Raw genomic sequence first — 915,020 nt, forward strand, 5'->3', positions numbered from 1 at the left:
ATCCTGTTTCAAAACTTTCGGTACGGCCAGTAGTCTTGATGTAGTGAATTATTTTAAAACTAATAGTGTCCATTAAGTTCCACAGCTAGTGAAAGAAAGTAAATGTACTATTACCATGTACATTGTGTGTGTGTGTGTGTGTATCTCCATAATGAGGTAAAAACCTCCTTTTTTGACAATGTGACGACCACATTTTTACCATTTCGGTACCCCTCAATATCATGAAAATTTGTGAACACGATCAGTCAACCAAAAAGGTCAAAAGTCTCATATTTTGTTTGGTTACTTATAGTTAAGGTCAGGGCTGGGTGGGGATTAGCGTTTTCGCCATAGAAATGAATGGAGAGTCCTCGTCAAAATATGAATACAAATGTGTGTGTGTGTGTGTGTCTGTGGTACCACTGACACAAATGAACTCTAGAAATTACTATGTGATTTGCATTGGTAGCTAACAATGGATCGGTTGTCAGATCTGTGTGTGGAGTTTGCATGCGTGTGACACACTGAATTCCACACACAGCTGTTCGATAAGCAGGTGCGTAAAATACCCTTGGTGTCTGATCATGTGAATGTAAGTGTCTTCGTTGAAGTGTGATCATGTCAGCACACAGTGTGTGTCTTTGTGTGTGTGTTGTCCTCTTGAGTGTGTACCTTGACTTGCATCCTAATGAATAAGTGCAGTAGGGTTTCCATGACCACCTGTGAAATTATTCAGCACATTGCGTTTTACGGCTGTGGGATTCGTCCACAGAATCGTGAATCATATTCACAATGTGGGTCTGAGACGTTTCTCCCAGTCAGTCATTATAAATAACACATCTCTCATGTTGATGCCACACACTATCTTTCCCTCTCTGTACCAACTCCTCCATTCGCTCCTCAACATCCCAGTAAAGGAATTGCTGTCACGCTGATGCCGACTGGGAGTACTTCCAGGGATATGACGCCAAATGAAAGTACCCATATAAGCACCCATTCACTTTTAAAGCTTAAAAGCTTTTTAAAAATCCAGCCATTGTACTGTCATGGTGATGAATGATGAAAAGCCCAGTCATTGAACAGCAGAGGGAGGTGCAAGTCAGTCTGTATAATGTGCTGAGCTTAAAAACACAGCAATGGCTCAACAGTGTGTGCAAACGCCTCACATAAAAGGTAAATGAATGAATGCTCTGGAGATGCCAAAATGACAGATTCATCCATCCTGCCTTTTAGCCATAGATGGGCACCCTGCATCCTGTACGGTGTGTCAGTCCATCAGAAGACACACACACACACAACAACAGCAATATAGAGGTGTCAGTCTGTCTCTCTGCATGCTGGAGAAAACATGGACTCCATGCATGTAGATGAGAGTCTGAAGCCCCAACACTGGAGATGTGAAGTATGAGCAGCACAAACGAGGCGTTTGTGATCCCAGAGCACTGCAGTGTAAAGGATCTGATGCATTCATGCCTCTCTCTCCCAAGAAGACCATGGCTTATCCACAGGCAAAATCCATGTTCTCGTTCTCATCAGTTGGTTGACCTCTATCCTTTCCACACGTCACCACATCCTTCTCTGACCCAAATATATAAACCTACTGATAATTTTCATTGATATTCACGTGCTTTAAAATTCCCCTCAGTAGATATTCATCCATGCATTCGTCTTCCATCACCACTTCTCCAGTAGAGAAGCACCTTGAGCCCACAGCCTATCACAGGAAGGGAACGTACTGGATAGCAGGGCGGAGCCACAGGGGCAGTGGCCCCAGCAGAAAGCTGATTGGCCCCCCAGAATGCCCCCTCCCCTGTCACTCACCAATTCAAAACACATCATTGGCTAATAAATTATAGCCCCTCATGTGCCTACAATCTTAAAAACATGCTAAAATCACCCCTGAACGAAAGGCCAGCATAAGGTTGACCTGACTGTGTGATTCACCCCTTCAGGGTACGCTCCCAGCTTTGTCCCCTAGACTACCTAGGGTAGGCTCCCCCCCCCCCCCCCCCCGACTCTGATCAGGGTAACCGGATGGATGTATGAATGTTGGAACAGGAAACACCCAGAGTAAATCTGCACAGAATTCGAGCAAACAGGCAGGACTGCAATCCCCTGTTGGGGACACACCACCCTTCAAGTAAATATCATAACATCATACATCTCATGATCACTATATCAGTGGCAATTCAAACTAAATATTTTATTTCAGATGAAAATATGAAACAATATAAACATCTGCTTCAGTACAAAAGGTACAACGCTGCTGAATTTATCATCATGCTTTGATGTAACACACACACATTTTCCATGTTTACGATGAGCCGGGTATTTTCCAACATTCCCTAATAAACCAAAAACAGAAAATGTCAACAGATTCCTTCCCCCCCCCCCAAACACCTTGATGAAACGATCAACACATGCTTGATGAGGTCACTTCCTTCCATTCTGAAAGTGACAAAACGCTCTGCTGGGCAGGATGGACAAGAGATATGCGGTTAGCCTAGTATTGCATGTGCCTCTTACCAAGTTGTTACATTTTAACTTCAAAATCTGTAATATTTCCTCGAAGGAGATTTTCTTATGACCACAGAAAGCTGCACACTGACATTCATTTGTCAGAATGTAACTTTTTCCATACATAATATATAAAAGAGCATTTAATTTCAAAAACATCATTTTAAATCTTCTGTTGCTGTTGGAACAGAAGTAAGATTTCCCAAATATGCCAAGCACTACTCTTAGAGCAAGACACAAAACTCAGCTTTGAAGCATAAAATCGAACATAAGAAATGATACAGTGCTTCATAAAAAATAAAATTTACATTTATAGGTCCTTTGATAGTTTTCCTTTCCGTAACATTTAAAGTGAGGAATTGAGAAGCTTTCAAAATATTTAGTATTTGCTTCTCTAAATTCCTGCTTGTTGGCTACAACAGCCTAAACACACACGCACGCACGCACGCTTGCACACACACACACACACACACACACACACACACACACACAGCCTACGGCACATCCTCTGCTTGCTGAGCTGGGTTGGATTTGGTCTCGGCTCCGTCAGACTGCGCCCCAGGAGCAGAATTGTTCATACTGCTCTGCAGAAACTTCCGGAAATCCTTCAGGGCCGGCCGGAACATCTGGATGAGTGCAATGAGGGCGGCCTGCGTCCCCTCCAGGGCCTGCGCCTGTCTCTCCTGCGCGCAGGCCTGCGCTTCCTGTGAGCGCCGGATCATCTGCAGCAGGTCGTTCTGGCTCTCCAGGTGCTGGGCGATCTCGCGCACGTGCAAGTTGGTCACCTTCTGCTCCTGCAGCAGCTTGGCCGAGTTCAGGGCTATGCGGCTCTTCAGCTCCTGGGGCTTGATGGAGCACTCGGCCTGGGCGGACAGCATCTCCACCGGCGCCTCCGTGGTCACCGTGACGGGAGTCTCTGTCGTGCAGTATTCCACCACGCCTTCTTCCAGCGTGTGGAACGTCGTCTCTGCTGTTCAAAAGAGCCACAGGATAAGCCGCTCAGGAGCTGCCGACTTGACCATTCTCTGCGATGTTTTACTACTTAATTAATTCCCTACATGGCATCTTTTAAAAATCAGAACCATATAGTTCACATCACTAATACATCTAATAAGCCTGAAATCCTGTAACTGTGAAATAAGATATTTATATGAATATGTTCCACTGTAACGAACCACTTCATAAACGTCTCACAATTCTGAATGCTAGAATTCTCTGCTCTTATATGTTAGATTATTTTTTAACATAAAAAAATGTTAAAAATCCAAAAGACATTTTTTACCTTCTAGAGTTTTTTGAACTTCGCATGCCGCAGCAGATGCCGTGGGAATATCTATGATTGAAGAGAAGAGTCGGCACAAACTTTAACTGCTTGCCCGCAGGTCTTATAAACAGCGTAATTTGACTTTTTATATAGCGCCTTGTAAGCAGTCACCCCAAAGCACTTGAAAACGCAAACCATTACTTCATCGTTTATACAAAACAATGCATGGAAAGGGGAAAATGGGAAGAGAGAAATATAGCAAGTCAGAAGGCAACAGAGGAGAGGAACCAAAAACTCCCGACTAAGGAGAATAAAAACCTCTGGGGGGTCAACTGGCTGCCCAACTCCCCTGAGCAAGTTAACATAATAAAACAGAGCCTGCTTAAATAAATGGGTGCAAACTGTGGTCAGAGACCATTAGTGAGCCAGTTCTCCATGCAGATTTTTTGCAAGCCGACAAGATATGTTGCAAAAAATATATAAAAAGTGGAGAGTCCCAAAGTGATATCTAACTCCAACCGGCACGTGCAGAGCCCCCTTAATCTGGTGGAAAAGAGGCGTGTCGTCTTGCATTAAATTTGGATTACGCGCGACAAGGGGACCGGCGTCACTGACCCGGGAGGGGGCGGGCTGCGCGCACACGCCGCCGCCCAGAGCCTGCCCGCCCCGGCGTACGGAAACTTACTCTGCGTTAACGTTACTGTCGTAGCCGAGCTCATGGGCACAGGCACGGCGATCTCCGTGCCGCCGTCTCCCGCAGGCAGGCTGATGATGGTCGCCTCCCCAAGCAGGTTGCAGATCCTCTGCTGCATGGAAGTGAGGATGACGGGGACCGAGGTGCAGTCGCCCGTCCCCTCCATCGCCGCCCGCGCCTGGGCCACTTTGCGGCGGACCTCGGTCTTCAAGTCGGACCACTTTTTCTTCACCTCGGCCAGCTCCCGCTGACAAGTTGTCACGGCGTTGACCCGCTTTAGGATCTCTACCCACGCGTTGTTTTTCGTTATATGTGTGACTCCAGCATTGAAGTGGTTAACCAGTATGTGCTTTTGTTTCTCCATTTCCTCCACTATAATTTCCACTTCCCTCTCTGAGAAATTCATTTTTCTCTTCTTCGCCTGCGATGCCATTTTATTAGAAATCGCCCGTTTTAAAAAAACCCAAAATGTGCGTAGTATACGTAAAAATAGTAGGTTTTTCTTAATAGGACTGCGCAACGGAATGGCTTCCAGAATCGACTTCTTCCTCCTCCGAACAACGCTTACGTCCGTAATGGCCGAAGAACCGCCTTTTTAGTAAATCTGTGCTCCCATTGGTCGGTTTTCGCCCAGCTGCTCAAAATGCCGTCGCTGCCATTCGCTGAAGTTAACATCACTCAAGCACAACGTAGGCATCGTAGTGGCAGATGTACTCTGGGACGAATAGCCGGTGGGATTTAGCGCTAATGGTTTCGTGCCGTGTTTGCTTATATTCAGTAAATTTACATGTGTGTTTAACATGCAAAATGCATCGATGAATGACATGAGACACATAATGAGAAATCGTGGTATTCACTTAACGTGGTTATCGCTTTATGGGGGCGATGCTTTGTGTTGCTGTGCATGGGTCCATAACAATACTGACGCCAATCGCAAATATGTACATTTGTTTTTGAGTGGCCAGTTTTTTTTTGAGAATTGTATAGTTTCTTATTCTTTGTCAGCATAAGAAAACGACTGTCGCTTGGCACTTTCGGGACCAATTCTCTGTTCAGTGAACAATGCCGTATCGGTATGTGTAAAATACATTTTTAGGTAATCTTTATTTGAATGATGCAAGTTTACTTGCTTTATTCGTCTTTTGTTCCTGTCTTGTTTGCTGGAATTTTTCAAAATGCCGTATATGTGTTGCATGCTTGTAATGTAAAAATCATTTCACAACGCGCTGTGGTCAAGCCCTCAGACGTTATTTGCTGCTTTGTGCTGGTGTGGTATATTTAGGAGTAAATATGTTTATTTATTATGAACTTTCAGTGCATCAACAAAGATAAAAGAAAAAGTTTGTAAAAATCAACCATTTTGTGTTTTTCTTCCAGCGGAACTTTTATACATCTGTGCTACTTTAATGTTTCGCGTGTATAAGCGTGTTACGCAGCAGCACATGAGTCACGCTAGGGGGAGCTAGAGCACACTAAATGTGATGGTATTCAGTGACTTCGAGGAAAAAGGATAGTTCAAAATATATGCTGAAACGCACTATTTATTACTTATTTTCTGTTTATGTTCACTGTATTGTTTGTTTTCAGACTTTCATACTTGTCTGCCCTTTTCCACCCAGTCTTTTACTGCTCAAACTATTTAATTTTTTGTAAAATGCTTTATAGACTCACCATTGCCTATAGGAGCAGTTTTCCTGCTGGCTGTTTGAGAAACGTGGACATTTGAGACCTCAGTACTATTGAAAATCTCTGACCATAAATGTCTAAACTAAACTCATCGGCGTGTCCCCTGAAAGTGAAGTCACTTTCGCTGGGCTGGAAAGAATAGAAGTGTTGGCGAAATGGTGTGTGGCTCTGTGTTACGATTCTGTGTTTGAGAGTGGAATGTCTAGCCAGGGTAGCAGAGACAGGAGTGGTTGTGTTACTGGCAAAAGCATTTCTGTTTAGAGCTGGTTGCTTAGTAAAGACATTAGTCATAGAGGTTATCAGACAACTTTTAAACTCTTCACCATAATTGCTTGGAACATTGGCGTCTGTTTGAAGGGGAGTTTTTGGGCTGACAGACATTTCAATGTTATTTGCCATTTGTACAAGTACGTTGAATGCTTCTTCTGACATATTTCACCCAGCTCTCCTTTCGCGACACATACACAAATTTGAATAGGTGTGTGTGAAGCTTGGGGCTCAGGGCACAGGGTCAGGAAATATCCAGCGCCACAGTGGGGGCGGGGCAGTGAAGGGCCAATCAGAGCCCTAACCAGGTGACCCACACACCATTACCTGACTCTGGACTTGGACACTCTTAGCTGGGTGTCTGTACAGTGGTTATGTTTCTGGGCACAAGGTGCCTTGGAGGGGGAGCATTCTGGTGGTGAATCCACAAGTGTAATGATTGGCTGCTGTTTCTGTGGTATCTACCCTAATCTTACCACGTTATGCCATGAGCCTCTTTGGGTGGCTGTTGGGGACCTTTCCTGAATGTCATGGTGACCCTGTGCCACAGGTAGCACAGAATCCGCAATGACATCACAGGGGTGGGGTTTGCGGCGTCATGCTGTCTCTGTATGTTCCGAAGGTCACCAGGCAGCAGACGTCCCGTTCTCCTCTGGAACTCCTCGCGGTGCCGAGTGTCTTGTCAGCCACACGCTTCTGCCAGGGAGTCATTGAATCTGACAGCGTTGTGTAGAGCCACATCCAACATTACAATGTCTTTGTTGAGGGGATCGACGAGAAAGATGGGGTTGTGCTCGGAGTCCGTTCCGTCCTACGCGAATGTCATGTTCTTCAGGAAGGTCTCACAGTCCCACGTGGAGGGTTCTGCAGTCCACTCTGCTGTCAAAGTTTGATTCATATCTCTGTGTGTTTGTCTTCTCAGAGAGGAATCTGGGACATTCAGGACTAATTAAGAGAAGATGTGCACCTACAAATCACAGTATTATCTTTTAGTGTCCATATCAAGAAGATTTTTAATAAATGTGCATCAAAATCAAAAGCAAGTAAAAATAAAATTCAGAAACTTGCTAATGTTGTAAATTACATACAATGAATGATGATTGTATGTTTGCTTATAAGCATCATTAGTGAGGTGGTAAAATAAGCTGCCCGAGTAAATAATGTGCAATAACAGTCTGTTGTTATAATTTTCTGGTGGTTTTATTAAGGGTAATTCAGCAGGATCCTTCCTTGGACTTTAGCCAACAAGCATTGGGTTTGGAGTCCACATCAACAGGCACCATACTGCAGTAGAGAAACTGCCACCTCCTTCTGGGAAATATGTATCCCTGAGTCACACGATTCTCCTCAATGTCCTGACAATGGATGGAATTGATCTGGCTAAGCAAGTAACACAAAAAGCTGCATGTTTCAGTGTCTCTCTTGTGTACATTGATTCAGTATTAACCTTTTGATGCATATTAGTAACTAGTGGTACACTTCACTGGAAGGTCATGTTTTATTATTGCCAAATATGACAATTTGCAAAGAGCAAGTTGTGAAAGTGATTAACTCTAACCCTGTTGGGCCCTTGAGCAATGCCCTCACACACACCCCCCCCCCCCCCCCCCCAGTGGGTCCATCAGGGGTCAAATTCTATTACGTTAGTGACACTTACATGAATACAGGTATAGAGATCATTTAAATTCATAAAGTTGCTCTTACTTTTAAACCTACTGTTTGTTACATAAGCATATATATCCATATCTGTAAGTTAATCTGATTTTTAATATGCAGAGTTATCGGGTAATGCTTTAGCAGGTGGTGTACAAGGTACATAATTCAGCAGTTCTGACCGAGTGAAGGATACATCCCCGTCCAACGAGATGTGTTTATATTCTGAATTATGTTCTGCTTACATGCTGCACTGCAGGAAATGAGGAAAGCAAATATTAGGGTGAAACCCCATTCTGGTCAGACTGGCAGCTACCATGATGGCTTTGGTTGCCTGATCAGAGGAGAGCAGCCATGCTGGGTGGCAGGTGCTTTGCAAACCCTAAATCCAACACAAACCCTTCCACACCAGTCAGTCCTGCCATTTTTGGATTATCATGACTGCATGTATTGTTTGAGTACATAAATACAAAATAATATAAAGGTTTGAAGGATTCTGCCGTTGTTTTCTTATACGAATTCACAAAAATTGTCATGCAGTAATTTATAACTCATTTAAAGTAATTTAAAACATGCATTGCTGATAGAAGCATTGAATAAGCAAGAAGAAAACTGGTATATTATGTATGGGGCCTTTCATGCCTAGAAGTTTCAGCGGTGATGCAGGAAGACGGTAATGAATCAGAATGGTTCCATAAATGAAAAAAGCAAGCAGAAGAGTCACATGTCCAGTTCAAAATATAAACTCATGCGTAAAAGGGCGACAGCTGAAGTAACAGGATAATACAAGTAGCAGATAGAAGGTGCCTCTTAAAATCTCCCTGCTCTGGTCTTAACTTAGTTCTTGGCAGCAGAAGCAGTCTGGGATCCCGTGGTGAAAGAGGATATCGAATGTGCTGTACTTTGCTGCAGGTGGTACAGCGCAACTGTAAAGCGGTGTAGGATTGTTGTATGGATGTGCAATTTGACTCAGTTATGATGTCATGCATTCATCCATCTCTTTTGCAGTGCGGGTTCCTGGTGCATTATGACATCATGCCATGAAATGATATTACATGCTCAGTTATCCTGTTCAGACGTCTTAACAATGAACTGTCTGAAAACTACCCATGTTTTGTTTTCATATCATATAAAGTTTTTAAGTATTGTGAGGGTGGCAGGGGGATTTATGATGCTTATTGTACCATTACTGTTTCATGTAGTATTGCAGAAATTAAATAGAACTATATATATTTTTTCTGGCCAGTTGCTGATGAAAGTCCATCTAGACTTTGAGTTCTGGCTTGTCAGAGCCAGACAGGTCTGTCGAGCCTGGAAGTCAACAAGCATGAAAAAAATTAGGGGAAAGGCTAAGAAAGTTAAGGAGTGTAGTGCTGTTTATCTGCATCACCTGTTACTTATTATATTTCAAGGTTTTTACTTTGTCTGTATCTGGACTGGGATCAAAACAAGCCCTGGGGGGTCCGGAGAGTGCACTTTGGCGTGGTGATGTACCCTGGGACCAGGGTGCTGTTGTGTATATAACCCGCATGTCCTGTGTAGCATGTACTCATGTTGTTGTGGATGTTTAGATATGCGCTGACGCAGACAGAACTAATTGGTTAATGATAAATTTCCATGACTGAAATAGGTGACATCTGAAGGGGGGAGAAAACAGCAAATTCTTCAGGTTAAGGTCCATTATGTGTTGCTGGTTATGTGACTTACGTGAGTCATGATTTGTTTGCATTTCTCAACCCAGTCCTCAGGGTCCTCAGACCCCCCCACTCCCAGGACACTTGAACCGAACAATCAAATGACCAAGGACACCGAGTACCTGGTACAGGTGTGCTCAGTGATGGGAGGGGCTCTCCGTGGGTCAAAGAATACAGCTTTAAATCATTCGGAACAATTTGCTTTGTTTAAACCCCAAAAGTACCTTGTTAATATAGTTTAGTGTGACCGACTGCCTTGTACTGAATAAGTGGTTGGAAGATGGATGTTTGGACAGATAGTATGATTCCTGCAGTTGTGAAGGGTTTAGGGAGAAATCTGGAGAGCAGTAACAGGTAAATGAAACAGCCGTTCCCTTCCATTTCTCCATGGCCGATTACCTAGTATTTAGTTATCCTGCAGCTTCCCAGGAACACAGGATTCCAGTTCATCACGGAGCACGCAGTCACAAACTGTAGTGAATTTAGAGACGCCAGTTCACGTAATCGCATCTTCGCGGACTGCAGGAGAAAAGGTGGACAAAGCTGGGGACGAAAGGCAGATGCACAGAATGGAAGCCGTCACCTTGGAGATTACAGCTACGGCGCAAAGCCACAGTGCCAAATTCGCATGACCTGTACGAAAACCAAACGGGAAAACGTGTGGATGTTTAGGTTTCTATTCGTAGAGAAACAGTTCCAGTCCAATAGAAATACCACATCAAGACACAAGACCAGCTTTTTCCCCCCAAATGGTCGCACCACTAAATATCTGATCCACAATCTACCTTTGTACTATTGCACCTTATTTATTATATAATTCATATATACTGTATTTATTTACAATACATAATTATCATGCTTGTCTTTGTAACTGATCAATTTCCTTAGATTTGTTTTAGCTTAGTTTAGCTTTAGTTTTTTTTATTATATCTGTGTTTACATGGAGCAAATATATCGTGTCAAATGGTATGTCGGCATATTTTGCTAATAAAACTGATCCTGATTATAGAATTTAAAGAAGCTTGTAAGAAAAACTTGTGAGAAAAGAAGTTCTAGATGCTGGACCTTTTAATTTATTTTTTTCTCCTCCTTGTCCTGTCCGGCAGCTTTAGCAGAATCATGGTCAGAATGCACTGCTGTGCCAAACATGTTTGCTTTACCATGAGGGCTCTATAAACTCTGTATGGGCCCCTCATGTTGATCGATTTCTTTTTATTTTATTTATTTATTTCATTTTTAGCACATGTAAAATATTGCAGTGGGTGAGCTGGCCGAAGAGGACGGACAGATCAGGAGGGGGAAAAAAGAAGGAAAAAGAAAAAAGGAGTAAGTGAGAAACTTGTCCAGTGGATGAATTCAGAAAGGAACAAGCAAAATGAAAGAGTGAGGAAAGTAACACAACTATACAAGCATATAAAATCTTAGTGTGTGCTTGGATGGGTGCGTGCAAGTATATGTACATGTGTGCTCAATTGTGTAGGCGAGATGCAGGTTAGTGTGTGTGTGTGTTTTCAACATGGAATGTACTAAATAGCAAGGATTGGAGGCCGCAACCACACCCCACAAGAGCCAGAGATTGGCGGAGACAGGCCCGGGAGGACCAGGACGTCCGCAGCCCCCAAAGAGCATGGAAGAGCCGGGACCCCATGTCCCAATGATAGCTGCACCCCCGGTCCAGCTGGGGGAGGAGGGAGGTCCCAGACACAGCCCCCGCAGCCAAAAGGGCATGAGCCCCAGAGAACCAGAGGCAACAGGTAGCTGACCCCGCGAGGGTGCGGCTGCTCCCGTACGAGCCAAGGCCAGGGCCCCTAGGGCCCCAGGCGGCTGGGTGCAACCAGCCCCCGGTAGAGAGCCCCACCCACACCGGAGAGGCCCGGAACCCCCCCAGACCCTAGACCTTTTAATAACTGTCACATGATTGTGGTGCATACATAGGGTATCCCAGACTTAATGTTCCTTTAAAGGTCAATCCAAGACCAGCAGACCTGCTGGATGCACCCGCCCAAGTGCTGTGACACGGGCAGCAACAGGGGAAGGGGCCCCCCGCCATACCGCCGGGGTCTCTCACATCACACTTAACGACACTGCTATATTTATCTGCCAGAGTGAAAGGGGACCTCAGAACATACATGCCCCCCCCCCCCCCCCCACCGCACCCGGAACACGCTTAGGTGTACTGCCAAGTCGACCGTGCGGACACGTCTCACCATCCATCCCCGCATTGTCCTGTATGTCAGCCAAAAATAGAAACAGAAGGACAGGCCTACCCTGTGTTGGGGGGGGGGTCATTTCTAGAGCACGTGTCATGGTGCAGCACTATTGCTCAGTCACCTGGCACCCGGATCCAAGCTGGCAGCAGGAGCTGAGAGACCTGTGGCTTCAGAAGGACTCCTAACTCATCCTGTGATTGTGTCACTGCTGCCACATGTTGCACCGCGGTCCTGGGGGAGTGCTGCTCCCTACCACTGTATACCAGTATATAGGTGGAATGACGATAAAACCCACTTAATTTGACTAATGATCCAGTTTGCAGATCAGGGCCAAACCTGGGGGGGGGGTGGCTGACAAAGCACACTCGCCCCACCCACCATAGCTTTCATAACCTTATTTCTCTCAACACTAGAATGAACTAGACTAAAAAAAATGAGAAAATAAAGAAAAAATGCATTCCTAGCACAGGGTTGGTGTTTGTGGAGTTTGCATCTCCTCCCAGCATCCTCTCCTCCCGAAGTTCAAAGATATGCTGGTAGACTATTTGGCATCTGTAAACTGCAGGTGTTTTACTTGTATAACTGGTAAAGTTATGGAGGCTATAATCAAAGAGAAAATGGTAGATTACCTGGACTCCAATAACATTTTGCGGGATAGCCAGCATGGATTTAGGAGAGGTAGATCCTGTTTAACAAATCTGTTGGAGTTTTTTTGAGGAAGCTACTCAGGAAGTTGATGATAAGAAGGCCTATGATGTCATCTACTTAGATTTCCAAAAGGCTTTTGATGTTGTCCCCCACAAGAGGCTCCTACTTGAACTCAAAGCGACAGGTATTTTAGGTACTGTAGCGACCTGGATTGATAACTGGTTAACAGATAGGAAACAGCGAGTAGTTATAAGAGGCACAATGTCACAGTGGGCCTGCGTTCATAGTGGGGTACCACAGGGTTCGATTTTAGGATCACTATTGTTCCTAATTTACATAAATAATATGGATACCAATATATACAGTAAACTGGTGAAATTTGCAGATGACACCAAGGTGGGTGGTGTAGCAGATACTGAATTAGCGGCTCAGCAGCTACAGCGGGATCTTGATTTAATTAGTGACTGGGCCGATACCTGGCAGATGAAATTTAACGTCGATAAATGTAAGGTACTCCATCTAGGGAGCAGAAATATAAAGTACAGGTATTTCATGGGTGTCACTGAAATAAAGGTAGCTGATCATGAGAAAGACCTTGGTGTGTATGTTGATGCTTCCATGTCCCATTCTCGCCAGTGTGGGGAAGCAATAAAAAAGGCCAATAGGATGTTGGGGTATATCTCCAGGTGTGTGGAGTTTAAGTCAAGGGAGGTAATGCTAAGATTATACAATTCCTTGGTGAGACCTCACCTAGAATATTGTGTGCAGGTTTGGTCACCATATCTTAAAAAGGACATTGTGGCCTTAGAAAAGGTGCAGCGTAGGGCCACAAAAATGATTCCTGGTCTTAGAGGAATGTCATATGAGGAACGGTTACTTGAGCTAAATCTGTTCAGTCCCAAGCAAAGGAGACTGAGGGGGGACATGATCCAGGTATATAAGATTCTAACAGGTTTGGATGCTGTTCAACCAAATAGTTACTTCAGCATTAGTTTAAATACACAAACTCGTGGCCATAGGTGGAAATTAGCGGGAGAACATTTCAAGCTGGATTTAAGGATGCACTCCTTTACACAGCGCGTAGTCAGAGTATGGAATAGTCTTCCTGATAATGTAGTGCAAGCTGAATCCTTGGGTTCCTTTAAATCAGAGCTAGATAAGATTTTAACGACTCTGAGCTATTAGTTTAGTTCTCCCCAAGCGAGCTTGATGGGCCGAATGGCCTCCTCTCGTTTGTATAGTTCTTATGTTCTTAGCACAAAGTCCCCTACTGGCCCTGAGATGTACTGCAAGCAACCCAGCCCTGCAGTAAAGGCACGGTAAAAATGGCTTGATTGGGACAATATCCACGCTGTCAGAATGCCAGTCTGTGTCCCGTCATGCTGGAAAAAGGCGTAACGTTAAAGATAATGTGGACTGGCTTAGCAGATGGCAATGTGACTTCTAACCAACCCGAGTCTGGTTACTTCCCAGGCTTTGTTTGTGTTTGTGTCAATCTGTGTTTATATTCATGTGATTCCCCTCCCATACGCAGAAGACATTGTGTTTAGGTTAGATCAGTGTCTTCAAATTCTCCCGACAGGGTGGGTGCATGTGTACACAGATACATCCGGAGTGTGCATGGGATAGCCTCCAGGTTCACCATGACCCCGTTATTGGATAAGTGGTCGTAAAGCACGAATGTTATTAATACACCTAGGAGCTTGACAGCAATTTAGGAAAGTTTTTTTACGTTACAAAAACAAATTTCATCCCAGTCCAAAATGTAACTGGTAAAAAATAAAATGCAAAATATATATATTTTGTATTGTCCTATGAGAAATAGTTGTATTTATTGGATAATTCAAAATTATGCATTTCTAGTCTGAAAATTATGAAAAATAAAAAATTGTCTTCAGGGTAAAAGAATCAGTCTTTTGCAAGAGAGGTCAACTTTAAGTGCATCGAGAAGGTTATTTGTCTATTTATAATTTATTGCAGTCTTTTTATTCCTATATTTTAGTTTATTTTTCCCCCCATACACCCTCACAGCTGTAGTTTCCCAAAACATGCAACAATAAAACTTAAAAAGGGTATTGAATTATTTCAGATTTTGTGCAATAGGATACATACATCGAGCTTTGCGTGTAAGTGCGTTTTGTCTTTTTTAGAATAATGTAGTTGTGTATTTTCCATATTTACAGTCTTAATGTCTCTTTTACTTAATACTTTCACTTTTAGTCTATGAAGTCATTCTACTAAAAGATAGAACAAGATCAACTTGATCCTTTACATCCATTTTATATGCACAGAGGGAAAAAGATTTTTTTTAAGGTATTGAGACAAACAATGATACACTTAATGTTAATTATACATATAGGAATGGTACACAGAAAAAATATTTTCCAGGAATCTCAAATTAGGGAAGTGCCCGATTGAGGCAGATTGTCCCGTGGAATTCCAGTGTTTTTACGCAAAAACGAAGGATCGCACACAAACCCCAACCATGATTAGCCGGAGTATTTACGTCACTGTTGACGCAGGGAGAGAGAGTCCATTGTACTTCCTGAATAGCCAATGAAGTGACGCTGTGCGCCGAAGGCCTTCGACAGTGGGCGGAGCCAGACGACTATTCATTAGACCGCGCTTCTGACTTGCCGGTATTTTAAATACGCCTTCGGAGTGCGTGGGTCAGGATTTTGAGGACTATTTATTGATTAATTTATTTATTATTTGATATTCGCTGCTTACATTATGCTGTGCCTGTGCCTTTATGTGCCCGTTTCCGACTCGGATCAGATTGAATTTGAATACTTCGAGTCGAACGGATTACCTTCGGAGCTGAAATCTCTCTTCAAATTAAGCCTGTTTCTGCCCTCTCAGGACTTTTCTACCTATCAAAAGTGGCGGAAGGTAAGCATGCCAGTTTGTTGTATGTTTATTCCGGCATGTAAAGTCGTGAAGTTCGTTTCGGTACAGTCGGCATTTTAGCGTTTTGAAAATGAATAGAGCGAAGCCGGTAAGTCACGAGACCCGCCTGAGTTTCGCGCTTCCTGTGAATCACCTCGAAACTTCCCGGAAAGCGGCACATGTGGCCATATTTAGACAAACCGGAATTTCGAGTATGCATTCAGTTTGAATGGCTATTGTAAAAATAAGTCATAGGTACGCGCATTCTTTAGCCTTAATATGCATGAAAATTCTATTGATGGCTAATTTCACTGGACAAGTGACTATCGATGTTACCAATCTTTCATTTTTTCAACATTTTTCTCAGTTGCTGTTTTTGTCTGACTGAACGAATGATCTGCGAACACTGAATATATTAATAGCGCGGTTAAATGTATAATCGGATATAAATATAAGGAAATGCCGCAAGCTTTTTTAATTAAGGCGATTAGGACAAACAACCTGACTCTCTTGGATGCCCGCCTGACCTCCTTGTCCCAAAACATAGCTGTCTTGGCATGGTACAGTGTCAGACTGAAATTTTACTTGTAGGTGCCTGAAATAAGACTATCCGAACCTGTGCATTGAAAGAATCTGGGTACCTGGCTGATACTGAAGTCTGCAGTTGCTGTCCTCATCCCCCTTAAACAACCATGTACAAGTTGTTACTTCATTTCCTCCTTCCTAGAAAACCGAGAAAGCTGGTGATATTGATGTACAGCTGGACTTTGAAGAACTTGTTCAGTACCTTAGAGACCATGAGAAGGAGCTCAAGCTCGTCTTGAAGAGTCTGGACAAGAAAAGCCATGGTAGGAACATTGGCCTCCTCTTGTTTGTAATTCGACCCATCAAGCTCGTTTGGGGAGACTCCCTGTCCTGAACCTAATGATCCTCACTGACCCTGTTGCGTGGTGAGCTGTGTATTGTCCACCTTAGTGAAGTACTTTTTTCTTTTGAAGGTCGCATTGGCTCCCAGGAGGTCATGCAGTCTCTCCAGGACCTCGGAGTGCGTGTTTCCCAGCAGCAGGCCGAAAAGATACTGAAGAGGTGAGCCTGTAGAAAGATCTAGAGCTACTCTATATACCACTTGCTGCTTTGGTGCAGTATATGTTTCATAAGACTTAAATTCGGGGAGAGGGGTTTAAATGCTATCCTAAACCTTGACATGCCCCTTACCCGAATGCTTTGTCGATGCTCTCTGTGCTAACATCTTCTCACCTCTTTTTGCATAGCATGGACAAGAACGGCACGATGACGATCGACTGGAATGAATGGAGGAGCTCCTCCGTGCAGGCTGTGGACAACGTGCCTGAGATCATCCTCTACTGGAAACACTCCACGGTAAGAGCCCCCGCATTCGGAAAAAGGGGTGTGGGCTGCAGTGCTTCCTGGCCAGTGCAGCACCATAGTACTGTTAGCTGTTAGTGCCATTAGAGTCATTACTGCTGAGCCAGGGAATTAAGTCTGCTCTGTATTTGTTAATCTAATAATTTTCTTCATGTGAGACTTGATACTGTATTAAGAGTATTTGGGTCAAATACTGTGTCTCTTGCATGCTTAAAGGAAAGTTAAAAATAACTCTCCTGAGATGGGCTGATGTGGCATGACAATCTGGGATTAGAATGCAACTTGAATTGTGCGTTCTGCCCAGTTATGCATCTATGGGAAGAAAAAGCATAGGGGCTGTAGTGATAACTGTTAGTTCCCTGGCCAAAAGGAGGGTCTGGCTACAGCGAGGGAACATTTTACTCTTAAATCATGAGGCCCCCGCTCGTATCTGCCTCTGACAGCTTGCCACTGTCACATGAGTAGGCCGGGTGAATTTCAGAAGGCCCCTCCCCCTTATCAAAGGAAGGTCACAGGGTCGTGTCGCTGCCCGACCCCGTTTAGTGTTGTATAATTTGCACGGTGACTAATGAGGCCGTGGCCTTAGACGGCAGGGCCGGCCGTCTGCTTAGATTTCGCAAGCTCTGCATTCGGGGCCCCTGTGGTTTTGGAGCAATGTAAGTGGCAGGAAAATGTATCCAGACGTCTGCAGCCCGCACAGGTTAGATCTGGTCGGATGTAACTTCGTATTCTAGCCTTATGCTTGCTGCAATTCTGTTAGAAAGACATACTGCTTTTGGGGCTTTTTATTTTGTTTCAGGGATTTTGCTCACTTCACTCCTCTACTTCCTCCTAGATATTCGACATTGGCGAGAACCTGATGGTGCCAGATGAGTTCACAGTAGAGGAAAGGATGATGGGGGTGTGGTGGCGCCATCTGGTGGCTGGGGGCGGAGCTGGTGCGGTCTCTCGAACCTGCACCGCCCCCCTCGACCGTCTCAAAGTCCTCATGCAGGTGAGGTTCCACTCTCTGTACCAATAACCACCTGCCCTCCACATCATCCTCTCTCCTCACGCCTTTACAAAGTCAGCGTGTTGCGGTTTCCCTGTTGCAATAGCAATTGCCCAAGAGCCATAAATGTTAATGAATAATTTTTTTGGGTTAAAAGTCACAAGTAGACTAACCAATGGGAGAACTGGAGGTCCAGCACACCTTCCCAGATATCTGATTAGACCTCGGATCGAGGCCAATCTGACGTCAGTCTCCGCTGGCCGTAGCCGGTCAGCACCTGCTCTGGCTCACATGTGTGGACTCTGGCCAAAGCTGTGTCCATTTTATGTTCTCCTGCAGTTCCTTTCTCTGACCTTTACCTTTGTGCCTCAATTTTGAAAGATGAGCTGCCATGCCTGCTGACCTTTGTCTAGCTGCGAGAACCTGGTCCTGGCACCGTTTAGATCAGAGTCCCGTTCCTGGTCAGACTGCCTGTGTGTGGAACCTCTGCAGGAGCTGATGGTTGTTTTAACTGTTCTTGCTTCTCTGGATTTCAGGTCCATGGATGCCGGAGCAACAACCTGTGCATCGTAGGGGGGCTGACTCAGATGGTCCGAGAAGGGGGGATGCGGTCTCTGTGGCGTGGCAATGGCGTCAATGTCCTCAAGATCGCGCCCGAGTCGGCCATCAAGTTCATGGCTTATGAGCAGGTGTGGTGTGGGAGGGGGGGTCGTACTGATCTCTCAGCACATGGTCCAGCTGTGATTTTGTTCCTGGGTTCTTTTCTCTAAATTCTCTTTCCTTCCTACAGATCAAACGCTTGATAGGGAGCAACCAGGAGTCGATAGGGATCTCAGAGCGGTTTGTCGCTGGTTCTCTGGCTGGTGTCATTGCCCAGAGCAGCATCTACCCCATGGAGGTCCTGAAGACCCGGCTAGCCCTCAGAAAGACCGGCCAGTACTCGGGCATCAGCGACTGCGCCAAGCACATCTTCCGGAAGGAGGGTGTGGCCGCGTTTTACAAGGGCTACGTCCCTAACATGCTGGGCATCATTCCCTACGCTGGCATCGACCTGGCCGTGTACGAGGTGAGCGGATTGGCTCTTGGCCCCATGCCCCCACCACACCACACCCCACCCCACCCCCCTGAGCCATTTGTTGTGCTGACCATGCCTCCTTCCTCCCTCCCCTGAAGACCCTAAAGAACTCCTGGCTACAGCAGTATGCCAAAGACAGCTCAGACCCCGGCGTCGTCGTCCTGCTCGCTTGCGGAACCATCTCGAGCACATGTGGCCAACTGGCCAGCTACCCCTTGGCGCTGGTCCGGACGCGCATGCAGGCACAAGGTGAGCCTGGGGATCCCTCTTGCGGTGCTCCCTCTCTCTGGGCTTTGCAGTGTTTGTGGTGGGACGTGCTACTGTCCCTCACTGACTTATTTCTAATTTCCTCTCCTATCTTTCCATTTCAGCCACGTCGGACAGCAGCCCCCGCATGACCATGACCGGCCTCTTCAGGCACATCCTCAGCACTGAGGGCCCCACTGGCCTCTACAGAGGCCTGACCCCCAACTTCATGAAGGTCATTCCCGCCGTCAGCATCAGCTACGTGGTCTATGAGCACCTGAAGGCGACCCTCGGCGTACAGTCGCGGTGAGGAGGCTGGCGCCACCTGCTGGACACTGGCGGTGAAGGCTGCTGGAAGGACTGAGGAATCCTGGGAGGGCCTGGGGTTTGTGTAGACACTTCATTCTATGAATGCCTGAAAGAGAAGGGAGATGCAGCTCAACGCTAAAAAGACTGAAAGTTGCCGATGATGTGACCTCAGGGGCTGTGAGCAGAGGGACAAGGCTTCCGGTCTGTCTGCCGGTGTTCTTGTGGTAGTTTAACTGCTCACTGGTTTGGGGTGGTGCCTCATTTTAAGAGCTGCAGCTGTCATCATTTTTGACAGGATAATTAATAAGCTTCTAACAGGCAGTTATTGAGACATTTCTGCCTTTTTCATAAAAGTGAGCAAATGCTGACTTAAACTGGGACCACATTAGTATCTGTTAGCTTCTGCGCAGGGCTCGGCTTCTGTGGCTAAAACTGACGTACAAAGCTCTGTTTAGTTTTCCCGTGTGTGTGTGTGTGTGTGTGTGTGTTCTATGATTGTCTTTCTCCTTTTTGTTTTAATCTTTCATCGCTTAAGATTTATTTATTGTTTCCCTCTAAGGGAGAATAAGTTAATTCAGTCGTTGTAGAATTAAACCAGTCTCTCAATCGTTTACAAGGGTGTTTATCGTGAGTGCTTCTGGCTTTAATAACTCTGAGTAGTCAGTGACTGAATGTACAACCAAGTCTGAGAAGGTGTGTTTTGTTTTAGTTTTCCCTCTATCAGACACATCTTCCAGGACAGTGACAAAATCAAACATTAGTGCTGTTATTTTGCTGGTGGAGTTTTTTTCTAATTGGCTATTTATGGGGTAATTTTTCAGTTTTTCACTGGTAAAATGGAATGCTATGTTTTTGGTTTTAATTTTAAAGGTTATGTATAATTAACATCTTATTTGGTAGTTTCACTGATGCTTCCATTGTATTGCAAGTTAAGCTTTTTATAATTTTACATGGTTTCTGGGTCAAGTCATGCAATGGATGTGGGGGCTTTGTACAGTATTTAATTTAAATACCACCGTATCCAGACAGGGCATGTGGGTTCCTGATGTCATTCACCCAGCTGTGAAACTGCCTTTGGACCACTAAATGTCACCCTGTCGTAAGCAAGTGTTCTCTGCAGATTTCCACATAGCCACGATAAGAGGCTTCTGATTGTATGACGCGTATGATTATGGTTCTGAAGCACTTCGTTTTGCACTTTAATCTCAAACAAAAATAAGGCAGCTTTAGGAACTTGGGAATATACCTGTAACCTCCCTCTGAAATGAAACCTGCCTTATTCTTGTTTGTCCTACGCTGTGTGGAGAGCAATGTGGACAGAACATGGGAATTCCACTATGATGTCAGATGTCAAACTGGGAATGTGTTTAGCTACTTTGTGAATCGGTTCTCTGAATGTCTCCCCCAGAAACGCCAATTACTTCTCTACCTCTTCCCTTCACCCTGAATTTCTACTTAGGCCACCATGCAAACTTCATAATTAAGTACCCCATCTAAACTTGCGTGAAATACCTGTTTAGAAGTTGGTCTGTCATATGCATTAAATCCAGTTGTATGAAAGCTGTTGTACTTTTAATGATTATGTATGAAGACTAAGATGATGCTGCTTTTCTGAATGTAAGTAAAGGAATGAATGGCATGCAAATGAATATTTATGGTTCTTAAATAAAACTGAATTTGCACAACTATCCAAGTTCGATTTGTCACGTATGTTGCGGGGAACATGGTGACATACTTTGGAACTCTAGAATAAAAATTAAGCCATCGGGGGATTGAACAACGGAAGTACAAGACCGTCTAGGACAAACGTACGTCGGTCTCCTAGGTACTCTGGTTTTCTCATACAGTCCAAGGTCACACCGTTACCACAGGGGGAGTAAGTGTAGCTCGGTCGTGTACTCTGTTCTGCCTGGATAAGCGACTAGAAGGATGGAAATCTTACCATTGACATGTGTGGAATTACAGTACGTGAGCGAGTATCGTCTGCAAGCTGTGAAACGGTTTTACATTACAATTACTGGAGTAAATCAGAAAGACAGGAGTGCGGACCAAAGAGAATATAAAAGATTTTAACAAAACTTTGCTGAAATCAGTTACTTCAATTTCCTATTTGTGGTCATTGAAGCAGAGACGTACATTTTCATTCGAGTGAATTAGGGGTTTATTCGTGAAACTGCGCGTTGGGGATTCCCACGGCCGGATCTGGGGAAACTGAGATGAAGCGCTTCACTTTAGCTGATGACATAAAATACAAACATCCAACGTAAAACCCAGCAAAACCACAACCAAGTCAAAGCGGAAATTGGATAATTCACATAATCCATGTCGTAAGGTTTTGGTTCCTAAAAGAAATGCGTACAAAACCCGTGTCGTATCACCTCTACACAGCTATATATACAAATGTAGTTGACAGTTTCACCAAAGTTATAAATCCCTATTTATGCCTACAACCACATTTATTTACATATGGTAAGGAGGGAATGAAGCCACAATCCGTCAGATCTCGTGATCCAGCCCCAAAGCCGGATCTGCGGCGCTTTCACAATTCGGTCTTCTGGCGCAAATGCTTTCGCGTAATGGCGGAACAGGGAAGTGCATTTAAAGAAACCCGGTGTCCCATCGCAAAAAAGACTAGCTTATATGCGCACGGAAAGGCTACGGGCACCTTACTTCACTGCCCGTTTAATCTCGTGACGGGGGACGGCGGAAGGCTGCATACTTTCAGTTTGCACGAGTGAACCGGTTAGACTGGTTATGTAGTAACTGTTTACTGGACATGGTGTTTTGCTTCGCCGAGGTGAGATTCTTGCTCATGAACGCCGCGGTGGGTAAAAATGCGCTCAGCCCCGGCGTCCTGGTCCGGGCAGCGCACGTTATACTGACGTGGCTCATAACGCTGCTCCTCTTCGTCCAGGACACCGGTGAGTGAAACTGCTGCTTTTCCCGAGGGAGTTAGGGATGCATGGTTTGGCTGGATTTCTTTTAGCGTACTGTAAAAATGACTTTCTCGGTTTCTGTTATATTAGGTACATTCCTGCAATACAAGTCACACTTGCGATGTTGGGTGTAGATCTCATAAGTTGTAGGGTTAGATTCCAAGGGAAATTGGTTTCAAGTTTGGACGGGATTTAGTTTAGTACCACTAGTTTTCATCGTGTTTAGATTAGGCAGTGGTAGCACTCGCGAGTAAGTAAATTAGTCCCTGTCTTTTAACAATGGCTGTTGTCTGCCACAGCCACGCCTCTACTAAATCTAATGGTTAGAGAGATAATGATCTAATGAGAGTCTAATCAAACCAAGTGTGTGCGCATATATATAATATATATATATATATATATATATATAAAATCTCCTGAGTGTTTAGTAGGGGGTTATGTGGAGGGGTTTATGGTTAGGGTCAGGGTATCAGATAAGTTATAAACCCCTCCCACATTGCGCCTCCTACTGGAAATTCAACTCCTGGTTGCAGCGCCATGCGTCTCGATCAAGCAGCCTACCCGGAGCGGGGGTGATGACGTATTTCCGGAAAAATCTCAGCCAGTTTAATCACTTCCGCTATCCATATAGTTCATAGATAGATAGATAGATAGAGTCTTTATTGCCATTTGCAGAGGTGCGAAGTGCAAGTACCTTGGAATTCTTGTGTGTAGCTCACGGTTAGCTTTCAAGATAGAAAGAGAAAGTAAGAAGTGAAAAATGATACAAATAAAAAATACACTAGAAAAAGAAAGGACTCTAGATTATTTATCTAGAGGATTGGGGGGGGGGTTGGTAGTGTGTGTAGTGATTCACTGGCCTGTAAAATCTCAAATAGTGACCAGGGGATGAGCATGCGGGCATGCAGGGATAACAATCGACACGACTACGTATTTTTACAATCCGGAGGATGCAGAAACCATGCCATGTGGAAATGCAGTGTGCAAGAGGCAGTGCTTTTCAATGAGTGTCATTAATTAAGAGAACGTAACACAATGAAAACCAAAACCATCATTTGATTGATTTGCATGTTGCACAAGTAACTTTCAGAAAAGCTATTAGAAGGGATTACATTACACACAATTTAACAATGAAATTGTGCCACATCACACCGAAATGCAATGGCCATCTTTCCTCTGCTGTTTTTGAAAAGCACGTGCTGAGATCTTGCCACCTTGAAATGTAATCACTGTCCAATCACAGCTCTATTCCCATTCCTGAGACTGGTATGCTACAAAATCTAGTAGACATATACACTACATTAATATTTGCTTCTCTGACACACCACATAAAATTTACTGTGATTCTTTTTCCGTCCTGGCAGATTTGCGGAGGCAGGAGCAGAGCGGTCACTTGCTGCAGCCTGGCCTCTTCCTCCTACTGGTGCTGCTGTCAGTGCTGCTATACCTAAGGGTGTCCCTCATGGACCCGGGCTTCGTACGCTCCGACGCCGGGCCGGAGGTCAGTGGCTGCCGGCGCTGTGTCCGCATTTCGCCATCTCCTGAAGATGGCGCTGATCTGCCTTTGGGTGGTGTTTCAGCTCTCCGCCGGATTGTCTGTGGAGCTACACCAGATGCTTCCGCAGCCCTACAGGCGGCGCTGTGGTCGCTGTCTGCTGCAGGTACGTGTGCGGCTGGGGTGGGGAGGCACCTAGCAGGTTCCTTTAGGCAGGTTTCTGAGTGCTGGGTGTAAGTGACGGAACCTCCCGCTTTAATAACACCTTTCACGTTTCTAGTCATCCGAAAATAAAACACCAAACATAACAAACCCTGAAGTATCTTAGCAACAGTGATTTCATGTTTTCTGTATTTCTTTAACATTTTTATGGCTATCGTTAGGCATTTTTAAATCAAAATACAATCTTTACGTAATATATTTCTAAGGGTTTAAATATAGTGTGTTTTTCTATTTCTTTTTTTTTTTAAAAAAAAAAAAAAAAACAGACTGTTCCTTTGAGTCGTGTATCCTGCAGTGACCCAGCCCAGCGTGTTCCCATGCAGGTCGCTAACGTGCGTGTGCTGCTGTCCCTGTTCACACCCTCCGATCTGAGCAGCAGCCAATGAGGTCCCGGCACTGCCAGACATGCCGGTACTGCGTGCGGCGCTATGACCACCACTGTCCTTGGATCGAAAACTGCGTTGGCGAGAGGAACCACCGTTGGTTTGTCCTCTACCTGGCGGTGCAGCTGCTGGTGCTGCTCTGGGGCCTCCGAGTAGCCTGGTGAGTGGGGGTCTCTCTGCTGAAATCATTCTGTGAGTGGGGGTCTCTCTGCTGAAATCATTTTGTGAGTGGGGGTCTCTCTGCTGAAATCATTTTGTGAGTGGGGGTCTCTGCTGAAATCATTCTGTGAGTGGGGGTCTCTCTGCTGAAATCATTCTGTGAGTGGGGGTCTCTGCTGAAATAATTCTGTAAGTGGGGGTCTCTGCTGAAATCATTCTGTGAGTGGGGGTCTCTACTGAAATTGTTCTGTTAGTGAGGGGGTACAGTTACTTATGCTTATGTCTGTCTTTCACATATGGTGATACGATGGTTGGTTTTCTGTTTTTCTTGGGGAGGAGAGAGTTTTTTGCTGAAAAATTGCTTAACTCCCACTACCCCTGTGTGCCCCCCCCCCATGTGTTTTAATTGTAAATACACTGGGATAGTACCTGTCAGTTTGATTGTCAGCTGGTTTCTGTGACTAAACCTATTTTTGGTGGATCAGCTCGGGGTTTCTTCAAGCCCCCGCCTGGGGACAGTGGCTGGAGCAGAACGGCTTCCTGCTGCTGGCATCCTCCGCGACGGGCATCTTCTCCGTGGTGGTGGTTTTGCTACTGGGCTCGCACCTCTACCTGATCTCCCACAACACCACCACCTGGGAATTCATGTCGAGCCACCGCATCTCCTACCTCAAGCACCGCGTTGACGAGAACCCCTTCGACCGCGGAATCCTCCGGAACCTGTGGGGGTTCTTCTGTGCACGCCGTGAGATTGCGTGGGAGGGGGTTTATGCCAAAGTCAGTGCCAGCCTTGCCTAGCCTTCAGATAGACCCCCCCCCCACTTGTCTGCTTTGGAATCCTGTTCCAAAATGGATCACCATGCCTTACTGCCTCTATCGAGGCTAGACTCTGGCACACTGTGATTGGATGACGGGAAGCACTGCTGGTCTGTCTCTCACCGTCATCTTACTTTTGAGGACAGTAACTTTACCATGTTACCATAGTAAGGCCTGCTGTACTGACAGGGATTAGCTTTGCTATGGTGTTTGGTGGTTATCCAAAAGCAAGTAAAAAAAAAAAACTCTGTTAACGCTCTGTTATGTGGAAAGGCCACTTTAAGGAGAGCCTAACTAGCTTAGTACTTCTGGCCGTCTACAGTTTGAATCCTAGCATCATGAGTTGTTTTAACGACAAGGAAGCCTGATCCCAGCAAATGCCGATTAACTATCCATGTAGTGAACAATTTTTCTGCAATTATAACATAAATAGGCATAAGGGACCAGAGTTGTCTATAAATGTCAGATATCTTAAGTACTTCATTCTGTGCCTTGTAGCCTGAATGGCATTTGAAACCTTTAAAGGGATTTTAAAGAAATTTTCACCCCTCAGTAACTCTGACGACATCGACGAAGATTCATTCCAAGAGTCTGAACATTTCTACTGTTTTTTAGGTTCACACTTGTGCCCTAATTGTTATCTCTGTCTTAAATACTCAATTGTCTGAGTTTTTGTTTTTAAAATGACTTTTTTTACTAGCAAAATAAATAGTAAGTCTTCCCCTTGTGTTTACCAGCATTTTTAATCTGAGCAGATTTGCCACTCCCACAGTGAGAAGCTTTATCAATGGACACAGGATGCAGGCCTGAGCTGTGGATCATTCATCATCGTGATCAGCTTTCGAAAGTCTCTGTCCTTCCCTAACCCTATAAATCGTTATAGTGGGTAACCAGGTACATTCATTACACAGTCAGCGGCCGTTAGCGTGATGTCCAAGGTGTGCAAAAGTGAATCATCCGGACCAGCTGTGCTTCCGTACGGCGGTTTGGGTTTTCCAGCGTGATGAGGGTGACGGCCGTCATGGCGGGACGCTCGGGAGAACAGGCAGCGCTTCATCCATCCTCCCCTTCATGGGTTGGCGGCGCCGTTGTGCGAGAGCCGCTGGAAGGCGAGGCTCATGGCCGTCTCCGTCGTCCCATAGGATCCCACATCTGCATGCTGTCCCGTCCATGGGTACGACTTAGCAGTGTGATAGAGGCACTTCTGAATTCAATCGGACACCCACCCTTAACTAACGTTTGACTGAAATATAATATAGACTTCTTATATATATAATATATACACACAGATACAGTACATACATATCAAGGTATAAACTGAGGCTAATTAGTATTCTGCAGTGGCCAGTCCCCTCTGTAGGTCTTACGGTCTGTCAGATCTGATTCCTTTGTTGGCTACGAAGCTGTCAGGATAAAAGCTACAGTAGGAGGAAGACCAATACAACATGAAAATAATTAACAAAACTGCAGGGAGCATCTTTGGGGGAGAATACAGGGGTGAGGCCTGTTTGTGTCGGCTTTCTGTGTGAAGGCGAGTGACTCCGCTCTGCTCTCTGACTCCCATGCGGTGATGGGACTTCATTCGGGGTCATGAAGGGAACCAACCCAGGTAAAGCCATACAGGGTGAACAAGCAAACCTATGGTTACGTGAACAGAAAGTGTATTCCATAGAGCGATCTTAAAATGATCCGGGAGATTCATGGGAGAATGAAATATACAATATTAAAAATAAAGTGTAGAAAAACATTTTGTTCTTGGCACAAATGTTCAAACACATCCCACCATGCCCAGGGCAAGAAGGTGAAGAAACTCACAGCGATGCCCAAGGTTCTAGTGACAGGACAGAGACCAAAGCCTCCATTTCTGCGGATACCTCATCTTCTCCTGCCCATGCTGACAGCACAGGAGGTATGGAAGAACTTAACTCGGCGTGTTGAGGGATTCCTGTAGGTATGCGTACACACACGGGACGGGTCAGCTCTTAGCAGCTGGGGGGTGCGGCCGGGTCAGGCCCGGAGTCTGCGCTCAGTTCAGCGCTGAGAAGTCAAAGTCGGTGAAGACCCCCTGCTGCTCGGCCGTGAGGGTGCAGGGGGTCCGCGGGGGCGTCAGCACGGGCTGGAGGCTGGTGAACTCCTCGTCGAAGTTGCTCACGTCCGTGGCCCCCTTGATGGACGGCAAGAACGGTGGCTTCACCTTCTTGGCCAGGAGGGCTGCCCAGTTAATGGTCTGGAGAAGCAAAGGTGAGTGGAATGAGATTAAGGAGGAAGGAGGAGCCAACGTCTCATCAAGCAGCACAAGTGACATCAACAAGAATGGAGCAAAGCTTGGTTTTACCAACCACCACATTAGCATTAGAACTGCCGTTTCCCAGGCCAATGAACGTCAAACTCCTTTAACCACCAAGCAAGACGTACTTCGACGTATGCAGCCCTTTGCACTAATGTGCCGTTGGTGGTAATAGAAGCAAATCTAACACCCTAAACCAAAAAGCCATAATGTTCCTAAGAGAGTGGCTGCTCTGTCCTGAAATCGTAAAGCGGAAAAGGTTTCAAACACGTCGGGCATTTTATATAACGCTGAATAAATAGTTTATTGGTGATTTCATGTTCGTCGAAGTTTCCTCTTAAAGGCATAAAGTAACATTATTTTATACAAATCAACCCAGGTGAAACTAAAATATACGTTTTATTTTAAATGAATTGCAAAATGCGCCGTTTTCAGCTGAAGTGGCTTTCCCATAGCCAATTATAAGACAGATTAAAAGTAATACATTTTTGGTATTTATGTTACAGTGAGGCTTTTATTTCATTACCAATGTGGAATTATGATTCATTTCACAAGAGTAATCCATTGAAACCAATACTTATATCAATGAACACAAAATTATGGGTTTTACGGCATTTTTAGGGTGACAGTAGCGGCTGATGTGAGGATTACTGACTGTCTCATTGTTTCCTGATAGGAGAGCAGCATGCTAACATTCGGTGCGATTCACCGAAGTACGTCGCTGCCGGTGTTAAAGGAGGTTGAATGTAACGGTGGGTAGTCCGGGTCCAGAAAGTAAAAACCAATCAGCTTAGTACCTGCGACTGTGACTCTTTATACTCAACTGGTTGGCTGAAATAAAATCTTGGTCTGGGTTTTTGCTTTCTGGACCAGAACTTTCCGACTCTGAAGAGAAGTACAGTCCAGGGCGGTGAGGAGAGCTGGAGGTAGAGGTACCTGGAAGAAGGGCTGCCTCTTCACCTCCGCCGCATCCTGCTCCCCAGCCCCCAGCCTCTTCTCTGCGTTCTTCTCCAGCAACTGCAGGAAGTCAGGAGCGGGATTACATGTGTGATAAGGATCTGGCCTGTTCACCACAAGGTCTTCCATCACCTGTTTGGCTCTCTCGGGCCTTCAACCGTCTTTTGGAAAACCAACTGCTAAATTACTGTCATGCACATTCAGTAACGCGTTACCAAAACGACACTCGACGCAAGAAAGGGATCGTTTCACTGGAGATTCACAACTAGTGGTAACTGAAAACAATACTAAGAAAAGCAGGTAGCTGGTGACCAAGGACAGCAGCCAGAAGAGGATCTGCTGTTGGTATTTCACTCCAGTACTTTCCAACTGCCTAACAGTTACGGAAGATAAAAGGAAACATTAAGAAGAAGTCTGCCAATGGCACGGGGCACATCAGAGACCTTCCTGCTGAGGACCACTGGAGGCACTATGTTACCTTCTGCATGATGGAGACAGACTCCGGGGAGAGGAACCTGGGATATCGCACTTTCTCATTCACGATACTGTCAAACACCTCCTCCTCATCCTCACCAGGAAACGGGGACTGGTGATGACACACAGAGCGAGATACGGGTTAGTGTATGCTTCAAATGTAATAATAATAAGTGCCCCTGGATGAACTGTATCTGAGCCTGGACTGACCTCGCCCACCAGCATCTCGAAGAGGAGGACCCCCATGCCCCACCAGTCCACGGCACGGGTGTAGTTGTCCTCCGTCAGGACCTCTGGGGCCAGGAACTCTGGGGTGCCGCAGAAGGTGGAAGTGCGGTCTCCATGGTCCATCCCTGAAGGGACACATGGTTTTGGGGTCAAGAACGTGGATCCCACTCACAGAAGATCGATAGACGGCAAACCCATTACCTTCCTTGCAGAGCCCAAAGTCAGCGATTCTCACAAAGCCATCTGCGTCCATCAGCAAGTTGTCCAACTTCAGGTCCCTGATTAGAGCAGATCGGGGGGGGGATGGGATTAGTGTCACACAAGCAGTCTGAAAATCAGCAATCAGACCTGCTCTGATGTAACAACCTTGTCCTGCTCAAACCATCCACTCACCGATAAACTATTTTGTTTTGGTGCAGGAACTCGAGCCCCAGTAACACACAAGCTGTATAAAACCTGTAAAGAAAACACAGGACACATCTCTTTAAAAACTGTACCAAATGTATCAGAATAATGTATGAGAAGACAGCAGAGGCATGATTCATCGCGAAAGATTAGCAGCCAAATGGCCCAGTTTTATGTGGATTGTGACACAGACTGCTATAGGAAAACACAATGGATTTCCGTATGCTAACTGCTGCTAAGCTTCAGTTGGCTCTGTTACGTAGCAGTGACTCAACTACAAGTAACATCAACAGGACAAAAACAGGAACCGGAGCGGGGTAAAGGAATGATGGCGAGGGCGGACCGGGCCGGGTAGAGCTCACCGGGCCTGCGGCTCCGTGAAGATGTTGTTGTGGATGTGGATCATGAGGTCTCCGCCGGGGGAGTATTCCATTACGAAGCACACATGCTCTGTCGTCTGGAAGCAGCCGTACAGGTTCACCAGGAAGGGGTGTCGCGAGGCGTTGATGGTCTCGAAGATCCGCTTCTCGCACATCAGACTGAAGATGCAGTGGGGTGGGGGGTGGGGGTGGGGGGGGTAGACAAATAGAGCCTCAGGCCGGTAGGAAATCCCAGATATTACACAAACATCACCTCCCCAAACATTGGCCTACTCCAGTCTCAAAAATCCCCATAAGTTACATGCATTAAATTACTTGGCATATGAATCAACTGATTTAAACAAGTAACTTTAAACTAATCCTGTGCTCAGTTTAGTTAGGATAAGTTCCATCCATTCATCTTCCAATATGCCCACAAGGGGGCAGCACAGGGCACAAGGCAGGGTTACAGCCTGGACAGGATGCCAGTTCGTCACTGTGCACACACACTCACACAATCGTACACTGCGGACAATTTTAAGATGCCTTTGAGCCTAACTGCTTGACTTTGGACTACAATAGAACACCTGCATGACACGGGTGCCAACCGGTGTGAGGTAGCAGTTCAACCTCTATAAGAAAGAAGCTGAGATATGTGAATCATTCCAATCTTTCACACAGGCTCCTCTATGCTGCCCCTTGTGGCAGAATCCCAGCACGATGCCGTCACCTGTCCACCTCGTCACGGGTCACAATATCGCCTTTCTTCAGTGCTTTAATGGCATACAGCTTTCTGTTCTCCTTATACTCTGCCAGCAGGACCTGCAGAGAGAGAGAAAGGAGTTTCTTGTAAATTGCACTAACATCTTTACTAGGATCTCACTTGGGAGGTATTTGTGTGTTGCACTGCACGTTGCGACTGTATTTGCCCACTTAATTACGAGTTTCTAGCATTCCTAATTACAAAAGTGACCCTTTTAAAGCAGCGTTTGTATACCTATATTCCCTATGACCATCTTGCCCTGGTTCCTATGACTCACTGGAAGCTCATTCTAGCAGCTCTTGTACCGAAACTGGCTGTTTCGCTTCACTTGAATGTCACTTTGGACACCACATAAACAAACGTGTTAAAGGGAGTGAGGAACGGCAGAGTGGCCGACACACGGCGGTAGGCGCGGGGTAACGGCACCTTTCCGAAGTGTCCCCTTCCCAGGACAGAGATACACCTGAAATCCTCCATTTGCAAGCCCTCCCTCTTTCTGATGGAGATAAAAAGAGGAAAGAGGCACATTAACACGCCCTCAGTGGGGAAGCAGCAGTGTGACGGTGTGGCAGCCAGGACAGCCCCCCTGCGGCAACGCCAGCCCCCGGTACCTGGCCGTGCGTGGTGTGGGTCCATCTCCCTCCTCTCGCTCCTCCGTGTGGTTTGGCCCTGAAGCCTGAAATGCGCAGGCAGCAGGGAGATGGCGGTGAGGCAGAGATGCGGCAGAACAGACGGCATCCAGAGTGATGTAAACAGAAAGCTGAGCCCGGTTGTGTATTTCAGGAGCGTAATTACAGGCTATACATGTATCCAGGGACTGGATCGTCTGTGAGATTTATTAAAAGGGGAGCTACGCCTTTATTAGGGGCATCTTATTTTAATGAAAAATAATCAGAAAACACTCATTTAAATATCTTAATCTACATTTTTTGGAGGGGGGGGTGGTATAGCGACACCCCCTGGGTCTGTGTCGTAAAAGGCAGAGAGACTGGGACGGATTTACATGAAGAGGCTGGGTCAGTGTAGCAGAACATCTGTGATGGTAATGATGTCATCACCTTGGATTTTGTAGGTGTCGTTGCTGAAGGTGACAAAGGGGTACTCCCCATGTGGAGGCGCGGGGGCTTGGGTGGTCGGTCCTCGTTGAAGTTCAGTTTCCTCACCGGAAGTTCCCTGTGGGTGGGGTGGGGTGGGGTGGGGTGGGGGGGCCCACAGGGACAGCACAGACGCTAAACACAGAGAATGATAACAGCTTAGATAAGAAACAAGTCAGACTGCGTGGCTGTGAATCGCGCCCCTGTGAGCTTTTGGCTTGCTGACACTGGTCTACTTTCAGTAGATCTCAGTAGCTCTAGATTTAAACTATGCTGAGGTCTGGACAGTCCTACCCCGGAGATGGGGGGCTCGACAGAGCAGGCTTCTCCACTGGGGGGGGCGGCGTGACCTCGGGGTCAGAGGAGCCCGACAGCGGGGGGCTCAGCGTTGCCATGGAACTGCAAGGTGGCAGCATACTCATCATCAGACGCCCCCATGTGGCGAAGTTGATGTTCATCTGTGCAGCACGCAAGAAGTCCTTCCCTGAGTGGAAAAATTGGACAAAAATATATTATGTTTTTAAAAGATCGCATGTGATGCTTCTGGGTACTCGGATTCTCTCCAGCAGTCTAAAAACACACACTGATGTGAATTGGTGTCTCCAAATAGTGTATGATTATGCAAGTAGTGTGAGTGTAGCCCTGTGAAGGACTGTCATCCCATCCGGGGTGACCTGTGCCTTGTGCGCAGTGCATCATGGGTAGGCTCCAGCACAGCGGTTAAGTGGCTATGAAAGATGGCTGGATGCTGTATAATACGGAGACAGGGTGTTCCTGTGAGTGCTTGTTATGCATCTCCAAGAACATCACTCTGAGCCTCGCAGGCCAGATCAGCGGGATGCAATGCCTTCCAGGAAAATGTCAGGTTTTATAGCTTTAGGTCAGGGTCCAGACCCAATATGTACAACTATGAAACACATATTTCAAACTGTTGTTTGAACTGAACATTTTTGTAAGAGGTCACTGTGTTTTATCACACATCTGGAACACAGTATTCCCCCGGAACTGTGACAGCCGTAGATTTATTTTTCATAATTAAAACATAGGACTGCAATAGGGGTCAGCACGCCTACCTTTCTCCTTGGGAAAGATGCGTTTCTGCCTCTGCAGCTTCGACTGCCTCTCGATCACGGGGTTCACAAAGGTCACCTACACAGACCACACAGGTGTGACGAGTCCTTCTCTCCCCCCCCCCAGGACGAGCACGTGGTCCGACCCACTCACCTCCGTGAAGAGGACGCCCTGGGGCTCCATGCTTACGCACATCCCATGCCGCTGATTGTCCAGGAAGTCCTCCAGACGCAGGAACTTGACGGCACACAGCTCCCTCCAGTCCTTCCAGTACACGCTGATCTCCAGCTCCCGGGACTGGGAGAAGGTGGGGGTCAGAGGTCATTCAGGGCATACATGGGTCACCTTGCAAAACTCAGAGCGATTGAGGTTTATTTTCCTACGTAACAGGGGTTGCTGTGAAAGACTATAACCTGTCGTAGGAAGCAGGGTTTTAGGTTAGGAGGATTATTCTCAAAATCAGAGATTACCCAGCATGCATTGAGACACTTAGAGGGTAATCATTGGTAAATTGTTAATTACCCCAATGGGCTCTAACAGGATGGCACACAGCCACATAGTAAGCTCACAAGTTTGAGCACTCCCCGAAATGTGTTCGCTCCCGGCATGGCACGTAGCCAGGAAGTAAAATAACGAGTTTGAACCCCCCCCTCAAAATGTGCCCCCCCTCCCCTCTCTGAAGTAAATTTCTGGCTATGGGCCTGGTCTCCACGCTTGGGAGCTAATCGGCACTTTGATGTAAAAGCTGAATCCTGAGAGTCCAAAGGTCTTCCAGAGTCAGAGGATTTGTTTTTCTTATCTTGGGATTCATCATATGCTGTGTAAACGACTTAGCTCTCCCAGAATGCACTGCAGCATGCAAGCTTAGTCTGGGTGGAGATTCAAGTCTAGCTCAGCTGGCTAACATCAATACTGCAAATGCATCCCGTCACACAATAGGCATACAGTGTTTCTCTAACTGGAAGCTAAACCAAATGCTTACAGAAATGAAGTGTAATTGATCCGTTTTAAGAAGAGCCACTTTCCCCCTTTAACAGTGTAATAAAAGATGGCACCTGTACTTCCTGGGCCAGGGTCAGGTTCCCATAGACACTCACCCGGTCCAGTTCGATGCTGAAGCTCTGGTTCCAGGACAGGTTGCTCAGGGGTCTCCAGCTGGTGCGGCCCACCATCTTGTTGTCCAGTTTGAGCACGGCGCTGATCTCCGCTGGTCAGGGTGGATGCAAGAGTCAGCTTGTTCCTCTGGGCTGCCCTGCTCCCAGCCCAGCCCTGCTCCCAGCCCCGCCCTCCCAGCCCTGCTCCCAGCCCCGCCCTCCCAGCCCTGCTCCCAGCCCCGACCTGCTCCCAGCCCCGCCCAGCCCTGCTCCCAGCCCAGCCCCGCCCAGCCCTGCTCCCAGCCCAGCCCCGCCCAGCTCCCAGCCCCGCCCAACCCTGCTCCCAGCCCCGCCCAACCCTGCTCCCAGCCCCACCCTCCCAGCCCAGCCCCACCCAGCCCTGCTCCCAGCCCCGCCCAGCCCTGCTCCCAGCCCCGCCCAACCCTGCTCCCAGCCCCGCCCAGCCCTGCTCCCAGCCCCGCCCAGCCCTGCTCCCAGCCCCGCCCAACCCTGCTCCCAGCCCCGTCCCTCCACCCAGTGCAGGTACTCACTGGAGAGCTCGTCCATCTTGCTGACCTTGCTGTTGATGCTGCGGCCCGACAGGCCCGTTAGCACCTTCAGGGACTTGCTGTCGGAGGGGCTTCCCGGCGCCGTGGACACACTGCTCACTCGGTTACGGCCCGGCACGTTCTCCAGCAGGTCCTGACACCCCAGGAGGCGCACTTCAAGCCTGCCTGTAGAGGAACATCCCAAGAGATAATGCTGAGGAACCGAGGTACCATCTCGCTGAACAGATCACGCCTCTTTCACACACAAGGATCCCTACAAAACCCCAGCAGAACTGGGACAGGAGAGCCGCTCTCACCAGTGAGGGAGGCGGGCTTGAGGAAGGAGGAAGAGGAGGAGGAAACGCGGCCCCGCTGAAATGCCACAGACGGAGAGGGGCCCATGGAGAGCTCCTCCTTGATAGCGGAGCGCTGGGGGTGCTCCGGGGGAAGCTCGCTCAAGCGCTGCTCCAGGGAGGTGCGCAGCAGGTCTAGCTTCTGGGAGGACTCGTGCAGCCGGGCCTGGGCCTAGGGAGTTGAGAGGAAAACGCATAAGTGCCTACTCACCACCAGCCAATGAGACGCGCCTGTGTATGCATACTGTCAGCCAATCAGACATGCCAGTGCATGCCCACTGCCAGCCAATGATCCATAAGGTGGGTTAGACACTTGGAGGGGGGAGTTTAGACTGGCCACCTGTCTAGCACCATGAGGGAGATAACGCAGCCATGACAGGTACTCACTCCCTCTCTTCCTCTCCCTCAAACACACACAAGGATATACTGCTCTTGCCGATGAACGTTCCGATGCCCCCTCCCCATGCCTCACCTCCGCCAGCACCCTGCGGTCCTGCAGGCGACGCCCCCCCAGCTGCTTCACCACATTCTTGGCGCCCTCGGCCACAGCAGCCTCGATGCGGAGGTGGTGCCTCAACTCGGCGATCCGCAACTCCGGGGGACTGCCTGGGTGCAGGGGGCCTCCTGCCAGGACACGGGATACAGATACAGCAGCGGCGATGGGGGGGGGAGACTGGCAGCAGCCTAAACATAAATACCCAAGCTAACAATTATATCAGTATATTACTGAATGCATAAAGACCCCCACGATGCTGTCAGCTGAGATCTGCCTTATAGGACGGGGGGTGGGGGGGTTCCCGTGCTCTCACCTCCTGGGTCGCTGGCCTTCAGCCCCTGCTCCCCTGCCTGCGTCACCTTCAGGATCTGCATGCGGATCAGTTCAATCTTCGTTCGGCTGTCCTGCAGCATCTGCTGGGCCGTCGACAGCATCTTCCGGTCCTGGAGTGGTGGGCCGTGGGTAGGGGGACCGTCAGCATTAGCGTGGGTACGAGGGAGCCCCCCCTGCCCCATCGCCAAATCGAGGCTCTCTGGATCGCTCTTATCAACTCAGCCCCGTCCCGAGTTTTCTCTCCCAGATGCTCCCGGCAACATCAGACCCCGTCAGGCAAACAAACAGCGCAGTGATAAATACCTGAGGCGTGCGATCAGGCCAGCAGGGGGGGCCGCATGTCAGACTGAAAGGCGTCGGCCGGTCCCGTCTACGCGCCGCAGGACTGACGCCTCATCGCCCCAAGTCGAGGGCAGTACCGCTGCTTGCTCTGATCGTCACCTTCGCTACCCTTGAAGCGTGCCGAATCTGTGGCCAGCAGCTGCTGCTCCACGTCCCCAGCCCGCCCCCCCCGGAGCGAACGATCATTCTATACACCCGACAAACGAATACCGCTTATCGAACCTGATGTCTTCTCTTTTTTTTTTTTTTTTACCTCTGTCCCTCCTAAATTTCCACGATGGTGCTTTGGGCACAATACTGCTGCGTTCCTGTATCCTGCCCTCATCCTCTCTTTTTTCTCTCTGCTGGATCCCCCCGCCTGACCCCCCCCCCCCGCCTTTTCAATCTTCCTGCTAGAGCAGCAGAGTCGCCGGGTGCCAGTGCTCCCGCCGTGGGTCTGCACACCGCTGCCTGATCCGCACCCACACATTGGCCGCCGCTGGGACACATGTTCCCATCCTGTCACCAACCAGATGCGGATGCCGCTGCACTGCCGGCTGGGTGGGGGGGGGTAGCACTGTGCGAGGAGTGGGGGGGACATTAATCACACAGCCGCAGCTTTCAGTTAAGGATGCTGCACTCTCTCTCTCTTTCTCTCTCTCTCTATCTATCTATCGCCCCCCCCCCTCTGAGGTCATACTGCCACCCAAACTGCACAATTTATTTAAAAACAAAGTAATCCAAGACAGCGACAGATAAAGCTTCGGAGTAAAAGCAGATGATTCGAGTCGTCGCTGACTCCGGCGTCCAACGACCTTCAGGCGAGGCCGACACTAACGTCAGCAGCTATCAGAACGTAATCCCCATCGCTGGTACCAGCCCCGTCACGCTGGGCTGTTTAAGCGCGGCACCATGTCTGCCCCGAGCTTCTGAGCGCTTAATCGAGCTTAACTTGACTTTATGCGAGACGGATGTCCTGGCCCTCAGCTGGACGGGTTTGGTACTGCGAGGGTTGAGCAGGTACAGAGTGCGCACCTTGACGGAGCGGCTGGTGTACGTCTGGATGATATTCTCGGCCCCCTGCCTGACTTTGAGCTCGACGGCCAGCTGCTTCTTCAGGGCGTGGACTCGGCTGGCGAGCGGGGAGGAGCTCCCCTCCCACAGGCAGGAATTTGGGGACATCGGCCTGTCTGATGAAGGACAACTCAGTATTACGAATGGGGAAGGAGGAGGATGAGCTGCTGTTTGCCTGGGGGGGGGGGGGTAACTCAGTCATTTGAAAATGATCAAAATGGATCTACTTCTGTAAATAAGGATTTCTGGGACTGCTTGAAGATTGCTTAATTATACAAAGAAACATTATACCTAAACCAATTAAGGTGCCACTTTACAATGAGGCTACCCATATAAAGAGTTTATGAATGTTTATAATCTGGTTATTAATTAGGTTGTAACACTTTGTAAATCATTAATAGACAATTTTAAACAAGTTACAAGTTTTCTTTTTATTAATGAGTTACTACCTTATTGTAAAGTGGTACCCAAATTAATGTATTACATAAATTAATTATGTGATGTACATTAACACAAGCAGAAGTCTGTAAAATCAAAATGAACCAGGTTGAAAAGCTCCTATTGGGCTTCTGCTGCCTACCTGCCCCAGCGTCGGGCTGGGAGACCACAGCCCGGGCATCCAGCTCCTGCAGCTGCTGGTGGAGGTACTCCAGCTTGCGGCCAGAAGCCCTGAGCTGGCCCTCCACGTCCGCGGCGTTCTTCCTGCCCGTCACAGCCCGCCGCAGTCGCTCCGCCGCCTCCTTTATCTTCAGCTCCCGCTGGATCTCCTGGCGGAGCTGCGTGCGGGCATCCTCCAGGAGCCGCTGGAAGGTAGGGTCCAGGATGTCGCCTTCCGCTAAGCCCTGCAGGGCGGCGCTCTGGCACGGGAAGGGGGTTAGTGAGAGCAGACAGGGTTCCTTCATGTTGCGTTCAGGAAGCGTCGTGTGATCTCTGGTCACTCAATAGAGAAGTACCAGGTAAAATTACTCACTATTGCTGAAAGGTTAAGCAGTTTGGAATTCAGCTAAACGAAATATAGCAAACAAATTGCATCTGCCAACCCAGTGATTTGCTTACGGACACAGCAACAATTTCCTTCCACTAATATCACTGAAATGGGAGGTTTAATGTCACTTGGATTTACAAGCTTCATCTCCTTCCTAGCTTTTCTCCTTTGTACACTACCCTGTTCCTCTTCTGTGTATAATTTCAGAAACTTGATCTAAAACTGCGCTCTGTGACAATGGCTGAATAATTAGCCCTTCAAAATGCCAGCAGCTAAACATGTGAAGACATTTAACATAACCGCAGGATGACACTTCCATACCCAACAGCACGATGGAGCCTTCGTCTGCATTTCGTTCTTTTTATCGTTCTCGTATTTATCATAATCATAAGTATTTATAGACAGCTTTTACTACGTTACACAACAAAAAGATCTGATTCACTTCCTCTCTCCCCCCCCCTTTGGTTGGCTTTTGTTACTTCAACACAAACAAACCGGATTGTCTAACAGGTGTGTCTAAGGTACGCAATTTCCCAAAGATATTAGGGATTCTGTCATCACAAACTAATATAGCAATATTTTCACAAAGATTTCAAAAAGATATTAAATCAATATTAAACTTAGGAGGCTAGCAAATTGAAGGTGCTTCTTGGAGAGAACAAAAACCTAAGTGCCACTACTATTTAAAGCCTAGTTTAAAGCCATATCTTTCTGTAGGGCCGAGCAATATTTCCCTATAACAAACGAGTGTAACTGGAAAATTCAGCCCACATACCAGGCCACGCGAACTACGGCATAACCACAGTTGACACCCTTGAGAAAGTTGAGTTTCTGGTCATTTATTCTCACTGGTGCCAATGAATACAATCACCAGTTTCCCCAATTAAAATACCAAAATGTACAAACCCATTTATTTCCTATAAGCTTTTAAAGACTATGGAGTATTTAGTATACTAACAATACACAACGTAGGGAGATAATAGGATAGCGATAGAATATCTTACTCCGTAACTGAGATTCCTCCAAATACCAACACGTGATTTTTTTTTTCTACATTTTAAAATGAAAAACAGAAACAATAATAAATCAACAACTACCCACGGTCTCCCGTAAAGGTGGCAGTCAATTCCACCAAAACAGACAACCGCTCTCACTTATTATGTTTACAAGCCCAAGTTTAACTGTCACTTTGTAGGTACAAACCACATCCGTACACCTTTTAAGTCTATTTAAGATACGCGCCGTGATGGTCAATGAATAATCTACCCCAAATTACAGATAAATAGATGGATGTATTTATGTACAGACGGAGAAACCTGCCGGTTGATGGATTACCATCAGACAAAGGACAGGACTGTGTCTATCGATCCCCACTAAGGTAAACTGCGGCTTGGGATGCACTCATGACAATCACAAGTTTAAGCAATATTTTCTACATACATAAAGTTGATCCGAAAATGACAGCTGGTTGGTTAATATATAACATTAACTGATCCCCCCGGGACATTAAAACAGGCCGGCTGCTAACCAACGGGCATGAATTCCAGATCCACACCTTGCATGTTTCAGTCAGTAGACAACCGCTGTCAGAACTTCAAATAAAAATGATCACGGTTATTTGCCGTGCTTACAAACTACCAACTCACCTGTAGCGTTACCCCCGCCATCAAGAAATACCGAAAAAAAACTGGAGTTGCGGTACTCAGCGATGTTACAGGTGAAAGAACTTAAGTTTAAAAGATTTACAGACTATTAAGGATGAATCCGCAAAATGTAGACTGCTGACATAACGAGCGGCCCCGGTGGGGGGTGAAAGACTCTCTAGACGAGGCGCTCGGGGCTCGGCGAGCGGCCCCAGACACGAAGCTCCCGGGTGCGAAACTCCTGCCTTCGGCTCTTTCCCCCTTTTCCTGCGGTTTGAATCGGCTCCGACGGCTTCGATTCCAAGCTTCCCATTGGCTGAGTCGCCTGTCAATCACCGGGCGCTGGCGCGGCATTATCCAGCAAAAGGCGTCGGTATCATCCAGCGTATCAAAAGCAAACAATTTAACCATATAAAATACAAGTTTAACTTCACGATGTTGTTTCCACCATGTGAATTGTGTCGCCTCGCTGGTAATGGTAATATGGATTGGAAAATATGAATATAAGAAACTGACAACAGTCTACAATGTGTAATTAAAGAAAAAAATCATTGGTAAGCATAGGCACCAATTATGAACAATGTTTATTATATAAATTGTAATAAATAATGTCATCATCTGAAAATGTGACAGTATATTTACTCTTCACATTGGGCATTAAATCCTAATAACTCGTTGTGTAATATACCCGGAAATGCACCTGCCGTCACGAAGAAAACTCTTCTTCAGTCATGGAGCACTTCCCACGGGAATCGATACTTGTTTCATATTTTCCCATTTTATTCAAGTATATATACATTTTATTAGATAATTCATGCTATTCAAACAAATAAAAAGGTTCCACCAGTTACTTCTCAATCTGTTATCAAAAACCCATTATAGCCATTCTAGGTGATCTTACAATTACGGCCTTCATTTTAACTTGTGGGCACACATTTCAATGGTTATCTTACCCAAAGCCTTATTTTAAAGTAATCGGATCATAATCAACCAAAATGCCTGCATAAACTAAACCTCTTCTTTGTAGATATTGTGACGTTTTCAAGCGTGTTAACAAATTCTACGTTAAAAAAATACTTATTGTTTTTAATTCGTTTGTCAGAGACCTTTAAGTAATTCAAGGATGAAAGCAGTTAAGAAAATAAGGCAGTTCATATTTAACCAAAACTAACAGGCTGCCCAAATCATCATTATCAGAAAATCCATCCATCCATTTTCCAAACCGAAGCAATGGGCACGAGGCAGGGAACAACCCAGGATGGGGGGACAGCCCATTGCAGGGCACACTCACACACCATTCACTCACACATGCACTCCTATGGGCAATTAAGCAAGTCCAATTAGCCTCAGCATGTCTTTGGACTTTGGAGGGAAACCAGAGTATCCGGAGGATATGGGGAGAACATGCAAACTCCGCATACATGTGACCCAGGCGGAGACCCGGGTCCCAGAGGTGGGAGGCAACAGTGCTAACCACTGCACCACCATGCCGCAGATATCATTAACGTACTAGACCAAGTCATCAGATTTTTTCCTACTCACTGAACCCAGGTGCACTATTTCCCCAGAATGTTCTGACGTCTGTCTGGATTTCCAGGCTTCTTGACAACATAATAATTGTTGTAATGATGAGTCCATCCACCTTGTTGCTAGTCTTTTGTAAGAATGCTCCTCCCCTAAACTCTTATTGATGAATCATGACTTCTATCTTAAATTAGCTCAGCTAACTGAGAAGTCCTGCTTCGTGGAACACCCCACAGGATTTCTTCATTAGCAAGATAACTTAAACCCAATGCAAGAATTGTCCAATAGAAATGCCACTTTCCTATCTTCCTGTTGGACTGGAATGAGGCAACAGTGCTAACCACTGCACCACCATGCCACCCCATCAGAAAAACAAACTTGCAGAATGAGAAAGACGTCAGCCACCGCTTCTTATTTATATATATTAAATATGCTACCAGATAATCAATCATATTTCTATAAACGGGGAGTACTGTAATACACAACATCCCCTTTTGTATATCCACAATAATGTGCATAAAACCTGACAAAGACAGCAAACCCGAAAACAACCTTTTATTTGACACGTCTTGTTATGACATCCCGACCTTCGCAGGGGCGAGCACGCGCCAAGTAGTTGAATCGGGGTCTCTCCCCTCACAGGGGGAAACCCTGTAGCAAGCGGGGCGCATGCGCAGGACTAGGAAAGGCGCGTGAGGGAGCGAGCTCATGCCTCCGGTAGTGGCGCTGGTGTGCGGATAGAGCGAGCGAGAGAGAGAGAGAGAGAGAGCGCGCGCGCGAGAGTGCGTGCGGAGCATCTGGGTATTTTTTAAATACCGTGTGGAGGAGCGCGACGCACGTTTTGTTCGCAGTTACCCGGCCGCGGTAGATGTAAGTTCCCCCGTCCTGTGGGAGAAGCGGTAACTAAGAGGAGTACGTTCTCTGGCAGCAGGTATTCAGTGTCTGCGAGGGAGGGAAAAAACATGTCTGCCTCAGCGGCAAAAGTGAGTAAAAAGGAGCTGAACTCAAACCATGACGGAGCGGACGAGAGCTCTGGTAAGGAATGGCGGCCTCCAGCGCGCCGCCATCTTCGCCTTTTCTTTCTCTTTCCGAGTTTCGTGTGAATGTTTTCGTGTGTGCGTAGCGGCGAGCTTCTTAGGGATTGCTTGGGGATGTTAAAGCGGTTTGTTTGGGTAGGCGGGCGACATGAGACGCATCCCGGGCTGCGCGAGCATGCCGCGGTGGAGCGGGGAAGCGCGCACCGGCGGCAGAGGCCATGTTTCCTCGCGGCCGCTTCATTGTGTCCCGCCGCGGGTTTTGCACAAGCGGCGCCGCGTCCTCCGACGCGCGGTGGGTGGGCGCCGTGGTATAGGGGCCCCTTTCCTTGTCACCGGAGGTTGTTTATACATGGCGGACGGCGGTCTTTGACCGGGATGTGTCGCTGTTGAATGGAGTGGCGCGGCCTACTGCCGTTCATTGTTGTTGTGCAGCTCCGCCATGATGCTTGCCTTTCCGACTGAAAGGAGGCGGCGCTCCGCGCGTTTACCCCGGCCGCCGTTGCGTGTGCTGGCGCCGTCGGGACAGGTCACCCCGGACGAACAAAAATACTACTCTGGTGGACGGTGCCGGGTGTTAATAGTGCCGCTGGCCAAGGGGCGGGATCCGGCGCGCGGCCGCGTCCAAACCACGAGGCCCTCGGTGGCAGAGGTTACCGCGATCGTGCCCACAAACTGGGTCGGTACGCAGGGGTCGAGTTTGCCGTGACTTGAGGCGGTTATAGACTTGCACGCCTGTATGTTTTTGTTCGTAACTGCTTTTGTCTAACCTCGCTTCACCTGTTCAGTCTATAAATTATATTTTACCCGAGCTTGGATGGCCGCTCACTGGTTAATGTTGGGTTTGCACGTTTCCTACACCTTTATCTTATACTAATTGTTTAGTCTAGTAACATGCAAATTATTGATTGCCTGCGTCTTACAATGCATATTGGATGTATAGATTATTTAGATCGTTTTATGAACTTTAATATCCAATGCTATTTGCAATTGTAGAAAAGGAGCAGCAGGAAGCAATTGAACACATCGATGAAGTACAGAATGAGATTGACAGGTAAGCGCGTTTTCAGTGCGTCAAGAGTCATCTTTCACGTATGAGCGAAAGACGCTTTAATATTTTGTATCACTAACCGTTTTGTGATCCCTCGTGTTTGCAGATTGAATGAACAGGCCAGCGAGGAAATATTAAAAGTAGAACAGAAGTACAATAAACTACGCCAGCCGTTCTTCCAAAAGAGGTCAGAACTGATCGCCAAAATCCCAAACTTCTGGGTCACGACGTTCGTCAACCATCCACAAGGTGAGATGCTTGTTCTGAGCCCCCTCCCCAGGATGGGACAGGATGTGTAAGGACCCTCCCCTGGAACTTTACGTTTTGTTGGGCTTGCGTGCTGATATACCCTGTTTTTAGTTTCTGCTCTCCTTGGAGAAGAGGATGAAGAAGCACTCCATTACCTAACCAGGGTAGAAGTGACAGAGTTTGAAGACATAAAGTCAGGTTACAGAATAGATTTTGTAAGTATGTTTACTTATCTTTTGGTTCTGGTTGATTGCCACATCTGAAAGGGGTGTTTTTTTTGTTTAAATGAAAAGCACTTTGAATGAAACCCAAACACTGCAGATGGCACTCAGAGCTTTAGTGTGACAGTGGTTGTGCTTGAGGATGATTGGCTGTGTTTGCAAATTACTGTGATTTTACTTTTGTGGCACTACTGTACATCATGGCTTCACTCTGAGGGATGGACAGGACTCCTGTGGACTATGCATGTGTGCAGTCTGGTTCTGTAGACTTGTGCAGGCTGCTTGCTCAGTGGGGGGGCTGCTATATTCTGACATGAATGTGGCTTTTTCTGTGTTTCTAGTACTTTGATGAAAATCCTTACTTTGAAAACAAAGTCCTTTCCAAAGAGTTCCACCTGAATGAGAGTGGAGACCCGTCCTCAAAGTCCACAGAAATCAAATGGAAAACAGGGAAGGTTTGTACACATCCTTGCATTGTGACATCACCCTGCTGAGAGGGGCACCTTGCACAACGCAGGGTGTTTATGGGAAGGTATTCAGCAGGTGGTTCAACCCTTTTAAGGGTTGATGGAAATTTTTAAAACTTGTGGTGAACAAACCTCATCAGTGTATATTGCATTAAAATACTTGTACTTACTGAAAACTAAATGGTGATTGTCTGCCTCAGGACCTCACGAAGCGTTCCAGTCAAACGCAGAACAAAGCTGGCAGGAAGAGGCAACACGAAGACCCAGAGAGTTTCTTTACCTGGTTCACGGATCACTCCGATGCGGGGGCTGATGAGCTGGGGGAGGTCATCAAGGACGACATCTGGCCAAACCCTCTGCAGTACTACCTGGTTAGCATCAGTCACTAGTGGCAGGTTCACAGATAATCTTTGCTCCATGTTGACAGTTGCAGGATGTCGACTTCCCTATAAGCCTTTTCTCAAGTATTTTCTTGTTTTCGGCAGGTTCCCGACATGGATGACGAAGAAGGAGAGGGGGAGGACGATGACGACGAAGAGGAAGGCTTGGAAGACATAGACGAGGAAGGAGATGAAGATGAAGGAGAGGAAGATGAAGAGGAGGATGACGGTGAGGAAGGAGAGGTATGTGGCAGTTTAGTATCCTCTTTAAACTTTTGGAATCGGGCGTAGTTTAATTCTGATGTGACCCCCTGAACTCTCATGGCCTTTCATCTCTTTCAGGAGGATGATGGGGAAGATGACTGAAAAAAATTCTGCCCATATTTTTTCCCTACCGATTATTCACCGATTCTTGGGAGCAAGATGCTTTTCCCCCCCCTTCCGTCCCTCACCTCCCCTTCTCTTTTGCGGTCAGTCTCATTGCTCAGAAGCGTCTGTCCGTGCCATGTCTGATTCAGCTTTATTCCAAGACTGAACTGCATCAGAAAAATAGTAATGAGTTTTTTTTACCATGGCACGCTTTTCCTTGTGTACCGTCTTCAACTCCCAGATGCATCTGGGGAAAAGTAAATATGAATAGAAATACCACACCATCTGAGCTACACTAAAATTTCATATATAAACGTTTTGTTTAGGGTTGTGAGAACTGAACAAAGTCCAGGATGCAATGATGACCTGCTAGCTGTAGTTACTGCCCCTTTTATTTTGTTCAATGTGATATTTGCCCCCAAAGCTGATTTATTTTCTCTTCTTTCCCTTGTGGCTAAATGGACACAGTTCCAGCTTGTTCCCATCTCCTCTTGTAACAAAGTTTTTGGGGGGGGGGGGGGGGTGGCTTCGGGCAGTGGGGAGGGCTGGTTGAAGGCATTTGGGGTGGTTTTGGGTGGTGGGGGGGTGGTTTGACATCAACAGTGGGGGTGGGTTGTGTTCAGTTTTCATTGTATTGTTTTACAGACACCCATTAAGTTTGAAATGCATTTTTAATAAAAAAAAAAAAGAAACTTGTAATTTTGATCCCCATCGCTTCATGGAGTACTTTAAAATGAAAATAACCTGTAGAACCTCTCGTGGAATCTACATCTAATTTTTCTTCCTTTTTCCACTGGAAAGAAAATTTTAAACGTAAAGTGTACAAGTTGCTTTGTTACAATAAAACTGAATGTGTACACGACGGTTTTCTGTTTTTAACTCGTGAGCCGAAACGCGCCCGGCTGTCACGTGACTCGCCAGTAAGCGCCGGTGGTCCGGAGACGCAGTTTCATACACATTCCAGTTGTACATGATTCTCAAATTGTCGTCAGCGTTGTACACGTTTAAGAAACTGGGATACGGGAGGAAGGTCAGTTTAAATATTTATGCATCAAAACTGTCCAAGTGTGTTTAACGAAGTTACACAATTTGCGTTGAGGACCATATAAAGCCGACGGTTCCGTAAGTTGAGGTGGTCAGAGGCGAGAGCGTCTAACTCCGGAATGACTTGGGTGTCACCAGAAGCGTCGCCGCGAAGTTCTCCTGCAACAGCCTGTCGATCACCAGCGCCACGAAAGTCTGTTCGGAGTCGTCAAACTGCTGCTCCGTCACCGTCTCCGGCCAGTCACTGGGCTGAAAAGCCCAACCTGCCACGTGATCCGGCCGTGCGGTAAGACTGACACTGTGCAAGCACACGTGCAAAGTGCCTAAACCAACAGCTGGAACTTTTAACAGGCTAATTCAGTATAGTAACTTTTAATCTATTTGCATGTTGGCCCAAATACAAAATTCTTTTGTATTCTGATGCTTTCAAATGTCAGAGCGGGATCAATATCTACAAAAATAAATCGAGTGATAAAACTGGAAATAAAATTGTTAGGAGTTATGCTGACTTACCAAGATGTGCGCTGCACTGCGGACACGTGGCCACAGTCCACGAGTATCCGGGGGTACCAGGTGAAGCGCCCGTCCGCCGGCCAGTGCTTGTGTACGTCGGCCTTTTTGAAAGTCACCACCTCAAACTGAAAGCCCTGCGGGTTTTCAAACAACTGTACCGGCACCCTCCTGTCTCCGATCATGGTAATATTTCGGTGTGACAGCGCTAGCCGACTGGCCACGAAGCTGGCGTCCGAATCAAGCGCCACCTCATGCCCACAGGAGCGGCAGAGCAACAGGTCGTCCCTGCCGGGACCGTCACAGGCTCGGTCGGATGGGAAGAGGCACAGCAGCCAAAGCAGAATACACACCGCGTACATGTTTTATTTGGCGGCAGCTGGGAGGATCCTGTGATCTTGTTTCACTTCTATAAATACCAGTGTGAGTGATCTGAAAATTGTACATTCATTTCCAGTCAGCTAGATGCCCAAAAGTAGGATTATCATCCGACGTCCGAGGAGATAACTTGGAATTATTACAAATATTTGCTCTCCAAAGACAACGATGTAGCCCTTGAATATAATGCTAAGGGACTGATCGACATATGCAAACTGCCTCCCTAGTCAGCAGGCAGCCTCGATATATCCTGATACCTTGTTGCGATGCAGCTGTAGTTGCGAATTGCATCGGCTGCGCCTTAACTTCACGGCCGAGGGACAGCTGGCACTCCTCACGGACACGTGAGCGCCGGCGCCGGAAAAACAGCGACTGCGCGTCCGTCCTCTCAGCCCGTGAAGCTCGAAGTACTGCCCCCTAGCGACAGGAGGGGGCGAAGGCGCATGTGTGGTGAGCACTTAAGGGAATTTTGCTCGATGGCATCGCATTAAGATATCCCTCCAACTTCCAATCTCGTATGCAGCACTGGGAGCCTGGAGGCTATGGCAGGCAGTACAGGGCAAAAGGCAAGGGACACTTGCCAAACCACACGATCACCTGTCACTCCACCCACCTCACACATAAACTGTTCTGGCTGCAGCACCCATGCCCTCAGGATCACCTGTCACTCCACCCACGCCGCACATGAACTGCTGAGGTCAGGAAAACGTCTCTGCCACCTCAAAACCTAGACTGAATGCTTTGGAAGGAACTTTTATCCACAAGCGATAAGACTTCTTAACAACAGCATATAATGGACAATCTACCACTGTATTCATTCACACTAATCTCTCTCCTTGTGTGTCTCCCCCTCCACCTCTCATGCATTTCTGCACACTAGCTTTGCACATCTTCATTACTGACTGCATGTCTGTCTTATTCTTCTTTGGTATTTTATATTTAGTAAATTTTTATTACATTCTGTACACTTTACAAATGCCTAGTATAATATATATGTTGTATTTATACAGTGCAGTCTGTGAATCTGCCACAACAAGCACTTCACTGTATGTTGTATGAGTATTACTGCATGTGATGAATGAAACTCTAAACTGGACCTTGAGCTTAAGCCTAACATGAAAACTGTGCGGCAGGAAGATAGGAAAGTGGCATTCCTATTGGACGATCCTTGCATTGGGTTTAAGTTATCTTGCTGATGAAGAAATCCTGGGGGATTTCTCAGTTAGCTGGGCTTACTTAAGCTAGAAGTTGTGATTCATCAATAAGAGTTTAGGGGAGGAGCATTCTTACAAAAGACTAGCAACAAGGTGGATGGACTCATCATTACAACAATTATTATGTTGTCAAGAAGCCTGGAACTCCAGACAGACGTCAGAACTAGTACGTTAATGATATTTGAGTTTGATTTAACAGCATTTTGTAATTGGGAATATAAATGCCTTCTGATGGTATGTGTATTTACTATTAACTATTATTAAAATCTATATTGCTATCGGATGTGCCACTAGCCTGGGGTATTTGGGGGCATTTCTCAGACTCAGTTTGAGAACCCTCAGACAGATTAGGTCTTTGTTAGGTTCCTAGCAATGCCCCTGCTTGACATATTCTTTAGACTCGAGTACAGTTTGTCAGAGGTGAGACCACCAAGCATTTTATATTTAGCGGCCACAAGTACCAAAGGTGCAAGAAGGTGTCTATTGTATTTGTTAGAATTTTTCACAGTTATTACAATTTCTACCGTGGGAGTCTATAGCAGCCCATAGAACCCCGTAGTGGATTCTGAGGAAATTTGGCACATTGATAGAGGACAGTCCAAGATATCCAGGCATCTTTTAAGCGCCACCAGATTCAATGAACATTTTGCTTAGAACTTTTGAACTGTTTGATCGAATGTACACATTGTCATTGAAGTTCACCATTTTCAATTTTTCAAAAAAGCCACCTTTTGCAGACTAGTTCTAGTTCATTGATCCTTTCACCTCCAAATTTTGTGTGTATCACCTACTGAATGTTCTCATCCAAAGTTATTCAATTCAGTTTGCTACAATATGGGCAAACAATATGGCTGCTGTTATCCAATGAAACCTGATGGCAAAGCCACCAAGCAAGAAGTGAAATCACATCTCAGCAATGCTTTGATGCATCAAAACTAAACTTGTTATACGAACTCTGGACCCTATTTTGAGGAAACACAAAATTGTGTGCCATTTAACTACTAGGAGATGCTGCAGTAAGCAAAATGTTTTATCTGATATCTGTTGATTAGTTAGTCTCAGTTGAAAAATGCTGCCTTATCCAAAGAGAGTCCTGGCAGGACAATGGTTGTGAAACGCTTCTTTAGAACAATGACCCTAATGTCTGGTAATACTGCCAGAGGTCCCACTTGACTGACACATGGCGGTTTATCATGTCAACCCTACCGATGTGGCCACAATATTGGATTTAAATTAAATGATTAAACATTTTTCACAGGCTGCAATTTTTGTCCAATCTTCACCAAATTTAGTACAGATGATCTTCAGACCAAGCCTTACAAAAATTACCAGATGGATTTTTGATTTCCAAAACTGTTTACCAATCACTGCCAGATAAAATCAGCAGCGAAGGTGCCAAACAGGAAATGAGAGCATATCTCAGCAATGCTTGTGAAAAAAAGTTTTGTGTCATTTTACTACTGAGTGGTGATGCAATAAGGAAAAACAAAACTGCCTTTTTCCTAATCTCTTTTAATGTGCTGGCCTTATGAAAGTGATGGTCATGTTTATGTGACCTCCATTTTCTAATGAATGAAAAATCTTTAAAAGTTTTCAGTATACACAAACCTTGTCCAATCTTTGCCAAATTTTCATAATTTTGTTTTTTCAAAACCATTTGTCTGTTACAGCCTTTCAAATTCCTAATTCATATTTCGGCCAATCTTTGGTCAATTGATATGGAATTTGCCGTGAGTGCATACAGGCATACCCTTAACAAAATGATATGATGTTTCTATGGCAACTATGCCCTGATAGTCTGCTTGGCTCAATCATGGAATCTGTGAGTGACGCTAAACATGCAGAATGCTGGATAATGAAAGACATATTTTCAATCCTAAATAATGATCGCTACATTTCAAGGAAAGATAATAGAACTAAAATTTATTATTAAACATTTATCATTAAAAGGATATGTTGACAGTATTTCCGATACAGTAAAATCCAGTTATAACGGACTTCAAGGGAGCTGGCAAAACAGTCCGTTATATCGCAAGTCCGTTATATCAAGAGTAGCTGTATGCCCAGAACACCACTACAGGACACCATTTACTCACGCCACACCCCAGCAGACACACTTGTGGTATAGATTATTATATTGTACATGTAGTAATCCAACTTTGCCTGACCAGATGCGTGACTATTAATAATCCTGACTAGGTATCTGCTCTGGATGTCAGGGGCATGCCACGCGCCTTGTAGTCGGAGCTGCATGTCCGTTATAGCGAACAAAACTACAGCTGAAAGCGTTTGTCCGTTATAAGCGAAATTCCGTTATATGCGAGTCCCCTATATCCGATGCTTTTCCTGCATGTCCTTAAAAGCGCACGGCCGGGACCAGCGGACCTCGTCCGTTATAGACGATGTAACGTTATAAGCGAGTCCGCTATAACGGGATTTTCCTGTAGAAGTTCACTGTGTAACATCACTTAAGTGCAGGGTTGCGAAAATTAGTACACCCTTGAAAAATTCTGCAACTATATAATATTCTATGACGTATGATGTACTTTGTTCACCATTACTTCTTAATACTACAGTGATCCTCCTTGGCCTTCACTGTACCAGGTAGCAACATGCCGTTACACCTTCCGCAGCTTTGTCTTGATGCCTGAAGTCGCTGTGAAATTTATTTTTATTTTCAACATTTTCCACAGGTGCCCTGGGGTCAGGTGACATAGGATAATGTTTGTGGTCATTATCACGTTGTAAATGTTTCCAGCGACCCAGGGCTTAGAGAGAAGATAGCCTCTTATCTTTCTGCTTCTTGCAGTACGTCTGTGAGGCTATCAGAGAAGATCAGATCTCCGACACCATCACCACTCACATGTGCACATATATGAACTCTGTCACTGACGTGATGTAACTAACAACCATGTACTCCTCCCCTTTTTGATGCCATTACACAGAAGAAGATTGATATTTGGTTTCATCTGACCAGGGGAACGATATCAAAAGTCTTCACTGTCGCTGTTGTTCTTGGTCAAGGCTAGTGGAGTTGTCTTATACCTTGGCTTTAGCCGTGGTTCTCCTGCATGGTCGATAACCATGGAATCCCCTTCTGTGCAGGATTAACCTTCCTGTATGAGATGCGACGATCACTCCAGTTTGCCCTTCCACACATTTTGCCAGTGCCTCAGCACTTGCTTTTCGATCTTCTTCTGTTTTCTCTGGAGAAGAAAACTCAGCTTACGATGTTGGCCTGAATGTTTCTGCCCGTTTGTCACACATCCACACGTTTTGAATTTTTTTTAATCGCTTTCGCTACTGCGTTTTGGATTACTGCCAACAACATGCTAATCTTCTTGTATAATCATTTTTTTCTATCCTTTATCTCTCCAGGCAATTCTCTCCCGTGTGGTACCATTGTCAAAACTAAGCCTGGAATTGAGTAAATAGGTTAAGTACTCTTAATGGAGGGTGACCTGATTATACCTGTTCAGGTTTCATCAGACACGTCGACTGACCAATTACCCTCAAATAGCCACAGATGACACATTTAAAAATGTGTGTTTTTGTTTTGCTGGGTGTGTCCATTTTAGCAACATGGTTTTTATCATTTTTCAGTAATATTTTTCAGTTTGGTTTTGATGTATTGATGAAATAATATGAATATTAAATATATTTGAACGCTAACATTTCTAATATGTAAAAAGAGATTGATTTTGTAACTTTCATAATGGGTAGCTCATACGTATGCTGTATACTGTGTGTGTGTGTATATACACACACACACACACACTTGCCAGAATTTTCCATTTTCCGTTTACACCTTTTTTACACTGTACTGACAATTTCTGTTTGTTGATACGTATCGCTGTTTCGCCCCTCGTGATGTTGTGCCTTGTTGACATTATTGCGCTGATATTGTTTTGTATTATAATACATTCATTATTGTCATTTGAGTGTTACCATGCTTTAACATTCCTCAGACGTTCAGCAGTCGAGAGCTGAATATGAGGGCACAGGTACGTGTCACCAAACTAACTTTCAAATCAGCTCTCTGTGTGGAGGGGGGGCTCACGGTGAATCACAGCGAGGTCACGATCTTCGTGTTTGCGCTGTATAGAATGATGATGTATACTTTCCAGCCTGGCCTGTCTCTGCATAATACATATGATGCAAGATGTTAAATATAGCCTGGCGTATGTGTGTATGCCTCCCTGTGGGGCTTTGTGTACAGGAACATGTAACATTCCTTCTGAGGACAGGCAGAAAATCAGCTGCTGTTCACTATGGATCTCTGTGGGAAACAGTTTGGTACTAGTTTATACTCTTAGATTTACAGCAGAGAGATGCAAACAATATTTTAAAAAGCCAATGTTGCTTTTAAACAGCAGTTTAATCCTTGTATTTTATTTAATCACCTGAGAAGGTAGAGCATAATATTTTAAAAGATGTATTTTTTTTTTTTTTTACATTATCTGTCTCTTTAAAAATGTTCCGACGAGGAAAGGGAGGAGCAGCCTTTGTTTCATTGTGAGAGATTTGGTAGAATGCAGGTCTGCAGGAAGGCGGAGCATTGGAGAGACACGTGGGTGGGGCCTCTTCCACAGTCTGGAGCTGAGAGCCCAGGAGGCATCTAATCAGCTCCTGGCACCGTGGCAAATGCCGGGGAGATGAGGGATGTGCATTGAAGCCTGAACAAAAGCAGCTTTAGGGAATAAAGCCTGGCATTGGGTCTTCAGGCGAAGGGACTGGACGCGAGCTTGGCGAGAAGTGCTCTCGGTAAAAATAATAAAATTCAATAAACCACACAAAGAGCTTTTCTCAGCTAGAACCAGTAGCGTTTTATTAAGCAGACTGCAGTCACAATGTTGTTGCTTTGCCTTGTTTCTAAGCGCCTAAAATCAAGCAAAAGCACATTTAAAACCACTAACACGCCACGATAAAATGCGGACCGATTCACAACGGCGTTGTAGAGCAGCACGAAGACTGCGGGTCAACCTACTGAACCCGGAGACTGTAAATAGAGGTGTCCTGTACTTGTGTAGTCTTGATCATGCAGTTTGGCTGTGGGGGGGGGGGGGCAAAACGCATTCCGATTTGTCACTGACAGGCGGGGGGGGCAGGGACTAATTGACGAAGAGCGAGCGGGTGAACTCCACGAAATCGAAGGCCGAGGGCAGCTCGCGGCCCTTGCTGTCCATGTACGGCTTCATGTGCGAGATGCAGTAGTCTGCCTGCTCCTTGGTCAGGTTCTGTGGGGACACGGGGACCAAAGGCAAGACGTGTCAATGACTAACCCCCCCAGTGGCAAAGACCAGTGAGATGAGGGGCCACGATTTCACTTTTAGGCAGGTCCAACAAATTCATGTTGATTGTACTCCATTAAAACACACCTCACAAATAACAGCTAGCTAATTTCGCAGATGTAAAGCGATCAATGAAGAATATGCGGAAGCCAGCTGGCATGCGAGAGTCAGCGAGGGGGGGGTGTGGTCTGGGATGCGGCGTACCTGGTACAGTTCCTCCTTGGTCACGTAGGGCTTGTTCTCGGCACTGAGGGCACGGAAGGCACTCTCGATCTCCTCGCTGGACTTGACGTTCTCTGTCTCCCGGCTGATCATGAAGGCCATGTACTCTTGCAGGGACACGTGACCATCCCTGGGGGAAGCAGAGAAAGGATAGAGCAAAGGAAGGAAAAAAAGAGGGGAGAAGATGTGAGGAGGTGTATAACAGGAGAGTTTGAGCTTTCTATAGTGAAAAAGATGCCAATATTACATATGTATATATGTATTAGCTTATGTTTTATTACAGTAAACTATGTGTTATATAAAGTCATTATTATTAGGATAACAGGAAAATCACCTGCTTTAAGTGGATTGTAAAGGTCAGCAAGTTAAAAGACATTAAATGTTGGACACATGGGGGCTTCATACCTGTTGGGGTCGACCGTATCCAGGATGGCCTCGAACTCCGGGTCGGGTTCCCCCTCCTCCACCATGGGCAGGTCGTAGCCCAGGGAGCGCAGGCAGGACTTGAACTCCTGGTGGTTGAGACGACCCGACTTGTCCTTGTCGAAATGCCTGCGGATAGGAAAACGCAGAAGGAGTGGGAGGGGCTTGGTTATCCAGCCATCAGGGAGTGAGGCGGAGTGAGGCGGAGTGCGGCGGAGTGACCGAGCATGCTGATCACCAGGGTGTGCCACTCACTTGAACATCATGCTGAATTCCTTCAGGGCCTCCTCTGTCACACCAGTGGTGTTCCTGCAGGACAAAGGTGTGTGTTAAAGGGGCATGATCCCGGCATCCTCAACATCACAAACGTAACGCTTTTCTGGTAACACTTTACTGGACGGGGCACAAATACTTGGCAATAACTCATGAACAACTCATGAAAAAATATATAGTTGCTACTTGAGATAAAAGATGTGTCATGATTCATTGATGATGAATTAACATGACAAAAGTGTGTAATTCATTACTTCTTCCTTCAGTAATTCACAAAGATTTACAGAATTAACAGATATAGTAAAAGTAACTGCTTGAGAGTGATAAACAAACAAGAGAACAGAATATAACTAATGTTTAATTTGTGGTTAATTAATACATAAGTAATAGCATAATACTACATAATTTGTGCCCTATCATGTAGTGTTACCATTTTTCAGAATGATCTGCATCTAAAAACTTGCGAGGCTGCACCATTTGCATGCATAAACACGCATGTGCACATTTATTGCATGGTCCCGGCCACCACACCTGGCCTGGATCTGCTGCTCCAGGTTGTGCTGCATCCTCATGCCCAGCTGGTCCAGCTGGTCCCACTGCTGCGCCAGCCCCACCGTGCTGTGCTCTGTGTACTTGTTGTCCAGGATCAGGGCCTCCTCCATGGCCGCCCCCAGGTCTTCGATCTTCTTCAGCTGGCTGCGCATGGCCCGGATCTCCTGGTGCTTGCGCTGTGGGCAGAGAGGTTATTGACCCTGTCGATCCCAATGGGCGTTGATGTTTAGCAGTGCTAGCCTGAACACATTTTTAGCATCTTTGCTAAAACTAACAGCAGAAACCTTGAGAGGAGTATTCTTAGGGTCATGTGGCGCCTGTGTCTCAGTATGTCTCACCTTTGTTGCTTCCAGCTGGGATTCCAGGGTCCCCGATTCCTCCACCATGCAGGACCTGAACACAACAGCAGCAGTGAGATGCTGTGATGGGCGGGGCTCACAACCGCCAGCCCTCTGACATCAGTGACCACACCCACTCCAAAGCAAGGCCATAGCGATGCTGCCCCACGACTAGCCGAGTAACAGTTTAGTATCCAAGATGCGGTTAAAGTGGAGAGGTTGTGGTAGCGATGTACACCCAGGTGGCCAGTGTGATTCAAAAAGCACTCAAGTCCCACAAAAATCAAAAAAGAGCTCTGGATTTTTGGAAGCCAAGTGCAGATTAGTCAAACCGACACTGAACTAAGTTTCTACATTACCAGTATATCCATATTAGTAGGCTAATTCTGAAGGGAGATTGTGTTTCATTTTTTACATACATGTAGGGGAGCAAAAGAACCCAAGATGCTTAATTAACTGATTTCTAATTTGATTTTCCTTCACTTTTTAAAAAAAATGATCAACCAGTTTGCCACAAAAATGCTTGAGACTTACCTGTATCATGGAGGTGTAATTATGTAATTAAGAAAATAATGAAGTATGCCCAGATTGCATTTGGCCTCCATTGACTCTGTGTTGCTCATCGCATGCTAAAGAAGCCAACTCATACCATGGTACATGAAGACCAAGCAAGGTTAGGGCCTCTGCAGCCAGGGGTAGAAACTGTACAGTGGAGCGTTAAAACCCTATCAGGCAGTGTTTGTCCGGTTTCATGCATTTAGGCCCAGTCACAGGCTTGTTATCCTTGCAATTTGCTAACTTTTGGGTTTTGAGATTTTTATTATTTTTTTTGCATCTGATGCAGTTTCAACCCCTGATTTTGTGCATCGTAATTTAATTTTAAAATTCCCACACATCATAAACCCTTCCGAGTATGGATGTACACAGGCAGCTTTAGAAATAATATGCAGGTAAGTCCTGGTTTTAAGCTGCAGTGCAGAGACTGTTAGTAGAGGGGGACTCTGCACGCACGCACACGCACACACACACACACACACACACACACACACACACACACAGCCGAACCAAGGGCATGTGAGAAACCCAAAATGCAGATGGGAGAAGGTGGGCAAGGCATGGCAGGGAAGTGGGAGAAGGTGGTTAGAAGGCAAACGGAACCGGAAAAAGGAGGAAAAAAACCTTCCAGAAAGATCATCATCGACTTCGTACTGATAGACATGGATAACCCGCCGATAGGCTATGCTATTTAGAGGAAGGGAAGGGTTGGAATGCATGAGTACCAATGGGAAAAGAGAAAACACAAAAAAAAACAATCTGAAGAGACACACAGGAAGCAAAACTGTTAAACCCATCAAGGTAAGTGATATGAAGACAGGGACGAAATGGCTCCCTCTGCTGGATGGAGGGGGGATTGGTCTAGCCAAATTAGCTACTTAGGCAAAAATTGGGTCAGTTAAAATCTCCACAGGTACCCAACTGTACTGACAATGACTGTCGTAATAATAATGATGACTCATTAGATTTCCAAGGAACTTACATCTCGCTCAGGCAATAGATACAATTAATGGCGATGAATAATAATGGCATTTCCTCAACCCCGGCGGGACAAAAACTGTTTACAAATCATGGTACATGTCCCCCCCCTTCAGCTTTAAAACAACGTCACCACTCATGCACATGACACAGAAACAGCAAAAAAAAAAGAGAAAAGATATTAACCCATCCAGAAGGTACGTCCTGTTTAGAAAAGCGATCCAAGACGCAGGCGGCAGGCAAAGAGGCGGTGCAGGACGGGGGGGGGAGAGAAGAGAAATAACAGTTAAATCAGGTCCAGGTCAGAACTGCCAACGACACACCCCCCCCCACCCCCGTCTCCTCACAGCAAAACACACTTTCAAACACTGGATTTCTCCATCTCCATCTCCGCTGTCATGACCTCCACAGCGCCCCCTTACCTGGTCTCCTGCAGCCACTGGTGGAAGGCGTTGGCGTGCTGCGCAAACTCCTGCCGCAGTTTGTCATTCTCCTCCTGGCGCCGCTGCTCCTTCTGCAGCTCCAGCTCTCGCTCCTGAAGAGGGCGACAGAGTCGGTACATGAGGACAAACCGAAACGGGCTTTAGAAGAAGCCGACCAACAACGGTACCATGTACCTTAGGGCCTGATGACTCACCTTGATGATCTTCTGCAGGTTCCTCCAGGTTTCTTCGAGAGCCTCCATGGTGAACCAGGTGTAGGGGTTGGACATCACCTGGTAGCTCTTGATCTGCTTGTCCAGCTCAGCCAGCTGGTTGAAGTCGGCCTCGGCGGAGCTGAGCGAGGAGCGGAAGGCCTCGTGGGCGTCACGGAGAGCCCGGATCTCCTCCAAAGAGTTACAGCGAACCGGGTCAGTCAGGTCCTCCTCTGCATTTTCGAACCAGCTGTTGAAGGCTGAGGCTTTCTTAGCAAAGGTCAGGAAAAGGTCCTCAACCTAGAAAGGGGATTGGAATGGAAATAAGATCTACAAGGGTTCTCAAGTGGCCCAGGTTTCTGCATGGCTCACCCCGTGTGACATGGGAACCCACCTTCCTGAAGTGCTTCTGGGCCTCCAACAGCTTCTTCTTGCGGTCGGCCGAGTTGGCGAGCAGCTGGTTCCAGCGCTTCATGAGTGCGGCGTGACGGGCCTCGATGGCACGCGACTGCACATGCTTGGCCGCCAACAGCTGGTCCTTGAGCGCTGTGATGTTGGTGATGCCCTCCTGCTGGAAGGCCTGCAGCCCGGCGTCGAACGTTTCCTGTGTGGCGGGGGCCAGACCGCATTTACGTCACGGCTACTCGATCGAAGTCATTCAGTAAGAATACAGACACCCCACGGTCCCCAGTACCTGCTTAGTTAGCAGCGTCTGGACGGAAGAGAGGTCTCTGCCGTAATCGTCGGTCTTCAGGCTGTTCTCTTTCTCGCCTGGGGAGATACAGAGCGTCAGTGTTTCATTTTCTTCTCTGCGCTTGCTGATGTTTCACCTGTCACGGCCTGTCTGCCTGTCGCCACGCACCGATCCAGGACTCCACCACGTCGGCCTTCCAGTTGAACTGCAGGAAGGCAGAGTTCTCATCCAGCTTGGCTTTCCTCTGGGCGGCCGCCCTTTCCAGCTCGGACACTTTGCCACGCAGGGCCTTCATCTTGGCACTGATGTTGTCCACATGATGGTTATTCTATCAGGGAATGGGGGGGGACGGCATGTCACGTAACGTGTAAAGTATGCTTTTCATCCTCAGAGTGACACTGCACCCCGGACAGGGCACCCACCTTGCTGATGAGCTCGTCTCCGTTGGAGCACACGTCGCTCACCCTGTCCCTGTGCACGGTGAAGTCCGTTTCAAATGCCTCATGTTTCTTCAGCAAGCCCTGTGAAAGCCGGTGGTATAGATGGGCTGTCAGTTCAGAAACCAGGAATCCTACCAAGAAGCCGAGGCCCAGGGAAAGCCGACACCGCCCACCTGCACAGCGGCCAAAGTGTCTCCATAATCTTCACTCCCCACCAGGTTCAGCTTCTCATTGATCCAGGCCTCTTCCTCCTCCACGTTGGCCACAAACTGCTGATACTCCAGCGACTCCTCTAACCTCTGTCCTCTGGTGCATGGAGGTGGACATGGACGAGGTTAGGTCATATGAGAGGGGTCATCCTTGAGCCTGAGGTTCCTCTGATCGATCGGGCGGCGTCTGGTTGACTCACCGAGCAGCTGCCAGGTCCTTCAGCTCCTTCCAGTGTTCCACAAACTGAGCCAGCCTCTGCTGGATCTCCTCCTGGCCGATGGTGTTGTCGTCCGAAAGCTTCTTACCAGTGTCAAGCACAGACTGGAGCAGAGGGAAAAGGCAGAAGATGCATGTTGCCATGGAATCCGCTGTGTAGAACTTGGAAGTATTACCCAAAATGCCCTGCACTCCTAGCTCGTACCTGTATGGCTGGCTCATGGGCACCCAGCTCTGCCTCAAGCCTCTTGTGTTTCTTCCTCAGGTTCTGCACACCTGTCAGATCACGGCCATAGTCTTCAGAGCTTACCAGTAGCTTCTTCTCCCTGGGAGGCCAAGTAGGGATGGGAAGTATTAGTCTCATGCGCTTCTTTGGTCTTTAAGATATGCGGCCCTTGCCCTCATAAGCCCCATTCTCTACAAATCCGGTCCTCAACCTACTTGATCCAGGATTCCTCATCGTCCAGGTCCCTGAAGAACTGGTGCAGCCGGTGCGACTCATTCAGCTTGGCACGGCGGCCAGCGGCCATGCTCTTGATCTTGCCGAAGCGTCCGTTGACCGCGTCACGCTTGTCCTTCACCTGGGAGGTGTCGAACGCGTTGCTGGCCATCAGACTGTCAGCCTGACCATTCAGGTCCTTCAGGCGGTCCTGTGGAGGTGCGGGAGGTTAGGGGGGAGGGTCATATAGCATGTGATTAAAATTTGGGTGACTGTGTGGGCCATAGAGATCAGAATGAGTCACAAGAATCGCAAACCTCGTGGGCAGAGATGTCAGCCTCCAGAAGCTGGTGTTTCTTCAGCAGGTTGTTGACAGAGGCCAAGTCCTTCCCATAATCCTCAGAGGCAAGCAGAGCCTCCACCTGGAATGGATAGCGGGGTCAGAGTGCCACTTCGTTAAACCCTCTATGACTGAGGGCGCCTCAAGGGGACAATGGGTGACAAAGGGTCCTTCTCATGGTTACCTCAGAGAGCCAGAAGTCAAAGTCCTTGATGCCTGTGTTGAAGTTCTGCTGCTTGTTGGCCTCCTTCAGCTTCTGGCTCTTCTCCGCAGACTTATTCACCAGGAACTGCCACTGGTCATCCAGGGCACTGAGCCTCACCTGACGGGACATGGGGGACAAGATGTCAACTTATTCCACTGAAGGATCTATTCTACTCTACTTTGCCGTGATTCTGTAGACAGCACCTGATGCAGGATTGCGAAGTTCTTTACCATTACGCCTCACACGTTATCCTTTGCAGCCGTGCTCCCCAATCTGCTCCTTAGGGACCCCCAGGTTTTTGCACCCTCCCAGAGAGTCTACATTTTTGCTCCCTCCTAGCTCTCTGGGAGGGAGCAAAAACATGGACTATCTCTGGGTCCCTGAGGACCGGACTGGGAAACACTGCTTTACAGCATCATCATCATCATCATCATCATCATCACATCCACACTACGCCATCTGCCATTACCTTGACGGCGTCCTCGCTCCCTGCACAGGCCCCCCTCTGGATGAGTGAGTTGCCCATGTCAATCACCCCACGGATGCGGTCGGCGTTGGCGTGCAGCTCCGCCTCGAAGGCCTGGTGCTTCTGGTGTTTGCTCTGCACGAGAGAAACTGTTCAGAACATTGTCTAGGAGACTGGATAACCAGCATCAGGGTGTCGAGGATCACAGGTGCCTGTGTTTTGAGCTTGTGGGTCTGCGTGCGAGTGTGTAGTGTGTAGGGTCAACTCCAATCGTCTTGCTGAATTTGTTAATGTACTGACCACAGGTCAGTGTGAGTATGACTGGAAAGTCAGCTGGACAGCAAGACGGACTGGGGACTTGTGCAGGGATATATGCAGGACAGAATCAGGATGATCACAACGTTCACTAATGGAGGCAATAAAAAAAAAAAAAAAAAACACATCACCAAGATGCAGAGATCGGGGGAAAAAAATCACCGCATGAAAAAGACGTGACAAAATCCCACCAATCTAGCCCTAACCCCACCGAGGGAACTGACAAGAGAGGAGCTTAGGCTCTGTGGTGGAGTGGATGTGGCCTTAATCACACCCGAGCAACCGAAGCAGATTTGTTGGAGAGCTGAGTGCAGAAATGACCAAGAAGGGAGAGGACAACACCGATAAACCAATAAACAAACAGCCATTTTAACAGACTGCTCCTGGATAATATTAGTAAACCAACATGAAAAAGCACCAGAGAAAATGAACCACAGGTCTGCAATGTGAACGAAAGTCTCAAATAAAAGCATCGAGATGTTTCAACGAAACAAACACAAAGCTACTCCCAGCTACGTAAACAAAACTTGCTACTGAACACGGAAAAATAACGCAACTGAGTCTGGGTGACTTTGCAAAGTAAAAGTAATCCGCCGATGAAGGACAAGACAGACGCCACCACTTGTGTAAGTACCAGTGAACAGAGGAGACACACACAGGGGTAAATCTGTCTTTCTACAGGCAGGGCGGCGACACAGAGGCAGCATGGAGCCCTACACATGTTAGTCAGTGTTGAAATTCTACACTTACCAGCAGTTTGGACAGCTAGAGAGAGACAGTGGAAATAAAACCAGATTTAGTCTGAATTCCATAAAAACAGGCCCTGGAAAGTGTCATAATGCACTGATTAATTATAGAAAAATTGTTAAAGGAAAAAGGCTACATTGACTTTCAAAAGTTAGTGGAACGAAATATTAAAATTCAGTACATTTTTTTGTAGTCCTTGACGGATCAGTTTATGGTTGAATAAAAGTGAAGGGGGGCTGGAATCTCTGCGAATGGAGTGTGGGGTAATTCGTACCTGGATGTTGGTGGGATCTTTGTAGGACTCGTCGGTGGCGGTCTGCAGCTTCTCGCTGATCCAGGCCTCGATCTCATCCACGTCGCGGCTGAACTGCTGCAGGGTCTGCGACTCGCCCAGCTTGGAGCGCTTTTCAATCATCTTGGCCTTCAGCCGGCGCCACCTACAGGACGGAAGACCCAGTGCGGTTAGTATGATGCAACGGTTTGGACTAACGTCTAAACGCTTGTAGGTCCTACAGCCATGGATGGTCCCTACTGTTGTACCAGGAAAATATCCTTTAAAGCTTAAACTGAAATCAGAAAACGGTTACAGCTGAAGTTAAGTAGTCAGTAGGCATCTCCCACTACTTCAACATCCTTCAGGTCAAATCATCTGCTGCATTAGATGCAAACATCTGATATAAACTTAGCTGATGTGCAAACAGCAGGTTTCGGTCACCCACCTGTCCAGGACCTCATTCCGCCGAGCCGATATCTCTGGCTTGGAGTAGTGGTCGGCCCCAATGAGCTGGTCAGCGAACGACTGCAAGGCTGCGATCTTCTCCTCCTGCACGTTGATGGCCTTGTCGAAGTCCTCGTGCTTCTTGATGAGCGCCTCCACGCTGTCCAGGGAGTCGCCTTTGTCGTCGCCGGCCAGGAAGGCCTCGCGGGCCGCCATCCAGTTCTCAGCCTGCTCGCAGTCGCGGTTGAACAACTGCGGGGTACGTAACATGCTTAGAGAGACCTCCGTCTGTGCAGGCAAACGCCGAAACACTGTGATCCATCAGCCTTGGAGCATACAGCTGCTGGCATTGACTGGACTGGCAGGAACGTAAATGGCAGGATTTGACATGAGCTTCTGAAGACCAGAAGGCCCAGCCGGCCTCACCTGCAGCTCCAGGCACTGGTCCAGCATCATGCGCCTCTGCACCCAGGCCTTCTCCAGGTCGGCCCGCTCGCGGTCCAGCGCCTCCAGTTTCTCCTGGATCTCAGGGCTGGCATAGTGGCCGCGAGCCAGCAGCTGCTGGCCGAACTGTTCAAAGGCTTGGAAGGTTCCGGCGCGGGCGTCAATCTCTGTGCGGTGCTCCTGGGGTTCAACCAAACATACATCACCCAAACTGGTCAGAGGTGACTTTCAGTCCATTTATCATCACTGCTGCTATTTTTGATCCTTTAAGCCAAGACTTATTTTCGATTCACGTAATAAACATCTGACTAGACTAGTACAGTTAAGGTCATAGAAGCACAACAGAAGAGCCGCTCGTCAGATTTGAGCCTATAAGCATTCTGGACAGAAAGGCACATTCTAATTTTCTATGGCATTAATAAGCAAGAAGAATATATCCTGTGAACTGGAGAAACGTCTGTGGAAGCAAAGTTCCTGGTGATTCCTTCATGGGAGCGTGGTGGTGGTCGTGTGGGGGGGGAGGGGGGGGGTTATTAAGGCTTCCGCACCTGGTGCCTCTCCAGCAGAGCCTCTGCTCCTGTCACGTCCTTGGCTAGCTCATCCGACGACACCAGCCCCCGAATCCCATTGATCCAGGACATCAGGTCCCTACGGTGGTGGGCCAGTTGGGGGGAGGTTATTACAGAACGCCACTGCCATGCAGATCAGAGCCCCCCCCCCTCCCCAGCTCCGCTAACCCCCACAACCTGAAATCGCTGAGGAAGCGCTGCAGGTCGTGGGAGCTGCCCAGTTTGGCCTTGCGCTGGTCGGCTCGGCCCACCAGGCTGCTCCAGGCCGCGTTCAGCTCTGTGCACTTCTCCTGGATGTCATCCACCGCCTCCGGGTGTGACTGGATCAGCCGCTCCGCCATCTCGCCCAGGGAGTTCACCTGTACGCCAGGGCACACGGTCAGGCCTCACCGGTCACTCCGATCCGCGGCGGCTGAAGCACACGTTTTCACGCTGACGTTCTTGTACACGGTGTGCGGTGGGAACTCCAGCTTGGGTAGGGGCTCCGAGTTGCGTCTGGGGAAGGTCGGCACGCTCACCTTGTCTCCCAGAGCGGCCAGGTCTCTCTCAAAGCCCTCATGTTTGCGCTGCAGCGCCTGCACGCTGGCCAGATCGTGGCCATAATTGTCAGTGTTCAGGGCCTGGTTCTTCTCCTCGATCCACTCCTTGGTCTCGTCGGCATCCCTGCAGGTACACAGGGAGGCAGAAGGTGTGGCCTTGCCTGCTAACAGGCCTGCCGGCTGTGGTCCTGTGAACGGCCCTCCTCACGTCCAAGAGGAGCGCGTGTACATGCGCACGTTTGCTTTCTGATGAACGGGGAAGGACGGATGGATGGATGGATGGGGGCCTACCTGTGGAACCTCTGCACCTCGTGAGCGCTGCCTAGAACGTTGCTCCTCTCCTCAGCCAACTTCTGCAACGACCTCCAGCGCTCGTTCAGTTCCTGCGGCGCATAAACAGAGGCATTACTGAGGCAGCCTCTCCCTGCCTGTGATCACGAGTGGGAGTTTGGCGACTCGGCACTACAGTCTAGGAAAATAAATAAGGTCACACCACAAGCAGATACATGGTCCATAGCCAAATGTCACATGACATAAAACAGAAGGCGACACTGTGGAATGCCATGGTCTGGGTAGGGGGGGCAAGGGAGGCGGGGGGGGGGATTGGAACATGGGGACTCCGTGGAATGCCATGGCAATGATGGGATGATGGAACGAACCCAGGACGACAGTGAGAGGAAGATGGGCAGGGGATCGGTTAGGGATGGCCTACTGTCCATTATGGGATTGATGAAGCAGGTGGAAGGAGCACACACAGAAAGGCTGGGGGGGGGGGGGCACTCTTACCTTGATGGTGTTAAAACTAGCCACCGTTTGTACAGTCAAACGCATAGACTGGATCAAAATAAGATGAGAGCAGAAAGAAGGGGAAAAAAAACAAAATCACACCAGTCATAAGGTGTCGCCGCGTTAGTCAGGAACTCAGTGAAAGTCTTAAAAATACCCCAGTGAAGATAGAGAATGAGCAAGACCACCGATCAATCAGAGCCCCCCACCGACCAATCAGAACCCCCAAGTTCTATTAACTATGCAGTGATGCTTAACAAAAACCAAACAAAACGTTCTGGCAAATTCTCCTCTGGAATATTATTTAAAAAATTAAGGAAGGACTTAGAGACAAACAGAGGGACTTGCGAATTGATGGTCTGTACCAATGGTCATAGATTTGATTTATTTTTTATTTTTTTTGATACAATCTAAAGGACAGGATTTTTGCTTCTTTGCCCGATCTTTGTGACAGTATCCCGGCCAGCCCTAGCCTGTGTCACATACAGGAGCACCGAGCCGCATACAGACTGACTGACTCTTTGCTTTTACATCATAGAACAACATAGAACAAGCGCAGGACCTAAAGCACATGATTACGAGAGCATTTCTTGCTTAACCTTCATGTTAGTGTTGCTTCATGTGTTTAAAAGAGCCACTTCACTGAGCTGATCAGAACTTTGCCTCTCAGGAAGATAATTTCTAGGTAATAGATTTGCCCTACCTTCCATGGGGAGACATTTTTGGAATCAGGGTGATCCTGCAAAAAAGGGAGGATTATCACTGAGAGCCTGTACCATGAGTTGGAGTAACTTAAGCCACTGTCACAATGCTGTAAACACCAGATAAGCATGATATATAACAAAGCTCACCTTTCCAGGAGCTGCACCTAACATCTCCTGTTGCTGTGTGAGAGAGAAAGATCAGGACACATGTTAAAACAAGATATCTTCTGGCCCCATTTAATAAGGAACCCCCCCCCTTATTTTGGCAGTTGGACTGCTCCAGGCTCCTCCCCTTCCACCCTCACCTGCGCCTGCAGGACGGGCGCCTCCTCGGCCATCAGCCCCTCGGCCTCCAGCTCCGACGCCACGTTGTTGATGTCGCGGAGGCGTGACTCATTGGCCTTCAGGTCCTACCAGGAAAAAGTCATGGAGTGCAGGAGGTCAGAGATGCGGCTCGGGGGTTTATCGCGCCTTGAGGACACTGCGCATCTTCGGCATCCAACCACGTGTGGGTTGGAAGAGAAATCAGCAGCACGTCACCCAGTGCAATGCCGTGGAAGACCTATACATTTCGATTTTTTAATCTAATTTTAGTACTCCCTTCAGACCAATGCAACCAGAACAGTGGGATCTGCATTCACATGTATTACAGTTCCTGTAACATCCAACATCATCGTACTACTTACTGTGCCATCTAGAAAAGGAATTAGCGTTTGCCTGTATCGTAAGCCCACAGTTAAGCTCTATACGCCATGGAACCAGACTAACTTTTTTTAACCCAGCCATCAGTAATGTTGCTGGTCAGCTGGGTTTGCTAATAGTAACGTTAGACATCAGTACGAGCATCTTTTCAACGTAACACCACCTACCTTCTGGAAGTCATCAAACTTCTTCTGCAGCACCTCCACCTGCTCCAGGTCGGAGGCCACCTCCTCGCTGGTGAGAGCGCTCTCCTTCTCGCTGATCCACTGCTGCAGCTCGCTGGCCTCACGGAACACCATGAACTTCTTGCAGCTCTTCTCCAGCATGTTCTTGCGCTTCTCGCCCAGCTCCAGCAGGTCGCCATACCTGTTGGGAGTGGAAGGGATCAAGTTAGTCTCCAGTGCCTCTGACTGCGCCTACTGAAACAGACCAGCAGGGGGCGACCTTAGTTTCATGGCTTTCAGCTACATTATGGATGGGATGGCCGGAGATGAAATCAAGCCAACACAAATGAGCCAGACAGGGGGCCCCCAACGCAGACCTTCCCACAGTCCACAATGAGCACATTCACAGCACATCTACACGACAGAATGGCAGAAATCCCACTGGACTCCGAGCTTCTAGATCTTGGGCAAAACTGCCAAACTCACAATCCGCGGGACAGGAGCAACCCAAACACAGACAGTCACGCTTCTGCCGCACGTTTAACACTCTCACACACATGCACACCCTGGATGATGACACCAATGACAGATGGAAAGTGTCTTATTAGGGAGGGTTTTTGCAAGTACTGACAACAACGTCAGCCATTCATTATCGCGGCAATTCTCCTTGCCTCCCCCCTTCCTAAACAAATCATTGTCGTCATGAATTGCTAAAGGGCTGATGCAAAACAAAATTCAGGGTGGGGGGTTGGGACACAGAGAGACACCACAGTAGGTATAAGAGAAGACAAAATGACTTCAGAGGAACTTGAAACAAAAAACAAACGGCTAGGGTGCGGGTGGCATTGATGGTGACGTGGTTCGGTGGCCTGGGTCGCGCTACTCACAATTCCTCCACGTGCTTCATGCGCACAGAGACGCTGTAGGCCTCCTTGGTGACCAAGGACCTGCGCAGACAACGCAGGCGCATGCAGACATTAGAGGTTAAGGAGAGGGCGAGTGAGAGAAAGGGGGGGGCGGGGGGGGGGGGGGGGGGGCGGGGGTTCGACTGGGTGAGCAAGAGGCACAGAATTAGCCGAAAAAGGGAAAGATGGCAACATCCACAGGTCGGTGGGACCAGGTGAAGCGGAGAGACGCAGACTTCCCAGTATGCATCACTGGGAAGACTGGGCCAGATCCTGAGGGGAATGTGAACCCAGAAACCCGGGGGGAGTGGGGGGTGGGGGGGAGAGATCCGCCAAAGAACCAAGAGTCCCGGGACAGAGTAAACAATGGCTCTGGATTTCAAAAGCCATTTAATGGCGCCCTGAGAATAAAGGTATTAATCAGTGAAACTAGGTATCGTACCGTTCGCTATGTGGGGCTGATTTTATTCAAATCAATGTACGGCTAAGCAATTCTGTGTGAATATAATCTGTGTCAACCTACGAGAAAAGCTTCAGGACTTAAATATATACACACACACAGACAAATTCGTATTCATATCTTTGTGGGGACCGTTCATTCATTTCTACGGGAAAAACCCTAATCCCAACAATGACAACCTTAACCCCTACCCAGCCCTAACATTAACCATAATTAATCAAACACAATATAAGACTTCTGGCTATTTCAGTTTTTTGAATGCAATCACAGAATTAAATTTCCCCTTATGGGGACAGAAAAAATGGTCCTAACAATGTCGAAATAACACAGGTGACCCTCCTGCTCCTTACTGGTTCTCGATCTGCTCCTGCCGCGCTGCGATGCTGCTCTGCTCGTCCAGGAGATTTTCGCGGGACGAGGACTGCGTGGGGTCCAGCTTCTTCACGTAGGCGGCCGGCACGAAGCCCTGCCGGTCGTTCACTTCCACCTTCCACCAGTCCTGCAGCGAGAGGCGTGAGCAGACGTCAGGCTGGGGTGTGCCATTTAACGATTCGTTTGTGAACAATGAGAATACCTCCACGACCTGCCTTTACAGCGAGACCGTTGCAGCTGCAGTTCCATGGCTCACACATCTCATTTCGTCAGCCGAATCCGTTTTGACCGATAAACCAGTAATAGCCGACAGTCAATAGTGTCTTGGATTTCTTGCTCTCTCTCTCCATTTCGCTCCCTCGTCCAAACATGCAACACATTCCCCGATTTGCAACGTAGCGGCTTGGACGGCACAGAGGAGTTTGACGTCGGTAACGTGGAACTTGCTTGAATTTTCCAAGACCAACACAGATAAGGTTTGCATGCTGGACAGCAACATAACAAACCTCATTAACAGCTGTAAGGGTATGCAGACAGTCAGCTAGTATAACCTATGTGACTCAGCTGCTACAACCATGCAGTAACTTGCAAAAATAGCAAAATGAAAAAGAATCGCGATCCTGCCGGGGAAAAAAAATCATGATATATTTTTGCCATATCACCCACCCCTGCATCAGGCCACAGCTGAGGATTGTGGGAATCTACCCCCGCACACCCTACACCACGAGACACTTTTTAACAAACTTCACTGACACGTCCCTTTAAGATTATTCACCGAGCTGCAAGGATTCATGAAACCAACTCAATCGCGTCTGTCTGGTGTGACGCCTCACTCCCGCCAACATGCTTTGTTCCACATTTAGCACTTTATGAAGCATTCTGGGTTACCGAAGATGAACCAGCCATTTTGGCTCCGTCCCGTGACAAACCGGCACGAACGCCAGTCTGGCTTGGGGCCCTGTTTCCATAACCTAACCCACTGGCAGGTGGTGTGCAGCTCTGAGGGATAGAGCTCTGTGCCTGTGATCAGAAGGTTGCTGGTTCAAATCCAGTCCACGGAACAATGAATAGGCTAATGATTGTTGGGCCCTTGAGAAAGCCCTTAACGCCCCCCCCCAAATGCTCCATGGGTGCTGGATTCAGTTTTTCGTACTGACGCCCCACCGTATAAACTCCCCACCCCTTTAAGAGAAGGTGACGGTGCCGGTGCTGATGGTAAGGTATACCTTGTTGGTGCTGTTGAGCAGAGTGAGGACGTCGCCCTTCTTCATGGTGACCTCGCGGGGGCTCTTCTCCTGGTAGTCGTAGAGGGCCAGCACCAGCTCCTTGCCTGTCTCATCATCTGTGGGGGCCACTTGTTGCTGGAAAGGAGCATGTAGGTGGCGCCCTCAGAACCAGTACAAGGGGTCCATTCTGTCTCCCGGGCCTGGACCTTTAAACAGCAACCCCTCCTGCCCCGTTCCCCCCCCAGGACCCACCCTGCAAGCCTGGGCCTGCTCCTTCAGGGACTCAATGCTGCTGCCGTAGGCACTCAGGTCAGACATCAGGGCCTCGTGTTTTTTCAACAGCGCCTGCAGGGGGCGAGAGAGAGAGCGTCAATTAAAAAACGACAATAAATAGCAGAACCCGTTGGTCTTCCCCGGTCAGGAGGAAGGCCTGTAAGAGGCGACAGTAACTTCATGGTGCCCACCTCGGCAGAGTCCTCGTCCTTGCCGTAGTCAGTGCTCCCCACGATGGGCTCCTTCTCCCGCATCCATGACTCAGCTTCGTTGGCGTCGGCAAAGTACTGCTGGGCCTGCAGCGAGTCCTCCAGGTCCTGACGTCGCTGGGACGCCTTCCCCTTCAGCACCTCCCACTTCCCGCTCAACTCCGCCAGCTTGGCCTTCACCTCGTCCCCGGCAAAGTGACCTGGAGCCGAGAGCCGGCCGGGGTACGCGTCAATCCTGTAGGACTATTGGGCTACCCAGCCTGGGATTCTATCTCCATAACCGCAATACAGCCCCCTACAGCTGGGTAATCAGCCTACAGAATGGGACTCCTGTAGCATCATACATGTAGTGACAAGGAAAGCTCTAATCGGAATGGAAAGGAGTTTAATCTGGACGGGCGGGTTACAGGAACATACCCTCTTCCACCATGGCCTGGCCCTTCTGAGAGACGGCCTTGATCCGAGGCTCGTGGCCTGCGATCTCAGCCTGTAGTGCCTGGTGCTTCTTCAGAAGGTTCTGCACACCAATCAAGTCCTTCCCTAGAAGTACAGAGGAAAAAAGAATCAATTAATATTAGCCGAAATGAGAAGATCACGGTTTGGAAGCCACAGTCGACCGGGTTATCATTTCAACCCTGGCTGATCTGCTGGTTTCCAAAGGCAGATATCGACAGTGTGGAATGATCCCATGGCAAATCCAATGACACTCGGCAAGAAACACTGACCCCTGTTGGTGGAGGCGGCAATGGGCTCCTTCTCACGGATCCAGGTCTCCTCATCCTCCACGTCGCGAAAGAGCTGCTGCAGGCGTAGGGAGTCGGCCAGCTTCTGCTTGCGTGCGGCCATGGGCTCCTTCAGCGCCTCGTATCGGACCACCAGCGCCTCCTGCTTCCGCTTGATGGTGTCGGCGTCGAAGTGGCCCGCCTCCTGGAACTGCCGGGCCTGGATGGTGATGCCGTCTATGCGGTCCTGACCCAGAAGAGAGGCAGCGTTTAAAGAACGGCACCGCACAGAGAATGGTGTGCCTGCTCGCACATCTTCACGGTGTCATTTGGACCACAAACACCCAGAACCCTCCCGTCCGGCCCGCCGGGATGCGGAGCACCTGGTGGGCGGCCACGTCGGCTTCCAGCAGGGCGTGCTTCTTCTGCAGGTTCTGCACGCCCGTCAGGTCCTTGCCGTAGTCGTCGGAGGCCAGGTGGCCCTCCACCTCGTATAGCCACAGCTCGATGTCCTCCACGTTGCGGTTGAACTGCTGCTGCTGGTTGGCCTCACGCAGCTTGATGCCTGAGTGGGTCGGGGGCAGGGAAATGGGCACTTGTACCACATGGGCTCCTTGCCAGGTAGAACTTGCAAGGCTGTAGCTTATCCTACTCATACTGCACCAAAGAGGTTCAGGTAACCTTGAATGAAGGTCCAACAGCAATCCCCCCCCCCCGTGATATTCGGCTCCCAGTCACGACTGCAAAGGCCCGTCTGAAGAGAAGCCCACCTTTCAGCTCGGTAGCTTCCAGCAGCCGCTTCCACATGGCGCTGACCTCGCCCATGCGGGCCGACACCTCGTCCAAGGCGTAGTGCCGGGCGTCCAGCAACTCCTGGCCGGACTTGTGCAGGGCGTCCACGCGGCTCTGATTGGCCGAGAGCTCCGCCTCGAAGGCCTGGTGCTTCTGCACTTTGCCCTGCAGGTTTGAGGGGTCCTGGGGTGTGCATGGGACACAAAGCACCCGAATTACATTAATTATGTACACACATATTTATTCATTCAGTAAGAGAATTTATGCAAGTCTGTGTCCTGAAGGATGGCAGCACCAAGACCTTCCCAAGTGCATCAGTATTTATGTAATATATCAGGACGCTATCAGCCTGTTTGCCACTGTGACCCATTTCTTCTCTTCTTTCTTTGTCCACATCATGTGCATCTACTCGCCGCTCCACACAGAACCAGCCTCACTCATCCCTTTAAATGTCCTGTCAGCTGTCACAGCACCCTGACGGAAGGCCTGCTCCCATCAGCCTCCAGGAGGACGGCCTGCTTCGCCAGGCAGCACTTGCCTTGTAGGCCTCGTCCGTGGCGGTCTTCATCTTCTCATTGATCCAGCTCTTCAGCTCGTCTGAATCGCGGAAGAACTGCTGCAGGTGGAATGAGTCCTCCAGGGCGGCCCGGCGGGACTGAGCGCGCTCGTGCAGGGCGTTACGTCGGCTCAGCAGCTGCGGGGAGGGGGGGCACACGGGCCGCGTCAGACAGCACACTTCCCCTTTACATCAGCTTGGCCATTAGTCTCGACTAGGGTTTCCCAACCCAGTGCACAGGGACCCACTGACAGTCCACGTTTTCGCTCCCTCCCAGCTCCGAGCAATGAAGTGGACTGTCTGCGGGTCGCCAAGGGCCAGATTGGAGACCACTAGTCTAGAACATTCTGCCTGATGACCCCCAGCACTCACCGCATCCCTGCGGGTGGCCACGTCCTCCTTGGCGTAGTGGTTGTTCTGGATCAGCTTGGTAGCAAACTCATCCAAGGCCTGAACATTTCACAGACAAAAAAACACAAGTGGACGACGTGACCAAATTGCTCCAATATTAAGCTACAAAACGACCTGGCAGCTGAGTCTCTCTTACAGTTATTTTCTCCTCCTGCGCACTAAGCGACTTCTCGAAGTCCTCGTGCTTCTTCAGCAGGGCCTCCACACTGTCCAGTGAGTCACCCAGGTCCTCGTTCAGGAGGAAGGCCTGTAAGAGGCGACAGGATGTCAGGAGTTACAAAGAGGCCGATTTACATGGAGAACCAGAAGAACCAGCACTGGCTACCATGTGACCACAGCATTAACTGCCTGATTAAAACATTAAGCAAACATGCAAAAAAATGGAACCAACAAACATCCTTTTGAAAAGATAGATTAATAGGCTTTTTATTAAAAACTTAAAACTGATATGGCAAGTAATTATCCTGAAAATTAATGCGATAAGATTGGCATATTATTTTGCATATTTATGATGCATGGATCCCATTGGTTCTTGCGTGTCAAAGGAGGAGCCTCACCTCCTGCTTGCTCATCCAGTTGTCCACCTGCTCGGTGTCCCTGTAGAAGAGCTGCAGGTCCATGCACTGCTCGTACTGCTGCCTGCGCAGCTCCCACAGCTCCAGCAGGGATTCCTTCTCCTCAGCCAGGACTCCCAGCTGCGAGGACAGGGAGACGCCACAGTCACGCACAAGAGGCGGGGCCTTGCTGAAATGGGCGGGGCATCGGAGAAAGGGGCGGGGGCTACCTTCTCTTTCACTTCCTCGGAGGCGTAGTGCCCGGTGTTGAGGAGGGCCTGGCCAGCCTCGTCCGTCCCCTTGAAGCTGTCCTCATGGGCATCGATTTCTCCCTGGAGATGAAGTCAGCAGGAATCAAAACATGCCTGCGTCACCTCCGTAATCTTCAGGAGGACAGGATTCAGAATTTGCTGCCAAGCAAGATCAGCCTCCATCGTATTTATTTATTTATTTATTTCGGTTGGGGGGGGGGGGGGTGTTGAATAATCAGGAATAGTGTTCGGAGTCACCTTATGTTCCTGGTGCCGGTCCAGAAGGGCTTCAGCACCAGCGACGTCATTGGCCAGCTCATCGGCATTAATCAGGGCTTTCATCTCCGTCACCCAGCTGGTCAGGTCGCGAAAATCCGCCGTGAAGCGCTGAAGCCTGCAGGGGGCGACATCGAGCACTGCAATCAAAACTGCCAACCGCCCCTATTGCAGGACTGTGAGCTGCCAGCTCCCTATACCGCCATCAATTCAGTTCATCAAATCAGTTCATCAACTGCAAATTGGATGTTTTTTATAGAAAAAATTTTAATTCCATATGTGGATCAACTGTAAGCTATTTCCAGGAATCCCAGTAGTCCCCTTAGGCAAGCCGTAAGGGGGGAGGGGGGGGGAGAGTTGGGGTCCTCACTCACCTGTAGGAGTCGTTGAGGTGGGCATGACGCTCTGCTGCCAGGGTGCGGATCTGCTCCCAGTTGGCGATGAGCTCGTCCCTCTTCAGGTGGATCTGTGTGGCGTTCTGAGGGTGGCTCTGCTGGAGTCGCTCCGCCTCTGCACCCAGGGTGTTCACCTGAACGGAGAGGTGTGTGTCATCGCCATGGCGACCGCCTCCAGCCACCCGGAGGGCCGTGTCCCGGTGCCAGCTCTCAGCTCTCGCCCGCTCACCTTGTCCTCCAGGGCGGCCAGGTCCCTCTCCAGGCCCTCGTGTTTCCGCAGCAGGGCCTGCACGCTCGCCAGGTCGCGCCCAAAGTCGTCCGACGCCATCAGCTGCTCCTTCTCCCTGATCCAGCTGATGGTCTCGTCCACGTCCCTGCCGGCCCAGACTCAGGTCAGCATGCAGGTCCCAGGTCAATGGCCTCTCCCCCCCACCAGTGTCACTCAGCAGGGGTCTCACTGCGGCCCCAACCCAAGTCACTCCAGAGCCGCCCTCAGATGTTTCAACCTTGATAAGTAGCCAGCTAGTAGCATCAGAAGATCGCAGCCAGTTCATCGGTTAGCAGAACATGCTGCTACAGTGTCTGAATAAGAAATGTGCTTATTTAATAAGGGGGCCCCTGGGGGCCTCATGTCACCCAGCATTACATATAACCTACCAAGATTAAGATTCACGCTATAATTGGGGTGTGCATGAGTGAGTGAGTGAGTGGGTAATACCTGTTGAACCGCTGCACCTCAGACGACCCAAACAGCTTGGTCTGCCGCTGCTGGGCCAGGTCTTTGAGGCGTTTCCATGCGGCGTTGACCTCCTCCTTCTTCCGCGTGATCAGCGCTGCCTCGGGGTGCGACTCCTGCACCAGCTTCTCCGCCAGCTGGTTCACATCGTTCACCCGCTCCTCGTGGGCCGCCAGGTCCGTCTGGAAGCCCTCAAACTTCTTCTGCAGCACCTCCACATGCTCCAGGTCTTGACCCAGCTCCTCAGAGGTGGCGATGGGCTCCTGAGAAAGGAAACAGGTTCGCATAAGTACACGCCATAAGTATGTAAAAGTGGAAGCCGACGCAGTGGGGTCAAGGGCACAGACCAATAACCAGAAGGTTGCTGGTTCATATCCCAGAACTGAGCGTTTTACATTTGACTTATTTTATCCAAAGCGACGTACACTTTTGAGAACACGGGGTCTGCCAGTCCCTGGAACATTCTGAGGGAGTTTTACCAGCCTGACTTGTCATGACTATGTCACAGCTGAATTAACACCTATAAACGTGAGAGGGAGGGCTCCTGTGCACGCGCAACACACTCGCCTTGTCGGTGATCCAGTCCAGTGCATCCTCGCACTCCCGCAGGTACAGCACCAGCTTCTGGGCCTGGAGAAGCCGCTCGCCCTTCTCCCGGGTCCTCAGAAGGAGCAGCTCCCACAGCCGGTGCAGCTCATCCAGGCGAGTCTGCAGAAGCCAGAGAGCCGCCGGCGGGTCAGTACCAGGGACGGGCAGGGAGAGAGAGAGAGCGAGAGAAAGGAAGACCACCGACCACGGACGTTCCGAGCTGGGAGGGAACAAAAACAGGGTCCAGACTGCGGTTCCCTGAGGGCCGGGATGGGAAACACTGCTCTAATGCATAATAAACACCAGTTTATCATGACTTCCTTTTCCAGTAAGAACACGTGACCATGAGGCTGGTGTGGCCCCCAGAGAGGGGCACACAGTAAATACGACGCCTTTCATACCAAACATTAAAACCTCAGAACGAAGTCTGAGCAAAGAGTTAGAAATCCATCGTTCAAACCATTTGAGGAGCAGCTTTAATCTTCACTGACAGGCCATGTCGTGGCCGGTATAGTGACGTGTGAAACGCCAGGGGCCACACGTTCTTATAAAGGAGTGTAAGTGATCTGTTAACGAGGAAAAACAGCCCAATGTGTGATGAGACCCAACCGGCTTGGGGGGGGGGGGGGCCTTACCCGGATGATTCCGAAAGCAAAGTGGCCCTCGGTGATCATCAAGTTGCCCGTGTCGTCCAGCTTGACGATGGCCCCAGAGTTGGCCTGCACCTCCGCCTCGAAGGCCTGGTGCTTCTGGAGTTTTCCCTGGGGGAGGAAGTGGTGTCAGAACCCGGTACCTAAACACGGCTCCAACCCAAACGGGCAGATTTAACACTTTCAATGCACCAGATTAGACAGGTTTAGATGGGGATTAGCGGTTAGCTTCCTGGACGGTACCCTGGTTTGGAGTAATAAGGACCCCCGGCCGTCTGCTAAGTGAGGCTACCCCAGGTTGTCCATGCGGTCTGACCTCCCCAGGCCTCGGCCCCCCACCTGCAGGTTGGTGGGGTCTTTGTAACTCTCATCGGAGGCGATCTGCAGCTTCTCCTGGATCCACTTCTCCAGCTCGTCGGCGTCGCGCCGGAAGAACTGGAAACGGTAGGAATCCTCCAGCTTCTGGCGCCGCTGGGCCGATAGCTCCTTGAAGCGCCGGTACCGGTCCAGGACCTGCTGCCGGCGATCCTGGATGTCATCGGCCGTCTCCAGCACCTTGATCCCACTAGTGTCCATCATCTGGTCTGGATGGAATGGAAAAAAATGTAAGAGAGAAAAAAAATGTACATTTATACCAACCGCATTCACGTCCACCTTAAGTCAGACGTAACTTTGCACATTATAATGTAAATAATAACAGTTAGTGAACTTATAAAAGGTGTATAATTGATCAGAATAGAAGGAAGTTTCTTTATTGTCACTGTATTGGTGCATACAGTTTTTTTGGCTGCATTACCAGAGCAGAGCACTTATAAATAACGAAGCACACAGTAAAAACCAAATCCAGTCCAAACAGAGTATTAGGCTGAGGAGATAGACCCCAGTGTACCACCAGTACCACCAGTACGTCGGATCACGAAACAGAACAGAGGGGTGACCAGAAACACAGAGCCCACAAACGGCCCGGCAAAAAAAAACAAAAAAAAAAAAAACAGCCCTTTATGTACCTCAGTGTCAAAAGTTGGGATTGGAGCCAGACCTGATGCATCAGTCTGCAGAGGCAGAACACCGGAGCAGGGCACCATCTCCACGGCACAGATCCAGTGTCGGCCCGCCCACATTGGAGCTCACCCAGCAGTGCATAACCGCGGGAATCGACGACCTTTGTGTTGCCATGAGAACACCCAGTGCCGGCCACCCTGCCAGCGAGCTGGTGAGTCTGCTCCCCTGCGCCATGAAGCATGGGGTTTGGTCACCACAGTACCATCAATAGCGTCAGGCTGCTTGGCCGCATTTAAAATGCAGGAAAAACAGCAGCGGCGGCTTCGGCGGGTGGCTCATCCGTCAGCTTTGCGCAGCGGGAGAAGCTCCGCTAACGAGGCTGCGGTAAACGCGTTTAAGGTGTCACTTTCGCTGATATACCAGCAGAGAGAGGAAATAAAACCTAAAGTGTATCGCTGTGTGTGTCTGGGGGGGTGGGGGGGGTTAGGCAGGATGAAGGCCGTCTTTGTCCTGGCCCAGGAGACAGCATGGGAGGTTGACACCCCCACCCCGCATCATTCACAGATGGCTGATCTACTAAACCCAGGACCAGCTGAGATCAGCAACATTACCCCCCCCCCCCCCCAACCCTGACCCTGAGCCCAGACCAAAGAGCAACATTTCTAATCGTGTAATAATAAAGTTTATTATTTTAAACATTTTATATAAAAAAATACAAATAAAAACTAATGTACAAGCCTGCCAGAGGAACCGTATTTTACTCATTTAAAAGATTCAACAAACAACGAAAGACGTTTCTGGACGCAATGTGAGGCTCCGCCTTGCCCGTATTCTGAAGGTTGTCGGTTTGAGGCTGGCTTTGCTAGATCAGTCACATGTCCATGTGCCCCCCCAGCGCCAACGGTGTTATTGCAGGGGGGGCTTCCCTTCACTGCCACAGCTCGCTCTCACCTACACGTATCTCATGGAGAGCAAGACGAGGCAGGTGAAAGGAGAATTTACCTAGGTGTGATTTAGTATAAATATCCCATAAATTCATTCATCGAAATAGTATCACCACTGTTGTTTCCGAACCGAACACCGGTCGCCTTCCCGCAGGCCGTAAGCACAAGACCGACGGCTTTTAAACGCAGAAGAAGCCTGTAAAGAGAATCGCTAAATACAAACCGAACAAGCATGTTTTTCATTTAACCTTTAACAGAAATAACAAAACGAGCTCATCTTACATGCGGGTGGACTTTACATTCGCAGCCGACGTAATTAAATACTGAAGCGGCACAATCAATGAGCTTAAATCTGATTCGTCAGATTCAATAGGGTCACTGGCCACAGAGCCAGGGAGCAGAAGTGCGAAGATCATAATAATAAAAATAATTAATTCTTATTATTATTACTATTCTGTCACTGCTCTAGTTTGTATGTCCTTGTCCCCCAGAGGGCATCATGTGACCCAGCCTGCTGACAGAGGCTTCCAGAGATTCGGCCCGATTCCTGCTTAAAGGAGGGTAACAGCATCGCAGGAGCCCAGAGGAGACCCCCCCCCACACACACAGACACCCCCCAAAAACCACAGAGCTATGCTGGCTGTCATGTTCGTTTTCACCGTGACAGCATGACACGACAGCCCCCGCTAAAATCCTGCCGGCTTGTCTCCGCCCCCCAGAACCACGTCCGCATTACAGCCAGCGTGCGGGTAAACGGTGAGGTTCTCGCCTCCGTTCGACTGTGCACCCCCCCCCCCCCCACGGACTCTAGAACATTCCTCACATTCCCCGCACACGCCCAGAGGTACTGCACGCATTCCAGAGCTGTGACGCACCCACACCTGCAGCTCCTTTTACGTGCAGTAGGCCATGAGAACACACACACACACACACACACACACACACCTGCATATCCGTGTCCCGACCTTCCTGAAAGGCAAACTCTGCTGTCCAGGTTAGGAATGAGGATGCCGGCTGCCGGAGCAGTAGAGGAGATAAGCGGACGTCTCTGTTAGTGATAGCATCATAAACTCCATAACATGGCCTAAGTTTAAACCTCTCTCCACTTACATAAATCTTAGGTGACCCGTCAGTAACGTCCGAAGGTCTAAAACGACACGGCAATCGGCGGATCATAAACACTCCGCGTGCGGTTCCGTGTTTCCGGGTGTGGCTGTAAACCTACACGAGCAGTTTTAATAATCGAAGAACTTAATAAGCTGACCGGATATGTTGAGCTTTTCAGCTTCTGCTTTGCTGCTCAGGATAAGAATGAATAAAGAAAAACTTTTAAACAAAATAAGTTCCGATCAGGACTGAGTTATTAACAGCTCAGTCAGAACTGACGTCTGGAGGACTGTTCGCGGCCACTGGTGTCACTAAGGTGGCCATATTAGGATGAGATCACCGAATGACATCCCGTCTAGGGTGGATAGATCACAGTTACTCCTCTTTTCTGATGTCAGCAACATTTGGTGGGGGAGGGTTATGGGATCAGACCACACCTGATGGCAGGAGGCGTCACTGCCAGTAGGATACGATGTGACTAAGGCAAGCAGCCCCTCGCAGTCGGGGCTGATGTGCTGATTCTAAAGGGATAACATGCAAGTGCTAACAGGACAAGCGTAACCCAGCGAGAGAGGGGATCATACATCACACCTCCCCGCGAGATGCCTGGCCAGAGACAGCTTTCAGATGCCTCACTACCGCTTGTCGTTCCAGCGCCCCCCCCCCCCCACCCCCACTGTGATTTGCTTTTCTGTGCCGCATACCACAGATTCCCGGAGAGCAGCCGGGATATTTATAAGCAGTGTCTCTGCGGTGCCCCGTGATTAGATTTGCGGTGTAAGTGTGGCACGGGGGCGGACCTCGAACCGCACAGGGCAGCTGGGGGGGGGGGGGGGGGGGGGGGGGTACGGGAAGGCACCTGGATAACGCAGGAGAACAAAAAACAATCCACAAACAACTCCCAAGCGGCCACTTCAGTCCATTTTCCATCTGGCAAGAGGTAGCAGAGAGGCTGGTTAAATAAACACTCCTTAGCAAGACCCTGGATCCTGAAGGGGGGGGCAGAGTAAAGGAAGATCACCAAGAAGCCTGCAGAGTCACCCTGACCGCATCAGACAACCACTCAGAAGAACATGCACACCCACGACGTACATGAGGGTCAGACAATCCCCGGGGCGCTAAGGCCTCGCAACGGTGACATCATTCTGCCAGCACTGGGATTCGAAACCTTCCGATCACAAGTGCAGAGTCCCACCCCCTGCTGCAGCCTTAGGCGTCCCAGACACCCTCAGCCAGCTGTGCAGGGGGGCGATGACCGAATCAGCTGCCGGCAGGGGGGGAGAGACAGGGGTCAACCGAGTCTGAAACAGAAGCACATCTGGCGCCTGCGACACATTGCAGCTGAAATGCCTGGAGTTCGCTGGCAGCCGTGTCGCATCAGGAAGAGCAACGCAGGCAGGGACACGCACACACCTCGGATCAGCCACTCAAAAGCAAGCCAGCAGACTGCACACAGCACACGACGAGAGGGGAATCACAGGCCGGGCCGTAAATCGGGGTGGTTCGGGGCCATGCGCATGTTCACTGGCCAGTCGCAGCTGCAACCACAGCCGCAACCACAGCCGCAGCACCCCTGCAGCGACACAGGGGAGGGAGCCAGAGCAGAGCCCAGCCCATGCGGCGTTGCTGAGGGCAGGTCTGGGTCTGCTCACAGCGCTCCTGCAGTCTGTCAGCATTCCAGGACCTGACCTGCACCCCCCCCCACACACACACACACACATACAAACGCAACACACTGTACCTTGAGCGGAGGGTCACAACATGTCGGCATGGCGACAGGTGCAGGCCACAAAATAAACAAGATCATAAGACAAAATCCTAAAACGTACAGAGCAGATAAAGCCTGCAAATAAAAACACACTTACGAGGGTCTTACTGTAACCTCCAAAAGACATTGTAATACACATCCCAAAAGGGACAAGGGATAGAACAGTATAAAGATCTGACGTGTGTGCATTGACCAGCTTATACAAACTACGAATTACGCCCAAAGCGTAACCGCTTAGCTCGCAGAAGAGCGGCGCGCTGCGTAAACAGCGTAGGACGGGAGACGGGATCGCGCAGGAGAGCCGGGCGCAAACCGGGCGCGCAGCACAACCCCCACGGCCAGCAGACACTCAGTGGCACTGTTTCAATTAATCTATTTAAACGCGGTCTTTGGTCGACATTAAGTCTCAGTCAAGCGCCGGATAATGCATTTCAGTCTCATTATCTTATTTTGCAGAATAAAAAAGTGAACATTTTTCCCCCAGAGTGTCAAGTTCACGGAAATTCACACACGTTACAATGATCAATACCTGCTGATGTTGTCCCTAAGGTCTCAAATTGTATTCTTTTTATCTGTAATTTATATACAAATCTTTATTTTTTTTATGAACATCATATTTGTCATGATATATCGTACTAGGTTCTTCATTTCATTAATGAGGGCAGTTGCCAGTTAGGGTCCCCCAGCTAACCTTCGGTAAACCAGACGAACAGGTTCCGCGGGCTGAAATGCTACATTAATATATAACGCTATTCTGACACATTGAAGGGCAAATGTCACTCGGCCATATTCCCGTGCAATCTAGAAATTTCCATGACGGAACCAACAACTATAGGAATACGTTACAATAATCGTCAATAACACAAGCGTACCATTGACACATAAGGATATAGCCTCCTAATAAAATATCATGTAGGGACAAAACCTAATAAAGCAAACATCCTTTATGCAGGTAGTACAGATATATAGCGGAGTTGGTGGGCCCATCAAAAAACGGGGTCAATGCCGGAAGACAGTAATGACAGAAGCCTCGTTATTCAATCTCGCCATTAAAAGAAAACATTCACTGGGGAATTTCGTGGCAGAGTTTTACCGAACAACGCAATGCAATCAATGGGAACACATTAAATGTTAGGCATATGCAGTTACAGAGAAATGGGTTTATATAAGAATCCCTGTATCGTTCGCAGTTTGTACAGATATTGTGCTGGAAATGCTATCCCAGATTCGTTTGGGGTTATCCCAAATCGGGCCACATCTAGTGAACCAAAGCTTAAATCTGGTATCAGGATCATTAAATAATAACGACGAGAGACTATAAGTTGAATTCTGTAATCAGTGAGCGGGGCATTGTGCTTAAATGACATTAAAGGTGTGAAACCGTGCAAACATCTGCATTCATCCTGAGGCTGACATCTGCGGTGTACATCGCGGTATTACTGTTATCAGAGCAAACACAAGGGGAGGTTATGGGGATGAAGAATCTGGTTATCATCCAGTTCGGTTATCGCACGGATTTCCCACATTAAGTACAAAAGCCCTGGGAAGCCATTTCCGACGGCCAGCCACCATCTACAGCATACCGTATGCAGGAACGCCAGGGGCACCGATATCCAAAGGGACGGGGTTTAAAAATCACTGCAATTACAGAATTTTTCAGTCGTCTCAAATGGAACGATCTGACGGATCACAGACGACCCGTGGGTTAGTCACTGTTAACGAGGCATCTGGCTTGTTGCGCCGCTGTCGCTCGCCACCGTGTCGCGATCCATTTTGTTCAATGAAATTCCTAGTGGGCGCTGGGCGGGTCCTTGTCGGTGACAGGGAAAAGAAAAAAAAAAGATTTGCTCCAAAATAAATAAATAAAAACGTAACCCGGCTAGTAAATAGGTTACCTGCCTAACAGGAGAACTACCTACCACGTAAAACCATCCAAACAAAGCCATACCTTTCCCACGCATACGCAATGGGATTGTTGGGAATGCTATGCCATAAAGCTAAACCAAGCTTTCTTTTTTTAAAGTCTTATTCTTCGAAACATAAGTTCAATCACATAACAGGTCTACCGCCTACAACCTCCTATCCAGGTATAACCAGCAAATATTATATAGCTTGCATTCGCTCCTTACCTGCTTTACAGAGTCCTCTTACGATGCAAAGCACGAATCGCTTCCCGTCTTGGGTGAATGCAGCAGACTGCCGACACGAGCGCATATAGGTTCGGGGAAACGCTGACGTCACTCACCGCAGCGCCCAGCCGAAGCGCAGGCGGACGGTGACGGAAAGAGTCGAAACCAGCAGCCGTTCGGGCCGCGTTACCGAAGAGTCGGCGGATGACGACGGAAAGAGCCGAATCATGCCCCCGTGCGAACCGCCTCTCACCAACCCTCTAGTTGTCTAGTAATTTATCACACAGCGGACTGTTTCAACCTCCACAAACAAGGCAGTGATTAAACCGGACCGCGACATCTCGGCTTCCACAGCCAGTTGGTTTTAAAGCACACAGCTACGGTAATGCAATGTTCCGAACGCGCAATGAAATGTAAGACTATGACTGCGCGAAGGTCATTAATCGGGTATGAACACAGCGACTCAAACATCTAGAATAGGCTTTCGTTTTAAAAATGAACGCTTTGAATATGCATGATTAGAATGTGTGGTACATTTTAATTTCAGCGTTTTATTTTCTGATGACAGACGAATACCCCATATTCCCTCTCCAGGTTCCATGCCAAGAACACAAACGCGGATCATTCGAGATATCTGACCAACGCAAAGGGGTTTGCAAAGAAACCGGATACAAATCAGTGGAAAAACCCCAGTTTGCTGTAGTATGTACATTTAATCATAATACATTGTAAAAAGAAATACGCTTTTATATAGGCTACACGGTAGCCTGTAAAATATCAAACAAAAAACTGCATTGCATAATACTAAACATAAGACGAGTGTATGTCTATCATTTTACAAAATGATGCTGTAAACAATAGCGGCATTCATCTTAAGACATCTGACATTATAATTCCACAGTAGTTTGAAGCATACTTCACGTTGAAATAAAATACAATAATGACGCCAGTGTGAGAAATGCAGAAGTCATTCAAGCTACTCGGTGATCTGCTGACCGTATCTGAATAAAACCAGTGTCATCTTTGGTCATATGCACTAGCACAGGTTACACAAACACACACAAACGTGTTTTCACATCCTCAAATAACAATTCTGCATAAATAATAATACAAAAACATTAAAACCTTGAGGGGAATATGAGGACACACAAACCCTCATCATATTCGCTAAACATAATGAGAGGCTTGCTTAAAAACTATCATGTCATGCATATGTCATGTGACACAGGCTTAAAACAGATCCGTTATAAAGAGTCATGAAGAGAGTCCATTTATATACACATACCCCAATATCCCACCAGCTTATAGTGCATTTTTAATTACACAAAGTAGAAGGAGACTCAAAGCCGGAGCGTGAAGCCGTGAGGTCGGAAGAGATGACAGCATCCTTCTTAAGATTTGTTTCCTTGTTTAAGACCTCCAGAAGTAGGGGCTGAGCTGACCTTTGGCTGGAGGAATCTCCCGGCGTCTCAAAGCATTCTACAAATACAGGGAGATAATGTTGATTCAGAAATATGGCAGCACAGACGTGAGTCTCTTCAGTGACCCACTGCCTGGGTTAACTGGGTCTCAAAAGAGCACCAGTGCAACGGGACTCTGCCCTCACCTCGAGGAACTGCTTGAGCCTCATCACAGACCCCATCTGGCCAGAGCTGGTCACTGCCTCGATTCTATGGGGGGGGGGGGGGGGGGGGCAGGGGGTGCCACAAGGCAAAATGTCAAGAAACAATGAGGCAGCAAAGACAGAGCATGCAGGACATTCAGTGTGAGGGCATCAGCGTTGGCGTTCAGGTACCAGTAAAGCAAACCTGGGCAAGCGAGGAGCCCACATTGCTTATGGAGGAGCACTTAACATATTACATTTTATTTATTTAGCAGACACTTATCCGAAAAGCATCAGACACTCCCTGGAGCTTTTTAGATTAAAGGCCTTACTTAAGGGCCCAACTGCTCAGTTTGGGGTTTGAACCAGCAACCTTCCGACCACGAGCACAGCACCTTAACCCCCTGAGCCACAACCCAATGTATTCATTTCACAAAGCATCTGAAACCGACATCCGGAAATGAAATTCCAGCACGGAAAAGGCTGGAAAATTTCTGTCCAGCTAACTAACGCACCTCACGAAACTTGGTTTATGTCCATTTGAGCACTTAAGGTTGCTGTCACTTTGGAAGAACATATTGTTTCGCTTGAATCTTTGCACATAATAGCTACCCAGCGTCACATTGCACTGAGTAAGGCATTTCCACATTGAATGTGAAAACCCAGCCAGCAGCATAACCTCTGGGGTCTTGACCGAACCCCTGAACAGCAACTGCTCCAGAGATGACCCTGACAAAAACTGCCAGATATATGCAAATCATGGGAGGAAAGGGTCTGACTAAATGTAGGAGGACACATAGCAAAAACCAGCACAGACGATTTCATACATTTGGGTAAGCATACGGCTATGTTAGGAGCCAGTGAGGTACCTGGGGAAGTAGTCATCCTTGATGAGGAAGATGAGTTTCCAGAACTGGCCTTGGTACTGCTTCATCAGGGCATGACCACACACCTGATTGGTGGGAGCAGGGAAACAGGACATCAGGGCTGTCACTCGATGCCCGTACCTGGCTACACTTGTGTTCTCGTGTGCCTGTTTCTCCTCATCATGGCCAAAGACCAGTTTCAATATTCAAGAACAGAAGAACGGTGGACAGTAAAAATCCACAGACGTCATTTTAGCCCCGTCCCAACTATCAAGGACACATCTACGACATCCTGACTAAATGAGACCAAATCGCACAATTCATTGCGCCACAAGTTCATTCCGATCTTGCCAAGACCACAATCCTTCCGTTCTGGGGATTCAGAAAGAGCTCAGGAGTGGGACACTGGGCCCGACAGCAAGGCCTCACCTCAAGGAAGTCGAATAGCAGGGTGGCGGTGACATCCGCCAGCGGCTCCATGTTCAGCATCTGTGCCAGCCAGCGCCAACCATGGTTCAGACCATGAGGACTTTCCTACAGGAGCACAACAGTAAGAACCCCTTCCCCCAAAACCCCCCCAAAATGCAAAACGTTATCCATCCTTTTCAGCTTACCCCCTGCTTGTTCCCATGGGGCCACCTCAGCTGTATAACCGCCGCATACAGGCGGATCATTCCGGACATTCTCTTCAGGAAACTGTCCTGGACCTCCACTCCAGAGTCCTCCACACGGTATCCCAGGATCCTGAGCGATAAAGGCCCACCATGAAGGAAAATGAGACTTTCTGAAGCCAGACTCTTCTAGAACAGGAAGCAATAATATAAAATGCAGGAGCATACCCTATCCTCTGCACTAAAACAGCTTAAACTTCAATACCGGTATTGGCATCGTTTATCTTTTAGCGCAGTGTTTCTCAATCTGGTACTCGGGGACCCACAGACAGTTCATGTTTTTGCTCCCTCTCAGTTCCTGGTAGCAGAAATATGGACTATCTGGCAGGGAGCTTGAAGGGAGCAAAAACATGGATTGACTTTGTGACCCCGAGGACCGGATTGGGAAACACTGATTTAGAGGAAATTCTGGCGACCTGTGCTGACCTCTGGTACTCCTCTACTGAAGTGCCGTCCTTCATTGGGGGGTAGTGGGGCACGGAGTATGGGCACTTCCTATGCAAGTGGGCCAAGATGAGGTCCCCCACCTTGGGGTGCAGCTCCCACAGCCCGATTGCTACGACGGCGATGGGGAAAGCAGCTTCATGGTGTGATGCGACCTCCTCTTCGCCTTGTTTCTGAGGAACAGCAAGTGGGAAGTGACCCCATTTTAACATTGGCTGGCTTTTAGAGTCTGAAATGTGCTGTACTGAGCACGAGTGCTTTATCAATACCTTCTGTGCAGTGACTGGTGTGTACAGTTCAGCAAACTGCTCACTACAAAGTCTGTGGATTATTATGAGTAACCAGGTCATGATTTCTAGTAAGAGATATTGCTGCTGAATTTTTCCAAATGCATTTGTTTGGTCCTTTATACACCACAGAGAGAATGCCATTCACTCCCATTATATTCAAGAGAAGCCTGTCATTTCTATGGCCAATCTCTCAAATTGGAAAAGTCCTGGCAGAACAACCTAGATGGATAGACAGCACCGAAACTCCTCTAAAACACAACTTTCAGTGTCGGGGTGAACTGCCCCTTTAAGGACCAACTAGGGAAATTCGACACAGACACAAAGTCAAAATCAAGCCCCCTCGATGACTGCAAATTTCACTCACTACAAACTTCTCTGCCAGTTTATAGCTGACAAAATCGAGGCCACTGGGATGGTGGGAGGCCGACACGGACTTGCCCCCCGACTGAACAGGCCGACCAGACAGCAGCTTGTCTATCTTATCGAAGATCTCCTTTAGCTTGGAACCTGCAGGACAAATACAGAAGATCCTCAATGAAGACAGTATGCGGGACCTGTGCACAGCCAAAGACCCAACAGCCTACTCAACTAATACACGTACAGCTTATGTGAATATACTTAGACCAGCGTTTCCCAACCCGGTTCTCAGACCCACAGATTTTTTTGCTCCCTCACAGACAATCTACATTTTTGCTACCAAAAGCTGAGAAGGAACAAAATCATGGACTGGCTGCAGGTTCCCGGGGAGCAGATTTGGAAACACTGCCTTAAAGTCTTTGTGCTACCTATCACTTCACTGGCAATTGCACATTATGCTTATCTATGATGGTTTAATATCTAATATGTCGTCTCTTAGACTTATGTCCCCTTTTTACTAGAGATGCACCGATCGACTGGCTATGGACTGGAATCAGCCGAGTTTCAACATGCTAGGCTTGGACCGGAGACAGGCCGATGAATCTCATGTATTTCCGATAAGGTAAGTTCTACACAGAGTAAAAATGTTTTACCACAACTTTAACCCCCTGCACTATATGGTCCGTACCGTACGAAGGCAAGAAAAAGCCTGATTTTATTCATGGTGACTGGTGATGTAAGAATTGTATGGGCTTAACATGTGATATTGGCATTAATATTATTACCCTGCACCTATTATTATTTAGAAGAGTATAGTACACTTCAGTCTTATTTGGTGGTGTGTAACGTAAGGACTTGTATATTTTAAGACTAATAAAGTTGTGTTATATGGCGAATTTAAACGTACTGGAAAATGACATAAGTAACTAACATTTGTTTTGCCATCTTAATCTGTTGCACCTGCTGTTTGATAAAGTAAAACATGTCAGATAAAGTTGGGAGGACATCGACTGTTATTTGTACCTCTTTCCAGTCACAGAGCACTTAAGTGAGATAAGATGCCGTCGTGTAGTTTGGAGGAAAGAAATTGTTACATTTAAATTTATGAAAATAAAATTTTGCATTGAAGAAAAGCCGATTTTCGTCAAAAATCAAAATTGGGCAAAAAAAAAAAATTGTAATCAGTGCATCTCTATTTTTACCTGTGACTTATGTCCCCAAAGGAGAACAGTAGGCTGATCTCACATTTCAGTCTGGTAAATCCCATGCCGGAGGAAAGGCACCCACCTGAGATGCTGGAGATCTGGCTGACTGGGATGGTGGCAGCTTTCTGAAGCTCCATCTTCAGTTTTTTAGTCTGCAGGAACCCAGACCAGGACAGAACACCTCAGAGGTGCCCTCACTGCACCATCATACAAATGGCAGACACAGCTGAAAAGCCACACCCCCTGCCCTCCACCGTGGGACAGGCGTACAGCACCGAGCCTCGTGGCAAACCTGAAGGTCCTTTGTGTTGTTCAGCTCGTCAAATGACAGTGCACACTTGTCAGCGAAGTCCTGTAGCTGCTGGTGCCATTTGAGGGTGCTGTCCTCAGCCTTGGTCTGCAGCCCTGTCAGAGTGAGCGCCAGGCACGGGTTAGAACCGGACCGGCCGCCTCCGGCGGGCTCTCAGCCCTGATCAACATTCACCCCTTTGTTCCACTTCAGTCTTTTCTCCACATTCTCGATTTAACAGACAACCAGTACTGGCTCTGCACCAGGAGTGGGGAACCTGATCCACGGGGGGCCAGTGTGGGTGCATTTTGGCAAGACCTCTTTATTACACAAAAATAAAGAAAACTGTGATTCTCAACTCCAGTTCTGGGGACCCACTGTTATTGGCTGACCCAATACCATTAAAAAAAGCAAACACCACAATGTCCCCTCCCACTCTCTCCTGCTCACCAAAACCACCAGTCTCTCCTGCTCCTCCTCCTCCTCACTAAAACCACCAGTCTCTCCTCCTCCCCAAAACCACCAGTCTCTCCTGCTCCTCCTCCTCCTCACTTAAACCACTACGTCCCCTACTTCTCCTTATCAAATCCACCCCATCATCCCCTCTTACTCCAGCTCATCCTCACCTTGCTTCCTGATCTTCTCCTTGGCAGACCGTTCCGCGCTCTTCTTCTGCTCCTCCTGCTTTGCCTGCAGCTCTGCCTGCTTCCTGCGGGCCTCCTCCTCTTCCTCCTGCCGCCTCCTCTCCCGTGCCTGGGCGGCCTCCTCCTGCATGGCCCGGATCAGCAGCCTCATGTCCTGGAGAGCCCGCTCAGCCACGATCATGTCCTCCACGCTGGGGAAGTTGCCCTGATGGGGAATGCAGGTATTACAGGCACTGATCAGGGGCGGGTTTCCCGAAGAATCAGACTCAGCTTTATTGACCAAGTGTGCTGGGGCACACAAGCAATTTGCTTCCGGCTGCTTGAGACTCCCTAGTACACAGACAATAAATGACACTATATAAACAATAAGTTACATTATACAAGAAATATAATTTGAAATGCACACACATGGGTAAACCGACTGTACAAAGCATAAGGTGTGAGGCTGAGTGCGGAGTTTAAGGGGGGAAAATTGACAGAAGGCAGGTGACACAGCTTAGCTATTATGAGGGTGATGGCCTGAGGGCAGAAGCTGCTCCTATGTCTGGTGGTTTTTGCGAACAGAGTTCTGTAGCGGCTGCCAAAGGGGGAGGAGCTGGAAAAGATTGTGTCCAGGGTGTGACGGATCTAGAATGATTTTATCTGCCCGTTTCCAAGTCCTGGATGGAGGGCAGAGGGGCACCGACGATTTTTTCCCGCTGCCCTCACTGTTCGCTGCAGTCTCCTATGATCCTGTTGAGTGGTTGCTCCAAACCACACTGCGACTGATGAGCAAAGGACAGACTCAATGTCTGCGGTGCAGAACTGGCTCAGCAGCTCCCATGGCAGACCGTACTTCCTTAGCTGGGCCTTTTTGAGGACAGAGTTGACGCTGGGCTCCCACTTCAAGTCTTGAGAGATGGTTGCTCCCAGAAATTTGAAGGTCTCCACTGTGGCCACAGGGCTTGGGAAGCCTTCTTAAAACTACGTTGTTCGTAACGTTTGCATACATGGGGACCAGGGTGCAGGAATTAAATTTAGCTTGTCAGTTTATTCTCTTCTATCAAGAAAGTAAGGCAAATTACCATCATCAATGTCTGGCAGATGTGCAAGGATACCGAATGGTTCCACGTTCTTGGCAAGGTATTATACCGTAACCAAGGACACAGTACTTTAATATTATAAGTATATACATAGGACTTGCAGCTATTAAGGTTAAGAAATATGAAACATAACCTGAAACGTATGCATGGCTCAACAGTTTAGGACGCTGTTGCGCGTGATTAGAAAGTTGCCAGTTCAAATCCTGTGGACGACTGATTTCACCAGCGGGCCCTTGAGTAAGACCCATAACCTTTGGCTGACCCTGCATTCTCCAAGAAATGTATGGCGCTTTGGACAAAAGCACCTGCTAGATGACATTCATTCATTTTCTCATCTTTAGTACATTATGTGAAGGCAGACCTACCTCCGCTGTGGTGCGCACCACCTCTGACACCTGTGAGCAGAGTTGATTGGCGCGGGTGCTGTAGGACGTCATGTCTAGAACATGGTTGGCCTGGTCGGGCGTGGAGGTCTCCAGCAGCTGGTTGAGCTGCAGCACCTCCTCCTGGACGGCATTGAGAGCGCGCAACCTCTCTCGGCCCTCGGCCAGCCGCTGGCGCTCGAGCTCCGCCTCCCGCAGGCGCTGCTGCTCCACCTCGCGCAGGCGGAGGTTAAGGATCTGGTGGGTGGCAGTGAAGGAGAGCACGGCCTTCATCAGGAAGCAATTCTAGTCTTTCAGATACTGAAACCTAGAGCGGCACCGATCCAGACCTATTTAACGAATCGGGCATCGACCATAAGTGACAGATCCATGTCCAATACTTATTTAGTTTGGGAGTCTGTAAAAAAAAATAATAAAATAGCTCCTCTTTCTTATCAAAACAATGTTTGTGGCAATGAGATTTTCTCCCTGTCAGTGGCTGAATCCTGCTCTGATGTCATGCACATACCCTTTGCAGTAGGAGGAGTGTAAAAATATCAGATAAGAAGGTGATGCTCTGGAAGTATTTTACACTTTTAACAACTAGCAGCACAGCGATATGCAAACTTTGTAAAAACAAAGTTTTGAGAGGTAGGAGTTATGTTTAGTGGAAAATCCCTGCAATTGTGTGAGACAACAGGAGTGTTATGAAAAAAGCAGTGGATGATTTGGGAGCCGCTGGCTTGGGCTGATCTGCGCACTCGCTGCAGCTTGTGATACAGGAAGTGTTGCCAGTGGGAGAGAAACTACGGGGCACTTTGAGCATTCGCCACTTGCGTATCCTCTCTAGGAAAACACTCAAACTTAACTCCAAATGCCTCAAAAACCCTTAAAACAAGGTGTACAAATGAGGTGGAACAGTATGTTATGTATGGTTCCAGTATCCCAATCAAAGAGATCGGCATGCACTTTTTCATTTGTATTTACTAGTTTCAAAATATTAATAAGATTATATATTTATTATTATATAATTTACATTTTATATAAGTATATACAGTACTGTGCAAAAGTCTTAGGCAGTCCAAAGAAATGTTTAAAGCTGTTTATCTGGGTAGCAAGTGTACTTTGGCTTAGAACAAAAACACAATTTAACATTAGAACATGTGCAAATTAAGAGTAACACAATAAAAAATAGTAATAATTTCTTCTGTTTTCTAAAAAATTATTGATATCTAGTTGGATGGCTAGATGAACACCGCTTCAGTTCCCAAAGTTCTCCTCAGGGGCACCTCAGCCGTTCCACGATTTTGTTAAATTTCACCAACAGCTCAATTAAATAATTAAATATATTGGTTTAAAAATTCAGTGACAGACTGAATAGCTGTATGAGGTGTGCTAGTGGCCAAGTCAAACAATACATGGCTGCACTGGACGGTCGCTGCAAATACTAGGATGATTTTAGCAGAGGTTCTGAAATGGCTAAGCTGACACACATTGACAGGGATAATATAATTATACTGATGATAAAACATTTTCTTTGCCTGCCTAAGACGTTTGCACAGTACTGTATATGTACATGCATCTTAAAATATTAAAGTAAAAAGAGGTCACACGTCAGAAACTGTATCAGCAGTTGTATATCGGAATTGGATGGAACTCAAAAAATGTGGATCAGCTCATCCCTACAAGAAAATCCTGCTGGGATGTATTGTAATGTTTATTTGAAGATAACCGTTTTTTTGAGTTACTCAAATGACCTTTTGCTTGGTTCAGTTCTCTCCAAAGGAAAAGATTATTCTACAAGGTTAATTTTGTTAAGTGTCAAAGAACAAAAACACAAAACAAGGCAGAGCGGACAAATTAAGTGGAAACAGCGAGTCTTTCATTTGAGGATGATTAAGCCCACGCACACGGCAAACTCCCCAGGCACCCAGAATGGTACCTTCGTTCGGTGTCTCTGCTCCTCCTTCAGCTTCTCCTGGCGCCCAATACTTTCCTGGGCCCTGGAAAGAGACGGGAGGATGCCCATGAGAGGTGGCCCAGCAGGGCGGCTGGTCACGTGACCGACGGTGGCACGCACTCCTTTTCCATCATGTCCCGCATGCTCTGGTACTCCTGTCTCTGTTTCAGCTCCATTAACTCCTCATATCGCTTAAGCTGCTCCAGCTCACGACTGGCCACCGCTGCCACCAGCTTCTCCTGGAGCTCTTGCCTCTGCCTCAGCTCGGCCTGTAGGGGGCGAGATAGGATGCCAAAAACCGGCCACATAATGCCTCTACTGGTGCTTTTCCACGGCCACCAAGAACCGAGTCATATTTGACCCATACCGACACGGTACCACTTATGAGTAGAGCTGAAAGCATGACTAAGCTGAGCTGGTTGCATCACCACCATCAGATTGGTCGAAATGCACAGATATACGAGTGCTCCGCGCATAGAATATCAGAAGAAAAAAAAATGTATATTTTATACATTTTTCATTATTAGCTGTATCGCACTGCATGATGCATCCCCAAAAACTCGGAACCTGAAAACTTCCAAAGACTTATTAAAAGTAATATAGAACATCTGAACGGAATATAAGTGAACATAAAGCAAAAGTTATGCCAGCGAATGCTAAATCTGCTAGCATTTGATACTCGCTAGCATATAACATGCGATACTCATGCGTGCTAGGAGGAATTAGCACACAGTAAAAAAAAACAAATAATAATTGCACGTAGTATATAATGATGTACACTGCGTGAAGAGTAAATAAGCGGCTCTACGGTTTCCATTCACTGTCATAAATGCACAGAAACACGGGCGTCTGGATATCAGAGGAGATCTTTTCACTTGGGTAGCATCCTTATAGATGCAGGAACCTAGGGGCTTAATCATTTGAGGAGTGTGGCTGGCCTGACCTTGGCTTTGGCGCGGTGCTGCTCCTCGCAGATGCGGATGCCTCCTGCCATGTGAGTCAGCTGAGGAGACAGCAGGGAGATGGCTGGGGGAGGAGTCGGACTCGCAACAGGGCTGACCTCAGGTTCGCCATCGCTTGCCTCCTGCAGGGAGTCCGGAGGAGGAGTGAGTTGATGCTCGAGAGCACACTGCCCTCCCGCCCACCCTCGAAACGCAGAAAATTCAAGCACCAATTGCCCAGTCAGCTAAAAAAGAGCAACAACAGACAGAAGCTGACACTTTACCATTTAAAGCAGACTTAATGCACTAGATTGCAGCCACAAAAGTGCTGAAAGAGCACCTGTCCAGATTCATTACCCTGAACACAAATAGAACAGCACTGATATAAACACAAAGCTAACATGAACAATAGTTTATTTCAAATCACCCGCTCTTCTTCCTCCTCTGCGTTGGAGGGAGGTCGCAGTAAGCGGGCGAGGGGGGAGAGAGGGCTTGCGGCCGACAGCCTGGGGCTGGTGGGGGAGGAGACAGAGGTGGGAGCACCGGCAGAAATGCCTGGGCTGCGGACATGCTGAGGGGATCCCAGGGAGCAGGGTTTCTGCAGGGACTGGGGGCTGAGTCTGGTCAAAATGAGGCCGGAGATGGCAGGGAGGCTGGGGGGCATGCTGCACCCCGACAGAATGTCCTGTGAAGGAGAGTGATGCAGAACACGATGAAACGCAAAACTGAGCACTACAGTCGCTCCTCTTTACCCACTGCATCGAAAGGTATAAATGCACTTCTATTGAAAATGGACACTTAACATCAATATTCCATTTGCACAACTGCATAACAAATGGTTTCCTTTAATATCACTATTTAATTATGGATGTAGTTCAAATTATCACAAAAGAAAAAGATTCTAGATCGCCTGAATAGGCAAAACCACTGTGTTGCTTATTCATGTTTATTAAATTACCATTAGTGCAGTGAGCTTTTTCATATATCTTGTCTTTGTAGCTGATAAATACACTCGTTACCAAAGTCAAATTTGTATGTCTGCTACATCACAATCTCCATTGCATAAGTGTTTATGAAAATATTTATGCTAAAATCTGGGTTTATGCTGCGTTTATTGACGGCGCCGTGCGTGCGCTCGTGCACGTTGGAACCAGTGTCGTCACTGCAAACTAACACAAACGAAACCGGAGACTAAATAAGAGACAATAATTCGTGAACAGAAATAAAAATGATAACTTTAATCTGCGAAATGTACCGCCACAGCAAAATCTTAATTACAGTATCTCCTCCTTCAAAAGATGTTGTGGCTGCTATATAATCTGTCCCTTCTTTCATCGCGACTTCAGTGCTTATCGCTTGTGTCCAAAGTGGCGAATCCCGCTAACTTAATTTAACAGCAAACAGATCAGTAACCTAGTTATGCAGCACATGACAGGACACTGTTAGGGACATCAACATGTCCTTGGCAGGACGCACACGCTAAATCCAACGCTGCTAATTCTGACATTTGCCTGATATTAGTATATTTTAAAAAGAATTATAGTAATTTAAGATGATGGACATACTTCTCAAGTAACGTATTCGGGAACGACACTGACTAGTAAAAAACTGATATATTCGGCTTGTTCGTGATGGCTATCATGTGTTTTCATATTTTCGAACTAAGTTATTACAAACCACGTTTCAAAAACGAACATACGATCTCTACATTTGACATCACAAGACAGTTTAGGCAGCAATGGAAAAAAATCTGCCAGATTTCGTTCTAAATAACTTAAAGTGAAACACCATTGTCAGGTAACATATCGAGGGAAAAAACTAGAGATGAAGCAAGTTGAAACCTCAGGAGAATAACTATTGCAGTACTACACCAACCCGCTTCCGTAAGAGCTCAGAAGTAGGTTATTTGAATAACCTCTTTTAAAAAACCCAAACATAACTGATGGTATGGCTAAGTAGCAAACAGCAACCATGCTAATAGTTACCTCGCCCTTATCAAGCCAGTCAGGACTGTACTTGAGTCTCCCTTTGGGGGAGTTCTTCAAGGCTTCCAGGGTGCTCCAGCGCAGACTTTCAGCAGGCATCTTTAGCGATGAAAGCCCTCAGTTTCATACACTTCTGTAGAAAATGAAAACGCCGCATACAGCCTGCACTCAACCGGAACCAGAATTACCATGAACTTCCGCTTCCGGTAAAGGACGGAAACCGATTTCAAATCACTTTCCACATGGTTCTCTGCAGTTTTAGTGTCCGGATTTTACCCTTTTCTAATTTCCGCATTAAGCTTTATAATTAACGTAATTTAGTGTCATTTACGCCCGGAGTGTACAGTCTAATTTGCACTGTATATGTTAATCGGGACTGGATAAGTGGAAGGTGCAACACCACGTTTAGTCAGATTTATGGGTTTAACCTTCTTTTCTCACAATCTTTATCTCCATTGCCTCTTACCGGAGCATGTTTGATAGTTTTACAGCCTTACCGTTGCTTACCACAGGGGACAAAAACGAGTTTGCATCATTTGGAAAAAGCCAGGCAAATTTAAACAGAAGTGGTGTAATCAATTTAATTTTCCTGTGAGGGACAATCATACAGTTTTGATTGTGACAAAAGGGAGAACTTCTAGAACCTAAATAATTGAAACATCAAACCCGGGAGGTTTTTACATCTGACTTCACTGTAGTGTAACCAAACTCTATAAAATATACATACGTTTCAATAATACTTTAACAGTGCCAGTTTAAAAGAGGGTAGAGACTTTATACCACATAGATAGATAGATAGAACTTTATTAATCCCTCGGGAAGGTTCCAATGGGAAATTCTAGTAACATATTTAGAGGGGTGGTGGGGTGGGTTACATTATACACGAGAGGTCTTCAGTAATTAAATGTAGCTCTGGAGGCTGCGGTTGCTGCTGATCCAAGTGGTCCGGCAGGCCCTATACCTAGTTCTGGAGCCAGCGTTCAGCCTGGTGAGGGGTTGTGGAATAATAACCCACAGAGAAAGAGACACACGATCACTGAAGGACAGACAGGGATGCAATCTCAACCTGACAGCTTCAGGTATTGTTTGGATCACGCCTAACCCCAGGGGTCACACCAAACACTGAGCAAAAAGTCTCAAATTTTAAGCTTATCCAACCATACTTGTTGAGGTATTTGGCATAGTTTGGGCTAGTGGTTTAATATACTAAACATTTGATTGATGGTAGCCAACATGTATGTACTGTTAGTTTGCTGTCTTGTATGGAGTTGCCAGCCACCCACAAAGGGCCTTTTGGACAATAGCATAAGTGTCAGATGGCCTACAGAATACTGTAATGGTGCATATTATGTGAAGACACATTCATAGATTTATTGCTTTATTCTAATATGTACAACGGATTAGCAGTCCATCGCCTTAACCACTCGGCCATCTCGTCACATGTAGTGCACCAGAGCACGCTTTACTTATCAGACAGTAGTGTTAGACTAAAAGTACAGCAGAAGTAGCGAGCCAAAATGGCCAGAAGTGATGGGTCGGTAATTCATACACAGATGAAGCTGTCTGTCCTAGGCATGTCGTGGATGACCACACGATAAGGAAGACAATCGATTATTGCCAACCTCATCCTCCCAAAATCAGAAATGGCAAATTGTCATCCAGAATCAAACTACCTAACTGTATATGAAAAGCATTCACTAATAGTACTTTACTAATAGCAGAGGCAACACTATGAAATCATGGACACTGCAGACGAAGGTGTTGAAATGATGCTGGTTAGTACCCATCAAACAGTTATCAGCTTTAGAAATTTGACCATTGAACCCTCGAGTAAGGATTGTTGACCTTAATTGAGTTCTTCATCTTCCTTGACTTCTTACTCTAATTCGCAGTTGCAGTGAGCCAGGATTGAATTCCAGGAAGCACCTTACAAGACGAAGTATGCTCTCTGCCGATTGACACTGAAGTACTCCCAGGGTGCAGTCAGCACTTGAAGTAGACAGATACTGCCAAGAGCACTCGTGACATTGGAGAAACACCAAGCAAACAAGCTAAAGGTATGAAGCTCGACGAGAATGGGATTCGAACCCACGCGTGCAGAGCACAATGGATTAGCAGTCCAGCGCCTTAACCACTCGGCCATCTCGTCACATGTAGTGCACCAGAGCACGCTTTACTTATCAGACAGTAGTGTTAGACTAAAAGTACAGCAGAAGTAGCGAGCCAAAATGGCCAGAAGTGATGGGTCGGTAATTCATACACAGATGAAGCTGTCTGTCCTAGGCATGTCGTGGATGACCACACGATAAGGAAGACAATCGATTATTGCCAACCTCATCCTCCCAAAATCAGAAATGGCAAATTGTCATCCAGAATCAAACTACCTAACTGTATATGAAAAGCATTCACTAATAGTACTTTACTAATAGCAGAGGCAACACTATGAAATCATGGACACTGCAGACGAAGGTGTTGAAATGATGCTGGTTAGTACCCATCAAACAGTTATCAGCTTTAGAAATTTGACCATTGAACCCTCGAGTAAGGATTGTTGACCTTAATTGAGTTCTTCATCTTCCTTGACTTCTTACTCTAATTCGCAGTTGCAGTGAGCCAGGATTGAATTCCAGGAAGCACCTTACAAGACGAAGTATGCTCTCTGCCGATTGACACTGAAGTACTCCCAGGGTGCAGTCAGCACTTGAAGTAGACAGATACTGCCAAGAGCACTCGTGACATTGGAGAAACACCAAGCAAACAAGCTAAAGGTATGAAGCTCGACGAGAATGGGATTCGAACCCACGCGTGCAGAGCACAATGGATTAGCAGTCCATCGCCTTAACCACTCGGCCATCTCGTCACATGTAGTGCACCAGAGCACGCTTTACTTATCAGACAGTAGTGTTAGACTAAAAGTACAGCAGAAGTAGCGAGCCAAAATGGCCAGAAGTGATGGGTCGGTAATTCATACACAGATGAAGCTGTCTGTCCTAGGCATGTCGTGGATGACCACACGATAAGGAAGACAATCGATTATTGCCAACCTCATCCTCCCAAAATCAGAAATGGCAAATTGTCATCCAGAATCAAACTACCTAACTGTATATGAAAAGCATTCACTAATAGTACTTTACTAATAGCAGAGGCAACACTATGAAATCATGGACACTGCAGACGAAGGTGTTGAAATGATGCTGGTTAGTACCCATCAAACAGTTATCAGCTTTAGAAATTTGACCATTGAACCCTCGAGTAAGGATTGTTGACCTTAATTGAGTTCTTCATCTTCCTTGACTTCTTACTCTAATTCACAGTTGCAGTGAGCCAGGATTGAATTCCAGGAAGCACCTTACAAGACGAAGTATGCTCTCTGCCGATTGACACTGAAGTACTCCCAGGGTGCAGTCAGCACTTGAAGTAGACAGATACTGCCAAGAGCACTCGTGACATTGGAGAAACACCAAGCAAACAAGCTAAAGGTATGAAGCTCGATGAGAATGGGATTCGAACCCACGCGTGCAGAGCACAATGGATTAGCAGTCCATCGCCTTAACCACTCGGCCATCTCGTCACATGTTGTGCACCAGAGCACGCTTTACTTATCAGACAGTAGTGTTAGACTAAAAGTACAGCAGAAGTAGCGAGCCAAAATGGCCAGAAGTGATGGGTCGGTAATTCATACACAGATGAAGCTGTCTGTCCTAGGCGTGTCGTGGATGACCACACGATAAGGAAGACAATCGATTATTGCCAACCTCATCCTCCCAAAATCAGAAATGGCAAATTGTCATCCAGAATCAAACTACCTAACTGTATATGAAAAGCATTCACTAATAGTACTTTACTAATAGCAGAGGCAACACTATGAAATCATGGACACTGCAGACGAAGGTGTTGAAATGATGCTGGTTAGTACCCATCAAACAGTTATCAGCTTTAGAAATTTGACCATTGAACCCTCGAGTAAGGATTGTTGACCTTAATTGAGTTCTTCATCTTCCTTGACTTCTTACTCTAATTCGCAGTTGCAGTGAGCCAGGATTGAATTCCAGGAAGCACCTTACAAGACGAAGTATGCTCTCTGCCGATTGACACTGAAGTACTCCCAGGATGCAAATCAGCACTTGAAGTAGACAGATACTGCCAAGAGCACTCGTGACATTGGAGAAACACCAAGCAAACAAGCTAAAGGTATGAAGCTCGACGAGAATGGGATTCGAACCCACGCGTGCAGAGCACAATGGATTAGCAGTCCATCGCCTTAACCACTCGGCCATCTCGTCACATGTAGTGCACCAGAGCACGCTTTACTTATCAGACAGTAGTGTTAGACTAAAAGTACAGCAGAAGTAGCGAGCCAAAATGGCCAGAAGTGATGGGTCGGTAATTCATACACAGATGAAGCTGTCTGTCCTAGGCATGTCGTGGATGACCACACGATAAGGAAGACAATCGATTATTGCCAACCTCATCCTCCCAAAATCAGAAATGGCAAATTGTCATCCAGAATCAAACTACCTAACTGTATATGAAAAGCATTCACTAATAGTACTTTACTAATAGCAGAGGCAACACTATGAAATCATGGACACTGCAGACGAAGGTGTTGAAATGATGCTGGTTAGTACCCATCAAACAGTTATCAGCTTTAGAAATTTGACCATTGAACCCTCGAGTAAGGATTGTTGACCTTAATTGAGTTCTTCATCTTCCTTGACTTCTTACTCTAATTCACAGTTGCAGTGAGCCAGGATTGAGTTCCAGGAAGCACCTTACAAGACGAAGTATGCTCTCTGCCGATTGACACTGAAGTACTCCCAGGGTGCAAGTCAGCACTTGAAGTAGACAGATACTGCCAAGAGCACTCGTGACATTGGAGAAACACCAAGCAAACAAGCTAAAGGTATGAAGCTCGATGAGAATGGGATTCGAACCCACGCGTGCAGAGCACAATGGATTAGCAGTCCATCGCCTTAACCACTCAGCCATCTCGTCACATGTAGTGCACCAGAGCACGCTTTACTTATCAGACAGTAGTGTTAGACTAAAAGTACAGCAGAAGTAGCGAGCCAAAATGGCCAGAAGTGATGGGTCGGTAATTCATACACAGATGAAGCTGTCTGTCCTAGGCATGTCGTGGATGACCACACGATAAGGAAGACAATCGATTATTGCCAACCTCATCCTCCCAAAATCAGAAATGGCAAATTGTCATCCAGAATCAAACTACCTAACTGTATATGAAAAGCATTCACTAATAGTACTTTACTAATAGCAGAGGCAACACTATGAAATCATGGACACTGCAGACGAAGGTGTTGAAATGATGCTGGTTAGTACCCATCAAACAGTTATCAGCTTTAGAAATTTGACCATTGAACCCTCGAGTAAGGATTGTTGACCTTAATTGAGTTCTTCATCTTCCTTGACTTCTTACTCTAATTCGCAGTTGCAGTGAGCCAGGATTGAATTCCAGGAAGCACCTTACAAGACGAAGTATGCTCTCTGCCGATTGACACTGAAGTACTCCCAGGATGCAAATCAGCACTTGAAGTAGACAGATACTGCCAAGAGCACTCGTGACATTGGAGAAACACCAAGCAAACAAGCTAAAGGTATGAAGCTCGACGAGAGTGGGATTCGAACCCACGCGTGCAGAGCACAATGGATTAGCAGTCCATCGCCTTAACCACTCGGCCATCTCGTCACATGTAGTGCACCAGAGCACGCTTTACTTATCAGACAGTAGTGTTAGACTAAAAGTACAGCAGAAGTAGCGAGCCAAAATGGCCAGAAGTGATGGGTCGGTAATTCATACACAGATGAAGCTGTCTGTCCTAGGCATGTCGTGGATGACCACACGATAAGGAAGACAATCGATTATTGCCAACCTCATCCTCCCAAAATCAGAAATGGCAAATTGTCATCCAGAATCAAACTACCTAACTGTATATGAAAAGCATTCACTAATAGTACTTTACTAATAGCAGAGGCAACACTATGAAATCATGGACACTGCAGACGAAGGTGTTGAAATGATGCTGGTTAGTACCCATCAAACAGTTATCAGCTTTAGAAATTTGACCATTGAACCCTCGAGTAAGGATTGTTGACCTTAATTGAGTTCTTCATCTTCCTTGACTTCTTACTCTAATTCACAGTTGCAGTGAGCCAGGATTGAGTTCCAGGAAGCACCTTACAAGACGAAGTATGCTCTCTGCCGATTGACACTGAAGTACTCCCAGGGTGCAAGTCAGCACTTGAAGTAGACAGATACTGCCAAGAGCACTCGTGACATTGGAGAAACACCAAGCAAACAAGCTAAAGGTATGAAGCTCGACGAGAATGGGATTCGAACCCACGCGTGCAGAGCACAATGGATTAGCAGTCCATCGCCTTAACCACTCGGCCATCTCGTCACATGTAGTGCACCAGAGCACGCTTTACTTATCAGACAGTAGTGTTAGACTAAAAGTACAGCAGAAGTAGCGAGCCAAAATGGCCAGAAGTGATGGGTCGGTAATTCATACACAGATGAAGCTGTCTGTCCTAGGCATGTCGTGGATGACCACACGATAAGGAAGACAATCGATTATTGCCAACCTCATCCTCCCAAAATCAGAAATGGCAAATTGTCATCCAGAATCAAACTACCTAACTGTATATGAAAAGCATTCACTAATAGTACTTTACTAATAGCAGAGGCAACACTATGAAATCATGGACACTGCAGACGAAGGTGTTGAAATGATGCTGGTTAGTACCCATCAAACAGTTATCAGCTTTAGAAATTTGACCATTGAACCCTCGAGTAAGGATTGTTGACCTTAATTGAGTTCTTCATCTTCCTTGACTTCTTACTCTAATTCACAGTTGCAGTGAGCCAGGATTGAGTTCCAGGAAGCACCTTATAAGACGAAGTATGCTCTCTGCCGATTGACACTGAAGTACTCCCAGGGTGCAAGTCAGCACTTGAAGTAGACAGATACTGCCAAGAGCACTCGTGACATTGGAGAAACACCAAGCAAACAAGCTAAAGGTATGAAGCTCGACGAGAATGGGATTCGAACCCACGCGTGCAGAGCACAATGGATTAGCAGTCCATCGCCTTAACCACTCGGCCATCTCGTCACATGTAGTGCACCAGAGCACGCTTTACTTATCAGACAGTAGTGTTAGACTAAAAGTACAGCAGAAGTAGCGAGCCAAAATGGCCAGAAGTGATGGGTCGGTAATTCATACACAGATGAAGCTGTCTGTCCTAGGCATGTCGTGGATGACCACACGATAAGGAAGACAATCGATTATTGCCAACCTCATCCTCCCAAAATCAGAAATGGCAAATTGTCATCCAGAATCAAACTACCTAACTGTATATGAAAAGCATTCACTAATAGTACTTTACTAATAGCAGAGGCAACACTATGAAATCATGGACACTGCAGACGAAGGTGTTGAAATGATGCTGGTTAGTACCCATCAAACAGTTATCAGCTTTAGAAATTTGACCATTGAACCCTCGAGTAAGGATTGTTGACCTTAATTGAGTTCTTCATCTTCCTTGACTTCTTACTCTAATTCGCAGTTGCAGTGAGCCAGGATTGAATTCCAGGAAGCACCTTACAAGACGAAGTATGCTCTCTGCCGATTGACACTGAAGTACTCCCAGGGTGCAGTCAGCACTTGAAGTAGACAGATACTGCCAAGAGCACTCGTGACATTGGAGAAACACCAAGCAAACAAGCTAAAGGTATGAAGCTCGACGAGAATGGGATTCGAACCCACGCGTGCAGAGCACAATGGATTAGCAGTCCAGCGCCTTAACCACTCGGCCATCTCGTCACATGTAGTGCACCAGAGCACGCTTTACTTATCAGACAGTAGTGTTAGACTAAAAGTACAGCAGAAGTAGCGAGCCAAAATGGCCAGAAGTGATGGGTCGGTAATTCATACACAGATGAAGCTGTCTGTCCTAGGCATGTCGTGGATGACCACACGATAAGGAAGACAATCGATTATTGCCAACCTCATCCTCCCAAAATCAGAAATGGCAAATTGTCATCCAGAATCAAACTACCTAACTGTATATGAAAAGCATTCACTAATAGTACTTTACTAATAGCAGAGGCAACACTATGAAATCATGGACACTGCAGACGAAGGTGTTGAAATGATGCTGGTTAGTACCCATCAAACAGTTATCAGCTTTAGAAATTTGACCATTGAACCCTCGAGTAAGGATTGTTGACCTTAATTGAGTTCTTCATCTTCCTTGACTTCTTACTCTAATTCGCAGTTGCAGTGAGCCAGGATTGAATTCCAGGAAGCACCTTACAAGACGAAGTATGCTCTCTGCCGATTGACACTGAAGTACTCCCAGGGTGCAGTCAGCACTTGAAGTAGACAGATACTGCCAAGAGCACTCGTGACATTGGAGAAACACCAAGCAAACAAGCTAAAGGTATGAAGCTCGACGAGAATGGGATTCGAACCCACGCGTGCAGAGCACAATGGATTAGCAGTCCATCGCCTTAACCACTCGGCCATCTCGTCACATGTAGTGCACCAGAGCACGCTTTACTTATCAGACAGTAGTGTTAGACTAAAAGTACAGCAGAAGTAGCGAGCCAAAATGGCCAGAAGTGATGGGTCGGTAATTCATACACAGATGAAGCTGTCTGTCCTAGGCATGTCGTGGATGACCACACGATAAGGAAGACAATCGATTATTGCCAACCTCATCCTCCCAAAATCAGAAATGGCAAATTGTCATCCAGAATCAAACTACCTAACTGTATATGAAAAGCATTCACTAATAGTACTTTACTAATAGCAGAGGCAACACTATGAAATCATGGACACTGCAGACGAAGGTGTTGAAATGATGCTGGTTAGTACCCATCAAACAGTTATCAGCTTTAGAAATTTGACCATTGAACCCTCGAGTAAGGATTGTTGACCTTAATTGAGTTCTTCATCTTCCTTGACTTCTTACTCTAATTCACAGTTGCAGTGAGCCAGGATTGAATTCCAGGAAGCACCTTACAAGACGAAGTATGCTCTCTGCCGATTGACACTGAAGTACTCCCAGGGTGCAGTCAGCACTTGAAGTAGACAGATACTGCCAAGAGCACTCGTGACATTGGAGAAACACCAAGCAAACAAGCTAAAGGTATGAAGCTCGATGAGAATGGGATTCGAACCCACGCGTGCAGAGCACAATGGATTAGCAGTCCATCGCCTTAACCACTCGGCCATCTCGTCACATGTAGTGCACCAGAGCACGCTTTACTTATCAGACAGTAGTGTTAGACTAAAAGTACAGCAGAAGTAGCGAGCCAAAATGGCCAGAAGTGATGGGTCGGTAATTCATACACAGATGAAGCTGTCTGTCCTAGGCATGTCGTGGATGACCACACGATAAGGAAGACAATCGATTATTGCCAACCTCATCCTCCCAAAATCAGAAATGGCAAATTGTCATCCAGAATCAAACTACCTAACTGTATATGAAAAGCATTCACTAATAGTACTTTACTAATAGCAGAGGCAACACTATGAAATCATGGACACTGCAGACGAAGGTGTTGAAATGATGCTGGTTAGTACCCATCAAACAGTTATCAGCTTTAGAAATTTGACCATTGAACCCTCGAGTAAGGATTGTTGACCTTAATTGAGTTCTTCATCTTCCTTGACTTCTTACTCTAATTCGCAGTTGCAGTGAGCCAGGATTGAATTCCAGGAAGCACCTTACAAGACGAAGTATGCTCTCTGCCGATTGACACTGAAGTACTCCCAGGATGCAAATCAGCACTTGAAGTAGACAGATACTGCCAAGAGCACTCGTGACATTGGAGAAACACCAAGCAAACAAGCTAAAGGTATGAAGCTCGACGAGAATGGGATTCGAACCCACGCGTGCAGAGCACAATGGATTAGCAGTCCATCGCCTTAACCACTCGGCCATCTCGTCACATGTAGTGCACCAGAGCACGCTTTACTTATCAGACAGTAGTGTTAGACTAAAAGTACAGCAGAAGTAGCGAGCCAAAATGGCCAGAAGTGATGGGTCGGTAATTCATACACAGATGAAGCTGTCTGTCCTAGGCATGTCGTGGATGACCACACGATAAGGAAGACAATCGATTATTGCCAACCTCATCCTCCCAAAATCAGAAATGGCAAATTGTCATCCAGAATCAAACTACCTAACTGTATATGAAAAGCATTCACTAATAGTACTTTACTAATAGCAGAGGCAACACTATGAAATCATGGACACTGCAGACGAAGGTGTTGAAATGATGCTGGTTAGTACCCATCAAACAGTTATCAGCTTTAGAAATTTGACCATTGAACCCTCGAGTAAGGATTGTTGACCTTAATTGAGTTCTTCATCTTCCTTGACTTCTTACTCTAATTCACAGTTGCAGTGAGCCAGGATTGAGTTCCAGGAAGCACCTTACAAGACGAAGTATGCTCTCTGCCGATTGACACTGAAGTACTCCCAGGGTGCAAGTCAGCACTTGAAGTAGACAGATACTGCCAAGAGCACTCGTGACATTGGAGAAACACCAAGCAAACAAGCTAAAGGTATGAAGCTCGACGAGAATGGGATTCGAACCCACGCGTGCAGAGCACAATGGATTAGCAGTCCATCGCCTTAACCACTCGGCCATCTCGTCACATGTAGTGCACCAGAGCACGCTTTACTTATCAGACAGTAGTGTTAGACTAAAAGTACAGCAGAAGTAGCGAGCCAAAATGGCCAGAAGTGATGGGTCGGTAATTCATACACAGATGAAGCTGTCTGTCCTAGGCATGTCGTGGATGACCACACGATAAGGAAGACAATCGATTATTGCCAACCTCATCCTCCCAAAATCAGAAATGGCAAATTGTCATCCAGAATCAAACTACCTAACTGTATATGAAAAGCATTCACTAATAGTACTTTACTAATAGCAGAGGCAACACTATGAAATCATGGACACTGCAGACGAAGGTGTTGAAATGATGCTGGTTAGTACCCATCAAACAGTTATCAGCTTTAGAAATTTGACCATTGAACCCTCGAGTAAGGATTGTTGACCTTAATTGAGTTCTTCATCTTCCTTGACTTCTTACTCTAATTCACAGTTGCAGTGAGCCAGGATTGAGTTCCAGGAAGCACCTTATAAGACGAAGTATGCTCTCTGCCGATTGACACTGAAGTACTCCCAGGGTGCAAGTCAGCACTTGAAGTAGACAGATACTGCCAAGAGCACTCGTGACATTGGAGAAACACCAAGCAAACAAGCTAAAGGTATGAAGCTCGACGAGAATGGGATTCGAACCCACGCGTGCAGAGCACAATGGATTAGCAGTCCATCGCCTTAACCACTCGGCCATCTCGTCACATGTAGTGCACCAGAGCACGCTTTACTTATCAGACAGTAGTGTTAGACTAAAAGTACAGCAGAAGTAGCGAGCCAAAATGGCCAGAAGTGATGGGTCGGTAATTCATACACAGATGAAGCTGTCTGTCCTAGGCATGTCGTGGATGACCACACGATAAGGAAGACAATCGATTATTGCCAACCTCATCCTCCCAAAATCAGAAATGGCAAATTGTCATCCAGAATCAAACTACCTAACTGTATATGAAAAGCATTCACTAATAGTACTTTACTAATAGCAGAGGCAACACTATGAAATCATGGACACTGCAGACGAAGGTGTTGAAATGATGCTGGTTAGTACCCATCAAACAGTTATCAGCTTTAGAAATTTGACCATTGAACCCTCGAGTAAGGATTGTTGACCTTAATTGAGTTCTTCATCTTCCTTGACTTCTTACTCTAATTCGCAGTTGCAGTGAGCCAGGATTGAATTCCAGGAAGCACCTTACAAGACGAAGTATGCTCTCTGCCGATTGACACTGAAGTACTCCCAGGGTGCAGTCAGCACTTGAAGTAGACAGATACTGCCAAGAGCACTCGTGACATTGGAGAAACACCAAGCAAACAAGCTAAAGGTATGAAGCTCGACGAGAATGGGATTCGAACCCACGCGTGCAGAGCACAATGGATTAGCAGTCCATCGCCTTAACCACTCGGCCATCTCGTCACATGTAGTGCACCAGAGCACGCTTTACTTATCAGACAGTAGTGTTAGACTAAAAGTACAGCAGAAGTAGCGAGCCAAAATGGCCAGAAGTGATGGGTCGGTAATTCATACACAGATGAAGCTGTCTGTCCTAGGCATGTCGTGGATGACCACACGATAAGGAAGACAATCGATTATTGCCAACCTCATCCTCCCAAAATCAGAAATGGCAAATTGTCATCCAGAATCAAACTACCTAACTGTATATGAAAAGCATTCACTAATAGTACTTTACTAATAGCAGAGGCAACACTATGAAATCATGGACACTGCAGACGAAGGTGTTGAAATGATGCTGGTTAGTACCCATCAAACAGTTATCAGCTTTAGAAATTTGACCATTGAACCCTCGAGTAAGGATTGTTGACCTTAATTGAGTTCTTCATCTTCCTTGACTTCTTACTCTAATTCGCAGTTGCAGTGAGCCAGGATTGAATTCCAGGAAGCACCTTACAAGACGAAGTATGCTCTCTGCCGATTGACACTGAAGTACTCCCAGGGTGCAGTCAGCACTTGAAGTAGACAGATACTGCCAAGAGCACTCGTGACATTGGAGAAACACCAAGCAAACAAGCTAAAGGTATGAAGCTCGACGAGAATGGGATTCGAACCCACGCGTGCAGAGCACAATGGATTAGCAGTCCATCGCCTTAACCACTCGGCCATCTCGTCACATGTAATGCACCAGAGCACGCTTTACTTATCAGACAGTAGTGTTAGACTAAAAGTACAGCAGAAGTAGCGAGCCAAAATGGCCAGAAGTGATGGGTCGGTAATTCATACACAGATGAAGCTGTCTGTCCTAGGCATGTCGTGGATGACCACACGATAAGGAAGACAATCGATTATTGCCAACCTCATCCTCCCAAAATCAGAAATGGCAAATTGTCATCCAGAATCAAACTACCTAACTGTATATGAAAAGCATTCACTAATAGTACTTTACTAATAGCAGAGGCAACACTATGAAATCATGGACACTGCAGACGAAGGTGTTGAAATGATGCTGGTTAGTACCCATCAAACAGTTATCAGCTTTAGAAATTTGACCATTGAACCCTCGAGTAAGGATTGTTGACCTTAATTGAGTTCTTCATCTTCCTTGACTTCTTACTCTAATTCGCAGTTGCAGTGAGCCAGGATTGAATTCCAGGAAGCACCTTACAAGACGAAGTATGCTCTCTGCCGATTGACACTGAAGTACTCCCAGGATGCAAATCAGCACTTGAAGTAGACAGATACTGCCAAGAGCACTCGTGACATTGGAGAAACACCAAGCAAACAAGCTAAAGGTATGAAGCTCGACGAGAATGGGATTCGAACCCACGCGTGCAGCGCACAATGGATTAGCAGTCCATCGCCTTAACCACTCGGCCATCTCGTCACATGTAGTGCACCCGAGCACGCTTTACTTATCAGACAGTAGTGTTAGACTAAAAGTACAGCAGAAGTAGCGAGCCAAAATGGCCAGAAGTGATGGGTCGGTAATTCATACACAGATGAAGCTGTCTGTCCTAGGCATGTCGTGGATGACCACACGATAAGGAAGACAATCGATTATTGCCAACCTCATCCTCCCAAAATCAGAAATGGCAAATTGTCATCCAGAATCAAACTACCTAACTGTATATGAAAAGCATTCACTAATAGTACTTTACTAATAGCAGAGGCAACACTATGAAATCATGGACACTGCAGACGAAGGTGTTGAAATGATGCTGGTTAGTACCCATCAAACAGTTATCAGCTTTAGAAATTTGACCATTGAACCCTCGAGTAAGGATTGTTGACCTTAATTGAGTTCTTCATCTTCCTTGACTTCTTACTCTAATTCACAGTTGCAGTGAGCCAGGATTGAGTTCCAGGAAGCACCTTACAAGACGAAGTATGCTCTCTGCCGATTGACACTGAAGTACTCCCAGGGTGCAAGTCAGCACTTGAAGTAGACAGATACTGCCAAGAGCACTCGTGACATTGGAGAAACACCAAGCAAACAAGCTAAAGGTATGAAGCTCGACGAGAATGGGATTCGAACCCACGCGTGCAGAGCACAATGGATTAGCAGTCCATCGCCTTAACCACTCGGCCATCTCGTCACATGTAGTGCACCAGAGCACGCTTTACTTATCAGACAGTAGTGTTAGACTAAAAGTACAGCAGAAGTAGCGAGCCAAAATGGCCAGAAGTGATGGGTCGGTAATTCATACACAGATGAAGCTGTCTGTCCTAGGCATGTCGTGGATGACCACACGATAAGGAAGACAATCGATTATTGCCAACCTCATCCTCCCAAAATCAGAAATGGCAAATTGTCATCCAGAATCAAACTACCTAACTGTATATGAAAAGCATTCACTAATAGTACTTTACTAATAGCAGAGGCAACACTATGAAATCATGGACACTGCAGACGAAGGTGTTGAAATGATGCTGGTTAGTACCCATCAAACAGTTATCAGCTTTAGAAATTTGACCATTGAACCCTCGAGTAAGGATTGTTGACCTTAATTGAGTTCTTCATCTTCCTTGACTTCTTACTCTAATTCGCAGTTGCAGTGAGCCAGGATTGAATTCCAGGAAGCACCTTACAAGACGAAGTATGCTCTCTGCCGATTGACACTGAAGTACTCCCAGGGTGCAGTCAGCACTTGAAGTAGACAGATACTGCCAAGAGCACTCGTGACATTGGAGAAACACCAAGCAAACAAGCTAAAGGTATGAAGCTCGACGAGAATGGGATTCGAACCCACGCGTGCAGAGCACAATGGATTAGCAGTCCATCGCCTTAACCACTCGGCCATCTCGTCACATGTAGTGCACCAGAGCACGCTTTACTTATCAGACAGTAGTGTTAGACTAAAAGTACAGCAGAAGTAGCGAGCCAAAATGGCCAGAAGTGATGGGTCGGTAATTCATACACAGATGAAGCTGTCTGTCCTAGGCATGTCGTGGATGACCACACGATAAGGAAGACAATCGATTATTGCCAACCTCATCCTCCCAAAATCAGAAATGGCAAATTGTCATCCAGAATCAAACTACCTAACTGTATATGAAAAGCATTCACTAATAGTACTTTACTAATAGCAGAGGCAACACTATGAAATCATGGACACTGCAGACGAAGGTGTTGAAATGATGCTGGTTAGTACCCATCAAACAGTTATCAGCTTTAGAAATTTGACCATTGAACCCTCGAGTAAGGATTGTTGACCTTAATTGAGTTCTTCATCTTCCTTGACTTCTTACTCTAATTCGCAGTTGCAGTGAGCCAGGATTGAATTCCAGGAAGCACCTTACAAGACGAAGTATGCTCTCTGCCGATTGACACTGAAGTACTCCCAGGGTGCAGTCAGCACTTGAAGTAGACAGATACTGCCAAGAGCACTCGTGACATTGGAGAAACACCAAGCAAACAAGCTAAAGGTATGAAGCTCGACGAGAATGGGATTCGAACCCACGCGTGCAGAGCACAATGGATTAGCAGTCCATCGCCTTAACCACTCGGCCATCTCGTCACATGTAGTGCACCAGAGCACGCTTTACTTATCAGACAGTAGTGTTAGACTAAAAGTACAGCAGAAGTAGCGAGCCAAAATGGCCAGAAGTGATGGGTCGGTAATTCATACACAGATGAAGCTGTCTGTCCTAGGCATGTCGTGGATGACCACACGATAAGGAAGACAATCGATTATTGCCAACCTCATCCTCCCAAAATCAGAAATGGCAAATTGTCATCCAGAATCAAACTACCTAACTGTATATGAAAAGCATTCACTAATAGTACTTTACTAATAGCAGAGGCAACACTATGAAATCATGGACACTGCAGACGAAGGTGTTGAAATGATGCTGGTTAGTACCCATCAAACAGTTATCAGCTTTAGAAATTTGACCATTGAACCCTCGAGTAAGGATTGTTGACCTTAATTGAGTTCTTCATCTTCCTTGACTTCTTACTCTAATTCGCAGTTGCAGTGAGCCAGGATTGAATTCCAGGAAGCACCTTACAAGACGAAGTATGCTCTCTGCCGATTGACACTGAAGTACTCCCAGGGTGCAGTCAGCACTTGAAGTAGACAGATACTGCCAAGAGCACTCGTGACATTGGAGAAACACCAAGCAAACAAGCTAAAGGTATGAAGCTCGACGAGAATGGGATTCGAACCCACGCGTGCAGAGCACAATGGATTAGCAGTCCATCGCCTTAACCACTCGGCCATCTCGTCACATGTAGTGCACCAGAGCACGCTTTACTTATCAGACAGTAGTGTTAGACTAAAAGTACAGCAGAAGTAGCGAGCCAAAATGGCCAGAAGTGATGGGTCGGTAATTCATACACAGATGAAGCTGTCTGTCCTAGGCATGTCGTGGATGACCACACGATAAGGAAGACAATCGATTATTGCCAACCTCATCCTCCCAAAATCAGAAATGGCAAATTGTCATCCAGAATCAAACTACCTAACTGTATATGAAAAGCATTCACTAATAGTACTTTACTAATAGCAGAGGCAACACTATGAAATCATGGACACTGCAGACGAAGCTGTTGAAATGATGCTTGTTAGTACCCATCAAACAGTTATCAGCTTTAGAAATTTGACCATTGAACCCTCGAGTAAGGATTGTTGACCTTAATTGAGTTCTTCATCTTCCTTGACTTCTTACTCTAATTCACAGTTGCAGTGAGCCAGGATTGAATTCCAGGAAGCACCTTACAAGACGAAGTATGCTCTCTGCCGATTGACACTGAAGTACTCCCAGGGTGCAGTCAGCACTTGAAGTAGACAGATACTGCCAAGAGCACTCGTGACATTGGAGAAACACCAAGCAAACAAGCTAAAGGTATGAAGCTCGACGAGAATGGGATTCGAACCCACGCGTGCAGAGCACAATGGATTAGCAGTCCATCGCCTTAACCACTCGGCCATCTCGTCACATGTAGTGCACCAGAGCACGCTTTACTTATCAGACAGTAGTGTTAGACTAAAAGTACAGCAGAAGTAGCGAGCCAAAATGGCCAGAAGTGATGGGTCGGTAATTCATACACAGATGAAGCTGTCTGTCCTAGGCATGTCGTGGATGACCACACGATAAGGAAGACAATCGATTATTGCCAACCTCATCCTCCCAAAATCAGAAATGGCAAATTGTCATCCAGAATCAAACTACTTAACTGTATATGAAAAGCATTCACTAATAGTACTTTACTAATAGCAGAGGCAACACTATGAAATCATGGACACTGCAGACGAAGGTGTTGAAATGATGCTGGTTAGTACCCATCAAACAGTTATCAGCTTTAGAAATTTGACCATTGAACCCTCGAGTAAGGATTGTTGACCTTAATTGAGTTCTTCATCTTCCTTGACTTCTTACTCTAATTCGCAGTTGCAGTGAGCCAGGATTGAATTCCAGGAAGCACCTTACAAGACGAAGTATGCTCTCTGCCGATTGACACTGAAGTACTCCCAGGGTGCAGTCAGCACTTGAAGTAGACAGATACTGCCAAGAGCACTCGTGACATTGGAGAAACACCAAGCAAACAAGCTAAAGGTATGAAGCTCGACGAGAATGGGATTCGAACCCACGCGTGCAGAGCACAATGGATTAGCAGTCCATCGCCTTAACCACTCGGCCATCTCGTCACATGTAGTGCACCAGAGCACGCTTTACTTATCAGACAGTAGTGTTAGACTAAAAGTACAGCAGAAGTAGCGAGCCAAAATGGCCAGAAGTGATGGGTCGGTAATTCATACACAGATGAAGCTGTCTGTCCTAGGCATGTCGTGGATGACCACACGATAAGGAAGACAATCGATTATTGCCAACCTCATCCTCCCAAAATCAGAAATGGCAAATTGTCATCCAGAATCAAACTACCTAACTGTATATGAAAAGCATTCACTAATAGTACTTTACTAATAGCAGAGGCAACACTATGAAATCATGGACACTGCAGACGAAGGTGTTGAAATGATGCTGGTTAGTACCCATCAAACAGTTATCAGCTTTAGAAATTTGACCATTGAACCCTCGAGTAAGGATTGTTGACCTTAATTGAGTTCTTCATCTTCCTTGACTTCTTACTCTAATTCGCAGTTGCAGTGAGCCAGGATTGAATTCCAGGAAGCACCTTACAAGACGAAGTATGCTCTCTGCCGATTGACACTGAAGTACTCCCAGGGTGCAGTCAGCACTTGAAGTAGACAGATACTGCCAAGAGCACTCGTGACATTGGAGAAACACCAAGCAAACAAGCTAAAGGTATGAAGCTCGACGAGAATGGGATTCGAACCCACGCGTGCAGAGCACAATGGATTAGCAGTCCATCGCCTTAACCACTCGGCCATCTCGTCACATGTAGTGCACCAGAGCACGCTTTACTTATCAGACAGTAGTGTTAGACTAAAAGTACAGCAGAAGTAGCGAGCCAAAATGGCCAGAAGTGATGGGTCGGTAATTCATACACAGATGAAGCTGTCTGTCCTAGGCATGTCGTGGATGACCACACGATAAGGAAGACAATCGATTATTGCCAACCTCATCCTCCCAAAATCAGAAATGGCAAATTGTCATCCAGAATCAAACTACCTAACTGTATATGAAAAGCATTCACTAATAGTACTTTACTAATAGCAGAGGCAACACTATGAAATCATGGACACTGCAGACGAAGCTGTTGAAATGATGCTGGTTAGTACCCATCAAACAGTTATCAGCTTTAGAAATTTGACCATTGAACCCTCGAGTAAGGATTGTTGACCTTAATTGAGTTCTTCATCTTCCTTGACTTCTTACTCTAATTCGCAGTTGCAGTGAGCCAGGATTGAATTCCAGGAAGCACCTTACAAGACGAAGTATGCTCTCTGCCGATTGACACTGAAGTACTCCCAGGGTGCAGTCAGCACTTGAAGTAGACAGATACTGCCAAGAGCACTCGTGACATTGGAGAAACACCAAGCAAACAAGCTAAAGGTATGAAGCTCGACGAGAATGGGATTCGAACCCACGCGTGCAGAGCACAATGGATTAGCAGTCCATCGCCTTAACCACTCGGCCATCTCGTCACATGTAGTGCACCAGAGCACGCTTTACTTATCAGACAGTAGTGTTAGACTAAAAGTACAGCAGAAGTAGCGAGCCAAAATGGCCAGAAGTGATGGGTCGGTAATTCATACACAGATGAAGCTGTCTGTCCTAGGCATGTCGTGGATGACCACACGATAAGGAAGACAATCGATTATTGCCAACCTCATCCTCCCAAAATCAGAAATGGCAAATTGTCATCCAGAATCAAACTACCTACCTGTATATGAAAAGCATTCACTAATAGTACTTTACTAATAGCAGAGGCAACACTATGAAATCATGGACACTGCAGACGAAGGTGTTGAAATGATGCTGGTTAGTACCCATCAAACAGTTATCAGCTTTAGAAATTTGACCATTGAACCCTCGAGTAAGATTTGTTGACCTTAATTGAGTTCTTCATCGACTTCTTACTCTAATTCACAGTTGCAGTGAGCCAGGATTGAATTCCAGGAAGCACCTTACAAGACGAAGTATGCTCTCTGCCGATTGACACTGAAGTACTCCCAGGGTGCAGTCAGCACTTGAAGTAGACAGATACTGCCAAGAGCACTCGTGACATTGGAGAAACACCAAGCAAACAAGCTAAAGGTATGAAGCTCGACGAGAATGGGATTCGAACCCACGCGTGCAGAGCACAATGGATTAGCAGTCCATCGCCTTAACCACTCGGCCATCTCGTCACATGTAGTGCACCAGAGCACGCTTTACTTATCAGACAGTAGTGTTAGACTAAAAGTACAGCAGAAGTAGCGAGCCAAAATGGCCAGAAGTGATGGGTCGGTAATTCATACACAGATGAAGCTGTCTGTCCTAGGCATGTCGTGGATGACCACACGATAAGGAAGACAATCGATTATTGCCAACCTCATCCTCCCAAAATCAGAAATGGCAAATTGTCATCCAGAATCAAACTACCTAACTGTATATGAAAAGCATTCACTAATAGTACTTTACTAATAGCAGAGGCAACACTATGAAATCATGGACACTGCAGACGAAGGTGTTGAAATGATGCTGGTTAGTACCCATCAAACAGTTATCAGCTTTAGAAATTTGACCATTGAACCCTCGAGTAAGGATTGTTGACCTTAATTGAGTTCTTCATCTTCCTTGACTTCTTACTCTAATTCGCAGTTGCAGTGAGCCAGGATTGAATTCCAGGAAGCACCTTACAAGACGAAGTATGCTCTCTGCCGATTGACACTGAAGTACTCCCAGGGTGCAGTCAGCACTTGAAGTAGACAGATACTGCCAAGAGCACTCGTGACATTGGAGAAACACCAAGCAAACAAGCTAAAGGTATGAAGCTCGACGAGAATGGGATTCGAACCCACGCGTGCAGAGCACAATGGATTAGCAGTCCATCGCCTTAACCACTCGGCCATCTCGTCACATGTAGTGCACCAGAGCACGCTTTACTTATCAGACAGTAGTGTTAGACTAAAAGTACAGCAGAAGTAGCGAGCCAAAATGGCCAGAAGTGATGGGTCGGTAATTCATACACAGATGAAGCTGTCTGTCCTAGGCATGTCGTGGATGACCACACGATAAGGAAGACAATCGATTATTGCCAACCTCATCCTCCCAAAATCAGAAATGGCAAATTGTCATCCAGAATCAAACTACCTAACTGTATATGAAAAGCATTCACTAATAGTACTTTACTAATAGCAGAGGCAACACTATAAAATCATGGACACTGCAGACGAAGGTGTTGAAATGATGCTGGTTAGTACCCATCAAACAGTTATCAGCTTTAGAAATTTGACCATTGAACCCTCGAGTAAGGATTGTTGACCTTAATTGAGTTCTTCATCTTCCTTGACTTCTTACTCTAATTCGCAGTTGCAGTGAGCCAGGATTGAATTCCAGGAAGCACCTTACAAGACGAAGTATGCTCTCTGCCGATTGACACTGAAGTACTCCCAGGGTGCAGTCAGCACTTGAAGTAGACAGATACTGCCAAGAGCACTCGTGACATTGGAGAAACACCAAGCAAACAAGCTAAAGGTATGAAGCTCGACGAGAATGGGATTCGAACCCACGCGTGCAGAGCACAATGGATTAGCAGTCCATCGCCTTAACCACTCGGCCATCTCGTCACATGTAGTGCACCAGAGCACGCTTTACTTATCAGACAGTAGTGTTAGACTAAAAGTACAGCAGAAGTAGCGAGCCAAAATGGCCAGAAGTGATGGGTCGGTAATTCATACACAGATGAAGCTGTCTGTCCTAGGCATGTCGTGGATGACCACACGATAAGGAAGACAATCGATTATTGCCAACCTCATCCTCCCAAAATCAGAAATGGCAAATTGTCATCCAGAATCAAACTACCTAACTGTACATGAAAAGCATTCACTAATAGTACTTTACTAATAGCAGAGGCAACACTATGAAATCATGGACACTGCAGACGAAGGTGTTGAAATGATGCTGGTTAGTACCCATCAAACAGTTATCAGCTTTAGAAATTTGACCATTGAACCCTCGAGTAAGGATTGTTGACCTTAATTGAGTTCTTCATCTTCCTTGACTTCTTACTCTAATTCGCAGTTGCAGTGAGCCAGGATTGAATTCCAGGAAGCACCTTACAAGACGAAGTATGCTCTCTGCCGATTGACACTGAAGTACTCCCAGGGTGCAGTCAGCACTTGAAGTAGACAGATACTGCCAAGAGCACTCGTGACATTGGAGAAACACCAAGCAAACAAGCTAAAGGTATGAAGCTCGACGAGAATGGGATTCGAACCCACGCGTGCAGAGCACAATGGATTAGCAGTCCATCGCCTTAACCACTCGGCCATCTCGTCACATGTAGTGCACCAGAGCACGCTTTACTTATCACACAGTAGTGTTAGACTAAAAGTACAGCAGAAGTAGCGAGCCAAAATGGCCAGAAGTGATGGGTCGGTAATTCATACACAGATGAAGCTGTCTGTCCTAGGCATGTCGTGGATGACCACACGATAAGGAAGACAATCGATTATTGCCAACCTCATCCTCCCAAAATCAGAAATGGCAAATTGTCATCCAGAATCAAACTACCTAACTGTATATGAAAAGCATTCACTAATAGTACTTTACTAATAGCAGAGGCAACACTATGAAATCATGGACACTGCAGACGAAGGTGTTGAAATGATGCTGGTTAGTACCCATCAAACAGTTATCAGCTTTAGAAATTTGACCATTGAACCCTCGAGTAAGGATTGTTGACCTTAATTGAGTTCTTCATCTTCCTTGACTTCTTACTCTAATTCGCAGTTGCAGTGAGCCAGGATTGAATTCCAGGAAGCACCTTACAAGACGAAGTATGCTCTCTGCCGATTGACACTGAAGTACTCCCAGGGTGCAGTCAGCACTTGAAGTAGACAGATACTGCCAAGAGCACTCGTGACATTGGAGAAACACCAAGCAAACAAGCTAAAGGTATGAAGCTCGACGAGAATGGGATTCGAACCCACGCGTGCAGAGCACAATGGATTAGCAGTCCATCGCCTTAACCACTCGGCCATCTCGTCACATGTAGTGCACCAGAGCACGCTTTACTTATCACACAGTAGTGTTAGACTAAAAGTACAGCAGAAGTAGCGAGCCAAAATGGCCAGAAGTGATGGGTCGGTAATTCATACACAGATGAAGCTGTCTGTCCTAGGCATGTCGTGGATGACCACACGATAAGGAAGACAATCGATTATTGCCAACCTCATCCTCCCAAAATCAGAAATGGCAAATTGTCATCCAGAATCAAACTACTTAACTGTATATGAAAAGCATTCACTAATAGTACTTTACTAATAGCAGAGGCAACACTATGAAATCATGGACACTGCAGACGAAGCTGTTGAAATGATGCTGGTTAGTACCCATCAAACAGTTATCAGCTTTAGAAATTTGACCATTGAACCCTCGAGTAAGGATTGTTGACCTTAATTGAGTTCTTCATCTTCCTTGACTTCTTACTCTAATTCGCAGTTGCAGTGAGCCAGGATTGAATTCCAGGAAGCACCTTACAAGACGAAGTATGCTCTCTGCCGATTGACACTGAAGTACTCCCAGGGTGCAGTCAGCACTTGAAGTAGACAGATACTGCCAAGAGCACTCGTGACATTGGAGAAACACCAAGCAAACAAGCTAAAGGTATGAAGCTCGACGAGAATGGGATTCGAACCCACGCGTGCAGAGCACAATGGATTAGCAGTCCATCGCCTTAACCACTCGGCCATCTCGTCACATGTAGTGCACCAGAGCACGCTTTACTTATCAGACAGTAGTGTTAGACTAAAAGTACAGCAGAAGTAGCGAGCCAAAATGGCCAGAAGTGATGGGTCGGTAATTCATACACAGATGAAGCTGTCTGTCCTAGGCATGTCGTGGATGACCACACGATAAGGAAGACAATCGATTATTGCCAACCTCATCCTCCCAAAATCAGAAATGGCAAATTGTCATCCAGAATCAAACTACCTAACTGTATATGAAAAGCATTCACTAATAGTACTTTACTAATAGCAGAGGCAACACTATGAAATCATGGACACTGCAGACGAAGGTGTTGAAATGATGCTGGTTAGTACCCATCAAACAGTTATCAGCTTTAGAAATTTGACCATTGAACCCTCGAGTAAGGATTGTTGACCTTAATTGAGTTCTTCATCTTCCTTGACTTCTTACTCTAATTCGCAGTTGCAGTGAGCCAGGATTGAATTCCAGGAAGCACCTTACAAGACGAAGTATGCTCTCTGCCGATTGACACTGAAGTACTCCCAGGGTGCAGTCAGCACTTGAAGTAGACAGATACTGCCAAGAGCACTCGTGACATTGGAGAAACACCAAGCAAACAAGCTAAAGGTATGAAGCTCGACGAGAATGGGATTCGAACCCACGCGTGCAGAGCACAATGGATTAGCAGTCCATCGCCTTAACCACTCGGCCATCTCGTCACATGTAGTGCACCAGAGCACGCTTTACTTATCAGACAGTAGTGTTAGACTAAAAGTACAGCAGAAGTAGCGAGCCAAAATGGCCAGAAGTGATGGGTCGGTAATTCATACACAGATGAAGCTGTCTGTCCTAGGCATGTCGTGGATGACCACACGATAAGGAAGACAATCGATTATTGCCAACCTCATCCTCCCAAAATCAGAAATGGCAAATTGTCATCCAGAATCAAACTACCTAACTGTACATGAAAAGCATTCACTAATAGTACTTTACTAATAGCAGAGGCAACACTATGAAATCATGGACACTGCAGACGAAGGTGTTGAAATGATGCTGGTTAGTACCCATCAAACAGTTATCAGCTTTAGAAATTTGACCATTGAACCCTCGAGTAAGGATTGTTGACCTTAATTGAGTTCCTCATCTTCCTTGACTTCTTACTCTAATTCACAGTTGCAGTGAGCCAGGATTGAATTCCAGGAAGCACCTTACAAGACGAAGTATGCTCTCTGCCGATTGACACTGAAGTACTCCCAGGGTGCAGTCAGCACTTGAAGTAGACAGATACTGCCAAGAGCACTCGTGACATTGGAGAAACACCAAGCAAACAAGCTAAAGGTATGAAGCTCGACGAGAATGGGATTCGAACCCACGCGTGCAGAGCACAATGGATTAGCAGTCCATCGCCTTAACCACTCGGCCATCTCGTCACATGTAGTGCACCAGAGCACGCTTTACTTATCACACAGTAGTGTTAGACTAAAAGTACAGCAGAAGTAGCGAGCCAAAATGGCCAGAAGTGATGGGTCGGTAATTCATACACAGATGAAGCTGTCTGTCCTAGGCATGTCGTGGATGACCACACGATAAGGAAGACAATCGATTATTGCCAACCTCATCCTCCCAAAATCAGAAATGGCAAATTGTCATCCAGAATCAAACTACCTAACTGTACATGAAAAGCATTCACTAATAGTACTTTACTAATAGCAGAGGCAACACTATGAAATCATGGACACTGCAGACGAAGGTGTTGAAATGATGCTGGTTAGTACCCATCAAACAGTTATCAGCTTTAGAAATTTGACCATTGAACCCTCGAGTAAGGATTGTTGACCTTAATTGAGTTCTTCATCTTCCTTGACTTCTTACTCTAATTCGCAGTTGCAGTCAGCCAGGATTGAATTCCAGGAAGCACCTTACAAGACGAAGTATGCTCTCTGCCGATTGACACTGAAGTACTCCCAGGGTGCAGTCAGCACTTGAAGTAGACAGATACTGCCAAGAGCACTCGTGACATTGGAGAAACACCAAGCAAACAAGCTAAAGGTATGAAGCTCGACGAGAATGGGATTCGAACCCACGCGTGCAGAGCACAATGGATTAGCAGTCCATCGCCTTAACCACTCGGCCATCTCGTCACATGTAGTGCACCAGAGCACGCTTTACTTATCAGACAGTAGTGTTAGACTAAAAGTACAGCAGAAGTAGCGAGCCAAAATGGCCAGAAGTGATGGGTCGGTAATTCATACACAGATGAAGCTGTCTGTCCTAGGCATGTCGTGGATGACCACACGATAAGGAAGACAATCGATTATTGCCAACCTCATCCTCCCAAAATCAGAAATGGCAAATTGTCATCCAGAATCAAACTACCTAACTGTATATGAAAAGCATTCACTAATAGTACTTTACTAATAGCAGAGGCAACACTATGAAATCATGGACACTGCAGACGAAGGTGTTGAAATGATGCTGGTTAGTACCCATCAAACAGTTATCAGCTTTAGAAATTTGACCATTGAACCCTCGAGTAAGGATTGTTGACCTTAATTGAGTTCTTCATCTTCCTTGACTTCTTACTCTAATTCGCAGTTGCAGTGAGCCAGGATTGAATTCCAGGAAGCACCTTACAAGACGAAGTATGCTCTCTGCCGATTGACACTGAAGTACTCCCAGGGTGCAGTCAGCACTTGAAGTAGACAGATACTGCCAAGAGCACTCGTGACATTGGAGAAACACCAAGCAAACAAGCTAAAGGTATGAAGCTCGACGAGAATGGGATTCGAACCCACGCGTGCAGAGCACAATGGATTAGCAGTCCATCGCCTTAACCACTCGGCCATCTCGTCACATGTAGTGCACCAGAGCACGCTTTACTTATCAGACAGTAGTGTTAGACTAAAAGTACAGCAGAAGTAGCGAGCCAAAATGGCCAGAAGTGATGGGTCGGTAATTCATACACAGATGAAGCTGTCTGTCCTAGGCATGTCGTGGATGACCACACGATAAGGAAGACAATCGATTATTGCCAACCTCATCCTCCCAAAATCAGAAATGGCAAATTGTCATCCAGAATCAAACTACCTAACTGTACATGAAAAGCATTCACTAATAGTACTTTACTAATAGCAGAGGCAACACTATGAAATCATGGACACTGCAGACGAAGGTGTTGAAATGATGCTGGTTAGTACCCATCAAACAGTTATCAGCTTTAGAAATTTGACCATTGAACCCTCGAGTAAGGATTGTTGACCTTAATTGAGTTCCTCATCTTCCTTGACTTCTTACTCTAATTCACAGTTGCAGTGAGCCAGGATTGAATTCCAGGAAGCACCTTACAAGACGAAGTATGCTCTCTGCCGATTGACACTGAAGTACTCCCAGGGTGCAGTCAGCACTTGAAGTAGACAGATACTGCCAAGAGCACTCGTGACATTGGAGAAACACCAAGCAAACAAGCTAAAGGTATGAAGCTCGACGAGAATGGGATTCGAACCCACGCGTGCAGAGCACAATGGATTAGCAGTCCATCGCCTTAACCACTCGGCCATCTCGTCACATGTAGTGCACCAGAGCACGCTTTACTTATCAGACAGTAGTGTTAGACTAAAAGTACAGCAGAAGTAGCGAGCCAAAATGGCCAGAAGTGATGGGTCGGTAATTCATACACAGATGAAGCTGTCTGTCCTAGGCATGTCGTGGATGACCACACGATAAGGAAGACAATCGATTATTGCCAACCTCATCCTCCCAAAATCAGAAATGGCAAATTGTCATCCAGAATCAAACTACCTAACTGTACATGAAAAGCATTCACTAATAGTACTTTACTAATAGCAGAGGCAACACTATGAAATCATGGACACTGCAGACGAAGGTGTTGAAATGATGCTGGTTAGTACCCATCAAACAGTTATCAGCTTTAGAAATTTGACCATTGAACCCTCGAGTAAGGATTGTTGACCTTAATTGAGTTCTTCATCTTCCTTGACTTCTTACTCTAATTCGCAGTTGCAGTCAGCCAGGATTGAATTCCAGGAAGCACCTTACAAGACGAAGTATGCTCTCTGCCGATTGACACTGAAGTACTCCCAGGGTGCAGTCAGCACTTGAAGTAGACAGATACTGCCAAGAGCACTCGTGACATTGGAGAAACACCAAGCAAACAAGCTAAAGGTATGAAGCTCGACGAGAATGGGATTCGAACCCACGCGTGCAGAGCACAATGGATTAGCAGTCCATCGCCTTAACCACTCGGCCATCTCGTCACATGTAGTGCACCAGAGCACGCTTTACTTATCAGACAGTAGTGTTAGACTAAAAGTACAGCAGAAGTAGCGAGCCAAAATGGCCAGAAGTGATGGGTCGGTAATTCATACACAGATGAAGCTGTCTGTCCTAGGCATGTCGTGGATGACCACACGATAAGGAAGACAATCGATTATTGCCAACCTCATCCTCCCAAAATCAGAAATGGCAAATTGTCATCCAGAATCAAACTACCTAACTGTACATGAAAAGCATTCACTAATAGTACTTTACTAATAGCAGAGGCAACACTATGAAATCATGGACACTGCAGACGAAGGTGTTGAAATGATGCTGGTTAGTACCCATCAAACAGTTATCAGCTTTAGAAATTTGACCATTGAACCCTCGAGTAAGGATTGTTGACCTTAATTGAGTTCTTCATCTTCCTTGACTTCTTACTCTAATTCGCAGTTGCAGTGAGCCAGGATTGAATTCCAGGAAGCACCTTACAAGACGAAGTATGCTCTCTGCCGATTGACACTGAAGTACTCCCAGGGTGCAGTCAGCACTTGAAGTAGACAGATACTGCCAAGAGCACTCGTGACATTGGAGAAACACCAAGCAAACAAGCTAAAGGTATGAAGCTCGACGAGAATGGGATTCGAACCCACGCGTGCAGAGCACAATGGATTAGCAGTCCATCGCCTTAACCACTCGGCCATCTCGTCACATGTAGTGCACCAGAGCACGCTTTACTTATCAGACAGTAGTGTTAGACTAAAAGTACAGCAGAAGTAGCGAGCCAAAATGGCCAGAAGTGATGGGTCGGTAATTCATACACAGATGAAGCTGTCTGTCCTAGGCATGTCGTGGATGACCACACGATAAGGAAGACAATCGATTATTGCCAACCTCATCCTCCCAAAATCAGAAATGGCAAATTGTCATCCAGAATCAAACTACCTAACTGTACATGAAAAGCATTCACTAATAGTACTTTACTAATAGCAGAGGCAACACTATGAAATCATGGACACTGCAGACGAAGGTGTTGAAATGATGCTGGTTAGTACCCATCAAACAGTTATCAGCTTTAGAAATTTGACCATTGAACCCTCGAGTAAGGATTGTTGACCTTAATTGAGTTCCTCATCTTCCTTGACTTCTTACTCTAATTCGCAGTTGCAGTGAGCCAGGATTGAATTCCAGGAAGCACCTTACAAGACGAAGTATGCTCTCTGCCGATTGACACTGAAGTACTCCCAGGGTGCAGTCAGCACTTGAAGTAGACAGATACTGCCAAGAGCACTCGTGACATTGGAGAAACACCAAGCAAACAAGCTAAAGGTATGAAGCTCGACGAGAATGGGATTCGAACCCACGCGTGCAGAGCACAATGGATTAGCAGTCCATCGCCTTAACCACTCGGCCATCTCGTCACATGTAGTGCACCAGAGCACGCTTTACTTATCAGACAGTAGTGTTAGACTAAAAGTACAGCAGAAGTAGCGAGCCAAAATGGCCAGAAGTGATGGGTCGGTAATTCATACACAGATGAAGCTGTCTGTCCTAGGCATGTCGTGGATGACCACACGATAAGGAAGACAATCGATTATTGCCAACCTCATCCTCCCAAAATCAGAAATGGCAAATTGTCATCCAGAATCAAACTACCTAACTGTACATGAAAAGCATTCACTAATAGTACTTTACTAATAGCAGAGGCAACACTATGAAATCATGGACACTGCAGACGAAGGTGTTGAAATGATGCTGGTTAGTACCCATCAAACAGTTATCAGCTTTAGAAATTTGACCATTGAACCCTCGAGTAAGGATTGTTGACCTTAATTGAGTTCCTCATCTTCCTTGACTTCTTACTCTAATTCGCAGTTGCAGTGAGCCAGGATTGAATTCCAGGAAGCACCTTACAAGACGAAGTATGCTCTCTGCCGATTGACACTGAAGTACTCCCAGGGTGCAGTCAGCACTTGAAGTAGACAGATACTGCCAAGAGCACTCGTGACATTGGAGAAACACCAAGCAAACAAGCTAAAGGTATGAAGCTCGACGAGAATGGGATTCGAACCCACGCGTGCAGAGCACAATGGATTAGCAGTCCATCGCCTTAACCACTCGGCCATCTCGTCACATGTAGTGCACCAGAGCACGCTTTACTTATCAGACAGTAGTGTTAGACTAAAAGTACAGCAGAAGTAGCGAGCCAAAATGGCCAGAAGTGATGGGTCGGTAATTCATACACAGATGAAGCTGTCTGTCCTAGGCATGTCGTGGATGACCACACGATAAGGAAGACAATCGATTATTGCCAACCTCATCCTCCCAAAATCAGAAATGGCAAATTGTCATCCAGAATCAAACTACCTAACTGTACATGAAAAGCATTCACTAATAGTACTTTACTAATAGCAGAGGCAACACTATGAAATCATGGACACTGCAGACGAAGGTGTTGAAATGATGCTGGTTAGTACCCATCAAACAGTTATCAGCTTTAGAAATTTGACCATTGAACCCTCGAGTAAGGATTGTTGACCTTAATTGAGTTCTTCATCTTCCTTGACTTCTTACTCTAATTCGCAGTTGCAGTCAGCCAGGATTGAATTCCAGGAAGCACCTTACAAGACGAAGTATGCTCTCTGCCGATTGACACTGAAGTACTCCCAGGGTGCAGTCAGCACTTGAAGTAGACAGATACTGCCAAGAGCACTCGTGACATTGGAGAAACACCAAGCAAACAAGCTAAAGGTATGAAGCTCGACGAGAATGGGATTCGAACCCACGCGTGCAGAGCACAATGGATTAGCAGTCCATCGCCTTAACCACTCGGCCATCTCGTCACATGTAGTGCACCAGAGCACGCTTTACTTATCAGACAGTAGTGTTAGACTAAAAGTACAGCAGAAGTAGCGAGCCAAAATGGCCAGAAGTGATGGGTCGGTAATTCATACACAGATGAAGCTGTCTGTCCTAGGCATGTCGTGGATGACCACACGATAAGGAAGACAATCGATTATTGCCAACCTCATCCTCCCAAAATCAGAAATGGCAAATTGTCATCCAGAATCAAACTACCTAACTGTACATGAAAAGCATTCACTAATAGTACTTTACTAATAGCAGAGGCAACACTATGAAATCATGGACACTGCAGACGAAGGTGTTGAAATGATGCTGGTTAGTACCCATCAAACAGTTATCAGCTTTAGAAATTTGACCATTGAACCCTCGAGTAAGGATTGTTGACCTTAATTGAGTTCTTCATCTTCCTTGACTTCTTACTCTAATTCGCAGTTGCAGTGAGCCAGGATTGAATTCCAGGAAGCACCTTACAAGACGAAGTATGCTCTCTGCCGATTGACACTGAAGTACTCCCAGGGTGCAGTCAGCACTTGAAGTAGACAGATACTGCCAAGAGCACTCGTGACATTGGAGAAACACCAAGCAAACAAGCTAAAGGTATGAAGCTCGACGAGAATGGGATTCGAACCCACGCGTGCAGAGCACAATGGATTAGCAGTCCATCGCCTTAACCACTCGGCCATCTCGTCACATGTAGTGCACCAGAGCACGCTTTACTTATCAGACAGTAGTGTTAGACTAAAAGTACAGCAGAAGTAGCGAGCCAAAATGGCCAGAAGTGATGGGTCGGTAATTCATACACAGATGAAGCTGTCTGTCCTAGGCATGTCGTGGATGACCACACGATAAGGAAGACAATCGATTATTGCCAACCTCATCCTCCCAAAATCAGAAATGGCAAATTGTCATCCAGAATCAAACTACCTAACTGTACATGAAAAGCATTCACTAATAGTACTTTACTAATAGCAGAGGCAACACTATGAAATCATGGACACTGCAGACGAAGGTGTTGAAATGATGCTGGTTAGTACCCATCAAACAGTTATCAGCTTTAGAAATTTGACCATTGAACCCTCGAGTAAGGATTGTTGACCTTAATTGAGTTCCTCATCTTCCTTGACTTCTTACTCTAATTCGCAGTTGCAGTGAGCCAGGATTGAATTCCAGGAAGCACCTTACAAGACGAAGTATGCTCTCTGCCGATTGACACTGAAGTACTCCCAGGGTGCAGTCAGCACTTGAAGTAGACAGATACTGCCAAGAGCACTCGTGACATTGGAGAAACACCAAGCAAACAAGCTAAAGGTATGAAGCTCGACGAGAATGGGATTCGAACCCACGCGTGCAGAGCACAATGGATTAGCAGTCCATCGCCTTAACCACTCGGCCATCTCGTCACATGTAGTGCACCAGAGCACGCTTTACTTATCAGACAGTAGTGTTAGACTAAAAGTACAGCAGAAGTAGCGAGCCAAAATGGCCAGAAGTGATGGGTCGGTAATTCATACACAGATGAAGCTGTCTGTCCTAGGCATGTCGTGGATGACCACACGATAAGGAAGACAATCGATTATTGCCAACCTCATCCTCCCAAAATCAGAAATGGTAAATTGTCATCCAGAATCAAACTACCTAACTGTACATGAAAAGCATTCACTAATAGTACTTTACTAATAGCAGAGGCAACACTATGAAATCATGGACACTGCAGACGAAGGTGTTGAAATGATGCTGGTTAGTACCCATCAAACAGTTATCAGCTTTAGAAATTTGACCATTGAACCCTCGAGTAAGGATTGTTGACCTTAATTGAGTTCCTCATCTTCCTTGACTTCTTACTCTAATTCGCAGTTGCAGTGAGCCAGGATTGAATTCCAGGAAGCACCTTACAAGACGAAGTATGCTCTCTGCCGATTGACACTGAAGTACTCCCAGGGTGCAGTCAGCACTTGAAGTAGACAGATACTGCCAAGAGCACTCGTGACATTGGAGAAACACCAAGCAAACAAGCTAAAGGTATGAAGCTCGACGAGAATGGGATTCGAACCCACGCGTGCAGAGCACAATGGATTAGCAGTCCATCGCCTTAACCACTCGGCCATCTCGTCACATGTAGTGCACCAGAGCACGCTTTACTTATCAGACAGTAGTGTTAGACTAAAAGTACAGCAGAAGTAGCGAGCCAAAATGGCCAGAAGTGATGGGTCGGTAATTCATACACAGATGAAGCTGTCTGTCCTAGGCATGTCGTGGATGACCACACGATAAGGAAGACAATCGATTATTGCCAACCTCATCCTCCCAAAATCAGAAATGGCAAATTGTCATCCAGAATCAAACTACCTAACTGTACATGAAAAGCATTCACTAATAGTACTTTACTAATAGCAGAGGCAACACTATGAAATCATGGACACTGCAGACGAAGGTGTTGAAATGATGCTGGTTAGTACCCATCAAACAGTTATCAGCTTTAGAAATTTGACCATTGAACCCTCGAGTAAGGATTGTTGACCTTAATTGAGTTCTTCATCTTCCTTGACTTCTTACTCTAATTCGCAGTTGCAGTGAGCCAGGATTGAATTCCAGGAAGCACCTTACAAGACGAAGTATGCTCTCTGCCGATTGACACTGAAGTACTCCCAGGGTGCAGTCAGCACTTGAAGTAGACAGATACTGCCAAGAGCACTCGTGACATTGGAGAAACACCAAGCAAACAAGCTAAAGGTATGAAGCTCGACGAGAATGGGATTCGAACCCACGCGTGCAGAGCACAATGGATTAGCAGTCCATCGCCTTAACCACTCGGCCATCTCGTCACATGTAGTGCACCAGAGCACGCTTTACTTATCAGACAGTAGTGTTAGACTAAAAGTACAGCAGAAGTAGCGAGCCAAAATGGCCAGAAGTGATGGGTCGGTAATTCATACACAGATGAAGCTGTCTGTCCTAGGCATGTCGTGGATGACCACACGATAAGGAAGACAATCGATTATTGCCAACCTCATCCTCCCAAAATCAGAAATGGCAAATTGTCATCCAGAATCAAACTACCTAACTGTACATGAAAAGCATTCACTAATAGTACTTTACTAATAGCAGAGGCAACACTATGAAATCATGGACACTGCAGACGAAGGTGTTGAAATGATGCTGGTTAGTACCCATCAAACAGTTATCAGCTTTAGAAATTTGACCATTGAACCCTCGAGTAAGGATTGTTGACCTTAATTGAGTTCTTCATCTTCCTTGACTTCTTACTCTAATTCGCAGTTGCAGTGAGCCAGGATTGAATTCCAGGAAGCACCTTACAAGACGAAGTATGCTCTCTGCCGATTGACACTGAAGTACTCCCAGGGTGCAGTCAGCACTTGAAGTAGACAGATACTGCCAAGAGCACTCGTGACATTGGAGAAACACCAAGCAAACAAGCTAAAGGTATGAAGCTCGACGAGAATGGGATTCGAACCCACGCGTGCAGAGCACAATGGATTAGCAGTCCATCGCCTTAACCACTCGGCCATCTCGTCACATGTAGTGCACCAGAGCACGCTTTACTTATCAGACAGTAGTGTTAGACTAAAAGTACAGCAGAAGTAGCGAGCCAAAATGGCCAGAAGTGATGGGTCGGTAATTCATACACAGATGAAGCTGTCTGTCCTAGGCATGTCGTGGATGACCACACGATAAGGAAGACAATCGATTATTGCCAACCTCATCCTCCCAAAATCAGAAATGGCAAATTGTCATCCAGAATCAAACTACCTAACTGTACATGAAAAGCATTCACTAATAGTACTTTACTAATAGCAGAGGCAACACTATGAAATCATGGACACTGCAGACGAAGGTGTTGAAATGATGCTGGTTAGTACCCATCAAACAGTTATCAGCTTTAGAAATTTGACCATTGAACCCTCGAGTAAGGATTGTTGACCTTAATTGAGTTCCTCATCTTCCTTGACTTCTTACTCTAATTCGCAGTTGCAGTGAGCCAGGATTGAATTCCAGGAAGCACCTTACAAGACGAAGTATGCTCTCTGCCGATTGACACTGAAGTACTCCCAGGGTGCAGTCAGCACTTGAAGTAGACAGATACTGCCAAGAGCACTCGTGACATTGGAGAAACACCAAGCAAACAAGCTAAAGGTATGAAGCTCGACGAGAATGGGATTCGAACCCACGCGTGCAGAGCACAATGGATTAGCAGTCCATCGCCTTAACCACTCGGCCATCTCGTCACATGTAGTGCACCAGAGCACGCTTTACTTATCAGACAGTAGTGTTAGACTAAAAGTACAGCAGAAGTAGCGAGCCAAAATGGCCAGAAGTGATGGGTCGGTAATTCATACACAGATGAAGCTGTCTGTCCTAGGCATGTCGTGGATGACCACACGATAAGGAAGACAATCGATTATTGCCAACCTCATCCTCCCAAAATCAGAAATGGCAAATTGTCATCCAGAATCAAACTACCTAACTGTACATGAAAAGCATTCACTAATAGTACTTTACTAATAGCAGAGGCAACACTATGAAATCATGGACACTGCAGACGAAGGTGTTGAAATGATGCTGGTTAGTACCCATCAAACAGTTATCAGCTTTAGAAATTTGACCATTGAACCCTCGAGTAAGGATTGTTGACCTTAATTGAGTTCTTCATCTTCCTTGACTTCTTACTCTAATTCGCAGTTGCAGTGAGCCAGGATTGAATTCCAGGAAGCACCTTACAAGACGAAGTATGCTCTCTGCCGATTGACACTGAAGTACTCCCAGGGTGCAGTCAGCACTTGAAGTAGACAGATACTGCCAAGAGCACTCGTGACATTGGAGAAACACCAAGCAAACAAGCTAAAGGTATGAAGCTCGACGAGAATGGGATTCGAACCCACGCGTGCAGAGCACAATGGATTAGCAGTCCATCGCCTTAACCACTCGGCCATCTCGTCACATGTAGTGCACCAGAGCACGCTTTACTTATCAGACAGTAGTGTTAGACTAAAAGTACAGCAGAAGTAGCGAGCCAAAATGGCCAGAAGTGATGGGTCGGTAATTCATACACAGATGAAGCTGTCTGTCCTAGGCATGTCGTGGATGACCACACGATAAGGAAGACAATCGATTATTGCCAACCTCATCCTCCCAAAATCAGAAATGGCAAATTGTCATCCAGAATCAAACTACCTAACTGTACATGAAAAGCATTCACTAATAGTACTTTACTAATAGCAGAGGCAACACTATGAAATCATGGACACTGCAGACGAAGGTGTTGAAATGATGCTGGTTAGTACCCATCAAACAGTTATCAGCTTTAGAAATTTGACCATTGAACCCTCGAGTAAGGATTGTTGACCTTAATTGAGTTCTTCATCTTCCTTGACTTCTTACTCTAATTCGCAGTTGCAGTGAGCCAGGATTGAATTCCAGGAAGCACCTTACAAGACGAAGTATGCTCTCTGCCGATTGACACTGAAGTACTCCCAGGGTGCAGTCAGCACTTGAAGTAGACAGATACTGCCAAGAGCACTCGTGACATTGGAGAAACACCAAGCAAACAAGCTAAAGGTATGAAGCTCGACGAGAATGGGATTCGAACCCACGCGTGCAGAGCACAATGGATTAGCAGTCCATCGCCTTAACCACTCGGCCATCTCGTCACATGTAGTGCACCAGAGCACGCTTTACTTATCAGACAGTAGTGTTAGACTAAAAGTACAGCAGAAGTAGCGAGCCAAAATGGCCAGAAGTGATGGGTCGGTAATTCATACACAGATGAAGCTGTCTGTCCTAGGCATGTCGTGGATGACCACACGATAAGGAAGACAATCGATTATTGCCAACCTCATCCTCCCAAAATCAGAAATGGCAAATTGTCATCCAGAATCAAACTACCTAACTGTACATGAAAAGCATTCACTAATAGTACTTTACTAATAGCAGAGGCAACACTATGAAATCATGGACACTGCAGACGAAGGTGTTGAAATGATGCTGGTTAGTACCCATCAAACAGTTATCAGCTTTAGAAATTTGACCATTGAACCCTCGAGTAAGGATTGTTGACCTTAATTGAGTTCTTCATCTTCCTTGACTTCTTACTCTAATTCGCAGTTGCAGTGAGCCAGGATTGAATTCCAGGAAGCACCTTACAAGACGAAGTATGCTCTCTGCCGATTGACACTGAAGTACTCCCAGGGTGCAGTCAGCACTTGAAGTAGACAGATACTGCCAAGAGCACTCGTGACATTGGAGAAACACCAAGCAAACAAGCTAAAGGTATGAAGCTCGACGAGAATGGGATTCGAACCCACGCGTGCAGAGCACAATGGATTAGCAGTCCATCGCCTTAACCACTCGGCCATCTCGTCACATGTAGTGCACCAGAGCACGCTTTACTTATCAGACAGTAGTGTTAGACTAAAAGTACAGCAGAAGTAGCGAGCCAAAATGGCCAGAAGTGATGGGTCGGTAATTCATACACAGATGAAGCTGTCTGTCCTAGGCATGTCGTGGATGACCACACGATAAGGAAGACAATCGATTATTGCCAACCTCATCCTCCCAAAATCAGAAATGGGAAATTGTCATCCAGAATCAAACTACCTAACTGTACATGAACAGCATTCACTAATAGTACTTTACTAATAGCAGAGGCAACACTATGAAATCATGGACACTGCAGACGAAGGTGTTGAAATGATGCTGGTTAGTACCCATCAAACAGTTATCAGCTTTAGAAATTTGACCATTGAACCCTCGAGTAAGGATTGTTGACCTTAATTGAGTTCTTCATCTTCCTTGACTTCTTACTCTAATTCGCAGTTGCAGTGAGCCAGGATTGAATTCCAGGAAGCACCTTACAAGACGAAGTATGCTCTCTGCCGATTGACACTGAAGTACTCCCAGGGTGCAGTCAGCACTTGAAGTAGACAGATACTGCCAAGAGCACTCGTGACATTGGAGAAACACCAAGCAAACAAGCTAAAGGTATGAAGCTCGACGAGAATGGGATTCGAACCCACGCGTGCAGAGCACAATGGATTAGCAGTCCATCGCCTTAACCACTCGGCCATCTCGTCACATGTAGTGCACCAGAGCACGCTTTACTTATCAGACAGTAGTGTTAGACTAAAAGTACAGCAGAAGTAGCGAGCCAAAATGGCCAGAAGTGATGGGTCGGTAATTCATACACAGATGAAGCTGTCTGTCCTAGGCATGTCGTGGATGACCACACGATAAGGAAGACAATCGATTATTGCCAACCTCATCCTCCCAAAATCAGAAATGGCAAATTGTCATCCAGAATCAAACTACCTAACTGTACATGAAAAGCATTCACTAATAGTACTTTACTAATAGCAGAGGCAACACTATGAAATCATGGACACTGCAGACGAAGGTGTTGAAATGATGCTGGTTAGTACCCATCAAACAGTTATCAGCTTTAGAAATTTGACCATTGAACCCTCGAGTAAGGATTGTTGACCTTAATTGAGTTCTTCATCTTCCTTGACTTCTTACTCTAATTCGCAGTTGCAGTGAGCCAGGATTGAATTCCAGGAAGCACCTTACAAGACGAAGTATGCTCTCTGCCGATTGACACTGAAGTACTCCCAGGGTGCAGTCAGCACTTGAAGTAGACAGATACTGCCAAGAGCACTCGTGACATTGGAGAAACACCAAGCAAACAAGCTAAAGGTATGAAGCTCGACGAGAATGGGATTCGAACCCACGCGTGCAGAGCACAATGGATTAGCAGTCCATCGCCTTAACCACTCGGCCATCTCGTCACATGTAGTGCACCAGAGCACGCTTTACTTATCAGACAGTAGTGTTAGACTAAAAGTACAGCAGAAGTAGCGAGCCAAAATGGCCAGAAGTGATGGGTCGGTAATTCATACACAGATGAAGCTGTCTGTCCTAGGCATGTCGTGGATGACCACACGATAAGGAAGACAATCGATTATTGCCAACCTCATCCTCCCAAAATCAGAAATGGCAAATTGTCATCCAGAATCAAACTACCTAACTGTACATGAAAAGCATTCACTAATAGTACTTTACTAATAGCAGAGGCAACACTATGAAATCATGGACACTGCAGACGAAGGTGTTGAAATGATGCTGGTTAGTACCCATCAAACAGTTATCAGCTTTAGAAATTTGACCATTGAACCCTCGAGTAAGGATTGTTGACCTTAATTGAGTTCTTCATCTTCCTTGACTTCTTACTCTAATTCGCAGTTGCAGTGAGCCAGGATTGAATTCCAGGAAGCACCTTACAAGACGAAGTATGCTCTCTGCCGATTGACACTGAAGTACTCCCAGGGTGCAGTCAGCACTTGAAGTAGACAGATACTGCCAAGAGCACTCGTGACATTGGAGAAACACCAAGCAAACAAGCTAAAGGTATGAAGCTCGACGAGAATGGGATTCGAACCCACGCGTGCAGAGCACAATGGATTAGCAGTCCATCGCCTTAACCACTCGGCCATCTCGTCACATGTAGTGCACCAGAGCACGCTTTACTTATCAGACAGTAGTGTTAGACTAAAAGTACAGCAGAAGTAGCGAGCCAAAATGGCCAGAAGTGATGGGTCGGTAATTCATACACAGATGAAGCTGTCTGTCCTAGGCATGTCGTGGATGACCACACGATAAGGAAGACAATCGATTATTGCCAACCTCATCCTCCCAAAATCAGAAATGGCAAATTGTCATCCAGAATCAAACTACCTAACTGTACATGAACAGCATTCACTAATAGTACTTTACTAATAGCAGAGGCAACACTATGAAATCATGGACACTGCAGACGAAGGTGTTGAAATGATGCTGGTTAGTACCCATCAAACAGTTATCAGCTTTAGAAATTTGACCATTGAACCCTCGAGTAAGGATTGTTGACCTTAATTGAGTTCTTCATCTTCCTTGACTTCTTACTCTAATTCGCAGTTGCAGTGAGCCAGGATTGAATTCCAGGAAGCACCTTACAAGACGAAGTATGCTCTCTGCCGATTGACACTGAAGTACTCCCAGGGTGCAGTCAGCACTTGAAGTAGACAGATACTGCCAAGAGCACTCGTGACATTGGAGAAACACCAAGCAAACAAGCTAAAGGTATGAAGCTCGACGAGAATGGGATTCGAACCCACGCGTGCAGAGCACAATGGATTAGCAGTCCATCGCCTTAACCACTCGGCCATCTCGTCACATGTAGTGCACCAGAGCACGCTTTACTTATCAGACAGTAGTGTTAGACTAAAAGTACAGCAGAAGTAGCGAGCCAAAATGGCCAGAAGTGATGGGTCGGTAATTCATACACAGATGAAGCTGTCTGTCCTAGGCATGTCGTGGATGACCACACGATAAGGAAGACAATCGATTATTGCCAACCTCATCCTCCCAAAATCAGAAATGGCAAATTGTCATCCAGAATCAAACTACCTAACTGTACATGAACAGCATTCACTAATAGTACTTTACTAATAGCAGAGGCAACACTATGAAATCATGGACACTGCAGACGAAGGTGTTGAAATGATGCTGGTTAGTACCCATCAAACAGTTATCAGCTTTAGAAATTTGACCATTGAACCCTCGAGTAAGGATTGTTGACCTTAATTGAGTTCTTCATCTTCCTTGACTTCTTACTCTAATTCGCAGTTGCAGTGAGCCAGGATTGAATTCCAGGAAGCACCTTACAAGACGAAGTATGCTCTCTGCCGATTGACACTGAAGTACTCCCAGGGTGCAGTCAGCACTTGAAGTAGACAGATACTGCCAAGAGCACTCGTGACATTGGAGAAACACCAAGCAAACAAGCTAAAGGTATGAAGCTCGACGAGAATGGGATTCGAACCCACGCGTGCAGAGCACAATGGATTAGCAGTCCATCGCCTTAACCACTCGGCCATCTCGTCACATGTAGTGCACCAGAGCACGCTTTACTTATCAGACAGTAGTGTTAGACTAAAAGTACAGCAGAAGTAGCGAGCCAAAATGGCCAGAAGTGATGGGTCGGTAATTCATACACAGATGAAGCTGTCTGTCCTAGGCATGTCGTGGATGACCACACGATAAGGAAGACAATCGATTATTGCCAACCTCATCCTCCCAAAATCAGAAATGGCAAATTGTCATCCAGAATCAAACTACCTAACTGTACATGAAAAGCATTCACTAATAGTACTTTACTAATAGCAGAGGCAACACTATGAAATCATGGACACTGCAGACGAAGGTGTTGAAATGATGCTGGTTAGTACCCATCAAACAGTTATCAGCTTTAGAAATTTGACCATTGAACCCTCGAGTAAGGATTGTTGACCTTAATTGAGTTCTTCATCTTCCTTGACTTCTTACTCTAATTCGCAGTTGCAGTGAGCCAGGATTGAATTCCAGGAAGCACCTTACAAGACGAAGTATGCTCTCTGCCGATTGACACTGAAGTACTCCCAGGGTGCAGTCAGCACTTGAAGTAGACAGATACTGCCAAGAGCACTCGTGACATTGGAGAAACACCAAGCAAACAAGCTAAAGGTATGAAGCTCGACGAGAATGGGATTCGAACCCACGCGTGCAGAGCACAATGGATTAGCAGTCCATCGCCTTAACCACTCGGCCATCTCGTCACATGTAGTGCACCAGAGCACGCTTTACTTATCAGACAGTAGTGTTAGACTAAAAGTACAGCAGAAGTAGCGAGCCAAAATGGCCAGAAGTGATGGGTCGGTAATTCATACACAGATGAAGCTGTCTGTCCTAGGCATGTCGTGGATGACCACACGATAAGGAAGACAATCGATTATTGCCAACCTCATCCTCCCAAAATCAGAAATGGCAAATTGTCATCCAGAATCAAACTACCTAACTGTACATGAAAAGCATTCACTAATAGTACTTTACTAATAGCAGAGGCAACACTATGAAATCATGGACACTGCAGACGAAGGTGTTGAAATGATGCTGGTTAGTACCCATCAAACAGTTATCAGCTTTAGAAATTTGACCATTGAACCCTCGAGTAAGGATTGTTGACCTTAATTGAGTTCTTCATCTTCCTTGACTTCTTACTCTAATTCGCAGTTGCAGTGAGCCAGGATTGAATTCCAGGAAGCACCTTACAAGACGAAGTATGCTCTCTGCCGATTGACACTGAAGTACTCCCAGGGTGCAGTCAGCACTTGAAGTAGACAGATACTGCCAAGAGCACTCGTGACATTGGAGAAACACCAAGCAAACAAGCTAAAGGTATGAAGCTCGACGAGAATGGGATTCGAACCCACGCGTGCAGAGCACAATGGATTAGCAGTCCATCGCCTTAACCACTCGGCCATCTCGTCACATGTAGTGCACCAGAGCACGCTTTACTTATCAGACAGTAGTGTTAGACTAAAAGTACAGCAGAAGTAGCGAGCCAAAATGGCCAGAAGTGATGGGTATGTAATTCATACACAGATGAAGCTGTCTGTCCTAGGCATGTCGTGGATGACCACACGATAAGGAAGACAATCGATTATTGCCAACCTCATCCTCCCAAAATCAGAAATGGCAAATTGTCATCCAGAATCAAACTACCTAACTGTACATGAAAAGCATTCACTAATAGTACTTTACTAATAGCAGAGGCAACACTATGAAATCATGGACACTGCAGACGAAGGTGTTGAAATGATGCTGGTTAGTACCCATCAAACAGTTATCAGCTTTAGAAATTTGACCATTGAACCCTCGAGTAAGGATTGTTGACCTTAATTGAGTTCTTCATCTTCCTTGACTTCTTACTCTAATTCGCAGTTGCAGTGAGCCAGGATTGAATTCCAGGAAGCACCTTACAAGACGAAGTATGCTCTCTGCCGATTGACACTGAAGTACTCCCAGGGTGCAGTCAGCACTTGAAGTAGACAGATACTGCCAAGAGCACTCGTGACATTGGAGAAACACCAAGCAAACAAGCTAAAGGTATGAAGCTCGACGAGAATGGGATTCGAACCCACGCGTGCAGAGCACAATGGATTAGCAGTCCATCGCCTTAACCACTCGGCCATCTCGTCACATGTAGTGCACCAGAGCACGCTTTACTTATCAGACAGTAGTGTTAGACTAAAAGTACAGCAGAAGTAGCGAGCCAAAATGGCCAGAAGTGATGGGTCGGTAATTCATACACAGATGAAGCTGTCTGTCCTAGGCATGTCGTGGATGACCACACGATAAGGAAGACAATCGATTATTGCCAACCTCATCCTCCCAAAATCAGAAATGGCAAATTGTCATCCAGAATCAAACTACCTAACTGTATATGAAAAGCATTCACTAATAGTACTTTACTAATAGCAGAGGCAACACTATGAAATCATGGACACTGCAGACGAAGGTGTTGAAATGATGCTGGTTAGTACCCATCAAACAGTTATCAGCTTTAGAAATTTGACCATTGAACCCTCGAGTAAGGATTGTTGACCTTAATTGAGTTCTTCATCTTCCTTGACTTCTTACTCTAATTCGCAGTTGCAGTGAGCCAGGATTGAATTCCAGGAAGCACCTTACAAGACGAAGTATGCTCTCTGCCGATTGACACTGAAGTACTCCCAGGGTGCAGTCAGCACTTGAAGTAGACAGATACTGCCAAGAGCACTCGTGACATTGGAGAAACACCAAGCAAACAAGCTAAAGGTATGAAGCTCGACGAGAATGGGATTCGAACCCACGCGTGCAGAGCACAATGGATTAGCAGTCCATCGCCTTAACCACTCGGCCATCTCGTCACATGTAGTGCACCAGAGCACGCTTTACTTATCAGACAGTAGTGTTAGACTAAAAGTACAGCAGAAGTAGCGAGCCAAAATGGCCAGAAGTGATGGGTCGGTAATTCATACACAGATGAAGCTGTCTGTCCTAGGCATGTCGTGGATGACCACACGATAAGGAAGACAATCGATTATTGCCAACCTCATCCTCCCAAAATCAGAAATGGCAAATTGTCATCCAGAATCAAACTACCTAACTGTACATGAAAAGCATTCACTAATAGTACTTTACTAATAGCAGAGGCAACACTATGAAATCATGGACACTGCAGACGAAGGTGTTGAAATGATGCTGGTTAGTACCCATCAAACAGTTATCAGCTTTAGAAATTTGACCATTGAACCCTCGAGTAAGGATTGTTGACCTTAATTGAGTTCTTCATCTTCCTTGACTTCTTACTCTAATTCGCAGTTGCAGTGAGCCAGGATTGAATTCCAGGAAGCACCTTACAAGACGAAGTATGCTCTCTGCCGATTGACACTGAAGTACTCCCAGGGTGCAGTCAGCACTTGAAGTAGACAGATACTGCCAAGAGCACTCGTGACATTGGAGAAACACCAAGCAAACAAGCTAAAGGTATGAAGCTCGACGAGAATGGGATTCGAACCCACGCGTGCAGAGCACAATGGATTAGCAGTCCATCGCCTTAACCACTCGGCCATCTCGTCACATGTAGTGCACCAGAGCACGCTTTACTTATCAGACAGTAGTGTTAGACTAAAAGTACAGCAGAAGTAGCGAGCCAAAATGGCCAGAAGTGATGGGTCGGTAATTCATACACAGATGAAGCTGTCTGTCCTAGGCATGTCGTGGATGACCACACGATAAGGAAGACAATCGATTATTGCCAACCTCATCCTCCCAAAATCAGAAATGGCAAATTGTCATCCAGAATCAAACTACCTAACTGTACATGAAAAGCATTCACTAATAGTACTTTACTAATAGCAGAGGCAACACTATGAAATCATGGACACTGCAGACGAAGGTGTTGAAATGATGCTGGTTAGTACCCATCAAACAGTTATCAGCTTTAGAAATTTGACCATTGAACCCTCGAGTAAGGATTGTTGACCTTAATTGAGTTCTTCATCTTCCTTGACTTCTTACTCTAATTCGCAGTTGCAGTGAGCCAGGATTGAATTCCAGGAAGCACCTTACAAGACGAAGTATGCTCTCTGCCGATTGACACTGAAGTACTCCCAGGGTGCAGTCAGCACTTGAAGTAGACAGATACTGCCAAGAGCACTCGTGACATTGGAGAAACACCAAGCAAACAAGCTAAAGGTATGAAGCTCGACGAGAATGGGATTCGAACCCACGCGTGCAGAGCACAATGGATTAGCAGTTCATCGCCTTAACCACTCGGCCATCTCGTCACATGTAGTGCACCAGAGCACGCTTTACTTATCAGACAGTAGTGTTAGACTAAAAGTACAGCAGAAGTAGCGAGCCAAAATGGCCAGAAGTGATGGGTCGGTAATTCATACACAGATGAAGCTGTCTGTCCTAGGCATGTCGTGGATGACCACACGATAAGGAAGACAATCGATTATTGCCAACCTCATCCTCCCAAAATCATAAATGGCAAATTGTCATCCAGAATCAAACTACCTAACTGTATATGAAAAGCATTCACTAATAGTACTTTACTAATAGCAGAGGCAACACTATGAAATCATGGACACTGCAGACGAAGGTGTTGAAATGATGCTGGTTAGTACCCATCAAACAGTTATCAGCTTTAGAAATTTGACCATTGAACCCTCGAGTAAGGATTGTTGACCTTAATTGAGTTCTTCATCTTCCTTGACTTCTTACTCTAATTCGCAGTTGCAGTGAGCCAGGATTGAATTCCAGGAAGCACCTTACAAGACGAAGTATGCTCTCTGCCGATTGACACTGAAGTACTCCCAGGGTGCAGTCAGCACTTGAAGTAGACAGATACTGCCAAGAGCACTCGTGACATTGGAGAAACACCAAGCAAACAAGCTAAAGGTATGAAGCTCGACGAGAATGGGATTCGAACCCACGCGTGCAGAGCACAATGGATTAGCAGTCCATCGCCTTAACCACTCGGCCATCTCGTCACATGTAGTGCACCAGAGCACGCTTTACTTATCAGACAGTAGTGTTAGACTAAAAGTACAGCAGAAGTAGCGAGCCAAAATGGCCAGAAGTGATGGGTCGGTAATTCATACACAGATGAAGCTGTCTGTCCTAGGCATGTCGTGGATGACCACACGATAAGGAAGACAATCGATTATTGCCAACCTCATCCTCCCAAAATCAGAAATGGCAAATTGTCATCCAGAATCAAACTACCTAACTGTACATGAAAAGCATTCACTAATAGTACTTTACTAATAGCAGAGGCAACACTATGAAATCATGGACACTGCAGACGAAGGTGTTGAAATGATGCTGGTTAGTACCCATCAAACAGTTATCAGCTTTAGAAATTTGACCATTGAACCCTCGAGTAAGGATTGTTGACCTTAATTGAGTTCTTCATCTTCCTTGACTTCTTACTCTAATTCGCAGTTGCAGTGAGCCAGGATTGAATTCCAGGAAGCACCTTACAAGACGAAGTATGCTCTCTGCCGATTGACACTGAAGTACTCCCAGGGTGCAGTCAGCACTTGAAGTAGACAGATACTGCCAAGAGCACTCGTGACATTGGAGAAACACCAAGCAAACAAGCTAAAGGTATGAAGCTCGACGAGAATGGGATTCGAACCCACGCGTGCAGAGCACAATGGATTAGCAGTCCATCGCCTTAACCACTCGGCCATCTCGTCACATGTAGTGCACCAGAGCACGCTTTACTTATCAGACAGTAGTGTTAGACTAAAAGTACAGCAGAAGTAGCGAGCCAAAATGGCCAGAAGTGATGGGTCGGTAATTCATACACAGATGAAGCTGTCTGTCCTAGGCATGTCGTGGATGACCACACGATAAGGAAGACAATCGATTATTGCCAACCTCATCCTCCCAAAATCAGAAATGGCAAATTGTCATCCAGAATCAAACTACCTAACTGTACATGAAAAGCATTCACTAATAGTACTTTACTAATAGCAGAGGCAACACTATGAAATCATGGACACTGCAGACGAAGGTGTTGAAATGATGCTGGTTAGTACCCATCAAACAGTTATCAGCTTTAGAAATTTGACCATTGAACCCTCGAGTAAGGATTGTTGACCTTAATTGAGTTCTTCATCTTCCTTGACTTCTTACTCTAATTCGCAGTTGCAGTGAGCCAGGATTGAATTCCAGGAAGCACCTTACAAGACGAAGTATGCTCTCTGCCGATTGACACTGAAGTACTCCCAGGGTGCAGTCAGCACTTGAAGTAGACAGATACTGCCAAGAGCACTCGTGACATTGGAGAAACACCAAGCAAACAAGCTAAAGGTACGAAGCTCGACGAGAATGGGATTCGAACCCACGCGTGCAGAGCACAATGGATTAGCAGTCCATCGCCTTAACCACTCGGCCATCTCGTCACATGTAGTGCACCAGAGCACGCTTTACTTATCAGACAGTAGTGTTAGACTAAAAGTACAGCAGAAGTAGCGAGCCAAAATGGCCAGAAGTGATGGGTCGGTAATTCATACACAGATGAAGCTGTCTGTCCTAGGCATGTCGTGGATGACCACACGATAAGGAAGACAATCGATTATTGCCAACCTCATCCTCCCAAAATCAGAAATGGCAAATTGTCATCCAGAATCAAACTACCTAACTGTATATGAAAAGCATTCACTAATAGTACTTTACTAATAGCAGAGGTAACACTATGAAATCATGGACACTGCAGACGAAGGTGTTGAAATGATGCTGGATAGTACCCATCAAACAGTTATCAGCTTTAGAAATTTGACCATTGAACCCTCGAGTAAGGATTGTTGACCTTAATTGAGTTCTTCATCTTCCTTGACTTCTTACTCTAATTCGCAGTTGCAGTGAGCCAGGATTGAATTCCAGGAAGCACCTTACAAGACGAAGTATGCTCTCTGCCGATTGACACTGAAGTACTCCCAGGGTGCAGTCAGCACTTGAAGTAGACAGATACTGCCAAGAGCACTCGTGACATTGGAGAAACACCAAGCAAACAAGCTAAAGGTATGAAGCTCGACGAGAATGGGATTCGAACCCACGCGTGCAGAGCACAATGGATTAGCAGTCCATCGCCTTAACCACTCGGCCATCTCGTCACATGTAGTGCACCAGAGCACGCTTTACTTATCAGACAGTAGTGTTAGACTAAAAGTACAGCAGAAGTAGCGAGCCAAAATGGCCAGAAGTGATGGGTCGGTAATTCATACACAGATGAAGCTGTCTGTCCTAGGCATGTCGTGGATGACCACACGATAAGGAAGACAATCGATTATTGCCAACCTCATCCTCCCAAAATCAGAAATGGCAAATTGTCATCCAGAATCAAACTACCTAACTGTACATGAAAAGCATTCACTAATAGTACTTTACTAATAGCAGAGGCAACACTATGAATTCATGGACACTGCAGACGAAGGTGTTGAAATGATGCTGGTTAGTACCCATCAAACAGTTATCAGCTTTAGAAATTTGACCATTGAACCCTCAAGTAAGGATTGTTGACCTTAATTGAGTTCTTCATCTTCCTTGACTTCTTACTCTAATTCGCAGTTGCAGTGAGCCAGGATTGAATTCCAGGAAGCACCTTACAAGACGAAGTATGCTCTCTGCCGATTGACACTGAAGTACTCCCAGGGTGCAGTCAGCACTTGAAGTAGACAGATACTGCCAAGAGCACTCGTGACATTGGAGAAACACCAAGCAAACAAGCTAAAGGTATGAAGCTCGACGAGAATGGGATTCGAACCCATGCGTGCAAAGCACAATGGATTAGCAGTCCATCGCCTTAACCACTCGGCCATCTCGTCACATGTAGTGCACCAGAGCACGCTTTACTTATCAGACAGTAGTGTTAGACTAAAAGTACAGCAGAAGTAGCGAGCCAAAATGGCCAGAAGTGATGGGTCGGTAATTCATACACAGATGAAGCTGTCTGTCCTAGGCATGTCGTGGATGACCACACGATAAGGAAGACAATCGATTATTGCCAACCTCATCCTCCCAAAATCAGAAATGGCAAATTGTCATCCAGAATCAAACTACCTAACTGTACATGAAAAGCATTCACTAATAGTACTTTACTAATAGCAGAGGCAACACTATGAAATCATGGACACTGCAGACGAAGGTGTTGAAATGATGCTGGTTAGTACCCATCAAACAGTTATCAGCTTTAGAAATTTGACCATTGAACCCTCGAGTAAGGATTGTTGACCTTAATTGAGTTCTTCATCTTCCTTGACTTCTTACTCTAATTCGCAGTTGCAGTGAGCCAGGATTGAATTCCAGGAAGCACCTTACAAGACGAAGTATGCTCTCTGCCGATTGACACTGAAGTACTCCCAGGGTGCAGTCAGCACTTGAAGTAGACAGATACTGCCAAGAGCACTCGTGACATTGGAGAAACACCAAGCAAACAAGCTAAAGGTATGAAGCTCGACGAGAATGGGATTCGAACCCACGCGTGCAGAGCACAATGGATTAGCAGTCCATCGCCTTAACCACTCGGCCATCTCGTCACATGTAGTGCACCAGAGCACGCTTTACTTATCACACAGTAGTGTTAGACTAAAAGTACAGCAGAAGTAGCGAGCCAAAATGGCCAGAAGTGATGGGTCGGTAATTCATACACAGATGAAGCTGTCTGTCCTAGGCATGTCGTGGATGACCACACGATAAGGAAGACAATCGATTATTGCCAACCTCATCCTCCCAAAATCAGAAATGGCAAATTGTCATCCAGAATCAAACTACCTAACTGTATATGAAAAGCATTCACTAATAGTACTTTACTAATAGCAGAGGCAACACTATGAAATCATGGACACTGCAGACGAAGGTGTTGAAATGATGCTGGTTAGTACCCATCAAACAGTTATCAGCTTTAGAAATTTGACCATTGAACCCTCGAGTAAGGATTGTTGACCTTAATTGAGTTCTTCATCTTCCTTGACTTCTTACTCTAATTCGCAGTTGCAGTGAGCCAGGATTGAATTCCAGGAAGCACCTTACAAGACGAAGTATGCTCTCTGCCGATTGACACTGAAGTACTCCCAGGGTGCAGTCAGCACTTGAAGTAGACAGATACTGCCAAGAGCACTCGTGACATTGGAGAAACACCAAGCAAACAAGCTAAAGGTATGAAGCTCGACGAGAATGGGATTCGAACCCACGCGTGCAGAGCACAATGGATTAGCAAACCATCGCCTTAACCACTCGGCCATCTCGTCACATGTAGTGCACCAGAGCACGCTTTACTTATCAGACAGTAGTGTTAGACTAAAAGTACAGCAGAAGTAGCGAGCCAAAATGGCCAGAAGTGATGGGTCGGTAATTCATACACAGATGAAGCTGTCTGTCCTAGGCATGTCGTGGATGACCACACGATAAGGAAGACAATCGATTATTGCCAACCTCATCCTCCCAAAATCAGAAATGGCAAATTGTCATCCAGAATCAAACTACCTAACTGTACATGAAAAGCATTCACTAATAGTACTTTACTAATAGCAGAGGCAACACTATGAAATCATGGACACTGCAGACGAAGGTGTTGAAATGATGCTGGTTAGTACCCATCAAACAGTTATCAGCTTTAGAAATTTGACCATTGAACCCTCGAGTAAGGATTGTTGACCTTAATTAAGTTCTTCATCTTCCTTGACTTCTTACTCTAATTCGCAGTTGCAGTGAGCCAGGATTGAATTCCAGGAAGCACCTTACAAGACGAAGTATGCTCTCTGCCGATTGACACTGAAGTACTCCCAGGGTGCAGTCAGCACTTGAAGTAGACAGATACTGCCAAGAGCACTCGTGACATTGGAGAAACACCAAGCAAACAAGCTAAAGGTATGAAGCTCGACGAGAATGGGATTCGAACCCACGCGTGCAGAGCACAATGGATTAGCAGTCCATCGCCTTAACCACTCGGCCATCTCGTCACATGTAGTGCACCAGAGCACGCTTTACTTATCAGACAGTAGTGTTAGACTAAAAGTACAGCAGAAGTAGCGAGCCAAAATGGCCAGAAGTGATGGGTCGGTAATTCATACACAGATGAAGCTGTCTGTCCTAGGCATGTCGTGGATGACCACACGATAAGGAAGACAATCGATTATTGCCAACCTCATCCTCCCAAAATCAGAAATGGCAAATTGTCATCCAGAATCAAACTACCTAACTGTACATGAAAAGCATTCACTAATAGTACTTTACTAATAGCAGAGGCAACACTATGAAATCATGGACACTGCAGACGAAGGTGTTGAAATGATGCTGGATAGTACCCATCAAACAGTTATCAGCTTTAGAAATTTGACCATTGAACCCTCGAGTAAGGATTGTTGACCTTAATTGAGTTCTTCATCTTCCTTGACTTCTTACTCTAATTCGCAGTTGCAGTGAGCCAGGATTGAATTCCAGGAAGCACCTTACAAGACGAAGTATGCTCTCTGCCGATTGACACTGAAGTACTCCCAGGGTGCAGTCAGCACTTGAAGTAGACAGATACTGCCAAGAGCACTCGTGACATTGGAGAAACACCAAGCAAACAAGCTAAAGGTATGAAGCTCGACGAGAATGGGATTCGAACCCACGCGTGCAGAGCACAATGGATTAGCAGTCCATCGCCTTAACCACTCGGCCATCTCGTCACATGTAGTGCACCAGAGCACGCTTTACTTATCACACAGTAGTGTTAGACTAAAAGTACAGCAGAAGTAGCGAGCCAAAATGGCCAGAAGTGATGGGTCGGTAATTCATACACAGATGAAGCTGTCTGTCCTAGGCATGTCGTGGATGACCACACGATAAGGAAGACAATCGATTATTGCCAACCTCATCCTCCCAAAATCAGAAATGGCAAATTGTCATCCAGAATCAAACTACCTAACTGTACATGAAAAGCATTCACTAATAGTACTTTACTAATAGCAGAGGCAACACTATGAAATCATGGACACTGCAGACGAAGGTGTTGAAATGATGCTGGATAGTACCCATCAAACAGTTATCAGCTTTAGAAATTTGACCATTGAACCCTCGAGTAAGGATTGTTGACCTTAATTGAGTTCTTCATCTTCCTTGACTTCTTACTCTAATTCGCAGTTGCAGTGAGCCAGGATTGAATTCCAGGAAGCACCTTACAAGACGAAGTATGCTCTCTGCCGATTGACACTGAAGTACTCCCAGGGTGCAGTCAGCACTTGAAGTAGACAGATACTGCCAAGAGCACTCGTGACATTGGAGAAACACCAAGCAAACAAGCTAAAGGTATGAAGCTCGACGAGATTGGGATTTGAACCCACGCGTGCAGAGCACAATGGATTAGCAGTCCATCGCCTTAACCACTCGGCCATCTCGTCACATGTAGTGCACCAGAGCACGCTTTACTTATCAGACAGTAGTGTTAGACTAAAAGTACAGCAGAAGTAGCGAGCCAAAATGGCCAGAAGTGATGGGTCGGTAATTCATACACAGATGAAGCTGTCTGTCCTAGGCATGTCGTGGATGACCACACGATAAGGAAGACAATCGATTATTGCCAACCTCATCCTCCCAAAATCAGAAATGGCAAATTGTCATCCAGAATCAAACTACCTAACTGTATATGAAAAGCATTCACTAATAGTACTTTACTAATAGCAGAGGCAACACTATGAAATCATGGACACTGCAGACGAAGGTGTTGAAATGATGCTGGTTAGTACCCATCAAACAGTTATCAGCTTTAGAAATTTGACCATTGAACCCTCGAGTAAGGATTGTTGACCTTAATTGAGTTCTTCATCTTCCTTGACTTCTTACTCTAATTCGCAGTTGCAGTGAGCCAGGATTGAATTCCAGGAAGCACCTTACAAGACGAAGTATGCTCTCTGCCGATTGACACTGAAGTACTCCCAGGGTGCAGTCAGCACTTGAAGTAGACAGATACTGCCAAGAGCACTCGTGACATTGGAGAAACACCAAGCAAACAAGCTAAAGGTATGAAGCTCGACGAGAATGGGATTCGAACCCACGCGTGCAGAGCACAATGGATTAGCAGTCCATCGCCTTAACCACTCGGCCATCTCGTCACATGTAGTGCACCAGAGCACGCTTTACTTATCAGACAGTAGTGTTAGACTAAAAGTACAGCAGAAGTAGCGAGCCAAAATGGCCAGAAGTGATGGGTCGGTAATTCATACACAGATGAAGCTGTCTGTCCTAGGCATGTCGTGGATGACCACACGATAAGGAAGACAATCGATTATTGCCAACCTCATCCTCCCAAAATCAGAAATGGCAAATTGTCATCCAGAATCAAACTACCTAACTGTATATGAAAAGCATTCACTAATAGTACTTTACTAATAGCAGAGGCAACACTATGAAATCATGGACACTGCAGACGAAGGTGTTGAAATGATGCTGGTTAGTACCCATCAAACAGTTATCAGCTTTAGAAATTTGACCATTGAACCCTCGAGTAAGGATTGTTGACCTTAATTGAGTTCTTCATCTTCCTTGACTTCTTACTCTAATTCGCAGTTGCAGTGAGCCAGGATTGAATTCCAGGAAGCACCTTACAAGACGAAGTATGCTCTCTGCCGATTGACACTGAAGTACTCCCAGGGTGCAGTCAGCACTTGAAGTAGACAGATACTGCCAAGAGCACTCGTGACATTGGAGAAACACCAAGCAAACAAGCTAAAGGTATGAAGCTCGACGAGAATGGGATTCGAACCCACGCGTGCAGAGCACAATGGATTAGCAGTCCATCGCCTTAACCACTCGGCCATCTCGTCACATGTAGTGCACCAGAGCACGCTTTACTTATCAGACAGTAGTGTTAGACTAAAAGTACAGCAGAAGTAGCGAGCCAAAATGGCCAGAAGTGATGGGTCGGTAATTCATACACAGATGAAGCTGTCTGTCCTAGGCATGTCGTGGATGACCACACGATAAGGAAGACAATCGATTATTGCCAACCTCATCCTCCCAAAATCAGAAATGGCAAATTGTCATCCAGAATCAAACTACCTAACTGTACATGAAAAGCATTCACTAATAGTACTTTACTAATAGCAGAGGCAACACTATGAAATCATGGACACTGCAGACGAAGGTGTTGAAATGATGCTGGTTAGTACCCATCAAACAGTTATCAGCTTTAGAAATTTGACCATTGAACCCTCAAGTAAGGATTGTTGACCTTAATTGAGTTCTTCATCTTCCTTGACTTCTTACTCTAATTCGCAGTTGCAGTGAGCCAGGATTGAATTCCAGGAAGCACCTTACAAGACGAAGTATGCTCTCTGCCGATTGACACTGAAGTACTCCCAGGGTGCAGTCAGCACTTGAAGTAGACAGATACTGCCAAGAGCACTCGTGACATTGGAGAAACACCAAGCAAACAAGCTAAAGGTATGAAGCTCGACGAGAATGGGATTCGAACCCACGCGTGCAGAGCACAATGGATTAGCAGTCCATCGCCTTAACCACTCGGCCATCTCGTCACATGTAGTGCACCAGAGCACGCTTTACTTATCAGACAGTAGTGTTAGACTAAAAGTACAGCAGAAGTAGCGAGCCAAAATGGCCAGAAGTGATGGGTCGGTAATTCATACACAGATGAAGCTGTCTGTCCTAGGCATGTCGTGGATGACCACACGATAAGGAAGACAATCGATTATTGCCAACCTCATCCTCCCAAAATCAGAAATGGCAAATTGTCATCCAGAATCAAACTACCTAACTGTATATGAAAAGCATTCACTAATAGTACTTTACTAATAGCAGAGGCAACACTATGAAATCATGGACACTGCAGACGAAGGTGTTGAAATGATGCTGGTTAGTACCCATCAAACAGTTATCAGCTTTAGAAATTTGACCATTGAACCCTCGAGTAAGGATTGTTGACCTTAATTGAGTTCTTCATCTTCCTTGACTTCTTACTCTAATTCGCAGTTGCAGTGAGCCAGGATTGAATTCCAGGAAGCACCTTACAAGACGAAGTATGCTCTCTGCCGATTGACACTGAAGTACTCCCAGGGTGCAGTCAGCACTTGAAGTAGACAGATACTGCCAAGAGCACTCGTGACATTGGAGAAACACCAAGCAAACAAGCTAAAGGTATGAAGCTCGACGAGAATGGGATTCGAACCCACGCGTGCAGAGCACAATGGATTAGCAGTCCATCGCCTTAACCACTCGGCCATCTCGTCACATGTAGTGCACCAGAGCACGCTTTACTTATCAGACAGTAGTGTTAGACTAAAAGTACAGCAGAAGTAGCGAGCCAAAATGGCCAGAAGTGATGGGTCGGTAATTCATACACAGATGAAGCTGTCTGTCCTAGGCATGTCGTGGATGACCACACGATAAGGAAGACAATCGATTATTGCCAACCTCATCCTCCCAAAATCAGAAATGGCAAATTGTCATCCAGAATCAAACTACCTAACTGTATATGAAAAGCATTCACTAATAGTACTTTACTAATAGCAGAGGCAACACTATGAAATCATGGACACTGCAGACGAAGGTGTTGAAATGATGCTGGTTAGTACCCATCAAACAGTTATCAGCTTTAGAAATTTGACCATTGAACCCTCGAGTAAGGATTGTTGACCTTAATTGAGTTCTTCATCTTCCTTGACTTCTTACTCTAATTCGCAGTTGCAGTGAGCCAGGATTGAATTCCAGTAAGCACCTTACAAGACGAAGTATGCTCTCTGCCGATTGACACTGAAGTACTCCCAGGGTGCAAGTCAGCACTTGAAGTAGACAGATACTGCCAAGAGCACTCGTGACATTGGAGAAACACCAAGCAAACAAGCTAAAGGTATGAAGCTCGACGAGAATGGGATTCGAACCCACGCGTGCAGAGCGCAATGGATTAGCAGTCCATCGCCTTAACCACTCGGCCATCTCGTCACTTGTAGTGCACCAGAGCACGCTTTACTTATCACACAGTAGTGTTAGACTAAAAGTACAGCAGAAGTAGCGAGCCAAAATGGCCAGAAGTGATGGGTCGGTAATTCATACACAGATGAAGCTGTCTGTCCTAGGCATGTCGTGGAAGACCACACGATAAGGAAGACAATCGATTATTGCCAACCTCATCCTCCCAAAATCAGAAATGGTAAATTGTCATCCAGAATCAAACTACCTAACTGTATATGAAAAGCATTCACTAATAGTACTTTACTAATAGCAGAGGCAACACTATGAAATCATGGACACTGCAGACGAAGGTGTTGAAATGATGCTGGTTAGTACCCATCAAACAGTTATCAGCTTTAGAAATTTGACCATTGAACCCTCGAGTAAGGATTGTTGACCTTAATTGAGTTCTTCATCTTCCTTGACTTCTTACTCTAATTCACAGTTGCAGTGAGCCAGGATTGAATTCCAGGAAGCACCTTACAAGACGAAGTATGCTCTCTGCCGATTGACACTGAAGTACTCCCAGGGTGCAGTCAGCACTTGAAGTAGACAGATACTGCCAAGAGCACTCGTGACATTGGAGAAACACCAAGCAAACAAGCTAAAGGTATGAAGCTGGACGAGAATGGGATTCGAACCCACGCGTGCAGAGCACAATGGATTAGCAGTCCATCGCCTTAACCACTCGGCCATCTCGTCACTTGTAGTGCACCAGAGCACGCTTTACTTATCACACAGTAGTGTTAGACTAAAAGTACAGCAGAAGTAGCGAGCCAAAATGGCCAGAAGTGATGGGTCGGTAATTCATACACAGATGAAGCTGTCTGTCCTAGGCATGTCGTGGATGACCACACGATAAGGAAGACAATCGATTATTGCCAACCTCATCCTCCCAAAATCAGAAATGGTAAATTGTCATCCAGAATCAAACTACCTAACTGTATATGAAAAGCATTCACTAATAGTACTTTACTAATAGCAGAGGCAACACTATGAAATCATGGACACTGCAGACGAAGGTGTTGAAATGATGCTGGTTAGTACCCATCAAACAGTTATCAGCTTTAGAAATTTGACCATTGAACCCTCGAGTAAGGATTGTTGACCTTAATTGAGTTCTTCATCTTCCTTGACTTCTTACTCTAATTCACAGTTGCAGTGAGCCAGGATTGAATTCCAGGAAGCACCTTACAAGACGAAGTATGCTCTCTGCCGATTGACACTGAAGTACTCCCAGGGTGCAAGTCAGCACTTGAAGTAGACAGATACTGCCAAGAGCACTCGTGACATTGGAGAAACACCAAGCAAACAAGCTAAAGGTATGAAGCTCGACGAGAATGGGATTCGAACCCACGCGTGCAGAGCACAATGGATTAGCAGTCCATCGCCTTAACCACTCGGCCATCTCGTCACATGTAGTGCACCAGAGCACGCTTTACTTATCACACAGTAGTGTTAGACTAAAAGTACAGCAGAAGTAGCGAGCCAAAATGGCCAGAAGTGATGGGTCGGTAATTCATACACAGATGAAGCTGTCTGTCCTAGGCATGTCGTGGATGACCACACGATAAGGAAGACAATCGATTATTGCCAACCTCATCCTCCCAAAATCAGAAATGGCAAATTGTTATCCAGAATCAAACTACCTAACTGTATATGAAAAGCATTCACTAATAGTACTTTACTAATAGCAGAGGCAACACTATGAAATCATGGACACTGCAGACGAAGGTGTTGAAATGATGCTGGTTAGTACCCATCAAACAGTTATCAGCTTTAGAAATTTGACCATTGAACCCTCGAGTAAGGATTGTTGACCTTAATTGAGTTCTTCATCTTCCTTGACTTCTTACTCTAATTCGCAGTTGCAGTGAGCCAGGATTGAATTCCAGGAAGCACCTTACAAGACGAAGTATGCTCTCTGCCGATTGACACTGAAGTACTCCCAGGGTGCAGTCAGCACTTGAAGTAGACAGATACTGCCAAGAGCACTCGTGACATTGGAGAAACACCAAGCAAACAAGCTAAAGGTATGAAGCTCGACGAGAATGGGATTCGAACCCACGCGTGCAGAGCACAATGGATTAGCAGTCCATCGCCTTAACCACTCGGCCATCTCGTCACATGTAGTGCACCAGAGCACGCTTTACTTATCAGACAGTAGTGTTAGACTAAAAGTACAGCAGAAGTAGCGAGCCAAAATGGCCAGAAGTGATGGGTCGGTAATTCATACACAGATGAAGCTGTCTGTCCTAGGCATGTCGTGGATGACCACACGATAAGGAAGACAATCGATTATTGCCAACCTCATCCTCCCAAAATCAGAAATGGCAAATTGTCATCCAGAATCAAACTACCTAACTGTATATGAAAAGCATTCACTAATAGTACTTTACTAATAGCAGAGGCAACACTATGAAATCATGGACACTGCAGACGAAGGTGTTGAAATGATGCTGGTTAGTACCCATCAAACAGTTATCAGCTTTAGAAATTTGACCATTGAACCCTCGAGTAAGGATTGTTGACCTTAATTGAGTTCTTCATCTTCCTTGACTTCTTACTCTAATTCGCAGTTGCAGTGAGCCAGGATTGAATTCCAGGAAGCACCTTACAAGACGAAGTATGCTCTCTGCCGATTGACACTGAAGTACTCCCAGGGTGCAGTCAGCACTTGAAGTAGACAGATACTGCCAAGAGCACTCGTGACATTGGAGAAACACCAAGCAAACAAGCTAAAGGTATGAAGCTCGACGAGAATGGGATTCGAACCCACGCGTGCAGAGCACAATGGATTAGCAGTCCATCGCCTTAACCACTCGGCCATCTCGTCACTTGTAGTGCACCAGAGCACGCTTTACTTATCACACAGTAGTGTTAGACTAAAAGTACAGCAGAAGTAGCGAGCCAAAATGGCCAGAAGTGATGGGTCGGTAATTCATACACAGATGAAGCTGTCTGTCCTAGGCATGTCGTGGATGACCACACGATAAGGAAGACAATCGATTATTGCCAACCTCATCCTCCCAAAATCAGAAATGGTAAATTGTCATCCAGAATCAAACTACCTAACTGTATATGAAAAGCATTCACTAATAGTACTTTACTAATAGCAGAGGCAACACTATGAAATCATGGACACTGCAGACGAAGGTGTTGAAATGATGCTGGTTAGTACCCATCAAACAGTTATCAGCTTTAGAAATTTGACCATTGAACCCTCGAGTAAGGATTGTTGACCTTAATTGAGTTCTTCATCTTCCTTGACTTCTTACTCTAATTCACAGTTGCAGTGAGCCAGGATTGAATTCCAGGAAGCACCTTACAAGACGAAGTATGCTCTCTGCCGATTGACACTGAAGTACTCCCAGGGTGCAAGTCAGCACTTGAAGTAGACAGATACTGCCAAGAGCACTCGTGACATTGGAGAAACACCAAGCAAACAAGCTAAAGGTATGAAGCTCGACGAGAATGGGATTTGAACCCACGCGTGCAGAGCACAATGGATTAGCAGTCCATCGCCTTAACCACTCGGCCATCTCGTCACATGTAGTGCACCAGAGCACGCTTTACTTATCAGACAGTAGTGTTAGACTAAAAGTACAGCAGAAGTAGCGAGCCAAAATGGCCAGAAGTGATGGGTCGGTAATTCATACACAGATGAAGCTGTCTGTCCTAGGCATGTCGTGGATGACCACACGATAAGGAAGACAATCGATTATTGCCAACCTCATCCTCCCAAAATCAGAAATGGCAAATTGTCATCCAGAATCAAACTACCTAACTGTATATGAAAAGCATTCACTAATAGTACTTTACTAATAGCAGAGGCAACACTATGAAATCATGGACACTGCAGACGAATGTGTTGAAATGATGCTGGTTAGTACCCATCAAACAGTTATCAGCTTTAGAAATTTGACCATTGAACCCTCGAGTAAGGATTGTTGACCTTAATTGAGTTCTTCATCTTCCTTGACTTCTTACTCTAATTCGCAGTTGCAGTGAGCCAGGATTGAATTCCAGGAAGCACCTTACAAGACGAAGTATGCTCTCTGCCGATTGACACTGAAGTACTCCCAGGGTGCAGTCAGCACTTGAAGTAGACAGATACTGCCAAGAGCACTCGTGACATTGGAGAAACACCAAGCAAACAAGCTAAAGGTATGAAGCTCGACGAGAATGGGATTCGAACCCACGCGTGCAGAGCACAATGGATTAGCAGTCCATCGCCTTAACCACTCGGCCATCTCGTCACATGTAGTGCACCAGAGCACGCTTTACTTATCAGACAGTAGTGTTAGACTAAAAGTACAGCAGAAGTAGCGAGCCAAAATGGCCAGAAGTGATGGGTCGGTAATTCATACACAGATGAAGCTGTCTGTCCTAGGCATGTCGTGGATGACCACACGATAAGGAAGACAATCGATTATTGCCAACCTCATCCTCCCAAAATCAGAAATGGCAAATTGTCATCCAGAATCAAACTACCTAACTGTATATGAAAAGCATTCACTAATAGTACTTTACTAATAGCAGAGGCAACACTATGAAATCATGGACACTGCAGACGAATGTGTTGAAATGATGCTGGTTAGTACCCATCAAACAGTTATCAGCTTTAGAAATTTGACCATTGAACCCTCGAGTAAGGATTGTTGACCTTAATTGAGTTCTTCATCTTCCTTGACTTCTTACTCTAATTCGCAGTTGCAGTGAGCCAGGATTGAATTCCAGGAAGCACCTTACAAGACGAAGTATGCTCTCTGCCGATTGACACTGAAGTACTCCCAGGGTGCAGTCAGCACTTGAAGTAGACAGATACTGCCAAGAGCACTCGTGACATTGGAGAAACACCAAGCAAACAAGCTAAAGGTATGAAGCTCGACGAGAATGGGATTCGAACCCACGCGTGCAGAGCACAATGGATTAGCAGTCCATCGCCTTAACCACTCGGCCATCTCGTCACATGTAGTGCACCAGAGCACGCTTTACTTATCAGACAGTAGTGTTAGACTAAAAGTACAGCAGAAGTAGCGAGCCAAAATGGCCAGAAGTGATGGGTCGGTAATTCATACACAGATGAAGCTGTCTGTCCTAGGCATGTCGTGGATGACCACACGATAAGGAAGACAATCGATTATTGCCAACCTCATCCTCCCAAAATCAGAAATGGCAAATTGTCATCCAGAATCAAACTACCTAACTGTATATGAAAAGCATTCACTAATAGTACTTTACTAATAGCAGAGGCAACACTATGAAATCATGGACACTGCAGACGAAGGTGTTGAAATGATGCTGGTTAGTACCCATCAAACAGTTATCAGCTTTAGAAATTTGACCATTGAACCCTCGAGTAAGGATTGTTGACCTTAATTGAGTTCTTCATCTTCCTTGACTTCTTACTCTAATTCGCAGTTGCAGTGAGCCAGGATTGAATTCCAGGAAGCACCTTACAAGACGAAGTATGCTCTCTGCCGATTGACACTGAAGTACTCCCAGGGTGCAGTCAGCACTTGAAGTAGACAGATACTGCCAAGAGCACTCGTGACATTGGAGAAACACCAAGCAAACAAGCTAAAGGTATGAAGCTCGACGAGAATGGGATTCGAACCCACGCGTGCAGAGCACAATGGATTAGCAGTCCATCGCCTTAACCACTCGGCCATCTCGTCACTTGTAGTGCACCAGAGCACGCTTTACTTATCACACAGTAGTGTTAGACTAAAAGTACAGCAGAAGTAGCGAGCCAAAATGGCCAGAAGTGATGGGTCGGTAATTCATACACAGATGAAGCTGTCTGTCCTAGGCATGTCGTGGATGACCACACGATAAGGAAGACAATCGATTATTGCCAACCTCATCCTCCCAAAATCAGAAATGGTAAATTGTCATCCAGAATCAAACTACCTAACTGTATATGAAAAGCATTCACTAATAGTACTTTACTAATAGCAGAGGCAACACTATGAAATCATGGACACTGCAGACGAAGGTGTTGAAATGATGCTGGTTAGTACCCATCAAACAGTTATCAGCTTTAGAAATTTGACCATTGAACCCTCGAGTAAGGATTGTTGACCTTAATTGAGTTCTTCATCTTCCTTGACTTCTTACTCTAATTCACAGTTGCAGTGAGCCAGGATTGAATTCCAGGAAGCACCTTACAAGACGAAGTATGCTCTCTGCCGATTGACACTGAAGTACTCCCAGGGTGCAAGTCAGCACTTGAAGTAGACAGATACTGCCAAGAGCACTCGTGACATTGGAGAAACACCAAGCAAACAAGCTAAAGGTATGAAGCTCGACGAGAATGGGATTTGAACCCACGCGTGCAGAGCACAATGGATTAGCAGTCCATCGCCTTAACCACTCGGCCATCTCGTCACATGTAGTGCACCAGAGCACGCTTTACTTATCAGACAGTAGTGTTAGACTAAAAGTACAGCAGAAGTAGCGAGCCAAAATGGCCAGAAGTGATGGGTCGGTAATTCATACACAGATGAAGCTGTCTGTCCTAGGCATGTCGTGGATGACCACACGATAAGGAAGACAATCGATTATTGCCAACCTCATCCTCCCAAAATCAGAAATGGCAAATTGTCATCCAGAATCAAACTACCTAACTGTATATGAAAAGCATTCACTAATAGTACTTTACTAATAGCAGAGGCAACACTATGAAATCATGGACACTGCAGACGAATGTGTTGAAATGATGCTGGTTAGTACCCATCAAACAGTTATCAGCTTTAGAAATTTGACCATTGAACCCTCGAGTAAGGATTGTTGACCTTAATTGAGTTCTTCATCTTCCTTGACTTCTTACTCTAATTCGCAGTTGCAGTGAGCCAGGATTGAATTCCAGGAAGCACCTTACAAGACGAAGTATGCTCTCTGCCGATTGACACTGAAGTACTCCCAGGGTGCAGTCAGCACTTGAAGTAGACAGATACTGCCAAGAGCACTCGTGACATTGGAGAAACACCAAGCAAACAAGCTAAAGGTATGAAGCTCGACGAGAATGGGATTCGAACCCACGCGTGCAGAGCACAATGGATTAGCAGTCCATCGCCTTAACCACTCGGCCATCTCGTCACATGTAGTGCACCAGAGCACGCTTTACTTATCAGACAGTAGTGTTAGACTAAAAGTACAGCAGAAGTAGCGAGCCAAAATGGCCAGAAGTGATGGGTCGGTAATTCATACACAGATGAAGCTGTCTGTCCTAGGCATGTCGTGGATGACCACACGATAAGGAAGACAATCGATTATTGCCAACCTCATCCTCCCAAAATCAGAAATGGCAAATTGTCATCCAGAATCAAACTACCTAACTGTATATGAAAAGCATTCACTAATAGTACTTTACTAATAGCAGAGGCAACACTATGAAATCATGGACACTGCAGACGAATGTGTTGAAATGATGCTGGTTAGTACCCATCAAACAGTTATCAGCTTTAGAAATTTGACCATTGAACCCTCGAGTAAGGATTGTTGACCTTAATTGAGTTCTTCATCTTCCTTGACTTCTTACTCTAATTCGCAGTTGCAGTGAGCCAGGATTGAATTCCAGGAAGCACCTTACAAGACGAAGTATGCTCTCTGCCGATTGACACTGAAGTACTCCCAGGGTGCAGTCAGCACTTGAAGTAGACAGATACTGCCAAGAGCACTCGTGACATTGGAGAAACACCAAGCAAACAAGCTAAAGGTATGAAGCTCGACGAGAATGGGATTCGAACCCACGCGTGCAGAGCACAATGGATTAGCAGTCCATCGCCTTAACCACTCGGCCATCTCGTCACATGTAGTGCACCAGAGCACGCTTTACTTATCAGACAGTAGTGTTAGACTAAAAGTACAGCAGAAGTAGCGAGCCAAAATGGCCAGAAGTGATGGGTCGGTAATTAATACACAGATGAAGCTGTCTGTCCTAGGCATGTCGTGGATGACCACACGATAAGGAAGACAATCGATTATTGCCAACCTCATCCTCCCAAAATCAGAAATGGCAAATTGTCATCCAGAATCAAACTACCTAACTGTATATGAAAAGCATTCACTAATAGTACTTTACTAATAGCAGAGGCAACACTATGAAATCATGGACACTGCAGACGAAGGTGTTGAAATGATGCTGGTTAGTACCCATCAAACAGTTATCAGCTTTAGAAATTTGACCATTGAACCCTCGAGTAAGGATTGTTGACCTTAATTGAGTTCTTCATCTTCCTTGACTACTTACTCTAATTCACAGTTGCAGTGAGCCAGGATTGAATTCCAGTAAGCACCTTACAAGACGAAGTATGCTCTCTGCCGATTGACACTGAAGTACTCCCAGGGTGCAAGTCAGCACTTGAAGTAGACAGATACTGCCAAGAGCACTCGTGACATTGGAGAAACACCAAGCAAACAAGCTAAAGGTATGAAGCTCGACGAGAATGGGATTCGAACCCACGCGTGCAGAGCACAATGGATTAGCAGTCCATCGCCTTAACCACTCGGCCATCTCGTCACTTGTAGTGCACCAGAGCACGCTTTACTTATCACACAGTAGTGTTAGACTAAAAGTACAGCAGAAGTAGCGAGCCAAAATGGCCAGAAGTGATGGGTCGGTAATTCATACACAGATGAAGCTGTCTGTCCTAGGCATGTCGTGGATGACCACACAATAAGGAAGACAATCGATTATTGCCAACCTCATCCTCCCAAAATCAGAAATGGTAAATTGTCATCCAGAATCAATCTACCTAACTGTATATGAAAAGCATTCACTAATAGTACTTTACTAATAGCAGAGGCAACACTATGAAATCATGGACACTGCAGACGAAGGTGTTGAAATGATGCTGGTTAGTACCCATCAAACAGTTATCAGCTTTAGAAATTTGACCATTGAACCCTCGAGTAAGGATTGTTGACCTTAATTGAGTTCTTCATCTTCCTTGACTTCTTACTCTAATTCACAGTTGCAGTGAGCCAGGATTGAATTCCAGGAAGCACCTTACAAGACGAAGTATGCTCTCTGCCGATTGACACTGAAGTACTCCCAGGGTGCAAGTCAGCACTTGAAGTAGACAGATACTGCCAAGAGCACTCGTGACATTGGAGAAACACCAAGCAAACAAGCTAAAGGTATGAAGCTGGACGAGAATGGGATTCGAACCCACGCGTGCAGAGCACAATGGATTAGCAGTCCATCGCCTTAACCACTTGGCCATCTCGTCACTTGTAGTGCACCAGAGCACGCTTTACTTATCACACAGTAGTGTTAGACTAAAAGTACAGCAGAAGTAGCGAGCCAAAATGGCCAGAAGTGATGGGTCGGTAATTCATACACAGATGAAGCTGTCTGTCCTAGGCATGTCGTGGATGACCACACGATAAGGAAGACAATCGATTATTGCCAACCTCATCCTCCCAAAATCAGAAATGGTAAATTGTCATCCAGAATCAAACTACCTAACTGTATATGAAAAGCATTCACTAATAGTACTTTACTAATAGCAGAGGCAACACTATGAAATCATGGACACTGCAGACGAAGGTGTTGAAATGATGCTGGTTAGTACCCATCAAACAGTTATCAGCTTTAGAAATTTGACCATTGAACCCTCGAGTAAGGATTGTTGACCTTAATTGAGTTCTTCATCTTCCTTGACTTCTTACTCTAATTCACAGTTGCAGTGAGCCAGGATTGAATTCCAGGAAGCACCTTACAAGACGAAGTATGCTCTCTGCCGATTGACACTGAAGTACTCCCAGGGTGCAAGTCAGCACTTGAAGTAGACAGATACTGCCAAGAGCACTCGTGACATTGGAGAAACACCAAGCAAACAAGCTAAAAGTATGAAGCTCGACGAGAATGGGATTCGAACCCACGTGTGCAGAGCACAATGGATTAGCAGTCCATCGCCTTAACCACTCGGCCATCTCGTCACATGTAGTGCACCAGAGCACGCTTTACTTATCAGACAGTAGTGTTTGACTAAAAGTACAGCAGAAGTAGCGAGCCAAAATGGCCAGAAGTGATGGGTCGGTAATTCATACACAGATGAAGCTGTCTGTCCTAGGCATGTCGTGGATGACCACACGATAAGGAAGACAATCGATTATTGCCAACCTCATCCTCCCAAAATCAGAAATGGCAAATTGTCATCCAGAATCAAACTACCTAACTGTATATGAAAAGCATTCACTAATAGTACTTTACTAATAGCAGAGGCAACACTATGAAATCATGGACACTGCAGACGAATGTGTTGAAATGATGCTGGTTAGTACCCATCAAACAGTTATCAGCTTTAGAAATTTGACCATTGAACCCTCGAGTAAGGATTGTTGACCTTAATTGAGTTCTTCATCTTCCTTGACTTCTTACTCTAATTCGCAGTTGCAGTGAGCCAGGATTGAATTCCAGGAAGCACCTTACAAGACGAAGTATGCTCTCTGCCGATTGACACTGAAGTACTCCCAGGGTGCAGTCAGCACTTGAAGTAGACAGATACTGCCAAGAGCACTCGTGACATTGGAGAAACACCAAGCAAACAAGCTAAAGGTATGAAGCTCGACGAGAATGGGATTCGAACCCACGCGTGCAGAGCACAATGGATTAGCAGTCCATCGCCTTAACCACTCGGCCATCTCGTCACATGTAGTGCACCAGAGCACGCTTTACTTATCAGACAGTAGTGTTAGACTAAAAGTACAGCAGAAGTAGCGAGCCAAAATGGCCAGAAGTGATGGGTCGGTAATTCATACACAGATGAAGCTGTCTGTCCTAGGCATGTCGTGGATGACCACACGATAAGGAAGACAATCGATTATTGCCAACCTCATCCTCCCAAAATCAGAAATGGCAAATTGTCATCCAGAATCAAACTACCTAACTGTATATGAAAAGCATTCACTAATAGTACTTTACTAATAGCAGAGGCAACACTATGAAATCATGGACACTGCAGACGAAGGTGTTGAAATGATGCTGGTTAGTACCCATCAAACAGTTATCAGCTTTAGAAATTTGACCATTGAACCCTCGAGTAAGGATTGTTGACCTTAATTGAGTTCTTCATCTTCCTTGACTTCTTACTCTAATTCACAGTTGCAGTGAGCCAGGATTGAATTCCAGTAAGCACCTTACAAGACGAAGTATGCTCTCTGCCGATTGACACTGAAGTACTCCCAGGGTGCAAGTCAGCACTTGAAGTAGACAGATACTGCCAAGAGCACTCGTGACATTGGAGAAACACCAAGCAAACAAGCTAAAGGTATGAAGCTCGACGAGAATGGGATTCGAACCCACGCGTGCAGAGCACAATGGATTAGCAGTCCATCGCCTTAACCACTCGGCCATCTCGTCACTTGTAGTGCACCAGAGCACGCTTTACTTATCAGACAGTAGTGTTAGACTAAAAGTACAGCAGAAGTAGCGAGCCAAAATGGCCAGAAGTGATGGGTCGGTAATTCATACACAGATGAAGCTGTCTGTCCTAGGCATGTCGTGGATGACCACACGATAAGGAAGACAATCGATTATTGCCAACCTCATCCTCCCAAAATCAGAAATGGTAAATTGTCATCCAGAATCAAACTACCTAACTGTATATGAAAAGCATTCACTAATAGTACTTTACTAATAGCAGAGGCAACACTATGAAATCATGGACACTGCAGACGAAGGTGTTGAAATGATGCTGGTTAGTACCCATCAAACAGTTATCAGCTTTAGAAATTTGACCATTGAACCCTCGAGTAAGGATTGTTGACCTTAATTGAGTTCTTCATCTTCCTTGACTTCTTACTCTAATTCACAGTTGCAGTGAGCCAGGATTGAATTCCAGGAAGCACCTTACAAGACGAAGTATGCTCTCTGCCGATTGACACTGAAGTACTCCCAGGGTGCAAGTCAGCACTTGAAGTAGACAGATACTGCCAAGAGCACTCGTGACATTGGAGAAACACCAAGCAAACAAGCTAAAAGTATGAAGCTTGACGAGAATGGGATTCGAACCCACGCGTGCAGAGCACAATGGATTAGCAGTCCATCGCCTTAACCACTCGGCCATCTCGTCACTTGTAGTGCACCAGAGCACGCTTTACTTATCACACAGTAGTGTTAGACTAAAAGTACAGCAGAAGTAGCGAGCCAAAATGGCCAGAAGTGATGGGTCGGTAATTCATACACAGATGAAGCTGTCTGTCCTAGGCATGTCGTGGATGACCACACGATAAGGAAGACAATCGATTATTGCCAACCTCATCCTCCCAAAATCAGAAATGGTAAATTGTCATCCAGAATCAAACTACCTAACTGTATATGAAAAGCATTCACTAATAGTACTTTACTAATAGCAGAGGCAACACTATGAAATCATGGAAACTGCAGACGAAGGTGTTGAAATGATGCTGGTTAGTACCCATCAAACAGTTATCAGCTTTAGAAATTTGACCATTGAACCCTCGAGTAAGGATTGTTGACCTTAATTGAGTTCTTCATCTTCCTTGACTTCTTACTCTAATTCACAGTTGCAGTGAGCCAGGATTGAATTCCAGGAAGCACCTTACAAGACGAAGTATGCTCTCTGCCGATTGACACTGAAGTACTCCCAGGGTGGAAGTCAGCACTTGAAGTAGACAGATACTGCCAAGAGCACTCGTGACATTGGAGAAACACCAAGCAAACAAGCTAAAGGTATGAAGCTCGACGAGAATGGGATTCGAACCCACGCGTGCAGAGCACAATGGATTAGCAGTCCATCGCCTTAACCACTCGGCCATCTCGTCACTTGTAGTGCACCAGAGCACGCTTTACTTATCACACAGTAGTGTTAGACTAAAAGTACAGCAGAAGTAGCGAGCCAAAATGGCCAGAAGTGATGGGTCGGTAATTCATACACAGATGAAGCTGTCTGTCCTAGGCATGTCGTGGATGACCACACGATAAGGAAGACAATCGATTATTGCCAACCTCATCCTCCCAAAATCAGAAATGGTAAATTGTCATCCAGAATTAAACTACCTAACTGTATATGAAAAGCATTCACTAATAGTACTTTACTAATAGCAGAGGCAACACTATGAAATCATGGACACTGCAGACGAAGGTGTTGAAATGATGCTGGTTAGTACCCATCAAACAGTTATCAGCTTTAGAAATTTGACCATTGAACCCTCGAGTAAGGATTGTTGACCTTAATTGAGTTCTTCATCTTCCTTGACTTCTTACTCTAATTCACAGTTGCAGTGAGCCAGGATTGAATTCCAGGAAGCACCTTACAAGACGAAGTATGCTCTCTGCCGATTGACACTGAAGTACTCCCAGGGTGCAAGTCAGCACTTGAAGTAGACAGATGCTGCCAAGAGCACTCGTGACATTGGAGAAACACCAAGCAAACAAGCTAAAGGTATGAAGCTCGACGAGAATGGGATTCGAACCCACGCGTGCAGAGCACAATGGATTAGCAGTCCATCGCCTTAACCACTCGGCCATCTCGTCACATGTAGTGCACCAGAGCACGCTTTACTTATCACACAGTAGTGTTAGACTAAAAGTACAGCAGAAGTAGCGAGCCAAAATGGCCAGAAGTGATGGGTCGGTAATTCATACACAGATGAAGCTGTCTGTCCTAGGCATGTCGTGGATGACCACACGATAAGGAAGACAATCGATTATTGCCAACCTCATCCTCCCAAAATCAGAAATGGCAAATTGTTATCCAGAATCAAACTACCTAACTGTATATGAAAAGCATTCACTAATAGTACTTTACTAATAGCAGAGGCAACACTATGAAATCATGGACACTGCAGACGAAGGTGTTGAAATGATGCTGGTTAGTACCCATCAAACAGTTATCAGCTTTAGAAATTTGACCATTGAACCCTCGAGTAAGGATTGTTGACCTTAATTGAGTTCTTCATCTTCCTTGACTTCTTACTCTAATTCGCAGTTGCAGTGAGCCAGGATTGAATTCCAGGAAGCACCTTACAAGACGAAGTATGCTCTCTGCCGATTGACACTGAAGTACTCCCAGGGTGCAGTCAGCACTTGAAGTAGACAGATACTGCCAAGAGCACTCGTGACATTGGAGAAACACCAAGCAAACAAGCTAAAGGTATGAAGCTCGACGAGAATGGGATTCGAACCCACGCGTGCGGAGCACAATGGATTAGCAGTCCATCGCCTTAACCACTCGGCCATCTCGTCACATGTAGTGCACCAGAGCACGCTTTACTTATCAGACAGTAGTGTTAGACTAAAAGTACAGCAGAAGTAGCGAGCCAAAATGGCCAGAAGTGATGGGTCGGTAATTCATACACAGATGAAGCTGTCTGTCCTAGGCATGTCGTGGATGACCACACGATAAGGAAGACAATCGATTATTGCCAACCTCATCCTCCCAAAATCAGAAATGGCAAATTGTCATCCAGAATCAAACTACCTAACTGTATATGAAAAGCATTCACTAATAGTACTTTACTAATAGCAGAGGCAACACTATGAAATCATGGACACTGCAGACGAAGGTGTTGAAATGATGCTGGTTAGTACCCATCAAACAGTTATCAGCTTTAGAAATTTGACCATTGAACCCTCGAATAAGGATTGTTGACCTTAATTGAGTTCTTCATCTTCCTTGACTTCTTACTCTAATTCGCAGTTGCAGTGAGCCAGGATTGAATTCCAGGAAGCACCTTACAAGACGAAGTATGCTCTCTGCCGATTGACACTGAAGTACTCCCAGGGTGCAAATCAGCACTTGAAGTAGACAGATACTGCCAAGAGCACTCGTGACATTGGAGAAACACCAAGCAAACAAGCTAAAGGTATGAAGCTCGACGAGAACGGGATTCGAACCCACGCGTGCAGAGCACAATGGATTAGCAGTCCATCGCCTTAACCACTCGGCCATCTCGTCACATGTAGTGCACCAGAGCACGCTTTACTTATCACACAGTAGTGTTAGACTAAAAGTACAGCAGAAGTAGCGAGCCAAAATGGCCAGAAGTGATGGGTCGGTAATTCATACACAGATGAAGCTGTCTGTCCTAGGCATGTCGTGGATGACCACACGATAAGGAAGACAATCGATTATTGCCAACCTCATCCTCCCAAAATCAGAAATGGCAAATTGTCATCCAGAATCAAACTACCTAACTGTATATGAAAAGCATTCACTAATAGTACTTTACTAATAGCAGAGGCAACACTATGAAATCATGGACACTGCAGACGAAGGTGTTGAAATGATGCTGGTTAGTACCCATCAAACAGTTATCAGCTTTAGAAATTTGACCATTGAACCCTCGAGTAAGGATTGTTGACCTTAATTGAGTTCTTCATCTTCCTTGACTTCTTACTCTAATTCACAGTTGCAGTGAGCCAGGATTGAATTCCAGGAAGCACCTTACAAGATGAAGTATGCTCTCTGCCGATTGACACTGAAGTACTCCCAGGGTGCAAGTCAGCACTTGAAGTAGACAGATACTGCCAAGAGCACTCGTGACATTGGAGAAACACCAAGCAAACAAGCTAAAGGTATGAAGCTCGACGAGAATGGGATTCGAACCCACGCGTGCAGAGCACAATGGATTAGCAGTCCATCGCCTTAACCACTCGGCCATCTCGTCACTTGTAGTGCACCAGAGCACGCTTTACTTATCACACAGTAGTGTTAGACTAAAAGTACAGCAGAAGTAGCGAGCCAAAATGGCCAGAAGTGATGGGTCGGTAATTCATACACAGATGAAGCTGTCTGTCCTAGGCATGTCGTGGATGACCACACGATAAGGAAGACAATCGATTATTGCCAACCTCATCCTCCCAAAATCAGAAATGGCAAATTGTCATCCAGAATCAAACTACCTAACTGTATATGAAAAGCATTCACTAATAGTACTTTACTAATAGCAGAGGCAACACTATGAAATCATGGACACTGCAGACGAAGGTGTTGAAATGATGCTGGTTAGTACCCATCAAACAGTTATCAGCTTTAGAAATTTGACCATTGAACCCTCGAGTAAGGATCGTTGACCTTAATTGAGTTCTTCATCTTCCTTGACTTCTTACTCTAATTCACAGTTGCAGTGAGCCAGGATTGAATTCCAGGAAGCACCTTACAAGACGAAGTATGCTCTCTGCCGATTGACAGTGAAGTACTCCCAGGGTGCAGTCAGCACTTGAAGTAGACAGATACTGCCAAGAGCACTCGTGACATTGGAGAAACACCAAGCAAACAAGCTAAAGGTATGAAGCTCGACGAGAACGGGATTCGAACCCACGCGTGCAGAGCACAATGGATTAGCAGTCCATCGCCTTAACCACTCGGCCATCTCGTCACATGTAGTGCACCAGAGCACGCTTTACTTATCACACAGTAGTGTTAGACTAAAAGTACAGCAGAAGTAGCGAGCCAAAATGGCCAGAAGTGATGGGTCGGTAATTCATACACAGATGAAGCTGTCTGTCCTAGGCATGTCGTGGATGACCACACGATAAGGAAGACAATCGATTATTGCCAACCTCATCCTCCCAAAATCAGAAATGGCAAATTGTCATCCAGAATCAAACTACCTAACTGTATATGAAAAGCATTCACTAATAGTACTTTACTAATAGCAGAGGCAACACTATGAAATCATGGACACTGCAGACGAAGGTGTTGAAATGATGCTGGTTAGTACCCATCAAACAGTTATCAGCTTTAGAAATTTGACCATTGAACCCTCGAGTAAGGATTGTTGACCTTAATTGAGTTCTTCATCTTCCTTGACTTCTTACTCTAATTCACAGTTGCAGTGAGCCAGGATTGAATTCCAGGAAGCACCTTACAAGATGAAGTATGCTCTCTGCCGATTGACACTGAAGTACTCCCAGGGTGCAAGTCAGCACTTGAAGTAGACAGATACTGCCAAGAGCACTCGTGACATTGGAGAAACACCAAGCAAACAAGCTAAAGGTATGAAGCTCGACGAGAATGGGATTCGAACCCACGCGTGCAGAGCACAATGGATTAGCAGTCCATCGCCTTAACCACTCGGCCATCTCGTCACTTGTAGTGCACCAGAGCACGCTTTACTTATCACACAGTAGTGTTAGACTAAAAGTACAGCAGAAGTAGCGAGCCAAAATGGCCAGAAGTGATGGGTCGGTAATTCATACACAGATGAAGCTGTCTGTCCTAGGCATGTCGTGGATGACCACACGATAAGGAAGACAATCGATTATTGCCAACCTCATCCTCCCAAAATCAGAAATGGCAAATTGTCATCCAGAATCAAACTACCTAACTGTATATGAAAAGCATTCACTAATAGTACTTTACTAATAGCAGAGGCAACACTATGAAATCATGGACACTGCAGACGAAGGTGTTGAAATGATGCTGGTTAGTACCCATCAAACAGTTATCAGCTTTAGAAATTTGACCATTGAACCCTCGAGTAAGGATCGTTGACCTTAATTGAGTTCTTCATCTTCCTTGACTTCTTACTCTAATTCACAGTTGCAGTGAGCCAGGATTGAATTCCAGGAAGCACCTTACAAGACGAAGTATGCTCTCTGCCGATTGACAGTGAAGTACTCCCAGGGTGCAGTCAGCACTTGAAGTAGACAGATACTGCCAAGAGCACTCGTGACATTGGAGAAACACCAAGCAAACAAGCTAAAGGTATGAAGCTCGACGAGAATGGGATTCGAACCCACGCGTGCAGAGCACAATGGATTAGCAGTCCATCGCCTTAACCACTCGGCCATCTCGTCACATGTAGTGTACCAGAGCACGCTTTACTTATCAGACAGTAGTGTTAGACTAAAAGTACAGCAGAAGTAGCGAGCCAAAATGGCCAGAAGTGATGGGTCGGTAATTCATACACAGATGAAGCTGTCTGTCCTAGGCATGTCGTGGATGACCACACGATAAGGAAGACAATCGATTATTGCCAACCTCATCCTCCCAAAATCAGAAATGGCAAATTGTCATCCAGAATCAAACTACCTAACTGTATATGAAAAGCATTCACTAATAGTACTTTACTAATAGCAGAGGCAACACTATGAAATCATGGACACTGCAGACGAAGGTGTTGAAATGATGCTGGTTAGTACCCATCAAACAGTTATCAGCTTTAGAAATTTGACCATTGAACCCTCGAGTAAGGATTGTTGACCTTAATTGAGTTCTTCATCTTCCTTGACTTCTTACTCTAATTCACAGTTGCAGTGAGCCAGGATTGAATTCCAGGAAGCACCTTACAAGACGAAGTATGCTCTCTGCCGATTGACACTGAAGTACTCCCAGGGTGCAAATCAGCACTTGAAGTAGACAGATACTGCCAAGAGCACTCGTGACATTGGAGAAACACCAAGCAAACAAGCTAAAGGTATGAAGCTCGACGAGAATGGGATTCGAACCCACGCGTGCAGAGCACAATGGATTAGCAGTCCATCGCCTTAACCACTCGGCCATCTCGTCACATGTAGTGCACCAGAGCACGCTTTACTTATCACACAGTAGTGTTAGACTAAAAGTACAGCAGAAGTAGCGAGCCAAAATGGCCAGAAGTGATGGGTCGGTAATTCATACACAGATGAAGCTGTCTGTCCTAGGCATGTCGTGGATGACCACACGATAAGGAAGACAATCGATTATTGCCAACCTCATCCTCCCAAAATCAGAAATGGCAAATTGTCATCCAGAATCAAACTACCTAACTGTATATGAAAAGCATTCACTAATAGTACTTTACTAATAGCAGAGGCAACACTATGAAATCATGGATACTGCAGACGAAGGTGTTGAAATGATGCTGGTTAGTACCCATCAAACAGTTATCAGCTTTAGAAATTTGACCATTGAACCCTCGAGTAAGGATTGTTGACCTTAATTGAGTTCTTCATCTTCCTTGACTTCTTACTCTAATTCGCAGTTGCAGTGAGCCAGGATTGAATTCCAGGAAGCACCTTACAAGACGAAGTATGCTCTCTGCCGATTGACACTGAAGTACTCCCAGGGTGCAGTCAGCACTTGAAGTAGACAGATACTGCCAAGAGCACTCGTGACATTGGAGAAACACCAAGCAAACAAGCTAAAGGTATGAAGCTCGACGAGAATGGGATTCGAACCCACGCGTGCAGAGCACAATGGATTAGCAGTCCATCGCCTTAACCACTCGGCCATCTCGTCACATGTAGTGTACCAGAGCACGCTTTACTTATCAGACAGTAGTGTTAGACTAAAAGTACAGCAGAAGTAGCGAGCCAAAATGGCCAAAAGTGATGGGTCGGTAATTCATACACAGATGAAGCTGTCTGTCCTAGGCATGTCGTGGATGACCACACGATAAGGAAGACAATCGATTATTGCCAACCTCATCCTCCCAAAATCAGAAATGGCAAATTGTCATCCAGAATCAAACTACCTAACTGTATATGAAAAGCATTCACTAATAGTACTTTACTAATAGCAGAGGCAACACTATGAAATCATGGACACTGCAGACGAAGGTGTTGAAATGATGCTGGTTAGTACCCATCAAACAGTTATCAGCTTTAGAAATTTGACCATTGAACCCTCGAGTAAGGATCGTTGACCTTAATTGAGTTCTTCATCTTCCTTGACTTCTTACTCTAATTCACAGTTGCAGTGAGCCAGGATTGAATTCCAGGAAGCACCTTACAAGACGAAGTATGCTCTCTGCCGATTAACACTGAAGTACTCCCTGGGTGCAGTCAGCACTTGAAGTAGACAGATACTGCCAAGAGCACTCGTGACATTGGAGAAACACCAAGCAAACAAGCTAAAGGTATGAAGCTCGACGAGAATGGGATTCGAACCCACGCGTGCAGAGCACAATGGATTAGCAGTCCATCGCCTTAACCACTCGGCCATCTCGTCACATGTAGTGCACCAGAGCACGCTTTACTCATCACACAGTAGTGTTAGACTAAAAGTACAGCAGAAGTAGCGAGCCAAAATGGCCAGAAGTGATGGGTCGGTAATTCATACACAGATGAAGCTGTCTGTCCTAGGCATGTCGTGGATGACCACACGATAAGGAAGACAATCGATTATTGCCAACCTCATCCTCCCAAAATCAGAAATGGCAAATTGTCATCCAGAATCAAACTACCTAACTGTATATGAAAAGCATTCACTAATAGTACTTTACTAATAGCAGAGGCAACACTATGAAATCATGGACACTGCAGACGAAGGTGTTGAAATGATGCTGGTTAGTACCCATCAAACAGTTATCAGCTTTAGAAATTTGACCATTGAACCCTCGAGTAAGGATCGTTGACCTTAATTGAGTTCTTCATCTTCCTTGACTTCTTACTCTAATTCACAGTTGCAGTGAGCCAGGATTGAATTCCAGGAAGCACCTTACAAGACGAAGTATGCTCTCTGCCGATTGACACTGAAGTACTCCCAGGGTGCAGTCAGCACTTGAAGTAGACAGATACTGCCAAGAGCACTCGTGACATTGGAGAAACACCAAGCAAACAAGCTAAAGGTATGAAGCTCGACGAGAATGGGATTCGAACCCACGCGTGCAGAGCACAATGGATTAGCAGTCCATCGCCTTAACCACTCGGCCATCTCGTCACTTGTAGTGCACCAGAGCACGCTTTACTTATCACACAGTAGTGTTAGACTAAAAGTACAGCAGAAGTAGCGAGCCAAAATGGCCAGAAGTGATGGGTCGGTAATTCATACACAGATGAAGCTGTCTGTCCTAGGCATGTCGTGGATGACCACACGATAAGGAAGACAATCGATTATTGCCAACCTCATCCTCCCAAAATCAGAAATGGCAAATTGTCATCCAGAATCAAACTACCTAACTGTATATGAAAAGCATTCACTAATAGTACTTTACTAATAGCAGAGGCAACACTATGAAATCATGGACACTGCAGACGAAGGTGTTGAAATGATGCTGGTTAGTACCCATCAAACAGTTATCAGCTTTAGAAATTTGACCATTGAACCCTCGAGTAAGGATCGTTGACCTTAATTGAGTTCTTCATCTTCCTTGACTTCTTACTCTAATTCACAGTTGCAGTGAGCCAGGATTGAATTCCAGGAAGCACCTTACAAGACGAAGTATGCTCTCTGCCGATTAACACTGAAGTACTCCCTGGGTGCAGTCAGCACTTGAAGTAGACAGATACTGCCAAGAGCACTCGTGACATTGGAGAAACACCAAGCAAACAAGCTAAAGGTATGAAGCTCGACGAGAATGGGATTCGAACCCACGCGTGCAGAGCACAATGGATTAGCAGTCCATCGCCTTAACCACTCGGCCATCTCGTCACATGTAGTGCACCAGAGCACGCTTTACTTATCACACAGTAGTGTTAGACTAAAAGTACAGCAGAAGTAGCGAGCCAAAATGGCCAGAAGTGATGGGTCGGTAATTCATACACAGATGAAGCTGTCTGTCCTAGGCATGTCGTGGATGACCACACGATAAGGAAGACAATCGATTATTGCCAACCTCATCCTCCCAAAATCAGAAATGGCAAATTGTCATCCAGAATCAAACTACCTAACTGTATATGAAAAGCATTCACTAATAGTACTTTACTAATAGCAGAGGCAACACTATGAAATCATGGACACTGCAGACGAAGGTGTTGAAATGATGCTGGTTAGTACCCATCAAACAGTTATCAGCTTTAGAAATTTGACCATTGAACCCTCGAGTAAGGATCGTTGACCTTAATTGAGTTCTTCATCTTCCTTGACTTCTTACTCTAATTCACAGTTGCAGTGAGCCAGGATTGAATTCCAGGAAGCACCTTACAAGACGAAGTATGCTCTCTGCCGATTAACACTGAAGTACTCCCAGGGTGCAGTCAGCACTTGAAGTAGACAGATACTGCCAAGAGCACTCGTGACATTGGAGAAACACCAAGCAAACAAGCTAAAGGTATGAAGCTCGACGAGAATGGGATTCGAACCCACGCGTGCAGAGCACAATGGATTAGCAGTCCATCGCCTTAACCACTCGGCCATCTCGTCACATGTAGTGCACCAGAGCACGCTTTACTTATCACACAGTAGTGTTAGACTAAAAGTACAGCAGAAGTAGCGAGCCAAAATGGCCAGAAGTGATGGGTCGGTAATTCATACACAGATGAAGCTGTCTGTCCTAGGCATGTCGTGGATGACCACACGATAAGGAAGACAATCGATTATTGCCAACCTCATCCTCCCAAAATCAGAAATGGCAAATTGTCATCCAGAATCAAACTACCTAACTGTATATGAAAAGCATTCACTAATAGTACTTTACTAATAGCAGAGGCAACACTATGAAATCATGGACACTGCAGACGAAGGTGTTGAAATGATGCTGGTTAGTACCCATCAAACAGTTATCAGCTTTAGAAATTTGACCATTGAACCCTCGAGTAAGGATCGTTGACCTTAATTGAGTTCTTCATCTTCCTTGACTTCTTACTCTAATTCACAGTTGCAGTGAGCCAGGATTGAATTCCAGGAAGCACCTTACAAGACGAAGTATGCTCTCTGCCGATTGACACTGAAGTACTCCCAGGGTGCAGTCAGCACTTGAAGTAGACAGATACTGCCAAGAGCACTCGTGACATTGGAGAAACACCAAGCAAACAAGCTAAAGGTATGAAGCTCGACGAGAATGGGATTCGAACCCACGCGTGCAGAGCACAATGGATTAGCAGTCCATCGCCTTAACCACTCGGCCATCTCGTCACTTGTAGTGCACCAGAGCACGCTTTACTTATCACACAGTAGTGTTAGACTAAAAGTACAGCAGAAGTAGCGAGCCAAAATGGCCAGAAGTGATGGGTCGGTAATTCATACACAGATGAAGCTGTCTGTCCTAGGCATGTCGTGGATGACCACACGATAAGGAAGACAATCGATTATTGCCAACCTCATCCTCCCAAAATCAGAAATGGCAAATTGTCATCCAGAATCAAACTACCTAACTGTATATGAAAAGCATTCACTAATAGTACTTTACTAATAGCAGAGGCAACACTATGAAATCATGGACACTGCAGACGAAGGTGTTGAAATGATGCTGGTTAGTACCCATCAAACAGTTATCAGCTTTAGAAATTTGACCATTGAACCCTCGAGTAAGGATCGTTGACCTTAATTGAGTTCTTCATCTTCCTTGACTTCTTACTCTAATTCACAGTTGCAGTGAGCCAGGATTGAATTCCAGGAAGCACCTTACAAGACGAAGTATGCTCTCTGCCGATTAACACTGAAGTACTCCCTGGGTGCAGTCAGCACTTGAAGTAGACAGATACTGCCAAGAGCACTCGTGACATTGGAGAAACACCAAGCAAACAAGCTAAAGGTATGAAGCTCGACGAGAATGGGATTCGAACCCACGCGTGCAGAGCACAATGGATTAGCAGTCCATCGCCTTAACCACTCGGCCATCTCGTCACATGTAGTGCACCAGAGCACGCTTTACTTATCACACAGTAGTGTTAGACTAAAAGTACAGCAGAAGTAGCGAGCCAAAATGGCCAGAAGTGATGGGTCGGTAATTCATACACAGATGAAGCTGTCTGTCCTAGGCATGTCGTGGATGACCACACGATAAGGAAGACAATCGATTATTGCCAACCTCATCCTCCCAAAATCAGAAATGGCAAATTGTCATCCAGAATCAAACTACCTAACTGTATATGAAAAGCATTCACTAATAGTACTTTACTAATAGCAGAGGCAACACTATGAAATCATGGACACTGCAGACGAAGGTGTTGAAATGATGCTGGTTAGTACCCATCAAACAGTTATCAGCTTTAGAAATTTGACCATTGAACCCTCGAGTAAGGATTGTTGACCTTAATTGAGTTCTTCATCTTCCTTGACTTCTTACTCTAATTCACAGTTGCAGTGAGCCAGGATTGAATTCCAGGAAGCACCTTACAAGACGAAGTATGCTCTCTGCCAATTGACACTGAAGTACTCCCAGGGTGCAAGTCAGCACTTGAAGTAGACAGATACTGCCAAGAGCACTCGTGACATTGGAGAAACACCAAGCAAACAAGCTAAAGGTATGAAGCTCGACGAGAATGGGATTCGAACCCACGCGTGCAGAGCACAATGGATTAGCAGTCCATCGCCTTAACCACTCGGCCATCTCGTCACATGTAGTGCACCAGAGCACGCTTTACTTATCACACAGTAGTGTTAGACTAAAAGTACAGCAGAAGTAGCGAGCCAAAATGGCCAGAAGTGATGGGTCGGTAATTCATACACAGATGAAGCTGTCTGTCCTAGGCATGTCGTGGATGACCACACGATAAGGAAGACAATCGATTATTGCCAACCTCATCCTCCCAAAATCAGAAATGGCAAATTGTCATCCAGAATCAAACTACCTAACTGTATATGAAAAGCATTCACTAATAGTACTTTACTAATAGCAGAGGCAACACTATGAAATCATGGACACTGCAGACGAAGGTGTTGAAATGATGCTGGTTAGTACCCATCAAACAGTTATCAGCTTTAGAAATTTGACCATTGAACCCTCGAGTAAGGATCGTTGACCTTAATTGAGTTCTTCATCTTCCTTGACTTCTTACTCTAATTCACAGTTGCAGTGAGCCAGGATTGAATTCCAGGAAGCACCTTACAAGACGAAGTATGCTCTCTGCCGATTAACACTGAAGTACTCCCTGGGTGCAGTCAGCACTTGAAGTAGACAGATACTGCCAAGAGCACTCGTGACATTGGAGAAACACCAAGCAAACAAGCTAAAGGTATGAAGCTCGACGAGAATGGGATTCGAACCCACGCGTGCAGAGCACAATGGATTAGCAGTCCATCGCCTTAACCACTCGGCCATCTCGTCACATGTAGTGCACCAGAGCACGCTTTACTTATCACACAGTAGTGTTAGACTAAAAGTACAGCAGAAGTAGCGAGCCAAAATGGCCAGAAGTGATGGGTCGGTAATTCATACACAGATGAAGCTGTCTGTCCTAGGCATGTCGTGGATGACCACACGATAAGGAAGACAATCGATTATTGCCAACCTCATCCTCCCAAAATCAGAAATGGCAAATTGTCATCCAGAATCAAACTACCTAACTGTATATGAAAAGCATTCACTAATAGTACTTTACTAATAGCAGAGGCAACACTATGAAATCATGGACACTGCAGAAGAAGGTGTTGAAATGATGCTGGTTAGTACCCATCAAACAGTTATCAGCTTTAGAAATTTGACCATTGAACCCTCGAGTAAGGATTGTTGACCTTAATTGAGTTCTTCATCTTCCTTGACTTCTTACTCTAATTCACAGTTGCAGTGAGCCAGGATTGAATTCCAGGAAGCACCTTACAAGACGAAGTATGCTCTCTGCCAATTGACACTGAAGTACTCCCAGGGTGCAAGTCAGCACTTGAAGTAGACAGATACTGCCAAGAGCACTCGTGACATTGGAGAAACACCAAGCAAACAAGCTAAAGGTATGAAGCTCGACGAGAATGGGATTCGAACCCACACGTGCAGAGCACAATGGATTAGCAGTCCATCGCCTTAACCACTCAGCCATCTCGTCACATGTAGTGCACCAGAGCACGCTTTACTTATCACACAGTAGTGTTAGACTAAAAGTACAGCAGAAGTAGCGAGCCAAAATGGCCAGAAGTGATGGGTCGGTAATTCATACACAGATGAAGCTGTCTGTCCTAGGCATGTCGTGGATGACCACACGATAAGGAAGACAATCGATTATTGCCAACCTCATCCTCCCAAAATCAGAAATGGCAAATTGTCATCCAGAATCAAACTACCTAACTGTATATGAAAAGCATTCACTAATAGTACTTTACTAATAGCAGAGGCAACACTATGAAATCATGGACACTGCAGACGAAGGTGTTGAAATGATGCTGGTTAGTACCCATCAAACAGTTATCAGCTTTAGAAATTTGACCATTGAACCCTCGAGTAAGGACCGTTGACCTTAATTGAGTTCTTCATCTTCCTTGACTTCTTACTCTAATTCACAGTTGCAGTGAGCCAGGATTAAATTCCAGGAAGCACCTTACAAGACGAAGTATGCTCTCTGCCGATTAACACTGAAGTACTCCCTGGGTGCAGTCAGCACTTGAAGTAGACAGATACTGCCAAGAGCACTCGTGACATTGGAGAAACACCAAGCAAACAAGCTAAAGGTATGAAGCTCGACGAGAATGGGATTCGAACCCACGCGTGCAGAGCACAATGGATTAGCAGTCCATCGCCTTAACCACTCGGCCATCTCGTCACATGTAGTGCACCAGAGCACGCTTTACTTATCACACAGTAGTGTTAGACTAAAAGTACAGCAGAAGTAGCGAGCCAAAATGGCCAGAAGTGATGGGTCGGTAATTCATACACAGATGAAGCTGTCTGTCCTAGGCATGTCGTGGATGACCACACGATAAGGAAGACAATCGATTATTGCCAACCTCATCCTCCCAAAATCAGAAATGGCAAATTGTCATCCAGAATCAAACTACCTAACTGTATATGAAAAGCATTCACTAATAGTACTTTACTAATAGCAGAGGCAACACTATGAAATCATGGACACTGCAGACGAAGGTGTTGAAATGATGCTGGTTAGTACCCATCAAACAGTTATCAGCTTTAGAAATTTGACCATTGAACCCTCGAGTAAGGATCGTTGACCTTAATTGAGTTCTTCATCTTCCTTGACTTCTTACTCTAATTCACAGTTGCAGTGAGCCAGGATTGAATTCCAGGAAGCACCTTACAAGACGAAGTATGCTCTCTGCCGATTAACACTGAAGTACTCCCTGGGTGCAGTCAGCACTTGAAGTAGACAGATACTGCCAAGAGCACTCGTGACATTGGAGAAACACCAAGCAAACAAGCTAAAGGTATGAAGCTCGACGAGAATGGGATTCGAACCCACGCGTGCAGAGCACAATGGATTAGCAGTCCATCGCCTTAACCACTCGGCCATCTCGTCACATGTAGTGCACCAGAGCACGCTTTACTTATCACACAGTAGTGTTAGACTAAAAGTACAGCAGAAGTAGCGAGCCAAAATGGCCAGAAGTGATGGGTCGGTAATTCATACACAGATGAAGCTGTCTGTCCTAGGCATGTCGTGGATGACCACACGATAAGGAAGACAATCGATTATTGCCAACCTCATCCTCCCAAAATCAGAAATGGCAAATTGTCATCCAGAATCAAACTACCTAACTGTATATGAAAAGCATTCACTAATAGTACTTTACTAATAGCAGAGGCAACACTATGAAATCATGGACACTGCAGACGAAGGTGTTGAAATGATGCTGGTTAGTACCCATCAAACAGTTATCAGCTTTAGAAATTTGACCATTGAACCCTCGAGTAAGGATTGTTGACCTTAATTGAGTTCTTCATCTTCCTTGACTTCTTACTCTAATTCACAGTTGCAGTGAGCCAGGATTGAATTCCAGGAAGCACCTTACAAGACGAAGTATGCTCTCTGCCGATTGACACTGAAGTACTCCCAGGGTGCAAGTCAGCACTTGAAGTAGACAGATACTGCCAAGAGCACTCGTGACATTGGAGAAACACCAAGCAAACAAGCTAAAGGTATGAAGCTCGACGAGAATGGGATTCGAACCCACACGTGCAGAGCACAATGGATTAGCAGTCCATCGCCTTAACCACTCAGCCATCTCGTCACATGTAGTGCACCAGAGCACGCTTTACTTATCACACAGTAGTGTTAGACTAAAAGTACAGCAGAAGTAGCGAGCCAAAATGGCCAGAAGTGATGGGTCGGTAATTCATACACAGATGAAGCTGTCTGTCCTAGGCATGTCGTGGATGACCACACGATAAGGAAGACAATCGATTATTGCCAACCTCATCCTCCCAAAATCAGAAATGGCAAATTGTCATCCAGAATCAAACTACCTAACTGTATATGAAAAGCATTCACTAATAGTACTTTACTAATAGCAGAGGCAACACTATGAAATCATGGACACTGCAGACGAAGGTGTTGAAATGATGCTGGTTAGTACCCATCAAACAGTTATCAGCTTTAGAAATTTGACCATTGAACCCTCGAGTAAGGACCGTTGACCTTAATTGAGTTCTTCATCTTCCTTGACTTCTTACTCTAATTCACAGTTGCAGTGAGCCAGGATTAAATTCCAGGAAGCACCTTACAAGACGAAGTATGCTCTCTGCCGATTAACACTGAAGTACTCCCTGGGTGCAGTCAGCACTTGAAGTAGACAGATACTGCCAAGAGCACTCGTGACATTGGAGAAACACCAAGCAAACAAGCTAAAGGTATGAAGCTCGACGAGAATGGGATTCGAACCCACGCGTGCAGAGCACAATGGATTAGCAGTCCATCGCCTTAACCACTCGGCCATCTCGTCACATGTAGTGCACCAGAGCACGCTTTACTTATCACACAGTAGTGTTAGACTAAAAGTACAGCAGAAGTAGCGAGCCAAAATGGCCAGAAGTGATGGGTCGGTAATTCATACACAGATGAAGCTGTCTGTCCTAGGCATGTCGTGGATGACCACACGATAAGGAAGACAATCGATTATTGCCAACCTCATCCTCCCAAAATCAGAAATGGCAAATTGTCATCCAGAATCAAACTACCTAACTGTATATGAAAAGCATTCACTAATAGTACTTTACTAATAGCAGAGGCAACACTATGAAATCATGGACACTGCAGACGAAGGTGTTGAAATGATGCTGGTTAGTACCCATCAAACAGTTATCAGCTTTAGAAATTTGACCATTGAACCCTCGAGTAAGGATCGTTGACCTTAATTGAGTTCTTCATCTTCCTTGACTTCTTACTCTAATTCACAGTTGCAGTGAGCCAGGATTGAATTCCAGGAAGCACCTTACAAGACGAAGTATGCTCTCTGCCGATTAACACTGAAGTACTCCCTGGGTGCAGTCAGCACTTGAAGTAGACAGATACTGCCAAGAGCACTCGTGACATTGGAGAAACACCAAGCAAACAAGCTAAAGGTATGAAGCTCGACGAGAATGGGATTCGAACCCACGCGTGCAGAGCACAATGGATTAGCAGTCCATCGCCTTAACCACTCGGCCATCTCGTCACATGTAGTGCACCAGAGCACGCTTTACTTATCAGACAGTAGTGTTAGACTAAAAGTACAGCAGAAGTAGCGAGCCAAAATGGCCAGAAGTGATGGGTCGGTAATTCATACACAGATGAAGCTGTCTGTCCTAGGCATGTCGTGGATGACCACACGATAAGGAAGACAATCGATTATTGCCAACCTCATCCTCCCAAAATCAGAAATGGCAAATTGTCATCCAGAATCAAACTACCTAACTGTATATGAAAAGCATTCACTAATAGTACTTTACTAATAGCAGAGGCAACACTATGAAATCATGGACACTGCAGACGAAGGTGTTGAAATGATGCTGGTTAGTACCCATCAAACAGTTATCAGCTTTAGAAATTTGACCATTGAACCCTCGAGTAAGGATTGTTGACCTTAATTGAGTTCTTCATCTTCCTTGACTTCTTACTCTAATTCACAGTTGCAGTGAGCCAGGATTGAATTCCAGGAAGCACCTTACAAGACGAAGTATGCTCTCTGCCGATTGACACTGAAGTACTCCCAGGGTGCAAGTCAGCACTTGAAGTAGACAGATACTGCCAAGAGCACTCATGACATTGGAGAAACACCAAGCAAACAAGCTAAAGGTATGAAGCTCGACGAGAATGGGATTCGAACCCACGCGTGCAGAGCACAATGGATTAGCAGTCCATCGCCTTAACCACTCGGCCATCTCGTCACTTGTAGTGCACCAGAGCACGCTTTACTTATCACACAGTAGTGTTAGACTAAAAGTACAGCAGAAGTAGCGAGCCAAAATGGCCAGAAGTGATGGGTCGGTAATTCATACACAGATGAAGCTGTCTGTCCTAGGCATGTCGTGGATGACCACACGATAAGGAAGACAATCGATTATTGCCAACCTCATCCTCCCAAAATCAGAAATGGCAAATTGTCATCCAGAATCAAACTACCTAACTGTATATGAAAAGCATTCACTAATAGTACTTTACTAATAGCAGAGGCAACACTATGAAATCATGGACACTGCAGACGAAGGTGTTGAAATGATGCTGGTTAGTACCCATCAAACAGTTATCAGCTTTAGAAATTTGACCATTGAACCCTCGAGTAAGGATTGTTGACCTTAATTGAGTTCTTCATCTTCCTTGACTTCTTACTCTAATTCACAGTTGCAGTGAGCCAGGATTGAATTCCAGGAAGCACCTTACAAGACGAAGTATGCTCTCTGCCGATTGACACTGAAGTACTCCCAGGGTGCAAGTCAGTACTTGAAGTAGACAGATACTGCCAAGAGCACTCGTGACATTGGAGAAACACCAAGCAAACAAGCTAAAGGTATGAAGCTCGACGAGAATGGGATTCGAACCCACGCGTGCAGAGCACAATGGATTAGCAGTCCATCGCCTTAACCACTCGGCCATCTCGTCACTTGTAGTGCACCAGAGCACGCTTTACTTATCACACAGTAGTGTTAGACTAAAAGTACAGCAGAAGTAGCGAGCCAAAATGGCCAGAAGTGATGGGTCGGTAATTCAGACACAGATGAAGCTGTCTGTCCTAGGCATGTCGTGGATGACCACACGATAAGGAAGACAATCGATTATTGCCAACCTCATCCTCCCAAAATCAGAAATGGCAAATTGTCATCCAGAATCAAACTACCTAACTGTATATGAAAAGCATTCACTAATAGTACTTTACTAATAGCAGAGGCAACACTATGAAATCATGGACACTGCAGACGAAGGTGTTGAAATGATGCTGGTTAGTACCCATCAAACAGTTATCAGCTTTAGAAATTCGACCATTGAACCCTCGAGTAAGGATTGTTGACCTTAATTGAGTTCTTCATCTTCCTTGACTTCTTACTCTAATTCACAGTTGCAGTGAGCCAGGATTGAATTCCAGGAAGCACCTTACAAGACGAAGTATGCTCTCTGCCGATTGACACTGAAGTACTCCCAGGGTGCAAGTCAGCACTTGAAGTAGACAGATACTGCCAAGAGCACTCGTGACATTGGAGAAACACCAAGCAAACAAGCTAAAGGTATGAAGCTCGACGAGAATGGGATTCGAACCCACGCGTGCAGAGCACAATGGATTAGCAGTCCATCGCCTTAACCACTCGGCCATCTCGTCACATGTAGTGCACCAGAGCACGCTTTACTTATCACACAGTAGTGTTAGACTAAAAGTACAGCAGAAGTAGCAAGCCAAAATGGCCAGAAGTGATGGGTCGGTAATTCATACACAGATGAAGCTGTCTGTCCTAGGCATGTCGTGGATGACCACACGATAAGGAAGACAATCGATTATTGCCAACTTCATCCTCCCAAAATCAGAAATGGCAAATTGTCATCCAGAATCAAACTACCTAACTGTATATGAAAAGCATTCACTAATAGTACTTTACTAATAGCAGAGGCAACACTATGAAATCATGGACACTGCAGAAGGTGTTGAAATGATGATAAGTGCACAGGAAGCATCTTGCACAACGAAGGATACTCTCTTGCCATTCTTTCTGAAGTTCTCCCCGATTCCAGTCAGCAGTTCAGCTAGACACACGCTTGTGGATTGGATGGACACTTAAATGTATTCATGGGAATGCCGAGTCTCATCAAAGAAAGAAGGCAAAGCCATAAGGACAGAGGAGAATGGGATTTGAACCCACCCGTGTAGAATATAACGGAGCCATCACCAAAAAATCCTGTTGATTTTTAATATAACATGAAATGGCATGTAAATGCCATACAGTAAACGTAGCGAATGAAACTAGTCTGAAGTTTTGCACAAGTAAAGATGTCCACTATAGGTTAGTCGCGGAGAAGCTCGTGCCCGGGAATAATGCCGGATAGAAACGTTTCTCTCTTAGTCGAAAATAGGCAATAGCCTTAAATGAAATAAGCTAATTTAATCTGAAAATAATTGATAAATGTTTATGTAAAAACTACATAGCTAGCGCTTGCCGTTTCTCTTTCGTGTTCCTTCGCAATGTACCAGGTTAATTCATTCGGGAGTGATTCAGGTCTTAGCCATTACAATGACAAGAACAGAAGACGGATTACTCATCGCCTTACCATATTAAAAGTCTACCACAGAAATTAGATTCTGTAATGGTTGATCTATTTTGCTGCAATTTGGTCAAGCTTTTTTCCCATTATTTCTCAAAAACTCCCATCTTATGGAAGCTGTCTGCTTAACTGTAATTGGCTCGTTCAGTGTTTTTAGCGCCCTTTGATCTGATTGGTGGACTCCTGTGACACGCACACAACAGCGACTACGGAGTTGAAGGCGTGGTTTGTTGTCATGGAGACGATATTAAACATTAAAGGTTTCAATCCGACATTTTAGCGGAGACCTGCTACAAAACCAAGACGTGTGTGCACGCCTCAAGTCAACATTGTTTTCTTTTGTCGCGAAACTCCAGAAGAATTCCAGTAATGGTGCATAGTGACCAAGAAACAGTAATGGGGCAGGATTATTACGGCCACCCACATAGAGATGTGCAGTGTTGTCCTCAGCATTCCAGCTGTAGAAAAGTGAGCTTATTTAAATCCATTCCCACTATGCTAGCCTTATATTGGCCTGGATTTCGGCCCATTACAATATATTAAGCATAAAGTGATCCACTGATGAAACACTCTGATAAGATGCACAGTTTAATTTTTTAAACATTTACACAGTATCACACACATCCTGAAATACTTGTCTGAATTATCTCATTATATTCATAAGTAAAAACTGTTCAGACAGGCTTTAAGTGCGATTCGACCAACAGAAACCGTTTGCAATCTTAAAAGTTTAAACTAATTTCAGCAGCCACTTCAGTAAAAAAAAAAAAAAAAATCCGCTCACAGCCATTTTCGTTTAAGACACATCCAGCATAAATTTCTAACAAGATATTATTCTTGTCCTAAAACAGGTATTATTCTTGAAGTCCAATCTTCTGCTAAGGAATTATACAGCTCCAATAACCAGAAGGAGGCCGTTTAATCCAGAATGGCATATTCAGGTAGGGATCCCAGTTCCCTACAAGCTGCTGTTTTGCCTTATTTCAGACTGGAAAAGCAGAAACTTGTTTCCCTTTTATCCTGCTCCACTGAACAAAGACGATCCTACGCGCATCATTCCTGCCAGACCCCGTTCACGTTACAGTTCAGGTCATTCACACTCCTGACCATCATCAGCGATTTCAGCACAGAGTCCCACCCAAACATAAACATACATATATATAAAAATAACTGAATAAGTCTGTGCAAAAATCTGCTCGCATAAAGCCAACCAGGGGCCTGGCATGTCTAGTGCACGTAAACATTTAGCATATTTTCATTCATTACACTGAGAAAGGACCTCTTTGAAAATGCAAGCAGCAAACAAGTAACTGCATAGTGAAAATTAAAAAAAAAGAGAGACTTGTCAGTTGTTTGTGCACAGCTGGGAATCCAAGCCGATTAAACTGAGGGCTCAGATATTATTCATTTGCCAATACTGAGCACTAAAAACAAATGAACATCGCCTGTAACCAAATTAAATAAGTGATGGGTTGAGTGCCAGGACTGCTAGAATGTTCCGGGAAAGGCGACAACACTGTTGCAGGTCCTGTTTCCTGCCTTGGCAAAACAGCAGCGTGGCTGCTTATACTATATATATTCTTCGCGCTGAAGCCATCTACTGTTAGGGCTTTACTAACAGACGGTAGCTAGCAGCCATGACCTGGACTGCCTGACTGTTTTGGTGCATTTTTTTTGAGCGAAATTATATAAATGTCCTGCGGATTGGCTCCTGCCACCTGCACGTGGGAGGATCACTTCCGCCTGCTGTGCCGCTGGGCGGCTTCCTCCACTCGTCCATACCAATGCTTCACCTTGGTGTTTTCCATCATGTCGTCGAAGGCCTGAAGACCCTCCATTACTCGGAGGACACCGTACACGGCCTGTAGAAGGCAGAGAAGACACACGACGTGTAAGGGGAGGGGATACATGGCCGGTTTGCCAGTTACTGGTGTTTAAATCAAAGATTTAAAGGTTAGGTCACGTTGGGGGGGTACAGTGCACCAACCACACAACGAAACACATGGGGATCCCGATTGGCGACCCCCCCAGGCCAACACGCAATCCAGACCCACCCTGCGGAAATGGCTGTCTACCTGCGGCAACAAGGTGTTTCATGTGCGTCCCCCTGGGATCCTACAAGCCGGATCACCCACGAGGAAACGCGGCACTACAGCCAGGGGGCGCTGTAACTGACGCTTCCTGCAGGTAACTCCCCGAGCAACCGCTTGTCAAACCAGTGGTACCCAGGGACTCCGAAGTGACTCAGTACCAAATGAGTCCAGTTTTTGTCTCAGCTCACTGGATAGTGTCCATGTCTCACAGCCATACAGCAAAACGGGGTCCATTACAACTCTAAAGACTTGGACATTCGTCCTCTTACAAAAAAAGAAAAAATAAGGGGAAAAAAACAATATGGTCAGATCAGAGGCAAAGATTCCATACCAGGTCTGCAAGGTTGGGCTTCTCCCCGCCCATGAAAGGCCTCTTCTTGCCAATGGCCGACATCCAGTCGTCCACAGCAGTGTACAGGTCCTGTCGCACGTCATCCTGCAGATTGTGCCTGAGGACAGAACGAAGGCAGCATCTCGGGAGTGAGTGACACACGGACAGGAAGATGCCAGGGACAAGGAGACATTTCAGGGCTCATACTGGCACTGAAAACATCCCTAAGGAAGTAAATCAACACAAGCATTATCAAAGTGCATCACAATAATGGTTGAAAAATAATTGAGAATCGTTTTTAGTGTTTTGGTCTTTGAGGTCAATACAAAAAAAAATCCATCTCAGATGTTTTTAATTTTTTTTAAGAACTAGACCTTTTAAATAACCATATTTTATACCATTTTAAAATATATTAATCCATATCAACCTGAATGAAGTTTTCTTTGAATGAAAACGTGTGTGAAACATGTTTGCAGTTCACGTAATACACATATATTCAAATAAAAATAACCTCAGTTGAATTATACTTAAAGACATTGTAGGGTTATCATTTGATCACCATGGCGACCCTTGTTTCTCTCAACTGAAGTGTTTGCTTTCAGCTAAGACCCGCTGAAAGCCGCCAAGACCCGCCAAAAGCCGCTAAGACCCGCCGAAAGCCGCTAAGACCCGCCGAAAGCCACTAAGACCCGCTTTTGTGCATAGCACCCACCGTCTCTTCAGCCTCTTTGAAATGAGAAACATGGCTGCCGCTCCCAAGTACTTGGCAAAAAAACCTTCAAAGGAGCCGAATTTGCCTTCATGCACTATGTAGTCGAAGGAGGCCAGGGCCTCATGAGGAGTACGGTAAACATTGGGGGAAATCAGGTGCACAAGCCAGTCATCTGCCCACTGACGCCACTTCATCTCTTCCCTAGAGAGGAGGAAACGTGGGAGAAACAACAAGAATAAAGAATAACAAAATCAGCGAAACAGCATCGGCTGCACAAGCGATTACAGCTTTAGAAATTAAATGAATGCCGACGTCTTACTTTCTGGAGTCCTTCTCCAAGTACAGCTTTTCTGACTCTGCTTCAGTCAGCATCAGCCAGTACTTGTTACAGTACTCAGTCACTTCCTTTCCCTTCTCATTCTTGGACTTCAGCTCTGGGTAATAGGTGATGATTTCAGGGATTGTTTTCTCCCTGAGTGAAGACCGGCGACAAAGGTTTCAACAGACAGAGCAAAATGAAAATCGGGAAGAACTCGCTGAAGATTTTAAAAGCTAAGACACAAATTTTACTAGAACAACATAGGAAAAAAATACCTGAGTATAAACTAGAAGAGATTAGATAGAGATAGATTAAATAGAGATAGATACATAGATCAATCAATGCCTGGAGAGAAATTAAAGTTGTCATAGCTGCCAGGTACATTTAAATTGCCCAATAACATACAATACAACACAATATGATGACTGAATACAATAAAGTGAAATAAAATGAAATTAATAAAATACTGAACAGTATATTGCAATACACAAGGTGTAAAGATGCAATTAGGATGTGCAACTAATCTGAGCGACAAGTTTGATATGACAAGTTTACTCACGTGCTGACCAAGTAAGTCTTCAAGGCACTGATTATTACAGAAGAGTCATTCAGCTGCAGGTGAATGGAGAGAAGGGCAGATTATAAACTTCGACAACATTGCATTTCTATACAGATTCAGCGGTATTACCATGAAGGTAAATAAGGTCTCTGTGTAGAATTGAGCTCACCTGTGTCCCATCCACCATAAGAATGGGGACCTTTCTGTATTGCGACCATTTAATCTCTTGCCGCATGACAGGATTGACTTCCACGGTTTCATATGGAAGTCCGTAGTAGTCAAGGAAGGCTCGAACTTTACTGCAGAATGGACAGGTCTTGTACTGGTACAAAGTTAACTTAGGTTCCCTACGAGGAGCCTGAAATGAAGGAAAGATGCGTGGTTGCGTATCATATAGACGCACAATAATGCATCGCTAAAGGAATATCGAGAACTCAAAACAAACGAGAAATTGTTTATTAGTTCTACTGAATTTAAATTTAAAGAAAACTGCCAAGTCATAACTTCATAATCAAGTGACGAACGAATGGGATGATTTCACTGGTCGCTTACATTCGTGTCCTGCGCTGCCAGATGCCGCTGAAATGATAGTTTGACAGTCTGGTACAATCCGATTCCAGAACCTAAGAGAAAAGCGCACGACAGGATCCTGCTGCCGCCCCGCAAAGGAGCAGCGGAGAAGATGCGGGACCGGAACCCCGCGTCGCCTGTCCCGTACGATCTGCTCGGTCCTAGGAACTGCCGAACGTGGACTGAAAGATTCCCGGTCTTGCGCGTCTGGATCGGAACTGCACACCGGCTAATGCGACCCAGCGTTCGCACGCAGGCGGCTGCCATTGTCCCGCCTCTCGCTATGTCCTTGGAAACGTACGAAGACGAAAGCAGCGACCCTCCGACGAATCATTCGTGGTTGGATTTAAGGCCACTAAGCAGTGAGTGCTGCCCCCTACTGCACTGGGGTGTAAAAGAGCGCTGCTCGAGTGAGCGCAGATATTTCCAAGCTACGATCGTAGTAAAAGGTTACAGTCATACTTCTCCTCCGATCTTAGACAGTGCCAGGGACATCTGAGGTTGATTTCTTAAAAATATCTCTGGATAAATGCGTCTGCTCAGTAAATGGAAATGTAAAAGTAGAAGTCTTACCATAACTGAGAATGAATTCTCTCCCATTTTGGTTTCAAATAGAGAGCCCGGGAGTTCAGCGTTGATGATTTTTATTGAAGTGAGTGTTGCTCATTAAAAGAACGCGGCCGAAAGTACATGTGGTAGTATACCACGGATAAGGTGCAATGGTTTTATATACAGGAGGCTGTGCTGTGTTTTAATACTGTTATTTCTGCTGCTATTAGGCGTCTGAAGATTTCCACTTTTGTATATATACATTTTCACAAATACATATTTACATAGTTTTTATATATTGCATAGTTTTTTAATTGTTATGTTGTATAGTCTTTATTGCTAAAGGTTACAGGTTATACTGCATTTGCTCCTCCTGTATTGTCCCTGTTGCTGCTGTAACAATACAAATTTCCCAACTGTAGGATTAATAAAGATAATTTTATCTTAACACGACAATGTGTTTCCTGCGCATTGTTAGTTACGCCTTATAATGCACAAAGTGGCGAATCGCTTTCCAGACAATGACCTGTGTCTCTAAAGATCCTGCTGGCCGCCTTCTTCAGTTGGCTGGGAGGTCAGCTCAGACGATTCGCTCGGCAGGCTTCACCACACGCTGCAGGTCCTTACACTGTGCGACTGGCACCCCACACAGGAAAGCAGCGGGAGAGGATTCTATCAATGGTGCTGCGGTACAAGTTGATCAGGAGCCGCTGAGGTGTACGGGCTTCTCTCTGTTTCCTGAGGAAGTACAGCCCTTGTTGGGCCTTTCCCACTGAGTGGATGGTGTTAGAAAACTGGATTTAAAAAGAATTACTTTGAATTCACTGATAATGATGTTTTGTGGGTTTGTTAGCACACAATAACCCAGATTCTCCTGCGCACATTTTTATTCATTCACCATATGACCTCATGTTTATGCTCCAGCTGGTTGACATTTGTCATAAAAATATACTATCCCGGATCTGGGTTAGGGCACCCTGCTAATGACTGGAAGGTTGCCAGTTCCAATCATAGGGTCTATAGAGTGATTTCACTGTTAGGTCCCTGAGCAAAGCGCCTAACCACCAATTGCTGAAGTCTCACTGTCTGACCTGCTTTCTCAATTACACGTCACCTTGCATAAAAGTATCTGCTAAAGAAATGTAACCATTTTTTTTGTCAAGGTCGTTTAGAACGTGCAGGATGACAAACTGATAGCGGAACAATTTTGCTGAACACACTTTGCTGGATAAACATGAATGTTCTTTTGACAATTCCTTCTATTGGGACAGCAAACACACAGGAACAGGCCGGGAAACGTCGGGTTGTTGGTATATGGGGCAGGGCAGCTTGGACACTGCACAAAAAACACATGTGAAAACAGAGGAGCATTGAAGGAAGATGAGAAAAACAAACAAAGCGAGTAAACGTGTGGGGGATTCGGCGATCGGAATGCAGGTGTTGGAAGCCAAAACAAAGCACAGCACCAAGTATATTAATTACAGTTTTTGGAATGAAGAAATAGCGGCACTATTGACTCCAAACTCCAAAGACCTCCCACTGTCTCTGGGAGCAGCCGCCCGCGAAAGTCTACGGCAGCCCAAAGAAATGTTTTAAGCTATTTATCTGGGTAGTCAGTGCACTTTTGCTCAGAACAAAAAACACAATTTAACATTAGAATGTATGGAAATTAAGAGTGACACAATAAAAACAAGTAAGATTTTCTTATGTTCTTAACAAAATTACGGATTTGTAGTTGAATGGCAAGATGAACACCGTTTTAGCTCCCGAACTTCTCCTCAGGGGGACCCCAGCCATTCCATGGATTTATTCAATTTCACCAACAGCTCACTTAATTAGTTAAAAAAAAGACAATGAGATATTGATTAGCTATACGAGTGCTAGTTACCTATGTGACTATGTAACATAGCACAACGTCCAACTTTACTTGACAGTTGGAGTGGAAACACAATGAAAGGTAAATTAAGTAGCTAGCAAATGTTAACTATCTGTCTCTGTATCAGAAAAATCTTAGAAACCCCTTATTTAAAGAGTAGTATTCTATGTTTCAGGACCGTAGTTAGGTTGCTTGCAAGCGAACCTTAACATTTGCCATCTAAGGCTAACATTAGCTACAGACACTGCTAAAGCAGCCAATGTTAACTAGCGCTATCTACTTAATTTAGTGAATTAAGGCAATATGGAGGAATGTAATGTAACATTATATTGAGGGAATAGCACATGGTGACATTGTTTTTCCTATGTTAAAATTAGGGTTTTGCTTGTGATGTACAATGACAAGGAGGTCATATAACTACAACTTATGTTAGCTAATTTCATAGTGGGTAGTGTTATGTAGACTGAAACATCAGTATGATTCTGATTTTGACTTAATCTCACCCTGCCTTGGTCTTGGTCTTGTTTGGGTCTTACCCTGCCTTGGTCTTGATCTTGTCTGGGTCTGCATGCATCTCTGATCTTGGAAATGACTTGGTCTTGGTTTAGATGGTCTTGACTATATCACTAGCACCTAATGAAGTGGCCACTGAGTGTAAAATGGATTTACGAGAAGTACATTGCTTCTACATCCTGTTGGCTTCTCAAAAGTCTTCACGTATTCAGAGTGCTTGTTGTCTTTTCTTCAGGCCAGTTGTTTCTCTCATTTTATTTCACAACTTTTCATTTCATTACCAAAACCAATATGGAACTAGACTTATAACCTATAAAAAGTGCTCAACAGGCTGCTCTCTTTAATACTTTCTTCATCTTTTGTTTATCTGGATCCTTATCTAGCACAATGTGCTGAGTTTTTTCCTTTGCTGTGGAGAACAGGTCAAAGATTTGCTAATGGCGCCAATTATTTTATTTTTGTTCGTTTTCTATTTTGCTCAGATGAAAACTCATAATACCAGAATAGTTAACTAAACGTCTGGAAAATTGGCAAAAAATGTAGATACTACAATAGTTACATATTTGTTGATATTTGTTGACAAAATGGGTTATACACTATATATTTCATTTGTATGTGAATTATTTAATATATTGAATATTTAATAAATTGTAATGATATCCTATGGTTTTGTTTTGTAACATAAATGTGTATAGGAAGGAATGCGCGGCCTCTTATCAGACTCGGCTGTTTCACCGTCGGACTGTTTTTACTGCGACACAGTTTCTGCTCACCGACGAGGAAGTCAACATGTCGAGTTCATACAAAAGCAGGTGAGCTAGTGATTTTAAACCGAGCTCCGGGTCGTGTTTTCTACATGACAGTGTTCCGATAAATGCCGTTTTAGAGGCGTTTGCGGACAGGAGCGACGAGGTCGTTTGCGCGGCTTTTGGCCCCAGTTGTTTGGCGCTGCCGTGCGGCTTAACGTGGTTCCCCGTAGGACGGTGCCGCTCGCCGCAGTTCGCGACGCTTCGGGACTTTCACTCTGCAGCCTCTGCGTGCAGTTTAGCATAAAGAGTAAGAGATCGGAACGAGCTGTGCACTTCTAAAGGTAAAATAAAAATCTTTTATCCAAGTCGACTCAGACACCAGGGTGATTTATTGATCTGTACAAGTTCGGTTCCGTTTATCAAACATATTGTACACGAACAGCCCCTGGGCTTCAGTGCTAGCTCCGACTTAAGAGGACTGTCCGGTCATTTTATATCACATTCTAACCAGTATAAAGATCTCACCAGCTTCGCCTTTTAATGTTTATTTTAAACAGGAAAATTGCTGTTTTTTTTATTCCATACTTAATTCACGAAAAATCATTCTCCCACATATGTGTTGTTTTTTTTATATAAGAATGATCGACAGTTTATACTGCAATATAATTTCTTTTGTGGACGTAGACCTTTTCAAAATGTTGTCAATATTCTCACATTGACAATGAAGAATGAATGTCCCTTTATAGGTCACATTTATAGGTGAATATTACAAACGATTACAAAAATTACTTTGAGGTACTTCTGTTTTCTTTTTCCACCAACTTGGTTGCGTGGCAGTAAGTTTCTTTCTATACCTCTTTTTATAAAGAATAAAAGGACCCGAAAATCTTAGCTGCATTAAAATACAAGTATATGACGCCAGCTTTAACCAGCCCAGGAAAATTAAGCGTCGCACGAGACCTGTTTTCTTAAATCAGCTGTTAAAAAAATACAAGTGTACAGTGCACCTTTTCAAGAAAATGTATGATATTAAAGTGTTTGTGTTGAATGAAGTGCAGGGCATGGTTGTGTTCCAGATTAATTGACCTGCTTGCTTCTCAGTAGCGTGATAGTGCGGTCGGCCCACTGAGCCACAGGCCAGTCGCGTTTCCCTTGAATAATGAATGTCTTTGTCCCCCACTTGACGTCTTTATCCAGTTGTATAGAGTGCTGACTGGCGTTCGGGGAATCCGATGCACTGCCGTCAACAATTAATCAGAAACAGCAAAAGCCTGTTTTGTTCTTAAGTTTTAGTCCGTCCTGCACTTCTGCTGGTATGCAGTGTGTGGCTCCGGCGTTAACCGTGGTGTTGGCATACACTAATCACTTCAGCCAGTACCTATGCGTTGAAAGGACACCCATAAATCATTTATGAACCCAAGGATTAGCATGGGAGGGTGCAGCATTTTGGAGATGTTAACAGCGTTTTTACTCTAAATATGAATGAATGAGTAAAACTTCTCATAAGTTCATATCCTTTATCCGTGACACTTTGGAGAAATGTCACCCATTTGTACTTTATTCTGTGCTGTAACAAAAATTTTAAAAGTTTCTCTCTTTTATTTTGGAAGGATTCAGGAATTTAACACAGCCCTAAGCGAGGAGAAGATTAACTTGGAGGCGTTGCGTGAGCGGTGCTTTAGCGGTAAGTGAGGCCGAAGCTGGACCGCTGGCCTGAGCCTTGCTGTCTTATTAAAGGCTTTCGCTGGCTGACATCTCTGCCTCCGCTTTCCAGGAATACCCTTCGAGGGTGGCATCCGCGCCTTGTGCTGGAAGGTGAGCCCCTCTCAGGAGCGTGACCCGCTCGTGCTTTAGGCTTTAGACAAGGCCGTATTTGAATATGACAGCGATGGCGGCGATTAGGTCCTAAACCGAAGGACGGGCTTCTCACAAAAGTCCCACAGAAGTTTTGCATACATAGCAGATGTTTTTGCCTGCAGCAACCTTCAAGTGAGCTGAACAGCACGTTACATGCGTACAGCTGTCATGGAGGTAGCTAAGCATAAGTGCAGCTTCCAGGGAATGCCCAGGTACCATGGAGCAGATGGGTGTTGAGCTGCTTCTTGAAGGTGGAGAAGGAATCTAACTATCAGACATAGATGTAGAGGTTGCAAAACTGCTCTCAACGTGAAAGTCACTGGGTAACAGGGGTTAGCGATTACAAACTTGTCCCATGAACCTAATGCAGCTGGTTTTTGCCCTTTCTTGAAACATACAATCATGGAGATGCGTACTGGGCCACTGTCTGCTGTTTTTTATGTGGGTGACAACTGTAGTTCATACCTCACTTGAAAACTGTACTGTCATGCTTCTAAATATAGTTCTGATTGATTGTTTGTATGGATAAATCCTGCTAGCAGTTAAGTGCTTCAGTATTCAGTTACTATTTGAGACAAAACTGAAATGACTTCCATCTCTAAAATTATGAAATGAGATCAAACTGAAGTCAGAATTTACATTTAGTTTATTTAAGAGAGACTTTAATCCACAGTGACACACTTTTCTGCGTAGACCGATCAGTCAAACAATTAATTTTGGCCTTGAAATGAAACCTAAGGATGTCTGTGGACAGGTGGAAACAGGCTTTACCCATAAGCACAGACATCCATCTCATTTTAACGGCTTTATGTCATCGCTTTCAGATTCTGCTGAACTACCTTCCCCTGGAGAGGGCATTATGGGATTCCTTTCTGAAGAAGCAGAGGTGAGCCGCGTCTCCTTGCCATGTGTCCTCCTTATCTGAGTCGCTCCACTGGGATCCTGAAATAAACCAGTTATCCCTGCCAGGGTCCCCAGTCCCCGGGAGGAAGTCGAAGATTTCCCTGGCTGGTCTGAAAGGAGCTGGTGGTGCAGAGTGCTGGTGTTAACAGCTAGCAGTGTAGTATGTTAGCATTAGCAGCCGGGGGTACCGGTCTGTCGGCGTTAGCCACTGGGGTTGCTGAGTGTTAGCGTGAGCAGCTCTTGGCACAGCGTGTTAGCATTAGCAGCTCCGGGTACAGCGTGTTAGCATTAGCAGCTCGGGGTACAGCGTGTTAGCATTAGCAGCTCGGGGTACAGCGTGTTAGAATTAGCAGCTCGGGGTACAGTGTGTTAGCATTAACAGCTAGGGAGTCATTGGACCAGACATCTCTGTGGTTCTCAGGTCTTTGTAGTGGTATGAAACCTGTAAGCATTTACTTCAGCATTGCACTATGTGTGCCTCTGCGTGACGGTGTTTTGAAGAACCTTTCTGAAATCAAACACTCCAAAATGAAAACAAAAACAGGCACTCCCTGCCAATAACGCTCGGACTGAGAGCCTAAAGCCGGTGAAAATATCAACCACATGGTGTGTCTCTACACCACCCCCCCACCCTCCGTGGTGCTGCTCTGCTGAGTGTTACAGCCATGTCTTTGGCCCTCAGGGAGGTTTACGCCCAGTTCCTGAAGGAAATGATTATTCAGCCTGGCATCGCCAAGGCCAACCTGGGGCTCTCCAGAGAGGATGTCACCCTGGAGGACCACGTGAGTCACTCTGCTCTTCCTCTTTCTCCTGTAGGAAGACATAAGACTGTTAAAACTCATGGTGGGTGGGATTATCGTGTTGTCAGTCATCTGTTGGTTACTTCGTTGGACTAGGTGGGGATTCACAGTGCACTGTACTCCCTAACATGGTCTGGAAGTGAAATATTTTTAATCAAATGTTTTTCTTCTTTTGACCCTTTGCTTTTCGTCTTGCCCCCTCTTTCTCTCCTCACTCTCTTCCCTCTATCTTTCTACCTCCTCACCTGAAGCCTCTCAATCCAAACCCAGAAAGCAGGTGGAACAACTACTTCAAAGACAATGAGGTGTTGCTGCAGATTGACAAAGACGTCAGGTAGGGAGGCCGTCTGCGCTGTGCCTGGAACTGGGTGAGCTTTGGTAGCGATCTTGACTGCTTGACGGTCAGTTTAAAGCCACAGGCATTCGCTTTCAACAAAAAGGAATTGCGATGACAGTAGAGCTAATTAATGCCGGTACCCAGCAGACTATGTAAAATTTTTGTTATAGGTAAGTGTGTGGCTCAGTGGGTCAGGCTGTTGTGAATGTGTTCAGAAGGTTGTTGGGTCATATCCCGTGCTTGGCAAAGTGATGTCACCATTAAGCCCTTAACCCTCAATTGCTGACATTGCTCAGAAATATGTCACTTTGGATAATTACGTATGCAAAATTGTGAAATCTCAGTGGCAGTGAGGGAAGTGAGGGGTTTGGATTATCCTGATCTGTCAGGCAGTGTCTGCTTTAATCCTACTGCACAGTTCTCATTGTGTTAAATCGGGCTGTGATCCCACAGCCACGCTGAGCACTGAAGCCTCAGCTATTGCACCATGAAGTGTCTGAAGCTTTCATGTCGGCTGCCTGACTGCAGATTGTCTTCGCTGCTCTAGTTTCTTCTCTCTGTCAGATCTATTTTTTTATTTATGTTTATTTATTTATTATTCTCCTTTGGTGATATTCTGTTTCTGTACTCAGTGCAAACAAACCAAATGGTACAATGTTTACTTGTCTGCACTATGTGTTCTGTCTTTGCCCTCGGTCTGTATTGCATTATTTGTATGTTTGTTTTTGCTCTACGTACCTTGCTGTTCCATACACAAGAATTTCCCCCTGGCATCGTTAAAGTTCAATTCAATTCAATTCAATTTTATTTATATAGTTTTAACAACAGTCATTGTCATAAAGCACTTTACATTTTAACCAGCCAGAACCCCACCAAGCAAGCCAGAGGCGACAGTGGCAAGGAAAAAGTCCCTCTAGCAGGAAGAAACCTTGAAAGGAACCTAGACTCGGAAGGGGACCCCATCCTCCTCTGGGCGACCAGGGAGCATGAAACTGCATTTATATTGACATTCATTAGAGTTTATATAGTTATAAAGTCCCAGTTGGCTTCATGTTGTTATCTCCAGGAGTCCAGGTGCGGGTTCACACGGTGTAGTCGGCTCGGTATGGCTTATCTCATCATGGGGGTTGTGTGTGGCTCAGTGGATTGGCATATTCGACTCGTGATCAGAAGGTTGCCGGTTCAAATCTCTGGGTCAGTAGAGTAATTTCACTGTCTGGCTTTTGAGCACGGCCCTTAACCCCAGGGACTGTCTGACCCTACTACAAAAATAAAAATTTTTTACATTTTGGATGAAATAGTTTTTAAAAGGCAAATCATATTTATTTTCTTTGAGTAATCCCACGCTTGGGATTTGAACAAAGCTGAGTAAAAATGTGACTGTCTCAGCTCATTATAAGAGAGTAAGCGCAGGCCCTTCTGACTGCCCCCGTGTCCAGGCGCCTGTACCCCGACATGGCCTTCTTCCAGAGGGCCACTGAATACCCCTGCCTGCTCATCCTGGACCCGCAGAATGAGTATGAGACTCTGAGGAGGCGTGTGGAGCAGACGACCCTCAAGGCACAGACGGTGGACCGCAACCGCAGTGGGGTTACCAACGTGAGCGTGTGGCCTGGGCGGGGCCTGGGTGTGGGCTGGGCTGGGCTTGGATGTGGGCTGGGTGGGGATGGGCGGGACCTGGGTGTGGGCGGGGCAGGGGTAGGGCTTGGGTGTGAGCTTGGCGGGGATGGGTGTTGGCTGGGTGGGGATGGGTGTTGGTTGGGGGGGCTGGGCGGGGCCTGGGGGTGTACGTTCACATGGCAGTGCCTCTGTGTTCTGACTCCTATTTAGAACCTCAAGAATCAACAGATATACATCTCTAGAATTAAACTGAGATCTACTGATGGGAGTAGATCTTCCTGTGAGGATCGTCAGGATGATGCATTCTGGTGGGAGCTACTACCAGGCCCACTAGCCGTAATCCATGAGGACGTGTTTTTCAACCCAGTCCTTGGGGATCCCCCAGACAGTGCACATTTTTGCTCCCTTCCAGATCCCAGCGCACCAAACAATGAAGACACCGAGTGCCTGGTATGGGTGTTTTGCGAGCTGGGAGGGAGCAAAAATGTGACTGCTGACGACTGGGTTAGGAACACGAGCTTAGGAGAACCTCTCATGGCCATATCACTGCGGAGAGTTCTTCTGAGTTCCTGCTTTAGCAGTGCGCCGATTCGCACTGAACATCTCCTGTACGTGTTTCTAGGTGAGCTCTCCTGGCAAAGCCCAGAATCTGTACCCGTCCAGCGAGTATGAGGTCCTGCCCAATGGCTGCGAGGCCCACTGGGAGGTGGTAGAGCGCATCCTCTTCGTCTATGCCAAGCTGAACCCGGGCATCGCCTACGTGCAGGGCATGAACGAGATCGTGGGGCCCATCTACTACACCTTTGCCACGGACCCCAACAGCCAGTGGAAAGGTACATGAAGGCATGGTGTGATACATGAAGTAGCATGATGTGCTGTAATATATGTGCATTCCTCTGTAAACACTGACAGGGGGTGTGATTACGATGATCAAGGCCTCAGGCTCGGTAGCATCCCGTGTATTGATGACCGTGTTTGTGTGAGAGGCTCAGCTAGGATATCATGAGCTGTCTGTTATTGGGGTTGGCGGTGGGAGGCGGGGGTCTTCAGGCGCAGTCACATTTTCCCTCTCTTTCCCTCCTTTTGTCCCTCTGTCTCTCTCCCTCTCTCTCTGTCCCTGTTTCTCTCCTTCTCTCCCTCCCTGTCTCTCTCCCTGTCTCTCTCCCTGTCTCTCTCCCTGTCTCTCTCCTTCTCTCCCTCCCTCTCTGCCTCTGTCTCTGTCCCTGTCTCTCTCCTTCTCTCTCTCCCTCCCTGTCTCTCTCTCTCCCTGTCTCTCTCCCTGTCTCTCTCCCTGTCTCTCTCCCTGTCTCTCTCCCTGTCTCTCTCCTTCTCTCCCTCCCTCTCTGCCTCTGTCTCTGTCCCCGTCTCTCTCCTTCTCCCTCTCTCTCCCTGTCTCTCTCCCTCCCTCTCTCTCCCTGTCTCTCTCCCTCCCTCTCTCTCCCGTCTCTCTCCTTCTCTCTCTCCCTCCCTCTCTCTCCTTCTCTTCCTCTCTCTCTGTCCCTGTCTCTCTCCTTCTCTCCCTCCCTCCCTCCTCCTCCCTCTTTCTTGGTCCTTGTCTCCCTCTCTCTCACCCCCCCCCCCAGAGCATGCCGAATCAGACACCTTCTTCTGCTTCACAAACCTCATGTCAGAGAACAGGGACAATTTCATAAAGAGCCTGGACGACTCGCAGTGCGGCATCACCTACAAGATGGAGAGTGTCTACTCCACCCTCAAGGAGAAGGACGTGGAGCTCTACCTCAAACTGGTGAGCAGAACAGGACCCCCCCGGTCACTCGGGGCAGTTCCACAGTGAAACAAAGATAAATTGGCCTTTTAAATGCAATTCAAACAGAGTTCGGTGTTATCTGACTTGCCCACTAATAAACTAAGTTTAATTAATATGATTGTAATAGTTACAGGTTCACAGTCGTGAAAATACACCTCCATTATTAATTAATCCTCAATATCCATGGGCTTGAACATTAATAGTGTAAATGGTTTCTCATCTGGGTAAGAAGCTAAATTTTTTTTGTGGTAAGCCTCTGTTGTTTTTTCCCCACAGCACACATACTTTATTAAATTTGAGAGATTAAAAACAGGCTGTTTTTTTCTTTATAACAAATGTGTATTTGAGCAACTGAGAGCTCAGCTAGACGTGACGTAAATCCGTTTCCCATGCGGTCTGCTCTCTTGTGCGGAGTTGATTGACCATCATCGCCCCCTGCTGAGCTTTCATGTGTATTTCTACAGGTGTATATTGCAGATGTGCAAAATATTCCTCCCTGAGTTGGTCAGTTGGTTCTGGTGTGTCTCGGGTCCCACACATATGAGCTATAAGTGACCCCCCCTTCCTGCAGCAGGAGCAGAACATTAAGCCCCAGTACTTCACCTTCCGCTGGCTCACGCTGCTGCTGTCCCAGGAGTTCCTGCTACCCGACGTGATCCGCATCTGGGACTCGCTCTTCTCTGACAAAGACCGCTTCAGCTTCCTCATTCTGGTCTGCTGTGCCATGCTCATGTGAGTGCCCCCCGCCCCCCAGCCATATGCCATTCCTCCCCCACCTTTACCCAGCCGACTCTCTGTTTAATCTGTGCCACCTGCCGCACTTCAAATCACTTGACCTCTGTTTGTGTTGTGACTGTATTGTGCTGCAGGGGGCGCTAGAGTGCCTCTTCGATATTAGCAAGGCTGGTTACATGGGTTCCGATTTTCTTTCGTTTCAGTCTGATCCGGGACCAGCTTCTGGTGGGCGACTTCACAGCCAACATGAGGCTGCTGCAGGTAATGTGTTGTCTTTTAAAAACAAAGCACGCCTTAATTCTCTCTTAAGCATTTTTGAAATGTCAAAAAATTATTCAATTATAAGTATTTTTTAGCAACCGCTGTGAGGATCCTCAGTCCTCACCTCCCTTTCATGTGCAGTAGTTCCCTCGTATCCGTGGGCGATGCGTTCCGAGAGGGTAATAGCAAAGGCAATAGCGAACCATCCGCGGGCCTCTTATGCAGCCCCTGTACTTGCGTATGCCGATAAATTACGCACAGAACGACATTACTGAAATATAGTAATAAGAAAAACTAAAATGAACTGCAGATTGCAGACTGAAATTGTGGATACAGAGGAAGTACTGTACGGGGAAAGGTTATCACTGATTGGTTTAAATGAAATTTAACTCCGATTTGATTTTTTTCCAATTTGTGTTTGTTGCTCATGGTTACATAATGAGAATAATTGTTTGCTCACCTATTCCTCTTGGAGTAGCCGAGGTCAGTGGGTTGCGTCTCGGGTTCGAATGCCAGCTCCACTGGCCATGTGTGCTGTTTGCTTGTCTTCCTCGTGCTCCAGATTCTTCTTGTGGCCCAAAGACTTGCAGTTACATCAGCTTGCATTTCTAAATAGTACAGGCTGCACCCTTTCCTGATAATACAGGGCAAAGATCCAACCTCGTCACAGAACCGTACTGGATATGCAGTTGGAGGCAGCTGGATGGAAACATGCCTACTAGCCTTTCCTTAAGTACAGTTAATTAAAATGACGAGGCTTTTTTGTTATTGGCTTTACTGCTCATTTTCCCCATTTCGTTAAGAGGATCTGCTGATTTGGGGGTCGTCTGGAATAAAAACCATTAAAGGCAGCTGTTAGGTACAGGGACGATGGTCTTATTACAATTCATTTTGTGGTGTTTGAGATCTCTCAGCACGTCAGTCTGATATTACAGTATTTTTATAGCGTTATAAATTAAGCTGAGAATTTAGGTATACTCTCCTGTGGGGGGGGTGGGGGGGGGCTATTCTCAATTTCACTTTCCTGACTTATTGAAAATGTGCTTTTTTAAGCAAAACTTTAATGGAAACACTGCTAATCACTATCATTTGGCTCTTATTGCACAAATGCACCCTGCAGGGTGTGCATTCCTGCATTCCTAGACAATACTCCTGAACCCCTAAGTGATTACTCAGTGGGGCCTTGGGACCCGCCCCCCAGGAAGTCACGGCCCCCCAGGAAGTCACAGCCCCCTTGGCTTTACCAGAGACCCTCTGCCATTTTGGTAATACGCAAGCAGGGGTCCTTGGGTACTTTACGTATTTCCTGTTTAGCTGTAATATTAACTGTGGCGACCATGTGATTTACCCATAATGCTCGCTGGCAGGTAATCTGTGAACAGGGTCGTGTTGAGCGTCGGTGGATGAATCCCGCGCCCCAACCCCGCGGTTTAATCCGGCGCTTTCCGACTCTCCCGTTCTGTCAGGACTACCCCATCTCTGACGTCCACACCATCCTGAAGAAGGCCAAGCAGCTGCAGGACGAGGCGTAGCCCCCTCTGCCCTCACGCACACACATACGCACACACACCCCCCGCCATGGATTGGAACAGCACGGCACTCTGGACAACCACGAGCCTGAACTGTGGCGGGCAGCGGTGGCAGGCGCCTCGGCGAATGCCGAGGACCGGCAGGTTGCCCCGCCTGTGTTGCGCCGCAGTGCATCGTGGGAAAAGACCAGTGGATGTCCTTCCCGCCCGCAGAGTCGTCGTCCTGCAGCCCCAGACGGTATTCTGTTTTAAAGCTATTTATTTTTTCACTGATGACTTGAAAACCAAAAAAAAACTAAACTCTGTATAATTAGAAATTATTACAATATCATCTCATTATATAGTATACATTACACAGAATCAAACAGAGCTATAAGACTGTTATTTTATAGTATGATCCTGGACTTCCCCCAACATTAACTTTATTTTTTATTTTTTTCTCTTATATTTTATTTGTGTATCATGTACAAAACTTACTTTTTCAGCTGTCAGGGAGAGGGAGAGAGTAAACAGAGCGTGCATCCCGTGATAGTGTGTTAGCCCTTGATGATGATGCGTGTTTGCAGCCTGAACACTCCCTTCTGCACCTGCGACCTTCACAGATCCGCCCCCGTCTTTGGTTTCCGTTTGAGTGGCTGCCATGGCTTTGTAGTCGCATCCATATTCACTGGGAACCCGAATCGCTCAAGTGGCAAAATTCTGTGGTTTGGATGGATAAAATTGTATGTCGCTAAATAACACATAAAAGGTATGTGTGTGTGTGCACCAATCAGGGTCCCCCCTAGCGTGTGTGTGTGTGTGTGTTCGCGCACCAATCAGGGTCTCCCAATGTGTGTGTGCGCACATGTGGGTGAATCCATGTGCTGCCAACCGCCAAGCTGTGGAAACCCGGCGCCCCCCAGTGGTGACTCTGTTCTGAACTCTCTGGAGGTCTGACTTCCCCCTCAGATCTACAGGGATAATCTGATGTGTTTTTTTAAACTAATGGCCTGAACCCGAGACACAGGGTGGGGTGTGCAGACTCCCATATGGGGCTTTAAACCAAGGAACAGTCGCTAATAACTATCGGGCTACTTTGCAGCTCCCCCTGTCGCCAGTCTGTCATGTTTTACATGCAAGTTATTGCTGCATTTGTGCTGTTAGCTTGTCCTGGGGTGCGGGCTTGTCTCGGGGGGGGCAGGCATGCCCTTCTGGCCACAATTCCCACATTCGGGTTTATTGACATAATCAGGAGGGTCCCTCCCTTCGCTTGCTGCTGTCAAACTATGATACTAATCTACAAAGAATCACCTTCTGTGATGTACACTACGCCTGCGGTCTTAGAGAGGCTTGTGTAGACAAACAAGAAAGTTTGATCCTCCGTCCTACACTTGGCTGTCAAACACCCATCCCCCTATTAACACCCATTGGCCAACACCCATCCCCCTATTAACACCCATTGGCCAACACCCATCCCCCTATTAACACCCATTGGCCAACAATCCAGAGTTGAAGAGCAGTGTGCCTTTCACTGTAAGACACCAGCAACTGCAATGTGCCTGAGGTACCTCCAGGGGGCACTAGCAGGCCGCTTTTGTCTTGGCCACCATGCCACCCCCTACCCCTTGCTGGAGCTGTCTGCCCATGTGGATGTTCTGCTGTGCCTGGGTGCTGCAGTTTCTCTCGGTTTTCCTTCCATGGTCCTAAGCTTTGACTCCACTCCTTGTGTGCTGGTCTTCACTTTCTGTAAGCTCTTATAATGCCCCCCCCCGCCTTTTTTACTTCCTTACAGAGAAAACACCCCCCTCTGTCCAAACTGAGGGGTGCAGTTTGTTGTGATATCACTTGCACGCCTTGAGACATACAGGCAACGATTGTCTTTGTTGATAAGCAGGCTGGTTCGATCCTTCCGTTTTTATATTTTAATGCACTGTCCTGGCATTGGAGGAATTTTAAAACACTGACAAACCCCAGCGTTATTCTCCATTGATGTTTTAGTTTTATTGTCGGTCATTGCATTACCGTGTAGTTTTAAAGTTTATAAATGCTCAGCCTTTCTGTTTTTTTGTGATAGATGGTGGCCTTGTGCAAACAGGAAGCTTCATGTTTAAATATGTCGATTCTTGGATTAAATATGTTGAGCTAAATCTCCTGCATGTGGCCAGACATACACACTCCCTACAGCCCATACTGACTACAGAAATGTTTGTGTTCGAATGTATGTTGTTATGCTTTTCTTTGTTACAGTTACTTATTTAGTTTGCTATTTTGAAAGACCCGTTTCCGAGTGAATAAGATCAGTTAATGACGTGCCTTTTTTATTTTAATATCCTATTTTAAAAATATATTAACATGTGAGTAACCTGGTAAAAATGGTAGATAAAGAATTGCTCCAGATGAGTTAAGCTCACTCACTTCTTGGGGCTGAAGAGATGGAGGTCGGCCTGACCGTGTCAGATCATACAGACAGAGTTTCAGTGCCGCCGGCAGTATAAAAGCGAAGTAATTGTGAGGCAGAGAAAGACAGAAGGAAATGGCCTTTCGTTAAATGTCCAGAAAGGAGGTCAATGAATTAAATAGGAAAAATCTGGGATTTTACCGTCAAGGTTTTGGGTCCCTACTGTCTTTCCTCTGCTGGGTTTCATTCCCACTTTAATTGAATTAAATTGTCCAATTAGAATGCCGATCGATACCATTCGCCTTTTCCAAAAAAAATGACAGTATTTCCTGAATACGCCAGGAAGTAACTGCGATATTCTAAGAAAGGGAGTAATTTCGGTTCCAAATCTGCAAAGCCTGCTCAAAATGCTGATACTCCAGTGTGAAGAGCCATCCAGTAATTATGTTATGGCTTCATTATCGGTACCATTTATGTTATTTTGTTCTCCAGGTTAATTAATGAAGGATGGTGTAATGTAATAGTGTAACCTTTTTCAAATTTGGGGTTTACATTGTTATTTTTAATGCTAATATAGCTGTTTTTTAAGTATGTGTGCTGCTTTGTAACAAGAATTTGTGGCTGGATTACAGTTATGAAAGCTTGATTGAACACATTTGAGGGTGATACATGGTGCGTATTGCAATCACTATTGATGTGCAGTGGTTTCTAAAAGTGTCGTAGAAATCATGGCCCGGTGGTCGGATTTACCGAGGTTCAGCTTAGCATTTTGCAGGAAACCGCTCTCTGAATCGCACTTTTAATTCTTATTGCTTGCTTGTTTAATTCTGAACAAGAATGACTTCTTGTATGTTCTTGTAAGCCTCATAAAACATAGTTTAGCTGAGAAATAAATAATTGTGATGTATGCCATGTATCGCCAAAAAACATACATATAGCAATGTTACTTTTATTTTTCAGATATAAAATGCAGTCTAAATTGTAATTCTCAGTTGCATTAAACACTCACATGTGTTGAAACCACGAATATTATTTTCAGAATGACCGTTTGCGAAAGACAACCAGAAAATCTATAGCGACCATTCCTGATCAGCTGTGAACAGTATGTAAGATGCAAAGCTGTAAGGAATTATTGTCCCCATAAGAAAAATGAATGTTCCTTTAACTTGTTTTTTTTCTTATGTTTTTTACTTGCTGGAAAAGTACCACTATGTGTGTGACCTGCAGACTGGGTGCCGTAACCTGCCGTACTCTTATGTGGTGTATATCTGTAACGTCTCACTTCCGTAGTTGGATTGTATGTAAATGTATGTCTAACGGATGTGTGTGTATGTTCGAGTGTTTTGGGGTTTTTCTGCATGCATAAAGTTTTTTATGGATAATTGTAGCAATGAGTAACACAGCAACATTAATCTTTTTACAGTGTTGGAAAAATTAAATAAATGTAAAGTATTCAAAAGTTTGCTCTCCTCATTCATTTCCCGTGTCTTCTGAATTTATTTCCTGGTTTATTTTCTGCAAAGATGAAGGGGTTCCCTCAGCCGCTGTCCACGGAACTTTGGCATACTGACTGCCCGTTCCTGGGAACGCGCAGGGGTTCCCTCAGCCGCTGTCCGCGGTACTTTGGCATACGGACTGACCGTTCCTGGGAACGCGCAGGGGTTCTCTCAGCCGCTGTCCGCGGTACTTTGGCATACGGACTGACCGTTCCTGGGAACGCGCAGGGGTTCCCTCAGCCGCTGTCCGCGGTACTTTGGCATACTGACTGACCGTTTTAACTCATCACAAAATTGTGCACTCTCATCTAACCCATTCTTAAATTTCAACAGTGAAAGATGAATATATATTTAGTGTTTCTAATACACACATACATATTGCAGATCCTTTTTTTATTTAGTCGTAAATTTTGATTAAGGAAACTTGCGAAACTTTTAACTTTTGTCAGTTAAAAAGGACTAAGCAATCCTCCAATGAATTACCTCACCCCCCATATGAAGCGAATAATGTTGACTCTATTGTAAAAGTGGTGTGAGTCCAGGTCTGGTCATATATTATGTGCTCAGTCAACATTTGGTATCAAAGTCCATGTGTTGAATGCAGAGGAAAAGGGCCGGAGGTGAAGGCCTGAGTTATGGCTGGACCTGCGGTTGGCACTCATGCAGACAGGGTCATGACCTCTGCCCCTCCTGCATCACCCTCTGCCTTCTTACTCTCAGTTAGAGTTACTCATGCTAACTCGCTCCACCATCAAAAGCACCTACAATGGGTACTAAACTATCTCGGGGCTGGAACTTGTGCAATCTGTAAACAACGCCTGGTCCGAGAAATCCCATTGTCTGTTGTATCCTGCAGATGACCAAGCAGGTGTCAGACATCTGTGGGACATGTCAAACCAGCAAGCCCAATCTGTGGCTACGCCCTAGAATCCGTTACTTGCTCTAGTCAATAAAATCGAAAGAGTGAAATGCTGCAGACAAGGTTATGTTCTTGGTCAATGAGCTCCATGTATTTTTGAGTGCCTTTTGGGGATGTGGTACAATTTTGTTTTGCGAGAGCTAGTTTCATTTATGTAATACTTTTTGGGGATTTACGAGTGTCATGTGGTCTGTGAAAGGGGAATCGGTTCGCAGGAAGGGAAACACTGATTTTACGTAAGCCTATCCCATGGCAGGGTAAATGCCTCGCTGGTCCGGGAGTAGGAGCAGGAGCTGACCTTGTCTCTCAATCTTGATTAGTTTTAATTTGCTGTTGGTGGCAGGTGTTGCTGGTTTGTATTTCAATGGCAAATCTAATTTTCTGAAAGGTCTGCTGGTTAAGACCTTGTTTGTCAATATTCTTTTCTATTGACATATTGACATTCAAACTATGCTTAATCTGCTTGATATGATGCTGCAAGATAGACAGAGCTAAACAGAATAGAATCACTGAGGGAAGGGAGAGACCTGCAGCTATCACATGATGAGGGTGAAGAGGGAGAGACCTGGAGCTGTCACATGATGAGGGTGAAGAGGGAGAGACCTGCAGCTATCACATGATGAGGGTGAAGAGGGAGAGACCTGGAGCTGTCACATGATGAGGGTGAAGAGGGAGAGACCTGGAGCTGTCACATGATGAGGGTGAAGAGGGAGAGACCTGGAGGTGTCACATGATGAGGGTGAAGAGGGAGAGACCTGGAGCTGTCACATGATGAGGGTAAAGAGGGAGAGACCTGGAGCTGTCACATGATGAGGCTGAAGAGGGAGAGACCTGGAGCTGTCACATGATGAGGGTAAAGAGGGAGAGACCTGGAGCTGTCACATGATGAGGCTGAAGAGGGAGAGACCTGGAGCTGTCACATGATGAGGGTGAAGAGGGAGAGACCTGGAGCTGTCACATGATGAGGGTGAAGAGGGAGAGACCTGGAGCTGTCACATGATGAGGCTGAAGAGGGAGAGACCTGGAGCTGTCACATGATGAGGGTAAAGAGGGAGAGACCTGGAGCTGTCACATGATGAGGGTGAAGAGGGAGAGACCTGCAGCTATCACATGATGAGGGTGAAGAGGGAGAGACCTGGAGCTATCACATGATGAGGGTGAAGAGGGAGAGACCTGGAGCTGTCACATGATGAGGGTGAAGAGGGAGAGACCTGCAGCTGTCACATGATGAGGGTGAAGAGGGAGAGACCTGGAGCTATCACATGATGAGGGTGAAGAGGGAGAGACCTGGAGCTGTCACATGATGAGGCTGAAGAGGGAGAGACCTGGAGCTGTCACATGATGAGGCTGAAGAGGGAGAGACCTGGAGCTGTCACATGATGAGGGTAAAGAGGGAGAGACCTGGAGGTGTCACATGATGAGGCTGAAGAGGGAGAGACCTGGAGCTGTCACATGATGAGGGTGAAGAGGGAGAGACCTGGAGCTGTCACATGATGAGGGTGAAGAGGGAGAGACCTGGAGGTGTCACATGATGAGGGTGAAGAGGGAGAGACCTGGAGCTGTCACATGATGAGGGTAAAGAGGGAGAGACCTGGAGCTGTCACATGATGAGGGTGAAGAGGGAGAGACCTGGAGCTGTCACATGATGAGGGTGAAGAGGGAGAGACCTGGAGGTGTCACATGATGAGGCTGAAGAGGGAGAGACCTGGAGCTGTCACATGATGAGGGTGAAGAGGGAGAGACCTGGAGCTGTCACATGATGAGGGTGAAGAGGGAGAGACCTGGAGGTGTCACATGATGAGGGTGAAGAGGGAGAGACCTGGAGCTGTCACATGATGAGGGTAAAGAGGGAGAGACCTGGAGCTGTCACATGATGAGGGTGAAGAGGGAGAGACCTGGAGCTGTCACATGATGAGGGTGAAGAGGGAGAGACCTGGAGCTGTCACATGATGAGGCTGAAGAGGGAGAGACCTGGAGCTGTCACATGATGAGGGTGAAGAGGGAGAGACCTGTAGCTGTCACATGATGAGGGTGTAGAGGAAGAGACCTGGAGCTGTCACATGATGAGGCTGAAGAGGGAGAGACCTGGAGCTGTCACATGATGAGGGTGTAGAGGAAGAGACCTGGAGCTGTCACATGATGAGGCTGAAGAGGGAGACACCTGGAGCTGTCACATGATGAGGGTGTAGAGGAAGAGACCTGGAGCTGTCACATGATGAGGCTGAAGAGGGAGAGACCTGGAGCTGTCACATGATGAGGGTAAAGAGGGAGAGGGTGATACAGGAGAGGCAGAGAGGTCAGATGAAGAGACGACAACTAATGATGAGCACGAAGCAAATGTATTTCAGGCAAAAATATGTGGACTTCAATAGTAGAATTTTGATCAAATGTTATTTTCATCGTCTCAGGGTTCATGGTTACAGAAAATGACCAGCAAGATATTATGGTGCAAGGATACAGCTTCGCATCAACCCAGAGTCTTTGGAGTGTCTATGTACATGGTGGGTAACACAGAGGGGTAGTGGGGTGGCACAGTGGTTAGACTCTGGGACCCCCGTTTAAGTCTGCACCCTGACTCCATGTGTGTGGGATTTCCAGGTTCTCCCTGTGATGTCCTGGGGTCCCCCCATAGTCCAAGTACATGCTGAGGTGAACTGGAGTGGCCCAGTTATTTATGTTTATGAACCCCGTGATGGGTTGCTGCCCATTCCTGCATTATTCCTTGCCTTGTACCTGTACAGGATGGGCTCTCGACCACCTGAACAAGCAGATATGGAAAATGGATGGGTAACAAAGCTAAGGGTACCTGTTACTGCTGACTTTATAAACAGCTGACTTTTTTGGGGGGGCACTGTGTTTTGGAGGCTGAGTGGGCTAAGCCTCCATGTCTGTGATCAGAAGGTCACTAGTTCAAGCCTCAGAATAGTCAGATATCTGCTGGTTGACCCTTAAGTGTAACCCCAAGCTTGATCTCATCCGTATATGTGTGTGTGCCTCTTGGAGAGCAAGACGGTGTAGATTAAGAAGCATTCCATTGTACCTGTACTCACAAACAGCAAAAAAAAATATCGATATCCAGAATTTTTTTTTTCTCAATTTCGAAGTTACCCTTGATAAAAAGACAGAAAGAATATACCAGTGTGAAGATTCAGACGTTCCCGGTAAGCCTGCCTGCAGACCATGAGCTGAAAGAAAGAAGGAGAGACACTTCTCAAAATTTCATGAAAAAGTTTGCTGGATAACAAACCTGTTCTCCAGAGTTTGTATTGTGTTAAACTGTATCACAACGTAGACATTTTTGGAAATGCATTTCCACAAAATCACAGGGTAAGGTGTCAAAACATAATACTGTTTAAGATGGGATGGCTGTATCTCTGAAAGTCTGGAAAGTTTCATACATTTTGTACTTGATAAGTAGTTGAAATATGGAAAGATGGGTGGATTTTGCACTGTTCAACTGTCGGTCCCCTCTGCTGTGTTATACCTGTATCTCTCCAGCAGGTGGCGCTTTTATTTCTGTAATCCTGTAATACCACCTGTTATTTGGTGGTACTCTAGGTGTTTTCCCTTTCGTTTTTCGGTAGTTTTCAGTGCCCTAACATTCCAGTGAAGGACTAAGGATTTATAATCCAGTAAAATACCAGTGTTTTCGGGGGAGAGCTTAATTTTACATTTGCTACTAATGCGATTTCAGTACGCGCAAAGTGATTTTCTGTCCTCCAGACCTTTTCCTGTAGCCTATAAAATCTTCTTAAGAAGAAATGGATATATTTATGCATTTCTGTTCCAGTGTTGTTCATGGTTTGTACTAAGCGAATCAAAATGACTTCGGCATTACTATAAATTGTGGAAACATTTCCAGATTGCAGATCTTTATTCCATTTATTAATTTAATCATCCATTGTATGATATTTGCAACATTCTTTGTTTATAAACATAAAAATCAATATTCGTGTAGTAATTTTAGACCGTGATGCCAAAAATGCCGTGACACGCAGCTGGTAGGAGCTGTAGGTCAGGTTCAGCCTATTTAATGCTATGCTCATATTTGCATTTGTGCAAAAAGGACATAGATTTATTCAGCACGTACTTAAAAAGAGAAGACTGTCTGACCCTGCAACGGTTATATATACGCAAACGCCTGCACTCTCCGCAGTGATGATTAGACTGCGGTTAATTTAACCGGGATTTCTTATATATTAAAGAGCGTGAGTCCTGCTGGCCTCCTTCTCTTTAAATAGGGCTTTTTGATATAAAGAATAGCAAATCTGGCACATATTACTGTTTCCAGACAGGCGTGACCTGATTACACTGCATCCCTGAATCCCGCAGAATTCAGCAGGCTGCCAGCAAACGGACCCAGTGTCCTGTGAGCGACACAGAGACCCATTGAATGGGTTCGCTATGAGTTTGTGCGTGTGCGTGCGTGCACGCGCGCTCGCGTCAGTCAGTCCGATTGGACACCCAGCTAATTTGGAAGCGCCCAAATAATGTGAACGTGAGATATCAAGTGTTTAAACATGGTGGTTTACAACACAAGGAGGCGCATATGCACAGAAGTCCGCGATACTATCTGCGTAGGGCCGCATGGTGTCCTGAGGGTTAGACGGCGATTTCTTTTTCCACTGAACATCGGCCATCTTTCCTTGAAAAAAAAATCAGAAACATGACTGGGCTGAGCCGCGCTGGAGCCGGTGGCCAAGTCAGCATCTCAGGAGGGAGTCAGGGGCGTGGTGCGCTACCACAAACAAACAAACAAACAAACAAACCGGCATACGAGCGCATTTTCGGTGCAGCGCGTGTCTCTAGGGCACCCCGTCGCCATGGCAACCTGCGGGCGAATTTGTTGACCCACATCGGTGGACGGATGTCTGCGCTTGCAGCACTCCGGTAGCAGAAGAGGTCTCAGGTCCTCTCGATGTTACTTTTTACCCTTTCCTATTTCCTTTTCAGTGTTTTTTATCTGTTCCAACACCCCGTGTATAATCTGCTGGTCTCTGAAAACAACTCAGAGGTGGAAATATAACAGACCCCCTATTCCCACATTCTCTCATAACCCTAATAAGATACGGTGGTCCCCCCTCAACTTGGCAATAGTCAGATTTGACCACGACAACCAAAAAACATGCCTGGCAGAGTCAATAGAGTCAGTAAAAGTCTTTCACTGCTTCAAGATTTTCTTCTCTGTGGATTCAGTCCATATTCTCCAGGTGGTCCAGACACGACAGTGGAACAACAGGAGATTTCCATGAGTGGACAGGGGTTGTGCCCTTCAGCTGGACGGTTGATTTGTAATGCCTTATTGCATCTGTTGATTGGTAATGCCTGACCTGTCTGTTGTACTTTGAATATTTGATCAATGCCACATGTCATTCTGTGAGCACTTTAGTTGGACTGTAAAAGATACAATCCCTGTCTTCTTAAATTAACCCCACACATACCTGAAGACTGGAAAATGACCAAAGTTTGATGTGAGCTCAGTAAATTTAAGTGAATTTTCTGTTGAATACTGACATTTTATCTATATTGCTCAGAAACTGTTGCTATGATGTTTGTACATTATTTCACTGTAATAGCTGATACTCTCTATATCAGCTTGTTTTCTGGGGACTGCCTGACTGGGTCTTCACTCCAGAACAGGGCTGGGTTCTGATGAATATTGTAACGGATTCTTCTTTGGAGCTGGTGGGGGGAACGGCGGTTACCCCGGCAACTGGAAGCGGCCGTGCTCTTTGGATGCAGCTCTGAAAGGTTTGCAGCAGCATTTTTTGCCCACTGGACCTCGACACTGTCTCATCAACAGAGGCACTGTTCTCTGACCCGGTGCAGTGCACACATAGAGACTCGGGGGTGGGGGGTGGGGGGGGATCTTTAAGACCATCTTCAAAAGCCTCCCTTGTACACTTTATAATCCATTTATACAGTTGGATAATTAACCACAGTTCATTAGAATAAGGACATTTGTCATGGGTCCTGCTGCAGGAGGGCTGTGGCGTTTTGGGCTGTGCTTAATCATTATCCAAATCACTCTGCTATATGCTGTACGCTATATTCATCCATCAATCCATCTGTTTTCCTTACCCATTTATCCAGGGCGGGTTGACGTCGTCCCTGAAGTACACTGACGGGATGCCAATCTGTTTCAGGCCACAAACATACATTGTCTCGGATATACAAGACACAAAACCACCCAAAACCACAGACGTCGTCAGGTCTGATCAGCTACAGCCCCGAGTGTTACTGCCTGGGTGACAGAAGTCAGGCCCCAGGTAAGCTTAGCCTCTGCTCTGCACAAGGGGACTCAAGGCAAACATCACACTGCAGAGCCTCAAGCGGGACTTCAGCCTCCGACCCTGCAGGAGGGTTAGTGACACAGCTTCTCATTGAGTTACCAAGACCTCCTGCTTAATATGATATGGTGACATTATATTTTATAATGTTTTTCTTTTCCACGAACATGTTCACATTCTCCAGTCGGGCAGCACAGTGACACTTGAGTTTTACTTGTTTGTGATTTCCTCTTTGTGCATTATCCTATTTCTCTGAACTCCAGTGACAATAGTGTTGTTTTTTACATTGTCGGGGGTACGCTTTCCAGAAAAGCTCTGCCGGACCCCAGAGTCAGCAAAAGTGACCTTCCTGTTGTTAAAACCAATCCTGGTCCTGCTCAACATTTAAAGGATGAGGAACTGAGAAAGTAGAAGCCTTTGCATGGAGGGTTTTCAACATCCTCCATGTGACAGGTCACTTCCTGTTTACATCCAGTGTTTCCCCCTCTCCCTTTCCACCTCCTTTGGTCAGTGAAGTTGTCATGGAAATGTGAACGTGGTCAATCGTGTTGCGGGAGTCGGCTGCTTGACCTGCCCAGCGAAGGTTGTTATTGTGTCAAGACCCCTGACAGCAGAGGCTGTGCGTCAAAGTTCTTCCCCTTCCTCACGTCCTGTATGCTTCCATCATCCCGGCTTCTACTTCCTTCCTGTCTGTTTTCGGGGTGAAGAGGGAAAGAGATTCGCTGACAAAATATGACATTTCCTGTGTGTGAGTTTCATTCTGTTTTTTGCATATGATTCTTATATAATGTTTCCTGTTTTGAACCTGCTGACATAGGCTGCGTTTTCTTCAGTGGCCTGTGATCTCCAAGTTCAGAGTAGGTGTCAGAGCTGCACTTTACATTGTCACATGCAGTTTTGCTTGCAGATTGGTTAAAAAATGCTTAAAGTTTAACAATTCGATAATAAAGAAAGGCTATTGTAACATCTTGCTGTGTGTTTAATCACTGCATATTGGAAAAGTATCCATCCACCACAACTGCTGGTCCAGTTGGTTGCTGTGGTGACACTGGAGCTTATCCCAGAGGCACCTGGCTCAAGGCGGCGATCCCTGAATGGGATGCTAGTCGTATGCTCACACACTGAGGGGAATTTATGTGCCAGTTCACCTCACTGCATGATTGTGGATAGTGGGAAGAATCCAGAGCAGCCGGAGGAAGAAATGAACACGAGGGGAACGTGAAAAGCACACACACACACACACATACATACATACACACACATACACACACACACATGCACACACACATACACATACATACACACACATACATACACACACACACACATACACACACACACATACATACACACATACATACACACACAGACCCACATACACATACATACATACACATACATACACACACAGACCCACACACATACATACACACACACGCACATACACACATACATACACACAGACACACATACACACACATAAACACACACATACAGTGCTTGTGGCAGCTTCCAGTGAATGATTGGGTACCAGTGTAAGCTGTGTTACAACAGGAGCAACAAAGGTATCTGTGTGTGTGTGTGTGTGTGTGAGAGAGAGAGAGAGAGAGAGAGAGAGGACAATTCTCTGTATATATGAATGATGACATCGCTGACCACTGCATCCTGGCCTTGCCATGCAAATAACCCCCCCCTCCCGTTACGCGACTACCTGGAAGTAGCAGCCCCCCCCCCCCCATCCTCTACCCCCTCTGCATCCTGTCATATTTCATCCCAGATCACCAGGCTACACGCGCAGGGAAGAAAAGCCCAGCATCACCAGCCATGGGATATCTGGCAGGCTCCCATTGTAGACGAGTCCTTCTGGAAACTAAACTCCGCTCAGCCTCAGTCCCCCCCACTGTGCCTGTTACGTATGGAGGAGGTGTACACTTTCCAAGGAGGGAGTAGAATGAGTCATTAATGAATTTTTAGATGAATGGCTCGGTGTGTAAGAGAGCCTCCCCTCTCTGTCTGAGATAACAGCGTCTCCCTCCCTCCCCAAGAAGGCTGCTCTCTCATCCCCCCCCCAAATCTGTTTCCTGGTTCCCCCTAGTACTAAACGTGAGGCATTTTGGGAAAGAGGACAGGAGCAGCACAACTAGAAGGTAATTAAACTGTTGTCCCAGCTTGTATGAACAGTCCCTTTCACTGCAAGTATCGGGAGCGAGAGACGTGGTCCGGGGAAGATGTAAGATGCTCTTATCTTGTTTAATGTTATGCAAGAAGCTGAATGGAATATGTAACCTGAATCTTTGTAGCCACAGGTGAAATGTAACACTGTGCTTACGGACTAATGCCTTATTGTTAATATAAGGATTTTTTTATCTTTCTTACAATGTCACGCGCAGGCAAACACCCTCTGTGTGTAATCACACGTGGGCTGTGTTTGCCTAGCACCATTTTATTTAAGCAAATCTAACACCATGCCCTCCCCCGAGCTGATTATCAAGAGCTTAAGATAGCCCTTGCAAACACAGGGCATATCAGCGATAACTTCTCTCAGTAAACAAAGAGTGTGCATTAATGCTGCAGGAAAATCTCCGTGCTTGGGACTGAGAACAGCAAAGGGCTTTGGCTTGAGAGTCAGAGAGGATTATGGCGGGGGGGGGGGGGGGGGGGGGTGTCCCTTCTCGCAAGGTGCGACTTGGAGCGGAGACGTGGGAGTCGGCAGCGTGCAAAACAAGTGCGGGCTTCGGAAACCGTCACGGGGGTTACGGCAGCAGAAGGAAACGCTGCATAGTAATTTATGCGTCTTGCGGGAACAGGGGACAGGTGGAATTAATCAGAAGAAAACCCAGGTCAGTGGTGAGAGCCCCGGCCCTTCTAACATACCGTCACTGATCCGTGATGGAAATAGTGAAATTAATGAATTCCCCTTGGGGAGGAAATGTGAAACCGCATCTTATCTGGCCGGTGTTTTTTTTTTTTTTTCAAAAAAAAATTAAAGTGGGTTAAAGAACTGACAGTAACATTTTGCTTTTGCTTACGTTTGTAAATGGGTCGTTATAGCCACTCGTCGATGGATTGGCCTTTACGTGTTTAGGTCAATGCAGGCCGCAGCACTGGTCACCCCTTCGGGTCCTCACCCACGTCATCGCCCACATCTGAGGGCAGCCATGCCCCAAGCTTGACAAGACCGGCATGGCCCCTGGTCCTGATCTCCAGCCCCGACAATCCACTGCTATGACCGGCCATCCTGCAGCTTAGCATCGAGCGTGGTCTATCGGGCCTGGCCCTGACTGCTCACTCTAATCTGTAGTGTCTCGCTTTTATGCTAATTTTTAGCTTCTCTTTAAAGGGTCGGTGTCCCTTTTCTGTTCGTTTCGTTTAATAAGTGTCCTCATTCTCAGTTTAACGCAGGTCACGCGCCTCCATTTCTCCTCTGCGGTGGATGTGGTCAAATTAGCATGAAGTTAAGTTACCTGTCAAACCTGCTATCAACGGAGTGTGAGAAAAATTCTGAGCCTAAGACTAAAGTCTTAGTTACATACTGATTTCATGTTAATTCATCATTAATGAATCGTGACGCATGTTTTATCCCAAGAAGTTATTATATTTGTTACTATATCTGTTACTTCTGTAATCCTTTGTTTGTTCTTGATTTCTTCATTATTTATTCATCATTATTACTTTAGTACTTCTGCCCCCTCAAATGTCACCAATTCACGAAATGAAATTTTATCCCAAGTTTGGATACTGCTACACGGGAATGATCTTTGTCATGTGTGCCATCCTGCTCTCCTTAGAGACATACTCATACAGAGATGTGAGAGCGTGGAGGAGCGTGAAGGAGCGTGATTGGCAGCAGGATATGACCCCACACTGCCAGGGGAAACTGTGATTAGCGGGGTCTGCATTAGATAAGATAAGATACATCTAGCAGGGCTTTATTGTTATACCGTCACGTGCCACAGAATAGTGTTTCCCCAGGGCTGCATGCCGAGTTCCATTTACCGTGGAGGTGGGAAGCCGGAAGCCGGAGCTGGGAATGATGTCACATCCAGGCTAAACATGTTACAGTACAAGTCGGAAAGACATTTAGCAATACTATGGACCTGCTTCAAAAAGCATGATTTCTTGCGTAACCTGATAACTTGTTGGATTTAAGTTTAAATGGACTTTATCTTCACTCCCCTACATGTAGTCCAGACTCCCTTAAATCTGACAAGTTATCCTTCTCAGTAAGAAATACTTTCTCTCTTTCTTCTTTCAGGCCCTAGTTGTAGTTTGGCTTGTTGTTAGCCATCATTAGCAATTTCAGTTAATAATTCATTAGGTATTATTTTGCATATACAAACAAATGTAACATGTCCATAGATAGTGGTTGGACAGTATTGTGTGCATGACCTACTTAATGAAATAAAATAAGACGTAAGTCTTAATAAATACTACTATTTTCACTTCTGTTGATAAACGGTGTAGCTGTGTTGACTTCTGAGGTCGGGGCTGGAGAAGTTCCTCCGTTTTCTGAATTTTGACTTCAGGGGGGCATTTCAGTTGAAAATTCAGATGAGGAACTCAGAATTTCCGACTTCCCAGTTCAAATTGAACGCAGCAACAGTGCAGCATGCAGTAGTACAGCATGCAACAGCAATCCGGGGAGGTTTAACGATAGAGCAGGATAATGCGAAAGTCATGGTGCAATTTGCCATGAAGACAAACAATCAACTGACTGAAAAGTAGTGAGTTGATGACTTTGAGAGGGTTAGGGTTAGGGTTAGGGTTAGCATACAGGGCTGTGTGGCACAGCGGCTTTCTGGGGGCTGGAGCTGTCTGTTGGGTAACATTAAGATGTGTTCATATGAAAGGGACTTTGAGCAGAACCTTCCGGTCACATGGCTGCCATGAGTTAGGGTGCTGGGTCTGTGATTGCAAGGCTGCTGGTTCAAACGTCAGGGTTGGCAGGGTAATTTCACCCTTGGACCCCTGAGTAAGATCCTTGACCCCCTATTTTCTCCAGGGCCAGTCTGACCCTATGTCCTTAAAAATGTTTGTAGTTTGGATAAAAGCATTTTTAATTCTCTTATTCCATTAAATCAAAAGTTCATACAAAGCCTCGGATTTTTGAAGGGTTAAGAATTCAGCAGGTCAAGAAGATACCCAAGAAGATAACCTGCAGCAATTCAGCAGGAAAAGAAGATACCCAAGGAGATAACCTGCAGCAATTCAGCAGGAAAAGAAGATACCCAAGAAGATAACCTGCAGCAATTCAGCAGGACAAGAAGATACCCAAGAAGATAACCTGCAGCAATTCAGCAGGAAAAGAAGATACCCAAGAAGATAACCTACAGCAATTCAGCAGGTCAAGAAGATACCCAAGAAGATAACCTGCAGCTATTCAGCAGGACAAGAAGATACCCAAGAAGATAACCTGCAGCTATTCAGCAGGACAAGAAGATACCCAAGAAGATAACCTGCAGCAATTCAGCAGGTCAAGAAGATACCCAAGAAGATAACCTGCAGCTATTCAGCAGGACAAGAAGATACCCAAGAAGATAACCTGCAGCAATTCAGCAGGACAAGAAGATACCCAAGAAGATAACCTGCAGCAATTCAGCAGGACAAGAAGATACCCTAGAAGATAACCTGCAGCTATTCAGCAGGACAAGAAGATACCCAAGAAGATAACCTGCAGCTATTCAGCAGGACAAGAAGATACCCAAGAAGATAACCTGCAGCAATTCAGCAGGACAAAAAGATACCCAAGAAGATAACCTGCAGCAATTCAGCAGGTCAAGAAGATACCCAAGAAGATAACCTGCAGCAATTCAGCAGGTCAAGAAGATACCCAAGAAGATGACCTGCAGCAATTCAGCAGGTTAAGAAGATACCCAAGAAGATGACCTGCAGCAATTCAGCAGGTTAAGAAGATACCCAAGAAGATGACCTGCAGCAATTCAGCAGGTCAAAAAGATGCCCAAGAAGATAACCTGCAGCAATTCAGCAGGTTAAGAAGATACCCAAGAAGATAACCTGCAGCAATTCAGCAGGTCAAGAAGATAAGCTCGGCCATATACTTCTTCGTTTTATTAGGAAAGTTTTTTTTTTTTTTAGAGAATTGTGAATTTGATTGGCTTCACTGCACATTATCTTTTAGTTAATCGGTGATGGCTGAGAGATTCTGAAAGGTAATCACACAAATTTATGCTTCCCACTGCTTGTTTTGGTGTGATCTGTAAACTTGCGATTGGAGCCGCTTTTCTTGTTCGTAAAGATCCAGAACACAAAGCTCTCTCAGTACATGGATCTGGAACTTCCTGTCAGACCGATGCCAGGTGGTCAGACTGGGCCGCACCAGTTCACCCTCCCTGACCCTGAACACAGGTCCTCTCCTCCACTCCTGGGTGCTTCACATGTTTCTTCAGTACTTAAACCCTTCATCTATCAGGCTGTGGGAATGTAGAAAATTGACCAAATTGCTATTTGGCTACATTATGGTTACTCTCCTGCTGAACTCAGGTACTTTAGCCTGGGATGAGTTTCGTCTGGTGGGGAGGGGCTGATCAAAGAATCCAGTTTCCCTCCTGGGCTGAGGAGTGTGGAGTGAAGGGTGTGGGATTTGCAGGGGCATGGTTTCCGTGGCGACCGGAGGAGCGCCACTGGAGGCAGTGTGATATGAACACTGCATCCTAATGTTGGATTCTCTGGATGCCCCCCGCTGGGCCGAGTGAGTCGAACACTGCATTTTATCACAACGTCAGTTTCGCTGATTACACTCCCTTCCAGGCATGGAAATCATCACGGCATCTCGTCGAACGAACGGTTTGGGGTGGGGGGGGTGGTCTCACCCAGCTAATTTGTTTCAGTTTATCTTTTGGTAGTCTGTGTGTCTGTGTGTACATGAAGGGAGGCTGTTTAGCAAACGATTATAAGAGGAAACTTGCTCCCAATACGGTTAGCAGAGGCATCCAAATATATGCCAAGGTGAGCAGTCAGGAATAAACACAGTGAGCCATGTTCTGAAATCTGGTGTAGCTGGGAATCCAGTGATGGTGAAGGAGAATGCCACGCACTGTCACCTCTAAAAACCTCGTCAGACGGTAGTCCCCATCCTCTAGAAAAAGTTCTTGTCTTGTTGGACAAGAACCAGTCCCTCCAGATTTTTAACGGGAATGATTGGCTGAACCTGCCATGGCCATGCCAAGATGTCCCACCTGACTCATCCTCGGCGCTTACTCTGTTTCTGATATGGTCGCCTACATCTGATGCTTGTAAACCATTTGTAGGGTACTGACAATCAGCCCTAACTCTCAAACCTGACAGCGGGGGAAAGGGCAAACTAATGGAGATCCCAGATGTTGTGGGTGAGTTGGTGGGGAGGTGATTTCAATTTGCTGCCTCTTGATGATCATGCATCACTTGAGCTGAATGCTCAAGGCATCTGTGAATGCTCAAGGCATCTGTGAATACTCAAAGCATCTGTGAATGTTCAGGGCATCTGTGAATGCTCAGGGCATCTGTGAATGCTCAAAGCATCTGTGAATGTTCAGGGTATCTGTGAATGCTCAGGGCATCTGTCAATGCTTGAGATATCGCTTCCAGCCACTGTGGGGGAATTGACTATTTTGTTTGGGTTTGTTCTCTTCATTTTTGATTTGGTTTCATTTGCCATTATTTGTTGGCCCGATATGCGCCTGCCATGTCGTAACATTGACCTACATCTCATGCCCTATTGAGTTCAGTCATTGACTGTGACCTATAACATTGATAATGCCCCTCCTTCTCTAATCCCCATTGCCCCTGTTTTGCCACAGAGCCCCTGTGGTAGCCTATACAGCTTTTCTGGGGGGGGGGGGGGTTCGGTCATCTTAAATGTACCGGATGGGGGGGGGGATAGGGTGGTCCAACTTCCCTGTTCCATTGGAAACTGTTTTTGGTGGACACAAAAGGGAGACTGTCTGGGGTGGGGGACCAAATGCATTGTTTGTTCCAGTATTATGAAAGCAATGCTGGGGAATAGGGCGGTGTCCCCAAGGGGGGGCGGGATATGTAGCTAGGAGATGAGAGCCCGGCAACTCCCCCCTTGGGCTCCTCTGCACACACAGCCCTGGGACCGCCATGACCTTTGCCGGTGGCGGCATCCAGGAGAATGAGGTTGCAAAGCGAGGGGTGGGTGTGAGTGATTGTGTGAGTGTGTGCTGTGTGGATGTGTGTGCTGTGTGCATGCATGTGTTTATGCATGCGTGTGTGTGAATGTGTGTGTGTGTGTGTGCATATGCAAGCGTGCATGTGTGTATGCATGTGTGTATGTGTGTGTGAGTGCGCATGTGAGTGAATGCGTGAGTGTGTGCATGTATGTGTGTATGCGAGCGTGCGTGTGCATGCATGTGTGCATAAGTGCATGAGTGTGCTGTGAATATGTGCATGTGTGTGTATGCGTGCATGTGTGCATGTGTGTGCGTGTGAGTGAGTGTGTGTGCGTGTGTGTGAGTGTGTGTGCGTGTGTGTGCGTGTGAGTGAGTGTGTGTGCGTGTGTGTGTGTGTGTGTGCGTGTGTGTGAGCCAGCCTCCAGTGCACACGCCAGGGTGCCGAGGAAGCAGACGAATTATGAAAGCACAGACGCTGTCTCTCTGCTGCAGAAAGGGAGCGAGAGAGAGAGGAAGAGAGAGAGAGAGAGAGAGAGACAGAGAGATACAGAGAGAGACAGAGAGAGAGTCGCTGGAAGGAGCAGAGGAAGGAGGCTGGGGTTGCGACGCCACATGCAGCCGCCACATATGCTGCCACCGCAACTTTTATTCATCTGCTGTTGTTTTCCCCCTCCTGCCCGCCAGAGTCGCCTGATGGTCGCTCGCTAGGGACAGCACAGCCGGACGCTCCCCCCTCGGTGCCCCGCTCCACTCCCTCGCTCGCTCGCTTGCTGGGGAGGCATGGAGACCAAGGCAGCGTTCAGCCTGCAGAAAGCTCTGGCGCAGCCGGTGAAGATGTGCATGTTCGACTTCCCTGTGTCCATCCTGGACGACCTGGTGAGGGAGCCCCTGTGGCTCGCATTTGATTTTCTCTTTCTTGCAGCTGGGAGGTGGGCTGGTCTCTAAGGGTATTTCAGACATTGATTTTTGGGGGAGGGGGCGTGGTAGCAGGGGGATGCACCCAGGGGGGCTGAAACTTGTGGATGTCAGGTGTGTTTGTGTGCATGTGCGTGTGTGAATCAGCTAGCTGGGGAGGCTAGCATGCCCTCGCTGTCTGTCCAGCGTGCTGAGAAGCAACAGTTCCTCTATTTTGATATCTTGGTGGCGGTCCCTCCCCCCCCCCGGCTCCCCCAGCCACTGCCAAGGCACTCAAACTGGACACACCTCCTTCTGTGCCGCTGTTTTTAAACTGGTTGTGATCCCACAAGACGATGTTAGCCCCCCCCCCCCCGTTATGGCCACATATGGCGATGAGATGCTCTGGGGTTCTGGTCAGTCACAGATCCTTAGCATGGCCAGTGTGTACCCTGATACTCATGTGACCTGCTGAAACAGTGCAGTCGACGGGCTGGGCTGCTTCAAGTCCAGCAATTCGCTTAAAAAAAATCCAGCTGTTGAATAAGTCAGCAGCTCTGCATGTTGGTTAAAATAGATTTCAATGTGAAATAATGAGTTTGTGTCCTGGCTGATACTCTGCTCTGTCCATGAAGTAACTACAGCCTCTCGGTACCGTATTTAAAGTCCCGGATCCTGGATCCTGGACCTGCATGGGCCGTTCAGCCCGGACTCCAGCTGCTGTTCACTCTCATCTTTGAGCTGTAAGCATAGCTTTCATTGTAGGGCCTGGGAATTGGCAGGAGTCGGGGGTCGAGGGCAGGGGGGGGTGGTGCGGGGGGTTATCTGTGGCATCTCAATGCCTGACGGCAAGCCGTCGGCCTCTACCAGCCTTCCCTGCGTTTTGCTCCATGCCGGGATGCTGACGTGCAGGCAAAGAGCAGATTCAAAACATAAACCAATCCTGAGTCATAACTTTTGTAAATGACGTCGTAATTCCCAGACTACCTCCTTTGCTATTACGTCATACCATAAAATCATAAAGCCCACCTGCCTGTAATCCAGGAGACCAATATTCAGATTTTAAGAAAAGCAATAAGAAGAAAGAAGATGATGGAGCTTCTCTGCAGCTGAAGTCTTTGCCAGTCCCAGCTTCCTGAAAGTACCTTAGATCCCCTGTTTTTTTGCCAGGTTAGTTGTCTTGGAAATTTCCCAGAATTCCCCCCACCGCTTTCTGTCTGTTTGCTTTCAATTTCCGGCTCACAGAAATGGAGCCTGGGCTCTGGCTATGAGTCTGACAGCAAGGAATCTTCCGACATGTCGAACGCAGGCACTCCTACAGTGGCGCCGCCAAGGGGACGGGTCGACCACTTATGGAGTCGCCCCACGCCCCGTCCTGAAAGACAGTGCTGTGCTGTTGTCTCTTGTCGGTGGGGCGTATGACCCAATAGGGCGAGGCTATGGGCGGTTTCGCTCTGTTAGACCCCAGTCAGGTTACAGGCATGAACAAAGCTGTGGTGTGAAAGCAGCCTGGCAGGTAGGAGCTAGATTGGCGGAAACGTTCATCCCTGCCACCTAGCTCTGCATTTGGAGGGGGGGGTCCACGGTTGGGCTGGCCATCAGGTGCACTGGGCATTTGTGGGGTCTGCGCATTGCTGGCTGTGTGTGTCTGTGTTGACATCAATGGCTATGGATTAAAATCTAGTTTGGCTGTGATGTGCCCACATGAGCCTGTACATCAGTGTCTGCGAGTGTTTGTAAGCCCTAGTAATTCTGTTTATGAGGGTTTTCCAGTGTTTTCCCCGACTGCTGTGCCTGCAGTGAAGGTGTGACTTCTACTCCAGCAGGGAGTGGGGGGGGGGGGGGCTCTCAGTTTACTGTAAACAATCTGATTTTACACATAAAATGCATCGTCTCCATGAGTGGGATCAGGGGGGGAGAGGGGAATTCCTCATCCCTCATGCTGATTGGCCCCCCAGATACACACACACACACACACACACACACACAGCCAGGTTTAGCATAATGACTGCCCATTGCATTCATCTGAGGCTTCAATCTAAAAGCCCTGTGTGAGTTTCAAGAGCAGCCAGGATCCCCCCCCCCCCCCCCCCCCCCCACCAGGACAAGGCTGCACCGCGGGCACAGCGACCAATGACATTAATTAGAGAGGGGCCTCATTTCGTCCCCCCCCTCAGCTTCCCGGTCCCTGTTGGTAGCTGTGTTATGTATTACCAGCATTCTCCTTCATGCCAGAAGCACTTCTATCTAATCGCTTATGTGATTCTGAGGTCCTCTGTTGGTTTGTGTCTGGGCTTTGCGTGTGCTTCACGTGTGCTTCGCGTGTGCTTCACGTGTGCTTCGCGTGTGCTTCACGTGTGCTTCGTTGAGCGTTACTTGGCAAGAGAGACGAAGAGGAGTAGTCATCGTCAGGGCCCTTCCCTCTGTAAGACAGAGGGACGAAAAACAGTAAGTAAAGGGGAAAAAATGAGCAGCAACAAAAGGGAACGATGGAGGCGGAAGAAGGGCGCGCACACATGTCCGGGGCCCCAGTTTGGGGGGGCGAAGTCTAACCCCCTGGAACTCCATGGTCAGCATCCAGGAGGCCATGCAGGTCAAAGTCTCACCCCGGGCCAAGAGCTCATTACCCCTCCACTCAACCAGAAAAGCACTCAGTGTCCCTGACGATTAATGACATCCCAGAAAGAAATATGGTCAAAAAAGCAGTCAAACGCAGTGTTACTGGCTGAGAGAGGCTGCGCTAACGGTGACTATGACTTCCAGACTGTGATGTCAGGCCCGAGTTACAGCCTGGTTTTCCTGTCCCGGAGCCCAGCCGCGTCCTTCCCCTCATTGGTAGAAGCAGCGCTGCGATTGGCCTGATGTCTTAGCCACGGTGGTGATGGGTTTTATCAGTCTGCCCCATGGCTCTGCTGCACAGCAGGGGTTCCGGAATGTTCTTGGGGTCCTCCCCCAGTGCTGTGAGAGGTAAATTACTGTTACTGTCAGGGTGGTCATTGACGCAGCCCTGCTCTCTCACCCCTCCTCCCGCACCCCCCCCCCCCCACCCCCCCAAGCTGTAAGACACACAAACATACACGCCAGCACACTCCACAGGCTGATAACAAGCGAAACGTTTGGAACTTGGCTTTTGTTTGAGATGGAATGAAGTCGGCTGAGAAAATGTTTTTATTTTGTGGGGAGTTTTTCATTAGTCCTTTTGTGGGGAGCCCCAGAGTCCCAGAAAAACCAGTGGAGCAGACAGTGATTCTGTGGGGCCAACTCCACTGCCACTGCGTTCTGAACAGCACTTGGACTGTGGCTTTTGGTGGGGAGGGGGGGGCATCTGGCCTGTCCTGTAGAGAGCCCACCCAGTCTGACCATCATGAAGTCAAATGTTTATTTTCTTTTCTTCAATTACAAACTATCAGCTCCTTAAAAACCTGGTTCTTATTAACTTAGGGGCTTATTAAACTAATCAGATTATCACCTCACAAGTCCTTTATAAAATATCCATAAAATACTTTATTAATTACTTCTTTTTTTTACTAGCTTATATTTTTATAACTTTATCCTTTGCATTCCTTTATTTTTTATTGTATTTTGTTTATTCGTTTAGCCTTTAATCCTCATTTATTTCTCTCCATCGGCGTCAGTCGCTTCCCTGCCTTTGTTTTAATCTCATATGCGAAACACTTTGAGCTGCATTTCATGTATGAAAAGTGCTGTATAAATAACGATTGTCGTTATTATTATTATAAATATTATAAATAATGCCCACAGAATCAGCAAGCTTAAAGGTGCAGTCACTGCATTCCCCAGTATCAGTGCTGCTGCCGTAAAAGGTCAGTCACTGTCGATTTTTAGGCGGCTGCGTGGGACAGACGGTAAATTTAGATCAGTACAGAGAGGTTTCAGCTCTGTGACGGTGGATACAGACAACGCAGAGTAACGAGGGTGTTGGAGACAGCAGAGAGGGTGCACAACAGGGAAGGGGGTGTCCCCGCGGGTGGCTACGCGCACAGCACGGGGACACACGCAGATCGGGCGAAACTCTCCGGCTTTCGGGCGACGGCCGTGGGCGTCTTCGCTCGTACCGCCGTGCTTTCAGCACCGGGTTGGGAGGGAGATATAAGACAGAGGAGAAAAGGGACAGTGAATCAAAACGATGAAAATCTCACTGTGCCATATTCTGCTATTTTTGAGAAGCACCCGGTGGCTAAAAGGACCCCGACTGCTGCAGACGGACCCTCGTGGCGAATCCCGGATGGCAGGCGCCTCCCACGCACAATCCTGCGGGTGCAGATGGGCAGGCAAACCAGCTCAATATTTTCCCTCTTTAGAGGATTTCACATCGATTCATATTGATTTATTTATACTGCCACTGGATGACGGTTCAGCATTGGCAAAGAGGAATTTGTGTAGGTGTTTCACAGCTGATAATAAGGGTCTAGGATTATGAATTGTCAGCATATTCCTGCCAGCTCTCACAGCTAATTAGAAGCTTGAAATATTCCCTGATGGCCAAGAGATGCACTCACCCCTGTCCGACTTAGGTGGCGTAGAGCTTAAGGAACTCAACTCAAAACAAAGACCCAGGTTAAAATACTGTGGATGATTAATGCGTCCGTGTGCTTTGTTGGGATAACTGCTGCTCTTCATCTCTTTTACTGAGCGAATCCTGCTGTGTCTCCCTGACTCCTGATTCTCCGGTTCATCATCTCAGAACCACATTTAGTTACATGTTGTTTCTGCTTGTACAGATCCTGCTTCATTCTGCGAGAGCGAGACCTTGTTTTGGTTAGATTGCTGTTTACACCGTGTGCTGTGTCACTCAGATAGCGAGGAATGAGGTGACAAGCCAGGCCTTCCCTCGGACAAACGGCTGTTTGAAAAGCCCTGAAGGAAATCAGTTAAGACGTCGGGCTCCGGAGTGCCCTCAGCCAGTCAGGTGCCACTCATTACCGGCCTGAAGTCCTCTGATTGTCCCCTGTGTTCCATGCTTATCCTCCCATGGTGTCATACAGCAGTCTTAATAGCAGAGGTGGAAAGATTTTGATTCAACCAACCAGTTGAAACGTCACTGCGCCATACTCTGGGACATCTGCTCTTAATGTATTAGTGGGTCCAGGTTACTGTCACCTTCCTGCGATCATCTTCACCAGTTTATGAAACCCGCCTATTAAACGTTTCCTCTGTGAGGTTCATGCCGTTTGTAAGGTATTGGAAGTTTGCAGTATTATTTCTCTCTGTTGATCTGATTATTAGTTGTAATTACAATTTATTTAGCAGACTTTTGTCCAAAGTGATGTACAATCGAAAACATGGTCAGCAATTGGGGGTTAAGGGCCCATCGATGAGATCACACTGCCCACTCTGGGATTTGAACCAGTGACCTAGTTGCCATTTGTGCTCTGACCATCTGCCTGTATTTTGATTTAACAGTTTGGGTTCCGATTTTGCCTCGGCTTTCTGACTGATTGCCTGTTGACGGATTCAGTTTTGGCTCTGGTGAATAATCCACCATGGAGCTCTCTGTGCATGGGCCTCCATCGGATTTATCACAACAGTGAGCTAAACAGACCATCAACACGTTACCCAAAGTAATCCATTAAAGACAGAGATGGAAAATCCAGGTCCAGAAAGCACAAATCCAGACCAAGGCTTTGTTTCAACCAACCAGTTGAGTATAAAGATTCATAGCCACAGAGAACTCAACTGGTTGGCTGTTGGATTACTTTTGTGAGTAACTTCCTCGTCACTGTAACACAGCTGTCCCAGATTGGCCTGTTTATCCTTAAGAAAGTGACTGCGGCCAACTGGACTAATTTCATCACTTCAGCTGGCTGTGATCTTCAGGCAAGATCAACAGAATTGAAATTGATTTAGTAATACAACCCCTTATGAGCACTGGTCATATGGTCGGTTCACAGTCTATGTAGAGTCCCTGAGGCAGACGTTTTCATTTGTTCTGATCCCACCCACTGTCCACGATTGGCTGACATAAATGTGATGCCGTGGGGTTGGTCAACAAGACTAATTATGCTGTTACCAGCATGCTTTGCACCTCATTTGTGTAAATAGTATAAATTAATATATGTATTTATGTTAATGGTAAATGTCATAACCGGGTAATGTTTGCCATGGAATATGTGTTTAAATTGAGTGTTGAGTGTTGTTTAAATTGTTAGCTTCCCTTTCTGTGCCGCTGCTGGTATTAGACCAAGAGTGGCTGTTAATATGGAGCAGCTTCCATTTTAAGAGCTGACATCTCTATTAAAATGACTCACACTCATCACAATGCATTCATTTGCTCTCTCTGTGTGGGTCGGCTGTATCAGACACATTCTGTGGCCTCTAGGGTTGTGGTGTGACGGAAGGAACAAGATGCCGTTGGATTTAAGTATCTGACAGGTTGCTCTTGCTGACCTGGCCGGTTTCGTTTTTTCCAGACCGTCTGAAGTTTACGGCCAACATTAGGCATTTCTTGGCACAGAAAGGCTTTGTGACAGTAATAACAGAGATGACCAAAAACAAGCCCCTCTGCCCGTACTTCCCAAATGGCAGGGTGCAGGGGGGGGACCTTACTGGATGGGACAGTGGGAACTCCCTAAATTACTTGGCTGGGGAGGGCAGGTGAGTGAGTGGGGTTGTTCCACAGCCAAACATAAATTCTGTGGAATTCTCGCAGGCTCTATAACAAGCAGACAGGAAATGGTGCTGATTAAATGAACTGGGGAGTAGAGGATGATGAGAATTTAAGGGGACCGTTTTGCAGTTTGGTTAGAAGATGCTTGGGGTGCTCGTCCATGCTGGTGACGTCACTGCCGCTCTCTGATGAGTTGTTATGTTGCTATGGTTAGTTTCCAATTACCTGCCATGACAACGATCAAACGCTGAGGCCGCCGGCTTCTCAGAATGCAAATGAGGCTACAGTAGTAGGCAGGTATTTTCCCCATAACTCTCTCACTGGTGTGCAGCTGTGCGATTGCTTTTCCTGTCAGTTCCAAATTGTTTTCTCTCCTCACTGGTGTGCATCTATGCGATTGCTTTTCCTGTCAGTTCCACATTATTTTCTCTTTTCACTGGTGTGCATCTATGCGATTGCTTTTCCTGTCAGCTTCACAGAGTGTTCATTCCTCGCTGGTGTGCATCTGTGCGATTGCTTTTCCTGTCAGCTTCACAGAGTGTTCATTCCTCACTGGTGTGCATCTGTGCGATTGCTTTTCTCATTGGGAGTTTTCACTAAACCCTTCCACAACCATAGAGCTACTATATCAGACTGCACCTGCTCTAGACAGAACAAGATCAGCCCATGAGAAAGGGGAAGTCAGAGAGTGGCGTACAATCATCCTGCATATAAACTGCACAGATGGAAACAGCCACTCTTTCTTATTTACTTATTTGTAGACACGGACACATGTGTTTGCAAGTCACAGACCCATGTGTGTCTGTGATCTATCAGGTGTGGAAATCCATCACCTTCTTCTGTATAAAAGGATCTATCAGGCAAATAAATCAAAGGCCAGAACCCTCAGCTGAACCTTTGCTGGTATCCAAACAAGAATGAAAATCAGAGACACTCCCACTGACACACCCACTAAAGCCTATTGGGCAAGGGTCACAAATGCACAGCTGTCATTGGACCTTCTCCATCAGAGACTCACGCCTGATGCTCCGCCCATTGACACATTCCCAAGGTGTGATCAGTTAGGGTTAGGGACCTGTGTTTTTGTGGATGGGTGTTTTCGGTGAGAAGACGGCCTCCCCTAAGGGCGCCTCCCACACGCCTCCTCGTCCCGCGGCCGTAGGCGACTCCCTAAATGTGCCGCGCTCCTCCACATTAATCCAGCGTAGGGCACAATGGCTGCTCTCTCTGCCCAGCTTCACACTGCTGTGATCTCCTCCCATGCCACGTGTCTCCGGGTGGGAGGAGACACGGGTGTGTCTACTTCTCATCGTGACACCAGCGCCCTAAACGGGAGCACGGGGCGGACAGTGGTTGTCCTCTTTCATTTTTCTTTAACTGGAAATCAGGAGTGCCTCACACCTCCAGGGCTGTGCGCCTGATTCCCGCCCCTGACAGCATAAGCAGCTTGCATTTCTTCCCCCTGTGTTCATGAAAGTTTCCTCTCACTGTATAAGAACATGATGTCAGGTGCACTACTGACTCTAAACTGCCCCAGTGTCCCCTGTTGGGTGACATATGCTTCCTGAAGCCCAGGATGACCAGCAACCTGTCCTAGATAAGTGTTTGGAAGATGACTGAACTACTGAGACAGTAATTTATTTACTATCAGATATTTAGTTACTACTAAGACAGTAATAAAGGATATTGTTGATATATTATGGGAAGTAGCCTTCATTGTGATGATTATTAAGAGAAGGGTAACTGCTGAAGGGTGTCGAAGTCAGGCACACTGAAGTGTAACGCACTTTAAGGACCTGTTTGTTCCTGACACAGCAGGGACACGCTGACAGGTAGATGGCAAATCACACGCCTGTGCATGTTGTGACACGCCAGCAGCCAGACGCGTGTGTTCCTGTCTGAGCCCAGCCCCCCCCCCCCCCCACTCCCCCATTGGGAATTAAATGTGCATCCTTTACCTTGGAAGGTGTTGTGTAAGCTTGGGGGGCGGGAAAGGGTGAGGGTGTGCGTCGGTCTCAGCCAGAAATACGTAACACACTGCTGTAGAGCTACTCGAGTTCAGGGAAAGCGGGGGGGGGGGGGGGGGGGGGGGGGCAATAATTCCCACAGAAGTGATGTGACAAATTATGAAATTATATTTATTTGCCATTTGCGCAACCACATCGGAATGCTTCCAGTGTCCCATCCATCTCGCCTCCAAACACACATGCAGAGCTCACAAAATGTCTTGGGACACTCACAAGCAGTGTTTAACATATCCGCACATATCCTCCGCAGAGACATTTTCCTTCCCCTATTTATTAAACGTCATCATTTTTTTTCTAGCTAAACTCGTTCAGTTCCGTTCTGGCCATTTTGCTGATAATTGCAATCGTGGTCATTGACTCCCAAAAGGATACTAAACACAAACGTTTGGTGTTTTATGTCATTGCAAAGGTGTCGCTAAATAAAAAGCACCCAGTGATGCTTGGCAATGAACTTATTAACTCAGAATAGCTCTTTTAAGAACTATAATTTGAGTTTAAATTTATTACTGGTTGACATTAATGTTTTACTTAAAACTTGTTTCTGATGTGACTTTTTATAAAAACAAACGAATAAAGTAATGATTTTTGTTACAAAACCAATAAATTTGGCATGTTTCTACTGAATTAAGCAAGTGACCTTCTGTGAGTGCTGTATATACAGTTCAGAGTAGAGTACAGGGTCCTGACATTGGTCTGGTACCTCTGCAGCACTTTTCAGGGAGGGGGGGGCCCTTGCTTAGGGCCCAGCAGAAATGTAACTATCCTACCATGAGATTCAAACCCATGACCTTCACAAGCACAGAGGGCTTAACCAACTGAACTACACACAGATTGCAAGCATACGTGCTCTACATGTCACACGCTCTCGCAACTCCCCCCACCCCCACCCCCACCCCCGTCAGGAAGGGCTGTTTTGTCCAGAACATATAGTTCTGGTTGCTGTGTCTGTCTGCAGCAAAACAGGCAGCATCTGCTGATGGGCCCCCTAGTCGGGCCCGTCTGTCACCCCGGCATCCCGCCACAGGAAAGGCACAGCCTGACGTGTCACTGTCCCATGCCGACAGACGCCCAGGTGTCCCACAGCCATCCGCGGTCCGTCACAGCTGCCATCTGGACTGGGGCCTTGATCTGAGAGAGTTAGGAAGCCTGGGGAGGGTGACGACACAATACAGACACAAATCTGAGGGCCGAGGGCATGTGTTTACAGACACGTGAAGGACATACATACACACGTGCCAAGGTAGGTTCCCGGCAGAACAGGAGCACCTGATTCTGACTCACACGACAAACCTTACTTTTTTTTTTGAGCTATAAAAATTTGCTGCTGAGGATTGTTGAGGTCTCCACCCCAGGCCTGACTCTTAGGTGGGGAAACATGAAGACGTGATGGGGATGTATGTCAGGCGTCACTCAGCAAACAGTGCAATAAGGCAGAAATAAAATTCAGCTGGTGTTTCTCCTTCATCTTCAGTTTAGGTATACATGTTGACCAATAGAGGGCGGTATTTAGACAGTTTTACTATAAACGATAAAGTACTTTACAATCTTTTGCATTTTCGTTTATGTTTGCTTGACTAATCTTGGACATTTCAGATGATTTTTTCCCTTTTAGATTGTTAATGTGGGCATCAGGGCAGACTTATGGTCGCGTGATTCAGCCTGCAGGAAAACCCAGTGCGTTCAGCTACATGCCAACACGTAAAAAAAATCAGTTGACATACGCACACACATTTTCCCCACTATTCATCAGAAGCAGTAAATCGGTAATCACTTGGAGTTTAGAATATTGTTCAAGTAAAGAAAAAAAAACTAATTTGGGGAGGCAGGTAGCCCAGCGATCTAAGTCTGTGATCAGAAGGTTGCTGGTTCAAGTCGCAGCCTGTCTTTGGGCCCCTGAGCAAGGCCCTTAACCCCCAGCACCACGGGCGTCATTATTATTACGGCTGTGACATGCCAATAAAACGTCTGCATTTATTGGGTAAGGGTCACCCACCCATGCACCTTCCGGCCAGGCATTCTGGTCTGGGTTGGGGGGCTGGAGCCTATCCCAGATGACACAGGGTACAGGAGGGATGGGGGAAGGGAGGTTGTAACCCCCACCCCCCAATAATCAAAACCGGCCATACAACCCCCCCAATAATTCTGTCTCCCCCTAAATGGGTGGATACCTCTGTGAGTTCTCCTATTGTGAGTCACTAATACATTCCTCACAGTTATGCAACGAGGGTGCTCTCTGAGGAAGGGGCTTCGCTCTCCATCCCCTTAATAGGGCTTCCCAGAACCCACTAGCCCCAGACACACTGCAGTGCAAACCATTCACACAGCTGTTACCCTCCCTCTGGAAGCACTCGGGTTGAGCTCGCCTGTTAATGAAAGGTCTGTTTTTTATTTTGTCCACTCTGTTGTACCCTCCCCCACCCCCTAGGGTCACAAAGGTATGTTTTCTTCTTATTTTTTAGGTAGATTTAGAAGATTGGCAGGATTATCCCTGTCATATCATCGATAAATGATGGATGATTGAATGTAGGCAGCTATGGAGTTACGAGGGATTTTTGGTTTTTTGAAAGTGAAATATTGTTACAGTAATTCCCTTAAGCTGAAAGATATTTGAGATTTATTCTTCAGTCTATTCCTTTATTCAAGATGGATTACATAGTTACACAAAGGACTTTTTACAAACCTGAATTAATAATGTTCACTCTGACCAAGATAAGAAGTTGGATGGATGGATGGATGGATGGATGGATGGATGGATGGATGGGTTTATGGATGAATAAAACTGTGTAAGTTCAGGGTCTTCCATAAATAAAGTCTTGGTCTTCCAGTCAGACAAGTCGCACATCCATTATCCAAATGAGGACTTGCACTTGACACCGCGGCTGTGGGAAGCACACTTGTTAAGGCTTTGATAGGCAGCTGACGGCAGATTACCCAGACTGTTTCACATGGATAAGGAGTGCAGATAGTCAGACCTCTGATGTTTGTTTTTGGGTCACTCGCAGTCCAACCTGCAGCAGTTTAATCTGCCCTTGTCAGATGTGGATATTTAACCACGAGAAAAACTCAACACAAGCGACAATCCGCACTGCCCGGTGTTATGTTCAGACACTAACTAGGACGTTAGGGCAACGGTGACACATGCTTTTGCCTATAACATATTTTGCATCATCAAAGTCCGCAATGCGTAAAACTGGAAACAAAGTAAAAGCGATCAAGATGTGTCAGCAATGTGGAGTAAAAATCATAGAGATTAGCAAGGGCGGTGGATCATTAGTCGCGCTTTGTAAATAGCGACCGTATCGCAGCGATATCATCTGTGCGGTAGATTTATTCGTGACTGTATCCGCCGTAAAAGCCGAGAGTCTCCACGACCCCCCGCACGCAGCCCTCCCCCGCCTTATTGGGAGCCTCCGGGCTGCATTCCTCTGCCTTCCCGGCAGCGAGCGGAGGCGTCCCACCCCCCTTAACGCAAACCATGTGTGCAAAGCGGAGCAGAAAAACACCGCGGATCGCATCCCGGGGGGGCTGGCGGCGCCTGCTGCCCCGTTAGTGGGGAGCCAGTGGGAAAAACACAGCATTTAGGTGCATTTTAAACGAAAATGTCATAACTATTAAACCTAAAAAATAAGTAAATGATTTGCTCATTCATCGTGTTGCTTCGGTAAGTTTTTAAAAGGGTACCATTTAGATCAATGCAATATCACACGTGCTATGGATATCAATATTGTACTTTTATTATTATTATTACTATCATTATTATTATTATTATGTGTTTGCTTTTTATTTGTATAATATGTAGCATTGGTGGAGAAGCACACAGTCACGTTGTACATGCACAGATTCTACCATCAGTAACACAATGTTTGCACAATGTTTAATACGCTTCGGCTGTTCTACATATAAAGGCACATGTGTGACACATGCATATGTGTTCTGGTCCCTTCGATAAAGTGCTGGTCCGGTGCCGTTTGGTCGTTTCCAAACGGCACAGTCAGCAGCGTTATTAGCGCGTCCGGGACCGAAAGTGACATAATGGTTGCAGCAGCGGGGCGGGGTTTAAGCGGCTGGGCGGCCGGAGGGAGGGGAGGGATAGAGCTGGGGGTTTTCCGTGGCAGAGCCTATTCGCAGCGAGCGGGTTCACTACACCGCTGCGTACTGGAGAAGCGGCGTTGATTAGTGTTAGTTGGAAGAATGTCGCCGTGGATTTCTTCTATAATGCGGCTGTAAGACGGACGCCCCCCCCCCGCACCCATGGTTTACCGGCCCGGCATGCAGTCCGATCCGCAAAGCGCCCGCACTGGCTGCCTGGATGTGATGTTCGATGCGAGCGTGTGGAGGATCCGCAGTATCTGGGACGCAGTGAGGCTGGAGCTGGCCGGAGATGCCGGGCCGGTGGTGCTGCACAGCTTCACGCAGTTGGACCCCGACCTGCCGCTGCTGGAGGTGAGCGCGGCGGCCGCCGGGAGCCGGCTGTCTTTAGCTTGATGGTTTATAGCCTTACTCATTTATAGGCGATTTATTCTGCCGTGTAATTATTTCGCCCGCTGAAATTAACCAGCTAAAACGCATATCCTTCTTTAAATAGTAATTACACACTATGGAACCTCCCTTCACGGCAGGTTAGTTTTATACTATATACTTGTAATACACTGTAATTGCGCTGTCTGAGAGTGGTGTACCGGTGATTATCGATACAGTACCTTGTTTTGGAAATCTGACTGTCTTCCATGTGTTTATTGCGTTAATTACAGCTGTTTTAGTCATTTGTTTCTCATCATCACTTGGTTCATGCAAAGATGCTCGCTGGTCCACTGGACACATGCAAACAGCCCGCTTCACGACGGGGATTGTTTCTCTCATCTCTTCTGCATTTTCCCCTCGCCGATCCAGTCGCCTTCAGTCCCGCTTGGTTTTTTTTATCCTCTCTGAGTCCGCATCTGCCCAGTTCTTATTCATTCCCGTTTATATCATTTCTCGAAGAGAATCTGTACGATACCCTCAAGTAACAACCGTGTGACTGAAAGACATGTTAACCGAAAGAGATTTACATATATATATATATGTTGCTTTTGCTGAAGGTCATTATGTCCCATCATATAGCTGATTGTTTTTCTAGAGAAATTCAAGGCTTCCACAGTCATACGCCTCCTGGGAGCCGCGCAACAAACATATATAGATCCTTAATCACTGGGCTGCCGGTTTCGGCCGAAACGTCCTGGCTGGTTTTCAGCTTTGTGCATTTAAACGGACGGCTGCGTCGCTGAAGGTTTCCCAACCCAGCTGAGGGTTAACTGCATACAGCCATAACTGTTTTTTTGTGTTAGTGTGTGTTTAGTGTATTTTCATGCTTTAAGTCACGAGTTAAGTCTTTTGAACTTCGGCCTTGTATGGTGTCTGCATGTGCGTCTGAGGACCGGCTTATCAAGGCTGGGGTCATAATAGGCGACTTCACTACAAGATATAGCTGCTAATTGTATTTCACCCTTTGAGCTGCTGATTTCTGCTCACTGGAGTTTCCGGTACATCATACCAACATGCCTGTTTAGAAAGCTGCCGCCGATGTTTGGACCGTGGAATATGACCCACGTATGATCTCGGGACAAGAACTTGCGTTGTTGTGTTTGGAGCGCACTCCAAACCATATGCTGACAAGTTTGTTCTTTGGGCGGCTTTTCCTTCTAGAAAGAAACTTCTACAGACAAGAATTTTGGCCAGTCTGACATACAGAACACCCACAAGTGTTTATATTAAAAAGACAAAAACTCCATAGCTTCACATCTTCTCTGGGAGTTGTAACCCAAAACAAGAAAGTGAATAAGTGGCTAACTGCCAACTGATTATTAGACTGACTTTTCTGCCCTACCTGTCACACTCACGGGTGATCTACAGATCAAGCTAACCCTTCTTTTGGGAATTGAGAGACTTTTCAAGAACAGATGCATATGATGTAATAAAATCTGTGTTTTTGCTATAATATCCTTAGGGTGGTATTAATATGCAGCTGTTTCGCATCTTTTTTTTTTTGCAATATCCCATAATGCTTAGCTAAAGGTTTATTTTGTCAGCTTATCTAATGAGGGTCCATGCTCATTTTCATTCGTCCACTTTATCGGAGGTGATTGTGTAATAGTCTCCCTTGTGCCACAAATGCATAATGGGTGTCAGCTTTGGAAAAGCACCGGCATTGAATTGGCCCTCTGGGGTTATACCACCTACTACAAAAGATACTATATTTAGCCTTGGAAAGACAAGTTGGCATTTGTGGGCTGTTTCTAGTGTTGATGATGATGAGCGATGAGACTCATTAAAGATAGAGAACGCCTTTGGTCAGTGTGTCTCAAGCCGGAATCTGATTATTCCCTCCAGAACCCAATTAGCTAATTGAGGCTGATCTGCATTCTCTCTTTGAGCCTCCAGGCTTGCGCTCCAGATCGCAGCTTATTATTCCCAGTGTATTTGAGTATATGTTTGTAGGGTTGGGGAATCCCAGATTCGGACCGTGGGTTTTCTGTGGAACTGATTGTGGTAAGCAGGTAGACCAACTGCTGACCATGTCCTGTTGCTTGCCGGAGAGGTATTAAGTTCCAAACAGAAGTGATGCTGCACAAACAATGGTGTGACGCTATTTGTTTTTGTATGCGTTCCCCAGGACTTACAGACGCAGCAGAATATAGATGCCTGTTTGGCAAGAGGAAGTTAAGGGGAGCACATCCATATCTGGATTGCATGTTGTGCTGTTTTCGTTCTGCTTTCCTGGATAAACCACCCGTGGTCGCCCAGGTTGAAGGGCTTGGACTTTAATCGACTAGACGTGGAGCATGTGATAGTGCTTCAGTTCTCATTGGGGGGTCAATCCAGCAGCTCAGTCCGGTGATCCATCCCTGGGGGAGGCTAAACCAGGGACTCCATCTTGAGTAGTAATGGTTCTGGCGTGGTGCTGACCAGGCGTCGTGGATCTCTGTCCTCTCTCTGGGATAGATATTTCTGTCTTGTTGATGATGTCGTAACGTGAAGAGAACCTCTTGAATCCGCTGGATGTATTATCTATGGATGGTCGTGTATCGGGCTGCAATGTCGATGATACGAGGTTGTCACGGTGATCTAGGGGGCCATTCGGGATGCCAACACGGGCGCCTTTAAATCCCAGTGGGGGCAGTGTGGGATATTATAGCACCGCCCTGCTGGTGGCACTGCATAGCCCACGACCGTAAAAAGCTGAAGGCAGCCCACAAGTCAAAGGCAGGCCAGCAGCTTCTCAATGGGTGCTTTGTTTGCTTGTCCTGTGAAAGCCTATTCGGGTCAGAGTGCTTGGTCATTAAAACCCCAGCCAATTGAAAGCTCTTCCATGTGTGTTTTTATGCAGGAAGGTCCAGCACCGGCCAGCTTGTTTTCTCCTTAAATTGGCTGTTCAGGGAATTCCAAGCCCCCCTTGAACTTTATTGTTTTGTCCTCCCCCCATTGAACTAAGGATCTGATCTGCAGGAGGTCTGATATGGGTTAAGGGCCATCACTTTTGGGGGGGGGGTGTCGTCATGGTGTTTCCAGTGCAGGTACAGAGTGTTCTTTTATTTATAGAAGCATTAGGGTTAATGGCTCTGACTGGTTTGGTCGTGATGTGTGATTTTTATCTCCTGGAAAACCTGCTTATATCATTTTGGATGATTAGGAATGGATGAAGGCAGAAAGAGAGATACGTTGGGAGCCCTCCTGTAGTCTCTCTCACGGCTACAGTGTGGGGGGATGGACGAGGGGGCCAAAATGAGAGAAACAGATTAGTTTGGCGGGGGAGGGGCCCTAGGGGGGTGAGGAAAGTGCGTGTCTGTTTTTTTTCCCCGATTTTGTTCCAAATCCACTTCAGCTTTTCACAAACTCTCCATTTGAGCTGTAATCTGCCCTCCGAGCAAAACAACCACATCTCTGGAAAAAATACGATATGACAACTGCACCACTTCCCCAGAAAATGAGCTGCTGCGTAAGGGCAGAAAAGCCAGATCCCCCCACCCCCGCAGGGCCATTTGTCATATTTTGCCACAGGAGTATCTGTTTGAGTTACATACACACACAGATCTGTTTCTGGTGGGTGAGTCCGGCCGTGTTTTGTAGGAACGTCTGGAAAGGCCACGCTGGTACAAACCGGGCTCTGAGGATGAGGGGCCATCGGCACCACCTAGCTTCCCATTAAGCAGCTGCCCAATGACACCAGCTGACTCAGCTTTGCAGCTGATTTAAGTGCCTCTCTGTGGTTGGAGGTTGTTTCGCTGCCCGTGAAACAAATACCAGGGCATTCGCAACAGGAGTGGCTCCTCGGTTTGATGCCATGCAGAGTCGGAGGCTGGGGTGACTCTTAGCAGAGACGCGACACTGCAAATCCCATTTTTGGTGATGCCTGACTGGAAGGGGCAGTGCTTTCAGACCCCCAGGAAGTGCGTTGGGGTCATCCGAGGAGATGAAGGCTCTGAACTGGTCTGGGGAATGTGCGGGTTAGGGTGGAGGCGGGGTTACGACTACGGTTAGGGTGGGGTTACAGTTAGGGCGGGCTTATGGTTAAGGGCATATCCTGAGTGCCAGCATTTTTGCTTGTAAGAGCCTTTGAGATCACTGGGTTGCCACCCATCCCCTGAGCCCCTGGGGGGGGGCAGATAGCAGCGTACGGCTGGGCGAGGCTCCTCATCCACTCAAGGAATCGACATGCAACACCCAGACCTGCCAGTGACCGACAGTGAGATTAAAACACATGTTCACTGGAGTCCAGAGTGGTGCTGTTGAACTGAGCTGTGAGGGCATGACAACAGTATTAGTATTTATATTTGAATTAGTATTAGTACTCACACAGGGAATGATTTTCATTGTATAGTATAACTATTTACTGTGCATATGACTCTTAAATATTGAATGTGTTACCCGCATGGAGCCCCCCTCAGCCCAGAGAGGTACACTGCAAGAAGCTAGTGCCTCGGGTGTTTTTCACTTCATGAAGTCCTACCTTGAAAGGCAGAGGTGTTTCGGGCTGTCCTGTGGCTTCTGTACATCAAAGAGGAATGCGTGGGTACGAGAGAGAGGAGGCCCATAAACACCCCCCACCCACTCCCGAACCTGTAACTTCCTCTAAGCAGCTGATGAGGAACTGAGTCGGATGAGGAGGGGAAACCTCATGTTACCACGTGCAGCCATGCTGGAGCCCCTCCCTCTCAGATTTCAGGGGTCACGTTACTCCCAGCTTTGCGGAAATGTCTTATTTATAGGGGTTAATTTTTCTGTCAGTCAAGCTACTGGCAGCTGTGCTGTGCTGAGTCTGTTGTCTCGTGACTGAACGTGGTCACTGTCGTTGCTAGGGAACGCCTCGAGAAGTTTGTTAGTTTTTCGTTCAGATGTTTTCTGTCCTGAAATAAGAGCCACTCACTCCGCTTACAAACAAGCGAGTGAGAAAGTATGAAACTTTTGTTTGAAAATGACAAGAAGACATTCATATGGAATCCAGTGCCATATTTTATTTTGTTTACAGTAAGTAAACGGTTCCAGATGTTAGGTTTGTTGTGAGGGATAAATGAATCCCCTGAGTGTTGCGTTTATAATGTCAGTGTATTGTATTGTACTGTAGAGGGATTGTTCCTTTGATTCATTTGTTTATGCAAAAAATACTTATGTTGTGAAGACTATTTGATTAAAGGGAAACTAGCAGATTTCACAGTGCAGTCAGAGCCGCTGCTGGAATTCCATTCATGAGAAGAGGATCGCTGTGGAAACAAGGAAAATGAAAGGTGTGTGTGTTTGGGGGGGTGGTGTCAATTACTGCCATGGATCAGAATCCTGAGTGATGAGTATCAGCCCAGCCCTGTGAAGAACACAATGTCCTGGAAACGTTCGGGAGGTCCACTTGCACCTGACCTCTCTGACGGCAGACAACACGAGCATGAATGGGCAGGATGGAGGCAGGATGGAGGCGGAATGGGGGCAGGATGGAGGCAGGATGGAGCGCTAAGTTGGCAGCTGAAAATGGCTCATTGGCGCCTCTCTGCAAACCTCTTCCCTTGACAGCCATTGAGGGCGGGGTGGGTCGGGGGGGGGGGGGGACTATAACGCAATAAAGCGTCAGTGATTGGCACAACTCTGGGTATGTCTGCTGGGGGTGCACCCTTAGCGTCAGTGGGATCGCCGTCCCTGTTCCGATGATCACAGCAGGCTCGGCCGCTTTCGGCTCCCATTTCTGCTGGCGGATTTCCGACGGCCGCCGCTTCCCGGCCGCCTCTGTCACTCGCTTCCCCTTTTGCTCACGCGGCTCACTTTCCATTTTACGTGGGTTTTTTTTTTTTTGCACAGTGTGCTGTTCTGCTTTCACTCTCCCCTCCATCCCTGCTCACCTCTCTTCTTGTATTTCCCGGGTGCAAAATTCCTGTCATAAATGCACGCTAATTTACAAACGAAGGATATCCAGAAATTTGAGATTGGTCGGGTCCCATTTTCACGTTTTCCTTCACTGAAGAAAGAAATTTGCACAAATGGCACATAACTACAGATTGCCTCACTTAATCCAAGGGGATTGGATGCAAGAACAGCATAAACACACACACACACACACACACACACCGGGTTCAGACCAGAGAGCTGCTCTTGGCCTCCCAGCTGCGGATCTTGCTGTTGTAACTCTCTGGAAAGTTCCCAGACCGAATTGTTTGGGCTGCCGGCCTCCCGGTCTGCAGGGAATGTGTGGTGGGAAACACTCTGGGGTCACTTCAGCCTAGAGCTCCTCCTCAGAAACTTAATTAATTAAGCTGCAGCGACACACAGTGGGGTCTGCAGAAGCGCGCCAGCTCCCTCTGTGCGGATGCCGCTCACGACCGGCACCCCCTCCCCCCCCCAGTCCCACGCCGCGGACCCCATTCTGTGTCGGCTGTTGTTCACAGACTGCAGTGCGGTGAACGGCATGACGTCTTTGTTTAAGGACCCCCCCCCCCCCTTAAATCCACACTCGGCCATGATCTCCCACCCCCATGTCTCCTGATCCGCATCACGCCTGCGGGAATCCGGCAGGGACTCCCACCAGTGATCCATTGTCTCAGCAAAGAAAAACAAAAGCAGATGAAGTGTACAATCAGACCCCCCCCCCATGTGCTGGCATGATAAAGGGGAACAGACGCCCCCCCCCCTTGCCTCCTGGGACCGGACAGGTCTGCTGATGCCTGACAGCGGCATTGAAGCATGAGCTAAGCCTCTCTGGGGTCTTGTTCCCCCCGCTGGACTCCGATCTTTTCCGCAGCAGATGTCCTGAGGCGGCGGGGGGGGGGGGCAGCAGAGGGCTGGTAGGCTGCTGAACTTCATGGCTTCAGATACACTTGCATGGCCATTTAGGGGATTTTGAGATGAGTTCCTTTAAGCCTTTCGTAGGAGCTGTTTGTAGGTTTTAATTAGAGCAGCGAGAATCCAGGCCCCATGTCATGCTACAAGCCTGGAGGAGCGTCTGTGTGAGTGTGAGATACTTCCTATCTTGCTTCTCCAGCTTCCCATTACAGTGCCGCATTCCGGGCACTGCACCCACAGCTACATCCCTGCGCACGCCCTCGACTCCCGGGTACAGCCTCATAAACATCACTCGTTACGGCTCAGTGATGATGATGATGATGATGATGATGAGAATCCTTTATTGCTGTTGCAATACACCATGTCACTAGTCACAAGTACCAGCGAAAAAACTGGCCATCAACCCGACCACACATATACACAAACATCACAGTATAAGGGGTAGACAGGTCGGGAGACAGGGGCAAACGGAGAGAAGGAAAGAAACAGAATAACATGAGGAGAGAGGAGGAGAATAAAAAAACAGCCCCCAGACTGTACTCCAGTGGGGAGGACATTGTAGGAACCGAAAAAACACCTCAGCAACATAAGCATATGGTCACTACACCTTACAACATAAAATGACACAACTAGCAACAGGTGAGGGAAATGGGGAGGTGGAGGTAGTCCAGCATAGACAGACAGCCATCCGGTCCTGCAGCCATGTGGGGGCGCTGGTCAACAGATCAGCCTGTCCACGCTGGGGGAATGAAGCGGCGAAGGCGTGGGATGGGGGGAGGGTGCGGTAGTCTTTGGGATTGGGGGAGAGGAATGCAAGAGAGTCTCACTGCCTTGTTCTTCTGGGGGAGTTGTTAGTTCAGCAGCGGCCTTGGCCGAGGCCAGTGCTGATTAGGGGGGAGCCAAAACCTGATAGGATGGGGTTGTTTGGGTTTCCGGGAGAGAAGCTATAATCTCCAACTCCCCTAATGTCCACGCTGGTCTCCGCCATCCAATAATTTTTCCAAAGCCATGAGCTTCTCCGTGATGTTATCCAGTTTGCGATCAATTGTCACAGTCTGAGTGCTAACAGCTCTGCCCACTCCATCAATCATTCCAGCCAGCCTAGTGGGGCTTTGAGCGGCTGTCACCGTCTTCTTCAATCTTCAATAAACCAGGGCAATGCCTAATCCAATCAGCATAATACCTGTAATCATGGTTCCGAATAGGTAGATGTCTTCAATGTCCTCCACGGAAAGAGCTGCCAGGCACACGACCCTCCACTTCCCCCATCCGTCCATCGTGTAGCCAGCTGCGTACGTTCCTGCAGGACAGTCAGGTTCCCCCGAACCTAGGCTTCTCGTCGAGAAGATGGTGTCAATTGCGTTGAGAGACCAGTTGATCAAATCAATGATTTTACTTAGTTTGGAGAGCAGGGCTGAGAGTCTCTCTCAAAGTATGTTATGCTCCTTGTACAGAGCTGCCCTCAGAAAGATGGGGTTTTCACCTCCAATTCCAGGCCTTGGTTTCTGTGCCACTTAAATAGAAAGTGAGTAATTCTTTCCTGCCATCTGTATTTGAAGGTGTGTATAGTGGGCAGTTTACACCCTGAGATGGTTACTGCATTCTGACTCAGCAAATTGCAGGGGAAACCCAGCCAGCTAATGGAAGTAAAGCAAACGGATCCTGTCTTCCCGAACGGGTTATGCCAGTCTCAGTCCACTGGGCGGTTGAAATAGACGTTTGGCTGGAAGTTTATCAGACTCCAGGGTCCTGAGGGCCATTCCTGCTGCTCTCCTGGGGCTCACACAACTTCATATTCCACAGTCTTCGCCTGACATGGACCCGGGAGCACCGATGGGGCAGACATTATCTGTTAGCCGTGTTTTCTGATTCACTTCAAATCTTGCGTCAACGTGGTTGCCGTTACACCCATACGACATGCAGTTAGGGATCAGTCGTGTTTGCTGTTGGTCCTTGCTGCGGTGTGTTTGTGGTATTTCCCCTGTCTCTATGGAAACCCAGGGTAAGCCGACTCTGGGTCCGGCGGCTGGTTTACTCGGGTTCCTTTTTGCTATGGGCCTTGTTGCCATGGTGACGCCTCAGCCTGTCCCAGTTCGGGCTGCTGGGGGTGAGAATGTATCTTGAGAAGCCGAATTTTGCAGTTTTATGCTCATCTGTTTCCTTTTCTTAGCTACACATGTGTTCCTACCATGATATTACCATTAATGAAAAACTAAGATTATAACAAAAGATTTTTGTAAACAAATAAAATTAAGAACTACAACTACAATAAACGAAATAAAAATGATAGAAATCGCTTTCGAAATTACATGAAACTACACCGTTTTTTTAAATAGTTAATGAAACTACATGCAAAACAAGCGTCAAACTTTCTGTTGCCATTTCTGTTACTTGTCTTTAAAGCCCATTAATAATCTGCACCGTTTATTCATGCAGGATTCTCTAAAGACCAGACGCAGAAAATGGCTCTACAACTTTCACTCTGTCGCTAGAAATAAAATGACTAAAACTGAAACTAAAACAAAAAAAAACAATGGAAATGTATCTTCAAAATATGAGCTAATAAATGCACAGTGAAAACAAGCTAAAATTAAATTGAATTTCAGATGAAAGCCGAACATAATACAAAAAATAAATACTCATCTGCAATAACACTAGTTGCAACACAAATATGTGTGTGTGTGTCTGTGCTCCTCTTATTTCAACAAGCAAGCTAAAAGCCACAGAGTCTATTCTAAAACACCTCAGACGACATTTTTTTTAAGTGACCATGCTGCAGGCAAATTGGGCGTCTGCCTGTCACCACCCAAACATAACCCCTCCCGAAACGAAGAGCTCCCCTTGTCGCCATAGCAATGATTAACATGAGTAGGTGCCGCGTCATAAGAGATCGCATCGTATTTCACCACGGCGAGTCCAACGTGGCGTAACTCGGCAGCCGCTGAAATGCTGTTATTTTGAGCTGAAATGGAAAAGTCTCTCTTCCTTCCTGCTTGTGGTTTTACTCAAAGTATCGATACATTTTTCCTGTCAGCACTGCGTTCAGTGTGAAATGGGTACAACACAGAGAGGTCAGTTCTCCTTGATTTGGTTTATTGCTACAGAGAGTAACCGATAGTCACCGTGGAGATAAACATTTCATCCATTGGTGCAGCTAGATGTCTATCAATTCAGTATGGACTCTGATTGGTCTGTCACGTGGATGCCCAGACTGCTTTCTGTGTCCCCTATAAGGGACTTGTGTCTCCCTAGGGACCAGTCGGATTCTTTCTAGAGGCTGCACTTAATTTTAAGTAAATCTTTTGTCTAGCACTTGATCCGGCCTTGGGAAATGGTGGGGGACTGCAAAGTGCAGGAAATCCGTCCTTGCTGGAAAACCTCGGCTGATACCCCTACAGTTTCTGCAGCACACGCACTGCCAGGGTCAATGTGACACTGCGGCAGTCCATCGCACAACAAGGACCGCCCCCCTCTATTTGAGGGTGACCAATCATAGTGCATACAGGGCAGGAAGCATATCCTGATTGGCTGACAGCCGGGGGCCGAGTCACGCAAGGCTTGGGTGTGAGTGCCTCCAGACAAGGCCGACGAGGTGGGGGTGGCACTGGGGGGGGGGAACAATGCAGCATGTGTCTTTTTTTCACTGCCCCCCAGTCGATGTCTGGGCTTCTTGGTCGGTCAGAACCCTCCACTTTGCCACTGAATCTTCTTTTTACCACAACAGAGCACATTATTCCAAACAAAGGAAGAGACACCCCTCTCATTTTAGATCCACCACTTGAAGGGCATCAGGGACGGGGGGGGGGGGTGATCTGCAGAGGTGGCAATTTCAAGTCCAGAAAGTAATAATCCAGACCATGATTTACTTTCAACCAACCAGTTGAGTCCTCTGTGACTGTGACTCTTTATGCTCAACTGGTTGGTTGAAAGTAAAACATGGTCTGGATTTGTACTTTCTGGACCTGAAATTGCCACCTCTGGTGATCTGTCTTTTTGCTGTGACCCCCTTGGTTCCAGCTGCCCGTTTATCTGGCTTTGGAACTGAGGCCAAAACAGACGTGAGACGGATTCCGCCTGCACAGAGCCCTGCTTTGTGCTGCAGTGGCCTTGTGTGTTTTTTTCCCTTTTTTATTTCACTCCCCAGGCTTTTTTTGGGTTTGTTCCGGACAACAAAATCAGGAGGGTGTCCGTGATTTGTGGGGGGGGGGGGCAGAGGGGACGGTATTTTGAACGAATTCTCAGCATTCTCCTGCTGCCTAATTCTAATATTCCACTTCCTAGCGTTGATCCAAAACAGCTTGTGGTATTACCCATGATGGATAATGTGCCGCACTCAATGGTCCAACAGCAGGCCCAGTCACGCACACGAACCGTCTTTAAGGTCCCAAGTCCACATCACTCACCGCCCATCTCTCTGTGGCAGAACTCCACCCAGGAGATCGGGGAGGAGGCAGAGGTTGGGGCCATCTACACCATCACCCTGCGGAAGGTGCAACTGCACCAGACAGCCAGCAAGGGGCAAGCGTTGGCTGGGCGTGGAGACGGACGCAGCGCTCAGCCTGTACGAGACGTGCAAGGTGCGCACCATCAAGGCGGGCACGCTGGACAAGCTGGTGGAGTACATGGTGTCCGCCTTCCGGGGGAACGACTCCACCTACGTCACCATCTTCCTCTGCACCTATCGCTCCTTCGCTTCCACCAAGCAGGTGCTGGACCTGCTGCTGGACAGGTACGGAGAGGCCGTGGATCCGTGGTCTCCTTAGAGGGCCCCCATCTGTCTCCTTTAAAGCCAAAACTTGATTTTCTTGTGGGCTTCCCTTTAAAAACATTTGCCTCTAGTCTGAAAGGCTGTTGCCAAAGCATTCTGGGATAGGGCTGCTCATTAAAATACTGTCCTCTTGACCGGCCTGCTTTTCTGTCTTGCAGACACGCCAAGCTACAGCAGACCGGGGCAGAAGGGCCACGGATGGCACAGGACGACCGAACTGAGAGGAAAAAGTGAGTTTTTTGGGAGGAAAAATAGGGCACTGGGCTGTGGGCGTCCTCTGTCAGCACAGGGTCTCCACCTGTCCTCCACGCTTAGTATTGTTTCGTGTCCCCCCCAACCCCACCCCACCCCTTGCAGTGCCATCTCGTCCATCCTTGGTGCCTGGCTGGATCAGTATTCTGAAGACTTCTGGAATCCTCCGGAGCACGGCTGCCTGCAGCGCCTGGTCCCCTTCGTGAAGCTGCACTTTCCTGGCTCGGACCTGGAGCGCAGAGCATGTGGCCTGCTGGCCCCAGTACCGCCGGAGCCAGCACCTGGAGCCCCCGCCCGGAGGGTAAGCGAAGACCAGCATGGGGCCATCCGGGGAGAGGAGCAGATGGGAGAGCAGGTATCCCATAATACACCCTGCTAATGCCGTATCCATCCCCCTCAGGGCTCGAGCATGTCAGCTGCCCCTTCGCCATGCTGGAGGAGAGCGGCTTCGAGGACGAGAGGCCCGACTTCCTGACCTTTGACCCTGTGCTGGTGGCGGAGCAGTTTACGCTCATGGACGCGGTGAGGGATGCAGGCGTCAACGAAATGGTGCCCCCCTACTGTTCGCCTAGGCACCTAGCCCATTGTCCAACCTGGGTGATGATAGGACCTTCCTAGCATAAGAGAATATTAATTATTAATTAATAATTAACAGAATTAACACAACCCTACACCATCACATAGTGCTTCATCTTCTACAGCAGTGTTTCCCAACCTGTTCCTCGGGGACCCACAGAAGGTCCACGTTTTTGCTCCCGGGAGCTGAGAAGGAGCAAAAACATGGACTATCTGTGGGTCCACAAGGACCAGATTGAGAAACACTGTTCTAGAAGAATCCAAGCGCTTCCCTCTTTATGTTCTCCGTGAATGACCATGGCCCCTACACCCCCATCCCTTTCATCGAGCTCCATCACCTCATGTCTAAACTCCACTAACTCTGAATTCCTTCCTTTCTGCCCCTCCTACCCCTTCCTGACCCCCCCCAGGAGCTCTTTAAGAAGGTGGTCCCCTACCACTGCCTGGGGAGCATCTGGTCCCAGCGGGACAAGAAGGGCAAGGAGCATGTGGCCCCCAGTGTCCGCGCCACCGTGTCACAGTTCAACTGTGTCACCAACTGTGTCATCGCCTCGTGCCTGGGGTGTCGCTCGCTGAAGCCTGCACAGCGCGCCAGGCTGGTGGAGCGCTGGATCGAGGTGGCCAGGGTAGGGTGCCATTTTGGGGTGCGTGTGGGGGGGGGGGGGTTTCAGGTGTACCTGGATTATTGATCCCCCCCCTTGGTGTTCGTAGGAGTGTCGCATCCTGAAGAATTTCTCCTCTCTGCGAGCCATCCTCTCCGCCCTACAGTGCAACTCCATCCACCGGCTGAAACGTACCTGGGACGAGGTGTCCAGGTGAGGGGGGAGGGGGGGGTGACATGTGACTGTACATGTCTCCATGTGCGATAGAAGGCGCCGTTTTCCTTGCTAACTTGCTCTCCCTCGTTGATTTCCCCCCATACAGGGAGAGCATTCGCATCTTCAGTGAGCTCTCAGAGATTTTCTCGGATGAGAACAACCACTCGCTCAGCCGGGAGCTGCTGATCAAGGTGAGTGTGACCCCCCCCCCCCCCATATTCTGCACCCTAACCCGCCCCACCCTCTGTACCTTATCCCACACTGACTCACACACCTTCCCCAGCGATAATCTGAGTGCCATAGGGGATTCCCCAACTGCCATACGAACTTTTGCAAACCACTTCTACTTTCCTAAAACGACCTTTGCGAATTAGTCTGTTTTTCTGCTGAATCATCCGTGAGGGACCTGAATACGAAGGAGACCAACGCAGCATTACGTTATTCTGAACACACATGGCTTAAAACCATGTCTTTAACACATAATGCATTCTTATCTTAGTGTTAGATTGTAAGGTTATTTTGAATAGTGCAGCCTGATTTGCCTAGATACGTTATTTCTTGGTGAGGCTCTGTTGTTTAATCCATTTGTGTATATCGACTTGTACGTGAACCATCTGCTGGATAAATATATGCAAACATATTTTCCATCTCTACATAATCATCGCTTTCATGCCCCATAACGCTGACTCACCCACTTACCCTATTATGCAAACTGCTTAGTCATAAAGGCCAGGAGTGATTTCCCGTTAATGGCCCACATGCTCACCCTCACCTTCATTAACCCAGAGGCCATCCCAGTTCTCCCAGTAAACAAGAACAAACAGAAAATGCTTCCACATTCTCCTAGTAGTGCAGGCAGGATCTGGTTATATACCAGAAATCACTCTGTAAAAGAGTTCAGCCTCTTCGATCCTTAATGAATCCTTACATGGGTGATGATGTCACGCTGCTTGTGGTGGGATTGTGGGTACAGCGATGATTCCGGGTTGAGCTGCTGGTCCATTGGCTTGTGGTGACGCAGCGCCCTACGTGCCCAGACGGGGGGCCCAGCTCTGCATTCTCTGGCTTCCTTCCAGTGCTCAGGGCGTGTCTCCATGCTGAGTGCTTCTAGAATGTGTGTGAGGGGGAGGGAGGGGTGGGGGGAATTCCCTGATGACACGCAAGAACGTGCCCGTGAGGGATACCCCGGGGCAACACCCCCCACCCGCAGGGCATTATCTCCCCAGGACATGGCCGACATCTCCCTGCACCACATGCTCAGCTATATTACATCATCCGAGTTCCTGACCCGCATGTTTCAGCTTAATTGGGCTTGACCGTGTACAGGCTGAGTTTGAAACGGAAGGCTTCCCCGTACTGGCAGGAAGAATATTCTCTGCTCTCCTTTGTCTGTGGCGTTCATGACCTACTGGGAAGGGAACTGCATTTATCTCTGGCTGAGATCCTCGCAGGGACGTCGCTGCCTTGCTTTGCCCTCAGGCGGTTCTGCTCCGCTTAAAAAGCCCAGCTGAGCTATAGAAGGGTTTTAGGCCAAAGTGCCAGCCAAGTGTCTGAAGCACGATGCGGACATGACCTCATGACCCCCGGGTGTCTTTGGCCCCTGCAGGAGGGAACCTCGAAGTTTGCCACCCTGGAGGTGAACCCCAAGCGAGCGCAGAAGAGGCATCAGCAGCAGAGGGAGCTGGTGAGACACTGGGAGCACTGGGGGGGAGGATAACAGCTGTGGGGAACTCGGTCTTCACCCCCCAGATTATCGCACTAGGTCTGAGTAGTTTGCAGCCTCTGTATGTGGCTGCACTTCCATCGTCTGGGTAAATTCTCATATTCCCACTAGGCCCCTTCACTCCTGGTCACATAACCTTCCTGATAGCCCACAGACCAGAGATTCAGTAACAGCAGTGAAGTGTCCCATTAAATTTGCACAGGCCTGTGACTTCACAGGAATCACTTTCTGAAGCGTAATCTTACTGATTCTGAATAGTAGCTTTATTTCCGGTTATTTTTTCCCATAATCCTTCCCGTAATGAAGGGCTTTAGGAAAGAAGGATTTGGATTAACAATCTGGAGTAAGAGTTTGCTTAAACAGTTGGCCCCTAGCACCCACTAGTGGTTGCAATATAGAAATTAAAATTGGTTTTCGCTGCAACTCCTTAATCACATTCCCAATGAGAGGACTGATGGGTTTGAACAGCTGACAGGAAGGTTACCCTAAAAACCCGCATACATGCGCTACGCTCGGCCACACCTGGTTTAAATCAAGTTCTCTGCTACTGTCATTTCAGAAAATGGGCTGATTATGTAAAACGACAGTCTTCCCTTGTAGTATAAGACTTAACTGACGTTATTTCTGGTGAACCGTGTCTGTGCTCATCTCCTATCTTTGTGTCGGCAATTCCTGTTCATCTTACTCATTGTTTTGTCGTTTCCTTGACGACGTAGTTCAGTTCAATGGCAGAGTTTGGCCTTCATAAAACCGCCTGTTAGTTAGCCTTGAGGTTGGCTGGGTCGCCAGTGAGGGGGATGTGAGTTTATGCGCGGTTTTTAGGCTGGAGCCCCAGCGAGCTGGACCCAGCATGTGAAGAATATTCAGATCACTGGCTTCAGCGTGCGAGACAACATTTTCGTTTACAATTCCAGGGTGTGATGCAGGGCACCATCCCCTACCTGGGCACCTTCCTCACCGACCTGGTCATGATGGACACGGCCATGAAAGATTACGTGGAGGTACGTCCGGCCTCCCTCAGTCTCTGCAGTGACTTCCACCCTCGGCGATCTCTGAGCTGATGATCCTACCGATTCTTCTCCTGTATAAATGTATAATTGTCACAATAATCATACACAGTAATTATACATAATAATTATGTATTTATAATTGTAGCAGTAATTATACAGGATAATTATACACAATAATTGTTAATTTATAATTGACTCATACCCTCTCACAAGTAGCTGAATAATATGGGCAAATTTACTTTCTTGTCTCGTTTAGACTGATTAATTTTACATCACTGCAGTGTGACAGGGACCCTTTATGGACTCTCTCTCACTCTCTCTCTCTTTCTCTCTCCATCTCTCTCTCTTTCTCTCTTTGTAGGGTGGGCTGATCAACTTCGACAAGAGAAGAAAGGTGAGTCTTCCTTTCGATTTCAGTCCTGAAATGCTGGGAACTAGATCACTGGAGAACAGTCTGCCCTCTGACCCCCGACCTCTGACCCCTGACCTCTGACTCTTGTGTGTGTAGGAGTTTGAGGTGATTGCACAGATCAAGCTGCTTCAACTGGCCTGTAATAACTACAGCTTCACGCGGGACGGGCGCTTCAGGGAGTGGTTCTTCAGCTTGGGGAAACTCACTGAGGCAGAAAGGTAAGCTGGACTCAAGATGTCTGCTAAACACTCAATGTATCTGACTTCCCACCTTTCTGAGAGCTTGTTTGCAAAGCAATGACATTCTGACCACTCGTAATAAAAGAAGTCTCGTGGGAAGCAGACCAAGAGAATCCCTTCGTAAACAAAGCTGAATTTAACATTGGTTGCTATGACATCAAGGCAAGCAAAAAGGTACCGCATGAATGAACCTAACCCCTGACCTTTGACCCTTGACCTCTCTCCAGCTACAGCCAATCATGTGAAATTGAGCCGCTGTCAGAGTCAGCCAGCAACACGCTGAAAGCCAAGAAGAACATCAGCATCATGAAGCGCTGGAGCGAGTGAGTCCCGCGACCCTGCGTGCGTCATTCGCTCAGGCCCTGGGCGTCCCTCCGCTAAACGCCCCCAGGCCATCCTTAGGGGTGTTGCCCTGAGACAGTAGTTAAGCTTTTACATAAACAGTATTCCGTTGATCTGGCAGAGGCTTTTTCCAAAAAGTTCTGTGGCTTAAAGCTAAGAAATCTGAGCTGGACATAGTCACATGGCAATACAGGGTAAGTCAGGTCATTGACACAGAAAACTGCAGTGACTGGTAGCTTTAGCCACTGCATCACCTACTGGCCATGGTAGCAAAATTGCGTAAAAACGTTAATACCTTGATAAGTCTTCAAAGTGCTTGATCTGCGTGTCATGTTTTGCTGTGGATGTTTAGGGTGCAGATATACTGTCTGGACAAAAGTATTGGGACAGCAGCCTGTCCAACATCTCACTCAAATCAAAGGGTATTAATATGAAGCTGGCTAACCCTTAGTTGCTATAGCAGCCTGTCCTCCTCTGTAAAGGCTTCCCATTAGATGCTGGAACATTGCTGGCGGGCTTTGTTACTGTTCAGGTTGGGTATGGATGTTGGGTGATCTGGTCCCTGTCTGTGAGCTTGTGTGGCCCCCACATCGCAGCTGGACCTGCTCACAGATGTTTCCACTTCATAATCACTTCACTTGTGGTTAATCAGGGCAGCTCTAGTAGGACGGATATGAGGAGAACCTACTTGTTGGAAAGGTGTCCAGTGGTGTCCAGTGACCTCTAATTAGTACAGGTGTCCATGTAGTACATGTTGTAACGTGCTCCTCCATTCTGTCTGGCAGTCGTCAGTCAGTCTTCGGAGATACCAGCTGCGGAAGTCCCCACTCCAAGTCGTTTGAACAGCTGCGTTACTCGCCTTACGTGAGTGGGCCGGGGAGCGGTCCGGGGGATGGGGCCGACTCCCTCAGCGTCACCTCGGGCGGCTCCAGCAGCTCCGACACGGAGGACGTCAGCGTCAGCTTCATCTCCGACTCCCCCGATGGCCACGAGAAGAAGGTACCGGCGGCCATGCTATTCACCGCCCATCAAATCGCAATATGGTGCAGTTTCTCTGAATTGCTGAAACACTAAACTCCATTCTTGGGACAAAACTGTCAATTTCCAAAATTGATTTATGGAATCGATCACTCATTCAGCGAAATTTTAAACAGTGTTCAGTTGGTTAGACATGATTTGCAGATCTGAGTCACACATTCTCATTCATTAAGACACATTTTGCACCCCGGTGAATTTCAGTGCCACACTGTTTAACTTCAGCAGGCCGCAGAAGTTAAGCACAGCCAGCACACAGTAGTCAGCATTTAGACACGACGAACTGTTTACATATTTAAAAATGAGTAGGAGCCAAAGGGTGACTAGAACATAGAATATGTGCTGGATGAGAGTGCAAGTTCTGCTATAGGTGAATCGAATTTCGATGTCAAGGTCTGGATGGGACACAATCAAGGATTCTTCCCCCATTGTCTAGAAAGGGAGAGCATTTCCTGTGATACCGACAAAATTCCCTGTCCTGAGACATAACAATGGCAGAATGAATATTCTTGCTTGACTTTGGCTTGGCAGCTGTACAACATTTTATTGTAGTGTTCCTTTCATTTGGATTACTTTGTCCTTTACATTAAATATTGCTTTACTTGTAATTGTATACAAACATTTTTACTAAACAATTTTTTTCTGTTTTTTACTTTACAGTTTTGTAACAACATACAAAATACCATTTCCGTGATAAGCATGTTTCTCTACATGCCAGCGACAGTTTTGCCTGGCAGTATTTTTAGTTTTCACTGTAGTGTTTATGTGTTCACTGGCTTGATACGTGATCTGTGTGCAGTGTTTGATTGTCAGCAAAGATCAAAGATAGAAGATAGATTTAAGTAAATTGATTTTGCAAGAGGGGTAAAAAAGATTTTGTGAAAGTGGTTTGAAAACTGGGTTTTGTGTTTAGTGTTTTTCAGAAAAGGATGGAAGTTGTCAAGGAATGTGCTTTAGCAATTCATAAAAACTGCAAATAAACCCGTTCCTTATATACGAGATGCTGAAGCAGCATGTTGTGCTAATGAGCTAGCTAGCTACGATAGTCTTACGCTAATTGCTAGCTTTTCGTTTAGTTTTTGAAACATCTCGGTGAGAGAAGTTTCCGTGCAGAGAGTCAGATGTTGAGCCACACTGTTGACGCCTGGGCTTCTCTCTCTCTCTCCTTGCTCGGTGGTGTCACCTGCTGGCCAGTTGTGGGAGTGCACCTCACTGTCCTCATTGGACACGTCAGGCATGGGCTCCAGCTCAGCCTCCAGCAGCACGTCCTCGTCCTCGGTGTCATCCACGCCCGTGGCTGCCTCCCGCTCCCACAAGCGCTCCGTGTCGGGCGTGTCCAGCTACTCTTCGCTCTCGCTGCCACTTTACAACCAGCAGACGGACGACTGCTGCATCGTGCGCATCAGTCTGGACCTGGACAACGGCAACATGTACAAGAGCATCCTGGTAAGTGCTGACCTCTGACCTCCACGTTATCATTTTAACAACTTCCTGTGAGAAGATCTGGGCGGTTAAATTCAAGTCAGGTCAATCTGGTGTGTAGAACCATGTGACTTGGGGAATCTGGCATGGGCTGGGCCCTTATTAAGGAATTCTGTTATTTTTAGAGAACCATGCGCTGCTGATTTAAAAACATCGCACAAGTGTTTGGCTCTGATATGTAGCAATTCCTGTCATTGATGCCAAGATAAAAAAAATACAAAAAACAATTAGACGCTAACATAAAGAAGCACACCATGACAACCTGGCCTCCTGAGGTGTTTCTGAATGTTTCCGGCTGTGTCTTAGGTGACCAGCCAGGACAAGACCCCGGCGGTGATCCGGAAGGCCATGGTCAAGCACAACCTGGATCGCGAGGCGCCAGAGGACTATGAGCTGCTGCAGAAGATCTCAGATGAAAAAGGTGGGCGTCACACTGTCTTAAAACCGGCCTTTTTCATCCTTAATTTAGCTTTTTGTTCTGCTTATTCTGCTTATTCGCAGCATTTAACTGTGCTGTTCTCTCTCTCTCTCTCTTTCTCTCTCTCTCTTGCAGAGCTGAAGATCCCGGACAACGCCAACGTCTTCTATGCCATGAACTCCTCCGCCAACTATGATTTTGTCCTGAGGAAACGTGGTCCCCCCAAGCCAGCGAGGCCCAAGACCGTGTCCAGCTCCACATTACCGCGCATGAAGCACCGGGGTCTCAAAATTGCCAAGGGTCTATTCTAAGTCTCCCACTGCCCCCAGACCCACCTCCTACATCCCGCCGCTAACGACTCCACCCCGGTATGAAACCGGCCAGCTGCCGAGAGACGGACTCATGTCTCACTTTGACAGGCAGAGGAGCGGGCCAATTGGGTAGCTCCGTTTCTGGTTCTGTGTCCGCCGTGGGATCCAAGGTAAAAGGAGTGGTGGAATTCGAGGTGCCCCAACACTGCACCCGACTGAGAAACTGATACTTTCCACATGAAAAGAAGCAGTGATGAGGTCTAACACTAAACTTCTGAGTCAAATGGTGGATCTGGCCTCTGTCAAGGGCTTGGCTGTTGCTCAGTCCAATGACGGAGAAAGCGTGTGACCTGCTGGGCATGGCTCCCCCTGGTGGCGCTTTTAAATGAATTTACAAACCTGAACGGTTTCAACTGAGTGTTCTCAAATACTGTGGAAGGATGTCACTTCCTGCAGCCTTTGTGGAGCACAGGAACTGAACATGTTGGAAACATGAAAAGGGGCATGGAAACGCCAAACCAAGAGCAAACCGATCAGCTGTGTTTGAACTGAGCCCCTGTGATGTCTAATTGCTGACACGTTGTTATGGTAACAGTGTTATTTTGTGATGTTTCTGCTCACGCTGCTCACCTGCGAACAAACCGCACGTCCAGCTTCTGGGTGCATGGCTTTAAACGGGGGGGGGGGGGGGATTCCAAAAACAAAGACGTTCCCCATCTCCCACATGGCCATGAAAAGCGCATAAAACATCTTTAATTTGGCAGTGCAGTTTGCATTGGCTGCAGCCTGGGGAAAAAAGGCTGAAATCAAACCAAATCCCATGTTTTATCCACATTTACAGTCACAAGTGCTGAGCGAGTAAGTCAAGTAACAGTATTTGGTCCACATTTGGAAATGAAGTAAGGAGGTTTTGGTGGACGCTGGCCTCAGGTTTGTCACAGCCCTGGAGAGCTGGGGAGGGGTGTAGAAATTGACTTCTTTTTGCCCTCTAATTTTACCACCTGGTTTACAAATACTTCAGCCAAACACCACGCAGCAGAGCCAGATTTTGTGGATCTGCTGAATATTTTTTGCATATTGAGTGTGGAAGAACCCAGTGCCATGTTTCTGTCACTAAGAATTAGGAGCTAAAATTTCCAATTTTTTCGGTACAGAATCACAGGGAGCCTGGAGCCAAAGCTCAGGGTACAATGCAGGGGAACGAACTTCCAAATACCATTAGAGTGTAAGTGTGCAGGGGACAGGCGTCCCGTCCAGGGTGGCCCCTGCTTTGTCCTCTGTGGGATGGACAGGCGTCCCGTCCAGGGTGGCCCCTGCTTTGTCCTCTGTGGGATGGACAGGCGTCCCGTCCAGGGTGGCCCCTGCTTTGTCCTCCGTGGGATGGACAGGCGTCCCGTCCAGGGTGGCCCCTGCTTTGTCCTCCGTGGTATAGGCTTCAGTCTCCCCCATGAACCTGAATTGGGTAAGGGGATAGAATTAAGGATGAATTTTCTATTTTTTGTATTTTTATAAAGAAAAATTTCACAGAATGTCTTCCCCTTTATTTTCATGCGCAGGCTTGTATTTATTGACTGTATATAGCATTGTTGTGTAGTGTTGTATGTTTCATTTCCATTGTAATTGTACATAAATGTATATACATGTACATACATATTTAGATTATATATATAAATATATAAATATATATATATACAAACACTAAGTTTCTAACATTGTGGGTTCACCCATCTCCTAATTGCTCTTGCCTTTGGAAATACTCATGGCCAGACTTTTTTTAATACAGGAGTGATTGCTAATCATTTCCCGCTAAGTGCAATTTGTAATGTTGAAGATAAACCTGTGTAATAAATACCAGTCATATTATTAAGAAGTGCGAACGGTTGTCTTGATTTATGGCACCTATGAGTCACCCCCCCCCTCATCCCCACAGACTCGGAAAGGGAGAGATTACATTTTTTTATGATTAGACAGACCATCCAGTGCACGTCGTTACCTACTTACGACTGAAAGCCTCCTGCTAGTCTTATGCCTACCAATAATGAGACCTTTGAATCTTTAATTCCAATAAAACACTCAGAACATTTGAGCTTAATTTTCTCCTGTAAATCCTCTACTAGCCTCGTACAAAATTCTTCAAGGAAATTGCACCACAGATTAGCACTATTGTGTTAAATGTGTTAAACTCTTCTCTTAAGCTTGGATATGTTCCAAAACCTTCTAAAATGGCTGTTATTAGACTGGTCCTAAAGAAACCAAATCTTGAACCTAGTGTTTTAGGAAAGTATAGACCTATCTCAAATCTTCCTTTTATTTCAAAGATCATGGAAAAGGTTGTAGTTCGTCAGTTATCCTCTTTCCTACAAAAAAATAATACTAATGAATTGTATCAGTGTGCCTTGTGATGGGCTGGCCCCCCATCCTGGGTTGTTCCCTGCCTCGTGCTCATTGCTTCCGGGATAGGCTCCGGATCCCCGCGACCCAGTAGGATAAGCGGTTTGGAAAATGCATGGAATTATATCAGTCTGGTTTTAGACCAAACCATAGCACAGAAACTGCTCTAGTCAAAGTAATGAATGATTTACTTGTGGCTTCTGACCGTGGCTGTGTATCTCTGTTGGTATTGCTAGATTTAACTGCAGTGTTCGATACTGTGGACCATAATATCCTCTTGGACCAGTTAGAAGGTGTAGTTGGCATTACGGGGACAGCACTTTCTTGGTTCCGCTCATATTTAACTGATCGCTATCAGTATGCCCATGTGAACAATGAATCATCCAAGGCCACCAAAGTTGAATATGGTGTCCCACAGGGACCAGTCCTGGGCCCGCTACTGTTTATCTTATACATGCTACCTCTTGGTAACATTATTAGAAATCGTGGTGTTGGGTTTCATTGTTATCCAGATGATACACAGTTGTACATATCTGTTAACCCTGATGATGCATCACTACTATCTCGGTTAGAAGACTGTCTATTAGATATCCGGTGCTGGATGGCAAAAAATGTCCTTATGTTAAACACAGAACAAACAGAAGTTTTGGCAATTAGTCCCAAGGCTGCAAGAAATAAGTTTCACCACCTCAACATTGGTGGTCTTCCTACACAACCTAACATGGTAGTTAGAAATCTTGGCGTTCTTGTCGATTCAGATCTATGCTTTGATGCTCACATTAGAAGTATTACTAGAACTGCGTTTTATCATCTACGGAACATAGCCAAGCTTCGTAAGATGCTCTCACTTCATGATGCAGAAAAATTAATACATGCCTTTGTAAGTTCCAGACTGGATTACTGTAATGCCCTCCTATCGGGTTGCCCATCAGGATCCTTACATAAACTTCAGTTGATACTGAATGCTGCAGCCAGAGTTCTAACAAACACTAAAAAATGTGATCGTATTACCGGTCTTATCCTCCCTTCATTGGCTGCCAGTTAAGTCTCGCGAATTGACTATAAAATACTGCTATTAACCTGTAAAGCACTGAATGGCCTTGCACCAGAATACCTTAGTGATCTGCTGACCACATACAACCCTCCACGCTTGCTTCGCTCTCAAGCCATGGGATATCTGTTAGTGCCTAGGGTAGAAAGAGCTACGGCAGGCTGCAGAGCTTTCTCCTACAGAGCTCCTCAGCTGTGGAATGGTCTTCCACCAGATGTGCGGGTTTCAGGCTCACTCTCAATATTCAAGTCTAGACTAAAAACACACCTGTTTAGTTTAGCTTATAGGGACACTAGTTCTAGCTCTAGCTAACTCCTCACTCCCAGTCAGCCCTATAGTGTGAGGTGTAGAGCTGGGTGGGGATCGGTGCCATTGGCTTTGGATAAACTGGACTGTCAGTGCTGTCACTCTGGCTTCACAATCCCTTGTGGAACTGGAGTGCTGACATTTCAGGGACTCCCCATGCCTGCATTCCCACTTGCCTCTCCCTCCTACTGATGCTGCCATAGCCATATCTGCCGGAGCTTGTACATTGGACTTCATATTGCACTCACCTAACTGTTAGCACTGCCTATAGTCTCCCTACTTTGACTAATTGTACATTTTATTTCCCCTACTCCTCCTGGGGTCTGCTGCCTGGAGACCTCAATTGATCAAGATGTCCAGCACACCCTACTACATGTGACGTCGCCACTACCAGTGACGTCCCTGCATCCAGCTCGTCGTTCTGCCAGTGTCATCTTCCATGTCTGACCCGCTGCCTTACCTCTAGTTGCCTGGCGATTGGAAGAAGACTCGGCACTGGCTTGTCATCACCTCCCTCCTCTCCAGTTATTTCTCAAATCTCATGACTTGGACAGTGTGACTTGGCACTTAACCATCTCTCCTATTTGACTCTCCCTGCCGGCCCCTGGAGGATGGGCTCCCCCTTTGAGTCTGGTCCCTCCCAAGGTTTCTTCCTTCTTGGGAGTTTTTCCTTGCCACTGTCGCCTTTGGCTTACTGAGTGGGGGCTTTGGGTGCAGATGCTGTAAAGCGCTTTGAGACGATGTAATGTTGTGACACTGCGCTATACAAAAATAAATTTGTTGTTGTTGTTGTTGTGTGCTGGGGGAATCCTCCCTGAGACTTTATTGGTATAATCCTTCTGTCAGGGTCCAGGGGGATCACCACCACCCATATTTTTGTCTGCCATTTGATGTATCAAGTTCTCACCTAATAAAATTACACCTGTTCAACTTCTTGTTCAAGCAAATATCTAATCAGCCAATCATATGTCAGCAGTACAGTATATAAGATCATGCAGATACAGGTCAGGAGCTTCAGTTAATGTTCACGTCAAACACCAGGATGGGAGAGAAAGGTGATTTAAGTGACTTTGAATGTGGGATGGTTATTAGTGCCAGATGGGCTGGTTTGAGTATTTCAGAAACTGCTGATCTACTGGGATTTTCCTGTACAACCATCACTAAGGTTTACAGAGAATGGGCTGAAAAAGAATAAATCATCCAGTGAGCAGCGGGTCTCTAGGTGAAAATGCCTTCGTCATAGCAGAGGTCAGAAATGAATGGCCAGACTGGTTCAATCTAGTAAAAATGAAACAATAACTCAAATAATGACTCGGCAAAAACCAAGGTACACAAAAGAGAATCTCTGAATGCACAACACGTCAAACCGTGAAGCCGATGAGCTACAGCAAGAGAAGACCACTTGCCACTCCTGCCAGCTAAGGACAGGAAACTGAGGCTACAGTGAGCACGGGCTCACCAACATGGACAAAGGAAGACTGGAAACATGTCAGATAAGACTCAATTTCTAAGGCAACAGTCAGATGATAAGGTCAGTATTCGGCATAAACAAGAAGAAACCATGGATCCATCCATCCATAATTCAGGCTGCTGGTGCTGTAATTGTGTGGAGGATATTTTCTTGGCTCACGTTGGGCCCTTTAGTACCAATTGAGCATCGTTTAAATGCCACAGCGTACCTGAGTATTGCTGCTGACCATGTCCATCCCTTCATGACCACAGTGCACCCAGCTACTAAAGGCTACTTCCAGCAGGATAAGACACCATGTCACACAGCTCATACCACCTCGGACTGGTTTCTTGAACACGACCATGAGATCACTGCACTCAGATGGCCTCCACAGTCACCAGATCCAGTCCCTCAGTCCAATAGAGCACCTGTGGGATGTGGTGGAACGGGAGAGTCGCATCATGAAGGTGCAGCTGACAGATCTGCAGCAGCTCTGTGATGCCATCATGTCAACATGGACCAAAGTCTCTGAGGAATGTTTCGAGCACCTTGTTGAATCTATGCCATGAAGAATTAAGGCAGTTCTGAAGGGGGTCAAACCCGGTACTAGTAAGGTGTACCTAATAAAGTGGTCAGTGAGTGTATATGCATTTTTCTCAGTGACCTTCTACAAAGGGACATCCAAACAAATTGATTTCTCAGAAGATGGCAGCTCTGGGACCCATGCCTAATGGGATTTGACATGAACCATCAAGCACTGCCTGGGTTGACCCCAGCGAAGCCATCACAGAATAATCAGAGCACTAAACCCATCTGGTGTCATGTGACTTAGAGACATTCAGGCCTTTCTGGAGGTTTAGTAAATTTATATTTTTATTTATTTACCAGACACTTTCATCCAAAGGAATGTACATTTTGATGATATGATGATGATGTCATTCCGTCGTATAGCTGCAAGAATGTTGAGTGAAATAATGATAGTTTGCTATATATTCAAGGATCATAAATCACTAGCCGAACATGAATCTGCTACAGCATTGACGTCCCACAGATGTCCCACCACTCCCAGAAGTTCCAGGAGTCTCCTGCAAATTTCTGGCGGCTTCCTGATACCCGCAAATGATGCTCAGTGTCCCGGAAATCTGTCGTTCTGCTATTCAGTGGTGATAAAATTAGCTGGAAAGAAATTTTACTGCCGCAACCACACCCCAAATTTTATAACTCTTTGGTCGCAGTGAGCAAATTTTACTCTCCTATTATCCTGCCCCAGCCCAGGTGGCACCCCACCTTCCCAAATGCCCCTCATCTGCCTCCATGAAATCAATATCTGAGATGGGATGTCTGTTGACGTCACCTACAGAATTGAGGTACGTCATGAGTTATTGAGGTCTTGGATTAACTCTCTTCTCTGGTAAACCCATCTATCACAATTACATCATATTGGCCTGAGTGTGAAAGAGTCAGAGTGAGAATCAGTAGCATGACAGTTTGCAACCCTGTGTTAGGTCCAATTACTCGCGGCTATAACCCCAAGTATTTTAGCCCTATACCTATTAGCCCTATCTTCCTTCAAAAAAAAAAAGTCAAGTCCCACGCAAATTTGACTTAGCCCCTGATCTTTTCAATAGCTAGAAACCCCCCTAGTCACAAAGAATAAAGCATTATGGCATATAAATACTCGTAAGGATTAGAAAGAAACGGATGTTTAAATTTGTTTCCTATTCAACTATAACCAAACAGTACGGAAAATTTGATACCGATAATTTCCAATTCCCAAACAGTCCCCAAAGCAACAAACCCAAACTCAGCGCAGCGCGTTCCCACAGCATGCGCTGCTTGACGCCCTTTAACGCCACCGCAATTACACTTCCGGCTTTATGTTTGCGCATGCGCGCCGCCCCGCTTTGTGTTTCCAGCCAAAATGGCGTTAAGTAAAACATTTGGACAAAAACCGGTGAAATTTCAGCTAGAAGATGATGGGGATTTTTATATGATTGGCTCGGAGGTCTGTATGTTGGAATGAAAATATTATTGCCCGAACACCGTTTGTGGTTATATATATATATTTTTACGGTTTGTGAAATATTTCTGCTTATAACTCCCGCTAGCCATTCAGCTTAATTGATTCATTGTTTCATGTTCATGTTGAGTGAATGGATGCTCTCATCATCTCGCCGTACGTGTTCGCCAGCCGCTGGAACCCATCACATGCTGTTATATTTTGTAAATCATATGCTTTGTCGACGCCCCACATTTAACTCTTACTTGTTTTGGGTTTCAAATTTAACAATAAAATCCAGTCCACGCAAATGCATTTTAAAGATCGCCGTTTTCTCATCCCCGCAAACGAGCCCGAAATGTTGAATCCTCAACAAATGATATTCGTTATGAGAGCTTATTAAAGGCGATAGTAAAATGGGGTTATTCCTAAGAAGCGACGTTGTATCCGGAATCGCCGATCTTAAATCAAAAATATAAAGCTGCTGCGCTGTGATTTTCTTACTTATCACGTCGGTCACCTCATACATTTTGCTGTTTATCATGTACGTCCACGCAGCTGTATGAATAGGTGACTGAAGTGATCCAGGCTATCTGCTTTTTTGTGAGAAACAAGCCCCCTACAACATCTTCGTTATCTTGGATGTGGGTTCAACATTGCCCCTTAACCGCTTACCTGTTAAACACATTAGCATCGCTCGTTGATTATAAACATTTTAACCTGTTATAAAACCAACAGGTTAGCGTAATTTTCATTTACATTTGTTTCAACCCCCAACTGCCAAAACATTTATAAGAAAGGTATGCTATTGCCATTGTAACCTGTATCACACTATTAACACTACAGTATGCAGTGCATTATATTGTGAAATGTATTTGCCACATTAAATTTCAGTTCTAGTCACAGACTTTTGCTTTCAGGTAGGAAATTATTTGCGCATGTTCAGGGGCTCTCTGTATAAGAGGTATCCATCGCTCTGGAGAAGATTAGCGTCGGTGGAAGAGCGGAAGAAGATAGTAGCTTCGTCTCACGGTGAGTGTTCAGGCTTCGTCAGGGTCGTGTGATTTCTGCTGGCCCTCCTATTCTCCTCTGTACATACCTTTACTGATGGAAAAAAGGTGCCTCATAATCCATTTGCTGTATTTTTTTTTTACCCCACTAGATGGTGGTCTTAATCTGCTTTGAGGCACACTGTGTCCTTTTTTGAACAGAGAGCACCATCTAGTGGGGTAAAAAATATAGCAAATGGTTCACGGAGTGCCGTTTTTTCCATCACTACCAAATAGGGTACGCAGCAGAAAGCTGCTGCCCTGCTTCCTTCAGAGGGCCATTTAAAGGTTGGACTTTTATTTTGGAAGCAGTGTCTTCAGTGTTCTCTTTGTGTTAGATCATGGTTACACAACTTTAGCCACCAGTGTGACTCTGCTGAAGGCATCTGAAGTTGAGGAAATCTTGGAAGGGAACGATGAGAAGTACAAAGCCGTTTCCATCAGCACGGAGCCCCCTGCGTACCTCAGGTGATGACAAGTGATAAGATTCTGCAAAGGGATTGTAGATTGTTCTCCAGGTGCCCATGAGCCCTTAAAATAAAATTTCACATTTTCCCACACTCCGTAAACCATGGTTTTGTTATGTTTTGCACTCGTGTTAAACTGTCATAAAATTCGGTCCATTCCCAATTCATCTGAAAGCCATGCTTGAAACCCTGCTGTGGTCTCAGGGAGCAGAAGGCGAAGCGGAACAGCCAGTGGGTCCCCACCCTGCCAAACAGCTCTCACCACCTTGATGCCGTGCCCTGTTCCACCACCATCAACCGTAACCGCATGGGCCGCGACAAGAAGAGGACCTTCCCACTCTGGTTAGTTCTGTGGCCTGATCCCCCTCAGGCTCTTCCTGCACTGCTAAAATGGAAGTCTTACTGTTAAGATCATAGGTTCCTGGAAGCGTGTCAGTATTGTATTCCCAAATAAGTCTCACGATAAGTTTTTTTTTCCAGCTGTGTACACAGTCAAATGCAGCTAGTAACTCTGCAGAGGCATTAATAGCTGTTGGACCCGTGCGTCCGTTAGCATTGGGTAAATGATGCTGCAGTTTAGCAGGAGCCTGCTATTTTGTGGTGAGAAGGTACGCTGGATTGAGGAGGCACGTCAGGGTAAAATTTAGTACTACAGTCTATTCTAAAAACAACTCCAGTATTATTCAACCATTGTGCGTGTTTGTCACTGCAGTTATGTCGATGGTCTTCATAGAATTGTTTTGGGAGCTTATGTGGCAAGTGATTCTTAGGGAGGAAGTGACATCATCCCTCATTTACTGTTCGCAGCTTTGATGACCATGACCCAGCCGTGATTCATGAGAATGCCATGCAGCCCGAGGTTCTAGTCCCGATCCGGCTTGACATGGAGATCGATGGACAGAAACTTAGGGACGCGTTTACCTGGAACATGAATGGTATGACTCTAGCCTACTTTGCCCGTGGGATAATTGGATTCCTTGTCTGGGAGGAGTGGGAGTAGTGCCACCCCCTCCCTTCACAGTCTCCTATCCCTAGTCATTGCATAAAAGGTTGTTTTGCTCTCTACCATCACCCCCCCCCAGAGAAGCTCATAACTCCCGAGATGTTTGCTGAGATTCTCTGCGACGACCTAGACCTGAATCCCCTGACTTTCGTGCCCGCTATCGCCTCGGCCATCCGGCAGCAGATAGAGTCTTACCCCACGGACAGCATCCTGGACGAACAGACGGACCAGCGGGTTATCATCAAGGTGGGCGTGCGGAGAGGGAGGGGAACGTTTCCGGAAGCTTCTCTGAGCATCTTCGGAACTGCGTCCCTGCTTGACACCCACCAGAATTCAGTCCTTCTGCTGAGAGTGTAGAAGAGTCCTCACTTCTAGCTTACCTTTGAACTCTACGCTTTCTTGATAATGCTGTGCTGATGTGATTAGTTGCCTTATTAGTATTCGGTGTTCCTGATTGGCTGGGAGCTGGGAGGGAGCAAAACAGTGGACAGGGTTGGGAAACACTCCACTAGAATATCAGCCTAATTACATTTATTCCCAGCCAGCTCTTTGACAGCCTTATGGTTCTGCTTTTTGCCTCATTTGCACATTCCTATGGACAGAGGCCTCTGCTAAACGAAATAAATGTAATTGATTATTTTTCTAGGTATAAGAGGCTTCCAACTCCTTCAGATCTGCGGCGTTTACTTTCCTGCTTTTCCTTAAGTACCCTCAGCCCTTATCGGCCTACTTATCGCCTAGCAGACCTGCCTTCCCAGACGGTGCTCATGTTCAGTTCTGACTGCTCTCTGTGCCTCCCGCTCCCAGCTGAACATCCATGTGGGGAACATCTCCCTGGTGGACCAGTTCGAATGGGACATGTCGGAGAAGGAGAACTCGCCGGAGACGTTCGCCCTGAAGCTGTGCTCGGAGCTGGGCTTGGGGGGCGAATTTGTCACCACCATTGCCTACAGCATCCGCGGCCAGCTCAGCTGGCACCAGAGGACGTACGCCTTCAGGTATGCTGCTAGCGCGGGGCTAGCGGGCCTTAGAAGGGGGCGCAGACACACGCATACGCACTGGCAACAGCCACAAACCAAACCTACCTATGTCCGATGCAGCAGAAGTCTCAGTGGAAAGAAACATGCACCGATACACAGTGCCAGATAGGGGACAATCTGTAGCTGTAATGCACACAGAACCAGAGATGTAGTCAACACAGACAGCTGAGTTGGGAACAATCTATAAGGGGTTTTGGGTGTCTTAAGTGATACCTCATGCAGCACTTCCTTGACGCAGTGTCGTTACATCAGTCATCATATTTAACATTCTGTCCTCTGGCAGCTGTGTTTAAGGGCGATTCACTTACCTCTGCAGTTTACTGCCTTAACTACCCAGTTATCTCCTTACAGAGTCACTGAAGAGTCCCAGTGTTTTAATCTATCCCGCAGCTCCATTTCTGTTAAATAGGGTGTGTGTCTTATGCTGCTTCAGCTTGATTGTCACCCGTGTGACGTACAATGGTCTTTTATTCCAGTGTGCGCTTGTGTGTTTTTAAGCCATGTGTTCCACACAAAGGCAGATGTTATTGATGGAGTTTGTTCTGTAAGTGCTGTCCGTGCCATTTTTTTTTGACCCTAACTGTGCTTCTCCCTGTTCCAATAGGTCTGATTTCAGGTCAATACACTTGTGCATTTCTTGATCCTCTCCCCCAGCTTAACCCCCGTTTCGAGTTCTCTCTCATCTTCAGACCTTGGGAAGCTGAGTACCTCACACTTTTCCGTTTGTCTGTTTATTTTTCTTGTGTTTTTTGGAAACGCCGTAGGGCCGATCCCGGTCTAAACGACAGGCGTCTGTGTAAAACGTTGAATTTGGCCAAGCTCAGGTCACGCCTGGTTGAGAAACCAGGCAGAGTGGCATACCGCAGACGGGCTGCCCCCACAGTGTCAATGAACTCTGCCCAAGTTGGACAGCTGTGATGGCTCTCTCACAAAAGGCTTCCTCTTGTGTTCTCCCTTTAATTTAATTTAATTTAAAGCCTTTAATTTAAGCCTGCTTGTCAGTGGCCTCTCTGCATTGCACTACACAGGATAATTCCTGCTTACGGAAGGCCTGTAAAGACTGAATTCTCTACACAGGCACTTAAACGTAAACCTGGGCATGCTTTTGTCTTTTGAGCTGTTATGAGAAGATAATCTAATAAACAAAATAAAACATGCATAGGAGTACCTAATTTAGTTCCTATTTAGCAGAAATACTAAAGATGATTTCCTGTTTGCAGAATTTTTTTTCCCTCCGTACTCCTGCTTCAATGATTGGCTGATGTTGTCATATGACAATTTGGTCTCTGCCTGACTGTCCTGACCATGTTGGTGGCTATTTTCTTTTCCTTTTTTTAGTGAGAATCCCCTGCCTACTGTGGAGATTGCCATCCGGAACACGGGTGATGCTGATCAGTGGTGCCCCCTGCTGGAGACCCTGACTGATGCGGAAATGGAGAAGAAGATAAGGGACCAGGACAGGAACACCAGGTTTGCACGGCTTTTGGGGCACAGAAAGTAAAAATGGGAGGGGGGGGGCGGCTATACATCTGCGTGCATCGCAGGGTGGATTTTATAGTTTAGTTATGGATCCTAACTGGTGTCGGATCATTTATCTGCACGCTTCCATCTCAGACGCATGCGACGACTCGCCAACACTGCTCCGGCTTGGTGAGTCAGCAGCCACCGGGTCTCCTGTCACTCGGACCCCTCACCAAGACATCGGAGTGAGAGAGAGACTGTCGGGAATCAGCGCCTCGGTGGGTGACATTCCTCCAGGCGGTCAAGGGGACCCCTTCCCCCCACTCCAGCCTACACAGCATTACCCCGCACAGGCCTGCCGTCTTCCTAAACGCCCTCTCCTTTTGGACACTCGCCCTCCAGCCATGCTGGGGTCCAGACTCATACCCAGTCCACTCTGATCCTCATCCCAGAATGGCGTTCCGCTCAGCCGCAGAACCTGCCATTTCCGATGTAGAGCCAGAAACCTCACGTGGAAATTATAACGTCGATAGCGTTTCTCTTTTTAATGGTGTTTGTTATAGGTGCTATGATTACTTTTTTTTTTTTGTAAAGAACAAAATAAAGTCCTACATCAATTTAATGCGTTTAGATTTTAATGTTACCATCGTTTTGATGTGGTGATCAGTGGGCAAAGTTGGCCTACGATTGGAAGGTTGCTGGTTCAAATCCCAAGGTCGGCAGAGTGATTCCACCGTCGGGCCGTTGAGCAAGGGTTTCAACCCCAGTTGCTCCATGGACTGTCTAACCCTGCTTTCTCAATGTATGTCGTGTTGGTCAAAAGCATTTGCTGAATGGAAAAAATTCTGAATTTGGTGGAGTATGAACAGATTAGTGTTCAGAGCAGGTGTTCCCTTAAGCTAGATTTCATGTGGTCCAGCTCAAAAACCTGACATGCTTGTTGTTAAACTTACTTTATTTACAGCGTATGTACATGGCTGCATACCCAGTTTATGTTTATATGAGGAACTGCCTCAGTTTGCTGCTCAGTGCAGTCATTCTGTCTCGTTCTTAAGCGTTTGGCCTCGCTCCCCATTTTGTATTCAGCTGCTGTTAGATAATGGCGCTGTAGACCGTTGTTTCAGCTTGCCGACCCAGAGCTGGCACGTCTGTACGTCAGCCTCACTCGGCTTCTGCAGAAGCGGTACCCTGTCAGTGAGCCAGGGACGGTAGGGGTCTGTTACTACCTTTTTGGCTTATATCAGCAGCATGGCTAGAAATGATACCGGTTTCACGTTAAGTACATCAGATTCGGGGGTTAATTCACTGAGGGACAGCTGGGTCCATATTGCTCAGGAGCACACAAGCTAAAAGGAGCTTTTTGATTTCCCTCACCTTGCAAAGAGATGGGAGGTACTAGTCGGGTCTCTTACGCTCCTCCCTTACTCTTGCTTTGGCAGTGACCTAGTGTAAACTAGACCTAACAAAAGCCAGACAAGTAACCTAGACCTGACCAACCACAACCCCAAGTGTTAGCGGGGGATTCCACGAGCCCCATGTAGAGAGCCCTTGGTTGGAAGCCACACTGTGATGTGAAGGACCTGATTCCCAGCTGCTCCCTTGGCCCCCAAACTGGGTGCCTTTAAGTCCAAAGTCCCCTTCACATAAACAGAACCTTTCACAGTTCCTATGCCCCACCCGCCCACCCCCATTCTCCATCTTATTTCTACTGCTGTGGGGGGGCTGGATCCTGGGGGTCCTGAGGGAGTTCTTCTGGTCCAGGACCCCTTTCTGTCTCCTCTGGGAGAGGGAGATAATCAGGGTCCCCCTCAGGAGCATCAAAAATGATCTTTCTGTAAAGAAGAAACACATGATGTTACGTCTGACCTTGCACATGCCGCATAAAAGACCATGATTATCACAAATCAGTGCAGACAAATGTGATTACTAACTTATGGGCTCTTATTAATGATTTCAGGCGTAGTACTAATCTGCTTATCAAACTGAGTAAGTAAATACCCATATAGTACAGAATAGCTGGACTCCCAGCTCATTTTTACAGCCATTATCTAAAGCCCTGGTGATTATTGCACATGCACACTTATCGCTACGTGATATCATGCAGCACTGGTCTTCATTTTGCGTTATATTTATTTGAATGCTTTTATTCTAAGCTGCTTAATACTTTCCATCCTATATGTATCAAAGGTCAGCATGTACTGGATAACCTGTTATGGAAGACAAATGGATTTACTAATGGTTAGCTAGTTAACTATAGTTAACTGTTCAGACAGAATTAAATCAACTCTCAATACGGATGTCGCTGTTTGACTGGTAACTTTAAAATGTAATCAGACTCTTCAATGGAGATTTTGGGTGGGAAGGTGGCAGATTGCCAGTTACTCACAGGAGACCAGGAGTGACGAGAAGCTTTCTGCCACCAGGCTGGTTTGGGAATACATCTTCTAAGAAGTAGTACACATGCCCCACACAGATGCCTGTTGGTATGAGAAACGCACCATTAAAGATTATGCATTAGGCTTACATAACGAGGCAAGGATCTCAGCTTGAGCAACTGACAAATTTCAACAAATAAAATTTAATCTCAAGTACGTTGGTCATATGTGTTCGGCACAGCATACCCTCATAACTGGTCAGGAAAGATTTCAGTTGCAGCTGACTATGTTCAGTAGAGATGATGGGAAACACCCTCAACACCACAACAAGGACTAACAGGTGTGTGCAAGCAGAATGAGAGCTGGAGATAACATCTGAGGCTTAAGATGCAGTACTGTCTATGCACGAGGTCTCAAACTGCCAGCCTGCGACATCTTTACATTCATTATTAAATCCACAAAGAATAAAAAAAAATATGTTAAAGCATATCACCACTGACTAGGCTGCCCATTCAACCAAAAGTGCCACATTTGGACTACATCTACTCCATCTGACAGAGGTCATGCTATGCAAGACGTGACCTCCTGCCTCAGTCGTTTTCTGCCGTTCCTTATCAGATAAGGAAACCACCCCACTGTTCTCCTAACGACTAAAGTCATTTTTCCCACTAAAGCTAAAACGTACCAAGGAGGTCAATGACAATCGAGTTGCCAAGCAACAAGGAAAATCCCATGAGCACCCAGGGCAGGTAGGGAGCCTGGAAGTTGAGGAGGCCGAAGAAGTTCATGCGGACGTAGGGGTTGCGCCGGCTCCAGATGTACACCAACATGATGGTGAAGGCTTGGCCTAGGAAGAACAGGTTGGAGAACAGGCCAAAGATCTGCAAAGAAGCCGTCAAAGGAAGCAACACATATTAAATGCCCAGAGTTGGTGAAGGGGGCCTTAGGGCCCAGGTCAAAATGTGATCTAGGCCCTTGTGAGTGGAGCCTGGCAGTGGGGGAGAAGGGGCAGTGTCTCACCAAGGGTTTCGTTCTGGGTTTCCTCTGAACATGGTGGCAGTCACACTTATGGCACGAGCCACTGTAAATTATGACAGCTGTATCCATGGACATGTGACTAAACTGAGCTGTTTGCATCACTACCATCTGATTGGTCGAAACGCATGGAGATACCGATGATACACAATATGCATGGATTATCTGAAGGTATATTCTATCTGCATGGCATATTCTATATCCATCCATCCATCCATTTTCTGTAACCGCTTGTCCTGTTCAGGGACACCATTCATTCACACAGGCACACCTATGGCCGTGACGTCACTGTTGCTCTCCAAACTGAGCAACGCCTTTACTGAGCCGACCTTTCTGCAGTGGAAAACTGAAGCATGCGGGAACCGCACTGTAACTAGTGTCTCTTTGCGGTGACGGTCGGCTCACTGTAACTAGCGTCTCTTTGCGGTGACGGTCGGCTCACTGTAACTAGTGTCTCTTTGCGGTGACGGTCGGCTCACTGTAACTAGTGTCTCTTTGCGGTGACGGTCGGCTCACTGTAACTAGTGTCTCTTTGCGGTGACGGTCGGCTCACTGTAACTAGTGTCTCTTTGCGGTGACGGTCGGCTCACTGTAACTAGTGTCTCTTTGCGGTGACGGTCGGCTAAGTTCTTGTATGTAAGCAACATTAGCTTAGCAAACATACAGGGTCAGCAACTGATGCTAACTGGCTCCTGACCGCTATGCAAGATTTATGGAGAGCCAAGCTCACTATGGGAGAGAGAACCTATGTTTTATATATTGAAAAAATGTGTGTGTGTTTGTGGGGGCGTGGGGGGTGGGGTCATTAACTCTAAGTCTGAAATGTTTTCTTGCGTCATCTTCCAGGAGAGCCTGCGGTTGGACGTAGCATCGGTGCCAGATATGAATGAGAAGGATACTGTCATTAGGAACCCCCCAAACAGGAACATGAAGACAAAGTCTGCCGTCCGGCCCCGGAAGGAGCCCTCCTCCAGCATGCGGCAGTATCGAAATCTCGCTAGCTAAGGAAGCGAAACAGCACTGGCAAACAGCTGTGGAGATGAGGGCACAAACAGTTATGCAAATTGGCTCTAATGAATCTGTTAAAAAAAGAAAACGAGATTTTATTCGGTGTCTGTATGCCAAACAAAAACACCAAGAAAGAAAATCAGTCAGCAAAAAATAAATTCAGAAAGGTAGGGGACATCTCCATACAGGCTCAAAACGGACAAAAGGATACAGAAAGACCATGTTGAACAAAAAACTGAATCCAAGGGGTCCAAAGAAGAGGAAGCTGGTTATCAGGCGCCACATCTTTGGGAAGAAATACACACGCATATTTGCAAGTTAATATATGCACCGCATTTAGTGTTAATTTATAGACGGTTCCATTTTGTATTCACTCATAGAACGGATTGAAACGAATGGAAATTCTTACCTGATATTTTCTAAAAATTAAGTCCGGATTGAAATACAGCTGAAACGGGGTGATGAATTCCAGCTGCTGTAAAGGGATTAGTACCACGCATCATAAATTTAGCCGTTTTAAATAAAAATTCTAAAAACCATGCTTAAATAATTGCGGTTATTAGAGAATTTCTGTACAGATGGAATAATGGAAAAACCCACATAATGTTTAAAACTACGTTTATTAGATTGGTAAAATTATACATGTTTGAGGTATGCAATATAGTTTCGTGCAAGGGCACAGGACTGATTTCAACACCAGTAAGGTCCAAATGGGTCCCGAACCACCAGCCTCCCTAACCACACACAGCACTCCCACAATACTGCTAGTGACATGTACCCACCGTCCAAACACAGATCTGCTCCCTTGGCTATGTGGCAAGAATTAAGTGTAAATCGATCACTTGTCACGCTGTCATGCCGTTTGATGTTATGAAAAATAATAAGCGTTTTATTAACAAAAAAAAAGAAAAGAATACCTTTATTCTCATCAGTACAGTGTGCGATTAAATAAATAGTTATGCACAGCTGATGACTTGTGCAAGTGGATAGTTATAGAACAAAGTTATTTTACGGAATAGTTCTACTCCCTTCCAAGTACTTACCACGGCTGCAGTGGTTAAGACGCAGGCTGTCGTATACGCTCTGGTGACGGCTGGAATTAGTAGATACTCCTGCGTAAAGCTTTGTGCCATAGTAGTCCTTTCTTTCCGAATGGGGTTTTAAAAATCACTAAAGCACCTCTAGTAGGTTGTATTTGCCAATATCCCCTTTAAATTCAAGATGAGCGTTACCCTGACTTTCCAGCAGCAGCAACGCCCACGTCTAATTCAGCGAGTAAGAAGCCGTTCAGTAAGTGCAAACCCGGGAGAAAACGATGAATGACACATGTAAAAACCAATGGCATGGCATATTTCTGTATTACAGCCAATCAGCTGTTACTGATATAACATCTAGCGATCGCATTCAAAATAGATGTTCGTTTTAAAACTTTAAGCCAGTCAACGACTAACGTACCTGATTGACATAGAATCTGACCAATCAGATGGTAAAACGAGATACTGGAGATTATGAAGTTTGCGTTTGTCAGTCCGGAGGCTCCACGTGGATGGAAAGGTAAACCAAACAAACTGCATAGTCCGGCCAACCCACCCCGCTGCTATTCTGAGATCGAGCGGAGGCTGGGCTAGTTACTGCTACACGTATCGTTTTTTGATTGGTCTGTCGGCACCGGGGAAATAATTAAACTGGGTATGTTTCTTAAAATGACCGTGTAACTGTAATCACATTAAACGGCAAGTAACTATCCGCATAAAATGAGGCTTCTGTAGCGCAAACGGTATGAAGTAATTTTGCACATGGTGCATGAGAAATTAGGTATGTTTGTGAGAGGCAAGGTGCTAAGGAAAATCGATCCTGAGCTTAAAGTTTTGTGGAAAGTAAAGAATAAGTCTCCAAGTATATTGTTCCCGTATGCGTATCCCAGCCACTAAGGGCATCTTAATCTGTTGTCTACTGTGTGTTTGCGTACATGCTTCTGTTCTGCAGCTTGTATTTCCGTGTGACTGATCGCCAACAAGCGCTTTCAGCAGATAAAGTAGGACAACACAGGTAGAGGATCAAAGCCTGAGCGAGCGTTACCTTTATTTATGTCGAAATATTAAACATATTTTATACATGATACTTACATATGATATTTTGAAAAATAAAAGATCGGTTGTGTTAAGACAACATAAATACCCTTAAAAAAATTCGTCGGTCCGTCTTCTAACCGCGTTTACTGGTCAGTGTCACAGGAGAGCCTGGTGCGGTCCCCAGACAGTGAAGCATGAGGCTGTGGCGCACCCTGGACGGGATGCCAGTCCATGACAGGGCACATACACATACAGTGAAAACATACATGAGCTGAGCAGTGCTAATGCAGACACTGCAGCCAGGAGAGCTTCAAGAAGCCTCTTCACATCCCTTCCATGAAATCGCAGGTCCATCAACTCACCACAAAACGAATGTGAAAACAGCAGCTCCATCGGTGCCCAGCACTGACACACGGCACTATTTGTCACATTCTCTCTGGTTTTTCCGAAGGTATCAGTAATATTGCATAAGGCAGAGTTCAGTAGTTCAGCTGCAATTTACATCAAAACTGGGGCTTATTTTCGTGCAGAGCCAGTCCTTAGGATTAAATTAGGTTTTTGGTACAACTTGAAATTGATTTTATCATATAGTTTGTAAAATTAGGACTTGCCATTTTTTTCAGAACAAAAAAATATGTGTCATCAAGATGTATATTAGGTGAACAGAAATTTAAATATGTTACTATGTTTTCTATCCATCTTCCAACCACTTACTGTGGTCATGGTCACAGACAAAATACAATCAATGACTTAGCAAAGCCCTGATCATTGTTATTGATATATAAGAGAAGTGTCAAATCTGTACCAAGATGTGTCTGTGTGCCCTGCTACAGGCTGGCATCCCACGCAGGGTGTTCCCCAGCCCTGTGCTTTCTGGGTTAGCAGGATAAGAGGTTGGAAGATGGATGAATGTTATTGTGAATTTCTGTGTGGGGCTACAGTATAAGTCTAGGGCTGGTTATATGTTTGTTTAAAGTTCATTACAACACTGTAAATACCCCTGCAGTTGAAAAAAAATGTTGGAAAAGCAGTCGGGTTTTAAAACGAGTAGTTTTCCTGCTGGATATACGCAAACCTGAGAGAATGAGTGACCTACAGATATAATATAGATCAGCAGTCAGTTTGATGGTTGTTATCCTCCTCGAATTTTTATGCAAACACTCCTGCTTATAACACAAGTTAGACAGGTATTAAGGTGTGGATGATTCACACACCGCTGTTGTCTAAGCAGTTTAGTACCTGATGTGTTCCAAACAGAAAATGTTATACTGCTACAAAACTGAACTATGAAATCATGTCCTTCTTGTAAAAGGTAGATATGCTGTTTGTTTCTTCAACAAATAAGATTTCAGCTGCTATATGAAGTGTCTAAACATTAGTTCAGACATACATATTCAAATGTTCATTTTTTTTTCCTGAGAGTCAGTGACTTTCAAGTTCACTTATTCACATATAACTTATTTTGCTGCCTACTGAGTAAAAAAATACTATTGGCTAACTACATCTATTGTTGATATTAAATACTAATTGATACTGATATTAAGGCCTTCCACCAATACTGAAAGGATGTAAATGTGAACATTGTACCATCGTGGAAGATCTAAAGATGATTCACAGTGTTCTTTCTGGAAACAACGGTGGCACTTGGAAATGCTGTCTCCTGTTCGCTGAGGCTGGTATAACATATGAACACCAGAGGGCGACAGACATTAATGAGGACGTTCCAACACACGCCAGTCCAGTGTGGAAATGCTGCTCTTCCACAGGCTTGTTTAAGACCTTCAGCAACCAAAAAAGTCAACTCCAATATAGCGGGGATAGCCTTCCAGTACCTTCTTTTTCACTGGGTCAAACTTCCAGTACTGCCTTCCACTAAGAACGTTGGCGTAGCCTGTCAATAACAAGGTGTGAAGAAGAGGGGATCAAACAGGTAGCATTTGTTATTAATAGTTAAGAATCATAATTAACTTATAACAGAGGCTTAGATTAGAACCTTCTGGCCTTTGGAAAGTCTCTGCTGAACCTGTTCTCTCCTTAACTGGATTTGGTCTCATGGATTTAAGTTCCAGATTCTGATTTGTTGAAGTTTCCCTTCCAATATATATATATCTTCCATCCATCCATCCATTTTCCAAACCGCTACAGCAGCAAAGTCATCATTACGAGGATTGCTAATTGGTAATGTTCACTTCAAATGTCTCTGTTACCTTGCTGGTCCTGGAAGGCTGCATCGATGTTCCTGGGGAATCCTCTCCAGTTCTGCGTGCTGTATGGGTGTGGACTTTCCACCATCTTGTTGGAGGTATCGAAGATCCAGTATTTATCGTCCTTGAAGAAGTAGGTCCTCTGGTCTTGGCTTTTACTCCATGAGAAGGTGGCCTGGATATCGGAGACAGGAACTCCCAGGCTCTTCATTGATTCCGGGCCCCTGACCCGATTCTCAGCATCGTAAACCCAGAAATTGTAGCCTGAAAGGACACAGGTAGAGAATCAGAAGGTCGCTGGTTCAAACCCAGCCTCAGCACGTCTGCGGGTCCTTGAGCGAGGCCCTTAACCCCCAGCTCCCTGGGCGCCGTTACAGGTAGCTGCCCTTTGTGGACAGCTTACTCTACAAAGAGCAAGTTGACGGAGCCGTAAAGACAATTTCCCCACGGGGATCAATAAAGTATCTATTATTATTATTATAATACGATGTTTGTATGTGATCATGAGACCCGAATCTTCCTGTTAGCTTTTCAGTCTGTCTGAGACTGTATGAAATGCTTTTATTTTATATGATTTGATCCTGTTGCTATTAAGATGGTACCGTTGTCAGCACATGTTATGGTTGCAAATCTAAGAATTAATGCCAGTTCCTTCAGTGATATCCTCAGCTATAACTGGCAGAGAAAGTATCCAGTTATTATGTTAGGTCTACAGTATATGCTCTGTAGGTCATTGCATATGCTGACGTCGCTCCACTTCTTGCTTTAACGTAAACGAATGGATATTGAACTGCAAACCTTCGACAGTGTGTTTCTAAAATGTGATTCAGGCAGCCAGACGAATAAGAAGATGGCTTGAACAACATGGCCCAACCTGGTAGGGAGGCCCATGCTGAGATTCAATATGAAGAGTAGGAGGAGAAAAAAATCTGAATTACAGATTTTTAGAAAGCAAATCAAGCTGTAGGGTGAAAGATCGACCAGATGGGTTTTTAATGATCGACAGGCCATGTCTGTGTTTTGATTTTGGAAAATCTGCCTCTTCCTGGATGAGGCCCAGGAACTTCAACATCACCCACCTTGGAAGAACCATATCATTCCAAATATGTCCTCAAAGGCGGCATCGATTCTCTTGGGGAAGCCAGGCCAATGGTAGGCTGCCAGCGCGGGGTAGCCGGTCTGGAGGTGCCCATCTCGGAGACGCCACACGTAAGCAGACTTGAAGAAGAAGAGGTCCCCTCGGATGACGGACACTGCGTCAAAATCTGTGTGGCAGGCATCAGGCTGCAAGACAGGGCACAACAGTCATAATGCTCTTCAAGAAATGGAAGATGTACGCCAGTGCTGTGTACAAGAGATCTGCTGAATGATCCAGGTATTTAGGAAATTGTACAATATTTGTAGAATATAATGCTACATTGCTAATTGCTGGGACAGACTCTGGGCTCATTGTAACCTTATCCCGGAGAAGCAGTAATGAAAGATGGATGGATGGATGGATGGATGGATGGATGGACGAATACACAGGGTACTTGGAACTTGGAAATGAGTTCACAACTACTACTGTACGGGGATGTGTTGTATGTTTGCATGCAAAATCTCTGTTAGCCCATCCATCCATTTTCCAAACCGCTTATCCTACTGGGTAGCGGGGGGTCCGGAGCCTATCCCGGAAGCAATGGGCACGAGGCAGGGAACAACCCAGGATGGGGGGCCAGCCCGTCGCAGGGCACACTCACACACCATTCACTCACACATACACACCTACGGGCAATTTAGCAACTCCAATTAGCCTCAGCATGTTTTTGGACTGTGGGGGGAAACCGGAGTACCCGGAGGAAACCCCATGACGACATGAGGAGAACATGCAAACTCCACACACATGTGACCCAGGCGGAGACTCAAACCCAGGTCCCAGAGGTGTGAGGCAACAGTGCTAACCACTGCACCACCATGCCACCTCTCTGTTAGCCCATATGAAAGAAAAATATTTAAACATTTATTTGACATATATGTCTACAGTATATTTCACATTAATCAAATATTAAAATTTGGCCACTTTACATATATTTATATATATTATGTATCTTCCGTATGGGTTGACATCACATATATTTGCATATATGGCGAATTTATTGCACGTATTTGGACATTTGTGCCATGTATGTAAATATATGTGTTGTTTTCCCATATGGAAGACAAATACACATACAACAAGTATATATACCAACACAGTAGACATGTATGTCAGATATATGTTTAAATATATATATTTTTCCATATGGGAAGGACTGTACATCTAAGCACATTTGTGTTACTGGCCACATAAGGGGCAGGGTTTGTTACCTTAGCTGGAGTGATTTCATTGGTCTCCGTCATATATGGTCTGACGATGGCGGGGGGCCGTTTGCCATATAAGGCCTGGATGCCCTGCTCGTCATCCTCAGTCAGAGCGACTGGGTCAGTGAAGGTGTAGAACGGTGACATGACGGCGTCGGGGACCATGGAGTGGTGCAGGCCCAGCGCATGGCCAAACTCATGGGTGGCTGTGTTGAGCAGGTCCATGCCTTTGGGATGGGAGACACAGTGACCTCCTGCTCCTTCCATTCATTGGCAATGCATCGCTTCTTCTCAGAGGAGAATTCAGGTTCAGAAAGTACAAATCCAGACCAAGATTTTGTCTCAACCGGCCAGTTCAGTATAAAGAGTCAGTCACAAAGTACTCAACTGGTTGGTTGAAACAAAATCTTGGTCTGGATTTGTACTTTCTTGAACCTGAACTTTGCACTTCTGCTTCTTGTACAACATGCTTGTACAACATTATATACATATGAACATTCTATATATAGAACACTGCTCCCAAAAATGGCTGTACAGCAGTGTTTCTCAATCCGCTCCTCAGGGTCCCATAGTTGGGCCATTTTTTTGCTCTCTCTGAGCTCCCTGTCCACATTTTTGGCTCCCTCTGAGCTCCCTGTCCACATTTTTGCTCCCTCTGAGCTCCCTGTCCACATTTTTTGCTCCCTCTGAGCTCCCTACAGGGAATTGGGAGAGAGAAAAAACACGGACTATCCGTAGGTCCACAAGGACTGGACTGGGAAACATTGCTTTATTTTATCCAAAATCCAGAGAACCTGGGTGTATTGCCATCATTAACAAGGGATCTAGAATGGATCCATTTCACCCCCTAAAGCTGCTTGTGTTCTTGTTCTTCAGCCTTGATGTTAGTGTTGCACCTCCAGCACTAAATTCACTTTCTAACCGTGAATAAACGCCGGCTTTGCCTGCTCACCCTCACGATTCCCCACAGTCCAGTTCTCATCGGCATCAAAGTGGATGTCCCCTTGCCTTGGTGTGCCGGGGAAGAAAGCGTGAGCTAGCACACCTCCAGGACCATCAAAGGGAAATTCATCTTCATGCCTCAGCCTGCAGTCAAATGAAGGACGTCAGTGACATGCTCTTCGTCAACATTAAGACAAAAACTCAGATTAAATTCTATGCAGCCTTCTTCAAATACTTGCAGCCATTTTTGGCCTTGTATACAGCTGTGGAAAAATTAAGAGATCACTCTATATTTTTAAACAAATCTGCATTTTTGTAATTTTGCTTCTGCTGGCAGAAGGCTATGCTGAGCAGCAGGTTGCTTCCAGGTTCAAAATTTGTAAGATAGCAGGACACAAGAATAAGATGAAGCAGGAGACACTGGGAACGACCAGAAACCAGCCAGGTGGAGGGTGGAAGTGACTTTCTAATGCCGGAGATGACCGTTAACTTATGACAGTGTCTCATGAATCGGAGGACAACATTAAGTGATCAGGACTCGTCACAAGACAGCCTTGTGTAGAAAGCAGCTGGCAAAACACAGATCTGGACTGATTCCTTTCTGCTTCTGGCCTGAGGGAATGAAGCCTGAAAATATATAGCATCTCACTGAGGTTCCCACCGGCAGCAGCAAGGTGAGAGCGATGAGTGGCAGAACTTAAAGCTTGTATACAAACAAATTGGACAGCCCTGGGGGTATTCCACAAAGCAGGATTTCCCAGTTAGCTGGATAGCTTAAGCCTAACGTTGAAACTGGTCAATAGGAAGACAGGTAAGTGACATTCCTATTGGACAATCTTAACATTTGGTGTACATTATCTGGCTTATGAAGAAATCCTGCTTTGTGAAATACCCACTGATCATGCAGATTTGCAATCCAACAATAAAAGGTGCAGGTCTTTTTAGAAACACTGGATGGAAAACCTGCAAACAATTGCATTGATATATTGTGAACCTGACGTTGGTCTCGGGCAGTTTGTGTCCTCATGTTCTGCTCAGGACAATGCAGATGGAACCCTACTGGGGCAGGACAAGCTCAACAGCCACACATCATCATCAGGCCATCATCGGGCGTGGCCTCAGGGAGGGAGAGGGCACACGATAAGCGTGCAGCATCAGAGCCTGAAGGGTAGCTGGTAAAGCTGGTAAAAGACTTGTTTTTGTTGAGGTTTGGGACAGAAAAGAAAACATTGTTGCCACTCTAATTGCTGCTGTTGTTTGGGTGGATTCATGGGAACCAGACCACAGCCTTTGGGGAAAGGAAGACTTCGTTCTGAGAAGCAAAAGTGGAGCTAAGTGGCAGAAGGACATCAGATATTTTTCTGCATGTTTTCATTAGACTCAGAAAACATAGATCCTGGGGAAACACAGCAGAGACCTGAGTGACAGCCTGTTAACTGACACATCCACAGATCTGATTTTGTCCATTATTCCAGGCTTCATCAGAAAAGTCTCTTGTAGGAGCAGGAGTTGTGGTGAAGGGGGCGGCAATGAAAACTCACCTTAGCTACAGCACATGTTCCATATGTTTTGCATTTTTGCTTTTGTCCTTGTGTCCTGCCCCACCCAAGCATTCAGTGGTGTGCACTGGAACTGAGCCACCGGTGTGTGAGAACATTTACAAAGGCTGCCTTAACAGGCATGAAAACATCCTCACAGCTGCTTCTGTTAAACTCTCAGTTCTGTGGTCACTCAGCTCCCCCTGCCACAGGGGTAGAGGGGACCGGCCCTACACTTTTCCAGTTTTGGGTTAACAAAATCTGTGTGGATGTTTTATTGCAGTTCAGGTGTTGATTTAATTATGTTTGGTAAACGTCCACATTCATCATACAACAGACAATTTGACTATTGAAGCAGAATGCTTGGAGGTATTTTTGTTGTATTATGTCATGCTGTAGGCTGTGGCTTGTTGCAACGTGCCCCTGGCGATAAGTAAACTAGCAGCCCCCCAAGATGATAACACTTCTGCAGAAATTGTGGAAAAAACGAGTTGCGGTTTTGCTAAGGGCATGATAGTTGAGGCCCGCATGCGGGTAATGACAGGTGACACAATGTGTGACGGTACAATGTACGTGTTGAACACATCGTGCAGTGATTTTCAACACCCTCCGAGTCCCTATTGACTTGGTAGTACCCCAAACAATTCACTGGGGATGTACCGGATGAGTCCCTATTGACTTGGGAGTGCCTCGGATGAGCCATAGTTTGCTTCCAGGACTGGGAAAAATAAGTACCAGTTAAGCATGAAATAAACCGGAAAGCACATTAACATATTTTGAATCCCATGGTGGTTAGCTTATGAGGGTTGTGGCCTCGCACCTCCTGGGTTGTTTGTATTATTCCTACACTAGGCTCTCTATATGGAGTTTGCAGGTTCTATCTGTATTCCTTTGGGTCCTCCCTGACAACCTAAAACCCTTCAGTTTAGGGCATTGTGTGATTGCTCTGTGTCTGCCTTATGATGGGTTCCCACCTGTCACTATTTGGGACAAAAATAAGTTAACATTTCACAGGTTTATTGTGCGGTGTTTCTGCAAGGGGTCTGCCACAATCATGAAAAGCAGTGTTTCACAATCAGGTCCTCGTGGACCTGCTGACAGTCCATGTTTTGCTCCTTCTCAGCCCCCAGCAGGGAGTTGGAAGAGGGCAAAAAGGCGGACTGTGTACCCCCCAAGGACTGCACTGTGAAACACAGATGAATAGAACAGCGTGGTGCTGAAAGATGCTGGGTTTGAAAGCCGTTACCTTCAGAGCGCGGGCAGAGGCTTAGTCTATTGAGCCACACACTGCTCCGAAGGCTTACACTAGAAGGAAGACCCCACTCCTCCAAGCTCTGATTTATCAGCACAAGTCTCTATCAGTTGACCTAAAGGAGTTTCAGATTGCATTTTCAACAGAGTTGCACTCTACTTGATTGTTCACCCCTGGGTCTAAGCAGAAACCCCCGTCACCTGAGGAAGTCAATGGTGATGTCAGAATGGTCCATCGTTGACCTCGGTTAGGGTGAGCTGGCTGACTTTGCTCCACATCTGCTGCGCCTCCTTCATGACCCAACGCACTTTCTCGTGCTTAAATGGTACGGGAAATTCACGATTCTGAGGAAGAGATGCAAGTTATGTTTCATTTTCTGATGGTGCATACAAGTACCCATGATGCTTTGCTACAGCTACGCTTCTTCGTCTTTAAGCTGTCACCTTCTCTACTATCTGAGCTCAGCTTTATTTGATTTGACTCGTCAATTAAAGTGGAAGTGTGGCGTTTATGTGGACAGCTCACAGAAGGTAGGTGCTGTAATCTCTGAGCTAATGCTTGACAGCAAAGACATCCCAGTCATAGAATATTCCTAAGCATGCCGGACTAAAAAGATTCAGACACCTTTCTGAGAATTTGAGAAAGAGCTGTGGCATGAGGTGGGAGGGGGCAAAGAAAGTCATTGATTTGCTTTTTTCATGCAAGCAGACTTGATGTTTAGCTGGGGGCTGGAATGTGACAAGTGTGCCTCCCCCCCACCAGCGCAAGCTGTGAACCCGCACTGGAATCATTTTAGTGAAAAGGAGCAGGTGGTGAAAAACAAACAGGAAGGATTTGGAAACCATGGACGTGATCACAGGAAGAATTCTGTAATGGGGTGTTTTTGCTGACTATTCTGTTTAAATTTAAACACACTAAGATCAAATGAGCAGAACTGAGGAAGCCCTACATTCTACCTTCTGCAGATCATTCTGAGAGGTTATTTGGACGTTCTTACTTGTAGGTGAGGTCATTGTTCAGCCATTTCTTCCCAGTGAGCACAAACCGCCTTTGTCGCCGTTGCCCTCGGTGCACTGGGGAGTCTGGGACACCACAGCGGGGTCTCTGCCTGGGCACGGAGCCACTTCTCCAGGGTAGCCCTCCGTGCAGGTGTCCCCTGACCCGGGACTCCTTCAGAGTGTCCTGTATGTGAGGTAGCCCCCTATTTTTTTTCAGGTAGTTGTCATGTGATTTCTCCAGCCATTCCTGGAAAATCCGGGAAGGAGCGTTAGGGATAAGAGGTGCAGCAGGAAGGTCAGTGAAGCTCAAAGATTCATCAGATCACAGAGGCAATAACTTCCCTGGAAAACAAATAAACGTCACAGCTTGTAATTAGCTCCTCTCCTCGTGCCATGAATTTCTCTACATTCCACATCTCTCTGAGGTACCCAGGTCTCATGGGATCATCAGCACTTAGGGGAAAAAGAGAATTCTAGTGAAATGATAAACTGGGCAGATGCTACTCTTGGATTCCTGCTCGACGTTATCCTTGCTTGACTTCTTGTTTTGTCTCCAGAGCCTCTCTTGTTGCTATCAGGAAGCATGTGGAGATCAAAATAGAAAAATATGATGGGGAGGATGATGAAGATGATACTGATGCATATTTTTGTCTCCCTGTACTAAAGGCACAGTTCCACCAGGTTAATGTTCCTAGACATAAAGATGAAAACTTGGTAAAGAGTGGACCCTGAATCCATGTCTCGCCTGAGTCACTTGTCTTTCCTTTGCAGTCCTGGTTAGTTGAGGATAGAGAAAGCACTGATCAGCTGAGTCTGGTTTCCTGAGACTTTATCTGCCACTGTGGGTGACCATATTCAGAGGAACTGACATAAAAGATTATGCTCCTACTCATGTGCATCCCTTTCTGCATCCTGTCCCATTCTCTGCACCTCTGATTTCAAAGATGTTTGCAAAGCCAATAATAGAGGATAGCTGCAAAAATGACAATTGTCTCATAACTGTTGCATAGCTGTCACATGGTCCAAACAATCTCTCCTTTACTATTTGAACTCATCATCAACGTCTAGGAAATATACATTTTCCAAATTACATAAGTTTGTGGGTGGTAGAAATGACCGACTCGCACAGAACAGAGAACTGGTTCTGTAGATTTATATGGGTACAGAACAGGTCGACTCTCTGATTGGCTGTTATTCTTTTTAACCGTCCTGCACTGGAATCTATACCAACTTCAGAAAGCAAATCTGTGACCTGGGGTGAAATATACAACAGAATGGTTAGTGTAAGTAAAGGAACAGAAAGTTCAAATAGAAAATATTTTGCCTGGCACCCCATCCGACATGTACCCCCTGTGCTGCTTGGGATCACTCAGGCCCCCCCCATGACATGTTTGCTGCAGATATGTCTGTTGGTATTTGGATGAGATTAGTTAATGCTACAGCTGCTGGTCAAATAGACCATTTATTTCTCACCCTACGTTCACTTTCTTGTCATTCAGCATGTTACGATGACAAAGGCAATAGTGCGCAGCCAGTATACCTCACCGAATATGACTCAACGACTAAATGAGTGGACAGGTGGTCACATCAATCCTGTATGGCACTGCAGTTTGTCCACAATGGCACTGCTGATTCTCCTGTATGGCACTGCAGTTTGTCCACAATGGCACTGCTGATTCTCCTGTATGGCACTACAGTTTGTCCACTATGGCACTGCTGATTCTCCTGTATGGCACTGCAGTTTGTCCACAATGGCACTGCTGATTCTCCTGTATGGCACTGCAGTTTGTCCACTATGGCACTGCTGATTCTCCTGTATGGCACTGCAGTTTGTCCACAATGGCACTGCTGATTCTCCTGTATGGCACTGCAGTTTGTCCACAATAGCACTGCTGATTCTCCTGTATGGCACTGCAGTTTGTCCACTATGGCACTGCTGATTCTCCTGTATGGCACTGCAGTTTGTCCACTATGGCACTGATGTTTGTCCTGTATCGCACTGCAGTTTTTCCTACTGTCCCCACATGCACCTTTAGCATAAGAATTTCACCGCATTCCTCGGAACACTTGAGCAACAAACCTTGAAACTTGATGTTTTTTGTTAGACTGGGGTGCACTGCCTTCATTTGGGGAGGTCGAATAGCCCATGTCAGACCACCTATGGAAAAAGCTCTCTTTTGACAGGCAGATTCCCTGTGCCCCTGTTCGGCCAGAGTCACCACTGGTCCTGATGCCAGACATTAATATCCTGGATATGGCAGGCTTGCGTGTTTGCCGATGATTTGGCACATACACAGGAAGTAATGATAAGAAGCTAATGGGGGGGGGGGGGGGGGGGCTCACGGGATCCCTTGTATCTATTTGCCTCATAATTTGCTTTACTGCTCCACAGCACAGACACTAGGCAAAGCATCAGCTGGCAGCAAAACTCAGCACCAGCAGGTAAACCCTCACATTTCACAGTCTTTCTTTTTTCCTGATACTCCTTATAAATTACTTTTTGCAGCCTCCTCTGTTTATTTTTGTTGAATCTCATACAAAGTTAGAAAACAATATATATATATATATATACACACAAGCTGGCATTATATGAAAACATTGTGCAATTTCATAAATTCTCTGCAGTTTGCTAAGCATAGCCCTTCCACCCTTGGAAGAAAAAGGAAATGTCACATAAGATAAAGAACGTCCAGGAGGCAGGAAATCCATTTTGAATAAATATTTACCCATGATAAATCCAGAGAAGATATGCCTAATTCCATCAGAGTGCACAAAACCTGATTACAGGGAGTTCAGAAATTGTTTCACTAGGACAGGAAGAGACTCAGTAGATGAAAAGATTGGTTCAGAGCTGCTGCACGTCCCTCCTTTTTATGTCCAGATTTTATTATTTTCATTTTTTTTTTGAGCGGAAGTCACCCACTAGCCGCAAAGCTAAGCGGTCACAGGATGCTATTTGATTGCTTCTGTAACCTACCAATAATGTCACCTGCCGTTTCCCGCACTGAGCATGTGGTCATGGAAATGGTCGGCCACAGCTTCCGAAATGTAAGTAGCAAACAGCCTCTTGCTATCGTCATGCATAACATTCCAGGATTGCGATCGGATGATTTCCCATAGCCCTCAGGGACAACCCACATGTTGAATTTAAGTTTATTGTTCGCACTGCATGCAGAAAACTCAAAGCAAACATTACAGCACAAGACAGCTGCCAATAACAGCCTCTGATGTATGCTGCATAACGTGCGTATTTAAAGTAAAATCTGCAACCATTTTCATTCTTCGCACCCTTACGCTACAATCTTTGCAAAACATTTTCACACTGAGACCATTAATTAACTGGTATTGTCACCAGAAGGTCAATCTAAATGGATTTTTTTCTCTGAACAAGCCCAAGCTGGGAGTTACACACGTTTTCCAGCCGTCACATGTCAAGCTACAGAGAAATACTAATCTGCCTTATAACACAGAGTGGTTAAAGGTAAAGAGATGCATGGAGTCAGATTCACATGTGTTTTTGCATCCCTTGACCTTGAGGATAACGGCAAGGTCAAGAAAAGACCAACGTCGTGATTTTCCTCTGTATGTGTGTCTGCATGCATGCATATGCCCTGTAGTGGACAAGCACCCAGTCCAAGATGTTGCCTGTCCTGTGCTATAGGGCAGTGTTCCCCACCCTAGTCCTCGGGGAACCCCCCAGACACTCCACGTTTTTGCTCCCTCCCAGCTCCCAGCCAATCAGGAACACCGAATACCTGGTGCAGGCCCACTGGGAGCTGAGAGGAAGCAAAAACATGGACTGTCCGGGGTTCCCCGAGGACTGGGTTGGGAAACACTGCTTTAGGGGATCAGGGGTGCAGCTAGAAATTCTGATGGACACCTTCAGTTTAAACAATATAGGTCCAGTGGTAGAGAGAAGTTCCCAGTAGTGTTCCCCAGTTAGTGGACTTTCCCGAGCAGGGCGGAGGTCCCCCAGCAGTAGATTTGGGGGCTCCTGAATCTACCAGGGTATCCATGCCCCCGCTCCCCCCCATGTCTCTGAATGGGATTCAGTAATGACTTTCCACAATCCCATCAGGACATGCAGTTATGGAAGATGGGTGATGCACAAGTCCCACTAGGAAAATGTTAGTTTTCCTTTCCACAAACCCCTTTTCAAACAATCGACTTTGTGTGACCATTACTCACTGAGTATGAATGCTCTGGTGATTCCGTTAACAACGGGGAACACCTTGTCTATGCTGTGCTTTACAGACACAACAGTGAATGTGAGAAAAGAAATTCCCAGGACTTTCCCCCCCCCCCCCCCCCCCCCCCCGCCCCCACCCCACTCATTCACAGCTGTCCCACTGTTTTATTTTTCCTTTTTTTAGTCCTGTTGGGCATCCTCTCAGCTACGTAAATGGAAGACAGTAATCCGTGAAACCTCTCACAACTATTTTAAAACATGCAAATAATTTGGGAGAATGGGGGAAATGAGCAATATCTGTCATAATTTAATAATACATAATAATAATAAACAAATGCATTTTACTAAACGGCAAACCTGCTGTGTAACGACGTAAAGTTATGGTTTTAATTAAATATGTTCTAATCGCCAACGTTGTCATCTGACTTTCTTTCTTTAATTTATTTGTCTTTTCTTTTCTCTGTTTATTTGTATTATTCTGTCTTAATGGTGTATCGCGGCACAACACGCGCCTTGGGGCGACTCTGTTGTGAAAGGCGCTATATAATAATAAGCTGAATTGAACTGAATTGAATTGAAGTAACGGTTTGCTGCAAGTGAGATGCCAGGTATCCGTCTGCTAGCGCTGAAAGAGCACCTTGGCAGACATACGAGTTATTGCAGCTTCTATTCAGTCTCTGGAGTTTAAGATCGTACTAGATTTACTCGAGCGTCGCAAACTTCAAACATAACTCTGGTCAATTACAAACACAGCGGAAGTTTCGCCTTGGTCAATTTAAGAGTTGTCAAGAAAATCAGATGCTTAAATCCCAGTAACTGGAACACGTTAAAAGTACTTTTTATTTTATTTTAATTTGGTGGAAAATACATATAATGTAAGAATACACTTTACATATATCGCAATATATTATTTCTTAACTGTACTTTGCTGTTATTAAGACATACCTTAAATATATTACAGGTGCAGGCAAAATTTTGCAACTGCAAAGTATTTTTTAGTACATGTACATACTTCCAAATCTTAATTCCAGTGCTACATCCCTTCGGTGAAAAGTGAAGTGCGCGTTTAGGTATTTAACGATGCTGCATGCAGGGCTAAGTTTTGCATTCTAGCGCAGGCGGCTCACATTGACTCACCGTCGCTGACTTGTACCTGTTGCCGCTCCTGTCCGCTATCGGTACGGAGTGCAGACACAGGAAAAAATGGAGCAGAAAGGTTCCGCACATGATGCTGGAGACAGGCATCATCGCTTGTGTCGGGACGGACCTGCGAGACAGCCCAGACGCTGGGGAACCGGGATAGTGACGGGTGGATGTCCTTCTGCAGGGGCTTTTATACACTCTAGTCTTGCTGTCTTCTATCTTCTAGTTATGGGTCCTTTTATGGGTCCCGATGACAATATCATTCAGTAACCCACGTGATTTTTTTAACCCCAACATTGCTGCATGAATATCAGGGACTGACTGCCCTGTAGTACAACTATTTATACAGTGCAAGACCGTACTGCAGATAAACAGCGCAACGACGGTACTGCTAGCAAACCTATATATTGACTGATAAAACTTATAGACGTCCTATTTAATTTACGTTAGTAAGTTAATGGGTTAATAAATAATTGGTAGTAATGGGGGCATGCTTACGTGAGACGAGATGGCCGAGTGATTATGGCGATGAACTGCTAATCCATTGTGCTCTGCACGCGTGGGTTCGAATCCCATTCTCGTCAACACTTATTGGAAGCGCAGCCTATGCCTAGTGGAGACCTTCTTTGTTGAAGGCTGCTTCACAGCCATTAGCTTGTGACGTGCTGTTTGAACGTAGCTTGAAGAAAACCCTCTGCCAAATAAATTTCAATATTCAATATCATGTCTGTTGACTTTGCATGTTCTCTCCGCATGTACCAGTACCCCCATATGGTAGCCATACCAGTACCCCACTGTACCACACAGCTGTAAAAGCTCATTTTTAATTACTGTATGAGTTACAGAGAACATACTGTATAAAATATTATGTGTTGCCATACATAATTGGAATAAGAAAAATTCTTGATAGCCTTATATGAACCATGTGGGGTTTTGCACATGGGGTTTGCTGGCTGCACGCCAAAGCATCCAAAGGAATGGTGAAAACACTCCAGATAATTATATACTAGCAGCTGATCTATTAATGTGCAGACATTTTTATGCACATATAACAATCAGTAATAATTTATGCTTATAACAGTGTTTTTCACAAACATTTTTCATTTTATACTGCGGTGGCATCATAGCTTCAGGGCTATGGGTTCTGTTGATTCTGTGTTACCTTCGAAAGTTGCATGATATATGGTTTAGCTGGTCTCCAGATTGAGTGAATGCTAATGTCTGTGGTGGGCGTTTGTGCTCTGAAGGATTGGCATTATGAAGACGGCCTCCTGCCTGGCGCTTCCTGTGATAGGCTAGACTGCAGGCCTCCTTCCTGGCGCTTCCTGTGATAGGCTAGACTGCAGGCCTCCTGCCTGGCGCTTCCTGTGATAGGCTAGACTGCAGGCCTCCTGCCTGGCGCTTCCTGTGAAAGGCTAGACTGCAGGCCTCCTTCCTGGCGCTTCCTGTGATAAGCTAGGCCACAGGCCTCCTGCCTGGCGCTTCCTGTGATAGGCTAGGCCGCAGGCCTCCTTCCTGGCGCTTCCTGTGATAGGCTAGGCCGCAGGCCTCCTCCCTGGCGCTTCCTGTGATAGGCTAAGCCACAGGCCTCCTTCCTGGCGCTTCCTGTGATAGGCTAGGCCACAGGCCTCCTGCCTGGCCCTCCCTGTGATAGGCTAGGCTGCAGGTTGACTGTGTCCATGCATTGGAAAATGCAAAGTTATTTCATAGACAGAATATTCCAGCACTCTGCCCTTAAGAATGCATTCAATACAACATGCAATAATCCATCACTCCCATTTTAAAAGGTATGCATGACTCATGTGTGAACTGCAGCTTTTGACATGTGCAATTACATGATATTATACTAACGGGGATGGAAGGTAGCACGGTGGCGCAATGGTTAGCGCAGTCGCCTAACACCACTGGGCTCTGGCTTTCCATGTGTGGAGCCTGCATGTTCTCCTCGTGTCGTCGTGAGGTTTCCCCTGGGTCGTCTGCTGGAGTTGCCAAACTGTCCATAAAGCTGACTGTGTGTGTGAATGGTGTGCGTCATTCCCACAGTGCATATAGCGACCCTGCACAGGGTAGGTGAGTATAGAGTGTGCATAGATGGTAACAATAATGACTGTCATTGAATGTAGGGACAATGTCACTGGTTCAGCAAGATTGGAGAAGCCACATGACTTAGCGAGATTCGACAGGCAAGTTCTGGCTGCATGACAGTAATATACTATTTAGCTGAAATGATATTAGATTCTGCTCTTCATACAGCTGGATATTTCTCTGAAGCAGTGACTGGGACACAGGATATGAACTCATAACCATTAAGTCTGTTTCTTTGACAACAGTGCAACTTGCAGCATAACCCTGATCTGTGTTTCCAATCTTCCCTGTTTTGACTAAGCGCATTCCATTCATGCAAACTCAGGGAAATTACATCTTAACATGTGGTTTCTTTGGATCTGCCTTTGTTATGTAATGAATCATCTCTTGAGGATTTTGGTGTTTTCCCAATAAGGGATTTTTTTTCAGGTTGCCATTGTTAAGCTCATGGGGATTTTTTTAGCATATTCTAGGGAGGATAAATCTATCTAGATAAGTAATGGGTTGGACAAGCCATGTCTTCAGAGATTAAAGCCAGCAGGAAATAAAGTATATATGAGGTCATTAAAATAAAATCCTACATAATAGGAGTCAGTTGGGCCAGTAAAAATTTCTTAATTTATTGTTTAAATATTAAGGGTCAAAGTGTATATAGGACATGCTGAGGATGGTATTTTATGGCTTGTAATAATATTGGTAGGTACGTTTTATATGAATGCGTATCAAAGACATAGCAAAGTTCTGCATTACACATCCTAAGCAAGCTATGTATAACAACACAAAAGACCGATACACCAAAGGAAGGAAAAACGAAAAGGCAGGCATGTTTAACGCGGTGCTGAGGATATACTGTGAGGCTGGACATATTGGACATATTTTCAAGGCAGAACCTGCAGAAATGCTTGCTTGCCTGGGTGCACGGATGAAGTGATGCTAACAGAAAGTGTCTTTAAGGAAAGATGTCTACGTGCCCCCATTGGTATGAGACCAGCTGTGGGCAAAACACATCACACCCAGATGGAGCCAAGAGTGAAGCGCCCCGCAGCCTGATAAATGATCAAGCGAGAAGCTTCACTGGAATGACTGGAGAAAACCATTGTGTCCCCCATGTCCATCACACCTGTGCTCAGATTCCTGCCTCTGCAGACCTCCACTGGCTCTTAATGCAACTGACCATTTTTAGATAATGAAATCCTATAATAAATGACCCCTCCGGAATGGTACTGAAATCCCATGATGTTGAGCATTTCACAGGGGGTGATAAGATATGTGAATGGGGGGGGGGGGGGGGGGGGGGTCAACACAGAAATCCATGCGTTATAAACACTTTGTCACTTTGTTTTGATAATGTCAATGCTGGTTTCTCAGCCTGAAGGTCAGTGCCAATATGGTAATCGTAGGCATAAGGCATAAATTACAGGGGGATGGGGGGGGTTGTAATAATTCTCCCCATATAATAAAAACTGGTGAATAGAACCCCTTGGACCCCTTAAATGGGTGGAGACCTCAACCCCCCCCAGTGTTCAACCCGAAGTTACGCCCTTGGTGGTAATATCCATGTAATAAAAATGGACCATCAGCTCATTTCCACACACATCTGCAGGGATTTAACTGGGCAAGAATTTCTACTAATCTGACCCTAAAGTCTCAGGACTACGATGAATAAATTCCTTGGCATCCATATGCAGTGACATCAGCTAATTTAATGTTTCATTTTCCTCTTCTGATTCACTTCAAAAGATGAATTCCACCCTAAACTAGGTCATGCACTTGACATATCAAAATGTAACTGGTCCGTTGAAGAATGCTAACTGGGAATTGTTTTGGTGTAGATTACCAGTAAACACGATTAACAGTAAGTTATCAGATTGTGGATTGTTTTCCCCCTTTAATTTCCAGGAAAAGAGATAGAGGACTTTTTTGGCTTGGGGTGGGGGGCCTGGGTCGAGTGTCCCAAAAGGATCACGGCACTAAGTGAATCTTCGTCTTAAGATTCATTAAAGAATAAGCTTTTCCATAATCCTTTCATACCTGAAGTAGCACATTATCTATATAGATAAAGAGTCCTCTTACTAAGTTGTTAATCTTGAAGAACTCTCTAAATTGGCCTTGAGCTAGATATTGATGACAGGCAGAGCTAGAATTGCTGCCTCTGTTTTAAAAAAAGTATTTTGGCTTAACATATTAAGCGACATGGTCTAGTCTGGTTAGTTCTCGGTTTATGAACGTTGTCTACTCAAGAGGAGAAGGAGGAGGTAAGGAGTGTGCACTGATTACAGTGCATTGCCGTACCCAGCACACGACAAACCACTTCAGGGAAGAGGACGGTCCCACCACTGAAAGCCATCTCAGCCAGTGCGAAGACCTCAATGACCATGCTATGTTCCAGTAAGCTGTTTCATGATTCTGTGTAGCTCCTGGTCTCCTTGCAGTATTACTGCACAGCAGGAGGACCGCAGTGGAACATTGGTGATGTCCATGGTCTAAACACAGCAGTCCATACAGTGGGCGGACCAGCACTGCAGCAGCCAAAGGCAGTCACAGTTTTCTCATCAAACAGAGCAGCTCTGAAAGAAGGGAAATTGTGTCATTTCATAATAAATCAGATACTGGGACAGACAGTGATGAAGAAACAGCATCAACACTGTAGCAGCAGTAACAGGAATAATCTCCAAAAAAGTCAATATTTGGGTAATTCAAATATATAACTCTACAGTTACTCACATGAATCAGTATGGTTTTATCAGCCAGCTAGATTAAATAACATGCAACGTTTTAGTAGTAAAAAGCAGGATTTGACTGGGACTAGAAATCAACTGGGCTTGACTGTGGGCCCCCGTGGTATTGTCCAGTGGGGGGGGGGGTGCTTGCTTAATTTTTGTATCAATAGTTTAGGTGGGGTTTTTGTAGGCTTCAATGCAATTTTTGAAAGATAGGACAAGCAAGAAATATCCTGTATTTTTATCAAAAAATGTGTTAAATGTGTAAGCACATCATATCTCTGTCAATTCAGGCCCCTTGAGCATCCTGCTTTATCTAAAACTTTAGATTTTCTTCGTGAGCTTTGATCACATCGAGCTGAGAATGCATCTATTAGGTTCCCCCAGGAAAGTGTATTACATGTTATATCTCCGTGCATAATAAGGTCATGGTCATGGTCATGGTCATGGTCAAGATCAAGGTCATGGTCATGGTCAAGGTCATTGCACATCTCACGTGACAAATAATATTCAAACAGGTGACAAAACAAACAGTAAACATACCAGATTATAAACATAACAAAAATGCAGAAAGGGCAAGTGAATGAATCAAACTGCATGGATATGCAAAAAGATAAGATTAAAGTACAACAGATATACTTAGTCTTTTTTTGTGCAGTCTAATTGCTGCCGGCACAATGACTTATGATACCTTGTTGTTCTGATTACGCTCTGCAGAATTCTGCGATTTGACCTACTGCTTTTGACCAACTCCAAAAACAGAGGATGTGTAGTATCATCTGAAATTTGTTTCATCATACCTTATCAACTCCAACGACCCTACTGGCTAATTTGATAAAATGCTGCAAATTCTTATGATCCTGTGCATGCATATTTCCAAAGGTACAAATTAACCCAAAGGACAAAAGAGTCTGCAAAGGAACTTTATAAAATGTGTTACGATCCTGTTAGGTTGTTGGATGGCTCCGCCCCTTTTTTTGTATTCTTTATGTGTATTGCTGGGTGGGGAGGAAATGGGCAGTGCTTCCGTTAATGGGAGAGGCTTCTTATATTCCAAATCTCTATCCTTCTCCTGAAGTCTTCGGAGCAGCAGGATCCTCCGGGGGCTTGAATCTGGCCCCATGTGCATGGTCCGTCCTACAGACTTCAAGGCAGCCTTGGGGCATGTCCGCCTGAATGCCCCACAATGGGCTGCTGCTCCATCTACCCCGTACCCCATGATTTTTGGAGTAGGTTCTAGAACCCTCTCTGATTGGATATTGAAAGTCAGTGTTTGGATTGGCCATGGTTACAAAAGACCAGAACAAAATGGACTGACGGGTCGTTAATACGTGACTACGTGACGGGGAGCTACGAATTCACAGGGATTAGTCAGCCATCAAGCTTACTGAGAACAATGTGCTTTCTTAGTCTATGCTATAAGAACAGAACTGAATGATAAAATGTAAAATGCAATGCTTTGAAGATGAAAACTTGCTGTCCATGCAGGTGGTGTGACCAGGAGGCGCCCAGGCCTGCCCACTCTCAGGGGAATCCTGCCAGTTCCAGCCCAGGGTAGCGCAGGACTATGAACCACCGCTGAAAGCCATCTTCTTGTGAAGGCCTCGATGAACAGCTCAGCAGTGTCAGTATTTGCATGGTGAGCAACTTACAGCAGAGCTTTTATCTGGAAGATACTTAAACTTTACATCTTTCAATAGAAATTGAAAGAAGATTAATGAATAAAAGTTAATGCTTTATATGAATGGCACCTTCATAATGCCTTTATAATGCATATGTACAACATTTGGTGCACCTTCATAATGCTTTTATAATGCATACAAAGAACATTCAGTGAAGTTGTTCAACTTTATTGTTATCCCCAGGGGGGCAATTTGTTTTACAGCCAGCAACACTTAATAGACAGACAACAGAGAATACTGTCCATGCACCTTCATAATGCCTTTATAATGCATACGTAGAACATTCAGTGCACCTTCATAACGCCTTTATAATGCATACGTAGAACATTCAGTGCACCTTCATTATGCCTTTATAATGCATACGTAGACCATTTAGTGCACCTTTATAATGCTTTTATAATGCATACAAAGAACATTCAGTGCACCTTCATAATGTCTTTATAATACACACATAAAACATTCACTGCACCTTCAAAATGCGTTCGTAAGCAGCATATAACTATACCTTAACATCCTAACATACTTTAACAGCTGTGGCTTAAAATAATAACAAACATTATTTGTTTTTATGGAGAAGAATGGAGCTGTTAATAACAATTCACTGCCACTGTACTGTGCAGTTGTGCATATGACAAATAAATATCTTAAATCTATATAATAATAACAAAAATTATACTCATAACTCATATAATAATAATAATAATACTGAATCCCATTATTTTAAAAGATGACTTATCTCCTTGTCTGATCCCAGCATGATATTATAAACCATCACACATTCCTAACGATAATCCCAAGTGAAAGCTTCAAAACTGTAGCCCATCACCATTTTTCCAACAAACTTTTTGTCAAGAGGAACCACCTTCACGTAGTGACACATAGCGTTCCTGATATCGGTTCCCTAATCCATACCGCCTCCACGGTCCCCGGAAGCACGGAACTGGCACTGTTAATAACCAGCGATCTGCCCACTCCTCACAAAACCTGGAAGGTACCTGCGCCACAGACAGTGTTCATTGCCAATCGACTGAAACTCCCCCCTGCCTCAGCAGAATACTGATTTGTAACAGGGTCCAGACGACACCCATTAGTAAATTAACTCAGTAAATAAACAGCTCACAGGCAGACTTTCCATAACTCAACTGTACATCCAACTTATTGGATATCTAGACAAGTAGAAATAAAAAACAAAAGTGTTTCTCGACACGTTCTTTGTAGATCTCCAGAGACTCCGCATTTTAAGATAAGATAGATAACATACCTTTATTATCACTGTACAAATGCAGCGAGATGTTATTTGGAGCAAGCCTGTGGATGTACAGTGAAGGATAAAACTATAGAACAACTACAGGTTAGATGATTATAAAATAAAATGTAAAATATACATACCCAAAATAAAGAAGAATAAAAAATAAAAGAATTAAAATAAGGAATAAAATGTATAAGAATAAAGTACAGGAAGCAAGAAAGCCAACGGCACGTGATTATTGAAGGCATGTGTTTCTGTCACTGCACTGAGATGCAGTTGAAGGGTGGCAATGAAAACAGTGGTTAAGATATAATACAGTGGATAAGATATAATACAGTGGAAAATATATAATAGAGTGGCTAAGATGTAATACATCCAGTGCCATCATGTATAGTGTAACTGCGGTCCAGTTCAGTTACAGTAGCGGTTCTGTTATAAAGGAGGGAGTGAGCACTGTGTGTTTGGAAACGTCAGTGCTCTGGGGTAGAAGCTGCTCTTCAGCCGAGGCATGTAGAGCTCTGTAGCACTCACTGGGAGGCACAGGAGTGAAGACGAGATGGACTGGGCATCTTCGGATCTCTTCGGAGCTTTGCGGCAGCAGCGATGGAAGCGATGAGCCAGTGATGGGCCATCTTCATAACGTGAGGCTAACAAAATCGCCCTGAAGATCGGTGGCTCACAGATGCCAGCACACCTGAACTAGATAACCAAGCAATCCAGAGCACAAAATACCTGGTACGCGTGAGCTGGCAGCTGGGAGAGAGCAAAACTGTGGACTGTCCGCGGCCCCCGAGGACTGGGCTCAGAAACACTGATTTGAAAGACAGTTACATAAGCCGTAGTGTACTACTGACTCCTACTTGCCACTCTCTTAGAGAACAAAATTTTGTTTTGTCAAAAACATCTAGAAATTTGAAATACCTTTTATATTAATAATAATAATAGATACTTTTATTGTCCCCGTAGGGAAATTGTCTTTACGCCTCCCACAACTTGTTCTTTTTTCATAGAGGAAGTTGTCTGCGAAGGGCTGCCACCAGTAGCTGCACCCAGGGAGCTGGGAGTTAAGGGCCTTGCTCAAGGACCCACAGTCTGAGGCGGGGTTTGAACCTGTGACCTTCTGATTACAGGCACAGCCCACAGAGCCAAACACTGCTCCCATATTACGTAATTATACAATAACAAATGATGGACCTTGAACAATTTTTTTCTTTCAGTTCAGAGTTAAGAACAAACATTAACCCATAGAAGGAGGGGGCGTTCCATTTCTTCAGAGCACAAACTCAAAAGGGGGCAGCAGGTTTTCTGCATTTTCGTACCAGCAAGTGGACTTCAAGATGCCCCTCGAGCTGTTTCTTGACCTGTATTCACAGCCATGTCGATCAGTATATATATTCGCTAAAATAAATGAAATACCCTTTGAATTCAGGAAAGTCGACCTCGCCTCAGGTATGGCACCGCGCTTTATAATGTTTATTATATAATCATGGAGGCTATTCGAAATCAAGGTACTTCGCTGTCATTTTCAATGTAAATATTAAACCGCGCAGTGTATTTTAATAGCAAAAAAGAAAGAAAACGTATGCAAATATTATAAGACTGCATGAGTAAACTGAGTACAAGATATTCTGGGTGATTAGTATTATTTAAGAACTTAAGATATTATGATCTGTCGCACTTGGTGATATCCTGCAGCTCAAACACGAGCGGCAGAAAGGTCTTTCACAAATAGGAAGACAGCAAGACATCAGGGGAAAAATACAGTACAAACACCAAGACCAAAGGACAAAGACGAGAGCAGGGATACGCAAATAGGAAAATCAATCACGATAAAAAGTACGGAGATAGGCGAAACATACAGCAGCAGCAGTAGCGAGTCTCTACCGCTGACTTAATTATAAAGTCCGAAGCCAGTTTAGTCGGGAACTCTTACATGCAGCAACAGTGCCCCCTGTTGGGCTGGTCGATTCGTGACAAAGTCATGACAGATACTGTTCGTTTGGACGGGCTAAATATACATAGGGTTCTGAAGGGGTTTATTAGGCACCTAGGCTGAGCTTGCAGTGAATGCAAAGCAGGCATGTGGACAGGTACTAAAATAACCACCCAAGAAAGGTCTACTGAGGGAAGCCTATAGATAGGGGTGCTGGACACCCATGAAAATGATTTCTGTTTATGGGCCTGATACCCAGTAATGAGTGTTAGCATTGGGACTATTAGTACAAGAGCTAAACCTCTTCTTTCAGAAAAAGAAGAAACCTAAGAAGACAGCCGTCCAAATGTACCGTCCATTTGTCTCGTACCAGGACAGCTGTACAGGGATCCGAATCATTTCATATCCTTGCTTGTGTATTTGGTAAACAAAGGGATCATAATGAAGGCCTGTTGATTTTTGTCATTTTAAGCTCTTCGTCTGTTCGCTAGGTGAACAGTATGGAGAGGAGTTTGGGAAGATTAGCGTTTTGAGGAAGGTCCCAGTTATGCGAGATGGAGACTTCGTCTTAACAGAGAGGTATACATGTTATTCATGTTATTATTTTTGCTTTCTAAAGGTCTTTTGCAGGTGTGGGGTGGCACGGGGGGGCAGTGGTTAGCACTGTCGCCTCACACGTCTGGGACATGGGTTCAGGTTTCTGTCAGCCCCTTTGTCTCAGTGATACAGTCAGGAGTCTGTGTCTATGGTGTTCTTCACTTTGTATGAGGACATTGGAGAAGCTGTTGATTTGTGTGACGTTGTGGCACAGCGTGGCCATCCTGCAGTACATGGTTGAGATGTTCAGCACCCCAGACCACTGGTACCCTGCTGACGTGCAGAAGCGAGCCAGGGTGAATGAGTACCTCTCCTGGCAGCACACAGCCATGCGTAGCCACGCTGCTAAGGTCTTCTGGTTCAGAGTAAGCCGCTCCGCCTCTGAGGGAAGCACTTACCTCAGTCTCTTTCTGTAATTTCTGCCCTACTTCATAATAACAGGAAGCTTCATTGCTCATTCCGCAGTTGCAGTGGTGAAACGCATTTAAAGCTGAATCAAAATTATCACGTAAAGAAAGTCAGCCTCCCTTCTTCCTGCAATTGGACCACAACTGAAGTATAGAACTTCAGTATATTTATACTTATATATTACTGTCATGCCCGGCTCGTCCGCTCCTCTTGTGTGCCACGCCCCCTGATTACCCACGTGTTTTCTCCCGATTGTACCCAGCTGTATCCAGTTCATTTGCTCAGTCCTGTCTATTTCAGTCCGTGTCTTACCTGAGTCCTTCGTCCGTCATTGATGTTTGTGAGAGTCAATGCCTGTTTCCCGTCCTGCTCGCAATAAAACCCCGTTTTCCCCGTATCCCGCTTGCCTGCCTGCTCCTTGCCCGCACGATCGCCGCTCTGCCCGCGATCGCTGCCGATCTCCCGTGACAATTACTTTATATTTCAGTGAACTGCTTCATATTTCGTAAGTTAAAATTGCTGAGGTTTCGCCATGGAAGGAAAAAAAGTGCATTATTGTTCAGGAAATGAGGTAGGTTTTGTTGTGGATCAGTTCAATGACACAGAAAAGGCAGGTAGCTTTCATTGAGACTATATCGATTTATAGCGAATTAAAGCCCAGAAAATAGCAGTAGTATGACATAAAACGGTATTTCTCATGTTAGAGTTGGAAACTGATGACATGTTGCTTTAACAGTGCTTGGTTCCCATCATAACTGGTGCAGAAGTACCCAAGGAAAAGATGGATTCAGCACTGGAGGACCTTAGCTCAACCCTGAACATGTTTGAGAATAAGTTCCTCCGGGACCAACACTTCATCACTGGAGATCAGATTTCGTTGGCTGACCTAGTGGCCATTACAGAGATGATGCAGGCACGTTGATTTGCATTTTTTTTAGCAGTACAAGCAAGACAGGTGATAGACCAGAGACATCAGCTGTCAAAGAATCAACCGCTAAGTTATGCTAGTCTGAGCTTCTAGTGAGTAACTGGTGTAAGATTGTTATGGGAATAGAAGCTAAAACATCAAGTGAATCACACCAGCAGAGCCCAGTAGGAACTAAGGGCAATATATATTGTGAAATTTGAGATAAATATGAAATAAATATTACAAAATTTTGTTTAAGGTTGGCCATATTCCAAATATGAAATGAAGTTTTGGTAGTTACAATTTTACTATTGAATGAAACATAGTACTTTTCATAATTCTTGTGCATACAGCAGGAAGGTATGTGACATGCACACAAATAAACATATATTGCAAAACAAAATGCAAAGACAGTACACACAGTGCAGACAAATGACCAGGGCAAAGAAATTTAATTGCGGTCATTATGTATTATGTCTTTAAACGGCAATTTACATTTGTTTTGGAGTCTCTTGTTCTCCTTGTCAGTCTTTGAGTTTAAGCGGCGACCTTCCCTACTCTGTGTTTCTCTCAGCCTGTAGGTGCAGGCCTGGATATTTTCAAGGACAGACCCAGACTGAGCGCTTGGAGGGACCGTGTGAAGCAGGAGCTGGGGGTGGCTGCGTTTCACGAGGCCCACGAGGTCATCATGAATGCAGCCAGCCTGCCGCAGGAGATGGAGAGCAAGGGAATGCTGGAGTTCATCAAACCGCGGATCGAGAAGCTGTTTAACTGACAGCCGACTGCATTTGTCTCTGCTTGTATAGGTCAGGGTTGTTATCGTTAACAAAAACCGAATTTAAAACTGGAATAAAAAACTACAGCCAAATGAAAATTATAAATGTTGCTTCTGAAACTGAAATAAACATCAAACACTTTCCACTGTAGTTTTTAATAACGTTTAGCTAAAGTTATAGTTTATCTTTAATGAGGTTTAATAAGACCTGGAACATGTTTTACCCATTTTGAGGACATTAGTATATATGTAGGATTCTCCAAAGATCAGACACATAAGATAATTCTACCACTTTCAGTCTATCTCTAGAAATAAAACGACTAAATAGAAATTCAGGGATCTGTCCCTACTGGTCCTGTCATCTTCCCGTTTGGCCAGCAGATGTCAGTGGCCATCCTGTCTGTTTCTAATGTTCCCAAGCCTAGTGTATCAAATACTCACACATAAGAACATAAGAAATTTACAAATGAGAGGAGGCCATTCGGCCTATCAAGCTCATCTGAGGAGAACTTTACTAGTAGCTCAGAGTTGTTAAAATCTTATCTAGCTCAGATTTAAAGGACCCCAGGGTTTCAGCTTGTACTACACTAACAGGGAGACTATTCCATACTCTAACTGCACTCTGTGTAAAGAAGTGCTTCCTCAAATTCATTTTAAAACGTTCTCCCGCTAATTTCCACTTATGGCCAAGAGTTCTAGTATTTAAACTAACACTGAAATAGCCATTTGGCTGAACAGCATCCAAACCTGTTAGAATCTTATATACCTGGATCATGTCCCTCTTTAGTCTCCTTTGCTCGAGGCTAAACATATTCAGCTCAGCTAACCTCCTCATAAGACATTCCTCTAAGACCAGGAATCATTCTCGTCGCCGTACGTTGCACCTTTTCCAAGGCAGCAATGTCCTTCTTAAGGTATGGTGACCAAACCTGCACACAATATTCTAGGTGGAGTCTTACCAAGGAATTATATAATGGTAGCATCACCTCCCTTGACTTAAACCCCACACACCTAGAGATGTAACCCAGCATTCTATTGGCCTTTTTTATTGCTTCCCCACACTGGCGAGAGTGGGACATGGAAGCATCAACATACACACCGAGATCTTTCTCATAATCAACTACCTTTATTTCAGTGGAACCCATATAATATCTGTACTTTATATTTCTTGAGGGATTTCCCTAGTTAATCTGTAGTTATTTAATTATGTTCATTTAGTTAATTCATTTATATCCTTCATATTTCTTATTTTTATATTTCTTTCTGTCCTTGCTACTCGCTCATCATGTTCTTTGCCTCTCATACAACTTACTCTCACCAAGGCCGTCTGACCCCCGGCTCCAGGAGTCTGTATAAAGGACCGTAGATAAAGGGCTGCTCCCCTCTGTGGGGGAGGAGACAGACACAGACAGACACTGAACCGGCCGTGTGAAACATCTTTCTGTAACATCTTCATTCTGTCTCAATAAACTGCTTAAGCTGAAGGAACCTGCCTCATCATTCGACCAAAAGAACCTGAGGTTTCACTGAAGAAATCTATCATTCTTCTCTCTGCATGGATTACCTTACATTTATCTACATTAAATTTCGTCTGCCAGGTATCAGCCCAGTCGCTAATGAAATATGTGCTGCTAGTTCAGTATCTGCTACACCACCCACCTTGGTGTTGTCCACAAATTTAACCAGTTTACTGTACGTATTGGTGTCAATATCATTCATGTAAATTAGGAACAATAGTGGTCCTAAAACTGAACCCTGCGGTACCCCACTATGAACCCAGGACCACTGTGACATTGTGCTTCTAATAACTACTTGCTGCTTCCTGTCAGTTAACCAGTTTTTGATCCAAGCTGCTGCAGTTTCTAAAATCCCGGCAGCTTTGAGCTTAATCAAGAGCCGTTTGTGGGGGACAACATCAAAGGCCTTCTGCAAATCTAAGTACATCACATCGTAGGGCTTTTTGTGATCAGTTTCTCTTGTAACACACCTATTTCCCCATTACAAGATTCATAGTTTTGAGTTATAATGGCTGCCACCTATCCCCCATCTAGCCCTCTTGATTAGTGTATTTATGGGCTTGCCTTTGCCCTATTAATCTGTCAGCCATTGTAGATATTAGTGCTGTGCACGTGTAGCTGCTTGCAGTTTGTTAGTGTTTGCGGATCCAAGGTAATGTTCTTTGTAACTGTTTTCCTTAGTATTGTCCTGTTTTTGGTTTAGTCCTTATTCTTTTTAGTTTTACTAGTCTTGACCTTTTGTGGTCCTTTTGCTAGTGGTGTAGTGTGTGTAATACAGTCCCCCTACAGTTTTTGTAAAGAGTTGTGTACGGATTATTACGCCACCCCTGTGTCCATGCATGACAGAAATGAAAACATATGAAAACTAAACAAAAATATATATTTAAAATACAAACCAGTGCAACCACACTTTTCAAATGAAAACTGAAAGTAAAACTAAAATGAAAATAAAAGTTAAAAAAAATAGTAGCCTAAAAGATACACTATATGGACAAAATGCCAAGTTCTTCCAAAAGACATTTTGGACTATTCTATGCTTCCAACTTTGTGGTAACAGTTTGGGGAAGGAAGGCCCTTTTCTGTTCCAGCATCACTGTGCCCCAATGTACAAAGCAAGGTTCATAAAGACATGGTTGGATGAGTCTGGTGTGGAAGAACTTGACTGGCCCACATAGAGCCCAGACCTCAACCCCATCGAACACCTTTGTGATGAACCGGAACAGAGACTGTGAGCCAGGTCTTCACGTCCATCATCAGTGCCTGACCTCACAAAGGCCCTTTTGTAAGAATGGGCTAATATTCCCACAGACACACTCCAACATCTTGTGTGAAGCCTCCCCAGAAGAGTGGCAGCTGTTATAGCTGCAAAAGGAGGGACCAGCTCCATGTTGATGCCTATGGATTTAGAATGGGATGTTATTCTGTAGGTCTAATGGCCAATTGTCCCTATACGTTTGTCCATATAGTGTAATTGCTGCCTTATTTCATATATTATTTCATGTCCGGTTTGAAATGCATAAAGTAAAGTGATTTGGCTAAACTACAAGCTACCATAGATAACATTCCTACCAATATAGCAAATAATTTTCCACCATCTGCTATGTATTGTCACTAGCTTTGTATTATTACAAAAGATTCAAATTTCTGATATATCAAAACATTTTCCCTGGAAGGGATTACAATGTGTATATTTAACCTAACATTTAGATTAAGCTTATTGTTACTCAAAGTCGAAAAACTAGACAACAAATTCCCATTTGGGGACCAATGTGGGGACCAATGCAGGGGGCAGCATGCAGCTCAGTGGGCTAAGCTTGTGTGCCGATGATCAGCAGGTCACCAGGTCAAACTTGAGCGAGACCCTTAACCCCCAGCTCCCTGGGTGCCGCTACAGGTAGCTGCCCTTCACAGACAACTTACTCTACAAAGAGCAAGTTGAGGGAGGTGTAAAGGCAACTTCCCCACAGGGATCAAATACTATTATAAAAATCTTATCTTGAAACCTGCCTGTATCGTCTAAGTTTTGTTCATAAGAATAAAACAACAGCTTATTTAACAAACATCTCAAAAGACTCACGGCCATAAACACAATTATAGAAAAATATAGGCCAAGATTTAGAAAGTAATCAGGCAACTTTAGCTAAAATAAGAGGCTTGTTTTTTTCTCATCCAATTCAGGTGACCTAAATGAAGAGTCCAATTCACCAGAGGAAGAAAAGGGGTTTATCATATCTGTCTTATTAACAAAAATGGAAGCGAAGTGTTACAATAACAATAACAAATAACACAAGAGTCAAATATTCAGGATGGCACAATAACAACAATCTCATATGTCATCTATTATAAAACTAAATTAAAAAATAAATAGCAATTGATAGGGGTGGCATGGTGGTGCAGTGGTTAGCACTGTTGCCTCACACCTCTGGGACCCGGGTTCGAGTCTCCGCCTGGGTTACATGTGTGTGGAGTTTGCATGTTCTCCCCATGTCGTCATGGGGTTTCCTCCGGGTACTCCGGTTTCCCCCCACAGTCTAAAAACATGCTGAGGCTAATTGGAGTTACTAAATTGGCCATAGGCCATTGCATGTGTGTGTGAATGGTGTGTGAATGTGCCCTGTGATGGGCTGGCCCCCCATCCTCATTTGTTCCCTGCCTCGTCCCCATTGCTTCTGGGTTAGGCTCCGACCCAGTAGGATGAGCGGTTTGGAAAATGAATGGATAACAATTGATATAATCAAATTGGTACATTGTAAATCCCACTTTATTTGAACCAGTTTTAACTTCTATTAAAATTTAATTATTTAATTTCTATTCTATTCTACATTGAGTAACCTAATTCATACTAGCAGTTCAGATGTATAAAATCCTACAAAAATAAAGAACAAAGCTAAATAAATCCACAGGTGGGCGGTTTCTGCCGAAGGCTTTCATGTTCACCTCTGAATAAAGTATCTGAAAACAGGTTTCGACAGATAAAGACATAAATATGACTCAGATAAAGTAACGAATGATAGCTAATTATATCGCACCGACATGGCGGGTTTTTGTAACATTGTAAGTTCAAATTACGTAGCTGGCTATGCAACAAAACATTAATTTAAGCAACTGTTAGCACTTGTTAACGCGCCATTATTCCCTTTATTGCCAGACGCTGAGATCGTGAAAGGTCAAGTCAGGCTGCAGCGGTATTAATTCGTTCCCACTTTTTTCACAGCTTTCTTGAAGCAAAAAATTTCTGAGAACATTTCTTTCAGGTATTTGTTAGATGCCGTCAAAAGAATGCCAGTCGTCGTACAATAAATCGAATAGCTCGCCATAATTACCATCGAACTGATGCTCTGCTTGGTAAGAGAAGCGATAAAGTATAAGGCAACGATGGCCAAATTGGTCAAGTAGACCCCCACAAGAGATACAGTCAGCTTGCAAACCAGCAGGTAAGAGTCCATGCTCTGCACCTCGGTCTTGTTCCTCTTCATGGACAGGGTGTGTTCACAGATATACATTACAAGCCTCATGGAGCTGAATAGCATGACCATCAGTGGGAGAGGGCAAAGGAAAGCGATTAAGATGGAAGTGTAGATGTTTGTGTTAATCCAAGGTGGGAAGACAGGCATTCCATAAAAGCAGGTCACATTTAGTGTGTAGTTAGTTGGAGCAGTAACTGATGTGGAATTCTGTTCTTCCAGGAACAGCATTGGGATAAGCATTAAAGTGGAACCCAGTAACGTCAGCACAAGAGCAGTGTTGATGATGGCAGAGACGTTCCTCTTCACTGTTTCGACGAGGAGAGAGGAGGCCCTCGCTACCTTCACCCAGTAAAACACACTCAGCCAGGAAATCGACCAAAAACTCATGCAGCTGCTGTGAAGCCAGCAGAAGATCACAAGCTTGGTAAGCGGGTGTAGGTTGCCTAGGCACCACATTCCGGCTCTCGCCGTGGCCACCAGGCCAAATGTGGTGAGTTCCAGGATCATGTTGCTGAGGGAGATGCTGGAGATGACCAGGGTGATGGTCGGGACATTTGCCATCCTCAGGTTGCGGAGAAAAGTCGCAACAAGGTTAAGGGTGTTCCACAAGAATCCCACTGACACCATACAAATTGTGCCACTGAATTCAGAGTCACGTATACCAAAAGCGGACTCCATGATCCAGTAAACCTCCTGATCGTTCTGATGCCTAACCAAGTGTGCTTCTTATAAAGACTCAAGCTCTCATGCAAATATTAAATAGATGAGTCATGTGATCCTCAGTATATTCAAACAAGAATCTGCTTTAATATGCAGGCCTCACCACTTTGACTTTTACTGTTTCAAAACAAGTGATAATTAGATTTTGTCACTGTAAATATAAGCTAATAATTCTCCTTTGGGTCTTTAACGCAATTAATTTGACATTGTAACTGAGTCTGGTGAAAAACAAAAATTTACAAGCTGTCGTTTATTTTCTTAAGAAATGTTTTACCAGTGCAATCCTTTTAGCACTTAATGCTTTTAATATTATGCATCCGTTTATCTTTCTTCAATTCCTTTTTTGAATGTATGACAGAATATTAAAAATAAACATGAATCATGTAGGAATGATGTTTAATATTAATTACATTACAAATTGCGATTACACTCCCTAAATACTTGAAAAAAATTTTTAAATAAATAAATAAAAGTGTTTCAACAACCAAGTAAATTATACAATCCACTGCACACACCAATAGACGTACTAAGTAATCCTAACTGGAGATGTAACAAAAATGCTGAGAGTTCAAGGTCCATTTTCATTCTGTGATTATGACACATTGCAAGGACAAAAATGTAGACTGTCTGCGGTTCCCCAGGGACTGGGTCGGAAAACACTGCCCTAGATTCTACAAGAGCTTCATTCCTCATGCCATCTGACTCCTTAACGCATCACGACATCAGCACTCCCATCTGAGAACATCGGCTGAACTTCACACTGTTCTTTACCGCGTGCAGCCACTTCTCTCACCATAATCTGTTCATGTAACGCTTCTAAACTGAGGAGATAATAGGAGATTAATCCCCCACTGTGTCACCCTAGTGTGAAGTTGCACGGCGTGCAGCATATTTATTTATTTGTTCATGATCGTCTCGTTTGTCTAACTTGTCATATTGTATTTCAAGTCTTGGATAAACACGAATTTCATAAAATTTTATACCTGCAAATTCTGAAATGTCAAAGAAGTTTGACTTGATGTAAATAATAATAATAATAATAATAATAATAATAATAATAATAATAATAATAATAATAATAATAATAATCCATCCATCCATTTTCCAAACCGCTCATCCTACTGGGTCGGAGCCTAACCCGGAAGCAGGGAACAACCGAGGATGGGGGGCCAGCCCATCACAGGGCACATTCACGCACCATTCACACACGCATGCACTCCTATGGGTAATTTAGTAACTCCAGTTAGCCTCAGCATGTTTTTGGACTGTGGGGGGAAACCGGAGTACATGGAGGAAACCCCACGACGACATGGGGAGAACATGCAAACTCCACACACATGTGACCCAGGCGGAGAGTGCAGCAGTGCTAACCACTGCACCACCATGCCGCCCCTAATAATAATAATAATAATAATAATAATAATAATAATAAGAAGAAGAAGAAGAAGAAGAAGAAGAAGAAGAAGAAGAAGAAGAAGAATGATAATAATAACCCCGTAAGCACTGTAGCCCCCTAAAACCACAAATCTGTCTCATGGGAGATTTGCCTGCTGCCTAAGAATTCTGAAATCCATTTGGCCCCATTCTGGAAATTCACTTTGACATACGCCAGCTGTCCTCTCGACAGCCTCCTCCGATATAATGTTTCATACGCAGTTTTAAACGTGCACCACTACATACAGGTAAATTAGTTCATTTGCTTAACAACATCCAGTCAGTCTTCCGAAGCGCATGATATTTTTCCATGAAGCCTCTATACAGTGTACAATATTTCAATTTATTTATGAGAAAAGGCATTTTTTCAGCCTTATGGAAATGATCTTCAATTCATTGTCTGTCGGTGACTTGCATTTTCATTTCCATACGATTTTCCATTCAGCTAAATAAAAGGTTTTCATTCCAAGCACATTTAAAGATTTAAATGGAAAAGTTAAGCCTATACCAATTAGTCAAATTACTGAATGCAGCAACATCATCTGTCTTCAGGGAAATTAATCCATCAGTTGTTTTTCAAACTCAGTATTATTAATGAATGCCATGTAATTTGCCCCTGGACCCCAGCTCCTGTGGTTAAATGAACATTAATTGTAGTGAACATGAAAGATAGTACTATACTAGTTTTGTGTATACTTTGGTTGTTTGTATATTCATGTATACGCACACATATATACACGGAACATTGTGTTATTTCATTATTTGTTTGCTTATTTGTTTCCTGGCCTTGGTTGGATATGCTGCGCATGTTTTACCATAGGTTAGTTCTGTAAGCTTCATGATCGTTTTGCCGCTAACCATGCTTGCCACACCCGCAGTGGGTGGTTTTAGCGGCGTGGGGAAGCCGAGTCGGAGCGCCGGGCGATTGCAGCGGCCATGTGACTGCAGCTGTTTTCTTAGCTCTGGGAATAGGATCTTTTTCGCAGTTATGCCGTGCGATATTTTCGGCCTGCTCCAATACGAAACGAACAAGCTAGTTATTATAAAGAGCCGCAGACTCGGATCGCTTAAATGGAGTTTAAACACGGCCATTTTTATGTTTATTGGGTAAGTTGTATTTTGTTTTTCTGCATCTGGCCGGAAACATTCCCACGCCGCCAGCTGCCACGCAGTATCATTCATCTGAAGCTCTCCCTTTGTTTCGCCTGGACTTCTTCACGATGTTTATTATTATTGTGTCAGGATTAGAGGAACATCTATCTGTTCTGCTGATGTTTCTCCCAAAGCGTGTCCGCCTCTGTAATAGTCCGCATATTTGCTGCAGGATGTTTAATCGTTTAAATTACTTATTATTTCGATTAACAGCATTATGATGTTCTGGAATAAGGAATATCAAGAGCATGACTTGGTGGTCAGCTCGGTGACCACCAAGGTAAAAGGGGTAGTGATGGCACAGAGTCCGGACGTCGGAACGATGCTGTGGGACGTCGTGGACCATAGCGGCATCTTCAAGGTAAAAGCCCAAAATGACGCTTATGAGAGATCATGCAAACGTTTTTTTACGTGCCATGTGTTTATACTGTATTATAATGGTTATAATGTATTTTTTGGCATTAAAATGAAACGGAAACAATTTATTTTGAAGGAGAAAAACTCATTTTTCGTGGTGACCAATGTATTAATCACCAAGAGACAGAAACAGGGAAAATGTCCTGAGGTGAGTCCATATTTAAGTTACTTAAGTATTACAAGAGCACACATTTTATGTAAAAGTTTGTTTTTGCAAACTCCGGGCTGAAGTGTTGCACATTATTTATCTCTTAGTAGAAAGTAACTGAACTGGCCATTCTGCTGCCTATTTTGAAAAGTTGCAATTGCTCGGTTGCTTTATTGATAGTGTAGGTCTAATGGTTTGATTAATGATCAAAGGGGGTTGTGTGAAATTAGGCATTTTTAAACATGTCTTTTTACCAATATGCTGTTACACTATTTTTACATTTTGTGCACCTTGCACCTGTTTTGTGATCTCCAAATTCTGTGATCTTCAACATGGACATGGGCATTTTGTTTGTTAAAACTAAGCAAAGACTGTTCTGGAAGTTGAAAAAAACTGGGGTGTGTCCATGGCTGTAGAAGCTAAGAATACCTTATCTTTGAGGAGGGCCCCAGGCGGGATAGGACACTGAGGCCACTTTTACACTTAGTCGTAAAATGTGTCTTGGCCAATTGTATCGTAAGCAGGAATCGAGACACGTCGTCATTAACACCCGTGTCTATCATGCATCTCTAAGGTGTCCGGCTGACCACTTATACTGAGATTTCTTTGCACACAGTTAATGTAACGTCCTTGTTGGGGACTCGTTAGCTTTTACACTACAAAAGATCTGTGGTCAAACGAGTCCCAGAGGTGCTCGGTAAGCGGCTTGAGTGATCGGATCACAATGCGTCTCGGGGGTTGTTTACAAATGCATTTAGCGCTGTCTGCTTGCGACCCGATGGCCCACCACGCATTTTAAAACGAAGTGTAAACACTGTCTTACAAACCAAAGAGCACATAATTTCTCATTTTCTTTTGTTTCATAATTGTACTGTTTTATCTGTGGTATATTAAAATTAATCAGTAGGGAAATCAACCTGTATACTCATCCATATATACCAAACATCCAATGACTGGTCTTTAAATTGCAGGTTCTGATCAGTGGAAAGCGGTGTCTCGCAGACAAAGACTGTGAAAAGGGTTACTGGGACCAGCGCACTCATGGTACAGCAGCCCAACACGCCTACGGCTTGGGTTCACTGGTCGATCCACACTTATCAGACGCATGTGCCTGTAGTTCCTGCTACATCCGACGCCGGCAGAGAAACAAAGGGGTTGAAACAAGTCTCTTGCTGATGATCTTAATTTTTCATTGTTGTTGACATTCATGTCACCCTGCATTTACCCAAGGGGTCCAGACGGGGGCCTGTGTTAACTTCGACAACATGCATAAGACCTGTGAGGTGTCCGCCTGGTGTCCCATTGAGGCCACAAAGAAGCCGCCCAGGTACCAAGGTGGAGTACGGAGAGCGGGAACACATTTATGCACGTTGAGGCATTAAGTACTTTTTAAAGATTATTTTACTGAGCAAGCAAGTCGCCTTGGCAGTAGTTTAAAGGGGCCAAATGAGTCATATCCATTGTTTGTCTTTTTTATTCATCATAAAGGCAGAACAATTATCCTTTAAAAAAAAAAAAAAAAAACAATTCTGTCAAAACGAATCAAATATTTTAACCAAGAGACAAGTGAGGAAGCAGGAAGAAGCTCGGACGTGTGGTGCAGCTATATTTTGCATTGAAACCCAGACTTTGAGGAACCGTGTTATTGTGAAACTTATGAAAAAGTGTGCTTTGTGACCCAAATTGTGGTTCCTCAAAGCCTGATGTCCAGTTCTGCTCACTCAGCATGTTTGCCCAGTTGGGGGGTGTTGCTTCCCTTGGGGGGTGGTGTGTGGTTCCGTGGGCCTGTGCTCTCACCTGTATGCGTTTCTCATGGGGAGCAAGATGGGACAGGCGAAAAGACTAATTCCCCCATGGGCCATAAATAAAGCACCACCATACTGTGTTACCCTCTGTGATTCACACAGCTTAAGTTACTCGAATAATGCTGGATGCTCAGTAATGTAACCAAAGGCGGTTCTTCCTGTTTTGCCATTATTTGACGAGTAACTGAAGGTCACACAGAGAGTGTAGCGCACATATCTAGATGTTATCCGGGAACAGCCGTTATATTGTAGATTAAACCAGAAAGAATCTTTTATGAATGTTCATATTCACGTTTCCCATGACTGTTGAAGTTACGTGACCACCATACCTTCCAGGCCTGCCCTCTTCTTGGCAGCAGAGAACTTCACCGTACTTATAAAAAACAATATCCGATTCCCAGCCTTCAACTACTTCAAGTAAGACCAATCATCTCGCCCCTTTCTAAGTAGAGTTATCCCCGAGAGACTGCATCGTTTCAGTTTTCACTTCTTTACGAATAGAAAACCGAAAACCACAATGAGAACAGGAAGACAGGCAGAGCGAAAAAGACACCGAGAGTTAACCTTTCTTTGTGCAGAAGGAACATCCTACCAGAGATGACAGAGACCTATCTGAAGAGCTGTATGTACAATCGCCAGAGAGACCCGCTGTGCCCCATCTTCCGCCTGGGAGACATTGTCAAGGAGGCCAAGGAGAACTTCACAGAAATGGCAGTGGAGGTGAGGCACTCGGTTATAATTCCTGAAGGTTCCATGGATCTTCGCGGCATAAATATTGACCACAGTGACTGTATGAGATACTTAGCAATCAGCTCTTTAGTGAATGTCTGGAACTGGAAAACTTGTACGTTTACAAAAAAAAAGATACAAAGACCTAATAAATGATGAAAATAAATGTACAGAATCTCATCCATCTTCCAACCGCTTATTCAGTGCAGGGTCTGGTGACAATAGGACACAATAGGGTACGTCACCCGACTGTCTGCCTCTCCTTCTCTCCCACATCTATATCTGACCTCAGGGAGGAATAATCGGGGTCAACATAAAGTGGAACTGTGATCTTGACCAGTTCTTTCGACACTGTCGGCCCATGTACACCTTCCAGAGGCTTGATGAGAAGCAAAGCAACCGCACCGTCTACCCTGGGCTCAGTTTTAGGTAAGAGGAAGTGAGGACCATGGTTGCTGTTGCTTGTTAACTGTGTTTTGGGTCGTTGGGGCAACACTGGCATGATCAGAGGTGGAAAGTCCAGGTCCAGGGAGTACAAATCCAGACCAAGATTTCGTTTCAACCAACCAGTTGAGCATAAAGAGTCACAGTCACAGAGGACTCAAGCGGTTGGTTGAAACAAAATCTTGGTCTGGATTCATACTCTATAGACCTGAAATCTCCACCTCTGGGCATGATGCTGTCTGTTTTGCTCGCACCTTAGTTAGTTTATGTTCTTTAGTCCCAGTCTGTTCAACGCGCTTAATATATCTAAACAGCTGTTATTTTTTATAGGTTTGCAAGGTATTACAATGAGAATGGAGTGGAAACGAGGACACTCTATAAAGTGTTTGGCATCAGGTTTGATGTTTTAGTGTACGGAACGGTCAGTATAATCATGTTTTTTTTTCTGAACAAATATTAAATCGATTTATCCCTCCTGAAATCACTTTAGTTAATTGAAATCAAAATACAGCTCGGGAAAAAAATCAGGAGACCACAGCAAAATCTTCAGTTTCACTCATTTCTCAGTTATTGGACATGTGTCTGGGTACAATACACATTTTTTTTTGCAAACCGCAGCCTGGTTCCTCTCATCAATGAAGGGCTTCTTCCTTGATTTATAGGACTTCAGTCCTGCTTCTAGGAGCCTGATATGAAAAGTCTTAGCAGTGCACTTCGCACCTGTACTTAATGTTTCCCATTCCTTTAGCACTGGGGCGGCCAGTCTTATCCGCAAAGGGCCGGTGTGTATTCAGGTTTTCACTGCAACTCCATAATTAGATTACTAATTAGAGGATTGTTTGCCTGAAGAGTCCTCACACCTGGGTTTGAACAGCTGACCTAAAGGTTACCCCAAAAACCTGCGTACACACCGGCCCTTTGCGGATAAGATTGGCCACGCCTGCTTTAGAAGGTCACTTGAGGTCATCCACCGATTCATGAGAAACTATTGGATAAGTTGACGGTCATCTCCGGCATTAGAAAGTGGCTCCTGCCCTCCACCTGGCTGGCTTTTGGTTACTGCCAGTGTCACCTGTTTCGTCTTGTTCTTGCGTTCTGCTGTCTTAGAAACCGTGAGCCTGGAAGCAGCCTGATGCTCAGTGTAACCTTCTGCCAGCAGAACCAGGATTAAACCAGGATTTAAGAATGCAGATTAAAAAAAAACATATGGAGAGGTCTCTTAATTTTTTTGCAGAGCTGTATATTATAGAATTAAGGTTGGGGTGTTATTTACATAGTTAGGTCACTCAGATGTTTATTTAAGGAAGAAACTAAGTCATGGAAATGCTCTTACAATCAGTCACCGAAGGCTTTTTCTGCTTCAGTCGTCCATTTATCATTTACAGCTGGTCCAAAATTCAGCTGCAGCTCTTCAGACAGGACAGAAAAACTGAGAAGATATTTCACCAGTTAACTTTTTTTCTGTACATTTTAGGATTGATTTTAAAATATTATTGTTTGCTTTTAAGACCTTAAACCAGCCGGCAGCAAAATACTTGCAGAAATTCTACACCTCCGTTCCGCCGTTGGAACCCTTAGGTCTTCCAGCCTGATGGTTTTGGATGTTCTCAGATCTAGTAGGCCGGTCGTGTGTTTGCAATGCTGGTTCCCACCCCTTGCAGTAGTTTGGTCTTACATATGAAAACTGCCCAGTCTGTAGAAACGTCTAAGTACCTTATGAAGTGTCATTTATTTGACATGTTGTTTGATTCAAGTAGGGCATGACATCTTTGACTTTCCTAACTGGAATTTTATTATTATTATTTATTTATTTATTTATACATACATACACTATATAGACAAACATACTGGGACAGCTGGCCATTAGACTTACAGGAACTTTTATGACGTCCCATTATAAATCCATAGGCATTAATATGGAGCTGCTCCCCCCTTTGCAGCTACAACAGCTGCCCCTCTTCTGGGGAGGGTTTCCACAAGATGTTGGAGTGTGTCTGTGGGAATATTAGCCCATTCTTACAAAAGGGCCTTTGTGAGGTCAGGCCCTGATGTTGGACGTGAAGACCTGGCTCACAGTCTCTGTTCCGGTTCATGCCAAAGGTGTTCGATGGGGTTGAGGTCTGGGCTCTATGTGGGCCAGTCAAGTTCTTCAACACCAGACTCACCCAGCCAGGTCTTTATGGACCTTGCTTTGAGCACTGGGGCACAGTGATGCTGGAACTGTAAAAGGCCTACCTTCCCCAAACTGCTCCCACAAAGTTGGAAGGGTAGGATTGTCCAAAATGTCTTACTTTTGTCCCAGCATGACTATGCCTATGGATTCAGAATGGGATGTCATAAGAGTTCCTGTAGGTGTCATGCCCAGGGGTCCCAATACTTTGGTGCATATAGGGTAGTTTCTTCCATTTTTATCCTTAATATGACTCAAAATGTTTTATTAGTTTCTCTAAAAAAATCCTGATTACTATATTTATTTACTGTTAATCTGCACTTTGGTCAACTTTGGTTATTTGAAATGTGCTACAGAAAGAAATTTTGACCATAACCTTTTAAATAACTGATGATTCCTTAAGCTAATTTTAAGGTAAATCGTAGTGATTTTGTCTCTTTTAAGGCAGGAAAGTTTAGCATCATTCAGCTGATCATTTACATTGGATCGACGCTTTCCTACTATGCCTTGGTGAGTTTTATTCTTTACTTCTTCGGCTCCCTTCTTCACTTGCTGGCTCTCCTATGGCTCGGTGGGCACTAACGGCTCCCTGAACTATGCCTTCTCCAGACCACCGTGTTTATCGACTGGCTCATCAGCACCAGTTGCTACGCAAAAGAGGCCCAGCAGGACTTTACGAAGATGAAGGTCGAGTCTGTTGAGGCCAGAAAGCAGGTGAGAAGAGAGCCGCACTTTACTCTGTGACTTGCGCCTCCCCAACCACCTTTCCTGACCGTCGTACTGCCACAATAAGCTTCGCCGGACACATCAAGGTAGAGGAGTCTTTGAGTCCTGGCTCAATCGACCCTGTTCTTCTCGGGCCAGAAGCTGCTCTGCGTCTCCTTCGTGGATGAGGATCATCTCAGGTTGGTGAAGCCATCTCGTAAGAAACCATTACAGAAGGTCAAAGCCGTGGATACTCATCCGAAGAAGGTAGGCTGAACCCAACTTCAAAAGACGTATCACTGCAAAGTTCAACTTTGTGTCTTTCTGAGAAGATGCTTGATTATTTAAGACCAGAGGAACAGGAGCTCAGAAGTGTCTCAGCATGAGGCTTAGTCCAATTCCAAAATGTTTAATACGGTTTGTTTTTGACATTAAAAACCCGAAAGAAGGTGTCTCATGTACACTATAGCTGCCCATCCACCATCTTGTCTGTGGTCATTTTGTTCCTAATAAGCAGCAGATAAGTGTAGAAAACTAAAGCCAGTCAGCTGTAAATCATTTTATCCCAAAGGCCCAATGACAACCGCTTGTGTTGGTCCATCAGACTCGGTGGTTTTGACACGTTTGTGTCTATATTTGCACGTCTGACATACCAGGGTAACGCAGCGAGAACAAGGGCCTTGGCAGCAGTGCTGCAGATCCCCCCCAGGCAGAAAGCGGGCACAGAGCTGCAAGAAATGCCTCAATCGGGCTGCCTGGCCTGGTGCATGTGCGGCCGGTGCCGCCCCTCCGATAGCCTGCAGGAGCAGCTGTGCTGTCGGCAGAGTAGCGGAAGCTGTCTGACCACGTCTCCGCTGTTCGACCGCCTGCTGCTCAGCAGGGTCGTCCTGGAGTCAGTGCTGCTCTACCGGGAGCCGCTTCTCGACCTGCCTGAGGGGGGCGCCATCCGCAACCTCCGACACTGTGCATACAGCCTCTACATCGACTGGCGCTTTGACGGCTCGAAGGAAGACGGAATCCCCGTCATGCCGAGCTGCTGTGTGTGGCGAATAAGGGATAAATACCCCAGCAGCGATGGCCGTTACCGTGGTCTGCAGCCGGAGACCAAGGTGCTGATTCACTCAGGAGAAAACTCATGACTTTAGGTGCCTAAGACACTGAACATTAGTTTGTTTTAGAGATTGCCAGAATGTTTAAAATAATCTTCATTGCATTTCTCTATACGCAATTGGGAATTTTGCAAAGGGAAAGATTTCGGTCTTCTGTCTGCCTGTCGCTATGTGGACTAACAAAATACAAGGTGCCTTTTCTGTTTACTGAGCGCATAGTTTTTTTTAATATCTTTAATATATCAAGGGCTTCTAATATACATGGTGGGAATGTGACAATTTTTGTACTTCAAAAACAAAGTATTTTTATGCCTGTTGATGTAATTTAATTATTTTTGCAGTTACTGTAAGTGCATGCTCTCCAGATAGACACTACATACATCTCTAACATTATTTACTGAGCTGCTCACTAAAATGGGAAAATTGGAACGTTTTATGTTTAAGTCCCATGAATAATCACAAGTATAACTGAAACTTCCATGCATGCATGCAACAGTCATCCTCTCTGAAAAAACGTCATTCTATGGGACACAAAGATAACCGTTAAAAATGCCCCCTGCTGAGGCGGTGAGGCTTGGAGTTGGCCCTCTGTGCTTTGGCTTCCTGCGCTCGCTCCAGCTCCAACATGTAGTCCAGCATTATGCAGCAAAGTAAAACTACGGGGTGCGGTAAACAATTCCAGAAGATGCCGGGGGGGGGATTCCGAACCCAAGAGCGGTGAGTTTCCTAAGAGTTGTAAGTGAAGCTCTGATGCGAGACAGAGTGAGGTGGACCCATCGATATGACTCACCAAGTGAAAGAGGAGCAAGAGGGACACTGTGTCAAACCCTGGAGGAGTGATGGTAGAGCGCCCCCTACTGAACCGCTGTGCAATGATACCTGTCTGTCGTTTCCACACTAAATTTTAAGCATCAATACTTGTTGCAGACTTTTGGTACAAACTTTTGTAGTTCTATGAGTTTTTAATAGACATTTTTTAAACTTATCTCATACATTCATTTCTGTATTTGCCATGTACATTTCACTCCATATGAAGTCTTTGGTACATTTATAAAGAAAATTAATTTATGCTTTATCACTCATATCTTCTCAATCTTAAGATCCTCCAGTAGGAAATCACCAACAATCAAACTCACATGAGTACTAATAGATAGCCTGGGTCCTTGATTGTCCCTGTTTGGGAGCTAATGATTCCATCCATCCATTTTCCAAACCGCTTATCCTACTGGGTCGCGGGGGGGGGGGGGGGGGGGTCCGGAGCCTATCCCGGAAGCAACGGGCACGAGGCAGGGAACAACCCAGGACGAGGGGCCAGCCCATCGCAGGGCACACTCACACACCATTCACTCACATATGCACACTTATGGGCAATTTAGCAACTCCAATTAGCCTCAGCATGTTTTTGGACTGTGGGGGGAAACCGGAGGAAACCCCACGACAACATGGGGAGAAAATGCAAACTCCACACACATGTGACCCAGACGGAGACTCGAACCTGGGTCTCTGGGTGATTCCTTGCCATATATCCATTGTTTCCCAGCTCCAGAGCCCTGCAGCCCTGCACAGAAGTGCATGTGGAAAATGAATGAGTTATTTTTACATTGTCCCCTGTATGGGCTTTTAGCCCCATACTCAGAAAACAATTTGACTTTTCAAAACAAACTCTATACCTAGATCCTAATCTACCAACATGGTAATTACATTTTCACATCCACGTGTATCATATTTTCTACTTAATTTCATTGCTTGAGTTCTTCTGGAAGTGAAGAAGCAACTCTTTTGTGCACATTTACTTTTAATGAAAGACTAATTTGCCGCATGTGAAGCATAATTAAGTCATATTTAACTTTTGTGCTTACTGACTGTTTACGCAGGGTGTGATCATCTTAACTGGGACATGTCAGAGGAAAAACCACGATCTCTTGTATTCTTTCAGCTGTTAGAAAGCCCTTTTATAGTGCGCTACAGCATTCCACTTTGACTGTAACCTTATTCACGCAATAAAATGAAAGCCTCCATTGTCCCACTGTTCTATGTCGCTGTTGTATGTCGCCGCAGTCCGGAATATTGAAGCGGTCAAGATCCCGGAGTAAACAAATGCAATGCTTATGGAGAGAAGACTTTTCTGCTAAATCGATTGTAATCCGCTTAATTCTGAACCAATTTCCATGCAATTTGGTTTGTTAAAAACGTGTAGTATTGTATTATTATTAAATGATATTATACATGCAATAATGCAATATTGAGTATGCGTAGATAGACTTCACAGAGATATGTATATGATCATGTTGATCTTGTGAAATGAGATGATATCTGGGGGGTTGGATACTGTAATACATTAATAATACAAAATAGCGCAAAAAACATCGCCGGACCTGAGCCGACGGTTTTCCATTGTAAAATGACGGCTTTTTCTCTCTAAGAACATCCCTGGCAGTTGTTGCCAGCCCTAATCCATCTGTGATGCCCACTACCCTAAATATTAAGCTGTAAGGGAAGCGGCGACTTGAAAAAGAATGATATCAATACTTAATGTAAAACTGTGTGTACTAAGCAGACTTTATATTTTGAAAAACTTGTAAATTGTGAAGTGTGAGTGACAATCTTCAAGCTGGTCAGATTATCAAATGCGAAAAGCTTACAGCACCGGGTATTCCCAGGCGGTCTCCCATCCAAGTACTAACCAGGCCCGACCCTGCTTAGCTTCCGAGATCGGACGAGATCGGGCGTGTTCAGGGTGGTATGGCCGTAAGCGAGAGACGCTACCAAAGACAGCCCTTTTGTACTACACGCGTCTGTACACGTCAGTTAGTCCCATTTGATCGTACTCCTGGTTTTTTATCTGACTCACACTGCAGCCCCACCATCCAATCGGCAGCGCCGGACCCACACCAAACATTCACCAAACTACTCAGCCTGCAGCCTACGACAATTATTCCATTCTTTCCGCATCCGCACACTTCCTTCTCTTTAACTCCTTTTCACTGCCGCACAGGTTAATCGCCGCACGTCCCCCGCCGGCAAACATTACTCCTTTGCCTACCGCATGCAGGCTTCTCTTAACGACCCTCTTTTATCAACTCCGCTAACGGCCACAAAATCTCCCCCGCACGAAGCCCACTGGTACCTGCTGAATCACATGCTTCCCCAAAACGTCGCGCTGTCAGAACACTGGGAGCTACAGGTCCACAATGCAGCCAGAACAATTTTCTACATTCAAACATTGACGGCCTCTTCTCTCTAAAAATTCACCAGACTGCTTCTAGCACCAGCAAAGAAGTTTCCATCCCTAATTCCTCTGTGATGCCCACTAACCTACACATTAAGCTGGCATGGAAAGGTGTGAATTGCCACAGCCAACCTGCTGTTTTAAATACAGCTTTTAGCAAGTTTTGGAAGGAGGAGAAGAGCAGACCTTGCTATGGCAATAATATCGAGTCTTCTGTGGTGAAGTGGTTTTTACATGGAAAACAAAGCGGTGAGTTGAAGAGGAATTATATCAGTCCTTTGTTTAAAACTGTGTGTAAAAAGCTGTCTCTTTATTATTAACAATATGTTGTAAAACGCGAATGGGGAGTCTTCAAGTTTGTGAGAAGATCGCCCCCTGGTGGAATAAAGGCAAGAACAGCTTACAGCACCTAGTATTACCAGGCAGTATTTAGAGTAAAACGGTGTGTAAAAGCTGCCTTTATGAATGAGAGAAAAAAAAAGTAAAATGGAAGGGGAGTGATAGATTTAAATTAATCGTGAAGTGGAGCGCCCCCTGTGTAAAGTAAAAGTGAGAAAAGCTTACAGCACCTGGTATTCCCAGGCGGTCTCCCATCCAAGTACTAACCAGGCCCGACCCTGCTTAGCTTCCGAGATCGGACGAGATCGGGCGTGTTCAGGGTGGTATGGCCGTAAGCGAGAGACGCTACCAAAGACAGCCCTTTTGTACCACACGCGTCTATACACGCCAGTTAGTCCCATCGCATCCTACTCCTGGTTTTTTATCTGACTCACACTGCAGCCCCACCTTCCAATCGGCAGCGCCGGACCCACACCAAACATTCACCAAACTACTCAGCCGGCAGCCTACGGCAATTATTCCATTGTTTAATATCGAGTCTTCTGTGGTGAAGTGGTTTTTAAGATAAGATAAGATAAGATAAGATAGGACTTTATTGATCCCACAGTGGGAAAATTTGTGTGTTATCACAGCTCCAGACAGATAGCAAGAAAGAGTTACAAGAGTAAAGAACATAAAAATACAAGAATAAGAATACAAAATAAAAATAACATAAAATAAGATAAAACACTAATACAATAGTAGTGCCTATGTACATCCATACACAGTATGAAATATGGATAGTGGGTTATGGAAAAGTGCAAGTAATAATAGATATCAACTATTTAACTACTATAGCTACAATTTACTATTCAGGTAGTGCTGGGTTTTGGCATGTACATATATACACCCGTGCAATGCACATGCATCCATACATACATACATCCATACATTATATACAGATATACCTCTACATATACGTAAACTGTAGATGCAGAACCATATACATATACATGCACATCCCCTTACCTCTATAAGGTATATTTACATAGAAAACAAAGCGGTGAGTTGAAGAGGAATTATACCAGTCCTTTGTTTAAAACTGTGTGTAAAAAGCTGTCTCTTTATTATTAACAATATGTTGTAAAACGCGAATGGGGAGTCTTCAAGTTTGTGAGAAGATCGCCCCCTGGTGGAATAAAGGCAAGAACAGCTTACAGCACCTAGTATTACCAGGCAGTATTTAGAGTAAAACGGTGTGTAAAAGCTGCCTTTATGAATGCGAGAGAGAAAAAAAAAGTAAAATGGAAGGGGAGTGATAGATTTAAATTAATCGTGAAGTGGAGCGCCCCCTGTGTAAAGTAAAAGTGAGAAAAGCTTACAGCACCTGGTATTCCCAGGCGGTCTCCCATCCAAGTACTAACCAGGCCCGACCCTGCTTAGCTTCCGAGATCGGACGAGATCGGGCGTGTTCAGGGTGGTATGGCCGTAAGCGAGAGACGCTACCAAAGACAGCCCTTTTGTACCACACGCGTCTATACACGCCAGTTAGTCCCATCGCATCCTACTCCTGGTTTTTTATCTGACTCACACTGCAGCCCCACCATCCAATCGGCAGCGCCGGACCCACACCAAACATTCACCAAACTACTCAGCCTGCAGCCTACGACAATTATTCCATTCTTTCCGCATCCGCACACTTCCTTCTCTTTAACTCCTTTTCACTGCCGCACAGGTTAATCGCCGCACGTCCCCCGCCGGCAAACATTACTCCTTTGCCTACCGCATGCAGGCTTCTCTTAACGACCCTCTTTTATCAACTCCGCTAACGGCCACAAAATCTCCCCCGCACGAAGCCCACTGGTACCTGCTGAATCACATGCTTCCCCAAAACGTCGCGCTGTCAGAACACTGGGAGCTACAGGTCCACAATGCAGCCAGAACAATTTTCTACATTCAAACATTGACGGCCTCTTCTCTCTAAAAATTCACCAGACTGCTTCTAGCACCAGCAAAGAAGTTTCCATCCCTAATTCCTCTGTGATGCCCACTAACCTACACATTAAGCTGGCATGGAAAGGTGTGAATTGCCACAGCCAACCTGCTGTTTTAAATACAGCTTTTAGCAAGTTTTGGAAGGAGGAGAAGAGCAGACCTTGCTATGGCAATAATATCGAGTCTTCTGTGGTGAAGTGGTTTTTACATGGAAAACAAAGCGGTGAGTTGAAGAGGAATTATATCAGTCCTTTGTTTAAAACTGTGTGTAAAAAGCTGTCTCTTTATTATTAACAATATGTTGTAAAACGCGAATGGGGAGTCTTCAAGTTTGTGAGAAGATCGCCCCCTGGTGGAATAAAGGCAAGAACAGCTTACAGCACCTAGTATTACCAGGCAGTATTTAGAGTAAAACGGTGTGTAAAAGCTGCCTTTATGAATGAGAGAAAAAAAAAGTAAAATGGAAGGGGAGTGATAGATTTAAATTAATCGTGAAGTGGAGCGCCCCCTGTGTAAAGTAAAAGTGAGAAAAGCTTACAGCACCTGGTATTCCCAGGCGGTCTCCCATCCAAGTACTAACCAGGCCCGACCCTGCTTAGCTTCCGAGATCGGACGAGATCGGGCGTGTTCAGGGTGGTATGGCCGTAAGCGAGAGACGCTACCAAAGACAGCCCTTTTGTACCACACGCGTCTATACACGCCAGTTAGTCCCATCGCATCCTACTCCTGGTTTTTTATCTGACTCACACTGCAGCCCCACCTTCCAATCGGCAGCGCCGGACCCACACCAAACATTCACCAAACTACTCAGCCGGCAGCCTACGGCAATTATTCCATTGTTTAATATCGAGTCTTCTGTGGTGAAGTGGTTTTTAAGATAAGATAAGATAAGATAAGATAGGACTTTATTGATCCCACAGTGGGAAAATTTGTGTGTTATCACAGCTCCAGACAGATAGCAAGAAAGAGTTACAAGAGTAAAGAACATAAAAATACAAGAATAAGAATACAAAATAAAAATAACATAAAATAAGATAAAACACTAATACAATAGTAGTGCCTATGTACATCCATACACAGTATGAAATATGGATAGTGGGTTATGGAAAAGTGCAAGTAATAATAGATATCAACTATTTAACTACTATAGCTACAATTTACTATTCAGGTAGTGCTGGGTTTTGGCATGTACATATATACACCCGTGCAATGCACATGCATCCATACATACATACATCCATACATTATATACAGATATACCTCTACATATACGTAAACTGTAGATGCAGAACCATATACATATACATGCACATCCCCTTACCTCTATAAGGTATATTTACATAGAAAACAAAGCGGTGAGTTGAAGAGGAATTATACCAGTCCTTTGTTTAAAACTGTGTGTAAAAAGCTGTCTCTTTATTATTAACAATATGTTGTAAAACGCGAATGGGGAGTCTTCAAGTTTGTGAGAAGATCGCCCCCTGGTGGAATAAAGGCAAGAACAGCTTACAGCACCTAGTATTACCAGGCAGTATTTAGAGTAAAACGGTGTGTAAAAGCTGCCTTTATGAATGCGAGAGAGAAAAAAAAAGTAAAATGGAAGGGGAGTGATAGATTTAAATTAATCGTGAAGTGGAGCGCCCCCTGTGTAAAGTAAAAGTGAGAAAAGCTTACAGCACCTGGTATTCCCAGGCGGTCTCCCATCCAAGTACTAACCAGGCCCGACCCTGCTTAGCTTCCGAGATCGGACGAGATCGGGCGTGTTCAGGGTGGTATGGCCGTAAGCGAGAGACGCTACCAAAGACAGCCCTTTTGTACCACACGCGTCTATACACGCCAGTTAGTCCCATCGCATCCTACTCCTGGTTTTTTATCTGACTCACACTGCAGCCCCACCATCCAATCGGCAGCGCCGGACCCACACCAAACATTCACCAAACTACTCAGCCGGCAGCCTACGGCAATTATTCCATTGTTTAATATCGAGTCTTCTGTGGTGAAGTGGTTTTTAAGATAAGATAAGATAAGATAAGATAAGATAAGATAAGATAGGACTTTATTGATCCCACAGTGGGAAAATTTGTGTGTTATCACAGCTCCAGACAGATAGCAAGAAAGAGTTACAAGAGTAAAGAACATAAAAATACAAGAATAAGAATACAAAATAAAAATAACATAAAATAAGATAAAACACTAATACAATAGTAGTGCCTATGTACATCCATACACAGTATGAAATATGGATAGTGGGTTATGGAAAAGTGCAAGTAATAATAGATATCAACTATTTAACTACTATAGCTACAATTTACTATTCAGGTAGTGCTGGGTTTTGGCATGTACATATATACACCCGTGCAATGCACATGCATCCATACATACATACATCCATACATTATATACAGATATACCTCTACATATACGTAAACTGTAGATGCAGAACCATATACATATACATGCACATCCCCTTACCTCTATAAGGTATATTTACATAGAAAACAAAGCGGTGAGTTGAAGAGGAATTATACCAGTCCTTTGTTTAAAACTGTGTGTAAAAAGCTGTCTCTTTATTATTAACAATATGTTGTAAAACGCGAATGGGGAGTCTTCAAGTTTGTGAGAAGATCGCCCCCTGGTGGAATAAAGGCAAGAACAGCTTACAGCACCTAGTATTACCAGGCAGTATTTAGAGTAAAACGGTGTGTAAAAGCTGCCTTTATGAATGCGAGAGAGAAAAAAAAAGTAAAATGGAAGGGGAGTGATAGATTTAAATTAATCGTGAAGTGGAGCGCCCCCTGTGTAAAGTAAAAGTGAGAAAAGCTTACAGCACCTGGTATTCCCAGGCGGTCTCCCATCCAAGTACTAACCAGGCCCGACCCTGCTTAGCTTCCGAGATCGGACGAGATCGGGCGTGTTCAGGGTGGTATGGCCGTAAGCGAGAGACGCTACCAAAGACAGCCCTTTTGTACCACACGCGTCTATACACGCCAGTTAGTCCCATCGCATCCTACTCCTGGTTTTTTATCTGACTCACACTGCAGCCCCACCATCCAATCGGCAGCGCCGGACCCACACCAAACATTCACCAAACTACTCAGCCGGCAGCCTACGACAATTATTCCATTCTTTCCGCATCCGCACACTTCCTTCTCTTTAACTCCTTTTCACTGCCGCACAGGTTAATCGCCGCACGTCCCCCGCCGGCAAACATTACTCCTTTGCCTACCGCATGCAGGCTTCTCCTAACGACCCTCTGTTATCAACTCCGCTAACGGCCACAAAATCTCCGCCGCACGAAGCCCACTGGTACCTGCTGAATCACATGCTTCCCCAAAACGTCGCGCTGTCAGAACACTGGGAGCTACAGGTCCACAATGCAGCCAGAACAATTTTCTACATTCAAACATTGACGGCCTCTTCTCTCTAAAAATTCACCAGACTGCTTCTAGCACCAGCAAAGAAGTTTCCATCCCTAATTCCTCTGTGATGCCCACTAACCTACACATTAAGCTGGCATGGAAAGGTGTGAATTGCCACAGCCAACCTGCTGTTTTAAATACAGCTTTTAGCAAGTTTTGGAAGGAGGAGAAGAGCAGACCTTGCTATGGCAATAATATCGAGTCTTCTGTGGTGAAGTGGTTTTTACATGGAAAACAAAGCGGTGAGTTGAAGAGGAATTATATCAGTCCTTTGTTTAAAACTGTGTGTAAAAAGCTGTCTCTTTATTATTAACAATATGTTGTAAAACGCGAATGGGGAGTCTTCAAGTTTGTGAGAAGATCGCCCCCTGGTGGAATAAAGGCAAGAACAGCTTACAGCACCTAGTATTACCAGGCAGCATTTAGAGTAAAACGGTGTGTAAATGCTGCCTTTATGAATGAGAGAAAAAAAAAGTAAAATGGAAGGGGAGTGATAGATTTAAATTAATCGTGAAGTGGAGCGCCCCCTGTATTGTTTAATATCGAGTCTTCTGTGGTGAAGTGGTTTTTAAGATAAGATAAGATAAGATAGGACTTTATTGATCCCACAGTGGGAAAATTTGTGTGTTATCACAGCTCCAGACAGATAGCAAGAAAGAGTTACAAGAGTAAAGAACATAAAAATACAAGAATAAGAATACAAAATAAAAATAACATAAAATAAGATAAAACACTAATACAATAGTAGTGCCTATGTACATCCATACACAGTATGAAATATGGATAGTGGGTTATGGAAAAGTGCAAGTAATAATAGATATCAACTATTTAACTACTATAGCTACAATTTACTATTCAGGTAGTGCTGGGTTTTGGCATGTACATATATACACCCGTGCAATGCACATGCATCCATACATACATACATCCATACATTATATACAGATATACCTCTACATATACGTAAACTGTAGATGCAGAACCATATACATATACATGCACATCCCCTTACCTCTATAAGGTATATTTACATAGAAAACAAAGCGGTGAGTTGAAGAGGAATTATACCAGTCCTTTGTTTAAAACTGTGTGTAAAAAGCTGTCTCTTTATTATTAACAATATGTTGTAAAACGCGAATGGGGAGTCTTCAAGTTTGTGAGAAGATCGCCCCCTGGTGGAATAAAGGCAAGAACAGCTTACAGCACCTAGTATTACCAGGCAGTATTTAGAGTAAAACGGTGTGTAAAAGCTGCCTTTATGAATGCGAGAGAGAGAAAAAAAGTAAAATGGAAGGGGAGTGATAGATTTAAATTAATCGTGAAGTGGAGCGCCCCCTGTGTAAAGTAAAAGTGAGAAAAGCTTACAGCACCTGGTATTCCCAGGCGGTCTCCCATCCAAGTACTAACCAGGCCCGACCCTGCTTAGCTTCCGAGATCGGACGAGATCGGGCGTGTTCAGGGTGGTATGGCCGTAAGCGAGAGACGCTACCAAAGACAGCCCTTTTGTACCACACGCGTCTATACACGCCAGTTAGTCCCATCGCATCCTACTCCTGGTTTTTTATCTGACTCACACTGCAGCCCCACCATCCAATCGGCAGCGCCGGACCCACACCAAACATTCACCAAACTACTCAGCCGGCAGCCTACGACAATTATTCCATTCTTTCCGCATCCGCACACTTCCTTCTCTTTAACTCCTTTTCACTGCCGCACAGGTTAATCGCCGCACGTCCCCCGCCGGCAAACATTACTCCTTTGCCTACCGCATGCAGGCTTCTCCTAACGACCCTCTGTTATCAACTCCGCTAACGGCCACAAAATCTCCGCCGCACGAAGCCCACTGGTACCTGCTGAATCACATGCTTCCCCAAAACGTCGCGCTGTCAGAACACTGGGAGCTACAGGTCCACAATGCAGCCAGAACAATTTTCTACATTCAAACATTGACGGCCTCTTCTCTCTAAAAATTCACCAGACTGCTTCTAGCACCAGCAAAGAAGTTTCCATCCCTAATTCCTCTGTGATGCCCACTAACCTACACATTAAGCTGGCATGGAAAGGTGTGAATTGCCACAGCCAACCTGCTGTTTTAAATACAGCTTTTAGCAAGTTTTGGAAGGAGGAGAAGAGCAGACCTTGCTATGGCAATAATATCGAGTCTTCTGTGGTGAAGTGGTTTTTACATGGAAAACAAAGCGGTGAGTTGAAGAGGAATTATATCAGTCCTTTGTTTAAAACTGTGTGTAAAAAGCTGTCTCTTTATTATTAACAATATGTTGTAAAACGCGAATGGGGAGTCTTCAAGTTTGTGAGAAGATCGCCCCCTGGTGGAATAAAGGCAAGAACAGCTTACAGCACCTAGTATTACCAGGCAGCATTTAGAGTAAAACGGTGTGTAAATGCTGCCTTTATGAATGAGAGAAAAAAAAAGTAAAATGGAAGGGGAGTGATAGATTTAAATTAATCGTGAAGTGGAGCGCCCCCTGTATTGTTTAATATCGAGTCTTCTGTGGTGAAGTGGTTTTTAAGATAAGATAAGATAAGATAGGACTTTATTGATCCCACAGTGGGAAAATTTGTGTGTTATCACAGCTCCAGACAGATAGCAAGAAAGAGTTACAAGAGTAAAGAACATAAAAATACAAGAATAAGAATACAAAATAAAAATAACATAAAATAAGATAAAACACTAATACAATAGTAGTGCCTATGTACATCCATACACAGTATGAAATATGGATAGTGGGTTATGGAAAAGTGCAAGTAATAATAGATATCAACTATTTAACTACTATAGCTACAATTTACTATTCAGGTAGTGCTGGGTTTTGGCATGTACATATATACACCCGTGCAATGCACATGCATCCATACATACATACATCCATACATTATATACAGATATACCTCTACATATACGTAAACTGTAGATGCAGAACCATATACATATACATGCACATCCCCTTACCTCTATAAGGTATATTTACATAGAAAACAAAGCGGTGAGTTGAAGAGGAATTATATCAGTCCTTTGTTTAAAACTGTGTGTAAAAAGCTGTCTCTTTATTATTAACAATATGTTGTAAAACGCGAATGGGGAGTCTTCAAGTTTGTGAGAAGATCGCCCCCTGGTGGAATAAAGGCAAGAACAGCTTACAGCACCTAGTATTACCAGGCAGCATTTAGAGTAAAACGGTGTGTAAATGCTGCCTTTATGAATGAGAGAAAAAAAAAGTAAAATGGAAGGGGAGTGATAGATTTAAATTAATCGTGAAGTGGAGCGCCCCCTGTATTGTTTAATATCGAGTCTTCTGTGGTGAAGTGGTTTTTAAGATAAGATAAGATAAGATAGGACTTTATTGATCCCACAGTGGGAAAATTTGTGTGTTATCACAGCTCCAGACAGATAGCAAGAAAGAGTTACAAGAGTAAAGAACATAAAAATTCAAGAATAAGAATACAAAATAAAAATAACATAAAATAAGATAAAACACTAATACAATAGTAGTGCCTATGTACATCCATACACAGTATGAAATATGGATAGTGGGTTATGGAAAAGTGCAAGTAATAATAGATATCAACTATTTAACTACTATAGCTACAATTTACTATTCAGGTAGTGCTGGGTTTTGGCATGTACATATATACACCCGTGCAATGCACATGCATCCATACATACATACATCCATACATTATATACAGATATACCTCTACATATACGTAAACTGTAGATGCAGAACCATATACATATACATGCACATCCCCTTACCTCTATAAGGTATATTTACATAGAAAACAAAGCGGTGAGTTGAAGAGGAATTATACCAGTCCTTTGTTTAAAACTGTGTGTAAAAAGCTGTCTCTTTATTATTAACAATATGTTGTAAAACGCGAATGGGGAGTCTTCAAGTTTGTGAGAAGATCGCCCCCTGGTGGAATAAAGGCAAGAACAGCTTACAGCACCTAGTATTACCAGGCAGTATTTAGAGTAAAACGGTGTGTAAAAGCTGCCTTTATGAATGCGAGAGAGAAAAAAAAAGTAAAATGGAAGGGGAGTGATAGATTTAAATTAATCGTGAAGTGGAGCGCCCCCTGTGTAAAGTAAAAGTGAGAAAAGCTTACAGCACCTGGTATTCCCAGGCGGTCTCCCATCCAAGTACTAACCAGGCCCGACCCTGCTTAGCTTCCGAGATCGGACGAGATCGGGCGTGTTCAGGGTGGTATGGCCGTAAGCGAGAGATGCTACCAAAGACAGCCCTTTTGTACCACACGCGTCTATACACGCCAGTTAGTCCCATCGCATCCTACTCCTGGTTTTTTATCTGACTCACACTGCAGCCCCACCATCCAATCGGCAGCGCCGGACCCACACCAAACATTCACCAAACTACTCAGCCGGCAGCCTACGGCAATTATTCCATTGTTTAATATCGAGTCTTCTGTGGTGAAGTGGTTTTTAAGATAAGATAAGATAAGATAAGATAGGACTTTATTGATCCCACAGTGGGAAAATTTGTGTGTTATCACAGCTCCAGACAGATAGCAAGAAAGAGTTACAAGAGTAAAGAACATAAAAATACAAGAATAAGAATACAAAATAAAAATAACATAAAATAAGATAAAACACTAATACAATAGTAGTGCCTATGTACATCCATACACAGTATGAAATATGGATAGTGGGTTATGGAAAAGTGCAAGTAATAATAGATATCAACTATTTAACTACTATAGCTACAATTTACTATTCAGGTAGTGCTGGGTTTTGGCATGTACATATATACACCCGTGCAATGCACATGCATCCATACATACATACATCCATACATTATATACAGATATACCTCTACATATACGTAAACTGTAGATGCAGAACCATATACATATACATGCACATCCCCTTACCTCTATAAGGTATATTTACATAGAAAACAAAGCGGTGAGTTGAAGAGGAATTATACCAGTCCTTTGTTTAAAACTGTGTGTAAAAAGCTGTCTCTTTATTATTAACAATATGTTGTAAAACGCGAATGGGGAGTCTTCAAGTTTGTGAGAAGATCGCCCCCTGGTGGAATAAAGGCAAGAACAGCTTACAGCACCTAGTATTACCAGGCAGTATTTAGAGTAAAACGGTGTGTAAAAGCTGCCTTTATGAATGCGAGAGAGAGAAAAAAAGTAAAATGGAAGGGGAGTGATAGATTTAAATTAATCGTGAAGTGGAGCGCCCCCTGTGTAAAGTAAAAGTGAGAAAAGCTTACAGCACCTGGTATTCCCAGGCGGTCTCCCATCCAAGTACTAACCAGGCCCGACCCTGCTTAGCTTCCGAGATCAGACGAGATCGGGCGTGTTCAGGGTGGTATGGCCGTAAGCGAGAGACGCTACCAAAGACAGCCCTTTTGTACCACACGCGTCTATACACGCCAGTTAGTCCCATCGCATCCTACTCCTGGTTTTTTATCTGACTCACACTGCAGCCCCACCATCCAATCGGCAGCGCCGGACCCACACCAAACATTCACCAAACTACTCAGCCGGCAGCCTACGACAATTATTCCATTCTTTCCGCATCCGCACACTTCCTTCTCTTTAACTCCTTTTCACTGCCGCACAGGTTAATCGCCGCACGTCCCCCGCCGGCAAACATTACTCCTTTGCCTACCGCATGCAGGCTTCTCCTAACGACCCTCTGTTATCAACTCCGCTAACGGCCACAAAATCTCCGCCGCACGAAGCCCACTGGTACCTGCTGAATCACATGCTTCCCCAAAACGTCGCGCTGTCAGAACACTGGGAGCTACAGGTCCACAATGCAGCCAGAACAATTTTCTACATTCAAACATTGACGGCCTCTTCTCTCTAAAAATTCACCAGACTGCTTCTAGCACCAGCAAAGAAGTTTCCATCCCTAATTCCTCTGTGATGCCCACTAACCTACACATTAAGCTGGCATGGAAAGGTGTGAATTGCCACAGCCAACCTGCTGTTTTAAATACAGCTTTTAGCAAGTTTTGGAAGGAGGAGAAGAGCAGACCTTGCTATGGCAATAATATCGAGTCTTCTGTGGTGAAGTGGTTTTTACATGGAAAACAAAGCGGTGAGTTGAAGAGGAATTATATCAGTCCTTTGTTTAAAACTGTGTGTAAAAAGCTGTCTCTTTATTATTAACAATATGTTGTAAAACGCGAATGGGGAGTCTTCAAGTTTGTGAGAAGATCGCCCCCTGGTGGAATAAAGGCAAGAACAGCTTACAGCACCTAGTATTACCAGGCAGCATTTAGAGTAAAACGGTGTGTAAATGCTGCCTTTATGAATGAGAGAAAAAAAAAGTAAAATGGAAGGGGAGTGATAGATTTAAATTAATCGTGAAGTGGAGCGCCCCCTGTATTGTTTAATATCGAGTCTTCTGTGGTGAAGTGGTTTTTAAGATAAGATAAGATAAGATAGGACTTTATTGATCCCACAGTGGGAAAATTTGTGTGTTATCACAGCTCCAGACAGATAGCAAGAAAGAGTTACAAGAGTAAAGAACATAAAAATACAAGAATAAGAATACAAAATAAAAATAACATAAAATAAGATAAAACACTAATACAATAGTAGTGCCTATGTACATCCATACACAGTATGAAATATGGATAGTGGGTTATGGAAAAGTGCAAGTAATAATAGATATCAACTATTTAACTACTATAGCTACAATTTACTATTCAGGTAGTGCTGGGTTTTGGCATGTACATATATACACCCGTGCAATGCACATGCATCCATACATACATACATCCATACATTATATACAGATATACCTCTACATATACGTAAACTGTAGATGCAGAACCATATACATATACATGCACATCCCCTTACCTCTATAAGGTATATTTACATGGAAAACAAAGCGGTGAGTTGAAGAGGAATTATATCAGTCCTTTGTTTAAAACTGTGTGTAAAAAGCTGTCTCTTTATTATTAACAATATGTTGTAAAACGTGAATGGGGAGTCTTCAAGTTTGTGAGAAGATCGCCCCCTGGTGGAATAAAGGCAAGAACAGCTTACAGCACCTAGTATTACCAGGCAGCATTTAGAGTAAAACGGTGTGTAAATGCTGCCTTTATGAATGAGAGAAAAAAAAAGTAAAATGGAAGGGGAGTGATAGATTTAAATTAATCGTGAAGTGGAGCGCCCCCTGTATTGTTTAATATCGAGTCTTCTGTGGTGAAGTGGTTTTTAAGATAAGATAAGATAAGATAGGACTTTATTGATCCCACAGTGGGAAAATTTGTGTGTTATCACAGCTCCAGACAGATAGCAAGAAAGAGTTACAAGAGTAAAGAACATAAAAATTCAAGAATAAGAATACAAAATAAAAATAACATAAAATAAGATAAAACACTAATACAATAGTAGTGCCTATGTACATCCATACACAGTATGAAATATGGATAGTGGGTTATGGAAAAGTGCAAGTAATAATAGATATCAACTATTTAACTACTATAGCTACAATTTACTATTCAGGTAGTGCTGGGTTTTGGCATGTACATATATACACCCGTGCAATGCACATGCATCCATACATACATACATCCATACATTATATACAGATATACCTCTACATATACGTAAACTGTAGATGCAGAACCATATACATATACATGCACATCCCCTTACCTCTATAAGGTATATTTACATAGAAAACAAAGCGGTGAGTTGAAGAGGAATTATACCAGTCCTTTGTTTAAAACTGTGTGTAAAAAGCTGTCTCTTTATTATTAACAATATGTTGTAAAACGCGAATGGGGAGTCTTCAAGTTTGTGAGAAGATCGCCCCCTGGTGGAATAAAGGCAAGAACAGCTTACAGCACCTAGTATTACCAGGCAGTATTTAGAGTAAAACGGTGTGTAAAAGCTGCCTTTATGAATGCGAGAGAGAAAAAAAAAGTAAAATGGAAGGGGAGTGATAGATTTAAATTAATCGTGAAGTGGAGCGCCCCCTGTGTAAAGTAAAAGTGAGAAAAGCTTACAGCACCTGGTATTCCCAGGCGGTCTCCCATCCAAGTACTAACCAGGCCCGACCCTGCTTAGCTTCCGAGATCGGACGAGATCGGGCGTGTTCAGGGTGGTATGGCCGTAAGCGAGAGATGCTACCAAAGACAGCCCTTTTGTACCACACGCGTCTATACACGCCAGTTAGTCCCATCGCATCCTACTCCTGGTTTTTTATCTGACTCACACTGCAGCCCCACCATCCAATCGGCAGCGCCGGACCCACACCAAACATTCACCAAACTACTCAGCCGGCAGCCTACGGCAATTATTCCATTGTTTAATATCGAGTCTTCTGTGGTGAAGTGGTTTTTAAGATAAGATAAGATAAGATAAGATAGGACTTTATTGATCCCACAGTGGGAAAATTTGTGTGTTATCACAGCTCCAGACAGATAGCAAGAAAGAGTTACAAGAGTAAAGAACATAAAAATACAAGAATAAGAATACAAAATAAAAATAACATAAAATAAGATAAAACACTAATACAATAGTAGTGCCTATGTACATCCATACACAGTATGAAATATGGATAGTGGGTTATGGAAAAGTGCAAGTAATAATAGATATCAACTATTTAACTACTATAGCTACAATTTACTATTCAGGTAGTGCTGGGTTTTGGCATGTACATATATACACCCGTGCAATGCACATGCATCCATACATACATACATCCATACATTATATACAGATATACCTCTACATATACGTAAACTGTAGATGCAGAACCATATACATATACATGCACATCCCCTTACCTCTATAAGGTATATTTACATAGAAAACAAAGCGGTGAGTTGAAGAGGAATTATACCAGTCCTTTGTTTAAAACTGTGTGTAAAAAGCTGTCTCTTTATTATTAACAATATGTTGTAAAACGCGAATGGGGAGTCTTCAAGTTTGTGAGAAGATCGCCCCCTGGTGGAATAAAGGCAAGAACAGCTTACAGCACCTAGTATTACCAGGCAGTATTTAGAGTAAAACGGTGTGTAAAAGCTGCCTTTATGAATGCGAGAGAGAGAAAAAAAGTAAAATGGAAGGGGAGTGATAGATTTAAATTAATCGTGAAGTGGAGCGCCCCCTGTGTAAAGTAAAAGTGAGAAAAGCTTACAGCACCTGGTATTCCCAGGCGGTCTCCCATCCAAGTACTAACCAGGCCCGACCCTGCTTAGCTTCCGAGATCGGGCGTGTTCAGGGTGGTATGGCCGTAAGCGAGAGACGCTACCAAAGACAGCCCTTTTGTACCACACGCGTCTATACACGCCAGTTAGTCCCATCGCATCCTACTCCTGGTTTTTTATCTGACTCACACTGCAGCCCCACCATCCAATCGGCAGCGCCGGACCCACACCAAACATTCACCAAACTACTCAGCCGGCAGCCTACGACAATTATTCCATTCTTTCCGCATCCGCACACTTCCTTCTCTTTAACTCCTTTTCACTGCCGCACAGGTTAATCGCCGCACGTCCCCCGCCGGCAAACATTACTCCTTTGCCTACCGCATGCAGGCTTCTCCTAACGACCCTCTGTTATCAACTCCGCTAACGGCCACAAAATCTCCGCCGCACGAAGCCCACTGGTACCTGCTGAATCACATGCTTCCCCAAAACGTCGCGCTGTCAGAACACTGGGAGCTACAGGTCCACAATGCAGCCAGAACAATTTTCTACATTCAAACATTGACGGCCTCTTCTCTCTAAAAATTCACCAGACTGCTTCTAGCACCAGCAAAGAAGTTTCCATCCCTAATTCCTCTGTGATGCCCACTAACCTACACATTAAGCTGGCATGGAAAGGTGTGAATTGCCACAGCCAACCTGCTGTTTTAAATACAGCTTTTAGCAAGTTTTGGAAGGAGGAGAAGAGCAGACCTTGCTATGGCAATAATATCGAGTCTTCTGTGGTGAAGTGGTTTTTACATGGAAAACAAAGCGGTGAGTTGAAGAGGAATTATATCAGTCCTTTGTTTAAAACTGTGTGTAAAAAGCTGTCTCTTTATTATTAACAATATGTTGTAAAACGCGAATGGGGAGTCTTCAAGTTTGTGAGAAGATCGCCCCCTGGTGGAACAAAGGCAAGAACAGCTTACAGCACCTAGTATTACCAGGCAGCATTTAGAGTAAAACGGTGTGTAAATGCTGCCTTTATGAATGAGAGAAAAAAAAAGTAAAATGGAAGGGGAGTGATAGATTTAAATTAATCGTGAAGTGGAGCGCCCCCTGTATTGTTTAATATCGAGTCTTCTGTGGTGAAGTGGTTTTTAAGATAAGATAAGATAAGATAGGACTTTATTGATCCCACAGTGGGAAAATTTGTGTGTTATCACAGCTCCAGACAGATAGCAAGAAAGAGTTACAAGAGTAAAGAACATAAAAATACAAGAATAAGAATACAAAATAAAAATAACATAAAATAAGATAAAACACTAATACAATAGTAGTGCCTATGTACATCCATACACAGTATGAAATATGGATAGTGGGTTATGGAAAAGTGCAAGTAATAATAGATATCAACTATTTAACTACTATAGCTACAATTTACTATTCAGGTAGTGCTGGGTTTTGGCATGTACATATATACACCCGTGCAATGCACATGCATCCATACATACATACATCCATACATTATATACAGATATACCTCTACATATACGTAAACTGTAGATGCAGAACCATATACATATACATGCACATCCCCTTACCTCTATAAGGTATATTTACATAGAAAACAAAGCGGTGAGTTGAAGAGGAATTATACCAGTCCTTTGTTTAAAACTGTGTGTAAAAAGCTGTCTCTTTATTATTAACAATATGTTGTAAAACGCGAATGGGGAGTCTTCAAGTTTGTGAGAAGATCGCCCCCTGGTGGAATAAAGGCAAGAACAGCTTACAGCACCTAGTATTACCAGGCAGTATTTAGAGTAAAACGGTGTGTAAAAGCTGCCTTTATGAATGCGAGAGAGAGAAAAAAAGTAAAATGGAAGGGGAGTGATAGATTTAAATTAATCGTGAAGTGGAGCGCCCCCTGTGTAAAGTAAAAGTGAGAAAAGCTTACAGCACCTGGTATTCCCAGGCGGTCTCCCATCCAAGTACTAACCAGGCCCGACCCTGCTTAGCTTCCGAGATCGGGCGTGTTCAGGGTGGTATGGCCGTAAGCGAGAGACGCTACCAAAGACAGCCCTTTTGTACCACACGCGTCTATACACGCCAGTTAGTCCCATCGCATCCTACTCCTGGTTTTTTATCTGACTCACACTGCAGCCCCACCATCCAATCGGCAGCGCCGGACCCACACCAAACATTCACCAAACTACTCAGCCGGCAGCCTACGACAATTATTCCATTCTTTCCGCATCCGCACACTTCCTTCTCTTTAACTCCTTTTCACTGCCGCACAGGTTAATCGCCGCACGTCCCCCGCCGGCAAACATTACTCCTTTGCCTACCGCATGCAGGCTTCTCCTAACGACCCTCTGTTATCAACTCCGCTAACGGCCACAAAATCTCCGCCGCACGAAGCCCACTGGTACCTGCTGAATCACATGCTTCCCCAAAACGTCGCGCTGTCAGAACACTGGGAGCTACAGGTCCACAATGCAGCCAGAACAATTTTCTACATTCAAACATTGACGGCCTCTTCTCTCTAAAAATTCACCAGACTGCTTCTAGCACCAGCAAAGAAGTTTCCATCCCTAATTCCTCTGTGATGCCCACTAACCTACACATTAAGCTGGCATGGAAAGGTGTGAATTGCCACAGCCAACCTGCTGTTTTAAATACAGCTTTTAGCAAGTTTTGGAAGGAGGAGAAGAGCAGACCTTGCTATGGCAATAATATCGAGTCTTCTGTGGTGAAGTGGTTTTTACATGGAAAACAAAGCGGTGAGTTGAAGAGGAATTATATCAGTCCTTTGTTTAAAACTGTGTGTAAAAAGCTGTCTCTTTATTATTAACAATATGTTGTAAAACGCGAATGGGGAGTCTTCAAGTTTGTGAGAAGATCGCCCCCTGGTGGAATAAAGGCAAGAACAGCTTACAGCACCTAGTATTACCAGGCAGCATTTAGAGTAAAACGGTGTGTAAATGCTGCCTTTATGAATGAGAGAAAAAAAAAAGTAAAATGGAAGGGGAGTGATAGATTTAAATTAATCGTGAAGTGGAGCGCCCCCTGTATTGTTTAATATCGAGTCTTCTGTGGTGAAGTGGTTTTTAAGATAAGATAAGATAAGATAGGACTTTATTGATCCCACAGTGGGAAAATTTGTGTGTTATCACAGCTCCAGACAGATAGCAAGAAAGAGTTACAAGAGTAAAGAACATAAAAATACAAGAATAAGAATACAAAATAAAAATAACATAAAATAAGATAAAACACTAATACAATAGTAGTGCCTATGTACATCCATACACAGTATGAAATATGGATAGTGGGTTATGGAAAAGTGCAAGTAATAATAGATATCAACTATTTAACTACTATAGCTACAATTTACTATTCAGGTAGTGCTGGGTTTTGGCATGTACATATATACACCCGTGCAATGCACATGCATCCATACATACATACATCCATACATTATATACAGATATACCTCTACATATACGTAAACTGTAGATGCAGAACCATATACATATACATGCACATCCCCTTACCTCTATAAGGTATATTTACATAGAAAACAAAGCGGTGAGTTGAAGAGGAATTATACCAGTCCTTTGTTTAAAACTGTGTGTAAAAAGCTGTCTCTTTATTATTAACAATATGTTGTAAAACGCGAATGGGGAGTCTTCAAGTTTGTGAGAAGATCGCCCCCTGGTGGAATAAAGGCAAGAACAGCTTACAGCACCTAGTATTACCAGGCAGTATTTAGAGTAAAACGGTGTGTAAAAGCTGCCTTTATGAATGCGAGAGAGAAAAAAAAAGTAAAATGGAAGGGGAGTGATAGATTTAAATTAATCGTGAAGTGGAGCGCCCCCTGTGTAAAGTAAAAGTGAGAAAAGCTTACAGCACCTGGTATTCCCAGGCGGTCTCCCATCCAAGTACTAACCAGGCCCGACCCTGCTTAGCTTCCGAGATCGGACGAGATCGGGCGTGTTCAGGGTGGTATGGCCGTAAGCGAGAGACGCTACCAAAGACAGCCCTTTTGTACCACACGCGTCTATACACGCCAGTTAGTCCCATCGCATCCTACTCCTGGTTTTTTATCTGACTCACACTGCAGCCCCACCATCCAATCGGCAGCGCCGGACCCACACCAAACATTCACCAAACTACTCAGCCGGCAGCCTACGACAATTATTCCATTCTTTCCGCATCCGCACACTTCCTTCTCTTTAACTCCTTTTCACTGCCGCACAGGTTAATCGCCGCACGTCCCCCGCCGGCAAACATTACTCCTTTGCCTACCGCATGCAGGCTTCTCCTAACGACCCTCTGTTATCAACTCCGCTAACGGCCACAAAATCTCCGCCGCACGAAGCCCACTGGTACCTGCTGAATCACATGCTTCCCCAAAACGTCGCGCTGTCAGAACACTGGGAGCTACAGGTCCACAATGCAGCCAGAACAATTTTCTACATTCAAACATTGACGGCCTCTTCTCTATAAAAATTCACCAGACTGCTTCTAGCACCAGCAAAGAAGTTTCCATCCCTAATTCCTCTGTGATGCCCACTAACCTACACATTAAGCTGGCATGGAAAGGTGTGAATTGCCACAGCCAACCTGCTGTTTTAAATACAGCTTTTAGCAAGTTTTGAAAGGAGGAGAAGAGCAGACCTTGCTATGGCAATAATATCGAGACTTCTGTGGTGAAGTGGTTTTTACATGGAAAACAAAGCGGTGAGTTGAAGAGGAATTATATCAGTACTTTGTTTAAAACTGTGTGTAAAAAGCTGTCTCTTTATTATTAACAATATGTTGTAAAACGCGAATGGGGAGTCTTCAAGTTTGTGAGAAGATCGCCCCCTGGTGGAATAAAGGCAAGAACAGCTTACAGCACCTAGTATTACCAGGCAGTATTTAGAGTAAAACGGTGTGTAAAAGCTGCCTTTATGAATGCGAGAGAGAAAAAAAAAGTAAAATGGAAGGGGAGTGATAGATTTAAATTAATCGTGAAGTGGAGCGCCCCCTGTGTAAAGTAAAAGTGAGAAAAGCTTACAGCACCTGGTATTCCCAGGCGGTCTCCCATCCAAGTACTAACCAGGCCCGACCCTGCTTAGCTTCCGAGATCGGACGAGATCGGGCGTGTTCAGGGTGGTATGGCCGTAAGCGAGAGACGCTACCAAAGACAGCCCTTTTGTACCACACGCGTCTATACACGCCAGTTAGTCCCATCGCATCCTACTCCTGGTTTTTTATCTGACTCACACTGCAGCCCCACCATCCAATCGGCAGCGCCGGACCCACACCAAACATTCACCAAACTACTCAGCCGGCAGCCTACGGCAATTATTCCATTGTTTAATATCGAGTCTTCTGTGGTGAAGTGGTTTTTAAGATAAGATAAGATAAGATAAGATAGGACTTTATTGATCCCACAGTGGGAAAATTTGTGTGTTATCACAGCTCCAGACAGATAGCAAGAAAGAGTTACAAGAGTAAAGAACATAAAAATACAAGAATAAGAATACAAAATAAAAATAACATAAAATAAGATAAAACACTAATACAATAGTAGTGCCTATGTACATCCATACACAGTATGAAATATGGATAGTGGGTTATGGAAAAGTGCAAGTAATAATAGATATCAACTATTTAACTACTATAGCTACAATTTACTATTCAGGTAGTGCTGGGTTTTGGCATGTACATATATACACCCGTGCAATGCACATGCATCCATACATACATACATCCATACATTATATACAGATATACCTCTACATATACGTAAACTGTAGATGCAGAACCATATACATATACATGCACATCCCCTTACCTCTATAAGGTATATTTACATAGAAAACAAAGCGGTGAGTTGAAGAGGAATTATACCAGTCCTTTGTTTAAAACTGTGTGTAAAAAGCTGTCTCTTTATTATTAACAATATGTTGTAAAACGCGAATGGGGAGTCTTCAAGTTTGTGAGAAGATCGCCCCCTGGTGGAATAAAGGCAAGAACAGCTTACAGCACCTAGTATTACCAGGCAGTATTTAGAGTAAAACGGTGTGTAAAAGCTGCCTTTATGAATGCGAGAGAGAAAAAAAAAGTAAAATGGAAGGGGAGTGATAGATTTAAATTAATCGTGAAGTGGAGCGCCCCCTGTGTAAAGTAAAAGTGAGAAAAGCTTACAGCACCTGGTATTCCCAGGCGGTCTCCCATCCAAGTACTAACCAGGCCCGACCCTGCTTAGCTTCCGAGATCGGACGAGATCGGGCGTGTTCAGGGTGGTATGGCCGTAAGCGAGAGACGCTACCAAAGACAGCCCTTTTGTACCACACGCGTCTATACACGCCAGTTAGTCCCATCGCATCCTACTCCTGGTTTTTTATCTGACTCACACTGCAGCCCCACCATCCAATCGGCAGCGCCGGACCCACACCAAACATTCACCAAACTACTCAGCCGGCAGCCTACGACAATTATTCCATTCTTTCCGCATCCGCACACTTCCTTCTCTTTAACTCCTTTTCACTGCCGCACAGGTTAATCGCCGCACGTCCCCCGCCGGCAAACATTACTCCTTTGCCTACCGCATGCAGGCTTCTCCTAACGACCCTCTGTTATCAACTCCGCTAACGGCCACAAAATCTCCGCCGCACGAAGCCCACTGGTACCTGCTGAATCACATGCTTCCCCAAAACGTCGCGCTGTCAGAACACTGGGAGCTACAGGTCCACAATGCAGCCAGAACAATTTTCTACATTCAAACATTGACGGCCTCTTCTCTCTAAAAATTCACCAGACTGCTTCTAGCACCAGCAAAGAAGTTTCCATCCCTAATTCCTCTGTGATGCCCACTAACCTACACATTAAGCTGGCATGGAAAGGTGTGAATTGCCACAGCCAATCTGCTGTTTTAAATACAGCTTTTAGCAAGTTTTGGAAGGAGGAGAAGAGCAGACCTTGCTATGGCAATAATATCGAGTCTTCTGTGGTGAAGTGGTTTTTACATGGAAAACAAAGCGGTGAGTTGAAGAGGAATTATATCAGTCCTTTGTTTAAAACTGTGTGTAAAAAGCTGTCTCTTTATTATTAACAATATGTTGTAAAACGCGAATGGGGAGTCTTCAAGTTTGTGAGAAGATCGCCCCCTGGTGGAATAAAGGCAAGAACAGCTTACAGCACCTAGTATTACCAGGCAGCATTTAGAGTAAAACGGTGTGTAAATGCTGCCTTTATGAATGAGAGAAAAAAAAAGTAAAATGGAAGGGGAGTGATAGATTTAAATTAATCGTGAAGTGGAGCGCCCCCTGTATTGTTTAATATCGAGTCTTCTGTGGTGAAGTGGTTTTTAAGATAAGATAAGATAAGATAGGACTTTATTGATCCCACAGTGGGAAAATTTGTGTGTTATCACAGCTCCAGACAGATAGCAAGAAAGAGTTACAAGAGTAAAGAACATAAAAATACAAGAATAAGAATACAAAATAAAAATAACATAAAATAAGATAAAACACTAATACAATAGTAGTGCCTATGTACATCCATACACAGTATGAAATATGGATAGTGGGTTATGGAAAAGTGCAAGTAATAATAGATATCAACTATTTAACTACTATAGCTACAATTTACTATTCAGGTAGTGCTGGGTTTTGGCATGTACATATATACACCCGTGCAATGCACATGCATCCATACATACATACATCCATACATTATATACAGATATACCTCTACATATACGTAAACTGTAGATGCAGAACCATATACATATACATGCACATCCCCTTACCTCTATAAGGTATATTTACATAGAAAACAAAGCGGTGAGTTGAAGAGGAATTATACCAGTCCTTTGTTTAAAACTGTGTGTAAAAAGCTGTCTCTTTATTATTAACAATATGTTGTAAAACGCGAATGGGGAGTCTTCAAGTTTGTGAGAAGATCGCCCCCTGGTGGAATAAAGGCAAGAACAGCTTACAGCACCTAGTATTACCAGGCAGTATTTAGAGTAAAACGGTGTGTAAAAGCTGCCTTTATGAATGCGAGAGAGAAAAAAAAAGTAAAATGGAAGGGGAGTGATAGATTTAAATTAATCGTGAAGTGGAGCGCCCCCTGTGTAAAGTAAAAGTGAGAAAAGCTTACAGCACCTGGTATTCCCAGGCGGTCTCCCATCCAAGTACTAACCAGGCCCAACCCTGCTTAGCTTCCGAGATCGGACGAGATCGGGCGTGTTCAGGGTGGTATGGCCGTAAGCGAGAGACGCTACCAAAGACAGCCCTTTTGTACCACACGCGTCTATACACGCCAGTTAGTCCCATCGCATCTTACTCCTGGTTTTTTATCTGACTCACACTGCAGCCCCACCATCCAATCGGCAGCGCCGGACCCACACCAAACATTCACCAAACTACTCAGCCGGCAGCCTACGACAATTATTCCATTCTTTCCGCATCCGCACACTTCCTTCTCTTTAACTCCTTTTCACTGCCGCACAGGTTAATCGCCGCACGTCCCCCGCCGGCAAACATTACTCCTTTGCCTACCGCATGCAGGCTTCTCCTAACGACCCTCTGTTATCAACTCCGCTAACGGCCACAAAATCTCCGCCGCACGAAGCCCACTGGTACCTGCTGAATCACATGCTTCCCCAAAACGTCGCGCTGTCAGAACACTGGGAGCTACAGGTCCACAATGCAGCCAGAACAATTTTCTACATTCAAACATTGACGGCCTCTTCTCTCTAAAAATTCACCAGACTGCTTCTAGCACCAGCAAAGAAGTTTCCATCCCTAATTCCTCTGTGATGCCCACTAACCTACACATTAAGCTGGCATGGAAAGGTGTGAATTGCCACAGCCAACCTGCTGTTTTAAATACAGCTTTTAGCAAGTTTTGGAAGGAGGAGAAGAGCAGACCTTGCTATGGCAATAATATCGAGTCTTCTGTGGTGAAGTGGTTTTTACATGGAAAACAAAGCGGTGAGTTGAAGAGGAATTATATCAGTCCTTTGTTTAAAACTGTGTGTAAAAAGCTGTCTCTTTATTATTAACAATATGTTGTAAAACGCGAATGGGGAGTCTTCAAGTTTGTGAGAAGATCGCCCCCTGGTGGAATAAAGGCAAGAACAGCTTACAGCACCTAGTATTACCAGGCAGCATTTAGAGTAAAACGGTGTGTAAATGCTGCCTTTATGAATGAGAGAAAAAAAAAGTAAAATGGAAGGGGAGTGATAGATTTAAATTAATCATGAAGTGGAGCGCCCCCTGTATTGTTTAATATCGAGTCTTCTGTGGTGAAGTGGTTTTTAAGATAAGATAAGATAAGATAGGACTTTATTGATCCCACAGTGGGAAAATTTGTGTGTTATCACAGCTCCAGACAGATAGCAAGAAAGAGTTACAAGAGTAAAGAACATAAAAATACAAGAATAAGAATACAAAATAAAAATAACATAAAATAAGATAAAACACTAATACAATAGTAGTGCCTATGTACATCCATACACAGTATGAAATATGGATAGTGGGTTATGGAAAAGTGCAAGTAATAATAGATATCAACTATTTAACTACTATAGCTACAATTTACTATTCAGGTAGTGCTGGGTTTTGGCATGTACATATATACACCCGTGCAATGCACATGCATCCATACATACATACATCCATACATTATATACAGATATACCTCTACATATACGTAAACTGTAGATGCAGAACCATATACATATACATGCACATCCCCTTACCTCTATAAGGTATATTTACATAGAAAACAAAGCGGTGAGTTGAAGAGGAATTATACCAGTCCTTTGTTTAAAACTGTGTGTAAAAAGCTGTCTCTTTATTATTAACAATATGTTGTAAAACGCGAATGGGGAGTCTTCAAGTTTGTGAGAAGATCGCCCCCTGGTGGAATAAAGGCAAGAACAGCTTACAGCACCTAGTATTACCAGGCAGTATTTAGAGTAAAACGGTGTGTAAAAGCTGCCTTTATGAATGCGAGAGAGAAAAAAAAAGTAAAATGGAAGGGGAGTGATAGATTTAAATTAATCGTGAAGTGGAGCGCCCCCTGTGTAAAGTAAAAGTGAGAAAAGCTTACAGCACCTGGTATTCCCAGGCGGTCTCCCATCCAAGTACTAACCAGGCCCGACCCTGCTTAGCTTCCGAGATCGGACGAGATCGGGCGTGTTCAGGGTGGTATGGCCGTAAGCGAGAGACGCTACCAAAGACAGCCCTTTTGTACCACACGCGTCTATACACGCCAGTTAGTCCCATCGCATCCTACTCCTGGTTTTTTATCTGACTCACACTGCAGCCCCACCATCCAATCGGCAGCGCCGGACCCACACCAAACATTCACCAAACTACTCAGCCGGCAGCCTACGACAATTATTCCATTCTTTCCGCATCCGCACACTTCCTTCTCTTTAACTCCTTTTCACTGCCGCACAGGTTAATCGCCGCACGTCCCCCGCCGGCAAACATTACTCCTTTGCCTACCGCATGCAGGCTTCTCCTAACGACCCTCTGTTATCAACTCCGCTAACGGCCACAAAATCTCCGCCGCACGAAGCCCACTGGTACCTGCTGAATCACATGCTTCCCCAAAACGTCGCGCTGTCAGAACACTGGGAGCTACAGGTCCACAATGCAGCCAGAACAATTTTCTACATTCAAACATTGACGGCCTCTTCTCTCTAAAAATTCACCAGACTGCTTCTAGCACCAGCAAAGAAGTTTCCATCCCTAATTCCTCTGTGATGCCCACTAACCTACACATTAAGCTGGCATGGAAAGGTGTGAATTGCCACAGCCAACCTGCTGTTTTAAATACAGCTTTTAGCAAGTTTTGAAAGGAGGAGAAGAGCAGACCTTGCTATGGCAATAATATCGAGACTTCTGTGGTGAAGTGGTTTTTACATGGAAAACAAAGCGGTGAGTTGAAGAGGAATTATATCAGTACTTTGTTTAAAACTGTGTGTAAAAAGCTGTCTCTTTATTATTAACAATATGTTGTAAAACGCGAATGGGGAGTCTTCAAGTTTGTGAGAAGATCGCCCCCTGGTGGAATAAAGGCAAGAACAGCTTACAGCACCTAGTATTACCAGGCAGTATTTAGAGTAAAACGGTGTGTAAAAGCTGCCTTTATGAATGCGAGAGAGAAAAAAAAAGTAAAATGGAAGGGGAGTGATAGATTTAAATTAATCGTGAAGTGGAGCGCCCCCTGTGTAAAGTAAAAGTGAGAAAAGCTTACAGCACCTGGTATTCCCAGGCGGTCTCCCATCCAAGTACTAACCAGGCCCGACCCTGCTTAGCTTCCGAGATCGGACGAGATCGGGCGTGTTCAGGGTGGTATGGCCGTAAGCGAGAGACGCTACCAAAGACAGCCCTTTTGTACCACACGCGTCTATACACGCCAGTTAGTCCCATCGCATCCTACTCCTGGTTTTTTATCTGACTCACACTGCAGCCCCACCATCCAATCGGCAGCGCCGGACCCACACCAAACATTCACCAAACTACTCAGCCGGCAGCCTACGACAATTATTCCATTCTTTCCGCATCCGCACACTTCCTTCTCTTTAACTCCTTTTCACTGCCGCACAGGTTAATCGCCGCACGTCCCCCGCCGGCAAACATTACTCCTTTGCCTACCGCATGCAGGCTTCTCCTAACGACCCTCTGTTATCAACTCCGCTAACGGCCACAAAATCTCCGCCGCACGAAGCCCACTGGTACCTGCTGAATCACATGCTTCCCCAAAACGTCGCGCTGTCAGAACACTGGGAGCTACAGGTCCACAATGCAGCCAGAACAATTTTCTACATTCAAACATTGACGGCCTCTTCTCTCTAAAAATTCACCAGACTGCTTCTAGCACCAGCAAAGAAGTTTCCATCCCTAATTCCTCTGTGATGCCCACTAACCTACACATTAAGCTGGCATGGAAAGGTGTGAATTGCCACAGCCAACCTGCTGTTTTAAATACAGCTTTTAGCAAGTTTTGAAAGGAGGAGAAGAGCAGACCTTGCTATGGCAATAATATCGAGACTTCTGTGGTGAAGTGGTTTTTACATGGAAAACAAAGCGGTGAGTTGAAGAGGAATTATATCAGTCCTTTGTTTAAAACTGTGTGTAAAAAGCTGTCTCTTTATTATTAACAATATGTTGTAAAACGCGAATGGGGAGTCTTCAAGTTTGTGAGAAGATCGCCCCCTGGTGGAATAAAGGCAAGAACAGCTTACAGCACCTAGTATTACCAGGCAGCATTTAGAGTAAAACGGTGTGTAAATGCTGCCTTTATGAATGAGAGAAAAAAAAAGTAAAATGGAAGGGGAGTGATAGATTTAAATTAATCGTGAAGTGGAGCGCCCCCTGTGTAAAGTAAAAGTGAGAAAAGCTTACAGCACCTGGTATTCCCAGGCGGTCTCCCATCCAAGTACTAACCAGGCCCGACCCTGCTTAGCTTCCGAGATCGGACGAGATCGGGCGTGTTCAGGGTGGTATGGCCGTAAGCGAGAGACGCTACCAAAGACAGCCCTTTTGTACCACACGCGTCTATACACGCCAGTTAGTCCCATCGCATCCTACTCCTGGTTTTTTATCTGACTCACACTGCAGCCCCACCATCCAATCGGCAGCGCCGGACCCACACCAAACATTCACCAAACTACTCAGCCGGCAGCCTACGGCAATTATTCCATTGTTTAATATCGAGTCTTCTGTGGTGAAGTGGTTTTTAAGATAAGATAAGATAAGATAAGATAGGACTTTATTGATCCCACAGTGGGAAAATTTGTGTGTTATCACAGCTCCAGACAGATAGCAAGAAAGAGTTACGAGAGTAAAGAACATAAAAATACAAGAATAAGAATACAAAATAAAAATAACATAAAATAAGATAAAACACTAATACAATAGTAGTGCCTATGTACATCCATACACAGTATGAAATATGGATAGTGGGTTATGGAAAAGTGCAAGTAATAATAGATATCAACTATTTAACTACTATAGCTACAATTTACTATTCAGGTAGTGCTGGGTTTTGGCATGTACATATATACACCCGTGCAATGCACATGCATCCATACATACATACATCCATACATTATATACAGATATACCTCTACATATACGTAAACTGTAGATGCAGAACCATATACATATACATGCACATCCCCTTACCTCTATAAGGTATATTTACATAGAAAACAAAGCGGTGAGTTGAAGAGGAATTATACCAGTCCTTTGTTTAAAACTGTGTGTAAAAAGCTGTCTCTTTATTATTAACAATATGTTGTAAAACGCGAATGGGGAGTCTTCAAGTTTGTGAGAAGATCGCCCCCTGGTGGAATAAAGGCAAGAACAGCTTACAGCACCTAGTATTACCAGGCAGTATTTAGAGTAAAACGGTGTGTAAAAGCTGCCTTTATGAATGCGAGAGAGAAAAAAAAAGTAAAATGGAAGGGGAGTGATAGATTTAAATTAATCGTGAAGTGGAGCGCCCCCTGTGTAAAGTAAAAGTGAGAAAAGCTTACAGCACCTGGTATTCCCAGGCGGTCTCCCATCCAAGTACTAACCAGGCCCGACCCTGCTTAGCTTCCGAGATCGGACGAGATCGGGCGTGTTCAGGGTGGTATGGCCGTAAGCGAGAGACGCTACCAAAGACAGCCCTTTTGTACCACACGCGTCTATACACGCCAGTTAGTCCCATCGCATCCTACTCCTGGTTTTTTATCTGACTCACACTGCAGCCCCACCATCCAATCGGCAGCGCCGGACCCACACCAAACATTCACCAAACTACTCAGCCGGCAGCCTACGACAATTATTCCATTCTTTCCGCATCCGCACACTTCCTTCTCTTTAACTCCTTTTCACTGCCGCACAGGTTAATCGCCGCACGTCCCCCGCCGGCAAACATTACTCCTTTGCCTACCGCATGCAGGCTTCTCCTAACGACCCTCTGTTATCAACTCCGCTAACGGCCACAAAATCTCCGCCGCACGAAGCCCACTGGTACCTGCTGAATCACATGCTTCCCCAAAACGTCGCGCTGTCAGAACACTGGGAGCTACAGGTCCACAATGCAGCCAGAACAATTTTCTACATTCAAACATTGACGGCCTCTTCTCTCTAAAAATTCACCAGACTGCTTCTAGCACCAGCAAAGAAGTTTCCATCCCTAATTCCTCTGTGATGCCCACTAACCTACACATTAAGCTGGCATGGAAAGGTGTGAATTGCCACAGCCAACCTGCTGTTTTAAATACAGCTTTTAGCAAGTTTTGAAAGGAGGAGAAGAGCAGACCTTGCTATGCCAATAATATCGAGACTTCTGTGGTGAAGTGGTTTTTACATGGAAAACAAAGCGGTGAGTTGAAGAGGAATTATATCAGTACTTTGTTTAAAACTGTGTGTAAAAAGCTGTCTCTTTATTATTAACAATATGTTGTAAAACGCGAATGGGGAGTCTTCAAGTTTGTGAGAAGATCGCCCCCTGGTGGAATAAAGGCAAGAACAGCTTACAGCACCTAGTATTACCAGGCAGCATTTAGAGTAAAACGGTGTGTAAATGCTGCCTTTATGAATGCGAGAGAGAAAAAAAAAGTAAAATGGAAGGGGAGTGATAGATTTAAATTAATCGTGAAGTGGAGCGCCCCCTGTATAAAGTAAAAGTGAGAAAAGCTTACAGCACCTGGTATTCCCAGGCGGTCTCCCATCCAAGTACTAACCAGGCCCGACCCTGCTTAGCTTCCGAGATCGGACGAGATCGGGCGTGTTCAGGGTGGTATGGCCGTAAGCGAGAGACGCTACCAAAGACAGCCCTTTTGTACCACACGCGTCTATACACGCCAGTTAGTCCCATCGCATCCTACTCCTGGTTTTTTATCTGACTCACACTGCAGCCCCACCATCCAATCGGCAGCGCCGGACCCACACCAAACATTCACCAAACTACTCAGCCGGCAGCCTACGGCAATTATTCCATTGTTTAATATCGAGTCTTCTGTGGAGAAGTGGTTTTTAAGATAAGATAAGATAAGATAGGACTTTATTGATCCCACAGTGGGAAAATTTGTGTGTTATCACAGCTCCAGACAGATAGCAAGAAAGAGTTACAAGAGTAAAGAACATAAAAATACAAGAATAAGAATACAAAATAAAAATAACATAAAATAAGATAAAACACTAATACAATAGTAGGGCCTATGTACATCCATACACAGTATGAAATATGGATAGTGGGTTATGGAAAAGTGCAAGTAATAATAGATATCAACTATTTAACTACTATAGCTACAATTTACTATTCAGGTAGTGCTGGGTTTTGGCATGTACATATATACACCCGTGCAATGCACATGCATCCATACATACATACATCCATACATTATATACAGATATACCTCTACATATACGTAAACTGTAGATGCAGAACCATATACATATACATGCACATCCCCTTACCTCTATAAGGTATATTTACATAGAAAACAAAGCGGTGAGTTGAAGAGGAATTATACCAGTCCTTTGTTTAAAACTGTGTGTAAAAAGCTGTCTCTTTATTATTAACAATATGTTGTAAAACGCGAATGGGGAGTCTTCAAGTTTGTGAGAAGATCGCCCCCTGGTGGAATAAAGGCAAGAACAGCTTACAGCACCTAGTATTACCAGGCAGTATTTAGAGTAAAACGGTGTGTAAAAGCTGCCTTTATGAATGCGAGAGAGAAAAAAAAAGTAAAATGGAAGGGGAGTGATAGATTTAAATTAATCGTGAAGTGGAGCGCCCCCTGTGTAAAGTAAAAGTGAGAAAAGCTTACAGCACCTGGTATTCCCAGGCGGTCTCCCATCCAAGTACTAACCAGGCCCGACCCTGCTTAGCTTCCGAGATCGGACGAGATCGGGCGTGTTCAGGGTGGTATGGCCGTAAGCGAGAGACGCTACCAAAGACAGCCCTTTTGTACCACACGCGTCTATACACGCCAGTTAGTCCCATCGCATCCTACTCCTGGTTTTTTATCTGACTCACACTGCAGCCCCACCATCCAATCGGCAGCGCCGGACCCACACCAAACATTCACCAAACTACTCAGCCGGCAGCCTACGACAATTATTCCATTCTTTCCGCATCCGCACACTTCCTTCTCTTTAACTCCTTTTCACTGCCGCACAGGTTAATCGCCGCACGTCCCCCGCCGGCAAACATTACTCCTTTGCCTACCGCATGCAGGCTTCTCCTAACGACCCTCTGTTATCAACTCCGCTAACGGCCACAAAATCTCCGCCGCACGAAGCCCACTGGTACCTGCTGAATCACATGCTTCCCCAAAACGTCGCGCTGTCAGAACACTGGGAGCTACAGGTCCACAATGCAGCCAGAACAATTTTCTACATTCAAACATTGACGGCCTCTTCTCTCTAAAAATTCACCAGACTGCTTCTAGCACCAGCAAAGAAGTTTCCATCCCTAATTCCTCTGTGATGCCCACTAACCTACACATTAAGCTGGCATGGAAAGGTGTGAATTGCCACAGCCAACCTGCTGTTTTAAATACAGCTTTTAGCAAGTTTTGAAAGGAGGAGAAGAGCAGACCTTGCTATGGCAATAATATCGAGACTTCTGTGGTGAAGTGGTTTTTACATGGAAAACAAAGCGGTGAGTTGAAGAGGAATTATATCAGTACTTTGTTTAAAACTGTGTGTAAAAAGCTGTCTCTTTATTATTAACAATATGTTGTAAAACGCGAATGGGGAGTCTTCAAGTTTGTGAGAAGATCGCCCCCTGGTGGAATAAAGGCAAGAACAGCTTACAGCACCTAGTATTACCAGGCAGTATTTAGAGTAAAACGGTGTGTAAATGCTGCCTTTATGAATGCGAGAGAGAAAAAAAAAGTAAAATGGAAGGGGAGTGATAGATTTAAATTAATCGTGAAGTGGAGCGCCCCCTGTGTAAAGTAAAAGTGAGAAAAGCTTACAGCACCTGGTATTCCCAGGCGGTCTCCGATTCAAGTACTAACCAGGCCCGACCCTGCTTAGCTTCCGAGATCGGACGAGATCGGGCGTGTTCAGGGTGGTATGGCCGTAAGCGAGAGACGCTACCAAAGACAGCCCTTTTGTACCACACGCGTCTATACACGCCAGTTAGTCCCATCGCATCCTACTCCTGGTTTTTTATCTGACTCACACTGCAGCCCCACCATCCAATCGGCAGCGCCGGACCCACACCAAACATTCACCAAACTACTCAGCCGGCAGCCTACGGCAATTATTCCATTGTTTAATATCGAGTCTTCTGTGGTGAAGTGGTTTTTAAGATAAGATAAGATAAGATAGGACTTTATTGATCCCACAGTGGGAAAATTTGTGTGTTATCACAGCTCCAGACAGATAGCAAGAAAGAGTTACAAGAGTAAAGAACATAAAAATACAAGAATAAGAATACAAAATAAAAATAACATAAAATAAGATAAAACACTAATACAATAGTAGTGCCTATGTACATCCATACACAGTATGAAATATGGATAGTGGGTTATGGAAAAGTGCAAGTAATAATAGATATCAACTATTTAACTACTATAGCTACAATTTACTATTCAGGTAGTGCTGGGTTTTGGCATGTACATATATACACCCGTGCAATGCACATGCATCCATACATACATACATCCATACATTATATACAGATATACCTCTACATATACGTAAACTGTAGATGCAGAACCATATACATATACATGCACATCCCCTTACCTCTATAAGGTATATTTACATAGAAAACAAAGCGGTGAGTTGAAGAGGAATTATACCAGTCCTTTGTTTAAAACTGTGTGTAAAAAGCTGTCTCTTTATTATTAACAATATGTTGTAAAACGCGAATGGGGAGTCTTCAAGTTTGTGAGAAGATCGCCCCCTGGTGGAATAAAGGCAAGAACAGCTTACAGCACCTAGTATTACCAGGCAGTATTTAGAGTAAAACGGTGTGTAAAAGCTGCCTTTATGAATGCGAGAGAGAAAAAAAAAGTAAAATGGAAGGGGAGTGATAGATTTAAATTAATCGTGAAGTGGAGCGCCCCCTGTGTAAAGTAAAAGTGAGAAAAGCTTACAGCACCTGGTATTCCCAGGCGGTCTCCCATCCAAGTACTAACCAGGCCCGACCCTGCTTAGCTTCCGAGATCGGGCGTGTTCAGGGTGGTATGGCCGTAAGCGAAAGACGCTACCAAAGACAGCCCTTTTGTACCACACGCGTCTATACACGCCAGTTAGTCCCATCGCATCCTACTCCTGGTTTTTTATCTGACTCACACTGCAGCCCCACCATCCAATCGGCAGCGCCGGACCCACACCAAACATTCACCAAACTACTCAGCCGGCAGCCTACGGCAATTATTCCATTGTTTAATATCGAGTCTTCTGTGGTGAAGTGGTTTTTAAGATAAGATAAGATAAGATAGGACTTTATTGATCCCACAGTGGGAAAATTTGTGTGTTATCACAGCTCCAGACAGATAGCAAGAAAGAGTTACAAGAGTAAAGAACATAAAAATACAAGAATAAGAATACAAAATAAAAATAACATAAAATAAGATAAAACACTAATACAATAGTAGTGCCTATGTACATCCATACACAGTATGAAATATGGATAGTGGGTTATGGAAAAGTGCAAGTAATAATAGATATCAACTATTTAACTACTATAGCTACAATTTACTATTCAGGTAGTGCTGGGTTTTGGCATGTACATATATACACCCGTGCAATGCACATGCATCCATACATACATACATCCATACATTATATACAGATATACCTCTACATATACGTAAACTGTAGATGCAGAACCATATACATATACATGCACATCCCCTTACCTCTATAAGGTATATTTACATAGAAAACAAAGCGGTGAGTTGAAGAGGAATTATACCAGTCCTTTGTTTAAAACTGTGTGTAAAAAGCTGTCTCTTTATTATTAACAATATGTTGTAAAACGCGAATGGGGAGTCTTCAAGTTTGTGAGAAGATCGCCCCCTGGTGGAATAAAGGCAAGAACATCTTACAGCACCTAGTATTACCAGGCAGTATTTAGAGTAAAACGGTGTGTAAATGCTGCCTTTATGAATGCGAGAGAGAAAAAAAAAGTAAAATGGAAGGGGAGTGATAGATTTAAATTAATCGTGAAGTGGAGCGCCCCCTGTGTAAAGTAAAAGTGAGAAAAGCTTACAGCACCTGGTATTCCCAGGCGGTCTCCGATTCAAGTACTAACCAGGCCCGACCCTGCTTAGCTTCCGAGATCGGACGAGATCGGGCGTGTTCAGGGTGGTATGGCCGTAAGCGAGAGACGCTACCAAAGACAGCCCTTTTGTACCACACGCGTCTATACACGCCAGTTAGTCCCATCGCATCCTACTCCTGGTTTTTTATCTGACTCACACTGCAGCCCCACCATCCAATCGGCAGCGCCGGACCCACACCAAACATTCACCAAACTACTCAGCCGGCAGCCTACGGCAATTATTCCATTGTTTAATATCGAGTCTTCTGTGGTGAAGTGGTTTTTAAGATAAGATAAGATAAGATAGGACTTTATTGATCCCACAGTGGGAAAATTTGTGTGTTATCACAGCTCCAGACAGATAGCAAGAAATAGTTACAAGAGTAAAGAACATAAAAATACAAGAATAAGAATACAAAATAAAAATAACATAAAATAAGATAAAACACTAATACAATAGTAGTGCCTATGTACATCCATACACAGTATGAAATATGGATAGTGGGTTATGGAAAAGTGCAAGTAATAATAGATATCAACTATTTAACTACTATAGCTACAATTTACTATTCAGGTAGTGCTGGGTTTTGGCATGTACATATATACACCCGTGCAATGCACATGCATCCATACATACATACATCCATACATTATATACAGATATACCTCTACATATACGTAAACTGTAGATGCAGAACCATATACATATACATGCACATCCCCTTACCTCTATAAGGTATATTTACATAGAAAACAAAGCGGTGAGTTGAAGAGGAATTATACCAGTCCTTTGTTTAAAACTGTGTGTAAAAAGCTGTCTCTTTATTATTAACAATATGTTGTAAAACGCGAATGGGGAGTCTTCAAGTTTGTGAGAAGATCGCCCCCTGGTGGAATAAAGGCAAGAACAGCTTACAGCACCTAGTATTACCAGGCAGTATTTAGAGTAAAACGGTGTGTAAAAGCTGCCTTTATGAATGCGAGAGAGAAAAAAAAAGTAAAATGGAAGGGGAGTGATAGATTTAAATTAATCGTGAAGTGGAGCGCCCCCTGTGTAAAGTAAAAGTGAGAAAAGCTTACAGCACCTGGTATTCCCAGGCGGTCTCCCATCCAAGTACTAACCAGGCCCGACCCTGCTTAGCTTCCGAGATCGGACGAGATCGGGCGTGTTCAGGGTGGTATGGCCGTAAGCGAGAGACGCTACCAAAGACAGCCCTTTTGTACCACACGCGTCTATACACGCCAGTTAGTCCCATCGCATCCTACTCCTGGTTTTTTATCTGACTCACACTGCAGCCCCACCATCCAATCGGCAGCGCCGGACCCACACCAAACATTCACCAAACTACTCAGCCGGCAGCCTACGGCAATTATTCCATTGTTTAATATCGAGTCTTCTGTGGTGAAGTGGTTTTTAAGATAAGATAAGATAAGATAGGACTTTATTGATCCCACAGTGGGAAAATTTGTGTGTTATCACAGCTCCAGACAGATAGCAAGAAAGAGTTACAAGAGTAAAGAACATAAAAATACAAGAATAAGAATACAAAATAAAAATAACATAAAATAAGATAAAACACTAATACAATAGTAGGGCCTATGTACATCCATACACAGTATGAAATATGGATAGTGGGTTATGGAAAAGTGCAAGTAATAATAGATATCAACTATTTAACTACTATAGCTACAATTTACTATTCAGGTAGTGCTGGGTTTTGGCATGTACATATATACACCCGTGCAATGCACATGCATCCATACATACATACATCCATACATTATATACAGATATACCTCTACATATACGTAAACTGTAGATGCAGAACCATATACATATACATGCACATCCCCTTACCTCTATAAGGTATATTTACATAGAAAACAAAGCGGTGAGTTGAAGAGGAATTATACCAGTCCTTTGTTTAAAACTGTGTGTAAAAAGCTGTCTCTTTATTATTAACAATATGTTGTAAAACGCGAATGGGGAGTCTTCAAGTTTGTGAGAAGATCGCCCCCTGGTGGAATAAAGGCAAGAACAGCTTACAGCACCTAGTATTACCAGGCAGTATTTAGAGTAAAACGGTGTGTAAATGCTGCCTTTATGAATGCGAGAGAGAAAAAAAAAGTAAAATGGAAGGGGAGTGATAGATTTAAATTAATCGTGAAGTGGAGCGCCCCCTGTATAAAGTAAAAGTGAGAAAAGCTTACAGCACCTGGTATACATATACATGCACATCCCCTTACCTCTATAAGGTATATTTACATAGAAAACAAAGCGGTGAGTTGAAGAGGAATTATATCAGTCCTTTGTTTAAAACTGTGTGTAAAAAGCTGTCTCTTTATTATTAACAATATGTTGTAAAACGCGAATGTGGAGTCTTCAAGTTTGTGAGAAGATCGCCCCCTGGTGGAATAAAGGCAAGAACAGCTTACAGCACCTAGTATTACCAGGCAGTATTTAGAGTAAAACGGTGTGTAAAAGCTGCCTTTATGAATGCGAGAGAGAAAAAAAAGTAAAATGGAAGGGGAGTGATAGATTTAAATTAATCGTGAAGTGGAGCGCCCCCTGTGTAAAGTAAAAGTGAGAAAAGCTTACAGCACCTGGTATTCCCAGGCGGTCTCCCATCCAAGTACTAACCAGGCCCGACCCTGCTTAGCTTCCGAGATCGGACGAGATCGGGCGTGTTCAGGGTGGTATGGCCGTAAGCGAGAGACACTACCAAAGACAGCCCTTTTGTACCACACGCGTCTATACACGCCAGTTAGTCCCATCGCATCCTACTCCTGGTTTTTTATCTGACTCACACTGCAGCCCCACCATCCAATCGGCAGCGCCGGACCCACACCAAACATTCACCAAACTACTCAGCCGGCAGCCTACGACAATTATTCCATTCTTTCCGCATCCGCACACTTCCTTCTCTTTAACTCCTTTTCACTGCCGCACAGGTTAATCGCCGCACGTCCCCCGCCGGCAAACATTACTCCTTTGCCTACCGCATGCAGGCTTCTCTTAACGACCCTCTTTTATCAACTCCGCTAACGGCCACAAAATCTCCGCCGCACGAAGCCCACTGGTACCTGCTGAATCACATGCTTCCCCAAAACGTCGCGCTGTCAGAACACTGGGAGCTACAGGTCCACAATGCAGCCAGAACAATTTTCTACATTCAAACATTGACGGCCTCTTCTCTCTAAAAATTCACCAGACTGCTTCTAGCACCAGCAAAGAAGTTTCCATCCCTAATTCCTCTGTGATGCCCACTAACCTACACATTAAGCTGGCATGGAAAGGTGTGAATTGCCACAGCCAACCTGCTGTTTTAAATACAGCTTTTAGCAAGTTTTGGAAGGAGGAGAAGAGCAGACCTTGCTATGGCAATAATATCGAGTCTTCTGTGGTGAAGTGGTTTTTACATGGAAAACAAAGCGGTGAGTTGAAGAGGAATTATATCAGTCCTTTGTTTAAAACTGTGTGTAAAAAGCTGTCTCTTTATTATTAACAATATGTTGTAAAACGCGAATGGGGAGTCTTCAAGTTTGTGAGAAGATCGCCCCCTGGTGGAATAAAGGAAAGAACATCTTACAGCACCTAGTATTACCAGGCAGTATTTAGAGTAAAACGGTGTGTAAAAGCTGCCTTTATGAATGAGAGAGAGAGAAAAAAAAAAAGTAAAATGGAAGGGGAGTGATAGATTTAAATTAATCGTGAAGTGGAGCGCCCCCTGTATAAAGTAAAAGTGAGAAAAGCTTACAGCACCTGGTATTCCCAGGCGGTCTCCCATCCAAGTACTAACCAGGCCCGACCCTGCTTAGCTTCCGAGATCGGACGAGATCGGGCGTGTTCAGGGTGGTATGGCCGTAAGCGAGAGACGCTACCAAAGACAGCCCTTTTGTACCACACGCGTCTATACACGCCAGTTAGTCCCATCGCATCCTACTCCTGGTTTTTTATCTGACTCACACTGCAGCCCCACCATCCAATCGGCAGCGCCGGACCCACACCAAACATTCACCAAACTACTCAGCCGGCAGCCTACGGCAATTATTCCATTGTTTAATATCGAGTCTTCTGTGGTGAAGTGGTTTTTAAGATAAGATAAGATAAGATAGGACTTTATTGATCCCACAGTGGGAAAATTTGTGTGTTATCACAGCTCCAGACAGATAGCAAGAAAGAGTTACAAGAGTAAAGAACATAAAAATACAAGAATAAGAATACAAAATAAAAATAACATAAAATAAGATAAAACACTAATACAATAGTAGTGCCTATGTACATCCATACACACTATGAAATATGGATAGTGGGTTATGGAAAAGTGCAAGTAATAATAGATATCAACTATTTAACTACTATAGCTACAATTTACTATTCAGGTAGTGCTGGGTTTTGGCATGTACATATATACACCCGTGCAATGCACATGCATCCATACATACATACATCCATACATTATATACAGATATACCTCTACATATACGTAAACTGTAGATGCAGAACCATATACATATACATGCACATCCCCTTACCTCTATAAGGTATATTTACATAGAAAACAAAGCGGTGAGTTGAAGAGGAATTATATCAGTCCTTTGTTTAAAACTGTGTGTAAAAAGCTGTCTCTTTATTATTAACAATATGTTGTAATACGCGAATGGGGAGTCTTCAAGTTTGTGAGAAGATCGCCCCCTGGTGGAATAAAGGCAAGAACATCTTACAGCACCTAGTATTACCAGGCAGTATTTAGAGTAAAACGGTGTGTAAAAGCTGCCTTTATGAATGCGAGAGAGAAAAAAAAAGTAAAATGGAAGGGGAGTGATAGATTTAAATTAATCGTGAAGTGGAGCGCCCCCTGTGTAAAGTAAAAGTGAGAAAAGCTTACAGCACCTGGTATTCCCAGGCGGTCTCCCATCCAAGTACTAACCAGGCCCGACCCTGCTTAGCTTCCGAGATCGGACGAGATCGGGCGTGTTCAGGGTGGTATGGCCGTAAGCGAGAGACGCTACCAAAGACAGCCCTTTTGTACCACACGCGTCTATACACGCCAGTTAGTTCCATCGCATCCTACTCCTGGTTTTTTATCTGACTCACACTGCAGCCCCACCATCCAATCGGCAGCGCCGGACCCACACCAAACATTCACCAAACTACTCAGCCGGCAGCCTACGACAATTATTCCATTCTTTCCGCATCCGCACACTTCCTTCTCTTTAACTCCTTTTCACTGCCGCACAGGTTAATCGCCGCACGTCCCCCGCCGGCAAACATTACTCCTTTGCCTACCGCATGCAGGCTTCTCCTAACGACCCTCTGTTATCAACTCCGCTAACGGCCACAAAATCTCCGCCGCACGAAGCCCACTGGTACCTGCTGAATCACATGCTTCCCCAAAACGTCGCGCTGTCAGAACACTGGGAGCTACAGGTCCACAATGCAGCCAGAACAATTTTCTACATTCAAACATTGACGGCCTCTTCTCTATAAAAATTCACCAGACTGCTTCTAGCACCAGCAAAGAAGTTTCCATCCCTAATTCCTCTGTGATGCCCACAAACCTACACATTAGGCTGGCATGGACAGGTGTGAATTGCCACAGCCAACCTGCTGTTTTAAATACAGCTTTTAGCAAGTTTTGAAAGGAGGAGAAGAGCAGACCTTGCTATGCCAATAATATCGAGACTTCTGTGGTGAAGTGGTTTTTAAGATAAGATAAGATAAGATAGGACTTTATTGATCCCACAGTGGGAAAATTTGTGTGTTATCACAGCTCCAGACAGATAGCAAGAAAGAGTTACAAGAGTAAAGAACATAAAAATACAAGAATAAGAATACAAAATAAAAATAACATAAAATAAGATAAAACACTAATACAATAGTAGTGCCTATGTACATCCATACACAGTATGAAATATGGATAGTGGGTTATGGAAAAGTGCAAGTAATAATAGATATCAACTATTTAACTACTATAGCTACAATTTACTATTCAGGTAGTGCTGGGTTTTGGCATGTACATATATACACCCGTGCAATGCACATGCATCCATACATACATACATCCATACATTATATACAGATATACCTCTACATATACGTAAACTGTAGATGCAGAACCATATACATATACATGCACATCCCCTTACCTCTATAAGGTATATTTACATAGAAAACAAAGCGGTGAGTTGAAGAGGAATTATACCAGTCCTTTGTTTAAAACTGTGTGTAAAAAGCTGTCTCTTTATTATTAACAATATGTTGTAAAACGCGAATGGGGAGTCTTCAAGTTTGTGAGAAGATCGCCCCCTGGTGGAATAAAGGCAAGAACATCTTACAGCACCTAGTATTACCAGGCAGTATTTAGAGTAAAACGGTGTGTAAATGCTGCCTTTATGAATGCGAGAGAGAAAAAAAAAGTAAAATGGAAGGGGAGTGATAGATTTAAATTAATCGTGAAGTGGAGCGCCCCCTGTGTAAAGTAAAAGTGAGAAAAGCTTACAGCACCTGGTATTCCCAGGCGGTCTCCGATTCAAGTACTAACCAGGCCCGACCCTGCTTAGCTTCCGAGATCGGACGAGATCGGGCGTGTTCAGGGTGGTATGGCCGTAAGCGAGAGACGCTACCAAAGACAGCCCTTTTGTACCACACGCGTCTATACACGCCAGTTAGTCCCATCGCATCCTACTCCTGGTTTTTTATCTGACTCACACTGCAGCCCCACCATCCAATCGGCAGCGCCGGACCCACACCAAACATTCACCAAACTACTCAGCCGGCAGCCTACGGCAATTATTCCATTGTTTAATATCGAGTCTTCTGTGGTGAAGTGGTTTTTAAGATAAGATAAGATAAGATAGGACTTTATTGATCCCACAGTGGGAAAATTTGTGTGTTATCACAGCTCCAGACAGATAGCAAGAAATAGTTACAAGAGTAAAGAACATAAAAATACAAGAATAAGAATACAAAATAAAAATAACATAAAATAAGATAAAACACTAATACAATAGTAGTGCCTATGTACATCCATACACAGTATGAAATATGGATAGTGGGTTATGGAAAAGTGCAAGTAATAATAGATATCAACTATTTAACTACTATAGCTACAATTTACTATTCAGGTAGTGCTGGGTTTTGGCATGTACATATATACACCCGTGCAATGCACATGCATCCATACATACATACATCCATACATTATATACAGATATACCTCTACATATACGTAAACTGTAGATGCAGAACCATATACATATACATGCACATCCCCTTACCTCTATAAGGTATATTTACATAGAAAACAAAGCGGTGAGTTGAAGAGGAATTATACCAGTCCTTTGTTTAAAACTGTGTGTAAAAAGCTGTCTCTTTATTATTAACAATATGTTGTAAAACGCGAATGGGGAGTCTTCAAGTTTGTGAGAAGATCGCCCCCTGGTGGAATAAAGGCAAGAACAGCTTACAGCACCTAGTATTACCAGGCAGTATTTAGAGTAAAACGGTGTGTAAAAGCTGCCTTTATGAATGCGAGAGAGAAAAAAAAAGTAAAATGGAAGGGGAGTGATAGATTTAAATTAATCGTGAAGTGGAGCGCCCCCTGTGTAAAGTAAAAGTGAGAAAAGCTTACAGCACCTGGTATTCCCAGGCGGTCTCCCATCCAAGTACTAACCAGGCCCGACCCTGCTTAGCTTCCGAGATCGGACGAGATCGGGCGTGTTCAGGGTGGTATGGCCGTAAGCGAGAGACGCTACCAAAGACAGCCCTTTTGTACCACACGCGTCTATACACGCCAGTTAGTCCCATCGCATCCTACTCCTGGTTTTTTATCTGACTCACACTGCAGCCCCACCATCCAATCGGCAGCGCCGGACCCACACCAAACATTCACCAAACTACTCAGCCGGCAGCCTACGGCAATTATTCCATTGTTTAATATCGAGTCTTCTGTGGTGAAGTGGTTTTTAAGATAAGATAAGATAAGATAGGACTTTATTGATCCCACAGTGGGAAAATTTGTGTGTTATCACAGCTCCAGACAGATAGCAAGAAAGAGTTACAAGAGTAAAGAACATAAAAATACAAGAATAAGAATACAAAATAAAAATAACATAAAATAAGATAAAACACTAATACAATAGTAGGGCCTATGTACATCCATACACAGTATGAAATATGGATAGTGGGTTATGGAAAAGTGCAAGTAATAATAGATATCAACTATTTAACTACTATAGCTACAATTTACTATTCAGGTAGTGCTGGGTTTTGGCATGTACATATATACACCCGTGCAATGCACATGCATCCATACATACATACATCCATACATTATATACAGATATACCTCTACATATACGTAAACTGTAGATGCAGAACCATATACATATACATGCACATCCCCTTACCTCTATAAGGTATATTTACATAGAAAACAAAGCGGTGAGTTGAAGAGGAATTATACCAGTCCTTTGTTTAAAACTGTGTGTAAAAAGCTGTCTCTTTATTATTAACAATATGTTGTAAAACGCGAATGGGGAGTCTTCAAGTTTGTGAGAAGATCGCCCCCTGGTGGAATAAAGGCAAGAACAGCTTACAGCACCTAGTATTACCAGGCAGTATTTAGAGTAAAACGGTGTGTAAATGCTGCCTTTATGAATGCGAGAGAGAAAAAAAAAGTAAAATGGAAGGGGAGTGATAGATTTAAATTAATCGTGAAGTGGAGCGCCCCCTGTATAAAGTAAAAGTGAGAAAAGCTTACAGCACCTGGTATACATATACATGCACATCCCCTTACCTCTATAAGGTATATTTACATAGAAAACAAAGCGGTGAGTTGAAGAGGAATTATATCAGTCCTTTGTTTAAAACTGTGTGTAAAAAGCTGTCTCTTTATTATTAACAATATGTTGTAAAACGCGAATGTGGAGTCTTCAAGTTTGTGAGAAGATCGCCCCCTGGTGGAATAAAGGCAAGAACAGCTTACAGCACCTAGTATTACCAGGCAGTATTTAGAGTAAAACGGTGTGTAAAAGCTGCCTTTATGAATGCGAGAGAGAAAAAAAAGTAAAATGGAAGGGGAGTGATAGATTTAAATTAATCGTGAAGTGGAGCGCCCCCTGTGTAAAGTAAAAGTGAGAAACGCTTACAGCACCTGGTATTCCCAGGTGGTCTCCCATCCAAGTACTAACCAGGCCCGACCCTGCTTAGCTTCCGAGATCGGACGAGATCGGGCGTGTTCAGGGTGGTATGGCCGTAAGCGAGAGACACTACCAAAGACAGCCCTTTTGTACCACACGCGTCTATACACGCCAGTTAGTCCCATCGCATCCTACTCCTGGTTTTTTATCTGACTCACACTGCAGCCCCACCATCCAATCGGCAGCGCCGGACCCACACCAAACATTCACCAAACTACTCAGCCGGCAGCCTACGACAATTATTCCATTCTTTCCGCATCCGCACACTTCCTTCTCTTTAACTCCTTTTCACTGCCGCACAGGTTAATCGCCGCACGTCCCCCGCCGGCAAACATTACTCCTTTGCCTACCGCATGCAGGCTTCTCCTAACGACCCTCTGTTATCAACTCCGCTAACGGCCACAAAATCTCCGCCGCACGAAGCCCACTGGTACCTGCTGAATCACATGCTTCCCCAAAACGTCGCGCTGTCAGAACACTGGGAGCTACAGGTCCACAATGCAGCCAGAACAATTTTCTACATTCAAACATTGACGGCCTCTTCTCTATAAAAATTCACCAGACTGCTTCTAGCACCAGCAAAGAAGTTTCCATCCCTAATTCCTCTGTGATGCCCACAAACCTACACATTAGGCTGGCATGGACAGGTGTGAATTGCCACAGCCAACCTGCTGTTTTAAATACAGCTTTTAGCAAGTTTTGAAAGGAGGAGAAGAGCAGACCTTGCTATGCCAATAATATCGAGACTTCTGTGGTGAAGTGGTTTTTAAGATAAGATAAGATAAGATAGGACTTTATTGATCCCACAGTGGGAAAATTTGTGTGTTATCACAGCTCCAGACAGATAGCAAGAAAGAGTTACAAGAGTAAAGAACATAAAAATACAAGAATAAGAATACAAAATAAAAATAACATAAAATAAGATAAAACACTAATACAATAGTAGTGCCTATGTACATCCATACACAGTATGAAATATGGATAGTGGGTTATGGAAAAGTGCAAGTAATAATAGATATCAACTATTTAACTACTATAGCTACAATTTACTATTCAGGTAGTGCTGGGTTTTGGCATGTACATATATACACCCGTGCAATGCACATGCATCCATACATACATACATCCATACATTATATACAGATATACCTCTACATATACGTAAACTGTAGATGCAGAACCATATACATATACATGCACATCCCCTTACCTCTATAAGGTATATTTACATAGAAAACAAAGCGGTGAGTTGAAGAGGAATTATACCAGTCCTTTGTTTAAAACTGTGTGTAAAAAGCTGTCTCTTTATTATTAACAATATGTTGTAAAACGCGAATGGGGAGTCTTCAAGTTTGTGAGAAGATCGCCCCCTGGTGGAATAAAGGCAAGAACATCTTACAGCACCTAGTATTACCAGGCAGCATTTAGAGTAAAACGGTGTGTAAATGCTGCCTTTATGAATGCGAGAGAGAAAAAAAAAGTAAAATGGAAGGGGAGTGATAGATTTAAATTAATCGTGAAGTGGAGCGCCCCCTGTGTAAAGTAAAAGTGAGAAAAGCTTACAGCACCTGGTATTCCCAGGCGGTCTCCGATTCAAGTACTAACCAGGCCCGACCCTGCTTAGCTTCCGAGATCGGACGAGATCGGGCGTGTTCAGGGTGGTATGGCCGTAAGCGAGAGACGCTACCAAAGACAGCCCTTTTGTACCACACGCGTCTATACACGCCAGTTAGTCCCATCGCATCCTACTCCTGGTTTTTTATCTGACTCACACTGCAGCCCCACCATCCAATCGGCAGCGCCGGACCCACACCAAACATTCACCAAACTACTCAGCCGGCAGCCTACGGCAATTATTCCATTGTTTAATATCGAGTCTTCTGTGGTGAAGTGGTTTTTAAGATAAGATAAGATAAGATAGGACTTTATTGATCCCACAGTGGGAAAATTTGTGTGTTATCACAGCTCCAGACAGATAGCAAGAAATAGTTACAAGAGTAAAGAACATAAAAATACAAGAATAAGAATACAAAATAAAAATAACATAAAATAAGATAAAACACTAATACAATAGTAGTGCCTATGTACATCCATACACAGTATGAAATATGGATAGTGGGTTATGGAAAAGTGCAAGTAATAATAGATATCAACTATTTAACTACTATAGCTACAATTTACTATTCAGGTAGTGCTGGGTTTTGGCATGTACATATATACACCCGTGCAATGCACATGCATCCATACATACATACATCCATACATTATATACAGATATACCTCTACATATACGTAAACTGTAGATGCAGAACCATATACATATACATGCACATCCCCTTACCTCTATAAGGTATATTTACATAGAAAACAAAGCGGTGAGTTGAAGAGGAATTATACCAGTCCTTTGTTTAAAACTGTGTGTAAAAAGCTGTCTCTTTATTATTAACAATATGTTGTAAAACGCGAATGGGGAGTCTTCAAGTTTGTGAGAAGATCGCCCCCTGGTGGAATAAAGGCAAGAACAGCTTACAGCACCTAGTATTACCAGGCAGTATTTAGAGTAAAACGGTGTGTAAAAGCTGCCTTTATGAATGCGAGAGAGAAAAAAAAAGTAAAATGGAAGGGGAGTGATAGATTTAAATTAATCGTGAAGTGGAGCGCCCCCTGTGTAAAGTAAAAGTGAGAAAAGCTTACAGCACCTGGTATTCCCAGGCGGTCTCCCATCCAAGTACTAACCAGGCCCGACCCTGCTTAGCTTCCGAGATCGGACGAGATCGGGCGTGTTCAGGGTGGTATGGCCGTAAGCGAGAGACGCTACCAAAGACAGCCCTTTTGTACCACACGCGTCTATACACGCCAGTTAGTCCCATCGCATCCTACTCCTGGTTTTTTATCTGACTCACACTGCAGCCCCACCATCCAATCGGCAGCGCCGGACCCACACCAAACATTCACCAAACTACTCAGCCGGCAGCCTACGGCAATTATTCCATTGTTTAATATCGAGTCTTCTGTGGTGAAGTGGTTTTTAAGATAAGATAAGATAAGATAGGACTTTATTGATCCCACAGTGGGAAAATTTGTGTGTTATCACAGCTCCAGACAGATAGCAAGAAAGAGTTACAAGAGTAAAGAACATAAAAATACAAGAATAAGAATACAAAATAAAAATAACATAAAATAAGATAAAACACTAATACAATAGTAGGGCCTATGTACATCCATACACAGTATGAAATATGGATAGTGGGTTATGGAAAAGTGCAAGTAATAATAGATATCAACTATTTAACTACTATAGCTACAATTTACTATTCAGGTAGTGCTGGGTTTTGGCATGTACATATATACACCCGTGCAATGCACATGCATCCATACATACATACATCCATACATTATATACAGATATACCTCTACATATACGTAAACTGTAGATGCAGAACCATATACATATACATGCACATCCCCTTACCTCTATAAGGTATATTTACATAGAAAACAAAGCGGTGAGTTGAAGAGGAATTATACCAGTCCTTTGTTTAAAACTGTGTGTAAAAAGCTGTCTCTTTATTATTAACAATATGTTGTAAAACGCGAATGGGGAGTCTTCAAGTTTGTGAGAAGATCGCCCCCTGGTGGAATAAAGGCAAGAACAGCTTACAGCACCTAGTATTACCAGGCAGTATTTAGAGTAAAACGGTGTGTAAATGCTGCCTTTATGAATGCGAGAGAGAAAAAAAAAGTAAAATGGAAGGGGAGTGATAGATTTAAATTAATCGTGAAGTGGAGCGCCCCCTGTATAAAGTAAAAGTGAGAAAAGCTTACAGCACCTGGTATACATATACATGCACATCCCCTTACCTCTATAAGGTATATTTACATAGAAAACAAAGCGGTGAGTTGAAGAGGAATTATATCAGTCCTTTGTTTAAAACTGTGTGTAAAAAGCTGTCTCTTTATTATTAACAATATGTTGTAAAACGCGAATGTGGAGTCTTCAAGTTTGTGAGAAGATCGCCCCCTGGTGGAATAAAGGCAAGAACAGCTTACAGCACCTAGTATTACCAGGCAGTATTTAGAGTAAAACGGTGTGTAAAAGCTGCCTTTATGAATGCGAGAGAGAAAAAAAAGTAAAATGGAAGGGGAGTGATAGATTTAAATTAATCGTGAAGTGGAGCGCCCCCTGTGTAAAGTAAAAGTGAGAAACGCTTACAGCACCTGGTATTCCCAGGCGGTCTCCCATCCAAGTACTAACCAGGCCCGACCCTGCTTAGCTTCCGAGATCGGACGAGATCGGGCGTGTTCAGGGTGGTATGGCCGTAAGCGAGAGACACTACCAAAGACAGCCCTTTTGTACCACACGCGTCTATACACGCCAGTTAGTCCCATCGCATCCTACTCCTGGTTTTTTATCTGACTCACACTGCAGCCCCACCATCCAATCGGCAGCGCCGGACCCACACCAAACATTCACCAAACTACTCAGCCGGCAGCCTACGACAATTATTCCATTCTTTCCGCATCCGCACACTTCCTTCTCTTTAACTCCTTTTCACTGCCGCACAGGTTAATCGCCGCACGTCCCCCGCCGGCAAACATTACTCCTTTGCCTACCGCATGCAGGCTTCTCTTAACGACCCTCTTTTATCAACTCCGCTAACGGCCACAAAATCTCCCCCGCACGAAGCCCACTGGTACCTGCTGAATCACATGCTTCCCCAAAACGTCGCGCTGTCAGAACACTGGGAGCTACAGGTCCACAATGCAGCCAGAACAATTTTCTACATTCAAACATTGACGGCCTCTTCTCTCTAAAAATTCACCAGACTGCTTCTAGCACCAGCAAAGAAGTTTCCATCCCTAATTCCTCTGTGATGCCCACTAACCTACACATTAAGCTGGCATGGAAAGGTGTGAATTGCCACAGCCAACCTGCTGTTTTAAATACAGCTTTTAGCAAGTTTTGGAAGGAGGAGAAGAGCAGACCTTGCTATGGCAATAATATCGAGTCTTCTGTGGTGAAGTGGTTTTTACATGGAAAACAAAGCGGTGAGTTGAAGAGGAATTATATCAGTCCTTTGTTTAAAACTGTGTGTAAAAAGCTGTCTCTTTATTATTAACAATATGTTGTAAAACGCGAATGGGGAGTCTTCAAGTTTGTGAGAAGATCGCCCCCTGGTGGAATAAAGGAAAGAACATCTTACAGCACCTAGTATTACCAGGCAGTATTTAGAGTAAAACGGTGTGTAAAAGCTGCCTTTATGAATGAGAGAGAGAGAAAAAAAAAAAGTAAAATGGAAGGGGAGTGATAGATTTAAATTAATCGTGAAGTGGAGCGCCCCCTGTATAAAGTAAAAGTGAGAAAAGCTTACAGCACCTGGTATTCCCAGGCGGTCTCCCATCCAAGTACTAACCAGGCCCGACCCTGCTTAGCTTCCGAGATCGGACGAGATCGGGCGTGTTCAGGGTGGTATGGCCGTAAGCGAGAGACGCTACCAAAGACAGCCCTTTTGTACCACACGCGTCTATACACGCCAGTTAGTCCCATCGCATCCTACTCCTGGTTTTTTATCTGACTCACACTGCAGCCCCACCATCCAATCGGCAGCGCCGGACCCACACCAAACATTCACCAAACTACTCAGCCGGCAGCCTACGGCAATTATTCCATTGTTTAATATCGAGTCTTCTGTGGTGAAGTGGTTTTTAAGATAAGATAAGATAAGATAGGACTTTATTGATCCCACAGTGGGAAAATTTGTGTGTTATCACAGCTCCAGACAGATAGCAAGAAAGAGTTACAAGAGTAAAGAACATAAAAATACAAGAATAAGAATACAAAATAAAAATAACATAAAATAAGATAAAACACTAATACAATAGTAGTGCCTATGTACATCCATACACACTATGAAATATGGATAGTGGGTTATGGAAAAGTGCAAGTAATAATAGATATCAACTATTTAACTACTATAGCTACAATTTACTATTCAGGTAGTGCTGGGTTTTGGCATGTACATATATACACCCGTGCAATGCACATGCATCCATACATACATACATCCATACATTATATACAGATATACCTCTACATATACGTAAACTGTAGATGCAGAACCATATACATATACATGCACATCCCCTTACCTCTATAAGGTATATTTACATAGAAAACAAAGCGGTGAGTTGAAGAGGAATTATACCAGTCCTTTGTTTAAAACTGTGTGTAAAAAGCTGTCTCTTTATTATTAACAATATGTTGTAAAACGCGAATGGGGAGTCTTCAAGTTTGTGAGAAGATCGCCCCCTGGTGGAATAAAGGCAAGAACATCTTACAGCACCTAGTATTACCAGGCAGTATTTAGAGTAAAACGGTGTGTAAAAGCTGCCTTTATGAATGCGAGAGAGAAAAAAAAAGTAAAATGGAAGGGGAGTGATAGATTTAAATTAATCGTGAAGTGGAGCGCCCCCTGTGTAAAGTAAAAGTGAGAAAAGCTTACAGCACCTGGTATTCCCAGGCGGTCTCCCATCCAAGTACTAACCAGGCCCGACCCTGCTTAGCTTCCGAGATCGGACGAGATCGGGCGTGTTCAGGGTGGTATGGCCGTAAGCGAGAGACGCTACCAAAGACAGCCCTTTTGTACCACACGCGTCTATACACGCCAGTTAGTTCCATCGCATCCTACTCCTGGTTTTTTATCTGACTCACACTGCAGCCCCACCATCCAATCGGCAGCGCCGGACCCACACCAAACATTCACCAAACTACTCAGCCGGCAGCCTACGACAATTATTCCATTCTTTCCGCATCCGCACACTTCCTTCTCTTTAACTCCTTTTCACTGCCGCACAGGTTAATCGCTGCACGTCCCCCGCCGGCAAACATTACTCCTTTGCCTACCGCATGCAGGCTTCTCCTAACGACCCTCTGTTATCAACTCCGCTAACGGCCACAAAATCTCCGCCGCACGAAGCCCACTGGTACCTGCTGAATCACATGCTTCCCCAAAACGTCGCGCTGTCAGAACACTGGGAGCTACAGGTCCACAATGCAGCCAGAACAATTTTCTACATTCAAACATTGACGGCCTCTTCTCTATAAAAATTCACCAGACTGCTTCTAGCACCAGCAAAGAAGTTTCCATCCCTAATTCCTCTGTGATGCCCACAAACCTACACATTAGGCTGGCATGGACAGGTGTGAATTGCCACAGCCAACCTGCTGTTTTAAATACAGCTTTTAGCAAGTTTTGAAAGGAGGAGAAGAGCAGACCTTGCTATGCCAATAATATCGAGACTTCTGTGGTGAAGTGGTTTTTAAGATAAGATAAGATAAGATAGGACTTTATTGATCCCACAGTGGGAAAATTTGTGTGTTATCACAGCTCCAGACAGATAGCAAGAAAGAGTTACAAGAGTAAAGAACATAAAAATACAAGAATAAGAATACAAAATAAAAATAACATAAAATAAGATAAAACACTAATACAATAGTAGTGCCTATGTACATCCATACACAGTATGAAATATGGATAGTGGGTTATGGAAAAGTGCAAGTAATAATAGATATCAACTATTTAACTACTATAGCTACAATTTACTATTCAGGTAGTGCTGGGTTTTGGCATGTACATATATACACCCGTGCAATGCACATGCATCCATACATACATACATCCATACATTATATACAGATATACCTCTACATATACGTAAACTGTAGATGCAGAACCATATACATATACATGCACATCCCCTTACCTCTATAAGGTATATTTACATAGAAAACAAAGCGGTGAGTTGAAGAGGAATTATACCAGTCCTTTGTTTAAAACTGTGTGTAAAAAGCTGTCTCTTTATTATTAACAATATGTTGTAAAACGCGAATGGGGAGTCTTCAAGTTTGTGAGAAGATCGCCCCCTGGTGGAATAAAGGCAAGAACATCTTACAGCACCTAGTATTACCAGGCAGTATTTAGAGTAAAACGGTGTGTAAATGCTGCCTTTATGAATGCGAGAGAGAAAAAAAAAGTAAAATGGAAGGGGAGTGATAGATTTAAATTAATCGTGAAGTGGAGCGCCCCCTGTGTAAAGTAAAAGTGAGAAAAGCTTACAGCACCTGGTATTCCCAGGCGGTCTCCGATTCAAGTACTAACCAGGCCCGACCCTGCTTAGCTTCCGAGATCGGACGAGATCGGGCGTGTTCAGGGTGGTATGGCCGTAAGCGAGAGACGCTACCAAAGACAGCCCTTTTGTACCACACGCGTCTATACACGCCAGTTAGTCCCATCGCATCCTACTCCTGGTTTTTTATCTGACTCACACTGCAGCCCCACCATCCAATCGGCAGCGCCGGACCCACACCAAACATTCACCAAACTACTCAGCCGGCAGCCTACGGCAATTATTCCATTGTTTAATATCGAGTCTTCTGTGGTGAAGTGGTTTTTAAGATAAGATAAGATAAGATAGGACTTTATTGATCCCACAGTGGGAAAATTTGTGTGTTATCACAGCTCCAGACAGATAGCAAGAAAGAGTTACAAGAGTAAAGAACATGAAAATACAAGAATAAGAATACAAAATAAAAATAACATAAAATAAGATAAAACACTAATACAATAGTAGTGCCTATGTACATCCATACACAGTATGAAATATGGATAGTGGGTTATGGAAAAGTGCAAGTAATAATAGATATCAACTATTTAACTACTATAGCTACAATTTACTATTCAGGTAGTGCTGGGTTTTGGCATGTACATATATACACCCGTGCAATGCACATGCATCCATACATACATACATCCATACATTATATACAGATATACCTCTACATATACGTAAACTGTAGATGCAGAACCATATACATATACATGCACATCCCCTTACCTCTATAAGGTATATTTACATAGAAAACAAAGCGGTGAGTTGAAGAGGAATTATACCAGTCCTTTGTTTAAAACTGTGTGTAAAAAGCTGTCTCTTTATTATTAACAATATGTTGTAAAACGCGAATGGGGAGTCTTCAAGTTTGTGAGAAGATCGCCCCCTGGTGGAATAAAGGCAAGAACAGCTTACAGCACCTAGTATTACCAGGCAGTATTTAGAGTAAAACGGTGTGTAAAAGCTGCCTTTATGAATGCGAGAGAGAAAAAAAAAGTAAAATGGAAGGGGAGTGATAGATTTAAATTAATCGTGAAGTGGAGCGCCCCCTGTGTAAAGTAAAAGTGAGAAAAGCTTACAGCACCTGGTATACATATACATGCACATCCCCTTACCTCTATAAGGTATATTTACATAGAAAACAAAGCGGTGAGTTGAAGAGGAATTATATCAGTCCTTTGTTTAAAACTGTGTGTAAAAAGCTGTCTCTTTATTATTAACAATATGTTGTAAAACGCGAATGTGGAGTCTTCAAGTTTGTGAGAAGATCGCCCCCTGGTGGAATAAAGGCAAGAACAGCTTACAGCACCTAGTATTACCAGGCAGTATTTAGAGTAAAACGGTGTGTAAAAGCTGCCTTTATGAATGCGAGAGAGAAAAAAAAGTAAAATGGAAGGGGAGTGATAGATTTAAATTAATCGTGAAGTGGAGCGCCCCCTGTGTAAAGTAAAAGTGAGAAACGCTTACAGCACCTGGTATTCCCAGGCGGTCTCCCATCCAAGTACTAACCAGGCCCGACCCTGCTTAGCTTCCGAGATCGGACGAGATCGGGCATGTTCAGGGTGGTATGGCCGTAAGCGAGAGACACTACCAAAGACAGCCCTTTTGTACCACACGCGTCTATACACGCCAGTTAGTCCCATCGCATCCTACTCCTGGTTTTTTATCTGACTCACACTGCAGCCCCACCATCCAATCGGCAGCGCCGGACCCACACCAAACATTCACCAAACTACTCAGCCGGCAGCCTACGACAATTATTCCATTCTTTCCGCATCCGCACACTTCCTTCTCTTTAACTCCTTTTCACTGCCGCACAGGTTAATCGCCGCACGTCCCCCGCCGGCAAACATTACTCCTTTGCCTACCGCATGCAGGCTTCTCTTAACGACCCTCTTTTATCAACTCCGCTAACGGCCACAAAATCTCCCCCGCACGAAGCCCACTGGTACCTGCTGAATCACATGCTTCCCCAAAACGTCGCGCTGTCAGAACACTGGGAGCTACAGGTCCACAATGCAGCCAGAACAATTTTCTACATTCAAACATTGACGGCCTCTTCTCTCTAAAAATTCACCAGACTGCTTCTAGCACCAGCAAAGAAGTTTCCATCCCTAATTCCTCTGTGATGCCCACTAACCTACACATTAAGCTGGCATGGAAAGGTGTGAATTGCCACAGCCAACCTGCTGTTTTAAATACAGCTTTTAGCAAGTTTTGAAAGGAGGAGAAGAGCAGACCTTGCTATGCCAATAATATCGAGACTTCTGTGGTGAAGTGGTTTTTACATGGAAAACAAAGCGGTGAGTTGAAGAGGAATTATATCAGTCCTTTGTTTAAAACTGTGTGTAAAAAGCTGTCTCTTTATTATTAACAATATGTTGTAAAACGCGAATGGGGAGTCTTCAAGTTTGTGAGAAGATCGCCCCCTGGTGGAATAAAGGCAAGAACAGCTTACAGCACCTAGTATTACCAGGCAGCATTTAGAGTAAAACGGTGTGTAAATGCTGCCTTTATGAATGCGAGAGAGAAAAAAAAAGTAAAATGGAAGGGGAGTGATAGATTTAAATTAATCGTGAAGTGGAGCGCCCCCTGTATAAAGTAAAAGTGAGAAAAGCTTACAGCACCTGGTATTCCCAGGCGGTCTCCCATCCAAGTACTAACCAGGCCCGACCCTGCTTAGCTTCCGAGATCGGACGAGATCGGGCGTGTTCAGGGTGGTATGGCCGTAAGCGAGAGACGCTACCAAAGACAGCCCTTTTGTACCACACGCGTCTATACACGCCAGTTAGTCCCATCGCATCCTACTCCTGGTTTTTTATCTGACTCACACTGCAGCCCCACCATCCAATCGGCAGCGCCGGACCCACACCAAACATTCACCAAACTACTCAGCCGGCAGCCTACGGCAATTATTCCATTGTTTAATATCGAGTCTTCTGTGGTGAAGTGGTTTTTAAGATAAGATAAGATAAGATAGGACTTATTGATCCCACAGTGGGAAAATTTGTGTGTTATCACAGCTCCAGACAGATAGCAAGAAAGAGTTACAAGAGTAAAGAACATAAAAATACAAGAATAAGAATACAAAATAAAAATAACATAAAATAAGATAAAACACTAATACAATAGTAGTGCCTATGTACATCCATACACAGTATGAAATATGGATAGTGGGTTATGGAAAAGTGCAAGTAATAATAGATATCAACTATTTAACTACTATAGCTACAATTTACTATTCAGGTAGTGCTGGGTTTTGGCATGTACATATATACACCCGTGCAATGCACATGCATCCATACATACATACATCCATACATTATATACAGATATACCTCTACATATACGTAAACTGTAGATGCAGAACCATATACATATACATGCACATCCCCTTACCTCTATAAGGTATATTTACATAGAAAACAAAGCGGTGAGTTGAAGAGGAATTATACCAGTCCTTTGTTTAAAACTGTGTGTAAAAAGCTGTCTCTTTATTATTAACAATATGTTGTAAAACGCGAATGGGGAGTCTTCAAGTTTGTGAGAAGATCGCCCCCTGGTGGAATAAAGGCAAGAACAGCTTACAGCACCTAGTATTACCAGGCAGTATTTAGAGTAAAACGGTGTGTAAAAGCTGCCTTTATGAATGCGAGAGAGAAAAAAAAAGTAAAATGGAAGGGGAGTGATAGATTTAAATTAATCGTGAAGTGGAGCGCCCCCTGTGTAAAGTAAAAGTGAGAAAAGCTTACAGCACCTGGTATTCCCAGGCGGTCTCCCATCCAAGTACTAACCAGGCCCGACCCTGCTTAGCTTCCGAGATCGGACGAGATCGGGCGTGTTCAGGGTGGTATGGCCGTAAGCGAGAGATGCTACCAAAGACAGCCCTTTTGTACCACACGCGTCTATACACGCCAGTTAGTCCCATCGCATCCTACTCCTGGTTTTTTATCTGACTCACACTGCAGCCCCACCATCCAATCGGCAGCGCCGGACCCACACCAAACATTCACCAAACTACTCAGCCGGCAGCCTACGGCAATTATTCCATTGTTTAATATCGAGTCTTCTGTGGTGAAGTGGTTTTTAAGATAAGATAAGATAAGATAGGACTTTATTGATCCCACAGTGGGAAAATTTGTGTGTTATCACAGCTCCAGATAGATAGCAAGAAAGAGTTACAAGAGTAAAGAACATAAAAATACAAGAATAAGAATACAAAATAAAAATAACATAAAATAAGATAAAACACTAATACAATAGTAGGGCCTATGTACATCCATACACAGTATGAAATATGGATAGTGGGTTATGGAAAAGTGCAAGTAATAATAGATATCAACTATTTAACTACTATAGCTACAATTTACTATTCAGGTAGTGCTGGGTTTTGGCATGTACATATATACACCCGTGCAATGCACATGCATCCATACATACATACATCCATACATTATATACAGATATACCTCTACATATACGTAAACTGTAGATGCAGAACCATATACATATACATGCACATCCCCTTACCTCTATAAGGTATATTTACATAGAAAACAAAGCGGTGAGTTGAAGAGGAATTATACCAGTCCTTTGTTTAAAACTGTGTGTAAAAAGCTGTCTCTTTATTATTAACAATATGTTGTAAAACGCGAATGGGGAGTCTTCAAGTTTGTGAGAAGATCGCCCCCTGGTGGAATAAAGGCAAGAACAGCTTACAGCACCTAGTATTACCAGGCAGTATTTAGAGTAAAACGGTGTGTAAATGCTGCCTTTATGAATGCGAGAGAGAAAAAAAAAGTAAAATGGAAGGGGAGTGATAGATTTAAATTAATCGTGAAGTGGAGCGCCCCCTGTATAAAGTAAAAGTGAGAAAAGCTTACAGCACCTGGTATACATATACATGCACATCCCCTTACCTCTATAAGGTATATTTACATAGAAAACAAAGCGGTGAGTTGAAGAGGAATTATATCAGTCCTTTGTTTAAAACTGTGTGTAAAAAGCTGTCTCTTTATTATTAACAATATGTTGTAAAACGCGAATGTGGAGTCTTCAAGTTTGTGAGAAGATCGCCCCCTGGTGGAATAAAGGCAAGAACAGCTTACAGCACCTAGTATTACCAGGCAGTATTTAGAGTAAAACGGTGTGTAAAAGCTGCCTTTATGAATGCGAGAGAGAAAAAAAAGTAAAATGGAAGGGGAGTGATAGATTTAAATTAATCGTGAAGTGGAGCGCCCCCTGTGTAAAGTAAAAGTGAGAAACGCTTACAGCACCTGGTATTCCCAGGCGGTCTCCCATCCAAGTACTAACCAGGCCCGACCCTGCTTAGCTTCCGAGATCGGACGAGATCGGGCGTGTTCAGGGTGGTATGGCCGTAAGCGAGAGACGCTACCAAAGACAGCCCTTTTGTACCACACGCGTCTATACACGCCAGTTAGTCCCATCGCATCCTACTCCTGGTTTTTTATCTGACTCACACTGCAGCCCCACCATCCAATCGGCAGCGCCGGACCCACACCAAACATTCACCAAACTACTCAGCCGGCAGCCTACGACAATTATTCCATTCTTTCCGCATCCGCACACTTCCTTCTCTTTAACTCCTTTTCACTGCCGCACAGGTTAATCGCCGCACGTCCCCCGCCGGCAAACATTACTCCTTTGCCTACCGCATGCAGGCTTCTCTTAACGACCCTCTTTTATCAACTCCGCTAACGGCCACAAAATCTCCCCCGCACGAAGCCCACTGGTACCTGCTGAATCACATGCTTCCCCAAAACGTCGCGCTGTCAGAACACTGGGAGCTACAGGTCCACAATGCAGCCAGAACAATTTTCTACATTCAAACATTGACGGCCTCTTCTCTCTAAAAATTCACCAGACTGCTTCTAGCACCAGCAAAGAAGTTTCCATCCCTAATTCCTCTGTGATGCCCACTAACCTACACATTAAGCTGGCATGGAAAGGTGTGAATTGCCACAGCCAACCTGCTGTTTTAAATACAGCTTTTAGCAAGTTTTGGAAGGAGGAGAAGAGCAGACCTTGCTATGGCAATAATATCGAGTCTTCTGTGGTGAAGTGGTTTTTACATGGAAAACAAAGCGGTGAGTTGAAGAGGAATTATATCAGTCCTTTGTTTAAAACTGTGTGTAAAAAGCTGTCTCTTTATTATTAACAATATGTTGTAAAACGCGAATGGGGAGTCTTCAAGTTTGTGAGAAGATCGCCCCCTGGTGGAATAAAGGAAAGAACATCTTACAGCACCTAGTATTACCAGGCAGTATTTAGAGTAAAACGGTGTGTAAAAGCTGCCTTTATGAATGAGAGAGAGAGAAAAAAAAAAAGTAAAATGGAAGGGGAGTGATAGATTTAAATTAATCGTGAAGTGGAGCGCCCCCTGTATAAAGTAAAAGTGAGAAAAGCTTACAGCACCTGGTATTCCCAGGCGGTCTCCCATCCAAGTACTAACCAGGCCCGACCCTGCTTAGCTTCCGAGATCGGACGAGATCGGGCGTGTTCAGGGTGGTATGGCCGTAAGCGAGAGACGCTACCAAAGACAGCCCTTTTGTACCACACGCGTCTATACACGCCAGTTAGTCCCATCGCATCCTACTCCTGGTTTTTTATCTGACTCACACTGCAGCCCCACCATCCAATCGGCAGCGCCGGACCCACACCAAACATTCACCAAACTACTCAGCCGGCAGCCTACGGCAATTATTCCATTGTTTAATATCGAGTCTTCTGTGGTGAAGTGGTTTTTAAGATAAGATAAGATAAGATAGGACTTTATTGATCCCACAGTGGGAAAATTTGTGTGTTATCACAGCTCCAGACAGATAGCAAGAAAGAGTTACAAGAGTAAAGAACATAAAAATACAAGAATAAGAATACAAAATAAAAATAACATAAAATAAGATAAAACACTAATACAATAGTAGTGCCTATGTACATCCATACACACTATGAAATATGGATAGTGGGTTATGGAAAAGTGCAAGTAATAATAGATATCAACTATTTAACTACTATAGCTACAATTTACTATTCAGGTAGTGCTGGGTTTTGGCATGTACATATATACACCCGTGCAATGCACATGCATCCATACATACATACATCCATACATTATATACAGATATACCTCTACATATACGTAAACTGTAGATGCAGAACCATATACATATACATGCACATCCCCTTACCTCTATAAGGTATATTTACATAGAAAACAAAGCGGTGAGTTGAAGAGGAATTATATCAGTCCTTTGTTTAAAACTGTGTGTAAAAAGCTGTCTCTTTATTATTAACAATATGTTGTAAAACGCGAATGGGGAGTCTTCAAGTTTGTGAGAAGATCGCCCCCTGGTGGAATAAAGGCAAGAACATCTTACAGCACCTAGTATTACCAGGCAGTATTTAGAGTAAAACGGTGTGTAAAAGCTGCCTTTATGAATGCGAGAGAGAAAAAAAAAGTAAAATGGAAGGGGAGTGATAGATTTAAATTAATCGTGAAGTGGAGCGCCCCCTGTGTAAAGTAAAAGTGAGAAAAGCTTACAGCACCTGGTATTCCCAGGCGGTCTCCCATCCAAGTACTAACCAGGCCCGACCCTGCTTAGCTTCCGAGATCGGACGAGATCGGGCGTGTTCAGGGTGGTATGGCCGTAAGCGAGAGACGCTACCAAAGACAGCCCTTTTGTACCACACGCGTCTATACACGCCAGTTAGTTCCATCGCATCCTACTCCTGGTTTTTTATCTGACTCACACTGCAGCCCCACCATCCAATCGGCAGCGCCGGACCCACACCAAACATTCACCAAACTACTCAGCCGGCAGCCTACGACAATTATTCCATTCTTTCCGCATCCGCACACTTCCTTCTCTTTAACTCCTTTTCACTGCCGCACAGGTTAATCGCCGCACGTCCCCCGCCGGCAAACATTACTCCTTTGCCTACCGCATGCAGGCTTCTCCTAACGACCCTCTGTTATCAACTCCGCTAACGGCCACAAAATCTCCGCCGCACGAAGCCCACTGGTACCTGCTGAATCACATGCTTCCCCAAAACGTCGCGCTGTCAGAACACTGGGAGCTACAGGTCCACAATGCAGCCAGAACAATTTTCTACATTCAAACATTGACGGCCTCTTCTCTATAAAAATTCACCAGACTGCTTCTAGCACCAGCAAAGAAGTTTCCATCCCTAATTCCTCTGTGATGCCCACAAACCTACACATTAGGCTGGCATGGACAGGTGTGAATTGCCACAGCCAACCTGCTGTTTTAAATACAGCTTTTAGCAAGTTTTGAAAGGAGGAGAAGAGCAGACCTTGCTATGCCAATAATATCGAGACTTCTGTGGTGAAGTGGTTTTTAAGATAAGATAAGATAAGATAGGACTTTATTGATCCCACAGTGGGAAAATTTGTGTGTTATCACAGCTCCAGACAGATAGCAAGAAAGAGTTACAAGAGTAAAGAACATAAAAATACAAGAATAAGAATACAAAATAAAAATAACATAAAATAAGATAAAACACTAATACAATAGTAGTGCCTATGTACATCCATACACACTATGAAATATGGATAGTGGGTTATGGAAAAGTGCAAGTAATAATAGATATCAACTATTTAACTACTATAGCTACAATTTACTATTCAGGTAGTGCTGGGTTTTGGCATGTACATATATACACCCGTGCAATGCACATGCATCCATACATACATACATCCATACATTATATACAGATATACCTCTACATATACGTAAACTGTAGATGCAGAACCATATACATATACATGCACATCCCCTTACCTCTATAAGGTATATTTACATAGAAAACAAAGCGGTGAGTTGAAGAGGAATTATACCAGTCCTTTGTTTAAAACTGTGTGTAAAAAGCTGTCTCTTTATTATTAACAATATGTTGTAAAACGCGAATGGGGAGTCTTCAAGTTTGTGAGAAGATCGCCCCCTGGTGGAATAAAGGCAAGAACAGCTTACAGCACCTAGTATTACCAGGCAGTATTTAGAGTAAAACGGTGTGTAAAAGCTGCCTTTATGAATGCGAGAGAGAAAAAAAAAGTAAAATGGAAGGGGAGTGATAGATTTAAATTAATCGTGAAGTGGAGCGCCCCCTGTGTAAAGTAAAAGTGAGAAAAGCTTACAGCACCTGGTATTCCCAGGCGGTCTCCCATCCAAGTACTAACCAGGACCGACCCTGCTTAGCTTCCGAGATCGGACGAGATCGGGCGTGTTCAGGGTGGTATGGCCGTAAGCGAGAGACGCTACCAAAGACAGCCCTTTTGTACCACACGCGTCTATACACGCCAGTTAGTCCCATCGCATCCTACTCCTGGTTTTTTATCTGACTCACACTGCAGCCCCACCATCCAATCGGCAGCGCCGGACCCACACCAAACATTCACCAAACTACTCAGCCGGCAGCCTACGGCAATTATTCCATTGTTTAATATCGAGTCTTCTGTGGTGAAGTGGTTTTTAAGATAAGATAAGATAAGATAGGACTTTATTGATCCCACAGTGGGAAAATTTGTGTGTTATCACAGCTCCAGACAGATAGCAAGAAAGAGTTACAAGAGTAAAGAACATAAAAATACAAGAATAAGAATACAAAATAAAAATAACATAAAATAAGATAAAACACTAATACAATAGTAGTGCCTATGTACATCCATACACAGTATGAAATATGGATAGTGGGTTATGGAAAAGTGCAAGTAATAATAGATATCAACTATTTAACTACTATAGCTACAATTTACTATTCAGGTAGTGCTGGGTTTTGGCATGTACATATATACACCCGTGCAATGCACATGCATCCATACATACATACATCCATACATTATATACAGATATACCTCTACATATACGTAAACTGTAGATGCAGAACCATATACATATACATGCACATCCCCTTACCTCTATAAGGTATATTTACATAGAAAACAAAGCGGTGAGTTGAAGAGGAATTATACCAGTCCTTTGTTTAAAACTGTGTGTAAAAAGCTGTCTCTTTATTATTAACAATATGTTGTAAAACGCGAATGGGGAGTCTTCAAGTTTGTGAGAAGATCGCCCCCTGGTGGAATAAAGGCAAGAACAGCTTACAGCACCTAGTATTACCAGGCAGTATTTAGAGTAAAACGGTGTGTAAATGCTGCCTTTATGAATGCGAGAGAGAAAAAAAAAAGTAAAATGGAAGGGGAGTGATAGATTTAAATTAATCGTGAAGTGGAGCGCCCCCTGTATAAAGTAAAAGTGAGAAAAGCTTACAGCACCTGGTATACATATACATGCACATCCCCTTACCTCTATAAGGTATATTTACATAGAAAACAAAGCGGTGAGTTGAAGAGGAATTATATCAGTCCTTTGTTTAAAACTGTGTGTAAAAAGCTGTCTCTTTATTATTAACAATATGTTGTAAAACGCGAATGTGGAGTCTTCAAGTTTGTGAGAAGATCGCCCCCTGGTGGAATAAAGGCAAGAACAGCTTACAGCACCTAGTATTACCAGGCAGTATTTAGAGTAAAACGGTGTGTAAAAGCTGCCTTTATGAATGCGAGAGAGAAAAAAAAGTAAAATGGAAGGGGAGTGATAGATTTAAATTAATCGTGAAGTGGAACGCCCCCTGTGTAAAGTAAAAGTGAGAAACGCTTACAGCACCTGGTATTCCCAGGCGGTCTCCCATCCAAGTACTAACCAGGCCCGACCCTGCTTAGCTTCCGAGATCGGACGAGATCGGGCGTGTTCAGGGTGGTATGGCCGTAAGCGAGAGACGCTACCAAAGACAGCCCTTTTGTACCACACGCGTCTATACACGCCAGTTAGTCCCATCGCATCCTACTCCTGGTTTTTTATCTGACTCACACTGCAGCCCCACCATCCAATCGGCAGCGCCGGACCCACACCAAACATTCACCAAACTACTCAGCCGGCAGTCTACGACAATTATTCCATTCTTTCCGCATCCGCACACTTCCTTCTCTTTAACTCCTTTTCACTGCCGCACAGGTTAATCGTCGCACGTCCCCCGCCGGCAAACATTACTCCTTTGCCTACCGCATGCAGGCTTCTCTTAACGACCCTCTTTTATCAACTCCGCTAACGGCCACAAAATCTCCCCCGCACGAAGCCCACTGGTACCTGCTGAATCACATGCTTCCCCAAAACGTCGCGCTGTCAGAACACTGGGAGCTACAGGTCCACAATGCAGCCAGAACAATTTTCTACATTCAAACATTGACGGCCTCTTCTCTCTAAAAATTCACCAGACTGCTTCTAGCACCAGCAAAGAAGTTTCCATCCCTAATTCCTCTGTGATGCCCACTAACCTACACATTAAGCTGGCATGGAAAGGTGTGAATTGCCACAGCCAACCTGCTGTTTTAAATACAGCTTTTAGCAAGTTTTGGAAGGAGGAGAAGAGCAGACCTTGCTATGGCAATAATATCGAGTCTTCTGTGGTGAAGTGGTTTTTACATGGAAAACAAAGCGGTGAGTTGAAGAGGAATTATATCAGTCCTTTGTTTAAAACTGTGTGTAAAAAGCTGTCTCTTTATTATTAACAATATGTTGTAAAACGCGAATGGGGAGTCTTCAAGTTTGTGAGAAGATCGCCCCCTGGTGGAATAAAGGCAAGAACATCTTACAGCACCTAGTATTACCAGGCAGTATTTAGAGTAAAACGGTGTGTAAAAGCTGCCTTTATGAATGAGAGAGAGAGAAAAAAAAAAAGTAAAATGGAAGGGGAGTGATAGATTTAAATTAATCGTGAAGTGGAGCGCCCCCTGTATAAAGTAAAAGTGAGAAAAGCTTACAGCACCTGGTATTCCCAGGCGGTCTCCCATCCAAGTACTAACCAGGCCCGACCCTGCTTAGCTTCCGAGATCGGACGAGATCGGGCGTGTTCAGGGTGGTATGGCCGTAAGCGAGAGACGCTACCAAAGACAGCCCTTTTGTACCACACGCGTCTATACACGCCAGTTAGTCCCATCGCATCCTACTCCTGGTTTTTTATCTGACTCACACTGCAGCCCCACCATCCAATCGGCAGCGCCGGACCCACACCAAACATTCACCAAACTACTCAGCCGGCAGCCTACGGCAATTATTCCATTGTTTAATATCGAGTCTTCTGTGGTGAAGTGGTTTTTAAGATAAGATAAGATAAGATAGGACTTTATTGATCCCACAGTGGGAAAATTTGTGTGTTATCACAGCTCCAGACAGATAGCAAGAAAGAGTTACAAGAGTAAAGAACATAAAAATACAAGAATAAGAATACAAAATAAAAATAACATAAAATAAGATAAAACACTAATACAATAGTAGTGCCTATGTACATCCATACACACTATGAAATATGGATAGTGGGTTATGGAAAAGTGCAAGTAATAATAGATATCAACTATTTAACTACTATAGCTACAATTTACTATTCAGGTAGTGCTGGGTTTTGGCATGTACATATATACACCCGTGCAATGCACATGCATCCATACATACATACATCCATACATTATATACAGATATACCTCTACATATACGTAAACTGTAGATGCAGAACCATATACATATACATGCACATCCCCTTACCTCTATAAGGTATATTTACATAGAAAACAAAGCGGTGAGTTGAAGAGGAATTATATCAGTCCTTTGTTTAAAACTGTGTGTAAAAAGCTGTCTCTTTATTATTAACAATATGTTGTAAAACGCGAATGGGGAGTCTTCAAGTTTGTGAGAAGATCGCCCCCTGGTGGAATAAAGGCAAGAACATCTTACAGCACCTAGTATTACCAGGCAGTATTTAGAGTAAAACGGTGTGTAAAAGCTGCCTTTATGAATGCGAGAGAGAAAAAAAAAGTAAAATGGAAGGGGAGTGATAGATTTAAATTAATCGTGAAGTGGAGCGCCCCCTGTGTAAAGTAAAAGTGAGAAAAGCTTACAGCACCTGGTATTCCCAGGCGGTCTCCCATCCAAGTACTAACCAGGCCCGACCCTGCTTAGCTTCCGAGATCGGACGAGATCGGGCGTGTTCAGGGTGGTATGGCCGTAAGCGAGAGACGCTACCAAAGACAGCCCTTTTGTACCACACGCGTCTATACACGCCAGTTAGTTCCATCGCATCCTACTCCTGGTTTTTTATCTGACTCACACTGCAGCCCCACCATCCAATCGGCAGCGCCGGACCCACACCAAACATTCACCAAACTACTCAGCCGGCAGCCTACGACAATTATTCCATTCTTTCCGCATCCGCACACTTCCTTCTCTTTAACTCCTTTTCACTGCCGCACAGGTTAATCGCCGCACGTCCCCCGCCGGCAAACATTACTCCTTTGCCTACCGCATGCAGGCTTCTCCTAACGACCCTCTGTTATCAACTCCGCTAACGGCCACAAAATCTCCGCCGCACGAAGCCCACTGGTACCTGCTGAATCACATGCTTCCCCAAAACGTCGCGCTGTCAGAACACTGGGAGCTACAGGTCCACAATGCAGCCAGAACAATTTTCTACATTCAAACATTGACGGCCTCTTCTCTATAAAAATTCACCAGACTGCTTCTAGCACCAGCAAAGAAGTTTCCATCCCTAATTCCTCTGTGATGCCCACAAACCTACACATTAGGCTGGCATGGACAGGTGTGAATTGCCACAGCCAACCTGCTGTTTTAAATACAGCTTTTAGCAAGTTTTGAAAGGAGGAGAAGAGCAGACCTTGCTATGCCAATAATATCGAGACTTCTGTGGTGAAGTGGTTTTTAAGATAAGATAAGATAAGATAGGACTTTATTGATCCCACAGTGGGAAAATTTGTGTGTTATCACAGCTCCAGACAGATAGCAAGAAAGAGTTACAAGAGTAAAGAACATAAAAATACAAGAATAAGAATACAAAATAAAAATAACATAAAATAAGATAAAACACTAATACAATAGTAGTGCCTATGTACATCCATACACAGTATGAAATATGGATAGTGGGTTATGGAAAAGTGCAAGTAATAATAGATATCAACTATTTAACTACTATAGCTACAATTTACTATTCAGGTAGTGCTGGGTTTTGGCATGTACATATATACACCCGTGCAATGCACATGCATCCATACATACATACATCCATACATTATATACAGATATACCTCTACATATACGTAAACTGTAGATGCAGAACCATATACATATACATGCACATCCCCTTACCTCTATAAGGTATATTTACATAGAAAACAAAGCGGTGAGTTGAAGAGGAATTATACCAGTCCTTTGTTTAAAACTGTGTGTAAAAAGCTGTCTCTTTATTATTAACAATATGTTGTAAAACGCGAATGGGGAGTCTTCAAGTTTGTGAGAAGATCGCCCCCTGGTGGAATAAAGGCAAGAACAGCTTACAGCACCTAGTATTACCAGGCAGTATTTAGAGTAAAACGGTGTGTAAAAGCTGCCTTTATGAATGCGAGAGAGAAAAAAAAAGTAAAATGGAAGGGGAGTGATAGATTTAAATTAATCGTGAAGTGGAGCGCCCCCTGTGTAAAGTAAAAGTGAGAAAAGCTTACAGCACCTGGTATTCCCAGGCGGTCTCCCATCCAAGTACTAACCAGGACCGACCCTGCTTAGCTTCCGAGATCGGACGAGATCGGGCGTGTTCAGGGTGGTATGGCCGTAAGCGAGAGACGCTACCAAAGACAGCCCTTTTGTACCACACGCGTCTATACACGCCAGTTAGTCCCATCGCATCCTACTCCTGGTTTTTTATCTGACTCACACTGCAGCCCCACCATCCAATCGGCAGCGCCGGACCCACACCAAACATTCACCAAACTACTCAGCCGGCAGCCTACGGCAATTATTCCATTGTTTAATATCGAGTCTTCTGTGGTGAAGTGGTTTTTAAGATAAGATAAGATAAGATAGGACTTTATTGATCCCACAGTGGGAAAATTTGTGTGTTATCACAGCTCCAGACAGATAGCAAGAAAGAGTTACAAGAGTAAAGAACATAAAAATACAAGAATAAGAATACAAAATAAAAATAACATAAAATAAGATAAAACACTAATACAATAGTAGTGCCTATGTACATCCATACACAGTATGAAATATGGATAGTGGGTTATGGAAAAGTGCAAGTAATAATAGATATCAACTATTTAACTACTATAGCTACAATTTACTATTCAGGTAGTGCTGGGTTTTGGCATGTACATATATACACCCGTGCAATGCACATGCATCCATACATACATACATCCATACATTATATACAGATATACCTCTACATATACGTAAACTGTAGATGCAGAACCATATACATATACATGCACATCCCCTTACCTCTATAAGGTATATTTACATAGAAAACAAAGCGGTGAGTTGAAGAGGAATTATACCAGTCCTTTGTTTAAAACTGTGTGTAAAAAGCTGTCTCTTTATTATTAACAATATGTTGTAAAACGCGAATGGGGAGTCTTCAAGTTTGTGAGAAGATCGCCCCCTGGTGGAATAAAGGCAAGAACAGCTTACAGCACCTAGTATTACCAGGCAGTATTTAGAGTAAAACGGTGTGTAAATGCTGCCTTTATGAATGCGAGAGAGAAAAAAAAAAGTAAAATGGAAGGGGAGTGATAGATTTAAATTAATCGTGAAGTGGAGCGCCCCCTGTATAAAGTAAAAGTGAGAAAAGCTTACAGCACCTGGTATACATATACATGCACATCCCCTTACCTCTATAAGGTATATTTACATAGAAAACAAAGCGGTGAGTTGAAGAGGAATTATATCAGTCCTTTGTTTAAAACTGTGTGTAAAAAGCTGTCTCTTTATTATTAACAATATGTTGTAAAACGCGAATGTGGAGTCTTCAAGTTTGTGAGAAGATCGCCCCCTGGTGGAATAAAGGCAAGAACAGCTTACAGCACCTAGTATTACCAGGCAGTATTTAGAGTAAAACGGTGTGTAAAAGCTGCCTTTATGAATGCGAGAGAGAAAAAAAAGTAAAATGGAAGGGGAGTGATAGATTTAAATTAATCGTGAAGTGGAGCGCCCCCTGTGTAAAGTAAAAGTGAGAAACGCTTACAGCACCTGGTATTCCCAGGCGGTCTCCCATCCAAGTACTAACCAGGCCCGACCCTGCTTAGCTTCCGAGATCGGACGAGATCGGGCGTGTTCAGGGTGGTATGGCCGTAAGCGAGAGATGCTACCAAAGACAGCCCTTTTGTACCACACGCGTCTATACACGCCAGTTAGTCCCATCGCATCCTACTCCTGGTTTTTTATCTGACTCACACTGCAGCCCCACCATCCAATCGGCAGCGCCGGACCCACACCAAACATTCACCAAACTACTCAGCCGGCAGTCTACGACAATTATTCCATTCTTTCCGCATCCGCACACTTCCTTCTCTTTAACTCCTTTTCACTGCCGCACAGGTTAATCGCCGCACGTCCCCCGCCGGCAAACATTACTCCTTTGCCTACCGCATGCAGGCTTCTCTTAACGACCCTCTTTTATCAACTCCGCTAACGGCCACAAAATCTCCCCCGCACGAAGCCCACTGGTACCTGCTGAATCACATGCTTCCCCAAAACGTCGCGCTGTCAGAACACTGGGAGCTACAGGTCCACAATGCAGCCAGAACAATTTTCTACATTCAAACATTGACGGCCTCTTCTCTCTAAAAATTCACCAGACTGCTTCTAGCACCAGCAAAGAAGTTTCCATCCCTAATTCCTCTGTGATGCCCACTAACCTACACATTAAGCTGGCATGGAAAGGTGTGAATTGCCACAGCCAACCTGCTGTTTTAAATACAGCTTTTAGCAAGTTTTGGAAGGAGGAGAAGAGCAGACCTTGCTATGCCAATAATATCGAGTCTTCTGTGGTGAAGTGGTTTTTACATGGAAAACAAAGCGGTGAGTTGAAGAGGAATTATATCAGTCCTTTGTTTAAAACTGTGTGTAAAAAGCTGTCTCTTTATTATTAACAATATGTTGTAAAACGCGAATGGGGAGTCTTCAAGTTTGTGAGAAGATCGCCCCCTGGTGGAATAAAGGCAAGAACATCTTACAGCACCTAGTATTACCAGGCAGTATTTAGAGTAAAACGGTGTGTAAAAGCTGCCTTTATGAATGAGAGAGAGAGAAAAAAAAAAAGTAAAATGGAAGGGGAGTGATAGATTTAAATTAATCGTGAAGTGGAGCGCCCCCTGTATAAAGTAAAAGTGAGAAAAGCTTACAGCACCTGGTATTCCCAGGCGGTCTCCCATCCAAGTACTAACCAGGCCCGACCCTGCTTAGCTTCCGAGATCGGACGAGATCGGGCGTGTTCAGGGTGGTATGGCCGTAAGCGAGAGACGCTACCAAAGACAGCCCTTTTGTACCACACGCGTCTATACACGCCAGTTAGTCCCATCGCATCCTACTCCTGGTTTTTTATCTGACTCACACTGCAGCCCCACCATCCAATCGGCAGCGCCGGACCCACACCAAACATTCACCAAACTACTCAGCCGGCAGCCTACGGCAATTATTCCATTGTTTAATATCGAGTCTTCTGTGGTGAAGTGGTTTTTAAGATAAGATAAGATAAGATAGGACTTTATTGATCCCACAGTGGGAAAATTTGTGTGTTATCACAGCTCCAGACAGATAGCAAGAAAGAGTTACAAGAGTAAAGAACATAAAAATACAAGAATAAGAATACAAAATAAAAATAACATAAAATAAGATAAAACACTAATACAATAGTAGTGCCTATGTACATCCATACACACTATGAAATATGGATAGTGGGTTATGGAAAAGTGCAAGTAATAATAGATATCAACTATTTAACTACTATAGCTACAATTTACTATTCAGGTAGTGCTGGGTTTTGGCATGTACATATATACACCCGTGCAATGCACATGCATCCATACATACATACATCCATACATTATATACAGATATACCTCTACATATACGTAAACTGTAGATGCAGAACCATATACATATACATGCACATCCCCTTACCTCTATAAGGTATATTTACATAGAAAACAAAGCGGTGAGTTGAAGAGGAATTATATCAGTCCTTTGTTTAAAACTGTGTGTAAAAAGCTGTCTCTTTATTATTAACAATATGTTGTAAAACGCGAATGGGGAGTCTTCAAGTTTGTGAGAAGATCGCCCCCTGGTGGAATAAAGGCAAGAACATCTTACAGCACCTAGTATTACCAGGCAGTATTTAGAGTAAAACGGTGTGTAAAAGCTGCCTTTATGAATGCGAGAGAGAAAAAAAAAGTAAAATGGAAGGGGAGTGATAGATTTAAATTAATCGTGAAGTGGAGCGCCCCCTGTGTAAAGTAAAAGTGAGAAAAGCTTACAGCACCTGGTATTCCCAGGCGGTCTCCCATCCAAGTACTAACCAGGCCCGACCCTGCTTAGCTTCCGAGATCGGATGAGATCGGGCGTGTTCAGGGTGGTATGGCCGTAAGCGAGAGACGCTACCAAAGACAGCCCTTTTGTACCACACGCGTCTATACACGCCAGTTAGTTCCATCGCATCCTACTCCTGGTTTTTTATCTGACTCACACTGCAGCCCCACCATCCAATCGGCAGCGCCGGACCCACACCAAACATTCACCAAACTACTCAGCCGGCAGCCTACGACAATTATTCCATTCTTTCCGCATCCGCACACTTCCTTCTCTTTAACTCCTTTTCACTGCCGCACAGGTTAATCGCCGCACGTCCCCCGCCGGCAAACATTACTCCTTTGCCTACCGCATGCAGGCTTCTCCTAACGACCCTCTGTTATCAACTCCGCTAACGGCCACAAAATCTCCGCCGCACGAAGCCCACTGGTACCTGCTGAATCACATGCTTCCCCAAAACGTCGCGCTGTCAGAACACTGGGAGCTACAGGTCCACAATGCAGCCAGAACAATTTTCTACATTCAAACATTGACGGCCTCTTCTCTATAAAAATTCACCAGACTGCTTCTAGCACCAGCAAAGAAGTTTCCATCCCTAATTCCTCTGTGATGCCCACAAACCTACACATTAGGCTGGCATGGACAGGTGTGAATTGCCACAGCCAACCTGCTGTTTTAAATACAGCTTTTAGCAAGTTTTGAAAGGAGGAGAAGAGCAGACCTTGCTATGCCAATAATATCGAGACTTCTGTGGTGAAGTGGTTTTTAAGATAAGATAAGATAAGATAGGACTTTATTGATCCCACAGTGGGAAAATTTGTGTGTTATCACAGCTCCAGACAGATAGCAAGAAAGAGTTACAAGAGTAAAGAACATAAAAATACAAGAATAAGAATACAAAATAAAAATAACATAAAATAAGATAAAACACTAATACAATAGTAGTGCCTATGTACATCCATACACAGTATGAAATATGGATAGTGGGTTATGGAAAAGTGCAAGTAATAATAGATATCAACTATTTAACTACTATAGCTACAATTTACTATTCAGGTAGTGCTGGGTTTTGGCATGTACATATATACACCCGTGCAATGCACATGCATCCATACATACATACATCCATACATTATATACAGATATACCTCTACATATACGTAAACTGTAGATGCAGAACCATATACATATACATGCACATCCCCTTACCTCTATAAGGTATATTTACATAGAAAACAAAGCGGTGAGTTGAAGAGGAATTATACCAGTCCTTTGTTTAAAACTGTGTGTAAAAAGCTGTCTCTTTATTATTAACAATATGTTGTAAAACGCGAATGGGGAGTCTTCAAGTTTGTGAGAAGATCGCCCCCTGGTGGAATAAAGGCAAGAACAGCTTACAGCACCTAGTATTACCAGGCAGTATTTAGAGTAAAACGGTGTGTAAAAGCTGCCTTTATGAATGCGAGAGAGAAAAAAAAAAAGTAAAATGGAAGGGGAGTGATAGATTTAAATTAATCGTGAAGTGGAGCGCCCCCTGTGTAAAGTAAAAGTGAGAAAAGCTTACAGCACCTGGTATTCCCAGGCGGTCTCCCATCCAAGTACTAACCAGGACCGACCCTGCTTAGCTTCCGAGATCGGACGAGATCGGGCGTGTTCAGGGTGGTATGGCCGTAAGCGAGAGACGCTACCAAAGACAGCCCTTTTGTACCACACGCGTCTATACACGCCAGTTAGTCCCATCGCATCCTACTCCTGGTTTTTTATCTGACTCACACTGCAGCCCCACCATCCAATCGGCAGCGCCGGACCCACACCAAACATTCACCAAACTACTCAGCCGGCAGCCTACGGCAATTATTCCATTGTTTAATATCGAGTCTTCTGTGGTGAAGTGGTTTTTAAGATAAGATAAGATAAGATAGGACTTTATTGATCCCACAGTGGGAAAATTTGTGTGTTATCACAGCTCCAGACAGATAGCAAGAAAGAGTTACAAGAGTAAAGAACATAAAAATACAAGAATAAGAATACAAAATAAAAATAACATAAAATAAGATAAAACACTAATACAATAGTAGTGCCTATGTACATCCATACACAGTATGAAATATGGATAGTGGGTTATGGAAAAGTGCAAGTAATAATAGATATCAACTATTTAACTACTATAGCTACAATTTACTATTCAGGTAGTGCTGGGTTTTGGCATGTACATATATACACCCGTGCAATGCACATGCATCCATACATACATACATCCATACATTATATACAGATATACCTCTACATATACGTAAACTGTAGATGCAGAACCATATACATATACATGCACATCCCCTTACCTCTATAAGGTATATTTACATAGAAAACAAAGCGGTGAGTTGAAGAGGAATTATACCAGTCCTTTGTTTAAAACTGTGTGTAAAAAGCTGTCTCTTTATTATTAACAATATGTTGTAAAACGCGAATGGGGAGTCTTCAAGTTTGTGAGAAGATCGCCCCCTGGTGGAATAAAGGCAAGAACAGCTTACAGCACCTAGTATTACCAGGCAGTATTTAGAGTAAAACGGTGTGTAAATGCTGCCTTTATGAATGCGAGAGAGAAAAAAAAAAGTAAAATGGAAGGGGAGTGATAGATTTAAATTAATCGTGAAGTGGAGCGCCCCCTGTATAAAGTAAAAGTGAGAAAAGCTTACAGCACCTGGTATACATATACATGCACATCCCCTTACCTCTATAAGGTATATTTACATAGAAAACAAAGCGGTGAGTTGAAGAGGAATTATATCAGTCCTTTGTTTAAAACTGTGTGTAAAAAGCTGTCTCTTTATTATTAACAATATGTTGTAAAACGCGAATGTGGAGTCTTCAAGTTTGTGAGAAGATCGCCCCCTGGTGGAATAAAGGCAAGAACAGCTTACAGCACCTAGTATTACCAGGCAGTATTTAGAGTAAAACGGTGTGTAAAAGCTGCCTTTATGAATGCGAGAGAGAAAAAAAAGTAAAATGGAAGGGGAGTGATAGATTTAAATTAATCGTGAAGTGGAGCGCCCCCTGTGTAAAGTAAAAGTGAGAAACGCTTACAGCACCTGGTATTCCCAGGCGGTCTCCCATCCAAGTACTAACCAGGCCCGACCCTGCTTAGCTTCCGAGATCGGACGAGATCGGGCGTGTTCAGGGTGGTATGGCCGTAAGCGAGAGACGCTACCAAAGACAGCCCTTTTGTACCACACGCGTCTATACACGCCAGTTAGTCCCATCGCATCCTACTCCTGGTTTTTTATCTGACTCACACTGCAGCCCCACCATCCAATCGGCAGCGCCGGACCCACACCAAACATTCACCAAACTACTCAGCCGGCAGTCTACGACAATTATTCCATTCTTTCCGCATCCGCACACTTCCTTCTCTTTAACTCCTTTTCACTGCCGCACAGGTTAATCGCCGCACGTCCCCCGCCGGCAAACATTACTCCTTTGCCTACCGCATGCAGGCTTCTCTTAACGACCCTCTTTTATCAACTCCGCTAACGGCCACAAAATCTCCCCCGCACGAAGCCCACTGGTACCTGCTGAATCACATGCTTCCCCAAAACGTCGCGCTGTCAGAACACTGGGAGCTACAGGTCCACAATGCAGCCAGAACAATTTTCTACATTCAAACATTGACGGCCTCTTCTCTCTAAAAATTCACCAGACTGCTTCTAGCACCAGCAAAGAAGTTTCCATCCCTAATTCCTCTGTGATGCCCACTAACCTACACATTAAGCTGGCATGGAAAGGTGTGAATTGCCACAGCCAACCTGCTGTTTTAAATACAGCTTTTAGCAAGTTTTGGAAGGAGGAGAAGAGCAGACCTTGCTATGCCAATAATATCGAGTCTTCTGTGGTGAAGTGGTTTTTACATGGAAAACAAAGCGGTGAGTTGAAGAGGAATTATATCAGTCCTTTGTTTAAAACTGTGTGTAAAAAGCTGTCTCTTTATTATTAACAATATGTTGTAAAACGCGAATGGGGAGTCTTCAAGTTTGTGAGAAGATCGCCCCCTGGTGGAATAAAGGCAAGAACATCTTACAGCACCTAGTATTACCAGGCAGTATTTAGAGTAAAACGGTGTGTAAAAGCTGCCTTTATGAATGAGAGAGAGAGAAAAAAAAAAAGTAAAATGGAAGGGGAGTGATAGATTTAAATTAATCGTGAAGTGGAGCGCCCCCTGTATAAAGTAAAAGTGAGAAAAGCTTACAGCACCTGGTATTCCCAGGCGGTCTCCCATCCAAGTACTAACCAGGCCCGACCCTGCTTAGCTTCCGAGATCGGACGAGATCGGGCGTGTTCAGGGTGGTATGGCCGTAAGCGAGAGACGCTACCAAAGACAGCCCTTTTGTACCACACGCGTCTATACACGCCAGTTAGTCCCATCGCATCCTACTCCTGGTTTTTTATCTGACTCACACTGCAGCCCCACCATCCAATCGGCAGCGCCGGACCCACACCAAACATTCACCAAACTACTCAGCCGGCAGCCTACGGCAATTATTCCATTGTTTAATATCGAGTCTTCTGTGGTGAAGTGGTTTTTAAGATAAGATAAGATAAGATAGGACTTTATTGATCCCACAGTGGGAAAATTTGTGTGTTATCACAGCTCCAGACAGATAGCAAGAAAGAGTTACAAGAGTAAAGAACATAAAAATACAAGAATAAGAATACAAAATAAAAATAACATAAAATAAGATAAAACACTAATACAATAGTAGTGCCTATGTACATCCATACACACTATGAAATATGGATAGTGGGTTATGGAAAAGTGCAAGTAATAATAGATATCAACTATTTAACTACTATAGCTACAATTTACTATTCAGGTAGTGCTGGGTTTTGGCATGTACATATATACACCCGTGCAATGCACATGCATCCATACATACATACATCCATACATTATATACAGATATACCTCTACATATACGTAAACTGTAGATGCAGAACCATATACATATACATGCACATCCCCTTACCTCTATAAGGTATATTTACATAGAAAACAAAGCGGTGAGTTGAAGAGGAATTATATCAGTCCTTTGTTTAAAACTGTGTGTAAAAAGCTGTCTCTTTATTATTAACAATATGTTGTAAAACGCGAATGGGGAGTCTTCAAGTTTGTGAGAAGATCGCCCCCTGGTGGAATAAAGGCAAGAACATCTTACAGCACCTAGTATTACCAGGCAGTATTTAGAGTAAAACGGTGTGTAAAAGCTGCCTTTATGAATGAGAGAGAGAGAAAAAAAAAAGTAAAATGGAAGGGGAGTGATAGATTTAAATTAATCGTGAAGTGGAGCGCCCCCTGTATAAAGTAAAAGTGAGAAAAGCTTACAGCACCTGGTATTCCCAGGCGGTCTCCCATCCAAGTACTAACCAGGCCCGACCCTGCTTAGCTTCCGAGATCGGACGAGATCGGGCGTGTTCAGGGTGGTATGGCCGTAAGCGAGAGACGCTACCAAAGACAGCCCTTTTGTACCACACGCGTCTATACACGCCAGTTAGTCCCATCGCATCCTACTCCTGGTTTTTTATCTGACTCACACTGCAGCCCCACCATCCAATCGGCAGCGCCGGACCCACACCAAACATTCACCAAACTACTCAGCCGGCAGCCTACGGCAATTATTCCATTGTTTAATATCGAGTCTTCTGTGGTGAAGTGGTTTTTAAGATAAGATAAGATAAGATAGGACTTTATTGATCCCACAGTGGGAAAATTTGTGTGTTATCACAGCTCCAGACAGATAGCAAGAAAGAGTTACAAGAGTAAAGAACATAAAAATACAAGAATAAGAATACAAAATAAAAATAACATAAAATAAGATAAAACACTAATACAATAGTAGTGCCTATGTACATCCATACACACTATGAAATATGGATAGTGGGTTATGGAAAAGTGCAAGTAATAATAGATATCAACTATTTAACTACTATAGCTACAATTTACTATTCAGGTAGTGCTGGGTTTTGGCATGTACATATATACACCCGTGCAATGCACATGCATCCATACATACATACATCCATACATTATATACAGATATACCTCTACATATACGTAAACTGTAGATGCAGAACCATATACATATACATGCACATCCCCTTACCTCTATAAGGTATATTTACATAGAAAACAAAGCGGTGAGTTGAAGAGGAATTATATCAGTCCTTTGTTTAAAACTGTGTGTAAAAAGCTGTCTCTTTATTATTAACAATATGTTGTAAAACGCGAATGGGGAGTCTTCAAGTTTGTGAGAAGATCGCCCCCTGGTGGAATAAAGGCAAGAACATCTTACAGCACCTAGTATTACCAGGCAGTATTTAGAGTAAAACGGTGTGTAAAAGCTGCCTTTATGAATGAGAGAGAGAGAAAAAAAAAAGTAAAATGGAAGGGGAGTGATAGATTTAAATTAATCGTGAAGTGGAGCGCCCCCTGTATAAAGTAAAAGTGAGAAAAGCTTACAGCACCTGGTATTCCCAGGCGGTCTCCCATCCAAGTACTAACCAGGCCCGACCCTGCTTAGCTTCCGAGATCGGACGAGATCGGGCGTGTTCAGGGTGGTATGGCCGTAAGCGAGAGACGCTACCAAAGACAGCCCTTTTGTACCACACGCGTCTATACACGCCAGTTAGTCCCATCGCATCCTACTCCTGGTTTTTTATCTGACTCACACTGCAGCCCCACCATCCAATCGGCAGCGCCGGACCCACACCAAACATTCACCAAACTACTCAGCCGGCAGCCTACGGCAATTATTCCATTGTTTAATATCGAGTCTTCTGTGGTGAAGTGGTTTTTAAGATAAGATAAGATAAGATAGGACTTTATTGATCCCACAGTGGGAAAATTTGTGTGTTATCACAGCTCCAGACAGATAGCAAGAAAGAGTTACAAGAGTAAAGAACATAAAAATACAAGAATAAGAATACAAAATAAAAATAACATAAAATAAGATAAAACACTAATACAATAGTAGTGCCTATGTACATCCATACACACTATGAAATATGGATAGTGGGTTATGGAAAAGTGCAAGTAATAATAGATATCAACTATTTAACTACTATAGCTACAATTTACTATTCAGGTAGTGCTGGGTTTTGGCATGTACATATATACACCCGTGCAATGCACATGCATCCATACATACATACATCCATACATTATATACAGATATACCTCTACATATACGTAAACTGTAGATGCAGAACCATATACATATACATGCACATCCCCTTACCTCTATAAGGTATATTTACATAGAAAACAAAGCGGTGAGTTGAAGAGGAATTATATCAGTCCTTTGTTTAAAACTGTGTGTAAAAAGCTGTCTCTTTATTATTAACAATATGTTGTAAAACGCGAATGGGGAGTCTTCAAGTTTGTGAGAAGATCGCCCCCTGGTGGAATAAAGGCAAGAACATCTTACAGCACCTAGTATTACCAGGCAGTATTTAGAGTAAAACGGTGTGTAAAAGCTGCCTTTATGAATGCGAGAGAGAAAAAAAAAGTAAAATGGAAGGGGAGTGATAGATTTAAATTAATCGTGAAGTGGAGCGCCCCCTGTGTAAAGTAAAAGTGAGAAAAGCTTACAGCACCTGGTATTCCCAGGCGGTCTCCCATCCAAGTACTAACCAGGCCCGACCCTGCTTAGCTTCCGAGATCGGACGAGATCGGGCGTGTTCAGGGTGGTATGGCCGTAAGCGAGAGATGCTACCAAAGACAGCCCTTTTGTACCACACGCGTCTATACACGCCAGTTAGTTCCATCGCATCCTACTCCTGGTTTTTTATCTGACTCACACTGCAGCCCCACCATCCAATCGGCAGCGCCGGACCCACACCAAACATTCACCAAACTACTCAGCCGGCAGCCTACGACAATTATTCCATTCTTTCCGCATCCGCACACTTCCTTCTCTTTAACTCCTTTTCACTGCCGCACAGGTTAATCGCCGCACGTCCCCCGCCGGCAAACATTACTCCTTTGCCTACCGCATGCAGGCTTCTCCTAACGACCCTCTGTTATCAACTCCGCTAACGGCCACAAAATCTCCGCCGCACGAAGCCCACTGGTACCTGCTGAATCACATGCTTCCCCAAAACGTCGCGCTGTCAGAACACTGGGAGCTACAGGTCCACAATGCAGCCAGAACAATTTTCTACATTCAAACATTGACGGCCTCTTCTCTATAAAAATTCACCAGACTGCTTCTAGCACCAGCAAAGAAGTTTCCATCCCTAATTCCTCTGTGATGCCCACAAACCTACACATTAGGCTGGCATGGACAGGTGTGAATTGCCACAGCCAACCTGCTGTTTTAAATACAGCTTTTAGCAAGTTTTGAAAGGAGGAGAAGAGCAGACCTTGCTATGCCAATAATATCGAGACTTCTGTGGTGAAGTGGTTTTTACATGGAAAACAAAGCGGTGAGTTGAAGAGGAATTATATCAGTCCTTTGTTTAAAACTGTGTGTAAAAAGCTGTCTCTTTATTATTAACAATATGTTGTAAAACGCGAATGGGGAGTCTTCAAGTTTGTGAGAAGATCGCCCCCTGGTGGAATAAAGGCAAGAACAGCTTACAGCACCTAGTATTACCAGGCAGTATTTAGAGTAAAACGGTGTGTAAAAGCTGCCTTTATGAATGCGAGAGAGAAAAAAAAAGTAAAATGGAAGGGGAGTGATAGATTTAAATTAATCGTGAAGTGGAGCGCCCCCTGTGTAAAGTAAAAGTGAGAAAAGCTTACAGCACCTGGTATTCCCAGGCGGTCTCCCATCCAAGTACTAACCAGGCCCGACCCTGCTTAGCTTCCGAGATCGGACGAGATCGGGCGTGTTCAGGGTGGTATGGCCGTAAGCGAGAGACGCTACCAAAGACAGCCCTTTTGTACCACACGCGTCTATACACGCCAGTTAGTCCCATCGCATCCTACTCCTGGTTTTTTATCTGACTCACACTGCAGCCCCACCATCCAATCGGCAGCGCCGGGCCCACCATCCAATCTTTCATAGCTGATGGTCGCAGACATCTAGGGTGTGATAGGCCAGCCCATCTTTCATCCAGAGAATGCCGCCAAAATCAATGAATGCATGAAAAATTGGACTGAAAACATTTAAAATAGGTCTAAATTACTATTACACACGCATTCGACTTACACTGGCCACATAGCCATTTTTAAATATTATTTAATATATGTATTTTTTAACTTAATATGTTCTAATTGCATTCTAAAGTACCTATATTCACTAACGTCCATGGCCGGCTTCCTCCAGCCCAGAACTTTTTTCTCAAAATAGTCAATTGTCAGTTGAGTCTTTATTGTCATACCGGCTATATACAGTTTAAAGCAAACTGTGGCAAGAATTAAAGTTTCCTATTTTTTTTTTTTACAGTTTTTTACAAGTCTGAATACACACGTCTGCGTTAGGTTATATACGATGCTAGGAGCTTCGCAGTGTTTTGGTAGAGATACATTTCATCGATGGGGGTTTTCTTAGCCACCCCCTCCTTCTACTTCGAATTATTGCACGTTGTTTTTTTTTTGTAATTTTTAGGAACGACAGATGCCGCTTTTATTTGTGAATAGACTCGAATAACACGAGTAACTGCAAAGAGCTCCGATGCCCATCGCTACAGTAAAGTGGATTTGTATCATTTGTGTACTGATTCATTCAGTTCATTCACTTCATTCATCCTTCTGTCATTTCGTTTACGAATGAACTCGATCAGGCCGATTATTGCACGAGTGTAAAATGTGCGAGAGTCTAAAAGAATCAGAAGGGCAAGTTAAGCTTAATGCTATGTACAATATTTGGTGACGTATTGTATTATTAGTTATATATGGATAATTTAGTAACACAAATAAATAATTTTACAACAATTCACTCAACGATTGTGAACTTTATTTTTAGTCGAACGAACTCGAATTGATTCGCTAAAAATCATAATTTCCACCTCTAGTGTGAACACCGTTGTAAGTCTGCATCGCATTCAGCCAATGAAACAGTGCAGCATTGCGGACAGAGTAGCGCTCCGCCGCCCCTATAGTAATGACACACATAGAGGACGGATAAACTCCGATGGCCGGGAGCGGCGCAGCGTTTCAGCATGTGCGTCGCTTCAAATTAGCTGGGACGTCCGCCTCGGTTCCTCATGGAAGGGATTTAAGGAGAAACTCCGGAGTCCTTAAGTTGGAAGATTTATACCTTTTTTTATTTTTTAGAAAGCTATGGCAGATATTGACAAGCTTAACATAGACAGTATAATTCAGCGTCTTTTGGAAGGTAAGGAAGAGTTGTCAAATGTCATCCGTTAATTGTATAGGAAGTTTCAATCTGATATATTTGCAACGTGAATGTAGCCTTTCGTTACATACTGTTGATCGATTCAGCATGGAATGTAATGGAATATGGTCATCAATTGAGAAAACCTGCCAATTTCGCAGTTAAGGTTCTACAATACACCGGGCTGATTGTGAAAGACTGGCAGGTATTTGTTATAATGTGTGTGACATAAGTGTTGTCTGTGGTGATAATGTATAATCGATCTTCATGTGGTATGTCAGAGTTATTCTCGATCGACTAGTCATAAGTACATTTTTTTCACTAATGGTTCCTTTGAGGGTGTTTGTCATCCTTTACTGCTGCCTAAATGGAATATTTTATTTCAAATACAAAGTAACGCGGCGTTTGTTCTGCTCCTTGCATTTTTCGCTGCGTTCACATCTCTTCCTGACGCCCGGAGCTTCACGTCATCATTCAAACGTAAAAGTAGAGTTTTAAAAGTACATGCAAGGGGCATCGACCCAGTTTTTATTTTGAATGTCCCAGATTCTGTCCCTATTTTATCAGTGCAATTTATGTGACTACACGCACAATTATGTGTCATTATTCTCCTCAAAACCCACGTTTAATTTGTAATGCCAGTGATCAACAGTAACTAGTAATTAATGATGGCAGAGCGCTTGCCTTTACGGGGCGACTTAAATGTTTTAGGCGTTCTAGATGCCACTTAATTCGATTGATGCGATGGGTGAAATCTTTAATATGCAGTATTGTTAACGTGTTATGCTAAGGTATAGCTTAAGTACAAGCAGTGGAATGCTGAGCTTCCAGTGTGACCAGTAACATGCAGGATAGTACTGGAGCAGAAGCTAGGCCTGTACAATACTATACAAAACATATTAACAACTTAACAGGAGGTATTCACTGCAAAACATCATGGAGACTAGGTTCCTATTATAGGCAAGAACATAACCCCGCAAAAGGAAAGTTGATGAAGCAGATCTGTGGTCAGATGTGTTAGCTGAGGTTAGTCTGGATAAGATCGATCTTGGGTCATTTCTTGAAAGTTGCTGGAACTCAGGGCTTAACAAATTATCTGGTTATTAAGTGTTAAACTAAAATGCACGACATACATTTGTAACATGCTTTTCCGTCCAATTGTGAATGGCAAGATGTTCACAGCTGTACCTGCAAATTAACTTTAACAAGTTTGTTTTGAAAGATAACAATGAAAAACTGTATTCATTTAAGCATGGTGCCTTTTTGTAAAGGAGGAGAATAATGTATATGTGTACAGTTTTGGAATGGTCTTTATCTTTATGCTATTGCATGTATTCTTTAATGATACAACTAAATCTAACTCTAAAATGCACCTTTAATGCTTTCAGTTTGACCTTATTTGAATTTTCTATTGATTGGAGCCCAGATGTCAGCATTATGAAAACTCAACACAACTTCTGGTCTTAAATTTCCTTTCTAATGAAAGTTATATACACCAATGAGCCAAAACACCCCCCATGTGATTAGAAAAACGTTGAATTTATTGTACAAACAGCATCTGTCAAGATCTGGGATATGTTAGGCGAGTGTTTCCCAACTCAGCTTCCTCTCAGCTCCCAGCGTACCTGTACGAGGTATTCGGTGTTCCTGATTGGCTGGGGGCTGGGAGGGAGCAAAAATGTGGAGTGTCCGGGGGGGGTTCCCCGAGGACTGGGTTGGGAAACACCATGTTAGACAGTAAGCCAGCATTTGCTGCTCATAACTGACACGTTGAATGCAGATGAAGTGGGCAGGAATAAAGACTCAAGTGACTTTAATAAGGGCCAAATGGTTAAGGCCAGATGACTGGGTGAGAGTATCTCCAAAACTGCAAGCCTTGCGGGGAGCTCACAGTCAGGCATGGCGAGTACCTGCTGAGAGCAGTCTGAGGAGGGAAAATCCAAGATACACCAACAGGGTGCTGGGCAGCTAAGACGATGCAAGATGTTAATGAAGGTTGGCCTGTCTGGCACAAACAGGCTGCTGTGATACAGACTACAGAAATCTCTCTTGATGGTCAAAGGAGTAGTGTGTCATCACACACAATGACACTTCAGTAGGAAGTCTCTAGTCAAATGGATCTTTGTGGAATAAACACTTAATTTTTATTCGTTTTTTTTTTAACTCGGAATTTTATTTATGCTAAACTAATATGGTGAAAATTTTACTTTGTGGTTTAAGGATTGTGACACTTTGTTGAATTTATATTTTGATATGTTTTTGCTATTCCTTTGTTTCGCTGACCATAACTATGACGGTCTCGGTAATTATAAAGTTATAGACGTTAATGTTTTAAATAAGCGAGGACTACAAATGAGCTGTATGTTTTCTACTGTGCTATCCAGAATGTGGTTAGTGACACAGAGTGAGCAGAGAGTGACACATCACTCGATCTCAAAGGCAAGTGACACTTTTCAGGTGAGGGTTTTTTTATACGTCATGGAGGGAAGAAAGAAGGGTTCATAGTCTGTGACTGAAGTAACATGATGCTGATATACAGGACGGATGCCAACAGAAATATTTTTAATTGTATTCAAACTACTGCTTTTCATTTAATTCTGTAATGCAGACTGACTAAAATATCCTGGAGTCTTTGGCAATCTCGCAAAATATTTGGTTAGTAAATGAATGAGCGAGTGGTTGCTGGCCGTGTCACTGCTTCCTGCCTCATTCGTCAGGGGACAGCGGCAGAGCTTCCATCAGCCGCACATCGGAGGTCAGCTTTTTATGCTTAGAAGTAGGCCAGCATTGCCTATAAATAGAGAACACAAAACTTTAACTTGTCTTCAGCATCAGCCTCCTTTTTCAGCATGATAGGAGCTCCCAGTTTTCACAAAAGCCACCAGACAGAACGTTAATGCGGACAGTAATGGAGTGGATGTTCAGGAAGTGTATTTGTAAACACAATGATTCCATGCGTGTCTCTCAAGTTTATTCATGGTCCATGGCCCATCTTCAGCCGGCAGGTCGTCCCGTATTGAAGAATGAAATACTGTGATCCATGAAAACATTCAGTTCGGCTTAATTTTATATGGTTATATGGCCCCAAGGCGCTTTACAGGAGTGCAATACGTTTGTATATCATTTATGGAATTATTAAAAAAATAATTACTTGTAGACATTTTGCTGCCCCCCCCCCCCCACCCAAAGTTTATCATGGGATTATTTTACCAGTCCATGCAACTTTAATAGAATATAAAACCAACCATGGACATGAGAAGGTGGGAAACCTGTCTGTAGTGGACAGGCTGCTGATGTGGCTGCCTCGGGAATTTGGGGCATGTGAACGACGTGTCATTGCAAAGACTGTGGGTGACCAATCTGTTATTGACTTTCTAAGTGAAAGGCTCAAAGCCTGGCAAGAGTGTGCAGCTGCAGGAGAGCGAGGTGCGAGGCCTGTGCCTGAAATCCCGAGAGATCTTCCTCAGCCAGCCTATCCTGCTGGAGCTGGAGGCTCCTCTCAAGATATGTGGTAGGGATTCTGTCATCTCTTTTTATGTATATATATATATATATATATATATGTAGAGATACACACACACACACGCACACACACACACACACACACGCACACACACACACGCACATATTGTTTGTATTCATATCTTTGTGAGAACTGTCCCTTCATTTTCATGAGAAAAACCCTAATCTCAACAATGGCGACCTTAACCCCTACCCAGCTCAAAGCTCTAACCCTAGGTAACCAAGCGAAATACAAGACTTATGGCATGTTTAGATTTTTGATTGCAGTCACACACTTTTGTAAAACTGAGTTTCCCCTCGTGGGGACCAAAAACGTGGTCCCCACAATGTTAAAACAACAGCTTTTTATCACATTGTGGAGGCATTTGGTTGGACCCACACACACAAACACACACACATTGTTTTGTGGTATTGTTCAGTACCGATTTAACTGTATTCTCCGTAGGTGACATCCACGGGCAGTACTACGACCTCCTAAGGCTGTTTGAGTATAGCGGATATCCGCCAGAGGGCAGCTACCTGTTCCTGGGTGACTATGTTGACCGGGGAAAGCAGTCACTGGAGACCATCTGCCTGCTGTTGGCCTATAAGATTAAATACCCTGAGAACTTCTTCCTGCTTCGGGGAAATCACGAATGTGCCTCCATCAACAGGATATACGGTTTCTACGATGAGTGTCAGTTTGCCGACTGCCCGCCAACCACCACGACTCCCACATATTTTACCTTGAGTTTGAGATCTTTGAGATCTTTGAGAGCTATTTTCATGACCGGTGCATGGATTCCTGTTTTTAGGTAGGAGGCGGCACAGTGTCAAGCTTTGGAAGACATTCACTGACTGCTTCAACTGCCTCCCCATCGCTGCCATTGTGGATGAGAAGATCTTCTGCTGCCATGGAGGTGAGATATCAGTGCTGGCTTTGGAGTCAAGCTGGTACTGAACGTTCCAGGTCAATCAGCTCTTTTAGCTTTTCCTGAATTCCACATGATGCGGTATGATGGTGTAGTAGTTAGCACTGTCGCCTCACACCACTGGGAGGGTTCCATGAGTGTGAAGTTTGCATGTTCTCCCCATGTCATCGTGAGGTTTCCTCTGGGTGCTCCAGTTTCCCCCCCACAATCCAAAGACATGCTGAGGCTAATTGGACTTACTAAATTGTCTATAGGTGTGAGTGGTGTGTGAATGTGTCCTGTGATGGGTTGGTGCCCCATGATTTGTTTCCTGCCGTGCTTCTGTAGGATCCAGACCCCCCACAACCCTGAACAGGATAAGTGGCTTCAGAAAATGGATGGATGAATCCCACATTATTCCACGGAAGAACAGTGCTGGGCATTTCAGGACCAGAAGCTACAAATCCAAACCAAGATTTTGTTGAGTATGAGTATAAAGAGTGACAGTCACAGAGTACTCAACTGGTTGGTAGAAACAGAATCTTGATCTGTAGCTACTGGACCTGAAATGCCCAACACTGTGGAAGAGTTTTATAAATGGTCAAAGCATTGGCCTTCTTTGTTCAGCATAACTTTATGACATAAAATATTGTGTTCCAGCACATTACAGATCAGTTATCTGCTTGCCTGATTCTTCATGCATTCTGAAATCTGTTTGGCTGCTTCTCAATTATTATTAAAGGGCTTCTTTTTGATATCTTTGGTGTTTCAAGTGGTATTTCAAGTGTACCATCACTTATTGTAAAAGCATCAGAAAGACTCCTGTAGCTGAACTGTTGCCAGAGGTCTTGAGTCAGTAGTAACTACCTGCACTCCACACTTGCTAGGTCTGTCCCCAGACCTCCTGTCCATGGAGCAGATTCGGCGAATCATGAGACCTACGGATGTTCCTGATCAGGGCCTGCTGTGTGATCTTCTGTGGTCTGACCCAGACAAGGAGGTGTTAGGCTGGGGAGAGAATGACCGCGGTGTCTCTTTCACCTTTGGAGCAGAAGTGGTGGCCAAGTTCCTGCACAAACACGACCTGGACCTCATCTGTCGGGCGCATCAGGTAAGGGCATGTGTGCCAGGCTAACTACTACAGTGCTCACAGAAGGTCTTTGGGATGCTTTAATTCAGTAAAAATATTGCAAATTTAATAACAAAAATCATTACTTTATTCATTTGTGTCATGCCCGGCTCGTCCGATCCTCATGTGTGCCACGCCCCCTGATTATCCTCATGTGTGCCACGCCCCCTGATTATCCTCATGTGTGCCACGCCCCCTGATTATCCACGTGTACTTCCCCGATCGTACCTAGCTGTGTCCTATTATTTTTGCCCAGTGTTGTCTATTTCAGTCCATGTCTCGCCCCGCTTGTTGTCGGTCATTGAGGTCAGTTGACGTCTCGTGTACCCGGTCCCCATAATAAACCCCTAGTTTCCCTGTCTTTCGCCTGCCTGCCCCATCCTTGCCTGCTTCCTGCCCGCCTGTCTGCCCGTCGCTGCCCGCGAACCCTGACAATTTGTTTATAAAATTATGTGGCACGTTAGAAACAACCAGTGGTATTAAGTAAAACGTTCAATTCAAGTAGCCATAAATTTAAATCCGAATTATAGTTCTAAAGAGCAAGCGTCCCAAGGCTTTCTGTGAGCGCTGTGTATGTTAAAGTACGTTTTTAATGATTTTGTAGTGATTGAAATGATTTAGACTAAATAACAAAAGTCAACTCAGAGGAGTCATTACTGGCTCTTCGCTTAGCCAAACTAGATACGTCATCGGATAAAATGTTTGTTTATGTGCGACATTCACCCTACATGCTACTTTTGCAAAATGTTGGGTAGAATTTTTAAGGTGCCAAGTGACACTTCCTTTGATTATCCCTCTTTACAGCAGGCTGGTCAAATAATTTAAAATGCCTTGTTTTGTTTTTATTATTTTTTTGCATAATTGCATTATCAATGATTTCTCATATGCTATATGAATTGCACAAGGAAATCTGCAACGTTTCATTCAGCCTCTGTGGTGTAGTGTTTGAGCCACTTAAAGTTCCGATTTGAGATACCCGTACTTCTCGTGGAGGTGGTTGAAGATGGGTATGAGTTCTTCGCCAAACGGCAGCTGGTGACCCTGTTCTCAGCACCCAACTACTGCGGCGAGTTTGATAACGCTGGTGCAATGATGAGTGTGGACGAGACCCTGATGTGCTCCTTTCAGGTAGGAATGCCACTTGCATTTCTTATCTTACCACCTCATGGGAAGACTTCCTGAAATTATATATCAACATTTATAAAACTGTGCACACATTCTGTAGATTTTAAAACCAACAGAGAAGAAAAAGCCGAATGCAAGCCGACCAGCTACACCCCCTCGAAGTATGGTGATGAAGCAGCCCAAGAAGTAGGGCAGGGAGTATGGTGATGAAGTATCCTTGGAGTATGGTGATGAAGTATTCTTGGAGTATGGTGATGTGAAATAGCCCAAGAACTAGGGCATGGAGGGGTGGTGTTTGTGCTGTTCATTTATTTGCTGGTTTTATGGTTCAGTGATCACTTGCTTTTTATGCACTTTTTTACTTGCCAGAACTCAATGCCACTACTCAAAAACAAGTGAAATACTGTTTTGTTTTTTTGCCAGATCAAAATGTTGTTGTACTATGCATTCAGGTATCCTATATGGACAAAAGTCTTGGGATAGCTGGCCATTAGACTTACAGGAACTTTTATGACGTCCCATTATAAATCCATAGGCATTAATATGGAGCTGCTCCCCCCTTTGCAGCTACAACAGCTGCCACTCTTCTGGGGAGGGTTTCCACAAGATGTTGGAGTGTGTCTGTGGGAATATTAGCCCATTCTTACAAAAGGGCCTTTGTGAGGTCAGGCACTGATGTTGGACGTGAAGACCTGGCTCACAGTCTCTGTTCCGGTTCATGCCAAAGGTGTTCGATGGGGTTGAGGTCAGGACTCTGTGTGGGCCATTCAAGTTCTTCCACACCAAACTCAGCCAACCAGGTCTCTATGGACCTTGCTTTATACACTGAGACATAGTCATGCTGGAACAGTAAAGGGCCTTCGCCAAACTTCCAAATGTAATGGTTACAACAAAGTTGGAAGCATAGAGTTGTTCACAATGTCTTGATATGTTGAAACATTAAGAGTTCCTTTAACGGGAACTAAGGGGCCTAACCCAACCTCTGACTTATTGCAAAGTTGGCATCCTATGACAGCACCACATTTGAATTCACTGAGCTCCTCAGAATGACCCATTCTTTCACAAATGTCTGTAAGCGTGACTGTATGGCTAGGTGCTTCACATTATACCCCTGTGGCAGTGGGTCTGAAGGAAACCCCTGTATTAAATGATTAAAAGGTGTGTCCCAATACTTTTGTCCATATAGTGTAGAATGTCTAGCTTCAGTAACCAGGAACCTGTGTAATTTACGGGAGATAAAATCTAAATTTTTGCAATTCCCCCAAATTCCCCACAATGTGTTGCCACTGTGACCTAAAATACTGCTGATAAGCAGCGTGTTTTCTGTCTTCATTCATTCCTTCCTGACCTCTTTGTTCTCCTGTGGTCCAGTTCTGGTGCCATGTCACTCTTCAAAACACTGACTTATGTCTCTGATGATCTTATTTTATCAAAATCTCAATATGGATCAGAAATGTAGCTTCATTTTTAGACTGAAAAATGCATATGTGTATTTAGATGAGAATGTAGGTGATCCAACCCAAGATTCACGTGTGCTGTATTTAGTGATGTCACTAGGCTATAAGGTTAATGTGCCAGTCATTACGAACTATGATTTGACTTTGGATGATATACAGCTGGAGTTTTTTTATGTGTTGGCTTGTTTATTAAATGCAGATAAAGCAAAAAATATGTAACGGATGCTTTCTAATCTGTGACAAATTAGCTAGTTTGAGTATTCAGAAAGCTGACCACAAACACCATATTGAGGCCTACGGATTCAGAATGGGACGTCATAAGAGTTCCTGTGGGTGTAACGGCCAGGTGTCCCAGTACGATTGTCCATATAGCGTATGTCAACTAACATCAATACATTCACATCAATTATAAAATTCTCACGATAAGACATGGGGATTAATCATTCTTTTGAGAACTTGTTGCTGCTCTTTTCGTTTAGAAGCACTGGGTAGTTCTTACAAAGCACTCACTACTTTACATCTCTGTCTACCTACTCCAAGTGTGTTACATCTCAGCCTGTGGAACAGAACAGGTTTCCCAATCTTTCCCTGAGGGCCAAATTCCAGCAACACAATGCCGGGGATGGGGAGGGTGGGGGGATAAAATTTGCCACGCCTGGGGGGGGGGGGGGGGCGGAGGTGTGTGCATACAAGAAATTTGCAGAGCAGATGGAATATTCAATTCTCACAGGCTGCCTGGTGTAAACGGCCCACATTAGCCGTGTTCAGTTCAGGTTAAATGGTGTTTCGGTCCAGATGCAAACTGCAGTCCACCTAGTATAAGTATCCATGCCGTATAATAAAAGGCGCGGACAGCTGACAACACACGCCTGCTGGGAATTGCGAGAGAAACCTTCAATGGGATGAGCAGGCCATTGCAAATATTTGCAATATTTTCTGAATTTACCACCTCAATCTACATTCCAGTCAGTTTTCTCTGTAGTTCACTGAATCAGCTTTATCTTAATCCTTGCATACTGCACTAGATAAAGTTTAATACATTTAAAATGTATATAAAACAAAAAAAAACACAATTTTAGTATTTGTGCATTTTTTCCATACCTATTAACAAATAATGCAAATGCCAGGGACTCTGCTACACAGTTTTTATTTGATGCAGCCAAAAGGTCTTGGCAATCGTGAAGTCACCACTAGCACAGCAGTAACCAGCATTGCCTCGTGTTATTTGTTCTTTACAGTAATAAGTGACGGCCAATTACAACAGCGCACAAACAGCACACAGAAAAGCTGGACTATCCTACTTTTAGCCACAAGGTGGCACCAAGACCCGTCCAACTACAGAACTAGCGCAGTATATGACTGCAGCGCCACGCCGGCTTCTAAAGGGACTGGCGAATGTATTTCGAACTTCAGTCGTTGAAATAAATCTGTTTGTTTTAATATTGAGAAGCAGTCTAAATAATTGGTATTGATCAAAACAAATACTTATTATATCGGTCTTAATCTATAGTACATATACATTCGAAATATCTTATTAATCCTTGTGAGGAAATTCTCTTTTCACTTACCCGATTTTGCTCTCCATGAGAGGCACATGCAAGTGAGAACAAGCTTGGGGTCACAGCACAGGGTCAGCCAGACAGCATGCAGCATCCCAGGGCCTGGCAGGTAAGGGTTATGCTCCAGGACCCGCAGACATGGAATTATTTTGCAGAAGGTGCGACTAGAACCAGCAACCTTCCAATCAGACACAGAGGCCAAGCTCGCTGAGTCGCACAAAGCAAATAGCTCAACAAAAGGGTTAGATATTTGCATGACCAGCAGAACACAACAATCTTAAATGTTCCTGCATTTGTAACGTCAACATAACGCTAGAAACACTGAAAGTAGATAAAAATTTAAATCGGCATTAAATATAAAACCATTATATTTGGAAGTATAAGATTTAAAAATTTGCGTTCATGGCTTCTAAAGCAAAAATATAGTTTGTCATAAATATCCCTTGTCGACCATGGAATACATCCAAAAACACTCATATTTTTTGAAAATGATATGTTTTATGATAAAGCGTCTGATTAAATTCGAAAATAAAAAACTAAATATTTTTCTGTAATATCATTAACGTAAACGTAAATAGCTTTCCTGTGCTCAGTACTTGCATAATAAAAGCACTACATAGATAGAGAGAGATTAGAGGCGGCCGTTTCTGTAAAGAGATATCAAAACAATTTCTTTTTGCAGAGTACAGGCTATATTTAAGAAATCAGAGATAACTTGTCTGGGCTACATGCCGGGTACTGTACATAAACTAAAATAAACTGCCATCCATCCATTTTCTGAAACCGCATAATCCCAACTGGGGTCATGGGGGGGACCCGAGCCTATCCCGGGAACAATGGGCGCAGGCAGGAACCAACCCTGGGCAGTCGCCAACACACCGCAGGGCGTCCCTAAAAAACTGCAATTTTTTGTTTTTATCATCCACTGGAAAAAATAAGAAATTGTTTTTGTGATCAGCACGAACCATTGAGCCTTCTAAATATTGTACCGTGCAAGCAACAGCTTATACAACGGCATCTAAAACAATAACGCCAGTATACTTCACCAGTGAAACATGGTCCAAAAGGAGCACATGCGACCAGTACAGATGCCTTTTAAGGAAAGCGCGATTGCATGGTGGGCTGTGACGTCAAGGCCGGCCGGATCACGAGACCCGGCGATTTGACTCTGTAGTTCGTTCTGTCTCGCTGACATGTGCGCTGCTCGCGCTCACCTGGAATGAGGAGGCGGCGCGTGAGCGCGGTAGCGGAGTCCCCGGGAAGAATGGCATCCTTCAAATCCGGCAAAACGCAAAGAGTGAACACGACCGCGACTTCGGCCACCGGCTAGGAGAGGCTCCCTGCGCTCCTCGCCGTCTTTGCGTTGGCGGTTGAGTTAATTGGTGTTGTCGGGTGGCATTTCAAACATAAGAGTCTCTAAGGCGGTTAGCTGTCTCGCTGTCAGGCTAGCAGCTACGGGCAGGTTAGCCCAGGGCTTCGCTTTTCGGTGTCTTCGGGTGGGAGGGCATGATCTCTGTACTTTCCTATGGCAGACTGGTTGCCAGGGCTGTCTTGGGCGGACTTTCCCAAACTGATAGCCGGGACTACGGCTTGGTAACAGCAAGCTGTGGATTCGGGAAGGATTTTCGCAAGGGGATTTTGAAGAAAGGGATGTGTTACGGGGATGACGCCTGCTTTGTGGCGCGCCATCGATCTGCCGACGTCCTGGGTGAGTAAAGTCCTGATGTGACCTTTGTTAGGTCCAGATGAATAGTTATTTTGTGACCGAGCGGTCCATAGAGCGAAGGGCTAGGCACGGACGCAGTGCGCCCGGATATTCATTTAAAACTCTTTGGAATTTGCCGCTTGCATAACCCAGCAAGTCTGTGTTATTTATTGGTTTATGCAAAACTGACACGACTGTGAGTTAAGGATTAGTGTCATAGCCTACAGCTCAACCACAGTTACAAGCCTCGCCAACACTTTAACAGTTAGGTAGTGCAGCGACTGTTTAACACTAAAGCCGGTGATCGCTTTTATTGACGGTGCGCAGGTGTTTTGCGGATCCGGACTGAATGCTCATAAACGCGTAGACACCACGCAGTTTTACAGAAAAAATATCGCCCATCCTGGGCGCCGTGAAGTGGGGGAAAGTTTTGAAGACTCCAAGGTGACAGGGGTCCTAGAGAAATTAAACAAATGGACTGGTGGCTGTTCCTGAGATGCTAGGACCGCCACGTCTTGCGCCAACAATCACGCTGCTGAATCTTTGTCCCTGTCTGCACGCAGTGTGTATTCAGTATGAAAGATGCAACCAAGCCTAGCCAACTTGAGGTATGTGTTGTGGTCCCACAATAGTGCCCTGATACCAGACCTCGGTGCTTCTTAGGGAAACTCGACTTCATAGGTTCGCAGAGGAAACTTGTCCTTTCTGTACTGTGCTATGATCATTGTTTTAGTTCCCCTTTTTATTTTCTGCCAGCTTCCGCAGGGAAGAAGCGTGAGTGAGTCATTATGTTCACCTTGTTGTCGGTTTGCCCAAAGGCCTCATCTTGGCGCATGTTTTGAAGCTGATACCTCAGGCATGGTGCAGCATGGTTCATATCTGTCTCTCTTTTAAGAGAAAAAAAGTCAGACGACTCAATTAAAATGGCTTAATGCTTACATGTGAACCAGACTTAAACTGTAATGTTACTGAATGAACATGAATATGGATGGCTGAGAAAAACGTATGCTGAATTAATCTGATGTTTATGTACTTTGCTGTCAAGCTAATCTTGTTGTTAGCCTCTCTAGTACTCAGTTCTTTTGACAGGTCTTCCTTAAGCGCGATTGCATCACATACATTATGGCCGTGCCAAGTTCAGTCAGTGTCCTTGGCAGGACTCATCCTGGATTCCTTAAGAAATCTGAAGTGCAGCTCCAGAAAGTAACATTAACCTCCTGCTTGGGGACTCAGCACAGGCACTCAGCTTTGGCAAATGGAGATCCTGCTTAACCCCCCTTTATCTTGGGTCAGACCTGCATGGCTCAGGGTTTCACTTTTACTCCAGCACCTGTTTGTACAGCTGCATCTTTTACTTCATTTTGGTAAATTTCCTGACCAGTGACACAACAGCAAGTTCCCTTCTAGGATTTGAATGTCTAAATTTTGGCTAGATGTCTAACACCTCATTCATCACATTTTGGGATTTGGGATCATTCTAACTAGCACAGAGGACCTGGCTGCCATGTAGTCTTCCTACATGCCTGCTTGCTTAAGATCGAGGTGAAGTAATGTTAGGGTTTTTTATCCACAGTTCATTAGGCAGTTGACTTTGACTAGTTAGCCAAGCAGCCCCAACAGGGATTTAATCACCACACAGTGTCAAAGTGCCTTTACACTTGTTGAGCTGCTTTTTAATGACGTGACCTGGGTTTTCATTACAGCTAACACTGATCTTGTTGTGCTTTTGAAGATCAGATCCACCTGTGTGACTCCCATAAACTTGCAGAGACGTCGTCTTTTTTAACTGCTGTTCTGGTAACTTCAAGTGACGGTTTAGTCACTTGTACTTATACTTTTATCACTTTTGAATGTGTAAAAATGCTAGTCTCAACTGTGAATGACTTTATAAGGCTTATTCGGAACAGCTCAATTCGGCGCACATTATTGGTGGGTGATGTGCCCAAAATATTTTATTATTCCTTCAAACTATTTTTATCACGTATAATGGTGATGGGGAAGGGGGTGCTTTTAGAGGCTTAGGAATCCGTCTCCTAACCTGTTCACTATAAAGATGCTGGGGAACTATCAGAGAGTAAAAACACATGACAAAAGTGAATCACCCTGAATTGTATATTGTGTACAATCTTGTACTGCCACTTTAAATGTTCACGTTGAACAGGCATGTGCCCTAACAATATGTTGCAGGCTGAGTGGTCATCATTTTATTTCTTGTGTTACCCCCTCGCCCCCCCCCCCCCATCACCACCTTCTTTGGCTCCATCTTTGTCATATGGAACCAGGCAACTGCCATATCGGGCATGGGGGTGGTCCCTGGTGAGCTTGTCTGGCCCTTATATGGTTTCTAAAGTGGCCTTCCAGGCTGTGAGTCCTGAGCAATGGGGAGGAGAATTGCCTTCCCAGGAAAAGCAATGCACAGGACTGAGCAGTCCTCTGGGAAATGGAAGACACCAGGCTTGCAGTGCCTCTGGCGCTGTTGCCCTATCAGCTGGGTTTAATTTTGTTTATAGTGGAGTGAAATGTTTACACCACAGAGATTTCTGGATCCGTTTATCAAGTGCAAGTTCAGATAAGTGCATCTGGCCCCCTTTGTGTAAATGACTACAGTGGAGCAGGACACAGAGGTGAGATGAGCTGGGCTATGCCTCCTGCTAGCATCCGACCCGTGCATGCTTTGGCAGCATAACAGTGGTACGGCTGAGCAACATGGCAAAATGTATCACAGCACTATTTTTTTTTCCCGTATCAGTCAGTATTGATAATTATCACAACATAATTCAAATCATCATTTCTTTAATTCAAGGCTCCATTTTTGCTTAAGTTTCTTAGGATTCCCCTTTAACGGATTCAAAACAGAAGAAAAGATTAATGGAATGCAAACTGTAATCTAATTTTAATAAATGTAGAAAAATGCACATTCATACGAAAAAAATGTAGTCGTAGGGCATAACACTAGAAAACACTGACAGTACAGTTCGTTGCTAGGTTTTTTTCATTCCAGGGATCGGATTTGACATTGCTGGGAGAGTTTACACCCATCCTGTCTGTTCAGTGGATCATCCTGTATGCTTGCATTCTGTATGTTCTACTGGGTGGCAGTGCTTCAGGTAGTGATCTAGATTCACAGTAGTTCCAGTGTTACTTTGCAAACGTTTCCAGCAGACTTCGCAGTACACGGCACCAGTCTGTTGGCATGGTGGGCTTTAAATGCCCAAAGTACCACCACATGACCGTTTTTTTTTTTTTAAAGACTTTATCCACAATATCTTCTTTTATAAACGTTGTTGTGGCGCTAGGCTTTTATTTTCTTGACCAATCTGTTCCACGACTCATGTGCATTACCAAAAAATTAGCACCCCCCGTACTCCACTAACTCAGCCTTGCAGTACGTTGTTTGGACGTAGTATTTTAAGAGTGGACAACCTACCAAAGTCAAAGAATGAATGAATGAACGTTACATTTATGTACTTTTCAAGAGACCCAAAGCACTTTACAGAAGCGATGAGGAGCCACATCAACCATCACCACTGTGTAGCACCCATGTTGATGATGCAACAGCAGCCAGTCTGCCCCAGTACGCTCACCACACAGCAGCTAAGGTGGTGAAGGGGCAGGAGAGGATTCACCAGTTAGATATGGGGGATGATTAGGAGGCCAGATTTGAAAGGCCCCCAGTGGACAATTTAGCCCAGGACATCAGGGTACCACCCCTACTCTTTCAAAGGAAGACATCGTTTATACTGTTTTATTTATATAATGAAGAGAAACCTAGAGTTGAAGAGATCAACCGTTACTGTAGTGCTACTGTGAAGGTTTGGATTATCAGTGGTTTCCTTTAATGCCTGTTCCGAGAGAGTGATAGGGTGAAGTGTTAACACAAGATTTCTTCCTGTTGAGCTGTAGAGGGTAACTACAAGTGGAAGCTGAGGTCATTGTGTCGCCTTTATCCTACTTGCATAAAGTAGCACGATTGGTTTAAGCTCTCTTCCTGCATGGTAAAACATGACAGGATTTTGCATCCTGTCCAGCACTAGACACTTTGTTACTGGACCCAAGGTACCTGACACTAGAATCATGTAACCTGATGGGCCTCAACATTCTTCGCACGGAGGAAATGTTCCTGCCAGAGGAACGTCATGCCTCTCCAGGCAAGTCTGGTCTGGAAAAAAATCTGATCTCCAGGCCACCCTACATTAACTGTTGGGTACTCTTTCAGTGTGTTGTGTCAGAGTTGAACTGGATTGTAATTGAGACTGCGGGACTGCACTGATGTTATATTGGTAATCAATGATTTTAGACAAGTAACCCGGTGTCTGACAGTGACTAACTGGGGGTTGTCATCTTTGCTGGGGAAGTAAGCTTAGGCTACACACTACTCAAGTTAATGAAGATTTTACGACTTGGCTTGCAGTCCATCCTCCTTTCCTATTCCTGACATGGTTTAAACAAAACACACATTGCTATTATTTTCAACTCCTCATATGGTACGGGAAGGTATCAGTGTATATAAACGTTGGTTATAATGGCAATTGGCAGCCAGGGCTTACTGTTCTCACTCACCAGTGCTAGCTGTCTAGCACATTATCTGTATGTCATTGTTTTTTTCTTTCTTTCATGCTTTCACATTTTTCTTATCTAAACAAATGAGTGCCTAGCTTATTACTTGGTGCAATGTATGTGTGTGTGTGTGTGTTTGGGGGCGGGGTGTTGGATGGCTTGATATTATTTATGCCAATATTTTTTTTATTGAAATATCACAGTTTAATATCATCCAGTCCTGCTTTGAGCAGATGGTACATTTTGGAAAATTTGACAGACTTAGTATGTCATTGCATTGGGTGATAAATTAAATATATATGGGTATCCTCATCAATCAGCTGGATTTCTTATGGCCTGTCCTTGTAGAGGTGTAAGTTAAAGAACAAGTGTAAGAAGATCTTCTAAACCCATTTCCCCACTGTCTGGGATACCAGACCCATCCATGTCTTCATTAGGATTGTGTCATTTAGTGAGTCTTATCTAGAGAAGCTTGTGTTATTTTGCCAATGTTGTGACGTAGCCAGGCGTTTATATACCTAGATATTTCACTTCGGCAATTCAGCATAAGTACTCATGTATGCAACAGCAAAGCCTGAGACATCTGCAACTTTCAGTTTCATAACTGTTCTTTAATTTTTCAGATAGCCTCGGTAGGACTACTAGTCCACATTATTGTCTGTTATGATCTGAGAGGCCTAAAGCAAATGATAAAGCTGGTAACAGCCAAACTGTGTAGTGCATCATCATGTCCTGACTAGACCGTAATATGTGCATATCTGACAGCATGTGTGCACATGCGCACCAGTCGTGGATTCTTTAAGACAACGGGTGAAACAGATTCACAAAAAAACACAGCAACCTCCATATCCCATGAAATATTTGAACGCCAGTTTATAATCACAATGACTACTTCCATGTGAAACTGAAAAAGTGCAGCTGTTCCAAAAATGTCTCTCAAATTATTGTGCACAACCCTTAGGTTGATTACACAGGTAGGTAGATGGATGGATGGATACATACATACATTATTGATCCCGAAGGAAATTTAGGAACTCCAGTAAAGCAAAATATTTTCTTCCTCTCTAAGCTTATAGACTTTGATGTTTTTCTCATCACCTTCTATTTAATAGTTGATTGGATAGTTATGGAACATGTTGTGTTTTTAAGCCCACCCAGTGAATACCTCACCCAGTCTTTCCGGTTTTGTGTGCTCTTGTATTTTCTCATCAAAGGTTATTGACACATGTTTAACCATTCAGAACGTGAATTCAGTCATCAAGCAAGTAGGGTTGCATCTGTGTACCAGTTTTGCGGAATACCATGTTATGAAAATTGATGGTTTTCATAACATGTACACTTGTGTACAATAAAATGCACCCAAATGGAAAATACAGTATCTACAATAATCGCTTTATTGTTTAGCTAGAACTGTCATTAATGATTCTGCTGATTGAAAAGAATCAATTTTCTTTGTCATTTTGAGTGTCCACTCTTTGATTTCAGAGCTCACTCCGCTGGTCTATTTCCAGTTTTCGAATTAACACTATTACCCAAATATTCAATATATGAAGTATTAGTTATATTTTCATCAGTTGAAATTTCTGCCATCTAGCGACATGGTATTTTGTTACACTTGGGTTCACTTTGGTTAATTAATACAGTGATTCCCAACCGGGGGTACGCGTACCCCTAGTGGTACGCGAGCACATTACAGGGGGTACGTGGAAAAAATTTTTATATTTAATTTCCCTGATGATGGGTAAATATTATCAGCCATTCCATTAGCTGTGCCCTGGTATAGAAAGAAAATCTATCTGGGATGTGTTGCTTAATGAATAACAAACCCAGCTTTTATCAATGAAAAGAGCAAAAAAAGACATAAACTATTGAATCATCAACACATTTGACAAAGGGGGTACTTGTGGTATGAGGAAATCTCTCAGGGGGTACACAATTCAAAAAAGGTTGGGAAACACTGAATTAATATATTGGAGGGGGGGGGGTCAGTCAGCCTCTTACCAGAATTTCCATGTTCTTGGCCCGTTACAGGTGTTGCTGATGGTGTGGGTGGGTGGCGTGACTATGGAGTGGACCCCTCCCTGTTCTCAGTGACCCTGATGAGAGCATGCAAACGGATGGTTAAGGAGGGCCGTTTCACACCCAGCAATCCTGTGGGGATCCTCACCACCAGCTACTATGAGCTCCTTCAGAACAAAGTTCCTTTGTTGGGTGAGTACTTTGCCAGGCCATATTGTAAAACTTACAGTTTACCTGTTTAGGAAATTGATTTCCTGGATCAGATTAATTGCCTATAACTACCCCCCCCCCAGGAGATATAAGTATACAACCTTTTAGACATTAATGTCTATATATCTCATAAGTTCTACATGGCTGTTTAATTAATTGCCTCTAAATTGGGGAGAAGCACATTCTCTCTAAATCCACAGAGACCAGAGAGCCTGATTAAACCCTGCTTTAGGAGCAGAGATACCTGTTACTGTATTAAAAATCTCTCCGGATGGACAGCATAAAATGCAGCTTGACCTCATCTTAGTTCCCCATACAAATTTAATTAGCTCTAAACAAAAGCCTCCGCATACACCTTCCAACCACACAGCATCAAAATTTAAAAAATAACCGCCTTTACCAAGCCAAAAAAGCCCTTTTCTTAATAAAAGAAAAGCACAGTTAACTATCATGTGCTGATTTCGAACAGTTTTTTTTTAGCTCACTGAATGGTCATATTGCAGAGGGCAAGTGACACTCCCCCTCGACACGGCGCCATGTCGTTTTCCATGTCGTTGAGTGATCGTGTCCTGAAAGAGGGCGGGAGAAGCATTGTTGGGAACAGACTGTTCTGAAGCTGAAGGAATTGCTTGTTATCCAGGGGAGGGAGGGGAGGGAAAGTATGCAGTGTGAGTCATGGACCAGACTGAAATGCACACCAACACGCGTGACTGCCTGCCCGCAGTGCTTTTAATGCCAGAGCTTCACATCCTCGTGAAAATGAATGGATCACTTTTACAGGGATGTGTGGATGTATCCACCCTCCTGTATAAAAACGGGCATGCGAACACATGCAGACCTGCAGGCATACACGCATGCATCCAGATACATTGCGGCTGGCGCTCTGTTCCCCATCTCCCCATCTCCATCATGCATGCTGCTCGCTGTGGGTCCCGTCGGATCTGCCGAAACACGTGACCACCTCCCAGGCTCTGCTCGCTTCCTCCCTCCCATCCGTAAAAGGAAACTTTGGTTTCTCCTTTGTCCTCCTTCTCCTGTGTCTTTTTGAGAAACGCGGCGTTTGATCTGATCTTTTACAATGGGCCACAGAGTAAAGAGCGCCTTCAAGGCGATGGCATGGAACCAAGGAAATGAATTTTTCCCCCTTAAAAAATGCCATGACTCACTCTGCGTGACTGTTTGCACTGACCACATGTTTTGCTGTGGATGAGTCATTTGCCTGAGTACTTTTGGGGAGAGAAAGGTGGGCATGGTCTGTTGGGTCCTGCCCATCCATAGGAGACACTTTTATTTGTAAATGTACAAATTATTCCAAACAAAGCTCAGTTTAGATGGATTAGTTAACTGGTGTATTTTTCTACATTTCACTTTATCCGCCTTTTTTCATTTGATTCTCTTTTCACGTTGATTGCGAAAATGCTTATTTGCGGTTAAATGTCCCACTGCATCAAATGAGCCAATGTGTCTTGTTCAGAGGTGTGATGGACAGCCCGTACTTTTGGGCATGAGCTCGGTGCTTCATTGCTGCCTGTTTTCCCCTCCTTGTTACTGGTTTTTCTTTTGATCAGAGTTAATTGCTGCAGTGCTTCGCAGTGCAGCTGTGATCTATACCTAAGGCTGGCCTAGGGCAAACAAATCCATCTTGCTGAGGATTTAACCAAAGCTTTTCAAAACTCTGCATCTGCTGTTTGTAAGAAATGGACATCGCTGCTTATAAATCTGTCATCAGATCTCCGCACAGCTAGCATAAAGACTGCAATGACAGACTGTGAGTGGCACATTTACACAATCTAGGGAGAACCTTCGTATAAGACACGCCGGTAATGGCCCTGCCAGTTAGCTGCGGCATGTCAGGCTTGCCAGGTCCACATTGCTCCTTTCCATGGTGCCCCCAAAATATATTGCTCACTCCCTTTGAAGTGGGTCTCGGTTGTATAAATATGGCGTTGAGTTGACGCCAGTATCATGAGTCAAAGCTGCGTTCCACAGTTATTATCCAGCTTCCTCTTTAATTGGGGGTTGTTGAACAGTGGTGTTTCTGCTCTGCAAAGGACTGTCTGGAACTACATGGCCATATGGAATTTTTTGTAAAATTCCATTCTTGCTCAACTTGGCAGTTTAAGTTACAGCCATGTACCTAATCAAAGCGCATCTATCTTGCAGACTAGAGGCCCCCCTAGTGTTCTGTTTCCCACCCACCTTGGGATCATTGTGAAGCTCTCATGCATCCTTTCTCTCTCATCTCCCTTTCCAGGCAGCAGTACCGCCTGCATCGTGGTGCTGGATCGCCAGCAGCACCGGTTGCACACGGCCAACCTGGGCGACTCGGGCTTCCTGGTGGTCCGTGGCGGTGAGGTGGTCCATCGGTCCGATGAGCAGCAGCACTACTTCAACACGCCCTTTCAACTCTCCATTGCGCCACCTGAGGCTGAAGGGAACATCCTCAGTGACAGGTTGGTAAGCTCTACTTTGAAGATCTCCACAGATATTGACCTGTCTGGTTTACCATACCATGTGCAAGCAAGGTTCCTCTCTATCCTCCACCTGTACCCATTATTCATACAACTTTTCATTATCGCTCTTGGTGCAGCCCACCAAAAGTTTTAGACACCCATGTATTGACATGGGTGAATTACTTGCAGGCCGGAGTTCCTTAAAGTATAAGGAAATGGTTTAACTTTTCGTCAAGAGCGTTATCTTGAGAAGCAAGTAGCATTGTGGTTTGGTAACTGGAATTGTGCTCAGAATTGCTCAGGCTTGAAGCCTAGAGTGCAGAATGGACATCTCCCCCCGGCGAGGGTGTATTTAACCCAACATTTTTGCAGTTAAATTTCCACTTTGTAGTTATGGATGAAGGTGGTTGCCATTCAGATATCTGTCAACTCTCTTGTTTTAATTCCTGTGACAATCAGGGTGACAAGCATTTACATGGTTAGTTCTGTTTGTTGTGGACTATGTGCAGTTAAAGCTTTGCTTGTGGAAAAACTCATGTTTATATATTTTATGTATATTCTGTGTTTGCTTCCTGGAATTGGCAAATTTTGTAGATAAAATGCTTTTGAGCACTTTTTCAGTTGTGCCTGCTTAACCTGAATTAAGCATGAGTTTTTAGGTGTAACTCTCCTGCATTCTAATCCAGCTTTGTCTGAGTTCCTGAGTATCCTATGATGGCTTGTGATCCTAAGTCCTTGGTTGGCAGAGCAACATGTCCAGTACCTTATGGCAAAAAGAGGGGAAATAAACCAAACTTTAACCATGTAGAAGGAGTCCAGAAAAGGCGTAAGTCTCAGTGAAGAATCAAGCATGTGGGGACAGAGTGGTCCTTCAGCAACCAAACCATGACCCTGATGAGAAACCTTACAATTCAGGAGTATTCATTACTTTGTAGCTTTGTAGTTCTATTCTTTACGTGGGGCTCTTTGTGTTTTCACAGCATGGGAGGACAAAGAGGAGTGAAGTCTTGTTGAGATTAGACCTTGATTAATTGGCTGAGATGCAACCAGGGGTTGCGTGGGCAAGTGTTACTGAGGTCAGGGCTCATTTGAGCAACTGCAGACAGGAAGTAGGGATGTATACAAGAAATGCAGGAAGTCTTGCAGTCCGTACAGGATTAAAGTAATCTGTTACACTAGTGGTCACCTGGTTGGAGGTTGGAACGATAGGACCAGAACTCCTATGTGTTTTTGTAAACAGAGATTACTTTGTTCCCCCTTAACATAACCCCACTATCAAACAATCAAACTTGAGAGGTAAAGTGGGCTAGCCCACAAAAACAAAGTTTTGAGAAAATGTGCTCCAAAGTTGAATTTTTTTCAAAAAAGTCAGTGTGCCTATACCCTACAATTGATATATATCATAGGTAGGACAGAGGTATGACTTAGATAATAACTTATCCAATTGAAAATATTCAATATAAAGGGGGTGGGGGTCACAAATGTGGGTGGAGCCCACTTTACCTCTCAAGGGCACAAATATCAGTTGCTTTTTTCCCAGTTGAAAGATTTTGGTTTATATAGTGCAAGCCCCCCCACCTACCTGGAAGCCTACAATCTGCAAGCAGGCCACACTGACCAGCTCAAACCTTTATCCACCCCTGCAGCCCTGAAGCAGCAGACAGCTCCTCCTTTGATGTCCAGCTGGGGGACATCATTCTGACCGCCACAGATGGCCTCTTTGACAACATGTCTGATCACATGATCTTGCAAGAGCTCAAGAAACTCAAGGTGAGGCTGACCACTGTCAGACATGGCAAAACCTGTTTTAAGGAACTTTTATCATGCATCCTTTAGAAGTTAACACTTAGCCAATGAAAGGTTTGTCTGATCATCCATAAGTCCATAATCTGCTTGATATTGTTTTTCGTTTTTAATAATGCCAGTAAGAAACGCGTTGATTTGTCAGTCATTAAAAAAATGAGCGTTTCTAAACTTCAATGTGTAGTGTCAGGTAGTCAAATTGTTAGTTTTTTGTTGTTGAAAGGTTCTGCTGTCCTTCCCACTAACATCCATGTCCGTTTGCTTTCATTTTCTTATGTTCTTTTCAGGACAGTAACTATGAGAGCATTCAGCAGACGGCCAGGAGCATTGCAGAGCAGGCACATGAGCTGGCCTACGACCCAAATTACATGTCACCTTTTGCCCAGTTTGCATGTGACAATGGTCTGAATGTACGAGGTAAGGAGATGCTCTCCTGAGATGTTTTAGAAGCCCCCCCACCACTTTGTTATCCCTCATTAACCACACCAAGTTTTTCTAAGCAAACAGTTTTGCTCTACACTCTTTGCTCTTGTAAAAGATAGTGAGGGGTGGTCAAGATTCTCAATGAGCACCTTGGGTGTCCTTCAGCTGAAGCCCGATCTTCTGTTCTGTGTTCCGCAGGAGGAAAGCCGGATGACATTACTGTCCTGCTGTCCATTGTGGCTGAATACACAGACTGACTCTCAGGGGACGCTGCGAATAATCTCTTTACCGTCTTCCTGTATTCTGTTCTATTGTATTTCCTGCTGGCAGGATTGGGGAGGTATTTTTGCAGCTGAGGACTGCTCTGTTCCCCTTTCCTTCTGCTGGCCATACAGTGGGACCTTACCCCTCCCTGTCCTGCCCGCTCTCAGTCGCCTTACCACTAAAACACGAGATCAGGTGAAGGACAGAGGATCTCTTATCCTTTTCAGTAAATTTTGATTTAAGTTAATGTCACTGCTGCATGTTCTTACACTGGGGCAGTTATCCAGGTTTAGGTGTCAGTCAGAGACATAAAAACATATGACCTCATAAAATGGCTTGATATCAGTCTCCATGGAAATGGAACATGGGCGGTGAGCATCCATCCCTGAACTATGGTGTGGCTGTAAAGTAAATAGGGTGAGGTAGAAGGTACTCAGAGCAGATTTAGGATAAGGTTGCAGCAGCTGGTTGTGTGGTATTGGATTAAAACTGCATAATTAAATTAGGAAAAAGGGTTATGCCAAAGATGCTGTGTTTAGTACTGGTTCTGGCTCCTCTTAGCTGGTTGAGCAAGAGGGAGGGTACATTGAACCTCTGTTAAAAGGGGTAGAGGAGGGGAATGGTATTTGATCCGTGTTTCTCTCCAAATCTGTGGTTTTGTAAATATTAATTCCATTATGTGACTGGCCTGTATTAATGAATATTCAAGGAAATTTATTTACTGTACCCCTCAACATAATAGGAAATTCAGGGCGTGGGAGTGAGGGTTTGTATGCATTTTATATATTTTCCCTCCCAATGTAGGGTTGGCTCATAAGTGAAACATAACATTCATTTATACCACCTGCTCTACTGAGATGAGAAACCTTCCAACCAATGCCTTGTGTGGCTGCAAATGAGTGTATGCACCTTGTTTTTGAATAGATCTGAAGGAATATATATATACATAGATGTATAATGCAAAACAATTTTAGTGTAAGACAATGTGTCATACAAGGGGGTCGCAGAAGAATGACAAAGGTTTATTTTTCTAGCTTTTTCTGGGTTGTGTAGTACCTGGGGTGACACAGCTCGTCTGTCTCCATTTTCTGCAATGTGTCCTTGCTGCAAATGTTCTCAAGCCAATCTTTAAGAAACTGGTTTAATAAGGTTATCTGTGTTTATAAAAAGGTTGTTTAAATAGTTGCTCATTTAAGTGAGATTGCTGCTGTAAATGTCTTTATATGCAGGTTCCTTTTTAATGAACTCCATGTACTATGTACATGTCAGTCCTCCATAAAAAGGCAAAAAAATGTCTCCTTTCATGCCTTTTAAACCCTCTTTTAATTGTGTGTTTGGTAACCCTGGTCATAAAAGCAGGTCAGGTCAGGTTTCATGCTCTCTTCAGACCGTCATATTATCTGTGCTCTGTGTCCCTTTTAATGATGGATTCTTCTGGGCCTACAGGCTCCGGTAAGTAACAAATAGCGGGAGGGTTAAATGACCTTTTTCCTGAATATTTTTGGGAATATTTCACAGTCCCAAAGGGCTTTTTAAGGGCTGGAGTTAATAAGCAGCAGCATTGTGCGTCCTGCAGTAAATAAAAGTCAGTCGTCCCCCCCCCCCCCCCACACACACACACACACACACACACACACACACACACACACACAATGCTGTATCACTATAGCGGCCAGCTGCCTTAACTTTTGAAGGAGGACATCTTTCTGTAAGCACAGGAGCTGCATATATTTGTATGTACAGTACAATGAAAAGGTCAAAGAGAAAATGCTTCTGTAAATATTTTTTCAAAGCTGTAATGTATTCAAATAAATGTTCTGGTATTTATACCAAACAGCTGAGTTACTGAGATCCACTGCACACATATATATGGCCTAATTTGCTCACCTATACTACCTCTCTCTGTGTGTTAGTGAGCACATCTTGTGCGAATCTTCTGTGAATGGAAACTCATACGGTGTTTATTTGGGCCGCCTCCTTTCTGCTCGGTGACCCTCACATGGCCCTCAGTGTTAGTGCTCTTCCTGGAGAGGGAGGCCATGCCAGTGTCCTGCGTTCCATCTACTCCTGCGTAGACAAGTCAACCCCAAGCCACACTCAATGTTTAGGCAGTATGCCAATAATCTACCATGGCCTGAGACTTTGTTAAACTGCATGTTTACATCTGTATGCATACAGGTCTCCACACCTCCCATCAACAAGCCCAGCTATGTGGATGCTGTGGAGGGGGTTTTCCACAGCTCTACTGGAATCGCTACTACGGTGCTGAATGTTCTGACCACTGGCAATATCTTTTAAACCTGCTCTAAACACACAGAGAAATGTTACATATTGTGCAAAAGTTCTGAGAAGTGCTAACCAAGTCTATTAAACACAATTATACAATACAAACACTACTGTTAATATTGTTGCTTAGCAGTTTCAGAGCATATGTTATTTATACACAGAAACCAGATGATCAATTGAGCTAGATTGATTAACTCTGCAAAGTACTTTAACTCCTTCCTGCAAAGAGGAACTGACCTGAGACATAAAATCAGCAAATAACACTAACGATGACAGAGTTGCTGGGTCAGTAACAGTATGTATATCTTTGACTCAAGCAAGCTGCTAGCTGTACTGGTTAGTAAATTGGCATAGGCGTGGCTGAGCTCCTCTCCTCCATGTTGTCTTCCTCTGTGTCACTGGCACACGCCAGGCTGGTGTGCAGCTCAGCGCCCTCGTTGGGCCACGGGCTGGACACGGCGCCAAAGAGCAGGGAGTGGAGCTGCAGGGAACCGTGGTAGGTGTGAGGGCGACGGAATGACAACTGCAATACCACCAAGCAGAGTGCTTAACCTGAACTGAAATACCCTGCAGTGTGGAATGAAAATTGCCAGCGAAGTAACGGAATATGAACTTGAGAAAACCAGAAGAACCGTGTGAACACAGGAAGGAATAGAGCGATAGATAAGAACAAAAGTGTCAGAAATTGGCAGGGGTTGGGGGAGCACCTTTGAGAAGGTTACATGGCTTCAGTTTATGTGCCTGTGAATCTGGGCTCCACAGCAGGTGCTGTGGAAAAGTGATCTTCAGCTATGAAATTTGCATTCAGTACTAGTGTGACGATATTGACGGTGCCTCACTTTGACTAAGACGCCTCTGCCTCTGGTTAACAAATGACTGCCTTTCCACCGCAGCAGCTTGGGTATCACGGCTCAGTAGCCGGCACTAGATGAATGCAGCTGCTATAATTTTTACTGTATAAGTATAGATTACCATTACAAAATGCTTACTCTTACAGCGGTGCTGTGTGTCTTGCGATCAGCTGGCCACGATACACAGAGAAGTCGGAGTTTTCTGTTCACTGCGCGCCTAACTGCATCCCTGATCACTGAACACTAATTACTGTTTAAGGCTTGGCATTGTGATGTGTTTTTTTCAGTTCAGCTCAGGAAGGAAATGACTTGAGTGGCTTTCTATCTCCACATGCTCGACACCCACTGCTGGCCCGTGCTGACACTTTTGCTTCCCCTTACCCTGAACGTGGCTGGGTCTGCAGGCTCAGGGTCTGCTGCATGGGCCCCACTGTCTGTTGCTACATGCAGGCCAATGTACGCCAGGGTTCGTGGCCTGCTCAGCACGGGGCTTCCCTGGCTGGAAGGGACATGCTCCTCTGGGGGCGCAGTGGGGGGGGCATCCTGAGGATGGCTGTAAGGGGGGGGGGGTTAGGGTGATATCTACTTAAAACATAATAATCATAAAAGCCCTGAAAACACTCTAAGGTCACAATGACCAAGAATAGCGAGCCCTAATGCACCCAGGAGTCCATCCTTTTGTAGCTGAATGTAATTTAATTCTGACTGTCAAGAACCATAACCAAAGTGTGAGGATCCTCCCAAAAAGGCTTCAAACAGATGTGAAAATAAACCAAACAAACTGCAGACGAGTTAAAAATTCCCAAGGTTTTAGAATCATTAACTTGTTTTACTTTTCCTTAGATTAGTTTAAAAATATTAAACTGAAATATCTACTAGTGTCAGGCACGTGTACTTCAGCTGCTGGCTGTGAGCTGGTAAGGTGTGTCCTTTCCATGTCCTCTCGAGCTCAAGTTGTTATACATGTACTAGAAAAACAAACGTCCCACCTTTCCACACCACCCCCTGTGTGTGTCTGTGTGTGTGTGTGTGCGCGCACACTAGGGGGCAAACGAGGACTCCAGGACTGGCTCCGTTCCACAGATAGGCGCACACTGTAAGAATGCTGCTGTTGGGTCGCTCGCACGTGGCTCCTGCTACAACCCTTCCCCCCGATCCCCTGGCATGCAGCCCACCCTCCTCCTCGCCTGTTTCTTCCTGACTGTTACAAACTTTACGGCCTCGTCCAGCTGCAACAATATGGAGCTCAGACAGTGTAACACTGTCAGGGTAAATGATACACTAGTATTCACTGCCTGTCAGAGTCCAGTAATTATTATTGTGCCATGGTAACACTTGCTCATAGATATTTGTAATATGTGTTGATTGGAGGCCTGTACAACTGAACAGTGAATGATAAAAAATTGGTTTCCACAGTGGCGATTTTAGACCATTACAACTGGGTTGGGGGGTGGACTGACTTGTTCTGTTGGGGGGCAGATGCATTTGACCTCAATGTCCTTCAAGGATTACTCTAGATTCCCAGCATTAAGAAGAAAAAGGCAGTTTTGAAAACCGTTATTTATCCAATGTTTTGCAGTTACATTTTATAGTTTTTACAAATATGTAACTTACTCTGATTTCTTGTTTAGATTGTCTTGCTTCCACAATGTCGATTATTTATTTTTCTGTTGTCAGCTTGGCTTTTTACCCACTGAAGTGACCCGACCACCCGGTGCCCCACGTTAAGAGTTGGTCAGAGTGCTTACGTTTATGTTTTGCCTGTTCCCAGCGCACAAAGTGCATTTATTTCAGACCCAAGTGGCATACGTATTTAGGGGGGTCCTGCATGTTGTTGTGTGGCATAACCCTCCTCAGCATGGAAGGGGTGGGGTTTACCCAGGTCAGTGACGATATGAATGTGAAAGCATTTATAAATGATCACTGGATCATCCTTATTCAGCCAGATGGTATAAACAGATGCCTGGTGACTATCACAGGACAATCTGCTCAAGATATTTTATACTTAAATAAATGACTAATTTCAGTACAAAGTTTATTTAAATAAATGTGACTGATTCCCAAGTGCAGATTAGATTACCTACTGCCTAGACCTTGCTTTGAATCTTAATTTCTGTCTTTAACCAGCTGTGACCACAACCCCTCTAGCAAAAAAATAAAATCACAACAAGCCCATGGCTAAGCACTCCACTTATCAGGTACGGTTGGTTTGCAAGCATGAAGGTCACACTACCTTTGTTAGAGGTCAGTAAGTAAAATGTCAGCTGAAATTCAAGCTACTGGCATCTTGTTTGGGGTGTTCCTCTACCTTGTGCCCTGTATTTCCTAGGATAGGATCCAGACTGACTGTGACCCTGTACTGAATAACCATTTGGAAAATGGATGGATGGAATGCACGCTGCATACTGTGCAGTGGTACCCTTTAACATAAGAAGCTGGCAATGTCAGGAGGGGTAATGTTAAAGTAAGTGGAGGTGTGAAGACCTAGGGAGTCGACAATCACCTCGGGGCAGCTGGATCCTCGGAGCCCCCAGGCTTCACAGGAACTTCGCTCTCAGAGTCAGTCTGGGTGGCCAGCACAACACTGGCCTCCAGCACCATGTTTTCCACACTGAAGCGCACCGGCCTGAAAGGTTTATTGTTTTTAAAATAAGAACATCATGTCTTTTGCAGTGATATATATGTCTGCAGTGGATTCGACCGAATCAAGATTCTACATGTCACACAAAACAGTCCAGCCATTTAAAAGCCATCAAGACAAAGAAAAAAGATCTTAAAGACCTTCCATTTAAGAGATCAATAGTATGTTAATAATATAATTGGACATGCATGCAGATGTGCTTGAGATTTTATGAAAATACTTCACCACTGGTACACGTGGCAAAAGAGCTCAACGGGAGAAATTCATCTGTAGAGCAGGCGAAATGGTTAAAAGAGAGAAAACTATTGAGAAAGGTCAGACTGACCAAGATGCTTCAATCACGACATTTCAGAGGGGACTCACTGTCCAGGATGTCCAAAGTGGACATAAACAGGCAGGCCATGTGATTCTGCAAAAGACAGCAGGCCCTGGAAAGACAAAGATCCCCTTTTTAATAGAACTAACCATACAAACATGCAGGATAACTCAAAAATGTCACAGGGACAGGTCAGGACATGCAAGGGCCTGTATTTCTCACAGCTGTACCCAGGTACCCGCTGAAACCACAAATGAAACTTCAGTATTCATTTGCAAAATGGTTACATATAAAGATCTGCTAAGAAATGGCATGGCCTCTGTGTTGTCCCCAGCTGTGCCCGTCTGTTTGTATGCTGTGGCACAAGGGAACAAGCTAACCTGGTTACTTTTTAAGGCCTTAGTGTCGAAGGGTTCAATAAATCTTTATAAAAGGACAGCCATCAGCACGGCAAGCACTCTACGTTGTATAACCTTGGCAAAACCACCTCACATACAACTGCACCCTATGACCACTGTTGCTGGAAGGAATCCCAAGTTATGCAAACCAAGGTCCCTGCTTCGGGACTAGAGGAAGTGGTGCAGTCCCATACATTAAAAATTGCAAACAGCAGGGGGAAGGCATGTTGTTTTATGCATGTCTCTGATAGTTTCTGCAAAGGTTGAAAAGAATAGAACCATCTTTACATACTACAGGTAATGGTCTGTATTTACAGGATTGTCAAAGATCAACAAATGTCAAATATGTCAAAAATTCATTCCGTTCCCATGGTACCCACCAAGTTATGTGGACCTGTTTTGGGTCCAAATTCATGCTAACATGATAGGACTCCGGGGTCTCTGAAACACTGAAGTCCTGGGCCATAAATAAACCCACCATAAAAATTAAATCATGTTGAGGCACTCAGCGGTTCATGTGACAGATAACAGCACCCTTCCAAAAATACCGTCTTACCCTCAGCTCCTTCAGACAGAATGTTATGTCCGAGTTGACTCCTACATGGAAGTAGTCAAATTCCTCAGGGTGAAGGGACATCTCTGTGCTCATGACCTTCATCTGATCTGATTTATTACAAATAAGCCTGCTATACTGAACAGCTTTTTTTAAATGCCGAATGTCATTATGAAAACTCTTTTAAATGCTTCAGATCAGAAATTGCTCCTTGTAACTGGAATACATTAAGGCGATTCTTGACAGACTAAAAGAGATACTATTTATCCGCTGACAGAAATATAAAGATTTGACAATCAAACCAAACCCCTTTCTTCACAGTAATTCCTCATGGTGACCCTTTTTGGACACACTGAAAGGGTCACTTCCTCTTGAGATGGTGGAAAGTGGATCACCATATCACCTAGGAGACTGGAAACAGCAAGGGGGAAATGTGGACTATTCAGGACCATTGCACCTGCTGTAATTTTGCTTTCACAGAGAGTGGAGGTCACTCCAGTCAAGATCACCAGCAGAGGTCTGTGGAGGATCCCGTGCCCAGCACTGTCTGTAGTGCACCATGTGGCACTATATAAAAATAGCAAATGATCATTCCACAAGGTGTGAGGCAACAGTGCAACCCATTGAACCATCCAGTACTTCTGCACAGATTCAAGGGAATTTATTTCAAAATATGCCATCAATTTCATTTAACTGTATTCTTGTAATCTATAATACACAATAACAAGAAAACATCTGGAGTGCGTCTCAAATCTTGTTGTATTTAAGGCAGTCGGGGCTAAATGGACTTTATCTTTGTTCACCTACATTTAGCCAGGGATGTGAAAAAGTCACTCCTTGGTGATTCTGAGTCAAGTCTCGAGTCAAAACATTGCAAGTCCAAGTAAAAGTTTCAGTTGCCCTCAAGTCCAAGTCCATCCATCATTTTTTGCTGTTGAGTCATCGAATTTGTGACTCAGGTCGAGTCGTGAGTCATATAACTTGAGTCCCTACCTCCGTCAGTTTTTTTTACCATTAGTGATTAAAATCTGTTGCAGCAAAAACCTGCCACAATAAGTAGGTTAAGTCCTTCATAGGCAGAGATAGGTTGAAAAGGTTTCCACTCTGTCGTGTTTGTCCTCATATGGTCTGTGTTAAGTCTGTGTTCATGCAGGGAATTATGCATCTTTCCAGCTATCTCAGGAGAACTTGCATTCAACCAAATGAAAATGCAGGCAACAAAGAATTAATATACCCTGAATTTATAAAATGAACATTATGGTATCCAGAGGGGGGACTATAACCTCAAGTCTTCTTGAGTCATAGTCCAAGTTGGGTTCAACTCTCGAGTCATCTGCCCTCAAGTCGAGTCCAAGTCTTTCCATCAGTTTTACGGAGTTGAATCATCAAATTTTATACTTGAGTTTGAGTCAAGTCCCTACCTTTGCATTTAGCCTAGTTGTCTGGCTAAGCAAAAAATCCAGCTTTGTGAAACAGGCCCCTGGTTGTTTTCACTTATTGTTTTGTCATATCTTGTTTTGTTGGTGTTACTGTGTTGTTTTTATTCTTTGTGAGATGGCATTCAATGTCCTGAAAGGTGCCGTGTGTGTGTGTGTGTGTGTGTGTGTGTGTGTGTGTATATATATATATATATATATATATATTATAACACACAGTGTAGTTCTCGCTATCTGCATGGAGGTGGCAAGAGGTGGACAGTTCAGTCCAGAAAGCAAAAATCCAGACCAAGATTTTGTTTTAACCAACCAGCTGACTACTCTTTGACTGTGACTTTTTATATTCACCCAGTTGAGTACTCTCTGACTGTGACTCTTCATACCTAACTGGTTGATTAAAACAAAATGTTAGTTTGGATTTTTACTTTCTGGATATTACCTTCCCAGCTCTGGGAGATGGAAATTCTCCATGCTAACCTGGGCTGGGCCTTCAGGACATTAGGACAGAGGTGAGCAGGAAACACAGCCTGGAGCACATCATGTTCCTGGAAGCCCAGGTTGTAGGTTTTTGTGATGCCTGTGCCACAAAGCATAGCCAACTGTAATGACTGTAAGTAAACTCAACAGATTGCGACCAGTTATACTGATGAACAATCTATGGTCTGCTGAGGTTACATTGCCATCTACAGTCTATAGTGTGTAAAACAGCATTTTAAGAAATCAGGAGGCAGAGATCCTAAACGTATTTACATTTCACATGTTATGAGCAACACTAAATCTGTTCTGTGAAGTAATTGTTTTCTTCAAGGAATTACAATTTTTAACTTATAAAAACCTCAAAACAATTTGCATTCTGTCTAGATGGTAGCATTCATCATCATCATTGTTGCTATCTTTGTTGTCAGATACAGAATAAATATTTAATACATTATGCCAAACCAAGCATTTAATGTCCCTACGATATGCCTAATGTCCACTTACCATGCTTGCAAAGAAGTTGGAAAGTGACTTGGGTGTCTAAAAGGCTAGTGGATATTTTACAGCTGTCCACACTGCGCTCGATGGAAGCTGGGCAGCGGAATAATGGCAAAACAGACTAAAAAAAATTAATGAAAACACAAATTTTGTCTAAGCATAGATTAGTCTGTGCTTGGCACAGTTTTTATTGCTCTTAAATAGTTATAGCAGTGATACAATATGATAAAGGAAAAGTGTTTTATAAAAGCATGCGAGTATTTTGAATACTTTGAATAGAGGCTGTCAAGGGTGTAGATTTGGGTATGAACAAGAGGGCCATGTCCCTACCAAAATGATGGGAGTACAGGGGCCCTAAATTATTGGGAACATAATTGGATTAGTCTGGGCTGGAGCCCTATAGTCTTTAGCAGAATCCCTGCATGTGTGTTTAGGGAGGTGGGGGGGGGGGGGGTCAGGGCTAATTTAGTCCCTAAGAAATCGGCGCCCTTGGAGCCTCTTAAACCAAAATCTATTTTTAGTGTATAGTAAAGCATTTTGTTGTTAGGCGAAATGCAGCTATCTGTGGTTAAGGTCACACAAAGTAAATATCAACAAAGGTATTGATGTCTCGTACTGGAGCCTCCCTGCCTTCACCTTAACTGGCAGCTTGCATCTTCCCAGTGCTGCCTGCGGCGAACTGGTGTTTAAACTGTACAGCTGGAAAAAGAGCCGTGAGAAGAGGAAGCAGCCGTAGGAGGACTGCGCCGGACCGACAGAGCGCACTGCCAGCTGCGGGTGGGGGACACAGCGTCGGTGTTTACTGACCCCACTCAAACCATGTATTATCATGGGGCCCTGATGTTTAGGAGCCCCTGTTGACCACAAACAGTCACTACATGGGGGGGCTTTTAGAGTAGGAGCTGCTCCAGGGACACATGTCACTCAACACTGGACTCTCCGAAATCTGATAGCATACACTCTTTAATCAATATCAGATATAGCTTCTAAATTGTTTTTATTTCCACAGTTCTCATAAGTAAACTGTCCACCGTATCCTATACAGAGATATACTGACAATACAGGAGCAGTGTTGGGGAAGATTTTCTGTAAGATTTCTTGTAATCCATTACAGAGGTGGGAAGTTCAGGTTCAAAAAGTACAATTTTGTTTTAACCAAATAGTTGAGTACTCATGTGATTCTTAGCATGGTCTGCATTTGTACTTCCTGGACCTGAACTTTCCACCTCTGTCTGTAATTGATTACTTTTGTGAGTAACTTCCCTAACACTGTACAGGAGCCATCACTGACAATGTTATGGACTGGAGAAAATGGCACACAAGGACAATGCCACTCGGAAGCCACTCACCCCTGTGTCCAAAGGGTCGAGCCACATTTCATCGCTTATTCGTGACAGCGCATGAATCGCCTTTCCAAATACTGCAAATACGACTGGAATGAGTGGCTGCGCGAAATTGATACCATAATACAATTTCAAATATTTCTGAAATATATAGAAATACCGCCCTTAATAGTGTGTAAGATTTTCATTATCCAAGACATAATGGAGTATGCAGACATTCTAAGTAATAATAGTACAATTAATATTACTATATTTCATCTAGACCTATGTAGCGTGTCTACAACTGGCAATTAAATTAGTTCAACAGCAGGTTTACCGAATTATTTAATTTAGGTATAGGAATTGGGGCTATAATTCTTTCTGAAATACGTCTTCTAATTACAAAATTACCTTTTATACAACTAAAACATAATTAACACGTATAGACAGAAACATTCAGTAATCGCGCGATTGTTAGTTAATCCCCTGAGTATTAGTTCGTTTAGCTAGTTACCTTTCACGTTACTGCCTTCGATGACGCACTTCATCCTCTGAGGTAACTTGGTTAGCAAAGCGCGGCTAATTCAACTCGGCTGTTTCAGCCTAAGAAATACCAGCGATGCGCTGAGGGGCCACCTAAAAACTTCCCAGTGAACAAGTTGTAAAAGTCGGTAAATGTTATAGTCAGCTGAAAAGCGACGAAAGGCGACATACGGTTTAAAAAGTCAGCATGAGCTAGTGCGCGTCCTCGCGCTTGCCCCGCTCCCGTTGAATTCTTATGCCTTAAGTCTCGTGCTGTAGTACAAATGATGGGATGATAGGTTCTTATGGTACTTCATTGTTCGATCACCTGCACTGCTCTCATTAAACAAAAGTCCTTTTTAGGTGAGATTTTCCTCATCTTTTCTCGCAGCTTTGGCGAGACCTTGCAATATTTTTCCGTTATATTGCAATACAATACAATTTATTAATAAATGCAGTGTATCCTCTCTTATTACACAGGGCACAATAAACGGACTAATACGTATTCATACGTAGATATGTATAGTAAAATGTACTTTAAGCAATAAACTATGGAGGACAATGCACACCATTTGATTTTACGTATTTATTAATAGTTGAAGTGTCATTTTTTGTGCTAGTTACATTAAAAGTGCACATGTATTTTAGATTAAATTTATGGTAGGCTCACAAAGATAGGGTCTGTAACAATTAAACAAAAATTATGTGGCCTTTGGATTGAATAGTTTGCCTACCCCGGTTTAATGTCTGTATTTCAGGGGCGCCAACTCTTACGCATCTGGCATGACACGCACGTTTTCTGACTCTCACGACCACGCAAGAAATCTTACGGCAAATCTATATTATTCCATTATAAACCTAAAATTAGCTACATCAAAAGTGCTGGCATAGTTTGCAAACCTTACAGACTATTTAGAAGGTAATAAAAGTGTTACATACATGTAAATGAGTGTGCAGACTTGTTTAGAATTGAAAATCTCAAGCCAGCCAGCTGATCATAGTTGACAACCTGGTATACAGTCCACCATGCAGTGTAATAATATTCAAAATGCTCGGATGACTGTACTTTCCTCTTCTCAGGCTTGTGACATCACGTTATCTTTGAAATAAATGGAACATCATTATTTAATAACATGTTGTTTATGTACAAAATTATCAAAACTCAGATCATAAAAAACTAAGTGTTTTTGAGTATTTCTTCATCATCCTTAATTGAAAGTGAATTCATGTTTTTGTGCAGCAATTCATCATCGTTCCTTCCCTCAGAAATGTATGTGCACAATTCTCCTCCTGTAACAGATTTTCAAGGTTAAAGACTTCTGCACAAACTAATTGAATTTAAAATGCATTTTGTTCATGCATACTGAAGGAGCACTTTTTTGGTTACTGAATCTTACCTTGTGTGCATTCTTCCATCTTTCCTTTCTGGACTTTCTTTTATTTGATGCTGAAACGCTAGATGCTGTTCTGGTTAAGAAGTAAGGAGCACACAGGAAGTTAACATAATCACACACTGACTTACAAAGGTCATTGTGCCATTTGCAAGGCTTATTGCATCAGGGTTCCCACCTGTTTTCCCTATTGCCAATTTTTGGCAGGGTAACTCGCCCAGAATGCGTTACAGTTTTATATTTGCTGGGTTTGGGTTCTCTTCTACAGACCGGTTCAAATTGCTTTGGTTTAACATGTGTGTTTGTACGAGTGTTCGTGTTTTCTCCAAATTGGTTTCGGCCTGTAAAATAAATTCAAATGTCATGTTATTTAAACTGACTGTGCAGCACAAAATAAATAGATTCCTTATCAGCACTGAAATGTTGAGAATCAGTGACAAACCTTTGCTGATGCACCTGTGTAGCACATTCAGATAATGCTGTTTCATGAGAGTCCGCATATGTACTGTACTGTACACATTTGCAATACTGTACAAATACTGCTTCTGTCCAGGGGTTAGGCTGGGATGCTGAAATTACACATGAGATATTATATATTACAAGGGACAGCTTTTGTTATATTGTTACCATATGAATTTCATCCTGTTGTGTCTGATTACTAGTGAACTAAATAAATTAAGCTGAGATTTGCACTTTTATTTGTTACTGTCGAGCCAAGAGAGCAGCTGCTGACGTATGTATGTGTACCGATTATAGTGCATTGTCAAGCCGACTGTACTGTTTGCTGTCTACAGTAACAGATGTTACACATAAATTCATGGAGACTTTTGATTTTCTAGATTATAGCAGCACAGATTTGTGTTACTATGTATATAATAGCAGCTATAGCTGTTGTTGACACCTGCAGAAATGGGGCAGCCATCATCGATTTAGGAATATGTATGGTGGTCAGCTGCTGGATCTCAGACGTGGGCTTTGGATTTGGCTTGAAAGGAACCGTCCTCTGTGCATTTATACCACACTTCTCATCACTGGACAAGGTGTCAGAGGCTGTGAAGTAAAAAGGAAATATTTACAGAGAAAAAATATATTTCGACACACTGTGATTCATTTGTATTCCCTGATTTTACACCAAAGATTAATTTCTTAATTTTACAGGCATTACCATTTATCAAACAGCAGAAAGTTACTTTTTAAACAGTAAGTAAATTTAATTGTCCCGGTATAGGTGTTTAGTTGTATAAATGGATAAAAGTGTAACATGAGTCATAATGGATAATAAAATACAACAAATAAATTACCTGAAGCTTTTATGTGCTCTGTACTGAACACCCTCAACACCTCTGAAATCTCACTTGCATAGCTTTTCTGTTTTATCTCTAGCGGAAACTGCTATGATAATTCAAATTTTAATTAAACTCAGTTTCATTAGTGCATTTTCACAACGTTACATCGTCTCAAAGCGCTTTACAGCATCCCCACCCAAAGCCCCCAGTGAGCAAGCCAGAGGGGACCGTGGCAAGGAAAAAACTCCCTAGAAGGAAGAAAGCTTTGGAGAAACCAATTTGGTTGTTATAGCAAACAACTAAATAGCAGCCTCTTTGCGCACAGAATCTCCACTGAGCCCCCTATTCAAGGTACCAAGGGTAAAATTACACATTGGTAACAGTACACCAGTATATCTTCACCTAACATCCGTTTCACATTGCATGAAGACTCAATGTAAATGGATGTATTGAATTAAACAAATACTTTTGATTGAAACATACCAATATTTTTACGTCTGTGTATACAGTAATGTCCTGCAGACCTGCAAACAGCAATAAGAAGAGAATGCAAGATAAAATATGTTCTAGTAAATGTGTACAGTATTTTGTTCGTTTTTAAATAATTAAAAACATTCATACTCCTGAATGTCCTATTACATAATACCTTTACATTTTTTATCGTTAATCCGCACCATTTGCAAAAAAAAAAAATGCAGAAATTTAAACGTTATAATTGAAAAGTTCCTTCCATAATGGTCTATTTATAGCGTTATGTTTTCTAAAAATACTGCCCCTACATTTTATGAATAACTGGACGTTCAGTTTTATGTCAGTACAAGTCACAGTTAATTTGACCCATGCTGTGATAGCAGACTGGTATCTCACCTTGTTGCTAAGAAGCGGCTGTTGTCTTCCCAGATAAGATGCTGCTCTTTGTATCCTTCGACGAATGTTACTTGTTTTCTCATTATTTGGTGTGAAATCCGTATGTGTTTTAAAAAGACACGATGTACTGCACCGGCATAACCGCTTTGTGGGGTTCAGGTGAGCGAAGCAGAGTTCACGTGCGTCCAGTCTCTGCTGCGCATGCGTGCCCCTGTGACTCTCAAAACCCGCCTTTGTATTGGTAATTTTAAAATACGTATATTTGTGGTCAAAATCAGCAAATCTGCTTTTCAATTTTTATTCCCCATATATTATTAATAATCGGTTAAAACTTTAAAGAGTTGTTGGCCCTTCTTTCTCAAGCCTGTACGTCGAGATGGATTAACATGTATGCTATGTAAGTAACATATAATGTAAAAGTAGCTGTTTAATTCGTGATAATAGGCTAATCGTGGATATTAATTTACTAAATTAGGCTTAGCATTGACATGATTTGCACAATCAGATGCACAATATATACATTTCTGAAGAAAGTATGGGTGTGCCAGATATGACATTGAAGTACTCATAAAAATAACTTGCGTTACATCGTCTTTTGTGAATCATCTCCTTGTCCCAATTAGAATAGACATGACTGATGGATGGATTTTACAAAAAATAATGCGTGGTGCAGTGGTTAGCACTGTTGCCTCACACCTCCGGGACCCGGGTTTGAGTCTCCGCCTGGGTCACATGTGTGTGGAGTTTGCATGTTCTCCCCATGTTGTCGTGGGGTTTCCTCCGGGTACTCCGGTTTCCCCCCACAGTCCAAAAACATGCTGAGGCTAATTGGAGTCGCTAAATTGCCCGTAGGTGTGCATGTGTGAGTGAATGGTGTGTGAGTCTGCCCTGCAATGGGCTGGCCCCCCATCCTGGGTTGTTCCCTGCCTCGTGCCCATTGCTTCCGGGATAGGCTCCGGACCCCCCGCGACCCAATAGGATAAGCGGTTTGGAAAATGGATGGATGGATGGATGTTACTTTTCACATTTCATGTACGCCTATTGGAGTTTGCTGTTCATTTAGCACGCTATTAGATCATTGAATTCAAAAATCATTTCCAATGAACGCTACAAACTTTGAGTTTTTTATTAATTTTGTTCGCGAACTGAATGCTTATCACAATTTTCCCATGAAATGTTGTCTTGTCCCCTCGCGACCCCAGTTAGGATTCAGCGGTTTCAGAAAATGGATGGATGTTGTCCTGTCAAATAAACGTGCACTACACTATAGTGGGTGACAAAAAGCTTGTCTACGAATTATATATTTTAAAGTTGATATTCACAGTAAATGTAGTCCAATATACGCCAATCCGTTTTAGTGAGTCTTACTAATTACAGAAATAATCACTACAAATCCCTTCTCTGCAAACCGTACGTGCAATTCGGTTAAAATCGCTATCCTGCCACCTATCGGTCTGTCCGGGTAACTGCACGGCTTAGTTCAGGTGTTTCTCCCACTTCCTGTTTTCTGGATTATACTATTTTTCCAACTCCATTTCTGACGCGGGGTCAGCTAGCCAAACCCATATTGCAGCTGAATTATTTACTTGAAAAAGGTGAAACTGATCTAGAGTCAGCTGTCCGGGAACCTTTAATCTCGGTCCCTTAAGGGGAAGCAGAATAAACTGCATTGACAGCTCCGCTTTCGCTGTTAGCTAGCTAGCTAGGTAGCCAGTCTGCTAAAATCCACAACCAAGATGCCGGTAAGTTCATCTTAATTAAACCAATCCAGTTATTAAGATGTAATTAACCCTTTTTATGTCCATTTCATATGACACGTATAAGAATTTGGAAAACCATCTTACTAACTAGATATTAGTCTTCGTATTTGTAATCCACTGGGTCTGGGTAGCTAAAGAAGTAGCAAGGACGTTAGCATATGAACTGGTCTGGCTAGTTAGCAGTTAGCTCTGTGTATTAAGGGGCTGTAATTGGTGGCTGCAGTTCAGACGGACGGGATGACAGGCGGCTTTAAAAGACCTAGATTGCTGCCTTTGACTCCAAACGTCGATTCGTAAATCGGTTACGCGAATGATAAATGGAGGTGAAGTGATTTGCTAGGTAATTTATATTTTAATGTATAAAAATCATGAAATATGATTTTTGAAATATGATTATGAACTCCGCACGAAGCCAGTCCTTTTGCCAATAAGGTTAATTGTTTTACTAAGGAAACAGTTAGAAAGTCTTTGTAGTTCGTTTAGCTGGTCGACTAAATCAGTGTTTGTGGATTTCAGGCTTATCATTCAAGTCTGATGGATATGAACACTAAACTGGTTGGTAATATGGCCATGCTGCCGTTGAAAACACAGTTTAAGGGTCCCGCTCCCAAAGAGAGTAAGTTCTGTCGAACCAGTTTGTGTGCATTTACCTAAAGCTTTTATGCAAAGCTGCTTATTCCCATCGTTTTCCCGTTTTATTCCCCCTTCCATTTTTTACGTCTCGATTTTTACAAGATTAAGCATTCGTGATTTTCCATACCTGGAAAGTTTTTAGTAACGTTGACCGTAAAAACAAATGCGCTGGTTTACCGTTACAGCAAAAGACTCCGACATCATTGATGAAGCTATCTACTACTTTAAAGCCAACGTCTTCTTCAAGAACTACGAAATCAAGGTAAGAAAAGAATCACAAAAAAATACGTGCACATATTGTGAAAAAATTAAGCTGTAATCTTGATCAGCTCGTTATTAACCATATATGTGACTACTTACAGACGTATTATTTGCTTGTCATGCCCGAAATTTGAAGGTATTAAAGTTGTAACACCCCTCCCCCCCAGAACGAGGCAGACAGAACATTGATCTATGTGACACTATACATCTCAGAATGTCTCAAGAAACTACAGAAGGTAGGTTTGTCTCCACAGTCCCATTGGTCTTCTGTTTGCATTGATGACACAGTAGTTGATAGGTGAGATATGTATACAGTGTTAACCCCACTACTGGTTAAATTGCAATATCAGCCACTTTATTCATTGTAATCAGTTCAATTTCCATGTTCTCTGTTTTTAAAGTTAATAGGTTCTTATGTTTTGTCCTGAACACAAGTTAACACATTAATGCTACAATATAAACACTTAGGATATTATTCAAAATTATATTATCAGAGTTATGAAGTAATGGTTCAGTTGTAAGTAGATGTAAATATTCTCATGCAGTGCAGCACAAAGAACCAGGGAGAAAAGGAGATGTACACTCTAGGCATCACCAACTTTCCCATCCCGGGAGAGCCGGGGTTCCCCCTTAACGCCATGTACGCCAAGCCCATCGACAAGCAGGAAGAGGGTAAGGGCTCTCCGCTGAGAAATTCTCCCGTAGCAGAACCTTGATTGTGGGGGGAGCGGATCTTAGAAAATATGACCAAGCTCTGGAGAGTCAAGCAGCCGCAAGATGCTAGCGATCAGATTTGGATGTAAGCATCTGATGGAAAACCGTTCCGATGCTCACATTCAGTGTTGCAGTTGCTGGGATGTTTATGGGATGAACAAAGCGTGTGTTCCCATGGGAACGCCTGCCCTGTAGATGGATATCACATCACACATTGTGTCTGTATCTGTTCTCTATGCTGACTCCTCTTTACGCTCTATAGAAACCATGAGGGCGTACTTGCAGCAGGTCCGACAAGAGACGGGCCTCAGACTGTGCGACAAGGTTTTTGACCCCGAGACAGACAAACCCAGCAAGGTGAGTTTTGCATAATATTTCACCTTTTTTGCATGCTGTCAGATGCTGCACATATATGGATTGATTTAATCTTTTGGAACTGCTGGAAAGCCAGTTTATGCTAGAAAAAATCCATATGGAAATTTAGAAAATATCCATATGGAATTGATGGATGTCCCATCTACCTATTTAAAGAAACTTACCATTTGAATTTATCCCTTTCTGCTTACAGACATCACCTTTTAAAAATTGTTTGGCTTTAAAAGGAAGAATTTTTCTTGTCCTGTTCAGTTCAAATATTTTATTTTTGTGAATGCCATTAATAATAATAATAATAATAATAATAATAATAATAAGACTGTTAGAAATGGTTAAAATCAGCATCAGAACATATGAAGCAACTTGACCACTTTTCTACAACCCATGGCTGTTATTATCCTCAGACAAAGCTATGGAATTGTAACATATTTTTACCCCATAAGTTCGTCACAGGTATTATTGCCATCCATCTTTTAATTTACGACTGGGGGGTGACATTCACTTGGACAGAGCACATGTGATGTCCTCTGTGGTGTCTTAAAATATGAAACTAATTGCTTTCCATGGCTGATAACTCTATGTTCTTAAGATAAAACAAAGTTGTTTATAGCTAGAATATATGCAGACTGACATTTCGAAGTACTTTTGACATACTGTTTTGTTTCCTGTTTCTCCCCATGTCACCAGGTAATTTTATGTATGGTCTGCATGTTATCATCCGATACACTGGTTTGTCATAGTGATACGATTTTTCTCCTCAAATAAACCAGGTGACATTGGTGCAGTTGACTGCCACAGCTGACAGATTTATGCACAATGGCTGTTTTTTTAAATCTGGTAACTTCAGACCATTTTCCACTCATGTGCTCTTCTTGGAAAAGGGCTTCTTCTTCGTTGTATTCAATTTCACTTGAGCCGTGTAACCTGGAAGGTCACTGTCAAAGTGCTGATCATTCTACCCTCTCTGTCCCCAGTGGTGGCTTTGCTTTGTGAAGAAACAGTTCATGAACAAAAGCCTGTCGGCACCAGGACAGTAGCCAGCAGCACGGCGCGTCGTCTTCCAACACGTTCAGGGTTTTTTATACAGTTTATGGGTGTCAGAATTCTGCTGTGGCAGGTGTATTTATCATGTCAAGTATGTGCTTAATAAAGAAATGGCCAGCAACATTCACTTTTCAAATGGTGTCTTAATCTTGCATTTTAGGTGCTTATCATTTGTCTGAGGTGATTGATTTTCTAACACTGGCTTAAAGCACCACAGACTGTTAGAGACAGAACACATTTCACATTTTATTGGGGTCAAATTCAATACACATTACACAGGAGTAACAGGATGAGAGATACAAATAAACGTACTGGGTAAGACCTTAAAAAAATAAGGGTTACAAATTTGCATGCCAGTGCAACCTGAAACGACGGGCAGCTGAGGAGCAGGTGAGTGCGATTCTTCTCGTATTGCTTCATGGCGTCCGCTATGCTTGGCTCCCGGCTTGTGAGTACAGTGAGCACCGGTCTGTGTAGTGCTGTGGTCAAAGGGAAGCACTAAACCTACACCAAACCCATTTTGCTAAAGCTAACTCTGCCGGAAACGACCCTCGCTAACTGAGCAGGTTAAATTTAAAGCTCCTTCCTCGGGCCTTGGACTACAGAAGCATTAGATATTTTGTGAACAGGTAAAACCCGGGAAGTTGCCGGACAGTGCGAACACCCCACCAGTGCTTTACAGTCTCACGTGATGCATGCTTAAACAAGGAACCCCCCCCCCAGACAGTAAAATATAATTGGCACATTCAGTAAAAAGGGGTCTTCTCACAGCCTCACAACAAACCCTTACCAAAAGCCGATGACTAGTGCCAGCACACACCTCAGGCTCACTGGTCTGCATGCGCTCTGAAATGGCATGTAGCTACTTAGCGTGGACCACAGGGGATTTCAAGGCCAGGTCCAGCTAGCCCCGGAGGTGAAAGACAAATGCTCCAGGGACCCGGAAAACAACTGCTGAGCTCCTTCCCCTCAATAGGCTGCCTGCAGAATGGAACACTTATGCTGCATAGGCCTGTTTAGGCGAGACTTCTACACGAACTGCGTGTTACTGAGCTGACCATGAGCAGGAGGAACAATCCCACGTGGAAGGGGGCACATCCACACAGCCAGGGGATTCACTAAACCCAGCAAAACAGCAGCGAGATGTGGAGGGGAGTGCAGATGCCAGGGGCGGGGGATGGGCATCACAGCTGGTTTGATACATTTTTTGAGTCATCTTAAAACAAGCGGTCAAAAATGAACAGTCCTGTGACAATGACATCATGTAAATGCATGACCAAAATAAACAGACTACCTGTTTACGAGAGCCAGCATTGTGTAAAACTGTACACAAGGAGGATCAAATGGTGGGGGGGGGGGGGGGGGGCACTAACGAGCCCCTTAGGAGCAGGTTAAATTCTTGGGATGTAAAATCTAACGCTATTTATGAGATGTGTGTCAGGAACAATGGAAACTGGCTTTTATTAATTATAGTCCGATTATGACCAACAAAGAGAACAAATTGCATAAGAAACCTGGTATAAAGTAGAAACATTTCAGCAGCAGATAAAAAAGCAATTAATTTACAGTAGTGACATATCTTACATCAGTCTTCGAAATAAATAAAATTAAATATACACTTCCAGGAAGGAAATCAAAACTTGTTCGAATTGTGGGTTTTGCATGTTCATCCATCTAGGAAACAAGACCCTCACTCTCCCACCCCCAACCCCCAGTCAGCAAAAGAAGGATGCAAAGGGGTGACCATTTTCCTCAGGAAGTTTTGTTTCCTTAGCTGGGGGGGGGGGAGAAACATACAAAATATTTCCTGATTACAAAAGCAAATATTCAGGACTCGTTAAGCAAAACTAAAAGGGTGAATTACATTACTACATAACAACTGCTTAGCTGGTGCATTTATTCAGATGTCAAATTCAAGAAAGAGCACTGATAGCAGGACCCCCCCCCCACGATGTCATCAGTGGATCACCGGGTCACAAGTCCGCTTCCCAGGCCACTAGCTTTACCTCTCGCCGACTTTAAACATAAAATATAAGTCTTCACAGTGCTTAAGACACTGATCTCCTGTGCATCCTGGCATAAATCTTGAAGCATACCGTGAAAGCTGGTCTCGTGCCCCTTTTTCACTGGGGATCATGTGGCACTGATTAACACAAAGTGTTGCGATTCAGCCATAGCTTACCCTGGATGCTCCTGTAACAGCAGTGCTGGCCTAGTCGAATGCCATCTCTTGACTTTTCCTTACACAACGCGCCACCTTCCTCTTGAACTCGCCATTGGGGTCCTCCCTCCACTCTTTCTGCAAGACCCAACAAAACCATTTACCCAGAGGCCTTCACAGTGCCGAGAGAAAATTAGTCCCAAATTAGGTCAGGGGGGGAAATTATTAGCTCAGGCAAACTCTGAAGTGCTCAGGTAGAACAAATTTCTTGACATACCGCAACCCCCAGGGAGCAGGAGCGCCCGTCCCGTCAACTATTCAAATCCCGAAGCTGCCATCGCTGTTCAATTACGAAATAGTGCAGAATGTTTTTTTTAGTCATTAAACCACAAAGAGTTCCAGTTGTCTTGATGGGACACTTTAACCTCATGATTAGCTGGGACTAAGAGTGCCTGAGCACAGGCCACCATAACTGAAGGAGCTAAATGCTCCATTATCCACAGTATGGGTGACCATATCAATTTTTAAACAGGTCTACCCTGAAGTAATTCCCTTTCAGCCCAATGCACTCATATCAAATTGTAGTTAATCACTGTCATTTACCCCAAAGTACTTCCCCTCAAAGCGCTGCACTGAAACGACGTTTTTACGTATGCAACATCAATCACGCATATTTGAGAACTGAAAATACTTCTTTAAAGGCGACGTGGCAGTAAAACTGGTATTAACACTGCCTGGCAGGAGCTCAGCATCACTCTCTGCTTCAGGAGCTAAATGGAATGTGGTTTGGTGGTTTAGGACATTGTTGAAATCCCATAGTTGACAGAGAGATGTCACTGTTGGGTCCCTGAGCAAGGCCCTTAACCCCCAAATGCTCCAGGGATTCTCTGCCTGTCCTCTCAAAAAAAATACCCATCGCTTTAGAAAAAAAGCATCTACTAAATAATGTGTTGAAAACCATCCCCCATGGTTCAAGGAGCAGTCTCACAGTCTTTACAGTGTACAGGCTCCTCCCCCCCACAGTAAGGGAGGGAGTATCCACTCACGGCAGCATCCACGTTAGCGGGCGAATCGCTGTTGGGGTCTGCTAGCATGGAGATCACGCTGATCATGATGGTCTCCACAGTGTGGATGGGTAGCCAGCGCTCCTCTGGCTTCTCGTAGCCAAACTTGTCCTCTCCCGGCTCGTGCAGAATGGAGATGCACACGTCTCCATTCTTTGCCACTGGTGGAGCAGTCGGTTGCAAAAATAACGACCAGTTAACAAGCCTGAATCAGGAAGACTTGTGAGGAACTGGATGCAGAACATAATCGAGATCCAAGCAGACTTTACTGGCTCCAGTTCAATACCATATTGACTAGAGTGGAAAACACAGCCAAACATGGTAAACAGACCTGCAAGGGCAGAATGGTGAGGAACACGTATGTGAAAAATCAGCACAATTTGAGTTCTTACCATTCGGATGCCAGATTTCAGTAATAAACTTCATCTTGGGAGGTCGCAGTGGGTAGTCATAGGGAAAGGTCAGGTAGGCTTTGAAAAAGCCCCCCTCACTTCAGAAAGGAACACAGGAAAGAATTAAAGCCGATATTTATGTAACCTAAGAGACCAAAAGCACTGCATGCATGATTATATTCATCACCAAGAACATCAAGAACGAACAACCAAATATACAAAACACAGGACATCGAGGTCTCCCATTGACATAACAGGTCAGTAACGGAAGCTTGTCACTTGTCACACACACACACTTACAACAGTGTGTCCTGCGGGCCTATGATGACGACCTCCCACTTGTAGATGTCGTCATCATCTATGAGGCCAGCAGAAAAGCCTTCCACCGGGTTCTTGTTGAGCTCTAATGGTGAAAACACACAGTGACAGGGTACAATTTTAGGGGTGGGATGCAAGCAGCATGAAGCTGAACATGCAGATGGGATAACTGCAGTGACATACAGACAAAAGATGATATACGTCATATGCGTTGGGGGGGGGGGTGTTGCTTGAGGTACGATATGGAAATTTTTGATTTAAAATGGCAACAAGTATGAAGAGAAAATCACTGGTGATGAAGGAATTATGTTCAATATTCACTGCGTATGTGAAACGTGTACAAAAATCTTCATAATTATTTCTATTTCTATATTTTTTTGTTTTCTATTGATATTTATTTTTATTGGCTGTTCTAACAAGTAAATTTCCCTGTTGTGGGATCAATGCAGTCTTATCCTTTCCTAAGATACCTCCCCTGCAGTGATCACAACCTCACACAGCCAACGCCATCGGAATAATGTGATTGCCTGTCATCTATGAGTTCATACTGCATTGAAGATATTTCACTTTACACCAGTTTGAAATTGTAATATCACACTAAATATTACAGTTGACACATAATATATGCAAAGCTGTGTTGCTTCTGGAAAGATCAAGGACTTATGTAGATGAGTGTGCTTGTCTGAGGTAACTGGACATGCTATACGCAGATCTCAACTTCTCATATAATGAAGGATCAGACTCCATCTTGGCACTTTCAATTCAGTTTGATCATGACACACAGTGACACAAACTGACCCCACCTACTTCGTGTCCTGTTTCCCCCCCCCCCCCAAATAGATAGCATGACATTGACGCTACTGGATCACTGGCAGAAGAAAACATTCTGAAATGAGTAATGTAACCCTAAAAGAATGTCATTTTATCACACCCCACTGTATGACACACACAGCCGTAACTCCTATTCACCAAACCATTCACTCGCCCCACCTAGCTATCTAGACGCACATCCTTTTGCCAACACTCCTGTTTCTCAAAACATCTACTATTTCACACAGCAGGGATTCTTAAAAAATGTCCCCTTATGTACAATAATTTAATATTTTGATTCTATTTCAGCAACAGAAACTTGGTTGGAATAATTACCCACAAAGTCAACTAAACAAGAAACCCTTCATCTGTGAACCAGGTGTGTTGGAACAAAAAACATCCATATGGAGGGACAGCTGTACATCTTAATTTCCCCATGTGCTATTGCAGCTCATACCCAATTAGCTGCGTACAGCACACTGTAACAAGTACAGTAACACCAGGAACAATAACACAATATTCATCCATGTATCAATATAACAGTCCAATATAAAATGTACTGAAATCCAATTGTGACATTTGATACTACAAATAAAACAGCATTTCATTTGTATCACCTGACACTGCTGCATTAACAATATTCTTTCATTAATATCTTTTTCCCTCAAAACTGTTATGTTCATTTGCCATCAGTTACTGGAAGCTCAGCCTAGCTCCACTTGTACCTAAACAGGCTTCTTGACAGCTCTATGCATGTAATGTGTCTGCCTCCCTTGTCTGTTGCTTTGGACAAAAGTGTTGGCCAGATAAACAAACGTAAACACAAGTGGTTGCATTATTCATGCTTGTAACTCACTGTGATGGTCAATAGGGATAAGTGTGTCCAAAAAGAAAATGTGAGTATCCCACCTATACATGTTTTATAGACACAAAATTGAGAAATTATAACAGTCATCTGAACTGCACGATTTTCATGTCAATGATAAAAAATGTTTTGTGGAGTAGGGGTAATTATGTTTTGTATTTCAGTCATTTCCAGCACATAGATAAATACAGAACATGAGAAAGTTGACAACCCGTTATTCGCATTTAATAGCAATTACCTTAAATAATCGATCGAGGTTATTGCTGCCCATTATCTATTAAAATTTGACTCCTCAAATTGAGAAAAAAAATCAAGTCAACCCTGAATAATTTCAATGTTGCTAGACTTAGTAAATCTTTTTTAAAAAGCGTACAAGACAATTTGATGGATTTCATCAGAAATAGGATGTTAGAATCGATATGTATGTTGCATGTTAGAAATGCAACATGGCAAACATTTAGCCATTTGCCTGGTCGTTAGCTGGTGATCTAACAAGCCGAGTGTATTTGAATGCTATTAAGACAGCTAACCAAGTAACTAACGTCGAGGCAAATAAGACTTTTTCTTTGTTCATCATTAGGCGAACAGGCTAATTATAACCATATGTATACGTTCCGCTATCGTGTTGCGTAGGGACCTAATTTTAACCCAAAACAGCGCTGGAGGTAGCTGCATAAGATCGTCTCATTACACCAAGGGCTACATCGCCGCGGATCTGTATCCTGGATAAATATAGCTATGGATTTTACATTTCTTTGTTACTTATCAGGCACTAAATTTACTCAAGTATATAAAAAGCTAACAAAAGTTACTCAGTGGCACAACCACATAAAAACAATAGATTAACTAGTGCGCTTGGACATACAAGTTGAATAATAACAATAAAACCAAGAGAGTAAGTTTGCTAACGTGCTATTAAGAGTACCTCATAAACTCTATATGCGTTTCGCACTAGGAGAGAGGGAACGGTGGGTCACTGACCCAAAACCAAACGGTGTAAACAAACACACGGCTATGGACACTTAATAAGGCGGCGTCCGACGTCCATACTTTACTATTTTTAACAGCACGACAATTAGCTAGCTACCTTAAGGGCAACGTCCCTTACCTGCCAGTTGTTTTCGGAGAAGCAGCGCTGATTGTTCAGTCATTGTATGTGGGCTAACACAAAAAAATACAGTCGCAGTTCTCGCCGAAACGTACTGTGAAATAAATAAAAGAAAATGAAATGGACTCCGCCGATTAGCTTTCACTGGCTCCCTGACTGCCCCTGTGTCTGACACATTTAGGGCTCTCAGCTAAAGACCCCTCAGCGCGCATGTGCGGACCGCTCAGGCTGCCGGCGGCTGTGCCTTTTTAAAAATGTTAAACACGGTAAAAGTAACACGACACGCGGCAGAATTGAACGTTAAACAAAGACAATTTGTATGGGAGACATTTTATATTTACTTCTAATGTCATTTTGAAGTTTATGGGAGGAAACGAAAGTGCCTTTTAGGCAGTTTAGTAGTATAACATTAAATGTTAGGACCGCCTTTAAGACCCAAAGGCGCCATATTTGATGCGAAATCGTATTTGGACGAGAAGTGTTCTGTTAGGGAGTTAGCTAGCTGCCAGTTTGCAGTTTGACAGCGCGTTTCAACGACTCTCTGGAGGTTTGATCTTGCTCTTTCTCAGGAAAATTACCACAGCAGTTTACCATGAATGTCATAGATTATGTTAGGGACATGGCAGCTGCCGGACTGCACTCGAACGTCCGGATAATGAGCAGTTTGCTATTGACGATGAGCAACAACAATCCGTAAGTATCCGTGCCAAGGTTTGTTATTGGGACCCCCGGGGATAAATCACTTATACTGTGATAAATCCGTTATTTTCTATATCGAGTCAAGCGCAGTTTTTGTGGAAATCATGATAGTGTTACGCTGTGCGCTGCTTAAGTTTGCTTGTCTTTTTTTCGGACTAGCTGCTCTGCTAGTCGATGAATGTTTTTCTGATTGGCTGATTTTTCCATTAATGTTCGCTGTTTGATGTACTGTTTCATTTTAATTGCAGCGGAATACATCAATTTGATATTTATGTTTAGTATACAGTTCTAACCAGTACAGTATTGCTTCGTCTGGTATGGCTAAAGGAATTTGATAAATTCAAGAGTACAGCAAGAGTACAGTTAGCACCGTCTTAAATAAACACTCAATCTTTCTTTTTTAGAGCGCATTCAGCATTTGTCTACTTGTAGAGGCCATTACGTATGAAAATTGTGACAAACATATACTCTAACAGTGTACGCAGAGGGGCGAAAATACCTGGTCCCTCGTTTAGGACGGTATTTGAGATGTGAAGTATTCATTATTGATGCCGTTATAATGCATCAGGTTATTTGCCACGGAACACCTTGATCTGGGAATCCCTGCTGTGTTGTTTCCAGTTGTCAGCCAGCGTGTGATTTACACCCCTCGTACCGTCCCTGCAGGGAGCTCTTCTCCCCATCACAGAAGTATCAGCTGCTTGTGTACCATGCGGATGCGCTTTTCCACGACAAGGAGTACCGCAATGCTGCCTGCAAGTACAACATGGCCCTGCAGCAGAAGAAGGTGCTGAGCAAGACATCCAAAGTGCGCCCCTCCACTGGTGGACCCGCCTCCTCGCTGCAGGCGCAGGTACGCCAACCGGCCTGATGCTCCGCCCCTCCCTCTGCTTTCTCTGATGGTGGACCGTCGCTGTAATGCTGGCCGCAAGGCGTGCGTTTTGTCGTTCTCTGTTCATGATGATGGTGACGTGCGACAGCTGGTTATGCTGTACTCAAGGCCACGAGCCTTCCTGAACTTCGTAGGGACTAAAAAAATATACTGTGTTGGTTCTAGAGCCTTCCATCAGAGATCGAAGTGAAGTATAAAATAGCAGAATGCTACACCATCCTGAAACTGGATAAGGATGCCATCCCCGTGCTTGATGGGATCCCCTCGAGGCAAAGGACCCCCAAAGTATGTTGACTCCCTCACGTCTTTGAATGTTGCGTACCCCCCAGTACCATTAAAATACATTTCTTAATTGGCCAAGTCAAGTGCGGCTTTATTGTCACACCAACTGTATACAACAAAAGAGCTTCCAGTACAATGTAATGATTTTACCCATGACTGCAGTGTTACATATACATGTAAAGTGTAGAGATGGACAGTACAAGTGCAAAAGAAACGGTATGACAACATTGACACAATGTAAATGTAATCAGTGTTGGAATGTTTAGAATTTAGGCATTAGGGGAATCAGCAGAGCTGCTAGAAGTGGTATGAATGAGTGAATAAATAAATATCATCAGAGTAATAAAAATGATGAAGGGTTAACAGTGGCGATAATGGTGCAAATAGCAATCAAGTGACAGTTGTAGTCGATGGGAGGGTTAATGTAAAGTCCAAATCTGTGGGGAGGCGAGTAACAATGATTCTTATGGGGAAGAACCCATTAGAGTTCATTCTACTTAAGTGCTTGTCAGATACTTTTCCTGTTTTTCCATTTTCCTGTTAGTGTTTTCAAATGTTAGAACTTATTATTACTCTGTAGTAATAATAATAGTATACTCTGAGTAATAGTATTACTCTGATTACAAGAAATGAAGTTTTTGTGCCATTTGCACATGTGCAGGTACGCTGGATTGCTTTAGGTTTTGCATCTACTGTCTTGCCCTCCTTTAGGCAACATAATTACATACAGGTGAGAGTGAAGCTTGGGGTCATACAGCAAGGAGCAGCCATTTGTCTGGGCTCGCTCAAGGGCCCAATGGCTCTGTGACTTCTGCCGACCATGGGATTCAAACACACAACCTTCCTATTAAAGGCACAGAGGCCTCACTTAAATATTGCAGCTGTCATTTGCCTGTCTCCTCTCAAACCACCAGATCAACATGATGCTGGCCAACCTGTACAGGAAGGCAGGCCAGGAACGCTCAGCAGTGACCAGTTACAAGGAGGTGCTGAGGCAGTGTCCCCTGGCCCTCGACGCCATCATTGGTAGGGGCGGACCTTGGCCTTGATTTGTCTAAAGCCTCCCAAATTTGGTGGGAAAGCTGACTGTGCCCTTCCTTGGCTTGTGTCTGCTGGCAGGGCTGCTGTCTTTGTCGGTGAAGGGAGCTGAGGTGGCTTCCATGACTATGGATGTGATCCAGACCATTCCCAACCTGGACTGGCTCTCGGTGTGGATTAAAGCACATGCCTTCATACATGCCGGGGACAATCTGCGGGCCATCAACACCATATGGTGACCTAAACCACTCCTGTCTTCTAAGCTACTCTTTATTTTGCTTTTTTTAGTTGTCCGGATTTCCTGTTAATTGAGGTCAGAGCAGACCATAGCCAACTAGAAAGACTATTCATCTTGTTGATAACTGAGCTGGAATGGAAGGGGTGTGTTATGTTTTGTGTGCGTGACACAGTGCCTGGTCAGTTAATGCCTCTATCTTCTGGATATTTTATCTTAGCCTCAGTCTGTAGATGGAGATCACGTTTATGTTTCTTCCACAGCTCTCTGGAGAAGAAATCCCTTCTGCGGGACAACGTGGACCTGCTGGTAACCCTGGCAGACCTCTACTTTCGGGCCGGTGACACCAAGAACTCCATCCTGAAATTCGAGCAGGCTCAGATGTTGGACCCCTACCTTATCAAAGGTATGAGACAGCTGTCAATGTTACGACCCAAAGGTCAACACAGGTGGCGCAGTGGTAATAGCCAGCAGAGGAACTTAATGAAAAAAGATCAGTTCAGTTCAAGCCCGGCCTCAGCACATCTGTGGGTCCGTGAGCGAGACCCTTAACCCCCAAATTTGCCTGGGTGTTGCTATGGGTGGCTGCCCTTCACGGCTAGTTACTCTCACCTACAGAGAGCAAGTTGGGGGAGGCGTAAAGAGAATTTGCCAACGGGGATCAATAAAAAACAGTATGAATAATAATAATAGAAAATTTCAGTCTATAGTGGGACACTAGGATGGGACTTTGTGGTGTTTAGGTAGCTGAAAACAGAGCGCAAAGCAGTACCTTCAGACAAATCCATCTCCTCAGGCATGGATGTGTACGGCTACCTGATGGCGCGGGAGGGGCACCTAGAGGACGTCGAGGTGCTGGGAGGGAGGCTGTTCAACATCTCGGACCAGCACGCAGAGCCTTGGGTCATATCGGGGTGAGAGAACCGATGCATTAGCATGCTAAAGACCTTGTGTTTGTGATTCCTAGAAACCTTTTCTTAAGAAAAGGTGCTTAATCTGAGGGTCTTTAGTAAGAAAGGCTTTTAGTCACTTAACTGGTAGTTTTTCTGTTTTCTCACTCTAAAGCCCAGAATTTCCTAGGAAGTGTGATGTCTAGTCAGAGATGTTCATTGCTGGTATTTCACTTCATAGCTCTGTGAACACACTTTAACGTCCTTCAATGCAAAGATCCTTTGGTTTTATACAGTTATAAAAATAAAATAAAATTTTATCTGTTTTAATATGTTCAGCTAAATTTCTTATTCTCAGAAATACGTTTTTGGAAACATTCAAAAAGATTTGTAACAAGCAGCTTTACAAGTGACCAGAAATCCAGAGCACTCTACGTCACTGTATCATTTAAAAACACCCAGCAGTTGGGCTTGCTGAAGGGTGCCCAGAAAGTATGAGGTGGCACGTCGCAGTGAGCCCGCACTGTATGTGTTCAGTGCCGGTGAGGAGGTGGCACGTCCCAGTGAGCCTGCACTGTATGCGTTCAGTGCCGGTGTGGAGGTGGCCCGTCGCAGTGAGCCCGCACTGTATGCGTTCAGTGCCGGTGTGGAGGTGGCCTGTCGCAGTGAGCCCGCACTGTATGCGTTCAGTGCCGGTGTGGAGGTGGCCCGTCGCAGTGAGCCCGCACTGTATGCGTTCAGTGCCGGTGTGGAGGTGGCACGTCCCAGTGAGCCTGCACTGTATGCGTTCAGTGCCGGTGAGGAGGTGGCACAGTGCAGGCTCACTAGGACGTATGCGTTCAGTGCCGGTGAGGAGGTGGCACGTCCCAGTGAGCCCGCACTGTATGCGTTCAGTGCCGGTGAGGAGGTGGCACAGTGCAGGCTCACTACGACGTATGCGTTCAGTGCCGGTGAGGAGGTGGCACGTCCCAGTGAGCCCGCACTGTATGCGTTCAGTGCCGGTGAGGAGATGGCACGTCCCAGTGAGCCCGCACTGTATGCGTTCAGTGCCGGTGAGGAGGTGGCACGTCCCAGTGAGCCCGCACTGTATGCGTTCAGTGTCGGTGAGGAGGTGGCACGTCCCAGTGAGCCCGCACTGTATGCGTTCAGTGCCGGTGTCCAGCCGGCTGCCTGAAGCACTGAACACATTCGTGACATTCGGTGACGTCACCTGCCCCCTGCGGTCTGACCCCACAGGTGTCACAGCTTCTACAGCAAGCGGTACTCTCGTGCCCTTTACCTGGGTGCCAAGGCCATCCAGCTGAACAGTAACAGCGTGCAGGCCCTGCTCCTGAAGGGGGCAGCGTTGCGTAACATGGGCCGTGTACAGGAGGCCATCATCCATTTCCGAGAGGCCATACGACTCGCCCCCTGCCGACTCGACTGCTACGAAGGCAAGGCTGCCGTACAGCGCTGGGTTCTTCTCTGTATGTAGTTAGCCACCAGATTAGCATGTATTTTTTATTTATTAATTTATTTTTTTTTGGGGGGGGGGGGGGTTACTTTGATTGCAGTCCTGGCATTTTTTTACGTGTTTTTAAGTGTTTCATTAAGGAGAAAGGTTGGAAGATGACTTGTTCACTTCAAATCCAGCACCGCTTGACGTGCTGTTTCTGTCCGCAGGTCTCATTGACTGCTATCTGGCCTCTAATGGCATCAGAGAGGCGATGGGCATGGCCAACAACATCTACAAGACACTGGGTGCCAATGCACAGACACTGACCATCCTGGCCACGGTGTGTCTGGAGGACCCCATGACGCAGGAGAAGGCAAAGACACTGCTGGACAAGGCGCTGGCCCAGAGGCCTGACTACATCAAGGCTGTGGTGAAGAAGGCGGAGCTTCTGAGTGAGTGAGCCAATGAATGAGAAGGTGGGCAGTTGAGGGTGAGCGAGACTTTGTGGTATGATGAAGATTTAACACCTTCTCTTTTCAGGTAGGGAACAGAATTACGAGGAAGGAATCACGCTTTTACGGCATGCCCTAGCCAATCAGAGTGACTGTGTACTGCATAGGATGCTGGGAGATTTTTTGGTGGCTGTCAATGACTATCAAGAGGCAATGGACCAGTACAGCATCGCACTTAGGTAAACAAAAGCACTTTACTATAATAGAATCGTTTCCATTGCAAATTTTCCAGATCGCTGAAATACCTGTTTATGAAATTCATTCTTAAAATCATCATTTTGTGTACACAGTCAATTGTCATAAATTTCTGTCATGCAAAGTTATGTGCTTCCCTCTTGTGGTGGTCTGGGTTAATTGCAATTTTGAGAGAACCATAGGAGTAGCACAGAAACACTGGAGTGGTGGGGGGTTGTGAAATCAAATTCTGAAACCCATCATGTTTGTAGTGTTTTTAAGTTTCAGCTTGCAAATGATTTACACCTATGAAAAATACATCTGCAATTAAGAATGAATTTGCAATGAAGAGCTGGTGGCTCATGGGAGTCGTAGTTCAGCCTCCATTTTGTTCCTGTGGAAACGGTAAATGTAGTAGTAGTTGCAGTGTGTTTCTTGTGGGGTGATTTGGTCCTGATGTCAGTGCATGGTAATGCAGATGTAAACACACCGTGACATGGCAGGGTTTACACTATCTCTAACTGTGAACCTTAACGCTGCAGCCTGGACCCCAACGACCAGAAATCTCTGGAGGGTATGCAGAAGATGGAGAAAGAGGAGAGCCCCACGGAGGCCACAGTGGAGGAGGATGGAGACGACATGGAGGGTAGCGCTGACGATGGCGACCTGGAGGGCAGCGACAGCGAGGCGGCGCAGTGGGCCGACCAGGAGCAGTGGTTCGGGATGCAGTGACCCCTGAGCCCCCCCCCACCCCGAGTTACCATCCACTCCTGCAAAGGCAGCCCATGGTTTCTTTTTTTCATGAATAATCTAGAGGCGTGTTTCCCAACCCGGTCCTTGGGGACCCTCGGTCAGTCCACATTTTTGCTCCCTCCCAGCTCGTCCACATTTCTGTGAGCTGGAAGGAAGCAGAAATATGGACTGTCTGTTGGTTCCAGAGGACCGGGTTGGGAAACACTGACAGGAACTCCTCAAATAAAGCTTTTTGGGGCAGAGTGTGTGCTCCAGCAAGCTACTCCTAGTTTCCTGCCATATCTGCCTACCAACAGTCCTAAGACTCCTGGGGGGCCGCAGTCAGCTTCACCTTGGGTGGGGGGCTTTGGCTGCCTGGACATCCAATGTGGGTGTTGCAGTCGTGTTTTTTTTCTACCGTTATTCTAACCCCTGTGCATTTTTTTCACCTGTGTGTATGTGCGTGTGTGTGCGGCCATCATGCCATGTGCCAGTTTTCTGGTGTCATTGTTACTGCTTATCTCAAGACGTAACTCATGAGCTTTATTTTTAACAAACAAAAGCTGCCAATCATGCAAGTGTTTAATCATGGAACATTTCTTGGCACTGTCCATGGAATTCCTAAAGGAGTTGTGAAAGTTTTCACTGTATATAAACTAAGAGACTACTTTGGGTACTTGAATGTAATAAATAAATAAATTCATGTTGGGATGTTTGTCACTTTACGTTCATAGCTGCCCAGGTCATATAGGACTGTGATTTGATAAGGTGTGGAAGTTGGTGGGGGGGGGGGGGGGGGGGTATTGCCCGTAGGTGTGCCTGCGCGAATGAGCCCTGTGTAGGTTGGGCATCCAATCCTCACTGTTCCCTGCTTTATGCTCACAGGTGTTAGGATAGGCTGCAGATCCCATGCAACCCAAAAGAGGACAAGTGGTTACATGATGGATGGATGGATCTACTAGCATCTCAGTCTCAGGGGAAAAAAGCGGCAGTTTAATGATCTTGCATCAATTTTAGTTGTCACTGCTTGAGGGGGCCCTTACCCACGTCAGCCGAGGGCCCCCCCTGCTTGTGTTGCTGTAGGATGATTTGCTTCAGCCCCAAAACTTCCCACATGAGATGCACAAACACAAGGAATCCTCTAATCATGTACAATTTGGTTTATTTCACTGAAACCACAGGTCATGTGATGCACGGCACAGTCATCAGCACCGGAACTCGGGAGCTCGGAGCCGCCTGGGATTCAGGTGGCCGGAAGCGACCGACCGCCACCGGCCCCGTTCTGTAGAATCCCGTCGAAGTCGGTTACATCACAGTGCAAAACAAAAGGTTTTGGTTATTTTGCACACGCAAACCCCACCCATCCCCTGCCAAAAAAATAATTTCCTTAGGAAAAGATGAAATGGTGACTCTGAGCTTTCGTCATTCAACATTTAAACAGTTTGCATATAAATGGCTTATTTTATAGACTTGAACGCAGCAATAATATACATAGCTATTATATAAATTTCTGATAAAAGTTCTGATAATTCTCAACTGAAGGGCATGCACTGCAGTACATTGATATAAAACTATGACATTGTACACAAAGTTCAAAAGGGATGTGAACACCCTTCTTAGACGTTCTTATTCATGGTCGGAGGCTAAGCGAAACCCCCCCCTGCAGTGAAGTCAGATGGGGGAAGGTAGACGCGGTACACTGGAACTGGCTGATTTCCCACTTTTCTCATTTTAAAAGTCCAGTAAAACATGCTCTCTCTCAATTAAGAATCATATTTGTAATCGTATTTGATGTCCCTTTGCCCTTCCCTTCTCAAACATTTTATTTTACATTTTTTTTTTTTTTTACATGCACGTCTTTGGAAGATGATGTGCTGCTTACAACACACATGCACAACACTAAAAGAAAACCTCTGATCCTGAATAGGGCTTACACATCCCGAGCTGGGGGGAGGGGGGGAGGAGGAGGGAGAGAGAGAGAGAGAAAGAGGGAGAGAATTAGGGAAGAGAGCAAAAATTGGAGCACAAAAAAGCACATGTGAATGAAAAGATGAGAGCGGACCCTCACAGAACATTCAGAGTCACGTGAAAAGTGGCCGTACATTCCGTGTTTGTACATGGAGCCCGTCGATCAGCAGCTTCATACCGAAAGCTTTGTAAAAAAAACACACGGGTGAAGTTATTCTTGGTTAAAAAGGTTACATATATTTGTGCAAACATGCAGCACTGGTTAAATAGTGGTTTTCCTTTACCGCAGAGGCCCAACACACTTTAAGGAGCTGACGGACGCTGGCAGCTAGAGGGCGCAAAAGTCCCTAAGGTACTCAACTCCCCAGAGAGTCAGTCAGTCTATTTATCTGATAATTCATTGTGCGTGTGAGAAAACAAAATAGACACTCTGCAGACTTTCTAGAATCTGTGATGAAATACCTGCGTACTTCGCAGGGCAAAAAAAATGTAAAGTAAGCTGGACGTCTCTCCGCAAAGCCGCAGCCCACAGTCCCGACCTTTACTGGTGCCACAGTAAAGGAGTTAAGGAGCACTACATCACCCACCATCGCCAGGTGGCCTGTTCTTGTTCAGACTTAGCTGCAGTTTCTTAAGAAGCAGAAAAAAGCCTCTGGTCAAACCCAAGCGAAGGCCAATGGCGAACATCCCCCCCCCCCCCCCCATCCCCCGGATATTAAACCTCATCTCTACAGAACAGGGCGGAGGAAACGATGGTGGATCAGGCAAACTGACCGGGCACCCATGTGGCAATAGACGAGAGAGGGAGCGAGGTGTGCTGGTATGCAAAGGGGTTTGGCCATGCGGGGAAACAGAGGGCAAGGCAGGGAATTGTGGGAAAATGGCAGCATGAAATAGTGCACGAGGGGAACCCGAACAGAGCCGCAGTACAGCAGATGAAAACCAGCGCTGCAGCAGGGGGGCCATTTAACGCGGAGACTCCCCCATGTAGAAAAAGGTTAGTATAACGGTGGAAAAGAGCCCGATAACCTCTTCAAACCCCTACACCTGCAAGCACCGCTCCAGTGTTGTGCAAACGTACATTTTTACTGCATTGTGAAGGAACATTGATCACATGGAGCTCCTGTAGAGGTCATCACACTCACACACACACACACACACACACACACACACACACACACACACACACACACACACACACACGGAGCTACAGACCACAGTACTTGTGCTCAATGGTTTAAAATAGGCAGCAGCTCGAAAACTTTTCACAATTCAAGTACAGTATGTGCACAACTATTTACAGTTGAATAAAACAAAAATATAGTCAATTTCAGCAGTGCCACACATAAGATAGAGGCGAAATCTTAAACGCAGACTCAGTGAGTACCGTCCTGTAGCTGGCACTATTAAGTCCCTATTTTACAAAGCAGGATATCACTATCAACACCCGTCTCAGTTAGGCTTTACAAAGCAGGATATCACCATCAGCACCCGTCTCAGTTAGGCTTTACAAAGCAGGATATCACTATCAACACCCGTCTCAGTTAGGCTTTACAAAGCAGGAAATCACTATCAAGACCCGTCTCAGTTATGCTTTACAAAGCAGGATATCACCATCAGCACCCGTCTCAGTTATGCTTTAAAGCAGGATATCACCATCAACACCCGTCTCAGTTCGGCTTTAAAGCAGGATATCACCATCAGCACCCGTCTGTTAGGCTTTACAAAGCAAGAAATCACTATCAACACCCGTCTCAGTTCGGCTTTACAAAGCAGGATATCACCATCAACACCCGTCTCAGTTCGGCTTCAACGCAGGATATCACTATCAACACCCGTCTCAGTTCGGCTTTAAAGCAGGATATCACTATCAACACCCGTCTCAGTTCGGCTTTACAAAGCAGGATATCACTATCAACACCTGTCTCAGTTCGGCTTTAAAGCAGGATATCACTATCAACACCCGTCTCAGTTCGGCTTTACAAAGCAGGATATCACCATCAGCACCCGTCTGTTATGCTTTACAAAGCAGGAAATCACTATCAAGACCCGTCTCAGTTCGGCTTCAAAGCAGGATATCACTATCAACACCCGTCTCAGTTCGGCTTTAAAGCAGGATATCACTATCAACACCCGTCTCAGTTCGGCTTTACAAAGCAGGATATCACTATCAAGACCCGTCTCAGTTATGCTTTAAAGCAGGATATCACTATCAACACCCGTCTCAGTTCGGCTTTACAAAGCAGGATATCACTATCAAGACCCGTCTCAGTTATGCTTTAAAGCAGGATATCACTATCAACACCCGTCTCAGTTAGGCTTTACAAAGCAGGATATCACTATCAACACCCGTCTCAGTTCGGCTTTAAAGCAGGATATCACTATCAACACCCGTCTCAGTTCGGCTTTACAAAGCAGGAAATCACTATCAACACCCGTCTCAGTTCGGCTTTAAAGCAGGATATCACCATCAGCACCCGTCTCAGTTAGGCTTTACAAAGCAGGAAATCACTATCAACACCCGTCTCAGTTCGGCTACAGCCGCACAACTCCTCCCCCCGTCTCTTGACCTACCAATTATTCTTCTTTAAATCAATACATAAAAAATTATAAAAAAAAGGACAGCTGCTTATCTCATTTAGTACATCTAACTCAGTTTCAGGGGAATAGAGTGATGGAAGAATGTTTGCGGTCATAAAAAATGAAGAAAAAATAAAACATTAATGAGCAATACTGAGGTAGCTGGACTCCCAAGAGCAGGAAAGTAAATGTACGTTTAGAAAAAACAGCCCCTTACATTTCCCTGTGCAAGGGCAGCAGGCATACACTAGCCACTCAGACGGACAGGCAGACAGACACACACACACTCTCCTCAGCCTGCTGCGTGGCACTACTTCACCACCTCAGACAGTGACCACCCACCCTCCCAAAAAAAAAAAAAAAAACACCGCATAAAATAGTGTTACATCTATATAGACGTCGCATGACAGCCCTGCCTCTCATCTATAGTTGGGACAGGAGGAAGGACCAAAATATATGGTATGAAATTAGACATCAGAACTGTTTAAAATACAGATTTAAAATGAGACAGTAAAGATTCGGTGGTAACATTGTCCAGGGGATCAGCAGGAAATCCCAGCGATGGTCACTCTCGATGCAAGCGGTGGTTCCGGTTCATTCTGCCATAGTTGTTAAACCCGGTGTCGTTAATGTCATTAGATGAGAGTTAAGCTCCGCCCACACCGTGCTCATGCCAGGCAGGACCAGAACATGTCTAACACGTTAGTGTCAGTACTGTAGAGCCACAGCACCAGGGGTAAGGCCACACCCACAAAGGGCCAGGACACGCCCTCCATGCGGCCCACCGGCCCACTGGCCTCGCCCCCCTTCGGCACAGGGCCCTCTAGCTCTTTACCAGGTTCCAGGTAGTTGCGTGCTATGAATTTGAGCATCTCGTCCAGCAGAATGACAGGTAAGGAGATCTTCAGCACCATCAGCCACTGGGGGACATTCAGGGGGGTGATCTGGAAGATGATCTGAGGAGATAGAGGACAGATAAAGGTTGGACTGGGGGGGGGCACATAGGCTCTTTCTGGTGTCAGTAAGCACAATCATTATTATTATCACTTATGTAAAACAGTGCCTGTTGCAATCCTATACTAAGGCCATGATTTATACTGGAACTGGTCAGTGGTCATGGAGGTTGACATGGCCCTGAGCCCAGGTGCTTCTGGGGCAATGTTGGGGAAGCCCTCACCGGCAGCGGCTCCACGTAGAGGATGAGGAAGTGCAGGGACATGGACAGGCAGATGGCCCCCAACAGCCAGATGTTCTCCCAGGGGGGCATGCGCAGCAGGGACTGGTTCTCCGACAGGCTGCGGGAAAGAGGACAGATTGGGCGGGGTCACGACAGGAGAGGACCAGCCCACAGGGTAACTGCGACTATGGTCTTCCTGAAAAATCCACTTCTCCACTCTGTTAAATGTGGGCGGAGTCTCCACATAAGGGGGTGGGGCCTACCTGTTGAGAGCATTGCACATCTCGATGGTAACCAGCACAGACAGAGCCATGGTCATGGGGTAAGGAGACTCGAACACCTCGCACTCCAGGTCCTGGAACTCAGGGTTCTCTGGAGAGCACTGCAGGAAGTGGCTCTGATTGGACGAAAACAGCACAGGTGACCAATGAATCATTTCTTACCTCTTGAACTCCAAAACCCCATGGCGAAGGCCTTACCAGCTGATACAGGGTGACCCGAGGGCCATCTTCAGCGGCAATGAACCACCAGGCAGCAGCACCCACGGTAGCAGCACCCACATAACCTGGATGGGGGGGCAGGGCGTGGCTTAAGCAGGAGGACCCTTCTGGATGCCTCATTTGAAGTGAAATGCAAGTAGAATAATGGAATAGAATGGGATGATGCAGCTACACTGGAATGCTTCTTCTTGCATGTCACATCTTGCTCTCCTTTGAAACGTCCAAACACATATACTATATGGACAAAAGTACTGGGACACCCATAGTAATTACAGGAATGGGCCACATAAGCCACGCCCACTGCTGACATACAGCTGTATAATTAAGCACACAGTCATGCAACCTGCAGCATCAATGGCAGCAGAATGGGGGTCATACAGAAGAGGCCAGTCAGCCCAGCACCATCACTGGACACCACTGGACACCAGTGGACACCTTTGGACACCACTGGACACCTTTCCAACAAGTCGGTTCTCCTCATTTCTGTCCTGCTAGAGCTGCCCTGATTAACCACAAGTGAAGTGATTATGAAGTGGAAACATCTGTGAGCAGGTCCAGCTGCGATGTGGGGGCCACACAAGCTCACAGACAGGGACCAGATCACCCAACATCCATACCCAACCTGAACAGTAACAAAGCCCGCCAGCAATGTTCCAACATCAATGGGAAGCCTTTACAGAGAAGTACAGGCTGCTATAGCAACTAAGGGTTAGCCAGCTTCATATTAATACCCTTTGATTTGAGTGAGATGTTGGACAGGCTGCTGTCCCAATATTTAAGTCCATATAGTGTATATATAGTTGAAAGCAAAGTTTGAAGTCAGAATGCAGGGTTGGCCATTTGTCTGGCACCCTATTCTGCCTAGGCTGGGATACAAACCAACAACCTTCTGATCAGTCACAGAGGCCTAACGCGCATCAGCCTCGTTCAGAGACTCACATCCGATGGCCAGGTATCTGAAGAAGAGCCAGCCGGAAATGAGAGGCTCTTTGGCGTTGCGGGGCTGCTTGTTCATGATGTCCAGGTCGGGCGGGTTGAAGCCCAGGGCGGTGGCAGGGAGGCCGTCAGTCACCAGGTTCACCCACAGCAGCTGCACGGGGATCAGGGCCTCTGGGAAGCCGAGCGCCGCCGTCAGGAAGATGCTGGAGGCACGGAGATGGACAGTCAACACACACAAAGATATCTGTGATCCCGCCATGGCATCATGGGAAACGTGGAGGTCATCCAGCATGGTCTGGGATAAACCGTCCCATCCTTTCACCTTTTAGTCATTAAAAGCCTCATCATTAGAAAATAAAGCGTTACAGCAGACAGGTTAAAGTAACATAGACACCACTATTAACATCTCTCTGTTGGCTTTGACCCAAAGCAGGGGAGATGTTTTTCAGCCAGGAGCATAAGATGGGTCATAACTCATTTGGAGGGGCCAAGCCAATAATATGTATTGAATAGTTCAGTGATAGAAAAGGAGGGACTTCAGGGGGTGGGGCCAATCAGCTTTCAGCTATGGCCAGTTCCCATATACACCCCTGAACTAGCATCAACCAAAATTAGCCAATGAGAAGCAGGGTTAATCCAGATTAAAAGGTGCCTGACACTCCCATCGGGAGTTTTTAAAGGATTCTCCCCAGAGACTCCGCATTCAGTGAGTCTTGTTCATGACTCATACATGGACGCTGAATTCTAGTGTGTGTGGCTATATTAACAAGGGTGGCCTCTTTCTCCAAACGGAGCGTCTACTGCCACACGTCAAATGGCCACATGTCGGAAGAAAATTGTGTTGGGCATTCCGGAAGCAGCCGACCCTCACCAGACGACCTCGCCCACGTTGGACGAGATGAGGTAGCGGATGAACTGCTTCATGTTGTTGTAGATGGCCCGGCCCTCCTCCACCGCCGACACTATGGTGGAGAAGTTGTCGTCGGCCAGCACCATCTCCGACGCAGTCTTGGCCACAGCGGTCCCTGATCCCATGGCAATGCCAATCTCCGCCTTTTTCAAGGCTGGGGCATCGTTCACACCATCTCCAGTCTGTAGAGGGCGACAGAGAGTCTGACGTATAAAAACAGCCAATCGCTGAACATCTTCTCGTCTGACTGCCAGTATTGATGTGCTACCCTGCTTTTCGCTCTTTTACTAGGACTCCCAGGACTCACCATGGCTGTGATCTCGTTGAAAGACTGCAAGAACTCAACAATCTTGGACTTGTGGGAGGGCTCGACGCGGGCGAAGCAGCGGGCCTTCAGGACGGCGTCGCGCTGCTCCTGGGGCGACAGGTCATCGAACTCGCGGCCCGTGAAGGCCATGCCATCAACGGCGTCGTCCTCGCCGAAGATGCCGATGCGCCGGCAGATGGCCACGGCCGTGCCCTTGTTGTCCCCCGTGATCATGATGACCCGGATGCCGGCCAGGCGGCACAGCCGGATGGAGGCCGCCACCTCAGTCCGGGGAGGGTCCAGCATGCCCACACAGCCGATGAAAGTCAGGTCCGACTGCGCAGATGGAGACGGCATGACGAAATGAGCTGCTGGGCTGCATCCTACAGGACGTGAAAGGCCACTCGGTGGGCATTGTTACCTCGTACTCGATGAAGCGAGCTGTGTCCACCAGCACCAGGTCCTCCTTCTTCAGAGGATTGTCACGCGTGGCCAGCGCCAAGCAGCGCAGGGTGTCCCGGCCCGTGCCGTACTCCCGGATCACCGACATAATCTTATCCTTGATGCCTGATGTCAGGGGCACCTTGTTGCTGCCCACACGGATGTGTGTACACCTGTCAATCACGCCCTCTGGGGCACCCTGCAGAGGAGGGCCAGTACAGGAAGTGTCACTCCCGCTCACCGCTGACTAGCCAATCACACGACGCCCAAAGGCGTTACAGGCACCCCAAGAGCCAACCAGATTACAGGGCTCACACTACCTTGACAAACATCTTGCCAATCGAGGAGCGGGATTTGTTGGGGGTGCAGTAAACAGACATGGACTTCCTGTCTCTGGAGAACTCCAGGGTGAACTCCTTCTTCATCAGCTGCTTTATCACCTGCCGGAAATCAAGCCTGTCAGATACATGTGCGCACACACGGACAAACCAGTGACCTGTTCATAAATTAAATGCTCACAGCAAAGGGGAATGTTGACTAAACTCAAGTCAAGGGCTAGAGTTTTACAGTTAGTGGTAGCAATAACCAATTAATCTCCGAGCCACGTTTTTTTGGGCTATTGTTACTGGCAATCATCATTGTTATTCTGTGGTAAATGATATTTCCTATATTTCTTTGAGACTGGTGAATGAGCCAATCCCACGTCCTCCATCACGGAAAATGGCTGCTCGTCCAATGCAATCGTCTCCATTATTTTAGAGGTCGCGTTAATAGCTCTGCTGCTGCCAACTTAATATTTATGAAATTTAAATATAGGCCGGCAATAATTGGCCAAAATTGACACGCTGGACCAACATGAATATATGGTGCACCTCTAACATAAGTATAGGACAGACACATTAAGATCAGACACTTTCAGTTTTCATAATAAAGTTCAGTTTTCATCCTTAAAATAAAAAACAATTAAAACAAATCCACTAAAAACTACCTAACACTGGATTTCAAATGAAAACTGAATTTAAAAATTAAACCTAAATTTAAACATCACAACTAGAGTAGCACTACCTCCCCCTGGTGGTTCATTGCTAGAACATGTGCACTAGGCAGACTGGGGTCTCCAAGTCACCCTTGGCATTAGACGTCCCTGTGTTCATACGCGCTTTCCGAGACAGGGTCCAAAATCACTGTAACCCAGCCCAGGACAGATAAACAGTTATTAAAAGTAAACGGACATCCATCTGTGGTCTGCCTACTTCGATGGCCGTCCCAAAGCCAGCTCCCCCGTTAAAAGGCCTCTGTACGCCGGCCTGAGCACGTACCGAGTTGCAGGCATTGGCCCTCTCGATCTTGGACAGGCCCTTAACGTCGGTGTCGAACACGTTCATCTTCTCCACCAGACAGGTGAGGGCAGTCTCGGTGGCCTCCCCCACCTTCTCGTACACCCCCTTGGCCTGAAAAACACGCAGGTTTACCATCTGATGCTAAAGCAGCATCCGACTGATCTCGCCAGCAGGGGGCAGTGTTCTTGGCAGAGCCACTTGCCTCGTTATAGTCCAGAGAGGAGTCGTTGCAGAGGGCACAGATGGTGGCCAACTCCACCAAGGCGTCATACTGGGAGCACTTCACAGACCGGCTATCATGGAACCTTCACGGTGTAAAACAGCGTTCAGACAGGGGCGTAGCATTCGATAAGCACATAAGCACATCAATCCCCACATTCACCACCTGAGGCTAACTGAGCGCACGTCGCTGTTCCGGCCCCTGCAGCATGCAAACGTAACACAAGACTGAGCTAAGTGATGCTGACATTCTGTGACTCCCTACCAGGTCAGCAGGAAGCGTGAATATGTGTAGGAAGCGCATTATACGACTGCATAACTGGGGGTACGGCTCAGCGTACTGGGCTTACGGCCTTTAGGGGGCAGTTTTCAAAGGCCACTTATGTTTTCAGGATCCACTAGGGGCTAGTAACATTTTCGGGGGGGGCCATGCCGCCTCTATGGTCCCACTTAGAAAGTAAAATACATATTTTGTTTTTATTATTTTGTCACCTCCTCAGGGAGGAAGAAAACTGAAGGCCTGATTTCTGGGCAGAACACAAACCCCAAGGATTTGGGCTACGAACATGAGATGGACGGTGGCCATTAGCGCGCCGGTACTCACACTTCTCCCTCCGGGGCGTATGTGGAGCCAGTGATGGTGAACTCGTTCAGGGAGCAGCTGTCCCCTTCAGCCTTATCGATGATGAACATCTGGAACCGAAATGACATGTGGGTTCAACGCAGAGAGAAGCCGTATACCCTATCTACGCTAGCCAGGCTGACACAGAGAGCACGTGTGAGGGGAACTGCAGAGGTCAACAGAACAGTCCGAAGTCCATAGTGAAGGCATCTCCCAGGGGGTGACTACCCCCACCTTCAGGGGACACAAGAAAACTGCCACACAGAAGAGGCCATGGGCCGACGGGGATTTTCGCCCTTAATTATGTACCACTGGAGAATAGAGGCTAATGTTCTGTCCTATGCACAGATGAAAGTTCACATCAGACATCAGTGGGGGGGGGGGGGGTAGGTATATACCGGTGCAGGGTCTGACACAGAGCACTGCCCCCTAGTGATGAGTGCGGCAAGGCCCACAAGAACGGAAGGAGGGGGGCACAAAGTGAAAGAGAAGGAATGGGCCTGAGTAAGAGCAAAGGAACAGGGAGTCCTTGGGAGCGAGATGGTGAGTGTGAGACCAGCGATTAGTCAGATGGGGGGTGGGGGGGAGACAGAGTGACACATGCCGAATGACTGAAAGAACATAAAACATACAGCTTCCTCCCACATCAGAGAGACAGCAACCTACCAAGACTGACCAGGGAGGCCAGAATGGCACTATATAAGGAAAATGTGTTTGTAACATGGCTGGCTAGCTAACTCTGGAATTACCTGTCGGCGATATAAAGCAGAAAGTCTGAGGAGCCATGAGGACGGCCCCTGTGGCAGGATTCCCGGGAGGAGGGCGGGCTTACCCGGCACACGGACATCTGGTTGGTTGTGAGGGTGCCCGTCTTGTCGGAGCAGATGACGGAGGTACAGCCCAGCGTCTCCACAGAGGGCAGGCTGCGAACGATGGCATTTTTCTTGGCCATGCGGCGCGTGCCCAGCGCCAGGCAGGTGGTGATGACGGCCGGCAGGCCTGTGGGTGGAACGGCGAGCAGGATGTTAATGCCCTGCTAATCAGGCGCTGAGCTATTTATGCATTCATAAGCATCCAGCATGTATATCGTGTCTGCATACCTGCGTATGCGCATTTATAGATACGTGGCATATACGTCACATTCGTATACTCGCAGTTGTGCATTTATAGGTATCTGGAGATATATATCGCATTTCTGTACCCTTGGATGTACATTAATAGGTGTCTGGTGTATAAACACTCCTCATTTAATGACTTTGCAACGTACATCGAAGTGAGAGTGACACTGGCGTAATTCTAAAAGCAATAATCTCTGCAGCATGAAGCACAGCTGCGGTCACTCCTGGGCAACCATGCTTTTCATTTAGTGACCATGTCGCTCTAGGTGTTGGAATGAAACTATTGTTAAACAAGGAATAGTTGTATATATCACTTTTGCACGCCCTCGGCTGGGTATTTATAGGTATCCTGCGTATATACGGTGTTCGGTCACCTTCGGGGATGGCGGCCACAGCCAGCGCCACGGCGATCTTGAAATAGTAGACGGCGCCGCGGATCCAGGAGCCTCCGTGGACGGGGTCGTTGAAGTGGCCGATGTTGATGATCCACACGGCGATGCAGATGAGCGAGATGACTTTGGAGAGCTGCTCGCCGAACTCATCCAGCTTCTGCTGCAGGGGCGTCTTCTCCTGCTCCGTGGAGGCCATCTCGTCACGGATCTTGCCGATCTCCGTGTTGATGCCCGTGGCCACCACCACGCCCACGGCCTTGCCGGCAGCGATGTTGGTGCCCTGGGTAGAGCGGCACCGTGAAGTCAGGAGCAGATTGGATTCCGACACCGACCCGGTCCAACATAACCGGAAATCATCCTCTATCACAGACCTCCTGCCTGCCGAAAAATGCTAGAAAATTCTTGCGCTGCAAAATTATATAAACTGTACACGGCCATTTGCGGAGAAGCAGACTCACGCCAGGGATGACCACCTGCCGGCACAGACACTTACAGAGAAGAGCATGTTCTTCTTATCCTGGTTCACAGCGCGGGGGTCGGGCACCGGGTCCGTGTGCTTGATGACGGACACAGACTCTCCTACCCCAGGGGAGAAGAAAGGGATGTCAAGACCATCAAGACCCTACAGCGTTTGTAAGCTCCTACAGCCTGACTGAAAGGTGCAGCTACGCAAGAAATGGAGCATCCGACACCGATAATTTTTGCAATAAGTGAAAACGCAGATGTTGACCGACTGATGATCCTCACCTGTCAGGATGGACTGGTCTACCCTCAGGGTGGTGGACTTGATAGAACTAAGGCGGATGTCTGCAGGCACCTTGTCTCCCACTAGGAGAAACACAGACAGACACATGCTTGAATTCATATGTTTGAAGGGACAAACCCCTAATCACAATTATGACACTTAACCTAACCCTAACCTAACCCTAATCCTAACCATAAATAACCAAATAAAACACAGCCTCTCCCCGGGGTACGATACGGTTACATTCTGATAAATAAGGTGAAAGTACCGTAAGGCAAAAACGCATTTTAGTACAGCACACTTAACCTAACAAACATCGTAGCCTAGCCTAACCTACATTACACATGCTTAGAACACTTAGAAAGCAGTTAGGCTTTGTATTAGTGACTTTGCCCATTATATAATAAAATGTCATGTGATTTATCGCATAACGTACAGAAAGTGAAAAACATTTACCCGTCGTAAAGTCAAAATATCATAACACAGACCATCGTAACCGAGGCATTTTTGGCATTTTTAGTCTACTGAAGTCAAAGGTTTATTTAAAATTTTAAAGTTATCCTTGTGGGTCCCCAGAATGTAGCATATACACATTACCCACACACACGCGCACTCAGACAGACAGGCAGCAGCGCGCTAAAGCCGGTTAACGCCACTGCACCCCGGCAGCGGATGCAGCCACACCGGCGCAGCTGGATGGCGTTCCTACCTCCATTCAGGTTTGCGCTTTTTATGCTAAAGAACAGACTGCAGTGTGCAGTGTGGCTCCCATCCCAGCACTGCGCACGTTGGCACATTAGCTGACAGTAAGGCCAGCGCCTGTACCCATAATCATGGGACAAGCCCCGTCCAACCCACTGCACGATTCAGTGGTGTGTGTGGCCCAGTGGACACTGCTTACAATCGGCAGGTCGCCAGTTCAAATCCCAGGGTCAGCATAGTGATTTCACTGCTGGGCCCCTGAGCTGAACCCTAAACTCCCAAACATGCACCCTGTTTGGATAAAAGCATCTACAAAATAAACAAAAAACATAATGGAGTACGGCAGACCGTACAGACACCTGCTGCTAGACCAAGGGGGCTCTGGTAAAAATAAGAATTACATCACTGTTGCGTGTCCCCCCACCCAAGATGATCACCCCACAGCCGGTATGATCATGCTGTTAAAAATGGCCAAGGAACATCAGCCTTGGGTGGATTCTGCTAACGTGAAGTGGGCGATTTAAGTCCGCACCATCAGTGCCCCAGAACGCCCACCAGACGGAAAGGGCCGGCGCTGAGCTTTCGCTGCTCGCAGAAGAGAAAACGAAAGCGTACAGGAGGAAGGGACTGTTCCCGATTTCGCCCACAGATGTAGGCGAGAGGTTAGGAAAGAGAGAAAAGGGTACAGGATGCACAGACAGACAGACACACATATATAATTGTATTCATATCTTTGCGGGTTCCGTACATTCATTTCTATGGGCATAAGCCTAATCGCGACAGACAACCCTAACCCTAACCCAGCTCTAACCAAACAAACTGGAAGGCTTCTGCCATTTTTAGTTTTTTGATTGCAGTCACAGATTTTTAGAGAATTGAGTTTCCCTTTTTGGTCCCCCAACAAGGTCAAAATCAGGTTATCATCAGATCGCGGGGACATTTAGTCCCCACATCATACTATATACATAAGCCACACGCACACATAAACATTCACTGGAAAGACTGAGGAAAAGAATTTCCTTCAACCAAGCATATATGTGGGGCATCTAAAATGGCAGATAAGTGATCCAGGATTCCTCAAGGACACCGGAGACGTGAAAGGCGCCTGTCACAAGCCGCTGAGGGGGGCCAGGTCCAGCCACCAGCCCCAGCCACCAGCCCCAGTGGATGGGCACACCTACCATACCCATGCCCTCGGGAAAGACAGGAAAATAGCCCTGGGGGTGGGGGATTACAGTAGGCATGGCCAAAAATGGGCAAACTATGTCAATGCGTGTCCCCAAAACGGCGGTCAGGGTTTAAATGTAGACGGATCAGCTACCGAGCCAGCTGCCACCCTCGTGCCACATGCAGAAGGGCGTCAATGCCAGCGCGGGCACAAATGGGGCGCTACACTCCCCCCCCCCCATCCCCTCAGGTGATATTTCACATCCACCATAGTGCCAAACCCCACTGTTAGCTCACCTCACCCAACGCCTCCTTGCCTCAGACACCCCCTGTGGGACAGTCAGCTGACAGTGGGCATTTTTTGGGTCTGGGCAACTGTGGCCTGGGAGGGGCAGAAGACTCGGGGGGGCGGGGGGCACAGCTCAAGTCGCAGATGGGAGGAGCGGGATAAGCGCACAGGACCAAGACCGGAACCGTCCAAACGCAGACGGTCCCTCGAGTGCAGCCAGGAGTGAGACAGGCAGCACTTCAGACAGAACAACAGCATGACAAATGAGTTTAAAAGCCCCCCCATCTGTAGTGGGGTGGGGGGGCGTGAGAAACAGGCCACATTAGTACCTGCTGAAATCGGACTCTCAAAGGGCCCGCAGTGGCCCGCTTTAGCTACACGGTTTCTGAGAAACGGGCTCAGCTTCCTGGCACCAATCCTTTCCAGTCCACTTCACCATCACCGAGCAGCCGCCAGTCAGTAACGAGGACTGGGAAGGGGCACGTGATGTCACACCCAGGGCAGGCAAATCCGGCCAATCCCACGAGGGAGAAGATGCATATATCACAGGGTATGTCTTGATAGACCACACATCACATGAACACGTATACATACATACATACATACATACAGACATATGCACAAAGACACACACACACACACACACACACACACACACACACACACACACACACACACAGGGTATTCAGTGTGATGGTCGATAAATACACTGTTCACTACTGCTCCCCACAGGAGGAGTGAACCTACTAACCAATGGTACTACAAGACCCTACTCCCAAAAAAATGGTTATTCCTCTTGCAAATGGATGCTTTAGTATTAAACTAAAAACCCACCCTATATTACTGCAAAAAGCACAGAAAAATTGTGTGATGTTGATGGACAGGCGGAATAGCCGCAGTACCCTGCCTAACCTCAGGGGGGCCACCAGCCTAACTGCCTGATAAGATCTCAGAGGAAAAGGACCCGAGGCAGGATGCGGCAGCAGAATCACGATGCTGGTTTAGACCAGGGCGTCACCCATGTTTACACCATTTCCTTAGCTGGCCCTTTCAGCCATGCGGACCATCCAAGACACAAGCATGACTGGGGAACGGGGGCTTATTCCGGCAACGTAACCCAGGAAGGCTGCCACTGTGCGCACAATCACACACAAAGACAGATGCGCTCTAGGCTTGTGGGTAGAAGCACATCTCCAGGAGATCAGGTTGGACCCGCCCGAACATAAACATCACATCCTGTTCCGCGGACCTGCTGGTTTTCTCGGCACGGCAGCCAGAACCGCGGGCTCCGAGTGCCATGCCCCGTGCCATGCCCCAAGGGTGGTGGGGGGCGCGAGGGAGGGGACGTCACCAGATAAGATCCAGGCGTGGAGGCTGGAATGTAGGGAATGGATGAACACTCCGCAAGCAGAAACCCAGCACTACCACAGGGCTGCATGGTCTCCCCGCCTACTCAGCTCGATATAAGAACACCAGCCAGCCGGTTCCCCCCACTCAGCCTCTCTCGCTTTAGCTAAAAGCTCTTTCGGCCGTTCGGCACCGTTCCATTTCCTGCTTCACAGGTTCGTCTCATTTTCCTGCTAAAGGTTTGTCTGGTTCTCCCTCCACCAACCACACCGCAGTCACGCTTTCAGACGGCCGAATGAATCGGAGCCGAGGGAACAGCGAATACGCTCTGCTGCGGAGCTTCATCTGTATAGTTTAAAAACACGAATGTTAAGAGTCTTGGGAAGCAGGACGTCAAGCTGCGCACGTCGGTGGACGCTAACAGAGAATCAGACAGCACCGTGCAAACGACTTCCTTCGGGGGCCTGAGTGTCCCGGGGGACAGGGCTTGGCCTGCCAGCTACCTGGCTGCCCCCAGCACCTGCTCACCGCGGCCAAGGTGGAATGGGGCCAGACCGGCCGAAATGCCACATGCTGTCACAGATGCCTGGAATCTCCGTCCACGGGAGGTGCTGATGGGACAGTGATGGGGGGGGGGGCAGTCGTGGTCAGCTACCACTTCCCTACATGGTCATCTCTCCGTGAGGATGATGGGGAGGGGGGGTTGTTCTCCTGCCCCCATCTCCACCCCAAAGAGGATGTACCGACCAGATACCTGGAAATGCGCTCGCCCACCGTCCCCCCACCCCCCCCACCAAAGGACAGGTTGCAAGGTCATGTGAGAACATGGGGCGGCGATTGGGTGGCGTGCTGCGTTCATGCCCCCCCCGAACACGTACATCGTCCGGCTTATTCAGTCAAACGCATATGATGGTGAACCGCGGTCCTGCTGAGGCTTCAAGGTCACGTCCCTGTGCGTAGCCGTGTGCCCCCCCCACGGAGAAACTGACTCACCACAGCAAAGAAGGTCCCCTGCTTCCTCTCTGCACTGCCCCCCCATTAATGACAGCGAAGGAGAGATCAGGCCACGCCCCTCAGACGACTGCTGACGCCGCTTCTCCAGCAGGGGGCGCAGTGAGGCCCAAAGCCGCGACTTTGGGACCAGCGTGGCGGGATGCTCATCTGCACCCCTGAGGACCACCTCACTGCAGCGCAGAAGCTTATGAGCTCTGTACACGCACAATTCTTTCGTATCCAGACCCATTTTCTCATCTCCGGAGGTATGGGGGGGGGGGGGGGGGGGGGCATCCCACCACTAAAACCCTCTGCGGGATTCCGGCCACGGGCACTTTGACAGACTGCACTGCCCAATGCGGCACGGCTCACTGGGATACGCTCGGGGAGACAAGCTGGTGACGTGGGCCGGCCCAGAGGCCCCTCCCACATGCGTTTTTGCGGCGAAAATTTCTCCAGACTCCCCCCCCTCTCCCCCCACCCCCCCCAAGAGTAACGAACTGATGCAGCGGATCGAACAGTCCGCCTGCCGTTCTGCGTATAACGTCAACAGCGACTCGCACACCGCGGCGAATCTCAGTCACGCTCTCCTCAAGGTCACCGCCCCCCCCCCCCCCCCACAGCACTCTGCGTCATACGCCGCTGCGATGTACCCATGTACCCAATGGAGGGGAGGGGGGGGGGGCAAGACACCTGTCACCCTCGCTTCTGTCGCTGGGAGAGATATAAATAAATAGCATTCCACAAATTAGACAAGAGAGCCACCGCTAAAAATAAACCCCGTGGCCAATCACAAAAGGCATTGTGTCGGGAGCGGGGGGCAAACCGGCAGCTGAGAGAGCCCCAGCCCTACCCCCCCAGAAAGGTTAACAGGAGCATCTCGAACGGCACGGTCATGCCGGGTAGAGGAAGCTGAAATGTAAGTCCCTTCCAAAGAGGTACAGTGTTGCCTGCAGTTCACAAACGCTGTGGTCTACAAACAATTTGGTTCACGACCAAAAATTCCATGGAAAAAAAGTGGTCCACGTACAAAATTTTTTATATTATCCCAGCAATGCCCCGCGTTCAATTGTAAATAGAAGGACCAAAACAGGCACCCAATGAGCACCAAACCCAAATACACAGACGGGAAACACAAGGTTATCAGACGCGGAACTGCAAGATGCACACGGTGGAAGATTTACACACAGTAAATACACGCGAGGATTGGACCGGATACACACAAGACACGGGCAAACACACGCGTGACAATAGGGAAATGCAACCAATAACATTAACAACAACAACAACACAGGGATTAAGGACTGTTAATAAATAGCATGATTTCCCCGGCAAGTAAGTCTCCACGTCTCTCTGCTCCCGCGATGCTTCGGTCCGCCTGTCGCTTTCTTATGGGAGAAATTGCCTTGAGTCGCGTACAAATTAGTTCACAGCCACTTTCCTGGAACAGATTGTGCTGGTGAACCGCAGGCACCACTGTGTCAACAGCAAATGCAGCACTGCAGAAAGGCCCGTGAATGCGGGAGGCGAGCTTCGGGAAATGCTGGGAAACGCTGATTGTGGTTTTCAGTGGACAGGTCTGATCACATGAAATACAGGACGCCTTGTTTATGCCCCGAAACAAGTGTGAGTGCTGCAGACACGCGCAGGCGCAGACGCAGGCTCTTACCCGCCACCTCCACAATGTCCCCCGGCACAATGTCTTTGGCCTTGATCCTCTGCACGCTCTTCCTGTCCTGTCGGTAGACCTTGCCCATCTCGGGCTCGTACTCTTTAAGAGCCTCGATGGCATTTTCGGCGTTCCGCTCCTGAGGGGGTGACACACCGAAGACCTTCAGTTTTAATTAACCACCTCCCCCCCCGTGACATTAGTACATGAGAGCTTCAGTTTCAGCAAGTGAAACGAAGATCAGACACCATCCCCCTACCCATCCAGAAACAACACAACCATCACTTATATTAATAAGAAACGCTCTGAACTTGGATAAGTTTGAGATTGACTTAATGTATCTGGACTTTATGTACCGGGCTTCTGAAGAAATCATTTGGATAAGAATCTTGTGGTACTCAAACTCTGCTGAAAAACGTTTTAAAATTGTGTCTCGACCTTCTGTTCGATTCATCCCTTCATCCCTTCATGCAAACTTACAGGTTTTTCTCTCCCTTGAGGGGGAGGGTATTTTAATGTGAGGACAGCAGCATTTCTAAACCATAATGGTTTCAACTGCACGCTAAAGCAGAGATCTGATCCGCGTTACGGTTCAATGTTCACTCGAGTCCCCCACAGTCTTGCACAAACACAGACTGGCCGTGGCATCATTTCCAGTTAAACTGCGTGGGAGACTGGAGGTGGGTTGGGAAATCAGAGTCTGCCACACTTCAGGGACTGTGTACCTTTCAATCCCAACAAAACTACAGGCTTCCACTGGCTGCCTGTGAACAGAGGTTTGGGTAACAACACAATGACTGCAATATTTATTTTTAAAACAAAATTATCATTTTTTTTTTCCATTAACAGTATATCTTAACTGTAAATGAGGCTCACAGACGAGGGCCTGTCAGAGAATCCCACTCGGGTCATCAGGACATCACAGGGAAGAACGCACGGATGAAATGAAGCCGCGAAGGAGGTCATCCCTCAAGCCAGAACCGCAGAAAGCTCCAAAACCCGCAACCGAGAAAAAGTCAAATCTCACTAAGCGACCCCTATGAAAAACACGTTATCATCACACTGCAATGCAGCATTCAGGAAACTAGGCAGCTACGGTCACGTCCCGGGAAGAGAGACATCGAGACCTTAAACGGGGGAATTACATATGCAGTCGGGGCTCCGTGACTGACTCCACAAGAGAGGTAGAGTGGGTTCCAGAACCTTCTTCTGACATTCCAGACCTCTGTTCCTGGGGGGAAGCTCAAAAAGTGTTGGTTGAAACTTCATTGTGGCACAGGATTCAGGAGTCATATATCCATTCATCCTCTGACCGTTTATCCTGGTTGGGGGGGGGGGGTTTGGAGCCTATACCAGCCAGCAGAGGGCACAGATTCTAGGAAGTGGCAGCCCATTGCAGGGCACACCCACAATTTAGAGACACCAATAAGCATGACTGCATGTCTTTGGACTATGGGAGGAAACCCACACAGCATGTGGAGAACATGCACACACACGCAGATCGGAGGCGAGGAGCCCATTCACGGAATCTCCAGAAACTTCAATTTAATACGTCTTCAGGTAGAAAGATCAATCGGATCAATTCACAACCAAACGAGCTCTCCTCTGCCGGATCCGCGGTCTTCTGGCAACGTGACGGGAAGCAGAGAAGTCGACAGGCGACACTGCCGTGGGCGGGAAGCCGACGAAAGAACGTGGGGTTCCTGTAACGGCGGCCAGGTGTGCGTTACGCCTCAGCCATTCGGGAACGCCAGGAGAGGGGGAGGAGAAAAGGGGAGGGCTCTCAAAGCCTGGGAAACAGATGTCAGGAAGAAACTATGGAGGCACAAAGTCTGAAATGGCAGGAAAAGCAGGAGACACGAGAACATCAACCCCCCAGAACCTCATAGCAAGTAAGAGGGTGAAGGACTTTTGGCTAGAAACACAGAATCCCTCTAAAAACAGACTGTTTAAAATAAACAGCATTACCCATCTTATTATGTGCTAACAGCAGCCAGATTCCATCGGCGTTCTGAAATCTCGAGGAAATCGAGGCTGTAAGGTAAATGTTTACGATGACCTCAGTTCAGCAAGGCATTCTGGGGGAGACGTCCACAGCTCGATCGGGAACAACCGCGTCTGAGATTATCCTGGTGATTATGATGGTTAACCTTTCGCCACCCAGCCCATACCCTGAGCTTAACTGTGCCAACAGCTCTGTTCATCATTCCAGATTTATGCTAAACGAAGGGTGACTGGGGGAGCCATTTACTGAGCACCCCGCTCCCACCTCTCCAGGCTCGGCCGTCCCGCTGGTGACGTCCACATCAAACTGAGATGGTCACCAAAGAAATGGGGCCAACTCATACCACTGGCAAAATGATTTTTTTTCCGGCAGTGTTTAAAATTCTGCTTTGCGATGGTTCATGAGCTCCAGTGGTAATGGTGGGATTTCAATGCTGTCAGTGTTAAGAGGCCATTTACTCATATGTGGGTAAAGTTCTCAAAAATAGACTGGAGTGATGACTGTGCGCTCGCAGCGATTCCCATTCCTGGGCAGCCCTTCATCTCTATAAGCACGGCTCGCGGGGAGACAAGCGCCTGCAGATCTTCACAGAACCTTCCATTAGGCCACTTTTGGGCCTAAAAACACCAAGTGTGAGGGTTTATCATTCAAAAGAAGTGTGGAGAGCCGTGGCTCGGACAGGAAGCGGCGAGGATCACGGCACTCGAGGAAAGGAGCGATCGCCGTCAGCCACAGCAGCCCGTCCCAGGCGAAAACAGGGAGACAGACTGATAACTTACCTGCCACACACCCACGATGGCGTTGGCGATGAGGATTAATAAGATAACGAAAGGCTCCACAAAGGCAGTGATGGTCTCCTCTCCTTCTTCAAACCAGGCCAGAACCTGCAAAGAAGGGGCACGTCAGGATTAAACGATAAAGGGAATTAAAAATAATGAAAGTGAGGCCTTGGTTGACCTATACACAGCCTTACAAATCGTTTAACCGTAACCTTCCTAACCAGGTTAAGCTCTCTACTACTGCCGCCAGTAACGAGAATCACGTCTAACCTGCATCCCTCCCCCCCCCACTGCTAGTTTACCCGGTAAGAGATCCAGCAAGCCGGCCTGGCAGACGTGGAATTGGCAGGTGAAAGGTGTCCCATTGAGGTGGCCGTCCCTGTCACTGCTCCGTGACAAGGTCAGGCAGGAGGCGGCAGAGTCCCGGCGATTGGGACCTGCCCAGGTTTCCATGGGAATGGCGAGGCGCTCGCAGTGTATCGCCACGGCGACAGCGCGTGTGTAGTACAAAGTCTACGCCTCTGCGCTCTGCCACACAAAAGCCCAAAAATAGGCTTCACATTTTTTAAATTTCACCCAGCGATGAACGACACTTTCATAATGCAGAATAGTCAAAAATTGACAGTAAGTTTTAAATTAAGCAGTTCAGGCTCTCAGGGAATAACAGACATCGAGCGCAAGTTTCTTGGCAGAAAAATCAGGCGACCTCCACCAGCCTGAACACAGCCGTCAGGTAACTCTCCACAATCAATCTGTCCCTATTACACGTCTGAAACAGGTCATTTCGGCCTGTACTTCTGCCGGAAAGCTCCGTTTCCTGGGGCAGGACCTCTAGACTGCTTTCAGCCAATCAGGTAGCAGCTGACCGTTACAAACACGGCATCACAGATGACCTCAGTGTCAGTGTGTGACAGGTCTACAATATCGCCGTATCATAACGCTAACGTCCAACTTAACAGATTCCGGTGGACAGGCCACTGAACACCACACCCCCAGCATTGATCATATGACTTCTCTGAACACAGTGACATTCACGGACCACAAACTGAGAGCACATCTGCCTTCCTTTGGTTCCTCTGCCAGAAACTGCCATTTTCAAACTTTCAGAGCAGTTACTGAAAAAGCTACTGAACAAAAGAAATTCACTTTAAAATCGCATAGAAAAAGCTCACAGTAAGGTGCCTCTTCCAATCCCCTGTAAATGGGAGGAATTTAAAATCTTAGTTGAAAAGAAAAACAGTGTCTTCACAGTTGGACCCTTGAGCGAGGCCCTTAATCCCAAATTACTTCAGGGGCATTCTGACCCGGCTTTTCCAATAGTCCGTCCCTTTCAGCGGCTATTAAGTTAACGTTATGATATTTACATTTCATCTATCAACTGTGACCACATAGCTAATGTATGAGCACCTCCTACTGGTCTGTCAGGCATCCTGCAGGTTTCTGCAACCAAGTAGCAGAGATCATCAGTATAAAAAGGCAGGAAAAATCTCGCAACCTCATCTAGCCATTTTGTCATACTTCCCACAAAACATCCAATCCGAAACTGACACACGCAGCACGGTCACACGACAGCATCCGCCGGCAGAAGCACAGCTGGTAATACAGAAAGCAGAACTGGGCCAGGTCGGTCCCGTGGAAAGTGAAGTGAGCAAGAGAAGACAGTGACAGTCACGGCCCCCCACCTTCGCCCATAACCCTTAGCCGTTACAGCTTAACAGCATCTACTTAAATAATTAACTGGCTTCAAGTACTGCAAGCCAATGCTGAAACTGCTCTACATCCACCTTCACACCACCTCCATAGACGTCCTCTGCACTCCCACCCACCCAATACTCTGAGCCTCCCCTCCATCCTCCGTACACAGTTCCCTCCTGAGGACAAGTCATACATCCACCATGATGCAGAGCACAACCAAAATACATCCATTCATTCTTCCATCTTCCATCCACGGTGAAGGAAGGGGCTCAGCCCGCATGGGACGAAAACCAAAAATACCAAGAGAATTTCCACGCGAGCTGCAGCATACTAGGTGAATACAGCACCATCTAATTTTGCCCCAAGGTGATGAATTTTCATTACGATCATGACAGTAAAAAGTATATAACCAGAAAATACGATTAATCTGGGCCGTGGCACATCAGACCGCTTGGGTTTCATTTGGCAGTAAGCAGACATCATGAGCTGGACGGCCCATCCGTCATCGCAGACAGTCCATGCAGCAGCAGCTTATATACTGCGGCGATCTATAGATTGACAGCTAATGATGCACCCAAATTAGCTCGCTAATTATTCGGCCGTATCCTGCGTACTGCCGCTGGCGGAGTAGCGCGGAACATTCTAGTCACATCGAGGCTGTCAAACGTTCCTGGCCAGCTCGCGGGGACACTAAAGCAGCCGTTAAAAAGCCCCCCACCCGCTGCCTGTTGGATATCAGATGGTTTGTGGCCAGTGTGGATGTCCATCATGAAAGAATGTTGGGGGAGGGTACCTGCCCCCAGGAAATGGCACAGAGGCTACATCTACTCATCTTATTCCAACTGAGAAACACATCACAACCAGATCATGTCTACACCAGCTACTAGGGGGTCGTTACGGCCAATAAATAAACTCATACTCCCCCCCCCCCCCCCCCCACCTCCTCCGCCTTATTTTAACTTCAGGTTTACTGGAGTGCTCGCGGAAACATCGAGACAATTCTGTGGAAGGATCCGGAATAAACAACCAGGCTGTATTTACGCATCCAGCTGCCATCACGGTGATCGACAAAAGGCTGCAGCTCCAGTTTCCTCGCGAATTAAACTGCCGTCCGACGATCATATCAGAGACGTTCTTCTGATCCAGGGCACTGTAGCCAACAGACGTGAAGCATAGAAGCGCGGCTTCGCTCGAAACTTCACATATCCGATTACCGCGCTTTGCCTGAAAGGTCGGCTCCGGTGCCATTTTCCATTTATAGTAAAAATAACATCGGCTGCAGTTTATATTGATATAAATAAACCCTCTTCAGTTAGGAAGTCATAGTAAACTTTGAAAACAAACTGATTAGGGGAGGTCAGAGATTTCCACCATAAATGGTCACTCGTGCACACAGGAAGCACAGAGCATGACTGGCGTACTGTCCTGGGGCACATGCCGTCCATATCACACGTGTCATCACATGACTGGACTAGATAAGACCCAAAAACACGAACGGCTATGTGATGTGCGACATGCCGACCACTTTACCGCATCACATTAACAGCCAAGTGAATAAAAGTGGCAAAATGTAAGCTAACATGCCAGGCCAGACTGGCATGATTATTCATTATATCTTTAATTTGCCCCTTCATCTGCGCCGAGCGTGAATGTATGCAAAGACTTATTATCGCTGAGTAATACCACCATGTTATGCAGGGCGTTGTGGATGAAGCAGAAAGAGAGGGGAGATTATTATGACACAGGACATTGAGTGCATAATGTCCCAGAACATCTTCAGATTGAGCATGTGTCAAGTGATGTACGTTTGAGGAGGCAGGGTCAGCCCGTCCCTGGACAGTTGGAGTTAAGGACCTTGCTCAGGGCCCCAATGGTGACATCACACTACTGACCCTGGGATTTAAACCAGCAACCTTCTGAGCACAGCGACATTAACCTAACCCCCTAAACCAGTTTGGGCTCTGACCTGGCATTGTGAGTGCCCCCTATTCTTTGGAGGCTGCGTTAGGCTCCAAGATGCAGAAATGTAGGGGGTGTCAAACCAGCAGTAAGGGTGTGAGGTGATAAACTAGCGCAAGCAAGAGTTAGGTCTCTGGCATCGGAAGGTTGCTGGTTTGAATCCCATCTTAAGCCCACAAGCACCCCCCAAAATCCCAAATTACAGTGGATGACTTTCAGAGCCCGCACTTAGTAAGAAGAGCAGGATGGGGTATGCAAAAGAGGCATTTCAAAGCACCTGTACTCAATAGAGATAATGCAGGTGAAAGACCAAGTGTCCACTTTGCAAGTGAAATTCATATTTTAAGAGGTGGAAGCTGCCGTCCCAAGCAGGCCGGGAACATGGGTGGAGCTGTTAAATTTGCACCTTGCTGGGCTCCAGCAGGGATCGGGTGTCCACACGTCTCACACCACATAGCGAGCTCTCCACACTCTTCCACCCAAGGCTGCTGCAGCTTTCTCAGCTGTTTCTCCCCCTGCCCCCCTCTCCCCCTCCAAGCAACATGACCCCCAGACTGACAGGCCATCCAGGCTGGTCTACATGCAAACATCTAACGAGGGTCACGTCTTTCTGGCAACTTACAATTCAATGTTAGTAATTTCAGATTTTCATTTTGAGAGATATTGAGTCCACGGGGAGTCGTCTGTCTCCAATGATCCATTTCATGAGGTGACATTCCTACGTCAGGCTACACAATCCCCTCTCCAGCAATGCTCGCAAAATGCACTCATTCCTCCATCCACAGGCTTCACTCAACATGCACAAAACGGAAGGCAAGGTTATAATATGCTTGTCAGCAAAAGTTACGATCCCAGTCCCGTCTCTGTCTGAGTCTTTAACGGGGCTCTTTAAACCCACATTTTAACCTTCCTCCCGAAGTAGCGCACAACCCAACCCCACGCCATACTGTACAGGACGTTACAGGAGATGCAAGAACCGCTTTAATTCCAGCTTCCAGTAAAAACCATGCCTCTTCAGATTAGATCAACAGCAGGATACTTACGAACGATATACAGGCTGCGAGGAGAAGGATCCGCACGAGTAAATCTTCAAACTGCTCGATGACCAGCTCCCACAGCGACTTCCCTGTGTTAAAGAACGAACGGTCACTCAGGAGGCAAGAAGGGGTCACAGATCCTCACTCTCAGAAGATGTCGTATTACTTCACGGGACACTTTACCTTCTTCTGCCGGCAACTCTGGAGGTCGATATTCCGAAGCAGATACCAGAAAGAGAAAGCCAGTGGAGAGTTATTAGTCGGAAAGCTGATATAGCATGATGCCCCCCCCACACACACACAGTCATCGCTGCCTATGCGACAATGACTAAGATTCACTGAAGCAAGACATGTCTCTTTCCCAAACATGCTCGAGCTTGTTCACCTTTACCCAGTTTCACCTGATCAAAACCTGCTATTCAGAAATTTAAGAAGGGGATACAAGCAATGCAATGTGTGGGGTGTTTGGACTGCGCATTTCGGTCTGTAAATGGGTGCAATCGCATGGAGGACAGCAGTCCAGAGACTCCTGCTGTCCGTGGGACACGTCTGGGCTGAAAAATAACAGCCAGTGTGTCGGATTTCACCGCACTACCATACGCAGAGCGGGGGTCCCTAAGATCAGCCGCCGGTCATTTAGTGGACTTCGGCGAGCGATCACCGGTTAGTACCAGTTGCTAGGTGGCAGACTATCCACGGACTGAGCTGTTTTAAAGGCCTTCGCCGCTTTTCTTCACTGGGGACGAAATCGAGCTGCCACAATTACCGTCAATTGTGAATTAACTAATGAATAAATACGCATTGATATATAAGGGACATAGGCTGGGATGCAGCTGAGCCGCTGCGATCCACATGGTGCCGAGCGGTGACGTCATAGGCACGGAGCTCCCCCGAAGCACGCCGGGTTACTGCACCCGGATTCGGCCCGGTAACCGGCAGGCCCAGAGCCCCCTCCCCGCCGCCGATCGGACGCGGCACGTACCGTTGGGTCCCCATCTGTCCCGCTGCCGTTTGACCTGGTCCAGACTCAGTCCTGTGCTTTCGTTGACGCTGAAATAACTGTAAACTTCCTCGACAGTCTTTGTGTGCGCGTTCTCCATGCTGGATGGTCACCTTACTCCAGTAGACACCTTTACTTTGTTTATTCAACCACCTCCTGCTCTAAAAGGGGAAAAAAACTAAAAATGTTCAGATGAAGCTAGCGCTTTAGCGACCTACAAGGCATAGATGGAACCTTCAGAAAAAGAAAAGAATCCAAAGGACGATGGGGAGAATTATTTATAAAAGAAAAAAAGACGACTGATCGTTAACACGGCAGATCTCTGCAAAAAGGAGCCGATGTCCTCCCTCTTTGCAAAATTTCCCCCAGACAGCCCGAATTAAGGACGTCAAAAGCCGCTCTATGCCAAAATCCCTCTGGAGAAAAAAGTAAAAGTGCCCCGATATCTTGTTAATTCCCAGAGAGCTGGTGGTTAACACCCGGCACCGAACCGCCCAGTTCGAGGTCCCGCTGGGTAGCTCCGAAGCTCTCCGCCGCCTGCCTGCCTGCCTGCCAGTGACCGCCCTCCTCGGCGCTCCTCGCGTTTTATTGAAAGTGGCTCCGCCGCGGCCCCTCTCGCCGGCTCCGCATGTGGACTCTTCTCATTGGATAAGACCGAGTCCGGAAATCTTCGCTTCTCCCCCACCCCCCCCCCCCGACTGGTTTGTGCAAACCCCCTCCACCCCCACCTCCACCCCGAGACCGCCCCCGCCAGAAAGTGGACGAATCTGCTGCTCCCTCCCGACCGGCTTGTGCGACCCCCCCCCCCCCAACGCCAAGACCGCCCCCGCCAGCTCCTGGTAATGAGCGTTGCTGTTGCGCTCGCATGTAACCGCCGCGAATAACCGCTCAACATGTGTTACTCAACTTCATAGCAGAACGGATACGACTTCATAATAAATGCTATAATAAATGGTAATAAATAGATCCAAGTCTGTCTAAACACTTACTGTTCATGTTTTTTTTTAAATACAAATTACATATTTTCCAGGCGTAGGTAGACGTTTGTCACCTTCAGGATTCATTTGCCTTTGTGCATCAGTGCATAGGAATTCTGCCTCCAGTCAGTAAAATATAAGAGGATGATACGTACAAAGCAAAACAAAGGCAGCTACGAAACATCAAAAAAGACGTAATTATAATAAATAAATAGCTGAAATAGGAAATATGGCAATGCGCAAATAAGGACATTGCTGCGTTTATTAATTTCGCATTTATGATTCACAGTCCAGCTCAGATTCATAACTCGAACCTAAAAATAGGCTCCACTTTCCGGCGTTTAGTGAATACTGAAAAAATAGCGCCTCTGGGAAGCATAAGCGGCAGGTATCGCTCACCTGGACTGCGTGCCCCCGGAGCCGCAAAGCAAAATAACAAACTGATTGGTGCGGATTTGGTACCGCAAGGACGAAACGTCTCATATCTCATGCTGTCAGACTGCCGAATATGACCCACTGATTCACTGTCACTGTTTTCCCTCGTTTAGAGCAACATGAAGTGTAAGTTATCTTAGATGCGTTTCTGTTTAAGGGGGCTAACAAATACATGAAGGCGAATGCGGGGCAACCTCTATCTATATGGATATGTGAGCAGTGTATGAGAACATAGTAGCAATAACTTTATTAAATTCACATTTAACTAGGATAACGATTATGGGTTGTTAATTCCTAGTTGATCCCATGTATGGAAAACACGACTGCAGTTTAAGCGAAAGAAAATACTTCGAGGAACCGATATTCAGGAGAGCACGACCAGGTAAAGGTCTCAGTGTCACTTGTTAAGGGTGTTATGTATACTTAGATGACTATTTTCTATTGATAGTTACAAAAAGTGATCTTAATCAGTTAGCGCTGACCGTGAATCGGGTCCTTGTTGTACCCTGAGTCACTTTCGTTATCGGTGAAGTGTTATTTACAAGAGTCGAGTGCTTACATAAGTGTTGAGTGTTTGCATTATGCATCTCATGAAAATGACACGCCCAAACATAGTTATGGGATAGTCAACAGAATATGCAAACCGAGGTGTGGATAATCCACATATGCACCTAGCATTTTATATTCTTTTCCTAGGCGTAATTATGTGTAATGCTAAATAATACGCTTTTTAATTATTTTGAGATGATCGGTAATGTCATTAATTAGATACAGCATTTTCATTATGGCAGTATTCTGCACCATCCAGGCACTCAGTGCTCCATTATTAAGTGGATATTTAATGACTAAATCTTGGTAGAACTTTGTCTAATGCTAACAGGCATGGATCTAAAGATGGTGGCTCCAGCCTTTATGAAACCCCTATCTCCATTTGGATCAATAAATGTTTGTTTTGTTCCAAACTGATCCACAGTTTCCATTACGGCCTTGTGTTCTTCAGTCAGTGCTGAAAGTACTGTTGTTTAATTTAATAGCTTGATCTTATCTGTGTTCTTTGGAAGGATTTTCTGTTTGCCCCTCCCCCCCATTCTCCTTTGCTTGTGCCGGTGTTGACTTAGTGCCTCTTAACCAGCCCTTCTTTGGTAAGCCTTCCAGACAAGATCTTCACTGGACTTACATGACAGGTAAGCTGGTCCCTTAATGTCTACCTCAGTCTCAATGTGATCTCCAGTATGCGATTACAGCTGGAAGTTGTTTGGTAGCCTGATAGCTGACTCTCCGCAAAGTACATGTACGTAATCCGCAAAAATGACTTCTGTTGTCTCAGAGTCCTGCCATATTCCATAATTGCTTATCCAGCACAGACTAGCTGTGAGCCCACACACATATACCTGATACCATGTCACCTAAACTGTATATTTTTGGAGGAGACGCTTATGAATATGTAAACTACAAACAGAGAAATAAGCCAGGAGCCCACTTAAGTTAGGGCTGCATGTAAGTCATATAAAAGCCTTAATGGGCCATATTTATTGCAGTCTGATGTTTGATTCTTCATAGTAAGTCGAGAGCAGTTGCATGATATTGTTGGCCAGTATATTAACATTAATCCTTATCTAAATGTTGAAGACATTACTACTTGAAAGGGTCACACCGTCTTGAATATGGAGCCACTTTGTAGAGAGACATGAATGCAGGGGGACCTATAGCAGAATTTTAGAAGTCAGGTCCAGATTTAATGATGAATAGTTACGCTAAATTTTGCCCGATCACACAGCCGTCACCCTGCCAGGAAGATGACGCTGTACCAGACTGCCGGTCCAGTTCTGACCCCACCCACCCTAAGTACAGCCTCTAACCTGAAGGCTAAAGCAGAGAGATTAAAGAAAAGCCTCTTCCCTATAGCCCCCTACCCTGAATGAGGACATTCATAGCTAACAAGTCTCTTTATACACTGTTATCATACTATACTGTACTGGCACATCTGTAAAGCTACTGTCATCACTGGCGCTCAGTGATGCAGTGTGTTGCCACACCCACCACATAATGAATCACCTCAGGGATGTGACCCCAAGAGCAGCCGTGCAGTGGCTGGTACCTCAGCACCACACTAGTTTGAAAAGAACAGTGTGAAGTTTTGTCTGGTGGCAGGAGTGCCAATCCTGCTACCAACCCTCAAATTTTCCCTGAGAGTTGAGAGAGGACCTGCTTGCAGGGCTGGATGTAGATTAACGTCATACCAGGACCAAGCAGCTGCAGGTTAAGGGTCTTGCTGAAGGGCCCAACGGGGTAGGGTCACTCCCGGCATTCAAACCGGCAATCTTGCGATTTGTAATGCACACTTCCTTTAAGCACCATCCAAAACCCGGGTGGAAAAGCATTTCACTGCACATTAATACAGCGTATGATCCCATACGTGACAAATAAAAGTTGAGCTTGACAGCACAGCATACATTTGTTCTTTATCATTTGTTCATACGTTAAGCCACAGAGCTCACTTACTGAAAAACACAGGTAACCTGAAGCCCGTGACTGTGATCGTGTGACATTAAGCACAGCTGACATGACTGTCGGCCCCATGAACCTCGCACGGTGCGCGCAGCATTCAGCGCTCGGGACTCTCTCAAAAAGCACGGCAGCGCTTATCTCAGCCCCAGTCATCCAGGCCACAAATCAACACCACAACAAGAGGAAGTGCGCAGGCAAACAGGGGGTCCCCTGGTGCCTCGGGGCTGGAGAGCCTCCCACGGCCACACTGCTGGACTGGAGCCTGAATCGGGCAATCCCACAATGCCGAGGGTCTTATGGTGTTGCCTAAGAGGGGAAAAGCACTTTGCGTGTAACCATAGGGATCCTCTTGAGGGGAGAGATAGAGGGGAGAATGTGAGCTGAAGAGAGCGGCGAGCGCCTCGGGGTAAGTGGAGGTGAGGGCCGGGGCTAGGAGTAAGTGATGCGTGTTTACAAAGGGTGGGGACACTCGCTTGTACAGGAACAGCAGTTACCATTTGTTAACGCTCTCCTACCCCCCCCTCCCCCACCACACGTCATTAATAATAACCCTGAGCTGCTAAGCTCAAATCACATTTCCTTTTAAGACAAACTGCACCTGATGTGACTGGGTGCGGGTGATCTGACCCATCCTGGCCACTGTGGATTGAGTTACTGTAGGTTGTGAAGATGGACAGAAAGGTGGATGCAGACTAAAATTACCCCCCCCCCCCGGTTGCATGCAGGCAGGCAACAATCCACCCCCCCCTCCCACCCAAGAGTCTCTGTAGTGACGAAGTTAAACAACAGCATCCATCAATGCATGTTTAAAATTTCTGCTGCTAAATATAGTGCCTTTGAGCTTTGCTGTAGAGTTTTACAATACCGCCATAGTTCAGGCCTGATATACACAGTGGTCTACCAGCAAAACATGTTTTCTACATTTACTATTACAGTTAACAAACTTCATTAGGTGACACGTTTGTTTGTGAAGTGTTTGTAATCCGTACTTGTAAATAAAGCACATTCGCTGGCCAATTTTAGTTACTAAAAATCGCTATTGTCAGAAGACGCTATTTTTTCCATGACAGACAAATGGCAGAATGAGCCGACATATTTTTTCCTTCTACACAAATCACAGAAAAGATTCATTGGAGTTTTAAATATTGCATAGTATTACCAGGACGTTACAAACATCCAGTTTGTGGTAAAACGTTAAAAAAAAAATTCACCCTAAACAAACTTTCTTCCAACAAATTAAAAATATATATTTAGTGAAGAACCATTATTACACGAACATACCATCCTAACCTGAAAACATACATGATACATTTGAAAATATTCAGTGAATTAAATATTCAATCTAGAACTGAGAATGAATATAATAACCCTAAAGTCATTCATCTGATGTTTTGAACTTAATGGGAATTTAGTCCATTGACCAACTGTCATGCTTAACCATTATTCTAGAGTACTGTTCCACTGCAGGGTCCTTCCGCTAACCCCAGCCAGCATGCAGTCTTAAAAGCTATCCTAAACATCTATATATACAGGAGAGTGGAATGTCCTCCGTAGGTTGAGCCTTGTGTCACATGGAAAGGTACGTTCCACCCGATAAACCCATTCTAAGCAACTCATAACTGCTAGCGCCTAAAGGGCTCATTATTTTTAAAGGGAGTTTTAATTTCTTCACCCGTGACTAAAACACCATGTACAGGCGCCATGGAGCACTAGGCGTTTTTGCCGGAGCGAAGCCGATGGTGTTTGCCGCTTCATGTAACATGGAGAAAGATTGAAAAGATGGCAGAAAGATTGTGAATTATCACAGCGTTTCTGGCTCAGCGGGGAAAGGTTTACTAGTCTCATCGAAGGAGAGTCTCGTCCCCCACCCCCTTCATCAGGCTACCACTGTCCCTTCACCACGGGTCCAGTGAGCTCCAAAATTGGCAAGCCCCTCTACCCAAGGTCATGTCTGCTGTTCCCCGAAATAATACGGAGCAACAGCGATGCAAGTGCGACACTTTGTCCGGCGTTATCTTTAGACATATGAATGTGAGCGTGTTCTTGAAGGTGTGTCAGAGCCCGGCTGCCTTTGTTTGAAGTCAGACAGCTGGAGAAAATTAACCCCTCTTATTCCACCGGACACCTCCGGGGGCTGAAATGTCCTCCATTAGGCTGACATGGAGGAAAGACGAAACAAAATAAAAAGGGGTGGATGCAAAATTCAGGACCAAAGAATCGTATTTTTATTAGAAAACAACATTCAGAAAGTGCAACGAAAAGCAACAGGCTCCTGCAAAACTTGCAGCACAGTCCTGAAGAATCAGAAGCAAAACGGAAGCTGAACCGCACAAAGCTGCGCATAGATATAATAATAGTGTATTGATATGGGAGGGGGGCCTCACAGCACCAGCCTGTCCTCGCCCCCCTCCTGGAAGACCTGGCCCACAGACGCCTGGCTCTGGGCCCGCAGGAAACACTCGCGCTTACACTCCATCAGCTGCTCCAGGTCCCTCCACACCTTCACCTGCTTCATGTTGGGGGCGTGGCTCTCCCGCACGGCCTTCTGGGTCTCCCGCAGCTTCTGTGGCCCGGGGAGGAGGGTGGGAGAGATTCATCGCCAGGACAGGGGCACATGGGGCCCTTTGTGACCCCAGGGAGATTAGGTGGAGCAAACAACTGGTCTGTACCTCATTCATCAGAATCACTCGCATGTCTCAGCAATAGCAACTTGTTTACCTAAGTGATGTAAAAAGCTTTTGTACTTTGAAGGGGAAAAAAGCTTCAATAAAGATGCTTTGCAAACAAATGAAATACAGGCGTGTCCCTTTGATGTCACTGCCTGGTGCTGATGGGGGCATCCCCTCACTTTGATGTAGCCCGACTCCACACTCAAACACTGAGCTCACGCTGAATTGCAGTGCCAGTGAGGGCAGTGCCCGCTTAGGAAGGCTATGGCCATAATGACTCCTCACCGACCCCTTCATATCAAACACGTTTTGTTTTGGAGTGGAACACGTTCAGGCAATATGCTGGCATATATAGACCCTGCCTGACGCATACAACCGTGAAGCTTCCTATAGGATTATAGAAGTCTGTCATTGTGTATAATGAGCAAACATATCATGTCCATCCATCTAGTAAGTCTGACCATCATGGACTCATGAGCAGCTATGCAGCACGTCGCCCCCTAGTGACGGCAACAGAATGTACGGACGGCCCCGTACTCACCTTGCCCAGGCTCTCTTGCTCTGCAATGTTCTTCATGTACTGCTCCCTGAAAGGTAGCGAGTGCAGGTCAGTAACGTGCAGCCCGTGACGCTACCGCGCTGCGCCCTGCGCCTCATGGGGGTGTGGAGGCGCATGTGACCAGTACACATTAATGGTCTCTGAAGCATTTCCCGGGGATGTATCCCATAATCCCACCCGCAGTCACTCACAAAAGTAATCCATTATAGAGAGTTCAGGCCCAGAAAGTACAAAAAGGTTTAGTTTCGAACTGGTCAGTTGAATATATAGAATACTGAACTAGTTGAAACCTGAACTCTCTATAATGGATTACTTTTGCATTGTGTCCTATGCTGTCTCCACACTCATTGTGACCCTCCATACATCCATTTCCTGTAACCACTCATCCTATTAATGGTTGCGGGTGGAGGGGGGGAGGAACATGCAAACTCCACAGACGTGGAGTCATGGCATAGACTCGAACCCTGATCTCAAAGGTGTAAGGCAACGTTGCTACCCACTGCGCCACTCCCACTGTGATTCAGTGCCAGATAGATAACTATTTGTGGAAGATGGAGGGATGTTTTCCCTTAAATTCCCTCAGATATTAAGTCCCTTCACCTGATTCTGGGGGTGAGAGTAACTCCAGCAGTAATTAAAATGCCGTAAAGCCCACAGGAGTGAGACTCTCACAGGCATAGTGAGCAGAGCAACTAAGGGGGCCCAAAGGACCCCAAGGTTCATGCTCTTTCGGAGAGGCACACATTACAGGAGAAGGTGTGGAGAACAGCTTCACAGGCCAGCAGTGTCTGTCTGCCAGTTCGTATGGGAGTGTAAAGTGAGAGGCAGCCAGTTCAGAAGTCATTACTACCTCCACATTGGCATCACCTGAACGCACAAGCTAGCAAGACTGCTCCCCACACTGATGCTATATGCTAGCACACCCATGCTACAAGTCAGTGGGACCAGGGTAGGAGCTGTCAGGAAGCTATATATTAGCACGTCCATGCTACAAGCTAGTGGAACCTTGCTAAAACGATCTAGTGCTAAAAAGACTCCATTAGCTTTGTACTAGGTGAATGTTAGCAGAATGCTAACGGGATTCACTAGCATGACCCAGACGCAGCTACATGCTATAGCAGGACCCACCTGAGGGCCTTCTTCCTCTCCTGTGGGTCAGGTGACACGTAGAACTTCATCTCATCGGCCGCTCTCTGTATCTGCATCTCCACGATCTGTGTGGAAGAGAGTCAGAAGGGCTCTTGCCCTCCATCCTCGACGTGAAGGGTTGCTGGGTGGTCCACGTGCAAAGACCGTACTCACTAACCTCTCTCGTGCAGTTTATGTGGTGATAGCGGCTTTCCTCCTGAGTCATCTCTTCCTGCAGTGCCTTCACTTCCTGTGCGGACATGACAAGGCAGAGGAAAGGGCTCTATAGAAGAACCACTCATTGTAACGTGTAATCGCTTCCTCGATCAGGGGGCTCAGCACTGTGGTGGCAGCGAGACACTGGTCTGAGGACATTGAGGGTTACAGTGTGAAGACTACAAATGGATTCTCAGTTTGAAGAAGAGCGCCGACTCGAACGGTACTGTGACCTTCACTGCCCAAGGTCCAAGCGACATGGTACCTGCTCCAGTTTGGACCAGCTGCTCTCCAGACCGGCCGCACAGCTGTCATACTGGGCCTTTTTCACCTCGTACTCCTGGGTCAGCTCCTGTTGAGACAGACACACGCGCATCTAGTAAAGGAAAAACAATCAGCCATGGAAAGGATGCCATTTCACAGCAGCTTGCTGTCCTTGTCACTCACTGCACCTGTCACCTAGACAGGCTGCCATGCCTTTAATAAAATATAACCCTCAACACCAGGGAACGTGGGGGCACCATGAGCAGGCTGGCAACAAAGCTGTTTTCACCCCTGGCTCGTGCTGAATGCCCCCCCACTCCGGTTCATTTTGTGCTTTTCCTCTATCCATATGTATTTACATGATTCCCCCCCATGAGTGGGAATTCTGCAAAGCGATTCTGCAGTTCGCAGCAAACAGCTCAGCACAGATACAGCACTGCACACGTTAAAAGCTTAAACGCAGTGAAGCTCTTGAAGTTCCCACACAGAAGCTCTTCATGGGTAACCACTCCAGAGACAAGAGGGTCTTTGTTGAGGTTCCTCAGAGAGAAGCTTTTAAACATGGCCGCTTCTGCAAATATCCGTCCTTAATGGTGGGTAAAATGTAAACCTACAGTCGCCTTCAATAAAAGCTTTTGCCGTATTAGTCATTTATTGAGATGCTTAACAAGGTTCTCTCCTTTACACATCAGTTTCCACATCCCAGAGATGCTGAAGGTTCTAAGAGGGGTCTGGGATCAGTGATCTTTCCGTATTTTGGTTCCCCTCTCTCATTGTCTTCTGTTATTCTCTTTCCTTCTTGCTTATTTCAAGCACCATTTTTGTTTATAAATTGTCTAGTAATGGATTCCCAAACACACCTGTCAAGTGCTTTGGGGCGACTTACGAAAGAAGCTATATAAATAACCTGAACTAGATTGAATTGGGTGTGTTTGGGGTGGGGGGCAGGTGTGGGCGGTTCTGCAGGGTCACCTGACACTGCTGCCTGAGAGGGCGTAGCTCCTTGATCAGCGGTGCCAGAGCCGTCTTCTTCTCCATGATCACAGAGTTCAGCTTCCTCACCTGCAGAGAGAGTCACTGCTTGGGTGTGGCGGGTGTTTGGTAAGGGGGGTGAGGTGACCTCTGCCCAGAGTGCCATCGAGCTTTCCCTGCCCCGCGCCAACGGGAACATGATCACCGAGAAGCGAGATCCCGGGAATCTGGAGCCTTTCTCAGCAAGTACCAGACCATAAGGTCAGAGAATGTCTCCTCCGTGGCACCGGGCCGGGAATGCTGAGGCAAGATCACCACCCCCCCCCCCACAAAGTGAGAACCCCAGTTCTGAAGACAAAAGCGGACCAGAGGGCCGGCGTTGGCGTTTGGGGCTGCGCACCTGATCCAGGGCCAGCGAGTCTCCGACAAACAATGACAGATCGACTGCACAGGTGGATGAGATACCTCAACACTGACTGAAAGGAAAGGCCACGAAAGACAGATACCCGAGTCTCCCTCACCGCCGAGTCTCCCCCACCGCCGAGTCTCCCTCACCTCTTGTATACTTAATTATTTTCATGATATCTGCATCTTGGATAACTCACATTTATAGTCTTCTGTGCGCTCATATTTTAATTTGATATTCTTTTATTTTTAACTTCTGTCTTTTCTTTATATTCCTGTAAAGCACTGTGAGTGACCTCTGTATTAAAAGTGAAACTTGCCTTGTTTTTAAATTGGCCAGTACTAAAAAGGTTCAGGTACGGCCTAACAACCTGGGGCATGTTTACGAAAAGCTGCATTTTCAAGGTGGGATGCAGGTAACATTCTGATGGGAGCTCTGGCTGCTCTGTGAGGTGGGGGGGGGTTCAGGAGCCAATTCCCATTCCTGCTCACCATCTCAGACATGTCGTCCAGTGTCCTGCCCTTCATCTCGTCCAGCTCGCTCTTGATGGAGGACACCCTCTCCAGCTCTTCCTGCGTGTCGCTGTAGCCCGAGACCCCCTTTTGCGCCTCCACGGATTGCTGCAGGTGCGACGGGGAGACATGGCACGTTACGGGGAGCGGCTCGGGACAAACAGAGCGATGGCAGCCCGGCTAGCACACACAGGCTGACTGATAGCAAGGGCTTCAGCTCACACATGATCAATCCACAGAGATGTTAGCGACTGGGAAAAGCATTATGTGTCATTAGCAGATAAGGTGCCCAGGCGAAAAGCTTCTTAGACACCATCTGCTTCTCCTCAGGGGATGGTAAGGACACGTTTGAATCTCCCTAACACCTCTATTCCCTGACAAATTAATATCAGTGTTCAGCAAATCAATCGCCTATCAAAAGCCAAAAGCGTACATGGCACCAAACAGCACGGACCAAAACGGTGCCAAAAGGTTACCATTTCAGGCTGACTAACGCATTGAATTCATATATATCAAAGCTTGAATAGTTTCGGTTTGGAAGGTCATGTGAAACAGGCATAGTGATTCCCCAGAATGCAGCGGGAGGCGATTTGGGTGGAGTTACAGTCAGGCAGGGAGGTCACGGGGGGTTAACCGGGGAGTGCTGCTGGTGCTGATGGCTTAAATTCTTGGATAAGAGGCCGTGCCAACACGGGATACGGGGAACACACGCCGGTTACCCAAATAGCCGCAGCCTCAAGCCCCCGACGTCAGCGAACCAGGAGGAGCCGGCCGGGTTATGAGGTGCAAACGCACTTCCAGGAAGACTGCGTCCCTTCACTGTCAGGTAGTGCGATTTGCGTGGGTACGCACACGGCCGATTGCGCATGTACAGGTTCGACAGGGTAACAATAGTGCCCCCAAATGGGTGTGGGAGACTGTGGGGAAAACGAAGCATAGCGCACTGCGCTAACAAGGCATGGCTATGGGTTCGAATCCCTAAAACTAAAGCAACAGAAAGTGCTTTCATTGGGGATGAAAGTCAAGTCAAGTGGACTTTGCCGTCCTACTGTCCATGTGCAGGTATACAGTGGCATGAAATAATGTTCCACCAGAGGAGGGGGGGGTGGGATTTGCAAAAGACAAAGTGCAAACCACATAACAGGGGACTCGGACATGAGGGGACACAGTGCAATGTGCATGTAAACGATAAATACGGCGTCATTAAGCAGTGGATTAATAACCATTGGTGCAGCGTTCAACCTGCCGCCCAGCACGGAGAATAGACTTATGGACTTTGGCTTTGACCTTGACCACAGTTTACATCAGGCTTTAACCAAGCAAGCAACTCTTTCATTTTCCTACAATGTTAGTATGCCTGGGGGGCGCGGGGATGGGTTGCTCTCCTCCGTTGACATTTGGGTTTCTTTCTCTCATTTCTCTGCCTTTCCTTTTCTCTGTGTTATATTCTGTCTTCATGATGTACTTATCACACTTATTTACACACCCATGTAAAGCACCTTTGTGAAAGGCGCCATGTACAAGTAAATTGAACTGAACTGAATAAACACAGCGGAGTGAATGTACATGGTGAATATTCTGCAATATAGCATGAAGTGGTGGAATACCCCAAGGGCGTATTTAGGTGTGGATGGTAGGGACATCCAGTTGGGGGGGTATTTAGTGGTCAGGTGGGTTGAGAGCCGCGCAGCGGGCCGCCCTCACCAGCTGCTGCAGGACGGCGCGCTGCCTCTGACGCAGGATCTCCTCGGTACGCTGCAGCACACCGAACTCGGCCCGCAGCTCCGCCAGCTCCTGCCGCTTCCTCTTGAACACGGAGCTTTTGCTCCTCAGCTTCCCCACAAAGCGCTTGAACTGCAGAGAGTGGGGAACGGCAGACACCCCCAGGGTGTTTTACTGTGCGTCCGGGACAGTCGGGGGGGGCGCCAGAGAGCATGAATGGACGTGAACTGCGTGGCCACATTCCCAGAATTCATCTGCCAACTATGCACTGCGCCACACAACACCATCACCATTCATGCACTATGGAATTCCATTCAATGCATTCTTTGCACTGTTACCATTTGTTTCATTATCGCCTTTTTCACTGTGTAAATGTGTGTGGTGTTTTAATGTACGCACTCACACACTCACGCAGGCACTCACAATCCATCACACACGGATGTTTGTGGGTTATGACCGACTTGGCCATTACAAATGGTTTTTGTTGGTACCTGCTGAGAAATGAGCTTCACACGTTACGTTGGAACTATTGCCTCAGAGTCTAAAGGGAAGAACCACAGTTTGAATTCTCACGGATCGGGGAAGAAGACAAACAAGAGCAAGTGACAGAGGCGGTACGGAGCGGCCCTGGGGACATCACTGCAGTCCGTGAGAGAAATCCATAACCCGCTGCCCCCCCCCCCCCAGCCTTGCTCTCCCTGGCTTTATAGCTGGGCACCGCGCCAAGCAGAAAGCTGACATCTCCATAAGGCAGATCACAGCAACGGGACACCGCCAGCTTTCTGTGCTCCTGCCAGTGGCCATGAATACTGCCAGGTGTGAGAGAATCACCCTGGACATTGTCACAGAATGTGCCGGATGCCGGCGGGGGGCACATGGGGGCCGCCAGTGCGCTCAGCGTTTATGGATCGAATATTTTGGGACACCAAGGGCAGACAAGGTTGGGGGCTTAGCGGGGCAGGGCGACGTTGCATAGTGTTCCGCTCACATTTGTGCTGCGGATGCAGTGGCCAGTGAGGCCTCTTACTGTCCGGACACTTTAAAGGCCACTGACCACATAAGGGAAGACAGCGGCCTTTATTTATAACAGTCAAAAGCTTTCGGAAAACAAAGAGCCTCCAGCAACTAATCGGCCATCAGGACACATTAACTACTAAAAGAATGAAGCAGCCCAAGTGTCTTATTGCAACATTTTAAACAGACACTCACAGCACCGGTAAAAGCCTGAGGCACGGCCCTGTGTGAGGGGCAAAGCCAAGATCACACCTCGTCTGTCCTGCTGCAGGTGGAAGAGAAGTAAATGTGAAGATGCCGTTGTGCCAAGTGTCATTTTACTATATTAGTGACTGTTGCTATTAGAAATGCACATAAGATTCAAGACTGAAAGATGTGCTTAAATCGTGGGGCTCCCTTATGGGGGGAGGGGGAAGCCCCAGTGCGTCGCATGACGGGACTCGCCATGGCAACACCAGTAACGGCCGCCGAGCCGTTGGGGAGCACAGAGGGGGCCCGGATCTCCACGTTTTAAAACGCTACCTTAAATGGGCAGTGGCAGGGGCGGCACGGGGAGGGGGGGGGGGTTGTCGCATGGGGTCCCTGCGCCCTCTCTCGAGTTTCAGCTAGCCTCAGAGCGCCGGTGTCTTTCTAAGTTTGGATGGGCTTTGGGATAGGGGTGCCCATTATCCAGTGTGGGGGGGGGGGGGGGATGCAGATAAGAGTGTGCGTGGAGCTGGGCGGGGGTGCTGAACAGGCTATTTCAGATGCAAGGACACTCCCCCACCTTCCCCAGGATCAGGGGGATGGCGTCTGACCCCCCCCAGCTACTCGTAAAAGCCGTCTGCCGACAGAGACCAGGACCAGCGGCCCACGGTGGCGTCCAGTTCCAGCCCGTCTACGGCTCTGTGCGTCACTGGCTGCGGTGTGACGACCACCCGCGCTGGGAACACGGGACAAATGGCTCCCTTTAATTTCCTCCGGCTGACGTCACCAAAACACCGCCACCTCCGTTTCCATCGCCTCCCGCCGAGTCGAGGCCGGCCATCTCGCGACACCCCAACGGACTTCCTTTCATGAATGGGTCACCACGCCGGCAGGGACAGCGGGGTGTTTAAACCCCCGCATGGACAGGGGTTCCCGATGCTTTCGTCCGCATTTCCCCACGAGAGAGGCGATCACACGCTGAAGCGCAGCTGGTTTCCCTGAATTCGCTGCTCCTTTTCGCCGGATATATTTAGCAGACAGTTTACAAAACTGCCTAAGCCAGAGGCGGGAGGGGGAAAGTTCATCCAACTTGTATGATACTGTCCATTTATAGGGCCATTTCGGCTGCTCTATAAATAGGGCAGCATGGGAATGTTTGAAAAGTTACAGGTCGGGGGTGAGTGACACCCAGATACCGACTTCCTCCCATGTTTACTAATGCATAGGGGATTCTCATACCCCAGTGGGGTCAGCGCCGCATTACGGGGTGGGGTGGGGGGGGGACAGGCAAACACATCAATGTGAGAGTCAGACACATCAGCTTCCCTGCCACAGCGGCCAGCATGAGCAACATCAGTTGTGGCTCGTAACGGTCTGCAGCAGGAAAAGCCCCAAAGACATGCTGGGTTGTAGAGCCCCTTTCAATGTGGACACGGCACCCTGCCCACCCCCCCGAGTCACAGCGTAAATGTCACGTGAAGCGCATCACACACACAGCGCCCTCCTAGACAAGTCCACCTCATCTCCGCGCATCCCCTCGCTGCCGCCTGGGCCCAGCTGCCGACTGCTCTTCTGGGCCAGCTCCCTCTCGACTGCAGCCAGCTCGTCGCGCGCCTCCTGCAGCTCCTCTGCCTTCGCCTCCTTCTTCCGGCTGATGATGGAAGCCTGTCAAGCCCAAACAAGGTGAGACTCCCGTAATTCCCCATCGCTGCTTTAATGCCAAATGAATGACGGTTTTCAATAATCGGCTATTACCAAGAGCAGATATGGAACATGCACAGTTTAGATCTGTTTACCAATGCATTCTGCATTAGCACTAAGGGTGATGTTTCCCCTGAAGGCTTGGGATTCAGGCAGGTCGTTCTCTGACCTTACGCAGCGTCAGATACTATTTGCGCTGCTCATGCACAGGGAACCTGTAATGGCGTGACGCTTCTCTGTGGTCCTCGTGTGGAGCTCCCAGGTATTAACAGAAGCCGGGACCTCGCTGTGCCTCCACCTCACAGGAACCACGGCCGCTGCTTACAGGCCATTCCCAAATCGGGTCGAAATCTGGCAGCCGCCTCCCCAACGCTCGTCATGTTTTACCCATATTAGGTAAAGTTTAAAAAAAGGGGGCTGGTCAGGTCAGAGACGTTATGACACGGGGGGGGGGGGGGGGAGCAGCGGTACCTGGGGTAGCAGCACTGTGCAGAGAGCAGACCACTTTATTTCTGGATAAACCCAGGCCGGGGGTGATTACTCAATGGCTATACTTCCCCATCAGACTGCGACCTGCTAGCACCTCCATGTGTACAAACATGCCTCCAGGCTTGTGCGTACATTGTGCGCACTCTAACCTGTAATATAGCCACCCGGCAGGTTAGCACGCACTGCAGTCATGCTAAATTACAGTACAGCCACCAGCAAATTAGCAGGTACTCTGACCATGCCATCCTCCACCATGGCTGCCAAGCCACAAACTAAAGGCTAAATTAAATGTACGTCAGGGCATTAGGGGCTCCTGGTCAGCTTAGCCAGCAGGGACACGCATCCCAAATATACAGTCAAGTATGAAGATGCTTCATAAACCTCAACGCTGAGCAAAACCACTAGAGAATTTACAAGACTTTCCCCAAGGGCTTTTGCAGAACAAGAAACAAAATTAATCAGATTCCCTTTTGAATTGTTTTCTGAAAAGTTTTGGTCCAAAATGAAGACTGAGTATTAAGCTTTTGCTGATGGAATTTATAAGATGGAATATAAGGAAAAACAAACTAAAATACTGTTGACTTCTAAGCTTATTTTTATTAGCTTACAATATTAATGTTCTTCTGGAGCAAAAACAACCGCCACAAGTATTCATCAAATGTTAAGGAAAAGAACTGTCTTTCTGGAACTCAATCCAGCTCATACATGTGGCCATTAATCCTCCTTATCTAAAATCAGAGATAAAGAATAAGACCTCTCTCTGTGATAAGGAATCAGCAGGCATCATGCCATCTGAAAATATCACATTTTAAACCTGAAACTTACATAACCCCTGGTTATGTAAACTTAAACTGTGTGCACAGCAGCCAATCAGGGAAGGCGGACAGCAGACAAAAATACAGAGGACGGTCACATGGTAGGACCCTCGTGCTGGACCTTGAGGACTATGCCCCAGCAACGGGGCAGCGACCCAGGACTGCCGCTCCCACCTGCTGTCTGAAGAGGGAGAGCTTGTCGTCCATGGGATCGTTCCTCATCATCCTCCTCTCAATAAGCTGATTGATTTGCACGTTCACATCCCGAATCTGGATGGGAAAAGGTGAATGTCAGTCGAGATGAAATTAACAAACGCAGCTGGATGATCAACGCTGATCTCGCCCCTTCATTCATACAATACGGCTAATGCGCACAAACACATGCATGTTCTTTGCAGTGGACACCCCACTGTAAGCCAGCGCAGGCACACTCATGCGGATCCACAGAGGAGTAACACACTCTTACGTGACACATGCCCGGTGGGGATGATGCTGAAGTTCGAGGGGGCATTAAACCAAAAGCACTGCCCTTGGCAAGTGGCCGAAAGGGGTGACACTGGGCCAATCAGAAAATCTTATCACAGTACATCAGTTTGCATTTTTTTTGCGTTACATTTACCTCAGAAATAGGAACTGGGATTGCTTGCTTAGCCGGATTACCTTAAATCTGACAAGTTATCTGGCTAAGCAAGAAATCCTGCTTTCTTGAAACAGGGCCCAGCTGCAGCCTGGTTTGCTGTTAGCCATTGTTAGTAATACCAGTTGATTATGACACATTCCGTAGTATTTTGCACACACAAACACCGTAGCAACATGTCCACAGATAGCAGCTGGACAGTAGCGTGCGCACAACCGATTTGAGACAAAAATAAGACGCAAGTGCTAATAAACAACTACAGCTTCCGTTGAAGTGAAGTTAGTTACTGCCCTGCTTTATGCAGTAAATTATACCTCTTCATCCATAACACATTAATTTTAAATTCACAAACATCCACATTGTGTGTGTGCTGCCCAGCACAATTGGCTTCATACACTGTACTCCTGGAACGGAGCCTTTAAGCCACAGATGATGCATCTCTTTGTGACATTTTCCATCACATCGGCCTGTGCGTAAATCACCCTGGTGACAGTTGCACTGTCAGTGGTATCCTCATTCTTGTCATGTCTGCTCCTTAAGCTGGTCCGGCCATTGTCCTAATCCCAATTTAGGAGAGTGGGGGCTAAAGTCATTGTTGGGGCCCTGCCTACAGCATAAAATGCTACTGTAGCAAACTCAGGGCCCAGGTCAGCCTGTGCACAAGTGCGGCACTGACTGTCGCTGACTTTGCCTGCGGAGCCGAGGGCCTCTTTGGGGCACCAGGAAGCTGACCTTGTCCTCCAGCTCCTCCAGCTCGTCCTGCCCCATGGCCGGCTCCAGCACCACCCGCTGCAGATACTGCACCACCCGCCGCCTGCCCTCCAGCTCCTTAGGCAGCTTGTCAGACACCATGTAGGTGTTGAACTTGATCTCCTCCTCCAGTCGCTTCATGAGACCTGAACGAGGGACGGCAATGTCAGCTGAGGAGCTCGTGCAGCCTCTTCCGTCAGCGGCGACGACTCAGAAAAGGGTTACCAAAGCCGGTCATGTGAAGAAGCCAGGACAAGCAAGGCGCAAGACGAAACGCTCAGTAATCCAAACCCAAAGGTTCTACTAAACAGCTGCTACAATGCATGACCTTAATCAAACATATATTTACACCTACAGAACAAAGACATGTAATTATTTAAGAGCTGCAGGAGGCGCTCATGACAGCTGGCATTCTGGGTGACTGCTTTAAGTCTGCCAACAGCTGGCCAAATTTCATTTGTCTGCCGTGTACTTTCTAAATCTGTTGGCACTACAGTTATTTGTTTGCACTATACGTACGTCTGTGCACTGCGTTCTTGTCGCTGGATGCACCGGAATTTCCCCAGGGTCAATAAAGTTAATCTCACCCTTAAAGATGTAACTCGCATCGTATTATAAGCTCTAGGCTATGAACGAGGTCCAGTTACTGATTAATGTGAACGTGAAAAACAGAAGGTAAAACACCGACTAGGTGTCACACATAAGCGATTCCCAGAGCAAGACACTTATTTTCAAGACGCGGCCGAAAGCCCCTCCAATCTACACACTATCACTGTCCAGTGAAAACTACGTACCATCATCTATGGACAAATGGGTGCATTCCATCTATATTAAAGAGTCACATTCTCTAATTACCCACTGAAAAGATCATTTGTGAAGGCATTCATTTAACTAGTATATGTTTGCAGTAGTTAAAATTTGTATTCATAATGGTTATTCGTATGGATTATTTTATGTTGCAAATTTTAACACAAAGCTAGCTAGCTAGCCAACATCATTGTTGATTGTGAATATAAAGCGAGATTAGTTTGTGTCTCGTTGACACTAACGTATTTCACTTGCTGACCAGTCTAGGCAGCGTAGAGACAGATGCTAAGGGAGCCTCGTTATGTTGTTTCCGGTTTATTCTAAAGAGCCATTATGATATTCCTGACAATAATAATGAACATACACCTTTGGCACTGGACAGTGACGACACAAGTTGGCGGATCCGTTTTAAGAAGCATGGACACCTGTCACACTTTTGTCCAAAGTAACGTACAAAACTTTTGAGGTCAGAGAGAAAAATCCCTAGAGCAATTAGGGTTAAGGGTCTTGCAAAAGGGCTCCACAGCGAAATGCATGAAGGACCAACCACAGAACGTGAACCCATGACCTTCCAGACACGGGCAAAAATCCCTGGCCGTCAGACTTACACGTCCCTCAATGGTCATAGCCAACTGTATTCATAGCATCTCTAAAGGCTCTTCAGCATAGACCTAAGTTAAAGCCCCTTGTTGACTGTCAGCTGCATCCGTCCTGCCATCAGCAGAGGAGGACGCCACACGCCAGCCACTCACTCTCCGGCTTGGCATCGGCAGCCGCCTGGCGAAGCTCCTTCAGCTGCAGTTGGCACCTCTGCAGTCTCTGCTCCGCTTGGAATAGCTGCACAGGGGCCAAGCACAGCAAGCAGATTACTTTCAATTTAATTCAAGTTAATTTGATTTATTTTTATATAGCGGCTTTCACAAGTCGCCTTAAAGTGCTTTACAAGGGTGTGTTGTGGTACAACATGATTAAGACAGAATAACAGAGAAACAGAGAAAAGGGTAGAAGAAACCACCTCTGGGGGGCCAAGGACAACTGGCTGTCCGATGCCGCCGCCCCCCCCCCCCCCCCAAGGAATTCTAATAGGATTGAAAATGACATAAGGGCCAATCACAGCACAGCTGGTTACACGTGGACGAATCACAGAATACACACCATGGGTAGTCTGCATCATCACTAATCTGCCTACAAAATGTACACATACTAACCAACCGACTACCTCTTTTAATATTTACTTCCTGCAGTCTGTTCCCTGTGTTAACTGCCACCCCATTAATCAGATTTGGATTTATAAGAATGTTTAAATGGAAAGTAACCCAAACCAGGTTTAATACGGCATTAAAAATTAAATAGAAACTTCACCGTCAATAAAGCTTAGCTAGTGCTTCGGTCTGCTTCCTCGCAGGACTTCATTGGCTCATTTCTTTGAAATATAAACCTCGCAGGTCCCTCAACTCACCTGATACTGACCTCCAATCAAAATATCAGAGTTATTTTTTTTTATCTTTTTCCATTACATGAGATCTTTGACTTGCAAACAGACAGACAGTCTTGCTCACTGATATTTATAGATCAAATAAAAATCCAGCTTTGTTGTGAATCAAAAGGAAATGACTTCTGTGAGAGGCATCCAGCCCCTTTGATGTAGCTGTAAAAATGCTGTGAAACACAGCAGCTGGACATGGAAAAAAAACCAGCAAGGCTGCCCTACAAAGTCTGGCAAACTGTCCACCGAGGAGGTGGGAAGGGAATACCTGGTTCTTCTGCTCCTGCTTCTGGTGGGCGAGCGACTCCTCTCGCTCCTTCTCAATCCGTAGCTGACTGACAAGCTCAAGCATACGCCCGTGGTTGGACACAGACTCCACCTAGTGGACAGAAGGGGCAGCAGCGTTAAGCTACAGCAGAGATCAGGTTCCCCGGTCCCTTCTGAAGGAGCTGCTTGGAATTCGACTCCTTCTGCGGCATCCCAGGACCGTGGCAAACACACTAAATCATCACCGAATCATCACCCCTGCTCCTTTGCCCTCGGTAATGAGCTAAAACCCTCGGCATGTCAAACACATTGCTGCACCTCGTTAGCTCAAGGAAGCGGTTAACACTGGGCCTGTGTTTTCATTCCGCAGGCGGCTTCTGCAAAAGGCCTGGTGTCCCAGAGGCATATCTGCCAGGCCTTGGAGGACTCACCCTTTTCTTCAACCTCTCCACTCGTTTAATCAGCTGGTCCTTCTCCTCCTCCATTACCCCAATGTCCTGAAGTTGATGGGCAACAGAGAGCAACTATAAATTAATAAGTTTTTGAGGAACAAGGCTCACATGTGAAAAGCGCCATAAATGTGAAATTTATTGCACAAATTTAATTTCAACAGCAAAAAGGAGACCACCCCTGGTAAATGAATATTAAAATATGAAAAACGTTATATCATCCTAAATATATTAAACCAAAAACCAATAATTTCCCTTTTGTGAAATTATAACCATTTAATAAATGGTTATATCCTTACTGAATTATTTCTAGTTGCACAAAGCTATTTTATGAGACATCACTGTGAAATTCATGAGCTCTGCAGATGTTTATACTAAAAGTTTAATAGATAATTGTTTGGATAATGTTCTAAGAATCCATAATCACATCAGTAATTTAGAATTAACCCTAACTCCCGACTAATCACGTAATCACAGAGGGATATCTCACAAGATCAGGCCAGCAGAGACGGCTCTCACGCCATCCCATAAAAACCACCAATCAGCCTGGATGGTTGAGGGGCCGTCAACCCCAGGCCACGGAGCGTCCCCTACTTCCCACTCACCCGCCGGATCTCAGCGGTGGAGAAGCCTGAGCTCCTCAGCTGCTCACACTCCTTGTGGTAGGTCTTGAAACCTTCCACCAGCTCTTCATACTAGGAAAGAACAGGATGAATAATCATCTTTAAAAGACAGACCTTATAAATAAAAAAGCTTCATGGAGACAATTTTGAAGAGGCCTGGAATTTTAAGCAATCTGCTGCCTTTGAGATCCCTCACCCAAAGAGATAAAACGGGTTATGATATGAACACAATAATTATTTTGCATACATTTTCACCCAAACACAACTTAAGCTCCATAATCACAAAACTGTAACCACTTCATAAAGCTGAATCTCTCCATGGGCACATTTACGGTTAAAAACTCTTCAAGGGTACAACTGCAAGCCTCTCCCAACAGAGGGTGATGGACAATAGCCATGGACAAAACACATTCGTACAGTGTTTGTCATCCGTTTTCCAAGTGTACTATTTGACTGATTCTTTGAAGGGGCAAGGGAATCAACTTCCCTAAGCCTGCATGGGGCTTATCTTATCTGGAAATCTTTATAAAATTACTCGTTATTGGTTGATTAATTCATGATGAAAACATACCCAGTATGCTTCTGCTACGACTCATTTTAGAAAAGAAGATAAGGATAAACATAACTGGGACACTCTCTACTGATTTGAAAGTAATTTTAATAAACAAATTTTACCGTTTGTTTTGTACACAATGCATGAAACCAGAGGGTCATCAGATATGTAAACTACGTAGCGGTAATTGTCAGAATGCATAACAGCTGGGAGAACAATAATCTTTCATATTTTACAAAGACTGGTAAAAGGTTCAGATCTGTACGTTTACTTAACTGAACACAAACTGAAGACATTTTGGACAAGTGGTTCGATAAAGGGAAGAACCACAATAATATAGCTCTGGGGTCAGGGCTGCGTGTCTGTGACTGGAAGGACACCGGTTTGACCTATGTGGCTGGCAGACAGTCCATATCACTATTGGGCTTGTGAGCCAGAACCTCAGCCCAAAATGCTGCACAGATGCTGGCTGACCATTCATCCCGACCCCTCACTTCAATCTGTCATCCATCTACTTCCATCCATCCATCCATTTTCCAAACCGCTTATTCTACTGGGTCGCAGGAGATCCGGATCCCATCCCGGAAGCAATGGGCACGAGGCAGGGAACAACCCAGGATGGGGGGCTAGCCCATCGCAGGGCACACTCACACACCATTCACGTACACATGCACTCCTATGGGCAATTTTTTTAGCAAGTCCAATTAGCCTCAGCATGTTTTTGGACTGTGGGGGGAGACTGGAGTACCCGGAGGAAACCCCACGACGACTTGGGGAGAACATGCAAACTCCACACACATGCAACCCAGGTGGAGACTCGAACCCTGGTCCCAGAGGTGTGAGGCAACAGTGCTAACCACTGCATGCACCACCATGCCACCCCTCCGTCTGTTTCAAAGAGAAATCTGCCACATGCAATAGCCAAGTAATTGCTATACGCATACTCATACAAAAAGCAAAATAAAGATTTATCATTATTATTAAGTCACTTAAGATGAATAAACCACCCCTAAGACGCCTTGCATATGTAATCTGATTATCACGTTAAAAAGAATAGTTATATGATTAGTAAAAATTAAGCCGAACGTGAAATCTAACTTCCCTGAATAGTGCTGCCAAGGCCTGCTATTGGATCAGAGGTTTGAAGACAGATGGGTTTCCTTGCAACTGGCACTGACACCCTGAGTAACAGATCCAAACAGTGCACAGCGAGCCCACCTGGTGGAAGGTGTCAGCAACGACATCGTCTTGCATGAACTCAGCAGGCACCTCCAGCTTCATGAGGAACTGGGCCAAGTATGCCCTCTTCTTCAGTTCCGTGATCCTTGTCAGCAGCCAGTGTAGCACAGGGTGGACAACAGGCTTGCTGCCTGTCACCAGGCCCTGACGGAAGCTACTCCTATAGCAGGAGAACCAGGGAGAAAAGAAGAGAGGGTTATTAGGGGAGTATAAAGCAGAGGTGGCCCTGGGCATTATGCCAGCCTATCACAGGGCACACTCTCAGTCCCACATACATTAGCTCAACTAGGGGCATGGATACCCTACCCAGGGGGCCAGAAAATGAAAGGTAATAAAATCGATGTAAGGAAAATTCGAGGGGGCCAAGGTGACATTTTGTTAGGGGGGGGGTGAGAATTTCCAGCTATGCCCCGGCTCAAACTCACAGGCCACCTGCAGTTTACAGTGGCGAGTTCACCACATCCGCCCCTCTTTGAAGCGACCACTCAGGGTGAACAGGCAGAGAGATGCAGGCAATGGGCTGAGGTCTCATGTGACACTACGGCACTGGATGGGCACAGAAATAACGCTGCCTGCAAAACCAGCAGAAACTTTCAATTAAAGTTTTAAACTGTGTCACTAGGGCAACCCGGAGCTAGCGCCACTTTCCCCATTTATTTCATAAACCGCAGATTTTTTATTCTTAAGCATTGGAAAGTTGAGTGAACAACTATGAATGAAAAGTACAAGTCTAAAAATAAAACAAGTTTCCCATTAACTGGTTGGCAGTTAAATTCTAGGCTGTCCTTTGACTTTAAATGCACTAGTTAACTGTTTCATGGGATGAAACAGAGCAGTATTTAATGTCCCTTGTAGAAAGAATGATTCAAAATTTCTTCTGCTATTATAACTGTTAGGAGGTTACGTTGATGAATCAAACATATGACATTTTCCTGCTAATAAAGCTACTCAAGGGGGGCGGCATGGTGGTGCAGTGGTTAGCACTGTTGCCTCTGGGACCCGAATTTGAGTCTCCGCCTGGGTCACATGTGTGCGGAGTTTGCATGTTCTCCCCATGTCGTGGGGTTTCCTCCGGGTACTCCGGTTTCCCCCTTACAGTCCAAAAACATGCTGAGGCTAATTGGAGTTGCTAAATTTCCCATAAGTGTGCATGTATGAGTGAATGGTGTGTGATTGTGCCCTGCGATAGGGAACAACCCAGGATTGGGGGCCAGCCTGTCTCGTGCCCATTGCTTCCGGGATAGGCTCCGGATCCCCCGCGACCCAGTAGGATAAGCGGTTTGGAAAATGGATGGATGGATAAAGCTACTCAAATGGTGAACATGCTGTAAATTTGTTAGCAAAGAACACTGCGTGTATTTTTAGTAAATGTTAAGCGAGTTGTATGCAAATCTAGAAAATCTCAGTGTATGTGAAGCCTTTTCACTGGTACTTTGCATTTTACAGTTACAACCCTAAGAAATTACTGATGGCCACGTTCAACAAGCCAGGCAGACTAAGCGTAAAGGTGCCCACAAGTCATTAAACCCTAGGAATACCCCCCCCCCCATCGGACTCCACCCTCGCCCTCCAGAAACGGACCGCTTTCTCTCGGTCTGACTCACGCTTCGGCAGACGTCCCAGGTGGTCTGTACTTCAGCGTGGCCAGCAGGGCAAACATCCGTCTGGCTGTTTGCTCAGGCATCTCCTCTCGGATATCGACGGCTTGCTGCGAGGTGAGAGCTCAGCGTGAGATGCGCAAACCTCAGGGGGGAGATTCGGGGGGTGTCGGACCGGTGTTCTGTCGAGTTAGGCTACCGTAGTGCTAATCGATAGCCCTAACCTAACCCCCTAAAACAGGGCTGCCCAGTCCTGCTCCTGGAGAGCTACCACCCTGCAGAGCTTAGCTACAGCCCTAACTTAACACACCTGATTCAGATAACCAGGCCCTTCCGTTATATCTCAGTATGAGAACCAGCTTAACTTCAACATAGCTGACTAATACTGAGGCAATACTGAAGGACCTGATTATCTGTATCAGGTGTCTTAAATTATGGCTGTACCTAAGCTCTGCAGGGTGGTAGCTCTCCAGGAGCAGGACTGGGCACCCCTACCCTAAAACCCTTACCCTAACCCTAAAACCTAACCCTAATTCCAAAACGGTGGAACTGCACATGCGCAGAAAGGCTCGATAGCGCTGATCGATCGAATACCGGCATGCGGTCGCACCTTGGGGTCGATCTCTGCCAGCACGTCGTTGAGGGTCTGCAGCAGCTGCATGGGCTCCATCGAGTCGAAAGTGATGAGGTTCAGGTTCTTCTTGAACGGCTCTTTGTTAAGTTGCTCCACGATGAACTTGATCTGCTCGCTCATTTTATCCTGAAATGAGGACGGAAAGCCGATCCCTGAACGCAGTACCTCTTATCAACACTTTGTGTTACGTTCTGCTATTTATAATACATCTCCCTTTTGTGTAGTTAATCTGCAAATTACAAACTGTACATTTACAACCTGAACATAGGTGCACTTAACGTAGGAAAACGTACTTCGATTTCTGACGCACCCCTCAAACACATAGCACTTAGCAAACGGTTAGTTGCGTTTTAAATTTACTACTAAAGTTATATACATCTGATAATGATGCAAGTTCATCACGCTTCGTTATTATAAGTTTTCTGTGGTGAGACCCAGCTAGCTAGCTAACTTTCGAGCAAATCTTTCAGGTGTAAAGCAGCTGCTATACAAACCAGACGCTGTACAGATAATCAGCTCCCTTACTTTACTCTTTTTAAGCCGGGGCGAAGAATGTTTTTCTATGTATTTCTAGATATAAATTGAGGAAAGCGGGCGGAGAGCGTCGTCCCTTCCTGCCTTGGAAACAGCGGATGGCGTCGATCGGTTGCTAACAGGAAGCGCCGCTTGAACTTCCCGTGATTTCGGGGAGACCCTTTAAATACCGACTCCGAGCGCGTGCGAGTGCGCGTGTGTGCACCCGTGGAGCTGTCTGAATCACATGCGAGCACGCGCATATAAATGTAAGAGGTTCATAAAAATCATGGATGGATGCAAGTTGCATACAACAGCTGCAACAACAACAACAATGATGATGATAGTAGTAATAAAAGTAGATAATAATAATAATAATAATAATAATAATAATACATTCCTTACCAGCAGGGGTGCCGTAGATGAATGGAAAAGTTAGAACATTGGATTGATCTGGGGTTGGGGCCCAAAATCCCTTGCGGCACCCCTGCCCACCAGGGTATACCGCTAAAAGTCAAGCAGTTAGGCCAAGCAGTTTTATCCAAGGGGAGATTTTTCTCGCAGTCTTTGCATTAATTTTCTAAGCAGAATCCTCATATTTTAATGTCTTAGTAACATTTTACTTGACGGGGTACAAATATTTAGTAATAATTCGGTTACTACTTAAGTACAAACTATTTAAAAATCATGAACACGAATAGTTGCTACTCGAGATAAAAGATTGGTCGTGATGAACAAACATGAGATCAGTATTTCACCTGGTTATTCATTACCTGCTCCTTCAGTAGTTCCTTCAGTAGTTCACAAAGGTTTACAGAATTAACAGATAAAGTAACAAATATAGTAATTGTTTGGGATGAAAGATGCACCATGATTCATTAATGATGAATTAACATGAGATGAATATATAACTTGGTTCGGGGATAACTAATAGATAAGTATTATTATAATACTATATTAATTGTGCCCCTCGAAGCAAAGTGTTACCAATCTCTTTGTGTCATTCATCACAAAGGCCTTATTGACCGGCATGGACGTATAAACATAAGAAAATAAATCCCTGCAAAGGTATTATCAATACAAACCGTATTCCGTGCACGACTTTAATGTCCACACCCATGCAATATCTGCCAAGCAAATAAAATGACAAGACAGAGCACGATTTCTTGCAAAACCACTCATTTCATACCGATATAATCAGTTTATTCGTGTGCTTTCAAATATTGAACGCTAGATGGAGACATGTTTTTTTTATTAAAAAAATCTTTGAAACTCTAGAAGCGCTGCTAAGTTGAATATTGTGCAGCTTGTTGGATTGATCACTGGAAATTGGAAATTTTTTAAAAACCCACTATAACTGCACGCTTAAATATGTTAATTGGTATACTATACATACTTCTCTTTACTTATTAAGATAATTCTAATAAATTTTTCGTGAAACCGTTCAAATGGCTTACGAGTGAAATAATGACAGTACGTTTTGAATATTTTCTAACATTCACGACGAATTAAAGTAATCGACGAATTAAAGTAATAAGTTGGCCTACATTTATAGTCGGTACGGCATGCTCACCAGTCATGCAGATTGTATCTCAAGGGTTTGTGTTTTCTTTCTAATAAATGTAGGCTTTTAAACAATAATAGGCTTATAAGTAAACGAAAAACATAGAACATCACAAGAAATGTGTAGGATAACATAATACATGGGAAAACATTTTAAAGAGCACAAACAATACTAGTCAGATGTATTATTGCGTTATCATTGTAATGCTCATATGACAACTTTTAGGTTATATGGGCGAAAGGTTGAAAATAGGTTTCCTTCATAATTGATTAGTTTTGTTTCAAATTTCGTTATGGCTAAACATATTTCAGTTTAATTTGATCTGATATATTGATAATGTAGGTTGGTTGATCTGCGTGATACAAACACGTTTTAAATTGTCAGCCTTGGGAGGCGGAGCAGCTTCCCAGATCCTTCACAGCCACGGTCTGTGTCTTTAAGCAGAAATAAGCAGCGTCCATAGTAGCTTGTGTAGTCCCTCCCTTTCCTGCAGCAGTGAAATAGGGGGAAACCCTGAAAAACAGAGCAGGAGAAACGGAGCGCATTTGCTTAAAAATCCCTGCTAACGTTTGCTGCGAAACCATGGGCTAGCGGGCTGGAAATAATGCTACAGCAACGGGACAGGCAGAACGGACACATGGGATTCAGAATTACTATCCAGTTCCCATTTGCAGCTATTTTATTTTCCTGGACGCCACAAAAGAGGCTGAACCAAGCTGAAGCAAATAGGGATGAGCGCTGATGTTCGCCGATGAATGAAGGAAAGTACGTAACAGTGGAATAAACTGCGAGGGAGAAAGCGAAGAAACGTCGGATTCGGCTGTTCTGCTGATCGATACTTTTTTTTTTTATTCATCTGGACCTTTTCTATGGGAAGCAGATGTTCCCATGTGATACATTGGAGGGGGGGGGGTTTCCGACCAGTTTTTGGATGCTGAGCGATAATAATGCAAGCAGAAACCACGCGTTATGGATTTAAAATGAAGATACATTCCGACGTCTACAGTAAAGGATAAATGGTATTATTGTTGTTGAATATACCGGGACAAAATTAATGAGGAAAATTTTAATGATCCAGGAAAGACAAAGTAAAACCCGGATGAATATATATCTACTGTAATCCTGGATCCTTTGAGAAGGAGATGTCTGTTTATGTACTTTACGAGACTGACAAGTTAACATTTTTAGTTGTAGCTGAAATAATAAATCGAGTAAATTAATTGACTGCTGTTAGATCGCTTACATTCGAGAAAATACCGTTCTTCTGCTAACAATGGTAGAACCTGTAGGTTTTGTTGAGGCTTGGAAAGCTCAGTTCCCAGAATCAGACCCCCCCATGATGGAGTTAAATACGGTGGGGGACATTGAACAGGAACTGGAAAGATGCAAAGCTTCTATCCGGCGCCTGGAAATGGAGGTGAACAAGGAGCGCTTCCGCATGATCTACCTGCAGACATTGCTGGCCAAAGAGAGGAAGAGCTATGATGGAAAGAGATGGGGGTTCAGGAGGACATCCCAGAATAATGAGGACGACCAGCCCTCTGGGAACGATGGTCATCTACGAGAGCTGGTAGAGGTGGACAGAAGTAGTGTTCCGGTTCTAGGGGAAGAGAAGTCCAGACCTAAGCCTCCTCTTGCTAAGAAGCCATCTTCCCATGCTGAAGATTATACACCCTCGTTGGCTGAAGAGACACCTCAGGGTGAGACTGAAGAGATGAACAGGTGTAAGTATTATGGAGAAGGTGATTCTGTTGGGCCCTCGCCATCCCGACAGAGGGGAGGAGCTTCTGGGCGAAAACCCGGAGCAGCCATGGCACCTACTGAGAAGGAGGAGCATGGAGACGCCTCCCTACAAGAGAGGTCTGGTTTGGGCCTGGGGGTTGCTGCCTTGCGCTCCAACTTTGAGAGGCTTAAACGGGCCAACTCACACTCATCGGCAGAAGCCAGGGGTCTCTCTGAGAAACCATTTTACGTCAACATGGAGTATCATCATGAAAAGGGGCTCGTGAGGGTCAATGACAAGGAGGTGTCAGACAAGATCAGCACCCTGGGCAGTCAGGCCATGCAGATGGAGCGCAAGAGATCCCTGCACTCTCTAGCGGGCTTGGGCGAGCTCCAGCGGGCCGGTACCAAGGGACGCCCTGCCGAAACCAGCTGTGGCTATGACGCCGAATACGAAGACGTCGAACTGAACCCGCAGTTCCTCAGGAATAACATGGTACGGACAAATGGCAGCAAGACGGACCGCCAGAAGCGGGCACCGCCACGCAGGCAGACGTCGGACTTCCAGCCGTACACCAGCGTCTATGTGGGTGGGATGATGGGCGACCGTGGTGGGGATAGCGGGCACCTCACCTGGCCGCGGAGGTCCTACTCACCTGGGAGCTTCGACGACGTCGGTGGCGGCTACACGCCAGACTGCAGCTCCAACGAGAACCTGACGTCCAGCGAAGAGGACTTCTCCTCCGGCCAATCGAGTCACGTGTCGCCGAGCCCCACCACCTACCGCGTGTTCCGAGAGAAGAGCCGCTCACCTTCCCAGCATTCCCAGCAGTCCTTTGATAGCAGCAGCCCCCCCACCCCACAGTCCCAGAAGCGACACAAACAGCAGGTGGTGGTATCAGAGGCCACCATCGTGGGAGTCAGGAAAACCGGGCAGATCTGGCCCAATGATGGTGACTCGACTCCTTCCAGCCGGGCATCACATGACAACAGCTTTCAAGGAGACATAGGTGGGTGCATGGTAAAGTGTTTTATGCTTGAAATAGTTCCACCTGGAAGCGATTGGGCTATTATAATGGACACCTCATGTTTCTGCCGATAACATTGCACACAGGTGTAATCCTTCAAGACAGAATGTAGTGTCTTCCGGGTCATTTGTAGTATTATTCTGATTATTCTGGCATGGTTTGTGGACACGAGGAATTTTAATGCCCTTCGTTCATGAGCATTTTTCCGTGGCTTTGCTTTTTTATTCAAGCCGCCGCGCAAGAACATTGCTGACGTTTTTCACCTTGTTAGCGCGGTCGCTGTTTGCGTTTTATCTCCCCCCCCATTTAATTGTGGCAGCGCTGGTCTAGGTGGAGCTCAGTCTCGCGCTACTGTGGATTTCTGTCATCCTGGATCAGTGTTGCTAACGGCACTGTAGGGAGGGGGGCGGGATCGCGCTCGCTGCTCTAGGTACTAGCACACCCCCCCCCCAGATCTCCGGCAGAGTTGCGGTTCACTGGCACAGGTGGCCGATAAGCGGACCAGGGTAGAAGACGCTTAAATCACGGTCTGCTGGGAGTTTTATGTGGCTTAAAATACGAGTTACGTTTGCAAAAATTCTTTACCTCTATGGTCAGGTTTTGAATTAGAATTATAGACCAGAGCACATTGCAGTTGAACGCATTTTTCATTGTATATAATTGTTTCCATTATATATAAATGTTTTGTTTAAGCAATTTCCGTTGAGTAGGAATGTAATACCGAGATCCATTTGGGATTTAGACTTGCCCATAGTAGAAGTATTATAATAAGTGAACAGTTTCATGAAAGTATTGGAAAGATCCGGAACTCCTGTGTTGTTTAAATTAAATGGCTCTTATTTTTGGTGGTATGCTGCCATTGTCGGTTTCTGTGGTGGGTGGGTGTGACCTGAAGCACCTAAATGGCGTGACTTGGTGCCCCTTTCCCCGATCCCGCGCGTGTGTGTGTGTGTGTGTGTGTGTGTGTGTGGGGCGGGGGGGGGTGTCGGGTGTCTGTTCCGGAGGGGGAGCAGGTGATCCAGCTGGCATCCATGCAGATTCATCCTGTGCTGTTAAACAAGGAACCAGCCTGTCTCCAGTGATTTCGACAAGTTCTTTGCATCGTGCAGTTCGGTGAGAGTTGGGGGGAGGCTGACATGTTTGGGATCCCGAGTTTGGGAGAGGTTCCTGGCAGCCTGCCTTCGCCTAGGCGGTGACCCGTGGCTCCGCCCATAGGGCGTGGTTTCTGCGTGCAGTAGGGTGTGCCCGTTCTTTATCTGCACGCTGCGTTCCGGGCCGTTTGGACAGCATGCCAAGGCAGATCTGTAAACCCGCTGCTTTCGCGTAGGGTTCAGATCCGTTTATCAGGCTAAAGCTCATCTGTATCTTCAGTATCAATTTTAGCATAAAAAAACACGGGAGGAAAACTTTTTAATGGCGTTGTATGCTGGGTAGCGGTGTTACCTCATACCACTGAGTTTGACGGTTGGAATCGCACCTCGGCTCTGAGTCTGTGCAGTTTGCATGTTCACCCCGAGTTGTCTGGGATTCCTGCAGCTGCTGTGGTTTGCACCTGCAGTCAAACACATGCAATTAGGCATATTGACACTGCTGATTTGTCCGGTTGTGTGTATGTATGAGCTGTGGGATGTACCCCTGCCTTGTGTCTCTGCTTGATGAGGAAAAGTAGTTAGAGGAAGGATGGAAAAATGGATGGAAAGCAGAGATGAATGGAAATGCTTGGAGGTTATTAGGTGTTTTTGAATGGGGGTGTGTCTGCAGTTTCTAGCAGTATGGGATTACTGCTGGGGTAAAAAATGGCTAAGGATGTGTTTTGAAAATGGATAGGGGTGGTGTTTCAGTGTGGGGGGGGGGCTCCTTATTTGGTGCCTGAAGTGGCCGATCCCTCCTATTGTGTGATCGCAGGTGTGGTTGCAGGTAATGCCAAGTGCTGCGCCTCCGTGCTTCTCCCATGCGTCTGTCTGTCACCTTTATCCCCCCCACCCAAGCCCTTGCTGCAGGTCTTTGTGCTCTTTGTATCAATAAGGCTTGGTGGAGGTCCGAGGGGGGGGCTCATGTAGGTGGGAATGTCACGCCCCCCCCCCCCCGTTGGCTCTCCCTTGTTGGGGTCACACTTTGTCACTTGGGTTTCGCCTGAAACTTTGGCCCCACCGTTTTGTGTCACCACGCCTCAGCATAGCCGACTCCATGGACCTTTCCGGGGGGGTCCTGCGGCGGCAGTGGCTCCTGTATCACCGCCAGCCCAGTATCCGTCTGTAAGCCCATCTGCTGGAGGTGAAAACTGCCCAGTTTACCGGGCCTGATTAGCGGAATGATGTTACATTGTTTTTTTACTCACTCTGGAAAACAGAAGATGAATCTGCCTCCAAGATTTAATAGTGGATTAAAAATGTGTCTCCGGCCGTATGAAGATCTCTGTCATTCGATTAGCTGTGTCTTTGGTCCTGGTGCTGTGATCTCAGCCGGCGATATCGACCTGGTGGTTTCTGGCTGTGCAGTAGATCTGACATGTTCTGTGGTAGCACTTTCATACTGGGAATGTAACTGTCATCATTCTGCCAAAAAGCACGTTATGAATAAGGTGTGAAGTTGTGTTTTTAAATTTCTCTCCTTCTCCTGTGCTCATGTCTATCGGTCTCTCTCTCTCCCTAGCTCCCTCTCTTTTTCTCTCTTCCCCCTTTCCATCCCCCCCCCTCCTAATTCATATTGGCAGGCTTCCTCTCTGAACGCCTGGGTACTGTTTGTCTGTCTGTCTTCCATCTGGGTGGTGTTTGGTGGGGCTGGGCTCGGATTAGGAGGCAGGGAAACCTGAAGCCTGCGGCCATGCGGATGCCCGTTTGGCGACGGCCTTTTGTGCGGCGTGTTGCCCCATCGACAGGAATGAGGAAGCCCATGTGATCCCAGAGAGGCTTGCACTTCCAGTTCTGGAATGTTCCCATGTGTGTCCTTGTTTTCACCTGAAGAGTTCGGTGTTTTTTTGCCCCCTCACTCAGTTCCTGGTTTGCTGTTTTTTTTCGTTGGGGGCGGGGGATGTTCTGCTGGCTGCTCCAGCCAGGATCGCTTATAAAAGGAAGCTTTGATCCCAGCTTGTGGGGCTAGATCCGGTGTTTTCGGTGCTGGGAAGGCTGCTTTCCGGTGCCTGGTGGAAGGGATCCCATCCAGGTGCTTGTGGTCTAGGCCCCTGTGTCCCCGGGTGTGACTGCCACATTGTAAACCCTGTAAGCTTGACGACCACGATTAACCCGCCCTGTCTCCTGGCACTCCAGATAAATCCCACTCAGCGTTTGTTTCCTGAGAATGGTTACTCTCCTGTTTGCCTCCATCACTGAGGTCAGGTCTAGCTCGCTGCTTACTGTGATTCCTGTGTGGAGGAACCATACAAACACCTCCCATCCATCTGTTCATCCATCCATCCATCCATCCACCCCTCCATCCCCCATGGAATTCCACTGCAGAGTTTTAGAGGGTGGCATGTTATTGATGTAGTCTACATTCTTGCCACATATTGTGGGGGGGGGGGTTGAATTTTGGCCATGAGGTGACAGTACTGACAGGACTTTAATTAAAATAGTTATAAATGGAACTGCTGGTTCGTTTTCTGACACGCACCCCCAGCGCCCCCTGACTGTGTGCTCACACTACATATTTTTGAGGTACTGCTGTATGTAGTGACCCCCACCCCAGTCGACCTTAGCGTGAGATGAGTAACAAGGGAGGGAAGACAAATGTTTCTAAAAATTGTGCTGAACTTACTCCCTCACCTCCACTGGCAGCAACCGAGGGCAGAAAACAAGGAGATTAAACAAAGGATTATTTGCCCCTGTGGGGTGATTTGTGCCTTAGATGGTTAGGGGGCGGTGCCTGTTTCTGCAAGGCTCTGGCTTCAGATCCTCCAGCTGAATAACTATAAATCTGCCCCCTCGTCCCCCACTGTTGCAGGGTGGCTGTCTCCCCCTCTGCTCTCACCTCTATGAGAGCACTACGTAAGTAAGGGTGGGCGATATGGCAACAGTATCGCATCACGATTTTTTTAGGCACGATCACGATCCACAATTTTATCACTTAGCCTTAGAAACCCACATGAAAATCAATTTTACAAGTTACTGAACAATAGTCAAACTAATTCCCCTATTTAAAAAAAATACAGCCTTATAAGGTAACAATAACCAAACAGAAAAACACTCAGCATACTGTTTGGGGTGTTACTTTTGAGGTGTTTGGAAAGGTTAATCACGCTGTCATCTGACATGTCAACCTAATCTTTGCAAATTTTGCAGATAATTATTGTTTGCACCATATTGGTTTTGGAAAATCCAGGTATGTTTTACGTTACCGATGCCAAACTCTTTTTAGGGACCAACTGCTTCATGTCGTCGATGTTGCCCAGTAGGGACTGTATTGCACATTGGGACAAGAGCCTGAAAGGAGAGAGGAGGAGATCCAAGTCCCTACCTACTGTTTGCTATCGCCAGTTTATTGGTCTGTCGAAACAGATTTGGCAGACAAAACAAGATGCTGTAAAACTGCAACTATCTGCGACTGATTGCATCTCTCCGTAAAGGCAGATCGTGGAGATATTTTAATCGCATAATATCGTGAAATCACACATCCCTACCTGTATTTCCATGTGTGCCTGTGTCATTGGGGTTTCCTAAAAACTATCCAGTTTGCCCACGGGGGTGAATAAAATGCCTTTGTTGTACCATCGGGTCATCAGCTCTAGACATTTTCCTTCGTTCGTTTGATAGATGGGAGAGTCCGAAACTCAGGGGATTAAAGTCAGAGGTCATGCAAACGCAGCGGGGGAGTCTAATTGTTCTTGAAATCTACGGAAATCAATATAAAATAATCAATCACGGGTATTGCATGTGAGGGCAGTGGACAGTCTGGGGGTGAATTGCAGTCTGTGAATTGCAGTCTGGCTTTTGTCTGCTGACCAGCTGGAATCAGCACAGTGCTGACATGCGCAGTGGCCTCCTATTCTGAATTCTTCCTGCCAAAATGAATTTGTCTGTTCCCACTTACCACACCGATGTGGAGAATTTATGGCAGATACTGATAACCAATGTGCTTTTGTACAATATTACTATGTAATTGGACCAGGTTAGATTTCATAAACTGTTTTGTTTTTAAATATAAACCCAACAAAATGTCATTCTTTAACCGTTTCTGAAATATGGCTATTGGGGTCTCTCTCCCCTGGCCTCACGAGTGGAGACGTTGCTTTCATTTCCACAGCGTGTTTCTGAAGTTCATTGTAGGACTTTGCTACAAACTGCCTCAAAACTTTGTTTTTCAATCTTTAATTTGGTGCCGGTTTTGTGGGTTTTTTAATAAACTTTTATGAGAAAATTGAGAATGAAATAGACCAATATTTGAAATCTTGTTTTTTTTTTTCTTTTACACTTTCATGTATATGGTGTAGATTGGCGAAGAGTAAGAAATAAACTTTGTTTTCATGATAAATGTAATTAAATATGATATTTCTGAGAAGCTTTTACAAAGTCCTGCAGTCAGTGGGCTCACCTGCCGGTACCTGACATCACTGATAGCAACAATCAGCTAACCTCTGAGCTGCAGCAACATCACTTCATAAGATCCTGTGAACGTGTGAATCAGCCCCGTCATGTGTGGCAGGAGGCGGCAGATGGTGAAAAGTGGGGTGAGGGGTAGGGCAGGAATAGCAGTGGGCGGGGCTTGGAGTCAGGAGCCAACCAGAAAGGGTCTTTCAGTCTGACCGCAGCACCAACGTTGAGTCTCGGGCTTGGTCCTTGTTGCCGAAGTGATGGCACATGGAAACGATGCCGCTGAGCAAAGAAGGATGGAGAAAGGGTGGTTCCCTCCTGTGCTGTTGGGGCACCATGGAGCCTCTTGCTGCAGGCATGCGCCGATCCGTTACTGACGCCTGGGCGGGAGGCTGTGCTTCATGGCTCTTCGTTTATGGCGTCATAAATCTGCACATTACTTGGGGGGGGTGTTGACCTCTCGTGGCGCTCGGAGCCGGCCTCCAACCACGCCGGGGCTGATTCAGGCTTAATGGATCGTTAAGACGGGATGGCGGAGACGAGACCCAGTAGGGGGTTTGGGGGGGAGTGGTCTCCTTCTCCTTATTACTCCTTATTGCCATTATTCATCGTTTAATCTGGTAGCAGACAGGCCGCCAAGCCATAATGTCCCTCGCCGGCCTTTCTGGAACATGCTGCAGTGCTCGCGCTACTCTTATTCCCCATTTTTACTGGGGTTTTCAAAGTTATATGTCATAAATTACACCGGTTATGTGTTTCCTTTACTCTGTCCCCCACCCCACTTACCACACCCCCACTCTGCTTACTCTGTCTCCTTCCACTTACTCTGATGTATAAATGTGTGTTTGGTCCTAAGTTGAGTTTTGGTTTTTTGTGGCCACACGTCTTTGCACTCGTTTGGCCTTTGCTTGATGCCGTATTCCCGGCCTGTCTGTGCTCTTCTCCCGAACGAATCGCGGCGGAGTGTGTCTCTCGTGGATTAGCTCCCAATCAGGCCATTCCGAGGTTTCTTACCTCGACACGTTTGTTTCATATGGGTAATGCCTGGCAATAGGGAATTCGGAACCTGGAGCTGAGAGTCAAGGAGGAGGTCATATGAGAAGGGGTGGAGTTATTGATCTCATCGGGAAAACCGAAAGCTGTCTGGCTCCTCCGTGGTCACATGACACTTTCAGGACGCTTAAAGATCTGTGTGTGCGAATGTGCCGAGCTTCTGCTCGCACCGCTGTCGAGGCAGCAAGCTTGGACGAACAGTCACATCCATTGTGCCCCGACCACCATGACGAATGGCTGCAGTAGCCCAAGTGTGGAGAGTGTTATTTAACCCCCCCCCCCCCCCAACAGTATTAATCATGTGTTTTTTTTTATCCAGCATTCCGAGGGTCGGGGGTGATCTCCAGCATTCCTGGCGTGAGCGAAGCCCTCTGACGGGCCGTGAAGAAGACAAAAGGGGGGGGGGGGGTTGCTGGCTTGTCCAGACAGATGGGAGGGGAACAGGGGGAGAGGCCAGGGTGGGGGGGTCATCGGGGCTTGGGCTGGGCACAGTGCCCATCGCGTGCTGGGCCTGGGGGGGCGTAGCCCTCAGAGCAGCTGCTCCGAGAGAGCGGGACCCTTTCTGGCTGCTGGTGGGCAAACACGAGGGGCCCTCAGGGGCCATCTGTGCTGCCTGGGGCCCCATTTGCTCCCATTCAGGGAAGCTGGGGAGCTTGTTTCGCTTTTGTCCCAAACTGTCATTATTTCACTACAGATTTTGGCCTTTAGTGACGATGTTTACCCAGGATTCCCTGTCATTGTGGTTAGAATGATGCGTCTCATAGCCCCAGCCTCGATACCGGAAGCCGGCCTTCGCATTTGCCACGGAGGCGATGTTTTTGAGCTGTGGCGTTTGGCAAGGGTCTGTTCTGGCACTCCCTTGATCACACCTGGCAGAAGCTGATCTTGTTGGATCCAGGCATCGCCGTTGAAGTTGCCGCTAGAGCGGATTTATGTGGAGATGGTTTTCAGAGAGCAGACAGCCCTTGTTGGGGAGAGGGAACAGCACCGGGGGAGTTTTAGAGTAAACGGAGCCTGAAGGTCAGCTGACTGACTCTGATTGGTAGGCTTCCTTTGTCCCGCCCCCTCCCCTGGCAGCCCTGCATGGGAAAGTGCTGCCAGGACTGTCCCACTCAAATGATGTTTTTTCCATTCCTCTCAATTGAGATTCATGAGAAGGATTTGGGATTTAATGGAGTCCCCCCCACCCCTCCACCCCCTCGAGTGAGGTGCGTGTCACCTGTCAGCTCAAGGGGGGGCCCTGGTGCAGATTTGGGGGGCTGAGCGAGTTGGCCAGGGATCAAAGAGTTACGGTTCAAGTGTCATCGGCCTCTGCTGTGGGATCGGGGGGGTGGCTGTCGGTCACCCGACCGGGGCGAGCAGGAGCCGAGGACGGCCCTCTCATTGGACGACTGCTGCTGGGTCATCGCCCAGCACTGTTACTGCTTGGGTGCAGATTATCTGGTGCTTACTGTTGTAGAGGTTTTGAAACAAAGCACTTCGCTGGCATGCTGCCTAATCCCAGAATGCATCCTGAGCCCAGAACCAGCCCAGACGTCATCTTAACTGCTGTGCTGCTGCTTTTATTCTATACATTCCCTTCCCTCAAAGACTGGTTTTCTGCTGGCTTTCCGTCTGTCTTATCTCTTAACTGCTTTATTGAAGTCTGTCCATCAGTCCATCTGCTTATCCAGGTCAGGTTCGCGGGGGATTTGTCGAAGTAATTATCCTAACAGGAAGTCAACTGCAGGGATGGGGGAGGGGCATCCCTGGCAGGATCCAATCAAAGCTGCTTAAGGTTAGCATTTTACAAGCAAATGGGTTCCAAGGAGAGGTGACGCTGAAGTGAATAAACGGAAGTTAAAAGCCAAGAGTTCCATCGAGCAGAGCAAGGCCCAGTTTATGTCCCTGCTCAGTCATTGAGACACTGAGCTGCCTCTTCCAGTCGATGTCAGCCTGTCGTAGCCGTCCAGGGACACGTTACACTTGGCCAGCTTTTTGCCTTGTGTACCCTGAAACATCCTGGCTTGTTGGGTATCGCTTCCTCGTGCAGCTCTGCGATTAGTAGTTTGAGGCTTTGGGAAAATCCTGCCTTGTGGTTGGGCTGGTACTATGTCGTGTAATATTATGTTATCTCTTCACTTTGGGTCTTCTTCACATGCATCGAAAGGGCTCTTATTCTGAATAGTACGCAAGATTTGGACATAAATGGATGCTCTTTATCTTGAGCAGTTGCAGATCTGTTCTTCCCCTTTGGTTTCAGTGTCAGGTCTGACCGCCCATTTTACTCCCACGTCGATATTTACGTGGTGGCGTGACTATCTCACCGCACTCTCTGGCTCCCAGATGGAAAGACGCTATTTTTGGTCTTACTCGGGCAGCCTTGACAGACAGCTTACTTCCAGGAAAGGCCGTCTTCAAGTGAGTCGGGAGACCGGATCCCACTTATCACAGTTCCAGGACAGGAGCAGATTCTGAGGGGGGTTCATCTGCATGCCACATTCACACCTTTACTATATCTGACATCTTTTCCCAGGCCGATATCTACACTCCTGGCCAAAAATTGGGCCAAACCCTAATTGCAGAACATTAAGCTTTGGCCCACTTTCCCCCCAGGGGTGTACATCTGGGCACCTTGGGCAGCTCTCTGAAATTTCACAGATGCTAGCTATGATTTATAGATGCTCTCTTGTATGTAGTCTTTGCATGCCAGGTGGCAATCACTAATTATGATGCCCCCGGTGGCCTGTTTGTGGTTTAGCGCCTGCTGACTTTCCTCGCCGGTGGTCACAGTTGCGTGAACAACGCCTGGCTCTGCCCTGTCCTCCACGTCCGCATGTTTCGATCGTCTCCTTATCCATCTGTGCTTTATCAGCAGATTCAGAGATCTTTGGAATTATCGGAAATGGTTACGGTAATGATGGTGCAATGCTTAGCACTGTCTCCTTATACCTCTGGCTGTGTGCGTGTGCGTGTGTGTGTGTGTGTGTGTAGTTTGCATGTTCTCCTTGTGTCGTCGTGTAAAAATGAAAAACAGCCCTGTGGTATATGGTCCTGGTGTCGGGGAACACAACATGTCCACATGCTTGCTTGATGTTTCAGATCCATGGTGGATATGTCCTGTGTTCTGGCCTGAAGTACTGAATGTCTCCTTTCGTATCGTTTCATACATGCGTGCACCACCCAATGTTCAACCCCCCCAGTCCCAGACTGCGTCACCTGGTTCTTGGCTTTGAAGGCTGACGGGACGCTGGTTCGCGGTTCGCTCTGTTGCATGAGGTGGCCCCCTCGTGGTTTCCCCCGGCTAATGTGGGTGTGTCACTGGAAAGTTTGGGTCTGGGACAGCATTTCGGCTGGGGTGGAGCCTCAGGAAGGAGGTGATGGGGTGTGTGTTGGGGGGGGGGGTAACAGCGGCGGGGGGGGGGAAGCTTACAAAGCTGCCTGCTTCATAGTTTGCCAACATTTCAGCCGTCACTCAGTATGTGGGATCCAAAGATAACAACCAACTGGGGGGGGGGGCAGTTTTTGTGCGCAGTACCAGGTGGTGCGGCACAGCGCTGGCGGCCTGCTCTGGGGGAGGCTGAGGTTTTGGTTTGGGCTGGGAGCTTTGGCGATGGGGTGATGAAGCTGCACCCATTTACGTGGGACAGAACCTCTCTGTTCTCTGTGCTGAGCGGCTCTATGCCCCTAGTATGAACTTATCCCTGACTGAATACTGTCAGAGAACATTTCAAATAAGTAAAGTAAGTGCAAATACAGTGCGATATAACATTTCTTTATTTGTTATAATGATTGTTATAACAAATAAAATAAACAAATTCTGTGTGTTCTTAAGAAGGAACACCCCACTTTACAATCTAAGAAATAAGGTATAGTCCTGAGATCCATCCCACCCACATAGGCCCTGACCACTGCTGGCTCCACCCACTGCTAGCCCCATCTCCCATCCCACCCACATAGACCCTGCCTACTGCCACCCCCAGCTTCCATCCCACTGACTCCCTGAGGTCCTGTCTGCCACTGGGCTGCTGTCTCTGCTGTCTGTCAGAGGGGTTCTCGTCTCAAGGGATGCTGGTTAATTATTCTTCATGAGCAGTGTCCTCATCTGCTGTTTTTACAGGTGTCCTCCTGTCTGCTTTGGACTGCTGTGTGGTCACCCTCGTCTTCTCACATGGCGGGGCCGGTTTTTCCGGTTCCATGATCAGAGAGGCTGTTTCGCTGACGTTTCGACCTTTGGGTCTGTCTGGCTCCGTGACCTAATTAGCACGTCTGTCCCTGTAGCCATTCACAGCCTGCTTTGCATCCTCTCACCAGTAACGATGCTGCATTTTAAGTGATTAAACCCTGCAGGACGAGCTGAGCCACATCTCGGCATCTTCTCACGAAAGGAATGCTTCGCAGGTCATCCGTTGCCATGGAAATAGACGCGTGCTTTCTGCACAGTATTAAGTTGTGAAGTGGCCCCCTTTCCTGGGTCCTGATTTGAGTGGGGAGGTGGTGATTGGTACCCACAGTGGCCCAGGTTTTCTGTGACGCCTTAATGGTGACTGTGATTTAGGTTCCCCGCCTTTTTTGCACATGCATAAGCGAATGAGAAGCCTGCAGTGTTTGTCTGCTCTGATATTGTGCTTGAACGGCATGAGGGTTAGGGTTGGGTAGATTTATTTCCTGTCTGCTTTCCGTTCCGAAGCCTTTTGAGAAGTGTGACATCAGCCCACACGTCTGTAGTGTTATTATGACGTGTAATTATCATTTTACCACGTCGTCTATTCGTTGTTGCTAGGGGATCTTAAGTGACACCCCCCCCACACACACACGCATATGTGACACCCCCCCTCCACATGCAGGGGCTCTCCATTCATTTCTGTGGGCGAAACCTTAATCCCTTAAAAATGACAGCTTTAACCCCTACCCAGCCCTGACCTTAACTGTAAACGACCACACAAAATAGTCACAGATATTTATAAAATTGACTTTCCTCTTCTGGGGACTGAAAAAATGGACATTTGGTCCCCATAGTATAACATGTACATCACTCTCTCTCTCTGTCACACACACACACACACACACACACGCACACACACACAGAGTTACACCTAACTTGTGCCTACTTCCCATGACAAGGGCAGGTGTCACCCAGGGGATTCTGGGAGAAAGCCAGCCTTCAGCTATGCGGCTTAAAGCAAAACTGAAGTCTTGTTCAAAACATAACACAGCCTGAGAGATGATTTATGAGAGCCGCATGTAGGTCCTGGGCTGCTGTGATGCAGACATGCTCCCGTGCTCCAGAGGGTGTGGTTCTCTGCCAGTGTGAAGGGTGGTGGACCATCCCTGTTCTTTGTAGATTCTACTTTGATGGCTTACGGCTCTGCAGCCCAGGGATGAGTGTGCATGCGTATGCATGTGTGCATGCTAGTGTATGTCTGCGTGTGCGTATGCATGTTTAGAGGCTGCAGGCTGGAAAGATTTGAAGAGGCCCTGATGTCCCCTGTGGCCACTGTGACACATACTAATTGCAAACAGCTGATTAGTGACTTCCGACTCTCAGCTGGTTCTGCCCTCCCCCCGATTACCAGAGACTGCTGGGAGTTCATGCCCCCCACCCCACCCCGCCCTGCCTCGGCCTACCCGCTGGTGGGTGGAGAACCAGCCTCCCTCAGAGGGACTGATGTCACAGGATGATGTTGTGTTCCAGACCTCTCCTTTCCCTTCCACCCTTCCCAGAATCCTCTTGTTGTGCCACTATTACTTAGTGCCTGACTAATACTATTGCAAAAATCTCTACTAAGGATGAGAACAGACAACATAGTATGCATAAATACAGGAGTGTTTTGACTTGGGGGATGGGTTAGTATCTGAGCGGTAGGGGCACCGTGAAGAGGGGAAGAAGGATGAATGACCGGTGCCTGAAAACTAATTAGAACATGATTGGATTGGTCTGGGTTGGGGGCCCAATATGGTTTGCTTTCATGGGGCCCAGAAACTCTGGCAGTGCCCCTGGTGGGTGGCACAGTAATATTGTCCCTTTGCCTCCAAGACAGAGGGTTCAAATTCCACGGAATAGACAGTTAATATCTCTGTTATTTACCAAGTGTCCTGTAGAAGGTGAATGGTGACGCAGCATATTGTCGTCGTTGTTGCTTTGCCCACGTCTGCGAAGGTTCCACAGCCCCTCTGTGTCGCCACAACACCAAGTGTGTTTCAGTTCTCCACTCGCTCATTATTCCGCGCCGCCTTGCCGTGTGCGCGTCCCTCTTACCTGCTGTCAGTCTTCATGCTCCCGGACCCTGGAAACTGCCACCAAAAATCGAACTGTAAGGTTGACACCTGCCATCCTAGAAACGTGACTCCTGGATTACTGCACTTGTTTGCTGAGGTACCTGTGGCTCCAAATTCCAGCACCTTGAACCCATCTGATTGGTTGGTCCTGCCTCCTCTAGTTGTTTGCACCCACCGCCTCTACAATCTGATTGGTTATCTCTATGAACCAATAATTTTTTCCTTTTGCCCTTTTTTGTATAAATAAACTTCCCACGAGCTGTTCTGCAATTCGAGGCTTGCAGGATCTTTATTCCAGGCTGATAGCATGCACAGCTAAGTCCTTTCAGATTGTTATTACTGGGCTTTTTCTGCTTGACCTATTATGCCACAGATGTAAATAAAAATAATAATAATGGATATGTGAACAACTGAAGTGACACAAGCTTTAATGGTGATCTGGTCGGAAGAACAGGTACAACAAGGTCAGGATAGAATTAAGTGATCGGTGGTGACACAGCACACAACAATGAAATGCGTCCTCTGCATTTAGCCCATATGTGACATCCTGACATAGCAGGGGGCAGCTAAGTCAGCGCCCAGGGAGCAGTACCTTGCTCAGGGTACTTCAGTGGTGCCCTGCAGGTCAGGGATTCGAACCTGCAATCTTTCAATTATAAGTGTATGTCCCTAACCATTAAGCCAGCACTGCCCATATTGTATAGCATAGCAAGAATGACAATTATGACAACACAGTATTGGGAATTTTTCAAATACAGTAAAACCTTGGATTGTGAGTAACTTGGTCTGCGAGTGTTTTGCAAGACGAGCAAAAAATTTGAATAAATTCTAACTTGATAAATCAGTGAGGTCTTGCAATACGAGTATTACGTATACGCTTTGTCTGCCTAGCGTCATATGATCATAACTCAGCCGATGGTTCTTCTGTCTCGCTCTCTCTCTCACTGCGGGATTGTGGGTAATCGTCTCCTATGCTCGCTCTCAGTTGGCGTGCCTCACTCATATAGTCAAAATTTAGTAGAAAAGCACCACCCGAATAAGGGCGTTGCAGTGCGAGCGATGAATCTGTTTAACTAACGACATTTCTGCGAAATCGAAAAGGAGGCAAAAGCTCCTGTCATTGTATAGGTTTCTTGTTAAAGTCACACAAAAAGAAAAAGATTCCAGTGAGCCAACAGATTGTATAACTAGCAGTGATTCCGTTAGTTATAGTGAAAGTCTTCCTATAAAATAACCCTCCTCTTCTCCTCTCTCTCGTCTCCCTCACACCATCCACGATTCTTTTCAAAGGTAAAGTGCGGGTTAATTTATTTAACATATTTTTACTTTATATTTTTGTATATGAACATTTTTGGGTTGTGGAACGAATCATCTGAGTTTCCATTGTTTCTAGTGGGAAAATTTCCTTCGATATACGAGTGCTTTGGATTACAAGCATGTTTCCGGAACGAATTATGCTCACAACTTAAGGTACCACTGTATTATATTACAGGGGCGGCATGGTGGTGCAGTGGTTAGCACTGTTGCTTCACACCTCTGGGACCCGGGTTTGAGTCTCCGGCTGGGTCACATGTGTGTGGAGTTTGCATGTTCTCCCCATGTCGTCGTGGGGTTTCCTCCGGGTACTCCGGTTTCCCCCCACAGTCGAAAAACATGCTGAGGCTAATTGGACTTGCTAAAAAAATTGCCCGTAGGAGTGCATGTGTGAGTGAATGGTGTGTGAGTGTGCCCTGCGATGGGCTGGCCCCCCATCCTGGGTTGTTTCCTGCCTCGCTTCTGGGATAGGCTCCGGACCCCCCGCGACCCAGTAGGATAAGCGGTTTGGAAAATGGATGGATGGATGTATTATATTATATAACATTGCAATGTGATTTTGTTGTAATAAATATTGGAGTATTTATGAAACAAAATATCACAAACCTGTCTAGGAGTGATTCAGACAGCAAGGATGAAAATGATTGTTTGTCTCAGGGAACGCATGTAATGCTCATGCAAAAGCAGCGGTCAATTTTAAACTGATTTTAAACATATACTAGATAATCTTAAAAATGAATAATCGTTAGAATTGCAAAACTTGCTAGGTTTTTTATTCCTGTGACAGAGCAAAAATGTTTTAGTGAGACTTAAACTCCTTGCTTATAATGTAATGTAAGAACTGGATGTGCATAACATTTGTTGATGGTATTAATATCACACATCGCCAAACTCCATTCTTCCTGTGCATGTCAGCGTAGTGACTGTGTTTATGGTCCTGCATCAGTCAAGGCCAATTCTAGGATTTTTGTTTTAAGATCGGGGAGATAATTCATCCACAGGGGTCAACCTGCATATGTTTTATGTGAGTGCCTGGGGAGGTGGTACTCTGGGGGTAATCAACCTTCAGTGGGTGCCTGCCCCCCTGTCGCCCCACCCCTGTATACTCCCCTAGGGTCTGTCCCTTTACGCTGTTCTAGATGCTCCAATTTTGCTGCTGTTAGTGGAATCGGATGCTTTGTCGTTGGACGGGGAGTTAGAGACCGCAAGGGACCTAAAGTGATTCCCGCATCTCGCACTACACTCCCACTCTCCTGATTGGCTGTGCTCGACCGACGGTAACAGTCAGGCTACATCTCCACCCTTTTCTCCCTGTGCTCCTCCGCCTTTCCCCTATGACACCGTTCCAGTGAGCGTCACGCAAGCAGTCACACGAGCGGAGTCGCCCGTTGGCGTTTTGGTTGCATGTCTGAGCGTGACATAGCTTTGATGAGAGGACGCTGAGTGTGATCTTCGCCCCGACCCTGACGACTGAATGACGACGTAGCCGCTAATCCAGCGAGCAGCACGCCCTGCCGTTAGGAGTTAGCCGAAGCGTGCAAAGTACCCAGCATGCTGACAAAACACATCGGAGGGTTTGGTTTTTGATTCTCCCCCCGCTGCACTCTGCTCCACTGCAGGTCTTCAGTGGCCCAAATGAAGATCTATTCAGCGGATAGACAGCCCCCAAGTTTTTTGGGAGATGCTGCAGTGAATCAATAAACATGTAGTCAGAAAAGGCTCTTTGTCTCCAGCTCTCACTCTGGCCCAAAATGTCTGCCTGTATTTTTGGTTGTTAGTAACAGTATTGTGCTTAATCCAGGCAGGACGGTGGAAATTCCGCATCCATCTGAGGTGTTTGCCTACTGGATGGGTGTAGCTTTTGCCGGTCTCATGTTCCTCTTAATAGAACGAAATGACCGTTTCTCTTTGTGTGTGTGTGTGTGTGTGTGTGTGTTTATGAACACGTTTGTATAAAGGGTCTTGGCCTCAGCTTATTAGGCTTCACCATGGTGAAGTCTCTGAGCTGATAACTGGTGTTTTTTTGTTTTGTTTTATTCTGCTGGTGTCAGTGACACTTGGGTTGATCGCCTTAGATTACAAACTGGACCCCTTAGCTGTATCCACTGATTCCGGAAAGTTCCGACTGAACGTAAGACTATGTTCCAGGCTCTCGCTATACCCTGGGAAGGCACCCGGAAGGCATTTAACAAATGATGACAGGTTTTTCAATTGCTGCTGCGGTCTGATTTATGTGTTGGCCTGCGAGACCATTTTAGAGGAAGGGGGGGCTACTTTGTAGCTGCTCCGTGTGGATGGGATGGAGGTGGTGGTGGGGGGGGGGGGGTCCATGTTAATTTGACGGGAATGACTGAAGGTCGAGATGGAGGGAGCCAGAGGCTGCTGGTTCCCTGAATCTTTCTTGTGTTTCGCTGGCTTTGTTCTGAGCTTGAGCCTCGACTCCCCAGGCAGACAGCGATGAGGCCGTGATTATATATATTGGCAGAGCCAGATCAGGCATCTGCGAGGCTCGGCCCGGCAGCTCTGGGACTGTGACCTGCGTGGGATAAAGCAGAGCGTGGACTAAAGCCCACAGATCCAGTTCTGGGGACAGCTGGGCTCCGGGAGTTAGGACGTTGTACCTGTAATCAGAAAGGTGTCGGTTCAAATCCCAGGGTCAGCATAGCCATTTTTACCACTGGCCTTCGAGCAAGGACCGTAACTCCCAGCTACTCCTGGGATTGCCTGACCCCGCTTTTTCAAAGTTCCACTAAGTAGGTTAAATGTAAATTATCACAGAATTCTGGACCCCTGTCGCCTTTTCCCACGATTCCTGGCTCTAAATGAGACTCTCCCCTATTAAAACCACCCACGGGCGATTTACCTAGGCAACTCGAGCTATCCCACAGGTTCCATGCGTGGGTCCTGATGGTGCTACTCCTCAATTCACCGCTCCATCTGTCAAGAAGTTGGTTAAACATTGTTCTGTTAATAAAAGGCTTTAGACTGAACCCGAGCTTTTTTTCCACGCGTTTTTGTTTTGAAAACAGCAGCCAGGACGAGCGTGAACTTGCAGGGGCACCAGGCCCTGCCTTGAGCAGTTCCAGGCTGACCTGCCCGCGTTTGACTAGAATAGCACATGAAGAGGTGGCCCAGGCAATCGTCAGTCAGCCCTCCTGCTATATGAGTCATTTTCTACACCCCACGCCTGATAGAGAAGTTCTGGTTGCAGTTGTTTGGAGAGCCCAGGAATCCAGATCGTTAAAGGGTGGGGGGGGGATGGCCGCGGGCAAAGTCGCCCCCACCCTGTCAGGAGGCCAGTCTGTGAATGTATGCCGCGCAGCCCTCCCCCCTCGCCGTCTACCTGCCCCTGCTGTCTGACGGATATGAAGAGCAGGAACCACAATGGGGACAATGTGTCTGAGGAATGTGCAGGTCACATGTTAATGGATGAGCTGTCAGACGCAGCCCTTAATGCCATCGTTAGCAGATTCAATTAGGACTGCTTATGTGTCTGTGCATGCGTCTGTATGTATTCATTACCAAATATATGTATATACTATCAAATGTCCCCACAATGTGATTAAAAACCTGTTATTTTGATCATGTGGGACCCGTTTTTTATCAGTCATTGTTGGAATTAGGATTTAAACCATAGAAATGAATGGAGAGTCCCCACAAAGAAATAGATAACTAAGCTGTTTGTGTGTGTCTGTGTCCGTTTGTTTCTGTCTGTCTGCGTGTGTCTGGACTGAGGAACCGCTTCATAAACAGCTTTGCCAATAGACAGTGCCCTGTCTGTCTGTCTGTCTGTCTGTCTCTGCGTGTCTCTGTCCCGGTCCGCTGTGGCTGTGCCGTTTGTCAGCCTCTCCCCCTGTCTGTCTGTCTGTCTGTCTGTCTGTCTCTGTCCCGGTCCGCTGTGGCTGTGCCGTTTGTCAGCCTCTCCCCCTGTCTGTCTGTCTGTCTGTCTCTGTCCCGGTCTGCTGTGGCTGTGCCGTTTGTCAGCCTCTCCCCCTTTAATCATCCTCTCCTCTGTCCCTAGTTGTTTTTCTGTCCTCTGCTATGTTTAAAGGAAGCTGTGGAATCTGGGCAGTTTGTAGTTCCCTCGATTTCATGAAAGGAAGCCTTTTTCTGGTCCCGCAGGTCCGGTGTGGGTGGGGGAGCCGAATCAACATGGGGCAGGCCTTAGCGGGGGCTGGCTTAGTGGGGGGGGGGGAGTGGAGGCGGTGTTGGGTGCTTTAAAAGGCCTTATCTATGGCGTGTGTGCCCCTGCTGGGACAGAGCATCTTAAACAGGAAAGTAAGGACAGGATGTGATCACTCTGGTAGGTCTTACTATTCGAAGCCCCCCCAATGGATGGCACTGCGGGAAGGAGCACAAAGTTGACTTGGGTGGCAGGGCGTTCCTGGTAAGCGATGACACCGCTTATTTTCTCGCCGCCGCCCCCCCACCTGTGTTCGGGAAGAAGATTCGCGTCTGATTGGGCCCCCTGGCCCGTGCCTGGGACTTTTGACAGATGTGCATCGCATCTCGCGAACATGACGCCCTCCCTGCGATAACTTCCGGATCTCGGAGGCGGATTGCGTGATGCGCTGCGTTAACTCATGCGATGGCGTGCGTGCTGTGACCCTGTGGCGGTGGTGGTGGTGGGAGGGATCGGGGGGGGGGGGGTGGTGGAGATGAAGACTGCGGTGGAGAGTCCCCTTTAAAATACGACATTCAAACCAGTGGGGGTCACGGCCTCGCTGGGTCAGCTGATATGAGCACTGATGCCCCAGGGACATGCTGAATGTCGCCCCAGGGACATGCTGAATGCAGCGGCTGGAGTGAGAAGCTTGTGGGGTCCTGTGTGGTCTGGATGTCGGTCAAAGGCCTTCCCACGTGTTTACGCCTCACCAAAGCTGCTCACCCTAGCACACATGTACTCGTCGTCCCGTTTTATGACGCAAGTAGACATGCAAGCGCACACATTTCCTGGCAGCCCAGAGTACATGTGCTAAGTGCTTGAGAGGAGGTTGAATCTTTTGTACATGACACAGATGGGATTATAGATCCATGAAACATGGCCCTCTGATTCTAGAAGCCGGTTCGTTAATAATTTAGTCTTTTAGCAGATGGTTTTATCCAGAAGCAAATGACCAAGTCCATAGTTTTACAATTTATGTAGTTTAATATTTAATTGTGGAATTTGGGGGCATGGTACAACAGCAGCTCATGGGATTTGAACTGATATCCTTCTGGTTCCACTCCTGAGCTGCTCTGCTGCTTAGTGCTCTCAGGGGGGCTCTAACCCCAAACCACTGGTCATTTTCTGCTATCTTTCTGCCTCCCCCACTTCGGTTTTTTTTTTTAAAACCCTTCTTCCAACCACCCCACCCCCAATGGGGGCATTGTCAGCTCCCCAGCTGTGCTTTGAGGGTCATGGGGGCTCGCCTATGACTCATCACTCTTTTTGTTAGTGCTTCCCAGTTCTTCTTGGAAGCGCCCCCCCCAACGCGCACACACACACACACACACACACACACACACACACACACACACACACACACACACGCACACACACACACACACACACACACACACAGGCATTTGCAGAAGTACATTGGCAGAGTGTCATGGTGACAAAGTTAGCACTGTTACCGCCTTTAGGACCTGGGTTCGAGTCTCCGCCATGGTTCCATGTGTGTGGAGTTTGCATGTTCTCCCCATGTTCTCCCCATGTTCTCCCCATGTTGTCGTGGGGTTTCCTCCAGTTACTCCGGTTTCCCCCCCACAGTCCAAAGACATGCTGAGGCTAATTTGAGTTACCAAATTGCCCGTAGGAGTGCATGTGTGAGTGAATGGTGTGTGTGTTCCCTGCCTTATACCCATCGGCTCTGGCCCCCCCATGACCCTGAATAGGATAATAGTGATCACAGACATTTGATGGATGGATGGACATCGGAATGCTTCTCGTCACATGTCCCATCTTCCTCTTCTTTGAGACACATGCACATTATACAGGTGAGAGTGAAGCTTGGGGTTTGAGCCATTTATCTGGAGTGCTTGGAGCATCTTGGGTGGGGGGGGGGGGCATTCTGTTAAGGCTAGAACTGGCAACTTTTAAAGGTCTAACCTGCTGGGCCACAGGCCAAACCCGAATGCACCAAGAATTCAGTTCACTTCACCTTCCCTTTGGTGAGGTTCTGAAAGAAAGATTGCGTGTGATTGATTAGTGTGTTTTTTTGTCTATGGGTCAGTAGTTTCAATAAGTTTGAAGTTGAGAAGATTAACAGTGTGTGTCTGTTGAATTCCTGGGGAAGATTCCTATGAATATGTACATATGTATGCCAATGCAGGAGGGGCTGATGGTTTACCTGGGGGGGGGGTTTAATCGCACTAACCTCAGGGAGGAAGTGAGGAAGGTGGGAGAGGATGACCCCTTGCCTGTTTTCTGTATGTGTGCGTGATCATCTGTTACTGGCCCTGGTTTGGGTTTTATTTTGGGGGTGAATCTGATTGAGTTAAGGCAGCTGATATGAAGTCAGAAATTCACAGCTCGCGTACAGAGCTCCTTGTGCCTGAGATATCAGAGAATTTTATAGTGTTCCTAAGCATTCTTGGGAATTCCCATTTTTGTAGAGAAGCGATGCTTTTTTTTTTTTAAACTGGCAGTTCAAGTAAAACGTTCATGCTGCATTGCAGTGTGAGGCCAACCAGTCGTCTTTCAGTGTCACCAGTTGCAGTGTGTTTCTATGGTGGATGGTTTGGGTCCTCACTGGTGGTCTGGTGTGGTACCCATGCCTTTCTCTTGGTAACAGTGGGAGATCATCAAGGCGTTCTGTCACCTTCTTGTTCCTGGGGATGCATTTTGAGGAAGCCATGGAACGGATCCCTTTGCATTACCAGAATGTTCCTCTGCCTCAGGGTCATAACCTGCCTCGGTCCATACACTTGCACATTTCTGTAACAGATTTTATATATATTGGTAGATTATTAACACAAAGTATCTTCCGTGAGCCTCCACCGTCTTCCAGCCGGCGCTTTGGCTGCATGTTGTCCGCTGCGTGTCTCAGAGTGACTCATTCGCCCGTGTCTGCCTCCTGCTGAGCGCTTATCTCTGCGCTGTACTTTGCACTTTGGAAATATGTTTAGTCTGATTGGGCCCCACCTGGCCAGCATGTAAACAGGGGAAAAGCAGTCATTGACTTCTCAAGGTGTAGGAACCTTCCAGAAGGGGAAGATGAGAATAACGAATAGCCAGGGAGGGGAGACGACCCACTGACGGCTTGTGGTTTCTCCACAACTAAGGTGGAGAGGAGCTTTGCCTCTAGAGAAAGAGACAAAGGTCTCCCTGGGTGGGGGAAGGCTGCGGGGAACCAGAGGTCATGTCTGGGGAGGCCAGTGGCCAGATGGACCTACTGCAGATGCTGCCATAGTACGTGCTGCATCACCAGGACCCAAAGACACATGCGGCACCAGCAGTACGTTGGATCCTGACAACTGTATTACGCTGCTTACATCAGACACGGACGCAGTCCAACGAACTTCCGATCACAAATTGATCAGCTTTGGAGACGGAAACTGGGATCGCTGACCCAGGATGGCTCCTTTATTTTAAACTAAATTTGGTATGACGGAGGGATTGAGAGGGCTGAGGGCTGAGCTCTGAGCTTTTAAACAAAGGTATGTGGGTGTTGTCCTTGGCCCTGCCAGGCCCTCTCCAGGGAAAGGCCAAGCCCAGGTGACTAAGAAATAGATCATGATAACTTTGGTATCCTGCTGGACATAGATCTCTTCTCCCCAACCCCCCATCTGCTCGTTGTTTTTTTTTAATAAGAATAATGACTCACAGTGTTTGTATTCGCTTTGCAAGAGGATTCTTTCATTTAGTCTGTGGTCCTGCAGTCTGAAGGAAGCACTCCTTCTAAAGAAGTCATAGGAGGAAGCTACATGGTCATTCTGGAGAATTTTGTGCTGCAGGGGCGGGGTCACAGGGGCGGGGTCACTGAAAGCTGATTGGCCTCCGGAGTGCCCCCTCCGCTGTTACTCAATGATTCAAAACATATCATTGGCTGATGATAAGGTTGGCCCCTCTGTATGAGTTATGGTCCCTCTTATGACCCCCACCTTACACAACCCTAAAATCAGCCCTGGCATCCTGGAGCCTTTTTGAGCAGACGGAATCCTTCCCGGTCTGCGTGGGAATCGCGGGTGTCAGGGGCAGGGGATGGGGCGTGCCCTGTCTGCTTCGGAAAGGTGACCTCGCTACAGAATCCCCTGGAAGAATGGACTCTGTTTCCGGTGGGAAGTGCGTGTCCCTGCTGTGCCCCCCTCCTGGCTTCCTGGGGACGAGACCTCACCGTTAAGGAGACAGGCTCTTCAGATCGGTGTCCGGTCACTCCGAGCAGTTTTATCTCGATGGGTGTTGAGCTGCCCAGTCGAGTCACTTCATGCTTTAAACCGACTTTTACAGTTAGCAGGAGATTTGAGCCCCAAATAAAAACTGAGCAACTCTTTTAAAAAAAAAGAAAAAAATCAGTCTTGTGTTAATGGTTAAGCTGTTTATGCAAAATAATTGAGGAAATTCATTGCCTCAAATAATTTTAAACACTGTTTTTCAAGTTGCATGAACCTGAGTGTTTTGCTGGGCAAACTGGCTTGACTTAAGCTGTAATTTATCTTTATAATCTATAATAGCTTTAGTTCTCATTGATTGGGATAGAAGAACAAGTCAAATCATTTTGTTAATTTAATATTCAGATTTTTATTAGCACTTAGAAACCCAGGCTTAATATTTGGTAACCGTCCACGATCAAGGATGGTATGATATCAGTCTCTGCCACATGTTATTGTTATTTTTGGGGGTTTCTCTAACTTTTGGGTTACGGGGGGGTCATATGTGCCCAGCGATGCCCCCTCGCCTCTGCCTTCGTCTGTTTTTGCGGCTGAGGTACCAGTAGACCCTCCCTGTCCGTCTCTGTGCTTTCTCATGGTTCCTGACGTTCCTGACCGCTGACTATGGCTAATGTACCACGAGGACTTTCACTGGTGACCCACTGGAGCTGTATAAGCAGGAGCGATGAGGAAAACATGGCCAGTCTGTCCCCCCCCCCCCCCCACGAGGTCCCCTTCAATCAAGTTCGTAAATAAGAAGATATCAGGAGGAAAGGCTTTGTGCTGTAGAGTCCAAGCCTCCTACAGGACATCTTCGGCAGCGCACCGACCGCAAGCTCACGGGAAGCCAGTGACTAGCCCACGTGTCGCTTGGTAGACGTGATCTGACCATATAATGCATTATGAAGGCATTTATAGTGCATTATACCTGAAAGCTTCATAAGGCAGTTATAATGCATAATAAACATGGTTATAATGTGTTATGCCTTTCTATAAATATTTATAGCCATGTTTATAATGCTTTATGAATGGATTACAATGCATTATGAAGGCATATATATTGCATTATGATGACTGCTCTAAGCGAAGTATTACTGTGAATTGTAATGGTTGGATCATTTCCCCGAGAATACGATCAGTTGTAAGTTGTCCTAAATAACTTTAGGAAGTCCTGAGGCAGCACCTCCACATGCAAGTGTGGCCAAGTGACGGGTCGAGCTTTGCCTGGAAAGCCTGTGACTGTGTCCCAATCGAGCACAGGCAGGGTCCCCGGATGCTTCTGCGTGGACACAGGCTGCATTTTCAGCAGAAAGTCTCACGCTGGTGCTTGAGGACCCCATAGATGCCCGTTGCAGTGCCCGTCTCGTATGCTCATTATTTCCCTGGAAATGTTGTCACAGCTTTTATTTGGGCCTTTATGTCATAGGCTACTCATGTGTCCCTTGTTTTTGTGGGAGAGGTCGTTAGTCCTGTTTATACCATGCAGCTTCACAGGATCACAGTTTTCCATGTCAATAATGCTCATTTGTTTTGCTTCTATTCGGAGTGTGCCCTGTCCCCTGTCTGCGAATGACCCCCCCCGCACCGCCATTGGCCACTGTAAACACACTCTCTCCCTCAGGGCCCCATGTATTTGTTCAGGCTAAGCCTACTCTCCTCCCCCAGGCCACCACATCGCCCTCAGCTGGGCCTCTCTCCCAGTCCCCGGGCACCGCTCTGTGCCCGCTCCCTTCCGGAATCCTCTCTCCTTGCTGTTTTTCCGACAGGGCCGTGAGAGCCGTTGTCCACCCCGTGAATAGAGACGCCGGTCCCATTTTTGGTTTCCCCAGCAGCTGTGCCATTTTCCTGGGATTTCCCAGCAGAGAAGCCCGGAGGGGTGAAACTGCCCACCCGCAAAATGCGAAAGCCTGTGTTCGAATGAGGCTGAGCACATTAACCCCCCAGGGAAAATTTCTGCATTACAGGAAGTGAGATATGACCTATTAGGAAGAAACAAAGGAACAAAATCATGGAATTAAATTTATTTAGCAGGTTTCTTTAATGCAAAGAGACACACATTGTGAGGGTAAGTAGCATTTGGGGTTCTGGGGCTTGTTCCTAACCCTAACCCCAACCCTGGGATTTGAACAGGCAACCTTCCGATCACAGATACAGCATCCTATCCCACGAAACACGCACCAACTGTGGGAGGGGCTGTATGAGGCGTGGCCATGTTGTCCTCTTATGATGTGTGAGACTGGGTGTGCCTTTAAGAGCCCCCCCCCCCCAAGTAAAAGAAAGGGATAAATCAATGGGACAGAACTGGAAAGCTGGAAAATGATTCTCACTGTAGGAAGGGCAACGGCACAAAGCTCCTGGAAAATGATGCACGGCTGAGCTGCCGGTGTTAAATTAACACTGAGAGTGTTTATGTGGCTGAAGTGGCTCCTGGGCAGACCGTGTGTGTGTGTGTGTGTGTGTGAACGTGTGTGTGTGTGTGTGTTAGCATGTGAGCAGCACCACACCTTAACAGAAGAGAGCGGCCAGGAATGACTCAAGCCGGAAAGGAACGATCTAAATCAAGAAGGAAATTAAGAGGCATGTGGAAGGACGTGTGAGGCAGCAGAGGGGGGCAGGTAGCTTGGAGATTATGAAAATGGTGGGGGTGGTGGGTGTGTGTGTGTGGGGGGGGGGGTGATTCCTCAGATGATTTGCCCCAGTAATATAAATCAGTGTTTCTCAATCCGGTCCCACCCACAAAGGCTCCACATTTTTGCTCCCTTCCAGCTCGCAGTAGGGATCAAAAACATGGACTGTCCGCGGGTCCCCGAGGGCCGGATTGAGAAACGCTGATATAAACAGGTGCTTCGTTGTTTTTGGGGCCCTACTCAAAAAGTCCTGCCCCCCCCCCCCCCCCCCCCATATGTTACAACAGATAAATAAATAGCAAGCAAGTAGCGCTTGAAGATCATAGCTGGTTAGCTGAACATGCCATTTGGGCCTCGCCTTAATAAGAAATGCGTTTATTTAATATTTAGTGTAGTGATTGCTTGGGGCCAACAGGGGGCCAAACCTGGGAGGCCCCATACAAATGCGTGGTTTGAGTGCTGCTAAACGGCGCTGTTATGGATGACACGCTCCGTTCCATGCAGCAGCCACCTGCTGTGGCAGAAATGCAGAATCTAACAGCAGGTGTGAGGGCACAGGAAACCCCACCCAATGAATAAAGCCCAGGAACAGGAAGGGGCTGTTTTCACCCCAGTACCTCACTCCTCTGCCGCTTCAGCGGATCCTGCGGGAGGCCCAGAAGCCTCAGGCTCCGGGTGCCTGCTCTGGGGTCCACGTGGGTCACGTGTCCAAGGGGATGATCGGAAGGGGGGGGCCGGGGATCCTGGACGTGTCTCCCTCACACTGGGGTGGGAACGTGGGGGGTGGCCTTCCGCTCTTATCTCTCTCAGTGGGGGTGGGGAAGGGCAATCCCCGCAGGATCAGCACTTCCACAAACACACACCTCCTTTTTGGGGAGGTGTCGGATGCCAGAAAAGATGGCTGCCAAACGGAATGGACGGGGGGGGGCGCGCGGCAAAGTCGAGTTTCCCAAGATAGGGTATGAACCAGGTGCTGAAAATACTTTTGAAGAGTAACAGACATGGAGCTGTTACTACAGATTGTTCCTCTAAAATGCAGTACTTTCAGCTTGTACATCGCTGATGGTCACATGGCCAAAGCTTCAGCAGGTGGAAGCACCTTTGGCTACAGTGTTCTGGGATTTCACCCATGACCCTAGTAGTGGAAGGATGCTGGATTTCTTGAACAGTATCTCATGTTCATGGTCAGGATTTTTATTAGGTTGTTATGGCAGCAGTGATTTCGCTGCTCCACGCATTATGTCGCTGCGTTCAGTCAAAATCGAACGTTTCCCCTAGATGAAGAAGTTCACGAGGCCTCTTGTTGCTTTTGCTTAACAGTGCAAGTAGAGTCGCTTTTGAAGTTCAGCCTCTGTGGGTCTGTCGTTTCTGGAATATTCTCCTCCCACAGTGACCTCTGCACCTCCCCTAAGCTTCAGGAGCTGCTTGTAGGTAAGAGAACATGAGAGTCTGAAACATGGACTCCTGGAGAGTGATCAAAAGCTAATGGTATGGAAGCAGCGCCCGAGGTGATGATGTCGGGGCCCAGTGGCGGTCGTTAGCTGGTCTCCGGGGTCCCGACTCTCATCTTCTTTCCAAACCCTCAAACACACTTTGGCGGTTTCCTCTTCAAACCAGAAGACATATCAGTTTTAAATTTAGGGGTGATTTCAAGGGACGTATAAAATGCAATTCTGAACCTGCACCTTTCGGACCAGGATGAAGCCCATCTGTGTCACGCTGTGCTTTTTGAGGGATTCTTACCTGAAATGGTTGAGTACAAGTTCTGGTGCTGCTTTACTTCTTGCTAGTTGGTTTCAAAGGGCATGCAGGCTACAGGAGGATGTAAACGGGCGCGGATGCTCACAGACACTCAAGTCTTTCGTGTTGCTATTTTTAATGCTTTTCCCTGGAAAACTGCACATGCAGAACAGTGTGTGCTGCGATTAAACTAACCTGTTATTTGTTCTCAGTAAAACAGTCATAGGCTTGATAGTTTTTCCCAACTGACAAAAATGACCTGTTAGTAGGAAATTATATTTATATACTGTGACTATAATGGTGATGCTATTCTGGTGCTCATGAGGAAATTCAGGAATTTCCTTAATCTATTTTTATTCAGTGAGTGCAGACGGAATCATTACAGGATTCCTCTGGGTGTTCATCATGACCGTACCGTGTTTATGCTCTGCTTTGTCTTCTGGTAAACCCAGAACCAGAAATAGTACCCATGGAATTAAAATGTGGAGTAAAATACAATAATTATGCTGTTTGAATTGGCACTCAATGGAATTATTAGCATTTTTGGCCTTGTTAAGGGAGTTTGAGGAGCTACCACTCTGGAGTTTGAGTTCCAGATTTGGAGAACTGGGTTCCGCTGCATTGATGTAGTTCCTTCTGCATGTGTCCGCACTCCCCCATCCTGAGCAAAGCCCCGTAACTGTCCTGCGGACTCTTTCTCCATCTTGCCATCTCTGCCAAGCTGCTGTTCTTTCTGTACTTATCGGCAGTGATAATCACACCACAAAACCAGAATATCATCGCAGCAAGTGGCGTGTGGCTGGCGGATGCTGCTAATTGGCCGTGTTTGGTCGAGAGCGCAGCCCTACAGGGATGTGCAGGGAGGCCCGCTTTGCTGTACCCCCCTAACAATGCCATCCCCCGAGAGACCATTGTTAATGTACCGCAGTGGGGGTCACCTTCAGTCCGTAGCCCAGCGCATGGTGCGGAAAAGGCTCTGTTATGTCGCGCTGTAATGTGTCGTCCTGTGCATTTTCAGTGGTAACACAGTACAATGCTTTGGGTGTAAATTTGGGAGTAAATTCTCAGAGAAATATAGTATTCTAGTGTAGACAGTTTGGTCAGAGATGCAAGATTTTAATAGGTTCGATTTCTTCTAAAATATCTGTGTGGAGGGATAAGAAAATGCTCAAAGGCAGCTTGGGGTCCTTGCCTCTTTGGTGGAGTAAACAGCCTTGAAATGGGATATTTTTGGGGGGAGGGGCATGCTGAGTGCAGCCTCCTCTCTCGAAAAGCACCCCTCCCACCTCCAGGTCCTGTCGGTGCACCGGTTTAATAAGGAAACCTGCTTTACAGATTACCCTGCTGGTGCGTCCAATTTATCGGCCTCTCCCAGACCCCCCCCCCCCCCCCCCCCATCGTGTTAAGTTCCACCCCCAACCTTAACTAGAACACTGGGCATCCACTGTTGGAATCGTGTCAGGGACCGTTTTGATAGTCCTTTTTGGCCACACTTAATCCATATTTGTATGAAAATGGGTGGATTAAGTGGGTTGCGGTTAATTGGACGCATTTCCCTTGGGAACAGTAGGTTCCTTTGTGATATCCTGGATCTCCATACATCCTTTTCTTCCATCTTTGGAAAACAGTAAAAGCTGCCGGGGATGTTGGGTAATTGGTTTTGGCCCCGGTGTGGCGCCTTGGCATGGCGGTCCGTGTCTTTTAGCTAGAGTAGCACTCTGTTCACGCCTCGGCCCGACGCCGCACTGCAGCTTCCCATCCGGCCCAGCAGGGGTCGCCCTAAGGATAGCGTTGCTGCATCCGGACCGGGGACCACGCAACGGGAAGACCGGCACCCCCCTACAGGATCCTGTCCCCATTTGGCCAAAGGAAATGCTGCTGCCTGGCTTTGTGCTCCAGTGCCCGGTTCTGGACAGGGACGTGTGGGTCCAGTGGACCAGGTGGAACAAACTTACGGCCCCCTAACTTCTCACAACTGACAAAGACCCAGTTTTTATGTCGAGGGGGTCACAAATCTCACACGTCTTCTGTGTGCAAGTAACCTCAATTTTAATTGTCAATTGTGAAAACACATGTGAAGAAAATTTGTCCGCCTGTCTGTCTTATACTGTGACGTTTATCTTACAATTTATTAGGACAGGAAGTCAGTTTACAATTTCAGTTTAGCGATCTGAGTTTTGTTTTTTATGTAAATCATTTACAGAACGCATTCTAAACCTGGTTCTGCTAATCATCATCACTGTCCGAAAGACCATGGACACTTGTAATGGGCAGGTGGCGTCCATGTAAACAGAGAGCCTTTATGCCCCCCTAACACCCCCCGCCCCAGCCGACAATCCGTTTAATCCGAGTGAGGCACACTCTCTGATTAGCCGCCTCCCGTAAGTGGGGCCAAATGTGGAAGTTCCTGGCATCCATGCCACAAATCCTGCCCGTTCCTCTCCTCCTTCTGCTCCCATCTGCCTGACTGCGGCTGCGCAGCTGATCGATCTGCGCTGGAGGCTCCCCTGTTTTTGGAACCGGTCGAGCTGAACGCAGCTGCTCTCTTTGCTGTAGTAGCTGTTAAATGGAGGTGATGATTTTGGGAGTGAAATAGAGCAGATGTTCTTTCTTTGGTTGTTGGCTTTGTCATTATGGGTTTGTTAAGACTTACGTGGGTCTGTTTGTTTTTTTGATAGACATCTGCCTGACTTTCATAACCAAGCACAGGATCAGCGATCAGGCAGGAACCTGTTCAGGAAAAAACACAGGACTCAAGGCAGTGTTTTGATGTTTTTATATTTAATGTTTAATGTTGTAAACATTAAATATAGAAACCTGAATCCTTAGCTGGACTTGCTTTTGGATGATGGACAGAATGGATTAAATATCAAAAATATGATATTCAGGCCCATCATCTTGGGGGGAGGGATGAGCAGGAGACTGCCCGGGTGGGAGCGGTGGCCCAGGGCTGGGAAGCATGCCAGGCGTGCCTGCTGTTATGGGCTGGGTGGTTTTCATGGAGCTACCATGTGACGTTACGCCCCCGCGTGGCCCTCAGTTGCGACGTTACGCCCCCGCGTGGCCCTCAGTTGCGACGTTGCGCCCCCGCGTGGCCCTCAGTTGCGACGTTACGCCCCCGCGTGGCCCTCAGTTGCGACGTTACGCCCCCGCGTGGCCCTCAGTTGCGACGTTACGCCCCCGCGTGGCCCTCAGTTGCGACGTTACGCCCCCGCGTGGCCCTCAGTTGCGACGTTACGCCCCCGCGTGGCCCTCAGTTGCGTCGTTACGCCCCCGCGTGGCCCTCAGTTGCGACGTTACGCCCCCGCGTGGCCCTCAGTTGCGTCGTTACGCCCCCGCGTGGCCCTCAGTTGCGACGTTACGCCCCCGCGTGGCCCTCAGTTGCGACGTTACGCCCCCGCGTGGCCCTCAGTTGCGACGTTACGCCCCCGCGTGGCCCTCAGTTGCGACGTTACGCCCCCGCGTGGCCCTCAGTTGCGACGTTACGCCCCCGCGTGGCCCTCAGTTGCGACGTTACGCCCCCGCGTGGCCCTCAGTTGCGACGTTACGCCCCCGCGTGGCCCTCAGTTGCGACGTTACGCCCCCGCGTGGCCCTCAGTTGCGTCGTTACGCCCCCGCGTGGCCCTCAGTTGCGACGTTACGCCCCCGCGTGGCCCTCAGTTGCGTCGTTACGCCCCCGCGTGGCCCTCAGTTGCGACGTTACGCCCCCGCGTGGCCCTCAGTTGCGACGTTACGCCCCCGCGTGGCCCTCAGTTGCGACGTTACGCCCCCGCGTGGCCCTCAGTTGCGTCGTTACGCCCCCGCGTGGCCCTCAGTTGCGACGTTACGCCCCCGCGTGGCCCTCAGTTGCGACGTTACGCCCCCGCGTGGCCCTCAGTTGCGACGTTACGCCCCCGCGTAGCCCTCATTGTCTCTCCCACTGCCGGTGCGATGGCTGTGAGTTCCTGTCATGTGGCACTTCTGCTTAGTCTAGCCTCGGTGGGGATGCCGGGGTGAGACTCGACCAAACAAATAAGCTCAGAAGGATCTTTGCTGTGGCTTTTTACTGGCTATTTCGGGATTTGTCCTCGTGTCCTTAGCATGTACCTTGTTGCCCTGACCCTGGATTTCGCTCTGCTGCGGGACCCCGTACTCCCGCCCTCTCTGTGAGGTTTCCTGGGTAACGCGTCACCCCACCTTTCGGGGTTTCTCTTGGTTTGGCCGCCAATGTAACTCGCCCAAAACTAAAAATAAGAAGGGCGGGGGCCCTGTGGAAACAGGATGGTTACTAGGGCAACGATTTTAATGACCATCGTTTTATGACCACTGGGAGAAGCGTCTTCAGTGAGTCACTGTCGGGGGTGGTGGGACAGGGGGGTGGTTTAAATCCAGGGGCTCACAAATCGTTCAAATTAGTGATGTAATTGTTTTTGCCCGGTGCTTCTAAATTGAAAACCATTCACTTGTTGGGCCCTTGGAGATGAAAAATCAAATTTTGATGGTAATGGGGTCCTGGAGCACAACATCAGTGGTTCCTGGTGCGGATGGGTAGAAGGTGTTGTGGCCAGGGGCAGCCCAGGGCTGCTGCTAGGCCAGATGTTTGTGGCTATTTGTCCTTGGCTTTCTATCACAGACTGAACCACCCTGGGCCATTATGTGGCAGATTGAGCAGGTCAGCAACATCAGGAAAAGGAGAGGAGACCTCCACCTATCAGTGATGAGTACTCTCTGCTTTTAGAACTCCACCTATCTGTAATGAGTACTCTGCTTTTAGAACTCCACCTGTCAGTAATGAGTACTCTCTGCTTTTAGAACTCCATCTGTCAATAATGAGTACTCTCTGCTTTTAGAACTCCACCTATCTGTAATGAGTACTCTGCTTTTAGAACTCCACCTGTCAATAATGAGTACTCTCTGCTTTTAGAACTCCACCTATCAGTAATGAGTACTCTCTGCTTTTGGAACTCCACCTGTCAGTAATGAGTACTCTCTGCTTTTAGAACTCCACCTGTCAGTAATGAGTACTCTCTGCTTTTGGAACTCCACCTGTCAGTTATGAGTACTCTCTGCTTTTAGAACTCCACCTGTCAGTAATGACTACTCTCTGCTTTTAGAACTCCACCTATCAGTAATGAGTACTCTCTGCTTTTGGAACTCCACCTATCAGCAATGAGTACTCTCTGCTTTTGGAACTCCACCTGTCAGTAATGAATACTCTCTGCTTTTAGCTTCACTTTTTCCATGATTATGAAAAAAAGCAACATAAACATCCATCCAACCATCCATCTTCTGAAACCGCTTATCCTGGTCAGGGTCGTGGGGGGTCCCAGAGCCGATCCCCAGGAGCCGATCCCAGAGGCTATGGGCATAAGGCAGAGAGCAACTCAGGATGGGGCACCAACCCATCACGGGGCACACTTACACACCGTTGACTCACACACATACACCTATGGGCAATTTGGTAACTCCAGTTAGCCTCAGTGTGTTTTTGGACTGTGAGGGTCGGAGTTCCCAGAGGAAACCCCACAACGACATGGGGAGAACATGGGGAGAACAAACCCCACACACATGGGACCCTGGTGGAGACTTGAATCCTGGTCCCAGAAGTGTGAGGCAGCAGTGTTAACCACTGCTCCATCCGGCCGCCCCAACATCCGCTGTCACTGTTTTTATGGCAGAATCGACCACCTAGTATTTCACTGCAGGTGATGAATAAAATCGTTGAATGCAAACACCATGAGTTTGACACTGCAAGTTTAACCTGCTTGTTAGAGTCCTCTCCTTCTGACCAGGGCCTCATCTGCAGCAGGTTCCATTGTGAAGGCACGGTGCCGTCAGAGCATTTTAAAGCTTTCCTGTTAGCTCCATGAATCCGTCATTCCACAGCCGCCTCTCTGAAGGATGAGGAACCCCAGGAAATCCCATTTATGCTTCAACCTCTTATTTTTTTAAATAGCGATTTATCTTCTGGCGAAGGCAGAATCGCATCGCCTGTGCCTTTCATCTGAGGCATTTTATGGACATGAAATTTTAATCATGCCGGTAGCTGGATTGCTAATGAGCAGGATGTTTGGCCTGTAATTATCGGGGACATACAGGTTTGGTATTCAGCCGGTGTGACTTTATATTGGCTTTGGTAAAAACGGAGCCCCAGTACCTCGAACTGCATGCTCACTGGGAGGGGGGGGGGGGCTGCAGAATGCGAAAGCCTTACACAGAGCAATTTTTAAATGGAAAGGTGGGGAGCACTTGGCAGGTGATTGTTTCTACAGGCAGGGAAGGCTTCAGGAAGTCTGCTCTTCCACATAGCGAGGTGATTTATGCTCGAGAAGTAAGTGATGGCCGTTTCAAGGCCTGGCCGGCATACGGATGAGATGAGCTTTTGGGTGGTGTAGTAAAACCAGGGCCAAGAGCAAGCTGCCCCCCCTGCTGTTAGCCGAGCGCCATCAGCAAACGGTCACGGTGAGGACAGGCTGGATGTTAGGCGATCGTCTGCATTGCGTAGGTCTCAGGTGAGAGGGCTGCAATGTCACCTGGACCCTCGAAAGTGCAGACCGGAGCCCCCAGAAATGGTCGGCAAACCGGGAGACCTTGAGGACCCTTTCTCCCAACTTGACTTCTGCAAATTCTCACTTCTTGTAGAGTTCTGCCTCTTATTGACCCTACTGTTCCTGCTCTTCTTTTTTCCTCCCGACACCCAGACACCTCTTTCAGTGGGACTCCGCCTACCTACGGGTACGATGCAGACCGGGCGGAAGAGCAGCGCCGACACCATGATGGGATGCCCTACATCGACGACTCGCCTGCTTCCTCTCCCCGCCTCAGCTCCAAGAGCCGCAGTAGCCGGGACACGCTTTCCTCAGGCTCCCTCGAGTCTTCCAAATCGGTGAGATACCACTCGGGGTACGGCCTGCTTCGAGAGGGTAGGTCTTCTTGGGCGAGGGGGTGGACCTTCTGAACCGAGTCTCGTGGTTAAAACCTCTTGTCAACAATGGCCCTTAAAAAAGGCTCTTATATTTTTGTACTTCGTACCAAACTAGTCCACTTGGTGTTTTGATTTGATTAGATCTTGTAGTAGGTTCTTGCAATGATTTAAAATGTGTTGTATGACTCCTAATTTGTTAGTTTGTAACTACCAGTTAATTTGTAATTACCAGTCACTCATTGGAAGCTCCACCTGGCAGTACCTAGCACCCAAGTCAGCTCCTTGACTGGTGACGTATTATCTAGCTGTCTTGTATGACATTTTGGACAAGACTGTCCAGTAAATAAATGTGGGTCACATCCACCACCTGACAGTGATCGGTGCTGATCAGTGATTGGAAAAAAAAAAAGAATTGTGTGGATGGACGACCCAGTGGTGATTTCTGTGGTTTGGGGAACATGCAGAATAGAGATTCTGGGCTAAATTTACAGGTGGGGGGCGGTGATTATAGCCAGCAAGATTCTCCTGACATGCTGAGAAGTATCTGCATGTTGCGAGTATTTCAATAACAGGTGGTGATGAATCCGAAGGCGTGCCGCTGGGCAGTGCTGCTCCCACATGGCCTACCCTTTCCTCTCCTCAGCCCAACTCTGTCTGGCCCGGGTCCAACAGCTGCCGGCCCCAAGGCTGACAGTCTGTTTAAGGGACTTCAGTCTGTGACGACAGAGACCAGGCTGTGTTACTTGCTGAGAAATTAAGTTGGTTGAATGTGCGTGATCTCCGTTATTCTGCTCCCTGGGCATTTGGTGGCCCCTCCCCTCCAGCCTCTGTATGTCCATCTTTAAGACCAAAGGTGACCTCACTTTTGCTTGGCGATCAGTGGACACCAGCCATAGATAACCGTTAATAATCTAAATAGGTGACTCAGCACCCTCACCCCCGTTAATGACACACATCTCTGTAGCCTGCGGGTGTGAATTTCCACCCAAGGAGCTGGATGAACTGGCAGACATTCTGATAGAGGAAGCAGATCAGACTGTAACTGTAAGGGACAAAACCGGACGGGAACAGAACAGTCACACCATTGTCTCTTCAGAGATTGTTCTGCGCCTTCAGCCTGGGAATCTGTGAATCTGTTATGCTTACCTTCCTAAATGTAACATCTTTACTGGATATTGTGGTTGTTGACCCAGGAGCAGGGACATATCCTGGAATTTTTTAAGTTGCAGGGCAAAATAAAGGCTATGAGTCGTACAGAGGGGCCAACCGTGTTGTCAGTCGTCAGTATTCAAGGAGAGGGGTGCTCTGGGGGCCAATCAGATTACAGCCAGCCTCGCCCCAGTGTATGCCCCTACCCAAGACGGTCGGTACTCATTGTAATGAGTAAGGGGTGATGTGTGATACTCTCTACGTGTCGTCCCCATTGCTGGTGTCTCCATGGACGATAAGATGTTCTGAAGCAACAAATGGCATGAGGTCATTTCCACAAAAACCTCCCACTTATCCTGTTAACTAATGAAGCCAAACATGACAGAACCTTTTGTTTACTATAGATCTCACCCGAACCCTAGAGATGTACTCGTAGTTTGGAACCTGGCTGATAAGGTCTTCACTTCTCCTCATCCACAGACTGAACTGGACATGGAGAAGGGCCTGGAGATGCGCAAGTGGGTTCTGTCTGGCATCCTGGCCAGCGAGGAGACGTACCTCAGCCACCTGGAGGCGCTGCTGCTGGTGAGGAAAGCCGGACTGGTGTGGGTACGACTGGATCACATGACCTGTGACCACTATAAACACAACTCCCAAACGCTATCCAAATGAAAACAGAAACATTACTGGCACAGCAGCAGAGACGTTATAACAGGCATCATTCATGGATGGTGCACCATTGCACCTTCACAATGATGCGTGATTGGCAATCTGTCATGGGCTCTGAGGCTCAGGATCACCAGAGTCTGTAGGACTTTGCCACCTTGTTCCACAGGAGAGAAGACAAAGGGCAGCATCTGCAGTTACCTGACCATATCTAGCCTGACCGTCTCCTATCTGCCTGGAGCACGTGATTGCAGATTAAGCTGTTTTTTCTCCCACTGCTGTTGTCCATATATAATCACTTCTTTCCCACTTCTCCTTGTCAGAGGTTCCCATGGTTACTCACGAGTCCTGATGCATATTGATTTAGATTTGATTTGATTGGTCCTGCATTTCTCAGTGCCAGGCTATTAGCATGTTTTGTAGAAATGAATACTTTGCTTGATGGTTTGTAAATGTGGCAATTGTTTCTTACCCACAATACACTGCTTCTTGTGAGTAGAGTTGGCTTGAGTCAGCTGGACCTCAGTTATCATATAAACATTAACCTACAAGCACGCAGAAACACACAGAAATATGCATGCAAGCATACTTGTTCGGGCCTCTATGGGGACTGGCTCTCATTTTAATGCAGATAATAACTTCCATTGAAGCAACTTTCAAAGGAGTTTTGACATTTTCGTTTTGTAGGAACATTGCCAATATATCCGTATTTTATCCCCGAATTTGCCTCCTTTAAGATGCATTATGAGCAGAAACGCAGCACACATGCCACAGATGCCATGCCTAACGCATCACCCCCCCCCCCCCCCCAGCCGATGAAGCCCCTGAAGGCAGCCGCCACCACCTCCCAGCCCGTTCTCACCGTCTCGCAGATCGAGACCATCTTCTTCAAAGTGCCTGAGCTCTATGAGATCCACAGGGAATTCTACGATGGCCTGCTGCCCCGGGTTCAGCAGTGGAGTCACCATCAGTGCGTGGGCGACCTCTTCCAGAAGCTGGTGAGCCCCTTCGATATGCTGTGATGCTCTTCTTGTGTGGGGCTGCTCGGTGTAGGCCGTGGGTCTCCGTCATGTTAACTCTTGACAAACATGCTTTGCAGGCTCCAGCAGAGATGAAGCTGATCGTGTGCATTAACCACAGTGTCTTTTACCCTGAAATCCCGTTTTATCTAGTTACCATGTTCCTCTGTGATCCTGTGCCCTTGCCCTTCCAAGCCCTCCTTTTATACAACTCAAGCTAACTTTATGTTCATCCCAAGTCCTCGGCATCCTGCCTGGCGCATCGCCCCCCTGTCTGTCGCACCAGCACATGCAGACCTGGTTTTAAATCTGAGCCCAGCTTGTGTGAAATGCGGTAAATTAATGTGGCTTGGTGTGGATCACAAACGGCGAGAGACTGAGCTGACGGAGTGCGTGGCATCGCTTTCACTCGGCGGCCTGTATTTAAAGCATGATCAGCTTCAGATTTTATTCCTATTTCCTCAGTTCTGATTGGACAGCTTTTGTGATGTATTTCCTGTATACTGCAGTTCAGTTCTCACTGGAGCAGTAAAGACAATGCCATAAGCTATGAAGGAATGGCTTCCAGAAAGGGCTGATGAAGTAGCGCCGTTATGGGCACAGAGTGACATTATTAGGTCAGTCGGCCTTTTGCCCGCGGACACCTCTCTGGGATTACAGTCACCGATCGCTTCAGGGACACTGGCTTCTCAGTGACAGTTGGACCAGTGCTGGAAATGACTCCCCATGTGGCCCCTGGCTGCCTGCTTTTTCAGGTGGCAGCATGTGGCTTGGCGGGTTAGGATGCAGTGGCTGTGATCAGGAAGTTGCCGGTTCAAATCTCAAGATCAGTAGAATAATTGCGCCATTGGGCCCTTTGGATATAAGCATCTGATAAATAACTTAAGCATTCATAATCGGGTCTGCTGTTGGCTGAATCCCCACGAACCTTTTCAGGCTGGTTATTTTATTGAATTTAATATGAGCTTCAAGCTTATTCTAAATCTCTGAGGTTAGCGTCAGTGTTAAGCACCGGATTTCCATGGACTTGTGCAGCTTCGGAGCCAGGCAGATTAACACGTCTCCAGATCTGTGCTTGCAAGCTTACTGTTATCCCATGTGCGGGGTGTTCTTATTAATTATTTTTTTGTAGTTGCTGTCCCCCCCCCCCCCCACGTTTCGCGAAGCGTGTCCGATCTCGGTCGGCATCCAGGGGCCTGGCGTGGCCTTGTTTGTCTTGGAAATCTGGGGCATATTATGACATTGCCGTCAAGACGTGTCAGAGCAGGATGGATAGTGATAAGCAGTGCCCGTGTTCACGTGGGAGGGCTGGCGCGTGTGTGTGTGTGTGGCTCATGTGCATGCTCTAATCTCCTGGTGCCTGCTCTGCTTGTGAGAAAACGTGGTGGTAAATCACGTAGGCACAGCCACGCCCAAAATGTCACCAGAGCTCTGCCTCTCACTCTCCCTCCCAACTGCCTCTTGCTCTCCCTACCAACTGCCTCTTACTCTCTCCCCCCACTGCCTCTTACTCTTCATCCTGGGGGCTCTGCCTCTTACTCTCCCTACCAACTGCCTCTTACTCTTCATCCTGGGGGCTCTGCCTCTTACTCTCCCTACCAACTGCCTCTTACTCTCCCTACCAACTGCCTCTTACTCTCCCTACCAACTGCCTCTTACTCTCCCTACCAACTGCCTCTTATTCTTCCTCCCAACTGCCTCTTACTCTTCCTCCCAACTGCCTCTTACTCTTCCTCTCAACTGCCTCTTGCTCTTCCTCCCTGGAGCTCTGCATCTTACTCTTCTTCCTCCCTCTGCTCTCCCTCTTACTCTTCCTCCCAACTGCCTCTTGCTCTTCCTCCCAATTGCCTCTTACTCTTCCTTCCCGGAGCTCTACCTCTGCCTCCCCAGAACGCTGCCTCTTACTCTTCCTCATCGGAGCGCTGCCTCTTACTCTTCCTCACCGGAGCGCTGCCTCTTACTCTTCCTCACCGGAGCGCTGCCTCTTACTCTTCCTCATCGGAGCGCTGCCTCTTACTCTTCCTCCCCGGAGCGCTGCCTTACTCTTCCTCCCCGGAGTTCTGCCTGTTACTCTTCCTCCCTAGACTGCTGCCTCTTACTCTTCCTCCCCAGAGTTCTGCCTGTTACTCTTCCTCCCTTGACTGCTGCTTCTTACTCTTCCTCCCCTGGCTTGGTCTGGGCACCCATTCGGTTAACAGAATAAGAGGAACAGGAGAGCTTGGTGGTACCCCTGCTGGGCTGTCTGAACCTGAGCTGCTAATTGTGTTGATCCAAAGGATTACTGTCAGTGATGTTAAAACGTCAGTGACCTCCAAAGCTGATGCAATCAAAACATGAAGCAAACGATATATATATAACATGTAAACAGTTTACAAAAAATATCAACTACAGTCAGCCTGCATCTTACACGCTTTTTGAACAATTGTTGTTCAAAAAATATAAAAACGTACTGTACTGTGCATGTGCAATGTTTTTCATAAATTTTCCATAAACAATACATTATAACAACTGCTGTAGTTTTTACATAGAATTTACATTATGTATGTACAGCTCTGTAACCTAGGTATGATTTAAAGTATACGACAGGTTAGGAATAGGTGTATATGCAAAATAAATATATACGGGTCTTGAGCGTACACAGTTTTGGAGTATTGCGGAGGGTTGTGGCCATGTAGCGTGTAAGAACACTGTATATGTAAAAGTAAATAATATTTGAGGTAGTCGGACTATTATAGAAATTAATTATAAAGAGATAGATGGTAAACAGTAATATGGCATTAAGTGCATGACTGACAACTGAAAAGCAAATTTCCAAAACTTACTCAATCTGTTTTTTTGTGCATGAGATGAGACCGCTAATGACCTAAAGGCAGGTTCCTCAGCACGTTACGAGACTGGGACCCAAAACTCCATATGTAATTGCTTACAAATTCCACAGAAATTTCCTCAGACGTACCCTGTGGAAATTTGCCCTTCGGTTTATCATTGGTTATTGCCCATGTTTACATATGACACACTTATCTCTGTGAGCTGCAATGTTCCATCGCGTATTGATGCGAGACATATTGCTCTTCTCCGCCTCCTGCCTGACCAGCCCCTGTTGCACGATCACCCCCCCCCCCCCTCGGTACCAGCTGTTCTCTAATGCTTTCTTTGTGTATTATTTGTGATTTTGAAGCATCTATAACTCAGTGAGGCTGTGCGTGTCTCTGCTGAAGTTTGGAGGTGCTGCTCCTCTTTCCCTGGGGTTTGGATTCTGCGGATCCCGGGCACTGAGCGGCCGTGACGTAAGCAGGCCCCCGGCATTAGAGGGGGTGTAAACAGCGTCTGCGTCTGAGTGACATGCGATCTCTGTCCGTCTGCTGTGTCGCAGCACTGCCTCCCCTCTTATCTTTCCCACCATTAAAGAATCTGTTGTGACAGATCAGCAACGATTAATCCAAGTGAGTAAATTTTACTATCCAAGTACGGGAGGCCGGATTTAGTTAATTTCTTCAGTACCCCAGTGGATCATATGGCCCCTGTGAATGGCGCTGTCTGGGGCGTTGGCGCTGCCCGGGGCGTTGCTGCTGCCCGGGGCGTTGCTGCTGCCCGGGGCGTTGCTGCTGACCGGGGCGTTGCTGCTGCCCGGGGCGTTGCTGCTGCCCGGGGCGTTGCTGCTGACCGGGGCGTTGCTGCTGACCGGGGCGTTGCTGCTGACCGGGGCGTTGCTGCTGCCCGGGGCGTTGCTGCTGCCCGGGGCGTTGGCGCTGCCCGGGGCGTTGCTGCTGCCCGGGGCGTTGCTGCTGCCCGGGGCGTTGCTGCTGCCCGGGGCGTTGCTGCTGCCTGGAACGTCTCATTGCTATCAAAGCTCGTCATTCATACAGGTCTGGGCACACGGTAAATGGTGAGGTGCTGCTCTGTTATGCAGCCCAATCACAGCTCCCCTCTCTTTCGCTGCCTAATCACAGCTCCCCTCTCTTTCGCTGCCTAATCACAGCTCCCCTCTCTCTCGCTGCCCAATCACAGCTCCCCTCTCTCTCGCTGCCCAATCACAGCTCCCCTCTCTTTCGCTGCCTAATCACAGCTCCCCTCTCTCTCGCTGCCCAATCACAGCTCCCCTCTCTCTCGCTGCCCAATCACAGCTCCCCTCTCTCTCGCTGCCCAATCACAGCTCACCTCTCTCTCGCTGCCCAATCACAGCTCACCTCTCCCTTGCTGTCCAATCACAGCCCCTCTCTCCCTCTCTGCCGGCAGGCCAGCCAGCTCGGACTCTACCGTGCCTTTGTGGACAACTACGAGGTTGCCGTGGAGACGGCCGAGAAGTGCTGCCAGGCGAACACACAGTTCGCTGAAATCTCAGAGGTAGGATGGCACCCCCCCCCCCCAGCAGTATGGGGTCAAAGTTTATCCTTACCCTCCCTGCAGGGCTAAGTCTAACGGAGGGACAGTTAAGTCCTTCCTCTGCATAAGCACTCCGTCAGAACTTCCCAGTAACCCTTGTTACTGTAGGTTACATGCACTGAGCAGGAACTGCTCAACTAAAGAAGAGGCGGGGGGCACTTTAATGCCTTCAGCCCCAGTAGGAACCATATTAGAGGTACCAGCAGCTTCCTCAAGGAGACTAGGAACACATTTTTGATTGGATCTTCCCTTGAGGCCATCTGTGTATTTGGCTGGTCCAGTTTCACTGGTGAGAAGCAGTGAATTGCTGTTTACAGAACGCTTTATGGAACATTGTTCAGTGTATCTTGGACCTGCCCGCCCCAATTTGTGTGTCTTGTATTAAACCCTGCGGAGGAGTTTGTGGTAACTAGGAGACGGGAGAAGCGGCATGCTGGTCTGAGGAAGAGCCAGGAGCATCGAAAGTTGCTGACGACGAGGTGCAGGAATGTGGGAACCTGAGAGCTCACTGGAGCTCAGCTATCCATGTGGAGAAAAGCTGATGCCCCTGCCATGATATGGAGGGCCTGTCTGACGCAGTAGGAAACTAATGCCTCTTCAGGGTCTACAGAGCTCTGCTTTGACCTTTGACCAGAACGGCAATGAAAAGTGGACCTCGGGCCAAGGGGGAAAAAAAGCCCAGATCTCCATTTGTCCGTCTTGTTTTCTCTGCATGCAGGGATGTGATCCGATTAGTCTCTGCCCACACCGTGACACTGTTGACCTGTTTCTCATTTGAAAACACTGAGCATGCTCCAGTAGGACTCCAGACAGGGACTTGTGGGATTTCCTTTTTGAGAAAGTCAGGGCTTCAGCCCGATAAGATAACGTTGGATCGCTGCTGGTATTCCTGCTGGTGTTTTTGACGTAAGACCAGCAGACAAACAGGAAGACGGGAACCAATTAGAAAGCCACGATAGTTTTATCATCCCTCTCCTGCCCTTGTATGTGCTGATATGTTGGTCATGTGTACAAACAAGTAGTTCCCATGCTCCAGGTAAAAAATGCTGAACTAGTCTGGAATTTTTAACATATTCAACTTCTACGGTTTTTATGAGATCACATAAACATGTATAAGTGTATAGGTTAATAAGAATGTGTTTTTGGTGAAGTGTAGAGCTTCTAGAGCAGTGTTTCCAAATGCAGTCCTCAGAGACCCCCAGACAGTTCACGTCCTACCGGGAGCAAAAAAAAATGTGGACTGTCGGGCTGGGAGCTCAGAGGGAGCAAAAATGTGCGCCGTCTGAGGGTCCCAAGGACCGGATTAGGGAACACTGCTCTAGAGGTCTCCTTGGCACTTTGCTCCATGGTTGATTATTAATGAATGAGCGAGTCAAGACACTGGATCTTCTTTTGGTCACAATATCTTAAGAACTGCATTTCTTTCTCCTTCTGGTCCATCAGAACCTCAAGATCCGGAGTGGCAAGGATTGCAAAGACCAGATGGTGAAAAACTCACTGGAGGGTAGGCGACCTGCTGTGTGACATTGATGTTTTGCAGCGAAATGATACTGCTCTTGCCCCAAATTTTGGGTCCAGGAGTTGATGCTGATTTTCATATTTTGTCTTAGCTCTCCTGTACAAACCAGTGGACAGAGTGACTCGGAGTACCCTAGTGCTTCATGTGAGTAGACATGAACCATGATTGAAGCCTCGTGACCAAATTAGGGCCATTATTCATCACACCCGAAGTAGCTGCTGAAGTTTCATTAGAGGAACATCGCAGTGCACTGCAGGCAACATGACTCTACCGTTTCTCTTCTGAGAAACATCTCAGAACCTTTCAGAAAATTTGAGCAGCAATTAGCACAGAGGTTACAAAACTGGACTGGGCGGGGTTAAATAGCTATAGGGCACCTAACCTGCTTCACATTATCTACAGTAGCTGAGTAAGTATCTTTAATCTGTAATGTTTAATATTAAGTGCTGTTCTGTAAAAGTTGAATCCCGTAACCAGCTAGGTGATCAGTTATAATAAAGCTCTTCGATTTACAGTGAATTTTGAGCTTGAGGTTGTCTTTGATGTGGCTTCTCTGTGCAGGACCTTCTAAAGCACACGCCCTCCAGCCACCCAGACCACCCGCTGCTTCAGGATGCCCTGCGCATCTCCCAGAACTTCCTGTCTAGCATCAATGAGGAGATCACGCCCCGGCGCCAGTCCATGACCGTCAAGAAGGGCGAGGTGAAACCACCGTCACAGGCCTTAGGCTGCCAAAGCCATGGTCCCTCATGGGGTCTATGGTCTGCTTAGTTGTGATCTACAGACCTAGAGGTTCTGTCACTGTAATGTCAGCCTTGTCATGAGATGATTCAGTATCTTCCTGGTCACTTTGATGCATTCGGCTGCTGTTGTCAGGCTGTCTAAGGGAAGGTCCACCGCTCTGGCAGATACTGCCCCATTTGTCTTTGACTGGCTCCGTTCCTTTCGCCCACACCATCCGTATCTTGCAATTTCAAGACGTCTCTAAGCCACAAAGCGAGCATTGGAGAATAAAGAGCTGGAAGGACTTTGTGTTCCGCTCTTAAAGGATTGTGTTCCGATTGCTCTGAAGCACAGGCTGAAAGGATCCGTTGCTTTGGAGACGCAGAGCTCCCTCTCTGCCAGGAACAGACTCTGTGATCGAACGCCCCCGGGGAAGCAAATGTGGAGACCTTCCCTAGTCTAGTTCCGGAAGCATCCAGTGCCACGCGGTTGGCTCCGGTTTCCCTGGATGTGCCACACGCCTGGCTGCTGCCTCTGGTGTCACGCGGTCACTTGCTCTGATTGGTTGACAGGTCCAGGGCATGCTGGGAAGCTCCCCCCGGGGGGGGGGGAGGGGGTGGCAGTGGAGGTGGCATTAGCTTGCAGCAGACGGTACTCTGAGATAAAGATGTGGTCCGCAGCCCTAATTTACTGTAATGAGCCCAGCCAGCTTCTCCCTGCTGTGACCATTCATTATTCATGCTGACGACAGGCAGGAGTAGGATGCCATCCTTCAGGTGTGGGGGAATCCCCTGTGGGGGCGGGGGGGGGCACGGTCATTATTTTTGAATCTTATTTGGACACCGCCTCAGCCTCCCCAGTCGCCCATAGCCGTTCTAGCTGCTCATCAAATATTGATCGTGGGGACATGAAAGAGGAATTATGGAAATCGAAGCGGTGTGTTATCCGGACTCGCCGTCTACCGGGCCAGAACCTCCTCATGTGACACAGAGCCGTGGCCTTCTATGAATCAGAGTCTGGAAACTTCTCTAAAATCGGCGAAAGCCTAGCAGCTGGGGTCCTGCCCACATGCATCTTTCTGATGGCAGACGAACGAGATGCTCAGGAGATGGATGCGGTTTTACGTGTGTGACTCGGTCACCACCTCCGTGCCTGATCACAGACTTGTACAACGGCCTGCTCTCATTGGTGTGAAGCCTGCGTTTAAACGTGCACTTTTGTTTTTCAAGAATCTGGTCACGTGATGCTCTTGCATGCACTGCTTGTTATTCATGTATAGTTAAAGTTGTCCCCAAGTCCTCAGGGGGTGTGTCACAGTATCCTCTGCACTGCGGTAATTTTGTCCAGGGAAAGGCTGATTGTTGGGGGAGAGCGGGGGCTACTGGCAGATTTGAGCTTATGTCTGCGGGACTGTGGAGTCTGACTTTCTGTAATTCTCTGTATGCAGCAAAACGGTAAAAAGGACACAGATGGGACAGGAACAGAACAGACACTGAAAGCGTTTTGCCGGCTAGAGCCCCCTGGTGGTTAACGAGGGACAGAGGAGAGCATGCGGTACTGCGTCTCTTTCTGATGCACTCTCTTTCTTGCATTGAAGATGGAACTAAATCTAGGAAACCAGCCCTAATGCCCCCCTCCCTTCCCATGTGAGTCAGGCGATGAGTCAAAATCGTCTCGAGTCGTGTTCCTGCATCGAGGCGAATCACAGGGCTCATAATTCAGTAAAAAACAATAAACAGCCTCAGAACAGTACAGTTCCAGTACAGGACGAATATCCTGTTTCCCAGCGAGGGGTACCCCACACCCCCCCCCCCCCCCTGCCTCCACACACACACAGACACACACACAGACACACACACACACACAACTCCCTTCCTTTCCGACCGGATGTTGACCTTCGCCCCCCCGACAGTGTGTTTACTGAAAGCTTCCCCGGAAACTGTTGTGAAGGATTTTATGAATGGACACCGCAGGCGTTAAACAAACGATGGTGTTCCTCATCATAATAAACATCACAGGGGGGGCTCACAAAGGGCGCTTTCTGAAACGCGCGCAGCTAGCAGTGGGGTTTTGGGAAGCCGCTCAGCCCTGCGCACTTTCTCCTTCCTCTCCCCTGCAGGGTGCCGGCTATGTGCCTTAAGAGCTCATTAACATTCACTGGTCTTGCCTGTTATGCTGTTACTGGTGTCAGACAGTCTGATCAGCTTGTGCTGTTTCTCCATGCGAGATTAAGCGCCCTGACGCAGCTGTGTTGGGACAGCTTTGTGTGAGAGACGCTTTTATGTGACGTACCTCTTTGAGGACGAAGGGACAGTCAGTCCCAGAAGTACCCAGGGGTTTGGGTCTTGCTGATGGGCCCAACGCTCAGATCGCTCTGCTGATCCCGGGGTTGCACCCCCTTCAGGCTGCCCTCGAAATCCTCGCTCCTTCAAGCTGGAATTGGAGCAGCGACCTGAGGATCTTCAGCAGTGTCCATGTATAATTACAGACCACAGCGTTAATCCCAGTCATGCTTCTGCTCCTGCTGCACATCTGCAGAGTTTTCACACTGTGCATCTGTATTTAACGGAAGAGGATTAAAGTGTCCTTAGCCCCCCCCAAACACACATGTTTCTATTCATCTCTTTGTGGGGCCTGTTCATTCATTTCTGTGAGTAAAACAAACCCTAATCCTGACAATGACAAACTTAACCCCCACCCAGCCCTAACCCTTAACCATAAGTAACCAAGCAAAATACAATTTTTGCATAGAACTGAGGTTATCTTTGTAGGGACAGAAAAAATGGGCCCCACAACATCAAAATAACATTTTTTATCACATTTTGTGGGGACATTTGGTCCCCACAATATATACAGTATATAATCCCCCCCCCCCCACACACACACACACACACTCCCGCACACCCAGTTCCATTGGATGGGATGTCAGCTGACTCCCTGAGACGTGTGACCTCTGGACACTCTGCAGCTTCCTGTTTCCGACAACTTCTCGAGGGTGACACTCTAAAATGAGTGTGTGTGCATGCGTGTGTTCAGCCATTAAAGCCCAGCCCCAAACTCCTCTGCGACTGGTCACCACAGGAAGTCAAAAGTGGCCTCTCTCGCCCCCCCGACACCACAGGGAAGGTCGTGTATGGACCAGCGGAGCAGAGAGACGAAGGCCCGCAGCTGAGAGGCACAAACAAAACTGTGGAACCAGTCGGGCCGCAGCTTTCTGCCCCTAGGGAGCCACGGATTGCGAGACGCGATTCCCCGGCTTGTTTCGAGGGTGTGGCACATTATCCCCGGAGCAGCCGATCTATTCCGTGATCATCAGGAATTCTGAAGCTTTATTTGAATAGTTTATTAATGTTTTACCGCAAGGATACCTGGAAAGCTTAGACAGAATCCCAGAAACACCGTGGTCAGAGATGAAGCACTTTAATGAAAAGGCACTTAACCCGGACGCCACCATGGACAGTGGTGTGACGTCACCAGCCGGTTCCCGTCGCAACAGCCGGTGGCGGGACGGTCCGGATAAACACGGAAGGCTCCGGCAGGGAGAGCTCAGCATGATGTCATTCCTGAGCTGGTGGGATCTCTGAAGGACACACTAAATCTGACTTCACTTCACAACGATGGTGAGCTTTTAAATCGCTCTCTGGCCACTCATGCGGTCAAGATAAGCTCACCATCATTGTGAAGTGAAGTCAGGTTTAGTCTCGACAGGCCAGAACATTTCCACTCTACCTCTGACTGATCCTCTTGCTAATCTTCACCATCATAAACTAACTGGCATTACAACAAGAAAAATACAATATACCATTTAATGCCTGTGGTTTCACTGAGGGCAATAGGATTTCTTTTAATTTTTTTCCCCGCATAAAATCATTGGGGAAAACCTTCAGCTAAGTGCAGGTAGTATAATGTAACCCCATCCATAGTGTGTCCTGCTTTGATCCCTGCATTTCCGGGTACAGTCTCCAGCGTCATCACAACCTGGTAGTAGTGGTAGGAATATGGACAGATGTACAAGAGCGACACCTCTTGCCAGTATTTGGTACAACAGCTTGTAGTAGCAGTTTTGTATATGTATAATATTCATACTTATTTATGCATATTATGTGTGTATAACATTATAAAATTATAATATTATTATTTAATTTACATTAACATTATATCAGGATTATGATCAAAGTCTTTTTGTAGAGTCTGAGCCAGCTTTGTCTCTGAATGGCTGAATGATTAATTGATTGAATGGTTGACCAATCAGGTGACCCCAAATTATCCCCCTTCCCGTAGAACCGGCAGCTGCTGAAGGACAGCTTCATGGTGGAGCTGGTGGAAGGAGCCCGTAAGCTGCGCCACATGTTCCTCTTCACTGACCTGCTGCTGTGCGCGAAGCTGAAAAAGCAGACCGGAGGGTGAGTGGGCGGGCCCCTTTCCCCAAGCCACACCCCCATCTCCGAGGGACACCTTTACCTGCCTTAACCACAACCCCACTTTACTAACCATGCAAACCCTCAGTCACGCCCCCACCTTCTTACCCAAATTCCTAGCCACACCTCATCACCTTGGCCTCACCCGGAAAGTTTTACTGTAACTATGCCCCCACTTTCTTAGCCACATCCCATAGTCTTGGCCACACCCACCGTCTCTAATCACACCCCTGCATACTCCAGCCACTCCCCCACCTACCGTAGTTACACCCCTACTTCTCACGGCCATGCCCCTTCGCAGCAGAATGATTACCTCTGAGAACATGGGTCCCTGTTAGCTACTTGCCTAAGGTGTGACATTGGGGGTGGGTCTTAAATGTTATCAGCGGGAGTGGTGTCCTGACTCGCTGACCTCAGTAGGTTCAGTGACAGATTCTGTGCGCGCGTCGTCACTTTGCGGGTGGCCAGTGTGTGTTTCCTCTTCACCGTCTCCCCTTCCCTCCGCAGAAAGGGCCAGCAGTACGACTGTAAGTGGTACATCCCGCTGTCCGACCTCACCTTCCAGACCGTGGAGGAGTCCGAGTCTTCGCCCATCCCGCAGGTCCCAGATGAGGAGATCGAGGCCATGAAGATTAAGATTTCACAGATCAAAAACGAGATCCAGAGGGAGAAGGTGTGTCCTGTGGACGTTTACAGCCCAATATGGACACTTTTGCAAATTCATGCATTCATGCCTGTATTCCTTCATTGCATCCCTCCCCCTCCCACCCCCAGAAAGCCAACAAAGGTGGAAAGGTGGTGGATCGGCTGAGGAAGAAGCTTTGTGAGCAAGAGTCTCTGCTGCTGCTTATGTCGCCCTGCATGGCCTTCAGGGTGCACAACCGCAACGGCAAGGTGAGCTGCCATCACCAGGCCATTTCTGGTACTGCAGGTGGTGCATTACAAGTCCATTCCAAGTGGTTCAGGAAGAGGAGGCCCCGTCTGCTGCCATGTTTGGATGTTAAATGATAATGTCCTCTTCACCCTGCCCTTAAAATGAAGGACAGCCACCAACTTTGTTGATGCTCTCAAGCTACAGGCTGTTTAATCTGTTGGAGGTGACTTCCATTCAGCGTAGAGTCTTATTAGCCCTGTTATTTGGTGAGACTTTGCGCTTGAGGTGCAGGTGCTCACCGACTGGATTATCTTTATTCATCAGACTCGGGCAAAAAAAAGGCCTTTCTGTTGTATAAGTGATAATGCTGCAGGTGATCATACCTGAATACTCAGGCTGAACCCAAACTCAATGTGAGCCTGAGGAGCATAATCCTTTTAAAATTTGTACCCACTTATACCTGATTTAGATAAATTGGCTGTAACTTCTCCTGACCTGCCTGTAAGGGAGAAAAAGGCTGCCTCGAAAAAGCATGGCAGGTCCCATTCTATGACAAGACCAGCATCTATGTCTGCTGTTTGCTGCGGCTTGGGTGTGAGGTAAACGTGGTAGCCAGGGCTGAGTTTCCTCTGTGACCAGGGTATGTACAGCTGCAGTCACATGATTATGGCTGCAGTCACATGATCATTGCTGCAGAGGATTAGGCCTCACGTAGCTCAGGGGGCAGCAGTGGTGACTGGGCTCTCATGAACAGTGGATTTGAAAATGGCCCCAGCTCTCTGTTTATTGGTTTCTTCTAGAACAGTGTTTCCCGACCCGGTCCTGGGGGACCAGCTGACCATTCGTACTTTTGCTCCCTCCTGGCTCCCTGCCAGACAGTCCACGTTTTCGCTCCCTTCAAGGTTCTGACTATGGCTCCCTGAGGACCAGATTGGGAATACCGCTCAAAATTTTTCCCCTTCTGGTCCCAAGACATTCACTACAACTGAGTTGTTGACATCAAACCGCCTTTATAGCGTGTGTCTGTTGGCTAATTGACTTCCAATCAGGGGACCTCAGTTTTGTTTCCTTAGGGTTGACCCTGGAACACCAGTTTCCATAACTGGGTAATGAGTGGTTAAAGGATCTCAGCACCGACATATGAGGCCTTCTCTCCATGCCTGGTTTGTGTGTCATCTCTCAGGTGACGCCCCCTTAGGGCTGTACTTGTAATCATCAGGTCGCTGGTTTAAATCCCATAGTGATTTTGCCGTTGGTCCCCTGAGCAAAGCCCTTAAACCTCAGTTGTGCCAGACACCGGCAGATCGCTCTCTCAAGAAATGTACGTAGCCTGGAATATAAATGTGATAATTCCGAAAGTCACCTTCATCCGTCTGTTCCTGCCTTGCAGGGTTACATGTTTCTGACCTCCTCGGACTACGAGAGGGCCGAGTGGAGAGAACTGATCCGAGAGCAGCAGAAGAAGAGTGAGTCACCCCCCCACCCCCCCCTGCCTCGGTGTAGCCATAACCAGGTGTAACTAAACCCTGTGACTAAACACACTCTTGTTTCATCTTCTGTCTCCCCCCGCAGGCGTTAAGAGCTTCTCGCTGACCTCAGTGGAGCTTCAGATGCTGACCAACTCGTGCGTGAAGCTGCAGACGGTGCACAGCATACCCCTGACCGTCAATAAAGAAGGTGTGAGAGCTAACCTTTAACCTCTGACCTCAGTGCAGTCAAGGGCCACAGCCGATCTTTAGCTTTAGCTGTGTGTCAGACTGGTAGCATAGCTGTTATTCTTTAGTTGGTTGTTTGGTAGCATCTTGCACTGAGTGGATTCAGCTTTTTCCAACAGAAAGAATGTATGATCTCCAGGCATTACTGATAACATGAGAATATAATCACACCCTTTCCTAGGAAAATTATCCCAGCTGCAGGTGCTGCCTTGCTGGACGTTAATGTTTTTTTCCAGTATTTTCTGCCAATCCGGTCTTTGGCGTTTGTAGGTAGTTTCCAGTAAACAGTCCCTGCACAAAAATTTTACTGACAAAAAGAACTGATAATATTCTTGTACAATGTCAGCTGATGTTGACAACTCACTAAATTTACATTATTAGAGATGACTATAGACAGACACTAATTCAGATTAAATTACTTTGGACCAGATTAAATTAGATTTATTTGTTTTTAAAGCTTCTCATTTCTCATTAAATGGCATTGAGATCATACTACTTTAGACAATCATTGATCCAGGGCATTAAGAATGAAATAAGAACAATTTGTTGCAGAAAATGGATTGAAACAGCACTTTAGACAACAGAATATGCATAATGTACTGTATCTTGAAACATCCCAAAGATTAAATGTGGTTGCACAGCCAAAGCCAGCTGGGAAGTGGCTTGTTCCAGTAACTGACTGGTTTAATGTTCAGCTTCTCTGCTTCCTCTCTGTAGATGACGAGCCTTCAGGTCTGTGCGGCTTCCTGAATGTCATCGTCCACTCTGCCTCGGGGCTCAAACAGAGCCTGAGTAAGTCGCCGTACCTGTCTATGTGTGTTTATCCTGTTTTGTTCATAGCTACTCTTCCTGCCCCCTCCCATCTACTCTGGCCATTCTCACCATCTGTCTCTAGGCAGACAGCAGGAATTCGCCAATGCAACAGCTGTTGGAATACAGCTGACGTGGGGGGGAGTGGGGGGGGGGGGTGGATTAACAGAGCCCGTTATGTTACTCCAGCTCATGGGGGAAAGTGGAGATAGGGGCAATGGAGGTCACTTGAAGGACAGGTTTACCAAAAGAAGTGTGACCATTCTGATGACCCGGGGGGACCTCTGCTGCAAAGGAGGCCAGGATGGGGTTGGTTAGGGTTAGTTAATTATTACTATCCCTCGGTTAGTAGTTAGTAGTCTGCAATCAACCCTTGTCAGTCTTCCTTATTTGATCACATGGTGCTTAAGGCAGCTCGCTGCTCTTGGAGTTACAGCCACAGGACTGTTCAGGTTCAGTCGGACGCTCTCCGCTCTTTCAGCCTTGTCGCTTGCTAAGCTGGCCAGGAGAGTTGCCTACTTTGCCCGTGCTTTGAGTCCGACTGCGTTATGCAGAAACAAATGGCTTCTGGGTCACTGAGATCCACACTGGCCTGATTTTCTGCCTGCTTCTGGACAGTCAGTGGTGGGGTGACCTCACCAGCTAGAGGACAGTATGTGCCGGAAACTTCTGTAAAGTCGAACCCCTTGATACCCTTGAATTGTCCGCCCACCTTTGCCGATGGGGTGTAACCCAACAACCTTCCGTGCAGATCTTTACTGCACCTTGGAAGTGGACTCCTTCGGCTACTTCGTGAACAAGGCTAAGACGCGGGTGTACCGGGACGCAACAGAGCCCAGCTGGAACGAGGTGAGCCTCTGACTGCCCTCTTTGGGCTCACCTTCCCCCCTCCCGTGAGACTGTACGATAACTGCTGCCCCATTTCACACACAGGAGTTCGAGATCGAGCTGGAGGGCTCCCAGACCATGAGGCTCCTCTGCTATGAGAAGTGTTACAACAAGATGACCCGAGTGAACAAGGAGGACGGGGAGAACACGGACAGAATTATAGCTAAAGGCCAGATCCAGGTGGGGCGACGTGCAGGCAAAGTGCTGCTGTCAGGGTGGGGTGATGATTATTTGGAATAACCTCTGCCGGTATACAGCACAGGATATGTGTGTGTGTGTTTGTAGGGTGGATTACAAGGATTAAATCTCATATTTATGTGATATTAATAGAACACCCTTTTATATTTTTAATCTAGCTGCAGATAATAGACTACAGAAACTAGATATCCATAATTAGGTCAGACACAATACATTTATTAAATGACCTGATTAGCTTGACCGGAGATGAATTTGAGACAGTAGTGCTGTGTTTGTCATTCGCACAGCTACACTGGAATGCCTGTTTGCGCTTATCCCATCCTGCTCTCCTTTGCAACACACACACACACACACATTTATACAGTTGAGAGTGATGTTCGGGGTCCCATCACAGGATCAGCCCATTATCTGGAGGCCTTGGAGCATTTCTGGGTGGGGGGGGGGGGGGTAGGGGTAAAGGGCTATTCTGCCAAAGATGGGATCCAAACCAGTGACCTTTCCGATTGCAGGAGCAGAGGCCTAGATCGCAGCCCACACGCCAAACATTCTGACTTTGGTAGAGGTGGCAATGAAACCAGATCAGTAAAAGAAACCCTAACCCCCCCCCCCTCCCCAGCCTCAACCTCAGTATCCCCTCACCTGGCGGGTAACACAGGCCTTCACTTGTTTTCTCTAAGTGCAGGTCTAGAGCGTGGAACAGGGCCCCTCCCTGTACCGGATGGGCTTCCTCGGGGATGAGGTTTCCACACAAAGGCCTCTCTCTATTCATGTCCTTGTCTGCTGAAGAGTGGAAATGTGTCGTGAGCTTTGTCCTCCCCTCCACCCCCAAGATTCCAATGTCCAATAGCACTCCCTAAACCCCCCCCCCCCAAGTCTCCCACCTGGTGTCTGTCACCTGCATACTCCTCTCAGGCCCCTGTTCATCGTGTCCCTCCCCCACCCCCCCCCCACCCCCTGCCTCCAGGGCATTGTCACCTTACCCAGATAGCTGTACCCCCTCCCAGTGTCAGTGAGGACCTGGGTAGTGGGGCGAGGGGGTCACTTAAAGACAGCTGTGAAGGGAACTCAAGACTCAGCATCCCTGGCTTCATTCTGATTGGCTCTCCTTTTCCCTGAATGACACCTGCCGATCAGGTTCAAAGGGGGCCCACTGGGAGGCCAGAGCGTCCAGGCCACCTGATTAGTGGGTGACAGAGAATGTGAGCAGTGTGTGAGCGAGGAGCGGAGAGTGAGAGGAGCGGAGAGTGAGAGGAGCGGAGCAGCCGGAATTTGTTCAGCGCGTGGAGAGGAAGGAAATTTTAGTGGCGCGAGGAGCGGTGTTGAGCGGAGTGGAATTAGACCGGAAGAGTGGGCGGAGCCAACAGCCTTGTGACGGAGGAGCGGAAATTCTCACCGCTCCACTCCGCTCACATGCTCTGCTGGGTGATGCCTCGTCGCCGTTGCCAGGGCAATGCTGTGCATAGATCAGAACTAGATGATGGCTGCAAGGATCCAAAAACATTTACATCTCTTATTTTATTGCTATTTTATTAAGAATTATGACCAGTAGCAGAGATATTGACTGTAGGATTTATTTATCTGAAGAGCTAAGATTGAAAGTCCTCATACGAATGCCGGTAGGGTGACCTTGTGTCAGGAGTAAAAGAGGGACGTATTTCAGATCACTGGGTGTGCTGCCTAATGTTTGCCTTGGAACACTGCCCGGGGTCAGAGGTGAGGGGTCATAGGTCAGGGATGGTATTATGTGACCTCAGGGTGCGTGTGCATGTGCTAAGCCGTGGATTTAATGCACGGTGTAGAAGAAGGGAGAGTAGAGAGGGTAGGAGAGACATAGGAGAAGCTGTTTGTCTGTTCTGGATGGAACCGCCTAGTAAGTCTGTAGGAATCTTAGTCTTAACTTACCCTAGTCAACAGAAGTCTGGAGAGGATTGGGCTCATACCCCGTAAGGACACGCCTCTTCAGCACCAGGCTCACTGCAAAGGTGTGTTGGCATAACATTCAGAATGAAACAAACGCCTGGCCTTCTAGGAGCTTCAATGAGCTGGGGGGGGTGGTTGCCCGTGGTGACAGGCAGGTATTTTGAGATCGTCAGGTCTGTTGGTGAATATCTACAGTCTGTGCACCTCCTCACATTGGGGACAGCTTTGCCAAATTCCCCCGGTTGCCATGACGGCAGCTGAGTTTAATGAGTCGTTTATTTAATGCGGCAACTAAACATTCATGAGGAATGAGGCTTTGAACCCTGCAGTGGGTGGGATTAGCGCCCCCTCTCAGGCTGATGGGTTTAACTCATTTCCTTTTAATAGGTCAAATCAGACTGACTGATAAAGCAGGTTAATCCTGCCGTGCTTAAACAGACCAGGCACGTGTGTCGTGTTCTTAGACGCTAAGCTAATAATTAAAAAGAAAGCCTTGCATCGCTGAAACATTTAGTGATCAAGTAGCTAACAGGCTAAATCTAAGGGATCACTGAGCTTAGACAATGATTTTCACTGCATGGTGTATTTATCAACCATGGTATCTTCTGACTAGGTTCAAGTCTCTGCCTGGGTCACATGTGTGTGGAGTTTGCATGTTCTCCCCATGTCGTCGTGGGGTTTCCTCCGGGTACTCCGGTTTCCCCCCGCAGTCCAAAAACATGCTGAGGCTAATTGGAGTTGCTAAATTGCCCATAGGTGTGCATGTGTGAGAGTGTATGGTGTGTGAGTGTGCCCTGCGATGGGCTGGCCCCCCATCCTGGGTTGTTCCCTGCCACGTACCCATTGCTTCCGGGATAGGCTCCGGACCCCCTGCAACCCAGTAGGATCGCGGTTTGGAAAATGGATGGATGGATGGTATCTTCTGATGCTAGGTCTCGATTGCTCTCTTGCTCTGATCATGAATATCTTAAGCCTCCGATGCCTTTGCAAGTTCTGGGCTCTACACCAGTTTGAGATTCTGATCGCTTGAGTAGAGTGAAAAATATCCCACTAGGAAGCACGCATTAATCCCGGACATGGCCGACTTTCCGCAGTACACATAACGAAGGTGAAGATGACATATCTGTGTCTGTTTGGCTTCAGCTGGACCCTCAGACGCTGCAGGGAAAAGACTGGCAGAGGTCGGTCATCGCCACAAACGGGGTGAGTCTTGGAAGGTCGCAGCCAGTGGTGTCAAGCTATAAATGGTAGTGTGTAGGGGGGGGGTGAGCCCAGTAACTTGCATCGGCCTGTGATCCTGTGAACAGATTGAGGTGAAGCTGTCCATGAAGTTCACGAGCCGGGAGTTTAGCCTGAAGAGGATGCCGTCGCGAAAACAGACTGGGGTCTTCGGGGTGAAAATCGGCGTGGTCACCAAGTGAGTCTCCCCCTGTGCCGAAACAGAGCAGGGTCTCTTGGAAAAACACACAAACGTCCCTGTTATACAAATTTTATTTAGTTCAGTGCTTTGTAGTCACTGTTACTCAACATGTAGGTTCATACTTTTGGGAAAAGTATTTACCCATTTATAGTGGTGGATATTTTAGGGATTTAAGTGTACTTCGTCCTGAGTATAACAGAGCCTCATCCTGGCACTTAAAGTAGAACTAGAATTTACTGATCAGTAGTCATTGTTGACACAGCAACGAAACGTGTCCTCTGCATTTAAACCATGTGTGACATCGTGACATAGCAGGGGGCAGCTAATTCAGCACCTGGGGAGCAGTGCTTGGGGGTGGTACCTTGCTCAGGGTACCTCAGTAGTGCCTTGCTGGTCGGGGATTCGAACATGCACTCTTTCAATTACAAGTGCACTTCCCTAACCATTAAGCCACCATTGCCCAAGTGTTTCATAGAGATGTTTACCACACAATAATACAGTCAAACTCAGACCAGCCTACCTTAACAGGGAGCTTATCCCAGATCTGGCTGCTCCAGAGGTATCACCAGGGGAAACCTTGGAAAACCTTTGAGTACAGCTTAAAATCCGAAAGAGGGCTATTTTTAGTTTTATTTTACAGAGATGCTTACAAATCAAAGACAAGGACAAATCAAAATGACGAGGGAGAAATCTGGGAGGCCAGAAATAGCCTTGAGTAAGATGGGAGGCTGATGTCTGCTTTTGTCTTTCATCTGAAATGGAAGACAGGAAGTGGGAAGCTCCGCATATTTTTTTCAGAAGGTCTTTCATGCTATGACATGGGAGGCCGGATGTACCTTCTTCATAAGTGTAAAAAGAGACCGGTGTCCCATTTCCAGTCTAAAAGAATAAACGCTTTTGTCACACTGAACTGTATCTGCCCAAAATCAGACAGCCGAACCACCGGTCCCGACTGCAGGGAGCTTCGGTCTTATTTGTGAATTATTTGACAATAGATGTGCACAGAAAGGTTAGCAGCACCATTGCTAATTTTGTATGTTTCCAAGAGATCCGCGCGTTACTCCAGAGATCCGATGATAGATAAGCATATTCTGTGTACCTGTATAGCATCCACCCATCTGAAACTAGCATATTATATAACATTCTGTTGAGTTGCCTAGCAGCTAAACCTGCTCTGTGTTACCAGATACCCTAGCCATTGTTAAAATGTTTGAACAAACTCTGGAACTCCTGTTTACAGCATCATCACATGTGGCCGATGGTGACCACTCTCACTCGAGACAGGGAGGCCAGGTCACAGGGCTAATTTAGTCCTGGAGGAAGGAAGTCAGGTTAAATAGAACCAGAAACCCAAACCAGGAGGTTGGATTACCTGGTATGAGGGCTTTGGCTAGTCCAGGAGGCATTTGCTACCGCTGGTTACTCCAGCCTGTACTTTCTGGCCAGGTGATAAATGAAAAAAAAACAGTTCTTTTTTTTTTTTTTTAACTGTAACAAACCCTCATACCGTGACGATTTTCAAAAGTACATTGACATGTATTTAAGCCGACTCTTTTGTCCAAAAAAAGTGAGGCGTATAATGCGTAAGAAGTATGCCTTTGGTTTTGTTTGTAGTCAGCTGCTACTTCCTGCTACCCTGCCAGTCTTTCCGTCACTGTGTCTGGGTCCACTGGTTCAGAATACCACTGAAACCACACTGAGGTCTGAAACACCTGAAAGCACATCTTTAGCGTAAGCTCGCGGAAAATATCCTCATGTGAGATCGTCGCATTCATTTCTTTGTTTCCATGCAAAATCAGTACGATAATGCATTCCGGCGCATTTCAGCACAACACGCTACTGCTGTCTCCCGATTAGATGACATCACAGTAAAGTCATAGGCAAGATGACCTTTTCTTGATCAGTGCAGCCCCCTTGTGGTATTTTTCTCGGTTTCGTTGGGTGTAACTGGGTAAAAGCAGCAAAAGGCTTGTCAAGAGAGTAAAGGGCCCTGCTGCTTAACCTTGGGCAAGACACTTTATCTGAATTTCTCCAGTAAAATATGCAGCTGCGTATATCAACCAACCATGTGAACAGTAATTTTGTAAAATGATAATTAACACTAATTATGATCCTCGGAAATCAGAGACTAATGTACAACATTACATACAACATATGACCTACTTCTAATAAAGTGAAAATTTCAGCAATGGGAAAGGCATTGCGGATGTTTTCTTTCAAAGTTTCGAACAATCAAACCTTTATGGAAAATCTTTTAACTCTTGATCATAACTTAGGGAATTAACAGCATTAACAATCTAATTAAGGTGCTAGTATATTGCAGGACACAGCAGTGTAATGTTTTACAAGGGCAATTACAATACCTGAAAGTTATTAAAGGTTTGTTTAGGCCAGCGTTTCTCAAACCAGTCCTGGGGGACCCAAACCTTCTACATCTTTACTCTGATTGATTGGTTCAGGTGTATCTGAACCGGGGAGGGAGCAAAAATGTGGACTGTCTGGAAGTCTCCGTGGTCTGGTTTCAGAAGCATGGGCTCTAAACATTGTTGGCCAAAGCATGTGACATGGGATTTGACTCGCAACTGAGGGGGGGGACGATCTGGAAAGTGAAAATGCTGTTCTCTCGATTTTTATGCAAGCTACTTATATGGCGTCTGTTTATACCAAGCTGTAGAAATAAACATCGAACCATAAACGTTACTTGGCAGATACCCCCCAAGAGTGTGATACCTGAAATGAGATTCTCCTGTTTGCAGTTTTTCTTATGTGTCGAGAAGCTGCAGTCAGTTGAAATATTTACCCAGCTTGCAAAGTCAGCGGCAAAGCTGCATGGAGTGCAGCTGGTGACTCTGTGTGTGTGTGTGTCTATGTCAGGCGGGAGCACTCCAAGGTGCCCTACATCGTGAGGCAGTGCGTGGAGGAGGTGGAGCGGCGGGGCATGGAAGAAGTGGGCATCTACCGCGTATCAGGCGTGGCCACCGACGTCCAGGCCCTGAAGGTGGCCTTTGATTCCAGTGAGTCTTACTGCCTTCTTGCCATGTGAGGGCAGTAGAGAGCTACACACTGTGCCATGGCAATGCCTTGCTATTTCTCCGGAGGTGGGGCAGTGTTATTTTTTTGAGGTGTCTGATTGTCAGCCCCCAATTAATTTTATGTAATACCTTAATATTTTCTTTCAAGTAAAAAAAATAAAAAAGTTTTCGGACAAAAGGTTCTCATTCAAAATTGTAAGGCATTAAATAAAATGTATGGGGAATGAAAACCTTCGTCTGAAAACTTTTACTTTTTTTGCTTGGAAAAAAAGTTTCATCCTGCTTGGTACAGTTTGTTTAAAGGTCAGTTTTACAACTTGAGTTCCATGTAATTTTTAAAAATTATGAAAAACGTATGTCTTCGAAAATATAATCAAAGGACTCTCTTCTTCGCAGAGATAAAACCAAAACCATCAAAAATAAAAAGTAGTGAATTATTATACTGTTGGTGGCACTGACTTGTACGTTGTGAAACATGATGTCATCTTAGGTGCACTTCCTGTATCTGTGGGTCAGCTGTTCCCACTGTCGTTCCTGCAGACAACAAAGACGTGTCCGTGATGATGAGTGAGATGGACGTAAACGCCATCGCCGGCACGCTGAAGCTCTATTTCCGGGAGCTTCCAGAGCCCCTCTTCACCGACGATCTGTACCCCAACTTTGCCGGAGGCATTGGTCAGTTGTGACCTGTTCCTATAGCGGCCCTCTGTGGCCATGCTTTGATCGTTAGTTGCTAGGCAGCTTTAAACATTAAAACATCACTAAAATGTAACAATACTACCACACTGCTTTTTATCACTTTGTCCTTCCATCTGATAACAATGGATTACATCACAATGGATAAACAGATGTTAAGAAAATAGCTTTGTATCAATCCAGGACCCATCTGTTTGTTGGGTATGCTGGTTCACAGAAATGTGCCTTAATGAGCTGCTTTGTGTCATTGCTGTAGCCCTGTCAGACAGTGTAGCCAAAGAGAGCTGCATGCTCAACTTGCTGCTTTCGTTGCCTGAACCCAACCTGGTCACCTTCCTGTTCCTGCTCGACCACCTGAAAAGGTACCGACCTGCATCATTTCCTGATGGCTCCTCCGGTCACAGACCACGGGTCTAAGCTTCCTACAGTTCCAGCCCCTAACTCCACCTCGAATGACTCCCCCTTCTCACTCAGGGTGGCCGAGAATGAAATCGCCAACAAGATGTCGCTCCACAACCTGGCCACGGTTTTTGGTCCTACCCTGCTCCGCCCGTCTGAGAAGGACAGCAAGATCCCCACCAATCCCACGCTCCCCATCTCCATGGGCGACAGCTGGTCACTCGAGGTCCTGTCACAGGTGCGGTCCCACGACATCATGTAGATCAGGGTTTCCAAACCCGGTCCTTGGGGACACCCAGCTGGGAGGGAGCACAAACCTGGACTGTCTGGCAGGAGACTTTTATCGCTGTATTGTATGGCATCTTGCTGATGACAGATAAGACGAAATGCAATCGATAAACAAAGGGGGTGCATGGCAAAATGTTATGATCAACGAATTTAGCAGAGAGCTGCTCTTGATTAATGTATTTAGCCTGTAAAATATACCCAGCTGGAGAAATATATAGAGACTGTACGTCACGTGGATCACTTTTTAATAATGGTGACAGCATTTGATGTACTCAAGGGCCCACAGACATGACCATTCTGCGGAGGTCAGGCTCGACCCGACAACTTTCCTATCACGGGCACAGAGGTTTAGCCTGCTGCGCCACACACTGTCCTCCCCACACACTTCTGACTACGATTTGCTTGTCCTCCATCTCTCTCCAGGTCCAGGTCTTGCTGTACTTCCTGCAGCTGGACACCATCCCCACACCAGATAGCAAGCGACAGAGCATCCTCTTCTCCACAGAGGTGTAGTGGGAGCAGGAGAAGCAGAGCCGTATGTGCAAGAGGCCAGACTGGGAGCTCCCTGGTTCACAGGGGCTGCTGTCCATCGGCACTGAAAGCAGTGCACTGTCGTGTCAGCTGCTCGGTCACTGGCCCTTGCATAAAGCGACCATCAGAGGGCACCATAACGGCACCAAACTGACACGAGAGCCTCCTGAAAACACATTCCTTGTGCTGTTGTCTTCTGAACATTCTCAGTTGACTGTGTTTCGTTAGGCTGAGACTTTTTGGTGTTTTCTTTTGTCTCACTCTCATTTTAAAAAGTCTGTAACTGGTGTGCAATCTTTTTAGTCAATCGGTATGTGTGCTTGAAGTATTATAGTTGAAATCCGTGAAAGCTGGTGAGGGAGGCAGGAAGACCTTGTTTGTTGTTGAAGGCCGGGTGCCTTTGCTATGGTTCCCTATCTCACGATGTTACACGTTACTCTCTTCTTCAGACAGGTCACCTGCCTTTCTTTAGCATTCAGGGTTTGCATAAACTGCGGAGATCACCAGGACAGGCACAGGCCTGAAACTGCTTCATATTCTCTGCAGCTTGTTTTTCGGGGCTTACTGAGAGCCTGTAACGCCACACTGCTTTGACTAACTTGTGACAATCGAGTGTGCCATAGGAGTATCTAGGAAAACCTTGGTTGTCGTGAGGAGGAATCCTCTGAGAATTAAAAGTAGTGTTACTACTGAGGGAATGCAGTTAGCCGTACTGACATTTTAACATCTGCATTTGTAGATAAGTATTTTTACGAGGCCAGGAAAAAAAAAAACAGAGCATGTGAAGACATCTCATTGGTGACAGATGTTTTGCTAAGATTGACGTGAGTCAGGAGCTTGGAATTTGCATCAGTGTTGTGCCTGGGTCTAATCAGTGTCTGCAGGGCAGGAGCTGCTCATGAGGAAGCGTCTTACCTGCGTGCTTCTTCCCAGGCCGATAGCTGCTCTGGGGCACAAGGGTAAGACCTGGAATGTCTGCATTATGGGTTAGACCACCTTCTTGAATTATGTCATCGTACTTACATTGTCTCCGTGGTGAAGTATGCCAGACATGAGCTGATTCAGGTGTCGTCCGTCAGACTGTCATTGGCTGATGTTCCGTATGTGTGCGTAGCCGCTGCCTGTGCTCTCATGATAACTTATTCCAGGCTACCAGCATCTCTGTTTTACGTAAGTTTAACACGCTAATCCAGTGTGTCGCTACTGTACATCTCATAGGAAGTATAACGTGAAAACATTCTGTAATACGGGCAACTTGAAAGGTGAGCTTTGACTTTGTATGTATTTTTTTTTTCTTTCATTGAGAGCATTATCGTATGTTTTTCCAATTTGCCGCAAATGGTGTACTTTGTAATCGCTTCACATAACTTAAAAAAAAAAAAAATACCCAAGCTGTCAAAGATTGCTTTATGAATAGGTTGTTAACTCTTACCATTTTTAGCTCAGTGGAAATGCATCCATTTAATCTGAAGCTCCTTGGGGAGTGCTGCAGGCTGCCCCCTACTGGTCAAGGTGATCTCTACATCAGCACATTGCCTCTCCTGTCCTTTCTTTTCAATGGGGGCGGAGCTTCGGAAAGAGCAGCCCACTGTTAACTGGTAGATGCAGAGATGCACGGCAGGCAGGGTGTGTTGCAGTTCAATGGACTATAGATGGTATCCCGCTGCACTCGGCATAAGTAGCGAGTCATGTGGATTGCCATATAGTTGCGATCCAACCCACCTACATACCAGTTAGCTGATCGTAATAAGTGCAGGTTTATTTATTTGTATCACTTACATTTTAGAGTGTTGTTTTGGTATGGCTTTCACCAGTAGTGTCATTCCACCCAACCTCTAAGCCGCCCAACCCAAGCTGGGATTTCACTGCTCCTGGGCATAGTTGGGATGGGTGGGAATATTCTCAGCATTCTGTTAGCGGTTAGTAATCGGTGCTGTCAGCACTGGCTGGTAACATGCCCACTGTAAACAAGTCATCAGAGGGAGGTTCTATGTTATGTCTAAAATCTAAGCGTAACAGTTTACTAATTGCCAGTGGTGCATTTTGCTGGTTTTGTTTGCCTTCCCCAATATTATTTTTCGTATTTCGCTTGTGTCTTAATGATCTTGGTTTGAATTTTTTCTTTTTTTTTTGATAACAAATATATCAGAGGATAGTGATATGTGTTATTTCTTTAATTTTTTTAAAACCTCTAACATGCAGGCATGTTGATTTCAATGTGATGATTTTTAGAAGTATTTCTCTCAAGGCTAATGTTTGTTTTTTATTTACAGAAGCTAAGCTAAGCCATTTCACCCAAAACGTTTTTTTGGGGAGATCATATACAAATGTCGACAATGTTTTTTAAAAGCGAGAAGGAAAAACTGGCAAACATTCCTGTTGTCTGAGTTTGTGCATCCTTTTTTGGACAATGAGAAGTAGCCTTTAAGGGAGAAGGCTCCTCCTCCTGGGGAAGCTTCAATGTTTATAGGCTGGCAGAATCTTGGGACTCGTCTGATTGGTTGGTTGTCTGGGAACCAGAAGCTCTTGGTGCCAGTTGTAGATGAGTCCCATGCTCAGACCCGCCGTGACTTGCAGGGTCACGCCATGGACCACCGACAATGGGGATGAAGAGAAATGTATGAAGAGTGATAACGGAAAGGGTGAGGGGGGTGCATCTCTGGTGGTGGTGGGGTGTGGAAATGCATTAACAACAAACTGATGTTACCTTCAAACAGGAGCCGGGTTTTGATGAAAGTCGCCCCTTTGAACCCACTATAGATTCAAACATTCAGAACTTTAAAAATGGTTTTGTTTCCCACTTCAGTTACTCTGCCTTATGCTGGGCAGCTGCCCTCCATGTCTAAGCAGCCAGCAGCTCTTCCCTGGCAGTTTCCCCCAGACCTGCTGTGCCATACGAGCACATCAAAAAGCCGATCCAGACACGGGGTTCAGGGCGTAATGGTGCCAAGCTTAGGCGTATCCCATAGAGGCCCATCTTTTTAAACCTTTAATCGGAGCTCACCGAGTATGAAACTCCACCCTCCTGTCTGGGACGATAGCCTTTAATCAGTTTGGGTTTTACCACAGGGGCCGATAAGCCAGGTTGGTCAGGACGTTAAGGGTTGAGGCTTCCCAAAAACAGCACTGTGTGGACCTGTGGGTGACTCTCTCTCATTGTGTTTCGCTGGTTCTATCAGAAATTGGGTCTGAAGCCCGTTTGAGGCCCATTAATATCATTTGGGTGTTCTTCCCTATTTATTTATATGATTCCAGATATCCACTGTGATCACTGTGTCTTATGGAGAATGAAGTCTTTAAGGTCTTGAGTGTTCCTGCCGAATGTAAGCAGGGCCACGTCAGTAGTATGTAAGAACCCACTGATTCAGAAGCAGTCGGGGGAAGCAACAAGGTTTATATGTATATAACAAAGCTTCTGACTCCTTTCTCCCTGCCTTTTTCTTACTTATTCCAAAAATGTGCAGAGATCTAGGTAATGGGTTTATTTATTGAGATGTCAATCAAGATTTAACTATATAATTAGTAATTATAGTAGTAGTATTAGACTGTTTAGAAAGGCTACTTCTAACTGATTTTCCACATAATTAAAATCTTTTTTTATTGTAATTAGTCACTGACATAATCCCCTCAGACCTGAAGACGTGTAAATTGAGAAAGTTCTAATGTAAGATTTCATACTTTCTGAAAATGCTCTGCCATCACGAAAGACATGACAGCTTAGGGAACAACATGTAGTTGATACAATGTTTTTATTTATTTTTTTTCTAATTCCTGTTTACTGATCATGTTGCTGCAAAAAGGAAAGATGTTCCGGAACTGTTCACAGCTTCTGTTTGTACACGGAAATCTAAATAAAACCTCCCATACGTACGCAAGACTCTTTTCTCGCTTTACCCTGTAAGAAGTTCACTGGGCGGTGAGCAGCTAACAGAAAATGAGGGGGGGGGGGTTTGCACATTGTACTATATAATATCAATTATTACTTGGTCCCTCCAAAATTTGTTTTTACGAAACAGCCTACATTTTCCTGCCCTGGCTGGGCACCGTGGCCAAGCCCCTCTGGGAGCTTAAATCTACAACCTTCTGGCCACAAATATAGCTCTTTGAGCAGTACATCAGCTGTGGCCCACTAGGGACATCAGTGAGGGCAGATCTGATGTTTTCCAAAGCCTTTGGCCATGCTCTCTGTAAACGTTTCCTATTATTGTATACAAGACAAAGTTACATATAGTAAAGGTGAATAGTTCAGGCCCAGAAAGTAAAAACCCAGACCAAGATTTTGTTTCAACCAACCAGTGGAGTATTCTGTGACTCTTTATACTCAGCTGGTTGGTTGAAACAAAATCTTGGTCTGGATTTTTACTTTTGAGACCTGAACTTTCCACCTCTGCATATGAGGGAGGTTAGTAGAAAAAACGGAAAAGTCCATACAGGCGAATCAAGAGGCATGTAGCTGAGGTTTTCTGAGGGACATGTGGAGCAGCTGGTAGGCTATGGCTGTAGTGGTGCCTCTACTCTGTTTCTTGGCATGTAAAGAGGAAATAATTTCCCATAGAATGGCTGAAAAGGGCCATGTAGTTGAATATGGTGGGTTGGGGGAGGGGGATTGGGCATGGCCTTGGTAAGCTCTTCAGTGCCGCCACAGACAGTGTCAATGTTCTTTGTTCATTGCGCGTCATTCGCCCTGCCAATGTTATCACTTTTGGCCAAGGAAATCAAAACGCATCCTATGAGTCGTAGAGTAACCATTTCAATAAGAAGTATTTAGTATAGCATATAGCCGATATTTAGAAAAATGAATGTTCTTCCTAATAACGAGTGAGATCATATATGCCTGGTCTATAAATGTTCAAATCATGTGCAAAATTAGTTACAGACAGATTCATCCATACAGCAACTGTCATCATATAAACCTTCTGCCATTCGCTGCAGACATAAAGTTACTCTGTTTTGAATTGCTCATCACAGTACTCAAACATATTAACTTGCATCTATATAAATAAAAAGGCCTCCTCCAACGGCATGAACAAAACTTCAAAGTATCAGTGCAGATATTGAGCTACGTAGGTGCAGCTTAGCCACAGAACTTTAAAAACAGCATGTAAAAAACTATATTTGCTTTAAACCTTTGGGACCACATTTTACTGACTTGAGTTCAAGTCCAGGTCTGAAGTACGGAATCATTCGCTGCCTTGTGGTTTTAATTATCCGGTCGTATCTGCACCTGCCAACCAAATCACGAACGTGTCACTGATATTGACAGTGGAAGAGCATAAAAACCGCTGACCAGAATCTGACAGGATCTGCGTCATGAAGCTGTCAGTGCCGTGGTTATGTTGGGTGGGGTACTGAGCAAAGAGTTTAGGTCTCTTTAAAAACTTGGCAGTTCGGAATGACGCCGGAAAGTTAGGTTTAAACACGAAGTACTGTCAAGTAGGTCCCAGTACAGGTCCGAGACTACACCAGAAATAAAACGCATTACCGCCGTTGTCGGTACAAGCTTTCCAGGGTGCTTGTTTCGATTTAATTTCTGTCAAGGTGTTTTGATTAATTTTACAAACAAGTATTTTATGTTCGCACTCATACACCGACCGTTCGTTTTCGTGTAAGAAAAATACATATCAAGAGAAGCACAGTAATCATTACACGTAAAATTAAAACGGAAGATTTTGCTAATTGGTACGTTCAGTTAAATCATTTTAAAGTATTTACCATTTTACAAGTACGAAAAATTGACCATTATTACGAAACGGGCATAATTTATTCGCGTCTAGCTGGGGGAAAACCAGCTTGAATCAGCAATGTACTGCTTTTGTTAACCTTTTACGCGAAACCCGGCGAACAACACCCTACCTCCCCCGGGACAGCAGGATCCACACTCCGCGCCGGCATGGCGCCCCCTAACGGGCTCCTGTGTTCGGCCAGAAGATATCCCAGAGTTCCCAGCGTTCCATTGAACTGGAAAAAAGGAAGGGCTACGAGCGCAGATGCAAGAGTACTAGATTCTGCGTTGCTGTGTTCCATTTAAAGTATTTTTTAGTGCGGAGTCCCAGCATTCACTAGGGGTTATTCCAAATAACACTGCTGCACCGACACTTCTTATGAAGACGACAGCCAGTTTTTAGTCAGAGATTAGGAAGACTGCGCCTGCTTTCCATGGATACTTGATTTGCGCAGATAGAGGAGCGCTCTCTAGGTGGGATAGCCAATCTGCTTGTTGTATATCTACGTCGGGCTGCCAAAAAAAAATAAAAAATAATCGGCACTCGCCGCCCTGACAACCGGATCAATCCCGGAGTCCGGCGGCGGATGCTGGCTCTCGGGGTAACCGCACCGATACGCGTGTCCCGGCCTCCCGGAGCTGCCCGTAAAGCTCCCAGCCGGCGAGGCGGCGGACGGACCGCGTACGTTTACAGGACGAGAGGAAGAAGCCGAGGTGAGGGTCTCCGGGGGAGCAGCGCCCGTAACCCTTCCCGCGAGCGGAGCCGTCGCCTCATTCTCGGAGCTCGCGCTGACGGTCAGTAGGCACTCGCGACGGTAGGTGGGAGGTCGCGGCTCCTAACCTCTGTTCGTAACTGCACCCGTGGGACGCCTCAGCGGTCCTGCACAGATCCGAAAGTTGAGCGCGTAGCGACGTCCGGTTAGGCGGGTGTCGGCCGGCTGCTTCCCGGTAAACGGAGCCGCCTCCCCCGCTCGCCTTTTCTGACATTCAAAGACCGTTAAGCGCCCGTCCCCGCCCTCGTTTCGGCCGCACATACCTGGGTCAGGGAGCGGCTCTAGATGGGGGTAACGGTTCGCCTCGAAATACCGCTCCACCTTCCGAGCTCGCTTGGGAGAAGCCGCTGGGCTTCCGGCGATTTATGAACACAAAGATGCGCTGCGAGTCAGACTCTTGTAGTTAAAGGGACCCTTGGCTGCATGGATGCTTGGGCCGCTGGCGGACAGTACACGTTAAAACTAAAACTGTGTGGTTGTTTATCTTTGGTAACCAGTGTTACGGTTTACTACTATCTCATTTGCCATCTGTGTATATAAATATCCACTTTTATAAGGGGCTGGCGCCGTTATTATGAGGGATTTATACTGTGGTTAAGCGATTTGGGATAGATCATATTTTATCAGCGCCAGTGTCCTTTCCCCGTGGCTCGAACCCCGCCGCCCCCCACCGGTGGGGTCCATCCATCAACCCTGTGATCAACAATGAAGCGTGGAGACATGGGGAGCCGCGTCGTGGCTGTAGTTGCTCAATCTACTGTTGTGTCTGGACTCCACATCTGCATTCCACATCTTTGGCCCACCTCTTTAGGGTTAAGGGTGTTATCGAGATTTGCCTTGTGCCAAATGTAATGCAGTAATGACAGCGTTGATTTACGTTTGGCCAGGCAGATTGTAGATGTGAACAACACTTGTATGCAGGTTAAACTGTGTTGTACCTGATGATCAGCTCTGTTTAAGGTCTTTGATGATCAGTTTCTAAATTACTCTACATAGGAATTGGGGCTGGTTTCAGGCATGTTGCCTCAGGCAGACTGTGCTCTATGTCAGCCCCCCTTTCGTGGCCATCTAGGTGACTTATTCCTGCATGAGCATTGGAGGCATCTTACTGGATTTGTGGTACAAAACTGAAGCATTTTGGATGAGACGAGGCTTGGAAAAAGACACTCAGTCTTCTCTGGACGTGTGTCAGATATTCCTTCTATGTGGTAATGTCTTATTTTGGTTTTGCCCATGTCTTTTGGAAGAAGCTGCTATTGAGGTTGTTAATATTGTTATTATTATTATTTGGTAGTTAATCTTAATTTCCAATTGCTGACAATATATTACTTATATTATTTCTGCTTCCACTAAGTTGTGTGTTTGTGATTGTATGGCTTTTTTTCCTAATGAAATCTTTTTCACTCTTTCTGACCATTTTAACGTTTTCTTTTTAAGAAAGAGAGGTTCAGATAATCCTCTGTAAGAAGTTTCAATGACTCCATCATTTGCCCAGGGAATGTAACTCATGCAATGTGAATTACACTCTGTCTTTCTCTCACAGTCCCTCGCTCTATCTCTACCTCTTTTTTTTTAGCCAGAGAGAAAAAAATCCCTAACAGAAAAATCTGGAAGTGCTGGAAACATGCCTCTTGCTGTTTCAAAAGTAACTTTTCCAAACAAAACACATTCCTCCAGTTTGAAGCGATGGAGGGGGTGGCTTGGGGGGGCTTCTTGAGCTTTAGAGGGCTGGGGGAAGACATTGCTGGTGTGCCGTGGAGAGACGTATGTTGTTGATGAACTTATGATTTGTGTAGAGAAGCCTATTGGGGGGAGGGGGGTGCTGCAGCAGGTGGTCAATATTGCCCCATCCCTAATCATGCTCCCTGACCCATTTTAGTGGGAGGGTCAGGAGGGACACTCGGATGCCATGCTGGAAGCCTAGGAGAACATTGACACACGTCATTAAGTCAGTGTCACACACTGCTTCCCATTCCACGTTCCTTCTTGGGGGTAACGCATGGTGGAATCCGCGTGGGTGTTTTTTTTTTCTTTCTGATCTTTGTTTAACCCCGCTGTCTCAACCTGTAATGTTTAAGCCACTGTTTCACATGCATTTCCGTTTTTGGAGGTGGGAGTGAAAGACCAAAGAAAGGCTGTGTACAGCCACAGAAAATTTCAAAGCTCTGAAGCGTACTGATGTCAGAAATGGGGAGGAAAAGGGGGGGACACATGTCTGTACTTAGAGGGTGCTGGTAAATGCATTTTATCAACCTGCTCATGTAAGCGCTAATCGGCCAAGCTTTCCAACAGCTGCTTTTTAGACAATAGCAAGACAGTATTTCTTGTGAGTACGCGTAGTTCCTTAACGGTTGTGGTCTGAAGAATTCCTGAGCTCACAGGCCCCTGTGGAATGTTGAAGAATTCAGTGGAATGGCTGTTTGACTGAAAGGTAACTGGATATTAAGATTGTTACATCTAAAAGTATGTCAACTGATACAAAAATGACTATACATCATCATTTATACTATAGCCTTAGACCGAAGCTCATTTCCAGTGACTGTTCTGTTTGATTGATGGAATCGGTTATTAAAAATTGTCAATGATGGTTTCAGTCTGGGAGGCGGAGGCTCAATCATTGAGATGGGAAAATTGACAGAATTGGCTGACAGACGTGCTGCACCCCTTCTTGACGGAGATGAAGAAACTTAAATCCATGGCAGTAACCACTTAAAAAACGCAATAGCTTTTGGTGAGCACATTTTAGAATGTTTGATCTGTGTATGTAAAGTTCTCAGAGTGTGTGACCAGAGATAGCCGTTCTGTGAGTTCATCCCATTTCACAAATGCTGAAATACTATTTTCTTCATTTGAAGAAAGAATTTGAAATGGTGAATGAAAAATAGAATAACGATGAATTGATTGTGCCGTTTGTTGGAAGCATTGCTTGCAAGAACAAGCAAAGTTTCTGATAAGGGTTACCTGAGACACAGTAGGATTCTCTGGTCAGAACTTTTCACATAAATAAGCCCACTTGCTGACTTTCTAGTAGAAGACTGTAAAATTCCCTTCTTACTGTGTCTGCTTTTCAAGTTGCACTTTTGAAATTCACCCTGTTCCTTCAGCAGCCAGACTAATTTTAGACTTGACTCGTGCTTCTGGGCAGTTTAATGATTTAATCATGAAAATTCCCTTGGCAGATTGGTGAAACAAATTTGTCAAATGAAGGCTAAGCAAAGTCTAAAAAGTCTGAGTCCTTACGTGAGCGTTTAATAAAAACATTAAATGTTTATTTTTATTGTTATCATTCTGTTAAGATGAAATCTGTTGGAACCTTTCAAGGGTTATGGTCGCAACAAGGGAAAATAATGATTAAGTAATAACATTTAACTTTTCTTTATCTGTGGTTTTCTCATTTTTTTTTTAACCTTATACATAATGTAAAGTATTTGTATGATCTTTAATACAGAGATGTGTTGTTCTAAGGATTTGAACCACATCAGTTTGATCACCACGTTAAATGCTAGGTCCTGGGTCACACCGGCTGCGAGTCAGGGACATTGTGAGTAGGATGCTTGTTTTCTGGACAACAACAAAAAAAAAGAAAGAATGCAAGCTACCAATGCATCACAGGCTCACTGGTGATTGGGCAGTTCTTGTTATGGCTGGGAGTCTTGTATAGTTGTGAGAGAACCTGACGTGATGGGCAGTCTGAATCCTGATTTTTGAAGGTCAGCCTGGTGCTATGCTCTGGGCCAGTCTGTGGGGAGGGTGGGTACCCCTTGTGGGGCAGCAGGCGCCCACCGAGGCCACCTTTTATGCTGGCATAGATGCCAGTCTATGGCAGACATGCCCATAAGGCTGCCAGTACAGTGGCGCTTTCACACGCTTTGCCCAGACATACATGCATATACAACCATTTCCTGTCTCCCGGACCACCTCAGGAAGCCAATGTTATGGAAGGGAAGTGAATCCTGCTGTAAAGGCAGTCCGGTTTGTGGGCGGCTGGAGGGGTACAGGCCGGCATGAAACGTGACTCGTGTCTTTTTGCCTGGCTGCACAAACATAAAGCCCCCTGCTGCCCAAGAGTGCTATGGGCAGCTTTGTCATTCACTCCCAGAATGCAGTTCTGCGATTTCAGGGGCCACTGGGATTTGGCTCCGCCGGCCAGCCTGGGGATTGCCCAACCCCCCTCCCCCCCACCACCATCCCCCAGTGTTTGCCGAAGGATGCAGAATGCTGATTTAATCAGCGATGAGCGTAAACAGAATGCCCCCCCAACCCACACCGCTGAGCGCTTTGACTGCAACCTGGCCCACTCTCCTTTGAGAGGGGGCCATTTTCTGTCAGGCAGTATTTAGGCCTCGCTCTGCTTTAGTTCTCCAGCAACAGTGACATCTGTGTGTGTGTGTGGGGGGGGAGAACTCCTATCTAAATGCAGTTGGGAACAGCCTGCTAGCCCTCAGGCCCGCCCCTCAACCCTCCAGGGGGAGAGAGTAGACGGACCCCTCCCATTCCCCACCTCTTCAGAGCTCAGTCCCATGACACTGGCCTTGAGTTTAGGATTACATGAGTTCACTCTGCGTTAGCAGCTCACTCCATTGGTATCAGTATCGCTCGCAGCTTAGGGTCTTTGAATAAGCCCCAGTTATGGGTTTGTGAAGCCAGGTGCGGTATGTGTGTGCGTGTACATCTTTGTGTCCCAATTCCAGACCCATTCTGCATGGCTCTGATTGATCTTGGGGGTATGAAGAAAAACGGAGCAGACCAAGCATTGTGGGACAATCGGGCGTCACATAAGGGGCACAAGACTAATCTGAACGGGATCTCTTACACATCAGGCCTGTAATCTGTGTGTTCACTTTTGCGGTTGGGGAGTTGTAGGGGGGGAGGCCCCTTTTGGGCTTTAAGTTTTTTTTGAACATGTCCTGTGACCTAGATATTATCCCTTTGGAGTGGTGAGGGCCTCATGTCGACACCCCACAGTTTGCTCCTGTGTGCCTTAAACAGTCCTTTGTGGGGATGGTTAAGACTACAGACATTCTGACTCTTTCTCCTTCCCCCGATCAAGAAGAGCCCCCCCCTTCAGGACAGCGGTCAATAATTCCTGTGTCCTTGTCATGGACAGAGGTTGCATTACAGTGCCTGATGTACTGTAATGCCTGTGTGATGTGCTACTTAATCTATCCCCCTCCTCTGTCTTTTATCCACTCTTCACCCGCATGCTATAATAAGCTGTGCTAAAAATGCTCCCTTTCGCTCTACTAAAGATCCCAAAACACTTCCAGCTAAAATGACAAAGAATTCCCCACATAACTTTTCCTTTGATCTCTTAGGCTCCCGGGAAGGCTTGGGTCACATAACCGTTCTCCTCCGAAACGGCGTGGAGGTCGTTTCTGAAGCGGCATCTGTCTCCAGACGATTGAAAAACAAATGGCTCGATCGCTGTCAAAGTGAGAGTCTGGTCTAGCGCCCCCCCCCCCCCCCCCCCCCCCCCCCTTGAAGTTGAATGAGTACTGCTGAGCTGCCTTGTTTTCCATAGCCCTCCTCCCTCTCTGCCGGGGAACACAGGCTCTGTGTCCGAACCAACTGCTTACTCAATGGAAAATGGATGACGGGTTACAGCCTGGAGTTTCTACTGTGGACCCCAGGGCACTGAGCCTTAACTTGCCGAGATGGGGAGGGGAGTTTTAGGCAGCGATAACGTTCCTCAGCTGACAGAGGCTCCGCATGGAGAAGTATGAAGTACGCCATGGTCTCTGAGCCCTCAGTGAGATCATTTATACAAAAAAGTACAACCTATCTAAACACTTTGTTTGCCCTTTGCATGCACCTTGTAGCATTGTAGTTGTACCTGGGGGGATCCTTCTTTGAACCGCTTATCCTGATTAGTGCCACAGGGGGCTTAGAACCTATCCTCTTCAGTACTGGGAACAAAAGAGATACCAGTTCATCACAGGGCATTCTAGACACCAGTTAGTTTAACTGCATGTCTTTGGACTGCAGGAGGAAAACAGAGTGTCTGGAGGAATCCCACAGCACAAGGGAAGGACATGCAAATACTACACAAACAGCACAGGTGGCACTCAAACCCGAAACCAAGCAGGTTAAAGGCCAGGCTGCTGCTCTCTGAGACATCCAGTATGTTGTAGCATAGTACCTTGCATTAACAGAGTTCCTTTTATATTTTGTAGGAAATGCTTTCGGTTGGTTGCACGTTAATTGTATACAATAAAATTATCGGATAAGTCCACGTGCGCAAACAGCTAGCTGTTCGTATGTGATGAGTGCTTTGCCTTGTGTGAGTGTTTTGGCACGTATAGGAGGCAAAGCAGTTTCTGCTCTCTCTGCAGAATTTGGGGAGGGGGGACTGGAAGAGTGGATACTTGTTTTTGTCAAATTTCAAAGAGCAACCTAAACTTTTGCCCATAGCTTTGGGAAGAAAAACAGTGGAAAGTTGGCTGGATTAGCTGCATGGCTGCTTGCTTCACCCTGGTGTGCTGTAAATCGCTTTCATCTGTACTTTATCTGCTTAGCAGCTCTGCTACACCTGGCTTCCATCATTTTTACCAGGAATATGTACAGTTCAATACATATAAATATGTCGATCTCCTTTAACTTAAATTCAGCAGAACCAGATGCCATTTTCTTCCTCAGTCCGTCATAATTGCTGCTGATTGTCAGTAGAAAGCGTTTGTCACAAACACGTATTCTGAACAGATCAGATCAATTATTCATAATGTCCTGACAGTTGCAATGTGGTAGTTTACAAAACAAATGAATTATTCATGGGGTAGTTCCTCCATATTTAGTTGGAATCTTTATTTGTGGTCTGTTTTAAATGTTTGTGGTGGAGTGTTTATTAAAGTTGGCTTTAAAGTGTGTGCCTGAGGTGTAAATCCAGTGTCTGGGTGACCAAAAGGCTGCAGTTTGTTGTGGAAAGATGCTTTTTTACTTTTGAACACACTGCCGAACGTGAGCATCTCTGTGTAGACAGAGACATCTGCTGAGTGGATAATCAGTCTGTTGTGTGTTGGAGCATCATGGCGCTGGCTGCTATCTGGTCTCTGCTTTGGGGAGAACTCATATTTATTTAGGAGACAAACATTTTTTGAGAAATTAGGGTCAGCCAGACTATAGGGCGATTTTGGGTTGAGGGCTTTACTGAGGGACCCAACAGTGAAATCGGGGCCCCAGACTATAACCGTTTAGTCATACTTTGTGGCCATTTTTGGAGACTAAATTTTATAATTAGGTGCACCAGTGCGACTTGCAAATATGTGCCCCATTTATATCATAGGAGAATTTGTGTGTACACATGTGTGGGGAGGGTTACGTAATTATTCAGAACTCGCAACCAGGATCTAGGTTCTTGAATTTCAGTGGGGAAAGTGCATCATGAAAAAGGCACAACAGCACTATAATCTATGCAGTGACCTGACAGAATAGCTGTTGGCTTCACGTTTACCTTAGTAATTATTGTATTATTTGATGTTTAGAGGTGCTTTCACACTGGTCCCAGGTTACAAGTTCCTAGGCTGGACTTTTGAAGCTCCCGGCCATTTTCATGTGTTGCTTTCATGCTTCGCAAAAGAACTGGAACCTTTATGCTAAATAAGTTTGGGAGACACAAAAAATTGTAGGTTAAACTTCACATAATTCAAAACTATGCCACCAACCCAGAACAATGGAGGATGAACAAGTTGTTTTTAGTTATTTGGGAGAGCAATCGCAATCAAAACAGGACAACAGTCTTTTATTTATGTGTTACTCATAAAACTTGCAACATTTGCATTTCATTAATAAATTTGGCTGGCAGATAAATCTTTTGGTTTCACAGAATAAAAAACAACGTAACATATTCTGCTAATAAGAGTTGGCAAGTTTCATTGCCTGGAAAAAGTTCCTGCAGTGTGAAACCGCCTTATCTTTTAAAAAGCACCATTTAACTTTGTGACTTATTCCTTTAAAATACATTGCATGGTTATTCCTGTAACCTCGTGCCCATTGCTTCCGGGATAGGCTCCGGACCCCCCTGCAACCCAGTAGGATAAGCGGTTTGGAAAATGGATGGATGGGTTATTCCTGTAAATTGTGTATTTATTACGCAAGTATTTATCAAAAATACGGTTAAGATGGAAAAAAATATCGATTTATGTGGTGTTCCCAAAATTTGTGCTGGTGCTCCTAAAATTTTCAGTAGAGTACATTGACTGGAATTGTTTGTCACCAGGTAACCTCACATAATCAATTTAACAGGGAAATCCACTGAAATCTGGCCTCGGCTCTTGCTGTCCCGCTGCCCCGGTGTTTAGTGTCATCTCTTGGTCTGCTTCGCTTCATTTAACCCTTCAACTAGCTTGACTTCTCCTCTGTTCCTTATGTTTTACTTAAAAAAATAAATAAATAAAAACCATACATCCTCTGAAAGGTTTGCCTGAACATTGTCTGACCTTCTCTTCAGAAGCTTATGTTTGTCTGCCCCCATGTGGCACTCCAGTGAATAACACAGCACTCCTCTATCCCCGATGAGGGCAGCAAGGGTTTGGGATGATGTAATGGGCAGGGTAGAATATAGGCAGCTTATATTGCATTGATGGCTGGCTTACTGGATACTCTCGCCTACATTCTGCTGTAGCCAGCTACCTCCATGAGCGCCGTGGTTTTATGTTACCACCTCTGTCAGGGTGTAATCCAGATAAATCCGTAACACGCCCAATTCAGATGGGCCTCATACAGGTATGACGTTACATTCCCCCTCTCTTGCGTGTCCAGATCCAGCCGTCAATGAGTGTGGTGCCGAGAGCCCAGCATGAAGAAAGCAAGCAGGCCAGCCTCCACTAAAGCCCAGAGTGGAGAGCGGGGCAAGGCTGAAGGCGGCTCGGCAGGCACAACAGGAAAGACTGCCGCCAAGACGTCTGGCGTAGCGCCGTTATCCAAGGTGTGTGTCAAATTCTGCTTCCAGGCTTTTTCTCTGCCCATTCTCTTTGTGTATTCTCATCCTGATTTTCTGAATGGCTTTGCAGACTAAAAGCAATGATGACCTCCTAGCTACAATGACAGGGGCAGCTCCAGTCAGCAACAGCACCGTCACCAAGGGCAAGAAGGGCAGCTCTGTCCATCCGTCCTCCACAGCAACTAGCTCTGGGAATCCAGAGGGCAAGCCGAAGACAAACTCTGGTTTGCTTGTATTATTATTATTGTTGTTGTTGTTGTTGTTATACCTCTGCAGTTACTTTATGGACTGAATCATCGTTTCTTCCCCCCTCCCCTCACCTTTGATAAGGCTCTTCCACCAAACGTGGCACCTCTGTGACCTCCAAGGACCCCAGCTCATCCCGGGACCGACTGCGGAACTCAAGGACCTCTGGCAGTCGAAAGCTTTCAACGACGACAGCAACTGCAGCAGGGCCCGCCGACGCAGTACAGGCTAAGCGTTCCCGCAGCCGGACCCTGGCAGAAACCGAGTCCCGCATGAGCAAGTCCAAGTCAGACAGCCAGATTGGGGAAAAAGCAGCGCTGGAGGCCAGGTTAAAGGACCTGCTGGGTCTGGCCAAGAGCAAGGACGTGGAAATCCTGCAGTTGCGCAGTGAGCTCCGGGGCATGCGAGCGCAGCTGGGCCTGGGGGACGAGCCTGCGGATGAACGGGCTGACGACGAGGACAGGCCACAGGGCAGGGAAGCACCTGCTATCACAGCTGCTGCTGTGGAGTCCACCCTCCTTTTGCTCCAGGACCAAAATCACAGTATCCGTGACGAACTGAACCTGCTGAAGAATGAGAACCGAATGCTGAAAGACCGGCTTAACGCTCTGGGCTTCTCCCTGGAGCAACGACTGGACGGGCCGGACAAACTCTTTGGCTACCAGTCTGCAAGTCCTGAGCCGGTGATGGACGGTGGCCACAGTGACCGCGGCGGCGCCCTAGCCTCATCCGTGGAGGGCTCGGCCCCTGGCTCCATGGAGGACCTACTGGTGGAGCACCAGCGCAGCAGCTCCGTGGACAACCTAGACAGTGAATCCAGTGAGGTATACCAGCCTGTCACCTCCAGCGACGACGCCCTGGACGCTCCCTCTGGTGCCTCTTCCTCCTCCTCCGAGTCAGAGGGCGCACCAAGCCGTGAGCGATCACGGAAGGGCAGCAGCGGCAACACGAGCGAGGTGTCGGTGGCCTGCTTGACGGAGCGCATCCACCAGATGGAGGAAAACCAGCACAGCACAGCCGAGGAGCTCCAGGCAACCCTCCAGGAGCTGGCCGACCTGCAGCAGATCACGCAGGAGCTTAACGGCGAGAACGAGCGGCTGGGTGAGGAGAAGGTCATCCTCATGGACTCTCTTTGCCAGCAGAGTGACAAGCTCGAGCATCGGGGCCGACAAATCGAATACCTGCGTTCGCTGCTTGAAGAGCATCATGTGGCCTACTCCTTGGATGAGGATGTCAAGAGCGGCCGTTATATGGAGCTGGAGCAACGCTACGTGGAGCTGGCGGAGAGCGCCCGCTTTGAGCGTGAGCAGCTGCTGGGCGTGCAGCAGCACCTCAGCAACGCGTTGAAGATGGCCGAGCAGGACAACAAGGAAGCCCAGGAGATCATCGGCGCACTTAAAGAACGTAACCACCACATGGAGCGCGCCGTCGAGTCCGAACGGCAGGAGCGGGCAGCTGCCGTGGCTGCGCTTGAGGAGTGCAAGGCCACGGCGGCCGGCGACCAAGCCGAGCTTAACCGTTGCCGGGTACAGTTGGAGCAGGAGCGCCAGAAGGTGGCTGAGCTCTACTCCATTCACAACTCTGGTGATAAGAGCGACATCCGGGAATTGCTGGAGAGCGTGCGCCTCGACAAGGAACAGGCTGAAGGCGAGGCCGCCAGGCTCCGGGAGGAACTGGGCCACACCCGCAACGAGGTCGCCCGACTCCAGGACACCCTCGGCAAGGTGAAACCTACCCCTTAGGGTCTGGCCCACTTAAATTTTGCGTGCAAGAACTCAAACTGGCAATGTGCAATTTGGCATTGAAAAGGCAGGTTAACGGCTTTGCTTTGATAGTTGTTCAGCTGTCCGCAATGCAGCTTTGATGTGACTTTGCATGAATGTGTTTTTGCCCCTGTAGTCATAAACATTGTCTTAATTGGGTCCTGTTATGCTTCTCTGGTTTTTCCCTTTGATTTAGTGCGTTATATTGCTTTATGTGCATGTAAATGGTCTGCAAAGGCCCAAAGCACATACCAAACGGAGTAACTCACCACAAAACCCACTCTTCTCTAATCTGCCTGAAATGCCGTGTTGGAATTTCAGCCCTTACTTCCGTGACATGGTGAGGTCACCTGGTAACTGAGTCCTTATTGACCGCCTACCTGCATGGATCTGTCTGCAGGACAAATACATGTAATGAGTACAGCAAGCTGACCAATTGGGCAAACTGACCAATCGGAGCACACGGGGCTTAAAACTCTAACAGTGTTTCAGAGAGTTATAGGTGGTGAATAGAGATGTATAGCATAATAATGTATTTTTGGAACACTGAAGCATGTAAGTTTATTGTAGTAGAATCCAAAAATAAAATTATGAACAGTGAAAATGAGCATCATATGGCCCCTTTAAGAGTAGGCTAGTGGTTAGTTCCCTACTCAACCTCGCAGTATTTCGCTTGACCTTGTCCCTGTGCCTGGGTGTCCATGTTTCGGTGTCTGCATGCCTGCAGTTGGATGAAGAATACCGGGATTTCAGGGATGAGCTTCAAAAACAGTTGGCAGAACAGAAACGAGCCCTGGAGAAGCAGCGCGAAGACCTGGAGGAGAAGGACACGGAGATTGGGGACATGAAGGAGACCATCTTTGAGCTGGAGGACGAGGTGGAGCAGCACCGGGCGGTCAAGCTGCACGACAACCTCATCATCTCTGACCTGGAAAGTGAGTGTTGGAGCCAGGAAGGGCGCGGGGGCTTTGGAGGAGAGGCGGGCTTTTCGTAAGGCTCCCATGGAGTAACCATGGAACGAGTGATGAACATTCTGTGTGCAGGTCTGTAGGTGATCAGAAGGTTACTGGATCGAATCCTGTGGTCAGCAGAGGGATTTCTCAGAGGGGTTCTTTACCCCCAGTTTCTGCAGGGGCACTGCTTTTCTGAATGTGCATCTCTTTGGAAAAGGGAGACTGCTCAATCAGTACATGTAGTATCATTATGCCAATCATTTCCTGGTGAAATTCTGCAGATGTCCTTTATTGAACAAAAATCCCTGGAACCATCCAGGCAGTTGAGCTGTGGATATTGGTATTCACTTGTAGTCGTGTTTTCTGCCTCCGTAGATTGAACAAAAGCAGGGTACAGATAAAATGCTAGTGAACACTAGATGGAGCCAAACCGCTATTTTCAGCCTGCATAACTCAGCGAGGATGATTCTTTGGTCACAGCTAGGGTCACTGTGCTGGTGAATTGGCAACATGGTTGTTCAGTCAGATGTTTTACCATCTTGTAGCTCCAGAGTCTAAAGTTTAACCCCAGATCAGCTTTTGTGAGACGCGAGTTTCTCATTATAACCAAATACAGTCACATTAAAGCGCAATATTTTTGCTCCAAGTCACGTTCCTGCTGAAGTTAGATGGAGGTGAAGCTGTTTTTCATGTTGTCTTTCAGATTCTGTGAAGAAGCTGCAAGACCAGAAACATGACATGGAGAGAGAGATAAAGATTCTGCATCGGAGGCTGCGGGTGAGTGTTTGGTAGCAGATGTTCAGGGGGTCTCTGGGGGTGGGGGGTTGTGATCACTAACCAGTTCACCGCACCTTATGCACAGGAGGAGTCTGCGGAATGGCGTCAGTTCCAGGCCGACCTGCAGACCGCTGTGGTCATCGCCAACGACATCAAGTCGGAGGCCCAGGAGGAGATCGGCGACCTGCGTCGTCGTCTGCAGGAGGCCCAGGAGAAGAACGAGAAGCTGAGCAAGGAGCTAGAGGAGCTGAAGAACCGCAAGTACGTAGCGTGGGCAGGGCTTAGGCATGGAGAGAGCGGGGTCCCCAGCGGGGTACCTGAACTGGCAGGTGTGCACCCACAGGCAGGACGAGGAGAGGGGCCGTGTGTATAACTACATGAATGCAGTGGAGAGGGACCTGGCGGCCCTGCGTCAGGGCATGGGCCTGAGCCGGCGCTCCTCCACCTCCTCTGAGCCGTCACCCACCGTCAAGACCCTCATCAAGTCGTTCGACAGCGCCTCGCAAGGTGCCTGCCGACAAGCCAAACTCCGTGTGACACGTAGAGCCCGCCCTCTGCACCGAGAGCAGGGGACGCCTCTTTACTGGAGTGTGTGCTTGCAGGTCCAGTCCCCAGCACAGTGCCTCCTACTACTACAGCCGCTGCTGCCACCACACTTCCCCGGACTCCCCTGAGCCCGAGTCTCCTAAAAACTCCCCCTGCGGCCGCAGTCTCACCTATACAGGTAAGGTCACCTGGGCATGGTGTGACGTATGGATGGTCGTGTAGGTTCTCTTCACACTAGCTGCTATGTTATCATCCAATAAAGTGCTGCCAGTTTAAATAATTTGTTTGGGATTCTGGGCTTTAAGGTTCATTCCCACTATGTGCGTTGCGTTCTGCGTTTTCCCAGTCGTGAGTTCTGCGATTCTGTGCAATATATGATGTTCCTACTAACGTGCGGCTTTGCAGTGCGTTTTTAAATACATGCATTTCTCTGCTCTGCACTGCACTGCGCACTCCGAATGATGACAGTGAAAACTGAAAACAAACACATACCAAAGTGTTTGTATGTGTTTTTCCGCACAAACACTAGGGACGATCAAGTACACTCCTAGATTGTAACGGCTAATACAACACAACGCAATGAGACCGAAATGCAGAAAACCACATGCTGAAAAAAAACCGCTGGTCAACGTGCTGCGTTGCATTGCATATTTTGGCTTCCCTAGTGTGAACATACCGTTGGTGGCCCAGACGGGCAACTGGCTAGACAGATATATGCTGGGTGTGTGGTCCTTCACAGGAACGTGGTCGCCAGGGTTGACTCGACTCTGGTTTATTCTCATGGAACAGTTGCCATGTTTGTTCTCCTGCTTGTTGGATGTGTTTCTCTGCTAGTAGGGTGACATCTAACTGGCACATCCTGTCCTCGGTTCAAAGCTGTCGCCTCCCCACAAACTTGCAGGCCACCAAAACTTTGCTGATAGCCGTCCTTCCTTTTCCTGCCGTCACCGCAGACAGTGTCTGGCCTCCATCCAGCCTAGACCTAATGACGGAGACCAGCTGACTGGGGAGAGATTATCTTTGCCACAGTTGTGTTCTTATTTGCTTCTGGGAAAGTCTGAGTTTGTCATGCCTTAAAATGTGGCTTCTTATGTTGCGTCTCAACAAGAGAATTGTTACCTTGAGCTTGGGGACCTTGGGGACTGATATCAAGACCTGTCAGGAATGTATGTGACATTAGCGATTGGCATATCTGTAAAGATCGTTTGAGATTTAGGATGTGAAGCCATAAAGCTTATAATACTCGCGCATGGTAAATGCCTTACGCCGTCATAATCTGGGATATTGATAAGCATGTAAAAGCTTTAGAGGCAGAAAGGTCTGAGAATCATGAATGGGTGTGTCTCTGTATGCTAACACGGGAAGACACTGTTTGGGCCTCCAGGGTGGTGCAGTACTTAAAGGGTTTGCCGTGGATCCTAAAAGAGGTTCATTCCTTGTACCTTTGAGCCCTGTGTTTTTGCTGAACTGATTCAAACGCACTGTACCCTCCCTAATTCCAGAGACACACCATGAGCGGGTCCATCTCCACTCCGAAGCCCCTCCCCACCCTTGGCGACAAGAGGCCTGCCTATGCGGAGATCAGCGTGCCAGGTGGGTTTTCCGGGGACGCTCAGGGGCGGCGCCATGCCCCCCGCTTATCTTCCTTCTGCCTCCCTCAGCAGGGCAGTCAGCATCCACTTTAACCCGTTTAGGGTAGGAGCCGAGTGTGTTTCTTTAAAGGCCCCAGGGCAGGAGGCGGCCCTCAGGAATGCCCGTCTCACTGGCTGAAAAACATACAGATTTGCAGGTATCCAGTTTCCCAGCAGCGTGGCCTGGCTGCCTTGAAACCTGCCCGAGTAACGGCACTTTCAGTGTTGCTCACCCGGTCCAGTCCTTTGGCCGTGGTGTCACTCGGTCCGAATCAGCGTGCTGGTGTTTGTGGGCAAAGCCGCGCTCCCTGCTTTTCTGAGATCAGACCCGATCGCTCCGTCACTCACCGAGACGCACCGGTCGTATGTGACTGGTTTTCCTCTGCGCTACGTGTTTCTGCGACGTCTCTTGTCCTGCTCACGTCAGTCGGGAAAAAAAAATTAAATGAAATACCGTGAGACAGCCACATCCCCAGTGTCACATCCCTCACTAGTGTCTTTCTCACGGCTCCGGCCACCGTCCTGGCAGGAAGTGGCCTTTATTTATCGTTTGCTGTGGTCAGGGTGAGGGTCTCCCTGGCGTCTGCTGCCGCAGTCTATCATTTTTTGAGACTCTTGGGGTTTAGGAATGGACCACTTGGGAATGGGGTGGGGAGCAAGACGTCAGGGGCACTAAAAAAGTGTCAGTTTAAAGCTCTGTCATGAGATGCCCCTCCCTCCTTTGATTTATTTCATGGTGCTTCGTGGTAGACGTGCAGACCAGGGTGTTCCACTCCCTCCACACCGCACCCCATTCTATACCCCCACCTTCATACCATAATTACCAAACATCCCCCGCAGTGATCTAGCCCAGGGGCAGCATCCTCAGAACAGGCAGGCTCACCCTGCAGGCTTGGGCTCATTTCGCAGGACAGCCACACAGCTGGAAGGTGCCACAGGCCAGCAATTACCTGTGTTTTAAAGGCCTCTCGCCCCACCATTCTCATTTAGAGCCTTTTTAAATGAAATGCAGCTGGTTGAGACCTCAGGGTTCTGCGATAGGGAATATGCAGAATTACCCTCGACTGATTTAATTTTAACAAAAAAAAAAACACAATTTGCATTTGTTATCAAAGTCCATTACTGGTAACCTGCCACTGCCCCCTAGAGCTTCAGCACAGACACCACGCAACTGAATCGTTCCTCCAGTGTCGGATGGCACAATGTGACGTTAATGCTGATCAGCATCCGAGCTTTATGACCAGGAGTGCAGTGTGGGCTCCTCCCTTGTCATGTGACCATGATGTCATGTGGGTGACTGCTGACACCCACCGATGATTCATCTGTGTTAGTGTCAAATGCAGAAGGTCAAAGCGGATTTTAGTTAAAGCGAGTTTCACAACACAGGAATTTCCCGGAGACTCGTGGGCTTCAGTTCACCGACTGCGGTCGGGAAGCTATGGGATGGGTGCTGACACTGAGGTCAGAATAACCATGGTGATTTGTGTGTGTAAGGACAGTTTATGAATGGTGGTGATCTCCATCATTTGCTCTCTGTGGACAACAGATTGAGGAAGAAATTGGGAGGGACGTCGCATTGCAACTAAAATCTGTGTCTGTCACTCCACTGCAGTACATTTTACAAAGAGCATAAATTATCTGGGGACTGGCCTTGTATTCTGGCGGGAGTATCATTCACACACTCACTGTCTGTTCGGTAAGTCAAGGAGAAATCGCACATTAACTTGCTAGAATGTGTTTAGGCAGAGGTTACCTGTCGATTAGGTTATCATCTCTGCTACAGGCCTGTATGAAGAGGCTGGTTGCAGTGGTTGATTAGAAGTACCAGAGAATGAAAATCTGACTTGACCTCAGCATAGCTGAATATGGAGAGTTCGGTGCGTGGAACTGATATACTGTCAATCTCAAACACAGTTGTTCCCTCTTTCAAATATAAACATGTAAAAGAAGGTAGTAAAATGGGATGATTCATAAAACGTAACATGTTACGTAACTGTCTTAACTACGCCCCTAAACTTAACATACACCATTCCACTTTGAAACCCAATGAACCTGCACAACCTGCAAAAGATATCTTCTCTCGAGGGGGGGGGCATGGATGCAGTTTCCACAAGTGCACCATTTGCAAGCTTGCTATTTGGAGTTTTTTAAAATTGCATGATGAAGGTTGGCAGCATAAAATCATTTGATGTGAGAGAGACAACATATGTACAGTGTACTTGTTATGACGCTGAAAACAAAGTCATGACAGTGCTGATGTTGTGCCTGGGCTGAAGTAGGAGTATTATAGCTTTGTGTGGCAAAGTAGTATACAGAGTGCAAAGTAATAATAATGATAAAAAGCACAGTATAGGTAATATATAAACCAGTAACTCTTAATATCATTATCAAGTATAATGTACTGTATGTAATTGTATATGCTTTTACACGATTTGCAGTGTAGTAGGTTTGTTTATACCACCATCACCACAACCACTTGAGTAATGCGTTACCATATGACGTCACTAGGCGATTTTATCATTTTTTTTTTTCTAGGTCCGGTTTAACCTTATGCTACCACAGTCGTAAATCCTGTTCACCGCTGACCGAAATATCATGGCGCAGCACGCGGCAGCAGAGATGTTGGTTCTGTGTGAGCCATCACAGTGTCTCACTGTAAACCAGTCAATCAGAGCAGAGCTCCTCCACATATTAATAAGCCCACCAAAAAAGGGAAAACAGCCTGTTTAATTCTAATGCCAAATAATAGGGTTGTAAATTCCCCCTGTAAAGCTTCATTGTAGACACCAGAGAACAAATTAAAATACCAAAAAAAATGCACCTTTTAACAAAATGTATAAATGGGACATGTGGTGGGTTCATGTCTATGCAAGCTGCGTTTTGTCAGCTGAATGACAGTCGATGTTCATCTCAGTCTTGTGTGATGAAATCCAAGAGCTAATCACACAGTTATCATAAGGGCTACTTCTGCTTGCTGGTCGTGATGTAGTGTTCTCTGAAATATACGACTGGTTTCGTGTTTAGTGTTGGCCTAAAGACTGGCAATTTAAGATTCATCTATTAGACATCTTTAATATTGCCATGAAGAATCCCAGCAGTGTCAAGGACTTGGGTATTTATTTTGCCATCAGTCTTCATGGACGTTTTAACTAGTTGTTTGTATCTGTTCTGTTCATTTTCTGATATGTTTGGGAATAGAGAATAAATCCTTCAGTAGGTCTTGTGAACAGACTTCCACTGGGGGCTTTCTGCATCTCCTGCTCTCTACCCCATAGTAGAACACCTCCTCCGTGGCCCCCCAGGCAGTCGTCCTGGGTCTGCCCTGCAGAGGGTCTCCAATATGGACTCCACCAAGGCCATTTCAGGTTTGTGGGCATGTTTCTGTGTGTGTGTGTGTGTGTGTGTGTGTGTGTGTGTATCTCTCTCTCTGTCCCTCCCTGTCTGTGTTATATTTATCTGTCGCGTGTGTGTGTTTTTTTTTTGCTTGTGCGTGTATATTCACGTCAGCTGTGCCATCCAAGGCCTCAGGGCTTTTCTCTGAAGGCGACTTCCTCATTTGACTGCTTTGCTAGGAATAAATTATTTAAATAATGGCTGAGTCAGGTATTGATTTAATCCCCCAGATAAGCTACTGCAGGATGGACCAAGGCTGGATGGTTTCACTTCTGCTTTCGCTTACGCCCAACATAGAACAGTAAAGCAAACGATAAATCCTTTCAGGACAATGCTTTCTGTGTAGACTTCACCACTGAGTGGACCACTTGCGGTATTTCCCACGATGTGGATATCCACATCCACGGCTTCCGGCTCAGTTAGATGCTTTATTATTATTTTAATTTAAGGCATATTATTTTTGGAACTTGGATTGAAGCCAATGTATTATGACGATATGCTTGACTTATTGGACAGTTAATGATAGTCTTGTGTCCCCCTTTTTACCACCTGAGACTGAATAAGTGTAGCTGCCCGTAAAGAAAAGCACAAGAAAAAAAAACAAGAGCGATTTTAAGTGGGACCTGCTGCTGGCTGGGCGCTGCCAGGATGGCACAGGGGGCTGGCAGGACTTTAATTGGCTTTCGCCGAAGCATGGCTGGGGTGCAGGTCAGCGGGGCATGCTTTGTTAGGGAGTTACTCCAGTTGCGTGAAGTCTGTCCTACTGCGTAATGTAATGGCAAAGCTGTTAAAATAATCACAAAGCCCAGAAGTGCCACCCAGCCCTGTGAATTAAGACCAGCAGGGGGCAGAGTGGTTAAGGAGCTGAACATGCGGGTTTAAACCCCAGGACTGGGAAATGCCGTCAAACCAATCTTTGGGTCTGTAACTTTCCAGATCGTGTGCCAAACCCCCCCCCCCCGCCGTGTTGTTTCAGGAGGACCCAGGAACATTGTGTCACTTCCTCTGCCTTCCATAGTGTCCCGTCGGAGTAGCGAGGAGGTGAAGAGGGACATCTCGGCCCCAGAGTCGGGGGCTGCCGCTTCACTGATGGTCATGGGCGGGACCCCCAGCCAGCTGTCCTTGGCCTCGTCCTCACCCACCGCTTCCGTGACCCCCACTACACGCAGCCGACTCCGGTGAGTCACATTCACGTGACCGGGTCCCCTCTATGGTGCCATTACAGATCAGGGGCAAAAAACATTTGTACGACAACCATTTAAATTAATTATTAAATAAATATCTTTTGGACTGCTTCTCCTGTAAATGATATGTCGCCTATAGTTAATACAGCAAAATCATTTTATTGGCGATTTCCTGAAAACAGAAGCAGAAATAGCACTGTTTCTGTGGTGTGTCTTTGTCCTGTCCTTCACCGCTAATTCCTTTTGCAGACTGTCTCAGATCCACCTCATTTTCCCAGTTTCTGCTCTATTGGCCGATTCCTCCGTCATCCTCTTTATCTCCCTTCACCTTCTATCATTTTAATAGTTAATCATTTAAGCTACAGAGCATCCATCTGTCCATCCGTCTTCCAACTGCCTTTCCAGTACAGCGTCAAATAGCTTATGGATTTATCGTCGCATATTCAGAAAAGACGATATGCATAATTCCGTTAACTATTATTCCATTAACAGTACAGTAGTGGGCAAAACATTAGTTATGCAAATGGAGTGCAGATGCAGGTCACTGGTTGTGTAGCAACCTGAAGGTAGCCCAGGTAGCACTTTCTGGAAGATCAGGGCTGGGGATCTTCGCGGCCGGTCGCTCAGCTCTTCATGGCAGCTTGAGGTCCTGAGCCGTTACGTTACCCAGCCCCACCGTCATGCTTCCGGTCAGGATTCTGTCAATGGCACGATGGTAGTTCACCAGGGCTTTGGTTCCAAGCCCAAAGCTCTTCAGGCGCCTTGAGGAGGACATCTGCTGAGCTTCCATGAGGATGCAGCTGCTGATGAGAGACCATGAGAGGGAGCCAGTGATCTGGATGTCCAGGAACCTGAAGCCGCTGACTGACTCAATGCGAGATCCATCGTTGAGTAGTAGGGAGTTAAGACCTCTGGTCCTCCTGAAGTGGACGATGATCTTCTTTGAGTTGTTGACATTCTGAGATAGAATGGTGCCACAATAACGACCTGTCAGGTCTTTTATCTCTGTGCCATAATCACAGTGGTGTCATCTGCAAACTTGTGCGTTGCCACATAGTTCTGGGTCAACAGGCTGCACAGCAGCTGCCTTGGGGAAGGCCGGAGGGCCGGCAGCCTATCCCAGACATCATGTGGCACAAGGCAGGGCAACAGATACCCTAGATGGGAGAGACTAAAGCATGCTCATGAAATACAGTTGTGGAAAAAGTATCATCTGCAGTAAAACAGTGATCAGCTATGCTCAGTATTAATTTAAAAAGATGATTATTGTAATGGAACGCTCATATAAACACTGCAGGATATAGACCTAGCAAAACCATCTTTGTATGAATGTCATCAGTTGACTGGTTAGCTCGCTGTGTCTTGTTTACTCTTTAAGTATCTTGCCTGTTCCATCTCTTCACCTGTTTTCAAGCCTTGTCTTCCAGCTGTTTTGTGTGTGGACTTTATACCTTGACCCAAACCAAAGCAGCCAGTGTAGCCTTATGTAAGAGGTCAGTGAAAGTCTTGTGACTTTATCAATTATGTTCGTTTGTACACTGATCAGTCAGCTAGCTGGAGCGCACCAGGCGCTTGCACGCAGATTTAGGGGGTGATTTCTAGTTATTAGGCCAAACTTTCTTAAGAGTGTATGTACTTTTATTGCAAGATTCGCTCTAGCCATTTTGGACGACCCTGTGACAGTAACTGTTTGAGTCTGTCAGTAATTGGCACGCCTGCTCGTTAATGGTTAATTAACCCTGTCTGGAGAAGTTTTAATTTGCCCTATACATTTTTTGTTGTTGTCCTTTAGCTTGTTTTTTCCATTTCGGTAAGTCGGCACAGTGAGAGAGGAACAGAGGGGAAGGAACTTTTAGAATGAGGTCCGGCGTCATTAGTGGGAAAGAGGAAAGTGGGTCAGTGACACGGAGTCTGTGTTGACCTCAGGGAGCCATAGAGCTCCGGAATGTACTGCTGGACTGAACAGGCCAGGACCCCTCACATTCCAGAATGATCCACGCTGACGCTTGTTGGGGGGGGAGAAGGAGTGTGTGCTGTTGCGTGCGTGAGCATGCGTGTCTGTGTGACTTTCTGCTCCCCCATGCTCATCCCTTCTCAACAGTTTATCTGCTCAAACCATGGCTGACGCAGTGTCATGTGGGTATAGTTTAAGGGGGTGTCGGTAATGTCTTCCTGTCTCGTGTCAGGAAAGGCTATGGGGCCCAGGCTCCATCTCCCTTTTTTACGGTTTTCTTCCTTTGTTTGGATGACAATGCTGCAAATGTGTGATTTAGGTCTGCTCCCCATGGAATAACACGTCCTTCCTCTGTCAATCCTGAATAACAGAATCCCAGTATCTCCTAAAGATGCCTGCACTGAGCATAGCGCCCCATTGTTTTTTATTCATTACTTATCAGTGGTTTCCTTAGGCTCCTGACTTGAGTCTTATGCTTTGCCCCCCCCCCCCCCCCCCCCCCCCGCCCCAACATCCACAGGCTGTCTTATCTGATGAGTGGTTTCTGTGTCCCCTTTCCACCCCTAGGGAGGAACGCAAGGACCCTCTGTCGGCGCTGGCACGGGAATATGGCGGCTCGAAGAGGAATGCCCTACTCAAGTGGTGCCAGAAGAAGACTGAAGGGTATCAGGTACAGGTCATGTTTGGGGGCGAGGAGTCCCATGCATCCTGTAGAAGATCGGTTTGGGATTCCTGGTTCATGTCTCAGAGATATAATCACTTCGATAAAAAAAGACAAAGATGTTTCTGGTAAGACAGCAGCTAATGATCTGTGAGCAGGAGAGACTCAACTCAATCTTAATTTGATTGTTATGACTAGAAGAAAGCGTCTGTGTTCGCTTTGCTAATGTGCTAGGTTGATGTAGGCATGGGAGGGTGAGGGAGAGCTTTGGTCAACTGGACAAGACAGAAAGTGGTATCTGTGCTTAGATCTCACGCAGGGAAGAACTGGTTCATCGTCTTTGTTTACTTTTGTTTAATGTTGAACTAAAGAAATGCAGAGGAAGCAGGTAAGGAAGATGGATGGATGGATGGATGGGACACTGTGGTCCAGATGGAGAAGATACAGCTCTCTGCTCATAAATTGCACCTACTGTATGCATGGAAAGTGCAGGGAAGACCATGAACAGTAGGCTTTTGAGCAGTAGATGCAGTTATGTTGTCACTGGGCCCAATATGAACCCAGTTTATACCCAGCAGGCGCACAGTGATTCTCTTACAGCATGGGGCACTTTCTGTCTGGTTTGATTCACTCTGCTGTATAGAGGATGAGGACCTTGAAGCTTTTCTGGGGGTCTGGTGATACCCTGATGCTGTATTGTGGCCATATAGTTGTGATATGTATATGAGTGTGTGTGTGTGTGTGTGTGTGTGTGTTTTTTATATATATATATATATATATATATATATATATATATAAACATTCGCATTCTGACCTTACTCTCAGCTGCCTTGCCGGTGGCCATTTCCAGACGGGTTCCAGTTCCAGACGGGAAGCATTCAGTGCTACTGAATTCCAGCCAGGACCTGTTCTGGCGCCTCCCCTCCCCTGCCCCCACATTTTTTTTTTCTCCTCCGTAGTAATTGGACATTGTCTGTTGCCTCTGTGTGCCTGTGATCCTGGGGGTGTTGTACACACCGGGAGCCTCTGAGCCATATCGAGCCCGTTAGCACGTGCAATGCTAACAGCTAGCCTCTTCACCTGAGCCACATACTCATTTGCATTATAATTGTACCAATAGGGAGGATGTCTGCTCTTCCCTGCCCTCCCCATTTCTTTTTACTGCCACGGTTTGAGGAAGTGTGTATTTGTAAAGGGGAGAGTTGGCTAATTCGCCATCTGATGTGCTAGACGTATATTTGTGGTATATGCCAAGATCAGTGACTGGTTCGTAATTTCTGTGGAATGTCATCGTTTCGCATATTAGGTCACCGTTAGGTTTGCAGTGTAAGCAGTAGTGGTTTAGTTATGGAATGGTTCGTGTTAAAGGAATGGTTGAAGTGTCCAAGTTACTGGAAGCTCTCTATGCTGAGAAAATGTGTCAGAAATCCATTCCAATCCAGTCAGGGCGAAACACACACAAATGGCTGCCCTCTACCATCCTACCTGTACTGTCAATGCAGATGTAGGTGCGTTGTAGACTGGCTGGTTGGAGAGACGAGTGAGCGTGAAGCAGACCCAGAGCTCCGTGCTTTAAACGTGAAAGAGTCCTGTTGGACAGCTGTCTATGGCCCCGGGGTGGGAAGTGCCGAGAGGTGGGGCTTTTTCATTCCCTCCCCACCCTTGGGGTATCTTCCATGTCAGTCTCATTTGGAGGGATGCACTTGTGTGGCTGGCAGTTGAAGGACCTGCGTCGAAAATCATGCCCTTGAAATTGTCGTGGTGTTTGTCACGTCTCCCCTCTTCCCTGGAACGCCCCTTCCCCAAGTTAATAACCCCACGTATGCTTTTCCCGCATTTCTTAACAGGTCTCACGTTGAGGTTTCACACTCGTGCATTTGAATACGTCCCTGCGGTTACAAAAATGGTTCAGCCCACATTGTTCACATCCCAGTACATTTTTGCCTCATCTGAATTGATTTGATTCATTGAAACGTAGTTAATTTCTTCTCACCCTCAGGAGATCTCTTTTTGTCACCGTGAATCCTGTGGGGTTTTATATTTGTTTTTTTTTCCTCCTTTCTGCAGTGTTCAGAGTCTTTTTAAAGGATGTCGTCTTATCAATCCATCCATCCATTTTCCAAACCGCTTATCCTACTGTGTCGCGGAGGGTCCGGAGCCTATCCCGGAAGCAATGGGCACGAGGCAGTTGTCTTATCAATGAATTTTTATAATTTGCTATTTATGGCTGTTGCTTGGAGACCTGTTTCTGTAACGTACCGGTTTGCTCGCCTGGACTCCCTGGTCAGCAGCATCACTCTGATCTACAGTGGGCTGGGCACCTGGTGCACAGATTGGGTTCTGTGGGCAGGCTTTCTCAGGAACCAGGGCCTGAGCAATGGCTTTGGACATAAGTGGATTTTTAGTTAGGTAGTTTGGAGGGGTGATTGTTGATGTAGGAGGTCTGTGCTCTGTTCCAGTCATCTCCTCGAACTCCACCCATATCACAGACCCCAGCATGCGTCGCTGTTTGTCTGATCTCTGCTGCCTATATGTCTGTCATCGAGACCTGTGTCTTAGGCAGTCCGTAACATTAAATTAAGAGCCACCTGCTTTGGCATTTCTTGTGCTCGCATACGCTAATAAAACACTAATATAAACTAATAAAACCACAACAGAAACGATTTATGAAAATCAAATGAAAAATGAAAATGTTAAATAAAAAAAAATAAAAAATCAAAAGTTAATTCCGCTGCCTGACACATGGGCGGAGCCCACAGCCCATGCACTCCTCTCTGCTGTCTTGGCCGTGTTGCCATGAAGACATGACCTACACCTGTAGTCCTACTGTTGTGACGGGATGATGAATTTGTCGTAGCAGACGGCAGGGGTGAGCACAGGCTTGTAATCAAAAGAATTTACTTCCTGATCCGATGCCCTGCTTTTAACAGCCTTGAGCAGGGTACTTAACCTGAATCACCTCAGTAGCAGGTTCTGCTTATTATGTCTGTAAAAATCATTGACGAAAAAGTCACTTTGGGTAAAAGCATCTGCTGAGCAGTGAATGATCTTTGCTGGTGGTGATGATAATTATACAGCTGAGTGGCTGTAAATGCGATTAAACTTTGGTGACTGAGTCCCCCGGTCACAGTCCTCCATCTGTGGCAAACGGAGTCCCTGCTGCCCAGGGCCACTGCAGTCTTAACCAGCCTGACCTCTCTAACAGCTTAACAGCTCTCCGCAGCCTGCCGTGTGCCGGTGAAAAGGCCGTGATTAATAAGGCCTGCCTGGTTCGCTGTGCTTTCCAGAGAGGACAGTCAGCAGTCAAGCTGCCAAGGGCGTGGCGACGAAAGGGCATCACATTCTGGGGGAGGGGATGAGCTGATTATGTGTCCCCATTACGATGTGTATTTAAGGCAAATGGTTAAGTCTGTTTCAGTGTAATGGCTTTCTGAACTTGAAGGCTGAAGGTGTAGTTCTGTTTGTTCTTCTTTCTTCCCCCCCATTATTTATTCCCTCTTCCCCAGTCTCTTCTACCTGACGTATGTATTAAATTCGCTCCCCCCCCCACCCCCGTCCCATCTGCCCCAACAGGATCAATCTTGTTCTGTAATGCTGGTAGGCCCCAGGTAACATTACCAGGACAGTGGCACTTGCTGATATGTAAATGGATGTTGCCAGGGATGCAGAGGATGTTGGATCAGCAGCGGGATATAACCGGCTAATTCTCATTGTCACCTCACCTCCGATTTTAACTTTTGCCTTCCTGCAAAAGCTAATGTTTATCTCTGACAGTGTCAATGTCATGAAACCATTGGACATTCACCAGCCTCAAGGTTTGTCTCGAGACCTTCGAGGTTTTTCTGAAGGTACCCCCTGGGGAGATGACCCACACCAAGCTGGCGAACCTACCAGCCAATCAGGAAACTTCTCGGTCTCGATTTGACGTATGACTAGGTGCCGGTAACACAAATCTAAGTTGCGAACTGGGCCTCGGAATCTGCACAGCTGATCTCCTGTAGGTCTTCTCATCACCCGCTGGCAGAAAAAAAAAAACTGTAACGCTTCAAAATCTCACCGCTCTTCGTTTTCACCGTCCTCAGAGCTGTGAGTGACTGTAACGTGTTCTGGGATCCCCGATTCTAAGAACTGTAAAGCTGGTGCTATTAGAGGTGTCAGTCTCAGGGTTGTAGGGAAGTGGTTTCTGATAGTGTGGGTGTTCATGTTGCTAGAAGATGGTGTTCATATTTACCAGAAAATATTCTGCTTTGAGGATCCTGAGTGTTTACATACTTTTTGCAGTCTTCATGACCTCGTGCCGCTTGCCTGTCTCAGGTGACTGACTTGAACCCTTACACCTTTTCTTTATTTCGCTGTGAATACTGGTCTGTTGCTTCAGTCTACTTCATCTTTGGCTTCTTTGTTGCCTCAGAATTCAGTTGAAGAAAATGTCTGTATGTGAATCCTACGCCTAACCCTTTATCAGGCTTCTGTGAGTCAAGTCAGCCAACACGAAATGGGAAAACAGGACCTACGCTTGACTCTGCAGTCGGTGCCGATTATCAGGCAGAAACAGCTCTGTGGACTTGATAAATCTTCCCAAGCTCTGAGGAAGGAGTGTGTGGCAGGAAACGTAGCCGAGCACCCCAGGTCTCGTTCGCACTGAAGCTTCCAAACGTGCCGCCGTACCCAACGTTTGACCTGGGCAATGACCCGGAAATATGGAGAGGCATCCGATCTGCTTCATTACTTCAGCGTTGCGTTCAGTAATACCCAGCCGCAGGATAACGGGATGCAGGGATATGTTTTTGAAAATTCTGAGTGATATTACATAATTGTGTACTGCTTTGAACATCTGTATCTGCTATTTGTTTTGCACATTCATTGTTGAAGGATTTTATACGTAAAACACGAGTGTTTCCATTTTTTGAGTAATTGCAAAAATATACGTTTTCTTTTCGAGTGTTTCTCAGAGGCCGTGGCCTCACAGATTTTCATTTTCGGAATGTGTTTTATCCTTTATTTACGATTTGAAAATGAAAAAACAGTGGTGATTCTCTTATAACGTAATAAGTGTTGCATTATTGGAGTTAAGCAGTCAGTCTTTTTAAAGCAAAATAAATGCAGAATGTACCAGTTTTAATCTAACGCTCCACAGAGTTCCCGCAGCTAAAATAAGAGCCTGTTTCTCCACCGGTGCCTTAAACAAGCCAAATCAGTCATTGTTCACTATGCATTAACTGAGTTGATGACTCACTGAATCATAAAATTTCTGTTGATAAGCAAAATGATTAAGCACAACAGGGTAGTTTCCTCCATGACTGGAGACTCATAAGAAACATATTTTAATTGTGGTTTGTGAGGTGGGCACTGAAAGCACAGAATGCATGGCAATTGGACATGTTAGTTAGCTATGACAAGTTTGGTTTTTAGGCGAAACAACTACATGATCTACTTAATCCATCTCTGGCAGAACAGCTTGCTGGCCATGATCGAGCTTACTGGCCATGAAGGAATCTCCCAGAGCTCTTAATGGGACTGCCTTCGCATTTGGCCGAGCAGTGACCGCGTTTCATGGTTTGGCCCTGTGTAATATCCATCCATCCTCTGAAACCGCTTGTCCTGTTCAGGGGCCATCCAAGAGATTATGGGTGTAAAGCAGGGAATAACCCAGGATGGGGCATCAACTCATCGCAGGCCCCGTGTAACAATCGGAGAACGTTTACCTCGTCTTACAGTGAATGATGTGCCCTCTTTGAGTGCTCAGTGTGGTTGTTTCTGTTCTCCCTCGTCCATCTCCATTTTTCTTTTCCTCCACCAGAACATTGACATCACTAACTTCAGCAGCAGCTGGAATGACGGTCTGGCTTTCTGTGCTATCCTCCACACCTACCTGCCAGCCCATATCCCGTACCAGGAGCTTAACAGCCAAGATAAGGTAAACGGCAGCCGACTCCTCCCGACACTCAACCACTGGCTGAGGAGCCTCAGAGACTCACGCCGGCTCTGTGGCCTCCATCCTTCTCTAAATCCTGCCAACCAGCAACATTGTGACCAAAGGAGCAAGAAGCTCCTCTGAAGGAAGAGGTCTGCTGAAAACTCAGTGCAGTTTAAAGTTAAACAAACAAGAAAAATCAAATCAAATAATCAGTCCTTTGCACTAACTGTGTGTCCTAATTGTGTGTGGTTCAAATCCTGGGGCTTTAGCTAACTACATACAGCATGCCGACAGTGTCACGTAGTTCACTCGCTGTTCAGCTAAGCTTTACAGTGTCCATGGCGCGTGGGATACTGGTTGTGGTGTGACTGCTGGTGCCAGATGTACCTGTGTCTCGGAACCAGCTGCCGTTCTGGGATTTTTACATGCTACAGTGTTTAGAATTTACAGAAAATGACGTGATAAACAAAAGCGTCCAGTCAAGGGATGTTGTTAATGAGAGAGCTCAGTGATTAGCTTCGTTAAAGCTAACAGGATGTCCGCAAGTGGAATAACAAGAGGTCTGTAACACACTGCTGTGCAGAGAATCATCTCTGAACCCACTTGGAGATGAGGGGTCCTTTATAATAGTAGCTAAATGTATCTAATAAAGTGGCCAATGAGTATATTTTATGTCTTTGTGTGTGTGTTTTTTTTTTTTTTTTTTTTTAAATCTCATTTGAGCTTATTGTGTTTCGCAACATAAAGCTCCTAAAATCGGGTAATGATAATGAGCTTTTATTGACTAGGGAAGAGGAAGTTTCATCACCATAGCTGTTAATTGAACCCTTTGATAAGCAGTTTTAAGTTTACCCAATATTAAGATATATATATTTTTTTTTTTTTCCAGAGGCGAAATTTCATGCTGGCTTTTCAGGCAGCGGAAAGCGTGGGGATCAAGTCCACATTGGTAAGAATCGGCTTCAAGTGCTGCAAAGAAAAGGATGTTGGTTATTATAACTCTGGTTATCAACATTGCTTTCCTGGTGATTCGTGATGGGCGGTTCCTTGTCCCCGATGATCTCTGAAGGCTTCGTGCTTCGTCAGATGTTCAAAAGCACTTTGTCAGATGTCGATGTACTTGTTGCTGATAGCGTTTTTGCATGTTCCTGTGGCGCCATCCATCCATTTTCCAAACCGCTTATCCTTCTGGGTCGCGGGGGGTCCGGAGCCTATCCCGGAAGCAATGGGCACGGGGCAGGGAACGACCCAGGATGGGGGGCCAGCCCATCGCAGCCCTGTGACACTTCATGCAAATTTTTATTTCATGCTGCTGCCTCCGTGGAGCCTCCTGCACCACCCTGCACCAGCGCATCCTGCTATTACATGCAGTTCCCAAACCCTTTCCAGTTGGTCTGACACGGGTTTTGTGCCGCCACACTGTTCATGTGCGGTAAACGTGACATGAGCTTCCAGGTGTTTGCTCTTAACAGGAACATTGGCTCTGTCTGAGAAGTATGCTTACAGCTGCATGTTAGCAGAACCACTTAGCCGAATGTGTATGGAATTTAACATGAATGGCTTCAGTGATGCAACCAGCAATGTAAATAGGTGAAGACGGCGCTCCTGGTGGTTATTATTAATAGTAATGTTACACCCCAATTCAGCTGCTGCTTAATGAGGGCTTCTTAGTGAGGGCTTAGGATACCGTGGCTCATCAGGCTTTCCACCACCATAGACCAACAGCGGCTGGTCCCATCAGGTTAAGGTGATGCTGGAATCCTGAATGTACACTGTGCATCATAGTGTTGCAGGTACAAGGAGCTTTGCTCCTGAGGAAGTTTATTGTTGTTAAGTTTCAACTCCACCTGAGATCTCGCAAAGATTGAGATCGGCGCGAAAGCTTTCTTGGCATTTTTGTGTCTCTCTCACCTTCCTGCTTTCCGACCTCCCTCTCTGAGACTCGGAGTAAACAGTCTGTAGCTACTGCATCCTCTCTGTAGGAGAAACAGGTTCTCGGTGACCTCTGTCGCTCAGTCAGCGTGGCTAGGCAGGTGTGGCGTCCTGTCACATAGGTGTCAAATGAGCTGTATGTCTCTCTCAGGAGTGGCAGCCCAGGTTAATATAAAATTACAGAAATACTGGCCTTCTACGCCAGCGCTTTGTGATTGTTTTTTTATTGCTCGTGTTTACTATTCTAGAAGGATGAACTTATTTATGGTGTTTAGTCACCTCAAATTAAAATATGTTTATCTTTGCAGGTGAGAGGTGTTAATATGGATGTTATGAATATATTATATTATGGTTCTGATTTCCTGTGGCAGCAGCCTGTTGAGCTTTGAGTAGAGCATGTCTGAATACCTCGTGCAGCTTAAGGTGGCAGTAAACCCATCATTTCATACTTGAATGTAATATCTCTGCTGTGGTGGCAGAAAATCTGCAGCTTGTGACTTGCTTTTGTCAATACAAGTATTTTCTCGGTTCCTTCCCAAACGTGCAGGCCAGTGCTGGTGTTTGTGTGCAGAGTTTAATAAAGGTTTCGCCGTATCTAGAGCAGTCCTCGCCAAGGATTTATCGAAACCCGAGACTTGGTGCTGAAAGGAGTAACCAGACCTCCTTTTTAAATCTATTAAATATATGATGTTTTATTTTTAAAAGCTGAATGCAGTTAGAATCTGATTCAATGTTTCCAGATGCACCTAATAGTTTAATTTTAATACACAAGACGTCTTTTTTTTTTTAATGAATGAAATTCCAGTTTAAAAGTGCTGGTCTGATGAGGTTGCGCTCTCTGGTTTGCAGGACATCAACGAGATGGTGCGCACGGAGCGGCCGGACTGGCAGAGCGTGATGACCTATGTCACGGCCATATATAAGTACTTTGAGACCTGATGCAGCGTGGGACTTGCGGTCCGCGTGTGAAAGATGCCGCTGCTGCACACCGTTGCCTCGGATACCACACCTGTCGTCTCTCCCTCCTGCCGACTGTCTGAAGACTCTCTTCTGAACATTAGCAAGTGCTCTTCCCCCGGCCCACCCACCCCCCCCCCCCCCCTTTGTTAGCACACCTCAGATAATCAGCGCATGCTAGAAAGTGAGATGGTGGACGGTCATCTTCTTCGGATTTAACCCCTTTATGGCGATTTCCAGTGTCAGTGTCCGCTACAGAGTCAGTTGCCATGACCGCTAATCCCATCACTACCGGTTCCACACAGCCGAGCTGCTTTTCATTGCTGTCTTGTTTTGGGGGGCCTTGAATTAATCAGGGTTTTCCTTTTTTCTTTTCTTCCTGTATGTCATTTAATTCCCAAATGAGACGTTTTCCTTCCCAGCTCTGTATCTCCTGACCCCCCCTTCAGTCTGCCGAGGGGAAACGAGGGGCCCCAGCCTTTGCCATTGTAGGTTCCTGCTTCTGAGAGCGAACCTGACCTTTGTGCCTTTGCTCGCACCCACTGCTTGCTTATTTAAACTCTCCGTAGACTAACAGCAAGTGTACAGTTGTGGGTTCAGTATAATTTTCATGGAAATCGTGTGCAGTTTTAAATCTGAGAATATTGGTTTGGGGTGTTCTGGTTGTTTTGAGTTTGTTTGTCTTTCAGCAATAGGGTCCAAGTTTGGCCAATGCAGTGCCTGACTGGGCAGAGCCTTGTGGGATAATCTCCTCCGAAGAGGAGGCACAGTTTGCTGAGAGAACCTGCGTTTTACACTCATGTTCTATTTAAGTCGTTACACTTTTTGTTTTGCTGGTCTCGGAAAGTTATTAAAATGTATAATTTTATGATTGCAACAGTGGTTTTGGATAATTTAAGATTTAGTCAGAGATCAGAGAGACTGAACCAAATGTTTCAGGGGCTGGAGGAAGCCAGTCGATCATAAGCTTTATGGGGACCCTGACTCAGGCGGAGGGAGCTGCGTTACTGGTTTTTCGTATCGTTCGTCTTGTTTTGTCGCTTGGTAGTGTTCTGTCACGAAACCCTGGTGTGAAGTATCCTCTGAAGTCATGGAAAGAGCGAGCGTTTAATAAGCTAAGTGTCTGCTTTATGGGCAATACAACATTCAAACAATGAGTGTGTGATGGTTGGCCAGTGAGCTTGGCGTTACCATTGGAATTGGTAATTACAGTTATCGGTAATGTGGTAAATTACTCATGGAGTCTAGTCCATGAGGATAATGGCTTTTATGGTCAGGTATAGGTTACTTGTACTGCACTATATCTCATATTACAGAATACATTTTTAAATGTATTTTTCTTCTGTTTTTCAAACAGCTGTTGATGGAGACTTTACAGCATACGAATGCCTTCTTAATGGTCTGTCTCATGTGAACTCGGATTGCTGAGTTAGAGGTGCGATCATGGAGAATGGGGACACTGCGATTCATATTCTAAGGCTGTGATTGAAGGGATTGTTTGTTTGAATGAGATTGTCTGTTAAGTTGAGAGAGGTCATTTCAAGGTCATACAGTTCAGCAGCAATATAAGCAGTATTCTAAATATGCATTGCTGATATGCACCATTTTCTGCTGGATTTAACTGCTTCATGTGCCATTTATTTTAATTTTCTAAAACCAAAAACGAAAGATCATTTTGTGCGTTTTAACTTCTTCGTTCCAGGCTTGGGGAAATGCCTAACTCCTCACTGTAACTTCCCTTTCAGACACAAATCTCAAGCATTAATGGCCTCTCTGATTTAATGTACAGGCTGATTTCCATTGGAGTCTTAATTAGTGCTGAAAGGATGATTAGGGTCTTACCCACATAATTGAGTCCTTGGCTCACATCCCACACTGGCAGTTCAGATTAGATAAAATATACTATGGCTTGGCGATTCAAGTTTTGTGTGTACATAAAACATTTATCAGTTTGAAAAACAATTGAGCAGTTCCGATTTTAGCCACTAATAGAGATTTTTAATCTGGCACTGAGATATCAGGTCTCAGTCTACGGGCTTGTGTTAGGGCCGGCATTGAAAGTGACAGGCTTCAGGGAAATTGAGCTGTTACCTTGAGCCCTCCCTGTCAGTCTGGAGCTGCCGCCCTTGTAAAAGCTCCCCCCCCCCCCACTGCATTTGAGGCCCCCCACGTAGGAACCATGCTCATCCTCTACTGCCTTATGAGCTCCTAGTCGTCATTATTTGTGCCTAAAGCGGACGTTTGCGTAAACCTCACGAGACCACAGCTTCAAGTGGAGCACAGCTTAGTTTTTGAGAAGCACACGTTCACCTCCGGCAGCTCTTGGCTCGTCGGGGGAGGATGTTCTTTTCGGGGACCATGAAGGTCTTCCATCATTCTTAGAGAATACATGTTAGATATCTGTATGATTGTGTATAGTTTCTTAAAATCTTACGGCTGCTTTTTTTTTATTTTATGACGAGCTGCTTAAGTAATTGGTTGGTGTCACCTGGCGGTCAGAGCTGACGGGCAGTGGTCAAATGCTGTTCCCATGGGAACAGACCCCGTCTGGACAGTGGTGTGGAAACGTGCTCAGGTTCATGTCCACGTTTTACTGTGGTTCACACATTTTATTCACGTCGTCCTTGACTGTCGTCCGCCGTTCTCGACACTGCAAACCGAAATGCCTTCCGATGACCATTGCGTGGACGTTCATGACATTTTCTGGAGTTTAACCTGTCCTCTCCATGGAAGAACTACTTTGTTACCTGGATCCTAAACCCATGACCTACGTTTTGGTAAACTCCTGAGTTAACACTATCTGCAATGAAAACAATATAGGCGAGGATTCCTAGAAAATATTGAAATACTCCTTGTTTATTTTCATGTGTATCATGTTGAATGTAATTAAAATACTTCAAGCTTCTCCTAGTCTTTGAGGTCCGTGTCTTTGTGTCTGTTTTGTGCTGTAAAGGCGTCGTATGACTGCAAAGGACACTAAATAGCGTATTGATTTTTACTTCACTTTTTTTAATCTTTGTGAGTCTTCTGATCTTGCCATTTTCTGCTAATACAAAAGTATGAATGGAGATGTGAACACCCTTTCCTTTACTTTCCCAGTTTTCAATTAAAAGCCTGTCTTAATGGTACATGTGGTGAGGTTTTGGTGCACTGGTTAAGGGCATTAAACACGGCAATCACTAATGTAACCGTAGACATATCAAACAGGTTTGAATGCCTCTGTTAGCTCAGACCCACCTTAGCACATTGGGTAATTTGTGAAATGTCAGGTTAAAATTAATGACATAAAGTTAAATTAATGGCGTTTATCTAAATCATCTCATTACTTCCTTAAATAAAGCGGAGAAGAATAACTGTAACAAAACAGGACATTTTTAAGTGTACATAATTTTGAATGGTCCCAAATGAGCACACCATGGTGAGTATACAACCAGATCTTTGTCACCAAGCGCTATAAATTCAAACAGTACCACAATCTGATCTAATTACCATTCTTACTGAAATTACACCACGGTGTAGCAGTGGGCATATCCGTGCAGCTGCTGTTTGGCCTTTGAGGCCTGCGCATGTCTGCAAGAAGAATGGGTTAAGGCTGATGCCTGGTAGGGGTCCTGTGTGCAGTCTGCAGGGATGTGCGTGGGTCTTCAGACCAGCTTGTGTTGTGGAAAGTCACAGTCTGTGTTTAATTATAATCCCTGCCTTGTAAAAATCTCAGCATTCAGCGACCTGCTGTACCAGTGCTGTCCTGGTGAGTGTAGTTTGTTTAAACAATACAATGCATATTTTTTTTTTACACTCTGACGTAACTAACTTATGCATAAAGAGCTTTCTTCTCTACTGTAAGTATTTCATATCTTAACCAATCTTGTTACATCCGTCTTGCAGGCACATGGCTGGAGCCTTTCTGCAGTCCCCTAGGAGGGGATGCCCCTGCATCATGGGGTGCACATTCATACAGCATAGGAGGCTTAGACAGATCAGTTAGCCTGACCGCACGTTTGCATTGTGGAAGGAACCAGGGAGAGGAACTCCTCACTCACAACACGGGTGGGATTTGAACCTGGAATTTTCAAGGGGCGAGGTAATGCCAGTATCCACTGAGTCACACATGATCCCTGTTATTAGATTGTTATAAATGCCTCAATAAGATTATAATCTAAAAAGCCCCTGAGGATTGACATTGTAGCACTTTATACACACAGTATTAGTCATAATCTGAAATTCTAATAGAACATACTTCATAACTTCTCTTTTTCTCAGACTATAAGAAAGTTCAAAGTAAAGTTGGATAATGACAGGGGGAGCATCTTCCTTCCTCCTGGTCTTAGTCCTATTTTTGTATTTTTAGTTTCAGTCATTCTAACACCTGTAGAAATACTCTGCGGATCCTGGCCGATGTCCCCACTCTCCCTACACTGACCCAACTTAACATGTCACCCCTTCAAATGACCCGCACAGCTTTCTGCCTTAACGTTTCGCCATTGGGCAACGGACTGCTCAGCTGTGACAGACTATAATCACTGATTCTGCCAGAATAATTTGGCAGTATTTTAAAATCTATTCCGTAGAAAAATGCAAATAGGCTGGGGTGCAGTTTTATTTTTTTTCCATCGAATGCAGTGCAGCCTGTGTTTACTTTATCTTTATGTTCAGGATGTGCCTGGTTTCAACCAGCTGGCATGTCAAACAACACTGATTAAATTGTGTTAATTTTGCCCCGTTTTTCCTCAATTATGCCTAGTCCAAGTAGCTACAAAGGTCAGGAACACAGGGATCCATTGTTCGAACCATAACGTCTTTCCTTGCTCTGGTGGAGAGCATTTCTGCTTTAAGGTTAGTCTGCTAGTTAATCTGTGGCTATAAAAAGCCTGAGCTGTTGGTTGATTGAGTGCTGCTACTCATGGTACATTAATCTTCGTAAACCCTGATGCGTTTGCATAAACAATGTCAAACTATCTATTCACGTTTGTCCTCATGTATCTGGTATTTCTCCATAATTTCACAGTAATTTATATATAATCCGGTGAGTTTCTTGGCTGTCTGCTCCAGCCCGTGAACCATAACCTGCGGGTCTCCAGTCCAACCAGACTTGCATTTGCAAATTTTCGCTCCAGCCACTAAGTGCATTTAATATAATTAAATTTGGGGTGATTGTATCTCTTCATGCTCCATACCAAACATTGTGCTTTTCTCTGGTGCGTCTATAAAAAGGTTTTGCTTAGAAGGTATATAGGATGAGGTCAGTGGGTTGCCATGAGAACCAGCATACACTTCCCTCTTATATCTCATATCCCAAAGTCCATCGCTGACATTTGCATTGCATTTACTTTATTTAGCAGTTGCTTTTGTCCAAAGTGACATCAACCAGCAGGGTACCACCCCCAAGCACTGCACCCTAGGCGCTGAATTAGCTGCCCCCTGTTATGTCACGATGTGACATGTGGGTTAAATGCAGAGGACACATTTAGGTGTTGTGCACTGTGTGTTGTGGTGTGTCAACAATGACCATTAATCACTTGGGAAAATAACATTACATCCATACGTGCTGTCAAGGAGTCGACTAGGCATAAGTGCAGCTAGGCTGAGCTTCCAGTGAAGGTACAGGTGTAAGCAGCATTGGAGTAGGAGCTGCAAAATATCATCCAGACAAAGCAAGATCCTGATAAAACTGCTATTCAAATCAGCGCAACATTTCAGGGAACATGGAGTGGTGTCAGGCTAGTGGAGGTATTCCTGGAACGGGTGGTTCTTGAGGTGCTTCTTAAAGGTGGAGAGAGAATCTGATACCTGGAGGTGGTTCAGCAGCTCATTCCACCAACGGGGAACCACACATGAGAAACGTCTAGAGTGACACTTCTCGTATAGAGGAGGGAGCTCCATGCAACATTGGTTTGCTGACTGAAGAGGATGAGGTGAAACAGGTCTTGCAGAGCCTCTGGATGGAGAGCTCTTTAATGGGTCTGACACACTGCCCGCTACGGAAAGTCATAGTATGTCCACATATGACAGATACACGATAGTCACTCATTCTTGCGTTTGAAAGGTTTTTTGTGCATTATGTAGGGGAACATGCTCCGTATGAAGCATGCCTCACTCACTCGGAACTATATTCTGTTCTCTATATAACTGTTCTCCAATGGGTTAACTTCAGGACTCCCATTATCAACAAATCATGACCCAAATTTACAATGACAAAAACATTGGTTTAGATAACTAACATATAAAAATGTTGTATATGATCATGGTCAAAGGAGTCCTTTGTGACTTTGAAAAAGGGCTGGCTATTGTGATGCACATGATTAGTCCTGGTCAACTTGCAGATGTTTCAAGTGGAATAATACCTCAAGTGATTTTCACATGACATCATCAGCTAGGGCCGCCAAGAAAATCCCGAAATCCTCAGACATGATCTTGGTGCACTACTTCAGGCTGGAAGGCAAAAACAGAAACTATAAATGCCAGTCTGAGGCATAAGTAGGCAGTTCAATCAAGAGCCTCCCCGTCTCTGAAGTTACGGTGTACCACATGTACCGTTTATTGTGTCTGGAAAAACTTCTGCTATTAAAGTGCCGTAAAGGACACAGGAAGCCTCAGCTCAGTAGTTAGAGTCGTAGTCATGAGTCATCTTCCTCAATAAACAAAACAAATTCACTAATGATGCACACCAGAATTGCTGGCTTCCCATGACAAAGAAATTTGGCTCCATCTGCGATGACTGCTATGGTGTCGAGTGCTTTTCCCTGGCATGGCTTCTACACAACCTCTTAGACATAAATACCAACAGCAAAGTTATTTTGAGTGAGAACATGTGATGAAAAATGATCATCATTACAGGAGCAGAGTCCTCTAGGGTGACAATGCCCACATCCAGTAGCTACGAGGGGACGTTTATTGGTAATCTGAGAGTAAAAACTGTGATATGAACCCAACTGAACAATTTTGGGAGCCGCAATCAAAACAGCATTTTCCTTCAGCATCAACAGAACAACAAGTGATGGGATGTCTAATGAAAGAATCTTGCTGCATCCCTCTGGTTGAGTTCCAAACAGGTAGGATCGATGTCAGTGTTTTTTAAAGCTGTTCTGCGTTATGTTTGTCTTTGCATTCTTTTGGCAGAACAGTATTCGATCGGAAAATTAGTTGGAGAGTGTCTTCTTACAGATTTGTCATTCCTGTCGAAATCGCATTCTATTGAATTTACCACTGAGTTAGATCAGTAAAACAAACTAAAATTCAACAGTGATTTTAATAATTTTCGGTCGACATCTAATAAAATTCGAGCGACGTTTCCTAATTTATAAAAAAAAAAATCAGCAAAAGTTCGCTCATGTAGACTAAACTCCATCAATCTCTGCCATAGACTCCCTCTTAATAACATTGAACTTCTTATCCTTCAACGGTTTTCGGTCAGATGTCATAGTCTACCAGCTGGACACTGTTTGAGAATATCCCTATCCCCGGGGGTTGCGGACTCGTGCTAATGGTTATACGGTCCATATTTTGGGGTGCGTACAGCCACGTGTTACTGCCGTGGAAGGACAAGAGATATGCTATGCAATCATCAAGCACATACACTGCTGTAGGGACACTGATAGCTGAACATGTCGACCAGAATCAGCGGACACATTGTCCAAACGCCGGCATCACTCCCTTACAATGACCAAACTTGTCGGCTTGCGTGATGGGGCGGCTCTGCATTGTTCTTGCGGACCCCTCCGAAGTTGATCTGCGCAGCGGAAGCGGTGACGTGCGTGTGCAGGTGGTTAAGCAAGCCTGAACACGACCGTACGGAGAAATGAAGCGCCGCGCTGGTACGAGCATCTCCTGATAAGGCGAATATGGGTTAAACTCGTACCGTTTTTTTCTTATATACTATCCCAATTACCCAGACTCGGTGAATATGTTGAGGAGCGGATAGGGCGGTTTTTGAGTTCATGCAGCCGCAGCCCTGGCGGATCTACAGTCACCCAGAAGCAAGCCGCAAGTTGCACTTTTCATTTCTACCAAAATGCTGCGGAAAGCACACAGGAAATTCAGGCAACTTCATTTAGTCTTCGCTGTCTGACACGTCATAGCGCTGGCAAACTAAATTTAGAGTAGATAAACCTTTTCTGTGGATAAAAAACAACTTTTTTTAAAAAAAGTATAATATTTTGCCTGTTGTGGGAAATGGAGATGGACAACCTGTGAAATAGAGGTAAATATCCTATTGATTATTCTTTGTGAATCGAAATGCGGGTGTTTGTTCGTATAGTGATGATTACAGTTTTGCGAATATTTAATAATATTTTCGTGCAACTACTGTGAAACGCTAATCCTCGATATTATAAGGGATGTAATTACGATTAAGACAGGAGAAAACGAAGGCATGCGTGTTTGTTACAGACTAATAATTGACATCTTATGCCTTATAATCACTATCACAGCGGTTCACCAAGATACGTTTTAATCAATCTTCTCACTAGCAGACAGGAGCCTTTCTAAACAAGCATTTTTTCTGGTGCAATTTAAATACAGTGAATATCGGATCATGAAGTGTGCTTGGAGAATAGGCGATACAAACCTTTTTTTTTTGTAGATAATTCAAACAATGGTCAATCAAGACAGAATAATCGGGAGAAAGGGGGAAAATATATTCAGTATCGGGTTAAACAATGTGTCTAAATTACATTGCTTTCGTGGTATGCTGTTTTATCGTCACATGTCTGCACTAGACAAAACCACAACGTTGATTGAAAGTTTCGGTTACTAGTTACTAGTTAACTGGAAATATTAAAATGTACAAATAATTGTTTCCCATTTGGAATAAAATCATGTGGTAAGTTTAACGTCGTACAATAATTATAGGCCTATTTACTTCTACCTTGTTATTTTAACTGGTAACAAAATAGGTGTAATATTATTATTTTGGTGTGGTGAAACTGTATATCAGTCTAATAAACGCTCTCCTAAAATAGTTAATTCCATACCTGTTTCTAATAAATGCATAAATTGATGTCAGATAGGAAAAGGGGTCTGGTATAGATAAACTTTCTTGTTTTTGTAGTGTGAAGACATCCAAATTTTTGAATATGCAGCACAAGTAATATATATGTGGTACGTGTTGTTTGAACAGTTTAAGAATTGAAGTGATACAGTTCCCACTGCTAATCTAATGAGGAAAGGAAATAATAATCATAATGCGCATTATAAAGTTCGGCTTCAATCTCAGAGAAAACAGAGTCTCTGGTATCCAGCCGTCACGGACACGCCCAGGTTACTGAAAATGTGAACATCTGAGCGCCGTGACTGGCATGGTTTCACTTCGTCGCACTTTCCTCTGAAAAATTGGAGAGGTGCCGTCTTACCGCCAGGGGCCAGTATTGAGCATGATATACCGAGCCCGGTTTTGCGTTTTTCTTGTTGTTGTTGTTGAGATTCATGTAACTGTTATAATCACAATAGAGACGACACTTTTAGCACTTCTGGAAACATTTGCGGCTCCCATTGTTTACTTGTCTTGCAGTTATTGTAAACAGTGTATATCAACAGCCAAAAAAAGAGAAGTTGGTCATTATTTCATAATGTTCTGAGTATTAGATTAGATTAGAGTTCTTAGATTATTACCCAGTGTACTTTTGCTACATTTCTTAGAATTTCATGAGGACAGAGAGAGTGTGAATGCGTTTTTTCTTCGTTCTTTATGTCACTCTGTCCCAGGCTGGCGCCCCTGTAATGTGGCATCTACTGGCGCAAAAATAAAATCGTAAGTCTTTTGATAAACTGAATATTTCTCTGTGAGTCTTTCTCTGTGAATCTTTGTGAGTATTTCTCTGTGAGTCTTTCTCTGTGAGTCTTTGTGAGTATTTCTCTGTGAGTCTTTCTCTGTGAGTCTTTGTGAGTATTTCTCTGTGAGTCTTTCTCTGTGAGTCTTTGTGAGTATTTCTCTGTGAGTCTTTCTCTGTGAATCTTTGTGAGTCTTTCTCTGTGAGTCTTTGTGAGTATTTCTCTGTGAGTCTTTGTGAGTATTTCTCTGTGAGTCTTTCTCCGTGAGCTACATCTCAGTAATAATTCAGCTGAGGCCTATACTTCCTGGATCTTTCTTTGCCGTTTGACAGTTTTTTTCGTTTCTCACGTCAGTAGAAGCCGACGGTCTCTTTCTTGGATTGATGTTATGTTGGATTGTTATTGTTACGTAGCTCCGGTTTTCTTGCTGGTCCCTGGTGCTTGGCACATTTTCCTGCTCTGTTCAGGTTGAACCCGTTGTGTTGCTTTGCCTTTTGAAAGGCTTATGGTCACAAAAAAAATGAGTGGAAAGCAGAGTTTGAGGAATCATGGGCTGGTTTTTAATATCACAGCTGGAATGAACATCGTGCAATGGCGGAAACGTTCAACAAATAGAGCTAAATGGGAGGAAGCCATTCCAGGTAGTGTTGAGTCTGCTGTGAAAACTTTGAGGGAAGTACATTTGTTTATTTAGCTGAAGCGACATACAGATGAGGAAATTGTGGGGTCAGACTGTGAGAGCACAGTGTCTGCCAACATGCAGCACTCCTGGCCAAAAGGTTAAAAACCCACAACCTACTGGATGCGGGCACACTTTACTGGTTATCATTATCGTTTGTGTGCTTCTCCTGTCCCGGAGCTGGATCTCACTAGCCACTCTGGACATTACTTCTAACTTTTTTTTTTCTTTTGGTAACTAGGATTTGCTTGAGCAAAAATGTCAGTAACCCTTAAACTGAAATGAATAGTAACTCTTGTGTTTACAGCAACGTATGATTCTAAATTTGCCCAATAAGTGTATATAAGGCATAAAATTCTGAATTTACTGTCCATAAAAGGATATATCCTTTCACTGCCTGCTAAAAACCGTGATGGAAAGTGGCACATTTCAGAGTGACCTTCACGTGAAGGTTTGTGTAATGATTTACACAGTTACTTGACCTTGGGTTTCTGTATAATGTGGTGGAGTACAATTGTTTTTTTTTTAGCTCTTTCTGGAGCTATTTTTAATTGTGCAGCGAAAAAAACCGAAACAGAAAAGTGCAAATGTGGCATCGTAACAGTGACGAAGGCCAGTTCTGTGGGTATTCTCTTGTTTATCGTCTTTCTCTCATTTCCGCCGGCCGCCAGTTCCTTGGGCCCCGAAGCCCGTATGAATGTGATAGCTTGGTATCTCACACGCGTTGATAAGCAGCCATGTTTTGAAGGGCACTAGGGTGATTCAGTGTGATCAGAGTGATCTCAGGAGCCTTTACCAAGCTGACCACACCCTGACTTCCTCTTTCCCGCTGAGGATTCTTTACATTTCTGAAGAACAGTTGCTGGGGGGGGGGGGGGGGGGGGTGGTCTCGAATGAATTGCACTTCAGTCCGAAGGTTCCTGTCTCCAGATGCAGCTGCTGCCTGCTTGGCGGCCTCTATGGAGACCGGCTCCGTGGGGATGAAATCCTGCTGCCTTGCACCACTTAAACCACGATGTCTCTTACACTTTGCACCTCTCAGATATCTTGCGTTAGATTTTTGTCACAACGCTCGATCTTCCTGCCTGCAGAACGTGCCAGAGCTACGGCAATCAACACTTTCCATCACGTCCGATGGAACCTCCTTGCCTGAGAGGTGCAGCGTTATGAGTCGCTGGTTGGCCGCGATAATTGCCGACATAAATAAGTCAGGATTCCGTCTCTTATAAGCTGCTCCTCCGCTTATCAGACGCAGGTCACCTCAGGGGCATCGGAAGCATCCCAGATGCTCCTGGCTGCTGTTAAACTGTAGCCTTATCTGTTTGCACGCTGGGTAATTATTAAAAAATTTGCTCTCCAAAATGGATCCCGTGAAAGAGGAATGCGGTTTTCCATAGAAACCCCCTGTCACTTCATCAGTCCATCAAAGTGTCGACCTCTAAGGTCGGTTCCTTTGCATAGCATCTCCTGATCTTGCGTTTGAACGATGGCGTGCGGGGTCTGGCCTGCCTTTCCCTGACGCATGTGGTCTATGGGAAATGTAGCCTGAATGTCTGGCTTGTGCTTAAACTCTTTTAATGCTGGTCCTCAGTCGGATCCTTGTGTTGTTCTGACACATGCGAGATGAGGGCTTCTGGAAATTACGGCTGCCTCCAGGCTTTCCCAATTCTTCACACATTCCAGGGGCTGACCCTGAGTGCCCGTGGCCAAACCGCCTCCTTGCTGGTATTCAGCCCTGCCTGAAGGGTGGTGTCCTGCTGGAGGAAACTCTGTGTAGCACAGTAAGTTAAGGATCCATCCCAGAAGGTCATGGGCTCCACAGCAAGGCTCCTAACCCCAAGTGCTCTAGGGGTGCTGCATGTTCGCTGATCCTACACTCTGACCCAAAATCTGTGTCTCTCAAGAAAAGCAAGTTACAAATAAGGCCTCTTTGCATAAACAAAATACATTGTCACTTGTAAAATGGCAGTAAAATGAGAAGGCGTTCGTATTCTAAAGGGATTCAAATAATTTACCTATCATAGAACTTTCCGTGTTTTTCAATTTTTTTTTACTTAAGTGTAATGAGAAACAGACTAGTGATTGTAAGGAAGTAAATGATGCTGCTATTTATTTTTTATTTTTTTACCCCCATTTAGCTACAGGATGGTGATCTCCTTGTGATTATACCTTGGCACCAGACCAGACCTACTGGTCATTTTTGGAAACCGGTTCTTCTGCAGGAAAGCAAATCGAAGACAGCAGAAAACAGGAGAGTTGGCAGAACAGACACATCTAGAAGTTTCTCCGCTGAGCCCCGGAGCAACATCTTTGGTCTGTGGCAGGGGGGGGGGGTGGGGCAGCGTCCCTCGAGCAGCTGTACCACCGGAACTGCAGCTATGGACGTTGCGGCGAGAACCCCTCACTCGTGCCTGGTGTCCCCGCGGCTTGTTCAACCATGCTGTACAATGCCCCTGCCGTCGTCTACATCGTGCTGGAGCTGCTGATCGCCGTGCTGTCCGTCCTGGGCAACGTGCTCGTCTGCTGGGCCGTCTGCCTCAACAGCAACCTGCAGACCATCACCAACTTCTTCGTGGTGTCGCTGGCGGCGGCCGACATCGCCGTGGGCGTGCTGGCCGTGCCCTTCGCCATCGCAATCAGCACCGGCTTCTGCGCCCACTTCTACGGCTGCCTCTTCATCGCTTGCTTCGTGCTCGTCCTCACGCAGAGCTCCATCTTCAGCCTGCTGGCCATCGCCATCGACCGCTACATCGCCATCAAGATCCCTCTGCGGTGAGCCTCTTTTAGTCTTATCCTAACCCTAACCCTCTGCAGTGACGTCTTTCACTGAACCCATCATTTACAGGTTGCATGGACTTTGTCAGTAATTCGAAAGCTGTTGGTTCAGATCCTGTGGTCGGTAGAGTGATTTCACTGTTGGGTCCCTGAGCCAAGTCCTCAAACCCCATTTGTTAAAGGGACTGTCTGTGCCTGCTTTCTGAATGTATGTCGTTTTCGGAAAAAAGTGTCTGTCACATAAATAAATGTGATGTGAATGTAATTAATGCAGTGACCCTATCCGTCACATCCCTGATGGAGGGAGATTGTTATGCATATGGAGAACTCCATAATAGGAATAGGAAATAAATGAAAATATGAACTTTATAAATGAAATTTTTTAAATGGATTATCAATGTTTACATTTCTACTAGACATTCTGCACCCTGAACTGCTTGTGACAGACTCTAGGCCGTCCAGGTGACCCTAAGCTGGATAAGCAGTTGGGAGAATGATGATGGACGGGATATAAACTTAAAAAAAAAATGAAGATGTCCCCCCCCCTCCCGTAGGACTGTCAAGTGTGATTGGTGGGGGGCCTTTAATACTGAGTTGGCCCTGTGAATCAGGAGGATTTAATGTTCTCACCTTCAGGGCTGGGAGTTGAAATCCAGCCCCGGACGTCACTGGGCTGGTGGCTCTGCCTGACCTGCCCTTGTCCACACGGATTTCCTCCCATAGGAGCAAAGGTGAAGGATATCAGCCACTCCAAGTCGCCCTTGGTGTGTGTCTAGCACCATTAGCATGCAACTGGCGATGGATCTGTGCCCGTCCAGGGCGAATCCGTCTTGTGCAGCCTCTCTCCTGACGTCACTGTGACTGTGACTGGATATGTGGCCATTTGAAAAGGCTGCGTTATTAGCTGGATTTCAGTCCTTGAATCTGTGACCATATTTTACATTAAACAACATTCAAAGAGGCAACGGCTTGATGTAGGCGCTGTCATGGGGGACCAGACAGGGCTGAAAGTGCCTTACAGCCTGCCTTGAGCCTGGCTTTAGCAGTATTGGGTTGACTTGGCTTTATTGTGCTGGGTTGACATGGCTTTAGAATGTTGGGTTGGCTAAGCTTTATGGCGTTGGGTTGGCTTGGTTTTACAGTATTGGCCTGGCTTGGCTTTATGGTGTTGGGTTGGCTTGCCTTTATGCTGTTGGGTTGGCTTGCCTTTATGGTGTTGGGTTGGATTGGCTATATGGCATTGGGTTGGCTTGGTTTTACAGTGTTGGGTTGGCTTGGTTTTACAGTGTTGGGTTGGCTTGCCTTTACAGTGTTGGGTTGGCTTTGTTTTACAGTGTTGGGTTGGCTTGGTTTTACAGTGTTGGGTTGGCTTGCCTTTACAGTGTTGGGTTGGCTTGCCTTTATGGTGTTGGGCTGGCTTGCCTTTATGGTGTTGGGCTGGCTTGCCTTTATGGTGCTTTGAAACCAGGGATGACTCGTATCCCTGCCTTCTGGCCCAGCTGCCCTTAGTGACCAGCTTTAGTTTTTTTTTGTTTGTTCAGTTGTTTTTTTTTTTTTGCTTCCTGGAAATGGCCAGCTAAAAAGCACCCTGGGTTTTTCGTTGGTATCCTACAGTGATCCCACTCATACCTGGGGTTGTGTGTATGTGCTGGTTACGGTTACATTTTTGATTGATAATAAACCCCATTGTTTTTTGTATTTAATGTATTTACTGGTAATTATGAAGGAGGTTGTTTCAGTGAAGTGGTGGGACAGGTTATAATCAGAGACAGTTCCTCATAAGCCCCCTCTTTATAGAAGTCCCTTGATTCATGGTTTCAGTCTGCTCTGGATCTGCTCTTAGCTCTACTTGTATCTGGTTTTGAATCTGGTTTTGGGTCTGATTTTTGGTCTGTTTCTGTCTCCGGTTTTTGTTTTGCTTTTAAATCTGGTTTTGGGTCTGGTTTTGGCTCCTGTGTTGGCTCAGGTTTGGGTTTTGCTTGGTTTTTAGCCATCAAAATGACAAATAATTGAAAATGGCGTATAAAAAGCACCGGAAAGATGGTTCAGGCTCCCAGCTAACAACACGTAACAGCTATTTGTTGAACGATCATCAGTATTATCACATTTTTAAATAATAATCTCCCAACATTATAGAAAATTAGATTAACAAACAGGTTCTCGCTGTGCTTCTGCAATTTGTTACGATGACAAGCGGATACTCGGCAGCTTGTTTATTATGTAATATTTACCTTTCAACGAACGAACCAGACACTTCACCAATGTATTTTTATGACTTCCGGAGGAAATGTTATCAAGTGGTTGACGAATGGGCTCTCCTCTGCATTCATGGTATTAAACTTTTGAAGTCTGTTTTGCTTTAAGAATGATCAAAAGGGAGTGGGCACTAATTTACTTATCTTAACAACCGGGCTAGCCACAAAATATATAGTAATTCGTCACTGATTCGTTGTGGAGTAAATGCGGTAAATTTCATTATAAAGATGAAAGCGGCTACTCTCTATACCCAGAATCAGTCAGAGAGTATAGTTTTCTTTTCTTTGGTGTTATTAATGCGTATGGGGGGGGATAACTCTGCAGGTTAGCACCCTGGTTCATACTCTGACCTGCAGAATGATGTCACCATTGGCCCCTTTAGCAAGGCCCCTAACCCCAGTTGTTCCAGGAACTGGCTGACACTGCTTTTTCAGTTATATGGCGCCTTGGATAAAAATGTCCGTAACAAGTTAATGGTGGTTTACTGCAGTTACGCATTTCAGTCTACAGTAGTAGTTAGGGTTTGTTTTAATGAAAATATCTTTTATAAATTTTCAGCATTATACAAAAGTTTAAGTGGGTGGTATAACGGCTCACTGGGTACCCTGCTGCCTCCCACCGGCAGGGTTGCTGGTTTGAATCCCTCCTCCGCTCTGCATGTGGGGAATTTGCGTGTTACCTGAGTTTCTCCCAAGGTTGTCTTACAGTTAGATAAATGGTAAGATTTCTAAATTCCCCACCCTGTGTTTTTGTGGATATCTACCCTGCAATATACTGGTGTCCTGTCTAGCGAGTGACCCCGGTTTGAGCCTTCAGCCCCCCCCCCCCCCAGCCATTAGAAGTGGTTGGAGGATGATAAATCGAATTTCCATGTACTTGTTTATATAACATTCCTCCCAGGATTCACATGGTTTCTTTTTAACATAGTAAACTGGTTTTACATCACTGGCTGAGCTAAAATCACTGTGCTATTTCAAACCAACAAACATCAGAGCTGCAAGAACAGCATTGAACTGTAATACAATCCAGTACGGAGAGAAGTGTCATGTCATGTAAAGGCTATCTGCCCATGCAACTGTACACAAAGGAATGACGCGTCACACAACTCGAGTGTGACAGATGAGCACTTTCAGAAACACGCATCAGAAAAACCAGTTGAGAGTTTTTCCGTTATTCCGTTGGTTAGTGGCTGCTGCTATTGGAAACAATAAAGCATCATGTCTGACGGTGAAGAGGGCTTGAATGTTTTCACAGGATCATTTAGGTCGGGCACCTTCGCTGTGAATATACAATGGCAGACCCCATCCTGCCCTGGTTTTTTTGTCAAACCCTGGAATGATGGACAGGAACAGGGGTGGACGGTGCCTCCCAGGCGTGGGAGCCGTTTGCAGAGAGCAGGAGAGCTAAGAGGGAATGAAACAAAATTTAGGCAACAGGAGGTTTCCTGTTGTTCACCTGTGTGACCAATTGCGAGAGCTGAACACTTTGTGGGTTTTGTCCGTCAGACAGATTATAGGCAAGAACATGTATGTGTGTCTGAGGCTCGGAGGCGGGGGGGTGCAGACTGCGGGGCTGATGGGAGCGGCTTGTAGCCCACGTCCCTGTCCCCCCACTCCCACACACACACACACACACACACACACACGTCAGGAGTGAGTGATCCCCACTTTTCTGATTCACCAACACAAAGACGGTCCGTCGTGCGTCACCGTGGAGTCTGACACAACACAGCCAACGCAGGCTGCCCTGACTATGGGGAAAAATGAACCCTTGGGGGTGGGGGGGGGTGGGGGGGGGGAGGCAAAGTTTTATTGGTGCAGAAAAGCAGCTAATGGCTAAATGACAAGATCGATTCCTGCCGTCCTCAGTGAGAACAGATGCAGCCTGTCCGGCACGTCGCTCGGAAGACCTGGGCCCGGCTCTCCTCACACTAATAGCTGTACGAGCAGCTGCCTGACTCCATTCTGCAGTCAGTTTGTCACTGCACCGTGGGCGCTCCTGTCGAGTGAGCAGGCAGCCTGAAAGATTTCCGTATTAGGTCATGCGGGGGCGTGTCTCTTCCTGGACCTTTCGGAAAGATATTAAAATCTTAACATTGCCAAATATATAAATGGCATATAAAAGCCAAATCAATCATGGAGGCTCAGTGGTCAGCACTGCAGCGGGTCAGCCCTGGCTCTGAGCAGGTAGAGCTTTACTTGTTCCGGCCTGCCTTTGTCTGAACTTCCTCCTGCAGTCCGAAAACACGCAGTTAGGCGATTTAGTGTCTCTCGATTTACCACAGTGTTTGTGTGCGCTTTGCGACGGAATGGTAGGCACTGCCTCATGCTCTCGACCTCCTCGAATGGGCTCCAGGTTCACCGTGACGTTGTGACTGATAAGGAGTATGGATGGATGGCTAAATATTGAAAGATTAGTCAGATTTTTGGTACAGAAAGGCTGAAGGATCAGGGCAGTATCCTGTAGTGGTTTCGTAATGTGACTGGATGGATTATGGGGGTCATTGTAGAGAGTGGGTTTTAGGGTGTACTCATACTTGGCCCGGTTCCCCCCCCCATGAAATCCCCCACTGGTCCGTGCTCACATTGCACTTACTGATCCAGGCCCAAGCATGCTTTCGTCATCACTGTGTGACTTTTTGTGCTGAAGAAAAGCAGAGCACAATGGAGTTCATGATGAATGTGTTTATTTTGTGGTGTATTTGGAGTCATTATTTGCTGCAATGACTCAGGACTCTCTTATAGATTCGATTCGATTTATAGATAGTACACAATGCTGTGATTCTCATTTAACAGTAATCATTTCTGTCACATTCCTCATGGAGTGGAGAAACAGTAAGACCCCCCGCCCCCCACCCAGTCCCACCTGAAGCAGCAGTGGTGGTGGTTGTGTCAGGGAGTGAGGCCACGTGTCATGTGATCATGTGCCCCTGTTTTGAAGTGGTTTGTTTATTTGCACAATTTGACCTTTGCAGCATGACTCGCTGCAGAAAGCGGCTAAAGATGTCGGCTTTTCTCCCACACAGACCAGAAGGCGAACCGAAAATAGAGCTTCTCATCAAATGACATTTTGTTAGCTTCTGTAACTCCATCTGAACAGCAGATTTGTTTTCGCTTCCTTTCCCTGTGGATGATGGTGGGTTTATTTTCTTTTCCAGGTCTTTCTGTAGTTATTGTCTAGTCAGTGATTCAGTGCTGATGTACTGGTCTTTACTGGAAAGCTGAGATCCCAGTCCCTGGCAAACTAAATACGTTCTGGACTCACATGAAGGTTACAAAGTAATTTCCTGCATTCATGGACATCTGCTCTAATCACTAATGCATTACGTTCGTTAAACATGAATAGTGAAAATGATTTTTTTGTCCCCTGTTGCTTCCTGTTTGAATCCAAAGTTCCGTGTACAGTTTGAGTTCGGAGCCGGTGTAAACTCCCCAGAGTGGGATCTGGGTCCCAACGGCTCACGTCCCATTAGAGCCCCCAGCCATAACAACTGGTGCGTTATTTGGTCAGCTTCTTCCTGCCCCCCCTAGGATGAGGCTGTGTGTGGACAGGTGTTCAGATCCCGTGTGAAGCTTGCAGACTCAACTGGCCTGAACAGCCACATACTTCCTGCTCTCTTTATTATCCATTATGGTTCAGGCCCTCATTTTCCCAGAAAGCTGATACAGCAACATTCAAGCATGTGAATAGCAGTTAAAATGCTTTAAAAATGTCAATGATGACTTACTCTGCAGCTTAGTGTCATTTTGTGAAGGTTGCATGCATAAATCTCCATCCATCCATCCATCCATCCATCCATCTTCTATAAGCACTTATCTAGTATAGGGATACATTGAGCCTGCAGCCAATCACATAAAGCACACAGTGCATGGCAGGACACACCTTGCATATGATACCAGTCCATCACAGGTTACACACAAAGAGATACCAGTCCATCACAGGTTACACACAAAGAGATACCAGTCCATCACAGGTTACACATAAAGAGATACCAGTACATCGCAGGTTACACACAAAGAGATACCAGTCCATCACAGGTTACACACAAAGAGATACCAGTCCATCGCAGGTTACACACGAAGAGAATCACACATTATGGGCAGTTCAGAGAACCCGGAATTCCTATTTTGGACCTGCAGAAAGATAATTGCACATCCACAGGGAGAACATGCACACTCCTCACACACTGAGCAGGGGTGTGTGATTTAAACCCCCCAGTCCAGGAGTGTGTCATGCGTCTTTGTTATGATTTGGAAAGCTCATGAAAATCTCCTTGTTCTTTTTTTCCAAAAGGTATAACAGCCTGGTGACAAGCCAGCGTGCCAAGGGCATCATCGCCATCTGCTGGGCGCTTTCGGTGGTGATCGGCCTCACACCCATGCTGGGCTGGCACACCAAGAACCGCCCACAGAACGACACCAAGTTCGCCAACAACACCAGTGGTCCTAAGTGCCCTAGTGGCACCATCGAGTGCCTTTTTGAGAAGGTAGTCACCATGGACTACATGGTCTACTTCAACTTCTTTGGCTGTGTGCTGATGCCCCTCCTACTCATGCTGGGCATCTACCTGCGCATCTTCATGGCTGCGCGGCGGCAGCTAAAGAGGATGGAGCTGAAGGTGGTGCATGGGGAGCGGTCACGCTCTACCCTCCAGAAGGAGGTCCACGCAGCCAAGTCTCTCGCCATCATCGTGGGACTCTTCGCCATCTGCTGGCTGCCATTGCACGTTATCAACTGCTTCACTCTCTTCTGCCCCGAGTGCGCCCGGCCGCATGCCAGCATCATGTACCTGGCCATCATCCTCTCTCACGCCAACTCGGTGGTCAACCCCTTCATCTACGCCTACCGCATCCGAGAATTCCGCCACACGTTCCGCCGGATCATCCGCCGCCATGTCCTGGGGCGCCGGGATCATTTTGAGAGCAGCTCCTGCAGCACCACCCGGCCCGGCAGCACCCGTGCCACCACCCTCACTGCCCCCCCTGAGTCCTGCCCTGCCAAGACCAATGGCTTTACCCTGGATGGCTATGCTGACCATGGCACCTTTGGAAACAACCTCGATTCCTGCAACGGCCATGAAGGTGCCAAAACGACTGTTGTTTCCAGTGCCGTCCCTCCTCCATCAGACCATGTCCCACATGGCCCCCCGGTGGATATCACCCCCCCCTTACATCTGCAGTCAGGGGCGTACTCCTCAGGACTCCCCACACAGAATGGAGATGAGCACCATACCCCTGGTGGCGCAGAGGCAGAACTGAAAGCCGGCAGGGAGATCTCCGCGGCGCCAATCAGACCAGGGTTCTGCAGACACACAACACGCTGCCCTGAGCTCACGCAGGTGTCCTGATGGCACTGAGAGCGGGCTGTGGCCCCTGGTGCTCCACTGACATCTCATGTAATATTTATTGCCTTGCCTGGAGAAAATAGAGACGCAAAATGAGGCGGGGAGCAGGTGTGAGGAAAATAATAAATGACTGGCCCCGCAGCAGAGTCACGTGTCTTGAAGGGGCCATGGTGTCAAACGCTGCGGCCCCTCCCCCCTTAATCCCGTGATCTGATTCTTACTGGCGTTTCATATCTTGCAGGGATGAGGGGAGGGGTAGCCGCATGGAGCCAAGACAGAAAGCCGTAGTTCAAGCGCTCCCAAAAAGCCTTTCTCCTCCTGGTGATTTTGAATGTGAAGAAGTTCTAGTTCAGGAGATGGGTGTCCTGTAAATAAGCCTCATCTCTAGCTTCTCTCTCCTATCTCTCTCTCTCTCCCCCCCCCCCCCCCCCCCCCCCCCCAGGCTGCCCAAAGTTAGGCGACACCCCTTTTTCCCTTGCCATTGGGGGAATATCAAGACAATGCCCACCAAAGTCGGCTGAAGTCTGAGGGGACTTGTCCATCCAAGGAATGCCCTTTGTGATAGGCTAGCTGTCACTCTGGCTCAGCCAATCTGCAGCCAGGTGCTGTGTACAGGGGCCTAACTTCTTTGAACATGTTCTTGAGGGAAACACTTTTGCTGAAAGCTATTTATGATGTAAAAGTCTGACCAACCATTGATGTAAGTGTTTGTTTTAATGTCTTTTATCATGTTGTTGTCGTCGTCGTTGTTGATGATGTTATTGTTACTGATATTAGAGCCATTGCTCTTATTACTTATTGTGTGGTTCCCAGGTGTTGACAGTGAACGACCAAAAATGAGCCCACAAAATCATTTAGGGTTAGCAGGTAACAAAATGCCAGGCTCTTTCAAATTGGGGCTGCAACACAACAAAGCAGAACAGCAATGTACCTTTGCACTAATCAGGTTATAGCTGAACGCATCCTGGAGGAATGCTTGGGCGACAGTGACGTCATCTAGGCTGTAGAATGTCAGTGTGGGATGAGTAGCTCCAGCAGCTCAAGGGCGGGTCTTATTCAGCATGGCTCTATGCAATATTATTGATCCAATCTGACACAAATGTGGGTTTTTATTCTCAGATGTGATCAGTTTAAGACAGGGATCCCCAATTCCGGTCCTGGGGTATCAGTGTGCAACAGTTTGTAGATTTCCCTGCTCAAACACATCTACTAAACCTGGCAATTTGCTGTGTAGCTGATGAAGGTGCTTGAGCAGGGAAATCTAGAAACTGTGTTGCAGACCGAGTCTCCAGGACCGGGACTGGGGATCCCCGGTTTAAGGTCTTTTTCATCTACCACTCAACAGGCTTGTGGTCCGTCCTTGTGCATTCATGTTGGACCCTGTTACCCACTAGTGCCAGCCCACTGAGAAGCCGGAGAATTGTGTGCATGGATGTTTCCAGCATTTGCTCCCATGGCTGGTTCTCTTATTGGTTCTCTATAGTTGCCAGTGGTGTTTTCCTGATCCCTTAACACTCGCTGCTTTCTCGTCTCATTATCGCACCTGGTTTTCCAATCAAACTGTGTAACGGGCAGCTGGTGGCCGTCTCTGATTTGCCTGTGAATGTGGGAAAAGATGGAAGTGGATTTGGTTCCATTTGCTTTTCAGGAAAAGTATGACATAGTATTTCTCGAACTTGAGTGGGGAAAATGCAAAATACCTCCATTTTCCAAATAAATGTTTTCTTTTGTAATTAACCGTCTCTGCTTTGTGAAATGATTGAGCACCTTCTCACAGTTAGCACTTGGCATTAAACTAGGAAAAACTCGGTAAGTGGTGATCATTAACTAGCACAACTTCAAAGGCATGAGGAGAATCTGAACGCGCGGGGTGGCAGGGCAGAGCCCAGTGTCAGGGGAGCACGCAAAGCAGTTCTGTTTACTGCGTTTCGCCTCAGATGTTCGGAAGTTGAAGCTTTCTGAACATCTTGTATTCCCAGCTGTTCTTTAAATAAATCGCAGGTTGTGGTACTATAATTTTCAATGTCTCCCCAGGGATTTTTGTGAATTAAGGAACTTCAAATTCTCAGACATTTCCCAGTCTTACCAAAGCAATCCTTGGCTCCATTTTTAAGCAAAACATGAAGTAAAATGATTTGAATACTGCAGTAGAGTTTATGAATTGCAATCCCCCCAAGGTCTATACCTGCTGCCTGCCTTATGGCCTGTGCTGCTCGAGGGCTCTGCGACCCTGACCAGGAGAACTAGCTAAAAGGTGGATAGGTAAGAACATAAGAAATTTACAAACGAGAGGAGGCCATTCGGTCCATGAATGAATATTCATTATGGAATTGTTTTAAAAGCTACTTATATTTGTTTATAGATGAAAGATTACTAAAGTAACACTCAAGCTTAGCAAAGAAATAGTTTCTGCCAGAGAGGAATTACTCACAAAAGTCACGTTGAGAAACTTTTGTTTGTCAACAAATCCAAATCCATTTAAAGATAATTGTACTTTTCAGCAAAAGAATGACCATTTGTTTTTGAAATACGGTATTCACTTTTAGCAACAAATACTCAGATACAGCATAATTGTAAAACCCCAATTTCTGTGTATGAGAAGACAAATGTGTTGATAAGCAACATTTATTTACTAACATTCTGTAATAAGCTGCTATTGGAACGAATTCTGATTACTGTAAATTATATCAGACTGTATTAAGTGGACAGCTGCTAGCATCGTTTTATTTAATTACTTCGTCCCCTCATTCATATTTTAATAAGCACTCAGTAAAGCCCAAATCATTGCTGGAATTCATACAGGAAAATCAGATTTCAGATTTTCGACTTGCTTATATACAAATGAAACCAATGAAATGGCGAAAGGAGTTCAAGAAAATGTTTATTTTCAGTAAACAGCTTTCTGAACAATCCTGGGTAACGCAGGGTCACCGACTCTCCCACCTTCCGACATACGCAAGAACTCTAACAGCAAATGTATATTATTCCATTATGAATCTAAAATTAGCTACATCAAAAACGTTGGGGTCGTTTGCCAACCCTACAGTTTACAAGCTAATAAAAGTGTTACATGCGTGTAAATGCATGTTTATGCATATTCAGACTTTTCCCGAAAACCTCACTCCAGCTGGCTGACCAAAGTCAGAAGCCCTGATAATAATATTCTAATTACTTGACTTGACTGTGTTTCTGCTGTCTAATTATGCTGTTATTACTATTTTCCCAATTAAATGTAAAGAATTTTTTTTTTAAATCACATTTGGCCGTTATGTTATAGATAACGATGTGTTTCTACTGCATGTTTTTAAGGCTCCATTGCTGAGTTAGCTGGCCAGCTAACAGCAGCTATCAGCCTACAGCCCCCCCTGAGATGCGCTGAATTTACACTCACATGGTGAAAACGCAATATCCCTGTCAGGACATAAAGCAATAAAGGAGAAAAGATTTACATAGAAAACGCATTGTCCTTAACATTTAATATGGTGTTGCATTCTATTCGTCATTTCCAGTGCACACTAGGGATGTGCTCATCGACACTAAAATATTGATTATTTCGATCTGAATGTTTTAATTTCGAGAACTGATCGCAACGTTATAACCTGCTAATTTAAATGTTCATGTTACCAGTTACCAGGACACAAAGCACTACGCCCATAAGGCGGGGAAAGGGGAAGGTGTGCAGGCACGAGGGAAATGGAACTATCATTGATATGTTCATTTCGGGGCGATTAATTTAGTATATATAAAATTATATATATATATATATATATATATATATATATATATATATATATATATAAACAGACACAGAAACCCATGATGCTACACGGTAGAAGTGGAACCGAAATTTATGCAGGAGCTTTTTTCGTAGAATTAAGTAGCACTACTTTTATCTTTGAATGGAAGTGACATTTGTGAAACTGTTAACGAAGTTTAACTGAAGGTCAGCATACCCTTATCTATTATAGAGACAGCAAATTAAGTTCCTTAAGTGGCTAAATTAACTGTTAAGTCTTAATTTAAAATAGGTGTATGAAGTCCGGTAATTATTTTCCACTTAACGTTTTGCCCTGGTGTTTTGGTGGATGACACTGGGAGATCCTTTCTGTTTCATTGCTCTGCTTGTCAGTGGACATATATAAATAACTGGTTTCATTCTACTGTATTCCCATTACAGCTCGACCTCAACCAGAAGAAAATGTCAACTCCAATCCAGGCTGTTACATTATTATGCTGCTACACCTAACAGGTAGCAGTTTGAGAGACGAGGTTTTAGTTACTATTGTCGTTCACTAACTGGTTTAGCCCACTTTCCACTGGCTACTTGATTGGTTCCCAGTGGTTCCCACCTGTTCTGGCAGTTGGAGTTGATGTTGATCCGTATGATAGCAGCTGCAGATTTTGAAGGCAATGTGGTGTTTAGAAAACCTCTATTCAGACTCACACCCAGCCAAGCATGGAAATGAGCAGGATACGAAGTTCCTGAGTATTGGTACCAGGAGAGGGGGGGGCTGATGACATCAGATCCACTGGAAATCAAATGAGGCCCTGACTGGCGATGGCTTTTATTGCACCATTAGGACCATCTATTCTGTCATTAAATTTGCCACTGAGGTGGTAGGGCAGGGGGGGGGATTTTGGGGTGGGTGATGGGATTGGCGTCGCTCGTTTTTTTCAGCATGGCTGCAATAACAGACCCCCCCCTTTTACAGGGTAGACTGAAAGCCGATATCCATTAACCTTTAACAACTGCGTAATTTTTACAGCATTACGTGAGGTTTTGACACACATTCCCAAATAGTTCGCCTCAAAAGAAGCCAGTCGAGTGAAAGGCTTTCCACCAGCCAGATGTGCTTTTCAGATCTCAGTCAGCTCCAGCAGGACCTCTGAAAGAGTCGGCTTGGTTTCCTGTGTACTCACATGTGTGAGCTCCCCATCAATACTGCTGGGACCTTAGAGCGGCTGGACAGCTTCCAGTGCATTCCAGACGCCCTTGTGTGGTTCCAGGTCGGTGACACTGAAATGACCCGAAACGATCGATTTGGTTGCGACGCAGTTTCATCCCAGGCTGTCTCACTGGCCCTGCCACTGGTCATTCACTGCAGAACAATCGACGATGCAGCGGAAGGAAGAAGGCAGCGAGGGCAACAATCGCTGGGGAGAAGAAGGGCCGCCAACGACGTCTGCTTGTGGTGTGACCTGCCGGTGTCAGAAATAGTTGCACAGGAAATAAGGGATTTACTGGGCTCAGGGGGGGCTTTTGAAACGTGATTTTCTGCACAATGCACTTGAGCAAGACAGCGGGGCTTTCGCCAGTTTGAGCTGAGTGGCTTGGCTTGATTTTGTTCCCTTACCATTACTCGTAATCAAAGGTAGTGTGGGGTAAGGCATCCCTCTACTATTCTCAGTATCTGATTGGTTAATCTATTGACATGCTACTCTATAATAATCTACTTTTTTTCAGATTTCTGTTTGTATCCTGCATACTTTTGGTGCAACTTTTTAATTTTATTGTTTACTTGTTTGCACTGTCTTTGCACTACATGTATGTCCTATGTGCTGTATGCATCTATATATATATATAGAGAGAGAAAGAGAGAGAGAGAGAGAGAGAGAGGTGAGGGGGGAGCTTGAGGTCAACCATCCATCTTGGAAACTTTTTTCAGGGGGTATAAGGGCCTTGGTTAAAACCCCAGTGGAAGTGCGAATATTCTGATGCCGTGGGATTCAGACCAGTAATCCTCCTGACACTGGCACAGAGGTCTAACCCATTGAACCCCACATTGCCCATGAAGATTGGTTTAAGTCCTGAATGGGGCTTTACTGTTGAATCTTTGACCGTGGCTCAGGTCCCAGATAGGGTCTTGCAGTTGAATCTTTGACCGTGGCTCAGGTCCCAGATAGGGTCTTGCAGTTGAACCTTTGACCGTGGTACTACCTGTACTAACTCATCAGATACCAGCTGTATTAATATTCTCCTCTGTTACATGGGTAACACAGTGCAACGGTTAGCTGTCATGGAATTGTCCATAGTGTGTAAATGTGTGCAGGTGTGTGCCCTGGTACTATTACCTTGTCCAGGGGGTTCCCTGCCTTGTGCTGTGTGCCACCTGGAATAGCCCCCCCATCCACACGTCACCCAAGCAGAGGCTGTGTTCTACATGGATGGATGGATGGATGGATGTGTCAGTTACTTTGGACTAAATAACTATGCATCTGTTGGAGTGGAATTTATTTATTTTAATGATACAACTTATAATATTTTATAGCAGAACAGGTAAGAAATGGACAAAAGCAAACAGTTCAGATCTTAAATAGGAAATTGCTTTTATCTCCTTGAATGAAATATTCAGTTTTTTTCGTCAAACTTCCCTCTTTTCAAGCGTAAAATTAACAGCCCCCCCCCCCAGGTAAAAACCCTCTGCTGCGTAAGTAATGTTATATGAAAATGTGATAGTTTTCTATCATTAGTCACAAAACACTGTTTGCTTCTAGAACATTCCAGAGAAAATGATGGAGCTCAACCTCAGTCTGTCATTTCGCTTTCATGCAAATGCCCAGTTTATCGTCTTTATTTTTGCCGAATTGCTCAGAGTTTTTGCCATAGTAAGACGGGGGTGCGGGAATGTAAGGGGATCAACATTTTATTCTTTATGTTTTGACTACCCATCAGCTGTTGTTGTCAGGTTATTTTTACCCTGTCGACCCTCCCCCACACACAGCTGCCCGGGCCCTTGTGATGAAGGGCCCATTATTCCATGCTGGGCCACATGACTGCCCCGTACTGGCAGGAGCAGACTGGGTGGAGACCTCAAAGCAGGTAGTAACAGGAAAATAAGTAGTAAATGCCAAGAGAGTAATGATCTCGCAGCAGGAGGTAACTGCAGGCGAGGTCGTAACTCCAGGGGAAAATAAGGATTGCTGGATGTCATCATTATCACAGAGAGTGTGGTAACTACAGTGGTTAGAGAGAATGTCATAACTACGGAGTGGATAGTCATTGTTATTGAAATTTAACAGGAATTTAGCCGTGTGTAATTGCAGTTAAACTGTCAAACTGATTGCCCGATTGTACAACTGAGTAGGGTATGTAATGAATGTGCTATTTTTACACTGCACTTTTGATTGTAGTTTTTGGTCTGTCTTTTGCTCATGTTTCAGCACGTCATGTTTAAATTGTCAGATTGTCAGTCTTTTACTGTCTTTGATTTTCTTAGTTATATTCTATTTTTCACTGACCAAGGAGACTGGCCACTTTTAACCAGCCCCGATTACCCTCACCAGGGTAAGAGACGGACGGATGGATGGATGGTTTTGAACTGTAACAAAAGTATATTTCTCAGCAAACATGTTGCGCCACTGTGGGGAAAATGGAAAGAGATCAAAGCACTATTTTGGTTTTAATTATTCACATAATGCTTCTATCTGGACGATTCAAATGGCCATCCTGATGAAACACATTAACTGCAGCATGCGCTGAGGTCGTCCGTAAGCATCACCCAGTGCATTAGTTACAATCACATCCGTCTTAAGTACATCTTACTGGGAGGAAAAATGGTCTGTGGTTTGCAGAAACTTGTGAGTGAGGTACGGATATGGGAACAGCTGCATTTTCGGTAATCGATTTGTCGCGTTCGCTTGCATTGTTTAATTTTTGGAAATTTATCTCAGAGGAAGATTATTTGTAAACAAAGATTTACATGCTAATGAGGCTACACAGGGAGAGTGCATTGACACACACACTCTTCCTGTATGGTGACTTACACAGCAATAGTTCCTAATGCAACCCCTGCCATCATTCAACATGGATGATAATGACCAGGAACCCAGAGATAGGATGTGCAGAGGCTGAGGTCATCGTGGGAACATGAGGATTCAATGAACGAATGCAGGAAGTTAGACAGACAACATGCACAAGACAATGCATATTGGTTTGGAAAATGTATGTTTTTTTTTAACCAGGATTATCTTTAGTGAGATTCTCATGGTATACCCTGGGAATTAGAGTAACGTTAGGAAACAATCAGATTCTTTACTGAAGGAATGCATAACTTCCTTTCAACGGTGATATAGCCAGGAAGGCCCATGTAATAGCTGACTACACAGATAAACTGTCTTAATTATAATTATATCTCAGCTTGAGTTTGGAATTTGTGATTTCATGCTTCTTATCTAAGGATAAACATTTGTTTCAGCACATTGTCATATACAACATTTGTAATGCTCATGCCTGTATGGTCTTGTGTTAAATTTGATATTATGATTTTCCATGTTAAGCTCTGGGCCCCCATAGATGAGTGTGGAAAATGATGGATGGATGGAGTTTTGCTTATTATAATGTAGGTTATGTGCAAAACAGAAGGAAAATCGCAAAGAAAGCAACCTATTTTAGTGCTGAATGTATCATTGTTCTGTCGTGTCACACCCCATTTTTCCAGTGAATAAACCCGCGAAGGGCCAGTCCACTACAGTGTAAATGTCACGTGTGATTAATAGCCATTTCCTCCCCTTTCCAAGACCTTGTAGCCCATGATTTTGTTGTGTGTCACGCTTATGCAGATTAAGTTCTGCTAAACTCTGTTTTCACTGGACTTTACCTCGTCGGTTTCAAATGCACGAGTTAAATCGGAACTTTATTTGTTTTAAGTCGGCTTGGGCGAACCAGTCTCTTACGTAACCATCAAAACCAGAAACACAGATTGGTTTCAGTGTTATGCTCGCTGGCAAATCTTCACGAGGGGAAACAACAATACAACCACAAATGATTCTGATAAAACTGACCGATATGAGAAGTTAGAATACAGATGGATGGACGGAAAAAATAGCGAAACTGAAATAAAGTCCATTCCGCGCCAGAGTACGCATCTCAAAGGTCCAGCACAGAAAACACCAAACTGTGCACAGCCTCAGATTTTAAGCTTTGTATTTATACAATTCTCTGGTGAGGTGTCACAGAGATTAGCAGCCTGCAAAGAAAACATTTTGTTCCCAATGGATTTCAGGAAGCTTTTCTAATGAAAAACACACCTTCCATTTTGCACGTCTCGCAGATGATTCATATTTTATAAGGAAATATAGTCTCGCTGGTGGGTTCAAAGAATAGATTAAAGAGTAAGTAGGTTTGAATTGTCATGTAGGGAGCAGAATTCCTATAACATATTTACCTAGATCGTAGTTCCACACCATATATTTCCTTCTTTTTTATCTTATTCACTGTACGTTTTTATCTGACCATTTCAGGACAATGGCAGCAGTGGCGGTTGGTTTCCCTTCCTAGTCCAGTATAAGCATTCAAATGAACAGTCAGAAAATGACAACAATTTCACAATCATAATTTAATTTCCTTAGTTGCCTGGGTGATATTTATTTCGAGCTTGTCGGGTCCCAGCTGCTTAACGTGGATTTTTTTTCCACCGTCGTCCTTCTCGCAAAAGGGTAATTCAATAACCATTTCACCGGACTTGCTGGAAGCTGCCCCTCAACTGTCGTCGTCGCCATCATCTCTCTCTGACTGACTGACCTGAGACCGATCCACAACTTTCCCGCGTTTTCTCTAGCAGCGCCCCAAAACCATTTAATTCGGCGATGCTGATAGGCGAAATCTTCATTACATTCGCCTAGCAACCATACACGATTGGCTATTTCCCTGCACTTCTGGGGCGCTTGGATGAGCGCCCAAGAAGAGAAATGATTGGTGGAAATGTGTCGGTGGAAATTCACTGTTGAATGAGAGTCAGTTGGTGGAAATGTTGTTCAAATAATTCAGATTGCATGTAGGCACACATTATTAAGTAAAACTGAGACTGATAATAAAAAATATATATTTTTTATTTTTATATATTTTATACCCCCCACATCTGGGAGGGCGGCGCCCGAGCGCTCCCTATGGGCCACCCGCCACTGAATGGCAGCATTAAAGGATACTACATATGCATTTATACATACCCACAAATCACAGCATGAGCACTAGTTGGCTGTGTACCACGACGCGTTTTCAGCATGGAAGTAGTGTCATACACCTCGAATTCAAGGTTTTCAATCATTTACTGTCAGGTATATGAGAATTATGAAATTCCTGCATGTCAAATATATGAAAGTAGTCGATAGGTGGAGTGTCTGTAAAATAATTAGATTCTGGAAGCAGGGAGATTTCTTATGTAACCATTTAATAAACCAACCACGTTACTTTATCATAGAGTACAACAAAAATCCTTCTTCTTTTCCTTTTCAATCAATATTCTCTAAATACAAATAGCTCAGCCAATACATCGTAATCAATCGGCAGATTCTGAACAACATGATGAGTTAAATAAGCAGGTAACATAATTTCAACAATTCCTACTAAAGTAATCTCACAATATAGGTACAGCAGCCAGCGACAAATAACAATGGATAACATGTGATCTAAAATAACATGCCTTAGCATATACATATGCAAGAAACGCGCTGGAGCTGGAACGTGGAAATTAAGTATCAGTGTCAATTGATGCAGCGTTCGCTATGCAATTAGCTTTTGTTGAGGAGCCTATTTAAAATCGCCGGCACAGCGGCGCGCACACGCCACTCGCATACGTGGGACGGCGCCTTGCTGCTGGCACGTCGACGACAACGTGCTGCAGGAAATCGATGCTAAGGAATGAGCACGTGGGGAAACGCATTAGTCACGGCAGAGTGAATTCTGTCAATATGACTGCTCCCCCTAGAGGCCGCAGCTTTGCACGACCTCCCCCATGACAGCTTTTGACAAGGCAATGCACAAAGGCTCAGAACCATTGTCCGTCCTGCTGTGTATGACAGTTACTCATTTGCGAGATGAAACACATAATTGACTGCTAAAAAAAACCAGCGACGTGGCAGGGGACACTAAGGGGTGTATTACTAATGATACTTTACTGGAAATCCTTCTTTATAACTTTTTAAAACCACAAGAAGAGCTTTGCTGTTATGTCCACAGGACAAGCACTTAATTTCATCTGGCACGTCGCTTAAGCATGCACGTAAAGTGTGTGCTCACGACCTGTGAAGGTTACTCTGCATGAGACCATCGCCCATACGTAGGGGATTGAAAGCTAATGTGGATTTTATTGACACAGGGAGCAAAGGGGAATTCACACCGGAGCACGAGAGAAGCCTGGACCGGGTGGAGCGCCGGTCTGGCCAGGGAGTTGGGGACAGCAGCTTTCCACAAAAGGAAGCTGTAGTTTGGGCCTTTCCCCTTCCTCCCAGTGTCTGCGCACAGCACATTTGCAGCACAGCAAAACAAATTTACCTTAGCAAAAACAGCCTGCTTTCCGGTCCATTAGAGGAAAACATTTGTGACGACAGTACAAAATAATTAGGGAGTTTCAGATATAGTAAGTTATTGTCAGACCACAAAGAATGACGCAATCCATAGAAAATTTCCTAAGGATGAATTTAGACCTCTGTAGACAGGCTTTTCAGTCAAACTATACTTGTGCAATCATGATGTTACTGAACGGACTCAGTAAGCATAGTCCTAGATAAGCAAAATGGTTCTTTATTGAGTCCCCCCTGGTTTCAGACCACACATGTACCATATCCCACAATGCACCTGAGCACTCTCCAGGTGCCAGCTGGAAGCATAGCTCACTTTGGACAGTCCTAGCGGATTGCTTCCGATCACGAGCATTATATTAACCAAGTGTCGGGTGGATGCCCTGTTCTACAGTAAACACAAAATAAAGCGCCATCATTCCATCTTAATTTGCTTTGACTGAGTATGCAGCGTGGTACTATTTTTCATGCTACCTGAAACTAGTTTATGTTCTGCATTAAAATGAAGGGGGCTGTGAGATGGAGAATTAAACAGCAGCTACGGAAGCCATACTACAGATAGGCTATGTAATGCAAATTGAAAGCTCAAGATTGTTTGGCTGCAGAGCAAGCTTATATTACTTTAGGGCGATACTCATCTGGCTCTCGATCTTATTGGTGCTGAACGGTCATGGATCTTTGCCGCCGGGAAAATACAATTTACATCTGAATATTTACTAACAGCACCAAATGCGATTATGTAATGTTGCCCAGTTGCTGGAGTTGTGATATGATGGCTAAGCTTTCAATTAATTTTTGCTGAACTCCACTTTGATACTGGGTGGAAGGCTGCATCCATGAAACAAATGACCATCTTTAATTCAGCGCACTTTGTTGAAACTACCGCTTTGTCTAGTCTCATTCAACAGCCTTTTGGCATGAGTGTGTGCGGCGAGCACGAATGGCCGAAAATGATCGTCCTCCTGTTCCATCCGCTCACAAGCGGGAATAACTTCTTTGCCGCCGTTCCCCAGTTAATGCATAAATGGTGGAAACGTGAGTCCAGGCAGGCCTGGGTTTAAATGGCAATAGGAAGGCTTAACAGAGCAATAATACAGTTAGGGCCATGGCCTGTTGTCGTGGAGACCTGGCTGGGATGGATCCTTTCTGGCCGTCTAGGGACAGAGCGCCGCACCTCACAGGATAATCAACTCAAGGCGGCAGAAATCTGCCTCATATGAATCATTACCGCGGATCCTGTCTCCACAGAAGCTTCCCTTGGACAAAGGACTGAATATGACCTTGTTTCAAGTAAAAAAAAACAGGCAAAAGTGCAATGTGCAGGGGGGGGGGGCGCTTCTCTGTCATCTTCTTCTGCTGGGTCGTGTCAATATATTCATAAAGTACCACAATAATGATTTAGTAAAAACTCATGAAAAACAATATTTGTGGTTAGTTGTTAAGGAAAAGTCTGTATTTTCTTGGGATACTTATTTTAACTGATGACATCATGATAAATAAAAATTCGGTAACACTTTACTTGATGGGTCACAAATATAGTGCTATACTATTACATTTGTATTAATTAACCACACACTAATCTTAGTTACATACTGATCTCATGTTAATTCATCATTAATGAGTCGTGACACGTTTTGTCTCAAGCACTTGTTAATTCTGTAAACCTTTCTGAACTACTGAAGTAACAGGTCATGAATAACACAAATTAAATACTGATCTTATGTTTGTTCATCATTAATGAGTCATGGTGCATTTTTCATCCCAAGTTGTTACTATATCTGTTAATTCTGTAAACATTTCTGAACTACTTAAGGAACTAGGGGAGTCTGGGATGACTGTAACATGGGTTAGTGAAAAGAAAATGTTTCTCAGAAACGAGATACAAATCACATAATTCACTTTGCACATGCTCAGTTTAGTCTTTATTTCACATGTGAAGAAGGAGCACTCTGCGAAAAACACAGATTTGTAAGGAAAAAATACATTTCAGGTAAGAAAGTAATTTTTTTACTTTATTTTTGTGATAGCACTGCAAGCTTTTATTAAAACAAATCATTTTTATTATGTGCCTATGTAAATATCCTTTGTTCAAGTTGTGAATGCTAAAACTGTTGCTCTTAACTGGAAGGTGAACTTATTCATGGCCACCACGGACTGGGATAGTTGTAACGGTGATTCTCCAACTGCTCCCAGGCCACTTCTCAAGCCCAGGAACCTTCTGCATTGTGTGTATGGAACATTTGAAAGTCAAAGGAAAATTGGGTGAAATGCAAAGACCGGGGGTGGGGAACCTGTTCCATGGAGGGCCGGTGCGGGTTTTTGGGATGACCTCTCAATCAGCCAATAACAGTGGGTACCCAGGACGGGAGTTGAGAACCACTGTTTTATTATTGGCTGGCTGAGCGGTCATCCCAAAAAGCCACACCCACACCGGCCCTCCATGGATCAGGTTCCCCACCACTGGCATAGACTGTCCAAGGTGGGCCTATGAAGCCTGTACATCAGCCGGAGTTCAATACACCCGTCACCACTGTGATTCTGATGGTAACTAACATCACACACACACTGGTTTGTGATTATATCTTAGTGGGAACTTTCCATTCATCTCTATGGGGAAAACTCTAAAACCCAACATGACGATCTTAAACCACACTCAGCCCTAACCTTAACCAAACAAAATACAAGACTTTTAACATTTTTAGTTTTTTGATTGCAGTCACAGATTTTTGTGGGGACCTGAAAAACAGGTTCTTGTTACATTGTGGGGACATTTGGTCGCCACCATGTAATACAAAACTAATCCACACACACTTGGAGACATGCACACTATCATTTAGTTATTAAAACTGGTGCACAGTTGCACATTTTCTTTGGTTTTGTTATGATCTTTGATATCTGTTGTGATTAACATACATTGTACACATGCATACATACCCACAAATTTTGCTGAACAAAAAAAAAACACTTTGAATAACTTTTTGTGACAATTTTGTGACATCATTTATAATGTTACATTTAACCCAGGGCTGTGTTACCACTATCCCTGACTATGGGGTAAGTTGTAACATTTCACTCGATGTGTTACAGTCTAAGCCATGGATTGTCTGTTTGTGATACAGAGATATAACCTCTGCTGTTTAATAGAAAACACGTGAAGGTAGTTGGTGTCACATTGTGAATGTGATTCCCTAAAAGAGCTCCGAGACAGTCAATAGTGTCAAAAAATGTTCCAACTATCTCCAATCTGCCTTACCGAAGGAACTGCTGAAGGGACAAGTCATGAATAACACAAGTCAAATACTAATCTCAGGTTTGTTCATCATTAATGAATCGGGACATATGTTTTGCCTCAAGTAGCAACTGTATTTGTTCAGGATTTGTACTTCAATGGTATTGGAGTTTTTACTATGTATTTGAGCCCTGTCAAATAAAGTGTTAAATTCTTATCTGTGACATTTAAGGTGAATAAGAATTCCCCAGTCTTCAGTTAGCAATTGCATAAATGATCTACCAGTACAGTGCTTCCTTTTATAGTTCCACTTGGTTGGGTAATTAAGATTCCAATATGTGGGTTTTGGGGGAAAACTGAGCCAAGCTGCTTGACATATGCATGGTGTGTGAACTTAACACAAAGACAACTGGCAGAAAACCGCTGCTTTTTCAGTTGTAGGACCTGCGTGAGATTTCAGCATGTAATCACTATCATGGGTATCTAATTATGGACGTAATTCTTATTATATGTTTGAATCACACCAAATTTCCTCAGAAAAACAAATAACACAGTTTGCGTATGTGTTCGTTTTTTTTTTTTTTTAAGTTTTATTACACTGTTTTGCAATGTCGGCCCTACTTGTAAATCGGCGCGCAATAGGCGTACAATGTTTAATCAATATGAGAAAGCGCCACAAAACAGACTGTTTTGAAAGCTGTATGGTAGGAAAATCCTGTAATGGATATGCAGCAATTAAAAGCTTCTTGCAGCTGACTCAAAGTGGCAATAAAAGCGAAAGGACTCGTCTGTCTCTATGCTGACTCCATGGAGACGCACAAAAAGCCCGAAAGCAGCTTTAATGAGCGAAGGGATTAGAGAAGAGACATTTCCTATGGTCTCCTGCATGATTGCAACGACGTTTAAGCACAATCACCGCGCATAAATACTTATTAATATAGTAAAACAACGTAGGATTGTGCAGGGGTAGTTGTATGCGAAAAGCAAGCTATATGTATTTGTTGTACATGTTAAAATCAAAATTGAACTGAAAGGATGGACGCCCGTGTGAGATGAAGGCGTGTTTATAACGCACACTGTAAGCGTCTCTAGTGCTGCATTGTGATCGGGGCCTGGAGGCGTTTTCCTGCTGTCATTTACACTCCAGGTCAATAATAAAGGCTTTATCACCAAGTATAACAGTCGTCAACAAACAGTGATTCAAAGCTCCCCGCCGATGGGATCTGTGCGAAGCAGATCACTGCTTTTTTAACTGGATAAAGTGGAGAAAGAAGTGCCCGCTGTAGCAGGGCTGGAGTAAACCCTCCACACAGGAAATGTTTGTTACAGTGCAATTTGGAGGTAAGTATATACGATATAAGTACTTACTTAATAAATCCCTTACTTATGTCTTCATTCCAGCCATGATCCGTCACCTGCAAGTGTCAGTTAAATTATCATATTGCGCGATAGATGCAAATTACACGCAAATTAGCTGATTGACACGAAAAACAGAAATCAGTGGAATGATCGATTCTAGAAAGTGTTTTTCCTTATGCTGTTTGGACGACTTATGCCGTTTGGACGACGCATATAAAGGACTTACACGAACTTTAATGCACTCCGCTAACTTTTTTTCCCCACAGAGAATCAGCAGGAGATTTTTAATCCGGACTGCAGGATCATTCATTTCATTCATTGTTTAAAAGAGCGTTGCAATGTGGACCCCGAAGGTAAGAATAAATTTATTTTTTGTGGATTAAACCCCAGTTCAACTGATAAGTCTTGATCTGAAATCACTCTTATTACGATTATATAAGTCGTATTGGTAGCCTAAATAAATAGCCCTGTGAGGTGCAACAATCCCAGGGACTGTGCTGATCTTTTTGGGGATTGTTATTGTTAATATAGTTATTATTGATTAGTTATGCTGGAGATCGCAATAACAGTGTCGGTCGGGACGAAGGACTCGGGGGTAGGCGTGGTTGCTAAACAAGAAGAGGTTTATTGAACTCAAAGGACAGAGACTGGAAATAAACTGGAGGACCACAAATTAGGAAGGGAAGGTACTACGTCTATGGCTGTACTGACGAACACACATATACATACGACTAACGAGGGAGTTGACGAGAGACAGCTGGGAGTGATTAATAGGAGGGTTAGGAACGAGAGGTAAGACAAATGAATATTAAGGCGACGCCGAGAAGTACACAGGCCCCGCCCCTCCCAGACCCCTTCCGGTTGGGTTGACGCATGCGCAGAGAACACAGAAACGGTTTTCATACTTTTCCCAGTGTAGTGTATCTGTTTAACGTGTTTGTAAAAAAAAAAAGTCCTGTACATATACTTGTGCACGATCTATGTGTCATAATCGTCAATCTATTAAAAATCTAACGTTTAATATATTTCTTTTAATTTTTTTCAGTTCAAAGTATTACAGTTTATGCATAAAAATTCACACAACATAAACGCAAATAGTTTTTTTATTGACATTAGCAGTTGTCTACGATTACTTGTCAAAGTCGTGCCTAGATATTTATTGATCACTTTTAAAATCTGAAGCATTCCGGATATTCTTCGTGGTATAATGTGTTGTAAACATCAATCACATTATCTATTGCGTTATTCCTGCTGGATACATGAAACACTTAACATCAGGACTGAAATAGTACTGAAGCAACCGTATAAGTTACTTGTGGTAGTGGAAAAGCATGTGCTTCGACACTGCGTGAATACCGACTTTAGAGCGTGTGGACCTGCTGGACACGGCCGGCGAGCTGGTCTCCCTGAGCGGCCGTGAGCGCTCCGCGGAGCCGGCCAGCACCCTACTGAAGGACCGGCACAGCTACGTCCTCGTCCGGGTCATTCGTGAGTCTCCAGTCGGCAGCCGATCTCCACTTACTGTACAGACATAACATTATACATTATACACATATTAGTCGCCTCAAGTAATTTCTAGTGTTGTGTGTTATTCTCGGTTAGGCCTATTTGAAACAATTGAAAAGCAGCATTTTCTTTATTATTTCAGAATAAGTTAAAATAAATCAAATACATTATGTTTTTATGGTATTTTGTAGCAGTAGAATTAAAAACTGAGCAAATTTATTAAAACACTTTCTTGCCTTTTATCATATTCAGTTTTTAATGTTTAATTCCACTAATTCATCAATATTGTTTGTTGCTGACCTGTGTGCACCCATGTGCTTTTTTTTCTTAATAACTAAATTAAACAATAACATTTCACTGTGTTTAGCCATGGAAGGTACAGAGGGGAACAGAAGCGAGTCCCTCCTATGTGATGTGGGGAAGAGCCATCCCGCTTTGGCAGGTAAACGCCCAGCAATGGAGGCGCAGACAGTAACCGGCCACACGCGAGCTGTTCCGCCTCGCGCTTTTTTCTCAGAGGGACATTGCCCTAATTTGGCATCTCGGTGACAAGCTGGCCTTTTAAGCAGGCGTGACAATAGCAGCTGCAGAGGAGGGATTTGCTGTGCTCAGTGGATGCCTCCCGGTCATCTGAGGAGAGCCCCTGGATTTCGGCTCTGCCTAAAGACGCATCCTTAGGGGTGGGACTGAGTCAGCCCCTCCAGGCGCAAAAGGGGAAAGGTCACTTAATGCATGACAAGATTAGCATGATTTTGGGTCCTTATGCAACCCCCCTGCCCCACCAGTGAAACCAAATCAGACACGTAGCCATGAGTCCGCGCCTTCTTCGAAATTTGCTACAGCCTCCCGCTTGGCAAAATATACTGCGCAATATCAAAGCTCTCCCTCCCACGAAATTAATTTCTGGCTTCAAGTCTGACCCATCTCACAAGACGAAGGGAAGCACAGTGGTTAAGATGCGAGCATTGTCGCAGGGTCGCTAACTTTCACGCATCTGGCGTGACGCTCACGCTTTCAGACTCTCACTCTCACGCAAGAGATCTTACGGCAAATCTAGATCATTTCATTATAAACCTAAAATTAGCTGCATCAAAAGTGTTGGGGTAGTTTGCACACCTTACAGACTATTTAGAAGGTAATAAAACTCACATACGTGTAAATGCGTGCGCATCTTTGTGCAGACTTGTCTTGAATCGGAAATCGCACTCCAGCCAGCTGACCAAAGTTGGCAGCCCTGATATTGCCGAGTTGGGGGTTTGAGTAGCACCTCGTTTGTGCAGTTTGCATGTTCTCACTTCATTGCACACGTTTCCTCCTGCAGTGCAAAGACATGCAGATATGCAAACTTGTGTCTCTAAATTCCCCGTAGAGTCTGAGTGTGTGCATGTGGCCTGCAATAGACTGGCAAACAGGAGGTATCCCAGCCTTGTGCGCTATGTTGCATGGAACAGACTCCAGGTCGAGTCTCTGCCTCTAGTGTTTGCATGTTTTCCCCATGTCGCTGTTGGGTTTTACGGTCCCGCCCCCCCTCCCACACAGTCCAAAAACATGCTGAGGTAAATTCTGTAAGTGGGTGTGCCCTGTAATGGGTTGGCGCTCTATTCTGGGTCATTCCCAGTATTGTGTCTTTTGCTTCTGGGATTAACTGTTTGGGGATCAGTGTCATGCTCCTAGACTTAATGTTTACTAAGCTTGAGATCACATACAGACACCTTGATGTTCGTTCCAGTGAGTCCAGGGCTTTCCAGGAAACGTGGCAGTGGACACCCTGGACAGTATCAGTTGAATCTTGTTTATGTGACACATAGTAGTGGTAGGAAGGTGGGGGTGAGCTGAGATTAATGGGCTGGATATGGGATGAAAATGTTGGAAATGCAATTACTAGTGCTGATGTGACTTTGAAAGGGATGTTTAATCTGATCGTCTTCAGTAAATATCCTGCTGTAACAGTAAGTTGAACTGTATGCTTGTATCCTGTTGCAGCCTCTTAAGACTGATAGCACTGGCGGTAGGAATAAATAACATTTATGTGGAAGAAGGGCCTGTCCCCGGGTGACACTGCAGACCTTAGGAAATGTGAGGGCTGTACACGTGCCTGGCCACGCACAGCCATACTGAAAGCTGTCCTTCTTAAGGCAAGTGCTGTGAGAAGGCATCGAGAGTGCCCTCCCCTTCCTCAAAGGCAGATTTTAGAGGATACGCTATAATTACAAACGCCGGAGACGTCACATGAACTGGCTTAACGCTCAAGTAATTTTATAAATAATGCAAAAATAAGTGGCAGGTGAGGAGGAACGTGCTCCTGTCAGATGCTGCCTCGGACAGCTCAGTGTTTTCGTGACGATGATCCTGCAGTTTGCTCTCCTTTTGTTCCGTCATGTAAATGGTGACAGAAAATGCAAATGTGCTGTGTGTGTTTTAGAATTTTCATGAAAACCAACAGCTGCGATTGCATTTATAAACAGGCATCACTACAGATTGTGTACATTCATTCCGGTATTTTTTTACACCACAGGTATGATTTTCACTAAATTAATGATTGGTCCGCATGGAAAAATTCACCTGTTGTATACCTCATCTCGCGCTCCACGAGAACAAGCTTGGCAGCGAAGGGCGGCCAATCGGAGAGCAGGGGGTCGGGCCTTGCTTAAGTGTCGCCAGAACAGAGGCTTAGCCCACCGAGCCAGGGATTAAGTATCTGCTCTTCCACAATTACGTGTGACACTATGTGAGCTAATGGAAGAACGTGTCCATCTTCTGGCAGAGCTGTTGAAGAGGCTGGCGAACCCACACAAGGAGCGGGACAAGCGGGGCTTGGGGTCCAGGAAGTCCAGGCAGCTGAGGGACACGCCCACGAATCACATGACCAAGTCCAAGAGCCCCAGGCGGGTTGGCGGCACCCAATCCAAGACCTGACTGAGAAGAGGGCAGCAATGAAGAAGAATTACCCCCCCCCTCCCCCACCAAAGACATGGATGCAATTACCATTTAAAAGCTAAACAAATGACACGTCCTAAAATGCGATCATAATATTCCTGTTCGACTTTGACGCTGTTGCTGTCGTCTTGAACAAAATACTCACCCTGACCTGTTCCAGTGAAATATGCAACTGTATTGTTGTCAGATGTGCTGCAAAACAAAGTAAAATAGTCAATTACTAATGGATTTATAGTCTGTTTTCACAGTGTATAGCTGGTAGTGAAATGTCCCCCATAACCACAGCTCTTAAAATTAATTGTGCTCTATGCGGTCATTCGCTCTCCTTGTTGATAGCAGCGGGCGGTTTTGAACCCTGTCATGTCGCAGGCAGGTGCCTGTCTGCCCCGGCTATAGCTCAGGCCTCAGAGTGCTGCCGGCACAGTGAGTCTCACCCCCTGCCCCCCCCAGCTATGCAAACGACTTGCAGGTCACTCCCACAGACCCCAGCTCACAGGGCAAATCATAACCCATACGGCAAATTAGTGATTAAACCCAGAGACAGGAGCTGCTTAGCTGGACTTCAGACCGTTTGAGGTCTTAATGACATGCTGGTGATGTGAAAAACATTGAAGAATCTCTCCTGGGTCGTATTATGTTTTCTCGAACTATACAGGTGGCAAACGGCGTGGGATTTGCTAACCCTATAAAAAAAAAATTGTTTTGTCTTGCTCTCCTGTCAAAAAGCTTCATGGACGTTATCAGTAGATGATAAGGAAATTAATTAATGACAATATCGTTCAAGGAAACAAACAAGTTCTATGGATGTCATACAGTAGTGGAGCCAAATCTTAGCGAGAGTGGGACAGGAGGAAATGACGTGGGTGAGTCCCATGACAAGACTACAAACCCAACTACGTATCTTTTTCTTAATCAGTTTTTACTAAGACCAAATGAAAAAGAGAGATAAAAAAGTAGCGGGGCTGGAGACGAAGGAGCCTGCTGGTCAGATCTTACCAGTGAGAGGGATGTCACAAGCATGGTGCCCCCTTGGCACAGCCACACCACTTAGCACTGCTGCAGAGCCCCCTTAGCACAACTGCACTGCTTAGTACAGCAATTTCACATAACCACAGCATCCCCTTAGCACAGCCATGCCACTTAGTACAATCGTGGCACCTGCTTTGCACAGTCATTGCACCCCCTAAGCACAGCCGCAGCACTTTCTTATCACAGCCTCTCTGCACAGCCATGCTGTTTAGCACAGTCACAGCACCCACTTATCACAGCCACGTCACACAACCATGCTGCTTAGCAGAGCTGCGGAGGCCCCTAAGCACAGCCGCGGCACCCTCTTGTCACAGCCTCTTCACACAGCCATGCTGTTTAGCACAGCCATGCTGTTTAGCACAGCCGCGGCACCCCCTTATCACAGCCACTTCACACAGCCATACTGTTTAGCACAGCCGCGGCACCCTCTTATCACAGCCACTTCCCACAGTCATGCTGTTTAGCACAGCCGCGGCACCCCCTTAGCACAGCCACTTCACACAGCTATGCTGTTTAGCACAGCCGCGGTACCCCCTTATCACAGCCACTTTGCACAGCCATGCTGTTTAGCACAGCTGTGGCGCCCGCTTATTGCTCAGACGGATGCCTTCTGGGCTAATGGATCCCGATGTTTTATTGCCCCTGACCTGTCATTAAGCTTCTCTTATTTCGACTCATGGGTCTTGGCAATCTCAGATTTATAATTACTGCCGTTCATGCTGAAAGGACATTTTCTTGCTCTGTAATAATTGTGGGAGGTGCAGCGCTGCACGTACGCCATAGGTGTGGTCTCCAGGGGCATGGAATGTCCAGGGAACCTGAAGGGGAGTGGAATGTCCAGGGAAGCTCAAGGGGCGTAGAACCTCCTGGGAAGCTCAAGGGGCATGGAACCTCCAGGGAAGCTCAAGGGGCGTGGAACCTCCAGGGAAGCTCAAGGGGCGTGGAACCTCAATGGAACCTCAAGGGGCGTGCAACCTCCAGGGAAGCTCAAGGGGCGTGGAACCTCCATGGAACCTCAAGGGGCGTGGACCCTCCAGGGAAGCTCAAGGGGCGTGGAACATCCAGGGAACCTCAAGGGGCGTGGAACCTCCAGGGAAGCTCAAGGGGCGTGGAATGTCCAGGGAAGTTCAAGGGGCGTGGAACCTCCAGGGAAGCTCAAGGGGCGTGGAACCTCCAGGGAAGCTCAAGGGGCGTGGAACCTCCAGGGAACCTCAACGGACGTGGCACAGGATAGTGCACAGAACTGCAGTTATCACAGTTAGGCCTTTTTTGTTTCTTGCTGCTTCATATTAATATGAATGTAACTGCTTAAAGTTTTCACCGTAATTGTTAAATGGTTACAAGTTATTGATTTATCTGGAATAGATTATTTGTGATTACTCCTAAGCAGAGGTGGTCTTACCGTAAGGCATACATAGCCAATTGCTTGGGGTCTCATCTGCCAAAGGACCTTGTGAAGTTGCATTAACATAAGCGTGCCCCCATTTTAAAAATATTTTAAGGACATAAACGAAATAAAATGCTTATTACTTGTGAACCACTTGAACTACATTCTTAAACAGGGACTGCTTTAAATCCTGACAGTCACAAAATGTTGCTAACACACAAAGGAATTTCTAAAAGTGTTACTCATTCTTTAACTGAATTTTTTTGTATTGCCAGAATGACTTTGTGTTTTGTTTTGGCATTAAAAACATTTTGCTTAGCCTGGTGACCCTCAAACACAGTGGATTCAAAGACGGAATCCTTAGTAAGACTTGATAAAAGTCTTATGTGAATCGGTACCACAGTCGCAGTGTCATAATAGATTTTCTCACACCATGTCCAGTTGCTGCAGTCTTGGAAATTTTAAATAAAAGTGTAAATATTTGTCTTATCTGTGAGTAACTAGTTTTTTTCTTCTGTATTCCATTTCTGACTTCATATCCTACTTTTTCGTGATTACCAGCATGTCCTTGCTCAGTAGCCAGTAATGACCAGCAGCATTAAAGCTGTTTGTTCCTTACATTATTTATTGTGCCAAATGACCTTTCGGAGAGGTGGGGCTTGTGATATGTCATTTTATTGGCTATTTGTTCCTTCCGCGTTCGATGGGCTCCAGGTTACTGGGGTCCGAGAGGTCTGTCAAAAAGGAGGATAAATAGTCACCATGTTCGGGGACAGTTGGGTAAAAACACTTTCCAATCAGCCAAAACTAAACCAATCGGCTTGCCTGAGGACATGTTCTGTTCATAAGAGCAAGCCATACACACTGAAAGTGTAAATGTAATTTACCTTTTGAAATCCATGCATGCTGTCACTAATGCTAATTAAACAGTGTTAGTTTTTCCTGTGTTTGCACAATTTAGCTTGTTTTTTGAATAAAGGAATTTGATGGACTTCGATCATTGGACTCTTACGGAGATATGGACACTGATGTCAACATGCTTTCACTGGTGGGGGCTTTCTTATTCATGTAAACAAACAACTACTGCACATTTCCACTTGTGTCCATGTTGAAATATTATAAATATATTAATTTTAATAGCTTTAAAATAAAAATGTCCCCTCAAAGTCAAAATAACAGGTTTTTTATCACATTGAGAGGACATTTAGGCCCCACAATGTAATATATACACAACCCCCCCCCCCCCCACACACACACACACACACACATGCACATACAAGACAGATGTGAAGGCAGAAATGTTTAACTTAATCTGCGACAGAAATTTATACAGTAGTATTTAATCAGTCTGCAGTCGTGTGCAGTTTTTTTCTTCGTGTGTAAGAACATTAGAGGTTGGCATATTTCATAATATCGACAAAAAAATAAATAAACCGCTTGAAAAGCTAAGACATTTGTTAGGTCAAAATGTTATTTTTTGTTTCTTCTTCCTATAAAAACACGCACACAGTTAAACAATCCATCATTTAGGTACTTCTCCATTAGGCATATATGATACACAATATCGCTGCATAAAGCAAATCGGGGTTTATCGCAGCGCACGCAGGACCCCCCTCCTGTCCCGGGCTGCTTCTCTCCGTCCCCGCATGGCGGATCCGGACTGCTGGTGTCTTTATGCCACATAACCCCCACTGCAGGCTAAATGACACCTTTGGACTGGCGACCCGCAATGTGGGTTCAGGTTACATTCAGTGCAAACGTCGCTGTTCAATAACTCGCTTAACCCCGGAAATCGGAGAATCGCGTACAATAAAACAAGAAAATACTGTTTATTAATGCTGAAGGGCGTGACATCCACGTGTTGAATCGTAATAGCATTTTGTCTAAGATGGTATTATGTCATTTCCTTTCATCAAACTATAGAGTGAGCTGATATATTTGCATAAGTCCTGGAAGAAGTATGAAGTTAGGAGTTTGTTAACCAATAGCTAAAGGAGGGGATGAGGCTGCACCTGTGTCGAAGAAAGGGCATAGTCAAAATTAGTCTTGCGGGAGCTGGGGCATAATTTGCGTTTTTTTGCGTTAAAAATTATCCTCTTTTTCCTTGACATTTCAAAATGGCTGCATCGCAGTTTGAATCATTGGAGAAGACTTTGGAAAAGTATCTTCCCATGGATGAACTAAAAGAGGTTAAACGTATCTTATTCGGGGAAGGAACGAAGTAAGTACGATACGTAAAGTACCGAGTGCGTCTTCACAAGGTGAGTATTGTGAAAATGGGGCACATGCCAAATGGGACAGTTAATCTTTGCAGTTAGTATATCTGGTTTGTAGTACTTTATTTTCTCTTCTACGCAGTATACAAAGAGCATTAATGTATTTATAATGGTGTCAAGTTGCGATTCAAGACACTGAAATGATTTTCCCAGAAAGCAAATTTAAAGTGTCCCATTTTAACCATGCGCGCCCTACTTATTTGCATGAAAAAGTACAGTAACCAGTTATATGACCAGGGTTTCTCTTTTGTGGTTTTTGTATATTGGTTATTCATGTCGATGCATATGAAGTCCTCTAGCATGTCTATTTACGTCTAGTGAATAAAAGGGTAAAATGCATTTTAGCATTTAAGTTACAGTGATACTGCAGTGCATATTAGAAATACAGTGTTTGTGCACACAATAAGTCAGGGAAGATAACTTGTGGTTTGGATTAAACAGTAACTGGCCAGTATATAAAGCAGAGATGGGGAGCCTGTTCCATGGAGGGCCGGTGCGGGTTTTTGGGATGACCTCTCAGTCAGCCAATAACAGTGGGTCCCCAGGACTGGAGTTGTGAACCATCGTTTTATTATTGGCCATTTGAGAGATCATCCCGAAAACCGACACCGGCCCTCCATGGATCAGGTTCCCCACCCCTGATATAAAACGTCAAATATGATGACTTCCTGATTCCTGATGAATACCTTTTATGTAAAAATACAAAAAGGACACATGAATTCTTTAAGTATGAAGGTCTTACTGTAGGTTTATAATATTACTAGCAACCGTTGCTACTATTCCTTTCATTGTTCCCACCATTGGCTTTAGTCAGAAGGTCCTGCCCCCTCCACAGGATGCTGGACCTGCCGCAGTGTGCGCAGGAAGCGGCCAGGCAGCGGGACTTCCAGCTGCTGGGCTGCCAGTTCGGAGCTGCGCGTGAGCAGCTGCGTCCGCCACGCACCATACGCGTAGGCCTCGTGCAGAACGCCATGGTCCTGCCCACTAGTGCCCCCGTCATGGATCAGGTGAGGCGTCCATCTAGGTGCAAGCTGCAGGGGTCTGCCAGGCCTGCTGAGGGCTCATAAAATGCGAGGGCTGCAGAGGTCTACAGAGGGCTGCTGAGGGCTGGTTAAATGTGAGGGCTGTAGAGGTCTACAGAGGGCTGAGGGCTGCAGAGGTCTGATTAAATGCGAGGGCTGCAGAGGTCTACAGAGGGCTGCCAGGGCTGCAGAGGACTACTAGGGCTACAAAGGGCTGCAGAGGTCTACAGAGGGCTGCAGAGGTCTACAGAGGGCTGCAGAGGTCTACAGAGGGCTGCAGAGGTCTACAGAGGGCTGCAGAGGTCTACAGAGGGCTGCAGAGGTCTGCAGAGGTCTACAGAGAACTGCCAGGGCTGCAGAGGACTACTAGGGCTACAGAGGGCTGCCGGGGCTGCAGAGGTCTATAGAGGGCTGCAGAGGTCTGCAGAGGGCTGCTGGGGCTACAGAGAACTGCTAGGGCTGCAGAGGTCTATAGAGGGCTGCAGAGGGCTGCTGGGGCTGCAGAGGTCTACAGAGAACTGCCAGGGCTGCAGAGGTCTACAGAGAACTGCCAGGGCTGCAGAGGGTTGCCGAGGGCCGTGCTGTCAGCTGTGTGACCATGCCTTGGGTCTCTTTGCAAATACATAGGGCCAAGGGCATCGCTGGGGCTGTTCTGGGGTGGGTAAAATGTTCTTTATCCACTTTTACCCCCCCAATAAATGTACTCTAATTAGTCTCATTCATTTTCATTAAAATCATATCTTCCCCCCAATAAAGGGTTAACCCCCTTTCTCATCTGTAGTGACACGCTTGGAACCTCTTAAATGTTCATTCATAATTCATAATAATTCATAATGTAGGTTCATGGGTTCCATTCTTTCTTAATGCAATACGTAAATAACTCATCCTTCATACGTGTCACATGAGATGAAAGCATATCGACTATCAGTAATAGTTCTAGGTTAAATTGGTTTAATTAGGCGCAGGCTGATCGGCCTCGTTGGTTCTCTATGGCCAGGCTCCTTGGCCATCTGTGACGCTTGTGCTAATGGATGTCATCGGGCTGTACTTTGTACACTGAGATCGGTTTGTTTGTCAGCGACAAGGACCATGACTGAAAGTGGCTGAACAGGAATACTATTGAAATGTGTTCTGTTGTTATATCCATAACGTGTGTGTGTGTGTGTGAGAGTGTATACACACACAGTACTGTTCAAAAATCTTAGGCAGTCAAAAGAAATGCTCAAAGCAATTTATCTGGGTTGTAAGTGCACTTTTAGTCAGAACAGAAAACACAATTTAACATTAGAATATAAGAATATTTAAGAGTAATTAAGAGTAACACAATTCAAATCTAGTCAAAATTTCTTCTATTCTCAAAAAAGTTATGGATGTTTTGCTGGATGGACACCGCTTTAGCTCCCTAACCTCTCCTCCTCAGGGGCACCTCAGCCGTTCCTTGTATTTATTACATTTCAGCACCAACTCACTTAATTAAAAAAAACTCAGTCAATGAGGTATTGATTAGCTATACAAGGTGTGTTAGTGCTTGAGTGCTGCATTGGTGTATTGGCCGGTTGCTGCATACACTGCGGTGATTTTAGTGGCGGTTTTGAAACGGTTACGCTGACACAATTTGACCGACATGCTGGCATAGTTTTATACCAACATACACCCGATCATTTTCTTTGGGTGACTAGGACTTTTGCTCAGTACTGTATATTATGTCCATAAATGCGGATGTGTATGTCTGTTTTTATGGTTCTGTTGATATAATGGTCCCTTGTAGGTACGCATTTCACATTTTTTATCAGTTACTGCAGATGGGTTCATTTTGAAAATCCTTTATTCCAGGGTGTTCTGGGTGTGAACAAGTGAACGTGTTTTTTTAACTCTCCAAATGTCATTAAACCTTCAGGGGAAGAGGTGATATCTATAATGAACCCTTTGGTCCGATTTTAATAGCTCCTTTTCTTTCTATATCGTGTGGGATAAAAGGAATTTTTCTTTTCTAAGAAAGCAGGCTTCCTGTGCTGGAGTTGTTGGCGTGACTTGCGTACGCGGCCTGCCCATGCGGCACACGGCGGATAATTACCGCATCATCCTGCGTCCTCCGCCGTGCGTAACAGCGGAAGCCGTCTCCAATATAAATGCAGATGACCTCTGATTAGTTTCCCAGGCTAAACATCGTCTGGCAGAAGCGGAGCAGCTGGTGACCTAATCAGCCGCGTTGCTGCCGGGCACCGGGCTGGCGGGGGTGGGCACCTAACCGCCGTGTTTCCGCCGTGCAGATCGACGCCCTGCACAGACGGATCGGTGACATCGTGGAGGTGGCTGCCATGTGTGGGGTCAACATTGTCTGCTTCCAGGAGGCTTGGAGTGAGTTCCCCCCCCCACAAGTTACTGTTATCATTGATTATTTTAATCACAAGCTAGCTTGCCCTAGGTTATGGCGCCTGTTTATGTCCCGTCCTGAGGTGAACTGTGGGGCCCCTTCACAAAATCGTCATTCCTGATCACCCAGCTACCTGTCATCCACCCGTCACCGTAGAATTTTCACCAGTGTGTCGCCTGACATGGAAGTGGTAGTGGTGGGGTGGGGTGGTTGTAACACAAGGGCTCACTTGATATTTTCATTTATTTCGTGCGAACATAAGAGTCTCCGGCAAAGAGCTTCTTCCAGTGACTAATTGAAATTCTCCATTTCCTGTCTTGTGGGTCGCACTAATTAGTATTACATTGCTGATAAGCATTTGGCTGTAGTCCTGACTGGGCTTTACCTTTCTGTGGCGAGCCCAGGATTAATTAACAGCCAGAAAGGTCGGCGGAGATGGGAAATGGGCACAATTTGCAGGGAGTGAACATTTTACTATTTATACGCTTCCAATTCGGATTAGAGCAGAAATGTCTGCCACTGATGTCTGAGGTTGGGTCTTTCTTCAGGAAACACAGTGACAATAATGTGTGTGGGTGAAGAGCCACCGTGAGAGTGAGATCGCGTTTCACTCTGTGCCAGTGTTGTTCTGACACTCAGCTGGTGTGCAGCTTGATGCCACTGGTTTGAGCATTGCACGTTCATAAATAGGTGATGCTCATTATTTAAATGTGTTCAGCTCACCAGCAGAAATAAGGGGTTTGTCTCTAATCAGTGGGTGTGCCTGCCTGTTGAATTTGGGTTGTCTTTCCTACCTTGACCTCCAAAGATTTATTCTACTGGGGACATTAAATTATAACGATCGTTTACTGCATAGCAGCTGTAATATCTTACGTATCTAAGAGATTGATGTTGTCAGATTATATGCCCGGTAATTATTGAAGAAGTCCTGACTCTGACGTTTAGCGTTTAGCTGTTCAGAGATTGTAATACGGAGAGCATGACACTAAAATCTCAGGCCTTCGGAGTATAAAATTAGTCCATCCATCCATGATTTATAACCACTTGTGCTGGTCACAGTGATCATATCCCTAGAAAGCACAGGGCAAGCTACACTCTAGGCCAGGCGCCAGTACTTTGGGCATCGCACACACACACACACACACACACACACACACACACACACACACACACACACACACACACACACACACACACACACACACACACACACACACACACACAGAGGCACATATAGGGTATACCTATCCTTATGGGGCCTGCTCATTCACTTCTATGGAAAAAATGCTAACGCTACCTTAACCCCCACCCTGCCCTAAACATAACCATAAGTAACCAAGCAAAATGCAAATGAGTTTTTGCATTTTTAGTTTTTTCATAGCAGTCACTGATTTTTATAAAATAGAGTTTTCCCTTATGGGGACCGGTTTCCTGGATATTTATCATGTTATGGGGACATTGTGTCCCCATAAGGATAGACATACCCGCTCACACACACACACTCTCCACTTCTCTCTCTCTTTCCATCTCTGTCGGAGGATGTAGAGACACCAGTCCACCTAAACTATGTGGATTTGCACCTTGGGAGGTCATACATTTTCACACAGACAGAACCAGGCTGGGGCTCAATCCCACAACCCATTGCAGTACCACTCACCGAACCTCCGTTGTATAATCAGTCCTTTAAATGAGCTTTTCTGCAAATGTTCGGATTTACCTCCACTTAACTGCTCTCACAGATGCAGCCCCATTAGTGTCCTCCAGGAGGCGTAGTAATTGGTACCTGTCGGTTTTGGCCACAGCTATGCCCTTCGCCTTCTGCACGCGGGAAAAGGCGCCTTGGACGGAGTTTGCCGAATCCGCCGAGGAGGGACACACCACCCGCTTCTGCCAGGAGGTGAGCGGGTCACGGCCCTGAGGCTGGCTGACATCACACGTGATTATGTCATTAGACTGTGCGCGATGGTTGTATCGATCCTCCTCTTGCTGAAGATGCCCCTGTCTGGGCCTTCAGTGATGTGGACGGGCAGATTATTATGTGGGGGGTATAATGCTATGTCCCCCGTTACTCCTCCTGTTTTTCCCGCTGTGAGCTGTAGGTGTCTAATTTAGCGCTGTGTGGTGGAGAAGCTGTTTTTAGCATATTTACAAGTAGGAGTAACGTATGTCAGACCGCCCTTCCGTATTTTTTGATATCAGGACGGGGGCAGTTATTTGCCCCCCCCCCCCCACCAATCTCCATCCTGTATGGCCCCCCCCCCATACAGGATAGGCTTTCTTCCTACCTTCCTTTTCATTCATCAACACGGGCTTAATAAGCAGTGTTAGGAACTGGGGGGGGGGGGGAGAGATTAACACCTCAGACTCTGCCGGAGACAGGAGGGACGAGCATTTCCACACGTAGCCTCTGCCCCCCCCCCCCCCCCCTACCCTGCACTCAATCTGTGGCTGGCACTTTCTCGAGGGGAGGGGGCTTTCAATGGAGAATCTGCATTTATCCTTTGCTAAAGCTTTCTGTGGACGATTCCGGAAATTAAGCTACATGTGTTGCCCTCGGTGCATGTCAGCGTGTGGGGTATGAGATTTTGAGTTGCTCTGCCACACATACACACTGTGCCAAGGGTGTGGATTTGGGTTTGGATGGTAGCTCATCGCCAATATTGTGTGAGTACCGTGTGTGTTTGGGGGGGGTGGTGCTTCAGGGCGGGTTCGTTCCCTACCAGGTGTGTGACATCCCCATTCATGTCCACAGCTCGCAGAGAAGTACAACATGGTGATCGTGTCGCCCATCCTGGAGCGAGACGAGTCACACGGAGCCACCCTGTGGAACACAGCAGTCGTGGTCTCCAACTCGGGCCGCGTGGTGGGCAAGAGCCGCAAGAACCACATCCCGCGCGTGGGCGATTTTAACGAGGTGGGCGTGAGAGGGGGCTCACCAGCTGCCCGTAACGCACCGCAGACGGTTTGCCCGAGACCACAGCGACGGATAAAGAGCCTTGATTCGGGCCTCGGCACGGCGGCAGACGAGAGCGTATCCGCTGCCAGCGGGGCGCTGTGGGTGCAGCCGCGGGGCGACCCCAGGTGGCTTTCGGCTCCGGTCCGCTAGGCCGCAAACCCACTGAGAGATGAGAAGCTGTTGATTGCTTTGTGCCGGGGCTTGTATTGACCATAGTTTGCTGCATCCCTCCTCCCTGCTTACAGAAGATAGTTAGTTTCCAGTATGACGGCTCCGCTATATGGAACCGAGTCTCCACCGCATAGAGCTTAAAAGAAAGAAGGAAAAAACACGTCAATAATGACTAATTTCAGAGTTTGGCACCTGCCGTCTCGATACAGATCGGATGCAATTTCATTGATCCTGTCAGAAAATTTGTCACGCCAGTTAATCTTAGTTCTAGAAGCGAACTCCTTTGGCTGCACTGTAATTTCCTCTGACTGTGAAATCACCCCCCCCCCAAGTTTGTTCCTAATGGGATCTGGTGCTACTGGGAATTATTAACCCTGTAGATTCTGCACACATCCTAAATAAACATTCTACTCCACACCGTAGGAAACGCCTGACTACCAGTGTGAGTGGATAATAATCATGAACAATTACTAGCTCATGACTGGAAAAATAGGCATTAACAGCTAGTTACAGTTTTTGGTCCCATTAATAGTACATTTAGATTATTGTTGTATATATTGAGTTTGCATGTTCTCCCCATGTCGTCGTGGGGTTTCCTCCGGGTACTCCGGTTTCCCCCCACAGTCCAAAGACATGCTGAGGCTAACTGGACTTGCTAAATTGCCCGTAGGTGTGCATGTGTGAGTGAATGGTGTGTGAGTGTGCCCTGCAATGGGCTGGCCCCCCATCCTGGGTTGTTCCCTGCCTTGTGCCCATTGCTTCCGGGATAGGATCCGGACCCCCCTACGACCCAGTAGGATAAACGGTTTGGAAAATGGATGGATGGATGGATGTTCTACCCGTGTCATTGTGGGGATTCCTTGGGATACTCCTGTTTCCCCCCACAGTCCAAAACATGGTGAGGTTACCAAAATTTCCAAATTGTTGGGTGCCCCATCCTGGGTTGTTCCCTACCTTGCACCCGTAGCCTCTGGGATAGGCTTGGAACCCCACGTGATGGATGGATGGATGGATTGCTTGTTGGTTTTCCTAATATGTATTTATTTACTGTTATTTTTAATAAATAACAAAAAAAAATAAATCATAAATAATGGCTTGTAGGGCTAAGGCCAGCATTTGAACCCCCAGTGGTGAGGGAGAGTGTCTGCAGTGCAGAGAACTGAGGCGGCCACACTCAGTGTTTACATATTGGCTTAGCAGAAGTGATAAAGCTTACAGGTCAAAATCGTTAAACAGATTTAACTGAAGAGCTTCAGAATCAATTATTGCAGAGTGTTTCAATAAACTGTCAATTGCTTAGTCATTCTAAGAAAAATGGCGATGATTAGAATAGGCGTTTGGCGGTTTGATTTGGCATTTAGCTGCAAATGAAATTGATGCCTATTTTGGTCTTAAAAGGTATAAAATGAAAGGAGGAAACTAAGAAATAGAATGGACTCATTAAAACATTGTCCGGTACGCCTACTGAACAGGTGCTAATGTTCATTAAACTACATTATCCCCATGCAGGGTCTCCTTATTCATTTCGCTCTTTGTTATACCCCGTATTTACCTCACACTGTAGCCTAACCGGTTGCAGCCGGATCCACGGTCGTCCAGTTTCCCACCAGAAGCTTTTGAATGGGCTCTATGGCAACTGAGGAGATGCTCATCCGTGGGAATGAGACTGCTGGGTTCCTCTAAGATGAGCATGTCATGAGCTTGGAAGGAGGCCGGCGGAGATGCCTCCCTCCGTTACCCGTCTGCCGTGTCGTGGCTTTAATTAACTGCCATATCGGCGAGAGCCCCGAGTAGCTCAGAAAGGAGCCGTGAGTCACTGGGGTCCGGTGAACCTCCGATTATGCAAATGCCACGAGCTTCCATTTCTCCCCGACCTTTATGATGGACATTCTTCTGCAATAATGAGACGAGCCTGTATGTCTGATGTTTACCTTCCTCCAGTGCACACACTCTGACAGCTGCGTATTTGGACAGCAGAATGTGCACCAACAGCAATGGGTATTAATTGCATCACTCTGTGTTGTTCTAGAGTAAAATATGGCTTTTGCTCCTGCCTGCAATAGATGTGTCTGGCAAAGAAACATTGGTATTTTGTCAGGTAACGATACAAGACCCCCAGTTATGTGGGGGGGGGGGGGGTTCAGATTCAGTCCTGTCCCAGACGACAGAACCTTTAGAACATTGTTTTATACGTCTCGCTAAGCTGCTTCTTCCTGGAGCTACTGCTTCACCTGTTTATTAATTATAATACTTTATAACTCGCTCTCCTGTCAGGGTCTCCCTCACCCTTTGCAGCTGTCCACCAGAACTGGGTTCCAAATTGTTTGTTACCCTAACCCACCATAGCTGGAATAGTCAAATGCTCAAACTGCTTATCCTGGTCAGTGCCGTGGGGCCGGTCAGGCATGTAATTATATTACAATGGATTCCTAAAATATATTGTAGCACTTGCTCAGAATATCCATCCATCTATTTTCCAAACCGCTTATCCTACTGGGTCGCGGGGGGTCTGGGGCCTATCCCGGAAGCAATGGGCACGAGGGAACAACCCAGGATGGGGGGCCAGCTCATCGCAGGGCACATTCACACACCAGCCACTCACACATGCACTCCTATGGGCAATTCAGTAACTCCAGTTAGCCTCAGCATGTTTTTGGACTTGGGGGGGGACTGGAGTACCCGGAGGAAACCCCACGACGACATGGGGAGAACATGCAAACTCCACACACATGTGACCCAGGCGGAGACTTGAACCTGCGTCCCAGAGGTGTGAGGCAACAGTGCTAACCACTGCACCACCATGCCGCCCCCTTTCTCAGGATAGAACCAAGCAAGTCAGTGATGTGTGAGTGAGTCTGGGGGGGGCACATTGGGACGTTTGGATGGATCCTGGTTGTTTTCCAGGTATGGATGGCGCTGAGTTGGCACCTGCCACTTGCTGATGATGTTTCTGTCGCCTCTGCCCAAATGCTGCCAGTCCACCTACTACATGGAGGGCGACACAGGCCACCGGGTCTTCCAGACGCAGTTCGGGAGGATCGCCGTCAACATCTGCTACGGGCGACACCACCCCCTCAACTGGCTCATGTACAGCGTGAATGGCGCAGAGATCATCTTCAACCCCTCCGCCACCATCGGAGGTCTCAGGTAAATGCTTCGGCAGGAAAATACACGAATGGAGTGTATCTCAATGTAGGTGTTAATTCCAACATCCAAGGTAGGCTGTACCTGTTTTGGAGATACTAAATCAAAACGGAAGTGCTCTCCTTTGTTATTTTGGTATTGTTGCTGCTTATATCTGCTTTTAATGTACCATGTAGCATGTGACCTATACTTACTAGTTACTTGTGATTACATGTGTAGAGTGCCTGTCAACAGATTAAAAAGGACGTAGATGGTAGTTAGGGTAATACTGTAAAGAGATTGTTTTGGGGGCATGGGAGGGACATAATTCACACACAGGAGCCAACCTTATCATTAGCCAATGATAAGCTTCGAATCAGTGAGTGAGAGGGGAAGGGGCATTCCGGGAGCATTCCGGGAGCCAATCAGCTTTCGGTTGGGGTCAGTGCCTTTGTGGGTGGCCCCATACATTTAGTAAAAGTTTAAGGTGGCTTAAAGGAACAGTTATGGGGCTTGGAATAGCTGACACCTGCTGTGAGCCCCTGTCTGTAGATGTTCCCGTGACTGTGGTTTTCCGTGGCAGCGAGCCCATGTGGCCCGTCGAGGCACGGAACGCGGCCATCGCCAACCACTGCTTCACGTGCGCCATCAACCGCATCGGCACGGTGGGTACCGAGCAGTCGGCAGGCCAGGGCACGCGGGCCCCGAAATCGAAAAGCCGAACGGCTGCACAGTGCGAGCCGTCTCCCTGATGTGCGAGATCTCACATGCCAGGGGGGAATACACATTATTAAAACCTGCAATTTCGTTCACGCAGATTAAATTGCATTTCAGCTTTTCTAGGAATGTTTAATCTCTTACAAATATTTCACGCTAGAATTGCACTGGGAAGAAGCATTGGTGCTTGCATGAATCATTAAGTGCATGACTGCTGAAATAGTTTAATGGCTTAGAAAATCGCTACTGTATTCAACCTGTGCTGTCTGTATGAATGGACTTTGATGATTGTTCTTCTAACTACACACCTGTCTACCTAACATGGAGCCCCTATGACAAACGAATAAGTGTTTTGGCTCCGTTTGGCCTCACTCATATGCTGAAGACATGAGAAAGGATATTCAAAAAAAAAAACTGGCATGGAGAGAGAGTGATTTGAATATACTACTATTTAGTACATTTTGTAGCCCAATTCTGCCCCCTGCTGTTTCAGACATGAATTACATTTTTACGCTAAAAGATAAAATTGCAAACAACTATTTCATTATGATTGTAATAACTTTACATGTGCTTCTAGGAGCATTTTGAAAGTGAGTTTACTTCTGGAGATGGAAAGAAAGGTAAGTCTGTTTCATTTTCATGACAAAAATATGAACATGAAAAATACAAGTAAACTGACTGGAAAAGTATATAAATGTAAAAAGCGTCAAGTTAGGCTACATGAATCCATCCAACTTCCTATGCTGCTTGAGGCTGTTGGAAGCTCGTCACGGGCGGCATGCCAGTCCATCACAGGGCACACGGACACCCACAAATTCACACGCTATGTGGATTTCAAAGGGCCCTTCTGCATACTCCTTAGGTCATTTAATAAAAAGCTCATCCGTGGGACTGACAACACAGAGTAACTCCACCTACCACCTTTACAAGGCATCCACCATCTGCACAGCATCCATAGACGCATCCACCTACCTCTGCAATCCTTCCGTTTTATTGTGTGTATTTGAGCTACTGGATGCCTACATTTCCTTAGGGATTAATGAAGTACCTGTCAACCTACCTACCAACCAACCAACCATCCATGCGGCATCACCCCTTGACGCCCCTGCATCTCAGCTGACACACTTACAGTGGTGCCTATTCACTGTAGGTTTGGGGGCGGCCAATCTTATCCTCAAAGGCCCAGTGTGTATGCAGGTCATTGGAGTAACCTTTAGGTCGACTGTTCAGACCCAGGTGTGAGGACTCTTCAGCCAATCAGTCCTCTAATTAATAATCTGATAATTGGGGAGTTGCAGTAATAACCTACATACACAGCTGCCTGCTTTGGATAAGTTCGGCCACTGCTGGTGTGAGCCAAACTGCCACATGATCCTGCACAGAAGCTCATTACTGCAACCCCTAGACTGCGAGCTCAACGCACCTGTTACTGTAGAGTTACAGTTCTGATAAATGCATACCAGCGAGCAGTAGTCAGTCACCAACCCTAACCCACGTACAGTCATCGTCAACTGCGATGGTTATGCGGAACATTCATAAAAATAACAGTATTTGTCTTCTTCTGGTTATGGTATTCTTTAATAAACTTAAGTCAACTTCTGCAGAACAGAGCAGGTTTTTTTAAAGGCTGTCGGAAACCCCCTAAAATAAAAGCTTTACTAAACATGCACTTGTCTATATTGGTACATTTACATGCTGCTTTGACTAAAGGTCTTGTCTCAGCAAACTCAATGCAAATCCCAGCGGACGGTTTGCTCTGAGGCTGGTCCCCTTTAGCACGCTAGCGTCTGCATGGTCGTCTGACCGTTTTGGCCACGTTTATCGATCCCTTCAGCTCACCACGACTTCGGCCACTTCTACGGCTCGAGCTACGTGGCCGCACCGGACGGGAGCCGCTCCCCCGGACTCTCCAGGACCCGCGACGGACTCCTGGTGGCTGAACTGGACCTCAACCTGAACCGGCAGATAAGCGACAAGTGGGGCTTCAAGGTCAGTGGTGCACCATCCCATGTGGCTCCTTCAGGCCCATCTGCACGGCTGCCTCCATCCTCAGGATGCGTGTGAATTTCCCTTACAGATGACGGGGAGGTACGACATGTACGCTAAGGAGCTTGCCGAGGCTGTCAAAGAGAATTTCAGACCCAACATCGTGAAAGAGTGAAGCTACTCCTCCCCCCCCCCCCCCCCCCCCCCAAAGCAAGTGGTAATGAGAATAAGTTTGGGTCTGTCATCGGTAAGCAAATGGGAAACTGAAACCTCACCAGACTCAGATGTCTGCCCCTAATCTTAAGAAAGTCACTCAGCCAACAAAATGTACACAACATATAGTTTATTACAGAAATCTACTTCAAAAAATAAATTTTACGATTCTGAAACATTACCATTCTGTTTAATGAACTCTGAGATATTCAAAATACCAGAAAATGGCTGATCCCTTTTGATACTGACACACAAAAACAAATCTTCACCATCTTTACATTGAATATTAAATAGCGATAACCGTCACAAAACCACGGCGCAATATCTTCAGCTATAAATGAGCAGCGATCCTGCACGGTGGCTGGTGTGGTCAGCTCGCAGCACCAGCGTTGTGATGTCACTTCCTGCTCGCTCACTCACTCACTCACTCACTCACAGCCCAAATACATGGTTAGATGAAATGGTGACTCGAAAATACTCTGTTTGTGAGAGTGTGAGTTCATTATTGGACTGGCATCAGGCCCCGGACTGGAAAATAACTTCAGGAAAATGTATAGACTCCACATAATTACCTTATTTAAAATTAGGGCTCAATCACTTTTAATGAGAAATCAAATTTTGAGCCCAAGATGCATTGCCTAAACTTTCAAATGCAGGCAAACCTGATCTCTACGACTTCTGCACTGAAAATTAAATGATAACCTATTATATGTCTTTAAACCCTTAAAGATGAACCTCTGGCTTGAATCCCTTTTTGATAAAGAAGACTGGATGTATTTGTGCTGAATAACGATAAATATACACTCCGAGAATGGGAATAACGTGCAGGTACTTACTCCAGATCTACCCACCTATGGCACACACACGTGGCAGTGTCACACCTGCACTGTTAAATGATTAATGAGTCTTAGTAAGTCTCCCTAAATGCTTCAATCACTCCACTTATATAAAAGTTACTGAAGCACAGTCCTGTTATTTCTAGCGTTGTCCAGGGGTTTGTGGGTAGCCCCCACCTCTATGCTGGGTGTTACTTTCTGGTCTGCCTCCGTCTGGCTCTGTCTGTCTGTGCCCAGTGATGGACAGCCATCCTGTCCAGGACAGACCCCCGTCTTGTGGTCTGTGCTGTCTTGGACAGGCTTCAGGGTCACATTTAACGCAACATCACTGTTCGAATTAACCGCAAACCGCTGTGGTCGGTTTTAGGTTAGGATACTAATTTAAGTTTTCTAAATGGACACCAGCAGAGGGCACTGAGCTGCTGGTTCAAACCTCACGAGGGGCCTGGATGCCATGGCCTTCAGGGACTTTACACAACCTGATTCACCGAAAACTTCCAGATGGTGGGTGTGGGAACGTAAGGAAGATAAGAGCAGGAGACTGATACTGGGGGGGGGGGGGGTCATTCATTCTACATTCCCCTTGTTCCATGAAAAATGTTTCGTTTCTTTTTGTGTTTACATGGGGTGTCATCCTCCCCACAGTGACGTGACCCCACCCCCCCTGAAAGGCACGCCGACCCCCTAAACAGAAATGCCGGTCGCTCCCAGCATCAACCTTATCATCCAGCGGTGGTTTCACGACGGATAAAACCCAAATTAACGTACGCGAGACAGAAATGAAGAACAGCTCCCACAACCAAGCAGCAGTTGCATTTCACATCACTGTAAACGTTTTAGCTTCTCTTCCTACTTGTATGGCAGTTTGTGCTGCTCAACAGCTTTGCAGTAAAACTAAATATTTACCTTCCCCAAATCGACATCAGCACACATATTCCCGATGGGCTGAGGAATGCTGACGTGCAGCTCAATCTTGGACAGAACCTGAGTCAGCGTGGCAACATCCAGTGATTTTGCTGATAAACTACGGCAGTATGTCAAAACGCAGTTAACAAAATCTTATCTTTAATACATTCAAGGCATTTTAAAAATAATTGTTTTTCCCTTTTAATTTTCCAAATGGTATGGCTTATGATTAAGGAACATCGTTTTTTTAATCCGCCTTCTTGGGTCTCCACATTCAGTCGGATACCTTCCACCTCAGTCTGAAACGGCCCAGGACTAACCTGGTCATGAACGTATGACCGCCCAAGCAAGGATGCCGCCCATGGGCCCCAGCCGGGTGACGTCACAGTGAGATCACGGCTCGTGGGCGTAGAGGTCGCCTCGGCACACTGGGGTCAGCTCTCCTTGTAAAGGAAGAGGATGTCCTGGTCTGTTCCGTAGCTGTTGCGAGCCTTCTCAAAATTACTCACAGTGGAGCAGCACACACCTGTGAGACAGAATGCACAGTCGCATTAAAAAAGCTGCATTGAACATGTACAAGCAACCTACAAATAATAATAGATTACATTTATATAGCACCTTTCACAAGCCCAAGGTTGCTTTATAAGGAAACAAAGACATAAGCAGTTGAGGAAGAAGAAAAATGTTGATTAAATAGGAAGGTCTTTAGGTTAGATTTAAAAGAAGAGAATGAAGAAGAGAATTCCTGAGTTTGGGGGCAACGGCACTGAATGACCTGCCACCTATAGTGAGAAAGTGAGGGACAAGGAGCAGATGACAGTGAGGTGACTGGACGGAGCAAGGGACAAGGAGCAGATGACTGGAGAGAGCGAGGGACAAGAAGCAGATGACAGCGAGGTGACTGGAGGGAGCGAGGGACAAGGAGCAGATGACTGGAGGGAGCGAGGGACAAGGAGCAGATGACTGGAGGGAGCGAGGGACAAGGAGCAGACGACTGGAGAGAGCGAGAGACAAGGAGCGAGGGACAAGGAGCAAATGACTGGAGAGAGCGAGGGACAAGGAGCAGATGACAGTGAGGTGACTGGAGAGAGCGAGGGACAAGGAGCAGATGACAGTGAGGTGACTGGAGGGAGCGAGGGACAAGGAGCCGATGACTGGAGAGAGCGAGGGACAAGGAGCCGATGACTGGAGAGAGCGAGGGACAAGGAGCCGATGACTGGAGAGAGCGAGGGACAAGGAGCCGATGACTGGAGAGAGCGAGGGACAAGGAGCCGATGACTGGAGTATGGGGTGCTGTTCCCTTGCAGCTTTTCTTCAATTTACAAAAGCAGTAAAAGTTTGGAGACACCTACTCATACAAAGGTTTATTTGCATCATAATCTAAAGTTTAGAATAACTATAAAGACTATAAAAAAAACATATTAGGTCAGTGAATAATTCCATGTAAGTATTAAAAAATAATAATTTGGTGAGGGCAGGGCAGCTCTGTGGGGTCAGGAAGGTTGCTAGTTCAAATCCCACATGTGATGTGGCACTATCGCTCTCCTTCATAGGCAGCTTGGTGTGTTCAAACTTTTGACTGGTACTGCAGATCATGTTGATTTAACTGGCACAGACTTCCCCGAATAAAACATAAAGCCAGATCAGGGCTTTGGACCAACACCACACATCCTTCTGCTTTAGCCTCATTGTCAAGTATGAAACAGTCATACGAAAATAAAACACACACCAGACCTATGGTCAGGCAGGCAGTTAAGGTCCGTAGAGTAAAAATCCAGACCAAGACTTTGTTTCAACCAACCAGTTGAGTTCTCTGTGACTATGACTCTTTATACTCAACTGGTTGGCTGAAATCTTGGTCTGGACTTTTACTCTCTGGATCTGAACCACCCACCTCTGACCATAGGCCTGGTGTGTGCTTTATTTTTGTAAAACATACTTGAGAAGAAGGCTACAGCAGAAGGATGTGGTCTTGGTACATAACCCTGATCTGGTCAACATCGCAGACACACATGGGAGATGGGTGGGAGACACTCACGGTTGGAATACGCTGGATTGTTGTAGAAGAACCAGCCGGCACGCCGGTCGAAGCCGCGCAGTACCACGAAGTGGCCCTGGTAAGCCGGTTCCTGGTAGAAGAAGCCGTGGGCCACGAGGGGGAAGCAGCAGTGGCGACTGCGGCGGTGGCGGCCAATGGGAGCAGAGCAGTGCTCGCATCGCAGTTCCATGGCGTTGACCAGCACGACGGCCACGTGACCCGCAGCCAGGTGTGTCTGGATCTCCGGGATAGTTACGGAGCTGAGAGAGAGAGGCGGTGGGACAAAGAACAAGGACAGGTCGATGGGGTATGTCCCCAGGGACGCGATCGAAGGCGGGAAAAGCGTTAACAAAGGTGAGACTTTCATACCATTTTCGCACCATCACACCCTTGCTTTCTGCATTGAGGAACAGTTTATTCACCCTTTCTTCTTCAAAGTCAAAATCCTTCTTGTAGAAGGACTAGAGGGAAAAGCAGAAACCAAAGAAACCAGACTTCAGTGTTTGCCCACCATTAAGCCTAAAGCATCCCGTGGCCTGTACTACTAAGCGGGGTTACTGGCTTATCGGGGTAACTTGTCGGATTTAAGGTAGCACAGTTGAACTTCATGTTCATTCACTTACATTTTGCCCAGACTACCTTAAAGGCCCCAGGTCTAACGGAATCACAGGGTTACCTGACAATGGTGGCTGACCATTTTCTGACTCTCAAGATCTTTATTGGCTAAGTGCATTAGAATGCTTACTTATTCAGCTACACTTGCTTGCAAAGATACCAAAGACAGTGGTGCTTTGGACTACAGGAGCCACTAAAAGTGAAATAAATGAGACCATGAGGATAGCTAGGTACCTGCTTCCTGAAGCCCTTGTCCACGCCCAGGGTCTGGGTACAGAATAGGTGCCTGACGCCGAGTTGATGCATGAGGTAGGCCAGGTCTATAGTCCACACACTCTCCGTGAGCTTCAGCTCTTGGCAAGCACTGCGGAAGTCTTCCTCACTCACTGGATGCAGGTACCTGCCACATACACACATACCAGGAAGTGCTGTCAGGATTTCCCGCAAAACAGCCCTATGTCAAGACATTGACATTGACCAGAACTTATAACTACGCTGACGTACCTATAAACATGAACAACGGTATTCGTATTATAGTTATATTATTAAAATAAATCTTAAAAAGTATAAGGATTCCGTTGTACTGGCATGATCATATGTTAATTACTGCACAAAGCAATAAAAGTTACAACCTTACAAGTAGAACTCCACTATCAGACTGCGAGGCCCGACCGCGCCTTTTTTAACGATTTAACTCAAATGACTTGGAGCAAACTTACACATAAAACTAAAGTTTATTCTGTCAGTGCTGACACGTCTTTTCCGGTGTCATTTCATATAATACCTTGGTGACATGCATGATTATTATGCGTATACTCAATTAAGGCTGAAATAAAACGGCAACGATTTTATATACGTACTTTAACACCATCCTTGAACAGGCTAATCCGCAATCCCAGTGATACCACTGCCGAAAGGCTGGTACGTCCAGCAGGACCAGATCATCTGCAAGAGTCAAACAGACATGAAAACGTGAAATACAATATACTCGGCGTCATCATTTTGTTCGGAAGATTTCAAAGGGGTATAGAAAAACGAGAAGGAACAGTCATCAAGGCACCAAAACGATGAGGTGCCGGGGTGTAGCAGAGCTTTATAAAGCTCTTTACAGGATTTTGGGGTTGAAAAAAAAACAGACAGCGCCACTTGTGCTGTACTGTACATTTGTGACCTCCCTATACGGTGCCTAATCGCTAAAGTCACCTTGTATATCTTCATTTTTTTCTTCCCCGACCCGAAGAGGAACGGTAATCGGCCAGGAAGGTACCCCCGGACACGCTGGGAAGGGGACCCGGGCGACCCTGTACCGCGCCGTCCAAGGAAGAAACACAGCAAACAACGCAACAAACCTGTCATCCTGCAAGGATCGCAGCGGCCGCTCATTCTCTCCTGGTCGCCCCTGCTAGCGACGGTCCATTGAAGCTGCAGAAAGCGCCCTCGACGGCTTGCCAGCCACTTCTTACGGTTCCGCCCTAATCTCCGCCCCCACGGCTGGGGCGCCGCCGGCTGCTGTCTGCACTGCCTGCGTTACTACGCTGTAATATTACACGATGTGCACGAACAGAAATGCCTTACTCAGGAACTAATGCCTGGGTTTGGTACTAAAGTGCAACGTGCACCTCCGTTACTACACTATATCACACTCCAATGCACACTGTAAAGCTTCCTCTTAGTTTTCTAACCTTGCATAAACATAATTGTCCTACTCAGGAAATAATGGCCGAGATTAGTTACCTCTTGCAAAGTTCGAAGATGTTACTACAAACTAAACTTGTCTCGTTAAAAGCAGCGTCGGATATAAGCTTGTCTTTTATAGCAATAACAGCTATTCGTTATTGCGATAGACACACGTGTTAAATCTTTAAAATCAGAATTCACCCAAGAATATATTTTTATAAGGTTTTAAGGGAATAAAAAGCTAATTTCACTCTGAAAAAGTATGAATTACTCGCCAAACCGTTGCCACTCTTCAATATAACAACACATTTTTATTGAACAAATAAAGTGTACACAAACATTGGATGTACAAAGAATAACAGTAGAGGTAATATCACAAATTATACGATAGTAGCGTAATAAATCAATATGTTATACGTTTTTACAGCGTTCTTGTTCCTAAGTTTACTAAGTTTGGCAGCATATTCGTTTAACTTTTGGAAAAGAAAAACGATACGGATGAAATACTGCGCGCACAAAGATTTGCGCAAACTCACAGCGACGAACATATGGCAACTTCCGCCGTGATGCATTGTGGGTACCGGAACACGTTTCTGAGCGTACTCCATTCAAAAGTTTTGCTGGGTGCTGTGGCACCCTTCAGAAACAGTCAAATTTAGTCCTCAGTCACGGCTGTTTAAAACGCAAAGCTTCCATACGTCTCACATTTGAAGGCCAGTACCTGCCGATAATACTAGGAGGGTAAGTGCAGCGGTGTTCTTTTGTGTTTTAAATAGGCCGCTGAGTTTGGCATGATTGCTGCGTATTCTTAACTCGTTATGTGAAAATCGGTCTTTAATCAAATAAATATAAGAGCTCATCTAGGTTACCCTTCAATTTGAGGACGTTTTCCCTCTGGCATATTTAAATCTACTTTTTCTATTGTTTATATGATTTCGTCTTGCCGCTGACTTTAAATGAAGAACCACGTATTCACATTAATGTCACTGGTCATGGCCGTAAAGTGTGTCCAGAGTGATCCGAATCTCTGTCGATTGTCTCTGATTTATATAGCTGATATCCTTTTTTTTAGCAGATGTCGATGGCTTGTATTAAATACACCTTTCCATATTAACCATTGTTTTTATCTTCATGCATCAACAGCTGTGAAAATGTCCATCGGAGTACCTATTAAAGTTCTGCACGAAGCAGAGGGCCACATAGTCACGTGCGAGACCAACACCGGGGAGGTGTACAGAGGAAAACTCATCGAGGCTGAAGACAACATGAACTGCCAGGTTAGTCCGGTTCTGCACAAAAAAAATCAATTATTTGCAACAGTACTTTTCAGTACCATTCTGTATTTTTTTCCCATACCTGGAGATTTCAGAGCCCCCCAGAGTTTTCCTATGGACCCTGTTGGCAGTGGACTAAAGTGCTTCCCTTGTTTCTCTAGATGGCCAACATCACTGTGACGTACAGGGATGGCCGGGTGTCTCAGCTGGAGCAGGTCTACATCCGCGGCAGCAAGATCCGCTTCCTGATCCTACCAGACATGCTGAAAAACGCGCCCATGCTGAAAAGCATGAAGAACAAAAACCAGGGATCTGGTGCCGGTAGAGGGAAGGCAGCCATCCTTAAAGCCCAGGGTACGCCCTTCCCCTTCCACAGCTGCTACAAGATTCTTTATTTGCCTTTAATACATCGGTACATAGGAACATTAACTCATGGCTTCCAGTCAATAATATATAATGTTATGGAATAAATAAAAAATGGATTAAATGGCTGAAATGGAATACATGGATCAGTAAGTTATATAATGAATAGGACCTGATTTATTCCTGAAGCCCTAGATATGAATCAAATTAATGTCCAGTTTAGTAGGTCTGTTATTTGATTAGATTCCACTTTATTGTCATTGATCGATGTACAAATGCACAGACAAGAAAATGCAAAATGATCTTCAATCATTTTGTACCAATCAGAGTTCTTGCAATCTGTGTCAAGAGGACATGGAGTTACATTTTTATGGGGAATACTTAATGCAAAGCTATGGAGTCTCTTTCTTGGGTGGTGTTACTTACATTTGATGCTGCTCCTCTTTCGGTTTGGTTTTGCTTTGACAATAAGCACTTATTGCCTCCCTAAGCTGTTCTGCCATCCTGGAGTTGTCTTTGGTTTTGCATTGATTTAGATTTGACATATTAGGCCCCATACATGTAATGTGCATTTCTTCTCTTACAGTGGCCGCAAGAGGACGTGGCCGTGGAGGGATTGGACGTGGAAATATTTTCCAGAAAAGGCGATAATTGCACAGTATAGGTCTCCTCTCCCTCTTTAAACACCTGATTTGTAGTTTAATTGTGAAAATGGTGGTTCTTTCATACTTTGTAGTTGAAATTTCTTGTTCTTAATAAAATTCCTTTTATTATTCTAGCTTTTTAAGTTTTTTTTACTTTCGCCTTAAGCCTCTTATAGGTCTTAAGTGACATATAAACACATGATGTCAAAACATAGTGATTCCTTAATAGAAGCTTTTGCTTCACTTTCATGTGGATTTGTTTGACTTTGGCATTGTGGTGTTTATTTGAATGAATTCTTTTTTTCCCATCAGTCTGAGGGCAATAGTTTGTCAGTCAGTTTTTTGAGAATTCTCCCATTGTATAAATATTGTCTTAACGAAGTTTGCAAAAATGATTTTTCTCATTCTGAATGTCTTCTCTCTTTACTGTTGTGATTTCTTCTGTGGTCATGAAGTTTAAGGGAAATGACCTCACCGGGTGGCTGGATGTTTCTGCCACTCTTAACTCTGCTAGCTGTAAGTCTGGGTCCAGGGCAGGCAGGAAGTATTTATCTTGTGAGGATCGTTAGAACATTCATTTCACTGGGTACCGTATCTCATCTCGGTGAGCTTCAGAACGAAAAAAAAGTTTGTGTTTCTACAGGTAAACCTGCATTTGTGACCTCAAAAGTTTGTAGCATTGAGGATTTTGTTGGCAAGTACGTCTCACGGATACTAGTAGGGACAGAAGCCACACTTTCAACTCTGGTCGAAAACCTCTGCTGGAGGTAAATATGATGACCCAGTTATCCATGGCATTTGCCTGCAATGAGGGACTGGATGTGACTTAGAGAGACATCAGCACTCAAATGGGTCTTTGTGGCAAAAAATGGACCGTGTGACATCACACAGCGAGGTCACTGTCTGTCTCTTACCAGGCTGAGAAAAGCAAGACCTTTCCCAGGACAGGTGCTGGTCACCAGAAATGGCTGTATCCATGACTACTGGGCTCATGGGAGTTTTACTTGTACACAAATGTTCTGAGGGCAGAAAGAATGATTGGTTCTGCTTCTCTCTCTCTCAGGTTGTAGAGGTGGGAGGGACCATGAATGGAGCATATGTGACAAATTTTTCAGCCTATATGTACCTCTTCAAATTGGAGCAACATCAAACTCCACCCATCTTCCCAATGCTCATCCAGTGCATGATACTTTATGATGTGTAGCATTTTAAGTGGCAAAGCTGAAGTTTGCTCATTGCTCACTTTGTGGCCGGTTTAAGTCTAAACGGTGTGCTAACAGTCTGTCTTTAGCTTGTCTTTGTCTTTAGGCCTTCTGAGCTAATCTGTCCTGGTTTTGTGCACTGGTTCACCTTCACAAAGACAGTGGTGTTAAACTGGATGCCAAATGCTTTGATCAATGTTCTGTTCTCCACACTGTATTGCAGTATTTTTCAAGCCTGTTAAACACACGGATAACTTTATAACTGACGGAAAGGCAGGGCCTTCATGCACAGTCAAAGAGAATTATATAAAATTATGTGCAATCAGTGCAATAAAACTAGTAGGTAAGTAATAGATATTTGCAGATATTTTAAAAAAATCTCTCTTTGCCTGCTCTCTCTGTTGCTTGGTTTGCCTCAAGGAACTCAGGTATCCTCACATAGTCCAAAAGCTTGCAGTTCAGTGAGTCGTTGTGTCAAAAATGTTAATGGAGCATTTGCTGTAATAGACCGGCATCCCATGCAGTGTGGACCTGTGTTTCCTGGGACAGGAAACAAGCAAACAAGGAAATAAACAACTACGCAAGTTAATAAATGACAATAAACAAGAAATTTTATTGCGGGGGGCAGAGACTTAATGTTTACAAGGTATGTCAACATGGGACGCCAAACTGAGCAAGACTTGTTTAATCCTTTGACAACATATTTGATTTTCTAGAATTTAAGAAATTGCATTAGGCTTTGAAGCATTTGAGCCATCTTGGGTGTTTTTTAGATTTCCACTCCAACATTATCCATAGAAGTGATGCAAAGGTGATTACCTCTAATTAATGTCGAGTGAAGTCATTAATGTGAGGATGAATTCTAAAAATGACAGTCATGTTCTAACAAATTCTGCTTTTATTTAGGTCCTTTTCTTCAAAAAGACCCGATTTTCAGACTTGAAAGGCTGTGCAGCTCATATTAGCCACGGATCTGCAGATATTGTTGATGCTCATGAATTCAGCAAAACAAATAAATATACAGTGAAATCCTTACTACTGAGCTAGTGCTGCTGCAGTATCTGAAACTAAAGGGTTTGCATATTAAATATTGTGTTCAAACTATGCAAAGGACAAAGAAAAGTTGGACCTTCTGGTTGTTATCTCACAGTTTAGTGACAGAGGGCAGAACCGCTTGGATTTTACATTTGCAAAGTTAGAATTTGCAATGATAAAGGCTATTTCCTAATTAATGTCCACACAAATTATACTTGGGCAATGACTGTAGTATGACTCACTTTCCCTTTGTAGTCAGGGTGACAGTCAGTGACTCAGTTACCTCACATCTCCACCTGCCTTCAGATGGCTCTGGGTGTGTGGTTTGCATGAGGTTTCACCCAGGTCCTCCAGTCTGCTCCTGCAATGCAAAAACAGTAATTGGTGTCTCTAAATCAATAATATTGATTGATGAATAATTTCTTTGTGCATGTATGTGCCCTGCGATGAGCTGGCATTCCGACCTGTCGATCTCCTGGCATTCCGGTTTCCTCCCACAGTTCATACAGTAGTGATAGACTAGTATCCTGTCCAGAGTGTATCCCATTCAGCCTGGAATGGGCCCAGACATGCACCACCACTGTGATCAGTATAAGCAATTGGAAGATGGCGGAAAGGAAAATACTACAGCCTGATGCTTCCAATGGGACCCTGAGCATTTCAACTTTTGCCAGTTTTCTTTTTAGGAGGAACTTCGTGTGATGTGACTGGGGGGAAATCATACAAGTATCTTTATTTGCATAAGAATCAGGATAGAAAACTCACCAATGGCTCTGCCTGGCCTCTTTATGGTGACTGATGAGGATCATAATTAAAATCCAGTTTGTTGTCATTGGATTATGAATAGATTTAAGGTCAAAAGATTTTTCTTCAATAAATTATAATGAACAAGATTGGTCACAACAGGGGAGTATCGATTAATTCACCCAGGGTCTCCTCCGGTGGGGAAAAATAGTCACAGAGTCACATGTGTAAACATGGTCAAATATCAGCGACGACGCAGGAGTTCTCCAGCTGCAAAGTTTTGCACAGACTCTGCAGGAAGCCCGATGTTCCTCTGTCTGTCTGCGCTTAGCATGCTGCCGATATCTCGGCTTCTGCACCAAAAGGCCGAAATTTTCATTCGCGACAAGGTAACATTGTGAGGGTAATAACGGATCAAACAATATCTATAATGGACAAGACAGACACTCAAAGTGTACTTGAATGACAATACAATCTGTAATGTAGTTAACCTAGAAATGTATTTATGTGCCTTAACCATCAGCGATGAACACACAGTCTTTAATAATACAGCGCAGACCAATGTGACATATTTTTGGAGACGAATTCTGACAAATGAGCAGTACTCAAAATAGCATAGTAAAATGGCACTGATCAAAAAATACTCTCTTTTTGTGACATGAATCAAAGCAGGTGCATCTTACAGCTTTTTATGCAGAATTTAAAGATTTAACTGGAAATTACCTGTCACATAAGAAATTGCATTGACATACAAGCTTTACACTATATGTGCAGTCAAAGTAAAAAGTTTCTAAACCCGCTGGAATTTACTATATTCATGTGTAATTCCCATATAAAAGAGGGTCGTATCTCCATGTAAATCACAATGATGAACACAGTCTCTTATAACTAAAGATACACATATTTTCAGAGAATTTTTGATCACATTGAATAATTCATTCAAACGGTTTCACTGAAGGTTGGAAAAAGTAAGTGAGCCCTAAGCTAATGACTTTTTAAAAAGCTCATTGCAGTCAGAATTTAGCAAACCTGGAGTCCATTTAATGAAAAGAGGTCAGAGGTGTGGCCTAGAATTACTGTGACTGATTAAAAACACTGAAAAGTTTGAGCTTTTGAAAAGAATTATATCCAGATGGGAGTCACGCCTCGTACAAAAGAGCTACGCTCAAGAATTGTTACAAACGGTTACAGAGTCATCTCAGATATTTTAGATATTCGTCAGTCTACTGTTAGGCAAGTTGTATATAAATGGAGATAATTTGTTATTGTGGTTACTCTGCTTAGAAGTGGGTGTCCAGCCAAGACGACCTCAAGAGCACAATGCAAAGTCATCAATGAGGTAAAGAAGAACCCTAGAGTGACAGCGAATGACATGAGGAAGTCATTAGAACCGAGTAACATCTCTGTTCACGACTCAACAATATGCAACACATTGAACAAGAAAGGAGTCCATGGCAGGACACCCAGGAGAGAACATTGCTGCATACCTGAAGTTTTGGCCCCCCAGTGGCGCAGGAGTTCTGGAAAGCCCCCTTCCCCACCCTGGAGCCTGTCCTGCTGTGGGGTAACATGCTGGCCTGCCCAGTGGACCCGGCCCTCGCCCATTTTGATTACAGACAGAGGCACAGCGACCTACTGACAATGTGGAGGCTGCATAGACTGGGCTTGGCCGTGTCTCCGCTCTGCCCAGTGTGCGGGACGTGGAGGAGGGCCTCACACACATGTTCTTTGGCTGTAAACAGTTAGTGGATTTTATTGTCTGGGCTCTGGGAGTGGTGGACAAGGTTGCCGGGCGGTGGGGCCTGTGCCTGTTTTTACTGAGGCGGGGTGGCAAGTCATGTTTTTGTTTGGAGTGGAGAAGGGTCACCCTGCCAGTACCTTTTTGAATTTGTTTTTAACCGTAGCCAAATACACTGTGTGGCTGCGGCGTAACAGGGCTCGCTACACTGGTGTTGTTTTAGACCCTGTTTTGATTTGTAAGCGTCGGTTGCGGCTGGTTTTAACTAAGGTGCTTTTATTGTCTGCCGGGCCTCATGACTCGCCCCGGTTTTTACATGATTATGTGACCCGGATTCCTTTTCTTTCTTTTGTGGGTGGGCGTTTGGTTTGGGATGTTTTTTTTAGGTTTTTGTTCTGCCTGTGTTTTTCCTGTTTGCTTTGTTTTGTTTTTGGGGTGGGATTTCTTGGATTTTGTCTGTTTTGTCTTTGAGTGAATTGGCTTTTAATTGGATTTTTTAATCCTGGTTTTCTTCCTTGACTTTTTTTATTAAAGCACGCCTACATGATGATGACTGCTGCACCCTGTGAGTGGGGTCGTGGGCTGTGGCCTTGCCCCTGTCCCGGCCCTGACTCCCTGTACTGCTCCTTGCTGGTGGCATATATGCAGCCCTGTCTGTCTGAGTGTTTAATAATAAAAAAAAAAAAAACGCCCGATCTCGGAGTTAAAGAGAAGCAAGTGTGCGGATGCGGAAAAAACGGAATAATTGCCGTAGGCTGCGTGTAGTACAAAAGGGCTGTCTTTGGTAGCGTCTCTCGCTTACGGCCATACCACCCTGAACACGCCCGATCTCGTCCGATCTCGGAAGCTAAGCAGGGTCGGGCCTGGTTAGTACTTGGATGGGAGACCGCCTGGGAATACCAGGTGCTGTAAGCTTTTCTCACTTTTACTTTATACAGGGGGCGCTCCACTTCACGATTAATTTAAATCTATCACTCCCCTTCCATTTTACTTTTTTTTTCTCTCTCTCTCTCATTCATAAAGGCAGCTTTTACACACCGTTTAACTCTAAATACTGCCTGGTAATACTAGGTGCTGTAAGCTGTTCTTGCCTTTATTCCACCAGGGGGCGATCTTCTCGCAAACTTGAAGACTCCCCATTCACGTTTTGCAACTTATTATTAATAATAAAGATATACAGCTTTTTACGCACAGTTTTAAACAAAGTACTGATATAATTCCTCTTCAACTCACCGCTTTGTTTTCTATGTAAAATCCACTTCGCCACAGAAGACTCGATACTATTGGCACAGCAAGGTCTGCTCTTCTCCTCCTTTCAAAACTTGCTAAAAGCTGTATTTAAAACAGCAGGCTGGCCGTGTTAATTCACACCTTTCCATGCCGGCTTAATGTGTAGGTTAGTGGGCATCACAGAGGAATTAGGGATGGAAACTTCTTTGCTGGTGGTAGAAGCGGTCTGGTGAATTTTTAGAGAGAAGAGGCCGTCAATGTTTGAATGTAGAAAATTGTTCTGGCTGCAGTATGGACCTGTAGCTGCCAGTGTTCTGACAGCGCGACGTTCTGGGGAAGCATGTGATTGAGCAGCCACCAGTGGGCTTCGTGCGGCGGAGATTTTGTGGCCGTTAGCGGAGTTGATAACAGAGGGTCGTTAGGAGAAGCCTGCATGCGGTAGGCAAAGGAGTAATGTTTGCCGGCGGGGGACGTGCGGCGATTAACCTGTGCGCTAGTGAAAAGGGGTTAAAGAGAAGCAAGTGTGCGGATGCGGAAAGAACGGAATAATTGCCGTAGGCTGCCGGCTGAGCAGTTTGGTGAATGTTTGGTGTGGGTCCGGCGCTGCCGATTGGATGGTGGGGCTGCAGTGTGAGTCAGATAGAAAACCAGGAGTAGGATGCGATGGGACTAACTGGCGTGTATAGACGCGTGTGGTACAAAAGGGCTGTCTTTGGTAGCGTCTCTCGCTTACGGCCATACCACCCTGAACACGCCCGATCTCGTCCGATCTCGGAAGCTAAGCAGGGTCGGGCCTGGTTAGTACTTGGATGGGAGACCGCCTGGGAATACCAGGTGCTGTAAGCTTTTCTCACTTTTACTTTATACAGGGGGCGCTCCACTTCACGATTAATTTAAATCTATCACTCCCCTTCCATTTTACTTTTTTTTTCTCTCTCTCTCTCATTCATAAAGGCAGCTTATACACACCGTTTAACTCTAAATACTGCCTGGTAATACTAGGTGCTGTAAGCTGTTCTTGCCTTTATTCCACCAGGGGGCGATCTTCTCGCAAACTTGAAGACTCCCCATTCACGTTTTGCAACTTATTATTAATAATAAAGATATACAGCTTTTTACGCACAGTTTTAAACTTCGTGCGGCGGAGATTTTGTGGCCGTTAGCGGAGTTGATAACAGAGGGTCGTTAGGAGAAGCCTGCATGCGGTAGGCAAAGGAGTAATGTTTGCCGGCGGGGGACGTGCGGCGATTAACCTGTGCGCTAGTGAAAAGGGGTTAAAGAGAAGCAAGTGTGCGGATGCGGAAAGAACGGAATAATTGCCGTAGGCTGCCGGCTGAGCAGTTTGGTGAATGTTTGGTGTGGGTCCGGCGCTGCCGATTGGATGGTGGGGCTGCAGTGTGAGTCAGATAGAAAACCAGGAGTAGGATGCGATGGGACTAACTGGCGTGTATAGACGCGTGTGGTACAAAAGGGCTGTCTTTGGTAGCGTCTCTCGCTTACGGCCATACCACCCTGAACACGCCCGATCTCGTCCGATCTCGGAAGCTAAGCAGGGTCGGGCCTGGTTAGTACTTGGATGGGAGACCGCCTGGGAATACCAGGTGCTGTAAGCTTTTCTCACTTTTACTTTATACAGGGGGCGCTCCACTTCACGATTAATTTAAATCTATCACTCCCCTTCCATTTTACTTTTTTTTTTCTCTCTCTCTCTCATTCATAAAGGCAGCTTTTACACACCGTTTAACTCTAAATACTGCCTGGTAATACTAGGTGCTGTAAGCTGTTCTTGCCTTTATTCCACCAGGGGGCGATCTTCTCGCAAACTTGAAGACTCCCCATTCACGTTTTGCAACTTATTATTAATAATAAAGATATACAGCTTTTTACGCACAGTTTTAAACAAAGTACTGATATAATTCCTCTTCAACTCACCGCTTTGTTTTCTATGTAAAATCCACTTCGCCACAGAAGACTCGATACTATTGGCACAGCAAGGTCTGCTCTTCTCCTCCTTTCAAAACTTGCTAAAAGCTGTATTTAAAACAGCAGGCTGGCCGTGTTAATTCACACCTTTCCATGCCGGCTTAACGTGTAGGTTAGTGGGCATCACAGAGGAATTAGGGATGGAAACTTCTTTGCTGGTGGTAGAAGCGGTCTGGTGAATTTTTAGAGAGAAGAGGCCGTCAATGTTTGAATGTAGAAAATTGTTCTGGCTGCAGTATGGACCTGTAGCTGCCAGTGTTCTGACAGCGCGACGTTCTGGGGAAGCATGTGATTGAGCAGCCACCAGTGGGCTTCGTGCGGCGGAGATTTTGTGGCCGTTAGCGGAGTTGATAACAGAGGGTCGTTAGGAGAAGCCTGCATGCGGTAGGCAAAGGAGTAATGTTTGCCGGCGGGGGACGTGCGGCGATTAACCTGTGCGGCAGTGAAAAGGAGTTAAAGAGAAGCAAGTGTGCGGATGCGGAAAGAACGGAATAATTGCCGTAGGCTGCCGGCTGAGCAGTTTGGTGAATGTTTGGTGTGGGTCCGGCGCTGCCGATTGGATGGTGGGGCTGCAGTGTGAGTCAGATAGAAAACCAGGAGTAGGATGCGATGGGACTAACTGGCGTGTATAGACGCGTGTGGTACAAAAGGGCTGTCTTTGGTAGCGTCTCTCGCTTACGGCCATACCACCCTGAACACGCCCGATCTCGGAAGCTAAGCAGGGTCGGGCCTGGTTAGTACTTGGATGGGAGACCGCCTGGGAATACCAGGTGCTGTAAGCTTTTCTCACTTTTACTTTATACAGGGGGCGCTCCACTTCACGATTAATTTAAATCTATCACTCCCCTTCCATTTTACTTTTTTTTTCTCTCTCTCTCTCATTCATAAAGGCAGCTTTTACACACCGTTTAACTCTAAATACTGCCTGGTAATACTAGGTGCTGTAAGCTGTTCTTGCCTTTATTCCACCAGGGGGCGATCTTCTCGCAAACTTGAAGACTCCCCATTCACGTTTTGCAACTTATTATTAATAATAAAGATATACAGCTTTTTACGCACAGTTTTAAACAAAGTACTGATATCATTCCTCTTCAACTCACCGCTTTGTTTTCTATGTAAAATCCACTTCGCCACAGAAGACTCGATACTATTGGCACAGCAAGGTCTGCTCTTCTCCTCCTTTCAAAACTTGCTAAAAGCTGTATTTAAAACAGCAGGCTGGCCGTGTTAATTCACACCTTTCCATGCCGGCTTAACGTGTAGGTTAGTGGGCATCACAGAGGAATTAGGGATGGAAACTTCTTTGCTGGTGGTAGAAGCGGTCTGGTGAATTTTTAGAGAGAAGAGGCCGTCAATGTTTGAATGTAGAAAATTGTTCTGGCTGCAGTATGGACCTGTAGCTGCCAGTGTTCTGACAGCGCGACGTTCTGGGGAAGCATGTGATTGAGCAGCCACCAGTGGGCTTCGTGCGGCGGAGATTTTGTGGCCGTTAGCGGAGTTGATAACAGAGGGTCGTTAGGAGAAGCCTGCATGCGGTAGGCAAAGGAGTAATGTTTGCTGGCGGGGGACGTGCGGCGATTAACCTGTGCGCTAGTGAAAAGGGGTTAAAGAGAAGCAAGTGTGCGGATGCGGAAAGAACGGAATAATTGCCGTAGGCTGCCGGCTGAGCAGTTTGGTGAATGTTTGGTGTGGGTCCGGCGCTGCCGATTGGATGGTGGGGCTGCAGTGTGAGTCAGATAGAAAACCAGGAGTAGGATGCGATGGGACTAACTGGCGTGTATAGACGCGTGTGGTACAAAAGGGCTGTCTTTGGTAGCGTCTCTCGCTTACGGCCATACCACCCTGAACACGCCCGATCTCGTCCGATCTCGGAAGCTAAGCAGGGTCGGGCCTGGTTAGTACTTGGATGGGAGACCGCCTGGGAATACCAGGTGCTGTAAGCTTTTCTCACTTTTACTTTATACAGGGGGCGCTCCACTTCACGATTAATTTAAATCTATCACTCCCCTTCCATTTTACTTTTTTTTCTTCTCTCTCTCTCTCATTCATAAAGGCAGCTTTTACACACCGTTTAACTCTAAATACTGCCTGGTAATACTAGGTGCTGTAAGCTGTTCTTGCCTTTATTCCACCAGGGGGCGATCTTCTCGCAAACTTGAAGACTCCCCATTCACGTTTTGCAACTTATTATTAATAATAAAGATATACAGCTTTTTACGCACAGTTTTAAACAAAGTACTGATATCATTCCTCTTCAACTCACCGCTTTGTTTTCTATGTAAAATCCACTTCGCCACAGAAGACTCGATACTATTGGCACAGCAAGGTCTGCTCTTCTCCTCCTTTCAAAACTTGCTAAAAGCTGTATTTAAAACAGCAGGCTGGCCGTGTTAATTCACACCTTTCCATGCCGGCTTAATGTGTAGGTTAGTGGGCATCACAGAGGAATTAGGGATGGAAACTTCTTTGCTGGTGGTAGAAGCGGTCTGGTGAATTTTTAGAGAGAAGAGGCCGTCAATGTTTGAATGTAGAAAATTGTTCTGGCTGCAGTATGGACCTGTAGCTGCCAGTGTTCTGACAGCGCGACGTTCTGGGGAAGCATGTGATTGAGCAGCCACCAGTGGGCTTCGTGCGGCGGAGATTTTGTGGCCGTTAGCGGAGTTGATAACAGAGGGTCGTTAGGAGAAGCCTGCATGCGGTAGGCAAAGGAGTAATGTTTGCCGGCGGGGGACGTGCGGCGATTAACCTGTGCGCTAGTGAAAAGGGGTTAAAGAGAAGCAAGTGTGCGGATGCGGAAAGAACGGAATAATTGCAGTAGGCTGCCGGCTGAGCAGTTTGGTGAATGTTTGGTGTGGGTCCGGCGCTGCCGATTGGATGGTGGGGCTGCAGTGTGAGTCAGATAGAAAACCAGGAGTAGGATGCGATGGGACTAACTGGCGTGTATAGACGCGTGTGGTACAAAAGGGCTGTCTTTGGTAGCGTCTCTCGCTTACGGCCATACCACCCTGAACACGCCCGATCTCGTCCGATCTCGGAAGCTAAGCAGGGTCGGGCCTGGTTAGTACTTGGATGGGAGACCGCCTGGGAATACCAGGTGCTGTAAGCTTTTCTCACTTTTACTTTATACAGGGGGCGCTCCACTTCACGATTAATTTAAATCTATCACTCCCCTTCCATTTTACTTTTTTTTCTTCTCTCTCTCTCTCATTCATAAAGGCAGCTTTTACACACCGTTTAACTCTAAATACTGCCTGGTAATACTAGGTGCTGTAAGCTGTTCTTGCCTTTATTCCACCAGGGGGCGATCTTCTCGCAAACTTGAAGACTCCCCATTCACGTTTTGCAACTTATTATTAATAATAAAGATATACAGCTTTTTACGCACAGTTTTAAACAAAGTACTGATATCATTCCTCTTCAACTCACCGCTTTGTTTTCTATGTAAAATCCACTTCGCCACAGAAGACTCGATACTATTGGCACAGCAAGGTCTGCTCTTCTCCTCCTTTCAAAACTTGCTAAAAGCTGTATTTAAAACAGCAGGCTGGCCGTGTTAATTCACACCTTTCCATGCCGGCTTAATGTGTAGGTTAGTGGGCATCACAGAGGAATTAGGGATGGAAACTTCTTTGCTGGTGGTAGAAGCGGTCTGGTGAATTTTTAGAGAGAAGAGGCCGTCAATGTTTGAATGTAGAAAATTGTTCTGGCTGCAGTATGGACCTGTAGCTGCCAGTGTTCTGACAGCGCGACGTTCTGGGGAAGCATGTGATTGAGCAGCCACCAGTGGGCTTCGTGCGGCGGAGATTTTGTGGCCGTTAGCGGAGTTGATAACAGAGGGTCGTTAGGAGAAGCCTGCATGCGGTAGGCAAAGGAGTAATGTTTGCTGGCGGGGGACGTGCGGCGATTAACCTGTGCGCTAGTGAAAAGGGGTTAAAGAGAAGCAAGTGTGCGGATGCGGAAAGAACGGAATAATTGCCGTAGGCTGCCGGCTGAGCAGTTTGGTGAATGTTTGGTGTGGGTCCGGCGCTGCCGATTGGATGGTGGGGCTGCAGTGTGAGTCAGATAGAAAACCAGGAGTAGGATGCGATGGGACTAACTGGCGTGTATAGACGCGTGTGGTACAAAAGGGCTGTCTTTGGTAGCGTCTCTCGCTTACGGCCATACCACCCTGAACACGCCCGATCTCGTCCGATCTCGGAAGCTAAGCAGGGTCGGGCCTGGTTAGTACTTGGATGGGAGACCGCCTGGGAATACCAGGTGCTGTAAGCTTTTCTCACTTTTACTTTATACAGGGGGCGCTCCACTTCACGATTAATTTAAATCTATCACTCCCCTTCCATTTTACTTTTTTTTCTTCTCTCTCTCTCTCATTCATAAAGGCAGCTTTTACACACCGTTTAACTCTAAATACTGCCTGGTAATACTAGGTGCTGTAAGCTGTTCTTGCCTTTATTCCACCAGGGGGCGATCTTCTCGCAAACTTGAAGACTCCCCATTCACGTTTTGCAACTTATTATTAATAATAAAGATATACAGCTTTTTACGCACAGTTTTAAACAAAGTACTGATATCATTCCTCTTCAACTCACCGCTTTGTTTTCTATGTAAAATCCACTTCGCCACAGAAGACTCGATACTATTGGCACAGCAAGGTCTGCTCTTCTCCTCCTTTCAAAACTTGCTAAAAGCTGTATTTAAAACAGCAGGCTGGCCGTGTTAATTCACACCTTTCCATGCCGGCTTAATGTGTAGGTTAGTGGGCATCACAGAGGAATTAGGGATGGAAACTTCTTTGCTGGTGGTAGAAGCGGTCTGGTGAATTTTTAGAGAGAAGAGGCCGTCAATGTTTGAATGTAGAAAATTGTTCTGGCTGCAGTATGGACCTGTAGCTGCCAGTGTTCTGACAGCGCGACGTTCTGGGGAAGCATGTGATTGAGCAGCCACCAGTGGGCTTCGTGCGGCGGAGATTTTGTGGCCGTTAGCGGAGTTGATAACAGAGGGTCGTTAGGAGAAGCCTGCATGCGGTAGGCAAAGGAGTAATGTTTGCCGGCGGGGGACGTGCGGCGATTAACCTGTGCGCTAGTGAAAAGGGGTTAAAGAGAAGCAAGTGTGCGGATGCGGAAAGAACGGAATAATTGCAGTAGGCTGCCGGCTGAGCAGTTTGGTGAATGTTTGGTGTGGGTCCGGCGCTGCCGATTGGATGGTGGGGCTGCAGTGTGAGTCAGATAAAAAACCAGGAGTAGGATGCGATGGGACTAACTGGCGTGTATAGACGCGTGTGGTACAAAAGGGCTGTCTTTGGTAGCGTCTCTCGCTTACGGCCATACCACCCTGAACACGCCCGATCTCGTCCGATCTCGGAAGCTAAGCAGGGTCGGGCCTGGTTAGTACTTGGATGGGAGACCGCCTGGGAATACCAGGTGCTGTAAGCTTTTCTCACTTTTACTTTATACAGGGGGCGCTCCACTTCACGATTAATTTAAATCTATCACTCCCCTTCCATTTTACTTTTTTTTTCTCTCTCTCTCTCATTCATAAAGGCAGCTTTTACACACCGTTTAACTCTAAATACTGCCTGGTAATACTAGGTGCTGTAAGCTGTTCTTGCCTTTATTCCACCAGGGGGCGATCTTCTCGCAAACTTGAAGACTCCCCATTCACGTTTTGCAACTTATTATTAATAATAAAGATATACAGCTTTTTACGCACAGTTTTAAACAAAGTACTGATATAATTCCTCTTCAACTCACCGCTTTGTTTTCTATGTAAAATCCACTTCGCCACAGAAGACTCGATACTATTGGCACAGCAAGGTCTGCTCTTCTCCTCCTTTCAAAACTTGCTAAAAGCTGTATTTAAAACAGCAGGCTGGCCGTGTTAATTCACACCTTTCCATGCCGGCTTAACGTGTAGGTTAGTGGGCATCACAGAGGAATTAGGGATGGAAACTTCTTTGCTGGTGGTAGAAGCGGTCTGGTGAATTTTTAGAGAGAAGAGGCCGTCAATGTTTGAATGTAGAAAATTGTTCTGGCTGCAGTATGGACCTGTAGCTGCCAGTGTTCTGACAGCGCGACGTTCTGGGGAAGCATGTGATTGAGCAGCCACCAGTGGGCTTCGTGCGGCGGAGATTTTGTGGCCGTTAGCGGAGTTGATAACAGAGGGTCGTTAGGAGAAGCCTGCATGCGGTAGGCAAAGGAGTAATGTTTGCCGGCGGGGGACGTGCGGCGATTAACCTGTGCGCTAGTGAAAAGGGGTTAAAGAGAAGCAAGTGTGCGGATGCGGAAAGAACGGAATAATTGCCGTAGGCTGCCGGCTGAGCAGTTTGGTGAATGTTTGGTGTGGGTCCGGCGCTGCCGATTGGATGGTGGGGCTGCAGTGTGAGTCAGATAAAAAACCAGGAGTAGGATGCGATGGGACTAACTGGCGTGTATAGACGCATGTGGTACAAAAGGGCTGTCTTTGGTAGCGTCTCTCGCTTACGGCCATACCACCCTGAACACGCCCGATCTCGTCCGATCTCGGAAGCTAAGCAAGGTCGGGCCTGGTTAGTACTTGGATGGGAGACCGCCTGGGAATACCAGGTGCTGTAAGCTTTTCTCACTTTTACTTTATACAGGGGGCGCTCCACTTCACGATTAATTTAAATCTATCACTCCCCTTCCATTTTACTTTTTTTTTTCTCTCTCTCTCTCATTCATAAAGGCAGCTTTTACACACCGTTTAACTCTAAATACTGCCTGGTAATACTAGGTGCTGTAAGCTGTTCTTGCCTTTATTCCACCAGGGGGCGATCTTCTCGCAAACTTGAAGACTCCCCATTCACGTTTTGCAACTTATTATTAATAATAAAGATATACAGCTTTTTACGCACAGTTTTAAACAAAGTACTGATATAATTCCTCTTCAACTCACCGCTTTGTTTTCTATGTAAAATCCACTTTGCCACAGAAGACTCGATACTATTGGCACAGCAAGGTCTGCTCTTCTCCTCCTTTCAAAACTTGCTAAAAGCTGTATTTAAAACAGCAGGCTGGCCGTGTTAATTCACACCTTTCCATGCCGGCTTAATGTGTAGGTTAGTGGGCATCACAGAGGAATTAGGGATGGAAACTTCTTTGCTGGTGGTAGAAGCGGTCTGGTGAATTTTTAGAGAGAAGAGGCCGTCAATGTTTGAATGTAGAAAATTGTTCTGGCTGCAGTATGGACCTGTAGCTGCCAGTGTTCTGACAGCGCGACGTTCTGGGGAAGCATGTGATTGAGCAGCCACCAGTGGGCTTCGTGCGGCGGAGATTTTGTGGCCGTTAGCGGAGTTGATAACAGAGGGTCGTTAGGAGAAGCCTGCATGCGGTAGGCAAAGGAGTAATGTTTGCCGGCGGGGGACGTGCGGCGATTAACCTGTGCGCTAGTGAAAAGGGGTTAAAGAGAAGCAAGTGTGCGGATGCGGAAAGAACGGAATAATTGCAGTAGGCTGCCGGCTGAGCAGTTTGGTGAATGTTTGGTGTGGGTCCGGCGCTGCCGATTGGATGGTGGGGCTGCAGTGTGAGTCAGATAAAAAACCAGGAGTAGGATGCGATGGGACTAACTGGCGTGTATAGACGCGTGTGGTACAAAAGGGCTGTCTTTGGTAGCGTCTCTCGCTTACGGCCATACCACCCTGAACACGCCCGATCTCGTCCGATCTCGGAAGCTAAGCAGGGTCGGGCCTGGTTAGTACTTGGATGGGAGACCGCCTGGGAATACCAGGTGCTGTAAGCTTTTCTCACTTTTACTTTATACAGGGGGCGCTCCACTTCACGATTAATTTAAATCTATCACTCCCCTTCCATTTTACTTTTTTTTTCTCTCTCTCTCTCATTCATAAAGGCAGCTTTTACACACCGTTTAACTCTAAATACTGCCTGGTAATACTAGGTGCTGTAAGCTGTTCTTGCCTTTATTCCACCAGGGGGCGATCTTCTCGCAAACTTGAAGACTCCCCATTCACGTTTTGCAACTTATTATTAATAATAAAGATATACAGCTTTTTACGCACAGTTTTAAACAAAGTACTGATATAATTCCTCTTCAACTCACCGCTTTGTTTTCTATGTAAAATCCACTTCGCCACAGAAGACTCGATACTATTGGCACAGCAAGGTCTGCTCTTCTCCTCCTTTCAAAACTTGCTAAAAGCTGTATTTAAAACAGCAGGCTGGCCGTGTTAATTCACACCTTTCCATGCCGGCTTAACGTGTAGGTTAGTGGGCATCACAGAGGAATTAGGGATGGAAACTTCTTTGCTGGTGGTAGAAGCGGTCTGGTGAATTTTTAGAGAGAAGAGGCCGTCAATGTTTGAATGTAGAAAATTGTTCTGGCTGCAGTATGGACCTGTAGCTGCCAGTGTTCTGACAGCGCGACGTTCTGGGGAAGCATGTGATTGAGCAGCCACCAGTGGGCTTCGTGCGGCGGAGATTTTGTGGCCGTTAGCGGAGTTGATAACAGAGGGTCGTTAGGAGAAGCCTGCATGCGGTAGGCAAAGGAGTAATGTTTGCCGGCGGGGGACGTGCGGCGATTAACCTGTGCGCTAGTGAAAAGGGGTTAAAGAGAAGCAAGTGTGCGGATGCGGAAAGAACGGAATAATTGCCGTAGGCTGCCGGCTGAGCAGTTTGGTGAATGTTTGGTGTGGGTCCGGCGCTGCCGATTGGATGGTGGGGCTGCAGTGTGAGTCAGATAAAAAACCAGGAGTAGGATGCGATGGGACTAACTGGCGTGTATAGACGCATGTGGTACAAAAGGGCTGTCTTTGGTAGCGTCTCTCGCTTACGGCCATACCACCCTGAACACGCCCGATCTCGTCCGATCTCGGAAGCTAAGCAGGGTCGGGCCTGGTTAGTACTTGGATGGGAGACCGCCTGGGAATACCAGGTGCTGTAAGCTTTTCTCACTTTTACTTTATACAGGGGGCGCTCCACTTCACGATTAATTTAAATCTATCACTCCCCTTCCATTTTACTTTTTTTTTTCTCTCTCTCTCTCATTCATAAAGGCAGCTTTTACACACCGTTTAACTCTAAATACTGCCTGGTAATACTAGGTGCTGTAAGCTGTTCTTGCCTTTATTCCACCAGGGGGCGATCTTCTCGCAAACTTGAAGACTCCCCATTCACGTTTTGCAACTTATTATTAATAATAAAGATATACAGCTTTTTACGCACAGTTTTAAACAAAGTACTGATATAATTCCTCTTCAACTCACCGCTTTGTTTTCTATGTAAAATCCACTTTGCCACAGAAGACTCGATACTATTGGCACAGCAAGGTCTGCTCTTCTCCTCCTTTCAAAACTTGCTAAAAGCTGTATTTAAAACAGCAGGCTGGCCGTGTTAATTCACACCTTTCCATGCCGGCTTAACGTGTAGGTTAGTGGGCATCACAGAGGAATTAGGGATGGAAACTTCTTTGCTGGTGGTAGAAGCGGTCTGGTGAATTTTTAGAGAGAAGAGGCCGTCAATGTTTGAATGTAGAAAATTGTTCTGGCTGCAGTATGGACCTGTAGCTGCCAGTGTTCTGACAGCGCGACGTTCTGGGGAAGCATGTGATTGAGCAGCCACCAGTGGGCTTCGTGCGGCGGAGATTTTGTGGCCGTTAGCGGAGTTGATAACAGAGGGTCGTTAGGAGAAGCCTGCATGCGGTAGGCAAAGGAGTAATGTTTGCCGGCGGGGGACGTGCGGCGATTAACCTGTGCGGCAGTGAAAAGGAGTTAAAGAGAAGCAAGTGTGCGGATGCGGAAAGAACGGAATAATTGCCGTAGGCTGCCGGCTGAGCAGTTTGGTGAATGTTTGGTGTGGGTCCGGCGCTGCCGATTGGATGGTGGGGCTGCAGTGTGAGTCAGATAGAAAACCAGGAGTAGGATGCGATGGGACTAACTGGCGTGTATAGACGCGTGTGGTACAAAAGGGCTGTCTTTGGTAGCGTCTCTCGCTTACGGCCATACCACCCTGAACACGCCCGATCTCGTCCGATCTCGGAAGCTAAGCAGGGTCGGGCCTGGTTAGTACTTGGATGGGAGACCGCCTGGGAATACCAGGTGCTGTAAGCTTTTCTCACTTTTACTTTATACAGGGGGCGCTCCACTTCACGATTAATTTAAATCTATCACTCCCCTTCCATTTTACTTTTTTTTCTTCTCTCTCTCTCTCATTCATAAAGGCAGCTTTTACACACCGTTTAACTCTAAATACTGCCTGGTAATACTAGGTGCTGTAAGCTGTTCTTGCCTTTATTCCACCAGGGGGCGATCTTCTCGCAAACTTGAAGACTCCCCATTCACGTTTTGCAACTTATTATTAATAATAAAGATATACAGCTTTTTACGCACAGTTTTAAACAAAGTACTGATATCATTCCTCTTCAACTCACCGCTTTGTTTTCTATGTAAAATCCACTTCGCCACAGAAGACTCGATACTATTGGCACAGCAAGGTCTGCTCTTCTCCTCCTTTCAAAACTTGCTAAAAGCTGTATTTAAAACAGCAGGCTGGCCGTGTTAATTCACACCTTTCCATGCCGGCTTAATGTGTAGGTTAGTGGGCATCACAGAGGAATTAGGGATGGAAACTTCTTTGCTGGTGGTAGAAGCGGTCTGGTGAATTTTTAGAGAGAAGAGGCCGTCAATGTTTGAATGTAGAAAATTGTTCTGGCTGCAGTATGGACCTGTAGCTGCCAGTGTTCTGACAGCGCGACGTTCTGGGGAAGCATGTGATTGAGCAGCCACCAGTGGGCTTCGTGCGGTTTTAAACAAAGTACTGATATAATTCCTCTTCAACTCACCGCTTTGTTTTCTATGTAAAAACCACTTCGCCACAGAAGACTCGATACTATTGGCACAGCAAGGTCTGCTCTTCTCCTCCTTTCAAAACTTGCTAAAAGCTGTATTTAAAACAGCAGGCTGGCCGTGTTAATTCACACCTTTCCATGCCGGCTTAATGTGTAGGTTAGTGGGCATCACAGAGGAATTAGGGATGGAAACTTCTTTGCTGGTGGTAGAAGCGGTCTGGTGAATTTTTAGAGAGAAGAGGCCGTCAATGTTTGAATGTAGAAAATTGTTCTGGCTGCAGTATGGACCTGTAGCTGCCAGTGTTCTGACAGCGCGACGTTCTGGGGAAGCATGTGATTGAGCAGCCACCAGTGGGCTTCGTGCGGCGGAGATTTTGTGGCCGTTAGCGGAGTTGATAACAGAGGGTCGTTAGGAGAAGCCTGCATGCGGTAGGCAAAGGAGTAATGTTTGCCGGCGGGGGACGTGCGGCGATTAACCTGTGCGCTAGTGAAAAGGGGTTAAAGAGAAGCAAGTGTGCGGATGCGGAAAGAACGGAATAATTGCAGTAGGCTGCCGGCTGAGCAGTTTGGTGAATGTTTGGTGTGGGTCCGGCGCTGCCGATTGGATGGTGGGGCTGCAGTGTGAGTCAGATAAAAAACCAGGAGTAGGATGCGATGGGACTAACTGGCGTGTATAGACGCGTGTGGTACAAAAGGGCTGTCTTTGGTAGCGTCTCTCGCTTACGGCCATACCACCCTGAACACGCCCCATCTCGTCCGATCTCGGAAGCTAAGCAGGGTCGGGCCTGGTTAGTACTTGGATGGGAGACCGCCTGGGAATACCAGGTGCTGTAAGCTTTTCTCACTTTTACTTTATACAAGGGGCGCTCCACTTCACGATTAATTTAAATCTATCACTCCCCTTCCATTTTACTTTTTTTTCTTCTCTCTCTCTCTCATTCATAAAGGCAGCTTTTACACACCGTTTAACTCTAAATACTGCCTGGTAATACTAGGTGCTGTAAGCTGTTCTTGCCTTTATTCCACCAGGGGGCGATCTTCTCGCAAACTTGAAGACTCCCCATTCACGTTTTGCAACTTATTATTAATAATAAAGATATACAGCTTTTTACGCACAGTTTTAAACAAAGTACTGATATAATTCCTCTTCAACTCACCGCTTTGTTTTCTATGTAAAATCCACTTCGCCACAGAAGACTCGATACTATTGGCACAGCAAGGTCTGCTCTTCTCCTCCTTTCAAAACTTGCTAAAAGCTGTATTTAAAACAGCAGGCTGGCCGTGTTAATTCACACCTTTCCATGCCGGCTTAACGTGTAGGTTAGTGGGCATCACAGAGGAATTAGGGATGGAAACTTCTTTGCTGGTGGTAGAAGCGGTCTGGTGAATTTTTAGAGAGAAGAGGCCGTCAATGTTTGAATGTAGAAAATTGTTCTGGCTGCAGTATGGACCTGTAGCTGCCAGTGTTCTGACAGCGCGACGTTCTGGGGAAGCATGTGATTGAGCAGCCACCAGTGGGCTTCGTGCGGCGGAGATTTTGTGGCCGTTAGCGGAGTTGATAACAGAGGGTCGTTAGGAGAAGCCTGCATGCGGTAGGCAAAGGAGTAATGTTTGCCGGCGGGGGACGTGCGGCGATTAACCTGTGCGCTAGTGAAAAGGGGTTAAAGAGAAGCAAGTGTGCGGATGCGGAAAGAACGGAATAATTGCCGTAGGCTGCCGGCTGAGCAGTTTGGTGAATGTTTGGTGTGGGTCCGGCGCTGCCGATTGGATGGTGGGGCTGCAGTGTGAGTCAGATAAAAAACCAGGAGTAGGATGCGATGGGACTAACTGGCGTGTATAGACGCGTGTGGTACAAAAGGGCTGTCTTTGGTAGCGTCTCTCGCTTACGGCCATACCACCCTGAACACGCCCGATCTCGTCCGATCTCGGAAGCTAAGCAGGGTCGGGCCTGGTTAGTACTTGGATGGGAGACCGCCTGGGAATACCAGGTGCTGTAAGCTTTTCTCACTTTTACTTTATACAGGGGGCGCTCCACTTCACGATTAATTTAAATCTATCACTCCCCTTCCATTTTACTTTTTTTTTCTCTCTCTCTCTCATTCATAAAGGCAGCTTATACACACCGTTTAACTCTAAATACTGCCTGGTAATACTAGGTGCTGTAAGCTGTTCTTGCCTTTATTCCACCAGGGGGCGATCTTCTCGCAAACTTGAAGACTCCCCATTCACGTTTTGCAACTTATTATTAATAATAAAGATATACAGCTTTTTACGCACAGTTTTAAACAAAGTACTGATATAATTCCTCTTCAACTCACCGCTTTGTTTTCTATGTAAAAACCACTTCGCCACAGAAGACTCGATACTATTGGCACAGCAAGGTCTGCTCTTCTCCTCCTTTCAAAACTTGCTAAAAGCTGTATTTAAAACAGCAGGCTGGCCGTGTTAATTCACACCTTTCCATGCCGGCTTAATGTGTAGGTTAGTGGGCATCACAGAGGAATTAGGGATGGAAACTTCTTTGCTGGTGGTAGAAGCGGTCTGGTGAATTTTTAGAGAGAAGAGGCCGTCAATGTTTGAATGTAGAAAATTGTTCTGGCTGCAGTATGGACCTGTAGCTGCCAGTGTTCTGACAGCGCGACGTTCTGGGGAAGCATGTGATTGAGCAGCCACCAGTGGGCTTCGTGCGGTTTTAAACAAAGTACTGATATAATTCCTCTTCAACTCACCGCTTTGTTTTCTATGTAAAAACCACTTCGCCACAGAAGACTCGATACTATTGGCACAGCAAGGTCTGCTCTTCTCCTCCTTTCAAAACTTGCTAAAAGCTGTATTTAAAACAGCAGGCTGGCCGTGTTAATTCACACCTTTCCATGCCGGCTTAATGTGTAGGTTAGTGGGCATCACAGAGGAATTAGGGATGGAAACTTCTTTGCTGGTGGTAGAAGCGGTCTGGTGAATTTTTAGAGAGAAGAGGCCGTCAATGTTTGAATGTAGAAAATTGTTCTGGCTGCAGTATGGACCTGTAGCTGCCAGTGTTCTGACAGCGCGACGTTCTGGGGAAGCATGTGATTGAGCAGCCACCAGTGGGCTTCGTGCGGCGGAGATTTTGTGGCCGTTAGCGGAGTTGATAACAGAGGGTCGTTAGGAGAAGCCTGCATGCGGTAGGCAAAGGAGTAATGTTTGCCGGCGGGGGACGTGCGGCGATTAACCTGTGCGCTAGTGAAAAGGGGTTAAAGAGAAGCAAGTGTGCGGATGCGGAAAGAACGGAATAATTGCAGTAGGCTGCCGGCTGAGCAGTTTGGTGAATGTTTGGTGTGGGTCCGGCGCTGCCGATTGGATGGTGGGGCTGCAGTGTGAGTCAGATAAAAAACCAGGAGTAGGATGCGATGGGACTAACTGGCGTGTATAGACGCGTGTGGTACAAAAGGGCTGTCTTTGGTAGCGTCTCTCGCTTACGGCCATACCACCCTGAACACGCCCGATCTCGTCCGATCTCGGAAGCTAAGCAGGGTCGGGCCTGGTTAGTACTTGGATGGGAGACCGCCTGGGAATACCAGGTGCTGTAAGCTTTTCTCACTTTTACTTTATACAGGGGGCGCTCCACTTCACGATTAATTTAAATCTATCACTCCCCTTCCATTTTACTTTTTTTTCTTCTCTCTCTCTCTCATTCATAAAGGCAGCTTTTACACACCGTTTAACTCTAAATACTGCCTGGTAATACTAGGTGCTGTAAGCTGTTCTTGCCTTTATTCCACCAGGGGGCGATCTTCTCGCAAACTTGAAGACTCCCCATTCACGTTTTGCAACTTATTATTAATAATAAAGATATACAGCTTTTTACGCACAGTTTTAAACAAAGTACTGATATAATTCCTCTTCAACTCACCGCTATGTTTTCTATGTAAAATCCACTTCGCCACAGAAGACTCGATACTATTGGCACAGCAAGGTCTGCTCTTCTCCTCCTTTCAAAACTTGCTAAAAGCTGTATTTAAAACAGCAGGCTGGCCGTGTTAATTCACACCTTTCCATGCCGGCTTAACGTGTAGGTTAGTGGGCATCACAGAGGAATTAGGGATGGAAACTTCTTTGCTGGTGGTAGAAGCGGTCTGGTGAATTTTTAGAGAGAAGAGGCCGTCAATGTTTGAATGTAGAAAATTGTTCTGGCTGCAGTATGGACCTGTAGCTGCCAGTGTTCTGACAGCGCGACGTTCTGGGGAAGCATGTGATTGAGCAGCCACCAGTGGGCTTCGTGCGGCGGAGATTTTGTGGCCGTTAGCGGAGTTGATAACAGAGGGTCGTTAGGAGAAGCCTGCATGCGGTAGGCAAAGGAGTAATGTTTGCCGGCGGGGGACGTGCGGCGATTAACCTGTGCGCTAGTGAAAAGGGGTTAAAGAGAAGCAAGTGTGCGGATGCGGAAAGAACGGAATAATTGCCGTAGGCTGCCGGCTGAGCAGTTTGGTGAATGTTTGGTGTGGGTCCGGCGCTGCCGATTGGATGGTGGGGCTGCAGTGTGAGTCAGATAAAAAACCAGGAGTAGGATGCGATGGGACTAACTGGCGTGTATAGACGCGTGTGGTACAAAAGGGCTGTCTTTGGTAGCGTCTCTCGCTTACGGCCATACCACCCTGAACACGCCCGATCTCGTCCGATCTCGGAAGCTAAGCAGGGTCGGGCCTGGTTAGTACTTGGATGGGAGACCGCCTGGGAATACCAGGTGCTGTAAGCTTTTCTCACTTTTACTTTATACAGGGGGCGCTCCACTTCACGATTAATTTAAATCTATCACTCCCCTTCCATTTTACTTTTTTTTCTTCTCTCTCTCTCTCATTCATAAAGGCAGCTTTTACACACCGTTTAACTCTAAATACTGCCTGGTAATACTAGGTGCTGTAAGCTGTTCTTGCCTTTATTCCACCAGGGGGCGATCTTCTCGCAAACTTGAAGACTCCCCATTCACGTTTTGCAACTTATTATTAATAATAAAGATATACAGCTTTTTACGCACAGTTTTAAACAAAGTACTGATATAATTCCTCTTCAACTCACCGCTTTGTTTTCTATGTAAAATCCACTTCGCCACAGAAGACTCGATACTATTGGCACAGCAAGGTCTGCTCTTCTCCTCCTTTCAAAACTTGCTAAAAGCTGTATTTAAAACAGCAGGCTGGCCGTGTTAATTCACACCTTTCCATGCCGGCTTAACGTGTAGGTTAGTGGGCATCACAGAGGAATTAGGGATGGAAACTTCTTTGCTGGTGGTAGAAGCGGTCTGGTGAATTTTTAGAGAGAAGAGGCCGTCAATGTTTGAATGTAGAAAATTGTTCTGGCTGCAGTATGGACCTGTAGCTGCCAGTGTTCTGACAGCGCGACGTTCTGGGGAAGCATGTGATTGAGCAGCCACCAGTGGGCTTCGTGCGGCGGAGATTTTGTGGCCGTTAGCGGAGTTGATAACAGAGGGTCGTTAGGAGAAGCCTGCATGCGGTAGGCAAAGGAGTAATGTTTGCCGGCGGGGGACGTGCGGCGATTAACCTGTGCGCTAGTGAAAAGGGGTTAAAGAGAAGCAAGTGTGCGGATGCGGAAAGAACGGAATAATTGCCGTAGGCTGCCGGCTGAGCAGTTTGGTGAATGTTTGGTGTGGGTCCGGCGCTGCCGATTGGATGGTGGGGCTGCAGTGTGAGTCAGATAAAAAACCAGGAGTAGGATGCGATGGGACTAACTGGCGTGTATAGACGCGTGTGGTACAAAAGGGCTGTCTTTGGTAGCGTCTCTCGCTTACGGCCATACCACCCTGAACACGCCCGATCTCGTCCGATCTCGGAAGCTAAGCAGGGTCGGGCCTGGTTAGTACTTGGATGGGAGACCGCCTGGGAATACCAGGTGCTGTAAGCTTTTCTCACTTTTACTTTATACAGGGGGCGCTCCACTTCACGATTAATTTAAATCTATCACTCCCCTTCCATTTTACTTTTTTTTTCTCTCTCTCTCTCATTCATAAAGGCAGCTTATACACACCGTTTAACTCTAAATACTGCCTGGTAATACTAGGTGCTGTAAGCTGTTCTTGCCTTTATTCCACCAGGGGGCGATCTTCTCGCAAACTTGAAGACTCCCCATTCACGTTTTGCAACTTATTATTAATAATAAAGATATACAGCTTTTTACGCACAGTTTTAAACAAAGTACTGATATAATTCCTCTTCAACTCACCGCTTTGTTTTCTATGTAAAAACCACTTCGCCACAGAAGACTCGATACTATTGGCACAGCAAGGTCTGCTCTTCTCCTCCTTTCAAAACTTGCTAAAAGCTGTATTTAAAACAGCAGGCTGGCCGTGTTAATTCACACCTTTCCATGCCGGCTTAATGTGTAGGTTAGTGGGCATCACAGAGGAATTAGGGATGGAAACTTCTTTGCTGGTGGTAGAAGCGGTCTGGTGAATTTTTAGAGAGAAGAGGCCGTCAATGTTTGAATGTAGAAAATTGTTCTGGCTGCAGTATGGACCTGTAGCTGCCAGTGTTCTGACAGCGCGACGTTCTGGGGAAGCATGTGATTGAGCAGCCACCAGTGGGCTTCGTGCGGTTTTAAACAAAGTACTGATATAATTCCTCTTCAACTCACCGCTTTGTTTTCTATGTAAAAACCACTTCGCCACAGAAGACTCGATACTATTGGCACAGCAAGGTCTGCTCTTCTCCTCCTTTCAAAACTTGCTAAAAGCTGTATTTAAAACAGCAGGCTGGCCGTGTTAATTCACACCTTTCCATGCCGGCTTAATGTGTAGGTTAGTGGGCATCACAGAGGAATTAGGGATGGAAACTTCTTTGCTGGTGGTAGAAGCGGTCTGGTGAATTTTTAGAGAGAAGAGGCCGTCAATGTTTGAATGTAGAAAATTGTTCTGGCTGCAGTATGGACCTGTAGCTGCCAGTGTTCTGACAGCGCGACGTTCTGGGGAAGCATGTGATTGAGCAGCCACCAGTGGGCTTCGTGCGGCGGAGATTTTGTGGCCGTTAGCGGAGTTGATAACAGAGGGTCGTTAGGAGAAGCCTGCATGCGGTAGGCAAAGGAGTAATGTTTGCCGGCGGGGGACGTGCGGCGATTAACCTGTGCGCTAGTGAAAAGGGGTTAAAGAGAAGCAAGTGTGCGGATGCGGAAAGAACGGAATAATTGCAGTAGGCTGCCGGCTGAGCAGTTTGGTGAATGTTTGGTGTGGGTCCGGCGCTGCCGATTGGATGGTGGGGCTGCAGTGTGAGTCAGATAAAAAACCAGGAGTAGGATGCGATGGGACTAACTGGCGTGTATAGACGCGTGTGGTACAAAAGGGCTGTCTTTGGTAGCGTCTCTCGCTTACGGCCATACCACCCTGAACACGCCCGATCTCGTCCGATCTCGGAAGCTAAGCAGGGTCGGGCCTGGTTAGTACTTGGATGGGAGACCGCCTGGGAATACCAGGTGCTGTAAGCTTTTCTCACTTTTACTTTATACAGGGGGCGCTCCACTTCACGATTAATTTAAATCTATCACTCCCCTTCCATTTTACTTTTTTTTCTTCTCTCTCTCTCTCATTCATAAAGGCAGCTTTTACACACCGTTTAACTCTAAATACTGCCTGGTAATACTAGGTGCTGTAAGCTGTTCTTGCCTTTATTCCACCAGGGGGCGATCTTCTCGCAAACTTGAAGACTCCCCATTCACGTTTTGCAACTTATTATTAATAATAAAGATATACAGCTTTTTACGCACAGTTTTAAACAAAGTACTGATATAATTCCTCTTCAACTCACCGCTATGTTTTCTATGTAAAATCCACTTCGCCACAGAAGACTCGATACTATTGGCACAGCAAGGTCTGCTCTTCTCCTCCTTTCAAAACTTGCTAAAAGCTGTATTTAAAACAGCAGGCTGGCCGTGTTAATTCACACCTTTCCATGCCGGCTTAACGTGTAGGTTAGTGGGCATCACAGAGGAATTAGGGATGGAAACTTCTTTGCTGGTGGTAGAAGCGGTCTGGTGAATTTTTAGAGAGAAGAGGCCGTCAATGTTTGAATGTAGAAAATTGTTCTGGCTGCAGTATGGACCTGTAGCTGCCAGTGTTCTGACAGCGCGACGTTCTGGGGAAGCATGTGATTGAGCAGCCACCAGTGGGCTTCGTGCGGCGGAGATTTTGTGGCCGTTAGCGGAGTTGATAACAGAGGGTCGTTAGGAGAAGCCTGCATGCGGTAGGCAAAGGAGTAATGTTTGCCGGCGGGGGACGTGCGGCGATTAACCTGTGCGCTAGTGAAAAGGGGTTAAAGAGAAGCAAGTGTGCGGATGCGGAAAGAACGGAATAATTGCCGTAGGCTGCCGGCTGAGCAGTTTGGTGAATGTTTGGTGTGGGTCCGGCGCTGCCGATTGGATGGTGGGGCTGCAGTGTGAGTCAGATAAAAAACCAGGAGTAGGATGCGATGGGACTAACTGGCGTGTATAGACGCGTGTGGTACAAAAGGGCTGTCTTTGGTAGCGTCTCTCGCTTACGGCCATACCACCCTGAACACGCCCGATCTCGTCCGATCTCGGAAGCTAAGCAGGGTCAGGCCTGGTTAGTACTTGGATGGGAGACCGCCTGGGAATACCAGGTGCTGTAAGCTTTTCTCACTTTTACTTTATACAGGGGGCGCTCCACTTCACGATTAATTTAAATCTATCACTCCCCTTCCATTTTACTTTTTTTTCTTCTCTCTCTCTCTCATTCATAAAGGCAGCTTTTACACACCGTTTAACTCTAAATACTGCCTGGTAATACTAGGTGCTGTAAGCTGTTCTTGCCTTTATTCCACCAGGGGGCGATCTTCTCGCAAACTTGAAGACTCCCCATTCACGTTTTGCAACTTATTATTAATAATAAAGATATACAGCTTTTTACGCACAGTTTTAAACAAAGTACTGATATAATTCCTCTTCAACTCACCGCTTTGTTTTCTATGTAAAATCCACTTCGCCACAGAAGACTCGATACTATTGGCACAGCAAGGTCTGCTCTTCTCCTCCTTTCAAAACTTGCTAAAAGCTGTATTTAAAACAGCAGGCTGGCCGTGTTAATTCACACCTTTCCATGCCGGCTTAACGTGTAGGTTAGTGGGCATCACAGAGGAATTAGGGATGGAAACTTCTTTGCTGGTGGTAGAAGCGGTCTGGTGAATTTTTAGAGAGAAGAGGCCGTCAATGTTTGAATGTAGAAAATTGTTCTGGCTGCAGTATGGACCTGTAGCTGCCAGTGTTCTGACAGCGCGACGTTCTGGGGAAGCATGTGATTGAGCAGCCACCAGTGGGCTTCGTGCGGCGGAGATTTTGTGGCCGTTAGCGGAGTTGATAACAGAGGGTCGTTAGGAGAAGCCTGCATGCGGTAGGCAAAGGAGTAATGTTTGCCGGCGGGGGACGTGCGGCGATTAACCTGTGCGCTAGTGAAAAGGGGTTAAAGAGAAGCAAGTGTGCGGATGCGGAAAGAACGGAATAATTGCCGTAGGCTGCCGGCTGAGCAGTTTGGTGAATGTTTGGTGTGGGTCCGGCGCTGCCGATTGGATGGTGGGGCTGCAGTGTGAGTCAGATAAAAAACCAGGAGTAGGATGCGATGGGACTAACTGGCGTGTATAGACGCGTGTGGTACAAAAGGGCTGTCTTTGGTAGCGTCTCTCGCTTACGGCCATACCACCCTGAACACGCCCGATCTCGTCCGATCTCGGAAGCTAAGCAGGGTCGGGCCTGGTTAGTACTTGGATGGGAGACCGCCTGGGAATACCAGGTGCTGTAAGCTTTTCTCACTTTTACTTTATACAGGGGGCGCTCCACTTCACGATTAATTTAAATCTATCACTCCCCTTCCATTTTACTTTTTTTTTCTCTCTCTCTCTCATTCATAAAGGCAGCTTATACACACCGTTTAACTCTAAATACTGCCTGGTAATACTAGGTGCTGTAAGCTGTTCTTGCCTTTATTCCACCAGGGGGCGATCTTCTCGCAAACTTGAAGACTCCCCATTCACGTTTTGCAACTTATTATTAATAATAAAGATATACAGCTTTTTACGCACAGTTTTAAACAAAGTACTGATATAATTCCTCTTCAACTCACCGCTTTGTTTTCTATGTAAAAACCACTTCGCCACAGAAGACTCGATACTATTGGCACAGCAAGGTCTGCTCTTCTCCTCCTTTCAAAACTTGCTAAAAGCTGTATTTAAAACAGCAGGCTGGCCGTGTTAATTCACACCTTTCCATGCCGGCTTAATGTGTAGGTTAGTGGGCATCACAGAGGAATTAGGGATGGAAACTTCTTTGCTGGTGGTAGAAGCGGTCTGGTGAATTTTTAGAGAGAAGAGGCCGTCAATGTTTGAATGTAGAAAATTGTTCTGGCTGCAGTATGGACCTGTAGCTGCCAGTGTTCTGACAGCGCGACGTTCTGGGGAAGCATGTGATTGAGCAGCCACCAGTGGGCTTCGTGCGGTTTTAAACAAAGTACTGATATAATTCCTCTTCAACTCACCGCTTTGTTTTCTATGTAAAAACCACTTCGCCACAGAAGACTCGATACTATTGGCACAGCAAGGTCTGCTCTTCTCCTCCTTTCAAAACTTGCTAAAAGCTGTATTTAAAACAGCAGGCTGGCCGTGTTAATTCACACCTTTCCATGCCGGCTTAATGTGTAGGTTAGTGGGCATCACAGAGGAATTAGGGATGGAAACTTCTTTGCTGGTGGTAGAAGCGGTCTGGTGAATTTTTAGAGAGAAGAGGCCGTCAATGTTTGAATGTAGAAAATTGTTCTGGCTGCAGTATGGACCTGTAGCTGCCAGTGTTCTGACAGCGCGACGTTCTGGGGAAGCATGTGATTGAGCAGCCACCAGTGGGCTTCGTGCGGCGGAGATTTTGTGGCCGTTAGCGGAGTTGATAACAGAGGGTCGTTAGGAGAAGCCTGCATGCGGTAGGCAAAGGAGTAATGTTTGCCGGCGGGGGACGTGCGGCGATTAACCTGTGCGCTAGTGAAAAGGGGTTAAAGAGAAGCAAGTGTGCGGATGCGGAAAGAACGGAATAATTGCCGTAGGCTGCCGGCTGAGCAGTTTGGTGAATGTTTGGTGTGGGTCCGGCGCTGCCGATTGGATGGTGGGGCTGCAGTGTGAGTCAGATAAAAAACCAGGAGTAGGATGCGATGGGACTAACTGGCGTGTATAGACGCGTGTGGTACAAAAGGGCTGTCTTTGGTAGCGTCTCTCGCTTACGGCCATACCACCCTGAACACGCCCGATCTCGTCCGATCTCGGAAGCTAAGCAGGGTCGGGCCTGGTTAGTACTTGGATGGGAGACCGCCTGGGAATACCAGGTGCTGTAAGCTTTTCTCACTTTTACTTTATACAGGGGGCGCTCCACTTCACGATTAATTTAAATCTATCACTCCCCTTCCATTTTACTTTTTTTTCTTCTCTCTCTCTCTCATTCATAAAGGCAGCTTTTACACACCGTTTAACTCTAAATACTGCCTGGTAATACTAGGTGCTGTAAGCTGTTCTTGCCTTTATTCCACCAGGGGGCGATCTTCTCGCAAACTTGAAGACTCCCCATTCACGTTTTGCAACTTATTATTAATAATAAAGATATACAGCTTTTTACGCACAGTTTTAAACAAAGTACTGATATAATTCCTCTTCAACTCACCGCTTTGTTTTCTATGTAAAATCCACTTCGCCACAGAAGACTCGATACTATTGGCACAGCAAGGTCTGCTCTTCTCCTCCTTTCAAAACTTGCTAAAAGCTGTATTTAAAACAGCAGGCTGGCCGTGTTAATTCACACCTTTCCATGCCGGCTTAACGTGTAGGTTAGTGGGCATCACAGAGGAATTAGGGATGGAAACTTCTTTGCTGGTGGTAGAAGCGGTCTGGTGAATTTTTAGAGAGAAGAGGCCGTCAATGTTTGAATGTAGAAAATTGTTCTGGCTGCAGTATGGACCTGTAGCTGCCAGTGTTCTGACAGCGCGACGTTCTGGGGAAGCATGTGATTGAGCAGCCACCAGTGGGCTTCGTGCGGCGGAGATTTTGTGGCCGTTAGCGGAGTTGATAACAGAGGGTCGTTAGGAGAAGCCTGCATGCGGTAGGCAAAGGAGTAATGTTTGCCGGCGGGGGACGTGCGGCGATTAACCTGTGCGCTAGTGAAAAGGGGTTAAAGAGAAGCAAGTGTGCGGATGCGGAAAGAACGGAATAATTGCCGTAGGCTGCCGGCTGAGCAGTTTGGTGAATGTTTGGTGTGGGTCCGGCGCTGCCGATTGGATGGTGGGGCTGCAGTGTGAGTCAGATAAAAAACCAGGAGTAGGATGCGATGGGACTAACTGGCGTGTATAGACGCGTGTGGTACAAAAGGGCTGTCTTTGGTAGCGTCTCTCGCTTACGGCCATACCACCCTGAACACGCCCGATCTCGTCCGATCTCGGAAGCTAAGCAGGGTCGGGCCTGGTTAGTACTTGGATGGGAGACCGCCTGGGAATACCAGGTGCTGTAAGCTTTTCTCACTTTTACTTTATACAGGGGGCGCTCCACTTCACGATTAATTTAAATCTATCACTCCCCTTCCATTTTACTTTTTTTTCTTCTCTCTCTCTCTCATTCATAAAGGCAGCTTTTACACACCGTTTAACTCTAAATACTGCCTGGTAATACTAGGTGCTGTAAGCTGTTCTTGCCTTTATTCCACCAGGGGGCGATCTTCTCGCAAACTTGAAGACTCCCCATTCACGTTTTGCAACTTATTATTAATAATAAAGATATACAGCTTTTTACGCACAGTTTTAAACAAAGTACTGATATCATTCCTCTTCAACTCACCGCTTTGTTTTCTATGTAAAATCCACTTCGCCACAGAAGACTCGATACTATTGGCACAGCAAGGTCTGCTCTTCTCCTCCTTTCAAAACTTGCTAAAAGCTGTATTTAAAACAGCAGGCTGGCCGTGTTAATTCACACCTTTCCATGCCGGCTTAACGTGTAGGTTAGTGGGCATCACAGAGGAATTAGGGATGGAAACTTCTTTGCTGGTGGTAGAAGCGGTCTGGTGAATTTTTAGAGAGAAGAGGCCGTCAATGTTTGAATGTAGAAAATTGTTCTGGCTGCAGTATGGACCTGTAGCTGCCAGTGTTCTGACAGCGCGACGTTCTGGGGAAGCATGTGATTGAGCAGCCACCAGTGGGCTTCGTGCGGCGGAGATTTTGTGGCCGTTAGCGGAGTTGATAACAGAGGGTCGTTAGGAGAAGCCTGCATGCGGTAGGCAAAGGAGTAATGTTTGCCGGCGGGGGACGTGCGGCGATTAACCTGTGCGCTAGTGAAAAGGGGTTAAAGAGAAGCAAGTGTGCGGATGCGGAAAGAACGGAATAATTGCCGTAGGCTGCCGGCTGAGCAGTTTGGTGAATGTTTGGTGTGGGTCCGGCGCTGCCGATTGGATGGTGGGGCTGCAGTGTGAGTCAGATAGAAAACCAGGAGTAGGATGCGATGGGACTAACTGGCGTGTATAGACGCGTGTGGTACAAAAGGGCTGTCTTTGGTAGCGTCTCTCGCTTACGGCCATACCACCCTGAACACGCCCGATCTCGTCCGATCTCGGAAGCTAAGCAGGGTCGGGCCTGGTTAGTACTTGGATGGGAGACCGCCTGGGAATACCAGGTGCTGTAAGCTTTTCTCACTTTTACTTTATACAGGGGGCGCTCCACTTCACGATTAATTTAAATCTATCACTCCCCTTCCATTTTACTTTTTTTTCTTCTCTCTCTCTCTCATTCATAAAGGCAGCTTTTACACACCGTTTAACTCTAAATACTGCCTGGTAATACTAGGTGCTGTAAGCTGTTCTTGCCTTTATTCCACCAGGGGGCGATCTTCTCGCAAACTTGAAGACTCCCCATTCACGTTTTGCAACTTATTATTAATAATAAAGATATACAGCTTTTTACGCACAGTTTTAAACAAAGTACTGATATAATTCCTCTTCAACTCACCGCTTTGTTTTCTATGTAAAATCCACTTCGCCACAGAAGACTCGATACTATTGGCACAGCAAGGTCTGCTCTTCTCCTCCTTTCAAAACTTGCTAAAAGCTGTATTTAAAACAGCAGGCTGGCCGTGTTAATTCACACCTTTCCATGCCGGCTTAACGTGTAGGTTAGTGGGCATCACAGAGGAATTAGGGATGGAAACTTCTTTGCTGGTGGTAGAAGCGGTCTGGTGAATTTTTAGAGAGAAGAGGCCGTCAATGTTTGAATGTAGAAAATTGTTCTGGCTGCAGTATGGACCTGTAGCTGCCAGTGTTCTGACAGCGCGACGTTCTGGGGAAGCATGTGATTGAGCAGCCACCAGTGGGCTTCGTGCGGCGGAGATTTTGTGGCCGTTAGCGGAGTTGATAACAGAGGGTCGTTAGGAGAAGCCTGCATGCGGTAGGCAAAGGAGTAATGTTTGCCGGCGGGGGACGTGCGGCGATTAACCTGTGCGCTAGTGAAAAGGGGTTAAAGAGAAGCAAGTGTGCGGATGCGGAAAGAACGGAATAATTGCCGTAGGCTGCCGGCTGAGCAGTTTGGTGAATGTTTGGTGTGGGTCCGGCGCTGCCGATTGGATGGTGGGGCTGCAGTGTGAGTCAGATAAAAAACCAGGAGTAGGATGCGATGGGACTAACTGGCGTGTATAGACGCGTGTGGTACAAAAGGGCTGTCTTTGGTAGCGTCTCTCGCTTACGGCCATACCACCCTGAACACGCCCGATCTCGTCCGATCTCGGAAGCTAAGCAGGGTCGGGCCTGGTTAGTACTTGGATGGGAGACCGCCTGGGAATACCAGGTGCTGTAAGCTTTTCTCACTTTTACTTTATACAGGGGGCGCTCCACTTCACGATTAATTTAAATCTATCACTCCCCTTCCATTTTACTTTTTTTTCTTCTCTCTCTCTCTCATTCATAAAGGCAGCTTTTACACACCGTTTAACTCTAAATACTGCCTGGTAATACTAGGTGCTGTAAGCTGTTCTTGCCTTTATTCCACCAGGGGGCGATCTTCTCGCAAACTTGAAGACTCCCCATTCACGTTTTGCAACTTATTATTAATAATAAAGATATACAGCTTTTTACGCACAGTTTTAAACAAAGTACTGATATAATTCCTCTTCAACTCACCGCTTTGTTTTCTATGTAAAATCCACTTCGCCACAGAAGACTCGATACTATTGGCACAGCAAGGTCTGCTCTTCTCCTCCTTTCAAAACTTGCTAAAAGCTGTATTTAAAACAGCAGGCTGGCCGTGTTAATTCACACCTTTCCATGCCGGCTTAACGTGTAGGTTAGTGGGCATCACAGAGGAATTAGGGATGGAAACTTCTTTGCTGGTGGTAGAAGCGGTCTGGTGAATTTTTAGAGAGAAGAGGCCGTCAATGTTTGAATGTAGAAAATTGTTCTGGCTGCAGTATGGACCTGTAGCTGCCAGTGTTCTGACAGCGCGACGTTCTGGGGAAGCATGTGATTGAGCAGCCACCAGTGGGCTTCGTGCGGCGGAGATTTTGTGGCCGTTAGCGGAGTTGATAACAGAGGGTCGTTAGGAGAAGCCTGCATGCGGTAGGCAAAGGAGTAATGTTTGCCGGCGGGGGACGTGCGGCGATTAACCTGTGCGCTAGTGAAAAGGGGTTAAAGAGAAGCAAGTGTGCGGATGCGGAAAGAACGGAATAATTGCCGTAGGCTGCCGGCTGAGCAGTTTGGTGAATGTTTGGTGTGGGTCCGGCGCTGCCGATTGGATGGTGGGGCTGCAGTGTGAGTCAGATAAAAAACCAGGAGTAGGATGCGATGGGACTAACTGGCGTGTATAGACGCGTGTGGTACAAAAGGGCTGTCTTTGGTAGCGTCTCTCGCTTACGGCCATACCACCCTGAACACGCCCGATCTCGTCCGATCTCGGAAGCTAAGCAGGGTCGGGCCTGGTTAGTACTTGGATGGGAGACCGCCTGGGAATACCAGGTGCTGTAAGCTTTTCTCACTTTTACTTTATACAGGGGGCGCTCCACTTCACGATTAATTTAAATCTATCACTCCCCTTCCATTTTACTTTTTTTTTCTCTCTCTCTCTCATTCATAAAGGCAGCTTATACACACCGTTTAACTCTAAATACTGCCTGGTAATACTAGGTGCTGTAAGCTGTTCTTGCCTTTATTCCACCAGGGGGTGATCTTCTCGCAAACTTGAAGACTCCCCATTCACGTTTTGCAACTTATTATTAATAATAAAGATATACAGCTTTTTACGCACAGTTTTAAACAAAGTACTGATATAATTCCTCTTCAACTCACCGCTTTGTTTTCTATGTAAAATCCACTTCGCCACAGAAGACTCGATACTATTGGCACAGCAAGGTCTGCTCTTCTCCTCCTTTCAAAACTTGCTAAAAGCTGTATTTAAAACAGCAGGCTGGCCGTGTTAATTCACACCTTTCCATGCCGGCTTAACGTGTAGGTTAGTGGGCATCACAGAGGAATTAGGGATGGAAACTTCTTTGCTGGTGGTAGAAGCGGTCTGGTGAATTTTTAGAGAGAAGAGGCCGTCAATGTTTGAATGTAGAAAATTGTTCTGGCTGCAGTATGGACCTGTAGCTGCCAGTGTTCTGACAGCGCGACGTTCTGGGGAAGCATGTGATTGAGCAGCCACCAGTGGGCTTCGTGCGGCGGAGATTTTGTGGCCGTTAGCGGAGTTGATAACAGAGGGTCGTTAGGAGAAGCCTGCATGCGGTAGGCAAAGGAGTAATGTTTGCCGGCGGGGGACGTGCGGCGATTAACCTGTGCGGCAGTGAAAAGGAGTTAAAGAGAAGCAAGTGTGCGGATGCGGAAAGAACGGAATAATTGCCGTAGGCTGCCGGCTGAGCAGTTTGGTGAATGTTTGGTGTGGGTCCGGCGCTGCCGATTGGATGGTGGGGCTGCAGTGTGAGTCAGATAGAAAACCAGGAGTAGGATGCGATGGGACTAACTGGCGAGTATAGACGCGTGTGGTACAAAAGGGCTGTCTTTGGTAGCGTCTCTCGCTTACGGCCATACCACCCTGAACACGCCCGATCTCGTCCGATCTCGGAAGCTAAGCAGGGTCGGGCCTGGTTAGTACTTGGATGGGAGACCGCCTGGGAATACTAGGTGCTGTAAGCTTTTCTCACTTTTACTTTATACAGGGGGCGCTCCACTTCACGATTAATTTAAATCTATCACTCCCCTTCCATTTTACTTTTTTTTCTTCTCTCTCTCTCTCATTCATAAAGGCAGCTTTTACACACCGTTTAACTCTAAATACTGCCTGGTAATACTAGGTGCTGTAAGCTGTTCTTGCCTTTATTCCACCAGGGGGCGATCTTCTCGCAAACTTGAAGACTCCCCATTCACGTTTTGCAACTTATTATTAATAATAAAGATATACAGCTTTTTACGCACAGTTTTAAACAAAGTACTGATATAATTCCTCTTCAACTCACCGCTTTGTTTTCTATGTAAAATCCACTTCGCCACAGAAGACTCGATACTATTGGCACAGCAAGGTCTGCTCTTCTCCTCCTTTCAAAACTTGCTAAAAGCTGTATTTAAAACAGCAGGCTGGCCGTGTTAATTCACACCTTTCCATGCCGGCTTAACGTGTAGGTTAGTGGGCATCACAGAGGAATTAGGGATGGAAACTTCTTTGCTGGTGGTAGAAGCGGTCTGGTGAATTTTTAGAGAGAAGAGGCCGTCAATGTTTGAATGTAGAAAATTGTTCTGGCTGCAGTATGGACCTGTAGCTGCCAGTGTTCTGACAGCGCGACGTTCTGGGGAAGCATGTGATTGAGCAGCCACCAGTGGGCTTCGTGCGGCGGAGATTTTGTGGCCGTTAGCGGAGTTGATAACAGAGGGTCGTTAGGAGAAGCCTGCATGCGGTAGGCAAAGGAGTAATGTTTGCCGGCGGGGGACGTGCGGCGATTAACCTGTGCGCTAGTGAAAAGGGGTTAAAGAGAAGCAAGTGTGCGGATGCGGAAAGAACGGAATAATTGCCGTAGGCTGCCGGCTGAGCAGTTTGGTGAATGTTTGGTGTGGGTCCGGCGCTGCCGATTGGATGGTGGGGCTGCAGTGTGAGTCAGATAAAAAACCAGGAGTAGGATGCGATGGGACTAACTGGCGTGTATAGACGCGTGTGGTACAAAAGGGCTGTCTTTGGTAGCGTCTCTCGCTTACGGCCATACCACCCTGAACACGCCCGATCTCGTCCGATCTCGGAAGCTAAGCAGGGTCGGGCCTGGTTAGTACTTGGATGGGAGACCGCCTGGGAATACCAGGTGCTGTAAGCTTTTCTCACTTTTACTTTATACAGGGGGCGCTCCACTTCACGATTAATTTAAATCTATCACTCCCCTTCCATTTTACTTTTTTTTCTTCTCTCTCTCTCTCATTCATAAAGGCAGCTTTTACACACCGTTTAACTCTAAATACTGCCTGGTAATACTAGGTGCTGTAAGCTGTTCTTGCCTTTATTCCACCAGGGGGCGATCTTCTCGCAAACTTGAAGACTCCCCATTCACGTTTTGCAACTTATTATTAATAATAAAGATATACAGCTTTTTACGCACAGTTTTAAACAAAGTACTGATATAATTCCTCTTCAACTCACCGCTTTGTTTTCTATGTAAAATCCACTTCGCCACAGAAGACTCGATACTATTGGCACAGCAAGGTCTGCTCTTCTCCTCCTTTCAAAACTTGCTAAAAGCTGTATTTAAAACAGCAGGCTGGCCGTGTTAATTCACACCTTTCCATGCCGGCTTAACGTGTAGGTTAGTGGGCATCACAGAGGAATTAGGGATGGAAACTTCTTTGCTGGTGGTAGAAGCGGTCTGGTGAATTTTTAGAGAGAAGAGGCCGTCAATGTTTGAATGTAGAAAATTGTTCTGGCTGCAGTATGGACCTGTAGCTGCCAGTGTTCTGACAGCGCGACGTTCTGGGGAAGCATGTGATTGAGCAGCCACCAGTGGGCTTCGTGCGGCGGAGATTTTGTGGCCGTTAGCGGAGTTGATAACAGAGGGTCGTTAGGAGAAGCCTGCATGCGGTAGGCAAAGGAGTAATGTTTGCCGGCGGGGGACGTGCGGCGATTAACCTGTGCGCTAGTGAAAAGGGGTTAAAGAGAAGCAAGTGTGCGGATGCGGAAAGAACGGAATAATTGCCGTAGGCTGCCGGCTGAGCAGTTTGGTGAATGTTTGGTGTGGGTCCGGCGCTGCCGATTGGATGGTGGGGCTGCAGTGTGAGTCAGATAGAAAACCAGGAGTAGGATGCGATGGGACTAACTGGCGTGTATAGACGCGTGTGGTACAAAAGGGCTGTCTTTGGTAGCGTCTCTCGCTTACGGCCATACCACCCTGAACACGCCCGATCTTGTCCGATCTCGGAAGCTAAGCAGGGTCGGGCCTGGTTAGTACTTGGATGGGAGACCGCCTGGGAATACCAGGTGCTGTAAGCTTTTCTCACTTTTACTTTATACAGGGGGCGCTCCACTTCACGATTAATTTAAATCTATCACTCCTCTTCCATTTTACTTTTTTTTTCTCTCTCTCTCTCATTCATAAAGGCAGCTTTTACACACCGTTTAACTCTAAATACTGCCTGGTAATACTAGGTGCTGTAAGCTGTTCTTGCCTTTATTCCACCAGGGGGCGATCTTCTCGCAAACTTGAAGACTCCCCATTCACGTTTTGCAACTTATTATTAATAATAAAGATATACAGCTTTTTACGCACAGTTTTAAACAAAGTACTGATATCATTCCTCTTCAACTCACCGCTTTGTTTTCTATGTAAAATCCACTTCGCCACAGAAGACTCGATACTATTGGCACAGCAAGGTCTGCTCTTCTCCTCCTTTCAAAACTTGCTAAAAGCTGTATTTAAAACAGCAGGCTGGCCGTGTTAATTCACACCTTTCCATGCCGGCTTAACGTGTAGGTTAGTGGGCATCACAGAGGAATTAGGGATGGAAACGTCTTTGCTGGTGGTAGAAGCGGTCTGGTGAATTTTTAGAGAGAAGAGGCCGTCAATGTTTGAATGTAGAAAATTGTTCTGGCTGCAGTATGGACCTGTAGCTGCCAGTGTTCTGACAGCGCGACGTTCTGGGGAAGCATGTGATTGAGCAGCCACCAGTGGGCTTCGTGCGGCGGAGATTTTGTGGCCGTTAGCGGAGTTGATAACAGAGGGTCGTTAGGAGAAGCCTGCATGCGGTAGGCAAAGGAGTAATGTTTGCCGGCGGGGGACGTGCGGCGATTAACCTGTGCGCTAGTGAAAAGGGGTTAAAGAGAAGCAAGTGTGCGGATGCGGAAAGAACGGAATAATTGCCGTAGGCTGCCGGCTGAGCAGTTTGGTGAATGTTTGGTGTGGGTCCGGCGCTGCCGATTGGATGGTGGGGCTGCAGTGTGAGTCAGATAGAAAACCAGGAGTAGGATGCGATGGGACTAACTGGCGTGTATAGACGCGTGTGGTACAAAAGGGCTGTCTTTGGTAGCGTCTCTCGCTTACGGCCATACCACCCTGAACACGCCCGATCTTGTCCGATCTCGGAAGCTAAGCAGGGTCGGGCCTGGTTAGTACTTGGATGGGAGACCGCCTGGGAATACCAGGTGCTGTAAGCTTTTCTCACTTTTACTTTATACAGGGGGCGCTCCACTTCACGATTAATTTAAATCTATCACTCCCCTTCCATTTTACTTTTTTTTTCTCTCTCTCTCTCATTCATAAAGGCAGCTTTTACACACCGTTTAACTCTAAATACTGCCTGGTAATACTAGGTGCTGTAAGCTGTTCTTGCCTTTATTCCACCAGGGGGCGATCTTCTCGCAAACTTGAAGACTCCCCATTCACGTTTTGCAACTTATTATTAATAATAAAGATATACAGCTTTTTACGCACAGTTTTAAACAAAGTACTGATATCATTCCTCTTCAACTCACCGCTTTGTTTTCTATGTAAAATCCACTTCGCCACAGAAGACTCGATACTATTGGCACAGCAAGGTCTGCTCTTCTCCTCCTTTCAAAACTTGCTAAAAGCTGTATTTAAAACAGCAGGCTGGCCGTGTTAATTCACACCTTTCCATGCCGGCTTAACGTGTAGGTTAGTGGGCATCACAGAGGAATTAGGGATGGAAACGTCTTTGCTGGTGGTAGAAGCGGTCTGGTGAATTTTTAGAGAGAAGAGGCCGTCAATGTTTGAATGTAGAAAATTGTTCTGGCTGCAGTATGGACCTGTAGCTGCCAGTGTTCTGACAGCGCGACGTTCTGGGGAAGCATGTGATTGAGCAGCCACCAGTGGGCTTCGTGCGGCGGAGATTTTGTGGCCGTTAGCGGAGTTGATAACAGAGGGTCGTTAGGAGAAGCCTGCATGCGGTAGGCAAAGGAGTAATGTTTGCCGGCGGGGGACGTGCGGCGATTAACCTGTGCGCTAGTGAAAAGGGGTTAAAGAGAAGCAAGTGTGCGGATGCGGAAAGAACGGAATAATTGCCGTAGGCTGCCGGCTGAGCAGTTTGGTGAATGTTTGGTGGGGGTCCGGCGCTGCCGATTGGATGGTGGGGCTGCAGTGTGAGTCAGATAGAAAACCAGGAGTAGGATGCGATGGGACTAACTGGCGTGTATAGACGCGTGTGGTACAAAAGGGCTGTCTTTGGTAGCGTCTCTCGCTTACGGCCATACCACCCTGAACACGCCCGATCTCGTCCGATCTCGGAAGCTAAGCAGGGTTGGGCCTGGTTAGTACTTGGATGGGAGACCGCCTGGGAATACCAGGTGCTGTAAGCTTTTCTCACTTTTACTTTATACAGGGGGCGCTCCACTTCACGATTAATTTAAATCTATCACTCCCCTTCCATTTTACTTTTTTTTCTTCTCTCTCTCTCTCATTCATAAAGGCAGCTTTTACACACCGTTTAACTCTAAATACTGCCTGGTAATACTAGGTGCTGTAAGCTGTTCTTGCCTTTATTCCACCAGGGGGCGATCTTCTCGCAAACTTGAAGACTCCCCATTCACGTTTTGCAACTTATTATTAATAATAAAGATATACAGCTTTTTACGCACAGTTTTAAACAAAGTACTGATATAATTCCTCTTCAACTCACCGCTTTGTTTTCTATGTAAAATCCACTTCGCCACAGAAGACTCGATACTATTGGCACAGCAAGGTCTGCTCTTCTCCTCCTTTCAAAACTTGCTAAAAGCTGTATTTAAAACAGCAGGCTGGCCGTGTTAATTCACACCTTTCCATGCCGGCTTAACGTGTAGGTTAGTGGGCATCACAGAGGAATTAGGGATGGAAACTTCTTTGCTGGTGGTAGAAGCGGTCTGGTGAATTTTTAGAGAGAAGAGGCCGTCAATGTTTGAATGTAGAAAATTGTTCTGGCTGCAGTATGGACCTGTAGCTGCCAGTGTTCTGACAGCGCGACGTTCTGGGGAAGCATGTGATTGAGCAGCCACCAGTGGGCTTCGTGCGGCGGAGATTTTGTGGCCGTTAGCGGAGTTGATAACAGAGGGTCGTTAGGAGAAGCCTGCATGCGGTAGGCAAAGGAGTAATGTTTGCCGGCGGGGGACGTGCGGCGATTAACCTGTGCGCTAGTGAAAAGGGGTTAAAGAGAAGCAAGTGTGCGGATGCGGAAAGAACGGAATAATTGCCGTAGGCTGCCGGCTGAGCAGTTTGGTGAATGTTTGGTGTGGGTCCGGCGCTGCCGATTGGATGGTGGGGCTGCAGTGTGAGTCAGATAGAAAACCAGGAGTAGGATGCGATGGGACTAACTGGCGTGTATAGACGCGTGTGGTACAAAAGGGCTGTCTTTGGTAGCGTCTCTCGCTTACGGCCATACCACCCTGAACACGCCCGATCTCGTCCGATCTCGGAAGCTAAGCAGGGTCGGGCCTGGTTAGTACTTGGATGGGAGACCCCCTGGAAATACCAGGTGCTGTAAGCTTTTCTCACTTTTACTTTATACAGGGGGCGCTCCACTTCACGATTAATTTAAATCTATCACTCCCCTTCCATTTTACTTTTTTTTTCTCTCTCTCTCTCATTCATAAAGGCAGCTTTTACACACCGTTTAACTCTAAATACTGCCTGGTAATACTAGGTGCTGTAAGCTGTTCTTGCCTTTATTCCACCAGGGGGCGATCTTCTCGCAAACTTGAAGACTCCCCATTCACGTTTTGCAACTTATTATTAATAATAAAGATATACAGCTTTTTACGCACAGTTTTAAACAAAGTACTGATATCATTCCTCTTCAACTCACCGCTTTGTTTTCTATGTAAAATCCACTTCGCCACAGAAGACTCGATACTATTGGCACAGCAAGGTCTGCTCTTCTCCTCCTTTCAAAACTTGCTAAAAGCTGTATTTAAAACAGCAGGCTGGCCGTGTTAATTCACACCTTTCCATGCCGGCTTAATGTGTAGGTTAGTGGGCATCACAGAGGAATTAGGGATGGAAACTTCTTTGCTGGTGGTAGAAGCGGTCTGGTGAATTTTTAGAGAGAAGAGGCCGTCAATGTTTGAATGTAGAAAATTGTTCTGGCTGCAGTATGGACCTGTAGCTGCCAGTGTTCTGACAGCGCGACGTTCTGGGGAAGCATGTGATTGAGCAGCCACCAGTGGGCTTCGTGCGGCGGAGATTTTGTGGCCGTTAGCGGAGTTGATAACAGAGGGTCGTTAGGAGAAGCCTGCATGCGGTAGGCAAAGGAGTAATGTTTGCCGGCGGGGGACGTGCGGCGATTAACCTGTGCGCTAGTGAAAAGGGGTTAAAGAGAAGCAAGTGTGCGGATGCGGAAAGAACGGAATAATTGCAGTAGGCTGCCGGCTGAGCAGTTTGGTGAATGTTTGGTGTGGGTCCGGCGCTGCCGATTGGATGGTGGGGCTGCAGTGTGAGTCAGATAGAAAACCAGGAGTAGGATGCGATGGGACTAACTGGCGTGTATAGACGCGTGTGGTACAAAAGGGCTGTCTTTGGTAGCGTCTCTCGCTTACGGCCATACCACCCTGAACACGCCCGATCTCGTCCGATCTCGGAAGCTAAGCAGGGTCGGGCCTGGTTAGTACTTGGATGGGAGACCGCCTGGGAATACCAGGTGCTGTAAGCTTTTCTCACTTTTACTTTATACAGGGGGCGCTCCACTTCACGATTAATTTAAATCTATCACTCCCCTTCCATTTTACTTTTTTTTTCTCTCTCTCTCTCATTCATAAAGGCAGCTTTTACACACCGTTTAACTCTAAATACTGCCTGGTAATACTAGGTGCTGTAAGCTGTTCTTGCCTTTATTCCACCAGGGGGCGATCTTCTCGCAAACTTGAAGACTCCCCATTCACGTTTTGCAACTTATTATTAATAATAAAGATATACAGCTTTTTACGCACAGTTTTAAACAAAGTACTGATATAATTCCTCTTCAACTCACCGCTTTGTTTTCTATGTAAAATCCACTTCGCCACAGAAGACTCGATACTATTGGCACAGCAAGGTCTGCTCTTCTCCTCCTTTCAAAACTTGCTAAAAGCTGTATTTAAAACAGCAGGCTGGCCGTGTTAATTCACACCTTTCCATGCCGGCTTAACGTGTAGGTTAGTGGGCATCACAGAGGAATTAGGGATGGAAACTTCTTTGCTGGTGGTAGAAGCGGTCTGGTGAATTTTTAGAGAGAAGAGGCCGTCAATGTTTGAATGTAGAAAATTGTTCTGGCTGCAGTATGGACCTGTAGCTGCCAGTGTTCTGACAGCGCGACGTTCTGGGGAAGCATGTGATTGAGCAGCCACCAGTGGGCTTCGTGCGGCGGAGATTTTGTGGCCGTTAGCGGAGTTGATAACAGAGGGTCGTTAGGAGAAGCCTGCATGCGGTAGGCAAAGGAGTAATGTTTGCCGGCGGGGGACGTGCGGCGATTAACCTGTGCGCTAGTGAAAAGGGGTTAAAGAGAAGCAAGTGTGCGGATGCGGAAAGAACGGAATAATTGCCGTAGGCTGCCGGCTGAGCAGTTTGGTGAATGTTTGGTGTGGGTCCGGCGCTGCCGATTGGATGGTGGGGCTGCAGTGTGAGTCAGATAGAAAACCAGGAGTAGGATGCGATGGGACTAACTGGCGTGTATAGACGCGTGTGGTACAAAAGGGCTGTCTTTGGTAGCGTCTCTCGCTTACGGCCATACCACCCTGAACACGCCCGATCTCGTCCGATCTCGGAAGCTAAGCAGGGTCGGGCCTGGTTAGTACTTGGATGGGAGACCGCCTGGGAATACCAGGTGCTGTAAGCTTTTCTCACTTTTACTTTATACAGGGGGCGCTCCACTTCACGATTAATTTAAATCTATCACTCCCCTTCCATTTTACTTTTTTTTCTTCTCTCTCTCTCTCATTCATAAAGGCAGCTTTTACACACCGTTTAACTCTAAATACTGCCTGGTAATACTAGGTGCTGTAAGCTGTTCTTGCCTTTATTCCACCAGGGGGCGATCTTCTCGCAAACTTGAAGACTCCCCATTCACGTTTTGCAACTTATTATTAATAATAAAGATATACAGCTTTTTACGCACAGTTTTAAACAAAGTACTGATATAATTCCTCTTCAACTCACCGCTTTGTTTTCTATGTAAAATCCACTTCGCCACAGAAGACTCGATACTATTGGCACAGCAAGGTCTGCTCTTCTCCTCCTTTCAAAACTTGCTAAAAGCTGTATTTAAAACAGCAGGCTGGCCGTGTTAATTCACACCTTTCCATGCCGGCTTAACGTGTAGGTTAGTGGGCATCACAGAGGAATTAGGGATGGAAACTTCTTTGCTGGTGGTAGAAGCGGTCTGGTGAATTTTTAGAGAGAAGAGGCCGTCAATGTTTGAATGTAGAAAATTGTTCTGGCTGCAGTATGGACCTGTAGCTGCCAGTGTTCTGACAGCGCGACGTTCTGGGGAAGCATGTGATTGAGCAGCCACCAGTGGGCTTCGTGCGGCGGAGATTTTGTGGCCGTTAGCGGAGTTGATAACAGAGGGTCGTTAGGAGAAGCCTGCATGCGGTAGGCAAAGGAGTAATGTTTGCCGGCGGGGGACGTGCGGCGATTAACCTGTGCGCTAGTGAAAAGGAGTTAAAGAGAAGCAAGTGTGCGGATGCGGAAAGAACGGAATAATTGCCGTAGGCTGCCGGCTGAGCAGTTTGGTGAATGTTTGGTGTGGGTCCGGCGCTGCCGATTGGATGGTGGGGCTGCAGTGTGAGTCAGATAAAAAACCAGGAGTAGGATGCGATGGGACTAACTGGCGTGTATAGACGCGTGTGGTACAAAAGGGCTGTCTTTGGTAGCGTCTCTCGCTTACGGCCATACCACCCTGAACACGCCCGATCTCGTCCGATCTCGGAAGCTAAGCAGGGTCGGGCCTGGTTAGTACTTGGATGGGAGACCGCCTGGGAATACCAGGTGCTGTAAGCTTTTCTCACTTTTACTTTATACAGGGGGCGCTCCACTTCACGATTAATTTAAATCTATCACTCCCCTTCCATTTTACTTTTTTTTTTCTCTCTCTCTCTCATTCATAAAGGCAGCTTTTACACACCGTTTAACTCTAAATACTGCCTGGTAATACTAGGTGCTGTAAGCTGTTCTTGCCTTTATTCCACCAGGGGGCGATCTTCTCGCAAACTTGAAGACTCCCCATTCACGTTTTGCAACTTATTATTAATAATAAAGATATACAGCTTTTTACGCACAGTTTTAAACAAAGTACTGATATAATTCCTCTTCAACTCACCGCTTTGTTTTCTATGTAAAATCCACTTCGCCACAGAAGACTCGATACTATTGGCACAGCAAGGTCTGCTCTTCTCCTCCTTTCAAAACTTGCTAAAAGCTGTATTTAAAACAGCAGGCTGGCCGTGTTAATTCACACCTTTCCATGCCGGCTTAACGTGTAGGTTAGTGGGCATCACAGAGGAATTAGGGATGGAAACTTCTTTGCTGGTGGTAGAAGCGGTCTGGTGAATTTTTAGAGAGAAGAGGCCGTCAATGTTTGAATGTAGAAAATTGTTCTGGCTGCAGTATGGACCTGTAGCTGCCAGTGTTCTGACAGCGCGACGTTCTGGGGAAGCATGTGATTGAGCAGCCACCAGTGGGCTTCGTGCGGCGGAGATTTTGTGGCCGTTAGCGGAGTTGATAACAGAGGGTCGTTAGGAGAAGCCTGCATGCGGTAGGCAAAGGAGTAATGTTTGCCGGCGGGGGACGTGCGGCGATTAACCTGTGCGGCAGTGAAAAGGAGTTAAAGAGAAGCAAGTGTGCGGATGCGAAAAGAACGGAATAATTGCCGTAGGCTGCCGGCTGAGCAGTTTGGTGAATGTTTGGTGTGGGTCCGGCGCTGCCGATTGGATGGTGGGGCTGCAGTGTGAGTCAGATAGAAAACCAGGAGTAGGATGCGATGGGACTAACTGGCGTGTATAGACGCGTGTGGTACAAAAGGGCTGTCTTTGGTAGCGTCTCTCGCTTACGGCCATACCACCCTGAACACGCCCGATCTCGTCCGATCTCGGAAGCTAAGCAGGGTCGGGCCTGGTTAGTACTTGGATGGGAGACCGCCTGGGAATACCAGGTGCTGTAAGCTTTTCTCACTTTTACTTTATGCAGGGGGCGCTCCACTTCACGATTAATTTAAATCTATCACTCCCCTTCCATTTTACTTTTTTTTTTCTCTCTCTCTCTCATTCATAAAGGCAGCTTTTACACACCGTTTAACTCTAAATACTGCCTGGTAATACTAGGTGCTGTAAGCTGTTCTTGCCTTTATTCCACCAGGGGGCGATCTTCTCGCAAACTTGAAGACTCCCCATTCACGTTTTGCAACTTATTATTAATAATAAAGATATACAGCTTTTTACGCACAGTTTTAAACAAAGTACTGATATAATTCCTCTTCAACTCACCGCTTTGTTTTCTATGTAAAATCCACTTCGCCACAGAAGACTCGATACTATTGGCACAGCAAGGTCTGCTCTTCTCCTCCTTTCAAAACTTGCTAAAAGCTGTATTTAAAACAGCAGGCTGGCCGTGTTAATTCACACCTTTCCATGCCGGCTTAACGTGTAGGTTAGTGGGCATCACAGAGGAATTAGGGATGGAAACTTCTTTGCTGGTGGTAGAAGCGGTCTGGTGAATTTTTAGAGAGAAGAGGCCGTCAATGTTTGAATGTAGAAAATTGTTCTGGCTGCAGTATGGACCTGTAGCTGCCAGTGTTCTGACAGCGCGACGTTCTGGGGAAGCATGTGATTGAGCAGCCACCAGTGGGCTTCGTGCGGCGGAGATTTTGTGGCCGTTAGCGGAGTTGATAACAGAGGGTCGTTAGGAGAAGCCTGCATGCGGTAGGCAAAGGAGTAATGTTTGCCGGCGGGGGACGTGCGGCGATTAACCTGTGCGCTAGTGAAAAGGGGTTAAAGAGAAGCAAGTGTGCGGATGCGGAAAGAACGGAATAATTGCAGTAGGCTGCCGGCTGAGCAGTTTGGTGAATGTTTGGTGTGGGTCCGGCGCTGCCGATTGGATGGTGGGGCTGCAGTGTGAGTCAGATAGAAAACCAGGAGTAGGATGCGATGGGACTAACTGGCGTGTATAGACGCGTGTGGTACAAAAGGGCTGTCTTTGGTAGCGTCTCTCGCTTACGGCCATACCACCCTGAACACGCCCGATCTCGTCCGATCTCGGAAGCTAAGCAGGGTCGGGCCTGGTTAGTACTTGGATGGGAGACCGCCTGGGAATACCAGGTGCTGTAAGCTTTTCTCACTTTTACTTTATACAGGGGGCGCTCCACTTCACGATTAATTTAAATCTATCACTCCCCTTCCATTTTACTTTTTTTTTCTCTCTCTCTCTCATTCATAAAGGCAGCTTTTACACACCGTTTAACTCTAAATACTGCCTGGTAATACTAGGTGCTGTAAGCTGTTCTTGCCTTTATTCCACCAGGGGGCGATCTTCTCGCAAACTTGAAGACTCCCCATTCACGTTTTGCAACTTATTATTAATAATAAAGATATACAGCTTTTTACGCACAGTTTTAAACAAAGTACTGATATAATTCCTCTTCAACTCACCGCTTTGTTTTCTATGTAAAATCCACTTCGCCACAGAAGACTCGATACTATTGGCACAGCAAGGTCTGCTCTTCTCCTCCTTTCAAAACTTGCTAAAAGCTGTATTTAAAACAGCAGGCTGGCCGTGTTAATTCACACCTTTCCATGCCGGCTTAACGTGTAGGTTAGTGGGCATCACAGAGGAATTAGGGATGGAAACTTCTTTGCTGGTGGTAGAAGCGGTCTGGTGAATTTTTAGAGAGAAGAGGCCGTCAATGTTTGAATGTAGAAAATTGTTCTGGCTGCAGTATGGACCTGTAGCTGCCAGTGTTCTGACAGCGCGACGTTCTGGGGAAGCATGTGATTGAGCAGCCACCAGTGGGCTTCGTGCGGCGGAGATTTTGTGGCCGTTAGCGGAGTTGATAACAGAGGGTCGTTAGGAGAAGCCTGCATGCGGTAGGCAAAGGAGTAATGTTTGCCGGCGGGGGACGTGCGGCGATTAACCTGTGCGGCAGTGAAAAGGAGTTAAAGAGAAGCAAGTGTGCGGATGCGGAAAGAACGGAATAATTGCCGTAGGCTGCCGGCTGAGCAGTTTGGTGAATGTTTGGTGTGGGTCCGGCGCTGCCGATTGGATGGTGGGGCTGCAGTGTGAGTCAGATAGAAAACCAGGAGTAGGATGCGATGGGACTAACTGGCGTGTATAGACGCGTGTGGTACAAAAGGGCTGTCTTTGGTAGCGTCTCTCGCTTACGGCCATACCACCCTGAACACGCCCGATCTCGTCCGATCTCGGAAGCTAAGCAGGGTCGGGCCTGGTTAGTACTTGGATGGGAGACCGCCTGGGAATACCAGGTGCTGTAAGCTTTTCTCACTTTTACTTTATACAGGGGGCGCTCCACTTCACGATTAATTTAAATCTATCACTCCCCTTCCATTTTACTTTTTTTTTCTCTCTCTCTCTCATTCATAAAGGCAGCTTTTACACACCGTTTAACTCTAAATACTGCCTGGTAATACTAGGTGCTGTAAGCTGTTCTTGCCTTTATTCCACCAGGGGGCGATCTTCTCGCAAACTTGAAGACTCCCCATTCACGTTTTGCAACTTATTATTAATAATAAAGATATACAGCTTTTTACGCACAGTTTTAAACAAAGTACTGATATAATTCCTCTTCAACTCACCGCTTTGTTTTCTATGTAAAATCCACTTCGCCACAGAAGACTCGATACTATTGGCACAGCAAGGTCTGCTCTTCTCCTCCTTTCAAAACTTGCTAAAAGCTGTATTTAAAACAGCAGGCTGGCCGTGTTAATTCACACCTTTCCATGCCGGCTTAACGTGTAGGTTAGTGGGCATCACAGAGGAATTAGGGATGGAAACTTCTTTGCTGGTGGTAGAAGCGGTCTGGTGAATTTTTAGAGAGAAGAGGCCGTCAATGTTTGAATGTAGAAAATTGTTCTGGCTGCAGTATGGACCTGTAGCTGCCAGTGTTCTGACAGCGCGACGTTCTGGGGAAGCATGTGATTGAGCAGCCACCAGTGGGCTTCGTGCGGCGGAGATTTTGTGGCCGTTAGCGGAGTTGATAACAGAGGGTCGTTAGGAGAAGCCTGCATGCGGTAGGCAAAGGAGTAATGTTTGCCGGCGGGGGACGTGCGGCGATTAACCTGTGCGGCAGTGAAAAGGAGTTAAAGAGAAGCAAGTGTGCGGATGCGGAAAGAACGGAATAATTGCCGTAGGCTGCCGGCTGAGCAGTTTGGTGAATGTTTGGTGTGGGTCCGGCGCTGCCGATTGGATGGTGGGGCTGCAGTGTGAGTCAGATAGAAAACCAGGAGTAGGATGCGATGGGACTAACTGGCGTGTATAGACGCGTGTGGTACAAAAGGGCTGTCTTTGGTAGCGTCTCTCGCTTACGGCCATACCACCCTGAACACGCCCGATCTCGTCCGATCTCGGAAGCTAAGCAGGGTCGGGCCTGGTTAGTACTTGGATGGGAGACCGCCTGGGAATACCAGGTGCTGTAAGCTTTTCTCACTTTTACTTTATACAGGGGGCGCTCCACTTCACGATTAATTTAAATCTATCACTCCCCTTCCATTTTACTTTTTTTTTCTCTCTCTCTCTCATTCATAAAGGCAGCTTTTACACACCGTTTAACTCTAAATACTGCCTGGTAATACTAGGTGCTGTAAGCTGTTCTTGCCTTTATTCCACCAGGGGGCGATCTTCTCGCAAACTTGAAGACTCCCCATTCACGTTTTGCAACTTATTATTAATAATAAAGATATACAGCTTTTTACGCACAGTTTTAAACAAAGTACTGATATAATTCCTCTTCAACTCACCGCTTTGTTTTCTATGTAAAATCCACTTCGCCACAGAAGACTCGATACTATTGGCACAGCAAGGTCTGCTCTTCTCCTCCTTTCAAAACTTGCTAAAAGCTGTATTTAAAACAGCAGGCTGGCCGTGTTAATTCACACCTTTCCATGCCGGCTTAACGTGTAGGTTAGTGGGCATCACAGAGGAATTAGGGATGGAAACTTCTTTGCTGGTGGTAGAAGCGGTCTGGTGAATTTTTAGAGAGAAGAGGCCGTCAATGTTTGAATGTAGAAAATTGTTCTGGCTGCAGTATGGACCTGTAGCTGCCAGTGTTCTGACAGCGCGACGTTCTGGGGAAGCATGTGATTGAGCAGCCACCAGTGGGCTTCGTGCGGCGGAGATTTTGTGGCCGTTAGCGGAGTTGATAACAGAGGGTCGTTAGGAGAAGCCTGCATGCGGTAGGCAAAGGAGTGATGTTTGCCGGCGGGGGACGTGCGGCGATTAACCTGTGCGCTAGTGAAAAGGGGTTAAAGAGAAGCAAGTGTGCGGATGCGGAAAGAACGGAATAATTGCCGTAGGCTGCCGGCTGAGCAGTTTGGTGAATGTTTGGTGTGGGTCCGGCGCTGCCGATTGGATGGTGGGGCTGCAGTGTGAGTCAGATAGAAAACCAGGAGTAGGATGCGATGGGACTAACTGGCGTGTATAGACGCGTGTGGTACAAAAGGGCTGTCTTTGGTAGCGTCTCTCGCTTACGGCCATACCACCCTGAACACGCCCGATCTCGTCCGATCTCGGAAGCTAAGCAGGGTCGGGCCTGGTTAGTACTTGGATGGGAGACCGCCTGGGAATACCAGGTGCTGTAAGCTTTTCTCACTTTTACTTTATACAGGGGGCGCTCCACTTCACGATTAATTTAAATCTATCACTCCCCTTCCATTTTACTTTTTTTTTCTCTCTCTCTCTCATTCATAAAGGCAGCTTTTACACACCGTTTAACTCTAAATACTGCCTGGTAATACTAGGTGCTGTAAGCTGTTCTTGCCTTTATTCCACCAGGGGGCGATCTTCTCGCAAACTTGAAGACTCCCCATTCACGTTTTGCAACTTATTATTAATAATAAAGATATACAGCTTTTTACGCACAGTTTTAAACAAAGTACTGATATAATTCCTCTTCAACTCACCGCTTTGTTTTCTATGTAAAATCCACTTCGCCACAGAAGACTCGATACTATTGGCACAGCAAGGTCTGCTCTTCTCCTCCTTTCAAAACTTGCTAAAAGCTGTATTTAAAACAGCAGGCTGGCCGTGTTAATTCACACCTTTCCATGCCGGCTTAACGTGTAGGTTAGTGGGCATCACAGAGGAATTAGGGATGGAAACTTCTTTGCTGGTGGTAGAAGCGGTCTGGTGAATTTTTAGAGAGAAGAGGCCGTCAATGTTTGAATGTAGAAAATTGTTCTGGCTGCAGTATGGACCTGTAGCTGCCAGTGTTCTGACAGCGCGACGTTCTGGGGAAGCATGTGATTGAGCAGCCACCAGTGGGCTTCGTGCGGCGGAGATTTTGTGGCCGTTAGCGGAGTTGATAACAGAGGGTCGTTAGGAGAAGCCTGCATGCGGTAGGCAAAGGAGTAATGTTTGCCGGCGGGGGACGTGCGGCGATTAACCTGTGCGCTAGTGAAAAGGGGTTAAAGAGAAGCAAGTGTGCGGATGCGGAAAGAACGGAATAATTGCCGTAGGCTGCCGGCTGAGCAGTTTGGTGAATGTTTGGTGTGGGTCCGGCGCTGCCGATTGGATGGTGGGGCTGCAGTGTGAGTCAGATAAAAAACCAGGAGTAGGATGCGATGGGACTAACTGGCGTGTATAGACGCATGTGGTACAAAAGGGCTGTCTTTGGTAGCGTCTCTCGCTTACGGCCATACCACCCTGAACACGCCCGATCTCGTCCGATCTCGGAAGCTAAGCAAGGTCGGGCCTGGTTAGTACTTGGATGGGAGACCGCCTGGGAATACCAGGTGCTGTAAGCTTTTCTCACTTTTACTTTATACAGGGGGCGCTCCACTTCACGATTAATTTAAATCTATCACTCCCCTTCCATTTTACTTTTTTTTTTCTCTCTCTCTCTCATTCATAAAGGCAGCTTTTACACACCGTTTAACTCTAAATACTGCCTGGTAATACTAGGTGCTGTAAGCTGTTCTTGCCTTTATTCCACCAGGGGGCGATCTTCTCGCAAACTTGAAGACTCCCCATTCACGTTTTGCAACTTATTATTAATAATAAAGATATACAGCTTTTTACGCACAGTTTTAAACAAAGTACTGATATAATTCCTCTTCAACTCACCGCTTTGTTTTCTATGTAAAATCCACTTCGCCACAGAAGACTCGATACTATTGGCACAGCAAGGTCTGCTCTTCTCCTCCTTTCAAAACTTGCTAAAAGCTGTATTTAAAACAGCAGGCTGGCCGTGTTAATTCACACCTTTCCATGCCGGCTTAACGTGTAGGTTAGTGGGCATCACAGAGGAATTAGGGATGGAAACTTCTTTGCTGGTGGTAGAAGCGGTCTGGTGAATTTTTAGAGAGAAGAGACCGTCAATGTTTGAATGTAGAAAATTGTTCTGGCTGCAGTATGGACCTGTAGCTGCCAGTGTTCTGACAGCGCGACGTTCTGGGGAAGCATGTGATTGAGCAGCCACCAGTGGGCTTCGTGCGGCGGAGATTTTGTGGCCGTTAGCGGAGTTGATAACAGAGGGTCGTTAGGAGAAGCCTGCATGCGGTAGGCAAAGGAGTAATGTTTGCCGGCGGGGGACGTGCGGCGATTAACCTGTGCGCTAGTGAAAAGGGGTTAAAGAGAAGCAAGTGTGCGGATGCGGAAAGAACGGAATAATTGCCGTAGGCTGCCGGCTGAGCAGTTTGGTGAATGTTTGGTGTGGGTCCGGCGCTGCCGATTGGATGGTGGGGCTGCAGTGTGAGTCAGATAGAAAACCAGGAGTAGGATGCGATGGGACTAACTGGCGTGTATAGACGCGTGTGGTACAAAAGGGCTGTCTTTGGTAGCGTCTCTCGCTTACGGCCATACCACCCTGAACACGCCCGATCTCGTCCGATCTCGGAAGCTAAGCAGGGTCGGGCCTGGTTAGTACTTGGATGGGAGACCGCCTGGGAATACCAGGTGCTGTAAGCTTTTCTCACTTTTACTTTATGCAGGGGGCGCTCCACTTCACGATTAATTTAAATCTATCACTCCCCTTCCATTTTACTTTTTTTTTTCTCTCTCTCTCTCATTCATAAAGGCAGCTTTTACACACCGTTTAACTCTAAATACTGCCTGGTAATACTAGGTGCTGTAAGCTGTTCTTGCCTTTATTCCACCAGGGGGCGATCTTCTCGCAAACTTGAAGACTCCCCATTCACGTTTTGCAACTTATTATTAATAATAAAGATATACAGCTTTTTACGCACAGTTTTAAACAAAGTACTGATATAATTCCTCTTCAACTCACCGCTTTGTTTTCTATGTAAAATCCACTTCGCCACAGAAGACTCGATACTATTGGCACAGCAAGGTCTGCTCTTCTCCTCCTTTCAAAACTTGCTAAAAGCTGTATTTAAAACAGCAGGCTGGCCGTGTTAATTCACACCTTTCCATGCCGGCTTAACGTGTAGGTTAGTGGGCATCACAGAGGAATTAGGGATGGAAACTTCTTTGCTGGTGGTAGAAGCGGTCTGGTGAATTTTTAGAGAGAAGAGGCCGTCAATGTTTGAATGTAGAAAATTGTTCTGGCTGCAGTATGGACCTGTAGCTGCCAGTGTTCTGACAGCGCGACGTTCTGGGGAAGCATGTGATTGAGCAGCCACCAGTGGGCTTCGTGCGGCGGAGATTTTGTGGCCGTTAGCGGAGTTGATAACAGAGGGTCGTTAGGAGAAGCCTGCATGCGGTAGGCAAAGGAGTAATGTTTGCCGGCGGGGGACGTGCGGCGATTAACCTGTGCGGCAGTGAAAAGGAGTTAAAGAGAAGCAAGTGTGCGGATGCGAAAAGAACGGAATAATTGCCGTAGGCTGCCGGCTGAGCAGTTTGGTGAATGTTTGGTGTGGGTCCGGCGCTGCCGATTGGATGGTGGGGCTGCAGTGTGAGTCAGATAGAAAACCAGGAGTAGGATGCGATGGGACTAACTGGCGTGTATAGACGCGTGTGGTACAAAAGGGCTGTCTTTGGTAGCGTCTCTCGCTTACGGCCATACCACCCTGAACACGCCCGATCTCGTCCGATCTCGGAAGCTAAGCAGGGTCGGGCCTGGTTAGTACTTGGATGGGAGACCGCCTGGGAATACCAGGTGCTGTAAGCTTTTCTCACTTTTACTTTATACAGGGGGCGCTCCACTTCACGATTAATTTAAATCTATCACTCCCCTTCCATTTTACTTTTTTTTCTTCTCTCTCTCTCTCATTCATAAAGGCAGCTTTTACACACCGTTTAACTCTAAATACTGCCTGGTAATACTAGGTGCTGTAAGCTGTTCTTGCCTTTATTCCACCAGGGGGCGATCTTCTCGCAAACTTGAAGACTCCCCATTCACGTTTTGCAACTTATTATTAATAATAAAGATATACAGCTTTTTACGCACAGTTTTAAACAAAGTACTGATATAATTCCTCTTCAACTCACCGCTTTGTTTTCTATGTAAAATCCACTTCGCCACAGAAGACTCGATACTATTGGCACAGCAAGGTCTGCTCTTCTCCTCCTTTCAAAACTTGCTAAAAGCTGTATTTAAAACAGCAGGCTGGCCGTGTTAATTCACACCTTTCCATGCCGGCTTAACGTGTAGGTTAGTGGGCATCACAGAGGAATTAGGGATGGAAACTTCTTTGCTGGTGGTAGAAGCGGTCTGGTGAATTTTTAGAGAGAAGAGGCCGTCAATGTTTGAATGTAGAAAATTGTTCTGGCTGCAGTATGGACCTGTAGCTGCCAGTGTTCTGACAGCGCGACGTTCTGGGGAAGCATGTGATTGAGCAGCCACCAGTGGGCTTCGTGCGGCGGAGATTTTGTGGCCGTTAGCGGAGTTGATAACAGAGGGTCGTTAGGAGAAGCCTGCATGCGGTAGGCAAAGGAGTAATGTTTGCCGGCGGGGGACGTGCGGCGATTAACCTGTGCGCTAGTGAAAAGGGGTTAAAGAGAAGCAAGTGTGCGGATGCGGAAAGAACGGAATAATTGCAGTAGGCTGCCGGCTGAGCAGTTTGGTGAATGTTTGGTGTGGGTCCGGCGCTGCCGATTGGATGGTGGGGCTGCAGTGTGAGTCAGATAGAAAACCAGGAGTAGGATGCGATGGGACTAACTGGCGTGTATAGACGCGTGTGGTACAAAAGGGCTGTCTTTGGTAGCGTCTCTCGCTTACGGCCATACCACCCTGAACACGCCCGATCTCGTCCGATCTCGGAAGCTAAGCAGGGTCGGGCCTGGTTAGTACTTGGATGGGAGACCGCCTGGGAATACCAGGTGCTGTAAGCTTTTCTCACTTTTACTTTATACAGGGGGCGCTCCACTTCACGATTAATTTAAATCTATCACTCCCCTTCCATTTTACTTTTTTTTTCTCTCTCTCTCTCATTCATAAAGGCAGCTTTTACACACCGTTTAACTCTAAATACTGCCTGGTAATACTAGGTGCTGTAAGCTGTTCTTGCCTTTATTCCACCAGGGGGCGATCTTCTCGCAAACTTGAAGACTCCCCATTCACGTTTTGCAACTTATTATTAATAATAAAGATATACAGCTTTTTACGCACAGTTTTAAACAAAGTACTGATATAATTCCTCTTCAACTCACCGCTTTGTTTTCTATGTAAAATCCACTTCGCCACAGAAGACTCGATACTATTGGCACAGCAAGGTCTGCTCTTCTCCTCCTTTCAAAACTTGCTAAAAGCTGTATTTAAAACAGCAGGCTGGCCGTGTTAATTCACACCTTTCCATGCCGGCTTAACGTGTAGGTTAGTGGGCATCACAGAGGAATTAGGGATGGAAACTTCTTTGCTGGTGGTAGAAGCGGTCTGGTGAATTTTTAGAGAGAAGAGGCCGTCAATGTTTGAATGTAGAAAATTGTTCTGGCTGCAGTATGGACCTGTAGCTGCCAGTGTTCTGACAGCGCGACGTTCTGGGGAAGCATGTGATTGAGCAGCCACCAGTGGGCTTCGTGCGGCGGAGATTTTGTGGCCGTTAGCGGAGTTGATAACAGAGGGTCGTTAGGAGAAGCCTGCATGCGGTAGGCAAAGGAGTAATGTTTGCCGGCGGGGGACGTGCGGCGATTAACCTGTGCGGCAGTGAAAAGGAGTTAAAGAGAAGCAAGTGTGCGGATGCGGAAAGAACGGAATAATTGCCGTAGGCTGCCGGCTGAGCAGTTTGGTGAATGTTTGGTGTGGGTCCGGCGCTGCCGATTGGATGGTGGGGCTGCAGTGTGAGTCAGATAGAAAACCAGGAGTAGGATGCGATGGGACTAACTGGCGTGTATAGACGCGTGTGGTACAAAAGGGCTGTCTTTGGTAGCGTCTCTCGCTTACGGCCATACCACCCTGAACACGCCCGATCTCGTCCGATCTCGGAAGCTAAGCAGGGTCGGGCCTGGTTAGTACTTGGATGGGAGACCGCCTGGGAATACCAGGTGCTGTAAGCTTTTCTCACTTTTACTTTATACAGGGGGCGCTCCACTTCACGATTAATTTAAATCTATCACTCCCCTTCCATTTTACTTTTTTTTTCTCTCTCTCTCTCATTCATAAAGGCAGCTTTTACACACCGTTTAACTCTAAATACTGCCTGGTAATACTAGGTGCTGTAAGCTGTTCTTGCCTTTATTCCACCAGGGGGCGATCTTCTCGCAAACTTGAAGACTCCCCATTCACGTTTTGCAACTTATTATTAATAATAAAGATATACAGCTTTTTACGCACAGTTTTAAACAAAGTACTGATATAATTCCTCTTCAACTCACCGCTTTGTTTTCTATGTAAAATCCACTTCGCCACAGAAGACTCGATACTATTGGCACAGCAAGGTCTGCTCTTCTCCTCCTTTCAAAACTTGCTAAAAGCTGTATTTAAAACAGCAGGCTGGCCGTGTTAATTCACACCTTTCCATGCCGGCTTAACGTGTAGGTTAGTGGGCATCACAGAGGAATTAGGGATGGAAACTTCTTTGCTGGTGGTAGAAGCGGTCTGGTGAATTTTTAGAGAGAAGAGGCCGTCAATGTTTGAATGTAGAAAATTGTTCTGGCTGCAGTATGGACCTGTAGCTGCCAGTGTTCTGACAGCGCGACGTTCTGGGGAAGCATGTGATTGAGCAGCCACCAGTGGGCTTCGTGCGGCGGAGATTTTGTGGCCGTTAGCGGAGTTGATAACAGAGGGTCGTTAGGAGAAGCCTGCATGCGGTAGGCAAAGGAGTGATGTTTGCCGGCGGGGGACGTGCGGCGATTAACCTGTGCGCTAGTGAAAAGGGGTTAAAGAGAAGCAAGTGTGCGGATGCGGAAAGAACGGAATAATTGCCGTAGGCTGCCGGCTGAGCAGTTTGGTGAATGTTTGGTGTGGGTCCGGCGCTGCCGATTGGATGGTGGGGCTGCAGTGTGAGTCAGATAGAAAACCAGGAGTAGGATGCGATGGGACTAACTGGCGTGTATAGACGCGTGTGGTACAAAAGGGCTGTCTTTGGTAGCGTCTCTCGCTTACGGCCATACCACCCTGAACACGCCCGATCTCGTCCGATCTCGGAAGCTAAGCAGGGTCGGGCCTGGTTAGTACTTGGATGGGAGACCGCCTGGGAATACCAGGTGCTGTAAGCTTTTCTCACTTTTACTTTATACAGGGGGCGCTCCACTTCACGATTAATTTAAATCTATCACTCCCCTTCCATTTTACTTTTTTTTTCTCTCTCTCTCTCATTCATAAAGGCAGCTTTTACACACCGTTTAACTCTAAATACTGCCTGGTAATACTAGGTGCTGTAAGCTGTTCTTGCCTTTATTCCACCAGGGGGCGATCTTCTCGCAAACTTGAAGACTCCCCATTCACGTTTTGCAACTTATTATTAATAATAAAGATATACAGCTTTTTACGCACAGTTTTAAACAAAGTACTGATATAATTCCTCTTCAACTCACCGCTTTGTTTTCTATGTAAAATCCACTTCGCCACAGAAGACTCGATACTATTGGCACAGCAAGGTCTGCTCTTCTCCTCCTTTCAAAACTTGCTAAAAGCTGTATTTAAAACAGCAGGCTGGCCGTGTTAATTCACACCTTTCCATGCCGGCTTAACGTGTAGGTTAGTGGGCATCACAGAGGAATTAGGGATGGAAACTTCTTTGCTGGTGGTAGAAGCGGTCTGGTGAATTTTTAGAGAGAAGAGGCCGTCAATGTTTGAATGTAGAAAATTGTTCTGGCTGCAGTATGGACCTGTAGCTGCCAGTGTTCTGACAGCGCGACGTTCTGGGGAAGCATGTGATTGAGCAGCCACCAGTGGGCTTCGTGCGGCGGAGATTTTGTGGCCGTTAGCGGAGTTGATAACAGAGGGTCGTTAGGAGAAGCCTGCATGCGGTAGGCAAAGGAGTAATGTTTGCCGGCGGGGGACGTGCGGCGATTAACCTGTGCGCTAGTGAAAAGGGGTTAAAGAGAAGCAAGTGTGCGGATGCGGAAAGAACGGAATAATTGCCGTAGGCTGCCGGCTGAGCAGTTTGGTGAATGTTTGGTGTGGGTCCGGCGCTGCCGATTGGATGGTGGGGCTGCAGTGTGAGTCAGATAAAAAACCAGGAGTAGGATGCGATGGGACTAACTGGCGTGTATAGACGCGTGTGGTACAAAAGGGCTGTCTTTGGTAGCGTCTCTCGCTTACGGCCATACCACCCTGAACACGCCCGATCTCGTCCGATCTCGGAAGCTAAGCAGGGTCGGGCCTGGTTAGTACTTGGATGGGAGACCGCCTGGGAATACCAGGTGCTGTAAGCTTTTCTCACTTTTACTTTATACAGGGGGCGCTCCACTTCACGATTAATTTAAATCTATCACTCCCCTTCCATTTTACTTTTTTTTTTCTCTCTCTCTCTCATTCATAAAGGCAGCTTTTACACACCGTTTAACTCTAAATACTGCCTGGTAATACTAGGTGCTGTAAGCTGTTCTTGCCTTTATTCCACCAGGGGGCGATCTTCTCGCAAACTTGAAGACTCCCCATTCACGTTTTGCAACTTATTATTAATAATAAAGATATACAGCTTTTTACGCACAGTTTTAAACAAAGTACTGATATAATTCCTCTTCAACTCACCGCTTTGTTTTCTATGTAAAATCCACTTCGCCACAGAAGACTCGATACTATTGGCACAGCAAGGTCTGCTCTTCTCCTCCTTTCAAAACTTGCTAAAAGCTGTATTTAAAACAGCAGGCTGGCCGTGTTAATTCACACCTTTCCATGCCGGCTTAACGTGTAGGTTAGTGGGCATCACAGAGGAATTAGGGATGGAAACTTCTTTGCTGGTGGTAGAAGCGGTCTGGTGAATTTTTAGAGAGAAGAGACCGTCAATGTTTGAATGTAGAAAATTGTTCTGGCTGCAGTATGGACCTGTAGCTGCCAGTGTTCTGACAGCGCGACGTTCTGGGGAAGCATGTGATTGAGCAGCCACCAGTGGGCTTCGTGCGGCGGAGATTTTGTGGCCGTTAGCGGAGTTGATAACAGAGGGTCGTTAGGAGAAGCCTGCATGCGGTAGGCAAAGGAGTAATGTTTGCCGGCGGGGGACGTGCGGCGATTAACCTGTGCGCTAGTGAAAAGGGGTTAAAGAGAAGCAAGTGTGCGGATGCGGAAAGAACGGAATAATTGCCGTAGGCTGCCGGCTGAGCAGTTTGGTGAATGTTTGGTGTGGGTCCGGCGCTGCCGATTGGATGGTGGGGCTGCAGTGTGAGTCAGATAGAAAACCAGGAGTAGGATGCGATGGGACTAACTGGCGTGTATAGACGCGTGTGGTACAAAAGGGCTGTCTTTGGTAGCGTCTCTCGCTTACGGCCATACCACCCTGAACACGCCCGATCTCGTCCGATCTCGGAAGCTAAGCAGGGTCGGGCCTGGTTAGTACTTGGATGGGAGACCGCCTGGGAATACCAGGTGCTGTAAGCTTTTCTCACTTTTACTTTATGCAGGGGGCGCTCCACTTCACGATTAATTTAAATCTATCACTCCCCTTCCATTTTACTTTTTTTTTTCTCTCTCTCTCTCATTCATAAAGGCAGCTTTTACACACCGTTTAACTCTAAATACTGCCTGGTAATACTAGGTGCTGTAAGCTGTTCTTGCCTTTATTCCACCAGGGGGCGATCTTCTCGCAAACTTGAAGACTCCCCATTCACGTTTTGCAACTTATTATTAATAATAAAGATATACAGCTTTTTACGCACAGTTTTAAACAAAGTACTGATATAATTCCTCTTCAACTCACCGCTTTGTTTTCTATGTAAAATCCACTTCGCCACAGAAGACTCGATACTATTGGCACAGCAAGGTCTGCTCTTCTCCTCCTTTCAAAACTTGCTAAAAGCTGTATTTAAAACAGCAGGCTGGCCGTGTTAATTCACACCTTTCCATGCCGGCTTAACGTGTAGGTTAGTGGGCATCACAGAGGAATTAGGGATGGAAACTTCTTTGCTGGTGGTAGAAGCGGTCTGGTGAATTTTTAGAGAGAAGAGGCCGTCAATGTTTGAATGTAGAAAATTGTTCTGGCTGCAGTATGGACCTGTAGCTGCCAGTGTTCTGACAGCGCGACGTTCTGGGGAAGCATGTGATTGAGCAGCCACCAGTGGGCTTCGTGCGGCGGAGATTTTGTGGCCGTTAGCGGAGTTGATAACAGAGGGTCGTTAGGAGAAGCCTGCATGCGGTAGGCAAAGGAGTAATGTTTGCCGGCGGGGGACGTGCGGCGATTAACCTGTGCGCTAGTGAAAAGGGGTTAAAGAGAAGCAAGTGTGCGGATGCGGAAAGAACGGAATAATTGCCGTAGGCTGCCGGCTGAGCAGTTTGGTGAATGTTTGGTGTGGGTCCGGCGCTGCCGATTGGATGGTGGGGCTGCAGTGTGAGTCAGATAGAAAACCAGGAGTAGGATGCGATGGGACTAACTGGCGTGTATAGACGCGTGTGGTACAAAAGGGCTGTCTTTGGTAGCGTCTCTCGCTTACGGCCATACCACCCTGAACACGCCCGATCTCGTCCGATCTCGGAAGCTAAGCAGGGTCGGGCCTGGTTAGTACTTGGATGGGAGGACCGCCTGGGAATACCAGGTGCTGTAAGCTTTTCTCACTTTTACTTTATGCAGGGGGCGCTCCACTTCACGATTAATTTAAATCTATCACTCCCCTTCCATTTTACTTTTTTTTCTTCTCTCTCTCTCTCATTCATAAAGGCAGCTTTTACACACCGTTTAACTCTAAATACTGCCTGGTAATACTAGGTGCTGTAAGCTGTTCTTGCCTTTATTCCACCAGGGGGCGATCTTCTCGCAAACTTGAAGACTCCCCATTCACGTTTTGCAACTTATTATTAATAATAAAGATATACAGCTTTTTACGCACAGTTTTAAACAAAGTACTGATATAATTCCTCTTCAACTCACCGCTTTGTTTTCTATGTAAAATCCACTTCGCCACAGAAGACTCGATACTATTGGCACAGCAAGGTCTGCTCTTCTCCTCCTTTCAAAACTTGCTAAAAGCTGTATTTAAAACAGCAGGCTGGCCGTGTTAATTCACACCTTTCCATGCCGGCTTAACGTGTAGGTTAGTGGGCATCACAGAGGAATTAGGGATGGAAACTTCTTTGCTGGTGGTAGAAGCGGTCTGGTGAATTTTTAGAGAGAAGAGGCCGTCAATGTTTGAATGTAGAAAATTGTTCTGGCTGCAGTATGGACCTGTAGCTGCCAGTGTTCTGACAGCGCGACGTTCTGGGGAAGCATGTGATTGAGCAGCCACCAGTGGGCTTCGTGCGGCGGAGATTTTGTGGCCGTTAGCGGAGTTGATAACAGAGGGTCGTTAGGAGAAGCCTGCATGCGGTAGGCAAAGGAGTAATGTTTGCCGGCGGGGGACGTGCGGCGATTAACCTGTGCGGCAGTGAAAAGGAGTTAAAGAGAAGCAAGTGTGCGGATGCGGAAAGAACGGAATAATTGCCGTAGGCTGCCGGCTGAGCAGTTTGGTGAATGTTTGGTGTGGGTCCGGCGCTGCCGATTGGATGGTGGGGCTGCAGTGTGAGTCAGATAGAAAACCAGGAGTAGGATGCGATGGGACTAACTGGCGTGTATAGACGCGTGTGGTACAAAAGGGCTGTCTTTGGTAGCGTCTCTCGCTTACGGCCATACCACCCTGAACACGCCCGATCTCGTCCGATCTCGGAAGCTAAGCAGGGTCGGGCCTGGTTAGTACTTGGATGGGAGACCGCCTGGGAATACCAGGTGCTGTAAGCTTTTCTCACTTTTACTTTATACAGGGGGCGCTCCACTTCACGATTAATTTAAATCTATCACTCCCCTTCCATTTTACTTTTTTTTTCTCTCTCTCTCTCATTCATAAAGGCAGCTTTTACACACCGTTTAACTCTAAATACTGCCTGGTAATACTAGGTGCTGTAAGCTGTTCTTGCCTTTATTCCACCAGGGGGCGATCTTCTCGCAAACTTGAAGACTCCCCATTCACGTTTTGCAACTTATTATTAATAATAAAGATATACAGCTTTTTACGCACAGTTTTAAACAAAGTACTGATATAATTCCTCTTCAACTCACCGCTTTGTTTTCTATGTAAAATCCACTTCGCCACAGAAGACTCGATACTATTGGCACAGCAAGGTCTGCTCTTCTCCTCCTTTCAAAACTTGCTAAAAGCTGTATTTAAAACAGCAGGCTGGCCGTGTTAATTCACACCTTTCCATGCCGGCTTAACGTGTAGGTTAGTGGGCATCACAGAGGAATTAGGGATGGAAACTTCTTTGCTGGTGGTAGAAGCGGTCTGGTGAATTTTTAGAGAGAAGAGGCCGTCAATGTTTGAATGTAGAAAATTGTTCTGGCTGCAGTATGGACCTGTAGCTGCCAGTGTTCTGACAGCGCGACGTTCTGGGGAAGCATGTGATTGAGCAGCCACCAGTGGGCTTCGTGCGGCGGAGATTTTGTGGCCGTTAGCGGAGTTGATAACAGAGGGTCGTTAGGAGAAGCCTGCATGCGGTAGGCAAAGGAGTGATGTTTGCCGGCGGGGGACGTGCGGCGATTAACCTGTGCGGCAGTGAAAAGGAGTTAAAGAGAAGCAAGTGTGCGGATGCGGAAAGAACGGAATAATTGCCGTAGGCTGCCGGCTGAGCAGTTTGGTGAATGTTTGGTGTGGGTCCGGCGCTGCCGATTGGATGGTGGGGCTGCAGTGTGAGTCAGATAGAAAACCAGGAGTAGGATGCGATGGGACTAACTGGCGTGTATAGACGCGTGTGGTACAAAAGGGCTGTCTTTGGTAGCGTCTCTCGCTTACGGCCATACCACCCTGAACACGCCCGATCTCGTCCGATCTCGGAAGCTAAGCAGGGTCGGGCCTGGTTAGTACTTGGATGGGAGACCGCCTGGGAATACCAGGTGCTGTAAGCTTTTCTCACTTTTACTTTATACAGGGGGCGCTCCACTTCACGATTAATTTAAATCTATCACTCCCCTTCCATTTTACTTTTTTTTTCTCTCTCTCTCTCATTCATAAAGGCAGCTTTTACACACCGTTTAACTCTAAATACTGCCTGGTAATACTAGGTGCTGTAAGCTGTTCTTGCCTTTATTCCACCAGGGGGCGATCTTCTCGCAAACTTGAAGACTCCCCATTCACGTTTTGCAACTTATTATTAATAATAAAGATATACAGCTTTTTACGCACAGTTTTAAACAAAGTACTGATATAATTCCTCTTCAACTCACCGCTTTGTTTTCTATGTAAAATCCACTTCGCCACAGAAGACTCGATACTATTGGCACAGCAAGGTCTGCTCTTCTCCTCCTTTCAAAACTTGCTAAAAGCTGTATTTAAAACAGCAGGCTGGCCGTGTTAATTCACACCTTTCCATGCCGGCTTAACGTGTAGGTTAGTGGGCATCACAGAGGAATTAGGGATGGAAACTTCTTTGCTGGTGGTAGAAGCGGTCTGGTGAATTTTTAGAGAGAAGAGGCCGTCAATGTTTGAATGTAGAAAATTGTTCTGGCTGCAGTATGGACCTGTAGCTGCCAGTGTTCTGACAGCGCGACGTTCTGGGGAAGCATGTGATTGAGCAGCCACCAGTGGGCTTCGTGCGGCGGAGATTTTGTGGCCGTTAGCGGAGTTGATAACAGAGGGTCGTTAGGAGAAGCCTGCATGCGGTAGGCAAAGGAGTAATGTTTGCCGGCGGGGGACGTGCGGCGATTAACCTGTGCGGCAGTGAAAAGGAGTTAAAGAGAAGCAAGTGTGCGGATGCGGAAAGAACGGAATAATTGCCGTAGGCTGCCGGCTGAGCAGTTTGGTGAATGTTTGGTGTGGGTCCGGCGCTGCCGATTGGATGGTGGGGCTGCAGTGTGAGTCAGATAGAAAACCAGGAGTAGGATGCGATGGGACTAACTGGCGTGTATAGACGCGTGTGGTACAAAAGGGCTGTCTTTGGTAGCGTCTCTCGCTTACGGCCATACCACCCTGAACACGCCCGATCTCGTCCGATCTCGGAAGCTAAGCAGGGTCGGGCCTGGTTAGTACTTGGATGGGAGACCGCCTGGGAATACCAGGTGCTGTAAGCTTTTCTCACTTTTACTTTATACAGGGGGCGCTCCACTTCACGATTAATTTAAATCTATCACTCCCCTTCCATTTTACTTTTTTTTTCTCTCTCTCTCTCATTCATAAAGGCAGCTTTTACACACCGTTTAACTCTAAATACTGCCTGGTAATACTAGGTGCTGTAAGCTGTTCTTGCCTTTATTCCACCAGGGGGCGATCTTCTCGCAAACTTGAAGACTCCCCATTCACGTTTTGCAACTTATTATTAATAATAAAGATATACAGCTTTTTACGCACAGTTTTAAACAAAGTACTGATATAATTCCTCTTCAACTCACCGCTTTGTTTTCTATGTAAAATCCACTTCGCCACAGAAGACTCGATACTATTGGCACAGCAAGGTCTGCTCTTCTCCTCCTTTCAAAACTTGCTAAAAGCTGTATTTAAAACAGCAGGCTGGCCGTGTTAATTCACACCTTTCCATGCCGGCTTAACGTGTAGGTTAGTGGGCATCACAGAGGAATTAGGGATGGAAACTTCTTTGCTGGTGGTAGAAGCGGTCTGGTGAATTTTTAGAGAGAAGAGGCCGTCAATGTTTGAATGTAGAAAATTGTTCTGGCTGCAGTATGGACCTGTAGCTGCCAGTGTTCTGACAGCGCGACGTTCTGGGGAAGCATGTGATTGAGCAGCCACCAGTGGGCTTCGTGCGGCGGAGATTTTGTGGCCGTTAGCGGAGTTGATAACAGAGGGTCGTTAGGAGAAGCCTGCATGCGGTAGGCAAAGGAGTAATGTTTGCCGGCGGGGGACGTGCGGCGATTAACCTGTGCGCTAGTGAAAAGGGGTTAAAGAGAAGCAAGTGTGCGGATGCGGAAAGAACGGAATAATTGCCGTAGGCTGCCGGCTGAGCAGTTTGGTGAATGTTTGGTGTGGGTCCGGCGCTGCCGATTGGATGGTGGGGCTGCAGTGTGAGTCAGATAAAAAACCAGGAGTAGGATGCGATGGGACTAACTGGCGTGTATAGACGCGTGTGGTACAAAAGGGCTGTCTTTGGTAGCGTCTCTCGCTTACGGCCATACCACCCTGAACACGCCCGATCTCGTCCGATCTCGGAAGCTAAGCAGGGTCGGGCCTGGTTAGTACTTGGATGGGAGACCGCCTGGGAATACCAGGTGCTGTAAGCTTTTCTCACTTTTACTTTATGCAGGGGGCGCTCCACTTCACGATTAATTTAAATCTATCACTCCCCTTCCATTTTACTTTTTTTTTTCTCTCTCTCTCTCATTCATAAAGGCAGCTTTTACACACCGTTTAACTCTAAATACTGCCTGGTAATACTAGGTGCTGTAAGCTGTTCTTGCCTTTATTCCACCAGGGGGCGATCTTCTCGCAAACTTGAAGACTCCCCATTCACGTTTTGCAACTTATTATTAATAATAAAGATATACAGCTTTTTACGCACAGTTTTAAACAAAGTACTGATATAATTCCTCTTCAACTCACCGCTTTGTTTTCTATGTAAAATCCACTTCGCCACAGAAGACTCGATACTATTGGCACAGCAAGGTCTGCTCTTCTCCTCCTTTCAAAACTTGCTAAAAGCTGTATTTAAAACAGCAGGCTGGCCGTGTTAATTCACACCTTTCCATGCCGGCTTAACGTGTAGGTTAGTGGGCATCACAGAGGAATTAGGGATGGAAACTTCTTTGCTGGTGGTAGAAGCGGTCTGGTGAATTTTTAGAGAGAAGAGACCGTCAATGTTTGAATGTAGAAAATTGTTCTGGCTGCAGTATGGACCTGTAGCTGCCAGTGTTCTGACAGCGCGACGTTCTGGGGAAGCATGTGATTGAGCAGCCACCAGTGGGCTTCGTGCGGCGGAGATTTTGTGGCCGTTAGCGGAGTTGATAACAGAGGGTCGTTAGGAGAAGCCTGCATGCGGTAGGCAAAGGAGTAATGTTTGCCGGCGGGGGACGTGCGGCGATTAACCTGTGCGCTAGTGAAAAGGGGTTAAAGAGAAGCAAGTGTGCGGATGCGGAAAGAACGGAATAATTGCCGTAGGCTGCCGGCTGAGCAGTTTGGTGAATGTTTGGTGTGGGTCCGGCGCTGCCGATTGGATGGTGGGGCTGCAGTGTGAGTCAGATAGAAAACCAGGAGTAGGATGCGATGGGACTAACTGGCGTGTATAGACGCGTGTGGTACAAAAGGGCTGTCTTTGGTAGCGTCTCTCGCTTACGGCCATACCACCCTGAACACGCCCGATCTCGTCCGATCTCGGAAGCTAAGCAGGGTCGGGCCTGGTTAGTACTTGGATGGGAGACCGCCTGGGAATACCAGGTGCTGTAAGCTTTTCTCACTTTTACTTTATGCAGGGGGCGCTCCACTTCACGATTAATTTAAATCTATCACTCCCCTTCCATTTTACTTTTTTTTTTCTCTCTCTCTCTCATTCATAAAGGCAGCTTTTACACACCGTTTAACTCTAAATACTGCCTGGTAATACTAGGTGCTGTAAGCTGTTCTTGCCTTTATTCCACCAGGGGGCGATCTTCTCGCAAACTTGAAGACTCCCCATTCACGTTTTGCAACTTATTATTAATAATAAAGATATACAGCTTTTTACGCACAGTTTTAAACAAAGTACTGATATAATTCCTCTTCAACTCACCGCTTTGTTTTCTATGTAAAATCCACTTCGCCACAGAAGACTCGATACTATTGGCACAGCAAGGTCTGCTCTTCTCCTCCTTTCAAAACTTGCTAAAAGCTGTATTTAAAACAGCAGGCTGGCCGTGTTAATTCACACCTTTCCATGCCGGCTTAACGTGTAGGTTAGTGGGCATCACAGAGGAATTAGGGATGGAAACTTCTTTGCTGGTGGTAGAAGCGGTCTGGTGAATTTTTAGAGAGAAGAGGCCGTCAATGTTTGAATGTAGAAAATTGTTCTGGCTGCAGTATGGACCTGTAGCTGCCAGTGTTCTGACAGCGCGACGTTCTGGGGAAGCATGTGATTGAGCAGCCACCAGTGGGCTTCGTGCGGCGGAGATTTTGTGGCCGTTAGCGGAGTTGATAACAGAGGGTCGTTAGGAGAAGCCTGCATGCGGTAGGCAAAGGAGTAATGTTTGCCGGCGGGGGACGTGCGGCGATTAACCTGTGCGCTAGTGAAAAGGGGTTAAAGAGAAGCAAGTGTGCGGATGCGGAAAGAACGGAATAATTGCCGTAGGCTGCCGGCTGAGCAGTTTGGTGAATGTTTGGTGTGGGTCCGGCGCTGCCGATTGGATGGTGGGGCTGCAGTGTGAGTCAGATAGAAAACCAGGAGTAGGATGCGATGGGACTAACTGGCGTGTATAGACGCGTGTGGTACAAAAGGGCTGTCTTTGGTAGCGTCTCTCGCTTACGGCCATACCACCCTGAACACGCCCGATCTCGTCCGATCTCGGAAGCTAAGCAGGGTCGGGCCTGGTTAGTACTTGGATGGGAGACCGCCTGGGAATACCAGGTGCTGTAAGCTTTTCTCACTTTTACTTTATACAGGGGGCGCTCCACTTCACGATTAATTTAAATCTATCACTCCCCTTCCATTTTACTTTTTTTTTCTCTCTCTCTCTCATTCATAAAGGCAGCTTTTACACACCGTTTAACTCTAAATACTGCCTGGTAATACTAGGTGCTGTAAGCTGTTCTTGCCTTTATTCCACCAGGGGGCGATCTTCTCGCAAACTTGAAGACTCCCCATTCACGTTTTGCAACTTATTATTAATAATAAAGATATACAGCTTTTTACGCACAGTTTTAAACAAAGTACTGATATAATTCCTCTTCAACTCACCGCTTTGTTTTCTATGTAAAATCCACTTCGCCACAGAAGACTCGATACTATTGGCACAGCAAGGTCTGCTCTTCTCCTCCTTTCAAAACTTGCTAAAAGCTGTATTTAAAACAGCAGGCTGGCCGTGTTAATTCACACCTTTCCATGCCGGCTTAACGTGTAGGTTAGTGGGCATCACAGAGGAATTAGGGATGGAAACTTCTTTGCTGGTGGTAGAAGCGGTCTGGTGAATTTTTAGAGAGAAGAGGCCGTCAATGTTTGAATGTAGAAAATTGTTCTGGCTGCAGTATGGACCTGTAGCTGCCAGTGTTCTGACAGCGCGACGTTCTGGGGAAGCATGTGATTGAGCAGCCACCAGTGGGCTTCGTGCGGCGGAGATTTTGTGGCCGTTAGCGGAGTTGATAACAGAGGGTCGTTAGGAGAAGCCTGCATGCGGTAGGCAAAGGAGTAATGTTTGCCGGCGGGGGACGTGCGGCGATTAACCTGTGCGCTAGTGAAAAGGGGTTAAAGAGAAGCAAGTGTGCGGATGCGGAAAGAACGGAATAATTGCCGTAGGCTGCCGGCTGAGCAGTTTGGTGAATGTTTGGTGTGGGTCCGGCGCTGCCGATTGGATGGTGGGGCTGCAGTGTGAGTCAGATAAAAAACCAGGAGTAGGATGCGATGGGACTAACTGGCGTGTATAGACGCGTGTGGTACAAAAGGGCTGTCTTTGGTAGCGTCTCTCGCTTACGGCCATACCACCCTGAACACGCCCGATCTCGTCCGATCTCGGAAGCTAAGCAGGGTCGGGCCTGGTTAGTACTTGGATGGGAGACCGCCTGGGAATACCAGGTGCTGTAAGCTTTTCTCACTTTTACTTTATACAGGGGGCGCTCCACTTCACGATTAATTTAAATCTATCACTCCCCTTCCATTTTACTTTTTTTTTTCTCTCTCTCTCTCATTCATAAAGGCAGCTTTTACACACCGTTTAACTCTAAATACTGCCTGGTAATACTAGGTGCTGTAAGCTGTTCTTGCCTTTATTCCACCAGGGGGCGATCTTCTCGCAAACTTGAAGACTCCCCATTCACGTTTTGCAACTTATTATTAATAATAAAGATATACAGCTTTTTACGCACAGTTTTAAACAAAGTACTGATATAATTCCTCTTCAACTCACCGCTTTGTTTTCTATGTAAAATCCACTTCGCCACAGAAGACTCGATACTATTGGCACAGCAAGGTCTGCTCTTCTCCTCCTTTCAAAACTTGCTAAAAGCTGTATTTAAAACAGCAGGCTGGCCGTGTTAATTCACACCTTTCCATGCCGGCTTAACGTGTAGGTTAGTGGGCATCACAGAGGAATTAGGGATGGAAACTTCTTTGCTGGTGGTAGAAGCGGTCTGGTGAATTTTTAGAGAGAAGAGGCCGTCAATGTTTGAATGTAGAAAATTGTTCTGGCTGCAGTATGGACCTGTAGCTGCCAGTGTTCTGACAGCGCGACGTTCTGGGGAAGCATGTGATTGAGCAGCCACCAGTGGGCTTCGTGCGGCGGAGATTTTGTGGCCGTTAGCGGAGTTGATAACAGATGGTCGTTAGGAGAAGCCTGCATGCGGTAGGCAAAGGAGTAATGTTTGCCGGCGGGGGACGTGCGGCGATTAACCTGTGCGCTAGTGAAAAGGGGTTAAAGAGAAGCAAGTGTGCGGATGCGGAAAGAACGGAATAATTGCCGTAGGCTGCCGGCTGAGCAGTTTGGTGAATGTTTGGTGTGGGTCCGGCGCTGCCGATTGGATGGTGGGGCTGCAGTGTGAGTCAGATAGAAAACCAGGAGTAGGATGCGATGGGACTAACTGGCGTGTATAGACGCGTGTGGTACAAAAGGGCTGTCTTTGGTAGCGTCTCTCGCTTACGGCCATACCACCCTGAACACGCCCGATCTCGTCCGATCTCGGAAGCTAAGCAGGGTCGGGCCTGGTTAGTACTTGGATGGGAGACCGCCTGGGAATACCAGGTGCTGTAAGCTTTTCTCACTTTTACTTTATGCAGGGGGCGCTCCACTTCACGATTAATTTAAATCTATCACTCCCCTTCCATTTTACTTTTTTTTTTCTCTCTCTCTCTCATTCATAAAGGCAGCTTTTACACACCGTTTAACTCTAAATACTGCCTGGTAATACTAGGTGCTGTAAGCTGTTCTTGCCTTTATTCCACCAGGGGGCGATCTTCTCGCAAACTTGAAGACTCCCCATTCACGTTTTGCAACTTATTATTAATAATAAAGATATACAGCTTTTTACGCACAGTTTTAAACAAAGTACTGATATAATTCCTCTTCAACTCACCGCTTTGTTTTCTATGTAAAATCCACTTCGCCACAGAAGACTCGATACTATTGGCACAGCAAGGTCTGCTCTTCTCCTCCTTTCAAAACTTGCTAAAAGCTGTATTTAAAACAGCAGGCTGGCCGTGTTAATTCACACCTTTCCATGCCGGCTTAACGTGTAGGTTAGTGGGCATCACAGAGGAATTAGGGATGGAAACTTCTTTGCTGGTGGTAGAAGCGGTCTGGTGAATTTTTAGAGAGAAGAGGCCGTCAATGTTTGAATGTAGAAAATTGTTCTGGCTGCAGTATGGACCTGTAGCTGCCAGTGTTCTGACAGCGCGACGTTCTGGGGAAGCATGTGATTGAGCAGCCACCAGTGGGCTTCGTGCGGCGGAGATTTTGTGGCCGTTAGCGGAGTTGATAACAGAGGGTCGTTAGGAGAAGCCTGCATGCGGTAGGCAAAGGAGTAATGTTTGCCGGCGGGGGACGTGCGGCGATTAACCTGTGCGCTAGTGAAAAGGGGTTAAAGAGAAGCAAGTGTGCGGATGCGGAAAGAACGGAATAATTGCCGTAGGCTGCCGGCTGAGCAGTTTGGTGAATGTTTGGTGTGGGTCCGGCGCTGCCGATTGGATGGTGGGGCTGCAGTGTGAGTCAGATAGAAAACCAGGAGTAGGATGCGATGGGACTAACTGGCGTGTATAGACGCGTGTGGTACAAAAGGGCTGTCTTTGGTAGCGTCTCTCGCTTACGGCCATACCACCCTGAACACGCCCGATCTCGTCCGATCTCGGAAGCTAAGCAGGGTCGGGCCTGGTTAGTACTTGGATGGGAGACCGCCTGGGAATACCAGGTGCTGTAAGCTTTTCTCACTTTTACTTTATACAGGGGGCGCTCCACTTCACGATTAATTTAAATCTATCACTCCCCTTCCATTTTACTTTTTTTTTTCTCTCTCTCTCTCATTCATAAAGGCAGCTTTTACACACCGTTTAACTCTAAATACTGCCTGGTAATACTAGGTGCTGTAAGCTGTTCTTGCCTTTATTCCACCAGGGGGCGATCTTCTCGCAAACTTGAAGACTCCCCATTCACGTTTTGCAACTTATTATTAATAATAAAGATATACAGCTTTTTACGCACAGTTTTAAACAAAGTACTGATATAATTCCTCTTCAACTCACCGCTTTGTTTTCTATGTAAAATCCACTTCGCCACAGAAGACTCGATACTATTGGCACAGCAAGGTCTGCTCTTCTCCTCCTTTCAAAACTTGCTAAAAGCTGTATTTAAAACAGCAGGCTGGCCGTGTTAATTCACACCTTTCCATGCCGGCTTAACGTGTAGGTTAGTGGGCATCACAGAGGAATTAGGGATGGAAACTTCTTTGCTGGTGGTAGAAGCGGTCTGGTGAATTTTTAGAGAGAAGAGACCGTCAATGTTTGAATGTAGAAAATTGTTCTGGCTGCAGTATGGACCTGTAGCTGCCAGTGTTCTGACAGCGCGACGTTCTGGGGAAGCATGTGATTGAGCAGCCACCAGTGGGCTTCGTGCGGCGGAGATTTTGTGGCCGTTAGCGGAGTTGATAACAGAGGGTCGTTAGGAGAAGCCTGCATGCGGTAGGCAAAGGAGTAATGTTTGCCGGCGGGGGACGTGCGGCGATTAACCTGTGCGCTAGTGAAAAGGGGTTAAAGAGAAGCAAGTGTGCGGATGCGGAAAGAACGGAATAATTGCCGTAGGCTGCCGGCTGAGCAGTTTGGTGAATGTTTGGTGTGGGTCCGGCGCTGCCGATTGGATGGTGGGGCTGCAGTGTGAGTCAGATAGAAAACCAGGAGTAGGATGCGATGGGACTAACTGGCGTGTATAGACGCGTGTGGTACAAAAGGGCTGTCTTTGGTAGCGTCTCTCGCTTACGGCCATACCACCCTGAACACGCCCGATCTCGTCCGATCTCGGAAGCTAAGCAGCGTCGGGCCTGGTTAGTACTTGGATGGGAGACCGCCTGGGAATACCAGGTGCTGTAAGCTTTTCTCACTTTTACTTTATGCAGGGGGCGCTCCACTTCACGATTAATTTAAATCTATCACTCCCCTTCCATTTTACTTTTTTTTTTCTCTCTCTCTCTCATTCATAAAGGCAGCTTTTACACACCGTTTAACTCTAAATACTGCCTGGTAATACTAGGTGCTGTAAGCTGTTCTTGCCTTTATTCCACCAGGGGGCGATCTTCTCGCAAACTTGAAGACTCCCCATTCACGTTTTGCAACTTATTATTAATAATAAAGATATACAGCTTTTTACGCACAGTTTTAAACAAAGTACTGATATAATTCCTCTTCAACTCACCGCTTTGTTTTCTATGTAAAATCCACTTCGCCACAGAAGACTCGATACTATTGGCACAGCAAGGTCTGCTCTTCTCCTCCTTTCAAAACTTGCTAAAAGCTGTATTTAAAACAGCAGGCTGGCCGTGTTAATTCACACCTTTCCATGCCGGCTTAACGTGTAGGTTAGTGGGCATCACAGAGGAATTAGGGATGGAAACTTCTTTGCTGGTGGTAGAAGCGGTCTGGTGAATTTTTAGAGAGAAGAGGCCGTCAATGTTTGAATGTAGAAAATTGTTCTGGCTGCAGTATGGACCTGTAGCTGCCAGTGTTCTGACAGCGCGACGTTCTGGGGAAGCATGTGATTGAGCAGCCACCAGTGGGCTTCGTGCGGCGGAGATTTTGTGGCCGTTAGCGGAGTTGATAACAGAGGGTCGTTAGGAGAAGCCTGCATGCGGTAGGCAAAGGAGTAATGTTTGCCGGCGGGGGACGTGCGGCGATTAACCTGTGCGCTAGTGAAAAGGGGTTAAAGAGAAGCAAGTGTGCGGATGCGGAAAGAACGGAATAATTGCCGTAGGCTGCCGGCTGAGCAGTTTGGTGAATGTTTGGTGTGGGTCCGGCGCTGCCGATTGGATGGTGGGGCTGCAGTGTGAGTCAGATAGAAAACCAGGAGTAGGATGCGATGGGACTAACTGGCGTGTATAGACGCGTGTGGTACAAAAGGGCTGTCTTTGGTAGCGTCTCTCGCTTACGGCCATACCACCCTGAACACGCCCGATCTCGTCCGATCTCGGAAGCTAAGCAGGGTCGGGCCTGGTTAGTACTTGGATGGGAGACCGCCTGGGAATACCAGGTGCTGTAAGCTTTTCTCACTTTTACTTTATACAGGGGGCGCTCCACTTCACGATTAATTTAAATCTATCACTCCCCTTCCATTTTACTTTTTTTTCTTCTCTCTCTCTCTCATTCATAAAGGCAGCTTTTACACACCGTTTAACTCTAAATACTGCCTGGTAATACTAGGTGCTGTAAGCTGTTCTTGCCTTTATTCCACCAGGGGGCGATCTTCTCGCAAACTTGAAGACTCCCCATTCACGTTTTGCAACTTATTATTAATAATAAAGATATACAGCTTTTTACGCACAGTTTTAAACAAAGTACTGATATCATTCCTCTTCAACTCACCGCTTTGTTTTCTATGTAAAATCCACTTCGCCACAGAAGACTCGATACTATTGGCACAGCAAGGTCTGCTCTTCTCCTCCTTTCAAAACTTGCTAAAAGCTGTATTTAAAACAGCAGGCTGGCCGTGTTAATTCACACCTTTCCATGCCGGCTTAATGTGTAGGTTAGTGGGCATCACAGAGGAATTAGGGATGGAAACTTCTTTGCTGGTGGTAGAAGCGGTCTGGTGAATTTTTAGAGAGAAGAGGCCGTCAATGTTTGAATGTAGAAAATTGTTCTGGCTGCAGTATGGACCTGTAGCTGCCAGTGTTCTGACAGCGCGACGTTCTGGGGAAGCATGTGATTGAGCAGCCACCAGTGGGCTTCGTGCGGCGGAGATTTTGTGGCCGTTAGCGGAGTTGATAACAGAGGGTCGTTAGGAGAAGCCTGCATGCGGTAGGCAAAGGAGTAATGTTTGCCGGCGGGGGACGTGCGGCGATTAACCTGTGCGCTAGTGAAAAGGGGTTAAAGAGAAGCAAGTGTGCGGATGCGGAAAGAACGGAATAATTGCAGTAGGCTGCCGGCTGAGCAGTTTGGTGAATGTTTGGTGTGGGTCCGGCGCTGCCGATTGGATGGTGGGGCTGCAGTGTGAGTCAGATAGAAAACCAGGAGTAGGATGCGATGGGACTAACTGGCGTGTATAGACGCGTGTGGTACAAAAGGGCTGTCTTTGGTAGCGTCTCTCGCTTACGGCCATACCACCCTGAACACGCCCGATCTCGTCCGATCTCGGAAGCTAAGCAGGGTCGGGCCTGGTTAGTACTTGGATGGGAGACCGCCTGGGAATACCAGGTGCTGTAAGCTTTTCTCACTTTTACTTTATACAGGGGGCGCTCCACTTCACGATTAATTTAAATCTATCACTCCCCTTCCATTTTACTTTTTTTTCTTCTCTCTCTCTCTCATTCATAAAGGCAGCTTTTACACACCGTTTAACTCTAAATACTGCCTGGTAATACTAGGTGCTGTAAGCTGTTCTTGCCTTTATTCCACCAGGGGGCGATCTTCTCGCAAACTTGAAGACTCCCCATTCACGTTTTGCAACTTATTATTAATAATAAAGATATACAGCTTTTTACGCACAGTTTTAAACAAAGTACTGATATCATTCCTCTTCAACTCACCGCTTTGTTTTCTATGTAAAATCCACTTCGCCACAGAAGACTCGATACTATTGGCACAGCAAGGTCTGCTCTTCTCCTCCTTTCAAAACTTGCTAAAAGCTGTATTTAAAACAGCAGGCTGGCCGTGTTAATTCACACCTTTCCATGCCGGCTTAACGTGTAGGTTAGTGGGCATCACAGAGGAATTAGGGATGGAAACTTCTTTGCTGGTGGTAGAAGCGGTCTGGTGAATTTTTAGAGAGAAGAGGCCGTCAATGTTTGAATGTAGAAAATTGTTCTGGCTGCAGTATGGACCTGTAGCTGCCAGTGTTCTGACAGCGCGACGTTCTGGGGAAGCATGTGATTGAGCAGCCACCAGTGGGCTTCGTGCGGCGGAGATTTTGTGGCCGTTAGCGGAGTTGATAACAGAGGGTCGTTAGGAGAAGCCTGCATGCGGTAGGCAAAGGAGTAATGTTTGCCGGCGGGGGACGTGCGGCGATTAACCTGTGCGCTAGTGAAAAGGGGTTAAAGAGAAGCAAGTGTGCGGATGCGGAAAGAACGGAATAATTGCAGTAGGCTGCCGGCTGAGCAGTTTGGTGAATGTTTGGTGTGGGTCCGGCGCTGCCGATTGGATGGTGGGGCTGCAGTGTGAGTCAGATAGAAAACCAGGAGTAGGATGCGATGGGACTAACTGGCGTGTATAGACGCGTGTGGTACAAAAGGGCTGTCTTTGGTAGCGTCTCTCGCTTACGGCCATACCACCCTGAACACGCCCGATCTCGTCCGATCTCGGAAGCTAAGCAGGGTCGGGCCTGGTTAGTACTTGGATGGGAGACCGCCTGGGAATACCAGGTGCTGTAAGCTTTTCTCACTTTTACTTTATACAGGGGGCGCTCCACTTCACGATTAATTTAAATCTATCACTCCCCTTCCATTTTACTTTTTTTTCTTCTCTCTCTCTCTCATTCATAAAGGCAGCTTTTACACACCGTTTAACTCTAAATACTGCCTGGTAATACTAGGTGCTGTAAGCTGTTCTTGCCTTTATTCCACCAGGGGGCGATCTTCTCGCAAACTTGAAGACTCCCCATTCACGTTTTGCAACTTATTATTAATAATAAAGATATACAGCTTTTTACGCACAGTTTTAAACAAAGTACTGATATCATTCCTCTTCAACTCACCGCTTTGTTTTCTATGTAAAATCCACTTCGCCACAGAAGACTCGATACTATTGGCACAGCAAGGTCTGCTCTTCTCCTCCTTTCAAAACTTGCTAAAAGCTGTATTTAAAACAGCAGGCTGGCCGTGTTAATTCACACCTTTCCATGCCGGCTTAACGTGTAGGTTAGTGGGCATCACAGAGGAATTAGGGATGGAAACTTCTTTGCTGGTGGTAGAAGCGGTCTGGTGAATTTTTAGAGAGAAGAGGCCGTCAATGTTTGAATGTAGAAAATTGTTCTGGCTGCAGTATGGACCTGTAGCTGCCAGTGTTCTGACAGCGCGACGTTCTGGGGAAGCATGCGATTGAGCAGCCACCAGTGGGCTTCGTGCGGCGGAGATTTTGTGGCCGTTAGCGGAGTTGATAACAGAGGGTCGTTAGGAGAAGCCTGCATGCGGTAGGCAAAGGAGTAATGTTTGCCGGCGGGGGACGTGCGGCGATTAACCTGTGCGCTAGTGAAAAGGGGTTAAAGAGAAGCAAGTGTGCGGATGCGGAAAGAACGGAATAATTGCAGTAGGCTGCCGGCTGAGCAGTTTGGTGAATGTTTGGTGTGGGTCCGGCGCTGCCGATTGGATGGTGGGGCTGCAGTGTGAGTCAGATAAAAAACCAGGAGTAGGATGCGATGGGACTAACTGGCGTGTATAGACGCGTGTGGTACAAAAGGGCTGTCTTTGGTAGCGTCTCTCGCTTACGGCCATACCACCCTGAACACGCCCGATCTCGTCCGATCTCGGAAGCTAAGCAGGGTCGGGCCTGGTTAGTACTTGGATGGGAGACCGCCTGGGAATACCAGGTGCTGTAAGCTTTTCTCACTTTTACTTTATACAGGGGGCGCTCCACTTCACGATTAATTTAAATCTATCACTCCCCTTCCATTTTACTTTTTTTTCTTCTCTCTCTCTCTCATTCATAAAGGCAGCTTTTACACACCGTTTAACTCTAAATACTGCCTGGTAATACTAGGTGCTGTAAGCTGTTCTTGCCTTTATTCCACCAGGGGGCGATCTTCTCGCAAACTTGAAGACTCCCCATTCACGTTTTGCAACTTATTATTAATAATAAAGATATACAGCTTTTTACGCACAGTTTTAAACAAAGTACTGATATAATTCCTCTTCAACTCACCGCTTTGTTTTCTATGTAAAATCCACTTCGCCACAGAAGACTCGATACTATTGGCACAGCAAGGTCTGCTCTTCTCCTCCTTTCAAAACTTGCTAAAAGCTGTATTTAAAACAGCAGGCTGGCCGTGTTAATTCACACCTTTCCATGCCGGCTTAACGTGTAGGTTAGTGGGCATCACAGAGGAATTAGGGATGGAAACTTCTTTGCTGGTGGTAGAAGCGGTCTGGTGAATTTTTAGAGAGAAGAGGCCGTCAATGTTTGAATGTAGAAAATTGTTCTGGCTGCAGTATGGACCTGTAGCTGCCAGTGTTCTGACAGCGCGACGTTCTGGGGAAGCATGCGATTGAGCAGCCACCAGTGGGCTTCGTGCGGCGGAGATTTTGTGGCCGTTAGCGGAGTTGATAACAGAGGGTCGTTAGGAGAAGCCTGCATGCGGTAGGCAAAGGAGTAATGTTTGCCGGCGGGGGACGTGCGGCGATTAACCTGTGCGCTAGTGAAAAGGGGTTAAAGAGAAGCAAGTGTGCGGATGCGGAAAGAACGGAATAATTGCCGTAGGCTGCCGGCTGAGCAGTTTGGTGAATGTTTGGTGTGGGTCCGGCGCTGCCGATTGGATGGTGGGGCTGCAGTGTGAGTCAGATAAAAAACCAGGAGTAGGATGCGATGGGACTAACTGGCGTGTATAGACGCGTGTGGTACAAAAGGGCTGTCTTTGGTAGCGTCTCTCGCTTACGGCCATACCACCCTGAACACGCCCGATCTCGTCCGATCTCGGAAGCTAAGCAGGGTCGGGCCTGGTTAGTACTTGGATGGGAGACCGCCTGGGAATACCAGGTGCTGTAAGCTTTTCTCACTTTTACTTTATACAGGGGGCGCTCCACTTCACGATTAATTTAAATCTATCACTCCCCTTCCATTTTACTTTTTTTTCTTCTCTCTCTCTCTCATTCATAAAGGCAGCTTTTACACACCGTTTAACTCTAAATACTGCCTGGTAATACTAGGTGCTGTAAGCTGTTCTTGCCTTTATTCCACCAGGGGGCGATCTTCTCGCAAACTTGAAGACTCCCCATTCACGTTTTGCAACTTATTATTAATAATAAAGATATACAGCTTTTTACGCACAGTTTTAAACAAAGTACTGATATCATTCCTCTTCAACTCACCGCTTTGTTTTCTATGTAAAATCCACTTCGCCACAGAAGACTCGATACTATTGGCACAGCAAGGTCTGCTCTTCTCCTCCTTTCAAAACTTGCTAAAAGCTGTATTTAAAACAGCAGGCTGGCCGTGTTAATTCACACCTTTCCATGCCGGCTTAATGTGTAGGTTAGTGGGCATCACAGAGGAATTAGGGATGGAAACTTCTTTGCTGGTGGTAGAAGCGGTCTGGTGAATTTTTAGAGAGAAGAGGCCGTCAATGTTTGAATGTAGAAAATTGTTCTGGCTGCAGTATGGACCTGTAGCTGCCAGTGTTCTGACAGCGCGACGTTCTGGGGAAGCATGTGATTGAGCAGCCACCAGTGGGCTTCGTGCGGCGGAGATTTTGTGGCCGTTAGCGGAGTTGATAACAGAGGGTCGTTAGGAGAAGCCTGCATGCGGTAGGCAAAGGAGTAATGTTTGCCGGCGGGGGACGTGCGGCGATTAACCTGTGCGCTAGTGAAAAGGGGTTAAAGAGAAGCAAGTGTGCGGATGCGGAAAGAACGGAATAATTGCCGTAGGCTGCCGGCTGAGCAGTTTGGTGAATGTTTGGTGTGGGTCCGGCGCTGCCGATTGGATGGTGGGGCTGCAGTGTGAGTCAGATAAAAAACCAGGAGTAGGATGCGATGGGACTAACTGGCGTGTATAGACGCGTGTGGTACAAAAGGGCTGTCTTTGGTAGCGTCTCTCGCTTACGGCCATACCACCCTGAACACGCCCGATCTCGTCCGATCTCGGAAGCTAAGCAGGGTCGGGCCTGGTTAGTACTTGGATGGGAGACCGCCTGGGAATACCAGGTGCTGTAAGCTTTTCTCACTTTTACTTTATACAGGGGGCGCTCCACTTCACGATTAATTTAAATCTATCACTCCCCTTCCATTTTACTTTTTTTTTTCTCTCTCTCTCTCATTCATAAAGGCAGCTTTTACACACCGTTTAACTCTAAATACTGCCTGGTAATACTAGGTGCTGTAAGCTGTTCTTGCCTTTATTCCACCAGGGGGCGATCTTCTCGCAAACTTGAAGACTCCCCATTCACGTTTTGCAACTTATTATTAATAATAAAGATATACAGCTTTTTACGCACAGTTTTAAACAAAGTACTGATATCATTCCTCTTCAACTCACCGCTTTGTTTTCTATGTAAAATCCACTTCGCCACAGAAGACTCGATACTATTGGCACAGCAAGGTCTGCTCTTCTCCTCCTTTCAAAACTTGCTAAAAGCTGTATTTAAAACAGCAGGCTGGCCGTGTTAATTCACACCTTTCCATGCCGGCTTAACGTGTAGGTTAGTGGGCATCACAGAGGAATTAGGGATGGAAACTTCTTTGCTGGTGGTAGAAGCGGTCTGGTGAATTTTTAGAGAGAAGAGGCCGTCAATGTTTGAATGTAGAAAATTGTTCTGGCTGCAGTATGGACCTGTAGCTGCCAGTGTTCTGACAGCGCGACGTTCTGGGGAAGCATGTGATTGAGCAGCCACCAGTGGGCTTCGTGCGGCGGAGATTTTGTGGCCGTTAGCGGAGTTGATAACAGAGGGTCGTTAGGAGAAGCCTGCATGCGGTAGGCAAAGGAGTAATGTTTGCCGGCGGGGGACGTGCGGCGATTAACCTGTGCGCTAGTGAAAAGGGGTTAAAGAGAAGCAAGTGTGCGGATGCGGAAAGAACGGAATAATTGCAGTAGGCTGCCGGCTGAGCAGTTTGGTGAATGTTTGGTGTGGGTCCGGCGCTGCCGATTGGATGGTGGGGCTGCAGTGTGAGTCAGATAAAAAACCAGGAGTAGGATGCGATGGGACTAACTGGCGTGTATAGACGCGTGTGGTACAAAAGGGCTGTCTTTGGTAGCGTCTCTCGCTTACGGCCATACCACCCTGAACACGCCCGATCTCGTCCGATCTCGGAAGCTAAGCAGGGTCGGGCCTGGTTAGTACTTGGATGGGAGACCGCCTGGGAATACCAGGTGCTGTAAGCTTTTCTCACTTTTACTTTATACAGGGGGCGCTCCACTTCACGATTAATTTAAATCTATCACTCCCCTTCCATTTTACTTTTTTTTCTTCTCTCTCTCTCTCATTCATAAAGGCAGCTTTTACACACCGTTTAACTCTAAATACTGCCTGGTAATACTAGGTGCTGTAAGCTGTTCTTGCCTTTATTCCACCAGGGGGCGATCTTCTCGCAAACTTGAAGACTCCCCATTCACGTTTTGCAACTTATTATTAATAATAAAGATATACAGCTTTTTACGCACAGTTTTAAACAAAGTACTGATATAATTCCTCTTCAACTCACCGCTTTGTTTTCTATGTAAAATCCACTTCGCCACAGAAGACTCGATACTATTGGCACAGCAAGGTCTGCTCTTCTCCTCCTTTCAAAACTTGCTAAAAGCTGTATTTAAAACAGCAGGCTGGCCGTGTTAATTCACACCTTTCCATGCCGGCTTAACGTGTAGGTTAGTGGGCATCACAGAGGAATTAGGGATGGAAACTTCTTTGCTGGTGGTAGAAGCGGTCTGGTGAATTTTTAGAGAGAAGAGGCCGTCAATGTTTGAATGTAGAAAATTGTTCTGGCTGCAGTATGGACCTGTAGCTGCCAGTGTTCTGACAGCGCGACGTTCTGGGGAAGCATGCGATTGAGCAGCCACCAGTGGGCTTCGTGCGGCGGAGATTTTGTGGCCGTTAGCGGAGTTGATAACAGAGGGTCGTTAGGAGAAGCCTGCATGCGGTAGGCAAAGGAGTAATGTTTGCCGGCGGGGGACGTGCGGCGATTAACCTGTGCGCTAGTGAAAAGGGGTTAAAGAGAAGCAAGTGTGCGGATGCGGAAAGAACGGAATAATTGCCGTAGGCTGCCGGCTGAGCAGTTTGGTGAATGTTTGGTGTGGGTCCGGCGCTGCCGATTGGATGGTGGGGCTGCAGTGTGAGTCAGATAGAAAACCAGGAGTAGGATGCGATGGGACTAACTGGCGTGTATAGACGCGTGTGGTACAAAAGGGCTGTCTTTGGTAGCGTCTCTCGCTTACGGCCATACCACCCTGAACACGCCCGATCTCGTCCGATCTCGGAAGCTAAGCAGGGTCGGGCCTGGTTAGTACTTGGATGGGAGACCGCCTGGGAATACCAGGTGCTGTAAGCTTTTCTCACTTTTACTTTATACAGGGGGCGCTCCACTTCACGATTAATTTAAATCTATCACTCCCCTTCCATTTTACTTTTTTTTCTTCTCTCTCTCTCTCATTCATAAAGGCAGCTTTTACACACCGTTTAACTCTAAATACTGCCTGGTAATACTAGGTGCTGTAAGCTGTTCTTGCCTTTATTCCACCAGGGGGCGATCTTCTCGCAAACTTGAAGACTCCCCATTCACGTTTTGCAACTTATTATTAATAATAAAGATATACAGCTTTTTACGCACAGTTTTAAACAAAGTACTGATATAATTCCTCTTCAACTCACCGCTTTGTTTTCTATGTAAAATCCACTTCGCCACAGAAGACTCGATACTATTGGCACAGCAAGGTCTGCTCTTCTCCTCCTTTCAAAACTTGCTAAAAGCTGTATTTAAAACAGCAGGCTGGCCGTGTTAATTCACACCTTTCCATGCCGGCTTAACGTGTAGGTTAGTGGGCATCACAGAGGAATTAGGGATGGAAACTTCTTTGCTGGTGGTAGAAGCGGTCTGGTGAATTTTTAGAGAGAAGAGGCCGTCAATGTTTGAATGTAGAAAATTGTTCTGGCTGCAGTATGGACCTGTAGCTGCCAGTGTTCTGACAGCGCGACGTTCTGGGGAAGCATGTGATTGAGCAGCCACCAGTGGGCTTCGTGCGGCGGAGATTTTGTGGCCGTTAGCGGAGTTGATAACAGAGGGTCGTTAGGAGAAGCCTGCATGCGGTAGGCAAAGGAGTAATGTTTGCCGGCGGGGGACGTGCGGCGATTAACCTGTGCGCTAGTGAAAAGGGGTTAAAGAGAAGCAAGTGTGCGGATGCGGAAAGAACGGAATAATTGCCGTAGGCTGCCGGCTGAGCAGTTTGGTGAATGTTTGGTGTGGGTCCGGCGCTGCCGATTGGATGGTGGGGCTGCAGTGTGAGTCAGATAGAAAACCAGGAGTAGGATGCGATGGGACTAACTGGCGTGTATAGACGCGTGTGGTACAAAAGGGCTGTCTTTGGTAGCGTCTCTCGCTTACGGCCATACCACCCTGAACACGCCCGATCTCGTCCGATCTCGGAAGCTAAGCAGGGTCGGGCCTGGTTAGTACTTGGATGGGAGACCGCCTGGGAATACCAGGTGCTGTAAGCTTTTCTCACTTTTACTTTATACAGGGGGCGCTCCACTTCACGATTAATTTAAATCTATCACTCCCCTTCCATTTTACTTTTTTTTTTCTCTCTCTCTCTCATTCATAAAGGCAGCTTTTACACACCGTTTAACTCTAAATACTGCCTGGTAATACTAGGTGCTGTAAGCTGTTCTTGCCTTTATTCCACCAGGGGGCGATCTTCTCGCAAACTTGAAGACTCCCCATTCACGTTTTGCAACTTATTATTAATAATAAAGATATACAGCTTTTTATGCACAGTTTTAAACAAAGTACTGATATAATTCCTCTTCAACTCACCGCTTTGTTTTCTATGTAAAATCCACTTCGCCACAGAAGACTCGATACTATTGGCACAGCAAGGTCTGCTCTTCTCCTCCTTTCAAAACTTGCTAAAAGCTGTATTTAAAACAGCAGGCTGGCCGTGTTAATTCACACCTTTCCATGCCGGCTTAACGTGTAGGTTAGTGGGCATCACAGAGGAATTAGGGATGGAAACTTCTTTGCTGGTGGTAGAAGCGGTCTGGTGAATTTTTAGAGAGAAGAGGCCGTCAATGTTTGAATGTAGAAAATTGTTCTGGCTGCAGTATGGACCTGTAGCTGCCAGTGTTCTGACAGCGCGACGTTCTGGGGAAGCATGCGATTGAGCAGCCACCAGTGGGCTTCGTGCGGCGGAGATTTTGTGGCCGTTAGCGGAGTTGATAACAGAGGGTCGTTAGGAGAAGCCTGCATGCGGTAGGCAAAGGAGTAATGTTTGCCGGCGGGGGACGTGCGGCGATTAACCTGTGCGCTAGTGAAAAGGGGTTAAAGAGAAGCAAGTGTGCGGATGCGGAAAGAACGGAATAATTGCCGTAGGCTGCCGGCTGAGCAGTTTGGTGAATGTTTGGTGTGGGTCCGGCGCTGCCGATTGGATGGTGGGGCTGCAGTGTGAGTCAGATAGAAAACCAGGAGTAGGATGCGATGGGACTAACTGGCGTGTATAGACGCGTGTGGTACAAAAGGGCTGTCTTTGGTAGCGTCTCTCGCTTACGGCCATACCACCCTGAACACGCCCGATCTCGTCCGATCTCGGAAGCTAAGCAGGGTCGGGCCTGGTTAGTACTTGGATGGGAGACCGCCTGGGAATACCAGGTGCTGTAAGCTTTTCTCACTTTTACTTTATACAGGGGGCGCTCCACTTCACGATTAATTTAAATCTATCACTCCCCTTCCATTTTACTTTTTTTTCTTCTCTCTCTCTCTCATTCATAAAGGCAGCTTTTACACACCGTTTAACTCTAAATACTGCCTGGTAATACTAGGTGCTGTAAGCTGTTCTTGCCTTTATTCCACCAGGGGGCGATCTTCTCGCAAACTTGAAGACTCCCCATTCACGTTTTGCAACTTATTATTAATAATAAAGATATACAGCTTTTTACGCACAGTTTTAAACAAAGTACTGATATAATTCCTCTTCAACTCACCGCTTTGTTTTCTATGTAAAATCCACTTCGCCACAGAAGACTCGATACTATTGGCACAGCAAGGTCTGCTCTTCTCCTCCTTTCAAAACTTGCTAAAAGCTGTATTTAAAACAGCAGGCTGGCCGTGTTAATTCACACCTTTCCATGCCGGCTTAACGTGTAGGTTAGTGGGCATCACAGAGGAATTAGGGATGGAAACTTCTTTGCTGGTGGTAGAAGCGGTCTGGTGAATTTTTAGAGAGAAGAGGCCGTCAATGTTTGAATGTAGAAAATTGTTCTGGCTGCAGTATGGACCTGTAGCTGCCAGTGTTCTGACAGCGCGACGTTCTGGGGAAGCATGCGATTGAGCAGCCACCAGTGGGCTTCGTGCGGCGGAGATTTTGTGGCCGTTAGCGGAGTTGATAACAGAGGGTCGTTAGGAGAAGCCTGCATGCGGTAGGCAAAGGAGTAATGTTTGCCGGCGGGGGACGTGCGGCGATTAACCTGTGCGCTAGTGAAAAGGGGTTAAAGAGAAGCAAGTGTGCGGATGCGGAAAGAACGGAATAATTGCCGTAGGCTGCCGGCTGAGCAGTTTGGTGAATGTTTGGTGTGGGTCCGGCGCTGCCGATTGGATGGTGGGGCTGCAGTGTGAGTCAGATAAAAAACCAGGAGTAGGATGCGATGGGACTAACTGGCGTGTATAGACGCGTGTGGTACAAAAGGGCTGTCTTTGGTAGCGTCTCTCGCTTACGGCCATACCACCCTGAACACGCCCGATCTCGTCCGATCTCGGAAGCTAAGCAGTGTCGGGCCTGGTTAGTACTTGGATGGGAGACCGCCTGGGAATACCAGGTGCTGTAAGCTTTTCTCACTTTTACTTTATACAGGGGGCGCTCCACTTCACGATTAATTTAAATCTATCACTCCCCTTCCATTTTACTTTTTTTTCTTCTCTCTCTCTCTCATTCATAAAGGCAGCTTTTACACACCGTTTAACTCTAAATACTGCCTGGTAATACTAGGTGCTGTAAGCTGTTCTTGCCTTTATTCCACCAGGGGGCGATCTTCTCGCAAACTTGAAGACTCCCCATTCACGTTTTGCAACTTATTATTAATAATAAAGATATACAGCTTTTTACGCACAGTTTTAAACAAAGTACTGATATCATTCCTCTTCAACTCACCGCTTTGTTTTCTATGTAAAATCCACTTCGCCACAGAAGACTCGATACTATTGGCACAGCAAGGTCTGCTCTTCTCCTCCTTTCAAAACTTGCTAAAAGCTGTATTTAAAACAGCAGGCTGGCCGTGTTAATTCACACCTTTCCATGCCGGCTTAATGTGTAGGTTAGTGGGCATCACAGAGGAATTAGGGATGGAAACTTCTTTGCTGGTGGTAGAAGCGGTCTGGTGAATTTTTAGAGAGAAGAGGCCGTCAATGTTTGAATGTAGAAAATTGTTCTGGCTGCAGTATGGACCTGTAGCTGCCAGTGTTCTGACAGCGCGACGTTCTGGGGAAGCATGTGATTGAGCAGCCACCAGTGGGCTTCGTGCGGCGGAGATTTTGTGGCCGTTAGCGGAGTTGATAACAGAGGGTCGTTAGGAGAAGCCTGCATGCGGTAGGCAAAGGAGTAATGTTTGCCGGCGGGGGACGTGCGGCGATTAACCTGTGCGCTAGTGAAAAGGGGTTAAAGAGAAGCAAGTGTGCGGATGCGGAAAGAACGGAATAATTGCCGTAGGCTGCCGGCTGAGCAGTTTGGTGAATGTTTGGTGTGGGTCCGGCGCTGCCGATTGGATGGTGGGGCTGCAGTGTGAGTCAGATAAAAAACCAGGAGTAGGATGCGATGGGACTAACTGGCGTGTATAGACGCGTGTGGTACAAAAGGGCTGTCTTTGGTAGCGTCTCTCGCTTACGGCCATACCACCCTGAACACGCCCGATCTCGTCCGATCTCGGAAGCTAAGCAGGGTCGGGCCTGGTTAGTACTTGGATGGGAGACCGCCTGGGAATACCAGGTGCTGTAAGCTTTTCTCACTTTTACTTTATACAGGGGGCGCTCCACTTCACGATTAATTTAAATCTATCACTCCCCTTCCATTTTACTTTTTTTTCTTCTCTCTCTCTCTCATTCATAAAGGCAGCTTTTACACACCGTTTAACTCTAAATACTGCCTGGTAATACTAGGTGCTGTAAGCTGTTCTTGCCTTTATTCCACCAGGGGGCGATCTTCTCGCAAACTTGAAGACTCCCCATTCACGTTTTGCAACTTATTATTAATAATAAAGATATACAGCTTTTTACGCACAGTTTTAAACAAAGTACTGATATAATTCCTCTTCAACTCACCGCTTTGTTTTCTATGTAAAATCCACTTCGCCACAGAAGACTCGATACTATTGGCACAGCAAGGTCTGCTCTTCTCCTCCTTTCAAAACTTGCTAAAAGCTGTATTTAAAACAGCAGGCTGGCCGTGTTAATTCACACCTTTCCATGCCGGCTTAACGTGTAGGTTAGTGGGCATCACAGAGGAATTAGGGATGGAAACTTCTTTGCTGGTGGTAGAAGCGGTCTGGTGAATTTTTAGAGAGAAGAGACCGTCAATGTTTGAATGTAGAAAATTGTTCTGGCTGCAGTATGGACCTGTAGCTGCCAGTGTTCTGACAGCGCGACGTTCTGGGGAAGCATGTGATTGAGCAGCCACCAGTGGGCTTCGTGCGGCGGAGATTTTGTGGCCGTTAGCGGAGTTGATAACAGAGGGTCGTTAGGAGAAGCCTGCATGCGGTAGGCAAAGGAGTAATGTTTGCCGGCGGGGGACGTGCGGCGATTAACCTGTGCGCTAGTGAAAAGGGGTTAAAGAGAAGCAAGTGTGCGGATGCGGAAAGAACGGAATAATTGCCGTAGGCTGCCGGCTGAGCAGTTTGGTGAATGTTTGGTGTGGGTCCGGCGCTGCCGATTGGATGGTGGGGCTGCAGTGTGAGTCAGATAGAAAACCAGGAGTAGGATGCGATGGGACTAACTGGCGTGTATAGACGCGTGTGGTACAAAAGGGCTGTCTTTGGTAGCGTCTCTCGCTTACGGCCATACCACCCTGAACACGCCCGATCTCGTCCGATCTCGGAAGCTAAGCAGGGTCGGGCCTGGTTAGTACTTGGATGGGAGACCGCCTGGGAATACCAGGTGCTGTAAGCTTTTCTCACTTTTACTTTATGCAGGGGGCGCTCCACTTCACGATTAATTTAAATCTATCACTCCCCTTCCATTTTACTTTTTTTTTTCTCTCTCTCTCTCATTCATAAAGGCAGCTTTTACACACCGTTTAACTCTAAATACTGCCTGGTAATACTAGGTGCTGTAAGCTGTTCTTGCCTTTATTCCACCAGGGGGCGATCTTCTCGCAAACTTGAAGACTCCCCATTCACGTTTTGCAACTTATTATTAATAATAAAGATATACAGCTTTTTACGCACAGTTTTAAACAAAGTACTGATATAATTCCTCTTCAACTCACCGCTTTGTTTTCTATGTAAAATCCACTTCGCCACAGAAGACTCGATACTATTGGCACAGCAAGGTCTGCTCTTCTCCTCCTTTCAAAACTTGCTAAAAGCTGTATTTAAAACAGCAGGCTGGCCGTGTTAATTCACACCTTTCCATGCCGGCTTAACGTGTAGGTTAGTGGGCATCACAGAGGAATTAGGGATGGAAACTTCTTTGCTGGTGGTAGAAGCGGTCTGGTGAATTTTTAGAGAGAAGAGGCCGTCAATGTTTGAATGTAGAAAATTGTTCTGGCTGCAGTATGGACCTGTAGCTGCCAGTGTTCTGACAGCGCGACGTTCTGGGGAAGCATGTGATTGAGCAGCCACCAGTGGGCTTCGTGCGGCGGAGATTTTGTGGCCGTTAGCGGAGTTGATAACAGAGGGTCGTTAGGAGAAGCCTGCATGCGGTAGGCAAAGGAGTAATGTTTGCCGGCGGGGGACGTGCGGCGATTAACCTGTGCGGCAGTGAAAAGGAGTTAAAGAGAAGCAAGTGTGCGGATGCGGAAAGAACGGAATAATTGCCGTAGGCTGCCGGCTGAGCAGTTTGGTGAATGTTTGGTGTGGGTCCGGCGCTGCCGATTGGATGGTGGGGCTGCAGTGTGAGTCAGATAGAAAACCAGGAGTAGGATGCGATGGGACTAACTGGCGTGTATAGACGCGTGTGGTACAAAAGGGCTGTCTTTGGTAGCGTCTCTCGCTTACGGCCATACCACCCTGAACACGCCCGATCTCGTCCGATCTCGGAAGCTAAGCAGGGTCGGGCCTGGTTAGTACTTGGATGGGAGACCGCCTGGGAATACCAGGTGCTGTAAGCTTTTCTCACTTTTACTTTATACAGGGGGCGCTCCACTTCACGATTAATTTAAATCTATCACTCCCCTTCCATTTTACTTTTTTTTCTTCTCTCTCTCTCTCATTCATAAAGGCAGCTTTTACACACCGTTTAACTCTAAATACTGCCTGGTAATACTAGGTGCTGTAAGCTGTTCTTGCCTTTATTCCACCAGGGGGCGATCTTCTCGCAAACTTGAAGACTCCCCATTCACGTTTTGCAACTTATTATTAATAATAAAGATATACAGCTTTTTACGCACAGTTTTAAACAAAGTACTGATATAATTCCTCTTCAACTCACCGCTTTGTTTTCTATGTAAAATCCACTTCGCCACAGAAGACTCGATACTATTGGCACAGCAAGGTCTGCTCTTCTCCTCCTTTCAAAACTTGCTAAAAGCTGTATTTAAAACAGCAGGCTGGCCGTGTTAATTCACACCTTTCCATGCCGGCTTAACGTGTAGGTTAGTGGGCATCACAGAGGAATTAGGGATGGAAACTTCTTTGCTGGTGGTAGAAGCGGTCTGGTGAATTTTTAGAGAGAAGAGGCCGTCAATGTTTGAATGTAGAAAATTGTTCTGGCTGCAGTATGGACCTGTAGCTGCCAGTGTTCTGACAGCGCGACGTTCTGGGGAAGCATGTGATTGAGCAGCCACCAGTGGGCTTCGTGCGGCGGAGATTTTGTGGCCGTTAGCGGAGTTGATAACAGAGGGTCGTTAGGAGAAGCCTGCATGCGGTAGGCAAAGGAGTAATGTTTGCCGGCGGGGGACGTGCGGCGATTAACCTGTGCGCTAGTGAAAAGGGGTTAAAGAGAAGCAAGTGTGCGGATGCGGAAAGAACGGAATAATTGCCGTAGGCTGCCGGCTGAGCAGTTTGGTGAATGTTTGGTGTGGGTCCGGCGCTGCCGATTGGATGGTGGGGCTGCAGTGTGAGTCAGATAGAAAACCAGGAGTAGGATGCGATGGGACTAACTGGCGTGTATAGACGCGTGTGGTACAAAAGGGCTGTCTTTGGTAGCGTCTCTCGCTTACGGCCATACCACCCTGAACACGCCCGATCTCGTCCGAACTCGGAAGCTAAGCAGGGTCGGGCCTGGTTAGTACTTGGATGGGAGACCGCCTGGGAATACCAGGTGCTGTAAGCTTTTCTCACTTTTACTTTATACAGGGGGCGCTCCACTTCACGATTAATTTAAATCTATCACTCCCCTTCCATTTTACTTTTTTTTCTTCTCTCTCTCTCTCATTCATAAAGGCAGCTTTTACACACCGTTTAACTCTAAATACTGCCTGGTAATACTAGGTGCTGTAAGCTGTTCTTGCCTTTATTCCACCAGGGGGCGATCTTCTCGCAAACTTGAAGACTCCCCATTCACGTTTTGCAACTTATTATTAATAATAAAGATATACAGCTTTTTACGCACAGTTTTAAACAAAGTACTGATATCATTCCTCTTCAACTCACCGCTTTGTTTTCTATGTAAAATCCACTTCGCCACAGAAGACTCGATACTATTGGCACAGCAAGGTCTGCTCTTCTCCTCCTTTCAAAACTTGCTAAAAGCTGTATTTAAAACAGCAGGCTGGCCGTGTTAATTCACACCTTTCCATGCCGGCTTAATGTGTAGGTTAGTGGGCATCACAGAGGAATTAGGGATGGAAACTTCTTTGCTGGTGGTAGAAGCGGTCTGGTGAATTTTTAGAGAGAAGAGGCCGTCAATGTTTGAATGTAGAAAATTGTTCTGGCTGCAGTATGGACCTGTAGCTGCCAGTGTTCTGACAGCGCGACGTTCTGGGGAAGCATGTGATTGAGCAGCCACCAGTGGGCTTCGTGCGGCGGAGATTTTGTGGCCGTTAGCGGAGTTGATAACAGAGGGTCGTTAGGAGAAGCCTGCATGCGGTAGGCAAAGGAGTAATGTTTGCCGGCGGGGGACGTGCGGCGATTAACCTGTGCGCTAGTGAAAAGGGGTTAAAGAGAAGCAAGTGTGCGGATGCGGAAAGAACGGAATAATTGCAGTAGGCTGCCGGCTGAGCAGTTTGGTGAATGTTTGGTGTGGGTCCGGCGCTGCCGATTGGATGGTGGGGCTGCAGTGTGAGTCAGATAGAAAACCAGGAGTAGGATGCGATGGGACTAACTGGCGTGTATAGACGCGTGTGGTACAAAAGGGCTGTCTTTGGTAGCGTCTCTCGCTTACGGCCATACCACCCTGAACACGCCCGATCTCGGAAGCTAAGCAGGGTCGGGCCTGGTTAGTACTTGGATGGGAGACCGCCTGGGAATACCAGGTGCTGTAAGCTTTTCTCACTTTTACTTTATACAGGGGGCGCTCCACTTCACGATTAATTTAAATCTATCACTCCCCTTCCATTTTACTTTTTTTTCTTCTCTCTCTCTCTCATTCATAAAGGCAGCTTTTACACACCGTTTAACTCTAAATACTGCCTGGTAATACTAGGTGCTGTAAGCTGTTCTTGCCTTTATTCCACCAGGGGGCGATCTTCTCGCAAACTTGAAGACTCCCCATTCACGTTTTGCAACTTATTATTAATAATAAAGATATACAGCTTTTTACGCACAGTTTTAAACAAAGTACTGATATCATTCCTCTTCAACTCACCGCTTTGTTTTCTATGTAAAATCCACTTCGCCACAGAAGACTCGATACTATTGGCACAGCAAGGTCTGCTCTTCTCCTCCTTTCAAAACTTGCTAAAAGCTGTATTTAAAACAGCAGGCTGGCCGTGTTAATTCACACCTTTCCATGCCGGCTTAACGTGTAGGTTAGTGGGCATCACAGAGGAATTAGGGATGGAAACTTCTTTGCTGGTGGTAGAAGCGGTCTGGTGAATTTTTAGAGAGAAGAGGCCGTCAATGTTTGAATGTAGAAAATTGTTCTGGCTGCAGTATGGACCTGTAGCTGCCAGTGTTCTGACAGCGCGACGTTCTGGGGAAGCATGTGATTGAGCAGCCACCAGTGGGCTTCGTGCGGCGGAGATTTTGTGGCCGTTAGCGGAGTTGATAACAGAGGGTCGTTAGGAGAAGCCTGCATGCGGTAGGCAAAGGAGTAATGTTTGCCGGCGGGGGACGTGCGGCGATTAACCTGTGCGCTAGTGAAAAGGGGTTAAAGAGAAGCAAGTGTGCGGATGCGGAAAGAACGGAATAATTGCAGTAGGCTGCCGGCTGAGCAGTTTGGTGAATGTTTGGTGTGGGTCCGGCGCTGCCGATTGGATGGTGGGGCTGCAGTGTGAGTCAGATAAAAAACCAGGAGTAGGATGCGATGGGACTAACTGGCGTGTATAGACGCGTGTGGTACAAAAGGGCTGTCTTTGGTAGCGTCTCTCGCTTACGGCCATACCACCCTGAACACGCCCGATCTCGGAAGCTAAGCAGGGTCGGGCCTGGTTAGTACTTGGATGGGAGACCGCCTGGGAATACCAGGTGTTGTAAGCTTTTCTCACTTTTACTTTATACAGGGGGCGCTCCACTTCACGATTAATTTAAATCTATCACTCCCCTTCCATTTTACTTTTTTTTCTTCTCTCTCTCTCTCATTCATAAAGGCAGCTTTTACACACCGTTTAACTCTAAATACTGCCTGGTAATACTAGGTGCTGTAAGCTGTTCTTGCCTTTATTCCACCAGGGGGCGATCTTCTCGCAAACTTGAAGACTCCCCATTCACGTTTTGCAACTTATTATTAATAATAAAGATATACAGCTTTTTACGCACAGTTTTAAACAAAGTACTGATATCATTCCTCTTCAACTCACCGCTTTGTTTTCTATGTAAAATCCACTTCGCCACAGAAGACTCGATACTATTGGCACAGCAAGGTCTGCTCTTCTCCTCCTTTCAAAACTTGCTAAAAGCTGTATTTAAAACAGCAGGCTGGCCGTGTTAATTCACACCTTTCCATGCCGGCTTAACGTGTAGGTTAGTGGGCATCACAGAGGAATTAGGGATGGAAACTTCTTTGCTGGTGGTAGAAGCGGTCTGGTGAATTTTTAGAGAGAAGAGGCCGTCAATGTTTGAATGTAGAAAATTGTTCTGGCTGCAGTATGGACCTGTAGCTGCCAGTGTTCTGACAGCGCGACGTTCTGGGGAAGCATGTGATTGAGCAGCCACCAGTGGGCTTCGTGCGGCGGAGATTTTGTGGCCGTTAGCGGAGTTGATAACAGAGGGTCGTTAGGAGAAGCCTGCATGCGGTAGGCAAAGGAGTAATGTTTGCCGGCGGGGGACGTGCGGCGATTAACCTGTGCGCTAGTGAAAAGGGGTTAAAGAGAAGCAAGTGTGCGGATGCGGAAAGAACGGAATAATTGCCGTAGGCTGCCGGCTGAGCAGTTTGGTGAATGTTTGGTGTGGGTCCGGCGCTGCCGATTGGATGGTGGGGCTGCAGTGTGAGTCAGATAAAAAACCAGGAGTAGGATGCGATGGGACTAACTGGCGTGTATAGACGCGTGTGGTACAAAAGGGCTGTCTTTGGTAGCGTCTCTCGCTTACGGCCATACCACCCTGAACACGCCCGATCTCGTCCGATCTCGGAAGCTAAGCAGGGTCGGGCCTGGTTAGTACTTGGATGGGAGACCGCCTGGGAATACCAGGTGCTGTAAGCTTTTCTCACTTTTACTTTATACAGGGGGCGCTCCACTTCACGATTAATTTAAATCTATCACTCCCCTTCCATTTTACTTTTTTTTCTTCTCTCTCTCTCTCATTCATAAAGGCAGCTTTTACACACCGTTTAACTCTAAATACTGCCTGGTAATACTAGGTGCTGTAAGCTGTTCTTGCCTTTATTCCACCAGGGGGCGATCTTCTCGCAAACTTGAAGACTCCCCATTCACGTTTTGCAACTTATTATTAATAATAAAGATATACAGCTTTTTACGCACAGTTTTAAACAAAGTACTGATATCATTCCTCTTCAACTCACCGCTTTGTTTTCTATGTAAAATCCACTTCGCCACAGAAGACTCGATACTATTGGCACAGCAAGGTCTGCTCTTCTCCTCCTTTCAAAACTTGCTAAAAGCTGTATTTAAAACAGCAGGCTGGCCGTGTTAATTCACACCTTTCCATGCCGGCTTAATGTGTAGGTTAGTGGGCATCACAGAGGAATTAGGGATGGAAACTTCTTTGCTGGTGGTAGAAGCGGTCTGGTGAATTTTTAGAGAGAAGAGGCCGTCAATGTTTGAATGTAGAAAATTGTTCTGGCTGCAGTATGGACCTGTAGCTGCCAGTGTTCTGACAGCGCGACGTTCTGGGGAAGCATGTGATTGAGCAGCCACCAGTGGGCTTCGTGCGGCGGAGATTTTGTGGCCGTTAGCGGAGTTGATAACAGAGGGTCGTTAGGAGAAGCCTGCATGCGGTAGGCAAAGGAGTAATGTTTGCCGGCGGGGGACGTGCGGCGATTAACCTGTGCGCTAGTGAAAAGGGGTTAAAGAGAAGCAAGTGTGCGGATGCGGAAAGAACGGAATAATTGCCGTAGGCTGCCGGCTGAGCAGTTTGGTGAATGTTTGGTGTGGGTCCGGCGCTGCCGATTGGATGGTGGGGCTGCAGTGTGAGTCAGATAAAAAACCAGGAGTAGGATGCGATGGGACTAACTGGCGTGTATAGACGCGTGTGGTACAAAAGGGCTGTCTTTGGTAGCGTCTCTCGCTTACGGCCATACCACCCTGAACACGCCCGATCTCGTCCGATCTCGGAAGCTAAGCAGGGTCGGGCCTGGTTAGTACTTGGATGGGAGACCGCCTGGGAATACCAGGTGCTGTAAGCTTTTCTCACTTTTACTTTATGCAGGGGGCGCTCCACTTCACGATTAATTTAAATCTATCACTCCCCTTCCATTTTACTTTTTTTTTTCTCTCTCTCTCTCATTCATAAAGGCAGCTTTTACACACCGTTTAACTCTAAATACTGCCTGGTAATACTAGGTGCTGTAAGCTGTTCTTGCCTTTATTCCACCAGGGGGCGATCTTCTCGCAAACTTGAAGACTCCCCATTCACGTTTTGCAACTTATTATTAATAATAAAGATATACAGCTTTTTACGCACAGTTTTAAACAAAGTACTGATATAATTCCTCTTCAACTCACCGCTTTGTTTTCTATGTAAAATCCACTTCGCCACAGAAGACTCGATACTATTGGCACAGCAAGGTCTGCTCTTCTCCTCCTTTCAAAACTTGCTAAAAGCTGTATTTAAAACAGCAGGCTGGCCGTGTTAATTCACACCTTTCCATGCCGGCTTAACGTGTAGGTTAGTGGGCATCACAGAGGAATTAGGGATGGAAACTTCTTTGCTGGTGGTAGAAGCGGTCTGGTGAATTTTTAGAGAGAAGAGGCCGTCAATGTTTGAATGTAGAAAATTGTTCTGGCTGCAGTATGGACCTGTAGCTGCCAGTGTTCTGACAGCGCGACGTTCTGGGGAAGCATGTGATTGAGCAGCCACCAGTGGGCTTCGTGCGGCGGAGATTTTGTGGCCGTTAGCGGAGTTGATAACAGAGGGTCGTTAGGAGAAGCCTGCATGCGGTAGGCAAAGGAGTAATGTTTGCCGGCGGGGGACGTGCGGCGATTAACCTGTGCGGCAGTGAAAAGGAGTTAAAGAGAAGCAAGTGTGCGGATGCGGAAAGAACGGAATAATTGCCGTAGGCTGCCGGCTGAGCAGTTTGGTGAATGTTTGGTGTGGGTCCGGCGCTGCCGATTGGATGGTGGGGCTGCAGTGTGAGTCAGATAAAAAACCAGGAGTAGGATGCGATGGGACTAACTGGCGTGTATAGACGCGTGTGGTACAAAAGGGCTGTCTTTGGTAGCGTCTCTCGCTTACGGCCATACCACCCTGAACACGCCCGATCTCGTCCGATCTCGGAAGCTAAGCAGGGTCGGGCCTGGTTAGTACTTGGATGGGAGACCGCCTGGGAATACCAGGTGCTGTAAGCTTTTCTCACTTTTACTTTATACAGGGGGCGCTCCACTTCACGATTAATTTAAATCTATCACTCCCCTTCCATTTTACTTTTTTTTTTCTCTCTCTCTCTCATTCATAAAGGCAGCTTTTACACACCGTTTAACTCTAAATACTGCCTGGTAATACTAGGTGCTGTAAGCTGTTCTTGCCTTTATTCCACCAGGGGGCGATCTTCTCGCAAACTTGAAGACTCCCCATTCACGTTTTGCAACTTATTATTAATAATAAAGATATACAGCTTTTTACGCACAGTTTTAAACAAAGTACTGATATAATTCCTCTTCAACTCACCGCTTTGTTTTCTATGTAAAATCCACTTCGCCACAGAAGACTCGATACTATTGGCACAGCAAGGTCTGCTCTTCTCCTCCTTTCAAAACTTGCTAAAAGCTGTATTTAAAACAGCAGGCTGGCCGTGTTAATTCACACCTTTCCATGCCGGCTTAACGTGTAGGTTAGTGGGCATCACAGAGGAATTAGGGATGGAAACTTCTTTGCTGGTGGTAGAAGCGGTCTGGTGAATTTTTAGAGAGAAGAGGCCGTCAATGTTTGAATGTAGAAAATTGTTCTGGCTGCAGTATGGACCTGTAGCTGCCAGTGTTCTGACAGCGCGACGTTCTGGGGAAGCATGTGATTGAGCAGCCACCAGTGGGCTTCGTGCGGCGGAGATTTTGTGGCCGTTAGCGGAGTTGATAACAGAGGGTCGTTAGGAGAAGCCTGCATGCGGTAGGCAAAGGAGTAATGTTTGCCGGCGGGGGACGTGCGGCGATTAACCTGTGCGGCAGTGAAAAGGAGTTAAAGAGAAGCAAGTGTGCGGATGCGGAAAGAACGGAATAATTGCCGTAGGCTGCCGGCTGAGCAGTTTGGTGAATGTTTGGTGTGGGTCCGGCGCTGCCGATTGGATGGTGGGGCTGCAGTGTGAGTCAGATAGAAAACCAGGAGTAGGATGCGATGGGACTAACTGGCGTGTATAGACGCGTGTGGTACAAAAGGGCTGTCTTTGGTAGCGTCTCTCGCTTACGGCCATACCACCCTGAACACGCCCGATCTCGTCCGATCTCGGAAGCTAAGCAGGGTCGGGCCTGGTTAGTACTTGGATGGGAGACCGCCTGGGAATACCAGGTGCTGTAAGCTTTTCTCACTTTTACTTTATACAGGGGGCGCTCCACTTCACGATTAATTTAAATCTATCACTCCCCTTCCATTTTACTTTTTTTTCTTCTCTCTCTCTCTCATTCATAAAGGCAGCTTTTACACACCGTTTAACTCTAAATACTGCCTGGTAATACTAGGTGCTGTAAGCTGTTCTTGCCTTTATTCCACCAGGGGGCGATCTTCTCGCAAACTTGAAGACTCCCCATTCACGTTTTGCAACTTATTATTAATAATAAAGATATACAGCTTTTTACGCACAGTTTTAAACAAAGTACTGATATAATTCCTCTTCAACTCACCGCTTTGTTTTCTATGTAAAATCCACTTCGCCACAGAAGACTCGATACTATTGGCACAGCAAGGTCTGCTCTTCTCCTCCTTTCAAAACTTGCTAAAAGCTGTATTTAAAACAGCAGGCTGGCCGTGTTAATTCACACCTTTCCATGCCGGCTTAACGTGTAGGTTAGTGGGCATCACAGAGGAATTAGGGATGGAAACTTCTTTGCTGGTGGTAGAAGCGGTCTGGTGAATTTTTAGAGAGAAGAGGCCGTCAATGTTTGAATGTAGAAAATTGTTCTGGCTGCAGTATGGACCTGTAGCTGCCAGTGTTCTGACAGCGCGACGTTCTGGGGAAGCATGTGATTGAGCAGCCACCAGTGGGCTTCGTGCGGCGGAGATTTTGTGGCCGTTAGCGGAGTTGATAACAGAGGGTCGTTAGGAGAAGCCTGCATGCGGTAGGCAAAGGAGTAATGTTTGCCGGCGGGGGACGTGCGGCGATTAACCTGTGCGCTAGTGAAAAGGGGTTAAAGAGAAGCAAGTGTGCGGATGCGGAAAGAACGGAATAATTGCCGTAGGCTGCCGGCTGAGCAGTTTGGTGAATGTTTGGTGTGGGTCCGGCGCTGCCGATTGGATGGTGGGGCTGCAGTGTGAGTCAGATAGAAAACCAGGAGTAGGATGCGATGGGACTAACTGGCGTGTATAGACGCGTGTGGTACAAAAGGGCTGTCTTTGGTAGCGTCTCTCGCTTACGGCCATACCACCCTGAACACGCCCGATCTCGTCCGATCTCGGAAGCTAAGCAGGGTCGGGCCTGGTTAGTACTCGGATGGGAGACCTCCTGGGAATACCAGGTGCTGTAAGCTTTTCTCACTTTTACTTTATGCAGGGGGCGCTCCACTTCACGATTAATTTAAATCTATCACTCCCCTTCCATTTTACTTTTTTTTTTCTCTCTCTCTCTCATTCATAAAGGCAGCTTTTACACACCGTTTAACTCTAAATACTGCCTGGTAATACTAGGTGCTGTAAGCTGTTCTTGCCTTTATTCCACCAGGGGGCGATCTTCTCGCAAACTTGAAGACTCCCCATTCACGTTTTGCAACTTATTATTAATAATAAAGATATACAGCTTTTTACGCACAGTTTTAAACAAAGTACTGATATAATTCCTCTTCAACTCACCGCTTTGTTTTCTATGTAAAATCCACTTCGCCACAGAAGACTCGATACTATTGGCACAGCAAGGTCTGCTCTTCTCCTCCTTTCAAAACTTGCTAAAAGCTGTATTTAAAACAGCAGGCTGGCCGTGTTAATTCACACCTTTCCATGCCGGCTTAACGTGTAGGTTAGTGGGCATCACAGAGGAATTAGGGATGGAAACTTCTTTGCTGGTGGTAGAAGCGGTCTGGTGAATTTTTAGAGAGAAGAGGCCGTCAATGTTTGAATGTAGAAAATTGTTCTGGCTGCAGTATGGACCTGTAGCTGCCAGTGTTCTGACAGCGCGACGTTCTGGGGAAGCATGTGATTGAGCAGCCACCAGTGGGCTTCGTGCGGCGGAGATTTTGTGGCCGTTAGCGGAGTTGATAACAGAGGGTCGTTAGGAGAAGCCTGCATGCGGTAGGCAAAGGAGTAATGTTTGCCGGCGGGGGACGTGCGGCGATTAACCTGTGCGGCAGTGAAAAGGAGTTAAAGAGAAGCAAGTGTGCGGATGCGGAAAGAACGGAATAATTGCCGTAGGCTGCCGGCTGAGCAGTTTGGTGAATGTTTGGTGTGGGTCCGGCGCTGCCGATTGGATGGTGGGGCTGCAGTGTGAGTCAGATAAAAAACCAGGAGTAGGATGCGATGGGACTAACTGGCGTGTATAGACGCGTGTGGTACAAAAGGGCTGTCTTTGGTAGCGTCTCTCGCTTACGGCCATACCACCCTGAACACGCCCGATCTCGTCCGATCTCGGAAGCTAAGCAGGGTCGGGCCTGGTTAGTACTTGGATGGGAGACCGCCTGGGAATACCAGGTGCTGTAAGCTTTTCTCACTTTTACTTTATACAGGGGGCGCTCCACTTCACGATTAATTTAAATCTATCACTCCCCTTCCATTTTACTTTTTTTTTTCTCTCTCTCTCTCATTCATAAAGGCAGCTTTTACACACCGTTTAACTCTAAATACTGCCTGGTAATACTAGGTGCTGTAAGCTGTTCTTGCCTTTATTCCACCAGGGGGCGATCTTCTCGCAAACTTGAAGACTCCCCATTCACGTTTTGCAACTTATTATTAATAATAAAGATATACAGCTTTTTACGCACAGTTTTAAACAAAGTACTGATATAATTCCTCTTCAACTCACCGCTTTGTTTTCTATGTAAAATCCACTTCGCCACAGAAGACTCGATACTATTGGCACAGCAAGGTCTGCTCTTCTCCTCCTTTCAAAACTTGCTAAAAGCTGTATTTAAAACAGCAGGCTGGCCGTGTTAATTCACACCTTTCCATGCCGGCTTAACGTGTAGGTTAGTGGGCATCACAGAGGAATTAGGGATGGAAACTTCTTTGCTGGTGGTAGAAGCGGTCTGGTGAATTTTTAGAGAGAAGAGGCCGTCAATGTTTGAATGTAGAAAATTGTTCTGGCTGCAGTATGGACCTGTAGCTGCCAGTGTTCTGACAGCGCGACGTTCTGGGGAAGCATGTGATTGAGCAGCCACCAGTGGGCTTCGTGCGGCGGAGATTTTGTGGCCGTTAGCGGAGTTGATAACAGAGGGTCGTTAGGAGAAGCCTGCATGCGGTAGGCAAAGGAGTAATGTTTGCCGGCGGGGGACGTGCGGCGATTAACCTGTGCGGCAGTGAAAAGGAGTTAAAGAGAAGCAAGTGTGCGGATGCGGAAAGAACGGAATAATTGCCGTAGGCTGCCGGCTGAGCAGTTTGGTGAATGTTTGGTGTGGGTCCGGCGCTGCCGATTGGATGGTGGGGCTGCAGTGTGAGTCAGATAGAAAACCAGGAGTAGGATGCGATGGGACTAACTGGCGTGTATAGACGCGTGTGGTACAAAAGGGCTGTCTTTGGTAGCGTCTCTCGCTTACGGCCATACCACCCTGAACACGCCCGATCTCGTCCGATCTCGGAAGCTAAGCAGGGTCGGGCCTGGTTAGTACTTGGATGGGAGACCGCCTGGGAATACCAGGTGCTGTAAGCTTTTCTCACTTTTACTTTATACAGGGGGCGCTCCACTTCACGATTAATTTAAATCTATCACTCCCCTTCCATTTTACTTTTTTTTCTTCTCTCTCTCTCTCATTCATAAAGGCAGCTTTTACACACCGTTTAACTCTAAATACTGCCTGGTAATACTAGGTGCTGTAAGCTGTTCTTGCCTTTATTCCACCAGGGGGCGATCTTCTCGCAAACTTGAAGACTCCCCATTCACGTTTTGCAACTTATTATTAATAATAAAGATATACAGCTTTTTACGCACAGTTTTAAACAAAGTACTGATATAATTCCTCTTCAACTCACCGCTTTGTTTTCTATGTAAAATCCACTTCGCCACAGAAGACTCGATACTATTGGCACAGCAAGGTCTGCTCTTCTCCTCCTTTCAAAACTTGCTAAAAGCTGTATTTAAAACAGCAGGCTGGCCGTGTTAATTCACACCTTTCCATGCCGGCTTAACGTGTAGGTTAGTGGGCATCACAGAGGAATTAGGGATGGAAACTTCTTTGCTGGTGGTAGAAGCGGTCTGGTGAATTTTTAGAGAGAAGAGGCCGTCAATGTTTGAATGTAGAAAATTGTTCTGGCTGCAGTATGGACCTGTAGCTGCCAGTGTTCTGACAGCGCGACGTTCTGGGGAAGCATGTGATTGAGCAGCCACCAGTGGGCTTCGTGCGGCGGAGATTTTGTGGCCGTTAGCGGAGTTGATAACAGAGGGTCGTTAGGAGAAGCCTGCATGCGGTAGGCAAAGGAGTAATGTTTGCCGGCGGGGGACGTGCGGCGATTAACCTGTGCGCTAGTGAAAAGGGGTTAAAGAGAAGCAAGTGTGCGGATGCGGAAAGAACGGAATAATTGCCGTAGGCTGCCGGCTGAGCAGTTTGGTGAATGTTTGGTGTGGGTCCGGCGCTGCCGATTGGATGGTGGGGCTGCAGTGTGAGTCAGATAGAAAACCAGGAGTAGGATGCGATGGGACTAACTGGCGTGTATAGACGCGTGTGGTACAAAAGGGCTGTCTTTGGTAGCGTCTCTCGCTTACGGCCATACCACCCTGAACACGCCCGATCTCGTCCGATCTCGGAAGCTAAGCAGGGTCGGGCCTGGTTAGTACTTGGATGGGAGACCGCCTGGGAATACCAGGTGCTGTAAGCTTTTCTCACTTTTACTTTATGCAGGGGGCGCTCCACTTCACGATTAATTTAAATCTATCACTCCCCTTCCATTTTACTTTTTTTTCTTCTCTCTCTCTCTCATTCATAAAGGCAGCTTTTACACACCGTTTAACTCTAAATACTGCCTGGTAATACTAGGTGCTGTAAGCTGTTCTTGCCTTTATTCCACCAGGGGGCGATCTTCTCGCAAACTTGAAGACTCCCCATTCACGTTTTGCAACTTATTATTAATAATAAAGATATACAGCTTTTTACGCACAGTTTTAAACAAAGTACTGATATAATTCCTCTTCAACTCACCGCTTTGTTTTCTATGTAAAATCCACTTCGCCACAGAAGACTCGATACTATTGGCACAGCAAGGTCTGCTCTTCTCCTCCTTTCAAAACTTGCTAAAAGCTGTATTTAAAACAGCAGGCTGGCCGTGTTAATTCACACCTTTCCATGCCGGCTTAACGTGTAGGTTAGTGGGCATCACAGAGGAATTAGGGATGGAAACTTCTTTGCTGGTGGTAGAAGCGGTCTGGTGAATTTTTAGAGAGAAGAGGCCGTCAATGTTTGAATGTAGAAAATTGTTCTGGCTGCAGTATGGACCTGTAGCTGCCAGTGTTCTGACAGCGCGACGTTCTGGGGAAGCATGTGATTGAGCAGCCACCAGTGGGCTTCGTGCGGCGGAGATTTTGTGGCCGTTAGCGGAGTTGATAACAGAGGGTCGTTAGGAGAAGCCTGCATGCGGTAGGCAAAGGAGTAATGTTTGCCGGCGGGGGACGTGCGGCGATTAACCTGTGCGCTAGTGAAAAGGGGTTAAAGAGAAGCAAGTGTGCGGATGCGGAAAGAACGGAATAATTGCCGTAGGCTGCCGGCTGAGCAGTTTGGTGAATGTTTGGTGTGGGTCCGGCGCTGCCGATTGGATGGTGGGGCTGCAGTGTGAGTCAGATAGAAAACCAGGAGTAGGATGCGATGGGACTAACTGGCGTGTATAGACGCGTGTGGTACAAAAGGGCTGTCTTTGGTAGCGTCTCTCGCTTACGGCCATACCACCCTGAACACGCCCGATCTCGTCCGATCTCGGAAGCTAAGCAGGGTCGGGCCTGGTTAGTACTTGGATGGGAGACCGCCTGGGAATACCAGGTGCTGTAAGCTTTTCTCACTTTTACTTTATACAGGGGGCGCTCCACTTCACGATTAATTTAAATCTATCACTCCCCTTCCATTTTACTTTTTTTTTTCTCTCTCTCTCTCATTCATAAAGGCAGCTTTTACACACCGTTTAACTCTAAATACTGCCTGGTAATACTAGGTGCTGTAAGCTGTTCTTGCCTTTATTCCACCAGGGGGCGATCTTCTCGCAAACTTGAAGACTCCCCATTCACGTTTTGCAACTTATTATTAATAATAAAGATATACAGCTTTTTATGCACAGTTTTAAACAAAGTACTGATATAATTCCTCTTCAACTCACCGCTTTGTTTTCTATGTAAAATCCACTTCGCCACAGAAGACTCGATACTATTGGCACAGCAAGGTCTGCTCTTCTCCTCCTTTCAAAACTTGCTAAAAGCTGTATTTAAAACAGCAGGCTGGCCGTGTTAATTCACACCTTTCCATGCCGGCTTAACGTGTAGGTTAGTGGGCATCACAGAGGAATTAGGGATGGAAACTTCTTTGCTGGTGGTAGAAGCGGTCTGGTGAATTTTTAGAGAGAAGAGGCCGTCAATGTTTGAATGTAGAAAATTGTTCTGGCTGCAGTATGGACCTGTAGCTGCCAGTGTTCTGACAGCGCGACGTTCTGGGGAAGCATGTGATTGAGCAGCCACCAGTGGGCTTCGTGCGGCGGAGATTTTGTGGCCGTTAGCGGAGTTGATAACAGAGGGTCGTTAGGAGAAGCCTGCATGCGGTAGGCAAAGGAGTAATGTTTGCCGGCGGGGGACGTGCGGCGATTAACCTGTGCGGCAGTGAAAAGGAGTTAAAGAGAAGCAAGTGTGCGGATGCGGAAAGAACGGAATAATTGCCGTAGGCTGCCGGCTGAGCAGTTTGGTGAATGTTTGGTGTGGGTCCGGCGCTGCCGATTGGATGGTGGGGCTGCAGTGTGAGTCAGATAGAAAACCAGGAGTAGGATGCGATGGGACTAACTGGCGTGTATAGACGCGTGTGGTACAAAAGGGCTGTCTTTGGTAGCGTCTCTCGCTTACGGCCATACCACCCTGAACACGCCCGATCTCGTCCGATCTCGGAAGCTAAGCAGGGTCGGGCCTGGTTAGTACTTGGATGGGAGACCGCCTGGGAATACCAGGTGCTGTAAGCTTTTCTCACTTTTACTTTATACAGGGGGCGCTCCACTTCACGATTAATTTAAATCTATCACTCCCCTTCCATTTTACTTTTTTTTCTTCTCTCTCTCTCTCATTCATAAAGGCAGCTTTTACACACCGTTTAACTCTAAATACTGCCTGGTAATACTAGGTGCTGTAAGCTGTTCTTGCCTTTATTCCACCAGGGGGCGATCTTCTCGCAAACTTGAAGACTCCCCATTCACGTTTTGCAACTTATTATTAATAATAAAGATATACAGCTTTTTACGCACAGTTTTAAACAAAGTACTGATATAATTCCTCTTCAACTCACCGCTTTGTTTTCTATGTAAAATCCACTTCGCCACAGAAGACTCGATACTATTGGCACAGCAAGGTCTGCTCTTCTCCTCCTTTCAAAACTTGCTAAAAGCTGTATTTAAAACAGCAGGCTGGCCGTGTTAATTCACACCTTTCCATGCCGGCTTAACGTGTAGGTTAGTGGGCATCACAGAGGAATTAGGGATGGAAACTTCTTTGCTGGTGGTAGAAGCGGTCTGGTGAATTTTTAGAGAGAAGAGGCCGTCAATGTTTGAATGTAGAAAATTGTTCTGGCTGCAGTATGGACCTGTAGCTGCCAGTGTTCTGACAGCGCGACGTTCTGGGGAAGCATGTGATTGAGCAGCCACCAGTGGGCTTCGTGCGGCGGAGATTTTGTGGCCGTTAGCGGAGTTGATAACAGAGGGTCGTTAGGAGAAGCCTGCATGCGGTAGGCAAAGGAGTAATGTTTGCCGGCGGGGGACGTGCGGCGATTAACCTGTGCGCTAGTGAAAAGGGGTTAAAGAGAAGCAAGTGTGCGGATGCGGAAAGAACGGAATAATTGCCGTAGGCTGCCGGCTGAGCAGTTTGGTGAATGTTTGGTGTGGGTCCGGCGCTGCCGATTGGATGGTGGGGCTGCAGTGTGAGTCAGATAGAAAACCAGGAGTAGGATGCGATGGGACTAACTGGCGTGTATAGACGCGTGTGGTACAAAAGGGCTGTCTTTGGTAGCGTCTCTCGCTTACGGCCATACCACCCTGAACACGCCCGATCTCGTCCGATCTCGGAAGCTAAGCAGGGTCGGGCCTGGTTAGTACTTGGATGGGAGACCGCCTGGGAATACCAGGTGCTGTAAGCTTTTCTCACTTTTACTTTATGCAGGGGGCGCTCCACTTCACGATTAATTTAAATCTATCACTCCCCTTCCATTTTACTTTTTTTTCTTCTCTCTCTCTCTCATTCATAAAGGCAGCTTTTACACACCGTTTAACTCTAAATACTGCCTGGTAATACTAGGTGCTGTAAGCTGTTCTTGCCTTTATTCCACCAGGGGGCGATCTTCTCGCAAACTTGAAGACTCCCCATTCACGTTTTGCAACTTATTATTAATAATAAAGATATACAGCTTTTTACGCACAGTTTTAAACAAAGTACTGATATAATTCCTCTTCAACTCACCGCTTTGTTTTCTATGTAAAATCCACTTCGCCACAGAAGACTCGATACTATTGGCACAGCAAGGTCTGCTCTTCTCCTCCTTTCAAAACTTGCTAAAAGCTGTATTTAAAACAGCAGGCTGGCCGTGTTAATTCACACCTTTCCATGCCGGCTTAACGTGTAGGTTAGTGGGCATCACAGAGGAATTAGGGATGGAAACTTCTTTGCTGGTGGTAGAAGCGGTCTGGTGAATTTTTAGAGAGAAGAGGCCGTCAATGTTTGAATGTAGAAAATTGTTCTGGCTGCAGTATGGACCTGTAGCTGCCAGTGTTCTGACAGCGCGACGTTCTGGGGAAGCATGTGATTGAGCAGCCACCAGTGGGCTTCGTGCGGCGGAGATTTTGTGGCCGTTAGCGGAGTTGATAACAGAGGGTCGTTAGGAGAAGCCTGCATGCGGTAGGCAAAGGAGTAATGTTTGCCGGCGGGGGACGTGCGGCGATTAACCTGTGCGCTAGTGAAAAGGGGTTAAAGAGAAGCAAGTGTGCGGATGCGGAAAGAACGGAATAATTGCCGTAGGCTGCCGGCTGAGCAGTTTGGTGAATGTTTGGTGTGGGTCCGGCGCTGCCGATTGGATGGTGGGGCTGCAGTGTGAGTCAGATAGAAAACCAGGAGTAGGATGCGATGGGACTAACTGGCGTGTATAGACGCGTGTGGTACAAAAGGGCTGTCTTTGGTAGCGTCTCTCGCTTACGGCCATACCACCCTGAACACGCCCGATCTCGTCCGATCTCGGAAGCTAAGCAGGGTCGGGCCTGGTTAGTACTTGGATGGGAGACCGCCTGGGAATACCAGGTGCTGTAAGCTTTTCTCACTTTTACTTTATACAGGGGGCGCTCCACTTCACGATTAATTTAAATCTATCACTCCCCTTCCATTTTACTTTTTTTTCTTCTCTCTCTCTCTCATTCATAAAGGCAGCTTTTACACACCGTTTAACTCTAAATACTGCCTGGTAATACTAGGTGCTGTAAGCTGTTCTTGCCTTTATTCCACCAGGGGGCGATCTTCTCGCAAACTTGAAGACTCCCCATTCACGTTTTGCAACTTATTATTAATAATAAAGATATACAGCTTTTTACGCACAGTTTTAAACAAAGTACTGATATAATTCCTCTTCAACTCACCGCTTTGTTTTCTATGTAAAATCCACTTCGCCACAGAAGACTCGATACTATTGGCACAGCAAGGTCTGCTCTTCTCCTCCTTTCAAAACTTGCTAAAAGCTGTATTTAAAACAGCAGGCTGGCCGTGTTAATTCACACCTTTCCATGCCGGCTTAACGTGTAGGTTAGTGGGCATCACAGAGGAATTAGGGATGGAAACTTCTTTGCTGGTGGTAGAAGCGGTCTGGTGAATTTTTAGAGAGAAGAGGCCGTCAATGTTTGAATGTAGAAAATTGTTCTGGCTGCAGTATGGACCTGTAGCTGCCAGTGTTCTGACAGCGCGACGTTCTGGGGAAGCATGTGATTGAGCAGCCACCAGTGGGCTTCGTGCGGCGGAGATTTTGTGGCCGTTAGCGGAGTTGATAACAGAGGGTCGTTAGGAGAAGCCTGCATGCGGTAGGCAAAGGAGTAATGTTTGCCGGCGGGGGACGTGCGGCGATTAACCTGTGCGCTAGTGAAAAGGGGTTAAAGAGAAGCAAGTGTGCGGATGCGGAAAGAACGGAATAATTGCCGTAGGCTGCCGGCTGAGCAGTTTGGTGAATGTTTGGTGTGGGTCCGGCGCTGCCGATTGGATGGTGGGGCTGCAGTGTGAGTCAGATAGAAAACCAGGAGTAGGATGCGATGGGACTAACTGGCGTGTATAGACGCGTGTGGTACAAAAGGGCTGTCTTTGGTAGCGTCTCTCGCTTACGGCCATACCACCCTGAACACGCCCGATCTCGTCCGATCTCGGAAGCTAAGCAGGGTCGGGCCTGGTTAGTACTTGGATGGGAGACCGCCTGGGAATACCAGGTGCTGTAAGCTTTTCTCACTTTTACTTTATACAGGGGGCGCTCCACTTCACGATTAATTTAAATCTATCACTCCCCTTCCATTTTACTTTTTTTTCTTCTCTCTCTCTCTCATTCATAAAGGCAGCTTTTACACACCGTTTAACTCTAAATACTGCCTGGTAATACTAGGTGCTGTAAGCTGTTCTTGCCTTTATTCCACCAGGGGGCGATCTTCTCGCAAACTTGAAGACTCCCCATTCACGTTTTGCAACTTATTATTAATAATAAAGATATACAGCTTTTTACGCACAGTTTTAAACAAAGTACTGATATAATTCCTCTTCAACTCACCGCTTTGTTTTCTATGTAAAATCCACTTCGCCACAGAAGACTCGATACTATTGGCACAGCAAGGTCTGCTCTTCTCCTCCTTTCAAAACTTGCTAAAAGCTGTATTTAAAACAGCAGGCTGGCCGTGTTAATTCACACCTTTCCATGCCGGCTTAACGTGTAGGTTAGTGGGCATCACAGAGGAATTAGGGATGGAAACTTCTTTGCTGGTGGTAGAAGCGGTCTGGTGAATTTTTAGAGAGAAGAGGCCGTCAATGTTTGAATGTAGAAAATTGTTCTGGCTGCAGTATGGACCTGTAGCTGCCAGTGTTCTGACAGCGCGACGTTCTGGGGAAGCATGTGATTGAGCAGCCACCAGTGGGCTTCGTGCGGCGGAGATTTTGTGGCCGTTAGCGGAGTTGATAACAGAGGGTCGTTAGGAGAAGCCTGCATGCGGTAGGCAAAGGAGTAATGTTTGCCGGCGGGGGACGTGCGGCGATTAACCTGTGCGCTAGTGAAAAGGGGTTAAAGAGAAGCAAGTGTGCGGATGCGGAAAGAACGGAATAATTGCAGTAGGCTGCCGGCTGAGCAGTTTGGTGAATGTTTGGTGTGGGTCCGGCGCTGCCGATTGGATGGTGGGGCTGCAGTGTGAGTCAGATAAAAAACCAGGAGTAGGATGCGATGGGACTAACTGGCGTGTATAGACGCGTGTGGTACAAAAGGGCTGTCTTTGGTAGCGTCTCTCGCTTACGGCCATACCACCCTGAACACGCCCGATCTCGTCCGATCTCGGAAGCTAAGCAGGGTCGGGCCTGGTTAGTACTTGGATGGGAGACCGCCTGGGAATACCAGGTGCTGTAAGCTTTTCTCACTTTTACTTTATACAGGGGGCGCTCCACTTCACGATTAATTTAAATCTATCACTCCCCTTCCATTTTACTTTTTTTTTCTCTCTCTCTCTCATTCATAAAGGCAGCTTTTACACACCGTTTAACTCTAAATACTGCCTGGTAATACTAGGTGCTGTAAGCTGTTCTTGCCTTTATTCCACCAGGGGGCGATCTTCTCGCAAACTTGAAGACTCCCCATTCACGTTTTGCAACTTATTATTAATAATAAAGATATACAGCTTTTTACGCACAGTTTTAAACAAAGTACTGATATAATTCCTCTTCAACTCACCGCTTTGTTTTCTATGTAAAATCCACTTCGCCACAGAAGACTCGATACTATTGGCACAGCAAGGTCTGCTCTTCTCCTCCTTTCAAAACTTGCTAAAAGCTGTATTTAAAACAGCAGGCTGGCCGTGTTAATTCACACCTTTCCATGCCGGCTTAACGTGTAGGTTAGTGGGCATCACAGAGGAATTAGGGATGGAAACTTCTTTGCTGGTGGTAGAAGCGGTCTGGTGAATTTTTAGAGAGAAGAGGCCGTCAATGTTTGAATGTAGAAAATTGTTCTGGCTGCAGTATGGACCTGTAGCTGCCAGTGTTCTGACAGCGCGACGTTCTGGGGAAGCATGTGATTGAGCAGCCACCAGTGGGCTTCGTGCGGCGGAGATTTTGTGGCCGTTAGCGGAGTTGATAACAGAGGGTCGTTAGGAGAAGCCTGCATGCGGTAGGCAAAGGAGTAATGTTTGCCGGCGGGGGACGTGCGGCGATTAACCTGTGCGCTAGTGAAAAGGGGTTAAAGAGAAGCAAGTGTGCGGATGCGGAAAGAACGGAATAATTGCCGTAGGCTGCCGGCTGAGCAGTTTGGTGAATGTTTGGTGTGGGTCCGGCGCTGCCGATTGGATGGTGGGGCTGCAGTGTGAGTCAGATAAAAAACCAGGAGTAGGATGCGATGGGACTAACTGGCGTGTATAGACGCGTGTGGTACAAAAGGGCTGTCTTTGGTAGCGTCTCTCGCTTACGGCCATACCACCCTGAACACGCCCGATCTCGTCCGATCTCGGAAGCTAAGCAGGGTCGGGCCTGGTTAGTACTTGGATGGGAGACCGCCTGGGAATACCAGGTGCTGTAAGCTTTTCTCACTTTTACTTTATACAGGGGGCGCTCCACTTCACGATTAATTTAAATCTATCACTCCCCTTCCATTTTACTTTTTTTTCTTCTCTCTCTCTCTCATTCATAAAGGCAGCTTTTACACACCGTTTAACTCTAAATACTGCCTGGTAATACTAGGTGCTGTAAGCTGTTCTTGCCTTTATTCCACCAGGGGGCGATCTTCTCGCAAACTTGAAGACTCCCCATTCACGTTTTGCAACTTATTATTAATAATAAAGATATACAGCTTTTTACGCACAGTTTTAAACAAAGTACTGATATCATTCCTCTTCAACTCACCGCTTTGTTTTCTATGTAAAATCCACTTCGCCACAGAAGACTCGATACTATTGGCACAGCAAGGTCTGCTCTTCTCCTCCTTTCAAAACTTGCTAAAAGCTGTATTTAAAACAGCAGGCTGGCCGTGTTAATTCACACCTTTCCATGCCGGCTTAATGTGTAGGTTAGTGGGCATCACAGAGGAATTAGGGATGGAAACTTCTTTGCTGGTGGTAGAAGCGGTCTGGTGAATTTTTAGAGAGAAGAGGCCGTCAATGTTTGAATGTAGAAAATTGTTCTGGCTGCAGTATGGACCTGTAGCTGCCAGTGTTCTGACAGCGCGACGTTCTGGGGAAGCATGTGATTGAGCAGCCACCAGTGGGCTTCGTGCGGCGGAGATTTTGTGGCCGTTAGCGGAGTTGATAACAGAGGGTCGTTAGGAGAAGCCTGCATGCGGTAGGCAAAGGAGTAATGTTTGCCGGCGGGGGACGTGCGGCGATTAACCTGTGCGCTAGTGAAAAGGGGTTAAAGAGAAGCAAGTGTGCGGATGCGGAAAGAACGGAATAATTGCCGTAGGCTGCCGGCTGAGCAGTTTGGTGAATGTTTGGTGTGGGTCCGGCGCTGCCGATTGGATGGTGGGGCTGCAGTGTGAGTCAGATAGAAAACCAGGAGTAGGATGCGATGGGACTAACTGGCGTGTATAGACGCGTGTGGTACAAAAGGGCTGTCTTTGGTAGCGTCTCTCGCTTACGGCCATACCACCCTGAACACGCCCGATCTCGTCCAATCTCGGAAGCTAAGCAGGGTCGGGCCTGGTTAGTACTTGGATGGGAGACCGCCTGGGAATACCAGGTGCTGTAAGCTTTTCTCACTTTTACTTTATACAGGGGGCGCTCCACTTCACGATTAATTTAAATCTATCACTCCCCTTCCATTTTACTTTTTTTTCTTCTCTCTCTCTCTCATTCATAAAGGCAGCTTTTACACACCGTTTAACTCTAAATACTGCCTGGTAATACTAGGTGCTGTAAGCTGTTCTTGCCTTTATTCCACCAGGGGGCGATCTTCTCGCAAACTTGAAGACTCCCCATTCACGTTTTGCAACTTATTATTAATAATAAAGATATACAGCTTTTTACGCACAGTTTTAAACAAAGTACTGATATAATTCCTCTTCAACTCACCGCTTTGTTTTCTATGTAAAATCCACTTCGCCACAGAAGACTCGATACTATTGGCACAGCAAGGTCTGCTCTTCTCCTCCTTTCAAAACTTGCTAAAAGCTGTATTTAAAACAGCAGGCTGGCCGTGTTAATTCACACCTTTCCATGCCGGCTTAACGTGTAGGTTAGTGGGCATCACAGAGGAATTAGGGATGGAAACTTCTTTGCTGGTGGTAGAAGCGGTCTGGTGAATTTTTAGAGAGAAGAGGCCGTCAATGTTTGAATGTAGAAAATTGTTCTGGCTGCAGTATGGACCTGTAGCTGCCAGTGTTCTGACAGCGCGACGTTCTGGGGAAGCATGTGATTGAGCAGCCACCAGTGGGCTTCGTGCGGCGGAGATTTTGTGGCCGTTAGCGGAGTTGATAACAGAGGGTCGTTAGGAGAAGCCTGCATGCGGTAGGCAAAGGAGTAATGTTTGCCGGCGGGGGACGTGCGGCGATTAACCTGTGCGCTAGTGAAAAGGGGTTAAAGAGAAGCAAGTGTGCGGATGCGGAAAGAACGGAATAATTGCAGTAGGCTGCCGGCTGAGCAGTTTGGTGAATGTTTGGTGTGGGTCCGGCGCTGCCGATTGGATGGTGGGGCTGCAGTGTGAGTCAGATAAAAAACCAGGAGTAGGATGCGATGGGACTAACTGGCGTGTATAGACGCGTGTGGTACAAAAGGGCTGTCTTTGGTAGCGTCTCTCGCTTACGGCCATACCACCCTGAACACGCCCGATCTCGTCCGATCTCGGAAGCTAAGCAGGGTCGGGCCTGGTTAGTACTTGGATGGGAGACCGCCTGGGAATACCAGGTGCTGTAAGCTTTTCTCACTTTTACTTTATACAGGGGGCGCTCCACTTCACGATTAATTTAAATCTATCACTCCCCTTCCATTTTACTTTTTTTTTCTCTCTCTCTCTCATTCATAAAGGCAGCTTTTACACACCGTTTAACTCTAAATACTGCCTGGTAATACTAGGTGCTGTAAGCTGTTCTTGCCTTTATTCCACCAGGGGGCGATCTTCTCGCAAACTTGAAGACTCCCCATTCACGTTTTGCAACTTATTATTAATAATAAAGATATACAGCTTTTTACGCACAGCTTTAAACAAAGTACTGATATAATTCCTCTTCAACTCACCGCTTTGTTTTCTATGTAAAATCCACTTCGCCACAGAAGACTCGATACTATTGGCACAGCAAGGTCTGCTCTTCTCCTCCTTTCAAAACTTGCTAAAAGCTGTATTTAAAACAGCAGGCTGGCCGTGTTAATTCACACCTTTCCATGCCGGCTTAACGTGTAGGTTAGTGGGCATCACAGAGGAATTAGGGATGGAAACTTCTTTGCTGGTGGTAGAAGCGGTCTGGTGAATTTTTAGAGAGAAGAGGCCGTCAATGTTTGAATGTAGAAAATTGTTCTGGCTGCAGTATGGACCTGTAGCTGCCAGTGTTCTGACAGCGCGACGTTCTGGGGAAGCATGTGATTGAGCAGCCACCAGTGGGCTTCGTGCGGCGGAGATTTTGTGGCCGTTAGCGGAGTTGATAACAGAGGGTCGTTAGGAGAAGCCTGCATGCGGTAGGCAAAGGAGTAATGTTTGCCGGCGGGGGACGTGCGGCGATTAACCTGTGCGCTAGTGAAAAGGGGTTAAAGAGAAGCAAGTGTGCGGATGCGGAAAGAACGGAATAATTGCCGTAGGCTGCCGGCTGAGCAGTTTGGTGAATGTTTGGTGTGGGTCCGGCGCTGCCGATTGGATGGTGGGGCTGCAGTGTGAGTCAGATAAAAAACCAGGAGTAGGATGCGATGGGACTAACTGGCGTGTATAGACGCGTGTGGTACAAAAGGGCTGTCTTTGGTAGCGTCTCTCGCTAACGGCCATACCACCCTGAACACGCCCGATCTCGTCCGATCTCGGAAGCTAAGCAGGGTCGGGCCTGGTTAGTACTTGGATGGGAGACCGCCTGGGAATACCAGGTGCTGTAAGCTTTTCTCACTTTTACTTTATACAGGGGGCGCTCCACTTCACGATTAATTTAAATCTATCACTCCCCTTCCATTTTACTTTTTTTTCTTCTCTCTCTCTCTCATTCATAAAGGCAGCTTTTACACACCGTTTAACTCTAAATACTGCCTGGTAATACTAGGTGCTGTAAGCTGTTCTTGCCTTTATTCCACCAGGGGGCGATCTTCTCGCAAACTTGAAGACTCCCCATTCACGTTTTGCAACTTATTATTAATAATAAAGATATACAGCTTTTTACGCACAGTTTTAAACAAAGTACTGATATCATTCCTCTTCAACTCACCGCTTTGTTTTCTATGTAAAATCCACTTCGCCACAGAAGACTCGATACTATTGGCACAGCAAGGTCTGCTCTTCTCCTCCTTTCAAAACTTGCTAAAAGCTGTATTTAAAACAGCAGGCTGGCCGTGTTAATTCACACCTTTCCATGCCGGCTTAATGTGTAGGTTAGTGGGCATCACAGAGGAATTAGGGATGGAAACTTCTTTGCTGGTGGTAGAAGCGGTCTGGTGAATTTTTAGAGAGAAGAGGCCGTCAATGTTTGAATGTAGAAAATTGTTCTGGCTGCAGTATGGACCTGTAGCTGCCAGTGTTCTGACAGCGCGACGTTCTGGGGAAGCATGTGATTGAGCAGCCACCAGTGGGCTTCGTGCGGCGGAGATTTTGTGGCCGTTAGCGGAGTTGATAACAGAGGGTCGTTAGGAGAAGCCTGCATGCGGTAGGCAAAGGAGTAATGTTTGCCGGCGGGGGACGTGCGGCGATTAACCTGTGCGCTAGTGAAAAGGGGTTAAAGAGAAGCAAGTGTGCGGATGCGGAAAGAACGGAATAATTGCCGTAGGCTGCCGGCTGAGCAGTTTGGTGAATGTTTGGTGTGGGTCCGGCGCTGCCGATTGGATGGTGGGGCTGCAGTGTGAGTCAGATAGAAAACCAGGAGTAGGATGCGATGGGACTAACTGGCGTGTATAGACGCGTGTGGTACAAAAGGGCTGTCTTTGGTAGCGTCTCTCGCTTACGGCCATACCACCCTGAACACGCCCGATCTCGTCCGATCTCGGAAGCTAAGCAGGGTCGGGCCTGGTTAGTACTTGGATGGGAGACCGCCTGGGAATACCAGGTGCTGTAAGCTTTTCTCACTTTTACTTTATACAGGGGGCGCTCCACTTCACGATTAATTTAAATCTATCACTCCCCTTCCATTTTACTTTTTTTTCTTCTCTCTCTCTCTCATTCATAAAGGCAGCTTTTACACACCGTTTAACTCTAAATACTGCCTGGTAATACTAGGTGCTGTAAGCTGTTCTTGCCTTTATTCCACCAGGGGGCGATCTTCTCGCAAACTTGAAGACTCCCCATTCACGTTTTGCAACTTATTATTAATAATAAAGATATACAGCTTTTTACGCACAGTTTTAAACAAAGTACTGATATAATTCCTCTTCAACTCACCGCTTTGTTTTCTATGTAAAATCCACTTCGCCACAGAAGACTCGATACTATTGGCACAGCAAGGTCTGCTCTTCTCCTCCTTTCAAAACTTGCTAAAAGCTGTATTTAAAACAGCAGGCTGGCCGTGTTAATTCACACCTTTCCATGCCGGCTTAACGTGTAGGTTAGTGGGCATCACAGAGGAATTAGGGATGGAAACTTCTTTGCTGGTGGTAGAAGCGGTCTGGTGAATTTTTAGAGAGAAGAGGCCGTCAATGTTTGAATGTAGAAAATTGTTCTGGCTGCAGTATGGACCTGTAGCTGCCAGTGTTCTGACAGCGCGACGTTCTGGGGAAGCATGTGATTGAGCAGCCACCAGTGGGCTTCGTGCGGCGGAGATTTTGTGGCCGTTAGCGGAGTTGATAACAGAGGGTCGTTAGGAGAAGCCTGCATGCGGTAGGCAAAGGAGTAATGTTTGCCGGCGGGGGACGTGCGGCGATTAACCTGTGCGCTAGTGAAAAGGGGTTAAAGAGAAGCAAGTGTGCGGATGCGGAAAGAACGGAATAATTGCCGTAGGCTGCCGGCTGAGCAGTTTGGTGAATGTTTGGTGTGGGTCCGGCGCTGCCGATTGGATGGTGGGGCTGCAGTGTGAGTCAGATAGAAAACCAGGAGTAGGATGCGATGGGACTAACTGGCGTGTATAGACGCGTGTGGTACAAAAGGGCTGTCTTTGGTAGCGTCTCTCGCTTACGGCCATACCACCCTGAACACGCCCGATCTCGTCCGATCTCGGAAGCTAAGCAGGGTCGGGCCTGGTTAGTACTTGGATGGGAGACCGCCTGGGAATACCAGGTGCTGTAAGCTTTTCTCACTTTTACTTTATACAGGGGGCGCTCCACTTCACGATTAATTTAAATCTATCACTCCCCTTCCATTTTACTTTTTTTTCTTCTCTCTCTCTCTCATTCATAAAGGCAGCTTTTACACACCGTTTAACTCTAAATACTGCCTGGTAATACTAGGTGCTGTAAGCTGTTCTTGCCTTTATTCCACCAGGGGGCGATCTTCTCGCAAACTTGAAGACTCCCCATTCACGTTTTGCAACTTATTATTAATAATAAAGATATACAGCTTTTTACGCACAGTTTTAAACAAAGTACTGATATAATTCCTCTTCAACTCACCGCTTTGTTTTCTATGTAAAATCCACTTCGCCACAGAAGACTCGATACTATTGGCACAGCAAGGTCTGCTCTTCTCCTCCTTTCAAAACTTGCTAAAAGCTGTATTTAAAACAGCAGGCTGGCCGTGTTAATTCACACCTTTCCATGCCGGCTTAACGTGTAGGTTAGTGGGCATCACAGAGGAATTAGGGATGGAAACTTCTTTGCTGGTGGTAGAAGCGGTCTGGTGAATTTTTAGAGAGAAGAGGCCGTCAATGTTTGAATGTAGAAAATTGTTCTGGCTGCAGTATGGACCTGTAGCTGCCAGTGTTCTGACAGCGCGACGTTCTGGGGAAGCATGTGATTGAGCAGCCACCAGTGGGCTTCGTGCGGCGGAGATTTTGTGGCCGTTAGCGGAGTTGATAACAGAGGGTCGTTAGGAGAAGCCTGCATGCGGTAGGCAAAGGAGTAATGTTTGCCGGCGGGGGACGTGCGGCGATTAACCTGTGCGCTAGTGAAAAGGGGTTAAAGAGAAGCAAGTGTGCGGATGCGGAAAGAACGGAATAATTGCCGTAGGCTGCCGGCTGAGCAGTTTGGTGAATGTTTGGTGTGGGTCCGGCGCTGCCGATTGGATGGTGGGGCTGCAGTGTGAGTCAGATAGAAAACCAGGAGTAGGATGCGATGGGACTAACTGGCGTGTATAGACGCGTGTGGTACAAAAGGGCTGTCTTTGGTAGCGTCTCTCGCTTACGGCCATACCACCCTGAACACGCCCGATCTCGTCCGATCTCGGAAGCTAAGCAGGGTCGGGCCTGGTTAGTACTTGGATGGGAGACCGCCTGGGAATACCAGGTGCTGTAAGCTTTTCTCACTTTTACTTTATACAGGGGGCGCTCCACTTCACGATTAATTTAAATCTATCACTCCCCTTCCATTTTACTTTTTTTTCTTCTCTCTCTCTCTCATTCATAAAGGCAGCTTTTACACACCGTTTAACTCTAAATACTGCCTGGTAATACTAGGTGCTGTAAGCTGTTCTTGCCTTTATTCCACCAGGGGGCGATCTTCTCGCAAACTTGAAGACTCCCCATTCACGTTTTGCAACTTATTATTAATAATAAAGATATACAGCTTTTTACGCACAGTTTTAAACAAAGTACTGATATAATTCCTCTTCAACTCACCGCTTTGTTTTCTATGTAAAATCCACTTCGCCACAGAAGACTCGATACTATTGGCACAGCAAGGTCTGCTCTTCTCCTCCTTTCAAAACTTGCTAAAAGCTGTATTTAAAACAGCAGGCTGGCCGTGTTAATTCACACCTTTCCATGCCGGCTTAACGTGTAGGTTAGTGGGCATCACAGAGGAATTAGGGATGGAAACTTCTTTGCTGGTGGTAGAAGCGGTCTGGTGAATTTTTAGAGAGAAGAGGCCGTCAATGTTTGAATGTAGAAAATTGTTCTGGCTGCAGTATGGACCTGTAGCTGCCAGTGTTCTGACAGCGCGACGTTCTGGGGAAGCATGTGATTGAGCAGCCACCAGTGGGCTTCGTGCGGCGGAGATTTTGTGGCCGTTAGCGGAGTTGATAACAGAGGGTCGTTAGGAGAAGCCTGCATGCGGTAGGCAAAGGAGTAATGTTTGCCGGCGGGGGACGTGCGGCGATTAACCTGTGCGCTAGTGAAAAGGGGTTAAAGAGAAGCAAGTGTGCGGATGCGGAAAGAACGGAATAATTGCCGTAGGCTGCCGGCTGAGCAGTTTGGTGAATGTTTGGTGTGGGTCCGGCGCTGCCGATTGGATGGTGGGGCTGCAGTGTGAGTCAGATAAAAAACCAGGAGTAGGATGCGATGGGACTAACTGGCGTGTATAGACGCGTGTGGTACAAAAGGGCTGTCTTTGGTAGCGTCTCTCGCTTACGGCCATACCACCCTGAACACGCCCGATCTCGTCCGATCTCGGAAGCTAAGCAGGGTCGGGCCTGGTTAGTACTTGGATGGGAGACCGCCTGGGAATACCAGGTGCTGTAAGCTTTTCTCACTTTTACTTTATACAGGGGGCGCTCCACTTCACGATTAATTTAAATCTATCACTCCCCTTCCATTTTACTTTTTTTTTCTCTCTCTCTCTCATTCATAAAGGCAGCTTTTACACACCGTTTAACTCTAAATACTGCCTGGTAATACTAGGTGCTGTAAGCTGTTCTTGCCTTTATTCCACCAGGGGGCGATCTTCTCGCAAACTTGAAGACTCCCCATTCACGTTTTGCAACTTATTATTAATAATAAAGATATACAGCTTTTTACGCACAGTTTTAAACAAAGTACTGATATAATTCCTCTTCAACTCACCGCTTTGTTTTCTATGTAAAATCCACTTCGCCACAGAAGACTCGATACTATTGGCACAGCAAGGTCTGCTCTTCTCCTCCTTTCAAAACTTGCTAAAAGCTGTATTTAAAACAGCAGGCTGGCCGTGTTAATTCACACCTTTCCATGCCGGCTTAACGTGTAGGTTAGTGGGCATCACAGAGGAATTAGGGATGGAAACTTCTTTGCTGGTGGTAGAAGCGGTCTGGTGAATTTTTAGAGAGAAGAGGCCGTCAATGTTTGAATGTAGAAAATTGTTCTGGCTGCAGTATGGACCTGTAGCTGCCAGTGTTCTGACAGCGCGACGTTCTGGGGAAGCATGTGATTGAGCAGCCACCAGTGGGCTTCGTGCGGCGGAGATTTTGTGGCCGTTAGCGGAGTTGATAACAGAGGGTCGTTAGGAGAAGCCTGCATGCGGTAGGCAAAGGAGTAATGTTTGCCGGCGGGGGACGTGCGGCGATTAACCTGTGCGCTAGTGAAAAGGGGTTAAAGAGAAGCAAGTGTGCGGATGCGGAAAGAACGGAATAATTGCCGTAGGCTGCCGGCTGAGCAGTTTGGTGAATGTTTGGTGTGGGTCCGGCGCTGCCGATTGGATGGTGGGGCTGCAGTGTGAGTCAGATAAAAAACCAGGAGTAGGATGCGATGGGACTAACTGGCGTGTATAGACGCGTGTGGTACAAAAGGGCTGTCTTTGGTAGCGTCTCTCGCTTACGGCCATACCACCCTGAACACGCCCGATCTCGTCCGATCTCGGAAGCTAAGCAGGGTTGGGCCTGGTTAGTACTTGGATGGGAGACCGCCTGGGAATACCAGGTGCTGTAAGCTTTTCTCACTTTTACTTTATACAGGGGGCGCTCCACTTCACGATTAATTTAAATCTATCACTCCCCTTCCATTTTACTTTTTTTTCTTCTCTCTCTCTCTCATTCATAAAGGCAGCTTTTACACACCGTTTAACTCTAAATACTGCCTGGTAATACTAGGTGCTGTAAGCTGTTCTTGCCTTTATTCCACCAGGGGGCGATCTTCTCGCAAACTTGAAGACTCCCCATTCACGTTTTGCAACTTATTATTAATAATAAAGATATACAGCTTTTTACGCACAGTTTTAAACAAAGTACTGATATAATTCCTCTTCAACTCACCGCTTTGTTTTCTATGTAAAATCCACTTCGCCACAGAAGACTCGATACTATTGGCACAGCAAGGTCTGCTCTTCTCCTCCTTTCAAAACTTGCTAAAAGCTGTATTTAAAACAGCAGGCTGGCCGTGTTAATTCACACCTTTCCATGCCGGCTTAACGTGTAGGTTAGTGGGCATCACAGAGGAATTAGGGATGGAAACTTCTTTGCTGGTGGTAGAAGCGGTCTGGTGAATTTTTAGAGAGAAGAGGCCGTCAATGTTTGAATGTAGAAAATTGTTCTGGCTGCAGTATGGACCTGTAGCTGCCAGTGTTCTGACAGCGCGACGTTCTGGGGAAGCATGTGATTGAGCAGCCACCAGTGGGCTTCGTGCGGCGGAGATTTTGTGGCCGTTAGCGGAGTTGATAACAGAGGGTCGTTAGGAGAAGCCTGCATGCGGTAGGCAAAGGAGTAATGTTTGCCGGCGGGGGACGTGCGGCGATTAACCTGTGCGCTAGTGAAAAGGGGTTAAAGAGAAGCAAGTGTGCGGATGCGGAAAGAACGGAATAATTGCCGTAGGCTGCCGGCTGAGCAGTTTGGTGAATGTTTGGTGTGGGTCCGGCGCTGCCGATTGGATGGTGGGGCTGCAGTGTGAGTCAGATAGAAAACCAGGAGTAGGATGCGATGGGACTAACTGGCGTGTATAGACGCGTGTGGTACAAAAGGGCTGTCTTTGGTAGCGTCTCTCGCTTACGGCCATACCACCCTGAACACGCCCGATCTCGTCCGATCTCGGAAGCTAAGCAGGGTCGGGCCTGGTTAGTACTTGGATGGGAGACCGCCTGGGAATACCAGGTGCTGTAAGCTTTTCTCACTTTTACTTTATACAGGGGGCGCTCCACTTCACGATTAATTTAAATCTATCACTCCCCTTCCATTTTACTTTTTTTTCTTCTCTCTCTCTCTCATTCATAAAGGCAGCTTTTACACACCGTTTAACTCTAAATACTGCCTGGTAATACTAGGTGCTGTAAGCTGTTCTTGCCTTTATTCCACCAGGGGGCGATCTTCTCGCAAACTTGAAGACTCCCCATTCACGTTTTGCAACTTATTATTAATAATAAAGATATACAGCTTTTTACGCACAGTTTTAAACAAAGTACTGATATCATTCCTCTTCAACTCACCGCTTTGTTTTCTATGTAAAATCCACTTCGCCACAGAAGACTCGATACTATTGGCACAGCAAGGTCTGCTCTTCTCCTCCTTTCAAAACTTGCTAAAAGCTGTATTTAAAACAGCAGGCTGGCCGTGTTAATTCACACCTTTCCATGCCGGCTTAACGTGTAGGTTAGTGGGCATCACAGAGGAATTAGGGATGGAAACTTCTTTGCTGGTGGTAGAAGCGGTCTGGTGAATTTTTAGAGAGAAGAGGCCGTCAATGTTTGAATGTAGAAAATTGTTCTGGCTGCAGTATGGACCTGTAGCTGCCAGTGTTCTGACAGCGCGACGTTCTGGGGAAGCATGTGATTGAGCAGCCACCAGTGGGCTTCGTGCGGCGGAGATTTTGTGGCCGTTAGCGGAGTTGATAACAGAGGGTCGTTAGGAGAAGCCTGCATGCGGTAGGCAAAGGAGTAATGTTTGCCGGCGGGGGACGTGCGGCGATTAACCTGTGCGCTAGTGAAAAGGGGTTAAAGAGAAGCAAGTGTGCGGATGCGGAAAGAACGGAATAATTGCCGTAGGCTGCCGGCTGAGCAGTTTGGTGAATGTTTGGTGTGGGTCCGGCGCTGCCGATTGGATGGTGGGGCTGCAGTGTGAGTCAGATAGAAAACCAGGAGTAGGATGCGATGGGACTAACTGGCGTGTATAGACGCGTGTGGTACAAAAGGGCTGTCTTTGGTAGCGTCTCTCGCTTACGGCCATACCACCCTGAACACGCCCGATCTCGTCCGATCTCGGAAGCTAAGCAGGGTCGGGCCTGGTTAGTACTTGGATGGGAGACCGCCTGGGAATACCAGGTGCTGTAAGCTTTTCTCACTTTTACTTTATACAGGGGGCGCTCCACTTCACGATTAATTTAAATCTATCACTCCCCTTCCATTTTACTTTTTTTTTCTCTCTCTCTCTCATTCATAAAGGCAGCTTTTACACACCGTTTAACTCTAAATACTGCCTGGTAATACTAGGTGCTGTAAGCTGTTCTTGCCTTTATTCCACCAAGGGGCGATCTTCTCGCAAACTTGAAGACTCCCCATTCACGTTTTGCAACTTATTATTAATAATAAAGATATACAGCTTTTTACGCACAGTTTTAAACAAAGTACTGATATAATTCCTCTTCAACTCACCGCTTTGTTTTCTATGTAAAATCCACTTCGCCACAGAAGACTCGATACTATTGGCACAGCAAGGTCTGCTCTTCTCCTCCTTTCAAAACTTGCTAAAAGCTGTATTTAAAACAGCAGGCTGGCCGTGTTAATTCACACCTTTCCATGCCGGCTTAACGTGTAGGTTAGTGGGCATCACAGAGGAATTAGGGATGGAAACTTCTTTGCTGGTGGTAGAAGCGGTCTGGTGAATTTTTAGAGAGAAGAGGCCGTCATTGTTTGAATGTAGAAAATTGTTCTGGCTGCAGTATGGACCTGTAGCTGCCAGTGTTCTGACAGCGCGACGTTCTGGGGAAGCATGTGATTGAGCAGCCACCAGTGGGCTTCGTGCGGCGGAGATTTTGTGGCCGTTAGCGGAGTTGATAACAGAGGGTCGTTAGGAGAAGCCTGCATGCGGTAGGCAAAGGAGTAATGTTTGCCGGCGGGGGACGTGCGGCGATTAACCTGTGCGCTAGTGAAAAGGGGTTAAAGAGAAGCAAGTGTGCGGATGCGGAAAGAACGGAATAATTGCCGTAGGCTGCCGGCTGAGCAGTTTGGTGAATGTTTGGTGTGGGTCCGGCGCTGCCGATTGGATGGTGGGGCTGCAGTGTGAGTCAGATAAAAAACCAGGAGTAGGATGCGATGGGACTAACTGGCGTGTATAGACGCGTGTGGTACAAAAGGGCTGTCTTTGGTAGCGTCTCTCGCTTACGGCCATACCACCCTGAACACGCCCGATCTCGTCCGATCTCGGAAGCTAAGCAGGGTCGGGCCTGGTTAGTACTTGGATGGGAGACCGCCTGGGAATACCAGGTGCTGTAAGCTTTTCTCACTTTTACTTTATACAGGGGGCGCTCCACTTCACGATTAATTTAAATCTATCACTCCCCTTCCATTTTACTTTTTTTTTTCTCTCTCTCTCTCTCTCATTCATAAAGGCAGCTTTTACACACCGTTTAACTCTAAATACTGCCTGGTAATACTAGGTGCTGTAAGCTGTTCTTGCCTTTATTCCACCAGGGGGCGATCTTCTCGCAAACTTGAAGACTCCCCATTCACGTTTTGCAACTTATTATTAATAATAAAGATATACAGCTTTTTACGCACAGTTTTAAACAAAGTACTGATATAATTCCTCTTCAACTCACCGCTTTGTTTTCTATGTAAAATCCACTTCGCCACAGAAGACTCGATACTATTGGCACAGCAAGGTCTGCTCTTCTCCTCCTTTCAAAACTTGCTAAAAGCTGTATTTAAAACAGCAGGCTGGCCGTGTTAATTCACACCTTTCCATGCCGGCTTAACGTGTAGGTTAGTGGGCATCACAGAGGAATTAGGGATGGAAACTTCTTTGCTGGTGGTAGAAGCGGTCTGGTGAATTTTTAGAGAGAAGAGGCCGTCAATGTTTGAATGTAGAAAATTGTTCTGGCTGCAGTATGGACCTGTAGCTGCCAGTGTTCTGACAGCGCGACGTTCTGGGGAAGCATGTGATTGAGCAGCCACCAGTGGGCTTCGTGCGGCGGAGATTTTGTGGCCGTTAGCGGAGTTGATAACAGAGGGTCGTTAGGAGAAGCCTGCATGCGGTAGGCAAAGGAGTAATGTTTGCCGGCGGGGGACGTGCGGCGATTAACCTGTGCGCTAGTGAAAAGGGGTTAAAGAGAAGCAAGTGTGCGGATGCGGAAAGAACGGAATAATTGCCGTAGGCTGCCGGCTGAGCAGTTTGGTGAATGTTTGGTGTGGGTCCGGCGCTGCCGATTGGATGGTGGGGCTGCAGTGTGAGTCAGATAAAAAACCAGGAGTAGGATGCGATGGGACTAACTGGCGTGTATAGACGCGTGTGGTACAAAAGGGCTGTCTTTGGTAGCGTCTCTCGCTTACGGCCATACCACCCTGAACACGCCAGATCTCGTCCGATCTCGGAAGCTAAGCAGGGTCGGGCCTGGTTAGTACTTGGATGGGAGACCGCCTGGGAATACCAGGTGCTGTAAGCTTTTCTCACTTTTACTTTATACAGGGGGCGCTCCACTTCACGATTAATTTAAATCTATCACTCCCCTTCCATTTTACTTTTTTTTCTTCTCTCTCTCTCTCATTCATAAAGGCAGCTTTTACACACCGTTTAACTCTAAATACTGCCTGGTAATACTAGGTGCTGTAAGCTGTTCTTGCCTTTATTCCACCAGGGGGCGATCTTCTCGCAAACTTGAAGACTCCCCATTCACGTTTTGCAACTTATTATTAATAATAAAGATATACAGCTTTTTACGCACAGTTTTAAACAAAGTACTGATATCATTCCTCTTCAACTCACCGCTTTGTTTTCTATGTAAAATCCACTTCGCCACAGAAGACTCGATACTATTGGCACAGCAAGGTCTGCTCTTCTCCTCCTTTCAAAACTTGCTAAAAGCTGTATTTAAAACAGCAGGCTGGCCGTGTTAATTCACACCTTTCCATGCCGGCTTAATGTGTAGGTTAGTGGGCATCACAGAGGAATTAGGGATGGAAACTTCTTTGTTGGTGGTAGAAGCGGTCTGGTGAATTTTTAGAGAGAAGAGGCCGTCAATGTTTGAATGTAGAAAATTGTTCTGGCTGCAGTATGGACCTGTAGCTGCCAGTGTTCTGACAGCGCGACGTTCTGGGGAAGCATGTGATTGAGCAGCCACCAGTGGGCTTCGTGCGGCGGAGATTTTGTGGCCGTTAGCGGAGTTGATAACAGAGGGTCGTTAGGAGAAGCCTGCATGCGGTAGGCAAAGGAGTAATGTTTGCCGGCGGGGGACGTGCGGCGATTAACCTGTGCGCTAGTGAAAAGGGGTTAAAGAGAAGCAAGTGTGCGGATGCGGAAAGAACGGAATAATTGCCGTAGGCTGCCGGCTGAGCAGTTTGGTGAATGTTTGGTGTGGGTCCGGCGCTGCCGATTGGATGGTGGGGCTGCAGTGTGAGTCAGATAGAAAACCAGGAGTAGGATGCGATGGGACTAACTGGCGTGTATAGACGCGTGTGGTACAAAAGGGCTGTCTTTGGTAGCGTCTCTCGCTTACGGCCATACCACCCTGAACACGCCCGATCTCGTCCGATCTCGGAAGCTAAGCAGGGTCGGGCCTGGTTAGTACTTGGATGGGAGACCGCCTGGGAATACCAGGTGCTGTAAGCTTTTCTCACTTTTACTTTATACAGGGGGCGCTCCACTTCACGATTAATTTAAATCTATCACTCCCCTTCCATTTTACTTTTTTTTCTTCTCTCTCTCTCTCATTCATAAAGGCAGCTTTTACACACCGTTTAACTCTAAATACTGCCTGGTAATACTAGGTGCTGTAAGCTGTTCTTGCCTTTATTCCACCAGGGGGCGATCTTCTCGCAAACTTGAAGACTCCCCATTCACGTTTTGCAACTTATTATTAATAATAAAGATATACAGCTTTTTACGCACAGTTTTAAACAAAGTACTGATATAATTCCTCTTCAACTCACCGCTTTGTTTTCTATGTAAAATCCACTTCGCCACAGAAGACTCGATACTATTGGCACAGCAAGGTCTGCTCTTCTCCTCCTTTCAAAACTTGCTAAAAGCTGTATTTAAAACAGCAGGCTGGCCGTGTTAATTCACACCTTTCCATGCCGGCTTAACGTGTAGGTTAGTGGGCATCACAGAGGAATTAGGGATGGAAACTTCTTTGCTGGTGGTAGAAGCGGTCTGGTGAATTTTTAGAGAGAAGAGGCCGTCAATGTTTGAATGTAGAAAATTGTTCTGGCTGCAGTATGGACCTGTAGCTGCCAGTGTTCTGACAGCGCGACGTTCTGGGGAAGCATGTGATTGAGCAGCCACCAGTGGGCTTCGTGCGGCGGAGATTTTGTGGCCGTTAGCGGAGTTGATAACAGAGGGTCGTTAGGAGAAGCCTGCATGCGGTAGGCAAAGGAGTAATGTTTGCCGGCGGGGGACGTGCGGCGATTAACCTGTGCGCTAGTGAAAAGGGGTTAAAGAGAAGCAAGTGTGCGGATGCGGAAAGAACGGAATAATTGCCGTAGGCTGCCGGCTGAGCAGTTTGGTGAATGTTTGGTGTGGGTCCGGCGCTGCCGATTGGATGGTGGGGCTGCAGTGTGAGTCAGATAGAAAACCAGGAGTAGGATGCGATGGGACTAACTGGCGTGTATAGACGCGTGTGGTACAAAAGGGCTGTCTTTGGTAGCGTCTCTCGCTTACGGCCATACCACCCTGAACACGCCCGATCTCGTCCGATCTCGGAAGCTAAGCAGGGTCGGGCCTGGTTAGTACTTGGATGGGAGACCGCCTGGGAATACCAGGTGCTGTAAGCTTTTCTCACTTTTACTTTATACAGGGGGCGCTCCACTTCACGATTAATTTAAATCTATCACTCCCCTTCCATTTTACTTTTTTTTCTTCTCTCTCTCTCTCATTCATAAAGGCAGCTTTTACACACCGTTTAACTCTAAATACTGCCTGGTAATACTAGGTGCTGTAAGCTGTTCTTGCCTTTATTCCACCAGGGGGCGATCTTCTCGCAAACTTGAAGACTCCCCATTCACGTTTTGCAACTTATTATTAATAATAAAGATATACAGCTTTTTACGCACAGTTTTAAACAAAGTACTGATATAATTCCTCTTCAACTCACCGCTTTGTTTTCTATGTAAAATCCACTTCGCCACAGAAGACTCGATACTATTGGCACAGCAAGGTCTGCTCTTCTCCTCCTTTCAAAACTTGCTAAAAGCTGTATTTAAAACAGCAGGCTGGCCGTGTTAATTCACACCTTTCCATGCCGGCTTAACGTGTAGGTTAGTGGGCATCACAGAGGAATTAGGGATGGAAACTTCTTTGCTGGTGGTAGAAGCGGTCTGGTGAATTTTTAGAGAGAAGAGGCCGTCAATGTTTGAATGTAGAAAATTGTTCTGGCTGCAGTATGGACCTGTAGCTGCCAGTGTTCTGACAGCGCGACGTTCTGGGGAAGCATGTGATTGAGCAGCCACCAGTGGGCTTCGTGCGGCGGAGATTTTGTGGCCGTTAGCGGAGTTGATAACAGAGGGTCGTTAGGAGAAGCCTGCATGCGGTAGGCAAAGGAGTAATGTTTGCCGGCGGGGGACGTGCGGCGATTAACCTGTGCGCTAGTGAAAAGGGGTTAAAGAGAAGCAAGTGTGCGGATGCGGAAAGAACGGAATAATTGCCGTAGGCTGCCGGCTGAGCAGTTTGGTGAATGTTTGGTGTGGGTCCGGCGCTGCCGATTGGATGGTGGGGCTGCAGTGTGAGTCAGATAGAAAACCAGGAGTAGGATGCGATGGGACTAACTGGCGTGTATAGACGCGTGTGGTACAAAAGGGCTGTCTTTGGTAGCGTCTCTCGCTTACGGCCATACCACCCTGAACACGCCCGATCTCGTCCGATCTCGGAAGCTAAGCAGGGTCGGGCCTGGTTAGTACTTGGATGGGAGACCGCCTGGGAATACCAGGTGCTGTAAGCTTTTCTCACTTTTACTTTATACAGGGGGCGCTCCACTTCACGATTAATTTAAATCTATCACTCCCCTTCCATTTTACTTTTTTTTCTTCTCTCTCTCTCTCATTCATAAAGGCAGCTTTTACACACCGTTTAACTCTAAATACTGCCTGGTAATACTAGGTGCTGTAAGCTGTTCTTGCCTTTATTCCACCAGGGGGCGATCTTCTCGCAAACTTGAAGACTCCCCATTCACGTTTTGCAACTTATTATTAATAATAAAGATATACAGCTTTTTACGCACAGTTTTAAACAAAGTACTGATATAATTCCTCTTCAACTCACCGCTTTGTTTTCTATGTAAAATCCACTTCGCCACAGAAGACTCGATACTATTGGCACAGCAAGGTCTGCTCTTCTCCTCCTTTCAAAACTTGCTAAAAGCTGTATTTAAAACAGCAGGCTGGCCGTGTTAATTCACACCTTTCCATGCCGGCTTAACGTGTAGGTTAGTGGGCATCACAGAGGAATTAGGGATGGAAACTTCTTTGCTGGTGGTAGAAGCGGTCTGGTGAATTTTTAGAGAGAAGAGGCCGTCAATGTTTGAATGTAGAAAATTGTTCTGGCTGCAGTATGGACCTGTAGCTGCCAGTGTTCTGACAGCGCGACGTTCTGGGGAAGCATGTGATTGAGCAGCCACCAGTGGGCTTCGTGCGGCGGAGATTTTGTGGCCGTTAGCGGAGTTGATAACAGAGGGTCGTTAGGAGAAGCCTGCATGCGGTAGGCAAAGGAGTAATGTTTGCCGGCGGGGGACGTGCGGCGATTAACCTGTGCGCTAGTGAAAAGGGGTTAAAGAGAAGCAAGTGTGCGGATGCGGAAAGAACGGAATAATTGCCGTAGGCTGCCGGCTGAGCAGTTTGGTGAATGTTTGGTGTGGGTCCGGCGCTGCCGATTGGATGGTGGGGCTGCAGTGTGAGTCAGATAGAAAACCAGGAGTAGGATGCGATGGGACTAACTGGCGTGTATAGACGCGTGTGGTACAAAAGGGCTGTCTTTGGTAGCGTCTCTCGCTTACGGCCATACCACCCTGAACACGCCCGATCTCGTCCGATCTCGGAAGCTAAGCAGGGTCGGGCCTGGTTAGTACTTGGATGGGAGACCGCCTGGGAATACCAGGTGCTGTAAGCTTTTCTCACTTTTACTTTATACAGGGGGCGCTCCACTTCACGATTAATTTAAATCTATCACTCCCCTTCCATTTTACTTTTTTTTCTTCTCTCTCTCTCTCATTCATAAAGGCAGCTTTTACACACCGTTTAACTCTAAATACTGCCTGGTAATACTAGGTGCTGTAAGCTGTTCTTGCCTTTATTCCACCAGGGGGCGATCTTCTCGCAAACTTGAAGACTCCCCATTCACGTTTTGCAACTTATTATTAATAATAAAGATATACAGCTTTTTACGCACAGTTTTAAACAAAGTACTGATATAATTCCTCTTCAACTCACCGCTTTGTTTTCTATGTAAAATCCACTTCGCCACAGAAGACTCGATACTATTGGCACAGCAAGGTCTGCTCTTCTCCTCCTTTCAAAACTTGCTAAAAGCTGTATTTAAAACAGCAGGCTGGCCGTGTTAATTCACACCTTTCCATGCCGGCTTAACGTGTAGGTTAGTGGGCATCACAGAGGAATTAGGGATGGAAACTTCTTTGCTGGTGGTAGAAGCGGTCTGGTGAATTTTTAGAGAGAAGAGGCCGTCAATGTTTGAATGTAGAAAATTGTTCTGGCTGCAGTATGGACCTGTAGCTGCCAGTGTTCTGACAGCGCGACGTTCTGGGGAAGCATGTGATTGAGCAGCCACCAGTGGGCTTCGTGCGGCGGAGATTTTGTGGCCGTTAGCGGAGTTGATAACAGAGGGTCGTTAGGAGAAGCCTGCATGCGGTAGGCAAAGGAGTAATGTTTGCCGGCGGGGGACGTGCGGCGATTAACCTGTGCGCTAGTGAAAAGGGGTTAAAGAGAAGCAAGTGTGCGGATGCGGAAAGAACGGAATAATTGCCGTAGGCTGCCGGCTGAGCAGTTTGGTGAATGTTTGGTGTGGGTCCGGCGCTGCCGATTGGATGGTGGGGCTGCAGTGTGAGTCAGATAGAAAACCAGGAGTAGGATGCGATGGGACTAACTGGCGTGTATAGACGCGTGTGGTACAAAAGGGCTGTCTTTGGTAGCGTCTCTCGCTTACGGCCATACCACCCTGAACACGCCCGATCTCGTCCGATCTCGGAAGCTAAGCAGGGTCGGGCCTGGTTAGTACTTGGATGGGAGACCGCCTGGGAATACCAGGTGCTGTAAGCTTTTCTCACTTTTACTTTATACAGGGGGCGCTCCACTTCACGATTAATTTAAATCTATCACTCCCCTTCCATTTTACTTTTTTTTCTTCTCTCTCTCTCTCATTCATAAAGGCAGCTTTTACACACCGTTTAACTCTAAATACTGCCTGGTAATACTAGGTGCTGTAAGCTGTTCTTGCCTTTATTCCACCAGGGGGCGATCTTCTCGCAAACTTGAAGACTCCCCATTCACGTTTTGCAACTTATTATTAATAATAAAGATATACAGCTTTTTACGCACAGTTTTAAACAAAGTACTGATATAATTCCTCTTCAACTCACCGCTTTGTTTTCTATGTAAAATCCACTTCGCCACAGAAGACTCGATACTATTGGCACAGCAAGGTCTGCTCTTCTCCTCCTTTCAAAACTTGCTAAAAGCTGTATTTAAAACAGCAGGCTGGCCGTGTTAATTCACACCTTTCCATGCCGGCTTAACGTGTAGGTTAGTGGGCATCACAGAGGAATTAGGGATGGAAACTTCTTTGCTGGTGGTAGAAGCGGTCTGGTGAATTTTTAGAGAGAAGAGGCCGTCAATGTTTGAATGTAGAAAATTGTTCTGGCTGCAGTATGGACCTGTAGCTGCCAGTGTTCTGACAGCGCGACGTTCTGGGGAAGCATGTGATTGAGCAGCCACCAGTGGGCTTCGTGCGGCGGAGATTTTGTGGCCGTTAGCGGAGTTGATAACAGAGGGTCGTTAGGAGAAGCCTGCATGCGGTAGGCAAAGGAGTAATGTTTGCCGGCGGGGGACGTGCGGCGATTAACCTGTGCGCTAGTGAAAAGGGGTTAAAGAGAAGCAAGTGTGCGGATGCGGAAAGAACGGAATAATTGCCGTAGGCTGCCGGCTGAGCAGTTTGGTGAATGTTTGGTGTGGGTCCGGCGCTGCCGATTGGATGGTGGGGCTGCAGTGTGAGTCAGATAGAAAACCAGGAGTAGGATGCGATGGGACTAACTGGCGTGTATAGACGCGTGTGGTACAAAAGGGCTGTCTTTGGTAGCGTCTCTCGCTTACGGCCATACCACCCTGAACACGCCCGATCTCGTCCGATCTCGGAAGCTAAGCAGGGTCGGGCCTGGTTAGTACTTGGATGGGAGACCGCCTGGGAATACCAGGTGCTGTAAGCTTTTCTCACTTTTACTTTATACAGGGGGCGCTCCACTTCACGATTAATTTAAATCTATCACTCCCCTTCCATTTTACTTTTTTTTCTTCTCTCTCTCTCTCATTCATAAAGGCAGCTTTTACACACCGTTTAACTCTAAATACTGCCTGGTAATACTAGGTGCTGTAAGCTGTTCTTGCCTTTATTCCACCAGGGGGCGATCTTCTCGCAAACTTGAAGACTCCCCATTCACGTTTTGCAACTTATTATTAATAATAAAGATATACAGCTTTTTACGCACAGTTTTAAACAAAGTACTGATATAATTCCTCTTCAACTCACCGCTTTGTTTTCTATGTAAAATCCACTTCGCCACAGAAGACTCGATACTATTGGCACAGCAAGGTCTGCTCTTCTCCTCCTTTCAAAACTTGCTAAAAGCTGTATTTAAAACAGCAGGCTGGCCGTGTTAATTCACACCTTTCCATGCCGGCTTAACGTGTAGGTTAGTGGGCATCACAGAGGAATTAGGGATGGAAACTTCTTTGCTGGTGGTAGAAGCGGTCTGGTGAATTTTTAGAGAGAAGAGGCCGTCAATGTTTGAATGTAGAAAATTGTTCTGGCTGCAGTATGGACCTGTAGCTGCCAGTGTTCTGACAGCGCGACGTTCTGGGGAAGCATGTGATTGAGCAGCCACCAGTGGGCTTCGTGCGGCGGAGATTTTGTGGCCGTTAGCGGAGTTGATAACAGAGGGTCGTTAGGAGAAGCCTGCATGCGGTAGGCAAAGGAGTAATGTTTGCCGGCGGGGGACGTGCGGCGATTAACCTGTGCGCTAGTGAAAAGGGGTTAAAGAGAAGCAAGTGTGCGGATGCGGAAAGAACGGAATAATTGCCGTAGGCTGCCGGCTGAGCAGTTTGGTGAATGTTTGGTGTGGGTCCGGCGCTGCCGATTGGATGGTGGGGCTGCAGTGTGAGTCAGATAGAAAACCAGGAGTAGGATGCGATGGGACTAACTGGCGTGTATAGACGCGTGTGGTACAAAAGGGCTGTCTTTGGTAGCGTCTCTCGCTTACGGCCATACCACCCTGAACACGCCCGATCTCGTCCGATCTCGGAAGCTAAGCAGGGTCGGGCCTGGTTAGTACTTGGATGGGAGACCGCCTGGGAATACCAGGTGCTGTAAGCTTTTCTCACTTTTACTTTATACAGGGGGCGCTCCACTTCACGATTAATTTAAATCTATCACTCCCCTTCCATTTTACTTTTTTTTCTTCTCTCTCTCTCTCATTCATAAAGGCAGCTTTTACACACCGTTTAACTCTAAATACTGCCTGGTAATACTAGGTGCTGTAAGCTGTTCTTGCCTTTATTCCACCAGGGGGCGATCTTCTCGCAAACTTGAAGACTCCCCATTCACGTTTTGCAACTTATTATTAATAATAAAGATATACAGCTTTTTACGCACAGTTTTAAACAAAGTACTGATATAATTCCTCTTCAACTCACCGCTTTGTTTTCTATGTAAAATCCACTTCGCCACAGAAGACTCGATACTATTGGCACAGCAAGGTCTGCTCTTCTCCTCCTTTCAAAACTTGCTAAAAGCTGTATTTAAAACAGCAGGCTGGCCGTGTTAATTCACACCTTTCCATGCCGGCTTAACGTGTAGGTTAGTGGGCATCACAGAGGAATTAGGGATGGAAACTTCTTTGCTGGTGGTAGAAGCGGTCTGGTGAATTTTTAGAGAGAAGAGGCCGTCAATGTTTGAATGTAGAAAATTGTTCTGGCTGCAGTATGGACCTGTAGCTGCCAGTGTTCTGACAGCGCGACGTTCTGGGGAAGCATGTGATTGAGCAGCCACCAGTGGGCTTCGTGCGGCGGAGATTTTGTGGCCGTTAGCGGAGTTGATAACAGAGGGTCGTTAGGAGAAGCCTGCATGCGGTAGGCAAAGGAGTAATGTTTGCCGGCGGGGGACGTGCGGCGATTAACCTGTGCGCTAGTGAAAAGGGGTTAAAGAGAAGCAAGTGTGCGGATGCGGAAAGAACGGAATAATTGCCGTAGGCTGCCGGCTGAGCAGTTTGGTGAATGTTTGGTGTGGGTCCGGCGCTGCCGATTGGATGGTGGGGCTGCAGTGTGAGTCAGATAGAAAACCAGGAGTAGGATGCGATGGGACTAACTGGCGTGTATAGACGCGTGTGGTACAAAAGGGCTGTCTTTGGTAGCGTCTCTCGCTTACGGCCATACCACCCTGAACACGCCCGATCTCGTCCGATCTCGGAAGCTAAGCAGGGTCGGGCCTGGTTAGTACTTGGATGGGAGACCGCCTGGGAATACCAGGTGCTGTAAGCTTTTCTCACTTTTACTTTATACAGGGGGCGCTCCACTTCACGATTAATTTAAATCTATCACTCCCCTTCCATTTTACTTTTTTTTCTTCTCTCTCTCTCTCATTCATAAAGGCAGCTTTTACACACCGTTTAACTCTAAATACTGCCTGGTAATACTAGGTGCTGTAAGCTGTTCTTGCCTTTATTCCACCAGGGGGCGATCTTCTCGCAAACTTGAAGACTCCCCATTCACGTTTTGCAACTTATTATTAATAATAAAGATATACAGCTTTTTACGCACAGTTTTAAACAAAGTACTGATATAATTCCTCTTCAACTCACCGCTTTGTTTTCTATGTAAAATCCACTTCGCCACAGAAGACTCGATACTATTGGCACAGCAAGGTCTGCTCTTCTCCTCCTTTCAAAACTTGCTAAAAGCTGTATTTAAAACAGCAGGCTGGCCGTGTTAATTCACACCTTTCCATGCCGGCTTAACGTGTAGGTTAGTGGGCATCACAGAGGAATTAGGGATGGAAACTTCTTTGCTGGTGGTAGAAGCGGTCTGGTGAATTTTTAGAGAGAAGAGGCCGTCAATGTTTGAATGTAGAAAATTGTTCTGGCTGCAGTATGGACCTGTAGCTGCCAGTGTTCTGACAGCGCGACGTTCTGGGGAAGCATGTGATTGAGCAGCCACCAGTGGGCTTCGTGCGGCGGAGATTTTGTGGCCGTTAGCGGAGTTGATAACAGAGGGTCGTTAGGAGAAGCCTGCATGCGGTAGGCAAAGGAGTAATGTTTGCCGGCGGGGGACGTGCGGCGATTAACCTGTGCGCTAGTGAAAAGGGGTTAAAGAGAAGCAAGTGTGCGGATGCGGAAAGAACGGAATAATTGCCGTAGGCTGCCGGCTGAGCAGTTTGGTGAATGTTTGGTGTGGGTCCGGCGCTGCCGATTGGATGGTGGGGCTGCAGTGTGAGTCAGATAGAAAACCAGGAGTAGGATGCGATGGGACTAACTGGCGTGTATAGACGCGTGTGGTACAAAAGGGCTGTCTTTGGTAGCGTCTCTCGCTTACGGCCATACCACCCTGAACACGCCCGATCTCGTCCGATCTCGGAAGCTAAGCAGGGTCGGGCCTGGTTAGTACTTGGATGGGAGACCGCCTGGGAATACCAGGTGCTGTAAGCTTTTCTCACTTTTACTTTATACAGGGGGCGCTCCACTTCACGATTAATTTAAATCTATCACTCCCCTTCCATTTTACTTTTTTTTTCTCTCTCTCTCTCATTCATAAAGGCAGCTTTTACACACCGTTTAACTCTAAATACTGCCTGGTAATACTAGGTGCTGTAAGCTGTTCTTGCCTTTATTCCACCAGGGGGCGATCTTCTCGCAAACTTGAAGACTCCCCATTCACGTTTTGCAACTTATTATTAATAATAAAGATATACAGCTTTTTACGCACAGTTTTAAACAAAGTACTGATATAATTCCTCTTCAACTCACCGCTTTGTTTTCTATGTAAAATCCACTTCGCCACAGAAGACTCGATACTATTGGCACAGCAAGGTCTGCTCTTCTCCTCCTTTCAAAACTTGCTAAAAGCTGTATTTAAAACAGCAGGCTGGCCGTGTTAATTCACACCTTTCCATGCCGGCTTAACGTGTAGGTTAGTGGGCATCACAGAGGAATTAGGGATGGAAACTTCTTTGCTGGTGGTAGAAGCGGTCTGGTGAATTTTTAGAGAGAAGAGGCCGTCATTGTTTGAATGTAGAAAATTGTTCTGGCTGCAGTATGGACCTGTAGCTGCCAGTGTTCTGACAGCGCGACGTTCTGGGGAAGCATGTGATTGAGCAGCCACCAGTGGGCTTCGTGCGGCGGAGATTTTGTGGCCGTTAGCGGAGTTGATAACAGAGGGTCGTTAGGAGAAGCCTGCATGCGGTAGGCAAAGGAGTAATGTTTGCCGGCGGGGGACGTGCGGCGATTAACCTGTGCGCTAGTGAAAAGGGGTTAAAGAGAAGCAAGTGTGCGGATGCGGAAAGAACGGAATAATTGCCGTAGGCTGCCGGCTGAGCAGTTTGGTGAATGTTTGGTGTGGGTCCGGCGCTGCCGATTGGATGGTGGGGCTGCAGTGTGAGTCAGATAAAAAACCAGGAGTAGGATGCGATGGGACTAACTGGCGTGTATAGACGCGTGTGGTACAAAAGGGCTGTCTTTGGTAGCGTCTCTCGCTTACGGCCATACCACCCTGAACACGCCCGATCTCGTCCGATCTCGGAAGCTAAGCAGGGTCGGGCCTGGTTAGTACTTGGATGGGAGACCGCCTGGGAATACCAGGTGCTGTAAGCTTTTCTCACTTTTACTTTATACAGGGGGCGCTCCACTTCACGATTAATTTAAATCTATCACTCCCCTTCCATTTTACTTTTTTTTTTCTCTCTCTCTCTCTCTCATTCATAAAGGCAGCTTTTACACACCGTTTAACTCTAAATACTGCCTGGTAATACTAGGTGCTGTAAGCTGTTCTTGCCTTTATTCCACCAGGGGGCGATCTTCTCGCAAACTTGAAGACTCCCCATTCACGTTTTGCAACTTATTATTAATAATAAAGATATACAGCTTTTTACGCACAGTTTTAAACAAAGTACTGATATAATTCCTCTTCAACTCACCGCTTTGTTTTCTATGTAAAATCCACTTCGCCACAGAAGACTCGATACTATTGGCACAGCAAGGTCTGCTCTTCTCCTCCTTTCAAAACTTGCTAAAAGCTGTATTTAAAACAGCAGGCTGGCCGTGTTAATTCACACCTTTCCATGCCGGCTTAACGTGTAGGTTAGTGGGCATCACAGAGGAATTAGGGATGGAAACTTCTTTGCTGGTGGTAGAAGCGGTCTGGTGAATTTTTAGAGAGAAGAGGCCGTCAATGTTTGAATGTAGAAAATTGTTCTGGCTGCAGTATGGACCTGTAGCTGCCAGTGTTCTGACAGCGCGACGTTCTGGGGAAGCATGTGATTGAGCAGCCACCAGTGGGCTTCGTGCGGCGGAGATTTTGTGGCCGTTAGCGGAGTTGATAACAGAGGGTCGTTAGGAGAAGCCTGCATGCGGTAGGCAAAGGAGTAATGTTTGCCGGCGGGGGACGTGCGGCGATTAACCTGTGCGCTAGTGAAAAGGGGTTAAAGAGAAGCAAGTGTGCGGATGCGGAAAGAACGGAATAATTGCCGTAGGCTGCCGGCTGAGCAGTTTGGTGAATGTTTGGTGTGGGTCCGGCGCTGCCGATTGGATGGTGGGGCTGCAGTGTGAGTCAGATAAAAAACCAGGAGTAGGATGCGATGGGACTAACTGGCGTGTATAGACGCGTGTGGTACAAAAGGGCTGTCTTTGGTAGCGTCTCTCGCTTACGGCCATACCACCCTGAACACGCCCGATCTCGTCCGATCTCGGAAGCTAAGCAGGGTCGGGCCTGGTTAGTACTTGGATGGGAGACCGCCTGGGAATACCAGGTGCTGTAAGCTTTTCTCACTTTTACTTTATACAGGGGGCGCTCCACTTCACGATTAATTTAAATCTATCACTCCCCTTCCATTTTACTTTTTTTTCTTCTCTCTCTCTCTCATTCATAAAGGCAGCTTTTACACACCGTTTAACTCTAAATACTGCCTGGTAATACTAGGTGCTGTAAGCTGTTCTTGCCTTTATTCCACCAGGGGGCGATCTTCTCGCAAACTTGAAGACTCCCCATTCACGTTTTGCAACTTATTATTAATAATAAAGATATACAGCTTTTTACGCACAGTTTTAAACAAAGTACTGATATCATTCCTCTTCAACTCACCGCTTTGTTTTCTATGTAAAATCCACTTCGCCACAGAAGACTCGATACTATTGGCACAGCAAGGTCTGCTCTTCTCCTCCTTTCAAAACTTGCTAAAAGCTGTATTTAAAACAGCAGGCTGGCCGTGTTAATTCACACCTTTCCATGCCGGCTTAATGTGTAGGTTAGTGGGCATCACAGAGGAATTAGGGATGGAAACTTCTTTGCTGGTGGTAGAAGCGGTCTGGTGAATTTTTAGAGAGAAGAGGCCGTCAATGTTTGAATGTAGAAAATTGTTCTGGCTGCAGTATGGACCTGTAGCTGCCAGTGTTCTGACAGCGCGACGTTCTGGGGAAGCATGTGATTGAGCAGCCACCAGTGGGCTTCGTGCGGCGGAGATTTTGTGGCCGTTAGCGGAGTTGATAACAGAGGGTCGTTAGGAGAAGCCTGCATGCGGTAGGCAAAGGAGTAATGTTTGCCGGCGGGGGACGTGCGGCGATTAACCTGTGCGCTAGTGAAAAGGGGTTAAAGAGAAGCAAGTGTGCGGATGCGGAAAGAACGGAATAATTGCCGTAGGCTGCCGGCTGAGCAGTTTGGTGAATGTTTGGTGTGGGTCCGGCGCTGCCGATTGGATGGTGGGGCTGCAGTGTGAGTCAGATAGAAAACCAGGAGTAGGATGCGATGGGACTAACTGGCGTGTATAGACGCGTGTGGTACAAAAGGGCTGTCTTTGGTAGCGTCTCTCGCTTACGGCCATACCACCCTGAACACGCCCGATCTCGTCCGATCTCGGAAGCTAAGCAGGGTCGGGCCTGGTTAGTACTTGGATGGGAGACCGCCTGGGAATACCAGGTGCTGTAAGCTTTTCTCACTTTTACTTTATACAGGGGGCGCTCCACTTCACGATTAATTTAAATCTATCACTCCCCTTCCATTTTACTTTTTTTTCTTCTCTCTCTCTCTCATTCATAAAGGCAGCTTTTACACACCGTTTAACTCTAAATACTGCCTGGTAATACTAGGTGCTGTAAGCTGTTCTTGCCTTTATTCCACCAGGGGGCGATCTTCTCGCAAACTTGAAGACTCCCCATTCACGTTTTGCAACTTATTATTAATAATAAAGATATACAGCTTTTTACGCACAGTTTTAAACAAAGTACTGATATAATTCCTCTTCAACTCACCGCTTTGTTTTCTATGTAAAATCCACTTCGCCACAGAAGACTCGATACTATTGGCACAGCAAGGTCTGCTCTTCTCCTCCTTTCAAAACTTGCTAAAAGCTGTATTTAAAACAGCAGGCTGGCCGTGTTAATTCACACCTTTCCATGCCGGCTTAACGTGTAGGTTAGTGGGCATCACAGAGGAATTAGGGATGGAAACTTCTTTGCTGGTGGTAGAAGCGGTCTGGTGAATTTTTAGAGAGAAGAGGCCGTCAATGTTTGAATGTAGAAAATTGTTCTGGCTGCAGTATGGACCTGTAGCTGCCAGTGTTCTGACAGCGCGACGTTCTGGGGAAGCATGTGATTGAGCAGCCACCAGTGGGCTTCGTGCGGCGGAGATTTTGTGGCCGTTAGCGGAGTTGATAACAGAGGGTCGTTAGGAGAAGCCTGCATGCGGTAGGCAAAGGAGTAATGTTTGCCGGCGGGGGACGTGCGGCGATTAACCTGTGCGCTAGTGAAAAGGGGTTAAAGAGAAGCAAGTGTGCGGATGCGGAAAGAACGGAATAATTGCCGTAGGCTGCCGGCTGAGCAGTTTGGTGAATGTTTGGTGTGGGTCCGGCGCTGCCGATTGGATGGTGGGGCTGCAGTGTGAGTCAGATAGAAAACCAGGAGTAGGATGCGATGGGACTAACTGGCGTGTATAGACGCGTGTGGTACAAAAGGGCTGTCTTTGGTAGCGTCTCTCGCTTACGGCCATACCACCCTGAACACGCCCGATCTCGTCCGATCTCGGAAGCTAAGCAGGGTCGGGCCTGGTTAGTACTTGGATGGGAGACCGCCTGGGAATACCAGGTGCTGTAAGCTTTTCTCACTTTTACTTTATACAGGGGGCGCTCCACTTCACGATTAATTTAAATCTATCACTCCCCTTCCATTTTACTTTTTTTTCTTCTCTCTCTCTCTCATTCATAAAGGCAGCTTTTACACACCGTTTAACTCTAAATACTGCCTGGTAATACTAGGTGCTGTAAGCTGTTCTTGCCTTTATTCCACCAGGGGGCGATCTTCTCGCAAACTTGAAGACTCCCCATTCACGTTTTGCAACTTATTATTAATAATAAAGATATACAGCTTTTTACGCACAGTTTTAAACAAAGTACTGATATAATTCCTCTTCAACTCACCGCTTTGTTTTCTATGTAAAATCCACTTCGCCACAGAAGACTCGATACTATTGGCACAGCAAGGTCTGCTCTTCTCCTCCTTTCAAAACTTGCTAAAAGCTGTATTTAAAACAGCAGGCTGGCCGTGTTAATTCACACCTTTCCATGCCGGCTTAACGTGTAGGTTAGTGGGCATCACAGAGGAATTAGGGATGGAAACTTCTTTGCTGGTGGTAGAAGCGGTCTGGTGAATTTTTAGAGAGAAGAGGCCGTCAATGTTTGAATGTAGAAAATTGTTCTGGCTGCAGTATGGACCTGTAGCTGCCAGTGTTCTGACAGCGCGACGTTCTGGGGAAGCATGTGATTGAGCAGCCACCAGTGGGCTTCGTGCGGCGGAGATTTTGTGGCCGTTAGCGGAGTTGATAACAGAGGGTCGTTAGGAGAAGCCTGCATGCGGTAGGCAAAGGAGTAATGTTTGCCGGCGGGGGACGTGCGGCGATTAACCTGTGCGCTAGTGAAAAGGGGTTAAAGAGAAGCAAGTGTGCGGATGCGGAAAGAACGGAATAATTGCCGTAGGCTGCCGGCTGAGCAGTTTGGTGAATGTTTGGTGTGGGTCCGGCGCTGCCGATTGGATGGTGGGGCTGCAGTGTGAGTCAGATAGAAAACCAGGAGTAGGATGCGATGGGACTAACTGGCGTGTATAGACGCGTGTGGTACAAAAGGGCTGTCTTTGGTAGCGTCTCTCGCTTACGGCCATACCACCCTGAACACGCCCGATCTCGTCCGATCTCGGAAGCTAAGCAGGGTCGGGCCTGGTTAGTACTTGGATGGGAGACCGCCTGGGAATACCAGGTGCTGTAAGCTTTTCTCACTTTTACTTTATACAGGGGGCGCTCCACTTCACGATTAATTTAAATCTATCACTCCCCTTCCATTTTACTTTTTTTTCTTCTCTCTCTCTCTCATTCATAAAGGCAGCTTTTACACACCGTTTAACTCTAAATACTGCCTGGTAATACTAGGTGCTGTAAGCTGTTCTTGCCTTTATTCCACCAGGGGGCGATCTTCTCGCAAACTTGAAGACTCCCCATTCACGTTTTGCAACTTATTATTAATAATAAAGATATACAGCTTTTTACGCACAGTTTTAAACAAAGTACTGATATAATTCCTCTTCAACTCACCGCTTTGTTTTCTATGTAAAATCCACTTCGCCACAGAAGACTCGATACTATTGGCACAGCAAGGTCTGCTCTTCTCCTCCTTTCAAAACTTGCTAAAAGCTGTATTTAAAACAGCAGGCTGGCCGTGTTAATTCACACCTTTCCATGCCGGCTTAACGTGTAGGTTAGTGGGCATCACAGAGGAATTAGGGATGGAAACTTCTTTGCTGGTGGTAGAAGCGGTCTGGTGAATTTTTAGAGAGAAGAGGCCGTCAATGTTTGAATGTAGAAAATTGTTCTGGCTGCAGTATGGACCTGTAGCTGCCAGTGTTCTGACAGCGCGACGTTCTGGGGAAGCATGTGATTGAGCAGCCACCAGTGGGCTTCGTGCGGCGGAGATTTTGTGGCCGTTAGCGGAGTTGATAACAGAGGGTCGTTAGGAGAAGCCTGCATGCGGTAGGCAAAGGAGTAATGTTTGCCGGCGGGGGACGTGCGGCGATTAACCTGTGCGCTAGTGAAAAGGGGTTAAAGAGAAGCAAGTGTGCGGATGCGGAAAGAACGGAATAATTGCCGTAGGCTGCCGGCTGAGCAGTTTGGTGAATGTTTGGTGTGGGTCCGGCGCTGCCGATTGGATGGTGGGGCTGCAGTGTGAGTCAGATAAAAAACCAGGAGTAGGATGCGATGGGACTAACTGGCGTGTATAGACGCGTGTGGTACAAAAGGGCTGTCTTTGGTAGCGTCTCTCGCTTACGGCCATACCACCCTGAACACGCCCGATCTCGTCCGATCTCGGAAGCTAAGCAGGGTCGGGCCTGGTTAGTACTTGGATGGGAGACCGCCTGGGAATACCAGGTGCTGTAAGCTTTTCTCACTTTTACTTTATACAGGGGGCGCTCCACTTCACGATTAATTTAAATCTATCACTCCCCTTCCATTTTACTTTTTTTTCTTCTCTCTCTCTCTCATTCATAAAGGCAGCTTTTACACACCGTTTAACTCTAAATACTGCCTGGTAATACTAGGTGCTGTAAGCTGTTCTTGCCTTTATTCCACCAGGGGGCGATCTTCTCGCAAACTTGAAGACTCCCCATTCACGTTTTGCAACTTATTATTAATAATAAAGATATACAGCTTTTTACGCACAGTTTTAAACAAAGTACTGATATCATTCCTCTTCAACTCACCGCTTTGTTTTCTATGTAAAATCCACTTCGCCACAGAAGACTCGATACTATTGGCACAGCAAGGTCTGCTCTTCTCCTCCTTTCAAAACTTGCTAAAAGCTGTATTTAAAACAGCAGGCTGGCCGTGTTAATTCACACCTTTCCATGCCGGCTTAATGTGTAGGTTAGTGGGCATCACAGAGGAATTAGGGATGGAAACTTCTTTGCTGGTGGTAGAAGCGGTCTGGTGAATTTTTAGAGAGAAGAGGCCGTCAATGTTTGAATGTAGAAAATTGTTCTGGCTGCAGTATGGACCTGTAGCTGCCAGTGTTCTGACAGCGCGACGTTCTGGGGAAGCATGTGATTGAGCAGCCACCAGTGGGCTTCGTGCGGCGGAGATTTTGTGGCCGTTAGCGGAGTTGATAACAGAGGGTCGTTAGGAGAAGCCTGCATGCGGTAGGCAAAGGAGTAATGTTTGCCGGCGGGGGACGTGCGGCGATTAACCTGTGCGCTAGTGAAAAGGGGTTAAAGAGAAGCAAGTGTGCGGATGCGGAAAGAACGGAATAATTGCCGTAGGCTGCCGGCTGAGCAGTTTGGTGAATGTTTGGTGTGGGTCCGGCGCTGCCGATTGGATGGTGGGGCTGCAGTGTGAGTCAGATAGAAAACCAGGAGTAGGATGCGATGGGACTAACTGGCGTGTATAGACGCGTGTGGTACAAAAGGGCTGTCTTTGGTAGCGTCTCTCGCTTACGGCCATACCACCCTGAACACGCCCGATCTCGTCCGATCTCGGAAGCTAAGCAGGGTCGGGCCTGGTTAGTACTTGGATGGGAGACCGCCTGGGAATACCAGGTGCTGTAAGCTTTTCTCACTTTTACTTTATACAGGGGGCGCTCCACTTCACGATTAATTTAAATCTATCACTCCCCTTCCATTTTACTTTTTTTTCTTCTCTCTCTCTCTCATTCATAAAGGCAGCTTTTACACACCGTTTAACTCTAAATACTGCCTGGTAATACTAGGTGCTGTAAGCTGTTCTTGCCTTTATTCCACCAGGGGGCGATCTTCTCGCAAACTTGAAGACTCCCCATTCACGTTTTGCAACTTATTATTAATAATAAAGATATACAGCTTTTTACGCACAGTTTTAAACAAAGTACTGATATAATTCCTCTTCAACTCACCGCTTTGTTTTCTATGTAAAATCCACTTCGCCACAGAAGACTCGATACTATTGGCACAGCAAGGTCTGCTCTTCTCCTCCTTTCAAAACTTGCTAAAAGCTGTATTTAAAACAGCAGGCTGGCCGTGTTAATTCACACCTTTCCATGCCGGCTTAACGTGTAGGTTAGTGGGCATCACAGAGGAATTAGGGATGGAAACTTCTTTGCTGGTGGTAGAAGCGGTCTGGTGAATTTTTAGAGAGAAGAGGCCGTCAATGTTTGAATGTAGAAAATTGTTCTGGCTGCAGTATGGACCTGTAGCTGCCAGTGTTCTGACAGCGCGACGTTCTGGGGAAGCATGTGATTGAGCAGCCACCAGTGGGCTTCGTGCGGCGGAGATTTTGTGGCCGTTAGCGGAGTTGATAACAGAGGGTCGTTAGGAGAAGCCTGCATGCGGTAGGCAAAGGAGTAATGTTTGCCGGCGGGGGACGTGCGGCGATTAACCTGTGCGCTAGTGAAAAGGGGTTAAAGAGAAGCAAGTGTGCGGATGCGGAAAGAACGGAATAATTGCCGTAGGCTGCCGGCTGAGCAGTTTGGTGAATGTTTGGTGTGGGTCCGGCGCTGCCGATTGGATGGTGGGGCTGCAGTGTGAGTCAGATAGAAAACCAGGAGTAGGATGCGATGGGACTAACTGGCGTGTATAGACGCGTGTGGTACAAAAGGGCTGTCTTTGGTAGCGTCTCTCGCTTACGGCCATACCACCCTGAACACGCCCGATCTCGTCCGATCTCGGAAGCTAAGCAGGGTCGGGCCTGGTTAGTACTTGGATGGGAGACCGCCTGGGAATACCAGGTGCTGTAAGCTTTTCTCACTTTTACTTTATACAGGGGGCGCTCCACTTCACGATTAATTTAAATCTATCACTCCCCTTCCATTTTACTTTTTTTTCTTCTCTCTCTCTCTCATTCATAAAGGCAGCTTTTACACACCGTTTAACTCTAAATACTGCCTGGTAATACTAGGTGCTGTAAGCTGTTCTTGCCTTTATTCCACCAGGGGGCGATCTTCTCGCAAACTTGAAGACTCCCCATTCACGTTTTGCAACTTATTATTAATAATAAAGATATACAGCTTTTTACGCACAGTTTTAAACAAAGTACTGATATAATTCCTCTTCAACTCACCGCTTTGTTTTCTATGTAAAATCCACTTCGCCACAGAAGACTCGATACTATTGGCACAGCAAGGTCTGCTCTTCTCCTCCTTTCAAAACTTGCTAAAAGCTGTATTTAAAACAGCAGGCTGGCCGTGTTAATTCACACCTTTCCATGCCGGCTTAACGTGTAGGTTAGTGGGCATCACAGAGGAATTAGGGATGGAAACTTCTTTGCTGGTGGTAGAAGCGGTCTGGTGAATTTTTAGAGAGAAGAGGCCGTCAATGTTTGAATGTAGAAAATTGTTCTGGCTGCAGTATGGACCTGTAGCTGCCAGTGTTCTGACAGCGCGACGTTCTGGGGAAGCATGTGATTGAGCAGCCACCAGTGGGCTTCGTGCGGCGGAGATTTTGTGGCCGTTAGCGGAGTTGATAACAGAGGGTCGTTAGGAGAAGCCTGCATGCGGTAGGCAAAGGAGTAATGTTTGCCGGCGGGGGACGTGCGGCGATTAACCTGTGCGCTAGTGAAAAGGGGTTAAAGAGAAGCAAGTGTGCGGATGCGGAAAGAACGGAATAATTGCCGTAGGCTGCCGGCTGAGCAGTTTGGTGAATGTTTGGTGTGGGTCCGGCGCTGCCGATTGGATGGTGGGGCTGCAGTGTGAGTCAGATAGAAAACCAGGAGTAGGATGCGATGGGACTAACTGGCGTGTATAGACGCGTGTGGTACAAAAGGGCTGTCTTTGGTAGCGTCTCTCGCTTACGGCCATACCACCCTGAACACGCCCGATCTCGTCCGATCTCGGAAGCTAAGCAGGGTCGGGCCTGGTTAGTACTTGGATGGGAGACCGCCTGGGAATACCAGGTGCTGTAAGCTTTTCTCACTTTTACTTTATACAGGGGGCGCTCCACTTCACGATTAATTTAAATCTATCACTCCCCTTCCATTTTACTTTTTTTTCTTCTCTCTCTCTCTCATTCATAAAGGCAGCTTTTACACACCGTTTAACTCTAAATACTGCCTGATAATACTAGGTGCTGTAAGCTGTTCTTGCCTTTATTCCACCAGGGGGCGATCTTCTCGCAAACTTGAAGACTCCCCATTCACGTTTTGCAACTTATTATTAATAATAAAGATATACAGCTTTTTACGCACAGTTTTAAACAAAGTACTGATATAATTCCTCTTCAACTCACCGCTTTGTTTTCTATGTAAAATCCACTTCGCCACAGAAGACTCGATACTATTGGCACAGCAAGGTCTGCTCTTCTCCTCCTTTCAAAACTTGCTAAAAGCTGTATTTAAAACAGCAGGCTGGCCGTGTTAATTCACACCTTTCCATGCCGGCTTAACGTGTAGGTTAGTGGGCATCACAGAGGAATTAGGGATGGAAACTTCTTTGCTGGTGGTAGAAGCGGTCTGGTGAATTTTTAGAGAGAAGAGGCCGTCAATGTTTGAATGTAGAAAATTGTTCTGGCTGCAGTATGGACCTGTAGCTGCCAGTGTTCTGACAGCGCGACGTTCTGGGGAAGCATGTGATTGAGCAGCCACCAGTGGGCTTCGTGCGGCGGAGATTTTGTGGCCGTTAGCGGAGTTGATAACAGAGGGTCGTTAGGAGAAGCCTGCATGCGGTAGGCAAAGGAGTAATGTTTGCCGGCGGGGGACGTGCGGCGATTAACCTGTGCGCTAGTGAAAAGGGGTTAAAGAGAAGCAAGTGTGCGGATGCGGAAAGAACGGAATAATTGCCGTAGGCTGCCGGCTGAGCAGTTTGGTGAATGTTTGGTGTGGGTCCGGCGCTGCCGATTGGATGGTGGGGCTGCAGTGTGAGTCAGATAAAAAACCAGGAGTAGGATGCGATGGGACTAACTGGCGTGTATAGACGCGTGTGGTACAAAAGGGCTGTCTTTGGTAGCGTCTCTCGCTTACGGCCATACCACCCTGAACACGCCCGATCTCGTCCGATCTCGGAAGCTAAGCAGGGTCGGGCCTGGTTAGTACTTGGATGGGAGACCGCCTGGGAATACCAGGTGCTGTAAGCTTTTCTCACTTTTACTTTATACAGGGGGCGCTCCACTTCACGATTAATTTAAATCTATCACTCCCCTTCCATTTTACTTTTTTTTCTTCTCTCTCTCTCTCATTCATAAAGGCAGCTTTTACACACCGTTTAACTCTAAATACTGCCTGGTAATACTAGGTGCTGTAAGCTGTTCTTGCCTTTATTCCACCAGGGGGCGATCTTCTCGCAAACTTGAAGACTCCCCATTCACGTTTTGCAACTTATTATTAATAATAAAGATATACAGCTTTTTACGCACAGTTTTAAACAAAGTACTGATATCATTCCTCTTCAACTCACCGCTTTGTTTTCTATGTAAAATCCACTTCGCCACAGAAGACTCGATACTATTGGCACAGCAAGGTCTGCTCTTCTCCTCCTTTCAAAACTTGCTAAAAGCTGTATTTAAAACAGCAGGCTGGCCGTGTTAATTCACACCTTTCCATGCCGGCTTAATGTGTAGGTTAGTGGGCATCACAGAGGAATTAGGGATGGAAACTTCTTTGCTGGTGGTAGAAGCGGTCTGGTGAATTTTTAGAGAGAAGAGGCCGTCAATGTTTGAATGTAGAAAATTGTTCTGGCTGCAGTATGGACCTGTAGCTGCCAGTGTTCTGACAGCGCGACGTTCTGGGGAAGCATGTGATTGAGCAGCCACCAGTGGGCTTCGTGCGGCGGAGATTTTGTGGCCGTTAGCGGAGTTGATAACAGAGGGTCGTTAGGAGAAGCCTGCATGCGGTAGGCAAAGGAGTAATGTTTGCCGGCGGGGGACGTGCGGCGATTAACCTGTGCGCTAGTGAAAAGGGGTTAAAGAGAAGCAAGTGTGCGGATGCGGAAAGAACGGAATAATTGCCGTAGGCTGCCGGCTGAGCAGTTTGGTGAATGTTTGGTGTGGGTCCGGCGCTGCCGATTGGATGGTGGGGCTGCAGTGTGAGTCAGATAGAAAACCAGGAGTAGGATGCGATGGGACTAACTGGCGTGTATAGACGCGTGTGGTACAAAAGGGCTGTCTTTGGTAGCGTCTCTCGCTTACGGCCATACCACCCTGAACACGCCCGATCTCGTCCGATATCGGAAGCTAAGCAGGGTCGGGCCTGGTTAGTACTTGGATGGGAGACCGCCTGGGAATACCAGGTGCTGTAAGCTTTTCTCACTTTTACTTTATACAGGGGGCGCTCCACTTCACGATTAATTTAAATCTATCACTCCCCTTCCATTTTACTTTTTTTTCTTCTCTCTCTCTCTCATTCATAAAGGCAGCTTTTACACACCGTTTAACTCTAAATACTGCCTGGTAATACTAGGTGCTGTAAGCTGTTCTTGCCTTTATTCCACCAGGGGGCGATCTTCTCGCAAACTTGAAGACTCCCCATTCACGTTTTGCAACTTATTATTAATAATAAAGATATACAGCTTTTTACGCACAGTTTTAAACAAAGTACTGATATAATTCCTCTTCAACTCACCGCTTTGTTTTCTATGTAAAATCCACTTCGCCACAGAAGACTCGATACTATTGGCACAGCAAGGTCTGCTCTTCTCCTCCTTTCAAAACTTGCTAAAAGCTGTATTTAAAACAGCAGGCTGGCCGTGTTAATTCACACCTTTCCATGCCGGCTTAACGTGTAGGTTAGTGGGCATCACAGAGGAATTAGGGATGGAAACTTCTTTGCTGGTGGTAGAAGCGGTCTGGTGAATTTTTAGAGAGAAGAGGCCGTCAATGTTTGAATGTAGAAAATTGTTCTGGCTGCAGTATGGACCTGTAGCTGCCAGTGTTCTGACAGCGCGACGTTCTGGGGAAGCATGTGATTGAGCAGCCACCAGTGGGCTTCGTGCGGCGGAGATTTTGTGGCCGTTAGCGGAGTTGATAACAGAGGGTCGTTAGGAGAAGCCTGCATGCGGTAGGCAAAGGAGTAATGTTTGCCGGCGGGGGACGTGCGGCGATTAACCTGTGCGCTAGTGAAAAGGGGTTAAAGAGAAGCAAGTGTGCGGATGCGGAAAGAACGGAATAATTGCAGTAGGCTGCCGGCTGAGCAGTTTGGTGAATGTTTGGTGTGGGTCCGGCGCTGCCGATTGGATGGTGGGGCTGCAGTGTGAGTCAGATAAAAAACCAGGAGTAGGATGCGATGGGACTAACTGGCGTGTATAGACGCGTGTGGTACAAAAGGGCTGTCTTTGGTAGCGTCTCTCGCTTACGGCCATACCACCCTGAACACGCCCGATCTCGTCCGATCTCGGAAGCTAAGCAGGGTCGGGCCTGGTTAGTACTTGGATGGGAGACCGCCTGGGAATACCAGGTGCTGTAAGCTTTTCTCACTTTTACTTTATACAGGGGGCGCTCCACTTCACGATTAATTTAAATCTATCACTCCCCTTCCATTTTACTTTTTTTTTCTCTCTCTCTCTCATTCATAAAGGCAGCTTTTACACACCGTTTAACTCTAAATACTGCCTGGTAATACTAGGTGCTGTAAGCTGTTCTTGCCTTTATTCCACCAGGGGGCGATCTTCTCGCAAACTTGAAGACTCCCCATTCACGTTTTGCAACTTATTATTAATAATAAAGATATACAGCTTTTTACGCACAGTTTTAAACAAAGTACTGATATAATTCCTCTTCAACTCACCGCTTTGTTTTCTATGTAAAATCCACTTCGCCACAGAAGACTCGATACTATTGGCACAGCAAGGTCTGCTCTTCTCCTCCTTTCAAAACTTGCTAAAAGCTGTATTTAAAACAGCAGGCTGGCCGTGTTAATTCACACCTTTCCATGCCGGCTTAACGTGTAGGTTAGTGGGCATCACAGAGGAATTAGGGATGGAAACTTCTTTGCTGGTGGTAGAAGCGGTCTGGTGAATTTTTAGAGAGAAGAGGCCGTCATTGTTTGAATGTAGAAAATTGTTCTGGCTGCAGTATGGACCTGTAGCTGCCAGTGTTCTGACAGCGCGACGTTCTGGGGAAGCATGTGATTGAGCAGCCACCAGTGGGCTTCGTGCGGCGGAGATTTTGTGGCCGTTAGCGGAGTTGATAACAGAGGGTCGTTAGGAGAAGCCTGCATGCGGTAGGCAAAGGAGTAATGTTTGCCGGCGGGGGACGTGCGGCGATTAACCTGTGCGCTAGTGAAAAGGGGTTAAAGAGAAGCAAGTGTGCGGATGCGGAAAGAACGGAATAATTGCCGTAGGCTGCCGGCTGAGCAGTTTGGTGAATGTTTGGTGTGGGTCCGGCGCTGCCGATTGGATGGTGGGGCTGCAGTGTGAGTCAGATAGAAAACCAGGAGTAGGATGCGATGGGACTAACTGGCGTGTATAGACGCGTGTGGTACAAAAGGGCTGTCTTTGGTAGCGTCTCTCGCTTACGGCCATACCACCCTGAACACGCCCGATCTCGTCCGATCTCGGAAGCTAAGCAGGGTCGGGCCTGGTTAGTACTTGGATGGGAGACCGCCTGGGAATACCAGGTGCTGTAAGCTTTTCTCACTTTTACTTTATACAGGGGGCGCTCCACTTCACGATTAATTTAAATCTATCACTCCCCTTCCATTTTACTTTTTTTTCTTCTCTCTCTCTCTCATTCATAAAGGCAGCTTTTACACACCGTTTAACTCTAAATACTGCCTGGTAATACTAGGTGCTGTAAGCTGTTCTTGCCTTTATTCCACCAGGGGGCGATCTTCTCGCAAACTTGAAGACTCCCCATTCACGTTTTGCAACTTATTATTAATAATAAAGATATACAGCTTTTTACGCACAGTTTTAAACAAAGTACTGATATAATTCCTCTTCAACTCACCGCTTTGTTTTCTATGTAAAATCCACTTCGCCACAGAAGACTCGATACTATTGGCACAGCAAGGTCTGCTCTTCTCCTCCTTTCAAAACTTGCTAAAAGCTGTATTTAAAACAGCAGGCTGGCCGTGTTAATTCACACCTTTCCATGCCGGCTTAACGTGTAGGTTAGTGGGCATCACAGAGGAATTAGGGATGGAAACTTCTTTGCTGGTGGTAGAAGCGGTCTGGTGAATTTTTAGAGAGAAGAGGCCGTCAATGTTTGAATGTAGAAAATTGTTCTGGCTGCAGTATGGACCTGTAGCTGCCAGTGTTCTGACAGCGCGACGTTCTGGGGAAGCATGTGATTGAGCAGCCACCAGTGGGCTTCGTGCGGCGGAGATTTTGTGGCCGTTAGCGGAGTTGATAACAGAGGGTCGTTAGGAGAAGCCTGCATGCGGTAGGCAAAGGAGTAATGTTTGCCGGCGGGGGACGTGCGGCGATTAACCTGTGCGCTAGTGAAAAGGGGTTAAAGAGAAGCAAGTGTGCGGATGCGGAAAGAACGGAATAATTGCCGTAGGCTGCCGGCTGAGCAGTTTGGTGAATGTTTGGTGTGGGTCCGGCGCTGCCGATTGGATGGTGGGGCTGCAGTGTGAGTCAGATAGAAAACCAGGAGTAGGATGCGATGGGACTAACTGGCGTGTATAGACGCGTGTGGTACAAAAGGGCTGTCTTTGGTAGCGTCTCTCGCTTACGGCCATACCACCCTGAACACGCCCGATCTCGTCCGATATCGGAAGCTAAGCAGGGTCGGGCCTGGTTAGTACTTGGATGGGAGACCGCCTGGGAATACCAGGTGCTGTAAGCTTTTCTCACTTTTACTTTATACAGGGGGCGCTCCACTTCACGATTAATTTAAATCTATCACTCCCCTTCCATTTTACTTTTTTTTCTTCTCTCTCTCTCTCATTCATAAAGGCAGCTTTTACACACCGTTTAACTCTAAATACTGCCTGGTAATACTAGGTGCTGTAAGCTGTTCTTGCCTTTATTCCACCAGGGGGCGATCTTCTCGCAAACTTGAAGACTCCCCATTCACGTTTTGCAACTTATTATTAATAATAAAGATATACAGCTTTTTACGCACAGTTTTAAACAAAGTACTGATATAATTCCTCTTCAACTCACCGCTTTGTTTTCTATGTAAAATCCACTTCGCCACAGAAGACTCGATACTATTGGCACAGCAAGGTCTGCTCTTCTCCTCCTTTCAAAACTTGCTAAAAGCTGTATTTAAAACAGCAGGCTGGCCGTGTTAATTCACACCTTTCCATGCCGGCTTAACGTGTAGGTTAGTGGGCATCACAGAGGAATTAGGGATGGAAACTTCTTTGCTGGTGGTAGAAGCGGTCTGGTGAATTTTTAGAGAGAAGAGGCCGTCAATGTTTGAATGTAGAAAATTGTTCTGGCTGCAGTATGGACCTGTAGCTGCCAGTGTTCTGACAGCGCGACGTTCTGGGGAAGCATGTGATTGAGCAGCCACCAGTGGGCTTCGTGCGGCGGAGATTTTGTGGCCGTTAGCGGAGTTGATAACAGAGGGTCGTTAGGAGAAGCCTGCATGCGGTAGGCAAAGGAGTAATGTTTGCCGGCGGGGGACGTGCGGCGATTAACCTGTGCGCTAGTGAAAAGGGGTTAAAGAGAAGCAAGTGTGCGGATGCGGAAAGAACGGAATAATTGCAGTAGGCTGCCGGCTGAGCAGTTTGGTGAATGTTTGGTGTGGGTCCGGCGCTGCCGATTGGATGGTGGGGCTGCAGTGTGAGTCAGATAAAAAACCAGGAGTAGGATGCGATGGGACTAACTGGCGTGTATAGACGCGTGTGGTACAAAAGGGCTGTCTTTGGTAGCGTCTCTCGCTTACGGCCATACCACCCTGAACACGCCCGATCTCGTCCGATCTCGGAAGCTAAGCAGGGTCGGGCCTGGTTAGTACTTGGATGGGAGACCGCCTGGGAATACCAGGTGCTGTAAGCTTTTCTCACTTTTACTTTATACAGGGGGCGCTCCACTTCACGATTAATTTAAATCTATCACTCCCCTTCCATTTTACTTTTTTTTTCTCTCTCTCTCTCATTCATAAAGGCAGCTTTTACACACCGTTTAACTCTAAATACTGCCTGGTAATACTAGGTGCTGTAAGCTGTTCTTGCCTTTATTCCACCAGGGGGCGATCTTCTCGCAAACTTGAAGACTCCCCATTCACGTTTTGCAACTTATTATTAATAATAAAGATATACAGCTTTTTACGCACAGTTTTAAACAAAGTACTGATATAATTCCTCTTCAACTCACCGCTTTGTTTTCTATGTAAAATCCACTTCGCCACAGAAGACTCGATACTATTGGCACAGCAAGGTCTGCTCTTCTCCTCCTTTCAAAACTTGCTAAAAGCTGTATTTAAAACAGCAGGCTGGCCGTGTTAATTCACACCTTTCCATGCCGGCTTAACGTGTAGGTTAGTGGGCATCACAGAGGAATTAGGGATGGAAACTTCTTTGCTGGTGGTAGAAGCGGTCTGGTGAATTTTTAGAGAGAAGAGGCCGTCATTGTTTGAATGTAGAAAATTGTTCTGGCTGCAGTATGGACCTGTAGCTGCCAGTGTTCTGACAGCGCGACGTTCTGGGGAAGCATGTGATTGAGCAGCCACCAGTGGGCTTCGTGCGGCGGAGATTTTGTGGCCGTTAGCGGAGTTGATAACAGAGGGTCGTTAGGAGAAGCCTGCATGCGGTAGGCAAAGGAGTAATGTTTGCCGGCGGGGGACGTGCGGCGATTAACCTGTGCGCTAGTGAAAAGGGGTTAAAGAGAAGCAAGTGTGCGGATGCGGAAAGAACGGAATAATTGCCGTAGGCTGCCGGCTGAGCAGTTTGGTGAATGTTTGGTGTGGGTCCGGCGCTGCCGATTGGATGGTGGGGCTGCAGTGTGAGTCAGATAGAAAACCAGGAGTAGGATGCGATGGGACTAACTGGCGTGTATAGACGCGTGTGGTACAAAAGGGCTGTCTTTGGTAGCGTCTCTCGCTTACGGCCATACCACCCTGAACACGCCCGATCTCGTCCGATCTCGGAAGCTAAGCAGGGTCGGGCCTGGTTAGTACTTGGATGGGAGACCGCCTGGGAATACCAGGTGCTGTAAGCTTTTCTCACTTTTACTTTATACAGGGGGCGCTCCACTTCACGATTAATTTAAATCTATCACTCCCCTTCCATTTTACTTTTTTTTCTTCTCTCTCTCTCTCATTCATAAAGGCAGCTTTTACACACCGTTTAACTCTAAATACTGCCTGGTAATACTAGGTGCTGTAAGCTGTTCTTGCCTTTATTCCACCAGGGGGCGATCTTCTCGCAAACTTGAAGACTCCCCATTCACGTTTTGCAACTTATTATTAATAATAAAGATATACAGCTTTTTACGCACAGTTTTAAACAAAGTACTGATATAATTCCTCTTCAACTCACCGCTTTGTTTTCTATGTAAAATCCACTTCGCCACAGAAGACTCGATACTATTGGCACAGCAAGGTCTGCTCTTCTCCTCCTTTCAAAACTTGCTAAAAGCTGTATTTAAAACAGCAGGCTGGCCGTGTTAATTCACACCTTTCCATGCCGGCTTAACGTGTAGGTTAGTGGGCATCACAGAGGAATTAGGGATGGAAACTTCTTTGCTGGTGGTAGAAGCGGTCTGGTGAATTTTTAGAGAGAAGAGGCCGTCAATGTTTGAATGTAGAAAATTGTTCTGGCTGCAGTATGGACCTGTAGCTGCCAGTGTTCTGACAGCGCGACGTTCTGGGGAAGCATGTGATTGAGCAGCCACCAGTGGGCTTCGTGCGGCGGAGATTTTGTGGCCGTTAGCGGAGTTGATAACAGAGGGTTGTTAGGAGAAGCCTGCATGCGGTAGGCAAAGGAGTAATGTTTGCCGGCGGGGGACGTGCGGCGATTAACCTGTGCGCTAGTGAAAAGGGGTTAAAGAGAAGCAAGTGTGCGGATGCGGAAAGAACGGAATAATTGCCGTAGGCTGCCGGCTGAGCAGTTTGGTGAATGTTTGGTGTGGGTCCGGCGCTGCCGATTGGATGGTGGGGCTGCAGTGTGAGTCAGATAGAAAACCAGGAGTAGGATGCGATGGGACTAACTGGCGTGTATAGACGCGTGTGGTACAAAAGGGCTGTCTTTGGTAGCGTCTCTCGCTTACGGCCATACCACCCTGAACACGCCCGATCTCGTCCGATCTCGGAAGCTAAGCAGGGTCGGGCCTGGTTAGTACTTGGATGGGAGACCGCCTGGGAATACCAGGTGCTGTAAGCTTTTCTCACTTTTACTTTATACAGGGGGCGCTCCACTTCACGATTAATTTAAATCTATCACTCCCCTTCCATTTTACTTTTTTTTCTTCTCTCTCTCTCTCATTCATAAAGGCAGCTTTTACACACCGTTTAACTCTAAATACTGCCTGGTAATACTAGGTGCTGTAAGCTGTTCTTGCCTTTATTCCACCAGGGGGCGATCTTCTCGCAAACTTGAAGACTCCCCATTCACGTTTTGCAACTTATTATTAATAATAAAGATATACAGCTTTTTACGCACAGTTTTAAACAAAGTACTGATATAATTCCTCTTCAACTCACCGCTTTGTTTTCTATGTAAAATCCACTTCGCCACAGAAGACTCGATACTATTGGCACAGCAAGGTCTGCTCTTCTCCTCCTTTCAAAACTTGCTAAAAGCTGTATTTAAAACAGCAGGCTGGCCGTGTTAATTCACACCTTTCCATGCCGGCTTAACGTGTAGGTTAGTGGGCATCACAGAGGAATTAGGGATGGAAACTTCTTTGCTGGTGGTAGAAGCGGTCTGGTGAATTTTTAGAGAGAAGAGGCCGTCAATGTTTGAATGTAGAAAATTGTTCTGGCTGCAGTATGGACCTGTAGCTGCCAGTGTTCTGACAGCGCGACGTTCTGGGGAAGCATGTGATTGAGCAGCCACCAGTGGGCTTCGTGCGGCGGAGATTTTGTGGCCGTTAGCGGAGTTGATAACAGAGGGTCGTTAGGAGAAGCCTGCATGCGGTAGGCAAAGGAGTAATGTTTGCCGGCGGGGGACGTGCGGCGATTAACCTGTGCGCTAGTGAAAAGGGGTTAAAGAGAAGCAAGTGTGCGGATGCGGAAAGAACGGAATAATTGCCGTAGGCTGCCGGCTGAGCAGTTTGGTGAATGTTTGGTGTGGGTCCGGCGCTGCCGATTGGATGGTGGGGCTGCAGTGTGAGTCAGATAGAAAACCAGGAGTAGGATGCGATGGGACTAACTGGCGTGTATAGACGCGTGTGGTACAAAAGGGCTGTCTTTGGTAGCGTCTCTCGCTTACGGCCATACCACCCTGAACACGCCCGATCTCGTCCGATCTCGGAAGCTAAGCAGGGTCGGGCCTGGTTAGTACTTGGATGGGAGACCGCCTGGGAATACCAGGTGCTGTAAGCTTTTCTCACTTTTACTTTATACAGGGGGCGCTCCACTTCACGATTAATTTAAATCTATCACTCCCCTTCCATTTTACTTTTTTTTTTCTCTCTCTCTCTCTCTCATTCATAAAGGCAGCTTTTACACACCGTTTAACTCTAAATACTGCCTGGTAATACTAGGTGCTGTAAGCTGTTCTTGCCTTTATTCCACCAGGGGGCGATCTTCTCGCAAACTTGAAGACTCCCCATTCACGTTTTGCAACTTATTATTAATAATAAAGATATACAGCTTTTTACGCACAGTTTTAAACAAAGTACTGATATAATTCCTCTTCAACTCACCGCTTTGTTTTCTATGTAAAAACCACTTCGCCACAGAAGACTCGATACTATTGGCATGGAAAGATATGAATTATCACAGACAACATGGTGTTTTAAATGCAGCTCTTAGCGAATTTTCTGAAGAAAGAAGAACAGAGCCTGATTTGATAACAATATCGAGTTACAATTATGTATTACAAGTAAATGATTTTTGGCTGATTTTTTTTTTACTTGTAGAGGTTTTTGATGAAATTTGCTAAACCGGGAGACTAGCAGCCGTTCTTCAGATGGGCTGACTGAGGGGGTGTGGCAGGGTAAGGCTGCAGCATCAATGACAAAGATCTCCTCATGGGAAGCAATTTGCAGGAAACCTGTTTCATTTCAAAATCTCTTCTGAGGATTCCTGCATGTTTAAATGATTGTTTGACACAGGGCATTTTGTGTAATTGTCACAATGACCAAACTGCAAATTTATTTAATGCATATTACTTTTTATTCTTTATATTTAAAAAACAATATCATCCAGAATTGCATTAGACATTTAAAAAAAATGCACAGACGTGGTGTGCTAAAAAATAATAAATAAAACATTAGGGTTCTGGTCTTCAAAGTCGTGCAAAGATCTACCCAGCTCAATAGGTCTGTTTTCATTGAGACAAATATGAAGTTTAAAGGAGCTGAACAGGAAGTAAATGCGCCGCTTGTGTACAGTGAAAAGCAGGATAGAAAAGCCCCCCATGGGTAAAAGGCACATGTGTTGGCAGAAGATAAAGGGCCCCATATGATCAAGCACAGTACCATAAATCAAGCAGGGCCCCATAAAGTGTAAACACCCATCACACTTTATTAGGAGCTTATTTGAATGTCAGACACTTTTTTCCAAAGCAACCTTATATTTGCTTTTCAGTAGATATTTTCATCTTCAGCCACCTTTATTCCTAGCAGTTGCATCTGGTTATGGGTGAAACGAGCGTTTGAAAACCCACAGCGGCGAGGGTGCTGTGGATGGCCTGAAAACGCTCAGGGAGACCTTAGTGTGGGAAGCCTGACTCCCCAGATGGAAAACAGATCCACAAAATATGAGAATATATGAGATTTTCCCGGTACCCAATAGTGCATTTGGATAAACTGCTTAAAGTACTCAGGTGAAATACCCTTCTCTAGGGTATTACAGCAGTTACCCTAAATTAACCTGCATTTTTCAAAATTTCTAAAGAACAAAGAACAACTTTACAAACCAGCTCATGCAAAAAGCAGCTTCAGGTAAGTGAGGGGGGGGGATGCTAACCAAAGCTCTCTCACCTCCATCTGACCTGGTTACCTGCTAAATCCTCACTAAAGGTGAGTGTTTTGCTCATTAATGGAGCCATTGCTAATGAAATCCTGGTCATCTATCCCAGTTTTACACTGTTTACTAACTAGGCACAAATCAGGGTGGCACAAGGCAACATAAGCAGTTTAAAGCTAAACGGAGCCAGTGACATAAAAATAGTGTTTGCAAAAGCATGTTTGCGGAATATCATCAATAGTTATGTAAGTATTCATATATAAAATAGACCACAGAGCAATGAAACCTTAGCTTTGAAAGGGCGAAAAAACACAAAGTAATATGACATCCAATGGCATTAATATTTTTCAGTGTTTCCAAAGGCAAGGTCAATGCAGTGTACTCTCATTGTGAATTTACTAATTGTTATTCAGCCAAAATAAGATATTATTGGCCAGTTAGCATTGGTCAATATGGAATTCCATTTCAAAGGATCTCCCTCAAAGTAGTTAGGTGAAGTTAGTCAAAACTTTGAGATCTTGTAAGTTCAAGATGTTCTAAAACGCGGATAGGCCACATCCTCAGCAGCAGAGGAAGGTGAGAAGATGAGAAGGATTTGGGCATTTTATTTATTAGTTTTTTATTTGTGTTGACTCCTATTTCTCCTGTAGTGTAAGAGTCTCAGCCGTTTGTTTGTCTCTGGGTACAGCAGTGACCAGACGGAGACCACATCTGAGCAGGAATTCACAAATCCTGCATGTAACTTGCAACTTCTCAGGATTATGGCAGTGATTCATACATACATTTTGTGGCCACAGATGTTGATGGAACGCAAATCAAAATGAAGCCTATATTTGCGTAATAGTATAAAAGATTATATGAAATTGACTTGACTGCTGCCAAGCCCATATTGGGATTTTGGTGTTCATTTGCAGTCGTCAAAATTCGGAATATACTTGATTTTCAGAAAATGATGGAAAAAAAGTACAAGGTGTAGAATGTCCAACTAAATAAACTGTAGATTTATCATCTCGCTCTTAGCGAATGCTTTCCAGACAGGTAATCATAAACTAAGCCTCTGTCTCTTCTGTAAAAGCGTGTTTTATTTGTTGTTTGGGGGGGGGGTGTATGTCAGCTCAAACCTCTCCACCGGCAGCAGGACATGATGTGGACTGTCCCCCTGACACCCCTTCTCCTGTAACCAAGTTACTGTGGTCTGTTATCTGACCTTCTGAGACAGACTTGGCTCCTGCCTCCTCGTTTTTGTGGGCGGAATCGCTGGTGTTGCCATGAGGATGGAGGTCGGTTGCCGCTGGCTTGGGTACCGTGGTCTGGGGACCTTCCGCCATCTGCCCGTGTGCCTCTGGGGTTATAGACACCACCTTGGCTAATTCCTGCCCTTCGTCCTCAGAGAGAAGCTCCTCACCGCTCACGGCGTTCTCTATCTCCATTATGGCGCTCTCTATAGCGGCGTCCTGTGGAGATCCTTCTACATGCCCCTCTGGTTTCTTGGCCTCTTCCTGCTGAGGTTCTGCTTTTGACGGACCGGGCTGTGTCTCCTGAGGGGTAGGGGCGATGGCCTTCTCTAGGCTGCCTTCTGGCTGGCTGGTCCCATTGGTCAGGGGGACCGCTTTGTCTTGATGTGGCCCTGATGAGGCGGGGACAGTGCTGTCACCATCCTGGCCCTCCTCAGAAATGTCACAAACCCCCGGAACCTCCAGGCAGGATTCATGGGGTAACAGTTGAGTCCCATCCAGCTGAATCATGGACACCACTTGCTTTCTCCTCTTCTGTGGCTCACTGCCATCCATGCGGTCCTTCTCATTGCCGTACTGACTGCCCCAATCAATAGGGGTACTGTCCGCTAGCAGAAGCAGGTTGGGGTCACTGTTGGTCAGGACGATACTGTCCCGGTACAAATTATGTCTCCTCTGGACAGCTGCCTCTTTCACAGCTGCATGTACAAAAAGAGAGTGTGTTAATCGCACAGCCTATCGCACCAGGGAAAGTGCGAGTGTGTTAATCGCACAGCCTATCGCACCAGGGAAAGTGCGAGTGTGTTAATCGCACAGCCTATCACACCAGGGAAAGTGCGAGTGTGTTAATCGCACAGCCTATCGCACCAGGGAAAGTGCGAGTGTGTTAATCGCACAGCCTATCGCACCAGGGAAAGTGCGAGTGTGTTAATCGCACAGCCTATCACACCTGGGAAAGTGCGAGTGTGTTAATCGCACAGCCTATCGCACCAGGGAAAGTGCGAGTGTGTTAATCGCACAGCCTATCACACCAGGGAAAGTGCGAGTGTGTTAATCGCACAGCCTATCGCACCAGGGAAAGTGCGAGTGTGTTAATCGCACAGCCTATCGCACCTGGGAAAGTGCGAGTGTGTTAATAGCACAGCCTATCACACCAGGGAAAGTGCGAGTGTGTTAATCACACAGCTTATAACATCACAGAATGTGTGACTCTTTTAATCACATAACTAATCACAGCAAAGTGAGTGTTTTAATCACACAGCCTATCACAGCACAGAAAGTGTTTTAATCATGCAGAGAGATGATGTAGGTCAGTTACAAATGGAAGAAAGGTTATTGACCAGGATAGGACCTCCTACTCCTGCCAAATGGAGTATGAAGGAGTAACATTAAAATCCACAAAAGCAGGCATTAAGCCTTAGTCCTGGACAGCCCTGGTCTTACAGACTTTGTAGTTCTGAACTATATCGTGAGGTGTGTGAGGTGAAAAAAATGAATTCAGCAGCATGGGAAGGAGCTGTTCCCCTTAAAAGACTGGAACTCAGACTCACCCATCATGATGTCCTTCATGATGGACTGGAGAACCACCTCCTCAAAGATGTTCTCAACCAAGATGAAGCGTGAGAAGTCCTCGAAGATCAGGTCCTTGAATTTAGGCAGCTCCTGGAGAAGGATAACGAAGGCAGTTAGAACTGAGACGATGTCGTATCTTGGGAGAGCGTGACGGGAATGTCAGGGCTCTTTGGCATGGAAAAGCGGGAGACTCACGGGGGCGACAGTTGGAGTCAGCTGCTTCAGCATATATGGGATGAAGATCTGCAGAAGAGCTTCTCTGAAGAACTTCTTGCGAACTGTGCTGCTGTCATAGTCATATTTCTAATGCAAGAGAGCAGGGTCTTAGTTTAGAAACCTTGTTTGTCTAAACATCTCTAGATATCCACCTTATCAGAGCTCATTCCATTTACTAGACAAACGGAAACAATTGACTGTGCAATACTTCAAGAGCAGAGATCTGGTTTTCTGGTGTCTATGAGAGCACAAAGTACAGCTTCATTGTCCAATGTGTGCATCTACACAGCCAATCCAGCTTCACTAGTGAAGCTGTCATACCTTGATGACCCGGTCCTGACAGCGCTGGATGGTCTTGCAGAGATCCTCCCCGCCTTGGCCTTCCATACTCTGGTGCAGAAGCTGCTCAAAGGTGTACACAGCATTGTCCATTTGCTGCAGAAACATACAAGGTGAGACTAAGGGCCAGGTGAGAGGTAAAGGTATCCAATGATGTACCTGCTTTATCATAAATTGCCACAAGGGGGCACCATGGCTTCTGGGTTCAAGGGTGTAGTGTGGCCAAAACTCATGCCTTGTTGAGTAATTCATTATCTAGCACATCATTTTCTCCTCTCACCTACTGAATGAACATCACACACACACACACACGATACACACACCACCCCGCTGAATGGCTTAATTCTCCAAAGCAAACCTGTGTGTACAATGTCTCCCTTCTATCGCTTGAAAGTACACGTTTGGGCCAATTCATCCTCAGTTTGAAGTGAAACGTACTCGGCTCACTTTATTTAGAAAAAAGTGGGCCAGTTTCCACTGACAGAGCGAGCAGCCACATCTCGCTCCCCAATCACAACAGCACCAGTTCCCTCCCTGATACACAAAACACCGAGTTGCGGAGACCACATTAAAGGTGCAGGGACAGTCAGAAGGCCGTTTCCATGTCAAGGCATGTTCTGAGGATGCTATTTAAAAGGACGTGTCTACGTCTGTTATCAAAATATAATCAGGATTTTTTTGTACCACATAAGACAGCATTTCCAGGCCAAAAATGCTCTGGGGCATCAGGGTAGAATTTTCCGTCTGCTATTTGGTGGCTTTTCTATGATGTCACAAAAATTCAGACAAACAGCAGGTAAGACGCGCCTGTCACCAATATGTCTTTTCGGAGGCTGGTTGGAGACCAGACATCTCACCTCTCTCATGAGGATCTGCGCCCTCTGGACGAAGACGGATGTGCTGGACACATCAAAGCGCTGCTGGAGGCCCTCCAGATGCAGATTCTCCACCTTCTCATAGCAGCTCTGCATCTTCACTGGATGGAATGCCAGCATAGAGATCCTCTCCATTTGCTAGACACCAAAGGACAGTGAGTGACATGGATGTAGTGAAACTGGGATAAAGGCAGTAAGACTGGGGTGGTAAGGCGGTGAGACATTTAGGAAAGTGGGGAGACTTGGACAGAGATCATGAAACACAAGGAATTACATAATGAGAATTCTCTACTTCTCTTACTGCTTTTTGAAGACTGTGGAACACTGATAAAGGATGTGCAATCCCACATCACACCACAAGAGGGCAGCATTCAGCTTATTAAAGTAACATGATTAATGTAGTGACTGCAGTGACTTCTCACACATACAAACATGAGCCTGCAGATCCCCAGGGAACAGCCACAGGTCCGATCAGGAGTGGCCAGGCCCTCACCTCGCCCAGCTTCTCTTTGCTGCCGCCATTGAGTGTGTTCTTGCTCATTTCCACCAGTTCACGGAAGAACACTTCCCGGACTTCCGAGAAGCCGCGGCTGGTGGGCTCCATCAGGGCTTCCAGGATGGAGTTGATGTAGGGCTGGATGCTGGCCTTCAGGAGCTTCTCGGCCTTGGGCATGACCAGGGCTGAGGGAGCATCAGAGGCTGGTCAGATGGTCTCAGTAAAGCATTTGGGGATTGAACATCACAAGGCACATAAACCCATGAACACACAGTCACGTACACATACATGTACTCACACCGTCACAGACTAATGTCTAGCTGCATGAGGAAACCAGCACACATGGAGGAACCTGCTTCAAGCAGGGTGTGGCTTAGTGGTCTAAGCCTCTGTGCCTGTGATCAGAAGGTCACCTGTTCAAACCCAGCCATAGCAAAATAATCATGTGTCCAAGGCAGGGGTGTTTCTAACTATTGAAAAAAAGTCAACTGTTCCCCTGACTTGACTTTTCCTCGAAGGAATGAACAGCCCTGAGTGATCGAACCTAACGACACCTACGGTCCAAGGACCCTTGAACAAGGTCCTTAATCCCCCAGCTCCATGAGTCTTGTAGGTGGCTGGGCCTTTGCGGTGACCCCCTACCCTTGCTCATCTTCCGGATGGGGAAAGGGGGGGTATTAATAAAGTATCACTATTATCCACTACTGGCCTAGGTGTGTTTGGCAAGGATACACAGTGACCCTTTCCCAATGGTACAGGCGATCAGACAGGTTCCAGTGTCCGGTTCCCAGTGTTATTTCCACTTGCACAAGTGTTTTTGGAATGCTGAAATTCCACTCCTGTGGCTTCATGAGAACAAAAAAGGGAAGATGGAGTGAGATGCCACAGGGCACGTAAAGCAACGAAAGCTTCAGCTGATAGTGAGACAGTGATGGTCCTTTGGGGATGATCTGAATTCCATTAGAAATTATTCTAATCAGCTGGTTAGAGTCAAAGCTGTGCATTATGGGTAGGCTTGTGAAAACAGCAGATCGATGGCACATTCCATGCTTGGAGTCACAAGGGAACCACACCTGGCCCATTAGGACATAAACCTGGCACTTGAGGAAGCTGGGTGCAGACAGGTGAAACTGTAGTACAATTAATTTCAATTCAATGTTTTTTCTATAGTGTACTTTCACAAAAAGAGCTTTACATTAATCCCGCCCAAAGCCCCTAGTGATTAAGCCCGGAAGCGATAGTGCCAAGGAAAATCTCCCTAGAAGGAAGAAACTTTGGGAGGAACCAGACTCAGAGGGGGAGTCAAATGAGCAAGATTGCAAAAAATCCAATTCACACTGTCGCATCCAATCAAAACGTAACGAAAGTAAACTGCTCACTTAAGATCAAGATAGTTGGTGGGACTTCTTATGTTCTTTCCAAGATTCAATTATCTCCATGATTGATGTCTAAGAACTTCCCTCTCAAAACATGATTGAAGCTACACTTCAGTTTCATATTCATACTGGTATTCATATTGATGAAGCATGGACGATATTTCCTGGGGGGCTTACTGCTGATCTTGTTGGTGACGTGCTCCTTGGAGGTGATGATCTGGTCCATGTCCGTGCGTATGGAGGCCTCCTGAAGGGGGCGACTGGCCTCACACTTCTGCACCACTGCCTCGTACTGCGCCCGCACTTGGCCCTGGACCATGCTGTACACGGCGTCCGAGATCTAGGGTGCGAGGGGGTTGGGGGGTGCGAGAAGCAAGCTGGGTTCAGGCAGAGAAAACACGTGCCAACCAAATGAGCAGGCTTGGATGGCGAAAGAACCGGGGTGGGGCCACGCCAACCTGCACCGACGTCACACCAGCCGGCGTCTGCCGAGTCCACGGGGACCCGCTTGTCTTTAAAAGGGGAAGTTCATGCATGTTCTAAACCAAGGTCAGCATGACGTGCAGCATGCCGCACGAACATCCAATCTGCATGTTTCAGCAAAATATCACCCCCCTCCAGCATCATCAGCACTTCTATCTTTGAATTTTATGTAAAATTAAAACTGCAGGATTTTCACACAACAGCAAGAATTTCTAACTGATTGTTGACATTCCCATTTCATATGTGCCTTCTGTTGAACCTTTCATGTGTTCTAACGCTTAATTTCCTATGAGTCCTTGGTGCTGTGTAAAGACATAGAGAAGATTAGACAGGAACAGCACACCAGCAGTATTTGACGTTGATTCCAGCTGCAGCAGATGTAACATTTACCAGGAGAAAAACCTACAGCATGCGGACCTCCTCAGAACCCACCAGCCCGTGCCATGGGACCTTCTCGGTTTGTGTCGGACCTCTAACTCACCAGCATCCAGTTCCTCTGCTTCTCGAATGGTTTTCCCTTCAGTCGGGCAGCAATGGGCTCTCTCAGCTCTGGAACAAGGGTCTCCATAACCAGGTTTGCCAGGATCTACCAGGACATGCAGACACAAACAGCCCCACTTTAAGAATGAGTAATACACCCAGTGATAGATCTCTGTCCTGCTGGGGGACAAATGCTGACAAACCCCTAGAGTCACCAGAGGGCACATCTACTGTAGCTGCTTCCTTGACAGACTTTTACTTAGTTTCCTTCGCAGCATAAATTTTACCATATGGAAGTGTAAGCTACTGTACCTTTCAATCTTAAACGTAAGTATTTTCCCGGTAGTGGATATGAAAGTAGCCACACACTTCCAGCGCTGGGATTCCTTTATTCTGTGTACTAGTCTAATCAAGGTATTCCAGTAAAAAAAAAAAAGAATAAATCGCAGTTAGGTATGATGCCTGTGAATTCCTGGCATTGTTTGAGGGCAGGGTGCCATCTGCCCCGTACCATGTTGCGGGGACGGGCTCCAAGCTCACCGGCATCCCTCACTGGAGGTGTGGTTCAGGGAGACTGGTGGCTGTGCAGCAGCTCTATCTTTGACCGCTTGGGGAATTCATTGTACGCCGAAACCTCACCGAAAGCCAGCCTGGGCCGGTATGCTGTGGAACCGGAAAACTCACGGTTCAGTCCAACTCAGGGAAAAACACGAGGAGCGGAGCCATACGACAGAAAACTGGCTGAGCCAAGGAAGGAGACAGAAAGGTGGGTGTGTCAGAAGCTGGGTGACCCTTCAGGGCGCAGACGAGAGCAGAAGCACTTCACGCATAAGCGGCAAAACCCCCAAAGCCTCTACCTCTGCAGAGTTCCAGCGCTAAAAGCCTAGAGCGCCACCTAGAGTTTCACAGACGGTTTTTACTGCACAGTGCCCAGCAGAGAGACATTCTGCCACTGGGTGCCAGTCCCACAATCCAGAGGCATGACGCACGGTATGCGACTGTGCCTGGACAGGTGTGGTAGGCGCCCGAGGGCGCAAGCTCGCGGCATGAGCCCGTGCCAGCCAAACGGTACGTCGCGTCTCCAACGGCCGTTTCCCACCACGGCCTGCTGCAGGGCTGCACGTTTTCCCAGTGACTGCGCAGGCAGACTGACGCAGCAGGGGCCTGCAGTACTTACGGCCAGTGAACCGTGATGAGGGCTAAGTCAGCACTGGCAAATGCCATCCTGCCAGATTCCAGGGTTTGTTTACAGTGGCACACATAAACATTCCCAAGATTCCGAGAAAACACGGGAAAATAGGCCGTTCTGTGCCAACAACGGAATATTTACCGCTCCAAGACGGATCAGATAGAGGCCAGGAGATTTGTACTACAAATGGATGGTGGATACATCCAGGTTAAATTAAACTGCCTGTAAAGCCATGACCATCAGTTCTGCTAACAGCTACTCATTAATAGTCCCTGGTTAATTTTTTCCACAGACGGAGCCTCGTTAGCTAGAAGCCTCGGCAAGGTCCGGTGGGCCGAGGCGACCCTGAACGCGCCGAGTGTGACTCTGCGAGATGGGCGGAGCTAGCCTCACCTGGCCGGTACTTCAGCACTCGGTGAACGTGGACCGGCGTTGACAGTGGGGTGGGACGGGCCGCCAGCGGCGTGGCGATGCCCAGCGGGCATGTGATATAGATACGGGGGCTTTATGTAGCTAAACAAAGGGAGTAAAATAGAAAGGGGACAGGCAGCGGCACTGCAGCTACGCTCCAGTGAAAATGACAAAAAAGGAGAATGGGCGATAAAGGTGAGCGGCGGATGAAGCTGCAAATCTACACTGTTTGCTGTCCCTCAATACAAACGCATGTGGGCACGAAAACACACAGAAGCACATGCACCCACGCACACAAACACAAAGACACACTCACGTGGGCACAAACACACACGCACGCAGTCCCCGTATTCATATCTTTGTGGGGACTCTCCATTCATTTCTATGGGCATAACCCTAATCCCAACAATGTCCCAACCCCACCCCCCCCAGCCCTAACCTTAACCATAGGTAACCAAGCAAAATACGAGACTTTTCCTATTTTCAGTTTTTTGACTGCAGCCACAGAATTTTATAAAACACAACCACAAGGTAAAATAACACACATCACATTGTGGGGGCATTTGAAGAACTAACAGCAACAGGCTGCAGAGCCATGCCCAGAAGGGTGGGGGCGGGTTGAAAATCACTTCAATATTTAGACTTATAATCCATATTTACCGATTCACCTGCCTGGTGGGACTAGGACAACCTCATACTGAATTACGAGTCAAACACAGTAATGAGACACAGCAGGATGCTGCTGGATGTAATTCTGTCTCAAATCATTTTCCTCAGCTGATATCCAGAGCAACCACACGGGTATTTTCAGCTCTCAACCGTCTTATGCTTCCTGTTCAAAGGTACAATGACCCCTCAAGGGCAGGTATGGATCCTCTTGTCTGCTGCACTGCCTTTCATGATGCTCACAGACATTTTTTAAAACTTTAAATTCAAATCTTAAGTCATCGTTAAACTTACAAACTTCCCATGGCATAATTCACGTACTGCGTCGGAAACATGCTAGTTCAACTGAGACTGGAGGTGGGGGGGACTGAGCTCCACCTGTGGCAGCTGGTTGTGGGACAGAAGCTCGGATGGAGTCATTGCTCTTGGCTCCACAGCACCATCAGAGGCCAACAAGCCATGGGGCTTATAGAAAATACCGGAGAAAATCGCCCCATGACAGGCGGAGCAGAAGATGTCATAAAGGAGTCCATTTCTAAAATTGAGGAATAACTCAAAGTATCTATAGAATGGAGAATGAATACAAGAGGGGTGGAGTGCTTTACGGTGTCAAAGCTTTTTATTATTGCGTTTGCCAGAATCCTTAATGTGGAGATTAAAACATGCAGATGTGTAGTGCTACATCACATACATGCAGGCACACAATCTACAAACCCCAGATGTGCTTTGATAAAAAAATATCAAAGCAGTGGGCAAATTCTCACAGCCTAAACACACAACAAGCTTTTATGGAAAGTTTATCGAGGCATGTGCTGTAAAACGAGACGTCAATGAATCACTAGATGTCCTCCTAACATGAAATGCCTTCTTTGTGAAGCTCAGTTCAGGGTTACCTTTTGGAGAATGATGATTATCATAATTGCTGTCATGGTGCCGTTGTTGTTCACCCCTATTTAACGCTGCTAAATTAGGATTGGACTCCCTGTCATAACACCACCCTGAGAAAAAAAAAGTGTGTGTGTGTGTGGGGGGGGATCCCAGCCTTGGATGGAAGACAGACAAAGCAGGAGCCCATGAGGGTTTACAGAGTGTCGTTGGGCGGCTTGAGCCACACCCGGCCAGGTAAACACTCCTCTCCACCTGTCTCCCGGGATGCTACAATGGAACCTCTTACTAGTATTGGAGAGACATCTGCTCAGATATCCCATCAGCCCCTGCACCCCCACAGCCAGAATCAGCACTGACGGAAGGTTCCCTAACAAGTTTCAGGTTTTAACTGTCACATGCACAAAACACACACTGAACATCTGCGTGGTGGAACGCCTTTCCACCTGCTTCCAGGATTATGCATGAAAGGAAATGCCTAACATAAAGGAAAAAAAAACAGAACATGAAATGTCGAGCATAAATAAGATTTAGATTATAATAACGATAAGGGTATCTGCGCATGTAAATGAAGATGCATAAATGGCAGGCTGGGTAAAGCACAGTGCCGTGTCAGTTGTGGGAGTCCTCGTTCAGTACCGGGAGAGCCTGAGGGAAACCATCCCAAAGTTAAACCGCGCGTACGTGTCGGAGTGTGTGCACGCATGCATCACAATGCCCACTTTGCAAACTAGCTCCAAAACAAGGAGGTAGGGTTACCCAGTCAGGAATCTGATACTTGCTTTAGGGATGGAATACTTGACTTCTAGTCTTACGAAAAAGCAGTAAAACAACTTCCTTATGTGAGTGACGGTGAGAAGCCTCCCCATCCGAAACTGGCCTTTTTAAAAATAGGTTGTTAAAGTGTTTTTTTTTTTAGTACAGTGATTCAGATGTTTCCGGTTACAATGAAAATAGCTGATGACTGGTAATCATCATATTTAGACTGAAGGTGCCAAGTTAGCAATTGCTAATTTTGACATAATGGCTGCAGATTGGAAACGGGTCCAGAAGCAGCGTAGAGGTTCTTCATATGTTTCTTCTACATCAAAAATAATAAAAATGAAATGTGCATTATGTTACTTTATAAGGGGCGGCATGGTGGTGCAGTGGTTAGCACTGTTGCCTCACACCTCTGGGACCCGGGTTCGAGTCTCCGCCTGGGTCACATGTGTGTGGAGTTTGCATGTTCTCCCCATGTCGTCGTGGGGTTTCCTCCGGGTACTCCGGTTTCCCCCCACAGTCCAAAAACATGCTGAGGCTAATTGGAGTCACTAGATTGCCCATAGGTGTGCATGTGTGAGTGAATGGTGTGTGAGTGTGCCCTGCGATGGGCTGGCCCCCCATCCTGGGTTGTTCCCTGCCTCGTGCCCATTGCTTCCGGGATAGGCTCCGGACCCCCCGCGACCCATTAGGATAAGCGGTTTGGAAAATGGATGGATGGATGTTACTTTATAGCGGATCCAGCATATTCACAGGTACCCCTGCGAATATCCGGATGCTTGTGGCTAAAATGCTTCTCAGCCCCCAAATCACTCGCTCGCTGACAGGCTGACACACCTGCTGGGGCGTCCCGCACATCATCTCCCACGTGCTGTACTGGTCGTGCGCCTGCCGGTGCAGCCGCACCGAGTCCGTGAAGGCCGGCGTCTGCACCTTGCACTCCTCCGACAGACCTGTGCCGATGGAGAAGATCACCGATAACGTTAGAGGGGTCATTCAAGACACCATATCCAGAGCGGGGTGAGGGACCAAGATTGACACACAGAGTAACTAGACCCTAAACTGCCAGGCCATTTACGTAGCACAACAATTACAGGTCACTAACATCTTTGTTGTGAGGGCTCTCCATGCAGCCTGTCCATTCTCTCTGGGGGGCTGTTCTGACTCTCAGCACCCTGCTCTGTGCTAGAGGAGGGACTGTTTTTACTGGCAAACCTTCACTGCCCCTTTGGAATTCCTGAAGACTTACGGTTGTGGGACCTTTGATCCGGGAATTTTTCGTCGTCTTCAAGGATCCATCTCGTTTAATATGTCACAAATGATCATATTTATTAATCCCAATTTACTGAATTAATTTCGTAAAGCACAAAGGCAATCCAGGGCAGAATGTCCTGTAAAATTTCTGAAGGGGATTTTAAAACCAGAGGACAAATATTTTCATGCTAAGAGTTTACAGAGAACAATGGCGTGAGAAAAGAAAAATCACAGATGTCAGAGGAGAATGTGCAGACCTCTTATAGGCAAGAAGGGCACAAGTGCAAAAATAAATCAAAATATCATGCCAGTATAGCAGTACAATGCAAAAGGAATCTCTGAAGACAACTCATCAACCTTTAAAGGGGCTCTGTGGTAGATCCTACACAGTATTGGCTGGTCTAAAGTTTAAGCATAGTGTATAAAAAACAGGCCTAAGTAAATATATATACATGTACATTCACATACAATCGATCAATAACACGCAAGTGAAATGGCGAGTTCTGAATTCAAACGTCAGACACACGTCTCAGTCATAAGCTGCAGTTTCATCTCCAAAAAGGAAGTGATAATATTTGCCATGGCAATGCCAACACAGAAAACAAACAGTAACTAGCAGGAGATCCTTCAGACTCAAGCTCAGGCAATTCTGGGGAAGGAGCAGACGGGCGGCATCCGAGTGTGAAAAAACAGGTCAAGAATGCATGTGCTTCACTGTCAGACTCAAGGTCCAAGACAGAAACCAGCTGGGAACCAATATAAATCAGTTCAAAGTTAAACCACATTTGACGTTAAAATGTCCTGGTTAACAAATTCATTAGAGAAGAACAAGACATAATTCAGTTAAATATTACAACATACACCAAAGTCCTTTTACAACCTTTCCCTGTGTTTTCCAGTTTTTATAAGCATGGTTTACAGAGACCCACACCTCAGGGTCCATGCATTGCAACACGGGCCCTTAACTGGACGATGCTGAATAAGACTTACGTCTGCAGCTGGATACTCGCACTCAGGAAGCTTAACAGACCCAAGTGGAAGGCAGGGTAAAAAAACCCAAAACAGGGCTGCATCAACAGAAGGCGGCGCTGAAAGACCCAAACAGCCCCCTAAACACACCCTGAGTTTTCTGGGCTCTGACTAAAAAGAAGTGATTTAGTGTTTTGCGTGTGTGTGTTTATATTTAGGTTTCACTAAATAAATATTGCGGAAATATCATCACAAACTGTAAAATCTCAAAAAATACAATTTAGGAGATCGCAATAAGGCTTTCGTTAACTGCCTTTTATATAAAGGCCCAACAGGAATGTAATCATGGATAGCATACATATGGGAAGTGAAGGGAAATAGCCATAAAGTCAGGAATGCTAACATGTGCGTGTGTATGCATGTTATGTTTATATTACATTGTGGGGACCAAATGCCTCCCACAATGCAATAAAAACCTGCTATTTTGGCATTGTGGGTATCATTTTTCAGTGAATGAAAATAAAAAAACTAGCCAAAAGTCTCCTATGTTGTTTGGTTACTTACGGTTAAGGTGAGGGCTGGATAAGCGTTAAGGCCGTCATGTTGGGATTAGAGTTTTTCCCCATAGAAATGGTTGTGACTGCCTACCGATGAATGCATTCAGGACTGTGTACCACAGACTTCCTGTCTGTTCATGCTTGTGCTTGCTGTGCATTTGGGAGAGTGTGTGTGTGTAAGAAGTATGCATGTGCGTGTGTGTGTGCGTGTCCCTTTGTGTGGGACCAAGTGCTGTGAGCGTTGATTCATTTCTGGAGGAAAAAGACAGGAAGTGCGCAGTGGGAACGGCAGGAAGCAGGACGGACACGTATCAGCAATGAAAAGGCCGCAGGAGGAGAATTCGGGCTGCGCTGGCGGGAGGCTGCGCTGGTGGGAGGCTGCGCTGGTGGGAGGCTGCGCTGGTGGGAGGCTGCGCTGGTGGGAGGCTGCGCTGGTGGGAGGCTGCGCTGGTGGGAGGCTGCACTGGTGGGAGGCTGCACTGGTGGGAGGCTGCGCTGGTGGGAGGCTGCGCTGGTGGGAGGCTGCGCTGGTGGGAGGCTGCACTGGTGGGAGGCTGCGCTTAATCGCCAAAGAAATCTTGTCGTTCTAAAAGTTGAGATAACGACTGTGCTACACCAAACATTGATTTTCGTTTATTTAACTTCGCAGATGCTTTTGTCGTACAAGTGAGGCAAACAACACATTACAAACACGGTCTCTGCCCTCGCTTGCAGCTGTTGTACACATACTGGGCTCGGAATGGCATGAGGACTTGACGAACTTCATAATTAATATTTAACTGAAAACTGCATTTCCTGTATGTGATGTGTAGCAAGCAAAATAACTGGTGACCAGTTACAAACATATTAACGATTTAGCCCTTAAGGCATCAATAACAAAAGCCTGTTTTATTTTTTATTAACAGAATCATTGTTTCTCTGTTTAACTTAAATGATCCTAATATTCCGTAATTTCAATGGATGCATAAGGAAGCAACGGCTTCATTAAGAGTGACTCATGTCACAGTTGTGTAACCTTCAGAAACAAACACTTAAACACGTTGGGTGGGAGTGAAACTCTTCTGTATAACCTCTAATCCAGAGACATACCTTTCTTGTTAACACTCTGGAGGAGTTAAAGTCGCAGCGTGTGTTATTGCGAGTGTAATGTAGCCTTCGTAAATGCTCCCCTTCCCCTTCATTACTCACCACAAAATAAATGTTCAGAGCACCAGGTAGTTGGGTGGCTAAGGCGTGGCCTTGTTATTATTCCCTGAAGCTAAGTGTTAACCTCAATTGCTCCAGCAAAAACATACATTTGGGGGAAAAGACGTGTCATCAAAGGCATGAAATGCAGAGGAGAATGATTATCCGCGGCTCTCTGAGAGTGTCGCCTGTCTATTAAGTCATAACCCACAATATTATACAAAAAGCCACACATCAGACAGGCTTCTGGAAACCTTTTGTTTCTGGACACAGTATGATCCTGCATCTCTGCCATTTATAGTCAGGAGTTTATATACAGCCGACTAAGGGAGATTTCATAAAAGTAGCCATAAAATGGGCGATAATACCGACCGAATACTGCCGAGGAGGTTCTTTGAAAAACCTTCAGGGTGTTTTTCTGAGATTGTCAGTGGATTCTGAATCGACGCCACACATTAAGCCACAAGGTCAGATGCTTCCAAATCTCCCAGGACCCCCCCGCCCATGTTTATTTAGCTGGACAGCTGCCCGTGTCACTTCCAAGGCTGCAGGCCTCTGGCTTGTGGTGTTCCAGCTGCCTGCATGGCCCAGTGTCAGCCAGTCTGAGGAACCTCACCTGCTGCTGCAGGCCAGGCCTCAGAGGGAGCCCAAATCCCAGGGCCTGCATGCATTGTCTCCTTAACCCACTTAAACTCCCATAACAAGGCTAGGCAAGGCTTGGGATCCTGAGGACCAAAGGTCCTCAGTTAGGGGAGATGCCAAAACTGGCCCCCCACGTGCTCAGTGTCTCGCTGGGCTCATCCCACCGTAAGGGCGGATTAACATATCTGGAGGTCCTCAGCTGACAGCAGCACGGGTACTCAGATGTTGCCGATTTAACTAACTGTTCCATTTTTTCTGAGGTGGGGCGGAGCCCTGGTGTTAGCCAGGACTATAGGCTATACCCTAGGATAACCGATGCATTAATCTGGCCCCGCCCACCAAAGGGATCACCTTCCACGTTCTCCACGTGTCAACATGCCTCAACCGCCGGCCGTTTAGATGCCTCCGATGACAGGAGCCCGCTGGCTACTGGCCCCGCCGTCACAGACATCTAGTGACGAAGCAAAACACTACGAGGCTGACACAGAGACCCCCTTGATGAGGTATGCAAATAGAGGTAGGAGGTCAAGTTGGGTTACGGAAAAGGCAAAAACGAGGTGAGTGTTAGAGACGCGGGGGCCGACTCTCTGAAGAGCCCCAAGGCTGAATCACACAACAGACTCCATTTCCTGATGACCTCATCCAGGATGTCGACCAGAACAGAATAGAAGAGAGGACACGTCTGTACTTTTGGCCTGACTCCAAAATAAGCCTCTCAGCTATAAATACTCAGAAATTTTGAAACAATTAGACCTGATAAAGACCAACCTGATTAAGGGAAGGCCCATTCCAAGCAACTGTAAACCCCCAGCCTCTAAGTCCCTGAGTATGGTTATTTGTACTCAGGTAATTATGCGAGGAAAAAAAAAAAAAACAACAGCAGGATTTAAAAGCACCGGGAGGTTATTTGGTCACAAATCCAAAAATGACCTTTACCCTTCCAGAAAAAAATAAAACAAAACTAAGACAAAGAGCCTTCTGAGCTTTTGCCAAAACCCCATTCTTGTGGTGCACAGTGACAGTGACAATGGAGGTTTAGTGTCTCGTGTGGCGGGGTCAGGCACGTACTTCTGTGGTTCAGGTCATCAGTGCGCTGCACTATAGGTGCAGCTATGATTTGCATGTATTAAAAACCACTGGAATTGCATTTTATAAGCGACTGCAAGAGGAGAGTAAAAGAAGAAGATAATATGCTGTTAGATATTTAGGGGAGAGACTTCTGAGTCACGGAACCTCATCCTCGGCATCGTGCACAAGCACGGACTCGCAGACCGCTTGTAATCCTCCGCGAAAAAACATTTGGCTGTTTGGCTGGGTGCTGTGAAAATTCCGCTCTTCTGGTGAAGCTCTTGGGAACACACCCTCTCTAAGCCTCCACCTTGCGCAGGTAGAGTGGAAAAAGGAGGCGTGATCACTACCACGTCCCAGACGCCTCTGCTCCAGCCCTCATCCATTTTCACAAAACACAGCTTGAAATGCCGGACTATGAAATTTACGAATGGTGTCAGTCTGAAAGGTCACAGTCCTTCTCTCCACATAGCCCATGACAGTCCTGCCATTGCCCGTTTGCTGTCAGTCTGAAAGGTCACAGTCCTCCTCTCCACATAGCCCATGACAGTCCTGCCATTGCCCGTTTGCTGTCAGTCTGAAAGGTCACAGTCCTTCTCTCCACATAGCCCATGACAGTCCTGCCATTGCCCGTTTGCTGTCAGTCTGAAAGGTCACAGTCCTCCTCTCCACATAGCCCATGACAGTCCTGCCATTGCCCGTTTGCTGTCAGTCTGAAAGGTCACAGTCCTTCTCTCCACATAGCCCATGACAGTCCTGCCATTGCCCGTTTGCTGTCAGTCTGAAAGGTCACAGTCCTCCTCTCCACATAGCCCATGACAGTCCTGCCATTGCCCGTTTGCTGTCAGTCTAAAAGGTCACAGTCCTCCTCTCCACATAGCCCATGACAGTCCTGCCATTGCCCGTTTATCCCCTCTGCCCTCCACTGCTACCTATATTCTGAATGGACTTGTGCAACAGCCATTTTGCACTATATTACTGATAGTGGTACATCGTTTTGCACAATTTTCTTATTTATTCTTCATTACCTTAATGTTTATTTTGTTAATGTTTTCCTTTATGTATTTGTCTTTTTACTTACGTTATCCTTTTTTGTATTTATTTCCACTTCATCATTGATTGTATTACTTTCATTTGTATGGGACAAAGAAATTTCCTCTCACAGGGATCAATTAGGTCCTGCCTTCTCTTATCATAAAACTATCTGGCTGAAAAGCTACCGCCAGAGATGCCAGCGGCAAAACAGAGAGGCTGTTGAACCACGACGTTCCCGTTCCCAGGAATCGACCAGGACCGACTGTTTACCTTGCCGGTTGCTATGCTGACAGCCCAGACAATGGCCAATTGGGCCCCGCCCACTTACTCTTGCAAATCCACCAGTTGACTACCTCGCTCGGCATGTGGTCTTGACTGCATCAACTGCATTCTCTCCACACTCAAGCACCTTTACATCATGAGACATTAAATTAGTTCTGTGCTAGTGCACACTAGTTACGCTGAGATTAACACACATCAGCTGGCACGTACAGGAGGCAGTGACTGACAATCAGCATCGTTACTTAATTTCTGAGTAAAATGTGTGACTGTGCTCGTCTGAAGAATTAAAATCCTGGCTAGCAGCTGATCCTGCGACTTCTCGCCTGCTGTTTTCTGGGGGGAAGCCCTGAACTATATCTAAGTCAAAGAAAATTTCAATCACACAAATGTTTACTCTGAACCCACACAGACATTATCAGTACCTGGGGGAAAGGCATCACATCTACATAGGAGTCAGTGGCAGAGATGGACTGGAGCCAAGTATCATGACAAGAAGACAACTAACAGCTGCAAATATAGTCTTCCCCGTGAATGGAGGACGCCATAATAGCACTCTGTTGCCATGGGAATTGTGGGTAATGTGGTCTGGAGGAGCCGTCTGACTGAGCGAGAATTCCGCCGTTGCCGTGCCTACAGTGCAGCATGCGGTTACGGGGGGTAAGGAGGAGCGACGCCCCGTGGGTCTGCTCATCCTCAGGCAGACGCAGAGCGGTTAGGGTCAACAAACAGGATACGGGGGCACTAGTGAGGACGGAAGATTTAACATGGAGAAGATCCAATGGGAACAAAGGATGTGATTAAAAACATCCATCCATCCATTTTCCAAATCGCTTATCCTACTGGGTCGCGGGGAATCCGGAGCCTATCCTGGAAGCAATGGGTACGAGGCAGGGAATAACCCAGGATGGGGGGCCAGCCCATCGCAGGGCACACTCACACACCATTTACTCTGATTAGATACATGGGACAAGCGCCATACATGGGACGGCTAGTGAAGGCCGTTAGAAAATGCACCCACTTTAGGTAGAGAGAGAAATGGCAGATTTTCTATATCTTATACGGTGACAAAGTTTCCCTGTGGGAAAAACCATAGCAGTGACTTGCATGCATTGTGTCTGCAAAGTGCAAGCATGTCATTTAGACTGAACATGTGCTTTATAGGTGACACAGTGTGTTTACTGCGATCGCATGCCTACCGATCCCGAGGCTGCCCAGCTCCCTGGGTGCCGACTAAGACCAACCCTGAGGACGCTCTCGTCATTCCGGCGGAGCGGACGCACGTTTGCACACGAGTGCTGGCGGGCCAGCTGTTCCGGCACGTGGTTAAGAGAGCCATCGAACTAAGAGAGCGATCTGAATGTTCCAGAAACACGGGGACGCAGTGCCGTCTGAAGTTCCGGTCCAGTGGCCCGAAGGTATAGCTGGTGGCTTTCTGGTAAAGGAAGCTGGATTTGGGTTTGTAGACAGGTGCAGGTTGCTGAGCCTATGTGCTGTACCACTCACAGCTAGCCGGGATTAGACCAGCCATGTTAATATCTATGTGGGTCTAATTCAAGGCATGACAGGCAAAAATGCTAAACTGACTAAAATCAAACGGCAATTATGGGAAGACTTAATTTATACTGGCTCAGGAATCATTGATGTTTTGAAATGTTTGTAATGAAATGTAAACTTAAAAGTAGAAATGAACCGAAATGTTTTCTGCTACCAGCTTCTGGGCAAACTGCCTGTTTCGGATACCTGACATGCCTTCCCATTTCTGACGAAACTGCATGTTTACATCTCATGTTGCCTTCTGTTCCTCCGGGCCCTTCGTGAGCCCTGTCTCTCCCACAGCGAGGAATCTTTGAGAAATTTCTTCTAAAATGCACGAGGCTGCATCCCAAGTGCCTAGGGCAAACCGAAATGCATCGACTACAAGTGGTCATGTGGTCTGCACCATCCCTTTAATCAGAGATGCCCCTTTAAGTAGCCCAGTTAAGAAATCATCAGCTGATTTGTGCTGTTGACTTGCTGACAACCAGTAATAACCTTCGAATGAGGTCAATGACCAACAGTACTCTGTGGTCGTCTAGACTGCTTCTCCCATTGGTCATGAGCCACGAGACGTCCTTTCTGTTTGATTTGTATCTAAATACTTTAAATGTGAGTTTTTTGTCATAACGACATAGCTATTCAGAGAAAACAGCAAATCACCTCAGTGCCACCACTAGGCTGCCGGCATCGGCCTGAAAGTGCTTGAGTGGGGAGGGCGCTGGAGACGGGGTGGGGCTCACCATTGTTGCAGTGCCGGACGCAGTCCTGAAAGACGGCCAGCCACTTCTGCTGCTCCTTCTCTGTGGTGACGCAGAAGTACTGGTGTCGGGCGTACGGGTGCCACAGGAGGATGGGGAACTGTGTGGCACACTTCAGGCCCGGCGAGCTGCCTGGTTTGGGCTTCACGCCTGGAAAAGTGACGCCGGAGGCCAAGACGTGTTCATACACATGGACAGAAGGGACATGCTCACACACTCATGCAGAGGGACACATATGAGGTGTCCACGCTCACGGGGACGGAGGAGGGAACACGTTCACGCACACGGGGACGGAGGAGGGGCGCGTCCACGCACACGGGGACGGAGGAGGGAACACGTTCACGCACACAGGGACGGAGGAGGGGCGCGTCCACGCTCACGGGGACGGAGGAGGGAACACGTTCACGCACACGGGGACGGAGGAGGTGCGCGTCCACGCTCACGGGGACGGAGGAGGGGCGCGTCCACGCTCACGGGGACGGAGGAGGGAACACGTTCACGCACACGGGGACGGAGGAGGGGCGCGTCCACGCTCACGGGGACGGAGGAGGGAACACGTTCACGCTCACGGGGACAGAGGAGGGGCGCGTCCACGCTCACGGGGACAGAGGAGGGGCGCGTCCACGCTCACGGGGACAGAGGAGGGGCGCGTCCACGCTCACGGGGACAGAGGAGGGGCGCGTCCACGCTCACGGGGACAGAGGAGGGGCGCGTCCACGCTCACGGGGACAGAGGAGGGAACACGTTCACGCTCACAGTGATAGAGGCACACAGGCACAAGTCACACAAAAGATCCTACACCCATTTATCCAGAACTGACTCACAGGACACTTTACCTTCCCACATGACTCACTCACCCTCCCAGCATGCAGTTCATTAATTCCCCCCCCCCCCCCCCCGCATGGAAGAACTGGCTGGTTTGTAGGTTGCACAACAGCATGATGAATAAACCCTGAGAAGCAGCTACCTCCGCAATCCATCCCCCCCAGCATTCCTGCTCCTTCCCTCACTCCCAACCTCCCGGTGACACCCTGCCCCTCCCCCCCACTGCTGCCCCCAGCTCACCAGGCAGTGTGGTCTCCAGCAGCTCCAGGTACTTCTCCACCGAGCTGAGCACACGGTACCCAGCACAGTTGATGGTCCCCTTGGGGTGGAGCCCCCGTTCGTGAGCCTTAAGGGTGCGAGAAGGCGGCAACCGAAATGGAGTCAGCAGCTAGAACAAATATTTGGCGTACAGGCACCTGGACGAAGGACTCCAGCTATGATTAATGAAAAGGACATTTTATAGCAGCTCTCCCTACCAGAGCCTGTACAGTGAGCGCAGCTAACAGAAGCGTTATAAAAGTGTGCTTTCATTCACCAGTTTATTTTCGTAGTAGTTGACGACATGGGAGTCTGGGATGAAGAAGAACCGATTGCGCCATTTCTTGTTCTCCTCCAGGTACTGGAACAAATTGCCGGAGAATATGGACTTGTCCTCCAGGGGGGCCTGTGTGAACGGCAACAAGAGTGACGGTCAGCGGCTGCCGGTGGAGGTGCTCGCCTTCCATCGCCGGCCGACAAGCAGCTTCCTCAGTGTGACTGAGAGCTATAGCATGAGGTCAGTTCTTGCAGGCGGAAAGTCCTTCAAAGGTGGCTAGTGTCGCCGGAAAGTGAAATAAGCAGAGCGACCTGACCTGGCCTGCACCAGCAGCTTCTCATGAAAAGTGTGACCAAGTTCATTAGACACAGCTGGTCTGGACTTCCCATACTTCCTGTGTTTGGACACCACGTAGTCCAACAACACTCCTGGGAACATGGTGGGTTGAAACATCTACTCGTCTCTCAAAAGTACACCAGCCCTCAGCACGTAGAGATTAAAACTGCACTGACTGAAATGGTGAGACACCCACTGGGTCGGTATCGACGCCTGTTCCCCTCCACAAACCGCTCCCTGACCTGCCATCGTACAACCGTGTGGAACCAGTACAACTTAACGTTTACCGTCACATGCAAAACACACCCTGGTGCCAAAGGTGGGCATTCCGTCTGCCCACAATGGTACCCTGTACTTTCAGTTGGAGATCAGTAGGTAGAACCTCAAACCAAACTTCCAGGGTTAGTGGTTGAAATCCCACCTCTTCTCTGTGTATGGTGCTGTATGTCTTTACATTAATTAGCCTTTACTCACTGTCTTACTTTATCTTCTTAGACATTAGATAACATTCTATGTCACTATATATTTAAAACAAGTTAAAATTTGTAGATTGTTTAAACTAACTCAAAACAAGTTAGTGTTTCTGGAATGGTTATCCTCTCCTTCGACCCCTGTGCATGCTGGGAAAAGCTCCAAGCTTACCGTGACTGTGTATTAGATGAGCGGTTGTGGCAAACGGATGCATATTTGTAAGGCAGATGGGATAGCTGAGCACAGTGTTCGTAGCTATAACTGACTCCATAACAAAGAGATCAGAGATTGGCTGAGCCGGATTAGGCTCCGCCTCTTACCTTGCGCTGTAGAAGCTGAGACTGGGGCCCCCCGTTGGCCTCAAGGTCAAAGCGCATCTTGTTAAAAAGGGCAACTGGGTACTGGCGTTCGTACAGCTGGGTGAACTCTGCCATCACCTTCCCTGTCCGTGCTGGGAGGGGAGAGGAGGGGAGACACAGATCAGAAGAGAAGTGCAAGCGAGACCGTGGGGCAGAGCGAGGCTCTGTGGGTTAGAACTCACGCCCAGAAGGTCATGGGGTTTCCCATGCTCAGTAGAGTGATGTCACTGCAAGCCCCCTAACTCTCAACTACTCCCGATACCATGTGACCCCGTCTCTTAATAATGCACCTGCTGAAGGCTTCTGAAGTGGAAATGCTCAGACCTGCTATACTGCCTGATGCTGTCAGCCACATAGCCAGGCCTCTGCTCATAGTGTCAAGTTCTGCATCGAAATAACAAAGAAAAAGGAAATGGCCTCACTCTACCAGTGTGACTAACTGGGCCATTTTGATTCTGCTACAACATTGACTCTGCAGACTGGGGACTCTGCTCATTAGCTTAGCAGGTTAATGGTCATGCCTGGTAAATTGTGTGGATTTGGTCACATTTATTACACATGCTTGGGAAACAATGTGTGGATTATGTTTTTATGTAATGAAATGTGTTATTGTCTGCATTTTGTTGGACATGGGGGACAGGAGGTTTGACCGACAGACAGACAGACACTTTATTAATCCCAAAGAAAATAACAGGTTTAATTAATAAACACTCAATATTAAGGTGACTGAATAGTAAAGTGTTGGTTTAAATTGGCCTCAAGACAATGAGGTAAAAGGGCAGGAACACTTCCAAAGAAATGGACTGGCCTCGTTATTATAAGCTCTAAGCCTGCAGAAGGTGTGACCTGGTGCCTGGTAGGATTCCACATGCCTGCTCACCCAAAATCAGCGATCCAGTGAAACAACCCGGTCCAGCGCATTTGTTTTGTTACTGAGCCCTCCTGTCTCTCCAATGCAGTGCCATAAACATGCTGTGGCTGTGCAGAAAACAGGCTCTGGCAGAAGGGGGCGGGGGAGGTGGAAACCAAAAGATCTGAGATGAAGAGCCGACTCGCTAATACTAAACATCTGGGATTTTCCAAAATAGTAAGGGGGGGGGGAGAACGCTGCACTCCACTGCTCCACTGTCTCCATTTCTCCACCCCCTCCAGAACACAGTTAATAGTCCCATCCAATCAAAGCCCAGTAAAGTATAGAACACTGCAAAGTGTATCCTATAATTCCCAGCCTGGATATAGTACACGCTCCCTACTTCCCAGCCTGGATATAGTGCACGCTCCCTACTTCCCAGCCTGGATATAGTGCACGCTCCCTACTTCCCAGCCTGGATATAGTGCACGCTCCCTACTTCCCAGCCTGGATATAGTGCACGCTCCCTACTTCCCAGCCTGGATATAGTGCACGCTCCCTACTTCCCAGCCTGGATATAGTGCACGCTCCCTACTTCCCAGCCTGGATATAGTGCACGCTCCCTACTTCTCAGCCTGGATATAGTGCACGCTCCCTACTTCCCAGCCTGGATATAGTGCACGCTCCCTACTTCCCAGCCTGGATATAGTGCACGCTCCCTACTTCCCAGCCTGGATATAGTGCACGCTCCCTACTTCCCAGCCTGGATATAGTGCACGCTCCCTACTTCCCAGCCTGGATATAGTGCACGCTCCCTACTTCCCAGCCTGGATATAGTGCACGCTCCCTACTTCTCAGCCTGGATATAGTGCACGCTCCCTACTTCCCAGCCTGGATATAGTGCACGCTCCCTACTTCCCAGCCTGGATATAGTGCACGCTCCCTACTTCCCAGCCTGGATATAGTGCACGCTCCCTACTTCCCAGCCTGGATATAGTGCACGCTCCCTACTTCCCAGCCTGGATATAGTGAACGCTCCCTACTTCCCAGCCTGGATATAGTGAACGCTCCCTACTTCCCAGCCTGGATATAGTGCACGCTCCCTACTTCTCAGCCTGGATATAGTGCACGCTCCCTACTTCCCAGCCTGGATATAGTGCACGCTCCCTACTTCCCAGCCTGGATATAGTGCACGCTCCCTACTTCCCAGCCTGGATATAGTGCACGCTCCCTACTTCCCAGCCTGGATATAGTGAACGCTCCCTACTTCCCAGCCTGGATATAGTGCACGCTCCCTACTTCTCAGCCTGGATATAGTGCACGCTCCCTACTTCTCAGCCTGGATATAGTGCACGCTCCCTACTTCCCAGCCTGGATATAGTGCACGCTCCCTACTTCCCAGCCTGGATATAGTGCACGTTCCCTACTTCCCAGCCTGGATATAGTGCACGCTCCCTACTTCCCAGCCTGGATATAGTGCACGCTCCCTACTTCCCAGCCTGGATATAGTGCACGCTCCCTACTTCCCAGCCTGGATATAGTGCACGTTCCCTACTTCCCAGCCTGGATATAGTGCACGCTCCCGTCTTGCTCTCCATAGGCAGGGGGCCACAGTGCAGGGTCAGCCAGCATGCAGCGCCCCTGGAGCAGAGGGTTAAGGGCCTCGCTCCGGGGCCCACGCGACAGTCTCCGCCTGCTGAGCCACTTACTGCCCCCTAAAGGTCCTCAGTCACACAGTCTTAAGAAAAGAGAATAGAACTGAGGAAGAATTTGGGTTATAACCTCATACCCAGCAGTAAAAAAGGGGCTCTCTGACCCTCACATATCTCTCCTCTGCAGACTGACAGGGGCCCTGCTATTGAATTCTATGACAGAGCCGAAGATGCCGGACCGATGAGGCATTATTCTTCGCCTATTCTTCAGAGAGAGCTAACAGCAGGAGTAATCAGGACCGGACATTGCACTGGGAAGGAGCTGGCGTTCCTCTGTATACACAGTGACTCAAGATATCTTAAACAAACATCCGAAAGGCAGAGAAGGCGCAGGAACCGAGAGGGTTCACCAGCTCTCTCAGGGCCCACAGGCACGTCAACCATGCACTAACGTGATAACGCCATGGGTGAATAGCATGGGGAGGGTGGGGGGGGACGAGACACGGTGGGGGCCTTTTGTGGAATGTGTTCGGCAAACAGGGCCTGGGGCAAAAGCGAAAGTCGTGAGAACCGCTAGCAGAACAAAAGCTGGAAGCCCTGGTTCTGATGTTCTGATCTCCAGCACTGAAATGCAGGGGAGCAGGACTCTACTATAAATAACCCAACTATTCTTAATAAGGCGTCGAGGAAGCCCGAGAGGGGATGGGAAGGGTCAGGAAGACGCTAAAGTAGGGGCAGGCTTGGGATTGGTGAAAAAATGGTGACATCAGCAGTACGGGAGCGAGTGAGAGAAAGAACTTCAGGGAAGAAGCAGCTGTGAGTCACACTCACTGCTTCATGTGATCTGACTGCTGACCCAGGAGGCACCAATCTGCCCACCACTGTGACACTCACATCTCACCAACATAACCACCATCCGGGGATCTGACCTCCTGACAATGAGCAGTTTAGCAAGACTGTCTACAATAAAGTTCATTTCATACAGGAAGTTGACATAACGCAAGTCAACGCCGATATAATTTAGACCCCAGCTGTCAGAAGCACAGAGTTCCCGGTGTTATACAGTATGTTACCTTCTCTTCTGATGTTTCCCATCTATCCCAACAAGGTGCAACAATCAGGTAGCACTGTCTAGCAGCAAAACAGCCCTGTGCAGTTGATCTTTAATCCCTTCTAAACTAAAGGGCAATTCAACATACCTAAAGTCTAGTTTCTACTGCCATAAAAATGAAAATGCCATAATGTGGCGGTTTCTTTCAGTTGTGCCGTCTGTGTGGTGTTTTTGTGGTCTCCCTCTGTTTCTGGGGTCTCCCTGTGTTTCTGGGGCCTCCCTCTGTCACCTCACCTCATCATCCTTCCATTGAACTAACTTGTCATTCCTCAAACTCATCCAGCTCAATCTTATAATTCTTCTGCTTACCATGCAAATGCCCGCGAAGACAATGACTCTGGAATTCACCTGCCTCCTCTCAATTCTGCGATGGGCATCGATGGTTAAAAATAAAAGAAAAGACAGCAGCTCTAGTGAGCCCCTGTTCAGTCCACGGCCTCCACACCTTTCACATTCCTTTCTCCCTCTCCTTCCTCAGTTATCTTTACCATAACAGCGTCCTACACAACCTGCTCGCAGCCCACACTGTACGGCACCTTCGTGTTTTTCCGACCTTCTTAACTCTCTCCCTGCTTCCTAACTGCAGTTAGCTTTGCCAGTTAGCACTTCTCCATGTTCCTCGGCCCACCCTACAAGCCCTGAAGATCCCCTTGACTCAGCTACCATCACAGTAAATCCCAGCTACACTGGGGGACGAGGCAGTGCTGCTAATACCCCGTACAGAACTAACTCCTTGGGGAACTGCTGGCCCCACATGCTTTAACCTCCCCTCTGCTTGGGAAGTGAAACAACTCGGCCCAAATGCTGTGGCATGTGTGGTTTTCAGCCTCGCAAGACATGTGCATCAAGCCTCTTCAAGCACCCCCCTTCACTGGCTGTTGAAAGCAGCTTAAAAGTAGTTAGAAACCCTGGCTCTGACTTGGCTTGAGACCACAATACCATAGGAATGCACCTCAGCCAGTGGACACCAGCCAGACCAAGGCAGGCAGAAGCTACTGGACACGTAGCACTTCTAACATCGCTACTGCTGCTGACCACAGGCCATCGATGGTGGCATGAGCTTCCAAACAATTGCCTTGGACTTTTTGTTCAGACAGCAAAACACTTGTCTCTCCTTTCGCCAGTCAAAAATATCCTGAAGATGCTAAAAAATGATGCGATTCCAATGGCTAAGCTGTGCTCCCCATCCATGAGGGTCAGGCTTTCACGTCCTCTATTTGTTTATTTCATTCAAGGCAGCCTGTCGACAATCAAGGCTGCACATGGAACCCTCAAAATACCCACAGATGGCCCTCAAACATGGGGAAGATCCACTCCATTGGTGTCAGTGGCTAAGATAAGAAGATAGAAGATAGAAGGCATGTGACTCAGGACTGTACTTCAGCTCCAAAACCCAACTATCCATGTAGCTGATGGTACCTTAAGAATGCAGCTCTGAAATAATGCAAAAAAGGTTAAATGTGGGATTTGCTGATCCAAAGTCTGAAAGCAACAACCGGCTTGGGACCTTGAGATACAAATGATGACAGCTTACTTCACTCAAGCCTGTGACCAGTCCTAAATTGTGATAAGTGTTCCATGCGTCACAGAGGTGTGAGTCAAACGACTTTGGTGATGCCAGGTCAGCAGTGTGAAGGAGCATGGAGAAGGACAAGATGGCGAGGGATCACGAGTCACCTGAGACATGGAGGTGCAGCAGCTGCAGCAGCCAGTGACAGGAACTGTAAGTAGCATGTGTCTGACTCACCAATTAGTCGGCAGAAGGGAGAGCCGGCATTTAGGCAGAGTGCAGAATGCGGAGGGAAGCGGAGAGAGAGAATGCACACCCAAAGGGTGGGTGCTGTCACGTTAATTTGTCGGAAGAAGCAGAAAAGCTATTTCCACCCAAACAGACGTTGGGCAGAAGAATTCCCTCTGATCTACCAAAAAAAAAAAAATTAATTAACAAAGTTCTTTGTTAGGTTTGTTAGGTTCTCTTACAGGTTGGGAACTTTGTGTGTGTGTGTGTGTGTGTGTGTGTGTGTGTGTGTGTGTGTGTGGTTGATTCTCGCAGGAAGGCAGTATTTCAATACTCTGCTCAGTCCTGGCTGACAGTGGGAGGGAGAGCGAGAATCAGGATCAGGATCAGGATCAGAAAAACTGTTTTGATCCTCGAAGGTAAATTACTCAAGAGCTCTAAAGGTGCCACTTCTCTTTGAAGGTACACAACGTTGAGGGGAAAAACTAATCTCTTGCTTGATTCCAGGGTAGGTGTTGTCACTACGGTAGTGTGGGTAAATTGAACAGGGGCATATTAATGCACAGTCTATAGCATATAAACAACAGGGCTTCACTGAATCTTGTGAAAAATGGAATAGCAACACTTTTCAAATCTGGCCCCCAGCACCAACCCGACTCGGCGAGCTTCTTCGACCGGCGGAATACGGACGTTACATTGTTTTCATTTACTCATTCATACTTGCTGTAAAGAGTGATGCTCTCTGTTATGTTGCTTCCTCAGTTTGTGGTCTCAAAACTATATGCTTGTTATCAACAGTAAACAACTGCAGTCATAGAGCCAAGCAAAACTAAACAAAATAATCATATTTTGCCCCCCCCTGGGATTCATGAGACAATTGGGAAAAGATTAAAACTGACACAATCTGCTTGACTCGACAACAGACGACATGACTGCTCAGCCTGAGACCCTGGTAACTTACATTATGCAAACAGCATGCCCCATAATGTCTTTAGGGTGGAGCTCTCAGTGTCAGGAATATCAGCCTGACCCACACTTTTGCAATTAAAATTTTGTTCTTACTATGAACATTACGTAAACATTTTAAGGCAGTCAATGTCTCTGATCATCATATGTTACACTATGTTCCAACTGCCAAACACAAAGAAAATGTCCAAGTTTTGAACCTTGGCAATAGATAAAAAAAAGACCACAACAATCCTGCAGCTAATGCTGCCTGGACCCCTAAGTAAAATCACAGCAACACAACTAAGATTTGCATTTAGTTCAGGAAAGCGGCCCCATTCTGTAAAAATACTACACCCGTGATTTGGTTCGAGTACGGCCTGGCTGTGCATGAGCAGCTGAAACTCGTCTGTGAGAGCATGCCCAGACAGCGGCCCGAGCTGCTAACCAGCAGGAGCGGGGGGGGGGGGGGGGGGGGGGCAAACACACTCGATGCAGGAACGAGGAAATACTCAGCTCTGCTGCCTGTATGACAAATGAGAAGCAAAAGCCCGCAGCATGAGCGGAGTACAGCATGCTGTGAAGGAGGATGGGGAAAGACGCTCCAGTGAACCTCCTGGACAGTCAGGTCAAAGGTCATTTGGCACTGGAAGAAAAAAAGCAGTGCCCTGCCTTATACTTATAACATGGAGACTTCTTTTGTGGGACGTAGGAAGCTCGGGATAAGAGGGCACCTCATCCAGGCGGGGGCAAACCCTGCTAGACCGGTGCCTGGGAGTTTAATTTACGCAAGTGCTTTGTGTTCCCACAGACAGGAATACGTTTCTCTCGGTTCAAGCAAGAGCCCAGCAAGACAATGCTATTCAGCAGAACCTCATGACATGACACACATTTCTCACGTATAACAGAATGTGTGACCTGAAAGGATGTGATTAGTGAAATGAAAACAGGCCACTCAAAATGTCTTGGAGAACATTCTTTCATGAGGCTAGATAATGTGAATGTCAGCGATTTCTGTGCGTTTACCATCATCATAAAAGTACGTGTCCGTGCGTGTGTGTGAGAGAGAGACTGCCAGATCAGCTGTGTTTTCCTACTGCCGACTGACGGCTGCCTTGTTTTGATGCCGATCCAGCTTGCTTGACTGCAGTTCTGCTGTCCTGGCTTCCTGTCTTAATTGTTCTGGGCGCCTCACTGGTGCTGACTGGGGGCAGAGGAAGTGACACGCAAGTCAAGCTGGAAGTGACTGGGGTCCCAGCTGATTGGTCTCAATCCCCAAAGATGGAGGTGCTGGGTGGGGGATCATTGATGTTTTCCTTAGAGTCCATTCATGTCATTTATACAGCAACATCTCAGCCTGTGTTTTTGAACCATTATATCAGTTCATGGCTAAAATACGTTTATAATAATCAAACGATCCATCCATTTAAATAAACGGTGGCAGTGAATAGCTTCATAAACAATGCTTTTGTTTTTCTCCTACCCGATTTGACTTACCAGGCTTACCACGAGCACATAAAATTGCTCAATGTCCATATTAATGTCCACAAGCTCTTGGTTAACAGCTGCACACAATGGCCACACTACCCTAACACACATTTATAATGACAGTAACAGCACTACCTTCCTTTTAAGATTAATTTTTATGGTTTTCTGAAAGTATATTTAAAAGATTTATTTAAAGCATGCTGTCTGCATTTCTGTGTGGAGAGTTTTGCTGTATTCTGTCGGTCACTGATCTCTAAGGCCTGCATACAGTGGTGAAGCCCTCCAAGAGTCTAAAGAGGGCCAGCCTGACCAAGTAAGGGACGTCCAGGGACTACTGAACGGTGGTGGGGTCTCACACACGCTGGCTGTATCCCAGAGCACCGGGCTACACATCCAGAAAAAGGTTTGGTTCAGCTGGCAAAACTTCTGCGTTCCAAGGGAGCGCAGGGAATTCCTGAACACCTGAAGAACCTTAACACTGAGTCACGAACCAGAAACATCAGCACTCATAAAGAACTTGTGCCTTCTGCATATTAACACTTTTGATGTGAACATTGCCAGAAGGTGAGAGCTCCACCAGGAGAAGCAAAGAACAATGAATTACTTAACGTGCACATCCTGCTTCAAGCACTTCGGGGGTCTTTCCATTATACCTTTGGCAGCCGAGTGCATAAACTCATGTTATTGTCCATCTGATTAAATTCAGGCAATCTGAAGTTCAGGCAATGCAGGACTGAAAACGGCAGTATCTGTATTAGTTCCACTAGTGTGAAAAGCAAACAGATTAAGTCCAACAAATCATAATAAGCGTGAAATTTCTACCTTGACAAACAACTTCACAGTCTTGCTTTTCAGAGTTCATAAGGATGAGCCTGATTTTCTTTACAAACCGTAAATACTGTAATAAGCAAGCATGATAAAAATGCTGCACAAACAAGGGAAGTTTCCACAAGACACATAAATAACATATTTCATGTTCCCGTTTTGCCACTGGCACTGGTTTTCATAGCTGAAAACAGTTGAACTACATAAGGAAACAGAAATCAGTTGATTGAGACTCGTGACGAATGTGGAAAGGAATTGCGTTACAAGGACCTCGCTTATCAGATGCAAACTGGATAGGTTCTTAGCAGCAAAGACGGCCACCTTGCATTCTGCCAACTGCCACTATGTGGATGACACTGGACTTGCTTCTTCTCCCCTGAGCGTGCTGGCACCTGCCAGAGCATGTGCACTATGAAGTGGGGGTGGAAAGTTAAGCTTGCAGAGAGGACCCCCCCGCGTTTTTGCCTTGCACCACATGGGCCCCAAAACACCCCACCCCAGGTTCTGCCGAGCAAACTTTGCACATATGGAATTTCCTGTATCCCAGCCTGCATTTCTTGCTTTGTAGCCACCCCTGCTGTGAAAGACCCCAACCTTAACACCGAGTCACACACCAGAAACATCAGCACTCATAACGAACTTGTGTTTATCTGCAAAAGGCACTTCTGTTGTGATCCCAACCAAACCCTCCTGTTCGCAGACTGCGAGTATCTGGTCTTTTTGTGCAGCTGTGAGTTCTGCTCTGGTACAGTATGGATCACACCCAGTTCCTCTCCAAATACATACACATAATCCAGTGGAGTGTATCATCTACATCTGTTGTATTAGTACAAACAAACCGATAGAAAAATCACCAGTAATCAAACTTCTTCTTGTGATCTCATCCGGAGGCTAACAGGAAGTTACGAGGCTCGATTGTCTGCCATGGACAGAAGCCAAACTCAGGGAATCCCAGAACTTTTTCCGGAGTTAAATTGAATCTGGCTCTTTTCCCACAAGGAATCTGCAGAAGAGCAAAGAGCAACTTCACTGCTGACCAAGACAGAAGGGCCCTGAGAAGTCGGTTACCGGAATCTCAGATGCTTCCTAAAGTGTGGGGTTGAGTTCCAAATGCTGGTTTTACAATTATTGCTTCAACGTATGTATTATATCTGACACTGGACCAAAATAACGACTCCTTTTCCAGCAATAAAAGGCAAGTGAGACTAAGGACGCATTCTCCGACAGGAAAGAAGAAGATGCTCTGAAATCGATGACACGCCATTAATGCAGCTGCTAGGAAACTGCAATTGGGAAAAAGACGGGGTTTGATTCGACTTTAAAGCTCCGACGATGTCTGTGTTTCAGATGGTCTTATTGAACGATGTCCATAGGTGTGGCAACTAGATGTGGTTACAAAGAAGCAGTGGCCACTAGCACTTTGAGAGCAATAACAGCCGTAGCTGCGCAAGGCAGTGTCACCCGCTATGTCCCATTCATCAGCCTGAAGCGACTCGGCTGCATCCCGGGACTTGGATGAGTGAGTCTAGGGAACCACCAACAGCCCTGCTGTTGCCATGGCCGCCAAGTGGTCTGTGGTTTAACTAGGCTTCAAAGAGAATCTGTAAAACAGACAGGACTGCAGGAAACCATAAACAGAGGCATTCAGGCACACAGTGACTCCACAAAGTGGTGAGTGTAGAGAAGCCCCCCCCAGCCAGCTAAGAAGGGCTACCCCACCCAAGACTCCTTTCCCAAACTTGCTGTGACTATGGGGGCCGCAGGGTCTGAATCGGCTCCCTTCTTCCCAGGCCCCTGTCCCTTACAGCATTCCTGACATTCCTCAGCTAAAAAGCACTACTCCAAACTGGCCAGGATAGTCGGGAATGTCGGGAATGCCGGAGCCAAACTCCGGGGCCTGACCCTGAATCACCACCAGATCCACTCTGCTCCTGATCCAGTTCAGACTGTGATTCTGAACCTCAGGAGTACTGGAGGCCTCTGTGAAGTTAAAGGATTGTGTATGCCAGAAAACAGCACCAAAACAAACATCAGGGTGTCAGTCACACTCGGACCAAAGGGTGTTCCAGTCAAGACAGATCATTGCTATCTAATTAATCATCGGTGACAAATATGAACACTGTACTCACTCACAATAAGGATCTCTGAATCATTTTGATAATACTCTTAAAAGGTAAATTACTGAACATACCCCAGGTAAACATGCATTTAAAGTACAGGTTAGTTTCACATATTTTCAAAAGACACAGATATACACAGAATCATGAAGGCTGAAATTCCATACTGATAGCACAGGCTGTTAGAGGAAGTGAGGTCATATCTATTTCGAGCAGACTAGGAAGTGGTTTGCTTCCTCCAAAACAGGGCAGTTAGCCTACATGTTACTTTAAATCTATTACAGCGTCAGTAGCATTGGTATCATCCTGATAATACCCCCTCATACTCATACCTATATATCTTCATGCAAAAATTGGCTGGAATCCAGCACAAGTCGAGATCTCGCCCGACTGCCTAGTCTGATGCCAACGTCCACATATCAACATTTTTAGGTTAACTACCTCGGTAAGGGTGTTCACAGAAATGTGCAAATGAAGAAAAGCGAACCAGCATCCTTGGTGGTTGCAACGTGGCCCCCACTAGCTGCAGTACTACCTAAACACAGCTCAACCATGCTAATGTTAGCGGGTAAGCCCACACCTGGACCGGTTAAGGCAGTCAGAGAGCCTGGGCTTTCGGACTGGCCTGTCCCACTGACCTATACCCCCTAAGGACACTAATGTCGGGGGCCTGACCCTAAATCACCACCAGATCCACTCTGCTCCTGGTTTGGTTCAGGCCGCCAGTTACTCCCTGCCACATTTAAACAGACACAGTGCACTTCCAAGACTTTTACCTAAACAGCTTACAGACAGCAAGGTGTGTGTGGGGGAGGCTCCTGGAGTTTCACAAGCTGCATATTTCTTCTTTTTCCCAAGGTAGGTGGGTGTGTTTCCATGCTGGGAGAGGAACTATTCAGTTAGCTCATGTCATTCACTCCGATCTAAAGAAGGCAGATGACTCAAGCTACATACTCCGCTTATGCATCGCGCACAAACCACCCGTGATATGCTGGATTACACCAGTGAGAGGAAATGTAAGACAATAGATGCCGACTGATGAAGCGCAGCAGTCAGATACATAGTTTTTCACGTATGGGCTTCCCGCAGAAGTGCAGGGGAGAGTGCGCGTGCCACGTAGCGCAAAAAAAATAGTATCACTAGAGGCACGAGGCAACATCTCGCGCTCGTGCGCAAGAATCAGGTAAAGCTCAGTCAACATCAATAAACTAATTAATGTGCATGAAGGTGGGATCGGGCGACACTCTAACCATTTTATTGCGTTTAACCACTCCCCCGTGTCGTTTTCTTAAACAACCCCCCATCTGCTAATTCGTCTAACCTTCTCCACGGCTACAGATGAACGAGTCTCGATCAGTTAATGAAAGTTCAGGGGGGGAAAGCAACATGGGTGTAAAAAAATGGTTACCAACTTACCAAGCTGCAAACTACGGATGTCCACCCCAGACCAGTATCTACTCGATAGGAGTAAAATTGTCGCACTGAACAGCTTAGTTACGCAAAGCACTTTCTAACCACCACATAAAAAGACATTAGTAACTTACCCGTAATCAGCTGCCGTTTACTCTCATCCAGGTTTGCCGACACTACATTCCCCATGGCGATAAGCAACCTAAAAAACCAGTACTCAAACTGGAAATCCTTTTGCCTTTACCCTAACAGCGACGTCCAGTGACAACTCCGAATCAGTATGGATGAATCTGCCCTTAAATATATCCTTTTTAACTGCCGAGGCATACAAAACTAGTTTTATCCGTAAGGAATTTTCGATTTCAACTTGTGTAAAGATATGAAGTCTTGAACACAATACTAAAGTTGCTATTAAAGCAGGAGACTCCGGTTGAACTGTGTCAGCAAACTAGAATATTATTCTCTCCACGCAAGACACACCCTCACTTCTAGTTTAACGCGCAGACTTTTTTTAAAGGGGCATTGAGGGTGGGGTCATGGAAATAGTAAAAAAGATTAATATGACATGTCGCCCGTAAGGTGAGGAATACACATTTTTCTCACAAAATCATATTACTGGAAGTCTAGTTGTTGAAATAAAAAAAAACGAAGAAACACGTGTAATGCATTGTGTATAAGGTATACCATTGCTGCCCAACATTTTCTTGTTTTCATGGAATATCTGGAATATATCGTTTAAATTCCCACATAGGATGCTAATTAAATCACTCAACAGATTATATTCGACCAGGGTGTAAAGTCAATTGAATTTAAACGAAATATTTGTGTTGCATTACCATCCGTGAACGTTCCGCGGCGCACTGGAGTAATTCCGATTTAAAACTATTCAAGAAATTAGCGGTTATTTCGCGAGGAAGAAACTAACGATGTGCCGAATTGTTATAAAATAGTAACGAATTTACTGAGCTTTAATCTGCACGTGATTAAAAATGTATATTAACTCTTCCTAAACAGAACGAAAGAATACCAGTAACTACTAAGATGCAATATCGTTTGAAAGGTGAAATGGTGAATCGTGCATATTTAATGGGAGGAATCATCGTACTGCAAACAGGATAATCAGATATCTACATGCATGTTGATTTGCTTGTGAGAATACTTAAAGTCCGTATGAATCTTGTACAGTGTCGGACATAATTAGCAAACTGTATTCTGATTTTTCCCCGCTGTAATTAGTATTGCAATAATAAGTGCACCGGACATATAACATCAAATATTCCAAAATCGTATTTTTGCAGCATTTTTCTTGCTGAAATATTGATGCTGAACACTAGAATTTGGCGCTGGTTCCCTCGTGCGGCACTGTGCAGGTACTGTCACCCAAATAAACTATTACAAAAGTAAGTTCACGTTTGAATTATATTTGTATACCAAAGGATGTAGGCTGTGTAATACCAAGAATAATTTGCATGCACAGTAATGATGAAAAAGCGACACCCGGCGCCCAAGACCGTTGGCGATAAGGGAGGTGGGACGCTTAGTATTACGGTAGGCAGAGACTCGGTGACGTCTCTCTGTCACCTCCCACCCCCCAGACTGAAGCTCAGCAATCAGCCGCGATGAGAGACTCACGTCCTAACCTCATAAAGGAAGGCTGGGAGGCCGAAGTACAGAAGGGAAGGCCAGGTAGCGTGCACCATGGCACCCATCGGTTTAAAGGCATTGGTCGGAGACAGTAAGTATGTTCTTTGTACTCTTTGCAGATCCTGCCCCCCCACATCCTTATTTTTTATTAAGAAGTATCACGAGGAGAAGCATCCTTATAAGTGAGCTGAAGGTGTGTAAGGACTGTATCGGAAGCACTCAAGTCTTGGGCGCTCATTACAGATTTTTGAAGATGGAAGCACAATTTATTAATAACATGTCGGAAAATACCGTTTCAGCAGAAGAAAAGTAACAGATTACAAGTCTTTCAACTAGCCCACCTAGAATTAAAACTCAAAATATTGCTTTTTCGTTAATAGTCTTTTAAAATTATTATTATTATTATTATTATTATTATTATTATTATTGTTGTTGTTGTTGTTGTTGTTGCATAAAGCGAATACATTGTGAAACCGGAACTGTATTTTATTAACATGACTGATTCCTGATTAGGTTCGACTAATCTCCCCAAAGGAGGTCAGAAAAAAAATCGTTTTTGATAGATACGTTACTCCCAGAGCGAGTTGTTTGTATTGTATTGTCATTCCTTTCTGAATTTCCAAATCTAACTCATGGATACCGATTTTGCAAATAGTGGATTAACATCGTTTGTTAAATTATTTTTATGTTTTACACGCTACAATAATAATGTTGCTATGACAAGTCACCTAAGATGTGCATTTTGGGTCAATTTGTCCCCAGGGTGGGTGTGAGAGTTAAGACACAGTGCTGTGTTACCATTAGTTAATTTCAGCATACTCTCATAGTTTATACCGGTGAGTTTGCGTCTCCGAGCATACTGTGGGGGCGTTTGCTTGGCAGCGCGGGGGGAGCCGCGCTCCTGACAGTGTGTCGCCCTGATGTACAGCGAACCTATCGGCTGTCACGAGATCTGAGTTCGTTTAATGCTTACGATTTTGATGTGTGTGCCATTATTAAGCATATGTGAGTTTCGGTGTCAGTGAAACTAATCTTTCTGGATGGAGATTAACGAAAAACAAAACAAAGTATGGTGTGACTGAATGGAATTGTATTGATATGTTCTTAAATATTAGACTATTTCTAGACAGCATTCCAAGACTGAAAAGGCAGACAACATTTCCTTGGCCTGGAAAATACATTTCTGAATAACACTGGTAAAAAGTATGCAGTTTGACTCATCTGATAAAATTGCACACAACAAAACATTGTTTAAATGTCTTTGTGTGTATTTTGATCTATTATGAATGATTTAGGTTTATTTTTGCAAGAGCACTGAAATGAACATTTGTAAGTTTTATGTGATTTAGCTTTAAGATAGTGACTGTTTAACTTATGTCGACTAAACAAAAAGCCTTTAAATTTCAGAACAACCCAATGTAATTAGCATTTAATTTCAAACAAATAAGCTTTGCATATTCTTTATATACTCCCTCAAGGGTCTGTCAATTATACCCTTAGCTGTAGGTAATTGTACCTTTGATAGGTCATTAATGCCATTTTTACCTTTTGGATGTTCCTCAGAGTCCATTTCTGTACCTTAAAAGGTACAAATACATCGGTACAGTATCAGTAACAAGCAAAAGTACAAAATTACGCCTTTTTTCCTGAGGGTATATACCAATGCTGTATTTACACATTGATGGAAAGCTTTATTGGTTTAATTTGTTGGTCATTTATAAAAAACAAATGCTATAAATGCTAAGGAAGAGTGCAAATATGAGGGAAATAAAAAAATATTTTTCTTGTGTGTGGATTGTCTTTGAAGAGCCCCACTACCACATTAAGCCGAGAATTGGCTCAAGTTGACGGGTAAGAAGATTAGGAGTGGAGATGTCTCCTGTACGTGACGGGCAGCACGCAAAGGGCTGATCAGGAAGGCTTTGCCTTATCAAAGCAGACGGAGAAGAGCAGAATCCCACAGCTCTGGTGAAGACCCTGGGTGCTTGATTCTGGAGCCCCGGGAATGATGCCCCTGTCTCACAGAGCCGTGGTCAGACAGCTTTAACTGGGGTTTGCAGACAAAAGAGGCAATAGAATGGGGGGGCGGGACTCTGTAAGCTGCAGACAGTAGTGAGGTGTAGGGCTGAGGTTCTCGAAGTCCGGATGGGGACCAAACGTTGGTCTGAAGTACAAAAATACAATGACAAACCACCAAACTTCACACAAACGACACGATGTTGAAAACAATCAGAGGCCATTAAAAATTTACCATTTTTGTTATACACTGATGTCTATATCGAAGGCTATTGTTAATCCATTAAATTCATGAGATGCTGCTTTGTTATTGAAAATTGTTCCAGACCTCTGACTTTGAACAAAAATCTGATAGACAAACCCTGGTGTAGGGAGTGGGTGATTGGGCGAGAAGGGGCACAGTGACAGTGGGTGATTGGGCGAGAAGGGCATGACAGTGGGTGATTGGGCGAGAAGGACATGACAGTGGGTGATTGGGCGAGAAGGGGCACAGTGACAGTGGGTGATTGGGCGAGAAGGGCATGACAGTGGGTGATTGGGCGAGAAGGACATGACAGTGGGTGATTGGGCGAGAAGGGCATGACAGTGGGTGATTTGGCGAGAAGGGCATGACAGTGGGTGATTGGGCGAGAAGGGCATGACAGTGGGTGATTGGGCGAGAAGGGCGTGACAGTGGGTGATTGGGCGAGAAGGGCATGACAGTGGGTGATTGGGCGAGAAGGGCATGACAGTGGGTGATTGGGCGAGAAGGGGCACAGTGACAGTGGGTGATTGGGCGAGAAGGGCATGACAGTGGGTGATTTGGCGAGAAGGGCATGACAGTGGGTGATTGGGCGAGAAGGGCATGACAGTGGGTGATTGGGCGAGAAGGGCGTGACAGTGGGTGATTGGGCGAGAAGGGCATGACAGTGGGTGATTGGGCGAGAAGGACATGACAGTGGGTGATTGGGCGAGAAGGGCATGACAGTGGGTGATTGGGCGAGAAGGGCGTGACAGTGGGTGATTGGGCGAGAAGGGCATGACAGTGGGTGATTGGGCGAGAAGGGCGTGACAGTGGGTGATTGGGCGAGAAGGGCGTGACAGTGGGTGATTGGGCGAGAAGGGCGTGACAGTGGGTGATTGGGCGAGAAGGGCATGACAGTGGGTGATTGGGCGAGAAGGGCATGACAGTGGGTGATTGGGCGAGAAGGGGCACAGTGACAGTGGGTGATTGGGCGAGAAGGGCATGACAGTGGGTGATTTGGCGAGAAGGGCATGACAGTGGGTGATTGGGCGAGAAGGGCATGACAGTGGGTGATTGGGCGAGAAGGGCGTGACAGTGGGTGATTGGGCGAGAAGGGCATGACAGTGGGTGATTGGGCGAGAAGGGCATGACAGTGGGTGATTGGGCGAGAAGGGGCACAGTGACAGTGGGTGATTGGGCGAGAAGGGGCACAGTGACAGTGGGTGATTGGGCGAGAAGGGGCACAGTGACACTCATCTGGGTATTTAAAGTCCTGATGCTGCTGCTGACATGTAAACCGCTGTGAAGTTTGGTTTACAGCGAGCTAAGCCTCTGTGCCTGTGATCAGAAGGTCACTGGTTTGAGTCCCGGCCTCAGCAGAATATTCACATGCCTGTAGGACCCTAAGCCCCCAGCTCCCTAGACATTGCAAATTGACTGCTCCTTCACTGTGACCCCCCCCCCCCCCCCCCCCCACCACCACCACACTTGCTCTCACCTGCATATGGGTCTCATGGAGAGCAAGAGTGGGTAAGATGAAAAGCCAATCTTCCCCCAGGATTAATAAAGTATCACTCTTCTCTTTTGTATTGATGCCAGGAGGAAATTCTTGAACGCAAACCATCCCGAGGTGGTTTCTCAGCACCGACCTCTCAGCTGGCAGCTTAACACATTAACCGATTGTGCCACAGAAACTGGCTCAGATGGTGGCTCAGTTATTCATAGTCTGAAGTGACTTTTATTTGTAGAGAGGCATCGCCAGGGGTGTGTCAGGGTATGCAACCCCCCCGGCAAATCTTACTGTTGGGGCCCCAGGCAGTAGGGGGCGTGTCCATTACTTTTTCAGATTGAAAGGGCCGAGCCTAAGTCCCATGTAGCACTGCTTATAGGGAATAATGCTAGCTTGTTTTCCCCGTGGCGCCCAGCGCAGTGCAGATACTCAGATTCAGGATAAGCATTGTATAGAAGCCTTCATCAGATAGATCCATTTTATTGCCACAGTAAGTTGCATCAAGAACAGAATTCTCAGTTATAGCTTTTCCAAAGCAAACCGTGGCACTTATGAACACTGACACACAGGAGCAGATGTTATGAAGACAACAGCTTTATGTTTTTTTTTGGTCCCTATATTGCTGGCGGAATGGTGGCTCTGAGGCTAGGGATCTGTGCCAGCAATCGGAAGGTTGTTAGTTTGAGTCCTGTGAATGTTAGGAGTGATCCTACTCCCTGGGGCCTTGAGCAAGGCCCCTAACCTGTGTTTGCTTCATTCTGGGCATTATGGTTATTCTGCATCCAGCCCTGTGAGCCGGTCTTCCAACTTACAGGGAAATTTGTGGTTTGGTTGCAGGATTCTCACTCCAGCCACTGGAAAAAAAACTGACAGTGATCCTTTCGAGCTCGTGTGGTGCTGAGGTATCACCCACTGCTCCACTGCACTCAGGCTCTCATCCCTGAGCTGGTTTGTTGTGTGGTGGGTGTGGCAACGTGCTGCATTCAGCATGTGCCCCTTTACCTACCCTTTGCCAAACAGGCTGCCTAGTGGTTCAAAAACCACTCCGGCATTCATGGTGCAGCAAGTTCGAGTCCCTGGAAGGATCATGCAGCTATACTTCGTAAGAAAGGGGATTCATCTGATTTGTTTTCAGTAAAAATGCTATTTGTTTGAGCTAAGCAGTTTTGGATAAAAGCAGCTTAATAGTATATTACAAAAGTGACATACATATGATGTAATGTCCTCTACTGATGAATAAGCCTTAGATTCAGACTTTTTTTGTCGAGTATTAATGCCTCTTATTACGGTGATCCCACCTCTAGCTTTGAGGTCCTTGGGGGGATCTTGCCAGTTGTGTAGCTCACCATCAGTGAGGTATATTTGGGGGTGTTTAAACAGATCCTGCTTGAACCTGTGTTGTGAGCAGATTTAAGATCTGTATCTTTCCCCAAGCTGTCCACTTAATAACTTTCACCTGGACTTTGTGCGATGTCTAAGTGTTGGTTACATTGCATTGCCTGTTGTCTATCTATTTGTTATTTCTTATATAATGTTAGTTATATGCCATGTTGGGTGTGGCTGGACAAGTAAGCATTGCAGTGCACTTGTTGCACTTAGCCAAGAAAACATTTTGAATAAAGTATGTTTAGACTGGAATGTGTATTGCAACAGACCACTATTAAACATGAAACGCGAGGTTCACTGACTTACTGCAAAAACCTAACTCTCACATCAAGACCATAGCAGCTGCGTAGTTTGTCAGGGGTGTGGTGCTGTCTGAAATTTTGCCTAGTGTGTTGTCCTTTTCCCAGAATGCAACTGGCCAACTTCTATATGGCTTCAACCTGTGGGCAAGAAGGAGCCATCGTTTCTGTTGCCGCAACCAACAGATGAATCCCGCACAAGAGAAACGGGGTATTACCAAGCGACACCATCTGAAGGGCCTCTCACCCTCACAGATCGGGCCAGATGGTGTTTCAGAGTTTCACCTTCAGTGGATTAGTGGTATTCCGTGTTCTGAGAGACAGAGAAGTTGTTGTGCGAGGAAGTAGCCGAACTGGAGAGTAACTCCAGGAGGAATGTAGTCTCAGGGTTTTTTTCTGCTTGAGCTTCTCTGGGCCCAAGACTTGGGAAAAATAATAGGAGGCATTTGTGACAGCTGCTTGTCCCCTGTACAGATGGAACGCAAGTCATTATTGTTATTATTATTATTAAAGAGATTAAACCAGAGATTAAACCTAGACTCTACCGTATTATGCATCTGAGGAAATGCTGAACAAAATACAACTGCCATTCATACGTAAGTTGTAACGTAAGTTTTCATCTTGATTTCAAAATTACCGGCATTAATTTGCTGGTTATTTCTGCTGGTGACTGTTTGTCTTAGACTTCTTAAATTAAAGACAGCAATAATGCCACAGGAGTCCATGTATGGGCTAGAACTCACTGGGAAACCCTGGTTAAACCGAACGTTCAGGGTTAGTAAGTTTATCCACAGATGCTAGTGACATAGCTGCGTTAATTTATTTAAGAGATGCTTTTGTCTAAAGCGACAAACATATGAGGAAAACTTAGGGTCTGAAAGTCAGGTCTGTGTAGCAATTGGGGTTTAGGGCTTAGCTGAGGGGCCACAAGTGATATGATTTCTCTGGCAGTCATGAGATTTGAACCCATGTCCTTTTGGACACAAGCCCAGATCTATAAACCACAAAGCTACACCTGAGACCTTTTTTTTAATAAATTTAAATTTATATGTAAGTTCCAAAGATGATTGATTCTGGGAATTCAAGGTTGAGAGGGAGGAGAGGTGACCGGCTGGTGGGACATCACGACACTGTGAAAATCACTGTGCGAGTGTGAGGATGAAGATCTTGTTTTCCAGGTGTCTGGAATGTGGAGCATGGAGCTTCCTGGTTGCTTCGAAATTCCTCTGCACGTACGGAGGTGCAACTTTGCACCAGCTGAGTGCGACTCAGCCCTGTGACTTGCAGGCTCATTGTCCTTCTGTTAATCCGTCATCTACTCCGCGTCTCTGTGTTCTAACCGTGTTTTCTAGCTCTTTATGTAATTGCTGTGTGGGGGAGGGAAAGCCCCGGAAAATCCGTTAGGCTGCAGGATTCCTCAGCTCTGACATTCCCCTTATTATCTATATGATTTATTTCTGTCCTCTAGCTCATAGTCCCCAAGCTTTTCAGCCCACCACCCCTAAAACAACAAGCCTGAGTCTCGCGACGGCCACTAGCTGGTCTGTCTGTCAGCATATCTGAATAACAAAACCTAAGGGACGCTCAATTGCACACAAAGATAAATATGTAAAATAAATATAGATTCAAAAATAAGACATGCATCATAACAATCAAAATGAATTAAATCCTGTGTTCTCTACCACGAAGTATGGTCACAAATCAGAAGCCATAAACATGTTTATGGAAAGATGGACGATCCAGGGTGCAGCTTGCAAGAACAGGGGTTTTATTAGTAAGACTGGACAAAACAAGAAAGCAAAAGACACCACAAGGGTCTAAATACAGGCAGGTGGAAAACAAGAACTAAATCAGGGAATAATACAGGAACAAACACAGCAACTGACCCAGCATGTACATATAAGACAGAGCAAACGCAGGAACAACCACAACATCCGACTGAAGACTAAAGTTGAAGTTTATGTGAGGGTGATGTACAGCTCAGTGGGTGGGATCTGTGCCCATATCCGGAAGGTTGTGGGTTCACATCCCAAGACTGACATAGTGAAAAGACAGCTGTGACTAACACTTACCTTTTGTTCAACAGAAATTATGAACGAAGTTATTAAAAAAGTCAAAGAGAAGGGAGCATGGAAGGTATGAATTCTGTGAATTTCTCTTCCCATCATTGCAATATCCCCCTTCAGTTCATGTAACAGTTAGCATTAATAGTGGTAAAAAATTATAGCTTTTAAATCGTACTTGTCATACTAGCATGTCAGAAGTTGGAATGTGTTAGACTCCACCCCACCCCTGCTAATCAGCATTTGCCCCACCCCTGATAATCAGCTGTTGGTTCTAGGTGCTGGTGGTGGATCCGCTCAGCATGAGGATGCTGTCGTCCTGTTGCAAGATGACTGACATCATGCCTGAGGGCATCACCAGTGAGTGTTTCTCCCAGGGTGGCTTGTTTATGGGATCCCAGGCGTGATGCTTCCTTCACATTACTACTCCTTCCCTTTCTCTCTCTTTCTCTGTCCTCTACAGTAGTTGAAGACTTACACAAGAGACGTGAGCCCCTCCCAAGCCTGGAGGCCATTTATTTTATCACTCCCACTCAGCAGGTACAGGGTCTTGACACAAGATGCACACACAACACTCGTCACACCTTGTACACCGAAAAGGGCAAAATACACGAGGAAGCTCCATTGTATCTCAACTCAGTGCTCAACTCAGTCACTTTCTTCTAAAACACTTTAACACCTTTAGGGTAAATACTGCAGCTTTTGTGCTCTCATTTCCATTATGTGCGGCGCTGTGGTCTTGGTGGTTGTTACCATGAGATCATAGGATGGTGGTGCTGGTTTCTGGCTATAGACCTGCCTTGGAAACCCGTCGTCAGTGTCACACCTGTGCTGTCTTCACCCTACAGTCGGTACAGGGACTGATCTCAGACTTCGTCGACCCCCGGTCTCCACAGTACAGAGGAGCGCACGTCTTCTTCACTGACTGTGAGTGCCAAAAAGCAGCGCGACCTTTGTGTAATCACCTGCCTGCCATATCTGACACTCACATGTTACGGCAATGAAGCTTATTGAACTGGTGAAAAGGAGCACCTGAGTCTGACTTGGCATGCTTGTACGTAGCCCGTGGAGTTCCTTGCCTCATGCCGCCCTGTCGTCACCCTGCCGCATCCTTACTCGCTCTTACAGCATGTCCTGACCTCCTGTTCGATGATCTGGTGAAGTCCCGGGCCTCCAAGAAAATCAAGACCTTGACAGAGATCAACATCGCCTTCCTGCCCTGTGAGTCGCAGGTAAGACTCTGTCACGCTGCCCTGGCAATTCCCAGGAATTTCAACACAGAGTGGGTGGGTGGGGCTCGGAGAATAAGGATATGAGGAAGGCAAGCAGCCAAGTGGTACCTGAACCCATGGAATGTTCCAGAACAGCTTAAGCTGGGGGTTGACCCACAAACCTCCAAATTAATCCAAATGCTGTTTCTCAGTGGCCATTGGTGAGGTAGAGGGATAAGCTGAGCATGTGACTCTGAGCAGATGGACCTGGGTACAGAGGGAGGGGTTGCAGAGTGAGGACCTATAAACAGCGGGGTGGAAGGAGAGAACGGTTCTCTGATGGGGAGTTATTGTCAGATAGTATAGCCCAGTGATTCCTAATCCGGTCCTTGGGGATTTGCAGACAATATATGTTTTTGCTTCCAGTTTTTCTCTGACAGGGAGCTGGGAAGGAGCAAAAATGTGGAACATCTGTGGGTTCCTGAGGACCGGGTTGGGAAACACTGGTGTAGTTTACAGCAAGCAGTAAGCCTGTGGAACAGAAAGAGAGAACAGAACAAAGCAACACATTTTAGTCAGCTGTAATTTAATAATGCAGGTTTTAAAATTTTCAAGACGTGCCTCTGAAGATCTCCTGACCCTGCTGTATGTGCTCCCTGTATCTGATGGTTGCTAAGGAGTTAATATCCACCAAAGAGGATTAAATTCTCTCATGTATCAACTATCTAGATAACAGGACAACCATGGCGCCCCCGCCTGTCCATCTCTGAAGATAACATTTCATAGGCAGGGGATACTGGATAATCACAGAAAATAAGACTAAATATTTGGAACTCATTAGACGACCCCTGACCCATGTTTATTCATGTTACTATACAGTTGCTTAAATTACTTCGATGTTGGTTTTAAAGATAATGTCTTATAAATTCATATTGTGTTTCACATAGATTCTGCATTAACTCCCAACAACCAAAAGTTACACCAGCTTAGTAAGAGACAGACAGGCTTAGGGAATGATCTATAATGTCTTTATTGCGCTTTTTATTGTGTAGGAAGACTGGCTTGTTGCACTTATTATTGCTTATTGTTATTCATGGCTATGTGTTACCCAGCAATCATGTGCATAACGAAATGTACATTCCTAATGGATTTACATTTTATCCTTATAGGCACAACTGAAAAGAAAGAAAAAATATATAAGCATGCCTTCTGTGCGGTTTGCATGCTACATACTCTCGGGGCATCTGTGTTAATGATCTGCACAGGTGTACTCTCGGGGCATCTGTGTTAATGATCTGCACAGGTGTACTCTCTGGACAGCTGTGTTAATCATCTGCACAGGTGTACTCTCGGGGCAGCTGTGTTAATGTTCTGCACAGGTGTGCTCTCTGGACAGCTGTGTTAATGTTCTGCACAGGTGTACTCCTTGGACAGCTGTGTTAATGTTCTGCACAGGTGTACTCTGGACAGCTGTGTTAATGTTCTGTACAGGTGTACTCTCTGGACAGCTGTGTTAATGTTCTGTACAGGTGTACTCTCTGGACAGCTGTGTTAATGTTCTGCACAGGTGTGCTCTCTGGACAGCTGTGTTAATGTTCTGTACAGGTGTACTCTCTGGACAGCTGTGTTAATGATCTGCACAGGTGTACTCTCTGGACAGCTGTGTTAATGTTCTGCACAGGTGTACTCTCTGGACTGCTCGGATGTATTCCAAAGCTTTTACAGCCCTTACAAGACTGAGATGAAGAACCCAATCATGGAGAGGCTTGCTGGTCAGCTTGCAACCCTGTGTAGTACCCTGAAGGAGTACCCCTCCATCCGTTACAGAGGGTGAGAGTGCAGAGGCAGGATATGCTTTTATATTACATCTGATAAATGTAAGACACGTCCAGAGGGCTGTTTGTTCTGCCACAGGTTCAATGCCCAGTACTCAGTAGGTCTATTTCTATGGTAGTAACTTGCAGATTTTTATGTAGTGAGCCACACTTTTGGGTTTAGAGTGTGTAGTTACCACCCCCATTTGTCCAAACGCAGGGAGTGCAAGGACACTGCCACACTGGCACAACTGATCCAGGACAAGTTGGATGCATACAAGGCAGACGACCCCAGCTTGGGAGAGGTGAGGGGGGAGATGGGTGGGAGATCATGCACAGAAGGAGCCCCTAAGCGAAGATGGAGAAGAGGAAGCAGGAGAACATGAAAAAGAACGAGAGGGATTGATGTCGGCTGTGATACGTAGGGCAACAAGAGGCATACAACCCGTAATGGATGCCTCTTTAGCAGATAATTGCATTTCTGCCATGTCCACTGTCTTATTTGAGAAAAAAATTTGATGCAGATGTTGTATGTCACCTTAAGTCATAAGTGGAGTTTGCACTTGGTAATGGGGGAGGCAAAAACCCCCATCCTTTACTTTATGTATTAAAGCACAATCTGAAGCACACATAACCTATTACAACCTATTATTTTGTCTATGTACAGGGTACCAGCAAACCATTTATGTCAGGGGTGTCCAATCTGCTGGGTTTGAACCCCTGACCTACAGGTTACCCCAAAAACCTGCATACACACTGGCCCTTTGAGGATAAGATTGGACACCCCTGGTTTATGCAAAGGTGCAAAGTGCCAACATAGAACATCCATCCATCCATCCATTTTCCAAACCGCTTATCCTATTGGGTCGCGGGGGGTCCGGAGCCTATCCCGGAATCAATGGGCACGAGGCAGGGAACAACCCAGGATGGGGGGCCAGCCCATCGCAGCAACATAGAACATGGTCTTGTCAATTAATTGCAGTTTTTGACTTAGGCCACTGGGAGTGCACTGCTTGTAAATACAGCTCACACTGATTGACGGCTGATTTACCGAACTGGATTATGAAAACACGGTACCCTTCGCTCCTCCGGTTCCGCTGCATCTTCCTGCAGGGTCCTGATAAAGCCCAGTCGCAGCTGCTGATCCTGGACCGAGGCTTTGACCCTGTCTCCCCACTCCTGCACGAACTCACGTTCCAGGCCATGAGCTACGACCTGCTGCCCATCGAGAATGACGTCTACAAGTCAGTGCTCATGCTTTCAGGCTCTCACACTCATGCAAGAAATCTTATGTCAAATCTATATTATTCCGTTATAAGCCTAAAATTATCCACATCAAAAGCATTGCGGCAGTTTCTAAACCCTACAGATTATTTACAAGGTAATAGAAGTGGTAAGTTAATTATGCATGAGTTGTCATCCAGCTAATGTTGAGTGCAGAATTATATGGTTTAAGTAGCTCTTCCTAATGCCAATCACGCCTCGATTTCTTTCTTTTGCGAGACTGCCAGCCTTGCTGAGCTTGTCGGCCTGCACTTCCCATGCTGTCCATTGAGTCTCCTTTTTGGGTCCCTATTGCTCATTCCAGGTCTCTCTCTCTGTCTGTCCATTGAGTCTCCTTTTTGGGTCCCTATTGCTCATTCCAGGTCTCTCTCTCTGTCTGTCCATTGAGTCTCCTTTTTGGGTCCCTATTGCTCATTCCAGGTCTCTCTCTCTGTCTGTCCATTGAGTCTCCTTTTTGGGTCCCTATGGCTCATTCCAGGTCTCTCTCTCTGTCTGTCCATTGAGTCTCCTTTTTGGGTCCCTATTGCTCATTCCAGGTCTCTCTCTCTGTCTGTTAATTTCTGGCCACCCCTCCAAACATGTCCATCTCAGGTATGAGACCAGTGGCATGGGAGAAACCCGGCTGAAGGAGGTTCTGCTGGACGAGGACGACGACCTGTGGGTGACCCTACGTCACAAGCACATCGCTGAGGTGTCCCAGTGAGTCCCACCATCCCCTCAAGCCCAGACGGCCTCTGTGCTACACTGATCACATCAGTGACACAAACTGGCCTATCAAAAGCATACGCTGGTTCTAGTCTATATTCCTTTATCTGAAGACAAACCCCATGGTCACCAGCTCCCCCACATCTGACGCGACACTCACGCTTTCAGACTCACGCTCACATAAGAAATGTTACGGTAAATCTGTATTATTCCACCATAAACCTAAAACTGGGTACGTCAATTATGTTGGGACAGATGCATGTGTGTGCAGACTCACTCCAGCCAGCTGGCCAAAGTTGACAACCCTGAAACCCAAAAACAGCTATGAGCTTTACTCAGGAAGGAGAAGTTTGCTCGTCTAGTGCCGGGTTTAGACGAAACTAGTTCTCAATTTGTATTATGAAAAGAGGATGCTGACCATGTCTCAAAAAGTTCACTAACAGGATTGGGTCATCAACACTTGCCAATAGCCATTGCTATTGTCTTTATGGTTCTGTATGATTTTTCATGCTTGTGCCTCTTCTCTTGAACCTCTTTAGATGTTTGTAAGAAATTCTGATCTTTCTTTGTTCTTTGTCTCACATCACTCTCTCCCATTCACACACACACACAGGGAAGTGACTCGCTCTTTGAAGGAATTCTCTGCCAGCAAAAAGATGAACACCGGAGAGAAGGTACAGGCCTTACACTCCCCCAGTTCCTGAACCAAGAATGTCCCCCCCCAGCCACAGTTGTTATTAGGAGTCCCTTAACCTCTGAGCACCTCACCGCTCACCCCATCACACTAGTGACGGCTCTTAGAGTATGTTGCTATGCAGTTTGTCTGTTGACTGCATGAATACTATTGGAAATTAAAAGAACGAAGAGGTCCCACAAAGACTGTGTGTGTGTGTGGGTTATGTGTCAGACCCTGCCCATCCCATCCTCCCGTGTGCCACGCCCCCCTCGCTACCTCGTGTGGAATCCCCGTGTTACCAGCTGCTTCTCGTTGTTAATTAGTCTGATGCATTTAAGTCCACGTTTGAGTATGTTTCCCCTGTCTGGTGGACTCTGCCTGTTCTCTGCCTGTTTCATGGTCCTGCTTGTCTTCACCCTGAATTAAACCATGCCCCATTGGAACCATGACAGTTATGTATATATTACATTGTGAAGACCACATGTCCCTACAATGTGATAAAAACATGTTATTTTGACATTGTGGAGACCGTTCTTTTGAGTCCCCATGCAGTTCGTGTCTCTGTGTCCTACAGACTACCATAAAGGACCTCTCCCAGATGCTGAAGAAGATGCCTCAATACCAGAAGGAGCTGAGTAAGGTGAGCATGTCATGTGATACCTGCTGATTAAGTAACTTCATCCAAAAGGATGCAGTACAGTCTCTGGAGACTTCATACTTTTAAAACGAGCTATTTTTTACTTTTACTTGAGTAGGATTTCACTGGATGACTTTTACTGTTACTTTAGTAGCTTTTGGCTGTGTTAGATGTACTTTTACTTAAGTATGAAATTCAAATACTTTTTCCACCCCTACTACAGTAAGTGCTAACTAGGTTACTCTAGATGTGACCCACGCTTGGTGAAACCCTCGGACAGGGTTGATTGTTGTAGCTAAACTACTTAGCTTGGTTTTTGCGTTCTTTCAGTACTCTACTCATCTTCATCTGGCTGAGGATTGCATGAAGCACTACCAGAGCTCTGTGGACAAGCTGTGTCGCGTGGAGCAGGTAATCACACCAGAACCTCAGTCACCATTTCTTTCTGCATGACACACCGATCCGAAAAATAAACAAGATCAAACAAGCAAGCTTTGAATTTCTGTCTCCTGCGTTGACCTCTGAACTTTCTTGCTCCATAAACCACGTGCCACCGTCCTAGGACCTGGCCATGGGCACTGATGCAGAAGGAGAAAAGATCAAGGACCCCATGAGGACCATTGTTCCCATCTTGCTAGATGCCAATGTCAGCACTTATGACAAGATCCGCATCATTCTGCTTTATATCATCCTCAAAAACGGTGAGATGCATGTATATACACAGTAGAAGTGGGGACTTGAGTCACAGAGTCATGATTTGATCGACAAATTTCATGACTTGTGACTCGATTCTGAAAAATTGATGGAAAGACTTGGACTCGACTTGGACTTGAGGGTAAATACTCGAGACTAGGACCTGACTTGGACCCTGTGACCCTGTGTTAATTTTATCATATCACATTTGAACATTTGAAGTATTACCTCTCTGCAATCTGCATTTTTAATTGCCTCAATGCAAGGTCTCCTGAGATAGCTTTTTGGAAAGATGCATCACTATCTGCTTATAAACCGATTGGGTGAAAAAAATTGGGTGAGGATAACTGTGAGTGGACACTCTCTTATCAACCTCCCTCTGTCTATAAAGAATGTATCCTACTATGTACTGTGATGGGTTTTTGCTGCAGCAAGTATCAGTCACTAAAGGTATAAAATCTGGCATACGTAGGGACTCAAGTTACATGACTCATGACTCCACTTGGACTTGAGTCATAAATTTGATGACTTGTGACAGCAAAAATGGAAAGACTTGGACTCAACATGGACTTGAAGGTACCTGCCTTGACACTTGACTCAGACCGCAATTTTTTGACTCAAGACTTGACTCGCCAAGGAACGACTTGTTCCCATCCTTGATACACACATACTCAAATGTACAGATGTGTACAGTCACATTGGATGCGATGGTTCCATTTAAAATGTTCAAGATGCTTAAGTGAAGAGTTAAGGTTATTTATATCGGCAGTGACCCATACACAATATAAGCAGGGTTGAGGGGCCCCTGCAAAGAGCTTCCCTAGGGGCCATCCCCACACTGGGCCCCTAGACAACTTTATCTGCTTGGAACAGGAATTGTTAACTGCATGAAAAGTATTGTAAATGAAAAGAATGAAAAGGCCCACCAAAGACGGGTGTGTGTGCTTGTGTGTTGGTGATGTATATATTACATTGTGGGGACCACATGTTCCTACAGTGTGATAGAAACTTGTTATATTGCCCTTGTGGGGACCATTTTTTCTTCCCCACAAGGGCAACTCAATTTTATAAAAAATCTCTGACTGCAATCAAAAAATTACAAATCTTGCACCTTGTTTAGTTATGTTTAAGGTTAGGGCTGGGTAGGGGTTAAGGTTGACAATGTTGGGATTAAGGTCATGCCCATAGACATGAATGGAAAGTCCCCACAAAGATATGAATACAAACGTGTGCGTGTTTATGTGTGTGTCAGGAATCACGGAAGAGAACCTGACCAAGCTCCTACAGCACGCGCAGATTCCCCCAGACGACAGCGACATCATCCTCAACTTGGCCAACCTGGGTGTGCCCATCATCTCAGACGTGAGCCCCCCTGTGTCATCACCCACCCCCACGGGGCACCGGGTGCTGGAGTGAGAGTGTCGCTGAGTGACTTAGCGGTTCAGTGATGTCGTACCTTCAAAGGTGTCTGTATGTTGGTCCAGCCGGGTTCCACCTCTGTGCCTCCGCAGCCCAGCGTGCGCCGACCCAAAAGACCTGACCGCAAAGAACGCGTCAGTGAGCAGACGTACCAGCTGTCCCGGTGGACCCCCCTGGTTAAGGACCTCATGGAGGTAAGTACAGTATCCGGTCTTACTGGCCCCAACTCCACCACCAATCCAGCGGCTTTCAGCTGTGTGCCGCCATTCCGTCAGGAAGCCATGGAGGACAAGCTGGACCCCAAGCAGTACCCCTTCATCTCCACACGCAGCCCTTCTTCTCATGGAGGTACCACTGGCAGGTGGGCGGAGCGAGGCCTTGCGTTGTTGTTTTAATATTGATCCACCATGGCTGTCGTACAGACGATTTAGCACTAGTGTTCCATTAGTGTACTTTTCCAGCAGTGAGAACAAATGTTTATGAACACAAACCAACGTATCTAACTAAAAAGGTATTGCAGTAGCAGCCAACCAGAAATTGTGACAAATTAACAGCTAGACCCCCATTATATCCATATGAGGGCAAAATTTTGTTTTGTAAGACCTCAAAGAACTCAAACCTCAGCAAACAGGTAAGAACATGTCTAAACATTGGATCAGTTTAGCTTTACATTTCAGGTGTAAGTTAGGTTATTTAATCTGGTATTTGCAATGACTTGCAATGACTGAATTTGTAGATTATATCTAATTTCATGTGAAGTCATATATGAGGATGTATGACAGATAAGAGAATAAATAAACTAAATAACCCCCCCCCCAGTGCTCGGTACGGACAGTGGCACAAAAGTAAGCCCCCTGCGGAGGTGCGAGCGGGCCCCCGCTTCATCGTCTTCATCATCGGGGGGGTGTCCTTCAGTGAGATGCGCTGTTCCTACGAGGTGACACAGGCAAGCGGCAAGTGGGAGGTCATCATTGGTGAGTCGGCAGCTGAGGGGGCGGGTACAGGAAGGAGTAGAGGGGGGGGGGGCACTTTCACTACAGGACCTCAGAAAACCATGGATTTGAGTCGCACATACACCAAAGTTGCAAGCCGAATACAAAAACGATAAAACAAAACAAACTTAATTTTGTATAACTGGTAAGGGTACAGGTTCGGCAGATGGTCTGAAGTCCTTTATTACTTGAATAGTTTAATAACTTAATAGTGTAACATGGTTCACTTAGATTGTCAGCGACTCAAATCCACGATTGACTCAGATGCTGTAGTGACAGGTACAATGCAAATGTTAAACAGGCATGCAGACCAATCCAGTCAGTGAAGAGGGAGAGGTCAGAGAGTGGGGAAATCTACATTCTGCGTATCTTAATTAGCTCCAGTTAAGTGTGGAAGGTTTGGACTCGTAACAGGGGCTGCAAAGAAGCAAAGCTGACAGGGGGTCCAGTCTGAGAACAACTGAATAGCAACAGATGTATTGTTCAGTAGGTTACAAATCTGTGTCCACATCCAGAAGGTTATGGGTTTGAATCACATGATTGGTGGAATAATCTTACCACGGCTGGGCCTTAAGCAAGGCCTTTAAACCACCGAATGCTGACTGACCCTAATTTTCCGACCCCAGACTTTCGACTTCTGTATGTCTCTTTGGACAAAAGCATCAGCTAAATAAAACGACACGTATCAGAGTAAAAGAACTTCCCTTTCACAGTCATACCTTTATCAGCAATATTAATGCAGTAGAATAACCTGACCTACAAGGGGACGCTGTCATAGCGTCACATGTTTTAATGCAAATAGTAACTTTATCTATTTCTCAGGTTTATGTTACGTAAAGGGAAAAAAAAAAAAAAGATCCGACATATCGTCCTGTTTGAAAATGTGACTTTAAGTGTGTTGTATATTTGTATAAGAATTTGCACATTTAACTTAAATATAATTAATGCTTGGTTGCAAACGCTATTACGAATTGTAAATGTTAGCCACCAGGGATACTCATGTAAACTAGAGATGCTGCATTGCAATTGAATTTAAGTGAGAATGTTTTCAGACAATAGAAAATTCTCTTAGAGGAACTGTGATCGTGTGGAATCAAACGGTGGAAAGTTAACAGCTTTGGTCAGAGTTACACAGAGTGGTGATTCCCAACTCTGTCCTTGGGAATCCCCAAGGTTTTTTCTTCCTCCCAGCCCCCTGTCAGACTGCATATTTTAGCTCCCTATCCAGAGAGCTGGGAAGGAGCAAAAACATGGGCTGTCTGCGGGTCCCCGAGACCCTGGCATAGAGGATTTAATGCAGATACAAATGTGTAATGATGTCTTCATCTTCCATCTTCATCATGGCTGAATGAGAGTGATAATGGATGGAGGTCTTGGCTGCCTGGTCCCTCACCAAAGGCACGGGGTTCAAAGGGTGGAGATGAGCTGGTGGGCCTTTGTCTTTCCTGCAGGTTCCACACACACACTGACCCCTAAGAGATTCCTCATGGACCTGCGGCACCCCGACTTCGTGGACCCCAGTGAGCCCCACGAAGAGGATCCTGGACGAGCCAATAAAGTAAAGGCAGTCAGTCAAGCTGATCCCACCCCGTTTTCATCCTCCACTCGCTCCACATGTCATGTGACTGTAACCCAAGGCTCCCATTGGACATATGGATACCAGAAAGACCTGTGATTGGTGCTGTTTGACCCAGATGACCTGGTCTCCTGTTTTCCTGACCCCATTCCTGAATCCTGACAGGTGTATTAAATACCCTCTCCTTTGGCCACCCTGGGTGATACGGGGCCCTACATGTTGACTGATTTAATAGATAAGTTGCTAAAAATGTGTTTAGTCTTTTGAAATGTTATTGGGAAAAGCAAAGCAGGTTTTTGAGGGTCTTGTGGCTGGAAGTGTTGAAAATGCTTATTTTGTCCTATTGAAGAATTCTGTCATTAACACTAGTTTCAGGAAGTCAAAGGTGATTGTTCAGGCAGGGTTTCCTTCATCTTTAGAAAAGTTCAGCTCCTCTCCAGTCTGCCAAACTTTACATTCCTGCACCTTCTGTGGGCCATTGTGGGACAGCTTAGTTTTTTTTAAATCTGAGCAAAAACGATTGTCTGACAGAGAGGCACAGGAGCCCGGCTCTAATGGAGCCGCCTCCTGCCCACGTCGCCGTTTCTCAGCAGATACGTATCTTATGGATGAGCTCAGTGCTCCCTAAATCCTGATTCGGGTTCTGCTGGCAGAATCCAACATTTCTAAGGCCACAGTACATAAGAATAATGTGAAACAGGAGGTACCGGGAACAACCAGAAACCAGCCAGATAAAAGGCAGAAGCGACTTCCTAATGTCAGAGACGACCGTTAAGAGTTTCTCTTAAATCGGAGGATGACATCAAGTGGCCTTCAAAAGGAATGGGAAACATTAAGTGCAGGTGGGAAGTGCAGTGCTAGGATAGTTTGTATCAGGCTTCTAGAATCTGGGCTGAAGTCCCAAAAAACAAGGAAGAAGCTCTTCATTAATGAGAAACAGGGAAGGACCAGGCTGCAGTTTGCGATATATATACTGACACACTCATTGAGAAATGAGTCGAACAAAAAATTGTGCTGTGGTTTCTTCATTTTTCCCATGGCTGTATCACCTGTGGGACTGTGCGTGTTTGTGTGGGCATTTGTGCAGTGTTATCCTGAGAGAATAACTTAGTATAAATGGTTTTGTTAATTATTGTATTATAAATTATAATTTGGTCAGATTTGTTTGTAAATCAAATCCATTATGAAGTGAAAAATCCATCCTGTGTGACTTTGCTACCCAAATGACGCGAATATCAGCAAATATTTAATTGCTGGGTTTGAAATGATGCATTTCCATTACCAGTTAAATGTTGTTACACTGTTACATTTGGCCTTATTGTGATTAAGTTGCAGTTTACTGATGTTTACTGAGTTTAATGAAGCAGTTTACTGTCTTCCCCGGCCTCTGGTGATGCAGATCTGGCCCCATGTCATGCATGCTTATCTATTTCACTGGGACCGGTGTGTTTGGTCTCATTTTTAATTGCTGCAAATGTTTGTCCAGTTCAGACGTCGCTCTCAGTTGGACAATAGTGCCTCCAACCTCCCTTGTTTTCACAGTTATTACAATGTGTTTTTAGATGATTTGCTAAATGTCTGTTTAGTCTTTTGAAATGTTACTGGAAAAACAAGGCAGAATTGTAAAGGTCTTGTGGCTGGAAGTATAGAAGCTGCTGTTTTCACCTCTCTGTCCCTCTGCGCCTTAGGAACCCACATCTTAACCCCCTGCTCAACGCCTCAACAACCTCAAAGAGACAAGAACAGAACTGGAGGAGGAGGAAACCAAAACAGACCCACTTTCATCTCTCATGACCGTCCCCTTTATTCATCACTTTCACGCCTCCTCCTGATTACTTTCATTCCTTTCCTTCAGTGCTTTTTATGCCTATCCTTCATCCCTCGTTCATCCCATTCTTTCATTTCTCCATTCATAACTTTCCTTCATACTCTTTTTAATTTACCATTATTTGATCCTATTGTTTGTGTGTTAGAGGCAGATTGCAATAGAGAAAAATGCATAACATAAGCATTTATACTCTTTGCAAGGAATTTTAGGATATTATTATACAGACCCATTTAAATTAATATCCAATTATCTTTGCTATAGGAAGCCTAACTGTTTAAATACTAGGTGTCCAGGATAAACAGCTGGATGATGTGTGGATGGGTGGAGAGAGAAACTGTAGTGAGGATTGAGTCTTGAGCCGTGTTACGTACTTTGCACCAGAGCAGGACTCACGTTTGCTCTAATGATACCCTTGGAGCGACGCGGCTCGTTAACACAGCGTGATAAAAGTACGAGCGGCCAGCTGAGAGCTTTGTGAAAGCTGACAGCCTTGGGATTAAGAGTGCACATGACATTTTGCAGCAATATTGACTTCAGACTAGATAGCCTAAACTAAAAGCAGGGCTTGAAAGGGAGATTGCATTTGTTTGAAAGGGAGATTTACTATGAAAATGCCATTTAGTGTTAAGAGCAATACATTTACCACATGCAAAATTTCCCAAAGACCCCTGTTAGCAACTTATATGCTTGGAACTGTTCAGTTGCATGGCTCCAACTATGTAAGTTGCTAATGTTGTTAATGACTATGCTTTGGGGAGAGACACCCCTAGACAGGGATTCTTGGGTATTGAGAGAACATATTTACCTCGATTTACATGCCAGTGGTACCACATGTATTTGTGTTTCAGCATCTGGTTCCAGTAATAATTTCCACCGTAGAATCATCGCCATTTCCTCAGGAAACATCGTAGCACCATGTGTTTAGCTGTGGTCAGTGGGAACCAAGGAAAATACTCAACAGTTTTCCCCACTTGTGAAATGAGTCCGCAAACTGAGCCGTTAATATGCCACCTTTACCCTTGTTTACTGTACGTTCTGATTGGATATTTTATGTTCCCTAGTGTCTCTGTTTTGTAATAGATAAGCCCCAGTTTTTTTGTGTAGGTTTTGCGTAGTGATCCTGCGATCTGTGTCTCCGCTGTTTATCAAAGAGAGAGCTTTAATAAAGAGATTGTACCCTTTACAGGGGTGTCTGCTCCTTTCGCTGTGTGGGGGGTGTCAGGTCAGCTGCACTGTGGTAATGTGTAGATGCAGCCAGTCCATTTGTGGTCTAATTACAAGACAGAGCCGGAGTTGTTCTCTGTGATTCATAATCCTGTCTTTGTCGGCATCCCTGCCACCCGTAGCTGAGTAGGTTAGAGCCTGGCCAGTACTTGGATGGGAGACCAACTAGGAAAGCTGGGCTGCTGCAGGAAGAGGTGCTGGTGTGGCCAGCAGGTTAGATAATCCTGTGATTTGTGTGGATCCCAATGCCCCAGTGCAGTGATGGGGACACTGTGCTGTAAAAATGGCGCCGTCTTTAGGATGAAACGTAAAACTGAGGTTCTGACTCCGCACTGCCCACTGTGGCCCTATCAGATCTGCCCCCTTTATCATCCCCCATATCTAACTGGTGAATCCTCTCCTGCCCCTTCACCACCTTAGCTGCTGTGTGGTGAGTGTACTGGGGCAGACTGGCTGCTGTTGCATCATCCACATGGGTGCTACACAGAGTGTGTGTGTGTGTGTGTGTGTTTGCGTTCTCTGTTCTCTTCCTGTACTGCTCAGGATTCCCCAGGCTTCTGCATTTTGCCTCCACACTTCAAAAACATTCAGTCAGGTGGATCACGGTCTCTTGGTTGCCTATAATGTGCCAAGTTGTTTCGCACAGACAAGTGATTTGATGTGATGGATGTTCACACACATACATAGTATCACACACATACATAGTATCGCACACATACATAGTATCACACACATACATAGTATGGCCATCACTCATGCATATAATTTAGAAAACAAACAGCATCATCTCAGTAAGAGATGCTGTTCACTATTATACAGCATGCGATTACAATCAGTAAATTAAGAAAAACTTACACACCTCAATGTCTTGTCGTTATATAAACTGTAAATGTATTTTATTAATCTTTCATTTAATTTGACCACAAATTTAAAGTATGAATATACATTTCTGAGACCTGAATTTTTCTTAAATGATTCCTTTGATATGAAACTGCACCATTATAGTTATTCTGGTATAAGTCAATGTCCCCCTGGGAGCTACATAGAGCCAGAATGGCTACTGTGTGGCAGCAGTGAACTCAATGTCTCCTTCTCTGACCTCTGACCCAAGATGCTTCACCTACAGCCAATAGCAGCTAGACGTGATAAAATGGGTCAGAGGTGGGCGTTAAGTAATACCTGCAGAAAACAATAAATGAAAATCTAGGTTAGAAGATTTGCAGACACACTGAATATTATACATGTTCTATACTATATAACTGGATATAATGCAATATAGAAAACAGTGATCTGAAATGTATTATATAATAATGAGATTTCTCAAATGACTGGCCAGGCACATGGGGGGGGGGGGTGAACAGCCTGTCAAGGGGGGGTACTCACAGCTCTTCAGGAGGCCACACTGCACTGCAGGGACACCCCCGGCACAGACACCAGTAGAGTTGTTTTTTAGTGGGAGGGGGGTCCCTCAGCTGGTAACCCAGAGGCCAACAGTTTAGATTTTGGTCCACTGGGATGCCTATTGGTCATAAGTAACAGAGAGCTAGGATAATATCACAGAAGTGACAGAGAGCTAGGATAATATCGCAGACGTGACAGAGAGCTAGGATAATATCACAGAAGTGACAGAGAGCTAAGATAATATCACAGATGTGACAGAGAGCTGGGATAATATCACAGAAGTGACAGAGAGCTAGGATAATATCGCAGACGTGACAGAGAGCTAGGATAATATCACAGAAGTGACAGAGAGCTAAGATAATATCACAGATGTGACAGAGAGCTGGGATAATATCACAGAAGTGACAGAGAGCTAGGATAATATCGCAGACGTGACAGAGAGCTAGGATAATATCACAGAAGTGACAGAGAGCTAGGATAATATCGCAGAAGTGACAGAGAGCTAGGATCATATCACAGAAATTACAGAGAGCTAAGATAATATCACAGAAGTGACAGAGAGCTAGGATAATATCGCAGACGTGACAGAGAGCTAGGATAATATCACAGAAGTGACAGAGAGCTAGAATAATATCACAGAAGTGACAGAGAGCTAGGATAATATCACAGAAGTGACAGAGAGCTAAGATAATATCACAGAAGTGACAGAGAGCTAGGATAATATCGCAGACGTGACAGAGAGCTAGGATAATATCACAGAAGTGACAGAGAGCTAAGATAATATCACAGATGTGACAGAGAGCTGGGATAATATCACAGAAATTACAGAGAGCTAAGATAATATCACAGATGTGACAGAGAGCTGGGATAATATCACAGAAGTGACAGAGAGCTAGAATAATATCGTAGAAGTGACAGAGAGCTAGAATAATATCGTAAAAGTGACAGAGCTAGGATAATATCACAGAAATGACAGAGAGCTAGGATAATATCACAGAAGTGACAGAGAGCTAGAATAATATCACAGAAGTGACAGAGAGCTAAGATAATATCACAGCCGTGACAGAGAGCTAGGATAATATCACAGAAGTGACAGAGAGCTAAGATAATATCACAGATGTGACAGAGAGCTGGGATAATATCACAGAAATTACAGAGAGCTAAGATAATATCACAGATGTGACAGAGAGCTGGGATAATATCACAGAAGTGACAGAGAGCTAGAATAATATCGTAGAAGTGACAGAGAGCTAGAATAATATCGTAGAAGTGACAGAGCTAGGATAATATCACAGAAATGACAGAGAGCTAGGATAATATCACAGAAGTGACAGAGAGCTAGAATAATATCACAGAAGTGACAGAGAGCTAAGATAATATCACAGCCGTGACAGAGAGCTAGGATAATATCACAGAAGTGACAGAGAGCTAGAATAATATCACAGAAGACCTGGATGATGCTCTTACTCTGTTGGCTCATTAGCCAGAGCAGGGTGTGACTTTATATCCATGCTGCTTCAGTCACCCGCTTCACCATGCATATACTCCGTCTACTCATGTAATTCGCATCATTTGTTGTAGCTTCTAGCTTGCATCTGACTCTCACACGCTTTGCAGTCTCACCGGTATAATTCGCTCCAGCGCTTGGGATGAGCCTCGGACTCAGGAAGCTTGGCTTCTCCTGTCCATCCGTGTCACAGGAAATTCTGTACGGTGTCCCTGAGGCATTAAGAGCAACAGAACATGCTGGTGCTCCCTCTCTCACGTGGAGCTATTTACTTACTAACAAAATCTCCCTCCGATGTCATTGTGAAGTAGCACATTGCCAGTTGCCTGTATTTAGTCCCTGTGTGCACTGTGGTGGTGACTTACCCGTGTACGGTCCTCTCAGAGTGGGGCCTCCCAGCACGCCCACCCCTGCAGCAAAGGATGCTGGGATGTGACTGTGCTTGTGCTGTGTGGGCATACACTGGGAATCCATAAACCTTGTGGCTGTGGACAGAAACACGGGTCATTGTGTGACAATGTGATACTGATGTGTGTATGATTATGTCTGGACATGTGACACCTTGGTCACCAGGTGTGTGACAATCCCAAGCTTACAGGCACCACGTTCAGGTCTTGATCGCCTGAAGGAAGCTGCCTGCTTTGTAGAAGCTGGTCTGATCTGCTCGTCTTTCGCTGCCCGTATTACTTCCTGTACTTCTCGTTCTGCTGCTTTCATTTCCTCTCCCTCTGACTTTTCATCTGCGTCATGGTGTACAGTTCTGAAAGCAGAACAACACCATGTCCTCATCTTACATAACATTCACATTAGTATAGATATGTGAATCTCAGTACAAGCACCGCACCATACGGTCGTGTAGCGATTAATTATTCAGCCAATCATTTATTTTCAGCTTATAATGATCTGAAGCCTTAAGCAAGGGAGCTCCATACACACACATGCACACACACAAACACACTGCAGTACACCTCATGATAAATTCATGTTTTTGGACTGTGGGAAGATGCTTGATTACATATGAAAAGCCCAAAAGCTCCACACAGACATAAAAACAGAAATAAAAGCTACACTGGGGGTCTGGGGTGGAGGAGCTGAATAAACGCTGCAAGGTCATTTATTTTACCATGACACAGTATACATGTACGTAGATTCTCACCAACCTCATTACCTGGAAAAAGAAGTGTGGCATTTATAAGGGTGTAGGAGGTCCTCCTGACCCAAAGGGGGCTCCCCATTTGAATCGGATTGATTAGACTTCCATTCGCTGCCTTCCAGCTGTTTCCTCAACTTGCTTATTTCAAATTGCAGGGATTGGATGGCTTTACTAATGACAGACATAAAGTGCGTATATCATCAGCATATTTAAGTAAAAATTGATGTGTAAATCAATGAAACTTCATGGATAAATGACGTCTGGTCTTTGAAAAATAATATAAAATCAGAAGCAGTAATAGGAAGAAAAATATGGACCGAACCCAATACCCTTTTCACGTTAGAGAAAGAGGTGTTTCACTTGGATTAAAGAACTGCACCCTGTCATCATGTGGTTTCATAGTGGAGTGGTTGTCATGTCTGCTTTACACACAGAAGGTCCTGGGTTCAAGCCCCAGTGGAACCAAGTAGTTAATTTATCCATAGTGGGCAGTACTATTGCTTCATACCTGCAAAGCATTTTTAACCATATGTAGCTCAGTGGGTCAGGACCTTATGCCCGAAAATTGTCAGTTAAAATCCCTGGATTGGCAAAGTGATTTTCAAGCTTGTATGACCAAAAACCCTGATTGCTCCTGTCTAGCAAAGTTTTCTCCGACATTGTATGCCATTTTGTATAATCGTGTCGTAAGTAAATATATCCAGGAATACACACATTTTTCATACTGATTATCCATTACAGGCGAATATATATCTTATATAAGACACATAAGTGTCTCTATTAATACTGCATTTAGACTCACTTGCAGCATGGTAGAGAAGGTTGGCTTTTCCTGGAGAAGGAGAACCTTGCTGGTCGGACACCCTGAAGTTCCATCAGTAGTTGCACTTCTCAACTCCAAGACACAAATGACTTGTATTTAACAAAACACAGAAACCATACTGACAATAAGAAGGAAAAAAATAATAGGGAATATCTGTAGTTAGCTGTGTTTAAAGTCTGAGAAGATTTTATTATTTTAAATTACCACACAATATCATGGAAGGACACGCATAAATCACTTCAAACCTTATCAATATTCTAATGTGTAAAAACACAATGTCCTGACACTATAATGCAGTTACCTTATGTGAAAACAACTGTTGTCAGGACACTGCAATGACAATAATGTCTACTTCATTCGCCAATGTGCTTGAGAATGGACTTCTGAGAATTATAAATCTCTGCTTGTTTGTTCCGCTATTTCTATGGCAGCCAAAGAGAGTCTCTCTGTTGATTTGTCCAGAATCCTGACATTGTTGCTATAGCGATGACACGTGGTGGGCGGGGACTTAGTTGATGGTCAGACTGTTGATTGGCTGCCAAGGTGTAATGGACACAGACATGGTGCAACATCTGAAAATGAGTGGGGGTTCAAAGGGAATAATAGGAATTGTCTGCAACACTGTTGTTTTTCCAGATGCAGAGCTTGTGGCGCTCTGACTTCAGTGTACCGACTATCCTAAATCACCCAACCTGCTCTTACAAGAAACATAGACAATAAACACACCTGCGTGACTGGATGAGAGTAAAAAGTGAAATTGTGTTGTTTTATGAACAGCAAGTAGTGTACTGATTAAGGACATAACCGCAAGCTGACGGTTCCTCGTTTAAATGAAGGACCCCGATCCTTATCCTGAATTGCTCCAGCGAAATTATCTAGCTGTTTAATTATGTAGTGTTAAATCATTTTGGATAAAAAAAAACAGGCAATTATTGGTAACTGTGATTAAATTAAATTTAACTTTAAAAAATACATTAAAACCTAATGAAACTGCGTGAAAAAATGTGTGTTTAATAAGTCGCTCTGGGTCGCATCCATGGGCATCTAAAACGTTTGCCCAAGCCGTGTCACATGCCGATGTCTGTCACATAAACATAACACAATAAGAACTGGATAAGCGCGTACAGAAAACGGATGGATGGATGGACATTGAGAGGTGGGGGCAACAAGCTGGTGACTAATGGGAAACGGGGTCTAAAATCATGAGTCGAATGGCTGAGTACGATTTCATTGTATTTTTGTGAGTTTTAGCCTTGTAGGTTTTCAATGGAACAAACGCTAAACATTCTGACATCTCTTTTAAATCGGTTGTTTATTTGGGTAAACAACCATACTGTCCATCTGAATTTATGAATAATAGATTCAAATTTTATAAGAGGACTTTAATTAATATAGTTCAGTGCAAATTACCAACTGAAAGGCCAGTTAAAATGTACCTGATTATAAAATAAGATTTTTTTCCTCCTCCCTGACGCAGCATCGACAAGGTCTGACGTTCGCGGTCAAAGCTTTTAATGTCTATGATATTATTAAGTTCATGGAAGCAAGGTCGCTGGTAGGTGGTAACAGAATACAATGGGTAGATGTAGGTTAAGTAATTTAGGGAAATTAATTCAGAAGACAGTAAAGAATGACTCCTTCGTTGGCTGGGAGTAGGGAGTCCAATCTCCCGGTGCGAAGTCATTTTAATTAGCATTAAGTGCCATGGGTGCCGGCAGCCAACAACCCTTTCAGGAGCCATTTATTTAAAAGGAAAGGACGCGATGAAGCAGCGCCGCTTGAAAAATGCTCGGGGAATTTCCCGTTTCAAGCATCTAATTACGGAAAAAGACGAGTTCCGCATAAATAATAAAAGCGGTTCTGCATTATCTTGCTAATTTCTCGCAAGTTAAATTTGTATTTACATGGAATTGGTAACTGATGTATGACCTTCGCGTTATCAGTGATAACATTTGTCAAACTAGTTAAGTTAAGCCTACTTCAAACAAACAAAAATCAATTTTATATTGAACACTACGGAAAAAACATCTCTCCCTTACAGTTTATTTTTTACTTATTTTATTAATATATTTATTATTGTGTTTAAATGACAGAGTTCCTGTCTTCCGAAAGACAGTAATTACATTCGGCAATTACATGTCCCAGAGGTCAGGGGCGGAGCCAAACATTGCCGGTTTTATTTATGCCTAACGTTAATTTACCATAATTACGTATAATTACTGTTTAATATTCTTCACCCATCATGTTGAAACGCTTTGCGATATTATGTTTTGTATGACTGAAGACAGATGGCTAAGATTGCCCTGCATTGCTACGTATTGGTAGATTATTGGGTATCTTTAAACCAGTGGGATATAAGTCCTGCCGACTTAATGTTTCTTCCATCAGTAATTGATCCACCTGTTTCTGAGTCTATGGTTGCGCTGTTTGTCCATCAGTCTCCTCAAACTCCTCTGTTAACGTCTCCTGCCTTAATTTATTTATAAGATTGCAGGCTCAGACGCGCACAGCCGACGTCTGAAAACAACAGCATGAAACATTCAGGCTTGGGCTGCTTCCTTAATTTATAGACTTTCCCTGGAACGTAATATACAGCGGCTTTCCATCACTAAGGTTAAATATAACGCACTGTAGGGGTGGGGCCATGAAGGAACAGGGTGCTTAAAGTAACAGAGGCAGCAATAGCTTCATCTGTGAGGGGGGGCCAAACTTTGTAATTGACCTAATATTAAATTGATTTGCATCAAACTCCGGATTCCTTGGTCAGGTTGTGTCTGACAGACAGTGTACATCTTGCTCTATACTCATACTGTTATGGCAGTGCATCGCAGTCCCTCTGTAGACACAAACCAGCCTCCGTGAATTGTGGCATCTTAACTTACGGGGCAGAATCACGATGTCAGGACTCTTTGGTCCTGCATGGATGAATGGGAGCTGGTAGAGTGAGAAACACCTGATAACCTCTGTAGGGAAAAGGCAGATGTCTCAGGGTCGATCCCTGTCCTGCCCCCTTCTGTATGTCAGTTTCCGCTTTGGTCAGCAGGCGTCGCTGTCGTTCTTCTTATCCCCGAAACAGGCTTAATGGGGTTAATGGGCTTCCCTTCCATCATGTAATTTTAACATGTATTGGTTTATTCCTGTGCTATGTATTGGTGTATTTCTGTATGCTTCCTCTTTTGTTCTGTTAATTCCTGTTTGCAGTGATGTTCTCTGTACCCTTGTTTGTAATATTCGCTGGTGTTTGAACCTTTTGATGTCTGTTGAGTGTTCAGTGTTCTTAGCTCCTGGAGTTTAGCTGCCCACACCTGTCTCCCGTTGAGCTTCCTCATGTACATATTTAAGTGGCTACTGTACATGTGTTCTGCTCTTTAGTTGGTCATTGAGTGTGTCTGCGCTGTTCGCTCAGCTCCAGATTTCTGTCTGTTGTCACCTTGTTTCCTGTCTATTCCCCATTGGTGTATAGTTAGCGTTTGGTTGTCTACCTGACTTACATTCCCCGTGACTCTCCTTTCAGAATCATGTGATGTGGTCCTGCTGTTCCTAAAGTAGTGTGACACATCCGGGCTTTTACAGCTGATGAAACCTGACTGTCCTCCCACTACCGTCATCTTCTTGTCCTCCATTCCTCACGGAGAAACCCATAAGGGTAGGTGTCTCTGATGCTTACAGAGCTTCACTCCAACCATCCATTTTCCAAACCGCTTATCCTACTGGGTCGTGGGGAGTCCGGAGCCTATCCCGGAAGCAATGGGCACGAGGCAAGGAACAACCTAGGATGGGGGGCCAGCCCATCGCAGGGCACACTCACACACCATTCACTCACACATGCACACCTTCGGGCAATTTAGCAACTCCAATTAGCCTCAGCATGTTTTTGGACTGTGGAGGGAAACCGGAGTACCCGGAGGAAACCCCACGACGACATGGGGAGAACATGCAAACTCCACACACATGTGACCCAGGCGGAGACTCGAACTCGGGTCTCAGAGGTGTGAGGCAACAGTGCTAACCACTGCACCACCATGCCACCCCTTCACCACAACCATTAATCCACAAACCATATATTTAGAAAGCCTGTCCTAATCTATCTGTTATACTAGCTAAATAATACTACGAGCTGAAACACTATACAGCAGAGGTTCTTGACTGGTTTAACCCACAAGATCCCTTGGTCAGTAAACCACAACCAAAAATGAAAGTTTAAACCATACTCTCCGTGACCCACTGATCTCCCAACAGCTGAAAAACGCTCCAATACAAGACAGTGGAAGAGTATTTATGGTTTATGAAATGTAGCCGGTATCCCGTCCTGGGTTATATAAGATGGGTTGTTTTATGGATTGATTAAATGGAGCAAGCAATTAATATCCTTGCCAGAAGATGGCAGTATTTATTTGCGCCTGCCACCCACATGAGCGCCACTGTCTACATAGAAACTGCCCAGAAAGCAAATGCTAAGCTAAGCTTGGACTTTAGGACTAGTGCTGTTCATTTCGAGAAGGCATGATTAGTACTGGTAAACTGAAAACAAGAGGTAATTAATTGATTTGAAAATGTATATTGACAAGCTGGACTAAATAAGCCAATGCTCCAATCTTTTGTTATTTAATCATAATATTGACCCAGAAAACTGAATTGCATTGATTTTTAGTTAATAAAATTGTGATAGTATTGTTTGCACAGCAATTCATTTTTTAGAGTTTTCAGATTAGGTTGAGTAAACTGATGCACCAGAGCTGATGTATTTACTCATTGTAAATGTATTACACTGACCCTATTTATTATATATATATATATATAAAATCAATTTTATATACAGCTTTATATAGCTCGATGTAGACTAGTGTCTGGTCATACCCTAATTTTCATTCATAGTCGCCATTGAGAGTCTGATGTTGAAACACTACAAAATGTATCCTTTTAAAAACTTTCATACTTTTAATCGTTTAGTTTTTAAAGGCCCTTTTAAAAATATACTTTCCACTTTCTGTTCTGCTGAATCACCAAGTCTACTGGTTTTAGTCCAACATCGATCTCAGAAGTTTCCTGACCGTCCCCGAAAGGAAGAAACTTTATTAAAAGCGTATGTTAAACGCTCAGGTTGCTTTAGTGACATAATCGGACTGTTTTATTCGTAGCTGAATTTTTCACGGCGCGCAGATAAGGAGAGTGTAGACGCTAACATATCCCCACAGAAGGGTGGCTGCAGATGTGTCGGGAGGAAGTAGATAAGCATATGGATATATCCTGATTTCAGCCCCCTCCTTAATCAGTGTAGCAGGGATACTGCAGAAGCATTTGGCGACAGGGGTGCACCAGAGGGTCCCGCGGTCTGGGCATCGGCACCTGCGGCATCGATCAGAGTGCAAGCCGATCCCAAGGGTTATTCTCCGGGGTCCCCTTTCCCTGGGCTGCGGGAGCCAAAATCAATCAGCCGTCTGCTGCCGGGGCCTGAGGCGGCTCGGTGGCGGATTAACCTCAGCGTCTTGGGCGACAGCGTGCGCTCAGACTCATTGGCACACGTGGAAAACGGCTGCGACTTTTGCCGAGCGGCGTGACGATGACAGATCGCGTCTCACAGATGTAAAATCTTTGGCTGGTGTCTGTCTGTAACACTTCCTGCCTACAAGACCACCAAGAAACTTTTTATTAATGGATGCTTCTTCTTGTAGTGTACGTTATTTCAATTTAAAAAAAAGTATTCATAGCATTATTTAGTCAAAGCTTTGAAATAATCTTCAGTGTTATTGTGTGCCAGTTTGGGATCAGGAATTCCACCGTATGATATATTCTTAGAAAATTCCATATTGCAATGTCAATTATCAATGTTTTATAACTAAATCTTCTTTTGGCCTTTGTAGCCTGTGGTCGTACTAAGTAGCCTTTGCTGATTCTTAATAACACCCTGAGCAGAAAAAAATCACAGATAAGGACGGAATGGTAAGGTGCAAAACAAACATTTCTTCGAAAGTGAATGCAAAACTAACTTGCATGTGCAGTATGCAGAAACGAAGGCATTTATGTCCTACTATCAGATATTTAGACATCTGACCAATCACAGGCTGGCGAGAAGAATGGCATTCTGGGAAAGCACCAGCCATTCCCTTCAATAAGTGTCTTCTGGTAAACTTAAATATAATTGCACAGTGGATGTGCTATTAAATGGGACATGAATGTCACAGCTCTGGTGGCGAGACACAGTCCTAAATGCATGTCACAGTTTATTTTCCAGGCAACTTAGGTGACGTTGATAGTAAAGCTCCTCTATTGGGTCCTGCTGTTGCATTTCATCCTGTCATTTTCAGACAGCGGATACAGAAGTAGTTTTGAAGCCAAAAATCTAGAAACGACTGAAATGATATCTACTTTAGATAACTTCTGTTCACTTGCAACAATACATGCGATATATATAATATTATAATAATATGTAATTAGCAATTTTGTTTTTCATGGTTTAATAGAAAAAAATCTTGAAAGATCTATCTTGTGCCAAACCCAACCTCCAGCATTGCTATGTGCAGCTTGCATTTTATGTCATAATTTCAAAACTGATGTATTTATCTTTCCTTTCATTTGCCGTGACAGATTTGTTTTCTTGAAATGTAGGTAAAATAATAATTCATTCTTGGCTATTCTTTGCTGTACATACAGCAAAACTGCATTGTGCTCTGTGCGATAGAGCAGATTAAAAATGGGGAAACTCCATTTCACTAATGGAAGGAGGCTTGGTCCATTTCATTCAGCAGACTTTATTTTCTGGGCTTTTTATGTGTCTGCTGAGCAACTGAACTGCACTGATTTTCGGGGCACTGGAGGTGAGGCGGAGCTGAACGCGCTGCGGGCCCCCAGACCGAGGAGGGGCGAGGAGGCCGGAACAATGGGCTTTATGGGGCCGCGGAGCAAGGCCCCGGCGTGACATCCGCGGGGAAGGGGGGGGGGGGGGCCTCCCTCTGGCTAATTATCGGGTCGGCTCTGCCTGCCTTTGGTCCTCTTTAGCGTTTCGGGAAGTATCGATGTGAAGCGGATGAAATGCAAAGGTGCGGGTCACCGCCATGACGCCGTGATTAATTAAAGAGGCCGGCATCCGCTCTGCACGGATGGCTGGATTTTACTGTGGGGTGGTAGAGAGAGTGTAGTGGTGGTAGGGGGGGAGGGGTCATAGGGCAGCACCCCACGCAATGATGTCTTTTTAGCCCGGGGGGGGTAAATGGATGAAAAACATTAGGCCTCCGTGCCCTGCTTTGCTCTGACAGCTTCTACTCCAGGGCCTGAATTTATGACCCATTACTCCTGCCTGCTCAGGATCTACTGGCTGCATTATGCTCTCTGTCATGTCCCATTAGGCCGAACGTGGGCAGCACCGACTGAGGGACCCGCTTCTGCCCCCGGGAGCCCTTGGCATGGCTTACACGCTGTTTCGGTGTGCGTGGGCGGCAGGGCGATCCATTTCTGGGCTGTTCTCCTTACCTCCCTCCCGTGGGGGTGTTGGGAGGAAGGGGGTCGGGGGGGGGGGGGGGGGGGGGCTTGTAAAGTTACATCCTCATAAACCCTTACCTAGAATTTTCTCATGAGGCCAGACTCCTGGATTGATTTTGGTGTCTCAAGACCTATCTGTTTCAGGAATACCTTCACCAGCCTGACGCCACTCCATGTTCCCGGAATTCTCTTAATGTTGCACTTTCTGCTGATCTGAATAGTAGTTTTATTGGGTTCTTGCTTTGGCTGGATGTTGGTTTGTCGCTCTCGCTCTGACTCTGCTGACACGTTTACCTGGGCGTTCATTGTAAGCTCAGCCTAGCCGCACTTATGCCTAGTCAGCTCCCCGACAACAGTGTGTAATGTGCTATTTGCCTCGCTCTACGTTGCTTTGAACCAAGGCATTTACCAAATAAAAATACATGTAAAAGCTACTTACAGGGAATGACTATTGAACCACCATGGAACAGCAATGCTGATGAACTCATGCTTGTCACATATGGCAAAATGCATTCTTAAGAATAAACTCATTTCGGGCAATTGGCCTGATAAATGTTACTAAGTGGCAATACAGCTTCAAACAGACAGGATATTAGTGAACAATCACAGGTCTGTGATAGAATAAGAGCCCGAATTCCTGCTACATGCTGTTGGTTTATGTCTTTGGAAGGTCAGGGCATCAGATCCCAGTTTAACTGAGTTGTTGTAGGACACAATGATGTTTGATAAGTGCAGGTTTGATGTTCCATTAAAAGATCGATGTAGATTACAGTCTTTGGGATATGTGCTGCTGAACTTCAAAAGGTCAGTATTTGTTAGTCCATCGGCAGAGTGATTAATCAATCAATAGCTCTGGCTTGGGACTAGGGGCTGGGGGGGGGGGACATCCACATAATCCCATAGGCTAGCATCTGGCATTGCAGGAAACGTGTGGACAAGGCACAACTAAAAAGCTTTAAACTCACAAATTGAATTAGCAAAGGTTGTTTCCCTGATATGTTTACATGAATTAGTCATAGCAGAGAGTCTCTCCTGCTCTGTGTGTAATTAATTCTTCATTCTCTCCCACGTGCGCTGAAGCTTGAATTATGACAGAAGAGAGTTTTTTTTTGCTATGAAAAGCGCAGGTTGTGATGAGGTAGGGCACATCATTAGTGATATGATTCATTATGTAGATAACATTACAGAAGGACGTTACATGGGACAATCTCTTAGTAATTGGCAATGTCAAAGCACAGCTATAATATTTCATTCATCCCACGACTGGACAGATTCGCTGGGACATGCTTCAGTTATCGCCATGCTAATCAGGATCCTCCTGGACAGCAGCTGATCAACCGATGCTGAGATTAAAAAGGTCCAGCTGAGAGTTGCTGCAGTCTGGCAGACAACTGACACAACTGGGAGACAAAAACAAGCCAGTAACGGCTAGGATTGGTGTTTGAGTGGAGGCAGAACCTGGCTGTCGGGCAGTGTTCCAGTGGTTCAGTGGTCCAGTGGTTGTGGGGCATCTGTTGGTGAGGAAAGATTCACCGTTCTCAACTTTGCTGACGATGCTGTGATCTTCGCAGAATCAATAGAGGCTCTGATCGGGGCTCTCCAGAGACTGAGCGAGGAGTCCGAGTGTCTGGGCTTGCGAGTGTCCTGGATAAAAACCAAGATCCAGGCCTTTAATGACCTCTTGGGCGCAGCCATCAGCAGCGTGTCCGTCTGTGGAGACAATGTCGGCTTATTGGAGAGGTTCACTTACGCCGCCAGTGACATTCATGTCTCTGGTGACTCTTTCTATGAAGCCAGTAGACGGATTGAGAGAGTATGGGGGGGGGGGGGGGTCATAAGGTCACTGGAAAGGGGTGTGTGACGTTCCTGATGTCTTTGTAAGAGGATGAAGGTCCAGGCCTTTAGAGTCCTGTTGCTCCCTGTCTTGCTGTATGGCTGTGAGACATGGACACTATCCAGTGAGCTGAGATGAAGATTGGACTCCTTTGGTACTGAGTCTCTTCGGAGAATCCTTGGGTACCGCTGGTTCAACTTTGTCTCGAATGAGCAGATGCTAGAGGAGTCCTGAACGAGGCACATTACCTGCATTGTGAGGGAGCGTGTGTCTGCCTGGTGGGGTTACCAACCAGGATCTTGAAGTGTTTCGTCATGTGGTGGGGGCTATAACACACTGTCCCAGTGCATCCTCCCCAACCTGACCTGATCTGACCTGATATAAAAACTATGTGTAACATATACTGCAATAGGCAGGTATGTCCTCTGATAAATTCTATTGTGCATGGTTAGCTTTCTCAACATTTCCAGTAAACATCAATCAGTTTTATATCCATCAGACTATCTATCTATCATAACTCCTTATCCAGTCCAAGGTCACAGTGAGCTTTGAGTCTATCCCTGGAAACACAAGGGATCAGCAGAGAGTGTACACTATGGGCGATTTAAAGGCACCAATTCACCAAACCACATGTTTTTGGACTGCGGAGGAAACTGGAGAAGCTGGAGGAAAACCGCGCAAATGTGGGGAGAACGTGGAGACACACATAGGTGGCTTGGATCTGAACCCAGAAAGAGGCGAGAGACTGCAGCACTACCAAGCAGGTCACTCTGCTGTGCTACCATTAGGGGGCAGCAAAGACACACCACACAAAATGAGGGCTTTCGCTTAAGTTATTGTGCTCAACTACAGGCAGGCAGGCACACCACAGCATACAACTGTGCGAGTGTGTTTGCAAAAATCCCAGACATTCTCCCTGAGGTCGTCTCTAGCTAAATTTTCCTGACCCGGCAAAAGGAAGATGCTTTTCTGCCAGAGGTGTTTAAAGAAAAGTGTTATTATGACAAACAAGGGGAAAAATATTTTATTTCAGCAGCTTTCATTTGACTCGTGGCAACACAACTCTGCATTGGCTTCCTGTCACATTTCCAGTTGATTTAAATGAGTCATTATTTGTTTTTAAAGCCCCACATAGCCCTTTATACCTTTCCAGTCTCCTTTACTCTCATTCCACTCCTCAGTCGCTTTGATCCTCCAATCAAATCTTTCTGTCAGTCCTACTGGTGATCATGCATTTTTCAGTTGCGGGCCCCAGATTGTGGAATATCCTGCTGCTCCAGGTTCCCCAGTCTTCCTGCATTCCCACTTTCAAATTATGACTTAAAACTCATGTTTACTCCTGACCATTTGGGTCTGCTTGATGTTTTTGCTTTTTAATGTGTTAATTGCTTCAGTAGTTTTAATTTCTATCATCGTTGATCTGTCTTCATCGCCATCTAAATGTTTTATTTAAATTTGCCCTATTATGCATCATCACTTTCAAATCATGTCCTGAAACTCTTATTTTTCATATTTTTGTATGTCTTGTTAACTTTAATTCTCTTTGTTGTGCTGTACTATGGATTAACATTAATCCCTCAATCTGCTTTATAAATAAACTTGACTTGATTTGAACCCTGAACTGGATCAGTAGCTGGAAGATGGATGGATGAATGAATGGGCAAACTGAACTTAAAATGCAATGTTGAGATGTTTTTAAATGCTTTATGTAGATTACAGTCTACATATTAGTTTCCACTGTATTGCCTGGCATTGTTTGAATGCATATACCTGTATCAATATTGTCCAAGCTTGACAGATTAGGAAAGAGGACCATCATATTCAGAAGAATTTTTAACATGTTACACTAGAAATATGTTTCTGGGTACGGTGTTTGAAGACAGTATTACGTAAACTGCAGAATTACTGGCAGTAAGTTCATATGATAAAGGCAGCTTGTGGATCATACACTGACCATAAACTGCAATTAGACCGCAGTTAGACTGCTAGCAGTGCTACTGAGAAATTAAAGTTGTAATGTGTTCATTGTTACACAAGTAATTTATTCCCACTGATTAAAAAAAAAACAACATCAGTCATCTTGTCGATTTTCCCCACCAATTTCCAGCAACTATTCATCATGTGCAAATAGGCCACATCAAAATGAAGACGTAAGGGATGCCTGTACTGAACGGGAATAGGTTGGGGCACTTTGCCGGAGGGAGTCTCTGTCCAGTGTCGGCTTCAAAGACATGGCCTGAATCCCAGAACCCGTTGCCGGGGGAGATTTGTGTTGCCGTGCGCCCATAATTCCAAACCTGTGACTTTCCCTAAGAGACAAGTAATTAATAAAAAGAGCTGAATTTGACTGCCAGCGTTGGAAATAAAAGCCAATGAAAAGCTGACGTGTTTATGTGAGTTTTCTTCTCTCAGTATGAATTACGGTACAGTACATTGGGCTTAACATTCTGCTTCTGATTAATAAGCATTTCACACTGACTTTTTCATTATTAACTTTAAAAAAAAAAAAATTTATACAATACATCCCGGCCTGTACATAGTATAAGTGAGAAACTGATTCAAAAAGCAATTTGGAGTGAGAGGAATCACTTCACACAGTTAAATGGTGCCTGATTAGGGGTAACACTGGAATCACAAACAATTAGTGGCATCGCTTCGGCCATGAAAGTATTTCAAAACGAGAGCGAAAACACAGCAGGCATTTCAATAGACAGGATTATTGTCACAGATACTGTAGATGGGTAATCATGGCAGGAGGCAAGGGCAACTTCCCAGCTGAAGGGTAAAGGGGAGCCGGGCTTTTCCAATGTCAGTGCCGGCTGTCAGGGTGCAGAATGCCGACTATTTGCACGGCGACGATTAGATCTGAGACTCAGCTACGCAGACAATCACACCAGAGCGTCTTGGCTGCCAATGGAGCGACCAATATCGGTTAAACAATTTCACAATCATTAGATCCAGAAATGCTGTCCACTAATGCAACGTGTGAATAAAAATAATTTCCAATTAAAATGTCATCATATATACTATATCAGGTCCAAATTGTTGATTTCTATGATGCACTGGTATTTTATGCTCTGAGTGTTAAGTTTTAACTTAAATGGATAAACAATCAGCAGGTTGAAAAAGGAGTAGTGAGGTAAACTGGCTGCATATTTCTGTCACTGTGAAATATACGCACCTCTCTGCATGCAGCATTTGTAAACGGAGGCGTTATTGGATAAGGATTAACATTGAAATGGAGATTATTGCCCCATGCAACCGACAGGATAAAAAAAAAAAATCGATCCAAATTCATACTTAGGAATAAAATTTGGTCAGTTTGTCATTTTTTATATCCGTGCCTTTTATAAATGTGAACAAGTGGTACCGTGTGGTAAATCTGAACTATAATCAAATCAAAATAAAATTGATTTTTTTCAAAGGGACCTTTGCCCTGTGGAAACAATGGAAACATCTGAATCGTTAAAAGGATCAGTGAACATCAGAGAAAAAATAGTAGGAGCAGCTACTATTCATTTACCAACAGTCACTCTAGCTAAGCTGAGGGGCACATTTTGATGATATATACCGTATGCATATATTTGTATTTAGCCGTTATGCATGTATTCTAGCTAGCTTATAGAAACGTTATTTGAAGACTGCAACTTAGTTATTTTTGCACACGCAATCTGTCATATATTTCTGATTATATACTTAGCATATGTGTCTATGAATCTATGAGTGACGGATCTGTGATGTTTCATGAGAACTTTGTATTTAAATCAAAGCAGCGCTACCGATATTATTCAGTGACGCTTCTGGCAAAGTTCTCTCGCAGTAAACAGAAAGCTGGATCCCCCGCCCCCCCACAATCTGTGCCCCCCCAAACCTAATCTCTTTCTGTAGCTGTCCCTCCTTGAGCCAGATCGGTGTTGTCAATCTGGAGAGTCGCCCGGCCAGAGTCATCTCAGGAAGGATCGGTTACTTTGTCACTGACCTCGGTGTCATGACCCAGGGAGGCACCATATGCGTGAGGTGGGATGAAAGTAGATCCGGGGGGGTCTGTTTCCCTACAGACAGCTGGACCACTCTTGCTCTCAGTGAGGATCCATGCTCAAATAAAGCATACGATGCCCCCACCTTGCTAGTCGCTTGTATCCAAAGGAATATTAAACGCAATACAAAGTCCCCATGCTCTCACAAATATCTATACTCTATCTACCTTATGAATACTGAATGATAACACTGACACTTGACTACTATAAAGATCTTGAGAAAGATGGCATGATTATTATATTAACAAAAGACACGATCCATGGCAAAACAGCAGCAATTATGATAGAAGAGTGAAGGCCAGTTCATATAGGTCACATTAGCTGGTGGAAGATAAACACCCTGAGGTAGACCTGTGATGGACCGGGAGCCTATCCAGAGAATCCCCTGGTCATTCCTGGGGGAGACTCTGTGATGGACCGGGAGCCTATCCAGAGAATCCCCTGGTCATTCCTGGGGGAGACCTGTGATGGACCGGGAGCCTATCCAGAGAATCCCCTGGTCATTCCTGGGGGAGACTCTGTGATGGACCGGGAGCCTATCCAGAGAATCCCCTGGTCATTCCTGGGGGAGACTCTGTGATGGACCGGGAGCCTATCCAGAGAATCCCCTGGTCATTCCTGGGGGAGACCTGTGATGGACCGGGAGTCTATCCAGAGAATCCCCTGGTCATTCCTGGGGGAGACTCTGTGATGGACCGGGATGGATGAATATGTTTATGGAAAATGGATGGATGGATGGACATCCCAGCTGTCGCTCACAAACATGCTACCGCTCACATCATTCGTCTTCATGCCTCCTGCATCCATTCATTCATTTTATACAGCAGACGGATTTATCATTCTCTGCAATGTTTTGGGTAGACATTTAAAGTTAATCGTACAGCTCGGCAAGCTAAGGTCTGGCCATAACCAAAAATTTCTAGCTGAGAAGATGCTAGTGAATACTCCAGCTATGATATTTTACCTTTAAAGCGGAATTGTGCTAAAGATAGCAAAGCTAATGCTAGCCAACCTATCCTTATATGTTATTTGCTAAGTGGGAGTGGTACTCCTGAAATGTGATTTTAAAACAGGCCTATCACACCAAATGTGAATATGAACAGCATTAGTTGGGCTCACTGGAAACATTTTACTTGATGGCCAACAAATAAAATAGTATTATACGGTTACATTTGAATTAATTAACCATAAACTAAGTCTTAGTTACATACAGATCTCATGTTAATTCATCATTAATGAACTGGGACACGTTTTATCTCAAGCTGTTCCTTTATTTGTTACTATATCTGCTAATTTTGCAAACATTTGTGAACTACTGAAGGATCAGCTGAAGGAACAAGTCATGAATAACGCATGAAATACAGATCTTAAATTTGTTCGTTAATGAAACATGACGCATCTTTTATCTCAAGTAGCAACTGGATTTATTCATCATTTGTTTATGATTTTATGCTTGAATAGTAACTGAGTTATTACTAAGTATCTGTGTCCTGTCAGTGTCCTCTCTCCTGTACATTAAAATAGTAATATGAATTCTAACCATGCAAAACAGAAGACAAATGCATTATTTGCTAGTTTTAAGATTTAGTAGGATAGAAAGAGTATTAGTAATAGTAAGGAAGACATATATTATTTAATGAGACATTCCAGTTATTGGTCTCTAAGAATTCACGAAGGAGTAAAAATTTCATGCGTGGGAATACAGACAATATCTGAGAGCGCCAGGAATCTTCATCCTCATTACATAAGTACAAGGATACATTAAACTTCTTTCTAACCAATCCAAGAAGAGCGATAGCGGCCTTATATTGGAGATAATCAAGCGACCAATTCGGCCTGTTATAACGATACTTGTATTTGCCGTGTCTCTAAACTGGAAAATCAGACATTTCGGCCCTCAGCTGAAATGCAATCTTCTAAAAAGCACACTGATGTGTTTGCAAATGGAATGGGGAATCAGTGCTAAGCCAGCAAGTCAAATGTAAAAGTTCGGGTGATTTGCGGGGAACTGCAAACCATGAATGCTGACTGCTTAAAATGAACTATTAAATAATCAAAGTAAAATGTCAAGAGGAGGAATTGGAACACACTAAATGGCATAAATTGCTCAAGTTTGATAAGCTCGTGGCACTTCAGTAAAAGCAGATTAGACTCTGAATAATCTGAGCTTTGACTTTAAATCCAACAGGCCTAATCTAATCTGATCCTCTCTAATCCAATTTTTTATGCCGGCTACAGAGGGAACCAGCATGGTGAAGCCTGCTTTGTGGGATGTCCGACATAAATGCAGCATCTGTCCCGGGGGGTTCAAGTCTTGAAGTAGACAAAGGATGATCGCTGATGTTCACTCGCATTCCCAGTAAAGACATTACCCAGTGCTGGTTAAATTCATGACTTTGCATTTAAAACATCAACACAGTATGACTTTTCGTGGTAATGCTTTACATTATTAACTGCATCATC

General features: G+C 46.0%; 36 protein-coding genes, 4 long non-coding RNA genes, 304 other non-coding genes and 6 pseudogenes across 375 annotated transcripts; 151 read left to right on the top strand and 199 right to left on the bottom strand.

The window, feature by feature from the left end:
* Positions 1–2,157: 2,157 nt before the first annotated feature.
* Positions 2,158–5,014, bottom strand: naif1 (nuclear apoptosis inducing factor 1). 2 transcript variants are annotated; one of them, XM_048994578.1, is made up of 3 exons: positions 4,446–5,014; positions 3,779–3,829; positions 2,158–3,463 (listed from the first exon to the last, which is right to left on the bottom strand). In XM_048994578.1, exons 1-3 carry the CDS (start codon positions 4,885–4,887, stop codon positions 2,991–2,993), a joined length of 966 nt encoding a protein of 321 aa, XP_048850535.1. In that variant the 5' UTR covers positions 4,888–5,014; the 3' UTR covers positions 2,158–2,990. The 2 variants fall into 2 exon arrangements, with proteins under 2 accessions (XP_048850535.1, XP_048850527.1); XM_048994570.1 differs by having other exon boundaries at positions 2,158–3,466.
* On the top strand, positions 4,690–5,809 carry LOC125719825 (uncharacterized). The gene is made up of 2 exons (XR_007385217.1): positions 4,690–4,796; positions 4,965–5,809. It is a non-coding gene; the product is annotated as an uncharacterized LOC125719825 (long non-coding RNA).
* A 9,437-nt stretch (positions 5,810–15,246) lies between these two features.
* Positions 15,247–21,196, top strand: slc25a25a (solute carrier family 25 member 25a). The gene is made up of 9 exons (XM_048994409.1): positions 15,247–15,504; positions 16,229–16,349; positions 16,500–16,587; positions 16,773–16,881; positions 17,723–17,881; positions 18,415–18,567; positions 18,669–18,944; positions 19,052–19,202; positions 19,325–21,196. Exons 1-9 carry the CDS (start codon positions 15,346–15,348, stop codon positions 19,507–19,509), a joined length of 1,401 nt encoding a protein of 466 aa, XP_048850366.1. The 5' UTR covers positions 15,247–15,345; the 3' UTR covers positions 19,510–21,196.
* Positions 21,197–21,478: 282 nt separating this feature from the next.
* On the top strand, positions 21,479–26,241 carry zdhhc12a (zinc finger DHHC-type palmitoyltransferase 12a). The gene is made up of 5 exons (XM_048994587.1): positions 21,479–22,429; positions 23,809–23,945; positions 24,025–24,105; positions 24,538–24,704; positions 25,189–26,241. The coding sequence occupies exons 1-5, from the start codon at positions 22,285–22,287 to the stop codon at positions 25,499–25,501; spliced, it is 843 nt and encodes a 280-aa protein (XP_048850544.1). The 5' UTR covers positions 21,479–22,284; the 3' UTR covers positions 25,502–26,241.
* A 2-nt stretch (positions 26,242–26,243) lies between these two features.
* Positions 26,244–40,307, bottom strand: LOC125719523 (serine/threonine-protein kinase N2-like). The gene is made up of 22 exons (XM_048994388.1): positions 40,008–40,307; positions 37,957–38,233; positions 37,338–37,492; positions 35,962–36,091; positions 35,625–35,776; positions 35,117–35,324; positions 34,803–34,985; positions 34,255–34,364; positions 33,311–33,454; positions 33,160–33,235; positions 32,381–32,570; positions 32,051–32,165; positions 31,604–31,668; positions 31,419–31,488; positions 30,960–31,051; positions 30,233–30,409; positions 29,859–29,921; positions 29,667–29,743; positions 29,448–29,590; positions 29,242–29,349; positions 28,743–28,823; positions 26,244–27,746 (listed from the first exon to the last, which is right to left on the bottom strand). The coding sequence occupies exons 1-22, from the start codon at positions 40,026–40,028 to the stop codon at positions 27,546–27,548; spliced, it is 2,838 nt and encodes a 945-aa protein (XP_048850345.1). The 5' UTR covers positions 40,029–40,307; the 3' UTR covers positions 26,244–27,545.
* Positions 40,308–42,283: 1,976 nt separating this feature from the next.
* On the top strand, positions 42,284–46,158 carry seta (SET nuclear proto-oncogene a). Its single transcript, XM_048994588.1, has 8 exons — positions 42,284–42,563; positions 43,559–43,616; positions 43,720–43,862; positions 43,974–44,077; positions 44,425–44,538; positions 44,751–44,921; positions 45,036–45,173; positions 45,273–46,158. The coding sequence occupies exons 1-8, from the start codon at positions 42,491–42,493 to the stop codon at positions 45,294–45,296; spliced, it is 825 nt and encodes a 274-aa protein (XP_048850545.1). The 5' UTR covers positions 42,284–42,490; the 3' UTR covers positions 45,297–46,158.
* Positions 46,159–46,325: 167 nt separating this feature from the next.
* si:ch211-51h9.7 (uncharacterized protein LOC558400 homolog) lies at positions 46,326–47,591 on the bottom strand. Its single transcript, XM_048994594.1, has 2 exons — positions 46,857–47,591; positions 46,326–46,641 (listed from the first exon to the last, which is right to left on the bottom strand). The coding sequence occupies exons 1-2, from the start codon at positions 47,213–47,215 to the stop codon at positions 46,452–46,454; spliced, it is 549 nt and encodes a 182-aa protein (XP_048850551.1). The 5' UTR covers positions 47,216–47,591; the 3' UTR covers positions 46,326–46,451.
* Positions 47,592–53,246: 5,655 nt separating this feature from the next.
* LOC125714708 (spectrin alpha chain, non-erythrocytic 1) lies at positions 53,247–82,824 on the bottom strand. Of its 9 annotated transcripts, XM_048985593.1 has the most exons (56): positions 82,736–82,824; positions 76,125–76,369; positions 75,771–75,896; positions 75,115–75,255; positions 74,530–74,810; positions 74,041–74,185; positions 73,791–73,945; positions 73,399–73,534; positions 73,120–73,221; positions 72,893–73,030; positions 72,472–72,582; positions 72,297–72,374; positions 71,907–72,062; positions 71,347–71,551; positions 70,960–71,141; positions 70,580–70,823; positions 70,272–70,394; positions 69,837–70,054; positions 69,625–69,717; positions 69,373–69,507; positions 68,125–68,273; positions 67,297–67,356; positions 66,413–66,611; positions 65,849–65,953; positions 65,691–65,723; positions 65,543–65,578; positions 64,840–64,887; positions 64,345–64,436; positions 64,033–64,177; positions 63,692–63,873; positions 63,494–63,593; positions 62,928–63,125; positions 62,503–62,753; positions 62,058–62,220; positions 61,787–61,801; positions 60,725–60,856; positions 60,235–60,372; positions 60,028–60,132; positions 59,713–59,921; positions 59,477–59,597; positions 59,255–59,376; positions 59,019–59,151; positions 58,828–58,926; positions 58,574–58,733; positions 58,406–58,482; positions 58,106–58,315; positions 57,715–58,011; positions 57,500–57,612; positions 57,264–57,281; positions 56,724–56,786; positions 55,545–55,599; positions 55,186–55,382; positions 54,637–54,690; positions 54,364–54,510; positions 53,941–54,088; positions 53,247–53,682 (listed from the first exon to the last, which is right to left on the bottom strand). In XM_048985593.1, the coding sequence occupies exons 1-56, from the start codon at positions 82,818–82,820 to the stop codon at positions 53,557–53,559; spliced, it is 7,599 nt and encodes a 2,532-aa protein (XP_048841550.1). In that variant the 5' UTR covers positions 82,821–82,824; the 3' UTR covers positions 53,247–53,556. The 9 variants fall into 9 exon arrangements, with proteins under 9 accessions (XP_048841550.1, XP_048841611.1, XP_048841568.1 ...); XM_048985654.1 differs by lacking the exon at positions 67,297–67,356; XM_048985611.1 differs by lacking the exon at positions 64,840–64,887.
* Positions 82,825–83,428: 604 nt separating this feature from the next.
* On the bottom strand, positions 83,429–95,875 carry gle1 (GLE1 RNA export mediator). Its single transcript, XM_049001212.1, has 16 exons — positions 95,435–95,875; positions 93,877–94,134; positions 93,452–93,592; positions 92,629–92,777; positions 92,491–92,551; positions 90,552–90,806; positions 89,087–89,309; positions 88,464–88,576; positions 88,254–88,323; positions 86,974–87,116; positions 86,302–86,492; positions 85,819–85,948; positions 85,634–85,738; positions 85,208–85,290; positions 84,342–84,405; positions 83,429–84,214 (listed from the first exon to the last, which is right to left on the bottom strand). The coding sequence occupies exons 1-16, from the start codon at positions 95,531–95,533 to the stop codon at positions 84,146–84,148; spliced, it is 2,154 nt and encodes a 717-aa protein (XP_048857169.1). The 5' UTR covers positions 95,534–95,875; the 3' UTR covers positions 83,429–84,145.
* Positions 95,876–97,501: 1,626 nt separating this feature from the next.
* On the bottom strand, positions 97,502–97,583 carry trnas-gcu (transfer RNA serine (anticodon GCU)). Its single transcript has one exon. It is a non-coding gene; the product is annotated as a tRNA-Ser (tRNA).
* A 629-nt stretch (positions 97,584–98,212) lies between these two features.
* trnas-gcu (transfer RNA serine (anticodon GCU)) lies at positions 98,213–98,294 on the bottom strand. The gene has a single exon. It is a non-coding gene; the product is annotated as a tRNA-Ser (tRNA).
* Positions 98,295–98,923: 629 nt separating this feature from the next.
* trnas-gcu (transfer RNA serine (anticodon GCU)) lies at positions 98,924–99,005 on the bottom strand. Its single transcript has one exon. It is a non-coding gene; the product is annotated as a tRNA-Ser (tRNA).
* Positions 99,006–99,635: 630 nt separating this feature from the next.
* trnas-gcu (transfer RNA serine (anticodon GCU)) lies at positions 99,636–99,717 on the bottom strand. Its single transcript has one exon. It is a non-coding gene; the product is annotated as a tRNA-Ser (tRNA).
* A 630-nt stretch (positions 99,718–100,347) lies between these two features.
* Positions 100,348–100,429, bottom strand: trnas-gcu (transfer RNA serine (anticodon GCU)). The gene has a single exon. It is a non-coding gene; the product is annotated as a tRNA-Ser (tRNA).
* Positions 100,430–101,059: 630 nt separating this feature from the next.
* trnas-gcu (transfer RNA serine (anticodon GCU)) lies at positions 101,060–101,141 on the bottom strand. Its single transcript has one exon. It is a non-coding gene; the product is annotated as a tRNA-Ser (tRNA).
* Positions 101,142–101,771: 630 nt separating this feature from the next.
* Positions 101,772–101,853, bottom strand: trnas-gcu (transfer RNA serine (anticodon GCU)). Its single transcript has one exon. It is a non-coding gene; the product is annotated as a tRNA-Ser (tRNA).
* A 630-nt stretch (positions 101,854–102,483) lies between these two features.
* On the bottom strand, positions 102,484–102,565 carry trnas-gcu (transfer RNA serine (anticodon GCU)). Its single transcript has one exon. It is a non-coding gene; the product is annotated as a tRNA-Ser (tRNA).
* Positions 102,566–103,194: 629 nt separating this feature from the next.
* trnas-gcu (transfer RNA serine (anticodon GCU)) lies at positions 103,195–103,276 on the bottom strand. The gene has a single exon. It is a non-coding gene; the product is annotated as a tRNA-Ser (tRNA).
* Positions 103,277–103,905: 629 nt separating this feature from the next.
* On the bottom strand, positions 103,906–103,987 carry trnas-gcu (transfer RNA serine (anticodon GCU)). The gene has a single exon. It is a non-coding gene; the product is annotated as a tRNA-Ser (tRNA).
* Positions 103,988–104,616: 629 nt separating this feature from the next.
* Positions 104,617–104,698, bottom strand: trnas-gcu (transfer RNA serine (anticodon GCU)). Its single transcript has one exon. It is a non-coding gene; the product is annotated as a tRNA-Ser (tRNA).
* A 630-nt stretch (positions 104,699–105,328) lies between these two features.
* On the bottom strand, positions 105,329–105,410 carry trnas-gcu (transfer RNA serine (anticodon GCU)). Its single transcript has one exon. It is a non-coding gene; the product is annotated as a tRNA-Ser (tRNA).
* A 630-nt stretch (positions 105,411–106,040) lies between these two features.
* Positions 106,041–106,122, bottom strand: trnas-gcu (transfer RNA serine (anticodon GCU)). Its single transcript has one exon. It is a non-coding gene; the product is annotated as a tRNA-Ser (tRNA).
* Positions 106,123–106,752: 630 nt separating this feature from the next.
* trnas-gcu (transfer RNA serine (anticodon GCU)) lies at positions 106,753–106,834 on the bottom strand. Its single transcript has one exon. It is a non-coding gene; the product is annotated as a tRNA-Ser (tRNA).
* Positions 106,835–107,463: 629 nt separating this feature from the next.
* Positions 107,464–107,545, bottom strand: trnas-gcu (transfer RNA serine (anticodon GCU)). The gene has a single exon. It is a non-coding gene; the product is annotated as a tRNA-Ser (tRNA).
* A 629-nt stretch (positions 107,546–108,174) lies between these two features.
* Positions 108,175–108,256, bottom strand: trnas-gcu (transfer RNA serine (anticodon GCU)). Its single transcript has one exon. It is a non-coding gene; the product is annotated as a tRNA-Ser (tRNA).
* Positions 108,257–108,886: 630 nt separating this feature from the next.
* Positions 108,887–108,968, bottom strand: trnas-gcu (transfer RNA serine (anticodon GCU)). Its single transcript has one exon. It is a non-coding gene; the product is annotated as a tRNA-Ser (tRNA).
* Positions 108,969–109,598: 630 nt separating this feature from the next.
* Positions 109,599–109,680, bottom strand: trnas-gcu (transfer RNA serine (anticodon GCU)). Its single transcript has one exon. It is a non-coding gene; the product is annotated as a tRNA-Ser (tRNA).
* A 629-nt stretch (positions 109,681–110,309) lies between these two features.
* On the bottom strand, positions 110,310–110,391 carry trnas-gcu (transfer RNA serine (anticodon GCU)). The gene has a single exon. It is a non-coding gene; the product is annotated as a tRNA-Ser (tRNA).
* A 629-nt stretch (positions 110,392–111,020) lies between these two features.
* trnas-gcu (transfer RNA serine (anticodon GCU)) lies at positions 111,021–111,102 on the bottom strand. Its single transcript has one exon. It is a non-coding gene; the product is annotated as a tRNA-Ser (tRNA).
* A 629-nt stretch (positions 111,103–111,731) lies between these two features.
* On the bottom strand, positions 111,732–111,813 carry trnas-gcu (transfer RNA serine (anticodon GCU)). The gene has a single exon. It is a non-coding gene; the product is annotated as a tRNA-Ser (tRNA).
* Positions 111,814–112,442: 629 nt separating this feature from the next.
* Positions 112,443–112,524, bottom strand: trnas-gcu (transfer RNA serine (anticodon GCU)). The gene has a single exon. It is a non-coding gene; the product is annotated as a tRNA-Ser (tRNA).
* A 629-nt stretch (positions 112,525–113,153) lies between these two features.
* trnas-gcu (transfer RNA serine (anticodon GCU)) lies at positions 113,154–113,235 on the bottom strand. Its single transcript has one exon. It is a non-coding gene; the product is annotated as a tRNA-Ser (tRNA).
* Positions 113,236–113,864: 629 nt separating this feature from the next.
* trnas-gcu (transfer RNA serine (anticodon GCU)) lies at positions 113,865–113,946 on the bottom strand. The gene has a single exon. It is a non-coding gene; the product is annotated as a tRNA-Ser (tRNA).
* Positions 113,947–114,575: 629 nt separating this feature from the next.
* trnas-gcu (transfer RNA serine (anticodon GCU)) lies at positions 114,576–114,657 on the bottom strand. The gene has a single exon. It is a non-coding gene; the product is annotated as a tRNA-Ser (tRNA).
* Positions 114,658–115,280: 623 nt separating this feature from the next.
* Positions 115,281–115,362, bottom strand: trnas-gcu (transfer RNA serine (anticodon GCU)). Its single transcript has one exon. It is a non-coding gene; the product is annotated as a tRNA-Ser (tRNA).
* A 629-nt stretch (positions 115,363–115,991) lies between these two features.
* Positions 115,992–116,073, bottom strand: trnas-gcu (transfer RNA serine (anticodon GCU)). The gene has a single exon. It is a non-coding gene; the product is annotated as a tRNA-Ser (tRNA).
* A 629-nt stretch (positions 116,074–116,702) lies between these two features.
* Positions 116,703–116,784, bottom strand: trnas-gcu (transfer RNA serine (anticodon GCU)). Its single transcript has one exon. It is a non-coding gene; the product is annotated as a tRNA-Ser (tRNA).
* A 629-nt stretch (positions 116,785–117,413) lies between these two features.
* On the bottom strand, positions 117,414–117,495 carry trnas-gcu (transfer RNA serine (anticodon GCU)). The gene has a single exon. It is a non-coding gene; the product is annotated as a tRNA-Ser (tRNA).
* A 629-nt stretch (positions 117,496–118,124) lies between these two features.
* On the bottom strand, positions 118,125–118,206 carry trnas-gcu (transfer RNA serine (anticodon GCU)). Its single transcript has one exon. It is a non-coding gene; the product is annotated as a tRNA-Ser (tRNA).
* Positions 118,207–118,835: 629 nt separating this feature from the next.
* Positions 118,836–118,917, bottom strand: trnas-gcu (transfer RNA serine (anticodon GCU)). The gene has a single exon. It is a non-coding gene; the product is annotated as a tRNA-Ser (tRNA).
* A 629-nt stretch (positions 118,918–119,546) lies between these two features.
* trnas-gcu (transfer RNA serine (anticodon GCU)) lies at positions 119,547–119,628 on the bottom strand. The gene has a single exon. It is a non-coding gene; the product is annotated as a tRNA-Ser (tRNA).
* Positions 119,629–120,257: 629 nt separating this feature from the next.
* On the bottom strand, positions 120,258–120,339 carry trnas-gcu (transfer RNA serine (anticodon GCU)). The gene has a single exon. It is a non-coding gene; the product is annotated as a tRNA-Ser (tRNA).
* A 629-nt stretch (positions 120,340–120,968) lies between these two features.
* trnas-gcu (transfer RNA serine (anticodon GCU)) lies at positions 120,969–121,050 on the bottom strand. Its single transcript has one exon. It is a non-coding gene; the product is annotated as a tRNA-Ser (tRNA).
* Positions 121,051–121,679: 629 nt separating this feature from the next.
* On the bottom strand, positions 121,680–121,761 carry trnas-gcu (transfer RNA serine (anticodon GCU)). The gene has a single exon. It is a non-coding gene; the product is annotated as a tRNA-Ser (tRNA).
* A 629-nt stretch (positions 121,762–122,390) lies between these two features.
* Positions 122,391–122,472, bottom strand: trnas-gcu (transfer RNA serine (anticodon GCU)). The gene has a single exon. It is a non-coding gene; the product is annotated as a tRNA-Ser (tRNA).
* A 629-nt stretch (positions 122,473–123,101) lies between these two features.
* Positions 123,102–123,183, bottom strand: trnas-gcu (transfer RNA serine (anticodon GCU)). The gene has a single exon. It is a non-coding gene; the product is annotated as a tRNA-Ser (tRNA).
* A 629-nt stretch (positions 123,184–123,812) lies between these two features.
* Positions 123,813–123,894, bottom strand: trnas-gcu (transfer RNA serine (anticodon GCU)). The gene has a single exon. It is a non-coding gene; the product is annotated as a tRNA-Ser (tRNA).
* Positions 123,895–124,523: 629 nt separating this feature from the next.
* trnas-gcu (transfer RNA serine (anticodon GCU)) lies at positions 124,524–124,605 on the bottom strand. Its single transcript has one exon. It is a non-coding gene; the product is annotated as a tRNA-Ser (tRNA).
* A 629-nt stretch (positions 124,606–125,234) lies between these two features.
* On the bottom strand, positions 125,235–125,316 carry trnas-gcu (transfer RNA serine (anticodon GCU)). Its single transcript has one exon. It is a non-coding gene; the product is annotated as a tRNA-Ser (tRNA).
* A 629-nt stretch (positions 125,317–125,945) lies between these two features.
* On the bottom strand, positions 125,946–126,027 carry trnas-gcu (transfer RNA serine (anticodon GCU)). Its single transcript has one exon. It is a non-coding gene; the product is annotated as a tRNA-Ser (tRNA).
* Positions 126,028–126,656: 629 nt separating this feature from the next.
* trnas-gcu (transfer RNA serine (anticodon GCU)) lies at positions 126,657–126,738 on the bottom strand. Its single transcript has one exon. It is a non-coding gene; the product is annotated as a tRNA-Ser (tRNA).
* Positions 126,739–127,367: 629 nt separating this feature from the next.
* Positions 127,368–127,449, bottom strand: trnas-gcu (transfer RNA serine (anticodon GCU)). Its single transcript has one exon. It is a non-coding gene; the product is annotated as a tRNA-Ser (tRNA).
* A 629-nt stretch (positions 127,450–128,078) lies between these two features.
* Positions 128,079–128,160, bottom strand: trnas-gcu (transfer RNA serine (anticodon GCU)). The gene has a single exon. It is a non-coding gene; the product is annotated as a tRNA-Ser (tRNA).
* Positions 128,161–128,789: 629 nt separating this feature from the next.
* Positions 128,790–128,871, bottom strand: trnas-gcu (transfer RNA serine (anticodon GCU)). Its single transcript has one exon. It is a non-coding gene; the product is annotated as a tRNA-Ser (tRNA).
* Positions 128,872–129,500: 629 nt separating this feature from the next.
* On the bottom strand, positions 129,501–129,582 carry trnas-gcu (transfer RNA serine (anticodon GCU)). Its single transcript has one exon. It is a non-coding gene; the product is annotated as a tRNA-Ser (tRNA).
* Positions 129,583–130,211: 629 nt separating this feature from the next.
* Positions 130,212–130,293, bottom strand: trnas-gcu (transfer RNA serine (anticodon GCU)). The gene has a single exon. It is a non-coding gene; the product is annotated as a tRNA-Ser (tRNA).
* A 629-nt stretch (positions 130,294–130,922) lies between these two features.
* trnas-gcu (transfer RNA serine (anticodon GCU)) lies at positions 130,923–131,004 on the bottom strand. The gene has a single exon. It is a non-coding gene; the product is annotated as a tRNA-Ser (tRNA).
* A 629-nt stretch (positions 131,005–131,633) lies between these two features.
* trnas-gcu (transfer RNA serine (anticodon GCU)) lies at positions 131,634–131,715 on the bottom strand. Its single transcript has one exon. It is a non-coding gene; the product is annotated as a tRNA-Ser (tRNA).
* Positions 131,716–132,344: 629 nt separating this feature from the next.
* On the bottom strand, positions 132,345–132,426 carry trnas-gcu (transfer RNA serine (anticodon GCU)). The gene has a single exon. It is a non-coding gene; the product is annotated as a tRNA-Ser (tRNA).
* Positions 132,427–133,055: 629 nt separating this feature from the next.
* trnas-gcu (transfer RNA serine (anticodon GCU)) lies at positions 133,056–133,137 on the bottom strand. Its single transcript has one exon. It is a non-coding gene; the product is annotated as a tRNA-Ser (tRNA).
* A 629-nt stretch (positions 133,138–133,766) lies between these two features.
* Positions 133,767–133,848, bottom strand: trnas-gcu (transfer RNA serine (anticodon GCU)). Its single transcript has one exon. It is a non-coding gene; the product is annotated as a tRNA-Ser (tRNA).
* A 629-nt stretch (positions 133,849–134,477) lies between these two features.
* On the bottom strand, positions 134,478–134,559 carry trnas-gcu (transfer RNA serine (anticodon GCU)). Its single transcript has one exon. It is a non-coding gene; the product is annotated as a tRNA-Ser (tRNA).
* A 629-nt stretch (positions 134,560–135,188) lies between these two features.
* On the bottom strand, positions 135,189–135,270 carry trnas-gcu (transfer RNA serine (anticodon GCU)). The gene has a single exon. It is a non-coding gene; the product is annotated as a tRNA-Ser (tRNA).
* Positions 135,271–135,899: 629 nt separating this feature from the next.
* trnas-gcu (transfer RNA serine (anticodon GCU)) lies at positions 135,900–135,981 on the bottom strand. The gene has a single exon. It is a non-coding gene; the product is annotated as a tRNA-Ser (tRNA).
* Positions 135,982–136,610: 629 nt separating this feature from the next.
* trnas-gcu (transfer RNA serine (anticodon GCU)) lies at positions 136,611–136,692 on the bottom strand. The gene has a single exon. It is a non-coding gene; the product is annotated as a tRNA-Ser (tRNA).
* Positions 136,693–137,321: 629 nt separating this feature from the next.
* On the bottom strand, positions 137,322–137,403 carry trnas-gcu (transfer RNA serine (anticodon GCU)). The gene has a single exon. It is a non-coding gene; the product is annotated as a tRNA-Ser (tRNA).
* A 629-nt stretch (positions 137,404–138,032) lies between these two features.
* On the bottom strand, positions 138,033–138,114 carry trnas-gcu (transfer RNA serine (anticodon GCU)). The gene has a single exon. It is a non-coding gene; the product is annotated as a tRNA-Ser (tRNA).
* Positions 138,115–138,743: 629 nt separating this feature from the next.
* trnas-gcu (transfer RNA serine (anticodon GCU)) lies at positions 138,744–138,825 on the bottom strand. Its single transcript has one exon. It is a non-coding gene; the product is annotated as a tRNA-Ser (tRNA).
* Positions 138,826–139,454: 629 nt separating this feature from the next.
* On the bottom strand, positions 139,455–139,536 carry trnas-gcu (transfer RNA serine (anticodon GCU)). The gene has a single exon. It is a non-coding gene; the product is annotated as a tRNA-Ser (tRNA).
* Positions 139,537–140,165: 629 nt separating this feature from the next.
* Positions 140,166–140,247, bottom strand: trnas-gcu (transfer RNA serine (anticodon GCU)). Its single transcript has one exon. It is a non-coding gene; the product is annotated as a tRNA-Ser (tRNA).
* Positions 140,248–140,876: 629 nt separating this feature from the next.
* trnas-gcu (transfer RNA serine (anticodon GCU)) lies at positions 140,877–140,958 on the bottom strand. The gene has a single exon. It is a non-coding gene; the product is annotated as a tRNA-Ser (tRNA).
* A 629-nt stretch (positions 140,959–141,587) lies between these two features.
* On the bottom strand, positions 141,588–141,669 carry trnas-gcu (transfer RNA serine (anticodon GCU)). The gene has a single exon. It is a non-coding gene; the product is annotated as a tRNA-Ser (tRNA).
* Positions 141,670–142,298: 629 nt separating this feature from the next.
* On the bottom strand, positions 142,299–142,380 carry trnas-gcu (transfer RNA serine (anticodon GCU)). Its single transcript has one exon. It is a non-coding gene; the product is annotated as a tRNA-Ser (tRNA).
* A 629-nt stretch (positions 142,381–143,009) lies between these two features.
* trnas-gcu (transfer RNA serine (anticodon GCU)) lies at positions 143,010–143,091 on the bottom strand. Its single transcript has one exon. It is a non-coding gene; the product is annotated as a tRNA-Ser (tRNA).
* Positions 143,092–143,720: 629 nt separating this feature from the next.
* Positions 143,721–143,802, bottom strand: trnas-gcu (transfer RNA serine (anticodon GCU)). Its single transcript has one exon. It is a non-coding gene; the product is annotated as a tRNA-Ser (tRNA).
* A 629-nt stretch (positions 143,803–144,431) lies between these two features.
* On the bottom strand, positions 144,432–144,513 carry trnas-gcu (transfer RNA serine (anticodon GCU)). The gene has a single exon. It is a non-coding gene; the product is annotated as a tRNA-Ser (tRNA).
* A 629-nt stretch (positions 144,514–145,142) lies between these two features.
* trnas-gcu (transfer RNA serine (anticodon GCU)) lies at positions 145,143–145,224 on the bottom strand. The gene has a single exon. It is a non-coding gene; the product is annotated as a tRNA-Ser (tRNA).
* Positions 145,225–145,853: 629 nt separating this feature from the next.
* Positions 145,854–145,935, bottom strand: trnas-gcu (transfer RNA serine (anticodon GCU)). The gene has a single exon. It is a non-coding gene; the product is annotated as a tRNA-Ser (tRNA).
* Positions 145,936–146,564: 629 nt separating this feature from the next.
* trnas-gcu (transfer RNA serine (anticodon GCU)) lies at positions 146,565–146,646 on the bottom strand. Its single transcript has one exon. It is a non-coding gene; the product is annotated as a tRNA-Ser (tRNA).
* A 629-nt stretch (positions 146,647–147,275) lies between these two features.
* Positions 147,276–147,357, bottom strand: trnas-gcu (transfer RNA serine (anticodon GCU)). Its single transcript has one exon. It is a non-coding gene; the product is annotated as a tRNA-Ser (tRNA).
* Positions 147,358–147,986: 629 nt separating this feature from the next.
* On the bottom strand, positions 147,987–148,068 carry trnas-gcu (transfer RNA serine (anticodon GCU)). Its single transcript has one exon. It is a non-coding gene; the product is annotated as a tRNA-Ser (tRNA).
* Positions 148,069–148,697: 629 nt separating this feature from the next.
* On the bottom strand, positions 148,698–148,779 carry trnas-gcu (transfer RNA serine (anticodon GCU)). The gene has a single exon. It is a non-coding gene; the product is annotated as a tRNA-Ser (tRNA).
* Positions 148,780–149,408: 629 nt separating this feature from the next.
* trnas-gcu (transfer RNA serine (anticodon GCU)) lies at positions 149,409–149,490 on the bottom strand. The gene has a single exon. It is a non-coding gene; the product is annotated as a tRNA-Ser (tRNA).
* Positions 149,491–150,119: 629 nt separating this feature from the next.
* On the bottom strand, positions 150,120–150,201 carry trnas-gcu (transfer RNA serine (anticodon GCU)). The gene has a single exon. It is a non-coding gene; the product is annotated as a tRNA-Ser (tRNA).
* A 630-nt stretch (positions 150,202–150,831) lies between these two features.
* Positions 150,832–150,913, bottom strand: trnas-gcu (transfer RNA serine (anticodon GCU)). Its single transcript has one exon. It is a non-coding gene; the product is annotated as a tRNA-Ser (tRNA).
* Positions 150,914–151,542: 629 nt separating this feature from the next.
* Positions 151,543–151,624, bottom strand: trnas-gcu (transfer RNA serine (anticodon GCU)). The gene has a single exon. It is a non-coding gene; the product is annotated as a tRNA-Ser (tRNA).
* Positions 151,625–152,254: 630 nt separating this feature from the next.
* On the bottom strand, positions 152,255–152,336 carry trnas-gcu (transfer RNA serine (anticodon GCU)). Its single transcript has one exon. It is a non-coding gene; the product is annotated as a tRNA-Ser (tRNA).
* Positions 152,337–152,965: 629 nt separating this feature from the next.
* On the bottom strand, positions 152,966–153,047 carry trnas-gcu (transfer RNA serine (anticodon GCU)). Its single transcript has one exon. It is a non-coding gene; the product is annotated as a tRNA-Ser (tRNA).
* Positions 153,048–153,676: 629 nt separating this feature from the next.
* On the bottom strand, positions 153,677–153,758 carry trnas-gcu (transfer RNA serine (anticodon GCU)). Its single transcript has one exon. It is a non-coding gene; the product is annotated as a tRNA-Ser (tRNA).
* A 630-nt stretch (positions 153,759–154,388) lies between these two features.
* trnas-gcu (transfer RNA serine (anticodon GCU)) lies at positions 154,389–154,470 on the bottom strand. The gene has a single exon. It is a non-coding gene; the product is annotated as a tRNA-Ser (tRNA).
* Positions 154,471–155,099: 629 nt separating this feature from the next.
* trnas-gcu (transfer RNA serine (anticodon GCU)) lies at positions 155,100–155,181 on the bottom strand. Its single transcript has one exon. It is a non-coding gene; the product is annotated as a tRNA-Ser (tRNA).
* Positions 155,182–155,810: 629 nt separating this feature from the next.
* On the bottom strand, positions 155,811–155,892 carry trnas-gcu (transfer RNA serine (anticodon GCU)). The gene has a single exon. It is a non-coding gene; the product is annotated as a tRNA-Ser (tRNA).
* Positions 155,893–156,521: 629 nt separating this feature from the next.
* On the bottom strand, positions 156,522–156,603 carry trnas-gcu (transfer RNA serine (anticodon GCU)). Its single transcript has one exon. It is a non-coding gene; the product is annotated as a tRNA-Ser (tRNA).
* Positions 156,604–157,233: 630 nt separating this feature from the next.
* trnas-gcu (transfer RNA serine (anticodon GCU)) lies at positions 157,234–157,315 on the bottom strand. Its single transcript has one exon. It is a non-coding gene; the product is annotated as a tRNA-Ser (tRNA).
* A 629-nt stretch (positions 157,316–157,944) lies between these two features.
* Positions 157,945–158,026, bottom strand: trnas-gcu (transfer RNA serine (anticodon GCU)). The gene has a single exon. It is a non-coding gene; the product is annotated as a tRNA-Ser (tRNA).
* A 629-nt stretch (positions 158,027–158,655) lies between these two features.
* On the bottom strand, positions 158,656–158,737 carry trnas-gcu (transfer RNA serine (anticodon GCU)). Its single transcript has one exon. It is a non-coding gene; the product is annotated as a tRNA-Ser (tRNA).
* Positions 158,738–159,367: 630 nt separating this feature from the next.
* trnas-gcu (transfer RNA serine (anticodon GCU)) lies at positions 159,368–159,449 on the bottom strand. The gene has a single exon. It is a non-coding gene; the product is annotated as a tRNA-Ser (tRNA).
* A 630-nt stretch (positions 159,450–160,079) lies between these two features.
* Positions 160,080–160,161, bottom strand: trnas-gcu (transfer RNA serine (anticodon GCU)). The gene has a single exon. It is a non-coding gene; the product is annotated as a tRNA-Ser (tRNA).
* A 630-nt stretch (positions 160,162–160,791) lies between these two features.
* Positions 160,792–160,873, bottom strand: trnas-gcu (transfer RNA serine (anticodon GCU)). Its single transcript has one exon. It is a non-coding gene; the product is annotated as a tRNA-Ser (tRNA).
* Positions 160,874–161,502: 629 nt separating this feature from the next.
* trnas-gcu (transfer RNA serine (anticodon GCU)) lies at positions 161,503–161,584 on the bottom strand. The gene has a single exon. It is a non-coding gene; the product is annotated as a tRNA-Ser (tRNA).
* Positions 161,585–162,214: 630 nt separating this feature from the next.
* Positions 162,215–162,296, bottom strand: trnas-gcu (transfer RNA serine (anticodon GCU)). Its single transcript has one exon. It is a non-coding gene; the product is annotated as a tRNA-Ser (tRNA).
* Positions 162,297–162,926: 630 nt separating this feature from the next.
* Positions 162,927–163,008, bottom strand: trnas-gcu (transfer RNA serine (anticodon GCU)). The gene has a single exon. It is a non-coding gene; the product is annotated as a tRNA-Ser (tRNA).
* A 630-nt stretch (positions 163,009–163,638) lies between these two features.
* On the bottom strand, positions 163,639–163,720 carry trnas-gcu (transfer RNA serine (anticodon GCU)). The gene has a single exon. It is a non-coding gene; the product is annotated as a tRNA-Ser (tRNA).
* Positions 163,721–164,350: 630 nt separating this feature from the next.
* trnas-gcu (transfer RNA serine (anticodon GCU)) lies at positions 164,351–164,432 on the bottom strand. Its single transcript has one exon. It is a non-coding gene; the product is annotated as a tRNA-Ser (tRNA).
* Positions 164,433–165,061: 629 nt separating this feature from the next.
* trnas-gcu (transfer RNA serine (anticodon GCU)) lies at positions 165,062–165,143 on the bottom strand. Its single transcript has one exon. It is a non-coding gene; the product is annotated as a tRNA-Ser (tRNA).
* Positions 165,144–165,773: 630 nt separating this feature from the next.
* On the bottom strand, positions 165,774–165,855 carry trnas-gcu (transfer RNA serine (anticodon GCU)). Its single transcript has one exon. It is a non-coding gene; the product is annotated as a tRNA-Ser (tRNA).
* A 630-nt stretch (positions 165,856–166,485) lies between these two features.
* trnas-gcu (transfer RNA serine (anticodon GCU)) lies at positions 166,486–166,567 on the bottom strand. Its single transcript has one exon. It is a non-coding gene; the product is annotated as a tRNA-Ser (tRNA).
* A 629-nt stretch (positions 166,568–167,196) lies between these two features.
* On the bottom strand, positions 167,197–167,278 carry trnas-gcu (transfer RNA serine (anticodon GCU)). Its single transcript has one exon. It is a non-coding gene; the product is annotated as a tRNA-Ser (tRNA).
* Positions 167,279–167,908: 630 nt separating this feature from the next.
* trnas-gcu (transfer RNA serine (anticodon GCU)) lies at positions 167,909–167,990 on the bottom strand. The gene has a single exon. It is a non-coding gene; the product is annotated as a tRNA-Ser (tRNA).
* A 629-nt stretch (positions 167,991–168,619) lies between these two features.
* Positions 168,620–168,701, bottom strand: trnas-gcu (transfer RNA serine (anticodon GCU)). The gene has a single exon. It is a non-coding gene; the product is annotated as a tRNA-Ser (tRNA).
* A 630-nt stretch (positions 168,702–169,331) lies between these two features.
* trnas-gcu (transfer RNA serine (anticodon GCU)) lies at positions 169,332–169,413 on the bottom strand. Its single transcript has one exon. It is a non-coding gene; the product is annotated as a tRNA-Ser (tRNA).
* A 629-nt stretch (positions 169,414–170,042) lies between these two features.
* trnas-gcu (transfer RNA serine (anticodon GCU)) lies at positions 170,043–170,124 on the bottom strand. The gene has a single exon. It is a non-coding gene; the product is annotated as a tRNA-Ser (tRNA).
* Positions 170,125–170,753: 629 nt separating this feature from the next.
* On the bottom strand, positions 170,754–170,835 carry trnas-gcu (transfer RNA serine (anticodon GCU)). Its single transcript has one exon. It is a non-coding gene; the product is annotated as a tRNA-Ser (tRNA).
* Positions 170,836–171,464: 629 nt separating this feature from the next.
* On the bottom strand, positions 171,465–171,546 carry trnas-gcu (transfer RNA serine (anticodon GCU)). The gene has a single exon. It is a non-coding gene; the product is annotated as a tRNA-Ser (tRNA).
* A 629-nt stretch (positions 171,547–172,175) lies between these two features.
* On the bottom strand, positions 172,176–172,257 carry trnas-gcu (transfer RNA serine (anticodon GCU)). The gene has a single exon. It is a non-coding gene; the product is annotated as a tRNA-Ser (tRNA).
* Positions 172,258–172,886: 629 nt separating this feature from the next.
* trnas-gcu (transfer RNA serine (anticodon GCU)) lies at positions 172,887–172,968 on the bottom strand. Its single transcript has one exon. It is a non-coding gene; the product is annotated as a tRNA-Ser (tRNA).
* A 629-nt stretch (positions 172,969–173,597) lies between these two features.
* trnas-gcu (transfer RNA serine (anticodon GCU)) lies at positions 173,598–173,679 on the bottom strand. The gene has a single exon. It is a non-coding gene; the product is annotated as a tRNA-Ser (tRNA).
* Positions 173,680–174,308: 629 nt separating this feature from the next.
* On the bottom strand, positions 174,309–174,390 carry trnas-gcu (transfer RNA serine (anticodon GCU)). The gene has a single exon. It is a non-coding gene; the product is annotated as a tRNA-Ser (tRNA).
* Positions 174,391–175,020: 630 nt separating this feature from the next.
* Positions 175,021–175,102, bottom strand: trnas-gcu (transfer RNA serine (anticodon GCU)). The gene has a single exon. It is a non-coding gene; the product is annotated as a tRNA-Ser (tRNA).
* Positions 175,103–175,731: 629 nt separating this feature from the next.
* trnas-gcu (transfer RNA serine (anticodon GCU)) lies at positions 175,732–175,813 on the bottom strand. Its single transcript has one exon. It is a non-coding gene; the product is annotated as a tRNA-Ser (tRNA).
* Positions 175,814–176,443: 630 nt separating this feature from the next.
* On the bottom strand, positions 176,444–176,525 carry trnas-gcu (transfer RNA serine (anticodon GCU)). Its single transcript has one exon. It is a non-coding gene; the product is annotated as a tRNA-Ser (tRNA).
* A 629-nt stretch (positions 176,526–177,154) lies between these two features.
* Positions 177,155–177,236, bottom strand: trnas-gcu (transfer RNA serine (anticodon GCU)). The gene has a single exon. It is a non-coding gene; the product is annotated as a tRNA-Ser (tRNA).
* Positions 177,237–177,865: 629 nt separating this feature from the next.
* trnas-gcu (transfer RNA serine (anticodon GCU)) lies at positions 177,866–177,947 on the bottom strand. The gene has a single exon. It is a non-coding gene; the product is annotated as a tRNA-Ser (tRNA).
* A 630-nt stretch (positions 177,948–178,577) lies between these two features.
* trnas-gcu (transfer RNA serine (anticodon GCU)) lies at positions 178,578–178,659 on the bottom strand. Its single transcript has one exon. It is a non-coding gene; the product is annotated as a tRNA-Ser (tRNA).
* A 629-nt stretch (positions 178,660–179,288) lies between these two features.
* Positions 179,289–179,370, bottom strand: trnas-gcu (transfer RNA serine (anticodon GCU)). Its single transcript has one exon. It is a non-coding gene; the product is annotated as a tRNA-Ser (tRNA).
* A 629-nt stretch (positions 179,371–179,999) lies between these two features.
* On the bottom strand, positions 180,000–180,081 carry trnas-gcu (transfer RNA serine (anticodon GCU)). Its single transcript has one exon. It is a non-coding gene; the product is annotated as a tRNA-Ser (tRNA).
* A 630-nt stretch (positions 180,082–180,711) lies between these two features.
* On the bottom strand, positions 180,712–180,793 carry trnas-gcu (transfer RNA serine (anticodon GCU)). Its single transcript has one exon. It is a non-coding gene; the product is annotated as a tRNA-Ser (tRNA).
* Positions 180,794–181,423: 630 nt separating this feature from the next.
* On the bottom strand, positions 181,424–181,505 carry trnas-gcu (transfer RNA serine (anticodon GCU)). The gene has a single exon. It is a non-coding gene; the product is annotated as a tRNA-Ser (tRNA).
* Positions 181,506–182,135: 630 nt separating this feature from the next.
* trnas-gcu (transfer RNA serine (anticodon GCU)) lies at positions 182,136–182,217 on the bottom strand. Its single transcript has one exon. It is a non-coding gene; the product is annotated as a tRNA-Ser (tRNA).
* Positions 182,218–183,724: 1,507 nt separating this feature from the next.
* Positions 183,725–188,083, bottom strand: ptgesl (prostaglandin E synthase 2-like). The gene is made up of 7 exons (XM_049001668.1): positions 187,719–188,083; positions 187,336–187,524; positions 187,167–187,219; positions 186,608–186,760; positions 186,289–186,489; positions 185,577–185,694; positions 183,725–185,014 (listed from the first exon to the last, which is right to left on the bottom strand). Exons 1-7 carry the CDS (start codon positions 188,001–188,003, stop codon positions 184,886–184,888), a joined length of 1,128 nt encoding a protein of 375 aa, XP_048857625.1. The 5' UTR covers positions 188,004–188,083; the 3' UTR covers positions 183,725–184,885.
* A 3,309-nt stretch (positions 188,084–191,392) lies between these two features.
* On the top strand, positions 191,393–205,069 carry tbc1d13 (TBC1 domain family, member 13). Of its 2 annotated transcripts, none has more exons than XM_048998917.1 (12): positions 191,393–191,486; positions 193,034–193,107; positions 193,198–193,238; positions 194,105–194,166; positions 194,866–194,965; positions 195,235–195,317; positions 196,760–196,919; positions 197,563–197,773; positions 198,524–198,687; positions 199,280–199,440; positions 199,647–199,704; positions 201,171–205,069. In XM_048998917.1, the coding sequence occupies exons 1-12, from the start codon at positions 191,464–191,466 to the stop codon at positions 201,234–201,236; spliced, it is 1,203 nt and encodes a 400-aa protein (XP_048854874.1). In that variant the 5' UTR covers positions 191,393–191,463; the 3' UTR covers positions 201,237–205,069. The 2 variants fall into 2 exon arrangements, with proteins under 2 accessions (XP_048854874.1, XP_048854884.1); XM_048998927.1 differs by having other exon boundaries at positions 199,283–199,440.
* Positions 205,070–234,097: 29,028 nt separating this feature from the next.
* On the top strand, positions 234,098–256,544 carry ralgds (ral guanine nucleotide dissociation stimulator). The gene is given in 19 exon segments (XM_048989884.1): positions 234,098–234,436; positions 245,712–245,810; positions 245,812–246,017; positions 246,215–246,286; positions 246,414–246,567; positions 246,569–246,609; positions 246,725–246,830; positions 247,295–247,510; positions 247,596–247,699; positions 247,809–247,893; positions 249,309–249,386; positions 250,340–250,426; positions 250,797–250,829; positions 250,944–251,065; positions 251,314–251,409; positions 252,214–252,427; positions 253,658–253,909; positions 254,252–254,366; positions 254,499–256,544. Coding segments are annotated over 19 exon segments (2,448 nt in total). The 5' UTR covers positions 234,098–234,244; the 3' UTR covers positions 254,675–256,544.
* A 5,200-nt stretch (positions 256,545–261,744) lies between these two features.
* On the top strand, positions 261,745–267,513 carry smarcb1a (SWI/SNF related, matrix associated, actin dependent regulator of chromatin, subfamily b, member 1a). 3 transcript variants are annotated; one of them, XR_007385972.1, is made up of 9 exons: positions 261,745–261,877; positions 262,792–262,903; positions 263,259–263,388; positions 263,592–263,729; positions 264,195–264,322; positions 264,470–264,636; positions 265,198–265,388; positions 266,035–266,900; positions 267,045–267,062. XR_007385972.1 is itself a non-coding variant. In XM_048997878.1 (9 exons), the coding sequence occupies exons 1-9, from the start codon at positions 261,794–261,796 to the stop codon at positions 267,082–267,084; spliced, it is 1,122 nt and encodes a 373-aa protein (XP_048853835.1). In that variant the 5' UTR covers positions 261,745–261,793; the 3' UTR covers positions 267,085–267,513. The 3 variants fall into 3 exon arrangements, 2 of the variants coding, with proteins under 2 accessions (XP_048853835.1, XP_048853845.1); XM_048997878.1 differs by having other exon boundaries at positions 266,769–266,900; positions 267,045–267,513; XM_048997888.1 differs by having other exon boundaries at positions 263,280–263,388; positions 266,769–266,900; positions 267,045–267,513.
* A 1,064-nt stretch (positions 267,514–268,577) lies between these two features.
* On the bottom strand, positions 268,578–272,853 carry derl3 (derlin 3). The gene is made up of 7 exons (XM_048997907.1): positions 272,353–272,853; positions 271,719–271,784; positions 271,521–271,594; positions 271,201–271,294; positions 269,952–270,147; positions 269,278–269,368; positions 268,578–268,723 (listed from the first exon to the last, which is right to left on the bottom strand). The coding sequence occupies exons 1-7, from the start codon at positions 272,440–272,442 to the stop codon at positions 268,597–268,599; spliced, it is 738 nt and encodes a 245-aa protein (XP_048853864.1). The 5' UTR covers positions 272,443–272,853; the 3' UTR covers positions 268,578–268,596.
* Positions 272,854–273,361: 508 nt separating this feature from the next.
* Positions 273,362–288,265, bottom strand: mmp11a (matrix metallopeptidase 11a). The gene is given in 10 exon segments (XM_049004649.1): positions 273,362–275,272; positions 275,589–275,849; positions 276,665–276,869; positions 277,932–278,152; positions 278,878–279,011; positions 281,858–281,886; positions 281,888–281,973; positions 281,976–282,001; positions 282,655–282,902; positions 287,982–288,265. Coding segments are annotated over 10 exon segments (1,431 nt in total). The 5' UTR covers positions 288,093–288,265; the 3' UTR covers positions 273,362–275,162.
* A 224-nt stretch (positions 288,266–288,489) lies between these two features.
* On the top strand, positions 288,490–288,571 carry trnas-gcu (transfer RNA serine (anticodon GCU)). Its single transcript has one exon. It is a non-coding gene; the product is annotated as a tRNA-Ser (tRNA).
* Positions 288,572–296,966: 8,395 nt separating this feature from the next.
* On the top strand, positions 296,967–300,487 carry gstt1a (glutathione S-transferase theta 1a). Its single transcript, XM_049003998.1, has 5 exons — positions 296,967–297,172; positions 298,148–298,235; positions 298,468–298,618; positions 299,398–299,574; positions 300,143–300,487. Exons 1-5 carry the CDS (start codon positions 297,061–297,063, stop codon positions 300,341–300,343), a joined length of 729 nt encoding a protein of 242 aa, XP_048859955.1. The 5' UTR covers positions 296,967–297,060; the 3' UTR covers positions 300,344–300,487.
* A 4,561-nt stretch (positions 300,488–305,048) lies between these two features.
* LOC125718505 (taste receptor type 2 member 40-like) lies at positions 305,049–305,954 on the bottom strand. The gene has a single exon (XM_048992409.1). The coding sequence runs from the start codon at positions 305,952–305,954 to the stop codon at positions 305,049–305,051; it is 906 nt and encodes a 301-aa protein (XP_048848366.1).
* Positions 305,955–308,366: 2,412 nt separating this feature from the next.
* Positions 308,367–318,183, top strand: p2rx7 (purinergic receptor P2X, ligand-gated ion channel, 7). The gene is made up of 13 exons (XM_048998477.1): positions 308,367–308,588; positions 308,847–308,994; positions 309,127–309,198; positions 310,170–310,242; positions 310,429–310,525; positions 311,340–311,420; positions 311,582–311,723; positions 312,025–312,161; positions 312,507–312,597; positions 314,791–314,856; positions 314,956–315,060; positions 315,211–315,318; positions 315,708–318,183. Exons 1-13 carry the CDS (start codon positions 308,470–308,472, stop codon positions 316,188–316,190), a joined length of 1,722 nt encoding a protein of 573 aa, XP_048854434.1. The 5' UTR covers positions 308,367–308,469; the 3' UTR covers positions 316,191–318,183.
* A 612-nt stretch (positions 318,184–318,795) lies between these two features.
* On the bottom strand, positions 318,796–318,914 carry LOC125733349 (5S ribosomal RNA). The gene has a single exon (XR_007392695.1). It is a non-coding gene; the product is annotated as a 5S ribosomal RNA (ribosomal RNA).
* A 1,032-nt stretch (positions 318,915–319,946) lies between these two features.
* LOC125731054 (5S ribosomal RNA) lies at positions 319,947–320,065 on the bottom strand. Its single transcript, XR_007391343.1, has one exon. It is a non-coding gene; the product is annotated as a 5S ribosomal RNA (ribosomal RNA).
* A 1,017-nt stretch (positions 320,066–321,082) lies between these two features.
* LOC125732209 (5S ribosomal RNA) lies at positions 321,083–321,201 on the bottom strand. Its single transcript, XR_007391703.1, has one exon. It is a non-coding gene; the product is annotated as a 5S ribosomal RNA (ribosomal RNA).
* Positions 321,202–322,233: 1,032 nt separating this feature from the next.
* Positions 322,234–322,352, bottom strand: LOC125732443 (5S ribosomal RNA). The gene has a single exon (XR_007391823.1). It is a non-coding gene; the product is annotated as a 5S ribosomal RNA (ribosomal RNA).
* Positions 322,353–323,369: 1,017 nt separating this feature from the next.
* LOC125732558 (5S ribosomal RNA) lies at positions 323,370–323,488 on the bottom strand. Its single transcript, XR_007391934.1, has one exon. It is a non-coding gene; the product is annotated as a 5S ribosomal RNA (ribosomal RNA).
* Positions 323,489–324,520: 1,032 nt separating this feature from the next.
* Positions 324,521–324,639, bottom strand: LOC125732672 (5S ribosomal RNA). Its single transcript, XR_007392045.1, has one exon. It is a non-coding gene; the product is annotated as a 5S ribosomal RNA (ribosomal RNA).
* A 1,840-nt stretch (positions 324,640–326,479) lies between these two features.
* On the bottom strand, positions 326,480–326,598 carry LOC125732789 (5S ribosomal RNA). The gene has a single exon (XR_007392156.1). It is a non-coding gene; the product is annotated as a 5S ribosomal RNA (ribosomal RNA).
* A 2,644-nt stretch (positions 326,599–329,242) lies between these two features.
* On the bottom strand, positions 329,243–329,361 carry LOC125732904 (5S ribosomal RNA). Its single transcript, XR_007392267.1, has one exon. It is a non-coding gene; the product is annotated as a 5S ribosomal RNA (ribosomal RNA).
* A 1,017-nt stretch (positions 329,362–330,378) lies between these two features.
* Positions 330,379–330,497, bottom strand: LOC125733302 (5S ribosomal RNA). Its single transcript, XR_007392650.1, has one exon. It is a non-coding gene; the product is annotated as a 5S ribosomal RNA (ribosomal RNA).
* Positions 330,498–333,141: 2,644 nt separating this feature from the next.
* Positions 333,142–333,260, bottom strand: LOC125733020 (5S ribosomal RNA). Its single transcript, XR_007392378.1, has one exon. It is a non-coding gene; the product is annotated as a 5S ribosomal RNA (ribosomal RNA).
* Positions 333,261–334,277: 1,017 nt separating this feature from the next.
* LOC125729424 (5S ribosomal RNA) lies at positions 334,278–334,386 on the bottom strand (annotated as a pseudogene).
* Positions 334,387–336,226: 1,840 nt separating this feature from the next.
* Positions 336,227–336,335, bottom strand: LOC125729432 (5S ribosomal RNA; annotated as a pseudogene).
* A 1,841-nt stretch (positions 336,336–338,176) lies between these two features.
* On the bottom strand, positions 338,177–338,295 carry LOC125733133 (5S ribosomal RNA). Its single transcript, XR_007392489.1, has one exon. It is a non-coding gene; the product is annotated as a 5S ribosomal RNA (ribosomal RNA).
* A 1,036-nt stretch (positions 338,296–339,331) lies between these two features.
* On the bottom strand, positions 339,332–339,450 carry LOC125733250 (5S ribosomal RNA). The gene has a single exon (XR_007392600.1). It is a non-coding gene; the product is annotated as a 5S ribosomal RNA (ribosomal RNA).
* Positions 339,451–340,467: 1,017 nt separating this feature from the next.
* Positions 340,468–340,586, bottom strand: LOC125733367 (5S ribosomal RNA). Its single transcript, XR_007392712.1, has one exon. It is a non-coding gene; the product is annotated as a 5S ribosomal RNA (ribosomal RNA).
* Positions 340,587–342,426: 1,840 nt separating this feature from the next.
* Positions 342,427–342,545, bottom strand: LOC125734468 (5S ribosomal RNA). Its single transcript, XR_007393779.1, has one exon. It is a non-coding gene; the product is annotated as a 5S ribosomal RNA (ribosomal RNA).
* A 1,840-nt stretch (positions 342,546–344,385) lies between these two features.
* On the bottom strand, positions 344,386–344,504 carry LOC125733483 (5S ribosomal RNA). The gene has a single exon (XR_007392827.1). It is a non-coding gene; the product is annotated as a 5S ribosomal RNA (ribosomal RNA).
* A 1,036-nt stretch (positions 344,505–345,540) lies between these two features.
* LOC125733598 (5S ribosomal RNA) lies at positions 345,541–345,659 on the bottom strand. The gene has a single exon (XR_007392938.1). It is a non-coding gene; the product is annotated as a 5S ribosomal RNA (ribosomal RNA).
* A 1,032-nt stretch (positions 345,660–346,691) lies between these two features.
* Positions 346,692–346,810, bottom strand: LOC125733715 (5S ribosomal RNA). The gene has a single exon (XR_007393052.1). It is a non-coding gene; the product is annotated as a 5S ribosomal RNA (ribosomal RNA).
* A 1,017-nt stretch (positions 346,811–347,827) lies between these two features.
* Positions 347,828–347,946, bottom strand: LOC125733828 (5S ribosomal RNA). Its single transcript, XR_007393163.1, has one exon. It is a non-coding gene; the product is annotated as a 5S ribosomal RNA (ribosomal RNA).
* A 1,036-nt stretch (positions 347,947–348,982) lies between these two features.
* Positions 348,983–349,101, bottom strand: LOC125733944 (5S ribosomal RNA). Its single transcript, XR_007393275.1, has one exon. It is a non-coding gene; the product is annotated as a 5S ribosomal RNA (ribosomal RNA).
* A 1,012-nt stretch (positions 349,102–350,113) lies between these two features.
* LOC125734062 (5S ribosomal RNA) lies at positions 350,114–350,232 on the bottom strand. Its single transcript, XR_007393389.1, has one exon. It is a non-coding gene; the product is annotated as a 5S ribosomal RNA (ribosomal RNA).
* Positions 350,233–351,268: 1,036 nt separating this feature from the next.
* Positions 351,269–351,387, bottom strand: LOC125734313 (5S ribosomal RNA). Its single transcript, XR_007393630.1, has one exon. It is a non-coding gene; the product is annotated as a 5S ribosomal RNA (ribosomal RNA).
* A 1,012-nt stretch (positions 351,388–352,399) lies between these two features.
* Positions 352,400–352,508, bottom strand: LOC125729443 (5S ribosomal RNA; annotated as a pseudogene).
* A 1,012-nt stretch (positions 352,509–353,520) lies between these two features.
* Positions 353,521–353,639, bottom strand: LOC125734314 (5S ribosomal RNA). Its single transcript, XR_007393631.1, has one exon. It is a non-coding gene; the product is annotated as a 5S ribosomal RNA (ribosomal RNA).
* A 1,012-nt stretch (positions 353,640–354,651) lies between these two features.
* Positions 354,652–354,770, bottom strand: LOC125734176 (5S ribosomal RNA). Its single transcript, XR_007393500.1, has one exon. It is a non-coding gene; the product is annotated as a 5S ribosomal RNA (ribosomal RNA).
* Positions 354,771–356,170: 1,400 nt separating this feature from the next.
* LOC125734294 (5S ribosomal RNA) lies at positions 356,171–356,289 on the bottom strand. Its single transcript, XR_007393612.1, has one exon. It is a non-coding gene; the product is annotated as a 5S ribosomal RNA (ribosomal RNA).
* Positions 356,290–357,329: 1,040 nt separating this feature from the next.
* LOC125734410 (5S ribosomal RNA) lies at positions 357,330–357,448 on the bottom strand. The gene has a single exon (XR_007393723.1). It is a non-coding gene; the product is annotated as a 5S ribosomal RNA (ribosomal RNA).
* Positions 357,449–358,460: 1,012 nt separating this feature from the next.
* On the bottom strand, positions 358,461–358,579 carry LOC125734526 (5S ribosomal RNA). Its single transcript, XR_007393835.1, has one exon. It is a non-coding gene; the product is annotated as a 5S ribosomal RNA (ribosomal RNA).
* Positions 358,580–360,074: 1,495 nt separating this feature from the next.
* On the bottom strand, positions 360,075–360,193 carry LOC125734316 (5S ribosomal RNA). Its single transcript, XR_007393632.1, has one exon. It is a non-coding gene; the product is annotated as a 5S ribosomal RNA (ribosomal RNA).
* Positions 360,194–361,205: 1,012 nt separating this feature from the next.
* On the bottom strand, positions 361,206–361,324 carry LOC125734643 (5S ribosomal RNA). Its single transcript, XR_007393946.1, has one exon. It is a non-coding gene; the product is annotated as a 5S ribosomal RNA (ribosomal RNA).
* Positions 361,325–362,724: 1,400 nt separating this feature from the next.
* Positions 362,725–362,843, bottom strand: LOC125733361 (5S ribosomal RNA). Its single transcript, XR_007392706.1, has one exon. It is a non-coding gene; the product is annotated as a 5S ribosomal RNA (ribosomal RNA).
* Positions 362,844–364,338: 1,495 nt separating this feature from the next.
* LOC125734317 (5S ribosomal RNA) lies at positions 364,339–364,457 on the bottom strand. Its single transcript, XR_007393633.1, has one exon. It is a non-coding gene; the product is annotated as a 5S ribosomal RNA (ribosomal RNA).
* A 1,012-nt stretch (positions 364,458–365,469) lies between these two features.
* LOC125734754 (5S ribosomal RNA) lies at positions 365,470–365,588 on the bottom strand. Its single transcript, XR_007394057.1, has one exon. It is a non-coding gene; the product is annotated as a 5S ribosomal RNA (ribosomal RNA).
* A 1,400-nt stretch (positions 365,589–366,988) lies between these two features.
* On the bottom strand, positions 366,989–367,107 carry LOC125733397 (5S ribosomal RNA). The gene has a single exon (XR_007392743.1). It is a non-coding gene; the product is annotated as a 5S ribosomal RNA (ribosomal RNA).
* Positions 367,108–368,147: 1,040 nt separating this feature from the next.
* Positions 368,148–368,266, bottom strand: LOC125734865 (5S ribosomal RNA). The gene has a single exon (XR_007394168.1). It is a non-coding gene; the product is annotated as a 5S ribosomal RNA (ribosomal RNA).
* A 1,012-nt stretch (positions 368,267–369,278) lies between these two features.
* LOC125734978 (5S ribosomal RNA) lies at positions 369,279–369,397 on the bottom strand. Its single transcript, XR_007394279.1, has one exon. It is a non-coding gene; the product is annotated as a 5S ribosomal RNA (ribosomal RNA).
* A 1,495-nt stretch (positions 369,398–370,892) lies between these two features.
* On the bottom strand, positions 370,893–371,011 carry LOC125734318 (5S ribosomal RNA). The gene has a single exon (XR_007393634.1). It is a non-coding gene; the product is annotated as a 5S ribosomal RNA (ribosomal RNA).
* Positions 371,012–372,411: 1,400 nt separating this feature from the next.
* Positions 372,412–372,530, bottom strand: LOC125731396 (5S ribosomal RNA). The gene has a single exon (XR_007391614.1). It is a non-coding gene; the product is annotated as a 5S ribosomal RNA (ribosomal RNA).
* A 1,036-nt stretch (positions 372,531–373,566) lies between these two features.
* LOC125735091 (5S ribosomal RNA) lies at positions 373,567–373,685 on the bottom strand. The gene has a single exon (XR_007394390.1). It is a non-coding gene; the product is annotated as a 5S ribosomal RNA (ribosomal RNA).
* A 1,011-nt stretch (positions 373,686–374,696) lies between these two features.
* LOC125735206 (5S ribosomal RNA) lies at positions 374,697–374,815 on the bottom strand. Its single transcript, XR_007394505.1, has one exon. It is a non-coding gene; the product is annotated as a 5S ribosomal RNA (ribosomal RNA).
* A 1,400-nt stretch (positions 374,816–376,215) lies between these two features.
* Positions 376,216–376,334, bottom strand: LOC125733409 (5S ribosomal RNA). Its single transcript, XR_007392755.1, has one exon. It is a non-coding gene; the product is annotated as a 5S ribosomal RNA (ribosomal RNA).
* A 1,040-nt stretch (positions 376,335–377,374) lies between these two features.
* On the bottom strand, positions 377,375–377,493 carry LOC125735320 (5S ribosomal RNA). Its single transcript, XR_007394618.1, has one exon. It is a non-coding gene; the product is annotated as a 5S ribosomal RNA (ribosomal RNA).
* Positions 377,494–378,505: 1,012 nt separating this feature from the next.
* On the bottom strand, positions 378,506–378,624 carry LOC125735433 (5S ribosomal RNA). Its single transcript, XR_007394729.1, has one exon. It is a non-coding gene; the product is annotated as a 5S ribosomal RNA (ribosomal RNA).
* A 1,495-nt stretch (positions 378,625–380,119) lies between these two features.
* Positions 380,120–380,238, bottom strand: LOC125731869 (5S ribosomal RNA). Its single transcript, XR_007391662.1, has one exon. It is a non-coding gene; the product is annotated as a 5S ribosomal RNA (ribosomal RNA).
* Positions 380,239–381,639: 1,401 nt separating this feature from the next.
* Positions 381,640–381,758, bottom strand: LOC125733420 (5S ribosomal RNA). Its single transcript, XR_007392766.1, has one exon. It is a non-coding gene; the product is annotated as a 5S ribosomal RNA (ribosomal RNA).
* A 1,040-nt stretch (positions 381,759–382,798) lies between these two features.
* On the bottom strand, positions 382,799–382,917 carry LOC125735546 (5S ribosomal RNA). Its single transcript, XR_007394840.1, has one exon. It is a non-coding gene; the product is annotated as a 5S ribosomal RNA (ribosomal RNA).
* A 1,012-nt stretch (positions 382,918–383,929) lies between these two features.
* On the bottom strand, positions 383,930–384,048 carry LOC125735659 (5S ribosomal RNA). The gene has a single exon (XR_007394952.1). It is a non-coding gene; the product is annotated as a 5S ribosomal RNA (ribosomal RNA).
* A 1,495-nt stretch (positions 384,049–385,543) lies between these two features.
* LOC125731881 (5S ribosomal RNA) lies at positions 385,544–385,662 on the bottom strand. Its single transcript, XR_007391663.1, has one exon. It is a non-coding gene; the product is annotated as a 5S ribosomal RNA (ribosomal RNA).
* A 1,401-nt stretch (positions 385,663–387,063) lies between these two features.
* LOC125733431 (5S ribosomal RNA) lies at positions 387,064–387,182 on the bottom strand. Its single transcript, XR_007392777.1, has one exon. It is a non-coding gene; the product is annotated as a 5S ribosomal RNA (ribosomal RNA).
* A 1,040-nt stretch (positions 387,183–388,222) lies between these two features.
* Positions 388,223–388,341, bottom strand: LOC125735774 (5S ribosomal RNA). Its single transcript, XR_007395063.1, has one exon. It is a non-coding gene; the product is annotated as a 5S ribosomal RNA (ribosomal RNA).
* Positions 388,342–389,353: 1,012 nt separating this feature from the next.
* On the bottom strand, positions 389,354–389,472 carry LOC125733308 (5S ribosomal RNA). The gene has a single exon (XR_007392656.1). It is a non-coding gene; the product is annotated as a 5S ribosomal RNA (ribosomal RNA).
* Positions 389,473–390,969: 1,497 nt separating this feature from the next.
* LOC125731893 (5S ribosomal RNA) lies at positions 390,970–391,088 on the bottom strand. Its single transcript, XR_007391664.1, has one exon. It is a non-coding gene; the product is annotated as a 5S ribosomal RNA (ribosomal RNA).
* A 1,401-nt stretch (positions 391,089–392,489) lies between these two features.
* Positions 392,490–392,608, bottom strand: LOC125733442 (5S ribosomal RNA). The gene has a single exon (XR_007392788.1). It is a non-coding gene; the product is annotated as a 5S ribosomal RNA (ribosomal RNA).
* A 1,040-nt stretch (positions 392,609–393,648) lies between these two features.
* LOC125735891 (5S ribosomal RNA) lies at positions 393,649–393,767 on the bottom strand. The gene has a single exon (XR_007395174.1). It is a non-coding gene; the product is annotated as a 5S ribosomal RNA (ribosomal RNA).
* A 1,015-nt stretch (positions 393,768–394,782) lies between these two features.
* On the bottom strand, positions 394,783–394,901 carry LOC125736006 (5S ribosomal RNA). The gene has a single exon (XR_007395289.1). It is a non-coding gene; the product is annotated as a 5S ribosomal RNA (ribosomal RNA).
* A 1,015-nt stretch (positions 394,902–395,916) lies between these two features.
* Positions 395,917–396,035, bottom strand: LOC125736117 (5S ribosomal RNA). The gene has a single exon (XR_007395400.1). It is a non-coding gene; the product is annotated as a 5S ribosomal RNA (ribosomal RNA).
* Positions 396,036–397,047: 1,012 nt separating this feature from the next.
* On the bottom strand, positions 397,048–397,166 carry LOC125736232 (5S ribosomal RNA). Its single transcript, XR_007395516.1, has one exon. It is a non-coding gene; the product is annotated as a 5S ribosomal RNA (ribosomal RNA).
* Positions 397,167–398,202: 1,036 nt separating this feature from the next.
* On the bottom strand, positions 398,203–398,321 carry LOC125736348 (5S ribosomal RNA). The gene has a single exon (XR_007395628.1). It is a non-coding gene; the product is annotated as a 5S ribosomal RNA (ribosomal RNA).
* A 1,209-nt stretch (positions 398,322–399,530) lies between these two features.
* On the top strand, positions 399,531–408,088 carry LOC125718578 (serine/threonine-protein phosphatase PP1-gamma catalytic subunit A-like). Its single transcript, XM_048992451.1, has 7 exons — positions 399,531–399,746; positions 403,126–403,257; positions 403,714–403,944; positions 404,063–404,167; positions 405,046–405,269; positions 406,281–406,415; positions 406,513–408,088. Exons 1-7 carry the CDS (start codon positions 399,692–399,694, stop codon positions 406,600–406,602), a joined length of 972 nt encoding a protein of 323 aa, XP_048848408.1. The 5' UTR covers positions 399,531–399,691; the 3' UTR covers positions 406,603–408,088.
* Positions 408,089–410,569: 2,481 nt separating this feature from the next.
* LOC125718586 (protein phosphatase PTC7 homolog) lies at positions 410,570–424,675 on the top strand. The gene is made up of 6 exons (XM_048992460.1): positions 410,570–411,136; positions 417,722–417,901; positions 420,174–420,372; positions 422,019–422,142; positions 422,463–422,592; positions 422,797–424,675. The coding sequence occupies exons 1-6, from the start codon at positions 410,935–410,937 to the stop codon at positions 422,853–422,855; spliced, it is 894 nt and encodes a 297-aa protein (XP_048848417.1). The 5' UTR covers positions 410,570–410,934; the 3' UTR covers positions 422,856–424,675.
* On the bottom strand, positions 424,457–434,409 carry rad9b (RAD9 checkpoint clamp component B). 3 transcript variants are annotated; one of them, XM_048992450.1, is made up of 11 exons: positions 434,155–434,409; positions 433,668–433,738; positions 432,955–433,017; positions 432,325–432,439; positions 431,821–431,920; positions 430,215–430,318; positions 429,911–430,017; positions 429,004–429,068; positions 428,503–428,625; positions 426,381–426,552; positions 424,457–425,629 (listed from the first exon to the last, which is right to left on the bottom strand). In XM_048992450.1, the coding sequence occupies exons 1-11, from the start codon at positions 434,186–434,188 to the stop codon at positions 425,486–425,488; spliced, it is 1,098 nt and encodes a 365-aa protein (XP_048848407.1). In that variant the 5' UTR covers positions 434,189–434,409; the 3' UTR covers positions 424,457–425,485. The 3 variants fall into 3 exon arrangements, with proteins under 3 accessions (XP_048848407.1, XP_048848406.1, XP_048848405.1); XM_048992449.1 differs by having other exon boundaries at positions 430,227–430,318; positions 432,955–433,089; XM_048992448.1 differs by having other exon boundaries at positions 432,955–433,089.
* A 329-nt stretch (positions 434,410–434,738) lies between these two features.
* Positions 434,739–437,887, bottom strand: LOC125721785 (uncharacterized). 2 transcript variants are annotated; one of them, XM_048997856.1, is made up of 7 exons: positions 437,707–437,887; positions 437,323–437,363; positions 436,455–436,603; positions 435,996–436,122; positions 435,732–435,894; positions 435,560–435,629; positions 434,739–435,452 (listed from the first exon to the last, which is right to left on the bottom strand). In XM_048997856.1, the coding sequence occupies exons 1-7, from the start codon at positions 437,787–437,789 to the stop codon at positions 435,387–435,389; spliced, it is 699 nt and encodes a 232-aa protein (XP_048853813.1). In that variant the 5' UTR covers positions 437,790–437,887; the 3' UTR covers positions 434,739–435,386. The 2 variants fall into 2 exon arrangements, with proteins under 2 accessions (XP_048853813.1, XP_048853822.1); XM_048997865.1 differs by lacking the exons at positions 434,739–435,452; positions 435,732–435,894; positions 435,996–436,122 and having other exon boundaries at positions 435,558–435,629.
* Positions 437,888–439,195: 1,308 nt separating this feature from the next.
* On the top strand, positions 439,196–442,616 carry LOC125719267 (actin-related protein 2/3 complex subunit 3-B). Of its 2 annotated transcripts, none has more exons than XM_048993886.1 (7): positions 439,196–439,448; positions 439,983–440,082; positions 440,285–440,361; positions 440,528–440,596; positions 440,906–441,032; positions 441,337–441,431; positions 442,424–442,616. In XM_048993886.1, exons 1-7 carry the CDS (start codon positions 439,443–439,445, stop codon positions 442,484–442,486), a joined length of 537 nt encoding a protein of 178 aa, XP_048849843.1. In that variant the 5' UTR covers positions 439,196–439,442; the 3' UTR covers positions 442,487–442,616. The 2 variants fall into 2 exon arrangements, with proteins under 2 accessions (XP_048849843.1, XP_048849852.1); XM_048993895.1 differs by lacking the exon at positions 439,196–439,448 and adding an exon at positions 439,574–439,806.
* A 110-nt stretch (positions 442,617–442,726) lies between these two features.
* Positions 442,727–449,410, bottom strand: ube2g1b (ubiquitin-conjugating enzyme E2G 1b (UBC7 homolog, yeast)). Its single transcript, XM_048993910.1, has 6 exons — positions 449,212–449,410; positions 446,411–446,513; positions 446,111–446,208; positions 445,701–445,879; positions 444,676–444,792; positions 442,727–444,267 (listed from the first exon to the last, which is right to left on the bottom strand). The coding sequence occupies exons 1-5, from the start codon at positions 449,252–449,254 to the stop codon at positions 444,706–444,708; spliced, it is 510 nt and encodes a 169-aa protein (XP_048849867.1). The 5' UTR covers positions 449,255–449,410; the 3' UTR covers positions 442,727–444,267; positions 444,676–444,705.
* A 236-nt stretch (positions 449,411–449,646) lies between these two features.
* anapc7 (anaphase promoting complex subunit 7) lies at positions 449,647–456,809 on the top strand. Its single transcript, XM_049000901.1, has 11 exons — positions 449,647–449,904; positions 450,577–450,763; positions 450,968–451,087; positions 451,999–452,110; positions 452,204–452,357; positions 452,621–452,763; positions 453,154–453,271; positions 454,484–454,680; positions 454,910–455,134; positions 455,223–455,373; positions 455,911–456,809. The coding sequence occupies exons 1-11, from the start codon at positions 449,804–449,806 to the stop codon at positions 456,098–456,100; spliced, it is 1,698 nt and encodes a 565-aa protein (XP_048856858.1). The 5' UTR covers positions 449,647–449,803; the 3' UTR covers positions 456,101–456,809.
* A 436-nt stretch (positions 456,810–457,245) lies between these two features.
* atp2a2a (ATPase sarcoplasmic/endoplasmic reticulum Ca2+ transporting 2a) lies at positions 457,246–484,575 on the bottom strand. Its single transcript, XM_048989316.1, has 22 exons — positions 483,983–484,575; positions 483,184–483,201; positions 483,007–483,089; positions 478,310–478,414; positions 475,526–475,664; positions 469,361–469,441; positions 469,107–469,192; positions 468,596–468,893; positions 467,936–468,102; positions 467,086–467,174; positions 466,465–466,567; positions 466,242–466,373; positions 465,243–465,362; positions 464,903–465,121; positions 464,482–464,817; positions 464,136–464,356; positions 463,265–463,467; positions 462,305–462,390; positions 462,089–462,222; positions 461,826–461,943; positions 461,484–461,604; positions 457,246–458,044 (listed from the first exon to the last, which is right to left on the bottom strand). The coding sequence occupies exons 1-22, from the start codon at positions 484,098–484,100 to the stop codon at positions 458,031–458,033; spliced, it is 2,991 nt and encodes a 996-aa protein (XP_048845273.1). The 5' UTR covers positions 484,101–484,575; the 3' UTR covers positions 457,246–458,030.
* LOC125716704 (uncharacterized) lies at positions 458,158–460,496 on the bottom strand. 2 transcript variants are annotated; one of them, XR_007384392.1, is made up of 2 exons: positions 460,118–460,496; positions 458,158–459,989 (listed from the first exon to the last, which is right to left on the bottom strand). It is a non-coding gene; the product is annotated as an uncharacterized LOC125716704 (long non-coding RNA). The 2 variants fall into 2 exon arrangements; XR_007384391.1 differs by having other exon boundaries at positions 460,032–460,496.
* A 5,547-nt stretch (positions 484,576–490,122) lies between the features above and the next one.
* Positions 490,123–510,295, bottom strand: ift81 (intraflagellar transport 81 homolog). 2 transcript variants are annotated; one of them, XM_049001301.1, is made up of 19 exons: positions 510,142–510,295; positions 509,593–509,742; positions 508,989–509,092; positions 507,364–507,544; positions 505,575–505,664; positions 504,952–505,017; positions 504,522–504,632; positions 503,520–503,604; positions 501,943–502,106; positions 500,748–500,843; positions 499,087–499,233; positions 496,351–496,500; positions 494,626–494,754; positions 493,729–493,818; positions 492,758–492,844; positions 492,455–492,526; positions 492,277–492,362; positions 491,131–491,176; positions 490,123–490,483 (listed from the first exon to the last, which is right to left on the bottom strand). In XM_049001301.1, exons 2-19 carry the CDS (start codon positions 509,734–509,736, stop codon positions 490,301–490,303), a joined length of 2,031 nt encoding a protein of 676 aa, XP_048857258.1. In that variant the 5' UTR covers positions 509,737–509,742; positions 510,142–510,295; the 3' UTR covers positions 490,123–490,300. The 2 variants fall into 2 exon arrangements, with proteins under 2 accessions (XP_048857258.1, XP_048857259.1); XM_049001302.1 differs by lacking the exons at positions 508,989–509,092; positions 509,593–509,742; positions 510,142–510,295 and adding an exon at positions 507,810–507,938.
* Positions 510,296–512,146: 1,851 nt separating this feature from the next.
* Positions 512,147–578,737, top strand: LOC125712472 (breakpoint cluster region protein-like). Its single transcript, XM_048982526.1, has 23 exons — positions 512,147–514,425; positions 547,996–548,180; positions 549,849–549,953; positions 550,847–551,032; positions 555,290–555,397; positions 556,880–556,940; positions 557,047–557,099; positions 557,517–557,657; positions 561,960–562,081; positions 562,604–562,769; positions 562,871–562,990; positions 564,361–564,436; positions 564,543–564,647; positions 565,403–565,477; positions 566,247–566,344; positions 566,429–566,563; positions 569,645–569,704; positions 569,809–569,918; positions 572,796–572,935; positions 573,494–573,628; positions 573,906–574,011; positions 574,124–574,286; positions 574,760–578,737. The coding sequence occupies exons 1-23, from the start codon at positions 512,967–512,969 to the stop codon at positions 574,847–574,849; spliced, it is 3,999 nt and encodes a 1,332-aa protein (XP_048838483.1). The 5' UTR covers positions 512,147–512,966; the 3' UTR covers positions 574,850–578,737.
* On the bottom strand, positions 545,690–546,416 carry LOC125712600 (uncharacterized). The gene is made up of 3 exons (XR_007383355.1): positions 546,341–546,416; positions 546,153–546,302; positions 545,690–546,114 (listed from the first exon to the last, which is right to left on the bottom strand). It is a non-coding gene; the product is annotated as an uncharacterized LOC125712600 (long non-coding RNA).
* LOC125712594 (uncharacterized) lies at positions 567,564–573,500 on the bottom strand. Its single transcript, XR_007383346.1, has 3 exons — positions 573,413–573,500; positions 568,484–569,930; positions 567,564–568,062 (listed from the first exon to the last, which is right to left on the bottom strand). It is a non-coding gene; the product is annotated as an uncharacterized LOC125712594 (long non-coding RNA).
* Positions 578,738–580,817: 2,080 nt separating the features above from the next.
* On the top strand, positions 580,818–615,121 carry specc1la (sperm antigen with calponin homology and coiled-coil domains 1-like a). Of its 9 annotated transcripts, XM_048982574.1 has the most exons (18): positions 583,107–583,793; positions 583,957–584,093; positions 586,678–586,794; positions 590,117–590,282; positions 590,368–590,521; positions 590,628–592,267; positions 593,034–593,241; positions 593,963–594,036; positions 594,122–594,297; positions 594,380–594,543; positions 594,639–594,760; positions 596,085–596,175; positions 599,489–599,578; positions 600,583–600,784; positions 603,312–603,414; positions 609,206–609,322; positions 610,212–610,271; positions 612,104–615,121. In XM_048982574.1, exons 4-18 carry the CDS (start codon positions 590,154–590,156, stop codon positions 612,191–612,193), a joined length of 3,420 nt encoding a protein of 1,139 aa, XP_048838531.1. In that variant the 5' UTR covers positions 583,107–583,793; positions 583,957–584,093; positions 586,678–586,794; positions 590,117–590,153; the 3' UTR covers positions 612,194–615,121. The 9 variants fall into 9 exon arrangements, with proteins under 9 accessions (XP_048838499.1, XP_048838556.1, XP_048838510.1 ...); XM_048982565.1 differs by lacking the exon at positions 586,678–586,794; XM_048982542.1 differs by lacking the exons at positions 583,107–583,793; positions 583,957–584,093; positions 586,678–586,794 and adding an exon at positions 580,818–581,384.
* Positions 615,122–618,825: 3,704 nt separating this feature from the next.
* Positions 618,826–634,767, top strand: adora2aa (adenosine A2a receptor a). 4 transcript variants are annotated; one of them, XM_048982659.1, is made up of 3 exons: positions 618,826–619,260; positions 624,794–625,427; positions 631,980–634,767. In XM_048982659.1, the coding sequence occupies exons 2-3, from the start codon at positions 625,093–625,095 to the stop codon at positions 633,031–633,033; spliced, it is 1,389 nt and encodes a 462-aa protein (XP_048838616.1). In that variant the 5' UTR covers positions 618,826–619,260; positions 624,794–625,092; the 3' UTR covers positions 633,034–634,767. The 4 variants fall into 4 exon arrangements, with proteins under 4 accessions (XP_048838616.1, XP_048838606.1, XP_048838633.1 ...); XM_048982649.1 differs by lacking the exon at positions 618,826–619,260 and adding an exon at positions 619,280–620,408; XM_048982676.1 differs by lacking the exon at positions 618,826–619,260 and adding an exon at positions 620,415–621,956.
* Positions 634,768–648,608: 13,841 nt separating this feature from the next.
* On the top strand, positions 648,609–653,582 carry LOC125712574 (uncharacterized protein C22orf15). The gene is made up of 5 exons (XM_048982785.1): positions 648,609–648,895; positions 649,180–649,266; positions 650,279–650,401; positions 650,787–650,861; positions 653,184–653,582. The coding sequence occupies exons 1-5, from the start codon at positions 648,871–648,873 to the stop codon at positions 653,333–653,335; spliced, it is 462 nt and encodes a 153-aa protein (XP_048838742.1). The 5' UTR covers positions 648,609–648,870; the 3' UTR covers positions 653,336–653,582.
* A 3,903-nt stretch (positions 653,583–657,485) lies between these two features.
* Positions 657,486–670,791, top strand: upb1 (ureidopropionase, beta). The gene is made up of 10 exons (XM_048982689.1): positions 657,486–657,993; positions 658,884–659,055; positions 661,341–661,428; positions 663,247–663,341; positions 664,197–664,358; positions 667,549–667,718; positions 668,278–668,359; positions 668,989–669,031; positions 670,246–670,400; positions 670,489–670,791. Exons 1-10 carry the CDS (start codon positions 657,890–657,892, stop codon positions 670,570–670,572), a joined length of 1,155 nt encoding a protein of 384 aa, XP_048838646.1. The 5' UTR covers positions 657,486–657,889; the 3' UTR covers positions 670,573–670,791.
* Positions 670,723–676,771, bottom strand: gucd1 (guanylyl cyclase domain containing 1). Its single transcript, XM_048982772.1, has 6 exons — positions 676,355–676,771; positions 675,866–675,950; positions 675,240–675,405; positions 674,760–674,851; positions 674,391–674,650; positions 670,723–672,878 (listed from the first exon to the last, which is right to left on the bottom strand). Exons 1-6 carry the CDS (start codon positions 676,386–676,388, stop codon positions 672,787–672,789), a joined length of 729 nt encoding a protein of 242 aa, XP_048838729.1. The 5' UTR covers positions 676,389–676,771; the 3' UTR covers positions 670,723–672,786.
* Positions 676,772–677,247: 476 nt separating this feature from the next.
* Positions 677,248–679,097, top strand: snrpd3 (small nuclear ribonucleoprotein D3 polypeptide). The gene is made up of 4 exons (XM_048982798.1): positions 677,248–677,423; positions 677,826–677,959; positions 678,118–678,310; positions 678,906–679,097. Exons 2-4 carry the CDS (start codon positions 677,834–677,836, stop codon positions 678,968–678,970), a joined length of 384 nt encoding a protein of 127 aa, XP_048838755.1. The 5' UTR covers positions 677,248–677,423; positions 677,826–677,833; the 3' UTR covers positions 678,971–679,097.
* A 5,381-nt stretch (positions 679,098–684,478) lies between these two features.
* On the top strand, positions 684,479–684,597 carry LOC125736461 (5S ribosomal RNA). The gene has a single exon (XR_007395739.1). It is a non-coding gene; the product is annotated as a 5S ribosomal RNA (ribosomal RNA).
* A 1,042-nt stretch (positions 684,598–685,639) lies between these two features.
* LOC125736573 (5S ribosomal RNA) lies at positions 685,640–685,758 on the top strand. Its single transcript, XR_007395850.1, has one exon. It is a non-coding gene; the product is annotated as a 5S ribosomal RNA (ribosomal RNA).
* A 648-nt stretch (positions 685,759–686,406) lies between these two features.
* Positions 686,407–686,525, top strand: LOC125736688 (5S ribosomal RNA). Its single transcript, XR_007395962.1, has one exon. It is a non-coding gene; the product is annotated as a 5S ribosomal RNA (ribosomal RNA).
* A 1,043-nt stretch (positions 686,526–687,568) lies between these two features.
* LOC125729454 (5S ribosomal RNA) lies at positions 687,569–687,677 on the top strand (annotated as a pseudogene).
* A 1,042-nt stretch (positions 687,678–688,719) lies between these two features.
* Positions 688,720–688,838, top strand: LOC125736806 (5S ribosomal RNA). The gene has a single exon (XR_007396074.1). It is a non-coding gene; the product is annotated as a 5S ribosomal RNA (ribosomal RNA).
* A 1,044-nt stretch (positions 688,839–689,882) lies between these two features.
* On the top strand, positions 689,883–690,001 carry LOC125736918 (5S ribosomal RNA). The gene has a single exon (XR_007396185.1). It is a non-coding gene; the product is annotated as a 5S ribosomal RNA (ribosomal RNA).
* Positions 690,002–691,045: 1,044 nt separating this feature from the next.
* On the top strand, positions 691,046–691,164 carry LOC125737029 (5S ribosomal RNA). Its single transcript, XR_007396296.1, has one exon. It is a non-coding gene; the product is annotated as a 5S ribosomal RNA (ribosomal RNA).
* Positions 691,165–692,208: 1,044 nt separating this feature from the next.
* Positions 692,209–692,327, top strand: LOC125737141 (5S ribosomal RNA). The gene has a single exon (XR_007396408.1). It is a non-coding gene; the product is annotated as a 5S ribosomal RNA (ribosomal RNA).
* Positions 692,328–693,369: 1,042 nt separating this feature from the next.
* On the top strand, positions 693,370–693,488 carry LOC125731512 (5S ribosomal RNA). The gene has a single exon (XR_007391626.1). It is a non-coding gene; the product is annotated as a 5S ribosomal RNA (ribosomal RNA).
* A 1,043-nt stretch (positions 693,489–694,531) lies between these two features.
* On the top strand, positions 694,532–694,650 carry LOC125737254 (5S ribosomal RNA). Its single transcript, XR_007396520.1, has one exon. It is a non-coding gene; the product is annotated as a 5S ribosomal RNA (ribosomal RNA).
* A 1,042-nt stretch (positions 694,651–695,692) lies between these two features.
* Positions 695,693–695,811, top strand: LOC125729031 (5S ribosomal RNA). The gene has a single exon (XR_007389558.1). It is a non-coding gene; the product is annotated as a 5S ribosomal RNA (ribosomal RNA).
* Positions 695,812–696,854: 1,043 nt separating this feature from the next.
* On the top strand, positions 696,855–696,973 carry LOC125730099 (5S ribosomal RNA). The gene has a single exon (XR_007390476.1). It is a non-coding gene; the product is annotated as a 5S ribosomal RNA (ribosomal RNA).
* A 1,455-nt stretch (positions 696,974–698,428) lies between these two features.
* Positions 698,429–698,547, top strand: LOC125733879 (5S ribosomal RNA). Its single transcript, XR_007393212.1, has one exon. It is a non-coding gene; the product is annotated as a 5S ribosomal RNA (ribosomal RNA).
* A 1,044-nt stretch (positions 698,548–699,591) lies between these two features.
* Positions 699,592–699,710, top strand: LOC125730763 (5S ribosomal RNA). Its single transcript, XR_007391055.1, has one exon. It is a non-coding gene; the product is annotated as a 5S ribosomal RNA (ribosomal RNA).
* A 1,453-nt stretch (positions 699,711–701,163) lies between these two features.
* Positions 701,164–701,282, top strand: LOC125730881 (5S ribosomal RNA). Its single transcript, XR_007391174.1, has one exon. It is a non-coding gene; the product is annotated as a 5S ribosomal RNA (ribosomal RNA).
* A 1,044-nt stretch (positions 701,283–702,326) lies between these two features.
* LOC125730996 (5S ribosomal RNA) lies at positions 702,327–702,445 on the top strand. The gene has a single exon (XR_007391288.1). It is a non-coding gene; the product is annotated as a 5S ribosomal RNA (ribosomal RNA).
* A 1,044-nt stretch (positions 702,446–703,489) lies between these two features.
* LOC125731111 (5S ribosomal RNA) lies at positions 703,490–703,608 on the top strand. The gene has a single exon (XR_007391398.1). It is a non-coding gene; the product is annotated as a 5S ribosomal RNA (ribosomal RNA).
* A 1,453-nt stretch (positions 703,609–705,061) lies between these two features.
* Positions 705,062–705,180, top strand: LOC125731229 (5S ribosomal RNA). The gene has a single exon (XR_007391510.1). It is a non-coding gene; the product is annotated as a 5S ribosomal RNA (ribosomal RNA).
* A 1,044-nt stretch (positions 705,181–706,224) lies between these two features.
* LOC125732362 (5S ribosomal RNA) lies at positions 706,225–706,343 on the top strand. Its single transcript, XR_007391743.1, has one exon. It is a non-coding gene; the product is annotated as a 5S ribosomal RNA (ribosomal RNA).
* Positions 706,344–707,387: 1,044 nt separating this feature from the next.
* Positions 707,388–707,506, top strand: LOC125731343 (5S ribosomal RNA). Its single transcript, XR_007391607.1, has one exon. It is a non-coding gene; the product is annotated as a 5S ribosomal RNA (ribosomal RNA).
* A 1,453-nt stretch (positions 707,507–708,959) lies between these two features.
* LOC125731459 (5S ribosomal RNA) lies at positions 708,960–709,078 on the top strand. Its single transcript, XR_007391620.1, has one exon. It is a non-coding gene; the product is annotated as a 5S ribosomal RNA (ribosomal RNA).
* A 1,044-nt stretch (positions 709,079–710,122) lies between these two features.
* Positions 710,123–710,241, top strand: LOC125731574 (5S ribosomal RNA). Its single transcript, XR_007391632.1, has one exon. It is a non-coding gene; the product is annotated as a 5S ribosomal RNA (ribosomal RNA).
* Positions 710,242–711,285: 1,044 nt separating this feature from the next.
* On the top strand, positions 711,286–711,404 carry LOC125731692 (5S ribosomal RNA). Its single transcript, XR_007391643.1, has one exon. It is a non-coding gene; the product is annotated as a 5S ribosomal RNA (ribosomal RNA).
* A 1,044-nt stretch (positions 711,405–712,448) lies between these two features.
* LOC125731807 (5S ribosomal RNA) lies at positions 712,449–712,567 on the top strand. The gene has a single exon (XR_007391654.1). It is a non-coding gene; the product is annotated as a 5S ribosomal RNA (ribosomal RNA).
* Positions 712,568–713,611: 1,044 nt separating this feature from the next.
* Positions 713,612–713,730, top strand: LOC125731924 (5S ribosomal RNA). The gene has a single exon (XR_007391670.1). It is a non-coding gene; the product is annotated as a 5S ribosomal RNA (ribosomal RNA).
* Positions 713,731–714,772: 1,042 nt separating this feature from the next.
* On the top strand, positions 714,773–714,891 carry LOC125735189 (5S ribosomal RNA). Its single transcript, XR_007394488.1, has one exon. It is a non-coding gene; the product is annotated as a 5S ribosomal RNA (ribosomal RNA).
* A 1,044-nt stretch (positions 714,892–715,935) lies between these two features.
* LOC125732037 (5S ribosomal RNA) lies at positions 715,936–716,054 on the top strand. Its single transcript, XR_007391682.1, has one exon. It is a non-coding gene; the product is annotated as a 5S ribosomal RNA (ribosomal RNA).
* Positions 716,055–717,098: 1,044 nt separating this feature from the next.
* LOC125732065 (5S ribosomal RNA) lies at positions 717,099–717,217 on the top strand. The gene has a single exon (XR_007391685.1). It is a non-coding gene; the product is annotated as a 5S ribosomal RNA (ribosomal RNA).
* A 1,042-nt stretch (positions 717,218–718,259) lies between these two features.
* Positions 718,260–718,378, top strand: LOC125732077 (5S ribosomal RNA). Its single transcript, XR_007391686.1, has one exon. It is a non-coding gene; the product is annotated as a 5S ribosomal RNA (ribosomal RNA).
* A 1,042-nt stretch (positions 718,379–719,420) lies between these two features.
* LOC125735602 (5S ribosomal RNA) lies at positions 719,421–719,539 on the top strand. Its single transcript, XR_007394896.1, has one exon. It is a non-coding gene; the product is annotated as a 5S ribosomal RNA (ribosomal RNA).
* A 1,044-nt stretch (positions 719,540–720,583) lies between these two features.
* LOC125732019 (5S ribosomal RNA) lies at positions 720,584–720,702 on the top strand. Its single transcript, XR_007391680.1, has one exon. It is a non-coding gene; the product is annotated as a 5S ribosomal RNA (ribosomal RNA).
* A 1,042-nt stretch (positions 720,703–721,744) lies between these two features.
* On the top strand, positions 721,745–721,863 carry LOC125732152 (5S ribosomal RNA). The gene has a single exon (XR_007391697.1). It is a non-coding gene; the product is annotated as a 5S ribosomal RNA (ribosomal RNA).
* A 1,042-nt stretch (positions 721,864–722,905) lies between these two features.
* On the top strand, positions 722,906–723,024 carry LOC125732265 (5S ribosomal RNA). The gene has a single exon (XR_007391709.1). It is a non-coding gene; the product is annotated as a 5S ribosomal RNA (ribosomal RNA).
* Positions 723,025–724,068: 1,044 nt separating this feature from the next.
* Positions 724,069–724,187, top strand: LOC125732340 (5S ribosomal RNA). The gene has a single exon (XR_007391722.1). It is a non-coding gene; the product is annotated as a 5S ribosomal RNA (ribosomal RNA).
* A 1,043-nt stretch (positions 724,188–725,230) lies between these two features.
* Positions 725,231–725,349, top strand: LOC125732359 (5S ribosomal RNA). Its single transcript, XR_007391740.1, has one exon. It is a non-coding gene; the product is annotated as a 5S ribosomal RNA (ribosomal RNA).
* A 1,043-nt stretch (positions 725,350–726,392) lies between these two features.
* LOC125732370 (5S ribosomal RNA) lies at positions 726,393–726,511 on the top strand. The gene has a single exon (XR_007391751.1). It is a non-coding gene; the product is annotated as a 5S ribosomal RNA (ribosomal RNA).
* A 1,042-nt stretch (positions 726,512–727,553) lies between these two features.
* On the top strand, positions 727,554–727,672 carry LOC125732381 (5S ribosomal RNA). The gene has a single exon (XR_007391762.1). It is a non-coding gene; the product is annotated as a 5S ribosomal RNA (ribosomal RNA).
* Positions 727,673–728,714: 1,042 nt separating this feature from the next.
* LOC125732392 (5S ribosomal RNA) lies at positions 728,715–728,833 on the top strand. Its single transcript, XR_007391773.1, has one exon. It is a non-coding gene; the product is annotated as a 5S ribosomal RNA (ribosomal RNA).
* A 1,042-nt stretch (positions 728,834–729,875) lies between these two features.
* LOC125732403 (5S ribosomal RNA) lies at positions 729,876–729,994 on the top strand. Its single transcript, XR_007391784.1, has one exon. It is a non-coding gene; the product is annotated as a 5S ribosomal RNA (ribosomal RNA).
* Positions 729,995–731,036: 1,042 nt separating this feature from the next.
* Positions 731,037–731,155, top strand: LOC125731523 (5S ribosomal RNA). The gene has a single exon (XR_007391627.1). It is a non-coding gene; the product is annotated as a 5S ribosomal RNA (ribosomal RNA).
* Positions 731,156–732,198: 1,043 nt separating this feature from the next.
* Positions 732,199–732,317, top strand: LOC125732415 (5S ribosomal RNA). The gene has a single exon (XR_007391795.1). It is a non-coding gene; the product is annotated as a 5S ribosomal RNA (ribosomal RNA).
* Positions 732,318–733,360: 1,043 nt separating this feature from the next.
* LOC125732426 (5S ribosomal RNA) lies at positions 733,361–733,479 on the top strand. Its single transcript, XR_007391806.1, has one exon. It is a non-coding gene; the product is annotated as a 5S ribosomal RNA (ribosomal RNA).
* A 1,044-nt stretch (positions 733,480–734,523) lies between these two features.
* Positions 734,524–734,642, top strand: LOC125732437 (5S ribosomal RNA). The gene has a single exon (XR_007391817.1). It is a non-coding gene; the product is annotated as a 5S ribosomal RNA (ribosomal RNA).
* A 1,042-nt stretch (positions 734,643–735,684) lies between these two features.
* On the top strand, positions 735,685–735,803 carry LOC125732449 (5S ribosomal RNA). The gene has a single exon (XR_007391829.1). It is a non-coding gene; the product is annotated as a 5S ribosomal RNA (ribosomal RNA).
* A 1,042-nt stretch (positions 735,804–736,845) lies between these two features.
* Positions 736,846–736,964, top strand: LOC125732460 (5S ribosomal RNA). The gene has a single exon (XR_007391840.1). It is a non-coding gene; the product is annotated as a 5S ribosomal RNA (ribosomal RNA).
* A 1,042-nt stretch (positions 736,965–738,006) lies between these two features.
* On the top strand, positions 738,007–738,125 carry LOC125732471 (5S ribosomal RNA). Its single transcript, XR_007391851.1, has one exon. It is a non-coding gene; the product is annotated as a 5S ribosomal RNA (ribosomal RNA).
* A 1,043-nt stretch (positions 738,126–739,168) lies between these two features.
* On the top strand, positions 739,169–739,287 carry LOC125732483 (5S ribosomal RNA). The gene has a single exon (XR_007391862.1). It is a non-coding gene; the product is annotated as a 5S ribosomal RNA (ribosomal RNA).
* Positions 739,288–740,330: 1,043 nt separating this feature from the next.
* On the top strand, positions 740,331–740,450 carry LOC125733946 (5S ribosomal RNA). The gene has a single exon (XR_007393277.1). It is a non-coding gene; the product is annotated as a 5S ribosomal RNA (ribosomal RNA).
* Positions 740,451–741,494: 1,044 nt separating this feature from the next.
* On the top strand, positions 741,495–741,613 carry LOC125732494 (5S ribosomal RNA). Its single transcript, XR_007391873.1, has one exon. It is a non-coding gene; the product is annotated as a 5S ribosomal RNA (ribosomal RNA).
* A 1,042-nt stretch (positions 741,614–742,655) lies between these two features.
* LOC125732505 (5S ribosomal RNA) lies at positions 742,656–742,774 on the top strand. The gene has a single exon (XR_007391884.1). It is a non-coding gene; the product is annotated as a 5S ribosomal RNA (ribosomal RNA).
* Positions 742,775–743,816: 1,042 nt separating this feature from the next.
* LOC125732517 (5S ribosomal RNA) lies at positions 743,817–743,935 on the top strand. Its single transcript, XR_007391895.1, has one exon. It is a non-coding gene; the product is annotated as a 5S ribosomal RNA (ribosomal RNA).
* A 1,042-nt stretch (positions 743,936–744,977) lies between these two features.
* Positions 744,978–745,096, top strand: LOC125732529 (5S ribosomal RNA). Its single transcript, XR_007391906.1, has one exon. It is a non-coding gene; the product is annotated as a 5S ribosomal RNA (ribosomal RNA).
* Positions 745,097–746,139: 1,043 nt separating this feature from the next.
* On the top strand, positions 746,140–746,258 carry LOC125732541 (5S ribosomal RNA). The gene has a single exon (XR_007391917.1). It is a non-coding gene; the product is annotated as a 5S ribosomal RNA (ribosomal RNA).
* Positions 746,259–747,301: 1,043 nt separating this feature from the next.
* On the top strand, positions 747,302–747,420 carry LOC125732552 (5S ribosomal RNA). The gene has a single exon (XR_007391928.1). It is a non-coding gene; the product is annotated as a 5S ribosomal RNA (ribosomal RNA).
* Positions 747,421–748,462: 1,042 nt separating this feature from the next.
* On the top strand, positions 748,463–748,581 carry LOC125732564 (5S ribosomal RNA). The gene has a single exon (XR_007391940.1). It is a non-coding gene; the product is annotated as a 5S ribosomal RNA (ribosomal RNA).
* A 1,043-nt stretch (positions 748,582–749,624) lies between these two features.
* On the top strand, positions 749,625–749,743 carry LOC125732575 (5S ribosomal RNA). The gene has a single exon (XR_007391951.1). It is a non-coding gene; the product is annotated as a 5S ribosomal RNA (ribosomal RNA).
* Positions 749,744–750,786: 1,043 nt separating this feature from the next.
* Positions 750,787–750,905, top strand: LOC125732586 (5S ribosomal RNA). Its single transcript, XR_007391962.1, has one exon. It is a non-coding gene; the product is annotated as a 5S ribosomal RNA (ribosomal RNA).
* Positions 750,906–751,948: 1,043 nt separating this feature from the next.
* Positions 751,949–752,067, top strand: LOC125732800 (5S ribosomal RNA). Its single transcript, XR_007392167.1, has one exon. It is a non-coding gene; the product is annotated as a 5S ribosomal RNA (ribosomal RNA).
* Positions 752,068–753,110: 1,043 nt separating this feature from the next.
* On the top strand, positions 753,111–753,229 carry LOC125732598 (5S ribosomal RNA). The gene has a single exon (XR_007391973.1). It is a non-coding gene; the product is annotated as a 5S ribosomal RNA (ribosomal RNA).
* A 1,044-nt stretch (positions 753,230–754,273) lies between these two features.
* On the top strand, positions 754,274–754,392 carry LOC125732609 (5S ribosomal RNA). Its single transcript, XR_007391984.1, has one exon. It is a non-coding gene; the product is annotated as a 5S ribosomal RNA (ribosomal RNA).
* Positions 754,393–755,436: 1,044 nt separating this feature from the next.
* On the top strand, positions 755,437–755,555 carry LOC125732620 (5S ribosomal RNA). Its single transcript, XR_007391995.1, has one exon. It is a non-coding gene; the product is annotated as a 5S ribosomal RNA (ribosomal RNA).
* A 1,044-nt stretch (positions 755,556–756,599) lies between these two features.
* Positions 756,600–756,718, top strand: LOC125732631 (5S ribosomal RNA). Its single transcript, XR_007392006.1, has one exon. It is a non-coding gene; the product is annotated as a 5S ribosomal RNA (ribosomal RNA).
* A 1,044-nt stretch (positions 756,719–757,762) lies between these two features.
* LOC125732643 (5S ribosomal RNA) lies at positions 757,763–757,881 on the top strand. Its single transcript, XR_007392017.1, has one exon. It is a non-coding gene; the product is annotated as a 5S ribosomal RNA (ribosomal RNA).
* A 1,044-nt stretch (positions 757,882–758,925) lies between these two features.
* LOC125732654 (5S ribosomal RNA) lies at positions 758,926–759,044 on the top strand. Its single transcript, XR_007392028.1, has one exon. It is a non-coding gene; the product is annotated as a 5S ribosomal RNA (ribosomal RNA).
* Positions 759,045–760,087: 1,043 nt separating this feature from the next.
* On the top strand, positions 760,088–760,206 carry LOC125732666 (5S ribosomal RNA). The gene has a single exon (XR_007392039.1). It is a non-coding gene; the product is annotated as a 5S ribosomal RNA (ribosomal RNA).
* Positions 760,207–761,250: 1,044 nt separating this feature from the next.
* LOC125732678 (5S ribosomal RNA) lies at positions 761,251–761,369 on the top strand. Its single transcript, XR_007392051.1, has one exon. It is a non-coding gene; the product is annotated as a 5S ribosomal RNA (ribosomal RNA).
* A 1,044-nt stretch (positions 761,370–762,413) lies between these two features.
* On the top strand, positions 762,414–762,532 carry LOC125732689 (5S ribosomal RNA). Its single transcript, XR_007392062.1, has one exon. It is a non-coding gene; the product is annotated as a 5S ribosomal RNA (ribosomal RNA).
* Positions 762,533–763,575: 1,043 nt separating this feature from the next.
* Positions 763,576–763,694, top strand: LOC125732701 (5S ribosomal RNA). The gene has a single exon (XR_007392073.1). It is a non-coding gene; the product is annotated as a 5S ribosomal RNA (ribosomal RNA).
* A 1,044-nt stretch (positions 763,695–764,738) lies between these two features.
* Positions 764,739–764,857, top strand: LOC125732282 (5S ribosomal RNA). Its single transcript, XR_007391711.1, has one exon. It is a non-coding gene; the product is annotated as a 5S ribosomal RNA (ribosomal RNA).
* A 1,044-nt stretch (positions 764,858–765,901) lies between these two features.
* LOC125732713 (5S ribosomal RNA) lies at positions 765,902–766,020 on the top strand. Its single transcript, XR_007392084.1, has one exon. It is a non-coding gene; the product is annotated as a 5S ribosomal RNA (ribosomal RNA).
* Positions 766,021–767,064: 1,044 nt separating this feature from the next.
* LOC125732725 (5S ribosomal RNA) lies at positions 767,065–767,183 on the top strand. Its single transcript, XR_007392095.1, has one exon. It is a non-coding gene; the product is annotated as a 5S ribosomal RNA (ribosomal RNA).
* A 1,043-nt stretch (positions 767,184–768,226) lies between these two features.
* On the top strand, positions 768,227–768,345 carry LOC125732736 (5S ribosomal RNA). Its single transcript, XR_007392106.1, has one exon. It is a non-coding gene; the product is annotated as a 5S ribosomal RNA (ribosomal RNA).
* Positions 768,346–769,389: 1,044 nt separating this feature from the next.
* Positions 769,390–769,508, top strand: LOC125728553 (5S ribosomal RNA). The gene has a single exon (XR_007389175.1). It is a non-coding gene; the product is annotated as a 5S ribosomal RNA (ribosomal RNA).
* A 1,044-nt stretch (positions 769,509–770,552) lies between these two features.
* On the top strand, positions 770,553–770,661 carry LOC125729464 (5S ribosomal RNA; annotated as a pseudogene).
* A 1,044-nt stretch (positions 770,662–771,705) lies between these two features.
* LOC125731076 (5S ribosomal RNA) lies at positions 771,706–771,814 on the top strand (annotated as a pseudogene).
* Positions 771,815–772,858: 1,044 nt separating this feature from the next.
* On the top strand, positions 772,859–772,977 carry LOC125732748 (5S ribosomal RNA). Its single transcript, XR_007392117.1, has one exon. It is a non-coding gene; the product is annotated as a 5S ribosomal RNA (ribosomal RNA).
* Positions 772,978–774,021: 1,044 nt separating this feature from the next.
* On the top strand, positions 774,022–774,140 carry LOC125732760 (5S ribosomal RNA). Its single transcript, XR_007392128.1, has one exon. It is a non-coding gene; the product is annotated as a 5S ribosomal RNA (ribosomal RNA).
* A 1,043-nt stretch (positions 774,141–775,183) lies between these two features.
* Positions 775,184–775,302, top strand: LOC125732771 (5S ribosomal RNA). The gene has a single exon (XR_007392139.1). It is a non-coding gene; the product is annotated as a 5S ribosomal RNA (ribosomal RNA).
* A 1,043-nt stretch (positions 775,303–776,345) lies between these two features.
* Positions 776,346–776,464, top strand: LOC125732783 (5S ribosomal RNA). The gene has a single exon (XR_007392150.1). It is a non-coding gene; the product is annotated as a 5S ribosomal RNA (ribosomal RNA).
* A 1,044-nt stretch (positions 776,465–777,508) lies between these two features.
* Positions 777,509–777,627, top strand: LOC125733290 (5S ribosomal RNA). The gene has a single exon (XR_007392639.1). It is a non-coding gene; the product is annotated as a 5S ribosomal RNA (ribosomal RNA).
* Positions 777,628–778,670: 1,043 nt separating this feature from the next.
* On the top strand, positions 778,671–778,789 carry LOC125732795 (5S ribosomal RNA). The gene has a single exon (XR_007392162.1). It is a non-coding gene; the product is annotated as a 5S ribosomal RNA (ribosomal RNA).
* A 1,043-nt stretch (positions 778,790–779,832) lies between these two features.
* LOC125732806 (5S ribosomal RNA) lies at positions 779,833–779,951 on the top strand. Its single transcript, XR_007392173.1, has one exon. It is a non-coding gene; the product is annotated as a 5S ribosomal RNA (ribosomal RNA).
* Positions 779,952–780,995: 1,044 nt separating this feature from the next.
* On the top strand, positions 780,996–781,114 carry LOC125732818 (5S ribosomal RNA). Its single transcript, XR_007392184.1, has one exon. It is a non-coding gene; the product is annotated as a 5S ribosomal RNA (ribosomal RNA).
* Positions 781,115–782,158: 1,044 nt separating this feature from the next.
* Positions 782,159–782,277, top strand: LOC125732829 (5S ribosomal RNA). Its single transcript, XR_007392195.1, has one exon. It is a non-coding gene; the product is annotated as a 5S ribosomal RNA (ribosomal RNA).
* A 1,043-nt stretch (positions 782,278–783,320) lies between these two features.
* On the top strand, positions 783,321–783,439 carry LOC125732841 (5S ribosomal RNA). The gene has a single exon (XR_007392206.1). It is a non-coding gene; the product is annotated as a 5S ribosomal RNA (ribosomal RNA).
* Positions 783,440–784,483: 1,044 nt separating this feature from the next.
* Positions 784,484–784,602, top strand: LOC125732853 (5S ribosomal RNA). The gene has a single exon (XR_007392217.1). It is a non-coding gene; the product is annotated as a 5S ribosomal RNA (ribosomal RNA).
* A 1,044-nt stretch (positions 784,603–785,646) lies between these two features.
* On the top strand, positions 785,647–785,765 carry LOC125732864 (5S ribosomal RNA). The gene has a single exon (XR_007392228.1). It is a non-coding gene; the product is annotated as a 5S ribosomal RNA (ribosomal RNA).
* Positions 785,766–786,809: 1,044 nt separating this feature from the next.
* Positions 786,810–786,928, top strand: LOC125732875 (5S ribosomal RNA). The gene has a single exon (XR_007392239.1). It is a non-coding gene; the product is annotated as a 5S ribosomal RNA (ribosomal RNA).
* Positions 786,929–787,972: 1,044 nt separating this feature from the next.
* Positions 787,973–788,091, top strand: LOC125732886 (5S ribosomal RNA). The gene has a single exon (XR_007392250.1). It is a non-coding gene; the product is annotated as a 5S ribosomal RNA (ribosomal RNA).
* Positions 788,092–789,133: 1,042 nt separating this feature from the next.
* Positions 789,134–789,252, top strand: LOC125732898 (5S ribosomal RNA). The gene has a single exon (XR_007392261.1). It is a non-coding gene; the product is annotated as a 5S ribosomal RNA (ribosomal RNA).
* Positions 789,253–790,296: 1,044 nt separating this feature from the next.
* LOC125732914 (5S ribosomal RNA) lies at positions 790,297–790,415 on the top strand. The gene has a single exon (XR_007392277.1). It is a non-coding gene; the product is annotated as a 5S ribosomal RNA (ribosomal RNA).
* Positions 790,416–791,459: 1,044 nt separating this feature from the next.
* Positions 791,460–791,578, top strand: LOC125732910 (5S ribosomal RNA). Its single transcript, XR_007392273.1, has one exon. It is a non-coding gene; the product is annotated as a 5S ribosomal RNA (ribosomal RNA).
* A 1,042-nt stretch (positions 791,579–792,620) lies between these two features.
* LOC125734276 (5S ribosomal RNA) lies at positions 792,621–792,739 on the top strand. The gene has a single exon (XR_007393594.1). It is a non-coding gene; the product is annotated as a 5S ribosomal RNA (ribosomal RNA).
* Positions 792,740–793,783: 1,044 nt separating this feature from the next.
* On the top strand, positions 793,784–793,902 carry LOC125732921 (5S ribosomal RNA). The gene has a single exon (XR_007392284.1). It is a non-coding gene; the product is annotated as a 5S ribosomal RNA (ribosomal RNA).
* Positions 793,903–794,946: 1,044 nt separating this feature from the next.
* Positions 794,947–795,065, top strand: LOC125732932 (5S ribosomal RNA). Its single transcript, XR_007392295.1, has one exon. It is a non-coding gene; the product is annotated as a 5S ribosomal RNA (ribosomal RNA).
* A 1,044-nt stretch (positions 795,066–796,109) lies between these two features.
* LOC125732944 (5S ribosomal RNA) lies at positions 796,110–796,228 on the top strand. Its single transcript, XR_007392306.1, has one exon. It is a non-coding gene; the product is annotated as a 5S ribosomal RNA (ribosomal RNA).
* A 1,044-nt stretch (positions 796,229–797,272) lies between these two features.
* LOC125732956 (5S ribosomal RNA) lies at positions 797,273–797,391 on the top strand. Its single transcript, XR_007392317.1, has one exon. It is a non-coding gene; the product is annotated as a 5S ribosomal RNA (ribosomal RNA).
* A 1,042-nt stretch (positions 797,392–798,433) lies between these two features.
* On the top strand, positions 798,434–798,552 carry LOC125736747 (5S ribosomal RNA). Its single transcript, XR_007396018.1, has one exon. It is a non-coding gene; the product is annotated as a 5S ribosomal RNA (ribosomal RNA).
* A 1,044-nt stretch (positions 798,553–799,596) lies between these two features.
* Positions 799,597–799,715, top strand: LOC125732967 (5S ribosomal RNA). The gene has a single exon (XR_007392328.1). It is a non-coding gene; the product is annotated as a 5S ribosomal RNA (ribosomal RNA).
* A 1,044-nt stretch (positions 799,716–800,759) lies between these two features.
* Positions 800,760–800,878, top strand: LOC125732979 (5S ribosomal RNA). Its single transcript, XR_007392339.1, has one exon. It is a non-coding gene; the product is annotated as a 5S ribosomal RNA (ribosomal RNA).
* A 1,042-nt stretch (positions 800,879–801,920) lies between these two features.
* LOC125732990 (5S ribosomal RNA) lies at positions 801,921–802,039 on the top strand. The gene has a single exon (XR_007392350.1). It is a non-coding gene; the product is annotated as a 5S ribosomal RNA (ribosomal RNA).
* Positions 802,040–803,086: 1,047 nt separating this feature from the next.
* Positions 803,087–803,205, top strand: LOC125732336 (5S ribosomal RNA). The gene has a single exon (XR_007391718.1). It is a non-coding gene; the product is annotated as a 5S ribosomal RNA (ribosomal RNA).
* Positions 803,206–804,249: 1,044 nt separating this feature from the next.
* LOC125733002 (5S ribosomal RNA) lies at positions 804,250–804,368 on the top strand. The gene has a single exon (XR_007392361.1). It is a non-coding gene; the product is annotated as a 5S ribosomal RNA (ribosomal RNA).
* Positions 804,369–805,412: 1,044 nt separating this feature from the next.
* LOC125733014 (5S ribosomal RNA) lies at positions 805,413–805,531 on the top strand. The gene has a single exon (XR_007392372.1). It is a non-coding gene; the product is annotated as a 5S ribosomal RNA (ribosomal RNA).
* A 1,044-nt stretch (positions 805,532–806,575) lies between these two features.
* Positions 806,576–806,694, top strand: LOC125733026 (5S ribosomal RNA). The gene has a single exon (XR_007392384.1). It is a non-coding gene; the product is annotated as a 5S ribosomal RNA (ribosomal RNA).
* Positions 806,695–807,738: 1,044 nt separating this feature from the next.
* Positions 807,739–807,857, top strand: LOC125733037 (5S ribosomal RNA). Its single transcript, XR_007392395.1, has one exon. It is a non-coding gene; the product is annotated as a 5S ribosomal RNA (ribosomal RNA).
* Positions 807,858–808,901: 1,044 nt separating this feature from the next.
* Positions 808,902–809,020, top strand: LOC125733048 (5S ribosomal RNA). The gene has a single exon (XR_007392406.1). It is a non-coding gene; the product is annotated as a 5S ribosomal RNA (ribosomal RNA).
* Positions 809,021–810,064: 1,044 nt separating this feature from the next.
* Positions 810,065–810,183, top strand: LOC125733059 (5S ribosomal RNA). Its single transcript, XR_007392417.1, has one exon. It is a non-coding gene; the product is annotated as a 5S ribosomal RNA (ribosomal RNA).
* Positions 810,184–811,227: 1,044 nt separating this feature from the next.
* LOC125733070 (5S ribosomal RNA) lies at positions 811,228–811,346 on the top strand. The gene has a single exon (XR_007392428.1). It is a non-coding gene; the product is annotated as a 5S ribosomal RNA (ribosomal RNA).
* Positions 811,347–812,390: 1,044 nt separating this feature from the next.
* LOC125733081 (5S ribosomal RNA) lies at positions 812,391–812,509 on the top strand. The gene has a single exon (XR_007392439.1). It is a non-coding gene; the product is annotated as a 5S ribosomal RNA (ribosomal RNA).
* Positions 812,510–813,553: 1,044 nt separating this feature from the next.
* LOC125733092 (5S ribosomal RNA) lies at positions 813,554–813,672 on the top strand. The gene has a single exon (XR_007392450.1). It is a non-coding gene; the product is annotated as a 5S ribosomal RNA (ribosomal RNA).
* Positions 813,673–814,714: 1,042 nt separating this feature from the next.
* Positions 814,715–814,833, top strand: LOC125733104 (5S ribosomal RNA). The gene has a single exon (XR_007392461.1). It is a non-coding gene; the product is annotated as a 5S ribosomal RNA (ribosomal RNA).
* A 1,047-nt stretch (positions 814,834–815,880) lies between these two features.
* LOC125733115 (5S ribosomal RNA) lies at positions 815,881–815,999 on the top strand. Its single transcript, XR_007392472.1, has one exon. It is a non-coding gene; the product is annotated as a 5S ribosomal RNA (ribosomal RNA).
* A 1,044-nt stretch (positions 816,000–817,043) lies between these two features.
* On the top strand, positions 817,044–817,162 carry LOC125733127 (5S ribosomal RNA). The gene has a single exon (XR_007392483.1). It is a non-coding gene; the product is annotated as a 5S ribosomal RNA (ribosomal RNA).
* Positions 817,163–818,206: 1,044 nt separating this feature from the next.
* Positions 818,207–818,325, top strand: LOC125733139 (5S ribosomal RNA). The gene has a single exon (XR_007392495.1). It is a non-coding gene; the product is annotated as a 5S ribosomal RNA (ribosomal RNA).
* A 1,044-nt stretch (positions 818,326–819,369) lies between these two features.
* LOC125733151 (5S ribosomal RNA) lies at positions 819,370–819,488 on the top strand. The gene has a single exon (XR_007392506.1). It is a non-coding gene; the product is annotated as a 5S ribosomal RNA (ribosomal RNA).
* Positions 819,489–820,532: 1,044 nt separating this feature from the next.
* Positions 820,533–820,651, top strand: LOC125733162 (5S ribosomal RNA). Its single transcript, XR_007392517.1, has one exon. It is a non-coding gene; the product is annotated as a 5S ribosomal RNA (ribosomal RNA).
* Positions 820,652–821,695: 1,044 nt separating this feature from the next.
* Positions 821,696–821,814, top strand: LOC125733173 (5S ribosomal RNA). Its single transcript, XR_007392528.1, has one exon. It is a non-coding gene; the product is annotated as a 5S ribosomal RNA (ribosomal RNA).
* A 1,044-nt stretch (positions 821,815–822,858) lies between these two features.
* Positions 822,859–822,977, top strand: LOC125733184 (5S ribosomal RNA). Its single transcript, XR_007392539.1, has one exon. It is a non-coding gene; the product is annotated as a 5S ribosomal RNA (ribosomal RNA).
* A 1,044-nt stretch (positions 822,978–824,021) lies between these two features.
* Positions 824,022–824,140, top strand: LOC125733196 (5S ribosomal RNA). The gene has a single exon (XR_007392550.1). It is a non-coding gene; the product is annotated as a 5S ribosomal RNA (ribosomal RNA).
* A 1,044-nt stretch (positions 824,141–825,184) lies between these two features.
* LOC125733208 (5S ribosomal RNA) lies at positions 825,185–825,303 on the top strand. The gene has a single exon (XR_007392561.1). It is a non-coding gene; the product is annotated as a 5S ribosomal RNA (ribosomal RNA).
* Positions 825,304–826,347: 1,044 nt separating this feature from the next.
* On the top strand, positions 826,348–826,466 carry LOC125732293 (5S ribosomal RNA). The gene has a single exon (XR_007391712.1). It is a non-coding gene; the product is annotated as a 5S ribosomal RNA (ribosomal RNA).
* A 1,044-nt stretch (positions 826,467–827,510) lies between these two features.
* Positions 827,511–827,629, top strand: LOC125733220 (5S ribosomal RNA). The gene has a single exon (XR_007392572.1). It is a non-coding gene; the product is annotated as a 5S ribosomal RNA (ribosomal RNA).
* Positions 827,630–828,671: 1,042 nt separating this feature from the next.
* Positions 828,672–828,790, top strand: LOC125733231 (5S ribosomal RNA). Its single transcript, XR_007392583.1, has one exon. It is a non-coding gene; the product is annotated as a 5S ribosomal RNA (ribosomal RNA).
* Positions 828,791–829,834: 1,044 nt separating this feature from the next.
* Positions 829,835–829,953, top strand: LOC125732305 (5S ribosomal RNA). The gene has a single exon (XR_007391714.1). It is a non-coding gene; the product is annotated as a 5S ribosomal RNA (ribosomal RNA).
* A 1,044-nt stretch (positions 829,954–830,997) lies between these two features.
* On the top strand, positions 830,998–831,116 carry LOC125733243 (5S ribosomal RNA). Its single transcript, XR_007392594.1, has one exon. It is a non-coding gene; the product is annotated as a 5S ribosomal RNA (ribosomal RNA).
* A 1,042-nt stretch (positions 831,117–832,158) lies between these two features.
* Positions 832,159–832,277, top strand: LOC125733256 (5S ribosomal RNA). The gene has a single exon (XR_007392606.1). It is a non-coding gene; the product is annotated as a 5S ribosomal RNA (ribosomal RNA).
* A 1,044-nt stretch (positions 832,278–833,321) lies between these two features.
* Positions 833,322–833,440, top strand: LOC125733267 (5S ribosomal RNA). Its single transcript, XR_007392617.1, has one exon. It is a non-coding gene; the product is annotated as a 5S ribosomal RNA (ribosomal RNA).
* A 1,044-nt stretch (positions 833,441–834,484) lies between these two features.
* On the top strand, positions 834,485–834,603 carry LOC125733279 (5S ribosomal RNA). Its single transcript, XR_007392628.1, has one exon. It is a non-coding gene; the product is annotated as a 5S ribosomal RNA (ribosomal RNA).
* A 791-nt stretch (positions 834,604–835,394) lies between these two features.
* On the bottom strand, positions 835,395–871,610 carry niban2b (niban apoptosis regulator 2b). Its single transcript, XM_048982625.1, has 14 exons — positions 871,261–871,610; positions 858,952–859,082; positions 857,825–857,953; positions 857,530–857,635; positions 856,447–856,614; positions 848,016–848,131; positions 843,267–843,371; positions 842,480–842,642; positions 840,924–841,111; positions 840,413–840,568; positions 839,538–839,651; positions 839,196–839,303; positions 838,979–839,090; positions 835,395–838,126 (listed from the first exon to the last, which is right to left on the bottom strand). Exons 1-14 carry the CDS (start codon positions 871,313–871,315, stop codon positions 837,309–837,311), a joined length of 2,469 nt encoding a protein of 822 aa, XP_048838582.1. The 5' UTR covers positions 871,316–871,610; the 3' UTR covers positions 835,395–837,308.
* Positions 871,611–872,245: 635 nt separating this feature from the next.
* On the top strand, positions 872,246–894,285 carry LOC125712504 (syntaxin-binding protein 1-like). Its single transcript, XM_048982637.1, has 21 exons — positions 872,246–872,496; positions 872,722–872,861; positions 880,291–880,340; positions 880,546–880,627; positions 880,731–880,807; positions 881,116–881,194; positions 881,396–881,499; positions 883,160–883,308; positions 883,513–883,597; positions 884,406–884,536; positions 885,168–885,275; positions 885,895–885,955; positions 886,532–886,597; positions 886,925–887,005; positions 887,157–887,295; positions 888,540–888,649; positions 888,799–888,900; positions 888,982–889,067; positions 889,526–889,680; positions 891,150–891,256; positions 892,963–894,285. The coding sequence occupies exons 2-21, from the start codon at positions 872,825–872,827 to the stop codon at positions 892,975–892,977; spliced, it is 1,824 nt and encodes a 607-aa protein (XP_048838594.1). The 5' UTR covers positions 872,246–872,496; positions 872,722–872,824; the 3' UTR covers positions 892,978–894,285.
* Positions 894,286–895,192: 907 nt separating this feature from the next.
* On the bottom strand, positions 895,193–899,654 carry LOC125712556 (uncharacterized). Of its 3 annotated transcripts, none has more exons than XM_048982740.1 (8): positions 899,512–899,654; positions 899,190–899,282; positions 898,403–898,558; positions 897,831–897,994; positions 897,600–897,719; positions 897,351–897,446; positions 895,710–895,845; positions 895,193–895,505 (listed from the first exon to the last, which is right to left on the bottom strand). In XM_048982740.1, exons 2-8 carry the CDS (start codon positions 899,261–899,263, stop codon positions 895,463–895,465), a joined length of 789 nt encoding a protein of 262 aa, XP_048838697.1. In that variant the 5' UTR covers positions 899,264–899,282; positions 899,512–899,654; the 3' UTR covers positions 895,193–895,462. The 3 variants fall into 3 exon arrangements, with proteins under 3 accessions (XP_048838697.1, XP_048838706.1, XP_048838715.1); XM_048982749.1 differs by having other exon boundaries at positions 899,190–899,299; positions 899,512–899,652; XM_048982758.1 differs by having other exon boundaries at positions 899,190–899,328; positions 899,512–899,646.
* Positions 898,780–898,852, top strand: trnav-uac (transfer RNA valine (anticodon UAC)). The gene has a single exon. It is a non-coding gene; the product is annotated as a tRNA-Val (tRNA).
* Positions 899,655–915,020: the final 15,366 nt, after the last annotated feature.

Source organism: Brienomyrus brachyistius, chromosome 2 (genome assembly GCF_023856365.1).
Source record: "Brienomyrus brachyistius isolate T26 chromosome 2, BBRACH_0.4, whole genome shotgun sequence".
NCBI lineage: Eukaryota > Metazoa > Chordata > Actinopteri > Osteoglossiformes > Mormyridae > Brienomyrus > Brienomyrus brachyistius.

What these genes read in the sequence shown, in the direction of transcription:
- naif1 (XM_048994570.1), bottom strand. Translation starts at nt 4,887, where the DNA reads ATGGCATCGCAGGCGAAGAAGAGAAAAATGAATTTCTCAGAGAGGGAA. An exon ending in GACAGTAACGTTAACGCAGA is followed by an intron (nt 3,830 to 4,445) that starts GTAAGTTTCCGT and finishes CTTCAATCATAG; the next exon opens with ATATTCCCACGGCATCTGCT. An exon ending in AGTTCAAAAAACTCTAGAAG is followed by an intron (nt 3,467 to 3,778) that starts GTAAAAAATGTC and finishes TCTTTTGAACAG; the next exon opens with CAGAGACGACGTTCCACACG.
- slc25a25a (XM_048994409.1), top strand. Translation starts at nt 15,346, where the DNA reads ATGCTGTGCCTGTGCCTTTATGTGCCCGTTTCCGACTCGGATCAGATT. An exon ending in AGTTCATGGCTTATGAGCAG is followed by an intron (nt 18,568 to 18,668) that starts GTGTGGTGTGGG and finishes TCCTTCCTACAG; the next exon opens with ATCAAACGCTTGATAGGGAG. An exon ending in TCGACCTGGCCGTGTACGAG is followed by an intron (nt 18,945 to 19,051) that starts GTGAGCGGATTG and finishes CCTCCCCTGAAG; the next exon opens with ACCCTAAAGAACTCCTGGCT.
- zdhhc12a (XM_048994587.1), top strand. Translation starts at nt 22,285, where the DNA reads ATGGTGTTTTGCTTCGCCGAGGTGAGATTCTTGCTCATGAACGCCGCG. An exon ending in CCTCTTCGTCCAGGACACCG is followed by an intron (nt 22,430 to 23,808) that starts GTGAGTGAAACT and finishes CCGTCCTGGCAG; the next exon opens with ATTTGCGGAGGCAGGAGCAG. An exon ending in TGGGGCCTCCGAGTAGCCTG is followed by an intron (nt 24,705 to 25,188) that starts GTGAGTGGGGGT and finishes TTGGTGGATCAG; the next exon opens with CTCGGGGTTTCTTCAAGCCC.
- LOC125719523 (XM_048994388.1), bottom strand. Translation starts at nt 40,028, where the DNA reads ATGGCGGGGGTAACGCTACAG. An exon ending in TGGCGGGGGTAACGCTACAG is followed by an intron (nt 38,234 to 40,007) that starts GTGAGTTGGTAG and finishes TTCCCGTGCCAG; the next exon opens with AGCGCCGCCCTGCAGGGCTT. An exon ending in CCAGCCCGACGCTGGGGCAG is followed by an intron (nt 37,493 to 37,956) that starts GTAGGCAGCAGA and finishes GTCCTTCATCAG; the next exon opens with ACAGGCCGATGTCCCCAAAT.
- seta (XM_048994588.1), top strand. Translation starts at nt 42,491, where the DNA reads ATGTCTGCCTCAGCGGCAAAAGTGAGTAAAAAGGAGCTGAACTCAAAC. An exon ending in CAGGTTACAGAATAGATTTT is followed by an intron (nt 44,078 to 44,424) that starts GTAAGTATGTTT and finishes CTGTGTTTCTAG; the next exon opens with TACTTTGATGAAAATCCTTA. An exon ending in ACCCTCTGCAGTACTACCTG is followed by an intron (nt 44,922 to 45,035) that starts GTTAGCATCAGT and finishes TGTTTTCGGCAG; the next exon opens with GTTCCCGACATGGATGACGA.
- si:ch211-51h9.7 (XM_048994594.1), bottom strand. Translation starts at nt 47,215, where the DNA reads ATGTACGCGGTGTGTATTCTGCTTTGGCTGCTGTGCCTCTTCCCATCC. An exon ending in GCAGTGCAGCGCACATCTTG is followed by an intron (nt 46,642 to 46,856) that starts GTAAGTCAGCAT and finishes GTGCTTGCACAG; the next exon opens with TGTCAGTCTTACCGCACGGC.
- LOC125714708 (XM_048985593.1), bottom strand. Translation starts at nt 82,820, where the DNA reads ATGCGCTCGTGTCGGCAGTCTGCTGCATTCACCCAAGACGGGAAGCGA. An exon ending in TGGCCGCCCTGGAGGACAAG is followed by an intron (nt 73,946 to 74,040) that starts GTGAGCGGGCGA and finishes CTCTCCGTTCAG; the next exon opens with GTGAACACCCTGGGTGCAGA. An exon ending in AGTTTGATGACTTCCAGAAG is followed by an intron (nt 65,954 to 66,412) that starts GTAGGTGGTGTT and finishes TTTTCCTGGTAG; the next exon opens with GACCTGAAGGCCAATGAGTC.
- gle1 (XM_049001212.1), bottom strand. Translation starts at nt 95,533, where the DNA reads ATGCCTGCTGAAAGTCTGCGCTGGAGCACCCTGGAAGCCTTGAAGAAC. An exon ending in AACTGGCAGAGAAGTTTGTA is followed by an intron (nt 86,493 to 86,973) that starts GTGAGTGAAATT and finishes GCTGTTCCTCAG; the next exon opens with AAACAAGGCGAAGAGGAGGT. An exon ending in TCAGTAGAGGAGTACCAGAG is followed by an intron (nt 85,949 to 86,301) that starts GTCAGCACAGGT and finishes TTTATCGCTCAG; the next exon opens with GATCCTGGGATACCGTGTGG.
- ptgesl (XM_049001668.1), bottom strand. Translation starts at nt 188,003, where the DNA reads ATGGCAGCCGCCTGCGTGCGAACGCTGGGTCGCATTAGCCGGTGTGCA. An exon ending in TGGCAGCGCAGGACACGAAT is followed by an intron (nt 187,525 to 187,718) that starts GTAAGCGACCAG and finishes CCTTCATTTCAG; the next exon opens with GCTCCTCGTAGGGAACCTAA. An exon ending in TTATGGTGGATGGGACACAG is followed by an intron (nt 187,220 to 187,335) that starts GTGAGCTCAATT and finishes ATTCACCTGCAG; the next exon opens with CTGAATGACTCTTCTGTAAT.
- tbc1d13 (XM_048998917.1), top strand. Translation starts at nt 191,464, where the DNA reads ATGTCGAGTTCATACAAAAGCAG. An exon ending in TCGAGTTCATACAAAAGCAG is followed by an intron (nt 191,487 to 193,033) that starts GTGAGCTAGTGA and finishes TTATTTTGGAAG; the next exon opens with GATTCAGGAATTTAACACAG. An exon ending in TCCGCGCCTTGTGCTGGAAG is followed by an intron (nt 193,239 to 194,104) that starts GTGAGCCCCTCT and finishes CATCGCTTTCAG; the next exon opens with ATTCTGCTGAACTACCTTCC.
- smarcb1a (XM_048997878.1), top strand. Translation starts at nt 261,794, where the DNA reads ATGGCGTTAAGTAAAACATTTGGACAAAAACCGGTGAAATTTCAGCTA. An exon ending in AAGAGGACCTTCCCACTCTG is followed by an intron (nt 263,730 to 264,194) that starts GTTAGTTCTGTG and finishes TACTGTTCGCAG; the next exon opens with CTTTGATGACCATGACCCAG. An exon ending in CAGAGGACGTACGCCTTCAG is followed by an intron (nt 265,389 to 266,768) that starts GTATGCTGCTAG and finishes TCCTTTTTTTAG; the next exon opens with TGAGAATCCCCTGCCTACTG.
- derl3 (XM_048997907.1), bottom strand. Translation starts at nt 272,442, where the DNA reads ATGGCACAAAGCTTTACGCAGGAGTATCTACTAATTCCAGCCGTCACC. An exon ending in TAATTTTTAGAAAATATCAG is followed by an intron (nt 271,595 to 271,718) that starts GTAAGAATTTCC and finishes TTCTTCCCAAAG; the next exon opens with ATGTGGCGCCTGATAACCAG. An exon ending in GATTGTCATTGACCTCCTTG is followed by an intron (nt 269,369 to 269,951) that starts GTACGTTTTAGC and finishes TCATACCAACAG; the next exon opens with GCATCTGTGTGGGGCATGTG.
- gstt1a (XM_049003998.1), top strand. Translation starts at nt 297,061, where the DNA reads ATGCCCCTCGAGCTGTTTCTTGACCTGTATTCACAGCCATGTCGATCA. An exon ending in CTAAGGTCTTCTGGTTCAGA is followed by an intron (nt 298,619 to 299,397) that starts GTAAGCCGCTCC and finishes TTGCTTTAACAG; the next exon opens with TGCTTGGTTCCCATCATAAC. An exon ending in CCATTACAGAGATGATGCAG is followed by an intron (nt 299,575 to 300,142) that starts GCACGTTGATTT and finishes TGTTTCTCTCAG; the next exon opens with CCTGTAGGTGCAGGCCTGGA.
- LOC125718505 (XM_048992409.1), bottom strand. Translation starts at nt 305,954, where the DNA reads ATGGTGTCAGTGGGATTCTTGTGGAACACCCTTAACCTTGTTGCGACT.
- p2rx7 (XM_048998477.1), top strand. Translation starts at nt 308,470, where the DNA reads ATGCCGTGCGATATTTTCGGCCTGCTCCAATACGAAACGAACAAGCTA. An exon ending in GCCATTTTTATGTTTATTGG is followed by an intron (nt 308,589 to 308,846) that starts GTAAGTTGTATT and finishes TTCGATTAACAG; the next exon opens with CATTATGATGTTCTGGAATA. An exon ending in CCAGCCTTCAACTACTTCAA is followed by an intron (nt 311,421 to 311,581) that starts GTAAGACCAATC and finishes TTCTTTGTGCAG; the next exon opens with AAGGAACATCCTACCAGAGA.
- LOC125718578 (XM_048992451.1), top strand. Translation starts at nt 399,692, where the DNA reads ATGGCAGATATTGACAAGCTTAACATAGACAGTATAATTCAGCGTCTT. An exon ending in ATACGGTTTCTACGATGAGT is followed by an intron (nt 403,945 to 404,062) that starts GTCAGTTTGCCG and finishes TCCTGTTTTTAG; the next exon opens with GTAGGAGGCGGCACAGTGTC. An exon ending in TCATCTGTCGGGCGCATCAG is followed by an intron (nt 405,270 to 406,280) that starts GTAAGGGCATGT and finishes CTTCTCGTGGAG; the next exon opens with GTGGTTGAAGATGGGTATGA.
- LOC125718586 (XM_048992460.1), top strand. Translation starts at nt 410,935, where the DNA reads ATGATCTCTGTACTTTCCTATGGCAGACTGGTTGCCAGGGCTGTCTTG. An exon ending in TCGATCTGCCGACGTCCTGG is followed by an intron (nt 411,137 to 417,721) that starts GTGAGTAAAGTC and finishes GGCCCGTTACAG; the next exon opens with GTGTTGCTGATGGTGTGGGT. An exon ending in CAATGGTCTGAATGTACGAG is followed by an intron (nt 422,593 to 422,796) that starts GTAAGGAGATGC and finishes TGTGTTCCGCAG; the next exon opens with GAGGAAAGCCGGATGACATT.
- rad9b (XM_048992448.1), bottom strand. Translation starts at nt 434,188, where the DNA reads ATGAAGTGCGTCATCGAAGGCAGTAACGTGAAAG. An exon ending in TCGACCCTTTGGACACAGGG is followed by an intron (nt 433,090 to 433,667) that starts GTGAGTGGCTTC and finishes CCCCACCCGCAG; the next exon opens with CTGGCAGTGCGCTCTGTCGG. An exon ending in CAGACCCAGCCACGTTCAGG is followed by an intron (nt 425,630 to 426,380) that starts GTAAGGGGAAGC and finishes GGTTCCCTGCAG; the next exon opens with CTCCACTCCCTGCTCTTTGG.
- LOC125721785 (XM_048997856.1), bottom strand. Translation starts at nt 437,789, where the DNA reads ATGAGAAAACAAGTAACATTCGTCGAAGGATACAAAGAGCAGCATCTT. An exon ending in ACACAGACGTAAAAATATTG is followed by an intron (nt 436,604 to 437,322) that starts GTATGTTTCAAT and finishes TTTACTTCACAG; the next exon opens with CCTCTGACACCTTGTCCAGT. An exon ending in GATGGAAGAATGCACACAAG is followed by an intron (nt 435,453 to 435,559) that starts GTAAGATTCAGT and finishes AATCTGTTACAG; the next exon opens with GAGGAGAATTGTGCACATAC.
- LOC125719267 (XM_048993886.1), top strand. An exon ending in GGGTCCCGCTCCCAAAGAGA is followed by an intron (nt 440,083 to 440,284) that starts GTAAGTTCTGTC and finishes TTACCGTTACAG; the next exon opens with CAAAAGACTCCGACATCATT. An exon ending in TCAAGAACTACGAAATCAAG is followed by an intron (nt 440,362 to 440,527) that starts GTAAGAAAAGAA and finishes CCTCCCCCCCAG; the next exon opens with AACGAGGCAGACAGAACATT.
- ube2g1b (XM_048993910.1), bottom strand. Translation starts at nt 449,254, where the DNA reads ATGACTGAACAATCAGCGCTGCTTCTCCGAAAACAACTGGCAG. An exon ending in GGCCCGCAGGACACACTGTT is followed by an intron (nt 446,209 to 446,410) that starts GTAAGTGTGTGT and finishes TCCTTTCTGAAG; the next exon opens with TGAGGGGGGCTTTTTCAAAG. An exon ending in CCGCTAACGTGGATGCTGCC is followed by an intron (nt 444,793 to 445,700) that starts GTGAGTGGATAC and finishes TGGGTCTTGCAG; the next exon opens with AAAGAGTGGAGGGAGGACCC.
- anapc7 (XM_049000901.1), top strand. Translation starts at nt 449,804, where the DNA reads ATGAATGTCATAGATTATGTTAGGGACATGGCAGCTGCCGGACTGCAC. An exon ending in ACGATGAGCAACAACAATCC is followed by an intron (nt 449,905 to 450,576) that starts GTAAGTATCCGT and finishes CCGTCCCTGCAG; the next exon opens with GGAGCTCTTCTCCCCATCAC. An exon ending in GAAGAAGGCGGAGCTTCTGA is followed by an intron (nt 455,135 to 455,222) that starts GTGAGTGAGCCA and finishes TTCTCTTTTCAG; the next exon opens with GTAGGGAACAGAATTACGAG.
- atp2a2a (XM_048989316.1), bottom strand. Translation starts at nt 484,100, where the DNA reads ATGGAGAACGCGCACACAAAGACTGTCGAGGAAGTTTACAGTTATTTC. An exon ending in TGTGGCCGCCATCCCCGAAG is followed by an intron (nt 468,103 to 468,595) that starts GTGACCGAACAC and finishes TTCCACCCACAG; the next exon opens with GCCTGCCGGCCGTCATCACC. An exon ending in ATGTGCAATGCTCTCAACAG is followed by an intron (nt 461,944 to 462,088) that starts GTAGGCCCCACC and finishes TCTTTCCCGCAG; the next exon opens with CCTGTCGGAGAACCAGTCCC.
- ift81 (XM_049001301.1), bottom strand. Translation starts at nt 509,736, where the DNA reads ATGAGCGAGCAGATCAAGTTCATCGTGGAGCAACTTAACAAAGAGCCG. An exon ending in CCTGGGACGTCTGCCGAAGC is followed by an intron (nt 507,545 to 508,988) that starts GTGAGTCAGACC and finishes CTCCTGCTATAG; the next exon opens with GAGTAGCTTCCGTCAGGGCC. An exon ending in TTGCTGACACCTTCCACCAG is followed by an intron (nt 505,665 to 507,363) that starts GTGGGCTCGCTG and finishes GTTCTTTCCTAG; the next exon opens with TATGAAGAGCTGGTGGAAGG.
- LOC125712472 (XM_048982526.1), top strand. Translation starts at nt 512,967, where the DNA reads ATGGTAGAACCTGTAGGTTTTGTTGAGGCTTGGAAAGCTCAGTTCCCA. An exon ending in CTGAAAAAGCAGACCGGAGG is followed by an intron (nt 562,082 to 562,603) that starts GTGAGTGGGCGG and finishes TTCCCTCCGCAG; the next exon opens with AAAGGGCCAGCAGTACGACT. An exon ending in CTGCTCGACCACCTGAAAAG is followed by an intron (nt 574,012 to 574,123) that starts GTACCGACCTGC and finishes CTTCTCACTCAG; the next exon opens with GGTGGCCGAGAATGAAATCG.
- specc1la (XM_048982542.1), top strand. Translation starts at nt 590,154, where the DNA reads ATGAAGAAAGCAAGCAGGCCAGCCTCCACTAAAGCCCAGAGTGGAGAG. An exon ending in CAAGCCGAAGACAAACTCTG is followed by an intron (nt 590,522 to 590,627) that starts GTTTGCTTGTAT and finishes ACCTTTGATAAG; the next exon opens with GCTCTTCCACCAAACGTGGC. An exon ending in CTCCACCAAGGCCATTTCAG is followed by an intron (nt 599,579 to 600,582) that starts GTTTGTGGGCAT and finishes GTGTTGTTTCAG; the next exon opens with GAGGACCCAGGAACATTGTG.
- adora2aa (XM_048982659.1), top strand. Translation starts at nt 625,093, where the DNA reads ATGCTGTACAATGCCCCTGCCGTCGTCTACATCGTGCTGGAGCTGCTG. An exon ending in GCCATCAAGATCCCTCTGCG is followed by an intron (nt 625,428 to 631,979) that starts GTGAGCCTCTTT and finishes TTTTTCCAAAAG; the next exon opens with GTATAACAGCCTGGTGACAA.
- LOC125712574 (XM_048982785.1), top strand. Translation starts at nt 648,871, where the DNA reads ATGTTTGTTACAGTGCAATTTGGAG. An exon ending in TGTTACAGTGCAATTTGGAG is followed by an intron (nt 648,896 to 649,179) that starts GTAAGTATATAC and finishes TTTTCCCCACAG; the next exon opens with AGAATCAGCAGGAGATTTTT. An exon ending in GAGCCATCCCGCTTTGGCAG is followed by an intron (nt 650,862 to 653,183) that starts GTAAACGCCCAG and finishes ATCTTCTGGCAG; the next exon opens with AGCTGTTGAAGAGGCTGGCG.
- upb1 (XM_048982689.1), top strand. Translation starts at nt 657,890, where the DNA reads ATGGCTGCATCGCAGTTTGAATCATTGGAGAAGACTTTGGAAAAGTAT. An exon ending in GCCACCATCGGAGGTCTCAG is followed by an intron (nt 667,719 to 668,277) that starts GTAAATGCTTCG and finishes TTTCCGTGGCAG; the next exon opens with CGAGCCCATGTGGCCCGTCG. An exon ending in CCATCAACCGCATCGGCACG is followed by an intron (nt 668,360 to 668,988) that starts GTGGGTACCGAG and finishes ATGTGCTTCTAG; the next exon opens with GAGCATTTTGAAAGTGAGTT.
- gucd1 (XM_048982772.1), bottom strand. Translation starts at nt 676,388, where the DNA reads ATGAGCGGCCGCTGCGATCCTTGCAGGATGACAG. An exon ending in CGATCCTTGCAGGATGACAG is followed by an intron (nt 675,951 to 676,354) that starts GTTTGTTGCGTT and finishes TGACTCTTGCAG; the next exon opens with ATGATCTGGTCCTGCTGGAC. An exon ending in CAATCCAGCGTATTCCAACC is followed by an intron (nt 672,879 to 674,390) that starts GTGAGTGTCTCC and finishes TCTGTCTCACAG; the next exon opens with GTGTGTGCTGCTCCACTGTG.
- snrpd3 (XM_048982798.1), top strand. Translation starts at nt 677,834, where the DNA reads ATGTCCATCGGAGTACCTATTAAAGTTCTGCACGAAGCAGAGGGCCAC. An exon ending in AAGACAACATGAACTGCCAG is followed by an intron (nt 677,960 to 678,117) that starts GTTAGTCCGGTT and finishes TTGTTTCTCTAG; the next exon opens with ATGGCCAACATCACTGTGAC. An exon ending in AGCCATCCTTAAAGCCCAGG is followed by an intron (nt 678,311 to 678,905) that starts GTACGCCCTTCC and finishes CTTCTCTTACAG; the next exon opens with TGGCCGCAAGAGGACGTGGC.
- niban2b (XM_048982625.1), bottom strand. Translation starts at nt 871,315, where the DNA reads ATGGGGAATGTAGTGTCGGCAAACCTGGATGAGAGTAAACGGCAGCTG. An exon ending in CTCAGCTTCTACAGCGCAAG is followed by an intron (nt 857,954 to 858,951) that starts GTAAGAGGCGGA and finishes CCGTTCACACAG; the next exon opens with GCCCCCCTGGAGGACAAGTC. An exon ending in CGTCACCAACAAGATCAGCA is followed by an intron (nt 841,112 to 842,479) that starts GTAAGCCCCCCA and finishes ATGCTCCCTCAG; the next exon opens with CCCTGGTCATGCCCAAGGCC.
- LOC125712504 (XM_048982637.1), top strand. Translation starts at nt 872,825, where the DNA reads ATGGCACCCATCGGTTTAAAGGCATTGGTCGGAGACA. An exon ending in AGATGAACACCGGAGAGAAG is followed by an intron (nt 885,956 to 886,531) that starts GTACAGGCCTTA and finishes TGTGTCCTACAG; the next exon opens with ACTACCATAAAGGACCTCTC. An exon ending in TTATATCATCCTCAAAAACG is followed by an intron (nt 887,296 to 888,539) that starts GTGAGATGCATG and finishes TGTGTGTGTCAG; the next exon opens with GAATCACGGAAGAGAACCTG.
- LOC125712556 (XM_048982740.1), bottom strand. Translation starts at nt 899,263, where the DNA reads ATGGAACTTCAGGGTGTCCGACCAGCAAGGTTCTCCTTCTCCAGGAAA. An exon ending in CCTTCTCTACCATGCTGCAA is followed by an intron (nt 898,559 to 899,189) that starts GTGAGTCTAAAT and finishes GTCTGTCATTAG; the next exon opens with TAAAGCCATCCAATCCCTGC. An exon ending in TCTGAGAGGACCGTACACGG is followed by an intron (nt 897,447 to 897,599) that starts GTAAGTCACCAC and finishes TTAATGCCTCAG; the next exon opens with GGACACCGTACAGAATTTCC.